Source organism: Amblyomma mixtum, chromosome 1, assembly GCF_055824585.1.
Source record: "Amblyomma mixtum isolate Tamu chromosome 1, ASM5582458v1, whole genome shotgun sequence".
Classification (NCBI taxonomy): Eukaryota; Metazoa; Arthropoda; class Arachnida; order Ixodida; family Ixodidae; genus Amblyomma; species Amblyomma mixtum.
Window position 1 is genome coordinate 243,931,318 of NC_143012.1, and position 995,984 is coordinate 244,927,301.

The 995,984-nt window shown below is 47.3% G+C and overlaps 23 protein-coding genes and 2 non-coding genes across 34 annotated transcripts; 12 read left to right on the forward strand and 13 right to left on the reverse strand.

Moving 5' to 3' along the window:
- Positions 1–260,449: 260,449 nt before the first annotated feature.
- On the forward strand, positions 260,450–285,442 carry LOC149371354 (high-affinity choline transporter 1-like). The gene is made up of 9 exons (XM_089579918.1): positions 260,450–260,678; positions 261,698–261,805; positions 262,615–262,770; positions 265,060–265,208; positions 272,032–272,181; positions 272,818–272,947; positions 274,018–274,235; positions 282,502–282,700; positions 284,904–285,442. The coding sequence occupies exons 1-9, from the start codon at positions 260,450–260,452 to the stop codon at positions 285,440–285,442; spliced, it is 1,878 nt and encodes a 625-aa protein (XP_089436044.1).
- A 25,531-nt stretch (positions 285,443–310,973) lies between these two features.
- LOC149371355 (uncharacterized) lies at positions 310,974–312,629 on the forward strand. Its single transcript, XM_089579931.1, has one exon. The coding sequence runs from the start codon at positions 310,974–310,976 to the stop codon at positions 312,627–312,629; it is 1,656 nt and encodes a 551-aa protein (XP_089436057.1).
- Positions 312,630–317,713: 5,084 nt separating this feature from the next.
- Positions 317,714–320,333, reverse strand: LOC149371356 (uncharacterized). Its single transcript, XM_089585157.1, has 2 exons — positions 319,142–320,333; positions 317,714–318,513 (listed from the first exon to the last, which is right to left on the reverse strand). Exons 1-2 carry the CDS (start codon positions 319,915–319,917, stop codon positions 318,423–318,425), a joined length of 867 nt encoding a protein of 288 aa, XP_089441283.1. The 5' UTR covers positions 319,918–320,333; the 3' UTR covers positions 317,714–318,422.
- Positions 320,334–326,167: 5,834 nt separating this feature from the next.
- LOC149371357 (F-box only protein 5-like) lies at positions 326,168–349,519 on the forward strand. Of its 2 annotated transcripts, XM_089565427.1 has the most exons (6): positions 326,168–326,694; positions 326,954–327,020; positions 344,123–344,319; positions 344,530–344,800; positions 345,888–346,025; positions 348,122–349,519. In XM_089565427.1, the coding sequence occupies exons 1-6, from the start codon at positions 326,180–326,182 to the stop codon at positions 348,371–348,373; spliced, it is 1,440 nt and encodes a 479-aa protein (XP_089421553.1). In that variant the 5' UTR covers positions 326,168–326,179; the 3' UTR covers positions 348,374–349,519. The 2 variants fall into 2 exon arrangements, with proteins under 2 accessions (XP_089421553.1, XP_089421557.1); XM_089565431.1 differs by lacking the exons at positions 326,168–326,694; positions 326,954–327,020 and adding an exon at positions 342,676–342,793.
- Polr2K (DNA-directed RNA polymerases I, II, and III subunit Rpb12) lies at positions 331,753–342,359 on the reverse strand. The gene is made up of 4 exons (XM_089565454.1): positions 342,306–342,359; positions 338,612–338,698; positions 335,899–335,991; positions 331,753–332,001 (listed from the first exon to the last, which is right to left on the reverse strand). The coding sequence occupies exons 2-4, from the start codon at positions 338,673–338,675 to the stop codon at positions 331,979–331,981; spliced, it is 180 nt and encodes a 59-aa protein (XP_089421580.1). The 5' UTR covers positions 338,676–338,698; positions 342,306–342,359; the 3' UTR covers positions 331,753–331,978.
- Positions 349,520–351,998: 2,479 nt separating the features above from the next.
- On the reverse strand, positions 351,999–361,568 carry Tsen34 (tRNA splicing endonuclease subunit 34). The gene is made up of 6 exons (XM_089565437.1): positions 361,415–361,568; positions 361,108–361,245; positions 360,941–361,041; positions 358,785–359,076; positions 358,052–358,213; positions 351,999–352,183 (listed from the first exon to the last, which is right to left on the reverse strand). The coding sequence occupies exons 1-6, from the start codon at positions 361,476–361,478 to the stop codon at positions 351,999–352,001; spliced, it is 942 nt and encodes a 313-aa protein (XP_089421563.1). The 5' UTR covers positions 361,479–361,568.
- On the forward strand, positions 354,342–355,620 carry Polr2C (RNA polymerase III subunit RpII33). The gene has a single exon (XM_089565447.1). It carries the CDS (start codon positions 354,715–354,717, stop codon positions 355,537–355,539), a length of 825 nt encoding a protein of 274 aa, XP_089421573.1. The 5' UTR covers positions 354,342–354,714; the 3' UTR covers positions 355,540–355,620.
- Positions 361,569–361,633: 65 nt separating the features above from the next.
- Mcm3 (minichromosome maintenance 3) lies at positions 361,634–379,960 on the forward strand. The gene is made up of 18 exons (XM_089565463.1): positions 361,634–361,788; positions 361,887–361,999; positions 362,330–362,452; positions 362,539–362,624; positions 364,557–364,687; positions 365,305–365,543; positions 366,731–366,836; positions 367,222–367,352; positions 367,570–367,724; positions 368,275–368,483; positions 368,880–368,969; positions 370,874–370,958; positions 371,057–371,186; positions 372,271–372,421; positions 374,729–374,958; positions 376,675–376,775; positions 378,830–378,926; positions 379,421–379,960. Exons 1-18 carry the CDS (start codon positions 361,717–361,719, stop codon positions 379,620–379,622), a joined length of 2,451 nt encoding a protein of 816 aa, XP_089421589.1. The 5' UTR covers positions 361,634–361,716; the 3' UTR covers positions 379,623–379,960.
- On the forward strand, positions 363,078–363,151 carry TRNAT-GGU (transfer RNA threonine (anticodon GGU)). The gene has a single exon. It is a non-coding gene; the product is annotated as a tRNA-Thr (tRNA).
- Positions 379,961–385,200: 5,240 nt separating the features above from the next.
- capt (adenylyl cyclase-associated protein 1) lies at positions 385,201–414,495 on the reverse strand. Of its 3 annotated transcripts, none has more exons than XM_089565484.1 (12): positions 414,362–414,495; positions 394,985–395,244; positions 392,452–392,529; positions 392,314–392,367; positions 391,579–391,668; positions 391,381–391,466; positions 390,472–390,577; positions 389,184–389,358; positions 388,200–388,375; positions 387,623–387,746; positions 386,288–386,514; positions 385,201–385,783 (listed from the first exon to the last, which is right to left on the reverse strand). In XM_089565484.1, exons 1-12 carry the CDS (start codon positions 414,369–414,371, stop codon positions 385,703–385,705), a joined length of 1,467 nt encoding a protein of 488 aa, XP_089421610.1. In that variant the 5' UTR covers positions 414,372–414,495; the 3' UTR covers positions 385,201–385,702. The 3 variants fall into 3 exon arrangements, with proteins under 3 accessions (XP_089421610.1, XP_089421597.1, XP_089421602.1); XM_089565471.1 differs by lacking the exon at positions 414,362–414,495 and adding an exon at positions 404,355–404,661; XM_089565476.1 differs by lacking the exon at positions 414,362–414,495 and adding an exon at positions 397,282–397,654.
- A 50,513-nt stretch (positions 414,496–465,008) lies between these two features.
- Positions 465,009–553,791, reverse strand: LOC149371364 (RNA-binding protein 38-like). Its single transcript, XM_089565494.1, has 4 exons — positions 553,564–553,791; positions 488,856–488,982; positions 476,539–476,599; positions 465,009–471,019 (listed from the first exon to the last, which is right to left on the reverse strand). The coding sequence occupies exons 1-4, from the start codon at positions 553,738–553,740 to the stop codon at positions 470,599–470,601; spliced, it is 786 nt and encodes a 261-aa protein (XP_089421620.1). The 5' UTR covers positions 553,741–553,791; the 3' UTR covers positions 465,009–470,598.
- Positions 553,792–556,045: 2,254 nt separating this feature from the next.
- On the reverse strand, positions 556,046–648,503 carry LOC149371365 (transmembrane 9 superfamily member 1-like). Its single transcript, XM_089565529.1, has 14 exons — positions 648,347–648,503; positions 642,887–642,976; positions 598,602–598,683; positions 595,395–595,499; positions 592,777–592,895; positions 590,286–590,468; positions 586,546–586,617; positions 585,790–585,934; positions 581,489–581,614; positions 574,971–575,063; positions 573,185–573,295; positions 565,713–565,875; positions 565,132–565,323; positions 556,046–559,598 (listed from the first exon to the last, which is right to left on the reverse strand). Exons 1-14 carry the CDS (start codon positions 648,422–648,424, stop codon positions 559,397–559,399), a joined length of 1,761 nt encoding a protein of 586 aa, XP_089421655.1. The 5' UTR covers positions 648,425–648,503; the 3' UTR covers positions 556,046–559,396.
- Positions 648,504–648,652: 149 nt separating this feature from the next.
- Positions 648,653–747,045, forward strand: dve (SATB1_N and homeodomain domain-containing protein dve). 5 transcript variants are annotated; one of them, XR_016286838.1, is made up of 8 exons: positions 648,653–648,819; positions 650,857–651,094; positions 697,548–697,730; positions 712,420–712,546; positions 713,793–713,898; positions 716,875–718,098; positions 739,616–739,727; positions 740,495–740,600. XR_016286838.1 is itself a non-coding variant. In XM_089565525.1 (8 exons), the coding sequence occupies exons 1-8, from the start codon at positions 648,730–648,732 to the stop codon at positions 745,855–745,857; spliced, it is 1,557 nt and encodes a 518-aa protein (XP_089421651.1). In that variant the 5' UTR covers positions 648,653–648,729; the 3' UTR covers positions 745,858–747,045. The 5 variants fall into 5 exon arrangements, 4 of the variants coding, with proteins under 4 accessions (XP_089421651.1, XP_089421643.1, XP_089421630.1 ...); XM_089565525.1 differs by lacking the exons at positions 713,793–713,898; positions 716,875–718,098 and adding exons at positions 743,385–743,565; positions 745,338–747,045; XM_089565517.1 differs by lacking the exons at positions 739,616–739,727; positions 740,495–740,600 and adding an exon at positions 718,162–723,986.
- LOC149371367 (uncharacterized) lies at positions 665,999–668,187 on the reverse strand. The gene has a single exon (XM_089565533.1). It carries the CDS (start codon positions 667,869–667,871, stop codon positions 666,660–666,662), a length of 1,212 nt encoding a protein of 403 aa, XP_089421659.1. The 5' UTR covers positions 667,872–668,187; the 3' UTR covers positions 665,999–666,659.
- Positions 747,046–749,772: 2,727 nt separating the features above from the next.
- On the reverse strand, positions 749,773–758,169 carry LOC149371368 (chitinase domain-containing protein 1). Its single transcript, XM_089565535.1, has 9 exons — positions 758,020–758,169; positions 757,738–757,899; positions 757,430–757,610; positions 757,201–757,369; positions 752,876–752,968; positions 752,695–752,793; positions 752,117–752,269; positions 751,675–751,755; positions 749,773–750,231 (listed from the first exon to the last, which is right to left on the reverse strand). The coding sequence occupies exons 1-9, from the start codon at positions 758,143–758,145 to the stop codon at positions 750,090–750,092; spliced, it is 1,206 nt and encodes a 401-aa protein (XP_089421661.1). The 5' UTR covers positions 758,146–758,169; the 3' UTR covers positions 749,773–750,089.
- Positions 758,170–761,711: 3,542 nt separating this feature from the next.
- LOC149371369 (hsp70-binding protein 1-like) lies at positions 761,712–764,441 on the forward strand. The gene is made up of 3 exons (XM_089579945.1): positions 761,712–761,969; positions 762,709–762,992; positions 764,093–764,441. The coding sequence occupies exons 1-3, from the start codon at positions 761,712–761,714 to the stop codon at positions 764,439–764,441; spliced, it is 891 nt and encodes a 296-aa protein (XP_089436071.1).
- Positions 764,442–774,113: 9,672 nt separating this feature from the next.
- Positions 774,114–776,728, forward strand: LOC149371370 (uncharacterized). Its single transcript, XM_089585158.1, has 2 exons — positions 774,114–774,519; positions 776,569–776,728. The coding sequence occupies exons 1-2, from the start codon at positions 774,118–774,120 to the stop codon at positions 776,683–776,685; spliced, it is 519 nt and encodes a 172-aa protein (XP_089441284.1). The 5' UTR covers positions 774,114–774,117; the 3' UTR covers positions 776,686–776,728.
- Positions 776,729–790,484: 13,756 nt separating this feature from the next.
- On the reverse strand, positions 790,485–836,070 carry LOC149371371 (alpha-tocopherol transfer protein-like). The gene is made up of 6 exons (XM_089565552.1): positions 834,065–836,070; positions 805,960–806,120; positions 801,322–801,564; positions 793,751–793,944; positions 792,423–792,533; positions 790,485–791,028 (listed from the first exon to the last, which is right to left on the reverse strand). The coding sequence occupies exons 2-6, from the start codon at positions 806,102–806,104 to the stop codon at positions 790,855–790,857; spliced, it is 867 nt and encodes a 288-aa protein (XP_089421678.1). The 5' UTR covers positions 806,105–806,120; positions 834,065–836,070; the 3' UTR covers positions 790,485–790,854.
- On the forward strand, positions 833,926–838,588 carry LOC149371372 (uncharacterized). The gene is made up of 3 exons (XM_089565558.1): positions 833,926–835,655; positions 835,776–835,827; positions 836,292–838,588. Exons 1-3 carry the CDS (start codon positions 835,614–835,616, stop codon positions 836,492–836,494), a joined length of 297 nt encoding a protein of 98 aa, XP_089421684.1. The 5' UTR covers positions 833,926–835,613; the 3' UTR covers positions 836,495–838,588.
- A 2,262-nt stretch (positions 838,589–840,850) lies between these two features.
- Positions 840,851–912,245, reverse strand: LOC149371373 (condensin-2 complex subunit H2-like). Of its 2 annotated transcripts, none has more exons than XM_089565547.1 (18): positions 912,131–912,245; positions 911,177–911,294; positions 901,286–901,446; positions 897,982–898,083; positions 893,162–893,217; positions 875,064–875,142; positions 870,672–870,844; positions 869,639–869,826; positions 868,348–868,517; positions 863,439–863,643; positions 862,835–862,896; positions 855,528–855,681; positions 851,482–851,574; positions 849,665–849,756; positions 849,482–849,571; positions 848,278–848,430; positions 848,019–848,186; positions 840,851–843,624 (listed from the first exon to the last, which is right to left on the reverse strand). In XM_089565547.1, exons 3-18 carry the CDS (start codon positions 901,433–901,435, stop codon positions 843,406–843,408), a joined length of 2,154 nt encoding a protein of 717 aa, XP_089421673.1. In that variant the 5' UTR covers positions 901,436–901,446; positions 911,177–911,294; positions 912,131–912,245; the 3' UTR covers positions 840,851–843,405. The 2 variants fall into 2 exon arrangements, with proteins under 2 accessions (XP_089421673.1, XP_089421664.1); XM_089565538.1 differs by having other exon boundaries at positions 862,835–862,944.
- A 1,438-nt stretch (positions 912,246–913,683) lies between these two features.
- On the forward strand, positions 913,684–939,073 carry LOC149371374 (lipase maturation factor 2-like). The gene is made up of 15 exons (XM_089565567.1): positions 913,684–914,026; positions 914,235–914,285; positions 916,242–916,459; positions 918,725–918,753; positions 922,000–922,217; positions 923,088–923,266; positions 924,181–924,307; positions 925,553–925,693; positions 926,532–926,637; positions 927,849–928,064; positions 930,573–930,697; positions 931,471–931,584; positions 934,010–934,115; positions 935,838–935,949; positions 937,255–939,073. Exons 1-15 carry the CDS (start codon positions 913,933–913,935, stop codon positions 937,402–937,404), a joined length of 1,986 nt encoding a protein of 661 aa, XP_089421693.1. The 5' UTR covers positions 913,684–913,932; the 3' UTR covers positions 937,405–939,073.
- A 3,339-nt stretch (positions 939,074–942,412) lies between these two features.
- Positions 942,413–946,804, reverse strand: LOC149371375 (uncharacterized). Its single transcript, XM_089565572.1, has 2 exons — positions 945,261–946,804; positions 942,413–943,534 (listed from the first exon to the last, which is right to left on the reverse strand). The coding sequence occupies exons 1-2, from the start codon at positions 946,398–946,400 to the stop codon at positions 943,328–943,330; spliced, it is 1,347 nt and encodes a 448-aa protein (XP_089421698.1). The 5' UTR covers positions 946,401–946,804; the 3' UTR covers positions 942,413–943,327.
- A 684-nt stretch (positions 946,805–947,488) lies between these two features.
- TRNAA-CGC (transfer RNA alanine (anticodon CGC)) lies at positions 947,489–947,560 on the reverse strand. Its single transcript has one exon. It is a non-coding gene; the product is annotated as a tRNA-Ala (tRNA).
- Positions 947,561–947,614: 54 nt separating this feature from the next.
- LOC149371377 (uncharacterized) lies at positions 947,615–957,481 on the forward strand. 2 transcript variants are annotated; one of them, XM_089565578.1, is made up of 6 exons: positions 947,615–948,304; positions 948,386–948,546; positions 948,640–948,821; positions 950,629–950,764; positions 951,970–952,099; positions 955,989–957,481. In XM_089565578.1, the coding sequence occupies exons 1-6, from the start codon at positions 947,950–947,952 to the stop codon at positions 956,078–956,080; spliced, it is 1,056 nt and encodes a 351-aa protein (XP_089421704.1). In that variant the 5' UTR covers positions 947,615–947,949; the 3' UTR covers positions 956,081–957,481. The 2 variants fall into 2 exon arrangements, with proteins under 2 accessions (XP_089421704.1, XP_089421713.1); XM_089565587.1 differs by having other exon boundaries at positions 947,947–948,304; positions 948,429–948,546.
- Positions 957,482–957,533: 52 nt separating this feature from the next.
- Positions 957,534–971,504, reverse strand: stas (Transmembrane protein stas). The gene is made up of 7 exons (XM_089565598.1): positions 971,463–971,504; positions 968,136–968,265; positions 967,666–967,794; positions 966,762–966,855; positions 966,159–966,263; positions 964,817–964,955; positions 957,534–962,256 (listed from the first exon to the last, which is right to left on the reverse strand). Exons 1-7 carry the CDS (start codon positions 971,494–971,496, stop codon positions 962,087–962,089), a joined length of 801 nt encoding a protein of 266 aa, XP_089421724.1. The 5' UTR covers positions 971,497–971,504; the 3' UTR covers positions 957,534–962,086.
- Between the last annotated feature and the right edge of the window lie 24,480 nt (positions 971,505–995,984).

Below are 995,984 nucleotides of genomic sequence, written 5' to 3' on the forward strand. Positions count from 1 at the left end.
TCCTCACCCCCCCCCCCCCCCCCCCCCCCCCCGCTGGTGAAATAGTTCGTGCCTCCAATGATTTGGCAGCTTTCAATTCTTCAGACGTCACAAAGCTAGAGCAATACACTATATATATATAGTTCAAAATAATCTCGTGGATCCCTTAGGGGAACACATCAACGTCCACTGTCGTGTCTACCCCCGGTCGCGGAGTGTACGGACCCATGTCGTCGCACATTTGCATCATTTTTGAGTAACGTACAGGCGCCGATCCAAAAAGTTCACAGTAATAGCCTGCACTGAGTGGCTCATTCTCTGTGAAGGAGGCATCGCGCCCGAAAAAATAAGAAAATAATTCAAAGTGTCCCAGGAGTGGTCAGGCACCACAGAACAAGAGCCGGGAACGGAGAAAAGGTTCGACAGCATAGCCGCCAATCCCTGATGGGGGCGAAAAAGATGTCACGTGCAAGCCATGTATACCGAGGCAAGCCGACGCACGGATACGAGCGAATGCAAAATGGACTACCACTACAGGTGGAGGCGTAAATTTTAACCAAAAACGCCATACGCTAATGCAGAAAAAAACAGTGGCGTTCTTCAAAGACTGCCAGTGCACAAATAAAGCGCCGGTGCTCATGCAGGGGTCTTACATGCCACAACAGCGGCGTGCCCCCAGCAGAGTACTCCGGCGCGTGGGCTCTCAGCGTGCGAGCTAATTCAGAGCCTTAAAGCGTCCTAGAGCCTAAAGAATAAAACGAAAAGGCTAAAACCCATTGCGGGCACAGCTTCGCCGCATTGCATTTCACATTAAGTATTGCGTACGGTGATAGCCTTGATGAGGTTACAGTATTCAGCAATACCTAAAGGTATTATACCATCATGCAACTTGCTCACTGTTATTTCAGTTTTGATTTTCTCAATCAGCATCTTCCTAATATGCCACAGAGAGGAAGCGCAGCAACCCCCTCTTTCCTCCGCACGTGCAGCGCGTGCATGCACCACGTTGTCAGCAACCAACTCTTTCACATGCTCGGCCGGTGGCGCCTGCACCAACCGGCACATGTATTTTTATGAGCTTTCATTCATGAGATAAGAAGTGATGTAGGTTTCTTGGAAAATCTCCAGAACTCGCAAACAGAGTGTTAGAGCAGATAAATGTTGGTCTTAGTCTTCTAACTAGGCGACACTGCCAGAGACGCTATTAGTATAAAGGTTGCACACTCTCTTGTAGTTACTGGTGAGCCAGATTGTTTCTCCGTTCCCCTAGGCTCCCTTAGCTTAAGACTTTTCATTTTGTTCTTTGCGTTTCTGTTTTCCGCTTCGCATTTCGTTTGGCCACTGTCAGAAGCCTTCACCAACATCTTGAACCTGATTTGGGCCCCCGGTCACCAGGGACTCCAGGGAAACGAACAGGCCGATCAGGCCGCCCGCGCACTCTCTCCCCGGGCTATCTCCCTGTCCTTGGAAGGGTACTCCCAATCAGACAATCTGGCCATTACATTCAAACAAATCACCGATTACTACAAGGAGGAGCACCGGCGCTACCCGGCCCCTTGTAAGGGTCTGGATCGCGCTGACGAGCGCCTCCTCATCAAAATTCTTACCAACACTGTACTGTGCCCGGCGGTGCTTAAACATTTCAATCCATCCTTTGATGGCGCGTGCCAGTTCTGTGGGGAGGTGGCTGACACATTCCACATGGTTTGGGCGTGTCAGTCAAACCCATCTATCCCCCCCAACCCCAACCCCACCAGAGAGGACTGGGAGGCGGCCCTGCTCGGCTGTCAGGACCTAAAGACCCAGAAGGCCTTGGTTCACCGGACGCGGGCGGCGTTGCTTGCCAATGGGGCCCCGGAATAGGGGCTCCACCTAGTATTGTTAGGGGAAAGGGCCAATAGGGCCTACCCCAATCACCTCTCTGTAAATATTTATTGCATTATAAATGTTTTTCACCACCACCACTCGTGAATCTGTCCTTCAGAACAAGCTGAAGTGAAGCCTAGATGGAACAGCCGGCAGCTAATGCCATTGTTTTCCACTGAAAATGACGAAGACATCTGTTGTAAAATCTTTGATCTTAGAGCCCAACAGAACAGCTTAAAGAAAAGAAAAACCTCTCAGTGCGTCTTGCGCGCTCAAGAGGTTTCTTGTGACGGTACAGAACGCGCTTATTTCCAGCAGGCTTGACGTCTGTTAGCTTGGCGACACTTCCACGCACTGCAAATGTTCCCATTCAGCATCCGGTTGTCGGCCGTGTTCAGGCAAGAGCAGTCTGGCTTGGTTCAACAGAAAATACCACAATCGCGGTGACCGTTTTGCTTAACGCGCCATGAACGCAAAAAAAAAATTAAAAAATGCGCCTTTTGAATGGTGCGCTCCTAGCCACAAGCGGTCTTCTTTTTTTGACAGTCTTGTTCCTGAAACCGCAAAACCAAGAGCAAAAACCAAAAGTGAGGCGGTGGTTGAGGAACTCATTTTCCAGAGGAAGTGCCCTAATGGATCACGTCCCGAAGGCTACGAGATGATGACGTCGAGGACACAGTGTTGAGGTCGTTCATTCTTGCTTTCCGCGCGGGAAATTTTAGACTCTCGGTTCTTTTGACGAAGATTGTGTCGGTTGCTATGTAGTCGGCGTCCTTGCCTTAGTTCTTCTTTCTGATTCATTTATGGGTAGGCTAAGGTACCGGCGAGGAACGACGAAGAATAGTAGAGACTTTCTGCCCTTCATTTGACACTTGAAGCAAATGGAAGGATCAGATGCAGCCGAAAGCGAAGTGAGCGATTCAATTTCCTCTATCTTTGTTACAACCGTGTCAGTGCGTGAAGCACTGAGCGCAGAAATGTCTTGACGTATTATTAATGGAGTTAATAAATAATAGCTTTATTTTTTCTTAAACAGCACCGCCAGAGGGCTCATAGATTTCGAAATTAGGCGAAGAGTTCGAAAGATGAATATCGTAAGTGAGTGAAAATAAAGCCATATAATTGAGAGTCGCTGAGGTAGTGCACAAAATTTAGTAGATTCGTGTTTTCTTTGGATATACTGGGCGTGTGAACTAAGTTCTACAATTTTTCAAAATTGGTTTTTTGAACTATAAGACAGCTTTCTTCGGCATGGATTCTCAGCAGTGCACCGCATCAGAATACAGCTGAGACGGGCTAACTAGTACGCTGGCTACTTAATACTGGATAGTTAGCTTTTTAACTATTTGTTAATATCCTTATTTCTTGAGAGGCATGTATCCTACCGCATGCAATATCCATATATTTTTTAGAACTTCGAAAATGCAGTTGCCATTGGTGCTTTAGCCCAACAAATGTTGGCTACTTCGACAAGTTACGTGCAATGCAGGGGCTATGCTGCCTGCCACCTTCTTGAAAGCGCATGTTTTTTGGGGTGATTTTTACAAACTTTTTCAGAGCATCAGCGCCGAGGGTAACAGAATTCTTGAAATTCTAAAAATGATATGGGTACAACATAGGGTGAGTTACACGACTCTCAGTAACTAACGATAAAACCTGTAATAGTTCCAAAAGTTGATTATTTACTAATAGCCAACCAGCCTACCAGTTACCACATGTTTACTATATCTGATAGGCTACCCTGCTGACAATGCTGTGAAGAAAAAAGTGCTCGTATAACCCGAAAAGTCGAATTTGAAAAAATTATAGCCACCCTACTTGAAACAACCGGTATAACAAGCGCACGATGGTTTCCTTGTTTCTTTAATGGCAGTTTTGATGCTGGCTGTGTCAAGTGATGAGGTCATTTTAATTACACTACGCCAGCAAAAAATGCTTTCAACAGTACGCATGTCTTCACTCATTAGAGAACTGATGTGAGCCGGAACATGAGTCTAAATAATCAGGGGCTATGCATACGAATTTGAAGAGATATAGCATAGATTATACACAGGAAATAAATTCTCGTACGCTGTTCAAGATACAAGCGTTTTCTGCTTTCGCTTGTAAAATATAAGCGTAATAATTTTTTTTTTTATGCGAGACACATCCATAGAAAAAAGATACAAGACGTTAACAGAGGCTTTAAAGAGATCTGGTAGGAGCAGCGAGCTCTAAACTTAATCAGTGCTTTTGACGAGAATCCAAAGTAAGCAAGAGCATTTTTGCCTCATATTGAAGTAATATTTCATCTAAATTTTGTGAAGAGTTACATTCAGTAGTCGTCTCTTGCACAACAGACCGTAAACGTCTTGATTTCAGCTATTCCAGATCGCGTGGTGGATTACGAAATTGACGTTTAGTGGATGAAATTATTTCCATTGTGGATTAGTTTGGTTAGTGTCATTCAGAGTTATTGGCATACATTTTTGTCAATCCGGTGAGCCCTGCGCCGCACTTTACTCTCTAAAGTGTTTTTGAAGTGTTTTGTTTCGTTTTCACCTTTCTCCTTGGCTCTATTTTCCTTCTCCCCTTCAGTCTCACGTCAGCACGACTAGAGTGGTTCGTGCGTCGCTACATTGCTGTAACAATCTGTAAAATTTTGAACACGTTATATTACCTGGATACAAAGAGCGGGTACAACTGTGAAACCCATTGAATGCATAAAATAGCCTACCCCGCTATGATCTGCCGTATACCGACCGCAATTTGCGCGTATCCAAGACACTACATCAGAGTGACGTCATAGGTGTTAGACGTTTTGACCACCGGTATGCTGGGAAGTGATGTTACCTCGGTTTACCGCGTATCCAGGAAATTTCATTTCATTTCCAGGAACACTCACTAGGAGCTCAAATGCATGTCACTAACATACTTCTTTTTTTTAATTGTAGCCCTAAAACCTCCTTTTAGTGAAGACATTAAAATGCAAGAATATGAGCGTTTTGCAGACATACATTAGTAAACTATTTCAAAGTGCAGGAGATTTAAATAGAACAAATTCAATCAGGCGGTTGACTAAATTCAATGATTTTCAGTCCATGAAAAAGAAAGGGAACGTGCTTCATTGTTGGAGCCGATAGACGAACATAACAGAAGTTGTTACTTGCAGCACTGGCGATTCCATATTGTTTTTCATTCTCTTCCTAGCAGAGGCGCTGCGATGAAACTAGACGCCACAATGCATTCACTCATTAAGACGACGATCGCAGCCTGGAGGCAATCAAGCGGGAATGTAGCTGATGTAAAAAGACTGCATTTCGAATTAAACGACTTAAATTGAAATCCTTGTGAGAATGGAGGTTTCTCACACAATAACTCCTTTAATATTTATGAATGAAAACTACTGTTAAAGACTGTAAACAGGTGCCTTCGCCGTAGTGCAATGCACTTAGACCGCGTGCTAACAGCAGGGCTCAATTAATATTTGAAAATTTTTATTTTAAAAACAGTCAGTGATACCTCGGTGCGGTCTGTGCAAGTAGACTGACCGCAAAGCGTACATTGTGCACATTGAAGAGCATAATAATTAGAAGAATGATCAACTAAATGAACTATAATTTTTATTTTTATATTATGATGCAAGATTACTTTGCGAACTTCAGAGCCGTCAACAGTGGAGGTGAGCGCAGTTCCAATATTTTCAGAATCGTCAATGTGGTTCAAAGCCTCGAAGGACAGAAATGAGCTTTTGAAAGCCCATTGAGCTGGTTGTTTCGCATTGCATATTTTCAAAATGGCGTCGCTGCACATAGTATCGTCGCCGAAATCAAGTTCTCTTATGCGAGCGACACCATTTTATGAATGTGCAATGCGAGAAAGGCAACACAACGAGCTTTGAAATGCATTATTTTGATTTTCGGTATTCCCAACCTCACTGCCATTTCAGGAATTTTAAAAACGTGGCTCACTGTTGTGGCTGATGGCTTTGAATTTCGTGAAATTATCTTGGCTGCTCATATATTAAGAAAAAGTGTTTTTCAACTTTGGTTATAATGCTTATCTAATTATTTAGCTTGGCGAATGGAAGAAAACTTCCGGTCTATAGTAGTTCTCTTCGAATGCACGTTTATCAAGTGGGTTTAATGTATACTGGTCCTTCCGCAATCGTTCTCACAAACCTATGCAGTTCAAATCTCAAAGAGAAATTGTGTATATACGCAGTTCGCACCGACTTGATGGCTGCCGCCATCTTAGGGCCCAGAAGCAAGAAGAGTGGTTCTCTTTCTAATCCTCTTACCTAGAAACGGTTCCAGCGGACACGGTGGCAGTTAGCCTGTCCGCTCAGAGATGCCGCCCCGCACGTCACGCCGGAAGTATTCCTTGGCAAAACTCGTTTCATTCCTGTTGGCTATTAACCGCGCCAGTTATATTCTAGAAATATTTTTTTGAAAGTTTATCAAGTAAACGCCAGCGGAGAGTATTAGTTCCTACTGACAGGAAGTTTTGGTGTGGTTGAAAGCAGGTTAGTACTGCAAAACCCAGAATAAACCTCTCTCACTGAAGCGCCCAGCATTTAGCAAAATTGTGTTCAAATCGGATTAACTGGCCGCTACCTATGGCCTGGAAATTAATTCCTCTAAAGTGTGCATTTGTTATTTGGTTGATCGAAACCAGCAAAGGTTCAGCCGGCTCTTGTTTCATTACTTTGTGTGCTGCCCCGCCATCTTTTGATAATCTTCGACACGTACAAGGGCGCCCCACGGAAGATAGCGAGTTATTGTGGTTCTTTAACAGCTTTGCTTCGTATTACCCGGCAGTTATAGTGCACCCACCAATCAGCCCTGGCTGTACTTTTTTTTAATGTTCTTTTTTTCACTTCTCTTAAGAGGCCTTGCTTTTCGAGGATGATGGATAAAAAACCTTTATTATGACTTTGTTTTGCATTTAGGCTTTTAACAGTTATTTACGCAGCGTCACACGTGTACAGATGTGCAGTGAAATACTACACCGCCAGCGTCTGCATGATCCATTTTTAAATATTTCTTTCCTTTTCCTACCTGCGGGCTCTAACCCGCTAGATTAAGCAATCTTGCCGATCCACCCTGTAAGCGTTTCACCCTTTCCAATGATTTTGCTTTCTGTCGTCTCTGCCTGTCCTTGCGTTCCGATCTTTATCAAGAATTTCTCATTTTGTGTAATAATTCAATTCCAGCTTTTAATGGCTAAATGTACATTATGATGTGTAACAGTTTCGACAAAGAATGAATATGAGTGCAATTTTCGGCGCCCCGGTGCTGCTCAAAGGGCGTCTTAATACGAACGTATTTTTATAACCATGCCGTTTTTTTTAAGCAACCATTATCTAATCAGTTTCATCATGATCAATGCAAAGTTTACAATAAGAAAAAAGTTCTCTTTTTTGTTTATTGTGGCGTCTGTAATGGCAGTAGGAACCACACTGTCCCGTTTTATTAACTACAATGCCGTCATTACCTCTCGGCTGTTCAACATAAAGGAAAAAGACCTGCAAGGTCATCCTCGCCCCACATTCGAATGAGTACACTGGTGACAGCGGGGTTCAGGTCTTTTGCAATAATTTTTTTTAATTGAATTTTCTGTCTGTGTTTTTGAGAGCTCCCGCGCACACTTAGTAGGAGCACCTTTTATAACAGTGCAACGTTACTGTTTTCTTTCCTCTTAGAGCAGATGTGTCCATTTCGTGCACATACTCAACGAAGCACAGATATTGTTGGTGTGTGAATTCCAATGCAAAGTAGAGGAGAGAGCCGACGTAGTCAGTCATTTGGTCACAAATTCAATGAACGATGGTTTCCATAGTTTGCCAGCACGTGACAGCATGATAACAGTCTACTAACAAATAGCTTTACACATCGCTTAAATTAAGTGAACAGTCTAGATAGTGGCAACTGTGGTTCAGCGGGAGCATTGAAGCCCATTCAGCTACATCGTTCAACTTACGCAGACGGGATTAGTCTGGCGGTGCAGTGTCTTTCTTACAGTTACCGATTGCGATTGGCGAGCACACACATTCAGTCCAAGCATTGAACGCACCGAACACACATGACAACGGCTTCCATGAAAGGTAATTCGAGTGCTCGGACATGCAGGAATTTTCACTGTGTTATCGAAATTTATTTGGCTGCCCCTCTTGTATAGTTATCTTGTGCTAACTGGCCGATTTTTTTCCAATATCCCATGAATTGAAATTGACATGGTTGGAAATGATTACTTTTAATACATTTGGCATATTCCTTTAATCACCGAATTTTTTGGAATTCTATGTTTATTTTCAGCTCTGAAAAAAGCAAATTTTCGAGCACAAATACATTATTTGTACTTCGGCTAGAAAAACTGCCAAAAAGTTGAACTGCTCAGATTGGAATGCAATGGCGTGCACAATGCAACTCTGGAATTCATCCTACCACACTCAGCCTTAAAGCCCTGAGGGACACAGCGAAAGACTGATTTATTATGTTTACAGCGGGAGTTTGCAATATGCTCACTACGGCTCCACAAAGAGCTAACAATTCTGTGTAAACAGCAGCACAGAATGCACAGGTTCTATGCGGGTGTATGTTGGGGATGTTGTCCAAACCCCTGGTTCTTGCATTAGGATGACAATGCCGTGCACTCAGTGTTTGCCGGAGAGCTGCAAACAGAGTAACCGGGTTTCGTCCACCTCGCCTTGGTCATAACCGTAACTGTGCAGGCTTCATTCTGCAAACATACGGGCTGGTCAGTGAATCCGCTGCCTTCCATAGCCAATCAGTGCGGATTTTGTCTCTGCTGCATTGTTGTTGGCTTTCCTTGCACGGTCGCTACTAATTGCCAAGAAGACCGCAAGGTGATTTCTAAATTATGGGGATATGAGGCTGACATTATTAAAATCATGCTATTTGTTTGTCACATACGTAAGGAACCCAGTCATCAAGGATTGGTTGAGAGAAGAATGTAAACACTTGAGGTTTAACTTTATTTCTTTCACGAACGAAAGAAGAAGCTGTGCCAAAAAGTAATTCTTGGCAATATCATAGTTCCAATGTACAGTCTACAGCAGCATGCGGTACCGAGATCCATACATGAGAGAGCTAAGACAGTAACAACAAAACAAATTAAATATATAGACAGACGATCCATATACATAAAACCGTTTAAAAACGCGACATAGATTCATGAAAAGGTCTGTACAGTGAGCCTGACATGACCAAAGTATACAAACGTTTCAGAAGAAAAAAGTATTATTTTAGGTTGGCCCGAATGAATTGCTTGGTATAATCTTTGTCCATTTTGCTCCTAGAAAGACAGAACTTGAAGCTCTAAGATAGGATATGAGGAAAAACTGGAATCGCGTAATTCAGTCTGTTATCGCATTTTACGTCGTTCTGGCAATCAGATAATTTGTTGTATATGTGAATTTGTTAGGAGGACGGTTTGGAACGGTGGTGTATAAATAACTACGAATGATGCTCTGCAGAAAGCGAACTGTACACATCTTGATTTCTTTAAATAAAGGACGATTTAGAAACAGTGGTCACATTGATAAGCTTTTCGGTCTGCCTTAGTTACCCTCAAAGCTCGGAAGGCCGTTTTTGTAAAGTGAGTAATTTATTGTAATTCATCGTAGTGACGGTATACGAGATAAGAGCGTAACTTAATCTAAAAAAAATTGCTTGTATTTTGCGTGTTGCATGTACTTTTCTAGAATGAATACTATTTTCTAGCACCCAATCCCTCTTTAACCTCGTCCTGTACCCTGCGACTGCCGTAATATATAAATAAGTCAATGCAAATAGGAGCTGTCTTGAATATTTTGAATAAAATTGATGTAGGCCAATCAGTTGTGAGTTTGTTTCTATCACCTCTTTTATATGAAAGGCAGACAAGAGCTCTTCTTAGATCAGCCTTCCATCAACAAGTCGTGAGGAGGAGGTCACACGGAGGGTTCAATGCGATACTCAGGAAAGCGGGCTCATGTCTGCTAGCGTAAACTAGGGGGCGTATGAAATGAAACATGTTTCAGGTAGTGCGCACACGGAAATATTGCAGAGGTCCCTCCGAGGCCACGCTTGGGTATCGCACAAATGGCTTCACGGTGGACGTTTCCACGGCGTTCACATTGAGTGCCATGATATCATGAAGAGAGGACTTGACTGCCTGCAGTGAAGTTAGGTTAAGCAAAATCTCAGCACTGACGGAGCAGCTGGACAGCGTCGGGCTACCAACAGAGGCGAAGGAGAGCAAATTCAGCTTCAAAACATGCGAGAGAATAGTGAAAAAAAGTGGCTATGGCTCAGCTCAGCTGATCCAGCATAAGCAGATCGAAAGCTCTCTTAAGCATGGTTAGACACGGTTTAGCTTTGCTTCAGCTATGAACAACCTTCTATGAACAAACCAATTAACCCTCAGCCCTCAGTCCCCAGTGGCTGCGAAGCAGCTGACCGGTGCGGCGGTCAGACCTGTGACGCAGCGGATGGTGCTAAGAATCATTGGCTCCGGACAGGCCGCCATTGGAAACTGAACCTAGCAACGTTTTACGCAAGAACCTTATCCAATGAGGCTAGTTTAGCAATGCTGTTGGAGGAATTAGCGGGTATTAAACGGGATGCCATAGGCCTTTGTGAGGTTGGGAGGAAAGATGAGGCGTATACAGTACTAAAAGGCGGGCACGTACTGTGGTATCGTGGATTAGCAGACAGAAGAAAACTAGGCATGAGATTTCTCATCAATCAGGATATAGCTGGTAACATAGAGGAGTTTTATAGCATTAACGAGAGGGTGGCAGCTATCGTAATTAGGCTTAGTAAGGGGTATAAGCTGAAGGTGGTGTAGGTCTACGCACCTACATCAAGCCATGATGACCAGATCGTTGAAACCTTCTATGAAGACGTGGAATCGGCAATGACCAAAGTAAAATCACAGTGCACTGTTCTGATGGGCCGCTTCAATGCGAAGGTAGGCAAGAAGCAAGCTGGAGACCAGGCGGTAGGTGACTATGGCATGGGTTCTAGGAAGAGCAGGGGAGAGTTATTAGTAGAGTTCGCAGATAGAAATAATTTACGAATCATGAATACCTTCTTGCGCAAACGAGCCAACAGAAAGCGGACGTGGAGGAGCCCCAATAGTGAGACTAAAAATGAAATAGACTGCATACTTTGAGCTTAGCCTGGCATCGTAGAGGATGTGGAGGTCTTCGGAAAGGTCCGTTGTACCGACCACAGAATGGTAAGGTCTCGTATTAGCTTAGATTTGAAAAGGGAACGCAGAAAATTAGTGAAGCGGAAGTCTACTAACGAGTTAGCATTGAGAGATAGAGTAGAGAAATTCAGAATTTTGCTGCAGAACAGATTTTCCGCTATAAATGAAGACGACGAACGTAATGTTGAAACAATGAACAATCGTCACACAGATATTAAGAAATTTGAGGGAATACGGTTGCCGCAACTAGCGAAAGACAGGGTTAATTGGAGGAACATGGGAGAGGCATTTGCCCTGCAGTGGGCGTAGTCAGGGCGATGATGATGATGATGTCGATGATGATGATTTTTTCAAGACTTCCGCGAAAGCAAATTATTTCAGCAAGAGAAAATCACATCACGTGCCACGCAGGCAAGAGGAAACGTACTGACCGGCGGTCAGCGCAGCGGCGGAAGTTACTTCCAAACGCAAGAGCGAATCACGGTACACATCACATGCCACAACTGGTGAGGAGAAGCGGCCGAGCAGCAGCCAGGGCTGCGGCAGACGTGACTGCCAAGCGCGCAGCTACGGCGTCGATGAAGATCGACGCAACTGCCACGCGTGATTTTGCACATGCGGCCCACCTCACGTTAGAGGTCATATTTAAGAGTGAGATGACCTTCGGACTTAGCATGGGAGGAGTAGAGCTTTTCGCTCTAATATAAAGTGCCAAGAATGCGCGCCTGACGGAGGACGGTTTGGTCAGGCGCGCAGCGCGCGCGTCCGAACATGCTTCAGAAATATTGCGAAGGGATGACGCCTTTCCGCAGATCACATATCACTTCGGCTATTAAGTATTAAAGGGACGTTTTTCAAGACGAAGTAGTCGCAAAGAGAAGAACGAAATACTTGGGCATCTGGGTTTGCATTGTCCTGGCGTCTCGAGAGTAGTTTAGCTATTACTTCTTTTTTAATAATTTGTTTACGTGCGCAGGTAAATAACACGCCAACAGTTCCTCTTGACACGTTTACAGGACGGGCACCAGCAGGAGGAAAACTTGTGCCGCCCTTTCCGCCTTCACTTAGCCAGCCGATCTATGCAGCGCCGCATATGGCGCCACTACAAGCTGTTAATTTACAAGGATTGTACTTATGTTCGGTTAGCATCGTAAAGAAATCTTGTGCACTACAACCGGCAGAAATATTTTCTATCCCTGTTTTTTTTTTATTCGCATAGCCTAGGTAAACAGGTTAAAGCAAAATTTGCAATTAATATTTGCGTATGCGAATCAGACCCTCCCTAATGTATACCGGAATGCATGGCTTAGATATGCGTGCGCAAGAAGACATATGGGAGAAAGTTAGATATGCGCCAAATATTTACTTTTCTGGTCATGACATATCAGGGTACGATTATCGTAAACAAAGTTTCGTTTTAATATTTACAAGGAACCGAAAAATAATTTTAATATTAATACCGCCTTGTTAGCTTTTTACCGCTATTCATGGTCTTTTCTTCTCGCCCCAGAAAAAGGTCTCACGCAAATATTCTTCCGTTTTCAGAAATTAAGTTACGATCCCATTTGTTCTCTGACGTGGCGATGGTGTGCGCGAGGAAGGAGGGAATTTCGAGGTAGAACAGTCAAATGTGATCTCCGGCTCCCTAAGAGAATCCAATGAGGCTTACTGCTAGTATTCTGGCGTCACAAGTGCATTTAAATACTCTTGCTTCTTGGAGAGCGAGACCAATATTTTCGAGTGATAAATAAAGATAATTTTAGGAATAAAATGTTTTGTAGAGAGTGAAACCATATCTGGAGCCAAACTTTCGCACACTGTTCTCCGTTCTTGCGCAATCAATCACGGAGTTCTTGCTTACTCGGGGATAAATTTGTCTCTTAAATGGCCCCAAAGATGCACGTGAGAAGTGGTACTCACCCGTACGGGATCTGAATCACAAACTTGCTGATTTCTACACCTACGCGCTGCCGGGTGAGCCAAGGGCATAATTTCTGTGGTGACCTTTTTTATGCAATGCCATTGGGCCTAAAGTGTTGATGATGATGATTGTGACGATGATGAACGCTGCTGCTTAAGAGAGCGCATCATGCGTGATAGAAGAAGAAGCTATCGCACAGAGCAGTGCCAAAACGCCGGTGGGGGTGGACATTACGGGTTACTTTTATAAGAACTAGTGCTTAAGAGGTGTAGTGCGTATGTCGCTTTTCCGAGACTCTGGTTTCCCTCTTTCGATGGATAGGCTGGCATTTTGCTGCAGGCTTAACCTCGAAGCTCCATTAAAGAAGCTATACAGCTTGCCCTGTGTTGTCAAATTGGATCCTCAATACTGAGAATCTATGTTTTACCTAATGTATTCGCTCATAAAGTAAGCACGTGCCGGTCTATAAAAGTTTAGCAACCTTGGCTGGGGCCTTTTTACTTGGACCACTTACTTCTACGCCAATGGTGGAATGACCACCAAGGTACATAATACCGCCAGCCCGTAACGATAAACGAAGGCACTTATCTGCGCCGACATTTTTTCATAACCGTATTGTTGGAAGTATTATGTATTTTTGTTACTCTAGATGCTCTGACCTTGTACTTTGCGTATTCAAAGCTGTCTTCAGAGTTTGAAAAATGGAGTGTGTGTCAGCAGGAATCACGGCTCCCCGGGGTAGCGCCAGAGGAAGTATAACTCTGTCATTTATATAGATATGCTGCGCACATGACTCCACACAGTGAACGAACAACTTCATAAAAATTCTACCATTAATTCTCTCCTTTCATTTTTTTTTTTTGATGGGTCGTTATATTCCATTTCGTGTTATGAGCAGTATCAGTTTACGCCCAGAGGACGGCGCGCTTTTATGAGCCCTATGCTTATCGTTACCCGGTATCATTTTACAGCAATCCCTGGTCTCCAATGCACATGAAAAAGTGTATAGATAAAAAGGCCTTCAGAGCACAAATTCCTTGAAAGCCTCAGGCATTTCCAGGTACGCGCAAGCCTCTTTCTCGCTTTACATGTGTTTCCCCCATGCAACAAAAAGTAAATAAAAAGCCAAGAAATGAGAACTACGGCAACTGAGGCGAACTTATTCTATTTGTTTAAGTACATATCTTGTCCCTTAGATGCAGATTAGAATTATGAATAAAGTATCATATAACCGAAAATGTTTCTCTACATTTTTTATGTTCCTTGTACCTGATCAAAAGCGAAAGAAAAGGTGTTTTTCGTAGAACAGAAAATGTCTGGGAGTGACGGCAACCTACGAACAGATTACAAGATTAGAGGAACAGTCTCCATGCAGCGTACTGACGTGTAATGCCGAAAATTAGGTGTACGGAGCGAAATGTTAAATGGAATGAGCAAGCATTCACCTGTTGCGAACGGTGTCAATGAAACACTCCGGAACATACCTGTCAGCTGCATATCAGTATAATCTTGACTCCTACATCTTGACCAGACATATTCTTCTATTAGAAATGATACCAATCTAGCAGGCACTTGAAAGAAACTAGCACACTTAAAAATTAGCCTACCATTATCCACAAGAGAGCCCTATAATATGAGCATTTTATGTACTTATGAGCCTTGTACTTTCCGGGAGTAAGCCCCTAAGGACCTCTACAAGCATCGGACACAGCAGTAACGATTCTCGTCTCGTTAATGGTTTATGGGGTTTAACGTCCGAAAACTACTAAGGCTTGAAGAACGCCGCAGTGAATGGCTCCGCAATACCGCTACACACTGAAGCACAGACATGTGTGGAAGTAGAAGAACCTGTCAAGAAGATCCCGTCTAGAAGCAAAAGAAGCAGATTTGAAATTCTTCGATAACATAAATTCTATGAATAAGCGATAGCTCTGGCTGGCCTGTGCCTGGACTAAATAACAACACTATCGTTTCTTGCTCTTTGTTTAGAGGTGCGAAATCCTGATGCTTTGTATGACAAATTCCGGAACAGAATTAGTGTTCTATATTGAAAATTTTTTTCTCCACACACATTGCAGTGGAAAAAGGGGACACTGGGCAAAAAGCTGCAAAATGCAGCTTGAAGTAGCACCCAGTGCCTCATGAATACAACGACAGCAGTGTGTTTCGCGAACATCAGGCTGAAGTTGAGCTGAATATCCCCATCAGAAGAAACAAAGAAAAAAAGACAACAATAGTGTAACCCTGACCGCGTACACAACAGAGATGCACATAAATAATAGGAACAATAGACAATATAATACACCAAACCTATTTACATTGATGCCACAATAGATTCGAAAATGCACATGACAGATAATAACTGTTTGAATGCTAATTCCCTTAAGTAAAGTGTGCAGCGAAAAGCCGCGCGATTTATTTATAACCAATACAGACGCACAGACTCACCTACTGAACTTTTGCATCGCGCAGGGCTTCAGCCTTTATCCGATCTAAACTGCACCGCTTTAAATTCCTATACTTACTCCTGCACAATTCATTTAAGCTTAACTCTGAAGACTTTGTCAATATTGTAACGTGGCGGCCAACCGAAGAATGAGGCGTGATGAACCATGAAAAAGAGATCATTTTAATGGCCGCTGGCCTAGCGCGAGCGCTCCGTCCCGCGCCACTGCCAGCATCGTCTTCTTCGTAACATTACCCGGGGCCACCGAGCGATCGTCCCGATCGTCAACAGAAGACGTCGATGAAGGGATGGGCGAAACGGTGATGAGCTTCTAATTTAGAAAGAAGTGGCAAGGTGGTGAAGTGCTGGCCGCCAGGGTGAATGAGAGCATCGAAGGATAAGTCCCGGTCCACGAAGCATCCGGGCCGTAGGGTGCCAGGAGCTGACGGTCGAGGTCCCTGGACGCACTGATTGGCAGGGGCAGGGGGGCGGTGTCTACACGTGTGGGTCTTGGGTCTTGGGTCGGTCTTGGGTCGGTCTTGGGTCGGTTTTGAGTCGGTCGGGTCTCGAAGGTCGCTGTCTTCAGTGCATCGTGTCCTGTGGTCCGGGCGGAGGACGGGGCTGGGGTGAGCGGCGAGGTCGGTTCAGGTCGGGCGGGCTGGGGCACGGCCGGGCGGCGCGGACCAGGTGCTTACGGCCGACGTCCACGGCAGGCGCACGACACCGAAGCTCCGAGACCAGGATGGCAATGAAGGGACTTCAGCACCTCACAACAAATGTAACGTGGCGGCCAGCCGAAGAATGAGGCGTGATGATCCGTGAACAAGAAATGATTTTGTTGTTGTTGTTGTTGTAGCCTACGACAGAATGGCACATACCCACACTGGGGGATCGGCCAAGAATTGGGTGGTAAAGGTTGGTATTCACCTGTACGTAGTAAAGGCAAAAGGAAAGCACACGGGAGAGGAACACCGGGGGAGTCTACGACAAGAATGGCCGCTGGCTTAGCGCGAGCGCTCCGTCCCGCGCCACTGCCAGCGTCGTCTTCTTCGTTACAATATGAGCCACTCATAATCACCCGCCACAAACACCCTCATACACTTGAGGAATGTTTTTGTTGCAATAACGCCTTTTATTTTTCCTTTTTTCCGCGAGCAGTGCGTGAAAAGAATGCACTTGAAGCTTCAGTTGTATTGCAGCCGAGCTGAGCTTGTCGAGCTGAGGTTTTGCCACAAAACTGACTAAATTTTGTTAAAATGTTGGTGATATATGCTTTGCATTGTATAACTGGTGCCCTCGAATTTGTTTGTTCTTGTCTTTGCTTTAACTAGAACCATCCTTTTTACTGTATTACTGTTCTATAATTGTTTTATCTCGAAGTTCTTAATTTTTTCTTCAACCGAGTCCACCCCTGTAAAAACCCCAGTTGGGGTTGACAGTATACCGAAATAAAAAAAAAGTAAAAGGGCAAGAAAACTATGAATGACTCGTGACTTGCTGAATAGGATCATGGAACGGTATCAACGTTTTTGCAAATTCAATAAATCTGATAATACCGTAATCGTGAAAGAATCTAAGACAATTAAAAATAAATTAGCGGCCGATATAAAACGTTTACACATAAGTATTTCACAGTGAAATTCGATAATATTTGCTCTGAACCCCAGAAGACTTGGAGTGAATTGAAAGATTTATTTTATCTACTCGGACTTATCTACTCGGACTGAAATGAATAAAGAGGGAGAAACACTAAGCGCTAAGGCACTGGCCGATGATTTTGATCACCCTTTTTTAACAGTTGGCGAATTTACTTCACTAAGTTGCGATGACTTACAAAATTACATGTAGTTTTAAATGCCGCCCTGAGTATATCTTTTTTCATGCTACAACATCAGAAATGACTAATATTGTTAACGGTCTAAAGACAACTAGGCCCCTTGTTATGACAACATAAAAGCTCCTCATGTCAAGGCAATTTCTGATACTGTGTGATGTACTTTGTCATTTAAAAATTCCCGTTATAGGAATATATTGGCATTTTTTTTTGACAATATCAGAATTGCCAAGGTATCTGTATAGCAGAGGAGCGGCGCTATTAATGTGATTGGTGGCCAGTATGCATACTCCTGTTATTTTCTCGAATAGTAGATAACGCAATTAACCCAAGGATGGTTAGTATCGAGGGAGTAAAAGAAGGCTTCCTTCACGTGCTCGAAGTGATTATGCTTTCTCTGCCTCGTTTACTGAAACTGCGCTGATTATAGAATTGATCAAAAGGGAAAAGTGAATGAAATGGTCTCTATAACTCACATTAACTTGCACCTGACCAGTACCGTCTCTTCCAGACTCGGTTCACTCGGCTGAACTCGTAAAACTTGACAATTGGCTGCATCACGAATGCCTCAGCAAGCAGGAATTCCAGCACATTTTAGTTTTCTATTCCGGATTTAAAAAATGGTGAGAGGAACGGAATGCACAGACCTCGATAATGTACAAGAATAAGAAAAAAAGAAGGGTAGGTGAGATGACTCCGCGAACGAGCATTGAACGTAGATATAAAATGCATTTATTCTGTGGATACGACGAGGGGCAAGTGGAACGCGCGTCTCCCTCCACTCTACTCGGATACTGCTTCGGGAGGAGCGAGCTGCAACAACCCGCAATTTTCTTGAAAGTCTGCGCCGCAGCGCGTCACGCTTCGTAGCTGATTGCAGAACAAGTGCCTTCTCGGAGGCGAGATGCACATGCAGGAGCAGAAACAAATAATAATACCAAGTTCTTCCGAGACGCGGAAGTTGAGTTACCTCCCTTCCTTATCTCCTTTTCCTAGTTCCTTTTCTTATTTATATTTGCCTTTGGGCCGATCGATACAAACACGGTATCGTTTCTAGCTTTGCTACGAACCGTTAACTGCCGGCTGCACTGCGGCTTCTTTTGCTCGTACGCATACAACTCACGTGATTGGTGTCGGCGAACGGGTCGTGTGGCTTTGATGTGAAGTCACGGTGATTTCAGCAGACGTGACGATTTCTCAATCTATGCGGCCTTCTCATTTTTCGCGTCAGGTCCTGAACGCGACCTCGAAGTTAGGTGCGGGTGCCTACGAATGCGGGAGTTTTTATTGTTGTTGTAATGTTCAGGAATTGCTCTCACGTATTCTGCTGTCGTCTTTCCTTTTGCTCGTTCAAGCGCTGTAAAATGTATTGTAGTTTTGAGACAACGGCTGAACGTATGTCATGCTTCTGTAAAAAGATGCAGTCGTATACTACGCATAATCATCGCATTTTGCATCTATCGATTAGCGATGGGTGTCGGTTTGTTAATGTCCTTAATTCCTAGTGAGTGGGCGTGCAGGCGTCTGGATTACAATTTTCAAAATTCCTTTGAAGCGTCTAGAGTTGATTCTAGGAAGTCAGTGATGCCGGCTACATTTTGAATCCCTGCTGTAGAGAATAGCTAGGCCATTTTGTGTCTAGAGTTCAGAACCGCCCTTCCGAAGCAAGAAATATGGATGCGCGTCGCCAAGCAAACGGATGCGCTTGCTGCTTTTTAATCACCAATTTGACAACTGTTCTGATATTTCAACTTATCGACTCGGGACTCACATTGTACAGTTTTTAAAGGTTTCACTTGCTTTTCAAGAAGGCTTGCTATTCTCCACTTTTTATTTAACATCCTTCGACTGCAGTATTTCTCTCGCTCAGATTTTTCTTGTGTTCCTCTATGCTAGTCACACCTTCCCCAGCCCGGTAGGATTCACCAGCTGAGTACGGACAGTGGTGTTACCTGACAGACCTCCTTGCCTCATTAAAGCTTCTTATTATTTTGTGTCCTGAATTTGAAATCTAGGTCATCCCTTAAGCAGCAGCCATTCATTTTACGTAAGTTTTAGAAGAGTTAAAGTAACAATTGATGCGACGAGAACGGAAGTAAGCAGTATACTAAAGTCTTTAAATTTACAGAGATGCACAAGTGAGCATCTTACCCTTGCTGTCTCGTATGAGCTTTTAAAAGACCTCCTGCTATTGTTTTACCACCCATTGTCTCAGCGAAGGGAAGGAATTACAGGCGATGACAGCGAAAGGGAAGAAACACCATATTGCAATTTTGTTTCCTTTATAGTTGTTTCAGTTACTACAATTCCCAAAAACATGAAAATTAGATGCCCTGCGTCCTTTGTCCTTCATTCTTCTTTTGGCGCCAATCTACACTGTGTTTCATATTTCGTCAACCGTATTTATCTACGGATGGCTCTATTCTCCAATGCAAAAAAAAAACGCCGCTCGTAGATTTCAGCACTGTCATTTGCTCTCTCCGCTGATACGACTCTTAACACCAATTTTTACTCGATCTGACTCAGCTGCGAGTACTGCATCTAAGTAAAATTTCAAATGTCTGCTGTTAAATCAGACGACTAAAACTTGTTCGCCTGGAGCATCGCATAACATAAGACATATCACTGAACAGTTAGAGCTAAGAATTCTCAAGAGCAAAGTTCACGTTCGTAGAAAAAAGCATCATATCAATAGAACCAAAAATAGAACCAAGGATAGTAGGCTATGGGGCCGCAAGCTCCAGAATCATGAAGACACTTCTTCCCTGTCCTGATCACTCCTCCATTCGAGGCAGGCTGAGTGCGCGAAATAGCGGTAACACCACGTAAAGGCAAACAAACAAATGTATAAAAGTTAGCAGCATGTTTTTGAGGACAAAAAGATAAAGTACACGTACAAATACAGGCAAGAACAATAAAGTACACATGAAAATACAGGCAAGAACACTTTTACAAACACACCTCACGATGTTGGTAACATTCGTTTGTGAGGGGCAGTTTGAGATCGATATCCACGGCTCCCATCGGGTTGCCGGCGGGCGGAGGAATGTTTTACGTAGTGGACGACCGAGGAATTACAGGTAATGGACTCGAGGGGGAGGGGGGGGCGTGCAACCGGTCGTTTAATTAATGGCCACTTCAAACGGGCACTCACGCAGTGTGAAACTTTGAAAAGGCTCCTCGCCACTTCGGCCATTCGACCAACTTGCTCTCATGAGAGCCGAGGCACTCAAATGCTTTCCCCGTTCCGAGCTGCTGACTTTGCTGACTTCTGTGTCAAGAAGCTGTATCAGGGCAATTTTCTTCGAATGTCTGTAGAATACGGCTCTCGCTGTCCGTCGTACATTTATACACCGGACACGCAGAGGCTGAATTGCGACAATGCTGCGGTGGTCAGGATTCCTAAATAAAGAGGGATGGCTACGGTTTCGCGTTTATCGCCGGTATTGGGAACTTCGGGAAAATGCCACATTTTTTTTTGTTGTTGTTCTTCAAGTTCTTAGGCGCGCACTCTTCGCTAACTATCTCATGCTGAATTTAAAGTTTGAACTTTATTCAGTGTACTGATAAATGGTTGAGATGTGAATACTTCGTGCTACGTCACCGTAAATCTTGTCAAGTTGGGGTTTGAGGGTAAAAATAATAGTTAAACAAGACAAAGTTTGAAGAAAAGCAGAGAAACACGAAGTAATTGTTCCTACAGATTTCAATGGCTTCCATAAAGGATTCGAAAGACTATTTGTTTTATACCTCAAGCGCGAACAATGAGCCAGCACTTCGAACTAAAGTGGCTGTTTAGGTTTGGCTTGCAGTGCACTTCGAGCATTACAGAGAACCCGCAAGAGTTAAAAAACTCTGTCAATTTCCCTCTACCCTTCTTAATCTAGAGATTTTTTGCACTATCGTGATTATATTTAGGATGACATTTTTCAGCAGCATTTTTCAACAAACCCTCGAATACATATTACACTTTATCGGGGAAGTGATCAATAAGTGTGTGTCTTCAAGCTCTTTGTCGCGTTTCTTGTACGGGTTTTCATTTGTTCTACTGATTTGCAGTTTGAAGTCGCTGCAGCTGGTTAAAGTTTATGAACCCACTTTGAACAGCGCTTTGTGCCACGCTTTGGTAGTGAGGCGTAGGACTCCTGCTAGGCTTCTAAGTAATGTCTTGTTTTAATGAAGCAACCAATTAGTTGTTAGGGGTCGGTGATACTCGGAGCCGTTGTTGGCGCTTTATTGTGGTGTTTTTGGCTCCGGCCATTCCCGCTTACGGCGTGTGACAACAATGGCTACGCGGAGTGGAGGAAGGTTATCCACACAGAAAAAAAAAATATCGACATGGGGGTCGCGTATGTAACCAGAGAGAAGAACAAGCGTCTGGGGGCACAGTTCTACGCTTCCAAGGACCCGGTGCACCGGCTTCTAGCTGATACAGCGTTTTTGAGGATTTTAAACAAATTTGCTTCAATAAGTTCTGTGGCGCTAACAAGGAGGCCCAAAGCGCGTGTTCTGAACAAAGAGTTTGAAATCAGCGTGCTTGCCTTCGTAAGCGAGAAGCCAGCATTCGATGAAAAGCCCAGTGTGCCGGTGTAAGCATGACGACGGTGGGGAGAATCCCTGTCAAGCACTGCATGCATCCTTTTTATGTGAGCCTGCACCAGCAGCTGAGTGCGACACACTTTGCACAGTGGCAGGATTTTTGTAGCTGGGTACTGATTCAGCCAGAGAGACATCCTGGTTTTTTACAGAAGGTGATCTGGAGGGATGCAACATAGTTCTGCCGCAGTTCTCCTGGAACATGCCCAATGCCCATTAATGGGCATCACCCATCACTGAGTGGGTGGGCTGGTGTGAACCATCACTGGCTTCCAGCGCACAACCATGAACAAAGGTGGCCAGTGAACGTTTGGTGCGGCGTTTTCAACGGCCGAATCGTCGGCCACTGCTTTTATGGAGAGTCATTGACTGGGAGAAAGTGCTGCGAAGAAATTCTGAAAGGAGAAGTGCAAGGTTTCATGGGAGACCTGCCTATCTCTCAAAGTGCTCAGGGAAACGTAATGCCAGCACGATGCAGCTCCAGTGCATTCTTCTTGATGTGCTGTGAAGCATCGCAATGCAAGGTTTTCGTTGCAGTGGATAGGATGTTACAACCCCGTCACACGGCCGCCAAGGTCCATACCTGACTCCCTTAAACTTCTTCTGGGGGGTGCATAAAAAACGAGGTTTTCATTAATGAGCCTGCAAGTGTGAAGCATCTTAAGGCAAAGACCTTCGCAGTAAGAGCTGCAGTTCAGCCTGCAATGCTGAAGCGCATGCTTGATTCTGTGCGCAAGCTAGACTTGTGTGTTGTTGCTTAGGGACAGCGTTTCGAGCATGACTTGCAAAAGTTCTGTGTGCTTCAAGTACCGCGTCCTTGTTAACATGTTAGCTCACAACTTTGCAGCTTAAGGAACACTTCATTAAATCGTTTCCGTCAAATCTGGACAAGTTGTTGAAGTGCTGGGACGCAAAAAATCAATTATATTTTTTTGTGTTCCGAATTTGGAGTTCTAATTTTTATTTGTTCTTGAAGATATTCAATATCAAAAGGTGGCTGTCATCTATCATAAAAGTGAAGCCCTCGTCTGCAAAAAGAACTTTCGCTAAATAATTTTAATAAATAGGCAATCTTACTGTATCGAGCCATTAACAAAAATAATAGTAGTAGTGAAATGTGTCAGGCACTAAACGTTATATGCGCTACCAAAAAAATAGTAGTTACGCTTTAAAGGGTCACTTTGCGCTCCATCTAGTGCGTAACATTGTGTGACAGCTTAGTTATCGAGAGACTTTGGTATTTAATTTCCTCGTGTGGAATAATTGCCTTGAACAGACATTAAAATCTAAATTCTCCTGGAGCTGCGGCGACACCGCAGTTAGCAATAATTATTCTCACGGGGGGGGGGGCATAACGCTCAAGGTTCTGCCAACAAGGGTGTCAAGACATATAATACTTATAAGACGCTGGTGCACAGCTCAGCGAATAAGAAGCTTTTCCAATGCTAAAGCAGCTGTTCAATTCGCGCACTCAGCGGTTGAAAATGGCGGGAGCCTTCCTTTTTGGTGCTGCAAAAGGCTGCAATGTCTACTCTGTCGTCTTGAGGTCATAATGCAAGCGCAGTGACCGCGCGCATTGGGTTTCGACGAGGCCGCAGTCTGCGAAGCCGGGTAGCGAAGGGAAACTAGCAGCAATGCCACCGGCCTGCTCGTCTGGGCTTTAGGTGACGTCACCAGTGTGATGCAAAGCACAAGGGGAAGCAATCGACGTCATATGCGCTCTTTGGCGCTGTGTTACGGTGTGAAGCCGCCAACCAGGGGAACTTTTGCTCTCCCTGTAACGCGAGCTAAAAAATTTGTTACTGAACATTTTTTTTTTTTTTGGCTGGACTAGAGGACGATCTTCAATTTTGCATATACATCATATCCCTAAAACGAAAGTTAGGTAAGTCAATCAACATACTTCGTTAATTAGAGATCTGATGCAGCATTCTGCCTTTTACCTGGTGGCCGCCGTAGCCGCAATACAGCTCCAGGGATAAAATAAATCTAAAGCAAGTTACTAAAAAAACTGGACCATCCAGAAAAAAAAGGCACCCGGTATAAGACAATGGCGACAGCTCTCAGTACGGCTTGGATCCTCGTGCTTTTACATAGGCATTCAGGGCTTCTTGTTATGAGACATGTGCTGATGCGACATGTACAAACGGTCAGTTTTGATGTTTTTAGCGCTCGTTGTATGCAGTGGCACTGCGGCATGTATTACTTCCACGGTGCACACCGGCTAAGTTCCACTGATTTATTATCCTTTTCAATTCTTACTTCATAAAACCTGATTATTTACTAGCTTTCCTGTGTAAATGCATGGTTTCGATTATGGAGGTGGTAATTAGTGGTTACCCTCGTAAATGTAATCCTTTGAAATTTCCTAAATACACTGGAAAACAAGCGACCCGATCATCCCTATGTTAGCGGGCGTATTCAGCTTCTGAGACATAAAAGTAAATAAATAGGTATGAAAGTTTGAGAGCGCGGTACATATTGGCTTTTAAGAGTTATGGCTATCGCTAGGTGGTTAGTAACGAACAATACTTCTCTAGCTTCAAATATGCTCTAAACTGATTAATTCCTCCATGCAGATTGGACTCCCAAGGAACCGTCGCCTTGTACGAAAGCTCTTTTCATCATCTGGCGTAAGAATCGGCGCTACCATATAGAAGTAACATCAGAAGGATGACAGCTGAAAATAGATAGTAACGGCTGGCACACTACACAAACAAGACTTAAATCATTCTTCATGCTTTGGGGAATGTGGGTGACCACAACGAACTAAACACGAGTGGGAAAGACTGAAAAAAAATAGACTCCCCTATTTTCCGTCTTTTTTTTTTTTGCAGTTTCGCAATCATATGCCCTGCTTACTAGATGTCCACGTTTCAGGCCTTTTGGTGCCCAGCGTTTTCGTGACCATCGATTTTCCTCAATCGCGTTTATCTCTCTTCTCGGACGCTCGCTGTGTAATATGCCCTCACGTCCGTCTTTTTTCCTGTCTACTGTTGGCCTGAAAAGAGATATACGTTTCATCATTTCATCCCAAGTTTCCCTCTCGAAATACAGCTTGCGCCGTTGGGGGATATGTAATATTCCGCGTTCCGTTTTGCGCTCTCTAGCATTCAACGACAGAGCGCCCGCAACCACCATATCGAAAAGCAATGGCACGTCCGCGTAAATCTCTGGAGCGCCGCTTTTTCAACATTTCGCAAGCAGCACTGATCTTATTGCAAGAAGCGATAAATAGTATTCTGTGTGCAGACATGAGCGCCATTTCTTTTCGCCTGGGTTCTGATCGCGAAAGTTTCTATGCAACAGATTCCATAGTCAACCCCTTTAAAAAAACTTATAGAAGTTTGCGCAGACCATTTATACACTGTAGGTTAGCTATACACAGGCGGAATAACGTCAACTGAAAGTACCTTTCAATGAACTTGTGTGAAGGTGTTCGAATTTCTTCTTGTCTCTATCTTTGTTATTACAATTTTATTGTGTGTAAGTGCGCATTCCTACTTGCGATCACTCCTTGTTACATTTCGAAATGAAACTTTCACCACACGTGTCTTTTCACGCAACACACCCTGTAATTCTGGACAAGCGCATTTTATGACGAGAAGTTGTTTATGAACGCATCTTTTATGTGTTGTAAGGTTCCACTATGAGAATAAACATATGCGCAGATCCACCCTCTGCAGTCGTGCTTTTTGTTGATATCGTCAAAAATATTCTCAATTGGTTTTCAAAGACAGACTTAACTACTCGATGCGAGCAATGAGCACACTTTAAAAGAAAGATTTTGCTACACGTCGGAAGAAATGACCCTTACCTTCATTATTTTCCCAACAATACCTTGCAATATTGCAGAGTTTCTTCAGAATTGATGTTCCAGATTGTTGGCACTTGATTTCGTTGACTCTTGGCTTTCTTCATACATATCGGGTGATTTTTTTTAACCCTTTAAAGATCTGTATTTAAAAAAAACTGAGAAATACGTCTGCGTGGTCTGTGCAGGTCTGTTGTACAGCAAGGTGGGCATCAGGTACGTGATGGAAAGTAATGATTAAGCGGCTAATTAACTAAAATTATCTCTTAAATATTTTCTTCATTGATTTTATCGGGCAAAATCAGTTTGCGAAATATAAGGCCTTCAACATAAAACGTGATTCTTTGCAAATTTCCTTAATCGGCAGTGTGGTTCGAAACATGGAACGTCAGAAATAGGCTTGTGAAATCTTGTTGGGCGGGATTTCCCGCATGTCATAATTCTAAAACAGTGTCGCTCAAAAGTAGGACAGTGGTTTCTTCGCTCAAGCAGTAAAACGTTTTCCGGCAGTGAGCAGAGACATCAGGGGGTACATTGGGCTGGCATAAAGTTGCATTAAAACGCTGGCCTAACTTTCAAGAAGAGCAATGTTTGAAGTCCCAGTCGTCTACTATATCTTCCTGGAACCGAATATTATTAGAAACTACTTTTTGTTTCCTTATAAAAAGGAGAAGCAGAAAGACCTGCAAATTATATCTTGCATGGAACCTTAAGTGGCATAGTCTACCTGCCATTTGCGTCTCTTCGCTTTATTGCTTCTGCAACCAATCACAGTTATTATTTTTGTTAAAATGATTGGTTCCCTAGTATCAGATTTTGCGTACGTATCTGCAGCCTACAAGAAGAAAAACAAGACAAAGTAAAAGAGAGACAAGGAGAGGAAGTGGCCGATATTATTAGCCAATAATGGACACTTCCGTGAGCGTTCATGGATGTTAAGATATTCATTGCTGATGGTTTTAAATAACCTTTTGATGGAAAAAAATACTGATACCATACTGATGCATGCCTTACGCGCGGTTGCCATATATACTGCAAGACCTAGAACTAACTACGAAAAATAAACTATAGATAACTAAATTCTAACCTGTGCAATCCCTATCAATCTCTTGCTGAAGCGGCTGTAGAAAGTCATAGTGTATGCGTGTTTAAGAAAAAACTGAAGATTCCTTTCCCTCCTGTATAAATTTCAACTAACTCTCTGCACTTAGTTTTTCCCTTTCTATGTTTTTGTTTACTGCTAATTGTTGTTCAGCATATCTTGCACTGTTTATCATTATTCTCTATTTCTGTTGTGATAATTTTGTTTATTGTTATGCAAGTGCACATTTTTTGTCCATTCGGCCACCGTTGCTAAAAATGTATAATTCGGTGTGTAGGCCTCGTCAGGAGGTGTGCCTCCTCTTCCTCTTTTAGCCTCACCTCGAGGGCATATTGTATACTGTATAAATGGACAAATAAATACTATTTCTACTACACAGCCTCCATTTTGTTAATCAAATTGCGCGTTTCATATTTGTATAATAATGTTTTCTGTTGATTTCCTTTTCCTCCCTGCCTTTTTTGCTTGTGTTTTCCATGCAATACGAGCCATCGCTTTTATAAATATGTGCATCTCCTTCGCCACACGCTGCTGCGCTGCTCTGTATGCTGGGAGGTCAGGACTCCTCAAGCTCTTGCTACAGCTTTTGACCTGCCCTCCTCAAAACGTTGCTTTTTTGTTTCAGAATAAAAATTAAATTACAAAAATTAAATAAAATGCATGAGCACGAACCTAAAATGAAATAAAAATGAGACGAACGCCCTGCAAGCGATAATTAGGCGCGAACCAAGAGATCCATGAGAAGTTAGTTTGCTGCCGGAACCTGTGCAATCTACGCAGTACATCCTAGAAGGCCGCTCTCGTGTACATATGCGGATTCAGAATGAGGTAGTGCACTTGTATTTTCGCGGTCGATGAGGCCTGCCGCACCATTACTCCAGACCATGTACGGAATTTCCCTGAATTACTACATATACACGAAAACGGGCAGCTAGGCTGCCTGCAGGCTCTGGTGCAGAGTGGCACTGTGTTTGTAGAAGCCACGTCAGATGGTGCACTTCGTGCTCGTCTTACCGCGGCAGTGTTTTGTTCCTACCTAAAGACCCAAAAATGTTACCCTTGTGACCAGCACAATTCGAGAGGCCCTAACCTATATCGCGGCTGCTACATTGCTGTGGAGGCCAATGAAAAAGACACTCTTGGGACCACTGCGTCCCGTTTGACCTTTATTCCTTTTTGATGATTTGTCATTAGAAGAATTGACTGCTCTCAACTTGGAGCTATCGGCCACGAGTGCCACCTTAGCAGTTTTTAGAGCAGTACTTCGCGCAACACCATTGTATATTGGGGTAAACTATAGCAGCGAAGAAGCTGCTAAGCAAACTAAAAAGTTTCCCTTTTTCACTCGTCGCTCTGAAAGACTGGATCACAACTGGTAGGGTTCCCGTTTAGCATAGTGCTCAAGATAAGAGCTCTCTCTAAATATTATTATAATGAGACAGTATGACTATACTATGCCGCTTATTTCTTTCTCCAATGTGCATTCGTTTGAAGCAGTCAACCGCAGTTCACTTTCCATGTAAGCTTGTCGCCTTATTTGTGATGAAAACGTTAGCGAAGTTTCTAACGCAGAAGGAAGACGAGATCATAAAGCAACAATATGTAACAACCGTTAAAACGAATGACAGGACTATGCCAGTTATTAGCCCATGTAATAGAGACCGCTTGCATGAGATGCCCACTAGTGTCACGCGGCGGCCATATTTTAGGAAGAAAGTACCGGTAATAAGTCTTTAGGCCGCCTTTGCTCCGCGAAAAATTGCTTTGAAAGACAAAGAGGATGAGATGGAGAGGGAGTGAGAACTTTGTTTACGCAATGAAAGCTCCAGTTCGCAGCAAGCAAAAGCCAAGTGGTGGGAAAGAATGCGGTTCAGTAGTTTCCTTGGCAAAGTGTCCCCCTTTACGGCTTGCAAGCTACGGTCGCCTGCATGCCCTCTCCGGAGATATGCCGCGCCAGGCGGGATATATGTTTTGAGCTCGGCAATGCGGGATGCCACGCATACTTGTTGCCTGGCTCTCTGTTTCATTACGGCGCCTCCAGGACGCGCTTGTTCGAAGAACCACGCACAAATAGCAAGGATTAGCATTTCTGGCTTTACAGAAGTGCAGCGAGAGGAAATGGCCGTTAAAACGAGCGTTTAGCAGGCAGCTTAGAGAAACGAGGGTTCTGGAGGCTTCTTTTGCAGTATAAATAAGCAAAAAGAAATCAAAATTAAGAAATTAACTCTAATATTGAAAGATTCGGAAATTTTATTAGATGGCATCTTTGTGCATATTTTTATTACGTTTATTCTCGGTTTACATTAAACACTGCTGCTATTAGAACCACTGCAGGAACCAGTGCGAGGAAAGCACTGCATTCTAACACAAATTTGAACGCAAGAAATGCGAGACTTGACGCAAAATGCGAAGCGCCGAGCAAAAGAAACTGCTACATGTTTGTTGTACTTTATATGAATTTACATGAATTTATTTACGGAATTGCCACTTACATTCAGCGATTTCACTAACCTCTTAAATTTGCAACTAAATTTCTGCTTTGTTGAATTCTTATGTTTTCTTATTTGTTTTATTGCACTGTATAACTTATCTTGGATTTTCTTTGTACACGTCCCACTCCTGCTATAGCTCCGAATGGAGCTGCAGTATGTAAAAATACAATAAATAAATAAAATAAATAAACTAACGAAGCTTTATCTGTGTATATTTATCTGTGCAACGTAAAGATTAACTGAGGTAAAACGGAGGGATTATAAATTGCGTGGTATCAGGCACTTAAAGCTAGGTGGTTAAAGTTTTGCCGTGCAATATGTTTAAGAACTCAGATAAAGTGAGGTTCAGGGTTCGAAGCAAACGCAACTGAAGTTGTTCTCTGGAGGTACAATCAGAGTCCCCGTACCTTTTTGGCTCTCATTAACAGATATTTAAGTCAAGTAAAACACTGGGTAGCAGACGATATCGTTTCTAGTAAGAGCACCCTCTAGTGTACGAAATAAAAGTTAGGGAAGCAGTGGAAAGCGAGCTTCTGTTTCGAAAATTGCGCATTCTGAAGCATTGGTTACGGACGTATGTGATGAGCTTGCAGAGCGTACAAATAAACGATGCCAACCGTCACTGAAGCCAAGGAAAGCATGGGAATCCTTTCTGGTTAACATCCCTGCCTTTCCCCTCTCTCTGTATCTATCTATCAACAGTGTTGACCAATAGGAAATGAATAGGAAAATTATTTGTACCGCTGAAAGATAATTGATTATAAAAGTGCAATAAATACAATCAAATACCGCCGGCAGGACCTGAACCGGTGGCCTGCGAATTGCCCTTGCAGTGATATACCAATAAAATGATTATTTTAATTTGAAGGTAGGGCCGACAATTATATGTAAACACATCTTGAGGAAGGTACCCTATGCTGCCTCAATTTAAGACAAAGTAAATTATTTTCACACTTGGCAAAACGAATTTATAGTGGCGTAAAACATAGGAGTGGTCCCACTCCACTGAGTTCCTTCTGCGTTATGTTGCCACCTTGAATATTTTTTTATTTTTTAAAGACCGTAAATCTACCAGTGTTCAGTACGACTATAAGTGTGTCAGTAGGTCGAAGGCGAAAAAACTCCAAAAACCTGTTGTTGTGTTTTCAAGTTTTAGCTGTGCGATGAAAAAAAAAATGTCCTATTTGAGAAAAAACATTCCACTTCCGCTGCACAGAGAAAATGTAGAGCAGGCTGTTAGCTTCAGTATCCCTTCTCGCACAACCAGTTTTCGCGCTTGCTCTCTTGATGTGTCCCATGTCATTGTTACTGTAAGAGATTATGCGTTTGACATATATACTTTCTTTGTTCCTGATTGCGAGTATGCGAGTACAGCAGACTCCCATAGTGAAAGCGTCAGCTCATTTATTGTGTGTAATGTTCACTTGCAATTTAATTTAGTATGACTGATTATTCCACAGTGCTGATTCTACATTTTCTCTTCATGTTCCTAGTATGTGCGTTGCGTCCAGTCTGTATGTACCGCTTGTGGTCGTTGGGTTTGGTCCCATGTTATCTGTCAGGTTTAATATGACGAACTGCAGATTGGGCTAGTTGGTGTCGATTCATGAGATTGTTGACATTGCGCATGTGCGCTGTTTTCATGTGTGTTGTTGTCGTGTGTGTATATTATGACATGCTTCTTCCTAATAAAAAATCAGTTGTAAGTTCAGCGCTGTGTGTGTCTTGTCTCCTTCTTGGTCTGTGTGTGTTTGCGCTGTTGAACCATCACTATTAATATGACGGCTGTAATGCAGTAATCTCTCCTGATATGTCTAAGTAAATAAAACATGAGCAATGCAACAAGCCACGTAGTCTTCGCGCTACGGTCCACTTGAGTAATGACGCGAGTTCAGTAATAATGGTGAGGTGTTACAAATCGAAAGCGTTACAAGAAAAATGCTGCGAGAAAAACAAAAATAACATCCGAGTTCTTAGCTAGTGTGATAAAGCTTCCCTACGTGAACTAAAGCAAAATTTTTCGAGGATGTTTACTGAGCCTTCTCTGCAGTAGTGTTACAATGTCATAAAAATAGTTTTGCCAGAGCCTAATCCTGATATTAGCTTTAAATATTTTGCGCGGTACCGAACGCCAGACTGTAAAACAGAAGTTTCTAATTATGTGCCAATAATTATGTGTTAAGATATCCGCGCTTGGTACAAAACGCAAACTGAAAGTCATAGCGGAGAAACAGTGTTGATGCGGCGCAATGTATGATCCTATGAGTCCAAAATCGCTAGATTAATTTTTTTTAACGTAGTAAGACTATTCTCTATAGATGTCCTCCAACCTGCAGCACTCTAAAAAGAACTAAGCGCGACGCTTCCAACCTCGCTTTAAGTTGCTGTCAAAATATATTAAATTTTGATCCAAATGTTCTCGGAAGAAAAGCACGATACAGGTTGGGATGAAAACGCACTCTGAGGCAACATGTGGCGCTGCCTATGCGCAGCAAGAGAAGTATTGCCCATTTCTTTCCAGAATATGAGCTGCCACTCACACGTGCTCGAATGGCCACTGTTGCGGCACTACGTGTTTCCGTGCTCTGGCACCAGTCTCCGACATATCACGTGCGCTTTTTTTTTAAATGTTATTGACTGCGGAAATTCAAAGAGAGAGAGACAAGGGTGCAGTAGGCCGGACTCCCGCTGACAGGATGAAAGCTGTGGTGTGTTTCTCATTACCTTTCTTGGACTGAACAATGAATAAATGACGAAATGAATTTTTAATTATAAAAACAAAATTACCAGATGTAAATGTAGGAGGACCGTCAAAAGGCTGCGTCTGACAGTGTAGCACAAGAGCAAGAGTTATAGATCACTTAGATCGAAAACTGCTCCACAGCTCCCATCTAGGCTATTTTAAAGTGGCAGGAAAGAGGAAAGTCTTCAATCAAGTTTCTAGGATTCTTTGTAATCCGCCGTCTTTCCCCCGCCCCCCTCTTTTGTTTGACCACGCCTCCCACACGTACTCCAGACTGTCTGGAACTGCCAAACTGCCAATGATATCTCTGTTGTCGAGCCTGCAGATGAAGATCAATTGTGGTCGATAGGAGTGATGGATTATTGGGAACCTCTGCGCGTCTATGACAGCTAGCAATGGGGAGGTGCACTTGTCTGAGTTATTGTCAGAACTAAAGGCTCCTCGATAGATCCTCCCTGCCGCTTTTAACCCAATGAAATAAAAAAGCTACTCAAAAGACAGTCGCCCCATTGTGGCTGCATACATATAGGGAGTCCTGCGCGTAGTATTTCAGAACTAACTAATTACCAGTGCCATATCGTTAAACGTGAATTCTCTTGAAGCCAAGAGAGGGTTAAATACTGAGTCCGGCACGTTGTCGACGCAGACAGATCTGTACACGTTACCTCATACCAACGAGGCGTCTGCATGATGAAAGCTTAATGAGTTTCAATTTTTTCCTTCTTTCAGGCGAAATACATTTGATTACCTTTTATGCAGCAACCTGATACACTAGCTACCTCCATTTTAAATGCAACCATTCTAGAAGCAACGTTGAATTACAAACAGCGAAGCATAAATGTTTACGGCCCATCTCGTAGTGGAGAGTAGCTGCGAGCATGGGCAGCAGTAGGCGTCAGATACTTGAAGGAATTTGAAGACGATGACATTACTACTGAGTGTTTTTAGAAGACAGCGTCCTAAAAAAAACTATAGGCGATTAATTGAATTTTCCGCCTTCAAGTAACTTTATAAATTAATATTGCTCTGCTCCATTCACCTATTTTAAAACAGGAAGCCTGTAGATGGCATCGGGGCATAAGGACTGCAGCCCCACAAGAATTTTTGGTGAGCCCTCAACTTTAGCCGCCTGATGAAACTCTTTTTGTAAGTCCAGAAACTTGTTCACTGCTTTGAAGAGGGCCATGAAAATAGCTGAAAAATACAATTCATCAAGAAGTGCATGCAATAATAGTGCAGGTAAGCTACGGCATTATCTCAATCGCGCTGTACAACGTAGTTTAAGTAGAGTTAAAATCGCACATATTAAACCAAAAAGATCAAAAGAGCTATCCAACCCATCGATTCTAAAAAAGTCACGTGTATTTTGCATACTTATCTCTCATGCATTTCCGAGCGCCATCACTTAACTGTATTTAAAAGGCAGTTTTTAAGCATTTCGTCTATCACCACTCATAGTATTTTTGTCGTGCACTCCTACGGAAACAAAACCCACAGCGCACTTAGATTTCAGTGTGCTGTCATTCAGACATTAATTAATCAGTGGGCGATTATTTATTATAGTACGCGCGTACCGCACCTGAAGCTACCTATAATTCTCCATAAGTGTTTGTGAGCTGCTCTCTTTCCTGCTTCAGTAGGTGCATAAGCATTCGTTACCGAAGCGCAGAATCACACCCTTTTTAGGTTTTTATTGTAATTCCAATAACTTTAGCAACGAATGCGTACTACTACAAATCGCTGCGCTCAGCGAGATAACAAAACCATTAATTCGTCGTAACTAGCGCGAGCAGTGACTATTAATGAGTGAGTGGTTTTTTCTTTCGTTTTTTTTTTTTCACTCGAGACCAGATTTACCGGTGCGAGCGCTCATTGCGATCAGCCAGCCTATTGTGGCGGCCGTTGACACTGATTAGCATAGAAGAATAGAGAGAGAAGAAGACTTCAGAGAAAAAAGAGTGAATGAAGGAGAGAGGCCAGGCGAGTCCATGCACAGGCTGAGGTTAATTGGCACTTTGCTCCGAGTGGCGACTGAAAGTTGCAGCGTCACTCAAGTGAATGTACTGGCATGCCCTCCGGGGAACTAGGCACTGGAAAGAACGAGCGGGAATCTTCGTCGCAAAGCACCGAAAGCTCATCTGTGCTTGCGCACTCCCGAGCAAAGTGCAAAACACGGAGGAGGGGGGGGGGGGGGGGGGGCAGTCACCAGAGCAGCGAGTGTTCTGCGGCGTAGCAAGGGAAGTAAAAACACGCAGAGGCTCTTCTCTCGCACTCTGCTAATTAGTTAGAAAATTAGGGAACAATCACTAAACAGAAGTATCAGTGTGCATTGAGGGCATTAGATGTAGAAAAGAAGGGATGGAATCGCGAAGTTAAAAGCTGCCCCATTTGTGGTGCCTGCGGGTCTGTATAGAGTGACCGTTTGATGAGCAGGAATTTTTCGGTAACGAGTTTTAGAACGTGTGTTCGAGGGACTGGCACTCCTTGCTAAGCTGAGTGGAAAAGTATGTTTAGGGCAGAGGCAAGCAGAAGCACCTCGTGGAATCACCACCTCTTGACCACTTTTCAATGGTGACTTCTGAGCACGCGTTTCATGATGTTGCTCAAAAAGGCTTCGTAATGATTTGAGCTTGACGTACGGAAATATCATATTGGCTACAGAAAAACTACGAAGCTGATCGTCCTTCTTCCAGAAGGATTAACGACGGCAGCTGAAATGCCACTACTTCTCGTCTTCTTAACGCGCCTCGTAGCGCACATATAAGCATCTTATGATCCCAGGCAGCTGTTCAACATTTCCTGTTCCTAAGCTCCATTCTGATTCGTCCGGACGGGGTCACTTAGTGGATATCAGTATGCATAGTGACGCTATTATTGACGTTTCTTGGCGAAGAGACGAGGAAAATTAGCATGCTTTTAGGAGTCTTGCATTCGGTGCGGAAAGCAGGAGGGATATGGTTGGCGTGAGGGCTGGAGTTTCACAGCATAGAATAGGTAGTCCAATGTACTAATGCAGCAAAGCCTGATATTATAATTTATGTCATTGATGCGCCTAACTGCTCTCTTCTTTCTCATTTAACTGAACTGGAGCTGCTTCAGCCGCTGAAGTATCAAAAATCATGAAAATATCGGTCACAAGTAGCAACGTGCACCACTGCAGCACGTTTCGCGCAAAGTTGCGATAGCGAAATGAACTGCCACACTTCCATCATGATTTCGTCCTGTCATAAAGACTTTGGGGTTTTCGCTAATGTCCGATAATTTTATTTTTCGAGAATTGAATCGACCCCCCGATCACTGCTTTTGTTCTCGCGTTACACCGGCGGAAAAAAGAACCGTATAATTAGCCAAAACATGCCGTCAGAGGGTCATGACATGGCAACATGAAAACCCCAACACGCCTGAGACAATATCAAATAACTTGAAAACATTCCGCGCGGCTACAATAATTAACGAAAAGCCTAGTCGCCTTTAGTAGAAGAAAGTGATAGTCACGTGCTGGCGTCTGTAAGCAAGGAATGTAAAGAAAACTAAAATATCCACAAAGATTAACGGGGACATACTGGTCACCCTCACAGAGCATATGCTCCGAATTCATATACTCCGAATTCTTGCTGCACTCTGTGGTTCATGCCGACTCCGAGAGCTTTCTGTCCTTACTAGGGATGATACAGTGAAAGACGTTATCGGCATAATCATCGTATCAGCGGCATGGGCCTAAACCTTTAACTGTACAGAACGGACCCGTGGAAATGCGCAAAGAACGCCTGTCATAAGAGATAAAACACTGATAATGCATGCATATCGTTTGGTGCTCTCAAATACGCCTAATACGGTGGTATTTAAAGCGGTACATAGCAGCTCGTCGTTCTTGAAAAAAAATCTCCACTTAAATTTTAACATATTAAGGCGAAAGCCTTTAATGCCTCATCGTTGTAAGCAGGAGCTGTCGACAGAAATGTCACGCTTTTCAGTTGGTCGAAACGGTCGTGACGTCACAGTGCGCGAATTTCAAACGGGGCCAATTGTACTTTGCCTACTAACCATGCAACCAATTAAAGGGATCGTATAGTGATGCTCCAAGTAAGTTTGACTGAGTTTAGTTAATTGCTTACTTAACCAATTAGTCCAATTAACCTTTCTAGTCAGACCAGATAAATAAATAAAACCGAGTAAGAAATTGGCCGAGCTTGGGACTCGAGCCCCGGTCTCCGGAGTGCGAGTCGAGCACGCTACCACTCCGCCATGCCAGCTCAATGGTTTGGAATGAACAAAGGTGCGTCTAGTGAATACGGTGTCTTCGTTCACTCCCATCTTCCTCCCTTCCCGTTACGGCGAGGTTTATTTACACTCTCATCATTTTAAAGAAAGGAAGGCGAGCGCGCGCGGCGAGACATGCCAGCTGTGCGCCGTGTGACGTTACTGCTCCTCGCGCATGCGCAGCACGGCTCTCCAGGAGCCACACGAAACGGCTGAACCGCGGAGGTGTCCACCGAGATATGCGAGACAGATACATTACCTTTCCTCAAAAACCAATTTACCGACGAGCAAGACTTATTTGTTCGCGTTTCAGATTGGTCCAAATTGTCGTGACGTCACCACGCGCGAATTTTAACGGGTGTCCACCGAAATATGTGAGGCAGTTACTGCGCAACTTCCTTTCCTCATATACAATTTTCGACTAGTGTCTACTGAGATATGTGAGACAGTTAATGCGTAATTTCCTTTCCTCAAATACAATTTTCATTTTCTTCCCTATGGCCCCTCTTTCTTCTTTCACTCACACTTCCTCCCTTCCTGTACGGTGCGGCTCAGGTGTCCACCGAGATGACAGAGAATTACAGCGCCATTTCCCTTCCTCAAAAAGCGCTGCGTTCAAAGGGCAAGGCATCGCGCCGAACGGATGGTGGCGTTCCGTGGACTCCCTGGCAGCGCTGCAACACGCTGTCGCGTTCCACTCCTAAAGGCGAAGCTTAAGCGTCATTAATGAGCAGTTAATTAATGCACCAACAAAATGGGAAGTGAACAATCGCGTAGCAGAATGCAGCACTCAGGCTTTCGCCTTTCACCACTTTAGCCGCTAAAGTTCCTCGTCATTTTTTTAACACCAAGTATGCACTAGATAACGCCAAAGTTACACAAAGACTCTGCATACCAAGAGAGGAGGTGGTGGTGGTGGTGGTGAAAAACTTTAATCAAAGAGAGCTTGAGGGTTAAAAAAAAAATAAATAACCCTGCTGCATGGTCGGTATCCTTAGTCCGGGACACCGCATGACGAGGCCCCGTCTCGCGCCCGCTTGACCAGAGCCCTTTGGGACTCCAGTGTGGAGCAGTTGAGGAGGGCAGTCTCCCATGCCTCTCGGGTGGGGGTGGGGGAGGGGGGAAGGTGAGGATTCTGAGTACATGCCCACACCATGTGAAAGATATCGCAGATCTCTCCACAGTGCGGGCAGCGCCCATCTGTGTTCGGATCGATGTGTTTTGCTATTGCAGGACAGAGAAGGGTTCCTGTCTGCAGGCGCCGCAGAGTTCGCTCCTCCGCCTTACTCAGCCCCTTGGCAGGTGCCGGGTAGAGACGGTGGCTGTCGCAATAATAAATGAGGATTTTGCGGAACCGCAGAAGCGGTTTATGAGCTTCTGAGCCATGAGAGCTAGGATGAGGAGCCCGGTGTGTGAGCGCTCGGGCGGCCGCATCAGCGGCCTCATTGCCTCGTAGACCCTGGTGGCCAGGAGCCCAGATCACTTTTGTGCGAGTTGGATCGGCGAGAGCGCGTCTTAGAATTTGCGAGGCCAGAGGTGATATTTCGCCTGCAAGATAATGTTCACAGGCCCGGCGAGAGTCTGTAATAACCGTTTTCGATTTTGGATCGGCGGCAGCGAGAGCTATTGCGACTTCCTCCGCTCGTGTTGAATTTGGGGCCCGAAAAGATAGCCCATCGACATTCATTCCCCGGTGGACTACGGCAGCCGTGAAGAATCCCGCGGGCGACGGCCCTGTGATGTCCACGTAATAGACGCCCTCTTTATACCCATATTGCCTCTCAAGCGTGCGAACCCGCGCTTGTCGTCTGCCTTCATGTGAAGCCATGTCCATGTTGGAGAGCTCAGGCTGATTATTAGTATTGTAGAACAAAATACAGCGCACTTAACGACGTGGCAGAAAAAAACAATTACATTAGTACGATGTTGTTATTACGCATTCTTTTACATAGTACCCTTCACTGCGCAGTTTTCTGCATCCTAACTACGATTTAACATAGGAAGTCAATGTGGGGTTTTTTTTTAGGCATGAGTAAATGAACTCTGCACTAGTTTGCAGCCAATTTAGTGCCAGGTTTGATAAAAAAGATGCAAGTCTGTCCGAACCCTAAGTATGAATTTGTGGAAGATAGGAGCGTGTCCTTTGAAACGTGGTGGTGCAAGTATGCACCATGCTCGGCTTTTTTTCTTCATTTTAATTTACTTGTTTTATATATTGTTGTTAAAGTTCTTCAGTGTCTTTAATTACGTTCTCAGTCCTACACTTCTAACTTTATGTCACCTCTCTGGTTTTGAGCCACTAATCTTCCAGTAACTTCTTGCTAACTTCCACCGCATTTAATTACGTGACCATTCTAATATCTAAAGGAAAGCTTGGGCTTGCGCCGCTTTCGGTAGCCGCAGTGCTGGCAATTGGCCTGACTGGTTCTTTGAGGCACTCTGAATATTGCTGTTCCGTTACTACAATTTCGGGCTTTTGCTTGTTCGTCACATACTTGCCACCTCAGCCGAATACAGCTGCTTGCTTTAGTTAGTTTTGGTTAGTTGGGCATTTGTTCAGGGACACGAACTAATGAAGGACTAGGCCCGCATAGGTGATGAAGGGAGCAGCTGAAGAAAAGAAGTTAACGATTATCAACGCCATCTAGCGCATATATTCATGTTATTTCAGTGCTTTAATCTAATTTTGATCGCCTTAATTCCTCCCCCACCGAACCATGAGGTCAAAAGTAGTAAAATGATCAATAGCGCAGAGAAGTTGCTTGTCTTCCCGTTGCATGTGATTGTTTATAAATAACAGCCCATAGAGCCACTAGTATTAATTGTCCTTACCCTTCAAGTTTTTCGGTCAAATTTAATCCCGAAAAAGTTTTTCGCCGTCAATTCATGAATTAGCTCCGTGCTGTTTACGAAGCAGGGTGGGAGATATGAAGCAACAAAGACAGCGAGACTGCAGTATTTCGAACTTTCATCAATCAGTGTGCGCTGGAAGTTCACTCAGATAAATCGCCCACTGCCCAGATTTCTTCAAAGGACGAGCACCGACCCGAAACTTATAAGATCCACGTAGTTTTACCGTAGACACTCATGTATGCGAGAGCAATAGACGAATAAGTTGGAGGAGATCAGATGGAAAGAATGAGCGTGCCGCCAGAGACTGTAGTGAAAGCTAAACAATCTGATGCAAATTTTCATTTCCTCCAGGCTGTTGATCTTTTTTTGGTCGCAGGCTAGAACATGCGTCTGAACGAACCACAAGCACGTACAAAAGTCATATATAAATCTCGAGGCACTGCCTGGAGGAATAGACATTTTTGCTTCAAATGCGCGCCTACACGTAGGCAGCTCGCTGGAAACATATTTCTGCACGAATGAATTCATAAAAAGGGCTGCCGGTGAGGTTATTGCTGTCTCATCCTGGTATTGTCTTACTCTTGTATTGTCTTTTCTTTTCGGTAAAATTGTCGTTGTGAGTTATGCGCAACGGAGAAAGAGACTTCGAGATGTGCACGGGGCAAGGTTATCCAGCGAGAGGAGCACGTTTCGCTTGCACCCTTGTCAGACTATGTGTCCGGCGGATATGTCTCGCGGAAGAACAATGGGAGACGTTCTGGCATTCCGGGAAGCGCATATATGCAGCTGTACTAGAGGAGTTTAATGTCTGTTCCTTCACTAGCTGCATATTTAATGCCCTAGCATGCGTAAGTGCGGCTAAACAACGGAGGGCGGCGGGAGAGGAGGATTTTTTTGCCGGCGGCCAGTAATAAGCCCCACGAAAAAATATAAAATTATAAGGTGAAAAAACGCGCTATATGCGAGCCACACAGCGAGAAAGTTTACTATGCAAAACAAATCGTACATTAAAACACTAGGAAGAGAAAGAACGGCACAACTAAAACTTCCCCTTCGCTGTCAGATGCCAGCTAGTTGTTCGTTAGTTGTTAGATATCCAAGATCAACTACAAGTGTGTAGTTAAGTATTCGAGACTGTTTTGGAACAGCAGTATACAGGCTACAAATTACGCTTTTAGCCGTAGCCAAGACTTTTGGTGAAGAAAAACAAGGGCAACAAGTACATGCATGAAAAGAAAGAAGTTGTGTGATGCCCTTCAATTAAAATGGGTTCGAGTACATCTGTTTTATAGCCCTTAGTGCATTACTTCGTTAGCATACATCTACCATTGTAACCAGGTAATGAAAGCACCGTTTAAACCCGAAGTATTGCAATACTGATATCTGCTTAAATTCGTTAGAGGCAACATTTCAAGAGCGCTTGCCTCAAGCTCATTTTGGAAATTAATGCAAAATAATACACCTCCGGCATCAGAAAGTCGCAGCATCCAATCAGCAGCTTAGTAGGACAGCAAGCGGATGAGGGAAGACTGCTCTATGCCTTGGCTTACTATGCTCTGGAAAAATGGTTGCGTTTAGCTTTTAGATTTGTGGTTGTGAAATTGTGTGATAGAAATATTTAGCTTAAATGACAGAGACGAATGGAGACACGCGGGACACGCGATTCACGAAGATCTATTATATGATGAGCTCACGAAGTTTGCTTGGATAACATCATCGCGCCTGCGACAGGGCAGGAAAACAGGAGGGAATTTCGAGAAGGATTTGTTCTGCAGAGAATTCTACTCTGCTGATGATGACAATAGCTTGTTACTGTGTTGAAAACGTTACACATATAAATCTTCGGAAATCATGCTTGTTCTCTGAGCGTGTTCTTTTCCTTGAAGAAAATCCTTCATCTCATTTCAGCACTTCATCGTCAATGATTGCCATTAGTGTAACGGTTTTTCTTAGGTGCGTACTTCAGTGATAACACCTGTAAGATTACCGTAGCTATATATTTCATGAGAGCAGACCTCTGTGGTACACCGGGCGTCAGCGGCTACTAGGCCACAGAATGAAAGCGTACGACGAAGATAACATAGTAAGACATACGGAGCGCTAAGTGGCGTAATATGTCGGAGTAGTGAGGCCGTAGTATATCTGCGAGCAAAATCGGGACTAAAACCCTCACTCACATACGGCAAGCTTCGCTGTTGTTTTATTTTTCTTGTTTTATTCTTTTTACTGCGCACGGAAGCGGCGCTTCATGCTTTTTTTTTGTGGTATTCTGCTTTTCCTGACAAAATAAAAATAAGAGGCAAGGAGCATGCTAGACTGGCTGTGTCACCATAAACACTTGGAAGCCTATTTCACCGATCATGCGCAAATGCTTGCTCCGCAAAACTGATTCAACTCTCTGTGCACAAAGGAAAGGGCAAGTGGTGGCGGCGTAGATAATAGGCCCCACTTTGACGGCGCCCTCATCATTACCATCGTACTCCCGTTTCGGTGCCATCCATTATTAGCCTCATTAACTAATACCTGCCGGACAGTGCCTCACTAGACCTGGCGTGAGCCTCATTACAACGCACCCTTCCGTTTTCTGCTAGCATTGTTTCTTTTGGCGTTTCAATTTGTTTGCCTTTCTAGTCAGCGCGAGTGCATATACGCGTCAGGCATCTCAGCGGCTCACATATGATATGAAATTCAGCCTAACATTTGCCTTGAACTTAAACATGCCCCAAAACGAAGACAACTTTTACTACTTAATTTCCCTTCTGAGTTAAACTCTACAGTTAAAGACCCGTCGACAGCGGTAAAAAACAAGGCACCGCAAGGCACTACACACACATGTTGGCACTTTTTGCCAATCAACGATTCAAACAATACGGCTTCCTAAGAAAGGTTGCAGGAGCACCTTAAGGTGTGGAATTTACCGCGTACAAAACAATTTTAGGACAAGTTGCAGGACATGCAAACAAACAATGTTTAGAACCCCAATCAAATATATTTGTGTGATGCATTAGAAGAAGCACTGAATATGGCGCCCAAGTTTTCTTCTTTCAGACATTCCAGATATTACAATATAACGGCCCTCCGCATTCAAGCGCGTTATGCTACCCTGACTACTTGAGCAAAGATGGCTTGCTGGAAGTCCGGGCTGCTTTATCGCAACGGTATCAATATTGACCCTTTCGGCCGAATAATTCTGAGTTTGGCGCAGATTTTTTATATGTTTTCTTTCAATGCCTAAGGTTCCATGACTGCACTGTTAAAAGTTTAAGCTTGGTATGAAAGTATATATGTTTTCAGGATCATGGCATAGAGATAAGACATCATGGCTCAGTAAATGTTAAAAGAAAAGGGGGCCTTTTTGGTCGCTGCCAATTATGTAAAAGAATAGAGAACGAAAAGTGTCTCATTTTGCAGTATGTAGGACTCTATACAAGCCACCATGCCGACAAAAACTGACACGTGAAAAATGCTTTCCGTCGCTTGAGTTAAAGAAGACACAAAATCGGCTTATCGTCATCAGGGGTCGAAGCTTCATGTATGCGTTTAAAACGGGGGCCACCGTACATGCAAGAAGTATATATATGCACGGCGTCGCTCTATTTCTTTTTTTCTATTGAGCCAAGGAGCCGGTTGTTGTAAGCAGCACTAAACAAGAAGGATTGGTAGAGTAACGAATACCCCCTTGTTTATTGCCTGTACACTTCGGTCCTCCATTTGCTTTCTGACTCGCCGTAGCGCTTTACAGACTTCAAGGTAAGGTAGCTGATTTTGTATGACACGGAAGGGGTCAACGACAGTGGTAAGCAAAGAAGTTATTCGAGCGCACCGCGACAGTCACCGAGCTTCGCTTTACACGCCCTGGTGGATGACGTCTGCATTAAGCCGCACTAACTCGGTAATAGGCCATCTTCTTTTCTACAGTGTAGTCAGTTTTGTTCTTCCCAAAGAAATTGCTGCAGTCCGAGTGCCTCCAAACACTTATAATAAGCGTACCAAAACTCCTTTTCATTTTATTGCATAAAGTGTAGGGCCTATTCGAACACAAAATTGACATAAACGTTGAACTGGTGCAGGCCTGTGGTTGTTGCACTGTACCATTTCCAGCCGAAAACTTTTTATATCGACATCAATAAAAATCTGTCGTATGGTGTATACTAGTTCCAATGTTTCTTTTTCACCTCTTATCTCTTTTTTTTACTCGCGTAAGCGTTAAGGAAAGATGGCATAGATGCATATGCAAATTCAACTGAGGAATAACGATGCAATACTGTGCTGCTTTGCACTTAAAAGGTTGTCGGTGGGAAAAATATGAGGCTGACATTGTATTTCAGATTCCATATTTGTGCGTACCTTTAGCGTTGTTTTCTCAGCCTCTTTCTTGCTATTGAACGCCAAATTAATAAAGGCTTTCACCGCTACATGACGATACCTGGAAGTGACTTTTTCTTGAATGATGTCGTTCATCATTCACTTACGTTATTAAAGGAGCTTTTAAAACTCCCATTTCTCTCCACTTTCAAGTAGCGTCGAAGAGACACCAACGGCGCATGCAATGTACTCTGCTCTATATCTTCGTCATACCTGACTAAATCTGTTTTTTCCACCTTAAACACAGACATAATTTTAAGCGCTACTTGTTTCCTTGAACAAAAAAAAACAAATTTTGACTGGTGGTCAGTTCTTTGCGCCAATTTTTTCCTCATGCGGAGTGCTATTTTTCTCTATATGTCTTAAAAGAACCGCGGCAGGATTGCTTGTCAGGCATTTAGTTCAGTGATTGAATAGGTAGATATTCATATACGGTAACCGATAACAACCCAAAAAGTTGAGATATTTGGCACTAACCTTGCTGGAGGGCATCGAATGGTGATTTAAATAAAGCGGCCGTACTGAGAAACAGCTCAATGGGAAGCTGAATCGCTTTGTTGAGAATTCGAAGAGATTTGAGGATTGAAATTTCCGATCCTTGCAGGTAAGAGAATTTTATTTCTATATTATGTAAATAGATTATGTAAACGCGATTACAGTAGCGACAATGTTGTGGCTTCCTCTCATACCACCGAAGGTGTACCAAGACAGTAGACGACGTAGTCATTGCTTTTGACGTTTCAGGTTTCCTTTGCCTTCGCCCACATGCTACCGTGAGTTGTCCATTGATGACAACAAACACTTCGAAAAATTTGCTGCGTGCTTTGAGTACGGAAAGCTTGGGCGCAAACTACCTTAAGAATTGATTGTTCTTCATTGTACAGTTCCCTTTCAGCGAACTGCACTGGCACTGGGGTCCCTTTCGCTTCATGCAGTGTCCAGCGACGTGCTATAGAGGCAACTCACCCCGCAAGTGACCTTCATTTGCACATGGTCTATCCTGTCGACAAGAGCACGGCTGGACAATCAAAATAGCACAGTTTCGAACTAAAGACCATACAGAATTGAAAGAGAAATTGAGTGTGGTTGAGTGAGATGTTGTTGAACAAAAAAATTGCTTCGATTTTCACATACTACTTGAATGCCTTGAGTATGCTTCGGCGTAAGTGGGAGCCACTGGACGAAAGATGCATTTGTACACCGAAATCAAGCCTTTTTTCTGCGCCTTGCTCCTCATAAGGGCTAAAAATAAATAAATTAAAGCGAGAGAGTGCAAGGGACAAGCATAGCTTTTGCAGGTTGAAACCCAAAAGAAGAAAAGCAAGAAAATAGCTAACCACTGAGAAACCACAAAGAATTGTTTGTCGTGCACCACGTCACAGAAAGAAGCCGATGCTAGTGGTAGATGCTAAGCAGTAGGTAGCTGTTGGGATCATGTGGCTATGACATGAAGTTGGAGTGGTGTGAACAGCTATAAGCGGAATAAAGTTGAGTGCGTTTGTCTGCGGCCCACTTTTGGAAAGTGGTTTCCAAGACGCGGGCAGGAACTACAAATTTTCGCTGAGCTATGGTCGGCACCAGTGAATAAGGATGCTGAATCGAAAGTTGGTGTAATGATGTCATGTGATTCGCGAGTGTTACCCTTTAAAATTGAAGTCTAAGAGATAACCAGAAGTTGAGGCCTAGATTTTTCATACACTGTAAGAGAAGCGTGCACTGAAGAAGGAATCAGCGAAAGTTATGAAGTGGGGTGTAAGAAGGACCGATTCAAAAGATGAGCATTGATCACAAACAGCTCGAGTACAATTGAGAGAAGATGTCGAATACGAATGTGAACACATGACTTAACTCATCGAAGACTCTTAAGGGGGCACTGGCCATTTTCTGACATCGCATTTCAAGCCACGCATATCAAAGCGAGGTTCACCTTGTTTGAAATTGAATCACGTTGCCATCGTCATTGCAAAGTACTGACCACACTTTCAACATGGGGCAAATTGTGAAGACGCTAATGGAACATTCAAAGTAGCGACTCTAAAATTAGAAGCCAAAGCCTTGAGACACAACAGAAAATTTTCACAATGTAAAACGTGTTTAACACCGCACACCTCGGGCTCGAGCACAGCTCTTTAACAATGAGCTTTCATGACTTCACTCACGTTCACCTCCACATAATCTGTAGGGGCACCGAATTCAAGGCGAAATATGCGGTTCCTATACCCCTTCGCGCCATGCGTGCTTTCTTGACGTTTTCTGCCCGGCGTTTTCTCCTTCGGGTTTCAGCCACTGCTCCTACAAGCCTCAGGCACCATCCTGCTCTGTACGGCATTTTTTCCTCGGTGGAGAGAAGTCTCGGACGCGAGCCACGCTTGACAACACCCTGGAGGCTAATAAACGAGCACAGCAATGACGATGAACAAGCACGTCGTGTCGCTTTTCTGGCCTTCTGGCTCAAAACGAAGACGCTAACAAGAACAAAACGTTTAAAGCCAAACGGGAAAAGAAAGCATCTCGGGTGAGTGGGCGATGAGGCTAAGAGAAAAATAAGCGAAGATCATTTGCATGGCGTATGCTTGCTTCAAAACGAGCCACAAGCAAAATGAAAAAGAAAAAGAGCGAATTCAAGAGCAAAAAGCCGGGGGTAAAGCGTCAGGAGAAAAGTGAGGAGGGCAGACGCCCGTGAAGCGATCCTCAGGAGGGCTCAGTTATTAGATGGCGGGGAAGATGTTGTCATAGAAGAGGCATAGAAGGGGAAGTTTTTCAGCGGCAACCCTACTTTTGAGTCCGGACAACTGCGCTAAATTCCGCATTTCCCTTGTCTTCTCTTACTCTCCCTTTTTTTTATGTTCGTGTCCCATTACGCTCTTACCAAAGCACTCCAACGACAGCATCTCCGGTTCTTTTGCAGGTTGGGGAAGGTAGAACTGGATAAACAAGAAAACGAGAAAAAATATAAAAACCGGGTTATTACTGTTCACGCTGTACTTCGGATGCGCCTTCATTCCCCATTATTAAAAAACGATTAATAAATTAAATCGATGAAGAAAAGTAAAAGAAATACACAAAAATGAATGAGCAGAATGCGATAGGTTTATAGCAGGTGGTGCAAATTACTTACGTCGTTAAAGATTCGTTGCGTGGTGTTAAGCAGAACACCTCAAGTTTATTATTTTTTATTTCCCCACTAACTATCATTACATTCACGCCTATTCTTGATTTTCTCCTTCGCTCGGTAGAAGAGGTATCAGTGGCGGAGGCTACATTTTTTAGACTACATTTCTGGGAGTTTTTATTTTAAGTTTTTGTGTTGAGTGCTTGATTACTAATTTCTTGCGGCGTTTAATGGCTTGTTTCTAGTGCTGCCTTCGTACTGCATGTTTAATACAATACATGCGAACTGAAAAACAGGCAAAAATATTAACAGATTGCTACACGAGTAAACGCTTTGTTTTATTCAGCTATTTTCTCTTCTCCAGGGTAAAAACATCAAAGAAAAAACAATATCATGCACTAAATGGGAGCTTTGCATCTAACCTAAGGAACGTAGCTTCTATAAAACAGAAATGCTTCAAATTAATCCTCAGCGAACAGTGAGGCTATACGGGAAAAAAACAAATTAATATTTTGAGCAGTTTTCTCTAACATCACCGTTAGAACCTGCTACGCACTACTGCGCAGCTGCGTCATGGCCACGTGTGCTCTCCCCAGATTTTATCATTATCATCAGCAGCAGCAGCATCATCATCAGCCTGACTGCGTCCACTCCAGGGCAAAGGCCTCTCCCAAGTCTCTCCAATTAACCCTGTCCTTTGCCAGTTGCGGCCACCGTATCCCAGCAAACTTCTTAACGTCATCCGCCTACCTAACTTTCTGCCACTCCCCGCTCCGCTTGTCATCTCTTAGAATTCATTCCGTTGCCCTTCGCTATTCTGGAGTGTAACACCCGCATCAGCTGCAGCCTTCCTGTTAAACTCCTCCTTCTTTTAGTTGGCGCTGAAACCCCGCGCAACTGAATAAACCTCCTTCTTTGAACGCGATTTCATTTAAGGCCCCGTACCCCATAAAATCCGGTGTCGGCGTTGTGAGAGAAAAATCACGTGCATTGCTCTGGCAGGTGGTCCCAGGAGAACAAGCTAGGAGGCAGGTGGACCAGCTAGGTCACGAGACATTGCTGTGTCGTCACAACTTGCCAGTAAAATAACAATATGTCGCTCTGGAAAAGCAACCTGGCGCGCACTAGGCCCACCGCTGGAAGTGCCTGCCATCGCAGGGCAGAGGCGCATTGCTTAAAGGCTAACTGACTACCCTCTAGTCGAAAATATTTTCTACCTCTCTGGTAGTGAGGCGTCGTCCCCGAAAGGAGAGGCCGCATATATTTTTTGAAAAGACTCTTTAATAGCGTATTTACAGCCATCGCAATCAAGCTACTTCGCCATGCTCCTCTCCTTCCGTTCCCTCCTCGAGATTTTTCTCTCTTGCGCCTAGTCGAGTAGGCGCCGCAAGGGAAAATCGCCCTTCCTCCTCCGATGTCGGTGGCGTGATGTCGGCTGGAGCGCGTCACATGTCTACGTCATGGTCCCGCCTTGAAAAGAACTCTTTTCTTGGTTTTTGCCACTCGGTTTATTTGAGGAGGGGAGGTTGAGCGGCGGGTCTCCCAAAGCCCTCTCTATTTTGCTCTTTGGGACTCCTCGCTGTGTTTCGTCGCGTTTTTTTTTTTTTTTGTCCTTCCTCTCCCCAGTTGCTTGGGTCGTGGACGTAGTCACCCGGAGCGAAATTTCTTCCGCAAACAACCAAAGTCTTAACGGTTGTGTCCGGAAAGCCGATGTGTTGGAGGCAGACTCGACTCAACTCATAACGTCCTGGAAATCTGGGCCGCATAGTGGTTCGACTCCAGTCGCTGCGTGCGCATCTAACGACGAAACAGCGTCGTTGCATTTTGTCCGCACACTGAACGATAGAGAGGCGCGATCGGCTCGACCACCTGAACTTGTTAGCGAGCGCATCCTTTCATACATGTGTTTGTGAGCCACAGTTAGCGAGCCACCTTTTCATTACTTATTTTTTAGGCCTCCCCATATTTTCACGACCGGAGGGGCGGGTGTCGGTTTTCTTCGAAACACACGGCGAAGCGCGGACCCTGCAACCGCCCGTCTGCTTTTCTCTCTGCGTGCGTGCGTGCGTGCGCGTGTGCGCGTGTGCGCGTGCGTGCGTGCGTGCGTGCGTGTGCACGTGCGTGCGTGCGTGCGTGCGTGCGTGCGTGCGTGCGTGCGTGCGTGCGTGCGTGCGTGCGTGCGTGCGTGCGTGCGTGCGTGCGTGCGCACGCGCTCACACAGCTTCACGGCATCCCGTATTACCAGGGACAGGGCATTAGTCTGCTATTTCTCTGCCAAAAGGCTGCTTTTCGGTTTCGCCTCCAGGCTTATCTGAAAGCTTTGGAACGGTGAGTCTGGCTCCAAAACATATCACAATACTGCCTAAAAAGTGAGGCACATTCTGAAGGGAATAATGCATTATTAGCATGCAGGTAATTGTTGTTAAGGAAAATAAAATGACAAAAAATGTCTTTAGAGTGGGTGGTTTAACGCAATATCAGCACAAAAGCATCTCAGAATGGGGCCGAATAAGAAACATACTTTCCCCGCCGCGGTGGCTCAGTGGTTACGGCGCTCGGCTGCTGACCCGAAAGACGCGGGTTCGATCCCGGCCGCGGCGGCCGAATTTCGATGAAGGCGAAATTCTAGAGGCCCTTGTGCTGTGCGATGTCAGTGCACGCTAAAGAACCCCAGGTGGTAGAAATTTCCGGAGCCCTTCACTACGGCGTCCCTCATAGCCTGAGTCGCTTTGGGACGTTAAACCCCAATAAACCAAACTAAGAAACATACCATCAGAAGTAAATGATATTTTACCTCCTAGTCATGGTTGCCATAAAAAAAAAGATACGAAAAGCATCAATACTAAGCTTAATAAAAGCTCTCTCTTACGCGTTCAAAAATACAGCAGAGATTCTTTGCGGGATAGGAGCAACGGGAAGGCGGCTTATAATTTTCCTCTTCCCCGTTCTCAGAAAAATTCTGCTAATTTCGCGCGTGCAGAGAACAGAACACCCGTTGGCGTAGGTCTCGGACCTGACGCTTAGTTTTAGTGCGTTAGCACTTGACCCTCTACTCTGCCTCCTCTACCTTGTATGCACGACCCCTCCATGCGCCCATCGGTTTGTTGGGAACCCGCTCTAGGTTGCCCGTCTAAGTTACGGGAACTTGTTACGTCATCACAACGTGCTCACCGTATTGTAAGCGATCTGCCCACAATAGTAGGTGGCAGTTCAATTAATGCCGGTCGCGAAATGTTGATCCGGAAGAGCGACCTCGGTCTCAAAGCCCTACCGCTTGCAGCATCAGCACTGCACGGCTGTGGCGCATTGCTCACCCGCGGTGCCACTGCGCCAAGAGAGGAGGAATGGCCGCTATATAACTGGCTCTTACGTGTAATAATAGTTATACTGAAAAAGGCTAAAACACGCTTTGCATTCTTCTTTTCTTAGCAGAAATGATGACAGTGTCTGGACGGACGAAATAATGCGCTCGTCTCTACGCTCAGTGAAATTCATTACAGAAAGAAATGTGTGAAATGCAGCAGACCGCTACTATACATTTTAAAGATAACTGAACACATGATACTAAGAAATTTCTTCCTCTCTTTCTGCAGCCCATATGACCACCGCTTTTAGGACGCAATAGTTCCAGAATCAATGTGAACGTTCAACGCAATGCACATCAGACGCATACACGCGCTTTTTTATTTGAAACACTTGATTCCCAGAATATCTTTATATTATTTTGTATACATGCTTATCTGCTATGAATTGCGTAATATGGATGCATGAATATACATATTTTCCTCAAATTTTCAGCATTTAATATGACAGGAGAGTGTAGCGATTTGCACGTTTAGGTCAATTTATTGCACTCTCCAAAGCGTGTATTGTGCTTCAAATATTTGCGCTGGCTACACCACAGAAATCTTATAAACCTCATCGTAAATACAGCTGTTTATATTTTGCAAGTCGTCCAAGGCTAGGTAATTCATCGAAGCAGTTGGTATTCAAAATGAAGCTTAGAGGAAATGCAGGATTATCATCCGTTGAACTTCACCTCAAAAGAAATAGGAGAGCCTTGCAAAACTTTCAAAGGCAGAGTAAGAAAACGCAAGAAATTTACAAAGAATCTCCTGACTTATGTTTAGGCTAATAAAACTAATAATCGAATGGCAACATAATCCCGGTGATCCAACAATTAGAGGACGCTGCTGCACTTGCGTTCAAATCAGAGCAAGAAATCATATTAAAGCTTTGATGTACGAATACAAGAAGCTTTTCGGCCTTTTCCCGCACTTTAGGTGAATCCGCGCAAAAATCTTTCAGTTCGAGGATTCTTTTGAGGCAACAGCCGCAACGAAAGGTTGTTGGAATGATGTGCAACTATAAAATTTTAAGCATTCACGCGTCTTGAGGTACAAAATATTTTCATTCCTCTGTACTCATCTGTATCTTAGTTACGTGTAGGAGCTCATAATTAGTGCAAAACCGGAATAGCAAGTGCTCGGCATTTTCTATCTTAGCAAAACGCCCCAGCTTTTTTTCAATTGAACAACGCAAGAGACCAGAGCTACTTATCAGCAACGATAATTTAGTGCCTCTCAAGAGTGGAAAGTTTTGTTCCCGCAGGATATTCTCTTGACCCAGTTTTTCCGACCCACATCTTAAACTCCCACGTTTATGGACTGTCTTCTTTCTTCACTTCAAGGTAACGTCGTTCAGCATCGCTGGCTGCGTTCTCTCAACATCTTCCCGTCCCACGTCCGCACACCATTATTTTTCTCACTGCGGCCACATTTTTCAACGGGCGCCCTTTTTCCCAGGGCGAACATCAGTCAGGTCCCGAATGAGGAGACGGCTTCCTTGCGGCGCTCGAGTCAGGCACTCACGCCGGTGATGGCCCTAGGAACGAGCGTCTCGATGCTTCTGCCGCTATAAACTATTCTCCCGCAGGGTACGACGCGGACATCTGTTGCGAACTGATAACGCAGACAACTTTTCCACACAACCAGTGCTACACTCCCCCTCCAACTCTCTGTCATCCTTCCTTCTTTCTTCCCGCCAAATGCCACAACGCCGGTGTTTCCTGAACGCTTACTCTGTTTTTGTACGATTTTAGCCTGCTGCCTTGTCGTCCACGCAAGTAGTGATTCGTAAAGCTTTCTCTCGTTGCCGGTGTGATTCTTAATGGGAATACTTCAAGAGGCAACCAACATCGCGCATTGACACGCAGTGATAATAGGAACATCGCGACTTAATATAAATTACGTAGAATGAACTTTTTTCATGGCAAAAAACATAGGAAGAAGAAAGCAGATATACTCAGGACGAACGCTTTCTGCGCTGAAAAAATGCATTGCACGTACCAAGACCAACTAGCCTGTCTTTCCACATTAATAATCTAAATTAGTTCCCGACTAAGATATTTTTTATTATATAATATCTAAATTTTATGAAGGCGCTTTACGGTTTCTTTATATTCCCTTTTGGTATTAACGCGCTCATGCGCCAGATACCAATTATGAAGTGATATATAAACGAATTAAAGCAATCGCTTTTCCCCTGATTGAATATTCACTATCACGTGAAGAGTATTCGCTAATGCATGATCCTCCCATATTTTCTTCCAGGTGTTCCCTGTTGCAGTGTAATGAAATGTAGATGCCTACGGCCAGAGACTGCTGTGAGAAAGCTCCATCACTGTGCAAAATTGTACTAACTAAAGCTATTATAAAATGAGCATCACCCTCACGCACTGAATGAAAGCAGCTAAATGGCAAACTTTTTACCAGACGTAAACAACTGGCCTCAGTACAGGTTCGACTTGAACAAAAGAGAACGAAACATGAGAGAGAGAAACATCATGCAGTGCCACTTGTCACACACAGCATCAGGCTTGCTTTTTTTGACGGGCCGTTTCTTTCGCCAGTTCGGGCGCTAGACTGCAACTAACCAGGAATTAGGCGGTTTATTCTTGGTTGCGGTGTTTTACAACCACAAAGAGCAGCGCCCAAAACTCGGAAGAGGAAGTAAAGAAAGCATCGCCTCAAAATGAATGCACCCTAATTCCACAAAAAAATATCTTTCGAGTGAGCTCCACGCCTAATTTACAGTCATGTATTGGGGATATAGATGCACAAAGCTATTAGGAGAACGTGAGACATGTTTCCTTTTTACAGCCATAACTGTATGAGACCCTCATGTCTGCGCCAACGATGTTGCAGTCGCTTCAGTAATATTCAGTGTTGTGATCTGGGCATTTAACCCTTGTCATCGCTGTTGTGACGTTGCTGTCGTCACGGCACAGTGGCCCAGTTCCTTGACAGTCGGCGCGGCGTCCACTCAACGGCAGGGAAACCAAAGAAAGTCGAGATCGTAGCAAACTGAACAAAATTTAAATCAAAATTTCACATGGTTGTACAGAGGTCTGGCTTTGTAAAAGTTAGTGTTATACTGGGAGGGCTGTCGAAAATCTGATTATGAGGCCACGTGAATCATGTGGATCAATCCTACATCACCCACTTCACATGTCGCATTACCATCACATGACATAATCCTATGCAAGCTTTCTTGAGAGTCTTGGAACGGGTACCTTTTTTGGGGAAGGGGAAGGGGCAACACATTTATCGCCATCACTTCTTTACACATCAGGAGGAATCTTACTTTCTTTACCATACAATTTTTAGAAGCGTCAGCTACCACTTGGCGATTTCAAAATGTCCCAAAGTGGAGATGATAACCTGCTGCGGCATCTGCACTTCAGCCTTCACTGAATATATTGTTGCCAATCTTTGGACTGTTTGTTTGTTCATTCTTCAAAGCTGCTGGAACACGGCTTTATGATTTTCTTTGTAATGTAAGACAAGACTATATTTATCTCGACTGAACGCATCCAGGTAAGCGGATTCTACGTTGTTCCACACTGTTGTGGTAACTTTATACGAAGTATTTCAAAAGTTCGCTATCGGTTTTAAATTAAGCATGGCAGAGAGCGGCGGGCGTTTCGTTCGACGACCGCCGAGCATGCTTGTTGCTTTCGCCGTCGCCGAGTGATTCAGTCCATTGTTGGCACAGGCTCCATAAACAGTATACTTTTAGAAGCACTTTTCGCTGTCTTCCTCACTGCCTGGACTCCCGTCCCCACTACGTGACAATTTCGCATCGAACTAGAGCGAAGCTCTTTAATGTTCTCTTGTTTCTGCCAAAAGGTGACATGTGCGGCTTCGTGACTCTGCGTGTGACGCGAGGTGCCAGCAGGTTTATCTGTAATGATTGCTCCTAGTCTAACTGCTTCTGCATTCCGCATTATAACGGGTGATTGGCGCTGCTTGCCACCACAAAAGTTCTTGAGTTATAAATTGAACACGGTGAAGAGCGTTGGTGAGTTGGTGCCATCGAGCAAGTTTGTGCTGTGCCGGCTGCCTAGTTGTTCAAGTGTGTTTTTTTTTAGTATTTGTCGGTAGAAGTACGCCTGATAAAGAGTTTGGTTTAGTTCTGGGTGTTCCCAAAGCGGCTCGGGCTACGAGGAACGCCGTAGTGAAGGGCTCTGAAAATTTCGACCTCCTGCTGTTCTGTGACGTGCACCGACAACGCACAGCACGAGCCTCTAGAGTTTGGCCACCATCAAAATTCGACCGCCGCGGCCTAGACCGAACCCCCGTCTTTCGGGTCCGCAGCCGAGCGCCATAACCACTGAGCCACCGCGGCGGCTGATGAGTTCGTTTGCCCTGTTGGTATGCTCCTCGGTTATTCACGCCGTTGTCACTACCACGTGATAGTATTCAGTCGTCTAGCGTATGTATTGTAGTATCGCAGTTAAAAAGATGTATCATAGGTTATATTCGATAAGTGTGTCGGCTTTTACTGCTGATTATGCTACGAGGTAGAGAACATAGAACTCTGAGACACTGACTTCGCGAGCATTTCCGTTGCTTTGAATTCACAAACTCGTTAGGAGTAACACACAAAAGTCACATACGCTGCTTTTAAGATGACCGATTTATTGTTCAAATTTCATAGTTTATTCTCTCCCCCAAAGAAAACTGAGGTAGCAAAGACTGTGAGTGGCGTAGGTCCCATTGCACCCTTCAGGGTGTGTGTGGCAAGCGACAAATTACTGAGAGCGTGGGCTTCGTGGCGCTGCTTGCTAGAAACACGTGATGCGAATTACACTGATTTGGCAGTCACGTGTAACGGTTTGGTTCTAAAAGTGCAATCGCAAACAGCCGCGATGACATGAATCAAGCGAGTCCACGACAAGCGTACCAATCGAGCGTTCCTGGACATCACTTTGATTGGCCAGGCAGCTGTTCAATATTGTAGGATACTCTCAAGAACATACCTGTGAGAATGGCCAAATGTTTCGATGTACAGCGAAATCTTGATTTTAAAATTTGTGCGGCTCTCATGTATGTCGTGCACTCTCAAGACTGCTGTACAAAAGCAATCAGCTCTATTTTTGACAGTAAATAGCAGAAAGCTACAAGGCCCCGAGGAGCGATGTACGGTTGTATAGATTTCTGTGGTGGAGTCTTACGATGTGCGAAAAACTTGCGTTCATAAACAGTTCCTTTTCTAAAAATGTGCTTGTCCAGAATTTCTGGGCGTGTTCAGCGCTCATTCTTGTGATTGAAGGAGTACGCAGCGTCTCCTCTTCAGCGCCTGCGAGTCTGCACGCTGACACACTATGGCTTCTGTACCAAAATGTCAAGCCGGCACTGACTGCTGTAGAGGGAAAAAAAAAATTTAGCTGCGCTCATCAATACAAAAAGCTCGGCACATCACAGCCAATGTAAATGGTCCTGAGTGGCGTTCGTGACATCTCGGGGAATCATTGTTTTAGAAGAAGAGCGAGTTCTTCGCGCTGTTTTTCATGATGGATCATTGCGGTTTTTTTTTTGTTTCATGCTTCCTATATTAGTTTTTCTCCGCTTCCATCTTCACTGCTCGCGCAGCCTGCGATAACGTGCGTAAAACGAATTTGGCGCCTCCCACGCTTCTGTGGCACGCGCCGTGGTGCTGTCGCTCTTGTGAGAGAAGCCAACACAGGCGCTATTCTGCCATAATTCATCATGGCAACGTGCTCCGACACTTAGCGACGTTGAGTGAAGCCATTTGTTAGTTTCGTTAGTCGTTGGGAGAGCGGCCTTCTACGCGGCAGCAGAGCTTCCGTGCTCGAGGCAGCGACGTCATTCTTGCAAAGTAGTCTCACGTTGGTCCCCAACTTTACAAAGCGTGATTCCGCTGAACGTGTTGTCGGTTCACCTTGCGGTGGCTGAGTGGCTAAGTCGTTTGGCTAATGACGGCGCGTTAGTGATCGAAAACGCGACTGCTACGGCTAAATTTCGCTGTGGTAAAATGGCAAACATGACCTGGCGTTGAGCTCATGGTTAGCTACAATTTGAGTTGTAAAAGGTTACGCGCGAAAGTAATACTTTGGGCTGAGAGGAAGACCGTTAGGGGACGGTTGCGGATTAGTTTTAACTGCTCTGGGTTTCTTAACGAGCTCTGACATCCCACAGCACACGGGCTTCTTTTGCGTTTCGCCTCCATCGAAATGCGGTATCCAAATACATGAACTGAGACCTGAAACTCGCACTGCGGACGAGGACTCCAATAGGTCACTGCGGTGAGAGCAGACCTTTAAACGGACGCTAAATAAAAGTCTGGAGGTCGAACGTAACCTGTAGCCCTGCTTTGCGGCTTCTCTCAGACAACGGCCAGTTGGGTTTTGGCCCTTGAAAACGCTAACTGTTCTTATGTTCGTTATCATTGCACTTTGGTCCCGTCTAAAGAAGCTAAAATGTAACCACAGAGTTGAGGCTTCATTTTTATTCTCACTCATATTTTACGCCCCTAATGAACTCAGACTATGCTGTTGTTGCTTGTCTGCTGTCGTTAATTCGTCTGAAATATTAGTCTGAACTAGAGCCCTTTCAAGCTACGTCCTCTTTTAGGCGCTAATGCTGCAGTCAGATATAGAGAGCGTTACCTCAGGCTTGAAATGACTGTTACCAGTCGCTGAATGATAGCAGCTGAAGCAGTTGAAGTGGTTTGGGACTACGTGTTTGCTCGTCTTCCTATATGCCTTTTTCCTTACATTTTTCTAGCGCTAGCGCCCACGCAAAGAGCTACATAGAGTGCGAAGATAAGACTTAAGGCAGGGCGTAAATACAGGTTCTTACGATACCCTGGTGAATATAAATTGCGCGATAAGGAACACTTATCAGGAAAAGGTCACTGACTTCAGTAAAATGACGCGTGACGGGAAGCTGTTCTTCACTTCAAGAGAGGGTGTATGTCTGCAGCTCAAAGAATAAAACTCAAGCAGAATGAGCTCGCGTGGGGACTAGATACGCTTGGCCGGATCAAGTTGCAAGCGGACGATAAAACGGAAAAGTAAACAATAAAAGTTCACAAAATGCAAACAAAAAAAGCGCGGGCATTACCAAATAGGAGGAAGCAAAAAAATACCCCATCTAAACTATCAAGTTTCTTCGGAGCAGCGGTTCTGAAACGTACGCAAAGGAAGATCCACTTCGAGAAGCTTGCTAAAAGTACGGAAAAGTCCAGACGCGACTTTATTCTTTATAGGAAACTTGAACCTCCAAACCTGTCTCCTTCACCTTGGCTGCTCTGAATAACGCTCCTCGTCGCGAAATCGCCTTCGCTCACTGCTCGTCGAGAAAGCATCAATCAAAAGGTCGGAGTTACCTAACTTACTCTTTGTATGACTTTATACAGTAAGCGACCGCATTTTTTTTTTTTTGCTTGGAAATTGTGGGAGGAAAGGAGTGTAAAAAATGGCTTGAGGTTGCTAGCGGAGAGCAAGGCCACCGAAATAAAAGATCCAACTCGCAGCCCCCACGCCTGTTCCAAAGGCGGTTTAAAGCCAATACAAAGACCCTGGCATTTAAAGTTGTTGAGCGAGTCTAGGCAGTTGTTAACTGGAGCTCCATCCAGGGAAGTTTGAGAAGTAAAAACTCAAAACGTCAGAATGCAAAATGCCTGCCGTAGGCCTGCTACGAGTTAAAACAGATTTAGACACTAGTATTTAATGCCGGTGATGTTTAAAACGAATTTCACTTTTGTTTTAAAGTACAAAGTAACAAGATTATACAAATTCCAGTTCTTTTTCCGAGTGCCTTCAGCATGATGCATGCGGCGGGGTAAAAGAACGCGCTTCAACCGACTCGCATTTGTACAATCAGCGCGCAGTGGGAAATAATCGGCTTCTGAAGTTTCTCCGTCCGTTTTCGCATACAAGCTGCTGTGCGTCAAGACAGGCTTTGAACCCTGGATTCCTGACACTGAACAACGCATTTACCGCCTTCCACACGGTGATCACAAAGTTATTTTCAATCTTGCCGCCACCAATTTCAATCGCATGGCGAGTGAAAATATGGAGTACTTGTAAATCCAATTTTCTTCACCAATAAAGGAGTCTTTTTCCGCCGGAGAGCAACAATATAAACAGAAAAAGTCATAAAATGTTTCTTAAGTCGAACAAAAAGTGAATGGAGTTTTTCGCATGCTCTTTTACGAAGACGACAATGAAACGGCTGAAAGAAATTTTTGTGACAGACAAGGGGTGTCCTCGAATCATCTAACTCACCTCTGCGTCCAGCACAAGGTTTTATATTTTAGTGGGTTTAATGAACGAAAGCGACTCAGGCTATGAGGGACGCCGTTGTGGAGGGCTCCGGATAACTACGACCGCCTTGAGTTTTTTAACAGGCACTGAAATCCCACAGCACACAGGCCTCTAGAATTTAGCCTCAGTCGAATAGCGATCACCACGACAGGGATCACCCTGCATCTTTCGGGTGCGCAACCGGGCGCCATAACCACTGACCGATCGTGATGGCTGCGTGCCACCTATGGATAGAATTGTAATTCCTTTCATGTGATAAACGTAATGCTGAACGCATTAGGTGAAGAATTCCTTCGAAAATCCCGCAAAATTGCAACACAATTTTATTCGATATTTTTCCAGGCTCTTCGGAACAACTGTTTTTCCGTTGCCTGCTATTTAGCCCTGATGGTAGAGTCATAAACAAAAAAAAACGATATTTATTTGCATCATTTGTGATCCAGACCACAGGCACAGCGCTGTTGAACGGTAGGGCTTTGGGCTAGTCTTAGCGACCAGGTGACCAAAATTACTATTTACCGATTTACAGCTGTCGCCCTCGACCGGGATTTTACAGCATATATCGCAAACTTTACTTTAGTCGGCGGAGTCATATTTGACGCGTAGAGGAATGGCTGCTTTTAAATAGCCATAAGCTATAAAAGCCTGAAACTTCGCAACAATGCTGAAAGAGGAAGATTTCCATAATAAGTTAAAGAAAGCAGGCAGTTTTAAAGCTAGCAAATCTGAGTCGTTCAAGCACGCGAAAGTCGGCAGGTTAAAAAGTAGCCTGAAAGCTACAAGAGGATCTATAATGTCTACAAAATAACGCTCCGGTAATGAAAAAAATATTAAATCGAAACATTTTCAATTTGTGTTGTCATTGCAAAAGAATATTGGCAGTGCACAGTTAGTTGAAAAAGAGTAGTGGCCCAGACCACGCTGCAAAAATTGCGATAAATGATGATGATGATGATGATGAGGCATCTGTGACCGAAGAGCGTCTTCGCATAAGGTGTTTTTTGTCTACACAAGGTGGAGTCAAAGACTCATTTTCCAAGCATTCCACTGCGCAGAAGCAGGCAAATGCCATGGCTAGCTCCCCAAATCAGACAATTTATCTGCGATAGGAATTAAACTACGCTCAGTAACTTGCCGCCACTTTCTGAAAGCATGAATCGATAATAGACGGGAAAGTGAGTTCTCGGAAAATAAATGGGTTAACAGAAGATTAGCCACTGTCGGCCGATGGGCACTACCTGGAGTATGTTTTGTCAGCGCGGCCTTTTTTTCATGGTCGCTGCGTCACAAACTTCCGCTTCTCACCCATGTTTCAACGAAATCTTTAACTATAAGCTACAGCAGCGCTATGCAGTGTGTCCGAAACACTGCTCAGAAGCGTTACGTGGTCTCAGAGCACCGTGCTTTCCGTAAATAACAAGCATCACATGGCGTAATAAAGTTAACTTCTCAACACGCTGTATTAAGTGCCAGAAAATGTCAGCTGAGCCACAGATGGCGAAAAACTGGAAAAAAAGTGTCCAGTGCTTTAAGCCAATATTTACTTTACATGGCGTAACGCTCTTTAAACAAACATCATTGGGGCGGGTTTTCGATCTCTGTGTGTCATATTTCATGACGTGCTGCAAAGCCGCAGTGTAAACAAAACCTTGACGCAAAACTGCAGCGTTTCTTTCAGCAAATATTACGCGCATTTATTTTGTAACTTGCAGGAAATGCATTAGGACAACAAAATAGGAGAGGAAAAGAAAACGACGTTCTTGCAAGGCGAAAGGAGAAGCTTGCTGTTCAGGGCGGATATCCGTCACTTGCAAAGCGTCGGCGAAGGGGGAGCAAGGAGCTTGGTATTAAGTCTGTCCTAACCGCGTCTATTGAAATTGTTCAATAAGAACGATTGTGTAAACTGCCCCATTCTGAGCAACCCTGGCCGTTTATGGATAAATAACACATTTCAGTATCTTGCAAACGGACTGTTCTTCAGTTTCGAAATCCTTTTTTCTTTTTGTCAGCCAGTTGAGGAAATATTCTCAAACTTTTACGAAACCTGTCAGCACGAGGCGATTGCGCAAGCATGGCGCCTAAGGCGGCGTCGCTTTCTCGCACTAACACTTGCAGCAGCGACGGTGCTGCCACGATTTCGCAGCATCTACATATGACTTTGTAGGTTCAAGTGAAAGCTTCGCGCGAATGGATGAAGTCTATTTCACTTATTTTATTTCACACAGAGATGATTGCTTCTCCCTGTACGGAATATCGACAGACGAACGTCTGTAACTTTCGTTTTCGCCGCTGCTCAGGAGATTCATTGCTTTCAGTGCCTCTTTCAAGGTACCGAGCATGTTCTGAACGATTTCGTGCTGCCCTGCAATGCACTAAAAAGTTGCTTCAAGCGATGCGCTCGAGCGATTTATTACAATTTTTTTTCTGACCGGGAAGTTTTCTATGAAGGGTTACGTAGCTTAGAATACTCGTTGTTCCCAGAGTAACGTAGGAAATGGTGCATTTTATGTTTTATTCTTCTTTTTTCTGAGTGGATGCGTTTAATATATTTGCGAATTTTTTGCTAGTCTCTCAAGTTTTTCGATTCAAAGATTTTTTGCCATCGTAAGCAACAAGTATCGTTATTTTTTTCTTTTTAGCATTTAAAAGAATATTTTTGGTGCACTATCATGAGCTGTAGTAAAGAAAATTGTTTAATGAAGAAGAGACAAAAACTTATAAGCGTACAATCATGAAATTGCCTCTTTTACCGCTGTAGGGGAAACAGTCATCGACATAAATGAAATTCCTCAGCCCGTTGATGTAGAAACAAATTCTTGTAGACTATTGTGGTGGGAATTTTATTGTACCCGTAACATCCACATGATTTCTCTAGATCGTGGTAGGCTTACGAAGAACCCAGTCATAACGAGTCAGTACTGCACGCCATCAAAGCTAATGGCGTGCATTCATCCACTCTCAGAGCTGGTGTCTGGAACCTTCAAGCATTTACAGAACCTGTTTATTGTGATTTCTTACCAGAAGTTCGCTGAGACATACCTATAAATGTGGTTCGAAACTTGTCAATTCCCGAGCACCAAGCTTACAAGAGGTGAAGATAAACAAAATAAAGCTGTTTTTGATGGTAGGTTCATCATTTTTACCAACATTAACACCAGACGCTTCAAGTGTATTAAACGAGAAGTGCCCCACACATTACTGAACACCGTTAAACTGTGATCGAGTTATCACAAGAAATCTCCTGACTTCTTTATTGCATGCAACGCTCCGCTGTATTGGATAGTATTCTATTTCCATGGGCCACTCTCATTCTGTCGCTGTTACCAACTAGCGGTGGCGTTGTACACTCTGCCAAAGTGTATATTTTGATTTCATTTCAGCCAGAAAACCATGGGCTCGCTTTCTGACGAGGATTAAAAACCGAGGCTTTTGCACGGAGAACATTGGGGTTATCGTGCTGCTTTACTGTTTATATTACAAATAAAAAATGTTTAACACTAGCCTTGACAGCTCAATCACGGATATGTGCCCGCGCAGTGTTTACCAAATGTTACATTTCTCACTTAAATTATTTTCAGCTTTGAGGATATGTGGTAGCGAAAGACAAATTCTTTAGCTGCTTGTTTAATTTCTATGGCTGCATGCATACATTCTACAGACACATTAAAGGCTGCCATTCATACAAGGGTTCAGCTAGGCGCAGAAAAAAAGCAGCAGCAGCAAAAACAAATGTCATCATATAAGCGTTCTACATTACGTCTCACTGGTTGGGTGAGGTAAGCGCTCTGGACGCTTGTACGAAAACTACCTGCAACGAATATAACTATATGACACTACAAAACCTATCACAATCGTTTCAGAAGAGGAAGCTCCCAAATGTGCTGCCTGCCACGAGAACAGTAAGGATGGTTTCCCCAATACAAAGGTACTATCTAGATTGTAATATGAATAAAACGCACGGTCTTCGTGCCGGAAACCTATTGAAGGCGTTTGAAAAAGCGTCGCAGGAATTTAGGCAAATTTTTTTTCTCAGCTCTGCAATGGTGATGTGTTCTTTTTCTTACTGAAAATATTGTAAGTAGTGAGATAAAAAAAAAATTCCTTAGTCACTGCTGAGAAAAGGACATCAGATTTCATTCACGAAATTACCCACCAGAGCCATTGTTGCCAAATGTCTGAAGCTTCATCATTCTATAAAACATTCACACAGCATCATCACATAATTTGTTCTCTTAAAGCAATAAACTCCTCAAGATTTTCACTGCTGCTAATGAAAAATAGACTGAGCTTATAAGTCTGGTATGCTGCGTTAATTGGCGAATCATGTCAAAATTCTGGGCTTCCTGCCTTCCGGTATACAGGTGCTACAACTTTCTATTTCGTAACCGAGCAAGTACAAGCGCCACAATATTTCATTTTCCTCGTACTTACTCTACAAAGCGCTCAGTCATGTGAAGGGAATAAACTAGGCGCTGTTATTTATGAGTTTCACTCTATGCTTTTGATATAGTTAGAGTCCGCTTCTCACTGTAATGCGTGTCACGGTAATGCACCGCGACCGCAAAGCTAAGAGAGTACGGCTAACACTGTTTCGAACAAGTGCGCATAAGCACAAAATAAGCGTAAAGCTGCAACTGAAGGTGAAGCGATATACTTATGTCGCTTTCTGCGCTTTAGGCCTTCACTTAACAAAATTTGAAATGGCAGGATTTAAGCTTGCGGTGGCGAAAGAGTTCCCTAAAGCGCTGCAGCGTACGCCAGACACATTTTCTAATAACGCTCGTGCAGGCGACAGCTCGGCCGTATATGTCTTTGTTGCTGCTCTATGGCGCCTGCACGGTAACAGCCGCCCAACTATTATTCTTCTCGGGTGCACAGCCAGATAGAAAGCAAAATTAGTTGATGGGGAAGGGGTGCTTCTGAGGCGTGGTAAGTTGGCGGGAAAATATGAGGTGTCAACGCCCGCTTGCCGCGACAGTAGCTGGCTCACTGAATATTTCCGCATGAACTGCGGAGATGGAGAAAATGCACTTTTTTTTCTTTTGCGTTTGAAGATTACGGGAGTACGAGCTGCTTACACATGTTGAAAGTGTACACGATGTTGTAAAGCTGGGGAGCAAATGGCTTAGTGCGTGGCGCCGCATCGCCAACGGGATCTCGCCTCGTGCAGATGCGACTGCAACGCAGGACGTGTAGCTGGGGAAGCCGTTCTTCCAAGAGGGGCTTAAAATCAAGAGTTGGGCATGGGTCGCCCCAGCCGCGCTCTGCGCGTGGCAGGCTATATTAAAGTGTGCCTTCAGCGGTGGCTCAGTGGCTAGTTGTGCGGTCTCTTGAATGCCTTCTTAACAATATTTCAGGTAGCTTCTAGCATTGTTGCAACGCCATGGTAATAAAGACGATGGTGGCTGCGCTGAGAAGGCCTCAGGTTTGACGAGAGGAGATTTAGTCCAGTGCGAAATAAAAATAAATAGAAGAAATGCTTGAGAAATGATGACTCTTGTTCATTTGGTCGTCGCCATAATGCGGGTAAGCCGGAGGGGCAAGCTGGGGCTGAACAAGCAGAAGACAAAGAAAACCACTCATGTGCCTAATCTGACCGCTCAATTCAGGCTCTTCACACCAGTAAAAACAAAGAGAGCGAGAACATCTTACTATGCTAGAATATATGTTTTTATTAGAACTGCGGGCACTGACTAAGATAAAGGCAACCACGGCCCAGGTGGGTGGCTACGTGAACGATGGTCTTTATGCCCAGAATTACAAACATTCTTGTTGAGGTTGTGTTGGAGTTCTGAGCGGACTGGGCATGCGATCTTGAATTCGTGTTTGAGGTTAGGAAGGAGTTGTGCAGAAAAAATGTTGAGGCAGCGTATAATTTCAACGAAAAAATGGCTACCTTGCTAGAGTTGAGCCCTGTCAACACAATTTCTGCGCTACTTTCATGCTGAATTCATGCTGAATTACTAGGGTGATTCAACACTTCATTTTGAATCCCGGCTGGGGTACAAACAATAATGTGAATACATTCCTACTGCTCCAGATGGACCGACCACCGATGGAATTGTCGCCAGTATTTTCACATTTATTGCTGCAATGTATCCTAAACGTGACGCTGACAGCCCCCCTCCCCCCCCCCCCCCCCCCCCCCCTTTTTTTGTCGTGTTCTACACATAAGCGCAAGCTCACACGTGTGTATATGTTTACATATATTTAAGCCTATTCAACCATCACATAAATACCATGGAACACTATTTCACGTGGGGCTATCACATGAACTGACTTAGAGTTAAGTACTTTTTCATCTTAAGCTCTATCTCAGCGTCATCCTTAAATCCTCCTCCACATGTGCTTCCGGATCCGCACAGGTAGTGGCCGATCAGCAATTTTATGCCAGTTGTTATTCTTACTATTTATCTATTTTTATCTGCAGTAGAAATAATCAAGGTCACATTCGACTCTGTTGAAGACTGGTTTTTTTCCGTACAGAAAAGAAATGAAGCAATAATTAAGCGCTGTTTTCTATGAGCACACATACGAATCCTACGCAGAAGATATTCCCGAAAGTGCATATTGAGCTACTGGCACTATTTCCTGCGTAAGTAATAGTTTGAGCGCTTTACTAGGGTCAAAACAGGTGCTGCATGCGTTCTTAATATGCATAATGTGATAGGGCTCTGTTTACACGGCGAATATATGTCAGGCCCGATATCACTTAGAGACACCAACTGCATGAGACACAATTCAGCGTAAATTCGATAGAAATTACTCAACAAATATTGTGTTGACTAAGTTGACCAATAATTTTGTGAAAAATGCCACAACCGTGGGCAACAGCCTGCTAGTTTTGTTCATTTGCTATTGTGTGAGGAGATGATGAAGAAGGTGCTGGCAGAAATCATGGATACAGACCGTGTGGGCTCTGCTTACTTGATTTGAATGGTCACCAAAGAAGACACTGTATTTCAATAGCTGCCGGCAAGCCCTGGTAATTACCTGCTTACATAGCCTCTAAAAAAAAACTAAAACAGAATTAAAGCTATTGTACACCGTTATTGCACGCTAGTTAGTTCATCTGGAGGAAAGGTAACTGCGCGAATAGAACATAGAGAAGAGGGAAATAAATGACCACCACGGCTGCGCACCCGTGATACTGTAATCGTCTCTTTGAATCTTGTCCTCGCCCTATTCGCGCAATTTTAACTTTAGTAGAATTAAAGCATTCAAGGGTTACCGTAGCAACATCTGAATAGCAGTTAGCTAGGAAAGTATTAGTGTGCGGGCTTCCACAAGATTTTGAAAACGGAAAACTGCATATGCATGAAACAAGATATTCTGTCTATTGGCGAAACCACCGATTGTTAACAGTTAGACGAGGCCAAGTGTTAGCACACAATATTATAATGTTCCAGATGCAGGGGTTATAACTATAACAACATATTCAATTTTTGACTAACTTGTCACTTAAGTGAGATCGTACCGTTAACATATAGAAATACGCAATCCAGCAGAGTACTTTCCTTTTCGAACGCTTTCTACCACAGTCCATTTCCACATTTGAACTAATACGTCTATGAGCCTAAACTTAACCCTTGTAAACTGGGTAAAAGCACAACTGAAAGAATCTTAAATTCTCCAATATAGACTACGTTTAGTAGAGCCAACAAAAATTTTGTTTAGAAGCTGCTGAGTGCGCTCACCACACATTTGGTTTTTATTTGTTTTCATTTGATGCAACACGAGATTAATAAGACGTCAACTGAATCTCAAATGTCATTTTTTTAGGGGCAGAAGTCCACCAGCTGCTAGTCCAAGGTCTTGAGTGAGCGGTTTCGCATTCTCTTAACGCTGCCCGGATTTCCAGGAAGCCTGCCTGGATGTAGGTTTATGGTTTATGAGGTTTAATATTCCAAAACGACTCAGGCTATGAGGGACACCGTAGTGATGATTTACCCACCTGGGGTTCTTTAACGTGCACTCACATCGCACAGCACACGGGCCTAAACGAAAACATCTTCGACGGAGGTCCGTCTGTTTGAGTTTTTGAGATAGTTTAGGGAAAAAACTGAGGCCAACCAATATTTTAATTTTGCCCAACGTTTCGGGACCAACTCGGTCCCTTCTTCAGGGGTGACTAAAGTGTGCCAGCAGCAGTGGGGTGTTGCCTTCGCTCTCCCTTTGTTAGCACGTGGCGCAGTCCACTAACGTACGCAGAGCGGAACTATTCATCGCCGCCTTTGTGAGCCGCATGTGCCATGACTCCACATGTCGCCTCTTGAACAGGTTTGGCTCCACGGCCAAGACGCTCACCTCCTCGAAGGCTATTGGGTGGTCGGCGCGCTCGCAGTGTTCGGCGAGGGGGCTGGCTTCCGAATTCATTAGCCGGACGCCGACGTATGAAGCCGGCCATCGCCTCCATCGAAATTCGACCGCCATGGCCGGAATCGAACTCGCGTCTTTCGGGTCACCAGCCGAGCGCCATAACCACTGAGCCACCGCGAAAGCTTAATATAGAATACAAATGTCGCCAGAGATTACGCTGCAGACCGTGGACGAGGATATGCTTCGACGTCTATTTGCTAGGAGGAAATGGTAACGCAGTTTTTCGTGAAGCAGGAGCGTGCTGGACAAAGCGCTGACGGGGCCAAGGCTCTCTTGTTCTGGACGCAAAAGAAAGTGGCTGCGGCCACAAATCCCCAGTAATTGTGGCGATCGTGACGCATCGGTCTGTATGTCCGATTGGTTGGGGACGGTAGCGTTAAGCGATAGATGGCACGGATCATGGCACGTAACCACGAGACAGATTGCAAGAGCTTATAATTTACACTTTGCTCGTCTTGCGCTGCTGTGAATCTCAGCATTTTCGAATTTTTCGCGGTTATCTGAAACAAAAAATAAGGAGAAAAAAACTTGCTGCGATGTCACCGGTAAAATATTGACGCATGGAAAGTTTTAGGTGTGGTATCGACAGGTTCTTAGCTGATGTTTTTGCGAATCATAGGCACAGCAAAACGATTATTTACTTGTGCCAGGCAATTGTAAAAGTAGGCCACTGCTTCTTACATTTTAGCGCGGCAATAGGCAACAACATTTTCGTTAAGTCTTTTGTTCGTGTTACGAGCGGTTGGTTTTGTTAAGAGCACTGCAGGTTATGAGGCAGGAGCGGAAAGTTAGATGCAGTGATCTCTCTATTGATTCTGTCGTTGCCACAAGTACGGATAGTTTAGATCTCATAGAAGGAATTAACTATCTACTGACTGATGAAAGAGGCTGATTTTCTTAGCCTCATGAATTAGACACGGCTGCATCTCACACGCATTTCAAGTCCAAATTCGGTATCCCCTAGGAAAAAGGAATAAAACGAACACTGACGCCACTGATGACAAAGGTATGGCGCTGGAATTCAAAATGAACCTTTCTAACCTAAAGCAGAGGTCTTATAAGTAAGTAAAAAGAAACGAAAAAAAAAAACAGAATTCAGGTGATGCCATCACCAGATCCCAAAGGCTATGGAACATCACCGTTAACATAAAAACGGTGATCGCCGACTCCTTTTCAGTGTGGACGTCATGAATGTGGATACAGAGCAGGGAAAATTCTCGACCGCATTTTTCTGAGAAATGAATGCATCTTTTACTGCCGAGCAAGCGTCAACATACTGAGAAAATTCCAGTGGATCATTTTTTTCTGTGAACAATAAATGAGTGGACTTATCGTCAGTTACGCTAAAAGCCATGAAAATTACCATTTTTCTGGCGAGTGCATTAAGTACTCAGTTGAACCGGCCGAGGTTAACTGCCGCCGTACAAAAAATTGCATAAGTCGCAAGAAGCCTAAAGAGAGAAAGCACTCAACCACACTTTCGACGATATTATTGCGAAAGAAATACTACTTGCACTTCCACGCCTTTGCAGTGCAGCGGCGGTGACCACCATTGACCTTCATTTGACCTTGATGGCATTAGATTGGATTAGATTGGACTGGACTGGATTGGACTGGACTGGACTGGACTGGACTGGACTGGATTGGATTGGATTGGATTGGATTAGATTTGATTACATTACATTAGATTAGATTAGAATACATTAAATTCGATTAGATTACATTGGATTGGATTGGAGTGGATTGGATTGGATTAGATTGGTTCGGATTGGATTAGATTGGATTGGTTTGGATTGGATTGAATTGGATTGTATAATGCATCACCACAAGTCTAACCACAAGCACCATCACCAGCTACACTACCAGCTGTACCATGGCGTAGGTACGGATATTGCTTTCGCAATTACCGGGCTTAACCAAGCTAAGCCGCAGCGAATTTTTATTTTCCTCCTTGCTAAGGTGAAAGGTCACTAATTTAGAGCTAGAAGAAAAAGCAATTCAATGTAGCAGCACTTTTTTCCTTTTGGTGTCCCATTTTCTTTTCGGTGGAACAGTCCATCAGGTTCTTTTAGGCATTTGCCAGGTCAATGCTCGGCCGACACTATCATACTGAGCTGTTCTGCGATGCTCAGGTGCAAAAGGATTTGCAATGCTAAGATTAAATGGCGTGAAACTTGCAGTGTGTTTTGCTCTCCTAGCATAGTAATAGCTAGCAATAGTAAGTATAGGAAAAACATTCCGCATTTTTGTACTGGTAATGAATTATTAGGCCACATGGTTGCGCTATGCGATAGCAAAAAGAGGCTTCTGCTTAGTACATTCCAGTAGATCGACATGTACTCAAATTTTTTTTTAAATATAACATTTGTTTCACGTGGGAAAGTTGTTCGGTCGAAACACCACTAAAACTTACGTGGATCGAGAAAAGTTACTATTCGGTGATACCCTTTGAAGCGTTCTCGTCTCTCATATCATTTCTCACTGCTGGAAGCCTGGAACTAAAAATTGGAAACTTCGAGAAATCAGTCATGATTACTTTACTACCCAAAATTATTTTAGCTTGGCCGTCTTATAGACTATGCGCTGGATTCTGTTCATACCCTATTTCGAGTTAGCTGCTGGACTGCACTTAATATATTCGGATGAGATTATATCGCAGCGGATTAATAATTTTTGAACTCACTATTTCGTTTGCAACGTTAAGCACCTCTTGATTACTCGCTAAGCACAACTGCCTGTCGCATTTCTTGTGCAACCTATAGGACGCAATCACCATTTTGAAGGTGATTATATCAAGACCGACAGTTGCCACCTCCTTCAGGGAAGTTACCTGCAAAATGAAGAAGACCTCGGGCTCACTTCCGTCAGTCGCCAGGTCTTTAAGGCGCCCACTGGCTGTCCGGAAGCTCGTGGCGAACGAAAGTGTCTTGGCTTTGAAAGACTGCAAACTTGATAGACAGCGCCCAACAACCTCCACAAAGCAGGTAGCTAATGACACTTGGAATGCACAGAACGCATTAAACTTGAAGCGAAGTCAACAGAATGGCTGACAGAATGTATTTTGACAACCCCGCGGATATGGAGTTTAATTGCATTAGCTTATTGCACTGAACTATGGGTAAAAGTTAACTGAAGACGCTTAGTAACAGCCCATTTTTGTGAGGATGCTGCCTTTCCGAGTAACAGCGAGTGTACAAAAATTATACCAAAAGGAAAATGACTCCAAAATAATGCTGAAAGCTTGGAGAACCGAAGAACTGTTTCGGATAGATTATGAGATACTCAAAGTTATAATGAAATAGGTACACATATGTAGGTCAACTAGGGACCACTGTAAGGGGCCATGATAAACAAGGTAACACAATAATAACATTAGGTCGGCGAGCATTTTACAGGCTCTGTCAAGTAAAGGGCAGTAGGTTGCCTAGATCCCTGAATAAGGTTTGTAAGTTTTTTCCGACTACGGATTTGGAGATGAACTAGGGGATAACGAAAACGCTTGAAATTGGATTGAAAACCGCCCAGACAAGCATAGACAGATAGGGATTATAATGAGAGGCACGAAGAGATCAGCGTGGATGAGTGAACAACTTCTATTAATGATATCGCGGAAGTGAATAAGAGAAAAATGGACTCTGCTGAGACACGTGGCAGTGCGAAAAAAGGTAATTGATTATATTTTAGCATAGAAAAATAATTTTGACTGAAGAGAAACGTAGGAGGGGGAACAGAATATTCAATGGTGACACAGTTAACGAAAATTTCCCAGCACGGTAAAGGTCGGTGATGGATTAAGGATTAACTACTGGTTATTGAATAAGTTGGGGCTGTGAAATAGTTGAAAAAGAACAAGCCCCTGCCTGACACGCCGAAGCTTAAGAGGCTTAACTCGGTGATAAGAGAAATTGAAACGCCCTTCCGGACGGAAACATTTTGGCCCGCTGGACCGTGTGGAAACAAAAAATTAGGCACAAAGCTACTTTAAAGCGCACCCGCCGCGAGGGGGGGGGGGGGGGGGGGGGCAGGCTGAGTGGTCACGGGAGGACTAATGAAACATAGCGCAGAAACAAAAAGACAACGACGACGACGACAAGACAGAGACAGTCGTCGTCGTCTCTGGGAAGTAGACTGAAGGAATGGGTAGAGAGGAAACGGAACTGGGATGCTGTGTATAAGTTAAGGACAGGGAGCTGAAGATGGAGACAATGCAGCATTTGGCAGTTCAGCCGAATTCATTAGAGCGCCTTTTTAGGCTTTCGCAGAGGGCGAGCCCTCCCGACCCCTGGCTTTGCTACTGTGCGAAAGAGGAAGGGCAACCAGGATCAAGGGAAGCCCAGGATCAAGGAAGGGCCTCGAGGAAGTGCCTGTCGGAGTTCTCTTTGCCACCCCCACTTTTGCTGATCGGCGTGAGAGGTCTTCGTGCAGTAGTGAATGTAAATTGAACCATGATGCTCTGATCCCGTGAACCAATACTTAAAAAATAAATTTCTCTAAGGGTGGATTTACAATTACTGTAATATAGGGGGCTAGGCAATTTCGAATCCCGGCGGATATTAGCGGTTCCACGCACTAGACCCAAACTAAGATGAAGTCTAACACTGTGTACAAACAAAAAGAGGTGTTGACGGCAGTAGGCTTCAGCTGGGAGCGAAAGCACGTTTAGCTTTCAGGGGAATTCATGTAAGCAAATGTTTTTAAAGCAAAGCAGTTTTTTTCATTGCGCAGTGCGCCAACGATGATGATGTCATTTCGTGAAGAATAACCAAGTTCACTCTGGAGCAAGTTGTGAAAGTATGAGGCGTCATTTCGAAGGTGTTGTACTTTTAAATTATCGGGTCGCATGCGCCTGGGGTTGATTCCCTGCTGGGGGTACAGAATGAAGCACATTGAAGCACATGTGAGCAAAACCTGCAGAAGTATTTTTCTCGTTTTACTGAGTACTCATAAAGGCGGCTGTTTGTCAACAGTTGGAGACTGTTGTGAAGAGCGTGGGAAAGCATAGTATGCCATTTACAAGCTATAAAAGTGCGGAGAAGTATAGTATGTCATTTAGAAGCTATCTTTTCAAGATTTTACGATAAATGTGTGTTATGAAGCCGGACATATCCGCAAAAGGCGCTCTGTCAGCTGTGGGTTTTTTTCCCGAATCACCCAGGCTTCTCGAGTATTGTGACATTTCTGCCGCTGTTGGTACACTCCTTCGGATATACTGCCTTTGAAACCATAAAAGGTTTGCTTTAAAGACAGCCCTGAAACAGCACGATAAACGAACCACGCACTGCAGCCGGCGACTAGCACCGTAATTAGACATAGGGGGCGCTAGCCGACGCCGAAGCAGGAGGTGACCCGTGGGTATCGTCTGCGACGCCATCTGCTAAAGTGTGATGTTCTCTTTAGTGCACTTGCAATGTGTTCAAAACTGCTTTTATATGAACTGTTGTATGGATGTCTATTTTTGAACGACTGTATACGTGAGCAATTGTATCGCGCACGGTACCATGTCGGACTATACTAGAAGCGTGCGCAATTCGGGGAAACAGCCAGCGGATAGAGCGATCTGTGGAGAGATGTCCGGCTTCACAACAGAAATATGTCGTGGCCTTTTAAAAATACAGCTCCGAATGAAATAGCATACTCTGTCACATTCTTCTTCAACGCACTCGCCAACTGTTAACAAACAGCCGCCTCCATGGATACTACGTGAAGCGAGAAAAAAAATTCTGAATGTTTTGCTTGTGTCTAAAAGGCCGCTCTCCCATTCCGTGTCCCAAGCCGATAACCACCCCCAGGCGCACGTAACACGGCATTCTAGAAATACATCGCCTTCGTAATAACTTTTTTGTACTTTTAGAGTCTGTTATAGGATGAACTTGGCTTTTCTTCATGAAGGGACCACATCATAGGGGCACTGTGAAATCATAAAACTGCTTTGAAAACTTTTGCTTCCACGTATGCTTCCAGTTTTACCCCAGTCATCCATGCCTGCAACATCAGCGCCACCGCATCTTGTTTACGTCACAGATTGCGCTGTTGGTCGGTAAGAAAGGGGGCGGTAATCCGCATACGCCTTTTATCTTAATTTGCCTCTGCACTCTGGTCAACCTGAACAGATATTCCGGCGCATATTTCTCTAGCTCTTAGCCTAAATTTCGGTGCCATACAAAAGCCAGGACCTGCATTTGCCTTACGCCGTGAAGAACATAACCCAGACTTAGCACTGATCCCAGGAGCCCATCTTTGTCCGTGTTGGGACTCCAAATATCGTGCAAGCTCTATATTGCATTCAAGCAAAACGACCGCGGTTTTACTCCCGAGCGTACGCTTTAGGTGAAAAGCTCTCAGGGCAAGTTGCAGCGTAATGCCATGTGCTTTGCACCCGACAAAAACACGCGCGACTCTACTCGTAAACCTGTCCAGGCATGGCAAGAGAAACGGCCGCTTTTACAGCACTCGGAACGAGCATGCCTTTTTACCGCTCTAGCCGCTGGTACCACATACGTGTCCAGCCGCTGCTCGAACCTTACTGTTTTACCGCATGTCGCATTTCACTCAACGCGTGAAAAGGCCAGTGGTGTCCTACACTCAAGGTGTGCCTGCCGTTTTTGCTTTCTTTTGGAAACGGCCGTAAAGAACGGCAAATCGTCTTTCATTCTTACATATTATACGACACAAAGGCCAGCTGAAGGAGTGGCAGGTTCTTGCTACGAGGTCAACCATATGAGCTTTTGTAAGGAAGCAATATCCACAATGTCAGATATGCCTGCACACTAAAAGTTAATCTGAAACAAACTTGGAACGTAAACTGCAGAAGCAACTGTCCTGATATATAAAAGCAGCAGGTTCTTGATGTTTTATGCTGCAGGTGCCTGAGTTTTCTAGCAATGTTTGCAGTAACAGTGACGCTAGAGCAGTAGCAGTTCCTGAATGTGCTGGTCTTTACTCTAAAGGAGCGTGCTGCACTTCTCGACTTGGGTTGCTGCAGTTCTCTTGAGTTAGTTGTTAATCGTTGATTTAATATTTGAGCGCACCCTTAGCACCGGCGAATGCATACGCACAAATCGCTCCATGGTAGAAGCGCCACAAACCAGAGGTGAGGGAAGGAATGGTTCAAAAAAGAAGCACAAGGTTTTCTCCTCTTGCAGTCATTTTAGTTGTTGTCATTAACCGTGAAATCGTAAGTGGAGACAATTCGGCTTCTTCCTTGTTTTCGATATAAGCACTACAAAAAGACGCGACCGAAGGAGACGACACAAGCGCGCACACAGAACTACACTTCTAACACACTTGTTTTTTCGGCCATACATATTTCGGAATCATTGAACTTTTGTGCCCATCGCAAAGATAGAGGAAGCATAAAAGAGAAAAAAAAAAGCTTTGATTTCTTCCTCAAATTTGATATAATTTTACTTTTCCTTCAGCGAGTGAGAATGGGCGTGGACATATGCCTCTCTGCGCAGCCACTTTTACTGGACTCAATTACCCCATGCGTGAGACCATCTTTGCTTTCTCACAATAATAAATTCGCAAAATACATTTCAGCAGCTACACGTGTAGTAGTGCACTGAGATTCACCCTTCACATTTTATTGTAACGTTATCAAAGTAACCGCAGACGATCTTTAACAGTTAAGGCGTCTGCAGTTTAGTGCAAATTTATTAGAGGGAAAGTACTATTCCGGTGGGTAAACCCCGAGCGATATCTTGCGGTGTTTGTCAGTATGCGCGGAGTAAAGGTAATGAATAAGGAGTGATGAAATAAATAGTCACAACAGGTATTCTAATCCTGCGGCGGCGCGATCAGGTCAGCTTCGCAGCTCGCTGCGCGAGAGCACTAGGCTATCGCCGCAGCAGGACACACCTCGTGTTAAACTACAACACACTCTCACGCTTCGCATTGCACATCGTCTTCTATATCCAATAATTCTGCTTTGAAGTTTGTTTCACGCTTTGAGCTATGCGCCGGTAGTGACAGAGAGATTTACGCTGCATGCGGTGGCGTTGACAACGTCGTGGCAGAAACACCGCACTAGAGCAGTATGCAATGGTGTCGACAACATTCATGCAGAAACGCGACACTGTAGCATATACCCCCGGAGTACATTGGGTAAATCGGCACTGACAGTGAAAAAGTTGAAGACGCCTGTATCTGGCTAATAGCATTTTTCAGGTACGTGGCGGCGTCCAACTCCAAAAGATTCTGCTTGCGCGCAGTTTTCCTTCCTAGCGATGTTATACTGCCAGCCATTTTTAGAGCGCAGCTCTTTGGCGTCCGTTCCTGGGTTTCGCGTCGTCGTCGGCGTCGGCGTCGGCGTCGGCCTCGTAACCAGCTCCGCCCCCAATGTCATGCTTTTCAATTGGTCGAAATGCTCGTGACGTCACAGTGCGCGAATTTCAAATGGGACCAATTGTACTTTGGCTAGTAACCATGCAACCAATCAAAGGGATCGTATAGTGATGCTGCAACTAAGTTGGACTGAGTTTAGTTAATTGCTTAATTAATCAATTAGCCTAATTAATATAGAGGAGAATGAAGAGGTCAGAAGAAAAGAAAAGAAAGACGCGTGCCGCAGCGACAACAGCGTCCGCGGAAGGAGACGCTGCTGAAAAAAAAAACAGATAAGTACGAAGCCGCGTTCCCTCCACCACCACGCACTTCCCCACTCAGTAAGACGTTGCTCGTTTCATATACGTTGTGTCGAACATCCTAGACAGTTCCAACAATTGACAGGTTAATGACAGAACACGATGGATAGAAATGCAATAATGTAAATATGAAATAGCCTAATTAACCTTTCTAGTTAGACCGCATAAATCTATAAAACCGAGAACGAAATTGGTCGAGTTGGGGAATCGAACCAGGGTCTCCGGAGTGCGATACGAGCACGCTAGCCACTCCGTAATGCCAGCTGAATGGTTTGGAATGAACAAAGGCGCGTCTAGCTAATACGACGTCTTCGTTCACTCCCATCTTCCCCCTTCCCCTTACGGCGAGGTGCAGGTGTCCACCCAGATATGCGAGAGAGATACATTTCCTTTCCTCAAAAAATAAATTTACCGTCCAGCAAGGCGTACAGCCGAATTGGCGATGGCGTTCTGTGGACTCCCTGGCAGCGTTGCAAGACGCTGTCGCGTTCCACTCTTACAGGCGAAGCTTAACATGTTAACCACACATCAGTAACACACGCAGACAGCCAATGGACGCGTCATTCGCTGGCAGCACTTGATTCATCATTCACAACCACATTCTTAACGTACGCTCCCTTGCCGCGCATGCCAAGGACGTACACCACGATCACATTCTGCGCCATTCCTCTGTACTTTGCTTTGCTGAAACCTGGATGGATCCCGAAGAGCCTCTCGAAATCATAGATTTCCTATACTGCTGTGGTGCTCGCAGAGACCACAACACAGCGGCGGGAGTCGCTATCTACTTGCGCACAGGTCTCTCTGCAATACCAGTCGAAATGTTTGGCACGTCACATGAACTTGGCGAACTGTGCGCCGCAAAGTTGCCCAACGGCTTGCTGGTAGTAGCTGCCTACTTCGCCCCTACCGCACTCACGAAAGACGTCGTGCACTTCCTGCAACTCGCCTTAACCGTCCATCGATCCACACTGATGTTAGTAGTGGGGGACTTTAATGTTGACATAAAGACAAACAGCAATTTCCTAACACTTATGCGGGAGAACATCCCGTTCCTCTCGCTCGTAACGCGTCCCACGGCTGTGACAACCTCGCGAGGCACATGTATAGATCTCGTCTTTGAGAATCAAGCATTGGTGTACCAAGTCGAACATATATCAGTCTATTTCTCCGACCACAAAGCTTCCTTCATGACTCTCAAGAACTGTTAGTGGAATCTTTGTTAAAGGAATACGTGTGAAAAATAAAAAAAAACTCTGTGATAGCGCATACATGTGTTGCTCGATTTCTTTGCCTCAATCTATCGAAAAGGTGAAACAGCTTTTTGCTGCGCTCAAATTTCGCATTAGGAAGTAACGTAATCGTCGGTAATTTTTTTCTCTCTCAGTACCTCTTATTACACATTTATTCCGCTGCCTTAGGTCCAGGAGTCACAGAATCGATTGTCAGTCAGCGCTCTGTGCAGTGTACTTTGCACGTCGTCCTAGGTTGTCCGTTCTTCTCTCTAAATCCATGAGTCTTAATGCACCGGCCCGTTGGCTGGATGATCTGTAAAGTTATACTGCTTACCTAATACTCTTGGTGGGCAATCAAAGCAGCCAGGAGTGTTTATTTTAGCTACTAATAATTTATTCGAACATTGTTGGGAAACCTTCTCTTCCTAATGCAAATACGGGCCTTAATTAAAGGCTTCAATCAGGGAAGTCTAATTCCCAATAGGTCCAGGAAATAATGCAATCTCGTTAACAGTCCATCAACACGGAACATCTTTGTCAGGAATTCAGCATGTTTGCCACACTTCGTAGGCACTCGAGGTTGTGAGCGTTTACTTGCTAGCGGATGCTCCAATATAGCCTAAAGGAATGGGCAACAGCGACCTCCCACTTTACCTCAACCCTCATTATTGCTCAGTGGTAGCATGTCTGGCCTCGGGGACCCACTTCGATCATTATCTTAGAATATCTTTTCTCCTCTTGCTAATAGTTGATATAAGAAAACCAAGATTACTCAAGAGAAGGATTCATAAAAAAAAAAGAGAAGAGCAAGACGGCCGCCCACCTTCTACTGTTGGAGGCAGCGCTCTCGAACCTCGCTACCTGCTCTACTATCTACCTTCCTGATAGCTAGGAGGCCGTGCGTGTGTGCAGAATTTACATTTAATTTATTTTCTCTTGTACGGCGCGAACGCAGTGCACAAGGTGGAAGGGGTGAAGGTGAACGTATTCATGCTCTTTGAGACGCTGGACAAAGGCAAGTACAAACATCAGCTGAAAGGAAACGAAAAGCGACAGGGAAGCCAAGCAAGGCGACATAAAAGGAAGAGAAGTAAAAACTCACGGCTCATCTTGGACACTTTTGGTACATGGCCTACATATACGACGGTAAGAAAAAGTATAGCCCAACGGTGCCCTTTACTAGCTAGCCCCTAGCCATGCGGGTAGAGACTGTTGGCGGCAGTAGTATACAAGGCCTACTATGAACGAATAATGAAAAGAACAGCTACATAAAATTGGTTTCGCACCTGAACGAGAAAAGACCACCGATCCGACGGAGCAAATAGAACGGAAGCCAATAACAAAATATACTCTACTGTGCTAAACGATGAGACGAAAAGCGTGTCTGAGGCACTAGAAAGCTTAACCAGGCCCCACAGGGAAAGTTAGTTGCCAGTCGGAACACGTGTATGTCCAATTCAACGTCGCCGACCGCTAGCGGACGTGTATACACGCTAGCGGCAAGGCAGGAAATGCGCTCTGTTTTCGTAACCGAGGAGGCAAGCGGCCCATTAGTGGGCCGATGCTCTCCTAACTGTGCACAGCGGTGCGGGCCTATGATCAGACCCTGTGTCGCTGTGCGCCGTCGCTGCAAAGCTTGGTCAAATCTGTTCGGAAGTTAATCTCTGTGCAAACGAGCCCCCTTTGGGTGTGCGCTGGAAGCAGCTTGCCGTTTGTTGGCTGAGCTCGAGGTAGAATTAAGTACAACTTTAAAATAATCACAATGAGGGTTCGATAGTGTGTTAACTGTCAATTATTATTTCTTAAATACGAGACTGCCCTCTGTGCAGAATGTGTAAAAAAAGTTTATCTCAAAATACTGCGTGGTGAATGCCCTGGGTCATATCGCGTTTTTACGCTAAGCACGAGGTCCTGTGTTTAATACTGAAACGCCGTGGCCAGTTATTGATGCAAGAAAACGCAGAAACGTCCTTGTTCTGAGATTTCGGTAGACGATGAAAAAAAAAATCAGAGGGTCAAAATTTTTACACGTTGGCAGCAGTTACTGCGCGCGAATAAGCTACACACGGTTTCGTACACTATGAACACGTGTCCGATCAGCTTCACGCACTGCGTGTAGGTCGCGGGTTCCATCTCCACCCGTGGCGCGGCGTCTTCTTTTGAATCTTAAGCCAATATACACTTTTGAAAAAACTGCTCCCTGGGTGCAGCCCACATAAAATGTCATGCGCACTTCGAGCTGCAACCGGGGCAGGGTGAGCGAGACCGGTTTCCGACATGCTAAAGAAGTGAGGTTTCAACATCTTCCTCATCCGATTGAAGGACTATAAGAAAGACACAGCATCTCTTTGCCAAACGTAAACAACACTGAAAAATATTACAACGGCAATCCTAGCCAAGCGAGTTTCTAAAGAGGAACTGCCGAGCGCCACATGGGGCGTCAGTTGTCTCGTGACAGGGAGTAAAGGGTTTGTAATCCCTTGACTGAATTGTCTCATTGTAGTTTTGTCATATCGCCTTCGACATTAAATGCGAGCTGGTATTCGTCCAAGTCGCGTTACTGTCGAGTAGCTTTCAAGCGGGAGAGCATGAAACCTTCTCTATATATAACAGGCAGCTGCGATTTGCCTTCTTGTTCTGCCCATACTATGCGGGACAGGCCTGTACCTCGTCACCCGCTATTAAAAAGAAGGACAAAACGTCGTAAGGATATCGAGTAGAAATTCCGTGCTTTAAATCACGCGAACGGTGCATCTCAACTGATTTTTTCTGTTATGTTGATGCAGCGTTAAGTTTTCTCTGCCTCTGCGCCATTCGCATCAAGTGCCTTTGAATCGTCTATGTTCTTTTTATGTTCACTTCGTTTTGTATACATCTTTTGTGAGGCCCTGCCTGTCCAATTTGTTCAGTGCGCGAATTCAGTCACATGTACTATACTCAGTGAATGAAATGCGAACAAGACAATTGAAACACAAACAACAAAATGCGATGATCTTAGCAGAGGGAGCTCAATGCTATAGCGCAGGCTAATTTCACTACAAAGCAGCGAAGATTTTCTTTTAGAAGTGATAACCAGCCTCGCTTGTATTTAATGTGCTCGTTTTTTTTCTGTTAGCATTTCAGTTGTTTTTTTTTGCGTTTAATTTGTTGAGTATTTATTTGTCACTGGTTTTAATGAAGCCTAGCTTGAGCCGCTGGAACTTTTATAGGATAGCCAGCAGCTTTTCATTTCTTCTGCAACCTTAAGTTTCTATTCTTGGCGGTTTTCTGCATCAACAAGTAAAATTGCATTTGTGGCGGTTTCCTTGCTTTTAGTTGGCAACAGTGAAGCTGAGCAAGTCCTAGGTAGTTTTAAATCTGTTTCAAATTTTCAAGGTTACAACTTTTTTTCTAAGAACAGAATTCTTCCATTTCTTACAGAGTTAGTGGTTGATTCAAGCTATTTTATGCTGCCGAAATATTGTTGTTACTACGCACTGATGATGGCCTCACCAGCGCTTATTTAGCATTTTTTTCGTGACTTATGTATCCACCTAATGGGTTGTCCTTCCGACAGTGAACGGAAGCAGGAACCTGTTCTCGCTGTTAGAACACGAGAGCTAGCTGAGCTCATTGGGGTGCTGTCGTAATCGAAAGTTGTGTATACCATGGCAGCTTCGCTTAAAGATCTTAGTCCAATCAAACTACGGGGTGCCTCATGGTATGGCAGCGGGAAGAGGGATGCCTTTTTTTCCAGGCATGCCATCTTTCTCTTTTCGATACGTCGAGCTGCGGCTTATCAAACATCAAACTTTTCCGCTGCTATACACTGTAGTCGAAGCTTGTGTGGTGTACATGGCTTTCCCTGACCACCCTACACAAAGCAGCAAGGTTATATTCACCTTCTGAACACCGAAGCAAAGCGCTTAAGGTTGTACATGGAATAGGTGGCTTTGTGCAGCTACAATATTAGGCACTGTTAAAACCTTCGTTCAGATTTAGTATTATGCATAACTAAATATTATAGTGCATTTACATGTTCTTGCTGTTTTTATTTTTCGACAGAGAACAAAAAATCAATTTCCCACCACCCCTCTTCTCTTCAAAGCTTACCCAACGCAAGATACATCGTAATAATGAACACAAAACTCCAATAGAATTCAGAAGGGTAGCGGATCGGGCTAGTTGGTGCAGATTTGACATTTTTCAAGCGCTAAGGCAACAAGGACGAAGAAGGAACAGACAAGGACGAGCGCTACTTCCAACTGTTTATTTCGTAAAACTGCAAGTGCTTAAAACAGTTCTCGAACGCTTTTATGACACGGCAGTAAATTGCACGTGCGCGATTACACAGTATATAGCTACCGAGACTAACAGAACTATGAAGATATAAGTGCACGATTACGTTGATACCCTGAGGAAGGTAAGTTCTTTTTTGACAATGAAATAGACGGTGAGCTTACACAATTGCTACCCAGTGATGCTATGTTCTGTGCTTCTATAATCTCTCGGGTTAGTTGATCGCGACTACGTCCGATAATGTGGCACTGATTTAACAATGGAGTACAATTACGGCACTTACTGCAGTGAATGGCGAGGTTGCTTCCGTAGGAATTTTTAACATTCTTGTTGTGCTGGCGTAGCCGGTCATTGAGACAACAGCCCGTTTGCCCAACATACTTTTTGCCACAAGATAGAGGGATGCAGTACACAACACAGTCTACACAGTCCACGTACGCTGTTTGGTGTTTGATGCCACATAATTGTTTGACAGAAGAGTAGGGTTTCGTCAGCTTGCAAAGCTTGTTAAGCTTGTTAGGGGCCGTGAAAACAACTCTAACATCTGCTTTCTGCGCTACCTTTTTCAAGTTGTGGGAAACAGTGTGCACGTAAGGGAGCACAGCAACCTTTTTTCTCTCTCTCACTAGACTGATTTGCGATTTCGTCACGACCGTTCAGGTTCCTAAGGACGCGTTCTGCTACCGAGACCTGAAGTGGAACCGGGTAGCCAGCGGCGGATAACCGGTTCACTTGTTTGTGGAAACTATGGGGCATGCAGTGGTGGCAAGATTTTGTCAATGCGTTTCTGAAACAAAGTGCAATCACTACTCGCTTTACCAGCTTAGAGTGGGCGGAGCGGAAAGCTAACAGGGGTTTATTGCCGCGAGGTTCGTAGCTCCAGCAAACGTGGTTGTCGGTGAGTGAAAAGTTAATATCGAGGAAGCGGATTTCCCCGTCAGATGGTAGTTCATGGGTTAGTTTTAGTGGGCTGAGATTATTCTGGAAGGCTACTAAAATCTGGCTAGCTTCGTGTTGAAGGGAGTTCTGGTCACAGTCAATAAAAACTAAAAAGTCATCCACAAATCTAAACACCTTAAAAACCTTTGAACCCTCCAAGTACCGCTGGGGCTCTGTCATGGTAGCTTAAAAACAGATCGCTGAGCACCGGTGCTATACAGGAGCCTATACATACACCTTCCTTTTGTAGGAAGGGTTGGTTGTTCCAGGAAATAAAAGTATTTTTCAGGTAAAACTGCAAAACTTCAAGAAAGCCGCTACATGAAACCCCGGCATCATTTTGGAAGGGGACAACACCGAAGTGGTCGATGCTGTCTTGAACATATTCTAGTAAAGAAGCATGTGGCAGTGAGTAGTATAAGTCTTTAACATCGATTGAAAAGGCCTGAAGGCTCTTGTCGGGATGGGATGAAACAAAGTCTAATACTTCTTCTAAGTTCTTAACCACAAAGGGGTCGTCAATGCTTAGCAGATTTAGCTTTTCTTGAAGAAACAAGGCCACACACTTCTGCCACGCCCCATTCTCTGAAATAATCACCATTAAGGGTACGTCAATCTTATGCGTTTTCGCACTGAAAAAAACATCGAGGTGGTTCCGCGGACAATTCTGAATGCCCCTGGTTAGTTTGTCTAGGTTGAGTCTGGTGCACAATTTTTTCGCTTCGGTTTTCCGCCTAGAGAGCGAGATCTCACCGTGGGAATTGAAGGTGGCGGAGATAGCCTCCAGCGCTTTGGCGTTGAAACTGTCGTGGGAGAAGACAGCAAAGCCGCCTTCCTTATCTACCGGTATAACACACATGGACTGTTCCAACAAAAAACCTGCAACGCGTTTCAGGGGAAGTTTGGATGGATTCGGTCTGCTGCGGTTGAGGACGTCAACGCCGTCCAAGGTGCAACGGCTGGCCTCGTCGGAGTCTGGAGCTAACTTGGATACACGACGTACCATGGAAGAAGTCAGGTCATTAGCTTTTATTTCCTGGAACAACCAACCCTTCCTACAAAAGGAAGGTGTATGTATAGGCTCCTGTATAGCACCGGTGCTCAGCGATCTGTTTTTAAGCTACCATGACAGAGCCCTCCAGCGGTACTTGGAGGGTTCAAAGGTTTTTAAGGTGTTTAGATTTGTGGATGACTTTTTAGTTTTTATTGACTGTGACCAGAACTCCCTTCAACACGAAGCTAGCCAGATTTTAGTAGCCTTCCAGAATAATCTCAGCCCACTAAAACTAACCCATGAACTACCATCTGACGGGGAAATCCGCTTCCTCGATATTAACTTTTCACTCACCGACAACCACGTTTGCTGGAGCTACGAACCTCGCGGCAATAAACCCCTCTTAGCTTTCCGCTCCGCCCACTCTAAGCTGGTAAAGCGAGGAGTGATTGCACTTTGTTTCAGAAACGCATTGACAAAATCTTGCCACCACTGTATGCCCCGTAGTTTCCACAAACAAGTGAACCGGTTATCCGCCGCTGGCTACCCGGTTCCACTTCAGGTCTCGGTAGCAGAACGCGTCCTTAGGAACCTGAACGGTCGTGACGAAATCGTAAATCAGTCTAGCGAGAGAAAAAAGGTTGCTGTGCTCCCTTACGTGCACACTGTTTCCCACAACTTGAAAAAGGTAGCGCAGAAAGCAGATGTTAGAGTTGTTTTCACGGCCCCTAACAAGCTTAACAAACTTTGCAAGCTGACGAAACCCTACTTTTCTGTCAAACAATTATGTGGCATCAAACACCACACAGCGTACGTGGACTGTGTAGACTGTGTTGTGTACTGCATCCCTCTATCTTGTGGCAAAAAGCATGTTGGGCAAACGGGCTGTTGTCTCAATGACCGGCTACGCCAGCACAACAACAATGTTAAAAATTCCTACGGAAGCAACCTAGCCATTCACTGCAGTAAGTGCCGTAATTGTACTCCATTGTTAAATCAGTGCCACATCATCGGACGTAGTCGCGATCAACTAACCCGAGAGATTATAGAAGCACAGAACATAGCATCACTGGGTAGCAATTGTGTAAGCTCACCGTCTATTTCATTGTCAAAAAAAGAACTTGCCTTCCTCAGGGTATCAACGTAATCGTGCACTTATATCTTCATAGTTCTGTTAGTCTCGGTAGCTATACTGTGTAATCGCGCACGTGCAATTTACTGCCGTGTCATAAAAGCGTTCGAGAACTGTTTTAAGCACTTGCAGTTCTACGAAATAAACAGTTGGAAGTAGCGCTCGTCCTTGTCTGTTCCTTCTTCGTCCTTGTTGTCTTAGAGCTTGAAAAATGTCCAATAGAATATGCCGGCAAGGTAACGACACTAGAACTGCACCTGCTTTTTTGCTCTAAGGGCTTATACAGCTCTTACTCAGAATACAACTGGAAAGCTGAACTCTGAAACGCACTCTTGTCGTTCTCTTTTTTCGTTTGTTTCCTGTAATGCACTTTGTCTTTTATGAAGGTTCCTCTTGTTTACGCACCAGTCTTTTGAAAGTGGAGGTGCGCAAGGCGTGAACAGCAACAAGACAAGAAAACTATTCTGAGAACAAAGTTCGTTGCTTCTACGCAAACGTTCCGTGAACCGCGCTCTCATATACCGTGTGGGTGCTGGAGAGCGCTCGGTTTTCAGTCCAGGCCACTTTATAACCTCTTGCTTCTGGGGTGCTGTGGCACCCGCTCCCTGACTGTCACGTCGAGTTAATACGCGGCTCGCACTTGTAAAACCAGTACCATGGCATGCAGCTCCGCTTGTTCAAAAAAGGGGGGGGGGGGGGCCTCACTGTCATATTTTATTGCGGTGTACAGGAAAGCTCCGTGTTGGCGACGCTGATGCTTGGCAGCCGCTGTTACCGCGAGTTCGCGCTACTGCGCCGCTCTGGGCGTGGAAAGGAGGAAAGAAAACATTCGTGCTCGAGGGTACGCGTCGTTGATTTACTTGCGACGTGCGGGAAGCTTCAGAAAACAGCAAGTGGTGGAAGAGCCACTAGTATGGATGTTATGAATAAAACAATGGCGTTTTAAAAGTGGAAGGCAGTGCGTGGACACGCTTGAAGAAATTTCTCGGGCACATTAAATTTTTCACAACTGTCCAGTCAGTTATTTGCCCGTCCATGTGACTGGTTTCTGGAAGTGTGGCCATGAAAGGTTCTCCTTAGCGGCGCGTTTTTCGCGGAATGAAACGGCAGGTGCTTTGTTCGAAGTGGACGCTACTTAACCGCGGTGTTGCCTGCCAGGTCAGCTGTGAGCCCCCTCCTATACGCTCTAGTGTTGAGCGAAACTATTTCAGTAGAAATATTAGGAATGTTTTTAACTCCCATATCAGGCGTGATAGATTTTAATTAGTAAAACGAATAAGGAGAAAAAGATAATGCTGAGAGCAAAGAAAAAGGAAGATATAAGAACGATGCTCACTGAGTGACGTAAAAATGTTAACAAATTTGTAATATTATTCGACTTGGAAGCTGTTAAACAAAATAGCGGCATTACCGAACACATAAGCTTTGATTATTAAGGAGAGGAATTGAGCACGATCGTTGAGAAATTGTGCAAGCGAAATTTTACACTGAGATATGGCGTAAGTTGGCGTAACGAAAACAATACATAACCAACAAAAACCTAAGGAAGGCTCAGTTATAGCTTGCTTATATTCGCAGACTGAAGATCCAGCCCATTTAAGCAGAAAAAGAAGCGCTTTATTCAAGTTTTACGGGTATCAATCAATCAATCAATCAATCACCTTTATTACCTTTGAGAAGGAAGAGTGCGGGACTAAAAGCTCGAGGAGCTTGACGAGGTCCCGACCCCTTACTGGTTGGCAAACAGCAAGATGACGGCCAGTCATACATCAAAAAAAACAGACAATATCAACGACACACTAAAAAAAAGCAAACGCAAAAGAAACTCAAACAAAAATGCCGGTACAAATCAACAGAAGCTGTCGCGAACAAAATGAAATTATTTTAGTCTTGCAAAAAAAACAAGTTGGCAAAAGTGTTTGACCATGTCGTTTTGGTTACAGGTGGGATCAAACTCCACACGGTTTAGTAAATTTAGCAATGAGGGCAACGTGTAAGATAATGATTGTTCATCGCAGGATGTCCTAGGACATATATATTAAAGCTACCGTATAGTGACATGATAATCCTTTTTTGTTTTATTCTCTTCAGAGGTTATGCATTTTTGGATATTTGTGTAATACAAGTTGCTTATCTCGATCAACTGCTAGAAAACGAGGGATTCCGAGTTTAGTTGGAGAAAATATCTTGGAGGGGAAATGTAAACGATGGTATAAAAACTTAAAAGCCATTTCACCTAATGAAGACAACGCATTTGATATGACAAAAAAAGTTAAATGCAACTATAAGGTTCTAATGAACAATGACGAAACAGACAACCATTACACCGCATCGCCGTTCATTGTAATACTCAGTCAATATTGCAAGCGCTATTTTTCTTCATTACAAACTAAGTGACAGTGTTTATTTCGATCGCGCAAAGACTTCCGTTCTTAAAAAAAAGTCCAGCTTGGTCGTAGTCGGCGTTTGAGCGGAAAAGCAGATGGAACGCCTGCCGCCTAGGTGACTTGATCTTATGACGTCACTACAACATGCCCACCGCGGCAGGTGCAAACTTGCCTCGGTGTCTTCTACATCAAAATATCATTTTAAAAATTACCGATAGTTTCAGGTGAGGCTCCTTGTACTCTCAACGTTGGTTATTTAAAGCATATTGCTGACACCAATGTTTAGGAGAATCCTCCAAGGTGGATTCCTCCAAGGTGGATTCCTCCAAGGTGGATTCCTCCAAGGTGGATTCCCCTTGCACTCTACACATTTTCCCCGCTTAACAATACTGACAATGTCTTGGTTTCAGCGGCTAAAAAACTCCACTGTTCTTAGGCCACCGCCATTACTCGGTAGATCCAGTAGACGTTGCTACAGCAGCAGTTAGATCTATGGAGATATGCTTGGAGCCAGCAACCCTCTCCCCTTTGATGCAAAGCCCCACCGCGGTGGCTCAGTGGTTAAGCCGCTCAGCTGCTCTCCCGGAAGTCGCGGGTTCGATCCCGGCCGCGGCGGTAGAATTTCGATGAAGGCGGAATTCTAGAGGCCCGTATACTGTGCGATGTCACTGCACGTTAAAGAACCCCAGGTGGTCGAAATTTCTGGAGCCCTTCACTACGGCGTCTCTCACAATCTGAGTTGCTTTGAGATGTTAAACCCCAATAAACCAAACCTTTGAAACAAAACATTTTTTTCCGTCTTTCCTTGTTGCATTACAAGGAGAACACACTGCTGTCCTTACACGCTTTCCCTCCTCCAGATGGGGATCATTGCTTGTGAAGCAACACGTATTATGCAGAATATGCGCCTTGTAGAATGCTAACGCGAGAACTTTGCCACCTGCTCCACTGCTGTTTCTGCTTCGCTCCACAAGCTGCTAGTTCAAGCCGTTTCCCTTACCATTTTTCTTCTTTTTTACACTTGTATTCGATTTACCATCTTCGCCATCCGTCTACTTTACCTCTGTGCTGCTTCTAGTCTGTATTTGTGATCGCTCCTTTCTCTTTGCATTTCGCTGAGCGGTGTTGGTTTTCTTTATGTTCTGGCGAGATTGGAGCCATTGGAATGAAAGCGCCTCTACCAGTGCGCAATACAGCCGTACGCTTAGAGACTTCCTATAGTGTTCGCGAGAAGGTGGTAATAAAAGTGGGAGAATAAGCCAGCACCTACATGAAAGACAGCAACGAGAATGGGCTTTTAGGGGGCTAAGCCTTGCAACAAAATTTCGTGATCAGTGAGATCAGTATGCATTGTTTAAGGAAAGAAAAAAATAAATTTTTTGCTTAAAAGCAGATGAACTGCTATTTTCAATGAATAACGGAGAAAAATAGCGAGTAGAAAACCTTCATCTAAATTTAGGTAACTTGGTGTGACGGTAAAAATCTAATTGTAGTTACATATTTAGACCATTCAGGTGTACAGGTGTGCAGTTCGTAAGGCTCTATTTTGGCTAAATAATTTTTTAGATGGCCTGCCCCTGGCACTACAGATCACCTTGCGCATTTCATAGGTAAGAAAGAAAAAGAAAACAGTACGAGTGGTCTGCACCGACAGGCGGGTGGCAAAGCTCCAAATTTTTGCTTTTAACCGTGTGCAGATTGCGGCTATGAAACGAAATTTCCGGCAACTCAGAAATTCAGCACTTTGATGAATTTGGGCTAATATAGCAGAAAAGCTCGAAAAATGGTGGCTAGCCGCCGTTTAATGTTAGTATCTAATCAGCAGACCGAAGGCGCCAAATCCTGTCATCCATATTGAAAATGTCTCGCCCAAAGGATGTCCCATTGAGCACAAGAATAAAGTGCACCCCATACAAAAAATTATTTCTAAAAATTCTTCCAAAAGTTCAATGCATAATGAAAAACTTTTTTCAGCAATGCATTATAGACAGTCGCACCAGCCACTCACACAATACTGATGTGTTTGTGGTCAGGACTCGCCGTGAAGGGCCAGTGGGGAACAGCTTGGAGTTGGGATAGTTTTGAAATGACACTACTGCACGTGTGGTATACTCTATCATGTGGAAAAGCATCACACTTAATGTAGGCTCGCGACGGCAGACAGTAATATGGCCAAATGCAGTGTCCCTGCCAATCTAAATACAAGATTTCTATGCTAGGTTCACGAAAATATATGCTGTTTTTCTTAGAAAGAAATAGTTGTTATTTAAAGGTCAGGTATACTGAGGATATGTGCCCAGAAGTTACAAGTAACCACCGCAAAATCCCACTTGCAAATCGCAAAAGCTCTCTGTCATATCTTTTGACCGACTACAGACGTTTAGTGGTAAAGTTATGCTCGAAGAAACGATCTAGGAAGCGGTCTATATTATCGTTACTTCATATTTTCGAGCTCTTTCTCTTCTGGTTATGAAAGAGAGCGAAAAAAAAAGTGTCTTTAACAGCAGATTTCTGATAAACTTTCATACAACTCGCTCTCGTCAGGACTGGCGATTGACCAGGGACCCGTTTATTCTGAATTTTAGTTGTATAGTTAAAGCAGTGAAGTGCGTGAGGCAGCTGAAAGCCGTAGAGGACTACTCAACATTTTTTATCTGCGTACCGGTGGCTGTCAACCCAAGAGATCGATCAACTGAAACTTCACTGCCACGCATGCGAGTGAAAGAAGAGCTTGGCACATTAAACGAAATTTGCATGCAATATTCTAATTCTCTAAAAGCGTAAAGGAGCTTTCCCGGATAACTTTAACTTGTTTACCCCTTCATTGCGAACGTCAGGCTGTACTTGCTACGCTGGAAAAGAGAAATGATGAAAACAGCTTCAAGCATTGCCGAAGGACATTTATTTTCGGCCCGGAGATTCAGGGTTGACATCTTTCCTTTTTTTTTTCTTTAGCACGTCTTCAGCGCCCATCCGCGTGCATACATGGCAGTATAGAAGGAGCCTGGAAGCTCCACAAACTTTTCTTTCTTTTTTGCGCTGCTATTTGGTTGCTCAGTATCCTTTTATCTAGCATAATGCTCTAGCTTTCACAAAAGTGTCATTCCTATCTCTTTTAATTTTTTTTTATGTAATCTAAAGGGAGTGCAGTTATGCTCGCAGCATTTCCGCCTGTCGGCTCGCAAATGCGTCCTCGGAGAAGAATGGTATGGGCGCGTTATGCACCATGCAGAATCCCGTTCCCCCCCCCCCCCCCCCCCGCCTTCCATCGATGTAGACATCGCTATGTCCAAACGTCTCATTTCTGTACAAAAGATGTCTCTGGATTCGTATTAGCTTTAACGACCCTTCGTGCTTGTGTTGCTCAGCGCATAGGAATTCTAAAGCCTGAAAAGAAAGGAAATCTGATCTGCTTCCGCATATTATCGTTTCCGATCTTATTGTGGCCGCTTCCGCCAAATAAAGATGCTCGTACATTGGATGCCCCGATAAGCAAATGCGAAGGATACAAGACCTTGACAGAATCCTTTTGAAGCAGCCATAGGTTTCAGAGCAAGACGCCACTTCCTGTATGCTTCGAATGAAGATTGCGCGTGTCAGCAATCAAGAAAAAAATAACTTCCGCAATGATTACTACATTACTACAATGTAGCTCGAAATGCAGATTACTCTGTTTCCTGCGGCGTACATTGTTATTTGTTATTATTTGGCTCCTCTGTCCGTGACGTCCCCAATGGTGCCACTTATGATGTCACTGTGTTCGCACCACTCAGGGTAGTGCGTTGCCACAGTGCCTTGCAGTGATGGGACTGCATTGGAATGAATCAGCGTGGCACGTTGCGGGACATCATGCGTGACGCCGCTGCATGCTAACCAATCGTATCGTGACCTGCTGCTTTCGATCTCCTGTGCCCGAATACTTGATCACCGCGCTGTACATGCACAGAAGTTGACTTCGATTTCATTCAAAGAAGCCATCATGCAGTGAACTATTGCATTGCAGCCCTATTCAATGACCGCACTATTTTCTACCACTCTCCTTCCATCTTTACTATCCCATTCCCTCCCCTACGCAGAGTAGCATGTCAGCGAATATTCATGCCGGCTAAAATCTCTGCTTTTCATTAAAGAGCTCTCTCTCTCTCTCGCTGACACTATATTGCGTCAGGAATCTCAGTGCGCTTATATGTTCAATGTACTCCACTATTTCTGTTTTAAAGGGTGACATCGATGCCAGGGCTTCTAGAAGTTGTGGCGATTCCTGTGGGGAGCTCCTGCTGGGTGAGTATGCAACCTAGCATAGCACAAATGTCGGAAATGTGCACGGTGTACTGTCACCCTCTGCGTCGAGATGCTCTTAACGACTCAGCTACTGTGTGGTTGACTTCACGCATGTTTTACCAGCCATATATAGGAGGGATGAATTTGGTTATGTTGCGTTATGTCTGATCTGCGTCCCGCGATTGTGAGGTTATCGCCGTGCTGCTGCCTGTATTTTGCTGAAGGCTATGACCTACATTAAAGTTTAAGATTCACAGATTTCGTTCAAACATGGGCTACCACCACGATGGCACCGGGCGCTGGTCGCGCGGTCGAATGCTTGAAATTGAATGCATAGCATTAAACAGCACTGTTCTTTCTCCTACAAAGTGGGAGAACCGAATTCTGATGGATCTACACCACGGAAACCGACATGAAAGGCTGAACTCTGCAGCTTTTGCTGTAACGTTACGGCCGCTTACTCTCAGTTTACGACAAGCGACCTGTGCTAGTTGGCTGGTGACATGGCTGATATAATGACGTCACCCTTGACGGCGACTGCCATTCAACTCTCTTTTTCACTGCGACTGACCACCAACATCACAAACACAAAGAGCAGCAGTAGAGTATGACTGGCTTTGCCGATTCGTGATTTAGGTGCACAAGTTTGCTTCCGTCGAAGGATAGAGTTCAGGGAAGAGTTGCCGCAGGGCTGCGATGCCCAGCATGCAGCTTTGCGCGTATGGATATATTTGTACTTTTGGTACGGAAAGGGGCTTGCAGATGGTAGGATGACGCCGAGAATGCAAAAAAAAAGTGGGAACAAAGCTAATACAGCTAACACTCTAAAAATAAGTATAGTCAAAGTGCAGGTTACAGTGAACCTTTGACTTAGCATTTTGTACAGATTTGTTGCTACTGAAGCTAAGCGAATTGTTTGTATTACATGCTACGGACGCTATTATTTTGCATGCGTTATCTAACCTTCAAACAAATTTATAGTTTCAGAGTTAAAGATTAAACATGCGCCAGACGACAAAAGAGGATTAGTACCATGCCAGGGGAAGCCGAACAGCCACTGAAAAATTATATATATTTCCAATATTAAAGCATTACATCCATGAGGCTTCGGCATGTAATCTCAACCAAAGAGTGCCGTTATTACTAGCAGACTCTTCCATAGTATTTTCTACACTTAGTAGTTCCCGCACTATGTTTTAAATATGTAGATGCGCTAATGTGGCAACCTTGTGAAGTAAATACTTGAACCAATAAGCTAATTTTTTTGAGCTTTGGATGTTCTACAAGTGCTTCTAAAGCACAGATGCAAACATGACAGTCTGCAAACCGTCGGAAAAGGTGTTTGATATGCGGTGGCTTGATTTTACCAAGTGGTGCGCAAATATTCGAAAGCAGATTTTTAGTACAGTTCTGAAACTTATAGTTCTGCAAAGAGAAAACCGGAACAGCGATTATAAGTAACTACGAGAGGACTACGGCTGATCGGATCTTCTCCATTGATCGTTGAGACAGAAAAGCAAAAACGAACGCACTTTTAGCTAACGACAAACGAACACTCAAGACAAAGTCCCATATGGTGACATTGATCAGCGGCCAGGCAATAGCTGTAGCGGCGGTCCCTTTCTGTTTGCGACAGGCGGGGTTTCTTCCTGGACAGTATCTGCTGCGTCATACAAGGCTTCGTGTCGCGGATGCAGTTTTCATTTATCTTCGCGCACTTCTACTCCCGTGTGGCTCCTTGTCCAGTCTGGGCCCACTTAAATTGCCCAAATAAATCTGAGGGACACAGAGTGGTATTTTTGCCCTTGAGCGCTGTGTATCGTGAACTAACTTCCATGTGTGTCGCAGCTGCGCTAGGGCCGTAACTTCAAAGCGCACGCTTCCGTTGTACAACTGCTGCTGTAGCCCCTGGAACCGCAGCAAGGATTGTCTCGCTTTTTGAACTTTCAAGGTCGCCCATGGGTAAAAGAATTACAGAAGCAACTTTGGCGCAAAAGTGTGGTTAGTTACGAACTCTAGATCTGAACATGCTGGTATTAATTCTGGTCTTGCAGCGTGCCGTAGTGGTCCGGCCACATGAAAATGACGCTCCCCAGCACGCTTTCCAAGAGCGAGCAGAACCGATTTTCGGAGCTGCACAACGGAATATCGGGGCCTTCCGTCCCGCTCCCGTCTGACTGAGCGGGTCCTGACAAATATATTTATGGAGACCCGACAGCGACTTGTGTCGATTCTTCTGCACAGGCTATCCGGCTTGTTTTATTCGAAATAAAGCGTACAACAGAACGATTAATAATTATGGCTAAACTAGCTTGCTTTTGAGCCTGATCTCACTCATTGAAATAGGAAAATAGCAAAGGTGGATATGAAACGAAGAATACGGCCGCGCCACATCCACAGCTGTTCGCGGATTGTTCAGAAAAAGTTTAGATCAAATTGCGATTCAAATTTCACAGAACAATTTAAAGGAAAGTTGTTTCCAAACATATATCTGGAACGCAGCCCAGATGCAATAGAATAACTCATTTTTAGGCTAAAGTGCAAGCAGGAAGAATATTTGCTTCGTGTACCTGCCCGTTCCTATATCTTTTCTTCTAACCGCGTCTTCTAAAACTATTCAGAAAAGGTACCCTGTATTAGAGGTTTGCTTTGGAATATTTTTCATATGAATGGCTGCTTTTTTTATTGTCTTCATTTCCTGAATTTCTCTGAAACATTTAATTATAACTGTTCAACATATTTGATAAGACCATAATACGCAGTATCAGAAGCATATTGCGCACGCTGTGGCCGCGAGCACGATCACGCACGTCAAGCATAACTACAGAAGATGTGCTAGGAAAGCAAGCTTGTTCTCATGCAAGGAAACATGTGACACAAACGCTGAAAACTCATTTTCTATTATATAGAGATGCCTCAGGAAGGCAGCGTGGAATCTATTATTTTTCAGCCCAGAATATCAACTTCCCAGAATCTCAACGCAGAAAAATAAAACAAGAGGACATCAGTGTGAGTGCCTCCTTAAGCAGACACAAAGTTTGAAGCCGTATTCAACGTTCAATTGCATGCAATATTTTTCACAGCCTAGAACAATGACGTTTGACATAATGGCGGCTTCACATCTCTGCAAAAGATTAAAAAAGATATAGAAGCGAGGACAGGCGCACTGAATTTCCGGACGGCTGGCAAGCAACTTCATACAGCCGATGCCTGCGGCACAAGGTTATCGCTCAAAAGAAGCATTTTGTGAAGTTTTTCATTCTAAGAATTTCTGCTGAAGTGCCTGGCTTGGACAGTGCACGCGTTTTCTCCTAAACGCGTTGTCTTGAAGCGATGGAGGGCATTGTTGGCCTGTTGTCATTTCTGCAAAAAAGCAGGCTTTGTTTCGCAAAAGCGGCGACAGCTCTGACTGGCGATGGTGACAACTTTGCTTCGAAGCGGCCAATTCTATCTCACACGTTCTTAGCAGCGGCATATAATGACAGGTGTCATTGTTTCGAGAGATTCTGCCAACGCCTATTTTTAGGCCCCACTATCAGCGCGCCTTCAATCATTGCTGTGCCGTTCAAGAACATAACACTGCTTTCCAGGAATGCAAATAACGAGTCTGAAAGAGGACAAACGCCAGAACTTGAATAAAGTGACTTCGACCAGTTTCGAAGCGGGAAAGTGACGAGCTTGGACATCTAAGCCCTAGAAGAAGTGGTTGGTGGCGTTTTAAACTGTTTTCAACCTTAATAAGAATTTTCAAACTCACATAAATTGCGCTCAAAATCGATGCGGCCGAGGTTAATCAAATACAACATCCTTTTAATATGTTTGGGAGCAGGTTTTCTTCTATTCTGAAGCTTCTGTGTTTTGCTTCGGAAATATTTTGCCTGAATTTGCCGTCTCGTTTTCTCCCCCCACTATACACATCAGCAATCAGCACAGGGGCTAGCCGTCGTCAATGTGAGAGAACTTTATGCCGTGGTGATTGAGGTCCCGTTAACCAATACACCACTCAAAGGAGCTGTAGAATTTATATTTTGTCGCTTGGGTGAGGATCGTAATGATTCGAGTATGGAAAAGTCGTTTAAAAAAATGGGGTCTGAAAATTCCTTTTGCACCACCAACCAATACAATTATTTCTCCAGGAAATATTTGTCAGCCAGATCAGTGCGTAAGAATTTGGTGCAATGTGTAGCTTTTTATAAGCTCCCCATTGCTACCGAAGAATACTGAATACTGTCTGTTTTAAACAATCATGGCCTCATATTCTGTCAACTGCACTTATTGAACTATTCAATTATTTCATGTTCGGGCAACAGCAAATCTGTGAGTCATACCAGAGAGTAGACTGGATATGAATTAAGAACATTTGGGATTAGAAAATATGCAGGAAAAAGACCGTAGAACGACGGGGTTATATATTTTTTAGCGTGCTCAGGGCATATAGCTTCTAAAGACGCATTGATTTTGGGCTCCGAAAAACGACGAAGTCACCGAGATTTAATCCACGAAACTAGTTCAAGCAGCACAATGGCTTAGCGGCTGTGGTACTGTGGTGTCCACGAAACCCTTTTGGGGGATCGGTAATCTGGAGGTTCTAATTAAGGACTTCCCCGAAGTGAAATCGAAATGAGCCTTCTGAGGTGATATATTATTTCCCTGTTGCTTTCATGTGATAACGGACGCTACTTTCCTTGAACTATCAGGGGTCTCACAATGTGTCTGATGAAGCGCGGGAGAGGGTTAGGTGAGATTTAAGAACTTTTTCTTGAGAAAGGGCATGAAAAGAGGCTGACACTGGCAAGAAATACTAATGCCTAAAAACAGTATCAAAAGAGAGTAAAAACCTCGCTGCGGCACCGAATGGAGTTTTTCAACCCTATCGTGCACTGAATGCTTTTTCTCTTCGGGAAGAATTGATTTACTCTTGGAAGTGTTTTTTGTTGCTTTACTCTAAGACGGGAAAAAAACAAAAAGCACTGCGAAAATGACGGCCGCCTTTCGTAGTTAGGCAAACTGCGAATAAGGTGCGTTAGGCGCTTAGTGGTCATTGTTTTGCATTATTTATTGTGGTTATGCTTTCTCACTCATGATATTGCTATGTGATTAAACCGCTACACTATGTGTATTCTGCGTCTTGTGTGCGCTTTGCGTTGAATGAATGAAGCGCAGTAAATACATGACACAGTGCCATTATATGCATGTCTATCTTCCACGCATATAACTGGCACTGCCACTCTCTATCTGTGGCAATTCGACATTACCCTCCCCTCACCGTACGCTCCCGGTAAGAACTCTCCGGATGGCACACCGTGGTTATCACTCGCTGGTTACGCATTCCTACGCTCTCGCCTTATGTTCCCCCTGTCCATCTCTGGCAAGCCCCTTATACGTAGTGGCATGGGCCGGGATCCTTTTTTTTATTTTGATTTTTAGTCGCTAAATAACCTTTGTCCATCTGTGGCAGCTGCTGCGAAATGCGCCGCGCTAGGTGACGGTCGTCGGTGCCGCCACGCGTTACAGCCGCAGATTAAATACGAGAGCTAGTCGAAAAACGAGACTCCGTGGAAAACTGATACTCTCGTTAGAACTATACAAATATGAAGCCACTGTCATATTTTCCACCCCACAGATCGTGAAATATATATGCCTTGGCAGCTGTTGCTGTCTCTCGTGTTACACAGTGGCAACCGTCGTGTCAATTTTTGTTTTATAGGTAATAGTTTTAAAATAAATTTTCTGTATTTGGTAAAACCATGTGCAGCAAAATTTTCAAAATAATTTCTAATAGGCGAAACCATTTCACATTATTGCGTATTAGTTCTCTCAGTGATGATTACTCTTAAATAGTGCCTTCATGTGCCCTCATTTAGATGTGCTGCACAAATGTTTCGTCTACGTCTGTTTTTTTTTGTGTGTGAAAGCTGCACAGCTTTCTCTTGTAACCGCACGGCAGCGCTAGGTTTTATGCTAATCTGTAATTACCCCGCTTTTCCGAACCAATGCCACATCATAGTATTCCCCTGAACACTGGAACAAGTAAAATATTTGTCCTCTGGTGTAACCAATCCTTTCCCGAAGCTAACAGCACAAGCGTTCTACTGTGCGAAATAACAAAATACCAGAGAATGATGGCGTGGGCTTCATTGCAAGGCCACTGCTAATGCAAGCGACGCACTCGGATGCAAAATTCAAAGCTGATGGTATAGGTCTTGAGCAGTGCGTTACCGTTGGCACTGCTTCTACGCCCTGTATGTCTCGGCTGCATTCTTCCATTGCTTTCGCAACTTGACCAAACCATTACCTCTTTTCTTCCCTGCCTCCTTCCACCCTTTCCATTCTTCTTTCCCCCTCCCCCTCCTTCATCGCCTCCCTTTCATAACCGCCATCGAGACAGCGCGGGCTTTGTAATCTCGAGAACAGCAGATCTAAGCGGCCGCATTCTATCTTAGAATGCAAGGTCGCCCGTACCGAATCACACGCTGTGTTTTAACATTTCTGTTCGCTGAAAACGTCAAGACAGGCAGCACGTCGGCCTTCAAGTCTCACGGCGTCTACATAAAGGCGCTTCGAGGATCTAACAGTGTACGGGAGTTGCAGCAAATAAATCTTGCTCGTGGACAATGGCCCCGCTTCGTAGTGTGAATCCTAGAGTTCTGTGGAGGCAGCAATCTCCGTTCACTTTTCTTCACTCCTTCGGGCGGGCGAAGTAATGAATTGTCGGGCAATGCGGCCGCTGAATTCTCCTATGGAACAAACTGCGAACTCACATTTTTTATGCCGAATTTAACGGTTTAGCTTCCACCCGGGTTCTGGGCAGAGGACGAGGTAGTCGCCTGCAAGATTGAAGGCGACGCAATCAGTGTTTACTTTTCTTGCCCAGATTGGCGAACTGGCGCATAGCCATGAGGTTTTTGCTGATTCAAATTAAACTTTGGTGTCAGGCCCCGTAACCTTCTGTAAGCAGTGGCCTATCCCCCTGGTAGAGAGATAGAGGAATTTTAATGAGGAAAAGGTGGAGAGGTCGGCCGGTGGTGACATAGTATTCCCCTAGTAATAAGTGCGAAGTACTAGACACGCGCTTGTAATATACTTATGAGCATACTGGGTGACTCAAAGGCTGTGAATGAGTGCACTCTTCCGGTTTTATTCACCCACCTGCGTGGAAACTGTAGCTTACCGATGGCTCGGTAACGTGAGAGAAAGTTCTTATGGATCAAGCTCTGCCATTTAAAATATCTATTTTTTGTCTTTTATTTTAAGCATTCGAAGCTGTTCATGCCTTTAATGAAAGTGACTGGTGGTGTTTGTGAGGCTCATGCTGATCTTATTCTGCTCTTCTTGAACACCACCTGCCACTTGCCACGATTGGCCGGCGGAGGCTTCACACAGACCACGTGACACAGACTAACCTGCTTTCGTGACGTGACTTCCTTTCAGCGAATGGGCCTGATGACCTCACGTCGAAAAAAAAAAAGAATTTCTCCGCTCTGGTTACATCATTGATGACGTCAGTGCATGCCAGTAAATCAGGATTTTTATGGGCAGAGCCGGACGCCGAATGTCTGCGGAGGATTCTCGGCTACCTCATAACAATTCTTCCAAAGAAATGATAGAGGAAAACACCAGAAGCACATGTGAGTCCTTTAAACTTTAGTTCATCTTCTCTGATATTTCAAAAAAGGACATATTTTTTGTAGGTATGCCATTAACTTCTGATTTTTGACACAAAACTGGTGCCAGCACAAAGAGTCTAAAGACTGTAAAAAAAGCGAAGTCCGCCATACCTCCAGCATAACTTCCTGATACCCATGAGCACTTGGTCACTCACATTATGAAACGCTGGGCATAAATCTTACACACAGAGAAACAAAGAAGCAACGCACATGCGCAGTCTGTAAAGCGGCTGCAGCATCCATGTTCCCGTGTGTGTCTGTCCTTTGGGCTGTGTTTCTCCATTAATAATTAAAAACTCGCACATCAACAACTACGATACTTTTTATGCTTAGCGCGAGCCGTACAGCAGTTACGAGCCTCTAGTGCATCCGTATAATCATAACTTAAATGCGTGAACTGTATCCCCTAAGAAAATTGCCGGGCCGGGAACAAGCGTTGACGGTAAACGTGTAGTCTCTGAGTGTCGCTGATAATTACACCCTCAGCAGTCGTCCTCCTTAACTTGCCATCGCCGCTGTTTTTTTTTTTTTTTCGTCGGTTCGTGTGTCACCCCTTGTCCAGAAACACCACTGTGAAAATGGCCGCACACAGGCCGGAAGTAGCGCAGATGGAAGTCATAAGAAGCGCGAAGAAGAGCGGGGTGGTGGCCGCGCCGGTTTGTGCATATGGTTGGTCACATGGACGCAGAGAAGAGCAGTTAATCAGCATTATTTACGCCCACACAGCAGCAGTCACCGCACACACGATAAAGCCACCAGTGAAAACGAAGCACACCAGTCGCGCTGCATCAGGACAAGGGATGCATCCGACGAGAAGCGTCGCTTTTAGAACGCTTTTCACGTATATGAGAGACCAGAGCTACTACCGTTTTGCGGGCCGAAGATGGGTGGAATGCCCTTAGCACGCTGCCCGAAAACGTGCTGCATGACAGGCTTCATAAGTCCACGTAAACACGTTTCTTACGCCATCAAGCGTCCGTTCTAAACCTCCCAAAACATAAAACCAACCATCACGTACTCACCCATTGTGGCATTCAAAGGGAATGCAGCAAATGCAAAGCCTCATGTGGACATGCTAGCATTGATCGTTGCCAATGGAATGGGTGTAATCATCGTTTAACTTTTGCTCCCTACCATTTCGGCTTGAAAACAGTGCCACTTTAGCAAGACCAGGTGGCTCTTGGACGCAGTGTTGCAGGCATCGCTTCCAACCAGTTTTGAATGCTTCTAAACGAATCTTGAGAGTAACCACCTAACTTCTTCAACATTGATAGGCTACAACGAGTAATATTTTGCTACTATTACATGTGACGCGGTCAGCCACTCTGTTTGAGCGATCCAAGTTTCCGCGTAGTAACCTGAGTGACCGTCGTTCGGATCTATATCGAAAGAAAGGTCACCAGGGTCACTGGACCACATGTTTGTTTTCCGTGAAAAGCTTAATTGGTCTCCAAGTCTCCTCAGTTTCCTCCCAGAGGCTCTCACAGATTTTGCTCATTTCCCAGAGCTTCCCAATCATGCGCCCTCCCTGAACAGTTAAAAGTGCGGCAAAATTTTATGGTAAAGCGAACATGCCATTATAATTTACGGTGTTTTGTCCACGAGCCCCGCTTAGACTCGAAGCGAAAGTTGAATTGAACACAATTTCTTCACTTTTTCATTCGTTCATCAAAAGTGGCATGTGAACAGTAGAATAGCAGAAGAACAGACTAAAAACCCACGTAACGTAATGCTTCGGACCTGTCGAAAAATTCCATGGCTCTCAAGTTTACGTAAAAAGTTTTTTTGTTCCTTAAATCTGCAAAATTTCCATCAAGCCGATCACGATGCGAAATAAGTTTCAAGATAAATACTCCTGCTCATCGAGGTGCTATATATAGCACATCATGTCTTTGCTTCCATTCGTGCGCGAGAATTCCAAAATACTGGCGAGCCTGCGGTTTCCGATCTGCGCCACCTTCTTACCTGGCACGCTTTTAACACTGCTTTTTAAGAGCGCTGTAACAGATGCTATTCCCAGTGGGCTGCAGGCTAAGCGCGGCTCTAAACTTGTGTGTAGTGCTTACGCGCCGCGTCCCGACGAAAGGTTTCTCGTCGTCTCATCTGAAAGGACTCCGTCTCATCTGATCCATGCCACTAGTTACCTCCACTACGGGTTTTTGCATCGAGTTCGACTGACCTACCACGTCGGCCCGCCGATCTCTGCGTCGATTCTGCACTTCTGCCACTGACCGCCGACGACTGTGGCATGCTTGTGATGCGCCGGGACGTCCCGTTCTGTTCCACTCGCCCTCCTCCTCTCACTTCACTCTCCCGGTTTGAAATCTGCTCCTTCGCTGCTTTCTCTTTTCTGCTTCCAAACAGTGATAGCGGTTACATGATCATGGGTGTTCCGGTGAAGATCTGTAAGCGGCCATTGCGAAAATTGAGGAGCAGCAACAGCAGGTGCTGTAAAACGATTACCGTGCAAAACTATATGCATCATACATATTCCTATAACGCAGTGGAGTTTAGGTAATTGATTGTATTAAATGAACTAGCTGTGGTGTCTCACTACCAATTCAACCGGTATCGTTGGTAGGGGAGGGAGCAGGCATGTTTTGTCATGCTCGGAGTCATTTTAACGCGATAGAGTTCAAGGACCAGTTAGCCAGAAAGTCTGGTGTCGGCGTGGTCGGTGTCGTCGTTGTAAGCAAAAATCACTGACATGGCTATGGTAAGTGGTCCCCAGAGAACAACCTAGGAAGCAGCTGTGCCACCTAGGTCACATGACCTTCGGCGGCATCTCAACCTGCGCACCGTATAGTGATCCCGCCACTGGCAACACTTGCCGTCGGAGGGCACTGACGCATCACTAAACCGCTGCACCACTGCGCCAGGAAGGGTATGACGACTCCCAGGGATATACGAATGTAGAGAATGATCTTCTGCGCATATGGTAATTAACCCATTACGCTATCGCGTGATACACTTAAGGGGGAGCCTAAGTGTCCCCTCCAATTTAGCCCCTAACCTTGTTTGACGGCATTGGAATATTGTTGTTTTGAGCACACCAATAATGCGAAACCTTTTCCTACAGAAATTACACTTAAGTACACCCTTTCCCTACGAGTCCTATTAATCCACAGCTCTGTGGATTCACTATGTCCCCGCAGAACATGATTATTTCATGTGCCCTCATACTTCAGCACGGAATGACGTATCACTAGCTCATGTTATGACATCATGATGCTACGTAGTACTCATAATTGAAAAAGACACCAGCCTTTACAAGGTACGGCTGATTTCGCATGAACATCTACTCGTATAATGCCAAAACTAAAAGGTTGAAGTACAGTCGGTTCCCCATTTAGCAGGAAACTGTGAGCGCGTGGCCGCAGCGTTTTGTGAACCTCTCCCGCCGACTGCTGGGAAGGATCGGCAGGAAAGGCGCATGCGCAATAAGCATGGCTGGCCGCTCTTTCCACGCATGCTCCTGGTGTCCCCCATTCTTTCCTGTTTTCGGCGGCAGCTGTTCTCGAAGCATAGCGACCACACGCTCTCAGTTTCCCTCTAAGTATGAAAAAGCACGTACTTACTTCTCTACAAGCGCGCCTCCTTAATTCTGAGCAATGAAAGGCGACGGAAATAAGCTCGTTCGTTTTAAAAAACGCGTCAGCAGACATGGCGCCATATGGGTAACAGGAGGAAACACAAGCATTCAGTGACCTTGCGTGGCTGATGTGATGAGGAATTTTAATCCATCTAGACCAGACGCAGAGAGCAGGGTTCCTTGGAGGGGCACTGTGCATGCACCGACACATGCCGGTAATTGTGAGTTACCACTGACGGCTCTCGGCGGTGGCATTCGTTTGGCTTTGTTGTCATCTGCATTGCTGCTAAGAGAAGGGAAAGAGGTCTTGAGGAACTTTTGTGACGGGGACGTAGACATAGTGTACCATGTTATTTATTTCATGTTCAACGTTAAAACGCCGAAAGCGAAAGTAAGCTCACTTCCGTACAACACATGGCATGCAAAAGAGAGATCATGCCCTCAATCAAGTCCGGCTAGCCTCGAAACCTGCGTAGCTGCGGAAACTGCGTTGGCTGCGTAGCAATCTTGACACGGAATTTTAGATATCCCCTCTGATATCTTGAGTGTTCTGATTTTTGATACATGCAACCTGTTGCCCAAGTTTGCTAGTAGGCACGGGGCGTATTTTAACTTTCTATTTGAAGATTTTTGCCAGCTTTTGGCTGATTTCATCTCCGCAAAGAATTTCGGCTGTTTCCGTTTTTTCTTCGGTGCTGTGGGAGCGTCCCAAGATTGGTGCTGCTCAGTTTTGAGGATTTTTTTTTTTTTGGGGGGGGGGGGGGGGAGGCGGGAGGTTGGGCTTTTTCTCGCGAGTTCTTCCTTTATCTACTTAACTTCCATCTCGCTGGTCTTTTGGGTAAACGTTATTCAAAACAAGAGAGAATCTGCCCACTTCATGGCCGTCACTTACATGCCGTACCAGATGGAATTTCGTGGAACCTTATACTATACTGTCAGAAGAGCTTAGTTAAAGGCCACGACTTTTAATCGGGGGCAAAAAATCCTTATATATTATAAATAGGTTTCAAAGATCGAAGCAGCGCATGGCGAGGGTAACGATATGAATGCGTCTTGATAGTGCTTGTTTGATGATGTCCGCGAAAATATATTCCCCAAGAATTGTTTTCCGCTCTCGGTCTCGGCGGAAACTTCACCAGAAAAATGGCTTAAACGACGCAGTGTAGTAAAATTGCAAAAAAAAATGCTTGTGAATATTGTGTTTAAACAGCAAAAAAGAGTCATTCCTTACCAATATTTTTCCAGATTCAACTGGAGGGCATACGAGACACTTCAAAGGTATAACTCTCTAGTATTAAAGTAATATCAGGTGGATAACGATCGTTATAAGGCACATGTAACCCTCCCATGGGAAAATAGCACGTGCCGAAGGTGTCAGCTTTCTGTCCCGGTTTTGCTAATGAGATGGTACCAAGTAACCTCTGTTTAAGCACAACAGTATGTGCCGCTTCTTTTTTCTACAACCTGACAGAACGCCGACAAGGTGCAGTACAGGATTGTGAAAAAATTTTAAATGAAGAAGGTTGTTGCTGAGAAACAATATAAATGAAATTAGTTCCAATCGATACTTCTACACACAATCCTAGAAAAGTGTACTATTCACTTAAAAAATATTATCAACGACATAGCTCCTCCTTATCGCTATCCCCGCTTTACTGATGTAGGATATTGAGAATCGATCTTACAGGCGCGCTGTTTTACGCAGAGCCGTCTTTCGCAGTACTCTTTCGGGCGCTTTATTGTAACTTTGTTTTGAGCAGCACCGCTCGGGTTTTGTTCCGGACAACGCGTGGCACAGCTCATTAGTTTTTAACGAAGAAATCACCTCACCCAAAAGAATTTTCATCGGCAATGGCACTGACTATAGGTTTGTAAAGCTAGAGTTTGTTTATATTTAAACGTTGTGGAGTGGTTGAAAAGGCTCTCAAAAAACGGCAAAGAGAGAATGTGGTCGTGCCTGACTAGGTTATAGTGCGACGAAGGACGAAAGACAGGAAGCGATTGAAGCGAGCTCACATCGACGAAGCTTTAACGAGATGGAGACATCAACTTCAATTATTTTAAGATTGAATAGCTTACGAAAGACTAAAGGAAACGTTTTGCTTTGAAGACTGCAATAAGCCTAACGCGCTCCATTTCGGATGGCCTAAAGTTGATCGAAGCGGTGCTGACATTAGTTAAGTAGGCAATAGAACATTTAGACAACTGCTAGAAAGATAATAAGAGACGGACTACAAACAATAACCAGGTTTACTAGAGGCAGACAATAATACGGCATATCTGTAATGAATTGGATAAGCTAACAGCCACGTATGAACCATTCATGCGTGTACAAACCTCCACCATGCTACTTCAAGAAACGTGCCCTCTACGAATGAACCGCTCTGGTTAACGTCAATTACGCGCGACAAGATTTTTGGTTTTCGGTTCAGTCCATAGGGAAAGGTGCTCCATGGGCACATTATTCCCCGCGCAGAACTGGCCTTCAAAATTGCTGATATACATGAATTTTAGTGAAAAATCACCAGAGATTCTAAATATACACAAACATCTTATGCGTACACTTCTTTATTAAAAAAAATTATAACCAAAAAGATGGTCCTAGACAATGGCAGAGATAGTTCGTTGAATTTCCCATAGAATTTTCTTAAGCTTCGGTATCTTGCAAGCACATTTACGACAAAAATAAAGCAAATGACTACGCTGCTGCTGCTGCCTTCACTGAGAATATTGAATATTATGGGCCGGAACACAGACACGGGAAAAATAGAAGAGATCTGGTACTTGGACCAGGAATAAGGCTGCGGCTATTTGAACGAGGCAGCGAAGTCAGCAAATAACATTCCGCATACGACGTAACATTTCTCATATGAAGGCAAACAAGCGCGTAGTTTGCGTGCCGGGTGATATTGCGCGGAACATTCGTAGTTCGAGCACACTGTGGATAGTTCAAAGAAACAAAGCACTGTTAACCGAAATTTCGCAATCGCACTCGCAACAGAAAACCCCATGCTTGCACTGAAGCACCAGCATAAGAACCTGTGCTGCTGTTCAGATACGCGATCTTTGCCATGATTCAGACGAGCCGTTCTGGTTTGGTTTGGTTTGGTTTGGTTTGGTTTATGGTGTTTAACATCCCAAAGCGACTAAGGCTATGAGAGACGCCGTAGTGGAGGTCTCCGGAAATTTCGACCACCTGGGGTTCTTTGACGTGCACTGACATCGCACAGAGCCGTTCTGTTACCGAGACAAGAGTAAAGATGGCGGGTCGCTGTTTCTCACTTTCATTTTTGCACCCATATCATTAAAAAAATGGCAAACTGCAAAAATTTCTGAGCTTCCAAGGAGTTGCGCATATATCTGCTCCTTGCTCGGCGGATTTCATCTGGTTTAAGAAAACCCCTGCTACCTCAGCTGGAATTTGCACTGGAACTCCTCTTATTGAACCCAAACAGCATCACCGGTAGTTTTTTTTTGCTTTCTCACTCCAAATGCGTTGGTCCTATTTTAAAGTGAAATGTTCTCCTTCTGTTCGTACTGCATGTATGACAAGATGCATTCCACCACCAGCAGGCCTTCTATGCAGTGATGCTGTTTTTCTCTGCTCGACGTCGCCAGGGAAGTAAGACAGGACGTGACGGAGAACAAAAAATCGGTCACTTGAATATTACTTCGCTGAGTATCCGGTGGCCTGGATTAAGCTTTATTGTGATTGCCTCACCTTATGGTGAAAGCATCTCTACTGATTCGTCCTCGCTTGCTGAGCATGTCCTTCCGTTCTCCTACAAGAAAATATTCGCTGCAAGAAAATGCGAAAAAATACCTGAGAAATTTCACGTCACTAAGAAGAGTTAGAGAAGCGTACGGTTTCATTAAATAAGCTTCTTCCTTTTTCTCACCGATTATAAATGCTTGTTTATTAATGCGAGAGCGTGAAGCCTCCCGTTCTCCTGAAAATCTGACGCCGTCGTCGGCGTCGACGTTCTGAGCTAAAAATCTTCGCTGAGGCAGCCTAGTAGGGCCACCTAGTTCAAGTGACCTTGTGGTGTAACCACGGCCTGCCCACCAGATTGTGTGAACTCACCACCGTGACAGGTGGCAGTTAGATAATGACTGGTCGCGAGAAGTTGTTCGGGAAGCGCTACCTGGGTCGCACAAGCCCCACCGGTGGCAGCACCTGCCATCGAAGGACAGATTATATATATAGTAAGTTGAGGCATGAAAAATGAATACGAAATTAAGCCTCTCCATCGACCATACAATGCGGAATACGTCGGTTCTAGTCCGGTCATCGAAGGTCAGTGGCGCATCGCTTAACCACTGCATCACAGCGCCAAAAGTTGTATAAAAAACTCCTAGGCATCTATGAATGCAAAGGCTCCTATATCCAATTCCTCATATATGGGCATTTACCCATTAACGCTATCGCATCATGCCTTTAAGGCGAAACACGAGTGTCCGCTCCAATTTTTTTTTATCCAATAAAATGCGTTTAATGCTAACTGTGATAAATTTAGTTGTGAGTAAGCGCTTCTGTGTATTTCTTTCGTCGGTCGTCTGTGCACGCTGTCCCTTCACAAAGTTCTAAACCAATTAACTTGATAAGGTATTTCGATGCCGCGTAGTAACTAATAGGTTCCTCTGTGTAAGCAAGACCATTCGCGTATTAAGGCGAAAGCCTTCAATGCTTCATCGTAGTCGACAGAAGGTTAGCAGAAGCTTGTCGCCAGAGGTGTCACGCTTTTGACGGGTGTCGACCGAGATATGTAAGACAGTTACTGCATAATTTCCTTCCCTCAAATACAATTTTCATTTTCTTCATTACGGCCCCTGTTTCTCTTTCTTCTTTCACTCCCACTTCTTCCCTTCCAGTACGGTGCAGTTCAGCTGTCCACCGAGATGACGGAGAATTACTGCGCCATTTCCTTTCCTCAGAAAGTGTTGCGTTCAAAGGGCAATTGATTGATTACAAACATCTTTATTTCTTCAATATTCTCAGAACATGTTGGTGGGCCGCCTAGTCCGCTAGTCCACTGGCTGCTGCTGCTGCGCTGGCCCTCCCCACCAGCCAGTGCTGACGGTCAGGATCATCACTGAGCAGAATAGCCTCCCACTGCTCCTCCGAGGGGTTGGGAATGGGGTCAACTAAGGGATTATATTGGCATGCGCACACCATATGGTAGAGGTTAGCTACCTCTCCACAATGTGGACACTGCGGAGACTATAGTGTAGGGTACCACTGGTGTAATTTAGCTGGTGTTGGGTATGCGTTGGTTTGTAGTCTCCTAAGGGTTTGGTTTGTAAGGGGTTTGTAAGGGTGTTGGTAGTAAGGGTAAGGGTGTTGGTTTGTAGTCTCTTCTAACTTACTTAGGAATTTGTGTGGTGTTGGGTACTGCTTTCTGGCTGTTCTGTATGGCGCGAGATTGTCAGCATACACTGCTAAGCCTATTAGGTCGCGGCACCCTTCATGGTCATCAGGGGGAGACGCCCGGTATAGAAGAGCTCGGGCATGCCTGTGGGCGGCTTCGTTTCCTCCTGGTAGTTCCAGGTGACCGGGGAACCAGATGACTGAGACTTGGTTGGGTAGATGTTTAGTCAGCAATGACAACCCTGACTTGTGAATTAATTCGTTATTGAAGTTGCGACAGGCGTTCTGGGAATCAGTGAGCACAACGGCGTTGGGGTTAGATGCTACAGCTAATGCAATAGCTGCCTCCTCTGCGTGAGTGGGGTTAGATGTTTTCACCGAGGCGCAGTTCACCATCGACCCTGAAGGCGTTGAGACAACAATAGTCATGATTACATTCTTTGGTCCTGCTGCGTCCACGTAAAGGGTGTTAATTTGCTTGTCCCATTTCTTCTGCAGGGCTTCACCTCTTGCTTTCTTCCTCTCTATGTTATATGCGGGATGTATATTCCGCGGAATGGGGTGCACGTTGATGCGTCTTCTCACATCGCGTGGGACCTCTTCTCTTTGGTCAATTGTATAGGGCTGATTAACATGGATTTTTTGGTGCAGTTCTCTGCCGGGTTTTGTAAGTGCGAGCCTATTGAGTTTTGAGAGCCATTGTGCTTCTCACATCTCTTTGAGGGTATTATGTACTTCTAGAGCCATGAGCTTTGCCGTTGGCGTGGAGTTCGGTAGCCCCAGTGCCGTCTTGTAGGCTTTCCTGATGAGTACCTTGATTTGAAAGAAGCGTTCGATAACGTTCCACATAAAAACATCCTGCAAAGCCTCGCCGATACCAACTGTGGCGCAAGAACTTACAACTATATCAAAAACTTCTTATCAGCCAGGCAAGCCACAATAAACTTCGGTGGAATAAAATCTGATCCCATCACTCTAGGCCCGAGAGGAACTCCGCAAGGGGCGGTACTGTCACCCCTCTTGTTCAATTTGGCTATGAAAGATCTACCAGGCCTTCTTTCCGAAATCCCCGGCATCAAACACACATTGTATGCGGATGATATCACTGTCTGGTGCAACTCGGGGAGTGACGCCGAGATCGAGGAGCGTCTTCAAGTAGCAGCCGACACGGTGGACCGGTACGCAAGGGAGAGAGGCCTCCAGTGTGCGCCGGAAAAGTCTGAGTTGCTAATCCTGAAGAACCCGAGGACACCCCTAGCGTAGAACATCTCGGTGCATATAGAGAACCACCCAGTACAGAAACACACGGAGATCAATATCCTAAGGCAGTATATCCCGCAGGGGTGACAGAACACCACCACTATGAAGAAGCTTACAACATCCACCGAGAAAATCCTCCGGATGATACATCGTATCCGAAATAAACACCATGGAATGAAGGAAAGGGACACCATCCGCTTAGTGCAAGCTTTCGTGATCTCTCGGATAATGTACGGTACGGCATTCCTTAACCTCTCCAGGTCGGAAATTGAAAAGTTCAAAGGGCAAGGCATCGCGCAAAACGGGTGGTGGTGTTCCGTGGACTCCATGGCAGCGCTGCAACACGCTGTAGCGTTCCACTTCTAAATGCGAAGCTTAAACGTCTTTGATTAGCAGTTAATTAGTATTAATAATTAATCACTAATTAACCATTAATTCGTAATTTGTCATTACTTAGTAATTAATCATTAATTATGCATGGCGTCATCCAGTGGTGACAGCACCAGTGTCACAGAGGCAGTCAAAGTGGTGCTGAAAACGCTTTCGCCTCTAGGCACTTTGGACAGTCAAAAAGCCCCCTGAATTTTTGTTGCAAAGAATGATTAAAACGCGTCCTCTATTAAACTCTTTCGTGAACGCATTCCTGAACGCATGTGTGCGGGCATTTGGCTCCACAGCTCTCATGGAGGCCAAGGCGCTGAGTCGAATGTCTCCGGCTGCAGTACAGCTTGGTGCTAGGGTTTTCTGCCACAAATTCCTCGAGATTCACTAAGTAAAGAGACGGCCGTGTAGTTGTGATTACTCGAAGTACTCAATCGCTTTAGGGGCCTGGGAGGAGACCAATAGGAGGTTGTTCTGACAGCTTTCTCCTGCGACGCACCAAAAGAACCCCTTAAACGAGTGACTTTAGCTTCTTATTCTGTGTTCATGAAACTGCCCGTCCAAAAGGAAGAAACAGATATAAGTAGATGCATTATTAGAAGTAATAGGGTGATGTCTTGCATATATTACATCTTACAAATTTTATATAAGGGTCTTTCGAAGTAAGTCTTTTTTTTTTTGCACCAGCATTACGCTGCTACTGCAGTCGCATGAAAATTATTTTCTCCGAGGAAGTTTTTCTTAATGAACGAGTATACCCACATGTTTTTTGCTGTCACTTATTCAGGGATTGGCAGAAATATCGGATGCATTCCGGCGAAGTCCGAAATTTTTCAGCGCTTTGTTGCTTCTTTAAAGAAGAAGCCGTACAGGAATTTGTGGAGCAGAAAAACGGAAAGAATAAACTTCGTATACAATAAAATTTTCTCACTGTCATGGCATACTTGTAGAGTGCTCTGGCGCAGTCAGTTTTAAGTCAGAAAAGTTATGTTCTTCTACCGTCGTGTCTTCATCAGGCCGTAGAAAATAGCTTTAACTTGTTGAGGAGTTTTGATGTGTCATCTCAGCTGTGTTACAAATTGCGTTATCAGAAGTAAAGCCAGAAGCTGCAACTTCAAGGGCTCACACCGAACGACGAGCGTTGGGGATCCTTAGCTTTGCATAGAGCTACACTATTTCTACGAGTAGGTGACAAGAACTGTTCGAACAGGAATATAAACGGCAGATAGTTGTGAATGCCTAATTTTCTTAACCTTCGTTTGCTTAATGCAAATGCCATTCAGAGTTTGTAGAAACTCAGTTGAGTTTTCACCTCCTAAGACAATAATGTTCTTGTAACTTCTTCATACGTGCCTTTATACTACACTGGCAGTGACACCTTTTCTCAAGGGGAAAGCTAACATTTTTATTCACATCGCACACCTTCTCCTATAATAGACTTGAGCTTCTAAACCATCAATTTTCTACAAGGATGCTAACTTATGGGGTTCTAAGACAAAGAGACATTTACCTACACTGCTTACACAGTCGTTTTAAAATGAACTCATGCCGTACTACATAGAAGAGGTTTACTATCGGGAACAAATATCTGCAGGAGAGACGAAAACGATCGGGCCGCGTATGTGCGGTGTCTGCCGATGAACACCTCGTTGTACTATCTCAGTACAAATTACGTCAATCTGAATTTCACTTCACAAGCATGGTCTCGAGCCGCAGCTGCGCTATCGACTTTGTTTCCCGCTCACGCGTCCTGGAGACTTTCATCTGCGATTGAATATCTAGCTTCAGGATATTGCCGTCACTACAAAGGAGCTTCACTACTAAAGAAAAGAGAAGAGTCTGCGGCATCGCTCATTGTTCGCGCACAAACACCGTTGAGGTTGGCTTCTAATGGGCAGAATTCAGTCCGACTTGCCAGGTTTGTCTGAGTAGTGCATACTCTGCTCGTCAATGGCCCAAGCTGTTGACACTCGAAAGATCCCCGACTCTGGAAGTCTTGAACATTGTAGAACGAGCGTAGCACAAAGCTTGTGCTGGTTCAATTCATATTCTAAAGTGTTTTGCACGGAACGCTTTCTGTGTACGAAAACAGTCCTATCTTTATAGAGTACACAAACAGTGAAAGGTACTGGTTACACCGGAAGTCCCAAAGTAGCCCATTCTGTCGATGATCTATTCTTTCTGAAAACCCATGTAACCAATTCTGGAAATTACGTGTTAGCGTAAACATAATAGAATAATTGTACAAAGTGTATTTATTCGCGCAAATAGTACTCTGACGCCCTTCTCGCTTATCAAGGTATGCTAATCTACAAATATGCAAAACAAGTTTAGGGTTGCAATTGGTATGTGTGAACAAAACATTTTATGGCTGGTGAACATCATTTTGCTCGCGGTTACATTGGTGGCAGTATATTAAAAAATTTTATGATTATTATGACGTTATGTTTTCATTTTAAAGTGGAAGAAGTATCATTATAAGGAAAGAATGCAGTGCGGCTCAAAACGCATCCACAGATTGCAGTGTATCCGGGTGCTCCAAATTATTTGACAAACATTTTATTCAAAAGCCATGAATAAACGTCGGTACGGCCCGTGTATTCAGTTTGTAGGAAAAAATCAAAAATTATATACATGATAAAACCAATTAAAACAGATTCTTTATAAATCGACTAATTAAAATTTTATTTAGTGATTATAGCGCCTAAATTTCTTTTACGAAATTTAAGGTGTTAACGTCGAAGTCGAGCCAAGTTGTAAAGTTTCTCGCAAGGCATAGCGATTATACATAAGGCCATTCCACGTAGCACACTCATTAAATGACGTGACTGCACGTAGTACCTTAGTTTCTCCGGCTACATAAAATACGTGGTCTTCATAGGTCCATTCTACATTAAATGAAGAGACACCATATGGTCAATGCGGAACTCTGGCAAGCAAACCTAACGATAACACCGTCGACATTTTAACTGAAAAATATGGAAATGCAATTATACACCTATAGGAAACTGCTGTTCCATTTCTTGTCCACTAAGTTTTGTTTAAGCGAAAACCCTGAGTCTGGTCGACGTTAAAGGCAACTTTTCTCTTTAAACATTCATTCGCAAAAACCAGTGCATGGACACAGCTGGCAGCGAGATCCTATTTGAGGCTATCTCAACAAAACCTGCCGAGATTGTTGGAAGAATTAACGCCGTGTGGCAGCAACGCATATGGGGAAGGAATGAAGGCTACTATGTTGCGTCGAGTTGATGCAGCGCACTGTAAGAATGCAGACTCTGGTTGCGTGTACAAAAGGCTTCGGTCTAATCCGCGCTACCCCTGCAGAAATGCATGCTGCTTTGTTGTGTTTTTTAAAGTGTACATATAGAGTATTGCAACCAAGATGGCGACTGAACAAAATTTTCTTCCCCTTCATTTCTTGCGTCATACTCAGCTCGAAGGTACGAATTTCTTGAAACGATGTCGGCTCGCAACGATATTCTATTCTGCACTTATACCTGAACGTGTCGGGGACTAACTGAGGACAAAGCCTTTGTGTCATCTCAGGAATTCTGTGTCTCAAGCTAACACTGGGCACTCAGCGGTGATCCAATGAGTATGGGTCCTGGTTGTGAGGCAGATGAGCGCTGAAGCCTGCAGTTGGTGTGTAGAAGGCGGGTGGACATGTTCGGGCTCCACGTATAAGGGAACATGCTTTCCAGTCGAAAAACACGAGAAAAGTTTCTGTCGGAACAACAAATTTTCTGTAATTATTTTGTCCAAGAAATTATAGTTCCAACAGAAATTTTCATTGTAACAACGGTGTATTTACTGCAGAAAGTACTATGAACTACAGACCACAGAAAAGAAATGCGAAAACAAAGTAGCGCAGAGAAATTCTACAAAAAAAGAAAGATGGGTTGTTACTACAAAACTACAAAATATTAAGCCGCAATTTTAATCCGAGCCATTCGTTTGTTTCGACTGGGATGGGGTCACAGATATGCGGTGTCCGTATATTCGGTAGCGCGCATAGTGATTGCTATCGCTCTCGCTTCTTCGCCGAGGGAGCGTGCGAAGGGTATGAGAGCTGCTTCTGCGCTAATCCGAGGAATGCTCAAACCAAATTCTTCAAGGCTTCACGGCAGGGTTTGAAGAACGCATTTCGAAACTTATTTAGCACTGCGGAATTCTCGCATCGTATGGACTTCAGTCGCACTCGCACTCTTTCCGCTTTAAATAAAGTACAGAAGTGAGCTTATGTTATCGGGTGGGACAGCGAGTGGGGCAGTGCACGACGTGAACTGAAAGACCACTCACGGCCACGCTGCGTCAGCGAAACGCTTGCTAGAGTCCTAATACGTGTCATTTTCTCATCGCCTCTCATGGACTCCAGGGGAAACATTACGCCGACGTAACGTGATGGTGAATGTGCGAAGCAGCGGTCTACAAGAGCTCTTCGAAGCACCTGCCTACCATAGCGGTGATTTTCTCTAGGAGTGCACTTTCGTGTACCTCGCTGTGTGGAACATGACGAGCACCTATATTTTTTTCTTCAAACGCTAAGTAAAGGTGCATGCTTTCAGAACAAGGCTGCGACATCTGAGGGGTAGGCGCCCGTGCAGTGTGAAACTAAATTTTTGCCGGTCGCCTTGTAGTGGGAATACGTGAAATTTTAAAGGGCTTTCAACGGTTGAATACATACGTCAGTAAATATGCGTAGAATTACTGCTTCCCCGTGGTCTATCGTCTGTTCGAACTTAAAATGCTGAGCAGTTTCACCTCTGTCTTGTGTGCTGGATAAAACTTGTTCTAGGTGACAGATAACGGCAATAAAAAATCAAAGGCCATGCAGATGTTGTGAACTGTCTTTCTGGGACGACTCCATGGTAGGATTTTCTTTTACTGCGGGTAAATAGAGAGGCAAGACGCCCCCTATATCTCCGTACGAACAGATGAGAACCGGCTCCTTCAAGATATTCATGAACGGTTTGCCGGGTTGATTGCATCATGAATGCTGAAAAATGCTAGCATGTCATCTCTGTGCCATTTCGACGCCACTACAAGGAAATGCTCAAGTGGCGAACTATACGAACATCACGGGCTTGCTTCGAGGTCCGATTCCTGCCCTGGTGTCTTCAGGGTCCTATCCGCTTTTGCATGAATGATCATAGCATAGGTTGTCTGTTTTGATGATAGACGACCGAGCGGGCTATGTTGACATTATTATTATTCATGCACTAGCCAACCTCATTCGTCATGCTGCCATGATACTTTGTCTTCGCTTCCTCTTCCTGACACTCTTCGCACGTATCCACAGTCGTGAAAATGACGGAAAGTGGTCTTTTTCGAGATTCGGTGACGCTAGAATTAGCCGGTCGTAATCTAGAAATGCAGAAAAAAGTTACCATTCCGCTTTTCGCATCTCCCGAAAGAGGGGCTGTGGAGAGGCAAATCTCGATACGAAGGACAGAGTGGGAGGAAGAGGAGGAGAAGGAAAGGCAGGGAAGTTAACCTGAAGAATAAACGGGTTTGCTACCCTGCACGGGGGCATGGGATGCGGGGATATAGAGAGGAAGGAGAGAAGTGAGTAGCAGGAAATGAACTCAGTATGCAAAGTCAGCAAGCGTTCGGTAAAGTCACAGCCTATCGTGCAGGCCAGAACTTCTCAAGAAACGGAGCAGTGCCTTGGAGGCCTTCACCGCTGACGATCGCCGCGGAGAGCGGCCGAGAATCATGATTTCCTTCAGTGGGTGTAGATCGAGACGCTCCAGCGCAAGACAGAGAGACTGCCTTTCGGCACTGTATGCATGGGCATTCACAAAGAATGTGGGCCGTACTGTCGCCATACCCGCAAATGGCACATGCAGAGCTATTAGCCATACCGATTAAAAATGAGTAATGGTTGCCGAAAGCTACACCAAGCCACAGGCGACGCAGCAAAGTTGCTTCACGTCGCGGTGGGCTGTGTGGAAGCCGGAGATTCAGGTCAGAATTCAGGGATTTTGAACGTGACTCTGATAATTAGTCGGAATTCCACGCGGCAAGCGTGATCTTCCGCGCAAGTTCGCGAAGCCTGCCCGCTGCGTCTTATCTCTAATTCGGATTGGCACACAATTGTCGTCGTGGTGAAGGAAGAATGGAAGCAGCAATTTTCAGTTTTCTTTGTATACTAGTTCCTGTTCAGGTATGAAAAAAAAAAGGCTCAGTCACGTTAAGCACGACATCAACTTCGTTGCTTCATTTATTATAATAATCACATGGACCTTTCGGTGTGCCGTAGTAAAACCACAGAGTTGGTACCGCGAAAGCATTTTATGGTGAAAAATTTAAAAGCACGCTGGGTGAAATAACGGCACCGTCTTCGTTGTCCGCACGCCTTTCGATAATTGATGGCCTATTGGCCGATAGGGCGCATCCAGTGCGACAGATGCCGCCGCGGCGGCTCGGTGGTTATGGTGCTCGGCTGCTCACCCGAAAGACGCGGATTCGATCCCGGCCGCGGCGGTTGAATTTCTATGGAGGCGAAATTCTAGAGGCCCGTGTACTGTGCGATGTCAGTGCACGTTAGAGAACCCAGGTGGTCAAATTTCCGGAGCCCTTCACTACGGCGTCTCTTATTGCCTGAGTCGCTTCGGGACGTTAAACTTCATAAACCAAACCAAACCAGATGCAACGGGCCTTGACCTTCCGTTACCACGCGTCTCGCCTACAAACATCCCCCCCCCCTCCTCCGCGTCCCATACCCGCGCACACAATCCGCATGGCTGGTTAAACTACGGCATCCCTCAACAAAAGCGAAACAGACATCCCGCACTCCTGTCTGGTGTTACTCTGAGAAGCTTTGGCATTTCACACGAACCCGTCTATTACTCCAATTCGAACACTATGGCGGTTAACGTAAACGAATTATAGGCAGCTGTCAGAGAGTATCTACCTAGGGTAGGTAATCTACCTAGGGTAGGTAATAACTATATCACGGGCCACGCGAATAAAATGAGTATAATAAGAATGGGGTGGAGTGCATTTGGCTTCTACTCTCAGGTCATGAATAGCAGCAAACCGGTATCCATCAAGGCTGAAACATGCATATCTTGTAACTTGCTAGTACTCACCTAAGGGGAGAAAATCTAGAGGCTAACGAAAAGCTTCGAAACTTAGTTGAGGACAGCGCAGCGCGCTATGGAAAGGACAATCATAGGTGTAGCGTTATAGAACGCATGCACTGCGAAAACTTTCGTCTTGTAGTTTAGGTGAGCTGGTGCACCGCTGTTATTGGCGCAAAGAAGATTCAAGAAAAAGGTCCACAAAACTATACCAACTGTATGTCTATCATTTTTACCCTAATACTGTATGGCGTGCAAGAGAAAATTATTTCTATTTTTGTTTCTTGTTCGCGCCAATTAGAAATGTTCTACAATGAAACGAAGAAATATGTATAAGTTAACTAATCGTTACATACAAACTTCACACCCTTTCCAGCAAATAGAAGACTGCCTAACTGCTCATAGTTCTTAGCGCAAATCACATATCTAAAGAAGTTTGTTGTCATAGCCGACCTCAATTCGGAGTAGACACAAAGAGGCCATTCATCCACACCAAATAAGTTTTTTTTTTGTAGACTTTCGCCTTATTCGCACATAGGAGCTCTTAGTGAGGGTTTTTTTTTTCTAGCCACTAAATCATCGGTTGTTTCATTAAGGGAAACATGCTGTACAACCGCAGTTGTCACTGCCGAAACTCCTGGAAGTTACGGTAGACCTAGCGGAAACCTTAAAGTCGACGCAAATAGTTCCAGGTTACACAAACCGAGCGAGGGACGACAAGAGGGAAACCAACACTACTCCGAACAGCTACGTAGAGCTCACCATGTTTTGGAAGTTAGGACGCCGTAAATACCCGCTTCCCCACAAGACACTCACAAGACATCAGGCAACTACATGGAGACGGCTACAAACAAACTCATACCCAAGTCGCTACAAATACAGTAAGATTTGGCCTTTCGCAATACACTCCAGAATGCGTGTGGTGCGGAGAGATAGCCACCCTCTACCACTCCACATGGGGCTGTCAGGGGAGCCCGATAGAGCCCAAAGTTACAAGCCCGTCAGTCGAGCAGTGGGAGGAGCTTCTGTCCAGCTCCGACCCGCTAGATCAGCTTGCGCTGGTTGAGTGGGCCGAGGAGGCAGCAAGAACCAATGGGATCCTGTACCTAGGAACACCACCTGCAGCTCAAGACCCCAACCCCTAAACCCCGTCCCATTTTGCGGAATAAAGTTTTATACTACTATTACTGTACAACCGTTATGCCTGGAGTACGTTTGTGTACATCTAGCGCATCAAACACCCAACGACAGCCGAGAGCAAGTGAACATCGCTAGTGTGTCAAGCATACGTGCATATCTTTTTATCCGCAGTAAGCGTTCGGGCTGGGTTATCAAGGTAAACGAATTGAGCTCCTAACAGGTTCTGGAAAACATGGGTAGGTTTGGCCCTTGTTTAATTATTTAAGGCACTCATGAACTTATATGCGGTAAGCGTTAGTTCAGCACTAGAAATGGTGGTGAGCCTGGTTACATTAGGATTGGTTAAATAGATTATTTAACGAATGTACGATGAAAAATGCAGTTGAAAATGTAGGAAGAAAAAACAGCTGAAATGTCCTTAGCATCTACAAACTATGCATTAGGCAAGTTGTATGGATGTGCATGTTATCAGGATTAAGCAATCTAGCTTGTTGATGCTCGCGTTCCTAACGCATGGCAGCTTCCTTCATAATTTTTAACAGTTATTGGCTGACGACGGTTCACATCCTGTTACTTGGGATTTCAATATTTACATGTTTACTTGGCAACTCTAGTAGCTAGTAGCCGTCTTGTGCTAGGAGATTGGTTTCGTTGAGTGTGGCGAGACTTAGATGTTCGCAGTGGTTAATGCCTCTTTAGTTTTAGTTTTTTCACAAACTTTTCATTTAACAATGTTTTGGCTTCTATTGCAGAGTTGACCACTATGATTCATGCTCCGTCCCCCAACCAGCATACATCGTATGTACAGTACAAACAGTCTGCATTAAGTGCACACTCAGCTGAGTCAAATGGAGGTTCAGACCATGTTAGCACATGATTTATTACCAAGAAACATGGAAAACCTTTATTCATCATATAATGAAACAAAGTACAACATTTATTTTGAAACTCTGGGCAGAGAAATTTACACACAAGCACAAACACTGCATCAAAGATATACAACGACTGTGAAACGTTGATGAAACCGCGGACCGGAAGGCTTCTCGATGTGAGGATGAATTGAGTACACACTTCGTATTAAGGTATCGTAACTTCAAGCGCTTTTGGAGAAGAGAAACTAGCGAGAAAGCGTTTTCAAGAGATCTTTCAAATTTTTTTCAGTAGTTAGCGTAATGTATACGGAGCTAGTAGCTTTCTTTTCCGGCTCTCTTCCCAGTCGAGATATAAACTAACCAATGGTAATTTCAGTAGGTGTCTACTCGTAAGTTTTAGTAGGAGGAACCATTCAGTATTGACGTCCTTCTTTGATTCCATGGTAAGAACACACGCGGTAGGAGGAAACCAAACAACTACCGGGAAAGATCTGTTCGAACCGGCAGCCAGTGACTTTGACTGATTGCTACGTTCCGTTGTGACTCCGCCCTCACTTCCACCTGCTGTCGCAGCCTCCATGCTCAGCCTTGGTCGACAAAGGTTGCTCTTACGGCTGTTTCTCTGCTGAATCTGGACTAGCACGGAAGCAGCACCTTTACAGAGAAGAACAGCCAGCTGCCGTAATGGTCTCCGCACTGTTGTAAGGCAAGTTATCTACTAACGCTTTCGGGGCCATTTCCACCCTTTTTTTGCTGTTCCTACCATTTAAGTATAGCCAGAATATGTGTGCTGTTGTTTGCTTTCTCCTTGCTTGAACCACCTTCCTTTGTCCGAAGTGCATTCCTTGTTGCTGCTATTGTTCCTGCCTAGTAATAACTTTGTGAACATGCCGATAAAGGGAACGTCGGAGGAACAGCAGCTCCGATTGACGCGCCGTCGAAGAGTTGTATAAAATAAAAATCTAGAAGCATGAATCCCATGGCTACTTACTGACAACGCGAAAATACCTCTTACACCTGGTCAAACTACTCTTTTCTTTTGCCTCTTGATTTTGTACCACTAAATTGTAGAAAAAAAAAAACTTCTTTACGCGAGCAGTTACGAAGACGACACCTTTGATTGCACACCTTTGACTGACAAGCGACTCAGGGTATGAGGGGCAACATAGTGGAGGGCTGCGGATAGTTTCGACCACCTGGGATTCTTTAATGTGCACTGATATTTCACAGTACAAAGAGCTCTAACATTTCTCCGCCATTCAAATGCAATTGCTACTTGCTGTGATGAAAGTCACAATAATACAAAAATTATGACGCCTTTAAAATGCAGTTTTCTATAGCTTGTATAGCTATTAAGTGGACATTCTTGAGTTGAGCGCACTTCAGCATTCTTAGGCCAGCGTGTTTAGCTCACCTAGATTCCTTGGCAACGTTTTTAGCCTCTTAAGGTTTACAAAAAGAAATAAAATTAAGAATCAGCTTTGAAACCGCAATTCAGTTACCTCTGTTTTTAGTCGCGAAAAATGCAGAGCACTCTGGGTGTCTTACCTTCAATGTCCTGCCGTATTCTCGTGGCTTCACAGCATTACGTTTTGCTCGAGGTAAACTGAAGTAGTATTGCTGGCAGTTGCTTGGAGCAAGCAACAGTACTTCTACTTGCTGCTAACAAAACAAGCGATATAAATGATTCTAAGTTTTTGAGGCATTTATTGCAAGCAGAAATTCTTAGCTCACGGAAAGTGCAGTGAATTCAGCTTAGTAACATGCTTCCTCTCCATTCCGTGCGAACATATCTTTGTACTGCTGTGAACATAAGCTGCGAAAGCAAATATTTTGTGCCATTAACTCAAGCAGCTATGATTATACAAGTCTACGAACTAGCAGCTTCTTTGTGTAGCGGTAAAATAAAGAGCGATGTTTAGGCAACTGTGTGGGGTGTGTTAGACTGCAAGTTACAAGTTTCGCGAAGGAATTGTAATCGTACGGTCAAATCCATTTCATTTTTTGTTCTTTCATGACTTACCCTGACCGTTACCCCCAGGAGACCACGTCGGGTCGGCGAAAAGAATAACCGCCGGTAGAAGCAGCCCTGTGAGAATTTCTTGGACTAAGCTAGTAAACAATATGCCATTCATACGAACAGAGCTACGAGCGACATTGTATTTTAGCCATCGTTATTCTGTTCCTCACCGTCCTTTCTGCTCGGCTGTTAATCATTAACTTTGGCGGCATGTTTGCTGTGGATTAAATTGTGGTCTTTTATAGGCGAACCAGTGAGGGGACGCAACTAGGAGAAAAAAAAATCGGCCAAGGTGGTCCGGGAACAGTACATATTCGCCGTCCGTACACGACGCCTTTTGAAATGTGTTGAGGGTAAGTTCCTTCAGTACGCCTTCAAGGTATGCGCAATTTCTTTTCGTTGCTTTAAGTTTGCAACCTTACACTGCCTATTAGCAAAGCGGTCACAAGTGGCCTATATTAAGGCGAAAGCCTTTAATGTCTCATCGTTGTAAGCAGCAGTTGTCGACAGAAATGTCACGCTTTTCAATTGGTCGGAACTGTCGGGACGTCACAGTGCGCGAATTTGAAACGGGGCCAATTGTACTTTGGCTAGTAACCATGCAACCAATTGAAGGGATCGTATAGTGATGCTCCAAGTGGGAATGAGCTTAGTTAATTGCTTAATTACTCAATTAGCCTAATTAACATTTCTAGTCAGGCCATATAAATAAATAAAACCAAGTATGAAATCGGTCGAGCTCGGGAATCGAACCCCGGTTTTCGGCGTGCGAGACGAGCATGCTATCCACTACGCCATGCCAGCTTTTTTTTTTTTATTTATTGCCTGACTTCGGCAAGAACCACAGTACACAAATACACTTACAGAGCGCAATGAGCAATAATTAACAACACTATCCGCCCGGGGGTGCGTGGCTTCATCATATTAAAACTCCTTAAGCGTCACCAAAGGCTCGACTCTTTCGAGCCACTCGGGAGCTTCAGGAGCAAGTTTCTGAACTTCAATATACTTATGCATGCACTCCCGAAAATAGATCCGTGCTGGCCGTGCATCAGGATCGCAATGATATCCTGCCATTCTGGAGCGCCAAATACAATGGAGGCCCATTAGCATAATGAGGTCGAATGGTGTCCCATCCTCACTCTCTACAGGCAAGTACCGAATACCATGAGCGTCGAGCGGAAATTCCTTTTTTAAAGTCCGTTGCAAGATGTCCCAAAAGTATACCCCCTCCCAACAGTGCAAAAAAACGTGGTCTATTGTTTCTGGTTGTTTACAAATTAAACAATGTGATCCCCAAGGTAGAAATAACTGCTTCCTTTCCAAGAATTCCTTTACTGGTAGTGTTCCGGTATGTAATTTAAAGAAAAAAGTTTTTGCACTTGGCGGCACCTGCATCGCCTTCACACGCTTAAGTACGTCGCGTCCCTGGCCTCCATTGTATAAGGCCCTGTACATAGGTTGTGGAAGAACTACATCGCACAAATCTTTATACAACTTCTTCCTGCTAACAGAAGATAAATATTCATACGAAAATCGAACAGACAGGAATCGAACACTCGCGACAACCTCTCTAAAGTAACCAAAAATACGTCCCGAGAAACTTTCGGTTGTGACAACAAAGTCCTGCAGTGCATTTCCGAGCCTTAATTGGCACACAGTGCGCAAAAACGGATCGCTTACATCGCGCACAAAACAAAATCTGCTTACAATCTGCCGCAGAAATAAGTGTCCCAGACTCAGGCCGCCATCCTTCACCCGCCTAAACAAATTGGTCCGGCTGCAGCGTTCCCAGTCCGCAGCCCACACAAAAACGGCAAAGATCCGGTGCAGTCTCTGTACGTTCATCCTTGCACAATGCAACACTTGCATCACGTACCACAGCCTAGACATAAAAAACAGATTGCACACTGTGGCCCTTGCGAAAATTGAAAGGTGTCGCCCTTTCCACCTTTCCACCTTTTCACGCGTGGCTTGCGTCTGTGCTTTCCAGTACGAATCGCTATCGCGATAACCGTTCAGTGGGACGCCTAAGTACTTTACTGGGGTCGTCACCCAGGACACGTTTGCAAAATTGCCGGGCTTCGTTGGCCATTCTCCGTGCCAAAGCCCCAGGGACTTTGACCAATTCACTTTACTACCGGTGATCTTGGTGAATTCTTTTACGCATGCCACGGCCTCGGTTATACCTTCCCGGTTCACTGTGAACACCGCGACATCATCCGCATAAGCCAGCAGCTTAACTTCTGCTGCCTGTAGCTGGAATCCTCGAATTTTTTCACTTTCCATGATATTCAAACACAACGCTTCAATGTAAATGCAGAATAGAAGCGGGCTGAGGGGACAACCCTGGCGCACCGAACGCTGCAGGCTAATGGGGGCCCCCAAACTCTTATTTACAATTAATCTTGTCGTGCAGCTCCGGTACGCCAAGGCCACTCCCTCACAAATAATGGACCCTAAATTCACATGGTCGAGTATGCAGAACAGGATATCGTGCGAAACACAATCGAATGCCTTCTCAAGATCTAGTTGAAGGATGGCTACACAGCTATTTGTGTAATCACAACATTCCAGCACACACCTCGCTTTATGAATATTGGAAACAATAGAGCGTCCCTTGATCCCACACGTCTGGTGGGGGCCGACTATATCCTGAATTACTGACTGTAGTCTACGGGCTAAAATCTTCATGAAAACTTTATAATCCACGTTTGTGAGGGCGATAGGACGATATGCTGTGACCTGCTTTAACTTTTCTGCGTCATCGGATTTAGGGATTAGCACTGTATGGGATTTACCATAAGACGGGGGCAATTCATTTTCTTTGTAGGCTTCGTTAAAAACTGCTGTCAGTACTGGCACTATTTCGTGTTTATATGCTTTGTAAAAAGCAGCGCTTAACCCATCAGGTCCAGGAGATTTTCCCAGGTTCAAATTTTCTATCGCTTGCTCGACCTCCGACGCAGTTATCGACAGCTCCAGCCTTTCTTTCTGTTCGTCATCTAATCGCGGCAAAGCGCCAAGAAACTTTTCCTTGAATGCGCTCACATCCACTTCTTGCTTTGCAAACAGCGCCTGATAATATTCAAGAAATGCCTGCTGGATATGCCCGCTTTCTCCAGATAACGCCCCGCCCCATTCAATCTGTTCAATGTGGTTTCGTTGAGCATGCGTTTTTTCCATTCCTAGCGCTCGTTTTGAAGGTGTCTCCCCATCAGCTATATCTTGCGCCCTAGCCCGCACCAGTGCGCCACGATAGCGTTCTTCTTCAAAGAGTTCAATCTTATTTTTTATTTTCCTAATGTCATCCATCCATTTGCCAGGCTCTTCGCTTTCTCTTTCGAGAAGTCTAGCTAGTAAAGATCTTAAATTGTCCTCCTCACGCTTCTCCTCTTGTCGTATGCAGCTTGACCTTTCGATTGCTGCTATTTTTATTTGTTGTTTGCAAAGTTCCCACTGCTGCCATACTTTCAGTTCCCCGCTCGGCTTTAATTTACTGATTTCTTCGTTTACTTTCCTGCTAAAGTTGTCGTCTGTAATGAGCTTATTATTTAATTTCCACATCTCCCAAGAAAACTGATTTCCTCGTTTCTTTGTCCCTATCCCACACTTCACTAAACAATGATCCATGCCACTACACCATGCCAGCGCGATGGTTTCTAATGAACAAAGGCGCGTCTAGTGAACACGGTGTCTTCGCTCACTCTCGTCCTCCTCCCTTCCCTTCCGGTGAGGTTTAGGTGTTCACCGAGATATGAGAGACAGATACATTTCCTTTCCTCAAAAACCAATTAATTTACCGACGAGCGAGGCGTACAACCGAATGGGCGATGGCGTTCTATGGACTCCCTGGCAGCGTTGCAAGACGCTGTCGCGTTCCACTCTTAGAGGCGAAGCTTAACATCTTAGCCATACATCAGTGACCCCACTTTAGGTAAAAAAAGTGCCCCCCTGAATTTTGACGGCTGTCCATCGAGATATGCGAGACAGTTACTGCGTAATTTCCTTTCCTCAAATACAATTTTCATTTTCTTCATTACGGGCCCTCTTTGTCTTCTTTGATTCCCACTTCGTCCCTTCCTCTACGGTGCGATTCAGGGGTCCACCGAGATGATAGAGAATTACTGTGCCATTTCCTTTCCTCAAAAAGCATTACGTTCAAAGGGCAAGGCATCGCGCCGAACGGGTGGTGGCGTTCCGTGGACTCCCTGGCAGCAGCGCTACAACACGGTGTCGCGTTCCACTCGTGAAGGCGAAGCTTAAGCGTCATTAATTAGCAGTGAATCAGTATTCAGGCATTAATCAGTAATTAAGCATTAATTAGTGATTTGTCATCACTTAGTAATTAGTACTCGATTATATGTGACGCCACCAGTGCCACAGAAGCAGCGAAAGTGGTGCGGAAAACGCTTTCGCCTCTACGCACTATAGACAGTCAAAGTGCCCCCTGAATTTTTGCAGCTACTATCGAAGGAAACGAATACAGTGGCACACACGGTCCGTTGGCTGTGTTTAAGAAAATTTCGGTTCATTAACAACAAAAATGTATGCCTTTCGCCAAAACGTGAAGGGAACAGACTCACGGCTGTGCGGCTGGAAGCAATTCGCATAAATGCACGCACTGATCGATCCTTTTCCTTTGCGCGTAGAACATCCTACAAGCACTATGTCTGTGTTATCAGGGCTATAAAAGCGTGCTGTGGAAGCATGTGACCGTTATACCGCAACACGTTTTTTGAAACTCGCAGCACGTGGGACCAGACGAGAATAACCTATATGAAACTTTGCATGTCTCATATAACCTACAATTCGGCACTGTGTACTAGTAGTGGTGGTGGTTGTCTGGTCAGTAGAAATATAAAATGTGCCCCTGATCTTAAAGGAAGCACATGCCCTGCCGACCGAAGAACAAGTTCTTCGATCCTAAACACGGGAGTTGTTTCTTTTTAGCCGTTTCTCTGTCTTTAAGAATAGTAGTACTCGAGTGTTGTTTGCGTCGGATTAATGCTTTCATTCTACCATAATGAATAATTTTCTCGAGATTTACGGTTAGTCTACTTATATTTAGCCTCTGTAAGGATTAATGTTTTGGGGTAGGTCACTTCGTCGCCGACAGACCGGGGCCCTGATCTCCTTTTCGTTCTTCTTGGAGAGCATCGGTTATTTCATGACGAAGTGGGCGATTATTACTGCATTGCGAAAAGGTACGGCTATCGAAAGGAAGGGCAAAGGATTGCATCAATGACCCAAGTTATTTCGTGGCCAATATAAATTTTCATATCAGTCGAGTAATTCAACAGACGTTTGCATAATGATGTCAGCGTATCTCGGGTTGATATGTTTTAAGGATGTTATAGTTGTTTTTCAGTGAGCGGCGCACACTGGAGCGCATAAGCACTAGTTTTTTGTAGAGGATTTGGCTTAGGGGAAAGCAATGGGTGATGCGTTTAGTGTCCCATGTTTTCTTATCATTTTCTTGCTTTGAATATTTTTTCCCCACTGAGCTGACGGCATCCTGCGCTATCAAGGAGTTCAGGAGCAGACGATACCTCTTGGCGATTGAAAGGGAGGTGGAGATTCACAGTTATTACTTTTTTCTTCTTGGCCCGTGAGACACGCAAACCTCGTAACTTTTGTCTTGTTTCTCAAGAAGTTTCTTCTTGCTTTGGTGTTTTCATGCATTCTGTCGTACTGTATGCAGAAGTTCAATGGTTGGTGGGCGCTTGTGGTGTTGTGCAATTCTAACGCGATAGCGGAAAGAGGCTCATGTCGCAGAAAATCCTGCGTCGCCATCTCCGTTGTCGGCGTTGTCAACGTCGTTTACCATGAGTTAAAAAGTAACGAAAAGTCCCCTGAGGAGCGACACAGGAGGCAGGTGGGCCGCCGAGGTCCCGTAACTTTGTGGCGTCATCACAACCTGCCCACCCGATTGGGAGAAAACTGCTCACCGTGGAAGGCGGCAGTCAAGTTAACGATTGTTCACTAAAGTTTTGCATGGAAAGAGCAACCTGAGCAACCCGGGATGAAAATGTGATGTTCCACCTTGGTTTCCTGAGTTGTCTTGTAGCAAATCCAGCGGTGAGCGAAGATGCATGGCTGCGTCGCCGAATCCTCGCTCTCCTGCGGCCGTCTGCTGCGCAGGTTTGTTTTTTTTTTTTCAATCTTAGCCTTGGCTAAAGATGCTTAACTCTGCATTCTTCTCAAGGGTTTTATTCTGTCATTACTCTCTCAGATTACTTTTTCTATTTGTGTTTCGTTCTTCTGTTTTGCTACATCAGCAGTATGGCTGACATTTGTGCAAAACGCACTGCTGTGGACATTGTGACCGGAGTCTTGTGTGGCCAGAAAGAAGGTGTGCGAAAGTGAAAGCGAAAAGAATAAAGGGAAATGATCCGAGGAGGCACTAGAGTTATTGGAGCTCTTCCAGTGACTTTTGGAGGCACTCCGCAGCATTGCTTTTTGCGGGAGCGACAGGAACAAACCCTTGCTCCAGACCCTTCCAGCCTCGGCGCGAGGGCTTAGCGATTCAGAATGGTAAAAGAGGAGGCGCACAGCGTCCCTCACGGAGCATTACGAGAACAGAAATACGCATAAAGAACTTGAAGATCAAAAGCGCATTTGAGAGGATGAAACAAACTCATACTGTCGACGCAAAAACGACGCATCGCATTGTATGGTAACCTGTAAATTTTGTTCCGTGCCATTTAAAAAGTTATATGTGTTCGCGCCAGGTACATTCCAGTGAGTTCGAAGCTACCCCTGTTTAATACCCCAGCATTAGGGAAGCGGCGCATCGCTTGACCGCTGCACCGCTGCGCCAGGAGTTGCAGGACGTTGTACGAATGCGCCTGCAGCCGACACCAAACACGGACACGCGCAGACCAAGCGACTCGCAAAGTGCAGGGATTCGAAAAACTTAGAACGACCGAAGCAGAGACCGTTAACTGGCTTGGTTTAAAGGAACGCTCTGCCCAAGGTTTAATCAATTCTTGTTGAGTTTCAGTGAATACTAGTATGCCACTTAGAGGTTTGGTCGTGAGCATGTGCGCCCTGAAATTTGTTTTCTGTAGGGTAAATGATCAGTTCAAACAGATTTGAGACAGCCAGACACAAACAGAAGCAGGCTTAGATAGGAGAGAGCGATGATTTAACAATCGTAGAAAGATACTGCATATCTATCAGAAATGTTTTACTTAGTTAAAGCTAAGCATTACTCTAGACCACTTTCGCTGGCTGGACTGCTGGAATGTATTACAATGTGCATGTTTGTTTCACGGCCGTTGATAGAAACTGCTACATGTCAAAAATACTCCGATTGTAATATTGATGTTGTTGTTCGTGCCTAGTGAAGTAACTGAAATCGAATAAATAAGTTCATTATCAAAAGGACATCTCTTTTCACATGTTCAAGGACTGACCTGAAAACGAGCCTAGAAAATGCATGTGCAGATGCCGTTGTGTGGAAAATTATTTAAGAGCCTGCAGGTTTATCGGTCACCTTTTACCTTCCTCCTTGTAGTTTTTTCCTCCTTGTATTTTGAGAAATCACCAAAAAGGCCCAATTTTTTTCTGCAGTTATTTTTTTAAAGGAAATCTTTCAAATCTTTACAATTATACCAAGAAAAGGATCATCAGACATGCAATAATTAAAAATCTGAATTTTTATCGTACTTTCTGAATGCCTGGATAATACGACGTTTAGGAACCATTCTCGCTGGTGCACGCTGATAGACTAGTTCTTGTAATGCTTTTTGGGAGCTACATGCAAGAGTTCCACATGATGTCCTATGTTAAAAATGAAAGGCCCAAGTCATGTGATTGCTCTGCCTCTTATTTCAATGTGTTTATAAACACGCACTTCAAACAGATATGTACTGAAAAAAGGAAGACCTTACCTTAAGATTACGAACACCATTACGTTAAAATATTTGAGTATTTCCTTGTTCTTGGCATCTCCAAGCGCTGTAACATATTGATTATACTGCCTCCGAACACATACTGTAAGTTAAGTCATTTCAGTCATAATAATGCTGCCTCAACGTGTAGCCATCCCTTCCAATAATCTGCGTTCTTTTTTTTCATCCATACCGCAACCGAGCGGAATGCCCTTGCAGCCGATGCTGTACTCCGCAGCAGCATCGTTAATTTTAAGAAAAAAATTTAAATTATTGCAATTTATTCCAGTACCATTCAATGCCGGTTCATCATATGTAATGAAAGATTTTTTTTTCCGCTTCCTCACTTTCCACTCTATGTCATTCCAGCCGTGACAGAAGTATAAATACGCCTTCAACGCGTTCACTCGAATTAAACGGCGTCGTTATCGGCACCTACCAAAGACTAACCCAAATATTTCATTTTAATTCATCTATCCGATCACCAGATGAGTGGTCATTCATTGCTTCGTTCGAAGAAAAGGAACCTACTGAATGAAGCCACCTTCTGCATGAAGGTTCACAACGTTATAAAACGCCTATTTATTCAGATGCGCCCTGACACGCATAAAATCCCACGCGAGCTCTGTCGCCACACCGCAAGTGCCGCGGCATAGCTGACTTGTGCAATGAAGTGGGCTCCGAAATGCAACAAACAATTAACAAAATGGAGTTCCGGAGGAGCTTATGAACGAAATAGAGGTTGCCTTACTCTCTACGAGGATGACTACTATCTCCTCTGATCATTTATCAGCATTCACTCATTCATAGAGACAACATTAAGCGAATAATTACGCAACTCGTCCTTTTAATGAAGCAGCACTAACTCGGGAAAAACAAATGAGGCAGAAAAAGAGGCTGCTGAGCACGCTTACGGAGGCATTTCTTCATCGCCAGCGCAAGTTAAGAGCGTCTTTCACTCTTTATTGCCTGGATGCTACCAGTAGCCAACTCATATTCTGCGCTCACTTCACAAATGCCGGAGGGGAAGAACGAGCGATTTCAGTTTTCCTCCCCTTTCCCCCCCTTGCTCTGGTGAGGACTGTGTTGCAACAGCGTTCATTATCGGACTTTGGTGTAATACAACATTGCATTCAGCGCTTGCCCAACGAGCAATCAAGATTGAGGAGACCAGCATGCGTCCCTGGAAGACTGATGACGTTTGCGTTCACAGACAGAGATGCAGGGCTTCTTACGGCCGGTGCGTGTGCCCCTTGAGTACTGTAAGCTGATACTCGACTATTCTAGACTAGAACATGAGCACCGTATGTTTATGCCATTGTTTCACCTGCGTCGAGATTTATTTGCTGAAGACAGGAACTGCACACCTGTGGCATTGTACTTGATACGTTTGCCGATTGTTGTTACATGTCTGGTTTTCATACAGTCGACTTGAACGAATTGGGAGAATTTTCTTTAGTTACGTCACAATTTTTTATACAGTACGCCCAGTGAAGCCCTCGTTCAAAAATTAAGTGCGGGAAGAAAAGAAAACTGGCAGAAGGTAATAAAAATGCCCCTAGGCCTGAGGTGTGCCGTACGTCCAAATAATCTCGTACAATCTCAAAAAAGTGGCAAGCACAACACGCCGTGCCTGCTTTTTCTCGGCTCCCAACGAACTGCGAAAGCTGTACCCACGCACTGGCTACGCCCAAAACACAGATGCAAGAAAAATAAAGAAACCCACTTCTTGAAGTGTTCCACTGGAGTGGCATACTTTGTTCACCTGTCACGTGGAAATCTTTATGTCGGCCAAACTAGCCGCTCCATCAATACCCATTTAGGAGAAAATACCACAAAATAAAAAAAACAGGGTGACGAGTACGCACATTTTGTTGCCCACGCCAGTGTCAAGGATATGCGGCATGGTTTGATGAGACAAATATACTTAGAAGCTTATCACATTAGAAGCTTATCACATAAGCTAACTTGGCGGAGAGTTCTCCAGCACCCCGTCCCTATCTCTCTTTGACGCTGACTGTTTACGTGTTGACTGTTGAAGAAATGAAAAGAAAAACTAAACGAACTTGATTTTGCGCGCTGTGCTTCGACTTGCCTACGCATGAGTTCTACTATACTGGCTGTGTCATCTATGCTCTTTATGTACCTATCCCATCCTTTTCACGCATCACATGGTCTGATGTGAGAAGTCGCCTTCCAGCAATAAAATCAGTTAGCAGTTAGCGGAACTGGAGGAAGACAGGCGCGCACGCAAAGGGCGGCAACGTAAAAAAAAATCCGAATTCAAACCACTTGTCTGCGTACCTGCGTCAACGGCATGTGGTAATACTGTATGGCGCTCCGGAATCGCCCTTTTCCCTTAAATTTGTCCTCAGACTTCTCTGCTGGCATGTTGCGCTTCGTTTCCTTTGGTTTTATTGTTACCTGCTTCGGACATGCGTTTTTCATTGGTTTACTGTTTTCAAAGCAGCGAAGTAATGGACATTTTTTGTGCTGCGAATGGCCGAGATATACCGGGTGTTTTTTTTTTTAGAAGGTCCAAAATTTTTAAAGAAAGGTAAATTCCTTTAGATTTATTTTAACCCTGGGACTATACTGAGGGCTACGGCGGACGCCAGGTAAGCGGCAAACTACTTTAATTAGTTTGATGATTAACTGAATACGTTAATTAACTTTTATAATTTTTATTTTAGGCGATATGTTGTACTAGCAGAATTGGAGATCGTCTTCCAAACAGTCCAACCCAAAAAAAAATTTTTCATGAAAAAATTTTTTGCACGCGTTACGAAGCGAGAAAAAGTCACCCTGGTAGGCAGCTTCACACTGTAACACAGCGTCTGTCAGCGCCTGTGACGTAGCTCGCTCCGCCCTGCGCTTTGTGTCAGTGCGTTTTTGTTCCAACGCGGCATTCCGTGAGGCCGCGGAGCGAATCGAAACAAGCAGCGATAGCACAGGCCGCCCGTACGGGCTTCAGGTGATATCAGCCGTGTGACGCAAAGCGCAGGGCGGAGCGAACTACGTCAGAGGCGCTGACAGACGCTGTGTTACGGTGTGAAGATGCCTATCAGGGTGACTTTTTCTCGTTTCGTAACGCGTGCAAAAAATTTTTTCATGAAAAATTTTTTTTTTGGGCTGGACTGTTTGGAAGACGATCTCCAATTCTGCTAGTACAACATATCGCCTAGAATAAAAATTATAAAAGTTTATTAACATATTTAGTTAATCAGCGAACTAATTAAACCAATTTGCCTCTTGCCTGGCGCCCGCCATAGCCTCCAGTATAGCCCCAGTGCTAAAATAAATCTAAAGCAATTTACCTTTTTTTTTTAATTTTGGACCTAAAAAAAAACACCCGGTATTATTCTCTTGTGCGTAATCCGTTTTCGTCTTTTTTGGTTCCCTTTTTTTTTGGTTGTTAGTATTTTCTCTGATTTTTACAGGTTTTATTTTTGCCCTCTTTTCTGCGATCCTTGTGCACCTGTTCCATGACCGGTAATGAATGCGATTCGTAAAATCAAAATCGACAAAGCGCTCAGCAGGGGGCGTTTGTTGCAACTCCTCATGTTAAAATTTCGGGGCACTTGTTTTTTTGTTTTTTTTTGCACCACCAGATAGCAGAACGGAATCGGCCATACTAGCTACCATTACATTCGCAGGCGACTATAGTTTTTGTTACGCTGGTAACTTCGTTCTAAGATGAATAAATAGTAAAGTTAATATTTGCATGGCTAGGTAGATCATAGTCAAGAAGTAAACGCGCTGGGAAACACGACTCAGTTTTGGAACAGAGACGCAAATTTCGCACTTATTGGATTTACGCGTCATCTCCTTATGCTGTCACCGTCAAAGGAAATAGATTTAGGGCATGACAGTCGCTATATTTCCGCGTCTATCACCTGCCTATTTTCGTACCTGCCTTAGGATGAGATAAACAGAGTGCCGTCAGAGGTGAATTTGGTAAGAAATGTTCGGCCGACGTCGCACAACACAGCACCTGTCATATTTTGTAGACGGCCGAATGCGACTTTAGAAGAACGATCAGCGCCTATCTGTGAATATAGTGCGCATTCCGAGCAGAGGTGAAGCTTTAATGCTTCAAACTGTCGACGAGTGTCGCATCTTGAGCTTCCTTCACAACAAGATTCGAAGTGGTGGTGCGAAAAGGGAAGGTGAGTTCTCGCCGTTTATATGACGTCCGAAAGGAAGTAGGTTAAGGTGCCAGCGAGCAGTTCCGACTGCATGCAATGACATTCTCCAGGTAGCAAGTTAGTTGCCGTGTATTTTGGAAAATATCCAATACAACAAAAGACTTATCAACACGTACTGCATGTGCGGTGGAATCGCCCGTCTTTCCTTATATCATAAACTATATCATACTTTAAAGCACGAAGCTATGCGTATCATACGCTCATCCGACTTCCCGTAACGGTCACCCTAATGCCGTATACCCCGTTAAAACCCGCACCGAAACATATTACCAGTCCTTTTTTTCCTCAAAACAGCCCGAGCCTGGAATGACCTTCCTTCTGAAGTCGGTGCCATCACCAACTTCAGTCACTTTAAAACCGCCATCGAAGATCTGTATCCATGCTAATACCTGTTTGTTTGCCGACCCCTCATTTAGTGTCTCTTGGGGACCTTTGAGGAATAAGAAAACAACGCTTGAGTTTATTTCCTCCAAGTGACGCCAATAAATTTGAAGGGACACTTAAGCTACGCCTTAAGGATATGACGCGACAGAGTTAGTGTCCACATATGCGGAATTGGTCATTTTCAACTTTATAGTCATAGGACCCAGGGAGTCCTCACACTACTCCTTGAGCACAGGTGCAGCTTTCAAGGAATGCGCCACTGCCCTGCGATGGCAGGTGCTGCCACCTGTGGATCTTGTGCGACAAAAGTTGCTCTTCCCGAGCAACTTCTCGCGATCAACCAATAATTTAACTGCCACCTGTCAGGCTCGTTAGTTTGCTCACAATACAATGGATGGGTTGAGAAGACCCCAGAAGGTCAGGCGACCTAGCTTGCCCACCTAGGTTGCAACTTCGCGGCGTAGGGTTGTTTTTACGCCGCCCTATTTATCACTTGCAACGCCGACAACACCGACACCGCATTTTCTGTGTAACAGGGCCTTAAACTCTATCGTGTCAAAAATGTGGCCATGAATACCTTAAAAACTTTGAAGTCTTTGCGGAACTTTGTAATCGTCGTGTACATTGTTTTAATTTTTTCAGTGGGAATGGCAGGTAATTAAGAAACTGCAGGGTTCACTAACTTGAAGCATTCCCTGTTTGTGTGCCCTATTGCCAATATTTTCCCCCTCACCCTTACACCTCTCCCTAAACATGTCTGGCCTGGCTAACCGCGGACCAGCTGACGGACCAGTAGGCTTCGGTGACCATGGCGCAGTACATTCTTGAAGCTCAATGCCGTATCGTAACAAAATTGTTTCTCTCTCTCGCTCCTACTAACCCACATTCCGTGCATACTGTTACGTGCCAGTAGTGAAACACCTCAAGGTTTTCCTTTCTGAGCCTTTTTTTAGTGCTCATATTAACGTTTAGATAAACGGCAAATTTTACCCCATCGTTTCTACCTAGTATTACTTGCAAAAAGTAATATTCAAAGTCATACACAATGATGCGCTTCACGCTCCCTACACCAGACTAGTTTGCTCTCCATCGGAATACAGGCGGAAACGAAGGCCTAAACAGAAGAGTGGCGGATCGGTCTAGTTGGTGCACGTTTGACACTTTTCGAAAGCGCTAAAACAACACGGACAAAGAAGGAACTGACAGGGATGATCGAAACAATATACTTTTAGTCGCTAGAGGTTGTTTGGGAAGAGAAACCTGGGTCACACAAGCCCCACCGGCCTCAGCACCTGCCATCACACTGCAATGGCGCATCGCTTAACTGCTGCACCGCTTCTCCAGGAATTATACCAAGACTCACAGTGATGTATGAAATTCTTGAACAACCGATTACGCATATATGGCGTCTAACTATATGACGTCATACCCTTTAAGCGAACCTTCTGTGTCCCCTCAGTTGTTTTTTTTTGTTTTGTTTTTGTTTGGGGGGGAGGGGGGAGTTGTTTCGGCCGGCTTTTCTGTTTTCGATTTTCACTGCCTTTTTGGTGCGGTTTCATCTAGAGCGCTCTCTGTTCCGTTCGCTTTTTCTCTGCTTCCTTTAAGTATGTGCCGCAGAGCGAAAAGCTTACAGCACTCAGAGGCATCGTACATCGGTTGCATTTCCTTGGAATGGCGGTTCCATAGGATCATTTCGGACGCCCAGCTAATCAGAAAGGCTGCAACCAGTCTAGCTGCCATTTCATTTAAGCGACCAAAAATTACCGCTTTGGGGCGAGAGCACCGCCTCGAAACGAGTATTTGTGAAGAACATTAAGATGGTAAATTTTACGATTTCGCCGATCGCTAAGTGCGGTAAGAAATCGCAATGTCCTATACTCTGCATGCAAAGAATTACGACCTCACGCGTGATTTCCGTCGCAGGGCCACTTTCGAGCTCACCGGTCAGCGCAACCCTTATCACACAGTTCCCACATTGCACGAGAACGAACTGGAAGAGTCTACAATTAAGAACTAATTTTGCATTACTTGCTCAACACGTAGTGTACAGATGCCCACTTTATTGCGGTTTCTTTTTGCTATGCGCGGATATTAACAAGGTGACTCTAAGAATGATTCATATCGTTTGGCGGAGAGTATAGCCATAAAAATATGGCGTACTGCTTTTTTTCCGCTATGGTCTCTGAAATAGGAATCAGCCGCCTCAATATACCCAAAATAGTTTATCCCATGCCGTTATGAATCATTTTATTGAGTCGTTTGTCTCACCCCTGTTGTTTGTCACTTTCCGTTTGCTAACTTCGAATTGCGGCAAAATGTCGAAGAATGGATTTTTTGTTCAAAGGCGGCGCTCGCTACATGTTCTCCGGCATTTTCTCCTGTTGGGCTCACAGCAAATTTTTTTGCGCACGGCAGCTGTGTGGCACGCCATGCATCTAAAATACCTCGTGTGCCTCAAGGCGCACACGCCTTATGCCGCGAGCAGCTAGCGTCTTTCAGGTCAGTGGGATTCAGCTCCTTCGATCGGCTTCCCTCTGGGAGACGGGGTGTTTCCGGCTCTCTTTCTCACAGCCACTTTCCCAGCGGATCGATGTGAACGAGCCGCACAGAGTGCCTCTGCCCCCGCCTTTCAACCAGCTTCGGCATCTCCTCTCGCTTGCTGTCAACGGCCCGGAAGCGCCTCTGATGCTCCCTTGAAGTTGAATGCCACGCAGGGGGCTTCTCGAACGCTTCGCCTTTGCTGCTGTCGCTGACACGAAGGTCGTCGTGTTATGTGTTGGGAGTTTATAGTTTCATTCGCCCTAAATGACAGCTCACAGTTCCCCCTACATGCACCACAGGCTTTTCTTCCTATGTTAAGGAACGGCTTGCGGGGCTTCACCGCTGACGTGGGAAGTAGACTCCTGTCTACGCCAACTAACAGCCACGCTTTGAAGAAAGTCGGCGTTATCTCCCCATTGTTTGATAGTCATGAACTCTGGGTGGTCCCTAAGATGAGCGCTGTTCTCAACCACACTTCACCATCTTCTCTTCTACCACATTACCTTGTTGAGCACGGGCTACTACTGATCGAGACGCAGTTGCAGCGGGCGGGAGCGGCCGAGTTCTCCACTGTCGACTAGTTGCTTTTGCGGTGCCACCGAATGTACAGGCGAAAAAGCATGATTGAGAGTTAAAGAAGAAAGTGGGAAGGTTATGAGAATTCCGAGAACTTCCTCTTTCAACACACCTTCAGTAAGACTCGCAACGGTGGCGCAATGGATCGGACGCTGAGCTACTGAGCCCCAGGACGTACGTTCAACCATCACCGCCGTGACTGCGTTTCGATGGAGGGAACTTGCAAGACACCCGTATACTTAGCGCTGTCAGTACACGTTAAAGATTCCCAGGTGCTTGATATTCATCTTGGGTTCTCCACTACGGCAACCCGCAAAGCCCGTATGTTGCTTTGGGACTATAAACCTATATATCTAACCATACTTTCAGCACACGCTCAGAAATATTGACAAAGTGAAACGCTTTCTCGAACACACCATAGCAAAACTGGGCTCTGTGAGCCATTAAGGAGTACTCCACAGTCCAGGACATTACGGAAGTTATCGTTTCTGCGAACTCGAAGCCTTGAAAACTGTTCTTCGTGTCACCTGAGCAAAGGCAATGTACCTAGAGAACGTATGGATTGAAAGTGATATGGTAAACACCTCAGAAACACCGCCTTAACTCTCTCCACAAAATTGTACGGCTTGGTAGACGCGTATTAAAGAAAAACGCTAGTTTGATAAGCTTATTGCTCTCGAGTTATTGGTTTTTCAGCTATATCTTCAGCTACTCTTCCGTACCAAATATTATTCGCAAGGAGAACATTACGAGCTGTAATGCCTTGTCATATTGTGAATGAATGAGCGTGGATGCTGTGATGAAACAAGGAGTCTCATAGTCTACATTCAGGCCCTCAAAAGTATATCAATGGTATCTAACTACTGAACATAGAACTGCAATGTTGCTCGTAAGAGAAAAGACGGACTAAAGTTTAGAGCATCAGGCAAATTCTGCTCACTACAGACACATTTCGAATACATAAAAGCAAGTAAGACACACGTAGTTTCACCTCTGTATATGTTACTACGTCAGGGCGGAATAGCTTTACACAGGATCAGAGTGTGCATTACCAAGAACTGACATTAAAACAGACAAAAGCAGCGCTGTAGCGGCAGCGACAGAGCGTGGTAGTATATTAGGCAGATGAAAGAGCGCGGCAAGGACGGGCGCGGGCTTGCAGTAAAAGGGTGATTTCCAGCACGCGTTTCGTTCCGCCTAACGACCCCTCAGCACGCAAACGGCACGCCACAGCCGAAGGGCACGTGCGTCTTGCGGACGTTGCACAGTCCTTGCGGCGCAGGCCATGGGAATGACTGGTGAATGCATTAGCCTCGCTCAATGCAGCCATAAGAAACGCCGTCTCTGTGGAACTACCACCTAGTTTTAACTTGAACTGCCGGCGAGCTGGTTTCATAAAAGGAGAAAAGAAGTGAGTGCAATGATAGAAAGGGCATCAAGGTTGCTCGGAAGCCGGTTTTAACAGACTTGTCAGGAACTAGTGAGGTGAAGAGCGGATCCGAAAGATAAAGAATCCTTCTCCGTGAATCGAGAGTGCTGATGTACAGAGTGATGGCGTGCGGCTGCAGGGTCCAACTTCGGGGGACCGAATACCTGCCGCGGCGGCAGTATTTTCGTGCAAGCAAAATTGAGAACGCCCATGTGTTTTACGGTGTCATTGCACGCCGTTGGCCTGTCGAAAATGTCTTGACGTCGACCCTTACGGTGACTATTTTTCTGTGTTTCCTTTCACCGTCTCCTCCACCTCATCCCTTCACAAGCAGCCGCAGTGGATCAGTGGCTGCTGACTCGAGAGTCGTGGGTTCGATCCTGGCCGCGTTGATCAAACTGACCACTGACCACTGCGAAAAAGGAGCAAAAAAAAAGCTCATAACACAGATCAAGTCAATGGCGGTTGTTCTGTGTGAACAAACAGCTGCGTACCGCCTCACACGCACCGCAGGAAATACTGGTAAATTTTACCATACTGAGGTCTAGGCACCGTGCAGTCCTCCAGTAGCCATCGGCGACACTTCGAACTGCGTACGTTCTACATCCCATCCTCGTCGCCAGTGTTAATGGTGGAGTTAGTTCGGGGCGTGGGAGCCCCGCATGCGAGGAACCTCTCAAGGCAGTTGCTGGGTGTAGACTGGGGTTTATTTCTTTAGAGGGAGAGAGAGAGAGAGAGGGCGAGTGTACAAGAATGCACTTTCGCTGCTGTAGGAATGCAGACGGTCACAGTAAGGGAATTGGGAATGCGTCAGTCGACGGGGCCGTGGGGACCAGATGCCGTCGGGGAAGACGCCTGCTAGCTTTTGTGGGTGCTAGCTTTTGTTGGAGCGGCCGGCCCGCGCTTGTTTCTTGGAAGCGGGCGGCGAGTATGCGCGGAGGAGGCAAGGGTTGCCGGAGCGGCCTGGCGTCGCTTGGTCGACGAACACAACAATACTGACCATGATTTCATCAACAAAATTTTTTGGGAGAGGAATTTAGATCAGTTTGTCTGTTATACCCAAACAAAAAATAGTTTGGGAAACGCACTCGCTGATAAGAAATAAAAATTATAGCGGATTAAGCTTACTTGGCCAACACGAAGTATGTCGGCTAGCACGTTGCCTTTCATTTCGTTTTCGTTTCGAAGCTAGGGTTTCAAGGTTTGGCTTCACGCAAAGATTGACGAAATCAGTTATTGGGCACCTTAGTCGTCACGCACTATTAAATTTTTAGGCCCTTAATTATCACCCCTTCACGCACGTTAAGAGGGGACTGCGATAGCGGTGTGTTGTGAATCCAGTGCGCATGGATGGAAGTTGATGAAGACGTCGACGTGTATTGCACACCGCAAGAGTGTGGCAGTTAACGTTAAAGAACCTCAGGTGGTCGATATTTCCGGAGCCCTCCACTACGGCGTCTCTCACAGCCTTAGTCGCTTTGGGACGTTAAACCCCAAAAACCAACCATAAACCAACCAACCAAACATGAACCGATGCGGCGATAGTATGGTGCTCCAAACCATAGCACCATACCATACAATTTACTACGTACTCCAGGTCCTTCACTGCGCCAGACATTACATATAGCGTTTCCCTCGTATATTCTAAATTTGAGCCCATGCGGCATGATAGCCATTTCAGTCGCGTTTGTGCAGGAGGACTGGGCCTAGGGCACCTGTAGGTGATATAGTTGGTTGCTCGTTTCTCCTTTTTTCGTGATTGTTCCCATCCGAATATGAGAGTATTCTTGCAGGTTAACTTCATGACTCTACTTCAGAACTTAGTAGTATCTTCCAATTTTACTGAACGCCCTCGTTTACTAGGCTTTATGCAGGAAATGTATGCCTCCGTGCGGTTCTTGACAGTTCAGTTTTCAAATGGATACCTATATTTTGTTTTGCGCAAAAATCTGTACAGGGATTTGATAACGACGCTCTTCCCGCCCCCACTGTAACATTCTGTCTACTTTGGGCTCATGAGTCATGATGTTTTAAAGGGAGTGCGTAAAATGCCAATTTCTCCTTGCACCAAAACATTTTTCTATAAAGTACACACCGAAACTCTATCTGTTAACACGCGGCTCGATAGGAAAAACATTTTTGTCTTCTGTAAACTGCAGCTTGTGCAAAGTGTCTGAAACAAATGAACGTAGTTTCACACACTGCAAAGACGCGATTTTGTTTTGGGATGTGCTACAGAGGACGCGACAGAAAAATTTTCTCCTAAATTCCTACAGTATGCGATTCCTTCTTTTTTCCCGGGCTGACTCGAAACCCCATGATATGATTCGTCTGATTGGACTTCATAGCCTTTGGAAAACGCGCATGCAAGACCGCAACGCTGAACTTGTTGTTTCACCCAGAATTCATTTTAGCCGAATGTTGCGGCAGGTAACGGACATTTACGAAGGATTGGACTTTTGACCGGATTGGTTTCCTCTCCTAATGTGCTGTTTATCTTTGCCGGCGTTTTAGTTCTGTTATGTTTTCTATCAAGTTTGTGCCACGTAGCACCTACCTAGGTGCTGTGTAAATAGTTCTGTAAACGCGCGCACACTAGCTAGCACTTACATGGAGGAGTGTACCATAAACTCAGTAAATAAATATGGTTTGCGCCAGCTCGCGCTTCACTTGCGTCAGACAAAGCGCGGTGCTGTGCTTGGTCACCTACCCTGGTAATGCCCCACTGATCATCTATGGTCTAGCTGGTAAAAATGGGAATGATTTTGATTTCTGCTCCCGGAAATACGTGAATTGCTAAGATAACTGGAAGAACTGTCGTGTACAACGTATTGTTCAAATAGAGGTTCAAGTTTTGGCTCCCAGATGTGCAGAAAGCCTCCTGAAAAATCAAGTTACGCATATGGTTAACTTATCGACAAAACATTATACAATGTTTGAGGTCTCAGCGCTTAATTAGCAGGTGATGTCACAGCTAGAATTTACTCCTGTTTTTACGGCCTGCGCTCCTGTGTTTTCCTCTGACATTATCGTCCTTAGGCGTATCTGAATTTCAGCTTATCCTAAATTTAAATATTCTCCTCAGATCATTGTCTCATTATAAATCTGATCTTTTAAATTCTTCCAAGAAAGGAACCATTATTGATGAAATGCTGTTAGTTTATAACTTTCTTCTGACGTTTTCGGTGCCTGTGCACAACAGGGTTAATCATATTAAGCCCATCATTGCAGACTTACAATGACGCAGCTGGTAAAAGTTCCCGCTAAAAAGATGAATGGTTCGTAAACTGCAATCCCTGCGCCGAGCAAAACAAGAGTGGCGTCCATTATGCCGCGGTCTCTGTAGCGAAACCCAATTCCTTTAAAAGCGTCAGAGTCAGTCGGCTGCTGGCATTTGCTTGTTATTCGAGCTCCTGTGGACGTAGTACCGACAACATAAAAGGGAAAAAAGAAAATTTACTTTGATACTGCACTAAGGCACGGAGGGGGTGGGAGCAAATAGAATAATAGAATAGGTTACGATTTCGATACACGGAGTTTTCAATTTTTGTGCTATGAGCGCCGCCGGTTTTCTTTAATGCATCATCGACCTCATTCTATTTTCTTCTCTTGCATAAATAATATTTCCTTCCTACTTTTGTGTCTGCGACAGGCTGAGTCAAGCGTATCATATAATCACTCAATTGTCACACTACTATCAGGTTTCTGCTGGCATCTCGTAGAAGCTCGTCAGTAGAGTGATGATATGAGAAGTGTATTTAGCTGCTATTGAGAACGCCGCCATGCTTTCAGTTTATTTTTATAACACACCGTGACAAATCGAAATGCAAAGTGTCTTCACCGAAAGGCTGTCTACTTGAAGTGACACTGCGAAGCTATGGGAACAGTTGCGCGTCAAAGAACTGGCTCAATTTCGAAAAAGTCGCAACTTCTAGTGATGAATGTCTCTATGTGTTTTTAGCCTATTGTGGCGTCTGGCGTAACACTGAAGATTCCCAAATGGAGACTTTGTATAAATGGCATTTATCCAGAAAGACACCAGGAATGCTCCGTGAAAAATTTCTGTATAATTAGTTTTTAAATTAGCTTATTGCCTACCATAAATGCAGCATGTATACGACGTTTCTAGCAGTAACCATTTTCTTGACCAGTATGAAATAATCACCACTGATCTTTTTAAGCTTTAATTCTACAGGTGTCATGCGCATAATACAAGCCGTATGATAAAGGAGCTTCAAAATCTGTTCTGCTTAGCTAATGCTTGAACTTACGGGGAACTGATTTGAAGTCCAATGTATGGGACGGATAAGGTTAAAGAAAAAAACAGTTTCTAGCGAGTCGTATTTAGTATTGTGTGATGAGTAATGGAAAATATATACCGCAAAAATAGCACGAACAAACGGCGACGGAAAATGTGACCTATCTAAAGCACTTTTTGTTCACATCAATTTATGTACATAAAAACAACATGAAGACCAAACAATCGGATATTAAAGAAATCTTTTCATCATCTGAGCCGTTGTTAGAACTGCCCGTCTAGATAAAAAACTACGATTGACTAACACATTGCCCCCTGCTTTTAGAGAGGCGTCAAAACTCCTCCACTGATCTCTTTCTCTCTGCAGGCTGTGTTTAAAAATTTGCGCTAGCCTTATCTTGAAGGATTTATATCTATAAGGTGGAAATAGTCGCCTTCCGGCATATACGCGTTTAAAAGAACCATGTGTTTCGTTGAACAGAGCAGCAAATGGGCAAACATGCTTAAGATAGAAACTGCTTTCAAGGTTACTACTCAAAGGGTAAAAGTGACAAAGTCGAGAAAATCTGAAATAAACTGGAAAAGAAGTGTGACGAAGGATACTGCAATCGTTTTCGATAAAGAGACCTTTGGCTAGCACGTTCTGAAAATGCGTTGAAAACAATTAGCAATAGATTTTACATGTTAAGGATGTAATCACGCGCGAGTTTTTGTAACTGGTTTCATTATTATGTGCGAAGCTGCATGTAACGTTATCTGCGCACATGATGGTGCCGGGACCCAGTAATTATGCCATATGAAACGCTTGCATGCATTTCTTCAATTCTTTGGAAAACGTACTGAGTGTCTTTGGCATCTACTTGTGTGGTAAGTTAGGGCATATTGCAGTTTCAATGAGTTATCCGCTTGTCTTTCTGCACTCCTATAACTCTGCATCTGAGCCTCTGCGCCACCTTTGGGCATCGAACAATATGACACTGTACTTTGACGTGGCATCATAATTTAAATGCCACTAGCGGCCTTCCTCTTGGCTGCGTTGGGCATTCTGTCTGGCATATCCAATTAACTATCGAAATCATCCTTGACTTCAGCGTGTTGGCAGCATGACTGATGCTAAAAGAAAAAAAAAATCACACGCTTTCTGCCGTACAGAACCACTCACGGCTATCGATCTAAAATTTATAGAAGGTTCATTCCCTGCCCCCCACCTCAAAAAAAAAAAAGAAAGAAGAGAACACGGACCTGCAGAACAAGGCCAGAGGTGATACATTAATATTGGTGAGCACGTGTTCCGGGCCACATGCTTCGCCTTCACTGCTCAGGATGTGATAAGACGAACTCGAAGCCTTGACGGCATTAGATGACTTATGCGGCAGACATATTAGCAACCCCGACAGCTTAGAGGTTTGGTTTGGTTGGTATTGGGGTTTAACGTCCCGAAGCAACTCAGGCTATGAGGGACGCCGTAGTGAAGGACTCCGGAAATTTCGACCGCCTCGGGTTCTTTAACGTGCACATGACATCGCACAGCACACGGGCCTCTAAAATTTCGCCTTCATCGAAATTCAGCCGCTGCGGCCGGGATCGAACCCGCGTCTTTCGGGACAGCAGCCGAGCGCCGTAACCACTGAGCCACCACGGCGGGGCACAGCTTAGAGGGAGCGTCTCAAGTGATCCAGCCCACTGTCTGTAGAGATGGCTTTTTGTCGGATCATGCTTGGTAGGCCGCATTTGTTTTATGATTCCGCGTTAATCTCGCGTTTGTTATTGGATGGTATCAGCCTCATGTGAGCCAAAAATTCTGGTTTCTCGAGGGAGAGAGACAGAGATAATAAATTAATTAAAAGCTTCGCGATTTTTCTGAGTGCATAGGCTGGCTCACACCAGTACACTAATTATCTGGTGTCGATTGCACCCGGAAGCATATACTTTAAGGCAGAAAGAACGGGAAAAGGGTGAATGAATAAACTACAGACAAGCAATGAATATTCGCCTGGCGTTTGAAAACGGCATGCATGAAAGCGTTGAGGGAAAGGGTCTAAACATGCTTTGGAAAGACGTTCATCCAAAGGACATCGGAGGTCGAGACATTTGCACAAAGGAGAAATGAGAAAACTGGAAGTGCAATATTTTACATTCGGCACAACATGCCAAGATGACCTAGTGTTTTTCATGTTATCTGCGCAAAAAGCAAGCTAGAATGGCGTGATTTCAAAGCTAGAACATCTTGCCAGCTACGGTTGGCCGAGTTTTGATAAAGTCGCAACGTCTTGGTTTTTCTTGATTCTAAATTTTATTAACCCTGCGCTACTATAGATATGAAGCCTTAATTTCAGACGTGCGCACTTGTGGAAGGCGAGAACAAAAGTAATTTTATCTCCTGTGCGCTGCGCTCTGGGAAGAATTAATCACGCGTTTTGCGTTCCGATTGTACACTAGAAGTGGGTTAATAAGCAGTGGCCTTACCTAATGAATAATTGGCCACAAAACACAGTTCTTTTTAATCGGTTCCATTTATTTCTCACAAATCATCCATTCACTGATTGATACGAGTGGCAGCGACAGCATGCGACTATAGCGAAAAGAGTAACAAATGAATATAATATAAACAAAATCATTTAACGATCCGCTCTTCGTGCTTAGCAAACCGGCTTATCGCCATACACGTGTGCAGTCAGAAATAATCTTGCAGAAACCCCTTCGCGCTTGAAATTCGCACTTTAGTCACGTGTGCTCAGCGATGTTTGTTTTAATATAGCGCCTCGTATTTACATATGCTCTTTTGGCCTGAGCAAATAATCTTTTTAAAAAATACAGCCGCGCTGTCTTGTAATAACTGCGCTGTTACGGTCGGGAAAGGGTTCCACTAGGGCGTGCAAACTTCCTGCTCTACTGCCCGCTGTGCACTGAGGGCCCAAGAAAACTTACGCGGTGACAATGATGATGATGATGATGCCCTCGGGCTTAATGGCACATACCCACGGCGAGGGAAAAAAGTGCCTCTTCTTTCTCGGTATTGTTCGCAGGTCCATGAAACAGAGACAGGTTCTTAGAGCAAAAATATGGCAAAAACGTCTCAATTAGCCGGCTAATCATTTTAAAGACCAGTCGTGAGTGCGCCGATCATTCGTAGCTACTTTTCGCTACCGCCGGAGCATGGTGGCTATTTGGTGGAAATGCGCAATTCTAGTACTGCTGCGTTCATTACGCTGCAGACCAGCTAAGAACGCTTATTTGCGGAACTATAGTTGCAAAATATTGCCCTTCATTTCCCGTCTTCAGGGTTCTGGTTTGACGACATCGAGGCCTCGGTGATGCTCGGTTTTTTTTGGTGCAAGGGCATCTAAGGCCAAAGAGCTGAAAACACAAGGGCATCGAGGTCTTCACGGCAAACCTATTTGCAGACTGTGCTCAGCTTCCACCTGTGTGCAAGTTGAGCACGGCCTGCAGTTGAGCACAGCCCAAGATTATAAAGAGTCAGGTGGGCATGTGGTTGCAGCCCTTCAAGTTCGCGAAAATAATGGGTCTCAAGAAATGAACTGTTTAAAATTTAAAAACGATATTTTAGTTCATTAAAACAGAAATTCGTATATTTTCGAGATTATAGAGGCTGGAAACCAAGATACGCAATAAAACTCCGGCTTAAGGCAGGCCATATCGGTGCCTTATTTTTTTCAAACGTTCTACGTCGTCTTCGCTCAGAGCGTTTCCATTGAAATGTTTCTCGTAGAAAGTGAATACTTGCAGATTCCCTATGAAATTTCTACGCTCTTGACTATTACATAATATATTCACTCCTTCCCGAACTTACTGAGCCGTTTTCATCTGTAGTTCACTTAAAAAGCTATATTATTCGGCTAATACAGGTCAATGAATTAGCGAAGGGCACCTGCGTGCGATCCCGCCTAATGTACTCAAATTTCTATGAGCTGTCATGGGCCAATGCTTCGGTTTTTTTTTTAAGCAAATCAGAGGGCTTAATAAATTCACACAAACGGCCAAATGTTAAGGGTTCTTAAAAAAACCTATCTTTAAGCACCTGCTTTCTTCGCTCTCTTTTTTTCTACTCCCGAGCAGAGACATCACATGAAAGTTGACTCGGTAAGATGAAGTAAATGAAAAATAAAATTCAAGAAATAGAGAAGAAAAAAAGGGTAGGCATCGTTAGCGAGAGGAAATATCACTTCTGCTTGGCTAGTTCTTTCAAGACCACTTCCGTCGCTGCTTGGACGTCCCCATGGAAGCTAAAAGCGGCCACTCAGGAAAGGTGCCAGGCTCTCACCAACCGTGCAGCGAAGTCAATAGCGCGAGTCTAACGCGGCTCGAGGCAATCATCGCCTTGAACTGCCACTGCACTTCTATCCTCACCACGGTCGTCATTCGACTGCACTTGGGAACCTTGTAGCTCTGTTCATGGCCTGCGCTTTAGTTTCTTTGTGTTTCAAATGTTGCACGCGACATAACAGAGGCAGCAGCTGATTGGACGCTCATGCCTGTGTCACGCAATGGGTGCTTCAGGCAAAAGTCTTCGATCGATGTTGTCGCTGAAATGAAAGGTGCACTTGAGCACACTTTCTAATCTTCTGAAATCTCTGCTGGGCGAGTCAAAGAAGACGTAAACAGAGAAATGGCTAGGGTGGAAGCAATAAATGCTATCGCCAACATTGGTGCTCCTCTTTCTTGGTTTTCCTTTAGTGTATGCTCTTCGAGCACTCCCGTCGACTAAAACTTCCCAAGACTAATGTAGCATGAACGGTCATGATGAACTATATCGATGCTGGGGAAAACCCCAAGTGAAAAATATGCCAAGAATGGGGCTTATTGAGGCCTTTTTTTAAGCTCGATCGCTTATGTTCTTAGTGAATGTTTTTTAATAGCTTTCCCCTTGGAGTATGCACCTACTTTCGCACATGTATACAAAAAATTAGCCGCACTCATTCGAAGTTATGTTGTACCTAGAGTGCTTGAGACTTATCTTTCCAGCATCAGCTATTTAAACTGGGCTTACAGCTCGAGGTCTGCTTGCAACAACACTGAGAGCATCTCCAACCAATTTTTGGTGTATTAAACATCGAATCTACGGCTCTTTATTAGCACGTCAATGTTTGATCGGAAGGAGGGAAGGAAGGAGGAAGCCCGTTTATTGCTGGAAAAACTCAATTTCAAAATTTACACGCCCTCCTTCACACCTACGAGGTCTACGCAGAAAAAGATTCAGTGATCAGTGTTTTAAAGTGAACGGTGGCGTAAAAAGCCTCTGAGATCCGAGCCAAAAGAGTGATGACACAACCAGCTTATATGAAAAATCGACCGCTGGTAGCGACACCTGTAGATCAGTTTTTGCTTTTTAAAATTTATAAAAGCTTTGATTTCTGTGAACGAAGTGTTTCTTTGGTTAAGAACTCTGAGTCTGTCAAAACCGGCTAACTAAAATTTCCTGTCAGCATGCCGTCAAATAACTCTATCAACCTAATTTGCGCGATTACCTGATCCTAGTGTTAAAATGGATAAAATCTTACCTTCATTCCGATTAGTTGTTTAGAAACAATCAAATCAAGAATAAAACCGAGTTAATTCCGGCCAAGAGCTAGCTCTAATGGAATCCATTTTATGCAGTTTCGTGTAAGCGCCGCATTGTGCATCTCGTCTGTTTAAAAACCCGTTCACAGAAAGGTGCATAATCTGAGAGAACAAATGTACTTCAGGTTTATTTCACTTTTCTCGCAGGAAGGTTATGGTGGTCTCTAGATGTGGCCAAACGCTTAAGCTTCCGCTTTGTTTTTATACTTTCTTCGGTTCTCCAAAAGGAACGCCCATTTATAATACCTCATCATAAGAAACTGTCTAGTATTTGTGATACACTTAAAAAGTAGTGTATTACATGTCGAGCTTTTCTGTTTAAATTCTCATTTCTGTTTAATTGTTTACTCTGATGTTATATTGTCCTGCGCATCAGTAGGAGTCACTGCATACACACTCAATTCCATAAGTAATACGCTCCTAACGGAGAACGGTGCGCTGCGCTCCCGAAGATTGAACGCAATCTTTCGAAAGCATCGCACGAACAACTTGTGCATTCCTTGTTACAACATCGACATTTCTTTACACTCACTTTGTTTCCTTGCCTGGTCCTGGTCAAAGATCTGCAATACGTCCAGACCCTCCTCTGTCTACGTACACGTGCTATCGCTCTTCGCTATCTCTCCATGGCTCTGGAAAGAAGGAAAACAAACACTGACTCTAGAAAGGCACCCACACAGGAACTCATGCTGAGTCTCTAGATCTTGCATATCGATATTGTGCCTCTGAGGCAGTGGTACGGCAAGGCTGTCACACCACTGCGAAAGCTCCTGCCCCAGGAACGCAAGGAGAAAGACCATACAAACGGCACTGGCGAGCTTTTTTCCAGATTACACAAAACAAGAAGACTGGTCTGTCTCCGTCTCTGTCATGAGACTTCCGGAGTGACCTTCTGGCGATGGCATATTTCTCCGCATTGCGTATTTTTTTGTGTTAAAAAACACAACGCAAAATAAAGCAAGGAACAGAATACGGCAAAGAGCAAAAAAAAAACTGCTTAGAACTATGCTGTACAGTGTCCACCGAAATAGGATGTCGGTGAATTCAGCTTCAATAAAGCAGTGTGAGTAGAGCGCCAATGCGGAGCTCAATAATGCTGCATGCCTTGTAAATGGGAGAAATCAAAGGCCCCCTCAATGTTGTGCGCCCCTTGAGAGAGAAAGTCCGTGCAAGTAGTTGTAGCTCACTGTTTGTAGCATTTGGCTGCCGAGCCGAAGGCTGCGGGATCGAATCCCGGTTTATTCCCCGCCCTACGTAAGAGCCACGAAGGAAAAGAAAAATAGAAAAAAAGGCCAAAGGAAAGCTAAAATATACAAATTTTGGACATCTGCTCTCGTGCATCTTCTTCTGCCCCTTATCGTAGGCTAGCTATAAACGAAAAGCCTTTGTGCGATGAGTCCCCATGGTTTCTCCGGTTTATTTTTGCCCACTGCGTGAGTCTCTCTTCAGCATATTTCGAGGACTCGTAGATGTCGTATAATGAACTGGCTTCTTCAATCAAGGACCACGCTGCGAACCACGTTGTCGTAACAAATTAAGAGTACAAAACATGACAATCAAGTCAACATTATCTCCACTGTAATGAATGCGGCTGCACAGGCGCACCAGGTTAATACTTCGAAGTATCAGAGAAAGATTCAGATGTGAAATGATCCGGCCGAATTGACTTACAAACATACTGGCACAAAAATATTAGGTGTTTCTTCAGTATTCACTGCATAGTAATGAAAAAAAATAATGTTAAAGGCGTCGGCGGCGTTGTACGTCTGAGATTTTTTTCCCTACGTTATCACAGTTTAGATTGCAATTGGTATAAAGGGCCCACTTACTTTTCATTTCCGGCTCGAGATAGGTGACCCGGATTTACTATGAGTTAGCTCCCCTTCATTAAAAGCAAACCAATGTGGCCTAGTTTTCTCCACCATGATGTCCTCTTATACTCCGTGACTGCGACCTCTGCAGTTCAATTAAGTTTGGTCTTTAGTAGAAGTCTTAGCATCTGGGTCTCCTTCATACGACCCGCTTCCAGGACAACTGAAGTTGGAATCCAATTAGGCTTTGTAACTAAGAAAAATTGTGACCCAGCCTAAAAAGAAAACTTCACCGCGAATACTTTGTTGTCCCTGCTAAATGAGACAGAGGAAGCTTGAATGCAGTTTTTTTGTCTTACCATGAAGAAAAATGTGACCGAATAAAGAATAATTAGTACTGGAGCGCGGATCCGCCACTTCGAGCAGCGCCGCAGATGGGGGGCAATGTGACTCATTCTACTCATTGCACTCCCAAAGTAAATTTACTCCGCCGGTAAAACTTGTGCAAACGGTCGGAGGCTAACTTGCTACCAGCAGGCCAACCTTTTTCAAACGCGAAATTTTTAAGCAGGAATTCCTCATAAAAACAGCATCGTACAAAGAAACGTGCACTCTTCAGTGGCGACCATTCTTCAGTAGCTAGGTCAAAAAGGCGAAAACCTCGACTGCGACTCAAACATTCTTGCAAAATTCAGATAGCGAAATGATTGCAGAAAGCAAAGATTGAATATTTGAATTGTGCTGTTCCACCCTGAAATGCCATTCACTAAAGACAATGCAATTTTTAATGAAAGCGTTATTTCGTTTACCTTCAGAAAACCATCTTAACATAAAAGCCAATGTACAAGCAAGAGCGAACACTTATAATTATGTATGCACTACCATTAAAACAATTCTTCATAAGCATACATGACAAAATTTTACGAAGAATCTCCTTGTTATTGACGTATAATTTCTGCGGGATGATATAAATCTGAGCTAGTTTGTTCTTTGCGCCAATATAATAACTGATAAAGGGCACCACACTTGAGGGAGATACGACACGAGGTTGACTATGTGCGCGAAGGTGAATAACACAAGAAAGGAGCCCAGGTGTTTTATTCACCCGTAACCAGAAACCGTACACATATTGTGAGGTGTACGTTTTGTACACTCGCAGTCAAAAGTAAATGGAAGGCGACACTGTAAAAAAAAATTTAATTCCTTTAAATCTAAAGCATAATGATCCATGCTTGTTGGTGCACAGTGCAATTCACAAAATCACAATTAGGCTGCACATTTTTATTCAAAGATGCATGAAATGGGGGGGGGGGGGGGGGGAAATGATTAAGTTTTTTCGTCAATACCGCCTTCCATTTACTTTTGATGGCACCTGCACATACATACTCCCCGCGTCACGTGAAGAAGTGTGTATTAGACCAAGACTTCTGTTTGACCTGATTAGTACAGAGACATACAAAGCAGAAACGTAGACATAGCAGAGACAGATATAGTGACCAGTTTTTTAATGCTAAGGTGAAACAGCATAAAACGCAGGTAAAGAATATTTATGGTAGCCACACGGTGTCTCATTGCAAAAGTTGCCATTGATGTCCTGCTTCTGAAAAAGCAAGATTCATCGGTCGGTCGAAACATAAGCTGGAAAGAGAGATAATGGAGGCATAGTTAATTAATCAAAGGGGCCCCTTGTGCGCGAACAAGCCATCAGTGTCTCCAACAGATGAAGTGATTGCCTTATTGAACGATTCTATGCCAGCGATTTAATCTGTTTGTGTCCTCTCTTCGCATCTTTTGTTTTTTTAATGTGTCCTGACGTGTAGTTATAATCGGCCGAAATAATACAGTAGTTGTTAGTTGGCGACCGTCTTGTCTACTGCGTGTTCGCGTCCTTATTTTCTTGCGCGGTTGCATTCCTTTAGCTACGTATAATGGACAAACAGGTAGGTGCTTCAATGAACGCCCAATGCCCTCCAGTGGACATTTTCTTACCCCTGCAAGCATTACAAGCCGACCGGATTTGTACCGATGCTGCATGAGTGAACCTTCTTGGCCAGAAGCAGGAAGCAGTTAACACGTGAGGTATTGGTAGCTGTGGCGATCAACGGCAACGGGGTATATTGCGCTAGTACCGCATCCGTGGCCCTCACCAAAAACGAAAGACACCTTGGACAGTTTTAAAAGTTGTAACGCTCCAAGCACCGCTTGATGACTGAATGTTGCGCCTTTTTAACCTTTTATTTTTTTTTCGTGTTATATCTTCGCCTGTTTCTCAGCCACGTTTTTTCGTACATTGGTTTTAGCTTTTCATCACTCATAATACACCATCTGGCACGCGCCTTACAGCTCCCGGGTTTCGACGTGTTTTTTCTTTGTTACAGCGTTTTTATTCGTTGACATTGACTACTTCTGTTTCGTTGCAACTGCACAGTTTATTCGTGTCCCCTCTCCACTCTCTTTCGCCTATGTATTGTTCTGTTCGACGAAATAAGGACCACTTGTTATTCAGCCTCGCGTCGTGTCTCCTTGCCATGCGATGTGCCTCATTGGATCTCATATTTGCGCTGCAATTTCTGCAGTATTAAAGTAGTTAAACAATTAAAAAGGTGATTGAAGTGATGGTAGAGCCTATGAAGCAATTCAAAAGCTGATTGAAGCAATGATAGAGCATATGATCAGCGCTAACTGGTTCGCCCTTTACTTTTGCAATCGTTGCATTTGTAATAATTTATCTGACGATTGTGTCTACAGTGGGAGGCCCTAATGAGTGGTTTATTTTGTGTAAAATATGTTGGCACAGACTTAACATTTTTTCTTGAGCCCTGTTGTTAATACGAGAAGTTAGGTGGTACTTATGCACCATAAGTGCTGAAATGAATTTGTTTTAATGACACTTTTAGCCCACTGTCCACACAAGGTAAACAGCCTTTCCATTCTGTTTTGTTACCAGCGCACCATGTCAAACCGTTGCTTCGTGCATGTACCCTAAATTATATAGGAAACCACTCGAACAGTGTCTGACAAACAGAGCAGCCAACATGAAATAGAACGCCCTGTGCACTACTGATAGAGTGTCAGGAAACCTGGGAAGCAGAACGAAGGAAGTCAGTGGAGGCGACCTTGGCCCGTAAGTCATAGCGACCAACTGTACAACGAATGCTAGTGTGAGAACATAGACCGTGATCAGATTTTCACTTGAACGTGAATACCAGTTCAAGATCATTCAATATATAGACCAAGTTCGCAGACGTATCCTGTCATCTTTTCAAGAGCACTCGGATATATGTCAGCATTCGAGGATTGTGAACGAAAGCTGTGCGACATAAAAAAATTAGAAACATAAATGCGAAGTGCCTTATTTGAGGAATTTCATTTATTTCTCTGTGCCAAGGATAGATAGTTTTTTTATAGTTCATTCTGCCTTTATTGTTTCACTTTTTTTTTCATTAGCATACTGATACATTAATGTATCACTCGTAATAGACCTCCACCAGAACGAATAGAAAATTTTGATGAACGAATGTAAATTATCCAAACTCGACAGGCTATACCCGCGGTTTTCAAGCGGTCGGCTTGAAAAGTCGACCAAAAAAGCATGTAGAAAAGGAGACAAACGGTACGGAAGCATTCACCTGGCAAAATGGCGGAGCTCATCCACCGAAGTCACGTTATTCACTAGCGTTTTACTGCCCCATCCAACAGCGATCAATACCAGCCATCCATTCCAACCCACACAATTCGCCTTCTACCTGAGCTGCATTATCTTTTTGTTATCTTATTTTCGTTTCCTTTCCAACCTACGACGCTATGTGCTCAAGTTCTGGTATTGGCTTATGAGAGCCGGGCATTGACGCTGTCATAACGAAGTTCCTCCGCCGAAGCCACGAGCTATCGCCGTCAGCATCGTGTGCCGCGATCCTATGGGCATGGACTATGGGCTTCATAAACAAAAAAGCGTACCTGTTCATTAGAGCCACGAAATTGACCCTTCCAGAAAATAAGAAAAGAGCAACAAAAGGAGAACTACACAACTGGAACAATATCCACTAAATCGCTCATTTTCGTCGGCCTCTTCCCTGTTCGTGAGTAACCATACGCACGTGTAATATAAAGCGATTCCTAACGACTATTTTCTTTGGACTTCATGGTAATGCAATTAACAAAATACAGTAGCGCTAGTGGTTCGTTGAAGACGTCCACAGCAGCACCTCCACAAATTCTCACAAGTGCGGCCGCTCTTCCAGGAACCAAGGGGTTTCCGGGTTCCTGAAACAGAAGCTACGGAAGATTTGTGGCGACGGCTGAGACAGGCCAAGATTTAGTTGCGTCCGTCCAGGGATCGTTTGTCTTTGCATTGCTACGAATGTCAGTCGGTGCTTTCCTTTCAATTTCCCTGATTTTCTCTTAGTCTTTCGAGAACGCTGGTCGTTCATCACTTGCATGTTTCTAAAAACTTTCTGGATTTACAGATTCTACCTTCCTTACATTTTTCTTCGTGGTTATCAAAGCTTTCGTTGATTAGCGCGAAACACTCTATGCATGCAGTTATGTAGTGTTAAAGTAAAGTATTGAAATCACGCAGACCACTTTTAATGTTTTGAACTTTATGAAGGCCGAAAATGCGCCGAAAATCTCATAGTTTGAATTAAGAAGATAATTGTTAGTCGGCTTTATAATAATAAGACCGACGCTTTATATGGAGTAAATTTTTTCTTTCCTTTATTTTAAAAATAACATTTTGTCTTTAAAGAGTAGTCCTGAGAAGCACATTGTGGTTTGGTATTTTTTTAAGGGAAAGAATGAAGCGCATAGTATCAAGACGATTCTTTACAGCCGCATGTGACGATTCTAGAAGCTGTACGTATACGTCTTCTGAAACCATTTTTCGGTTTCAGGGCTTTTCAGAGTTTCTGGGGCGGCAGATTCCAGTGAGGTAACTTAGGTCTTTTCTCGACAGTTTTCCTATTCCAGTCGTTGGCTCCTTCTATTGAACTCATTCATTGACAATTTCTTCAGTTATGTACTTGGCGCCGTATGTAGCTTGTGCACATGTCGTTCTCCCTTCCCCCCTTTTTTTTTTTAATCGTCCTTCTTTCTACCTCTAAGGACCGTTCTTTTTATAGCTGGCCATCACTGGGTTCGGCACAAAACCCGGCTCGTTGTCTTGAGGTGAAAGCACTTTCAGCTTTCTCTCCTCATTCACAGGCGCCACTGTCGTGATGGTGCATAGTCTATTAAACGAGCCTCTCCTTTTACGAGCTTCGTTTTTATAACACTGCTGTTAGGTTGGGCCGGCAGCGCGTTTTGGAAGTACGCGAACGACTGCACCACTGTCGTCTTGTACAGTGCGCCACGTTAACTGTACCCGTCCGGCGGCCCGGGGACTCAGTGCTGTGAAACCGCATTTTTTCTCAGCCTTCGCAAGTACTGTGCGAGAGACGACAAACGAAGAGATATTTCAACGGTACTCTATGGGGCATGCTATAGTGAAGCGCAAACAAAAAGGCTGGCGTTGACATCTTTAGTGAGCGAGACATAGCAGGTTTTGCTTTTTTACTCGCAAACCAAGGTGTGATTAAGGATTGCACTTGCAGTGGGTGCCCGTTATGGGTGCATGCTGGTGCCTTAAGCAGGAGACCCTGGTTACCAACCCTTGGATGAAATTGCACATAAAAAATCTCATTTGTAGCGCAGATGCCGTGCGACGCAATAGCAATGCAAGATTCCTGGTCGCGTCGGTCATAAATTCGTCCAATACCACTGTCAGGTGTCGCAGTGTTTTTCCGAGCCTGAATATAGAATTTTCTTTGCCTGTACCTTAGTTCTGTGTCGTCAATCAGTGCACTCCAAAAGCATGTGTTGGGGACCTCGGAATCATATGCTGAGCGCCATTATTAGAAAAATATTATTTACACGGCTGCCGACCGTGTTTTATAGTTATTGCTATCGGAGTTCAAGTGCCTAAATTTTAATTTAAGTAGCTACGCATGTGAATGGTGTCGAACACTGATTGGCAGATAACTGAGTAGGCAGGCAGTCCTACTGTAGGAACACACAATGCAGACCGTTTGCTTACTACCAAGCTTTCGAAACAACTTTGAAACCTGCCCACTTTAAACTCGTCGAAAGTAACATCAGAAATTATAATCCATCATATGATTTCACAACTTATATTTATTGGGCTTCTGAAATGTTTCATAATTCATGGGCTTAAGCGTGCTTACAGATGCGAAAACTGAAACACGCGCCGGCAATGAACTAATAAAAAGCTGGAGACCTCTTCGTTCCAACATTAGATTACGGGTCAGAGGCAGGAAGAGATCGAAGTAAAAAGGCTCTCTACGGTCAGAGTGTCGGGTAAAGCATCGGATATAATACGTAAGCGTTCGTGAGGGTTCTGGAGCGCCCAGTGTGTGTTCTGGGCATCAGTGCAAAACAGCTACACCTGACTTTTGATAATAAAGACTGCAGTAATGCATTCGACTGGCAAATTCGAGCTAGAATGTTTAACTAGAGGTTTCCCAAGACACGCAAACATTCTGGCTCAGCATGCAGTCGGTTTTAATTGACAACGTAATTTTAGCCACTTCACCGAAAAGTGCTGCCATTACAGCCAGATGTCGAATTTTATAGTCGACGTATTTATTTATCGGCGATGGGCTTGACTCATGTCCATACCTTTGATAAATGCGGCAACAACCTCCGTGAGCACAATCGCTCGGAGAGATCAACTTTTAGGACAGTGGGATGCTTAATATGGAATTTGAATTGGCTTTACGCTCTCCAGCTGATTTGGAAACAATGTCGTCCGCATCACATTCGTAACATTTCTGCAGCTATAAGTCACGATGTAAAAAAAAATTCTTTCAGCTTCCATCGTCTGTTCTAGTTCCAAAAGTTGCTTCTCAAGAACCATTTTTCACTTTGAAATTACAAAATTAGGCAAAGAATGGGCATGTGTTTTCACGTCAAACATTTTTGACCAGGCATTGACACGTGCCTTTGTCTACAGCTCCTAGCGATAGAATAGTTACTGGCTGCACGTATTATAAACCCCACTAATTTGTCTTCTGTAATGCGAATACCACTTTTTTTCTGACAGCAGTGAGGGTGGGATACAGAACACAAATGGGAAGACATAATTATCTAGTTTTGCGTATATACAATGCATGTCTTATTCGCACCTCAGCTGTCACCTACATGAAAGAAATTCAATGTTACGGCGCTAGATCGCCCTTTCTCTTGAGTTTTGGGTGTACCTGTACGTCTTAAGCGTTTATGGCGCGCAGTGCCGGTGTTGGAGTTCCGTAAAGAATTTTAGATGTGTCCAACATTTTCAAGTTCATTGTTTTGTGCAGAAGAAAAGAAGAGTCGAAATATCTAATATTTTATTTCGATTCGGCACATAAAGGTGTCGTGCTATCCTGCAAACTTTTGCGCAAAGATAAGATAATGTTTTCGAAAATGCATTGCCACTGTTACCGAAGGGCACCCTGACCTAGATTTTCTGCCTTTTTTTTCACGTTAAACTTTCTTGATCCGCCACTGACGCGTACATTTACCTACAGTTCGTACCATCACTGCCAAAAGTAACCAGGCTGCATGGTTTGCTTCTGTCGAGTATTAATGGAGCACTTACAGCTTCCCCAAAGACCAAAAGGTATTGAAAGGTGGGGACAACGGGTTCTTCTTACCTTACATATATTTACAGCTAGAGTTGTGGCAGACATGCTCCACTATACAACTGAGAAGCAAACCATGCAGCCTGGTAACATTTGGCAAAGAGGGTACAGTACTCCCAGCCCAATTTGCCAAAGAACGTAACACTGACTGAGAGGTGACGACTTGATGGTGTCCTGTTTAGGTACAGTTTTTTACGAGCACTCTCTCATAGGTATGATTTCTCAGTGAGGACTCGGAAGATGAGGATCGCTAAGGAATAACGTCACAACAAAACAAGATGTAACAGAAAGCTTAAATTTACTCGGTTGACATAGTTGTAGGAATTCTTTTTCTTGCTTGCTTAATTTAGTTACGAATGGGGTAGTGTTCAGGCACACATTCATGTATGAAGTTTTCATCCTTGATGTGCGAACTTCCCTGATTTGTTGAGGCAGCGCAATCTTATCACTGGAGCGCAAGATAAGCGACGACCTGGGGCCGTTGGGCGCTTGTCATATTTCAATTAAGGTGGCAGCTTGGGCTTGTTAGTAACACATGTCAACAAAAATAGCGCAGGAACAGAACAAGGACAAGCAAGGACACACCTTGCTTGCTTGTCCTTGCTTGTCTTTGTTCTGTTCCACCGCTATTTTTGTTGACATTACATTTCTGTTTTGTCTTTTCTAGTATACGACCGCCTGTCCACTGTCATTTCCCCTGTGTAGACAAGCACCAACCTGCATATGGTCCCAACATAGCAGCCTAGGAAGGCAGATGGGCCAACTAGGTCATGTGACCTTGCGGCGTCATCAGAACCTGCTCACCGGATAGTGTGAAGACTCCCCGCCTGTGGCAGGTGGCCCGCAAATTAATGATTGCTCGCTCGGGAAGAGCAACCTGGGTCACCCGCACAAGGCCCACCATTGGGAGCACCTGCCATTGAAGGGCACTGAAGCACCGTTTAACCGCTGCACCACTGCTCCAGAGGTGGTATCAGGACTCTCTGGTGTCTATGAATATAAACCAGAGGAAGACCTCTTCCATATATTGGAATCAACTGATTACGCTATCGCGTCATGCCCTTAAGGTGTAGCTTCAGTGCCCCCTCTAATTTTTTAGGAGTGATCACGAATTGGACATAAACTGAACTACAGGAAACTAAAGCGCTGTTCACGTAAGGAAGTGTACCGCACCGCAATCGTAGAAGTTTCCTCCCGTATTTGAAAAGCCTTTTTCTTTTCGCTTCGTTTGCGGCATGCTTTATGCGTGTTAGACACTAGCGTTTTACCACTGATTCTTAGCGCAAGATCAAAAGGCGATGGCATTTCAGCCCGAATGCAGAGGCTGTAACTGAGTAAGCAACACTGTTCCGAAACAAAAAGACAAAGCTCCCAGTTTCAAAGTAAGAGCGACGCTTAACGCGTCAGAACGAACTTTGACCTTGATCGGCTCTTCACCAATAGCCACATCGCGCTCTCATCATTCAGGGCTGTTTTTTTTTCTTTTTCTATTCTATGAGCCCACTTGACTTTGACTGCAAGGCAATCCTCTAAGCTCTCATTAAAGTCTAAAAATTGTCGGGCGTAACGTAACGCACATCTACGCTAAAGAAAAAGACTCAAAATAGCAGCATTGTTCCACAAGAAGTGAGTGAGAGAGTCAATAAACTTTTATTGCCCTACCGAACCTCCCCCCACCCCCCTTGGCGCTAAGGCCAAGAGGGCGCGGTGCGCTGCCTAGACGCAGGCAGGGAAGCCTTGTTCCCTGGCGACGTCTTCGGCCAGTCGGACGAGGAGTAGCTGGAGCTCAGTGTCCGGGCTTCGCAGGAGGGTCTCCCATGTTTCTTTGTTATATATATTACATGCCCTCCCGACATAATGGGGACAAGGAGCCTCTTTTACACAACTATGGTAATACTATACTGTGGTAGAAAAGAAAACATCCAAACAAAACACAACTACTCGAGAAATGCCACTCAATTGAGACAGTCGTTCAGAGAACGGCATCGTTTCAAAGAGACCTGGCAGAAGTCGTTGATATCTACGCGCTTTCGAATGAATGCCGTTTATGTGGTCCAGCTGAAAGGGAGCAGATGCTCTTAGAACGCCTTATTTTAGAACCACTATCGAGGCTTCTAATAGCTCGCGCACTGAGCGACAAACGTCGGTCAGCGCGAGTACTTAGAACTTTCCTTTGTAGTAAACTGCTATCTAGATAACATCTTCACGCAGGGAAGCACAGTACATTTTGTGCGACACACCCGTTAGGGGGAGGCGGTCATTTCATCAATGGCCAGTTTTGGGGGCAAGCGTGTGCTGGGCACTTCAAAAAGACTAGTTGACTGCGAAAACCAAAACTGCTCTGACTCTTTTTAGGGCCGATAAGCATTAGTGGCAATAACTGGCAATGTTAGCCTCGCAGACAGTTTTGAAGGCTGCAGTAATTTATGTAGTCCTACATTTAGTCTTTTGGAGATGCCTCCTAAATTGCCCGAACAGCTTTCGGTTGCTTTGTACACAGACGAGGATTCTTGACGTAGCTTCTAGGTGTGGCGGCTGCAGCTACCTGAAACAAAATACTTTTAGGTGGCATTTTCAGCGCTGGGATGGTTTTAATGTTTTTCCGGTCGCCGGAACTGCACAATACACAACACTTTAAGTAAGAGATAGCACCTTAAAGGGCGCCTATCTCTCCGTCGTTTTCAATAGGATGGCAAGGAATAATGAGAACAACTTTTAGTGCCCGGAACCGTGAGAAAAGGCCTAGCTTCACTACTAATTCTGCGAAGACATACCACTCATGTTTACAATAGCACAAGAAACTATGCATGCTGCTCCAAATGGGCGTTGAAGCGACCTCTGTGTGCATTCTTCGGGCTTACAATGCGCAGTCAAAAAGGTAATATTCCCTGTCGGGCAATGGTGTACAGCCACAGTTAGTAACGACTATTGTCTTCAGTATAAACACGGTGAAATTGAAATTACAATGCCCTAGCACCAGTTCAAATCAAACTCATTGGTTCACTGCAGCATATTTCGAATCTGAAATGGGCGCCACGTTTTCGATGCACTTTGAAACGGCCTACTACGTCAAAAGCGCTTTCCACATCTGAAATTCTTCGTTTCAGGGAAAATGAGATTTAAGCCGAAAGGAATAAGTTTCTCAGATGCAACTGACTGTAGATAAAGTTGACTCATAAAGTTTGCGTGCCAGCCGAGCGAGTCCTTAACTGTACGGTCGCACCACTGACCGGCATGTGCCTGCTTTTGAAGCAGTCACTGACGCATTCATCCCTCGTTTCAAATTACTAGTGACAATCTTGTGCCGATATGTGCTCAAAGTTTCTCCAAATCTCTGGTGTTAGTGCGAGAGGTTAGGCTTTATTTATCCACCATGAGTGCAGAAATTCAGAAATTCATTTGTTTTTTTATGGTATTTCTAGCCCGCTGTCCACTCAAGGTTAACTGCTTTTCCGGTCTGTTTTTTTACCAGCACACCGTGTCATACCGTGGCTTCTTGCATGTACCGTGAAGTATACAGGAAATCACTCGAACAGTGCCTGACAAATAGAGCTTCCAGCATGAAATAGAATGTCCAGTGCACTGCTGATAGAGTGCCAGGAAACCTGGGAAACGTAACGAAAAATGTCGGTGAAGGCTACCTTGGCCCGTAAGCGATCGGGGCCGACTGTACAGTCACTGAAAGTGTGAGGACATGAAATGTGATCAGATTTTCACTTCAGTGTGAAGGGCAATTCAACAACTTTCATTATACAGACCAAGTTCGCAGATACATTCTGTCATCTTTTGCAGAGAATTTGGATAAGATGTTTGCATTTGAGGAATGTGAACAAAAGTTGTGCTAGAAAAAAAGATTAACATCACAAAAATACGAACGGCCTTATTTGAAGAATTTCATTTATTTCTCCGTGTTCCAAGGATATATTGCCTCTTTTTTATACTTCGTTGACCCGTTCCCATTGACTTTTTTTTGTTCATTTTTATACCATTGCCTTAATTCTTCGCTCTGTAATAGACTTCGCCGGAATGCACAGGAAATTTTGATGAAAATTGTCAAAATCCGACAAGCAATCCCGGCAATTTTCAAGCGGTCCGCCTCGAAAACCGTCCAAAAAAGCCTGTAGAAAAGGAGGCAGACGATACGGAAGCATTCACTTGGCAAAACTGCTGATCGCTTCCACCGAAGTCACATCTTTCACTAGTGCTTTACTTACCCATCCAACAGCAATCAATATTGAACATTGAGCGGTGGTCAGCAGTTCGCTCCACTCCAGCCCATACATTTCGCCTTCTACCTGCGCTGCATTACCTTTTTCTTATTTTCGTTTCCAGTACAGCGTACACGGCGCGATGTGCTGAAGTGCTCGTATTTGCTTATGAGAACCGGGCATTGGTGACGTTGGGGAAAAACTGGCGAACCGCACCGAGCCGCCGTGCGGAACTCGCACACGCTGACTGAACCACGGACAGGAACGAAAGCGGATAACTGGCTCCCCAAAATCAGCTGACGTAAGGAGGAAAGGAAGGAGGGAGTAGGTCATTTCGTGCCACCGGTTTAGTAATTGAATTATCCATAGCAGAAAGTGTAGCCTTGTTATGCCCCGTGCACACGCGAACGTGAACGCTGCGTACCGACATAATCACTGTCCCCCTTCCTTTTACAAGGGACTTTAGTATTGCTCGTTTCTGCGTCAACGAATGCGTTACGGGTCTAGAATGCTGTTTTACTAGCATCAAGCCAGGTAATCTTCATCGGTCGAAGGTATCTTTCAACGGCACGGTGTTCAGCGAAGAACCTTCTCCAACCTTCCGTAGCTCGTCACGTCGGTAGATCTACAGCCTACTTTAGTATTGACATAAAACGTTGTATCATTAGGCTCTTTTCATATCATCGAGTGGTCACACAAAGCACTGAAAATTTCGAGCTGTACCAGTGGACAGGAAAAGGGGAAAGTCTCTCTTGGAAAAAAAAAATTGTGACCGGCGCAGTTCTCGCCATGCTCACTCCGATAACAAAACCTGCCGTAGAGAGTAGAAATATGCATCTAAGCATAGACAGTTCAAAGTGACCAGGCTTAGCATTTGAAGAGTTCAAATATATGCATTTTTTGGAGGCATAAGAACTTTTATACCTTCACGTCAGCGAGGATACCGTCCTCAACTGATATTCTATTTAAGAAAGCACCGTAAAACTTAATAGCTGGTGCCAGAAATTCAAGAGTTAAATTCTGAACGCGTTTGCACTTTAGAACCTGAACCACTTGAGCGTGGTGGCCTTTCTAATAATAATATGTTACGAACTGATAGCAAAGGCACCACCTGTTTATAGGATGTTTTAGCGTTCGAAGCATTTCAACACTCAGGACCTTTGTTTCTTGACGTTAGGTTTTCCGGAAAAAATTAACATTGAAAGCAGGGCTCATAATTTCGGATTTCTAGGAGTAGTATATCAGCCTCGTCAGCTGTAGTTTGTGTTCTTTTATTCCAAAACTCTATTTATAACGTAGCTAATGTGTTCTCGCTGTTATGAAGAAAAAACTGGTACTTCATCGTTACGTACTTGCGTGCGCACTAAGGCTGACGTTTGCATCAGCGCTAGGTTAGGAGCCATTATACGAATTCTGAAGTCACTTTACGCGAGATTATAGTGAAGGAGTAATGGGCAATTTGTACACATTATTTTGGGTGGTGCGTGTGGCTCTCCTGACGAATGAAATTTTCTTTTGTGCCGCTCTACTGTGTCGGCGGTCCTTGCGTGCCATTAGGAGATCATAACATAAGCGCCACGAATTGGACGCATAAGTTTAAGCGTCTAGGCCCAAACATTTTTTTTTCGTCACAAGTTGCCAGGCGTAATTTGTTTCACTAAAGAAAGCTCCTAGTGCCTGTTAGTGTTGTCTTATCGATGGCGCCAAAAAAAAAAAAAATCTTCATACCTTTAGTAGTCCACTCGGCGCCAAGACACACTATTAACTACCGCCACTGATCTCCACTAGGGGAGCTGGATGCCGCATCGGGCGCCCGAAAGTGAAGCCACCGGAAGTAAGCGGCCTTGTCCCGGAAGTCAGCCTTTGGCAGTGCATGAAATCGGAGCTCAGCACGGTTTTTCAGTTCCAGTTTTGTTTTCACACTTAGCATTTCGTCTTTTCGCCGTTCTCGTCTTTTTCCATGACAATGCCTACCTTTTGCGCCGCCAACTGAGCGAGGAGACCAGTGAAGTCTTCGGGAAGGACGTTTCAAAAATAAGGGCCCATTGCATTTCAATGGGGCGACACTAGCAGACGACAGGACGCCGCTACGCACAGCAAGTATGGAGCCTCGTCTACACGGCTCGGTGTCGTCTCGTTTGCCTAGCTTCGCCAACTGTGCTCTTTACTGCGATGCTTCTTCCCACGCTCAAGCCCAAGTTATGCTATCAATGGGGGATAAATATAAGAAAGAATAGGTTGAAACATTCACCAGGCAGCTTACTTTGCAGCGACCATTTTACCGAATTAAGTTTAGACCGAACCGGAGCGAGGGCTAGGCTACTATCTTGTGAGGTGTCGACGGTGTTCGGTTGGTTCACATTAGCGCCTCCAAAAGGTATGGTACTGCTTTTTCGACGGAGCGTGTCATGTACTGTTTCGTGTTGTAGCAAGTTAAGCCTGAATGGTCTTTAATTCGTGGTGCTTGGCGCAGTTGACTTCTAACAGCGCTTCTCACGCGCACTGCACCATTCGCCTTTCTTGTCAGTCGTTCCTCTCGCGCTGTGCCTTTTCTTTGCTGCACGAAAATTCGGCTTTAAGATGGCCTAGCCTCATCGTCATTCCACTACTTCTCCTTTACGCTCGGAATACACGAACCAGGCAAGAACATAGTGTTTAATGCACGTACCCCCTTGCCAAGGCAGGGTGAGACCTGGATGCCTGTTTTCTTCGCTTTCGCAGAAATTACAGGGTTCTGCACACAATGCTCACATTTCTCGCGTTCAGCTTGCTTCTTCCTTTCATATAACAGCAGACATCACACGAAAACAACGCAAAAAACTGAGAACGAAAGGGCGAAAGACACGACTTTTTGCATTGAAATACACAGCAGGCACCCGACTTCCGGGACAAGCGGTCCAACTTCCGGTGGCTTCACTCGCGCTCGTCTCGGAAAGCGGGAATGCGGCATCCAGCCACCTAGTGGAGATCAGTGACTACCGCATTCAATGTTCCTTTTTTTAATTATGACATCTCGACGCTCTAGATAGAGGACTGAAGTATTAATTCATTATATGAACGCCGATATTGAAATTGTTACGGATTAATCAGGTACTATCGCGCTCAATATGAGTTGCAACGCGCGGTCATCGACCGGGGCTCGTTCCGTGGTGTGCCTCCTCCAAACAGTCGCTCGGAATTCCGGGAGAAACTGCTGTTCCAGGAAACAACAGCACCCCCGCTCAGGAAAAAGTTTCTCCCAGAATTCCGAGCGACTGTTTGGAGGAGGCACACTACGGAACGAGCCCCGGTCGATGACCGCGCGTTGCAACTCATATTGAGCGCGATAGTACGCCTTCTGATCCAAAACATTCACTTATAATGAGAATACCAAACGAGAGATCTCTGCTCAATAACAAAGAATAATAGGACCTTTTTTCCACGCCTTAGAAAAGCTGCATTGAAGGTGGAATTAACAACTAAATTTATCATTGCGAAACGATATCGCTCATCAGCAACAAATCCGACCGTTGTCGTCATGATCGCAAAAATGGTACAAAAAATCATAGATGCCGTCACTGTGGTATGAATAAAAAGTAAAGTTTGTTTTGAACCCAGGACATTGAGATTCCGAGGCGAGGACGGAGTGCATAAGGTAACGAAACCACGCGGCTTCTTGGCGAATAGTGATGAACATAAGATATTCGTTGCTTCACTACTGTATGATAATGAGTAGGTTTGTAATTAGAAAAGAAAGCAAAATAAAAATAAATTAAAATGAAGTAAAAATTGAAGTCAGTGCCCCCGCATTAATTCACGAAAGTAGTCTTAGGTGCTCTCCGAAATTGTTGTGAACGCTTTAAATTAAAACAAATTTTTATTTACTATGGAAATACGAAATTTGAAGAAAATAATAGATGCGTTTTTCATTTGCAAATGCCGTTCGAGTTTTAGGGGAATGGCAGCATTGCCTCACATTCACTTCCCGACAAAGGATAGTAAATGTCGTTTTTTATAGTGGTATGGATGAAAACTTAGCGAAAGGCTGGCTGCTCTGTACTTTATTCACAAGAGACTGATTTCGATCTGCCGATTACATCAGTTGCTTAGCTTTTCTTCTTTACTAGGTAAAAATGGCAGCTGCAAGACAACGAAAGCTACCCAGGCGATACGACATGCTGTGTCGCAACCGTCATAGTTCATTTTGTGCGCGCGAGTGCACTTCGTAGGGGGAAGTGACCCGAGACTCGTTGCTATACGCACCGAAGCGACGGCCGTCTCGGAAGTTCAGTGGCGCATATTTTTTCTGGGAAATTTAATATTTCCTCCAGAAAAAGTATCAAAGATTCTTGCGAACTTGTGGCTGTTCTTTATGTTTTATGCACTGAAATGAAGATATGGGCTGTAACACGGGCTCGTGTAAGAGGCTTCCCTGCGGTTGTCGGTCCGTTTTTATGCAATTGCATTTTGTGGTTTAGTAAGATCAGGCTATTAATTACGCAACATATATAGAAAGCCCTGTCCAAAATTGTGACTAGTTCTATATCTGGTGTGCAAGAAGCGTTGTTTTAAGGCTCGCTAAGGATAAAAAGTTTGCTTCTATACCCTTAATGAACTAGACATTTCCTATATAGGGAATGACGAAACCTCAACTTTGAAATACACTGTTGACGGCCTTTCAGCAAATCCACTGGGCAACCCTCTTGGCGAGTTGTGCTTTCAAGTCGGGTGAGCAATAGAAAGAACCACAAAAGACACCTTTTGCTCTATGAGGAGGAGAGGATAGCGTGAAATTATGGTTACGTGATATAAATGTCATTAACGATCTGTGCATGTGAGTAGTATCCGCAGTCGTTAAACGTCATCATAATCTGAAAAGAATAAGACTAGAATAAAGTCAGCAGGACAGCCGTGACATTCGCTGTTCGTTTGCGCAATCAGGCCTGAATAGTACAAGTTTTTTATAAACATCCCTAAGGCAGCCGCTCCGCATTGTTAGAGAGAAAACATATTCTCGTCACGGGTGTTAGTGAACAAAAATGGTGCCACGAACGCTCCACCTTTCACGCCTCTCCCGGGATCAATAGGAGGCAGCAACAAGGTAGTGAGGCTCTCGTACTAACTTGCCCACTAACCCATGACGAAAAACAGACTTTCAACTGCAATGCAATCATGATGCAAGCACATACAAATAGACTTGAAAAGTAGAAATTAAGTTACTTTTATGGTTCAGATTTTTATGATATCCAGAGCAGTGTCGAAACACGCAGAGCGTCCCAATCCAGTAAAAAGCCGATGCACGCAGGAGCTCTGTGCATTTGTGAAACTCGCGCTGCCTCAACCGTCGCAGACAGTTCAGTGGCCGACCTACGCACTGCAGTTTACGTCAGAACTGCTGAAATGATTGACGACAGCCATCGTAACGGAACGTGGCGAAGCAGAAAACATTCTCACACTTTACCAAGCACTCGCACAGTGCTCACAGATGTCGCAAGGGGAAATGACGCAACCACGTGAAAATGTTCTCGCGGGCAAAGCTGACGCACGAGCTGTTTCCTCCTTTCAAGCGGAACGAATAGCAACCCCTCCCCCCCCCCCCCCCCTCAGAAAAAAAGAAAGAAAATGTGCACGCTGTAGGCGGAAGCAGCGATGCATTCTGAGTGTTGTATGGGAGAAAAGTAGTAGTGCGTGATCACCACCATATAGGAGTGTGCTGTGCGTTCTCCCCGGGCAGCTTGTGCAACGCCAGCAGAAAGAGCGGCACCTACCTTGCGTAATCATCCACACATTTTAATAAGAGAGGCTCGGACATTTTTTTTTTTTTTTTTTGCGGGGAAATGCTGAAAACTTCCTTTCCATCTCACCTGTATACAGCTCTCGCCTGAAAACTGGTGGTCATCGTGAGCTTAGGCAGACATAACTGTTTGCGCGGATGATCATGAGTAAAAACAAAAACAGAACAACGTCTTTAAATGATAATTGATAAAATATGTTACAATAAAAGCGACAAAATTACTTTCTTTAGACAGTAGTACGGCTCATTATGCACGAGCTTCAAAACATGCGAGATATATTTCCAACGAGTTCGACTGCCCTGTAGTACAGAATCACCCAAAATGCATATTAAAGAGGAACGAGCTTTCCCCTACGCTGTAACATTGACGTTAGGACGCCAAAATGTGAGAGCTTTAAAGCAACTTTAGGAGCACCTTTAGATATAAACCACCTTCCCAGACAAGTTTGCTCCTTCATTTATCTGACTTCCTTATTCCAAATCATTGTAGTATGTTATTTTCTATTGGATAGCCTCTCAGACATGACACTCCTTCACAGGTTTTCATAAAATCACAACAAACAGGCTTAGACGGCAGGAAACCAGCAAAACAGCATGTGACGTAGGACGAAGCTGATTTAGAGTTTGCCGCTGATATGTTCAGCGTCGCTGTATTACCCCGTACGATCACAATGTTTGAGTACAGTGGGCCTCGAGTCTGTTCGGAAGATACTGAAGCGCTTTCGCCTCTGCACAAGCTATTTCCCGACGTAGCGTGAGGCGTGCTGTTTGACTGTAGTATCAAACACGACACTCAAATGAAGCTAATGTATATTCGGCCCATGGCACAATTTCTATTTATTACAGCTTTTCACATATCAAAGCGCACTTTTGACAGGAAGAAGAAACCAAATGAGCCGAGAAATTTACTTTTCATTTCAGTGGAAGGACTTGGGTGTCAGCGCCATTTTACGTTGTTTTCGTGTGTGTCTCGTTTTCTTCGCTTTCATTTTATTTGGTACTGTGTGTGTCTTAGGCTGTCCGAACTACACAGCCATTACAGCAACTGCAACATCCGTAAAAAACTTGAAATCGCGATATGCGACCTTAAAACAGCAATCAGAACATAGCACTTGAGAGAAAGCAGGAAGCGCTACCTTCACCGAAATGTAAAATACAGCTTATATTTGATACCTGTGCTGCTTGAGAAACTGAACGGTGGCATATAAATAAATGGCGATAAAGCATTGTCTTACTCTGAGCCAGTCTACGCCAGTCGAAGCGCTGTAGAGAGAAGCGCACATGCACATTCGCTCTCATTCACAAGCCCATAATTAGGTGAACATCACTTTCAGCGTCCGACAACCTATTCCGCTTCATTTGATCCGCAGATTGATACCATTAGGCATTTGAGTATGCTGAGGTGCCACCACCAAACGCGCGCCTTCTTTACCTAATGTGGCGCAGTGCGCAGAGCAGCTACATCCGGCACTAAATAATATCCGACGAAAGTCGCAGCACTAACCTTTCTGCCATAAATACTGACTGACAACCGTCTCCGCTTTCCTGTTGTCAGATATCGCCAACCACCATCCCCTTGTGTCTGCCCTTGAGGACTCGGTTAATGGAGCATGTATTGCACTTCTCTATCTAGACTTTTTGTATCCGTGCATTCCGGTCGGCAGTGACATCACAGTCACGTCATTTTTTGAGCCTTCTCTGACCTAAGTGGTGGCCGAGTGTTTAGAGCATCAGCCTTGCATTTGGGAGGTACTTGGCTCGATCCGCAGCCCCACCGGGTACCCTCAAGTTTTGTAATGGGTGCACGATTTCTCCGGGATGGCGCTAGACGCAAATGAGATGAACTATTTGGAAAAGGGCTTCTGGCCAACCTCAGCCCACCCCGCGGATCATTGATCCTGGAGTGGCCTAAATCAGCCTTTGGCGACAAAGCCAACTGTGGTTCTTATTTAGCACAAAGTGGGACCAAAATCTCATCTCCTTAAGATTTCTCACCGCGGAGAATGAACATCGGAACAAGAGAAAGCTCGCACTCTTTGTAGCTCCGAGGTTTACACAGCACATGTAGTGGTCCGCATTGATGTCATTGTCAGGTCACATCTATAGCCTCCTGCATTCGTTATAGCCCCCCCTCCCCACCCCTCCCTGCCTTTTTTCCCACAGTAACTAACTCAAAGTAGAAATAACTAAAGGTTATTGGAAAAGAATTGTTCCTGGCTGGAATTCTCTTAATTCGAATTCTTTCATTACAAATTTGATTTAAGCAAACTGGTAGCTTCGCTCCCGAGAAACTTACGTGTACATGAATGAGAAACTGCCGGAAATTCTCAAGCATTATCGTATAAGCACGCGTTGATTACGTCCCTCCCCTTTGTACACACCGCCCGTCGTTACTAGCGACTGAATGATTTAGTGATGTCTTCGAACCGATGTCCGGTCTGTTGGAAAAAACACCAAACTTGATCATTTACAGGCAGTAAAAAATCGTAAAAAGGGCCACAAGTGGACTTCTACTATTCGAAGGGGATTTAGTGTTGATTGATGGCGGAACGAATCGCTGGCACGTCAAGGTAACGGTTAGCGGCTAGTAATGATAAAAAAAAAAAACACCGCGCATCGAGCCTGTCATGGGTGATGACGCACCATAGCGGAGCGGGTAGCCTCCGGAGCAGCCCCGTGCGGCTGCGCATCAGTAACTATGGCAACCGATCGCGTGACTTTTCTCTCGCTCTTTACGCACCATTGATTTTGTTTATTTTGGTGCTCACCGGGAAATGACGCACGAGGGGCACCAACGTGGTGCCTGCGCGCGTTTGAGGCCATCGGATATCTATCAATTGCCCTCAGCACTGGGAGGTGGCATACTTCCGGTAAAACCTCCGGTGTGGTATACTTCCGGTAAACACGTCTCCGGTGTGGTTACTTGGGTTACATGCAACACAGCGCCGGGGAAGAGCCTTTTGTTGCCATAGAGCCCTCTTAGTAATAATAAATATCGGTCCCTTTCTGGTTCCACTGATTTAACTTTCTAATTCTGAGATACCTTTTAATTACAAAGACCGTGCAAGAACTGCGCGATAGGATTCATTGGTCCCAGTCAATTGCAATGAAAGCCACTCTTAACTATATTTTATATTTGATAACCGGCTGATTCCGGAGACAAAGACTCCGTGTATAGGCTCTTTCAAAGATTGAGAGGACAAAAGTAAATCTAGGAGGAGGCTGTCATTTTATTGCAGGCATGCGGTCATTCGCAGTGCGTGATGCTTCTCTGCACGTCGTGCGAACCTTCCCGGGAATACTAGCTAAAAGGAGGACATTGTGTGCGCCCGGTGCAGACGGCTTGCATAACCAAGCAGAATTTTTTTATATATATTACTCTCTCTTGATGCCGCTGCGCTGGCTCCGCTAACATGGTTTGTTCGCAGTTATTAGGTTGTGCAAACTCTCACACGTGAATTTCACGAAAGACAGGCTCGTTATAGCGATCACTTATTTCCACAAGCGGCTTCCCCTCGTTGCAAATGTCGTCATAAACTCCGAGGATTCAATGTCAGCAACACGTGCTTTCGCGAAACAGCACAACAGAAGAGAAAAGAGCCAGCGTTTTTTTCAGGCGAGTGGTTTGAATTCTGCTGTTCCAATTTCACACGTGAAAGACTTTGAGCTAAGAGCAGGGTCGTTTCATTTCTATGGATGTTTTGAATGCTTGTCTGCGTCTCCCTTGGCTCGAAGTTTAAGCTTCCAAATGCTCAGACGTGTTTCGAACTTCGCTTTCAACTTGCAGCAGTCTTTGAAACCGGTATCTGCGAAAAGCACGCTCATTTCACCTGGAATCTTTGCATTTGCAATTTGAGAAACGCGCTTCCAAAATCGATCCACACTGAAGCGAGTGTCGTCTGAGATGGCACAGCAGGCGCTACATGCTGGCTGCCTTCCACATCGTACCACTGTTTCTCTGCTCATCGATATTTTCTATTTTGATTTCAGCACCATAATTTACAGCTTATTTTGACCTTCAAACGGTCACCAGTTAACTCTGAAAATGTTTGCCACATTAAGCAATCTGTTGCGCGCTTTGAGGCAATGATGCAATTCGCAGCAACAAGGAAAATAGGGCAGGATCATAGGCGAAGTCTAACGACGTTGATGGTCTAACTTCTGTAGATGAATTCTACTGAAGCACTGAGCATTTTGGGCAAGCAAAAGCCGGAACGTTGTCCTATTGTCGCGATTCTGCATTCATTGCTTCAGCCGCTGTTATCACTGCTGGGATATAAACAAAACCGTCGTCATGCTATAGGCCACTCGCGCTGGTGGTTTCCGTGTTGATCAAGCGCAAAGGCAGATCGAAGAAAAAACTTACGTCACGATGACGTTTTTGGTGCGGAGTTCGAACCTGTTTTTTGTTCCGGAACATAAGCGACAAAACACAAGGCCAAGGGCAACGAAGATAGAGCGGTGCTCGCGCAAGTCGCCAGATAAACGCCACCGTTACTAGACAGTTTTAGCGGAGCGTTTTTACAGCCAGCGGGGTGGAGCGGGCGGAGCGAGCGAGCGGATACACCAGCAGAGAGGCGCGCGAGAAAAGAGTTTCAGCCGGGCGGATCGCCCGTCTTCTCGAGCGGAGTGCAGTCGCTTAAAGCCCCTAAATAAACTAATTGTTTCATTGAGGGGCTTTACAGTCGCTTGCTCTGGTGCTCCACCTATCGGTCACAATTCAAGTTAGACGGAAAAGAATACCAATTATGCCTGCTAATAATGCACGAAACTGTTTAGTAAAGGCAAATTCTCTGTTTTTATTTATTATTTGTTAAGTGTTGAGTTTAGATGAACAAAACAGGCAGCCATCTTGAATACCCATACACGCCCGCGCGCTCTTACGCACGCTCGCGCGCAGCCTATCGTTCCGCTGGAGATGACTTCCAAGCGGGCGTAAGCTTCGCTCCGTAAAAACGCTGGCCGGCCCAGCGACGCTCGCATGCGCAGTGTCGTCTGCGCTTGTCCGCTCTTCTCCGCTGGCCGCAGTAACGCTCAGCTAAAACTGTCTACTATTAAGCTGACCTTGCAGGAATTTTCACTCCTAAATTGGTTTAAATCAAAGGAAGTGAACTGTATTCTCAGCCGACTAATTGAACACCCTTCTTCCTCCGTCGCCGTTGACCTCGTCGTTCGTCGCATGTCATGTAAAGTCATGGTGTTTTTTTTTTCTGGAGGCAACTTCTCAAATAGTTAGTGCCCTAAAGCGAATTCCACAGCCCTTTAAATTGAATCACATTGCAACTAAGTGATTTCACTACAGACACAAATGAGCGCTCTAATGTTGGGTTACATCGAAAGCCCTGCCTTATTTACTCAAGATTAGACACTGAGACATGCCGAGAAAAAAAAAATGAAGTTTTCACAGGTAGAAAGCGGTCCACTCGTCACTCAGATGGTGTGGAGTCTTCAAACGGAGACCTTAGTCATAGTAAAAAACTTAGCGCAGCCTAGGCAAACGAAACGTGGGCCAACTAAAAAAGGATCACACTCACGGAAAAGCAGTGCAGTACTGTCAATGTCAAAAAGAACGCGGACAAGGTAATGCGAGCCGAAAAACACAATAGTGTTAGCTCATCGACAGAAAATTCAAACCGGGTTTCCTACCAACTGAAAAACCACCTGTTATCGCGCCTTATAAGTGAAAATGATCTCTTCTACTTTTTAATTTCCTTGAGCTAAGCTGCGCGATTATATTTTCTGCTCTCGTTTCATTTCAAGCTTGCAGAAGTGAATTTAAGCGAAAACGCGTATATCTTAAAGTGCAAGCGCGAAAGCCTCAGCGTCAACAAATTATACTAAGGTCCATTACGGCCTTATCTACATGGGCGGTTTATTACATCACGGACTCTAGCGTCGGTGAAGGCGATCACTGAAGCATGATGAACCGACAGCAGGATATGATCCACTGTAGTAAGCCCTTTTAAAACGGACGACCCCGTTACACGCTCCAAATTAGGGGTGGCTTCTGCGTTTAATAAATCCGTTGAAAACCAGCACTCACTTTCGAATCCAGGAGTAATAACTTCTTATGCACATTCGGGCAAGGCTGCTCTGTTAATGCGATGCAGAAAAGGGAAGGAGGAGGATGCAGAAGAGGAAAGGCAGGGAGGTTAACCGAAAGAATAATTAGTTTGCTACCCTACACGGGGGGGAAATGAGTGAGGGGATAAAAAAAAGAAGGAGAAAGGAGAGTAACAGAAAATTGAAGTCACTCTAAAACGTCACTGTTCGTTAAAGTCACAGCCTATCGTGCAGGCCAGAAGTTCTCAAGAAGCGGAGCAGTGCCTTGCAGGCCTTCTCCGCCGACGACCGCCGCGGCCAGTGGCCGAGAATCTTCATTTCCGTGAGTGGGCGTGGGTCTAGGCGCTCCAGCGCACGCCTGAGAGACTGCCTTTCGGTGGTGTAGGCAGGGCAGTCACAAAGAATGTGGGTTATGGTCTCGTCATGCCCGCAGATGGAACATGCAGGACTATCAGCCATACCGACAGAAACTATACTACTGATAGAAAAGGGAAACACGCTGCAAAGGGAATGAACAAAAGGCTTTACAGTGAAATGCCACGCTCCACCTGAGAGCAGTAAAAACTCAGCTTCAGGGTTAAATACCAAAGCGATGCTGGTACACACCTGCGTGCAGGTGTGCGTCGACAGAACACGCCGCCACTTACCGCGACGCCCACAGGAGGCTAAGCTGATAATCGCTGACACAGCATCGTCGCACCGTCCGAGAAGACGCAGTTCTCTGCTTGCGCTTGTCGCCTTCACCTTGCTGTCCCTACGAGCTTATCCATAATCAGCACAACGAAATGCGAAAACGTTTGACACAGATAACCAACGTTGTCTACAGACACTTGCAAACAAGCTACATGACAACAAAGCGGTAACGCTAAACCACTACCGCAGCCTCCCCGAAGGTAAAAAGTTTCCACATGGACGTTGTTTCATAAAGGCGCTGTTCATAGGCCCAACGGACCGTCAAAAAGACCTTAAGTTGACACTGAAAACGAGCTACAATATTAGTACGAGAAATACATTTCCCGCATCCTTTTTTTAACCCAAGAAAACACTATCACACTAATCTTTTTCTGCGATACTGATAGTTTACTCTTGCTTTCAAACTATAAAACAGTTTTCAGTTCCACTTCCACAACGCCTCTCTATAATGTTACCTCCATTGCTAGGGGTCCTTCCAATCGCACATTTACAAGCAATGTCGCTGGCTATAGGTTCTGCCGCGCATTTGGTCCCTTCTAGCGCGGCCAGTTGGCGGACCTTGGCAGTGCCGTGTCACAGCCTAGTGCGAGGAGGAAGCAGTTCTTGACGCATCTGTGGTGCTTTTCCGCGCCACTTTCCCGCGGCCATCGACATGGCCATCCGCGCTTTGTCGAAGCCACACATGTAGTGTGTCAAGTAACGCTGCGAAGTCGAGAACACCCAAGCAAAATAAGTAATAAGCTAAAGGCGGGCCTCACTTGGTTTAGAGTGCGCTTTCGTGCTTGTAGCGGCCAAACAGCTTACAGCAGCAGTTTTTAGGGGCTCAGAAGAATAATCCCAGGGCCCCCTGGGTAGTTCTAGAGCACTGTACCCTGGGCACTGCAGGTTGCTTATATAAGCAACCTGTGCATGACAAGGTCAATTGAAATAGGTCGCGAAGCCGGAGCTCGAATGCGGTCCAGAACCAAGTGCTAGCGACATCAAATTAGTGGAACTAAAGCGCCAAAATGAAATGAGTGGGCAGACACGACTAGAAGAGGAAAATAATTAGGACATATTTTGTGTTTCAAAAGCATTCAAAAACAATTGCAGTGATTTCTTTTTAAAATGTTTTAGTTGTGTGCATTTTGTTAGAAAGTATAGCGCTTGCTTTGTAAAACTTTTTATGACAGCGTTCGCTCAGAGCAGCGGCAATGGCAGCGGGACGATGCCAAGGTTGACGGTGCTCTGATGTCATACCCTTGTCATGTCTTTTGACCATTCTGCTTGCTTTTGTTTGAAACTCGATTCTGCTAGCCCTACTTTTTCCTCGTTGCTTGTAGCTCGAGTTCTTGGTGTGCATCGTTCGTGTAGTTTCCGCTTTTCCCTTTTGCCAGCGCTTCTCTGTAGTTTCGTTCGGTTGGGTGCGGTTCTGTCGCTTTTGCCCCAAAAGGGCATCGTCTGTGGCCATGGGGCCCCCGTACGCAAAAAAGAGGTGTGCGGTTGCACGATGTGCGAGCGATAACCTGTCTGGCGGCGTCACATTTCATCGCTTTCCCAAGGACGTGAGAAGGTCCTTTTCTGTCCTTTTCTGTGTGAGCACAACTCAACACAATTCTACCACAGCCCATTGCTTCCAAACTTGGGTGCTCAGAAACAGCACCCAAGCAAGGAGTCATTACACCTAAAACTAATGTGGCAGTAACATAAATAACTGCGCATGTTGCCACATTACAACCCTGACATTCAGCGCGACGCCTGAGGCGAGGACGAAGGAAAAAGGCACAACGAGAACTGACTACCTAAAAATAGCGTTGGTGGTCGGCACTCGTCGTGTCTTCTTTCTTCGTTCTCGTGTCGGGTGTCGCGCTGAAGCGTCGCGGCGTTCAGCAGTTTATTTTTCACGCCAAGCAGCACTTGACGCTGACGTCACGAATATGACGTCACTAAAACACGTGACTTCGACGTCGCGTTTTTGTTTTAATTATGACGTCACTTTTTAGTTGTCCACGCATTTCGAAGATGGCGCTGGCTGCGCACCATGAGCCGCCATGTTTTGAACGTATGGGCTTCTATGCAGCCTACGCTACCATAGTACATCTACCTTGTGCATGATGCGACGCACAGATAATGGAAAGGTGTCACTGTAAGATAACTTCAGAGTGTTTGATTCGATTTTCTATGCCAACTTTACAATCTAAATCACCGTTGCCTCTATATTAGAGCAAAGCACTCAAACGCTCACCAACACCGACCAAGAATCTTGTCGGTCCGATTGCTCTTGTGCGGACACCTAGCAACAGTGACGTCGTGTTAAGTTAAAAAGCATAAAACACATAAATACGCCCAAATCTGGTCCAGGCTGGCCCCAAAATTTGGCCTACCCACCCACCACGAAATTTGACCATGGTCGATTGGAACCAAAATCTTGTCCAGACATAATTGACTGTCAAAGCCAGTGCTTTCGCACTATAATATGATTCCCCGAGTAAAACTCTAACAATTTTTATAGTGCTCGGTTCATCGAGTGTGAAAAAAAAACTTTTAATTTCCGTCATAATCTAATGGCATATTGTTGTCAGTAGGCAATGCCTTTAAAGCATCAGGAACTGAAATAATTCTTTTGTAGAATGAGCCGGTATACATTCCCAGTTTGGGCTGTTATTCATTACAGTGTCTCCTTAGCAGAGATCGAAGACACATCATGTGAAAGGTAACACAGACTTCAGAATAATGAAATGTAAAGTGATTTCCTCCTCATCGAACGAGCCAGTGCACTTCACACTTCTCGTAGTGTGCGAGGCCCTTCGAAAGTGAACCATGGCAGCTTCAAGTCGGCATCTTTTGATGACTCCTTAACACGTCCAATCATGGGTGTTTTTCAGAAGTACATAGACAGGTTTATTTTCTTAACCCTCTGAAACACGCTGGGTTTTAACAAGCACATTTTTGTCTTAGTATGCAAAATATACATCATTGTGCGTGCCGGGCAGGAAGAGGATATAGATAACTGCGAAAATTAACACTCTCATTATTTTAAAAGTCGCAAGCCTTTAACAGCAAAACAAAGTAAGAAAACAAGGTGTTGGTTGATAAACGCCACTTTGACTTTAGCCCTCCTCTTTACACCGACACCTCATTCACAGCTTTCGGAAATCGCGCAGGGAAGTCAGAGGAGGAGAAAAAGTCAGAGGAGGAAATGGAATGGATGGCGTGTAGTGGGGTACGGGAGCGAGAGTTGAATGGAAGTGGGCAAAAGCGATGCCTACTAGTTGGCTCCAGGAGCCGTCGAGCGCAACCATCACCGTCTTTTTCTTTGGCTCTATTTTGTGGAGTTAAGGGTGTTGTCCATTGTTCGCCGAGTGCGACTGCGAAGTTATTCGGCTTTGTTATCGAACTGTACCATTTTATTCTGGCGAACCGTTCGATGTAATGACGTGACACAGTGAAAAGAATGAAACACTCGAATAAAAAACTTGGGTGCCTTATTAATCACATTCTTAAAGAACAAAAAGCGTTAACATATAATCTAATCTCCTTCTTGCGAATCTGCAGCCAAAACTCGGGTTGGAACCGTTTTCATTGCTCTCATGTGGTGTACATGAGTCATCACCTTCTGAATCTTCCAGTACCTTTACTTGGATTCGCATAGGGGATTATACCAATCCCACCCACAGATCCACCTTAATCGATTTTGGGGATGGCCTTCCTCTCTAAATTTTGTGGGTAGTTTGGATTTTTGGGGGGTAGGTCAACATTTAAATTTTGGGGGGTCCTCAGATTCTCAAATTTGACGATGTGCTACGATATATTCACTGGTGGTCACGCGATGTCGATGACGTCGCGATCCTCTAAGTAGCATTCATAAATGGCAGGGAGTCGTCATACCCCTACCATCGCAGGGGTGCAGTGGTGAAGCGATTGCCCACTGCCCCAGCAGGTGGCTGTTTCAAACAAAGTCATCGGTAAGGCTTGCGAGACCCGACTTGCTCTTCCCGGAGCTCCCGTAATGCTCATGGGCAGCGCCGCGGTGGGCGGGCGGCAATGGCATTCAATGTGGCAACGACGGGCAGTTTGCACACAATTCAGTGGGCACGCTGCCATCTTCCACGATGGGAAGGCTGCAATGAAGTCAAAAGGTCACGTGACCATTTTCGACCAACCAAAGATATTTGTGGGGGATTTCAAATTTTGCGGTGCTCTTTGATTGTTCATTTAGAGCCAGTGACCATGATGACATCATCAAAGAATTCACCAATCAGAGCAATTTCTTACGGAGAAGGTGGGAATGCTATCGCATAATACTAAACGCCGATAAGTGCCCGTATGGAGTCATGGACCCTGTTGACGCAGAAGCATTCCGGCGGTCCCGACCTCGCAAAAAGAAGCGCTGAGCATGAGCATACTGTAAACAGCCGTAGGTGCAACAGAGACCGCAATCAAGAGGGCGCAAAAAGAACAAAAGTGGAATCAGCCAGCGTTGGCTTTTTAAAAGACAAACCTCACTTCGATAGGTGCCACCACTGAGGCATAACAACTGCCAAGAACATGATCGCTGCCAACCCTGGAGCTGTTTTCAGCGTCTTCCAGCACACCGCTCGCGCGCCAGAGATAAGTGCGGTTCTGCGGTGGAAGCCCTTCTCACCATTCATAGAGGCGACGGTTTCTGGGCATGGTCTCGTCAGCAGCAAGCAATCGACCCTTCAATGATGCGCTCACTAAAATACAAACCATTGGCTCCGCGTCGACGCCTCCGCGGCCTGAATACCGATGAGAAGCGCCTTCCTCTCCACCCACCGCTCACTCTTGCTTCGTCATGTACCGGCCGGAGAGCGATGGGGAGGAAATAAGAGACAGAGAAAACCATACCCCGTCGCTCTCTCTCACCGTTTAACATGTTGTCGTGAGTAGTCTTTAAGCTCTTCATTCATTTGCACATTTTAGTTCACAATTTTTTAACCCCCCCCCCCCCCCCCCCGCTCCCCTTTTTTTTTACTAATCTCGAGACGACGGCGGTGTTAATGTGCGAAGCGAACAGGCGATCAGTGTTAAATCAGCGCGAACATCGAATGAGGAGCGCCCATAAAAGGTGATTTCGCGCTTTACCCAGTTAACGCACTCAGGTGGAAAGATAGTTCTTGGCTGCGTGCATGAAACCGCAACGAGAAAGCTGTTAGCTGAGTCAGCTACATTAGTTGGACGTTAGTTTAATGTACATTGTGTATGGAAGGTCCTGTGTGCAGAGTTGTGGATAATTATGTAATAATCAATTTCCTGCTCTGCGCAACGTCAGTGTGCGTTCATCAGTCAGCGCCGAGAAGCCATGGACAATAAAATCCACTCCATTAAATAAGTATCCGGAAAGAAAAGAACCAATTTCTCGTTTACTATGAGGACGTGAATTTTAATGTTGGCCAGCTGTCGTTGTGTAGTCTTACGGAGGGGCAGTCGCACCACAATACTTTTCCGCTGTACGTTCTCTGCAATACAAAGTTTTGTTACTAGATGCGTTTCCATCTTGTTGCACGTGCCAGCAAAGCATAACGAAATATTGTTGCAGTCGACAGCACTTCACCAGTGTGATCTTCTGTGAGAGCGAGGTCAGAGGGAGCGCCTTGTCGTCGTCAATGACTTCACTAAACACAGCTCGAGCTTAGTGCCCCAAAACGCCGGGGTCATCAATCATCTGGGTGCAATTAGGCGTGGATTCTTCGGCAATGTCGTTCATTTACGGGGAAATTTATGCGAGTGGCAGGGTTCATGAGCAAGCGGGAACGCACTTTTCCAGTGAAAAAAACGTAAGAAACACGCTCTTAGCTTTAGCTCACAGCGTAAAAATAAGAGTAAATCCGGACAGCATGCGAAAGTTAGGCGATCTCTACTCTCAGGGGCTATATACGAGATGTATGCCCTGCCAAAGCAAGGTCTATCGACTCGTTCAGGCGGCTACTGTGAGGCAAACAAAGGAAAAGGTTTGGACGAAAATAAAAGCATCACACTCGCACTTACAAGACAGGTCCGCTCATGCAGAGAAGCGTGGCGACCTATATTTCTTGGCAGCTCTGTGCGTGCACACTACTGGGCTTGTCCTTCTCGCGGCGGATCAACGTTGAACAATAGACGCTCTGCTGGATGCCGAGCTGGGCTAGAACTGGGCTGTTTTGGAGCTCCCTTCAACCATCTCGCATGCTTGTTGAATGTGCTTTATCAAGGAGCGAATCATCTGGGACAAGTCAAGGCGGGAACTTAGGAATGGTGCACTTCATGGTTGCCGCTGAATATAAACAGTCCAGAGGCTCATGAATTTGTTTTTATAGCTTTTGTTCTTTGAAGCACGTGGTTTTTCCACGTGTTGGGTTCGGAGAGATAATGCGATGAGTGTCAGGCCTGAGCAGTATGTTTAAATATGCCACCTTTCCATGCAAAAAACAGTTGATAGTGTGCGCATGTGGTGTCCCCTCTCTTGTCAGCGTCCTTGTTGCGCCGCCGTTCATTTCATAATGCACCAACTCGCCCCTCAGGCCATTCTTCTTTAACATAGTCTTGGACGATTCCCTTACCTTCCCTTATGTGCAACTCGGTTTAGTTAGTATGGTACCCAACATACAGGTCCTTCCAATACGAAGGAAAACAATCACATTGCGTACAAATACAGAATTTTGATTATTTCGATACTTCAGTTTTGAGATGATTTTTATGTATTCTACTCAAAGTGAACAGTAATCATACAACAAAAAGGGGTGTTTGATCCTCATAATAACGGAATTATCATTAATTGAATGGACGAACTTTGGTACCTGCTATATCAGAGGGACCTGTACTATTCAAGAAAGCTGATAGGCAAGTTGATAACCTTGAACACCGCACAGTTTTAGGAGACAGACAAGCATGATGCGGAAAAAGAAGTCAGCTTCTGACTTTTCTTTTGTCTTTACTATGTACAGGTGAATAGCAACCTTTACCTCCCGATTCTTGGCCGATCCCCCAGTGTGGGTATGTGCCATCCTTTTTAAGGCTAACAACAACAACAAAGACTTGCGCTCCTGTCTGTGTCCTTTAAAATAGGCTCGGTTTACTCTGAACCAGTCATTTAGTTAGAGAAATGTAGGGATGATTTTTTCACGTGGAAAGATTATTTGGAGCCATTTGTAACCGCGATGTCTTAGGGCAGAAAAATTAAGCTGTGCCCACGTAGAAGCGCAAACGTCCGTCTGCAACATATTAGAAGCCTAATGAGGTGCTAATTATACCATGCTACAAATCTTATAAGGTGAATGGAAAAACTGGAAGGCATACAGAAGAAAACTCGCATCGTTCTCTTTGGTCTTGTATGCGCGAATGTGTAAAGTTACTGCCAGGCTGTAATGACCAGCTCAACCTAAAGCCAAAAGAATATTACTATTTCTATGCAATTCAACACAATTTATACCAAACATCTTCATCGTCAGACGCTTAATAAATTTTGTGCCGGCCATCAAGCACAGACAGATGGGAGTCACTTTGATCAGCTCTTTAATGTGTCGGATTTCGTTTTAAACAGAAATTCTTCTGAGTAATGCATGAAAGTGAAGAAAGCATTTATGACGCCAGCTACAATTTGTCCCTTTCTTACCTGAGTATGGCCTCTGCATTGAAGTCTGCCTTCTGCGCGAGAAGACGTAGCCGATGGCGACAGTTAGTAGCAGCACAACGAGCAGAGTGCAGACAATGGGAATGAGGACGCGCATGTGATGGTGCTGGGTCTCGACGGCATGGGTCCACTGGGGTGGCGGCAGAGTGCCTAGGTAGAGAACCAGTGCTAAAATAACAAGTCTTGCATACGTTTTTTTTCAAACCAAGACAGGTTACTGAGGCAACGGAAGAACCTCCATCGTCTTCAAAGCAAAGTTTCTCCTCCCCTTTCAATAGCAGGCTTTATAGCACAAAGCCCACATGAGCTTCCGTAAAGAAGCCAAGTCATACATTCCCCAGGAACAAAACTAAGTCAAAATATTTTGCAGCAAGGGAACGTGAGTTCTTTGAAGGGTTGCCGATCGTGGCCAGGGAGGCTGAAATGGCAAACGTGCTCACAGACGGCGGGATCCGCGCTACCGTGGCAGCATCCTTCCACAGGGTATCAAAGAAAAATATGGGACAACGTTCCCTTCCGGCTGCAGTCCGTGTAACGAGCATCAGCAGCGCTCGGTATCGGCGGATACGGAGGTTCTTTCCACCAGAAACGTCTCAGTCGTCCGATGCCGGAGGGGCCGTCACGGAGCTCGGCAAGAACGCTACCACACGCAAACAGACACAAATCATGACAGAGAAAAAGGCCCTTGAAGCATCCGTCCAGCGCAGCAGACAATCGAGACAGTCCTGAAAGGCTTGGGTCTTTTACGCCGCCGCTTCGCTGGGTGCCTGCCCAGCCGCTGCATAATTACTGAGGTCCTCCGCGCTCCCCTGGGGCGGAGAGGTGGCGGGAGATGAAGAAGCGGTCTTCTTACTAGCGCAGTTGCGTGCACTGTGTTTCTCTAAGAGATGAAGTAAGATTGGCAGAAGGAAGGTAATAATCCTCGGTTCCCACTTTCTCCATCGATTGCTCCGAGTGCGATTACGATTTTATATCAGCATGCTCTGACCCGTCAGTATATTTCTCAAAACGGTTTTGTTCAAACTAACAAGACGCCTAGTATTTGCGCTGGCAGTGCAGAAAGTTCTTACTTTAACACCACACATTTACAAAGGAAAGGGCGCGGTGATAACAAGGCTTGTTGGAACGTAAACCAGAAAAGTTGTTCTTTAGTTAGGTTAGCAGCCCTAAAGTAATATGATGAAGATAAGACAACCCTTAGTGCCGCGAAAGTCGCGATACTATCTCTTCTCCAAACTGAACAATTTGTTTGCAGCACGCTGGCAAAAAAATAAGTATAATCACGCTGCTGAGAAGCCTTGCGTCTGAGCTGTCGTTATTAAGTCAAGCACACGGGACCAGTATTGGATTCCACCTGATAGGATCGCCATACTTTACTAAAGACAAAGCGAAAGTAAAGAAATATGTCCGTACATGCAAGAGTTTAACAAAAAAAATAGTCGGTTGGCTGAAAGCGGCAGAAATTATTCTTCGAGGTCCATTTCAGTCGCGAGTTGCCTGCAGCCTTTAGCAAATAACGCAGACGACTAAAAACTTTCACCTCAGCTTTGCTATGCAATAGCGAGGATTTGCTAACTCTGCTACTTACTGAGCAAGGGAGTCTGAATGAACTGGCGTAGGAACGCCAAGGCGCAAGAAAACGTCCGTTAAATCTAGACGTATCTGCTAGCGAAGAGAAACTACCCCCGATTTTCGTAAGTACTTATTAAACACAAATTTTCCCCTGGAAAGTGTGCTCTCGCATGCCCCAAGGTTACTGGTGCTTAAAAGTGTTCCAAATGCACGGGCCGTCGCGTGCGGTTTATGCATATGCACATGCTGGTATACGAAGAACAATGTATCTGAGACGAGCCCTTAGCTTGCATGTTCGCGGCTGGTGCACGCAAATAGAGGATGAAGGAGGCATCGACGATGGCGAGGCCACGCTTGCTTGTACTTTCACTGCTGGCAGGGAAGATGCACAGTATAGGAGGAAACATCAACGCGGCTGGGAAGAACTAATCGTTGCCGCCGGCGGGGCGCCTTTCTTTCCTTGAACGTATTCTGTCCACAGTAGCTGTTTCCTCCCTTATTTTGCCCCTCATAAGCGCTAGGGAAAGCGCAAAGGGAGATTCGTCTATCTTTCATGGCCATAAACCATGACAGTTCAGAGAGCGAAGAGAAGAAGGGAGGACCCGTTCAGCGCTAGGGGGAATGACAATCTTTTTGATGTCTCGCGCCTCAACTTAAACAGTGCGGGTTCCTTAGGCGCCGGACTGCGAAGGAACTTCTACAGCGGGAAAAGGAGATGGCATATTCGACTCAACCACCAAAGCAGAAACTTCGAGATGACGGATGACGCTGTATATGATTGGGCAAAAATAATGTAGTTATGAATATTTACTGCTGCGGGTAAACGTTTGTAATAACCAAAGTTTAATAATAAATGGTAATATTAATGAAGATGATAATGTTAGGTTTAACTGCCGCAGTGCTGTGCTTTATTCAGCTAATTCCTCTCCCTTGCGTGTGAAACGCGGCGTCTTAAAATCCATTTGCTCAGTGGTGATGCATATTTGAATGTTATGGCTTGTCATTTTAACAATGATATGCATGTCAACGTATTACTTATATTGTGGCTGAGCAAGATACGGCCATATCAGGTTTAATTTAAAAATTGCTGGTTTCTTTTGCCACTTTCTGTTCTTTTCATGTGTCGAAACTGTCTTCTTAATATTCCTTCGGTTATTTGCGCATGGACTATCCTGCTATAAGAACTTTTGAGGATAGCCTGTTTTACATGCCTGTCTTTCGTTTTCTTCCCTATTTCTAAACCAGTCGCTCAACTGTCAATATTGTTTTTTTTTTAAGTATGCACACCGTATACGTCGGCATGTATTGAGAACACATCAAAAATGTTTTTAGGAAGTCAGAGAAATGAAGCGCTTCGGGGCTATACATTTTTAAAATATCAATATTAATTGCGGGAAAACTATGAACAGCTGTATTAATGTCTTTCAAATTTAAAAGAAAAGCTATTGCAAAAGAAGTTTTAGTTAGTAATTTATCGGGGCGAAGTTCACGAAGGGAGCTTCACTGTAACGTCTTGGAATGCGCATTAATAATACGCTTAGATCGCAAACTTAGACCACATATATTTTATTCTGTGGCGCAACACTCTGCCTGACATTTTTTCTTGCTTCTTTAACTTACATACTGAGCAGCATGAATATGACCAGGGCACAGCAAGGTGACGATGGAAGCGCTATTTATTATGTACAGCCTTAGGAAACTTGCCCGATTTTATGTCATTTTACTTCCTCTTAACCCTGCGCTACCTATTATGCGCCAGCATAATTTCTGTCAAGTTACTTAACGCAAGATGTAATCTTAGTTTGTGATGTTTACCTTTCGAAGCCTCCAACCAAATTGACGTCATCTGCATGGCCCTTCCCCAGGCATTCCATCTGTTCTGTACAGTAACCGGTTTTTTTAAGTTCGGAATGAATGGATCTCGGAAGAACACTAATATTATCTTATATTGTAAGAAAGAAGAGGTCAAGGACTTTAAAAATTAAAGACCGATCCGCTTACTGTCTGTTTCCTACAAGGTATTTACTAAGGTAATCGTTAATAGAGTCAGAACAACCTTAGACTTCAATCAACCAAATGATCAGGCAGTCTTTCGTAAAGGATACTCGACAATAGAGCATATTAACACGATCAATCAGATGGTAGAGAAATGCGCGGAATATAACCGACCCCTATGTATAGCCTTCAGTGATTACGAAAAAAACATTTGACTAAGTGGAAACCTCAGCTGTCATGCAGGCATTAAGGAATCAGAGAGTAGAAGAGTGTTATGTGCAAATATTGGAAGGAATCTATAACGACCTCACAGCTACCATAGTCCTTCATAAAGTCAGCAATAAAATTCCAATGAGGAACAGTGTCAGGCAGGCAGGCACCACCTCGCCAATGCTATTGACTGCCTGTTTGCAGGCAGTATTCCGATGCCCGAATTGGGAGCAGTTGGGGATATGAGCTAATGGAAATTACCTAAGTAATCTGAGATTCGCTGCTGACATTGCCTTGCTAAGTCACTCAGAACATGAACATGCAGGAAACCAAAGTTATGTTCAACAGCCTAGCAAGATAACAGCAGTTCGCAATTGGCAACGATGTGCTGGAAGTAGGAAATATGTCTACTCCTGACAGGTAGTGACCGCAGATCCGGATCATGAGAGGGAAATAAATAGAAGGATAAGAATGGGGTGTAGCTGCTATGACAGGTTCTCTGGCACAATGAATGGCAGTTCACCAATATCCCTCAGGAGAAAAGTTTACAGCGGCTGTATCTTACCTGTAGGTGAGAGTCCCGAAATATTCGGAATTTGGATTTCATGCCTTTCTATGCTCTTCCGCATAGAAAGCTTCCGCGACGCGTGATAGGACCGCAACCCCCACGTGCCCGAGCCTATCGGAGCACGGAAATATCGCAGTTGGTATCAAAAGGAAAGAAATAGTTTCCAAAAACTGGAGCTCACAAAGCAGCTACTTCTGATTCAAAATGCCCTCATTTGGGTGAGTGGCAAAATGCCAAATCAGAAGCGTCACGCGAAAAAAAAAAAGGTAGTAGACCGCATGTTTTACGTCATGTTTTACTCGTTCGGTCGAAAAGCCTTCGGCCTTAGTAGTAGTCGCCATCGTGTGTCGGAAATAATCGGGGGCTGCGTAACAACAATCATTTCATGTCAACCGCTTCCCGCAAATGTTCCGAATAGTGTCATATGATTCAGCATATTGTGCACCATAAACTTAACTAGGGCAGTTAGAGCCTAGCTCGTGGCACGGATTCGAAACGGCGACCTATAATCGGGGGCTTCTTAAAAAAAATCATATCATGAGTGGTTCGGGCGTCCACCAAGATAAGTGAGACTGTTACTGCTTCATTTCCTTACCTCAAAAAGCCAATTTTTCGATTGAACAGGCAAGGCTTCGCTCCGAACGGGCGATGCCGTTCCGTGGACTCCCTGGCAAGCGCTGCAACACGATGTTGTTTTCCACCCTTAAAGGCAAAGCTTAAGCGTCCTCCGATGTTCTTAGCTCATAAATGCGAGAAATTGGCAAAACAAATACCACCATTAAGCCCTCCAAATCACCGGCATCAGCGCGTATAGGGGCAAGTTAAGGGGAATATGCGAACCCATAAACAAAAGCCGTATCTGAATCCCAAATATCGAACCGCTTAATTTGCATTTTTCTGACTCGAAGGTCGCGCTTTTAACGCACGCACTTTGCTCTGCGCGAGTGAAGTAAAATTCAATCTCGCGATTCCGCCTCCACTGCGTTTTCTCCGTCGCAAACGACCGGATATTTTATTTTTTTTCTAATGCGCAAGTAAAGCCTGAAGCACTCCAGCAGGAAGAGAAATAAATTTTCTATTTTGTGCTTATATTTTGGCTGGAGCAAGTACTCTCTGGGAAAATTTATAAACGTCTCCGTCAGCGTTTCAGGCTTTCTTTGGGTTCCGGCAGTCCATTTATCGCTTTTACTTTTAACTGTCTTTTATTTTTTTATTTATTTCGTGCTCCTCTCTCTCTTTATTACTGAAACGCCAACCGCGCGAGCGCACGCTTTTTCCGCGCTTTCACGGGTTTCAGACTCGCATTTGTGAAATTGAACGCTAACTTATGCGCCAGGTTTACGCCCTGCTCTTTATTTTCCCGACGCTTTCTTCCTTTCCCTGGCGCAAACAAGCAAAGCGCGAAGAAACTTTCTTACGTCTCAGCTTCCACAACAAGCCGTAAGCAATGAGAGTGTAACGGGGTTTACTGAGAGAGCAAGTAAACCTAGTCATCAGGAAACAAGCGGAAAATATTCAAATTTATCCCGGAAGCGGGCCCAAAAAATATTTTATTGCGAGAATTCTTACTCCAGAAGTAACAAATATTAAGACATGGTGAGACTAAGTGATTCTGGTGGGGCAAGAAATGAAAAGGACGTCGACGAATTTCAAGGAGTGCGGAAATTCAGTTGGGCTGAAATGCTTGCAATTTAACATAAGAAGGCATCTAAGGAAAGCAGTCGTAAATCCCGCCACACAGAGCAGCCTGCATGATTACTAGACGCCTATTTCACTCAAATACACTTTCTTGGGGAAAATAAAATGACCAAAGCGGCAGGCGGAAGTCGTAGTATAGTATTGCATGCATATTTTGATCGCACCGGCTGAAAAAATTGCATCGAAGAATACAGTTAGTCCAACAGTACCTAAATAGAAATTTGTCTTTGGACCAATGAACACGGCATGCAGAAGTACTACTACTTGGTCTTCTTGCAGAGCTAACACGAGGATTATATGAACACAGCTAGCTGTTCTACATTGCCTACCAGGTGCACAAGGCTAAACTTCGCTGCCATAGGTGAGGCGGGGTCATGTGATCACAGAGTGGTAGCGTCAAGACGACATACTACCACCACAAGGATGGCGACGTATGAGCTCTGTTCAGGCACATTCGCAACTGTAATTCGCGGACGTCACGTGACCAGTTTCATTAGAGTAGTTGCTGTCCCGGGGCACAAGAAAAACAGGGATGGGATGCAATGAATCGGCCAAAACCAGTCGCCCGGCATCTGCGCCTCAGAGGTGTCAATGTGCCCTTAAACCTCGCAATACAAAGGACAGGAAGGGCATCCGCATCTCTGTGCATTGTTTATTTTATTTATTTGAACATACTGTTAGTCCCTTCTTGGGACTGTTACAGGAGTGGATTTATAAATAACAAGATGCAAGTTAACAACACAATAAAACAAAAGCCAGCAATCAGGTTTAAAAGACAAGAAATCAGCATTCATATGCGGAATCACATCAAATGAAAAACAGAAAACGGAAGAAAGCCAACTCTGGCCTTCAAAACATGTGTTCAAACACGTATCAAAGTATTCATTAATACAATCATACATTTGGTACATAATCGAGTGAGCAAAAAAAAAGCAACATAAAACCAATACAGACTATGGATGGTCATCAATTCTGGCTTGATGACAAAACTGATGAGACTGCAAGCTCCATGAATTTTTCTAAGGAATGCTGCGCAGTTATAGATTTATCTAGGGCGTTCCATTCCCTTACTGCTCGGGGAAAGAAAGAAAAATAATATGTGTTGTTAGCACAGAAATATTCATTAATCGTAAAATCATGCTTGTGACGTGTGCCTCTAGAACGTGTGCTTCTAGAATATCCAGCCTTGAGGCTGAAGAACTTGGCATCGCCCTCACCGGCACGTCCACCTCCCTCGGTCACCACTGTCGAGCGCTCGCCGACTCTGAAGAGGCTTACTGCCGCTACCTCCCTATCTTTCGGCACCGTTACCATCCTCTGCACCCCGGGTCACGAATCATTGCAGGGTAACCGGCAAGCCTTGACTAGCACACGTCAGCCGAGCCAGTCTCTCCCCTGGTGAGCCAACTCTTACACCAGTCCCCTCCTAATACAGCGCCCTCCTCATGCGCCAAAGAGGCCCACCGCTTCTACCCGTGAAGCTCAACCATGAGCAATGGCTCGTCTGGTGCAGGCTCCAAACAAATATATACCCCAACTTCCAGGTCATCAGCAAGATTCACCCGGCCCTGTACCCTTCCTCCTGCCCTACTTGAGGCAGTACGTCCACCTCCTACCACATCGCCTGAACCTGCCCTGACCTACACGCCTTCCCTCCCCATCCCAATCCCACCTTGAGCAGTGGGTAGCCGGGCTGACCAACTCGTCCCAGGAAGATGAACTCCAGCTGATTGACCGAGTGACTCGTGCGGCACAAGCCGTTGGAGCCCTGGACTGCGGGCCCCATCCGTTGCGGCAGCAAAACTCACCTTTTTCGATCGATGAACATTTTTCGACCCGACTCCACTGCCGCTACAGCTTTTGCTCTAAAACTCCACGTCGGGACGTCCGCTTAAAGTGTTGATAACCGTTGCTCAGTTCTAATACGCCATTTTGTTTCTCAAGGATTGTGTAGACGTGCCGAATGGGCAGGAAGGTGATAAACGTCACTCTGAAACAAGACACGTGCCCTCTATTGGACGTTATTCAGGCCCCGGCAGCCGAAAATGCGATCGTTCAGAAAAATATTGCGGAGCTGAAAAATTGAAGGCGTGAAACAAAATGGCTTCTATTCCATCACCATAAACAATGAAGCTGATCGTCGAAGCGGAACAGCGAGGTTCTCTAGACCCCCGGTTCTTCTCCTAAATCAGTTTTCATACCTCATGCTGCACTGGTTCTGCATATTTCCGTGGACACATGGCTTCAGTTGAAGGATAGCGTTGCAAAGAGCAGCATTTATATTCGCAGTTCGATGATGATGATGAATTTTTATGGCACCAGGGCATCTTTAGCCAAAGAGCGCCATGGCACAAGGTTATTTCTTCTACTCAAGGTGGGACCAAAGTCCCATTCCTAAGAATTTCACCCTAAAGAAGCCGAGCACCAGATAGGGGAAGCTTGTACCCATTGCATCACCGGTAGTTAGTGGACGGCACTGGGGATCGAACCCCGCACCTCCCGCATGCGAGGCGGGTGCTCAAACGACTAGGCCACCGCTGCGGTTATTCGCAGTTCGTCGAAGTGTGGGTCTCAGTAGCATTTTCACTGCCATAGAATGGATTTTTGTCATCGCTATACGGACGGAACCGGAATAGTTTGTTTGTTTGTTTTATGGGGTTTAACGTCCCAAAACAACTAAGGTTATGAGAGACGCCGTAGTGGAGGGCTCCGGAAATTTCGACCACCTGGGGTTCTTTAACGTGCACTGACATCGCACAGTACACGGGCCTCTAGAATTTCTCCTCCAAAGAAATTCTAGCCGCCGCGGCCGGGATCGAACCCACGTCTTTCGGGTCAGCAGCCGAGCACCATAACCACTGAGCCACCGCGGCGGCCCGGACGGAACCGGAATACAGCAGACCGGAAGCGCGACGCAGTGTCGCGGATGTATGCTAGCAGATGTTTGAAGTACGATGACGCGTCAGCGGCTATGCGAATCAACAGGAAAATGGCGCAAAAGACGTGGACAAAAGAGACAAACACGACAGGACCAGCGCCTGGTCCTGTCGTGCTTGTCTCTTTTGTCCACGTCTTTTGCGCCATTTTCCTGTTGAATCATGAACCAACTAGCCCAAACTAGAGTTCTTCTTGGGCTATGCGAAGCGGGCCATACTGCACTGATTTAAAAACAGGCACAGTGAATTGAAATCACTCATTCATGTTTAGAAATAATTCTTTCGTAGGACTTGCAGTAGCGCTGAAAAACATTATTATCGGTCTGAGTGTTCGAGTAGATTAAACCTCCCTTCAACACTAGCAGCCGCGCACTGCAGCACAGAGCATCTTGCCGGAGATGTCGCCAAATCGTGCATCTTCGGAAAAAGAGCGTGGCTTGTGAAACTTTATCTACACACAGTGATCGCAATCATCGTATAGTTCTAAGCGATACTGACTACAAAACAGACAAGAGGAAGAAAATTGGGAAACGAAAATCACACAGAGTTGCAAGTAGAAAAGAAAAGGAAAGCCCAGCGGGCAGAACGACAGCTCGTGATACAATTTGCAGACTGAGAAAATGGACGGGGATTTTCAGGCTCTCCCAGCGAATATCTGCTTCGCGATTCGCTAATTTGGTTTCATTGCCAGTAAGACAGCGAAATGGAGCAGCTTCCAGCGAAGCTTCGGCAGTGACTTGTAGGCTAAAAAGAGAAAAAATGGAAGTGGAGTAAGTGGTCTGAGAGGTTTTCCCTCCCAAACCTATCCCCAACAAAGTTCACCCTTTTAAACGTACGCAAACGTACTGCCTAATACATTCACCCAAGACGCCAGGAGGACGCAGGAGGAATGTTGTAGTACGCTGTTGGTGGGAGAAATGGAAGACAGAGAAGATGGAAGTCGTCGACTCTGCAGGTTTCCGGCGCCGTCGAGCGGAAGCTTTGTTCGTCCAACTTCGGAGCTGCGCAGGACTCCAGGCCATTTATTAATTCGGCAACGGAGGAGCAGCGGTACTGCCGGCCTCTCTATTTAGCGAACTGCGTTTCGCGAAGCTCCGGAACAAAGCTTAACAGCTGCTCCCAGGAGGTCCGTAAACATGAGGCTCGCGGAAACAAAGAAAGCAAATTACATTGAGTGCCTGTATAAGGCACGAGCATGGGTTAGGTTAGCATGCATGTTGGAAAGAGCGCTTGGGACTCCGCGCTTCGCATCTTGGTGGTCGTCTCGCCGGAGGAAGAGAATGCTTGGCATTTTATGCAGCCTTAATTCCTCAGCGCACTCATACACGGCGCACTGCGCCTTCATTCACATGCTACGAATCGCTCTTCGTGGTTTATTGTCGTCATGCGACATTGACGTCCTCACTCCAGATGATATAGGCAGCCATATTATCCACATAATTTTGTGTCACAGTGCTGCTGGTACTGTGAGAATTTTAAAACCTCCCATATAATTTGCTTTTTCCAATAGCACAGGAGGTCTTGTCTCGTGTTGTCTGTAGCTTTATATTCTGTATTTACATGGTTTCCCCTTGGATCTATTACGTCACGACAAAATTGAGGCGTCTACTTTGAACGAGACAGCTTTAAGAACCACTTCATCTTCCCTCTTATTCCCGGGAAGCCTGACAAAAGCTTCTGAATAGTCGCTTACGTCAACTGACCACGCCCGTCGGAATGGGTTTCAGGGATTTTTTGAAATAGTTGAGGGGCTTCCTCATTAATGGAAGTGTTTTCTTCTACTATCATTTTGACGAGCTCTGCAACAATACAGCCGCCCGCCGGTCCCGCACAACTAGACCCTTGAAAAGAGTGCTGAAGGGAAGCGTGGCCAAGGATGAGAGTTTTAGAGCAGCAGTTTTTGTCAGTATTTCACAGAACACAGATTTAAAAGCAGGAATGTTGTCTAGTAGGACAGAGTTTTGAAGAATGAAACCTGTAGCAACCTTCGATAGAAATTTTCTAGCGAAACAGCGCATACTACAGTGTTTTAGTTGAAACCCGGCTGGAATTGGTGATTACTTCGTACCGAGCACACCGCTCTACAGCGTCTATGACTTATCAGGGTTGCGCTTCCCTTTCGCACAAAAGAACTAAACAGGATCATAGAATCGTAGGTTATTTCAAATACACCATCTGCCGAAAATAGCCTCATGTACCGACGTTATGTGTACATTATTTTAAGCCTTCAATAAAGGCACATCATCACGCATGATCGCAATTGGTATCATCTTGAACGGTGTCTGTTAAATACGGATCATCGCGATGAAATCTTCTTCGCATCCTAGCAGCGTTAAACTGCACAATTCGCCCCAATGCTCAGGGCCTGGTGTTGCAACAATATAGAGCGCACCACTGAAAGTGGCCAAACAACGCTCGTCTTGTGAGTTAGGCTACGAGCATACACGCATATCGTTTTACTGCTCTTAAATGTGCCCAATGCAGTGATATTTGAAACGGTGATTCAAAGCTCGCCTTGCTTTCGGACTGCTGTTTAAAATAACGTTTGAAAACGTTCACACGAACTATTACGGCGAAAGCCTTTGATGCCTCATAGTTGTCGACAGAAGGTTGTCAGCAGAAGGTTGCCAGCAGAGGTGTCACGCTTTTCAGTTGGTCGAAATGGTTATGAGGTTATAGTGCGCGGATTCGAAGTAATGAGGTCACCCACGGATGCCTGACGCCCCCTTTTGGAGCACACGTCAACTAATAAAACAGTTGTCCGTTCTGCCAGGCGGCGTAAGGCTTCCGTGGGTGACTACATTGCATACCTCATTACTGCGAACAGAGCCATGGATACAACCGAACACATTGGAGCAGAGAGAGAGTCGTGGTAAAGAAGCAGTCAAAGTCGGCAGTCAAAGTGTGTAGTTGTAATGTGTAGTCAAAGTGTGTAGTCAAATAAAGCCCTAGTACAGCACAAACAGTCTCGCAGTCAATGCCAAACAGTGCGCCAGGAAAGGCTTTCGCCTTACAGCGCTTGAGAGAGCCAAAGTGCGCCTTGAATTTTTTTCTATAGACAACACCGAAGATGTGAACATTTTTAAAACCAAGTGAGAAGAGGTTGTGGCTGGGTGTTAGTGTTGTAGAATAAAAAAAAAGAAAAGGAGTAAGCTTGGCGACAGGAAAGAGAAGAGCCAATCACATTAGAACAGCGTTGTTTTTTTTTAATGCTTTCTTTTTCGTAACGTCGCATTCCGGCTATGAACTGACATAGTGTTGAATGCGTGGTCTGGTGACAGGCATGAGTATATTAACGTTGCATAAGGAGGCGCCCACTTTGGTCAGAGGTTCATTAAAATAGGCGCAACTCAGTCTTCACCCCATGGAAGGCATGGGTTCACGCTGCTTGCCGCAGTGTTGGCAATTAGCCTGATTGGTTCCCCGAGGCAGTTCGCTGATCAGCACTCCCGGCCTACATTTTCTGACTTTTGCTTACTCATTGCATACTAGCCACTGCAACCGAGGAACACTACTCGCTTCGGTTAGTTTAGGTTAGTTAGGCAGATGTTCAGGCACACGAACGGAGGAATGACTCGAGCTCGCATAGGAATTGCAATGAGTGATGAAAGGGGCAAGTGAAAAAAAAATAATGGATGCGTCATTAATCTGGCTCATATATTCATTTTGTTTCCATACTTCCATCTAATTCTTTTCACGTCAATTTCCCCCTCTGATTACTATCAAAAGCAGTAAAACCTATCATTGGCGTTTTAACCCTTTCGGCCTTGGATTTCTTTTTTCGGTAGTAGATTTTCTTGGTGCGTGTTTTTACAGTGCCTAAGGCACTATAACCGCGCAGTAAAAGGTTAAAGCTCGTGGTGCAAGTATTAACCGATTTACAGGTATTTGTTGGTTTATTGGGGTTTAACGTCCCAAAGCGACTCAGGCTATTAGGTACACCGTAGTGAAGGGCTCCGGAAATTTCGACCAACTGGGGTTCTTTAACGTGCACTGGCATCGCACAGTACACGGGCCTCTAGAATTTCGCCTTCCTCGAAATTCAGCCGCCGAAGCCGGGATCGAACCCGCGTCTTTCGGGTCAGCAGCCGAGCGCCGTAACCACTGAGCCACCGCGCCGGGGCGATTTACAGGTATGCCGTGAAAATTGAACATCAGGGCTCAATGGGTGTAAAATGTGAATTGGGCCGTTTTGGTTACCGCAACCGACAACAAAAAAATGAACGAAAAAATTTCTTATTCTGCAAGACCTCTAAAGAAGCTTCTTTTTTTTACTTTTTAAGGGATAGATGGATCTTGCAGTTGCCACAAAAGACGCCGCTCGCTCCTGTTTACCTTGCGTTTTGTATCACCTCATCGTTTTCGTACAGCTTGTGTGGCACATCAACAACACACATGTTCCAAACTTGCGTAGCCTTTCTGGAAGGCGATTGTGAACAAGATGCAGGCTTTCCTGAAATCTGTAACGCCCTCCTCTATCGAGCTTCATGAAGCTCTTCCGTAACGCCCAGCGCCAAGCTCGGCACTTCTTAGTTGTAAGTTTGCGCGAAGCACAATGCATCTGGCTTGCGCCTGTTTCCAAACTAGCTCTTTATTCTTGAAGAATTCATAAACTGGAAAATAATCTCTCGTGTCTGTATCTTGACCAAATGCTGTTCTCTACAGGTGACAAGAAATTCCCTCTCATGGCTTATGCGCTGCGGATATCTCTCGGCCGGGGAGAAAGCAGAAGCTGTTTATGAGCACACCAAATACGCTTTCTTAAGAAAACATAAACAAACACGCTGCATTGATCCGAGCGTCGGGGGTGCGCCACACGTGCTGCACGAGCGGCGGTGCGAGAGTTGCAATGAGAATGCCCCGGTCGCTTCTTGCAGCTCACTGCCGGTGCTCACAGGAGGAAGAGATCGTTTAAACCAAAAATGAATGAGCACAAGGCAAGGGGTCTATTTATTCTCGCTATTCCTTTGGTCCGGTTGCTGCTCGGCGACATCCGCATTGTCATTTCCAGGCTCGATCCAAACGTTCGCCTTGTATGATAACAAAAATTTCCATTTCCAAGTTGACCAGGAAGCTGATTTTAAGATTTCGTCCATTTGCTGCCATGAGCATTCATGTGAGCAGTCGAACAAGCTCATCAGTGTAAGTGCATTCGAAACAATGCTAGCAGATTCTTTTCTACGAAGCTCACCTGTCATCACTCAATGGCCACCGTTGGCAACCGTTGAGCCCTGATGGTGTCAAAATCGTACTTGTCAAAAATGTGTTCGGACGCACACGTTTACGCATTCAACAATATTTACGACGGAGATGTGAGCTTGGAAAGGCGTTTCACGCAACATTTAAACATCTGAACGCAAAAGAACGAATGGTTAGCGAGATTTAAGTCTACAAATTTGCTTTACCTAACCTTGTTCGCTGCATGCCTACACTGCTGCTACTTATTCATTAGACCGCACTGCTCAAAGGAAATGCGTGTACAGTGGTGCCAACATCAATAAGGATCCCTAAGGAACTATTGCAGTAAAAATGAATAGTATTTTCTTCTGTTACTGGCACGCGAGCGCAATATTTATGTTGTGGTGTTAATTGACGCCTCCAAAGTCGAAAGGGTTAATGTTTCTTTTTTGTACTGTGGCGCGTATTGGAGAGAGAGAGAGAGAGACTCTTTAATGAAGAGCAGAGAATTTAGCCGGCGCTTAAAAATCGCTGGCATGCTACTCTGCGTAGGGAGGGGAATTTGGGAGATAAAGACAGAAGGAGAGCAGAGTGGAAGAGGTAAAAAAAACGAAGATAAAATGCGGCCATGAAATGGGTACTAAGGATGCAATGGCGAGAATTGATGTAACCTATGGAGTGATGGAGTGCATAGTCCGTCAAATGGGCTGACGAAGTTCACTGCATGAAGAATGCATGAAGGTGACGTGCAAGTGAGTTTAAAGCTTATCAAGATGTCCAATGTCTTTTAAATATGTGAATAGAAAAGTCATTGCAAGTCTCTGTTGCCTATGGCAGGCTAAGGGACCTAAAACTTTGTCCATTGTAAGGGGCACTGAGCAGAGCTTCTGCATGCAATGTTCATAGTACACACGCTCGTTGGCATATGCAGGGCACTCAAGCAAGATATGCTCCACAGTTTCTATCGCGGCACAGTTGTCACAGTGCGGACTGTCCATTTGTCTAAAACGGTATCGTAAGCCGTTTGTATATGCAGCATTAAGACGAAGTCGATGATAAAGTGTTTCCAGATGTCGAGGAATTCTGGGTGAGAGTCTTGATCTAAGATGTGGGTCGATTGAGTGAAGAAATTGGTACTGATATGTCGGCAAACTCCAAAGCCGATACATTTCTTCGGAAGCAAAACTTTTGGCCACCTGGGACGCATCAGATTTCGTAAAAAAAGTTCTAATGTATCTCCGATGTTGGTGGCCCTTACGGGCCGCCTCATCTGCTTTTTCATTAGCCTGAATGCCACAGTGAGCAGGTACCCACTGAAATGTTATGCAGTGGCCTGCGGCAATAGCTAAATGATGTAGATATCCGATATCCAGGGAAACTGGCTGGTGATTCGTTTTCTTCAGCAGGTTGGCCAGGATCTGAAGAGATGCTTTCGAATCGGTGAAGATAACCCAACGGTCGGCGGTTCGGCGCAGGATGTAAGAAACAGCTTCCTTAATGCCGTGAAGCTCAGCTGTCGTAGAGGATGTCCTCCGCTGCAGCCGGTAAGAAAGGGCATGGCCTATTGAGGGCACATAAAGGCCACATGAAGAGGTTTCTTTAGTAGTTGAACCATCGGTGAAGATATGGGTGTGCTGCCTATATTCCTCCGTTAAGTAGGCGAGAGTAGTTTGCAGAAGAGCTGCCTGTGGCATGCGGCTCTTTGCATTCACACCTGGAACGAACTTCTTCACCTTTAGAGGAGAGAGTGTCCATGGAGGAAAGGTCAGAGGTAGTAGTTTCTGTGGCTGATTAATAGTAGGGATGGGCAGGAGCTGCACTGCCTGGCCAAAGCTAGAGTTGCTGTGAGTTAGGTGGACACGGTGCAGGAAGTGCTTCTTCCCTTGAAGAACATGGCGGAGATGGGTACGCATAGTTTCCTGGGCGGCAATCACCTCTAGTGGGAGACATCCTGCCTCCGCTACTGTTCCTGATGCAGAGGAACCCTTTGGAAGGCCAAGGCATATTCGCAGGCAGTTGTTCCGTGCGGCAACGAGAGACTTATTGCTTGATGTAGATAATCTTTGAAACACTGGTAGACAGTAGCGCAAGGTTCCTTCAACGTAGGCTTTTTCAAGCAGAAGCATTGATCGGCAGTTGCTACCCCACCTTGTTCCCGCCATGAACCTAAACACTTGTGATGCTGCAGTGATCCTCTCGCGGAGTTTTTTGATCTGAGGTGTCCATGACAGATTACAGTCGATTACAACACCCAGGAATCGCTGAGATTGTACATATGTTAGCGATCGTCCGCCTAGGAGCAGCGGATATCGGGTCATCGTTTTTCTTGTAAACGCCATTGCAACACTCTTTTCTGGCGAGAGACGAATACCTCTGAAAGCCAGGTACATCGAAATGTGCAATAGCGCTCTCTGTAGACGTTGCTGGGTGATATAGCGCGAACGTGATGCGGTCCAGATGCAGATATCATCAGCATAAATTGTTATACGGACCCCTCGCGGAAGGTTTCTTCTTATGTGTATAAGGGCAATATTGAACAGGAGAGGGCTGAGCACCGCTCCCTGTGGTACGCCCCTCTCTACTGCGTGAAAGCGTATTCGACCGTTTGGAGTGGTCATAAAAATTTGCCGTTCTTTCAAATAATGCCCAATCCATTTGTATAGCTTTCCTCCAAGGCCAAGACTGGCAAAGGCGGCGAGTATTGCATGGTGAAAGACAGAGTCAAAGGCGGCCTTGATGTCTAGGAAAACGGCTGTCGGGATGTACCCAGCATGAAGGTACTCCTCAATTGATGAGACGAGGGAGATGATATTGTCAGTCGCAGACCTGTTTTGACGGAACCCGTTCATTTCTTGGGGGAACTCATTTCGGCTTTCTAGGAACCAAGTTATGCGTTTGCAGATCATGCGCTCCATGAGCTTACCTACGCAGCTAAGTAGGGCAATGGGCCGGAATGATGCGTAGCTTGTTGGCTGCTTACAGGGTTTCAAAACAGGCATAATTTTCGCCAGCTTCCATTCCGTGGGGACCTCACCAGTCATCCAGGAAGAATTGTAATACTCCAGGAGTCGAAGACGGGAGGTGTGGGGTAGCTTTGCAATGGCTTCATAGGTCACTTCATCATGACCCGGAGACGTGTGTCTATTTGTCTCCGCGATAGCTGTGGATAGTTCTTCCATTGTGAAAGGCAGGTCTAACGCTGGCACTGCCGCCTTTGGGATGCCTGATTGACCATTTGCGGAGAGTGTCGAATGCCCTGACCCTGCCGACAGTAGCCTGCAGTATTCTTCTGAGACTTCTTTTATAGATTTTTGTTCGTGAAGGGAGAGTGCAGCGAAGGGGTGGAGTTGTTGAGGTGGCGTGCGCATACCTCTAACTATCCGCCAGATATTGGTTACTGGTTGGCGCACATCCAGCGTAGAACAAAAGTCACGCCACTTTTGCCGACTGAGTTTATCCATATAGCGTCGAATGTGACGTTGTGCCCGTCGGCATGCACGTAGGTCATCGAGGCTTTTTGTGCGCAGAGCTTTCCTTTCTGCTCGCCGGCGTATAGCGCGAAGCCTTTGAAATGTGTCATCATTTGAAGGTAGGCTATCATTTTTAGTTGTAATTTGTGTACTCGCTCTCAGGCAATACGCCATTGTTGATGCTAATTCCTCATTGCGAGTTGCCGCAGTAATTCCTCTGCTTACAGCGCCCTTGTATGCGTCCCAGTCTGTAGATTTTGTAAGGAATTTCTTTGGGTTCCTCTGTGCATGGAAAGCCGATATGAGGATTGGGTAATGGTCGCTTCCGCGTGTCTCCAAATCAGTGCACCAGCTACAGACCAGGGCCCGGCAAACAAGAGGCTGCGTGACGACCAAGCAAGCAACGAGCCTCTGACCGATCATCCAGAGGACATGGACCAGGCATCGTTCACAGTTGTCTCGTACAAGAAAAAGAGAGCTACCGGTGTTCCTGTAGTCTTCAGGCCCACCGAGGAAGGAGGAAGCCTATGGAAAGCCAACCCCAACACTGTGGCTTCGGCGGTTGTAGCATCGGCACAAGAAAAAGTCATCAGCCATCGCATTCACAAGGATGGAAGCCTGATGGTTACAGTATCGACGCTGCCCGCCGCCAACCGTCTGCTCACGGTAACTAAGCTGGCTGGAGTGGCCGTAGAGGCCCGAGTCCCATACTCTTATATGGCAAGCTATGGCAAAATACAAGATGTACCTGTCACCTACACAGACGAAGATCTGAAGGAATATCTACGTGACCAAGGTGTCCTTTCAGCAAGGAGGCTCACCGCCTACACTCCTGAGGATGGTGGAAAGATCAAAGAGGTACGCCGTCGCGCAGTTATACTGGAATTCGCAAAAGATGCGCCGCTACCAAAAAGAGTAACGCTTGGGTTCTGTAGTTATCCTATAACTGAATACGTCGGAGCAGCAACTCAGTGCTATAAATGTCAGAGGCATGGCCACATATCAAGACATTGTAACGGCCCCGTGCGCTGCAAAGTGTGTGCTGGACCCCACTCGCACAAAGAATGCACTTCGAGAGCACAACCTAAATGCGCTAACTGCGGTGGCCCTCACCCTGCTTCCTACGGAGGGTGTTATAAAAAGAAAGCAGCCACAGTTGCTCGCACGGCAGAGCAAACACAAGGGAAACCCCCTAAGCGCCATGAACCACCACCTAACCCCGACGTGGTTTTCACGACTACGGCAGCTCTTTCCGAGAATCAGTCAACACAGCGTGGGAAAGCACCTGACAAGACCTACGCTGATGCAGTAAAAAAGAAGCGTGGGAAGTCCGTTGGTGCTTCTCCTTCATCAAAGCTGCTGCAGCGCACTGCACAAGACCCGACAAACAGCGTCGCTCGCTCTGAGCCTAAGGCGCCACAACATGACAGGAAGATCAGCGACAAGCAGCAAACCGGAAACTCTGAACAAGATATCACAAGCCTACTCATTCCGATGCTGTTTGCAGCCATCAAGGCTCTTATCCGTGCAAACCCCTCGTCAGGAGGACTCCCAGAAGTAGAAGCTGTCCTTGCAATGGAGCCGTTGGTGTCGCCCTCCTACGCTCCGCAGGGGCGTAATACCACACTTCAGTAATCATGGCTTCCACAGCGAGAACTTCGCCGCAGCTGACAATCCACAACATCTTTCGTACATGCACCATTTTCCAGTGGAACGCTCGCGGGCTACGCTCTAAACTCTCAGATTTCCGACAGCTCGTGCGAGCGTACCGCTTCCCCTTCATAGTCATCTGTGAATCACGCGTCGAGGAAACTTTCCGACTCCACGGATACTATTTCCATCATTCACAACGACCAGATAACGTCAGCAGATTGCTGATAGGCTTTCGCAAGGATATCCCGGCCTCACCGGTTGATGTCCCGCCTCACAACGACAATGAATACGTGTGCGCTGTCACAGTTATTGCCGGACAACAGTACACTCTGATTGGAGTATATCTTGAGCCAGGCACGCCATTTGATGCTATGAGACTTGATAACTTGATAGCAAGGACGCCCTCACCGCATATTATTTGCGGGGACTTCAATGCTCATAATGAAATTTGGGGCAGCTCACATACATGTGCCCGAGGTGCCAAGCTTGCAAAACTTCTCTCCAAGCATTCGGTTCAGCCATTAAATGATGGCAGCATCACCTACCTCCGAGGCCCGACCACTACCAGCAGCATCGACTTGACATTTGTCACAAGTTCATTCGCGCGTATTGGAATATAAATAACGGCCCCTTAGACCCGCTATGACATTAACTTGAATAAATCGCCCTTCATAAACGCAAGGCAGATGATGGGTTGGTCGCTCAATGTTGTTTCTTTCGTATTTACTCTCGTCAATCTACAACTATTATCCGCGGTTACGGCAGAAAAAAAAACTTAGACGCATTCTTTGCAAATTTCGCAGCCAATCCATGTAATTGGTACGTGGTATTTACCGAGAAGAGTGAGATTGACCGTTGAAGCAGAACAAATAGCAAAATAGCAGTATCTCCAAACATAGTAAAGAATTTTATGTTGGAATTCAAGTTCACTCAAAACTTTCCTCCATTGTCCTGTTTCCTTGAGCGCATCCACTGACCCGAAGCATATAAGATCAACGTGCTGTCGCTGTACTCGTTTATGTATGCGAGACGAATGAAAGAATCAGACTGAGGCCATCTGGCGGAGAGAATGAACATGCTGAGAGAGGCTGTACTTAGAACTGAAGTAACCCACGGAAGGTCAGTTGCATTTCCTCACGTCTATTTATTCTCTTCTTGGATGGAGGCTATAGCATGCGTCTCAGAGAACAGCGAGCACGTATACGAAGACAGTACATAGATCGCAGTGCTCTGCCGAAGGGACTAGCTTTTCATCTTTGCTTTCTACGAGTCTCACTCTCTACACGTTGTCGTAGCAGGGGAAGCAAGCTTCTGTTAGGGCGGGCTCTTACAAGTGTGCTGCGGGCAAGGTTATTGCCGTCTCGTTTTGATATTGTGCTGCTCTTTAGTGTTCGCGCTTTTCGCCAGAATTGTCGTTCTGAGATGTGCTCAAGCGAAAAAAAAAAGATCACGTTTCGGGATGTGCAGGAGGTGAGGTTCTCCGTCGAGAGGAGCACGTTTGGCTCGCACCCTTGTTGGGCTGTGTGCCCGCGCAGGCGTCTCGCAGAAGAGCAATGGAAGACGGCCTGAGATTCATGGGAGCTCATATATGTAGCTGTATAATAATGGTGTTGCCTCGCCGGTTCCTTTAACTAGCTGCATACGTAATGCCTGCCCAAACATGCTTAAGTGCACCTAGACAACGGGGGCAAGGAGGGGAAAGGGGTTATTTGCTGAGGTCAGTAATAAACTACGGAAAGGAAGGAGGATAGAAAGGAAGGAAAAAGAATGCCGTGCTTCTTCCAAGCAAGCCAGTGTGAAATTTTACTAAGAGAACAGAGCGCACGTTGACATACAACGCAATAACGAAGAATGCCCCATTTCCATAGCAACTTTTATTTTCTCTTTTATTTTGTAGTCGGGGCTCTTCTGCAGCAGCGTTAGAGACGCTACAAATCACCGAGCAGCCTGATACACCGCTTTTGCTTTCAGCTAAGACCGTATCCATGTATCCATGACTTTTTGTGCAGAAAAACGAAGACAGCAATTATTGCGCTACAAGAAAACATTCGTTAGATCTCCTTTAATTTGTATTCGGTTCCGCGGGAACTCAGTTCCCCCTCCCTCTACAGTCTGTGTGAAAAGCTTACAGCCTAAATGGGTCTCTTCAGGCCTTGTGGTTGGGCTCGAGTAGCGTGCGTAGAAGTCCTAACCTTCGGAGGGGATGGAACCAGAGTTCCTTATAACTTCCAAGAGATTTGGAATGTTGGGGATGCCTATCGAGCCACACAATGTGGCCCAGAAGCAAGCTCCTTTGGCCTCTAAACTTGTAACAAAGCGTGTACATTGAATGACTAGCGTAAAGCGGAAAACGCCTACATCTTGAGGCAGAGAGATTTATTCTGCTTTAATTCGTTGGAGCTACCCTTTTAAGGAAGTATCCCGCATAATCGCTCTGAACTTCCGGAAGGAACGGTGGTGGAAATTTCCTTTTCGAGCAAAGCTCGTGCGTACGTGGGGCTCTTGGCCCAGGAGCAAAGTCGCTGCCAACACCACCCGAGGCTTGGCGCCCAAAGAATGTTGGTCGCCGTAAAGGGTGGCGAAGAGGGCTGTGGATAACATCGGAAATAAAATGAAAATGGCAACAAATGCTCCAGGCTGAACGCCGCGAACAGGTGAGGACTCTAAGTAGGCGTGACGTAGACGCTATGTCGCCGTTGTTGTCACTTGTGTGCTTACTGCCGTCGTAAAGAAATAAGTGCATGAAGTCTTGTTTAGTGACAATACCTGGCGTGTACGCCTGGCAGCGGAACACGCCAAGACATGCATGCGCTCCTGCGGTGGGGTAATCTAGGTGTTGAATGGATGCAGCCGCAATTGTTTTAAAAAATGGCGAAAAAAGACCGGTTTAAGGTGGGAATAAAATCAGGCCATTTTATGTCTGTGCTTCCTCTTTTGGCGATGGGTATACAATCAGAGGGTAAACCGATTTTACTCCCGTAGTGACGGAATAAATCTCTAGATAATGGGAATTGAAATGGCATGTATCTTCTTGAAACAATCTTATCAGCAGTTCTATATTTACAGTGTACATCCCCTAAGCAAAAGAAAAAAATGATACGAACCACGGATGCGGCAAAAGAAAAAAAAATCCATGGAACCAAGGCCCACAAATATGCCATGAGCACGTGGTGCTGGTACATGCATTCTGACACGGTGTAGCAACCCCAGGCTGCTAAAAATGCCTTTCTTTTGGGAGGCAAGCGTGCATTTTGAAAAACTTAGCGACGAAAGGTGCAGCTCTGAGATGTGCAGCGGTTAGACTAATTCGATTGTTTTTGAAATGAAAGTTATAGTGCGCTAGAACTTATAGTGGCCGTTCTCCGCATTTAAGCGTGGTGTTTTTGTTTGTCTGTCGATTTTGTCTGAGTCCGGTTTTGTGGCAGGCTGCTCCGCTGCCCACCGTGTCAGGTGGCTGCCCTTTTAATCGTGAATGGCTGATCGGGAAGGGCAACCTGGTTGCAACCCAACCCAAGCGGCCCAAAGTCCTGCAGGCAACACTGTAATGGCTCGTGTCTTGTGCCACTGCTCCACTCCTCACCTGCCCATCGGGTGGCTTACTTGCCACAGTGTAGCCGGTGGTAACCGGGCGAGAACCTGGGCAATAATTAGGTGGCACAGCCCCTAAGCGCACCGGGCTAAGCGGTATGGGCAGCAACGGTTAGGAGGAGAAAGTGATTCGAATTATGCTTGCACAGCAGCTAAACGGATGAAGTTGGGGTGGTAATTCTGTGCCAGCCCGGTGTCACCTAGTAGGTCACAGCTCCAACCTACAATTGACGTCATTCATGCTAGAGGACATATCCGAATTTGGCCTATTTACCCAAATCGACTGACATTTTTTTTATCGTCGCCACTAAACGCTATTCGTACCTAAACAGGGAGACGAGGTTGCGGTGATTTCATGCAGAGCACGAGTCGAATCTGAAGCCAGGACACACGAAGAACCACCCATTAAATAAAAATTTGTACTTTCTTTCATTGCTTAGCGTCAGCGTTTTTTTGTTTTTGTTTTTTTTGTCAATCTAAGAAACCGGTCGCATATTTCTCTTGTCTTTATAGCTATTCTTTCGATTTCATTTCTTTTTTTACGGCGTGCATCAATGACATGTATCAGGGTCCTTTTTTTATAGGTTTAGTTTTATAACCAAGAAATAAAAATGTGGTAAGTGCCGCATTAGGCTGGCTTTACGCCAGTTGGCACGTGGCAACCTTTTTTTAAGGACTGAGCGTAGATGTTTGCCTAGCAAAACCAATTTAACCAACTCTGCACAAAGAAAACGAGCTATAGTGGGCGGCAAAGACAATATGTTTGCAGTACCGCGCTCAGTGCGGAGCACATTGCGCCTTGATCGCGGAAACAATTATTGACGGCACCCTCCCTAGCATCGGTAAGGGAGGATGTAGCGACATCTCCGTCCTCCCCTGTTGACTCCATCCGTTATCATCCTTATGAAACCATTATCCTCTGCCCGCGTCGTGCATCACTATTCTCAGCGTGAGCCTTGATACAAGCCACTCTGCCTGGTCTAATTCGGTGTTTCGCTTCTTTTTTAGCCATTCGCGTAAGCGTAGGCACATGCGAGTTAAGCTTCTGAGCGTCACACATAAGATGTAGAATTCGATTTCAGTTTAGCCTAGAGCTCACACGTGCGCGGTAAAGATTGAAGCAATAAAAAAATGACAGGGTTTAACGCCGTTAAGCCTAGTATGACGTGCGAAAGCACTTAGCTTCAAATTCGTTTGACTCCAGCCTGGACATTGCCTTACATTATCTTCCAAGAAAATTTCTTTTAAATTTTCGTAGCATGTGACCTTCCCCTAGCTACACCATCTATCATTTTATCTGAAAGGTTGCGGGGATCCATGCTGTCCCTTTCCCGCCGGATGCACCCTTCCCTCTCTCGTGGTCCAGCGCGGCTCTTCCCCTGCCGGCCCGCGGGGGAAGAGGAGAGGAGGCGCCACCATCTACGCGTCATCACGTGGGCAGCCCTCCTTTCCGGCCCTCTCGGTTTCGGCGGCCGCGCGGCCCGCGCGCACCGGACACAGAATGCAGTTGAGAGCGAAACGTCGGAGACAGCGGACGCGACACCACGGCGGCCCAGGTGACCCGAACTGTTCTCCTGTGCCTGCTGCCTGCCGCTGCTGCTTGTGCGCGACCGAGGGAGGCCGTTCGAATTTGGGAGATTCCAATAAACGGGTTTGCCTGCGGGCTATACCTCGGTGGTGTTGTCCTTCGCGGCCACAGCTGTGGTAGAGCTAGCGGAGTGGTTGTGGTCCTGAGTGCAGGGTGCAAAGCGCGCTAGGAACCCCACAAGGTCACAGATCAAGGGTCAAAGGTCAAGAGACAAAGGTTGAGGCTTCAGAGACCCATCGGTTTTCTTTTTTTCTTTCAGGATTGCTAGTGAAGTAGGCATTTCGCACTAAGAAAGTGAAACCTAGCTCTTACCTCTTAGCGGTTTTTTTTATATAAAAGTACTGTATACCTGACACAGTCGAAAGCTCTTTCAATGTACTACTGCTTCGTTTCACATAGGGGTGGCAGTGAGTGTTTTGAATGAGATTGCTAGAAGAGATTGCACTTCAGGCTCGTCTTTCTCAGTGTTTATTTTTCAGGAGGATAAAACTTCACTCCACTGCACAGCTGCTGCGTTAGCTGGAAAGGGTTATACGACCCCTGCAAAAAGCTTTGCGCTGGTTTCCTGGAACATTATTTTGCGCTTGTAGGAAGGATATAGAGTCAGGATGAAAGTTTATAAGGCGTGTGTCGTTGCACAAGCACTGTGCTGCCGATATCGAACGTAACAGCAGTGGGCGGTTGTCGCGCTTTTCTGGAAAACGAGCTACCGATGCGTTCCCTGCCTATAAATTTCGTATTAGGTGCTATCGAAAGCGTGCACACCGGCGACACATAGATGGCGTCAACCGGGGTGAGACAGCCAGCGCACAATTTTAGGAGGAATGCTGGTGCACGCATCGGACGATGCACTTAAGCAGCCCTCCATTAGGCTGGACAACCACTTCCCAAAAAAGCACTATGAAGCCAATACGAACCTCTACAGTGACAAACGAAAGAGCATGTTCGGGAACTAAGTTTTTGTAATCGTAAGGCAGTTACTGATATTACGATTCCTTTCTTGATTCTACTTCATCATTTTTGCCCATATATGACTTGCTGGCCGAGGGGGGTCTTGAGCACTAGTTAGCACTGGTGCTTTAAGCTTCGAATATTTTGTGCACACCCTGCGTTCTTTGCAAAGTTAATTCTCTCCCTGTTATTCTCATTTTTCGTTCACGCCTATGAGAGACACCTGAAAACTAATCGCAATTTTAGTGCAAGGGGTAATGCTCCCAAAAAAGAAGTTGAAAATACTCCGCTCTTGTTTTCGTCGAGAAACTAACAAGCATTCCTGACAGGCTTCCATTGCAACATCAATTTGCCTGACAAGTACGCGGTATAAACGGCCGCGCTATACTTATAAGAGGCGGAAGACACCTCGCTGCTGTATGTGACTGGTGTTAAGGCTCCCGTTTCTTAGAAGTGCGCACTGAAGTCCAGAAAAACTTCCAGCCAGGTCGGTAAAGTGCGGGAAGTGCTTCGTGGAGTTCGTCGTGTCGCTTAACCAGCAAAGTGTGGAGTACAGGCGAGAAATCTAATCGACGTCAAGAAATAGGAGTAAAACAAAAAAAGAAGGAAAAAATGTACACTCCAAAGAATAAAGATGAAGAAACACTCCAACAGCATCACCGCCGAGATCGCACTGGTCTCGACACGAATCCATTACGGTGCTTTCTCAGTAAAACGATTTCTTCGCTGGAAATCCTGCGTTTTGCTTTCACCATTTTGGTGACGCAGGGACGTACCAAGGAATATAAAAAAAAAGGAATTCAACGTGGGAAACACAACTTCCAAAGAATCGGTTCTCTTTTCTAGAACGAAGATGGTAAATGCAATTATGGCTTTAGGAAGCTATAGGAGTCAGTCTGACCAGATGATCTTTGCGTAATGTGGAATGGAATATATGTGTTGAACTTCCGTGTCTCGAAGAGCCGGACAGCCAGCATTTCTCACCCAAGAAGATTTCACACCTATCTAACATGGTCTAAGAAAAGATATTGCCTCAGGCGTCGGAGAGGAACTTGCTAACCCGAAATGAACCCTGTTAGAGGCTACCTTATTTTCGAAACATAGGTGCTAAACAGCTAGATTCTTAGATGACACCGAATATCACTGTATATTCCAGCTGTCAGTTTCCAGTATAACCATGTCTCTTCTTGCCAGTGCAGTCAGGTGAGAGGTTGCGCCACTCCTCCCGCCGTTACCAGAAGCGGTGGCTAACACCGTCGAGGTTGAGATGCCCGACTCTCGCACGAAAATGCTGCGATTTCATAGTTGAGCTCAATCCTGTTATTTTTATAGGTCATTTGTTTTATACTTCTATAGTCGCATTCTCAGTTTGCGAGTAACCGGTGAACTGACCTTATCGACACAATGCTGCACGCGTTTGAAATATTTAGCATTTGGCAAGGTCTTCTGCTTCTTGTTATACGAAGAAAACGTGGCAGTAAGTGACCTTCTTAGCTTTTCATAACGGCCGACGCGATGTTGTCTTTCTCTATATTTAAGTTCAGTCTCAAATTTAGGTCTGCATGCATCTTTCATGAGGTTCTGTGATTACTGCTATAACTTAGACGGATTATTATCGTGTGTAGCGTAAGAGACAACATTTTGACAGCGGGGTCTATTTCCTAGGTCGACAGTATCGCTTTTCAAGGCCTCGACTTGTTGCATGAGCTTTCTCATTATATCCGCTTGCTGAGTTACTACTTTATTAATCTTTTATCTGTTCTGCGTGGTGGTGGTGGTGATCTCTTTTATTACTCCCAAAAATCGGGGACCAGTCCAAGGACCGGTTGCGCTGGCTTAGAGGAGGTCGGCGGGGATCCCTTGGGGTGTCGCGGCCTCCACCGCGCTCTGGATAAGCCGGCGTTGGTCTGTCTGAGTTGCTTTGGGACGTTAAACCCCATAAACCAAATAAACCATACTTTTGTCTGTTCTTGACTTGAGCGTTGTTTATCATTGACATCTTTCATGATAACCTCCTGCTTCGAAAAGTTCCTTTCAATACTGTCAAGTTTATCTTTTAATGCTGTCTGACCTTTCTGCAGGCTTTTCAAGTATTCCATTTCAAGGGCACAAAAGACCGGGGCGGTCTTCATTTCACCCGCAAGCAACAAAAATAAAGCCAAATAGAGTGCGTGGTTTGCAAAATAATGCGAACATCTTTGTTGTGATCCGATACATGTTGTCCTGTGATAATGAGAAACAGCACTTGATATCATGGGAGTAGCCTACAATTCACATAACGCTTTCAAAAGACGCTGGGGAGAGTAATCACTATCTTGAAGTAACAACAGTGGTGTTAGCTTCATGTCGGCGAGCGCGCCGACTAAAATTACAGTCAGGTATTTTGCTGTTCGCTCACGGAGGCTTGCTTGGTTTCACATGCCTTTTGCTGGTCGAAGCGGATTGGCTGAATTGTGTGAAAGTACTTTTTGGAGATCTTGATCAAGCTGATGGTCGGTTATTCACTATTGATTGCCTGTGAAGCTGTGATTGCAGCCCCACGCCAAGGGGTTGACGTTGTATAAGATCACTCGGGCGAATATGACACCGCCGCTCCCTAAGCTGCTGTGGCAAGGAAAGGCTCGATTCTTATGGCAAATAAACCAGCAATAAAAAACAATGCTGTTGTCTTGTGCTGTTGTCAACGAGCGCGCCGGTTCCGAATTACCAAATATTATAGTTGTGAATCAGTGTTTTCGGTGGAGCCTACTTCAATAAAAATTACAGGATGATTACGAGTGAGGTATGCAAATGTTATTCAGGGTTAGCTAGCTAGGAAGAAAAGAAAGATTATTCCTTACCTTTCTTTTTCCTCTCCTTCTCCACGTTGCCATGGTGTCTTGTAGTTACATCATGCTAGGCGCCACTCCGTTTTGACTAATCAGCGTGGCTCATTGATATGCACACTCCAGCATCTACGATGACGTCGCAAAACGGAGGTAAGAGCTAATAACACCGAACCCTAATGTATGTTGAAAATAGGTTATTTTTAGGTTTTTTTAATGAGTTGCACTCAATTCACATATTTGGGTGACCCTTTTTCACTTCACACTACCTTGATTTAGGCACAGTTTATGCCTGAACTTGTCGCCACCTTGCTGACATCATTTACAGCACGGTGTTAGTCACACAAAGTCAGACACAATTTAAGAAAAAAGATATATATAGGGATACGAGACGAATGCACCGAAGGCTATCGATGGAGCATCAGTTTTTATTTTTGCATCGCATATGGGGCAACTCTGTTACCACGCGCTTCACTTTGTTCGCAAATAAAATATGCAAGCATCGCCACAACCAGGCTCCGGCCCTATCTCAACATGTTGCCAAGTTTGGATACACTAAGCGCACACTTAACTTTGAAGCATGCGCCGAAAGTTACAATAGCGAATTTCCACAATGTGTTACATGCATATAATAGTTTGTAAATCCTGGCTCTCGAGCACAGCTCTTTAGTGTCACCCTGTGATGCCTTGTTTCGTTTTCGCGCGCTTGTATTTTGTAGAGGCGCAGAATTCCCCGGTTGGAAAACGCGTCTCGCATATCCTCTCGCGTTAGCCTGGCTTTCCTCACCCCTTTTACGCATTTTTTTCACCCTAAAGTTTCAGGCGCTCTTCGTGTAAGCCTCGGGCACCGTCCTGTTGCGCGCGCCATTCTTCCCCCGGTGGAGGGCAGTCTCGAATGCGAGCCTCGCTCGACAACACCCTGGAGACTAATAAACGGGCACAGCAATAACGGCGAACAAGCATGTCGCGGTGTTTTTTCTGCGATCTGGCTCGAAACGATGTTGAGGCAAGAGTAAAAAAAGGCGATAAAACAAGGCTTCTCGGGTGACGTGGGAACGATGAAAAGAAAGAGGAAAGAAGAGATTACATGTAAGAAGTGTGCCTGAGTGAAAAGCCTGCTGTAGCAGTGCAACGGAACAACAAAACGTGAATTGAAAAGCAACGGAGCTATGGAAAAAAAGGTTAGAAGTGTGGGGTGGCCAGATTCCTGAGACGCGAATACCCTCAGGAGTGGTAAATTTTTAGATGGCGGAGAGGATGCTGTAGTAGAAGAGGTACAGAGGAAGCAGTTTTTCAGCAGCAGTCCCGATTTTGAGTCTGGCCGAGTGCGTTAAACTTCGGATTTCACTTGCCGCCTTTTTTTCTCTTTCACTTTTTGTTCCAGGTGTCCGATTGTGCACTCTCCGCAGCCTTGGGATAATAGCATATGCTCTCGTTCATCTGCTGGCCAAAGAAAGCTTCAAAGTGATGAATAAGAAAAAAGAAAAAAAAAATCCGAGGAAACTGGAAATCACTGTTCGAGCTGTGCTTCTCGTATGCCCTGTTTTCCCGTAACCCCAAACCGTTTACTAAATGAAACTGGGGGCTAAATGAAACTTAAAAAGAACACTAGATATGAACGAGCACCGTGCATAAAGTATTAAAAAGGTGGTGTAGATGTCTTAGATCGATAAGGAATCGTTGAGTGGAGTAAACCAGAACTTCGCAATTTTAGTTTTTGCTATCTTTATATTGACTACAGGTAGATGCACGCCTATGCTTGGTTTTCTCTTTCGCTCGGTGGGAGAGATATGAGGAGTGGTCGAGAGGAATTTCTGACCGCCTTTATAGTACTTTTAAGTTCGCTTACTGTGAATACTTGATGATTGGCTTCGCTTGCGCAGTCCTATACCTCGTTGCTCCTGTTGCTTTCCCACTTGGTATTGTAATTAAAACACACCTGAGCAGAAACAGGCGAAGTCCGTTAGCGGTTGGTTTTACGAATAATCAGTTTATTTTATACAGCTTGCGTCTATTCCCTTACATACAAACATTAAGGGAAGACTCTGTCACAGAGTCCCCGAGAACTTTGCTTTTAGGCGTGGGAACATGGCTGCAATGATACGGAAGTGCTTCGAATTACTTTCCCACCACCAGTGAAACAAATATTATTAAGAACTGAATCGTTTCTGTCCTTTAGGCTCACATCGCCGTTAGAACCCCGAGAAAGCAAATGATAATAGAGAAACCACAAATATAAAAAAAGAATAATTTTTGTTCTTTACGCTCACATCGCCGTTAGAACCCGCTCTCCTGAGAAAGGAAATGACGAAACAGTAAAATCTTAAACGTTAACAAAGAACTGAATATTTTCTGCCATTTAGGCTCTCATCGCCGCTAGGGTCTCTATAGTGAGAAACCGAATGATAAATCAGGTTCTAAGAAAGCGTTCTTCCTTTCTTTTTTCTGGTGAAGTACCGATACAAGCTTCCTTCGAGACTGAAACAGAAAGCAACAAACAACCGTTCGAAGCTTTCTTGCGACTGAGAAGCGGTGACAGTTGTTCCAGACTGCGGCCCAGTTATGTGGATAACCACTGGTCTACAGGATACCTTGCATGCCGCAGACGTTCTGCAGGTTGTTGTTGGTGTTTGCCAATCTACACGTGACATACAGCCACCAAGGGAATTATCCAGGATTTGGAGAAATGGCAGAGAGAATGATTGAAGTGACTTCAAGGTAAAAAAAAAGGCGGGGGGGGGGGGGGGATTAAGCTTATATGAACGAGAGGTAAATGAAAGATAAAAACTAACTGAAGCAATAAAGTTCTTACAATTGATTGGAAAAAAAAAATAAATAAAAAGTGTAATAAAACGCGATCGAGTTTTGAACGTTGTGTTATGCTGAGGTTGTTATCATCTTCATCGGGACAGTGCAAAACATTTAGTTACATAACTGAGAATTTGACGGTAGCTTCTAAGGCCATAAAGAGGCTAATAGGTTGTTATACGAGACTACAGGTAACTTTTTTGGTTGACGCAAAAAGTTGAAGAGCATTTTCGACAGTGGCCTCAAGCTCAATGTCGCAGTCTGCGTCAGCCTTATTCTTTAAACACAAACAAGCTTTGAAATCAGCCATGTCAGAGCCAAATAAATCTGATAAATCTAATTTTAGAAACAATGAGGCCAGACAGCTGAACCTGCAGCAATCTCAGGATTGCGGTAGGAACACGTCATGTTTCACATAACGTCGAAATAAAAGGGGGAATATGTAAGTATAATGCAACACCTAGGAAGGGGCCAAAATGAATGTTACTATCGCGACTACTTTTAATGGATGCTCCTTCACTCCTGCCTGCAATGACGTACTTATTGAATGGCTTAGCAACCGGCTTCTTTAAAGAGGTTTGCATGTGGTTGCACTACACTCGAACGCACATTAGAGGTTTGTTGGTCGTTGGATCTAGACGTTGTATTTATTCTTCTGCGTCAGTTTACTTATTTCTGATGAACTTTTTTTCAGTAGCAAGCACCTACGGCAGCTGCACGCCTATGTAAGGCATGGGCTAAATTTTGCTCTTGCTTTTTGGGTTCTTCGCCTAATGACCCAGACTTACCGCTCGACGACATTCGATTTCCTTTAAAAAATCACCGTATATGGCGTTCCTGTGGTAAACATTTGGCTGAGGTTGTTTTGGCGATTTTAGTCCATGCCATAGCCGCCATTTTAAGAACACAACTAATAGCAAAAAATACTGCTCAGTTTAAAGTAGTTGAATTCCCCACTCGTGATCAGCAAGAACACGCTGGACTAAAGCTCCCACGATTGCTAGCAAGGGCAAAGTGTAAAAAAAAAAAAAAATTAATTCTTCAGAAAACTGAATTGTCAATCAAAGACGCTAACTCGAATAGCATAAGGATGCTGAACTGGGCAAGTTGCTTGTCAGCGCTTGTCCGTGTTCCCTTGCTTCCGTCCCATTCTTCTTTCACGCTGGTTTTTTTCAAACATCCACTCAAGCAGCATCTTTACTGAGCAACAAAAACTCATCAGAAAGAAAGGAAGAAAGAGAGAAAGAAAGAAAGAAAGAGAGAAAGAAAGAAAGAAAGAAAGAAAGAAAGAAGGAAATAAAGACAGAAAGGAAGAAAGAAAGAAGGAAGGAAAGAAAGAAAGAAAGAAAGAAAGAAAGAAAGAAAGAAAGAAAGAAAGAAAGAAAGAAAGAAAGAAAGAAAGAAGGAAAGAAAGAAAGGAAGAAAGGAAGAAAGAAGGAAAGAAAGAAGGAAAGGAAGAAAGAAAGAAGGGAAGAAATAAAGACAGAAAGGAAGAAAGAAAGAAGGAAGGAAAGAAAGAAAGAAAGAAGGAAAGAAAGAAAGGAAGAAAGGAAGAAAGAAGGAAAGAAAGAAGGAAAGGAAGAAAGAAAGAAAGAAAGGAAGAAATAAGGAAAGAAAGGAAGGAAGGAAGAAGGAAAGAAAGGAAGGAAGAAAGCAAGAAAGAAGGAAAGAAAGGAAGAAAGCAAGAAAGCAAGAAAGAAGGAAAGAAAGAAAGAATTAAAGAAAGAAAGAAAGAAAGAACGAAAGAAAGGAAGAGAAAGAAAGAAGGAAAGAAAGGAATAAAGAAAGAAAAAAGAGAGAAAGAGAGAGAGAAAGAAAGAAAGAAAGAAAGAGAGAAATAAAGAAAGAAAGAAAGGAAGAAAGAAAGAAAGGAAGAAAGGAAGGAAGAAAGAAGGAAAGAAAGAAATGAAGGACGGAAGGAAGGAAGAAAGAAAGAAAGGAAGAAAGAAAGAAAGAAAGAAAGAAAGAAGGAAAGAAAGAAGGAAAGAAAGAAAGAAAGAAAGAAAGAAAGAAAGAAAGAAAGAAAGAAAGAAGGAAAGAAAGGAAGAAAGAAGCAATGGAAGGAAGATATAAATAAAGCAATAGTATGGGGGCTTATTTTCAAAGCATCTGTGTCTATCGCTAATGTATACACTATACGTAGCTGATATATTGTGCTCGTCTAGTTTTAACCGCTGCATATCAAAGTTTTTCCTCTAAGCCCTGAGTTCTTAGGTTTCCACATTTACAGACTAAGCTCGGCAGGTGCCGTGTCTGCAGCATAAAATTTTTACTTAGTGAGTGGGCGCAACACGGGTCCTCTAAGAACTCAAAGGCGGACGATTTAGATTGCTGACTGAAACACCGGTTCATCACTCTTGTTTCATGATCTCAGAATCCGTGGAAGACAACGTTTCAGTGAGGCCTTAGGAGAGAGTGCTATGAAAGAACAGCATGCGTCAGAGAAGTATGCAAAAAAACAGCGCATTGACAAAAGGGCACAGCGAAAAACAGCATGGTGACAAAACAGCACAGGGTATGAGGAGCACGCCGAGGAAAAAAACAGCACACTGAAAAAGTGAATGATGACAGAAGGGCAAGGAAAAAAAACAATACGACGACAAAACAAGCGCAGCACAGCATGGTGCAACTTTGCTCGAAGGATGCGTATCGCAGAACAAGTGGTTATGCGGTCCTTTCTTGCTTGGCGTTAATGATGTAGTTTTTCTGTATAACAAGCAGAATCAGGCCGACTGAAAAATGGAAATGGGGTGGACATCCTAGTGCTTTTATTTCTTCCTTTTTAGAGCGCAGCTCTTTGGCGTCCGTTCCTGGGTTTCGCGTCGTCGTCGGCGTCGGCCTCGTAACCAGCTCCGCCCCCAATGTCTCGCTTTTCAATTGGTCGAAATGCTCGTGACGTCACAGTGCGCGAATTTCAAATGGGGCCAATTGTACTTTGGCTAGTAACCATGCAACCAATCAAAGGGATCGTATAGTGATGCTGCAGCTAAGTTGCACTGAGTTTAGTTAATTGCTTAATTAATCAATTAGCCTAATTAATATACAGGAGAATGAAGAGGTCAGAAGAAAAGAAAAGAAAAGAAAAGAAAAGAAAGACGCGCGCCGCAGCGTCCGCGGAAGGAGACGCTGCTGAAAAAAACAGATAAGTACGAAGCCGCGTTCCCTCCACCACCACGCACTTCCCCACTCAGTAAGACGTTGCTCGTTTCATATACGTTGTGTCGAACATCCTAGACAGTTCCAACAATTGACAGGTTAATGACAGAACACGATGGATAGAAATACAATAATATAAATATGAAATAGCCTAATTAACCTTTCTAGTTAGACCGCTGTTGTGTCCCCTTATTGCTTTTGTGTGTGTGCGCCCCCGCATCCTCCTCCTAACGACCACTCGCATCCTCCTCCTAACGACCGCTTGCCCTTCGTCGCACGCTGTCGCCAGATGCCCCCCATGGTGCGCCCCCGCATCCTCCTCCTGTTTTGGGAAGCCACTCCCTCCCGTGGACGCTTCTCCGCTCCCTCCTTTCTTCGGGCGGCCAGTTCGGCTCCTGCCTCGGTCGACGCTGGTCGCACCCTCATCGGCTTTAAATAAACGAAGTCTTAAAGTACCGTGTGCGTCTTTCGCTGCATTCAACACAGCGACCGGACACGACAGTGGCGACGAGAAAGTGGATTCGACCCGCGCTACGCAACGCTATTGACAAGCCATGGCTACGCGAGGGTTTCCCAATCAGATACCAGAGTTCAACGGCTCATCGTGGTCATCGTGGGTTGGACGCCTTCAGTTCTACTTTGAAGCTAACAACATCACAGACCCAGCCTTGAAGAGGGCCAACCTGCTGACGCTGTGCGGGGAGCAGACCTACGATACTGTCTGCGCCCTTATTCAGCCAAGCACACCAGCGGCAGTGTCTTACGACGACATCGTAAAAGCGCTGCAAAAGCACTACGACCCAAGGCCATCCGAGGTCTACAGCCGGGCTCGCTTCCATCGACGAGATCAACTGGGAGGAGAAACTGTGAGCGCCTACGTAGCCGCGCTCAAGAAGCTCGCTGCCGACTGCAATTTTGGAACGCTGTCGACAACAGCTACCGGGCAGGAGGGAGACGCAGCTTCTTCTGCTAACACCACCATGCTTCCCTTGGACGGGATGTTACGCGACAGATTTGTGTGCGGACTGAGTGACGAGTCACTGCAGCAGCGCCTGTTCGCTGAGAAGGACCTCACATTCAGCAAAGCTTACGACATCGCCGTTCGAGCGGAGAGCGCCGGTCACCAGCAGAGAGGGATTCACCGGAACACCGAGCCGGTACACCAGACAAGCAACCAGGTGCGCAAGCCTTCTGTTGTTGTAAAATCGGTCAAAAAGGCACAACGCTGCTGGCGGTGTGACGACCAACACAACCCCCAGGGATGTCGATTCCAGTCAGCCACGTGTAATTTTTGCCACAAGCGAGGGCATATCGAAAGAGCATGCATTACGAAACGGAGACTTGCCAAGATAAAGTCACCTTCCCAGCCTAATCACAGCGTCAACGCCTCAGAGAATACGCCGCTATCTGATCTTCATGGAACAACATCAGCAACACCATCTGTGTTGTACGACCTGAACACCATGAATCTCGGCACGCGACCGAAGATTTTTACAGAAGTAAGCGTACATCACCAGCTGATTAAGTTCGAGGTGGACTCCGGCGCAGCCTGTACTCTGATCAGTGAGGACACGTTCCGAACTTCATGGCCATCTGACGCACCCGCCCTGCAACAAGACGACACGCACCTGCGAACGTGGTCAGGACAGAATCTGCCACTATTGGGCTCTGCCAACGTGCAGGTTAACTACAACGGCCAGACCCATACGCTACCTCTGCTTGTTGTGAAGGGCACAGGATCAAGCCTTCTAGGGAGAAACTGGTTTTCTCCACTAGGCGTGATGATATGCGGCATACACCAGACGCCGAGCCAGAACATGGTTGAGCAACTGCAAGAGAAATACGAAAGAGTATTCTCGGAAGAGATTCCAGGAAACGAAGGGCCCCCGGTCACACTGGAGTTGTTGGACAACGCGCAACCCAAATTTCTGAAGGCCAGGCCGGTGCCGTTTGCTCTCCGAGATTCAGTTGAAAAAGAGTTGGACAAACTGGAGCAGCAAGGTGTCATCGAGCCGACGCAGCATTCAGAATGGGCCACACCACTTGTCGTAAATAAGTATTTTGTAAGTAAATAAGTATTTTGTAAATAAATAAATAAATAAATGCAAACATTGACTCTAATGCTTTTGGGATTTAGATATTTATAGACGGGGTCTTATAGATTTGAGCTGGTATAAGGGTCGCTAGGTAACGGCATTGGACGAAGTTGAAGATTCCTACGGGCGCTCATGTAGAAACTGGATTGTGAGAAAACGTCTCGAATTATGTGTGGACTGCGAGAGCATGATACAAACAGGGAGCGTCATAATTTTTGGACAGTTAAATGAAGCAGTAATTAAGCATCTCTTTGCTCATATCATAAACTGCTCAATCATGTAAAACAAAAGAAAATAACTGTTGTCAACATCCTAAACGAAAGCGCTGAAAATGAGTAGCAAGCTTAACCCCAAACAAAGGACCTACAGCCGAATAGACCAGCTCTGGTACATGGTCGTGTCACTGCAAGCTTATAACACCAAGACGTGTTTCATGCTTGAAACGAATCTAGCCGACTGTGCGAGAAGGGAGAAAACTTGGTTCGAGAAGAACCCGTTCAGAGAACTTCGCCGTTTCTGCGTGGCATATTGCTTTGTACGTGACTTAAAGAACCGTATATAATTCGTACGGCGTTCAAAACCGTCAGCTGCCTATTGACAGCCCTGAAGTCAATGTTTTATACGCATTATGCTCAGAAGCTTAAAACCTCAAACACAATTACAAATAGCAAGCGCGCTCTTTCGAGCTGCACAACCACTAATGTTCGAAAAAAAGTTTGAATAGGACACATTGTCCGCCAAACTGAAATGCGAGTATTACTGCCAATTAATTGTTTTTAATCCTCAAATACACCTACCGGAGGCGCAGCTACAATGTTATATATAAGGTTGAGGAGGTACTTGAACTTGAGAACCATCTCATTCTACAGGGCACATAGATCCGACATGAGTACTAGAGAACAACCAGATAAATTTGAGAGCAGACTCTAACGTCATCCCTTGTAAAACTGGTCTATAGACGGCCTATAGACTTCTTATAGACTCTATTGCCTTCCTATAGATACTTCATTTTGTCTATTCACAGTCTATTGACTCTCTATAGATATATAGTAAGTCTAATAGAAGTCTGTGGCCATAAATCTATAGATTGCCTATAGTATGTCTGTTGTATTTTTATTGCCTATGGACTATTTTCTAATATTTGTCTATAGCCAGTCTAGACCTCATAGAGAAAAGTCTATGGACAGTCTATAGACTGTCCAAATAAATTTTTGTAAGGGATATGTGACGTAATGCCACCATGGATTTATTTGCAAAAAACGGCTAAGAGCGCATTAGCGTTTACATTACTAACATTTGCTGCCGACATATCCATTTTGCCTGGGACCACCGGTGACGCCATTTCTGCGAGAGCCCCATCCACCGGAGTCGCCGTCGCGGTACCGTTGGCAAGGTACCAGTCTCTGGAGAAGGGCGTCTGAGTTGGAACCGGGTTCATGGAAGGGGAATCGGAGGGGTCGAACGCCGAGGGACTCGGGCCCATTCGAGACCCCGATGTCAGAAGCGGAGAGGCGGGGAACGTGGTCAGCGCCGGCGGCAACAGAGGAGAGTGCAAAGTGTGTGGAGGTCCGTCCAGGGGTGCCGCCGAGAAGGGCAAAGTCAGATCCTTAGGGGACTCAGCTGCCGCAGCCTTATTCCTTTCGTCGTGGTCATCCTGTTGGTGAGGAGTACATGCTGGTGACTTCACCGTCGATGGCGCAGAAAGATTCATGGCGTGCTGTTCCGACGGTGCGAACGTGACCGTGGCGTGCGACCGTGATTGGGTCGCACTAGCACCCGTTTCGTCGCTGAGGTGGGGGCTGTCGGTGCCGGGATCTGGAGACAAAAATGTCTCTGCGACGTTGGAAGCGGGTAGCGTAGACTTCACTTCCTCACCAGGAGTGAACCTAAACTCCTCCTCTATCCTTGATTCCTGGCGCAGAGGAGGAGTCTCCGTCTGTCCCCCGGGATGACGGTCCTTGCTGCCTGATTGAACCAGCAGAGTCTGTCCCATGGTCCCGGCAGAAGGCGCAGCTGCGAAGGTTGAGGAGAATCTCAGTGACACCGAACAGTATATTCATAGCAGCGTTGCATATCGACCCAGCCATTGTACTTCAAGACCGGAAGTAATGACAGAAACAAACGCAGTGCAGGCAGCCCGTCCCCTTCCATTGTTCTCTATCTGCGCGTACAACAGTCCTCCTGCGGAACATGGGTGACCGAGGCGCCTTAACCAGGAGAGATCTCATGTAACAGCCATGGAAGTAATCTATAGCAGTGGTTGGACATGGGTCTTCCGCGAGTGATCCCGCAACCCCAAATCATTGTCGATGCAAATGCGTGGGTCAAATGGAGATATACTTCAAGCAATCAGTCTGCAAGGATGCTGTCAGACCCGCGTCACATCGCTGCCTCTGCTCAAGAATCTAAAATCGTATCACTCAGGCTACATGATGAGAAGGGCAAGTAATAAACAGAAGAAAATCGTTACATTCTCTGCAGCCTTTGGTTCAGTTATCTATTCCCGAGTTGTCGGACCACAAGACGCTCCGTTGCTATTTAATTCTCCTCCTTACATTTTCCGAACATGTGCTATACTTTGACGGTTAATCGACCACGTTTTGAGAGCTGCACCGAAAAATTCTATTAATGCTATCTTGTGAAAATTGCCGCGCTTCCCTGAACCTTACGGCACGATATGAGATACTGTATATACTCTTGGTAACTGTTGTGTCCCCTTATTGCTTTTGTGTGTGTGCGCCCCCGCGTCCTCCTCCTAACGACCACTCGCATCCTCCTCCTAACGACCACTCGCATCCTCCTCCTAACGACCACTTGCCCCTCGTCGCACGCTGTCGCCAGATGCCCCCCCATGGTGCGCCCCCGCACCCTCCTCCTGTTCTGGGAAGCCACTCCCTCCCGTGGACGCTTCTCCGCTCCCTCCTTTCTTCGGGCGGCCAGTTCGGCTCCTGCCTCGGTCGACGCTGGTCGCACCCTCATCGGCTTTAAATAAACGAAGTCTTAAAGTACCGTGTGCGTCTTTCGCTGCATTCAACACAGCGACCGGACACGACAGTGGCGACGAGAAAGTGGATTCGACCCGCGCTACGCAACGCTATTGACAAGCCATGGCTACGCGAGGGTTTCCCAATCAGATACCAGAGTTCAACGGCTCATCGTGGTCATCGTGGGTTGGACGCCTTCAGTTCTACTTTGAAGCTAACAACATCACAGACCCAGCCTTGAAGAGGGCCAACATGCTGACGCTGTGCGGGGAGCAGACCTACGATACTGTCTGCGCCCTTATTCAGCCAAGCACACCAGCGGCAGTGTCTTACGACGACATCGTAAAAGCGCTGCAAAAGCACTACGACCCAAGGCCATCCGAGGTCTACAGCCGGGCTCGCTTCCAACGACGAGATCAACTGGGAGGAGAAACTGTGAGCGCCTACGTAGTCGCGCTCAAGAAGCTCGCTGCCGACTGCAATTTTGGAACGCTGTCGACAACAGCTACCGGGCAGGAGGGAGACGCAGCTTCTTCTGCTAACACCACCATGCTTCCCTTGGACGTGATGTTACGCGACAGATTTGTGTGCGGACTGAGTGACGAGTCACTGCAGCAGCGCCTGTTCGCTGAGAAGGACCTCACATTCAGCAAAGCTTACGACATCGCCGTTCGAGCGGAGAGCGCCGGTCACCAGCAGAGAGGGATTCGCCGGAACACCGAGCCGGTACACCAGACAAGCAACCAGGTGCGCAAGCCTTCTGTTGTTGTAAAATCGGTCAAAAAGGCACAACGCTGCTGGCGGTGTGACGACCAACACAACCCCCAGGGATGTCGATTCCAGTCAGCCACGTGTAATTTTTGCCACAAGCGAGGGCATATCGAAAGAGCATGCATTACGAAACGGAGACTTGCCAAGATAAAGTCACCTTCCCAGCCTAATCACAGCGTCAACGCCTCAGAGAATACGCCGCTATCTGATCTCCATGGAGCAACATCAGCAACACCATCTGTGTTGTACGACCTGAACACCATGAATCTCGGCACGCGACCGAAGATTTTTACAGAAGTAAGCGTACATCACCAGCTGATTAAGTTCGAGGTGGACTCCGGCGCAGCCTGTACTCTGATCAGTGAGGACACGTTCCGAACTTCATGGCCATCTGACGCACCCGCCCTGCAACAAGACGACACGCACCTGCGAACGTGGTCAGGACAGAATCTGCCACTATTGGGCTCTGCCAACGTGCAGGTTAACTACAACGGCCAGACCCATACGCTACCTCTGCTTGTTGTGAAGGGCACAGGATCAAGCCTTCTAGGGAGAAACTGGTTTTCTCCACTAGGCGTGATGATATGCGGCATACACCAGACGCCGAGCCAGAACATGGTTGAGCAACTGCAAGAGAAATACGAAAGAGTATTCTCGGAAGAGATTCCAGGAAACGAAGGGCCCCCGGTCACACTGGAGTTGTTGGACAACGCGCAACCCAAATTTCTGAAGGCCAGGCCGGTGCCGTTTGCTCTCCGAGATTCAGTTGAAAAAGAGTTGGACAAACTGGAGCAGCAAGGTGTCATCGAGCCGACGCAGCATTCAGAATGGGCCACACCACTTGTCGTAGTTCGCAAGAAGAACGGAACCATACGCCTCTGCGGAGACTACCGGAGCACCGTCAATCTTGCGACTAAAGCGTCCTCTTACCCGCTACCGACACCTGAAGAAGTATTCAGTGTACTACGTGGCGCAAGAGTCTTCAGCACATTGGACCTCACCCAGGCGTATCAGCAGCTGAAGGTGAGCGAGTCAACTGCTGAATTATTGGCAATTAACACACTGAAAGGCTTGTACAAAGTCAAGCGACTGCCTTTTGGCGTAGCTGCAGCCCCGGCCATATTTCAAAAATTCATGGAGACAGTGCTTCAGGGCATCCCAGGAGTTTGTGTCTACCTTGACGATGTCATCATCAGTGGCACTTCCACTGAAGAGCATGCAGTGCGCCTAGAGCTCGTTCTCGAAAGGCTAGCAAACGCTAATTTGTGCATAAGCAAATCGAAGTGCTGTTTTGCGGTGCCAGAGGTGCAATTTCTGGGACACCGAATTGATGCGGAAGGCATTCACCCTACCGAGGACAAAGTGCGAGCGATCACAGAAGCACGAGCTCCAACAAACAAGCAGGAGCTACAGGCTTTTCTCGGACTCTTGACGTTCTACGACCGGTTCTTGGAACAAAGAGCTACCGTGGCCAACGACTTATACCAACTCCTTCGGAAAGATGTGACATGGACATGGTCGCCACGCCATCAGCAGTCATTCGATGCCCTGAAAGACCTGATTCGAAGATGTACAGTCCTCCGCCACTACGACGAAAGGAAGCCTCTGCTTTTGGCTTGCGACGCATCACCGTACGGAGTCGGCGCGGTTCTATCGCAAACTGACGAGCAAGGAAGGGAAGCTCCCATCGCCTTCGCCTCACGTACGTTGTCGCAAGCAGAACGCAACTACGCGCAACTTGACAAAGAAGGGCTAGCCATCGTCTACGCGGCGACACATTTTCACCAGTACATTGCCGGCCGGAAGGTGACCTTTATAACCGATCACCGACCGCTATTGGGCATTCTGGGACCACAAAGGCCTATGCCACCAACTTTGTCTCCGCGAATGACACGTTGGTGCATCAAACTCTCAGCGTACGACTACGCTCTGGTCTACCGCAATGGGAGTAAACATCAAAACGCCGATGCGCTAAGCCGTCTGCCACTAGACGCAACTGTTGACGAACCATTTCCACCAGGAGACGTTCTGATGTTCGAAGCACTGCCAGAACCTCCGCTTACAGCAGGCACAGTTGCAGCATCTACGCAGAAGTGCGCAGCTCTCCGGCTAGTTTACACAGCTGTTCAACAAGGCAACGTGCATAAACTCAAAGGGGACAACTTCGACGCTTACCGCAGGCGAGCTACAGAGTTGAGCACCCATCGCGGCTGCATCATATTTGGGTCCCGAGTTGTGATGCCGAGAGAACTACGCGCACAAGCTATGTCTCTCATCCACGCCGGACATCGGGGCATCGTTGCAATGAAAAAGTGTGCCAGAAGCTACATGTGGTGGCCTGGAATTGACAACGACATCGAAACAGTGGTGCGAGAATGCAAGCCTTGCCAGAGCAGCCGGAGCGCCCCGCCGAAAGCTCCTGTCCCAGAATGGGAAAAGCCAGACACACCATGGCACACACTGCACATTGATTTTGCAGGACCAATTGAGGGCTGCACTTTCCTTGTGGTCGTAGATGCCTACACAAAGTGGCTTGAGATAAGGCAAATGGGACAGACGACTTCGGCAGCAGTCATTGACAACCTCCGATCACTATTTGCAACGTTCGGCCTGCCGCGCAAGGTAGTGTCGGACAACGGAACACCGTTTGTGTCTGCGGAGATCCTCAAGTTTTATCGCGACAACGGGATCTCATCAGTTACATCGGCCCCCTACCACCCAGCGACAAACGGACAAGCCGAGCGCTACGTAGCCGAGCTAAAACGCGCCCTTGAAAGAGATCAGACAGGCTCGCTGCAGCGCCGCCTTGCGCGCTTTCTCTTCAAGCAGCACACGACGGTTCAGAGCACAACAGGCGAGACCCCCTCGAAAATGATGTTCGAGCGTGAAATGCGAACCCAGCTCACAGCCATCCTCCCCGAGCCAAAGGCAGAGACGTTCCGGGAAGAAAAAGCAATTCCGCGCTGCGGCACGCTTAATGAGGGGCAGCGCGTCCTCGCCCGACAGTTTCTGAAAAAGCCACGCTGGGAGGAAGCTACAATTGTCAGACGCATAGGCCTGCGCTCTTGGCTCGTCAACATACATGGCACAGTAGCACGCCGACATCTCAACCAGCTGCGTAGATTTACGACGCCGTCTGAGAGCTGTCCGCCAGCGGAGAGAACACGTGCACCATCTTCCCACATAGCCTGGCACCTCTTCCCGGAAGAAGAGACTTCGCCCAGGACAGACCTAGGAGACACAGCGAACAACAGCCAGCCTACAAGTGTTTCTCCCCCGAGCGCACAAAGCCAGCGCGCCTCCACGCGTGAGCGCCGACCCCCTGCACGATACCAGGCAACTTTCTAAGGGGGAAGGAAGTGTTGTGTCCCCTTATTGCTTTTGTGTGTGTGCGCCCCCGCATCCTCCTCCTAACGACCACTCGCATCCTCCTCCTAACGACCACTCGCATCCTCCTCCTAACGACCGCTTGCCCTTCGTCGCACGCTGTCGCCAGATGCCCCCCCATGGTGCGCCCCCGCATCCTCCTCCTGTTTTGGGAAGCCACTCCCTCCCGTGGACGCTTCTCCGCTCCCTCCTTTCTTCGGGCGGCCAGTTCGGCTCCTGCCTCGGTCGACGCTGGTCGCACCCTCATCGGCTTTAAATAAACGAAGTCTTAAAGTACCGTGTGCGTCTTTCGCTGCATTCAACACAGCGACCGGACACGACAACCGCATAAATCAATAAAACCGAGAACGAAATTGGTCGAGTTGGGGAATCGAACCAGGGTCTCCGGAGTGCGATACGAGCACGCTAGCCACTCCGTAATGCCAGCTGAATGGTTTGGAATGAACAAAGGCGCGTCTAGCTAATACGGCGTCTTCGTTCACTCCCATCTTCCCCCTTTCCCTTACGGCGAGGTGCAGGTGTCCACCCAGATATGCGAGAGAACATTTCCTTTCCTCAAAAAATAAATTTACCGTCCAGCAAGGCGTACAGCCGAATTGGCGATGGCGTTCTGTGGACTCCCTGGCAGTCGCGTTCCACTCTTACAGGCGAAGCTTAACATGTTAACCACACATCAGTAACACACGCAGACAGCCAATGGACGCGTCATTCGCTAGCAGCAATTGATTCATCATTCACAACCACATTCTTAACGTACGCTCCCTTGCCGCACATGCCAAGGACGTACACCACGATCACATTCTGCGCCATTCCTCTGTACTTTGCTTTGCTGAAACCTGGATGGATCCTGAAGAGCCTCTCGAAATCATAGATTTCCTATACTGCTGTGGTGCTCGCAGAGACCACAACAGAGCGGCGGGAGTCGCTATCTACTTGCGCACAGGTCTCTCTGCAATAGACCTTATGCAAAATTGCTGCCATCTATCGGAGAAAAGAAGAACCAGCATAAATCCGCCATGTTGGAGGATGACTGAAGCTCGTTCCGCCTCTGCTCTCTGGATTTAGGCGTGCCCTGAGTTAGCTTCCTTACTGCTGTGCTGGCTCGAAAATCTTGTTTCCTGTCACTTGAGCCTGTAAACATGACTGAATGGTCAGTCGACCTGTTTCTGATGCCCAAGTTTCCAAGCGACTTCGCAGACACTTACTACGCGTCGAAAACACTTTCCGAACGCCACCGGGTACGGAGATACAAGTTTTTCACGGAGTCCTACATCAGTTTGCCGACGCTGAACACCAAGAAATGTACGAAGCAAGTGTAATTTTCGTTTACGGCTAAAAATGTGCGCATTTCAGTCTAGTTTGAGTCAGTTTTTATTTGGTTGGATACTTTTTGCGAACGGGCATGCCGCTTGAATTGCTGCTGTTGTGGTAGCGTTTTCTGTGTGTTGCGTCGACACCGAAAGCAAACGATAGTAAACTTCACGCTCATGTTGGCAGTGTGGAAAAAAGTGGCCTGTCAACATGCGACGCTTTTCATTTTCCTTGAAAAGTTCATACAGAATTTGTTTGTTTGCCCTAGTGCTCTAGCGCCCAGAGCCCCTAGTTTGCCCTAGTGCCCTAGACAGAGAAAGAAAACACGTTATTATTATTACCGGGCGCATAGACCCCTAGGTCCTCGCACGACCCCACTACACAACTGTTTACCATTCTTGGACTATCGCCGTTAAAAACACGTAGCCCGTGAATGCAGCAGTGTCTATGGCTTTACCACGACGAGCAAGCAGTTGTGCACTGAGATTTTTGGAGGATTCTACATGCGTTATGCATTCCCGCTACTAGTTGGAACTATGGTACCGCTTGAGCGGCTTCCCTTACGGTCCTTTATTTTTTTTTACACAACACACGGTTTCGTGGAAACCGGTCGGTTAAGTGAAATCGCTACATGCAATCGAGCCGTCGCTCCACAAAATAGGCACCTTTCCCTGGTCTAACAGAAACGATTGACTGACTTGCAGTGCACAAACGTTCCGTGCCACGGGCACTTGATACTTGCTGGTGTTTCCGTCGAAACAAATATTCACACTTAAAACTAACGCGTGTAACCGCTGCGGCGGATAACGCTAGGAGCGACGGTTCTCACAAAGCGCGACCCGTACCACTGAGCAGCTGATCACGATTACTCTCTTGCGAGGCCGATAATCGCAGCATTTCACGGGCAATCGCAGGAGAAAAACTACTTTTGTGTGATATTTTCTTCGTGCCTACAAAGCTTATCTCTAATTTCGTTCGCTACATAGCGATAACGAAATGCGTTTCGCGACGTCTCGACATGTAGCGACGGTACTGCAACATTTGTGTCGCCGATGTCGGGGATCGCAGTCCAAAAATAGAAATGCGCTCAGATCAAGTGCTCTTGCCTTTTTTCCCTGGGCGTCTGTGTGACCCTTCTGCGTAAAGCAAGGCAGTAAGCAATATGTGGGCATACTGAGGACGGTGAAACTCGAGCGCGCACGACGAGCGTGCACCAGTACGTGCTGTGAATCCGGCGGCTATCCTCCAACATGGCGGATCGCGCGCGACGACCGCTAGATGGCAGTGCATTTCGCATAAGGTCTATACCAGTCGAAATGTTTGCCACGTCACATGAAGTTGGCGAACTGTGCGCCGCAAAGTTGCCCAACGGCTTGCTGGTAGTAGCTGCCTACTTCGCCCCTACCGCACTCACGAAAGACGTCGTGCACTTCCTGCAACTCGCATTAACCGTCCATCGATCCACACCGATGTTAGTAGTGGGGGACTTTAATGTTGACATAAAGACAAACAGCAATTTCCTAACACTTATGCGGGAGAACATCCCGTTCCTCTCGCTCGTAACGCGTCCCACGGCTGTGACAACCTCGCGAGGCACTTGTATAGATCTCGTCTTTGAGAATCAAGCATTGGTGTACCAATTCGAACATATATCACTCTATTTCTCCGACCACAAAGCTTCCTTCATGACTGTCAAGAACTGTTAGTGCAGTCTTTGTTAAAGGAATACGTGTGAAAAATAAAAAAAAAATTCTGTGATAGCGCATACATGTGTTGCTCGATTCCTTTGCCTCAATCTATCGAAAAGGTGAAACAGCTTATTTGCTGCGCTCAAATTTCGCATTAGGAAGTAACGTAATCGTCGGTAATTTTTTCTGTCGCTCCTTAACCCACCTGCGGGGTAAATTCCGGTGAACTGATTTTTACTGAGAAAGAAAAGTTGTTTTCTAGAAACTGTTTCATACAACCTAATCTAACATAACCTAACCTAACAACGCCACTGCCATTTGGATTGTTCTGTACTCTTTGCGGCTATGGCTGTGATAGTCCGAGCCTCGCGCAGCGCTGCACCGTACTGTGTTCCTCTGTTTTGTCGTACAGCTGTTTTTTTCCCAGCGCTATTTTGTTGCGCTGTTTTTCTGTGTGCTGTTCTGTCAACGTGCTCATAGGCTGGCGTGTTGCTTTGAGGCGTGCGGCTTATTTCTTGTGCTGTTTTGTCTCCGTGCTGTTTTGTTTTGGCTCGTCTTGGCTTGAATTTTTTCACCCATGTGGTCGTGAAAAGAAGTTGCACCCGCCTCGCTGTCTGGCGATTGCTGTGTAGTCGGCGTTGTCCAATTAGGATAGTTCGGTCTTAGCAAGATAGCAGCCTACGTGACACCAGCGCAGAGAAAGCCCGCTCCTCGTCTGCAAACACAGCTAGGCTGAACTGGCTACCGGCCCGGTACGTCTTTTCTATTCCTAGCTTACATGTAAAAAAAAAATCCGGAAAATATTTCCTTGTTTCGACACAAGATGTCGTTACTGAGGTTTGCATTCATGTTTGCGTACATTAAAATAAAGGCTCCGGAGTGACAGAAAGCGCAACGTCTAGCAAAGTGCTTGCGTATATACCGGGTGTCCCAGCTAAATGTAACCAAACTTATAAAAAATGCTAAGTGTCCTAGTCCAGTTAAATTGACTGAGGGTTGTTAATAGTCACGTGGCCTAGTCTTGAGTATTTTTTTCGCGCTTCAAATTTAATTAATTAGTTAAGTTTAATTAGCTAAGTTTTTTATTTATTCACTTCAGGAAGAAAGTGTCAATGAAAAAGTTTTAGATCGCCTTTAAAAACCGCTAGTAGTGCTGTTTCCGTCAAGTTACCATCTACGAAGCTTCATTTATTGGCCTTAAAAGAAAGTTATCACGTGACCAGCTGCTCGCTCACTTCTCTGCCCCAATGTGCACCCAAAGTCTCATCGAGGAGAGGACTTCAGAAAAAAATGAATTTTATTCTTTAAGGCGCGTCTTGGGACGTTGAAGTGGCAGAGTTGTCATGTGGAAGCTTTTTCTTATTGTGCGGGTTATGGTTAAAGGCCGGTAAAAAAACTACTTTACGTAATTATTACTTTGCTGCAAATGTCTCAGTAAGCTGTTTCTCAGAGCGATCTACAACCTTTCCATTGACACTTTGTTCCTCAAGTCAATAATTAAAAAGTTAGTTAATTAAGCTTAACTAATTAGTCAACCTTGAAGAACGAAAAAAATACTGCAGACTAGGTCACGCGACTCTAAACAACCCTCATTTGGTTTCAGACGGCTGGGACACCTGGTATATAGCGTACGTAAGCGCTTGTACGCTAAACTAAAGTTGCCTAGTGTCAGGTTGAAGGGAGTATTGCGCTTCCCTCTGCGCTGAGCGAAGTTCATTAAAACAGGAAGTGAGTGAAATGCCGGAGGAGTTGCCCTAGATTTTAAAACCAGTTGAGAGCATTTATGAAAACATTATATTTTTCTGCTATCCGCAGCCTATATAACCGCCGGGTTTGGTACCCAATAATTTCGGAACAGAAGCCTGCTTCCAAACAATACAAATTTAAAAACGGTGGTGGTGGTGAGACACTTTTGATTAACAGCCTTTATGTTAGGCGTTCAATAGGTCCTGGGCCAAGGTGACGAGGGCGCGTTGCAGGTTCAGGTCCCAGGAGGCAAGCCAGATGGGCCACGGTGGGATAGGATAGGCGGGGGACTGGAAGGCTACGTGGCACTCTGTAAGGCAGTGTTCCATGTCTGCATATGTGTGTGGACAGTTTGGGCACTAAGGTGTGGAAGTGTGCCGGTATAGATAAAGTTTGGCTGGTGCACGTTGGAGGTTAAACTGTATTCGGCGAAGAATGCGAGCTTCACGGATCGATAAGGATGGGTGTGGCGGTGGTAAATCAGATAAGTCCAATTTTTGCTGCTTGTAGTATTCGTCGACAGTGTGTCTGTAAGCCCTGACCGCCTGCTCCGTCGGTGGGCTCATCCATGGGATCCCCGGCGCCCGGTGTATAGTTTCGCAGGCAAGCTGGTGAGCCAGCTTATTGCCGGGGATGCCCATGTGACCAGGGATCCACCGAAGGGTCACCGGTCGTGGGCTTAATGCTAAGGGCGGCATCTAAGGCCGATCGGGTAGGGAAAGGGAGGGCTCTTTCATGGAAGGCACGCAGAGCTGCCTGCAAGTCTGTATAGACAACGTATTGGGGGGCAGGGGGTAGGGTGGCAAAGTGTTTGATGGCATCGGCGATCCCGCGGAGATACTAGCTTTAATTTCTTTTGAGAGCAACGACTGCCTGTGAACGTTTGCAGTATTCTGTATACATGCTTGATTTGTATGTGTTCGGTATTGCGCATGCATGAATATAGAAATTTAGAGCAAAAAATTTAGAGTATTCAGTACTCATTGAAAAGAAAGAAAGTTTTTATATAGGCTCCAGGGCAGTTTAGGAGCTTATTCTTTCGTGTATCTTACAAAAAAAGTTTCCGAGGAATGTCTGAAGGTACCGTGTAACTAGGCCTTTTCATTGGTATAAGTCTTTCAAGTTCAGGCACGTCACTGGTGAAGGAAGTTCCTATTACGTGAAAAGTTCAGAGCAAATAAAACATGACAATCCGTAGAACATTGCCAGAAAGGAAATAAGAAAAGATTGGAAAATCTTATTATCAGGGTAAGAAAAGGAGAAAAAATACTATGTCAGACTTCTAAATTGGTTAATCAAACAATTACATAACGGTCACCTAATCCCAGTAATCCAACAATAAGGGACGCTCCTACACTTGTGCTCGCTGTCAGATCAAACAGCAAATTCGGGAATTTATGTACTGCAGGAGGGCGTAACCTTGCGGCTTGTTTCCAGCAGTTTATATGAATGTGAGAAAAAGGTTTTTGCAAAGCCAGTCTTCTGAGATTATGGCCGCACCAAGAGTTCGTTTAGTTGTAAGACTGTCAGATTATAACCGGCCATCTTTCTTAATAATGAGAAAACGATTTTTCATCTTTTCTATTTATTGTGTAGTTTGAATGACCTGTACGAGCTCCAAATTAATGCAGAACTGGAGTAGCGAGCACTTGGTGCTTAAATGAACAACTTTTCTCAACTGAAGACGTAAAAAACCTAAGCTACTTATTAGCCATGATAATTTGTTTCGTCTTAAATTTTCTAAAGTCCTGAAATTTTGTTTCCGCAGGGTATGCCCTAGTTCCCTTGACCAAGATTTTGCGGCCCACATATTAAACTCGCACGTTCGCGGGCTGTTTTCTTTCTACCCTTTCGATAACGCCGTTCAAAATCGCTGGCTGCGTTCTCGCAACCGCTTTACGTTTCGCGTCCACACACCTTTTTCGTTTTCCTCGCACCGGCACCCATTTCTCGACAGGGTGCGGTTTTTCTCAGGGCGAACATCAGTCAGGTCCCGGATGAGGTGAAGGCTGCGAAGCGGCGCGCCCGAGTCACGCTCCGGCGCGGCGATGGCGCACGAGCTTTCCACAACGAGCGCGCCCATGCTTCTGAAACTGGAAACTACTCTCCCGAAGGGGACGCGGACTTCTGTTGCAGATTGATAACGCGCACAGCAGTTTCGCACATCCCTTTCTCCGCTTCCTCTGCCACTCTCTGTCATCTCTCGAGTTTTTTTTCCCGCCAAATACCATAATGCAGCTGCTTCCCAGACGCTTACTCTCAGTTTGTCTGCTGCCACGTCTTCCATGTAAGCAATGCTTTGCTGAACTGTCCTTTGTTCATCTAGATTGATCGCATAGTGCTTAATGAGAGCACTCAAAGAGGTTATTTGCATTTGCATTGCACACCACGAGTTAATCTTGCTCGATTTACAGAGTCCATATCTCGCACCATATTGTTACGTTGTAGAGAAAGTGTCAAGGCAAGACGTACAAGAGAACAACCAGCCAAAACTCAGGGGTACAGAGCATTCGTGTCACCGAGACGCTTCGTTCAACTGACTGACTGAAAACTTTATTGGTCGAAGTATTCGCATAATATTCAGGAGAATATAATAATATTCCTAACATTCATAATAACAAGATAATACATGTAATATAATATAATAATAATATATATAATATTATATAATATTCATAATATTCATGTGGACACAATGACACACCTTGACACATCAGACATCCTGCCACCTTCCCCTCTTCCCCCAGATCCGTTCCTGTCCCATGTCTCCGAGAAACAGGCTTTGCGTCAGCGAACATGCGCTCTAATACCTCCGTGTTCGTACCCTCTCACCCGTAGTCTCACTCGGGAGGAGGAGGTATCTGTGCACCGGATTCGGCCAGGAGCAGCTCTGACTCCTGTGCGTCATCGGTAGCGTGACAAACGTTTCGAAGTGACTGCCAAGTGTCCCCTTTGTGGTGCTGCGCCAGACCACTGTGACGAAAAACACTTGCTCTGGACTTGCGCGGCTACAGCCTCCGTGACACGCTTTCTAAGGAAGGTAGGCCTGCGATGGGATGTCGCAGGCGATTATCGCAAGTGGACACATGATAATCGCTTTATCGTGAACTTTTGCCACTTTTTAAGCGCGGCTTGTTTCCACTCCTCTTTCTAACTTTCTCTCCCTTTTTAATTATGCCTAATGACAAACTTCTCAAATAAAAAAAAGTGTACTGTCGTCGCCACTGATGTTATCCTCTCAAAAGACACCGTGTCAGTGTATATTATTGCATTTAAGAGCACGGCGAGTGGTAATGCTTGAGGCGCGATACGTGTACTGTATCACGCTGAGCTGAACGGAATGTGGACTCCGATAACGCGGGGTGATCTCATAGGTGACTTCGGTGACCAGTAGCAGCGCAGGGCATGGGCCAACATAACGAGACAGAAGTTTTTCGGAGGGCCCGACCCAATGAGATGGCGACAAGAGAAAACCGAGGGAGTCTGGGAAGTAAGTGGCCATGCGATGGCGGCGATCGTATCAATTAATGCTACTGTGATGCCTGCGGGGCCTGCGAGGCTAGTATTTGATGTTGTCGGTGCGGGAAATATCGTTGAGGGCGTATGCAGACGGTGAGGCAGAAGACGCAGTAAGCAGCCGTGTGCAGAGGTAACTGGGTCTCACGGTCGCATCAAAGGTAGAATGTTTAGCGACCAGCAGTGTGGTGGCAGGTAGCTGCATGCAAATGTAACATATGGAAAACACAGCAGCTACTCGAACAGCAGTCAAAGCAGTGACGCTGCCATAACAATTCACGTGTTGTCCAGAGAGAGAACTGACAGTGAATTGTTATGGCAGCATCACCGCTTTTGTTACTGTTAGCGTAGCTGCCGTGTTTTTTTGTGTGGTTACTTTAGGCCTTTCTCTATATATGCCTCATGTGTGCCCCAATGAAATCAGTTGAAAGTCTGAGCATGTACTACTACTACTACTACTACTACTACTACTACTACTACTACTACTGCTACTACTACTACTACTACTACTACTACTACTACTACTACTACTACTACTACTACTACTACTAATACTACTACTACTACTACTATTACTACTACTGCTACTACTACTACAGCTACTGCTACTACTACTACCTCTACTGCGACTACTACTACTACTACTAGTACCAATACTACTATACTACTACTACTAATAACAATACTACTACAACTACTACTAGTAGTAACAATACTACTACTACTACTACTTCTACTGCTACGACTACTACTAGCAACAATACTACTACTACTACAGCTACTGCTGCTACAACTACTACTACTACAGCTACTGCCACTACTACTACTACCGCTACTGCGACTACTACTACTACTAGTACCAATGCTACTATACTGCTACTAATAACAATACTACTACAACTACTACTAGTAGTAGTTGTAGTAGTATTGTTATTAGTAGCAATACTACTACAACTACTACTATACCAATGCTACTATACTGCTACTAATAACAATACTACTACAACTACTACTAGTAGTAACAATACTACTACTACTACTACTACTTCTACTGCTACGACTACTACTAGCAACAATACTACTACTACTACTACAGCTACTGCTGCTGCTACTACTACTACTACTACAGCTACTGCCACTACTACTACGACTACTACTAGTATTAATACTACTACAACTAGTAACAATACTACTACTACTACAGCTGCTGCTACCACTACTACTACTACTATTACTACTACTACTACTACTACTACAGCTACTGCCACTACTACTACTACTACAGCTACTGCCACTACTACTACTACTACTACTACTACTGCTGCTGCTACTACTATTACTACTACTACTACGACTGCTACTACTACTACTACTACTACTACTATACCGACGCGAAAACAAGAAATGGGTCTTAATAGCTTTCGCAGTAAAATGCATAGAAGTGCATGGAGTTGTGCAGCTTGGTTGGAACCGAGATCGGTGGCCATCGGGATCATGAATGCGCCCGTCGAAAAGATGATGGCGGGTGGCGGTAGGAAATATTTATTGGTCAGGTTGTGGTGGTCTGGGAGTGGAGCCCTTAGTCCAGTGCCCCAGCGGACCTCGTGGCCGCCGCAGCCCGGGCGACTAGCTGGCGCTGACCAACCAGATCGAGCGACCGGAGGGCACACTCCCAGCCGGCTACATTCGGAACGGGCAGCCGAGGTGCTGCCTGAACGGCCTGACAGGCCTGGACGGTCTGCGTTGGGGTCGCCAACAGGGGTGGCCTCTAATGAAACGACTCAGTAATGAGCGAGGGAGGAAACCGTGACCACGCATATGCCAGGCGGAAGCACTTGGTGGAGAGAAGCCGGTGTTCAGAAATGACAGGAACAACGTGTTCGCCTTGGCGGTGGCGACTGCACGGCGCAGAGCAACGTTGCGGATCAGCAGGACGCAAATAATGGGTGCAAAGAACATGCAGGCATCATCAGGAACGGGCTGGGATGAGCTTGGTGTAACGAAGGACGCGGCACGGGATGGTGGGTAAACATGTTGTGCAGACAACTATGGGGGCGACAAATCAACGGGCTCAAAACCTACCCAGCCGAAAAGCACTACAGAACTATGTGAACTATACGACAAAATATTTTGTATTTTTTTGGCAAAATGTGTAGGGGAATCCCCCAAGGTGGAGTCAATATTTAATAATATGAGAAAATTGCTCTTTGTCATCCACCCAATCGAAGCCGTACGGACAGAGGAAAGCTAGACAGCTTCTACATAAGTCTTCGTAGTTAAAGAAAAATTCTTCCTGGTCCGGGCTCGAACCCGGGACCACCGCTTCACCGGAGCAGTCGCTCTACGATCTGTGCTAACCGGCGCGGCCAGCATATGGTAGGGCGAGAGCGAATTGATCGACAACTCGAAGTGGGAAGTGTGTTGGTCAAATGTTTAGATGAATCCCCCAAGGTGGAGTAAAATGGTGTGACGACAGAATTTTCTGTTGTTTTATTCCATTCTTCGGTAGTACTGTAGCTTCTTGTGTACTGCACTTGTGTAGTCTGCAGTTTTGTAGTACTTTCTTTGTACTAACTACGCAAATTTCTGTTGTTCTCTGTTGTTACTACACGGTCGTGGCCAAAAACGTTGCAGCAAATCCGTTTTGAGGGAAAAAAAATTCTGTTGTGTTTTCCGACTGGGTAAGAGCGAGATCTGAAGAACACTCATACTGAATGATACTGAGGTCGGGAGCACTGCTACGGCTTTGCTTTCGCAGATTGGTTAACAGCAGGGAACAACAGTCATCAACCTTGTTTTGAAGTTGCTTTATTTACAGTTTATAGTTTCCGGCAAAAAAAAAAGTAAGCTAGCAAGTATTCTGAAGTTGCGTAGGGGTCAATTCTATCTGCAAAGGTGTGTGTGGCTAACGGTGAATTATTGAGCACGCGGTCTGTGTAGCTTTCCTGCCTAGAAACGCGTGCGTGCGGTTGACACCAGAGCTCTTTAATCTAGAGCTCTGGTTGACACCAACTTTGCAGTCCTGTCCCCAAATGTTACGCACGGCAAAAATAAAAACCACCGCAAACAGCCGCGATCACATGAATCAAACGAGTTCACGACAAGCTGACCCTGTGCCCATTCTGAGGAATGTTGGAATACGCAGCGGGCTTTCCTCGGTGTCTGTGATTCTAAACGCTGACACACTTTCCCTTCCTTACCGAAACCTCACGTCGGCACTGGCTGCAGCAGAGTGAAGAAAATTTCGTCGCCGCCTGCGTTAATAAAAAACCTCGACACGCCATAAGCAATGCAAGTCAGTGAGCGTTATTGATGGCATCTCAGGGAATCATCTTTGTTTTATTTTTTTTTCCCCCTTCGCACTTTATGCGATCGTTTTTTTTTTTCCGCCTTGCTTCAAGCGTCGCTACGGGTGCAGCCACCGATAAAGTGCATACATTAATCTGGTGTCTGACTACGCTTCTGTGGCGATGCAACGCGCTGCTTTCACCGGAATAAGAGAAGCCGACGCACGCGTTGTTTCACCATATTTCATCGTGGCAGTGTCACGCGACACTTGGTGATGTAGAGTTACACCATTTGTTAGCCTAACTGGATTACAGGATAGCTGCAGTGTATGTAACTGGAGAGCACCAGGGTTTGTTGCAACATCATTTTCAGTGAGTAATGTGGCGTTAGTTCCTAGCTTCACAAAGGCTACTACCCTTTAACACGATATTGTTAGCGGCTAAGACGTTCGGCGGCCGAACATCTCTTCTGCCATCGCTGCGGCCGCTGCGGCTTCGTATAGACGGTGGTAAATTGCGAAAATGACCCTCCACTGAGTTTCCACACCACCAGGGGGCGGCTCCTGATAAATTTTGGCCACCTGGAATTCTTTAATAGGGGCTCACATCGAGAAGCATACAGGTGTCTTTTGCATTTCGGCTCCATAAAAACAGTGCCGCTGATGCCACAAACTAAGCCCGTAAACTGTAGTCGGATACAAGTAAAGAAAAAAAGCGGCTTTTCCTGTAAAGGAACCCCTTCCAGACAATGGCGTCGGCGGATTCCCAAAAACCGGTTAGCCTGAAATTGCAGGGAGTGGCAGATGAAAGGGGATAGACCCCCTCCCTTCATCCCTCGTTGTCAGTGATAGCAATTTCCTTCATTGTAACGGCACTCCCTGCACTGTCACGCTAGCAGGGCCATGTGAACCGGCCGACACCATTGGCTGGAAAGAGTTCCTTTGGAAGGAACAAGCCGCTTTCTTTCTTTTTACTTGTATATGACTGTAGTATTGTACCAGGATGTCAGAACTACTGAGCCACTACTGTGGGCACTGACATTTAGGGGCACGCTATAAAAGAAAATAATAATAATCATCAGCCTGACTACGCCCATTGCAGGGAAATGGCCTCTTGCATATCTCTCCAATTAAACCGGTCCTGTGCCAGCTGCGGCCACCCTATCCCCGCAAACTTTTTAATCTGATCCGCCCATTTAACTCTCTGCCGACCCCTGCTACTCTTGCCTTCTCTTAAAATAAAAAAAAGTCAGGTTGTCGAAAGTATTTGAAGTCCTCCTCTACCGCTTGCCACACGCCGTCTGCAGTGTGGCTTTGTCATGCAAGAAACAAGGTAATCTGCATCATCCTTTCACTCTCTAGTCCCGAATAATGCTGCCAAAATGAAGCCGCAGAGTAGTGAACGTAATTTTTATTCTCAGGGATAATTTACCGCAGCAATAAATGCAAAGTATGCTGTTGTCGGTTGTGTACACCTGTCAATCCGTTTTGAATGCTAGCTGTTTTAATACCAGCCTGTCTCCCTTCCTCTTCTTAAATGCTGCGATGACTAAAGTTTCCATGTGTGCATATTGGAAGAAATCGTGGAAGAGTTGAAGAGAAATGTTTAGGTAATTTTTAATGACTAGTTACAAAAGAAAAGCAGAAAATAAGAGAGAAAACGACCACCAACTGGCAACCATACCCACGCTATACGAAAAAGAAAGGGACGACAAAAAAAAAAAACATTACGTATGGTCATGCGAACTGATGTGGCGAAGCTGCGACAGGAGAAGGCTTTTGCCTTTCGCTTTACACTGGTCGTCTCCCCTTTCGACTTTCAATTTGATTTCACCGTCACTTCCTCGTTCCGCTTCTGCGCCGGCTTCTTGTAGGTGGCCGCTACTGGAGGGTAGAATTGGGCGGGTAGTGGAGGTGGGTGCGCGGGAGGATGGTGGTCTGCTCTCATAGGCCTCTGGAAGGGAATAGGCTTCTGCAGGGCGGAGGTGGGCGGAGAGCGGAGGTGAGTGTTTGGTGGGGTCTTCTTATGAGCTTTTCGAAGATGGAGGCTTCGCTCCTTGGCTGTCACACGGCGATTCCGGAATTTTGTGGAAATACACTAATGCTGTGGCGTTAAGAAAAAAGTAATGATGAAGAGGTAACGCGTAATGACGTAACAACTAGCCCAAACCTGATCTTTGTTTTAACTTTAACTGATTCTTGTACTTCCCCTTGCCTACCACTTCCGTATAGTAAAAGGAATAAATGAAATAAGGAGTGAGAAACGAAACAGTCCTGTCCCGTACATACCTGTCGACTGCGTGACCCCTCTCTAGCTGACAATCTTATAATCAGACACAGATCACGCGATATTGGATCTGAAATAAGTGTTGCCAGTCATTGAACCATCGTCCCGAAAGAAGGTAAAGTGCTTTAAAAATGCTCCCTTAGGGCCGTCTCAATGTAAGGCTGATTGCTGCAGGTGCTTCTGCTGCTGGTGTTCAGAAAAAGAAGCACGTAATATTAGAGCGTTCACAGCAGACCAAAAATACGTTTTTATCATAGCAAGCTGAATATAAATTGTCTGGCCCCGCTGCGGTGGCTCAGTGGTTACGGCGCTCGGCTGCTGACCCGAAAGACGTGGGTTCGATCCCGGCCGCGGCGGCTGAATTTCGATGGAGGCGAAATTCTAGAGGCCCGGGTGCTGTACGATGTCAGTGCACGTTAAAGAACCCCAGGTGGTCGAAATTTCCGGAGCCCTTCACTACGGCGTCCCTCATAGCCTGAGTTGCTTTTGGACGTCAAACCCCAACAACCAAACCAAACCAGAAATTGTCTGATAAAAAAGCATATCTGCAAAGGATGGCTTGCGTGGGGAATGCGACACGTGTCCGGAAGCTGGCCTGCAATATAAAAGAAAATATTTGCCGATAGCTAGAAGTGCAAAAATTACAAAAAAAATCGGCTCGCATGGCACCTCGACACACGCTTCGCTAGGTCAAGTTGCTATCCGTATATAGCGTGGGCAAGCAAAGCTCAACATTTCATGTAATGCAAACACAAACAAGCGGAGGTTCCAAGAAAGGGAGCCAAAAAAAATGCCCCGTTTACCCTATAGAATTTCTTCACAGGAGCCGTTCTCGAGAGATAAGCAGAGGGAGATATACTAGGAGGAGTTTCCCCAGACTACGGAAAATTTTAGACGTGCCTTTATAGGAAACTTGAACATTCGAGCCCGGCAGCCTACCTCTTTCGGCTTGACGGCGCTCAACAACGGAGCGCGGCACGGAATCTCCTTCGCTCACTGCTCGTCGAAAAAGCATCAATCAGAAATTCTGTGTTTACTGACTTACTCTTTGCATGCCGTTAGATTGAAAACGACACGGCTATTTGTTTTTTCTTTGTTTATCATAGAAGGAAAGAAAAGTAAACGCGGCGTCTGAGACTGCGAACAGAGCACCAGGAAGTAGGAAATAAAAAACAGAACTCGTATTTATATGGCACATGGCTTACCCCGGTCAAAGACAAAATTCTTGCCGGAACGTTGGCAAGCAGCCCGAGGCTCCCCCTCTGTTGTCCATTTTGTGTTGTCGAGAAACCTATCCACCAGCCCTCTCTCTACCAAAATCTTACTCAATGGCGGTTGAAAGAGTAAGAAAAATAGGCGGTTAGTCTATAAGGATAAGCTGTTTCGTTAATTGGAGACCTTCAAGGGTGAGCTACAGAAATAGAGACGGCAAGATTTTAACACATCTGCTGAGGTGGCGGTGGCTTTTGCGATCGGCTGCTGATTCCTAGGTGGTGGTTTCGATCCTCGCCCAAGCGGCTGTATTTCTATGGACCTGAAATTCAAAAATGTCCGTCTCCTGTTCTATTTCAGCGCAGGTTAAATAACCCCAAGTGGCCTAAATTAATTTGGATTCATATTTGCTAGCGCTTAGTGAACACACGGGACAAGAACACAAATACACAGGACAGACGCTAGTCTTCAACTGCCGTTTATTCGAAAAACAATCAATATATAACATCTCAAAACAGCTGAACTTACACATGCGCAGCAGCAACGCCACGCCTCACGAACATCATTTCTTTTTTCGACAGATTAACAGACGCCGTGCTGACGCATTTGGAACCTTCACTATCAATGCACACAGCTTCAAAAATTTCACGTTCCGCTTGTGTTTTCATTGTACCTAGAATGATTGTTTCTGGAAAGATTGGTGTGCAAGGTACAGGGTCAGGGTCGCCAGGGTACCGTTCGATAAAACAGCGTTTGCAGTGCGCTTTCCAAATGCTTTCCAACTAGCCCAAGTTTCCGCCTTAATAAGGCCTAAATTAAACAGAAGCTTTCAACTCTGCCGTCCTTCATAGCCTATGTGTTCATTCAGGACGTTGAACCTCACATACTAATACCAGAACTAATACCAAACTTTATGCGTACAGAAAGCTTACCCAAGGCTGGCAGCGTCTAATATAGGGCGTGCACGTTGGTAGCACGGAAAGCTGTGCATAAAACGAATTTCAGTTCGGTTTTCAAGTACGGAGAAATGAGCTTCGTTTAGTTTCAGAAGCTTTCGCGAACAGCGTTAGCATAACGCATAAGCAACCTCTTAAACGGTAGTTCAAGTGGTTGCTTCTGGGACTCTGCGCTTGGACAGATTTTGTTGCAGGGCGTGTGTCTATTTAACGGAATATAATGCCAATTGCAGCAGGAAATATAGTGCGGAGTTTTGATTTAACACGTGTTTCTAAAACCGAGCGAAGAGCTTGTTAACTTCGCAGCGAGCCCCTCCCACCTATCTCCCCTACGACGTGTGACATGAATTCAGCCGCTGTAGATTGACGTCACGGGAGAAATAGTCATTCGGCAGACAAGACCAGGAGGCTGGGAAGCATGGTCTGTCACAGCCGTTCAACAGTGCGGACGGCAAGCGACGCATTGCATTCTGAATAAGCAGCCGCGACAATGACGATGACAAAGGACCGAGTAGCTATCCGTCGCCGTGCAACGCTGTCTGGAGGACATATATGCAGTGCATCTTCCTGTACGAAAATGTCCGGGCGACATTTTACCCCTTGGGGCCATTTTTTCATGTAGGCCGTCTCTTTCTGGGCCTTTTCTTTCGAGTGTTTTTTTTTTTTTTTTTGCTGGGGGCATTTCTTCCAGTTACATTTTTTTTTTCGGTAACATTTTTTTCCAACACTCTCATAAGTATGCGTTACTTGCAATGCACGAACTGTGCTGTCACAGGCGACTGCTGCAAAGCAGATGAGAAATGAATGAATAAAAAAAAAAGACTACCAAACCTGCCATTTTTACTTTGGCGAGGGCATAGCAAAGGTCCCACAAAGTAGGACGGTAGTACAAAATAGGCATGGCGCTGCTATACGATGGGACGAAAGGCGAGTCAGAGGCGCTAGGCCACTTAACGAGGCCGCACGGGGAAAGTTTATTTGCAGTCGGAACAAGTGTACGTACACTGCAACGTCAACGACCGCTGGCGGGCGCGCTTTCTGGCGGCGAGGCAGGAAACGCGCTCTTTTTCCGTTACCGGGGAGGCACGCGGTCCATTAGTGGGCTGATGCTCTGCCAACTGTGGAGAGCGCTACTCGCTTGCGGGCCGGCCCTGTGCCCCTCTACGCAGCTCCTGGAACGCTTGGGCGAAAGTGTTCAGAAGCTAATCTCTGTGCAAACGAGCTCTTCGTTAGGTCTGCTTTGGGAGTATCTAGCCGTTTTGGAGCCATGTCGTTGGTTGGCCTCGAACTATAATTTATTGTCGCATTAAACGAACTGTTCCCTTACTGCAGTGCAGTGAAATGCAGTCTTCGCTAGTTTCTTGTGATACTTTGGCTATTAGAAATCGTGTGTGGGGGATGGCTCGGGGGGTGTAGCGTTCTTCTGTACTTGGCACGATATCGTGGATAGAAAACTCAAAAACGGCTGCTAGTTCTTCATGGAAACTAAAGGCAAAATGCCCATTTGTGCTCAGGTTTCCGTATAAAAAAGAAGAAAAAAGCACGCGGTGGAAATGTACCCTAAGCGTAGAAAACTTGGCTAGTTCGTTCTGAATTTCAGTATGAAACATCGTCTCGACCCACAAAAAAACACGGACGAAGAGAGGCACAGCGTTTGTTTCTGTTGTGTGCTGTCTCCTTGTCCGTGTTTTTTGAGCGCCGAAACAATGCTTCAAAAGGAAATGTGCCCATAGTCACAGCTATAAATAACTACTTCGCTGGCGGACTGTATATATGTACATGGTCCCTTCTGAAAGTAGTAGGACTGGTTTTTTCCTGGGAGAACGGGCGGACGAGAGGTGGTCTGCGCGTGCAGGATCGTTGAAGGGGGATATTGGGAATGCTGGGGAAAATCGGCAGTCGGCTCTCGGCCGTTAAAAAGAGGAGGTCGCTTGTACTGTGAACCCCTGTCGAAACGTCTCGTCACGCAGAATCGTCGAGCGTGTACTGCATCAGCGATACGCGATCAAATTTTGAGTAAATCTTGGTAAAACGGGCAAAGAGACTCACAACATGATTAAGGAGGCCTACGGTGACTCTTCCATGGGTAGATCTGGTGTTTTTGATAGGCACAAGCTTTTCCGAGAAGGTAAGGAATGAGTGGAGGAAGACGACCGCTTCAGACGCCCTTCGACCAGCAAGACCAACGAAAATGTGTAGCGAGGGAAACATTTACTTAACAGTGATCTATCAGAATGATTGCTGATGACTTGAGCATTCCTCAAACCCAAGTTTTTGGGATCGTGACAGAAAACTTACCCATGAGGAAAGCGTGCGCGAAGTTGGTGCCGGGAGTGTTGTCAGAGGAGGAAAAGGCCAACCGGTAGGATCTTCTTCGTCATCTGAATGAGGACCCCGATTTTTTGTCCCGCACAAGGCGGCAACGCTGTCTCAGCCCCCCTACAGCCTCGACTTGTCCCTGCCAGACTTTTTTCTATTCCCGAGAATAAAATCGACGCTCGAGGGGAAACATCACGGATCGGTAGAGGTGGTTCCACAGGCCGTGACGAGGGAGCTAAACAGCATTCCGGTCCAGGCGTTCCTGGAGGCGTACGAAAATTGTAAAACTCATTGGCAGCAGCGTGTAGGTGCGGAAGGGTGCTACCTTGAAAAATTGTAATAGTTTGTACTATTCTCTTGAATAAATTTTGTTTAAAAAAATGAGTCCTACTACTTTCAGAACAGACCATGTATGTGGCCTCTGCAAAATAAACCAGTTGTGAGTGGCGCTCTGTCCCTTTCCCTTATCTTGTGTGTGTGCGTGTGCGTGCGTGCGTGTGTGTGTGTGTGTGCGTGTGTGTGTGTGTGCGTGTGTGCGTGTGTGTGTGTGTGTGTGTGTGTGCGTGCGTGCGTGCGTGCGTGCGTGCGTGCGTGCGTGCGTGCGTGCGTGCGTGCGTGCGTGCGTGCGTGCGTGCGTGCGTGCGTCCGTGCGTGCGTGCGCGCGTCCAGCCAGGCCAGTCAAGTTTTATTGGCATAGTCACAGTAGCCATTGAGTGCGCATGGACTGATGTCGTTTTGGAGCGAAATCTCTACTTCGCCACCAAAGCCGCAAAATCCGAGCACTCTCTGAAGCCTTGACCTTGACTTTGAATAAATAAATAAATAAATAAATAAATAAATATTGCCGTAACTGGGTTGCCAACCCATGGCAGCGCGAACAAATCATCTTCGCTGTCCACTGCATGAAAGCACTCTTCTATCGCCGCAGCCGTTCATGTCTCGTGTTAAACTGCAACACGCTCTCGCGCTGTGCATTGCACATCGTCGTCTTCATCTGAGGCGCGAACAGGCCAGATGAGCTAATCCGGGTGTAACATCGTTTCCAGACGTGCCGACGACCTAGCAAAGCAAAACCATCAGCCAATCAGGCTAAACACATTCTTTCACACGTCTACTAGGTTTAACTGCGTTAAGACATTTTTGTGGGAAGTGAAAGTCAGCTAATAGCCCGCGAATACACTCTCCAATGGCCCGAGCTCGCTGGTTGGATCTTCTTCAGGGGCGCGCCATCTGCTTTCGAAAATTGACTTTTTGAATATCATGTTCGTTCTTGCGCGTAACGTCTACTTAATTTGTCAAAAATTCCGGAGCCCTTCACTACGGTGTCCCTCATAGCCTGAGTCTCTTTGGGACATTAAACCTCAAAAAATCAAACCAAACCAAACCTCCTCGTAAACCATGGCTCTCACTCAATGCTTTTTTTTTGTTTTTTGTTTTACTCATTAGTGACAGTTCGCTGCTTTACAATATTCATGTGCCAGGAAAGTCAGTTAATCCTTCCCTTCTCAGCTCATTTTACAGTGAGGACCACAGCTGGCATTCGTGGCGCACGGCCTGATAATTAATCTAAAATGTAAATTTCCCCCAAATAATTTTTGCTCTCGAATGCGGACGGTGTATACCAGCGCTAAGCTCAAGCTCGTAATGGAGGCGTATTCCGGTGAAATTACCGGTGCAGTTGTAACAGACGCGCGAAATAACCACCGTAATATCTGCGCAGCTATCTGCGAAATTACCTCACTTTTGAGCATAAAAGGCATCCGCAGTAACAATTCTGTTATTTGAATTCTGGTCTTGTGCTTATCCTGGAGCGTATATTTAGTTTTTAATGACCTTTAACTTCCGCTCAAATGAAAGGGCAACTTAAACAATAAACAAAAATATATTGCTCCAGGGAGACCCGCAGAGCATTGAACCGGCTGACGACAAAGGTGGATGCAGTATCTCTGTTGCCGGCATTTTACGACCAGCCAACGAAGACAGGGTACTGAGACGACGAGTGTCTCGATTCATTTGGGAAGGTTGCTGTGTCGAAAATGCTGTCTCAGCAGAGGTCAAGTGTGAAGTATGTTTGTTCTTTGGAAGCTAAAAGCCTCTGAAAGCGGCTGCTTCCTCTTGAGAGGAACTAAAACGCGGTGAAAGCCCTGTCACTAAGCTGAGCTTAAGAAGGCTTAGTACCTCAAACAAAGTGAGCATCGCACTTGTTTACATGCACAGCGATCTGTTGAAAGAAAGTAACAATGAACGGCCCAAGGGAGTTTCTGGCTCTGAAGCCTAACACTGCCTTTCAATTCGACGCTGGAATCCGCCCGAAGTACTTCTCAAGATTTTAATCACTCTTTGTGTCTTCTACCTGCACTCTGCAAAACACGTGTGAACCTCACCACCCCCATGCAAAAAAAGAAAAAAGGACGAGAAAATCGGGTAGAAATGTGGCACTTCGGAACCCGAAAACGATGCTTTTAAGCAGCTGCAGCGATGCACTGAGAGGACGAATTTTTCTTTAGCTACGAAGTTTTCTGTGGAAGCCGTGTAGTTTTCCTCTGTAGCCGTATGGCTGCGCTTGGGTGTATACCATGGAATAATTGCCCCGTTATTACAAATCAACCTCACCTTGGGGGATTCCCCTAAACATTTGACCAACAATGCGGAGTTCAATTTCCTGTACTTCGGGCCCATTCGCATCAAGTGTCCACATGCCAGGCTCATTTTAAATGAACTTCGTTCTCGGTACTTTTTTCACGCGGCCGTGTCTTATCTATTTGTTTGGAACGTTAATATGGTTCCGTGCACTTTTCATTGCGTATTGATAATACCTAGCTTCAGCCATCAGTGCCTTCATCGCACAGCCATCGGCTACCCTTCTTCCTTTCCCCGCCAATCTTAAGCCCTGTTTTTAAGCCTTTCTACACGAACCAACACATGTATCGCTGCTTGTAGCTGACTTTGTCTTGAGGGGGCAACATTGGAGGTCCGCAGCCCCTTTGTCACGAAATTTCATCATTAGAAGTTTTTGTACGAGAGCATCAACCTCCCGTCTCTAACAGGCTGACACGGTTCGTACATTACGAGCATTACGGTTACGAGCATTCGTAAGCTGAGATGAGCTTACGAATGCTCGTTTAGAATTTCTTCAGATGCCCCAAACATCGATCTACCGGGTGGTTCCTCGAGTTGCTAGTGAAGACACAAGAACCTGATCTTATCGCGGCTGGTGCTAAAAGAACTGTCTACTGCCGGGAAGAAGTGAAACAATATTCGCGTATCCTTGCGGGTCTTACCCTACGATGACGACAGCGAGGGCAGAACTCACGTTTTTGGCTGAAATTTGTATATGGAAATGGCATAGAAAGTCGGGTCGCAGCCGAAGGTTGCGCTGGGCTGTGTTTAAGCTTCGAGGCTATCCAAGTAGTTGGGCAACATCACCTGGATTTGGTGCACTACACTTTATAAATTAAGCGAACGCAATCCATACCGTTATTTTTGTCATTTTTGGTTGAGGAAACTTCAGCTGCCTAAATTTTTTCCTTTTTCAACCAGACATCGTTTCTTGTGCGATGTATCCACGCTTTCTCATGATCTCTTGTAATGCTTTCAGAAAGGCAGACTGTCGCTAGGTTACCAGTGGCGCTGTCATCGCCAGCGCGGCTGCGGGAAGAAGCGGTTGGTGATATGCATGAGTGATTTGACAAGTATTACTTTATGGATGGTATTTTGAAAACCACCTTAGAGCTCTGCGCGATAGCCTTATTAAAGCCTACGAATCTCGGTTAATGTCGCGCTCATTATTTTAACCGCACGCAGCCTATGCGGCCCGGCATACACCGCGTCCATAGAGTTGCATAGGGTTACTATATACTATTTATTATGTCCTCCATGTCAGTGTTTGCAGACGCCTTCTACTACGAGAAATCGAAAGTACCAGACGAAAAAATTGGTTTTAAATTGTTATGCCGCGTTTTCCAGCGCCGTAGTTGGGATTTTTTATTTGGGCCATGAGCTTTCCATTGGCGCGAAAGAAATATGTTCGAAAACACTCAGTACATTGTCCTTTTAGCGCGGCTGAATGAGGGACGGCGTTTATCTGCAGGCATGTCAGCACCCTTGATTCGATCGGTTGTGCTCCCGCCGATCAAAAGCATCAAAACTAGGTGCTGCGATGAATTGTAGTCGAAGCTCATCACGGGGTAGCAAGGCGATGCTCAGAGCTCAAAGCTCTTAACGGAAAGCGCTTAACGCTGTGTGTAAAAAATACTCGACAGTTTTACACATTTTTCAGCACTGCGTCCTGTGATGGTCGTGCTTCGTTTTCGCGACTCTTTTCCCTTTGTATAATTTAGCACTATTTTTGTTCGAAGATTACAGATACAGTTTTATGTACAGTTCAACACTTCGTACTGATGTAGTATTAGGCGCAGTGTTCAGATGCAGTATTATGTACAGTTCAACATAAAGGTGCACTTCACAACTTCTTCCAATTTTCTCACAGTAGAAAGAGACTTCCTCCTCTCCTCTATCTCTAGAGGGAACACGTACTTGCTGTTCACGCTGGTTGTTCTCCAATTGACTTCAGAGCTCCCCTCTAATAATAGGCTCAGGTTTTTAGACATGGAACTGACGATTTCTAACAACCATATTTGTTGGGCATACTCGCCGTGGTCCGGAAAGAGCCTTCTCCCTTTCCGGTCAGCTCACTCCAAGATTGTTAAGCTTGGTATCGCCAAGGCATGCCTAAGAGCCGCGCTGCAAAGATCATGTCTGCATCAGACAAAAGACAGTTTCTACACACAGGTGAACAGGCTATCTGCAGCAGGGTACCCCAAGAAGATGGTGTCAAATGTTGCTGAGTCCCTGCTTGCTGAATGTAGTCTGCGAAAGATCAAGCGCACCGATGCGGGTCAGGCAGAAAGAAAGAGAACAGTGTGCATCCCGTATGTGCACAAAGTTTCGCACAATCTATTTATTTATTTATTTATTTATTTATTTATTTATTTATTATACCCTCAGGGCCATTACGGCATTACAGAGGGGAGTGGTTACAAAAAATGAAATTTAACAAACAGGAGTTAATTAAACAGGGAAAGTACAAACATGACTACTACACATACATTGTTAGCTAAGGCATTCAGGGAAAGAAAAAAAACAATAACACAGTATAAAATACATCCTAGTTAAACAATGTTAGCTATGGCATTCTTGAATAAATGATGATCGGTGATGGTGGCCGTCGAAGAAGGAAGGTGATTCCACTCATTCGATGTGCGTGGTACGAATGACTGAAAAAAAGTTTTTGTTCTGCAGAAAGGGATGCCAACCTTATGAATGTGATCTAGTCTTGATGATAAGTACTGAGGGGGTGAGATAAGTTCGGTATGAAACTGCGGGTGATAGAATAACTTGTGAAAAAGGGAAAGGCGAAAAATTTTCCGACGTGATGATAAGGATGGTAAGCTAAGGCTAGATTTCATGGCATTGATGCTTGCTGTTCTGGTATAGTTAGAAAGAATGAAGCGAGTAGAGTTATTCTGAACCATTTCCAAAGCTTGTGTTAGGTTTGTTAGGCCGGGATCCCAAATTGACGCGGCGTATTCGAGTTTGGGCCGTATTAGTGTTTTGTAAAGCAGTAATTTTAAAGAGGATGGTGCTTTAGAAAAATTGCGTCGTAAGTAGCCAAGCATTCGATTAGCGTTGGATATTATATGCGCGATGTGAACGGTCCACGTTAGATCAGAGGTGATGTGAAGGCCAAGATACTTTTAAGTAGTTACCGGATCTAAAGGTGCGTTATTAAGAGAATACACAGGAAGATCATAAGCATTTCTTGAGACACGCATAAATTTACACTTGTTAACATTTAATTCCATTAACCATAACTGACACCATGCAGAAACAGCGTTAAGGTCTGATTGTAGTCTGGTTACATCGTCATCACAAGTTATTTCGGTGAAAATTACACAGTCATCAGCAAAAAGGTGAATGTGGGAGGAGACGCAGGAAGGTAAGTCGTTAATATAAATGAGAAATAAAAGGGGCCCAAGCACAGAGCCTTGAGGTACACCCGAGTGAACTGGACAGTGCTCCGAGGTTACGTCATTAACTGAGACAAACTGTGAGCGGTTAGTCAGGAAAACCTCAAGCCAGTACAAAATTTTGGTATCAAGGTTTAGTTGATGCAATTTATAGATTAATAAACTATGACACACCTTATCAAATGCTTTGGAAAAATCTAAAAATATTAAGTCAGCTGCTGAAGAGTGATCAAGTATTAGGTGCAGTTTATGCGTGAACGAGACTAGTTGGGTTTCAGATGAGTATGTTTTGCGAAAGCCGTGCTGAAATTGTGAAAAAAATGAGTTCGCTTCTAAAAAGTTGGCAATCTGAGAAAAGAGGATATGTTCAAAAATTTTGCATGGTATACTGGTTAAGGAAATGGGCCGATAGTTAAGTGGGCAATGTTTCGTACCTGATTTGTGGAGTGGAATCACCTTCCCAACTTTCCATTCAGCAGGCAGTGAACCTTTGTCAAGTGATTGCTGAAAAATCTTTGAAAGTATAACGGAACAATATGAGTTAGTGTTTTTCAGAAACTTTGGATTAATGAGGTCACAGCCAGGACCAGATGAAAGTTTCAGTGATGTGATGACTTTTTCTACGCCGACTGGTTCAATGGTTAAAGGGTACATTACAGCAAAGTCGTAAGAGTGTGTAGTTGGATGAGTGGCATGGGTGGGTTTCGAAAAGTTTCGTGTAAAAACCTCATTAAAGATGGATGCAGAATCGGTAGGTGAGATGGCATTTTCAGCGTCATCAACAAGGGTTATTATGTCGTCATTCTTTGGGTTAATGGTGCGCCAAAACTTTTTCGTGTCAGTAGATAGCATAGATGGTAATGTGATTTTTAAAAAGTTATCTCTTGCAGCCCTAAGGGCTGTGATGTAGTCGTTAGATGCACGTTTGTAAGCTGCCCATTTTGCAGTGTTAGCAGACGTTTTAGCTGATCTATATAAGCGTTTCTTTTTGTTAGATAAGCGCTTTATGTGAGTGTTGTACCAGGGAGCGTGACCGTCGGAGGAGACAGTGTACGTAGGGATAAACTTTTCTGTTAATTCAGTGGTTTTATCCATAAACATGTCCCAGTTTGCTTGCACACTGCGGTCGTCGAAATCTGTGAGGAAGGTATCAAGAAATGTGCAGAGCTCTTTGTTAATGGAATCAAAATTTGCTTTCTTGTAGTCGCGAATGATCTTTGTTTTCTTTCTGATTTTTGGCCGTGAAATGTTGATGTTGAAATTAATCAGTGAATGGTCGCTCAGGGGAGGTAAATAACAAATGTTCGAAATAAATTCGGGCCGAGTAGTTAGCAGTAGGTCAAGAGTACTAGCAACGTGTGGTGAGGTTCTGGTAGGCTGTGTTATTAGTTGACTGAAAGTGAATAATGCACACAAGTCAAGAAAATCTTTTGCTAACGCGGAAAAAGGGCGTATGATAATGGGTTCGTTATTCCATGCAATGTTTGGAATATTGAAATCGCCAAGCAAAAACAGGGGCAAGAAAGGATGGCGTGTTATGACGATGTTGATGGCATCTTGTAATTCGTCAACAAAGGAGGCAGAGTGAGTAGGAGAACGATAGCACGCGCCAATTATAATTTTTTGGAAGTTTATTTCAATAATTGCCCATACTATCTCCAAGTTCGTAGTAATACAAATATGCTTAGAGGGTAAGTTTTTGTTAATAGCCAGAAGAACACCGCCCCCTTCTTTTATCGTGCGGTCGCAGCGATAAACAGAGAAGTTATGAGCGGTTAAAAAAATTTCGTGGTCACGAACATGCGCATGCAGCCAAGTTTCAGTAAGTACAATGATATCTGGGTTACAGGTGTCTACTGCAGAAGTGAACGAGTCGTGTTTGTTTTTAATGCTTCGAATGTTAGTGAACAGGACTGATACAGGGGATAAACGACTACCACTGCCCCTCACGCCTTGCTACGCACTGCCAGGGGATGAAAGGCCCTGTTGCGTATCAACATGTGCTTGTGAGGCGCATTCTGTCACGCTGTCACTTGCATGGTCGTACATGTAGAGTTTCTTGTTGACTGATAATTTGTTGTAGCGCAGATGAAAGAGGGGTGTTCCTGGCAAACTTTTACCAAAGGCTATCAGTTTACTTCGTGCATGACGGGTGGCGGATGAGTAGTCATCAGATATTGCTATGTCTTTTTCTTTTAGTTCACTGCGTACGGAAAACACTTTTTCTTTTATTTTGTAGTGGCTGAATTTTGCAACGATGGGACGGCATTTGTTAGGCGAGTATGAACCGACACGATGAGCGCGTTCAATTGCCATGTCGGGTAAACTGACGTGAAGGCTTGTTAACATGTTGACGACAAGGGCTTCAGATTCCTCCCATGATTCCCGAGAATCAGGGAAACCGTGAAAAATAACGTTATTTCTTCGTGATCTGTCCTCTAGGTCGGCAAAGCGAGATTTCATAGAATCAAGCTCAGCGTTGCGGGCTTCCAAAGATTTTTGGAAATCCGTAACCTGCTCTTCAAAGTCATCAAAGCACTTTGTTTTTTCTTCAAGGGCATCAAGTCTTTCTTGGATGCAGCCAATCTTAGATTCAATATTTTTTTGGCTAGCTTTGATTGATTTAACATCGGCCACCAATTCTGTCTGGCACTTAGACGACTGGACAGGTCGCAGCTGAATATCCTTGAGCAGTTTGAACATAGCGGCCATCTGTTCCGAGGGTTCGTCAGGCAAAGTCAGTGTTTCTAGATTGGATTCAGAGCGCGTGTTAGGGCCAGGATTGGATTCGATGTCGCCGCAGCAAAGTAAGAGCACAGACATATGAAAGCACTCGCAAATAATTTCAGAAAGCACTTGTGGGCACGGGAGCAGCAATAAGCAGATATCATCGCTTCTCTTAGCGTACAAGGAAAAAGGCTTACACACCTGCGAAGTGCAGAAAGGTGGAATGTAGAACATGTTGGTGTTGCTACTCCGGTGCCCACTGAAGACGGTGTCGCACGGCCAGGAGTTTAAATAGGCGCAGGGAATTGACGTCATCGTGGGTGACGTATATGCGCCCTATGATGGGCGCATCTGTCCGGGTGGGTGCAGCGGGACGTAGATATCGGGACCGGGTGGTGTTTGGGCGATGCCACGCAATCTGAATGGCTTGGTGAAGGAACGGTAGCAAGCGCTGACCAAAGCAGAAAAGACGCCAGGAACGCCTGCGAAGTGCAGAAAGGTGGAATGTAGAACATGTTGGTGTTGCTACTCCGGTGCCCACTGAAGACGGTGTCGCACGGCCAGGAGTTCAAATAGGCGCAGGGAATTGACGTCATCGTGGGTGACGTATATGCGCCGTATGATGGGCGCATCTGTCCGGGTGGGTGCAGCGGGACGTAGATATCGGGACCGGGTGGTGTTTGGGCGATGCCACGCAATCTGAATGGCTTGGTGAAGGAACGGTAGCAAGCGCTGACCAAAGCAGAAAAGACGCCAGGAACGCCTGCGAAGTGCAGAAAGGTGGAATGTAGAACATGTTGGTGTTGCTACTCCGGTGCCCACTGAAGACGGTGTCGCACGGCCAGGAGTTCAAATAGGCGCAGGGAATTGACGTCATCGTGGGTGACGTATATGCGCCCTATGATGGGCGCATCTGTCCGGGTGGGTGCAGCGGGACGTAGATATCGGGACCGGGTGGTGTTTGGGCGATGCCACGCAATCTGAATGGCTTGGTGAAGGAACGGTAGCAAGCGCTGACCAAAGCAGAAAAGACGCCAGGAACGCCTGCGAAGTGCAGAAAGGTGGAATGTAGAACATGTTGGTGTTGCTACTCCGGTGCCCACTGAAGACGGTGTCGCACGGCCAGGAGTTTAAATAGGCGCAGGGAATTGACGTCATCGTGGGTGACGTATATGCGCCCTATGATGGGCGCATCTGTCCGGGTGGGTGCAGCGGGACGTAGATATCGGGACCGGGTGGTGTTTGGGCGATGCCACGCAATCTGAATGGCTTGGTGAAGGAACGGTAGCAAGCGCTGACCAAAGCAGAAAAGACGCCAGGAACGCCTGCGAAGTGCAGAAAGGTGGAATGTAGAACATGTTGGTGTTGCTACTCCGGTGCCCACTGAAGACGGTGTCGCACGGCCAGGAGTTCAAATAGGCGCAGGGAATTGACGTCATCGTGGGTGACGTATATGCGCCGTATGATGGGCGCATCTGTCCGGGTGGGTGCAGCGGGACGTAGATATCGGGACCGGGTGGTGTTTGGGCGATGCCACGCAATCTGAATGGCTTGGTGAAGGAACGGTAGCAAGCGCTGACCAAAGCAGAAAAGACGCCAGGAACGCCTGCGAAGTGCAGAAAGGTGGAATGTAGAACATGTTGGTGTTGCTACTCCGGTGCCCACTGAAGACGGTGTCGCACGGCCAGGAGTTCAAATAGGCGCAGGGAATTGACGTCATCGTGGGTGACGTATATGCGCCGTATGATGGGCGCATCTGTCCGGGTGGGTGCAGCGGGACGTAGATATCGGGACCGGGTGGTGTTTGGGCGATGCCACGCAATCTGAATGGCTTGGTGAAGGAACGGTAGCAAGCGCTGACCAAAGCAGAAAAGACGCCAGGAACGCCTGCGAAGTGCAGAAAGGTGGAATGTAGAACATGTTGGTGTTGCTACTCCGGTGCCCACTGAAGACGGTGTCGCACGGCCAGGAGTTTAAATAGGCGCAGGGAATTGACGTCATCGTGGGTGACGTATATGCGCCGTATGATGGGCGCATCTGTGCGGGTGGGTGCAGCGGGACGTAGATATCGGGACCGGCGTGGTGTTTGGGCGATGCCACGCAATCTGAATGGCTTGGTGAAGGAACGGTAGCAAGCGCTGACCAAAGCAGAAAAGACGCCAGGAACGCCTGCGAAGTGCAGAAAGGTGGAATGTAGAACATGTTGGTGTTGCTACTCCGGTGCCCACACTATCTAAAGAAGATAGTGAGAAAAGGAGGCATTAGGCTGGTTTTTTCAGCCAGGAATAAACTTAGCTGATTAGGCAAACGTGTTAATGAGGATGGAAGCAAAAAAGGCTGCCAGAAGAAGCATAAGCGGAAGTTTGTTCATTGTCGTGTTGGTGTCGTTTACAAGATCCCGACCTATTGTGGCAGTTTCTACATCGGTGAGACGGGACGATGCATCAACGATAGACTACGTGAACATGCAAAAGTTATAGAGAACAAGTCTCGCAGAAACCATCTTTCTGTGCACTGTGTTTAGTGTGAAGATTGCGAAGCGCATCTCAATCGGACCACTATCATCGCCCGTTATAAGGATGAGACCACGAGGCCCATTTCGGAGGCTTACCATATCAAAAAGCTAGGTAACACCTGTATCAGCAGCCCATCGATAAATCTACTACCTAAGGAACTTGCATATCTTAATCAGTGACGTGCCCTTTTTCAGTCAAGCTGTGTGGTTGTGCGGTAACTTTCTCTCATGCTTATTTTGTGTTTTTACTCATGCAATTCCATTTATATGCTGCCTCACCTGTAGCAATAAACCATTTGGTTGTTAGTCAGCGCTGGTGTTAAGACCCATTTCTGGGTTTCGCGTCGGCTTAGTAGTAATAGTAGTAGTAGTAGTAGTAGTAGTAGTAGTAGTAGTAGTAGTAGTAGTAGTAGTAGTAGTAGTAGTAATAGTAATAGTAATAGTAGTAGTAGTAATAGTAATAGTAGTAGTAGTAGTAATAGTAGTAGTAGTAGTAATAGTAGTAGTAGTAGTAGTAGTAGTAGTAATAGTAATAGTAGTAGTACTAGTAGTAATATTAATAGTAATAGTAATAATAGTAACAGTAATATTAGTAATAATGGTAATAGTAATAGTAATAATAGTAATAGTAATAATAGTAATAGTAGTAATAGTAATAGTAGTAATAGTAGTAGTAGTAGTAGTAGTAGTAGTAGTAGTAGTAGTAGTAGTAGTAGTAGTAGTAGTAGTGGTAGTAGTAGTAGTAGTAGTAAAAGTACTATAGAGAAAGTGCTAAGGTAACGGCACAAAAAAAATACGGCAGCTACGCTAACAGTAATCAAAGCGGTGATTCTGCCATAACAATTCACTATCAGTTTTCCTCACTGGACGACACGTTAACTGTTATGGCATCGTTACCGCTTTGACTGATGTTCGAGTAGCTGCTGTGTTTTCAATATGCTACATCTGCATGCAGCTACCCGCCATGCACTGCTGGTTGCTAACCATTCTAGTTTTTGTGCGGCCGTGAGCCGCAATTACCTCTGGACACGCTGCTTATTACGCCTTCTGCCTCACCGTCTGCATACGCCTTCGGCGATATTTCCCGCACCGACAACACCAAATACTAGCCTCGCAGGCCACACAGCAGCGTTAACAGCTACTACCGCCGCCACCACACATCCCTCAGACTCCCTTGGCTTTCTCTGGTCGCCACCACATGGGTCGGGCCCTTCAAAAACGTTCTGTCCACTTATGTTGGCCAGTGCTGCGACCCTGTGCTGCGACTGGCCACCGCAGTCACCTATGGGGTCACTCCGGCCTTCTGGGAGACCACCTCCTGCTGAGCTCAGCGAGATACAGTACACATCTCGCGCTTCAAGCCCTGCCACTCGCAGTGCTCTGAAACGCCCTAACAAACACCGACACGCTGTTTTTGCGAGGATAGCATCAGTGGCGACGAATTGAACGAAGCGTCTCGGTGACGCGAATGCTCTGTGCCCTTGAGTTTTGTCTGGTTGTTCTCTTGTGCGTCTTAGCTTGACACTTTCTCTGCAACGTAACAAAATGATGCGAGATATGGACTCTGTAAACCGAGAAAGATTAACTCGTGCTGTGCAATGCAAATGACCTCCTTGAGTGCTCTCATTGAGCACTATGCGATCAGTCTAGGCGAAGAACAAAGGACAGTTCAGCAAAGCATTGGTTACATGGAAGATGCGGCTGCAGACAAACTGAAAGTAAGCGTCTGTGAAGCAGCTGCATTATGGCATTTGGCGGGAAAAAGTGCGAGGGATGACAGAGAGTGGCCGAGGAAGCGAAGCAGGGGATGTGCGAAACTGTTGTCCGCATTATCAATCTGCAACAGAAGTCCGCGTCCCCTTCGGGAGAGTAGTTACCAGTTTCAGAAGCATGGGGGCGCTCGTTGTGGAAAGCGTACGCTCGTCCGCCATCGCCGCCGCCGGAGCGTGACTCGGGCGCCGCTTCGCAGCCTTCACCTCATCCGGGACCTGACTGATGTTCGCCCTGGGAAAAACCGCGCCCCGTCGAGAAATGGGGCCGGTGCGAGAAAAATGAAAAAGGTGAGTGGGCGCGAAACGTAAAGCGGTTGCGAGAACGAAGCCAGCGATTTTGAACGGCGTTATCGAAAGGGTAGAAAGAAAATAGCCCGCGAACGCGCGAGTTTAATATGTGGGCCGGAAAATCTGGGTCAAGGGAACTAGGGCATACCCTGCGGAAACAAAATTTCAGGGCTTCGGAAAATTTAAGACGAAACAAATTATCATGGCTAATACGTAGCTTAGGTCTTTTACGTCTTCAGTTGGGAAAAGTTGTTCATTTAATCATCAAGAGCTCGCGACTCCAGTTTTGCATCAATTAGGAGCTCGTACAAGTCATTCAAACTGCGCAATAAAATAGAAAAGATGACAAATCGTTTATTCGTTATTAGGGAAGATGACCGGTTATAATCTGACAGTTTCACAGCTAAACAAACTCTTGGTGCGGCCATTATCTCAGAAGAGTCGCTTTGCTAAAACCTTTTTCGCACATTCATATAAACTGCTGGAAACAAGCCGCAAAGTTACGTCCTCTCGCAGTGCATAAATTCTTGAATTTGCTGTTTGATCTGATAGCGAGCGCAAGTGCAGCATCGTCCTCTTACTGTTGGATTACTAGGATTAGGTCACAATTACGTAATTGTTTGATCAACAAGTTTAGAAGTTTTACAGTATATTTTTCTCGTTTTCTTACCGTGACAATAAAATTTTCCCAATTTTCCAAAGAAAAACTTGCCAACGCTAAGCTCGCGGCGTACGTAAGGGCCAGGCACGATAAACTCAAATTTAGCGTGCGCTAACCTAACGTACGCAAAAGTTCGTGCTCAATTAGCGTTTAGCGTATGCGCACTGCGCATCACGCTATATTTAGCGTACGCTATTCCTTTGCGTATGTCGGCGTACGCTATAATAAAACTGCCTGCTGCCATCGTGTTTCGTATGAAAAGACGAATGAAGATATATTTCGGGCCTTTCTAAGCCTACATATAAGCAGACATACGAGCTAGGCTCGTAGCGCATCTTTCAGAGCATGCTTTTTTTCGAGAAATCTACGTGCAAATAGGAGCCCTTTAAAACCATTACTTCATTGCAAGTTGAATCGTTTTCTAGAAAACATCAAGAGATTCTGCTGTCTCTGCTCAAGCAACTGTAATCAGAAGAGAACATTGGTTTCGCCTCCGTGAAAAAAGCTGTTTTCTGTGAAGAGTATGCGCAGGGTAAATATACAACTAAAGTGAAGCGCTTTCTTTCGACACGAAACTCCAAAATGATTGTAATTAAAAAATCACCGGTGCCTCTGGTGGGAATTTTCTCGGCTTTATCATCCCGACATAAATAAAAATAGAACCCGAAATTGAATATGTCGACATAAAATTCTCACACTACGAGTCCGGTAGATTTTACCATGGCTCTTCTAAGAGGACACGAAAAAGCAGCGCCCAACAAAAAAGCACGATTCAGAAGAGCACACAAAAATCAGCACAGCAAGGAAAGAGCGCAGGGGAAAAACAGTAGGGAGACAAAACAGCACAACAAAAAAGCCGCATGCCTCAAAGCAACACGCCAGAGAAATCAGCATGTTGACCGAACAGCACAGATAAAAACAGCACAACAGAATAGCGCTGGAGAAAACAGCTGTACGACAAAACAGTGCAACACAGTACGGTGCAGCGCTGCGCGAAGCGCGGAGTATCATAGTCATAGCACCAAAGAGTACAGAACAATCCAAATGGCACTGGCGTTGTTAGGTTAGGTTATGCTAAATTAGGTTCTGTGAAACATTCCTAGAAAACATTTTTTCTGTCTCAATGAAAATCAGTTCACCGGAATTTACACGCCGAGGTGGGTTAGAGAATGATCGAAAAAAGGAAGAAATAAAAGCACGAGGATGTTCGACTAAGTTCCATTTTTCAGTCGCCCAGATTCTGCTTGCTTAATACAGAAAAACTACATCATTAACGGCAAGCAAGAGAGGACAGCACAACCACTTGTTCTGGCATACGCATCCTTCGAGCAAAGTTGCACCATGCTGTTTTGTCGTCATACTAATTTTTCTCTGTGCTCTTCTGCCGTCGTGCACTTTTTCTGTGCGCTGTTTTATTTCTTTTTATTTTGCGACGTGCTGCTCTTACCCGGTGCTGTTTTATCGGCATGCTGTTTTTTCCCAATGCCCATTTGTCAATGTGCTGTTTTTTGTGTACTGTTTTCACGCACGCTATTCCTTCATAGCACGCTCTCCTAAGGACTAACTGAAACGTTGTCTTCCACGGGCTCTGAGATCATGAAACAAGAGTTATTAAGCAATAATTCAGTTAGTAATCGAAATCGCCTGCCTTTGAGTTCTTAGAGGGCCCCTGTTGCGCCCACTCACTAAGTAAAAAGTACATGCTGCGGGCGCGGCACCTGCCGAGCTTAGTTTGTAAAGGTGGAAACTTAAGAACTCAGGGCTGAGAAGGAAAACTTTGATATACAGCATGCTAAAACAAGGCGAGCATAATATATCAGCTACGTAGTGTATACATTAGCGATAAACACAGATGCGCTGAAAATAAGTTCCCCATACTCTTCCTTTATTTATATCTTGCTTGCTTTCTTCCTTTCTTTCTTTCTTCCGTTCTTTCTTTCTTCCTTTCTTTCTTTCTTCCTTTCTTTCTTTCTTTCTTCCTTTCTTTCTTTCTCTATTTCTTTCTTTCTTTCTGTCTGTCTTTCTTTCCTTGTTTCTTTCTTTCTCTCCTTCTTTCTTCCTTTCTTTCTTTCTTTCTTTCCTTCTTCCTTTCTTTCTGCCTTTCTTTTTATTTTTCTCTTTCCTTCCTTCTTTCCTTCGTTTTTTCTGTTGAGCTTCTAGTTGCTCACTTTAGATGCTGCTTGAGTGGATGTTTGAAAAAAACCAGAGCGCAAGAAGAATGCGACGGAAGCAAGGGAACACGGACAAGCGCTGACAAGCAACTTGCCCAGTTCAGCATCCTCGTGCTGTTTGAGTGAGCGTCCTTGATAGACAAATCATTTTTCTTAAGAATCAAAATTACTTTTTTTTTTCACTTTGCCCCTGCTTAACAATCGTGGGAGCTTTGGTACAGTGTTTTCTTGCTGATCTCGAGTGGCGAATTCAACCACTTTAAACTGGGTACCTTTCTTTTGTAAATTGACCATACGGCAAGTTAGTATGAGCTTGTTTACCACCGACAATCATAAATTCGGACGATTTCTAAAGTGGCCGTGGAACTTAGGTCATGTATTGTGTTCGTGTCCCAATACTGACGGCGGCCCAATTTCTTCTACGTAGTTTTGCGCCCCGCACCCTGTGCTTCATGTGTGTGAGAAGGATGCTGAAATGCAAGCGTTTCTTGCCATTTAAATCCTGTGAGCTCGTTCGTAGCTTTGTTTTTGCGAACTACACTAACCACTACAACCTAATGTGACTTCTCCAAAGCCGTTAAAATGTCTCCACGCGATAGTTTTTCAAAAGAACACTTTGAACAACCGAAACAACGACTCCTCGCCTTCACACCCACCCCTTTCCTTCCACACAGAGAGAGAGGAGAGGGGGGCAGGGGGGGGGGGGGGGCTAGAGAAACAGTACTTAATTTGGCAAGTTCATTTTAGTCACCGAGATGGAACCAGCTTCTTCCACCAGGGCTAGTTATGTCTAGCGCTCGCAGGAAGCTAAAATAGTCTTTTCGCAGTGCGCTCTCTGGCGGGGGAGCTAGTTTACGGTTCTTACACGGAAAAGTTCACGTAGATGAAGGCCTCTTATCGTGTTCCTCACTCATCGTGACAGAAAGGCGACTACACATTCGTTTGCGTGCAGTACTGGAAACATTTATGTCGACAACCGAGGGAGACACGTCTGTTTTCACGCAGGACGTTTAACCTGTAAGCAGTCGCCTTCATTCGTACTGAACTGTATTTACACCACAACATGATGATGCTGACTGCGTTAATTTTCGTTCAACGTGCCCACCAAGAAGTGGCCATTTACACCGTAACACAATCAGGACATCATCAACTTTCGTAATTGGAGTGTATATTGTGTTTGAGATAAGGTAATCTCCCTCATATCGGTCGCAAGTAAAAAACATGAGGACCGGCGTCAACCGTGTGGAATCCATTTCTTAAAATCATGCACCCCATGCTTTCTTATAATGAGAGGCTCTAAATGAAAGTAACGCGCTGCACAAACAAGCGTTGTTCGGGGATAGACGTATGAATCTCTACGCAATCCTTCGCCGAAGTGGACCATATTCAGGTATAGACACTGTTCTTCCAGTACACACAAAGCATTCCATTATGGACTGGCAAGTATGAGAAAACTTTGGTGATCATTAAGCCGGGCCCCTCCTATCACACCACAACCTAGAGAGTCTCTGAGCAAGATTGAATACATTTTGGAGAAATTTTCTTCATAAACACATATTGAGACCGAAACAGGCCCCAAAAGGAGGCAGAAAATTTTGTCACAGACCATCTGCCAAGTGCGTCGATCCAGAGACGAGCAGCAAAGCATTACTTTTATACAGCAGGAGATCCAGTGAGAACGACTGTTTCCGGTTATAGCGTTCTACGCTGTTTAACCCAGAAGGAGTTCCCCACATAGCTACAGCAGCGGAGTTCCCCGTCCCACACTTCCATCCCTCGAAACGAAACTATCCATCTAAATCCAATCATCCCACGCGAGCCTGCTGTAAAAGAAGAGGGGGAAGGTCGAATCTAATCCATAAAATTTAATTCAAGCCAATCCATGCCGCCCTATCCAGCCAAAGCTCGAGGCATCGCGTGAGTGGGGAAGAAGAACTAGATAAGCGTGATATGGCTGTCGGCCTTCTAGCCCTGGCCGCCGTGTTCCTCTACATCGTCGTAGTCGTGTGCGTGGGCGTATGGTATGGCCGCAAGTTCCACAGCGGTCCAGACCCTTTCCGTCGACCGGTGGCAGCCGAAGACTTCAAGCGCAAGGGAGCGCCGCAGAACCGTTTCCTCCAGAAGCTCTTCGTGGCCGACCGCGATGTGTCGCTAGCCGTCGGAATCTGCTCCATGACAGGTGAGAGCAATGCATGGGCGAGCTTTAGTCAGGGACGATGAGAGCGGCCACCCTCCCTCCCGCTGTGAAGAAATTGTCGATGAGAAGTCCAGAAGGACTTCAAACTGAATCTGGCCTAGATTGTACCGTCAGAAGGGCCCTCTATGCCTGTTGTCTAGACACGTTGTACGTACTCCCTGCAAGAATTTAATTATAATGCAAAGCTATACCTTTAATTAGGGCTTCGCGCCGTACTAGAACTACCGTACTGGGCGAGTTGGTTAACATACATCTTAACATAACTACCGTACCATTCTACTGTGGTCAGTCTTCCTGTTACATGACTGAAGATGGGCTGAGGTTTCAAGATTTTTCCTTAGTGGTAGACGGGCTAGAATGTTCCGGTCGTGTGGGCATACAGCACAGGTTGAGAAATCGGTGGCCGAATGCGTGTTCGTTTGTCTACGGAACCTAGAGAGCACTACTACTAAAAATTAAAAAAGCAAACAAAATACAAATTGTCTGGCAACTTCTTCGTCGCATATCGTATAATGTTACACCATTTTCTGTAAATTTGAAGCAGGTCAGGTACAGGTGTATAGCAGCAAATTAGGGATATATATAGTTTCCGCCAAAGCAGCGCAGTCGAATCAGCTGGCCTAGATTTTGCATGCCGATATTTGTCGTGATTTTCTCCAAATGTCGCCTTACCATAAACTTGCCGTCCCACTTAGTTCAGTTGGTAGAGAGACTGGTCCGGTGAAGTGGTGGTTCCGAGTTCAAACCCCGACCAGCACAAATTTTTCCTTAACTCTGGAGTTTCTTAAAAAGCTGTACATGTTTCCTTTGTAGCTATGCGGCTGCACTTGCGTGGATGTCACTGAGTAATTACTCCCTTATTACAAATCTACTCCACCTTGGGGGATTCCCCTAAACATTTGGCTAAAAATGAAAGTGATCGTTGCTCGCCTCGTAGTTAAACGACTAGAAATTGCACTACTGGGTAGGGTTCTTATATTGTGACTACGTTGTGTCTCCAGCGACATGGGTCGGCGGTGGCTACCTAAGTGGAACTGCCGAGGCGGTCTACACGCGCGGCGTCGTGCAGTGCCATGCTCCGATCAGCTATGCCATCAGTCTCATCCTCGGTAAGTGGCACACTGTCTGCATCATGTCTCAAACTTCAAGTCCGCCGCCGTTGAAGCTGCCGTATTACTGCGTAGAGGGCTCCATCGGCGTGCTGAGAAGCAAATGAATCAACCCTGGCCGGGAAGTACTGCCTGGCCGGGAAGTACTGCCACACTTATTACCATATCACATTTTAATTTCTTATCCATTTCAAAAGCCCTCGATCACTGAGGGGTTTTGGAGAAGAGCCGTTAGAATTTTCTGGAGCTGTAGTAGCAAAACCGACAGGTAATAAAATGGCAATGAGAAGTGAAAACAAAAAAAAAAGGTTAGTGTCTTCGCACCAAAAAGTCAGTATTATACCTCGCTTTTATTTTTTGCTCAGCAGTGGACTGTTCGAGTGCTCTACAGCTATGTACGAGCATTTTACGATCCTGTGGTTATAAGTGCCTGCAATTTATGAAAAGCAACCTTCGTGTTTTGGCAAGGATCTACTTATAGTCTCGCGACTGGCAGTTTTTTGCAGCAATTGGTAGGATACTGCAGTCCCGTAAATAGAGCATCATAATTGCACAGCATACGCTCAGGATTATCGAATAATAGGCAGTGTACCCCATAAGGATTCGCCAAAGAACACGCCGCTACTACGCCAAGCATAAGTTTCATCAGAAATGTCAGCGACATATTCTTCGCTTCTCAGCACGGAGGATGCATTGCCGGTCATTGACTTGCGTGCATGTCTATTTTAACCCTACTAATGTGAGTGGCTTTCAGTTCGGCATCTTCTCAGCCTACTAACTGGCTTACCCCATGTCGCCGACCATTCCAGGTGGCTCCTTCTTCGCCCAAAAGATGCGGGAAACCAACGCACTCACCATGCTAGACCCGTTCCAGGAGCACTACGGCCGCTGGATGGGCCTGCTGCTCTGCCTGCCGGCTGTGTGTGGCGAGATATTCTGGACGGCCGCAATGCTGGCTGCGCTGGGTAAGCCACCACAACCACAACAGTCCAGCTTTATTGAACCTTTCCAGCAGTTCATTGCACAGGAAAAGCACAAAAGGTGGTTCACAGAAACGGCAATACGTATACCTTATGTTATGTCTGTCACTTGCTGCTGTGTATACAGTACATCCTTCACCCTTACGCGTCGTGTCAAACTCAGCTCAAGCCATGAGCTATTAGTACATTTCGATCTTCCGCGTGCCAATAGGTTCAGCCTTCATAAAAAAATTACCGACGATTACGTTACTTCCTAATGCGAAATTTGAGCGCAGCAAATAAGCTGTTTCACCTTTTCGATAGATTGAGGCAAAGAAATCGAGCAACACATGTATGCACTATCACAGAATTTTTTTTTTAGCAGACGGAGGACTTCCATCGGTCGTTTCGCTCATGGCTCAGAAAGAACTGGCAGATCATTTCGCAGTGGCGAACGGCAGCGGCAATTTCGGCTCGGGCGGTGCACATATACAGATCCGCCGCCACCGATCTGGCTCTCTGATTGCCACCGCACAGGGCGAACGGCAGCGGCAATTTCGGCTCGGGCGGTGCACATACTATACAGATCCGCCGCCACCGATCTCGCTCTCTGATTGCCACCGCACAGGGGTTGCATGTGAGGAGGAGCGAAGAAAGGAATTAAGTTCGAGCCGGCGCTTTGACAACCGGAGACTCGCAGGAAGAGGGGGGAGGGGGGCGGCGTGTACACCCAGCGGCAAACGATGGGGGCAGAAGCGCGCGCAGCAAGCGGACAACACGATAAAGGGAGGAGGGAAGAGATAGCAGCGACTGACTGATGCCGCTGACGCCGATAGTGAGTCAACCCCAGCTGCGGATGAAAGGGGGGCGGAGCTGGTTACGAGGCCGACGCCGACGGCAACGCCGACGACGACGCGAAACCCAGGAACGGACGCCAAAGAGCTGCGCTCTAAAAGTAAAGGGTCCAAGAGATTTACTTCTAATCCGTGTGGTGGGGCTCTCGTAGCTTGCGCGGTCGTCCGAAGTGTCGCAATTTTGACGGCGAGCTTCCATCTCGTCTTCAAGAAACTTTGAGCGCTTCCAGTGCATAACAAAGCCTGTACATTCAGTGAAGATTCTTTTGTGTTTGTGAAATTTCTAGTTCAGTGTTTTCTTCTGCAAACTCTCCAAGCAGATTTGCGACAGCCAAGCGCTGGCATCTGAATTCGTAATTCATCTCGTTCCACAGAGCTCGTTTCATGTATCACTCCAAAGCATGGATGATGATGACGCTTCTGCGTAAGCCTGTCGTTACATGATGAAACACTTTCCATCTCTCCGAAACCATCACAGCGTTCTCAGAGTGGTATACCGTTGTTTAGATTAGGACGAGAATGGAGCCCTCTCCATACTACTCGTGACTTAAAAGGTATCCGGTCGTCCGCACTTCAACACTTTGCAGTGCATTGTGATGTGAATAGACAGCAATGCGAGGACATGCTTGGTATTCAAATGGAAGCAGCCTATTGAAGCCGTGGAAGAATTGTCACCTGACGAACTTTGAGTTCTCATGTGGATAGCGCGACACTTAACATATGCAGGGTGTTGCACCTAAGATTTTCCACAATTTTTGTAATAGCCTTTTTGAGTTAGAGGAGCGCGTTTTTTGGCATATGACTCTCAGAGTTGCAGTGCATCAGAATACAGCTCAGACGTGCTGCTAGCGTCGTGGTTAACTGATATTGAATAGTTAACTTTTTAATTATTACTGTTAGGTGCCTTAATAGTTGAGAGGCATGTAGCCCACCGTAAGTAATATCTTAATCAGTTTTTAGAATTTTGTAAACGTAGTTAACCTCGGCGCTGTGGCTCCGAAAAAATGTCTTTTTTGATGAGTTAACGTGCATTGGAGAGTTTGCTCAGTCTGCAAGCTTCGTGAAAACGCTTGCATTTTGGCGCCATGCAGTCAAAATTGTCAGGCCACAGGGCTGAGGTCAACCGCGTTTTCAAAATCTCAAAATTTGATATGGACATTACTTACGATGAGCCTAACGGCACTCAATAATTAAGGAGAGTAACAGTAATAGCCAAAAAGTTAACTATTCAATATTAGTTAATCATTTTGCTGGTTAGTTCGTATTACCAGTTTTTGATGTACTATACCGCTGATAATGCTATGCCGAAAGACGCGCCCTTTTAACTCGCAAAGCCTGTTTTTGAAAATTGTGGGAAGCCTTAGTTGACACACCCTGTATAATGCCGGAATAACCGGCAGTGACACCGAATGCAAATGTAATTTTTCACTCCGACGTGCAGGTTCCTCAGCGGGAGTAATCATGGACGTGGATCCGGACCTATTCATCGTCCTCACTGCAACGGCCATATTCTTCTACACCGCTCTTGGCGGCTTCTATGCGGTCACGTACACCGACGTTTTCCAGATAAGCAGCACTGCCGCTTGCTTGGTGAGACTGCCTCCTTTGCAACATGCTCGCCGATTTTAGACCTAAATATTCATCGGAAGTTACTTTAGTACAGACGCACTCTTTTCCATCCCCATTTACCCTCAGGAGAGAATGTCATACTAAACTTGTCGCGAATTGTTCCCTTTCTAAAAGAAAGAAATGTTATAAAAAAATTTTAAAAACTAGTAGTCCGTCAGCACAGCAGTCATTTTTTTAGAGCGAAAATCTACTCCTTCCATGCGGAGTCTGAAGATCAACTGGCTCTTAGATTTGACCTGTAACGGAAGGCGCACCGCATGTGGTGATGACGTCATGTCATGTGACTCACCGACGCCACAGCTGCATGCTTGGCAGTTACGTCTGCCACTGCTCTGGCTGCTGTTCGACCGCTCTTTCTCGCCAGTTGTGACGTGATGTGTCACGTGATTCGCTCTTGCGCTTGGCAGTCACGTCCACCGCTGCGCCGACCGCCGCTCTGGATTCTCCCTCTTGCATTTTATTGTATCGTAAGTAATGATAATTAGCAATTAAACAGTACACGTAGCATACGGTCGAGCCGATCTGTATTCTCCTACTTCGTCGTCTTCTCTACTGCTGTGCGCGCGAGTGCGTGCAGCGCACCTGCCACACTTCATCTTTATTACATTTCCGCCGCACTTAAAAAAAATGTCTAGTGAATGTCATAGTCTTTAAACCATGCGGGCCGCTTCTTTTTGCGAGTACTCCGGCGAGGCGGCGCAGAAGCCGCAGTTGCCGCTGTGGATGTACTACATGAGAGTTGAGGAGCGGCTGCAGATTCCGGAGTGGGCGAAACCAGGTGCGATGAAGGGCCCGGGCAGCTAACTTGAGCGGCTGGCATCAGATGGATTGAAGGCGCGTCCGAAGATTAACCCTGGACCACGGTTCCGGACTGTGGACTGCGCGGCGGCATTCCGTTGCCGTCGCTAGGCGGCGAAATATCAGCGAAAAGGGAAGCTGGAGCTGGGGAGGACAGTTGCTGCTGAACCTCGACAAAAGCATTTGTTGGGCGAGTTGGTGTTTTCGATGATCCATAACTACAGCGCAAACGACAGGACAGAGATGAAGGGACACCACACAGCGCTGCGTGGTGTCCCTTCTTCATCTCTGTCCTGTCGTTTGCGCTGTAGTTATGGATGCTGCTGAACCACTTCTGGACGAACCGCAGAAAACATGGACGAGTGCCGCACTCGCCCATCATCCAGCAGATAAGATGCAGATCCACGCTGCTCCACAACCTTCCGAGGCTCCGAAAACCGAGCTGACAGTTTGCCTCGTACAGTGGGCTTGTGAACACGCACGTACTGGCCAATCTGGAAGTCACGACTCTTGGCGCCACTCCGCTAGTCCGCATAAACCTTGTACTGCGCTTGCTTCTCCTCAAGCCTCTGCCGAAAAAGCTTAAGGGCTTTTGTCGGATCCATTGAGAAGCACTGATCCGGCAGTCCTACGACGTTGAGTCTTGTGCGGGGCAACCGGCAATGAAGTAAGACGGCTGGTGCAATTCCTGTCGTGGCATGTGGCGTACAGCGGTAGACACCGAGGTAGTCCACAATAGCTGTACGTAGGTCGCGTCGCTCGCACAGAGCCAGCTGAATATAAGACTTAAGCACTCGATTGAATCGTTCAACAAGTCCATTGGCTTGGGGATGATACACTGAAGAGTAGCAATGGCGTATCCCCCGTTCGCAGAAGAAAGTTTGCATGGCCATCGATGAGAATTGAGGTCCGTGGTCAGAGACAATCTCTTGAGGGTAACCCTCACGAGCAAAGAGGCCTAGCAAGAATTGTTGAACTGTTTGAGTTGTGATGGTATCAGCGAAGAAAACCGAGCCGATTTGTCACAGGACTGGCACACGACGCATGTCCGTACCATTTCTTCTACGTGCTCGTCCATTCGCGGCCACCAGTAGAGCTCTCGCAGCCGACTTTTCGTGCGGCTAATTCCGGGGTGTGACTCGTGCGCGATGTCCATGAGGCGTCGTCGCAAACTTACGGGAACGACAAGCATGTAACCTCGGTACAAGGCGCCCTGCACGACGGACAGCTCCGAGCGCAGGAGATAGTATGGCCTGAGGTTCTCCGGTAGGGATTTCTTGTCCGGCCATGTTGCAGATGTAAAGAGAATGGCTTGAGCAACTGCCGCGTCGCTGATAGTTGCCTCTTGTAGCTCTTCTAGAGTCACGGCTGGCGATAGCAGGCAGACGAAATCGTCGTCACTGGCGTCGAACTCACTGGGCTCACTGCGCGATGTGGTCGGTAAGGGAAGGCGAGACAGTGCATCCGCAACAGAGTTGGCATTGCCTTTACGGTACTCTACAGTGTAGTTGTAGCACAACAGGCGAGCCGACCAACGTGAAATTCGCAACGGCCGATGACCCGTTCCTTTCGTCGACAGCAAAGTGACAAGTGCACTGTGGTCGGTGCGTAGAACAAAAGGCCGGCCCCACAAATACACGTGCCACCGTTCGCACGCCCAAACGCAAGCTAGGGCCTCACGTTCGCCAACAGAGTACTCTCTTTCTGGGGGTGTCAAGGTACGGGAGGCAAACGCAATAGTTTGCAGGGAATGGCCGTTGTTTTGCTGAAGCACCGCCCCAAGGCAATATCCGGAAGCGTCAGTCGTTACGACCACGGGAAGGGCAGGGTCAAAAAACTGAAATACGTCACATGACGTCAACATGGACTTCAGTAGTGTGAAACTTGAATCCGCAGCAGCGGTCCAAGTGAAGGCTGAGTCGCTTCCACGAAGTAGGGCGCGCATAGGCTCAACGACATCGGAGTAATGCGGGATAAACTTGGAGTAGAAACCCACAAGTCCAAGGAGAGAACGAAGCTCACTGATGTTAGATGGAGTCGGAGCCTTCGATGGCAGAAGAAAGCTGCCATCGAAGAAAGCTGCTTCACCACTGACAACGTGCCCCAAGAGAGTGAGCTTCGGAACATCGAAGAAACATTTGTGGTTGAGCTTGAGACCGGCTTGGGACAGGCGCTCGAGAACAGCACGAAGGTTGGTCAGGTGCTCCTGTCGGGTGGTGCCATGGACTATGATGTCATCGATGTAGAAGAGGACACCTTTGCACCCTTTTAAAATTAAGTGCATCATCTTCTTAAAAGCCGAAGGCGCCGAAGCAAGGCCGAAACACACTCGTTTGAAGCGGAAGAGGCCATCATGGGTAATGAATGTGGTCAATTCCCGACTTTCAGGGCTAAGTGGTACTTGATGGTACGCCGAGGCGAGGTCCAACTTCGAAAAACGCTGTGACCCGGCCAAGCTATGTAGAAGTTCTTCCGTTTGAGGCAAAGGAAAACTGTCGACCACAATAGCCTTGTTCGGCTCACGCAAATCGACGCACATTCGGATGGAGCCATCCTTTTTCCGAGCAACGACTATCGGTGAAATCCACTTGGAAGCGTCGACCCGTTCAATGATGTCTTGAGCTTCAAGCTTCTGGGGCTCCTCGGACACTTGGTGTCGAATGGCAAACGGCGGCCGTTGGAGCTTGCAAGCAACAGGAGAAACAGAATCCTGCACTCTGACTTTGTGCACGTAGCCACGGGCAACTCCAAGTTCCTTGGAGAAGAGATCTTCGAAGTGTGGACGTAGCTCAGGAGGTAACAGAGGCGTATCAGGTGTCATGGAAAGACGTTCCAACGATGCACCTTCGATCTTCATTTGTAGGGCTGCAATGGAATCCAGACCCAGCAGCGTTGCGCCTCCCGAGACAACGTGCAACAGGATGCAGGCGGTACGGTCGTGAAACTTGGCTGTGGCAACAAAACACCCTTGGACTGTAATCCGAGACTTAGATTAGTCCAAGAGTTGAACTGCAGTTGATTTAAGCGGGAAACTCAGCGAAGAATCGGTGGTATAGGACTTCAGAAATAATTGACACGGATGAGCCGGTATCAATCAGGAAGCGGATGTACTTGCCTTCAATCAGGACCGAGGCGAAAATTCCGTTTTTTTTACTTTCAACATTGAGAATAGATGCACTCCAGGAGCCATCCGGCATAGACGATGTGTCAGCAGTATCTTCAACTTGCTGAACTTGAACAGGACGGTCGGACGACTTGCAGAGAGAGTCTAAATGGCCCATCTTGCCGCACCGACGACACTTACGGTTGCGGGCTCGGCATGCAGGGTTGTTCGCCAGGTGGGCCGTAGAACCGCAACGGTGGCACATGCGCTCTGGTATTGCAGCAGCATGTAGAGATGGTTGACTTTGGCACTTGCATCAATGGACCTTAGGTGGTGTTTGTCTCGATCCGCGCTCGCATCCCACACGCTGTACTGGAGCGACCTCCTCAGCCAATTCCCTGGCTTCATGGGAAGCTTGCTCGCACTGTCGAGCAAGGAGCACGGCGCGCGACAGTCAAGGAGGAGCCTTCCATGAATAGGCGCTCACGCAGATGGCAACTCGAGGTCTTCTCCACCAGCTGGTCCCTCATCATATCGTCCGCCATGTTCCCAAACCCGCAGTCACCGACAAGGCTGCGAAGGACAGCGACGTACTCATTGGTTGTCTCTCCTGGAGCCTGAACTCGACGGCGAAAGCGATGACGTCCGGCGATTACATTCACGGACGGTTTGTAATGCTCGGGCAGGATGGATATCACCGCATCAAATTCGTCAATGCGGGGCGCCTCGTCACCGGAGTGCGATGCAGCAGCTGTAGGCGCTGGAGTGGACGACGGCGGTGCCAATGTATAAAAAATGCGCTGACCTTCCAGCCCGATGCAGTGCGACAGGTTGGCCTTCCACCTGTCCGCGCACAGAGTAGAGGCATCAGAGGCCAGCATATAATTCCGGAACGCCAGCTCCCATTGCTCCCATGGAAGGGCAGGACGACCAGGAATCGGCAGGAAGGGTGGTGGTGGTGGCTGAAGCTCAGAAAAGCTTATGACGGATGGTGAGCAGTCCACGTCAAGGTCCTGAATTAAAACAGCATCCTCGTCGCCAAAATATGTTGTATCGTAAGTAATGATAATTTGCAATTAAGCAGTACACGTAGCATACGGTCGAGCCGATCTGTATTCTCCTACTTCGTTGTTTTCTCTACTCCCGTGCGCGCGAGTGCGTGCAGCGCACCTGCCACACTTCATCTTTAATACATTTCTCCGCACATTTCCGCCGTGGCATGTGATGCATCACTGCATCACGTGATTTGCTCTTGCTAATATAATTGCGGTGCTTGCTGAGAGAGCTTGCGTTCTGTATATCCTGGCTCAGCTGAGATGAGCCACTTGAGCTGACTTGAGAACCTGCAGTGACCAGACTACACCTCTTGGAACTTAATAATGCGATAGCACTACAGTCCACATTTCGCAAAAATGGCGGCGTGTGTCATGCAATTCGCTGATTGGTCGAGAGAGACCACGTGAACTTGCATCACAATCCGCCCACTGTGGTAGGTGACAACCGGCCCACCGGATTCAGAGGTCCCATGACCTTGTGACGTCATTACAAGTTGCCCGCTGGGGCAGGTGACAGCCGGCCTATAGGACCGTGAGTAAGCTGCCCACCGTGGCAATTGTGAATTAAATTAATGACCTGTAAAGAGAGGTCGCATGACCTGGTAATGTCATCACAAACTTATAAAGCGAAGCAAGAAAGAGTCGCAAGAAAGAGAAAAAGGGAAGTAAGAACACAAACACCGAAGCAGCAACAATGGGAATGTTTAGTGCTATCGCATTCGACTCTTAAAGTGCGCTAAGCGTCCCTGAAGGCTTTTTCCTCGGTTAATCAAGTAGTACTGTAACAAGGTACCCATGTGGGCTAGATGGTGTACATCAGACATAACTTCACTAGCGAAAGTACGAAACACCAGGAGAAGAACAACACGTAAATGTAACGTGTCCCGAGTAATCCAAGCATTGCGACTCTGCGATTTTTAAGCAATAGCTGGCTCAAACTGTTGAATGCATTCGAGACCAACGTCTTTGAATAGGAACCAAATGCTGTTTACTTTACATTCACTCGTTATAAATGTGTCTAAGCGAAAGGCCAGCAAATCAGTAATTGATTCGTCGTCAGCACGAGAAACAATTGGCTGAGGTTCAACCCGGCTGAACGTAGTTGACGAGCGAAAGTGAAGCCGGTGGTATTTATAGCGAAGAATGGTGTGACGTCATTGCTACGTCATCGCTTGACGTCACATCATGCAATGCGAATCTCAGCTCTAAAGGTCAAGGTCAAAGGTCAGTGTCAAAGGTCAAGTGGCCAGTAGTCATCGGTCGCGTGTTTGCTGGTCATTAGCTATGACTACTCCATACTGGCGTATCAAGGCTATGCGCAGCAAGACGCATAATAAACACATTGTTAGTCTTGGGAGTGTGTGCTTGGTTTGACCTTTGTCGGTCTTCAAGGTCAAACGCGCGAAGCCTGGCGAAACTATGAGTTATATCTCGAGTAGCATAGCTTTCGCTCTAAAATTCGGAAAGAGGTACTGTATATATTAAAGCGTAAATCACTCACTGATAGCATGAATGATTCGAGATCAAAAATAGCACTCAGAACGTCGCATGTGATGTCATCCGTTATTTTTCCGCTGACAAAGAAACAGATGAAGAATCGGTTTTCAATTCCTTTGTGAAGGCAATATGTCAAATGTGAAAGCAATATTTAACGTTTCATTTTCAATGACATTGCTTGGACGATGACGCAAATAAGGCCCAAATAATGTTTGGCAAATTAAAATCCCCTGCCAATACAACTCTTATCATCCTGCTTCACATGTAGCTGCAGATACGCTCTTATGTTGTTGGGGATGTTCACTGTCTTGTGTACGCATGGCATGCGCAGTGGATCTGCGCGCCTTACCTGTTGAGCAGCCCCGCCGTCGGAGCAGTGGGTCCTCCTCAGAACGACTGGATCGGCACCATAGAGACGAAGGATGTCGCTCAGCTGCTGGACGCGTTCCTCATGACGGCACTAGGAGGCATTCCGTGGCAGGTAAGTACAAAATAGCAAGTGAAACAAGCAGGTAGCAAGGTACAGTAATAACCATCGCTTACGTCAAAGGATTGCTCTGTGGAATGGTTTAGACCTGTAGTCATTCCCGATAACAGGTTTCGTACATTTTACTTTTTTTTAAGAAGCGCACGGGCCAGCAACTCCAATCGTAATGGGGTTTCCGACTCTGAGTTAAGCGTAATGCCCGTACACGGCTGTAATGACTTTACTGGAGGAGACCTTCCGGTAGATGCCATGTACGTTCTGAAAAGATATGTGCACTCTGACTGAACGAGCTTTATTTGCTATCCTTTTTCCCCCTCTCATAACTTCTTCACATTACCCAGGTGTCGGCTGGGTAGATAGGATACCGTCAGCACGGTTTAATTCCTGCGTTTTCAAGTACCGAAGTTGCTACGTGGGTCATGAAGCATACCGTTCACTCGGCGTTCCTCCGCGTACACTGAAATGTCCTCGCGCGAATAGTTTCCTCACGTCGCCTCACCAAAAATGCGGTTACCGCGGCCGGTTCAAAACCTCACCCTCATGCTTCGAAACACAAAGCAAAAGGGGCTAAATCACTGCGACTTGTGCCAGAGGTGCTGCGTTCGCCTGCGATAAATATTTCCTCCACAGGTATATTTTCAACGAGTCCTCAGCTGCAAGAGCCATTTCGCTGCCAAGATGCTTTCGTTTGTGGCTGCCATAGGGTGCGTGTTCATGGCCATACCACCGGTGGTCATAGGAGCCGTGGCAAAGAGCGCAAGTAAGAAGAGATCGAATTTAAGTTTCTGCCTCACGTGCTCATTAGCATCGTATTTTGAGCACGGTTGCAGCGGTTCGTTACGAATACCTGACCTTGTGCCGACAACACTGACGTTGAAGGCGTCCACATGGACGGTTTAAAGAAGGAATGCGAAGAATCCATCGCCCAGCCCTCGTCACTATACAGTGTTCTACTAATGTGGATGGTACCATCTATCTTAATTAATACCGTGGGTTAAGAGATGCGCATTGCAGGATCAGTGGTAGAACCATGTGGCGTGTATAGTGGCACATTTGTATCTAAAGCTAGTCTAAAGCTGTTCTACGCCTTATTGCATCAAAATGTCCCATGTGGACACAGTTTTAAGTGGCATCTGATGGTCGCACTCGTCGTGAATTTCTCACAAAGCTTGACAGGCATTCATGTTTCGTATCTTCACCGTGCATAACACGCTAGTCATGTCTGGTGTCCTTCGCTTGAATCGTCATGCACTGTCATTTCATACAAATCAATACAAGAGACAAGACTTCCGAGTGTCGCATAGTATCAGCTGCCGCACCTGCGTCACGTTGTATTTTCTTTCTCATTCTATTGAAATTATTCCTTGTTATGACGATTACTCAGTCGCTTTCTTTAGATGAATAATTTTGTTTAAATAACGTAAAACATCGTCCTGTGCTCATCGCTTCCAAAAGCACTTTTGCATTCCTTCTGTATATCGCCACGAAGCCCCAATTTGAGCCTATGCCCGCAACCTCAAGGCTGTGTTTAATATTGCTCGTAGCGTTGAAAAAATAATACTGCCAAAAAGTTTTAGGCGATAAATGAGCGCCCCCCCGCTGGGAGCAGCCGCTGCCGCTGAGGAGTTCAGACTATGCATGCGGATGGCGTGATCCATTCCGCCAATCACCCTATGACACGCCGTACCCCTTCTCCCACTGTTCCTTCCTCTTTTGAAAGTGTAGAGGGAGATTCCTCTTCTAAACGTATTTTTTATAACGTGGGGTTCTGATGCTGAGGCATTAAAACGACACATTTCTTAACCGCCGTGGTGGGTGCCCACTGTGCAGACTTTACGGCGGCTGGCTACCGAGGGACGTGGATGCTGCTCGAGCGCGACAGAGCCAGCGTGCTGCCTCACGCCATCCGCTACCTGATGCCTACCTCGGTCTCCGTGGTGGGCATGGTGGGTATCACGGCGGCAGTTATGTCGTCCGCAGACTCGTCCATGCTCAGCGCCTCCGCCATGGTCACCAGGAACGTCTACCTCGTGCTCCTTCGTCCCACTGTGAGCTGCCCCTCTAGCGCCTCCGCACACAACTGCGTCCTTACGCGAGATAAATCACGAATTCGGAGTAGTTTCTCTATAGACGCACTCACAACTGGTGGCAGCGATTCGACACATGATCGATATCGGCCGATTCGTTGCAGTCCTAGAGCTCTAAGAAAGCCAGAAGTAGCCGTAACAACCGACCAACACTGGTGCGTGACCTCCAGGACTTGCAGGCGTTGGTCGATTGTTACGGCTACTTCTGGCTCTCTTAGAGCTCTAGGACTGCAACGAATCGGCCAAAATCGATCACGTGCCGGGTCGCTGCAGTCCTAGAGCTCTAAGAAAGCCAGAAGTAGCCGTAACAACCGACCAAGACTAGCGCGCGACCTCCAGGACTTGCAGGTGTAATGCGCTATACCCAAACTGCCGCTTGGCATGTTTTTCTTCATTCTCCCTACGGTTTGTAAATGACATACATAAATTTCATACAGGAAGCACTCAGTTGGTGCACAAGATCATGTTCTATATTTATGCACAAAGTTTGAAATGTCTTCTGAGAACTGCTTGTGCAGGAAAAAAAGAAAATTGGAGCGGACACTCAAGCTTCGCCTTGAGGGTACGACGCGATAGCGTAATGGGTTGATTCCCATATATGCAGAAAGTTAAACGGACGCGCGGAGCGGCGAACCATGTAGAAGCGCTGCCAGGCGCCTTGCCGAAACGCGCGTGGCTCAAGTTGCCGTCGTAGTTCGTCGGCACGTCGTTCTCGACAAACCCGATGCCACGAGTGCCAGCATAGCTTCGGCGCCGAACGAACGGGCAGCAAGCCGCAAGCTTCGTGACGAACGCGCCTTGGATGTGCGCTGCGTTGCTCGCTGCTGACGACGTGATTCCTGCGTCCCTGCACGGCGCCACTGCGCTGTCGCTCGCTACCTGTTGGGGCAGTGGCGTACATTGCGAGGAGGAGGAGGAGGAGGAGGGAGTGGTTTTAGTGGGCGCCACCTTATGGCGCTACGTGCGCGCCAAGCGAAGAGGAAAAGTAGCGGAAATGTGCTTTGCTGCTCGCTTAACTGCGACTTCTCTAATTTTCATGCTCACAATTTCTAATATACACCACAGTACATGTCTCTAAAGCACCCTTCTAAGACAACGCGCCTTTGTTCGTTCCAAACCATCGAGCTGGCGTGGCGGAGTGGTTAGCGTGCTCCTCTTGCACTCCGGAGGCCTGGTTCGATTCCCAAACTCGGCCAATTTCCTACTCGGTTTTATTTATTAATGCTTTTGGGATTTTCGCTCACGACCAACGCCGCCGACGCCGGCTTTCCTGCGACACGGGGCCCTTAACGCTATCGCGTTAAATAGCGTGCTTGTCGTGCATGCCTATGTAGTAATTATTGGTTGAATGCTCGTAACAGATTCTCTTTCATACTAGCGCTACCTGTGAAGAGTGGGTCGCACTTAATGGGAACACTTGAGCGCATTGATCTGACGGTCTTGCATCTGCATGCGACCACCGCACAGTGTGGGGGACCCCGTCTCACTGCATGGTCACGCGCTCTCTATGCGAAGCGCTCGCAGTTGCCACTGCGCGAGCTCAAAAACCACGCCCAAAGGTGTCCCTCTAAGAGATGTCCGTTCATTTCATGACCCTCGAGAAAATAAATGCAATTTTAGCGTGTGTCTGAACGTGTGGCGTTAATTTATTTTGGTTACATACATGCTCGAACGTGTAGTGTCCGTCATGTCTTATCGTGAGTTTTAAGGCCCCATTAAGGGGCTGCCGACCACTTTCCGGTCGAACATAATCTTCTACCCCGGTGACTGTGAGGCATCGCCCCCGGAACACGCGGCCGAAAATATTTTTATTGCGAAAGCAATACTACTCGCACTTTCAAGCCTTCGCGTGACCCGGCCGCAGTTACGTTTGACCTTTAGCGGAGTGAATATGGGTGACCAACTCGCTCCTTCAGATTGCCCGGCTGCAGTTACGCCGCGCCGCGCACCTGTGGCGCTACTGCCGCTGTGCTGTCATACCAGCTGTAGATTGTTTTCTTTCTCTCAGTCGCAACAACATCAAAAACAAAATATAAAAAAATACCGAAGACGCTTTGAGTCGTCGCGCAGCGGCGGCCGGTGTCCACGCGTGACCTGTAGACGCGGCGCACTGCGTTCCAAGACGCTTTCAATCGTCGCGCAGCGGCGGCCGGTAGCCACGCGTGACCTGTAGACGCGGCGCACTGCGTTCCTTCAGTTGGAGGCACTGCGCTTTTGCTTTCGCAACCTACCAGGCTTAACCAAAGCTAAGCCCCCCCCCCCCCCCCCCAATTTTTTGAAAAGTCTAATAGCGGTTACAGCCGCCACAATCAACCGATTTTGCCGTGTTCCTCTCCATCCGTTCTCCCTCGGAGGTTTTTCAGTCTCCTGCCTGGCCTCCACAACGCCATCGCACTTGCTCTGGCCCACTCCATCATTGACAAAAACGTAACCGAAATTTGCACAGATTCCCAGGCCGCGTACCGCCACTACCGAAAGGGCGTGGCGACGCCGGCAACACACCGCATTCTTACCACGGCCACCTCTCTCGACCGAACGGTTACTCTGTTGTGGGTCCCTGGGCATGCCTCGATCCCCGGTAGTGAGCGCGTTCATGCGCTGGCCCGAGAACTCTCCGCCCGGACCCCGGAGGATAAGGCACCCAACCCTGCGCAAGAAGCCCCTTCGGTCCTGTATACACATCATCAAATTACAACATTCTACAAACTCAGCCGCATGACACTGCCACCACCCCACAGTACCTTGTCGGCCTCATCCAGCGCCACATGGCGACAATTACAGACAGGCTGTTTTATTATTTCCCCCCACCGTCTCTCATGCTTTCACCCCACCTTTCCTCCTGATTGTACCACCTGTGGCGTGCCCATATCCACACTTTTCCACTACCTTTGGGACTGTCCTTCCCCAAAGGCAGTACCCCCCATCCTCAATCCCACTCATTCTTCCTGGGAGGCTGCTTTACGGACCGCTCAGCCCGCCGGCCAGAAATGGCTGGTGGATCGGGCTTTACGTGAAGCACAAGCCCATGGACTCCTGGACCAGTAGGGGACCACCCTGGAAGATTTTTTTTTTGTAATAAAGTTGTTTCCATCCATCCAAGCCGAATTTCCCTTCCTCCTCCGCATTTGGTGTGGAATCTAGAGGAGCAAGAACGCGAAAGGGGCGAGAGAAAAGCGCGCGGCTGACCCAGTGAATGCTCTATTACCAAGCTTCACCCGTTAGTCAGAGAGGCGAACCAGTGGATGCCGTCCCTGCTAGTACGTCATATCCAAGGTTCGACGGGTCAGGGAGCTTGAAGCCGCTAAGAACCAATGTACCTTCACCAGTCTTGTCGCGGAGGTCCCAGCCCCCGGCCCTAAGGCCTGCGTGCCAGGGACTGGGAGTAGGGGGCCTCCTCTTACACAGGTGGAAATAGATTTAATCATCACCATCATCCACGGGTCAGCGTAGATGATCAGGCGGTCTCTGGCACGTAATCGAAGCACTCGGCTTGTTGGTTTAAAATGTCTAGACCGTAGTCAGTGGCCGTTTAAATGGGTCCCAAAGAATTTGTGCCGCAACAGCCGTCGTCTAGCCTCAAAAGCGATTCACCACAGATGCCTCAATATCTTTCTCTATGGAACGCAAACCACGAGACTCAGAGGCACCCCCACGGGACGAGCGCTCCTAAGAAGGTTGGGTCGGGACACGAGCGGACTGGTAGACAGATACGCGGACGTACCGGACCACCTTAGGAAAACCGTTAACGTAGGACCATTGCCGAAAAACATGGACCCCAATCTTCACGAAAACAGACGAAAAGCGAGGGCAGAGTACGTGGAGAGAACGGTAGCCCAGTTAGACAACACCGTATACACGGACGCTGCCGTATATCCGCGGGAGGGAGAACGCGTAGCCGCGACGGTAGTGGCAAACAAGGAAGGAAACATGATCACGTGTGCCACGGCAAAGGTCGCCGGCACAGCGGAGGCCGAAGAGATTGCCGTTGCGCTGGCGGCAGCAGAAGGCTACAGAACGGGCCGATCTCTCAACATACTGACGGACTCGAAGGAGACGTGCAGGAACTACACGAGGGGCAGGATCAGCAGAACTGCCCTTAAAATACTCAGCGGGGTAACCTCCGCCGAGGAGAAACCCAGGCATAACCTAATCTGGATCCCGGGCCACGCGGGCATAGTGGGGAACAAAAGGGCAGACAGCCTAGCTCGAGGTAACGCATTCCGAGCAGGGCAGTCAAATGCTCCGGAGCTCCGCCTACAGGCTTGCGAGGGGGGATACGCAGAGACCTTGCACTTGCATAGGGGAGCTAGAATTAGATATCCACCACCACACAAAGCCCTAACAAAGGAGGAAGCGACCGGCTGGCGCAGATTACAGACCAACTCCTTTCCTAACCTACACGTACTTAATAAGATGTTCCCGACACAATACAGAGCCACCTGCCCTTGGTGCGATGCCACACCTACACTTTATCATATCACGTGGGAATGCGAACGCAACAAAGCATTCCACCAACACGAACACCCGAGTGCGGAGCAATGGGAGAGTCGGCTCACCAGCGGCGAGCTCGCGACCCAAAGGGCCTTAGTGCAGCACGCGACTGATGCAGCACGACTCAGTGGAGCCTTGGAATAGGGGCCCACCCTTGCTGACGAGAAGCCTCAAGTCGCCAGCGCCAGAGAAGACGACGGAGACTTCACAACCGCGAAACCCTTGAAAGATCCAATAAAGTTTTCACTCACTCACTCTCTATGGATGCCTCTCCACCGCCCTTCGACGCGTCATTTGCGTGTACGGCATATCTGGCGGACCTCCATATGGCGCCTCGTTTTTATGCGAAGCATATTACTAGAGCTACACTACAGCCCGTCGAGCGCGGCGGTGGAGCTACCATTGACCTTTAGCGTGACCACGTGACACCACGTGACAACATGACGTCACAGCAGAGGAGAGATGGGCTGCCGGCTCGCGCGGTCGGCCGCGGCGGTGGAGGCTCCACATCAGAGGCGCGGCGGCTGACCACGTGACAACATGACGTCACAGCAGAGGAAGTTTGAAGTTTGTTTGAAAAGTATTTATTTGAAGTGTTTCATACACTTCAGGAAGGAGGCCAAAAGGCGTGGTGCCTGACGAGGGCCTTCCTCCCTGGGGGTAAGCAAACTGCATTCGGCAAATACACAAAATATACAAATACAATAAATGTAGCGGTCGCCATTACACTTGCTGGCATGTTAAAAGAAAAAAACAAAGGAAATACTGTACAACAATGTTAAGATATCTTCAAAGTTGTTAAGATGCGTGCTGTTGGGTTACAGGGAATTATAAAAAGGAAAAAAATATATATGCAATCATGTTAACTGTTATCAATTTACAATATGTCACAGGATGTACCGGTTAGTCATGTAGTCAACAGTGCAATCACTTTTCTCTTGTATATTTTTTGGGTTCTGCATTGATGGAGGAGGTCATGAAAATTTCTGTGTTCATTCAAAAAGGTAGTCATCTGATATCTAATCGTTTGGAATCCGTAATTTGTTCTTGATTTTGGTGCTCTTATTGTCATGTGTCGAAGGGGATATGGGTTTTGTGGTAGTTCTGGTGTTGCAAAAAAATTAGTTTCATGATGAAATCTGTTATATGTTTCAAGTGCTAGCCGAAGAGTTTTTAATTGAAAAATAGTCAGTAACCCCAAGCTGTTCCACCACAAGTTAGTGCTATCCAAGTAGCCTAGATTAGCAATTGCTCGTATGGCCTTTTTCTATAGTAAAAAGAAAGCATTTAAATTAGTCTGTGTTGAGTCTCCCCATATCAGTAAACAATAGTGAAGATGTGAATGAATTAAACTGAAATAAAGTTGCTTTTTGAGCCATACTGGCGATAGAAGTCTAAATTTATTTAGAAGGCCCACTGATCGCGAAATTTTTTTTATTACTTGATTAATATGGTCAGTCCACAGCAGGTGTTCATTAAATATAACTCCAAGGAATTTTATTGACTGTACTCGTTGTAAAACATTTGAATTGTATAATATGATTGGCTCATCATCTATGACTTTATTTTTAGCTCTGAATATTACATGCTTCGTCTTCGTGATGTTTAGTTCTAACCTGTTGGCCCTCAACCATAATGTAAGGTTTTCTAACCAGAGATTTGCTCTACATTCTATTGCTTGTAAACTCGCGTCATGAAAGAAAATATTTGTGTCGTAAGCGTATAAAACTGTTTCGGAGGAAGGAAGAATATTAACAATGTCATTTATGTGAACTAGGAATAGAATAGAACCCAGTATTGAGCCCTGTGGCACACCAGTGCGTATAAGGCCATGGCTTGAAGGTATGGCGTTAATCATTGCGAATTGTACTCTGGATGATAAGTAGCTCTGAATAAGATTAAGTGCGGACCTCGTATCCCATAGAATTGTAATTTGCGCAGTAAAATTTTGTGACAGACCGAGTCGAAGGCTTTTCTAAAGTCTAAGAATAGCCCAAGTGTAAAAATTCTGTTTTCTATATTGTTAATTATTTTATCCTTTATGTGAAGTAAAGTAAAGCTAAGAGATGGGCTGCCGGCTGGCGCGGTCGGCCGCGGCGGTGGAGGCTCCACATCAGAGGCGCTGCCTGCTGCTGGTGGGTGTACATCAACACAGTCTATAGGGAATGGTGGCGGTGGTGGAATAACTAAGGTTGTTTCCAATGTACTTTCCATGGGTGCCAAGAATGCTGTTGTAGCCGGTGCTGGGGCAGCGGTTGTACACTATCTGCATTGAATTCACCGATGATCCCGTATATAGCTGCCACGGCAATCCTTGCTACACTTCTAGTGGTTGTATTAAAATGACCAAGTATTCAACCAAGGAAAGCCATGTATTACCAAGCCTAGCCATCAATATGCTTCGCATCTGACTAGGCTTAACCTTAGCTAAGCCTCAGCCATTTTTGTGATTACATACCAAAACTGTGAAGCGATTTGGAGTGCAGCGTTTCGGGTGGTACGATTTCTCGTTGCATAGAGCTTACATCTGCTAGCCAAGTTTGTGGCTAGCTTGCGACAGGGTTTCGAACCGACGACATATGCACCTTAAATTGTACGCTTTCCCAGACTCTCTGCCCCTTCCCTTAAGGTGCGGTTGAGGCGTCTACCGAGATGTGAGGCAATTACTGCGCCATCTGCTTTCCGTAAAAACCAATTTTCGTATCAAAATTGTGACACAACCATGCGTCGTGCAGCGTTCGTTCCGGCTGGTGTCATATGAGTTCCCGTTCCTCGCGACAGGTATTCGAACCGAGTGACCGAGTGCCTCACTAGTACCCTTTTAAGGCGAAAGCCTTTAATGCCTCATACTGTCGTTAGCAGACGCGTCGGCAGCCGTGGCGGCAGATTTGTCCGCCGTTCAGCGTCACTGCTTAAAAAGGAACTTTTCCGAGGGTGGGAATCGAACCAGGGCCTTTGGGATTTAAAGCGGAGACGCTACCACTCCGCCACGACGGCTCAAGGTTCGAGTATGAATAAAGGCGCATCTATATATAGTGAATGCATGGGTTTCATAAATAAACTAAAAGAAATGAAGTCAAGAAAAGCAAAAATGAAAAATAAAAATAAGAAATGAACAAAAATAAAAACAAAATAAAAATAAGATATGAAAATAAAATAAAAAACAATAAATATAAGGAAAGAAGCAAAAATAAAAATAAAACAGAATATGAAAAATAAAAAGCAAATAAAAACAAACAGTGCGCCAGGAAACGCTTTCGCCTTGCAGCACTTTAGAGAGCCAAAGTGCCCCCTGAATTTTTTTGCACTCAACGTTTGTGTAGTCAGCGTTCGGATGCGCGTCTTCGTTTCATTTCTGAGTGCGCAACCTGCGTCGGGGTCGAACACTCATGACACACACACACACACACGCACGCACACACATGATTTCGCCTTCACAGTACGTTAGCAGTATTAAGTGCCTCTGAATTTTTTGGTGTTACAGGCGTTATAAATCTCATGCTAGCAAACGTGTGCAGGGAAATTACAACGTTGTGGAGTGTGTGTTGCTACGGGAACTGCGTCGCTAGGCATGACCACGCCGCTCGATCTCACGGAGCGATGGCAGTCCCCATCCATCGACAACTTAAAATCGGGCTTCAGCTGTAAGCCATGATTAAAATGTGTAAAGCAACTCAAGCCGTGGTCTGAGGTGGTCGGGTGCCATGTTTTCAACCGAGGCTCGTGCTTGGCGCAGGCGTCCAACACAGAAGTCGCCGTGATGCTGCGGTTAATGATGTGCCTGATCGGCGCCTCTGCCACCTACCTGGCGCTGAGGGTGCAGTCCGTGTACGATATGTGGATTCTCTGCTCGGACGTGGTGTACGTGTTGCTCTTTCCGCAGCTTCTCTGCGTCTTCTACATCAAGGGCACCAACACCTACGGATCCATTATGGGTGAGACACCGCTGCAGGTGCGCAAGCAGTAGCCGAACAGCGAACTATCCGCGCAGCTGCCTTCTCCCTGCTTCCTTTTCGGTTTTTTCTTCTGCTGTCGGGTCGAAAAATTTGTGTCTCTTTAAGTTTGTTTTTGGGCTTAATAAGAGAGTTAATTGTCTTGAGGGCTTCGAGATCCACATTAACCTTAACAGCATTAGAAGTGTCATGTTAAAGTGGCTCCCCGAAAAAGGATGACACCAGACAAGGGATAGGATAGGATAGGATAGGATAGGATAGGATAGGATAGGATAGGATAGGATAGGATAGGATAGGATAGGATAGGACAGGACAGGACAGGACACGACAGGACAGGACAGGACAGGACAGGACACGACAGGACAGGTTTGGTTTATTGGGGTTTAACGTCCCAAAGCAACTAAGGCTATGAGGGACGCCGTAGTGAAGGGCTCCGCAAATTTCGACCACCTGGGGTTATTTAACGTGCACTGACATCGCACAGCACACGGGCCTCTAGAATTTCGCCTTCATCGAAATTCAGCCGCCGCGGCCGGGATCGAACCCGCGTCTTTCGGGTCAGCAGCCGAGCGCCGTAACCACTGAGCCACCGCGGCGGGGCTGATAGGATAGGATAGGATAGGATAGGATAGGATAGGATAGGATAGGATAGGATAGGATAGGATAGGATAGGATAGGATAGGATAGGATAGGATAGGATAGGATAGGATAGGATAGGATAAACTTTTGTGTCCAACAGAAAGAGGCTAGTTAGAGGGCTACCCGCCTAGATGACGGCCGAAAGGTCATGGCTCTCGGCGGCAGCTTCGGCCAGAGAAAAATTCGTTGAAAGCTGGTTCTTAACGGAAAAGTGATGCTGTTTAACCGGCCCTTAAAAGTGGAATGCGTTAGCTTTGGAGATCCTTCCCGCGCATGTGCTCCTGCTCTTTCGCTACATGCCCATATATGCGAAATTTGTCATTATAAACTTTACCGTTTCCTTGTCCGTCAAAGTGTTTGAATGTAGTTGAATATAATTGATTTTTTTTTAATCGCAACCGACCACAGGGGCCAGGTGACACACAAACCGGTGGGAAGGTTGTGATGACGTCAAAAGGTGACGATCTCTCTCTACTATCATTAACTGCATTGCCACCTGCCACGATGGGTAGGTTGCGATGACGTCACAAGGTCACGCGACCTCTAACGACCGATCACCGCGGCAGGACGCCAGCCGTTTTTGTAGACGGGACCTCTAACGCTATTGCATTAATACCTCCTCCTTTCTATGCAATGCCAGGGGATTTGCTATGCGTTAACTCTGGTTTAACCCGTGGTCGCGTAGCCTTACTTAGCCCGCACAGACACGCTATATAGTCCTTTATTCTGTTAGGTTCGGACAGTGCACTCATTATGCAACCGTTGCGACAGTTTACGCGAACCCGCTTACGTTTAAAAGAAATCACTTTTATTTTTCTGCTCACTTCTCAGACCCTCAGTCTTCTTACACGATGTTGAATATGACAAGTTGTGTGTTATATCGCTGTACTGCAGTAAACAAAAAAAAATGTTCGTGCAATCTCCGGTTATGTAGAGAGATATCAGCAGATAAGCTTGGCGCACAATCACTGTGTTGTATTTTGGTTTGGTTGTTTAGTTTTACATTATTGCTATTTACAGAATAATGGTATAGCGTAGGACCAGGCCTTTACTGTCAAATATGGTCACTCAAAGCGATGACAGAGTTTCATAATAGAGAACTCCTATATCTCGCTTCGTTATGTAGCTGCACATTTGTGAAAATGGAATTAGAAAAATCACAAACGTCTGCGTATCTCAAGCTTATTTCATAGAAGTGACTGACTACAAGAAAGTTCCTCTCTCAGCAAAAGGTGAAGTTAACCTCTTACGGCTTCGCGGACAAATTGTTTCAAGTCCAAACAGCAAACTTGAACATGTTTGGTATGCTAGTTGATTAAAGGTTGGAGAACAATCAAAACAGTACAAAAGACGAGACAAGACTTGACTTCAGCTGGCAACCAGCACCTCTGTCGTGTCGTTTTTTCGGCCATCTCTAGCGTCGGTTTTCTTCTCCGAAGACCATCTCACTGGCTTATCTCATCACCGCTCAAGCTTCGAGACCTACGCGGTCGCGAACGTTTTAGACCTCTGGCTCTGAGCTTCGCTATTCTTTTCTGTGGCGCAGCTTTCGTCTTGGGCCCGTTTTCTCGCTGGCTGTGTGGAGAGCCGTCTTTAAACCTCCCTGTGACGGTGAGGCTACCCCTGTACGACCCGCGGCGGGGTCAACAGTTTCCGATCCGGTTGGCCTGCATGGCCCTAAGCGTCTCCAGCCTCGTCCTGGGTTCCCTGCTCACAGCCGTGGCCTTCGAGAGGCACTGGCTTCCTCCGCACTACGACGTGTTCGGCTGCTTCGGCGGAGCGGCACACCAGCCCTCCAGGCAGAGCAACCGGGGAGGAGTCCCGGCGGACTGCGAGCAGCACAAGAAGAGCATCGGCGATGGCGGCCCAGCAGCCCGGAAGCAAGCTAAGCAGAGCGTTGGCGGAGGTGGTCCGGCAGATCACGAGAGCGCCAGGCACATCGTTGGCAGTAACGGCGCGGCAGGCAGCGATCACCCCGGGCATCGCTGTCTGGACCAGGCAGACCAGGCGGTGTCTCAGGGCAGGTGCCTCGACCGGGCCCCTCGACGAGGCGACGTGGCAACTCGACCGGGCACCTCGATGTGAACAACCCGACGCAGGCGGCTGGAGCGGCGGGCGGTTCCGCCGTGGGCACACTACCCCAGCGGCTGATCATCTTAGCGGCGTACTGAGGGCGGCCATCTGGAACTTAGCTATAGTGGCTAGCCCCCTCCCCCTCCTCCCTGAGCCTCAGCCGCATGTCGTCGCAGCTGCCTTCACTGTCTGCTCGCTAATGGTGGTGCCAGTGCCGCCGCTTGCTTCGACACCCGCCTGCTCGGATGGGCATATGTGCGAGACCATTATTTAGAAGGGATGTTTATTGAGAACTGACGCAGTCAACACAATAATCGGGACTGCAAGAAACACGTTGTGTACTAAGACGCTAAGCGTTTCAATCTACTAACAATGTAAATAAAGATGCTACATGTTTCTCCTCATTAAGGACTAGTGCAAGGATGGCACATGGTCAGCGTTGCTGAATGCGTTTGCAGTGCCGTGGCCGCGAACTAAGTCTATAGCATCGCTGTGCTGTACCTTATGGCGCAATGCGAAAAGTCCGCCGGCAGGAACTCTGAAGTTAAGGCCCTTTTTACAACCGTTTTGTTCGTATGAGCTTTGAGCAGCCGTGTTTCTTGAGTCAGAAGCAGTCATTTAGTACTACCGAGTAAGGCGTCGAGTCACACGCTCTTGAAGCAGTCGCTCTGTCTCCCTACGGTCGGTTGCTATCATTTGCGAATTTAAGATGGCGGCTATGGCACGAAAGAATTTTTTTTTTGCCAAAAACAAGCTGTTTACCATAGGAACAGCGCATACTATATTTTTTTTAAAGAAATCGAAAGTGTTCGAGCGCAAAGTCTACATCATTTGGCGTAGAATGACCCGAAAAGCAAAAGCGAGGTTTACAGCGTGCCTTACATGCGCGTACAGCTGGCGTAGGTGCTTGCTCCTTAAATAAAGTTCGATAGGAATACACTCCAGCTGACGGAAAAGAATAAATACGAGCTTCGTGCTGCCGCATGCACGATGCTCGAAAAGCCAGTCGTTGAGCATGTCAATAAGTACGTGGTTACAGGCAGGAGTGAAGGACCATTAATGAAAAGTAGTCGCGATGGTAAAATTCATTTTGTCCCCTTCCTAGCTTCCCAGCTCTCGCATTATACTTGCATGTCCCCCCCCCCCCCTCCTTTTTTCGACGTAATGTGAAATAACCTGGTTTTCAATCCTGAGACTGCTGCAAGTTCAGCTGCCCTGTCTCATTATTTCTGCAGTTACATTTATCAGAACCAGCTCTCACATGGCTGATTTGAAAGCTTCAGTGCGTTGAAAGAATAAGGTCGATGCAAGCTGCGACATTCATCTTAATGCCAATGACGAAAATGTTGTTCATAATACTTTTTGCGCAGACCAGTAACTCCTCGTTCAAACAAGAACACAAACCTAATAGCCTCTTTGTGGCCATAGAAGCTACCATTAAATTCTCAGTTACGTAGTTAAATGTCTTGCACTGTCTCAATGAAGACGATAACCATCTCAGCATAGCACAACTTTCAAAACTCCTTCTCGTTTTTCTACATTTTTTTTATTTCTAATCATTAGTGTAAACTTTACTGTTTCAGTTAATTTTCTCTCTTTCATTTCACTCTGGTTCATATAAGCATAAAACCTCCCCCCCCCCCCTTACTTTCCAATCACTTCAATCATTCTCTCTGGCATTCCTGACCAAATGCTGGAAAACCCTCATCATGGCTATGCCTCATGCGTAGAGAGGTAAACACCAACAACAACAATATGCAGAACGTCTGCGGTATGCAAGCAATCCTATAGGCCAGTGGTTCTCCACATAACTGGGCCGTAGTCTGGAACAACTACAATCAATTCTCGGTCGCAAGAAAGCTCCGAACGGTTGTGTCTTGCACTCTGGTTCAATCCCGAAGGAAGCTCGTATCGGTTCTCCACCAGAAAAAAAGAAATAAGGAAAGATTTCTTGGAACGAGTTTTGTCATTCAGTTTCTCACGATAAGGGTTCTAACTGCGATGAAAGCCTAAATGGCAGAAATTATTCAGTTCTTTATTTTAATATTTATGATTTCACTGTTTCATCATTTCCTTTCCCAGGAAAGGGGATTCTAACAGCGATCTGAGCCTAAAGGACAGAAATTATTCAGTTCCTTTTTATCTTTATGGTTTCACTATTATCATTTGCTTTCTGGGGGTTCTAACGGCGATGTGAGCCTAAAGGACAGAAAATATTCAGTTCTTAATAATATTTGTTTCACTGATGGCGGGAAAGTAATTCGAAGCGCTTCCGTATCATTGCAGCCATGTTCCCAAGCCTAAAAGCAAACTTTTCGGGGACTCTCTGACAGCCTTCCCTGAATGTATGTATGTAAGGGAATAGACGCAAGCTGGATAAAATAGTGATTATTCGTAAAACCAACCGCTAACGCACTTCGCCTGTTTCTGCTTAGGTGTGTTTTCATTATAATAAATGCCAAGTAAGAAAGCAACAGGAGCAACGAGGTACAGGACTGCGCAAGCGAAGCCAATCTCTCAAGCGTTCACAGGAAAAGAACTTAACAAGAAAAAAAATGCCATCAATATGTGGTTAAAAATTTATCTCGACCACTCCTCATATCTCTTCCACAGAGCGAAAGAGAAAATCAAGAATAGGCGTGCATCTGCCTGCACTCAATAGAAAGATAGCAATAACTAAAACTGCGATGTTCTGGTTTACTCCATTGAACGATTCCTTAACGATCTAAGACATCTACACCACCTTCTTTATACTTTACGCACTCTGCTCGTTCATATCTAGTGTTCTTTTTCAGTTGCATTTAGCTCCTAGTTTAATGATTTAATAAACGCTTTGGAGTTACGGGAAAACAGGGCATACTATAAGCACAGCTCGAACAGTAATCGCCCGTTTCCCCGGCTTTTTTTTTTCTTTTTTTTATCCATCAGTGTGAAGCTTTCTTCGGCCAGCAGAAGAACTAGAGCATATGCTATCATCCGAAGGCTCCGAAAGGAGCATAATCGGACGCCTGGAACAAAAAGAGAGAGAAAAAGGCGGCAAGATAAACCCGAAGCTTAACGCACTCGGCCAGACTCAAAACTGCTCCCTCTGTACCTATTCTACGACAGCATCCTCTCCGCCATCTAAACATTTACCACTCCTGAGGATATTCGCGTCTCAGGAATCTGGCCTCTCCACACTGCTAACCTTTTTTTTCATAGTTTCATTGCTTTTGAATCACGTTTTGTTTTTTCTTTGCACTCCTTCAGCAAGCTTTTCACACGACCAAACTCCTTACATGTAATCTCTTCTTTTCTCTTCCTTTTCATCGTTCCCACGACACCCGAGAAGCCTTGTTTTATCGCCTTTTTTGTCTATTGCCTCCTCTTCGCTTCGAGCCAGATCGCAGAAAAAACACCGCGGCATGCTTGTTCGCCGTTATTGCTGTGCCCGTTTATTAGTAGCCAGGGTGTTGTCGAGCAAGGCTCGCATACGAGACTACCCTCCACCGGGGGAGGAATGGCGCGCAACAGGACGGTGCTCGAGGCTTACACGAAGAGTGCTTGAAACTTTAATATTGAAAAAAAATGCGTAAAGGCGGTGAGGAAAGCACGGCTTACGCAAGAGGGTATGCGAGACACGTTCTTCTACCGGGGAATTCTGCGCCTCTGCAATACACAAGCGCGCCAAAGCGAAACAAGGCATCACAGGGTGCCACTAAAGAGCTGTGCTGGAGAGCGAGGGTTTCCAAACTATTATATGCATGCAACACATTATGGAAATTCGCTATTGTAACTTTCGGCGTATGCTTCAAAGTTAAAGTGTCCGCTTAGTGTATCCAGACTTGGTAACATATTGAAATAGGGGCCGGAACCTGGTGGTGGCGATGGTTGCATATTTTATTTGCGAACATTTGCGAACATATTTTATTTGCGAACATTTTATTTGCAGCATTGTTGTTTCTTCAAGATAGTGCTTCCTCTACCCAGCGTATTTTCAAAGCGTTATGTGAGTTGTAGGCTCCTCCCATGATGGCATTTGCTGCTGCTCATTATCGCAGGACAACACGTATCGGATCACAACAAAGACGTTCGCATTCTTTTGCAAGCCACGCACTCTATTTGGCTTCATTATTGTTGCTTGCGGGTGAAATGAAGACCGACCCCGGTCTTCTGTGCCCTTGAAAAGGAATACTGGAAAAGCCTTCAGAAAGATGAGACAGCATTAAAAGATAAAGTTGACAGTATTGAAATCAGCTTTTCGAAACAGGAGGTTATGATGAAAGATGTGAGTTATAAACAACGCTTAACTCAAGAACAGATAAAAGTTTGGTTGATTTGGCTTATGGGGTTTAACGTTCCAAAGCGACTCAGGCTATGAGAGACGCAGAACAGATGAAATATTAATAACTCAACAAGCGGATATAATTAGCTCATGCAACAAGTGGAGTCCGTCAGCAAAATCGAAGCCGTTGGCAAAACGTTGTCTTTTACGGTACACACAATAATCCGTCTAAGTTATAGAAATAATCAGAGAACCCCATCAGAGATGTATGCAGACCTAAATTTGGGATTGAACCTAAATACAGGCTCTGTTCTGAAAGTAGTAGGACTGGTTTTTTCCTGGGCGAACGGGCGGACGAGAGGCGGTCTGTGCGAGCACGATCGTTGAAGGGGGATATTAATAATGCTGGGGGTAATCGGCAGTCGGCTTTCGGCCGTTGAAGACAGCAGGTCACTTGTACTGTGAACCCCTGTCGAAACGTCTCGTGACGCAGAATCATGGAGCATTTACTGGATCAGCGATACTCGATCAAATTTTGTGTAAATCTTGGTAAAACGGGCCAAGAGACTCGCGACATGATTAACGAGGCCTACGGTAATGCTGTCACGGGTAGATCAGGTGTTTTTTGAGTGGCACAAGCTGTTCCGAGAAGGTAAGAAAAGAGTGGAAGACGACGACCACTCCGGACGCCCTTCGACCAGCAAGACCAACGAAAATGTGTAGCGAGTGAAACAGTTACTGAACAGTGATCGTAGGATGAGTATCAGATTGATTGCTCATGACTTGAGCATTAATCAAACCCTAGTTTTTGGGATCGTGACAGAAAACTTAACCATGAGGAAAGTGTGCGCGAAGTTAGCGCCGGGAGTGTTGTCAGAGGAGCAAAAGGCCAACCGGAAAGCGATCTGCCAGGATCTTCTTCATCATGCGAATGAGGGCACCGATTTTTTGCCCAGCACAAGCCACCAACGCTGCCTCAGCTCCCCTACAGCCCCGACTTCGCCCCGCCAGACTTTTTTCTGTTCCCGAGAATAAAATCGACGCTCAAGGGGAAACATCACGGATCGGTAGAGGCGGTTAACAGGCCGTGACGAGGGAGCTAAACAGCATTCCTGTCCAAGCGTTCCTGGAGGCGTACGAAAACTGGAAAACTCATTGGCAGCAGCGTGTAGGTGCGGAAGGGTGCTACTTTGAACAATTCTAATCGTTCGCACTATTCTCATGAATTAATTTTATATTAAAAAAAATGAGCCCTACTACTTTCAGAACAGACCCTGTATAAAGACCACATCGCGTCGTCCCTTATGAAAAGCCGAGAAGGTCACTTACTGCCACCTTTACTTCATATAAAAAGAAGCAGAACCCCTTGCTAAATGCTAAATACTTCAAATGTATGCAGCATTGTGTCGATCAGGTCAATTCACCGAATACTCGTAAACTGCGAACGCGACTATGGAAATATAAAAAAATGGCCGACAAAAATAACAGGATTAAGCTCAACTATGACATCGCAGCATTTCGTGCGAGTGTCGGGCATGTCAACCTCGACGGTGTTAGCCACCGCCTCTGGTAACGGCGGGAGCAGTGGCGCAACGTCTCGCTTGACTGTACTGGCAAGAAGAAACATGGTTATACTGGAAACTGGCAGCTGACGTGTATCGTCATACTCGGTGTCATCTAAGAATCTAGCTGTTTAGCGCCCATGTTTCCAAAATAAGGTAGCCTCTAACCGGGTTCATTTTGGGTTAGGAAGTTCCTCTCGGACGCCAGAAGTAATGTTTTTCTTAGACCAGGTTAAACAGGAGCAAAATCTTGTTGGGTGAGAGCTGCTGGCAGTCCGGCCCTTCGAGACATGGAAGATCAACACATAATTTCCATTCCACATTACACAAAGATCATCTGGTCAGACTGACTCCTATAGCTTCCTAAAGCCCTAACTGCATTTATCATCTTCGTTCTAGAAAAGAGCACCGGGGCATTTGAAGTTGTGTTTTCTACATTAAACTGTTTTTTTTTTCTTATTCCTTGATACGTCCCTGCGTCAGCAAAAAAGGCGAAAACAAAAAGCACGAATTCCAGCGAAGAAATCGTTTTACTGAGGAAGCACCGTAATGGATTCGTGTCGAGACCAGTTCCATCTCGGCGGTGATGCTGTTGGAGTGTTTCTTCATCTTTCTTCTTTGGAGTGGGCATTCGTTCCTTCTTTTTTTGTTTTACTCCGATTTCTTTACGGCGATTAGATTTCGACTTGTACTCTACACTTTGCTGGTTAAGCGACACGACAAACTCAACGAAGCACTTCCCGCACTTTACCGACCTGGCTGGAAGTTTTTCTGGGCTTGAGTGCGCACTTCTAAGAAACGGGAGCCTTAACACCAGTCACATACAGCAGCGAGGTGTCTTCCGCCTCTAATAAGTATAGCGCGGCCGTTTATGCCGCGTACTTGTCAGGAAAACTGATGTTCGAATGGAAGCCTGTCAGGAATGCTTGTTACTTTCTGGAGGAAAACAAGAGCGGAGTATATTCAACTTCTTTTTTGGGAGCATTACCCCTTGCACTGAAATTTCGATTAGTTTTCAGGTGTCTCTCATAGGCGTGAAAGAAAAATGCGAACAACAGGTAGAGAATTAACTTTCCAAAGAACACAGGGTGTGCTCAAAATATTCGAAGCTTAAAGCACCAGTGCAAACCGGTGCTTATGCACCTCCTCCCCCCCCCCCCCCCCCCCCCCTCGCCAAAGAGTCACATGTAAGCAAAAATGATGGAGTAGAATAAAGAAAGGAATCTTTATATCAGTGACTGCCTTACGATTACCAGAACCTAGTTCGCGAACGTGCTTCTTCCTTTGTCACAGTAAGGGTTTGTACTGGTTTTCATAGTGCTTTTTTGGGAAGTGGTTGTCCAGCCTAATGGAGGGCTGCTTAAGTGTATCGTCCGATACATGCACCAGCATTCCTCCTAAAATTGTGCACTGGCTGCCTCACCCTGGTTGACGCCATCTATGTGTCGCCGGTGTGCACGCTTTCGATGGCACCTAATACGAAATTTATAGGTGGGGAACGCATCGGTCGCTCCTTTTCCAGAAAAGCGCGACAACCGCCCACTGCTGTTACGTTCGATATCGACAGCACTGTGCTTGCGCAACGACACACGCCCGATGAGCTTTCATCCTGACTCTATATCCTTCCTACGAGCGCAAAGTAATGTTCCAAGAAACCAGCGCAAAGCTATTTGCAGGTATCATATAACCCTTTCCAGCTAACGCAGCAGTTGTGCAGTAGAATGAAGTTTTATCCCCCTGAAAAACTAAGCACTGAGAACGACGAGCCTGAAGTGCAATCTCTTCTAGTAATCTCAATCAAAACACCACCACCCCCTAGATGAAACGAAGCAGTAGTACATTGGAAGAGCTCCCGGCTGTTGCAGGTATACGGTACTTTTTTTTTTCCTAAAGCCCTACTTCACTACCAATCATGAAAAAAACTGACGGGTCTCAGAAGCCTCAACCTTTGACTCTTGGCCTCTGACCTTTGACCTCTGAGATGAAATGACATAGATACGGTGTGGCTAGGGGAAGGTCACGTGGTACGAAAGTTCAAAAGACATTGTCTTGGAGGATAATGCAAGGCAATGTCCAGGCAAGAGTCAAGCGAATTCGAAGTACAAGTGCTTTCGCACGTCATACTCGGATTAACGGCGTTAAAACCTTCTTATTCTTTTTATTGTTTCATCCTTTTCCGCACACGTGTGAGCTCTAGGCCAAACTGAAATCGAATTCTACATTGTATGTGTGACGCTCAGAAGCTTAATACGCATCTGCCTACGCTCACTCGAAAGGCAAAAAAAAAAAGCGAAACACCGAAATAGACTATGTTTCCGCCAGGTAGAGGGGTTTCTTGTATCAAGGCTCACGCTAACAGGGAAGTACGGCACGGGCAGAGAATAATGGGTTCATAAGAATGATAATGGATGGAGTCAACAGGGTAGGACGGAGGTATCGCTACATCCTCCCTTACCGATGCTAGGGTGGGCGCCGTCAATGTTTGTTTCCGCGATCAAAGCGCGATGTTCTCCATACTGAGCGCGGTACTGCAAACACATTGTCTTTGCCGCCCTCTCTAGCTCGTATTCTTTGTGCAGAGGGGGTTAAGTTGGTTTTGCTGGGCAAACATCTACGCTCAGTCCTTAAAGAAACGTTGCCACGTGTCTACTAGTGTAAAGCTAGTCTAATGCGGTACTTACCACGTTTTTATTTAGCGGGCATAAAACGAAACCTATAAAAAAGGCCCCCGATACATGTCATTGATGTACGCCGTTAAAAGACATAAAATCGAAAGAATAGCTATGAAGACAAGCGTAATATGTGACCGGTTTACTTCGATTGAGAAATAAAAAGAGACTTACGGACGCTAAGCACTGAAAGAAAGAACAAATTTTTATTTAATGGGTGGTTCTTCATGTGTCACGGCTTCAGATTCGACTATTGCTCTGCATACGATTACCGCGACTCGCCTTCCTGCTTTGGTACGAATAGCGTTTAGTGCCGACGATAAACACAAAAAGTCAGTTGATTTGGGTAATTAGGCCAAATGCGGATATGAACACTAGCATGACGTCAACTGTCGGTTGGAGCTACGACCTGTACTAGGTGGTACCGGGCTACCACCTAATTACTACCCCAACTTCTTCCGTTTAGCTGCTATGCAAGCATCATTCGAATCACTTTCTCCTCCTAACCGCTGCTGCTCATTCCGCTTAGCTCGGTGCTGTTAGGACTGGTGTCGCCTAATTAGCACCCCGGGTTCTCGCCTGGTTAACACCGGTAACACCTTGGCAAGTCAGCCACCCGGTAAGCAGGTGAGCAGTAGCGTAGTGGCACAAGGCAGGTGGTGTGGCAGGTGTTGCCATTTGTGAGACTTGGGCCGCTTTGGTTGGTTTGCAATCTAGGTTGCTCTTCGAGAGCAGTATCTCCCAATTAAATGGGCTGCCGCCTGACACGGTGGACAGGTGAGCAGCCTGCCATAAAACCGGCTTCAGACAAAACAGACAGACAAAAAAAACAATGCCTAAATGTGGAGAACGGCCACTATAAGTTCTAGCGCACTATAACTTTAAGCTCAAAAACAATCGGTTTAGTCTAACCGCAGCACATCTCACAGCTGCACCTTTGGCGGCTACTTTTTTCAAAATCCGCGTGTGCCTCACAGAAGACAGGCATTTTTAGCAGCCTGGGGTTGTTACATAATGTGAGAATGAATGTACCAGAACCCCGTGCTCATGACATATTTTCTGGCCTTGGATGCAAGAAACTTTTTTTCTTTTGCCGCATCCATGGTTCGTATAATTTATTTTTTTCTTAAGGGGGGTACCCCTTAAATAAATAACTGCCGATATGATGGTTTCAAAGAGATGCTTGCCATTTCCCATGACCTAGGCATTTATTCCGTCACTGGGGAATAAAATCGGTTTATCCCCTGATTGTATACCCATCGCCAAACGAGGAAGCACATGCATAACATGGCCTGATTTTATTCTCTTTCGTCAATTTGTGAAAACAGTTGCGGCTTCATTCGTTCAACGCCTAGATTACCCCACTGCAGGAACGCATGCATGCCTTAGCGTGTTCCGCTGCCAGGTGTACACGGCAGGTATTGTCACTAAACAAGACTTCATGCACTTAGTTTTTTACGTCGGTAGTAAGCACACAAGTGACAACAACGACGACTTAGTGACTAGGTCACCCGTAGTTACAGTCCTCGCCTGTTCACGGCGCCTCAGCTCGAGCACTTGTTTCCATTTTCATTTTTTTTTGTAGCAGTCTTCACCCTCCACGCGACCCTCCAGGGTGGCCAACAATCTTTGGTCGCCAGGCCTCGGGTGGCCGTGGTGGCGACTGGGCTTCTGGGCTAACTCCGCCTGTACACCAGCGTTGCTCAAAAAGTACATTTTCACGATCACCCCTTTGGAAAGTGTTTAGTTTTATTTTTAACCTCAGAGGAATTATGAGGGAAGCTTAAAGCAGAATAAACCTCTCAGTACCTCGAGATATAAGCGTTTCCCGCTTTATGCTAGTCATTCAATGTGCACGATTTGTTACAAGTTTAGAGGCCAGAAGAGCTTGCTTCTGGGCCATATTGTGTAACTCGTTATATGCATCGTCAACATTCCAAATCTCTTGGAAGATATAAGGAACTCTGGTTCTCTTCCCTCTAAAGATTAGGACTTTTACGCACGCCACACGAGCCCAACTACAAGGCTTAGAGCAACAACCCGTTTAGGCTATAAGCTTTTCATACAGGGTGTACAGGCAGGTTGAGCTCAGTTCCCGGAACCGAATACAAGTTGAAGTACAGTCTTTGTCAAAAATATACAGCCCCAGAGGTTTGCTTCTAAGCAGTGTAGCGGGGCTCTTAAGCACATTTGACAGTTCTAAGCTTGGGAGGGTTGAGGACTTAAGTTCCTCCGGCCTTCGTGAGATTGCGATCCCTGAGTATGCAAGAGAAGCCACTCTGCAGTGCTCAGAAGCAGACCCCTCGGTCTTTATACTTTTGACAAAGACTGCTGATCTAATGATTGTTTTCTTGCAGTGCAATAATTGTCGTGTTCGTTTTTCTCCACAAAAAGTCATGGATACGGTCTTAGCTGAAAGCAAGAGCGGTGTATCAGGCTGCTCGGTGATTTGTAGCGGGTGTAACGGTACTGCAAAAGAGCCCCGACTACAAAATAAAAACCAAAATAAAAGTTTGGTTGGTTTGGTTTATTGGGGTTTAACGTCCCAAAGCGACTGAGGCTATGAGAGACGCCGTAGTGAAGGGCTCCGGAAATTTCGACCACCTGGGGTTCTTTAACGTGCACTGACATCGCACAGCACACGGGCCTCTAGAATAAAAGTTTCTAAGGCAGTGGGGAGTTCTTCATAAATGAGTTGTCCTGCTGGTATGTCAATGTCCGTTCTGTTGTCTTAGTATAATGTCTCACTGGCTCGCTTGGAAGAAGCACGGTTTTTATTTCCTTCCTTTTTATCCTTCATCCTTTCTCTAGTTTGTTACTGACCTCAGCAAATAACTCCTTTCCCCTCCCCCGCTGTCTAGCTGCACTTACGCATGTTTGGGGCATTACGTATGTAGCTAGTAAAGGAACCGGCGTGGCAACGCCATTATTATACAGCTACATATATGAGCTCCCATGAATCTCAGGCCGTCTTCCATTGCTCTTCTGCGAGACGCCTGCGCGGGCACACAGACCAACAAGGGTGCGAGCAAAACGTGCTCCTCTCGACGGAGAACCTCACCTCGTGCACATCCCGAAGTCTGATCTTTTTTTTTCTTCCCTTGCGCACATCTCAGAACGACAATTCGGGCAAAAGGCGAGAACAATCAAGAGCAGCACAATATCAAAACGAGACGGCAATAACCTTGCCCGCAGCACACTTGTAAGAACCCACCCTAGCAGAGGCATGCTTCCTGTGCTACGACAACGTGTAGAGAGATAGACTCGTAGAAAGCAAAGATGAAAAACTAGTCCCTTAGGGAGAGCACTGCGATCTCGGTACTGTCTTCGTATACGTGCTCGCTGTTCTCTGAGACGCACGTTATAGCCTCCATCCAAGAAAAGAGTCAACAGACGTGAGGAAATGCAACCGACCTTCCGTGGGTTATTTCAGTTCTAAGTACAGCCTCTCGCGGTATGTTCATTCTCTCTCTCAGATGGCCTCAGTCTGATTTTCATTCGTCTCGCATACGTGAGAGAGTACAGCGACAGAACGTGGCTCTTATATGTTTCACGTTAGTGCACGCGTTCAAGAAAACAGGAAAGAGGAGGAAAGTTTTGAGTGAACTTGAGTTCCAACATAAATTTCTTTACGAGGCTCAGAGATACGAGGGGGTACCCAAAAGAAACCGGACTTATTTTTGTTTGAACTTATTTGTTCACATTTTAAGCACAGACCTTCAATCTCCTTCAAAGTATTCCCCACTTGCAATGATACGCTTGTCGAATCTTTCTTTTCATTTTTCAAAACACTGTTTAAATTCATCTTTTGTAATGCTTGACAGTGCCTCCGTCGTTTTTTTCTTCACCTCAGCAACATCAGCGAAACGCTTTCCATTCACTTATTTTTTCATTCTAGGTAACAAAGAAAGTAGCACGGGGCAAGGTCGGCAGAGTATAACGGTTGAGGAATAGGGGTCATGCCATTTTTGGTCGAAAACTGTCGTAGAGACAGGGCTGTGTGAGCAGGGGCATTGCCATGATGGAAAAACCAGACACCCGACCGCCACAAATCTGGCCGCTTCCACCGCACACTGTTGCCCAATCTTTTCAAAACATCCAAGTAGAAAGCCTGGCAAACTGTCTGACCCTGCGGAAAGAATTCTCAATGGACGACTCCTCTCACGTTGAAAAACAAATCAGCATTGTTTTGAGGTTTGATTTCACCTGACGAGCTTTCTTAAGGCGAGATGAATTTGAAGTTTTCCACTGGCATGATTGTTGCTTTGATTCAGGATTCGATTCAGGAACACTTGAGTTGTCCCCATAGCATCATACTTGTACGTCTTTCTTAATATTTCAAGAGTTTCCATTCAACTTTTTCCGAGCAAAAATCAGAATTTCACCGGCGCACACTGTTCACGAAAATCAGCCATTGCAAAAACGACGTTCACACAAAACAGTCGTCACTCTAAAACTCTGCCTAAACTAGTCTGACCTCCTTCAACGACGGCACTCGGCTTACTGACTCTGGAATGTTCGTTCTATGCGCTCCTAGTGGCAAAACGCGGTTCCACAGAAGCTTTGCCGACCAAAAAATTTAGTCCGGTTTCTTTTGGGTACCCCCTCGTACTGCAATTTGGCTTGTTGTTCTACTTCATCCCCCTGTCTAACTCTTCTCTATAAATCTTACGGAGCAGTTTCATGGATTGGGCATGAAATTAATTAGCAACAATCGCGTCTAATTTTTTTTTTCTACCGCAACTGGGGATAACAGTTATATCCACTAGAGTAAATACGAAAGCAACAACTTTGAGCGAGCAACCCAACATCTGCCTGGCATTTATGAAGGGAAATTTATTCCATTTAATGTAATAGCGGCTCTATATATGCGCCGTTATTTATACACTATTACGTGCTACTTTACAAAAAAAGAAACTCAAACCGCTAATGATAGGTTTTACTGCTTTTGATAGCAATCAGAGAGGGGAAAATTGACGTGAATAGAATTAGATGGAAGTACGGAAACAAAATGAGTACATGAGCCAGATTACTGTCGCCTCCATTATTTTTTTTTTCACTTGCCCCTTCCATCAGTTATTGGATTTCCTATGCGAGCTCGAGTCTTTCATCCGTTCGTGTGCCTGAGCATCTGCCTAACTAACCTAAACTAACCGAAGCCAGTAGTGTTCCTCGGTTGCGGTGGCGAGTATGCAATGAGTAAGCAAAAGTCAGAAAATGTAGGCCGGGAGCGCTGATCAGCGAACTGCCTCGGGGAACCAATCAGGCTAATTGCCAACACTGCGGCAAGCGGCACGAACCCGTGCCTTCCATGGGGTGAAGACTAAGTTGCGCCTATTTTAATGAACCTGTGACTAAAGTGGGCACCTTCTTATGCAACGTTAATTTACTCATGCCTGTCACCAGAGCACGCATTCAACACTATGTTAATTCATTGCCGGAATGGAACGTTACGAAAAAGACGACATTAAAAACACCACGCGGTCCTAATGTGATTGGCTCTCCCCTTCACTGTCGTCAAGCTCGCTCCTTTTCTTTTTTTTATTGTACAACACTAACACCCAGCCCCAGCCAATTCTCACTTGGTTTTGAAAATGTTCATATCTTCGATGTTGCCTACAGAAAAAAAAATTCGCGGGGCACTTTGGTTCTCTAAAGTGCTGCAAAGCGAAAGCCTTTCCTGGCGGACTGTTTGGCATTGACTGCGAGACTGTCTGTGCTGTACTAGTGCTTTATTTGACTACACACTTTCACTACACATTACAACTACACACTTTCCCTGCCGACTTTGACTGCTTCTTTAGCACGACTCTTTCTCTGCTCCAATGTGTTCGGTTGTATCCATGGCTCTGTTCGCAGTAATGAGGTATGCAATGTAGTCACCCACGGATGCTCTAAGCCCCCTGTCGGAGCGGACAACCACTATATTATTAGTTGTCGTCTGCACCAAAAGGGGGCGTCAGGCATCCGTGGGTGACCTCATTGCTGCGAATCCGCGCATTCTAACGTCATAACCACTTCGACCAACCGAAAAGCGTGACACCTCTGCTGGCAACCTTCTGCTGACAACCTTCTGTCGACAACTATGAGGCATTAAAGGCTTTCGCCGTAATAGTTCTTGTGAACGTTTTCAAACGTTATTTTAAACAGCAGTCCGAAAGCAAGGCGAGCTTTGAATCACCGTTTCAAATATCACTGTATTGGGCCCATTTAAGAGCAGTAAAACGATATGCGTGTATGCTCATAGCCTAACTAACAAGACGAGCGTTGTTTGGCCACTTGCAGTGGTGCGCTCTTTATAGTTGCAACACCAGGCCTTCAGCATTGGGGCGAATTGTGCAGTTTAACGCTGCTAGGATGCAAAGAAGGTTTCATCGCGATGATCCGTAATTAACAGATACCGTTCACGATGATATCAATTGCGATCATGCGATCATGCCTTTATTACAGCTTTAAAATAAAGTACACATAACATCTATACATGTTGTAAGGAAGCTTTTTTCGGTAGATGGTGTATCTGAAATATCGTACAATTCTATGATCCCGTTTAATCTTTTGTGTAAAGGGGAAGCACAACCCTGATAAGTCACCGACGTTGTAGTGTGGTGTGCTCGGGAAGAAACAATCACCATTTGCAGCTAGGGTCCAACTAAAACCCTGTAGTATGCGCTTCTCCGCTAGAAAATTTCTGTCGAAGGTTACTACGGGTTTCGTTCTTCAAAACTCAGTCCTACTAGACCATATTCATGCTTTTTAAGTCTGTGTTCTGTGAAATACTGACAAAAACTGCTGCTCCAAAACTCTGAACCATGGCCACGGTTCCCTTCAGCATTCTTTTCAAGGGTCTAGTTGTGCGGGATCGCTGGGCAGCTGTATTGTTGCAGAGCTCGTCAAAATGATAACAGAAGAAAACACTTCCATTAATGAGGAAACCCCTCAACTCTTTAAAAAAAATCCCTCAGACCCACTCAGACAGGCGGGGTCGGTTGAGGTAAGCGGCTATTCAGAAGTTTTTGTCAGGCTTCCCGGGAATAGGAAGAAAGATGAAGAGGTTCTGAGAGCTGTCTCGTTCAAAGTAGAAGCTTCAATTTCGTCGTGTGGTAATAGGTCCTAGAAGAAACCATTTAAAGAGAGAATTCAAAACTACGGACCACTCGAGACAAGACCTCCTCAGCTGTTGGAAAGAGCAAATTATATGGGAGCATTTTAAATTCTCATACTAGCAGCGGCGCTGTGCTACAAAATCATGCGGATAATATGGTTGCCCATATCAACTCCAGTGAGGACATCGATGTCCCAAGACCACAATAAACCACGAAGAGCGATTCGTAGCATGGGAATGGAGGTGCAGTGCGCCGTGTATGAGTGCGCTAAGGAATCTTATGAACCTGCCACTTTATTAAGGCTGCATAAAATACCAAGCATTCCCTTGCTCCGGTCAGACCACCACCGAGATGTAAAGTGCGGAGTCCCAAGCGCTCTCTCCAACAAGCACGTTAACCCAACACATGCTCGTTCCTTATACAGGCGCTCAGAGTAATTTGCTTTCTTTGTTTCCACGAGCCTAATGTTTACGGACCTCCTGGGAGCAGCTGTTAAGCTTTGTTCCGGAGCTTCGCGAAACGCAGTTCGCTAAATAGAGTGGCCGGGAGTACGGCTGCTCCTCCGTTGCCGAATTAATAAATGGCCGGGAGTCCTGCGCTGCTCCGAAGTTGGACGAACAAAGCTTCCGCTCGACGGCGCCAGAAACCTGCAGAGTCGACGACTTCCATCTTCTCTGTCTTCCATTTCTCCCAACAGAAAGCGTAATACAACATTCCTCCTGCGTCCTCCTGGCGTCTTGCGAGAATGCATAAGGCAGTACGTTTGCGCACGTTTAAAAGCGCGAACTTTGTTGGGGATAGGTTTGGAAGGGAAAACCTCTCAGACCACTTACTCCACTTCCTTTTTTTCTCTTTTTAGCCTACAAGTCACTGCCGAAGCTTCGCTGGAAGCTGCTCCGTTTCGCTGTCTTACTGGCAATGAAACCAATTTAGCGAATCGCGAAGCAGATCCTCGCTGGGAGAGCCTGAAAAATACCCGCCCATTTTCTCGGTCTGTAAATTATATCAAGACCTGGCGTTCTGCCCGCTGCGTTTTCCTTTTCTATTCTACTTGCAACTCTGTATGATTTTCGTTTCCCAGTTTTCTTTATCTTGCTTGTTTTGTCTTCAGTATCGCTTTGAACTACACTGCTGATTGCAATCACTACGGGTAGATAACGTTTCAGAAGCCACGGCCTCTTTCAGAAGATGCGCGATTTGGCGACGTCTCCTGTAAGATGGCCTGTGCTGCAGTGCGCGGCTGCTAGTGTTGAAGGGAGGTTTATTCTACTCGCACCCTCTCATCGATAATAATGTTTTTCAGAGCTACTGCACGTCGTACAAAAATAAATATTTCTAAATATAAATGAGCGATTTCAATTCACTGTGTCTAGTTGTTTCTAGATCAGTGCATTATGGTTCACTTCGCATAGCTGCTGACGCGTCTTCGTTCTTCAAACGTCTGCTAGCGTACATCCGCGGCACTACGTCGCGCTTCCGGTCTGTTGTATTCTGGTTCAGTCCCTATAACGATGCCAGAAATGCATCCTGCGGTGGTTAAAGTGGTACAGCGACCCACACCGGCAGCATGCGAATAAACGCAGCGGTGGCCTAGTGGTTTGAGCGTCCCACTCGCATGCGGGAGATGCGGGGTTCGATCCCCAGTGCCGCCGGGTACCCACTGGTGATACAATGGGTACAAGCTCTCCCCTGCCTGGTGCTCGGCTTCCTTAGAGTGAAATGCTTGGGAAATGTGTCTTTGATCCCACCTTGAGTAGAAGAAACAAGCTTGTGCCTTGGTGTTCGTTGGCCACAGATGTCCTTACGCCATAAAAATTCATCATCATCATCGAACTGTAAATATAAATGTTGCTCTGCACAAAGCCATCTTTCAGGTGAAGCAGTGTGTGCACGGAAATATGCAGAACCAGTGCAGCACGAGGAGCGAAAACTGCTTTAGGGGAAGAACCCGGGGTCTGGAGAACCTCGCTGTTTCGCCTCGACGATCAGCTTCACCGTTTATGGTGATGACAGAGAAGCCATTTTGTTTCACGCCTTCATTTTTTCAGCTCCGCAATATTTTTATGAACGATCGCATTTTCGGCTGCCGGGACCTCGATATCGTCCAATAGAGGGCGCATATCTTGTTTCAGGATGACGTTTATCACCTTCCTGCCCATTCGGCACGTCTACACAATCCTTGAGAAACAAAATGGCGTCTTCGAACTCAGCAACGGTTATCAACACTTTAAGCGGACGTCCCGGTGTGGAGTTTTAGAGCAAAAGCGGTAGCGGGAGTCGAGTCGGGTCGAAAAATGTTCATTGATCGAAAGGGTTTTGCTGCAGCAACGGATGGGGCCCGCAGTCCAGGGCTCCAACGGTTTGTGCCGCACGAGTCACCCGGTCAATCAGCTGGAGTTGGTCTTCCTGGGACGAGTTGGTCAGCCCGGCCACCCACTGCTCAGGGTGGGCTTGGGGTGGGGAGGGAAGGCTTGCAGGTCAGGACAGGTTCAGGCGATGTGGTAGAGGGTGGACGTACCGCCTCAAGCAGGGCAGGAGGAAGGGTACAGGGCCGGGTGGATCTGTTGAGGACCTGGAGGTTTGGGTATATATTTGGAGCCTGCACCAGACGAGCCATGGCTCGTGGTTGGGCTTCATATATGGGGCTGGGTAGAAGCGGCGGGCCTCTTGATGGCGCAAGAGGAGGGCGCTGTATAAAGGAGGGGAGTCGCCTCAGTAGGGGAGATAGATCGAGACTGGCTCGGCTGACGTGTGCCCGAGCGTAGTCAAGGCTTGCCGGTTACCCTGCAATGATTCGTGACCCGGGGTGCAGAGGATGTCAACCGTGCCAAAAGGTAGGGAGGTAGCGGCAGCAAGCCTCTTCAGAGTCTGCGAGCGCTCGACAGTGGTGATCGAGGGAGGTGGAGGTGACGGTGAGGGCGATGCCAAGTTCTTCTGCCTCAAGGCTGGATGTAATGCACAAAGATGCGGATGTCCCCTCCTGTCCGGTCTATTGGGGAGGTTTAAGGGAACGTTTGCCCCTGTGAGGCGCGAACGCCGCACGACTAGTTTTGGCCGATTCATTGCATCCCGTCCGTTTTTCTGGCGCCCCGGGACAGTAACTATTCGAACGAAATTGGTCACGTGACGTCCGCCAGTTGCGATTGTGAATGTGTTTGAACAGAGCTCATACGGCGTCGCCCTTGTGCTGGTAGTATGTCGTCTTGACTCTACCACCCCATGATCACATGACACCCCCCCCCTCATCTAAGACAATGAAGCTTAGCCATGTTGACGTGGTAGACAATGTGGAACAGCTACCTGTGTTGATCTTATCCTAGTATGTGTTCTGTGAGCAGTCCAAGTAGGACGACTAGGAGAACGGGCGTTTCAGCTAACGCTGTCAAGTTTTCCGGGGGAAGGGTGACCGGCCTGATAATTTTTGTATAGGAAATATTTCTATTTCTTGCCTTCGCATGCCGCCAAACAGTTTTCTGGTCCACGTCGCAAAACGCGAGCACAGAAGGCACTCTTCAAGTGCAGCCAAGAGGCTGCAATCCCACGAGTCGCTTCCGGTTACACTTCCCTCAACCTCTTTTCCCCCTTAGCTGCGCGGCGCGCGCCTGCTCCTCGAACGCACCAGCTGAAACTCGTTACCGCGAAACTTCCCCTTCAACAAAGGACCACTCTAAACTAACCCCCAGGCACCAGACACGGTGCAGCTCTTCTACTGCCCGAATCCGCTTTCTTTTTCTTTTTTTTTTAACCTCTAATCCTCTCACGGCACGCTACTCCTTCGCTTCGCGATTGTTCTCTAATTTTCGAACTAATTAGCACAGCGCGTGCAACAAGCTCCCGCGTGTGCTGACTTCGGCTGCTACGGCGTAGAGCGCTCGCCACTGGTGATTGCCCCTCGTTTTGTACTTTGCCAGAGAGTGCGCATGCGCGGATGAGCCGTCAGTGCTTTGTGGCGCTTCTCTCTCGTTCTCCATTATAGTGCCTCGCTCCCCGGAGGGTACGAGAGTACGCTCGCTGGAGCGACGCTACAACATTCAGTGGCCACTCGGAGTAGAGTGCTAATTAACATCAACCTAAGCATGGACTCCCTCGGCCGATCTCTTCCACTCGCCCTCTCTACCTCTTACCTCCCTCTGTCTCTGCTTTAATCAGTGTCAGTAACTGCTCGAACACGCTGGCACAGTAGCAGGAGTCCTCGTATCGCGAAATTTTGGTCTGGAGAGAAAAAACTAAACTAGAACCAATAGAGGCAGCACGAACTTGTCATTCCACGGATTCGCTGGCTAACGCCACTACATGGTTTTGTGGTCTCGCTGCGCGCAGCAATTCGTAGCGCACAGTCGTCGCTATAGGTTTATTTTAATGAAGACAAAGGTCCTGTAAGGATCTAGTTCTGCGTTTCGACATCGACTGCTCATCCACTGATTAAAGCTTTAAAGGCAGCAGCTATTTTAGCCACTTGACAAAAAGGTCACGATTTGTAAGAGACGGTTTGAAGTCTCGCAGAGCAAATGCTAGTATAAATGACCACTGATTGAAATAATCAATCTTTAAGTTTCAAGCAAAGTTACGCGTTACGAAGCACGCCGTACGACTTGAGTGCTCCGGCATAATTTAGACCACCTATATAAGGGCCTTTCAGCTGCACCGAAATATCAGTGCATGGCTTATTTTTTTCTTTTCCCCTTGAATGAAACCAGGCCGCCGTAGCGGAGACCGAATCTCCGAACACGTTATCGGGAAATGGTTCTCTCCAATGTTTTAACTGTAGTCGACACAATTCAAAAACGAAACGGTTAAATGCCCCTCAAGGGAGCCCTCCAGCCAAAGGCGACAACAGGTTGTCCTGATGCCGTGATTAATAGTTAATCCATGATTAATCTCTTTGCACCTGCCAGGCCCCCATGCGGTGTAGTGCTAGCAAGTGCATGGAGATTACCAACGACTCGCGACAATCGGTCGATGTCATTGGCTGGAGCGTCTCCTTTGAGGTGCATTTGCCGCTGCGTTCTTCAGTGATATCCGACTAGAGATGCGGACGAGACGCAACAAAAGTGCATTTTGAATGTCCTAACTGACGGCCCCAAAAAATGCGTGACGTAGAGATGCAAAGATACACATATATATTGTGCATTCGATAGAGCTCCTCGCTTTGTCTACTCGCATACGTGCTTCGATAGATTCCTTTTAACCGCACTGCATCTCAGTTGTGCAGTGAGGTGCCGGCTGCTGTTACAACTGACCTGCACATCTGTTGAATGTAGTTCGTTACAAAACGGGCGGGGGGGGGGGGGGGGGGAGTGCAGATGTTCAAAAAAGCACAACGTTTACGCCAGCTTGCGCTCAATTTCGCGATTTAAGCAACAACCGAAAACATTGCACGTGTTTTTTTGGCGCTAACATTGTTTTCAACTTACGATAAACCAACCAGCCCCAAGTGAAGTTCTGCTGCTCTTTTCTCCTCATATCTACCGACTGAAGTTCTCCTTTTCTGGATTTCGAAGTTTGGGGGCTTCCAACCCGGTGTGCCATAACACAGCTAACCAGACCATCTTCTTTCTCCTTATTCAATATTCTTTCGGTTCCGAGCCTTCTTTCTTTTTTGCTACCTTTTATTAGCTACGTTTCTAATTCAGGTTACTTTTTTTTTTCCTATTATTTTGTATTCCACTCCAACATCTTCGAATGGAGCAAATTTTAGGGAGCTAGGCTATTTATTTATTTATTTATTTATTTATTTATTTATTTATTTATTTATTTATTTATTTATTTGTCATCATCGTCGACGTCAAAGCATAAAGTTGTCGAAAACCATGTATAGTATTCTCCATCTGCCTAAAGGCAACAAATTCAAGCCGTCCAGGATCACATGTTCTTGTGCCAGCAAGACACTATTGGTCCTTATATCCTCCTTCCATTTCCTCTTTCCCCTGCACAGGGTTCTCAGCTGGAATCCATCTGTGGTTAGCATGTTCGCCTTTTCTCTTCCTCTCTCTCTCTCTTTCAGCCAGAAGGCAAACGCAGGAGTCTGGGGTTGCAGCACACGCCAGCGACGGTGACGCCCATGCCACGCTGTTCTCGCCGAAGAAATTATTCAATACAATGATTTCTTATCGCTGTTACTTAATATAATTTCTTCAAGCCACTGCTTTGATCTTATTGTTCATAATGATGGCTGAAAGAAACGAACCATTGAGATTCGCCGCGGTAAGAAACCAGGATAAATGCTTGCAATGCTAATGTCTAGGATTGCGCCTAAGCTTTCGTGTTTTGTATTTCTTCTTTAGACAAGGTCTTCAAGAAGAGATGGAACAAACCGCGCCCGCCTAAAAGAAGCATGCGATTGTGGGCTATGTATTCACCGCATTTTGGTTGGTTGCAGCACCCCTAGCGCCATCTATCCTTTGTTTTGGCAACCTATTTCGTGTTTCGATGCAGCGCAGCATGAGATTGTGGGCAATGTATACACCGCTTTTGGTTGGTTGCAGCACTCCTAGCGCCATCTATCCTTTGTTTTGGCAACGTATTTCGTGTTTCGATGCAGCGCAGAATTTGAAAACGCAAATACACCTTACGTAAGCTGACTGGGCGATAGTCAGTTAGAAACGAGCACACAGTTTGCCGTTACGGCTACAATGCTGTCGATGCACGCTAAGACTACGGCGGAAAGCGGAACATAAGCCTCGATAGATCCCAACGTTGTCGTTGCTCCTTCCGCAGCATTATTGGTAGTTTTATCCGTGTGGAGAAAACATTGAAAACCGTCCAAGTTAGATTCAATCAATTCGCTTAATGCCCATAGTTCAGGTAGCATTGCTGACTGCTTACATGTTGAAGACGGTAGAAAATTCTCACACGTCACGTTCAAGCGATCACAAAGGTTATATTGAACACCACTGAGGTGATGTAAACTCCATGGGCAACGGTATTGCGCATATCTGTAACCACTCATTTGTCGGTCTCCAAACAACTGTTATGGCTGTCAAATAGCGCATAAGAGGGGCAGAATCAAAGGATACAACAATACTTCAACAAAAAAAATGCAAGAGCAGAAGAGAGCGCCTTGTACGAATTCCAATTTTCTGCTTTTTATCTTTTTATTTTCTTCGTGTTTTTCATTGTCATTTTTTTCTGCTTTGCACCGGTTTAGTGCCATAAAAGTTTCCTGGAAGCCAATAAAAAGCTAGTTGGTGCTTTGTGCACTGGTTTCTCGATCCTCAGCGCAGTTTACGCCATGTCACCGTTCAGAATATGCGCGTCCAAAGCGGTCGAGAGGAATACAAGCGCTGTCAAAAAAAAAATGGCCGACGATTACCTCACATGTGTAAACTGACTTACTGCGACAATAGTCTACGGGACCTTCTCCTTTGGGCTTCGCTGCCATCGGTGCATAATATGCACAGCAGAGGCTTCTCTGTACGTTTCCAATGAGTCTTGGGCAACGCAGTAGCGCACAAACTCGCCCATGAAGCTATGTATGGGGATCCCTGAATGTGTCATGAGGTGCTTCAAAGAAACTGTGCTTAGCCCTTTCAGTTCCCTGTGGTGTCCACCCAACCAGCCATGTGTGACCAAGGTACCAAAGAAACCTCAAGCCATTTGACTACACCGCGTTCGCAAGGGTTCTGCTCGTATATACGTTAGAGTGGCTGTATAAGACGGGTCTCGCATCTTTCCTGCTGTGTTCTTCACGTGTTGTCTGCGGCGATGTAGAATATTATGTTATGTACTGCCCGAAAGAGGGTGTCCTATCCGCTTCACTCAAGAGGGCAGAAGCGCCACACAGTTGACTTGAAGACACTGCTTATATGCCCGCACCGGAACCACTCCTTTAAGAAGGCATACCGCCTTCTTCTACAATTCCGTCGAGACTCTGATCTGTACTCCAGATGGCGACAGCAGCAGTTGATGTCTATTGTGGGGATTGAGTGCATGCCGACGCAGATACGCCAGGGCACAGATATACGCCGCAAATTCCCTATTTTAATTACCATCTAAGTGTGGCTACGGGGGAGCCGTTGCCCCCAGAATAATCGCGAGACTAATCCCACCAGTAGCTTACAGCGACTTCAACTCATCTCAACTTTTCAATGCATATCCACTGGTGATGATGACGATTACAAAAACGTTTATTGAAAGAAAGAGGGGATTTGGGATTAGGTTGCTCGGGTCCTTAGCCCGGGACTCCGTTCACAAAGACCGCCGCCTGGGGTATCTCGACGAGGACACGTTATTCCTCGAGGTTCGAGCTGGACAGGGACGCCTCCTATCTTTCCCACGTTGACTGTTCAATACCGTCTACATATAGCGTTATTATTCTGACAGGCCCATACCATATGGTATAAATCTGCTTTCTGCCCACAGAACTGGCACCATGCCGAGAAAGAGCCTGGTTCTATAGCGCAGAGTTAGGCCGGATTATTAAAGAGATGGTTTGGAGGCGCCTGATGTGACATTCTTCTGATTTTGTCAGTCCCTCAGCGGGGCACGGGAAAGTCTGCATCATAAGACGCTAGTTCCGGAGTATATCTGTGTATTTAGTAAGCGGTGCAAACTGGTTCCAGGTCAGCAGGGTGGGAGGAGGAGGCGCTCTGGGGGAGAGATGCTCGGGCTACGGCGTGTGCGTGTGGGGTGTCTGCAAGTTCGCTAGAAAAGATGAACAATTTTGGAAGGAAAGCTCACCTAACTAAATGCATTAAGGAAACACACTTCTATTTGTCAATGTCCCTTTAATTATAGTAGCCTGGAGCTTCAGCACGCTCAAGGCTAGCCAAGTTTCATATAAAACAGTTGGGCCGATGACGGCACAACTAGATTACCAAATGTACAAATTCGCCGCACTGCGCTCAGTGCAGGCAAACTGCAGAGTCGAACCAAGAATAGGGGTCAACGAGAGCGATGTCTCCACCCTGGAAGCGCGCCGAAGGCGCAGCAGCACACCCTTATCACATTTGTCGTCGGATCGCGTTTAGATGAACCCAGCTGAACCCGAGCAGGCGGGTTCAATCGCGGCGGCGGCATCCAGTTTCCGTTGGAGGTGAAACTCAAAAGGCGTCCGTGTTTACGGTGTCCTACACCCGTGTGCTCTGCGATGTCGATGCACACTGTAAAGAATCCCAGGAAGCAGAAATTATTCCGAATCCCTCTGCTAAGATACCTCTGTCTCTATTCCTTCTTTCACTCCTTTCTTCATCCGTTCACAGTGCGGTCGTGGTATCCGACCAAGAATTGCAGCTGTAATTAGTAATTTTATTTGAAGCGAGACAAGTACTGCCTCCGGAAGTCCCCTCAAAAGCATTTTTTTTTTTTTTTGTCAAGCGAACGTTGAGCCGTCTGTTGCCCTGGAGAGCAGCAATTTGCCCTTTCCCTGTTCGTCTCCCTACCATAAAACGTGGGTCGCTCGAACGACCACGCAACCTTCTGCTGTCCTCGAGGACGTCGAAGGGGCATAATTGTTATCATCCAAGTGCCATTACGTCGAAGGACTGGAATCTATTCGTTTCGTTGTTCCACTTCGTCGTCCGTTACATGTGGCTAGGATGTGTGAAAAAGGCAAGCCTCAGCCGTCATAACCATAACAGCAACACCCCAAGGTCCACGAGACCCAAGCTGACGTGAATGTCGTCATCATCAATGGTTATTTCCAGAGAGCGTGGGCTAATCTGGATAACATTGCTAATTGTGATAAATTTTCATCGGTCAGGGTTTTCAGCAGACGTGGCGCGAGGCTTGTTTAAGTTGTTTCATTTCTATGCGCAGCTCATGAGCGAAGCTTTGAACGCCTAAAAAACAGCTCTAACACGCGGCATCGGTGCAAAGAAAACGAAGCCTTTTTAGTCGCGCGCTCGTACACATAAGCTGCCGAACAGAAGTAGCATGACCTCTGCTAAAGTCGCTCGCCGTTTTAGCCGCATCGCGTTGCTAGCCTGCATTTGCGCTACGGCTGCCATGTACAGTGTGTCCGTGTACTATCTCCCGTCACACGACCAGCTCGTCAAAGGCGTCTTCCGAGGCAATAGCGTCGTCGGCGCCTCCGGCTGTTTGTTCCCGTTATACCCCGCCGTCTCCGCCCAGCAAAGCCCATTGGGTACCAAAGAGGTGAGTCGCCTGTCCAAGGTCAATGACAAACGCCGAATTCTCACGGCTAGCCCATGGTGCAAACAAAAACGCAACGACGACGCGGCAATCTTATTCCGCCACTTCAACGTCCCCTTTGTCAACGAGAGAGCGCTCAAGGAGCGCTACAACGCCGCATCGACAGACCTGCAGTGCCGGTATAGAGAGCTATTACTGCCGAACATTGGTAGTGAAAGTCAGGCACCAGGCGCCCAGCAAGCAGACTTCGTTTTGGGTGATGACCAGAAGCTAGTCTTCGGAGAGCCTCTGCACAGCGATTTTGTGAGGGTCTCCTGTTGGTTCCTCGGTTTCCGGACGCCGCTGTTCGTTGACTACTTCGCCGTTCCCCGCAAGAAGAAAGAGGAAACGTCCACGGCAGGTGTTCATGAAGATCATATGCTCGACGCTGAAGAAGATGCACACAGCGTTCTGGTGATGACCCTGGGAGCCACTTCTAGTTCGCAATTTTCACTTAGGCTTCCCCAGACTCGCTCCTACCTGCACAGTACACTCGGCGTGCATCAGTTTCTGGGTTACAACAGAATTGGAAAGGGTTCACTGGCCAACCAAATTCCCCTGATATCGGGCTTTGCCGCTGATGACGTAGAAAGGATGCTGGAAGATCGTGTTTCCCTGGACGACATCCCACACCTGTGGAGCCATTACAAGCGCAGGAACTTCACCACGCTTTTTCTGGAGGAAATTGGGGTGGGTCGAAACAGCACCCTCTTTACGAAGGAACGGCGGCTGGGATTCAGAACGGCGCCAGCCGACTACTACATTCGTCCATTTGCAGCCGCACTGAATCGCGCGAACAATCTAAGCACCTTCTGCGATCGTTCCGATCACAAGATAAGAGCCCTTTTGAGTTACGTCCGAGACGTTTTTAGGCTCAACGCCCATCGCAAATTGTTTGCGTACATTTCCTTAGAGGGCGTCTCGCACGCCAGCGACAGGAAGGCCGCCGCCCTTGACAAAGCGTTGCATGAGTTCTTCGCCTCACTGCACGCCGACGGTGTGTTCAACAAGACGTTCCTATTATTCGCCAGCGATGACGGCTGGTCGCGCGAAAGTTCGGTGCAGCGGCCTGTGATGTCCGAGATTGAGAGGTACGAGGAGAACGCTCCGGTCTGCTTCGTGGCCTTTCCGGAGTGGTTCGTGAAAAGCTACCCCGAAGTCACAGCCGCCTTCGAGTCGAACAGACACCGCTTAGTGACACCCTACGACCTGCACGTGACTCTACTTAGCCTTGCCAACCCGCGCCCCATGGAGGCTGTAAAGACGCGCAAAGGATCCAACCTGTTCCACGAGCTGCCGGCATCGAGGACCTGCGATGGCGCTTTCATTCCACTGCAGTTTTGTTCGTGCCTCGAGGATGAAATTATTACGAAGACTGCATGGAAGGAAGTAGACACATTGGCGCGCTTCTCGGTGGATTACATCAATCGGATGGTCGCAAGTGATTTTCAAGACATTTGCGTCAGGTAAGAGGCCTATTTCTTTCTGTTTGCAGCCCAATCGTGCATGATTTCGCTATCAGCGGTTGGCTTTGTTCAGGTTATGTTCAAATGTTGCAGACAGAATTATCAGTCGCAGCAGCTGTTTTCTCTTTGGGCCCCGGTCATTCTACTGCCCACATTGGCATTCAGGCAGAACATTTTGTTGAATTGAACTACCTACATATTCAGTCCCGTTTAAATCGCCGTGTCTAAATTCACCTCGACTATGAGCCCTCTTGAGTGGGCTATGATGGGTACATGCTACCCAACAAGCGTGATGGCATGTCCTCTTCGGGGCAGTAATAACCAGTCAGACAATATTGTTTTGTTTGCATACGTTTTGAAGGTCGGAGATTACAGCGCCTTTTTTTATAATGAGAGGGTTACAAATATTTCGTAACCTACAAACAAGCTTCGCAGAATGATTTCTACTTCAGCAGTTTTTTTTTGTGCACAAACAAAACGTGCTCTCATTGCCTCCTCAAAGCAGCTCCTGAAGCGAGTGATCTCAGACTATGCGTCATAATGAGATTAGGAATATGTTTTTATTTCCGTCTTGTGCACGAAAAATATTTGCACGAAAAACATTTAGAAGGTGCTCCCATGCTTACCGTATTTAATGAAAACAAAATAAGTAAACTGTTGCAGGAATTAATACAGAATTCAAATTAATAACGACAGCGAAACTAGAACTAGGACTAAACGCAAGCTGCAATGAAGTACTATTCCAGGCGGAAACATAGTGCAGCACTGTGTGCTGAAAATTTGAAAACTGATAATTAAAACCAGTGCTCTGTCGTTGCAGTACACGCACGATGGCTTCAACAGGCCGTCATTGTAGAGTGATTAAAAGAAAACAATTACAACCTTCTTTTTCAGCTGGGAGCTACTCGACGTAGAAGAGGCCAAGACGCTGGCCGGTTCGACGCCGTCGAAGATGCTGTTTCGAATCGTATTCACGACTACACCTGAGTCTAAGTTCGAAGTCTACGGTCGAGTGTTCAACACAGACCCTGAGCCGAAAAGGCAGAGCGTCGACACAGTGCGCAAGCTTGACGGCCCGTTAGGAGACTGTCTGTCTAACACGACAGACGCCGGGCGGAGGCAGTTTTGCGCCTGTCGACAAAGCGGGCCATCGCTCAAAATGTCTTGAACTCTTCGTTTATTTACCTTTTTATGCCTACAATGTCCGTGCTCCAAGAAAACCTGGTGCTTGCAAATCACAAATCGATAGGCACGTCCTCTTGGGATTTTTATTTACGTTTAACCAATAAGCCTCGCTGCCCCATGTGACGTCGTCACTTGGAACTTTATAGGTATGAAGACAAAACACACGCAGGCTTCTCGACCAATTTAAGAGCGTAGGCAGGGCTGCGATTAGGTTTACACACGCAGCCCGCATGAATAAAATCTCTCCCTGGTATACAACCACCAGCGATACACACTTTGAGAGCCCATACTCCGGCCCGCATGGCCATATTAATAAGCAGGCCCGTTTGGGCAATATTTTTTTTTTATCAGCGTGCAGATACTGGATTTTCGTCTGCTATGATCCCCACGACAAGGCAACGCCGCCTGCGTCGGAGAAACAACGCTATTAGCCAAGAAACAGACACAAAGGAGGCGATTGGTTAGTCCTGTTGTGGACGAACTGGTTTTCCGCGTCCATCCATCCTTTTTGGGGTCGAAATGCAGCCGACTAATCGTTAGTCTCTAGCAAATCGTCCCGTAAGGGAGCAACAGTTCGCCTCTTAACGTAGTATTCAAAAAACAAACTGCGCATGAGCAGGAAATTAATCGCTGACCACAGTTTAGAGCCGGGTGCGCTAGCAGACTGCGTCACCACGACTATTTTTCTTTTTGTTGCGAAATCAGCGTTGCAAAATGGGAGGCAAAAGAACATGAACAACAAGCGTTACTCTAACTGGCAAAAGAAATATTAAAGCTCACGGGATGTGATTTCGGTGCTTTCATTCTTGAAAGCCAGTCGCATTCAGGTTTTAACTTCAGCGTTTCAAAAGTGTTCCTAATGGGTTCTTGAAAGTGCGACCTCAAAGGCCTAGAATTTTCATCATGTCTAGAGGTCATTCTGTGCAGCAAAATGCTGTGAAACCGAGCAGCACTCTCATGTCAAGTGGCGGACCATCCTCATTGTTTACTACGAAAAAGCTGATCCTGTAAATGTACATGAACTTAGTCTGGTTCCACCTAACGGTATCACTTAGTAGTTGGGACTTTTTTTCTCAAAGCGTTTCACCTACATAACTGGAACTGATTCACATCATCATAGAATATGTGTACCGGCATTTTCCAAGATATTAGCTGGAACAGTGCGTATATATATATTTCTGTCGTTAAGTTCCTGATATTAGTGCGAAAACACTCATACACTCACCAACACCAACAAAGAATCTTGTCACCGTACGTTCCTAAATATCAGAAGTTATTGGAAGGTAAGAAGACCCCCAGTCCTTACCTTTAACGACCATCTGAGCTTCAGGGAAGCTGTAAGGCCTCCACTGTACGAGCTAGAAGCAAACCATGCAGCCTGGTTACTTTTGACAAAGACTGTACGTTCATACAGTGATGGACTGAAGTTTGCGGGATGCAGATTCGCGGAAAAAAAATTAATTTCTGCGTCGCCTCGGTAGCCAGTCAGATCGTATTCTTCTACCAGATAGAACACGCATGTCTTATCACGCTTCTATGCATTTCATTGACCTGCTGCGCCTAACCGCTCCGCAATTTTTTCCCGCGAATCCGCACCCCGCAAAACTTTGCCCTTGACTATACGTACGTACGTACGTACAATCTCGGGCCGTTGCCTAGCAACCAGAGCTACTATCCGTACTCGGGTAAACTCTGGCAGTAACTCGGGTAAGCTCGGGTAAGTTCGGAAGAGCGTCGCGCCAGCTGCGCGAGAGGTTGCTCAGAAGGAGCAACTTGGGTCGCAAAATCCCTGCCGGTGGCTGTAAAGCCCGTCAAACTTCGTAAAGTAGCGACATATCTCCTCCGCTTCCTCTTCTCGTTTTGATGCAGAAACGTCTATTCATGCAACAAAAATGGCGTGCAACACATGCCTGGGGAGGCGCACGTTTAGGCGCACGACGGCCGCACCCAGCGTGGGAGAGAATAGAAGACGGAGGGGTGACTGCGGGCGGCATTCTTCAAAGGTCGGCATTACTTTACGAAGTTTCAGGGGTTTTAGGTGGCTGTGATACAAACAGCCACCTGCCAGTGCAGTGGCGCATCGCTTAACCGCTGCGCCACTGCGCTGGTAGGGGTATATGAGGACTCGCCGCCATCTATGAATCTTAAGCAGAGAATGGAAAATTCTTCATACATGGACATTCACCCTCTAATTGTATCGCGTCATGCTCGTAAGGAGGAGCTTAATCACCCCCTCCAGTTGAAGAATGAACACCTGATTTCGCACGTCTACTCGGTTTAACTGCCTTAAACCCCTACCATTTTTTTTAAGGGAAATGGCACTCCAGTTACTTGTCACACTGAAGTCGAATGCCGTTTCGATTAACTTTGTGTATGGTGTTTTCTAGCCATAGTTGCTCTCGCAGTCCTTGAAATCTTGCTCCAGGTGTCTTGAGAAGAGTATGTGGAAGAGTCAGCACTGCAATTGTATTGAGCAAGGAACATAATGCGCAGAGGAGAAACATTTCCATAATACAAATAAACCTGCAATTCTGTCACACTAATGGTGTCACGCCTTGTGAAGTTCTTCACACAGAGCGATAAGAGTGAATTAAGTTCTCCTCGCCGGCCTTGCCACAAAATCGTAGTCCGGAAGATTTTATCAATGCCGTTTTATACCTAACATGCTCGTTTTTACACCGTAACATGCTAACATGCTCGTCCGACTAAATTCCTCGACTTAGATAGCCGGCTTCACTCTGCTCCTGATTAGCAACTTTCTGTACTTGTCCGCTTTTTCATAAGTTTCATCTTGCCTCCACGCGGTCGTAATGTGCGCAGTTTCCGGTGGTCGCCTGTATTTATTCCTTTGCCTCTTTTATTACACCTTCAGGTGCGAGTCGGAGCTTGCGGTGCTTCTTCCTCTTGTGTGTCCCGTTAGTTCACTGCTGTTTTTCATCGTGAATATCCACCAACTTGCCCAAACTTCTGCCTTGCTAGATTCGCGACGCTGTTTCTGAGCCCCGCATTTATCAGTCTTTGCTAAGCGAATTAAAGCTTTGAAAAGGCTCAATGCTGCAGCTACGCTGTTATCTATGCTTGAAAAAATAGGCTATATGTGCAGGGCTTATCACGGAATGGTTCCTGTTGCTGGTACTGAAACCCACATTTAGTTGTTGTTTTTTTCCAATTCCAAACTCTGGTTTTGGGCTCACTAACTGGTCCCTTTTATCGTGAAATTGAGCACTCACGCTCACCCTGAAAAAAAAAAAAAAAAACTATCTTTTCAGGCCATTGCCGTAACTAACACGACCAGTTGGATTTTTTCACGATTTGACTGCATGGTGCTCGAATGTTCCCACAAATCTATGTTCCGTATGCTGTATACCAGGAAATGAGGCCATTATTCTTTTAAACAGACCTTCCTTGAAAGTTGTGAAATGCCAAGATCCATGGTAAAAAAACAAAAAAAGGGGCGTTCACATCGCAGGTAAGAATATGCTCTGCATGTTAAAGATGTTCTGATCGAACTTCGCGTAAAGCTGCAAGAGGCAGTAGATTCAACCTGCAGTCAAGTTTTAATCCCCCTCACCCCCAGCCTCCAATTCATAATAGTTCTTCGTGTTAACTTAATGGTAAGAACCAATAAAGTGATCCTGAATGATAGTGTGCCTCCCCTTTTTCTTTTCATACCATGGCCAAAGGCAGAGTTCCTTTCGTTCTCTCACAAGCTTCACAAGTTTCAAGTTTTTCACAAGTTTCCAACGCATTGTGGGCGTGGCGAAAGTGTCATTGCTTCCGTACCATAGAGCTGCTGTCGCCAGCGCTTCACGGCTTCAAAGTTTTTTGGAGAGAACAGAAGTTTCACCTAGTTGGCTTTTATTAGTCTTTCATACAGGTCAAAGGCATACGTGTGTTGGAAGCTGAGGCTCCCTGTTTAACACTCCCCCTTCCTGCCACCGAGATATACGATGCTAAGTATATGACGTTCACCTAATATTTTTTCGCCCATGTTGGCGTATAATTGGTCACGTCAAGGTCGGTCAACCGTGGGCTGGCCGACTGGAAATCACAGCGGGTTGTGGTGGCAGCACGCGCAGAGTCCTTGCTCACTCCCAGTATTGTGGCAAGCCACGAAACACCAGGAGTCACGCGTTCCGTCAAAGCGCTGACAGGTGAAGCTCAGGACGCGCCGATGAAAGCACAAGATTAGTCCTAAGATGTAGTACCCAAAGACTGTGCTGCAGTCCTTTGGATGCAGTGCAATAAAATACAAGACCACATAAACTTCTGGGTTTGCTTGCAAGTTCACGCTTTGGTCATTAAGCGCCAGCTGTGACACGCTAGAATGTCCAGGACCATGGGAACCCTCGAACATTGGTAAAGTCCGACCACGCATCTAGGGGAGAGATTGCAATGCGGCAAGATCACGCGCTAAAAAGTGCATAAAATGCGTGATAAAAACACACGGCACTGAAGACTTCAGGTGGTTAAAAGCTACTTGTTTCAGCGTTTTCGACAAAGATGGTGGCGTTGACTGCACAAATGAATCAACGTGCGCAGACAGTCCAATGCGCGACGAATATCGCGCGTCACCGGTTGTATAGCGTCGTCAGGATTGGTGCACGGCCTGTCACCGGCAGCCGGCGTATATTGAAGAGCAGTCAAGACCAGCCAAGCCTTCGCGGACGGCATGTTCGTACTTCAGCCCTTTGAGGTAATCCCTGCGTCAGAAATTGAGAACACAAAATGTTCGCACGTGAGCACAAATGTCGTCCGTAGTTTGGCGTGTAATGCTGACTTAAACATGCAATAGCTCCGCGGTAGGAAGGATGCAGCGACGATTACTGAAAGGCAAAGAGCATGTAGTACTACAGTAGGCAACTCGAGATTACACACTGCCGCAGTGTGGTACACGAAATGAGAGTGCCAATACCTCATCGTAAGTTAATTGTGAACACAGCCCTCAGCTGTAATGTGCAGAAGGCAAATGCGTAGCAATCGAAATTTTTCGTCCTGCAATTCCACACATACGCACACACACAAGTAACTTGCTTAATATAAAGAGGATACCCGGAATACGTTAAAAACTTGAATCAAATTGAACGGCCTTTCTTTCGAAGCCACGAATATGAAAGCAATGCACGGGAAAATTGAGTTGTACTCTGCTAACGTTTTCAAATAAGAAGCAACAATGGCACTCAGTCGACCTAGTCTAGCCGGCAGCAAATTAGTTCGTTCTGGCCTTTACAGATTGACGAAGTTCTTTCGAATCAGTCAACGACTGTCAAGCGAAAAGGCTTGGCGCAAGCTCAAGGCGGAATGGAGAGGACACGTAAATTTTCTACTCACCCTAGATAACTCATGAGCATTATGCTCATGGGGTAGTCCTTCACGAGCCTCGACACAGACTGGCAAACCTTGAACGAGGAGCACCGGGCGGTCGAGCTCGACGCCCCGGAAGCAGCGACGCGTTTCTTCGGCGCAAAGTTTGATTCGGAAGACGTAGGTGGATGCTGCACCATCTTCGTCGTCGAAAACTTCGTCGTCGTGGACGGTACGGTCGCCTCAGAGGTAGCAATAGTTGCAATAGTTGACGCGGTTGCCGTTGTAGTCGAAATATCTTCCGTCGCCGATTCAGACGTCGCCGTCGCCCCAGAGGTCATTGGGAGCGTGGACAGTCCAGACACTGCCGCCATCCATGACTCTGGCACAAAGTTCTTCATCCAGTCCATGGCCTCCCCCATTGGGGAGTGCGCCATGCCAGACGCCATCGTACGTGCCGTAGGAGCTTCGCCGGTATCTGACCTAGCTGTGAAGGCCGAGGTCACCTTGATCAGCGATGCCAGCTGCGGGAACGTGAACAGAGCGACGTACAGGAGGAAGTAAAGGGTCAGCAGGGCTTCCAGGGGCAGGTTCATCACCTTCAGGGCGCTGACGACAACGGCTTTGACCAGGGGAACCGCGACGGCGATTACCGCCAAGGTGTACGGGAGCGCGACGGCAGGCAGGAGCAGTGAGAATGCCTTGGAACTTTCGACTATCGCGACCTCGTCCATATCGTCGGAAGCCGCGAAGACGGAGGCGGCGTTCACAGCGCATAACAAAAACACTAGAGAGGCCTTCATTTTTCGCAACTTCGGGACTGCAGTGCACTAGCTCGCACGACTGGGCAGATGGATAACTCTGAGGCGCTGACAAGCCGGGTCACGGGTTCTTATTACGCACCGGATGAGATTTCGCGTGACTGGGGACGCTTTAAAGCAGGGGGTGGAAAATTATCTGCTATCACTAGGGGCACGATGTGGGCGGTGCCTCCGTTCAAGACAAGAACTGCTACGAGAACGCGTGCTTTGGTTCATATCTAGTCATGCGTATACAAGCTGTGGGAAAGCGTGGAAAAGCTGCGCGGACGTTTATCTTTCAAGGATATCACGAGTTCGAGAAGCTTATAATCTTTCTGGGTGCCAAAGCAAATACAGCGCATGCGCTCAGATCCAGATGCGCCGAAACGTACTACATTCGGCTTCACACTCTTGTAATCATTGCCACTTCAACGGTATAACCAAACCTTTCTTTTTCACCCAGTACCATTGGATTTCTTATCAATGGCAGCGCCACAACTAAACTACGTGTGAAAGAAAGATGTTACTTGTCAGTACATGACAGTACTCTTTCACTCCAGTTGCAGCTAAATGCGTTCCTGGGAGTCGGTAAGCACCGGCGTTTTGACACAAATGCTGATCTCTGTCATAATACGTGCTTATTACGCCCATAAGTTACGGTTTCCTTGGAAGCAGGTGTCGGCAAAGCCAACAGAATGTGCAATTAGGAGTGGAAAAAGATTATTACAATGAAGTCACTGGAACGGCGAAAATCGCACCGCGCGGCTTGCGCGGCGTTGTGCTTTGCGAACACACCTGGCACTTTTGTTATCGGCGTGTTCGTAACCGCAGCGCCGAGCGTTGCTGTCTGCAGCTCTGGTGGCTCGTCACTAGTGCTAATCTTTTATACTAGCGACTGTACGTGGTGAAATAGTGTCAGGCAGGAACATTTGCCGTCAGACAGACACATAAGACATCGACAGATATGGTGATTACGCACACGCAACTGCCAATATAGGTAAAAGCACCAATTTGGACGTAATTTTTTTCTTTCTTGTCAGCATCATCCCGTTCTAGCAGCTGACTATCGTGGAGCGGCAGTCGGCAGCTGATAAACAATGCAAAGTTCCGTTAACAGTCAGCCCAATGCCACTTCGCAAAACCTTGACCCAACTGCCACGATTGATACTGGCGATGAAGGGTCACCGATAATTCTCTAAGATGAATAACCCGTAATGACCAGGTATTTAATAAATAAAGCTACGAAATTATTTCTCGTGAAAGGCAACCGAAAGTTATGATACTGCCCAATTTCATTTTTTAAACACGCCAAACCCCTGGTTCATATTACGTGAAACACCCTGTAAGAAGAGGAGCTGGAACCATATCCAAAAGCTCAACCGTACAAATTCCTTCCCTAGATGGTTATCCGCCGGATCACCGAAAAGTAACGAAAAGAAATCGAACAAATCGAACAAATCGAACAAAAAGAACCACACACCGGTGAGTAAAAGCGTTTATTACGAGCAATGAGTGCAGAATAATGAATAATAATGTATCATGAATCTACCCGCACACATGGCTTTATTGCCCTGTCCTACCCGTATCAATGGAGTGGTTTTGATGAATCTGGTAATTCTGAATACGAATAAAGTGCAGCGCGTAAAGAAACGTGGATTAAAGGGAAGGCGCAGATGCGACCAGACTACAGGCATGCACCATGCCCTCAAACGATATTTTTGTCTCCCTTGGTAAGGTATACACCTAAATACCACGTCCATTTACAATCAGCTCCGAATGTATCAAACCAGGATGTAGCGAATAATTGTTTATACCGAACGGCCAAATCATCCCCTTGAAAATACCACTCAGAAGTATAGCCCTGTTCGCGTGCATCTAACTCTCGTTCAGCGGAAATTCGATATACAGCCCCGTTAATATAGATCACTCCAACTGTGGACAGTTTTTCTGGGGACCAAGCTTCTACAATGTACTTACGCCTCGTCAGTATGGAAACTCTCTGTCCGAACAATAAACGGGGAGAAAATGCACAGTGCTGATCAGGGCCCACGTATTTTTGTCTTGTTAATATGGACGGCAATGACAAAAAAAATCTCTACTTGCTCGACCAGATGTTCAAATTTCTGCATTATACGCGGAAGATACGAAAGGAATCCAATGCAAAAGTGCAAATGGCTGAGTGGTGGCCTTTTTCTTTTGTGGTTTCATGCTTCACAGTGTTAAGTTTCCCCTGGTGGACGCGCCTCACAATTTTCCATATTGCATAAATGACTGTGATGAAAACTCCCACTGCGGCATGTGCCACGTATAGAAAGCCGTATTCAGCAGCAGTCAGCCAAGTGAGCGCTGATATGTAGTAGCGGTTCGTGAGATGTCAGCAGTCGCAGTAGTAGTTAGGTAATTAATTTCTCTTCTTTGATGAGGCGCCTATTAGAAATTCCGTTCCACCAGCTGGATCTGCCTGTGTCCACTGCGGTTGTTCTTTCGTTTGGCGCTTCTTCGCTTGGACGAAGCAACAGGAGTGCGCGCTGTGCTGTACAAAATTTTTTTCTATACAGAAACACAGCGACTCCCATGCTAATTTTATTTTTTTATTATTTTTTTTTCTGATGTACTTTTTTTTCATTTTTTCTCTCTTTCAGTCAGTGCAAAATTGAACCATTCCATGCGTTGCATTCGAATTTGCACATAAAGCAATCGTCCCGTCTTCATCTCCCAGCTAGCAGGTCCCCTGTCATTGCGTTGTCTAATCTGCCAGCCTATACCCTATTACTACTCCTTTTCCTCCTCTATAAAAACTCCTCTTTCCAGCAGACCGCCTGTGTCTTGGAAACTCCCCCGTAGTGGGTATGTGTCATTTTATTTGAGGCCAGCAAACCAACCACCTGTCCGCACCCCATAGTTACATGCATTGCATACACCCGACGATATCACCAAGACACATGCCCATTCTGCGGAGAACACCCAAGCCTTTATCACAAAAGTTTGGGCATGCCAAAGAAACAAAGCGATACCGGAACTACCAAACCAAACATATGAGCAGTGGGAGGAGGCGCTGTCCAGCTCAAACCACAACGACCACTGCAGAGGGGCCCGATCATCAAGGCCCTAGCGCCAGCAGCCTCCAATGGAGTCTTCTACAGAGGACCCCACTCACGCTCCGCCAATAAATTATTGTTAGTCTAAATAAAGTTATTAGAGCGAAAGTTCTAATGCGGAAGACCAAAGCCTAGCAAAAAAAAAAAATCTCTTGCGTGTATGTGATCGTCTCTTGCGTGCATGTGCGGGGCGCGAGCGCTCCTCATCGTAGTTAAGTAATTAGTGCATGAAAAATCAATAAAATCACTTGCTAAATTAAAGCCCGTGTTGTCGCTCTGAATCGAATGTTTTAATCATGTCGTTTTTCTATTACCACCGCCACAGAAAATGCAGTCACTTCTTCACCCAACCGCGCCCCAATGAAAAGTTCCTGATAGTACACTTTGTGACAACAACAGCACTAACTTCTTCAAGTCAGCAGTTATTGCCGTCTTCAGTTAACGAACGTCACAGAGAAACATGCTCACTTTTACACGACACATAAAGAATAGCTATAGTCATATTACCTATTTAGACAGCTTCGCTGATGTACAGCTCATCACCGTTACGTATGTATGCGCTGTTCAGAGGGCTAAAAATCCCAGTGATGGCTGCCTGTTGATTGATTGAAAGTCCTTCATTTTGAAGAGAAAGGCACAAGGTCGCTGTTGGGGAAATGGGGATAGAATGTTAATCACGTGTCGAGGTGAGTCCGCAAACTGTCCATTCTTCTATGGCTGGACCGGACGCGTTCTTCAAGCGGAGACCTCGTCACGGTGAAGGCCTTGTAAACCATGCAGCATTGCACTGCAAATGCTACCTACCAGCGTCACGGAATCTAATAACCTGTCAGGTTTTCAATTTTACTCATTTTCTTTAACTGCTTATAGGAAATAGTCTATATAAGCTTGATATTAGAATTTTCGCTAGGGTCATAGCCTGACATCCCACACATACCCTTGTCGTGAATATAGGCCTTATCTTACTGTGCACCTTACACTGCCCAGCCAGGCCTCACTCTTTTTGTGAGAGGATTCAGGCGCAAAGTGCGCACAAAGGAAGAACTAAGCCTTGCAATGGGTTTCAACTTCGGAGGCCTCCGTGGCGAGGCATTAATAACCCTTCGTTTTTTTTCACCCAACACGACTTTCTAGCATCGTTTCGCAATCCTTTCTAGAACATGCCGTCTTCACTCAAAGCGGACGTCGGTCCGGATATATCGATCCCAGATATTTCGAATTACTGCTATATCGAACACATAGTTTATTCCCTTGGAAATCATGAGGAAAATTATGCAAAATCGCCGGTCATTAGTGAATAAACGATGCCAGCATGTACAGCGACTTGCAGCTGCGGTGAAGCAGGCAAGCAGTGGGAGAAAATTGAACCCGAAAGTAGCTAGCAGACGATTTTCCGATGATTATTTGCGCTGACTTCGAAAACGCACCTCAGTCCAAAGCTCTTCGATCCAAGTTCTGATATCGAAGTGGAAGAATTCCACAGTGAATATAATCACTGATCTCTATTACTCCGCTGGTCAATTGTAACTGTGAACGAAATAAGCTTTTTAAATGTTTGACTATATCAAACAATCCATGTATCAGAATTATAGAGCTCATAATTTTTTCTTGTGATAAGCTTCTTGTTTACGTAACAAGAAACGTTTAAGCAGCGCATTACTTTTTTGTCGTGGATGAATTCTGTGCGCGGACGGTGACTGTGGGCGGAGCTTCACTGCAGACTTAAGTTTTATCCGACTTTAGGGGCCAGCACGAGCCATTCTTATTATCGCTACCACATAATTTTCAAGTGTCGTTTTTTACTCCAGTTAATATTTCACTCCAGCGCGCCGTAAATAACTTTTAAGCGCGAAAAAAAAAATTGCAGCTATCGGCATTCTTGGAGGTCTTTGGCGCGTATGTCGTCTGCTAGTCGCGCGTCGTTCAGCCATCGAGCGCAGTCTGTAACTGCGGAAACCTCAATGACGTGTGCCGTTAAAGTGGGTAAGGTATACATTTTAGATTCATGCGATTTATAACTGACGAGTGCTGCATTTTGCTGCATCACTGGAAAGCTTTTCCAATGACTTCAGCTTGAACATGTTTATGACGCTCGTCACGGTAGGCGACAAAACGTTACCATCACAGATAGCGTATTACATTCAGAATAATTAACACAGTTTTAACGACGTTAGGTAAATATTAGTTAGCCGACCACTTGAAGTGGTAAAACTGCAATTGATTTGTATATAAAACGCCCGTGAGAGCTAGAACAGCCGTCAAAGGGACACCGAGATGTTTTTCTCAGTGCCGATTAATCTGGTTAAACGGACTCATGTGTTCCAGAGACCAGCGCAAAAAGAATGATCGAAATCGGAGCATGCAAACGAAAGCCATTCCACTTAGAAATCCAAATTAAAATAAGACAAAAACGTGTCCCACTCGCCCAATGTCGAAGTGTGAGACAGCTACTACGCATTTCGTTTTTGTTTATATTTATTTGCGCGCTACCAATCAGAACCGCGCCTTGCACACACGCACCGTAATTCTTGCGTGGCATTTTGACGGCATCATCCCTCTGCCCACGAGCGGTAGGAGTAACTCAACAAAGGAAGCTCCCCGACGTTTCTTTGTTGGCATGATTACAAAGCTCTCCCTCCTTCCATTAACCTCACCCCCTGACCGGGTTTATTGATTTATTTTTGCTGCCTTCACGGTGCTATAGTGCTCTATCGGTGCGGTTTTAACAACATAACAGCGCCCGCCTCCACGAAAATTTGAAGGGAAAATGAAAAGTATCGCCCTTAGCGTTATTTTTATCAGTTTACGTTCGCTTTCAGTGCTTTTTTTTTTTTTTCATTTGTGTGGCATGCGAAAATCTTACAGCACTCGAAGACTTCATACTTGGGTTCCGTTTCCTGAGTATAAAGAAATTAGGCTCGAACTGGACGCCCAAGCAATCATAAAGGCAGTGCCCAATCTGGCCGTTGTCTCATTTTCGCTGCTGCAGTTCGATATCAACGGGTCAAAATATGCATTCCTGGAGATTAAAATAATAAATATAACTATTTTGGTTATCGCCTTGGGCGTTCACAATGTCCCATACTTTGCATACTAATAATAAATGCCTTATGTTTGACTAACATCGCAGGGCTCCTCTGAGTGGGCACGGCGGACCTGGGCCGAACATGACACTTACGAGGACGCTCTTCTACGTTCTGCAGGTTATCCTGGGTTCCGCCGCGTTACGAACTGGACACGTGTGGCTCGATGACATCTGTGGCTGCGATGGAAATCAACTTCACATCGACAACGCATCAGACTCGGTGTCGTCATTTGATGACACTGTTCTTCCAGCGACTGCATTCATCCATCGAACTGTGACGTCATCAGAGCTCACGAGTATAAAAGCAGCGACACAAGAATTCACCTTCAGTGGGCACGGCGGACCTGGGCCGAACATGACACTTACGAGGACGCTCTTCTACGTTCTGCAGGTTATCCTGGGTTCCGCCGCGTTACGAACTGGACACGTGTGGCTCGATGACATCTGTGGCTGCGATGGAAATCAACTTCACATCGACAACGCATCAGACTCGGTGTCGTCATTTGATGACACTGTTCTTCCAGCGACTGCATTCATCCATCGAACTGTGACGTCATCAGAGCTCACGAGTATAAAAGCAGCGACACAAGAATTCACCTTCAGTGGATCTGAGAGTATGTGACCTCGCTTCGGCGAGCGCGGCTTCGGCCGCTTATCTGATTTTTTTCAGCAGCGTCCGCTCCGGCGGACGCAGTTGTTGCTGCGACGCGCGTCTTTTCTTGCCTTTTTCTCTTTCCTCTGATCTCTTACCTCTCCTCTATCTGCACGTTGGCAGCGGTGGTGGCTTGGCTAGAGCCAGTAGCAGGCCCGTGCAATTTCCTTTTCATCCTTCTCTCAGTCACAACAACAACAACACCTTCAGTGGGCACGGCGGACCTGGGCCGAACATGACACTTACGAGGACGCTCTTCTACGTTCTGCAGGTTGGTAGCTATTCGAGCACCATTCGCAGCGATTGCCGAGGTATCGTGGTCTTGCCGTGCCCCCGGCGTTGTTTTGCCTTAGCTTATGAATGTTTTATTGCTTGCAAGTTGATCCTTTGTGGCGACATCGAAACTAATCCTGGCCCCACTCAAAAGGAAGTTATAGAACAAATTTTAGATGGCCAGTTGTCTCTTCAAGCTGAAATCAGTGAAATGAAAGCAGAGCTAGTTAAGACTGTAAATATGGTAAGTGATCTGCAGAGCCTGATACAAAAAATGGAGAAAAAGCTGAATGAAACAACAACCTTCACCGAGCAGCCTCAGGAAATACACACAACTTTGAAATCAATAGAAAATGTAATGCGTTTTCAAGCCAAAAAACTAACCGATCTCGAAGATCGAAGCAGACGGTCCAACCTCATCATTCACGGTATTAATGAGGAACCTGACGAAACAGAAGCTACGCTGAAAGATAAAATAATCAAAGAAGTTTTCGAGGACAAGCTTCAAGTCAGTTGCCACTCTATCGGGCGCATTCATAGGTTGGGGCGTCGGAACGACAAACGCCCTGTTATTCTCTATCTTCAGAATTTTGCAGAAAAAAAGACAATAATGGAAAATGTTTCAAAGCTAAAAGGCTCAGGAATATCAATTCAGAATGATTATTCGCAATCTACGCTGCTGACACGAAAACTACTTTGGGATAGCGCGAAAGAAGAGAGGGATCAAAAAAAGAAGGTCACCCTTATTCATGACAAGCTAAAAGTGGATAAAGATATGTTTTTCTGGGATAAATCACAAAATAAACGCGTAAAGATAGTCTACCAGGATAAGAGAGTAGATCAGCAGGACAAGGAATGACGTGGTTTGCAATATCAGAGCAAACATTTGCGCATAATAAACATTAACGCGCGTAGTTTAGTTAATAAGGCAGACTTGCTCGAAATAGCACTGTTACACCATGATCCGCACGTTGCAGTGATTACTGAGACATGGCTTCACAGTGATGTGAATGATGAGGACGTTTTCCCTCCTTCTTACACTGTATTTTGAAAAGACGGGGAATCTAGGGGTGGTGGAGTGGCTGTCCTAATTAAGAAACAAATTGAAGCTGTTTTACAAGATGATGTACATGATATCGAATGCCTATGTGTGAAACTCTCCTGTTGGGGACAAAACTTTGTTTTATATGCTCTTTATAGACCCCCTAGTTCTGGAACCGACTACTTAACTAAACTAGAAAATCATCTCTTACAGTACCAAAACAGTAAAATTTTATTGATGGGTGACTTCAACTTGCCAGGTGTGGATTGGGAACTTCTTGAGTGTCTCGGTGCTTGCACAAAGCAAGCCAACATATTGTTTAAAATAATGCTTACCCACAACCTGACGCAAATAGTTCAGGAACCAACCCGTAATGTCGGTTCCACGAATTCGATATTAGATTTGCTGTTCGTCCCTCGCGACATTGTGAATTTTACTGTTTCTGTAGAACAAGGTCTGTCTGACCACCACTTGGTTAGTGCTTCATTTCCTCTAGTACGGCAAACAAAACAGAAACACTCATCTTCACGTTACTTTAAAGATTATTCGCGTGCCAACGACGCGTCTGTCATTGAACATCTTGAAACTTGCCTTGTTGATTTCGATTACGCCGATGTCTGCGCACTCTGGGACAGTTTTAAAAAAATCTGTTTGTATTGTATCGATACTTTTGTACCAAACAGGCACAAAAAAGAAAGAAAGGAAACCCCATGGATGACGCGCAATATAATTCAAATGAGGCGAAGGGTAAAACGGCTCAAGAAAAAACGCGCAGATCCTGATGTGCTGAGGGAATTACTGGACAATCTAGCACGTGCCTTACGTGATTCAAAGGACTATTTCTTCAACACATCCCTTCAAAACTTTATAAAAACCGAGCCAAGTAAGTTTTGGAATTATATTAGTGAAAAAAAGAAAGCAGTTACACAAATTTTGGTGAACAACACTGCGGTAGGTGATCCAAAGGCTATTGCTCAGCATTTTAATAGTTATTTTCAAAGTGTATTTTCTGCCCCGAGCTCATGTACCGACAATAGCCGAGTGTATTATCCCGCCGAAGTGAATTTTATTACTTACCCTGGTGTCCTTTCCATGCTGTTGAACCTGAAAACCAAAACGTCATGTGGGCCTGACAACATTCCAAACGCATTTCTGCGACGCTATGCCGAAACTCTGGCTAAATTCCTTGTAATAATTTTTCGCGCTTCAGTCTCAATAGGTAAAATACCTGATGACTGGAGGACAGCCCGAATTGTTCCCGTTTATAAAAAAGGAGACCGTCTTCTCTTGCAGAACTACCGCCCCATATCATTGACGTCCCCGTGCTGTAAACTATTAGAGCATATAGTTGCACATTGTATGAACGAATTTTTAGAAAAAAATCGCGTGCTAACTAGCTTCCAGCACGGGTTCAGAAAAGGATTCTCGACGGTAACACAGCTAATTACAGTAATAAATTCATTTGCTTCTTGTATAGATAATAAAGGCCAAATCGATGCAATATTTTTGGATTTTAGCAAGGCATTTGATAAAGTTCCTCATGATAAACTAATTTTTAAAATGAAAGAAATTGGCATTCCTGATATTTTAGTGACATGGATTACTGCATACTTAAAAGACCGCAAACAGTTTGTTGAAGTGGGTGGACAACGTTCGGGCTCTCTTCCAGTTTCATCCGGTGTTCCCCAAGGAAGTGTTTTGGGTCCTCTGCTTTTCCTTTTGTATGTCAATGATATTGTTCAAGTTGTTAACCCACCAGTGCATATTCGATTGTTTGCTGACGATTGCATTCTATACCGAGAAGTTACAAATAAGGAGGACCAAAGTGACCTGGACAGTGCCTTGAACGTTTTTGAATGGTGCGACCGATGGGGCATGGTTCTGAATGCTGACAAAAGTGTATATATGCCGATAACCCGAAAAACCATACTTCATAGCTACACATATAAATTAGGCTCTCTCCCTCTTCAACAAGTATCCAACTACAAATACCTAGGAGTAACAATAAGTAGCAATCTATCGTGGAACTTGCACATAAACAACATCTGCTCTGCGGCATTTAGGAAATTGTGCTGCTTAAGACATAAACTAAAAAATGCTCCTTCTAAAATTAAGCTACTTTGTTATTCTTCAATAATTAGACCTAAACTCGAATATGCATGCATAGTGTGGGACCCGTATACTAAATCTAACGTAAAAAATCTGGAGAGAATACAGAGAAGAGCTGTCAGGTTTATCTTTAATAAATATGCAAGGTCTGACTCCCCCACCACTTTAATGGAGATTAATAAAATTGAACTACTTGAACATCGGCGAAGAAAGCTTAGGTTACAATTTATTTCTCTTTTATTACATAACAAACTTGGTTTGGATCCCTCATCATACTTAACGCCGGCACCAACCAGACAAACTCGCCAACACCATCCCAGTTCTCTAACCCCTATATTCGCTAGAACAGACACTTACAAGTTCTCGTTTTTTCCACGCACAATAACAGATTGGAATGAGCTAGTTAAACCATTATCCCAAGAGTTTTAACCAATTATTTTTTCTATATTGTGTTGTTCTTTTTTGAAATGTTGCGTTTTTTTTTTGTCTCTTGATTGACTTTGTTCGCCCACCCTGCTTGGACTCAGTGTCCGCAGTATTTTGTAAATAAATAAATAAATAAATAATAATAGTGCACAAAAACAGGGTTAGATAGCTAAAAGGGTCACCTTCTATTTTTTTGCACACAATCGGCCCCTTTTTGAAAGGTACTATTACTCGATCCAGGCCAAGCACTATGTTCATCAAACCACCTGCAATGGAGTGCACTACCATCCCAGAATGTAAAGGCAGCTATATAAAAACACAACCAAAATTATGACCTGAACTGCTCGTTTATGTTGCTACATGGTCAAACTACTGCAAGATTCCGAGCATGCTGCTGCTCTGCAAGCCAATTATTTTTTTTTCTGTCCACATCATATTACCGAACTACTGGTCCAATACTCAGGAGGATCCCTCTACGCAGAGTAAATTTGCAATGGCTACGCTTGGGTGGATGCTAATGAGTAATAACCCCTTTACTGCTCATCTCTATTTGAACTGCAATGCTTTGCACAGCCTCTATGCCTTCTTATTCAAAATCAATACATACTTGCACCTCCTTTGAAAGAATACGCTAGGCCTAAAATCCTACACTTGCACCAGTAAATCAAGGAGGGAGGAAGTAGGTGTTCCACTCAGCGCTGATAATATCACATGCCATGCAACAAACCGCTTTAAACCAAACACGAAGTGTATGCTTTGAATGGTTAATATTCACAGCCAACATTGTAATCCTTGTTCTGTCGCATCTTCATAGCACTGTGCATTCTTTTCTCTTGCTTTAATTCATCTTTCATGTGGCACTGTTTTCCTTTATGCACTTCCAGCGAGCTATCTTGCATATTGTTTGTATTCTCCATCTTTCCCTCATAAGATATTGCCCCAGTGACAGTGCAGGTAGCATGTAAATAAAAATAACAAGAGTTTCGTGCCAGAAAAATGGCAAACTCAGTACAAACCAAGCACTGGGATAAATAAAATTGCCAGGCTTTTATTTCTTGTTCCAGCAAACACAGTTGTATTCACATGAATAGAAAGTTCCACAGAACTGTGCTTGTCGCCAAAAGAGAAGGTGAAAAAGACAGCATCACCTTCATAATCCCAGCTAACCTTTATTTCAGGGAGCTGCACACAAAATACAAAATATGGGTTATACAGAATGTGCCGGTGAAACTTTAGTGAGTTGATGTCCAACAAAAAGCCATAGTTCAAATTGAGCTTGTATTCAATTTGACTCCAAATTATTTAAAAACAAAAAGGTAACGCTCAGAAGTTTATATACATCTTGAACTGCTTCTTCTATGAACTGCTTCTGGACATCTTCATCTTGCATCAAAGACAATCACTGAAAGGAATGTGTTAAGGAAACAAGTGTACACCAAACATGAAAGCACCAGCCTACTAAAAGAACAAACAACAAAGATAGCAGTTCTACTACAGAGATCACGTTTAATCTCTGATAACACTCTAACATCAAGCAGTCTCTGTTCAGCACCTGCTGAAACGTTCACAAAATGTGGCAAAGTGCGTTGCTTTCACATGATGTGGCGTTAGAAAGATCCTGGTTCAAAGTATGACCAGTTAGCCACAGCGATCACCTGTCACCATAGTGGCCACATTTCAATGGAAGCAAAATGCAAGCTAAGCTCGCTGTATCCAGAGTCCTTTACTTTATATTTGCCTCATAGCAAATGCATTATGGGGGGAAGAAAATCTTTAAAAAATTTTTTTATCAATGATGTCACAATTATGAAATCTTCAGTGAACATGTATTTTTGCATGCGAATTCCAAATGTGCCATTTAATTTCATGTAAGCAAGTCCTTGTGACTTTTGTTGTGTAATTTTTTGTCCATAGCTTTAAGGCAATTTTGCTGCAAAGAACTTGCTAAAACTGCTTTCATTTCACATCAAGGAATGCACTAATGGTAAAATTATCATACTGCCTATCATAGAAGTTCAGTTATAGGGCTTTGAAGCTGCTATTCCAGAAACAGGAATACAAACTTTTCTTCCTGTTAGTGAAATGGCAAATTTAAAACCTTATAACTCAACTTCTAAGATAGGCAGTATGATAATTTTACCATTAGTGCATTCCTTGATGTTAAGAGAAACCAGCAAAATGCATTTTAGCAAGTTTCCCACAGCAAAACTTTGTTGTAAAAACTTCCCCCCCCCCCCCCAAAAAAACAGCACATTACAAAAGTGCATACTAGTTTTACATCAAATCAAATGGCATATTCGGAATCGTATCTAAAAATAAAGCGTGTTGCGCAATTAAACGCACACCATAGAATGCTTCTCCCAGGTAAACTGGTGAGCTGTCTGAGCTCAAATTTCGCACAGAAATGGCATGTGGTCGGCAGAATTGTTTTATATTATATTTTATTGGGGCACTTGCCTGAATCAATAAGAAAAAGCCGGATATTCGCATAATCAGCGGCGACGACAAAACAAAACAGGCCGCTTTCTCAGCGATTGCATCAATGGAGCCACCTTGTTTGTAGGCTGTGGAGATTCAGCAAAGGAGGTGGGACAGTGTTTTGCGGGAGGTTCGAAGATGCTGTATCACGAAAATCTTCAAACTTAGTGCAGTTTGGGCCAAACTAAGCGTCTTGTTATCACTGATAAAGCAGTTGCTGAAGAGTCTTCAAGCCTCCCACTAAAGACCCCTATCCCTCACCTAATCTCCGCAGCCGACCAAGAGGGTGCCACCGCTGAGAGAGCGGCTTGTTTCGTTTCGTCGTCACCACAGATGATGCGAATATCCGACTTTTTCTAATTGATTCCAGCAAGTACCCCAATAAAATATGATACAAAACAATTCTGCCGACGAAATGCCATTTCTGTGCGAAATTTGGGCTCGAACAAATCACCAGTTTAGCTGAGAGAAGCATTCTACGGCGCGCGTTTAAATGCGGAACAGTCTGTACACGCTCCCTGAAAATTCCATAATTTTGACTTCATTATTAAATTTTTTTTTCTAAGACCATCTTTCACAGTCTAACTAAAAAAGAAACACTCCCTGGCAAACACAGAACCTTTCAAGACAAAGCACACAAGAGTGTCAAACAAAAAATCAAGTTAGGACAGGAATGCCAACTGCCACCACTCAGAACTGCAATGCTGGAGCTAGAATCACAGCCAGAACAAAACATGGCGAAGGTGAAGGCATACTTATTACTCATAATAAAAAAAATGGCGAAACCGCATGTGCAGCTGACGTACATGGCTGCTATATTCATTAGTGGCTCATGACCAATCCATGTGGAAGTAATTCACAGTCGCCCTCTCCTGCTGCCAATAAGGAAAGCTTTGGCTGAAACTGAAGCTGCATGCACCAGCTGCCACTCACACTTACTGGAGACAAAAGCTTTGTGGCAGCACAGTTTGCAAAGCAGCAGACCATATTCGTAATATCTTGTGCCATCTTGTGCAGTGCACTTTCCGGTCAAGCTGAACACAGCAGTGCACTTTTACATTTTACACTGCTCTCGCATGCAAGGTAACATGCACAGGCAGTACTAACAGAAACTAGTCTGTGGTAGCATGCGATGACACATATGCATGCAGTAAAGCCTTGCTGATACGTCTAAGATTCTTAAAAAGAGGAATAAAACGCATTATCAAGAAAAATGTACAATCCAAACTGCTCAATTTTGAAAAATGTGAATGTTGAATCATGTTCAAAGGCATTTATTGACAACTTCAGTTCATAAAAATGTAGATTACCATTGCATAGCACCAGTTATGAACTGTGCCTTCTTTAGTGCTTGCAGAATTCTGTCAGCATCTGTGTTATCTTTAGCTTGGATGAAACTTCGCAACACATCCAATCCGTCAACGACGACGACGAAAGTAACCGAAATCTCTTCCTCAGTGCTTTCGGATGCTCCCGCCCCTTGCATTATGCACTGTGGGGAAGCCGTCACAGTGGCTGACTCATGCTGTATCCCCTAAACCTGGCCCGTTTGTACGCATGTGGATCACAACAATTCTCTGATGTTTCATCCCCTTGCTCCTAGGCGCTGCAAATAAGCCATTGTGTTTCTGCTCTTCATGCCGCGTCTCCACGGGAATGGCCCTCTTGTACATAAGCACAATGTTATTATTTCCTTTTTATCCTTCGCCCTGTTACAACTAGGCACTGCAGAAAAGCCACCACAGCAGGCATGTGGTGCTGCAACCCAGCTTTCCACGTTGCATGCCTACACGTTACACGTTTGGCCCACTCATATGCTTGCCGAAATGGGGTTGATCGTTTAACGTATTATACAACCAAAATTTGTCAAAATTTTGACATAGCAGATGGGATATTGTGTTATCAGATAAAGTAACAACCAGCAAAAAAAAGTGAAACTGTGGGACATTTTTATTAACCACAATTTTGAATGTATGAACTGGGAAATCATATCAACCAGGAACACATCAATAAGGTTCTACTGCATACTAAAGCAACTACTACACTGCTGGCCTATGTGCTCTACACACGGCAATAATGTATCAGCATACATCAATGCCGTTTAAAACAGGGAATGTACATCTGCACAACTGATTTATGTTCATCACGTGATGCTCAGTGCTTAATGAAATTAATGCACTGCTGCAAAATCAAAGATGTGACTGGCATGAAAATAATTAACAGATGGGTGCATACAAAGTACAGATGGTCCTTACCAAGAGTACACAAGCCAACGTATGTTCAACTGGGCTGTTGTCTGATCCAAACTCTGTCTTAATCCACTGAGCCTTCCACACAAAGGAGTAAAAGCCATAATCCAAGAGAGTGCAAGAGCACGAAAGTTATCCACTCGGACGTAGCGTGAACAAAGGCAGCTCAGAGTGATTCTCAAGCTGAGAGCATCAAGTAGCCAGACGTGCTGTCTGAGCTGCCACGGTTAGAGATGTTTTGTATTCCATGCACCTAGGCGTCACCTCTACCTTCATCAGCACTTCGGTTTTCCATCACGTAGCCTGGCCATCGACTTCAACTCAATTCTCCACTCCTGTTTTTATCACCGTAAGTAAACAACTTGAAGAAGCCTTGTTGAAAAAGCCTTGCGCTACCAGGCTTTTCCAACCCAAGAAGCACAAAACAGAATGAAAAGCCATAGCAGGCAGCCGAGAGTTGCACCATCACGGCATGTGTGCACACTGTTCATCTGCAACTGAGCTTATGAAACCTGCAAGGAAGGCGAAATGGTAAGAATATGGAGAAAAAAAGAAGTTAAATGTAAGGATACGACGCTTGGTGCGCTTCTTGTACATGATCCTGTAGCCACACTCTCGACAACGAATGGGATCTCTGGGCCGAATCTCGTTCTCCTGATGACATTCTGCAACAAGCCCATAAGAAACATCTGTGACACAAGGTGGTCTTGGCAGTTTAAAGTAAACAGGAATGAAACAGACAGAGTGCAATGTTTAAAACATCTGCACTTGTGCACTTGTTTAAACATCTGTTTTCGTGGCCGGATCCGTGACGACCACTTTTTCAGTTGCAGCGGTGATAGTGCCAGGAAATGCCTCATGTCACCGTTTCAGGCTCATGCACAAAACGTCCTCTACGGCAACCGAATTGGCAGCCATACGAGAAGCCGTCCTTTATATTGGTCACCAGCCAGCGCAGCAATGGACTATATTCTGTGACTCGAGATCGGCATTGCAGGTCGTACTAACTTATCTAAAACCAAGGGTATGCGAGCAGCTGGTTCAACAGATTGTGGTTTTGTAAGCCGAATCTTTCCACCGCGGCCATATCATAAAGTTTCAATGGATACCGAGCCACTGCGGCACAGCGGGAAACGAGCGTGCTGACGCCGAGGCTCGGATGGCACATAGTGATGGTGCTTTCATTGAGATAGCCTTTTCTAGATCAGACATTGGAGCCTTGTTGGCGCATTTAATGCAAGCGGCAATGCAGTCGCACTGGCATGATTCGAGTCATCAACAGGACCGCGTCTGTAAGTTTGACGCTGGCTCACGATTACATTTGCCATCTATGGTGGTGCGACCTCATGGAACTTTACTCCACCGGCTACGGCTTGGCGTTGCCTACACCAAACACTATCTTCACAAGATCGGCATCGAAGGTAACCCAAATTGCGCACAGTGCCACACTCCAGAGACTATTGGACACCTTATTTGTGAGTGCCCGAACTATACTGCTGAAAGAAGAACATTGGAGGCGACCATGAAACAACTGGACTCTCGCCCTCTCTCTGAGGAAACTCTTCTGAGCGCCAGGACGAGACGTTCTGATTGTGGCGTGTTATAAAGACCCTGCTCAACTTTTTGTGTGAAACAGGCCTGGATACTCGTCTGTGACCACCTGTGCACAACTTACATGGTTAATGACATGTGTCGGTGTTTTATGTGCGTCTACTAACCGCAATGCGAGTGCCAGCCAGTGTGTGTGTGCGTGTGTGTAGACATCACCCGTGAAACTCATTGTATTATGCCATCATCAGCCTTCATTCGCACTTTCCTTTTCCTCCTCTTCCCTATCCCCTGTGTGGAGTAGCAGGCCAGGGCCATGCTACCACCGGCCGACCTCTCCACCTGTCCCTCATTAAAATTCATTTCTCTCTCTCTCTGCACTTGTGCGCCACCTACCTTGGAATTTGCACACTAAATGAACTGCAAATAACGCAACAACTACTGTCTAACGTTTAATAATGGCAAAACAGAATGTCATACGCATAGACACTGGATGAAATATGAATAAAATTATGCCTCACTAATAGAGTACCAAAATGACCATCCCAATTCCGTGCAGAGTAAGATGGCCAAGTTCATTCTTTCAATGAAAAAGCAAGACACCATTAAAGCTAACCCAAAAGCCGACAAAGCAATTTTCTTGTAATCTTTTCAAGCTTTATTCATAGCAACTTGCATCATGCCTCATACAAAGCAACTAATTTTGCACGTAACTTGTTATTCGAGAAACTACCTTTATTATCTTCTACATTAAGAATGAACAAATGCTGTGCACTATCAGAAAATCCATAAAAACCTCATCAGCTTCTACCCAACAATTTTTATGCAGAAAATAGTTATCTAATAGTAATAACATGTTTGTTCACTGACCCATTCTGCTCTCTTCCCATCTGTTACTGTTACACCCATCATTTTCCTTTCCCTAGCTCACTGTACTACCCTTAGTTTAAGTTCAACCCGTTTCATTAGCCTCCACATTTCTGCTCCACAGGTTAGTACCGGTAAGATACAGCTGTTATACGCCTTCCTCCTGAGGGATATGAGTAAACTGCTATTCATGACCTGAAAGCACCTGCCAAATAGAATTCACCCCATTCTTATTCTCCTTGTTACTTCACTCTCATGGTGTGAACGTGCGGTCACTGTTGTTACCTTCCTAGACTGCTGAACATTACTTCCGGTTCCTTCATATTAACTATTAGACCCACCGTTCTGCCTTGCCTAAGCCCTCAGTCATGCTTCGAAGCAAGGCCCTTCAGTTACTTAGCAGGGCATGTCATCAGCAAACCAGAGACTGACAAGTTATTCTACATTAGCTTTTATCCATAACTATTCCCAGTCCAGTTGTCTGAACATCTCCTATAAACATGCAGTGAGTACAGGAGAGATGATGTCTCCTTGCCTGACACCCCTTCTGATTGACATTTTTATCACTTTCCCTGTGAAGGACTATGGCTGTAATGAAACTACTACAGGTATTTTCCAGAACCTTCACATGTGCCTCTTCTACACCATGATTATGCAATGACTGCATCACTGCTGAGGTTTTCGACCGAGTCAAGTCAAATTCAAAGAACTTCATACAATCACATTTTTGCTTTCATTTATTTAACTTACTGCTGTAGTCTAAGAAAATGAGTAAATCTTTCTACCCAGCTTCCTCTAAAATGAATTTAATGACCATGACCGTGCATGTCAACATGTATAAGCAGATAAGCGCTAAGAACCAGAACTCACCTCCACATATGTAGATCATTGGTGCCTTCACAGGCTGAGGCTGGTCTTTCGATGTGCCTTCCATGGTTAAGCAGCACTGGCTCTTCGCTGCACGGAAGAACCCAGAACAACACAAGCCAATAAGATCAATAAGATGGGCCACCAGCTGTAAACCATATCAACCAGCACCATCAACGTTTGTTGTGGAAGCTGCACAAGTGGTGCAACTCCAAAAGTATATCACCCCGCTACATATCACTTGTACTTCTCAAAGCCTCAGTGAGGATTTGCATGAAAACATGGAGTGGTATAAAATGGCATGCTAAACAGTATGAATTGCAGTCGAAATGGTGGTCGGTGTAATAGACTGCCATTTTGTTGTCTGTGGAACATTTCGAAATGCTGCTGGCATGTCTAAACGGATTATTGCCTCCTGTTCTGGCCAGCACAGCTGAAGTTACGCACTGAACAACGAAATGACACCCGTGACATCACATGAATGCCCCATAGGCATGTCAGCTCTGCATCACTCCGTCACTTGTCACTCTTACTTCTCAAGGTCTCTGTGACAAGCACAAAAACATGGTTAGATGGTAAGCAGTAAAATAAAGTCATTATAGCTTTGTCACAACAAAACAAACTCGTCTCTTCTTTGGACATGTAACGACGTACTTCTCAAGTGCAGACATAGCCACTGGTAATAGGCGCGCTACTTTTGGCAGCATTGCATACTACGCATGAAAGAGCGTATAAAGCACTGAACAGCACGAGTTCACAGCGTGGACAATGAACATCAAACACATTTCTACGAACAGAAACTCACTAGCCATGTGACAAGCCAATACCAGAGGCAAAAACAGAACTTCCTTCACCCATTCACAGGGTAATGAACCAGGCCACCCAGCCATTTTTTTTTACCTCAAACGGTAACTGTGGGCTTTCTCTACCCACCACGCATTTGACCAAAACATATACAGTAGGTCCTCTGGAGTCTTGTAGGCCTTTGTGCCCAATTTTGCAACTGGGCAGAGCTTTTTTTTCTTTTTTAGCGGAAATAAATTTTTAACTTTCCCATATCATGGCCTCAGTGTGAGCAATTTCTACTGACAGCCTTCACTGGTGTGCGACATCACACTCACCGATATTCACTCTGCGATTGCTGAGATAAAATTTCAAGCTTGTTTCTGGTCATCTGAGACAAATAAAGATTGAATCAGCCACTTAATGTCATCAGCTTAGCTGACGAACTTGCACAAAACAGGTTTTCTGACAGTATCATGACGCCAAATGCTGGTCTTGTATACTTTGGTCTATAACCAGTTTCAGCTCCCTAGTATTTCTGTTTTCTGATTGCTTCCCCTCATTACTGAAAAACTGTCAGCATTAAAACAGAGAGGTCCAATAAGTATGATGTAAAAGACATGTTCAAAAATCTTCTGGAGTTGCCTTCTAAAGACCTGATCATGAAATTGGATAGGGCAAGTGAAAAATTAATTCTACAGTTATTCCATGGCACTTAATATATCCCCAAGATTGATGATCTCAAAGAGGGCCTCAAATGAGGTGTCCTGCTTTTTTGAACCTCACAAACTTCTCCAGCTTATAATGTCGAGGATCTTAAAAGGACACCAAGGTCAAATTTAAGTTGGCCCATATTTACAGATTATCACATTCATATCTAATGAGAAATACACTGCTTTCAGTGAAAACGGAGCTTTCCTAAGCTAGAAAAGGCCAGGAAATGATATATATCAGTGTCACCACCACTGGCTGATTTCGCAAGTAAACTGCATGCGTCAACAGGCTTTTCAGCATGGATCCCAGAGGCTAGGCTAACTGCCATTCACTTCAAAACGGTGATCACAGAGTCCTTTTCGGTGTAGACGTCACAAGTTTGAACTGAGTAGAGGGAACATATTTACATTAAACTTTCTCAGGAATAACTGCATCTTTTGCTGCTGGACAAACATCAGCACAGCCAGAGAACACCAGAGAATTGGTTTTTACTAAGAATGGAACTCAGATGGAGCTCTCAGTGCCCCTTTAATGCCCTTATCTGCTGTTCATCTATCTCAACTGCCTTGTGACGTAGTGAAATCAGTAGTCCCAAGAATTGGTGCCCCAGGACATGACCACTCAAACCTTCAAAGGCAAGAGAGATTCCAAAGGGTGCCCACAACTAGTGTTCATATTTCCATCCATTTCAAACTTCGCTCGTGCACGCTCAGGGATGAAGTGGACAGAGAGAGATATGTACTCTGCCTGCCCGAGGTCCCGCCATCCACACGTTGCACAGAGGCAAATAGGGGGCGAACAAAAGTGAGATGGGAATGATAAACGATTTAAAAACAATGCAAAAATGCACAACCTCCTGCTAGTCACCTTCATTTCTCACGTCACATCTGACTGGCTGACACAAAGTTAACTCTTCCTGTATCTAGACTTGGTGGAGTGTATTTTTTTGAACAATGGCCACTTAACCTATGAGCCTGTGAAAAGCACAAGTGACACAATGGTTTGGGATGCATATCTCTACTCCTGATTGGCTACAGATACCGTGCCAGAGGGTCTCCCTCTTCCTATCCTCTACTTTTGGTAACCCTTCAGCAACTTCCCAGGCTTAACATCTACAGTCCCACTCTTTGGAATGTTTCCCAAGAGATATTCCACTATTTGGCATAGCTTTGATCACACGACATGCAAGCGGCACCACGGTAGCCATGTGTTCCAAGGGGCTGGATTAAATGTCACCATTGATGATTCACTATGAAGCAGTTCAGTAATTTTCTAATGGCACTTGTTCAACCATTGTTTTTAATTCATCAAAGAGAGCCTATGTTGAACTTCAGTCTGACAAAGTAAGTTTGCTCCGCCATCCACACATTTGTTTAGAGCACTCTAACTGTGCGCTCTGTTGTGCATTTATGACAATCACCACTACCTGGCGGGCTCGATGTAGCTTTTAAAGACATGAAGAGTTAAGTGCACTTCACAGGTATGTGAATGCCCGACAAGTTTTTGTTTTGAACCCTAAGCCACTCGTAAATGACGCAAGCGTACTCCCTCGTCCGTCATTTGAAACGATTCAGACAGGTGTGTGGACGAGTGCACCTTCATTCAACACAGTTATTAAATTTTGCACTTTGCCTGCACAGGTACTAAGTAGTTTGATAATATTCTTCACCCAGATCACTCATCATGAGCGCCATGCGCTCCGAGTTATTTAGCTATGGCCCGCGGTACCATCCTACCCGATAGAGTTATGACACGCTTGGAGTTCTTTCCAGGCTAATTTTCTAGGCTTTTCTGCCAGTACCGATAGCTTCCTCCAATCTGATGAGAAAGCGCTTCGCCTGTCTCCCTAGTTTTACGTTCGCAACAGTTCACACTACGTCTTCCAAAATTTTAAGAATGATAATGAAACGACGCCACATTGCATTGCATTTGCGGGATCGCACAGAAACAAAACGAATTCACACAGCATTAGCACGCACAGTACTGGTTCAGCTGTCTTAATCTGTTTTTGGATGGGAACACCCAAATATTACCACCACCGCATATGACAAGCGCCTCTCCTGACCGAAACGAGCTTTGATGTTAGCTGCCGGTGACAACCTGCGGTGGTGTTTGCGCTTGACATAAAGAAGACGCCTTAAGCGAAATCATCCCCATTTCATAGCGCTTCAAGGCGAAATTAACAATTCCCGTAACTTACGTGTTCCAGCAGGACGAACAACTCCAAACGCAGTTCAATCGTCGTCAACATGCGTCAACCAGCTTTGAACAGGAGGCCGCCATGTTGCCTTGCAGTTCACGGTTCACATGTTGCGGGACGACCGCTTTAGTGATTAAAAATGCGTTAAGAACACAAAAAAAACAAATACTATACAATTAAAAATTAAACCCAAGTGTTTAATATACAAATATTCTTGCGCTTTTAATATATAAAATTGAGTGTGTACAAAACACATAGAGTTTCTTTAACAAGACAAAACCGGGTTTTTTTTTCCCCACGAATGCTCAATGCTGATTGGTCAATTCCACTGATCTCCACTAGGGGAGCAGTGTCAATTCAGACCAATCAGCACTATCCCGCGTGTGTTTGAAAACGTGCACCCTCTATGCATATGACAGCCGTTGGGATGTGGTCGACCTAGTCCGGCGTTTTTCCGCAGCAAAGCCCGTCTGAAGCGAGTCGCAAAGGTGAACATAAATTTTGAGCTCGATTATTGTCTGTCAGCCAGAGCTGAGCCGCGTCAATGTAGAGGGAACCCGCGAGACCCGGGTTTGATCGGCGTTTAGCGCGCTACACCTGTGACGTTAGGTTCGCGCGGGCGGGCTACGACATGACGTATATTTTTTGCGGGAAACCGTTTTTTCCCGATCTTCTCGCCGCATCCGAGCTACCTTGCAACGGACGTCGACGGTCGACCGAATCGATGCCTGAAGACTTCTAAAAATGATGAGGGAGTCTCGTGCGGGCTGAGAGTCGAGACGTTGCGCGTGTTGAGCGCGAGGCATCGCGTGCGGCGGTTGGGCATGTTCGGCGACGGTTAGTGGGTGCGAGTGAGCTGTGTGATTCCGCGAGGCCTACTGGAGCGGCACCACGACCGATGTCTTGTACATTCGTAGCTGCCTTTCGTGAACGAACGTGATTTTTTCATCGGCTTCAACGATACACGCCTCGGTCTTCTGCCCGACCCCCTCGCCATAGTGACTTCGGCCACATTTCACCCAGTCCTTACCCTTCTACGATCGGAGCCTCGGAGACTTTGTCGCTGCTATCTGAAAGGTAGTTTGTTGTTAACAGCCGAAGGCGTCACTGTGTCAGTGTTAGTGTCTAAGCCACGGAGACAAATGCATGTCCCGCCAATATTTGGCGGCCAGTTTCGGTTGCACTATTGTTGGCGCGCATGTAGTGGTGGCGGTCCCTTTAGCGATAAGAAATACGCGGCAAACATTTTAGATATCTTTCTAACTCGGTTCGTTCCGAAAGCAGTGGGTCTATAGAGCGTTCAAAGGTATAGTCGTTATATAATCGGGAGACAATAAAGGGTAAGCTTTTATCCGGAATACAATGTTTGCGTGATGGTTCGTGTTGGTCTTTGCTTTTCTGCACAAACTTCCCGGTATGTCGCGGCGCTAAAAACTCAAAGAAACAGTAGGCATAAAATAAATAAGCGACGAACTTTTTCTTTTCTTTGTTAATACACTCTCAGCCCATCCCCAGGTCAGGTAAACTACGAGAAAGCGAGATAAATGTGCAGCGCACTAGCACAAAGCCTCGTCTGCTAGTTAGTGCCCATTGTCATCAAAAACTTCCACCTCAACTGATTAGTCTAGTATTCCGTGCGCAAAACTGTCACTTTACACAGAGCATGCACCACAAAGCACCAGTTTTTTGTTTCAAGCATAATTTTCCCAAAAGCTAGGCCGGTGGTAGAAGGTGTCTTTACTCACACACCCTCTTGTTATTATTTTCTTGCCAGATATGTGCATCTTCAACCTACTGCTTCTCCTTTCTTTCCAAAGATGGATACGCCAGCGAGGTACAGTCTTGGCCTTCAGGCAACTGCACTCCACTCTACCCCGATCGTCCATCTGGATTCTCCAGAGAGTGGCTACTATGGGACGCCACATTTTGATGCTACAAACAGTAGTTACAACCCCAGCATTTCATCAGCCCTCTTCAGTGAAGATGACGAACACTCTTCGGCTGTGAAGTTCAGGTAGGCATGAGACGTCTACCACGCAGGTGTGTGGTAAAGTGTTAATAGGGCAGGCCATGCCAACGCATGCTGATCTCTTGGAACTTAGATTTTGAGCCAAAGCTTATCCACAGTAACATCTGCGATATGAATCATCTTGCTGTCCCTTAGGCTTATCAAAGCCATAATGTATGCTTAAGCATGTCCTTGTTTCTGGTTTTGCATCCACAGTGGCTGTGCTGCGCATCTGTCCCAGAGTCGGCAGAGCTTGCCTCGTGCGAATGGACAGCCTAGCATGGAGGGACGCTCTCATGTGGACTTCCTTGCGGAGCTCCAGAGTTGCAGTCCAGTCTTGTGCAAGATACTGGGATACCTGTCGCCACGAGACCTGGCTGCTGTTTGCCGCACCAGTCAAGTTTGGCGCAACGTGTGCCGGTCTGTTGAGGCACCTCGCTGGAAGGCGTATATAAAGGACAGGCAAGAACACTGGGAGTCATCTAGGGTGAGTGGAAGTGTCCCAACTATCAGGGGATACCAGGGACGGTGACTGCCAGCCCAGAAATTTTCTTGACAAGACAGTAAACTTGCTGAGTGTTTCCATCAGACTGCTACAAAGAGAAAGCTACTTGATAATGCAGCCCATATCAGGGCCTTTGGTAAGCGAATATGTGGTGCTCTTGCTGCCGCATTCTGTTGCTTGTACTTCTAGTTTTTATCGTTGCCCAAAATTTGAATTCCAGCCCGCTGCGAATACCCTGGCAGCATCCTTACAGCTCTGTGGGAAATGGAAGAGAGGTGGTTGTTCTTTTCACTGTGGCCAGGTGTTTGAGCTCTCACTTCTGGTGTGCAATTATTCCATCATCACCACCTCAGTTTCTGAATGCCAATGAGCAATGCTATAAGCGTCACTGGATCAACCAACAACTGGCAAGTCTTCTGACTTGCTTTTTCACACATTAATGCCATTAAATGAGCCCAGGGGCCTTACGTTGCCAATGACTAAAAATTCTGTGGTTAGGGCTCTACACATTGGCACAACTGCATTCGCACAAAGATGCAGCTGCACGCATAATTTGTGTGTGTATTTATTGCATCGGCAATGGCACTTGTTAACTAGTCGTATACAGTGTTCATCTGTTAGTCGTATACGGTGTTCATCTGTTCACAACGGACAAATGCAGAAGTACATTTTGCACAAAGTATGAAGCTCTGTGTGCCAAGCATATATTAGCACAGTTGAACAAGTCAACAGACTGGAACTTTCATGAAAACTGGATGCTTCTGCCATCGAGGCTTCAGAGGTATGGTTTACATATTGCGCCGACACACCGCTGTCTGTTAAGAGCACCTTGTACTGCGCTAGACCAGCGAGTAGTTGCTCTGCCATAACAGCGGCCCAGCATACCGCTCTGCTTTTGCACAAAATGAGATTCCTATAAAGGTTGTGCACAGAAGCCATCAGCATAATGACAATGCACATCTAGCACGCACCCCTGCCAGATGGGCTACAACTAGCTGTGTTGCAGTGTACTGTGCAACATTCACACAGAGTATGCAATATGAAATGCAATAAATGCCACTCTCTGCAGGAGAACATCTATGATGGCAGCCAGGCAAAGAAGTCTCCACTGTGTTCCATGCCTCTGACAGATACTAGCAACAGCAGACCGTCAGAGAAGCAGAGTGCGCCGAAACCAGTGGAGACAAAGATCGAGACCTACGCACGGGTGAGTAGGAAGTAAGGTAGTGCCATGCACTGAGCATTGTATTCATCTAAGTGTACAGAAAGAACCCCCCCATCTAGCTCCCATATAGAAATCCATGGAATACAAACTCTGCTGTTACATATGGTGTCTTCGACTGGTCGTTTCAGATCGCTCTAGAGCGCTCTGAGATGCAGCCGCACGTTCGGCTGGCCGAAATCAAGCGCTCTGACTACATTGGGCTGGTTCTTTCAGAGCGCCCACCTCCAGCTCGGAGCGCTCAGCGGCGCTCCGAGAAAAAAGTCGGAGCGGCCCCGAGATGTGTTAATGTGACAGGGCCACTTCCACCGTTTCGCGGAGACGGATGCGAAGCCAGGGTAGCCAGGGCACACCACGACCGGTCTAGCGAGGCCTAACGCGTCGGTTTTTATGCATCCGTAGAAGCAAGTTTAGGCGCCTTAAGTATTAGACGCATTTAAAACGTCCCTGCTGTGTTGCTCTGTGAGGCGAAATGTCGAAAAAAAGACGAATCATTACACTGGGTACGCCGTTACAGAAGTTACGTCCTTTTTCTGCTTCCTGCGCTTTCGCTCTGAAAACTTGCTGACCATTCGGCTTGACCGGTCTCGCTATGCGCTCGGAGCTAGAGCGGCTCTCACTTTGCCAAATCCGAACCGGATCGTGGGAGCGACCAGGCGAAGACACCAATAGTAACTGTGGCATGCAGGAATGTCCACATGTTCCTCATGTTTTATTAAAGTCTATGCTCTCTCCAGTGCACCATTCGATAAAAAACAAAGTACCCTTCGCATTACTTTGCATCGCTGAAGATGTGCTTTTAGCTTTTGTCACTAGATGGCACCACTGTGTTTTGCATTTCTCGGATGAAGCGGCAACCACGGTCCACTAAAACTTTCATTGACGAAGTGTACGTCACTGTGCCGCAATAGCTTTGGCTGCGAGGGATACTAATCTGTATTCAAAATGCCTAACTACTGTTTGGGAGGGGGGGGGGTTATATTATTCCTTGATGCATCACTTCAGCCAACTTGTAGTCTCCATCGCTCTCGCTGATCATGGTTTCCGGCATTGGCCTACATGAAAACATAACTTAGGAGGGTAGATGTGTAGGCCAGTTGGTGAGACATGAAGGAGCTAGACACCGCAGCGGACACGGGACAGAGAAAGAAGACGACACAGGGCGTTACTTGCAAGTACCGCCCTGTGTCGTCTTCTTTCTCTGTCCCGTGTCCACTGCGGTGTCTAGCTCCTTCATGAAAACATATGCATGCACGGATCAAACAATTCTCGGTAAAAATCTTCTGCAGCGTTTCTAACAAGACCATTGCGGAGTCGCACGCCTCAGGCTGCAAGCTTTCCATTGCGAAAAAAAAAAAAAATGGGTGCTTAAAATTTAGTGTTTTGTCCCTTTAAGACTAGGGTTTTTTTTTTTCTTCCATTACTGAATTCAAACTCGTGACATCAAGACCAAAAAAAAGACTCCATGATCATCATTTCGATCTTATTGATGGTCTAAAGTGGCCTCGGGGATTTCTGCCTCACTATTCGTGGCACAGCAGTTCGCTTCTGAAAGCTGCCAGTAGTTATGATACCTGTATCCCATTTTTCTAACTTTCCTAGCCTGTAAGAGCTCTGTTCTCAGAAATGTAACCTCTGTCATCAGAATGCGGTATCCTATCATTACAGACCAACTTCAAATCGTCCAGAGTGTTTGTTTAATTTGCCTCCTGGCAGAAGCATGAGATTTTTCCGCTGCAGAAACTACGGAATGCAATCTCGCATACATTTCGTGTGTAAACGCTGCGTAAAAGCCGCTCCGCGGTGGCTCAGTGGTTATGGTGCTCGGCTGCTGACCCGAAAGACGCGGGTTCGATCCTGGCCGCGGCGGTTGAATTTCTTTGGGGGAGAAATTCTAGAGGCCTGTGTACTGTGCGATGTCAGTGCACGTTAAAGAACCCCAGGTGGTCGAAATTTCCGGAGCCCTCCACTACGGCGTCTCTCATAGCCTTAGTCGCTTTGGGACGTTAAACCCCATAAACCAACCAACCAACCAAACACTGCGTAAAGAAGCGTAAGACAGTGTATGACTGGCGTTTCAGGAGGGCAAGAATCTAAGAGAGGGCGAGTCTCACTGGCCGTGCCCCGTCTGCGGTTATCCAAGCCGGGTGAGCAACATGAGGACAGTTGCCAAGTGTAAGCTGCCTGCCTGTGGCTACCAGTTCTGCCCCAAGTGCCGCCGCGACTGCCACTTACCCCTCCCCTGCGCCATTCACTGCACGCCCATCAACTCAAGGACAAAAAAGAACGTCATCGGCAGCAAGCACAGCAGACAACAGCTACGCCGTTTATGACGGCTCTGCCTGCCACCATCACTCCACACAGGACTGGCAGTATCACAACCTCGTTGTTTCAGGACTGATCGTGAGCCTGTGATTTGAGTGTGCGCACGTGCTAGGGTTTGTGTAAGTGGTGCTGTTTCCAGTTTTCAGTCTGTAATTTGTATTTTTTTACCATTGACCTTGTAATTGCATCTTAGCGTTCTTCGACACTGCCCGCAGAGAGTCTGCCAAAGTCCTCCTGCTGAGCAAAACAAACCACAAGCATTGGTAGCTGTATGCAGGCAGGATACTGCGACAATACCAATGCAGAGTCTGCACTTCTTTTATCACAAATTTAGGCACACCAAGCGAGGGCTCCATTTGAATGAGCCTAAAATTTGTAGTTCTTTAAAATTAACGAGGGAATCTTGGAAATCTTTGCATTTACGGGCCATCCAAGCCTGACAGCGTTGTTTGGCAGACCATTAGAGCTTCTGCAGGGGTGCACATGATACAGACACACTCTCTGCGACAGCTGGTTCGGACTTCCTGTGCCTAGGCACTCTTGGCTTCTGTGAAGCACATTGTACAAATCGTCCATTCCATAGAAGGCAGGAAGATCTGGACACCGGTGTTCCCAGGATGTATGCTGTGTGAATGTGTGTACACAGTGGAGCGAATGTGCACCTGTACATAGTGTACATAGTACCTGAAGTGATTTTGGCACTCGAAGGAGGGGCAGCTTTAGGACCAACAGAAATTTATGATGTGCAAAGCTCTTCTCTTGGTCTCATTTTATGCTCGAGTGTTCTCTACCTCCACATTTGTAAGTATTATTGCAGTACCTCTTTCTAATCAGTATTTCTTTGAGCTACAACGCACAATATGTAACAATAAGTATTTCTTTTTTTTTTTCTACTGCCATTCAGTAATTCAGTGAGCTCTAATATAAGTACACAACAATGTCATCTCCCCACCCCCTCAGGGTATGAGTGCCATCAGAATCTTGGATGTGCCAGAACAATCTGCACTGCATTTAACCTGTTAGTGTGAAGGTATTTCCACACACTGCAGGTCCTTTGCTGCCTTGTTCAAATGTGACAACTGAGCTCAATGTGCTGCGTTCTTACGCACGTCACATGAAAAAGAAAGCCAAAGTAAAGTGAGATTTTTATGCAACCGTACTTGTTGGCTCCACTGATTTCCTACCTTGCTCCAACAATTCTTTTCCAAGCTACACCTGCCCCAATAGACCCTTTACAAAAGTTAGCGCCATCTAGTGAGAAAAACATGAACAGCGCACGGCGGCCATGTTTGGTTCAGTCCGTCCGCGCCGCCCGGAGTACTCGGAGGACAGTTCACTGTACCCGGAGAGTACGCGCCAACGTGAGCCCTCGTGGAACTCGTGCACGCACAGCGAGCTTCATTGGAATTCCCGCAAGTGATTGCGTCATTTGTTGGCATCACAACAGTCGGTGCTAGCACCAAGCTCCATTCGGAATGCCAGCATGTTGCTGCGTGCCTTTCTGCAGCCAGCGCAGCGTCGTAGACGCGCACGGAAACAAGGTGTGTATACGACCGTTCGTTTGCATTCTTGATCGGCTTTACAAGTGTCACTTGCAGCATGTCAGGCATTACGGCATGTACCTCTGACTGGCAGATAGCTCATAGAACGCGATCGCGATCACCTGAAACAGCGAGGTTGTTTTGCGTGCAATGGAGCCTTGTGAACTTCACGAAAGCTTGTGCTGAGTTGGAAAATGACACTGGAGAAGGAGCAATACATGTGTAACGAACGCTAAAGGTCGAATAGATCCGTTGGAGCCTTTTGTACGTGGATTGCATTCGCCATTCTCTATTTGACTTATTACAAGGGCATGATTACCGAAGCTAGTTTTCAAACCATTGTGTGAAATGGCCGTGCATTGTGCAGATGGCAAAATGGTTGCCTAGGGCGCCCAAGCTGACTGTTTCACGCTACAAAAGCGCCTGCCAAAGCCGCGGCGTCCTGTAAAGCAGGAGAAGATGAGACATCACACGTGTAGCGTCATGCTCACATCCAGCCCGTTTCAAAAGATGTTATCGTCTGATGACGCGTGCGAAGTCCGGTACGCGTCCAGAGCGCGCAGCTCAGGTTTGTAGTCTGTGCTTATGAATACTTGCCAGCGCGATCCACAAAATAACGAAGCTTGCGTTTCACTCTAGTGGGTTTTCTCGAATCCCATGATGGTTTCTTAGTTGACAGCCACCCGAAAAGTCAGTTGGTTTTGTAAAGATGACGATTTCTTGTTTATTTCCTCTTTTAGTAGACATTTCAAGCTTTAACCTCATATGCAAGAGCTGAAATGGGCGGCCTCGGGAAAAGGGAACTGTGCTGAAATGATAAGGAATTTTAAAAATCAGCTATCACCGCGCCATGCCTGCTTCGCGCAAGAGTTCGTGTGATCAGATTTTCCAGTATTGCTATAAAGTATAGCATCCACAGCTATAATGTGGTGCTTGTTGACAAAACCTGTTTATTATTTGTGCAGGTCTCCTTCCATGGTTTCCCAAGCAACCCGGCTTTGAGAAAGAAGTGTATTATTGCAATACGCAGAGATGTGGGGAAAGACTTCACTATAACGCATCACACCACGCCTCGGCTCTCAAAATATGCCTCTAGCCGTCGCTGGCAGAAACCGTCAGGGACAAAAGAGAGGTCCCTAGACCAGGAAAGGACTTCGCTTGACATTGAAAATCCATTCCACGCACAGTACACTTGGCGACAACGTTACAAGCACGAACACAACGGCGGGTGTTGACGGATGGACACGGAGCGGACGGACGAAGCGATCCAAAGATGGCCGCCACCGCGGGGTCAGGCGAGGTCAGCGTGCCTGTCATCACTGTTGCCAGACCTACTTTTGTAAACCCTCTATTGCCTGGCATGTAGCCTGCAGTCACCAAAAGTGGAATACTACTTTTACTATGCCACATATAATGCGAAAAAGATTGGCTGCCTCTGATAAACTAGGTAAAGTGCAAGTCAGGTAAAATTATATATGTGTGTGTGTGTGTATTCCCCTATGCTTTCCTTGGTTTTGGTGACTGTTAGCTCACTTTGTAAATCTGATTTCATCGAGATATTCATAATGAAGACCATGGCAAATTTTCTGGCCATGGGTGCAGACTTCGTTCAGAACGAAACATGTGTGACTGCTATTTCATTCACTACTTCAGTACCTTCACACACGTACAAACACAACCTGGTTATGCAAAAAATGGGCTTGTGGATGCCAAAGTAATGTAAGAAACATGTGGCACTGCTGTACGCAACAACCCTTGCTAGCAGGTAAATTTTTCACCCTGCTGTGTGACAAAGTATTGACACCACAGTTGCTGCATTGACTGCACTGACACAATACAGTGCAATTTTACATTGTTTGGTCGGTAAGTATTCATTATATACAAGAAATTGGCAGGAGCGCTTAAATTTCTGCGAAACAATGCCAGGGAGGAATGCCATTGCAAATGCATGCTCCATTAAATTTCGTTTCTGAAACACAAGCAAGAACACGGCCTTCATGCAAGGTTTGTTAAAAAAAAAATGCTTTATGTTTAAAATTGTCTTCTTTGCAGCGCACACTTTTGCAAGCACCTCGACTGTGGCCAGTGCAGGTCAGAGTTCTCCACTCCAGCGTAGTGACAGGTAGTCCACTCGGTCGTCCCGAACTGTGGCCAGTACGATGGTCTTGTGCACGGCATTCCCGAGGCGACCCCACATGATGAGGTCACGACCTGCCACACTGGTGTCCTTCTCAAGGCAGACCACCACAGCGTAGGCATGGAACACAAGTGGGTCACCTGATTGTGGGGGGGGAGGGTGCAGAACGTTAGTGCTCACACTTCTGCCCTGATACATATTGGAGGTGGAAACCACTCCTTCATAATGCATGTATGCTGACACCAGCATACTGCTTGCATAACTTTGTCAGCATCGCAAACTTAGTATGAACTTGATAATAGATCTCCCTATGACCTCCACAGCAACTTGGTGAAGGCAAACCCATGAATGACAGCCAAATACATAGGAGGCTGATAGACATGGATGAAAGTGAATACTGTACACATTCGCATAATAAATGCACTTTTTTTTCCAACAAACCTCAAAATTTGGGGAGGCACGTTCATTGTGTAGTGTAAAACATTCAGATACATAAGTGGTAAACATGGTGCATAAGGTAGGCTGGTGGAATAAATACTTAATCTCGTATGACTCACCTAGAAAACAAAATAAAACGTTCGCTTCAGCGTGGTCTCCATGCTCAAGAGCACAGTCAAGAACTGTTATCTTAAAGATAGAACCCCTATTTATAAGTCACGTAGCAGTCCATAATGTTGTGTAAGGAGAGCATAACTAGAGGTCGCTCTAGCACAACCCTACGTGATAAGTGCAAAGCACAACCGCAACAAGTTACAGATCGAACAGAGGAACCTTTTGTGGCCAGCTGCAATTTCTATCGGTTCGTGTATTCCTCTTTGAACATTCTTATTAGCCATTTGTCCCATATACAGCAAGTTATGGTAGCCTTGACATTTGACAGATGGCAACATACAGTACTGCCTAGTTCTTTCGGCGTTCAAAAAAGGGCGCCTGTTAGCATTCATTATTGCCATGAACCGACTGCACATCAAAAAAAGGGGGACACCTCCATTACACACGTAAAAAAAGTTTCACTTTTTGATAATACAAAGCGTGAGGTGTGCTCAATATGCAAGCACGTTAATTAGATGAGTTAATATGGTAAGTGCATGACAATATTCAGGCTGAGTACGTGAACTCATTTTCACAGCTGTTTATTATACGGTACTGAGAATGTTTCCAGCAAAAACTAAACCTGATCTTTAGGCAGTTTATCCAGAGTGCACTTTGCATGGTACGCTGTAATCTTGCCAATAGTAATCATGGCTCCTAGGTATGGATAGCTGATGGCCAAAGGCAAAATGTTATCATTTGGCAGAAGAGTAGTGTGATGGCGCTTCTCAGACATTGACAGATACAGAGCAGCTGCTTTCTTGGAGGCAATATTCATTAAGGTGACCAGCTGAATGAACATCTGTACTACTGAGCTAGGCCTGCCAGCAGAACACGTATGTCAGTTAAATCCAGATGTTCAGTGCTGCAGAAAACGTGGCAGAAACGTCATGCCATATTCTACAAGCCCTGTGCATAAAGAAAACATAGACAGCAGGCATGCAGACCATCACTGTGCTTCTGGCCACCATGGTGTTGCCAGCTTACAAGTGGCATCAAAAGTTTTTCTGCATGTTGTACACACATATGTTACGGCAATACCTTCATGCGTAAGAAGAATCCGAGTAGACCCTTCAATTCCAAGAGTACAATCCCAACGCACCGAGCTCCACCAAAAATATGTCTTCAGTCAAAAGCCCTCCCACAGCTGAAAGAGGTGCTGCTCAGAGGCAAAGTATGCTATGGTGTTCAGCCAACTCAGCGCGCTGGTCAATGTCGGGTGTCCGTGATTCCTGAGGTAGCACCCGTATGCGCCTCTTACTGCCATGCAAGAAGTAAAAAAAAAATTAAAAAGTAGGCCTCCCAAACTGAGTCCAACAAATTACCGCCCCGAGAGTCGGCGCACGCAGCTAGATGCGAGTGCGTGTGTGTACGTGCGGAGCTGGTGGGGGCGATCCTCTTTATTCTTTCAAGATTATCACGTAACTCAGTCTTTTTTTTTTCTTTCGTCTGCTAGGTGTCCTTCCTTTAGACAGCATGTTTACTGCGCAGGACAGCCAAGGCGGAAATTCTTCAAGCGTCGACCAATCGCTCTAAGAAACTAATTTTCCTCCTTCACTTTGTTCCTCTACATATCTGCCATAAGCAGCAAAAAAAGCTGCCATTAGTTCTGCCGGAACATGCAACTCACGATGCAACCAACACAACTCCGTTGCAAAACATAGCGACGCTAGCGACAGTGGCGACGCCGCTCATAGCGGTCGCAGCCTCATGATCATCATCAGTACCGCGCAAGCAATATGGCGCTGCCAGTATTTGCAACGAGCAGCCTCAAAGCGCTGACAACTTGAGATACCGTGTTCCTGACATTACTGATGCTGAACTAAACGCCACCTTGGTCCAGAGCCACCTACAAGTAAATTCGAACGAGCTTTGTAAGTGACGCTTCGTTCCAGAGCGCGCAAAGCGCTCGATCACTGGACGCTGAACCGAACAACTAAGCGTGATTCTGTGCTCATCGGCAGAAAGCGACGTTCGTCGTCGTCCGCGGCACAGGTAGTGTGCGCTTGCGGCGTTCACTTTTCGAAACGGGACTATTTCTCGGGTCCAAACCGCGTGAGCAACTGCAGCGCCAGTAGCCATGCCGTACGCCAACCAGCCCTCGGTGCACATCAGCGAGCTGACTGACGAGAACGTCAAGTTCTTCGTGGAGGACACCGACCTGAGCGTGGCCAACAGCTTGCGGCGCGTGTTCATCGCCGAGACGCCCACGCTGGCCATCGACTGGGTGCAGCTGGAGGCCAACTCGACCGTGCTGCACGACGAGTTCATCGCGCACCGGCTGGGCCTCATCCCGCTCACGAGCGACGAGATCGTCGACAAGATGCAGTACTCGCGCGACTGCACCTGCGCCGACTTCTGCACCGAGTGCTCGGTCGAGTTCACGCTCGACGTCAAGTGCCTCGACGAGCAGACGCGCCACGTGACGACGGCCGACCTCAAGTCGAGCGACCCGCGCGTCGTGCCCGTCACGTCGCGCCACAAGGACGACACCAACGAGTACGGCGAGACCGAGGACATCCTCATCGTCAAGCTGCGCAAGGGCCAGGAGGTCAAGGCCCGCGCCTACGCCAAGAAGGGCTTCGGCAAGGAGCACGCCAAGTGGAACCCCACCTGCGGCGTGGCGTTCGAGTACGACCCGGACAACGCGTTCCGCCACACCACCTACCCGCGCCCCGAGGAGTGGCACAAGAGCGAGTACTCGGAGATCGAGGACAACCGGGTCGAGGCCGACTTCCTGAGCGAGGGGAAGCCCAACAAGTTCTACTACAACGTCGAGTCGTCCGGGGCGCTCAAGCCCGAGACCATCGTGCTGACCGGCCTCAGTGTGCTCAAGAAGAAGCTGTCCGACCTGCAGACGCAGCTCTCGCACGAGCTGCCCTGCGACTCGCTCACAATCAACTAGCCAGGCTTCTCTTCCTTGCAAGTTGTTGAAACACTTCACTGTTCTCATGCCATCAAATAAAGCAAACATCATTGTCACGCATGTTGCAGCTCTCCCTGCCTGTAACAATTTTTTACATAGTGCAGGTGCATCGCGCAAACAATTATTTTTTTTCCTCAATAACAAAGTGGCAAGCCTTGCAGCTGGTAAACATGAGTTTTGGTGCCGTGATGGAAAACTTCAGCTCAAATATTACTCTGCAAAGCACTGTGGAATACCAAATACAGCATTACTCAGACAAGTATTGTGCACTGTTCTCTCACATTCAGATTCCACAATGCAGCAAGAGTGGATACTGGGTACAGCGCTTGTCTGTTTTCTAGCCTACAAAGAGAGCTTTCCAGCCAAGAGATTGGTGATGCTAGGTGTAGCTACAGGTTCACAATTGGTGCTGGAGAAATTCTATTTCACTTTTCTAGACATCGCCATCGTTGTTTGCAGAGTTTCTTTGACCTGGCACCACGGCACACTGTGCTACACCTTGCTTTATTCTGTACTACAAAGGCAAGTGTTTAATGCTCCAGAACATATAATTAAACAAAAGCCGCCTCCAAATGCCACTGCTGCCTGAAATGTGAGCATGAATATGCACCCCACAATTTAGCCAAGACACACATTTATAGTCGTCCTCAATGTGAAACAGTTGGGGCACACTAAAAACAATTTCCACCTAAGCTAAGTGGTTGAAGAATAGTTCACGTAGCTTCAAAACAGGTGACCTAGCGCTTTCTACATGGCCATCAACCACAGTGCAGGCTGGAATGGATTAAACTACTGGCACATTAGTATTTACCAAAATAATCCTCGCACTCAGCTCACGAAAAATTGCTCAAGTTTACAGCACAAAGTTGCAGGTCCCTGCATACAAAGGCTAATGAAAAAAATGGCCAAAAAAAGTTGTATTTTGGATGAAATTTTTAACACAGAAACAAAGCAATAGTCATTTTCCCGAATAACACAGGTTCCAAGTAGCCTTTTCAATTTTGCCTGAACTCGAAATAGACGAGCCATAAAAAAATGCAAGAGCAAGGCCTAAAAGGAACATCAAACGAATAACCTATTAAGGTACTTAAGGGCCGTATGAAAAAGCGACTGCCAGACATGCTTGGTCATTGGCCTGAAACTTGTTGAAAAAACCTAGTCTAGGAATTCTACTCATTCTGCATTTTTGTGCAGACACAAAATGAGGGATGAAAAAGTAAAAGTTGATGAAAAGTTAGCTTGATAACTTGCTCGCTACTTTTACCACGTTCTGTTCGTCAATCATCACTGAAATTGTGCTTGGAAATGATATCAGGAAAGTGGTTAAGATGGAATGCTAAAACAAACAAAATGCTTAATAACGTGATAGCAATACAGCAGATGTTCGGCAAAGACTCCGGGGTCGTAATGAAATTCCTCGTCGGTGATGATGATACGAACCCACAGCTACATGACCTAGCATGGGTAATTTTGAACACCCCAAAATGATCACAAAGTACAACAGTGATGACATCACTGCACAATTCCTCATTAACCTACAGGATCATGGCGTCATTCCACCACCATTGCGTAGTGCTGAAAAGAAAAATGGTCGAGCTGGGTCTCGAACCGCTGCCATCTGGTCACGAGCTGGACGCGCTACCCTTCGGCCACAGAGGAACGTTTGTTCAGCGCGATAGTTTAGGGGCTTTATGCAACCACCTCATGTAGCATAGTTAGCAACACTATCGGATTCCACTCTTAAGGCTACTCAAGCGTCTCCAGAAGTTTTTCTTGTAGGCAACACAACTACAAATCTTTCAGATGACTACAGCAGGTGCAAAAAGAATTAGCCTAGCAAGCATTTTTAGAGAACCACTCAAATTAACCTCAAACCTGTCGCAGCATGTTACATTGCTTTCTACGAGAGAGCAAGATGCAAAGGCTGCTTGGCAAATACTGCAATGTGCTTTAAACAGAACAAAAAGTCCCCACACTCAGCAAATGCATGAAATTCAGTGACACACACCGCTACCATGGTGCACTGCAAAGTTTGTTCAAAAAAGGATTAAATAACTCTTCCATACACTCACTGTCAAAGTAAGCTCTTAGAAGACATCCAAGCCCATTTCATGGCACCGTCAAAGAATGAACACAACTTTCACAATGTCAAACAAAGATGCTACCAAAGGCGGTAAAGCTTGCATGCACTAGATTATTAGGAGGCATCTTGAAGAGATTACGAGAATAGCTTAGCGCAGATACATAGTACAGAGAGATAAACACACCATGAACATTCGTGGCATGTCTCCCTCTGTCCTGCATGTCTGCGCTAAGCAATCCTCGCAATGTCGCCAAGTGGCCCAGCATTCTAAACATCTTGGAGAAGCTCTACCTGGCAGTGGACTGAACTTGATAACAAATATATTAGTGTACAGAATGTACAATAGAGCCATACTTCCAGTTCCAGTGCTGCATTCACTAGCAACTGCCGCAACAGGCTCCAACTAACCTGAATAGATAAGAAAGTCTCCTCCAAACTTGGACCCCACCGTCATGTAGTGGCCTTTATCCCAGAGGTCTTCAAAAACCCGACAACGCACTCTTTGAGCTTCATTTGTCGGGTAGTTCAATTCAGCAGGCACCAGGTCACACACTTTTGTTCGAGGGCATTCTAAAAAACCAAAAAGAGGCAGTAGAGGCTGATACCAGGACTACAAATACAGCCAGAATTTCTATTACACTGTCTTTGTAAGGACAAGCTATGCAGAGACAACACTTCACGGGAGTAAAAAAAATGGGGAAGAAACTGGGGACATCAGATGCAATTTTTTCCAGTGATGCAGTCACCTTTCACAAAAGAAAAGCACTGGTGTGCTCCTGAAGGGTAATGTAATGCTCTAGCATAGCTGCTTGTTTCTGTTATATTGCTGTGTAGTGTCATTTTCAAGATGTGGCCACACCTCTTGCTGACAGGTGTGGCGCAATCACTGCCACTAACACCAAAAGTATTAGGTGGCAGTAATGTGACACGATGTTTTCCACAAACAAAATTAAAGACTGATGCAAGTGATCAACCACATAAACAAAGACATGGCAGCCCCATCTTGTTCACATTACTAAAGCAGAGCATCATCATAACAGAAGCTGCATCATGTGAAACTGGCAAAGTAACCTGGAAGATAAATTGTTCATAAGTGGCCTCTCGAAGCTCCTCAACACTGTGCTCACCACTGTACACTTACCAAGTAGAACCGGTGCAAGGATAACATCTCTCGATGGGGTGGACACACATTTTTTCATCACGTCGGCAATTATGGCTGCTTTCTGGGCCTCCACATCTGGCACTTGTTCCTCTGCTTGGTCAGTAGAGGAGCCTGGGGCCTCCTCGCCTGCCTCCGAGCTGCCTTCCTTCCGGCGTTTACGCCTTGCCTTCTTGGATGCGTGCTGTCCTGAACCCTTCCTCGTGCGACCAGCAACAATTTTTTCTGCATACTGTGCGATCTCGGCTCTTCTCTGTGCCATGGCCAATTCAATCTGCAAGGTGCATTATCTGTGGTGAGTCGATATTAAGGCGAAAGCCTTTAATACCTCATCGTTGTCGACAGAAGGTTGTCAGCAGAGGTGTCACGCTTTTTGTTTGGTCAGAATGGTTACGACGTCAGAGTGCGTGGATTCGAAGTAATGAGGTCACCTACGGATGCCTAACGCCCCCTTTTGGAGCAGACGACAACTAATAAAATAGTTGTCATCCGCTTCGACAGGGGGCATAAGGTGTCCGTGGGTGACCACATTGCATACCTCATTACTGCGAACAGAGCCATGGATACAATCGAACTCATCGAAGCAGTGAGAGAGTTGTGCTAAAAAAAGCAGTCAAAGTTGGCAGTCAAAGCGTGTAGTTGTAATGTGTAGTCAAATAAAGCACTAATACAGCACAAACAGTCTCGCAGTCAATGCCAAACAGTGCGCCAGGAAAGGCTTTCGCCTTGCAGCACTTTAGAGAGACAAAGTGCCTCCTGAATTTTTTTTTAATCTGTAGTGCAGTAATAGGCGTATGTAAAACCTAAATATGAGACTCAATAATTTTTTTTCGCACAATATGGCAGCAATGCATAATCTCTCCTCAAATGTGTTTTTTTCTTTTTTTTTTTCTAAACAAGGCATGCCACTAGAACTTCATCATGCCTTCATGACATCAGAGGTCGAAGAACTTACCAGCTGTTTATGAAATATATAGCACCCAACAAGTCAGTGTACGTTATAGCAAAGCCCAGTCATTATTTTTTGAAAAGAGAGGCAAATAACAATGGTACTAGCAGATAAATAAACAGACAAGTCAACAAAACTGATACAAGCTGAACTTGGCTTGATTAACTGCCATTAAGTTTAATTCAACTAATAATTCTAAATCAGATAAAACATCAAGCAAAACCGAAAGAAAAAAACAACATGAAATATTCACATATTTTTAATTCTGCAGATCATGAGAATGTGAAACAAACGCACACGCGTGCAACCAGGCAGTAAAATGCTGCAGCAGAAGTGTGCACTTTCAACTAGGCTGAATAATTTTCCAATAAAACCTTCATTCAGGCACTCAAGCAATACTAGAACACACCTTGTCCTCAAAGCCAAACATTCCCCAAAATTATTAACCTCGTATGGCAACATTTCAGTGTTTTTATAATTATACCTCTGAATGTCTACTTGCACATGGATGTTGAACATCTTGATGAAATTTGTTTACGTTATTCAATCAGTGGTCGCTTGAAAAGAAACACATTCTGTCTAAACATTGCCTCAGAACCATTTTAGAGGATGATCACAAGCCAGAATCAGTCAGCTGCATTCAGGTTACACTGTCTGTACACGTCATTCTGGAAAATTAAAGAAAGAGAGCATTGATAGAATAATATAACAAATGTCAACAAGTTGTTTTAACATTGAACTATCGAGAAGTAGACATTCCGAGTTGCCGTAATAAAAAAAGAATGTTTCCATAGAATTAAGGTTATTAATTGCTTCAGTGTGGTTCACATTGATAAAAAAAAAGGTGTGTATCTTAGCATTACTTGAATGCCTGAATAAAAGTTTTATTGCAAATTATTCCGCCTTAAATGGTTGGCATTGCAACATTTGTCACTTCTTCTGCATGCATACATCTTCATATACGCATTCTAACTGCAGGACGCCGGTATAACGGGCCACCTACTCATATGTCACCTGTTCAACACTGACTGCGGTACAATTCAAACGCAATCCAAAAGCGAAATTGTATACATTCAGAAGCAAACTATATACAAAAAGGAAGCAATATGCAGGTCTCCTGCATCGGCGCGCGCCGTTTGTGACAGGATACATGGACAAGCTCTGCACGCGCCGAGGATCTTCAGCTAACCTGCTGCTGATAGATGTCATCCGAATACTTGTCAGCACGCAGCCTCTCGGCATCCGAAGGTGGTTTCTCCAAGTTCGTGTTCTTGACGAGAACGGCAAGCCCTGCAAAACGCATTCGTCAACACAAAGTGGACGAAAAAGAACTGAATGAATGCGAACTTCGCGTACCCTTAGAGATGAGCAAATGTGCTTCTTCCACGGAAAGTTGCACGGGCAATCCGAGGAGCACGCTTTGATAGGGGCAACGCGGAAAGCAGCCGACTGGCGTGCCAACAATTCGATGCTGACATCGGATCTTGTTGATATCTGAAACACCGTGAGTGCAATGTAACTTTCTTGGAACACTGTCGACGTGATCCAGACGTATAAAAGCAAGCAAGTGCAAAGATCAGAATCGAACGCTTGCTAAGAACAACGTGATCGGCGTCTCTGGACGACAGGTTGACAAGAAGCGATTATTTAATTCCACTCTTACCTTCAGCATTCCAGACGAGAATTCTGTCTTTCTGCAGATACAGTTTAAAGGGAGCCTCACTCATGTTTTTAAAGCGAAGTGGTCAGGATGGTTGCTCGCGGAATAAGCCATACAACATGCAGACGAAAATGAACAGAGGGCGCCACCATCGTTTAAAGCTCCCATCCCGCTCGTCCTCCGTACCTCTGCGCTCGTCACGTGATCCTCAATTTGGCGCCAAATCTACCGCGCGCGCGATCTCCCAGGTGCTGGTGCCGTGATACCGCTGGGTCGCTGAACAGTGTCCACAATTTTGCGACGAAATGGCCGATACCGATTCTGAGCAGCGGATTCGGGAGTACCAGAGGGAGTACCTGGAATTCTTAGACGATGACGTGAGTGCGGATTCCTCGATGACTATCGCAAAGTCGGGCAAGATGTGCCGGTCGGCAGCCACATTGTCCGCGATCTCTCACGGCATATTTCTGTGCAGGAGGATCAGGGATTCTACAGCCAGAAAGTCAAGGATATCCTCGCCAAGAAAGAGCATAGGATCATCGTCAACATCAATGATCTTCGCAAGAAGAACCCCACCAGAGCTAAAGGGTACTGCATCCTTTTAATATTTAAATGGCCACGAGCGGAATTTCGCGGGAAAGCACTTGGGAGGAATCTTCTTTGCGCCATGCGCGATTCAGTGTCATTTTCAATATGCCGCTTGTTGGCGATAAAACTGCTGATCTTACTTTTAATGACCAGAAATAGGTGTATGTTTTCCGTTCTCGAAACCATTGCTTCCGTTAACTTTTTCAGTGAGTTGTGTTTTCTTTGTTTCGCGTTAGAAAATAACAGTATTTTCAGATAACATGCGAAGGTTTTCCGAATACATGGTGAATTTACGTTATGCGAATGCAAATGGATATGTTAATCTTTCAGGTTGCTGAATCACACGAGCGAAGAGATCATTGCTTTCCAGCGTGCGCTCAAAGAAATGGTCATATCCGCTGACCCATTGCTTGCAAAAGAACGAGACGAGTATTACGTTGGCTTGGAAGGCAGGTGAGTGCATTAGCGGCTTCCTTTTTTTTTTCTATTTCACATTTTATGGCAGTCACAGCACTAAACCTGTGCACTCTTTTTTGCAGTTTTGGGTCCAAGCACGTCACACCCCGAACTCTCAATTCTATCTACCTAGGTGGAATTGTGTGCGTCGAAGGAATTGTGACTAAGTGTAAGTGCATGCCAGTAGTGCATGATGAGCGCCTCACGCTCTCTTGTATCGCCAATTGATAAGATAACATTTGTGCATATTTTGCTTAACTTAACCAGATCGACTGACAGAAGATGTGATGCTAAGGGTAACAAAAATGTGGTAAATTAAAGAAATGTAAAAAATGAGTGTCATATGTCATAATAAGGGAGTAATTACTCATTGGCATCCACCCGAGCGCAGCCATACGGCTACAAAGGAAAGCTATACAGCTTTCTCAGAAACTTCAAAGTGAAAGAAAAATTCGTCCTGGTCCGGGGTTCGAACCCAGGACCACCGCTTCACCGGAGCAGTCGCTCTACCAATTGAGCTAACCAGGACGGCAAGCTTATGGTAGGGCGAGAGCGAATTGATCGATAACTATCAATTCGCTCTTATCGATCAATTCGCTCTCATCCTACCATAAGCTTGCCGTCCTGGTTAGCTCAATTGGTAGAGCGACTGCTCTGGTGAAGCGGTGGTCCTGGGTTCGAACCCCGGACCAGGACGAATTTTTCTTTAACTTCGAAGTTTCTGAGAAAGCTGTATAGCTTTCCTTTGTAGCCGTATGGCTGCGCTCGGGTGGATGCCAATGAGTAATTACTCCCTTATTACAAATCTACTCCACCTTGGGGGATTCCCCTAAACATTTGACCAACACTGTCATATGTCATACTTCATGTTTTAGAATGCTTATCTGAAAAATACATATTAATTAAGGAATCGCTAAAAACCATAGCTCACTGTGCATTAAAAGGCTGCTGATGCTGTTCAGCAATTATAAGTTTGGTTTGGTTTAGGGGTTTAACGTCCCAAAGTTCTGTCTATGAGGGACGCCGTAGTGAAGGGCTCCAGAAGTTTTGACCACCGAGGGTTCTTTAAAGTGCACTGATATCGCACAGTACACGGGCCTCTAGAATTTCACCTCCATCAAAATTCAACTTTCGCGGCCGGGATCGGGTCTTTCGGGTCAGCAGCCGAGGGCCATATATAACCACTGAGCCACCGCGGCGGCAGAAATATTAGAAGTATCCATAAACAAAGCTGGAGCTTCTGGGTAACTTACCAGCTGCGGTGGCATCTGTGTGAAGCCTCTATAGGTGGCAGGTGGAGAGGGGAAAAATCTCCTTCGCCACAAGAATGATGGGGGTAACGCCGGACGAATGACTCAGCCAATATGAATTAGAATGACTAATCAAAAATGAAAGTGATCATGAATAGAGATGGAGTAGTTATAGAACCAAAATTGGAATAGAATCAGAATTAAAATTTATTTGTGAGGGAAAGACAGTGTGATCAGAATTGGAACAGATTGGTGAGTGAAAGAACAGGGCTGTTGCATTTCCTTCACATCAGTCCAATTGATCACCTCTATATTTTTTTTTTTTTTTGCTGCTGTTAACTGGTGTCAGCATGGTTGCGACAGAGTGGTGTACACAAATGATAATGCATGGGAGGTGAAATAACCGTTGTTTGTATTCAAGAGGTCACTCTAGAATTCGGTCAAGTTCTGTAGTGTAACGGTAAATCACCCAAGCAGTTTCCAAGATATTGTTTTCTGACAGTAGCATTTAGGAAACACATTCAGGTTAGAGAAGTAAAACTGAAATCAGCAGTTTTAGATACAACATTTTTAAGGGTGTTTGAGCATGGGATATAGTATTGTCAGTGAGAACAAAAGTTCTGAGTAAGTGTAGTGAGAGAAATATTATTATGCATCCTGGGTCCGTATTGCTGGTTGAAAAATGGTGAGTTGAGGCTGCAGCCCTGTGCAGAGGGAAGGATAAGGATAGGAAGGAAATCTGTGGGCTTCGGGAGTTTTTGCCACTTCGTCCGCCCGTCTAATTTGCTTTGTATATGTGTTTAGTGAACGCTCCTGGAGGCATAAAATTGCTCAATTGTTTGTGTCTGCAGGCTCGCTCGTTCGCCCTAAAGTGCTGCACAGTATCCACTACTGCCCGGCCACTCAAAAGACCTTGGAGCGGCACTTTACAGACCTTACCTCCTATGATGCCTTCCCGTCAAGTGCAGTCTATCCCACGAAGGTAATGGCACCCTCTGCTCTCATTTTATATATGGAACATTTTATATATGAAAAAGATACCTTACTGGATGCCTGATGGCATTGCTGTTCCATCAAAATTTTGAAGTCTAGAACTTTCAAAAACACAGTGGCAACTAATTGAAATCCCATTGGTTTCAACTTCTTCGTTCCAGTTGTTCTTCCAGAAGTGCAAGTCGAGTTAAAAGCACTGTTATTTTTCATGTGCACTTTTAATTTTTTATTCATCTTTTGTTATATAGCGCTGTGTTTGTCTCTATTTATTCTTTATTTTTTCATGTTTCCACTGTAAGTCTTCTCAACATCAGCCACCAACTGACTTAATCATCCACACCGGTTATATGCCATGCATTAAACATTTTTGTGCTTGTTTTTGTATCTTTGTACTGTATATATAGTGGCTTTTCCGCTTTCTGAAGTTTACCACAGGCTGTATAATACTTTTCGTGACTTTACTGTAATGAATGAAAATTGTTTCGTGTGACCTCTTAGCTGGTCTTTATTCTCTTCTCACCAACAGATGTCCAAAGTTTTTCGTACAGTAGCTGTGGCCTAGTTAACACCTCTTTTCTTCATAACTTCTTTCAATCTCCATGGCAGGATGAGGATGGCAACCTTCTGGAGACTGAGTTTGGGTTGTCGCTGTACAAGGACCACCAGACCCTGACCATCCAGGAAATGCCAGAGAAGGCACCAGCCGGCCAGCTGCCTCGATTCGTCGATGCCATCGTGGACGGAGACCTCGTTGATCAGTGCAAGCCTGGAGATCGGGTCCAGATCGTGGGCACCTACCGCTGCCTACCAGGGAAGCAAGGGGGCTTCACCAGTGGCACATTCCGGTACCGTGGCAGCCACAACCTCTTTTTTTTTAGTTCAAAAATGCATTCTAGTCACTTTTACGACTCTACCTCGCGGAAACATTGCGTGTGCACTGCAGAGCTCACATGGACAACAGTATGCATGGTCACAGAGGTAGAAGGATAGGTTATCCATGTTATCCAGCTGACCCTGGAAGAATCGGAAGATGAAGAAGTCGTAGACGAAAAAAAAATGGAATGCATTTGCTTCCGTGGCTTATTAGTGGGAACGCATTTCTTCATTTGCCACACCCAGCATATGGTGTGCGCGTCTGTGGTTTTCTTTTTTTGTTCTTTGTTTGTTTAGTTCTTGCTTAAGCTCATGTGCTACAAGCTAGGTGAAAATGTAACGAGAAAAGAAAAAGGTGCATTTGTAGGCAACACCATTGCTAAAAATGCAGTATAAATGGTTCATCATGAGACAAATTTCATCACTTGGGATATGCAGAGGCCAGCACAGAACTAGGAGTAAAGTTTGGTTTGGTTTGGTTTGGGGTTTATAGGGGTTAGCATGCAAAAGCAACTCAGCCTATGAAGGACACCGTAGCGGAAGGCTCCGGATAATTTCGACCGCCTGGGGTTCTTTAATGAGCCCTGACATTGCAGTGCACATGGGCCTCCAGCATTTCGCCTCCATCAAAATGCAATCGCTGTAGCCGGGATCAAACCCGCGTCTTTCGGGTCAGCAGCCGAGCACCATAACCACTGAGCCACTGCGACAGCTAAGGAGTAAAGTGTCATGGATCAACCTGGCAAACATGCCCGCTAAGTTTGATTTGCTGTTGGTGGTTTCTTTTGTAACATCAGAGAGCGTACACGATCGGCGTAGTGCAGGGTGTATCTGCACCAAAAATTAGTGCATCAGCACTTTTTTCCTCATTATATTACTGCAAAGAATAAATTACATATCTAGTGAGGAGTGCTTCGAGCGCATATTTGGTGCTTTCATTTTCTACTTTTTTTTTGTAGCCTAAAAATAACCGGAATTATAAAATCATTTTTCTTATTGTTCTGAAGAACTTCTCACCTGATAACAGCTTGAAGCTGCTCCCTGTCTTTTGTATTGTGAACAGTGAAAAACATTTCGCGAAACTCAGCACAGAAGGCCCTAACTATACTTTGGGCATCGCGGTTTTACAGCATCAGCTCTTTTCGTGTCTGCATTGCAGATCTGTCCTGATTTCTAACAACATTCGTCTGCTGAGCAAAGAAGTGGCTCCAAATATTTCTGTTGAAGATGTGAACAAATGCAAGGCCATCAGCAAACAGAAGGGGGTAAGGATTCCAGATTGAAACTTGTTTGTTTGTTGTTTGCGACAAAGCGTATTTATCAGATGTCCAGGTGTATGGTAAACCAGCTTTGCCTGAATCTGCAAAAATATACTGGTAGCACAGTAAAAGTTCAAGCCCATGCTTGAATAGTCAGTCTATAACAGGCTAAAATAACAACTGAAGTGTATAAAAATTTCTCAGTAAATAGGTCTGTGCAAGGAGCACCCTGCGTATAGTGCAGGTCATTGTCCTGTTCATGCGACATTGACAAGCAGCCCTTTTGACAGTTGGCCAGTACTTTTTTGTCTGCCTAACACAGTACATGAAAAATTGTTGAGAATGGATACGTAGCTGGTAAAGCTGCCCTCTGAATCCTTGTTCATTTCAGGACGTTTTTGAGATTTTGGCCCGCTCGTTAGCACCATCCATTCATGGCCATGAGTACATCAAGAAGGCGCTGCTCTGTCTTCTTTTGGGGGGAGTGGAGAAGATCCTTCCCAATGGCACAAGGTTGAGGGGGTGAGTCACTTAACGCTCTTTCTTAGTTATGATATTCTGCTGTTGTTGAACTGCACCTGGTTATTTTTTTTTATATATCCATAGCATTGTGCAAGAGGTAACAAATACATATTTGACCTTTGGGTTTAACTGTTGCCATAGACAATAGTTTAGTTATGCATGTTACATTCGAAATAACTAACACTCAATGGCCCTTCTCTCTTGTTCTCTTTAACAGTGACATCAACATCCTCCTTATCGGTGATCCCTCTGTAGCGAAATCGCAGCTGCTGCGATACGTCCTTCACACTGCTCCAAGAGCTGTGGCCACGACAGGACGGGGTTCCTCCGGTGTTGGTCTGACAGCAGCTGTCACAACTGACCAGGAAACAGGTGAACTGTTCAGAGAAAGATGCCTTGTATTTGTCTCACCACCAGTGTTTTTTTTTAATTCTGCCGCTTTGCTCGCTTCTAAATTAAAATTGGGTTTAATTTTTTTGGCAGATTTAGAAATTCGCTGACAGTATCAAGATTTCTGTTCTTGGGGCTAGGGCATATGGCTACCAAGTTCTGTCATGAGGAGTAGGGTCGGGGTGTGAACAGGAAGCATGAGGCCTCATGTGGCTTTGATAACTATCCTAATACTAGAGTGTCTTATTTGCTACTGCTTGCACGCCCCCCCCCCCTCCCTCCCCCCCCCCCCCCTCCCTCCCTCCCTCCCTCCCTCCCTCCCCCCTTTTAGACACACACACACACACACACTGCAGAGACTGCACAAATGAGTAACAGTCTGTGGCTTATTAGGTTGCAGTAAACTAATGGAGCTCCCACTTTCTCAAATACAAAGCTGTAGTACTTATATACCGTATCACGAGAAGTTAGGTCTCTAGTTGCACTGCGTGAGCTGTGAATGTCAGTTTTTTTTTTTTTTTTTCTTCTACAGGTGACAAGCGTCTAGAGGCTGGTGCCATGGTGCTGGCTGACAGGGGCGTTGTGTGCATTGACGAGTTTGACAAGATGTCGGACATGGATCGCACAGCCATTCACGAGGTCATGGAACAAGGCCGTGTCACCATCTCCAAGGCGGGCATCCACGCACGACTAAATGCACGCTGCAGTGTCCTGGCTGCAGCCAACCCCGTGTATGGACGGGTGAGTGAGACCTCAGAATGCGGCCTTGTTCACATCACAGGCTGCATTTCAGTGAACAGCTTGGCAGTAGCAAATACTGAATGGTTCATTGTGTCTGCATCCATGCACAAACTCTTGAACCCCCCACTCACTTGTCATGTGGCCTGTTGCCACATTCTCTCCTCCCTAATTCTTTGTCACATTATGTGGTGACCTTTCAGGTTTTTCTTTTTTCTTTGTTCATAACTATGTTGAATATGTAGCTGTATATGGGACTTTCTATGAGGCAAACAACATTGCCGTCAGTATTGGCTTTTACGTGTTTGTTTTTGAAAAGGTAGGTGTTGTAGCGAAAATGTTGACCGGTGGTCATGGCGAAAAGTGTATGACATCTGTTCTGTTCTTTTCCCGTTTCAGTACGACCAGTACAAGTCACCAATGGAGAACATTGGCCTTCAGGACTCTCTCCTTTCTCGTTTCGACTTGCTGTTTATAGTTCTAGACAAGGTCAGTTTGTTTTGCATAGTCGTAATAATTGTGGTGCAGTACTATATGTGTAGTACTAATATAGCCTGAACTATATTCACTCATAATGGTGGTTCAACCACCATTATGAATCTACACCAACTGCACCAACAATCTGCAGTTCTACAATATTCACTCAGCAAGGGTTCTGGTGTGCTCTCGCAATGCAAAAAAAAAAAAAGTCACTTTTTGAAGTGTGCTTATTCCAGTGTGCTAAATTAATTTGCAAATTAAGAAATGCACTGAATGCACAAAGCCAAAAAGTTTTTGAAATACATTTTGCGAATGCAAAAGTTGCTTTTATATCGGTTTTAAAGGAACATTAAGTGCTTTCATACATTTCTTGTTTGGATCAAGGAAATTTTCGCAGTTCCTAAACAGTGCTCACAGCATTTCATGCATTTCTGTGCACATTTTATTTATTTATTTTTTGTGCAAGGAACGCACCCTTAATAGAGCTGACTGAATTGCTTTCATCCTCGACTCAGTGGTGAGGTGTCATCTGTGATGTCATCATAAACCTTAATAGGAGAGTTTCGGATGATCCCCAGGTGGTCGAAATTTCCGGAGCCCTTCACTATGGCGTCTCTCATAGCCTGAGTCGCTTTGGGACGTTAAACCCCAATACACCAAACCTAAACCAAGTTTCGGATGATTCTTATCCCTTTCGCTGTCACGGACGTACCGGTACGTTTTCGCGCTTCCCCCCCCCCCCCCCCCACAGTGTCACTGACGTACCGGTACGTTCTCTATCGTGCGTTCAAAATTTCGCGCTTGAGCGCAAAGCTGACGCTATTGGAATAGCCACGCCATCTGTTGAATCTTTCTACAAGTTCGTATTTTCGCCCCTTACTGTTTTGGTAGTGTATTGGAGAGTACGGAGCGACTGCCATCCTACCCCTCTCTCTTTGCTGAGTGACGCGGTCGCCCCGCGTTCGCCGGATCATGACGCGCGTGTGTGTTTATGGGTCCAAGGGTTATTCTGCTATCTCCCGCTGTTTTGCAGGTTTTTATTTTTCTTCTGTCGGCGTGTGAGCTACGGCGCTTCAAGTTCAAGGGCGCGCACCGTTGCCACTCTGAGGGTCAAAGAAACCGACACATGACTCGATCGCTGCTTTCGCTCTCTCATCGCACCGCTTGCGGCTGGCAGCAGCAAACGTAAAGCTCCTCTAACTTTGTTTTAGCCTTTTTCCATCTCCCTCTCTCATCTTTATTACACAGCGTCCCATTTCTCTCCGTTTTGCGGGCCACTGAAAGCACACCCCCGCTGCGCGCGGTTACTTTCGGATATGGCTGACCGCGTGGGACCTTCCTCTGCGCATTGGAGCGGTGGCTCTTCCGATTCTGAATACGAGCGAGCTCGGATTCGGACTCAGACAGCGTCTCATCCGAGGAAGAGGCGAGTTCCGCATCGTCAGATTCTGATGTTGAAACAGCGGGACCATCATCCCGGAAGCGTGCGACACTGGGGGTGCGTCACGGGCAGAAACACCCGACAGCGAAAGGGTTATTGTGAAACTGTCAGCTTGGCCTTGCCTGGTCATGGTCACTCAACTAACGGTTTGGGCTGCTGATTCTACCAACGTGGTGATAGTGGCCTTCAATATGTTAATACATCATGCTGGTAGTTTATGCTAGTGTTGTTGGATCTCCCTTATTTGTGCACATAATCAATAAATAACCTGTAGCATGGTGGAATGGTCTAACATTATTTTGTATAGCATACCCTGCAGTGTACAGTCATAATCGACTGTGACCTTAGTGTCTCTCTAAAGCCCCACACGGTTAGACATTGTAGCCTCCTGTTATACTTGGCAACACTGACTGAAACTGGACAACATTTAGATTCAGTAGTTTAATTGGCATTGTTTTTTTACCCGTGTCAGATGGATCCCGAGAGTGACCGAGAAGTTGCAGACCACGTTGTCCGGATGCACCGGTACCGAAACCCAGGGGAGCAAGATGGAGAACGTGAGTCAGGCTTTTCTGGTCTAGCTGGAGGCTTTCAAATTTCACGCTTCGTGTGCAACAGCACTATGACCTTTTCTTGCTCTGTTCTGTTTTTCTAGCACTGCCCATTCGAAGCACAGCTGACCTGCTCACAACTCACGATCCAGACCAGCTTGACAAAGACGATGACAAGGAAACATCGATTTACGAAAAGCATGATGCACTCCTCCATGGTTCTAAGCGCAGAACGTGAGTGGGGGAGCAACACTTCACGATCTTTGTGCCGAAAGATGTGTGTGTGCTGCATTGCGGATGCATGTCAACTGAATTCACTCTCAGTTTTGAAGAAATGGTTATTTTCCACTGGTTATTTTATTGTAAATCTGTACTAGCACACTGGTTTTTGTGAGTGCATGCGTTGTGTTGGGTTTTGGGATGCATAAGAGGCTGAGGCTGTCATGTGCCTGATGCAGGGCCAAATATTTCTTTTTGTGTCTTTAAAATAAGGTGTTTTAAAGTTTTGCTTTTTTTTTAAGAGGTAAAAACACACAAACATTACATTTGTCTATCCTTTAGGATTTCTGTTTAGTTATGCCATACAGCAAGATATTTTTTTTTAGATCTGTAGTAGAAACGCGCTGAGTATAAGAAGAAAAAGATGCTACAGGACTGATCTAAAAATGAAACACCAACTAGCCCCACTTGTCGCATTGTTAGTTAAGACATTTTTGTCCTTGTTTTAGTGCAAGTTAAGGACGTAACAAGTACAGCTCCCAACACGAAGTGATGATTACACGGCAGCATACTATTCGAATCCTTCCTGTGCAGCATTGTTATAACCAGACATAATTTGTAGTCCTTTTTCTTTTTAGCATGGTTTCTCAGGAGAGAGAGGGATGTGACCATGAAAATTTCGAAAAGTGTTCCTACCCCAAAAATGACCTTCCTGGCTGCAGTCTTGTGGTGCATGAGCAAAAAGAAGTGCTGTCAGCAGCAAAAGTCTGTGGGATTTATGTTCTTGGGAACAAATGCATTGCAGCAATGTCTCTCTGCCCAGTCACCCGCTGTTGGTACTGGCATATTGGAGTGCCCTCATGGTTGCAGGCATTTGAGGTGATTAGATTATGTGACTTTGCCAAAACAATTTTTTTCCACGCATCCACATCCTGTAAACTTATGCTGCTGACTGTTCATTTGTGAACGTGTCAGTCTGGGCCATTGAATGGAGGGAAGACTTGATTTTAAAGTAAAAGGCATTACTGCAGGAACCTAAATTTGAAGGAATGTTTGTGCTGTGTCACACTGATGCATACAACTGCTTCTCTGCTTTCAGGGAAAAGACCATCAGTGTGGAGTTTATGAAAAAGTACATCCACATTGCAAAGGGCATCAAGCCGACTCTCACCCAGGCTACGTGTGACAAGATAGCAGAGGAGTATGCACGGCTGCGTTCCTTCGACACTGAAAGCACAGACATCGCAAGGGTACTTTGGCTCTTGCTCTGCATTTGTTTAGCATCATTTGTTTAGCACAGTTTTGCTAATTGTTCCATGGGAGCTTGTTATTCAAACTGACACTTTGATCCTGTCAACATCATGAGCATTAACCCTCTAATCACCAAATTAATTCCCGAGAAACGTGCCAAAATTGCCAAGTTTTTGGGGAAATTTTGTTGAAAATGACTGTTGTCTGACTTCAGACGCGCTAAAGGTGCAAAATGTATTTGATTGGTAGCTACTGCGCTCTGGTGTTGGAAATTGCAACCAATGCAACTGCCGACCGTAACTCGTTTTTGGCAGTTGGAGCAACGCAACATCAGGCCGGATGAGTGTGGCTCGTCATTGGCGATATTGGTACAATCTCCCATGACGAGTGCAGCTTTGGGTTGGTGATTAAAGGGTTGAGCGGAGCGCGGCTTCTGATTTGAATTTTGTACAGTTTGAACAGCTTTTCATTTCTGTGTGAATCCAAATTATTGAATTTGAATGTGCAGATCTGTGCTTGCAAAATCGACCACAATGTACCGTATTTACTCGCATAATAGGCGCACTTTTTTTCCAGAAAATCCGGCTCAAAGTTCGGGGTGCGCCTATTACGCGGGGTAAAATTTCCGGAAATTTTTCGACTCGCAAAATTGAACACACCGCGTAAACGCACTCGTGTACGGGCCGCACCCCGTTTTCGCGAAGAAAATGTTAAAAAAAAAAAGTCCGTGTAAGGGCCGCACCGAAACTTTCGGAATGCACGCGCCGAGGCCTCCGCGATCGGCTCCGGCTGCGCGCAACGGGCGTTTGATCGCGGAGGCCACACACGCGCACAGGAGCTTCCAGACGCCGCCCAAGGCCAAGCTCATCATCATCATCATCGTTTTCCTCCGCCGCGAGCTTTCGCTATCTATATCGCCATCAGCATCTCCAGCTCGTTTTTTTTGTTGGTGTTGTTGCTGTCAAGTGCCGGGATTTGCGGTAGCGCGATAGTTATCGTGGTTTATGGCTTTGCCGCGGAGCGTTGATGTTTTAGCTCGACGGGCAAGCACCTTAACAGCTACACGGCTGGGAGTTTGCTCTCGAACGCGGCAAGCGTGCGGCAGTTGCGACTGCGGCGTCCTTAAATTTTCGTACGCGACTCCAAGGTTTTCGCGGGCCTAAGTCGGAACGTTTCCGGCTGGAGATGAAGCTTTCCAAACAGACGTTTAAAGTGAGCATCCCTGAAAACTGTGTGCGGCTGTTCTACGCGATGTCGTTGTACGTGCTGTGGGTCCGCAGCAGCTGCGACGGCAGCAGCACTAGTAGGGACTAGTAGTCAGTTCAGCAAAAACTTTGTTAAAATAAAGATTGGGAAGCGGGGGGTGGCGAGGCGTCGGCTTGCAATCGTGTAAATACAGTATTGATCACAGTGCCAAGTTCGGGGTGCGCCTATTATGCGCGGAAATAAAAAAATCTGATTTTTCGCGCCCTAACTAGGGGTGCGCCTATTATGCGAGTGCGCCTATTACGCGAGTAAATACTGTACTGCTTCCATTGGACCACATCATGCTGTGGCAGAGCATTTCTCTTGAAGGCATCAACAGTGATTGTTGCTGCTATGACTTGGCAGCAGCTGTGCATAACTAAAGTTGTCACTGCCCTTAGCTGTAGTAGTTGTGAGCGAAGCTCCCTAGGCATACCAGTTGCGCAACTCCCAGAGGCCTTGCATTCAAAATCTAGCAGGTAATTTAGTTGCCACAGGCAGTGTCATTTAGCTCCTGCAATTTTCGGGGTGAACTGAGGCCAGGTGGCCCCAAATTCAGCCTGCTACATGCAGGCTACCTCTTATAGCAGTTCAGCAACCTTCTCCATACTTTTGGAAGACAATAATTACCATGGACTTGTAGCACTTTTTCTGCTACAAAGGAGCAAGATAACAGGGTTTGTCAGAACTGTTTAGGAATGCTTGCAAACACACTTAGAAACCCTAGTGCAAGGCTTTCTTTTACTTCTTTCTTCTTCATGTTAATTGCTCATCATCATCATCATCATCATTTATTTTACCCTTAAAGGCCTCTGTTGAGGCATTACATAACGGGGGGGTGGGGGGACAAAGCAAATGCAACTGAGAATAATACGTTAATACAACAAAACAAAATGCAATACAATAAAATGAAAAACGATACATCACAATACAACGTTGGTCAATAATGAAGGGCGCAAGGCTGAATTAGGCGGTAACAACAACAACAAGTGGCCTGCGCTGGCCAGAGTTTTTATTTACTATTTTTTCTTCCCACGTTACAATGGTTCTTACTGTTCCAGACTCAACCTGTGACTGCCCGTACCTTGGAGACTCTGATCCGTCTGTCGACGGCACACGCCAAGGCTCGCTTTTCGCGAACGGTTGAGCCGGAGGACGCGCAGGCGGCCATCCAGCTGGTGCAGTTTGCCTACTTCAAGCGCGTCCTCGAGAAGCCCCGCAAGCGCAGGAGGAAGGAGGAGGGTCACTCTTCAGACGAAGGGGACGATGGGGACAATGATGATGGGGACAGGTAGAATCCACTTCACTTCTCTTGTGATAGTATTAATTTTTGAGTTTCATTTCTTGTCATCTATATGTTATTCCAATAATTGCGGTGTGTGGGCCCTTTTTTTGTATCAGCTTAATGAAAGTTACTGCGATAATAATTATAGCAACCACTGCTGCCTTCGGCCACAGAACTTTGGCTATGCAATGACTTAAGAGAGAGAGTTTTAGAAATTGTGGGCATACAGATCTTTGATATGCCAGCTATGAGATGATGCCGTATGAAGCCACCAGAAGCAAGTTATTTCGTGGTATCAGCACTCCTTAGCAAATTTTATAAAAAGTTGCAGTCATTATAAGTTGCATCGGGAGAAACCTGTTTTGTCACATTGATTTCTAGACTGCAGTTTGCTGAGCTTTTGTGCTGATCATGCTAATAGTCTTTAGAATTGAGTTGAGGTATGTTCTGAGCTAAGCTAGCTGTTAATTTTATTGCAGAAAGCATCTCTACATGCAGAGATGAAACCACACAGAGGCTATTTTGACTTCAACATTTTGTGCCAGTAGTCCAGGGAAAGTGCGCTATTGCTGGAATCTTATTCCTCTCTTGTGGCTTGTTGTTAGATGTAAACAGAACAGAAGTCATACAGATCATTTGGTGCCGCGATGTGGTCACTGCCTGAATCCATTGAAACCTAAGTGTCAAGCTACCATTCCTATCTGCTAAAAAAGCGACACTTCAAGATCTGTGACCGCCAAAGCAGGCTCTTTCTCCCCACCACTGCAACAGATGCTCTCTTGCAAAAGCAGCATTAAAAATGTAATTGAATTCGATTGGTACCTTGACAAGGTGCTGACCTTTATGACTGGTTATGCTCAACGTTTCTAGATAAAGACAGTTGGAAAACTTGCTCCGGGTATGCGGCCCCTTTCTGTTGCCGATTTCATCTCAAAGAGATGCAAGCGCAATCTCTCGGGTGGTGGGAGTACCGCGTTTGTTTTCCCATGGCCTCCGTGACGAGCTCAGGCATCGGTACTTTAACATCGCTTGATCTCAGAGGCCACGATTTCTCTTCACCGCTGCGGCGCCCATTGGCTGCGCTTGGTCACAGTTTGCTGCGCGAATGATTAATGTTAGCTCGCGCCTCGCATTGTCTGCGCAGGGGTGGCTGCTTCTAGCCGCGCTCGTCTACAAATTGCGAAGTCCGCGTGCGCTCTACATTTGGGGCATGGTCTGGGGTACGTGAGGGCAGGATGCTCGAGGTTGAGCTTTTGGCTGTAAATATCGGAAAAAACTGGAAGCCCTTCTTTCCGTGGTTTAGAGAAACATGACGTACCGCTTGCCTCCTCGTAGTTTATGTTGATAATATTATCTAAAAACGTTGAGCTGGGAGTAGCAGACGACGCGCTCATCCTAAAGCGACCGCAGCGCCACCACCTAGACGGCGATCGCGTGGGGCCGCTCTGCTCCCTGGCTCGCTGGCGCAGTTTGCCAACTGTCTTTATCTAGAAACGTTGGGCTATGTTTGCTTTGCAAACCTGCCACACTAAGATGAGCAACTTCTGTAATTACCAATTACATTAGCAATCAGTGTCCTTCCTCTGTTGACTTTTGGATCAAGGCACTTGCTGCAGTTTTGATGTCCCATGTTTTTGCCATGCCCACACCAATTGATGTTCAGAACTTGGTTGGAAATTTGTTGAACTTTTTGAGTTAACAGTTACCCTCTCCTTTGTGCAGTGGAAGTAGCAAGCCAACAGCTCGCAAAGAGCCGCGAAAGAAGCCCGGTGAAGAAGGATATGATCCATACGACTTTGAAGATGGCAGTGAGGAACCATCTGGTAAGCATTCTGTTTCTGCTAGCAATGCCAAACAGACACTGCTTGTCATTCAAATTATATATCATGTTGCCTGATGGCATGCCATGCTTGTTTAGCAATGTGAGAAATAAACATATGAACCAGCACACCCAAAATGCACTTGTTAACCATAAATGAAGTACCACTGCAGTGAAATGATCCTCTCAAAGGGGTTTCAAATGTGTAACTCCTTTCTGGAGATCTGGACTGCCTCTGATAGAGGTTAACTAAGGAGGGTATCGTCGGTAATTATTTTTATCCACACGTAACATACCACACTTCAGACATGGCAGTTGCGCGAAACACACACACACAAGACAGGTTACGGGACGAGCCCGTAACCTGTCTTGTGTGTGTGTTTCGCGCAACTGCTATGTCTGAAGTATTGAACCAACTAGCCCGACAACACGTTCTACTTAAACATACCACACCAATCTGTCTCTGATCTCTGAGGGCTGATTGAGCCCTGATGTATGTCCAGAAACCCAGTCTCTTTGTGAAACTAAGGGGCGTGTAGTGAGGTTGCTGGGCAACTAGGTTTTCTCATGGATCCTCTTGCGACCTTATAGACCAACCTGTGTGTTATTAGTTTGTTTTCATGAGCATCATTGTCATCACCTTGCGGGTTGTTTCGCAGGAATCACATCCACTGTTTTTAGAATAGGTCCTGTCTGCCCTTTTTTCAGCGTAATTTTAGTCCCCGAGTTTATTATTCAACCCTGTGGCTAGCGCTAGTTGCCCTCGAGCCGCTGCAGTGGCCCCATGGTTATGTTGCTTGGCTGCTGACGCGAAAGACACAGGTTCAGTTCCGGCTGCAGTGGTTGCATTTCGATGGAGACGAAATGTTGTGCGATGTCAGTGCACATTAAAGAACCCCAGGTGGCCGAAATTATCCAGAGCCCTTCACTACTCGTCCCTCATAGCCTGAGTTACCTTGGCGCCGCAGAAACTGAACACCATCGTCATCATCATCGGCTACTTGTAAAGATATCACTGTCACTGTGATTGATTGTAAAACATTTTATTCGCCGGAAAGAGCTTGGTAAGAGGCCGCGTTAAGTGGACGAGAGTACGCAGCCCTCGACGACTTTGTCAGCCCACTCCACCGCCAAAACTTGCGTTCTGGGGTTAGAGCTAGCCAGCATGGTCTCCCACCGCTCGAGAGAAGGAGCTGTAACTAGATAACCCGGAGGTGGCTCTATTTTGCAGTCCCACAGGATGTGATCATAGGTGGCTCGTTGGCCACAGTGTTTACAGTTTGGGTTGTAAAGGTCTGGATAAATGTGCGCGAGGAGTGATGGGGTGCGTATCGATCTCGTCTGTAGACGACACCACGTAACCTCTTGTTCTTTAGTCAGGCTTTTGTCCGGAGAAGGGAAAATTCTCCTCTCTAGTTTAAAATGATTGGTGAGATCATGATATGTGATTATGGAGTCCTTTGTGAAATTTAGGGAGCCAGACTCATCCACTCTCACTGTCACTGTTGTACCAATTAGAGTAGAGGTTTGAAAGATTTTTATCTTACTTTTTAGTCTAGTTCTGACCTCTTTGTGTGAAAAATCGCGGACTTTCCTCAATTTCATTATGTCCATGTGTAACTGTATTTTAATATTCGCTTAATAGTTATTTTTGTGCCAATAGCCTTGATAATTAGCTTTAATGATAGTAATCTCTAGCTGACTGCACTGTTATCACAGTTTGTCGTTGATGCCACAACATTTTTATGCAGAACTTATTCTGCCTTTACGCTACTCTTACAGCTGAATAACCACATTCATACCCGCAGTTTGTGACACAAAAATGTGCCATAATTTGATTACTGAAGGTCTGTTTTAAAACATTCCACTTGCACCAAACATACTACTATGTGTTTATCTTTTTGGAGTGAATTGTTTTTGTAGCGAGCTGTGCCAATGCTGATGGAGTCTGCGAATTACTAACAGTGAGACCCATAAGTGTGTGCATAAGCTGAAGCTGCTGAGGTTAAAGTGAGCCTCCCTTAAAATTGCATTGCCCTTGGCTTTGCACCTTTCCAGGCAGAACAGCGCGTCCGAAAAAAGCTCGCAGGGATGAGCCGTCTACATCAAGGGTTGCTGATCTTCGGGACAGTGCTGCAGAAATCGCCACTGAAAGGTCTGAGTCATTTCGGCATGCACAGTTTCTCACACATTGCGATGTGCGTTGCAAGAAATTTTATAAACGACTCTCTCTCGCAGCAGTATTCTCTTGTGCATGAAGCTTTTGTATAGGTAATGCTTCACTGCTTATGCTTTGAAAAGCTTTAGTTGTAATTCTGAAGTTCCTTGTAAAGTGCTCGACAAGTTAGCTATATATAGTGTGTCCTGTGGAAACCATGCCACTTTTCTTTCACCTTTTTTTTTTTTTTGTGCTACCACGCTGTTCTCAATATATGCTATAATAAACTTGACTAAAGTAGACTTTCGATAACTTCCACTAAAATGAGGCCAAAACTTTGTTCAGATTAAAGGCAGCCATTTTGATACTGTTTGTTGACGGAAACCAAAGCACCAGTTTGAAAAAACTGCAGGTTGAATTAAGCAAAAGTTCACTCTATTGTAACCATTTTTGCAAGCCTCACGCTCCCTTTTCTTATGTTGTGACACCAGGATGAGCAAGTTCCGCAACCTCGTGAGCAAGCTGTTCAAGGAGACGCACACCCAGTCACAGTCCATGTCCAACATCATGGACTTCCTGGCCAAGGAGGAACAGGTGGAGCCCTTCACACAAGAGGAGGTCGACATTGCCGTCCAGCGCATGATGGACGACAACCAAGTCATGCTCTCCGACGACATTGTGTTCCTAATTTGAACTGCTGCTTTCAAATGGGCCGCACATGTGTACATCTTTGTAATATGCTATGTTCAAATTTTGATCATGTGGCTGTTGTCAGGCATTTTATTTTTCACAAAAAGTTGCATGTCTGTGGTCTTAATTGCTCGCAATTCTGTAGCCGAGCGTTGAACATCAAGGGCCTGCCTGACACGGAAGTCAACGGAAAGCTCAAGGAACATCAATAATATGCAGCTTGTAAAAGTGACTGGGGCTTCATTTACAACCGCATGCTCTCATATATTTAATGAGTACTCTTTTTGAATTTAATAATTGTTATTGATTTATCAAATAAAGTGATGTGTACATAAACAGTGTGACTTACGTCATTTGTAAAATTTTTCCGGCACTACCATCGTGTGTTGAAATTAGCCACCACTGCATCAAGTCCATTAAGCAGTCCATGAACAAAAGCAGGCTTGTGACCACTAGCATCGCTATCTGTGTTCTTCACATCGAGAGCAAGGAAGAGCGCCAGCATTGCATTACATTTTCTGTTGTCATCCTGGGTGGTTCTTTTGCCCTGCAGTGGCCTTGCAGGTGCACTGAAGAGGAATCTCAACTCGTCTTTTTGCCGCGGGAACTCATTCTACACGTTCCGAGCATTCTTAGAAACTTCGATTTATTGCCCTGTGTGGCTGATTTCCCTAATTAAATCGAATTAACGTCCAGCTCCCGCCTTTTTTTTTTCCGAATTCTCCCTCGTACGGTGGGCGGAGTCGACCAACGCGGGGAGTGCCTTTCACCCAGTCCCGTGGCAGTTTGCCGCTCTACCATCGTCGGAGTAATACGTAGTAGTCCGTAGAAGCAAATAGTCCGCCCGTATTTTTATTTCTGCGGGCTTATTTTGCAGTTACCGTATTTTCCGGTGTACAAGACGCACCCTTGTATAAGACGCACCCCCCATATATGCAGGCTGTCATTGAAAAAGTTAGTATATAAGACGCACCCGTGTATAAGACGCATCCCAATTTACCCAGTTAGGCTAGTGAGGCTTAATTAAACATGCTTGTGCGACCATTGCAAAATGCACCTTACCTGTGAGAAGTTCTTAAGCACCGCTAAGTGATCGAAAAAGGCAACACTAACGCCATACCCGCCCACGTTTTAGCAAAAAAGAAAAAAAGATCGAAGGAACTCTCCTTATGTTCATAAGAACATTTTATATTAACTTAAAACCTTCGAAGTCTTGATCTTAAGATGTGCTATCAAAAAGCACGCCCATTTATGGAGGCGACCCAGCTGAAACATTTTCTTCGCACTACGTACGTACTACGTACACGGAGCAAAGTTGCAAAGGGTGACTGAAAGAAACGCAGGCTTGTCTTGACAATGGCGAGAAACGCGATTGTCGCCATCTTTTGGCATTTCGCATTACTTTTGCTTGGGGCCTGCGAAACAGTCGCGGGTTTATGATTCCGGAAGTCGTCATCCCCACCGTTTAATAATAAAGTTGCTCTCGGTGGTCCCCGTATTGAAGTATTAACCGTGTTAAAACCGCGTCATTGGTAGTGATGTTTTTTCGGTGAAAAAAGCTTGAACATGGACCTGAGTAATTTCTGAACTCGCAAAAAAAGAACAGAAAAAGTCGCATATAAGACGCACCCTTGTATAGGACGCACCAGCAAGATTTTTGAAAAAAAGCCGCGTCTTATATACCGGAAAATACGGTATATTGTCTGCAAATGAAACTATTTATTTACGGAAACCTAAAAACCAAAATGAAGTGAAAGCAAAGCCTCCACGGAGTTGGCTGAAGGGCACTCCACGGGTTGGTCGACTCCGCCCACTGTACGAGGAAGAATTAAAAAAAAAAGGGCGGGAGCCGGACGTTAATTCGATTTAATTAGGGAAATCGGCCACACAGGGCAATAAGTCGCAGTTTCTAAGAATGCTAGGAACGTGTAGATCGAGTTTCCGCGGCAAAAAGACGAGTTAAGATTCCTCTTCAGTGCACCTTTAATAACCATCAACCACCACCTGTCACCTTTGGCATATGTGGTGTCATCTTAAAGGAGCCTTTGAAAGCTAATAGAGCCTGCATAAGAGGTGGCTGAAAATCCGCGACATTTTAGCCTTTACCTTGGGTGCGTCAGTGCAACTAATCATATTGTTGTAAAACTTAAACCTCTTGAACCACAGTTGGCTCTGCTAGGAGCATCTCTCTTTGAACACAGAATTTTTCCAGGAGCATGATGGTTATAAGCACCTTTAACAAATATGAACCAGATGCTCTCCTATAGACCAGATTTTTGAGCCTCTCCTGGGCGCGGCCATTTTGCACCGACTGGCGCGCCGCGGTGCGGGCGTTTCTTTGGGGACTGCGGGGCTGCGGCAGTTCCGCGGCCGCGCCTGCATATAGCCGCGCTTAGGGCGCTAAAAAAACATTGTCGAGCATACTTCCGCTGCGTGGCTGTGTTGCAGGAAGTATTTACGTTATCAAAGCGATAACATTGACGCGTTTTAATGACATTTAGTTTGACATTCAGGTTAATTGTGCCGGCGCTTAGAACGCGCTCGTGCTTATATCGAATTCCGTCTTGGTGCTCCACCGCAAAGAAACTTTTTATTCAATATCAAGAATTAGGTGTGCGGCTAGTATGCAGTTCCAATTCCCATGCACTCTTATTCCTTCCTGCCGGCCATAAAGCCCCCCCCCCCCCCCCCCCCCCACTTCCACAAACGGCTTTCTTGTCGCCGCGCCAGTTTATCAACAAATTACCGCTGTGAGCTCAACTGAGTCGCAGCGCCAACAGAAAACAAATTTTGTCATGGTTTACGCAACCTGGTGCATAAAAACGTACTTCCGCTTAATTTATAAAAGCTTGAATAGATATGAGCAGCTAATCCAGCTTTCACTAATTCTGAGGTCCGAAGTCGCGTTATTTTATCCAGGAGCTCTCGCCGCGTGTTAGAGCGTTGCGTAGGCGTTTGGCTAAGTGTGGAAAATGTAATGAAATCGCGCATATTTTCCTATGAATAATGTAGATACCGCACCGCTGCGGTGGCTCAGTGGTTACGGCTCTCTGCTCTGGCCCAAAAGACGCGGGTTCGATCCCGGCCGCGGCAGCCGAATTTCGAAGGAGGCGAAATTCTAGAGGCCCGTGTACTGTGCGATGTCAGTGCACGTTAAAGAACCCCAGGTGGTCGAAATTTCCGGAGCCCTTCACTACGGCGTCCCTCATAGCCTGAGTCGCTTTGGGACGTAAAACCTTAATAAACCAAACCAAGCTAAGGCAGATACCAACAGCAGAAAGATACTATAGATAAACCTTTACCCCCCAGATACCTCTGACATGCGTGCGGAAAAAGCAGCTGAAATCGGTAGCGGTCGTGCTTACAATCCTGTGCATGAAATGTTCTTAATGGGAACAAGAGCAAGCTCAGCGCAAGGATGCTGAACACGTACTGGTGATCGAAAACACGCGCTCCGTCGGAACAACCTTCAGTCTGCAGCTCGCCTATCCAGTTACTACTCCACTGAGTCAAGTCAATAGATCTACATTCTGATGCATAATATTATCATAGATGATATCGCACGTAAAAGGCGACAACAAACGACACGACAGCGCAGAAATCTGCTTCGAAGTGCCGGTTTCCAGTCCGTACACTACCTGGTCGACTACCCTCGGATGTCAAGTTAACGAGTAACTGCGCACAAGATAACCGCAGCACTGTCTGGAAGAGGGCAAATGTGAGTAGTGACACACAGCACACACCCTCATACGTTAGCTGATGGAGCACAAAACGGCAGAGGCGAACACGTAAACATGCGTTCTACGCGCGGCGCCGGCGCGACCCGCAGTCCCTCGGGCCGCGCGCGCCGACAGATGGCGACTGGCGTCGAGAGTAGGCGCGCGTCCGCAGCCTGCGTGCGAGGGTAAAAAAATCTGGTCTATAAGATCAAACAACAGTGGTTTGGTTGCCTTAATGCTAAAGCACGTGTGAATTGAGCAGTTGACTGCAAGCGCTTGTTATGCTGCTACTACCTAGCAAAGCTTAAGCCTAGCTTATACTGCTTACCGTAACAAACAATATGGATGAGGGAATGTCCGGTAGGTCAGGTGCCCACACACACCTGGCACCCTGGACCATCTGCACAGCTGCATCGGTGGTCGCGGGAAGCAGTAACACGAGCAGTACTAGCTGTGTGGAAGCTCTGCATTGATAGTGCCTATACTGCGCTACCAATACTGATATTGCCCAGTCCAATATTGCAGGCACACCCCTTAGGCAGAAGTGATAAGTTGAGACAGATTTGCTATACTCCTTCATCTTAGTCTTCAAGGGAATATGCTGCAGCCTTACAGATGTCGGGCTGTGTATTCGAATGCCCTGCAACCTGCCTCAAGGCACTCTGTCAAAGCAAGCTATTCATTTGTCTGGCAGCTTGTCTGGAAAAACATGCCAAAGCTTTGCACTGTGTGTTGTTTCCAATTGGTTGGTTGGTTGGTTGGTTTATGGGGTTTAACGTCCCAAAGCGACTGAGGCTATGAGAGACGCCGTAGTGGAGGGCTCCGGAAATTTCGACCACCTGGGGTTCTTTAACGTGCACTGACATCGGTTTTGCTGTGCACTGTGAATGACAGTGGATGTTTTGGAAATGAAATATAAAATAACACGCATGCGCACACAAATCACCATCACTCCTGCTCACACGATACACGTTAGTTGCATTCAACCTGTTGTTGAACTTCGAAGCTGAAGTTTAAGTTGATCGTCGAAGTTGAAGGACCCTTTGTAATGCCAGGAAAATGCTAACTTTCAGCATCTTCACTGTACTGGCTGGACTTCAAACTGCTCGCATAGCCCAGGAAACCAATAAACTGTGTATGTTCACAGCTAAGTCGCCAAGAGTGTAACTCTAAGGAATTTGCGAAATAGTTTGGCTATCAATAATTCGAAAGATAAAACATGGCTGTAGACAAGCTTCTCTGTAACCCAGAAGCAAGAATACAGCACCCATGCTAGCGCCAAGTTTCTTACAGCGACGTCCGGCCCACTATCTGGCAGCGCACCGCTTGCTTGACCTTGCCTGCTTTGCAGAAAAGGCGCAGCGGACTGTGCTTTGAAACTAGCCACCGCCTATTACGAGAGGTCTAATCCTTTTATCAGTACACTATAAGCAGAATAATGTCATTAAAGGTACAGTACAGTTCGTTTCCACAATGCCTCCAGCAAGTGAAGCGTTTAAGGCAAGGACCGCTGCTAGGCTTCGTTACATTAGGCTGAGGTTGGCTTCACTTCATGACAAGCAGTGTACCAAATGGGGTCTTTTTGGCGCGAGAGCTGTCGCTTTGAAACTGACTATGCGAGACTGAAGGCTACCCTCGAGCACACCACACAGAAATTGCCGCGCAGCTTTACGGCTGATGTGGCGCCGCATGCAAGAAGAAATCACGGAAATGTCTTTGGAAGCACCACCACTTGCAGAGGTGCTTCCTTTCCCACTTTCTTTCAATAGTTTCTAGCACAAGCATTGTACTTTAGCATAAACAAGCGCTGAATGCTAAAGATGCAAAAACCTACGCTTTGTTTCAACAGAAGATGCACAAAATCAGATGCCCACCCACAAATCTTTATTGAGCAATCAGTTGCAAATCTCATACAAGCTCCACGCGCACATCCCACAGATTAAAAAAAAAAAAGGCCTTCCAGAATCACATCGTTCCACACATTCTTGATGAGAATGTTTTTGTTCCTTATTTCCCCATTTCTGACTAGTTAAAAAAAAAAAATTACATCAGAGAGAAAGACGAAGGTTAAGTGTAAAAGTGCAAAAGGTTACGTCAGAAAAAGAAAATCGGAGCAGCTTGGCTGATCAGGGCAGCTCACAAGCTTATAAATAGGGAGAAGAAAAAAAAAACTTGGGCCACTGCAACTTTGCTCGTATGCTGCATACTGCCTGGCCCAGACAGCAGGCGGGCGGCAGCGGAGGAAAGTTTCTGAAGGAACCCTGCTCCACATCAGTACGGACTAAGGGAGCGTGTTGCTAGTTCCTCTTCTGCCGTGGAAAACGACAATGAGGTGTTGGAAGACGTGCGACACCTCCGCTGGAACTATGCCTTTTCAATGACGGCCGTCGTCAGAGTCTTTCCGTTCCAGGTGGACTTGTACTGTTCCGGCACAGGTATCTCCATCTGCAACAGCCACAGCCTTGGTTAGAAACTACACCTTCTGACATTACGCTACAATCTGACTGACACACTCACGTCTAGCAGATGATAACGACAAGTGCATTAATATACCTCAGTTTTTGAACCGAAGTCTACAACAGCTTGCAAATAAGATGACTATGTCATTTGTGAAGAGACTCTCCCAATGTGAGTGCGAAATTTGTTTTTGAGTTAATTTCCTGCCTCTGCAGCTCATGAAAGTTCTGCACAAGCGCATGAAAGAATCGAAATAAAGTGGCTATCAAATCCATGCCAACATCCCCGTCACCACCGTTCTCTGGCCCGTACCTGCCAAGGAAACTCCACATTCGATAATGAAACACACAGAACTATGGCCGCATACCAAAAGAGCAGCTGCAATGCCCTGCGATACTAGATTTGGAAGCGACGACTTTTGACCAGTTCCTCTGACCCAACGTGCCACAAGCTGCGGAGTTAAAAAAAAGCCGACAAGCGGCTGAAGCTTACGTAGTCGCCGCTGGGGGTGGGCACAGAGACGTTCACTTCAGATGACTTGGAGGTGACCACCTCGACATCGAGGGACTTGTCCGACAGGTAGATGTGAGCCCCGTCCGTCTTGTCCACGGCAATGGTGGGCACCCGGCCCATCGACTGCGCCTTGACGCTCTGGCAGTTGATGAACTCCACCACTGACACAATGTCCTCGAACACTACTGCCGTCTTCTTGCAGGAGTCTGCAATCGCAATGGGGAGAGACTCAGTGCCAGAGTGATAGGTGCGACACTACCACAAGGCTTTTGCCTCGGAGGGCGAACAAACCCGCTGGCCACACAACAGCAAATTTTCATGCATTTAACAAAGTGTGGAAGACTATGGGCTAGTTTGCAAACTACCGAGCTTTCACAGATTATGCATAGAAAAGAGAAAGTACATAGTGATCTAGTGATAGTATATAGTGAAAGTGTATAGTGATAGACGCAGTATATAATGATTTCAATGACAGTCTCATGAGGGGAAAAAATCGCAGTGGCACTTGGCGATTTTTTTTTTAAAGCAACAGTTACCTTTGACTTCCACTTCACTGCTACAACAAATTAAGAGGTTCTAGGACTAACAACAAAACTTGGAATAACCCCTTCAGATACTGCATCCATAATCATGGGAACAACCTGAACATCAAATTCTTGTGGATGCAAAAAGTATGTCCCAAAATCTAAAAAAATCACCTATAGAACTATCTCAAGTCAAGCGAGTAAAGTGTTAAGATGCAAGATTTCTTCATGCTTAATGGTGTATGGCTCTCATGAGAGTGCGTTTTTATTTGCTTGGTTTGCAAGCGTGAGTGCTACAAAATTTCTTTACACGATATATAAAGTAATTTTTACACAGTGACTTCTTACATCAGAATATAACCAAGACCCTGAAAGCAATACTGAGTCACCATGTGAACATGACAGGACCAAAAAAGCCAGTTTTATGCCGAATTACAAATTTTGCACGCTGTTTTCAATTCAATATATGTGGCGTATCAAAGTGCAGCTTGCTGGGCTCAGTGAGAGACAGCAAAACACTGTTATGTTATAACCCAACAGTGAAATTGGTTTCATAGTTTATAAAGACTCGAAACAATGCCTTTTATCAGCTGTGGAGAAGTTAGCACAGTGACACCTCAAAACACACTAAAAGCTGGGCTCTTGCCTAACTTGTAAAACTGCAAGAGAGCACTGTAGTTTCTACAACTAGGACAGCCTCGTGCAAAGCACACACAAGTTGACTCGCAGACAGCCAATGAGGCTAGCTATGTTTCAGCCAATTACGTATTGACGGTAACCCCAGCCTCACCAATAACGATGGAGTTGACCTTCCCCTTGACCTGGATGATGGAGTTGACACACTTGTAGATGCACACAGACTGGTTCATCTGCGTCTGGTCCAACACAATATTCTGGTTGTTGACCTGGTACTCCTGCATAGGAAGACGCAGACAGATGCATGCACGTCAAGATGTGCAAACTTCAAAAAAAAAAGGGGGGCTAATGCAATAGCAATGGCAAGGCTACTTCGTTTTGACACTCACTGTGTTTACTGAAGGTTTGCCAAGTTGAAACACAAATGCCAACAGAAGTAACTAAGCAACTAAACAAACACAAGCTTGCAGCTCCTTGCAGTGTTCCATAGTCCAGTGCTTTTGAAAACAACGCTGCCAGATGAACAACACCTGCTTCGCTATTTCACTTTCCAATGAAGATGCCGAACAAGAGGTCTCTTTCTGCTCTTCAATAGATGGCTGACTCTCCACGCAAACATAAAATATAAGCTCATGGCCTTCAGACTGAGTATTTACCAAACTGTGGCCTGCTTTCGTTGAAAAAAACAAAAGCCTTCGTAAGTCCTCTGAGGAAACAGCAGCGGCACTCACCACACACCACTTCTTCCCTTCCAGTTCCAGCCTGGGGGGCTTGGTGACCTCCTGGGAAGGCCGAGAGCCAAACCGTGTGGGCGGCTGCGGTGCCGGTCCCTTGGGAGCCGCAGGTGCCTGCGCCCTCAGGGCTGGGTTCTTGTGCGTCATCTGCTCGCTGCTCACCTTCTTCAGCCCTGCACAGTCACCACAAACTTCTGCATGAGCGTCCTGCTGTGCACTCGCAAGATCTGCCTACATGAACCTCAGAGCAACATTCACAACAGTGCATTGTCAGACTGCAGTGAAGAATGTGCAGCAACTCTGATGCCCTAAATCCTCTCCCAGACCACTGTGGACAGAACAAACAGAGGAGCTGTGACTGCACCCGCGAGCACTAAGCACTGCCCTGGTCAGTCATGCAGTACAGTCTTTGTCAAAAGTAACCAGGCTGCATGTTTTTCTTCTCAGTCGTACATTAAAGCTATTATGCCAGCCCTCAGGGTCTAAATCTCTTGTATGGTAAGAAGAACCCCTGTTCTCACCTTCAAAGAGCGTTTTGATCTTTAGGGAAGCCGTGAGGGCTCTGTAATACGAATGAGAAGCAAACAATGCAGCCTGGTTACTTTTGACGAAGGCTGTACATATTTGGAGTGCAGAGCACTGGCATGCAGTGTGCACATTGCTGATGCTGCTTACTACTGCCAGTTGCACCACTGTGCAACTGGCGGTGCAACAATGCATGGTGGTGCACGGCCCTTAATTAATCCTGTGAACACATTTCTTGAGTGCTGCATCACATTGTTTTTTGATACAAATTACAGGTGATATGAATCTCTTTCATGCCCTCCTGAGATATGCATCAAGAAGATTCTAGTGTACTATCTGCTGAACAGAGTTTCTGCTCAGCGATAGTCAAATCGCTTTCGTGGCACACCCATGCGTGTGTGTGTGCTGCATAACCCATCAGAAGTTAAGGCAGCCCGTGTGCCATAATCGGCTGACCCTTGCTGATGTCCTCTCCCTTGTTGAGGTCCCTGAACAGGGCAGCCCTGGGGTCCTCGGCAGGAGCCTGGCTGTTCATGAAGTCAGCTGGTGGCGGTGGTGGTGGTGGCGGGGGACCCCCTGCGGCTGGCGCTGCTCCACCAGTGGCAGCAAAGGCCGCAGTGGCATCACCACCCTGCAAACGTACACACATTCACCATCTGTTGCTGCGAAGGCTCAGGCGCGCTATCCATTTTGGAGCGGACTGAGTCCCCCCAGGCTTGTCACTCTCATTTTAAAATCTCAATCACACTACTGATCTCCTCTAAATCAGCTGAGTAACTTATTCATCGTCACTGCCAATTTACCCAAAGAATGCCAGCGTGCTTTTGCTCAAGTGCTGCATTGCTTTAAGAAACGGATGAACACAGCGCAACGGAACGCGGACAAGAAGGAACGTGAAACACAGGACGGGTGCTCCTGTGGGCGGAATGTGGGTGGAGCTTCACTGCAGGCTTAAGTTGTATCTGACTATAGCATGGGTAGCATCGGCTCCACTGCCTGCCAAGTTCAGTGTCACCCAGTCAGAACCCACTGAACCGCAGCTGCTATGGTCCCCAAAGGATGGAAAAACTGGATTTTGCTTAACCACACTCTTCTTCTCCAATTCTGCTGGGTCTGCTCCTGAAAACCTTGCAGCCTTTAAGCCCTTTACTCTTGAGGCCTTTACTCCTATATGGAAATTTAATACTCTCTGCATTAATTGGTTGGGTGGGTCTTCAAAGGAAACACTGAAAGGCAGTCTGAAATGGAGCAAGCGACTTTAGAGTGAAAGTTCCCACAGTGCATAAATAAACATCATCAACCCAAACAAAGCAATGTAAAGCACCAGTAGCAATTACTCGAAACAGATCAATCTGAGAAAACAAAAGCAAATGGAAAGAAAATTTGACTTTTTTTTTGTAAGGCTGTGGAAAATAAACACCACTGCTGTAAAAAACAATCCATTCGAAGCCAGTTTGACACTGAAAGGGAAAAACAAAGCAGCCCTATATCCAATGCAACAAGATTTGGGAAAAAGTGCTCACAGGGTTTGTTGTTCTTATTATAGTTTAATAATAAAAACATTAGCTAAATGCATCGCCTGTCCACAGAATGTCATTGAGAATTTTGGGCTCCTCACCAAGTCTTAGCAAAACCCAGTAACCCTATTCACAGCGTAGAAGAGAGACATGCATGAGCCCAACGATTCTTCCATAGCACGACCATGAACACAGCACACAATACAACAGGACTGAGCGTGCTTTACCCTGGGGTTCCACACCAGTCCGGTCAGGTGATGCTCCTTGACAAAAGCCTGAAGTTCGGACAGCACAGTGAGCCACGAACGGGCCCAGTCGACGTGGGTCTTGTCTCTGCACGAAGAGGGGGAGGGGCCACACGAACCCATCTTCAATCTACTTGCACTCCATCAGATAAGGAGGTCACACAGCTTATTTCATCAGAGTTACTGGTTCTTTGTCTCTGACATCATCTTCCTATTCATTGCTGACAAGCCATACCAATGGCAATTCAAGGCAGAAACAGCCTTAGAGAACTACACCTCACTCACTAGAAAAAAAGGTCTGCCAGCTGTAAGAAACAGTCTGTTCATCTTTGTGGCTGGGTTAATCAGTTCTCATGTGCACAACTTGGCAGGAGTCACGCCGTAGTGGAGGGCTCCGAATTCGGTTCAGCCATCTGGGGTGCTTTTAATGTGCACTGTCACTGTGCAGTTCTTTATCAAAATGCTGCAACCGGGATCAAACTCGTGACCTCATGCTCAGGAGGCAAACAATGCATGCACATTGAGTCACCTTTGTGGCAACGGTGCATATCATGGTTAAATGGATATACATTACAAAATCAAATTTTCCCGGGTCGTGCCTTGAGCAGTGCCTTGCACTGATGCTAGTTATATGCTGGACATTTTTAACATTAATTATTACGTCTTGCAAATAGGCAAAATAAAAAATCTACTATTACCAAAACAGGAATTTGCTGTACCATGTCAAATAAAACTTTGAAGTTTTGTCATGACATCAGAAATTATAGAATGGGATACCAAATTAAAAGTGAGCTTAGGAAACGTCACTGTGCTACAAAAACAACATACAAGACCTTGAAACTTCGTCTCACAGAGAGAAAGCCAGATAATTCCATACAACAGACAACTCACTTTTCCTTGTAGTCCACTAGAACCCTGTTCGTGTAGAACTGGCAGGCATCACTCATCTCCTTGATGTAGGGAGCTGGCGCTGGTGCCTGTTGGGGTCGAAGACGTGAGAGAAGATCAGATCCCACGAATCAAAAACAAGCAAATTCACAACTATCCCTCGGTAAGTAGTGGCCCACATGAGACAAGAGGAAAACTCACAACTGTCACCCATCCAAGAGCTGGAATGGATTCGCTGATCGCCGACAGATGGTTGAACAGCTTGCTGGTGCGGTTCTTCTCCCTGAAGTCCTATGACATCAGGGTGAGAGAAGAAAAAAGAAAAAAAAAAACAGCAAGGATAAGTGCGGAAGGCATCAGCATAGTACCGTATAATCTCGTGTAAGGGCCGCATCCATGTATGGGCCGCACCCCCCGTTTTAGGCTAGATTAACTGAGAAAAAATACTGTCACATGTTTTGTTTTATTGTTGTGTGGAGTGCACCTTCGAAATTCACACCCAAATTAAAAAAGAGAGAGCGTGGCCCTTACATGAGTTTATACAATATACTGTGAGAAGCGGCAGAACTGATTTCTTCTCAATAACCTTGAACAAAGACGAGCCACTGAGACACTTAGCGACAGCACAGAAAAAAGGAAGTAAAAAAAAATTATACTGTCAGCTAAGTTCCAAAGTTTTAGCAAGGTCAAACAAACAGGTTAATGCTCCAAACACACAAGTTTTGTAAATATATTAACATACCATCAGTACCATGCCTTCTTTGCATTTCATCTAGCTGAATTTGAGCACTCTAGTTTCCAAACCATTATTGCTTATCACAGATAGCGATGACTAACCTGCCCTAACAAGTAGACTCCAAAATTTGCCAATTTCAGTCCTCAATGTCCTCAACCAAGAATAGCCAACAAAAGCAGGCAAGAAAAGAAGAAAGATACCTGGATTGCCTGGATCTGCTCGGAAGTTGGCTTCAAGAGGGTAACAAGGCCATGCTGAAGACAGGAGAGAAGGGAGAGAACATCAGTTATCAGCTTCCAGCATAAGATGCAAATCAAAATGATGCGAAAGCCGCATACCTTGTCGGGCTGACGAGACTTGGCCGCAAGGCCCAGGAACTGTCGCTGAGTCAGCAGAGCTTTCTCCACCATGCTTGCCTGCAAGTTTGAGGAGAGAGTTTTCTCATACATGGCAAGAGAAATCTGAAGTTCACAGTGCGGCTTATTTCATTTCTGGCTGCTAACCACTGGCTGTGGTAGGAGGATAGCAGCTGAATTTTGAGTTTAAGAATATTGCTGCTTCTTTTCCATTTGCTTGAAGAAACTGGAGTTTGATTTCTGCCAAGCTAAAACAATGCATAAGTTCTAGGGGAAGCCACATAGAGGAGTGTTAATCAGAAAGAAATTGCCCACAGCAAAGTGGTGGTCACAGTAAAACACAACAAATGAAAGACAAGCAACTAAGCTATAGACTGACGCAAATGAGGCCAAAATGACCTTGCAATAGTGAGATATCAAGATCTGACATTAAAATATCAGACCATACTAGGAATAACCTCAAAAATCACAAAGCACCAAAGGCTGCCAGGAAAAAAAAACAACAGAAAAATGGTATAACAAATAAATTTGCATGCAAAAGTTTACAGTGCACAACATTTTGTTATTCCAGTTTGTTTTACTACTTCTTTTTTGCATACCCCTTCACCCCTTTTAACTGTTTCGGACATGACCCGCACTATGTTCTACTATTGAGAAAAATCTGACAATTGCGTGCGTATATATTTTTAACCTCCTATTTCACAAAAAATAACAGAAATGGCTCAAGAATTTTAGGAATTCACTCAAGCCACACACATCCACGCTTACGGAATTTGAGCCCTGTTATTAAAAAAAATACCGTTATAACCAATTGTTTTCTTTCCAAAGCTGTTGCCGCAACAAAAAATCAAATACAGCATCATTTAATAAAATATTCCAGCGCTTGAGAGAATAAAAATCTATGGGACTGATTACGTCACCTTAAGAGTGCAATGTCATAGCATTAGATTTCACTTTTGTTGATTTGTTGCAACTTCTGTGTGTGTGTTTGCATCAGTTTCTTTGCAATTGCCAGTCCATCAACTGCCACATTTGGACTGCTAGCTGCAGTGGCAGGCATCCGCTACACTGTGACTACGTCGACATTTGCATATTTCAGTTTTGTGATTTTTGATTTCAACTTTTTAATTTTTTTTACATTCTTTGTTGAACTCAAGCACTCGATTCATCTACACTGTGACTGGTTCCTCTGGAGTCACGTGACCGTCTGACACCATACTTCTCTAGACCAATTGACGAATTTCGTAACACCAAACAGCACTGGGTTGCTCCTGACGTGAACTCTAAAGCTATCACATTAAAAAGCTTCAGCCCCAGTCAGCATCTCCTAGGCGCACCATACAACTTTGTGACGTCAATCTTTATTGTTTTTGGAAAAGAGATCCATCATTATAGGCATGCAATAGCCCTACCATTCAATGCAGCAAGCATATGAAATGTAAGCGGCATCACTGAATTCGTGAAAACAACTCTAGACGCTTCAAAAAAAGATTCTGAAAACTTGCATGCGCAATTGTAGACACCGTGCCGCAAAGGGTTAACAAGGTTACGCTCTGCAATGACAGTTTCCTGCACACTCAACCAGAACATGCAGGGCCCTATGCAACAGACACAGCTTGCATGCAGTAAAAACTGATGGCCTAAGGAGGCTGAACCTAGCTAACAGGTCTGCAGTATTAATACCAGGAATGTCAAAGCTCTCCCAGCAAGCAAAAAATTACGTGCTCGAGGTGAAGCGTTAACTATGCAGAACAATGCACTATATACGGTGGCGGTTTTAAAAATGGGTATTGGGACCAAAGGCCAAAAGGCAAGATGCCCGCAATGGCATGCCACTAAAACAGCAGCATATGAAAAGCACTGCTAATGGAATTTTCAGACAGGTGACACTGCAAGGAATTTAGATGTGAAAGTATGTTTCTATGCTGCTTGTACATTGCCAAGCAAGCAGCTCAGTGGACTGTTCAAGCAACCAGCATGAAAAGATGCGGACAAAGGAATAGGACAATGTGAAACGCAACTGAATTAATGTAGTATGCTAGGCAAGGTGGTACAACTGCATAATGAATATAGCAGTGTAACAGATGTAGACACACACAATGAACACGAACCAGGCACTGTCAGCGCCTGGGCTGGTATAATATAATGAGTCTGGAACCGATTTCACGCCATTTCCGATTTCCCGCCCTTCACCACTGGCTGAAGTGATGCCACGCCCCACGTTCGCTCTTCGTTATTGGCTGAAGCCTAGGGCATGGTGTTTCAGCCAATGGCAAGGGTGGAAAATTAAACGGAATCGATTCAGGAAGTAATTGTTATATCAACCCTTGTTTGTTCTGCTCGTGTGTGTCTACATCTGCTGCACTATTACATTAATCATGAGATGCAGCACTAGGTTGCGCGAGAGCCTTCTATAATCCACATATTTCCACACTGATTGCCTGATATCCCACTCTAGTCCGTGCCCTCCTCAGGCTAACAGTCGAATGGAACAGGAGCCCAGGCAGGTACCCACGTGTGTCTGGACGTCTCCTCCGATGGTGCGACTGAGGGCCAGGTAGGCCTGCACAGGCCCCTTGAGCAGCGCCTCAAAACCCTGCACTGAGGCTGACACCAGCTCCACTGAGGTGCCACGCTGCAGCATGCGTGCTGCAGGCGAGCCGCCGCAGCCCCCTCCATAGGCCTGGCCTTCACAGCGCTCCAGCCGGAAGGCAACCTGCTCCAGGCGGTCCACGAGCGCAGCCAGCTCTTGCACAGACATGGTTGTCACGCTGCCTGCATGGTGCAAAGGCACAGCTTGCAGGAGGGGTTTCAGGGCTCAACAACACAACTAGTGCAACTAGGGACCGTTGGACTTTTCAGCTTTATTTTTCAGAAATTCGCCAAACTGTGCATGAATTACTGACTTTATACCGTAATTGAATATGGCAATTCTATATTGTCAAAAGAGACTCAGAGCCAATCTGGGCATTTTTGTCAGCATGAGCAGTTTGTTTGCCAGTAATTAGCATAATTTACCAGTAACTATGCACTTCGAGATGCACGCCTGTAGAGGGAATTGCTCTTGCCATAAAAATGTAAGGCAAGTTTAATGAGACATCTGGCACACAAAAACGCAAGAGAAGTTTACTCTTAAGAACTAGGCTGACAAGTTTCCTATGGGTTGTCGCGCTGGACTGAGAGGGCAGGGTTTCACACGATCTACGTGTTGATGGCAGCGATGGAACTGATCCAAGCAAGACATGATAGTGAACAAACAGTGCTTAGCTAGTAGGTGGCAATGAGGTGGTGCCTCCCGGTCTGCAGAGGCATGTAAACAAGCGGAAAAAAGCCTCAAATCGCCCAACTCTGCGGCTTATCCAATAATACCACTGTCTCAGCATGCCCCTGGCTTAAGTTAACTTTTTAACTTTGAGTTTAGCTTGTACTCAACTAGCTGTGCCTTACATGCCAATACTAAACTTTTTTTGGTTAAAACCAAATTTTAAAAACTAAATTCGGCATACTTAAACCGAGAAATCCAACCAAGTATAACCCAACCATCAAAGCACATGAATCTGCAGCAGGCAACATTTATTCTTCGCATACTGTGCAACATCAGAAGGCATCGTATTTTAAACTAGGCAAAGGCCACTTCCAGCAAAAAGAGGCATAACTGATATTTAATGCGCCGTTCGGAATGAGTAATAATGTTTTTAAAAAATCTGCACCAGTGTAGTTTTCATGTTTATAGTATGATTTCTCTGGCAGTTTCTACGTGCTCTCGGTGAAAACTGATCGCTGCCCTTTCAGCGCCAACTTCATGCCCCATTATTCTCTAGAAGACGAATACAGATTCAGCCTAACATCCACGAAATCAAGAGCGCGCAGCTGTGACGATAATCATGAAGTAGGTGATAGACACCTAATCAAATACGACAAACTTATATTCGTCACAACCAGGGCAAACCAGCTAATTTTCACTACCGCGGCGAAGTAAAGAACCCGCTAAAACAAAAACCCCAGCCCTACTTGCACGGTGAAATAAAAAATGCACCGACACTGGCGAAGCTCGACTGCGAAGCATGCTTTGCGGTTTTATGCACAGCCAGCTGTATCCGGCCGCAAGCCCCCGGTGTCTACGCTGGAACAAGGGTGAGCTTTAAACAAAACCCAAGAGAAAATCCTGTCATCGCCACCTGCCGCTCGGCTGTGCCCTCCACAATGCACAGGCGCCGTTCCAAGGGTACGATGGAGAAAACAAGCACGCGTCTGCAGTAAAAAGCCTGCTTGGCCTGCTCAGCTCCCTAGCCTGGCAGCGCGCAAACAGCGATCGAGAAAGAGAGAAAAAAAAAAAAAGGTGACAGCGCCTCTTTCTTCGTGACAGCCCCCGCACGAGCAGTGTCCAAGTTCAGGTGCAACGGGCAGAAAGTGCGAGTCCAAAATAAACTGCGACACGTAACAGGCACCCCAGTCCTCGCAACAAGGAGAAAGAAGAGAATGCCGGTTTTCACGATGCGCGCCGCACACCCCGACGAGAAGACCGATGCGGCTCCCTGATTTCCCTGATCAAACAGCTAGCAACAACTGATTATCGCGCGCTGTAAATGCGAAAACTGCTCGGAAAGTCTCGGCTGCAAGTAAGCGGGCGCGATGTAACCACACCTCGGTGCGTGAGTCAACCGGCTTCGCAACAAAACGCGCCTTCCAAGGACCGGCCGAACGACTGCGCGCCGCCGGGGCAGCAAGCAGCAGACGACGCATCCGGCGTACCGAGGTTTGTCAAAGCGCAGCGATCTCGCGCGCTGTTGAGAGAGACGGATAAGCGCTTACCGAGGTGATCGCGAGCCACTCGAAGCCCCGCCAGCCGGGTGAGCACTTGGTTGATTTGGTCTTCAAACATCTATCCAAACAAAAGTTGCGACGGCGACGGCAGGGCGGGACGCTCGCAGCGGAGCGCCGGCAGTGAAACGTTCGAACGAGGCACACCGAGCAACAACCGACCGGCGGCAGCGGCAGACCTGTTCCAGACGTCAAGGGCGCGTGCAGCAAGCGGCGTTGACGTTTGCACCGAAGTCTTTCGCTCGCGCTGCCTTCCAAGTCCAGAAAACCTCGCAAAAACCACGGCCGCGAAGGAGCTTCGCTGTTGGCCGAACGTCGGGTCGCCGAAGCAGCCAGCAGCGAGAGCCACCTCGGTGAGCGCGCGAGGCAGTGAGAGGGGGGGGGGGAAGAGAGAGCTCCTTCCCAAAATACACACGCTCGGAGCTTCTTCCGCCGCCGAAAGAGAGAAAGCGCGCGCGACGCCGCTGCTGTTGGCGCTGCTGCAGCATTCGCGCCGCGAGAGACGACGACGACGAAACCGGTATATGAAAAAACAAAACGCGGTGCATGTGGGGGGGGGGCGAGGAGGCGTGTCGCGCGAGTTCTTGCCGTTCCCGGCGCGCGCACATCGGTGTTGCTCACCCCGACGCTTTCATACGTAATTATTCTTATTTACTTCGAGTCAGAACCCGGTTTTCTCGGCGCGTGTTTGTTTTGCTAACGGCTCCCAATAGTCGGCCGAGTTCCAGGGCAGGGTTTTCAGGAACGCGCACGACCCCGACTTTGAACAGACGAGCATTGCCCGACGCCTCCCCAGCCTTACCGCAGCCTCTGTAAGCGCTATTTCGGGCCGCCTACGAGGCCCCCTGCATGACGAATTCCCAACCGGCACAGCGCAACGGCCAAACCATCGACGGCGGTGTAGCAAAATTTGCGTCTACTGACTCAAAAGGTTAAAGATCTTCATTTGTGGAGGCGGTGCGTGTGCTGCGCTCTGGCGCCCTCTACCCGGTTTTTCAATTTGTCAAGGTGACACAGCTGAAATTACGTAACATACAAATGACCTGGTAGGCATCAGCCACGGCACGCCAGCCTCGGGAGAGAGTGCACGCATTTACATCCGCTGGGACGGAGAAACCGGACACGTCGAGCATTGTGCGAACGCTGTTGTAGTCGCGGGCGGTTACTGACAGGAAGCACGCTTAACGGCGAGCGTCAACACCGCGATTAGAATGTTTGGCCTTGGCCGGTCGCGCGCTAGAGCTAACGGAACTACGCCACCACTACAACGAAGTTTGCGACACTGTCCGCGTTTATCGCGTCAGTGGCGCTGGTGGCGATAAGTCCGAACTTTATTTTTTTATAGGTCCCTCTGGTCGTCGAGGTCCGAGCTGGACGGCGCCTACCCCTACTGCTCATATGTTGGGTTTCGTATTTTAACTGCGTGCGTCTGTGTTCGCGATAAAGATGCACGTTGTGTTCTTTTCTCTGTCCTCCTCACAGGAAAGAGTCGCTACCGAGAACACCCGTCTTTGTCCTGGTCCCTCTTTGAGCGTAGACGCCGCGTCACATCCCGAAGTCCCAGGTCCATGGCGCCCTTATTCCAAGCTGGGGTGTCTCTTGCGGTCGTCTTTCGCGTCTTTAGCGTGGTCAACATTGGACCATTTGCAGAAATCAGTAAGTCAGCTTCTTCACAAGGCTTGTTTTCCAACCAAAAAAGTCTCGTTCCCAGACGACACACTTGCATTCTTTATGGAAACGAAGAGAGTCAAGTTACCCCTTCTGAGTAAACTAAGGAATGTCGCTAGTTTATTCCAAGATGGCCCCGAGAGAGCTCTCGATATAGTAGTAGTACAAGAGGCTTGCAGTCAACCTTCTGTAGCAATGCAGTAGAGGCGAGGCAGGAAATAGAAGGAAATTGGGCCTTTGTTCCTATGCCCTCATACTAAACTTTCGAAGAATTTTCTGCTTAACACCGTCGTTCCAACTTCCTCCCTTCACCCCCCGCCAGAACAAGGAACAACCCATAGCACTGTGACAAAGGACGGCCTCCCTCCATTTCCTGCCTGACTCTGCTGCAGGCGGGCATCCGGAGTTTTCATTCACTCGAAGAATGCGAGTGTGTCATCTGGGTTCGGGACCTTTTGAGTGGAAAACAAGCCTCCCAGAGAAGACTTACAGGTTTCCGCAAAATGGTAAAATTCCACGTTAGCTGCCGATAAGACAGTGTAGACTCGAGAGGCGTGCACTGCACGAGAGTGTGTCCGTCCGTGTGCTGCGCAGGAGAGACAGTCCCCGAGTGACGGCGCCTCGGCCTCCGAGATAGCCTTCCGTCGAATCTGTGTTTACCATGCCAGCTCTCTGAGGCTGTCAACATGCCGCACCAGTGGGAAGTGTTCGCCGAGCTCGCGGCTCCCGATAATGGAGACCGAAAATACTCGCACAGTACTACTGGGTGAGAGGACGTTTCTTCCCCAATATTTGATTGGGTGAGTGTAATTGAGTGAGTGAGGGCATGCAATGCGAAGGAATTTTTTTTTGCCGCCGCCGCGGTGGCTCAGTGGTTATGGTGCTCGGCTGCTGACTCGAAAAGACGCGGATTCGATCAGGGGGCGGCAGAAAGTTAGGTGGGCGGATGAGATTAAGAAGTCTGAGGGAATACGGTGCCCGCAAATGGCAAGGAGAGAGTTACTGGAGAGATATGGAAGAGTCCTTTGCCCTGCAGTGGGCCTAGTCAGGCTGATGGTGATGATGTGTTTGCGAATTTACCTAATTTATTCTTGTTCCCATCGAGGGCGGGGACAATAGGGTTTAAAACGAGCTACGCTGGCGGGACCAAAGGCTGGTGTCGTCAGGCCATTCTACGAATCAGTAAAATGTAAATAGTTTTCTCCTTCTTTGAATCTTTCTTTCTGCTTTATTAATTATAAATAAACAGTTAACCTTTCCGGAAGTTGTGCTCTAGGAATGTGATTGAGCAATATCAAACCTGCAAGACGTCGAACATGCAAGACAGGGTCGACAGGGAAAATCAACTACACTCGAACCTCGTTATAACTGAACGGTTTCTAACGAAATAATGGATATTGTCACGGAAGATAGGGCGAAGGAATGACGTTATAACGAAGTAATGTATATAACGAAGGAATGACGATTCCCCTTGGAAGCTCGGTCAACACAGGTTATAACGAAACTACGGCTATAACGAAGTAATCGCCGTTCAACTTCGTTATAACGAGCTTCAACTGTACTTGCAAAAAAGAACAGAGGTGCCCCCGCGCGGTGCTAACCGGAAGCAGCGAAACAGATAAACGCGGCCGTCGAAGACGCCGAACACGGCGCTGTTTGATTTGAAAAGTACAAGATAGGACTGCGCGATGTGAATGCACATCAAAGATCCCCAGGTGGTCGAAATTATTCCGAAGCCCTCCAAGATGTCATTTCCTTTCCTCAAAAACCAATTTTCAATAGCGGGGCCAACCAGCGCCGCTAATATCCAGCAAACACTGGTTGCCCTTTAACTTACCCTGACCAGACAGCGGCCCACCCTGCATGCGTGAATTAAAATTATAGTTCACTATAATTAAAACTGGAACCCTTGATAGTCTAAAGCCATTTCCACCTCAAACTAATAGAAATATGCTTTCTCTAAAGAGTACATGTACTGACGGTGCCTAAACGCTGCGCGGCAGCCAAAGCGAGACCATCCGAAAAAAAAAAAAAAAACAGAAATACGAAACGGCAACGTGAGTCGAGTGGGAAGTGAACAGTTAAACACGGTGGATGCACACAGTATGAAGAAGCTAGTCACAAGCACGAGCATTTACACAGCAAGCTTCCAGCACAAATACCTACATAAAAGAAGGTAGAAAAGCCTGCCAGGCAGAAGCCTCCAAAGCAGAAAAAAAGGTTAAGCGTCCCGCTGTTCCGAAATGAGAGGAACTAGAACTTGTCCATTCAGATTCCAAGACAGCGTAAGCCAAGTGACGGATCACAGGCGGGCTTCTAAGCTGTGAAACATACAGCACCTCCGGCTCGACCTGAGCAACCTTAGTCCACGAAGCCGTCGGAGCGAACTCGTACTGATTTTCCTCCTCCGATATAGAGAACACCGAAAATCCAAACCACCCTTTGGCGGCCCAGGCCTCCTCTCTCCTATTCTGGTTATCCCGAGGACGACGTCCCACTGGGAGCAGATGTGCCCTCTGTGCGCACTGACATGGAGACAGACGAAGGGGGAGGGTACGCAAAGAAGCCCCCAGAATCGCGCAAGCCGAGAAGCCCTACGCCGACCGCAAGAGGCAAAACAAAAGCAGAGACGACCCGCAATGGCGGCGGCGGACAACGCGGAGCAGACGACCTGACCCCGAGCCACGAAAGAAGCCGCCTTTCCTCGTCCCTGCACATTCGCCTTGGTTCACCCAGTGGAGGGCGCAAGCACGGACGGAGACAGAGGTGGTGTTGGCTGTGGTCCCCTTTGTCTCTCTCACCTTCTCTCTCTCTCTCGCTTCCCTCACCACACTGTCGGCTTCCGAAGCCGACCACACGTCGCCGGGTAATCGCGGGGGTGACTATACAAGGAACATCCGCGCGCGCATTAAGCTACGATACTCTCTGGTTAATTCGAACCCGCTTAATTCAAACTTCCGCTTTAATCGAACCCAGCCTTTCGTCCCGTCAATGGCAAGCCAAACAGAAAGGCTCCGCTGAATTTAAACTCCGCATAATTCGAACAAACGCTCCGTTCCCCTTTCGAGTTCGAGATACCGATCGAGAGTCAACTCCGGTTCAAAATCCGGGATCCTTCAGTGCGGTTTGGATTTCAGAAGCGGAGGGAGGCGACACTCGTGAGTTCAACTACATGACGTAGGTGAGGCGACCGTCTATAAATCTCCGAACAAGTTCTGCATATCAGCTAGGCACACAAATTGGCGGTTCGCCGCACGCGGTCTCTCAGCATATACGCTATAGCGCAAGAATTTTTCTCCCCGTTGTAATCTCCAGTTACGAGGTTAAATTAAAGCAGCGCAGCGCGCAAGATTTAAAAAAAAAAAGTAAGATGGCGTAACGGGCTTCGTGGTCCCAGAATGATGCACTGACGTCACATCGACAAAAGACGCGAGTATCGAGCGAAACTAAAATAGTCCACAATGACGTGGGGAGTATCTAACGTTGTAAGGCGGCAGACAAGGCGTGTAAAGAGACGGCGCATGAAAAGCAATACAGGAGGCAAATGAAGCAGCACGCGTATCGAGCGATCGAGAGAAACGGCGACGCATACTCACCCTGAGACACGCGCTAATTGAGTTAAGAAGTGCGCTACGCATCAGTAACTGAAAAGACGGCCATCGTAGCAACGCTAGGGAAATTGTCTGTGCATACAGAGACGCAGCTCTAAGTATCAAAGAGGGACGACATAGCAAAGACTACGGATCCTCCTTCAACGAAAATTTCGCCATGATCAGTACTGCCCAGGAAATCAAAGGTTTCACACGACATGCACCGCAGTGATGCTCTCGAGCCGCACCTGAGAGGTAGGCTCCACGGCTGTTAAGAAATGCGAGTCGCAAAATACACTACACGGTCCTGTAAAGAAAAACGCAAAAAGTAAACGTAAAGAAGAAAAGAGAAACATTGTACATCTGACTGGAGTCACTCGACAGACACTCGTTAAACCGCGGACCTTGTGGGGACGCCTTCGTCCCCTGCGTTCGCTTTCCCGCAACGCACTAGTTCCCTGTAGTTACAACCCCACAACCTACAGACTGTCGCGTCACCTTTAGGCGGACAGGCTAAAGAGCACCTCGGAAGCTCTGCTTCCTCGCAGACGCTGTTCGTCATCGCAAGGGGTATGTATCCCCTTCAAATGAAACAACGTAGCAAGATAACTGAAAGGCGAACATACAAGCACCGAAACATCAGCTCCTGACAAGAAAACAAAAGTGGGTATACTCGCACTTCTGCGCTGTAGCCTTCGCACCAATTACTCTAATTTATTAATGTACAGTCTTTCTCAAAAGTTTAGAGTCCAGGGGGCTTGCTTCTAAGCCTCGCAGTGGGACTCCTGTACCATTCGTGGTAGTCCCACCCATTGGAGGAGGCAGAACCAGAAATCTTCTTACCTTCAGCAAATTTGGAGCGCTGGAGATGCATTACGAACCAGACAGTGGGCTTCAGAAGCAAACCCCCTGGGCTCCAAACTTTTGACAAAGGCTGTACGTCTCCCCAGCTAAGAAATTCTTGCTTTGCTGTCACGATCCAAAACTAGACAAAGGAGACGAAACAGCGTGGAGAAGACTCCAAACACATATCCAAACGTGGTTCTAGTCAAGCACATATGGCCAGAAGTACGATCGGACAGATGCAAACAATGTGAGGATAGAGGGTCACTAGACCGTATTATTTGGGAATGTGAGAAGGATCCAGGAAGAACAGGGGGGTAACAACCAAGACTGCATGGGAGACCCTTCTGCAAAGCACAGAAGAGAACAACCAACTTAAAGCCCTCCGACTGGGTGAGGATGCCGCTAGGAGTTAAGGGCTTCCGGCCTGCACCTAAGCTTACCGCCGGAACCCAGGGGCCCTGCCCCGGGGTTTAGGCGCGATCTATTCTGTTGGACAAATAACGTTTCTCTCTCTCTCTCTCTCTTGCTTTGCTGTTTCCGTCTCAGCTGCCTTGTTCGCGTTTCACTGACGCTGATTGTACATCCGATTCTGATGTCCACATACAAAAGTAAGAGGGGGGGGGGGGGGGGGGCAGAGGTGATCAGCACAAACAGCTGATCGGTCTCTCAGTGAACGTTACAGCTGACACATCCGACACCGCCACACGTCGTCGGAAGCCCGCCAGTCTCGGCAGCGTGCACGCAATCAGATGGAGCAGATCGAGGCACTTGGATTGCGGCCAATCGTTCCACACCCGTGGCGCCCTTGCCAACAATGCACTACAGCTAGCGGTGCACGGGGCGCTTCGGCTAACTGCGACACGCCTGTCCTCGGCGCGCCTGTACAGCGCGGAAACCCGCGGCATAACCGCAATAAAGCAACCATCCCACGCTCATAACTGGGGGAGGAGGTCGTCGCACCTTGCACGTCGCGCAGGCCGGAGGCGGCGGCGACGAAATATGCCTCCCACGAAGAACGCCGACCGCGACGGCTCTTCTTCAAAACACAGCGCAGCCTCGGTCGCTCGCACGCGGCCGTTGCTGCGCCAAGAGCGCCGAGACTGCGGTCTCTGCAACTTCCGCCGGTAAACCGCGCGTCCGGCCCCTCGACGGGAAGCCGTTCTCCCGCGTGCAAGAGCGCGCTCCCGTCGGCTGCACAGCTACCTGCCGCGGAGCGCGCGCTTTTCATGGAACACAGTGGGGCATTCTCTGTGCTCGGCTTGCAACAATGCGAGCATTCCCCGGGCGAGCATTTCTCCCCCATACTTGGCGCAACTTTAAAACGCAGGGTCGTGTGACATCAACCGTCGCGACTTTGCAGAAATCTATAGGCGCTGCGGCGTCGTGGATGCAACAACTGCGAGACGCAGCCGCGTGTGGCAGGCAGAGTGGATTACGTTAAGCGCACGACGACTCGCTTACTTAACCACGTACCTCTGACCGTTTGGCAGGAACACCGCGGTCCCCGAAACATTGCAACCGGGTTAGGTTACGGGCACGGGTCGTTAGGGCCAACGGACAAAGCTGGAAGACCCCTTTAGGTAGCACCGAAACATTGCAACAATGAAAGCATTAAAATTGGTTTTTGAGCAAAGGAAATGGCGCAGTGAATGTCACACGTATCTCGGTGGCTCAGTGGTTGTGGCGCTCGGCTGCTGACCCGAAAGACGCGGGTTCGATCCCGGCCGCGGTGGTTGAATTTCTTTGGAGGAGAAATTCTATAGGCCCGTGTGCTGTGCGATGTCAGTGCACGTTAAAGAACCCCAGGTGGTCGAAATTATTCCGGAGCCCTTCACTACGGAGTCCTTCAGGACGTTAGACCCCCATAAACTAAACAAAACGGCGTTATATCTTTGTTTTGGTCAAACATGGCCTGAAGTTTCTTAGTGTCTTTTTTTTTTCCTAACGTTATTGTAATGTTACAAATAAACGTTCAAATAATCTTTTCCTGAAATGTAACATTTGCGAAAATGATGAGGCAACCCTGCACGAGCCGGCCGGCCAGCCAGTGTGACGGCGCACAACTTCATCAACGCTATGCAAGGGTGACCAGCAACAAGGGCGACATTTAAGCTCACAATAGAGCGCAACATTCAACTCGTACATGGCACACACTCACCTCCGAAAGTATGCAAGGGGGTCAAGTTTATTTACCCCTTACTGAGGGGTGTGACATGAGTGATAGTGGCGAATGGTGTAATAAGCAGATTTATAAGAAAGTATAATGGAGCTGTGCACGCAATATATGGTGAGCTTAGTCTAAGATTGGTTTGGTTTATGGGGTTTAACGTCCCAAAGTGACTAAGGCTATGAGAGACCCCGTAGTGAAGGGCTCCGGAAATTTCGACCACCTGGGTTTCTTTAACGTGCACTGACATCGCACAGTACACGGGCCTCTAGAATTTCTCCTCCATCGAAATGCAGCCGCCGCGGCCGGGATCGAACCCGCGTCTTTCGGGTCAGCAGCCGAGCACCATAACCACTGAGCCACCGCGGCGGCTGCATAGCTAAGGGTTTAGTTGCAAAGTACTGCTAGTTGAAAAACATGTTCACTGCAAGAACAGTAGGAAAAGTTCCGGGACCCGGTGCGTAAAATATACCTTTGTTTTATAGTTATGATTCGAACATTATAATAATTTTAGAAGCTATAGATATTTAAACAATGTTTACTTTTGGAACGTTGAACAAATGCTTATGATATAACATTATCTGTCATTTTTTTAACTTTATAACAACACTTAAAAGTCAGCATTAGAATAATGTTTGCCGTCAATAGTTTGGTTTTGGTTTATGGGCGTTTAACGTTCGAAAGCGACTCAGGCTATGAGAGACGTCGCAGTGAAGGGCTCCGGAAATTTCGACCACCTGGGGTTCTTTAACGTGCACTGACATCGCACAGTACACGGGCCTCTAGAATTTCGTCTCCATCGAAATTCGACTGCCGCGGCCGGGATCGAACAAGCGACTTTCGGGTCAGCAGCCGAGCGCCATAACCCCTGAGCCACCGCGGCGACCGTTTGCTGTAAATGGCGAAACTAATGTTTCAGATATAAAATACAACGTTATATGCTAATTTTTAACGTTAACGTAACATTCCAGTGTAACATATAACGTTACTGCAGCTTTCATAACATTTTTGTACCATTATTCTATTGTTCGCTGCTACCTGTGGGCCGTAACCACTCGCATACAGGCATCGCCTCTCGCCGGGGTCGTTTGTCGTCCCGCCGTTCAAAACATTTTAAGGGCAAAACGCTTGGCAGCTGCGTGTAATTAGAAAAAGTGCTCATTTACATGCCCTTCAGTAAAAACTTGATTTCCTTCGTTGCCTTCGCGCCTGACTCGTACCTGCGCCTTACTTTCTGTTACGCACAAAGCATTTTCTCCCAGATACTGAACCAGTAGCGCCGTTATTCGTCTGCTTGCAGACGTCTGCCAAGGTTTTCGCCGAAATGTGGAACGTGCACGAAAATCGCTTCATCATCCCAAGTTGACGAAGGTATACGCTCTCGGCTGTTCGTGCAAAGCAGCCGTCAGCAGTATACGTAAATACATTCCACGCACACAGCAGCGTGAAACCTCCGTAACTCACTGCAAAGGCCCTGACTGTGCGCACGCGGTTATCGCGGTGTTTGTTACGATTCGAGTCGGCTGTCGCCTCCAGTTTCGTCCACAACGAGGAAGTTCTGCGTTTACACTATACTCGATGATTCACACGCCGGCTTGCAAAAGTTAGAAGCAGTGTGCGCGCGTGCACAGTCATCAGGAGAGACTGCACGCAGTAATTCTAAACACGTATACGCGCCTATATGTGGGAGAAAAAAGAGAGTACGCTGTCCTGTAGCGCACACAATTTTATAAATGGGAGTGCGACACCTAGAGGACAGATTACTCCCCTTATACTTCTTTCTATGCAGGGAGAAGCAAAAGTTTACGGGGCGCGTGTGCTCGTTAAAAAAAAAAAAATACGGTAACACTATCTAGGGACCGAACTGACTGGTACACCGGTGGGTGGTTAACGCACGATACCTGCAGGCGTTTGTGGCGACTAGCTTGCGTGACTGCACCATATTTTTTTTTTTTCTTGGACATCCGCATCCCGCAAGCATTCGACGCCGACTTCTTTTCTGCCACACGGATCGCCTTTCTCCCACATGTCCATTTCCATTTATGCACTCTCACCAGGCTTGCGAACGCAGGTCTTCGAATCCTGCTCGTCTCAATGAATGCAAGTAACTCTACATAGGGCAGAGATTGAACCTCTCTCTATACGACTCCTTTCATCATCACTGGCTACACAGACGCCTCCAGTGCGGAAGTCCCGGATGGACGGCCTTCGATGGCAGTTCGAGTCAGTCAAAAAGCGAAGAAGCCATCGTCGCTCGCAAGGCAAACCGTCGCCACTTGTTGGCTGCAGCTCCACGGTGGCGACGGTGTTGATGTCACCCGGCTTACACAGTCTCCTCAACACCCAAAAACCACATTTTCCCAAGAGCCGTACATACCTCGTCTGCCTTTTCACCGCCCGGAAGATAAAACTGCAAACAAATTGCGAGGACACTTCCGCAACTGAAGTGTTGAGAGGCGAAAGCCGAGGGCACTATGCCGAGACGACTTCCAGTGGATGTGATGTCATGCCGTTCTCGTGGCTATATCGATACCCAAATTATACATATTTCGGGGACCTTAAGTGTTCATTACGCCTAATTACACATTTTTCCATCTAATTTGACACAAATCCGACATTTTTCCGACCATTCTGTGACAATTTTCACTATGCCGTGTCTACTTCCGGTGGATGTGACGACGTCACACCGTTCCCGTTGGCTATATCGACGTCCGCGCTATTTCGAAGCAATTTCGATATTTTTGCCTATAATTAATTTAATAATTGCTCTACAGTCATCAAACTTGGCTTCTACGTGTAATTTTTCCTCCTCTATCTGAAGCAACCATTGGTTTTCTTCTATCTTTTTTTAGTTCCCGAGTTAAACGCGTGTCACACGCTTTGTTAACGGAAAGGCTTTAGCCTTAAAATGTGAAATTCTAGACGCAGCAGTGCTTCGCGCTGAAGCCCTTCCGAAATGCTGACGACGCGGGCGTCTCCTTCGCCTCCCGCCGTGCTCTCAAAAGCGCTTCAGCGAACTGCATCGGCTGCGTGTTGCAAGACCTGTCGCAAGACAGACCCGTGCAGCTTGTTCCGTCTCCGCTATCGCCGCGTGACATAAGCGCCTGCAGGGAGTGGTCACAGCGGCTTCCTAATACTACACGAGCACGGCCCCCTACAGACGCTCTATTATCTCGCGAAGCCCGTCTCAAGAGCGCACAACGTAGCCGCACAGTCCAGCAACACCTCACAAAGGAACGTCGTTCATTCAAAAGGCGATCTCCTAATTTTTGGTCCTTGTTTTCAGACCCGATCTTCGCCAGCCGACGACGCACTAAATAAAGCCCTATGGGATAAGCGACAAGTCGAGAACACAATGACGCTTCAAGGCCAGTGCATTGTGGGTTTCCTTTTTTTTTTTTTGTCAAATAAAACGCTCAATACGCAGCTTTGCCGACGCTTCTTGCTGGTAGTTCGATCATTTCGATCCAATAATTGTTCTTGAAAGAAAAATCGGAACGCCATATCTCAAACGACTGCGAGCTATACAAGCACCCGACATATAGTCCCCGCTCCTGTCCCTCTGAATTGGTGGATAGACTTCCACTGTTTCCAATTTATTTTGCGCCGTATGTGTGGCGGTGTATGGGGAGCCTTGACATACACCCATCCTCCGAGGCTTTTCACCGCAAACGTTGCCAATAATCCCCCCTTAGTTTCCTCTCCTACTTTGGCCTGAAAACATCGAGCCGTCCAAGAGTTTGAACGGGCATTGCTGAACCCCCTGCGGGCGCCTTATATCTCCGCGAACGAAGACCGTCAAACAGCAGCGGAACCAGGAGGGTGCTATCACACCCGCAAGGAGGCTACGCTCGTATAAAGCGTAACGGCGTAATCGCACACTCTGAGGACACACGAGCACACAGGAACCGGGCTAGAAAACTGCGCAGGCGTATGCAGGGAAATAAAGAACGCCATGATGTCCTTCTCTTGTTCGTCCCATTCAGTTTGCGCTGCTATCTCTTTTTTTTTTTTTTCACTATAAACAAAGCGAGTTGCATATGCACGCTTAAGCAACGAGTAATGTGCTCGGAACACGAAATTTAAAAAAAAAAAAAGCGAATGACAAGATGCAAGGCTTCTCCTCCTAATATCGCACGGTACCGTGGAACTACGTGCGATCGGCTGCATGAGCTTACAGAACGCGGCAACGAAAAAAAAAAGTCTCCTCACAGACACGAACTGAACAGCGAGGATATGCGCCAGTCTGCTCGACACCTACACCGATTTTTCTTTTTTTATTATTTCTGGCTGTTGAATTGACGCCGTGAGCACCACCACCCATCGATTCCTCTGGCACTTTCCGGCTTGTCCGGCAACGAAAGGCGCATTTATATCGGCGAGAAAATTTGAATTAAGAAAACTTCCTGCCAGCCTATTTCAGATCGTCACATGTTCACCTAAACAACGATTTACCATTGTTTTTAAGTCAATGCAAGTGTATCGTAACCTCTGCTATCCGCGCCCAGAAGTCGGAGTCGACACGCGCATTTTTTGCTTGCGAAATCGGCCCGTGATGGCGCTAGCTGTACATCATTTTCTTTGGTTCCGTTTTGGGTGAGAGTTGTCTCTGTGATTAGAACGTGGTACCTTATCAACAGAGGCCAACCTCCAATTTATACTCATTGTCTTTAAATGGCCATTTGCCTGCACAGGTCTCTTCTCTTCATGGCGAGCAGGAACAATGTTCTTCCGGTCGCCCCCCCCCCCCCCCCCCCCCCCCCACAATACTTATCAGAAATAGGGGAAAGGGGGGGAGGGGTGTAGTGTACCATTTGCTCGGCTATTTGTGTCCGCCAACGTTAACGGCTCTTGGGTTCTGTGATCACTTCTATCCGACTTTACACAGACTGGCGGCGCTGATGACAGCAGGAATGTTGCAGTGACTTGACGTAAATGATGCTTTCTGCGCCGCAAACGTGCTAACAGGACCCGCATCGTATACCTCAACTATTTCACAAGTCACATTCTTTACTTCATTTCTGTCTTCCGTTTTAGGGCTTTGTAATAACTCCAGAAACGAAACTCTGAACCAAAATCCGGGCATGATCTGCGGGTAGTTTCCGAGGGCCAGCACAGAGTAGTGCAAAGCGGACGGAGGCGCCGCCTAATAGCAGCTGAGTAAACTACCGGTGACGCCATGCAAGTCTTCCCTCTCGAAAATATGTGGATGCTATAAGCAGTCTCTGCAGTTCGTCAGGGAAGCAGGTGGTGGCGTGAAAGTCGGCTAATCTTCCAGTCCAGGGTGAATCGGAGTGCCGGATTTTTATGCATCCATGCCCTGGGTACCCTTTCAACGACCTCTGAATAGTCCTGATGCATGTTGGAACGCACAGTCGAGGAAGTATGAGACCGGAAAGCAACACCATAACACAAGTCCGAGAAATGTCTAGGGCGACCACAGGGCTGAACAATGTATGCCTTATGTTAGGGTGCCCGAAAGCTCCCTCACTCATCGAATCTCAGCGAGGCATTGTTGCAACCCTCATCAGTTTAAGTAACAGAACTGGCGCGACTGTGTCCATGCAACTGCATTTGAGTATAGCACGTCGGCGACGTTGAATAACTTTTAAGATAATGGTGTCCTTCGAGACAACACAGGGGATGGCACCATGGCGGCACAATTCTGTAGACGTAACGTAGCGTGCCCTTTCTTTCCAGCGATTAATTGAACTGAGTTCCGCGAATTCACTTGGATATCCTCGAAAAGACAATACTTGGCGTACGCCCAACTTCCAAATACGCTACTACAACGAAGCTGTCTTTCCTCTGACAATACGACGTTAACCAACGTTATGCGCCATGTTCCGACCAAAATATTCCTCTCCAAGCAAAAGTTAGGATCTCGCTTGTCAATGATGAGAAATTTTCAGTAAAGCGTCTTTATTTCGTGCTTCAAATATGCTTGAGACTCGTGGCATGAGAGGGAATAAAAAGTGAAATAGAACAACTTTATTTGAAGCAAAATCACGGTCTTTCTTGCCGACGCCTGTTGAGTCGTTTTACTCTTCACGAACGACTCAACCACATCACAACCTCAAAGCTTGGCCAAAACGATGGCAAACAATGGATCCTTAACTCAAAAAACGACGTCCTCTGTCACGCTGAGCCAAACCGTACGGAAGGCATTTGTTGAAAGGAAGTGAATGAATAAGACGGTGACAAGTCGCCGTGCAGGCGACATTTCAATGAGGGAAGATGTGCTACAAATAAAGCTACTTTTAAACAGCCAAGCGAGAGACCAAACAAAGCGATCGAAAGGACAACGACGGTATACACGCATCCGCTCTCGGCATCAAGTCAGACACAACAGGCGCCTCGCAAGCTGCTCCCGCACAAACCGAAACGCAAACATTATAGGGGTCTTCGTCACCTCTGCGGCTTTAGACGCACAAACCTTGGCACTTTCGAAGCAGCGTCGCAGGGGCCCGGTGACCGCGGCACTGGCCCGCGCCAATGTTTTCGTCGCCTAAACGTTGCCAAGCGAAGACAAACAAGCCGCCGACTGAGCGCCTATTTATATGTCGTACCGCCGCGTCTCACAATACTGCGTGGAGTGGAAAGGTATACGGTTAAGCCTGGCCTCCATTCTATGATGCCCAAAAATCGGCCACCTGTTCCAACCGCGAGTGAGTGTGTTACATATTCGTACGATAGCAGGTGCGCAGGGGAGACCGCTACGAAGGACATCTGACTGCATGCGACCGTCTGAGCGGCAGAATGATCCTGTGCGAGTGTGTGTCTGACTGTCCGTCTGGCTCACAGCCCACCCGTCTGCAAGGTTCGTTAACCGTTCTGTTTTTTTTTTTTCCTTCTCAGTAAATACTTGCTGATTGACTAGCCGACTGAAGTCACCGGCCTCCCCTGTTTTTGCTTTTTTTTTTTACATACAGCAGGCCAGTGAACTGGCACAAGGAGGGCACGCAAACGAATTTCATTAGGTCATGATACGAGGGAACAAAGAACGCAGAAATGTGTGCAGGCAAAGTGGGGTTTCGGAGAATTCGGTCAACAGTGATAGGCCTGTCCAGGTTGTGATAGTTTGAAGGTTCTAATTAAAAACTGACTATTTTCAGCGATTTATTACTGCGTTAGCATTAAAAGAGTCTGCAAGCGGAAATGGCGACCGCCGTCACGTGGGGCGTATCCTGTGACGTCATCACAACCCGCGCACCGTAGCAGGTGGCGGTTTAATTAAATATTGATCACGAGATGTTGCTCAGATCTCACAAGCCCCACCGATAGCAGAGTTTTAAACAGCCACCTGCCAGGGCAGTGGCGCATCGCTTAGCCGCTGCACCAATGCGCCAGTAGTGGTATGAAGACTCCCAGCGATCTATCAATGTAAGGTAGAGAACGACCAATTCCGCATACACGGGCATTAGCTACAAGTGAATCAGCATTAACAAAAAATGCTAACGCATTCAAACGATCCACCGAGGAAAGATCAGTACGTGGAGCTGAGGAGAGGCCTGAGCATTCTTCGCCGAATACAGTTTAATCTCCTACGTACACCAGCCAAACTTTACCTATACCGGTACACTTCCACACCTCAGTGCCCAAACTGTCCACACACATATGCAGACATAGAACACTGCCTTACACAGTGCCACGCAGCCTTCCAGTCCCCTGCCTATCATTTCCCCCTACCCCCATCGTGGCCCATCTGGCTCGCCTCCCTGGATCTGAGACTGCAACGTGCCCTCGTCGCCTTGGCCCAGGACGTACTGAACGCCTAAGAGAAATGATGTTCTAATAAAAATGTCACACCACCACCACCGAGGAGTTTTTTAAGTTTTTTTTTCTTTTTATCCCTAAAGAAACCATGTTATAACCTGCGCAGCATTTCATAGGCTCCATCCCACGTATTGCATTTCATCCCAGCATTTCATCCCACGTATTGCAGAACGGCACACATGCTGAAACCAGAAACTCGGATTTCAGCGCCCCTACAGCAGCTACAGGCTGCTTCATAAAGCAGCTTATAGCAACACGTCAAACCAGGCAAAACCAGATTACCAAGCACTCGTCATCATCAACCAGACTGCTTATACTTAACACTAGGCCTCTGAGTAACTTCCAATTAGTCTTATCCAACCGCGGCCGCCTAACCCAGAAAATTTTCTAATCTCATCCTCCCATTGATCCTGGGCCGCCATCGGCTTAGCAGGCACTATCTAGAGCAAAATAAGCGGTCAAGTCAGAATTTTCGATATGAGCGGTATTTTTAATTACGCGAAAGCGCTATACAACTGGAGAGAGAGGGGTAGCGATCGATTTACAGGAAAGCAGCAGTTCGAATAAAGTTGATCAGACATTTTAATTGGTTCCCTGTTTTTTTTTTCGTTTTTTTTTCTAGCGTCCTCTGCAGAATGCAATGGCGGCGTAAATGTCATAAAACATTACGGAGCCAGTTTCAAGCTCCTCCACAAGAACGTGCCGTCGGCATGACAAAATCCTTTTTCAATGTGTAAGCTTTCCCTTACGCGCGCCATGATTACGAATGAACTCATGCAGTGACGTCACTTTCCTCATTTCCACACGGTAACAGAACTCCTTTAACATCATTCTCACTTAACTAAATAAGTACTCCGTCGTTGCGAAACGAGGCAGCACCAAACCCCGTAGCAAGAACTTAATGTCGCAATCAGCTAATCACGGCAGAGCATGTCAGAGTCCCTCCATGCTTTTTTAAGTATCATCAAGTAACAACAACCTGGCATAACTTCGAGCACCGATACGAATGATCAGCGATACTTACCCTCTGTCATGGTCAGCGGAATGAAATACACGTGTTCAAAAACTAAAGCAATATTAGTCGAAACTATTTATAAGCTGCGCTTCCACACCTCTACGCTTGCGACCGAACCCACCCGAGCCGGAAACCTGTCCACGCAGCTAGTGGCATACGCTGCAATGCCGCCCACTCCCCGTTTATCAAAATCACGCCGTGTCATCTCTGCTTGGCGCAGCCGCATCGTTACCTGGATGAGCGCAATGCAAAAACGGACACCCAAGCGTGGCGTGGCGGCTAATCAAGCGACGAAACGTTCCGGGCGGCCGCCGCACGCGACGAATACAATTCAAGCACAGGCGCAAGGAGGCGTCCTTCCATTCAGAAGAAGCGAAACAGGTCGAGCAGCAACTCGCGCTAGTCAGCCGTACTACTTAACGCCGGCTGCGAAGAAGACGGTGGGTGAAACTGAACAAGTAGAAAGCACGAACAGCGCTACCCAATGTGGGCTGCGCCGCTCACGGACTTCCGCCCTTGCATCACGAGAGTGTATTACGTGTGTGACAAGGAGTCGCCGCGTAAGGTGGTTTGGATTTCCTTTGGGCAGTGCCTCAAGGGAAGTCGCGCCGGTGACTTTCAGCGCGTCGCGCTATGCGTGACAGAGAACACAAGGGCGTAGTTCAAAAGGCCGGCGATATCTTCCTTTTACACCTCCGCAGTTCCGATAAGGTCGGTGACACTGGGCCGAGAAATAAAAAGGTACAAGGTACAACCGAACACAAGCACGCTCCGCTACCACTTTGACCACCGAGACGTGATGCTGATTGATTATGAGAATAAAAGTGCCGAGTTGCACGTGCCGACGATAAGTTTCATTCAGATTTCGTTAACATGAGGCCGTACAGGAACAATGCAGTCACCGGCGCAAATACTAGATTAGGTGATCAAAGCGCGGTACCGCGGCGCAAGCGCTGTGCCCCGCAACGGAAGCCGGCGAACTGTTCACATGTTGCTACTGGGCTTCTGTTCAAGCGTAATTATTCTAAAATTAATTGCCGCGGGTTTAAGGTCAAAGGTAGAATCATTAACAAGATTTAAAGAGCACGTAGGAACGTCAAAATACTCACACGAATCCCAAGCCAAGTGAGTCACGGCAACTCCTCCTTTAATCGGTGGCGTCCTCTGGCGAACAACGCCTGCAGCTGTTTACTTTCAAATATACAAATGTTTCAAGTTCTAATCAAACTATTACAAAAATCACGTATAAAACATAACAATTATGCGAAAACAAACAAAACAGTTCTTGTTTATTAGAACATGCACAACTGTATATCTAGTTCTGGATTCGAAACTGAAGAAAAAAAACGTTTATGTGTAGTGGCGCTGCGAGCGCAACTTGCGTGACACCCGCTCAAGTTCGTCGTCTGCTACTCTAAGCGCAGAGTTCGCGCTTACTTCTTCCTCAAGATATTCGCAAAACATATTAGTTCAGGGTCTACTACCTCTCTTTCTTTACTTATTTTGCCTTTGCTACTAGATTATTTGACCAAACCAACCTGAAGGCTATAAATGACGAGGTTACAAACATTTTTTTTAGCATCTTAGGTGAGCTACAGGAATGACTCTTTTGACTAATAACGGAGAAAGGAAACCAACAGACGCAATAAAGACGGTTGTAGTGGTAGCGGTTTCATTCAAACAAAACAAAATCGGGGCGGTCAGATATATTTGACGTGACAATTCAGCGAAAGCAGATGGATTTACCATCGATGATTACTTCGATGCTTTTTACTCTCACGAATGCTTCACACACGCGACAGAATTTTGCTGAAGAGTGAAGATGGGCGAAGGTGGGTCGAGGGTGGCGGTTAGTGGGTGGACAGCCCCCTAGCTAGGGGGTGAGAAACAGTGAGGTGGTAGCTGGTGGCTGTTGGGTGGTTCTCCTGAAGGGAGCTATGAATACGATCGATTTCGCCGTCGGTTCTTCGTTCCGCTGCTGCGTGGACTTTTAATGGGTGTTGCCCTTGTGAATGGTGGCGGTAGGTATACTGGTGATGGGTGAAGCTTCTGTAGAGTAGCGTTGGGTGGACGGGTGGTGTGGCGATGAGTGGGTGGACAATTTATAGCTATGAGGTGCGGTGGGGAGGTGGCTGTTGGGTGGTGCTTCTGAAGGGTAGAAGTGGAGCTTGGGCTAGAGGCTTCACTTCAACAAACTATGAGGGGGAGGGGGGGGGGGCAGTAGTAGTTCTTTCACAGTAAAAAATAAAAAGAAAGCTGATCAGTGGCAGTAGAAATAATAGCAACAGTGAGGATGGGCAGGCAAGGAATAAAAGAAAGAAGAGAGGGTAGAGAGGGAAAGTGCCCGAGATGAGAGTGCCCAAAAGCTTATGACCCTTTAGAAACAATACCTATACTCCGTTTCATACATCAGGTGCAACGCTGTCAAAGCTAGCGCTCTTTTTTGCGCAGCCTGCATCCGTGACAGAAAATAGTGCGTTGCTTGTGGTGAGCGAAAAATAACAAATGCATTGCCGACAGGCTTTGTGGGTAATACATTTGTCATCAGCGTGACAAAAAACGATGATATTGCGAGCGAATCGGTCGAGATCTGTGATTTTGTATTTTGCGTGTGTCGTCTTTTTCCATTTCACGTTTTCGCTGTCCCCGCTGGCCGCCGTGTTTACTCTTTCTGTCAGCCTCCCTTTTACTTTTGAGAAAATGGCGTCCAGCTCAGCGGCGTGACGACAATTTGGACTAATCTGAAACGCGGACAAATACGCCTTGCTCGTCGGTAAATTGGTTTTTGAGGAAAGGAAATGTATCTGTCATATCTCGGTGGACACCTAAACCTCGCCGTAACGGGAAGGGAGGAAGATGGAGCGACGCGTTAGACCGCACGGCCACAAAACAGCGCGGAGGGATACACCTCTCTTTATTTTTTTCTGCGGACTACTTCCGTAGCTTTCACCGCGTTGCACATGATGTATGAAACGGAGTATAGTTAGGGCAGACAAAAGACACGAGAGAACGCTGACATATTCTAATCTATAACAAAGGCGATATCAAAAACCTTAAAAACTGAATCCCACTGAACAGCAGATATGTCTGTTGCTTCTGAAATGTGCAAGGGTTGTAGCGCAGTTAATGCAAAAGGTGACATAACGTGTAACTCTTCTATAATAACCATTCGTTTCTTCTATAATAACATTCGCACAAGTTTCAAATATTCGTAAAAATACTCGGTTCCGTTTTTCGCTACATTTTTTGCATTCGGGTCTGTTCTAAAGTCGCGTCATTCGTATTCAGTTCGGCTTTGAAAAAAGTTCTATTCGCACACCCCTACGCTCTCCGTTGATGTTTAATGCATGCCCGCAAGAAGCATAGCAAGAGCTTTAAATTGGGAAGAAAAATGTACTGTGACAAACGGGGGAAAACCTCCGACTACGATTCGCGAACCCAACTTCTGACTATGATTCGCGAAACTTCTTAGTCACAGGAATAATTAACAGGGAATAATGGAGCACAGGTGCAAAACTGATATAAAAGTAAAAGTACTGTTGACACAACGGTGGAGTACCAACAGTTTGCCACTGGTAACAAGGTACTAGAAGCAGTTAGAGAACGCATTTACCTAGGCCAAGTAATGCAGGTAATTTAAGAGAAATTGGCGCGACATCAGTAATGGGCTGGCGTGAAGCTATGAAGCTATGTAGCCCAAAAAGCCACGCTACTGAACTATGTATCACTTCCAAATTATAAGCTGTTATTTATCCATATTCACGAAAACGAAAGTATGCAGCCCATATCTTTCTCACCATTAATCACAGATATGGGCCCCAAGCTAGGCGGATGGCGCAAATGCTACAGACTTGGCTATAACGTCGCCGTATGCAATGGGAAGCCGCGTAGATACATTGACAACATGCGTCGTAATGTGCATTTAAAGCGTTCTGTCAGGCGGTTAGTCTGCGGTGGGCCGCAGCAGTTTCACTTTCATTTTCAGTTTCATTTTCGCAGAAGGAATGAATCCACATTAGACAAAAGTATACGTCCATGCGGTAACTCAGCACTTTACACAGTCCAGGCAGTACTCGATCCGTGGCGGATTATACGAAGTGGTGCAAGATGAAAGATGCAACATCGCGCTCTGTAACAGCAGCGAAGGAAGCGTTTTAGTCCTAAGGTGACGATGACTCAGCGGTTTCCAGTTCAAGTGCAGACAACCGGTCAGTACAGGTCGATGCCAACGCGGTCAAAAGACCTGAACGGGCAAAAGCAGAGGCTGCATCGGGCTTGCTGAACGGCAAAGACCGGGCTTACGAAGTCGACAGTCTGGGCAGGAATGGCCGAACTTGCGGACACACGCTATAGTTGTGCATGCAAGGCCTTGTGTAAGTCTCGAACGCACCGGCGTGAACGGCTTGTGAAAGGATCCATATTTCCGGGATCAGAAGCAACCATTTGTGACCGTCAGAGCAGCAATTTCGGCGATACAAGAGCCCATCACGAATCGCGAAGTGGGAAGCCTGACGGAGTACTGTTTGAAGCACCGAAACGACGGTAGGGTTCGAGAGAAAGGTGAGAAGAGAAGCGATCCAGCGACCCTTCGGCTGCTCGGTGGCCATATTGTTCGAAGACAATGGAGCACAGTCGACGGAGAAAGCGCAAGCACTTCGGCGTCCTAAACTGCTTTGGCGAAAGTCAAATGAGGAACGTAACTTGTGGAGCAGGGTCTTTGTCGTCGGCAGGAGATTAGGGTCGATGGAGCTTGCGAAAACGCTGACAGAGGATGGACCAGTAGAAGGAGCGCAACGAATAAGTGAAGCCACCCGGTGGTGGCAGGAACCATCTTCGTAACTTTTGCAGACTACCATGGGGCCGAAAGGCTGGACAAGCCTCAGATATTCTGCGCCGAGAAAAGACTGTCGTAATTGCAGGTAACTGGGGGACCTCTGTGCGTGAGAAGTACGCAAGCATTTGTATTGACATTTTAACTATGTATTCGTGCTTTATGTTCCTATTAAGAATCGTTTCTTCCTTCTTTCTTTATATTTACTCTACTTATTATAGAATTGTATAAATTTTCAAAAACATTTTGTAAGACTTATTCCTACTGGGCCGCCGCGGTGGCTCTGTGGTTACGGTGCTCGGCTGCTGACCCGAAAGACGCGGGTTCGATCCCGGCGGCGGCGGCGGATGAATTGCTGTGGAGGCGAAATTCTAGAGGCCCGTGTACTGTGCGATGTCAGTGCATGTTAAAGAACCCCAGGTGATCGATATTTCCGGAAACCTCCACTACGGCCTCCCTCATAGCCTGAGGCGCTTTGGGACGTTAAACCCCATAAACCAACCAACTTTATTTCCTACTGTTCCGCTCTCTATACTTACACTGTCCGCTTTGTTCTAACCTGTGGTCACTGCATGCCATGAAAACAGGGGGCTGGGACGCAATCAAGTGAACTTGCTTAAATTTTTGTCCCAGCCTCCTCTGGTGTTTTATGGAAAATAAACTGAATTTGAAAAGTGTCATGTGGAAGGTGCGGTGCTATGCAGGAAAGAAAAGTGTTATAATGGTTTGGACCCTGCGTGTAAGTCCGTCCTGGAGGACCATCTTCATATGGAGCATTTGTGAACTGAAATTATGCCTTGGAAACCGCGCGTACAGATCTTTGTACGAGATTGTCGATCCCCTCTTGCACTCTCTCTTTTCTTCTATGATTTCCTTTTCCCTTCCTGTAAGGCCGCGGTTCGTTAAGGCCGCGTTACCTTTGTAATTAATTTAGCTTGCGGCCATTGTACGACTCCGGCCTACGCAGAGAGTTCTCGAAGCTCCCCACCCGCGCGTCCCCGCAAGCATACACAAAAGCGCGGAAGCCATTGCCGGTTAACAGCGTCGTTCCGACGGCCGAGGACTCCTATAGCATTGCTGACGCGGGCACTCGCCAGGGCACCAAGAAAGCACGCGTGGCGCATACTAAAGGTAGCAGTCGGCAGGCGGCGCCGCTCCATCCGGTCTGGCGGATGGAGCGGTGTAAGTATGCCAGACACGAGGACGGAGAAAGACAGAGCATTAAACGACAGGTTAAAAACGCGGAAGTTATAAATGGGATTACTTCAATGGAAAAGAAGCATAGTGTAGAACTATATCGATACTGGAAAAGGCAGATCAGGGAGGAATTGTTCTATGATAACTCCAGAGGCAGTGCCCTACTCTTTGAAGCTAGGTCAGGGTGTCTTAGAACGCGCAGCTGCAAAAAGAAATTTAACGAAGATGATGACACATGTCCTGTCTGTGGTAGAGCTGTAGAAACAATTGAACACCTCATACTCAGATGTGATGGTAGCCATCCGGATGTTGATGCAGACATAGTCACTCTTCCTGGGGCCTAGGGTTTAGAGATAACAGTGGTCATGTAAATAAATATGCGGTGGAAGTCAGCAAAAAGCGATTGGAAAATAGGTGGCTGAGAAGCAAATAGGTGACATTTGGTTAGAAGTGTAGGAAACCGTAGTGAAAGAATAGGGTGAACTTTAATGAAAATTTATAACACAGCTAGTTAAACAAAAATAAATAAAAAAGCGGAGCATGGTGGCAATTGTCACCATAGTTGCCCGGCATAGCTCTGAATACTATTTTATAGGCAATTGTAGACGCGCATGAATGCTAATCTGCCATTAATATAAGGAAGCAACTTTTGTGCAGAGTGAACTCAAGGCCCAAATAAGGTGACAGTGATATTGCAAATTCGGCTTGGGTCAGATTCTTTGCTAAAGTGTGTTGTCAGCCGGGTGTCTCTTTAATTTAATTTTGAAATACAGCTCACTTTTCCAATAGCAGCTGAAATAACATTTGACATCCTATTGCTAAGTCCATGCTAGTAAAACAAAAGTATCTCTATAACAAACCTCGCTATAACGAAATGGTTTACAACTAAACAATGGGCATAACAAAAGAATAATGATTTGTGTTGAATGCTCCCATAGAAGCCTATGTATTCAATATCTCATTTTTACGAAGTAAGATTCTTCTGTAAGGTTATAGAACAAACCTCCAATGAAACCCCACTGACAATTCGTACTGAGCATGCAAATTCGTAACGGAGCCTAACGCTTTCGTACCGATTCGTACTACTCATAATTTGCTCATGCGGAAAACTTGCCCAACTCAAGTGGAGCCTGCATGGAACATTTGCCTGGACGATTCGTCAGCTTCAGCGCATGGTTTAATGGACGCTGCCGCGCCCTTCCCAGACAAGAAAACAATAACTAAGATGTGAGTAAAAGAGGGCATAAATAGGAATCTAACTTAGTTAATATTGGTAAATGCTTAACAAGTGAAATATTTCCAACAAATTTGTAAAGTTTGATGCACATTTTAGTCCCATGGGTGCCCATGCCATTGTGTATACATGAACACAACATCTAAAGATGTAAACATATCGACGTACTGAATGAGAGTGGAAATATTGTTCGCCTCCCTTTCAGTTGGAAGATCACCTTCGGTTTTATCTTTATTTATTCTTAAGCAGTTTGATGATAAAGACCAGTCTGCTAAGATTGAGAGTACGTGGTTAGCGGTGTCAGTTAGCTGCTTTACATCTCGAAAGGATAAGAAAAGGCTAGTATCGTCTGCATATATAAATAATTTTACCTGGGTTTTTACTGATAATTGGATCGTGGCCTCCTGGACGATGCCACGCCGCAAGGTACGCACGGCCCCCTGCACCATGCTTGTCTTCGACAGAGCTGCCAAGTTGCCAAGGTCAGCGCAGTTCCCCCGTTTCCCAACCTTGCTTCACACGGGCCACTGTAAGCACGCTCTGCTGCGCTGGTTCCATCGACAGTTCAGTTTCCGTTTTCGAAGTATGATATCACGGGTAAACCCGCATTGCATTGCGCTAAGTGCGAGTGGCGGTGCCGAAGTCCCACTGGTTTCAGAAGATCAAACGATGGAAAATGAAAATGCAAAAAAAAAAAAAAAAAATCCCGTTGACGAGAAGGCGGCCATTATCAAAACCTTCGGTCTGGTGTATGCATTCTCCGCAGGACACTCCTGTACTGCGGCCAAGTGCTGTGGCCCGCGTGCTCGGGAGCTCTGCGAAAAAGCCAACCCAAAAGGGTTCTCGCGACGAAATCGTCGACGCGTGCCCTCTATTACAACGGCCCGTACCGGCTTCAGTGCCGATACAACTGAGTATGAATAGGCCTCTCCCTGTCCTCTACGATGTCACTCCTCCAAGAACCGTTTTCTAGGCACTAACTAACTCTCTTTCGGGCCGGGGAGTTAATAAGCGCGCGCGTCGGCAAGGCTAATATTTTCGGTTGGTGTACAACCGGCCATGGTGTGAGCTTTCGGTGCGTGCGTTGAAGACTGCTGCAATGCACATTTCTAGCACATTAACATGTTGCCCTCAGTGTACACTTTTGCAGGTAAGCCCGTTGGCATGCGGAAGTTGCAACCAAGGTCACGTACATATCTAACGAAGAAAAGGCAATAACAAGAAATTACGGCATCCCTTCGGCTTCGTTATGGCGAGGTTCAACTGTACCTTCAATCTCTCACCTCAGTAAGACAGGAATAATTTGAACCCCAGAACTCAATTCTCCTTGGCGTCCGGTAAAACGGAATACGTCTTCTCTAATACGTTTCCGGTATGCTAAAACCGTCTAATAACAAGGCAGACTGGAACCGCCGTTGTTTCGAATATCCGGTGGCGCAAGATAATTTTGCGGTCGTTCTTACAGAAAAGCTGAACTTTAGCGTAACCTCAAGTTCAGAAAGGCTTTAAGAAAGGCTGCACTGCAGCGCGCAGTGTAGAAGCAAACGACCGTGGTGACGTAACAACAAGGGACCGCCTCAACCCAGGGTGGCGTTAGATGGGCCTCCCCCTCCCCCGCCCAAGCCACCATACTGTTGCGAGGTTTGAGGCCAGAACCTCCAACTTAGGGGTGCTCGCGGGCCCAAGCTGAACAAAAGGAAGTGGGAGGGGGCGGCGGGGGCCAGCACCCTTTTCTCTAATAAGCGTGTCGAAGAGCGCTGACAGAAGTTCGCTCTGCCACTCCTTGGGGTTTGAATCATTAGGGAGGTTTAGAATAAGGGGACTTTATCGATTAGGGAGATAGGAGGATAGCGGGGCGCCACTTCACATTCGCAGAACAATAGTGCCCCCCTGGTTATTGTCCTGTGCATGCACACTGCCGTCCCACTATTCTCCTATCTGACCCGAAAGACGCGGGTTCGATCCCGGCCGCGGCGGCTGGAATTTCTTTGGAGGAGAAATTCTAGAGGCCCGTGTACTGTGCGATGTCAGTGCACGTTAAAGAACCCCAGGTGGTCGAAATTTCCGGAGCCCTTCACTACGGCGTCTCTCATAGCCTCAGTCGCTTTGGGACGTTAAACCCCATAAACCAACCAACCTATTCTCCTATCTGTCTAATCGATTGGGTTGTCCTATTTTAAAAGCCTCTAATTAGGTAGTTTTAAAGTACGAGGCCCCAGAGAATAGCAGCGATATACGGATGGCATACACAGGTGGCTTATAGAATAGGGGTTTCCTCTATGCAGTGGCGCCAGGCTTGGGTACACTGACGGCAGCGTCATTACGGCCGAGAAGAGAAATGCTAAAAATACTAATAAACATATGAGTATGTTTTTCTTTCATATATCAAGTTACTTTTTTGCAGCACTGAAGTAGCATATAATAACCGAAACAAATGCAACGTGTTGGTCGGAACACGCTGTGGTAACTCTCGCAAATGTAATTACTTTGTAATTAGCGGTAGAGTATCCGCCTCGCATGCGGGAGATGTTGGGCTCGTCTCTGCCATGCTATGGCAGGCGCTGTCATCGGCAGGACTTGTGAGGCCCAGGTTATAATTTCCGAGCAGCCTCTAGATAGATAGGTAGTTATTAGCCTCCCCTGTGTATCGGGGTGGTGGCAAACGTCATCTATCCATTAATTACTAGCGTGCTCAATATCTTCGAATTAACTGCCAATTTTCTTCCCTATTATAAAGTAATCTCTTCACTTCCACCAGTTCTGCACCAGGGCGCATTTGTTTTGGCTCCAAGATACAACGGGAAACTACAACGAGAAGGCCATGAGTGCCATCAGAGAAAGTTTACAGGACTGATCCCGCTTTAAGCCTGCCAAAGTCAAAAGAGAAGCCCTCAGGTGTGAGGACGCATCCCTACTGACTAGTGTCCTCTGCCAAGAAGGCAAACGAGTGTTCTCTGGAAGTTTTCTTCACAGTCAAGACTCAAGGATTAACCCTCTCCGTGTTATCGTATCAGAGAGCAGAACTTAGCAAGTTTCCACGGTTCGGCACCTGCAAAAATTCCTCGCCTTGTTCATGATTGACGACGGATTCCTAGTAAGAAGGACTTCCGAGGTTCCAGATTATCTTCAGGACAAAAGACTTTCATCAGTGAACGGATTCTCAGAGGACGTCAAGGACTTATACTATTCCCTACCGCACGAAGACATTCTGGAAGTTTTCACCGAGGGAATAGAAGAGTATGGCGTAACCTTGTTCCAGAATGCGTGTGGAGCAGGCATGGACATCTTTTTTGGGTCTCCTAAAATGCGACTTGCGGTCGTCGTTGGTGAAGACTGAAGGCAAGATATAAATCCAGATAAAAAAGGAGTGTTCACAGGATCGTGCATGGCGCCCATACTCAGCAACCTTTGTCACGCCACGACGGGTACTTGGTCGACAAGCTGAGAACCATGCGGACAACCCGGATATTCGGGTACGTTGTCGGCTACCTTGTCCTGTAGCCGGGTAAACATTTTATTTTACGAGTACATCTTATCCTCTCCGACATGACCTTAACTAGAGAAATCTCCACAGGTAACCGGCTTTGGTTCCTGAATCTTGCCTTAGATCGCGAACCATGCACCATCTTTGCTGTAAGTATACGGCCCACGTTCTAAACGTTTACCATCGCCGCAATGATGGATGCACAGCGAAGAACTTGCCACCAAGGCCCAGTTTATCAGGACAAATCCAGCGACTGCATGCAGCAGGATTTTTCTCGACTTTTCTCTGGTATCTTTTGGTCCCGTACTGCTCCTTCCCAAAGGAAATAAAGGTGACTGATTGATTGATTGATTGATTGATTGATTGATTGATTGATTGATTGATTGATTGATTGATTGATCTGGCAGTAGTGTTGCTATGGGAATTTTGAAAAGGGAAACCGAAGCGTGACAGTGATCAAGATTTTAAAAGACTGCTATAATACCTTATGTTCACTGAGTTTCGCATCGACTAAAGAAGGCTGCAAACCGCGCAGACAATAGGATCGTTTTTTCTGCCCCGAGCAAGCTTGGCGGTCTTTGTCGAAAAGTGAACCGCAAAGAATTCAAGGGGGAGTCATGCATAAACAAAAAACATCTCAAATTTATGTGGTGCCAAAGTAGTGTTGTCTATGAGATACCGCTGAAATGTGGTCGCACTTACGTCGGCCAAATAGGACGGCGCCAGAACGAACCGGCTGCGTGAACAAGCCAATTCTTTGCAGACTGGGACGGGGAGCAGTCGTGCAATTCGCGGCAAAAAATGTAATGGCTGCAAGCCCAAGATGCGTGAGACGAAGGTGTTGCGCAGAGACAAAGGAAGAACAGCCAGGGAAATCTACGAGGCCTACATCATCCACACGAAAGCAGAGACTTGCGTCAGCACACCTTCCATCACGCTTCTGATGAAAGAGTTGCGCGATCTTGACACTTAAGTATCTACGTTCAGATTGATTACTGCGAGTGTTTTATAACTGCGACCACGTGATGTTTTTTTTTCTGGCCGGTATATACTGCGCAACCAAATGAAACGTTTCTGTCGGTAGTAGTGAGCGCTTGCGTTTGTTTTCGTTAAGCTTCTGTCGCTCCTTGAAGACTCATACCTCTCTAGATCTTGCTGTACAAACGTGATGCTTGGCACGCTTCGAGTTTTGATTCACTACTCATTTTTATTTTACGTTGTCGCCCAATTTGTTCTTGTGTTTAGGGATCATTGCACAGCGTTTCGTTTTACATTTTTAAATATTTCCGTGTCGGCCACATTAGCCTCTCTGCGGCTGCTCGGCACGAAGCTGTGTGTCACGCTGGCTGGTTTGATGAAGAAGCTGGAGTTCCGCTCCGGCCGTTTACGGTTTTTCAGTGCTTCTCGGTGTTGGCGTTCCTCCGCCGTCTAGATCTCAAGTTTCCAACCCAAACTGATATGTGGCAATTTTTAAGATTGGCAAAAAAAAAGGAGAGAAAGAAAAAAGGTATTTTTTTTTTCTCGCAGTTTCAGGCTGCGCAAATCATTTTAATTTTACGTGCTTGGTGCTTAACTGCGTCTACAATTATCTTCGAAATGTGAGCATTGCTCGCCACCGCCCGGCTCTGCACGCTCCATGATCGGATCATGCGTAACGAAGAAGAAGTTCTGAATTCCAGTCTGAGGTTCAGTGGACGGCGTCCCGGAGCAAACTAAACTTCCCCCATGTCCACACCCCGAAAGGAGTCTCCACCGCCGAGTTGTCAGGACGGTGAGGGGAGGCGCCTTTCCATGGAGCCACCGGATGGTGAGCTTCATCGCGGGCAATGCACGGAGGCGCTGTCCGACCAGCAGGGCTCGCTCAACGAGGGCAGAGTTCAATGCCTGCGCTCAGCCGAAGCCGCTGCTGGCCGTAAGTACAAAATCCCCTTTCATTCTTCGGTTCACCTCTACGTCCGCTCTACAGCAGTTCTTTCACAGCGGAGTTATCGTAATTTTGATTGCCTTCATGAGGGACTTGAAGGCAACACTTTCCGCAAATATCTTAATCTTCCTGCTAAGGGACGTGTTGTTGTACCTGTTTATGTTCTTTCACAACCTGTCTGTGAAGCATTGCTTTTTACAAAGTGGCTTTCTGAGAATTAATAACTGGCCCAAGCTAGCTTAACAGTGGGAAGGAGCTTTTCGCGGGCTATCGCTGCAGCCGATGCTGCTTAGTGTGAAACTGCAACACACACTCGAGCTGAGCATTGCACATCGTCCTCATCAGCTATTACTACTATTAAACTAATATTCGCGCTTTGTGCTAATGTGGTGGTATTGGCAGAGTGCGCTGCATGCGCTGCCGTGGACAACGTTGTGGCATAAGCAAGGCACGAGAGCAACACGTGTTGGCGTTGACAATATTGCTGCAGAGACGCGTCACTGGAGCATAGGCCGCCAGCGTACATCAGGAAAATTCCCGTTGACGATGAAAAAGTTGAAGACGCGCATAACTCCCTCCCTGGGTCAGTGGAAACCTCAATCGCGCTGTCAGGTACGTGGCGATGGTGTCCAGCTGCAAACAATTGTGCTTTCGCACAATACTTCGTGCTTAATTAGCAATGCTAAACCGCCAGCCAATTTATTTTTGGCTCATAGGATTATTCACTAAGGTTTGTCTTTTAACACTGTTGTCGCTGGCGCCAATAACACGAGTGATCATTCGTGAAGTAAATTTAAGAGCTAATGTTGGAACTGTGTGCTGTGTGACAACTGTAATAGCATCGTAACCAGAGTGTATACATGTTATCCTGGACATTTTCTCTCTAAGGTAGTGTGACACTCTCAAGACCCTCGTATATAAGCAAACATGAAGAGAAGGATCGGCATGAAGTCCGGAATCGGAACATTTTCTTTACAGCTTGAATTTACAGACTATTTTTATTAACGCTAAAATCAGCGGCCCATATGTTGTGCAGCGAACACACACAAAAAAAATGTTAATACATAGAGACGCTCTGGATGCAACATTTGGCTGCAGCTAAATCAGAAACCGTGTTCCCAAAGCAGTTTAAACTGCTAAGAAAGGCTTAAGGTCAACCGAGTTCCATGCTCTGATAATTCGTAGGAAACAATCAAAGCCATGCGGTGCTTACGGCTCGACAGAATATCCCTTAGAGCTAGCGGATCTAAGATGGAGTGGCCAAAAAAACAATAAATTAGAGCATTGTGACTGCACTTACCTTTCTTTTTTTGGGGGCAGGAACTGAGATAATAGAAGGCTCTTAAAGTTTACTCGTCTGTTTTACACGAGAATAGTCAATTCTTGTGTATGTGATTTTTTCTCTCCATATCTTAGAAGTGAATTTCATAGTACCACCATTACAAAGATTTTTCGACACCTTTGCTTGCGTGAAAAAAAGAAAAAGCGAGTGCTGGTACGATGACAAAACCAACTTCTCAGGGTGTCTGAGATGGTTTCATTTGAAAGAGGTATTAGTGTTATTAGCTAGCAACGTAAGTACAAACCGCTCTTTAGGACGAGACTTTTTGAATTTAGCTAATCATATGCAACGGGCCTAACCAGAGCAACTGCTAGTAATCTTCTGTTTCGTTCCATTTTCGCACAGATCGTCCTGTATCGCCATGACCAAAATGAAATGCGCATTCGTAAAGTGACGACCCCCTCCACCCTACTGGAACTGTTGTAACGATTTTTAGCCGCTCATTTGTCTTTCAGTGATTCGCTGGGGCTGATTCTGTCTACGAACGAGGTAGGCTAGCGTTGTGGCGGTCTTACGCATGACTGAAAGAACACATCGAGATGAACTATCTTGAATGTTGCCCTAGCATACAGGCTGGGAAGAACTGCACGGCGATCGAACGGCGACGTTGAAAGAAACGGCGCATACTGGGCTGAGGCATGCCAAAGCATTTGGTTAGGAAGAATACCAAACTTGGAGTATCTCGCGAAATTAAGAAAGTTACCAAGAGTATATACAGTATCTCATATCGTGCCGTAAGGTTCAGGGAAGCGCGGCAATTTTCCCAAGATAGCATTAATAGAATTCTTCGGTGCAGCTCTCAAAACGTGTTCGATTAACCGTCAAAGTATAGCACATGTTCGGAAAATGTAAGGAGGAGAATTAAATAGCAACGGAGCGTCTTGTGGTCCGACAACTCGGGAATAGATAACTGAACCAAAGGCTGCAGAGAATGTAACGATTTTCTTCTGTTTATTACTTGCCCTTCTCATCGTGTAGCCCGAGTGATACGATTTTAGATTCTTGAGCAGAGGCAGCGATGTGACGCGGGTCTGACAGCATCCTTGCAGACTGATTGCTTGAAGTATATCTCCATTTGACCCACGCATTTGCATCGACAATGATTTGGGGTTGCGGGATCACTCGCGGAAGACCCATGTCCAACCACTGCTATAGATTACTTCCATGGCTGTTACATGAGATCTCTCCTGGTTAAGGCGCCTCGGTCACCCATGTTCCGCAGGAGGACTGTTGTACGCGCAGATAGAGAACAATGGAAGGGGACGGGCTGCCTGCACTGCGTTTGTTTCTGTCATTACTTCCGGTCTTGAAGTACAATGGCTGGGTCGATATGCAACGCTGCTATGAATATACTGTTCGGTGTCGCTGAGATTCTCCTCAACCTTCGCAGCTGCGCCTCCTGCCGGGACCATGGAACAGACTCTGCTGGTTCAATCAGGCAGCGAGGACCGTCATCCCGGGGGACAGACGGAGACTCCTCCTCTGCGCCCGGAGTCAAGGATAGAGGAGGAGTTTAGGTCCACTCCTGGTGAGGCAGTGAAGTCCACGCTACCCGCTTCCAACGTCGCAGAGACATTTTTGTCTCCAGATCCCGGCACCGACAGCCCCCACCTCAGCGACGAAACGGGTGCTAGTGCGACCCAATCACGGTCGCACACCACGGTCACGTTCGCACCGTCGGAACAGCACGCCATGAATCTTGCTGTACCATCGACGGTGAAGTCACCAGCATGTACTCCTCACCAACAGGATGACCACGACGAAAGGAATAAGGCTGCGGCAGCTGAGTCCCCTCCGGATCTGACTTTGCCCTTCTCGGCGGCACCCCTGGACGGACCTCCACACACGTTGCACTCTCCTCTGTTGCCGCCGACGCTGACCACGTTCCCCGCCTCTCCGCTTCTGACATCGGGGTCTCGAATGGGCCCGAGTCCCTCGGCGTTCGACCCCTCCGATTCCCCTTCCATGAACCCGGTTCCAACTCAGACGCCCTTCTCCAGAGACTGGTACCTTGCCAACGGTACCGCGACGGCGACTCCGGTGGATGGGGCTCTCGCAGAAATGGCGTCACCGGTGGTCCCAGGCAAAATGGATATGTCGGCAGCAAATGTTAGTAATGTAAACGCTAATGCGCTCTTAGCCGTTTTTTGCAAATAAATCCATGGTGGCATTACGTCACATATCCCTTACAAAAATTTATTTGGACAGTCTATAGACTGTCCATAGACTTTTCTCTATAAGGTCTATAGACTGGCTGTAGACAAATATTAGAAAATAGTCCATAGGCAATACAAATCCAACAGACAGACTATAGGCAATCTACAGATTTATGGCCACAGACTTTTATTAGACTTACTATATATCTATAGAGAGTCAATAGACTGTGAATAGACAAAATGAAGTATCTATAGGAAGGCAATGGAGTCTATAAGAAGTCTATAGGCCGTCTATAGACCAGTTTTACAAGGGATGACGTTAGAGTCTGCTCTCAAATTTAACTGGTTGTTCTCTAGTACTCATGTCGGATCTATGTGCCCTGTAGAACGAGATGGTTCTCAAGTTCAAGTACCTCCTCAACCTTATATATAACATTGTAGCTGCGCCTCCGGTAGGTGTATTTGAGGATTAAAAACAATTAATTGGCAGTAATACTCGCATTTCAGTTTGGCGGACAAAGTGTCCTATTCAAACTTTTTTTCGAACATTAGTGGTTGTGCAGCTCGAAGCGCGCTTGCTATTTGTAATTGTGTTTGAGGTTTTAAGCTTCTGAGCATAATGCGTATAAAACATTGACTTCAAGGCTGTCAATAGGCAGCTGACGGTTTTGAACGCCGTACGAATTATATACGGTTCTTTAAGTCACGTACAAAGCAATATGCCACGCAGAAACGGCGAAGTTCTCTGAACGGGTTCTTCTCGAACCAAGTTTTCTCCCTTCTCGCACAGTCGGCTAGATTCGTTTCAAGCATGAAAAACGTCTTGGTGTTATAAGCTTGCAGTGACACGACCATGTACCAGAGCTGGTCTATTCGGCTGTAGGTCCTTTGTTTGGGGTTAAGCTTGCTACTCATTTTCAGCGCTTTCGTTTAGGATGTTGACAACAGTTATTTTCTTTTGTTTTACATGATTGAGCAGTTTATGATATGAGCAAAGAGATGCTTAATTACTGCTTCATTTAACTGTCCAAAAATTATGACGCTCCCTGTTTGTATCATGCTCTCGCAGTCCACACATAATTCGAGACGTTTTCTCACAATCCAGTTTCTACATGAGCGCCCGTAGGAATCTTCAACTTCGTCCAATGCCGTTACCTAGCGACCCTTATACCAGCTCAAATCTATAAGACCCCGTCTATAAATATCTAAATCCCAAAAGCATTAGAGTCAATGTTTGCATTTATTTTTGTGGTTTACGACTTGTGGTCAAATTTGCTATACGCAAAAATTTGCAAGGCATTATTTAGATCGTGCATGCTCCAGAACTGTCCCTGTGCACAGAAACACCATGCTGAACATAAGCGTACTTTCATTTCAAACTAGTCTCAGTTTAGCACTGAATTTATGCATTACTTTTGTGTGAAAAAAAAAGCAGTTGCCTGAATACCTTTAATCAAATTCGGTAACCTTGATGTTAAACACGCGGTTAAACGCACAGAAACTGTCCATGATATTTAGTCAAGGTTTTTATTCTGAAATCCCGCACCAAGCTGTGGTTATAGATCATATAACAATGTCATGTCCAACATACTTGGACAAAATTTTTGAATATTGCAAAACTCTGAGGCACTGGTTTATAAATATTGAAGGCAATTGTCCATTCTTCCGATATGTGGCAAAATCTTTCTCTTTTATAATGCTTCCATCACTCGCATCGAGCGACTAATTATTCACGTTTTCTTCTTCACATCGGATAATGATTTCCTACGCACGCGGTGTACTTAACGGTGCACCGATTGGATTGCAAAACATTTACTCAGTCAGAAAACGCAAATGCACATGATTCCTACCAGGTGGCTATCAGCCCACTGCTGACAGCGACCTTGGTAGCCCATTCAATAGCCCGGGTTTGAAAGCCCAGGCCTGAGATGACCATCACGGTCTCCCATTGCTGGAGAGTATAGAACTTCTATTAAAGATTCCGGTGGCGGCTCTTCTTTACAGTTGCACAATATGTGATCGTATGTGGCTATTTCGCCACAGTGTGAACCGAGCTTTGTTGACAGCGACAACGAATGGGAAAATATTTTTACTGTTATGTTTGGCGACGGTCCTTTCGTTGCAGTGGCCCAACGGCAAGCCCGGCCCCCATGGGAAGTTCTTCTCCGCCTCCGACACTGGGTGGTCCCGGCGCAGGATGACAGTGCGATGTGAGTCACTGTGAAACACACGGCTGCTGGATAAAGTTTTCCTTCCAAAAACAGTCGCCTTTCAAACGTATTTAAAGTGATACTGGTGCCCCGGAGGCCGTCATGTTTCGGTTTCAATCAATCAATCAATCAATCAATCAATCAATCAATCAATCAATCAATCAATCAATCAATCAATCAATCAATCAATCAATCAATCAATCAATCAATCAATCAATCAATCAATCAATCAATCAATCAATCAATGAATCAATCAATCAATTAATCAATTTATTTTCATTACAAAACGATGAGGATTCGCCAAGGCAAAAAGCGGAAACAATTTCCACTTGAAACAGCCTGAGCCCCCCGTATACATATGGCTTGCAGCGTGTGGGGACACGTGTACAAAAAAAAACACGGATATAATTTGCGTGCGAAATAAAGTGCAAAATATTTGGCGCTTAATATCTACCTGCTGTTAAATTTCTATGCACAAATGAGCCATCAAGAAACATGTCAAGCCCCGCCGCGGTGGCTCAGGGGTTATGGCGCTCGGCTGCTGACCCAAAAGACGCAGGTTCGATCCCCGCCGCGTCCACCGAATTTCGATAGAGGCAAAATTCTAGAGGCCCGTGTACTGTGCGATGTCAGTGCACGTTAAAGAACCCCAGGTGGTCGAAATTTCCGGAGCCCTTCACTGCGGCGTCTCTCATAGCCTGAGTCGCTTTTGGGGCGCTAAGCCCCCATAAACCAAACCAAAACCGAAACATGTCAAGCACGGCAGTCACTAATTCACAAATATACCACGAAAAGAAGTGCGTAAAGCGATCAAATGCAGTCTCAGGCACAAGCAATATAAATGAGATTGCAGTAGTAAACACATGTCACGAATGTCTTTCAGAATGCAGGTGTCAATACAGACATTCATCGAACTAAATTTATTTAGCAATATTAGGACTTTATGCCGCAGCATTTGATGACCCTATGTAGTAAGTGAGAAGGGGATCCACCAAAACTCAGGATTTCGAACAGTACACGTATACTGGATCATTTATTTTTTGCGCACATACATCTAGAAAGGTATCGTGGATATGGTGAAGGGACGTTTTATACCCTGTGGCTAAATAATATTCGTAGAGTTTCGGTATTTTGTGATATTCAAGCGGGTAAACAACTCACCTACAGAAGATGAAACTGATGTTTTCAAAAAGTTTCATTTTTGGGGTTTATAAATCTGAGCTTGGCCTGTCTTACAACTGAGCTTATACTTTTCTTTTCCAGTGATCTTTGCCACGAGAAAGCAAATAGATGAATTAAAATCACCGGTAGACCTTTGCGTCAAAGACATGATGCTTTTTGCACCAGATCCGCATCACTGAAAGAGTACACACGGGGACGTATCAGCATCATGCCCACTTTTCAATATCTTGACCCATAGTCGTAATAATCTATGTATTTTTGGGATCTCTCATCACTGGCTGACCCACTCCGAAAGCGCCCCCCCCCCCCCCCCTTTTTTTTTGCCTCCCTCATACCCTACAATTGCGGACAAAAGTATCTTGAACGGCAAATAATTTATGAACGCAATCTTTTTCTCTCGTCCGCAGGCTTGCTTTTTTTTTTTTGCTATTAACATTTTTGCTGTCGTCAAAAGCGTCCCCCATTGGTTTTCTATGACAGTCTTAACTGCTCGATGCGGCCGATGTAAAAAATTTCTTTTTAAAACAAAGATTTTGCTACACATCGGAAGAATTTACCATTACTCTGAATATTTTCTAACAGTATACCTTACAATTTTTCCCTATTCAAAATTTCAAAATTCACTATTCAAAACACCCATATACCCGATGATTGTAGGTTAAGGCCGATTCACACGACGGACCGTTCGCCCGCGGCCCGCGCACTACGTGTGCATACGTCAGCACTCTGAGGGGCGCGCTGTCGGCCGCCATCCATCCATGCATCCAGCGCGCCTCTCAAAGTGCTGACGTATGCACACGTAGTGCGCGGGCCGCGGGCGAACGGTCCGTCGTGTGAATCGGCCTTTATGGGTGTGGAGATCAGAGGCTCACGTGTTCCTACAAGGAAGTTCTGAGATCAACCCCGAAACTCTCGGCTAATGGATCAACCGGATTGGACTATCTGCAGTTGCCAATTACCGCACTGTACGAACACCGAGATTTTGAGCTCCGAGCGGTTAATTGCATATTTTTGGTGTACAGGTATAGGCACAAGTGTAATATAGTGTTTTGTACAGATAGACCGCGTAAGTTGTAAGTTATTTCTTCTTTGCTTGCCTTGAAGCATAATGCTCGTCACCTGGTACTGAAACGGGCGCCTGCCGTGGCGGAGCAATATGGCTGGCATTCAGCAACCGAGAATGAGATCATGACTTTGAACCCCGGCCGCGGAGACTGCATTTAAATTGAGGCGAAATACAGAAAGGCCATGCGCTGTGCTGACCTTAAGTGCTATTAAAGAGTTCCAGGTGGTACAAATAATCCGTAGCTCACAGCTGCGACTCCTCTTATAGTCTGCGTGTAGCTTCGGGACCTTATATCCCGCACGACAAAACAAAACCTCACATACCCAATAACAGAAACGGTTGATAGCCCATCAGGTGCTGTGCCTCCTGCGCTTTCATCGCAGTCATGTGCGTGCTTCGCGCCTCGCGTTCCGCAGTCGCTTTTCATCACAAAGACCGTCGCTTCTCCGAAACTGGCGCGAACACCCTTTCTAAACGCGTCCAAATTTGAGCGCACATTCCGTAGGACGCGAACAGCGGTCCTTTGCGCACTGTTTGTGCCATGATTAGAAGACGAAATGACAATTGTTGCGATGTGTATTGATAGTATTTGAAAGGCATACGCATTTAATGATATTACGTGTCGTAATCCGACAGACTAGGGGGTTGGAATTTTTGGGATTTGAAGTCGCCTAAAAAAGTTAATTGAACAGCCTCTTTGAGGCTGTACTTGCATGTGACCCAGAGGAGTCCAGATTGGCTATAGAGATAAAGGAATGGGACACCTTCATGCCGCTAAAGCTGGCAAAAAAAAGCGTCCGCGCAAGCATTCCTTACAATTTCTGGCATACTAGGATGGCTGTAAAAAGCACGGTATGTCAGTTACGCTGAACCTCTGCAAACTTATGCAGAATTAGAAAAAAGGATGGCGTGACTGACGAATACAAGGTATGCACACAAAACGACAGGACCGGCGCCACTCGGGACTGGCAAGTAGGGATTGCGATGAGGTTGACACAGACAATGGCAGGTTCAGTTCGGAAGCTTCGAAAAAGTAATTCTCACGTACCAACTATAGCCCAGCCCACACAAGAGTTCTGATTGAAAAATTTCTTCTATAATGGGCCTTTTACTTCTTCGAAGCTTCCGCACTAAGACTGTCATTGTCTGTGTCAACATCATCGCCGTCTGTACTTGCCAGTCCCAGAAGGCGCCGGGCCTGTCGTTCTGTGTGCCTCCTTTGTCTCCGTCTGTTGCGCCGTCTTATTTTCTAATTATCACGTACCAACTAGCCCATACAAGAGTTATACTGTAGAGGAATGCACTCTATAGAAGTGCTCAAAGAAGCCCGAAGCGGCATTTGAAGTCCTCCAAAATAAGACTTGCAACTCAACAGTACTCGCGCGTGCGTCTTTGTGTGCGCGCGCGTGTGTGTGCGTGGGTGCGTGCGTACGTGCGTGTGTGCATGTGTGCATGTGTGCGTGTGTGTGCTGGGCAAAAAATCGGAGTCCTCATTCACATCATGAAGAAGATCCTACCGGTTGGCCTTTTCCTCCTCTGACAACACTCCCGACACTAACTTCGCGCACGCTTTCCTCATGGATAAGTTTTCTATCACGATCTTAAAAACTTGGGTTTGAGGAATGCTCAAGTCATCAGCCATCATTCTGAGACTCATTCTACGATCACTGTTAAGTAAACGTTTCACTCGCTACACATTTTCGTTGGCCTTGCTGGTCGAAGTGCGTCTGGAGCGGTCGTCTTCACCCACTCTTTCCTTACCTTCTCGGAACAGCTTGTGCCACTCAAAAAACACCTGATCTACCCATGGAAGCCTCACCGTAGGCCTCCTTAGTCATGTTGTGAGTCTGTTTGCCCGTTTTACCAATATTTACTCAAAATTTAATCGCGTATTGCTGATCCAGTAAACGCTCGATGATTCTGCGTGACGAGACGTTTCGACAGGGGTTCACAGTACAAGCGACCTCCTCTCATTAACGGCCGAGAGCCGATTGCCGATTTTCCCCAGCATTCCCAATATCCCCCTTCAACGATCCTGCACGCGCAGACCACCTCTCGTCCGCCCGTTCGCCCAGGAAAAAACCAGTCCTACTACTTTCAGAACAGACCCTGTATATACCGCGTGTTCCGTATTTATCTGTCCCTGTTACGAAAAATTCCGGTGCACAATCTACTGAACTATATGGGCTCAAAACGGCGACTACAAGGTACCTTATGATAGTCTTCGTCTTTCGATAAGTAATTTAACATCTAAAATTGCCTGCATTTTCAGGAATCGGCGAAAAACTGCATTCAGCTGCGGCAGAACTTTTCGTCCAGGCGAGCAAAGAAGTCAGTGTGACAGACCGCGCCATCTGGCGAGCGGTGTTAATTTCAAGGAGCAGACGACACGCATATCCGAAGAAACCGCGCGAGGCCCCGCCCCAAGCCGTGACATCGGTTGCCTCACCGCTCGCCAGATGGCGCAACATGTCAAAGTGGCTTCTTTGCTCGCTTAGACGAAAAGTTCTGCCGCAGCTGAATGCAGTTTTTCGCCGATTCCCGAAAATGCAGGCAATTTTAGTTGTTAAATTACTTGTTGAAAGACGAAGACCATCATAAGGTACCTTGTAGTCGGCGTTTTGAGCCAATATAGTTCAGTAGATTGCGCAGCGGAATTTTTCGTAACAGGGACAGATAAATACGGAACACGCGGTATATATATATATATATATATATATATATATATATATATATGCCGCGCCGGGGTGGCTCAGTGGTTACGGCGCTCGGCTGCTGTCTCGAAAGACGCGGGTTCGATCCCGGCCGCGGCGGCTGAATTTCGATGAAGGCGAAATTCTAGAGGCCCGTGTACTGTGCGGTGTCAGTGCACGTTGAACCCCAGGTGGTCGAAATTTCCGGAGCCCTTCACTACGGCGTCTCTCATAGCCTCAGTCGCTTTGGGACAAACCAAACCAATATATATATATATATATATATATATATTTGTTGGCTGTTGGGCTGTTGGCTTCTCATATATATATATATATATATATATATATATATATATGTGTGTGTGTGTGTGTGTGTGTGTGTGCGCGCGCGTGTGTGTGTGTGCGTGTTTGTGTACGTATGTGTGCGTGTGCGTGTGTGTGTTGTGTGTGTGTGTGTTACCGCAGGCAGTATAACTTGCAACACTTCGGAGCGTGCCGCGGAGCGCTGGCGGGCGTGCTCACAGCGAAGCATGTAACATGCGCAAAAAAGAAGGGCGAGGGCTTGTCCATTCCTGAGGTGCGCGTCGCCCCTAATGACCTACTTCGCGAATGAGGAAGAGGATAGGGGAAGGCTCAGGGGCGACGCGCATCTCTGGAATGACAGAACCCTCGCGTTTTGCCTCGCTGCCTCGTTGTGAGTTCGGCCACCAGGGCGCTTCGGAGACGGTGGCGCGTTGCAAGTCGTACTGCGCGCGATAGTATATGTGCTACGTACGTACCTATGACGGTCTGTATGTATGTCGTTGTGTTAGTCTGTAGGTGCGGGCCATTTCATTCCTTTTTTACTCACCCACCCTAACTTTGGTCCTCTACAACTGGGCGCTGCATTGTTTCTGTTCGCTCGAGAGCTTTGCACGGCCCGTAACATGATCTTCCCTGCTCATTTTAGCAAGCATTTCTATTCCCACCCTTTTTCTAGGTTCGCACAGCTTGCGAACATTCGTTTGGAATGCTTATTGTTGTGCGGTCTAAAGTTAGAAAAGCGGCGTGTCTAGCACTTTGTTTTTTCTTTTCAGACGAATACATTTTTCAAAGCTTGTTGGATGCGTTTTTGAAGCGGCTTATATACAGTGTTTCTATTACGAATTCCCAAAATGAAAATATTGGATATCATCTGCGATGACTGCACTGTCACACTTCCAAATTTCTCCTCACTTATTGCCATAAAATTTGGTGAAGGCGCTTCTAGAACAAAATATATGATGCTGAATTTCTAGAATGATTCAAACAAAGGGTGTGCTAAAAGAGGGTAGCGCAAACGTTTAAACCTTCACCATTTGTCTCGCCATTACTATAAATTCTAACAGTGTCATCCTCCCTGTCATTAATTAATCAGAAAGGTACAAGACATTCCACACGAAAACTACTTTAATGTTGTTTATCCATGTTTTGTATATCTTTTTAATTACCAAGCGGTCCTCGTAGATCGGTTCAACCAAAATTGTCGCCTACCGCCAGGGCCATACGGGAGCCTGTCGTATATTCCGCTGCGTCCACATAGACCACCTCATGGTCCTCGCTGTACTGTTTGTGGAGGGCCCGAGCCCTTGTATACTCTGCGTTCCCTGTCTCGCTCAGGGTGTCAATACGTTGAAGTTAGAGCGGAGGATAGCAGAAAGGGGGACCCCCTCGGTAGGCTCTGTAATTGGGGTCAGGCTCAACTGAGACAATAAAGTGCGACCAGCCTCTGAGTTGGACAGACGGGATACGTATTTGTGCCGTAAAGGTAGCTTCTTTGAGCTCCTCAAAGGTGTTGTGTACACCGAGTTTGAGGAGTCGGTCGTTGGATGTGCTGAGAGGAAGACGTAGAGCCGTTCTCGTGCAGCTACGTATAGGAGCGCATTTACCCGGTCTCTCTCCTTCTGTTTGAGAGGTAGGTATGGAAGGGCATATGTTGTGCGGCTTATGATGTAAGCCTGGGTGAGGCGAGTCGTGTTTCGCTCGCGGAGGCCAGCCCTGCGGTTCGCTGTGCGGCGAATCAGTCGAGTGGTGTGTTGAGCGTGTGTTTTCAGTGTCTTTATGACTTCTCTGTGCGCATCGTGGGAGTAGAGAACTAGGCCTAGCACGCGGATTTTGTGTACTAGTGGTATGGGATGGGTACCTAGGGTGAGGGAGATGGGTGCATTGACTGAATCGTGTTGCTTGGGCCGGTAGAGAAAGAGCTCCGATTTTGAAGGGGAGCAGGTCAGGCTACATATGCGTCGATGGTGGTTAGTGCCAATCGTAGGTGTTCTTCTATTTCGGCATCACTGCCATGGTTTGCCCAGAGAGTGATGTCGTCGGCGTAGAGGCTGAAATGGATGGGAATTTGAGCTAGCTGTTGAGGTAGGTGAAGAAGTGCTATGTTGAATAAAATAGGGGAGAGGACGGCTCCCTGGGGCGTACGTCGTGCCCCCAGCGTGTTCCCCGGTAGGCTGTGGTCGCCGAAGGTAAGCGTGGCTGTGCGGTGGCTGAGGAAGTCTCGGATGTAGCTGTACATTCTGGCGCCGACTCCCAGGGTTGTAAGGTTTTCTAGGATAGCTGAGCGTGTAACGTTATCAAATGCCTTAGTGAGATCCACCCCTAGGATAGCTTTAGTGTCGGAGGTCTGTGAGTCGAGAATGTGGTGTTTTAGCTGCAAGAAGACGTTCTGTGTGGAAAGCCCTGGTCGAAAGCCAAACATGCTAGTGGGCATGAGATTGTTGCTTTCTAGGTATTGGCAAAGCCTGCGCTGGAGTACATGCTCCATGAGTTTGCCAACAGAAGATGTGAGGGAGATGGGTCTGAGGTTAGAAGTGAGCAGAGGTTTGCCAGGTTTGGGTATGAAGATGACTCTGGCCTCTTTCCATTGTGGTGGGAGGGTGCCCAGTTGCCAGCACTCATTAAAGTATTCTGTAAGGGCAGCAATTGATTGTGCGTCGAGACTCCTGAGAGCCTTGTTATGTCCTCCGTCTGGTCCGGGGGCTGAGGACGTGTTAAGTGTCTGGAACTCAGCTTAGACCTCTGCTTCTGTAATGGGTTGGTCAAGCTGGTCGTTAGGGGGGCCTGCATAATCAGGGTGGTTTGCAGGAGGGTATGTGGGAAAGTATTGATTTCGAAGTTCTTGGAGGAGGTCTGGTGGAGGTATATCGGAAGTATGTATGAATTTGGTGAGGGCGTGTCTCTGGGTAGCCTTAGACTGAGTAGAGTCTATTAAGTGCCTAAAGATGTTCCAGGTCTGAGGCACACTCATATTGCCATCAAGCTTGTTGCAGATAGATTCCCAGTTTTGACGTGAAAGATTCCCTGCGTATGTTTCTATCTCTTTGTTAAGGCGAGCGAGGCGACGCTTAAGTGTCCGGTTCCATCGCTGCCTTGGCCAGCGTCGCCCTAAGCCTGTTTTAGCCTCCCATAAATGTAGGAGGCGGGAGTCAATTGTGTCGCTTGGGCAGTCTTCGGGTAGAGTACGAGTTACGGACCGGACATCGCTTTTTAGCTGCTCGGTCCATTCGGCGATGTCCGTGATGGGGGCGAAGGTGCGCGCTGTTCTACATGAGCGGAAAAAGTCTCACTTTGTGAGAGTGAAGCCTCCGGAAGGCCTGCGGTGTAATGGCATGTGTAAGAGAATCTCGATGATGAAATGGTCGCTACCTAGATTCTCTTGTGTGTTGCACCATGTGGCGTGAGGGAGGTGGTGTGCGAACGTGAGGTCTGTCGTAGTGTCTTTACAGAGACTGTTTCCCGTGCGTGTAGGAAAGGTGGGGTCTGTGAGCAGGGAGAGACCGGCTTGTTGCGCGCCTAACCATACCCGACGTCCTTTCGGTGTGTCGTGTGGGTAACCCCAGGCTGTATGTGGGGCGTTAAAGTCTCCCACGACGAGTAAAGGGCACTTGTTGGCTATACGCTTCGCGAGGGTAAAGAGGCGTTCGAAGTTACCTTGAAGGCACTTAGGGTGGCTATATACATTTAGGATGAAGACACTGTTCACTCGAGCGTGTTGCGGCACAAGCTCAATTAGAAGGTGATCAATCTCTTCAATCACTATGGTGGCGATTGAACGACGAACCAGAAATGCTACCTGAGGGGGTGTGGGGGATGTGGGCAGAACAGGAGCATAGCCGGGTAGGGTGAGTGGGTTTGAGGGTTCCTGCAGGGCAAGGATGTCGGGTCCTGTAGAGCAGGACAGCATTTGGTGGATCACGTGACGCTTCTGGCCAAATCCCCGGCAGTTTCACTGCCAGAGTGTAAGATTACGGATTGGAACCGCCATCATGACAATCTATAGAGGAGGGAGCTGTAACGGGGGGTTGGGAGCCCTGAACTATGGTAGGGATAGGGTTGGCCTGTTCCTCCGGTGCTTTGGGCTTCTTGCGTCTGTTTGGTGTGGGGTAACGCTTTGGGAACCGGGACTCAAGATTGTTACAGCGGTCCTTGCGCTAGCACGTCGAATCGGTGGATAAGGGTAGCGTTGTCTTGTGTTATGCGGATTACTGCGTCTTTGAGGGGTGCGCATTAATAATGCAAAGCTTCTAACCTCCAGCTCAATCATTACCAATTCGACCACAGAGGCAGAAGAGGCAGCCATCGCGCTTGCTCTCATTTCTACATCTGCCACACAAATTATCTCCGATTCCAAATCTGCCATTTTAAATTATGCCAAGGGCTACATATCCAGCACCGCTGCTCGTTTACTACACTTCTGGCAGCCCCGGCGCCTCATAACCCTCATCTGGACGCCAGTACATGCTGGCCTCCCTGGCAACGAGGAGGCTCATTCCCTAGCCCAAGGTCTCACATTCCGGGCAGGAGTCGAGCCCCCTCTACGAGCCTCGGAGCGCCTGCACTCCTTCCGTGATATTCTCTCGTACTACCGAGACAAACGAAGGGAATACGCACCCCCAGCTCCATCCCTCACCATAGCGCAGGCTGCACCTTGGCGACAACTACAAACCCGGACTGTTCCATACCCCATACTGCTGCATGCCCGATACCCAGACCAATTCCCGTCATCATGCAAACCTTGCGGCAAACCAGGAGACTTCTTACACACCCTCCTCACATGCCCCACCTTCCCTCATACCCATCACCAACCGCGGCGGAGTCTTACTGGGAGTCTCTTCTGACCAGCTCATCCGCTCAAGACCAGCGCCGGATCATCTCGAGCGCTCACAAAAGGATTGCGCTCCAGGGGCTATCCTTCGCGTTGTAAGGGTGCCTCCTCCTCACATTGAGGAGGCATCCAAGTGCCATGTAGGGGGCTTCGCCCCCACGATTTCCGTCATTGGCAATAAACGTTTCCACCACCACCAACAAAAATTATTTGCTTTGCAAGCGCAATCCTTCTAGTGCGTAGACATGATCTTTTTCTTGGAACATAAAATTACATAAGCCAAGGACAAGATTGTGCGCAAGTGGTTGCTAAGAGCCATTCGAAAAAACTATAGCTGATACTCTTTCCCATGAGCCTCTTTCAAACTAGAGATATCTTTAGAATATTATTTGTATAACACCTTTCCCTAATACGACTTCAAAGTTGTCTTTCTTCTCGCTTGCAGTTGGGACCACCACGATTCGCGAGTTTACACAGGGGACTCTCTCGTACGTCGATGCCCACCCTCTGCAGTGCAGCCTGGTGTGTGGACTGACGCTGTTCTCCGCCACGCTGGCAGCCATGTTTGTGGTGCTGCTCTCGCGACTGCACATACCCACGCCCGTGGAGGACTGCCCCAGTGCCGAGTGCGCCAGAGCCATCGCCTCGCTGCACTCCCTGATGGACCACACAGTGGAGCCGTGCCTCGACTTCCACACACACGTGTGCCGCCGCTGGGAGGCGTTCGTCCGCCTCAGCTACGTGGACGAGAGTAGGCAGCAGTTGGCGAGGCGCGTCAGCCGCAGCCTTATCAACGCACACGCGGTCAGCCTCTTCCCCCGAAACACGCGCCTTGTAGCAGCGTTCCACCGCTTGTGCTACTCGTTCATGCTCGAACCTGACGGAGGAACACTGCGCGCGGAGAGGCTGCGGTTTGCCGCCGGTTTCTTCGGGGACCTGCTGACGCTTGACTCTTATTCGGATATCCTTGTGCGTTTGGTGAACTTGTCTTTAGCTCAAGGGGTGCACACTGTATTCGGTTTCAAGTTGCTGCGCCGCGGCGCAGCCGCTTACCTGAGCTTATTTCCGGGGAAGGCCTTGGAGCAGAAAGTTCGCCCGTCTTCGACTGCGCCATTCGATCGATACCTGCCTGTATTGGCTGCCGCAGCGGAGAGCATTGGCACCAACGTCGACGTGAGCATAGTGCTGCACATTGAAGAACAGGTCAAGCGAATCCTAACTGTCAGCGAAGGAGGTGGCACTGGACAGCAAGAGCTTGAGGCAGGAAGCTTGGTGTCCATAAACGGGGCACTCGACGCTAACGGATGGCTAGCAGCTCTGAACGCTCACCTTCCAGCTCGTCAGAAACTGAGTCATGATTCCAGCATCTCGGTCGACAGACTGGATTCCGTCAAGAGCATCCTTCAACTCTTTGAGAGCCTGCCTAACCACGGAGTCGCCTACTTGTACCTTAATGCGCTGCTTGACGCGTTCCGCTTTGACTACTTGCGAACTGTGCCCGACAAGAAGGATGTGGACATTGTGCTCGACTGCCTTCAAGCAAGTACCGAAGCTATGTGGCACACGAGGAGTGTTGTGGCCGATGTAATATTTGGTAATCGAACCGGCGAAGCGGGCAGAGGAGTCACGGGGGATGTCCTTCGCTGGTTACTCCTGTCCATTTCTCACGGCCATGAGTCTCTTCGCTGGATGAGCGGCGTCATGCGGCGCTACGCTAACCGAACGCTTTCCACGCTGTCGCTTCACCTTCACGACAAAAGCGATTGTAGCTCCACCTACCTGGATACCAGCCATGCTGCAGAGGACCTGCTGGCAGTGAAGAGACCAGAAGAGTTTCCTGCCATGTACATAAGGTTGCGCGCTGAGCAACAGCAGTCGTACCTTAGCAATCCCGCCACTAAAAGTGACAACGACAAGCTTAACTTCTTTGACGAAGCTCCCACGTATGACGCCACATCGAATGAGTTGATTGTTCCTGGGTCTTTGCGCGTAGAGCCAATACTTTACTCTAATGACGTGCCATTTGAGTTTGTGGCTGGAACGTTAGGCGTTCTAATGGCCAGGGAGCTGCATCGAGCGATTTTGCTCAGTAACACCTCCGGCTTCTGGAGCACACGAGAAGAAAGTGCTTTAGCAAGATTTCAAGGCTGCACCCGTAAGCTTGCCCTGGCAATCTTCAACGTGTCAATAGCTACGGGTCTAAGCGATGAACGTGGGCCTTCGAACGAGAAAGACGTCCCCTTTACCTGGATGATGGCTGCCAGAACAGCGCACACAGGGCTCCGTTTGGCGTTGCAGGGTTTTCGGAATACATCCAACTCGGCCCGTTACTGGAAGCTAGCGCAGAGAACGTTTTTCAGGCGCTTCTGCCTTCTTACGTGTGGCGGTGAGATTGGTGCAGTGGCCGAAAGCGAAACGGTGCCACCCAAGCTTCTGTGTTTGTTGTCCTTGGCAAACATGCCGGAGTTTGCCGAGGCCTTCGACTGTCCAGCGGAAGTTAAGCCGGATACAGTGTGCGCCCTTGAGTGAGATCATCAAAGGAAAATATCTTTTTAGTATGCAGTATGAATGAAGGGATGTGGGGAGAGGTCTTTTAGGTTTAGGTAGGGTGCATGACGTTGACATTGATGTTGTGCATGGTCCAGTCATTCTTCTTATAATCCCAATACTGTTTAGCGAAACTCCTGCAACCTACAACGTGTTAGGTGAGCAATTTCTGCAAGTTCTTTTAAGCAATGTTAAAGAGAAACCGTTGTTTTCTGCGGTTATTTCCTCTACAGTTACGCACCCGTGGATGAGAGTACTGGTTGTGTCAGAACGAAAACCGCATTCGTCCCTTTGTTCGCTAAATACTCCGCCAAGTTTTTTTTATTCGCGCTTTGTTATGCACAGAATACTGCTGGTTTAAGGAAGCATGTGCCCTTTTTTAGTTATGATCCCGGATTTGTTCACACGAAATGCCTCATACTCCGTTGCGCGAACTTTCGACGTGTGCCTTAGAGATGAACACAGCTCGATGTGCGCATTTTGCTTCTGTATTTATCTTGGATTGTGTATGTACGCCTTGTTTACGTACTAAAGCTATATCTGCGACCATTTTGTTCTCACTGCACGCCGAAAAGCAAATGATGAGTGATGTCAGTCTGGTTGTACAGCCGGTGCTTTGTCGGCACCCGGCCATTTTTTTTTTCTTTCCAAATCCAAATCCACTTTATTTCCAACCTACAATTTGGGGGTCCCCCAGGCAAAAAGCTGTCACAGACAGCTTGACTAGGCCCTGGGAGCCTACAGACAGCATCATGCAGTGGACCTCACAGCACAATAAAAAATGAATGAATATGAACATGAAGCTTGTACCCAGATCAAATGCAGTGCTTACATTTCCTAAAGGATTACACACAACAGATATCAAAATGAATATGAACATGAAACTTATACAAACAGCAAATGCAGTGTTTACACATCCTGAAGAGGTAAACAATAATATTTCGTTATAATATATTTGATTTCAATACGTTTAAAAAGAAACAAACCAGTACATGCTAGCACATTATGATGCAAACAAAAGTTAATCGATCAAGAACCAATATGTTGTCCGCCGGTCGAGTAGTGGTGTCAGTTCTTATTGGTCAGTGTCATTTATTTGGATTGCAGTAATATTCATTGCCTCATCAGAAAATTTGTTAAGTCGTATCTAAATGAGCTAAGTGGCGCAGTAAAATCATTCTGGGTTTTAAGTTTATTTATAAAGTGATGGGGGGGGGGGGGGGGGTGCTGTCATAGAAAATTAACCCCACACAACTTGAAAAGCAATAAAAAGAGCTAGTACTGCGTTGATAAGCGTTGAATCTAGCCTAGCAAAGTAGTTTATGGCGCAAGAAAAAAACTTACTTTTCTTGAATGAAAAGTTTAAAGATGAGGGTCTGAGTGGATTAAAGCAAACGAACGAAGCCAAAAGTCATGGGAAAATGGGAAAGCATAGGAGAAAATGATTTTGTGTAAATTTTTTAGGTACGAGGCAAATACGTATTATGAAGACGAAAAAGGGATGCATGCTGCAGGTCGGACCTCCGCATGACCAATGCTGTAGTGTCACGCCTCCGGATTTCTAATTCACACGACGCGCTGTATGGACACATGTCAAACGGGATTGGTTTGTGTGCCAAATCAAGCAGTCCTGCTTTTGCCCCCGAACCAGCTGCGTCACTCTGCCCGCCGCTACAACACTAATGTGTGTGCCGTGTCGCATAACCTTGACAGTGCTCACCAGTCGTAGACCCGACTTATAGCGGCGGGCGTAAAACTTATATCGTGACAGCACGCAGAACATGCAAACTGGAAGCTGTGCAAGAACCCTCTTACGCTACCGATTGCATGAAGACGCCTAAAACTAAGTACCTTCATATGCTGCGGAGCAGAGAATATATGTAAGGGGCTCCTCGTTTGCTCCGAAATGAGGCAGCAGTCAGCGAGTGCGCTTCTTTGCGTGATGTCAGGTGCGTCTAGCAAAGGTTAGTTATACCCCTTACGCACGGTCGTTTCGAAGGGCCTCGAACCGATAGTCTTATCGACTCAAAGACCTATTGAGCGCTCATACATGGGCGGCTCCGATGGCCATCGAGTCAATAGTCTATCGAGTCAACGGAGCAGCTTGGAACCTCGTTAGGAAACTGTTTATCACGAAATAATGGATATAAGAAAGGAATGACGATTTCCATTGGAAGAGTCCTTGCGCTGTTTCACCTTGCTAACCTATATGACAAGGCGAGAAGACGCGATCGATAGCCACGCTCGAGGGGGCCTGAACTCAGGCGATTTACTAAAATTGCACGCTGTTTTATAACCTTGTTAGTTGTACCCGAAAGAGATGCGAGGCAAGGACTAGCGGTGGGCTACGGACAACTTTGAGTATTTGGAACAGCTAGACATGCACTAAAATATGCAGGGCACTTACGGACCAGCGGAAAAAAGACATACGAGAAGTCATGAGAAACAGCAGACACCACGGTTTAGTCTAAATATATTTAATGTTCCGCTCCTTCACCCGGCTGCCTCTTTCAACCTTTGCTCAACCAACTGGCCGAGCAGTTCACGGTGCCTAGACTGCTTCCCAAGAAAGTTTGCCCTCAGTCAAAAAGCAGTTCAGACTATAGGGCTTAAACTGACGACGTTGTGCTGAATTTGGTAGCTCTCCGATACCGCGATACGTCCTCCTGTTTATTGACAGGATTAAAGCTGTCATTTCAACTAACCTTCTTTCAGAAAGGACCTAAGACTAATCCTAACTCAAACGTGACGCAAAAGTGCACTAAGTCTGCGAATTGATCTACGAGCTGTAAAGTAGCAGATGTTTGGAAGATGCTAAGGCACAACATATACACGATCTCTTATAAGGCGCTAAAACCACCGCAATAAAACTTTTGCAATTAAAAAAAAAACAATGTTCTCGATCCAATATTTTGTCGCGCGCATATAGGTTAGTTCATGAAATAAATTTGTTCTTTCGAAGCTGCATAATGACCCTTTCAAATAAAATAGTCACGAAGACCCTGGGTGCATCCCAACGCGGGTAGCCCCTTTGAACCAAAGGATTTCCGGTTTAAAAAACGCGTAGTAAGCAGAGAAAGAAAGGATTTCTAAATAAAAAAAAGAGCTATAGGCAGCGCTGTTATAGCACCCGACAGCAGAGCGCCTCGCTTCTGCCTAAACGCGGTGCAAAATTTTGCCCCTAAAATAAGGCGCATTTGTTTTTCGGGTTCAGCGGTTCGCCCACGGCGCAGGAGAAAGCTGAGCTGAAGGCAGGCACATTTTGCACGGCAGCGTTGCAGTCGTCGCCCAGAGCCTCCGAGTATCCGCGGCACCGAATGTAGCACCACGCCACGAAGAACAGCTGCACCTCTGTCATGCCGCTGAAGCGTGCCAGTCTCGTCCTGGAGCCGTGACTCTTGAATGCATCCACCAGCACATTCAGGGACGCCAAGTCTGCCAGAGCTGCCAAAGTATACCTGCCAACCGACGACCTTACGCATTGGCGAGCGGCTTCCATCACGCTGGCAGTGGCGTTAACGTTTAAGTAGTGAAAGAGAGCGATTTGTGCAGACGCCCTTGCCACGTGAGCTCCAAGCGCCCCGTACTTGACAGCGTCAAGGATGGTGAGGTCGTACAGCGGGAATGATAGGACGTACGGAGCCAGGACATAGTCGCCGGACCAGACCGAGTACGGTGCGAACTTGTCAACGGTGTGCCACCCCAGCGTGCGTGGTATGGTGTCGTTTTTGTGGAGGCGAAATGCTGCCCTAGCTCCCTGCCAGTTATTTATGAGGGAAAGATCCATGTCTGGCAGCAAACTGCTTGCAGCGTCGAACTCGTCGTCCCTGGCCATTGATCGGTTCAGAGCGCTCATCACTGCATCGAGCGAGCTCCAGCGGACACGCATGGAAGTGTCGGAAGAGTACGGTGCCCTCGAAGACAGTCGAGAAGCGAATTCATTCCGTATGGATAGAACGATGCGTTCCACATCGTGACGGATCTCAGGATAAAAGGCTTCGGCATTGTAGGGAACGAAGAGGTAGTCTCCCACGAAGAGGTAGACGAGTTTGTAGCACCAGCGTCCATGCTCGTATCTAATAAGTTCGTGATTGGTTGTACCATAGTAGTTGGAGATGAGCTTGTGGTTTGCAAACAGACTTGCGTACCTTGCTGCCATCCAAGAGACGAAAAGGTGGGTGCGTTCTTCGCCCGTTTTGTTCCAAAGTTCGAGAAATATCTTGACAAAGCTAAAGCTAAAGGAGCGAAAATTCCGGGCGGCAGTAACATTGAATTCTGCGAGTAACTCCACCCATTTGTCTTCCTCTAGACTTCCTGCTGGGAATGTGTCGATTGTCAGCCATTTCCGCGCAGCAGCAAGCCTGGGAAAAAATGTCTCTTCCAACTTGCCGACATCCTCGAACGTAACGTGCGCTTCTGCATCACCGTCCGAGAATTGCTCTCTGATGAACTCGAAGCTGCTACGCGCATCGTCCAGCCGGCGCAGTCTTTCTTGTTCTTCGACGGCGAAGTCAAAAGAAATAGCGAAATTTATCCAGGTGGTGTTGATGACTGGCACCACTTTAATGACGACGGCCCAGCCGAACTCGATGCTTAGACTCAGTAGCGTCCGTAGAACATTGGGTGCGGTGGACAAGCGTGGCCACACGATGCCAGCTCGTCGGAAACACTCGCGAATCACGGGGAGCTCGTCGCGTTCCCCGCGCCACACCATGTCGCAGGAGCGGTACAAGAGGCCAGCCTTCTCCACAATGTTCTGTCCGGTGGTCGGCGGATTCGTGTCTTTGCCGACGAGCTCGGTCATTTTGTCGATCGCATGAGCGACCAGCTCCGCGTGCACAGAGTACTTTCGCCTGGTTCGCCACCCAGCGCAAACGTACGCGTCGAAGTTGGCGCACGGGTCTAAGGACCGGTCGACGGACTGTGCTATGAGATTGGCGAACTCCTCGCAGGCGGGACTTGTGCAGAGCGCAGTGTCCTGGAGACGCGTAGCGCGGAAAGCACCCAACAGAAGCAGGAAGCAGGCGCCGGTCAAGACTGAGCCGCAGACTGCCCCGGCGATGGTGATGCGGGCTGGCGAAGGCTCATCACGCTGTGCACGTGGACTGACAATGCGCGTGTATAGGGTCCAAGGTGACTGCGAGGAACGAAACGCAGATTGGGGTTAGAAACAGGACCTACAGCACAAAGATAAGTCAAAGAAGACAACAGTGATCAAGCTCTCTAAGATTAGGCAAACTCGCGATGCCGTCTTTTTGTTTCTTTAAGGTGGTTCCGCTCCGGTGTGCATGGAATGTTGCGATACACAGTTTGCACGCAATGCATACTGCTGCCTGTAGCTACCCCAGTGCTAAAACAAAGCGGCTATTCCCGCCCGAAGAACACAAAAGAAGATTTCCTGCCGTCAACACTGCCTCATGTCAGTTTGCCCATGAGCTTGTAGTAACAACAGTTGTAGTAACAACAGTAGTAACAGTGTTGTAGTAACAACACAGTTTCGTGTAGTTATTACAGAAAAGCGCTGCAGAACTACAGGCAACAGAAAATCGCAACGAAAAAAAAACTGCAGTACTGCAGAAAGATACTATAAAACAAATAAAATTTTTTAAGAGAACACATTTTAATTTTGTATTTTTGCACGGTGCTGCCGTTTTTTCTTTTTCGGCTGGGTTGGTGGTGCAGTTCAGATCGAATTCGTAAATCATGTTATCGTCAAGTAGCCCGCAATGTACTCGAAACCCGTGAGTACAGTTACGGTAATCAATGTGTAGCAATGTTGAAGTATAAGAGGGAAGGGAGGGGGCAGCGTACTGATAGGAATGTTTTCATTTCAGGGTAGGTCGACGCCGCGTTCACATTTCAACAGCCTCTATGGCAGCGTGATTAGAAGCCAGCATTCGCAAGAAATATTAATCCTGAATTAATTAAAGCGGCACGCACTAAAACAACTCAACCTTCTTGCTGACGTAGCTCCTGAGGAAAACTCAGTTTATTTTATTATTTTTTACCTTTTTCCAGGATTTCTTCTTCTGTGTGTGGCTGTGAATATGCAAAGTGTTGTACAGTAATCGACGGGAGGGAGGTTCTTCCACCGATAGTTTCAGTGAGACCACATAAGAGAAGTCAGTTGGCTCTTCTCAAATGCTTGCCAGTGTCAGCGCGTTTCTTTTGCGAGTAAGGCTTAGGAGCAATACCAGTATTTGCTGCTCTATTCAACATACTTATCGCTCAGCATGTGAGTAAAGCATGTATATAAAGTATGTGTACAAATCTTGAAGTATAGGGGGGAAGGGAGGGGGCAGCGTACTGATAGCAATGATTTCATATATATATGACAGAAGCCAACAGCCACGGAAACCAAGGAACACAGGGGATTTTTTTCATATTTATTTATTTTGTGGTGGTGGTGAACGGAGAATATTACTGAACATTATCAGTAATATTCTTCATTGATCTTTTCAGTAATGCTATCTATTGATCAACACCACAAAATAAATAAATATGAAAAAATCCCCTGTGTTCTTTGGTTTGTGGCTGTTGGCTGCACACACACACACACACACACACACACACACACACACACACACACACGCACGCACACACACACACACACACACACACGCACGCACGCACGCACGCACGCACGCACGCACGCACGCACGCACGCACGCACACACACACACACACACACACACACACACACACACGCACGCACGCACGCACGCACGCACGCACGCACGCACGCACGCACGCACACACACACACACACACACACACACACACACACACACACACACACACACACACACACACACGCACGCACGCACGCACGCACGCACGCACGCACGCACGCACGCACGCACGCACGCACGCGCGCGCGCGCGCGCACGCACGCACGCACGCACGCACGCACGCACGCACGCACGCACGCACGCACGCACGCACGCACGCACGCACGCACGCACGCACGCACACACACACACACACACACACACACACACACACGCACGCACGCACGCACGCACGCACGCACGCACGCACGCACGCACGCACGCACGCACGCACGCACGCACGCACGCACGCACGCACGCACGCACACACACACACACACACACACACACACACACACACACACACACACACACACACACACACACACACACACACACACACACACACACACGCACGCACGCACAATTTCAGTCGAAGAGGCGGACAGAGTTATTCTGATTTAGTGAAAGACAGTATGCAAGTTATATATGGTACGAACCAGTGTGGCGGATTTAGATCCCGAAGCACTTGGGATGGGCTCTTCCACGTCCTGCGAAAGAATGTCAGTGTTTTCGTCTTGTCACTGCAGAAAAGCCTAAATTATTCATAAAACATTCAAGTGAACGCGTTTCGTGAACGCTCATTCACACTTGCGAGTCACCAAAAAAGGGTGACCGGCTGTCGCTTGCGACCTGGGAGAAACTCGATTTTACCGAAGTCAACACTTGTAAGGGGACTGGCGGATGGTCTCGCTCTGAAGGAGCGATATGGATACTGACTCTTACCAGCAACGAGAAGACAGACATGAAACAAGCTTCCGTTAATTCTCTTCCGCAGCGCCGCTCACTGGTTAGCGGTTTGCAACTCGCAGTCACCGCAAAGAAAATTGAACAGCGTGCGAGTGGACAAGCGTCGCTTTTTGACGAAAACGGTCGCACAGGCTCGGCGACTCGCAAGTGCGAATGGGCCTTTGTGCCAGATGCAATCTTTTAGCGGGTAGATCAATGAGTAACCTCCTTCCAAACGGCCAATGATCTTCGGTAAACACGTATCACTCACAACAAATATAGAGGCGCTCTGACGTGAGCTTCAAAAGCGCTGTTATAAATTCTTGGCTTAGTATAAAACTGCGGAGGTAGTTCTGACGATTTCGCCTTTAGCTGGAGCTTTTTCTCCGCGTTTTCTTCGGTCTCCGAATCTTTTAAGCCAGAATAGAAGCAGTACTGCAGAGTTTTATTAGTGCGAAAACACTACTCCGGAGATTCACAGCCTAGCAAAATAGTATCTTGAATGCGCACCTCGGGATCATAGGAAAAAAAAATTCAGAACAAAGACATCACACAAATATCGACAACTGCGAGTCCTACGTACGGTGACGCGAACAGATCAGCTTCAAAGAACGCTGCGCGAGACCGCTAGACTATCGCCGCAGCCGAATCTACCTCGTGTTGAGAGGCCGGCATGTTTTAAAACTACATGCTCTGAACAAATTCCTGTACTACATACCTTACTGCCCACTTACAAGTACACAACAAGACAAACTAACCCGGGCCCTCAATACACTATATAAAGCAACACTAGGACTCCCCCCTCAGGCTTCTACAGACACCCTGTACAGAACAGGCCTCTTCCACCCTCTTCAAGCCCTCCTTAACCTGCACCGGGAGAGACAAATCATCCGCCTGTCCAGTACACCAGCTGGACGGTGGATACTTTCCCAGACTCCCTACACACCCATCTCTTTCCCAGACCCACCGCAGTCTCCGATCTATCCCCCTAACCTCCGCCTCGCACCCATTCCACGCAACATGTCCGCACACACACACGCAGGCCGCCGCCAGGCATACGCATACAACCACAAGCCACCTTTGGACGCTGCGGCGGTGGCCTACACAGACGCCTGTCTCACGGAAACCGCGGGCTCCACAGCAGCCTTCTTCCTCCACCCTTGCCTCTCTACAACCAGCACTCACACAACCGGTCCATACACCTCCCCACCCTCCACGCTCACCCTAGAAATACACGGGATCGCCGATGCCATCACACACTTTGACACCCTACCCCCCGCCCCCCAATACGTTGTCTATACAGACTCGCAGGCAGCTCTGCGTGCCTTCCATGAAAGAGCCCTCCCTTTCCCTACTCGATCGGCCTTAGATGCCGCCCTCTTAGCATTAAGCCCACGACCGGTGACCCTTCGGTGGATCCCTGGTCACATGGGCATCCCCGGCAATGAGCTGGCTCACCAGCTTGCCTGCGAAACTATACACCGGGCGCCGGGGATCCCATGGACGAGCCCACCGATGGAGCAGGCGGTCAGGGCTTACAAACGTACTGTCGACGAATACTACGCGCAGCAAAAATTGGATTTAGCTGATTTACCACCACCGCACCCACCCTTATCGATCCGTGAAGCTCGCATTCTTCGCCGAATACAGTTTAATCTCCTACATACACCAGCCAAACTTTACCTATACCGGTACACTTCCACACCTCAGTGCCCAAACTGTCCACACACATATGCAGACATAGAACACTGCCTTACACAGTGCCACGCAGCCTTCCAGTCCCCCGCCTATCCTTTCCCCCCACCCCACCGTGGCCCATCTGGCTCGCCTCCCTGGATCTGACACTGCAACGTGCCCTCGTCGCCTTGGCCCAGGATGTACTGAACGCCTAACAGAAAGAATGTTCGAATAAAAATGTCACACCACCACCACCTCGTGTTGAACTGCACCACACTCTCTCGCAGTGCATTGGAGAGCGTCGTCTTCATCAACTTCCATCTGCTCCGTCCCGCGGCACTGCCTGCTCACCGTCGTCTTCTACGTAGCACAAATCCGTGCTTTCGTTCCGATTCGAATGTAGAAACATTGTCTGTAGTTTTTGTTTTCCATTTCGTTATATCTTGATTTAGACGATTCATAAGGATAAACCTACACTTGTGACGCAGAGAGCTACACACCAGCTGACACCCGTCGCGCGGTTGCTGAACGAAAAAAAAAAAAATCTCTGGTTATTTTCGGTCATTTTACTCATGATAGGGAACGAGTTATCGCCTGCTGTCCCCAGTTCAGCCATTCAATGTGCAAACGAGTTTTATACGCCGTTTGTGCGCAGCTTTATGGCGTGACACTCATTTAAGATTCCGATTACGCTTTTCTATGCTCTAATTTTTTTCGTATTCCGAAGAACGATATAAACAGAAAGTGAGAGGGCAAGACGTCAGCAACAAATTGAGATAGCCCTCTAAGTAAGGACTCAAGCGTTGCACAAGTTCATCAACTTGGCATCCCTTGAATCCAGCAATGGTTCGTCACCCGTCCGGCCTTGTTACCTTAACAAACAAACAAGGGTGCCTGCGTGGCCGCAGCACGATCGCCACTGGCGGTGGGAGTGATGGGGTGACATGGGGAATAGAGGGGGGTGCGTTGGCACTGGCATCACGTGCACGACAAGAACACTGCCGAAGGAAATGGGGAAGGGGGTGGGGCTAACTGGATACGTGCCTGACGTACATACATAAAGTAGTGTGGGCCAAATAAAAATAATATTGCCCAGAGTGCGCCGTAAAGGAACACTTTTTCGCTCAGGCACTGAGGTCTCATGATTCCATCAAACTCACATGCCGTGCACAAGCGGCAGAAAACAAATCGTGGCGACACTTCGATAGGAATGCGGTGCTCGATAAATCCCCGGAAGCTTGTTGCGTACTCACCCGTGGGCTCGTGGGACTCGGTGGCGTGAGCACCGAGCTTACTACGGAGGCCCGTCGGAGGGGCGCCTGCAGGGCGCCATGGACCGAAGTGCGTCGGCTCATCGGGATGCGCCTGCGATGAGGTTTAACTTGAGAATGCGATGCTAAGTCACTCTCTTTCTGTTTTATCCGAACCTTGAAAGGAAAGAGTTGCATGAAATTTTCTTATTTTGTCGCACGGGATGAGATATGCTTCACCTCTGTGAGTTCGAAGTTTTCAGTTGTATACACATTCATTGAAAGGAAATGACTGCTAAAGTGCACTCTAAAGTGGCAAATCCTTTGAACGAAATTAAAATTTTAAACATTTTAAAACTAAAATTTTAAAACGGAACTGTAAGGCGGTCGTAAATGCAGCGTTTAGACGAAGTCGATGATAACGAGTTTCCAGATGTTGAAGAAGTCTGGGTGACAGTCTTGATCTAAGTTGTGGGTCGATGGAGTGCAGAAATTGGTGATGTGCCAGCAAGCTCCACAGCAGGTTTATTGCTTCGTGAGTGTTTTTTGTTTTTTTGTTAGTTGGAACGCCTCAGACCTCGTGAAGCAAATCAACTTGTGTTGATGAACTCTGCGGGCTGCTTTGTCTGCATGCATGGCACGCTGAGCAATGCGCCTTGCAAGTCTGTCGTTTTAGAACAAACAGCTCTACTCCTCCGATGCTGAGCCTGAAGGTCAACTGGCTCTTAGATTTGACCTCTAACGGGAGGCGCGCCGCATGTGCAAAATCGTGCGTGGCAGGTGCCTCGATCTTCATCTTGTTATTGCTAAATTACTTTATGTTGGGTTATTGCTGAAAAGTTGTGCAAAGCGGCGTGAATGTAAATATATCATTACACTACTGCCGAGTGATGTGTGTGGGGATGGGGGGAAGTGGGCTTACCAGCGGAGGTAAAACTTCGCATATCTCCCAGCGGCCACGAATTACTGACGGTAGCGCCAACTCCTCATTCACTTACGTTCATAACGGTTGGCGGAGCAGATACGGCGTGTTAATCACCATGAAAACTGACGACCGAAACACGCGGGCGCGGGGGCTTATACATTCTCAGGAATTTACTGCCTGCATGTCTGCCTCCTTGGCTAGCGTTGCAGCCTAAATAAAATACATTGACTGAACAAAACGCACGCTGAACGGAAAGTCCGGTTTCCGCAGACCAAGACTTAGTAGGCTAATAATATGACACCCTTTGTCTCAATTAACAGCGTAGTTACTGGAGAAAGCGCAAGCTAGGCGAATCAACAAAAAAATAAACGAACTGGTGTGTACTTTCGTAATGCTACGTCTAGCTTGAAGGCGCCGCGCGGTGGCTCAGTGGTTATGGCGCTCGGCTGCTGACCCGAAAGCCGCGGCGGCTGCATTTCGATGGAGGCAGAATGCTAGAGGTTCGTGTACTGTGCGATGTCAGTGCACGTATTCTAGGTGCTCTACGATAGTCTACGTCGTAACCCAAGAATACAGAGTCACCTCGCACACCCGCACACTCACCTTGACTGTACACGTTGGCGCCGTGCAGTCAAACGTCCTGGCAGTGCGAGGAGACCACGAAACGAGCGGCTAGGCGGCCCAGAACTCTTCTTCTTCTTCTTCTTCTTCTTGCTCTCGAAGTTCTTCGTCTTTGCCTATAGGAACGGCTTGACCACATGTGCGCTGTATTGGTTTGGCCTGCTGCCATTCATGTGGAAAGTGAGACGGTGTTGAGATTTATTTATTTTTACAGAGTACACCCTGACATAAGGTTAAGACATGGAAGGAGAGAAATATTAAACAAATAAGAAATCCAAACAACCAGCATCTTATGATATTAAATGAAAGCGTATGCAAACGAGCGCATGTCAGCGAAAGATCACATCATCAGAAAATTCTAAATCTAAAAGTTCTGCTTGATCTCACTCAAGCTAGGTTAACTATAACGTATTTGAATTCTTCCACATTGCACTTTGCTCACGTAATGCTCTGATTAATATCTGACTAATTAGTTAAGAACAACGCAGCGAGCTATGGAAAGGAAAATGATAGCTGTAACGTTACGAGATCGGAAGAGGGCGGCTTGGGTGAGGGAACAAACGCGGGTTAATGACGTCCTAGTTGAAATCAAGAGGAAGAAATGGACTTGGGCAGGGCATGTAATGCGAAGGCAAGATAATCGCTGGTCCTTAAGGATAACGGAGTGGATTCCAAGAGAATGCAAACGTAGCAGGGGACGGCAGAAAGTTAGGTGGGCGGATGAGATTAAAAAGTTTGCGGGGATTCAGTGGCCGCAACTGGCGAAGGACAGGGTTAATTGGAGAGACATGGGAGAGGCCTTTGCCCTGCAGTGGGTGTAGTCAGGCTGACGATGATGATGATGATGAAATAACGCGTCACTAGTTCACTCTGCCAATTATCATAGTACTGTGGCAATTGGTCAGGGGTGTCTCGGGGCTCTGTGACCCCTTCCCGTAATGACAAAGGATGTGAGACTCTCCTAGCTAGAATGTAGGGAGTGTATGAATCGGAACCAGGCAATCACTTTTAATGCGCTAGCACTTATAGTGGCCACTCCCCGCATTAGACCGTTGTAAGTTTACCTGTTTGTCTGAGGCCGCGGTTTTGTGGCAGGCTGCTGACCTGTCCACTGTGTCAGGCGGCAGACCGTTTAATCGCGAGAGGCTTCTCGGGAAGAGCAGACTGGGTCACAGCCCAACTCAAGCGCGCCCTAAAAGCCCTACAGATGGCAACACCTGCCACAGCACCTGCCTTGTGCCACTGTTCACCTTCCCACCGGGTGGCTTACTTGCCAAGGTGTAACCAGTGGTAACCAGGCGAGAACCCGGGGCGCTAATTAGACGGCACCGCCCCTAAGCGCACCGAGCTAAGCGGAACGAGAAGCAACAGCTAGGAGGAGAACGTGATTCGAATGATGCTTGCACAGTAGCTAAAGGGAAGAAGAAGTTGGGGCGGTAATAAGGTGGTAGCCTGGTACCACCTAGTACATGTCGTAGCTCCAACTGACGTGATGCTAGAGCACATATCCGCATTTAGCCTAATTACCCATATCGACTGACATTTTTTTATACTTCTTTTCAGTGGTGGCCGGAGCATTTCTTTATCGTTGCGAAAATTTCATCATGCTGTTTGGTAAGAATTAACACGCTTTTTACAACACTAAGTGGAAAAAAATAAAAAGTCGGTAGCACTACACATAGGCTGGAAGAAAAAGGAAAACTCATGTCCTCACACCACAAGTCTGTCCACAGCAGGCCACTCAGCTCCAAGGTTAAACAAGAAGAACGTACACATCAACGAGCACACTGGCAGATGTGATGGTGTGAATGTACGGGCGGGATTAGCATTACTGTGGACTGTCGGCAATTGCTCGAGTCCGCCAATGATTTAAATGATTACGTCTTTACCGCTGTTCCATAAGGCCAGCGTCCGCTAAAGAAATCAAAAGGGATTGTGACACTGATCACCGGTGAGTTCGGAAGCGTGGGGATCGCTTGTTTAAGGTCTGTGTCATAAATTGAGGAAACAAGCACCTTTAAAAACGATTTCTCCCTTTGTATAACACAACGTGTAAAATCGGCTGCCAGCCGTAATCGAATCACTAGAGACCCCCTTCGATGTTCCACATAGCAAATACTTCAAAATATCCGGGCTCGGCTGTATTTCCAACTGGTTTCTCACAAGTGAAAATGTAAGCTGTCATAAGAATTATCATCAGTCTAACTACACCCATTCCAGGTCAAAGCCGTCTTCCATATTCCACTAATTAATCCTGCCCTGTGCCAGCTGTGTTGTAATGATGCTGAGAAAACGTGATGATCAAGATGATTTCGCGCTTCATAATTTCTGTGCCTCTAATAAGTCTGAGTGCTACCTCGTATAGTCCAGTGAAATTTGAGCCCTCCATGGCGTGCAGACACGCAACAAGTGAAACAATTTTGCCATGGACAAAAAAAAAAAAAAAACAGGCGTATGTAAATTACCGCTTAAGATATCGCGCAGCAAATGAATTTTGTCAGAACCTAGCATATTTTTAGCTTTTTCTCGTCTGCCGCTTTATGTAATTGTAAAAACACGCGCAAATATAGTGGATATCTATCGACCTTCTAATAGTACGACCCCGGCCGCGGACGTTAAACCCCATAAACCAAACCAAACCAAACCAGACATACAGGTGAAAACTGTCGTGGAACATTTCAGTTTTAATTGTGCCGAGTCACAAGTATCCGTGATTTAGAGTCGCACGAACATCCTTAAAGCGGCTCTGAAACTTCTCAGGAAAGTATTCGTCACGAACGCCCGAGCCAAATAATATACTTCTACACACAGCAGAGAACCCGCAATCGCGCACGAAAGTTGGCGAGTCCATTCCGGCTTATTATGCTTGCGCCCTCCTCCGTCGCACGCTCCTGCGTAATCCTGTTAAGCCCCAACTCCAAGGGCCCTTCCTGGGCGTACGCGCTCAGCGTCGGCGCTCTTGGCGTACGCTAGAACCGGTCTGCGCATGCGCACTGCAGGAGACGCCAGCGAACCTCGGCGAGGCGCCGATATCTGTCACTGCTAGATATCTGCGCCAGCGCTAGCGCGAGCGCCGGAAGCTGCTCACCGTCACGTCTCTCATACACCAATGGAAGGACGCGGTTCTCGGGACATCCGGTGCGGCTTTTCGCGCGCTTTTCAATTGCTGTCTACATTTTTGCTTGGTGCCGAGGCTGTTCGCGCCATGTCACAAAATAAAATAATAAATGAAAGTCTGATCGCCGCAGTAGAAAGGCGGCCGTCGCTCTGGCAGGCGAGCAATAAAAGCCATAAAAATAAGCTAATAAAGGCAGCATTGTGGCTTGAAGTGGCAGCGGAGATTCTGCCAAGCCTGCCAAGAACAGGTAAGCCGATATCTTGCTTGTGACGAGTGCTGATTGAGTGAAATGTGCTCGAAAACGCTTGTAGCAGTCAGACTGTTTTGGCCAGCATCTGCCTGTAAGGTCTGGCAACCACACAGCAGCGTGAGCACAAGCGCGAGCAGCGTGCGGCAGCGCTAGCCAGCGCCTAGTACCATGGAGATGCGTACTGCTGCCAGCGCCTGTCGTTGCGCGGCGCCAAAAGCGCCGACGCTGAGCGCGTACGCCCAGGAAGTGTCGTTGGAGTTCGGGCTTTAGAGATAACTATATTGGTTAGATTCTTTCAGACGTCACGCAGCTACCATGGAGCGTTGCTCCGGCGGGTCAGGAAGCTGCGCCCCCTGGAGATCGACAAAAGCATTTGTTGGGCGAGTTGGTGTTTTCGATGATCCATAACTACAGCGCAAACGACAGGACAGAGATGAAGAAGGGACACCACACAGCGCTGACTCACAACTAAAGTTTATTGGATGCCCTGCAGCTGGTATAAATACCTCCCTGGCAGCCAGAAAGAATGCAGTCCACACTTTCATGCGTGACTGACATAATAATATACCAGTCACGTGCCACCAAGCAATTCACATGTGCGAGAATACAATATATATAATCAGTGAGCAAGCACTTGTCAATATTCGCAATCAAGGTATCGTCTTTCTTTTTCTGACAACGCGACAGATGAAGCACTGATGCATTCTTCCGAGAGCCTACCTATTAAGTGAGCTTCAATGATCTCCCTTGCTAACGAGTCACGGTTCTTTTCTAACACTGCACTTTCCTGATAGTTTGGCGCACAGACGTCGCTATCTCTGGCCACGTGGCGAAACATTGCAGGCACTGCAAAGGCAATGAAGATGACGATGATACCTACGTCTGTGCGCCAAACTATCAGGAAAGTGCAGTGTTAGAAAAGAACCGCGACTCGTTAGCAAGGGAGATCATTGAAGCTCACTTAATAGGTAGGCTCTCGGAAGAATGCATCAGTGCTTCATCTGTCGCGTTGTCAGAAAAAGAAAGACGATACCTTGATTGCGAATATTGACAAGTGCTTGCTCACTGATTATATTGTATTCTCACACATGTGAATTGCTTGGTGGCACGTGACTGGTATATTATTATGTCAGTCACGCATGTAAGTGTGGACTGCATTCTTTCTGGCTGCCAGGGAGGTATTTATACCAGCTGGCATCCAATAAACTTTAGTTGTGAGTCAGCGCTGTGTGGTGTCCCTTCTTCATCTCTGTCCTGTCGTTTGCGCTGTAGTTATGGACCCCCTGGAGAATTCCCGCCGAGCTTTGAAAATGCAAAAGTGACGAGAGGAGAGGAAAAGACGCGAAAATTCAAATTTTGACTGCAAATAACTCACTATCAGCCTGACTACGCCCGCTGCAGGGCAAAGACCCCTCCCTTATCTCTCCAATTAACCCTGTCCTTTGCCAGTTGAGGCCACCGTATCCCCGCAAACTTCTTTATCTCATCCGCCCACCTAACTTTCTGCAGTCATGCAGGCATTGCAGAATCAGGGCATATAGAAGAGCCTTTTATGTGAGGATACTGGAAGATATCTACAACGACTGCACAGCTACCATAGTACTTCATAAAGACTGCAATAAAATTTCAATAAGGAAGGATGTCAGGCAGAGAGACACGATCTCGCCAATGCTATTCACCGCCTGTTTACAGGAGGTGTTCCGAGGCCTGGATTGGGAATCGGTGCGTGTTAGAGGCACAAACTCATCCCGGCGGGCGGGAACAAGTTTCGTAAAATTTTAAGCACTGAGCGCATTTAGCTTTCGCTTCATTCATTTACCGGTAATTAACTTGTCAACCTCGCATTTCCCCAACCACATAAATTGCTGCTGTAGCCCGAGTGAGGCCCCTATATACTTTCTGCGGCGGAAAATTTTAAATTCCACGAACTGAGGACAAATAATCTATAATATTCCGCGGAAGACATCAAAGAACGCTTCGGAATGCACCTCTGGTTATATTCGGAACCATGGAATGCATATACTGTGAACTGTTTTTTTCTTCTCCGAGCTGCTCAAAGTAGCAAAAGCAGCCTTCGCCACCAGGCTTTCAAGTCGCTAGGAGAAGCCAGCTTTTCAACGCTCTTGGAAAAAAGCGCGCGTCGGCTACGTTAGTGGAAAAAATGCGGTACGGGTCGTTGAAGAAAAATAAAAAAGCCGTTAGATAGATTCAGTGGAGTAGGGAAACTAAATAAGGACAAACAGGCGCAAGACAGGGCAGCTCGAAGCATCGAGTAGTGGTGGGACGGCGGTATTGGCGGCTGTTGGGAGTTGCTGCGATGTGGTGGTGAAACTTCATTACCAGCAGATACAGAGGAGCGACCCGAAGCCACTCCCAGCTTAAACGACGGCGTCTTCAGCCAGCTGGAGGAGCTTGATCTGTGTCCCCTAGTCATTGAGGGCAATGGATGCATTAAGAGTTGGAGGCTTTGCGTTGCTCGAAACGTGGCGCGCGCATTTAAAGCGTTTCGTTTTCAAGAACGTAGACGAATCTGCCGATTCTGTGTTTTAGCGTGTCGCCCGAGTTTTTTTTTTATTTTTAAGGGGGGTCTCGGCTATGGTGGACTGAACAGTTTGAGATTGCAATATAATCGAAATATTTCAGCTTTCCAAATTCTCCCGAGGCCTCGAACTCCCTCCACACGTCATATCCGAGCAAATAAGGTAACTTGGTCATTTTCCCATCATTAATACTGAAGTCTGTAAAACAGCAGTATACCGGGTGTTTTTTTTAACTGCTTACAGATCGTTATTTCAAAACGTCCGAGAGATACGTCGATGCGGTCTATGCAGGTGGATTGCACAGCAGGGCGGAGATAAGAGCTCGATGATTAAACAATTAACTAATCAACTTTTTAGCTTTTGATTTTGGGGCCATTATTTTAAGAAATTGAAGGCCGTCAACAAAAAAGCCGAGTCCAGTTTTTAAAGTTTCTTTATCGGCAATTAATTTCGAAATATTTAACGTCAAAAACACGCATTTTTGAGCTCGTAAAGTTGGCTTCCCACAATGCTAATTTTAAAAATGGCGTCGCTTGCATTTCTAATGCAACAAATAAAGAAGCCGTTAACGTGATTTCCGCGACAGTTTTACGCCCAGTGACATCATTTTAAAAATGTGGATTGCGGGAAGCAAACTTTACAAGCTAGAAAATGCATATTTTGACGTTAGCTATTTCGAAAAGCAATGCCGGTAAAGAAAATTTAAAAAGTGGACTCCGTTTCTACGCTGGCAGCCTTCAATTACTCAATGTTGACCCTTGAAATAAAAAATTGATTACTTAATTTTAGTTAATCGTTTCGTCACTAAGCTCTATCACGAACCTAATATCCGCTTGCTGCGCAATTCACTTGTACAGACCGCATTGATGCCTCTCACAGGGTTTAAAATAACGACCTGTAAAGTTAAAAAAACGCTCGGTATGTGACAATATGGCTGCTAACACACAACACCGCGAAATATCCTTCAATCTACGACTTTTCGCAGAATGGTGTGAAAGCTAGGGGCCTTAACAGTGATATCCCAGCTGAGTTGCTTCAACTGGTTGAGAGCAGATGGCCTTGCGCCATACCACAGATTACCACACTGACAAGTGAAAGCAGCAATTCGAAACATGCCTCGCACAGACATTAATTCTTGTTTTACAGAAGTAGTTCACTATTCTGAAAATGCGCAAGCTTCGTTCCACAAGTAAGAATATGCGCTGGTCAGTCTTGCTGACAGCATCACAGGAGCATGTATGGTTTACAACTATCAAGTAATGCCAAACGCCCCGGTTATGGAGTATATATATATATATTTTGCAGCAACATGTAGTTGGGCAGGCAGATGCAAATTCAGGAACATGATGAGGAAACAGCAAATAGACATGAAGCATTCCCGTATTGCGTCACCTGTGTTTAAGTGCCTTTTCCTATGTCCTCTGATGTACACACAGCCCATATCACTCTTGATCCAGTGTGTGGCTAGTATATATCACATTGTTGGAAGAAAGTTCACCTTCCTTGGAGCACTTCATGCCATAACTAGTGTGGTAGGTTAACAGTTGCAATTGCACTAAACTGTAAAAGCGCACTTTGCTTGTGCTCTTCACCTGAATGCACCGAATTCTGTACTGAAGGCCAACCAGCTGTCATATGTCCAATGCTACAAGCATGACGCTGCAAGGTTGCTTGCTGGATGCTGAAAGGGGATATGAAAACTCATCCACAGAAACAGGACCCTTGTATGTAACCAAGTGTACAGGACTTTATTATGAAATTTCATAGGATACATATCACAATCAGGTCAACTGAGAACAAATGGAACAAGGTAGGGCTTTTATTTCCTTTATTTAATTTCATTTTTTTCACGAGTTATGATAGGATAACCACTGCAGGTTATCTGCATTGCTGCTTGTGCTTGTGTATTAAACAGGAACAGCTAAGTATCTGTGCGTATGTAAGGGTGCACTGCGTTCCAGTTTCCTTGATCTACATAAACAAAAACTAAGCGTACAGTAGAGGAAACACCAATCAATACATGTTTTCACTTTTGCAGGGTGCCAGTAAAACAGAATTCTACATCGTTCGCGTGAACAGTTCTCTGCGTTAACACACTGGTCCAATGAAGATCTCTATCTCTTGAAAATTGGCATTTGAAATGGCACAGTTCATCCAGTCCATTATAAAACACACTGACTAGAACAATTTTTGTGCAAAAAGAAAAAAAAAGAAAAGAAACGTGCAGGAACTTTATTCTTTCCTACTCCTAATCCTATGGTTAAGGCAGGCTTGGCTCCTTATAATGCTGGTTCAACTAGTAAAGGCATTCATGGTCTTTTGTAGCTACCAATTGAAAACATCTGTGATTGTCAGTACACAACCAACGATAACCACTGCTTGATTGTCACCCAAGAACTTTTAAGGCACAGAATTGAAAAAAAAAAAAAAACCCTTGCGATCAAATCTCGATATGATGTCTCAAGGCAACATGCAATATAAAAATGGAACAGAGAACTGTTCAAAAACAAAAAAAAAGTTGGCTGTGATAAAATAAGTAAATGGCATGCAGATAAGATTAAAAAAAAAAAAATGAAACCGATGGAATTTCTCTGACCTGATTGCTCTGTGACAATGTGATCGATGTGCATGAGGTTCAGTATAAAATCTTGACTGGTTAGAAGATTCTAACAATGAGTGTTCCTCCTCTCTCTCGCTCCTCGTAAAATATACACCATTCATCTCTGTTACATGGACCAGCTTGGATTCGACTTGGAGGGGGTCGCACAACCTTCGTGGGACGGCTCCCAGCTGCCCAAGGGCAGGTGCAGCAAACACACATTCAACTCCACTGGGAATGCAGGACGGGGGAGGAGTTTTTGAGCTAGCTGTCCTTCAGCACATGCCAAGCTGCGAGAGAGCCACCCGAGATCCCAGTAACGTCCACGCAGTACTAATGTGCCGGCCGCAGCAATAGCACTTTGTTCACGGCTCCATCAATCGCTGCACAATCTTTTCTATGGGTGCTCTCGACAAGGCAAGGATGGCACAGAGAAGAAATGCTTGTTCCCAACGTCTCGGAAAAATGCACATTGCAGTACTGAGCAAAGATCCATGTGACGGCACCAATTGCTGCTGCTGAATTGGTTTCTGCCGTTTGGGCATGCCAAAGGCGTCAGTCAGATCCACACAAATGCTTTCACCATGAGAATACTGGTAGCCTGCACGGCAATGGCCGGAACTGAGCAGGTTCTCGCTTCTTGAACTGAATCTTGATTTGCTTGCAGCATTAGTTCACAAATGACTGAGACAAGCGGCAGCATGAATGTTTAGTAGGCAAGTACTTTGGATGGCCGTTGAGTACTGAAGTTTCCATCACAGCATATTAAACACTAGGACTTTAAACCTTCCAGTTAAATGCTCCACATATGACCGTTGTGTGCACAAAGAGCCACTACGGCTGTTGTTGGTGAGGACACCGCAGCACGACAGGGAATGGGTGATTGCAGAACCAAGTGACCGTGAGTGTGCTCTGCATTTAGCCTCGTTCTCCCGTGGCACGACGTGTGGACAGAGTGTTTGCTGCAGTTAAAAGCGAGCGCACATGCATGCCCTTCTGAAAAGTTGGCAGGTTGTGCTTCCCCCTGTATCCACTCTAAAAAAAAACAAAAACAAAAGGACATGGGTAGAGGGGAGTGTGAGGGAGAGGAAACATAAATAAAATAAATACTTAAATTAATTAGGGGAGCGACAAGTAGAAGACAAACAACAATGTCTCAAGGGAGGAAAAAAAAACGCGGGGTGAGATCCACTGTTCATGAGACGCTGCCATCCATGTCAGCTACTTTTGCTGCCGTCACAAATCGGCAGGTCCACTTTCCTTGCGCGCTTTCTTAAGGCATTCGAGAAAGACCCTGTAGGTTTCCGCGTGTGGCAAGAAGGCTGCAGCAGCCAGAGGCTTGAATGCAAAGGCAGCTTATTCTATTTCGGGAAGGGAAGTATATGCTTCATCCTAGCTACATGTCTCATCTTGAGTAAAGTACAGTCATATATGCAGACAGAACATTGCTTTGGTTTCTAGCATTTTTATACAGAGAGAGAGGGGGGGGGGGGGGGGGGGGAGGTTACAGTGCCGCGTCACCTACTTTGTCTGCTTTTTCTCTGTGCAGACAAAACCACGACTTTGGAATAAATGTGTTGGGACGGATGAGCTGTACAGCTACAGTTTACATGCCTTCCGAGTTGGCTGTTGTTGAATGGCTAAGTTGTGACATTGCCGACAAACTGTACTGGAGTGGCCATGCTCCCTTTTCCAGAGAAGTACTAGCCATCTCTACACTGCAGCTAATGGCCAGCATCTTAATTAAACAAAGTCTCGATTACTCAATCCTCTAGACACATTTCTAAACACGCCGGCTAACCTCAATTTCTGTGAGCAAACTTGGCTGCCTGTTTTCTATTGTTCCGGCACTCTCTTGTGGTTAGGTGCAATTTCCACCCGCACTTCTAGGATGTACATCTCTCAAAGGTGATGCACAGATGACTGGCGAAACATGGAAAAGAAAGCAATGAGAAGCAACATGCAAGAGCATTTGGTTATCACAATGAGGTGGCATCTTATATAACCTAGACAGTGTTTAAATAGTGTGCTTGTCAGCTAGCGGGAAAAAAAAAGGAAGGGCATGCCATCGATACTTCCACTGCGCTGTTCCCTCTCCATACCACCATGAGACATGCACGTCGTCAGTGTAGCTAGCACCAGTTTCATCTTAAAGATGCATGATTTTTTTTTAGAAGCTGAAGAACTGTCTTTCAATGTCGCCTGTGGTCTCAACAGCACATGAGACTGCACACAGCAGTGCTGTTCGATCAGTATGTCTGTTGACAGCACCATTCTACACAAGATGTCACTGCGATAAGCACAATTGAGGGAATAGCGGCTACGTACTCTTCAGATGAGAAAAGAGATGTCTCACTAGGTGGAAAGTGACTTCAGTGAGAGAGTTCAACGAAGGTATGCCCCACCCCTTTTTTTTTCGTCAATTTTTTTTTTAACTAGCAGACAAGGCACTGAGAGTGAACAGGGAGTATGGGATGATGGCTGTGTGCAAGCGGTATAAAGCTACAGATGCCCAAAAGCAAGCCGCGTGCCCTGCATTGCACATGCGAAATAAAAAAACTTTCAGAACACAATGCAGACGAAGAAACAGGATCTATGGTGATTAAAACCAAACTTTTGCTTTCCTTTTTGTTTGCAACAGCCTGAAGCTGATGAGTGGAAAAAATGAAATGAAAACAATACAACCAGAATTGTTCACGCAGATCATTCAACAACATTTGTGAATGGAACAGGCGCTCCAAACTGTATTCAGGTTCACAGCAATCTTCTTTTACAGGCTTTGCGAATGACAAAGTCCCACCAAAGAGTTGCCGAACAGCGGTCGGACAAAAAACCCACAGTACTAACAGGAAGCGAGGAAATGAAGAACAGCATGAAATATGCAGGCAGGGAGCACTTTGCTGGCATCTGGAGCTTGCGCGTACACTTGTAGCAACATGATTGTGTGAAGTATTACCACCTGCCCCTTTCATATGCAGGGCAGTCATCATGCATGTTAAAGAGTGTATTAAGCGGTTCGTGTCTTGTGTATGTACGTTTGTCTTGTGCAGCAGCTGCCCGCGGAGGCGCAGCAGCAGTGTCTGTGGCAGAATAGGGGAGCAGCTTTCCTCCGCCGGCTGAATGCGCCAGCGTTGAGCGCTGACACGCCTTTGAATCACTGCCAATCGCTGCTGCTTGCTAAGGCAGCCTGCAGTTGCGAGGTGCACATATTCATCTGGGAGCACACAAACAGTGACGTGCTGGGGAACTGCCTGGGGAAAGGCTTGGGCTGTGTTTTGAGGAATGCCCAGATCTGTGTCATCAGCGCAGCACAAGCTCCTTGCAAAAGTAAAGGCCTCTGAAGGTATGAACCAAGAGTGTTGAATCTATGCTGACACAGCAGCACCACTGTTCCTGCCTTACTAGTTTTGTATAACAGTAAATTGACAATCAACCAGTTCAGAGGTAGCGCTCATTCAAAAAGCTTTTTTCATTAGGTACCAGAGTACACCACCCAGCAGCAAATGTGCCCAGCAGTGGGCACGGCTTATAGATCCCTAATACTGCACAGTGGAGACAGATGCGTAAGGTGCCAATCACTTAACTATCTAATACTGTTTAAAACCAGCCCTCGAAGACAGGGACGGATAGGACGAGAAATGCACACACTCATCCTATTCTGTCCGTGTCTTCTAGTGCTGGTTTTAAACACTGCAAAACCGAATGGCCCAGCAAGCCACTCTACCTAATTGTACAATGGCCCAAATGATAGCTACATGGCTCTTATAATGAACCCTAAGGTCGGTAACAATGGCCCGAAGCTTGACTAGCTTTGTTCAATAGACCACAACTAAATGTATGAACTTTTTAGAGCAACCAGAAATTATTTATAAAAGTAGCAGGCAGGTGGCGATGACCAAATGGCCTTTATGTGGCCACTGGAGCGTAACGGTGGCACTATTTAAAGAAGTTGAGCAAGTACTTGCAAGTGTTTGGCGCTTAATGCACTGTAACAGGAACAAAAATAACTACCAGCTGCCTCCTATTCACCACCAACTTTGTTGCATTTTTATGACTACTGCCTAGATGGTAAGACACTAAGTACAAATGAATGCAATGAACATTCTGATAAGCAACTTGCTCCACTGTAACAAATTAACAACCAAAACTAATTGAAATGGCTTCTTGAGCAAAGGTAGTGCAGCCGATTTCTCTGGACTAGCTCAAACTGGCAAGTAGAATAGGTTTATAGCTGGTACATTGAAATGGAGGGTGCTTTCATTTCTGCTTCTGAATGCAGTTCCAAAGCTGCACGTCCCAAGGCTGTGAAGGGATAAGAAATGGCACAGGTACTGCAACAAATGTCACAGTGCTAAACCTGCGTTCCAACAAGAAAAAAAAAGAAAAACAGAATGTCTCCACAACACTGCCTTTCCTTACTAAACTAACACTTAGCAAGGAGCTTGCCCCAACAGCTTGAATAACATAACAAAAACATAACTAGAGAGAGAAAAAAAAAACAAAGGCAGTTCCCCAGAGGCACCTCGGACAACCCCTAGTCACAGCGCTGCTCCTTCACAATCCCAGCAGAACATGGTGCGCCCAGCCAAACGGCTTCACCAGGCTGCCCTCCCTCCCTATCGCTTCTACCATCTCCCAGTCCCCAGCTTTGGTTTAGCTTGAATGTTTCGTTTTGCGTGTAATGGGTGGCAGCAGCAGCGGCAGGCCACCCGATCACTGTAGTCGGGTGTCTTGAGCTTGGGTGGCGGCATACGGCAGGGTGCCCAGAGAGCCAGCAGCGCCGCCGGTCACTGCTCCCAGCGGCTGCTGCAGGGTGTAATAGGCTGCAGCGGCGGCCCCACCAGGGTGCGTGGCTGCGGGCGGAGGGGGCGGAGCCAGGTAGCTGGCGGCGGCCGCCGCGGCCAGGGCAGCCGTCGATGGACTCGTCGAGAAAGGGTAGCCAAGCTCGGCAGCTGCTGCCGCAGCGGCGGCAGCGTGGTTCACCGAGGCAGCTGCAGCAGCGGCCCCAGCTCCGAATGGTGGTGGCCCATAGTCGTAGAAAGCAGCCGTGGCTGGCGACAGTGGAGGATGCGGCGGCAGGATCAAACTTGCTGGTGGCAGGTAGGCGGACGGGTAGACAAACTGCTGGTGTAGCCTGCGTGTAGGCGACAAAGCGGAAAAAAGGCTAAGTGACGTTACTTGTGTAGTACTCCAGTAAGTAAGTGGTACCCCAGTAGATGAACCGAGCACATTCTTCAACACACCCACCGTGATCATACAACATGTAATAACTTTGTCTTCAAAGGAGTTCGAAATAGCACTGGCTAGTCACTGTAAATTAACAGTAGTAATTGGTTTTAATCTGGCAAAAATCTTTGCACATCATGCAAAACCCATGGCAGGGCTGTGGCATGTTGCAAGTTGCGCGTCCGCGCCGAGGGTGGCGCCACGGTTGAAACGATTGCAGCGATCCTGGTATCGGCGGTAAACGCGGCTGCAGTTAAGCCTAATAAAAGTGAAATTTCTCGACCACTATCATTAATAAAAACATGTTTATGAACTAAATTATAACGAGCCATAGGTATTAAAAATAAGATATCAAAGAAATTAGTTGCGACGATGACGACGCGGGTAACGCAGCAGCAGACGACAAGCAGACGACGGCCGGACAGCCGCGCAAGCGAAAACGGCGACGGTCGGTGACATTCGCACTGCAGCAGCGTCATTGGCGTCATGTCGAGTCACACAGTGAGCTTTTCTTGGAGTTTTTGTACGAAGCACTTGCACTGCAGCATATTATGTTGTCCCTAACCCAACGCACTGTGATTTCTTCTGCACGAGTCAAAGGTTGAAAATTTTCGCTGCCTTTCTCTGGGTGTGTTTTATTCATAGCCACAGACTGATGCGTTTCAATACATGTCAGATGTTTTACTTCCCTGCTATTTACCTGAATCTCTTACAAAGTCGCGTACAAACCTATATTCAGTCATGTAGCATTTTATTATGTACACTGTAGCTACCTTGGTACCTTTTCTTTATCCCCTATATATTCTCTGTGCGCTCATGTCTTTTAGGTTTACAAATTGGCGTTTTTTTATTTTGATTTTTAGGATGCCTGTTACTGATACTGCAATGTCACTGATGCCTAAAATCACTTTTTGAACATCGATTGTCACTGCTGATGTTCTTTTAATAAATTGTTCTTTTGTACAAAATCATTTGCGCTTCTCGTTCTCGAGCGAGCGCAGCTGCTAAGCAGTGGCGCCGCTCGCCAACATGCACCATGCTACATCAACAGACACATCGAAATACAAAAGCGAGTGAGCAGATTCCGTAAGTACTTAGGAAATCAAGCTTGAATGCAGCGCGGGAGCAGTTAATCGCCAGTATTGACAAAGCTTGGATCGAGCTAGCGGCCGCCAGCACCAGTAACGCGCGAGTACAGTGCACTGTAGCGCGAGCAACCGGCCACAACCAGCCGCCTAAACGCGCGACGCCATATTGGATTTTTGATGCGTTTACCGCCTCTCCCAGGTGCCGCCACCATCGCCTTCTAAAAAAAACGTCCCCATTGGCTCTATGAGAGTGTCACTCCCTTGCCCATGGTCTGTCTTTTTACCATATAAGCAGGGGTTGGACTTTCCAGCTTTTAATTCTTGAAAATTCAGCACTTTTTTTGACATTTATTTCAAGACACAGTTCTTTTTATTTTTTGGAGAATATTATTAGATAGCAATAAAATGAGGTATTGTGCAATGAAGTCACTTAGGAGTATCTTAGCCTTTTTGTCAGCAGAAGCTGTAAATTTATTAGTAATTAATGCACATATGGTCCTAGTTACACTATTTTTTGTAGAAGGAATAGGCATCAAAAATGCAAGAAGAAGTTTACTTCTAAAAACTGGGTTCTCGTGTTATCATAAGGTAGCTGTGCTAGTTTGAGCAAGAAAAGGAGTCTACTTTTGTTTCGATGGCAGTGATGGAACTGTCACTGAACCATTGTGATAGCCAGAAGAGGCCACTTTTTCACGAATTTTGCGTCATTGTGCCATGTGCAATGAAGAAACCAACTAAATCAATTGCCGTCAGAGGGTGAAGGCCATGAACAAACAGCTCTTCGCTAGCAAACAGCAGAAGTTGGAGTCTCCTAGTCCAAAACTGCATGCAAAGCATTAAAGAGCAATGCTTGAAAACCCACAACTGCGCCACTTAATCTAACAATACAACCGTCTCACCATGTTCCTGGCTTCTGTACTCTTGTTAATTTTCTGCCCTGATTGAGTGTAATTCTTACTCAATAGCCAGCTAGCTGTGATGAGTATGTGAAGGATAATGACCTTGTTCAGTTAAGACCGAATTCTGGAAATTGAATTCATTGAAGTCTTATCAGTGTTTTTCGGTTTGAACCAAAAAAAAGTAAACCACTCAATATAAGGTAGACGACCTGACAGTGGCAGCAGGATGACCCACCTTAAATCAGGATGCATCTGAGATGCGCTGACGTAAAAGCATGCGCGAATGCAGTGCTGAAGGCAGTGTTGTTGAGTGTAAAAGAGCCTTTCTCACGCCCACAAAAAAGTCTTTCTTGAGTTTAGTATTTTAAAGGTATCAATGACATGGCTGAAAAGACAATAAGAACCAAGGCCTCACAGGAGACTGTTCAAGAAGAGAGTGCGTTGGTTATTTGTCTGTACTTCATGTTCAACATGCTGCTGTACTGCTGAGAGGAAAAGCCTTTATGATTGGTGTGACCACACACGTCAATGCCATGTCAGTGCTGAGGCATGCATGAGGCTCATTGGAGATCCCTGCTGAACAGAATGGTAGAGACATTTCGTGATTAGAAAAAAAGGATCACTTTTGAAAATCAAGAGATAAAGATGGATGTCACAAAGTTCTACGGTGCGCCTATGAAGTGCTGTCTGATGCTGTAACTTTTTCCTTCTCTCATGCGGTGGAATGTTTTACCACAGGACACTGTAGCTAATTTTTCGTTATGGAAACAGCTTCAGATTATAAGAAAATAATTTACTGGGCATAAATGCATTTCTGTCAAACAATAGGGTGGAAATTCCATTAATGCAGAAGCGCACAGTGTGTGACAACTGCTAATGTTTTTGAGTCATTCTTCTTATATTTGCGAAATAGGGGGCTCGGAACATACGTACACATTTTCAGATTTTTCTTGACAGTAAAACATTACGTGTGGCTGAGAGGGCTATACATAGTTCAAGTTCACTTCCCACTGATGCCCTTCTAATAGTGCAGCAGCATGTGATACATACAATTAACTGTACAGTTCTTGAGTACAGAGGTTCAAGATGGTGTTATGCTGTTGGCAGCTTGGTCACAGATCAGATGGCATGTTTTCAAGTGTTTTTTTCTAGTAAAATCAGAGTGCCTGATTAATGAATACCTGTGCGCTTTCAAAAAATTGGTTGGACTAGGATTCAAACACATTACCTCATTCCCCTGTTGTTGAGCTGAAATTGTTTTCCAATCCCCTCTGCGCGTTCATGCCATTTCCTCCAGGTCACCCATGTACACAAAAGCTGACACTCATGTATATTAAAGAATACCATGACAAATTTGCACCATGTCCTATTCTGCATGAGCGAATGCATGCTACATACAGTCCCAGATAGAATGACACTGACGATGTTTTGGTAATCAAACTTCTTGGATGCGTTAGCTAACGAAAATGAATGGGTGTTTGATAATTAATGGGCAACTACCACTTGTGTGCTCGTGCATAAAGACTGAAAACTTTGATATTTTAGTTACGCAACGTGAGAGAAGAGTTGGAATGTTGACGAAGCATGGTCCGTATCATTCTATCCGCAACTGTATTTATGCGTGCGCACAAGATAGGTGCTTCTTTCAGCATAATGTAAGCAAGTGCCCTTTGCAGAGCCTCGTTAGCTAGCATCCTTTTTTCGTGTCAATATGTTTATTTCTGTGAAGGAGCCTCTCTTCCGTTATAAGAACAGAGTGGCGAGTGCCCCTTTTGTTTGCAAGCCGAGCGGCCCACTTTTTCGGCCCCGCAGACAGGTGTCCAATCTCGTTCGACAGTCGAAGCGCAGACCCAAGAATCCTCCGGCGTTTCTTGAAAAGTGAGCTCCTGCACATGTGTGCGCTCTGGGTGTTTCTTCTGTGCATTTGTGTATTTTAGTGTCTGAAGTGCACGGCTTTCAAAGACGCTGTGAGAACCAATAACAGCGGCAGTGTGGATGGGAGAGCGATATGTGCGACTATGTCAATATGTATTCTAGCAGAGTAAATAAGTTTTTCTAGTATGTAGCCTCTTGTGTTTTTTCACGAGTGTGTTTAATTCTCTATTAATCCATGAGTACTAACAATAATACCTATAGAGTTTTACTGTCAAACCTGAAAATAAACTACGGACAAGAAAGCAAGCAGATTACACACACTTTCACATTTTATATGCAATTTTTATGATAGCTACTTTTCGAGTCGTGCATGCAGAGACTTCTACACCTGCACAGTATTTTATAAGCTGCAATTCAATGTATAGAAGTCGATTTTTGTCAGTGCCAGACACTAAAAAAATGCTGGATTTTATCATGACAGTTTTCACCTGCTCTGCACAATTTCGCACTTTACCCTGCAGTTCAAATGAAGTGGTTTCATTCCCAAGAATGTGAAGCCACGTGACTTAGACATAAAAGTGCTACTTACCAGAGTGAAGTTTGGTTTGACACAGCACATTACAAATGAAATCATCTTACCTTGATCATACAGACCGTGTGCATGTTACTCAAAGTTCAAATTAGAACTTAGAAATGAACTCTTTATGCAGGTATCACACATCACATAGAGCTGAGGCCATAGTAATATGAAGTGTGCTTCAGTGATCAAACTCCTCTCACACCTAAACTACCAAAAATTCTGCGGTACAAATTATCATGGCATGGGGGCATAGCACTAAACCAGGATGATAAACAAAGAACAGATACACACACTACAGGTAGTGTGTGTATTGATTCTTTGTCCACCCTTTCATCTTGGTTTGCACTACCCCCCATGCCATGGATCACAGATACGAACTTTCCCAAGTTTTCACCCCTAACAAATTACCAGCAAATCTCGCTGGTGTGCTCATGTTTAAATTTTTACAATATGCGTGAGAAAGGTTGAAACCACAAAATATACTCCGTACTATTTTTGGCTGCACTTGTAAACCAGCAATCTGCCACTGCTTTGTTTCATCCTCTTAGTGGGCAAGAAAGTATGTGAGAGCATGACAGACAAGAGAACACACTAAAGACAGGGAGCAGCAAGATGCTAAAATCAATTAGTCTCGCATGACAGACAAGAGAACACACTATAGACAGGGAGCAGCAAGATGCTAAAATCAATTAGACTTTGCATGACAATGGCGCTGATAAGAGGCTGTCTAATTAGGTGTGAAAAAAAATCATTTTGCACAGACAATGCCTCACAGGAAGCATTTAATTCCCCATACTTCCAAGCAGTGACTTGCTTTTCCCAAGTGTGACAGCAGGGCAGATCTCTTAAGCTGTGAAAATTGGAACTGAGCAGCCATATAAGTCATTAGCACCACCACGAGGTAATGACCACAAGTTCAGACACTATGAGAAAGCTATTACTAGCTGAATTCGAAGATCTCAACGCTAAGGCAGGCCATACTCACCCAGCATACTGACTAGGGAGAAAGGTTGGGTAGCCCGCTCCTCTCACAGACAAGGGGAATCCTGCGTGGCACAAGACAAAGTGAAAAGGAGTGTTAGTGCGTAAGCAAAAATGTCTCAAACTTTATGCACAGCTGCACACGTGCAGAACGAGTGTTTCATGCTGGAAGCCAAAGACTACACTTTTTTTTACGTCACTTCCGTGTCTTTCACACATCCTGCACATCTAGGGTACAAACTTGCGCAAAAAAACCCCCACCTCCTAGCTCTTGTGCACAGAAGAAAAAAACAACTTTATATTCCAAACAGTTTTCACCTAAGTTGGCGCAGAGAGGTGTGCATTGCTGGCAGGCTGAATGAAATTTTGCTCGCTACTTCTGAAGAATCTTGTAAACCAGGAGGCCTCTGCAGTTCTCGCACACAGTCTCGTATCAATCAGTAAAACTAAATCTCTTCACTTCATCTCTTCAAACTAATTCACCTCAACCGGCCAGTCTCCGAAAAGGACAACTGACACCCATGTGAGTGAAACTGTGTGGCTACAGAGCAAACAACCATTTCTCAAACATATGTAGCTCGAGAAAAATTCACCCTGGTTTAGAGTGAAACCCTCGGTTACTGCCAGACTTGTGCAAGTGGCAGGATACAAGAAAGAGGAGGAAGGGCGGGGAGAGCATGGTGTTCCCATTTTGTTCCCATTAAAGCACATCTGCGGAGCCCATGAGGTCTTTGCAGTTCCCCTCCATAAAAATGCGGCTGCCACTTTCATAATTTGACCCCACGTCCCTGGTTCAGCAGCCAAACTCCAAAGTCACCATGCCACTGTGGTGGGTACAAGAATAAATGACTGCCAAATGATTCTCCCTTCTCTCCCACCATGCTTAAATTACCCTCTATCCATCATTTCCAAGACATATGGTGTAGAGGACCCACATACACTGGCAGAACTTCACTTCAGTAACCTACACCTTTTCAGCAATGCTGCACATTCTTACTTTGTGTTTAAAATTTCTGTGAAGCTGTTCTTTGGCTGTACTTACCCACTGTATATGAAATTACAATAAATGTGCCATTTTACCAGGCAACGAGGTAGCACTTATGACACCCCTCAAGCTCGAAATCTGTGTAAGGTACAGGGAACCCCTTCCTGTCACCATTAGAGACCTTTTGAGCTTTAGGTGCATCATAAGGGCTCCACTATACAGCTAAGAAGCGAACTTTGTTGCCTGGTTACTTTTGGCAAATACGGTACATTGTGTGCTTCTCCATAATGTTCAATACTTCTAGAAACATACATCTGCAGACAAAAGCTTATCAAATGTGACTATGGTTAAAAAATTTTTTCCAGTGCGGAATGCTTCAGATTTAATGATTCACTCTGTAATTCATGCACACCCAGGATTACACTGTTTTCGTGTATTCCAGGCTGCGTACAAAGGTGGCAATGAAATGAAGATTAGCCGAACCAAGGCACCAGTAACAAATCAACGTTACAAAAATTTGGCAACTAGTTTGTTTTCGCATGCTGTGGTTTCAAACAGGAACTGAACAGGAATGAATGCACATTAGTTCCCTGGATGCGAGATGTGGAACCATTGCTCAGCTGCTTAATATTCTGCATCCAAAGAGATGAAATTTTAGTACTGCGAGAAAGAGCAGCCACAAATAGTGCAGTCATCCTTGTTGATATGAACCTACTAATATAGATGACTCAAAAAGGACAGGTTTTCTGGGGATGAAAGTTTTTCAAAGCATTTATGCCTCGTTGGTATGGAAACCCACTGTACAAACAATAGACAGGGTGAAAATTCATACAGTCAATTAAAACCCAAGTATTTTTGTCATGTTAATAATGCTACCGATGAGACCAAAACCTCGGCTGTGCTATCCAGATACATATATAGCAACCAACTTCTAAAACTGTTTGGATTTCAGTACGAAGTTTAAATACGCACTGCATATGGTTTTGCTTGACACTGGAATGCACATCTTAAGATTTGTACTATGTCTGCACACACTCTTCGTATGCTGGCAGACTGTCAAACCGCTTCTCTCTCTGGTGCACAAATCGCAGTTAGCGAGTCAACACTACACACCAAGGTGGCTCCCTCCCTGGTGTACACTTTTCATATTAGACAAAAGGAATTAAACCACGCAGATATAATAAGCAAAGCCGCTCACTTGCAGCATAACTTTTCTTGTTGAAAAGACCACGTAAGAAAAGAAAAAGCAGGCACTTTAGGAACTCAACGCTACTCAGGTTTGTGGCAAGATGACCATAAGCACAAAGGAATGCAACTTTAAACAGGTGTGTCTGGGGGATCTGTGAATACAAGTGCCAAGAGCCATGTCAGTGAATCAAGCAGTAAAGGCTTTGGTTGAAACCTTGGCCTCAGCCTTGATAGGCCACCAGTTGTATCGACACAGCACGACTCTCAGAAATTACTCCATGTTTGCATTGTGAAGTCAACCGCTGTGTAAAGCACGAACTCCAAGGGCGTTTCCCTGGGCATATGCAACCAATGCCGGCGCTCTTGGCATACGCCCGAACAGGTCTGCGCATGCGTGCGGCAAGAGCGTCTCTATGCTAAATATCTGCGTCAGCACTCGGGTGCTCGTGCGCAATGTTACGAGAACAAGCTCACGGGCGTGCTGGAAACAAGAAGTTTACAACAACAGGTGATTTTTCTTTATAACATGAAGCTCTTTCAGGTTCCCCTAACTTTTCTTCACGGTTTAAATTGTCCTTTCAGTTCCCAAACCTCTTTTCTTAATGGCTTGAAATTCTTTCAGTTGGCTCCAGAGAGGGAGCGAGCCAGTGCCAAGAAGTGCCCTTGGAGTTGGCACTTAACTGTGCCCGTCACACTTTGAAGAATTCAAATAGGCCCTGTTAATGTTGTTTGAAAACTATTAGCAGTACTATGCGAATAGTGCTTTTTACAAATACGAATCAAACAGTGAGAGAACCAAATCAAATACAAATTAAATAGGAATCGAATATTTTGAAGAACATTTGCTACTTGCGCATTCGTGAGGAACAGCAAAGCACTGCTTTCGCAGTGAAAAGACTCAACAGTGATCTCCATTTGGGGGCTCGCAACATGAAGTCAGTGCATTAATTTTATCATTGTCATGTGATGCTGATAGTAAAAGTACTGTTTGCTGTTGGTAATGGAGGACAATAAACTAGCAACACATCTCAGTGCATGACAAGGGTCATGCACTGAGATATAACGCATAAACGCAGGCATAAACGCAGAGCTTACTGAACCTGCCTGGGCCCTGCCATGTCATACAATCTCTGAAGCCATGTATGAGGATTACAAAAGCTGCCATGCGAACGGACTACACCGAAGCGCTCAAACCTCCGTCCCGCCCATACTGATCACGGCAGCATGGCAACACGGCGTGTACGGTCCATGTTTTTGGAACAAATATGACAGGCCTTATTCGAACTTCACACCAATTATTCTAAAGGTATTCGAAATTATTTGGTTCGTTTCGAATAATTTTGAAGATACACTATTCACTCTAAAATGTTTCTCAATAGCACTAGTGCAAAATCTGATAATTCAGCTAAGTGTCGGCTAACGTGCACATCAAAGTGCATTCCACGAGTTATGTTCCTTGGATTCCACGCGTTATGTTCACAAATACGCTCCAACACACCTCAGGCGAATGCAGGGCACTTTTCCAACATCTCTGCGTTGTAACTGCCCGCTGACGAAGTTCCCAATGTGCTACTAACTCTCAAAACGCAGCGTCCTGCGATACATAATTAGACGAACTGCGGCAGGGCGGTCCCAAGCGATTCATGGAGAGTGCGACTGCGCCACACAACAGCGATGACAGCAGTGAAGCTCTACTTCCAGGAGGCGACCGACAGATTCGTGAACTGGGTCGCCACTGCGCCACCGCAGCTCGGGAGATCCACCGGGCTTTGAGGCCGCGCGCACCCATCCCTACTCAAGGCAGCGATAACGGACCGTGGCAAGCAACCTCGGCCAATCTGCAGCGGCGAATGACAGCTCGGGGAAGAAATAAGAACGCGTTACTTAGGCGAGAGAGAGACAGAGAGGGTGGCAATAAAATAAAGAAGCCGTTCGTTCGGGAGAGAGGGCAGCCGTTGCGAGCGATCACCGCCCTGTCACCGACGATGACGACACGCCGCCAATGCTGCACTGTGACTAACGAAGCAAAACGAACCCCGAGTCGTCCCCCCCCCCCCCCCCCCCTCTTTCTCCCTAGCGCGTCGCAAAAGCTGGCCGGCTCAGCCCTCGGGAGGAGAGGTGGCAATTGCGTCCCCCGAGGGCCGCGCGCGCACACCTACAGCGCGGTTCTTTTTGCGGCCCTGCTTTTGCGAGCTGTTGCCTCCGCCATCCAGAGGAACGACGACAGCACGGGCGGCGGCACGCGCTGCAGCAGCGGTTGGGAAAAAAGAGAAAAAGAAAAAGCAAGTAAGTGCAGCCGACGTGGTGGGGGCACGCGGTGGCGGCGAAGAGAGCCGGATGACTCCCCGACGTCAAGGCGTTATTTTCGGGGGGCGCACCCACCTCCTCGGCGAGCGCAAGGACACCGATCTTTCGGGAGACAGGGAAGACGACAACGACGATTGCGCCGCCGCCGCCTCTCTCGCTTTGCTCTTTTTTTGCGCTTTCGTTTCTCCCGCTTGCGAACGCCGCAGAAACCGCACCCCCCTCTCCGTTTTACCTCGCGAGGTGGGGGTTCCAGCCCTACAGAAAACCCCACACCCCTCCCTCCCCCACTAAGAGAGGGAGGAGGGAAGGCACGGCGTTCTCCTCCGTTTCGTGGCCAGCCAGTCGGCACCGGCGTCGGCTGTTGGCCTCGGCCGCCGCTTTCCTGCGCCAAGCTCTCGCCCCCACCTCCTAACCGACCAAGTCGCGCCAGTTAAAAGGCCGCCGCGGCCCGTGTGCGCAACGGCAACGGCAACCCGCTCCCCCTGCACGGTGGCTCCGCCGCATCGCAAACTCCGCCGCGCTCTTCCGCATCCCGCCGCGACGCCAACGTGCGACATGTCGGTCGGCCGCGTGACTCCTTCCGCCCGGCGGGCACTTAGCTCTCCTCCCCCCTCCTCCTCATGAGCCTCTGCCCTCAGCTCGCGCCGCTGTCGGAACGGCAACGAGTCTGGCCGACCGAGGACGAAGGCCTGTACTGTACCCCCCCCCCCCCCCCCGGTTTTCCTTCCTTCCCCCCCCCCCCCCCCCCCCAAAAAAAAAAATGGCCTGCCGAAGCTCGACACACCGATAGCTCAACTAAGCTCGCGATCTATCCGGTTCCATATACCGTAACGTCTGAGCAGTTCCATTCCCGGTGGTCAATGATGAGCCTAATTACCCGACACCAATTCACTCATTCGAAAATACAGCAACCGAACGAAGATATCTGCAGTCTCCGACGTACCCGGAGCTCTTCGAGTGCATTCTAAGGGCACCAGCAAGCTGCTAATTCATTCATCTAACATGTCGCGGCCGCGGAACTTGGCGAGCGAACTCGGGACAACGGCACCGACTCGGCCGACTGACTACCTCCACTCCATGCACAGCAGTCATGCGCGCTTTAACCACGTTTCGCTACATCGACGTTATTATAAGGGGGCATTAGGTAACTGTTTTTACAATAGCTGTAAAAGAACGGGGTGTTCTTTGCCGTAGACAGAGTACCCATCTACGCCACATAACAGAAAATCCCCGCGCAGAAGGCCCCCATGAGGCGTGTACACTAGTGCACTGCACGGGCTCGGCCCGGCCCGAAAGCCCGGGCCCGGGCCGGGCTCGGGCTTAAAGCTGCGGACCCGAGCCGGGCTTGGGTCCGTACAGAAACGGCTAGTGTCGGACTATTTATTCACTATTGCAGAGTGAAAAGTACACAACTGCGGCATTGGAGCAGCAACACGGATGAGCTATGGGTTGTAGTACGCGCTGCGAAAAAAAAAAAAAAGCTTTATTCATTGACTTATCTATTTCCTTATTTCCACGCCACGGTGGCTTCGTGGTCAAGGCGCTTGATTACTGAGCCGGGGAACCAGGGTTTTCTCCTAGCCTCGGCGGCCGCATTTCTATTTAGGCGACAAGCATGACAGCCATGTACTTTGTAGTATCTTTGCATGCTCATTGAAGAAACCCACGTGGTCGAAATAATCCGGAGCCCTCTGCTTCGGTGTCTCTCACAGCCTCACTCCTCTTGGGCCCTTCAGCCCAAAAACATAGCTTTCATTTTGTAGCTATATTTTTACCATGCGAGAAAATTCACAAACTAAAGCGCGTTTGGTTTTCTTTTTGGTCACAGCACCGGAACGTTTCGTAAATGAAATAGCCACAAAAGCTCGCGAGAGTTTTTAAATCTCATCTCATAACCATATCTATCCCTCCTCGCTTCTTCAGCCTAGTTGCCATGACAAGTGTTTTGCCCTGTAAGTTATCACGTAGTTCGCGCATTATCTTCTACTCCACCAGTAAGAGTAAAATTCAGCCGGTCTTAAATGGCCATTGATCGATCGTCATCCAAAAACATACCTATACACTATTAGAAATGCATTCAAGAAGAAGATATTAGTTTAAGACGCTTATAGTCGTCAAAACACACACCGTGAAATACACAGCCTTCTAGCTTTTCGTTCCTGCTGAAAGGCGACCAGTTCGGCTATGAGTTCAACCTGTGAGATCGCGTTCACTAAAAAAAATGTCATCCCCACTGCTTGCTAGGCAGCTTTAATGTTTATACTTTGTGGGCGGCAAAATATAACTGATTAAAATCATGGGGGAATGCAAAGTAGTCTATTACGCGCGTATGCAGCCCTCTTTATTTGGCTCTCGGAACTTCCGAGTTTATCTTTGCGCACCTACACGAGATCACTGTCCACAAGACGGGACTGGCGAGCACTACTCTTAATCACTTCCTTCTGGGTTAAAAAGAACCAACTTTTTGCAAGCCAAACTGTGGTTTCAGATCCTTTGTCGACCAGTTTCTTATCAGTCTAGCAGCAGTCTGCTTGCTCAGAGTGTGCAGTATACCTCAAGCGTTACTGTGAAACGGGCTGGGCCGGGCTTAGGCCTCAGATTGAGGCCCGTGCAGTGCTCTAGTGTACACACGCTTCAATCTTGCTCCGATTGATTCAATTAAAAGGAATTAACCTGATTTTTGTAGCGTGAGCTACATTGTCCACAGTCTCGCCGTTTCGCGTGCTCCCTCCGTCGACCACACTACTGCGCACAGCATGCGCGGCGAGCCGCGCATGCTCGCCGCTGCTGCCGCCGACGCAGAGCCACGTGACGTCACTGCTCACGCTACGTATATCATGGCATAGCAGACCCAAGCCACTGCCAACTTTTTTTTTTTTTTTCTATTTGCGTACATCCCTATCCTGAAACCTAAAAAACACTTCTACTGCTGACCTTCGCCCAGCTGCAAACACGGCAAAACGCCCGGCCACCAGTGAAAACGCGAAGAAGCAAAAGCTTCCCCCCAACTCCTTTCCCTTCAACTAGCTTCATTTATAAATGCCCACGCAGTCGCGATTAGGCGGCACGTGATGGCACAACGCGTTCCACTGGGCCGTCTCGCCAACGGGGACGGAAGCGAGCACTTGCACTGCTCGCACGTAAGCGAACGAGCGTGCGTGATGAAATGGAGCGCGGTCGACGCTACAAACAAGTCGTGTACGAGAGCCGCACAATTTCTTCTCGGCGCCCTTTGCGCTGGGCAGTTGCATTCGGCTATGTCCTGGCTCGGCCAACGCACATTCCTGTCGTTAGTCATTACAATTCAAAGCCACGCTGTTGAACAGCTGCGCTCTTCGCAATTTTCACGTCGCTTATTTGGTGGCGCGAAAAGCCTCCCTCGTGCGTTCCTCCCGTCCTTTAAGCCCAGAACTCCCAATTCAAGAAATAAAACACCTTCCGTACGCAGTGGTTAAAACCATTTTAACTCTGATGAGGGGACACTGCCTATAACGACGGACCTGGATGCCTTGGAAGACATGTCTGCAGACGTCTCTTTCGTTCCATTCGCGCTTCCTCTGCCCTGCATCATGCAATCGTTCCAAGCTACCACCTACCTTATTTTATCACGCTTCGAATGCTGCTCTGAACAACTAACACAGCGAAACAAAACAGAAGCAAAGCTCCAGACAGTACGGTAAAGGCTGGCCCTAGCGAAGTTTGAGGGCAAATACATCGCAGCGAAAACGCAGTTATAATAGACGAAAGTACCCCCCTCCCCTCGAATTGTACGTTCCACATGAAAAAGCCTAGCTGAAGTTTAGCGACAAAAACGCGCAGTGGTGGTGGTGGTTACTTTGGGATATGCTGGGGAGAGGATACTGGACGCGGGTTATTTACCGTTAGTAGTGGGATCACTCTTTGCATCCAGGAGAGGGGGAAGAGGGGAGGGGGGGGGGAAGTGGGAGGTGCAGTCGCACCTCCCTGAACAAGCGGCTAGACAGCGCACAGTAGAGGAATAATGTGTTCCAATGGTATTTCCTAAGGCGGAGTAGACTAATCAGGAAAGTAAGCGCGGCCTCACAGACAAAGAAAATTCACAGGGATACTTAATTCTATTGCGTGGAGGGAATATGATAGCATTAGCAGCTGCCTTTAAAGAATGTGGCGTCACTTCCGGTCTGGTGACGTCACTGCATCCAACCAATCGGAATGCTGTTTGATGACGTCACTCTCCTCTAGCCAATGAGAATGCTGCGGTCTGGTGACGTCACTTCCGTCCAGCCAATCAGCCACTGTGTATGCTCCAATCTGGTGACGTCCCTTCCCTTTCAGCCAATGGGTGTGCTCAAGTCTGGTGACGCGCCTCCCCTTCCAGCCAATCAGCGAATTCAGCTTTCGACGAGTCATTTTCTTCCCGGTTAGGCTTTCTAATGCTATAGCATTAAGAAAAAAATCGAATGAACACACGCAGGTTCCTTTCTAGCCGTCTCGATCCGCCCAAGTGCGCGTGCCGATTACTGCATACCACGGCAGCAAACGAACACAATGCGCAGCTGATCACTGCTGCTGAACCTTGGCCGTTGTCGCGTGCCAAGTGTGCATTTGCTTTTCGAGAGTCCCTGCGGCGGAGCTTGATTTTCAGTGTCAAGTGCGAAACGCTTGATCTCTTGGCAACCGCACCCTTTCCAAGCAACGCTTATCAGCTGACTGGATCTCGACTTATCAGGAAGACCTCTCCGCTTAACCACAATAGCCTCTCAATCAACTACCCCCCCCCCCCCCCCCCCTCCCTGCCATGGATGTCGAGACGTCCTGCGCGCGGTGTGCCACGGACAGCCAGCAGCTCGCTCTAAAAACAGCAACGCACCACGGTCCGTGGAGCGGGCTCTAAATTTAGAACGCTTTATTTGACGCGGGTGGAATGTAGTACGTACATTTTGTTTCCTGCCGACTACGCTTTGCCCTCGACGCCGTACTTCTACAACGAGCCGAGGTCGGCCCACGAACGAATAGGCGCCGAGAAACGACCCTGGAACAGCTGAATGTTCTTCTGTCAGGGCGCGTCAAACTCATCTTTCTAGCTGGAAGCGAACGTGATTAAGAAAAATTCGCGCACTCATTTAATGGCCTGACAACGGCGCAATGGTCGCAGTTGCGCGAACGATTAATTACACCCTCGGCCTCCCCAAGCACTCCCCCCCCCCCCCCCCCCCCCCCCTTTTTTTTGCTCAAGGAACGCATAAAGACGGCAACTCAACACACTTCGAACACGAAAAATGGGAGTGCGCTGTCAAATTACTTTACTTTTGTTTCTATTTATTTCTTTATTTTTCCTCTATCTAGGATGCGGACCATTGCAGACTGGACCATAAAGATAAATCCACGTTCACTGCTAAGAATGAAGGACGCGCTTCACTGAACGACGACTACCCCACGGGCGTTCAAACAAAGCACCCTGTTCTAAAAAAAAAAAAGAGCACGTCGTTACACGTAGCCGTATATTCATCTTAAAAGAAAGAAAAGAATACAAAGCACAACGATAAGAAGCGCATCCGAGACGCAACAAGCGATCCATCCCTTAAGTCTGGAACTGCTCGCGACAGCCAACGCTCTTCGCGACCATCCCGCGCAAAGAAGCACGGCCTCTGCCAGAACCGTACGATCTACAGCTGCGGGCGAGATAAGGCGGCAAAGTTTACTCGCTTCGCGCGCATCCCAAAGCAAACGAGCAGGGGCAAGCCACCCGCTAAACGTGACTACCAGCACGTGCAAGGGGGCCCAGAGTCCGCGTGCAGACGCGCATCCGTTCCTCCGTACAAACAGTGTATACGTCAGCAGCCTGTCAGCAGCTCACTGGTCCCGCGGAACGTTTGCTTGCTTCGATGAGAGAGTAGCTGTATACAGTTCCTCGTTTTTCGTCCACCTCCTAGCTGCTCAAAACTGTTCCAAGAGTGTTCTTACTTTCGCGGCTGCTTGTTCTCAACCCCCCCCCCCCCCCCCTTTATTTTTTATCTTCGCTGATCTACTGCAGCGTACTTATTTTTCTTTTTAATGCAGAAAAATTTCTGCGATTTCCCGTTATAATTGTTTTCGAAGCCTGGTTTTGAAGACGGTAATTTAAAATCCTCGACACGTGTTATCTACCGGTCTAGCCAGGTTTTATTTGGTCCCAAACGTCCCAAAGCGACTCAGGCTATGAGGGACGCCGCAGTGAAGAGCTCCGGAAATTTCGACGAGCTGGGGTTATTTAAAGTGCACTGACCTCGCATAGTAAACTAACGAGGAATGTAAACATTACAGTATTAAACGGAAGAAGGAATGAAAAGAAAGAAAGAGAGAAAAAAGAGAGGAAGAAAGAGAGAAAGGAAGAGAAAAAGAGAGAAAGAAAGAAAGAAAGAAAGAGGAAAAGAGAGAAAGAGAAAAAGAAAGAAAGAGAGAGAAAGAAAGAGAAAGAAAGAAGGAGTTATAGCCTCCATCTCCTCAGACTCTGCCCACGGGAGCAAAGCGGACGTCGGGTCCACTTCGATGATCGTCGGGGACAGAAGGCGCAGAGACCAGAGTGTTTTCGAGAATTCACTGTTTGCGCAGCGCGCGACGTACTGCGACAGATACAACGGCGCAGTCGGAAGACAAAGGAGAAATGGCCCGGAGGGGGAGTCGTCAAACGAGATTACCAATCGTCGCCGGGGTTCTTAGTCAGCGCGTGCAGCGGTTCCGTGTTCCCGCTTGCACCGCTTGCCTCGGCCAGCCGCAAGCCTCAAGACAGCGAATGAAACACGCAACATATCGCGAGACGGAAACGTACTCTCATCCGGACGGGCGCCGCCCGCACTCTGCCACTAGCCTCGCTAACCTGAATCAAAACAAGACGAAGAGGTGCGATAATGATCTCTGTCAGCTTTTTTCATTTCCCATATAGGCGCAGAAATTAAAAACCCGCGAACATCGCAGCTGTCATTAATGCGTGCGAAACGTTTTCCTTTAGTCACTACTATGCGCACGCAAGATCATTACACAATGACAAAGTTTTCAAAATCTCTTTTGCATTCGTTTTCGCTATGGCAGGAACAAGCGTTTTAAACGAAGCGATGCGCCCATCACGATGAGAACGGGCAGGAGAAGAGAGAGGACATGGAGAGCGCCACACCGCGAGGCTACAATTCATAAAACGCCGGGGCCTCAAGGCACGGCAGTTTTCGCCACGCCACCTGAAAGACCGGAGCGAACTGTCGGGTTGCGCTCCGCAACGGCTTGCGCAGGTGTCGGTGAAACGCACGTATTCACCGTATACACCCCGTACTAACTAAGACCGCCCGTCCACACGTATAGCACCAGGCGACGCATCGACACCGGTTCTCTCTGGTTAGCAGGCGCGTCGGCAGCCGTGTCGACAGACGCGTCGGCAGATTTGTCCGCCTTTGGGCGTCACTGCTTAAAAAGAAACTGCGCCGAGGGTGGGAATCGAACCAGGGCCTGTGGCATTTGAAGAGGAGACGCTACCACTGCACCAAGAAGGCTCAAGGTTCGAGCATGAATAAAGGCGCATTTAGTGAATGCATGGGTTTCATAAATAAAATAAAAGGAATAAAATCAAGAAAATGAAAAATAAAAAATATGAAAATAAACAGAAATAAAAACAAATAAAGATAAGATATGAAAATAAAAGTAAAAAAACAATAAATATAAGAAAAGGAGCAGAAATAAAAATAATAAACAAAATATGAAAAACAAAAAGTAAATAAAAACAAATAGTGGCCAGGAAACGCTTTCGCCTTGCAGCACTTTAAGAGAGCCAAAGTGCCCTCTGAATTTTTTTCCTATGGCTATCCATGTACGCCGAGGGAAACGGCGACGCTTACCGTTGTGCGCGTTGGCCCTGGGCTTGGCGCCGAGGTAGGCGAGATTGACGTTGGCCTTGCGGCCGTCGATGATCGGGTTGGCTTCCTTGACCGCGCGTTCCGCCGCGTCGCGGTCAACCATCGTCACCTGCGCACAAGACAAGGGCACCGAGCTTACACACAACGCGTCAGTCAGCGATCAACAGAGTCCCGAATACCACTGCCAGATCTGGCACGCACGCGTCACATGACACCACGTACCAACTATAGTAGGATACAAGTTAAAAAAACAGCAGTTGCTAACACTGGGCCTCGGTCCGCGGCATCCTGTATTACTCCGCTGGCTAGTAGCAATAGTAAACAAAGTCAGTTTTTAATGTTTGACTATATCAAACAATCCACGTATCAAAATTCTAGAGCTCATAAATTTTTTCTTGTGATAAGCTTTTGTTTAGGTAACAATAAATGTTTAAGCAGCGGACTACTTTTTTGTCGTGGAGGAATTATGAGCACAGTGGCTGAACGTGGGCGGAGCTTCATTGCAGACCTAAGTTGTATCCTACTAGAGCCAGTTTCGTCGGGTGCGCGTTTCCCCGAGGGGCGGTGTAGCACGCGATTACGAAACAGCAGCAGTATACCGACCAACGTTTATAGATGAACGTTAGTACCGACTATACGGGACGTCGTTACAGCATTCTGCGCCCCGGAATGCGTTTCTTGCATTGCACCGATGTGCTGTCTTTGCCCAAAGTAACAATAGCAACACGGTTTGCTCCTCAGCCGTATAATGGAACCCTTACGGTACCCCTAAAGACGATAACATTTAGAGTTTAAGGGGTGCCATAAGTGTCCCGCTACATGGCTAAGAAAGAACCCCCCCCCCCCCTTTTTTTTTCTGCACACTCTTGGCTAAGACTGTGCTATTATTTGAGCGCCTCTCCCGCGCTGCAAGAGAAGCACCATAAACCCAGGAGGGAGCCAAAGATTGCCGGCGCTCGAGAGCGTCGACGAAGGGAATTTTTACGAGGTGCGAGTCTCAGAAACAGGAAACAGGAGAACAAAAACCAGCACTTCCTTTCCTTGTACAACTGAAACGACCGTCGCGCTAGACGTAAGCGCTCGGTGATTAAGTCGCGTCGAGTTGCTGGCTGTATCGCGCAGTCGCTACAACGGGCCCAATCGAGAGAAGCAAAATAGGGAACGGGTCGTTTTGATGTCATCAAAGTTAACGTCATTAAAATCGCTAATTAAGCATTCGGTCAATTACGTCGCTTCAAGGGGGTTGCCAGCAAGTCCACACGTATCACGGGACGTTAGTATACTGCGGACAATAAATGCGTGTCACACAGAAAATTAGAAACAAAAATCTCCACTGTCACGGAGGAATGCGAAACCACTCTACGATAACCGCACTGAGAGCCGCGCGACAGCTGTAGTTTACTTTTTTTCCGCACGCTTGGAACATTTGAACCAGCCTAAAGTAAACCCCCTCAAAAGTTCAAAAAGTCTGACGGACTTTAGCCCAAAGCATGTGGCACCTGGCGTCACAGTGAACTTCGGCAGCTAACGTCCAGAAAGGAGGCGGTACCAACCGCGGGACGCTCGAAACAAGCCACGCGTGTATTTTTTTTTTTGAAAGAAGGGGGGGGGGGGGGGGGGGGGTGGCTGGGTTGCTCCTATTGAAGCGCCAATACAACTTCCTAAACAAGTTCTTCGCGTGCCACAGACAATTCAAAAGTACATCAAGCTTAAACTAGACAATACTTAGGTTGCTATTAATTAAATTAGAAAGCCTTCTTAATTTACTCATTGTCAAATGTACAGAGGGCGCTTCGATAAAAATTTGACAAGAGGGGTAGGGAATGAATTGCAGGGTATCGCGCCGCAAAGCATGAACCACTGCGCTCGCCGTGTTATACACCGATCAGCGACAATGCGGCGCCAAATACACACTGACGCCGAGAAAGCCGCTAAGCCTTCCAGCTCTCAAAGAGCGCATGAAAAAGGAAAACAACGCGAACAACAGAAACCGCGAAAGAAAGAAAGAAAGGGCAAGGTGCGAGGAAGAAGTGGGGGCCGGCCAGAAAGTAACAAGCGCACACTCGGCGCCAGCTATCGATCCCAAATAAACACGACGCCAAGAGCTAGAAGAAGGAGGAGGAGCGGGCGGCCCGGAGACGGTTCCGGCAGGAATCGTTTCGACTCGCGCGATTCCAAACCGTCCGGGAGAGGGAGATAAACAAAAATAAAACTACGAATAAACACGCACGCTTTCAAGCAAGCGCGAAAAAAAGATCTCTCTCTCTCTTTCCCGCTTTCTTCTTCTTCCAACTTTACTTCTACGGTTCCTCCATAGACACGTGGCGCTGACGGGGTTAAGTACTTCGGGCCGTTTTCGAACTGCGTTTGCTCCTCCCACCCCCGCGCTACATCGTCTCGAGCCTGCGCACATGATCCATCCTCCATCAACGTCGTTGCCGCAGCGCTCACGTGGCACGGGAGATGGGGGGCATATAAAAAAATGAAGGAGCCAGCCGAGCGAGCGAATAAAACAATAAAAAGAAAAGGGCGAAAGCCAGCCGAGCAAGAAAGAGTTGAAATAGACAGGGGGAGCTAAACCCCGCACACTCCTTCCTCTATCGACGCTCGCGGGCTGGCATCCCGAAATAAACGCCGCACCCGGGTTCGCCCATCTCGCATAAGAAATTAACGGTCTCCGGGCCGCACGGCACAGGGAGAGATTTCGCTAGAGGGGGAAAGAGGGCGCAGGAAGCGCGGAGCGAGCAGCCGAGTAGAAAGTGGGGGAAACAAAAAAAAGAGTAAAAAAAAGAAAGTCGCACTGCGCTTTTTTTTTTTTCTTTCGAAAACGAGCATCTCGACGGAGACGCGTGCGCACACAGCTACGGCGGGAGGCAGGAAGGGGGGATATGAAACGAGAAAAAATGAGGTTGGGCATGTTGTACCATCATGCCCCCTCTTTCCGGGAGTGAAAAAAATGCTTCAGCGAGACACGCAAGCAGTTCCGGAGTGCACATATCCAGAGCATTACTTAGACCCACGAAGCGAGGCTGGCTTTAAGAGTAAATGAAGTCAGACCCGTGGGGGCTTGCGTTTGACACTAGGAAGCAGCTACATCGCTTAATTTGGTTACCACCAAGTGTATTATAAGGCAACTCCGGGGGATTTGCGAACATATTGAGTTGACTACCGCATTATATACCTGGACCTTTTCTTGCCATAGTTCCAACTCCGCACAAATATATATATATATATATATATATATATATATATATATATATATATATATATATATATATATATATATATATATATATATATATAAAACAGCAAAGAACACGGAAACCAAAACCGAATTTTGATCGAAGTATGATTTCACCATAGACCGAAGCATGACGTCACGGATGCTACCAGAAAACTTCTCGCGCGCATGTCGATCGTAAGCAACAGCTTCAGTCACTACTCCAACAAGCTCAAATTTTTTTTTTCTTTATCAAACGCGCAGCGAATATTGACGTCCGCGTGTCCAGTGACGTCACACACGCAAAAGTTGCCCGTAGAAATCGCCCGGCTGAGGCCACGAAATCGGAAAATGTGAAATTAATTTGTGACAAAACAAAATGCTGGCCGGTTGCGAAATTGGACACAAAGGATCAGATGACTCCGGATACCGTGAAAGTTTCAGGAAAATGAGCAGGGATAAAAAAAAAAAAGAATTCGGCAGACACGCCTAAGACTGCTTGCGCGTGGGAATGCTAAACCATTACTGTCCCTGCGTGCATTGAACCACCCCCCCCCCCACACACACACACAGACACACGCACGTATCACCCGGAAAGCTGTGCGGCGAACGGTTGCATCACAGTTCTGATACAAGAATTGGTTTTTTGAGGAAACAAATAGCGCAGTAACTGTCTAACATATCGGCGGACACCTCAACCGCGCCTTAAGGGAAGAGGTAAATAGTCTGGGAAGGCATAAAATTGATAATGTACATGTCATCGGTTCGAATCCACGTGGCAAGCTAGCCTCCAACTTGACTAGCGCATGTAAGCTATACGCAACGAGAAATCGTATGACACCACACGGAACGCTGCACAACAAACTGTTTCTCACGTGGCTCCTCGCGGCTCCGGTAGCCAAGACCTCTTTCATTCTCTTCTTTCTACCCCTGTTACTCACACTAGCGGCCCGTTCCTACGCCAGCCTGACATTCTCTCGCTCGGGGTCCTCTCCATCATTCATGCCACTCAACATTTTCATTCGCTCCCAGCTGTACCTAACCATACAATCTACACTGACTCCCAGGCAGTGAATCGTGCCATTCAATCAATAACACTTCCACCACATCTGTCCACGGAACTCGAGGCCGCACTTGCGTCGCCGCAGCCTTGCTCCGTCTTCCTCCGATGGATCACCGAGCACTCGGGTACTGACAGCAATAAGCTGGCTAACAGCTCGCCCGTGAAACGCTTATTCAGGCACTGTTCATCCCCAGGCCAAGGCCCTCGAAGAACGGGTCGGGGCTGTCCCTTCGCGCCACCATCAAAGAGTATTACGACGCTCTCCGCCTCGACCGTAAGCTCTACCCCGAGCCTCATCCTAGACTTTATGTGCGCGGGAGTCTCGCATCCTTCGACATATACAACTCAACACACTTGTCACACCTGCACGGCTTCATCTGCAAAATTCCGTCGCGATCCTTCATGTCCCAAATATCCTACCCCTTATGCCAACCTTTCCCAGTGTTCCCGGTTGCTCTGCAAACGGGTTTCTTTCCGATCCCCCCCCCCCCTCCCATACCGTTGAGACCTGGCTGGACTGGCTTCGAGCTGAAGGTGTACTACTACTGCTGCTGCTACTACTACTACATTCGTCGCCACGCTTAAAGAGAACACATTTCGCCAGCCCGTGAGCACCTGAGATTGAATTTTCGGTTGAGACCGCGGCACCAGTGCGGATTTGCAGCCTAACCTGTATCGCTCAGGCCGTTAAGCCTCGTCTACCGTCCCCAACTCGTCAATTTTATTCGCATGCTGCAGACTGCGCCCGCTCCTCGCGTGCCCTGCGCGCTTGGCGACTATGATAAACGACGACGTCAAAGACAGCGGGGACCACATACGTCCGCGCACCAGAAAGAAACGACCGCCGCGTTCAGCGTCAGTCCAACGCCCGCGCAGCCGCCGGGCACGTAGGAACACGCATCAGAACCGAAACACGCAGCCAAGTTGGTTGCTCAGGGAGGGAGGGAGGTCGTCGCGCAGTACCCGAGGGGTTGCTGCGTTCTTGCCACAGCACGCCAGTCTTTTGCATTTCGAGCCAGCGCCCCCTCCCTTCACCCCAAGGCTGGTGGGTTTCGCCGAGCCGAACACTACGCTCGCACGCCACGAGGTGATGAGCAAGAAAAAAAAAGGGGGGGGGGGGGGGGGGGGGAAACGGCACGCATTTCAAGAGAGGACGCCAGCGCAGCACATTGCGGGCAGCAGCGACGCACTGACTGGGATGGGGGCGGGCGCAGAGGAAAGCGAAGGAGGGAGGGGGGGGGGGCAGAGGCCCGAGAGCAAGGAGGCAGCGGCGGCAGGGACAAGGGAGCGCTGGAAGCGCGGACGGACGCGCGAGAGCGCAAGCAAGAAGAAAGAGCGAGGAAGATGAAGAACGAAGGGTTTCCCTCTCGACCGCGACGCGAGCCAGTTGAGAGCAGCGACGACGAAGACGCAAGAGGAAGACGGCTCCCTACCTCGCCGACGCGAGCTTGAAAACAAGCCGGCTATAGGAAAGCAGCAAGGAAGAGGGGAGGAGACGGATACGAGAGAAGCAAGGGAACCAGATCGGAGTTGGGTGAATAAGGGGGAAAAAAAATAAATAAAACAAACAAAACAAACAGTCGCCTTCTCCGGAGTGACACAAAGCGGCCGTGCAGACAGGGAAACGCCGCTAACCCCCATAAATTACGACAAGCGCACGAGCGACTGGCTCGCTAGAGCGGCCGAAGCGTAGCTACACGACGTTGTGTCGTGCGTGCGTGCGGCAGAAAACTGGCGCCAGCTCAGCTGCTGCTTCCTTCCTCGCGGAGACAACTCCTCGTCGACTTCGCCCGGCTTCTTCCGGCGATGCCGCAGCGGTGAGCGAAAGAAAAAAAAAATACTTCGAGGGGTGAAAGGGGTCGAGAAAGAACTCCAGGCGAGCTCCGGAAGCAAAGGGTACATACACGACAGTACGCGTGGCCGATGCCTCGCGTGACGCTGTCGCAACACGGGCCATGCTCGGAGCGCAAAGAAAAAAACAAAGTGAACAAAGAAAAAAGACGGCACTTGCAACAGGCACGGCGAGACACAACGACCGGATACGGAAAGCAAAAAAGAACGAAGGAACGGGGGGGGGGGGGGGGGGGGGGGAGATAGAGCAGACAGGGAACAGCGACCTACAAGAATAAAGAGGAGCCCTCGGCGATGGTGACTGGTACAGTTAACACATTTTTACTCTGCAATGAAGGAGTGTGGATGAATTTACGGCACCCGACGTTCACCAGCTTGCACCCAGATGATCTCCGCACATACACGTTTTCGCATTTCGCTTCTACTGAAATACGACCGGAAATGCGACCGCCGCGGCCGGTAGACAAACCCGTGAACTCGTGTTCAGCGACCGAATTCCGTAGCCACTGAGGTTATTCCCTTTAAATCCCCACCCCTGCTCATTCCCCATTTTAATACTATTCCAAACGCCCAGATCTTCCTTCCAAATAGAATAACGTGAGTAGCCACTGAGGCGCCGCGGCAGGCAGCAGCGACAATGACTGCGTGTAGTAAAACTGAACAGCTAAGGGAACAAAAACAAAAAGGCCAGTTACGCATCTCCGCAGGGCAAAGGAATAACTTCCAACGCCTTATTCTTAACAAGAACCGAACAGGATTGAGGCTTTTCGTAATATTAGCGTTTCAGGGCGCCGTTATTGAGACAAACGAAAAGCTAAACGATCTCGGAAGGGCAGTAGGCAGACAGTGCCGACTAGAACACCTCTACACGATGTACAGAGAACTACCAAGACAAGAGCAAGAAAAACAAAAACACTCGCTACGCGTAAAGCGCAACAGATGACAGAAAAGTTATTTAAGGTTAGTTCTGAAAGCCTCTTCGGGAACTTGGGGATTTTTTTTTTAAAGGCGCAAACTATAGAATACGAGTCCTCGATTCCGTCACTGCTCCAGAATCGAGCACGCCGAGAAAGCGGTAAAGAGAGAGAGAGTCGAGGGCACGTAAGGCGAAGAAGGTAACCTCGTCCACGGCCGAAGCGCGCAATGCACGCGGGGCAGGAGAAAGCGGGCCAACCGCCCACGACGCACGAGCCAACGCGCATTTCACGCCTGCCTCCGGGGAGACGCTCTCCCTTCTCTACGAAAAGCCACGAGTGCCTTCCGCCCACCGGGCGCCTTATTAATGCACAGACCGGCAGTCGTACCAGGAAAGAAAAGAGAGATGAAAAGGAAAGGAAAGAAGAGATAAGTTAGCAGTGAAGAGAGAGAGAGAAAGAGGGAGGGAGGAATGAAAAAGAAGCGGAAGGAATGCGCAAGGCAGCTTGAAAAGACTACTTTACACCCAGTTACAAGCAGAAGTACCGAGTTGACCGCAATCAGCTGCCTCTTCACTACTCTCTGCTAAAAGATAGCGCATCGACATGTTAGAAATGTAGCCTTCGTGATTTTCAAGTTGCTTGACTAACTGGAAAATACCTAAAATTTAACTTTCCGGCTCCAGCCTTCTTTTTTGAAATCCCTGCAGACGGTGGGAGGAGTCAACCAACTCATGCGGTGCCTTCCAGGCAGCCGCGTGGCGGCTTTTATTTAGCTTTAATTTAGTTTTTTTTACGTTTCCGCGAATAAAAAGATCTAGTCAGAGACTACATAGCTGCATATTAGGCCCACGGAAATAAAAATACGCGTGGACTCTGCTTTCGCCAATCACTACGTATCACTCCGTCGATGGCAGAGCGGCAAGCCGACACGGGGCTGGTTGAAAGGTTGGTTGACTCCTCCCACCGTCTGCGGGAAATTAAAAAAAAAAAAAAGCGGGAGCCGGGACGTTTAACGAGATTTAAATTTGGGAAATCGGCCGCACAGAGCAATAATTCGAAGTTTCTAAGAACGCTCAGAACGTGTAGATCGAGTTCCAAAGGTAAAAATACGAGTTCAGATTCCTCTTCAGTGCTCCTTTAATGAGGGTATTTCTAAAGCCGCATACCATTGCAGTCGGTGTTCAGTGCGTGTCGAGGGTGTTTCGGTTATCAAACACCCGCGTAAAGGGTTTAACTTCGCGGATACAGCCCCTATGACACTATTGCGGCTTAAGTCTCCTTTTAGTCTAGCTGAACAGCTTTGTTTGTTTCTTTAATGGGGTTTAACGTCCCAGAGCGACTCAGGCTATGAGAGACGCTGTAGTGATGGGCTCCGGAAATTTCGACCACCTGGGGTTCTTTAACGTGCACTGACATCGCACGGTACACGGACCTCTAGAATTTCGCCTCCATCGAAATTCGACCGCCGCGGCCGGGATCGAACCCGCGTCTTTCGGGCCAGCAGCCGAGCGCCGTAACCACCGCGGCGGGGCTATTCAACTGCTCGAGTGTCTACTATGTGAACCGACACGTCCTTGTGTTTAGTTGCAGCATGATGCCGAGCAGCGCACAATCCCTTGAACCTTCACAATATCATAAGTGAATTCTTATAAGGGAGTAATTACTCATTGACGTCCACCCGAGCAGTGACCATCGTGACAAGCGGTTGCATTTTTTAACGAATAACACCGTACTAAGGCACGAACACTTGTTACACCCTACACAAAGGACGATGATTCGTTTAAAAAACGAAGAAAAAAAAAACCTCCACCAAACTGGCATGACTAACAAAAGCACAAATCGTACGTGTGCTTCAGGTATATTTATAGTCACTTCTAGGTTTCGAACACTTGTTACCCCCTTCAAAAAGGATGCTAATTAGATGAAAAAAAAAAACCTACAATAAATTGACTAACGTCGCGGTGGCTCAGTGGCTATGGTGCTCGGCTGCTGTCCCGAAAGACGCGGGTTCGATCCCGGCCGCGGCGGCTGAATTTCTTTGGAGGAGAAATTCGAGGCCCGTGTACTGTGCGATGTCAGTGCACGTTAAAGAACCCCAGGTGGTCGAAATTTCCGGAGCCCTCCACTACGGCGTCTCTCATAGCCTTAGTCGCTTTGGGACGTTAAACCCCATAAACCAACCAAACCAACCAACCAAATTGACTAACAAAAAACCCATTGCACGAGTGCTTCAGGTATACTTAGTCACTTCTTCGGTGTGTTATAGGGGTGGGGGTAAGGACATCAAAAACAACCTTATGGGTGCAGTGTTGTACCGCTAGCGTGTTTCAGGTGATATCGAGCGGGAATGTACCCGCTTAGGCGCTGCGTTAAGCTCGCTGCTTTCCAAGTATTGATAACACTGCTGCAAATCCTCAGCCACGTGGCAGCACAGAAAGCCAAACAGCAAAAACGCGGTCGGAGACACGGGTGCACTCTACGAGAATGAGAAAACTGGGGAAACGAGCATTTTGTCCTTGGCACAGTCTTCCCTGCCGCTGCCCCGATTTTTCCACACCCACCACCAGAGGCCGCTGGGGCGTGGGCCGCTTTTTCTTTTTCTTTTTTCTGCTTCCCTCCCGCGTCCAACGCGGTAATACGCGACCGTCTGTTACAAATGGCGCGACCGGCGATGATCCCAATCACAACCATGCTGCTGGAAGCATTTCCAGCATGGTAATCGCCACTAGCACAGTCATAACGATGCGGACTAGTCGCTCAACAAGCAGGAGCAGAACAGGTCTTTACAAAAACGAAAACAAAAAATTCACAGGGGTACGCATTTACATTATGCGTTGGCTATGCGATTGCATCAGCAGCTGTTAGTTCTTTGCGGAAGTGACGTCACTTCTATCCAGCCACTGGGAACGATTCCATCTGGTGACGTCATTTCCCTCCAGCCAACAGGACTGCTCCGGTCTGACGCCGTCGCTTTCTTTCAGCCAATGGGCGAATCTTATGACCGACGACGCATGTTGACTCCACGGGGCTGCTAATTCTATGACACTACCTCCTCCCCCAACTTATCCTCTCCGTAGCACTCCATCCTCTCTTCCGAGTAACCGGGAACCCGGCCGCGTTTCGATGAAGGCGAAATGCAAAAGGCGCCCGTGTGCTGTACGATGTCAGACTGCACGCTAAAAATCCCCAGGTGGTCGAAATTATTCCGGAACACTCCACAACAGCACCGATTCCTCTTTCTTTTTCTTTCTTTACTGCCCCCTTATGGCGCGGTTGAGGCGTCCACCGACATGAGAGACAGTTACTGCGCCATTACATTTCCTCAAAAAAACAATTGTCATGTCTTCGCCATCCACCACTCACACAGTCGTGTGCTTTTAGGCAGCTTTTTATTATTTTTTTTTGCTCGTTAACCAGAAGGAGCACCCGAAGATGAAAGCTAAACGCAGTGCTGTTTCCTCTCCATGTGGAAAAATTATGTTATCCTATCTATTGCGTGAACTTTCCACGCAGTACGAGCGGGCGGCCGACGAATTACACGAATTTCGAACCCAGTCAAACTAATTTTAACAGCGCTAGCGCTTCAGAGTGAAGCGAAGTGGAAAACGCGTGAAGAAGCTCCGCGGGTTATGCCGCAGCTCTCGTCTACAGTGTACAAACGCACTATAGGGGCTACAAAAAAAAAAAAAAAAAGAGAGAGAGAGCCGCGTTTCGGGGTTAAACTCCTTGCACCCACAGTTTTCCTTCGCCCCAGTCTGGTAAGGAAGGGTGGGAGACGTTCCGTCTATTCCCAGAGAGCTCCTCCTTCTCGGGGCAAACCGCACCAAGAACACGGCAAATAGGCGTCGGCATCGCGATTCCGGAAATAACCTCGCGCGATAAATCAAACCCCGAGGAGCGATATGCACACCGAAAGCAAGAAACGAAGAGAGAAAGAAAGGGGGGACAACATACAGAGACCGGCTGCTACGCGAGCCACAGAGCAAGCAAGCAAGCCCCAACAACAGCAGCGGCCGTAGTCCGCGCGACCAAACAAAACAATAAAAAAAGCGGCGCGCCGTACAGCACCGAGGTGCCGCGTCTCCTCCCGGCGGTCGCGAAGCGTACACGCTGCTCCAAATATAGACGTTCCGCTCTGCCATCACCCCCGCGAGGCAGCCAGCGGGTTCTCCCTACACACGCGTCTCTGATGCCGCGCTGCTGCTGTGGTTGCCGAAGCCGCGGTCGCGTTGTTCGCGGCGCACACGCGGTCCGCGCGCGCGCACGGGTGACGCAACCTGCGAGGCGCGCGTACAGAGAGGAGGGAACCCGGTCGCGACGGCAGCCCCGTAGCGCGTGCGCCCACCGCGGCTTGCGAAATAGCAGGTTTTTTTTAATACTTTTTTTTCCCGCTGCCTTTCGCTCCGAGTGTGTCCTATTCCTATGCAGAGGCAGCAGTAGCAAAGAGAGAACTGGTGGACGGCGGGCGGAAAGCAAGCAAAGAGAGCAGAGGCTTCCGAGCACATAACGACAGCCAGATGGTACAGGGTGCATGCTTGGGCGCAGACCACAGAAAAGGGTCCGCCGATCCGGTTTAGCGTAGTGCCTCGCCTGTTTTTGCCAGCATCCAACCATGAAGGGAAAAAAAGAACATCAGGGGTACCCGCGAAACGCTTGGTGTTTTACATACGGCTGCACAAATGCATTCCTATCAACTGCACTGGCGGTGAGTGACGGATTATCGCGCCTTTGCTCTGCTCTCCTCCTGCCTTCGGTGAGCTTCCAAAGAACTATCGCCTTCGTCTACTATACATCTTCCACTTCCACACTCGCCTGGTTAATTCGGGTAACAACACATCACCCTTTCACATACACATGGGTCCCCTTCATGTTATGCAATTGAGCTCTGCAGTTAGAACACGCAATCGGGTGCGCGAAAATCTGGTCAACAAACCACAGAATGCGCTTCTGCATTAAAAAAAAAAAAAGCGTAGCAAAGCATGCACAGCGGGTCACGGGGGATAAACGAGAAGAACTCGCAAGCAGACTGGTCGGCCGCCGGTAAAGAAAAATGAAACGACGAAACGAGGCGGTTAATGGCTAAAACAAAGACCAGTCAAACACGAAACTGCCGCTGGGAGCCCGGTCTGCTAGCGCAAAATGAGTCTAAAGGAGAGCCGCCAAGAAGGTGGGGTTGTTGTGGAGGGGGTCTAATTAAAGGCGTCCCGCTGCTTCCGACGGCAGCCGCGGTGCGCCGGAGCGACCGCATTTCGACGGGGCCCTAATGGTGGCGGCAGCCACCGTGTGCGTGTATGTGACCTGAGGTATGCAGGTGAGCTCTCCGTGCGTGCCCAAAGACCTTCGCAATGTCTCGCACAACTGCGGCGGACCGCCGGAATTACGATCAAAAGTTGCTGCAGGTACGGCCCCTTTCCCCTCTTACAAACCCCGTCTCTCCCGCTTCCGCCTCGGGTGCCAGCAGGATCGACTGGGCTAAAAGGCACCGTCAGGCTCAGCGTATTCAGCGACCAACGCAGCACCTGCGCTTGTTTGCTGTAGCATATATACTCGGGAAACAACTCTGTGTGACACTGCAGTGGAAACTTTTTACAAGCGCGAGGCGACGTCTTCCACAAGCGTACTCTTACTCTCGCGCGTTATAAGTAGCTTCCAATAGCCGCGATTACGTGAATGCGACAGAAGTGGACTCCAGTCCAATTCTCGAGGGAAAGTGCGAAAACGTCCAGGGAAAAGAGTAGAGGAGAGAAGTCACGCCTGTCCTTCTCAAAACCCGCTCTTTCCCTCAAAAAGTGGACTGCAGTCGACTTCTGCCGCATTCATCTAAACGCGGCTACTGCAACGCCATGCAAATTGCTTCGTACGCACACCACTGTGCCTGTGAATGGTCAAGCGGTGCTTGAGCAGCGCAAACAATGGCTGCAATAGATCGACGGAGATTTTGCCAACAAACGCTTCCGTTATATTTTGCGCCATCTGGATCGACCACTGCTCAACGAGAAGAGCCGGCATGCCCGGCGGCGATATGAGAACGCGGCCTCTGCTGTTCGTACCGACAGAAGTCAGCGCATTACAACCCCGCGGACAACAATGACGGAAGAGGCAAAAGGCGAGGGGAAGCACGAGCGAGCGCGGGCAGCGTCCAAGTGCCCCCCCCCCCCTTCCTCCCCCAACCAGGCGGAGCGATGAGGTTACACATCAACCGGGCAACCGACCACGCGGTCGGTCACACGGTTGCTTATGTATGAATGAGACGCGCCTCCAAAGCGATGCTCCCATTCGCTGCCATGATGCAACCAGCTGTCTTTCAAAACCCCGCCGACATTCTCCTCGCCGCCAAGAGGACGCCGTGAAAGTTCGATGATGCACCACAAGTATGGGTCGAAATTTAATGGTCATGGAAGCCGAAGTTATTGAAAAGAAAGTAACAAAGAAAATAAAAAAATAAAAAATAAATAAACAAACGAGGTTACGTAACCAGGCATGGCTCTTCACTGTCAGGCTTAGCTGTTAAGCGGGGATGCCCGCCACTTGAGGACGGGGAGGGGCATCTTTTTGCTTTTCGCTCCGCAAAGTAAAAACAAGAAAGAAAGATAGAGACATAAGAACTATAAAAAAGGAATGCAAAAGCTCACCAATAACTCACGAGACGCGCGTAACTCGAGAAAACCTGCCCATGCTCGACACGATACACCTGTCATGTTGAAAATCCCCGAAATGGAAGGTACAACATGCAAAAATAAAAATAAACAACGAGTAACGAATGAAAAACGCAATAAGCGATCGTCGGAGCACAGCGCTGCGAATAGTGCGTACAGGCGCGGCCATAAGTAAACGGAGCACGCTATTGCGTTCGAAGTGGAATCACGCTTTCTCCACTGGTAATGAAGAAGCGTTGTTTGTCTACAAGAAAGCCCACCAACCTCCTCTACCAGCATGCGCGTACCACTGCTGGAAATTTCAATTAGGTGACACGTGAAAAATATTCCAAGACAGTTGCGTGCTCCGTTTACTTTTGTCCGCGCCTGTACATTAATTGCCTGACAGCTGCTGGTCGCACCGTTGTGCAGCCCATAAAATGGGAGGAACGAGAACGAGAACAAGTACCGTCGACAACCAAAAAGGGGAGAAAAAAAAAACAACAACAACCGCAGAACCGTTGCAATCGGAGCGACCTTAGCTGATCGAGCTACGCTGTGAATACTGACAAGAAGCCTTAAATTTTGCGCGACACGAACGTACGAAGACCAGTCGTACAAAGGAACGCTCTCGCAAGGCTCAACATCCGACGGTTTATTCTCGCGTACAAAACAGCTTTCCCACTACGCGAGGGAAGCACATCAAGAACCACTTTCAGATGGTCGCGCGGCCGACGTATTCTTAGCTACCATTCCTTCAGTAAACTGAACTAGTCGACGTGTTCTTTATCTATCACTCCGTCAGTCACTTGAATTAGTCGACGTGTTCTCAGCTATCATTCCGTCTGTCACTTGAATTGTCTAGCGCAAGGACTGATAACAAACATACACAGCTTTCTTAAATGCAGCCCAAGTGATTTTTTTTTATTAGACTACCCTGTGAGAGACGACGGTCGAGGTAGGTTCACTGCGCAGTTCGCAGTAACAACAGTAGCCGCTGCATCCCTGCATCCCGAACGCAATTCGATGAATTGACAGCGAAGAGAAGAAGAAGACGTCGTTGTTCGACCCCCATTCAACGGCCCGGCCAGACGAGACAACGGCCCTTCGTGAACCCGGTTCGAGGAACATTTTTTTACCCCCGCGGAGTGTACGGTATGTGTCAAGTGCCGGAAACGACAGGGACGGCACCCCTTCTTCCCTCATCTTTCCGCTCTTCTACGCTTGGCCGGCTGTCCCCCCCCCCCCCCCCCCCCCCCCTGCTCTCCCATAGGCATGGTAGAAGGGGAGGAAGGGGGGTGAGGTGGGCGCCCCGTAGTCGAGAACGCGCGCGAAGGTGACGCACGGACGGCACGCGCAGCGCAGCACGAGACAACGCCGAGCCACCGCTGTCCCAAATATAGAAAGCGCAAGCACACAGCGCGCCGCCACAGAAGGGTGAAGAAAAGAGAAAGAAAAAGAGAAAAGGAAGCGGAGAGAAAGGCGATGCTTCGCACAAGCCGCGACGTCGTTCCGGCGGCGTCCAACTGCGCAACCCACCCGGCTGCTGCCGTGCGAACGAGCGCTACCGCGCACACGAGGAGAAAGCCTAGCCGTGGGCTGGTCGCGTTTCGGAAAGCCGGCAAACCGCCGAAACACGACAACGGAAGGAACCCGCGGAAGCCGAGAGCTTCCCTCGCCGTCGTCGCGGAGATGACGCCACGGAGCTCGACGGTTGTGACACACGCGGGCGGGCCAACGAGGAACTTTTTCGAAATGTCGCAGGCACCAGCGTGGAACGGCTACTACTCCCGCAGGGAACAAGAAAGAACATGCCCTCGATTCGCGAAACACGACAGAATGACATCGTCGCCGTCGCGGTTCGTCACGCGTGTCAACGCCGGGAGTGAGCGAGAGAGGGGTGAATGAAAGTTGGTGGACGAATGAGCGATCGAAAGAAAGAGACAGATATAGAGGTAGATCGTCAGTTAGCAAACATACAAAGGATTCGAGCGAGCTCCACGCCGAGAATTCAGGATGTTTGACATTTAAGGCAGAAAGCTGGGCTAGTTGGTGTTTGGATTGAGAGGACATAGTAGTAGCGCTAAAAACAGGGACGACAGGGTAGAAGAAGACAACACAGGCGCTAGAGTTTAAAGGCCTTTTTAGAGAAACTCCCAGGATCCACTCCGATGTCGTTTGTAAACTGCACATGATATTGTTACTGACCTTTACAGAAAAAAAATGATCATGTGTTCGGCATGAAAAGCTGAAAACAGCTCTTGGAGCTTTGTCTTAATCTTGGCCGGCTTTCAACAATTTTGCGGCCTTAGCCTTGGGGTTAATTGGACATGACAATGAAGGCGAGACCATTTCCCACTTCTGCCTTTTCTGCACAGTGATATAGTTAGGTCACTAATTGCTGCTCTAAGTGTCTTCCTTGGTTTGTTCTTGCTATCTACATGATTACGCTGAAAAAAAAAAAAAACAAAGACGCGGGTCTTGACTGGTTGACGCTTTCTTAAAAGTCGAGGGTGACATTTTTGTCGTGGCAAAAGCTTCGTGTACTCTGCCAGCAACGCGTTCCCTCTCTTGTAATCCAATCTTCCTCCTCAAGCATCTTGCATGCCCGATCGATGACAAGAGACTAAGAAGGTGCGTCACGCTTGTGACGTTCTCTCCCCTTTCCCTTTGCAAGTGCGTCCTTGCGTCCGGCGTCCGCACCTGTGTGCCACTTCCTAAAGGATAACGTGTCCATTTCGGTAATCGACAGGACACCCCGGCTAATCGAGCTAGTGCCGACTGTCGTAACGCCGCCATTGACGGCGAATCGGAGGGTGGCGACGCGCAAGGCAGGGAACGAGCACGGCGACGCCGAAGCGACGGCATGAACGCCTGCGAACGAAAGGGAACTTGTAAACCTCTTCGCAGGCCCGCATGTTTCCGCTGTATGGTATGTGAATCCGCCGGCGTGGGAACGCAGGGCCTAATCGAGCGGCGCCGACTGCCGACTGGCACCCTTTGTACGCGCCAGCCGCGCTCTCTTGGCGCTTTATGTATGCTTTGTGTATGCTTGCGGGGGACGCGCGGGTAAGGAGCTCCGAGAACTCTATGCGGAGCCCGGAGGCATACGGCGACCTCAGGGTAATGCAATTAAAATAAAGCTAAACGAGCCCGTAAACGAGGCGCGGCCTTACAGATGGGAGCCTACATCTCGGAGGCTACCTTTTAAAATACGCAGTTCGACCTCATCCGCATGTAAACTTGCCTTGGCTGATTGCAATCCATAAATACCGCAGACCTTTTTCATACAGTTTTGGGTAGCTGTTGGCTTTTATATGCGGTACATCTCAGTGCAGCGCTCTGCGCTGCGTGTTTTGACTCTCGCCTAACGCGTTTTGCGCTGTTATATTTACAAGGACACCTCAGTACATCTGTTCTCAGTCCGAGTTCGCCACCTGTTTTAATGCAAGACTTTTACGAGGTGTAAAACAATCTAAAAAAAAATTAAATGAAAGTGAAGGGCCCTACACAATACACAACAACGCCGAATCTTTACTCGTGCCCTTCACTCCATCAGAGGAAAACAAAATATAAAAGAAAAGAAAATCGTGCAATGACCACTGCGCTTTCAACTTTGGCGCCCGGCTTTCTGATCGGACTAACGGGCTCACTCTGAAGTGTTAAGCGCCGTCAGGCGTTCCGCACCAAGAAAAAAAAAACTCCGCTTTAACAAAGGGCTCCACGTTTCTTCCTTTTTTTTTTTTTTGAAACCTTCACCTCACAATCCAGCGGCTGCAAATAAATAGAAACAGAGAAGGGAAGGAAGCGAGAACGATATTCAAAGGCCAGGGCACCGACCATGGGTCGTGCACGGACACGGCCATTACGTAAGGAACTGCAGGCAGAAAAAACAAACAAAAAAGAAGCAGTGTACGCCGGACAACGAGACCAGAAAAGTAAAAGAAAAAAGAAAGAAAACGAGGAGGCCAGCCGTACGCGTGCGGCTCTCAGGTCGAGCCCATAAATAGACGAGAGCCGCAGCACGAGGGTGCATTTCCAAGAGGCACTTCGCAAGCGCCCCTTTCCCCCTCTCCCTTTCAGCCCCTCTCTCTCTCTCCAACCATTACAGTATTGGGCCACACAGCAGCAGTCGGTGGTTGGTTACAGACGGTTATATTCGCCCCGCACGTGCCCACACGTATAAATAGTATCCAAGCGGTCCCCCCCCCGGTCGTCCCCTAACCTCGTCTCCTCCCAAACGCGCGCGCGTTCACCGCGATGGGCTCCCCGTAGTCGGAGGCATCCCGTAAACGCCCCTGGTTACGCAACGAAGCGCTGACCACTGGCGCGCTACATGCTTTGGGGAGCTGGGTTTTCTTCGGCGTCATCGCTCACCTGTCCGCGCTAACGTGGGTGCCGGAACTCCGTTCCCGACTTTTGCTGGCACTGCAGCGGAACCATGAGAGAGCAACTGTACCGGGTGGGTGGGAATGGGCTGGAGCGCATTTCGTAGGCCCCATCCGCAGTTACGAAAAGTCGGTTTACCAATGCCACTCAAGAGATAACTACGTAACAATTGTATCTGAATTACGATTACGCAACAAATGAGCCACAAATTGGGTGGAGAACGGTTGGATATAACGTCAAGGGGCAAAAAATAAAGTACCGTGGGTTAGGCAACACGAGTCACAACGCAAATGACCAGGACGAAATCGAATTGCGAACAGGCCACCACACGTGTGCGGCGTGCGCACCAGGCGTGCACCATGCATCGTAAGCTAACGGGCCCCATGAGAGTCGTTGGAGAAAGGTGCTTCCTTGCAAACGTTCCCTCACAAGTGCAGGTCTCAAAACCAGGTTTCATGCAACTGCTGAGAGAAAAAAAAAAAAAAAACTAATCTTCCGGGCGACTCGTGCGCTTTGTAAACTTTCGACGTCGAGTTTACATACGTGTTTGCTTTTGCAGTAAACTCTGTAAGCTGTCTGCAGTAAGCCAGGCGACAGCGCCACGCGAGTTGCCGTCATCAAGTAATGCACGCGAACCCTATGAACGAGCTTAATCGATCTCGGCCGGTGAGTAGACTAACATATACCGGACACACGCCTTCGTGAATTGAGCAGCGTCATGAAATGTATGCCCTACACTGCTTGCTTTCAACGCTGTAACCCTCGTGCACGGCGTCAGTAGTACGGGAACGCAATTTAATATCGCGTAGAACATGCGCTATAGTTTCGGTTTAGGTTCCTGAGAGTTGGGGTCTGGTAACACGTGCCAACCGGGCAATCACAACAATACAGTTGGCCACTTCAGCCCAGAAACGTGTCTCACACATCTCGCGCGATTCTCCGCCGCCGCCTTTCACGTGCCGACCGGAGTAGCCTCACAGTTCCAGCCGCGCCATGCTGTCAAGATGCCGAGTGTCTTGCTCACCAAACCGGTCGCACGTGCGCCGGTGACGTAGGCCCGGGGAGGTCTATTTACGAACCGCATTTTATGCGTCATGCTGATGCCGCTCACGATATCGGATACTCTGAAAGTCGACCCTGCCCGCTAGCGCGTTTAAAGAAAAAAACAACGAAATAAAATATTTTACGCCTTGCTTGTCTTTGATATCTGACTGCAAGTCATCTTACATATACACAAAAGTCCTTTGGCAAGCTTTTGTCAGCAGCATTCAAATTTTATGTGTCTACTGATTTAACGCAGTCCCAAAAATAGATGATGCTCACTCGAACATGAACGCCTAGTTTTTGTCTGTCCAAACTGTCTGACATTTCGAAAACGAGGCAACACTAGGCAGCATCCTCTCCCGTTGTGTCAGAGATTACAGACAACACCCCGTCAAATATATGCGGTGAGTAAACAGAATTTGCGTCCCGTTATCAAACAGCCTTAAGTATGCGAATATTTAAAACTACACGGGTTAAAACAGCGAGGCTAACCGCAGCGCAGCGCCCGCGCTATCAAAGCCGTACCAACGCCAGATTATTTCCAGCGTACTGAACGACGAATTCCCGCCATACATTGCAACCTTGCGAGTCTTCCTCAGGCGTCAAATTCGATCAGCGAAATCACCGAAAATATTTACGTGGGAAGTCATACGATACACTGGTCACCCTAAGACAGCAGTTTCAACACTATCGCAACCAGTGATACAAAGCAGTCGCGTGGCCGAGCTAATACCCAAGGTGTGACAAAAGCGGTTACGAATGTGCCTAGAAAGCACAATGACACAAAGCAGAGATAAAGGCCCCAACCATTTCGTGAGCTAAATTCACAAGAAGGACACACTCATCAGCGAGTGTGTCCAACAGGCCACGTCGTACGGTGCAATTTAATTCAACCAGACTGTTCTCCAGTTCCCGCGTCGAAGGTACGCTACTTATCCACAAACGAAAAAAAAACAGAAGCTACGTGGTTGAGCCCACGTCCGCCGGCTGCAGCAGCGATCACAGCTCGCGCTCCGTCCACACGTGACGACGTGCGGAGGAGGCAGGAAGTCTTCTTCCACCACGCGGCACGGAAGCTCCGTCTCGACGACGTGACGCGCGCTGGCACGACCCCAGGGCCCGCGCGCTCTCCCCACGCCTTGCGCCACAAGCCGCCGTCGCCGAACGCTGGCGGCCAACGCGGTGGCCCGTCTGCGTGTTTCCGTTTTTGTTTTATTCAACAGCGATAACTATGTGCGGAAAACGGCGTGGGCGTCGTAGTAGGTGGCAATCCAAAGCTTCCGCATGCTCATGCTCCAATACGAAAATGTTGTTCAGGAAGGCTCGAGCCACAAAGGGACAACAGCCTCCCAGACATGTGATAGAACGGATATTAAGGCGAAAGCCTTTAATGCCTCATACTGTCGTTAGCAGACGCGTCGGCAGATTTGTCCACCTTTCGGCGTCACTGCTTAAAAAGAAACTGCGCCGAGGGTGGGAATCGAACCAGGGCCTTTCGCATTTGAAGAGGAGACGCTACCAGTCCGCCACGAAGGCTCAAGGTTCGAGCATGAATAAAGGCGCATCTAGTGAATGCATGGGTTTCATAAATAAAATAAAAGGAATAAAGTCAAGAAAATAAAAAAATAAGCAACAATAAAAATAAGATGAAATAAAAATAACAAACAATAAAGATAAGAAAAGGAGCAAAAATAAAAAGTACATGAAAACAAACAGTGCGCCAGGAAACGCTTTTTGCCGCACTTTAGAGAGCCAAAGTGCCTCCTAATTTTTTTTATCCAACTTCTCTCCTCGGCTGAGATTGGTATAGTGCTATATGGCATGGCACGGCATGGCATGACATGGCACGACATGGCATGGCACGACATGGCATGGCATGACATGGCGTGGTGTGGCACGGCACGCCACGCCATATATAGTAGTGTGGCATGTTACTGTATGGTATGTGGGGTTCAACGTCCCGATGCGACGAGTGGGCGGGACGCCGTAGTGGAGGGCTAAGAATTAATTTCGGCCACATGAGGTTCCTTCATGTGCACAGAAACTGCACATCAAAACAGTCAGGCCACTTCCGTTGCCGACTCCCCTTGTACCCGCCTCAGCCCACATCCACCGCATGGCAACGGACCACATCAGTCAACACATCAATTCAATTATGTTTTATCACTATTTTTTTATTTCTTCCGGGTAAGATGACGTGCGCCGTGTAATTACAGGAAAAAGATGGCGGGCGCACTCCTCGAAAACGCGCTCTGTCTCCATTATGAAAAGGAAACAAAAAAAAAAACATCTGCCTTCGTCTATCATCAAGCTGGACGTAAATGCCCGCAAAGAAGGATGGGAGAAGGAACTCCTGAAAAGTGAATCAAAGCTGATAGTGAGAGGGGAAGAGAGAAAGAAAGAAACGGCGCAGCAATGATTATCAATCAAGATGATAAAAAGCGTCCAATTATGTGAAACACCAGAATACGAAAGCTGCCATCCGTCTGTTTTTTTTTTTCTTAAAAGGCAGTTTTCCCTCCACAGCAGCGCGCAACAGTGACAGTCGGCCGGGAGAAAACCTGAGCGAAGGAAGGGGGAAAGGGGAGAGGGAGAGAGCACACGTCGAGCGGCAAAAGTAAGCGGGCTCCGAGCAAAAAAAGAAAAAGAAAAAAAAAAAGAAGAAACGGTCACGAACCATTTCCTCTCCAAACTTGCACAGCGCCGCTCGCTCCATCGGCGGCTACACTATTGCTGTTGCCTACTAAAACCCTTGGCAAGGCGAAGGAAACGCCGTTCCCCCTTTCAGGCGTCTCTCAGGGTGCAAGGGCAATAAATCAGCTAAATCGGGCACAAAGCGTCTCGTCCCGAGAGCGAGCCCATTAAACTCCGCTCCCGAAGCGACGGCGCGAAAAGAAGAGCGCACTCGGAAGAAGAAGAAGAACAAGAAGAAGAACAACAAGAAGAAGACGACGAAGAAGAAGTGAGACGACGTCGGACGCGCCGCGCATTATGGGCAGGACCGGCATTCGCGCAAACCTTTACTTTCCGACTCGTTCGTCACTGCGTCGCCCCCACCAGAGTGCAACAACGAGGGAGACATGGTTGCACTCTCCGACGGCTTCCCCGCAAGACTCTCGCGCGAGTTCGCTAAATAAAGATATGAGTAGTACTGACAGCACCCGTCCACTGCGCAACAAACGCGTGCTCACCGCATTCCGAAACGCGCTGGTCCCAGCATGAACAAGCGACGCCGGTAAGGAGGCGTAGGAAGTATATCGGCGGTATTGTAAAACATATCACGTGTGTGGTCCGACACATACTTTCCCATCACTTAGTGAGGTAGCCCTTAACACAAGGCGCACGGATGATTGAGGAAGCGTTCTGCGACTTATAAGCATTAAGCCAACGAGTCTTTTATCCGTGCGAAGGTATCGCCCTCTTGTCAAGAGAAGGCTGAAGCGCGGGTTCAAGAACCACTTGGGGTTCTTCAACGCGCACGGACATCGCACAGCACACGGGAGATTTTTGCATTTCCCCTCCATCGAACGCGGCCCCCTTGGCCGGGATTCGACCCCGCTCCCCTACCTGACGCTCAGCGGCGGAACGGCTTAGGAATTGAGCCACCGAGGCGGGTTAAGCCAACACAACTTCCATCTACCCTGCAAGTCAACTTTCGTCAACTCCGAAAATGGAACCGACTAACCAACAAACAAACAGGCACAGTTATCAACCTACTGCTCCTCCATTCTACCACAGAGCTCAACAAACAAACAAACAAACAAACGGACGGACGGACGGACGGACGGACGGACGGACGGACGGACGGACGGACGGACGGACGGACGGACGGACGGACGGACGGACGGACGGACGGACGGACGGACGGACGGACGGACGGACGGACGGACGGACGGACGGACGGACGGACGGACGGACGGACGGACGGACGGACGGACGGACGGACGGACGGACGGACGGACGGACGGACGGACGGACGGACGGACGGACGGACGGACGGACGGACGGACGGACGGACGGACGGACGGACGGACGGACGGACGGACGGACGGACGGACGGACGGACGGACGGACGGACGGACGGACGGACGGACGGACGGACGGACGGACGGACGGACGGACGGACGGACGGACGAACGAACGAACGAACGAACGAACGAACGAACGAACGAACGAACGAACGAACGAACGAACGAACTTACTTCCTTACACCAGGAGGAAAATATTAAGGCGAAAGCCTTTAATGCCTCATACTGTCGTTAGCAGACGCTGTCGGCAGCGATGTCGACAGACGCGTCGGCAGATTTATCCGCCTTCCGGCGTCACTGCTTGAAAAGAAACTGCGCCGAGGGCGGGAATCGAACCAGAGGCTTTGGCATTTGAAGTGGAGACGCTACCACTCGGCCACGAAGGCTCAAGGTTCGAGCATGAATAAAGGCGCATCTAGTGAATGCATGGGTTTCATAAATAAAATAAAAGGAATAGAGTGAAGGAAAGGAAAAATAAAAATAAGAAAATAAATAAAAATAAGATATGAAAATAAAAATGAGAAACAATAAAAGTAAGAAACAAAATCAAAATATGAATATGAAAATGAAAAATAAATAAAAACCAGTGCGGCAGGAAACGCTTTCGCCTTGCAGCACTTTAGAGAGCCAAAGTGCCCCCTGGATTTTTCTTTCCGCGCCACAGTTACCAACGTATACTGCCACTCCACTCTACCACAGGGCTCCCCGAATCCACAGCGCGACGCACGGTCGCAACACACCGCTCGCGTGGTCGCGGCGGCGATCAATGCGCCCCACTTTCCACGGGCGGCAACAGGTGCTGCCCCGGGCCCGGCACCGAGGGAGCACGGAGACATCGGCACCTGTTACGCGCGCGCGCGCGGAGATAGACGGGGGCGTGTGCCGCCAACGATCGGCCCGGGACGCAAACACATTGGGCGCGCGCGCTGATGACGGAAGAAAAACAACTGCCACGAGCGGGCACCAGAGAGAGCTGCTGTCTTCGTCTAGCCCAATTATGCTCCCAAGAAAACAGAAGCGGCGAACTAAAGGGAGAGCGAAAACACGACAACAACAAATGGCCGCGCGCGTATTTTCGTCGCTGGCAGGCATGTCAGAAGTGCGGAATGGTTTCGCCGAGGCGTCCGGCTGCCGAGAACGCGATCGCGGATTCGACCAACGTCGCGGCCGACTGAAATGAAAAAGAAAAAATTACGAGAAGTGAAGAAAAACAAACGCGCACTGCGCGGAAAGAAATTTTGGAGCCTGTTAAAGAACCATCATGTGGCCGAATTTGAACCGCAGGCCTCCACCGCCACCATACTCAATGACAGCCAGTGTTGCTCCCTCGTCGGTATGTTCCGTCACATTGAAGCGGCAACTTAATCGAAAAGGCGGCATCAATTCATATATATATATATATATATATATATATATATATATATATATATATATATATATATTTTTTTTTTTTTAAATTCTGCAGCTGATTTCTATGCTGAAATGAAGTGGGGGAGGCAAGGTTACGACACTGCAATGCTGAAATTACGGGCTGGACACCAACGCACACGTGCGCGCCAACGCCCGATGCGTTCATCTGCAGGTACGGTCGATCATTAGAATCGCAGTTTGCCAATATCACCCAAGAGAAAAGTATACAACAGCTGCATCTTACCGGTACTCACCTATGGGGCAGAAACGCAGAAGCTAACGAAAAGGGTTCAACTCAGGATAGCACAGCGAGCTATGGAAAGGAAAATGATAGGTGTAACGTTAAGAGATCGGAAGTGGGCAGAGTGGGTGAGGGAACAAACGCAGGTTAATGACATCCTGGTCGAAATCAAGAGGAAGAAATGGGCTTGGCCAGAGCATATGTAATGAGAAGGCAAGATAACCGCTGGTCCTTAAGGGTAACGGAGTGGACTCCAAGATGTTTTCCGAACAGAAACCCTCGTTCACAGACCTAGTTTTCACTTCCTGCTCTGCTGAGTGAATGAGTAATTGGCCCAAGGGGAGATGAGTCAGTCACCCTCCACTATATTCTTTTTCGAAAAGGTGAGTGGTACTTCCCCTAATCTGCGTGAACATGAAACCCCAACGGTCACCACCAGCTTTCGAGACAGAGTGTCGAGATAGAGCGTTCGCATTCCTGCTCTTTCGTGTCCTTTCAACAACTTCCCTTCTCGGAAACGAATGCGAGACGGCCGTCTGCGAACGAGGGTTTTCGGTTGGAAAATTGTAGAGGGCGCTCCATATCCTGCAAATTCTCAAACTGACAACTTGAACAACTTTGAGCGCCCTATTCTCCTTTCAAGAACACTGCCATTTAATCAAGAGAACACGCTCATATTTTCTCTGCTTTCAGACAAAAAACATGGGCGCCGCCAAATTGCTGCACTGCAGCTGCAGTTCCACTTTGGAGAGTGCAAGCCAGCCAAGAACTCGTGCTGCACTGGCATAACGAATGCGAAAGTGCTCCTCTCCTCGAACAGGTGCAGAAAGTGCAGCCCAATCGAAGAGAAGACCCGATGTTCGAAAGCTAGTGGAGAGTGAAATGACTTGTGTAGTACTGGATGGGGGAAACTTATCTTTCCGTTTCGTCCTTCCCACCGCTGCGACCGACCGAGCTTTTGAGATTATGCCCAATTGGTTGTTGTCCTCACTGAGGCCGGGAATATAGAGAATTAAAAAAAGAAAAGAAAAAAAGACGCTATCTGGGGGAAACCGGAGGCTGGCTTCAGGTTTAGCTGTGAGGCAGCAGATGACTGCAGATACAGATGATATACAATTTGTTGTCCAATCGTCCTGTTTTATTTGTCCTCTTTTCAGTGCAAATAAACAGTTGACTTCCAGTAATGTGATCGAGCAAGTAAAACCTGGAAGACAATTACTTTACCATCATCAACATTTCATTCCCTCTCAATAACATCAAGAGAGCGACTTCATGTTTCCTTTTTAAACACAACGCTGTTCGCGTGATATCTTTTTTTTTCTTCATTCTATTGCGGGTAATGTGCGAGACACCACTGTGGCAGCCATGAAGCCAATTGCGTCGTCACCATCGGCCCCAACGATGTTTTTCACGCCCACAAGAGTCACGGTAGTTGTAAAGCAGGAAGATAGAGGGAACAACAAATAAAGCTGTTTTTATGGGGCACGGCTTAGCGCAAGCTCACACGACGAGGAGGAGGAGGCGACGAGACTTACACGCCGCCCAAAACTCGTGTCGCCGAGCCGAGCGCTGGCAATAATAAAAAAAAGAATTGGTGATTAACAGAGTAACAACATCGACAGCCCTTCGCGCAATTAGAGCAATCTCGTCTCAACTGCTGTTTACCTGGCAAGCAAGCTTCGCTCAGGCCAGTTAGATGAAAAAGTAGAAGTTTGTATACGTGCTTCCGACATTATGAGGAAGAAAAATGCATTGGGCGTAAGAGAGGCAAAAAGGCAAATTGCTGACGACTCGATGAGGCGTTCGCATGTCTGTTTTGCAGCAGCGGTCGTCAATATCGCGTTGATATTTGTTTTTCTTTTTTTTTTCTTTGAGGCCGCACTGCGAGCCACAAGCATTCACGATTAAATGGATGACGCAATTTTTTTTCTCCCCGGGGCGCTGCAGCGAACTGGAAAACACCGCTACACTGTAAACGGTACTTGTTACTATGTGCGTGAAGCGACTCACGATCGAGTAAGCGGGAATAGGGTTATAGGCTCACTGCACAGAACTTGTAAGCTACGGGCCATTGAATGCCAGTTTCACAATGGGTGGACACAATTTAGAACAATAGTAGAGTGAGTCACTCGTACTGGCGCACGCGGAAGTTGAAAGGTATATATTCAGCAAAAAAGAAAGACAAACAAGCCGAAGATGGCGCGCATAGCGTTGTTCTTCACCGGACACACACACCTCGCACGGCAGAGAAGCGATGCTGTGGTCACGTCAGAATTGCGTACGTTCGCGGTTCAAGCGATGTGCATTAGTGAGCTCCTGCTACGGTAGCTAGCGTGCTAACTTTGCTCAATAAGGTATGTTAAGCGTACTTGGCTGGACCAATAATTTAAAGCACTATAGCATTGCCTTGGCAAAATCATTCAGTCCTTGACTACACTGACAGCAGCTAGAGACAGACAGAGGACGCTAAGCCACATTCAATCGGAAACTACACTTCCCAGAGAAGCGCGTGGCGTGTGCCAGACGTAGCCCCGCAAAATCGATGCGCAGCGACTCGTACGGTGAATGACTGCCATGAAAAGACTATGACGACCACCATGCAGCAGAAAAAGAGAACGATGCAGAGGCGTCCCGTGCTCAAAAACAAGGCAGCCCCAGCTGGCTCCGGTCACCCACTCTGCACTCAATAAAAACCCCGCTTGTAACACACGGATGCCGGCGCGCACTCAACGGCGCATTTTCCACGAAGGCGGCGGCCGCCAGGCCGGTTCGAGCGTAAAACCGTCGTCGCTAAGGTGCTTCGCACCGCAAACGCCGAAGTCGTCGACTCCCGAACGTTGCTCGCGCAACCCGTGGCCCTTCTCACGTCCCTTCATTCTGTGCCGTTCCATCCTCCGTCCTTGCGGAGCCACACAATGAACCAAGGTCGTCGTCGTCGTCAGCAGGCGCTCTTGACGCGGGACGACCTTTACGCGCGCGCGGAAACGCAGCAGAGACCGAGGTGAGGCAGCGCCGGCCGTCGGCGGGCACCGTACCAACTCGCTCAACTCGCCGTTTTACTGAGGCACCGTTTCTCTTCACGAAGCCGCAGCGTCAATCCTTTTCCTTCACACACCACGCCTTTCGAGCGCCTCAAAAATCCTCTAGACGCCTTCGTGCCTTTTCCCCACTCAGCTGCTAAATCTTCACCACCCGTCGGAACCCAGTAATTGCGTCTAATCACTCCCCGACGAATTGCTCCGCAAATTCTTGCGCTGGAGACGCCAATGAAAATTACTCTCCACCCCTAACCGCCATAAGGTGACGCAAGCACGGCAATGGGCGAGATAAGCTGCGTCCAAAAAACTAACGAGGCGTCCTCTGCACACACGCGTAAAGCTATACTGCTCCATCAGTCAGTGGGGCCGTCAGCAAAGGAAGAGGCACAATGCAAGTAAATGAGACGCTACGAGTCTCACCAACCGGTGCGAACACCGTTGAGATCACACGCAGAGGAGCAATGCGCGTGGTGCGTTTCACCACAAAGCCACGCCGCCGCAAAACGCGAGACGCAGTACACGGCACAGGATCCCCGCTCGACTGCTCGCTGTCACAATTGGTGCCTGTGCCACAGCCCACCCTCACCGTTACAACGCGTACGTATACCGCATTCGCAATCATTTTACATTACCACGGCTAAACGCATAAAGGCGAAGAAGTCAAGATCAAAGGCTTTATTGTCTGTCGGTCGTAAATTGTAAACTGCCAATCGTGGGGTTTGACATCGCGAAACGACACATTGGACAATGAGGGAGGCCGTAGTGGAAGTCTCCTGGTTAATTTCAACCGACCAAGGTTCTTTAACGTGCGCTGGTCGACATCGCCTCAACACACGGGCGTGCCTTTTTGCGATTCGCCTCCATCGAAACGGGGCCGCTGCGAACACGGTAAAGACCTCCTAAACTCACTCGGCAGAGTGGGTAACACGGCCACTCAGCCGTTCTCTCCCCCAGACTGCAGCGACTCGAAACGGCAGCAAGCTAGGTGGCCGTCCGGTCCACTACAACAGAAGGCGCGCAATGTACAAATTCAGCACCACGCGTGACTAAGTGTAGCATTCGGAGTCCCCTTGCGGCGCAAGTGCAACGAAGCACGCTGGCCTACCCGTGTGTATGTAAATGATTACCGATCGCCGCTTCAACAATAGCCCGTGTACGGCACTGCCGCGCCGACGTCGGAGTGCGCCCGTACGCCTCCCCAAAGCACAGCTGCGCGTAGAGAAGACTACTATCCGGCAGACAGCGATACGGTACGGGCACGCCACGAGCAAAGACGCCGCGGCGAGAAGGCGCTGGGCGTTTTCGCGAAGCCAGCTAGCTTCTCGAGCGCGCATTGTGCCAGCCGGTCGTTTCTTGGCGGTGCCAACGTAAATCTTCCCGGCTCACTCCCACCGCCCTCGATGAGACGAATAAACAATCGAAAGGAAAGTGCTGACAGTCGGAACTCGGGGTTTTTCCGGACCTATAAAAAAAAAAAATCTACGCATCCCCAACTACTCGCCGCCTCGCTCGCGCGGCTTGGCGCGAGATAGCGAGTTCGACAACCGGCCGCAGGTGGGTTAGGTGTTCAAGAGGGAGCGATGTCCTTCGCGTAGCAAAGGTTTGGTTTGATCCTTACTACTACTACTACTACTACTACTACTACTACTACTACTACTAATAATAATAATACGTAAAGTAAATTTAACGGTGGCCAAAATTCACCCGGAACATCTACACTAGACGCCCTTTCCAACAGCCTCTGCGGTGCAGCCAATAGGACGCGAACAAAATCTCTTCCCTCCGATACGCTGCGCAAAACGTAACGAACTTGGCAGAGTAGTAACGTGACACAGCTTCTCGCTACGGGACAAAGGGGCACTGTAATGAGCAAGGACTGCATAATTAAGAAGGCGGAATTGCCAAGGCCCCGAAACTTCCAGAGAGCAAAACAAGAACATCACACCGCGTATAGCCTCAACTTTACATCTGACGAAACAACGAAAACCATTGAAAATGCCACGCTCTCGCGTCAGCGGCTTGCTGCGGACACGAGCCAGAACAACGCCGCGCACACAATGGACGGCCACAGTGACCGCGGCGCGAGCTGAAAAGCGCCCGGGTCCCGGAAGGAGGCATCGAGCCACGGTGAATGCATAAGCGAGTCCGCCAGCCGAATCGTCGATGCCGCTGCCATGTTTGCAGAAAGGGTCAAGCAGGATCTGCGCTGTCTCTTTTTGCTTCCCCCGGTCAGACACGTCGCATAACGGGTGTTTACCGAGCAGCACACGCGCACTGTCTTTATTCCGCTGAGAGGAGGAAAGCCAGGCAGAGGCAGCAGAGTACGCGGGGGGGGGGGGGGGGGGGGGGCGTTGACCGGCAGCAGCGGTCCCAAAAATCCCCAGATGACGTCAACGTGGTATCGAAGAAAAATTTCTTCGAAGGTGCGGGGAATCGAACCACGGACTTTCTGATTGCAAGGCGAGCACGTTACCCAAAGGCAAAAAAAAAAAAAAAAACACGCTGCTTCTCGGCGAAAGCTCCGCCCACATTCAGCCTCCGCGCACAGAATTCCACCACGACGAAAAAGTAGACCTTTGTTTAAACGTTTCTTTTTACCCAAACAAGAAGCTTAACAGAAGAAAAAAAATATGAGCTCGATAATTTTGATACACGGATTGGTTATAGTCAAACATTAAGAATTTGATTTCGTTTACTGTTACGATTGGCCAGCGGAGTAATACAATACGCCGCGGACCGCGGCCCAGTGTTAGCAACTGCTGTTTTTTTTTTTTTTTAAGTTGTATCCTACTATAGTAGATGCGTTGCCTTACGACTATACGCTAACGCCGCCGCGGTGGTGGCTCAGTGGTTACGGCGCTCGGCTGCTGACCCGAAAGATGCGGGTTCGATGCCGGCCGCGGCGGCTGTATTTCGATGGAGACAAAATTCTAGAGGCCCGTGTGCTGTGCGATGTCAGTGCACGTTAAACAACCCCAGGTGGTCGAAATTTCCGGAGCACCTCACTACGGCGTCCCCCATAGCCGGAGTTGCTTTGGGACGTTAAACCCCAATAAACCAAACCAAACTACGCTAACGAGTAGGTGTGTCATTAGAAAAGAGGGAACAATTTAGAAAAAAACAACGATTTCGCATCCAAAGCGCGTAAGTAGTCTTACTGCCCTCCGTAACTTTTTCACTTTAGCTCCGCACAACGCTCGGCGAAGCACAGCTTCTTATTGGCTCTTTGGAAGATTCATGCCATCTGTCGGACAGGCTATAAATACCGATATACCAAGGATAAAGATAAGCTGCCGCTCAAGCAGGAAGGTCAATAGCACGGATACTGGCGTGCAAAGACATCTGAAAACAGCGAGGCGACTCAAAAAAGGGGCGCAGCCTATAATAGACCTCCCGACGCTACAAACGCCCAAATGCGACATAACGCCCAACGAATGCAGGACGCACCGTCCTCTTTTTTTTTTGTTGTTGTTCACTAAAAAAAAATCTATAAACGCAGTAACTGACGCGTTGTTTCGTAACACGCGGCGTGATAAATGCACGCGCGGAAAATAACTTCGGGCTACATTCGTCATTTGGCTCATCCCATCGCCCCCGTAATACTTCGCGGCACGCCGCTGGCCAACGCATCACGCGATATCGCGCGTTTAACGAAGACGACCACCGAAATGTGTCCCCGTCGAAAAAAAAAACAAAAAAAAACGCCCATCACGCCAAAATCACGGCACCATGCGAACAACGGCCGACACACGCGACGCCTCGCACTGCCCGTGTATTACGCAACCAGTACGCATAAAAGCAGCCTAGACGATGCTCTTTCTGTGTTTACGCACACACATACCCCCCAAAAAAGAACGAGGTCAAACCTTGCTCATTTTTGTCTCACCAGGAACGATTTGCTGCCTCTCGCAAAAGTACGCAGGTGTCGTCGCAAAGCATTTACGGAGAAACGAACACAAAAAGAAAAAAAAAAGCCATCCCTTCTACACGAATCACAAATAAGCGTCCCGCCCTTTCGCCAAAGCCGCTCGCTTCGCGACGACGACACATAAGGGCAGGAACGCACACACGGTCTCCGCATAACGGAACGGCGAGTCAAAAGAGAGGGGGGGGGGGGGGGGGGGGAACCCGCGACACAGGGGAAGGAAGGGGAGAGGAGCACCTCGTCCGCAAAGTAAACAGCGAGCACGAGCAGCACAACTGCACTCTGGATTCCTATCGGCGTGGAGAAAAGAGAAAAAAAAAAATGTCGCTGCACAGCTGTCCCTGGGGCCGCGCGCGGTCGCTTACGCCTTTCGCTCGCCGATGATAGACAAACAAGTAAGGCGAGGAAGGCCCACGAGGTGCGAGGTTTCGCCGCAGATATTACACACACGGCGTCCACGCTTAGTGAGCGCTATAGCACTTAGAAAAAAAGCCGACTAACGTGGACGACGGCGCGTTGAAGGCCATGCATTTGCGACAACTATATAGTATATCTGTTACTAAAAAAAAGCGTCGCAATGCCCGCAAAAAGCTCCCGAATTTCAATGTCAGCGACAGAAATGCCGCCGTCGCTGCTGCAGTAGAACTACCGACAGCCACCGGGCGTGCACTGCGAACGATTTCTTTCGAAAACTCGACACTCGATACATGAACTCAATGGACTATCCACTGAAGCTCCTGCCACAGTAGTCTGAAGTGTAACAAGGGCGACGAAGGGAAACTATTTTATTTACCTAACTGCGACACAGTGCGAAGCGCAAGCAGGGTGGTGACAGTTTTTTCAGCCCTAGCGCAATTTCAAGCAGACTATATGCGACAATACCACAGTCCTTCAATGACAATACAGAACCACCAACAGACACTACACGTGCGCTTGCAGTAGGCACACAGCTGCATCCGTGATGGACCGTGTTGCGGAGTTAAAAATGTTGAAAGCGACTGCTACGCGGTACAATAGCTTCAGCCGGCACCGAACTACATAGGGGCACTAAAATGCGCAAAAACTTCTTTCAGGCGCCGAGAGAGATGAAAGAAGCTGGTTGGTTTGGTGGTTTATGGGGTTTAACGTCCCAAAGCGACTAAGGCTATGAGAGACGCCGTAGTGGAGGGCTCCGGAAATTTCGACCACCTGGGGTTCTTTAACGTGCTCTGACATCGCACAGTACACGGACATCGAATTTCTCCTCCAAAGAAATTCAGCCGCCGCGACCGGGATCGAACCCGCGTCCTTCGGGCCAGCAGCTGAGCACCACAGCCACTGAGCCACCGCGGCGGCAGATGAAAGAAGCAGCACCCAGGAGGGTTACCAGCGACAAAGTACAACACGATGGCGATACAGCAGAATTCAGCATTGGAGGACGCATGTCTGAAGGAGAACAGTGTTGTGTAGTGTTTTACGGCGCATAAGCGACTAAGGCTATCATGCGCCATGAAGGAGAACACTCGGTTTGTAATGCAGAACGAATTTCCATCTAAATTGTCCACAGCAAACCGGAAGACTGGGCTAGTTGGTTCGTCATAATCAAGGAGCAGCGCACCAGAAAAAAAAAAGAAAAAGAAACAGACAGGAAGAAGAGTACAAGCGCTTGTCCCCTTCTTCCTGTCCGTTGTTTTCTGGTCCGTTGCTCCTTAATTATAGTGATTAATAGTGATAATTCTGAGTGATAATTATAGTGATTAATTCTGCAGCAAAATTAAAAATGCAACGAGGGAAACCATCTCAAAATCGCGCTTCCCACTAATGCACTGCACGTTAATAAAAGTGTTTCCTGCCACGCTGCTTCCACCCGAATGCCTTCGCCCATTTTGCAAGGCGGCGAGGTTCCGCAGGGCAACATGCCCACACGCTGCGTTTAGAGCACCCAAAAGCCGCGCGCGTGACGAGAGACGGTGAAGCAAGCACGGGTAGAAGCTCAGCAAAACAACAAACAAACACACCAACAAAAGAAGTTGCGACAGCCGACCGTTCGCCGAAGAAAAGGAGAGAAGGAAGGGAGCTGGGCGGGCGGCAGCAATTGAACGGGGCGTCAACGGCGTCGCGGTATGGATGCTGCTAACGGGACGCTATAGATAGAAATCTGGGAAGCTGCGGCCGAACGGAGGAGAGAGAGCCAGCCCAGCAGCATCATCCCTCGACGACCGAGCGAACAGCCGCATCGCGTCCCCGTCGACGGACACCCCCACAGCCAGCAAGCGTGGATGTGGAAAGAAAGCAGGCAGAGATAGACTACTGGGACGCGATTACGAGTCGCTCAAAATCGTCTCAATCGGAAAGTGTCTCAAAAAGTGTCTCATTTGCCCCGTTCCTATTGGTCGGCCGTGACCAGCGGCCATATTGTTTTTTTGCGTCATCGGCCGACGTCACAAACGTGCAGAAGTGTTGACGTTGCTTACCTAATTATGCGAGCCGATTGAGACGATTTTTCGGGATTGGAACGAGTGGTCTCAAACCGCTTGAGACAGAAAATGGCGGTTGTTTACATCGCCGGTGGCCGCGCGAGCAACGGTGTAAGAGGGTGCATGAAGACGGTTTTGACGTGCCGGACGGGTTGTTTCGACGTTTTGACATAGGAAGGAGCACAATGGCTGTGAGACGAACTCGCCGTTGAACTTGGAGGTGTGCGGGTGAGTGCGCGGTCAGTGGAGCGGCAAGTGCCTGTGCGCGCCTTCGCCGCCGGTGGGTTTCAAGACGAAATGAAGTAAACGTCGGCGTAGCCCAACCGACTGTGAGCAAGTGTTTGCGGTGAGTTGCGGACACCACTGTCAAAGTTAAGTCGCAGAAGGTGCGCGCTTTCCGGCGAGACCCCCAAGACAAGGCGGCGGCGAAGGAGGACTTCCTTCGCATAAACTTTCGCCACCGCAGTATCCCCGGCGGCGTCATCCGAGCATCATCCGAACGGAACGGCAACAACACCAACACGAACATCAAGTGCTTAACCCGAAGCGGGCGGCATGAGTTGGTTACGAGGCGGAAGAGTGATTGTTGCCGCAGTGACCGGGTGTGCCGGCTCTTAATTCCCGCAGTGAAATTGCAAGCTCTCAGCAGCTGCACCGGTCTGCTTTCGTATGTCGGCAGTTGCTGCAGTGTGATTATTCATGGTCGCCGGGTATTTTCTGAACAAAAATAAATAGAATCACGCATCGCCCTTGGAGCACATTTGCCATCGATAGGGCAGGCTAGGTGAGTTCACACTGGCGAGTCGCGGAGGTCGCGCGACAGGCTTAAATCGATTTGTTACGCTCCCTCCCCGCTTTACATGTGCTTCGCAAACCGTAACTAATTGACCGAAATCGGTCGCCTAGAATACTAGCGCGACGTTTGCAACTCGCCAGTGTGAACTTTCCTTAAAGCTGCCTTCGCCGGTTTTCGAGCCAAGCGCTCCTTGCAAATTGATCACGGCAGACCCGTAGCAATCACTGCCTTTAAATAGATTTTTCCGCGCACTTAAGACGTCCGCACAGTACCTTGATTCTATGTAGTGTGTAAAAAAAGACAGCCGTCAATCAGCTGATTTTTTTTTCTGGCTGCCATGTTTACGATGGCTGAGTATGTGCGTGGAGGGATAAGGCTGAATCCATGGCTGAATCCTTTGAATCAGGTGGCAGCTCACGCCACCTAGCCGACGCTACCGACGCTTTTCCAGCGTCAGCGCACCCTCGCGGCAGCAGAAGTGACTGAAGAGCAAACTTAATTGCAAAACTGAGAACGCTTCTTGTTTTGCTTCATGTTGTTAGGTTTGAAACACAGTTTGTTAGGAAAATAAAACATTGTTCATTTTATTAATGGCGTGTTTACAGCAAAATGTTAGCATACGGTCCCTTATTGCGCAACTAAATGCTTCCTGGGTGGAACCCTACTATTAGCCACCACAACCTCGCTGCTAATTGGTTGATTCCGCGGTCAACGTCTCGCGGTGTCGTCATTTTGACGTCAGAGTCTCAAAATTGAGACAAAAAATCGTAATACCGTCCCTGGACGTATAGCAGTGCACTTCAGGGAAAACACCACCCGCATCGGAGGAACGGGCCGTGGTTATTAACAAAGTTTAACGCGCGAAAGCAACGCAGACGGCAGCGTAACACCACTGCGGGTCAATTTCCGCCGCCCGAGGGTTTTTCAGCTTCCAGAGAAGTGTAACCACGCGGGCACAACGCTTCCTTTGGAAACGCGGCCGCCGCGACGGGAATCGAATCCGAGAGACGTACACCTCGGCCACAAGGACGGGTAAGTAGTTGTGGTTGTACGGTTCGGGGAGAAGGCGGACGAGAAATTGACAACGGATGTGCCACAGAAAATATAGCTTCGCTGAAAATTCGCAGAAAGGACCGTTAAATTCGCCCACGCTATAAAGAGGCCCGTAAAAGCATAAACCATCGGAGCATGAAGGCGCGCCGGTGAACGACACAACAGACACGCCTTTCCGTGCGCACGTGTTTGTGAACCGCACACGCGCCGCGACGGGCGTCGAAAAGTGGCATTCACCTCCATGCTCCTGGTGCTGGCTCGCTCCCCCTCCCGAGCCGACTGAAAGAATGTCAAGCCGTGAACAAAACATGGTTGGGGGGCGCTGAAAGGACGAATTAAACCGCGAAGAAAAGTTCGGGGAACACGAAGCTATGAAGAAAAGAGTCCTCGAGAGCCCCGCGGTCCTCCGATTGTTGTCAACCGGACCCCGCTTCCGACGCGCGCGCTAGCGCACGTGCGCAGGCGCCGATATCTGACATGCACAGATATCTGCGCCCCGCTCGCGCCTGCTCCCGCGTAGCGCCTCGCGCATGCACAGACAGGCTCCAGCGTACGCCCGTGCGCGTAGGCGCTCTGCCCGTACGCCTCGGAAGTGTCCATCGAGGTGGGGCTATAGGGCCACGCGTGCAACGCCACTGCCCGGCTCCAGCCGCAAGGGAGGAATCAAGTAACGTTGGGAGGAATGTGGTACCAGCGACGCCTGTTTATAGTGCGTGTGCGTGCGCGCGCGCATATATATATGGCACGCAGCGATGCACAGCGACACAAAAAAACAAAATACAAAAATAGCGACCTCCGCAATCGCGGCCACAAGGGGCCAATACTCGAGGCCCACTAAGCCGGCGCTCGAACAAAAAAAAAGAAAAAGAAACAGTGGTCCGCGAGAACCCACATACACAAACGCGCGCGTGAGTAATGCAGCTTATCCACATACGACCGTCAACACACCCTGAAAACACGATAAGACGACACGACACACAGAAATGGCCGCGCGCACACAATCAAGGCCCGAACGCATTGAATATAGCGGCGCACAGCTGCAGTCATCCTGTATCGCTACGCCGCTGCGTACAGACTTGATAGGAAGAGGGGAAGGGGGGGTCCCGAGTTCTTCCACGGCGAGAGCTGAAGGTAGCCCAGGGCGCTTTGGGACTGGAGGAGCACAGCTGTCGCGTGTTGAAGCGCACCGCCTCCGGGTTCGACGCCGAGGCACGCACACGAGGGGGAGGAGGGGGTGCAAAAAGGAGAGGGAGAGGGAGTGAGCGTGCCCGCATAACAAACAACGGAGCCCGCGCTTTCTCGGCGCGCAAAGCGATGTGTAAACACAGCGCGGGCGCTTTGCGGAGCGCCGGGGATCAACGATCGCCGCGGGCAGCCAGGAGAGAAGGAATGACCGCGGCGGAAAACAACGCTGATATGCGCCCACGTATTTCGCTGTTCGAGTGCTGCTCCGGCAGAGTCGCCGGGAAAGAAGTGGACGCCCACGACCAGACCCCGCTGACAAATCTTTCGTTGCGAGTAAGTCGGAAGGGTAAGTATTGACAGGTTCATAAAGCAGGCGGTGGTGGTGTTCATGTGACAGACGAGTGCAGCCAAAAGGTGCGGAGGGCGCGATTTCGTTGTTCCCCCCTGCGAACATTTCTATAAGTAGGTTAAACCTTGATTCAGTAGCAGAAAAGTAAGTACGAAACAACGAAGGGACAGGACGGAGTATGAAGATACAGGAACGAAGAACTGACTAGTGGCCGAATGCTCATTGACTGCAACAGAAGAAGCAAAAAAAGCACAAAATAAAAGAGGGCAAGATGGCGCAAACAACAATTCAATAACGTGAACGACATGCCCCATCTCCTTTGGGTCGAGCGCGATTGATGGAACACTGATACAATCGTTGCTCCTCTTTTTAATCTCAAGCGCTTTGAAAATTCCTCTAGCTCTTTCGTCCCTACATATTTTCATAATTTCACAGGAATAAAACATAGGGAGAGCTCTGTGTTGTCTTCGAAAAACGTGGGAAAACTTAAATGCATCCCTATGTTGATCAGTGCACACCGCGGTTCATATCGAGGAAACAAAAAAAAAAAAATTCGGTAGAGAAACTCAAGGCTGCTTACGCGTGGGAATACGAAAACTTTACTGTCCCTGGGTGCGTTGGCACCAACCCACACACAAACACGGGGCCGTGTACGGCACCCCCCGAAACGCTGTACGACGAACGGTTGCATCACAATTTTGATGCGAATGTTGTAGGGAAGACAGGCACCTCATAAGAGTTAGGTCAGTGGGGAGAGGCGAACTACGTGTACATGATTGTCTGAAATAGCGGTGCTCGGCTTGCTATGTGCGTCACATGACCGCTTGATGACGTCACCCTATTTTCCTTGCCATCGCTGGGATTTACTGTACCATCTGTGAGCACACATACTAACACACACGCGCCGCCGGCATTTCTCGTAAAGGGACTAATACTGCTTTTTAATTAAAGAAAAATACAAAAGAAATGAGAAACTTAGAATGTGCCGAAGTGGCAGACTGCATTTTCTCGAGATGCCAGGAAAAGGCGGGGCAAATGACGCTCAAAACGTCAGCGCCAAAGGGCACGCGTGAAAGACAATCCGAGTGTAAACTTAGAAAGGACTAAAAAAAAGCCACAGTAATTAGTCACTCGTGGATTAAACAGCGTTTCCACGACCGTTAGTCCCTTGAAAGAGCGACCATTACTCCCTAGAAAGCTAACTACACAGGAATCGTTAGCCACAGGTAGTTGCCCCACAGAAATAACCGTTAGAGCCACTTTTGGCTCTGCTTATGGTACAAAAAAAAAACAAAAAAAACTGCAGCAGAATTGAGAAGTGCAGGCTGTAGTTTGATCCCTGATCGTCAGCCATCACCGTTCGCATCACCGCGAAGTCTAAGCTAGCGTTCTCGGTCGATACGAACCGGAACGCGCTAAGGAATATACTGACACTTTTAATAGGCTACATCGGCAGAACTCCGGCCTCGCAATCGAGGGAGAGGTCGACGGTTCGATACCCAACTCGACCCCCAATCTTCATCCCTCGATGACAGGCGACGTTGAGAGACTGCGAGCAAGAGCTGCTCAGATGAAATCTGGTCGACACCGCCCATGCGCGTTTGAAATAGACGTAGAGGGACGAGCCGCAAGGTCTCGAGGTCGGCGCGCACGTGTGAGGAGCCGTGCGCACAGTCGTACACGACGACTAACTGCCGGCGAGCCTTCCCTCACCCACCTATTCCTCAACAGGCGGAACGACAGAGCCACAGGGAGGGGGGTCTCGATGCCAGCAGAGGAGAGCGCGCCTCCCTGACCAAGTAGCTGCCTCCGCTCGAGAAGGATGAGCCCCGGAGGAGGTGGGGGGGAAGGAGCAAAGAAGATTCTCCCCCTATCAGCGCAATTTCACCGGCCCGGAACCGCGGCGCCGGTTAGAGAGAGCCGGCATCCAGCCCCGGGGCCTGCGCCCACAGAGAGAGAGCGCGCACCGCCGAGCGGCGGCGGCAAAAAGAAAGCGGACTTTGAAGCGACCCCTAAATAACAGCTGCGCGCGGCTCGAGCGAGGCGACAGCAAAGCGGCCGCAGTGGAAAACACGGCTACGAGAGCGTGCGCCCGCCGGTGTCGAGGGAACGGGAGAGGGGTAGCGGGCAAGCGGCCACACGTCGCATACTGCGGTTCCCCCCAACTCGTCGACAAGCCGCGTTAGCGGCCATCGAATATCATCACTTGAGGACCGCATCTCGACGTGCCTATATAATGGCGTCGCTACTGTACCGAACGGCTCGAAGCATAATCCACTCTCCACATCGCGAGGGCGGTGTTTGAGCAAAGAATAGCGGGCATTGCGGAATCTCCTATCCTTTCTAGCTACCGCTCCCCTCTACCTTTACCATTTGCTGTCTTCTCCCAGCCCTTCAACTCCCACATAGCCGCAGCTCAGGTGCCTCAGGTTTCAATGGCAGACACCGCGGCAAGCAACGCCTTTTCCTGCCATTGTTATTGTATTAATAAAGAGTCATTAATAATAATAGCGGAAACGCCAGTGGAGGAGGACGACTGGCACAAGCAACGGCGCGCAGTGCCCCGTAAGCAGATTTTAATCTCGCGCGCTCATTTCAGCCTGAATGGGAAACGATGGATCGATGGGAAACGGGCAGACTTCGTAGGACATTGCACGATAACTAACGATAACAAAGGGAACAGCGGCCCCGCTAGCTGGGAATCCTCGGCTTTCGATAGAGGAATGACGTCGTCAAAGAACATTAAAGGTATAATATAATGAAACAAAAACCTTAAAATTGAACAAAAACGCTGAAAATAGACTCTTGGAATGTGATTACACCAAAATCTCGTCGTCACTTCGCATATTTTTCAGCGGATGGTTTCATTTTCGATGTTTTATGAGCGCGCGCCATGCCCTGCCAGCCGGCGCGAGGTGAAGAGCGTGACGTCATGGCACTGCGTCGCTCGAAGCCGGTAGTCGCACTGCAGTTTGGGTAGACCAAGCGATTAGGCTCGCAACCTCCGACGCTGCCGACGCAAAACTGGCAAAACCCGCGAGTACCGATGGCAGTCGTGCTCCGGCGGGGACAGTGAGCGCTCGAGTGTTACGACACCTCGTCGTAGCTTCCACAGGCGGCCGCCAGGTGCAACGATGCGGCAATAAATCGCAAAAAAAAAAAACCCTGCTAACCGCCTTTTTTCGCTAAAATGCTCGCCGCATTTATCAGTTTTAGCAGTAAAGCTCTTGTTTACATGTAAAAGAGCAGCTCCAAAAGTCTGGTTCAGTATCCCTTTAACAGGCCCTGCAGACGCGCAGCTGCTAACGCCACGAAGGAAAAGCTCTCTTCAACGTGCTATATTATATCGACCTGTATGCAATTCGGCCGGATAGACAGCTTCGTTGGTGGTCAACAATTTCTGCGCACTTTACGCATACACGCCCTAACTCTTTCCTGGGACGTCCTATAGCATGAAGGACTTGCAAAACAGCCGAACAAAAAGCGACCGGCAGCGGCAGGCAAACGAGCAAGATACTATTCGGACCAACGAATAAACTCGCGCCAGAAATGCATTCCGTATTATTCAAACCACTTACCTCGACTGTACGATTTCAGTTAACACCCGCTGAATAATAAGACCTCGTATACACAAACACACAGGTCCGGACCGCCTACGTCCCAACCAATACCGTTTCTTCTCTGCTTTTGTCCATCTCGTAAAAGCGTCAACGTTTGGACAGTCGACGTGTGCGTAACACAAGTGCCGGGTATGAGACGGCGGCACGGTCTCGCGGTACCCGAAAACCCGAAAATGATGTTGTTTTTTTTTTTTTTTCACTTACGTCGCAAGGAAGCGTGCGTCCCTATCAACGTACGCGGCCCGGGACCGCTCCTCCAAACAAATCTGAAATTATAATGGAGCTCCATCCCGCGATACGTCCATGTTTAACCAGCCCGCGCGTTTGCCGCCCGAATACACTCACCAGTGAAAACAAGTATACACGGTCGGAGCCCTCATCGGGCCATCCATTTCGCGGGCAGAATAAAGAGCTGCACGTCCGACAAGGCCTCGTCTGTAGCCGGCCTTATCACGAACGTTAGACACGGCTACTTTACTAGAACGAAATAGGTCCTCCAACGTATACAATATATACGCTGTTATGTTACGCGGCATAATATCGCGGAAAAGCGTCGACGACGAAATGCTTCTTCTACTAATGGACTACCGGTGCTAAACAAGGGCACAAAAAAAAAACAAACAAAAAAACACTGGACCCCACGCAACGTCCGACGTGCCGCGCGCTATTCCCGACAGGCTTACGCAAATGTTTGGTAGGCACAGCGCGCCTAGACAAGCGCAGCGCGGCGCATAGAAATACGAAATTAGATACAGCGTATACACGGATGATTCCGTCGAGCAGAGACACAAACTGTGGATATAGTGGTGCCTACATAAGAGCATTTATCAGGGCTGCGCATACGAGCCGCCTGTTGCCCGTGCGTTCGGAGGGGGCGTACAGGGAGTTTGCGCGTAATCTAGCCGCGCCGTGAATGGCATGGGAGACGCGTGAGCCGACAGACACGACAAGTCTGCACAAAAGCTGCCTCACTGACGCGCACCCACACACGCACGCACGCACGCACTGAAGCTGAGCTCAGCACAACGCCTAAAAGGCAGAGGTGCACGTACTATTTTTCTTTTTTTTCTGCCATCCAGCGCCGGTCTGTGAACGCCTAAAATGGCACTGACAGGTAAACAGATACGTTCTGGCGTCAAGGTATACAGTGCGCTCTCCTGTCAATCATCCTCGCCCGTTTTGAACACTGAGCACATCGTGAAGGCGCCGTTTGACAGGCACAGCTTTCAGTGACAGCTTGATGTCCTTTGCTCGTGCGGCTGCCGCCGCCGGTCTGTTTGGCGTCGCACTGGAACCACTCTCCAAATGCTGGACGCTCTCCCTGGGACGATACTGTGGCCGGAACAATTCTGAAGTGCCTCGGAAACACAGCCGACCGCGGCAGACGGCAGAAGTCAGCCCGCTGCGGCACTGCCACCCAGTTCTGGTACACCTGGAGTAATGCCTTCACAGGAGGGCCTCGCCTCCCCCCATCCCTATGCGCTTCTCTGCCTTCTTTGACTGTCAGACAAGAGTGGAGGTGGCGGCTAATAAACACATTTCTCTTTCTCTGTAAACCCTCGGTGCCTGAAAACTTTCGACCCGAGACGGAAGAAGATAAAGATGCGCCACGCGACAGGAAGCGTGACGAAAAACAGCCGTCAAGATGAGGAGGAGTACCCAAGACGTGGCGCACCCAGGCCGCCAGAGATGAATGAACGCGGCGCATCGGCGTTTTCAAAGCCCCGACAGCGGCGGTCGCGGTAGGAACACAAGCCGCTTTAAAAAGCCGATTCAGCTACGGCCACGCGTCCCTGTCCAGAGCGCAGCGCGGAGACGATCTTTGCGCAACAAGCGAGGTGGCGGCGGCGGCGGAACACGCGCGGGACTTCCCCCCCCCCCCCCCCCCCCCCCCCCATCCCCCTCCTCCTTCCGACCACGGTTACTATTTTTACGCGCGGAAGCAGCAAGGAGACAAATGAAACGTGAGTGGGCTGAATAGCCCCGCGCACTACTTCACGGTTTGGACAACTATGTCTTCTCCTCTTTGCCAAAAACTACACCCGTTACAGGTGTAACACCGGTGCCACACGAGTACGTTCGGAAGGCATCTCAGTCGAATGACCTTCGAAACTTGTAACCACGGTGCTTGTAACCTTGGAATGGCGTCGGAATGTTTCATCATTCACTCGCTGCATTGCAATGGCGCTGCTGCCAGTGAGTTTCGCTTTTGTCCGTTCGCTACAAGTTTGTACAACAACGCGACAGTGGCATCGGCAGTCACTGCGACCTCACTAGAACGACAGCGACACCGGCACGACCAACAGCTGCACATATCATTGTAGCGTGACATGCTTTACGGGTCAACGACATCGACAAGTCCGATCAGCGGACAGTCGCCCTCCATTTCCTCGGCAGGTATAAGAAAAACAATTACAAGGCGAGCGAATGCGCTCTGGTAGATGTCCAACCACGCACTCCTCCCATGGCATAGAAAATGAACTTTTGTGCAACCAGACACAAGCCAAGCACAGAAGACGTTTGATCTTAACGGACGATGGGGAGTAGGCTAAGAAAAAAAAAGAAAGGCGCAGTAATTGTCGATGAAAAACTAAATGAATACAAATCGGCACAAAATAACCGTTACAACGTGCGGGTCCTACTGATTGGCCATAAATTTAGGAACCAGAGCTTGCGAGTCAAAGTAAGATTCGCACCAGGACCGTACGAATACCTGCTACAGCGTTCTAGAAACTATAGCGACGCTAGCATATCTGCCTGTCATGAGAAACAAACTCGTGAATCGGTATTTTGTTTTCTCCGCGACATCTCCGCACGATACAAGGCGCTACCGCAGTCGTCCAACACTACCCAACTGCGCTCTTCCCGCCTGCCGTCAACGCCGAAGTCATCACGCAAGGTGTCGCCCACGTTTCGACGCAAGCTTCGCTCGGCGCCCTCGATTGCAGGGCAAGCAGCGATCGAGCAGCCAGGGAGGTTAAGCGGTATCACCCGAGCCCGAGATAACGCAACCAGGCCGGCGCAAATAGCTTTGCCGCGTGATGTCACTGCTATATTGGCCGAACGACGCGGAAGAACCTCTGCCTCTCTCGAGCTGTGAAAAGTGGAGCTGACGCCAGCAAGTAAGGTGCCACTGTAACCCGTTGTTAGTGGTATTAGAACACAGTACTAACTAACCGACGCTATATAGCGGAATATCGTGTAACGCAAGCAGTCGCTCCAGGTCAGGTCAGCGAAAAGCACAGGCGCGCCGCCAGACAATCAAAAATGCCCTGGACGTACCCAGTACATCTCTGGACGCTTCCTTTCTGTTCGACAGTGACATCTTTACAGCTGCGCAAAGTCACAGACTGCTTTGTCGACAAGCAACCGTAAGGGGAGAAAGGGTATGACAGCGAGCGAAATGATCAATAAACATCCAGAACTGTCGACGCTCCGTTCCAGTATTCCGAACGCAGAATGGATCCTAGCGGTAGTGGCGTATCAGCGAAAGCGCGCCCGCGCAGCTTCGGAGCGCGCGCCACCTCGATTGGCGTCGAGTCACACTGACGACTTCCTGCCACAAATAAAGAACAAACGAGAGATCGAAAGACGAGACAGGGGGGGGGGGGGGGGGGGCAGCGAAAATGACAAACAAATCAGCGGGGGAAAATAAAAGGATGCCGAAGCACGCTACAGCAGCACGCACGGTGGAGCGCCACGCACACGCAGATGTGGGCGAAGCGGCAACTCTCTCCCGATAACCGCAGCCCCTCTCCACCCATCACCTCTCTCCCTCTCTCCGGATCTCCCGCGCGCGCAAGTGCGACGGGAAGGCGGCCGCCGCCACAGATTGCGCGGCGCGTCCCTTCGATCGCTGCTCCGCGTACGGCAACGACAAGCAACAGGCCCGCAGCACGTGCGCCACACTCACGGGGCTGCGCAAAAACAATTAGGCCGCAACCGCGAGGCGCACTCAATTTCGCCTGTGCCGCGCGCCGGCCGTGACACGCACAGAAGGAGACGCGTGCGCGCGCACGCTGAGCAGAGGAACACGCGAACGGAAAGACGCGCTCAAGGCGAAAGCCTTTAATGGCTCAGACTGTCGCTCGTTAACAAAGCGTGTCACACGCGTTTAACTCGGGAACTATAACAGATCGAGAAAAAAATAAAGGTTGCTTCAGATAGAGGAGGAAAAAATGAACCTGAAAGCCAAAGTTTGATGTCTGTGCATTAATTAGTTAATTAATTATTCGCCCAAATAGCGCGGACTTCGATATAGCCACGGGAACGGTGGGACGTCACATCCACCGGAAGTCAACACGGCATAATGAAAATTGTCACAGAATGGCCGGAAACACGTCGGATTTGGGTGGAAATGTTTAATTAAGCGTAATTAACACTTCAGAGTCCCGAAAGATGTATAATTTAGGTATCGATATAGCCACGGGAACGGTGTGACGTCACATCCACCGGAAGTCGTCACGGCATAGTGTCCTCGGCTTTCGCCTCTCAACACTTTAGTTGCCAAAGTGTCCTCGCAATTTTTCAGCAGGCGGTCGACCGAGGCGGCGGGGATAAACTCGTCGCCGCGTTCAGTACGGCCGATAGGTGTACCATATGTGCAAGTTACCAAAGGCTCGTTACAAAACTTTCACACTCGCGGGCGCAATTTGTATAAACCGGCATCCTCATCGGTGGTGAACAGGGACGCCGCCCGTCGCCGAGCAACGCTATCCGGGTGAACCTTGAAAGCAGCCACAGCCGCCGCAAGAGTCGCGATACACTGCTGTTCGAGCGGGGCCTGTCGGACCACGCGCAGGGTCAGCCGACAGCTGCGGTTAAACTGCTCGCCCTCTCTCTCTCTCTCTCTCTCTACCCTGCCTTCCGCGTTGGTAGCACGTGTAAAGGCTGGCAGTGGATTACACACACACACGATATAAGATGCCTTCGGAATAAACTACAATCCGGTGTAGCCGACAGGGAAGTTAGCTTCCGAAGCTACCAGTCTGTTGAGCCCGTCACGTTGGGCAGCGCACAAGGTAAGATGGGAGGTTGAAAAGGGACGCATGCGAAACGGAATGCCGATGGGCCGACGTATGATGCGTGCCCGATGCCTCCTGCACTTACCAAGTCCGTGGCTGCACCTCACCTCACCCAGCTAGTTGATAAAGAGATGGGCATGGCCACCAAAATTCGCACACGCGCCATGCAATCCCGGGTGATCTTTTCCTCTCTTGCAGTCTCTCTTTTTCTTTTTTTTACAGGGAGCACCTACAACGAGGTTCCCGCCTAGGATAAAAACAGCTAAATAACTTCTGTCGCTGGGGCCAACCCATGCTAACTCTCAAGTACATCCACGGGCGCACTGTGGAGTTACTTGACCACGTAATGCGCGAGAAGACGAACAAACGAGATCTTCGGGGAAAATAGCGCCCACGATAAAACAAAAATCCTTCGAGTGAAAAAAAAAACAGCGTGTACTGGCTTAATCAATAAAAAAATAATAAAGGTGAAAGCGAAGAACGCCGATACTTAGCAGTTTTAGCAAAAAAAAAAAAAGATAACAGTGCAGTTACGCGGAGTTTTCCGGACATTTTTTTATTTATTTTTCTATCAGAAAAATCCACGGCGCAGGGCCGCCATTTGTTTAAAGTACAGATCTGTGAAAGATGCATCGTGATGCAACGCAACGGTCGATATATATATATTTTTTAATTTTCCCGCAAATGTTTGCAGACTGAAGCGCTCGCTATCCTTTTCAAATTCGTTTCAACGCGCGTTCGGACTGACCAGCCCCGAAAAATAACTCGCGTGACTTCCCTCCGCGACTACAAACAGCGACAGCCACGCGCACTGCGCGATTGTACGCGTACCGAAAGTCCCAAAGCAAAAATTAAAAAAAAAACGCGCATAAGCACGACTTCGCTCCGAATTCTAATCTCGAAGGAAACAACGCCGACGAAAGACACCATCGCGACATCACTCTTTCAAGCCACGTATCTTCAACTCACGCGAGCGACTGTGAAATAAGTGAGCCTCCATCCATTTATAAAAAACAAAAAAACAAAACGAGGTTCGCGCAGCGAACGACTGTAATTAAAAGTCGAGTCGTACCAGTCACGCCACGGGACCGATAGAGGGGAAAAACAAAAACAAACAGAAAAAAACGATCTGCGGTGAAGAAAATAAACTAAGGGGGGGGGGGGGGGGGGGGGGGGGGGGGAGTCGTAGTGGGCAAACATGACGCCGACTACACGAGCGATGCGCATGTAGTTCCGCCGCCGACACGGGGCCGACGCCGATTGGTCCGCTCGTAGTGCGCGTGGGCCTCCGCGGTGTAGGGAACAAAGTCATCGGCGAAAGGGGAAAAAAAGAAGGAAAAAGGGGTCACACACACACACACAGCCAGAGAGGCGGCCGCGAGCACGTGTTCCCTTGATCGAATGTCATTAAAAACGCCGGAACGACTATTCGCCCACTCTTTTGTTCTCTTTCAGGCGGGTCGACAAACACGAGAGCGCCAAACGCCGCCGCCGCCACACAGTCGATAAGGCTGCACACGGCGCCGGCAGGCAGCGAGTGGGCGCGACGCAGTAGTATGCAAGCGGTTCGGCGCGAACCAAACAAAGAATTGGCGGAGGGGAGTTCAGGGACAGGCCCACACGCCAGAGGCAGATCACGGCGGGACAACTGTTTGCACGACGCCAGGCGCGGCCGGTGGCGTCTCACCACGTTGCGTACCGCTTCCGTGACGCGTGCGCCAGGCTAGCGATACCGGGCGGTGTCCTGACAAGCAGAGATAAGACACCCCTGACAAGCGACACTGTAGTAGACGCCAGCAATCATGTCAAGTTGGACATGTGTCCAAGCAGTACACCACCCGGGCCCCAAGAACAGTGAGCGTGGCCATCCCGGAGTCGGGAGGCGAACGAAAAAACATGCCGCTCGTGACAGAGGAGGGACGGCAGGGCAGTTAATCGCAGCAGGATTTTCTTTGACCCCGCTGCAGCGGGAGGAGGTAAATAATGGGTAAAAAGGGGAAGAACAGAGAGAGATACGAAGCGCGCAATTGAAGGATGCCGGAAGCGTACGTCCCAAACTATGCCCCCAGTAACGAGAACAGCGCCCGGTGGGCGTACAGCACTGCAGGTCCCCGAGATGATGCGCTGGTGAAAGAAGAGGCAGGATGGAGCCCCTGACAATGGGACTCTGCGAGTGCGAAGTGAGAGGGGAAAAGCGGGTGAAACGGCGCAGGGGGACGGGGTATACATAAGGCGGGATACAGTAACATCAACGCCGCCAAGGTGAGACCAAGGCAACGTATTATATCCTACGCGCAGAGGGAATCTTTCAACACAGAGAAGGGTATACAGTAAACAGAGCTGCTTCTCTCGAAGTTCTAGCACAGTCGAACACAGCCGTCGACCGCTCGACGCCTTGAAGCCAGCGTTCCAAGACGGCTGCACTGTGACAGAGTCAAACAGGGTAATTGGACCCAGATGACACCCGGGCCCTCTCCGGGAGGTCCACTACGGCAGGCCTTGGGAGCAATCTTCACAAAGGTGTGGCTGCTTTCAGGGGAGACCTGCTGTCGCCGTTGCTACGCCGGGAGTCGACATCGCATGCTAATTAATCCCCCCTGGGCAGAAGGTCGCTGCCCGATCGTAACAGCGGAGGCTGACGACCGGCGTGATTTCCGACAGTTTCCATGCCTACAGCTATGACCTTCGTGCCTGGCAGCCTTCGTCAATGGCGTCTATGCACGGGTGCCTCGCTCTTCACGAAACAAAACAGACACAACATTCTACCGAGGAAAACGGAAATTCGAGTGTTAAAAAACAGTAAATATATGGCCGCAATGGTAACAATGCCGTTTTTTTTTTGTTGTTGTTCCTGTCTTGCTCTCGCAGCAACGTGGGGGCGCTCGACGACGCTTTGTGGCGCGTTCATGCACAACGCGGCGGCCCTGCACCGCCGCCTGCAGAAGGGCAACTAGGCGTCGAAGGTAGCAGCGAGACGGAGGCCCAAGGAAGAGAGCAGACACGGCGAAAGAGAAATGACGTCTACCATACCCCCTTGACACACATTCAAGCACGCTCCGGGGTAGTACCCCGCCGCGGTGGCTGAGTGGTTACGGTGCTCGGCTGCCAGTCCGAAAGACGCGGGTTCGATCCCGGCCGCGGCGGCTGAATTTCGATGGAGGCGAAATTCTAGAGGCCCGTGTACTGTGCGATGTCAGTGCACGTTAAAGAACCCCAGGTGGTCGAAATTTCCGGAGCCCTCCACTACGGCGTCTCTCATAGCCTTAGTCGCTTTGGGACGTTAAACCCAAAAATAAACTAAATAATAAAATAAGCTCCGGGGTAGCCTGGCGCGGAAACAGCGTGAGAGTACATGCGCTGCTTGAAGTCTTCTTGATACGGCGGCGCGTTCGATCCACAATTTTGAAAGGGCGCAGCAGAGATGGGAAGGGGGGTGGGGTGAGCCAAACTCTCTGTTCGTGGGCACATGTCTTACGGACCATTCGGCTATTGAGCCGGAGTACCCGGGTTCGAACCCCGGTCGCGGCGGCCGAATTTCGACGGCGGCCAAACGCAAAGGGGCGCCCGTGTGCTGTGCGATGTCAGCGCAAGTTTAAGATCCCCGGGTGGCCGAAATTATTCCGGAGTCCTCCACTAAGTTTCTGCGTTTTTTGAACCCTACTTTCAATCCCGCCTTCCTCCCTTCCCTGACTAGCGAAAAAGATTCAGGTGTCCACCGAGAAGTTGGACAGCTACTGTGCCTGTAATTCCCTCAATACGCCTTAGGGAAACTTCACATGCATGTGATTCTCGCCTGCGACGCTGAGAATTCTGTCGGTGTGTGACTGGGGAGGGTCTAGCCGTCGGTCTAGCCGCAGACGGCCTGCGATCGAATTCCTCCCGGTTGGAATTCAGTCATCAGCGCCGAGACGGCGTGTGACGTGGGGTCACGTGAGAGGTATTGCTGTGGCGAATACAAAACTATTCTAATCGAAACATACGAAATATTGCCTTGCATCCAAAAACACGCTGGTCATAACATCATCAACACATTCCGTGTAGTGTTTCTGTCGCGCTTAATCATGGGTTGCCTACGCGAACATCGAGCAGACTTGCGTGCCCCTCCGACCGAATTCGCTGGGTATACGCGTTGCATGTGAAAGCACTCAGTGAAAATCGCACTGCGGCGTCACCGTCTATCTAGGCCGACTATTTTCGTTCTAGTCGCAGCATGTGAAACGGCCCTTACAGAACGGCCGCGGTGAACGCGGTAAAGCTTACGGAGTGAAGTGTACAGCTCCGGAACGTTTTCCCTGTTGTTCGTCGGTTCGGTAGGCTCTCCTCCGGTGCGCGGTAGGCTCTCCTCCGGTGCGAAGAAGCGACGAAGGCAGCTTCGTATCCCTCCGGCCCTACGTTCTCGCACCGTGAAAGTGCCTGACAAGGCTAACGCAGCAAAAAAATAAAACAAAAAATAGCATAACAAAATCTAAAATCTATCTGGGCTTGTAGGAACAACCAAGAATTTTACGTAGACGCGCCGGACCACGCTTTCGTTCAATGGTTCCTCTCATCTATCGACGGACCTGTGACCGCAAGGGGTGTACATCCGCATATTGAACAAAGCGCCAGCAAATAAAACAATGAAGAAAACACACAATCGCAAATCTAATTTAAAAAAAAAAAACAGCAACAGACACTCAGTATGTGCGTACTCCGATGGCATCCCTCGTCCTATTCGTTATCAATCAACCACGTCCGACCTAGTAATTGGACGCAGACAAGGGTATCGCACACGGTCACCAACCCCAAAGGTTTCGTTCAACTAACTCGTCGTTTCGTAAGCTCACCACTGACGTCCAAACTGCGAGTGCACCGTATAAGCGAGCATTTAACAGCCACTGACCGATACACGCCGCAGGCGGTGAGCTGACGGCCGGCGCCCGCGAATCTGAGAGATAACATTCCATTTATGTATGGGACAGCGCCCCTGTACTGTCATCCGAACAAGCCTTTGTCGACCAGGTAAGGTCAGAAATGTCTGACAGCATTTTTTAGAGCGTTGGCTCTAGCACTCGCGTTAATCAAGGTCGCCTTAGTATGAAACACAAGGCATTCAAGTGGGACCAGTGGATGGCACCATTGGTACGCAGATTGTGGACCACCTAATTGGCGTAGAATGTTTGGAGTGGTATCAAACGATTCAGCGCGTTACGGAGCATAAGGGTACTAGTCAAATCAAGGCGTAGCGCACCACAGCGATTCGCATCGACGGCCTTTGGTTTCCGCGACTTCTTGAAACTTCGAACGTCCATTATAGTCAAACTAATTGACCTAGGACATTCGCAGTGAAGTCAAACGATTTGTCTTCTTGCGCTGTACACGTTGGCATAAAAAAGTAGATACCCGGATATAACGAAAAATATGTACCGTGTATAGGGAAGACGCTCGATACTCATACGCTGCATCGGCGTTTTGCTCTTTTTTTTTTCCTACGCGTTCCTGACAGTTCCTTTCTACTGGACACACAAGAGAAGAGAGCTAACGGAGGAGCTCAGAACATGAGCTAGTGAGAGCGGCAAATAAAGGCAACTCGGGTAAACTAACATCCTACCGCAACAGCAGCAAGACTGGAAACAAGTAATCCAATAGTTAGTTCCCTACGTCTGGCTCTACACAGCAACAATGATTCGCTGCGACAGTCGGCATCCACTAACCAAAACAGCATCCGACAGCAGAGCGCGCCGGAATCCAATGAAGAGGAATTCACGGTCCGCGTTTGCAACTTCACTTGGACGCTCAGACTGCATCACTCTCGTGGCTTCTGAATGATCATCGCCGCTGAAAACAATGCACGGCTAATCGACAAAAACTCGTGCACTTGATCCTAGCGACACCCTTAATTGAGCCGTGGCTTCGGTGGTCGCACGCCTTCACATTTAAAGCAATAAAGCAGTGCTACTTGCAAACAATGCGGCGAGATAGCCGGATATGACCACATTTTATGGAGCTGCAAAAAGGCGCCGCCACCGGCGGACCTACTACCAGTCCCTTCTCTAGAGCGGTGGGAGGCTATACTGGCCAGCTCAGACCCGTTGACGCAAGTCCGGGCCACTGAGTGGGCTCACAAGGTCGCCAAGAGCCATGGGCTCGAAGCCACCTAGTATAATGCCCACTAGGGCTCAGTGCTGACAATAAACGTTTTCCAATCCAATCAAGTGCCAACAAACAGCACAACGACATCAAATGCGGCAATGGTGCCGTCGTTTATAAGGCGCCGTTACAGCCTTACAAGAACAATGCATGCCCGAACCTCCTGAAATGCGAGGAATGCAAAGAATGCCCCTGTCACGAGAGAGAGAGAGAGAGAGAGAAAACAGTCTGTCAACGACAACAATGTCAAACAAAGGCTGATCGTTTCCTACTCCCAGCGTACCAAGCTCTTCTTTAGGGGGAGTCGAACACTTCAGCTGCGAAAGAATTAAAACTGGGAGTCTTAATTGATGCTAGCTGGACAATGCAGCATTGCGCAGAGTCACCTTCTCTTCCGTCTATACTCTTTTTTTCCCGCTCCGTTTTCTACCGGAATGTTCCAAGGACAACGGTGCAACTTCTTTTCCAAACACAAATTGCGAGGACACTTTGGCAACAAAAGCGTTGAGAGGCGAAAGCCGAGGAGACTATGCTGTGACGACTTCCGATGGATGTGACGTCACACCGTTCCCGTGGCTATATCGATACCCAAATTGTACACCTTGCGGGGATCTTAAGTGTTAATTACGCTTAATTACGCAATTTCCATCTCATTTGACACAAATCCGGCGTTTTTACGACAATTCTGTGGCAATTTTTACTATGCCATGACGACTTTCGGTGGATGTGACGTCACACCGTTCCCGTGGCTACAACGACGTCCGCGTTAACTCGACGCAATTTTTACATTTTGGACTATAATAACCAAATCAGTCTACAGTCACCAAACGTGGCTTCTAGGTTCATTTTTTCCTCATCTATCTAATGCAACCATTCGTTTTCTCCCATCTTTTTTAGTTCCCAAGTTAACAAGAGTTCAACGCTGCTAAAGGTGTGACACCCCCTGTTAACGGACGACAGTATGAGCCATTAAAGGCTTTCGCCTTAATACATCCTGAGCACCAACAAACATCGGGAGCTGTGAGCCGAGGAAGAACTGAATGCCGTCATGCCCTGCGAAGCTGTCCGCACCCAACGCAACGCACGCAATCAACGGGCCCACGCTGCCTTCGAGTGCTCCCCTTTGGGGCTGGGAGGGGGGGTCAAGGAAGTGCGTGTGGCCAGCTCCGCACTTGAGCTTTGTCCCAGAGTGACGGCGCCCGCCCCTCCGCTGGAGAAGACAAAGGCCGAGCCTCAGATAAGGGCTCCAGGCCTGCCTGCTTGCTTGCATGAGCACTGACTGCCCTAGCCGCGCCCCGCCGACAACCGCACGAGGGAGAAAAAAAGGGGAGGGGGTGCTCGGAACTACTTATGAATATGCCGAACGCCCATCGACAGGCTTATCCTTCCGAATATGGGGAACAACGAACGCGGAAACAAGGGGTAAAAAACGAAAAAGAAACAACAAGGAAGGCAACGCGCTCGTGCGTGAGAACACGCTTAGAAAACGTACCTCATTGGCAGAAATAAAGAAATATAAAATAAAAGAGACCATACGCAGCGGCAGTGTGAACTTTTATTTAGGCAAGTAAACGAAGGGAATTGGCTTAAAGGCAGAAGAATGCCTCTTGTGAAACGATGGACGATCAAGAAGGGGGCGCGCCTCACTGTTGCGAAGTACCACTGAGCTTGTTTTTTCCTCTCCAACGCAGGGGATTCGAGGGAAGTTGCAACCAGTGCCATTATTAAACGCCTATACAAGCGCGACGCGACACAGCTGTATTGAGCACGCAGCTTCTCTCGCCTTTGAACGTCGACGAAGGCGGCGCAAGAAGGATGTCGTGTGCAAGCCACTACTACGACGTAATACATCTTACGCAAAAAAAAAAGCAGGAATGCTTTGCAGAGTGAAAATAGAAGGCCACAACTCGTGAAAATAAAAGGATAATTTGACATCACGGCGACATCGTCAATGAGGGCGGAGTTTTTCTAATCCCTTCCGTCGATATTTTTCTCTCCCTTTTTTTTTTTTACGTAAGAGAACTCTTCAAAATACAAAGACCGAGCAGGCGAACTACACTGCCTTTGTCGGTAACTGTATGCTGCAGCAAAGTGAAGCTTTCTGGCAGGGTGACAGGTTACTGACCGCAATGCGCATGCCCAAGACCAGAGGCGCGTTCGTGTCACACGCCCCTTACTAATTCTATCTCCCACTGTCAAGCGTCAAGAACAAAGGAACACTGTAATACCGCTATAGAGGGGCGTTTCTCTAATTACAGGGTTGATAACAGATATCCAAACACACAAATCATGCGCCCGGCAGAAAGAAGAAAAGTTGGCAGCAGCCATGTCAGAATCAACAGGGCTCCGGTTAGCTAACAAATGAACGTCGAAGCACAAGTCAAGGTCAACGTAACAGAACGGAATGATCCAAGTGATTTAGGAAAAAAGAAAAAAAAGGCCAGTCAGCCAAAATTCGCAAACCTATATATGACAAGTGTTAGCAATTTGCATCAAATATCGACTCAGAAAGAGAGAAGTGAGGTGCTAAAGCGACGGTCACCATTAGTCTGTCTTCGCACGCATAGTTCCGGTTTTAGCCACACGTACGTTTACCATCCCACGCTTTGAAAGTCGGCGCACTAAGCACTGCAACTTTCCGGAAGTCGATGCAGTAGTATTCGTTCAGTTGCATGTAGGGCCAAAAACCACGACCTCAATAAAGGTATACGAATCACACAATGCCGCGACGTAAGCATGGTTTGAAATGTATACACGGATGCATGAATGAGTGAATGCTTAATAAAGGGATGACAAGTTATACTAATGTAAAAGGGGAAGAAGCGCAACCGTAGGGGAGCGACAGCCCGTGTCCACTCGCGGCTATTTTTTTCAATCGGAGATGCGATCGCAGTTTCTTTTTGCGCAGTGCGCCATCTGCGAGATCGATACCCTCTTCACCACGTCCGCACTTTTCATGACAGTGTTTCGACTGTGACAGTCGCCCACCACGTCGACGGGCGACACCGTGGGATGTTCAATGTGTCTTAGCACGTCGCAAGGAGGCTTTCGGAAAGAAAGAAGGAAAGAAGGAAAGAAAGAAAGAAAGAAAGAAAGAAAGAAAGAAAGAAAGAAAGAAAGAAAGAAAGAAAGAAAGACTACCCACTTCGCGAACGCCACATCGAAACGCCGCCGCGGTGGCTCAGTGGTTATGGCGCTCGGCTGCTGCCCCGAAAGAGGCGGGTTCGAACCCGGCCGCGGCGGTCGAATTTCGATGGAGGAGAAATTCTAGAGGCCCGTGTACTGCGCGCTGCCAGTGCACGTTAAAGAACTCCGGGTGGTCGAAATTTCCGGAGCCCTTCACTACGGCGCCCCATAGCCAGCCCGAGTCGCTTTGGGACGTTAAACCCATAAACTAAACTAAACGAACAAAACATCCACGCGTTAAACTAAACATCTGCGCCTTGACGCCGCATTTCCAGACACTGACTAAATCCGGTACAAATGATACATAACGGCAGGCATAAGGGAGACCTGCTGCGCTGTGGAATGCACGTGGCTAATACGGCTACATACAGCACCACACGCGTACCCCGAATCAGCCACGAGTCACCGGCTGTATACAAGACGGACAATGTCCCTCCCGCGGCGTGGCTGTAATGACGGCATACACGGGCCAGCAGCGGGGGGTGCATCGTCTCGAATGCAGAGTCAATCTTCTTCGGGCAAAAAGCAGATCGCGCCCTATCGAGCGAACGACCGCGTCCGCTTTCGGACGAGGAGGGACGCGCGTCGTCGATGGGCTTGGCTGCGCCAAAGCACACGCGCGACAGCGGCGCTCTGTCAGTGACGGAAGCTACCATTTGGGGAAGGGGACGACCTCCGCATTGTTCGCGCTCGGGCCAGATCGGTCAGACACGGAAAAAAGACTCCGGCTGCACGCCGGTCGTTAGACGAGGGATATTTCTGTTGCCGCGACGTGCCATGTTCTTTCTCTTGCTCCTTTCCACTGACGCTCCCGCTATATCTCGGAGAAGAAACACTTGACAGCGCTTTGTATTGATTTTCAAAGGGGAGCACCATGAATTCGAAATCGGGAGCATTCTCGCAAGGGCTGGAAATGAAGGTATTCCACGAACCAAGCACTGAGTTTTTTTATTGCGAAAGCAATACCGCTAGCACTTTTCTATTATAATACCCCCCCCCCCACCCTCTTTCCCCAAACTGCTCCCTTTTCTTGAAGTTCTTTTCGCTGCATTCTGCACTTCATGTCAAGTTGCTTGCGGCACTGCTCTATCATCCAATCAGGGCCAAAGAAGACAACAAAAAGCCCCTATAATATCTGAGCAGTGTTTTGACTGCTTTTAAAACAATTGCAGCAATTAAAAAGGCAGTTCAGGATGTTTTGAGAGTACAGCGCTTCATTCAATGCTTAAACTAGCAGAGAAAGTCCGCACGAACAACGCACTGCGGAGGCCTGCTGCGAAGTTGCGCGGCGCTATTCCTAAACTATGCGTTCGACGAATCTCCAGCGGACAGCGCCTGGACACTGGTGCTCTTTCCTTCCCAGAGATGGAGCCACCAGTCGTTCGGGGCAGGGAGGAACACGTTCTGCGGCGTACGCCGTTCCGATTGCTTCAGATCGCCGTAGCCTTCACAACGCTGCAAAATGACTCGTGAGACGGAGTAAAGGCGCCCTCGGCCAATGTTCAGCCTCTCGCCAGCTCGTTTCGCGACCCCGCGAAACAACCACCGCGCAAGGCGACTTCGCAAACGAACGGAGTAGAACGCGCTTTCTACACCGCGCATAAGCACGGCGCCGGTTGCTACACGCCACCCGGTGGTGCAAGCCCAGGCACCACGCATGACGGACCACTCAAGCGCTAACGGTCCGCTCTGTATAGCCGCTATGCACCATCGCCGTTTCCCGAACATAATCATCGCAACCGCACGCAACGCAAAGGGATCGTCGCTTTCGCAAGCGACGCCCACGGGTAAGAAGTGCGTGCCATCACCACGTATTCACGACACAGCGTTAGCATAAAAGAGAGAGAGAGACAAAGAAAGAAGGAGACGCACTGATGACACGTTCCTACCCGGTGAACTTCCTCGTGCCTCCTCCGTCCCGCTCCATCGCCGGCGGAAGGCGCTCAATTATCGCGCGTAGAGTGTACCCAGAATCCACCGCGCGCACCAGCTGCGGCGACAAAGGGAGCGCTTCCCCGTTTGCTCTTGAACACGTGACCGGGTGCGCGTTCCAGCGGTGCACGAGCGACGTCCCTCTGCGCGTGCAAGCGCGGGTAACGACTTCTACTCTCCCACAGCGTCGCACGTCGTGAATGGGCATGAATGGGATTTTAGAAAGAAGGATGGTATGGTATGTGGGGTCTAATGTCCCGGTATTAGGGACGCCGTAGTGGAGGGCTCCAGATTAATTTATTAACCCCTCGGGGTTTCTTAACGCGAGCTGAAAAATAATAATAGAAAAGAACACGGTCGAAGCACGAGACCTGGGCAAGAAATTTCGGACATCTAAGGCGGCTTAAGAGACCCGCATGTGCTCCAATCGCTTCTTTTATTCGTCGTGTTCTGAATTTCTCTTTTTCTGGGCTGCACGGGAGGCTCTGTGGCTAATGGGTTCGCGGGTTCGATGCCTTCCGCGTTTCGATGGAGGAAAAAGAGCGCCCGCGCGTTCCGACTTCGCATGTTGAGAAGTGCCAGGTGACCGAAATCAGCCCCTGACTAAGGAACGCGCCACACAGACCATGCTGCTGTGGGGCCGAAAGATCAATTGACCAATGATATATGCGTAACATTCCGGTGCGCACTGAACAGGGGACTCTGGCTTCCCGGCATGGATCCGCGCTGACCCAATATCCATCTCGGGGGAAAAACTTAATGAAGCTTTTAAAGGGTGAGCCACAGAAGCGGCCATAGCACACCCCCCAAAATTGAGAAAAGCTTGTTCGTGCTTCAATTGCACACCCAGAGAAGAAAATATAAAGAAAGACGCCCGGCAGCTGACTGCACAGGTGAACGTCACCGCTTGCCGTCCGACACCGCTCATGTCGAAACTTTTCTCGGACTCGTCTACTTCTGTTCAAACGCGAGTCAAATGCCTCTACCTCGGCGAGGGACACAATGCTACTCGCTGCATGCAGAGTTCAAAGTCAACCCGGTGCCAGAGCGAATCCTCTCACAGGCAGACCTTTCCCATCTCTGTGACAATCCAGGTGACTCCATGTGATGGCCAAGACCACAGTATCAAAAATGAAGGATGCGCTCGCTACTAAGCTGCGCAGCGACGCAGTGCCCTGACACGCAGGGTTCCCTAATAATCCCAGCTACGAACCTCCTCACCAAGGTCATCTCTCCAGAGACCAGTCTGCAGCAGCTAGCAGAGAGATATATGTGGCGAAAGTCTAGAGGCCCGTGTACTGTGCGATGTTAGTGCGCGTTAAAGAACCCCAGGTGGTCGGAATTTCCGGAGCCCTCCACTACGGCGTCCCTCATAGCCTGGGTCGCTTTGGGACGTTAAACCCCGATAAACCAACCAAATGCGAAACGCCAGCCACTCATTAACGCCACGACTGAGCGCTGTTCCATGCATTCTTTCCTGCTCTGCCAGTCGTTCCGTTGCGCCGTGACAGACACAAAACGCCGCGATTAAAGAAAGAGCCTCGCGTACCATGGCACCGAATCCGACAGACATATCAGCGCTCAGCGAAAATGGAAAAACCACGTCAGGAGGACCTTCGGGAACGTAAACAGTTGGACGAGTTGGCACAGCTGTGCGTTCCTGACAGCCTAACGAAACCAACGAGTAATAACAGCGGACAGGGAAAACTAATTTCATGATCCCCGCATAGGGTAGATTGCCGCGTTCCCCTGTTAGATACACAATGTCCGAAAGTCGCTCGATCGGTCTGACGACGGCGGAGAGAGAGAGAGAAATTGGAAAAAAGAAGCCCGCAAACGACAGCGAGACACGGACTTGCGCCAGTGCCACGAAAACGATTTCGCAAACAAATGGGCTCACACGACATCGGGCGTTTTGACTAACTCCGAGCACGGATGCCGCAGCGGTGCGAGAGGCCAATTGGCGCATCGGTCTCGCTACGAAAAGCTACTGTAAAGCCCTCCCGCACTGCACACCCAACTTTGGCACAGCAAAAAAAAAAAAAAGGCGAAAGAAAATTAGCCGCGTGTGTATGGGCGTGTGAGCTACAACAGGCGCGAAAACACAGGAGGCACACTTCCGACGTATACTACAGACGGCGAGCAGCAGCAGCAGGTGCTGCTCTCGACGATTAATCATGATCGTGACAATAGAGCGAGTGCAAGCCGAGCGTCTGTCTGCGCACAACTGAATTACAGACTCTCTTAATCGCTTGTTTTCGTGATGAGCGTTTGTAGGTCACTGCACACCAGGTTTCCAGTGTCGGGAAATCAATTTGCGGAATGCTGCTGAAACAAGTTTATCGACAGTTGGTTTCGACCAGACACTGCCGATTGCGGTCACGCAAGGGTAAATTAATGCGTCGCATGGAGAGACAAAATTTGAAGATCAATAGAGACCCCTCCACGACTTGCAAGCATAAGGTTCGGTCAATGACGGATAATGTGAGACATGCCACAGGCGGCGTCCGCCGCAAAGGCATACAAACTTTACACGCAGGTTCAGCTAATCAAGGAGCTCAAGAAACACAACGAAATAAATTGGAGGACGTCGATGCTGTCCGCTTTGAAGAACTTTTTTTTTCTGAACTTTTTTTTTTCTTTAGCGCAAGCCTACGATCGCGAGAGGCGCGCTTTGAGAGGAGGAAGAAACTCCAATCCTCGTGATTTTGTTGCCTGACACGCAAGCTTGTTGACGTCACCCGTTAGAACACACGTGACGCCGCCCAGTGTTGCCGAATCGTGGGAAATTTTCCATACAGCGGAAAAACGAACTGCAAAGGGCAAAAAAAAAAAGGAAATTAAATTTTAGTCTACGCAAAATGTGGTCAATTTTTGCGATCCCGGTAAAACTCGTTTTGGGTGCTGTTCAAAAATTGCTTTTCTGGGAAAGGAAATGGCGCAGTATCTGCCTCACATACCTCGGTGGACACCTGAACTGTGCTGTAAGGGAAGGGAGGAAGGTGGGAGTGAAAGAAGAGAGAAAGAGGTGCCGTAGTGGAGGTCTCCGGAATAATGTCGACCACCTGGGGATCTTTAACGTGCACTGACATCCCACAGCCTCCATCGAAACGCGGCCGCCGCGGTCGGGTTCGAACCCGGGTACTCAGCCAAATCAAGATCTCCGAGAGGAAGCAGTCAGTCGCACTCTGGCTCTTGTCGAATAAAAAAGGATGCGCCACTGCATTTCTGTCTACACGCCGTGGTGGTTCAGTGGTTAGGGCGCTCGGCTACTGAGCTGGAGTTTCCAGGTTCGAAGCCGGCCGCGTTTCGATGGATGCGGAACGCAAAAGGCGCCCGTGTGCTGTGCGATGTCAGTGCACGTTAAAGAACCCCAGGTGATCGAAACTATTCCGGAGACCTCCACTGCGGCACCTCTCTCTCACTCCCACCTTCCTCCCTTCTCTTACGGCGCGGGTGTCCACCGAGACGTGAGACAACTACAGCGCCATTTCCTTTCCTCGAAAACTAGTCTCCATTTTTCTTTGTCAGCTGAGAGCTCGCTGCTGATTTCCACGTGCTTCGATTAGATGTGGTTTCACACCTCACAAAGTAGGAGCTTCGAAGACATGCCGACGCCCCCTGACCCAACCAAGGTGGAAGAGTACTTTTTGACCAGCCACACTGAAACGTCGAACCTATACAAATGTTGACTCTATAACGTGAATGTTCAGATGAGAAACCGGACGGGCACTGATGCCAATATTGCGGTGGCTGTTGTGCGCATGTCACTCAAGGAACGTGGCTTCGTGTGGGTAGCTGCTGTGCTAACTTTACGGCAACAAGAAAGCAACGCAGTTCTCCATAAATGATTCAAGACTAGTTGGAAAAGGCTTTCCCCTGCGCAACGGAGTAAAAAAGAGTGCAAGAAACCACGTTTTTTTTCTACTGCTCCGTCGATAATTTTGTCGTTTTTGTGCATTTGCGGTCAAAAACAGAGGCCCGAATCACGCGAAATCGACAAAAGCGGTGCCGTCGAGATAATTTCATTCGCTCTTGTAGTTTTAACAGTTACAATATAAATGGAAGTCTCCACAAGCATTTTTGTATGGGTCAACTCGAATAAGACCATTTGAACAACTAACTGTAGGGTGAAGTTTTGGCTTCAAGCAATTATGGCTCAAAGAGGTGAGTACGTAGGCTCTAGAGGAACGCCCAATAATTTTATGGGCTCTGCACTTACTTATAATTAACGAATTCTTTGCCGCCACTCACTCTGAAATCATTATCTGTTCAATTAAATATTTGTTAAAAAAAGGAGGGGGGGGGGGGGGGGAATTGTGTCGAGAAGGGCTCAGCAAGACGGCAACACTGGCGCCGCCGCAACGGTGGCCTCAACCGGAATGCAAGATGGCAGAGAGCACAAGCGTCAGACATTTTCTGGCAACAGAACGGGGGAATGATTTCTATGCCCACTGCACGGTAAGATGAAGCCCGAGGAGATCCCTGGGAGCGTGCACGTAGGCGAAGTTGCAGGCATAACAACGATAAGTGCACTCGAAAGAAAGTTACGGAAAACTAGGCCAGCTGTTGCCATCAGTCGTGCATAAGACTAACGACACAACTAAAAAGACTGCACCGTAGCCTCCTCACAAACCGACAGCGGGCATCAAACTCCACCCCCGAGACCAGACAAATTATTATAAACCCGGGAAGACCCATGAATTTTCGCACTGTAAAAGAGCGACTACAAGAGTGGCCACTAGCGCGGAGTGCTGTGCTATGCCGCAGGCTACGACGGATACGGTTTTATAACATGGGGGTCGGAAATGTACGCGCACATGGCCACATGAGACGCGGAAGCGGCGATTAGATCACTGAGATTGGCGCAATAACAAAATGCACCTTGAGAAAAGCTCCAACAGCGTGCCTCGGTTCGTTTAATGGAACAGAAGGTTCGACGTATTCAGAAGCACACAAACTTGGCTTTTTAGTTGAAAACAGAGCGCTGTTTTCCACATCGCTTCACGTCGTTACAAGCTAAGACCCTGCAAAATCCAGTCTCATTCTACTCACTATTTATCGTTTTTGTGCTCCGTAGAAATAGGTCCTCTAGGTTGGGTGAATCAGTGCACAAAAGCTGCAGCTCGGAACCCAGAGAAGCGTCCAGAAAACTTTCTAAACTAAAACGCACTTTGGGAAATACCTGAGACACAAATTCAGTCTCAGTCTAATAGCTATTTTTTCGTTTTTGTGCTCCGTAGAAATAGGCCCACTAGGTTGGGTGAATCAGTGCACAAAAGCACCAGCTCGGAACCCAGAGAAGCGTCCAGAAAACTTTCTGAACTAAAACGTACTTTGAGAAATACCTGGGATATAACATGCTCCGCCACTGCCGCTGTTATCCTTGATATCACTGATGTGTACTTTTTTCCAGAAAAAATGGAATGTCGAGGTTGCAGGCCAGTTCATCCCAGAGATGTGATCCTGAACTGGCGGAAACCAGCACGTGGCAAGTGACGCGCAGTAATTTCAAAGAAAAGGATGGAGCCATCCCAAGCACTGCATTGGAGTCGAGGCAAGTCGCACGCGCTACAAAAACACCTTGAGGCAAGAGTGACATCGTGCAGGTCATGAAGAAGAAGGGATTGGCGACGAACGTACTGCAATAATAAAATCGGGAACAGAAGCAAAGCACAAAAGAGGGCGTCTTTAGGTTTTCAAAGCCATGGTCGTGCACATGCTGCACTAACCGTTGTAAGAGTCCGCCATTATTCAATATAAACGTCAACACGCAGAACACACACGTCTGACCGTGGATTGGAACCTCTTGCTTTCCACACAGACATCACAAAAATGCATCACAAAGAAAAAAAAAAGAATTAGATGCCTGTAACGACTACCGCGAGAGCTCACAAGGGTGACGCATTTCGAATGAACACTCGACGAACGATATTACTTCGCCTTCAGGCCCTTTCAGAAGTGTGCCATGCTACGCCGAAGTCCGCCGCTGCTGCCTACACACAGCTCGACGGTCCCAGATGCCAGCACCGACAGCAGCAAATCTGAGCGACTTCCCAAGCATCGCACAACGTAGACGCCCGCCTGTCCCTACGTGACACAATGGGCCAGATTAATCACACCGCGACAAAACAGCCGTCCGCAGAGACCCAAAAGAAGCAAGCGGCGAAATAAAACAGCCGGAGAGGCATAAAAAAAAAATAATACTCAGGTTTAAAAGTAAAACTGCCCTCTAGCCTCCGCATTGAACGCAGCCGCGGAGGATAGGGACGGCTACACGTCTCGTAAATCTGTCACGAGTCTCTCTCGCAGCCCCACTAGAGGCTCCAGTCAGCGCACGAGATGGGCAAGGCTCGCAGGAGACAACCCCCCACCAACCAACCGCCGCATTTACTTTTTTTTTTCTGTAGGCGTTCGGAACGCCTTGAACAGACACTACAACACGCATCGCGAAAAAAAAGAAAACGATGATTGCTGAAAGATTACAACGCAGGGAACTGCACTGGCCAAAACTACGCTAATCGCCCACTCTAGATGGAGTGGGGACCACTACAACGTGCGTTTGATACCGCGTGCGTTAGACAATGTGCCCTAATCGTGCATTCACCACGTTTTCCGTACCTCCGCAGTAACCCTCCATACACCCCCCCCCCCCCCCCTCCCTTTCTTTTTGTTCTCTTAGCTGTTGCGATCGGCCCAAAAATATCGCCGCATGTACTACGCGCGCCTTTTGTCTCGAAGAGCACGGGGGCGGGCGATATGATCAACAGTTCTCTCGGTCGATGATGTCCGAACGAACCGTCATCCACAGCACACATTATGGACCAGACCGCTACGGCGTTCGAAAATGGCACGCGCAGACCCTCGGGCCTGAAACGCTCCTGTCGCACAATCAATTCTCAAGCGGCGATCGCTCGCAAGTGCGAGATCGTCCGCAGCCGCCAAATGATTCATACACTCATGCGACGTCACTGGCGGAGCACACAGGCGCACACGCACTTGGCGCTGCTCGGAAATAAACCGTTCGCGGCCGGGTCTTTCTTTTCGAAATTGCGTCGTCAAATCGACGCTCACTACCAAACTGCACTTCGCTAAATGATCGCAGGTTACATAGCCACACACCAAAACAACGCGCGGCGCATTTTGAACCCCGTTTCGGTGATACAAGAGAGAGCAAACAAGAGAGACGCTCCACTTACGAAACCATATCCTCTGCTTTTTCCCGTCTGTCGATCGGTGATGACCACAGCTTCCTCGATGTCACCGAAGGACTCGAAAAACTGCCGTAATGACTTGTCAGTGGTGTGGTACGGCAGTCCGCCCACGAATATTTTTGTGAACGTCGTGTCCTTTTGCTGCACGCCACACTCCGACATGCCGCTAACCACAGCTTTGCATGCTCGTCTGACGCTCGACCAGCTGCTGATCACGTGACTACGGCGGTGGCGCCCCCTGGCTAAGAATTGGTGGTAGCCTGAGGGCGAGGGTGCGCTTTTGCCGCTAGTTCGGTTTCGGTTTTAAAAGCGGGAAGTTTGAACATTGTTTTCGCACGAGTAGTGCCACATCCTGTGGGACTGCAAAATAGAGCCACCTCCGGGTGATCTAGTTACAGCTCCTTCTCTCGAGCGGTGGGAGACCGTGCTGGCTAGCTCTGACCGCAGAACGCAGGTTTTGGCGGTGGAGTGGGCTGACAAAGTCGTCGAGGGCTATGTACTCTCGACCCCTTAACGCGACCTCTTACCAAGCTCTCTCCGGCGAATAAAATGTTTTACAATCAATCAATTGAAAATGTTACGCTGTAGGGTACTCCATCAAAATATTTTATTCTTTGCATTGCTTAGCACGATCAAAGTGTTCTTCACGACTCAAAATGAAACTTCATCAAAGAGAGGAAATATGGTTTCAGGTGAGTGCCGGGAATGCAAAGCTCCAAGAGCAACTTCCACAGCCCAGATAAAACTCTCAAATGAAGAATAATGACTTTAACGAAATAATTTTGCATTATTTGGTTCTGAAACGTGTACTCTCCAAATAATTCGTTAAAGTACAGACGTAAAACAATAAAAAATACCCAGGAAAAGACAACAATCAGTTCCTGGTTGTAATTTTCGACAAGTGAAAATTAATCAGGTGAGGTGCTTTTCTGACGAAAGTCAGTGTAAATGGTAAATGAACATATCAATGCCTTAACACTCAGCCCTACTGCATGACACATAATGGTGCTCAGCTCCTAAGTTACAAAGCCACTGGTTAGCTAAGCTATTCACCATCATCTTGCCTCCAATAATTGTGCACAAAACTGCTAACCTTTTGCCCCACATCTTTTGCACCAGAGTTCCCAAGAAGCAAAAAAGCAAATGTGGGCTTAATGAGGACATTAGTCAAAAACTGGCAGTACCGTCACATACTACTTGAATATCATATGGTCTATGTATAAGCCATATCAAATTGAGATGCTGAAACCAAATTGGTAATTCAAGGTCTGAGCTTCCGTGTGGTTAAATAAGCACATTCAGTCGAACAGCCAGAAGCTTCAGCTTTTGGCACATAAAAACATTCTCCTCGACTTTGGCACCAACCAGTCTTTGAATGTGCACGATGTGTAGTGCTCATTGAACTAGAAAAAGTACCCGCATGCACTGGAAGGTAATTAATCCATTTTAATTAGATATGTTACAAAATGCAAATCTTGAACACCTGTGACAGCTCTGCATTGAATTAAAAAATAGTTTTTCCCAAAGCAAACGCCAGTGTTAAGATGTTCTATGGCTCATAGAATGCACCTACTGCAGTCAATATGAAAGCCAATACAGTATGTAGATGCTGGAACACACAATGATCAATGGCTTGAAAGGTTTGGTTTATTGGGGTTTAAAGTCCCGAAGTGCCTGAGGCTATGAAAGACGCTGTAGTGAAGGGCTCCGGAAATTTCGACCACCTGGGGTTCTTTTAACGTGCACTGACATCGCACAGCACACGGGCCTCTAGAATTTCGCCTCCATCGAAATTCAGCCGCAGCGGCCGGGATCGAACCCGCGTCTTTCAGGTCGGCAGCCAAGCGCCGTAACCACTGAGCCACCGCGGCGGGTTCAATGGCTTGATAGGAAAACCAGAAGAGAGAAAGATGTATTCGGGAATGTGAGTGGCAAGCTGCATGTTTTACCTGACCATTATCAAATCGAGCTTTAGCCTCGGTAGCCACCTTCAAGACGTCTCTATTAAGGCGCATATCTGAGGAGTGTGCATTCAGACCTTCATTCAGGAAGTGTCACCAAGTGTAATTCAGCACTTGAGTACAGATAGTGTGTGTGCATTACATGGCAGATTACTGCGCTTGAATGGTGCACTCTGTTCAGCATTTATGAAAATCGTGGCTGTGTGGCCAACCCAATATAGCTTTTAAAGACATGAGGAGTTAAACAAAACCCGTGGGAATGTGCATGCCCGATAAAGTCTTGTTTCGAGCCCTAGGGAAATTGTAAATGATGCAAGTGTACTCCCCAGTGTGACGTTTGAGTGTTCTAGACAGGTGTGTGGGCAAATGTCCAAGTCCAATTTGACCTTGTTGCCAAGTTATTCAATGTAACTGTCTTTGCTACTTCACACGAGTTTCACAATCTGAAAGGCCTTCCTCCACAGCACAGGATTTCTGTGGTATGCTAAGAAACAAAGTCATGCGGGTTAAACAAACAAAACATATTTTATTATCGCTCAAAATACAATAAATAAAATGAAGCAATACATGTACAAAACCACAAGGCCTGCTGCGCAGAAGCAGCTTTAGAGATAAAGCTTCAGTCATACCCTAAGCTCACAAACCAACACAACACAGACGTTTAAACATACATGCTTTCATGCCCAACAATAACAAAACCAATTATACAGAAATACACCAGGTTAGCACGACAATCCAGTGCACCTTCACACGCACACATTGTTTAGCTTTATGTTGATCTAGACACAACGTGACTAGGTTTCAAAATCCTCATTCAAGAAACTAACACTAGTGACTATGGCCGCATGCACCCATGCAAGTTATTGCAACATTACAGATCACCACAACAATACAAAACTGGGCTTCTTTCTCAGACACATCCCGAGAAAACCTGCAGGCTCATATGTACCCATAGGACATGTTGGCTTCATAAGGATACCCGACTGAATCTAGCTTGCTGCAGATTGCTTGCAATGCACCAGGCATGGCCGACAGAAAGAAACCTGGATACAAGTGGCCCCGTAAGAGGCAAAGTGAAAGACATCACCCCATGTGACGGGCAAACCCCATCCACAAATGCGTAAGTGTATTTGTTACATTTTAAGCAGTGCACCAGGGGGAAAATGTACTACTTTAGATTACTGTGGCCCTACTGAGGGCGCATGGCAGCAGTGGGCTACACGTGGCAACAACCAACAGTTAATAAACAAAATACAGATAAATGCAAGGCCTTGCTTGAGAAGAACTGCAGGTTAAACCACAAAGATTTCTGAAAAAACGACCACACGAATGTGAGCCCATCTGGTGAATGTGCAGCTGCAGTCATGTCCAAGGGTCTTGCAAGTTCCAAAAATAGCAGCCTATTGTAAAGTGGAATCATTAAAGACAAAGTGAATGCCAAGGATGCTGCGTTCAAAGCAAGTGATCTAAGGTAGAAAGTGTGAAAGACTCAATGTGTGTCTATTGCTGGCAACACACGGTCAGATGCAATGTCATCAAACAAGAAATGCAGTGTTACGTAGTACTTTCCTGCTCGTAGCACCGCCTTAGGCACACAACCACTAGCTAGAAACTATGCTATGGCCACAAGCATAGTAGGACAGGAAACGGCATGAATGCAATAAAATTAGCACACAAATCCTACGGCTGCATTCAGGTTAAGCGCTGGTCGATGAAACAACTAGTGTAAATATGTTGTCTGCTGATAGTAAGCTAACAGCAAAATGTATGAGTTAACACTGTAAATGCGCAGTACCCGGAGAAGAAAAACGGAAAACATGTTAGTCTGACCAGAACATCATTTGGCAACAGTGTGCACATGAAAGAAATTGTGCTTGTGAAGAAAGAGGTAGCTTCTGTGCGCTTAGTGACCAGCCCAGCTGGCAGGGAGAAACAGAACAGAGCAAAGAAGCTCAAGCACAACGAAAGAGGCATGGCTCCAGATTATGTGGCTTAGTTGTACTGCCCATGTTTAGAGAGTGAATGCTCCTGACTCGCTCCGTGAATAACGCAGTGGTTACTACTAACAAGGAAATTACTAGCCTCACTTGTTCTCACCAGTCAACTAAATGACTGAACATAACATGCCACGCATCAAAAGAGATGCATGTCTGTCTCCCGACAGAAACAAGGAAACGTGACACAGTTCGAGCGCTGATATCTTCCTGCTCAGTGCTTTTGAAGACAGTTGTGCTTTCAGCTTTCATTGTGCACAGTGCGTAATCCACTGCAATTTAGCAAAATGCAAGAGGGTATGCTGTTGAAAGATCAGTGCAAAGCTCCACAAGTGAAGGTGATTGTTGAAGGCGATTGTTGAAGGCAATAAATGAAAGACCACTGCTGTTTTACTGCCCCAATCGGACAACCCAGCAAATTCCGTCTTTCTTTGACATCAAAGCTTCCAGTAAACCAACAACCTTCAAAACTTTCTCCCCGAAAAAAGGAGGTGGGGAAGGGAAGAAAAGTACTGGATGCATAAGTGAACAAAGTTTTCAAAATCTCCATAACTTCAAATATTTTACTACATACATCATTAGCACAAGTCATGACCAAAATTATAATGAAACCCAAGTGTGTAAATTTTTTAGACATGCTGAGAGAACAGTAGTGCAGCAAACACAAATATATTTTTCAAGCGAAATGCAAAGTGTAATGCCAGGCAGGCATGTGAAATGCTAGCTAGCGACAAATAAATAACGCCAATGAAAGGACCAATGAAACCTTGACTGACATTCCAAATCCAAGTACCATTTATCTCTAGCGAACCAGCGTGACACAACAAATGAAAATTTTTTCTAGCCAGAGAAGGTGCAGCATTCGCAAGCTGCACACAAATAAGAGTAATTTTCTTCAGTTCTCTTGCCAGCACACCAATTTTCTTCTGTGGAGTCAACAGACACAACTTATACTGACAAACCATTACAAAGTCGCTGTCATTCAGAGTATCACAGTGCAGTGAAATTTGCAAAAAGAGTCCAAGGTGATCTCACATTCGTGATAAGGCAGCAGCACACATTTAAATACACAACTTATTTTCGGCAGCCCTCACTTGCAGTCGATCCCAAAATTTTTTTTAGCACACACTTACAAAGAGAATTTTTATATCCCGTATTCACCTTTATGGCCTAAAAAGAAAAGAAAAACTGAGACCAGGAAGGGAACCATGCATAAGCTGCCAAATCATAGCAAGAACAGAGAGAGGAACAAAGTAAACTGCCCTAACTAAGCAGAGTGCAGAGTTGAAACTAGGCCACCTTTAAAACCCAAACTGGAGAGACTGCAATGGTGTCATTACACACAAGCTGATCTCACAAACATTAAGACAGAAACAAACAATAAAAGAAAACAGTTTTGTACCGTGTATCACATCTCGGCATCCGCAGAATTTTGACCTATTCCAAAACATACAGGAGCAACATTTCACATGCACATACTTCGTACACTGCAACAAATCAAAACATGCAGTTACACACAAGAAAAGGGTATAAAGTTCTAGAAATACACCCATTTTCCATTTTCTTTGTTCCATCTTCTGCATCCTTTGCCCATCAACACAAATGGAACACAGTCAACTTCACGCGCAATAAGCAACACTAACATCAGATGCCAGGAAAGAAAACTGTGCGTCCAGATCAGATGTGGTTGTCAGTTTTCTGCACCATTTAGGAACAAAAAGAGAAAGAGAACAAAAAGGCACCAGGGCAATTGCATGCACAACACACTGCACAAAAGCAAGGGGAACATTGGTGGTGGTGATCGCTGGTACAGGAACAGGAACAGCAGCAGCAGCAGCAGGTTGGTGCGAGCAGTGCAGCCACTCAGTCCGTCTTGATAGTGCTGTACAGGTAGCGTACAAACCTGTACGCCGCAAAAAAGCTCACGGTGCCGAGGGAGAGGAAGAACACGTACGCCGTCAGGATGCTGTAGCCAAAGAACTCCACGGCCTGCAGCGTGCCGCCCATGTTGGAGCGGAAGAAGTAGAAGAATGCGGCGTAGAAGAAGACAAACGCACCCGTGGACCTGCAAAGGTTGACCAGAAAGGTTGATGGTGGCACTGCGCTTTTCGTGAATCAAGTGGAGCTCAGTGATACTGAAAACTACAAAGTTTGGCTCTTTGACCCAACAGCTTAGCTATGGCACTTTCTGGCCAAGCTGCCATTGCACCGTTAAAATCAAATCAACATCATGCAAAGACTACTGCCACATTAAGAAAAGTTGTCATACAAATGCAAACTTAAGCAACAAACAATTGTAAGCCTTTTGTCAGACTCCTGATGATGCTGATGCCATGAATTAGTGGAATAGGTCGCTTCCTTCTTTGGTTTGCTGGTTTGGCTCCCCAGTAAAGGTTCACATAGATTTAATTATTTGTGCTTGTCCCAAGAAGTTCAGTAAGCTAAATACTTTTTTTTACGGACATTTTAGTGTATACTAAACTGCTTAATCTAACTCCTATACGAACAACATAAAGCTCAAGGCCACATGCTATACACCATTTTATGAGGAGCGGGCAGGAGAGGGAGAAATACTCTCAAACACGTGCGCTGCGCGACACCCCACTGTTGCCATCCTCCCCTGGGCTGATAAACCGGCGCGCGGAGCAACGTCCGCGGCTGCTTAGCTACCGGTCAAGCGCGTGTATGCGTCTGTACAACAAAAGCAGCAATGTTGTACGGAACACCAACGTCTTCTAGACATTGTTTCATTGTCGGTTGTGGAAATAGTCGACGGAAGTAGAAAAAAAAAAAAAATGCCGTGAGTATGTATGCGCAGCATGCTATGTGAAGGTCTCAGCACGTCTGCGGTGTCCATTTCTTCACCGCATTTCCACCGGTCCCGAGTTGCATTGGCAGTTGGCGTAGTTGTGGAACAAAAAATACTTGCGCCAACAAAAAGCTTAAACGTTAGCGCACTTTGTGAACGAAATACAGACAGAAACAAGCCCACTGCCTGTGCCTAATATCGGGCGCGGAACGAAGCGCAGCGCCTGGGTTACCGAACTACAATTTGTGCATAATTTTAAGAGATCAAGTATTTGGACGGTCTTGGCAGAGCTCTTTTAATTCAGCAGTACACTATGTGAGGACTTCACAAATTTGGCCACAACTTAGTTTCGCCGCCCCACATGATCGTCAATATCGGGAGGGTGTGGGGATCGCCACCTGAAAAAAATAAACATGTCGTTAGTGCAAAAATACTAACTTAATTTGGACAGCATGGCATGAATAGAAACGGCGACATGAACCCAACTGCAAAGTGAGAACAAATGCAGCCATGACAACGTAAGATGAAAAAATACACGGCATGCACAGGACGGTAAACTATGCCACGCATTGTAATAAATTATTCGACTGAAATCGCATCGAATGCACTGTAAAAAAAAATACACACTATGCATAACCGTGCCAAAGATACAACAAACGCAGCGACTTGAGCAGTGCCCCGACCCGATTGAGATTGGAATTCTCAACACAGGTGCGGCGATTCTGCCTGTCAGTAAGTGGTAATAGCGTTCCATTAGCGTACCAACCTATTAGATCGTGTAATTGCACACTTTCTGGTATTTGTGCACCAGTGAGTACTGGCGGGAGCGGAGAAGGCGAGAATGCGAATTGCTTTCAGTCAACCGGCTTGTATCGCTCGTAGTACGAAGAGCCCTACGCAAGCGGCAGGAGGGGCCAATTTTTAATTTCTTCGCGCGTATCTCCGCAAACAAACATTCTAATCATCAGAAGTGGATTCGTTTCGGTCATGCACTCGCTGTTTCCAAAATGTTCAGTTTGTAAATGGGGTACTCTGTCGCAAGCTCAGCATCTAAACTGTCACACTCGCCATGTCCAAGCAGGCAGCTAAGGCGTTCATGAAAAACTGCGCTCCACGAAAAACTAGAATCCATTGCTCTCCGCGATTTTTTGTTTCAACACATTTTGCTTTCGTTTTTCTAACATGCAACACCGTGCCGTATTTGCCCTACAGGCAACCGGCGACAAAAAAGCACACGTGAACTGCGAGCATGGCACTCACCAATGCTGATCGTTCGCTGCATGTTCGCTGCGTCGAGGAATGGTCGCTTGCTCTCAGTTGGTCATTGCAGGAGCTAATGGCGTAGCACACACGAGGATGGACACGAGGCGAACGACCACCCAAAATTTCTAGGCTTGACAGGAATAAAACAGACGAATGACACTTTCAGAGATCACACGCTGCTTCGTCTGCAGCCCACCGGCTGCAAATTATCAGCCCAAGATGGCGTCGGCGGTAGGCGGCGCTCGAGTAAAACAAACATGGCGGCGCCCAGGTATCGAAACTAAAATCATGTATACAAGCCAGGTAGTGTGAATATGCTGGACTGTTCATTTTTGCAACGTGAGTAATCATGAATTGTAAGCTTTAATGTTCCGAAGCGACACATGCGTAATGAGGGATGCCATAGTGGGGGGGCTCCAGATTGATTTAGACCATCTGGTGTTCTATAAAGCATGCTTGCGTTGCACCGCACGCAGGAGTTTTTTTGTTTCACCTCCATCGAAACATGACCACCACAACAGGGATTGAAACTGCGACCTTGTAATTGTTGGCCACTCTAAGGGGCAGCTAGCAAAGGAGCTTCTTGAAACCTCATTCATTGATAAGTTGGGAAGTGACAAGTGCATCAGTGACATGTATGTTGTTTTGCTACGAAAATAATCTATGTTGCTAAATGCTGAGTAATCTCATTGTGAAAGTTTTAATAAAACGCACGGAGGCAAAAAAAAAAACGTCTGAGTTGCACTCTGGTAACTCCAAAACATGCCGTTTGGGTTGGGACTTGACTCCAGCTATGAACGAGCCTCTTCTGCTTCAAGGGCACTCCCCTCAAGTGGACGACCAGATCAATGTCTAGTATATGCATGTACCAGCTTTCTCAGAGATCTACACTTCGACGGCCTGAAAAACAACAGCCCTTGGCAAGTGCCTCCCAACTGAATATTAAATGCAGAACCAATTTGTAATGACCCAATCAGCACCAAAACCACAAAAAACAATAGCTACTGGTACTTTTAATGTTACGACAGAGCAGGGTTACAAATGTATGGCACCCTTAGCTTCTGGTGTAGTATTAGCAAGCACACGAAAGTACACCAGCATGTGGACTGCACCTGTCATTTGCCTCAGCAGAAAAGTCTTCAAACATCCCAGCAATACCATATCACTGTGACAAGCACCAACCTTTCTCTTCGTGTACTATAAACTTTTGATGAATTCCCGCCCACTTCTAAAGAATGAATCCTTTCCTTTCCACAGATTTCCTGACCTATATTCAGGGACAACTTTTCTTGGCAATACTGCAAAGGCTAGGCAGGAAAGAGAAGCAGCTGGGCTTTTGTCCCCATGTCGTGGGGGGGTGGGTTGTTCAATGTCCAGGCTATGGGTGTGGAGGGGTGAAAGGGGGGAAACTATGGAGCCGAACAAGGAACAACAGGGCACAGAGACAAAGCCAGCCTCCTTCCTTTTCCTGCTTAGCCTCTAATGCATTGCCAAGAAAAGTTGTTCACAGCTACAGTTTCTGCCAAGTTCAAGCTTGTTTCTCAAGCAACGTCCTGAAGGTTTGCCAGCTCGAAAGGCTTTGATTTGACCAGCTGGATGTCATAAGCATGAGGTCTGCTTACTGCCATATAATGAAACTACAGTCGAGCTCACTTATAACGATACTGGTTTTAACAATATATCGGTTACAACAATGAAAAGCTGCTGCACCGTCTACTTTTGTATGTTTTCTATGATAAAATAACCCGCTTACTACAATGCCCCCATGACGCATGATTGGTTATAGCAATGAAGTCTGGCTCCTGAGTGCTCATGCTATATAGGGTAGTGGGATGCGAAATCCTTGAAAAGAAAAAAAAAAATTCTAGCCGCTGCACCTGCCCCACCGCGTGCTCAAACAATAGTACCCATTTCCCGGCCTTCTCCACATCGCCTCTCTCCCGCCGCCCTTCCACCTCTAACACAAATGAGCTGCGCCCGTAGCTCTGCGTCGCACCACCCTCCGAAACATGAATGGACCTTGCCAACACGCCGACAGTGCTGATCGGCTCGCTCACCCCTCATTATGCGCAGTTCTGTCAACAGATTTGGTTGTTTGTGTTAGTTGATTGCGTCGCTGTCATTCCTGGCCACGTGGTGTCTCCGTCTCGTTTGAATCGCTGCCGAAACGAAAGATGGCTGAACCACCCGCTGATTATCGGATGACGTTGCCGGTGAAAAGAAAGCGCACGGCTATTGATTTGGAGCCAAAGTGCAGTATCATGAAGGACTATAAAGACGGTAAGAAAGTGTGTGACTTGGTTAAGAAGTACGCACTATCGCAACCGACGGGTCAGTCCCTCCGGGGCTTCGTTTTCGCGAGGGACCTTCCGCAGCACTAAGTGTAGCACCTGGATGCCATGGATAAGGATGTCGGCAAGCTTCGCGTGAGGCAAGCAAGGCTGACGGACATGGGGTTTTCTCGTGCAAGCCAGTGAGAAGAACTTGGCGAGATGCTTGTGGCGATTTCACCCAAACATTTCTTCGGGATTTCTCAAGCTGAGAGGCGGCCGCGGCAACCTTCTCGTATTTTTTACAAGGCCCCTTTCAGGGCCACCAAAATGATGCCTCGGCGCAGCTCGCATGTCACTTGCCGTCCGTGACCTCTCCTCTTTGCAGTTGTTATCCTTTTTTTTCGTGAAACCCGTTTATAACAATTATTGGTTATAACAATGGAATTTTCGGGGCACTTGAATATTGTTATAAGCAGACTCGACTGTAGTAAATACAATTCTGAGTTTCACAAATGTTTCTGTTCTCGGTGTGTGGCATTCCTTCCTTTCGATATGGCAGCAATTCTCATCCTCTTGTCTGCCCCACTCAAAAATCAAATTATCTAGGATGGCGAAACTGACAGGCTCTGTTGTCAGTTGTCGAGGGATGTGGAATAACTCTGCTATTAAAGAAGCTTTCTCAATGAAAACAATGCATCCTAGGTACCATTTCTGATAATCACAAGAAAACTAAAAAGATACCAAACACACAGAGTGCAGTATACAAACATGCCCTCCGTCACTAACAGGCCCTCACCAGTGTTGCTAATGGGACTTCTGGTTTTGTGTTCAATTCTTACTGTAAGCAAGTTTTGGACCTCAATTCGTAGAAAAACAAAGGTGCACTTTAGACTGAAGGAAATGCAGCAGTTCGCATCTTTGCAGCTCTCATAGGTGCAGCATGGGGAGCTTGCTTGTTGTGCAGCAAGCTGGAACCGAGCTGGCATCTTCATCAGTGTCTGCTTTCTGTCACGCAACCTAATCACCTTCCCGCACATGTGCATGATGGAAGCTTGCTCTCCTGCATGCGAAATGACTCTATATAATTCAGATTATGAAGACTTTGAATTAAAAGGAGTCTTTTTAATACACTTGACGTTGATGGGACGAAATCATCAGTTGGAACAAGCAGCAAGTCTGAACTGATGAGACTGCCCTGTACTTTTGCTCTGTGGGGGAAAGGGCCCAGAGGGGGTGTCTGGCTGAGTACCCACCCTCCCGTGCAGATGGCCTTCCACCACCAGTGGTAGTCCTCGGAGGAGAGCTGGAAGTAGGTGAGCACCACCGCTATGCTGGCTGTCACGCTGAACAGGATCATGGCCACCACCAGCAGGATGCCGTACAGGGTGTACTGCTCCCGGCCCCACACCGTCGAGAAGATGTAGTACAGCTCCACCGAGATGGCACTGCGGGGGCAAAGTTAAAACTTCCCCCTCAATTTGCGTCACCCGTTTCTCACCACTACATTTCTATTTGCATTTAGGTTGTTATGTCAACGATACATCGCGGCACGTTTACAACCAAATGTCCTTTAACACGCTTAACAAAGGCCCATCACCTGTGAGGTGCAACTTCAAAACATTGCAAACATAAAGTAAAGTAATACATACTACAACAGGAAAAAACCAATACAAAAGGTAATGACATAGTTTTTGCCTGCCAACTTCGTCCCCCCATTCGCACTGTAGATGTAACACAGTGAGTTACCAAAGAGCCCATCAGCCTGAAAATGGAGGACATGGAAAGCGAAGCCAACAAGGCACAAATGCTCAATGCACAGGCGCCTCTTCCTCACCTGAAAGGCAGGAATCCGCCCACAAAGCAGTGGATGGGCAGCGAATGGTACCAGGGCACTGGTGGCACCCCCCGTGCAATCAGCTTTGCTCGGCAGGGGGCCTCAAAGGGGCCGGCACAGTTCTTGCCCAGGATGCCCCCCATCAGGGTCAGTGGGTAGCCACCTGAAGTGAAAAGAAAGGCCAGTGCACAGACTGAATGACCCTGAGCCTACATCGTTATTTCTAACTTCTGAACATGTCCTAAAAAAAAAAGATTTCTAACTTCTGAACATGTCCTAAAAAAAAAAGAAAAGTGCAGGTTGTGCACTAGTGATTCAACTTTGGCTGGTACATAAGCCGTAAAACTTCTGGCCTCCTTAACCACATTCTTCAAGAAGAAGAAGATGCGAAAGCATTCAGCAGTTGGTCCAGCCCCAAAAATTTCCATCAAAAGGTACCAGAACATTCTAGTCTTCATATTTTCAAATTTGGCGGTGCGGCCACGCTGAGGCGGGAAAGTGGTCACTTATTGTGATCGGAAATGAGCACCGCTGCTAGGGGCAGCATGTGTTCAGGGGGCTATCCTCTCCACCAATTCTGTGTGCTGTCCTGTGAAGCAGCAGCATACGCACAGAACATTTGCAACCTCAGACAGCATTCAAACATCCCAAACTTTATATGTGCCTTCTTTATTTATTTAACCACCCAATTCTGAGCAGGTAGAAGCTTTCATACTACTAACTGTCCAAATACTTCGATTTCTACCCCAAGAAACGTCACCAACACATCATGACATGCAGCACTTGCCTTTTCAATGCCTTGGAGTGGCCATCGGAGGTGCATGCAGTCATTTGTTTGATTTGATTTATTTGATTTATTGGGGTTTAACGTCCCAAAGCGACTTAGGCTATGAGGGACGCTGTAGTGGAGGGCTCCGGAAATTTCGACCACCTGGGGTTCTTTAACGAGCACTAACATCGCACAGTACGTTTGTTTTTTCGTCTGGCTAATTAAAGAGCTGTTTCGTGACATCGTGCCGACGATAGCAATCCCTGACCGACTGACTGGTAGCTCAGCATACAGGTGTACTACGATGTGCAGGACCGTCTCATTTATTCTCTTCATCTGCGACTGCTGAAGCATGCTTTAATCCACTGTCTTGAATTTTTTGCACATTTGACTACTGCAAGGAATGCATAATTTTGTCTTAACATGGGACAAGAAGTTCAATGTACCTGTCTGGAATAGTGGCTACATGACCTGCAAGGAGCACGTATTATTCCTCAGCACTCCCAGAGAGGGAACTTGTCTGGAAGCGCGCCGAAAGCCCATTCTCTGTACCAACCGTTGTCACATGACTACAGTTGCGAAAATAATAGTATCGACATCATTATGTCAGCCGAAGCATTTCTCGAAATCATGCAGCAAAGCCTGAGGCGTACAAGCTCACCATCGATGAAATGCAACTGCACCACATCCCATGTGCTCAGCACAAAGTAGACTTAACAGCGCATCTCGTAAATTGCTGCGTTTCAATGAGGGAACAACAATTCAGCAAACAAAAAAGATCTGTCAGCAGCAAGTCGTGCAATTTGAGAAAGCTTGCACAGCTGAAAGCTGAGGGGCCAAATGTGAAAAACGATTTTGGTTAAAACAGCCAGCCTTTGAATAATCAAATGAGAGCCCATCTCCCTCGATTTCGACGAGGTGTCTAATTTCCAGCAGCGCGCAGTAACATGAAACCGAACAGCTGCGGAGCAGCTTTAAGAAAACCAAGGGCACCGAAGGCGTTCGCTCGGTGATGATGCAGCTCAAGCTTGTCACCGTGTATACGTGCTTCAGCCAAAGAGCCAAACATGAATTGTGCTGGTTTTTGAAGTTTAATTTTAAACATTCAAGCAGACGGATGCCGGATTCCTTAAACGAGATCAGTGACCTGCTTGTGATGTTTGACATTACTGCTCTCAACATCAAATTAAGAAATAGCAACTACGAAGTTTTCTCTGGTTATTATATCGCATTCACAATTCAGAAACCAATTAATACACCCTTCAATTTGTGTCTCAACATGAGACACATATGACAGCTGGAACTAAGCACACCTTGAACACACTGGCAGCTGTGTAGGCTTTTATTTGGTGCTTTTGCAGCCTTCGGAACACATGTGCCACAGTGCTCACTTGACTGCTCTCAATCATAATATTAACCGTGTTTCTCCTAAACTTCAATGCTACAGCTGAATGCAACTATGCGCTGAGAAGGCATATGTAAGCACCATTTAATAAGCATACTTACACCGCCTCGAGTTGAACTATAGCCCAAAATGTGGACAGAGATATAAAGGGACGTCCCTCCGACTTAGAAGAGTCGTTTCAAGCAGGCGAACGTAACATGCGCATTGAAATCCAAGCACCTGTGCCAGGTGCAGCCGTTGATGCTCCAGCAAAACAAGCAACAAAGAAGGCCCCTATTACTGGTGCTGCCCCTTGTGACCACGCCGTGCATAAGAGTCGCACTAACTGGCCGCGCCTCATGCCGCCGTCGGATCTCCTTTCTTCTTCCAGCACGCTGATGATGCTGCGACCGTCTACCAATCAGAAAATTTTGTAATGAAGAAACCGGAAATTTTTTTGAAGACGACAACATAAATGCTAGCGCATTAAAAAATTGGGACGTAGTTGAACAAGTCCCATTTCTGAGATAGTTTCAGTGAGATTTGTGGTCCAGTTTTTTTTGCGCTCACTGCTCTAGCTACAACATAGCAACCTTGAAGCAAAGTTGTGGAGCAATGATTCATCGGCACATCTTGGTTAGTGTTTGCCAAAGATCTCAGAGGGTCACTACACATTAATTTCCAAATGGTATATCTGCCACCAAAAAATGGTTTGAGCAGGCTAAACAACCTCTATGGTAAGTGCAATATTGCCACATATCTTTGTAGCGTCCATTCGTTCGCGCAAGGCCGCAGAAAAGGGGTGTTATCATTTTTGTTCGAGACGCGAGAAGCGACCGGTCTAATCTCAATTGTTCACAGCCATGAACAGCTGCATCTACGTGTTTCCAGATTACTCTAGATGATCTCGACCTGTTATCTCGAAGTTTCCTTGGCGGCTTTAAATTGAACGATGCCGCGAGCAGCGGGCATTCGTAGTTCGACGACCGACGAGCACGCTTGTTGCTTACGCCGCCGCCGAGTGATTCAGTTCTTTTCCGGGCGCAAGTCAGCCCAAATAAAGAGCTTCATTTGCAAGTCTTTCTGGTGCCTTCCTGACCGCTGGACTGCCGTCACTACAACGTGACATCTGGTGGAGGTGCTGGGTAGCCTTTCATGTTCCGGACACCCCCTACAAGTCGTGACGCCAGCCCTCTGAGTCATTCACCGCAAGACCTGACTCTAGTCCACCGCGCAAGCCGACGCCTGCTAGGGGACGCACCTGAGTTCGGGACTCTGCCGGACCCTTCCCGGAAGCGAAAGCCAGCAGCAACGTCCACCATGAGCTTGCCCCAGACGACGACTCCAATCATTCTGCAGCAGCCCCGGGTGCCACCAACCTTCGACGCTTCGCCTGGTGCCGACCCCGAAGAATGGCTGGAGCAGTTCGACCGTGTGGCTGTCTTTAACAACTGGGACGATGCCATGAAATTTAGGTATGTGTTCTTTGCCCTGGAGGGACCAGCAAGAGTCTGGTTTGAGAATGAGGAAGCCAGCCTCGAGAATTGGGAAACCTTCAAAGAGCAGCTTCTCAAGACTTTTACAAACGTCGTGAGAAAGGAGAGAGCCCAGCAGCTGCTACAGTCTCGCATACAACACCCAAACGAGACCGTTGCAGTGTACACTGAGGAGATGAAGTGTCTCTTCCGGCGTGCCGACTCGAACATGAAGGAAGAAGAAAAGGTCAAGCTGCTTATGCGAGGAGTTAAAGAACAACTCTTTGCCGGCCTCGTACGGAACCCACCGAAAACCGTGGCGGAATTCATAGAAGAGGCCTCCATGATGGAAAAAAACTCTTGACGCCCGAGCCCGCCAATATGAGCGCCAGCATGCGTTTTTTCAGCAAACTGCCTGGACGCCGCTAACAACGATAACCTGCGGGAGGTTATACGCCAAGTTGTACGAGAAGAGCTCCGACGATTGCTGCCAAATGGAACGCAGCCGCAGGTTACATCACTTACTGACGTAATCCGGGACGAAGTTCAACAGGCCTTGGGTGTGACGCCGACCACCACGCAGCCTATGCAGCCCCCAGCCATGACTTACACCGCAGCTGTGCGCCGTCCTGCACCTCGACGACGGGACCCAAGCCCCTATCGCCCTCAGCCAGCTGCACTGGACCGCCGCCCTCTCGCCCCAACCCGCCCGTCCTACGAGCGTCGCACACAGCCGAGGAAATGCAACGAGTCGAGAACACCCGACCAGCGCCGTCCACTATGCTTCCACTGTGGAGAAGCCGGTCACATTCTCCGGTACTGCCCATACAGGAGAATGGGCATCCGAGGGTACTGCCCATACAGGAGAATGGGCATCCGAGGGTTTTCTTACGACGCTCCACGACCCCGAGCCGGCCTGCGACCGGCCGAAATCGAGGAGTTTTTGCGTCGGGAAGAATGCTCACCGCCCAGCCGCCTATCACGTTCCCCGTCGCCATCGTCACCGCGCTTTGTATCTCCTAGCCGAGGTTACGCCGTGCGTGGACGCTCCCCCAGCCCCCGAAGGTTAAACTGAATAAAGCAGCCTCTGGAGGTCAGGTTGCTTCTGTGCGCAAGAACTAAGATCCTCCATCGACGAAAACACAAGACTATGCCTCAACTACGACGAGGACTACGACGACCCCTACGACGACGACCCCCTACGACGACGACAACTACGACTACGACAACCCCGACGACGACGACGACGACACGGCCAGACTTGAGGCTTTTACCGCTGCCCTTAAACCTTACTATGGACGCTAAAGGACTCGAAGTTCGCATTCTTTGTGTTTATTTTCATTTTAAAGCATCGAGACGATGCTTCTTTGGGAGGGGGGTAATGCCACATATCTTTGTAGCGTCCGTTCGTTCACGCAAGGCCGCAGAAAAGGGGTGTTATCATTTTTGTTCGAGACGCGAGAAGCGACCGGTCTAATCTCGATTGTTCACAGCCATGAACAGCTGCATCTACGTGTTTCCAGATTACTCTAGATGATCTCGACCTGTTATCTCGAAGTTTCCTTGGCGGCTTTAAATTGAACGATGCCGCGAGCAGCGGGCATTCGTAGTTCGACGACCGACGAGCACGCTTGTTGCTTACGCCGCCGCCGAGTGATTCAGTTCTTTTCCGGGCGCAAGTCAGCCCAAATAAAGAGCTTCATTTGCAAGTCTTTCTGGTGTCTTCCTGACCGCTGGACTGCCGTCACTACGTGACAATATAATGCCCAAAGGTGGCTATGATGGTTGGTTGGTTGGTTGGTTTATGGGGTTTAACGTCCCAAAGCGACTAAAGCTATGAGAGACACCGTAGTGGAGGGCTCCGGAAATTTCGACCACCTGGGGTTCTTTAACGTGCACTGACATTACACAGTACACGGGTCTCTAGAATTTCTCCTACAAGTCAAGAAAGAAACTGTAATAGAGGACTCTAGAGTAATTGTGACCACATGGAGCTCTTGAATGTGCAGTGACATTGAACCAACCCCACTAAGCCAATCTTTCGTGCACAAGCTGACCAGGATGAAATTGCAAAACTTTAAATGCTAAGCAGAAGTGGCTAATGCTAATCCATGCTCTGCCCCATCAATTGCACTGATCTTCAACTATCAATTGCACTGATCGTCTATAATTTTTTTTTTTTTACTGCTGTCCTTCGCTCATGTTCTCTATTCAGTGCTGCTCATCATTTTAGTACCTATGTGAGACGTGAACAGATTTCTCTGGAAAGACTAATCTTGCGAAACAGTTCCTATAACAAACAAGATTTTTAGCAATGCTTTCCACACTCTATCTCAAATGTTCTTTACCACTGCCACCAACACCAGTGGCAATTCTGATCTTTGATGCCATTGAGTGCAGCTGCTACTCTTATGGCCACCGAGTCATTTAATTCTTTGTGGGCACAACTTTGCTCGCAATAGTAGAACCTCCATGATATGATCATAATTGAAACAAATTACAACAATATAAATTTGTTAAATTCCCGGCAAGAGTGCACAGTGTAAAAAAAATTGAAAATTGGTTTTGAAGAAGGGAAATGACCCAGTCACTGCCTCGCACGTCTCAGTAGACACCTGAACCACACAGTAAGGGAAGAGATAAAGAAGGGAGTGAAAGAAGAAAGGAAGAAAGAGGTGCGGTAGTGATCACTTGGGGATCTTCAACGTGCACTGATATCGCACAGCACACAGGAGCCTTTTGTGTTTCACCTCCACTGAAACGCGGCCGCCGCAGTCAGTTTTGAACCCGGGTACTCCGGCTCGGTAGACGAGTGCCTTAACCACTGGGCCATCGCAGCGGGTGCATTGTGTGCAATGTGCAGGATTTTAGATGTTTAGAACTCTCTCCCGTGCAGCTACGACGACATCTCCGATCACTAAGCACTGCCCACACGCAGCCGACACCGCGACCGCCAGTCATGCATCACGAACTGAGTGGTGCGATGTGGCCCGCACATTGCCGAAGTCACTATCGCCAGCTGCACGATACGCATGAGCAGTAAGCAGTGACCATCAACTGTAAATATATTTGCTTAAATGCACTTCCCTGTGCTTCTGCATGTGAATTTGTTTTGGATGATACAAATTTGCTTAGCGACCCCTAGAGATTCGTATAATCGAGATTCTACAGCAAACAGTTGCCACGCCAACCTGCCCCCTTTTTTTTATTTTGTCAAACACATCGTCCATGACTGTCGTCAAGCTGTACCATACCCCCAACACTGTGGGAATTTTTTCCATTTGTTTATTACTGAACACTCCCAATCAGACTTTTAGAACTCATATTCTATTCAATGCCCGACTTTTTTTTTCACCGCCATTTGGGACCATTTAAATTGAATTTTAGCGAAGCTCGCATTTCCTTACAGCTGACACTCAATTCCAACTCAAAGGGGACTGAACATTGGTTCGAGATGAGCACAGATCGAATTAATGGCAGTCTTTCTAATGCACCTGATAACATTGCGGATGATACCAGAGTGACCGTTAGAATTAATGAAAATTTCAAAATAAGTGCATTTAAATAAATTAGAACCCACTGTACATGCACACTCAGCAATGTAAAAATTATTAACAACAATAAGCAGCACAAAAAAAAATTGAACATGGAATCGTACATAGCCATATGCTTCAAAAATTTACACAACTGGAGGCCAAAGACTCATCCTGCGCTTGAACACTTGTTGTTCACAAACCAAAATCTCTTCAAGCCCCGCCTGGCGCAAGCCAGAAGTTTAGTTTTCTAGGTCGTAAGTTACCTTTGGTCACGCTAAGGTGGGATTTGCATCGATGTGTGTACTCACAGCAGATCCAGACAAGCAGGAGTAGGACCACAGTTGTGGCAGGCAAAGCCTGGGTGGAGTGGTAGATCCAGGCTGTGGAGTTCTGGATGCTCCACACGAGGAACAGGGGAACTGTTTAGAGAAAAGCAAGGAAATGAAGATCAAAAAGCCATCATCATCATCAGCCTGACTACGCCCACTACAGAGCAAAGGCCTCTCCCATGAATCTCCAATTAACCCTGTCCTTTGCTAGTTGCCGCCACTGTATCCCCGCAAATTTCTTGATCTCATCTGCCCACCTAACTTTCTGCCGCCCCCTGCTACACTTGCCTTCTCTTGGAATCCACTCCATTACCCTTAAGGACCAGCGGTTATCTTGCCTTCGCATTGCATGCCCTGCCCAAGCCCACTTCTTCCCCTTGATTTCAACTAGGATGTCATCAACCTGCGTTTGTTCTCTCACAATTCAGCAGCAGCAATTTTTTGAACAATCATTTTGAGCTATTACAGAACCCACACCCTAATGGTTACCGGTAGAGTGGGTTTGGCAAGTTGGTAAAAATCAATTACAAAAAACAGCACGAATATAACATAAGGACCTAAGATACGAAGACAAACAATGAGCGCATGCAGTGAGTCTTCGTATCTTTTGGTCCTCATGTTTTCTTCATGTTGCCTTTCATAATGGATGCCAGTAACATGTCTCAATGCAATCAAAATTTTCAAAAAAAACAAGGAGCTAGTTTTCACCGACAGTACCCCATGAACACAATGAACCCCTTTGAAAATTCACCCTGGCAGCTCAGCAGGAATCATCATTAGCTGCTCTAGTTGGTGCAGTCCCACCATTACTTCAAATATTTTTGGTTCCGACTGAAATGAAGCTGTAGCCAAAGACCTACCATGCGAAGCTATGCTATTTATATGCTCTTACATCATTGGAAAAAATGTTCAATTATGTTGAAAAACCATAATTATGAAATTAATTAGATGACAATATTCCCCACAAATTTTGATGTTTCGACTCAGTCTTAAAAAAAATAGCAGAGCTCCATAGTTTAGGTCTTTCTGAATTCAATGGCATAAGATTAATTGAAATTGCACCATAAAGACCTAATGAGAACTTCCATAAGGCTAGTCACATCGGCAAAAAAAAAGTTGTGCAAAGAGCAGAAAAAAGAGACGTCAAGCAGACTAGGTGGAGAAGGTCAAGAGAGTAGTTTTGAAATAGGAGGAAAACTGGGAGTTAATCCGAAGACACTGAGCACGCTATTAATTAATGGCTCAGTGGCATTTGTCAGCATCCCGATACAATGGGGAGGCTAATAATTATCTAATTATCTCTCCATTAAACAACAGAAAAAAGTTGGTTCAGCAGAGATGGTGTGATTTTGCGCAACAGCAGCCAAGCAGTTTCCACGGCGTTGCATAGCATTTCGATGGAGGTGAAATACAAAAACACTCGCGTGATGTGTGAAGTCAGTGTATGTGAAAGAACACCAGGTGGTCGAAATTAATCCAGAGCCTTCCACTACGGCATCTCTCTTAGTCCATGTGCAGCTTTGGGGCACTGAACCCCACATACCTTACCATACTTCTTTTTTTTTACCTCGTTAACCTGCACGGTAGCTGTCCATAAAAAATCCTTTGGTGAAGGCTTTCTTAGAAAAAATGCAATATGACCGGTAACAATCTATTTTTTTTGTGCAACAATTTTTTGTGCAACAGTTTAGCTTATCTTGACATGTGCACACTAAGCTATTCGTGGCCATGGCAGCAGAAGGTGGGAAAAGGAGGGTATACTCACTGAAGAAAAGGCACGAGACCAAGTTGACGTTGGTGACCCACTTGGTGCCTCCCATTTGGCGGTACATCTTGGAAGACACAAAGCCCGCAATGCCTGCAAAGTGGAAAGGCAGAAGCTCCAATGCACAACAATTCACATCAAGGCAAACTACCCAGGACGATAGCAATTCTACGTCTAAAAGCAACGTTCCATGTCTGAAACCATTTTCAAAGCTGCTGCTAGCTTTCACATGTGGAACTTTTGAAAAGACAAAATGTTGGGTTTCTGCAACCATGTGACTAATGAACAATAGATGCTGCACTGAGCTTCCCGATGACACCATTAGAGGTGTGCAAATATTCTAAGCTTCGAAAACGAATCGAATATGTCCATTATTCTGTTTGTATTCGATTTGAGAAACTGATATTTGACAACTTCTGAATGTTCAGCAGTGATCAAAAACTGTGCTGGCTTTCATAAATCAGACTGTGGCACCACCCCAATAGGTGGGCATATTATCTAAAGATCTCGTGTAAAGTGCCTGGAAAACAGTACAAAGGTGCCGTGTTTGCTTTCTTGCCGGTTGTTTATCGCGTAGACTGATCACATTCGGACGTAGCTAGGCTTGAACCTGGGCCCGTATTCTGAGTTTCTGTTATAATCGACCACACCAGCCACGCCTCATTGGCTGAAACGCTGAAAAAAGATGTGGCGGCTCGAACGCAGTGACAATTGTCGAGGAAACAGGACAGTGATGTCACACACATAGTGTGTGTGACCCCAGTGATGTACTAACAGCCAACATGGCGGCGGCTCTGAATCAAAACCTATAGCTTAAAAGTGAACTCATCAGTGTCACTGAGTTTTTCGGCTCATCAACTGGCTATAAACTCGGCACGGGGCTTTCGCTAAGCTTTATCTTGCACTTAACAAATTGGATGGGCAATAATTTGGTCTGTTCTTTATTTCAATGGACAATTCGGCAGCTCCTAGGCCTAACGAGCACTGGTTTGTTGCAGAAATTGTTCACTTCATCCAAGCCAGACGGCACCACCATCACCAGAGTTATCGCCATGTCTGCGTTTGCGTATGTTGAATGATGTAAAATAAAGCATAAATTCTTGTGTTTACTGAGCGCAAATGCACATTCGCTCTTCTAGAACTCTGTTAGCTGTTGAAGCGTTCTGTATCATGATCATGTACAATGTCTAGCCACGCGACCCTCACTCATCATGCGCACGGATGGTCAGTTGCCAGTGACGCACCACTATACCTTAGCATTTGACGTGCCAGAGGTGGATTTTTGGCGTCCCTTATGGTTCTCAACAGCCGTGGTGTTGTGGCTCTGTGTTGAGCTTGTGAGTTAGCTGGCAAGTTAGTTTTCAGGCATCAATGGGCATGCGTGCACTTCATGTCATGGCGAACCTCTGAAAACTTCATCTGCAAAGCCTCCCAACACACAGCAAGAAGTATTTTTTAGCCCCCCCTTTTATTTATTTATTGCAGAAAAATAAAAAGCCTGACAGTGACATCTCGCGGCTCTTCCAACGCCTAACATAAAAGGAACAGAAAACGTAAATTACCGTATGTGCAACAGTCCAATCACAGCAGGAAGTTGCGTTTAGCGATATTGTAGATGGCAAGTCGTCATGGCGTCTTCATGGTTCAGCACAGCAGTGAGCGTGCATCGTGCAATTAGCAATTGCATACCATAACTTTTCCTCTCCGCTATTTTTTCCCCTCAAGATAAATGCAAAAACAGAGTGGTGTGCAAAGCTAGCTTTTCATTTACCATCGGAAATTGGCGGTTGCAGTGGCCACCATTAGTCATTGCAAAGCCATGTGTAAATGTGTACATTATTTTCTTTTTCAATACACCTCTGGCCTTTACGGTGCAGAAAAGAGTATCTATCTGAAATATTGCTTTTATTTATTGAATCCACTTGGTGAATGAAGCAGCTTTTGTTTACCTCTTCATTGTGGAATCTGATGAGCAACTAAAAATGTGGCTGAATTTTTCTTCTGCCGCATTCCATTTCTAAGCAAAGAGCAGTAGGGCGGATGGACATATAGCTGTGGCAAACGCAACACAATGACATCCTGCCGCCGCTCACAGTGGCAACCGAACTGACATCCAATCAGGTGAGGCCAAAAGTGAGGGTTTCGATTATGACACAAACTCGGAATAAAGGCCCTGATATGAAAGTCCACAAGTGGCCTTTTACACACACCTCATGTGATGAGAACAAGACGGCTGACCACCCGCTTCAAACAATCACAACACAAAAGAACACTGTTTTCTGTTTGATACATCCATAATGTGTTAGTACTTACTCAATGCCAACACCACCTGTGGCACACATCCGTGGGTGTCGGAGCCCATGCACCTCAGCAGACCCTCCAATCAATCTTGTCACCTTTATAACTCTTCTAACAAAGCTCCATCATACAGTTTTGGTCATTCACGATATGCAGAAAAGTCCACTCTCACCAGCAGAGAAAGTGGTTCTGTAAAAATCCTGCCTAGTGCACGGTGCATCACAACCTGTGCACTTCCGTCATAAATGTTAATGGCTGCCATGACGACAGATGGGCTCCTCTCACTAGGCCAAAGCATAAACCTGGTTGCATACGAGGGGGTACCCAAAAGTAACCGGACTTATTTTCCTTTGAACTTATTTGTTCACATTTTAAGCGCAGACCTTCAAACTCCTTCAAAGTATTCCCCACTTGCAATGATACGCTTGTCGAATCTTTCATTCCATTTTTCAAAACATTGTTTAAATTCATCTTTGGTGATGCCTGACAGTGCCGCCGTCGTTTTTTTCTTCACCTCAGCAACATCGGCGAAACGCTTTCCATTCACCTATTTTTTCATTCTAGGAAACAAAGAAAGTAGCACGGGGCAAGGTCGGGTGAGTATGAGGTTTGAGGAATAGGGGTCATGCCACTTTTGGTCCAGAACTGTCGTAGAGACAGGGCTGTGTGAGCAGGGGCATTGCCATGATGGAAAAACCAGACACCCGACCGCCACACATCTGGCCGCTTCCACCGCACACTGTTGCCCAACCTTTCAAAACATCCAAGTAGAAAGCCTGGCTAACTGTCTGACCCTGCGGAACAAATTCTCAATGGACGACTCCTCTCACGTCGAAAAACAAATCAGCATTGTTTTGAGGTTTGGTTTCACCTGACGAGCTTTCTTAAGGCGAGATGAATTTGAAGTTTTCCATTGGCATGATTGTTGCTTTGATTCAGGATTCGATTCAGGAACACTTGAGTTGTCCCCATAGCATCATCCTTCTACGTCTTTCTTAATATTTCAAGAGTTTCCATTCAACTTTTTCCGAGCAAAAATCAGAATTTCACCGGCGCACGCTGTTCACGAAAATCAGCCATTGCAAAAATGACATTCACACAAAACAGTCGTCACTCTAAGACTCTGCCCTAAACTAGTCTGACCTCCTTCAACGACGGCACTCGGCTTACTGATTTTGGAATGTTCGTTCTATGCGATCCTAGTGTCAAAACGCGGTTTCACAGAACCTTTGCCGACCAAAAAATTTAGTCCGGTTTCTTTTGGGTACCCCCTCGTAGTTTCAGCTTCTGAGCCCCTCCCACAGACCGTGGCAACGGTGCCTACCGGCCGCGCATTGCTACCAATCCGAACCCAGCTTTCGGATGCCGACTGGTGCACAGCTAATCACTTCTTCTCCTTTTTAGAAGTAGTCTTGCTGCTCCAATGCAATTATTTGCTCCTATCACTAATGTCCACATTGTCTTTCCAGCATGTTGAAACTGTGTGTGCACTTAGCACAGGCTTTCCGCTGATTGTAGGGCGAGGCCTCTTCACCGAGCTTCACTGCATTTTTATATTTTTAAAACTTTTTTTTGCAGGGTGTGGGGCAGGGGCATTTCATACTGAACTTTTGGATAATGTGAGCATTTCTTTCGGTCCCCTGAAGTCCAAATTAATGAGGTTTTAATGAGGTTTCACTAGACATCATGCTGTTTTTAGCTGCCAGTCATGTGGCTTTCATTCATAGCTTTCATTTCATTGCTCAAATTGCATGGCCAAATACAGGCTGCATACTGTTAAGCTGCCTGATCAACTAGTTTACATTTCTGTGCATGCACGTCACATTTTGAGATGGTACCAGTATTTTATTACTTGGCCTTTGCTAGCTTAAAAAAATGCTTTGGTGTGAAAATGATGTCCATCTCTGTCTTTATATTATCACTATAATGTATCGCTACAGGCCAACTTAAATTTGACCTCAGTGTCGCTTTAAAGTACAGTAAAAAAATCCCTAATACATAATGAGTTTTATTTTTCAGTTTTTGCATGTCAGATTTCTGCCTCGTATTACATGTGGATATATAATACGCAAATTCACAGCCCCGCCGCGGTGGCTCAGTGGTTACGGCGCTCGGCTGCTGACCCGAAAGACGCGGGTTCGATCCCGGCCGCCGCGGCCGAATTTCGATGGAGGCGAAATTCTAGAGGCCCGTGTACTGTGCGATTTCAGTGCGCGTTCAAGAACCTTGGGTGGTCGAAATTTCCGGAGCCCTTCACTACGCCGTCCCTCTTAGCCTGAGTTGCTTTGGGACAAACCAAATTCACAGTTCCGGTCTCTTTACTAATCAGTGCTATCACCATCATGCTTGCAGCGAGAGGAGGTGCTACCTAGTGCACACGTCGGTTGGCAGTTTCGATTTTGAAGACATTTCACCACGATGACCTTGCAACAACCCCGCTATTAGAAGCAGGACAACAGCACACCTCACACAATATCAGGACCACGAATGCAGTACTTGGCTGGTTTTAAAGGGACACTGAGGAGAAATTGAAGTTGGCTTGTATCGACAGAATACCAGCTCCTGATTACAAAAACGCCACTCATACTGACAACAAAGAGTTTGTAATGTAGAAAAGAGCAAGAACCAAAATACAGGTATCACCGCCACAGGCCAAACTCGCAAGTACAAGCGTGATGAGATCATAGGACAAAACAGTGTTGCTAGAACGAATGGTTCTAGCAACACCAGGAACCGAGAAGCCATGAATCACTGAGGCGCAGCCAATGCATGCGCAAATCTCCTTGACGTCGCCAGATGGCGCCACGTGCCCGGCAGCTACGCGCACTCCTGAAGCATCGGGACAAATCAGTGCCTGTTTTCCGGCGGTAGGCGGGCTCCCGGTATTCCGCTAGCGGTAACAAGGTACACGGTATGCTAAAGGTGTCTATTTGCGAGAACTTCGTTGACGACTTCGAGAACGAGATCCATCGTAACGCTGGCAAAACGCCAGTGCAAACGTAATCAAAGCGACTGTAGCGACGGCCGCAATAGCCGATAGATGCCTTCAACGTGCGGCCGGCGGTAGCTTTCTTTTCGGCTGCTGCTAGGCCGCACTGCTGGCCGCCAGAAATCATGGAGTCTGGGCTACGTCATGCGCACGTCATGTTTCACGTCTCTTAGTCCTCTGTCGTCATAGCAGAATCCCAAGTTTGAATCAGAGCGGCGGGAAAAACTTTTTCAACTTCGAATCCAAATTTCTTAGAAATAAATGCATCTTTCGCTGCCGGCCAAGTGGCAACAAAGCCATGACATGACGAACTATCGGATTTTACTATAAAAAAAATATTAATAGTGCTTTCCTCAGTGTCCCTTTAAAAGGGAAATTGATCTTAGGTGCCGAAAGCATCAGCATTGTGTGATGCACTTGCTAAGTGGACTGGATGAGGTGGCCGGAGCCTGCAGTTACGACTGAAATGACCCCCTCCGGCTATTATCTGCAGTTAGATCGCGGCCACTTGAGCCAGCACATCAGAGGAGCTCGTCGGTCGCACTTTAAAGAAATTCGGGATATCAAATGCGCTCAACGGTACCAAAGAAGAGTTTCAATCGAAAGATATCTCTGACAAGGGACTCTCAGAAGACGACACGCCTGACGACGGCGATAGCTAAAGCCTAGACTCCGGCGACACTTTCTGGGCACATACGCTTACAAGCATGTGCCGGAGCTGATCTGTGCATGCGTGCAGTGCAACATACGAGCAGGAACGCTGCACATGTGATGGAAGCAGCACATTGGTTTACAACAATCCGAGGACCACGTGGCTCTCACGAATGCCGGGGAAGTGTGAGTTGCTCTTTTCATCATGCCGTGAAATTCTCTGGCCAAGCATGCCAGCGCGGAAGGGGGAGCAAGCCAGCATTGGGCACGAGGAGGTGTGTGCCCCTGCTGCGGGGTGACGAAGGATGCGCAAGTCAATTGTGAATGTCAGTTGAGTGTCAATTGAGTCATCAAATGAACCGTGAAGTGCACTGGAAATGAACACTTTCGGTGAGCTTTCCTCATTCGCATCATACATGAATGAAAACTTTTTTTTGTTTTGTTTTTCTCATCCCCAATTTACATCACACATTATATGTGGGTCTGTATTAAATGTGTGTCTTTACGGCACCTTGTGTCGACTTGCGACAATTGGTTCAAATTGTGCCTTAATTGCGAATGTGGTCTTGCATAAACTTACAGGATGTCAAGGCATAAAGGACACAGATGGCTGTGTTCATGGAACCGTGGTTGTGCACGTTGAACACACTCAGCAGGGCCATGAGAAGCACTCCAACAGCAATGCACAGGAACTGTGTGCCCACACCTGCAAAAGATGGGAGAGAATCAAACACAAGCTGCAAATTTCTGACATTTTTCTTACATTCACAGAAGAGTACAGATCATATTACCCTGAAAGTTGGGGCATCTTATAAGATGCTACACAAGAAAAGTTATCAATAATCAAAATTTTGTGACTAGTATATGCGACAAAAGAGACAATGAAGAACAAAATGTGCACCATCATCTCACAAGACGAGGTAGAATAGAATAATGAATTATGCAACATGTGCTTCCATCTCAAGACATCTTCAGAGAGTTCATGCACTCTGAGAAGTCTGCAATGACCATCTTACTTAGTATTACTAATGCCTACTCTACTAATGCCACATGCTTTTTTTTTTCATGAGACAACAAAAATATGCAAAGGAGTTGGACTTTTTTGGTTTTGGGTTTTGAACATTCAGCGGACTACTTTTGGTGCGTATTTCTAAAAGCAATCTTTGTTAACATTATTTTCTAAGGATGAATCATCTTTTATTTTTTTTTCATTGATATGTGGTGTCCTAAGCCTTACATAGTTTATCTTTGCTTCTTCATCAGCCTGAGCAGTTGATATAGCAATACTTAATGTGCAAATGTTTGTATTTAAAGCAGTTCTTGCAGGGAGAAATGCCATTGCCAAAAGAAAAATTAAAACTGTGGGACTAAAGTGACTGGACCATGACAGGACCATGAGAAAAAAGCGAAGGTTTAGCTCCAGAAACTGGGCTGTCATGGCCTGGTTGCACTCTGGGTTGAGTGAGAGAGCTGCACATTATGTGGTCTGCATGCATGGCAGTGATAAAACTGCGGCTGAACTGTCGTGGAAGCCAGAATATGAGACTTTTTCATGATGCTTACGCACGGTTTCATTTTGCTGGTGACTTGCTGCAAACATTGTCAGTGAAATTACACACATCCAGTGGAAAAAAAACTAGCTCAATAAAGCAAAGCAGCGGCCCTACGTGGGTGGTGAGTGTCTGTGAGAATGCAGTGCTACGCTAGCAGATGATGCTTAGTGATACGGTCAAGCTTCTGGTCCGCAGTGGTGCACGTTTGAGGTCACAAAGCAACGCGTCTATAACCACAACACTGCTAAATCCAACAAACCAATGCCTCACTGCATCCATGGCTTCCATGCTTTCCACTTTCTTCAGCGACAGAGTGTATAATTCCTACTCAATAGCCAGATGTTTGTGGCATGCATGCACAGAATAGTCACCATTTTTTTTTATCAAAAGCGAAAAACTGATCAGAACTGTGTGGAAGTGGATGTGGCATTTACATAAAAGGACCTTTCTTTGTCGCTATCTCCTTCACTGCTGGAGAGTTTGATGAATGCACCACCTAACCCATCTATCCACCCTTTTGACAAGAAATTTAACCGATCGTATTTACTCGTGTAATTTGATCACTTTTTTTCTTTAAATTAAGCCAAGGGGTGTGTAAATTGCAAAAAATTTTACGAGTACGAGTGAACACATCCTAAAAACTCCACAAAGGTCATAACACGCAATGTATACTGTATACATGACATCTGGCGGGTTAATGACATCTTAGTTGAAATCAAGAGGAAGAAATGGGCTTGGGCAGGGCATGTAATGCGAAGGCAAGATAACCGCTGGTCCTTAAGGGTAACGGAGTGGATTCCAAGAGAAAGCAAACGTAGCAGGGGACGGCAGAAAGTTAGGTGGGCGGATGAGATTAAGAAGTTTGCGGGGATACAGTGGCGGCAACTGAGAAAGTGCAGGGTTAATTGGAGAGACATGGGAGAGGCTTTTGCCCTGCAGTGGGTGTAGTCAGGCTGATGATGATGATGATGATACTGTATTACTGCTGCCTATATGTCGACCCCCCCAATTCGCTCCCCTTGCTGTCAGAGAGAGAGAGAGAAAAAAAAAAAAACTGACATCAAATATAAGACGCATACCCCATCCCACCCCGCCTTATGTTATCTAGTTCCCTACGAGAGAGAGACAGCTTGACGGCACATGCGCAGCACAAAGCAATAAAGAAGCTCAAAGCAAAGCAATAAAGCAATTAATCGCGAAGCCAGCAATCAATGGAGATAACAGAACATGAAAATTTGGGCACTTCCAGGAAGCTGAAGTTCTGATTAGTCCCAGTCAAAGCACCATCATAGTCGCCCAAAGGAGGTGCAACAATTATCAGGGTGTAAAATTGGCTCATCACAAAAAACAATGATCTTGTACAAGTGAAAGCAGGAAGCAACACAGCGATATTTTCATCATAAGTTGGCCAAAGTTATACATAGAACACCCTGCTGCCCACATTGGCTGTCTTGTATTCGATTACACCCGACACGTTGGAAGCTTATACTACATAAAAATCTTGCAGAGACGTACATGCTTAAGTGGTAGTTCCCCTTACGACGTAGTCGCATGAAATCCTAGACTCAGCTTCTATTAAACTTCATGCATGTGGTGCTCACTTATGGCACACAGTGACTTATCTCAAATGACCTGCTAGTGTGTCCCTATGTATCATCATGAACGAGGCTGTAGGGGTCTGTCATAAGGATGCCAAGAACTGTACCACACATTACAAGGAAACTGCACCGGTGCTTGTAACGTGTGGATCGTGACAATGTGTCCAGAGAGACATGCCGGTGACACAATGTAACATGTGACGATGCTTGCAACTTCTGACACACCCTAACAGACACTCCCCTCCCGTTGCAGGGGGCGTCGCAGTACCCCCGCAACATCCGATACACCACCAGTATCCCTTTCCCAGGCGCTGGTGCCAGAGCGGCCCTGGTCCCAGCTGCATGGAAGTGCCCATCCCCATAACTATCACTGTCACGAGACTCGGCTTCTCCACAGCACGGTGGCTCTACAGTTAAGGCTGGCCACCGTAAACCTTCGTTTTCCTCCATGTTTTTGACATTTTCCTCGATGCCATTGCTGCACTGTTGGCTTACTGGCCCCATTGCACGGCTGTTATTCCACCCTGTCTCGCTGCGCTGCTGTGTTGTGGCATTGGCAAGGATCATGCGCTTTCCACGTCCAGTGCTTCCCAAGTGACATTCCCTCTCCCCAGCATGCCAAGCATAAGGGCGAAACTCCGAGTATTGACCTGGACCGGTGACGATGCCTAGGACTCCTCACAAAAGTGTTGCGACAGGAACACACAGGAAAAGCTGTCACTTTTCGAATGCTTAAGACACAGACAGTGCAGTTGAGAATTCTACAGCGTGGGCCAATAGTGACTATGTTGTTCCCATCACTGATGAAATGTCTTCCAATGCAAGCGATGCTAACGAGGAAACCGAAGACAGCTCAGGCACCAACACTGAAGTAACTGTGCGCGAGCTAGGCATGCTTTGCTTGCTTACCCAAATATGGGGCTTAATAGAGCAGCTGAAACCCGAAGTAAGTGCTTTCAAGGCTGCACTAGTGGCTACGAGCCTACTTCAGCCGCAGACATAAATAGTGGATTCCTGTGTAGTCCTGCATGAACATAAGCTTCCGAGTGTGCCTTCCTTCATGCAATACCTCAGCTCTACCACATCAGTCAATATATTTATGCTGCTTTCGGTTCGAGTGTACTGTCGCTTTGAGCAAAATTTTTCCGTGGTCCCGAGAGGTACAGCTAACTGAGGTTTTACTGTATTTTTATTAACCCTATCGCAATAATTGCTGCTGAAGTTTTTGAACAGGCACCACAGGCTGCTCTTGTCCCAATAGTTTCCTGGGCATTAAAAGACACCTTGAAGGCTACAGCCGTATGAGCTGACTGCTGGTCCAGAGGACAGAGGACATTAGGCACAAATTTTCCATTGTGAAGAAAAATATGAAGGCACAAGTTTCTTTTGTTTAATTTTTGGTTCATAGCAGAGGAAAATACTTTCAAGAATATGCATAACTGTGTGCAACTGAAAACCCTTCAAACAGAACTGTAAGGCTAATGCAAAAACGGGCCTGATGCTTGAAGATATTAAGAAAGAAAAAAATACTGCTGCATTATGAGCAACTGAGCCATGGCTGGCCTGTGCCACCCACTTCAGAGCCTTACACAACCCATTTCTCTATTTACTTTCACCTATTAACCTGGTCATGTAGATCGACTAGCATACTTCTCTATCAAACTCAGTGTAAGTGCAAGGACAGGTTGGCTAACAGCACAATTTTACACCACTGGTACACTTACACTTACCCAGAATGGCACAGAGGAGGTTCTTATAAGGCGGAAACCGGAAGACATCAGCATGGATGATCTTCCAGCCGTACTCCTCCACATCCATCTCTGCCTTGCTGTCTAGGGAGTTGTACCGAGCAATGTCATTCTTGAGGACACGTGTCTGAAGTAAGGAACAAGTGGAGAGCCATGAACACAGCATGCAAACCCACCTTGCTATGCACTACGCACGCTGTTGTTAGTTACAAAGTACAGTACATTAAAATCTTTGAACTATATAAACTAATGCATGTCACTAGAGTTCTTTAGAACCAACATAATAACACAATAAGGCAATGCACTCGATCTCAGCACCTTGGTTTCCACAGAGCATACCTATATAGTCGTTGTGTTGGTTTTTATGGTGCTTAGGTGACTGAGGTTATCATGGGCCAAATGCAAGTTTAAATATGTCTCGTGTTGAAGAAATTAAGTGTTTTAAAACGTTGCAGTTCTTTTAAAACTTTTGCTTCTCAAAAACCAGCAACAAGTTTTTTCTTAATAAGGAGCAAGTTAGGCTGGAAGGGATGTATGTTTTCTATAAAACATGTGAAATGCTTCATTAGTTTCTCAGGTTAAGTGCATGAAAACAGAATCTGGTGTACAGCAACCACTTCTCCGCATATTTCATTGCACAGGTCTTTCGTGCGTCTTGAATATGAAGTAGGACATACTTTTGTCAAGAACAGTTCAACAAAAAAGCAAAAAGAAAATAAAAAATCAGGCAGTACTCACCAGAATAACACCAATGAAGCCCAAAAGCAGGAAAATCAGCACCAAAGAGTTGATCACTGACAGCCAGTGAATCTACGAAGAGATTGAGTAATGCAAAATTACCACAGCGTCACTAGACTCAAGTTATTCACTGTGAGCAGCTCCCCTCACATGTCTACACACACCAGCATATTCTCGAATGTCACTGCTGAAATTAGCATTAACACTAACACTAAATATAGTATTCAAAATATCCACACAAAGTTTCTGGAATGAACTCTTTCGGTGCTACTCAGGAAGCATTTTTGTTTTCTTTATCATTCACTACTTTTCCTTTCTGCAGCCTGCCCTTGGTTTCCCAGCTGCCCCTGTTTGCACAGCCTCAGGCAGCCACTATTTGCTTCTCATGGCCTGTGCACATTCTCCCACTCCTCCTGCTCTGATAATACGGCAGTAGAGTGCATCAACAATGATCTGCATATACCACAGCTTAGCTGCATGGTCTAGGAGTACAGAAATTCAGATTTAGTCAGATTCAAGTCACGAAGATTTACTAGCTTTCTCTCTCCTCATAAGCTTTGCTAATCTCGAAGCAGCCACCACACAGTGATGCTGCTGGTAAAATGTGATTTGGAGCAATTTTGTGCAGCAGAGGTACCGTATTTTCTGGTGTATAAGATGCGGCTTTTTTTCGAAAATCTTGCTGGTGCGTCCTATACAAGGGTGCGTCTTATATGCGAATTTTTCATCTTTTTTTTTTGCGAGTTCATCGATTGCTCCGGTTCATGCTCAAGCTTTTTTCACCTAAAATATATCACTAGCAATAACGCGGTTGTAACACGGTTAATACTTCAATACCGGGACCGCCGTGAGCGACAATCTAGGTGATCTTTATCATGAAACGGCGGGGATGACGACTTCCGGGATCACAAACGCGCGGCTGTTTCGGAGGCCCCAAGCAAAAGTAATGAGAAGCGCCAAAAGATGGTTACAATCACGCTTCTCGCCATTGTCAAGACAAACCGGCGTTCTTTTTTAGTCACCCTTTGCAACTTTCTTTGCTCCGTGTACGTAGTGCATGTTTCAGCCGAGTTGATTCCAGAAATGGGTGAACCTTTTGATAGCGCATCTGAAGATGAAGACTTCGAAGGTTTCAAGTAGAAATAAAATGTTATGGACATATGGGAAGCTGTATCGTTTTTTCTTTCTTTTTTTGCTAAAACGTGGACGGCTATGGCGTGAGTGTTGCCTTTTTCGATCACTTAGCGTTGCTTAAGAATTGCTCACAGGTATGGTGCATTTCACGATAGTCGCGCAAGCGTGTTTAATTAAGCCTCACTAGCCTAACTGGGTAAACTGGGCTGCGTCTTATACACGGGTGCATCTTATATACGAACTTTCTCAGTGACAGCTTGCATATATGGCAGGTGCGTCTTATACACCGGAAAATACGGTACATCAATCTAGGAGCAGTCTGGAGCAATAAAATTTCGAATCTGGAGCACTTTGAAGCAATTAAACATTAGTTTAGCAGCACTCTGGAGCTTTTAGTTTCCAACTCTCCTAGTTTGGCAAACAACGCTAGAAAAGTTTGAGTATGACGCAAAGATATTTGCATCATTGGGGTCTTTGTCATTGACATGAAGTCGCACACGAGGGGTTCTCAATGCTAAGTTTTACACTGCATCTACTCATCAATTATGTCACAGAATGCTCAGTTGAACAGCCCATATACCGGGTGTTTCAGGAAAGGTGATCACTGATTTTTAAAAATAGGGTTTTTGAGGTAAAGAGGAACATTTTGCTGCATAGTAATACCAGTATTGACGGACGACAAAAAAAAGGCGAATCATGTCAACTAGGAAAGTTCTAATCGCTAACTTTTCAACTATTACTGATAGGCTCCTGATTGCAACTAAAGATTTGTAGCTGGCTGTTAGTAATAGCCATACCAGTTTTTAGAATTTCGAAAGCGCGATTACTTTCGCCACTGTGGCTCGACAAAATATGGCTACATCGTGCCAAAATAGATGCGCTTTCAAAAAGCATGCAGGCAAAGCAACCCCTCCAGTGCATGTAACTAGCCGAAGTAGCCAAATTTTGTCAAGCCACAGAGCTGAAGGTCATTAGTGGTCTGCTACAAATCCCTAATTATGATCAGGGGCCTATCAGTAATAGTTAGAAAACCGAGACTGGAACTATGGATCATAATGAAATTAAGTGGCCACATTCAGAGAAGTGGGTGTGAGTGAGGCGATATGAGTGCACCCATGAGTGAGTGTGCCGACCTATGCTCTCCACAAGCTGTTGCTCATCAGCTGTCAGCAACAATGTTCCTGTAAAAATTATATTCTGGCAGATGCAGTGTGCTGTAAATGCGGAAACAGCGATACCTGCATGTGTGAACTGCACCATCAAATTATATCTGCATCACAATTAACTGCAACCTTCAATCCTTTGACTACCGCTAGACATAACTGGCCGGCCAGTCGGAATCACGCCGCCGAAAGGGTAGTTTCTAAAGACACACAGGCCTGAATCCACATCAGGATGTCAATTTCTGTCCAATTACTGCAAACTTAGGGATATAGAAAACAATGCCGCGTGACAGTCATGTTCATTATAAGTGGGCTTCAACGGACCTTAACCTTTTGAAGGCTTCGTCTACCTGAATAGCCAGCGCACAGTGCCGTCAAGTTCATAAGCAGCAAGTTTGGAGCAGTTTGGGGCAATTTTCCCGATTTTTATCAAGATGGAGCAGCTTATCTGGTTTGGTGCAGTTTGGTGCATTTGGTGCAATGGTGGGGTCACTACACCACAGGGAACTTCTAACTGGAAATCATTAGCATATTAGCCTTTAAAAGGGCATTTCTGCGCACTACGATCTATAGACACGAAAAAGAGCTCTTCAACCACTGCTTACAGATAACTGCCGCACACTTGTCTCACCTGCTACTACAGAAGAAAGGAAGCTCTTACCTACCCTATTCTTTAAGAGTGCATTTTTGGAAAGTTAATTGGCAGCGCAGTCGAATTCAATTTAATTAATCTCTCTCAGCCATTTTTTCAATAGCACATGCTTATTTGTACTATCTAAAATGAACACTAAAAAACCATTTTGAGGCCACGGCGCGTGCATTTAGAAGACTATTCCCGCCTGGGTCATGGAAAGTTCGGGTGCGGCCCTTACACGGATTTATTTTTTTTTAAACATTTCCTTCGGGAAAAAAGGGGGTGCGGCCCATACACGGGTGCGGCCCTTACACGCGTTTATATGGCATATATTTTAACTGCAGTCGCACATTTCCTGCATTTCCTGCAGGCTATATTTCCTGGCAAGAATGAGCTGTGATGTGGCTTTTATCTGTGCTACCACTTCACACACATGTGTGATGTTTTTCTGGTTGCTTCTGATTCTGTAATACACAAAGATCTCATGTGTTTTGAAGAAAGCATCTTTGCCACCTTCAGGTTTTTTGCAGTGCGTTATGCTTCTCCAGTGATTATGGTGCAAAATGATGTGCAGCAAGTTTCTACATGCACTGCATGTGTAACTTCGTAGGCTGTTTACTAGCAAAGAAGCCACTCAAGATGACGGTATGGATCCACCAACGGTGTTACTTAGAACCTGACTAGTGCTTTGGGGCATTCAAGCCAACCCAAATTGCCACTGTGATCGCTATGCATGCCCAACTGCAGTTGTTTTTGTCAGAAACCTGCGAATTCTAAACAGGATGCCACAACAGAGCATTCACACACACCTCCAGTGTCTGTGGGAAGAAAGAGCCCTGAGGACCACTCTTGGAGAGTCCACCTGGAGCTCGTTCGGAGGTGTTTGTGGGTAGCCAGCGGACGGAGTATGTGTGCGTGATGTCCAGCGGGGCTGTCATCTCATCCAGGAGCATGGGCACGCCGTCAGTCACAGTCACATTGGCCGATATCACCTGCATGCGCATGTGCGACACACGAAAACCTTTACCACCCGCACTACACATACGGAAGCTGTCTGGAGAGATTACACAGCTCGCACACAGATGTACCCTAGCTATGAAACTGGCTATGCATGATAAATATAGGGTCTCATATTCACACAAAGACCCACATAAAAAAGAGTGGGCATTCAGAAAAGAAACAAGAATGGTATTGCCTTAAGACAGGAGTCTTCAAAGTGGGTTTTGCGGAACCCTTCGGGCCTTTGGAGTGTTCTGGGTTCCCTCAGCACCTAAATCCATGCATGCCGCAACCTCCCCCTTTCCTTTACCCACTGTATTTTGAGACTAATCATACTGTCGCTGCTCACGGAAGACTGTTTCATTAAGCAGCCAGTCATACTTAATTCCATTTTGGCATTGTACGAGGGGCCCCATGTCTGCATGCTCTTTTTCGCTTGCATGCTAGGCAGGGAGGGATGAAAGCCAAGATGTAAAGGGTTCCTCAGTCCTTTCTGAAAGCCACTAGGGTTTCTCAAAACTATAAAGATTGAGGACCCCCCTGACCTCTAGTTAAGCTTCTACCAAAACCAGCTTAATTAGAGGTGTGGCTAACACCACTTCCGGCGGTGTGATGCTCGCTGATGATAAAAACCCATTACAAGACAGCATTGTGCTCAACGCTAAAGCAGCAGTATCCTACTTATTGGTGAAAGCATGACGTGTCAATCAGGGCTCTCATTCTGCTATATATGAAACAATGCACACAAGATTTTATGAAGAGAAACACCACATAACATGACTTGCACAAAAAAATCTGATGCCAAGGCTGCCCTGTAAATTTGATTATGCAATCCAAAATGCACTGCTTAAGCTTTATTAAAAGCAGACTTCTTAAGTTTAAGCATGAACACCAAGAAAACTATGAAATATGAGTGGAAAGAAATCAGAATGGTCTGCACAGTGTTCCCGAGTGCTATGCAAATTACTTAAATTTCTTGGAAATTTAGGGTCACTTTTATGTAATTAGCTACTTGCACTCCAGTAGAGACAGTGCATTCATTAAAAAGAACATAAGGTGACATTGCTATTGTGAGTCAATAAAGTGGATATCCACAAAAGAATGAAGACTGTTTGACCAAATCCCACTCAACATCTGCAGCGGTTTCTTCTGCAGAAAAAGCCAACTATTCTCAGCAGAAGCGCAGAGGCTTTAGAGAAACACTTTTTAAGTTTTTATCTTTAATGCGGCCATCCTATGCTCCTTGGTTTCGGTGACTGCTTGCTTCCCTAATACACCTGGAACTAGCAGATTAAAATCATCGAATGAAAAACATCTTACTGTGTCCAATATTAAGACATCAAAACAGGAAACTAGGGAAGTTAACAGTGCTGCATTCAAAAAGACGAATGTAATGTCATCCCATTTTGGGAGACCTGGTGACAAGAATTGCAAGCACAGAAACTTAGGCGGGCGGATGAGATTAAGAAGTTCGCGAGGATACGGTGGCCGCAACTGGCGAAGGACAGGGTTAATTGGAGAGACACGGGAGAGGCCTTTGCCCTGCAGTGGGCGTAGTCAGGCTGACGATGATGATGATGCTGATGGTGGTGGTGACAAGAGGCACGAGTCTTGCCTGCAGAATGAATGTTTTGGTGCTTGGGCTAGCCAGTTAGTGCTACACGATTCTTCAGATAGAACTCAGATAGAACTCCTTTCTCTATTTGATAGAGGTGCTGGATTTTTCTCCCCTGAATAGTCAGCAGTAGTTTACATTTTCCAAGTTTACCATAATCACGAATTACTACTTCTTCAGCAACGATATAATGCAGTCAAAGATTCCGAGAAAAAAAATGAGGCTACAAAAACAATCCACGAAAACAATTCAAATACCCTTTTATACACTCTACGTATGTTTAAAGCTTTACTACAGAGTATCTTTCACCTTCCCTTCATTGCCAGGCTTATGCAACAGCCAGTGAGGTTTCTTAGACGCTGCAGCAGCACGTGACTCGTCTTTCAGCATATGCAAAGAAGCACAAACGCAAATAAACAGCACCTTACAATGCTGTTACATGCCATTACAATAAAGTTCACTTTAGTCGTAGTTAGCATGCCTTCTGAAAACCATTTTGCATCACAACAAGAAACCAAGTAGCAGACAGAAAAGGTATCAACAGTTTTCGGGCAGGTAAAATTGCCTCAAAACGCTGTTCTGCAATACCCAGCATCTGAGCAAATGTCCAGATTCCCTCAACTCGATCAAAACCAACATACTTGTGCCACAAAGCTACCTAGAAGCTGCAAGACACTCCCTCTCACCTGGTCCCCATGGTACTCTATGTTGAATGTCAGGTGTGTCCAGAGGTACAGCTTGTGCTTGTGCGGAATCAAGGAGCCTTCTTCTAGCTGCCCGATGAAGCCCCATAACCTCAGACCATCTGAAAAGCCGACACAAAAGCAGCAGTTACGATGACGCTTCAACTGGCCGCTAAAGTAAACACACACAGAAAAACAAGAATGCAAGAAAAGAACATTACTGTCAACAGAATATCATTTTGATAAATGTTTGAGAAGGAGTGTACATACACTGAATGTTAAACAAATAGCTTTTAAAAAGGATATACCGACTATATGCAGAGCTTTGGCTCTAAATAATCAATGTTTTAACATTAAAGATTACTAATTCTAAGCTGCAAAACTTAGCAGACGAAAGTAGTCAGAGACGGCTGAAAGATTGTCATTCGAACTTCAGCAATGCCTGTGAAAGGGGAACTGCAACATTTTTTTTTCAAGCCCGATTATTCTGGTTAAACAGATTCCTCATGCTTCTCAGACACCAGTGCAAAAATAATTGTTGAAATCAAAGCAGTGAAAGAAAAGTTATTCCGTTTAGAAAATATAAAAATAAAAAGATTAAACAGACCGCATTTCATTTGCCCAATGACATGATTGGGAGCTACCAATCAGAACCGGGCCTAGCACGAACGCAGGGAGAGCTTGCATGCAATTGTTGGCATGCTAGGGCAGCCCACAGCCACACGTTTTGATAACGTCGTTCCACATATGCACCACAAACAGGGCAGGGGTGACAGCAAGGGGAGCTCCCCGATGCTTCCTTGCGACACTCCCCGACCCATCCCGTCTTCTGTACAATATGTACAAACATACTTAAATGATACAACACAAGGTAAAACTTTCCGAAATGGCGCACCTTCACACTAGATTTCAGTTACTAACTGATGACACATGGGGTTAGGTGCCCTTCAGATATTTGGGAGCCGCTGGTCGCAGTATAGCTACACTTCATCTCACAAATCGTTTGCAGCACTGTGAAGGGTAGAGAGAGCTCTCTTGTCCAATTAGGGCCAAAGAAGACGACAAATAGACTTTCAAATATTTGAGCAGGGTTGTCACTATCTTTTAATCAACTGACTTTTAATCAACAGGTAGCTCAGGGTGGTGCTCTGAAAGTACAGCAAGTGTTTCATTCACTGATTAGTTAGAAGAAAAAGTCAGCACAAATGCAGCACTGCAGAGGCCTGCTGCTAAGTGGTGCGCCACTATTTGTAAACATGGAGTCCACCAAGTGGATCGAGTCTCCTGTGCGCAGCAGCTGGACAATGGTACCCTCTCCTTCCCAGAGATGGAGCCACTAGTCGTGGGAGGGGGGCGGGTACAGAGGAACATGTTTTGCAGCATACGCCATTATGATTGGCTCATATAGCCACAGTCTTCACAGCACTGCAAATGACTTGTGAGATGAAGCATATGTGACATGCCAACACACCACACCAGTGACATGTTATGCAGTCGCACCAGCCATAATGGAGCTAATGAAGTCATGAGTAGTGAATATCCCAGTGCCCCCCTTTCTCCCTGGTCTAAAAACAGGCCTGGGCAATTGTTTTATCCCCTACTCATTCTTTGCTCGTGAAAAATGAAATGTACATGCATAAGTTTGTAAACTGACTCCTACAACACAAGCTTAATGCACAACCTAGCTTTCTTCCCGATATGGTAAATACCTGAGGACACAGATCGTACGAATATAAAGCTAAGAGCCAAAGGCAACTCTGCAACAAAAGCTAAGTGTGCTCTCATGTTACAAGTGTAACATTAGTCACCTAAATTTTTTCTGCTAAAATGCTGTTTCAGAAAAGACCAGTAAGGTTTCAGACATTAAACACAAAGTCCCCGAGAGTCACATAATCAGCCAAGTACTCTTCCTTCACACCTGTAATGTTACTTAATTCTAATGCTAAGCACCTAACAAAATCACCAGGTACAAGCCAAATCAATGGAAGTGTAGGATTACCAGTAAAAAGACTGAAGTCAAGGTGCATAATCACAGGACATGGAGCCTGCATAAGTACCCAGCAGAACTGTTTCTTACAGCATGTGTATAAACAACTAGCAGCAGCCCACAACTCGCATAAGGAGGTGAGCACAAGATAACACGCATGGAGTTCATACAAGATCAATTTAAAATTAACCACATTAGTTTCTTCAAAGCAGCAGCTTTTTCGTAGACAACCGTTCAACACAGCAATATTACTTCACACTAATGCTAAGTCAATCAATGGAACTGCTGCACACTATGCAGAGAAGAATTAGCGACTATAAAAGACTTTAGAATGCATAATCAAGATAACAAAACCTACACTAATGCCCTGAACACTTAGAGCTGTTGGCTGCAGTCTGCAAGTAAAAAAAAAAAAGAACTAATGAGTAACTGGCCTATTTACGTATGCATTTCTGAAAGCTAGTGAGCATAAAGAGTTACGGCCCTTTGACATAGAGCCTGTGACCTTCTAATACAAGCTGGATGCAACTGATAACTATGTGACCTACATGTAGCCTGTGGCACGCGTTAGCGGGGTGCCATGTCATACGTATGACAACCTTTGAGAATGCTTCCACACTCGACATGTACTTACCTAGAACAAACTCAAAGTAGTAGAGATCTTCAATGGCCTCCTTCAGCTTCTTGAACTCATCGGCCGACAGGTTCACTGTGCACAGCGCTTTCTTCTCTGCAGAGACTGCAAGACGCATTGTAATTAGTATCAACATTAGTTGCACACTTCCAAGGGTGTGAAACTGAGCTGGGAGGCCACATTCAAATCTCTTTTTTTTTTTTTTCAAATTAACAACTTTCTAGTTTTTATGTTTTAAACATCCCCAAAGATTCTGAAATATGTTGCAAAAAAAATTATATTGTACCTCGCTTCATTTGGAAGTTACATCCAGTTTGGTTTGGTTTGGTTTGGTTTATGGGGTTTAACGTCCCAAAGTGACTGAGGCTATGAGAGATGCCGTAGTGAAGGGCTCCGGAAATTTCGACCACCTGGGGTTCTTTAACGTGCACTGACATCGCACAGTACACGGGCCTCTAGAATTTCTCCTCCAAAGAAATTCCAGCCGCCGCGGCCGGGATCGAACCCGCGTCTTTCGGGTCAGCAGCCGAGCACCATAACCGCTGAGCCACCGCGGCGGCTTACATCCAGTTGTAGAACCCTTAAACCTGTATTTTTAGACTGAAACTATGTTGTTTTTGTCTCTAATGCTGGCAGTTTATTCTCCTAATATTAATCAGCTGCCAAATGTGAGAAGAACCGTGAATTCCTCTATGTGCTATGCCGAAAAAAAGTAGTGTACAAAATTGAGCTATCCTGTGGACTATGCTACAGTGGAAAAACAGGGAGATGCGTGAATGACCGCTTAAGAGAACACGAATCCGCCTTGGCATCACTCCCCCAAAACTAATCTTGCTTTACATTGGCTTGAGTGCAAATGCACCCCAGCTTTCAGTAGGACAACCATTTTGTACAAGCATAGAGACCAGCGCATGTGGGAAATAGTTGAAGCGTTCTTGATTCATCAAGAGCAAGAAAAGTGCGTGAGCAAGCCATCTCCTGTGCTCACTCAAAAAAAAAAATTGATTATCTCAGCAGCCAAGTGACTAGTGCTAGTGTTACCTCCTTCCTTCTTTCTTCCTGCTGGCTGACGTACTCAATCAGTGATGCAATGCCACGTGTTGATTGTGCTTAGGTTCTCCTATTTATTGCACCATCATAGCAATAAAATCATCAGTCGTAAGTCAGCGCCTGTGTCTGCCCGCTTCTTTAGTCCTATCTATTTTGCACTGTACCTTTTCCTGCGAAATGTACCAACTAGCCCAGACAAGTACCCTTTTGCAGTTTAGACATGTCTACGCCAACTGCTTTGTAAAAAAAATTAAAATATTAACATCTGTGTAGTGAAAAAAAAATCTAAGATTGCCATCTTCTATAGTACGCACTCAGAAATGCAGTGAATGTTACACCAAAGCTCTATCACAGTCTGTCAAGTTTGCACACTTTCCCCAAAATGTAGAAGGGAAAAAATTTGCAGAAAAAATTCTTCAAATATAATGCTGAAACTGCGGTATGTGCACTTAAGCTCGGAAGCGTTACTAGCAGGCAGAAAGAATTTCATCAAAATCCACCAAAAACTATAGTTGGCACTGAAAGCCATGTCCCCCCTTAAGTTGCATGGAAAACAGCAATACAGACAGAAATTTAGGCACAAAAACTTATCCCAGTTTAGTCTCACGTGAACATGAATGCTACGTATACGTCCAGTGTTGAAACGTACACAGCATCAAACTCCCTGTGAAAGCAAAAACTACATAAAGAACAATTTTAACACATACAAATAATACCTTACTATACCTTGATATTATATCTTGATTATACCTTGAATTATACCTTGATATTTATGTACTGCATTATGGAAAAGCCAAACTCCAATAAATTCTTGGCAAGTAACATTATGGAAGAAGCATGTCACCTTCAGGATTTTGGCTTTCATTCTCAATCACCTCAGAGGTTACAGTATACATATGCTGTACTCCTGTCATTATTAGGTTAATAAAAGGTAACTAATGTTTCGTTAACTCTACTGCCATTGCAATGTGACAAACAATGATTACTCTTCCTAATTTTTTTGTAAGGCTTGTAGTGCAGTCTTCTGGCTTGCATACGTCATGTGCAAAATTACTTTTCTTGGCGAAAAAGAAAAAAACAAGCACACGTGGGGGGTGGGATTACTAGAGAGCAAGGTGATGAACAAGCTTTTGCGTTATATTCAAATCTCCCTTGCAAGACGATTTATGGGTTCTACCTGCACCTTTTCCCTCTCACCCTCTTCACCACCTTTAAATCTTTCCCTCAGGATGCAGCTGAGGTGTTCCCACAGAGTGAGGCAGGTGCTGCACCTTTCTTCTTAAACTCCTATACTTCCCCGTTTCCGGCCGAAAAATAAATTTGCAAATGATCAATGCAGTTCATGCGGCAGAGGATGCGTTAGCATTAATGCTCCCCAAGGAAGGTGCAGCCACTGCCGTGTTCAGAGTGTGCAAGCATGTCATCATCATCAGCCTGACTACGCCCACTGCAGGGCAAAGGCCTCTCCCGTGTGTCTCCAATTAACCCTGTCCTTCGCCAGCCGCGGCCACCATATTCCCGCAAATTTCTTAATCTCATCCGCCCACCTAATTTTCTGCCGTCCCCTGCTACGTTTGCCTTCTCTTGGAATCCACTCTGTTACCCTTAAAGACCAGCGGTTATCTTGCCTTCGCATTACATGCCCTGCCCAAGCCCACTTCTTCCTCTTGATTTCAACTAGGATATCATTAACGCACGTTTGTTCTCTCACCCACTCCTCCCGCTTCCGATCTCTTAACGTTACACCTATCATTTTGCTTTCCATAGCTCGCTGCGTTGTCCTTCACTTAAGCTGAACCCTCTCTGTTAGCCTCCACGTTTCTGCCTCACAGGTGAGCACGTGGCATGATCCAATCCATCAATCACCGTACAGGCACTGTATCGCTCTCCCATCCCCTGAACGACTCTAGCACACTGAACGAATCACAGTATCAGAGTGTGACACCTCGCACTCCCTCCAATTCTGCTCAGGGGCCCCAGTTTCCCACTCAACACCCATCACACTTCCAACCCTCTTCCCTTCTCACTCTCACTTCCTCCACTTTGTCTTCTCTCCACTGAAGCTGCACATGCCAAGCACCTAAAACTTTTTGCGGCCATGCGCAGTCTAATGCTCATGCATAAAGAACAAGACAAAAAACACAGAGGAGGAATCACCTTTGAAGTGGATCTTGTACATTGATTCTGCCATTCGGTCGCCATCCAAAATCTCCCCCAGTGTGAGACTGCGATGAACAATCTGAAAGCAAAAGAAAAGAAAACAAATGCTCAGTCAGGTCCTGCCCCACAACACGGAATCATATGCTGGAAAGAATTTTATTAAGCAAAGCGGCGGTACAAATATGTGCCAGTTAAGGCCATACAAAGTGTGAGGACATTTTATATTATACTGATTTCGTTTACCTTCCAGTGCATACAAAAACACACTGCTCCTAAATTACAACCGATTTTCTTTTCATGAAATTGCAGAAAACTAGCCTCACGCGGAGGTACTCTCCCTCTGCACCTGTAGGCTCTCAACATCGCGGCTGTAGTAGGTAAGCCATGTTTTATGAACACCTAGTTCTTGCAACAAGAATGCGATTATGCGCTCAGCTCCAAGTAATATCAGCTATTGAAAAGTCCTTTATTGCAAAAATAACCACAATGATGAAACTCCCTCAAAAATTTTAAAGGGAGAAAAAAAAAACTAGCACAACATGAAAATTACAGCACAATGATTTTGAAAAACGGAAGAAAGAAATAAAAAAAAAACAAGAGGCACCCAAGGCCGCAATTATTATACATATTTGGTGACAACCATTCTGCCAACATATAGCATGGATAGAACTTACTGCTGCTAAGTTTATCTTTTTTACTCGCTCTTTTTTTCGTCAGACGCACTTTTTGTGTCGCAGGTGAATGGACTGATTTTCCGTTTTGCCCCACGGGACAATTTACCAAGCATATTCTAACGCTACGTAATTGGTTCGTTCTAAGAGGAGAATGACTCCACAAGTGGACTTTGTGACGACGCACATCAGCTACCTGCAAACTCCTACGTAAATCGAAATACGATGTGCCAAAAAACAGTGGCTTTGAGGTCTGTCGATTGTGTTAGTCTCCTCTGCTATGCAGTTATTTCCTTGGTTCTGATTAAAAGTTTTTTAGCGGGTCTTAAAAAAGGGGAAGTGAGCAGTTACAGTACAGTAAACAAGAATAATGCACAGCAGGTTATTTACAAACGAACCAGACTCAGAAATGCTCCCACTGGTCAGCAGCTGTTGCAAGAGATACAGCATGCCTGTGGGCCAGCGGAGACTGTTAAAGAGAGGAAAAATTAAAAAAAAAGGCAGGGATAAAAAGTAAATGAAAGGGCTTGAATAGGTGCTTACAAAAGTGCACATGAAAGAGTTAATGAACTTGTACACGTTTGCCCGCATAGCTCATCTCAAATATAACAAATGCAAACGTCTTAAATTTCGACGTATTCAGTTTTAGAAACCTTAAAACCTCTCGCGGAAAAGCGCGTGGAATAATCGGCTAGCATCGTGCGAAATATCAGCCGTTTCCCATTACTAACATCTCCACACCACCAATCCCCTCCCCACAAAAAACACCACTTGAACCCGGCAAGCTGGCTTCTCCTGACCGTCTCTGTAAATGAGGGAAAGCCTAACGAGGCACTAGCGAGAGGCCTGACGGTCGAAGGAGAAGCAGATGTATGAAACGCTAGTCTACCAGCAGTGCAACCGGTTAAAAAGCAGCTCAGGTAACATTTTTTTTTTTGTACTAATAACGTTGTCCGCTAAATGCACGCGCTCAAAGGCAGAAAATTTTGGCTGCGCGCAATGCACTAAACACGGGCATGCGTCGGAACGAGACCAGGCCGTACTTCTTACTCAGTGTCTAATCACAGGAAGCAATAGGCACCACGACGATTTTGAGCGCATGGAAAATTTTGCCACTGACATTGAGGGCCTTTGCGAAGTAGGCGGACACCGCTGGCGATAGTGCAAGACTTGTCCCTGGAAACCGAATTCCGCAGTTCTTACTCACAGCCATATTTAATTATTTGCTAAATACTATATCAAAAGGACACCGAGGACAAATTCAAGTGCCGGAGACCTCCACTACGGCCCCCCTTTCTCTCTTTCTTCTTGCACTCCAATCTTCCTTCCTTCCCTTACGGCGCGGTTCAGGTGTCCGCCGAAGTATGCGAGACAGATACTACGCCATTTCCTTTCCTCACTACCCAATTAACCAATTTATAAATTCAAGTCAGCCTGTATCAATGGATTACCGCGTTCTGATGACATAGACGTTCTCTGCATAGAAACCAAAAAAAAAGTAAAAAATGAAACACAAGTGTCGCCACCACCCGGCCGCTTTCGCAAGGAAGCTGCGATGCGGCGAGATTCGTCGATATCGATTTTTGAGCGCGGATCCCTGAGGCTAGGCAACACCACCATTCGCTTCCATACGGTGATCACGGATTCCTTTTCGGTATGGCAGCTGGCATAGGGTAGGGCTGATCCAAGACCAATGCGAGATGCCTTTGTCCTGCAATGGACGTTGTTAGGCTGCTGATGATGATGTTAAGAAATGGCGCCCCGATCCGGAGTCCGCCTTGCCACCACAGCGTATCTGTAAGTCTGGCCAGCGAATATTCCCCATCAACATCATTACACCTCCATCGCCATCCCGACCGTCCGAAAATATCCAAAATAACAAAGGCTACTTTAAGCGCAAAAACACACGATGGCATGCATCAAAACGAAATATACACGGAGGGGGGGGGGGGGGGGGGGGGGGGGGGGGGGGGACGATGACAAAAAAGAAAGTGTGAGCAACACACTATCGCGTTTCCAGGAATGAGGTGGACCACGCGGTGTGCTGTACGAAGCACACCGATAAGAACTGAGGCAGCCGACACAACTAAAGAAATATGGATGGTTTTTGTTCGAAGCACATAGCAAAAAAAATTCTCGTAAAAGTATACAACAGCGAGCAAAAAGAAATGAGGACAAAGAGAGACAAATCGTCATGGTGCTGCAACTTTTTAAAATTTTTTTTTCGCGCATGCAAATGAAAGAAGAAAGTAACACCGCCCTCGCCATCAGCGGAGAGCACCTAACTAATTGCCCGGTCGGGCACAGATAAGGAGAAGCTGTTTGCGCCGCAGATTGCGCTGGAAACTGCGCACACGGCGCGACACGTATTCGCAGTCTAACGACAAACGCACGTGAAGCGGATAAAATATAAAAACAAGAACAGGAGGCACAGTATACGGGGCTGCATGGGCCCCGCCCACCGCGACATTGTACGTAACTGCTGCGCGCGTCACCGTATGCAATAGCAACAAAGTGTAAAAAAAAAAAAAACAACATCAGACATGTGGGACAAAAAGGAATACACAAACACACGCGACAAGTAAATGCTCTTCGGAGGTGGCGAAACTTGACTTCGGTCACAGCCGCGACGACGAGATAACGTGGAACCGAGACACGCATGTGCCGCTGACGCAAACGGATATGAACGCGCGACTGAACAGCATTGCGGCGGACTGCGACAAAGCTCGCTATTTTCTTCGGGAACGCTCAATGAAAAGAATCCGCACAAAAAAGGCTAATCGCAATGAAGACGACAAAAAAAAAAACACGAAAATTGCCGTTCACGAGTGACCAGGACGTGCATTGCCGTCCGCTCGTTCAACGAAAGGTGGCGCGAGGCACCGCCTCGCCACAAGCTATGGGGGAAGCACTGCAGAGAAAAACTACATATAGTTTCCCAGGGTAGTCTTGTCTGTACCATGATATGAATAGGTGCGTTTCCGAAAAATAGAGACGAAAGGGTCGCCTTGGCGGCTAGGATAGTATACCTAACGGTGGTACACAAACCGACAAAAAAAGAAAGAGGCGCAGCAACGTGTGAGTGAATAAGAAACTTTAGGGGAGGCGGGGCTACATGTTGCGGGACTGGGGCCCTCAGTCCAGGGCCCCAGCAGCCCTCGACGCTGCTTCAGCCAGGCGAACGAGCAAACGCTGGTCCTACGGGTCGGGTGCGCGCGCGCGAGAGAGAATAAACTTTATTTACAGAGTCTTTGAAGAGGAAGGCTCTCTTCTGACGCAGGCGGGCTACTGTCGCTTGGTGGCCTTGATCTCTTGGATCTCGGCGATCTGGTCAGCTCTCTCTGTGAGCAACTTTTGCTGCCACAGGTCCGAGCTGCGCAGCGCGGTCTCCCACTGCTCCTCTGTGGTTATTCCGCTTAAAGAGCATCGGGCGCGCGAAGAACGCTCTCCCAACAATGCAGGTAAAGCGAGTGTACCAATCGGGTTCCCTGAAACCGACAAGTAATCATTCTCCATGCAGTAAGCTGCTCCTTTCCACAGGACAACAAATACCCCTGCCGACGTTCACGCGCATTACTATGAGACAGAGCGAAGGGCTGGTTGGTAATATGCAGATACGTGTACTGACGCATCATATATACGGGTGTAAGTAGCGCACAAGAACGGTGTTTCGTGATATAGGATAGGATAGGAAAACTTTTAATGTCCAACAGACAGAGGGTAGCCAGAGGGCTACCCGCCTAGACGATGGCCGAAAGGTCTTGAAACTGCTGTAGGTGTGCAGAGGCCACAGCGGCTGCCAGCACCTTGCAGGCCTCGAGACAACTCCACATTTTGCAGGAGCAGCGGGCTCATTCCTGCAAATGCGCTGCCAATCATACGAAAATTTGGATTCTGAGGGCACGATAGGGCGCAGTGCTCTCTCTCTCTCTCTCGCACCTCGGTGGACAACAACTGCTCCGCGACGGAAGGGCGGAAGGTGGGAGTTAAAGAACAGCGGGAGAAAGAGGCGCCGCTGTGGAGGGCTCCCGTAAAATTTCCGCTCAATGGGGTGCTCTGACGTCACAACACAAGGACGTTTTTGGCACTTCCTCTCCATTGAAACGCGGCCACCGCGTCCTCGGGTTCAGCAGCCGAACGCTGTAACCACTCAGCCACCGCCCTCTGCGCACCTCAACCGCGCCGTAACGTAAGGGATGAATGGAAGAGTGAAAGTAGGAAAATAGGAAGAGGCACTGCGGTGCAGGGCTCCGCGAAAAACAGCTGAGGTTTAACTCTTCGAACCCTAGTTATACAAAGCGAGAGCTTCGGCTGCGTCGTCGTTTTGCGAGCCGTTCGGTGCACTCTTCGGCCTCGGACGCTAGACCGGCGCGATCAGCATTCAGCTTCTTCTCCAAGTAGGAGGCTCGCCAGGAAATGTCCACGGGGTGGTGTGATGTCGCTTGCCGGCGACGTTGCAAAGCCCTCCGCGTAGCGTTGTGAGATGGCCCAGCATCGCTTTGGTCCACGCCGAAGCGCGCCCTATAAAAGCGCACGCCGTCTGGCGGAACTACCGCGGCGAAGTCACGAGGTTAGTCGCGGGGTTAAGGGCATGGTGCAGCTGTGGAGCGGCTCAAGGTGGTTGCCGCGCCGTCAGCGAAACTCGCGGTGGTGGTGGCGAAAAACTATTATTTATTTGAAGACCTAAAAAAAAAAAACGCAGGTGCGGCGGCGACACACAGGACGCGAGGGAGCACGTGCAAAGCGGAAAGGGAGGTGGTGGTGGTGAAAACTTTATTCACAACAGGGAAGTTTGGGACACACAGGTCCGTGGGCCCCGGCACGGCCCCTCTGCACTCAAACGTTCCTGTCCCGGAGGCTCATGACGCTGGCAGAGAACATCACGCGGAGAGGCGAGCGCTCCAGCGTGGAGATGGTGTTCTGAATGTTTTCTGGAGTTTTTTTTTTTTTTTAGCCAAGCCCTGGGTTCGAGGTTGTGCCCAACCTTCAGGGGCTTAATATTTCACTGGTTAATTGAAGTCTATAGGGCGGATCACGGAAAATGACCGCCCTAACTTCATTTGTGAAAGAAATAAAATGCAAGAAAAAGCGCCATAGGGCAGTCTAGGCAGAGGCTCCGCGCCTAGCACCCACGTCGACAGAACCTAGGCTCTAACTGTTAATCAGCCGATGAGTAAGCCTCTGTAAACGTTTCCCTACGTGACACCGCCGAATCATCCCCGTTTTGAACGGTCTGAGCCTTCGCGGAGAAAGAGAGCGAACCATTGCAAAATTCACTGTCGTCAACTGTAGTTGGTCCAACTTATTTCCACACATTTTCCGGTGCTCACAACCGGTCAGCGCTGTATGCGACGCGAAGAGGTGACGTCAACGAAAGCAACCAGAGCGGTGCACAAGGAATAGTCCCATACTCTGGTGACGCATGTGTCCACTTTCGCCAGTAGCCAAGTCAGAGATGACTCCAGGTTCACTTCCAATATCAAAACCAGAGATGAATAATGGGTTTACGGTTATGATCCTGAAACGAAGCAGCAGTCATCCCAGAGCAGGTCCACCAATTCAACGCAGTAAAAAAAAGAACTCGCCAAGTTCTTTCACGTGAAATCCATACAATTGTTTTCTCCGACATTCAGGATATTGTCCACAAGGAATTCGCACCGCCTGGACAAACTGTCTCCAGCAAATTTTACTGAGAGGTTTTCAAGTGCCTAAGGGAGGGTGCTTGGAGAAAACATCCAGACCAGTGGTACAAGTTTTCAGATGGCTTCTCTACCATGACACCGCACTCGCTCACACATCACTCGTTCAGTGATGTGAAATCACTTTGGAGCAGCTTTTGGAGCAGCTTTTGGAGCAGCTTTTGGAGCAGCTTTTGGAGCAACTTTTGTCGCAGGAAAGTGAGCGTTTGGTGCAGATATACACTGCATTTTTCAGTGTTTAAAACCCGTTTTCACGCGCCACCATGCACGCGCCATCTTTTGCCGCCCCCAGTAACCATGTCTGAAAAGAAAATTGACGAGCGAAAGAAAAAAAGGAATCCAGTTATTACAGTTTTAGCGCAGCTTGATCCGCTACCGCGAACGCTTCCGCGAGGGCCCAACTGCCCCTGCGCAGTGAAATGTGTGCTCTCCTCCTCAAGGCCTAAGTAGCTCGCCCTGGATGGGGTTCAGTGTATAGTGCAACGCGGATCGCGCTATGCTAAAATTGCATTTTACTAAAGCGTTACCCTCGCCGCCGCCGCCGTATCCAGTATTCTCAAAAGTTTCAAACCGCAGCGGTGGTCAACTGGCTGAGCATCCGCCACGCATGCGGCAGGTGCAGGGTTCGATCCCCAGTGCCGCCGGGTACCCACCGGTGTTACAATGGGTACAAACTTTCCCCTGGTCTGGTGCTCGACTTATCCGGGGTAAAATGCTTGGGAAATGGGTCTTTGGCCCCACATTGAGTATTCGAAGACCACGTTGCGCCATGGTATTCTTTGGCCACAGATGCCCGTGCGCCAAAATAAATCCATCATCACCATTATCGAATGTTTCGATTTCCGTGTCGCACCCGCATGGCTTTGCACGCGTCGTGCGTTCTTCTGACGCCGAGAAGCTACGATGCAAAATTAAGTTTCGTGCCGCTGAATATGCACCGGAGAACGTGAACCGCGCAGCAGGGAGTTCGACCTGAGTGAAAAACAGTTATCAGGGACTATCTACTTTTTTGTGACAGGGCAACGAAGCGAGCACCAAAATAGACGCCCGCTGAGAACTTCGCGGTATACCGTGCGTTTCTCCACTTCGGCGAAGCAAGGACGTGGTAGTTAAAACCGGCGCCGTTTGTAAATGGTTGGTTTATGGGGTTTAACGTTCCAAAGCGACCCAGGCTATGAGAGACGCCGTAGTGGAGGGCTCCGGAAATTTCGACCACCTGGTGTTCTTCAACGTGCACTGACAAAGTCGCACAGTACACGGGCCTCTAGAATTTCGCCGCCATCGAAATTCGACCACCACATGGACTTCAGAAACCAGGCGCATCACGTTAATTAGCAAAGTAAATTCTAATAGTTTCTGACTATTACCAGTACACGCCCGACTACAGTTAGAGATTTGTAGCCTGCCGCTAGTAGTAGCCACATCAGTTCTTTTTTTTTTTTTTAATTTCGAAAACGCGACTACGCTCGCCGCTGTGGCACAACTAATTTGAGCTGTTTCTTGCGCCATCCGAAAACCGCGCGCCTGCGGGAGGGCGCAAACAGACGCCAATCAGATGGCGACACTCCGTGACGCATGCACCACGTGACATTCTGCGCCCCGCCCGCGCTGGAGCGGCCAAGTGGCGAAGAGCAGGGCGGGGCAGAGGTTGTCACGTGGTGCGTGCGTCACGGAATGTAGCCATCTGATTGACGTCTCTTTGGGCTCCCCGCAGGCGCGCGGTTTTCGGATGGCATGAAAAAATGGCACACATTAGCTGAGCCACAGCGGCCACGGTAACCGCATTACTGGTAAGGCTTATTACTAACAGCCGGCTACAAGTCTCTAATTGCAAGCGGGCGCCTATCGGTAATAGTTAGGAAGTCAATTATTAGAATTTACTTAATCACGGCTGTTTGTTGACGTCCGCCAACAACGGTTTTACTGCGTCCAAGAACCTTCTCTACTTGATAGGATAGGATAACTTTATTTAGCTCTAGCACAAGTGCTTTTATGCGGTCAGATGAGTCCATCCGCAACGGTCGGTTGCCCCTATTCCAGGGCTCCGCTGGATGCTGCCGTCAGCTGAGCTCGCCGTATCAAACCGATCTGGTCATCGCGGCAGTCGCTGGAGAGCAGACCCTCCCACTGCTCCGCACTTGGGTTTGGTATAAATGGGACGACGTCGACTTTTTGACATGCCCATGTTATGTGATACAGTGTAGGTTTTTCATGGCACCACGGACAATTGTGTGCGTAAAGTGTGGGGTGAATTTTACTTAGTGTGTTTAGATTTGGATATGACTCCGTTTGAAGTTGTCTCCATGTGACAGCCTCTTCTTTGTTTAAAGATTTGTGCGGTGGTGGGTACCGCATCCTACTGCCTTTGTAGTTGTTGAGTATGGCCCAGTATTCCTGAGGTACTGGCAGGGATTCCTCAAGGTCGTTGACGTTGGATGCTCGGTAGTTAGTATATCCTCGAGCTATCCTGTCCGCCTCTTGGTTTCTTGCCACCCCCGCGTGCCCCGGTACCCAGATGATCTTATGTTTGATCGGCTTGTGTGGTTTTGCATGTGTTTGTTGCGTCTTGCAGTCTACAGAGCGGAATATGCGGAGCGCTCTGTGACCGACTCTGCCGCAAAGATAGTTGCGGCAGGCTGCTTGTGAATCAGTAAGAATTGTCAGTGACCGCCCAGTCCGATATCCCTCCGCTGCCGCTAGAGCGACGGCCGCTTCTTCAGCCTCAGCTAACGTGCAGTCTTGCAGTGAGGCGCTGGTAATCTCGTGTAATTCCGAGTTGACTACAGTTGCCACTGCGTTGTTGTTGCCTTGTACCCTTGTTATGGCGTATGTGGCAGCGTCCACATACACAGTTGTATCCTGGAATGCGTGTGTTTTCTGTAAGCGGTCGGCCCTTGCCTCTCTGCGGTCTTTGCGGAGGTTAGGGTCCATGTTTCTTGGTATTGGTGCCACCCTGAGCGTGCTGCGGTACTCATCGGGGATCGTTTCAGTTCACAATATTTCTCGAATTTGCTCGGTGTAGCCCAGTTTCTTTAAAAGAACTCTGCCTGTGGGGGTCTGCTGTAGTCTGCGCATTTGGGAAACATGCTGCGCTTCCCGTAATTCCTCGAACGTGTTGTGCAGTCCCAAGGCTAAGAGCTTTTCAGTTGAGGTGTTATGGGGTAGTCAAAGCGCGGTTTTATACGCTTCGCGTAAAATCGCGTCCGCCTGTTGTATTTCACTCTTGATATGATTGTAGTACGGGAGACTGTATGTCGCCCGGCTGACCACTAGGCTCCTGACCAGCTTGAGTGTGTCTTCTTCTCGCATGCCATGACGTCTATGTGAGATGCGCGTAATCATGCGGGCCACTTGAAGTGTAGATGCCTTTAATAGCGCAAGGGTATGAGTACAGCGTTGATTTGACTGTACCCACATCCCTAGTACTCGTATGAGTGTCTTCTCTGGTATTGGTTCTCCTTCGAGGTAGCCTTGTAGTCGAAGTTCTTTACTGTTAGGGACTGTTCGGCTTGAAAAACATTGCTTTAAAAAATTTGTGGCGGGTTTCCCCGAAACACGCGGTATACTCACGATACTGGACGTCACAATCTGAGGGTAATAAGACGAAGAACGCAGAAGACTGCCAAGTAGCGCTGGTGAGAGCTCACAAACCACCTTGGCCGTCAACCGAGTTCCCCGCGACTGAACTTAAGGTCGGGAGATGACGCAATGCCATCGCGAATCGCGTGAGCCGCTAAATCGTCTGAGGGGCGGAGCCGGCCGACAAGCCACTGACTTTCGGCGAGAAGCGATGCGATTTGACGCGCGAGCTGCTCGCGCCGCCGCGGGCCGGATGACACTTTGTTAAACACAAACCATGGAAGAATAGAACAGTCTGCCGCCCGAATTTGTTTCCATAATCAATAGTGTCCTTTTTTCCACGCTTTGATTGTTTCACAAGTTTCGCGTAACTTCATGCTTTTATTTGTGCGCCCTGTTTTGAATTCCTCTTCGCACTTTCTGCCCATCCCCCTTGCTGCAGTGCTTTAGGGCGATGCAGGTATCCAATAGATAAAAGAAATAATCACAAGTTAGTCTTCGCGACGAAAGATTAGTCCACGCGGAGACTAACTGTGGCTGGTCAGTGGCTGGTCTGTGGCTGGTCTCTGGCTGGTCTCTGGCTGGTCTCTGGCTGGCCGCATGTGAGGAAGTAGTGGCTGCTCTTTTATAAAGTAGTAGTGGTCGTGGACAGTCCGAGTATTTCTTCGAGTCCCTTCTCGCTATAGTCGGATACAACTTAAGTCTGCAGTGAAGCTCCGCCCACATTCAGCCATCGCGCACAGAATTCCTTCACGACGAAAAAGTAGTCCGCTGCTTAAACGCTTCTTGTTACGTAAACAAGAAGCTTATCACAAGAAAAAAAAATTACGAGCTCTAGAATTTTGATACATGGATTGTTTGATATAGTCAAACATTAAAAAGCTGAGTTCGTTTAAAGTTGCGATTGGCCAGCGGAGTAATACAGGACGCCGCGGACTGCGGCCCAGTGTTAGCAAGTGCTGTTTTTTTTAGTTGTACCCTACTATAGGAGTGCGACGCCGAGATATAGCTGACCCCGTCTTTGGCCCGGGGAATTAACGGAGAAAAGCGGGAATACTTTTTTCGACCCTTCCCCATCATTCACGGCTGTAGCAGCAATCCTTGCAAGCGCGGGAATGGAAACGGCACTGTAGAGCTCCCGCAACCGCGAAAAATTAAGCGTCTGAATTCTTTCAGAATCAAACTGCGCGTGTAATTGCACGCGCCTCCTTAGAATTCTTAGGGCAACAAGCCGAGTTCACATACGCGCCTCAAACGCGAGGAGACTGCAGCACATTCGGGAAGTACGGGACGCGCGGTGTGTAAAAAAAAAGCCGAGTGGCTCTCGACGCCCTCTCCAGAGAATAAGCAATTCCACCTACGCAACGCGGCGGTTAAACGAGACGACGACGACACCACCGACGGGGGTGCTGATTGTTTCCCCATACACGGCTGCTCGGCGCGAACGGGTGTTTTTCGGGTCCCGTATACACACGTAGTTTACTCGCAAAACTCGGTTACCCGGGGCAAAATAAGGGGAAACGCGTTCCGCTCTGGAGAGGAGAGCAGGCGTGAGCGCAACCGGGCGACTTATCTGCTCCCGGCGGATGACAATGTGCTCGGAAAACCGCGCGGGGGTGCTTGTTCTGCGCGCGATGTCCGGCTAATAACCAAAAAAGAAAAAAAAATTAAACGAGTAGAGAGTATATACAGTTGGGGACTAAGTAGAGAGAGGCTTCATCTAACGAGAGAGAGAGAAAGAGGGGGGCGAGCACCCGCAGCAATTTCGCGGGACGCCGGAGCCATTAAAATTTATTATGAACGCCCCATATCGTCTCTATTCACCCAGTCAAGGGGGGAGTGCACAAAGAAAAATAAATATAAAATAGACAGCGACAGCGTTACGCGCGTGCAAGGCGTGAAAGGCACTTTGTGCACAGCCGCGGTTCCCGAACTCGTGCGAGGGGGACCAGAACGGGCGCCAGCAAGAGAAAAAAAACAAAAAAAAAAACCGAAACATAACACCTCCCCACTCGCTACCAAGGTCTATATGCATGCAAGCGCAAACCTCAAAATACAGCCCAGAAAACAAAGGAAAAGAAAAATTCGGGATGGCGTCACGCTGCGGTCAGAGCTGGGAGGGAGTGAAAGAAAAAAAATTTGCAGGGCGATGGTCATGCCTCGTTGGCCCCGTGCAATCCCATAGAAACGGCTGCGTAAGCGAAACCCCGGGCGCCCTCCTATCGGCGTACTATGTGGAGCCACGTGAGAACGGTACTACATCCCAACTTACATTTGTTCGCATGACTTGGAAGAAAAAGCACGCGTACAGGCGCATCTCTACGAGAGTACCAAGTTAATTTTTCTGAACACGTAGAGGAAAACAAACACGAAGGATGAAGCCCTATTGCAACAAAGCAAAATAATAGAGAAAAACGGAAACGGACCGGACGAAAGCGTCACCTAACTCACCGCGCATGCCAACGCATTTCGCTTGGCCGTAGTTCAAGCACTAAATATAAACGTCCGCAGCAGGACGGGCGACAAGGAGAGAGATTTAAAAAATAAAAAAAAACAAATAAGACACCCTTCTATAAGGATACAGCAAGCAGTAAAACCAGTATCATCCAGCTATTAGAGTCAAGTGCTGTATACGAGGGCCGCGCCTTTGAAGACCAGCGAGACTACGAAATAAGTGACCACGAAACAAATAAAAACGCACACCGTGTCGCCCGCAACTCCTGTACAAGTTGAATTTCGTGCCGGGAAGGATATGCAGAGGCGTCTACCGGCGGAGATAACCACGCGGTTGTTCAGACACGCGACTTTCCGCCAACCAATTACGCCCATACATATAAGTTTCCAAGGCAGCGACGACAGCGAACAAGCTGCGCGCACCGAAGAAGAACGCCACATATCACGATCCACGAAAAAAAAAAAAAGAAACACTAAAGGAAGAAAAGAGACACCTAACAAGCATAAAACCAATGGCAAAATGGAATCACGACTAAGCAAAACTTCAAAGCCACTGCATAAAATAAAAATAAAAAAGAACTGGGGGGAACAAGTTCTGACAGCGAGAGAGGCACGACCGCAGGAAAACGAAGGAAAAAGAAAACTACTAGAATATTAAGCCGCGAAGGACGGTGGCAGCGGGTTCTACAGCCAGAGTAGAGCGAAGAGTACAGCATAACAAAAAGAAAAAGCGGTGGCGGAGGGGGAGGCGCTAGCGTGTGAAATGCGCCAAATGAATACTCCTTTCGCCGACCGCAGTCCGACAGCCTTGCGGTGTGGCTCGCTTAGGCGCCACCCTGTAATAATAACAGCATGAAGGGGGCGGGGCTCCACGCACACACAACACACACACAAGTACGTACAAGGAAGAAGTGAGACAGAGGAGAAATAAACACAAAAAAGAAAGCAACCTGCGAACTCGGACGAAGAATGAAATAAAGTGATTGCGACCTTCCTCGCGACAAGCTTTTATATGCGCGTACTATATACACGCAGCTGCCTCCCGCAACAAGCGACTCCTACAGAGCCGTTTGGTTCTGGCCGATAAAGCTGGCCCCGTATAAATTACCCCCTTCTCAGGCTGGTGCGCACAGGCATTTTATAAAGGCGAGGAAACGAAAAAGAAAGGAACAGTGGGGTGCAGAGAGTGTGAGAACAGAAGGGCCCCACGATTAGAAAGACGTAAACGCAGCAAGAGCCGAGAGAAAAAAAATAAGTAAGAGAAAGTATCCACGATTATTCCAAAGTGCGGCCGCAGCGTGTACGTATATATCGCGGTATACGTACACTGCCGCGCGGGCGATATTTAGACGCCCCGCAGCTTGTTATAAGGATCCTGCAGTCTTAAAAAAAGAAGTAAATAAAAGACGCATAATTTTAGAGAGGGGACGGTAGGAGCATGGAAACAAGACGAAGACATGGGGTAAAAAATGCAATGGAAGATGCAAAGAACGAAAAACAAAAGAGCAAAGTGCTGGACAGCAGTCTACTCGTTAGTGCCGCACAATCCTCAACCAAGGAGATTGGCAGGTTCACTACTCGCCACTCTTTCCGTTCGTCTTGGTTTTCAAGCACGACGGCCACCCATGGAGCTGCTCCACGGGTGCAGGGATCGAGCGGGATCCCTCTCTACTTTTCCGCCACATTTCAGCGATAATAAGAGCAAGAAGAACAACAAAAACGCGTGTACTGTGAGCTATGGGATAGCTGTCACATAACGTTCGGACATGCTCGATGGGAGGGGGCCTCGATCGTCACTAAAAGGAAGCATTAGAAAGACCATTAAAAAGTGTATGCCTGTCATAAACGTGGAGGTTAAATAGAAGGAGAGAGAGACTCTCTCCACGAAAAGGCAGCTGGATCTGAACCGCATTCCCCCTATAGTACCCTTCTTTTTTCTTTACATGATTGGGCCACGGATGCAGAGAGGGCAGAAAGGAGATCAGAGCGTTCACGGCATTCCATTCCGACATCTCAAGAGAATGGCGGGTTTTGGCATGCCACTCCAGCCGCTGTATGTCCGCCAGGTTATAGGAAGCAGTATCACAGGCGAACCATTCCCGAGTTACGCGGTCTTCGAAGAGAACTCACAGGTGGCCGAATAAGCGCTACGGGCGAGCCCTTTAAAAAAAAGGACACGGTCTCCCCCGTTAATGAGATAGCGGTTAGGGTCCTCGTCTCACAAAATATTTCCGGTTTCTCTGTCACGAAATTCCCTCACTGGTCGAGAGAGGTGATGTGAGCTTGTGACATCATCACAGCATGTCCACCATTGCCAAATTGAATGCAAATGTATTAATGATGGTCACGACAGGTCGCTTGGGACGAGCAACCTTGGTCTCGCAAGCCCCACCGGTGGGGGTGCCAGTGTTACGGGTGCCTTGCTTTACCACTGCGCCAGTAGTGGTATGAGGACGCCCCGTGACATACCAGTGCGATTGAGGGGGAGTGCAGTGACGTCAATAACACCACGTGGTCATCAGTGGACCAATCATAGGGCACAGCCAAATTTGAAAATTTGAGGACTCCCAAAACTTGAAGCATCCCTTCTCCGTCCCCTCTATTTAAAAAAAAAAGCAAAAATCTTGTAAGCCCCCCCCCCCCCCCCCTAGAAATTAGGCCAAAGGTGGACTGGTGGGCGGATTAAGGTGCTTAGTGGGGACTATATGGTGGAATAAGGTGGATTAGATGTGCGGATTAGTATAATCAGAGTCCATGCTGGTTCTCAGCTCGGAAATTCAAGGTTTTTCAAGGGCTTTCGAAGACTCGGCAATGTTTTTTTTGTTTTTTTCAAGGGTGAACAAACAGCGGCTTATCAAAGGAACGGATGCATGGAATAACTTTCTTGTGACGAACCCACAAATGAATCGGAAGTCTGGGTCTCGGCCCAGATTTCCGCTTCACTCTTAAAGACTGAAGTCTAAAGAATAAATCAGAGGCGGGTCCAGACGGAGTGAGCACCAAAATGCTCCGAAACCTGGACGACAACTCTATCACGGCCCTCACAAATTTCATGCAGAAATTCTGGCAGAAAGGTAAACTGTCAACGCAGTGGAAGACTGCGAAAGTAGTCACTCACGGTCCCGAAACCAGGCAAGAAACTGCATATCGTGGACCTAAGACCAAAATCGCTGGCGTCCTGCGCGGTCAAGCTTCTGGAGCACGTAGTCCAAACGAGGCTAAACTACTACATAAAAGACAACAGACCCTACCCGCACTCGACGATAGGCTTCAGACTTCGGCTGTCCGCTCGGGACGCAATGCTGCAGCTGAAGAATCAAACCATCGATGCGGAAACGGGGGACGCGAGAGCCATCCAATGACTCGACCTGGCGGAAGTTTTCGACAACGTCGCACACGCATCTATCCTGGAATACCTCCAAGACCTGTACGTGGGCTAGCAAACCTACAATTAAACCAAGGACTTTCTGTCGAATCGCGAAGCCCGACTCCAAATCGCAGAAAGCAAGTCGGGGGACACCAAGCTCGGCAGTAGAGGGATCCGCAGAGATTCGTGCTTTCGCCCTTCCTGTTCGACGTTGCCATGATCAAGCTCCCTCAAGAACTCGAAGCCATCGAAGGCCTAAAACACAAGCTGTATGCAGATGACAACGGTCGCTAAAGGAAGCGACGGCCAAATCGAATAAACTTTGCTGACGGATATGAAGTCGGTTTAAGACTACGTAAGAGGCAGCGCGATGAAATGCACGCCACAACAAAAGTCACAACTACTGGTGTACCAACCGCCCAGGAGGGGCACGAAGAACGAGGAACCGCAAATCTGCTTCACAGCCGGAGGACATCCAATTCCCACGGTAGACCATATCAGAGTGCTGGGACTGCTGATCCAGGCAAATGGACGCGACGGGGAAACGACAGTGAACTCCAAGGCTGCGCTCAGCAAACCACGAAGCTCGTCAGGAGGATCGTCAATAGACGATTGGGGGCCGCCGCGGTGGCTCAGCGGTTATGGTGCTTGGCTGCTGACCCGAAAGACGCGGGTTCGATCCCGGCCGCGGCGGCTAGAATTTCTTTGGAGGAGAAATTCTAGAGGCCCGTGTACTGTGCGATGTCAGTGCACGTTAAAGAACCCCAGGCGGTCGAAATTTCCGGAGCCCTCCACTACGGCGTCTCTCATAGCCTTAGTCGCTTTGGGACGTTAAACCCCATAAACCAAACCAAACCAGACGATTGGGAATGAGAGAAGCCAACTTAGTAAGGCTACCCCAGGCCTTCTTCATGTTCAGGATCACCACGTCACCTCCTACCCTCAGCCTCAAGCTCTGTGAGAGGCAGAATATCGAGGGTATCATCCAGAAAAGTGTCAAGCAAGCGCTTAGGCAACCAATCCGCACGGCGAATGGAAAACTAATGGACCTAGGTCTTCGCTATACTTTCGAGGAAATCACAGAAGTCTACCATGGTGTCGCAATACGAAAGGTTCGCGAGCAACCCCACCGGCAGACATGTTCTAGCCAAGCTATATAGCGATCGGCTGCGAAGGACAGCAAGGCATCAAAGGTCGACCTGCCGCGGGAGGTTGAGGACCCGCCTCAAGATTCTCCCACTACGGAAGAACAAGCGCCCAGAACACCAGAAAAAGCGGAGAGAGAAGAGGTCCGAGGCTCTGGAGAAACGCTTCCAACAGGACACGGTCTATGTGGACGCCGCCGACCACGGGGACGGCCAAGGGATGGTCGTAGCCGCGGTGAACGTGGATAAGAAACTCAGCTAAATAACAATATTTTCAACATATCATAAATGTAACGAAACCACACAAGCTAATCCACAGTTTTCACGAAAACTCAGCTTTCTCTTTTAATCTCAGGTTTGCTTTTTAACAGTGTCCGCCAAACTGTTGGCCTTTATCAACATACATCAGGTCATTAAGGTTCTGTTTTGTTACAGAAACCGCCCATCCAACTCAGAAAAGCTGCCTCCAACAGTTTTTTTTTTTTTAGTCGTCAGTTAATTTCTTCACCTAGACAATTTCATACATCTTTCCACCCCCTGCTTCTTTCAAGAATCCAAAAAAGCGCATTAACGATGCCTTGCAGAAGCCACGGGCAGCCACAATTTCTGTGTGATCTGCAGAAATGATGCCACCCGCAGTCTACAGAATCACACACAATCCGCTGTGATAAGCAAGAAATTCCTCTCAACATTTTCCATGGTAAGTTGCTTACTCATGCTGAATCCCTGCAACATGCTCCCATACCTTGGCTCAGAATGAACAGTTTTCTCTGTACGAACTTATCTTCAGGAGTTCATAACCAATTGTCGAGCAGAGGCGGAGTTTGCCACAATCCTTAAGGATGTGATGCTGCCACTTCCAGAGTGGCCAAGCCAAGTTTGCTGTCTTTAGCGCAGTTCGAACCATCGCTGGATAACCCTGGGTTCGTTTACATTACTGCTTATAGGGTGTCGCCAGACCGAGCGCCTATACACACTCTGATCACACTTGATAGCGGCTGAAGTACCTCAGAGGGCAGCGGGAACAGCAACGATGACGATACCCGGGCACCCTACGAGACCCTCATTAATGGAATGCTTCCTGCATCTTCTACTCAGAAAACACTGGAAAATGAATAAATATGCGAATGCGCATTCAATCCCAGTGCGCAGTCGCCCAGTGGTGGATTCAGCCACTGTAGCACAGATTCGACACATGGTTGGGCCCAGCAGGTGTCAATGTCGGTGTCGCACGCACGCACGCACGCACGCACGCACGCACGCACGCACGCACGCACGCACGCACGCACGCACGCACGCACGCACGCACGCACACACACACAGACACACACACAGACACACTAGCCGCCGTGGTGGCTCAGTGGTTGTGGTGCTCGGCTGCCGACCCGAAAGACGCGGGTTCGATCCCGGTCGCGGCGGTCGCATCTCGATGGAGGCGAAATGCTAGAGGCTCGTGTACTGTGCGATGTCAGTGCACGTTAAAGAACCCAAGTGGTCGAAATTATGCGGAGCCCTCCACTACGGCGTCCTTCATAGCCTGAGTCTCTTTGGGAAGCTAAACCCTATAAATCACACACAAAAAAAGGCGGGGCCGCTTTTTTTCACCACCACCAATCTGTAACGACCAACGTGGTCTTGTGTACAGCTCCCCCCCCCCCCCCCCCCACACACACACACACACAAAAACTGTAAAATCCTATCCCAAGCCTATCCCATATCCCACTAATTAACCCTGTCCTGTGCCAGCTGCGGCTACTTTCTCTCCCCAAACTTCTTAATCTCATCCGCCCGACTGACTCTCTGCCGACCACTGCTACGCTTTTGCCTTCCCTTGGAAGCCATTCTGTTACCCCGAGGGTGCATTGCTTATCTTCTCTTTGCATTGCATGCCCATTTTTTCTTCTTGAAATTCGGTTCAGATATAACGAACTCGCATCTGTTTCCTGACCCACTCCTGCTCTCTTCCTGTCTCTTAAGGTTACACCCATCATTAAGAAATAAACTATACACCCTTTAATACACTAGAAAATCAGGGGTTTTCAAGGATCCGCAGAAATTCCAGGACTCTTGAAGACAACCTATTCATTTTCAAAGGTTCTCGAATTTTTTGAAGGACCCGCACAACGCCTGCATAACCCCATATGATAATTCAATGGAAGGCACTCGAATTTGAAGGTGATGACTAATGCCTGCCATATAAGCGCGGGAGCCGGTTCAAACCGGAGTTTTGATGGGAAAATCGCAAGAACATTAGATACTCACTGTAGGCACCTAGCAGGCAACTTTAACAATATCGCATTTTCTTCTTTATGGATGTGGCTAAGAAGGCCCTAAACTGTTATACAAGCTATTGACATACGATATACTACAACTCGCCCGATCATGAGGAGGAAAAAACACTGGCAATTAACTTTCGCGGTTTTCAGCTTGTAACGCCGGATATCACAACGTGCGAGATTGAAAGTCCGAGCAAAATAAATGCAAAACGGCGCCCGCTACCGCCAGTCAAAATGCTGTAGGAAATCTGAGGCAAGCCCCCTCCACCCTCGAATAACCACGTTCACAGGGCGTTCTTAGAGCAGAGTCTTGTAGCGCTGTAAAACAGCTACTTGTCGCAACGCCACAAACGTCTCCTCGTGATGGACTTATTTCACTTGCGAAAGTAGACCCCTCAGACTAATGTGTTATCAGCTTCCAGTCAGCGGCCACCAGGGGATAAGAAATAAAGGCATGAAAAAAAAAAAAGAAACTCAGCCCCTTTCGCCCTCCTGCTCCCAGACCCTATGAAGGCGCCCGCTCCAAGGTCCACATAGATGACGTCCCTGCCTGCCTAAAAAGCATCTTCATTGGCCAGCAGGCGAAGTTATGGATGTGCTATGACGACGACGACGTTTACACAGCCGAAGTTAATTTGCAAAAACAATGAATAGAAAAAACTGAGACAGAAAAGGGCCGGGTATAAACAAGGATCTAGTACGTAACAGTAGCAGCGTATAGAACACCGTCCGTCCGGTTTTTACGCAATACCACAGTGCCGACCATAGTGCAGTGTACTACAGCTTTCATCGGGAGGAGGAGGAAAAACTTTTATTTAATGAACGGATTGCTAGTTAGTCGCCATCCTTTTCGGGCGGTGTCCTTAATCCAGGATTCCGTCGGCTGTCGTTATCCTGCGCGCTCGCTCGATCAGCCGTTGCTATGCCCCGACCCACCGCACCACCAACCACCCATCCTCCACCCCATTTTGGAAGGCTGCTCTGTCCAGAACAGATCCTCAAGACCAGCATGCATCAGATTTCGCGCCATGATCGAAAACAGACGTTGACATAGATACCTTTTTATCGCGGGGCACCATTATACCCCGTTCCGAAGGCGCACGAAAACGGTTTCCTCCTTCTGAACACGCCCAAATTCAGCGAAGAGTCGCTTTGTGCAGCTGTGTTCGGGCACTCCTGGTGACGTATGAGCGACGACGAGGTTTAGGCTCTAAAACTGCACGTACGCAGGTGCCAGTCGCACCACTGGTCCCCTGCTTTGGGCGTAATAAAAGAGTTCACCACCACCACCACCCGTACGCGAACAGGAGGACTGCGCATTTCACTCCTCAGGGAAACGGCGCGCTGACGGCCCGCATGACTTACAATCCGGAGGCCAGCTGTGCTGCCAAAGCGCCTCACACTTTGCAAGATCATATCCGTGGTCAGTCCGCCGCGGTGGCTCAGTGGTTATGGTGCTCGGCTGCTGACCCGAAAGACGCGGGTTCGATCCCGGCCGCGGCGGTTGAATTTCTTTGGAGGAGAAATTCTAGAGGCCCGTGTATTGTGCGATGTCAGTGCACGTTAAATAACCCCAGGTGGTCGAAATTTCCGGAGCCCTCCACTACGGCGTCCTTCATAGCCTGAGTCGCTTTGGGACGTTAAACCCCATAAACCAAACCAAACCAAACCGTGGTCAGCAGAACATGCACGGTAGGTAATAGCGCAAGAAAAGGCGAAGGACAAGGCATCACAAGGACGAGCGCTATCACTTTCTGCTCGAGTCAGTAGAACAGCCTCCTCCAGTCACCTCACCTTCCCCCTTCCACCCACACTGTCCTTCCTCTAGCTCAAATTAACTATTAACAAAATCGATCGGTTGTCCAGTGGCAGCCGGGAAAACCATGTTGCCCTTGGGCGCTGGATACGCAATGTATACAACGTACAGCCGATGGTATGCTAGGGTAACAAAGTGGGCCTAATGTGGGTCACATTAGGGAAACATGTGGATAACATTAGGGAAATTTCAAGGAAAGGCAGGCCGCGGCTGACGCAGGATAGGGAAGTCCATTTATGATCAACGGGAGAGGGCTCTGTCGTGCAGTGTATACGCCACTTGAATGACGACGGTGATATTAAAGACGGATATAAGCGGATACACCTTCGGCTTACACTAAAATAAGGGGTTGGGCAATATGTCCGCTGCAACACAACACAACGCAAATGAATACACTCTGACTAGAGACACGCTGTGAATATGGCGACGATATTACGCTTCAGCGGCCAATACGGACCCCTTGCGGGCGCAACGTTCGCAAGGGACCCTCCCATCCCATACTAAAAAAAAGCCATACGCCTCGGGAGGATTTCTCCTTGTTCTCAAAATTCACTCGCAAAGCGGGGGACAAAAGCGCGAGCAAGCCGAAGGCCCTGCCTCTCTCTGGCGTGCCGACGAACGCGTATAGATGCTCTCAAACCACGCGGTAAGGAGAGGGCGGAGGAGAGGAGTATACGCGCAAGGATAGCCGCCGGTGACTGTACGCGCCTCGCGTAACGGCTATACGGAGGATGCGATGCGCCACTCAGATATGCGTCCCGAGAAAACGGCGCCCATATTCGCGCCGGCCGCGATTACTCGCCGAGGTCCCATTATTACCCCCGCCACTGCGCGCCAAAGAGCACGAAGCGCTGAAGCGGGCACGAATAACGGCGCTAACAACGAAAGGGCCGAGCTGCTAACGCGATGAAAAAAAAAAGGAAGGGGGGGGGGGGGGGGGGGACGGTAAAGGCCGCTTTCTTCTTCAGCCAAGGCGCGAACGTCTACGGCCAGATCGCGCGCGCGTGCTGCCCTTTCGGCCGTCGCCATGCACAGCCGTTGTCTCCTATCGGACTCGGAAAAGGTGACGGCGGAGCGCAATTTTCGAAGGCGCCCGTGTCGACAGCGCCCCAAAGGGGGGCCGAGGAGAAACGGCCCGCCTCAAGCCACTACGAGGGTGCGCGGAAAAAAAGAGAAGAAAAAAGGTAACAGAAAAGCCGCAACGCGTTAAGGATGCACAAGCTCGCGGTAGCAGTCATGTCCAAATTAAAAATAAAAGTCTGGAGCGGCGGGACAAACAAATTAAAACGCGAGAGAGAAGAACACGCGTCGACACCGACAACTCGGAGGGTACTGCCGTAACCGTTAGAACGGCCGGGAGAAGAGCCTAAAAAGAAGAGAAAAAAACGAAAAGGAAAACAACGCGAAGAACATCCAAACACCCAATGCTTTCAAAACGCGTTCAGCGCAACAAAGAAAAAAAATTGGAAACAAAAATACCTATCTGGAGTGTAACGCACACACGCGTTGTACCAAGGCGTGAAGAGGAAAAGCGCGCGGCGGGGTACTGTATGCAGATTTGGCGCGGCAATGCGGGCAAAAAAAAAAAAAAAGGCGCTAACGAACCTCCCGCGCACCCCGCGAGCCATTCTCGAGGACGGGGACTGCGACATCGTGTCGAGTACGGCTTTCCTCCGCCTCACCCCCATAAACACCGCGCTCACTACAAGCGCCCAATTTTTTTCCTTCCTTCCCCTAGTTTAAGCGCACAACCGCACCGGCCTATTTAAGAGAGAGAAGCGGCGGAGAAAGCGAGCAGAAAGAACGAGGAGCAACCAGCCAAAGCATCGTCGGCAATGTAAGGAGAGCTGCCCCGGAATAAAGGAGATAGGGCGGAATTTCTTGTTCGCCAAACCACCGCCACCGCAAGCCATTGAGATACCCGCGCGCAAGCAGCGAGCTCCGCGTGCACGATGGCGCGGAGCCCCCTCGCAAGGAGGGAGGCTGCGGAACGGCGGGAGAGGCGCGATAGCCGCCCGCGGCCCACATTACACGCGCGCAGCAGACCCAGGGTCGGGCCGCTCCGCCCGTCGCCGCCTCGTTCCCCTTTCAGACCGCGCACGACCACATGTTTGCCGCCGCGTTTCGATTTCAATTTTTACCCCCCCCCCCCCCTCCCTTGCTCCTCCTCGTAGCCTGGTGGGCGAGAAGGATGGGGAAGTTCGAGCGGCGGTTGCCGGGATTGCGAAGGCTTGTCTTCTCAATCTGCCCGTACGCGAACACAGCGGCGTGTTCTGCGGATGGGATGAGAGGGTAAGTGACAATAGCGAGAAAAGAGAAAAAACACGCATAAGGATTCCTATCCCCCCCCCCCCCCCCCCCATTGTTAAGCACCCTCCCTAGTCGCAGGAAAGTGAAAGGGGAAGGTGATGGGGGAAAAAAAAAAGGAAACACGGCCAGTACGAACAACGAAGGGACGAAGCTGAGGAGGCCCAGGAGTCGTCCCGGAAAACTTCTTGTTCGGCCTCCCACCTCCATATGCATAGCGCGCGGACCCGAGAATGACGACGGCGTGCGAAACGAAGAAGTTCGGAACGCCCGCCGCGAGAGAGATAAGGAGAGAACTGCGCGTGCTCTGTTCGCCGCGTTAAGGCGGGCGCCGTACGAATCGTTACATTTATGCGTCGAGGCCACGGCCGCCAGCGAGATATTTTCCCTGCCCTTAGAGCACCCCTCCTCCCAACTGCCTCTCCTCCCCTCCCTCCATTTTTTTTAACTTTAACAGCAGCACTTGTACGGGAAGCAAAGCAATGAGCCCACTGAGAAGAAGCAAGACCGAACTAAGCACCATCTCCATACCCCCCCCCCCCCCCCCCCCCGCCTCTCCCGCGTTTATTTTTAAGGAACAAGAGAGAGAAAAACAACACGTGCATGCATACAAGCCCAATCTAAAAAACGGAAGAAATGAATCGCAACGGAGACTTGAAAACAGATATAAAGCAAAGGACGATTGGCCCTCTATCTTCCTGTAAAAGTATTGCGATCGGCAACTTTCTCCGAAGAGATTTCAAATGCGCCGCCGCAAGCAGCTGCCGGGATGACTTTGGCTCGGGCCCAATGGCTTTCTCCCTCAGAGAGAGCGAAAGGGAGCTGGCCTGCATAGATACTACAGCAGCCTCGGAACCGGTTACACATTATTATTCGCCTCGGGATGCGCACCTCTATCTCGCGAGCAGCGCATACGCCCAAGCGCTCGCATCCAGATGGCCGCTGCTGTCTCCCTATTCGTCTAGCTCCTTTCGGAACCCCCTCCCTTTCCATCATCAGGGTGCGCTCGCGAGCGCAGGTCATGTCCATCCGAGCCGAAGCCTGGTTTTCACGCGAGTTCTCAGATACAAACTTATTTCCCACTGCCGCCATACAAGAACCGCACAAATTTCCGCGAGAGATATTCGGCGGCGTGCCATCGACGAGAACGGCACCCCTCTCCGACACGTAATCGGGCGCGCAAGTACAAAGACGGCTGCCCCCAGGATACGGCGTTATCGCCGACGACGCCGTATCCGTGCCGCGCGCGCCGACTCAATATTACCCAGGCGACCTGCTCGAGAGAGCGCGATTTTCGAATACGATAACTCCCCCAGAAGAACCGAACGCGGAGAGATTAGAAAACGAAAACGAAGCTCGCGTACATGCGACCGGGTTCCGAACTGAATGGTAATGAAATAAGACAGACTCGCTGCTCCTCTCCCGGCTCGGCCGCCGCCACAGTGGGGGTCCGGAGAAGATTTGAAGTGAATTGGAGAACGGCTGCCGAGTGTGCAGAGAGCGGAAAAAAGCTCCACGGTTTGGCTTCACACCTGCGCCGGCCACGGTTCGCTTGGCTGCCAAGTTTCCGTTACGCTTATCGAGAATACGCCGGCACACGCCGCGGTGTGTTGCATCTCCGAAACCGGTTAGAACAAAAGAAAAAAAAAGGGGGGGGGGGGGGGGGAGGGGGCTCGGCTTTGTACGGCATCTCATTTTATCGTGGAAGTCTGAGCATACCTCAAGCGATTACGGGTCAACTACATTGCGAAGGCATACGGAAATCAGAATGAGCTAGCGCGTCAGAGTGGAACGCGCCAGACAGCAATTCACCTATTATATACCTGGCAGAATCGAGCTGGCAGTCCGTTCTTCTGCACAGCCGGGCGAACTGAGTAGTGGTGCAGCCCGCTCCCAGAGCACAATTTATGATCAGGCGGTACTTTTAGCGAATGAGAACTACATATTGCCGATATGCCCCTTGCACATATCTGTCACAAGCAGGAAGTTGAGCGCCGCCGCGGTGGCTGAGTGGTTATTGTGCTCGGCTGCTGACCACAAGTATGCGGGTTCGATCCCGGCAAAGGCTGTCGCATTTAAGTGGAGGCGAAATGCTAGAGGGCAGTGTATACTGTGCGATGTGAGTGCACGTTAAGGAACCTCGGGTGGTCGGAATTTCTGGAGCCCTCCACAACGGCGTCCCTCATACTGAGTCGTTTTGCGACGTTAAACCCCATAAACCATAAGCAGGAAAATGAATTTCACTCTTAATTATCCGTACCTGCGCTTCTGTTGTGACGGAGAGCTACGATGCAACGAGGCCAGCTTGACGTTTTTGCAGACACTTTGTTCAACGAAAGCCTTCAAATGGAACTAAATACTAGCACTAAACGCTTATGTTAACAAACAAAAAAAAAAGGCAGAACCAGAAGGCAGCCAAAGGAAAACATGACGTCAAGCTTGCTTTTCTGCACTGCAAAAGCTAAACGTTTTGCCTCAACGCATCAATGTGTACGGTGAAGCACCCTTTAAAGGCAGAACCAAATCGAACTGACGTTTTTCCAGACACTGTGTTCAATGAAGGCCTTCAAACAGAACTAAATACTAGCACTAAACGCTTACTTTATCAAACGAAAAAAAAAAAAACGACAGAATATAAAGGCATGACGTCATTCTCGCTTCTCTGCAATGCACAAGCTAAACGTTTTGCCTTATCGCATCTGTGTGAACGGTGAAGCACCCTTTAAAGGCAGCACCAAATGGAACCGCGGGACGAGTTTGCGCGCCCATCCACCACAACTCCGCTAAAAACAAAGCGAAATACACCAAACAGAGCATCGTCATTAACGAGAAACATGCCTCCCGCACGTGACAGGAACGGTAAAGACTGTAGCACATCATTCGGTCGCTTCCTCTTGCGACGGTTCCACCACCTATGTTAATAATACACCATCTTCAACAGAGAGCTGCAGCAACCCTCGTAGCACGAAGGTCGAGGCCCGCACTCGGCTCGCGCAATTTCGAACCGCCAGAGGCACAACGAGAAATGCACACCCTCGACTCGCTCACAACAGCGTAACGGCAGAAATGTTTCGCACAAGTTCGCTCGGACGGCACGCTGCTATCCGGCGGATCTCCATACATCACACATGCTGTACACTAGCTCTCAACGGGAAGCGGATAATACATTCACGGAGCGAGAACGCCATAAAACACGCGCAAATAAAAGAGAGGGCGAAAGCGTGAGGCAAAGCGCAACGAATACGAATCTCTGATGACGGCAAACGACGCGCGCAGGCGGAGCGGAGAATACAGGAGGTGGTGGCTGGCGCGAGCGCCCGAAATCTACGAATCTCGCGGCGCAACAAGGGCCTCCCTGCAATCGCGCAGGCAAGCAACCGCAGCGGCAACCCCGGTACAACCCCTCACAAGTTTGCGCGCAGCTACCACAACGTGCAGCAGCGGCGAGCCGAGGCCCAAGTTTTTATCGGGATTCAGTTTCGCGCCGCCACAAAGCCGCGCTTCGCCTCATTTTATCCGACCGCGCGCGCGCGCTCTGCCGCGCTCGAGAAAAGATCCGCGCCTCTAGCTTCTTTCATTTTTCTTTCCTTGTCTCCTCTTCTCATCGCCGCCTTCATCGCGTTCCGTTTCTTGGCTTCGCCCCGCGGGCTGTAACAACAAACCGCGAGGCGCCACGTGGGATCCGGCGCGTACCACATAACACAAACAGCACGCGCCCGTTCAACTTTTCATTGCGGCTCTCCGCCCCCTTCTTCCGACGCGAGGGTAATAATACGCTCGCTTGATTCAGGCTATTCAAAACCCCGGCGCGCGCGCACGCCGTATAAGAAAGACAGCGGCTGCGGAGGGAAGGGATGTGCATAGCCTCCGCATTTGGGTTTCTGGATGCCTATGTGTATATGCATAAGCAGTAGCGCATCGCGCCCTAGCGAACGACTGGCGCCATGTCGAACACTTCGATACGTTCGCTAGCGCCATATCTGTACACACGGGGTGCGTGTCGAAGAGCACTGCAATCCGACGCAGAAGTGCGGAGACAGAAAGAGACATATACACGGACACGCGAACTGTAAAGCGGGCTAGGCAGACGCGCTCGCCTAATGAAGCGCACGGTAACACCTCCCCCCCCCCCCCCTTTCCATTCCTCGCACAGAGTATCGAACAACACCGCACATTTCCATTCACCACAACTCGTACAACGGCCGCACTCGGGAAAAGCGGAGTGCATATACACACAGGCGACGCAGGCGCCTATCCAGAGCCGGCTGCGCACGGACGAAAGTTGAATAGGGAAGCTGGGGGAAATGAACACTGCCGGAACTCGAAGTTAAAATGTTCGCGCCTGCACGCAGAAAGACAAATTGAACCACACACCTCGGACATATATCCTGCGACGCATAGGGCGCTTGTGCGACGACGACTGCGGTCTGTCGCCACCTCGCGGCTGCCGTCAGGTGTGGACACAAAACGCCAGCGTCAGCAAATGACGAGGGAAAAGCGCCCTGGAGCACACATTTTAACGAGACAGCGTTAAGGCTCCCGCTGTGCAAAAAATCCGGCGTCGTCATCGACGTTGTGAGCGAAAAATCCACGGACAAGCAACCTAGCTGTCACGTGACCATGCGCTGTCTTCACTATCTGCCCACCGGACTGTGAGAAAACTGACCACCGTGGCAAGTCTCAGCAAAATCAATGATTGGTCGCGAGAAGTTGCCCAGGAGGAGCAACCTGGGTCGCACAAGCCTCACCCAGTCGCAGCACCTACCATCGCAGGGGCATCGCTTGACCGCTGCGCCAGGAGCGGTATGAAGACTCCCAGGGACCTACTTATGTAAAGTCGAGAATTACGAATTCCGCACATATGGGCAATAACCCATAAAATCTATCGCGTCATACCGTTAGGGCGAAGCTTCAGTGTCACCCCCCCCCCCCCCCCCCCGGCCTATGTTTTTTGTGTGTGTGTTAGCTTTCACGCAGAAAAGCGCACGGGCAATCAGCTTTTAACACTTAACGGACGGAGCGCTTAACCATATTCTGATGGATCGCGATGGAGCTATTTAAATCGAACGACAGCTTACATACGATGAAGGTGACTGCAGTCGATTGCACCGCCTAACGCAAGGGAGAGAGTAAAATCACAGTAGCTCGATCATCTCTGCAGATTACACTTGAGCGAAGAGACGAAGGGATAAGAAATGCCGCAAGCAATCTCTCGTTGCGATCTCTCTCGGCGCGGTGGCATGGGGGCTTTGCAAAGAGAGAGATGTCGCCCGTGTACGCATGAAACAGGCTTTATAAGCATGAAGAGAGCAAACGGTTGTAAAAAGAAAGAAAAAAATCCCTAAGCTAACATCTTTGAGAACACCAAAAGCGCTTTCCCATATGCCCGCTAAAAAGCCAACGCACGCAAGCGCACGCACACACAGTGGAAAGAGAGAAGGGGAGCGAAAGACAGGCAACGCAAAAAAATACTTCATGTACAGTAACCTGCCACCAGCATGGTGTCTACAAAACCATGTTTGATCGCCAGTGCTTATGTCGCAAAAAAGAAGACACTATTTTCATAATACGCCTTCATTTTTTTCCAGATTCCGATAAAATTTTCGCAAAACTGGCCTTATATGTACTTGTTAGGACCACAGAAATTACGTTCGTCGTCATCCCAGTGTCTTGCGGTCTTCCTTAAACACAGAAAATACTGATTTGTTTAGCGTGACTCGTAACTTCACCGAAAAAAAAAAAAGGAAGTTGACTTGCTTGAACATTCCCTTCCACACTACTCTTACCCTAAAATACCCTAAAATACCCGGAGCTTGGCGCATGATAGCCTTAGTCGCTTATGCGCCATTAAACTCAACTCTTACCCTAAAATACAAAGGAGTACTACATTATTGTTCTTTCGAGCCATCCATCTCGGCGACTAGTAAAACATCAGAAAACTTCTCACAAGAAAGCAACTGCGCTTCTCCGAGGCGCCTGCGAGAGAGAGACAAGCTGGAGTCGCTAGATAGACAACTATTGCCATTCCCTTTGTACGAGACCGGTGGCGAGTGCCGCCTTGCTAGTAATAAAGTGTTTAATTGATTGATTTATTTGTATTACTCCCTCTCTCCTTTAATTTTGACTTCTGTTCTGGTTACAGTTTTTTTTATTTTCATTCAAGGCTACTTTTCATATTCTAATCTGATAATGTTGATGATAGTGTGGCCTTCCCTTTGAAACGGTTGGTCGCCTAAAAAAAGTGCCCTGGACCGAAAAAGTTAGTCATTCCGGAAGCTCCACCTGCCCATTCCAGCATTCCCAGACATACCTCAACCATAGTCATGCACTGATCGGTTCATCTGAACGCTGTGATCGCAAGCAGGAATTAAAATCCTCGCTAATATAGTACACCCACTGCCACGTGCCCTCATCGCCGAAAAAAAAACAACACAACTAAACAGCCCCGCGTCTCCGCATCTTTCTTCAATGCTGCGCGAAACACATCACGCCAAGCCTAGCGTTTCTCTCTCTCTTCGCCAGCCGCGAGAATTACGACGCTATATACCCGCCAAGCCGCGCGCGCTGCCGAGATTGAGCAGCGAACGGATGCCGGCGAGTTTTCTCTCATGCTCCCTATTCGCTACACGCACTTCGCAGTACGCCCAACGTTTATAGCGCGCACAGACGCGCGCGCGAGCGTCTCGGCGCGCCGAACACACGCACACACTCAAACAGTGGAGTCGCATTGAATCGCAATCGCGCTCATTCACCGGTTTGACAGCGCGGACTCGCCGCCACGTGATTGACTGCGCCCGCGAATCTCCGCGCGCACTTGCTTATACTTCCGCGCGAATTCGACGGCGCGCACGGATAATTGTGCGCTACACCGGGCGCCACTATTAGCTGTTGCTGCTACCGAATTTCTCTTCCTTCGCCCCGTTTCACTTTCTTTATCCGCCGAGGAGTTTCACGGTAGCTATCAATCAGTTCAAACCACACGCGCAACGCGTGTATACGACGCGAAAGCTTTCGGGACCCCTGGATGGAAAGTTTGGCGATTAAAACGCTGTAAGGCGAATTCAATAAAAGCGGAGGGCGGGTTCGTGCGCGACGCTGGGCATAGAAAAACCGGTGACAGTATTTTTCGCAGAGAAAGGGGCGTCTGAATACCGTAAATAGGAGAGAGAAAAAAAAAAGAGGAACACATTTCGGATATACATAAAGCGCAAGAGCGAACCCACAGCTCTGGCCCCAACAGGACAAACTGAAATGTGCACACCACCGCCGAACAAGCTTTAGTGAAACGGTCGACTGCAAAAGGGCCTTTTTTATCGTTCGCGAGAAAATGAGAAAGCTGTGATCGACGGTTTAAAAAGGGGAAAAGTTGGGAATAGAAATGCCAACGGGCAATATGCGTGCTTTCTACCGACGCACCGCCGCGGTGGCTCAGTGGTTACGGTGCTCAGCCGCTGACCCAAAAGAGGCGGGTTCGATCCCGGCCGCGGCGGCTAGAATTTCTTTGGAGGAGAAATTCTAGAGGCCCGTGTACTGTGCGATGTCAGTGCACGTTAAAGAACCCCAGGTGGTCGAAATTTCCGGAGCCCTCCACTACGGCGTCTCTCATAGCCTTAGTCGCTTTGGGACGTTAAACCCCATAAACCAAACCGAACCAACCATAGTCTACCAATAAGCACCGGCTGCAGTCTGTCACTGCTTCGCTTCTAGCCAGCCTCTCAGAATGCATGGAGTAAGAGACCCTTAATCGACAGTACGCCGAGTTGACAAATACGCGCGACTTTCGGCGAAACGCGGTGGAACACAGGTAATCTGTGCCGTTCGCAAAGCAACAAACTGAGGGTGCCTGAACAAATAACACATCCCCACCGATAGAGAGCTGAGAAGTAACAGAGGGAGTATACCACTAAGACATTCTGTCCGCCGCTTAGCTTCGCGACTATTACACGTAATTATGCTCGGAAGCTTCCTTTCACCCGTCCGCTCCCTACAGTCAGCTTACAGGGAGTAGAGGCCAATCCCCACGGACGAGATAAATGGCGAACTTCGAAGAATATTTGCAGCCTACATCGTCGTCGAGAGGTGAGCAAGGATAAATTGCGCTGCCGAAAAGGCGTAGCGCATAGGACAACTCGCTCCGGAAGTTGTCGGCATCCAAAGTGGCCCACGTTCCTACGCTGGTTGGACGCGCTGAGCGACAGCTGTGTTGACCCAGCAGTCGTGCAGGAGCGTTTTTAGAATACACAAAACGAAGGATCTATAAGGCCCGTAACGTTTAGCGGTGCCAGCCACTCTTACACGCCGCATTTGTTCGTTGTTTAGCTCCAGACTGGAGCGCACAAGAACAAAACTTTTTACAGCGTACAAACGTTTTCTCCCCCTCCCGACGCTGCGGATTCCGAGTGATGTATAAAGGGGCGGATCGCAGTAACACACAGGGTGCTACGCGCTGCCGCTGGTACCCGCGAATCTTCGTCCTCATTCGAGAACTCTCGAAGCCCCGAACAGCGCGCTTCCGTTGGGGGCACGCTGGTTCCTTTAGCGGGAGCCTAGACTGACATCCTTCCGACAGAAAGTTCCGTCACTGGTATCATTCCAACGGAAGATGTCGCATTCCCGGCCGGCTTCAGGCCCGGCGTCACGCTCAGCCCCGGGTTTAAATGATGTTCGCCAGAATATGCCGAGGATTGGAGCTAACTGCATTTCATGCTTAACAGGAAGAATGTATCGACCTACTGTGAGCTAGGAACACCACCTGCAGCTCAAGACACCAACCCCTAAACCCCGTCCCATTTTGCGGAATAAAGTTTTATACTACACACTACTACTACTACTACTGTGAGAAAAAGAAAAGAAGATAATGAAAAAAGACAATGGAAGAAAATAAGGCACTTTCTTCGAGCTCTTGAGGGAGGCGCGAATGCCGGGCAAAGGACAAATCGTATTGCATGCAGGAGTACGCGTTATTAACATTCAACGGCGGCAGCGTTTACAGCTATGAGCTGTCGTTCAAATCGTCACCATATATTATCGCAGAAAAGGGGTGAGCGGCAGCAACACGTGGCGCGCGCCTTTTCCGAAAAACGCTAAACCTCGACAAGAACAGGGAACTGGTGAACTGGGCGAGTCGATTTTTAGGGCCCGCACCATCCATTCTCTCCTCTGTCCTGCGTGCTTCGCGCTGCAAAAATTACGAAAGGCGGGCAATACGTGAGAGCGAACCAAGATTGCGCGAACGGGTGGGCTACGGATTATCCCCCCACTGGATTATCTCCCCGCCGCCAAGGAGCTGCGTCAGCTCCCGCTAAAGGTGCAGGCAGCGTTAGCTGCGTACCGACGCACAGCAACCGCTCGCTAATGCAGGCGCATGATCCAGAGGAATCGCACGCTGTTGAGCCCAACGTAATCCCCATCAGATGCGTAACGTCTCCCCAATCTGGCAAATGGCCACCACGGACAGGTTTCCGGCTTTTCGTTTTTCCTTTCTTTTTCGACTGAATCGTTTGCCCAGACTGCTCTGAATCCACGAGAAGCAGCTAATCCCTGGTCGACCTGACTCTCACGCTTCGGCGAACGATAGGATATTTCCATCGAAATGTGGCCTCATGCTCAGTGCAAAGCAATAAGCGAAAGTAATAATTTGCTTCAGCTTTTGCAAACTGAATATTGTTCAACTTCCATCAAAAACGCCAACGTAAGAGTGGCATCGCTGATAACAACAAGACTACGCGGCCAACATTCTTACAGCAGCACGAGCGTAAGGATGTGAACGAGCTCGGGAACTGGTGCTACCACACGGCGCAATGGATCACCAGTTATGGTGATCGAAATTACGGTGATAGAAATGCGTTCGATGGGCAAATCTCAAAGAACACTGCAGAGCGAACGCTGAAGGATTTTGCTGGTGGTCGAGACTACTCTCGTGCCCGCCACTACTCCGTGCCTTGCAGAGCACGCAAAGCGTTGTAACAGAGTAAAACGAAAAAGAAGAATAAAGTAGCACTGCCATGAAAAGAAAACTACACAAATGAAAGGTAACTTTACAACAGCCAGCGACATATGTATGCGGGAAGGTCGGGCAGATGATCATGCCACCCTGTAAACCACGACGCTACGAAGGCCTTGTACTGCTGGGGAAAAAAACAGCGCTGAGACGAAGGACAAAGAAAGAAGAAGACAACAGGACCGGCGCTGTCTTTTTCCCAGCAGTATGTACCAACTAGCTCAACTCTCCGTTTTATTGAAGGCCTTGTACTGACGTTGAAAGACGAATAAACCGGACGCGGAAATGTACCAGAAATAAAAAAAAAAGAAGGAAAGGAAAAAAACAACAACTCAGCAGCAACAAACGGCGGGCGGTACGTTCCCCGATCTTAATCCCCGCCCCACACGATGGGGGCGGAGGTCGGCGCGCGCGACGGCACACACTGCGCCGTGGAATCGCGCGCGGCCAAAAGGGGGTGAACTCGGCGCGCGACCAGCGATAATCCGTCGCCCGAATGCCGGCTGACCCCACGCATCGCCGGCCACGCCAGTGGTCAGTGCCCGCGGACAGAACGTCCGAGCGAGCGCCGCGGCGTCATTCTGACATCTCTGGGTTGGTCGCGAGACGAGCGGTCGACGACTTTCGACCACGGTGAAACTGCACGCAGTTCCCGCAGCGCCAAACTCCTCTTGCTGCCCCTCCCAGGGCATTCAAGTCGCTTTTCGTGCGCCATCGAAGCACCTCGGTTCACACGGAACGTTTGAGGAAAATGAGGTGATAAAGAAAATGCCTGCTGCCTCCGCTATATCCTGCAGTTTTACAGCTTCCGTTGAAATCCCCGTCGTTCGCAGGAAATGACGCCATCCTCATGTGACAAGCGGCACATCCGCCGTGGAACATCCGAAGCTGTTTGCTGATGTGACCCATTAAACCCCTCATGCATACATAAACGAGTTAACCCCTCGAATGACGTCAAACCTCTTAAAGCAGAAGCCGCAACTTCACATCACGGAACAGCCTCTTCAATTTATCCACAGGGGGCGAATAATTCCAACACCCACAGAATCGCCTGAGCCTATTCGCTAGTAGTCTCGCTTGTTTAGCGGGTAAGCTCACGCCTTAGGCGAACTCAGTTAGCCCGCTCGGCACCCGACTCCATGGCAAGACGAATTGTAAAGTATCAATCCATTTACAAACGCGCACACCCGAAAGGTGCATATTTGTGCGCCAGGGAGAAAGCAGGATTGGGCCGTGACACGCCATAACAAATACGACGGCAGTCAAGTCCACAGAAACGAAATGTCTCATCCAACTCTACACGACGAAAAACACAAACGGTGCGATGTGCAAATATCAGGCTATAGCTTGGCGTTTTCTTCGAGGTCACCCCGAGCATATGGTTCGACCATATTTATCTGCAGTCAGTTATGTTATATCAACATTAATCAACGACCGTTTCAGCTGCTAGCATAGCTAGAGAATTCCGCTCACCGCACCGCCACTCTTTGAAAAAAGAAGAGAAATACTGTACCAAGCCAAAATCAGGACGGTCCGAGACCAGAGAGCAAGAAAACGGGGCAGGAAGGGGGCTTTATTTGCAAGCGTCACGTCGCCCACATATTTTACGAGTAAGACAAGGCGGAGACGTGTGCGTACAGCGGTGCGATTCGACGTTCGACCATAACGACGGTTTGGCGCGCTGTTCGAGAGAGCGCGGTCTACGTCAGCACGCGGCTTCGGCCCGGCCTGCTTTTCCGCTCTTTTTGCTGCCGAAGGCGTTGCGTAAACCAATCGAATACCTTCATCTCACTGAGAAGAAATCGCGTTGTTGGTAAACTGATAATCATCTTCCGCTGCGACTTCCATGCAAAGCACACTAAGCCTAATGACACCGAGAGAGCGGCGCATGGCTGTAAGAAAGTGTCCCTACAGCGTTCCAGCGCTCAGACAACGCCGACCCATCAACCGCTTACGGGCGGCGAAAGCTTAGCTGCGGCTGCTAGTGAAGTAAGTAGTTCCATGGACGATTCAGCGCCGCTGCTCTTCTCAGGGCAACTCGAACACTTTATTAGGCGGTCCCAAAATTTCTCATCCAACTTTTACCGGACCATTCGTGCAGCGGCACGGTTACTAAACGCCCCGGTACACAACTCTGACCAAAAGCAGACATGAAAGGCATACTCCTAACTCGAAACCTATGGAAGTGAATGCGCTCGAAAGTGCAGCACTTCGAGTAGCATGCTCTTCCATGAACTCTTCCATGCTCCATGCAGCGAGTCACGCGGACGGCGCCGAGCTTTAGTGGCAGCTATGCCATCTCCCTGTCCTTGGAAGGCTACTCCCAATCAGACAATCTGGCCCTTACATTCAAACACATCACCGATTACTACAAGGAGGAGCACCGGCGCTACCCGGCCCCTTGTAAGGGTCTGGATCGCGCTGACGAGCGCCTCCTCATCAAAATTCTCACTAACACTGTACTGTGCCCGGCGGTACTTAAACATTTCAACACATCCTTTGATGGCGCGTGCCAGTTCCGTGGGGAGGTGGCTGACACCTTCCGCATGGTTTGGGCGCGTCAATCAAACCCATCTATCACCCCCCCCCCCACTCAACCCCACCAGAGAGGACTGGGAGGCGGCCCTGCTCGGCTGTCACGACCTAAAGACCCAAAAGGTCTTTTCTTGCCAATGGGGCCCCGGAATAGGGGCTCTACCTAGTATTGTGAGGGGAAAGGGCCAACAGGGTACTACCCCAATCACCTGTAAAAATTTATTAGACGATAAATGTGTTTCACCACCACCACGCCGGCGAGTGGCAACGATGTTTTTGCCGATCACTGAGTTCATTAAAGAAGATGCGCGAACGTGTTTTGCAGACGACGGAACCATCCTCGGCGAAATTCTGGCCACCTTTTCCTACAATCCGAAGTTCCTGCTAAATTTTGCTAAAGGCGAAGACACATAATTTAGCGCAGTTTTGAGCATTTTTATCAGCAGCAGAATGGCGCAGGAGTGGAAACACCATGCCCTCGCTATCCGAGCTGCACGCCAAAAAGTGTACCGGAAGTCACGCGCTTTCGCAAGGACTACCGGAAGTCTTTGACCGACGGCACAGCCAATGGTAACGCTGGGCACAGCGGCGTCGTCAGCTACAATGCCTGACGCGCATGCGCAAGCACGCCGAGACGGCGGCAAGGGAGTGACACTCTCATAGAGCCAATGGGGACGTTTTTTTTTCGAAGGCGATGGTGGCGGCACCTGGGAGAGGCGGTAAACGCATCAAAAATCCAATATGGCGGCGCGCGTTTAGGCGGCTGGTTGTGGCCGGTTGCTCGCGCTGCAGTGCACTGTACTCGCGCGGTCATGGTGCTGGCGGCCGCTTGCTCGATCCAAGCTTTGTAAATACTGGTGATTAACTCATACCGCGCTGCATTCACGCTTGATTTCCTAAGTACTTACGGAATCTGCTCACTCGCTTTTGTATTTCGATGTGTCTGTTGATGTAGCATGGTGTATGGTGGCGAGCGGCGCGACTGCTTAGCAGCTGCGCTCGATCGAGAACGAAAAGCGTAAATGGTTTTGTACAAAGAACAATTTATGAAAAGAACATCAGCAGTGACAATCGATGTCCAAAAAGTGATTTTAAGTATGAGTGACATTGCAGTATCAGTAACAGGCATCCTAAAAATCAAAATAAAAAAACGCCATTATGTAAACCTAGAAGACATGAGCGCACAGAGAATATATAGGGGATAAAAAAAGGTATCAAGGTACAGAATACATAATAAAATGCTACATGACTGAATATACGTTTGTACGCGACTTTGTAAGAGATTTAGGTAAATAGCAGGGAAGTAAAACATCTGACCTGTATTGAAACGCATCAGTCTGTGGCTATGAATAAACACACGCAGAGAAAGGCAGAGAAAATTTTCAACCTTTGACTCGTGTAGAAGAAATCACAGTGCGTTGGGCTAGGGACAACATAATATGCTGCAGTGCTAGTTCTTAGTATAAAGACTCCAAGAAAAGCTCACTGTGTGACTCGACATGACGCCAATGACGCTGCTGCAGTGCGAATGTCGCCGACGTCGCCGTTTTCGCTTGCGCGGCTGACCGTGCGTCGTCTGCTTGTCGTCTGCTGCCGCGTTACCCGCGTCGTCATCTTCGCAACTAATTTCTTTGATGTCTTATTTTTAATACCTATGGCTGGTTATAATTTAGTTCATAAGTATGTTTTTATTATTGATAGTGGTCGAAAACCTTCACTTTTATTAGGCTTAAGTGCAGCCCCGTTTACCGCCGATACCAGGATCGCTGCAATCGTTTCGACCGGGGCGCCACCCTCGGCGCGGACGCGCAACTTGCAACATGCCACAGCCCTGACGGCGGCCAAGTAGGAGGGGGGGAGCCGGCTTCAAAAAAATGTCACGTAACCGCCCCTCCTGAGTTCTTTCCTTCCCCCAAGCACTGCATGGTTACCGAAATCCCGCGTTCCAGTCACTGGCTGAAAGCGATGCCGTCAATGTGATGACGGGCTTCGACACGAACATCGGTCTTCCCTTTGCATTTCCTTTACGAGCTAACCGCTGTTTCACATGCCGTATACAAGTACACCACGATGAAAGACAACCCCAGAGGCGGCGGAGAGGCGCGGCTCTGCGTCGTGCCGGGGACCGCACAGTACGCGTACGTGAACACGCGCATAGGTAAAGTACGCAAGAGTAAAGCTCTGCTGAGCTGCGCGATAAGCAGCCGCAGCGTTGCCGCGTCGAGCCACCTGATATAGGCCGCGCGGATTAGCGGCGTACAGGCGGCTCGCTTCACGGAGACAGAAGAGAGAGGCCGCTGCCAAAAACCCCTACGGTCGTATTGGGGGCGGCGCAACGCAACACGTATGCAGTGCGGGTGGCTGACGCCGCCTGATGTCGGCAAACAGTTCGCGCCCAACTGCACGCCTGTTGTCATGCGAGATACCTTTTTTTTTCTCTCTCACTTTTCAGCATCGCTGTATTTACCTTAAAGGGAAACGGAGGACAACTGCATCCTACTCTTGTCCTGGTAAAAAAAATCGACTCAATGGTTTGTTTGTTCGACAGAAAAAGCGTGCTGATTGCTAGGAAAAACTGGTTTAAACACGGAATTGTTTTTTCCCACCACATGATTCAAACTCGTGACGTCGACAGAAATGGACTCCGTGATCACCAATCAGAATAGAATGGCAGGGTGGCCTAGTCTCAAGGACCCACACAAAAAAAATGTGGCGAGGTCATGGCAGCTTAATTGTGCAAGTGGCTGCGGTGGCGACACCTGTATTTAATTGTTGTTTTTTTTTACTTTAATAGGAGGTATTCACTGAGGCTGCGCTACCAGACGGCGCGAGCGTCGTCGCGGCAGGCGCGCCATGTTTGCGGTCGTTTCAGGCCAGCTCGCGCAGTGTCACGGTGCGCCGTGAGGTACCCGGCCTGAACTGTTAGTGATGCGTAACATATTTGTACGTTGTTGAATACGTCAGCGACCACTTATTTTTGTGAAGCGCGTATTGTGCATGAAGCTTGCAGCAGAATTCTTCTGCGCTGTGTTATAACCGAGCTGCCTCAACTCGTCAGCAAAACTGGCGTATTGTGCATGAAGCTTGCAGCAGAATTCTTCTGCGCCGTGTTATAACCGAGCTGCCTCAACTCGGCAGCAAAACTGGCGTATTGTGCATGAAGCTTGCAGCAGAATTCTTCTGCGCCGTGTTATAACCGAGCTGCCTCAACTCGGCAGCAAAACTGGCGTATTGTGCATGAAGCTTGCAGCAGAATTCTTCTGCGCCGTGTTATAACCGAGCTGCCTCAACTCGTCAGCAAAACTGGCGTATTGTGCATGAAGCTTGCAGCAGAATTCTTCTGCGCCGTGTTATAACCGAGCTGCCTCAACTCGGCAGCAAAACTGGCGTATTGTGCATGAAGCTTGCAGCAGAATTCTTCTGCGCCGTGTTATAACCGAGCTGCCTCAACTCGGCAGCAAAACTGGCTGGCTGCGCTGCACGCAAGAACGTACACGACTTGCAGCTTTTAATATCAGTTGATAACTGTCAGCTAGTCATGCAGGGCACATCGTGGATAAACAGCACGATTGATTACCGAAATTCCAGAACTGCCACCGCAGAAATAGATAAATCAAGCGCCTAGCTGTAGTCCGCGAACTGCTGACGCTTCCCAGACGTACGGTCTTTAAGCAGAAAGGCAAAGCGTCATAGCTGCCTTATTTACCTGACAGAACGGCCAAAAAAATACTGCCATGCGCTCGCAGCACGAACGGCAGACACAGCGAGAATGTTTTGCAGTTTTGATTGTAGCTACGTAGCGCTGCTTCGTATGCACAAGACCGTTTTCGCAGCAACGCAGTGTGCAGCCATTCCGCTAGATTCAGTTGTAACACGTCACTTTAAGCAGGTAGAGATGACAAGTTAAGCTACAGCTAAGTGAACAGACCCTTCGAATTACTCACCTCTTCAAAAACGGCACTTCGGCCGTCGGCACCGCGGACGTCGGCACCCACAGCACGGCGCTTGGACTCACCCGCTTGTCAAGTAATTGCACCCTCTCATATGTTTATATCCTTTAATTCCTTGGCCTGCCAGCAAATTTAAGCCGTGCACAAGGTGGGCTTCGATACCGGTGAATTCAACGCGCGGCAGCAGTCTTGTATACGTCGCACACCATGCCGGTGCCTCCGCATTCCTACGGGGGTCGACCTTTTCCAAAGTAGAACCTTCTGAGCGTGCCCGCTCTTTTCTGCTTCGCACAGTTCACGGAATATTCACTCAGTCACGCGGCGGCACGGGTCGGACAGAAATTACGTGCGGCGAGACGCGAAATACACTCACATTTCACCCATCACCAGCTATTCAAACGCTGCGGCTGGCTGCGGCGGCCGCGCGCGCGACCACCAACATGGCGAATGCCGCGCCGGCCGCTAGCGCCCCTTGCGGATGACGTCATGTGAATACCTCCTATAGGTTACAACAGCCCCGCCTTCAATGAAGGCAGCCTCTTTGTCATTAAAACACGGTAATCTATCAAAACAGGGCAGCCTCAGCTTTTTCTCAGTGTCTTTTCAAAAGAATATGGCGCTTAAGATATATGAGAAGGGTGGCATTTAGTTCCAAAAACAGCAGCTGTCAAAACACTCTCATCATCCATCAAACTTGCCAAAAGGAACCCCTAAACTGTTCTTCCCAGCAGACTCCTTCCAAATTTCGTTTGATCCTTCCCCATCATTTGCTTCAAGAACAGTTAAGACATTCACTGGTGAGACTGAGAATGTGGGTGTTTTCGGCTGCGACACACTACACCGATTACGACAAAGTTGAACTGGGACAAGGCTCCATGTACGCAACTATCACTAAAGCCATAGTATGATAAGGCATGCTCGGCTGAACGCAAAGAGTACCGCATGTGTATTGAACTTGTGGCTTCCGGAACGCTAGCAATGCCAAGAGGAGCAGGAGAGCTTCAGGGGCAACAGTTGCCCCAATATTTCAAACTTATTGCTTCAAAAGATTTTATGTTACCCGACATCATAACTGTGAATAACAGCATTATCATCCCTCCAAGGTCAAGACAACTGGCTTTGGCCAGAACATACAAAAGCAAAAAATCCTCCACCTCAGTCAGCAAGAATGTGACAAGTTTATGTATGTCATAACTGAGGGGGTAATCAGGGGTGGTAAAGAGGCGTAAGGCTGTGCTAATCCCCTTCACCACCACCAGGGTAACGGCATGATTGTCTGCAGAAGTGGGGCACAGTGATGATGTCTTAGTTTGTTTCATAGCAACAGTGAGCATCATAGCGAAGTTAAAACCATGCAATCTAGTAGAAAGGTGCTGTCAAATCAACCTAAGTACTTGCCCCGAAACTGGCCTTCATAACAATGCTTAGCCATGAAAAGGTGTACTACAATGGCTACCAACACTGTCAAAGAACTCAAAAGAAAGCATGCATGGGAATGTGGTCACCTCTCTCACTGCAAAACAAGTACTGCAAGTAGCAAATAAATCAACTCTGAGAACCCGATATATGTACATATAGAGCAATGAAATGTGGTTGCCTACGCGAACTCTAACTACAGGTTGGAAGATAGCAGTCAGCCATTAAAGCAGCCAAACCTTCCGTCACACCAAGTAATTAATTATAAGTTGCCGCAAAATGTTGCCAGCACCCCCCATCGGGTAAGCGACTTGACCACAACCAAGCCAAGGAATAATGTCTAAAGCCTGAAAGTGAAGTGGTCCTAGAACTGCCCACACGAGGTTAATGTATTTGGACTGCAGGAAAGAACTGAAGTGATTTCACACCTCACAATTTGTTGAGAAGCTTTGCTTCCTCTAAAAATGCAAAACAAAAACGTCTACAAAAGCTTTTGCTCCCAGGAGTAGCCCACGGTGCTACGGGATGTGCTGATCACGTGTTCACCATCATAATAAACACTTTCAAAGCACGCATTTAACTGCATTTTCTTTAGACAAAGTAATAGGGTGGAAAGATTCAGCTGCCTGCCATGATTGCCAGACCTCAAATTGGAACAGCTGGATAAAGGCATTAAGGATAGTTGCCGGGCCAGTTGGTACATGATCACACCGTAAAACAGCGCGCTTACACGGGACGAAGAAAGAAGACACGCACACACACAGCGCTGAACTTACAACTGCATGGTTTATTGCATTGCTCGCAATAAATACTGGAAAGGAAAACAAAAAACAACCAAAGGAAGGCGAGGAGATATCCTCCTGTCGCATCATGTCGTCAAAGGTTATTCAAGATATTTAATCTCTTTTCTTGTCAGTGCCATCGATGGAGTGCTAACGCATGACGCGCCTTTCCTGTCTATGATGAATGCTTCATATAGTTCACGTTTGTGCTGATGATTGTACCGCCTCAAAATCTGGCTTCGTCCAAGGTTAGGTGTGCAATGACAGGCAGATACGTGTTTTGCCAGCGTGCTGCCGTATCCCGTGCGGATGTTAATGGCGTGCTTCGTCCCGTGTAAGCGCGCTGTTTTACGGTGTGGATAAAGGCAGCATGTAGGAATGATCATTGTGCATCAGCTTTTTAAATTATTCAATATGCTTCTTACAAAGAGCAAAGCAAATAAACGCTACTGTTAACATGAGGATTAGCATCAACAATCCAGTTGCATTCACTGTCAAAAGATGTCGACTGCTGGATCTATAGAGGTCACTATGAAAGTGCTCAATACATTTCTGTAGTCCTCCAAATGCACCAGAATGTGCACAACATTTATTTTTCTCTTTTGTCTTTATCTTCATGGCTCCTCATTTTATTGTTCACAATTACTGATAGGACACAAATATGTTTGATAAAAAAATTATCCAGAAGAAACCTATTAAGCAGTCCATGAAAAGTAAATGGAAGGATATAACTGACATCGACCCTCGTCGGAGGTGCTCAATTAACCGTTTCCACAGCAGCGAATTACACCAGCAAGCTAAAGAAGCAACGATACTCAACCAGAACAAACCAATCTCTCACTCATTAAAGGAGAGGCGGCAGTAATTTCTGAAGAAAGCAGTGAAACACACCTAGCCATTAGAACCCAATCCCATGAACATCAGAGCCAAATATCATGCCTTGGAGGGCAACACAATGTGTGACTGTAGTCAAAAGGTGGCCTGTCCTATCCCTTTTTCTCTACATTTTCTAAGTGATAAGTCTATGCATGCCAGCTGCAAATACCCACTCGATCGCTGGCCTCATTCCACGGGTATAAACAGCAGAAGCCAGTCCAAAGGTGTAAATGACCAGTAGAGAAGGAAAATAAATCCGGAACATGCACGAAAAGCACGTCCCAGAAAACTCAGCTGCCGAGAAACCCTGTAGTGCCCTAGCAGCTACAGCCTCCGTCGACTGATCAGTGGCACTCCCACCTCTCTAAGATATGCTCTTATATGACAAGCTAGTAGTGACACAAGGGCTGAAGTCTTCATGGTCAGCAGTACGACAGACAAGGCAAGGCCCAGTTACAACTCGTTCTGCTGTGACAGTAGCTTTGCGAGTCTGGTCACTTGAGTACTTGACACAAGCTGATAATGTGTGCGGCAGTCCACATCTTCAGTGACCAAGACAGCAATCGATGTGCATCAAACCATCCACCACACCACACACACAAAAAAAAGCTAGAAAGTGAGGGCAAAAGAAATGAAAAAGTGCAGCACAACGGCACTTCACTGGGAGACGAGAGAGTCACAGCTTCAAGCATGATGCCGATAAGGAGAGAAAGTAGACAAATCTTGAAAAAGTTGTAAAAGGTGACTCAAGGCTCTTCTGAACTTGAACGATACAAAAATGCTTGAGAAAAATTGCTGCTGCGGGCATGATAATAATGAGGTGCCTTTTCTGCTTGGGAAAGTTCCCAACTTTGTTAAACTCAACAAAAACTCCTGGGCATGCACTCGGGAGAAGTGCGCAAAAACATGTACTTTGCTTCTAAGAGCTTGGAAAGGAAAAATCCACCTGAGGTGTTTTCAGCCAAGAACTAGTAAAAGCTTGGCCACGGTCTCCTCAGCACCCAAAAGGGCTAAAAAAATTGCCCACTAATGCATGAGTAGTGGGCAAGAAGAGACGCAGGAAAGAAGCCTTCTTAGTGTGAACTTCTGTTCCACAGTTTTAAGAAACACTACTATATGGATCATTGCTGCAGCATAGCATACAGACCATAATAAACAGCCTGGCCAAGCCACCGGAATCCTCAACTCTTCAACTCTGCTAGGATTCAGTAGTTCGACTAATTTATGTAGTGTTCAATGGACCCCAATGCTATCATATGTAACAATAATTGAGAGTGCACTTACCCTGCCCCACCTCCCCCACCATCCCGGGAGTTCCTTATCATAAGTTTCTCAATCAATAAAATGCCACCCAAATAAAAGGTACCATTACACTTCATGCGACCGCGTAACAAAGGATCATATCTGACCTTGTCTGGACGGCATACTGGTAGTTGGTAGTAGTGGTACGTCTCGTGTGGGTTGAAATAAGGCCCCACCTTGTTCACGTACAGCATCACCTGCAAGTTGAAAGAACAAAAGCAAAAAGAGGTATTGGTAAGACTGTAAACATGCCAGGAGGGAAGGGCATTCAGAGTCCTCCTCTCTGGCGTGAAGAGAAAACCAGAAATGATGCACTAGTTTTTTTACACTTAGTTGCAAATATGCATAATAAACGTAAACATAGTGGTTGGCATCCCCTTTGCAACTCTTAGTGCCTCATTCGCTGTCTGAAATGACATGCAGCCTCCACACATGCCCATAGTGCCTTCAGGGATTAGCAAGGACACGGGAGGTAATGGCTGAAGTGGCTTGACTCTGTCATCCACACTGACCATGACATTTGGGGTCCTTAACCATTCAACAATTATTCTACCCATTATTTGCTGTTTGCCTAAAGTACCAGTAAATACAGGTGAAACACAACTTTCAGCGGTATGCTGAATTCAGGCTAAAATAGGTGAAAAGGTTTTACAGTCAAATCCAAACAAACATCAGGAACTGCCTAGCGATATAGCAAAAATGTACAGTATGTCAGCACCTTCCGTAGCAAGCAGTAGACAAAACTTGTGAATTTTATCAACCATATTTACTTAGTGGCAATTGAAAGCTCCCTCCCCATTTAAATGTATGGTCAGCTGTGGGGCTGAGAAACATACCAAAACGATTAAAAACAATAATTCGACAACAGGATGTCACTTTCCATTTCATATCTCTAGGCTTTGTACACAACAGCGGAGTGCCCGCCGCCTAAGCAATGAGAAGCGTGACATGAACTATAGTTTAAAGCTCTAAGCAGTGAAAAGGATGAAAAAGCAGGAGGTGGTGACTACTTACAAGAGAAAAAAATTAAGGTGACTGAAGTTTCTTCTAATCAAATAACCCTTTGTATTACACTCAGTCCTGACAACGAAATGTATCATACACACTCCAGGCTAGCGGATACACTTCAGCGAGCGACGCAATCTGAACACAGCACGGTGCCAGCATCTAGTCTGGGCTCTTTTTCTCAGTAGATTCATAATATAAATTACTGAGAAACTGGCCAGTACTACGCTGTTTTCTACTACCATACAGCAAGACCCACCAGAATATGCCATTATTTTTTTACTCGTTCCCAACAACCGTCCCTTCAAGTGGTACACCCAGTCAGGGATGGAACATTTATCACATTTGCATGACCACGGTCTTGTATGCAGCATCTTGAGTTGTCTACACAAGCACCTCAAAAATCATTACAAAGCCCTAGTAACGGTGATAACTTGTGTACGGCTCAATAAAAGTGACCTTAACGATTTCTGTGCATACAGTCAAGCCCGCTTAAAATGAACCTGACGGTCCCATGGATTGTGTTTCTTGCATCTGAAGTTTGTAGTAAGTGGGCTTGCCTACAACAACGAAAACATAGTCAGATAAGAATGGTGCTTATTTCTTTAACAAGTCTGTTGCACTTGTCCGTTCCCTCAAAGCAGGCCTTATCTAGCCGTAAGCTCTTCAGCATGGTCATGTGTACCTGGCTGAGACCCTAGTTGCGTACAAGCAGCTTTACGAAAATGTAGTGATAGCGACTGAGGCGTTCATGGCAACTGCTGGTAGGTCAGCATCCTTGTCTTCAATCCTTGACAGAGCTTTAAGGATGCAGCAACAAAGTGACCACAGCGCATGTGTGCGCAGAATGTACAGTATTCTCCAACCTTGTATAAAGCACTCTGGCGGCTTATCGAACTCTAAATAAAGTGATATTTCGCCACAGTTACTAAGTTCTTAAGCAAACTTTGCACAGAGGTACAGTCGCATATAGCTACAAACCAGGTAGAAACTCGCGCTTTACTTGAGAACCATTGGCTGCTGTCTGATTTCAGTTTTCATTGATTGGGGCGCATTACTCAACCGCTCTACTCACACCATGTGACCAGATGGGCCAGTAGACATAACTCGTGACACGTTTCAACCTTCTCATACTGCTGCCATTGGTTGATACCAACCATGTGCAGAAGTTTCATTTTCAATGCTTCCCTTGTCTTGCTCTTGCCACGCTAATCACTTTGCACAGCTAGCACACATGCATGCACTGATTGACCTTGAGGTTCAGGTGCATTTGGCTGGCGGTTAACTGCAATTTCAATGCTGCCCTTTTTATTGTTTTTTGGGGGGTCAACACTTTCTTCGGGAGAGCTCACAGGAGCTGGGAGACGCTCTTCGGTCTGCGTGCTGGTGAGAAGCGGGTGTTTCTAGGCTTTGTGGGGAGTTTACGATGCTTCTTAGTTTGTTGTAGCAGGCCAGTGCAGCCAAGGTAGCATTGTAAGTATGTTTCAGTAATGTTTGTGGAACACTAACTCATAACATTAGGAAAACATTACTGTAATGTTAATATAACATTCCTGACCAACGTAAGTTCACTTCAAGTACCTAAATACTGTTCCAGGGCGTTATTCCACATTTCAAGTAGCAATCATGAAATTCAGATAACACAACTTTGCAATTAAAGCTCTTGGCTTATGCAAGCCATAGATTATATGCATACTGCCAAAATTATTTAGAAAACTTTAGTTATTAACAATTTATCACTAAAACTTTCAGGGGCCCCGCATATGGGCAGTATAAAACCATGAGCTCAGGGTAACAACACAGATCAGGTGAGTGCATAAGCGTGGCATGCTTATAGTTGTGCAGTATTACATTCCTCTATTGTCGCCTTTGTAGCATTCTCCATGCAGAGGTGATTAAGCTGCCCATGTGCACTTGCATAATAATAGATCTGCTTGGTCCGGTCCGTCAAAATTGCTATTTTAGCATTATTTTAAGGTTGTTTAATGGTTACTTAAATGTTTCAATATTGATAGGAAAACATTATATCAACGTTAATTTGTAACGTTTCAGTAAAGTTAGAAAAACTGGAAAAAACGATTGGGTGCTACCTAGGAAGGATAGAGAGAGGGCGAGGAAAATAAGAGGTAATGGCAGTGTTACAGGAGTACAGATGGTGTTGTGTACCTGCCCTGATCTCTAGACACATGCGACAGCAACTTGTGTCACACAATCCGAACATACTGAGCATTAGTGGGGTGAAGAGAGTGTGAGTCTGAAATATAGGTTCGTGTCCCGTGTTGAGTGACGAGTGGGGTTCGGGGATGATTGTGCTGTTTTCGCCGATATCCTGGTAGCATTCAGCTATTTGTTCTTTGTATGTTGTGGTGTCTTCCACTGACATTGTATTAAGAAGCTCTCCGTCAAGAAGACACTGAGCTCATGCCGTATCAATAATGCAGAGTAATGCTATTTTCAACCACCTGGCAGCAGTAGATCAGCAGTATCAACATACTGAGGACAAACAATCTTCTGGCATTACTATAATATAGTTAATTCTAAAGCGTTATTTCAAGGCAGCAGCTGTGAGACCGAACAAATGTTTCCCTTTTATTTATCGCGAGGCAGTCGCAGACCGATAGCAATAAATTCCAGTTCCCAAACATGCAGTAATCAATTCCTACAAGCTGCCTTGCATTCACAACAAGTCTTCATGCAATTTCCGCTTGTTCTCTGTATTCCTCCTGCCTTTATTCTTTTCGTTGAGCATGTGTTTCAGTTCAGCAGCATGCATGGTCATATGTCTTTCATTCACAGACATCCAGGAAATGCAGGCTGTCACACACAGCACATGGACAATTTTGCGGACTACCGTACCAGTAGTATCGCAAACATTACCTGACCCACAGCTCAAATAAGGAAGGTCCTTCATTCTCCGCTTTATTAACGCCAAACCTTGGCAGCTTAACAGCTGCACAACAAGGACCCAGATGATTCACTACATCTTGTGGCTGGAGGGAAGCTGTGACATGCCAAAATTGCATCTGACTCTGAGGACTTGGGAAAATGGCATGAGAGCACACACTTATTCATTTTCAGTGCGCGCCGGTTTTATGGCCAAAACCCCTCCTAAACCACGGGCACGCGTACGAGATCACTATAAAAAGACAAGAGCCCCCTGCCCCTCATGAGTGTGTCGTTTCTGCTGCCTTAACAACAGAGGCAGCTCGTAAGTAAAACTCGGCACGAAGCGTCGCATTCACGCAGCTGCGTGGCTCGTTCGAGACGCTTTTGTCTCCTTGGCAGTTCGCTCTAAGCCTCCTGTAAATTGCGCTTCCCGGCTCAGCCATAGGTATACGTAAGGCGCGCTCTCCGCCTTTGTTGAACCTGGCGTCTTCGGAGCTGTAAACTTCTCTGAAGTATGAGCGCGCATCAGTGAAGCCGTCGAGACGCATACGTGAGCGAAACTGACGCCTAGGCACATAAAAACCGGCTCACGCGCGAGTGAGGGGGTCCCTCCCGAATATAAGAGCGCTTTTCAAAGGTCTGAATGTTGTTGCAAAAGGCCTTCGGCAAACGGTACACTTTCCGCTTAACTGCGCCCGCCGGCGACGAAACCAGAACCGCAAAAAATAAAAGGGCGTGGGGAGGGGGCTCGCAATCGCGACCACAGTAGTACCGTTCTCCACGCGACAAAATATAACCCCTCCTCCTCCAAGCAACAACCACCGCGGCGGAAAAGCAGTAGCTGCTACGACGACGACGAAGACGACGCGAGGCAATTCTGCGGAAATCCGGGCGCCCGGCAATTAATAAAAGACGGGACGCGAGGCGCGGCTGAATTACGACGCAGAGTCGGCGAATGTCGGGCAACGTTCCATGCGAAACCTCTCTCTCCTGACACTTCTGTATCGCGGAGAATGCGTGTCGTGCAGCTTTAGCTGCGCGACGTGTAGCCAGCTACCGGTTCACGAGGCAGAGCAAAAGTCGTTCACGACATCAGCCAACGCGCGAGAAACGAAAGCAAGATCGGGGTGAAAAGAGCGGCAAAAGAAAAAGCCCGTGTCCCATCGCGAACGATATGATTAAATTGCAACAGCAGCCACGTAAAACACGACCACGGCGGCGCCGTCACGTTTGGTAATGACTCCAGCCCTCAAGGTACAAATCCTTCGAGAGCAAAAGAAGCGGCTAGGGGCACCGAGATTCGCTGTCAATAAATCACGGCGACGGAATAAGCGCGAACGATTGTTCATCGTCGCTGCGTGGAGTAGGGGAGACGCAATCAAACGCCGCCGATCAGCGCTGAAGCAGCGCGAGCAATCCCTCGACGACGACGAGGGAGAGAACGTAACGAGCGGCGATGTTTGACGAACCGTATCTGAGAGTCAACAGAAAGCGGGCGTACCCTTTTGTGGACTGCACGACGGCGATGAAAAGGAAATAAAGTGCATAAAAATACCCCGTCCGAAGACGCAACGGCGTCGCCGATCGCGCTCGCTGCAAACGCACTTAAATAGGCTTACATGCAGAGACGTGGCTCTATAACATCACTGAAATACAGTTTGAAGTCTTCAGCTTACCTGATCGCCGTCATTATATGCTCCTGCGATGACAAGACCCGCACAAACACAAAACAACGTCACGACATATCGTCCCATGGTTGTATCGGCCACTTTTTCGCTTTTGCCCTCGGACACACCGCCACACACAGCTGAGCGAGGGCGAAAGCTCTACTGTATCACTCCGCGGGATTGGTTAAAATTAGTAACATGATTTATAAACTTCTCAAGTATGACTAAAAAGTTACATTTAAAACTAAAAAACAAAGTTTTAATCAAGTTTTGCTTTCATATACTGTGTCGTTACAATAGTCAGGACGAACTACTTTTTTTAGCGGAGTAGTGTGAACATGTCGGCTTGAGGCAGGAGTGGCGTTGTGTCAGAGAACTCATATTTGCTCAGAATGGACTTCCAGTCGGCCATGGAAACTTTTGCAGAAGCATGGGTCGCCGCAAACACACAGACGCCACTCACAGAGGCCGCGGAAGCACAGGTAAGCTGTTTGAACTCTAATCCCTGCCCCGCGCAACTACACTGCGCGGGTAGCCATGCTCCGGAAAGCACCTTGGACATTTCTCACTATCTCCGAACACCGATCGGACTTTCCTTTTTGCCCTTGATTATGCGATCGTTTCGAGTGGTCTCTTTGATCGGATCGTCCGATGATCTCCGGCGGCTTATCGAGTGGCCTAGCGATCGCCGTTGTACGGAATGAAATGCGCGAGATCGCTAAATAAAGCGGCTGACAGTGTGCTCGTCGCCGTGGTGACATTACCAAGTTGTAGGCGTGCTCTTCCCTCCGTGTTTCTTTATTTTACGGGCGCGCTCTTGCAAAGCCGCTGTATGACATCTCGATCGCCGGGTGGATAGGCCGGGAGTGGGGCCCGATTGGAAATAAAGCTGTTCGCACCTCCGATCTCGCTTCGACGACAGTGGAAAACCCCTTTTGGGCGCACCAATGTTAGCGGCGGTAGCTCCGCGACCGGCTTTATTTACATCGGAAGATGGGCTCCGTTTTAGATATCGATCATTCGTAATAGGCACGATTCGGGCCTGCCTCGCTACTCGGCATCTTTCTCTTGTACTCGGGGCTCGCACTCGACGCTGCCTTTCGTCGCTGATCAACCCGTTAGGACTTTGTCACGGAGTTCCGGTATCGCAGTCGGCCAATACGCCGCTGCGACTTCCCGCTTCGCGTCGAATATCCGCCGTGACCAGCGTCTCTTTTAATTTTCCTCTTGTTGCCCAGCGTCAGAGACATTGTATGCGAACTATGAGTGGGCTCTTTGTCGCCGTGCGGCTGCGAATCGCGGGTTCGGAGCGTGTTTGCGCCACAATTCCTAGTCAGGATGGTCCCGTAACTGGCTTCATCGAACGAGTTGTGTGGCAGCGCGCGAGAGCTGTTTCGCCTGTGTCTGGTTGACAAGGTGGAGAGTGTTTTTAACTGAACTGTTGAAGGTGTGCGCACTTCTGGTGTTCCCTGACCGGTCGTTTATTCCGACAGATCTTCAAATAGCCATCGTTTTCTGATTGCGACTGCACTTTTTTTTTTACTTTGGTGGTATCGTCAAACCCACTTAAATATCGCTCCCGTAGTGCTTGTATGAACCGAGATTGGCTTATTATAATGGCTGTAACTGGATCTTGAACTTCGTTCAACCATCATGTACAAAATGTTGTCAAGGGAGATGAAAAGGGAATCATATATGCGTGCCAAGCAAACAGTTATGCATTGACAAATTTTGCAGGGATACGAGAAAGAAATTAACACTTGAGCCATGCTATTAAACTTCCGTCAGATGTTTTGAGGGTGCAGTGTTTAAATTAGTGTGATTGACTAGGTTCTCAAGAATGCTCAATTCACTTCTCTCTGCCTGGTACATATCTGTCATGCTTCAACTGGAGTGCGTTTTAACTTACTCAGAATAGCCCAAAATTGCTGCAGGAATATCTTCCATCATTGTTTGTTGTAATTTCGGTGGTTTATATTTTCATGCTAGACACTATTATATTGAAGGGCTCAGTCTTTGCTGGCGTACCTTAACTCTCCTCGCCTCTCCTCCAAGAACTGAGTCATATTGCAGTGCTTGTTTGATGGCACATTGCCAGGCCGGTTGTCATCCCATTCACTGTTGTGCTCTCCAATAGCGCTCTCGATTCGTTTTATCACAGTAGGCTTTATTTTCATTTCACTAAATAAACTTGCCATTTTGGTAATTTCTTAGTCACTTTATCACAAATTTTTTGCAGCAAATTGTACAGTCCTTGTAGCTACATAATACCTGGTGTATAGAAACTACTCATCTGACTTTCCAACAACCAGCAGATGAACAAATCAACATCTACGATTAAATTGTGTGTCACTGAAAAAACAGCATTTGGGTTGTTGAAAGCTCGTGTAAATCGCACAAGAACGGAATTAATGACCGTAATGTCTGTACCAGCCTTTGGTGCGTATCTGCATACACGAGTCGTGCCGTTGTTTTTCTTGTGTCGTGTTTTTCTGATGTTGATGTTTTGTACCCCCCAGCAGAGCCTAGCAGCAGCCCCCAGCGGTGTGGTGGCCGCTCCTCCAGCGGGCGGGGGTGGGACAGCGCCCAGCGGTGGGAGTGGGGCGTCCGGGATCGGGGGTCAGCCCGGTGCGCCCAGAGCTCCCTCCTCGCCCCCACCCTCTTCTCTGACCCACGGCTCGCCCGAGGATCAGGACCGCAGCAGCAGCAGCTGTGAGGCACTGGCACCCACCAGGCCACCGCCATCCACGCTGGCTGGTGAGCGTCTTGTCTTCTAGCCGCATGGAGCTCGCTTGCGTTTGAGAGCCTCGTATCCGGATGCAACACATTGTATAAAGATGCAGTGTCAAGTTAAAATTAAAAAATTTTGTTTGGTTTGGTTTATTGGGGTGTAACATCCCAAAGCAACTCAGGCTATGAGGGATGCCGTAGTGTAGGGCTCCGGAAATTTCGACCACTTAGGAGCTCTTTAACATTCCCTGACATTGCACAGTACACGAGCCTCTAGAATTTCACCTCCATCGAAATTCGGCCACCGCGGCTGGGATCGAACCTGCGTCTTTCGGGCCAGCAGCCGAGCACCATAACCGCTGAGCCACCACGGCGGGCTAAATTTTGTTTGTGCTGAGTTACACCATGAGTCAGTGTATAGGTGGAGAGCTCCAAATTAATTTTAAAAAAAGATTATTTTTTTTGTCAGTTTTTAACACATGGTTTAAATAATCTGCACAGAGCATAGCATTAGTTGGCGAAATTGTTTTCACTGTGAAGTTGACTCTTTCCTTACTGTTGGAAAACAAGTCATTTCAGGGTTGTGCTCCTAAAAAAATTTTTCGGCCATAAATTTAAACTTTGCTTTATTGCAGCACATCATGGTTTAGCTGAAAGAGCTCTCTTTTTGTGACATAAACAAAAAAAACAGGACGTATATAGCTTACGATGAACAAAAATTTTGCGGTGGCCAAGTTTGGGAGGCGCTCGTAAAAATTCAATATTAAATATATTCAAAAAATAGGAGAAAAAGTCTAGGTATACATTTTATGTGTTACTATGTCAGAAAGTAGTATTAAAAGTCACAGAACTCCACAATGCAATGCCAAGGTCAGTCACGGATTGTCCTGAAAAAAAAAACTCGGACCAGTTACACGCTGGTGGCACAGAATCGTTCAGAGCATGCTCCATACCTTCAGAGAGGCTGAGAAAGAAGTGAATCCCCTCGTCACGTGCGAAAACGAAAGTCATCTCTATCCAAACTAAAATCAGACGAATGGACGTCATCTTTTTACACAAAGCTGTTGCTTGCGTCTACAAAGTCAATTGTCAGTGTTGCAGAATTACGAAAACACCGCCGCTGCTGAGCAGCGTTGGCGCGAGACAAGGATGTCACCCATCTTATGCTCGCTGTGATTTCTCCACGCTGACTAGTTTTGATGGATCGAGTAGCGCCGTGTGTTGTCCGTCTTTCTGTGTCCTCGTCTCTTTGCGCTACGTTTTTCACCTTGCAGTTATGAACCAACAAGCCCAAGCATATACCCTTCTTAAACATACCACCTCATATGCCTGATGAACAAACCATATCCAAAACCGAAATAGAGTCCTTCTGCAGCATACTGGATGGGGTCACCTGACCAAAGCAGCCTGGATTGCGCAGAGTAGGTCAATTGGTGCCATCGTTCAAATTGAATGATCTGCATGAGCTCTTCAAAGAAAGAATTAGGCAACGTCTGCAAGGCGGTGGTGTGTTTATGTAGATTATTCGAAAGCTGCGTAAAATGTGCTATCCTGCAAAGAGAAGCGTACAGTTTCCTGAAACAGCCTTGTGGAATGTTTGAGAAAGCATTGACAAAACCAGGGGACTTTGATATAGCTTTCTTGTCAGTCTCAAAACTTCCTCTAAATTGCCATATTAGGGTAAAATTGGCCGTCACAAGAAGCACTAGTGTTAAGGCCTCGCAAGCTATTGCCTTGCCAGTTGTCTAAATGGCAGAACTCTTGCATTTGTTGGTAGATCAAGAAAGTCAGGTGAATGGTGGAATGCAACTGTAGTACAGCACTATTTTTTTTTTTTTTTTCACAGGAAATACCAAACCTTACTTATGCACACACTATAAAGTTTCTGAGTTCGTTGTGGGGATTATACACTGCAGCGAAAGAAGTCTTGCTTTCTCTGAACCACGTCCACTGCCAAACACAGCTGTAAATGGTTGCAAATCACTCCTATAAGACGTTCTAGACAGCTTAAAGGGCAATTCTGTGGGTTTTTGAGATTGCTGTATTCTAATTAAACACGGTGTAGGTTCTTCTCTCCTTCCTGATTACCTCCGCCAGTTTTGCAGCCAGGCGACATGCCATTCTAGTTCAAATCGATTTTAAAGTTTGCCATTTCCATGGCCTAAGTAGAGATGACTTTTACATGCATTTTAGATGTCACAAACATTTCCCGCACAATAATTCTTGCTCCACGCTTCACTAGCCAAATTTTGAGGCTTTTGTTTGGTCGTCCCAGGCATTTTATGAGGGGACTCATTGTTTTCATTCACTATTTCGGCCATCGAGAGCACTGTCGATTGTTTTCGTACGAATGCTTATGACACCATCGCTGGATCACGCGAAGCAACATTCCTAGCCACAGACTGAGTTTTGGTTTCTGTTTGCTGTTCTCACTGTTTTAAAATGGTTCCACTTGGATATATTGGAATATGATTTGCTCTGATAGAGAGAGGGTATTCTGAGGAACATGATGTGACTATCAACTCAAAATGTTCAAAAGGCCCCTGTAGTTGTCCCTTAACAAGGCTCCTCCTTAGTATTACACAGAACGTTCATGATCCGCAGAAAAAAACATCCCGAGATTCTGATGAAACTCATAAACCTGGAATCTTAAGCCCCTACCACACATTGTACTGTAGTGCTTTTGAGTTTTATATGTGGTGAACTCGAAACTAGGGAAGGCCAATTTTGAGTGAGAAAAGTGATTTCTATTGATAAGGTCCCAGTCGGGACTTTGCACCCTGGTCGCATGTACCATTTGACTGCAGCAGCATTGGTAGTAGTGGTGGATCAGCACCAGCCAAAAGCGTATGCAGTCTGTGCTCAACTCTTCATGCAGCAGAGAAAAATGGAGCATGCTACAGTTGCACAAATCACTTTTTTTTTGTAGGGTCTGTTATAACACCAGATGTGTTTGAATAACCTGGAAACTTACCGCATACAAGCGAATAGGTGCAACTTTGTTATAACTGGTTATGGCTGCGTCTCCTGCGGAGTTAATGCAGTGCCTGCTGCTGCACTTCATATCTGGATGAATGAGCCATCATTGCAAGCAACTGTTGCTCTTTTTTCTTTGTGTGCGCTGCTTCACAGTTACCAGATGAACACCTTGAGTACCAACGACACACTCTAACAATGGACAAGAATGCGTAGGTATTAGCCATCGCTTCCTCTGCAAACCAGCCGCCGCGGTGGCTCAGTGGTTTAATGCACTCGGCTGATGACCCGGAAAGTGCGGGTTCAATTCCAGCTGCAGCGGTCGCGTTTCTATGGGGGCAAAATGCTAGAGGCCTGTGTACTGTGCGATGTTAGTGCACGTTAAAAGAACTCCGGGTGGTCGAAATTTCCGGAGCCCTTCACTACGCGTCCCTCATAGCCTGAGTCACTTTTGGACATTAAAACTCCCCATAAGCGAAACTTTCTTCTGCAATCCTTAGGTTACAGGACAAGCAATATGGTACTAGTTATGTTGGGTGGTTCTCAGACTGGTCAGATACTTTTTGCATAGCAACTGAATCAAAAAATCCGGAGCCCTCCTCTCCGGTGTCTGTCATAACCTGAGTTGCTTTGGGACGTTAAAACCCCCATAAAGCACATCCGCCTCCACAACTTTGTCCAGTAAGTGCATAAAACTGGGAATGAACTCTGGGATCCGAGTCTGAAAAGCAGCCGAAATTCATTCGCCAGGTTCACAAACCCAGACGCAACAAATTGGATACAAAAACAGTTGTCTGTTGTGACATGATGTGAAACAATCCATGTTCAACCACCTATGCCTATCCAAACTATGAGCAAGTCAGTCAAAGTTAATGATATGGGGTTATGCAAGAGCAACGTGCATGAAAATAGAGTGCGTTAAGCATTGTAGCCGGGCTTTCCAGGTCCTGTAACACAACCTGTCAATGTGGCTCTATGGCTTTGGAGCTCTGCTACCACACACGAAGTTGTAGGTTTGACTTTTAGCAGTAGTGGCCATATTTTCGGAGCAGGATGACAAAATGAACATGGTTTTGCAAAGATATAGGTGCCTGTTAGAACCCCAGTTAGTTTAAATTAATTTGTAGCTGCTCACTGAAGGATGCCTCGCTAGTAAAAGCATTGCTCTAGCACTAAAAAAGGCACCAATCTGATCAAACGCTTTCACGTGATCTGGAAAGTATAACACAACCAAACTCATGAACTGACATGAGAAGTAGATATTAGGCGTCGTGGCTAAATGGAAATTAAAATTGGTTTTGAGGAAATAAAAATATGGCGCAGTAACTATCCCACTTCTTGGGGACACCTCGGCAAACTGTTAGGGAAGGGGCGAAGGAGGGAGTGAAATAAACAAGATGATCCATAGGGAAGGGCAAGGAATACAGTTGACTTGATGTGGCGTCTTCATTATTTTCTCCAAAAATTGCTCCTTGACACATGTGATAGAAGGATCCATGTGTCATTGCTCTGGCATGGGCCTTTTCAGATGTCTCAAGACAATGAATGGCGGTATAAAGAAGGACCACTGCCCTTCGGGATTCTTTGTGGAGTGTGTTTAATAAAATGAACCAGTTGAGAGTATGGGGGATCTTAAAGATTGAAATATTGTGACTGAAAAAGAGGGAGCGCAGTGAGAATTGGAGTTTGTTATGTCACGTTGCGGGCCACTCAAGATGGCAGATGCTATTTGCTGTACGCATCAAGCATATGGGGAGAAAAAAAGACCAAATATAGTATGCTGTCAAGGAAGGAAAAGCTGAAGAGAGCAGGACTCAACTCTGAATCTTGGTTGTTAGTTACTCATGCTCTCAGAGATAATTGCTACCATAGATAACTTTTTAAATATGCCTTAGGGCTGCTCATACTTTAAACATACCTGACAAAAACTGCCTTAGAGAGCATATCATACACGTGTTGTCACAGAAACAGTATTCCGTCTTGACTAACTGAGTGAGCATAGCTGCTAATGTTCCATTCTGATGAATCACTCTTCTAGTGCGCAATTTCTCTCTCTCTCTTTTTTTTTTTTTTGCATCTTGCACTTTGGCCTGTTCTCTTTTTATTTGTGAGAACATTTGGGGGATGTTTTGTTTGTGAATACTTCGTGCCATTGTTTTATTTATCAGCCACAGGGGTGGTTTTATAAAAGGCTAGCCTTCTTTCAAAACAAGTGAATACATCATACCAAGAAGGGTTGGTTCAATTATGAACAAGCAGTTGGCAATCTGCCTTTGCTCTACATTGAGTTCTCTAGGTTAGGCTGACGGATAACATTTTTACTTAATGTAGAAAGCTGTTGGATGCGTACTGTCGTACTTGAAGTCGAGCAAAAGCATACTGGGCTGTGCTTATGGCATAGTATTTTATGCCACTAGCATCATTCTTATAGTGGAAAGGGTTCCTCAGAGGGCTTCCTTCTTTTGTGCTAGTTGCTAAGAGCAGCTGGTGCCTTTTTTTTGTACAGCTCTATTCCCAACCAAAGCAGGTAGCGCTAACTATACTACTCAGTTGTAGCTTTATTTCCGTATTATTAAAGCTTGCTTTTAGGGTAGTTTGAATTTTAGCTTCATGGCTAGAATTCTGCACGTTCCTGTTGTGTTCTGTATAAATAACAGCTTATTGTTTGGTGAAGGGTTGATTCAACAACCTTAACACAGACACTATTATGGGCAGACTTGTATGTAATGCATTACAACTGAGTGACTGCCTGTAATAAATTATATATTCTTTGAATTTTCTAATGTACTGATTACCTTTTCTATGGTTTAATGTTCTCGGTAGCCCAATTATTTTTTGCAGCAATCAAATACTAGTAATCTGTTGCTTTTTTTCTTTTTTTTTCATGAAAACAAGTTGTAACTAGTGGTATACCTTCAAGAAACTGAACTCAGTAGCAACAACTGGTGTTGCATTGATTTTCCTCGCATTAGAGCGACAGTGGTCAAGTTGCAGAAGAGATGCGCGTGCGAGAAAGTCCGCAGACCTAAGCTCGGGCGGCCTGCGTTTGTCTAGCTCTGTGTTCCACATTTCGCATTTCAGCACGACAGCACAGCGGAATGTCATGTTTAGTGAGCTTGGGCTTTGTCCCCTCGAGCACAAAGTACAGCAAAGCATGGTGCCTTACGTAACTTCGAAGCTGTGCTCCAGATCTTCATATGTTAAAGCAATACACTTCCCTCCGGTGCATATGTCGCGATACTCTTCAGTATCGATACTGTTGTGTTTGCAAGGAAATGGGGAAAAAATTCTGAACAAAACTTCGAAAAGTAATTGCAACTGAAATTAGAAACGTATATACTGTAACAGACTATAATTCAAGCAAGCCACTCTAGCTCATTCTCAGCCATGTATATTTGTGCTATGGTAATGAAAGATTGATGAAAAATAACGTAATAGTAATTGGTTATCTCTCTGTAATTATTCACTTACTATTCATGGGCTGCATTTGAGCAAATCGAATAGATTTCAGATGAGTAATTGTAATCACTTACTTGTTTTCTGTAACGTGTACAGGACTGATGATGGACTGCTGTTCTTGGTGTAAAATGAGCCAGGGGGGAGCTATGTGTGCTGGCAGGGCTGTATGTAGAAGATGCATATGTCCAACTTTTTTCTTTTCTTTTTTTTCCACAAGATCATGAGTACTTTGTACTGACATACCTTCACATATCAGCGTGCCACTGGCTCTGTATGACACTTCATGGTAGCATGTCATCATTCTGATGATGACATCATGTCATGTTTCAAGCTTACTTCGTTATATATTAGTTTATTCATGCCTCTCTAAGCATGGTACTAATGGTTTGGTGACATTATTGGCGATATTATGTTCAGTACCAATTCTGTCATATCTATGAATCAAACTACAAGAGTCAAAAAATGCTGTATTCATTCATTTCACTTATCCAAACAATGAAGTGGAAGCTTTTAATGGTGTGTCAGTAGAGTGTGCAGGATATTATGTGACGTTCAAACGTGATAAAAACTTCGACATCAAAATCAAACAGCGCCTTTCATCTTGAGTAGATAACAAAGGTTAGTTTTCTGCAGAATAGGCTATGCAGCTGTTCAAACTATGGCCATGAAGAAGGCACCTGAGGTCTTGACTGACATGTTCGTTCAATCTGGATAGTTACAGGCGGTGTCTAGTAGGTCGAGTGTTGAGAAATGGTAAACAGTAACGTGAACAGGTCTCAAGAGGTTGGTGGTCTAAAGGTCGTGAATCAGAAAAATTTATTGCCAAGCTCCGTCTGCTGATTTGTTCCCAAATGCTTTTGTGAGAACCGTTCATGCTCTGTTACTTCCATACAGACACGTGCCTCCTCTTGAAACCTTTTGTATCCACCTGCAAAGTTTTGCTTATTTAATCATGCAGAAACCAGAGTGGGAAAAGTAGCTCTGCCGCTCTCTTATGGCACCTGCTCGAATTTAATTCTGGCTTGGCTTTTTCACTGCTTTTCTTTGACAATCCAACTTCTCTTGTCTGAGATTTATAGTCTGAATTTCAATGGGCATATACTTGCGAGTTTTCGATGCTGTTTATTGTATTGTGCCTTTGTTGCTTGTTGGCCTTCTAGTTTGTTCACTACTTTCGATGCACTACTGAAGTCTGTGTGGCTTCTAGCCTGAGCACTCAGGTATTACTTAGTCACCCAAGAAGTGCTGACACTTTTCTATTCGTGAATTGTGGACTCCATTGCTTTTTTTAAGAGCCTTTATGCAGCTTTAAGGCTAGGTAGTTTGCTACACTTGAAAAAGGCAGTTGTGCTCTGTAGAACAGGTGTATTGTGGCAAAATTGGCTAGCCCTTCTGAACCTGCATTCTATGCATAAAGAGGCTTGACATTGTTTGTTTAGTCATCATATGATGCGTCTTCATATGCTCAAGAAGGTTTAGTCTAAAAGCAGCCAGTCGTACTAGGAACTTGAAGCCGATTCAGGAATTTACGGATGAGCTTCACGATGAGCTTGAGAAAGGATGAAGCTGTTGAAGCAAGCGATGTGATGTCAATACAATGAGCGTTTTCCTCAAAGGCAGTACTTTTTCAACTCATTGTAGTAGCTTATGAGCTGGTCCAACTTATCCACTCCTAACATGCCAGCAATTGTAGTCTTTAATCCGGAGTGGCTTCAGTATTGTTATCTTGCAGTGATATTTTTTCCATGTACATGAACTCATTTGATGTTTATGCTGGATTGCGCATGGACGTGGTAAGGAAAGGGTTAAGCAGGGGTAGCTGCCGCGATGGCTTTATGGTTAGAGTGTTCAGCTGCTGACCCGAAAGACGCGGGTTTGATACCGGCCACGGCAATCTAATTTCGATGGAGGCGAAATTCTAGAGGCCCGTGTACTGTGCGATGTCAGTGCCTCTGGGCATGCTGAACTTTCATTTGCTTTGGACTTCTTTTATATTCCATCACTGAATAAAAATTTTATCGCTGGAGGAAAATGCCTGCCTTCTGTATACTAGTTATACCTCATCATTTGTGAAATTTATCAGTGGTTTCGATTTTTCTTTTTGTTTGCTGCGATGACATCTCTGCATTCAGGCTTCGTTTCTTGAAGGCTTATAGGGCCTGTCAATGTGAAGACAACAAAGCAGTCTGTGTGTAGCATATGCACTAGGCAGAAGTGGCTTGTGTAAAGGCGGTCATGCATTTGTTTGTCTTGTCATACTCTATAATTCTTTCGCATTCATCAGAGTAGCACTTATGGGTATGACCATCATTAGTGTACAGCATGTGCAAACAAAAAGTGGATCTGAAAGGAAAGAGTTACAAACTTTTTATACAAAGTGCGATTCCTGTGTATATCTATTTTGGCCGAACTATGTAGAGTTGACAGGTTCTATTTAAGCATCATTTCAATCATCTTTTTTCTTTCTAATTTGTTTGCTGAAGAGTCCTGATGGTTGTTGTTTTTCTATAACACAAAAAAAAAATAATTTACAATCTTAACAAATCGGCCATCATGTAACTAGAGCTAGAAAACAGTCATTGTGTCAATAAGTAAGTAATAGCACTATCTGCCATGCCAAATGTACTAAGAGAGAATTTACTGAATCATGCACAAATTTTTGAGAAGCAGTTAGAATGTCAGGTCACTTCATTAATTCTGTAAACAATATACGCATATGACGAATAAGCCTGTGGACTTGTAGACGCTTACTAGCTCGTGCTATGCATGTTTGCGTTTTAGCGGTAATTCTCGTCTTTTTTGTTTTTTTTTGCATGCTTTTTTAGTTGGGTTGTTTTAAATCTTCCCTCGAGCCAACAACAAAGCATGAGAGGTCAGGCTTATCATGCATTTCCATTCAGCGTGCCATTCATTTGTAGACTGTCGGTGGGGGATGCTGTGTTCCTCTTACCGTAAATACTTCAGTGCGAAAGCATTACTAGTCCTGTTGCGAGAAAAGCCGGCGTACGGGTACTTGCAGATGGGACAGAAAATCCCAGCGATGGCAAGGAAAATAGGGTGATCTCATCAAGTGGCCGTATCACACACACAGCATGCTAGGCACCACCACTTCAGACAATCGTATACATGTCGTTTGTCTATATACGTTCCTCTATATTCGTCTATATACATCGGCCACTGGCCGACCTCCATGTGGCACCAGTTTTCCCAACATTCGTACCAAAATTGTGACATAACTGTTTGTGGTACAGCGTTCCAGGCGGTGTCATAACATTTCACGTTGCATGTAGCTTGCATATGCTAGTCAAGTAAGAGGCTAGCTTGCGACAGAGATTCAAAGCGACGACATATGCGCCTTCCCAGCCTTTCATATCAAAATTGTGATGCGATGGTTCGTCATACAGCTTCCAGGTGGTGTCATACATGCATGTGGATTTGTATCAAATTCCGGGTGGGTGCTTTCCAGATGACTTCATATCAAATTGCAAACCGCAACGAAATGTCTGCTTCTTGCCTGTATGACATGCAAACTTAACCAATCTCATCACCGTGAAGGTCCAAACTTTTGTGGTCTGGTGCACAACCAATACGGAAATACATAAACTTGTGGAAAAGAACTTTAATGCATGTACAGACATTACGCATAAAAAGTGCACCCAGGGACAGTAATGCTTTCACATTCCCATACGTAAACAGTCTAAAGTCCTTGCCGACCCTTTCTTCTTTGCATCAGTCAGTTATTAGCAGCAGATTGTTCTTCACATTGTAATGTGCGAATAACTCACCTTCCAGGTTCTATTTTAGCCTGGTTAATTGATGCGCATTTAAGTGTTGTAGAGAATCTGTTCGAAAATGTTGTAAAATGGAATACCAAGTGACAGCAGAAAATTGGTCATTACTGGAGAGCGAGAACGATTCTTTTATTGGCCATTGGCCTTGACAAATCGGGAGCATGGGCACAGATTACAATGCTCTCCCTCTGAATTATTGTAACCAGAGTGAGAGACTTCAGCAGAGAGCAGTATTGGGCTATGTGCCATTTTCATATGCAAAGACAATAAGTAGCTTTAGAGGGCCAGGGTAGAATAGGCACAACCATAGTATATTGTTTTATTAACTTTCCGACTTTCTCTCATTTGTATTCTTGATCTCCTATTATGCTGCTTGCTGCTGAAAAGCTATGTATTTTTCAACGTGCACCATTAACGGCGATTAGAGTTAGAAAGCAGCAGACCCTTTACTACTTGGCCACCTGCTCGAGTGCTTCTCTGCTCCGCTTGGACTCGCGTCCTTTAACAGAGTCTAACGCTCTGGGGCCTTGGACACAACCTTCCAGACAACGGAAAGCGGTGAAAGCGCTCCTGACTTTCTTAAGGGACTCGGGGTTGCATTCCCGCCTATAATATTTAAGTTTTCAGTGCGCGCCCTCTGTCTCTGTGACATAGTGGTCGCTGGACACTTAGACAACTCATTTCCTTGCCGCTCTTTTTCCTTTTTTTCCCTTTGTTCCCCTCCCCACGTGTAGGGTAGCCAACTGGGCATCGCCTGGTTAACCTCCCTGCCTTTCCGTCCTTCTCTCTCTCTCTCTGCTCGGGGCTGTTAGCGTTTACTTTTAATGGCTGGGTCACTTCATCGATTCGAGCTGGCAACGATGTTCGCGAGGCAGGCGCAAGATGTTTGCTTTATTATTCATAAAGTTAACCGCTGTCTGCGCGTGTGGAAGCGAACATGTTCAGAGTCAGCCAGGACTTTAGTCTGCTGGACGTTCTCCTCAGCTCCGGAGACGGCGTCGTGCTCAGGTCTGCGTCCGCAGGTGAGGTAACTCGTGCTTGCAAATGTTTTAGATAAGGCAATCCACGTACTTCGTCGTCCGACCGTGGTTGAAAATAAAAAAAAAAGCCTTCCTTTTAGGCTAGCTCGCGGCTCCAGTACTGTATTCACCTCGGCTTATCGGCAGCTTGCGTAAAAGAGCTGTGATGTTGGGCCTGTTCACCTTCGGACTCGCAAGGCGGCGGCCAGTTTTGTTCCTCGTTGGATGAGATTAGCGGGCGAGAGCGTAGATTGCAAGGAAGTAGGGCTATGCTGCCGAGCCCCGATGCCTCTTGGCGTGCAATCGAAAGTAGGCCACAGGTTGCCGCTGAATGGGCTTTATATTGGCGCGCGAATTCGGGCTATTATTTCTTTTAATGCGAAAGCACTATTGGCCTCATAACCTGGAAAATGCCAGTGTGCGGTGAGTCCTCTGAAGTTCGTCACGTGATGCGGGATATGGCGGGAAATAAACGAGGCTTTAAAAGAGGATGATGTTGGCCAACGTGGAGAAATAAGATGAATATTGCCGCGACTGGGTTTCGAACCCGCGGCGGTGCGAACAGATCAGCTTCGCTGGCCGCCGCAGTCGACCACGCCTCGTGTTAAACAGCAACACACGCTCGCGCTGGGCATATTATTACGGGGGGTTAGCCCAGCGGCAGACGGTACAGGCCACAGTCAGAAGGCACACCGAGCTAAATCACTCCAGCACAAACTGCCACGTCCTCGTCGTCGTTCACTGCCGAACGTCCCAAAACAACGTCGTCTTCTCCTAGCAACTATGCACCGTAACACTACCCCCCCCCTCCTCCGCCGGGCGGAAGGAAGCACAGTCCCTGGGTGTCCTAAGATGGTGGGTTTGGATGGTAGGGCTTAAGACGGGCGACGTGTACGAGCTGTGTGGAGGAGGCCGCACGAGGAGTGTGGGGTTGCAGGGGCGCGATCTCGTAGGTGACATCGCTCAGTTGCCGCAAGACGCGGTAAGGACCCACGTAACGAGGCAGCAACTTCTCACACAGGCCCACACGACGCGCAGGGAGCCAGAGGAGTACGAGGGAGTCGGGAGGGTAATGGGCGTCACGGTGATGAAGGTCGTACCGTCGTTTTTGAGCGACTTGTGAAGCGTCGAGGCGATCTCGAGCGATTTGGCGGGCGGCGTCAGCTCGGGCAATGGCGTCACCAGCGTAACTGCTGGTACAAGGGTCGTGAGGCAGGAGGCTGTCGAAGGGTAGCAACGGGTCGCGGCCAAAGAGCAGGTAGAAGGGAGAGTAGCCGGTGGTATCGTGGCGTGTGGAATTGTAGGCGAACGTCACGAAAGGTAAGCTGACGTCCCAGTCTCGGTGGTGGTCTGAGACATACATAGACAGCATGTCCGTCAGGGTGCGATTAAGACGCTCAGTAAGGCCGTTGGTCTGAGGATGGTAGGCCGTCGTGAACTTGTGGCGGGTAGAGCAGGAGCGCAGAAGGTCGTGGACCACTTTAGAAAGAAAGCAGGGGCCGCGATCCGTAAGCAGTTGACGAGGAGCGCCATGAAGTAGGACGACGTCATGGAGAAGAAAGTCGGCGACATCGGAGGCGCAGCTGGTAGGGATAGCGCGCGTGATAGCGTACCGGGTAGTGTAATCGGTCGCAACGGCAATCCACTTGTTCCCGGATGTTGATGGGGGGAAAGGACCAAGCAGGTCGAGACCAACACGGAAAAATGGGTCAGTCGGGATGTCGATAGGCTGAAGCTGGCCACTGGGTGGAAGTGGGGGCGTTTTCCGGCGCTGGCATTGATCACAAGCAGCAACATAACCGCGGACAGAGCGGTAAAGGCCAGGCCAGAAGAACCGCCTGCGCACGCTGTCGTACGTGCGTGAGACGCCTAGGTGCCCGGCAGTAGGAGCGTCATGAAGTTGGGCAAGTACTGTGGAGCGCAGATGGGTCGGGACGACGAGCAGGAGGTCGGCGCCATCTGGGTGCATATTGCGCCGGTACAAAATATCGTGATGCAGCACGAACATTCGTAGAGCAGGATCGGAAGGGTCGCTGCGGAGGCGGTCGACTATGAGGCGCAGAGTTGGATCACGGCGCTGCTCGTCACCAATGTTCAGAAAGTCTGATACGGACAGTACACAGTCGTCGGTATCACGTGTGTGGGAGTCAGGGGGATCGACAGGATGGCGGGACAGACAGTCAGCGTCTTGGTGCAGCTGGCCGGACTTGTAGACAACATTAAATGTGTATTCTTGCAAACGCAAGGCCCAGCGACCCAGACGTCCTGTAGGGTCTTTAAGATAGGACAGCCAGCACAAAGCATGGTGATCCGTAACTACGCAGAAGGGCCTTCCAAACAAATAAGGGCGGAATTTTGTTAACGCCCAAACAAGAGCAAGGCACTCCCGCTCCGTAATAGAGTAGTTACGTTCGGAAGGAGAGAGCAGGCGGCTGGCGTAAGCAATCACACGAAAGTGCTCGTGTTGCCGCTGCGCAAGAATGGCGCCAATACCATGGCCACTGGCGTCTGTGCGAAGTTCCGTAGGCGCAGATGGGTCGAAATGGGCCAACACAGGTGGAGCCGTGAGGGCCGCAACAAGTGCCGTGAAGGAGCGAGCTTGGTCAAGGCCCCAGGAGAAAGGGACATCCTTCTTCAGGAGGGTGGTAAGGGGACGGGCCGTGTCGGCGAAGTTCGGGATAAACCGGCGAAAATACGAGCAGAGCCCGAGGAAACTGCGCACATCGCTCGAGGAACGGGGAGTGGGGAACTCACGAACGGCACGAACTTTGTCAGGGTCGGGCTTTACACCAGACGCATCAACCAAGTGGCCGAGGACCTTAATTTGGCGCTGGCCAAAGGTGCACTTCTTGGAGTTCAGTTGGAGACCAGCGCGACGGAAGACCGCAAGGATAGTAGCAAGACGGCGTATGTGGCTTTCGAACGTTGAGGAGAAAACGACAACGTCATCTAGGTAGCACAAGCACGTTGTCCATTTGAAGCCACGCAGAAGCGAGTCCATCATGCGCTCGAAGGTGGCAGGAGCGTTGCAGAGGCCGAAAGGCATAACTTTGAATTGGTACAGGCCATCGGGGGTGATAAAGGCAGTCTTCTCACGATCCCGTTCGTCAACAGCGATTTGCCAGTAGCCTGAACGGAGATCAATAGAAGAAAAGTAGCTGGCACCATGTAGACAGTCGAGGGCGTCATCAATTCTCGGAAGAGGATAGACGTCTTTCTTCGTTACTTGATTAAGATGACGATAGTCGACACAGAAGCGCCAGCTGCCATCTTTCTTTTTGACCAACACTACAGGGGATGCCCAAGGGCTGCTAGAAGGCTCGATAATGTTGTTCGCCAGCATCTTGTCCACCTCGGTTTGGATGACATGGCGCTCAGGAAGAGAAACACGATAGGGCCTTCTGTGTATAGGGCTGGCATCGCCCGTATTGATGCGATGGGTCACGACAGAAGTTTGGCCAAGAGGACGATTCCCGAAATCGAAGACATCACTGTAGGAAGCTAAAAGGGTGCAGAGGGCGTTGGCGTGGTCAGGTGGCAAATCCGCCGCGATCATCGCAAAAGTAGGGTCCGGGCGTGAAGCGGCCGAGCGGGGAAGGGCATGGAGATCAGCGTTAGGCACAGCTGTTAGAGCAGAAACTGTACATTCGGCCAATGGAAACAGTTCAGCGAGCGCGATACCACAGGGTAAAACTTGGGGAGAGAGACTGAAGTTCAGAATCGGAAGGTAGGTGCGGTTGCCGGTGACGGTCAGGACTGTGTGTGGAAGGATGACGTTACGCTGGAGGACAACGTCCTTGATTGGGTACGTGACGTAGACACCATCAGGAACGGCGGGAAACGGGGACATAGGGACATAGACTGCAGCGTCACGCGGCAAGCGAGTAAATTCAGCGGCACGTAAGCGAGGCGGCTTGGTATCGGCGCTTTCGGAGCAGAGCGGCAAGTCCAAACGAAGAAGGCCAGTGGCGCAATCAATTAGAGCCGCGTGCGTCGTTAAAAAGTCGATACCGAGGATCACATCGTGGGGGCAATGGTCGAGGACAGTGAATGCGACAGGGGTTGTACGACCAGCAATGGAAACACGCGCAGTGCACAGTCCGACAACGGCAGCAGCACTTCCGTCGGCGACGCGAACGGCTGAGGAAACGGCAGGTGTCACAACCTTCTTCAGACGACGGCGAAACGAGGAGCTCAGGACAGAAATTTGGGCGCCAGTGTCAATAAGCGCGGTAACTGGTGCACCGTCCACGCAGATATCGAGAAGGTTGCGGCGAGGAGCGAGGGTCAGGAGAGGATTTTCGGGCCGGGTCATCAATGCAGCATCACCTCCGGGAGCTGCATTGGTTAGTTTTCCGAGTGAGAGCCAGGTAAGGATGGAGTGGACGGGCGTCGAAATTGCGGCGAACGAGAGCGGCGGATCTGAGGAGAAGGCGAGCGGCTGGACCTTCGCGGGGCCGAAGTGTCGAAAGCGTGCGGAGACTCAGCACGAGAAGACGTCTGGCGTGGTTCGAAGCCGGCACGGCGATCATAATTGGAGCTAGGTCCGTAGTCTGCACGACGATCGTAAGTGGAACGGAGGTGAGGTGGCGAAAACCAACGGCTGCGGCAGTGACGGGAAATGTGGCCGACACGCGAACAGGTGAAGCAGATTGGGCGGTCGTCCGGGGTGCGCCAATCCGCAGGATTCCGGTAGCGGTAACGTGGTAGTACGGTCGGAGTCGGTGAAGCAGCAGCAACCAGTGGAGCGGTGTTTGGCAAACAGGGCGACGCAGACGGCAGGCCAGAATTGAGGCCCACGTTCGCAAACTCCTGGCGAACGACGGCCTGGATCAGCGCAATCGTAGAGTCGGCCGCTTGAGGGGCGAAGGTGACGGGAGTCATAGCTTCCAGTTCTCTGCGGACGATTCTAGTTAAATTGGCAGGATGGGACGGTTGTCGCAGTGTTGGCAGGTCTTCGCAGGAGGATGTCGCCGCAGTGTTCGGAAGGCGATCAAAACGAGAAGCAATACGGCGATGTTTTGCCTGCTCGAATTGCCGGCATACCTGGAGGACGGAGTCAACCGTTGCACAATCTTTACAAAGAAGAAGGTTGAATGCATCATCAGCAATCCCCTTCAGGATGTGGCCCACCTTGTCGGTCTCTGGCATGGCGCTGTCTACTTTTCGGCACAGAGCGAGGACGTCCTGGATGTAGGAGAGGTATGACTCCGTAGATGACTGTGCTCGAGAAGCAAGGTCTTTTTTAGCACCCAGCTTGCGCCCAATTGGTTTGCCAAATAAGTCTCTGAGCTTTTCTTTGCAGTTGTCCCAAGAGGTGAGGTCTTCCTCATGCGTCTCAAACCAGACGCGCGCCGTGCCCGCCAGGTAGAATATAACGTTAGCAAGCATGAGCGTCGCGTCCCAGCGGTTGTGCTTGCTGACTCGCTCATACATGGCGAGCCAATCCTCGACATCGACGTCATCGGTGCCACAAAAGGTGCCTGGGTCGCGAGGCTGCGCCACGACAACGGTCGGCGCTGGTGGTGATGCTGCGGCCGGAGGTGGGTTGGACGGCATAGTGGTGGCTCGAAGCTGACGACCGCTGCGGAGGTCCAGGGCAGGGTCCCGGTGTGATACCCAGCACGACCTCCACCAAATATTACGGGGGGTTAGCCCAGCGGCAGACGGTACAGGCCACAGTCAGAAGGCACACCGAGCTAAATCACTCCAGCACAAACTGCCACGTCCTCGTCGTCGTTCACTGCCGAACGTCCCAAAACAACGTCGTCTTCTCCTAGCAACTATGCACCGTAACAATATTTGCACGTCGTCGTCTTCATCAACTTCCATCTGTGCGCAATTGTCAGGAAAGGAAACGCGCTTTCAATCGCGCTTTCGGGTACGTGACGTTGGTGTCTACCTGCAAAAACCTGCTTTCGCACAATATTCTAGCTCTTCTAAACCGCCAGAATTTTTTTTTCTGCTTATTTAACTAGCTTTTGATCTGGTAAGCACAATGTGGTACAGCAGCCTCTGTCATCCTTGTTGGAGAGGTCCGGTACTTGCCTTCTGAGGAAGAGTCATGAGAGGGAGAGTGCGGAAAAGTTGTCACTCTTTTGTAATACGGCCACCAGGGACGCTGTGCGAGCTGCTCCGAAATTTAACGAAGAAGATGACACATGTGCAGTGTGTGGTAGATCTGTGGAAACAATTGAACACCTCATAATCAAATGTGATGGTATCCATCCGGATGTCGATGCAGGCACAGTCACTCTTTCTGAGGCCCTAGGGTTTAAAGATAACAATGGTCATGTAAATAAATCTGCAGTGGAAGTCAGCAAAAAGCGATTGGAGGATTGGTGGTTGAAAAGCAGAGATGTGGCATAAGGTTAGAATAGTAGGAAACCGTAGGCAAAGTTGATGGAGAATCTTAATGAGAATTGCCAACACAGTAAACAAAAAAAAATAATAAATAAAGAAAAGCTGAGCATGGTGGCAATTGCCACCACCCCGTTTCAAAGGGGGCGCTCCTATCCATCCATCCATCCATCGGTGGCCTTTAAACATTTGGCGAGCATTCTTGTTTAGTCATGGCCACCGCTTATACAGTTTAGTCATGGCCACCGCGAGTACAGTGTACAACAAGAACTGATACGACCTCGGAACTTTACGCGTACGTGATGGATGCCTCCGTGCTCACAGGCAGCATAGTGAACCGACGCCGCCAACAGCCACCCACTAGGCTTAACCGGTCGGCTCCGCGTTGTGCAAACTATGTGCAAACCAACTGGTGCGAACAGGCGACCATAGGATCGCCGACCGCCATGTTGATTTCCCTTAAGACTGTTTCCTTAACTCGGACACGGCTGAAGAAGCGAACAAAAGGAGTGCAGTCCTGTCCCACTTGTAGCGGGGCGAAAGGCCAGGATCAGGTCTCTGTTCGCGATAAGGATTTCCCACACCTTCCGGCCCCTGTCGAGGATGTAAGAGAAAAAAGAGAAGAAAACGCGGAACTTGCGTGCTCCATGCATCCGCGCTACCCGGTAATCCTTGGGCCTGAACGGGCGTGGCTCCCGCCTGGCAATGTGGAGACCCGTTCGTAGTAAGGTAATTAACGGATAACGCTTTACTGAGGACACATGGACACCCGTGCCATCTAATTCGCGGTCTGCAGTGTAGTAAGGACGCAGTGGACTCCGTGACACTACTTACTAGTTATTGAACAGCCTAGTACCCATTGCTACCTAATGGGCTGCGAAGAAATATTTCCGGTTCCGTGATTTCAGAGCCTGTTCTTTGTTTGCATCGTCACCGCCAAAGTCAAGTCCACACGACACCGTGAAAACTCTCCCAGAGTTTTTACGCCCTGTCCCAGAATACTTCGCTACTACATCACTCCTCCTTGGTGTCTGTAGCCCTAGACCGCGTTTCGTTCCCTTTAATGCCCGCCCTATATATATCTGGTGCGCGCATTACATGTCTTTTTCCAGACAGGACATCCTGCCGCGGTAGCTCAGCGGTTATGATGCTCGCGTGCTGACTCGAAAGACGAGGGTTAGATCCCTGCCGCGGTGGTCGCATTTCGATAGAGGCGAAGTGTTATAGAGACCCGTATGCTGTGCAGTGTAAGCGTACGTTAAAGAACCCCAGATGGTCGAAATTATCCGAAGCCCTCCACTACGGCGTATCCTCTTAGCCTAGTCGGTCTGAGACGTTAATCCCCAAAAACGAAACAAAACCAGACAGGACATCAGCTAAATGTTGGAGTCTGATCTCTGCTGCTTCTTTTCTGCACTTTCTCTACTTGCCCGCTGTGCTGTCCTTAGTCCTGTATACAAACACTGTCTCGTTGTTAACGTACAGTCACAGCACGTGCAGAGCTCGCGTCGTGCTTGACGTCGGGGGCGCGCCTAGTGTATGTTGGCACCGGAAAGGTCCGTAGTCTTGTCTAGCTTTGCCGGAGCCCCTTATTGGCAGCATCGTTGCGCAGCCGAAAGCCTCCACTTTACGCCCAGGAGGGCGAGAGAAGAAAGGGTCCCTCGCTGCTCCGATTTCCAGGACATGACGTTCGCGCGAGGTGCTCCTAAACCGCGCGCTCACGATAAGCCTCCTCCCCCTCCCGTCGCGGCTGACTGATAGAGGCTGAGTATATATCCCGGAAAGATCGGGGTCGTAAGAGCGGCTTTCGGGCTGAGCGTGCGTGTATTTCTGGGGGGAGGAGGAGGGGCGAAGAGGCAGATTATGCAGGAAGAGCGGGGACTGCACGAAGTGTCGCCGCCGGAGAGATGCCTTGTGTGCGTGTGTGTGTGTATGCGCGCGCCTTATCGCGTACACCCTTGGAAGAGGCCGGCGGCCGCCCCGTTCTTTGACGCCTCTGCACGTGGGTCCGTCGTGGATTGCCCCGGTTGGAAAGTGCAGTATAACCCACTCGTTCGGTCGCGGTCCGTTTCCTGTTGCCACTTGGCCGTATCTCTCTCGCTTGTAGCTGATCTGCGCTGCGCGATAGCGTGCGCATATAGTTGCGTGCAACGCGCTGGATAGTTGGAGACACAATGTGAATCCGATTGTTGTTTGTGCACGCTGCTTCGAACTCGGTTTCAATCCCGGGCCGTGGCGGCCGCATTTCAATGGAGGCGAAACTCGAAAGGCGCTTGTTCGATCCCCGTTCGGACGAAATTAATCCGAAGCCCTCCATTACAGTGTTCTTCATGGCCTGCGTGTCGCTTCGGGGCGCTATGCCCCACATTTCAATAATTAATTTCGTCTGCTCGCCATAAGTAAGGCAGTTAGTGCTGCGTGAATTCACGTTAGCAGCGCAAATAAGGACAGGCGACAACGCAAACGTGCAGACGACCAACACGCTGGTGACATCAGCGCCTGTGTTCGCAGTTTGCATGTCGTCCGTGTCTTTATGTGCGATCCTAGCATGTATTCATGCCAGGCTGCCCAACTAGCCTGCATCACACTGCTCCTGAAGGTATCCAGTGTTCAGTTAATAGAAGCGCGTGCTTGCTCGTTTGTTTTAAGTACGGTGCTTGGCTATTTCTTACGCGTATGCTTAACGATGTGTCGTAAAAGGTGTGAGTGGGCGGGTGTGTAGAAACTTTGTACGCATACTTGAAATGAGTAAAAGGCCTAAGGGGAAGGAAACAGGTGGATAACAGGGTTGACTGGAGCCTGTCGAAAAGCGCCTTAGTGCAGTTAGACCGTTCGGAAGATGCTTGTCTGCGCGGCGAAAGCGTACGGTTACTCGTAGGAGACTCTTCTATTCCACTGAGGGCCGAGTATACTCATTCTGGGCTCGTGGAACGCTGCTACTGCCTCCCGTTATTTCCCTTGCCCTCTCCCTTCCCCCCGTAGTGTTTGCCTTCATTCGGAAACCGGTGGGTACCCGGGGGCACTGGGGATCGAACCCAGCACCTCCCGAATGCGAGGCGGAGGTGCCTATCGTGGCCTAGTGGTTTGAGCGCCCGTCTCGGCTGCGGGAGGTGGGTGGTTCGAAGCCCACCGCCGGGCACCTACCGGTAAAAAGGGTACAAGCGTCCCCCGGCCTGGCGCTCGGCTTTCTTTAGGGGTGTACGTTTGCGAGAAGTCATTCGGGAGGTGCTGGGTTCGATCCCCAGTGCCGCCGGGTACGGCCGGGTACCCACCGGTTTCTTTGATGGGTACAAGATTTCCCCTGGCCTGGTGCTCGGCTCTTCTAGGGAGAGATGCTTGGGAAAAAGCGTCTTAGACTACAGTTGCCTTGACGGATCAGAGATAAGTTCCGCCGTCAAGCAACCCTAAATCCGCCTCGTGCGGTAGAAGCCCAACTTGTGGCCCTTTTTATGACTTCTCCCAAGCGTACACTCCTAAGGAAAGCCGAGCGCCAGGCCGGGGGACGCTTGTATCCTTTTTACCGGTGGGTGCCCGGCGGTGGGTTTCGAACCAACCACCTCCCGCAGCCGAGACGGGCGTTCAAACCACTAGGCCACTATTATTACTGAATATTACTGAATATTTTATCACTTAAAGGTAATTGATTAGAAAAGCAGAAGAAAAAACAACCACATGCCGCCTGCGGGAACCGAACTCACGACCTCTGGGTTACGCGTCCGGTGCTCTACCAACTGAGCTACGGCGACGGCTGTCAGATCTTGTACTTTCAGAGGTATTTGTTTGCAAGTGACCTAACCTTGAGAGTGTTCATCAGCGTGGGTTCATCATTCGGAGGTCGTGGGTTCGGTTCCCACTGGCGGCATGCGGTTTTTTTTCTGCTTTTCTAATCAATTATCTTTAAGCGATAAAACATTCAGTAATATCTCCATTGATCAACACCGCATATATATATATATATATATATATATAAAGGAGAACAAAATCTTCAAATCAACTGACTAATATATATATATATATATATATATATATATATATATATATATATATATATATATATATATATATATATAAAGCACTGAACGAACGAACTGGGCGGGGCGGATCAGCAGTGGGTCCTACATCGCTCATTTTCGCGGGGCCTTTAGTGAAGTTATTTCCTCCTCCTCGAAACCAGTGACATTGGTGCTTCCGCCGGAGCGCCGAGACCTCAGCACCAGTATACTTTCAAAGCAGGTTCCTGGAGGCAACCAGCCGTCCTGCATGCACGCACAGTGCAGGAGCACTGCAGCCGTGGTTCCCGCCTGGAAATCCGCTGTGTTGGCCTATATGCGCGCAATCGCATCTGGTGCGATCGCAGGGCAAGTGGTTCCGACATTGGGCCGTTAACGTCGGCGAACACGGGCATGGGGAGGGGGGGATTCCTAGCAGACATGAGTCATCGTGAAGCAAAGATGCCGCGAGGACTGGCGACGGCGGAAGCAGCGGCGGAAGCGACGGCGACGGAAGCAGCGGCGACAGCGGCGGCGTCAAGTGTCCGAGTCTGCAACTTGGGTCGCCGGACGGAGTGGTGCTGCCAAAGGTTAAACTGTTGCTGTTTATTGAAAGACGGCTGTGTCCTCGACAGAGGTCTCATGTTTCAGGCATCCGGCGGGACAGAACGAGGTCGTTCATTCACCTGCTGGGAGACTGCGGAAAATTCCTTTACCACGGAGGCAACGAACAGAAGACTTGCCGCAGTGGTCAAATTGACGCATCAGTGTTTGATGACTCTGTCTCTACCCCTTTTCATCGACCGAACTGCGAGAGAGTGAGAGAGCATCAGCACCGCCCCTGCCGTGGGTGGCATAGAGATGTGAAGGCCTGAAAAAAACACTGCAATTTTGGAAAAAAAACCGTTTTTTTTTTCGTTTTTTTCAGACGAGGAAAAATGGAAATAAACATCGAAAATTTCACATTGCAATTTCAAGGTTTTATGATTGCTTGCTTTTAGTTTAGGTTTTTGTTTCTGCTTTGAAAATCATTACAGCGTGCATTGTTGAATGATTGGAGAGCAGTCGTCATCGCTGGTGCCACGTAGTGCTTTTAAAACGTTCGAGCTGTGAGTACGCGGGTTGAAGGCCGGGTCACAATAAGATCCAGGCTTGACTTAAAAACTCTAATACTTGAACTCACGGCTGAAGTAGAAAAAATGGCTGCAAATCCTACAGCGCTACACAAATGGCATAAATAACATAGGCTGCTGTGCACGTAAGCGGTTTTAGCCAAATACAAGCCTAGCTTCTCGATTTCCAACGTAGCAGAGTACAGGACATCCGCAGGGATTTGGTTCATGACAGGCGTCTTCAGCTAAGCACGTGGCCCCATCTACCTGGTGGCAAGGACTTTGCACTAACCAGCCGCTAACTCATCTGCCTTGCCGACTGCTGCAAATACCACCATCATACGCCAGCTGCGAACGAAACTGGTCACATTTCGGAAACCTCCATACAAGGATTCGCAGCAGGCTTTCAGGCGAACGCGTTCGAAAGCTTGTGTATGTGCAGTCCAACATATCTGTGGACACTGCTTCAATTCATGCTGCTGCGCGTAGTGCCGCATCCAGCAACACTGACTCTGAGTCCGATATGGAGTGACTTATAGATCAGTTTTCATGTTCCCTTTCTCGGTGTAATAGAACAAAAAGTTCGTTCCACAAATATGATATTTATATCTCCATATTCGCCTCAAGTGCAAATCATCATTTATCTTCTCGGTGCAATAGAACAAGAAGTTCGTTTCACAATATGACATCTATAACTGCATATTCGACTGAACTTCGAAGCATTATTATTGATCGTTGTGCTGTTGCAATTAAATGTGTTTTTGTCAAGTTTTGCAAAATTTCCAATTTTTCATGAAAAAAACCCTGAAAAAAACGGTTTTTTTCATTCCATCCAAAATTTCTTGAAATTTTACATCTCTAGGGTGGCATCACTACTGTCCACAACTTCTCCTCATTGAACGTCGTTCTCCGAACTTTATTCCCCAGTCAGGGATCTGGGGAATACGAAGCGTATTTAACGGGATGTTTTTTTGTGACAGTCGGCACTCCTTTCTCGACTGTAAATATGTACAAATAAACCTGCTGTACACTTTCCTCCATAACGGAGTTCGACACCGTCCTTCGGAGCCGGGACCTGCGGGGCTGAACGAGTCAGTCAACCCAAGGGCCCTGTCCTCTCCAACAGGGTACAGGCTAGGCATAAGTACTACAGACGGCTGAATTCAGGTCTTGGTCAAAATTGTGGCATCGGGAAGCTTCCATCCGTCATCTCTCTGTTGATTTGCGTCCCCTGCCTCGAAGATGGTGAAGCCGGTTCAGAGGCGTGCCTCACCTCTTTGCAAGTGCTCTCGAGCTTGATTGTTGTCGTCCGTGTAGAAGCAAGCCGTCATTGGGGGTGGTTGCGCCTAATGTGTGTGTGTGTGGGAGAGGGGGGGGGGGGGGGGGGGGGGGGGGGGGGGGGGGTCGTGTAGCAGCACCGCCCTCTTGCGTTCTTGATGGCGGCTCAAGTGTACGCGGCTCGAAAATGGTCGTGGTGGGTGTTGCGGACTTCCCCAGAATGGGTTTGGCCCCAAAGTTTTAATTACTCCCCCCCCCCCCCCCCTGAAATTTGGGTCGCCCACCGGGCTTCGTACAATATTTCGTGCTTAGCAATGCTAAACCTACAGCCATTTTTGCCGTAAATTGCACTTTCGCGTGTTTGGCGCGTGAGAGCGTTCAATACTGCTTCCAGACGTGGAAGACTTTTCAGATTAAATTTTAGCTTTCTCTCCATTGTGCGGGCCAGCGGGCACAATCCTTGTGATCCAAAGTGGCGTCTCCGATCGAACAATGGGTGTTGCCACACCAGCAAAGGGACGCTGAATCAAGTCGCCTATATATGTTAAGAGTGGATGCAAGCGCTTTGTTCCGAGTGGGCTTTGTTCCGACGACCTCGAGACCCCGATAATCGTTGTTCGAGGTCTAAAATCAGTCGTCAAGTTCGATGGAGCCGCTATATCCACGTGTTGGGCCGTAGCTATTCTGTGTTATAGTATCTGAACCTTTCTGCATATCTGCCTCCATCATTTGGTCGGCTCGAGTACACTGGCTGTTGCGCTGCACTTGCGTCGTATTAAGGAGGAAGTACAAGCTATCTTATCGTGTATGGACAGTCCCGGGTGAAATCCTTTAGGAACGGATGTAATCCGCCCAGCCAACTCCAGCTGGTTGGATGTTCGGACCAGGAACACGCGTTCAGAAGATTTTAGCTGTACGTATACGTGCATGGAATCGGGCGGAGATCAAGGGTCCGGATTCTTCGCGGGATTTCGGATCGTCACCCCTAACGATTGACGGCAGTCTGCCGCACCTGCAGTTGGCCTGCCGCACTTGCTGTTGGCCTGCCGCTTTCAGGAATGCTTTGAACACTCTGTTTTCCTACTTTCTTTCAGTTCAGTTTGTTGAACCGTGTCCTGTTTCGTATTTCAGATTGTACCTTTAATGCGTGTTGATGCGGCTTAATGCTTATATTGCATGAACCGCTCTTTACTGTGGTCCACCTCTTCTATGTATGAATAGCTTCAAAAAGGCGCCAGGAAGCAGTTCGGGCTTACAATGCGAGCTACATGGTTCGTACTGCGGTACGCGCAGTATCTTGCAAACGAACGGGAACCAGGACACTCGCAACATCTATAGTATCGGAGAAAATGCGCCTGGACGGTGGCTGGCGATGTACCGTTTTGACGACGTTCTATTTGATTGCGGGGTTAATCGCAATTATAGACTACATGTGGCTCTCAAACAGCTGGTTTCTAAAATAGTCTCCGTTGGACTTGCTGTGTTGGCATGCTACCAAGAAATGATGTAAGCCGCGCATCCCTGCCTAAGAAACAGACTCTACGGAACGGCGCTCGAAGAAGCCCTTCCAGGGAAGCGCCGTGAGTGAAGGTTCACAGCGGCATGGGCGGAGCGATGGCTGGTCACGTGACGGGCGTAAAGCGAAGCGAGATTCTTCTAAAGGGAGCGCGCGGCTGGCGCTGCCAGGTTGTTCATTATAGGCGTTTGTCCTCAGCATGCGTTTATGTAGATCATACCGTTTCTAATTGGAGCAATAGACGTTTTAAGCATTCCAGAGACATATCAGCGGAGACGTATACCCAAGGTTTACCGGATGCCTCCTACACACGCGCAGTGGCCCCGCCTGACCCCCCTCCCATGTCACCGCGCATGCGCAGAAGGCGTCCGGTAAACCTTGGTATACGTCCTGAATTAAAGAGTTAACTGCGCGAAAGGGTTAGGACACCAGGGAGACACATTCACGACACGTGTCTCCGTGGTGTCCTAACCCTTTCGCGCGGTTCACTTTTTAATTCAGAAGTGAACCAACTAGCCCGGCAAATCCTTTTGGTATACGTCTCTGCTAATATGTCTCGGTTTTGCTGAAAACGTCTATTATTTCAACAGCGCATTGTGCGCATAAAGGCTGTTTCACGTGATGCGATTGTTGACGAAGTGCAGCGCGGTTCCAGACGTTCTGCGGCAGAAATGCGCGTCGGTGTCGTCGCATACCCGCTGCGACAGTCTCCCAACAACTTGGTGGCCCTGCCCGCTGTCGGTGCGATCGCTTCGAAGAGCCCAGTAATCGGCCAATAGGAGTATCTAGTGACAAGCGCAGAAAAACTCAGAAACGTTTTATCGAACTTGAAAATGCATGCCAGCTCAGTATATTACCCGAAAGTTATAAAATCAACGCATAGTAAGGTATACTTGACATTTATATCCGTTAGAGTATTACTTGCCAGTGAAAGGCTGCTCGCGCCGCGCACCGACTGAAATCGTTAGCATGTGAAATAGCTGCTGCGATTGGCGCTGTAGCGAGAGTACGACTGGGCCGTATTTCACCGTGCGAATCGCACCATGTGAAACGTCCTTAAGTGGTCATTTTAATCGAGCTAAGATTATGCAGTTCGCCTGTAATTTCGTTTCCAGCCTATTGCTATATCAACTCTAAGCGCAACGTGCGTACTGCGAGGAAGAGTGCCTGTTGTCACAGACAGAAACCGCGCCGCACTGCAACTCGTGCGACGTCTTTGGATTCTTTTGTCGGTGCAGTCGCAACGTGTGAAACAGCATGCATGCGCGCCAGAGCGGCATCTGTAGGCGAAGACGGGCGAACAGTACGACACAGGCGTCTGCTCCATCCACACTACTATGTCCGCCACCTGTCTATCTACACAGTACTTAACACTCCCATGTCCAAACCGATTGGGGCAGTCATAGGGGTTGTGGGCATGCAGCGAGAACAGTGAGAGAACTGCCGAAGCCGAGCGGATATTTAGGAAGGCGCAGTGCTTGGAATCGGTAGAGGATGCTTTCAGTTACCTTTCCTTATTCGCAGGATGGGACTCGACACCATAACCGCTTTCGCGCGCGCGCGTGTATTTAATATCCAAAAGGGGAGAAAAATGAGAAGGTTTCATTAATTTTTTTTTTCAGTTGTACTTCAGCGAACTTTTTTCCGGCGTTGTCTTTTTCTTGCTGTGATGCGTTATTTATTTCTAAAATTTTCCTGCTATGTGTGTTGTTTAGACTCTTTGTGGATGCCTATTTTTCATTAATATTTGTGATTTCTATTTGTTTTATTTTAGTACATTATTATAACCTGTAACCAATGCCTTGTACCTGCTCCCCGCCAACCACCGCTGTAATACTGTCGAATGAGGGCATTTGGAGGTACCTTGAATAAACAAATAAATAAAAAATAAGTGCGCTTGTGCTTTTCTGAGCATCGGTGGCGGTTGACGCTATTGCCTTATAATCAGCAGGAGAGAGGACAGGGCTGACTGGCTCCGTACACCGTTCAGTCACACACGTTTCGCCCGAGCGATCAATGACCGATGTCTGACCCTCTTTAATGGTTTGTCCGTTAGCTCACGCGGGGGCCAACAGAGGCAACGCGAGGTGGCGATACCCGAGTCCGTCTCCCTATATCTGCGGTGTGCCCGGGAATGCGGAAAGGCGAAGCGGTCGACGCCCCCCCTCCTAATCCCGGCCCCGCTCCCCACCCCCGTCTGTTTATCCGCCGTTGTTGGCGCTTGAGAGCGCGGCGCGGTGGCGGCTCGGAGAGGAAGGGCATCTCCTCTGGCTTGGCTTCCTCCGCTCCGGTGGCGACCTTTCCCCTTTCTCTGGGCTTTATCGGGGACTTGTTTCACTACTGTTTTGTTATTTTGTTTCGGTGCTTGTTTTCGCCTAGGTCCGTCAGCTATTCTCGGACGGTGTTTTATGGCTATTCTAGGGCCAGCACGGCGGCAAGCGCAGTGTCGCGGAGTACAAGGTCGGTCGGTCTACACCTTGTGGCCGTGGTGTTGCCGAAGGGAGCGTGTCGTCTTTGCGCGCACTTGTTGTCGCCGCTCGTTGCTCATATTTTAAGGTGAAAGCCTTTAATGGCTCCTCATTGTCGACAGAAGGTTGTCAGCTGATGGTTGTCGGCAGAGGTGTGACGCTTTTCGGTTGGTCGAAATGGTTATGACGTCAGAATGCGCGGATTCGCAGTAATGAGGTCACCCACGGATGCCTGACGTCCCCTTTTGTAGCAGACGACAACTAATAAAATAGTTGTCCGCTCCGACAGGTGGCATAAGGTGTCCTTAGGCGACCGTATTACATATTTCTTAACTGCGAACAGAGCCAGAGTCGTGCTAAATAAGCAGTCAAAGTCGGCAGTCAGAGTGTGTAGTTGTAACGTGTAGTTAAAGTGTGTATTTAAATAAAGCACTAGTACAGCACAAACAGTCTCGCAGTCAGTGCCAAACAGTGCGCTAGGAAAGGCTTTTGCCTTGCAGCACTTTAGAGAGCCAAAGTGCCCCCTGAATTTTTTTGCGCGCTAATACGAACCGCCTCCGCTGACTTGGGAACGTGTTCGCGGATGTCGATCTTTTTCTTGGCTTTGAGGGAAGACGATTCCGCCTTCCGGAAGTTCCGCGTCTGCATTATCTGCCGGCCTCTGTCGGGTCACAAGGGGGAAGACGGGCCTTTTTATATAAGGATCTTCGGGAGACTCTTATGCACAGCTCAGACTCTGAGACTCAGCTGAGAGTCGTCCTGTCTGGCCGTAAACGCCGCCCGGGTCCAAGGACTCCGAGCCGCCGTGTGGGCGGATGGGCTGAAGCTAATCCTGTATCTGTGGGAACAGAAAGTTACCTACTACTACTACTACTACTACTACTACTACTACATAGGCTCCAGATGACGGGGCACGTCTGTTCACGCTATTATCCTGTGTCTCTGGAGAAACAGCAACGAGGAGATCTATCCATGGCTGCCGTTTCCGCCCTCCGTTGCAGTCGTGAAAGCCGTCGAATGCGGCCAAGTGGCGCTGTGGCCTAAACCAGGGGTTCTGACAGTTGCCTCGAAACTTTTTTTTTAATGTTTTATTCATCATGCGGTTACATCTTCACTTTCTCTGTTTTCGCTTCCCGCCCTGGCCGGTGATTTTTGTTCGTCCATCCAATCAGGTGCATCTGTGCGAGACTGTGACTGCCCGAACGTCCCGAAACGGACTAACGGCCCTCATACATGTACGGCTGTAATGCATGGATTTAGTGCGCGTCCACCACACTGACACAGGTCTAATTCGCAAGCGTGGATGGTAGTTTCGAAGAATACGTGGACCTCTACGAGAGGTGAGAAACGCTGCGAGACAGGTGTCCTACTCCTTCAGATGCACTACGAACCTACAGTGATGTCCGGTTGCTCCTTCCGTGCTCCAGCTGCTCCGGCCCTCCCAGTAAACCTGCTATAAGAATAACTCTATCGTCCACGTTGGATTCGTAGCCTCTGCCGATTTCGTATCCTGGCCCGTGCTGTCTTTCTACTACTCGTAACTGATTTGTTACCGCGTGTTCGGTCACGGGGGTGGGGGGATAGCTGAAAAGAGAAGGGCAGGACTTATCAGTGAAACGGGTTGCCAAATGAATAAAGCAGAAACTAAAGCGAGCTGAAGGAGTCACGGACTGAATACGAAACATACTTGTGCACCGGCACGGCGGGGACTAGCGCCTTTGCTGGAAGACGTGTTCAGAGCGATCTACGGAAGGTTATGAAGATGTCTTGGCTGTCATCTTTATTTCCCTCTCTCTGTCACCTCCTGAGAGACCAGAACAAGTTTCCTCAGGCGACGTCTCTGCAGTGCTCCCTGTAGTTGGACGTGTCAAGTGAAAGAGTTGCGTGAGTACACCTAAGAGGAGAAGATGCGAAGACGGCGCACAGAAAAGCGAAGAATGGATGAAGACGCGCAAAAAAAAGCAATAGGAGGCTGGCCAGATCTCCTTGACTCTGTTTAAAAGCCGGCCGAAACACCAGCAGAGTGGGTGACTTGGCGACGCCGGCTTTGCGGCTTTTCAGAAGAGGAGCCTCGCGTTGGATGCGGCTGCTCGTGCGCCCAGCACACATCGCGGCACGACGTTCGTGAGCGGGGGCTTCGCTCCGCGCGGGGATCAGCGGGTCTCTCGTGCAGAGGGGATAAAGGCGGGTAAAACGGGGCCGCCGCCAGCGAACGCGTGCTCCTAATCCCCCTCCTTTTCCTGCCGCGTTATTGCCGAACAAGGAGAGGGCTTTGTCGGCTTCGCGTCTATAGGAGGGCCCCCGCACTGTCGCCGCCGCGGCAAGGAAGGCCCTTCGGCGAACTTGCATTTATTCGTTTGCTTTCCGTTTAGAGTGGGCTGTCCGTTATTCCCTCTTAAAACCTCTTTTGAATCGCGTCGCGTTGAATTGATGCAGCTAGCGGCGCGTTCTCGCAGCCGCTGGGATTCGAACCCCCGATACCTCCTCACAAACGAGGAGGAATGTCGTGAACCTGTAGGTCATTGCTGTGGCTTTCTTTTTTTTTTTTCTTTGTAAGCTTTTTTTCACGGCGTCGGCGTTGCGTTGCTGGACACGGGCGCCGCTGCCTGCCAGTGTTCTGCGTCCGCTAAGGTGTCAGATCGAAGCGAGGGACGAAGGAGCGTCAGGGCACGAACTGATTTCCGAGAAGGCTGTGCATCGGCTTCCGGCTTCGCAGACGAGTGACGTCACATGCACGCACGCCGGCTGCTCTTTGTTTCAGAATCGAATATACAGTGCGTAACCGACGACAACGTGGCCGTCTTCGGACGCTGTGCTGTATCCCAGCCTCCTGGGCTCGTTCGGTTTCTGTACACAATAACCTCGGACACCAGCTGTCTGCGCGAGACGGGCTTTGCTTCATTTTCGCATTGTGCAACTGGGTGCAATATCACTGGCTTACGCGCCGTAGACGACTCGTACGGCGAGACGCCCCCGCATACCCTGACGCCACAGTGCGAGGGTCGTCCCACTGGTTGGTTACTGCAACACCACTTCTATTCGTCCGTCCTCGTCAGGGGAGATATGGACCCAGCGTTGCGTCTCCCGGCGCTATCGTTCAGTCTAGATTCGCCGTCCTCCTCGGACGGGGTCGAGGGGCCAGGTGCTCTGCCGCTGCGGTGCGTGCGCACCTGTCAGCTGTCCGACCTGCCCATTGTTCATACCGGAGGGGCATTCGGGTGTGGTATTAGTGCGGATAAACTGCTGCCGATCTGTTGCGAGAAACGATCGCTGCCCGCACAGCATCTGGCGATGGATCGCGGGCCGTGCGGCGCGTTGGTTTACGCATTGACGGAGCCAGACAGCGTTTAGACTTAACGGCGCTCACGTTGTCTGGCTGTGTGCGGAGGCCACAGGTTGTAAGTGCCTCTCTGGACTGTTCGTCTGTCGGTGCAAACGGTGGATGCCTCGGCACTGGAAGTGGGCACAAACTGCCCAGTCTAGGGAGCCGTTAAGAATCGACAGTACTGACGGCGCTTCAGTGACAAAAAGGGAAAAAATGTGGATTAAGGTGGATTAGCACACTCCCATATAATGATCCAGTGGAAGATGCTCGAACTAGGGTGAATTCATCATCATCAGCTTGACTACTCCCACTGCAGGGCAAAGACCTCTCCCAAATTCTTCAATACCTGTCCTCTGCCAGCTGCCGCCCCCGCAACCCCGCAAACTTCATAATCTCGTCCGCCCACCTAACTTTCTTCCGCCCCCTGCTAGGCTTGCCGTCTCTTGGAATCTACTCCGTTACCCTTAAGGACCACCGGAATGGACCACCAATATGAGTGGAAGGTATTCGAAAATTCCAGTCGTCAGATTTTCAATTTTGGGGGGTTCTGATGACGTCACGGCCCTCTCCTCGAGTCAGGGAATTGCGGGACAGAGAAACTCGAAATTTCTTGAACGGCGACAACCGAGATGCCATCGCATTAAAAGGTAAAGACGCAGATCCGCGTACGGATTCGTCTCGGGAAGCGATGTCCATACAGCCTTCTCTAGTTTCCGCACCTGACCACGTACAACCACGTAACAAATAGGCAGGGTCTGTAAAGTGCGCTTTGACTCCCGTCGAGTATCCGTGCAGAAAACGTTCCAGCGGTGTCTATAGACATTGTGCTCCTCACTTTGTCTTTCACGCGCGCAGCTCGTGCACTCAGTTGTGTACCGAGGCATCGAAACGCGGCAAAGAACCCAACGGGGCGGAAATTAGACCGGAGCCCTAGAGTGCGGCTTGCCTCTTGGCTCACTGTATTGCTTTGGCAAGTAGAAATCCTTCAGCAGTCATTCCACGATTCACTCAATCAGCACCCAATCGACAAATGCCTTGGAGGCGTAGTGTGTCATGTTTACCGCTGTGGCCTATTTCTCTGGGGTTTTCATGTTAGCTAACGAAAAGGTTTCAACTTAAAGAACGCCTGAAAAGGGCGTCTGAGGCTGGCTATAAAATGCTAGCATTGTGGAGAGTACAGGCCACCGAGCGTTGATGCCGCGTACACGACCTCAGAAGCGAGCCGATAATTTACGATACATTTTTAAAAGCTCCCGCTTCCGCGTCTCGCGGCCAGCAGCGGTGCCGGACGAAAGGCGCGCAACGCGTCATGTATAGCACTCGTTACGTCAGCAGCGGACTGCTGTCATTGGTTCGCCGTGCCAACTACGCCCCCCCTTCCGGGTGATTCCCGCACGCGTTGGCAGCCGGCCCGAGTGAGTGAGTGAGCCGGCAAAGGAGCGCAGCGTGCAGAGTACAGAGGAGAAAGAGGAGAAAGAAAGGCGCGAAGACGTGGAAATTCAAATTTTGAACACAGGTAACTCAGCTTCTACAAGACACATTAAAAAAAAAAAATTCCAGGAGGATATTTGTGAATCGGCGCCCTTTAACGTCCTAGGCGCACTGCAACTTTATTGAGAGCCCCTTTCAGAGCCCGTTTAAGGACAACGCAGCGAGCTACGGAAAGGAAAGTGATTGGTGTAACGTTAAGAGATCGGAAGCAGGCACAGTGGGTGAGGGAACAAAATTCGGGTTAATGACATCCTAGTCGAAATCAAGAGGAAGAAGTGGGCTTGGGCAGGGCATGTAATGCGAAGGCAAGACAACCGATGGTCCCTAATGGTAACGGAGTGGATTCCCAGAAAGTGCAAGCGTAGCAGGGGGCGGCGTATAGTTAGGTGGGCGGATGAAATTAAGCAGTTTGCGGGGATCCTGTGTCCTGCAGCTGGCAGAGGACAGGGTTAAGTGGAGAGACATGGGAGAGGCCTTTGCCCTCTCTTGTCTCGACTGTAAGAATGTAAAATAAATCTGCCGTACAGCTTCCTCCGCAACCTTCCAGCTCTTTCGATCCCGACACCATTGTATCGAGCCGGGACCTGCGGGCCTGTGCGAGTCGGGCAGCACAAGGGCCCCTCATGTCTAACAGCCTGCAATTAATTTGGGGACACCGCAGAGAGCTGTGGATTGGAAATTTATAGGAATGACGGGAAACAAAGAGGACAAGAGAGCACTGTACATTACAGAGCAAACTCGAATCTTTGAGGACATCGCTGAAATCAAGAGGATGAAAAAGTCATGAGTGGGACATTTCAGTGCCGGGCGCACAGAACTGATGCTTTGTTGGAGTGGATTCAGAGCTTAAGAAACTTGGAGGGGGGGGGGGGGGGAGGAGGAGGAAGAAGAGGAAGGAGATGAAAGGGGGGGGGGGGGCACTTATGCTCAGCCTTTAAGGGTATGATGCAGTAACGTTGATAGGTCCCTTCAGCGACTCTACTTGATCTCATTAGCATATTACCCGATCACGTGCTCTATACTAGCGCTCTACATGACACACCAATGTCTCGTGACATAAGCATAGAGTCGTTCGCGAAATACTCACCCCTCATCGACGTGCACTTGGGTACGCGTTTGATGACTGCTTTCTTATTCAGTGCCTCTCTAATCACACCCATACTCATTAGCGGACAGTCGCATCGCTACCGCATTATGTGAACGACCACGTCTTCAAAGTATACTGCGCACACAAAAAAACAAGGACGTGAAGGTGCACACAAGCGCAGACTCGCGACTGAATTCATTTGAAAGGAAACATCTTATATGCCTTCAAGCGTCATATCTAGGACCATGCGCAGTTCAGATATCTGCCTTCTTTTTGGTAAAGGTTGATCGACCGGTCACTTACACAATCATCCCCACGCTTACTGATGAAAAAAAAAAAAAAGCTATGCCTACAGCCACGCGACAAGCCATGCTATACGTTTACTAACAAAAGCAAAAATTTTAAAGAGAAGCAGAGTCGCGGGTGAACTTGCCGAGGCGTTTTTCATCAGTAAGCGTGGGGATGATTGTGTAAGTGACCGGTCGATCAACCTTTATCAAAAATAAGGCAGATATCTGAACTGCGCATGGTCCTATAGATATGACGCTTGGAGGTATATAAGATGCGTTTCCTTTCGTATGAATTCAGTCGCGAGTCTGCGCTTGTTGTGTGCACCTTCACGTCCTTGTTTTTGTGTGCGCAGTATACATTAAAGATATGTGTGACCGACTCGCACAACACCGCACTCTTTTGAACGACCACACGACATCTATCGCGATAGAAAGGAACGCTAACAGAGCGGCGCCTACGCGCTGCGCTGTTCGAATGTCTTTCGATCGCGCTTTTACCCGGGTGGTACGAAAAAGACGTCAGAGTCGTCCTAGAACGCATCACGGACGATTATAGCGTCTTTTTTGCTACCACCGAAGTAAAAGTGCTGTGAAAAAAAAAATGCGAACAGAGGAGCACCTAGGCTCCGCGCTCTGTTAGCGTTTGTTTTTTTTTTTTTTCATCGCCCCTGTGCATACAAAACCACGCTTTAACCGATCTGTACGAACGTGCCTGTGTGGCCGGTGATTATCGTGTCCGACTCGCAATTCAGGGGTCAGGGGTTCGATTCCTTATAAATTAATTCAATTTTCTTTCAGCGTAATTCATTTACTTTTTAATACTTACATGTCGTCGAGACGTTTGAGTCATTGTGCATCTTGCGCTGCAATGACTGACCTCCCCCTGCCCAGTGCAAGCGTTTCAAGTGCGTTTCACAAGGTTCCAGGAAGATCCAGACCGTTGCGAATGCTGAAGTTCGGACTTTGCTTTGATCTGGTATGTTCGGTTCTGTGGCTCATAAGCGGCTGAAGCCGTCATGCGCCAAAAAATAGGGTTACGAAGAAGTTTGTCCCGTCTTTACAGCGGCAGCTTTTAGGTGCTTTCGTGCCTGCTGATAAGACCTCTCCAAGAACATTCGTTTTTCAGCTCCCTTCTGTCCTTCTTTTTTTTCGCCTCAAAGTGCCTGCGTAAAGCCGGCTTGTAAACTTAGTGGAAGGGAGCTGAAATAGGGGCGGACCGTTTTTGGGACTTCTGGGGACGGGCGTTTGATTCGGTACCAGCGTATACGTTAAGAGCGAAATTAACTAATCTCAGACCGACTGACGTTTCTTTTTTCTCTCGCTTCTACTCTTGCTTCCGGGGAAAGCTTCCTCGGGTGTCCCTCGCACTGTCCGGCGCTTTAGCGGTGCGCTGGAAGGGATAATAAAAGGAGGTCAGGAAAGGAAGGAAGCAAAACAAAATAGGGAAGTGAGGAGAGAGAGATCGGCCTGACGTATACTACGACGGTGATGGGGAGTGTAGGGTGTGCGCGCCTGTATGGCATGTGTGTGTGTGTGTTTGATCGATCGTCGTGCTTGGTCAATCAGGAATGGGGGATTCGCCGGACGGGCGCGACAGGCGGCGGCGAATCAGAAGCCGACGGCGGCACAGGCGCCTCGTCCAACTCCCTTCGGGATATGGGGAGAAGAGCTACGCGGCTCTCCCAGAGAAAAAAAGAAAACTAAACTACGCTCGTTGGCTGTGCCTGCCTCTGCTGCTGCTGCGGCGGGATAAGGGAAAGCAGACAGGGATAAAGAGGGACGATCCAGAAAGTTGAAGAGGGGGGGGGGGGGGGGGGGGTAGTGAGGAAAAGGTGCTGGTCGGCGGGGCAAGATGAAAAGAAGGCGTAAAAAAGGAGAGCAAGCCGGTGGGACAGAAGGGAAGGAGGGGGCTAAAAGAAAGAGGTCCAGCCGGCGGGGTAATAAAGGGAATCGGGGAGGAAAGAAGGAATGTAGAGAGGGAAGAGCGATTCAGGGGATAAAGGGAGAAAAAAGGAGCACCAAGGATGCCAGAGGGAGCGCGCCGGCTTTCTTTGCGGACGGCGGCGGATTGGCCGGCTCGGGAGAGAAGGCTCGAGGGATGAGCCCCGGCGCGCTCTTCTGCGGCCGCGCTGGCGTCGCGCGCGCTAATGCCGCCGAACGTCGACGCCCGCCGTGGCTCAGCGAGAAGGCCTGCCCGGCGCCGCGCGCCTTTGACCAAAGTCGTCGCCCTTAATCCGACGCCGCGGGCTCCTTTCTGTGCGTGTGTCGCCTTTCGCCCCCGGGGCAGCGGGACACCTCGCGTTTGCCTGGTCGCCGTTTACTTCTGCCGCTTTTCTATGTCCTTTTTCTTTTCCTTATCCTCGGCCTTCTCGGAGGAGACCTTGCTAAGCTCGAGGGCTTTCGGACGACGTCTGTTCTGCCCTTCTGCATCTTCCCCTGGTGTTCCCTTTCTGCTTGTTTGCTGCCCAGTGTTTTTCTTTTTATTCTCGTTTAGGACGCCTTGGTTGTCACCGAGCCTTTCTTCAGTCGTGGTCGCTTTGTCATCCCTTCCTTAGATTGCTGTATATAGAGGGATCTATTGTGTTGCGTGGGCGACCTGTCATTCCTCAGGCTGTTGGTGGTCTCGGGGTGCCTATCGGGCATGAAGCACTAAAAAAAAAAAATTCTCGTAAACATGAACGTATGTCTGTTAAGCTTCACTGTCGTTCAAAATGCACTGCATTTTGAAAAGTCAACACTGTTTCTGTATTATGTGTAAATTGTCAACTGAATTTCCATTTTCTGCTCATTGTTCAATATTTCCTCAACCTTTCTTGTATACTTCAAAAGTAGTGCTTCTGTACTCACCCCCCGCCCCTGGATCTGATGTCTACTGAAGTGAAGCCCCCAGCCCAAGCGAGAAGCCATTCACCCCCCGGAAGCACTACCCATCAGCCACCTCCCCACCGCACCCGCATAAAATCTGGAAAAGGCTACGAAGGTTTCATGCGTCTGGAGCACGATTATTAAGGAAACATGACAAGTGTGTTATCTGCCCGTACTTGAAGAGTAATCGTTGACTGCATGAAAATTTAAGAGTGTCCGCCCTTTCACACATAAATCGAACCTCGTTATAACGAAACAATAGATATAACGAAGAAGTGACGATTCCACTCGGAAGCTCGGTCAGCACGGGCTATAACGAAGCTACGGCTATAACGAAGTAACAACGCAATAACGAAGTTCAACTGTATAAGCTTATTGCTCCGCGCTGCGTGGATCGACTTACCCGGTAGGGTCCGTGTAGAGTAATTAAAAAAAAAATTGAAAGGAAACTTTGCAGTGGCTCCGAGAGGATTTATGCTAGCTTAATTCCGACTCCCGCTTACTCTCTTCCGTCCCGTTTAATAATCTCGTTCGATTAATTGCTGCCCCTCGTCCACTTTCGGCTCGGTATAAGCGGCTGCGAACTGCAAGTCGAACGCTTCGGAAGCAGCAACAACGAGACGAGGAAAGATTTGACGATGGTTACGAGCGGGCCGGATTTTCGCCGGAGAGCGGCGTTGTGCTGGAGGGGGTTAACGGGGATAGAGACGGGTAAGAAACAGAGAAAGCTAGCGCCGCCGGCGGGACCGCTAGACGGATTAAGCCTGGCGCATGGAGGATACTATTATTATACGCCGGGCGTTCTGGGAATAAATTATGGCGCTGCAATCCGCGTCGTGTGCCGCATCAGCAGATGCTGCGTAAGACGCGTCGATCGCTCGCCGTTCGATGACTTAACACTCTTTTGTTTTGTTTTTATCTTCAAGCTGACACCCCCCTCCCCTTCGTTTTTTTTTTCCCCCCCTTTCCGCTTCGTCTGTCGTTCTGCTTGTCCTGTTAATGGTGGCTATAAAGCAGCTTCTGGCTTGCTTTCGCTCTAAGCTGCCTAATGGAATTTGGGCGAGCCGTTTCAGAATCGAAGCGGTGAAAGTAAAAAAAAAAAAAGTCAAATATTACAGAAGCAGCCCGGTTAATTCTTTTCAAGGTTAGCCGCCGCGGTGGCTCAGTGGTTATGGTGCTCGGCTGCTGACCCGAAAGACGCGGGTTCGATCCCGGCCGCGGTGGTTGAATTTCTTTGGAGGAGAAATTCTAGAGGCCCGTGTACTGTGCGATGTCGGTGCACGTTAAAGAACCCCAGGTGGTCGAAATTTCCGGAGCCCTTCACTATACGGCGTCCCTCATCATAGCCTGAGTCGCTTTGGGACGTAAAACCCTATAAACCTAAACCTAACCTCTTTTCAAGCTTATGCGTATCGAGCTGCCGTACAGGAGCCGTAATGTTTCATATTGCAACCGAAATCCTCTTAATTACAGCCAGAAATCCCTGTTTCTGGTCCCTTTTCCCTTCAGCAGTTTGTAAAAACCAGCAGGTTGAAAAATTAAGAGCAATTTTATTTTCTTTGATATTTGTGGCCCTTTTGCTGGGAATCTGCTATAGGGTTAGATCAGTCATATACTGGTGTCACTGTAACCGGCTGTTTTCGCCCACGTTACTAAAGCAGCGATATATTTTAATATGAATTTGTGATCGAGTCGTTACTTTTTTACTGGACCCTCCCAAATTTCAAGCCCACTCAGGAAAATAAACATTCCGTGTAATGACAGCGACAATTTTGGACAATAAGAGCTCGTGGTGCACGCTGCGCACAGCATCAGCAGCTTGGCGGACTACACAGGATGATTCGCGCGGGGTGAATACTTACAGAACCACTTTTTCGGAGTTCATTGACTGTCAACTCGAGCCCCGAAGCCCCAAAAAAGAAATTCGTATTACTCGCGAAATAAAGTCGAAGCAGCGCCAGAGTAAACGACGCGCTTCAGGAGAATCGGGCGCCGTCCAGAGCTAAATTTGGTTTGACTTATGAGGTTTAATGTCCCAAACCGACTCAGGCTATGAGGGACGCCGTAGTGAAGGGCTCCGGGAATTTCGACCACCTGGGGTTCATTAACGTGCACTGACGTCGCACAGTACACGGGCCTCTAGAATTTTGCCTTCATCGAAATTCGACCGCCGCGGCCGGTATCGAACCCGCGTCTTTCGGGTCAGCAGCCGAGTACCGTAACCACTGAGCCACCGCGGCGACAGAGCTAGATTTGATTATTTAAAAAAAGCTTTTTGTTGCTGCTAGGCGAACACTAACGACTAAACCCGAAGAAAATCGGTGTTATTTTCTTTTTTATGTTTTTTTCAGCGCAGGAGATCTGCACATTGCATAAAGGTGTAAAACGGGACATGGTTGGTCACTATCAAAGTATTCAAGAAGGTCATTTTTCGTGTGAACAAAAAAAAATTGTTCGCTTGAAAGTGAGGCATTGAATCTTGTTCAGGGAAGAGCTTGAACTTTACATCGCGAAAAAAAAAACTAGATTTTTTTTTTATGAATTGCAGTCTACCCTGCTCCCTTAAATTTCCCTGAAAACACATGGAAATTTCCTTTTCGCCAAATATTGCGCCTAAAATTCCCTGAAAAACAGTTAAAATCGCTGAATGGACAGCAGGAGGCGTTCTTGGCGTTCGTGGCCGCGCTCCCTTGCAAAAATTTCTTTAGGCTGTCCATAGACTTTTGTCTGTAGATTGTCCGTAGACTTTTGTCTATAAATTGTCCGTAGACTTCTGACTATAGACAGATGCTAGAGAATAATCTCTGGCAATACAAATCCTATAGACTGTCCAGTCTGTAGACAATCTATAGATTAATGTCCATACAGTTTTAGTACACTTTTGTCTTAGAGAGTCTATAGACTGAATAGACATATGATAGAAAGGGCTTTAAAAACTGCCCTCTCCGACTGAATAGACAGAAGGAAATATCTATAGGAAGCCAATAGAGTCTATGAGAAGTCTATAGACTGTCACAGACCACTTTTATAAGGGCTTTCTTGAGCCCATTCGTGCGTTTGCGAACGAAGCCGCCTTCGTGTTTCGCATTTTGTTCTTCGTTGGCGTGAGAACAACTCTGCAGCTCAGCGGCGAAAGGGCTGGCCGCTTTTCGCGGACCTAAATAGGCAGTAATTTGATGCGGAGGCATTAAGTGCCTTATAAGAATGAGCCACACCGTCAGTTGGTCAGAGACCTTCGAATCGGCGACCTTTACAGTTGAGCGCTTTCATAAACGTTAGCCCCTACTTCACCTCAGTGTTGTATGCCTTACAATGGTGGTGTATCATTTTTTTAAATGAACATTTAGGCAGTCGTCTTGTAAAAACTACCATGTTTCCACGTAACCAAATTCCCTGATTGCTCAAGAAGGTCCTGACGTCATCAGAACGGCCGAGTTTGAAAATTTGAGGACTATAATGTTCGAGCGTCTTGCATTTGATTATCATATATGATCATACTAATCGACCCGCTCTTGTACCTTAATTTACCGGCTAATCCTCACTATATCCGCCCATTAATCCACCTTAATTTTCTGGGTTGGACTTCCCTCCAAAATTTGGGGAGTCCTTTGGAATATTTGGTAGTGGACTAACTTCCACATGCCGTCGCATTTTATTCCTGAAGAACGCTGTTAAGAAGGCCCCAATTTTTTTTTAACAATATATGACCGTAGTTCGTGTGTTTTTTAGAGGCGAAGTTGGTAAACCTGGCTGCCGTGACAGCACCAGGTGCACCTGCCAACGCTCGGCATAACAGACTTCGCTGTAAAATTCGCGGAGACCGGTGTCTTAAAGTTCAACTCCTTGATTAACTAGTGGGCAATCACCGTTGAGCGTTGCGGCGTGGCGAAACACTGGGCATACAACAAGTAGATTCGTATGGGATTCCAGATGTAAATTTCCCATATGGCTGCGTAGAGGGCCAGCGCAACCCGTCTTTCCGCCAAGCTTCATCCAGAGCTTCTGCATTCCGCGGGCAATCGGATAGCAACAAGAAAAAAAAAGTAAAAACGCGGCATTCAGACGGGAATAGGAGGGAGGAGTAGTGATAATAGCGATCTCTTCCATATCTATACGCGTACAGTCGCGCGCCGCTTCAACCCCTTCTTCAAACATGCATCTCGGAGCACGCACACACCCACCTTCGTCTCCGGCGAGATCCACCACTCGCCCAGCAATTGTTTTTCGCATGGCCCCATAAGCTCTCCGGGTTTTCCTTTTTTTCTTCTTCTCTTCTCTAATCCTTGCTGTCGGTGGCACACTCTCGTGACGCGCACGGAAAAGGGATTATGCGAAGATGCGAAGGGCGAGCTGCCGAGCGCGGTCGGCGGCGACGGATCTCTGGTGAAAGAACTTAAGAAGAAGCCGGGCGAGGAGGGGGGATAAAGGCGGGGGAGGCTAAAGAGGAGGAGGCGCGGCGGCGGGGATCTAGCTTTTAATCCGCGAGGCGAAATTTCCGAGGGCGCTTCTGGACAGCTCCGCGGGATTAGGAGCGCCGCGCTGAAGCCGGATTAGTCGGTATGCGAGCCTCTCTCCTCCTCGGTGCCTCTCTCCCCCTCCCCGTCTTCGCTTCTTTTCTCTTCCGTGCATACCTCGCCGCGCGCGCACGCGCTTAGAGCTCGTGCTGGGGAGATTTGTATTCTGACGCAGGACGTTGCGCAGCCGCCGGCTGACTGTGCGCCTGTCTTTTCTTTTTTTTTTTTTTCTGACGGCGCGTGTCTTTGTACTTCTCTTTTTTGTGTTGCCTGTCTGCGTGTTCTTCGAATCCTTTTTTTAGGTTGTGGCTTGTTCTCTGTTTCTTTCGACCTGGTTTTTAATTTCTGTTGGCCACGAGTTTAACGGCTTACTCTACGTCTTTTCCCCTTCTTGTTTTCCTCTTTTTTTGTTTTACTCCGCGGCTGTTCTTCGCCTCCTTTTTTTTTTTCTTTATCCTCCGCTCGTTCGATAGCGCATTTTTGGTGCTCTCATTTTCTTACGTGCGCACTATTTGCCTCTCATTTATCTCTCTTTCTCTCTTTCCATCTTCGAAGAGAGGAGGAGGGGCTCTGGCGGAATGCAAGCACAGAGAGCGGGGCGCGCGCGTGCCTATTGTAATGGCACACGAAGCGGCGGCGCTAAGCGCGGGATTAAGCGCGCACGCTAATCGATGCTGCGCCGATCGAATCCCTCCGGCCTTCGTGTACGTTCGACGGCATTCGCGGGGCCCCTTCTTTTAGTTCTTCTCCTCCGTGCACGCATTTCGGATTTCGCCTGCTCCTCCCGCCCCGAGCCGCCCGTTTCTTTGCATCGTCTTCGAGTCTTACCGCCCAGCGCAGCCTTATTTATTATTTGTGCGCTAGACGTCTTATAGTTGGTTCGTTCTCCTATCCTCGTTTTGCCGCCGTGCTGCATAGCGCGGCGCCGTGATAATATAGCGTTAATTAGGTTCAGCTTTTTTTTAGTGGGAGACAGTCACGTTATAGCAAGCGCGGGGAGCTCACCGTGTTCAGGGGGGAGGGAGGTGTCGCGCGGAGAAGTTTCGGAATGCGCGCGTGGATCTGGCATCCGCAGCAGTGGACGGGCATTCGAAAGCTGGCGGATAGAGATTGAAACGAGATTTGGGCAGGGTGAGACCATTTTTGTCCCGGTCAAAACGTACGACAGAATTTTGTGTCGCGAGCCAAGCTTTCTTGTCGTGCGACAGAGGCTCGTGTTGTGGGTTCTTTCGTGCGACAAAGGTGTTTGCAGTGGCTTCTGTCGCACGACAGACATCATTCCTGTATTTTGTCGTGAGAAGAAGTTGCCTGTCGCGCGACAGGTTTGTGTCGCAGGTTTTGTCGTGCGACAGAGAGAGTCGTGTCGCGCGACAGGGACTGCGTGCCTCGGCATCAAAGAGCCAACTAGCCACGACTGAAGAAGAGAACTGGCACCGCATTGCTTTCTCGTGATGCTAACCGTTTTTCTTGTTTCACTTCTCGATTCTGCTTCTGTTGTTGTGGTCGTTATCGGAGTCCATAATGGTAGGTGCTAGTATAAGCGAAGTAACGCCGAAGCCTCCGCTTCTTTAACAGTTTCGAGGCCACTTTTAGAACACACAGTCAAACGCTTTGTCGCGCACGTCAGTTGGCGTTACGTTTCTCCGGGAACGCAGCAACGTGGCGCTTCGGAAATATCGGACGCCCATTGGGCCCCGAGGAAGATTAACGACCCACCGTTAGAGGGTGCTGGTGGCAGGGAGTGCGGAAGTGGTTGCAGGCAAACAGGGTTTCTCGGATAAAATGAACTAAGGTTGTTGTAGAAGCAGTACTTTTCGCTGGAATATAACTGAAGTCAGTGTTTCTAAGTGATTGGCGAACTCTTTATCCTGTCGAGGTACGTTCAGTGAGCTTTAATTGGAAACCGCGGGAGAACGTCACAAGGCCTCAAGGGTATACCTTGGCAACGACCAAACTTGCGTCTGCTCAGTCGTATATAGATGGCATTGTCCATCCTCGCAAACTGGAACTGTCTGAAACATCGGCCGCGTCTGCTTGGTTCAAAGCCTGGAAGAAGCGTTCAGAGCAACGTCGGCTTTCCGAAGGCTTGCTCACTGTGGGGCTTCTTTTTGTTCCGCGCAGCTTCCGAGTCTGTATTGCACTGGTAGTTACGTCGCTACCACTGCTTGCTCCCGTGCAGGCGATGTCGCCGTTTTGTGTCGTAATCTAAACCTCCCGTGTTCACCTCTTTACCATTTAGCGTTTATCCACTGGGAATGGGTTTTTTGTGTGGTCAATAAAGAAGCGGGGGTGGGGGCCGAGTTTGTCTTTATTTTTTTGTTATGGAGGGGGGAGGTAGATTTCGTGTTCACTTTCTTTAGTCGTCCCGGAACAAGACGACAAGGCTGGGACCCTTTGATCGAAACTTTTTCACGTCCCGCGTGTAAATGCATTGTTTGATTAGTCCGCCTGGAGAAAGTAAAAAAGTTCAGTAAGAAATGAAAATAGTACTTCCGTTTTCGCCGTTGGAAAGTAAAACTCGGCTGATCGATGTCCCGTTGGGAATCGAGGAAAAGGAGTTGGACAGGGCACGTAGTGTGGCGGACACTTCTCTTCCTTCCCTTCCTCCTCCATAACTATAACTTTAATTTGGCGCGTGCAGTAAACTACCTGAGGGGAATACGAAGGCAAAAATGTAGTGACGCACTTTGTACCCTTCCTATCTGTTTTCGTTCCCAAACTCACCTTCGATCCCGGCCGCGGCGGCCGAATTTCTATGGAGGCGAAATTCTAGAGGCCGGTGTACTGTGCGATGTCGGTGCACGTTAAAGAACCCCAGGGGGTCGAAATTTCCGGAGCCCTTCACTACGGCGTCCCTCATAGCCTGAGTTGCTTTGGGACGTTAAACCGCAATAAACCACAAACCATCACCTTCTCGCATTGCGGCCCCTTTCGAATAGCCAGATACGATGCGTTCCTTGTCCGTATGTTGCACAGGCGAGTTTCTTTCGTGGCTGCCTGCGTGCGATGATTCCTTCTATTCATTTCCCGTCTCCCTCGTACGAGAGGATGAGACCCCGCGGATTATCCCTGCCTCTATAGGGAATGCGGAGCACCCGGAGCTCCTCAGAGATCTTCCCAACTTTTTCCCGCGGCTTGACGCGCACGTTCCCTTCTTTTTCCTTTCTGTCCCGGCCCATTCCTGTCGCCACCGCGAACGGGTCTCTCCTCGCCGCCGCCCGAAGAGCTCGCCTCGCGACAGCGGCCCGCCATCGGCCAACGAAGAAGCTCCCGCGTCTTGGCCGGTGATCCCCCGGGGCCGGACAAGGACGTTGCGCGGGGATGTCTCCCCCTCTCTTTGTCTTACTTCCCTTTCCTTGCTCCCTTTTTCTTTCCCCTTTCGCGTTTTTTACACGTGCTTTCTTTCTGGGATCTCAAGAAGCTTCCCTTATTTGTTACTCATCCATCGGCCTTTACTCGGTATCCCTGCCTAATATTATATTGACTACAGCCTATGCTTTGGCGTGTACGTTTCTTTTTTTCTTTTCTGTTTTTATCGTCGTCGGCTTCACGTCCCTTCATTAGGGGATGCGGCCCTGCCCTTACTTCTGCTGTCTTTTTGAGATTTGATTTTCTTTCTCTTTCTATGCATCCCCTTCTCTCTCTCTCTCTCTCTTTGGTACAGAGTTCTCGCCTGCTGTTTTTTCGCCGTCCTGTTTTGCTGTCTCTGGCTCACCGCGGTGTGGGTCTCTGTGTTTCCTCGCCCGCGCTTATTTTTTCTTCGTCTCATGTCTTCCCTATTTTCCCTCATTCCCGCGCTTATTTTGTCTTTCTACGTGTCTCCCCTATTTTCCCTCATTCCCGATGCTATCTCTCTTTGCTTCTTCTACTTTCGTGCGTCATTCACTTCACGAGGCTTTCTCTTCCGCCGTCCGTTCGGAATCGGGGTCATTGTGAGCGGGGTTTGTCTTCGTTCTTTTTTTTTTTCCTTTTTATTCCGCTGTCTGGTCGTGCGAAGCCGTTCCCGTCGAGACCCACGTTCAATCCCTTCTTCGCGTAAACTTGGCAGCTGTCGCCTCTGTTGTGCACCTTCCCTTTTTCTCCATTCGGGATGATCCGGCGACGACCGTTCGCTCACTTGTTCGGCCGCGCGTCGCCTTTTCCTCGTAAGGACATGGATTTTAACTTATGCGGTGTGTACGTACACTGAATCAAGGCAGTCGCTCTTGTTCGTTTATACTTTCTGCTGTCGCATATCATTTGCAAGTTCATAATTAGCTGAACACCGCGTACCCATTTCAGTCGTTGTGTAGTCGTTCCTGCATTCGCGTTTTTTTTTGTTTTTTCAGCGCTAGCTGTTAATGGCGACCTCGCCTGGTTCAACGGTGTCCGCACCGACGCGTCCGTGAACACGTGACCACAGTGACAGGTGCCAAGTGAGAGAGAGGGAGTTGGGGGGGAGGATAGCAAAGTGCGCGCATCATGACAGGTGGAGCAGGGCGAGATGTCACGCTGCAGCATAGGCACCACACGCGTTGATGGCAACCACAGACGTCCTGCCTTCAACACGCTGCTGCAACATGACAGCTCAGTCGCAGCAAAAGAAGCGCCGTAGACGAGGTGGAACGGCTTCATGCGCTGGACCTTGTGCTATAGAGTTTCGACAAGCGATAATAAGCACCAGTTTGGAACGCGCTGTGTCCGGAGCCCGACGGAAAGACCGTTCGTTGCCGCTTTATAGCCTTGCACCGTTAAAAGCGCGCTACGTAAGAGCGCGGCGGCGATCGGAAACGCGAGGCTCTATCCGGAACCTAGAAACAGGAGCCTGAGGAACGTAGCTAAGACGTGAGGTGCCCGGCTGAGCATTTCGCACAATCAACAAGTGCTGGAATTCGCTGTATCAAAGGATGATGAGCGTTGTTTTTCTTTTTTCCAAATTGTTGTTTTTCTTTCTATCGCAGGCAAGACTCTGCCGGTGCACTGTGTGGTGGAGCGGGTGCCCAGCCCGCAGACGGACAGCCAGCAGCCGTCGGTGGAGGTGGACAGCTACGCCATCGTTCCCAGCGCGGCCCTCTTCGCCGACCTGGTGCGCACCGCGCTCACCAAGCTCGGCTACTCGCCCTCGGAGGCCATCTGCGCCAAGGGTGCGTCCCTCCCTCTTCTACTACTTCAACATCCTCCTGCTCCTCCCTCATTCGTCCACAGTGATCGAAACTGTGCCCCGGGTACGCGCTTCAGGCCCGCGGTATCTTGCGATGAAAGCTGAAACAGCGTGTATTAGCGGTAGGCTGCGCAAAGCGTTCTACTGTCCACGGATCCTGGATGTATCGGCGATTTTGAAAAAAAAAACTCATGAGGTGCATTTAAATCTCCTTACGTGCGGAAATGCGAAAGCTGTGCGCGGTCCGCCACCTGCGCCATCTGCTAGGCCAACGCCGTACATTGCGAGGGGGGTTTTCAGTGGGTGCCTCATGATGGCGCTACGACTGCACGAAAAGCACGGAGGAAGCTGGGTACTCGCTTGATTGCGACATCTGTAATTAACATGCTCATTATGACTCATGTAGGCCGTAATACATATCTCGAAGATGTATTTTTAAGAACTGTGCGTTCACCGACGCGCCTTTATTCAGCTTCAAACGTCGAAGTGTCGCGGCAGCGTCCCCGTCTGGTTCGATTCCGTCCTAGACCCCAGTTTTCTTTTCTTGATATTTTCTTTTCAAATGATTGACAGTTCGAGTGGACACTTTCGCGGACAGCCTCTGTCTACAACTTCCGCCCACGCCACTCATGAGCCAAGAAAGGCTTTCGCCTTAAAAAAAAATGCCGCTAGTGTCTCATCCTCTCCACTTGCCGCCGTTGCACTTTCCTGCTCGTAACTTCACCCTGTCCGCATTCTTCCTCTTCATTTGCCCCCTCCCCACTTTCCTCATCTCTACTATTCTCCACTTTCTCCGAGGCCTCACGGTAACGCTAACAACGCAGGGTTTCTTGCAAAATTACTACTGCTAGTGAGAGAGAGAGAGAACAACTTTTATTTAGAAAGCCTGCAGAGTCGGTTAGGCTCCCTCCAAGCAGGGAGGACAAGCTTTTACCGCGGCGCGGCCACTACGTCAATCTCGTGCGTTGTGCTCCTTGAGGTCTTGTTACGTCCCTCGCTACTTCCGCGGGTTCGAGAGGGCCGCCGCCCCCTTCCTGGGGGCGCCGCCCCCCTCTCCTCGGTTTCGCTCGGTCGCTGCCTCTCGAGAGCTGCCGAGACCTGCTGGACGGCCTTGAGTTGTGTCTTATGATCACAGCTCCTCGTTGCAGCCTCTAGCTGCGGCGGGATCGTCGTCTTCTCGCTGGCTTCGCGCGGATTTACGCTACAGTCCCAAAGGATGTGAGCCGCGGTGGCTCTCTCCTTCGCGCACAGTCTGCATATGTCACTCGCGTACACACTCGGACACACGTGCTTAGCTAGCACCGGGGTGAGCAGGGACCCCGTCTGTAACTGTCTATATAACACTGCCTCCTTCCGGGTAAGCCCCGGGTGAGGTGGCGGCATAGTCTGTCTGTTCAGTCTGTACCATTTCACTATTTCGTTGAAGGTGGTCATCTTGTCCTTGGCACTGCGTCGCGACCAGGACTCCGAGTCGGCCGTACTTTCAGCCGCGCGGTTGGTTAGTCCTCGCGCGGCCGAGTTGGCCGTCTCGTTGTGGTTCACGTTTCCGCGTTCCGACACGTCACTGCCCATGTGGGCCGGAAACCACTTGATCACCACAGGACTGTTGCGTCCGATGTCTTCGGCCTTGCGCAGTATGCGCGCGGCCTCACTACATACCCTACCCTTGGCGTAGTTCTTCACTGCCGTTCTAGAGTCACACAACACTGTAGTACATCCGGGGTCGGAAACGGCCAAGGCGATGGCCACCTCCTCCGCCCGGTGCGCTTCTCGAGTCCGGACGCTCACCGCGGTCTTCGTTGCAACCACCGAAATCTGTGCGGGAGACCTACAGCTCGAAGAGAAGAAGCTGGGCAGCGTCGGAACTCGTGTGAGCGTCGGTGGTTGCGTGTTGTGGACTACTGCTAGTGCTGTAAAAGAAAAAAAAATCTCAGTTCCCTAACGCTGCTTGACGGGGAAAGGTGTGTCCTGCGTTCGTTATTTGCTCTCCCGGATCATGTGCGTTGCCACTCCTGAAATTCGTGGACGCATCCTCGCGTTACGTCACTCGCCAGACCTTTCTTCGGGACTGCATGTGACAAACTACAGGCACGTGAACTTGCTCCCTCTCGTCGTCATCGCCTCTTCTGCGCGGCGACGGCCCAGTGCATCGTGTTTAGCGAAGGGGGGAGGAGAAGGACATACACACCCTCCTCCCCGAAATTCCTCCAGCTTCGCAAATTGTTTTCTGCCGACTCCGCGGCGTTTACATAATCCGCGCCGCGCGTATGGATAGCCGTAAACGAGGCAAGTGGAGCCGGAATTTGGCTGTCGTCGGGGGATGAGGATGGGGATTCTCTTTCTTTTGCTCTCGAGCGGCCGCCGCTCCTCTTCTTCCCCCCACACTGCTCCCTTTATGTTTCCCCTTTCCCGCTAGTTTATGCGAGAGCGGGCAAAAAATGAACGAACGAATAGAAAAGCACGTCACGTGGCGCACTCTGGCGTCGCCGCCGCATCGCCCTCCGTCTCGCATCTGGGCCTGATCCTCTCGTTCATCCTCCTCCGGCCCCCTAATCCGCACCTCCACCGCGCGCTCGCGGATCGGGCCCGGCCCCGGCTAACGGGATTTGAGACGCGCGCGCGCTCGTTCTCGCCGCCCCCAGCAGCAGCATCCCCGCTTATCCCTGCCTCCTATCCAGTATTCAGAGCGTCCTCCCTCACTGCGCATACGTGCGCCCTCAACCCCGAGACTCCTGGGCAGAGGGAGTCAGGCAGCGTGTAGGAGGCTCCCTACCGGAAGGGTAGAACAAAGAGCGCGGCGCGAAGCGGTGGAGCCGGAAAGGATAAGCGCGATCCTCTTCGACCCGGGTCTCGGCACCGTCGCGACCCCCCCCCCCCCCCCCTTTCATCCACCTCGGGGGCCCGGGTCGGTCGCCATCTGCCGGCAGGAGTTTCACCTTGACGAGATTAGGGATAGGGCGCCCAGGGAAAAACACATCGCCCACCGCGCAGTGTGCGAGAACCTGCTGGAGATGACGACGGATGTAAGGAAAAGAAGGGAAGCGAGAAAGGAGGTCTCGAAAAAACCCTCTCGGGGCTTTCCGCTACTGCACCGCCCGCGTGCGCGGATAACCGTATACCTCCTTTCTACTCCCTTTTCTCTTCACTCTGCTGCCGCTTTAGGGAGAGAGAGAGAACCTGCTGTGTGTAGGTAGGTGCTGCACGTGTGCAGTGTATACACTGCGGGGAGCCGTACGGAGTAGCGGTCGCTCGGTAATGGGTGCGCGTGGGTGCTTGCCGGGGAAAAGCGGGGAGCGGTGTGTTGGTGCGTCGGCCGCGTGCGGATGTGCGCCACTCTAGTGCCGCGCGCGCCGCCACAGCCGCGCTGGTGTGTTTGGCGCGCGCGCGCGGGGGCTCCGGCTCCCGCCGCCGCCGGCCTAATCCCTTGACTACATTAGGCCTCCCATGTTTTATTTAAGTCCGGATTAGACGGTGCTGAGAAGCTAAAGGGGATATAGACGAGCGGTATTGGGAAATACGTCCATGCTAAGAGGATTAGGAACCTCTTCAGTGCCGCCGCCGGGTGCCCCTGGATATCTTTGTTTTTCCCCTCTGTTTATTCCGATTCTCTTTTCCTTTCGTTTTCGCCTTCACTCACTCTATGCCCGCCTAACTTTTCTTCTTTTCCCCCCATCTCTCTCACGTTTGCTGCTTGGTTCTGTTTTCTTTTGCTTCACACACCTCTGGTAACACCTAATCTCTGAGGCTATAACATCCTGCCTCTCCGTTCTTATATTCCGCGTAACTGTTTCTCCTTCAACCCTTCTAGTGTATTTTCCCGGATCCCCTTGTTCCTGGTCGGATATGTTATTTCGAAAGTTTGCCCGGAGTGCTCCTACTTTTTCTTTAGTCCTTGGGCTCCCTGAGCGCACCTGTTGTTCATCGGTCTCAACTGGGCGATTCCGAGTGCGGTATTTAATCCGCGCAGTTATGAGGCGGTACAAGAAAATTTCTTTCAAATCATCGTTGCTGCTGCTGCTTTCTGGGAGACTTCAACCGCGATCCGAATCGATCCAGACGAGAAGGGTAGCTGCTCGATTCGACGCCTTCGTATATCCGCAATATACGCTGTCGGAAAGGGTTATCAGGCGATGTCTCAGAAACAGCACTGAAAACAGTTATACGTTGCCTGCCTATTCCGGAAGTGACGTCACGGCACTCTTGGGAGTTCCACCGCAGTCTGGTTGTGCTCGGCGGATGTAGAGGGGGGAGGGAGTTGCTTAAGAGCAACAAGGCGAAATTCGCCAAACCGATCTGGATCGACCACTGAAGCGCCCATTCCCTACCGCGGAACAGGACTGGGAAGCCCTTCTCCGGATTTAGCTGATGGTGGTGATGATGTGTCCTGAACCTTGGACTGTGGCGCCAGTTCTCGTTGCTGCTGCAGCGCTGAGCAGTGTGCTTGAAAAGCTGGAAGGGCCCACAGGTTAGGACCGCCTCACCGACGGCGGCGCGGCAACTGGCCTCCGTGAGCATGGCGTCCACTGCCCTGGAAGCAGGGTAGTGAATGAACGAGCGGCTAGATGCGTGCGTGCCTAAGAACGAGAAAGGCCAGAACGTCGATGAGAGACGAGAAGTGGGCGAGTAAGGTTTAGAGCTCTGTCTTTAGTCGCTTGGTTTGCCCGCCGGCGCTACTTCCTCACGAACCGTCTGCCTAAGATGTCCGGTTGGAGGAATGGGAATGGAAAGGATAGAGGGAATTGTTTAAAGGCATAGTTGGGTCAGCCAAGCCGTTCGGCTTCGCAGCTTTCGGACGTATAGCAGGACGCTCGATGCGAAATTCGCTTGCCCCTGAAGAGGTTGTTTCTCTGCGAGGCGACTGTGTGGGGTGGGTAAGCATTCGCAACATAGCGAAGGAGACAGTGGTGGTTCCGGTGACAAGACGGTACCCGTGTTACCGGGACTCCTTCGCTGCCGCAGTTCACAGCTGGTGAAGAAGAGGGAGATTTTAGCAATCTTTTTATTTCATATCAGGGCTGTGTGCTCTAGCATATCAGGTGTAGAGTGACGGAATCGATTAGGGTTTTGGTGAATGTATAAACTAGTCGTGAAACATTACTGTTGGGCTGGGGCAGTGTGAAGACACATCTGCTTTTCAACCCAAGCGGGCTATCGATGGCATTATCGACATTCTTTAGGATTACCATGCTTTTTATCTTCACTACGATTTTATTGCGTATTCCTCTGCTTTTGCACTTATGCCACGCCTGCCACTGGGCCCTTGATATTCGCATTGCTGCCTGATATAGTTATGCGTTTCTTTCATGGCTCCCGTGTGCCTCGCTGTTCCTCATCTCCACCTCCGCGCCACGCTTTTGAATTTTTCTGCAGTTCGTGTCTCAGTTTTTGCACATATGTGCGTCGCGCTAGAAGTGCGGCTTCCTCTCCCGTTTTAGATGCTTTTTTTTAGTAATTTAAGATGTGCCTTTCTTTTTTAATATCTTCCAGGGTGTTAACTAGACTTTCTTGTAATGTTTTTCGCATTCTTCTTTCTTGCCTGCTCGGTTTTCCGGATGTAAATTGTCAGCGTGTGTCCCGAATCACCTGTTTTATCTCGGGATGTCTGAGAGCACATCTGCGACACTTGTAATTATAAGTGATGGAATCTGGAAGATGCGAGGTGGCGCATGCGAACTGAGTTCATTGGATCCTTCTTCCTGCATTTCCGTTCGTTTTATGTCGTGTTCCGGTTCACGAACTGTTAAGGGGGGCTAACTAGCTCCATGCTTTCATGCCTCATGACGCTGGCCCGTTTCCCGTCAGGGACATCCGGCTGGTCGTGGCTCTTGCTTTTGGTTTATTCTAAAGCGAGAACAGCGCTCAATAGTCTCCTTTCCTCTCGCTGCCACCATGCGAAACGTTGCGCCAAAACATCGCCTCACCGTGGCAGCTGAATTTTCGACCAGGTATAACTATGTGCGAGGACTGCACATAGAATCTGTTCCCCTGAGTAATCTCTTGCGGCTCCCGAGATATATCTAGCGGTAAACCTGATATCTAAACTAATACTACTACCCTTGAAGAAAAATTCCAGCGTTTCTCTTTCTTTATTTTTTTCTGTGCCGAAAGGGGACTGGACTGTTGTAAGCGTCGCAAATGAACACGCTGATTTATTTTTTCTCAAATATTTTTACATACCCAGCCTTGTCATTCCTTTTTAATGCCTGTTTAACTCTGATGATGATGATAATGAGGCAGGTTGTAAAAGAACTCTGGAATCTCTTGTGTCGTACCTGTTTTGATACTTGGAGTAGCTGAGCTGTACGTTGGGCGCGCGTTTGTGTCGAAGAGCAGATGCGAGTGACGGGATTGGAGAAGCGGCGGTATAACCACGGATAACCTGAGCGGCACTGCCGCTGCTTTTGTTGTTGCAGTTGTTGCTGGACTGCGGGCGGTCGAAGCGCGGTAATAATTAACCCCGCTGGCCTTTCGTTGAACGGGCGCAATTTGCATATTTATGACCCCCGAGTGAACGGCACAGTGAGCGACGCATTTTCTTTTTTTTTTTTCAACACTTTCCACTTCCGGTCCTCTCGAGTCCCGCAGGGAGCAAATTGTTTTTCAGGCTTTCTCCGATCTCGTTCTCGTCAAAGTCGCTGCTGCCGGCGTTGCCGCAGCTCTCTTCTCTCTCTCTCTCTCCATCTCTCCTCCTCCTCCACTACCTTCTCCCCTGTAATGGGGAGAGGGGGCGTTATTTACGCGCGCGACGACCCGCACTTAGCAACGCTTATTGATCCGCTAATCCCGTCACATATGCGCTAAAGGGGGCGGGCGTGTTCCGGCCTGTCGCTGTTGCTTCAGCCAGCGCGCCCCATGGGTCGCTATAGCTGCGCCTGCGAGTAGTCGGAGGAGGCCGGGAGTAGAAAGAGGTGCAGAAATTTGGTGGCCTCTGAGGCATTGCGTTCCCTCTTTCTTCCCCCCCCCCCCCCCCCCCTCGCCTCACCCCTGGCTCCCATTTCTTTGAGCACCACGCCTCCGCGGTAGCATTAGGCGTGCGGGATTGAACCTTTTTGACATCTGGTAAGCGGGGTCGAACGTGAGCCGAGCGATCGTTCAGGCAGGTGGTATAAACAAGGCTTCGCGGGATGTCACGTTGTTCGTCTAGTGACAAGTGCACTGTACGAGCTGGCTCGTGGAAGGAGCACGCGTACCGAGGGGGAAAAAAACTCAATTTTTTTTCTAAACTTTTAAATACCACTGCTGCACTAATCGCATGTTGTTGCGCAATGTTTCGGATTAGTCTCGACCGTGTGGGTGCGTCTTCAGCGCGCACCAGAATTCGGTAGCCGTGCGTGTTTTCTTTATTGTATTTTGCATCTCGCCTCCCGTCGAAAACGAGGGCGAGATTCGAACCCGCGGACTGGTGCTGTGGCGGCCGACGCAATTGTCACTGCGCATTACGGCACCTCGCGTGATAACACGATGGCGCGGTTCGTTACGGAGCAAGACTGCGGACAAAACTGTCTCTTCCTGCGCGAAGTAGCTGAGCGCGTCCGCCCGCGTGCGCTGTGAACGCCAGTTCCGCTCATCGCGGTGTCCTCGTTCTCGCTCCGGTGGTTACCACTGAGTCCTGTGTGAACGCGCAACTTATGCCGCACTTTTCATTTCGTTTAATTAGCGCTAGCGACTTCGACTCGGTAGCGGGCCCTAATGATATAGTGTAAACTCAACTGCGGCGCAAAACGACGCTTTTGCTACTGCCCGCCGGTGCTGAGATTCCGAGAGAGATGCAAGCCTCAGATACTGCTCTCTCTCTCTCTCTCTCGCGCGCGCGCATGCGGTCGTATCTGTCTGTGTGTGCTTGTGTCACGCTTCGCATAATCCGAACGGGGCTGCATCTCGGCTGTTATGTGCGCGCGAGATCGCAAAAGTAGGGGGGGGTTCACATGATCCGATGACTTTCTCGCGCAGTCGCCGTTCATCCGTCGTCCTTATACCTGCTCGAATTGTGTTCACGTATACGGATCACGGCTCCGCCCTATGTGCTTTCTTTTTTTTTGCGCTTCTCTTGGTTTCCGCGATCAGCGTGCATGCAGCGCGCGCTGTGCCGTCGCGCGCATACCGTCGTCGTTGCCCCCGGCGGCGGCCGCATTATCTTAAGACCGCGGGCATATGCGCGCGGCCGAACGGAGCTGCAGGCAGGAATAACGACGGTTCGAACGACGCGAGCAAATAAGCGCCGAGGGGGAAGGAGGGTGAGAGAGCGGCGCGAAAGCAAACATATAACCTCTGGCGAGTAACCGTTCATCCCGAGACCCGGCTGGAGTTGGAAGAAACAAAAAGTAAAAACGGAGCGAGCGCGCCCGAGCCTCTTTGCCGTCACCGCGGAAAACGCCGCCGCGACCTTTTCGCGCCCGAGCTGCTCGCTATCCCGTTCCCCCTCGTTTTGTTTCTTTGTCCCCCTTTTTGTTTTCTTTCACTGCGTATACGCGGGAGGGAAGGGGAGAGTGCAAAGGCGGATAGCTTTCTCGTTGCCGCGTAAAAATTCCTCCGTGGCGCGTGGACCTGTGTCGCGTATGCCAGCGCGCGCTTTGCCCGCTGATTCCGCGGCGTCGCCGCCGCTGCTTAAGGTACGACCACACTAGCGGCAAAGCGCGCGGCATGCCGCTGGCGGCGCCACCCCCGCCGCGAGAGGGACGGCCACACTCGGCGGCAGAGTCGCCGCCGCGCAAAGCTCCCTTCGTGAGCCAAACCGGTCGAGGTCCGCGATTCTGCAGGAGCGCGCGCGGCACCGCCGCCGCCGCTGGCATGTAACTTTAGTAGGAGCCAAGAGGTGGCGACACAGACGCTCCCTACGTCACAAAGCCGGGCGCCCCTCATTGGTCTCCCCGCTCCGCGGCACGCGGCAAGCCGCCGAAAATGGCTCCTCGACCCATTCGCTGCGCGGCAGATCAACCCGCCGCAGCGGCAGGTTTCGCGGCAAGCGGCTTGCCGCCGGCGGCATGCCGCGCGCGTCTTGCCGCCAGTGTGTCCGTACCTTTATCCGCGCATTCGTAAGTATCGGCTTTGGCCCCAAGCCGCCGCCGCCGCTGCTGCTGCGTTGGGCCGTGCCACGGAGAGCCGTTATTATTCGCGGATTTCGCGCCCGCGCGCACTCTCCCTCTCTCTCCTCCTGCACCCCCCTCCCCCGTGTGGAGGGGGGTGCAGGGGAACTCGTTTTCGGCGAACCTCCCGTTAGCTGCCTCCTCTTCCCCATTTCTTTTTTTTCTTGTTCCCTTTATCCCTCCTCAGGCTGATTCTTGTTTAGCGGGCCGCGTTAGTTAGGGAAAGCCGCCCCCCCCCCCCTTTTTTTTTCCTTCTCGTCGTCAGGACGGCGGCGTTCGCTCTGCGGAGGCGTGTGTGGATGAGCGCGGACCGTGGGATGGTTTTGGTGTAAAAGGAGGTGGGGGGAGATGTCTCGGCGAACGAGCAGAGCGCGACTTTGCGGCGGATCTTCGCGACGTCGTCTTTGGCTGCGCCTTTCTCATTGGTTATGCATGAGCGGCGTTTTGAAATTTAGGAACAGATGTAATCGGGTTTTTTTCCTCCTCCTCCTCCTTTCCCCTCTCGTTCTCCCCTCCGAGAGCTCGGGTGTTTTCTTTTGCCCGACCGAGCCGGGTCGCGGCAGAACGTGGGCGGTGGTGGGTGTGGATGTCGCGGCGGAGGCGGCGGCGGCCGGAGATTATCTTGCCTCGGCAAGCACGGATCCCGGGCGGCCCCGCGCTCCTTAATCCCCGCGCGACGGTTTTACGCTGCCGCGCCGTGGAGCCCCTTCCTTTCTGCGCCGAAGAAGCCTCTGCTCTCGTCGTCGTCTTCTCCTCCCCACCCGTTCGTCTCGATGTCTTCTCACCCGATCTCTATGGATCCCCCTTATATTCCTTCCAGGTTCCTACACCGCATCGATTTCTTTTTTTATTTTGCTCGTTTCGCGCCAATGGAACGGATCTTTGGCTGCGTGGAGAAAAACGTGTGGAGACGGGTCTGTCGTTTAGCGGTTTTTACGCCCCCACTTTTTTCCCTCTCATCTTGAGTACACCTTGCTTCTATTGCTGCTGCTCTAACGGCGGCGGTGCCAAATCCGGATCTCATTCCAGAGTAGGTAGTGGGATTAAACAATATAAAGGGACAGGAAAGAATGTCGAGAGGAGCTAAGGCAACCTCCATCCGACTTCGCCCATCGCTTCGAGATTCGCGCGTTCGTTATTCACGCGTTCGTTATTCGCGCGTTGCCCCTCCAGCGTCTCAGGTTGGCTTCGGCAGCGGCATATGATTCTTCACAGCCTGTATGCCGCCAGCAGTGTGCCAGCACAGAGGGCAACGTTTTTTGTCTTTTTTTTTTCTTTCGGTAGCTGCTTCTGGGTTCGGTCATCAGAATCAGACGTGCAGTTCACTCTGGCAGGCCGATTTTTCTACGCCGCGGCGATTTTTCTCTGTCTGCAAACCTACAAACTCCACATCGTTGCTCGACAGAAGCGATGCCGCTGTGCACTTCCGTGGCGGTGCACTAGAGTGCGAGGAAGGGGGCGCGACGGAGTGCACAGGAGGATTGCCACGTTAAAGGGCCACTGACCAGGGTCCGGACATTTTTGAAAAACAAGCCCACTGCATAGATGAGGCATCGAAGATAACCTCTGCAAAATACTAGAGCCATGCGCGCCCCGAAAAGCTGCGAAAATTCAAATCAAAGCCCGTTCGTTCTTTCCTTCCTTCAAAAACGGGCCCCGCCCACTACTCTGCACCCCGCTGACGTCAAGGGTGGCTACTTTCGCTAAAGGCACTCCATTGGTGCATCGTTCTGACTGACGGGAGAAGGTTGGGCGTAGCCTTGGCGTCGCGTCGTCTGCACAAGGCTTTCCGCAGCGCCTTCTGTTCTGGCTCATGCCTCCAAACCCGCATGAAGGAAAAAAAAAAAAAAAACTGCGGAGGGAGCGTGCGGCGACAGCCTTGAACCCTTGAAAAAGCCTTGAAAAAGTAAAAATAGTAAAACTGAGGGAGTTGGTTCGCCCCCCCCTCCCCCCCCCGCCGTGATCACGTCACGAGAAGCTCTGCGTGCGCGCTCCCTTCTCAGTTTCTTTTCTTCTATGCGAGCCCCCCAAAACAAGGTTTTAATTAGTAGTGCAGCAGAGCCTTTCCCTCGCTCGTCCACTTGAGCGCTCCGCATAGACACCGCTTATCCTCCATGCATCTTGCGTACGCCCTGACTCCAATGAACGACATGGGCTTCGGAGCGGAGAAAAGACAAACACACAGAACACAAACACACATGGAGAAAAGCAAACGGGCGGTTGCCGGGTCCGCACTTCGCCGTGTGTTTCGAACAGAAACGACTTCCGCCCATCCGCTCGTGAAACGGTGGGGAGGCCTAAAAAAAAAAATGAAAAGGTGGCTCGCTAACTGGGAATGACAAACAGATGTATGAAAGGGTGCGCTCGCTAACAAGTCTAGGTGGTCGAGCCGATCGCGCCTCTCGATCGTTCAGTGTGCGGAGAAAATGCGACGACGCTGTTTCAGCCCCAGCAGCAAAAACCAAGAAAAGAATTCTATTGAAGGCGGGGCCATGACGTAGCCCCGTGACGCACTCCACAGACACCACGCCTCCGGCTTACGTCGGAGAAGGAAGGGGTGATTTTGCCTTGCCGAGCCTACTCGACGAGGAGCGGGAGAGAAGAATTTCGAGGAGGGAATGGAAGGAGAGGAGGCTCGCTGAAAGAGAGGTAGAGAGTGTCTGCTGAGCTGGGGTGGTCCGTGGCCCTTTAAGAGCCCGATGTCAGACTTGGCTCCGGTTTCGTTTGGTTTATGGGGTTTAACGTCCCAAAGCGACTAAGGCTATGAGAGACGCCGTAGTGGAGGGCCCCGGAAATTTCGACCACCTGGGGTTCTTTAATTAAAGGCCCCCTGCCCACCCGCGGCCAGCAGACACTCTCTACCTCACTTTGAGCGAGCCTCCTCTCCTTCCATTCCCTCCTCGAAATTTTTCTCTCCCGCTCCTCGTCGAGTAGGCTCGGCAAGGCAAAATCACCCCCTCCTTCTCCGGTGTAAGCCGGAGGCGTGGTGTCTGTGGAGTGCGTCACAGGGCGACGTCATGGCCCCGCCTTCAATAGAATTCTTTTCTTGGTTTTTGCATTTTCTCCGCACACTGAACGATCGAGAGGCGCGATCGGCTCGACCACCTAGACTTGTTAGCGAGCGCATCCTTTCATACATCTGTTTGTCATTCCCAGTTAACGAGCCACCTTTTCATTTTCTTTTAGGCCTCCCCACCGTTTCACGAGCGGAGGGGCGGAAGTCGGTTGTGTTCGAAACACACGGCGAAGCGCGGACCCGGCAACCGCCCGTTTGCTTTTCTCCATGCGTGTTTGTGTTCTGTGTGTTTGTGTCTTTTCTCCGCTCCAAAGCATATGTCATTCATTGGAGTCAAGGCGTACGCAAGATGCACGAAAGATAAGCGGTATGTGTGCGGAGCGGTAAAGTGGGCGAGCGAGGGAGAAAGGCTCTGCTGCACTACTAATTAAAACCTTGTTTTGGGGGGCTCGCATAGAAGAAAAGAAACTGAGAAGGGAGAGCGCACGCAGAGCGTCTCGTGACGGGATCACAACGGGGGGGCGGGGGGGGGAGGGGGGGGGGCGAGCCAACTCCCTCAGTTTTGCTGTTTTTTTACTTTTTATGGCTAGGGTTCAAGGCTGTCGCCGCACGCTCCCTCCGCAGTTTTTTTTTTTTTTGTTCCTTCATGCGGGTTTGTAGGCATGAGCCAGAACAGAAGGCGCTGCGGAAAGCCTTGTGCAGACGACGCGACGCCAAGGCTACGCCCAACCTTCTCCCGTCAGTCAGAACGATGCACCAATGGAGTGCCTTTAGCGAAAGTAGCCCCCCTTGACGTCAGTGGGGTGCAGAGTAGTGGGCCGGGCCCGTTTTTGAAGGAAGGAAAGAACGAACGGGCTTTGATTTGAATTTTCGCAGCTTTTCGGGGCGCGCATGGCTCTAGTATTTTGCAGAGGTTATCTTCGATGCCTCATCTATGCAGTGGGCTTGTTTTTCAAAAATGTCCGGACCCTGGTCAGTGGCCCTTTAACGTGCACTGACATCGCACAGTACACGGGCCTCTGGAATTTCTCCTCCAAAGAAATTCAACCGCCGCGGCCGGGATCGAACCCGCGTCTTTCGGGTCAGCAGCCGAGCACCGTAACCACTGAGCCACCGCGGCGGCAAGACTTGGCTCCATTGGTATGGAGACATGTACAGTCTTTGTCGGTACGTATGGTCAGTGGCGGCCTGTTTTGCCCGGACCACCGCTGTAGCCAAAGAAGGCGCTCTTATACACTAATGTTAGTCATACTGTACAAAGCCGAATGATATTTCAACCTCGTCCGGAGCCGGAAGACGCTTAGAAGACGAGCACTGCATCGTCGTGCAGCCAAGCATACAAGACACCAACATCAGTTCACTCCGGGATATTAATTTTATTGATCGAAAAAAAAAAAAAAGAAGCGCAGGCATACACTGAACTCGATGTCAGCACTACGAGAACCACCGAAGATGAAGGCCACCTTAGCAGGAAGCCAGACTGAACAATGTTGCCCCAAATGAGTCTTTTTCGACTTCTTTCGGGCTCCGCGGCCGCGACGGATAGGCTGGCCAGTCGCACGGTCTTGACGACTAGCCTGTGTTAATGTATCGTCCTTTCCTAAGGTAACCAGGGTGCAGTGCATGATTCGCTTCTCAGTGGTATAGTTGGGGCACTTTTGTCACCCCTCAACCTCTAAATCTCTGCAAACCCTTGACTCCATTTTCGAAGACCTTTCGGTCTTTAGTGAAACCGTAAGGGCTCCCTGAAAAGCGACGGTTGCCCATAGTCCCCTTGATCAAAAAGTAAAAGGGTTACAGCCAACCACTGCTCGACTTTCCATGTGGGTGACAAAAGCCACTGAACCCAAGCAGCGGCGCTATTCACGCCTTCTCATTGCCTGTTACGTCACTTCCTACGACACTCGTCCCGAACAGGATCCTTCGGGGAGGCGACTCAGAGGTCGCGCTTGCGCATGCGTGGTAGCGAGCCGTTCGGTCACGCGACTTCCGGGACACTCAGTGTGAGCACAAAATTTGCCGTTTACCAGCTAGAATAAAAACTTGCAGCTCGCCGACAGCTTTGAACGGTCCTTTCGTCGCTTTTGCCTTGAAGCTTCGCCGCACGCCTGAGGTGCATTACGACGAAGGGAAGCTTGAAGGGGAGCTCCTGCTGCCAAGCAGGGAAAGAGCCGGAGGGAGGCTTCAGTTCTTTCCATTCGGGACCCACGTGCGCACATTCTTCTTTTATTGTTTTTCCATGAAGTACAGTTTGCGCATGTCGTCGGCGAGCGGAATTAGCTGCGTGAAAGTTAGTTTGTGCGCGTTGCTTCGTCTTCAGAAGGGCCAGTCTTTTTTGGAACGGCTCACTGCTGTTTTCTTTCTTATTTCATTTCATAGGAAGCGTTCGCTCAGGGTCGACGCAGACCTTCGTCATGAACCTCCATTCCACTTTTGCTTACTAGCAGCCGGCTGTCCTCGGTAAATTTTGCTCGATATATTAAGTCGCAGTTTGTGTCGGAGTAGACGTGCGACGTTTTTGTTCATGAAAGAGGGGGGCGTACCTGACTACCACGTGTGTGTGCGTGCCGCAGGCGTGGTGCAGATCAAGAACTGGAAGCCCCTCTCCTTCGACCAGATCACCGAGCTTCCGGAGGCCACCGTCGGCGACATGCTCAGCGACCTGGTGCAAGTGGCCACGCTCAGGATACGCCTGTACAGGTGCGTGCTCCCACTCACGCTGCCCCGGCTTCTTCTGTTCCTGCAGTCTGCCCCTTTTGGCTGCTGCGAGCTGTGCGTGACGCGGAAACGAAACTTAAGTTTGGCACGCGAAACCTAGTAGGCCGTAGCGTTCGTGGTTAACCTATCGCCTCACCCGTTTACGGGTACAAGATGCATTCCCGCGATGTGAGCAACTAACGCCTACGAACAGTAGCATTAACGTAGTAGACGCTGGAGCAGTAGTGAAGCATGCTGTGCTGCAGTGGGAATACCGTCAGGGCGTCCGGAGCGCTGTAACAATCGGTACAGCGATATTTACTTAGTCATACTGCAGGTCATCAATTTGGCCCGAGCAGGAAGTACCTATGTGCTACTTCTTATGCATCGGCACAGTACGTGGCAGTACGTTATAAGTGGCATGTTGCATGGCGGGCTGGGCACTTTTATTTTGATTTTTTCTTGCCCATTCTAACATATTTCGATACTATCATGCTTATTAGTTCCGTGCTAAAAAATAAAATAAAAGTACGTGGTTCTTGACATCAAATTCGAGTCGGATCGCAGTGCTTCCTACGGCAGGGCATTTTGTGGACGCCTGTGTCGTATGGTCGCTGACTATAACATGATGTATACAGGCTGGTCATTGCGCCTCTGCTAGCTGCGCGTTGTACAAGTAAGAAAAATTGGGTACAGGAGGCCAAACTAACAAAGTTTGTCTCGTCTTTCGCTCGCTGTGGCCATTTTCGGCGCCCCGGCCTCGTTGAGACCAGGTCCTCCAGGGCCCGGAGGAGCCGGTTTTTCCGAGCCGGGCGTATCAAAAATGGCCGCGGCCACAAAAAAGCAGGCGCCGTGTCCACGATGACGCTGGTTTCCATTAGTGTAAGTCGTTTCTGTTTCGTACTAAACGCACCCCTTAACGGTGCTGTCGTTCTGAGTGCTCGCACTACCTCGAGACTTTAGAAACACCCTTCCTAGGACACGAGCCGATCCTCCGGATCCCCCTCTAGGCCGGAGACATGGTACAGCCCTTCAGGGTTAGTGATTTGAGCCCCTGCTCTGCTGCGGTTTGACTGCCTCGTCGCCACTCTTGGTGGACAGAGGGCAGTCTCTAGCAGCAGTTCTTTCCTTCGGCCGGCGACTGCGGGGAGGGAGGGAGAGAGAGAGAGTGAGAGCGAGTGAGCGGGCTGACGTAAGTGGCCGCGGCGTGCTGCGAACCACCCCAGCGCGGTGTTGTTGGTCGTTGCAGCCGGCCCAAGCCCAACGTGGTGAACGACGTGAAGGAGAAGCTCCTTCAGGTGCTGCTGGCTCAGTCGCACTCGCTGCTGCTGAGCTCTGGCTGCCCCATCGACCAGGTACGTTGCTGTGCACGACCCCTTGTCGCATGACTGCTGTTTCGCGGCCGTTGGTAGAATTGATTTCTTTTTTTTTTTTATCGGTCTAACGTCGTCAGACTGATGCAAAGCAGCGGAGGCCGTGCGGCTGTCATCGAACGCCTTTTATGTTCACTCGTGCGTTTGGGAATTGATCTGCATCTGTTCAGAATGCGTCTGTTCAGATCTGCATCTGCATTGTCTAATTCTTGAACTAACATTCTGAACAGATCAGAAAGGAAAGATGAACAAGGGGTACAGGAAGCGAGTGTGGTTGGTCAGGGAACAAACGCAAGCTAACGACATCTTAAGTGGCGAAACCAAGAAGAGGGAAAGTAATGCGGACAACGGGTACCCGCCGTTTCCTTTTAAACAACGGAGCGCATTCCAGGACGGGCGGATTTAGCCCCCCACACCTTCAAAGGGAGAAATTCTACATAGCGAAATCATCCTAAAGCCCATATTGTGATTCAGATGAGACCGCCCCCGCTCCCCGCCCCCCAACTGTCCTCTGGCCATTAAGTGGCCATTAATCCGCCCTTGTCCTAGCAGGTGAGGGCAGAGCGTCAGGGGGGGCATATGAGATTATGGAGTCTTCGGGTTTAGGATGGCCGCAGCTGTCGCAGTAGGCTACGGGGTTAATAATTGTAGGTCAGTAGGAGATACCTCTTTCCTGAAGTGGACGTAGTCAGGCTCGTGACGATGTGTTCCTGTATAGGCTGAATAGGCTGTCATTTTCAGTTGTCGAGCAAGCCACACAGGAGCCAAGCTCAGCTTGTTGAACTTTAGGCGTACTGGGAGTGACTCGAGAATAATGCGATGCGAATGCATGCTCTCAACGAGAAACGCTGGCTTGCTCCAGGGAGTGAGGGTACTGTCGTTGTACTAAGGCACTTCTACTGCGACCACTTAAATCGGAGAACAAGAGCGCCGGAGTATAAGTGATTAAACTTTGCCGCGGAAAAAACTTGTGCACCTCGTTATCTCTGCGCGCGGCGCCCCGCGCCCATGGTGACATTTGAGCGTAATAAATTAACCTGCAGCTTGTAGCTTAGCGGCGCCCAGTAGCGATTATGTGTAGTCAGCGTTTGCGCGCGAGTCCGGAGCTAAAAGCGCCGAAGTTTCGCCCATTGTGCGAGTGGTCGTTGGTGGATTAATTAGAAGGCGGCGCGTGTTGCTTGTTCGGTGTCGCCGCCGTGCGGATACCACGTGTAGCAGAGACAGCGAACGGATTTGTGCGTAGGCCGCGTGCAGCCAAAATTGGCCCCGTTCATAGAAAAAGGAAAATAGAATGAGGAAGAGTGTACTACTCTCTGTATACCCCCCAGAAATTAATTGACCGCTCTCGCGTCTGCACCTGGCGCCGTCATTTGCAGGCACAACGCCTTCCGGTCGCTCGGCTGCGGGTGCTTAGCTGTACTTATTTCCTATGGGCCTACAGCGAGCCAGCTGTGGGACAGGATGCAGAGGCGCGCCGCTTGGTCTCTAGTGCGAATTTTAGCTCAACATCCTGTTTTCCTCGGGGTGAATCGAAAATTTCCCTATTTGGGTCACGGAGGTCTCCGCACGTTTCCTGTTATTGTCCGCCGACATTTGAGAGATTTAGCATATACCGGAGAAGTACTAGGCGGATGCGTATACCGCTGTTACGTGCGCCTGCTGCGCACACGCAGGCAGTGGTCTTACCCGGCCACGCACTCGCCACCGCGCATGCGCAGTTCCCTTACGTAAAACCGGTATGCGTCTCCGCTAGTACTACGTCTCGGGTATGCTGAATCCCGCTATTAGGGCGGGAGTGTTTGCTTTGCTGGAGGTACTGGAAGCTCACGAATCTCCAGCGCTTACTCCCACAAAGGAGGACGTCTGCATGCCTGTTTGAACGCCGGCTGGTGAAGCCTTGCAAGTTTTTCTTTTTTTTTGCTATTTAGAGCTCAGTGTGCGCCGAGCTCCGATACAAGTCGCTGTCAGTGCGCGATGAGCCGGTCGTCGTTTATAAGACGGACGTCACAGCAAGTTCTCGATGTTGGTTCAGGAGTACTGTGGGGATTTTCTTTGTCATGTATTCGAAGACGCAAAGTGCCCCTTCCCGACTTCTGGAGACCTGTCGTCCGGTGGTAGCTGTTTCTCGCACTTTACGCGTAGAGCCCGGCGACTGCCCTTTCTTGACCGCAACCCATACCCGTGGGGTAGCTTTAGGACCGTAGCTGTAGTGCACCGTGTAGAATAGCTTACCGTCTTGGCTTTGCTGGTAAAGTGAAAGCTGTGTCGAAAAGACTCCGCTCCCGAGTTGTCTCCTATTGTATACTGACACGTGTAGTTACCCTGGTGCACTTTCGACGTGTTTTGTTGGTGTCACGGTCGAAAAGTGGGCAGTTTGACCTCGAGGACGCATCAGGCGCATAATTGCAGGTTAGCGTATACCTCTATTTTCACCAGCCTTATAAGGGTGGAACATCCCAAGTTCCAAGGAGGTTCAGAAGGGGAAAAAAAATAGCTGTAATTCTTCTAAGTTAATCTGGTTGAATTTTTTGGACGCCGTCCATTTGCGGCGCTCTTGGCATTAAGCAGTGACGTGCGACAATGATTCCCCAGGTCAGATGTGCTTGTGCATGTAGCGGCATTACTTTAGGACCATGCTTCGGTCATTCTGTAGTCGTGTTTACAATATCTTTTTTTCGGTTAGCCGATTTTACATGCCGAAAGTTTGTCCGTACACGTCCCGTTGTAACTTCCTCATCCCGACGCAAGAGCCGGTATACGGCCGGAGCGTTCAGTGCAGGCAAGCTGGGTGTCTATTTGTCGAGACGGCAAACTCCCTTAGGGCAGTTGAAGAGCTTCGAAGAGCCTCACTGGTGGCTGAAACAGCAGGGTGCATTCGGGCAGCGTAATCGCCCGTTTGAATGCCGTTTTCTTTCCCTCACCCCTCCCTTCTCCCCGTGCCCGGACCTCTCGCCACAGACGACGCTGGCGGCGCTCAGCAAAGGCAAGCCCGAGTGGGAGATCTCGGAGGACACGCGCAAGAAGTTCGACCAGTGGTACCTGCACCAGGTGTTCCAGCACTGCCGCCAAGTGGCGCTGCTCCAGCACCAGCTCCAGCAGCAGCACCTGCAGCAGCAGCAGAAGCACGTCTCCTCGGCGCCGCCCACCCGGCTGCTGCAGCTGACCCTGTCCCAGCCGCCGCTGCAGACGCAGCCTCCGCCGCCTTCCTCCTCCGCCTCCTCGATCGCTGCGCAACCCGTGGCCCTGATGAACACGCCGCCGCCGCCTACCGGAACGCCGGGGCTCCAGCCGACCGTCACGCAGCAGCAGCCGCCCATCACGCACCCGGCGGCATGTCTGCAGCAGTCCCTCGGCGTTTCCGGCGGCGGCGGCGGCTGCTCGTCGCGCACCCGCATCCGCACCTCGTTCGACCCGGAGCTCGAGCTGCCCAAGCTGCACCGCTGGTTCGCGGAGAACCAGCACCCGTCGAGGCTCACCATCCAGCAGTACGTGCGCGAGCTGAACGCGTTGGACTCGCGACGCGGACGCAAGCCCCTCGACGTCAACAACGTCGTGTACTGGTTCAAGAATGCGCGGGCGGCGCACAAGCGGGCCGAGCTCAAGCTCTTCTCCGGCGTCTCCTCGGGCGGCGGCGGGGGCGGTGCCTCTCTGGGCGCAGCGCCCGGCGACGGCGCCCCGCCGGCCATGCTGAGCAACGGGTTCCTGCCTCCCCTGCGGAGCCCCGCCTGGGACTGCGGCCTGGACTCGACGCAGGACTCGGACGACGGCTTCCGCCAGCACAGGAGCAATGGGTTCGCCTCGTCGGCCGCGGCGCTGGCCGCCGGCGGGGCAGTGGCCATGATGCACGAGGACTCTTTCGAAGACGAGGACGACTGGCCCCCGCCGAGCCCCGAGGCGACGCTGGACCTGTCGATGCGCGGCCGGAACGGAGACCTGGTCAAAGAGGAGCCACGCGACTCGCAGGGCAGCAGCGACATGGAGGAGGACGAAGGCGGCGGAGGCGGCGACGACACGCCCCAGGACAGCGAAGACGAGGAAGCGCGGTGTCCGAGCAGCGCGACGGCGGCAGCGGCGGCGACGACGACAACGATGGCCACGGCGTCGGGAGCGGCGGCGCGCGTCGAGTCTCCGGGCACGCTTCGCGACGAGCGGCGCAAGCGGAACCGGACCTTCATAGACCCGGTGACCGAAGTGCCGCGCCTGGAGCGCTGGTTCGCGCTCAACACGCACCCTTCGCACGCGCAGATCGTGCGCCACACGGACGAGCTGAACAGTGCTCCGTACCGGAAGCGGTTCCCGCGGCTCGAGCCCCGCAACGTGCAGTTCTGGTTCAAGAACCGCCGGGCCAAGTGCAAGCGGCTCGCCACCGGAGGCGCCCAGCCGCAGAGGCCTTCCTCCGCCTCGCCCGGGCCCCGGCCAGCGGCGGCGGGCTCCGGTGGCGAGGCCGCTGCTTCGGCGAGCGCGGCGAGCTCGCCCCGGGACGCGGGTGTCCGGTCGTCGTCGTCGCCGCCGCCGCCAGCGCAGGCGAGCGTGCAGTGATGACACCCGTCGCCGGGCGTGCTCGCCGTCGTGCGGGAGGACTCCTAGTCAGACTGCGGCTGGCCGCCACGCCGCGTGCGAAAGACGCCCGCTTGCTCGCTCGCTCTCTCTCGCGCTCTCTTCCTCTCTCTCTCTCGCTCGCCGGCGCGTTCGTTAGCTCGGCAGAGGCCGAAGGTGGTGCCTAGGGCCACTTGCAATCACCGACCCCTGTACAGTCAGGAAGCTGCAGTGATGGCTGCAGCTGGCACTCTAGAAGCCCTCCATGTGTCGATGCCAAGGGTGTATTCACACTTGCGGTTTTCACCTTTGCCCTGGAAGCTCCGATGATATGGCTGGTGCTGTGCCCAGCCACTGTGGCTTCATCTTACAAGTTACTACATGTGGAAACTGCTGCCGAACAAAAATTGCCACCTTCAGCAGTAATCATCTTGAAAGCGTGACAGGTATAGTTTTATTGCTTGTTGCTGTTCTAGCACACTGAACCAAAGTTTATGTGTATTTATTTGCTACAAGCTTTTCTGCATGTAGCGATTTCATGTTAATTTCATGTTTTAGTTTCATGGGATATGCTTACTTGTAATAGGCATCATCGCTAAGAAACTTCCTCAAATCATGCCGGTGCCATTTTATGGCTTCATCGTCTCTTGGCGTGTTCTTATTGCACCACAACTGTGAATACACCCTTGTAGTTTCCCGGTTACTCTTTTATTAGTTTTTGTTCACCCGGTTGTGTACATAAACTACAGTGTGCATGCAGTGCGTCGGTGTCAAACATCTGACCCTAGCTACATGCATTTGTCACGTCTTCACCCTGACCCAGTTTGAACCGTGTCATTTAATTTGCGCTAGCTTTGTTACATTCCTGTTGGATTTTTTTTTTCATGGTTGTCTGTTTTACCCACATAGAGAATGGGAGAAGGAAAGGAAGGTCGTTTTCTCAAGACTGAAGTTCAAAAGTCCTGGTAACCTTTTTTTTTTTTTTTTTTTGCTCCTGTTATCTTGCTACCTCACTGATTATTGGTGAGTTTCGGAAATCTGGGAATTCTTCAAACTAGAATCGTGCTCATGGTTCAGCACAATAATCATCATTATTACATGAATGTTTGTAGGTTTTATCTTCAGGCTGTTATCTTTGAATTTGTTCTTTCTGACTCCTTAACCCATGATAACCACCAGTACATACTGCTGAGTGCTCGTGTTGACTTGCATTTGGTTTTCTCACTTGTTTGACTGTGTAATGCTCCTCTGCAGAATTTGTTTTAATCTACATAACCTCGACGCAATGCACCACGTAGTTGGTGTAGTGTATTCTATGGACTTGGCATTTTCTTTGATGGCAGGTTGTTCCGAACAGTGTTGGTTTTTAAAGTTGGTTGTATGGCAGAGCTTCTAAAAATTAGTCAGAAATCATTCATGCCTTCTTTGCTCGGTTTTCACCTACGTGTTTGGAGTTAGATCATTTGAAAAACGAGTTATGTTACAGTAGAACCATGTTACAATAACACTGTGTAAAGTAGAGCTCTTCTGACAATAAGCAGTAGCTTGAGTCTCAGATCAGTTTTTATGAGCTTTGAAGGAATCTTGTTGGCTGAAATAAGATATGAGTGACATGCTTGTAAAAGAAGTCCTTGTAGTTATTGTCCAGTTTGGTATTCTCTGATTTGATATAATGGGGTTTTACAACACTGTCAACTCTTCAGATCTTGTGTAGATAATTGTTAGTAGTCAATAACTGCCAAATACACGTGGGACAATCAGAAGCAATGCATCATTTCACATTTGCTCCAGTAAGCAATATAACCGTGGGCCTTCCCATCAGCTTCCGTTGCAATCATTCGATCGTTTACCCTTCCAGTGTCAACGGAGCTGGCGAGCACATTTAGGTTTAAGTGAGAACTTTTTTCTTTAATCTATGCAACTATGCTAACTGTCCTTCGATTACTCGAGCACATGACTCATAAAATGGCTGGAAGATGTGGCACTGTCTTCCGTGCGTCTGCAATAATGAACTTCCCCTGCAAACAGTAAAAAAAAAAAATTGTCTGTCTTCTTGCTGCAATCTTGAGCTGTAATCGTTGTGTACATCTGGTTAGCATGAGAATCATCCTGTGGCATTGTGTATTTGTACAACACAGCTTTCTGAAGTGAACTATTTTAGCCAGGGCCATGAGCTCACTGTTTATTCACCGTAAAGTCATTGTGTGGATTCTGTCAATGTTCTACCTGTTCAGAAGAAGGAAACAAAATTTTATTTCGCTACCAGCTGGCAGTCCCATTGTTGTTCGAGTCGTGGGTCATTATGTTGTGGCTTGTTTCCGTTTTCCCAGTCGTAAACCTTCTCTAGTGTTTCAAGAAAGTTGCAGTAGGAAAGGGTACCTCAGCTTGTCTTTTTGATGCTCTTACACAACACTGGCTAGTCTGAGCCAACCCAAAGAATATGATGTGTCGTTTTTCTCTACTCGGAATTACCTTCCAAGCTAAAATCTGCACACTCTTGTCTCAGGCTATTGAAGTTCCTTCCAAACATCACACTTAAGAGCAGGTGGCAAGAGAACTGAAAGTAACGTAGTGGCTATGGATGCTTTTGTGAGTCAGCGTACAGATATTAGTACAGGCAACGTCCCTATGTTCACTTATTATTTGATCGCATTCTTCATGAGTGTCGTAGTTTTGGGTTTTTAATTTATTACTCCTGCGTCGAAATCCATTCACCTTGATAATTGTGCTTTCAATTGCTCTTATTTTAAGTTGAAAGATTACACATCATTACACAGATACATTCCTGAGGCTTATTTGATGTTTTATTCCTTTAGAGTTTGGAGCAATACTTTTAAATGATGGCTAGCATTGTCTACTATCTGCGATTTTATAATTACATCTATGCATTGTTGGGTAAGGCTCATCAGGTGCAGAATTTAAAATTTTGAACAAAGTTCCTTAAGTGCATTACACATTCTCAGTCATTTTGCACTCATCAGCCATAAATTTCATGAATTGACCTTGGTACCAAAGATCTAGTTTTGAGTTGATTACAATTATGGGTAGTGACTGATGGTACTTCCTATTTTTCCTCAACTTTTTTGTGAATGGTCATGGCTCTTCCGGGACAGCTATACTAAGCATGGTTTTTATGTGTGGCCTGAGCTAAACTGTGCACTTATGCCGAGGGCTGAGTGTAGTCCATTGGTCTTAATGAGGTACGTCATATAGCAAAACCGCTATGCTTTCTTAAAAGCTGTGCTGACTTTACACTCTGTGGCTTAAGTGAAGCAGAAAATACGCTCGTGCAGTTATCATTACTCAGTAATTAGGGTAGAATGAACGCTTTCCTTTTTTACTAATGCGGCTGGTGTTCATTTTGGATGCTTTGAGAGGCATAAATATATTTTCAAGGCAGATGGTAGTCCTTGACAGTTGAGGAGGGCTAATTCCAGAGTTTTCTTTGGGTTCAGTATCTCTTCATTTTTTTTTTTTTTTTTCCCCAGTGCTTAAATTTTCATGCTCCTATTCAGCATAATAAGCACATGTTTATGGCAGTTCAGTAAAAATTTTCAAACCGGTCACTTGGAAGTCTAAGCGCTAAAGAGCTTTCTCATTGCGTCACACAATTGCATGCACTCGCAGAATTCTTATAGGCCGCCACAGATATAGAGGAACGCATCTGAATGCGGTGTCTGCGTATAGTAAGTGGGCACTTAACGCGAAGGTTACTGTGGAATATCGGCTAGCACACACGACGGCAGTGTCACAAGAGAAAGGGCTGAATATCTACGTCGACAGCTGAGTGCCTGAACAGTGTTTGTAAGGGCCAGTTCTTTGTGCTTTGCGAAGCATAAACGTGTTGATAAGAGGCTGATTTGGACTGTACTGGAAGCTGTGAATGAGTTCATGTTTTTCATTTCATGGGAAACTAAATTGCTGCAAATCAAAGCTAGACAGGTTGAGAAAACTGTTTCGTGGTTAACTACCCATTGCAAGGATGGCTGTTTTGTTAACAATGCTAGATCATTCAACTATTGCGGGATGTTTGCTGATGAATATAAAAGAAGATTCTGTCTGTGTGTGTTATGGTCAAGCTGACTCATAGAACGATTTGCACTTTAGACCTAAGCAATAGCCGCTGAGCCATAGTTGTAATGTTAATGCAAAAAAAGATTCTCCTGTATTATTAACTGTCCACTGAAAAGGAAGTCATGACATAAGCAGTATGTAGACGAAAAAACAATGCATTCCACTAGTAGTAGTGATGGTATCCACGAGAAGCAAAAGGTTCATCACGGTTTCGTTATAACTTTTGTTGCATGTCGCATCTAAATGTACGCGCTAGCCATCGCATTTTGGTGTCTAAAATCCCCAGGTGGCCAAAATTACTCCACAGCCCTCCACTATGGCATTTCTTCGCAGTCCTTCCTTTATCCTTTCGTTCAAGACACAGTTCAGGTGTCAAGTGTGCATAAAATATTTGCTGCCCCACCCGCCACCCCCTGAAGCATCCGTCCTGGCTCTTTACGCTGCGTTTCTTCGATTCGCCCTTTCTCTTTAAACCACCATGTTGGAGTCACATCTGTTCTGCCGCAGTTTATAGTACACCGTCCTTAGCGGGCGTCCTTACACAGCAAAAGCATATTCACCACCGTACCGTTCGGAAAAATGTCCGGCGTGTACTACATGTGCATGGCTCATCCCAGGCATGTATTGTCACGGTTCCTCCGAGCATGCCAGACGCAGTAGCATCTGAGGAACGCATTTCGGCATCCTTATTTAAAGCTTCAAAACTTGCCTTAATCAGTCTTTCTTTAGGTATATATCTGTATTTGTTAACTGATATAGAGAGCAGAATTCATGTAGCGTGTTCTACTATAGGTAGCCACACGCAGCCATCTTTCAGAGACCCTTCCTGGTCTGTTCCTGCGTTATTTTGCATCGCTTCCTGTCGTTTTCGGCTTCTGTGACGTCACTAACGCCGAAGTAGCTCGAATGGCTGGTTGCTGTGTACGAGAGGATCTAAAGGAAGCATGTTTGCCAGTGCGCATCTTCATGGGCGGAACGTCTGGGGGAGCCCGTTAGGCACACGAGCCGATGGCTCTGAGTCCGCATGGGACGTCGTAGTATACTTAAGGTACGGCACTGGCTTCGAAATTAGCTTATTTCTAAGCACCGCGCAGTCTGGCCTAAAAGAAACGCTACACCTTGGAAAGAGCGGAATAGCTATGATGCATTAAGTTCTGGTGAAAAAAATTGCAGGAAATATGGAAGGTCAAAGTAACCACTGACAGATAGTCACGACACAGCTGCGAGACATTCGAATGAACCGCTTCTTGGTCCAAAACCGAGTGCTTGCTGCTAGATCTATGCATGTGTTTTTGTGACGACCTGGATTATAGTTGTGCTGTATCGGCACTGTGAGAAAAACAATATAGTTTTCTTTTTGAAGTTGGAGGGCAAATCCGTGTTGGACAAAAACTCCTCGGTAGGTGCGCTCTGTTTCCCTGTTACGGTTACGGAGTTCTGCTTATATCTAACTAAACAAAGGATCATGAGAGAAGCCAACAGCCACAGAAACCAAGGAGCACAGGGGATTTTTAATTAATTTATTTTTTTGTGGTGTTGATCAAGTAAGAGTATTATTGTCGCTTAAAGCTAATTGATTAGAAAAGCAGAAGAAAAACAACCACATGCCGCCGGTGGGATCCGAACCCACGACCTCCGAATTACGCGTCCGGTGCTCTAGGTGCTCTAGAGCACCGGACGCGTAATTCGGAGGTCGTGGGTTCGGATCCCACCGGCGGCATGTGGTTGTTTTTTCTTCTGCTTTTCTAATCAATTAGCTTTAAGCGACAATAATACTCTTACTTGATCAACACCACTAGAGCACCGGACGCGTAATTCGGAGGTCGTGGGTTCGGATCCCACCGGCGGCATGTGGTTGTTTTTTCTTCTGCTTTTCTAATCAATTAGCTTTAAGCAATAACATATTCAGTAATATAAATTGATCAACACCGCAAAATAAATAAATAAATTAAAAATCCCCTGTGCCCCTTGGTTTCTGTGGCTGTTGGCTTCTCTCATATTTATAACGAGCCCCTCATTCCCCTTCCCTTGTTTGCTTAAACAAAGGATCAGTATTTCTTTAAGACCAAGGAGCAACAGCGCTAATCACATTCGGTATTATTTTTTTCATAAAGTTCTTATTTTGTGTGCAGTAAAGCATGCTAGGTTCAAGACTTGGCTTGGAAAAAATGTGGCTGGCCACTTTAGCGGTTCTTCGAAATAAGCATAGCCCTGCGCACGCAACAAATGGCTCCGGCAAGTCCTGTCTTGGCAATGGTTAGCAAGGTGACGCGAGAATATGCCTCCAAATTCGTGTTAGTTATCATAAACCTCTTACCATGTGGGGCCATAGCAGAAGACAGACTTATTTTCGGCCAGCTGATATGTATAAAGAACCCTGTTTCCGGTGAAAAACACAGGCACAACCACACGGCAACAAGCAAGCCAGTGCCATTAGTGTATCGCAGTAGGCCTGTTGAGTTGAATTTGCGACAAGGTGGTTGGAATTGAGCAGTGCAGGAAGCGAAAACCGTGCCTCAATCACGCTAAGCTTTCTTTTTAACTGAGGTTCAAAGCATTGAATTTATTCACGCGATAAACATATTTGATGCGTTGCTGCTTTCGTTTTGTTGGATGAAAATTACCGCCTCTCTATCACATTTTTGCTTTTGTTGTGCATATGGCCAGCAATTAATCCCTTTGAGGTTGAACTATGGTCTGCCATGGAGGGCTGGCAAACATTGACATTCCCGAGTGTAGATAAACTGTGTTCCTTTATTGTATAGCCACCTAGTGGAAATTAATTTAGCCTGTTTTGATTTTCGTTTTCCGGTTTGTCGGTTTCGATAGTTATTGAGTGTTGCTAGACATGTGCTCTGTTGTTTTTTATCGTTTCGACTTGAAAGGACTGATTACCTCTGCAGCAGTTAATGGGCATTGTGGCATATGGCGAGGTCACTGTGCAATCTTTGAACCACGACAAAACGCAATTGATACAGTGCTCTATTTTATTTTTACCTTGTAGCCAGCTTTTCCTCGATTCTCGCTCCATTGTTCCTTTCTCGGAAGACTGTAAAAGCACTGTCCTCTTTCGAGGCGGCATTATCGTGCAGTCCCCGCGTTTCATACAGCTTTTAACATGCTCGAACGTCTGCACCTGCTGCAAGAATGCAGTGGGTCGTGCTGTCTGCGGCCGATTGGCGCGAACGCAATATACGTAGTTCAGGTTGGCAGCAATATGGTTCATTTCATTTGTTAACTGTGTATTTGTACAATATGCTTTACTGTGCCTGATGTTGCTGTTGATGGGTGCCTGGTTCCTTTACTGTGTTTCGCGCCTGTGGTGGTTGTTTGCGCATTTTAAAGCATGGTTGGACACTCACGAATCCCAGCGTTTGATGTTCCCGGATATAGAGTTGCGAGTGAGTGACACCTAAATTGCTTGACCTTTCCTGAAATTACTGCGCCTGACTTTAATTCAAAGATCGATCGGGAGTCTGAAGCTGTACTTGCCTCTCTATCTGCACGTTGTAGAAGAGTGTGCACGTTTCGCTGCTGAAGAAAGCCATACCAAATGTTCCCAAACGAGTGCCTCACACTTCGCAGTTTGGAACATTAAAATGCCCGCTTTGAGCCAGTCTTTTTTTTTTTTTTCTATGGAGTTCCTCGATGAATGGCAACAAAAGAAAAATAGAAATTATTCATGGTGGCCGACTCTCCAAGTTGCACGAGAGCTTTCTGGCAAGCCTTTCTCTACTGAGCGCAACCCTTTCTGTAACCTCTTCCGCGACTGATAACTCTGGGACTCGCGCTTTATTTTTTTTCTCTCATACTTTGGGAGCCCTGCACTCTCCTACTTGGTGCGGAAAGCTGCGGCTCGTCTAAGGCATTTTCCCGGTGATGTACACTTGCGTTTTACGCCTGTTAGGATTGTTTGTGCTCATGAAACATGAGTGTATTTTGAGTGTACCCGAGGTTGTACCCGAGTGTGTATGTGTCCCTGTGTGACTGACTGGCTTGTACAGATTCTGCTTGCCAGCGATCAAATGAACACGGACGCAGCATTTCGCTGCGCCTTGTCAAACTACCCCATACCGGTGACTTTGTAATATTTTTTTTTGGTGTGTATAGTACATATATATATACTAACCTTCTATATTGCTTGTTTTCGCATTTCGGTGTTACAAAGGAAAAGTGAGCCGGTGTAGAACTCTGAAAGAGAGAGAGAGAGTGAGCGAGAGAGAGAGCGAACCTTTGTTGAGCGCGTCGCAAGCTGGTTGGTGCGTACTGTGCCCTAGCAGCGAAGTGTACATCACACACACACACGTACTACACATGTCAATAACATAGCACACGTAGTCGCCTCATCGGCTGGAAACAAATCGAGCCTAATGACTAAAGCAATAACTCTATAGAAAGGGCAAGGTTATATAGAATCGTAATAACGCCTTTCACGACGTGGGGGGGCGCCACTTGTCTCGTTATTTTTATTCTCCCTTGTGCGCGCACATATTGCGGCGCGAACAAAGAAAAGTGTAGCGAAGGAGATTCGGTTGTGGCTTGAGGGGTTCGCACTGCTGCCGTGCAAAGGCGAATTCTCGCGACGCATCCAGTCGCTTCCGGGGCCCGCCATTTTGTAAGGATCCTTTCCACGATTCAGTGTTTTGCTTCCTCGCCGTTTTTCAGCTCCGCCTTCGACCCAGCGCCAGCAAATGACGATGCTTGTTTAGCTGTCAGTCATGACGTAAGCGGTTGCAACCACCAGTACCGCAAGGGCAGAATATTGAATAGTGAAAAGGATAGTTACTAAATACTTCCCCTGAGCTGGTGATGCGGATTATCCCATGACACAAAGTGCGTTGCCCGGAAGCGCGAGTGGGCCCGACGCGTGGAGAGTCATTGTAGCCGATATTGCGCCGCTTTTTGTAACGGTTCTCCACTCGATTGGCCTTCATTTCGGCGGGAGCCACGCGCCAGCCAATCACGTATACGAGCAGCCTGACCGTTACGGAATGCGGCCCCCTGCTGTCCGCAGAGGAGCGACATCATCGCGATTCGATGAAGTTCGAAGCACACAATCATGGCGGACTTGCCCCACAGCGCAGTTGCCGGCCGCAGTGCGAACGCGGCGCGTCATGTGATCCCGCCGTCGCGCTGTGCGTGGTGGTGGCGATGGCGATGGCTCGCGCATGAGGTCCGAGAGACGTCGTCGCGGGTGCTGTGTGTGCAACCCGTTTGTTACGGGCCACTGCCTCTTGAGACAAGTTGCCGCCGTGGCTTCACTCGCTATCGGGCACGTGTGCGTTTCTCGGGGAGTGCGCGTTGAGTTCGCTAAAGGAAGCAGTGTTAGTAGTGCTCGAGCCATGCGGGTCCACTTGCCTGTGTGTTTATGTGACCGCCATTCGGTGACCAGAGGGGAAAACGCGACTTGAGCCCACCGATGCGTTTTATTACTGAATAGGAAGGGGGGGGGGGGGGGGGGGAATGTATGAGAGACATCATTTCGGGCGCAAGGAGCCATCTTTGCTCGCTTGATTTCTGGCCGTGATGAGACGGCCTGCAATGGCCGCCAGGGACACGAGGAACTCTATCGAAGCTGCCACGACGATCAGCGTCGGAAGATGCTGCTTTTGCTGCTTTAACTTAATGGGTGTCACTAGTGGTGCAGCTTTGCTTCCCAAATTTCACGGTGGATATTCTGTTGTCGAGCGTTTCGCTACAAAAACGTTTCTATGCCTCGCGTGCCAAAGGATCGGTTGATAGGTATACACAGCGCTAACACACTAACACCTGACAGTAGGCGAAGTAAAATCGTTCGCAGCGACCTCTGTGCACACTTCCTAAGTATTGGCGCCATTCGTAATGCGACGAGGCAAGATCCTTCAGTGCTGTAATACTTCTTATTCATGACTAGGGCCCGGAACTTTAGGCATTTGCCTAAACATGCCTATAAATGCCTAAACGGGGGATTTTTGCACTTGCCTGCCTTTTTGTTATTTTTTAGGAAATAGTACCTATTTAACCGCATTTTCGGCCTATAAATGTCTAAATCCGGTGCTTTGGTCCTCGGTGCCGTTTTTCAATTTTGAGACATCTGTCTAAGCATGATGACAGGAGTGCGCCGATGCACGCACAAAAGGCGCGGGTCTCGCCGAACGTTTTCCTCGAATTGTAACTTGAACGCAGTGTAACGAACTGTTTATCTCGAAGAGTAGAAAGAGACGAGTTTGGAAAGAGACCTGACATACATTAGTGCAAACATCTCAAAATTGACGGAAAGAATGACAAGGTTTGAAAAGGCATGATTCTCAATAGATGAATCATTGAAGGTAGTGGCAGAAGTACCGGCAGCACTTGGGGGACTGGAAGGAAAGGGTGCTACTGCTTCTACGAAGATGCAACAATTGGTACAAAAAAATTGATGCCTAGAAACAATTTCCCAAATCAGAGACTTTCTACGCGGAGACGATACGACCACATTACCTGAAGGCCTAAGACTGTATCAACTCTCATGTTTTAAGTTCGCGCCAGTAAATTCATTTGATGTCAAAAAAAGCCTTTTAAAGTACAAAGCTATGCTTAGCGAAAACCGAAGCAGCTTCAAGTTCGAAAATCTGAGAATGCGCTTTATTGCTTCAGTTGAGGACTGCGTACGCTCCGTGCTTGACTTACAAATCTTGTACATATGAATAAAGACTATTATTTAAAGCGCCTATATTTGCTTTATAGCGCCTATTTCAATATTTTTTACAGCCTAGATGCCTGCCTATTTCGGGGTTCTTTAGTGCCTAAATTTCCGGGCCCTATTCATGACTTGTGCAGCGAAAGCAGTTCTGGCACACCGAGTTGTCGCCCATTACTATTTCTTCCTTGTTGTAGCAGACTCCACACAGGTCAGAAGTCAGCAGAAAATAAAAACTGAGCTGATTAGATCAGTTACAGGCCACGAACAGTGTTTCGAGAAAAATAAATTTAATTATCGAATTTCGGAAAGAGCACTTCAGTGATATTCTTCTCAAATAGCAGACATGTGCACTGCAAAATTGGGGTGAAAATTTCAGTGCGTTTCTCGAAGATGACGCAAAAACCACTCCTCTTTCAAATCGAAATGCACCAACTTGCCCAAAGACTTATCCTGCAAAATTCTGTGTGTGTGACATAGCGGCGGTTTCAGTGGGTGCTTTTCACAAACTTCCATGGACATGGCCTTAAACAACTTGCGTGGAATCTTCCGTAGCTTCGCACAGAAGCGTCTTGCCTCACATTCTGCACCGTCTTTCCTCTCTGGTCACGACGGTCAACCACCGACTTGCGCGATATTCGACGTCAATAAGTTAATAAGAGCCACACCACTGCAAAAGCTTGTCTTGAAGCGACTGTCCCAAGGAGGCAAAGTGCACGCATCGAGTGGCGCGGCCCACAAGCCTCGCTTATCCGTACTGCGTCTACTACACGGGTACCAAGCAAGCTGGGGAGAGACAGGGCGCGACCTCCGATAACCATAGTAATAATATTAATAACTAAGGACAATGCAGAGGAGGAGCAGCGGAGAGGCTTCCTCGTGGTCCGAGGGAGCGGGTGCCCTCTTCAGTTGTGATACAAGTCGCGCCCGATAGGTGGCGGCGCTGCCCCAGCTCAAGGGCCCTCTTCCTCCCAGGCCTGGGCCCGCGACACCCATCCAAAGATACGGCGATGCCGCCGCCGCCACATTGGGCCTAGCTCACGGCACCCTCCCTTCGCTTTATATACACAGAGGAGAGAGACTGCGGAGTTATACTCAAAGTTCTTCTTGGCCCTCCGTCTCTCTTCTCTGACCTTTTCTCGGGGCATTCACAAACACGGGGGGCCGAGGGGAGGGCCACAGGGTGCGAGTGGGGTGAGCGACTTCGCCCGTTTGTTCCGAGGGACGTGCAAGAGAAGGGGGGGCCCACCTTTTCAAAGCAGATGTTGGGCCTCTCTGCCGAGTCTTTTACTTTTGACCTGTTTTTTGTTCGCGGTTACTAATAAAACCGAATGTTCTTGAGCCGGGTGTGTCCGTGTCTGAACTCGACCACGTTTCGTCGAAAGTGAAGCCTGCGAGAAAAGACTGGTGAGTACGCTTGGTGAGCGTGTGCCGGGTAATGTGAGCTTATGGTATGGCGTTGACTAGATTTACGTACCCCGTGCGCTCTTTGCCCGCCTCGGTTGAATATGTGGGCATGGTGCCAAAGCCAAGCCACGCGCATGCAGAGAAAGCGACATCTGTCTGCCGACGATAACGGAATTGTCAACCGCTTTTCTGTGTTGGATAACCTTCGGATAGGTTTCATAGCCTTGGGAGTCAGTACGAGTGGCTGTCCTGCATCCCTGAAGAGGAAAGTATGTAACAGCTGTAACTTACCTCTACTGACCTATGGGGTAGGTGTTGAAACTTCAGTTTCTTTAGGTGTTTGCCCTTTGTGCCACTTTGTATGTCATTTGCTAAAGTATCCTTCGCGAGGCGAAACCAAGACTCCTCTAGCTTCTTTATGGCCGACAACGGTTCCCACGGGCGATGTGACTCCGGTAACCAGGGAGGGAGGGGCAAAATGTCGAGACAGGCAGAGAGCTCAGTCTGAAAGGGTGGAAAAGGGCAGAACAAAGCGGTGATCCCAATCGAAGAGTAGAAACACGGAGGCTTGCAATTTAAAAGGTTGTTCATAAACTGCGTACGGCGCAGCGCGCCAGGCATAGGATAATGTAAACGCGGATTAATGTCTTGGAGCATGCGGGATTTAAGCGAAGAAGCTGCCGACTCTCGCTGCGTCTGAGTCATGCATCGGAAGAATTCAGTGAAAGATTGAAAGCAGTAATGAAACAAGGCCGTTGTGGTGCATACACTGTTGGTTATTATGTGGCAGAGAAAATTCTCACTGCACTGTGCCCAGTAGAAATGCAACATATTACCAGAGGAATTAGCATTATCGCTTCTATTGCGATTATGCCGTTAAGTTTTCAAAACTGGGTACAAGCACATTTATACTTCCTTGATGACGCGAGGTGACAACGGTGAGGCCGCGACAGAGCAACATTGTAAACGGTCCGCTCTATCGCGAAGTTTCGTCGCTTCGTGCGGGTGTTTCAGCGGCAGCAGTACGCGACAGCCGTAGCCATCGTACATCGCGTAGGGAAGAACATGCATCATGTAAACACGGAATACGCCTATGAGTTTCTTTATTTCTACCACAGCCAAAATTTTACATCATAGAAACATATGAGAAAAAACGCTTTACAGCGAACTGTGATAAGGAAGGCAAAAAAGAAGTATAGAAGTGAAAAGGAAGTAGGCTGTCCTTAAAAGCCTTTTTTTTTCCTCTAGCGCTCTCCCTTTTATAAAAGGAAGCCGAAGGACAGCTAACACCTTTCTTTTTATAGTGCGGCTTCATGCGATTGCCGCCCCGAAGTGACACACAGGCTATGAGGGACGCCGCAGTGGAGGGCTCAGGATTTAGACCACGTGGGGTTAACCTCTCGCAGTACACTGATGTTTTTTGCATTCTGCCTGCACGAAAATCGGCCGCCGCGGCTGGGATTCGATCCCGCAACCTCTGGATCGTCAGCCGAACAGCAAAGCTACTGAGCCACCGCGGCGGGTCAAACCCGAGTTGTCATAGCTGAAATCGGGAAAAAATTGGCAAGTCATTTAGTGCGAAGGCAAAATAACCGATGAGCCTTTAAAAAAAAGGTAACAGTGGGTTCAAAGAGAAGGCAAGCTAGTGGGGGTGTCGTGTAGTACGTGAGGGGATCAGATTAGGAAGTTTGCAGGGACGTAAGGTGTCCGCAGCTGGGACAGGACAAGGTTAATTAAAGAGATATGGGAGAGGCCTTTTTCATGCAGCGGCCGTAACTAGCCTGACGATAATGTGGTGCAGGATCTGGTTGGTGCAGCCACCACGTCGTACCTAGGCCTGCGGTTCTACAGGGTGCTATTTGTACTGTACTCTTGTTTACGAAATTCCCCGTGGCCGGAGAAGAATGAAAAATTTAAATCGGCGAGCTTCTTATAAATGCTCTGGTCTGCGTGCCGAGAAGTGCTCTGCGAGATGCCTTGAGGTCATGCCGAAAGGCGAGGTTACCCAGTCGAATTTTCCAGCGATCACTGTGGAAGCGGCACCAACCGTGTCATCCTTATCACAAATGCAAGACGCTGAAGTGAGGCCGGTAAGGTCACGTGAAACTCCTTGCTTAACCTTCACGCCTCGCGAGTCTCAAAACATCTATTCAGAAGCACCAGGGTGCATAAAAATCCGAACAATGCGGCATACGTTGTAGCGTTCTTCCTGGTACCTCGGCTTCCAAAGACCGGACGTTAGGTCACTTGCTCAGTTTGAACGAGGCAACGTTTCAAGTATTTCCGGTTACAGTTGCTATTCCACATTTCGTGGCGATGTGGGCCCAAACCAAACAATCTAGAGAAGCAAAACATGTATTTTGAGCGATGGAAGGCACTGCTGACCAGCGATGACCTGGACGACCAAAGGGGCCTCATCCAACAGGTCTGCAGGGCAGCTCAAGCCAGTGGAGCCCTGGAATGAGGGCCCAACCCATAAGCGCGGAACGACTCCTTTTTGTTCAATAAAGTTTTTCCTCCTCGTCCAGGAGTCATTAATGAAGGTCTAAGAGTTGTGAGATCCAGGATCAAAGTTCGAAACCGCACATTCATGCCACTGTAAAGGCACGATGCGGCCAATTGTCTACTATGCAATGGAAACTGATGATCGCTGGCAAACATAATATTGTATATCTGTAGAGGTTTCAAGGAACACTGCAAAGCTTGGCAGTGTGAAAGATTGATTTATGGGCGTTTACCGTCCCAAAGCGACTCAGGCTATGAGGGACGCCGTAATGGAGGGCTCCGGAAATTTTGACCACCTGGGGTTCTTTAACGTGCACTGACATCGTACAGTACACGGGCCTCTAGAATTTCGCCTCCATCGAAATTGGCCGCCGCAGCCGGCATCGAACCCGCGTCTTTCGGGTCAGCAGCCGAGCGCCGTAACCACTGAGCCACCGCGGCGGAGGTAGTGTGAAAGAGTTTTCTGTATAGTTATAGGCAACCGCACCTACTTAAAAGTTGCGTACGGGCGATCATAAGCCAGCATTCACCCCGTTATACGCTAAGTTGCTGCCCTACACATTTTACTTTTTTCTTAAAGTAATTAAGGACGTTTTGAGAAGTTGAAATATGTGTTCTGGTGCATGAGTAGTTCACCTCAAGTCTGCTCACTGTGCAATGCAGGAAAGTGTTGTGACGGAATCACTCTTTTATTACCTTATATAAGTGCAACGTTCCCCTAAAATGGCGGGCCCGGTATGCGAAGCCGAGGCTTCGCCACCGCAGCCCTTTTGCCAGCGGTGGTGAAATCCAATGCAAAGAGAGAGTGCGCGGGTTGGTATGGGAAGGAAAACCAACAGGCGGTCGTAACTGTTCACCGAGCGAAGTGGTATCACCGCAACTGCGCCAGGCTGCAAGGGTGGGGGAGATGGAGATTAAAAGGGAAAGTAGAGAAGATGAGGGAGACAGAGCATCGCAGCGCGTGGATGACCTGGGAGAAAGGATGATGGAGGGCAGGAGATGGGAAGGAAGTGAGAGGTTGATGGATGGAAAGAGTAGAAAAAGCGGCCGGAATGGCCTCTGGAGGGAGGGAAGGAAAACCGTAACGGGAGGAGTGGAGAGACCCGACATGCCCGCCTGACGCGCCCGGTCTGCGCATGGGGCAAATGATGGTACGGATGGAAACTATCTCCCGGGGAGATTTAAAAAGAAAAACAAAAAGTCAAAGTAAAAAAAAAAAGAAAAAGGTGGCAAGATTTCCAATGGGTTAGGAGTGGGCGCTGGTGAACCGAGTGGCTTAATGCCTGAATGTCGGAGGATATGGAGCACTGCTCGAGAAGAGGAAGTCTTCCTTTTTGGAACAAGGTAGACCCATCCTCTTGTATGGTGCCAGCAATAGGGTTTTATGGGCAGAGAGTCCGGGCACTCCAGCAGAAGGTGCTCCAACATCTCGTCCGGTCCGTGGAGGTAGCGTGGGCAGGGCTGTCGGCCGGCTGCGACAAGCGAGTTCGGATGCTGCTACCTCCGGCAGCAGCATCCGGACTCGCCCGGACTCGCTTCGTCAGAGAGCGAGATGGCGGGACTCGCAGGTGTAGAGGCGAGGTGGGACGTTTTGGCCAGCTTGTAGGCCGCCTCATTGCAGGCGATGTCGATGTGGGCGGGCATCCACTGCATCCGTACGGCTGCAGTGGGTTTCCACTGCTCGAGGAGAGGACAGCTGGCGTAGAGGGAAAGGGTGAGGTTGTGCCCCCTGCTTGGCAGTCAGCCAAATTGGTGGTTTTTGAGAAGTGAAATAGTGCAGTAACTGCCTCGCATCTCGGTGGACACCTCAACTGCGCTGTAAGGGAAGAACTAAAGGACGTTAAAAAAGGTGCCGTATTGCAAGGCTCCGGAATAATTTCGACCACCTGGGGATCTTTAACGTGCACTGACACCGCACAGCACACGGACGCCTTTTGCGTTTCGCATCCATGGAAACGCAGTCAGCCAAAATGTAAGCCACGCAGCTGTTGGGAGAGGAGGACAGGAGGGAAAGAGTGAGGCGGCGTGTACCGGCTGCCGTCAGACTATAAAAAAAAATAGCTCGCCTTACACAAGACATCAGCCAACTACATAGAGACGGCTGCGAACACTCATACCCAAGTCGCTACGTATACAGTAAGATTTGGCCTACGCAATACACTCCAGAATGCATGTGGTGCGGAGAGATAGCCACCCTCTACCACTACACATGGGGCTGTTGGGCGAGCCCGATAGAGCCCAAGATTACAAACCCTTCAGTCGAGCAGTGGGAGGAGCTTCTGTCGAGCTCCGACCCGCAAGATCAGCTTGCGCTGGTTGAGCGGGCCGAGAAGGCAGCAAGAACCAATGGGATCCTGTACCTACGAACACCACCTGCTGCTCAAGACCCCAACCCCTAACCCCCTCCCATTTTGCGGAATAAAGTTTTATACTACTACTACACACAGCAATGTAGATGAGGCGGGACGTACAGTCTCGTCACTTGATTGACGAAGAGCGAGGGGTGCGTCGCAACGAGCAAAGCGTCAACGGAGGTTCGAGACAGCTAGAACAGGGAACACAGTCGACGTGCTAACGAAACGGATGAATGCCAACGCCGCCAATGCCGAAGCCATGGCGGACACCAGTGTTAACGAGAAAAGTCAATATAGCCAACACGGCAGCCAACAGAACAGCCATTAGTGCAGCTGACCATTGTGAGATAAGTCATAAGCACACTAATGTTAATGCTGGCGCAATGACGTGCTCTTACAGAGCATTTGTCATGGTTTTTTCTGGGCCCTTCATCACTAAGTCCCGCGTCACTGCCCACAGAATGAACTCCTTCAGCTGAGCTGTTGTGTTTGTAAACTAACAGATTTGTTACACGCTAACCAAGGGAATACCTAGTTCTCGGATGGGTGCACATTTTGTCCTTTGGAAAGCGATGTCTCATTGCCCTCGAGGCACCTGCAATTTAGTCCTTCCACATCGTCCTCGGCCAACCATGACATGTCTTCCCCCTACGCCGATGTGATGGAGGAAGAAAAGACCAGAGCTAGGACATCTATACTGAAAAGCCCTCTAAATACAGTTTCGAGCCAAATTAGCCTACAAATTCTAAAAGACGAAGATGGTGTGGCAGGAACAAGTCGAGCAGAACACGTGCCCCATTCACTTCACAGCGCCGCAACACTTCCTGATGTTACATAACGTACTCATTCTTTACGCAATTAAGGCAACCTAAAGGCTTAGAACTAACTATCTACGGGTGGCAATCGCACTCATTGGTCATGGTGTCAGTGCGACCAGATTGAGCAATGACCTTTGGGGGGCCCAAGCGATGGTGCACAGCCGGTCTTGAATCAGACATGTTGTGTGGCCCATACGTAGTAGATGGAAGTGAAAACTTCACTGGACGCAGAGGCTGTCATTACGAAGTCAAATGGCAAATCCAGGGCATTCTTGCGATGGGGCGCCCAGTGGATGAACCCAGGCCGCCGTTCACAAATTAATCTGTGTCCAGTCTTATTCCAGATGTAGCGCTCTCTGGGCGCCCGCCCGTGTGTGGCTACTAGGACCAAGTCGCAATCGAACCTGTTCTTCTCTGGCGAACGAGGAGCGTCTTGATGACATAATTCGATGAACCTTTCCGAGCTTATTTCCCTCACGTTTATTTGCACGCCACTTATGAAGACATGTTTCGGCGCCACGGAAATCGCAGGAATTGTGTGCGTGTGCCTGTGTGTGCACGGGAGGATTCTCAAAAATAATGCCAACGGCCGCATGGGTTTCGGAAAAATTTTAATTTGTGGACAGCCGGTACGTTGTGGGGGATTTAACGTCCCAAAGCTGCAGAGGATATATGAGAGACGCCGTTGCAAAGAGTTGTGAATCAGTTTCAATGTATTCTTTGACGTGCACTATAAGATCGCAAAGCATACGTGTTTTTCTTGCATTTCGTCTTCATCTAAGTGCGGCTGCAGGATTCGATCGCGTGACCTCGTGCTCAGCAGCCGAACACTACAACCACCGATTCATTTTGGCGGGTTCCAAAAAAACGGCTGCGAAATAGGTTTTGGCTCTTGAACAAAGCAGAGCAGTAACGTCGAAATCTGGGCTTGTTGGTGCATATTATTGGGCTGTAGCGCAGTAAAAAACAATGGATGTTGAACACGATGTGAACTAGATGGACACACACAGCGCTAATCTCCAGCCGATTTACTGGGGGAAAAAAAACGAACTATTTATACCTGCTACATTGCCACGTCAAATAACATGTAATCAGCGGGAACGAAGGTCAGCAAGATCTTTTTTTGTTTTTTGAAAGACTGACAGCTAAGGTACGTGCTCACGGAAGCACTTCCTAGCCTGGCTATCTTATCCGCTTCGATAATTTCTCGTGTCTGCCTATCCTTACAACTCTTTCCGACTAAAAAAAGTGGTAGGGTTTTAATGTAGCTAAGCCGAGTAGACGTGCAAAAGCATGTGTTTAGCTTGGTTGACTCATGGTTTTACTTTGCCGGGTCATCGGCACGTCTGGAGACTTCGGTTAAGCTCTGATCGAGGTTAAAGAGACACTGAGGAGAAATTGAAGTTGGCTTGTATCGACAGAATACCAGCTCCTGATTACAAAAACGCCACTCATACTGACAACAAAGCTCTTGTAACGTAGAAAAGGGCAAGAACCAAAATACAGGCATCGCTGCCACAGGCCAAACTCGCAAGTACAAGCGTGATGACGTCATAGGACAAAACAGTGTTGCTAGAACCAATGCTTCTAGTAACGCTGGGACACGAGAAGCCACAGATCACTGAGGCGCAGCCAATGCATGCGCAAATCTCCTTGACATCACCAGATGGCGCCACGTACCCGGCAGCTACGCGCGCGCCTGCAGCATCGGGACCAATCAGCGCCTGCTCACCGGCGGTAGGCGGGCTCCCGGTATTCCGCTAACGGTAACAAGGTGCACGGTATGCTAAAGGCATGCGGTATGCGAGAACTTCGTTGACGACTTCGAGAACGGGATCCATCGCAACGCTGGCAAAACGCTGGTGCAAACGTAAACGAAGCGACGGTAGCGACGGCTGCAATAGCCGATAGATGCCTTCAACGCGCGGCCGGCGGTAGCTTTCTTTTCGACTGCTGCTAAGCCGCTCTGCTGGTCGTCAGAAATCACGGAGTCTGCGTTACGTCGTGCGCACGTCATGTTTCACGTCACTTAGTCCTGTGTCGTCATAAGAGAATCCCAAGTTTGAATCAGAGCGGCGGGAAAAACTTTTTCAACTTCGAATCCAAATTTCTTTGAAATAAATGCATCTTTCGCTGCCGGCCGAGTGGCAACAAAGCCTTGAAATGCCGAACTATCGGATTTTTCTATAAAAAAAATATTAATAGAGCTCTCCTCACTGCCCCTTTAAGCTGAACTGATCTGTTCGTGCCGCAGAAGGAAGCTGGTGAAGACGCCGACGTGAAATGCACAGCGCGAGTGTGCTACAGTTTAACACGGGGCGTGATTAGGCCCGGCGATAGCATAGTGCTCACGTGCAGTGGCCAGCAAAGCTGATTTGTTCGCGCCGTCGCGGGTTCAAAGCTCATTCGCGAGAATATTTGTTTATTTTCTGCATGGGCCGTTGCTATGCTAGGTTTTGCCAAGGTCGCTTTCAAGGTCAAGCGTGAATTAGTGGTTTTGCACCAAAACACTTATCGAGAAACGGGCTGCATCCTTTGCATGTGTTGCAATGAATTACAAGTTGTCCGTCTTGTTCATAGCGATTATGCTCTCGAAGGCAGCCATTAAGGCAATGACTGGTCTGCCCTATATAGTACTGTCCACGCGAGAGTGGAATTAGGTACACAGCACCTTCTTTGCACTCAACAAACGGAATTTGATGCGTATTGCATTCATAAAGCACGTGATGTGAACATCACGTGCAAATTAACGAAGGATAACAGCCATAACGGTACCATGAAATGCACAAGAAAACAGTAGTGTCTGCAGGTATAAAGTGTGGAATCAACATTTGATAAAAGAAAGTATCGTAATAAGCAGCCCTTTCTCTTCCCTTCCTCACTAGCTAGAGCATCCATTTTTAGGCTTACGAGGACCAGATGGTGTGAGACACACTCTTTGACCTGGGGGGGAGTGGACCAAGAGTTTCAGGTTGCGAATTCTTGCGCCTACAACGGACAATGATAGTCATGCATACATTAGTTAGTGTAAAACAGCGTGTCGCTGATATAGCAACCAGAACTATACCACTCGGTCTTTGCCGTGCTACCCTCCAGCCCAAATGTAGTAAAGGTCAACATGACAGCAGCCCTTGAAAAACAGAAAACCCAGCGAGAAGGTATGTTATGTGAAAACTTGAGCCAAACCACTAATAGTGACCGGGAGGGTGTCCACGCCGTAGTGCACCCTATCAGAACTTTTCGACGCATGTTCCCTAGCGCCTGTTATTCTTCGCCACGGCGAGCTTCCCTCAGAGCGGAGGCATTTGAGCGAACCGAGCCGTGCATGCCCGGTGCGTGTGCAGCATCCCCACCGACCCTGAGATGTGGAGCATGGACAGCGTCAAGACGGCCGTCATCCAGCTGCTCAGGGAGATGTCGCAGTCCAAGCTGGCCAAGATCTGCCCGCTCAAGCAGGTAAGCAGCTAGCTTTATTAGAGCATATGTCATTCACTGCACTCTATAAGTCTATAGCCCTGATGCTTTTATAACAGACATCGATTACAGCGAGCTGTGTTGCGATGCTCTTCAATGAGATTCGAGCGTACATACAGTATAGGTCGTATATAGGATTAAATAGGATCCTGACATTTGCTCTCGGGAGCATTCACAAGCAGGGAACTCTGGCGAGCACGGAACTCTGGCGGACTGCAACTATTGCTACTCTAAAAGAAAGGATTAAATAGAGAGTAAGCTGTCCTCTCGTGCATTCCCTTTTATAAAAGCATGTTCGCTAGAGGACAGCTTAGTGCCTTTTTACTCCCCTATAGGCATATTAATGTTTAGAGTGAACTTCTCACCTTTAGCTTCTTCTTTTCAGGTGTGCACATTATTATAATTGTACAGATTGGCAACAGGGGTGCGCTAATGAACTGGAGCAAACCAAAATGCAGCAGAAGAGACTGATCAAAGAGTGACAGGCGTATAGTGCTGTTCCTCTGTTTTCTGTCTGTCTCTGCATTCCCCCCCGCAAATAACTCGCTGATTCGCTGCCTTAGTTAATATATTAGCGAAACTGTCTTAATGTTCTAGCAAACGTGTGTTGAATGCCTGTGAGAAAATATCCACTGAGTTGTAGGCATGCACCGAGGACCGTACAGTTCCTGACCTGCGATTGCAAAACGCATTGAAGTCTGTGCTCAGACTGATAGCCACATCGTTGCTTCGGACTTCCTCTCGCGCAGTCCCTGCTGTCAACGATCGTGAACAACAAGTTCAGCGGGAAGCTGGGTGCGGAGAAGTGCAAGGAGTTCGGGCGCTGGTTCATGCAGTACCGGCAGTCGTCGCCAGGTGAGCCAAGCGCAGTGGCCCGCGCGGCTGCCGAGCGAGCATGCAAGAGCGGTTCAGACTGGGCGGATTTCAGTGGGACAGGGGATTTTCAGTTATGAGCATAGCTACGATGAGCATAGATAAACTCATGAAAGTAAAGTAATCTGTGTAGTTCTGCTTCGCTATCGTGAACTTGTTGCTGCATACAACGTTCTAACTAGAACAGACAGACGTTGAATGAAAACATTCCTTACATGCGGAAATGCAAAAGCATTTCGAGTTGGGCTGCCTTCTCTGTTACTTAGTGATGTAATTAATCATTTTTTTATTTATTTTTCTATTATTTTAATTTTATTTCTATTTAATTGTTTTATTCAGTATTATTTGTTATTTGTTTTTATTTTCTTTTTGTTTTCATTTCATTTTATTATTGTTTTCAATTTTTTTATTTTATATCATTTAGTAATTCGGTCATTTAAACTTTCCATTCAATGACATTGCACTGCCACCTGCACTCCGTGGCCTCCCAAGGTCATTTTTCATATTGACATGACCATGAAGAACGGGGGGAGTAGTGCTTTTGCTCTAAAAGAAACAGAGCATGCTTTGAAATATTTCTGCCGGTGTGCATTTATTGTCCGCACAATTCTGGCAATGCCTGCAGTGTGGAAAAAAGTAGCCGAGCAAATTAGCTCACCGATAGAGTCACCTTGCAAACTCTGATCGCGAGCTTTGACCTGCGCCAATGGCTAGTCTCTTCAGTTACCGTCCTCGTTGCTAACCCTGCGCCACTTTCAGGAAGCCGTGAGTGCAGCTTCGAAAATATGTGAGCCTGTAAGGCCTGCCTTACATTCGCCATATTTTGTTTTGGAGGCGCAGGCGTTGTCAACAGTGACACCGTCATTGCCTGTGGCCCTACGTTCTCACAAAACAGACCTGCGAGATTACCAACTATGGGTTTTTCGTAACAGCTTTTAAAGCTATACACACCAAAACCCCGTCGACATCTAGTGGCACAGAATTCGCTGATTGTTCGAGAGAGGCCACATGACCTTGTGACATCACCGCAACATGCTCACCGGGTTATGAGCTACCTAGTTTCTAGACAGCAACCTATACAGAGAATCGAAGTCAAACACCAGAAGAAAATGTCCGTACCAGCACAGCATAGCGGATACTTGCTCCTGCAGCTAACAGTCCATATATGATGGTTGATGGGCTGACAATTGCAAAACGCTGACACAAACACACACACACATGTTGCAACAGAAGCTGCAACAAATGTGAAATCTAATGCTATTGCATCCCACTCTTAAGGTGACTTATGCTTATCCGTAGCTTTTTTCCCTCTTTCGTTGTTTCTTTGTGTTGTTATTGTTTCTTTTTCCTGACCAGAAAAAAACATAGCGATCGTGTAGTTGTTCTTGGTTATGGTACTTCTGAGACTTTGCCGCAATGTAGGGCTGTTCAGTGCAGCAACTGCACGTCGCCGCGCAGAGGAATTGAAATAATGTGGATATCAGTGCAAAGTCACGTAGAAGAGCATTAAATTGACCACTGTGCACTAGATGCTATAGATCAAAGCACACTGACCTTAATGCATGAGCAGATTGCGGATACTACAGAGGCAAATGTGCCCTGGGATTACTTAGGAGTTCGATTTCGTTTACTCACCTCGCTTTGTTATCGCTGGCCGCAATATTACTCCAATTAAAGCGATTACTGTTTACTTATTCAAGGAATAACGGTTCTTCATAACTATTATACTTGTACCACGAGGAAGAAAATTACATTCCTGACATCAGCATTGACTAAGAAAAAGAAAGCAGTTTTAGCGATAAACTTCTTTTGTCACTGCGAGAGTGCAAGGCACAAAGCTTAGAAACAGTCCCGATGCTCTTTGCATTCTCCTTTGTGCCACCCGTTGTGGAACCGGTTTGGGAGATACTTTGAGTTTCATACGTCGCGCCACTGTACAGGCAACTTTCAGGAGTATGGGTCAAGAACTGAGTGAAGCTGTGGGCAATGTTCACTGTGGGGTGGCTTCCATCTCCAGCAAGGCTTTTGCCCACGCAAGAAGCGGTTTCTGGCCGCTCAGCGTGTGTCTGCTGAGGTACCGAACCTGTGGTTGACCTCTTGACCTGTACTGGACCTTTTGCCTGTACTTTACGTGTTCACTGTTGACATGGGCTGTGCACATAGCACAGGCGCACACATTACATATATACCCTACACTCCTCCAGCATCTGTGAACTGTACTTAGACTCTCGCTAAACTCAGTCATTTCTTAGAAACCTAAGCTTTTAATCAATGCGCATAAGCAGAGTCTTTGAGCCTATACACTGTGTACACGAACGGAGTAAAAAGTGAGTAAGCATTCCTCTAGTGCACTCCCTTTGAGAGGCAGGGTATGCTGCCCAAGCCCTGTGGTCCATCTCAAATGCAAATTGCGTATGGTTGGCAATGGAAGCACATTCCCTCTTCAAAACATTACTTACGAACACTTTAAACAAGGTTTCAGTCCGCTCTGTAAACTCAAGATCTCCGGTGCCACATTTAAGAGCCTTCTTCCATTGCTAACTACATTAATTTACTATGCTTTTCAGTGGGAATATGCCTCCGTTGCCAACCATATGCATTCCGCATATCTATAACGATCGAAATCTACTCTTGGACTTGGGCAGCAAACCCTGCCCCTAAAAGGGAGTGCACTTTCCTCTTTACTCCCATAAAGGCTAATTCATTACCAGAGTGTACCATAACGGTTTCCTAACCCACCGTCAATCTATTCCGCAAAATTCGCAGCGACGGCATCTACCTTCCTGGACGAGGACAAGCCGCCACAGGATGGGCGCATGACATTCCACTCAAGCACAGAGCTGCCACGCATGCGCGAGTGGTACAAGCAGTGCCCGCATCCGACGAACCTGCAATTGCAGGACTTCGCTAACCAGCTCAACTGCGAGTCCCTGCGCCTGCGAAACAAGTGAGCCACCATATAATTCTTACACGTTGTGAACTTACGTAAAGGGCTGCCTAATGTCAGTTCTATGGGCGGGCATCTACTCGTTCAGCACGCGTGCACATGTGCAAGCACACGCCCACACCAGTATTGCGGGAACAGTACTCACATGTAGCCATGCTGGCATGAGGTGAAAACTGTGTTCCATGCCCATTATCGCGCTGACTAGTAGCCAATTAACATATCTGCATGGGATCTCCCTCGCAGAGCAGAAACTCGAAATTTCTTGAAAATGGTTTAAATTAAGTTGAGGACAGCACAGCGAGATGCGGAAAAAAAATTAGCGCTAACGTTTAGCTAACGTTTAATGATAAAAAATTGAGAGGACGACTATGAAACCTGATGCAAGAAAGCTGCGGCAGCACTCGGATTTACCTTCGATAAACACTTTGATGCCATTACTCTAATGAATGCTTTTACTGGGTGGGTGGAGGGAGGTGTGTTGGTGGTAGGTGGCGCTTCTTAAGGGTGGAAGCTTCACTCGCCAGCGCTTCACACAGAAGGCACACAGAAGGCGCCGGCAAGTGCCACTGGTGTTACTATCGCAGTCAAACAGAAGCTGTGTGAGTTAGGGAACAAACTCGAATTAATAATATCCTACCGGAAATCTAGATGAGGAAATGGACTTGGGCAAAACATGTAACACAGTTCAGCAGACAACCCATCGCCTTTTGGGGTAATAGAACGGTTTCTAAGGGGAGAACAGGGTAGCCGAGAATGGTCGTATTGCAATAAGGCGCCCTGTTATAATTAGAAATTTGCAACTGGCCATTAGTAACAGGGCTGAAGCAATAATCCGCCAGCCGAACTTTACTGCAAGAAAGTGATAAAAGCAATTAACTGGCATCATCCGGCCTGGATTTGATGCTTGTTCAGGCAGCCATCATATTTCTGACTGTGTGCACCAAAAAAAACCTGGGTAGCGACGCGGTGCCTCGATTTCCCATTTAATAGGCTGTACTACTTGTTTTCCATTGTGGATGATACTACCTGCCACCAATCAGCAGTCTTGGAATCTTATGGTGGTTTATGGGGTTTATGGTTTATGGTTATAGTTTATGAGGCTTATGGGGTTTAACGTCCCAAAGCGACTCAGGCTATGAGGGGTGCCGCAGTGGAGACTCTGAAAAGGTCGACCACCTAGGGTTCTTTAACGTGCTGTGACATCAAAAAGCACTTGGGCCTCTAGCATTTTGCCGCGACCGCTGCGGTCAGGATCGAACCTACATCCTTCGGGTCAGCAGCAGAGAGCTCTTGGAATCTTTACTTCCCCGCTATGTACTCATGGCCATGTAGCATTAGAGACATGTTTCCCTGTGGCAAGACATTGGTGAGGGGAGTACATACATATCTCTTACTTAAACCCCCCCCCCCCACGTTTGTTGGTTTTTAATGCATTAGCATTAGAACCCCAGTTAGCTTAGTATCCAGCACTGGCGGTGTGTGAAGCCTTGAGGGATAGGAGGCACAGTGAAGAGAGGGGAAGGCGAGCGGGAAAGGGCAGGGGAAAAGTGAAAAGGAGGTGAGTCGGTTGAAGGTGACGAGTGGCGAGAGGGGAGCCGCGGTCGCTGGAGTTAAAGGCTAGAGTAGAGAGGGAGTATGGCTACGGCGTGTCACACAGTGATTGATGCACTGAATCACGCCACCTGCCACCGTCAGTGAGGAACACTGATGCTAGCGCATACTCTGCCGCACGAATCGCACTGATCGTCTGTGATTTTTTTTTTTTTTGACAGACCCAAGGTGACGCTGAATAGCCTCAAGAACTGGTGGAAGAACGAGCGCCAGAGGGAACGCCGCGTCAAGCGCCACGCCTCGGGTGGTGGCGACGAAGACTCTAACCCTGGAGTCTCGGCAAGCGGTGCCACTGGCGCCAGCTCCAGCAGTGCCAGCACCAGTTCGGCGCCATGCCCAGTGCCCGCGAAGGTGCCCGCAACAGCACCGTGTGCCCACCACCACTGCCACCAGTCGTCAACGCCACCGGCAACGTCACCGTCTCCGCTGCCCTCGCACCCGCAGCCGCCGCGGTCTCCGCTGTCGAGCTTCCCACGCCAGCACGATCGGCCCCAGCACATCGCGCACGATTGCGGCGCCAGGGCGGCGGCGGCCGCCGCCATGATGCCCCTACGCCACTTCCACCACCTGCACCACCACCACCACCCTCGCTTCGTGCACAGCAGCAACAGTGGCGTGGTGCCTGCACCGTCGTCCCCTGGCGACCTGGTGGTAGCGCTGTCGACCACGTCCCCTTCTTGACGCTACCTCATCAACGTCGGCGGCCGCCATTTTCTCCCCACCACGATGGCGGCCGGTTCCCTTCGCCCGCCCTTTATGGATGCCCCGCCGTCGCCCCCGCCATCTCAGCTGCCGCCACCGCCGACGGCACGCGCGCGAATGGAAATTGCTAAGTCCGACGATGCATGACACAAGTAGGCCATAAAGAAGTGGTCCAGCCTGAGAGTACCCGGTCGGCCCTGCCACAGGGCGTGGAACTGCAACGCGAAACCGCGTCAGTGGACGGAAAAGAGTGTGTGCGTTTGCCGGTTACTTTCATGAGAAATCACCAGCCACATGGTTCATCTACCAGCCTGTGATGTAAAAAGTAGCAGACAAGGACGATAAAACAGAAAGGAACTGGCTGCCCTTGTTCGAGGGATTCGCTCCAAACAGTGCAGAAATGTGTGTGCAGTTTGCTGTAGCATCCATCATGTTTATATTTATTGTTCTTATGAAATTGTGCGGTGTCAGTATTTCTTCTACAAAGAATGCAATTCGTTTATTACTCTATTGCTTGTATTGCAACCATATGATTCCTTGTCGTGTCTAAATGAAAGGGCATTGAGCATCGTGATAGGTGCTGGCAAAATGGTTTCCAACAAGCAAGGAGTCACAGTGCCTGTTTTGATGAAGAAGGTGTCTAGCATTGCCCAGTTATCCAAGCCTCCACTTTGTTTCCTTATATCCTGGCATAACCATCACCTTAACCAGACCGAACAGGTAATTTCTACAGTGAACTGTACTTAATACACAGTTGCAAACTGTCATCTTTTCATGTCATGGTGGTGGGAATAACCCTTTGAGCTGTGATCATAGTGTCTACAGACTGAGCAAAGAATGGCAATATGTGCGGTGCTGTTTGAACAACTGCACATAAGAAGTGGACAAACATCTGTTGCATATACAAGCAACAAATACTGAAATGTGCCAAAGAGGGACGTGTTCTTGGTAGAAGCAACTTCCTGTCACTCTCCATGTGTTGATGTTGCACGCAATTTTTTTTTTTTTTTTTGCGCATGGTTAGAAGGCAGGCGTGACTTTTCTCACTACCTTTTTCAGAGTAAAAGTAAATAAGCTGTAGGAGTTGACTCAGTTAATCCCTGGTCATTACGGCAATGTTAATGAAAAACCCTCTTAAATAAACTTTGTTAATCCAGTCTTGTCAGACACCTGTACATTATATAATTTTCGTTATAGTTAAGCCATCATATATCAGTTATGAGAGACGCCCTTGATAACTATAAGCACATCATATGTTATCGCTATGTCTTTTGCAAGGCGCCTGATCGAAGGCAGAAGAAGACTTGCACAAGGTTTTAAGCTGCCTACAAGTGAAAGAGACTTGGCTGAGCTCGGCAGTGAAAATCTGAGTAAAAGAAATACGTTGCACAGTAATAAACAGCTGCACTGCAGCAGTGTTGCGCAAATAATCGTGTAATGTGCTACTTAGCAGGGATGTCCATACAAGGAATTTCTGGCAAGAGTTCAGCTTTGACAATTTCCGAAGAACTGATAATGCAAAGCACGGCAGTAAAATCGTAAAGTGCTTGTAGGAGACAACTAACTTCCACGTGGCTGCATTCTGTCAGTGGCAGCTCCTGAGGTCATATTAAGACAGTCATATCAATCAACAACTCTTCATTTTTCATGTTTCTTTAACACTTATTAAAATACTGCAACACTTACTCCTGTTACTTATCCAACAGTTTAAATCTCAGAAAAGAGCTCTCGGACATGAGGCGTAGTACTTGTTCAAAACTACTGCTCTAAAAATTGGGAAGGAGGAAGCAGGCTACACTGCAAGTGATTGCTGGTACACTGCACTGACTCACTATTTTATCTCCCCGACACAGATGACTCTCATTAATTCAACCGTCTCGTCTTTATTTGAACTGGTGTTATAGTGTTGACCAAATATTTTTAGGGGAATCCCCCAAGGTGGAGTAGATTTGTAATAAGGGAGTAATTACTCATTGACGTCCACCCGAGCGCAGCCATACGGCCACAATGGCCGTATGGCTGCGCTCGGGTGGACGTCAATGAGTAATTACTCCCTTATTACAAATCTACTCCACCTTGGGGGATTCCCCTAAAAATATTTGGTCAACACTGTTCCCACTTCGAGTTATAGATCAATTCGCTCTCGCCCTACCATAAGCTTGCCGTCCCGGTTAGCTCAATTGGTAGAGCGACTGCTCCGGTGTGGCGGTGGTCCCGGGTTCGAACCCCGGACCAGGACGAATTTTTCTTTAACTACGAAGTTTCTGTGAAAGCTGTATAGCTTTCCATTGTGGCCGTATGGCTGCGCTCGGGTGGACGTCAATGAGTAATTACTCCCTTATTACAAATCTACTCCACCTTGGGGGATTCCCCTAAAAATATTTGGTCAACACTGTTCCCACTTCGAGTTATAGATCAATTCGCTCTCGCCCTACCATAAGCTTGCCGTCCCGGTTAGCTCAATTGGTAGAGCGACTGCTCCGGTGTGGCGGTGGTCCCGGGTTCGAACCCCGGACCAGGACGAATTTTTCTTTAACTACGAAGTTTCTGTGAAAGCTGTATAGCTTTCCATTGTGGCCGTATGGCTGCGCTCGGGTGGACGTCAATGAGTGATTACTCCCTTATTACAAATCTACTCCACCTTGGGGGATTCCCCTAAAAATATTTGGTCAACACTGTTCCCACTTCGAGTTATAGATCAATTCGCTCTCGCCCTACCATAAGCTTGCCGTCCCGGTTAGCTCAATTGGTAGAGCGACTGCTCCGGTGTGGCGGTGGTCCCGGGTTCGAACCCCGGACCAGGACGAATTTTTCTTTAACTACGAAGTTTCTGTGAAAGCTGTATAGCTTTCCATTGTGGCCGTATGGCTGCGCTCGGGTAGACGTCAATGAGTAATTACTCCCTTATTATTGGTGTTATAGTCCTGGCAACATCAAGTGTATTAAAAAACATCCTTTCTATTCAAACTCCACCTAACTGAAACAAGTTTTTGGTCCCCCCATCAAGTTTAGAATTATCGAGGTTTGGCTGTAATTATGCCATGAGTGAGTGGTTTCCTGCTGCAAACCATGTTGCCAGCTCTCTAAAAACTCAGCTCCACTCGATAGTATTTGACTTCAGCATTCTGCCATTCGCAACAGCCATTCATCAAGCTTAAAGCTGAAAATCCAGTAATGAAAGAAAGATTGCAGCATACCAACAGGATTGTGATATAGTATGTTACGTGGGTTTCAAATTGCATATTGCACAAAAGCACACTTTGTTTGCACATGTACCAGTGAAGCATCAGATTTTTTTCTGGTTAACTCCTTTTTGAACAAAAAAAATTCCTCTAGAATAAGGAAAACAGGCTGTGTTGCCTGCATTCAACACCTTCTAAAGAACATTTACTGTTACTGCAGGTCTGCAATGTGCTCTTAATAATGCCATTTAGGCCTGGTGCCGAACAGTCAGTTTTATGCATCTGTGATCAGCATCTTTATATCCTTTTTCCACAGACACAGCTTTATTCTTTTCTACTGTATTTTTTAGCTTTGTATTTTTAAGCTTTTTAGAAAGTCCACCCACAGTTTATGTCAAGGGGGTATGTTTTGTCTGTCATTACTTAAGACCATTTCAAGGCTAGACTTGCGTAATACCCCCCGTAGGTCTTTAAGGCATTAAAATGAAATTAAATATAAATGAAGCTGACAGGTTAGGTACTGAAAGTGTTTGCAGTTCAAGGTGTGTCACCTCAGCCAAAGCCTGGTGCAAAGCAAGCGATTTGCAGCTATGTGCTGCAGAGATTGTCAATAAAATGTTGCATGGAGTCATTTTTCTTGCAATACTACTGGGACACACTGACAAATTTGTGCCTATCTTCACATTACATGCAGAAGGCATAGTCTTGCATATAAAGCACAGCGTCATTTATTTTGAGAACTTATGCCGTACTGCAACCCGGTACATAATCTGATCACTCTCCATGAAAACCCGGAAAAGAAGCGCAGCAGCTGACATTGAAGGCATTACACAGAAAGGTAGAAAAACAACACTGCCAGACTTTAATATAACATAACAAAAAGAGAACTAGCACAACGGGAGCAATATTTTGTTTCCTGTGGAAAAGGTAAGCAGTACGTAGATGATATTTGATGGTCCGATGCATTGAGCAAGCTAAGTAAAATTTAGCTGCAAGTCAAGAAACAAATATCAAACAGGACTGTCCGGCTTAAATAAGGTCATAAAAGTAGTCTAGACCCTGCCCAAGCTCCCAGATGGCCAGACCAGTGCCTAGAGATTCGGCTAGCTTGACTCGCTGGTTTATTGAGTGAAGCGTTGGATAGAAGACTGTCCGTTTCCCGTCCTGCAACCTATAACAAGAAAATGACTGATGTGAGAGCGAGGCACACATCTGCTTTGCTAGAATCCCAGTTTAAGCAGGTGCCTTTGTGCTAGCTCGTCTAAAATCAATATGAGTTCCACATGAGCCGGTGGACACAGGAAAGAAAAAATGACACCAGTATACTCCACTGACTGGCAGATGTCACGAACAAAGCACAGGCAAAAGTAAGTAAGGAAATTGTAACAGGTATGGTAAGCATGGAGCAAACAAGTGCTTGAAAAAGCCTATCTGCTTACACGGTGAACACTGTGGTGAACATTGTGCTACGAAATGAAGACACAAAAGGGGTAGTGTGAGGTGCCATAAATCCTGAATTCAATACACACAAGAATCATAGACACCAGCATGCACAGTTGATACAGCGCCACACTGTGCATACTAGTGTAGTATAAGGCTGTTGTGTGTATTGAATTCTGTGCTAATATTTAGCACTTTGCAACAACGCTTCTGAATTGGTTTTGTGTCTTTGGACTGCAAATTCTAATCAATTAAACCAGTTTTTTGTTGTCTTGAAAAGACCTTTCGTGCAGCATGACACTGTGCACGTCACAACTCGTGGCTAAGACTAACTTCAAATTTCATCTCAAACTTTGCACAGCTACTGCACATGTGGTTCAAGCAAAGATTAAAAACACTGGTTAGAAGAAAGTTTAAAGAAGTCATATACCAAGGCTTCTTTCTGTTTTGAAACATTTTCCTCTGCCTACTATAATGTGTTCTTAGAGACTGCAAGAAAACGTTACAGCATGCATACCCATATTTCAAAGTCCGGCCTACGCCACTGTCATACTACGCTGTTGTGCCGCCTGTGGCTGGGAGTGGCGTTCACAAATGCCTATTGCCATCTCATCGCAATGGCAGACTCTCTAGCGTGTGAGCAGTGCGGTTGCGATGAAACGATCGGGCACCTCCTCTGTGACCGCCCTCGTATTGAGTGAGAGCGCGGTTTCCTGGCTGCTACTCTCCACCGCTTGGACTCGTGTCCTCTAATTGAATCCTAGATTCTGGGGTCTTGGACACAACTTTCCTCACACAGAAAGTGGTGAAAGTGCTCCTGAGATTCTTAAAGGACTCGGGGTTTGTGTTCCCGTCTATAAACATTAAGCTTTAAGTGCGCGCCCCTTGTCCCCTTGACATTGTGGTCGATAGACACTTGAAAAACTCATTTCGTTGCCGCTCTTTTTCCTTTTTCTCCCTTTCTTCTCCTCCTCACGTGTAGGGGAGGCTACTGAGCATCGCCTGGTTATTCTCCCTGCCTTTTTGTCTTTCTGTTTCTCTCTCTCTCTCTCTCTCTTCCAACTCCAAGTAAACACTTCTGAGAAATGTCAAAAAGAAAAATATACAACTTTTGCACCCCTTTAAACTGGCCAAGGATGCACTGAATTTTACCAAGAGACAACCAATAACTCACTTGTACTCAAAGTAGTGCTCCCCAGCTTGACCATCCCAGTTTACAAGTGCCTTCTTGCCCTTTGAAAGCTCTTGAATCAGCCTGCAAACAGTCATTTTGCACTGGCATGAATACTCTCACAAATGGTACAGCAGAACAAGGTGCATGCAAGCATTCTTGCCAAATCACAATTGCTGAACTGAGCTGTGGCAGTGGTACGCATCGTACTGTTTTATTTTGCTGAAACAAACTCATGAGCAGGCAATGCAAGCCCGTTCTGCAACCTCTTTGTTAGCGCCTGTGTCGTTGTTTTACTGCTGACTACGGCGTTTTATGTTACATCTGATGTGAAGCGCCATGTTGCAAAAAAGGGCTAGTTAGCTCACTTGAAAGCTGAGTAAAGAATGCACTTAAAACTAGTTTATTCTGGGTGTACAGTCTGGGCTACACTAGTGGTACTCACTGGCTTCCCAGGATCGGTCCTCCGCCAACGCTTGTGTATGAGTAACCATAAAAGTTGAGGCCCAGAAGGATCTTTGTTCGTTTATCATCTTTTGCAGGGGCTAACAACTCCACACATTTGCGAACCCATTCAATGGGGCTGGTTGGGCCCGGTCTGAAATATATGTAAAATCACATATCACACGATCTCAAACTTGACCGATGCATATTGCACGAACAGCATTCCATGTGAGCGCTGCCATTAATTATACATTTCACGATGTAATAACACCACATCAGTTGCACAGCTAAATTATCTGGCTTTATAAGGTTGAGCTGCTCAAAACAGACTTTTCACAGAAAAATTTGTGGATGCAAGAAAGGAAGACAATTATTCTCACCTAGGTAGCAGGAAAGAGTGCACAATTACAGAAATGGTAACCTTTTTATGTAAATTGAGCAAACAAGTTTTAACAAACCACTGTAAACTCTCGGTGTTTCAAATTCAAACACCCTCCACATCCTGGCTTTCAGAACTGTTTCTCTCTAGACTCTTGGCTATTTCTCATTATGGTTTAGCAAAGATGTCAATCCTATTACCTCTGTGGGCTTGAGTAGTCGTAGGTCATAAGGCTAAAGGCAGTCACATGACTCGCAAGGTTGTCAAAGTCCTTCTTCGAAAACATCCCAGGCACATCCCTGGCAGACAAAATAATTGCGATGATGAGCAATCAAAAAATGCGAACAATGCAAGGCATGTGCATACAAAGCGGTCGCTCACCCTTGGTACACAGCGGGAGGAATGACCAGAATCAGATCCAAGTTTTCAGACTGTAGATCCTTGGCCAAGTGCTGGATGAGCTTTGTCATTTCACTAAATTGTGGAGAAATTCATGGTATTTAGCTTGCACACTAATGACACCATGATAATTCCACGCACAGTAGATAACGCTATTAAAACACCATGAAACAGTGATTGCACTCAGTTACAGGACAAAGAGTTTAATTGATGAAAAAAAAGTCCTCACATTATGCGCTCTATTTAATGATACATGAACGAGGTGGGTGACGTGTGTACTATTTGCAGTACAATACTTATTAAGAAACTAGCATTTATGGTATATTTGCCAGCCAACCTAGCTGTGCATGATCGATTGGCTTACAGGCATGGCCGGCACATTCTTACGATCATACTTCAATAAATATTGCAATAGATGATGTGAATGACACCACAGATGTGAATGAAAAGAGATGGCTGGTGTATGTTCAGTGCTGTAGCTTTACTGAGCACTCTCTTTGTTGCCTTGCCGATTTACATGTTGTGCCAAGCAGTTGCAGCAAGGAAAGAAACATTATCTAAGGATTTTTACCACGCATTTCTAGAACGTAACGAAACGAAAACATTTTAGCAATAGAACAGTCTACTTTTCTGCATTAATATAAAAGCTACCCCAATAAAAACGGTTTAATACAGTCGAAACAAGAACTGCAACAGTCGTTAAATATTACAATCCAGCATTACGGCTCCTACTACAATTAAGTAGGAATTAGGCAGCCTTCATAAGTCTCACACTTCATTAAAAAATATAACTTTATCGTAACATTTTCCAATCCTGTCTTACAGCATTAGGGCACTATGCCATTTTTTTAAGAAAGAACATTGCTTGTGAGTTCCTCAATTCACCAGACTAAAAAGAATGCTTTAGTTCAAATCAGATGAGACCAAACTGTTACAGGCAAGGGTAAAAACGAAAATGTGCACTTGTTTCGTCTCAGACGTTGCCAGAAAAGTACGGACTTCTAACAATGTATCAGACCCTTTCCCCATATTTATGCCTCACTTGCAATTCAAACAACAAAGTTGTTCTGTCATTTCGCATTTGCACAATAGTGGAAGGAAATACCCTGAAAAGAGTGAGCATTGCAGATGGCAAGCTACGAAAGAATGAAAAAATGCACTATAAGTAGGTGTTGGACTTTTCAGTTTGAATGGACAAAAGAAACACATTAAAAGTATGCCTAATTCAATTCTCAGGATTCGATTTTAATCGAAAAAGGTAAGTACCCTTGACACACACGTCACAACCAGCTGGATAGGTAGTAGGAGTTACATTCAGTGAAAGGAGAAAAACCACTAATCTCCACTAGGGGGCTGGATGGAGCATTGAGCACCCAAAAGTGAAGCCACCGGAAGTAGGCGGCCTTGTCCCTGAAGTCAGCCTTTGGCAGTGCACGAAATCGGACCTCAGCATGATTTTTCAGTTCCAGTTTTGTTTTTCCACTTAGCATTTCGTCTTTTCGCTGTTCTCATCTTCTTACATGACAGTGCCTACCTGTTGCGCCGTCAACCGAGCGAGGAGACCAGCGAAGTCTTTGGGAAAGACGTCTCAAAAATAAGGGCCCATTGCATCGCAATGGGACGACACTAGCAGACGACAGGACGTCGCTACACGCAGTGAGTATGGAGCTTTGTCTGCTCAACTCTGTGTTGTCCCGTTGCGCTAGCGTCGCCAACTCTGCTCTTTACTGTGATGCTTGTTCCCACGCTCAAGCCCAAGTTATGCTATCAATGGGGGATAAATATAAGAAAGAATAGGTGGAAACATTCACCAGGCAGCTGACTTTGCAGCGACCATTTTACCGAATTATTTTTAGACTGAACCGGAGCTACTATCTAGTGAGGCGTCGACGGTGTTCGGTTGGTTCACATTAGTGCCGCCAAAAACTATGGCACTCCTTTTTCGACGGAGCGTGTCATGTACTGTTTCGTATTGTAGCAAGTTAAGGCTGAATGGGCTTTAATTCATCGTGCTTGGTGCAGTTGACTTCTAACAGCGTTTCTCAGCCACACTGCAGCATTTGTCTTTCTTGTCAGTCATTCCTCTTACACTGTGCCTTTTCTTTGCCCCAAGAAAATTCGGTTTTAAGATGACCTAGCCTCATCGTCATTCCACTACTTATCATTCGCGCTCGGAAAACAAGAAGCAGACGAGAACAAAGTGTTTAAATGCACATACTCCTTTGCTGCGGCAGGGCGAGACCTGCATGCCTGTTTTCTTCGGTCTCGCAGAAATTACAGGGTTCTGCACACAATGCTCACATTTCTCGCGTTCAGCTTGCTTGTTACTTTCATACAACAGCAGACATTATACGAAAACAACGCAAAAAACTGAGAACGAAAGGGCGAAAGACGCGACTTTTTGCATTGAAATACACAGCAGACACCCGACTTCCGGGACAAGCCGTCTAACTTTCGGTGGCTTCACTCGCGCTTGTCTCAGAAAGCGGGAATGCAGCATCCAGCCAATTAGCGGAGATCAGTGGAGAAAACCAATAAAGTACAGAAGGCAGGGACGTGGTGAGGCAGTTGAACCATTGGAGAAAGTAGCATGGTTGTGCATTTTTAAGCATTGCTCAGGTACTAAACACTTTTGCAGACTGGGAAGCTCCAATTCTTAGTCGTCTACTAGTGAAGCACTGTTTCTTTACTGCCATCACCCACTGAAGGCAGTCACTTGGTCATCTTGACCATGCATTAGAGTCATGAAAAAGCAGCATGTTTTAGCTATCAAGACTGTTCAGTTACAGTTCCACTGCTACTGTCAACACGCAGACCAAGTGAGCCCTTGCCCTCTCACTGAGCCTGGCACCACAGTGAAACAATAAGAGCAAAACCCAACTTTTTTAAGCAAACTTCCACTCACATTTCAGTCTGATAGTCCCATTATGTAACTCCCATTACATTTTCTTATTCGTCACGTCACTTCCTTCTACAAGCACAGCTCTAACTACAACCATCTGTGTGTGTATTAATTGCTAGTAAATTGACTGCTGACGCCGACAAAAAGGTAAGGGCACATATAAGTGACTGTTCACCACACAGGCTCAACACATCATATCACCAACAAAAAAATGGTGGCTCATCAATATAAAATAATATTCGGCGAAAAAAAAATTAAATATAAACTGAAAAGTCTAACCCCTAACTTTCTATAAGACAGCTAAGTATCCAGACTAAAAGGAAAAAACAGGGCGAAGAAACACGGACACACGAAGAAACAACACTCACAACTGACTCAGCACTGACTCGCAACTGAGTCAACGCTCGTGTGTGTGTCGTTTCTTCGTGTGTCTGTATTTCTTCGCGCTGTTTCTTCCTTTAAAATGCATAACCAACTAGTCCGGAACCTTGCTCTCCTGAACTTCATCCAGACTAAGCCAGCAGCAGTTGATGTGCGGACAAATGCAGCAGTCATAATGGTAACTTTCAACAGTATGCACGCTTGCCCATTGCACATCAGTTGCAATAGCAAATAAAGCGCCCAATATAGCTATAGTTGGTTACAACTCAAGAATGAACCAGCTTTTATGAGCCTGCTAGTGTGACAACTCAGGGAGTGGTAGAAAAAAGGGGATAGTCCCCTTCCTGCATTGTCATGCTAGCAGGTCATGGGAATTGGCTGACATTATTGGCTGCAAGGAGGTTCTTTATCAGAGAAAAGCTGCTTTGTTCTTGTGTGATATCAGACTATACTGTTCCATCTATATTGCATTTCCTGTTGTAGTGCACAAGTGAAGATATCATTCAAAATCACTGTAGCACTCTAAATACATGTACTAAAGCGGGAAGCAATATAAACAAATTATTTCAGCATGAAATTTTTAGCTATGAATTACACATTGGTCAGATGTTTAGGGGAATCCCCCAAGGTGGAGTAAATTTGTAATAAGGGAGTAATTACTCATTGGCATCCACCCAAGCGCAGCCACACGGCTACAAAGGAAAGCTATACAGCTTTCTCAGAAACTTCATACTTAAAGAAAAATTCGTCCTGGTCCGGACCAGGACGAATTTTTCTTTAAGTACGAAGTTTCTGAGAAAGCTGTATAGCTTTCCTTTGTAGCCGTGTGGCTGCGCTTGGGTGGATGCCAATGAGTAATTACTCCCTTATTATGAATTACACATACACAGTCCAATGCAGACTTCGAAAATTGATGCTCATCAGCACATCAGACTAAGTACTGCATATTATGCAGTCCGAAAAGAAACAGTCATTCAGCACGTAAAAGACCGACCAAGTTGAAGATACACAGTCGCACACTTACGTGGCCATCTGTGCTCCAAATTGCGACCACAATTCCAAAACGTATCCGTCAAAGCCACTTTTTCTCGCCACTTCTATCAACACTGATGCCATTGCGGTCATTTTCTTCTTAGATGCGGCTACCTTGGATAGCTGTTGCGGCGTCCACCTTTCAAATAAAATCCTAGGAACTGAAGAAGCGAAAACTATTCTAAGCACATGTTTTCAAACCACGAAAATGAATCACAGACCTAGCTTAACTGTTTTTCCAGCCGTTTTCACGTCCTGGATCCAACCCACGTCGACGTCATGTTGTCCCGCGACGGCAAATCCCGCTTTCTCTTGCGAGAGCTCGAGCTGAAGCCACACTGGGGAGACGTAGTTGAATTTACTACCGAATATTTTAGCGATGTCGTAGCCTCGATTGTTCCACTGTGGGCAAAAACATTACCAGAGATCAGAACAAAGCTGTTTGATTTGCCACTAATGCATCAAAGACGTACAGCAATTATGAAAACCATTTTCCTAATTACCGGTGTAACGTAACCTAAGAACTTACCGGTGTAACGTAACCCAAGACAGCGCCTCCAAAACGCCTTTCTCTAGTTTTTGTATTGCAGTAAGACCGATGATGCTTCAAGACATCGCTGACTTTGAAAGCTTCCTTTACTAAGTCACGCTCAAACACGTCTGCGGGACCAGGCTCCAACGCTTCCACGGCCTGCAAGGTTGGCGAACGATAAATAGATTGCAATTAGCAGTGCCACGAATACACAGTTGCAGCCCGACAAAACACTACATGAGCGCGTATGCTCGACACGTTCAAGCTATTTAGAGTCACCTTTGATTTCTTTTTGTCGGAAGGGGATATAGTTCCATGTGCGGCAGGCATAAACAGACATAACGCCAGGAATACAGCTGCAGTGCGTGTTAGCATTTTTGAAACCGAAAAGACGCGCTGCCACATTTCTTCCAGATTGGATCGCCTAGCTTTGGCTTGACTTCAATTGAAAGTCTGATCGCCTCATAGTAAGAAACTCTATGACAAAACTAACTTGCATTGAAATAAAAAGTTTCAAAAATTGTTTTATTAAAGTTGTTAAATATTGCTTATATTACTTAAAAATAAACATTTTGTTTTAAAAAAGAGGTCACATAAACACTTTTTGTCTGACCAGTGAGCGCCTCTTGCGTGACGTCATGGCCACATTGTCGTCTGCTGGCGGCATTTTTTTTAAAAAGCCGCCGCGCTGTACAGTATGCAACAAACTCGCTTCATCCACGGCCTGCTGCTCATTCATAGTTCAGTTATAAGTGAACATTGCCGCCGACGTGAAGAACCTCAACACGGCAAAGATTGCCTGTGCAGAGCATCCCGTGGAACGCTGATTTTGGAAGGCGGAACTTCAGGGATGTTGTCTTTGCTCGTCTTTCGCTTTTCAGCAGTGTGATGCAGGTGTTCTGTAAGCGTGTCTTCCGTTTCGATAACCGGAAGTAAAAATCAGGCTGCCGGTCTACGTCACTGGCAGACGAAACAAGTGCAGAAAGCTGCGACAAGCGGTAGGAGTTTTGTGCAGATTGTCACCGCCTTGCATGCGCGCGCTTATGCTGATTGAGCTGAAGATTTTGAGGCGAATGTTTTGGAACACGCATGTGCCAGGAGAATTCTACCAAGTAAAGTTGCTCAGGATTGCATCCGAATTTAAATCTCCAATGTTAACATGTACGTTAGCTGCAGGGGCTGAAAAGATTAACGACGACAATAATTGTGGTTGACGACGACAACAATGCGTACACGCTGTGTCCTCCTGGACGCAAAATCTGTGTGCGAGAAATTCTCTAATGCGCTGCAAGCTGCTTCTTTTTTTTTTTTTTTTAATCCGAAGAGCCTAATTTGAACAACTGTTATAAGGGGAAGCAACTTATTCGATAGTGCCACAAATATCGGTTGGCTGGTTGGTTTATGGGGTTTAACGTCCCAAAGCGACTAAGGCTATGAGAGACGCCGTAGTGGAGGGTTTCGGAAATTTCGACCACCTGGGGTTCTTTAACGTGCACTGACATCGCACAGTACACGGGCCTCCAGAATTTCTCCTCCAAAGAAATTCTAGCCGCCGCGGCCGGGATCGAACCCGCGTCTTTTGGGTCAGCAGCCGAGCACCATAACCGCTGAGCCACCGCGGCGGCCACAAATATCATTAACAAGCACATAAGTGCTAGTGGTAATACAGCGACTGCTATGCGAAACTTTAATGCTAGAAAATTCGGAAGCAGCCGCTTATTACGTACCAGTTTTTGAGAAGTCTTTAGTTTGTGAACAAATGCATGCGACCTTTGGGCTGGAACTATCACCATGCGGCCGCCGTGGAGAAGCACGTTTCCTACGATAAACCTGTTTCGACAATAAGCCGCTTCTTACCACGACCGAAAGACCGCGTCCCCAGAGAAAAACAACCTGGTGTCATTTACAAAATCCAAGTGCCCGGCTTCATACGTCGGCGAAACAAAAAACCTTCCCCAAAGAATTAAGCAACACAAGAATGACGTCCAGCTAATGAATTCGGAAGCCAACCCCCTCGCCGAACACTGCGAGCGCGCCAACCACCCAATAGCCTTCGAGGAAGTGAGCTTCCTGGCCGTGGAGCCAAACCTGTTCAAGAGACGACATGTGGAGTCATGGCACATCCGGCTCACAAAGGCGGCGATGAATAGAACCCCAGGAACGCTCCCCTCTGCGTACGTTAGTGGATTCCGCCACGTGCTAACAAAGGGAGAGCGAAGGCAACACCCCACTGCTGCTGGCACACTTTAGTCACCCCTGAAGAAGGGACCGAGTTCGTCCCGAAACGTTGGGCAAAATTAAAATATTGGTTGGCGTCAGTTTTTCTCTCAACTATCAAAACACCCAACCAGACGGACCTCTGTCGAAGATGTTTTCGTTCAAGCGTACATTTCTGACGAACGCGGATCTGTAGGGAGCCAAAAGGAATGTTTTGTGCCTAGTATAGGGACTGCCTCGGCCGCCAGCTACAGCAGTTTCTTGACGGGGTTGTGGGCGATAACCACTCGTGCAGGAGCCCGCATACGAGTGTATCAGTTGCTCGCGTTCCCTTCCCATTTGGATACTTGCCTGGTGTGAACGATGCCACAGGTCCATTAATGGATGCATTTCGAAAGAAATCAGCACCCGTGTCTTAATAGACACGGGGGGTAATAGAATGTCCTGGCATTCATTGAAACCATACTTCATAAACATGCACTGGGAAGAAAAAAAATTTGTTGGGGTTTAGCTTTGGTTAAACCTGGTAGGTTGCGTAAGCGTCCATAGCGCCATTCGGGATAATCACCGGTCGTAGACGATTCGGTTTCGAAAGAGGCGCGGTACGCCCGTCTAGCAGCGTCTTGAGCGCGCCGCTTAGCAAGGCGCTGTTCGCGTTCTTCATCTGTCTCCGAAGCCCGTTGTCGTTTCCTGGCTTCGTCAAGCCGACGTAGCCTCCCTTTCTGTTTATCAGGCGGCATAATGACGGAGCCGGCAAGCGAGCGAACACATTTTATACCCCCCCCCCCCCCCCCCCGTTCTCCAGCCTCCTCTCCACACTCCGCAGCTGGCGAGAGCCAACACCACCTATAAGTCTTCTAGGTGGTGTTGCGAGAGCGCGGCGACGGCGCGGCGGCTAAGCGGCGGCAGCTGTAGTGCGCCGTGCCTCGCGCCGCCCTTCAAGGTCAAACGTGCCTAGGGCCGCCCCGACGCGAAGGGCTGAAACCTGTCGTAATATTGCTTACGCAATAAAACGAGATAAAAGGGATCTATATCTGCTCAGAAGGTCATTTCTCAAGCTGTCGATCGATGTTATTGCAGTGAGGGATTGAGCGAGCGGAATTATTTGAGATACAATGCATGGAAACCTGGGGTGCGGTCAGATTTCTCTGTGATTTCTTCCGTGTGTCGTCTCTCCGATGCGTCTGCCGCTCTAGAAAGCGGAATCAAACAGAAATCACGAAAGTTTTGTGCTCTTTGAGAAGCACTGTAAACATACATATGAAGATATTAAATTCAGCATGATTAAAAATTCACTTCAGCGCCCAAACTTCATAAACCCTAATAAACCGAACCGAAAAAGCTAGTAAGGGGTCGTCAATAGGCCTCTCATAGAAAGGTACAGATTCAGCAGTGTCTGGGCTAGTTCCATGCACTGAATGTTTCCGTGGCCAGTAGTGTTTGAAAATAAGCAAGTCGTCGAGAGAGTCACTGTTCTGCAAGTTTCTGCCGTAGAATAACAAAAGCACTAACTTGCATTTCTTTTCAATCAGTCCACTGGGATCTGAGAGGTACCTACAACATCTCTACTTTTTCTCCGAGCTCCAGTATACAAGTATATACGTTTGTGGTAAGGCGTAAAGGCAAAGAAGACGTAGAAGAAGCAGCTGGGGCCCTCGGTGCTACATTGTTCCCGTCGGGCAGAGGTGAACCCAGACCAGGAGGCCTTTCGGAGTGTGCGCAGCCCCCGCGGCGAGTCGACCACGCGTGTAGCCATGACCGAGGGTGAGCCACAGACGGTCGCCAATCCGCAGAGGCTGAACGTGGATCGCATCCGCTGGTTGAGCCGGGCCATGGAAGACCTGCTGGTCAACCCGTACGACGAGATGCGGCGCAGCCTGCGCATAATCCGCGACTGCTTGTTCGAGTCGCACAACATCGCCCGCGTTCTCGTCGCCTGCCTCACCAATGTGCAGCAGTACATCGACGTGGTCGACTATGCCAAGGACTTCGAGAAGATGGGTGGCTTCCAGGTACAGCTGTGGCGGGCTCATCAAGCGGGATGGCTGGAGGACGGATTTCATAGCACTTGAATCTTTTCACACCACAACATCGGCTCTGCACAATGCCATAGCAGCGCGCCACTGTAGCTTAGGGTAGCCGCGGCCATGAAAATCTCTGCCAGTTATCTTAGAAGGGTTGAAATGCGGGACAGTTGGTATGAGGGACGAGAGGAAAGAGTGTGCACGCCACAACGACCAGTCGTTGTGGCGTGTACCCTCCTTCTCTTGTCCCTCGTCTTTTGTGACTGTTTTTTTTTTCAATTTACAGTTATCTTAATTATGCGATCCCTCCATAATCACTTGGATTGTGTCTACATCTGGAGGAAAGCGTCTACCAGCCTCGGGTGGGTCTTGACGTCATCGCGGGGCCGCAAGCACGCGTGACGTCATCGTCACGTCATATATTTGCTATAAGCGAGGAGGTGTATTTATTTCCTGGAATAAGAAAAAAAAAACGAGTTTCCGTCTCCCAGGCGGGTATTTTCGTCTACGCGCCTTTCAGTGTCATATTTCGTCCGCAAGTACTTCAAAGCGGGTTTGACAACGTGGTCTTCACTGTCCTTTACGTCCTTGTGCAGTCGAGACGTCACAACTTAACGATGCAGACGCGCTTATTCCTGGTGTCCTGGCTAGTTAGGGTTCTACTCATGGTGTCCTCGAGCGGTAAGCTTTATGACAGATTTAAAGTCTCCTCTTCTTTCTTTACCAGGTGTTCCCAGAGCTTCTGGATTACCCGAGCTCGCTGGTGCGCATAGAGACTTGCGCACTTATCGCCGAGCTGGTGCAGAACAACCCACACTGCCAGCGGGCGGCCCTGCTCAGCACACGCCGCCTGCTGCGCCTCCTGGACTCCGAGCCTGACGACGAAGTGCGCTGCAAAGCACTGTACGCGCTGTCGTGCATGGTGCGCCAGAACAAGGCCGCCTACGGGAGTTTCGACAGGCTGGGAGGCCCCGCGGTGCTGCGCAGGATCCTCTTCGAAGCCACCAACAGGCAAGGCTGCGTTTCCATGCAATCTGCCACGTCGTGAAGCTTCATTGGCGATCGCGTACGAACAGCGACAGACGCCACAAGTCCATTTAGAATGGTGTCCTCATGCATGCTCTGGTAGAATAAAAGGTGACTGAAATATCACGCGAAATTTGAAAGTAACAACTTGTGCCATAGCGCCGCGCTATGTTTAGTGTATGCGCATAAGTGGAAATGCATCCACAGGAACTGGAAGAACAGTCATGGACAAGAACAGTCAGTCCATTACCCATGTTTTGCAGGCCAGTACAGACGTTGCACAGTGCATCAGTGAAGCGATTGGTTTGTGCTAGAGTGAGATGGGTGAGCAGCGCTTCTCGGTCACTGCGTTTTGGAAATGATAAGGGTCTCGTTCAAGTATGAATAGTATTTCATCAACGTAGTACTTAAATGGGCTAATTATACTTCTACAAGGTAACCCAAAGACAATGGGAACATACGAAAAACACTAGCCTACGACAATGACACTTTTGCAACTGGTTGAATTTGATAGTTTGTAAAATCTTTAAAACAGTGATGATGATAAAGGTCAGAGGAAAGCTTGTACTCATTTTATCACCGGTGAGTACCCGGCGGCACTAGGGACCGAACCCTGTACCTTCCGCATGCAGGCAGGTGGTCGAACCACTAGGAAACCGCTGCGGTGAAAGAAATCCATAAAACCAACTAGTTATAAAATCAATTGGCTGATGATGACAGTCAATAAAATCCGACATTTGCTAGAAGCAGCAGTGTCAAGTGTTTCTAGTTTTGCATTTGCCTTCCCCCTAATCTTGTGGAAAAATAGTATATGCCAGCCCTTTTGCAATGTTCAGCTCTAGTAAGCCACACTCATACGTCAATGTGTCAGATTACTTTAGCCCCGCCCAAGAAACCAACTGGTCAGCGCATGGTTTCAAGGTATGGGTATCGTTTCTTCAACCATATTAAGTGCCACGCCTGTAAGCGATGAAGGACCATTACCTCACAGCTGCCAGTGGCCCTCGTGTACACATTCCTTTCCTCGTCACTGTATATAGGTCTTCGCGAGACCTCCAGTGAATTAAGCCTCGTCTCCCTCGCAGGCGGCTCAAGACCAAGGCCAGCTTCCTGGTGGCAGCACTGTGCAGCCAGGAGGACGGCTTCCGCACCGCCCTGGCGGCCTCGGATTTCGCTCGCGACGCTTCCGAGCTGCTGCCGCGAGTGGACGGCGACTGCCGGCAGTTCCTGCTGAGCGCGCTGCTCACGCTGGCCACGCGCTCCCCGCAGCCGCTGCTCAAGGAAGAGCCCGCCAGGGACGCCCTGGCTGCCACACTGGACGGCTTCATCCGGGAGCACGGCGGCGCGGCCCAATACCAGGAGGAGGTGCAGTACTCGGCCGAGATACTGGACCTCCTCCGGGGCCGCAGCGAGCTGGTGCAAGGCGCTTCCTGAAGTTCCCCGTGCTTCTGTTGCAATACTTTGAACGTTGGTACGATAATGGATTAGTGTATAAAATACGAAAAACTCGTGAAAAATCTATGCCCGTAGTATCTCTGAGACCTTTTCCTCTCTACTGAATTGATCCTGTTCATCATCATCATCATCATCAGCCTGACTGCACCCACTGCAGGGCAAAGGTCTCTCCAATTAACCCTGTCCTTTGTCAGTTGCCGCCACTGTATCCCCGCAAACTTCTTAATCTCATCCGCCCACCTAACTTTCTGCCGTCCCCTGCTACGTTTGCTTTCTCTTGGAATCCACTCCGTTACCCTTAAGGATCAGCGGTTATCTTGCCTTCGCATTACATGCCCTGCCCAAGCCCATTTCTTCCTCTTGATTTCAACTAAGATGTCATTAACCCGCCTTTGTTCCCTCACCCACTCCGCCCTCTTCCGATCTCTTAACGTTATACCTATCATTTTCCTTTCCATAGCTCGCTGCGTTGTTCTTAAGCTGAACCCTCTTTGTTAGCCTCCACGTTTCTGCCCCATAGGTGAGTACCGGTAGGATACAGCTGTTGTATACTTTTCTCTGTTGATCCTGTTGCTACCGGTGTATTCGAATAGGCGTGCACAGTGGAGTTCCAGTTCTTTTTTCCTGATATAAAGAACGTGGCTTCAGGCTACATGCAATCTCTGCTGAGTATCGCGTAGTTTACTGAACCACTACTTAATTTTTGAAGGTGAGCCTGCAGGTTATGAATGACAAGAAATTATATACTTTAGCAAATAACCATTAACGATGTCGCTTGATATCCTTCAAGCGGAGCTTAAATGTCCTCTGATATTATTTTAACTTACCCTGTGTTGTGTCCCCTTATTGCTTTTGTGTGTGTGCGCCCCCTCCTAACGACCACTCGCATTCCCCTCCTAACGACAGTTCGCATCCTCCTCCTAACGACACTTGCCCCTCGTCGCACGCTGTCACCAGATGCCCCCCCACGGTGCGCCCCCGCACCCTCCTCCTGTTCTGGGAAGCCACTCCCTCCCGTGGACGCTTCTCAGCTCCCTCCTTTCTTCGGGCGGCCAGTTCGGCTCCTGCCTCGGTCGACGCTGGTCGCACCCTCATCGGCTTTAAACAAACGAAGTCTTAAAGTACCGTGTGCGTCTTTCGCTGCATTCAACACAGCGACCGGACACGACAGTGGCGACGAGAAAGTGGATTCGACCCGCGCTACGCAACGCTATTGACAAGCCATGGCTACGCGAGGGTTTCCCAATCAGATACCAGAGTTCAACGGCTCATCGTGGTCATCGTGGGTTGGACGCCTTCAGTTCTACTTTGAAGCTAACAACATCACAGACCCAGCCTTGAAGAGGGCCAACCTGCTGACGCTGTGCGGGGAGCAGACCTACGATACTGTCTGCGCCCTTATTCAGCCAAGCACACCAGCGGCAGTGTCTTACGACGACATCGTAAAAGCGCTGCAAAAGCACTACGACCCAAGGCCATCCGAGGTCTACAGCCGGGCTCGCTTCCAACGACGAGATCAACTGGGAGGAGAAACTGTGAGCGCCTACGTAGCCGCGCTCAAGAAGCTCGCTGCCGACTGCAATTTTGGAACGCTGTCGACAACAGCTACCGGGCAGGAGGGAGACGCAGCTTCTTCTGCTAACACCACCATGCTTCCCTTGGACGTGATGTTACGCGACAGATTTGTGTGCGGACTGAGTGACGAGTCACTGCAGCAGCGCCTGTTCGCTGAGAAGGACCTCACATTCAGCAAAGCTTACGACATCGCCGTTCGAGCGGAGAGCGCCGGTCACCAGCAGAGAGGGATTCGCCGGAACACCGAGCCGGTACACCAGACAAGCAACCAGGTGCGCAAGCCTTCTGTTGTTGTAAAATCGGTCAAAAAGGCACAACGCTGCTGGCGGTGTGACGACCAACACAACCCCCAGGGATGTCAATTCCAGTCAGCCACGTGTAATTTTTGCCACAAGCGAGGGCATATCGAAAGAGCATGCATTACGAAACGGAGACTTGCCAAGATAAAGTCACCTTCCCAGCCTAATCACAGCGTCAACGCCTCAGAGAATACGCCGCTATCTGATCTCCATGGAACAACATCAGCAACACCATCTGTGTTGTACGACCTGAACACCATGAATCTCGGCACGCGACCGAAGATTTTTACAGAAGTAAGCGTACATCACCAGCTGATTAAGTTCGAGGTGGACTCCGGCGCAGCCTGTACTCTGATCAGTGAGGACACGTTCCGAACTTCATGGCCATCTGACGCACCCGCCCTGCAACAAGACGACACGCACCTGCGAACGTGGTCAGGACAGAATCTGCCACTATTGGGCTCTGCCAACGTGCAGGTTAACTACAACGGCCAGACCCATACGCTACCTCTGCTTGTTGTGAAGGGCACAGGATCAAGCCTTCTAGGGAGAAACTGGTTTTCTCCACTAGGCGTGATGATATGCGGCATACACCAGACGCCGAGCCAGAACATGGTTGGTAAACATCAAAACGCCGATGCGCTAAGCCGTCTGCCACTAGACGCAACTGTTGACGAACCATTTCCACCAGGAGACGTTCTGATGTTCGAAGCACTGCCAGAACCTCCGCTTACAGCAGGCACAGTTGCAGCATCTACGCAGAAGTGCGCAGCTCTCCGGCTAGTTTACACAGCTGTTCAACAAGGCAACGTGCATAAACTCAAAGGGGACAACTTCGACGCTTACCGCAGGCGAGCTACAGAGTTGAGCACCCATCGCGGCTGCATCATATTTGGGTCCCGAGTTGTGATGCCGAGAGAACTACGCGCACAAGCTATGTCTCTCATCCACGCCGGACATCGGGGCATCGTTGCAATGAAAAAGTGTGCCAGAAGCTACATGTGGTGGCCTGGCATTGACAACGACATCGAAACAGTGGTGCGAGAATGCAAGCCTTGCCAGAGCAGCCGGAGCGCCCCGCCGAAAGCTCCTGTCCCAGAATGGGAAAAGCCAGACACACCATGGCACACACTGCACATTGATTTTGCAGGACCAATTGAGGGCTGCACTTTCCTTGTGGTCGTAGATGCCTACACAAAGTGGCTTGAGATAAGGCAAATGGGACAGACGACTTCGGCAGCAGTCATTGACAACCTCCGATCACTATTTGCAACGTTCGGCCTGCCGCGCAAGGTAGTGTCGGACAACGGAACACCGTTTGTGTCTGCGGAGATCCTCAAGTTTTATCGCGACAACGGGATCTCATCAGTTACATCGGCCCCCTACCACCCAGCGACAAACGGACAAGCCGAGCGCTACGTAGCCGAACTAAAACGCGCCCTTGAAAGAGATCAGACAGGCTCGCTGCAGCGCCGCCTTGCGCGCTTTCTCTTCAAGCAGCACACGACGGTTCAGAGCACAACAGGCGAGACCCCCTCGAAAATGATGTTCGAGCGTGAAATGCGAACCCAGCTCACAGCCATCCTCCCCGAGCCAAAGGCAGAGACGTTCCGGGAAGAAAAAGCAATTCCGCGCTGCGGCACGCTTAATGAGGGGCAGCGCGTCCTCGCCCGACAGTTTCTGAAAAAGCCACGCTGGGAGGAAGCTACAATTGTCAGACGCATAGGCCTGCGCTCTTGGCTCGTCAACATACATGGCACAGTAGCACGCCGACATCTCAACCAGCTGCGTAGATTTACGACGCCGTCTGAGAGCTGTCCGCCAGCGGAGAGAACACGTGCACCATCTTCCCACATAGCCTGGCACCTCTTCTCGGAAGAAGAGACTTCGCCCAGGACAGACCTAGGAGACACAGCGAACAACAGCCAGCCTACAAGTGTTTCTCCCCCGAGCGCACAAAGCCAGCGCGCCTCCACGCGTGAGCGCCGACCCCCTGCACGATACCAGGCAACTTTCTAAGGGGGAAGGAAGTGTTGTGTCCCCTTATTGCTTTTGTGTGTGTGCGCCCCCTCCTAACGACCACTCGCATTCCCCTCCTAACGACAGTTCGCATCCTCCTCCTAACGACCACTCAATCCTCCTCCTAACGACCACTCAATCCTCCTCCTAACGACACTTGCCCCTCGTCGCACGCTGTCACCAGATGCCCCCCCACGGTGCGCCCCCGCACCCTCCTCCTGTTCTGGGAAGCCACTCCCTCCCGTGGACGCTTCTCAGCTCCCTCCTTTCTTCGGGCGGCCAGTTCGGCTCCTGCCTCGGTCGACGCTGGTCGCACCCTCATCGGCTTTAAATAAACGAAGTCTTAAAGTACCGTGTGCGTCTTTCGCTGCATTCAACACAGCGACCGGACACGACACCCTGGATACCGCTATTGTTGTGAACTGGTGCCAGAGAAACTCGGTTAATCAGCCTCACCGAATTTTCCCTTGTAATATTTCCATCACAGCAGAAATGATACCTGAGCCCCGTCGGTATCCGTAAACCTCGAGGTATAATTCATGCAGTTGGCCGTACTTTTCTCGGTATAAATTTTAAAAGGCGTTTAAAATTTTATACTCGTATGGACATAATAACAAAGAACAGGACAAAAATGTGGCCAAGGTTAACTCCTATTTCTTTGTAAATATTTTTATTTTTTATTTGGAACATACTGCTAGCCTCTTTGAGGCTGTTGCAGGAATGGGTACATGTTTGTTTTCGTTTTCTTTAGGTTCGTCACAAAAAAAAATTCACAAAGAATGTTCACACAACTGAAATAACATTGTAAAAGGGATAATCATGGGAGACAGTTTCGAAATGCAAGACGCAGTATTAAACACAAAATAAAGCACAGTGTGAAAAAATATTTCTTCGAAAAAGTGATGGAGGTGTTTAAGCATATCACTATATAAAATAAACCTGCGAGTTTTCTTTCCGTGCAAATGTTTTTGCTGTGCGTTATACTTAATCGCAATTACAACATTATACTATTTATTCGGTTCGCCAGAGACAGGAGGTCCCACTCTTCAGTCGCTGACCTCGGGACCTCCTCTATGTGTAGCCTACATCCCGTACGCGTTTCTTTTCACTGTGTTATAAATTGATTGAAATCGACTTATTAGCTGATATGCGAAAACTTCATTTTCTGTTCTGTGCTGCTACGTTTTATACAACTCGACACACAATACTTGGTTCTGCACCAAATCGCTGGCTCAGTTTTCTTGCAGTGAAGGATGGTCCTCGAACCAACGTTCATTCAAATTTGTATGAAGATGTTCAATTCAACGCCTGCAACTGAAACTTGCTAGGCATTTCCTTACGCCCACGAAATAAATCATGTGTTTTATTTGCGGTATAAATTTTGTGTTTCTGCCCCTTTAATCACAGAGCAAGAAATAAGAGTAGACGGAACACATCCAGGCTTGAGGTCCGCATCCGCATTCATAACTGATGATGATGATGTCCTCATGCTTAATAGCTGGCATCGCAGCGTGTGCGCTCCTCACGCGCCTGTGACCGCTTCGTCGTCTTTGCTGCTCTGTGCACGCGGGACTATAAGCTGTTAATGGAAAAGAAGATTCAGTTAAGTTCTTACGTTAAAATCATGAAAATAAAAACAATGGACGAGATGATATGTGAAATTTCGGAATCTAGTATCTTATAATCCACCTATTACAAAAAAAAGTGGCTGTGCCTCAACTCAGCTGAGCCAGGATACACAGAGCGAAAGCTCTGTTAAGCATGGTTAGTCATGGTTTAGCTTTGGTTCATCTTTATAGTTTCGAGACTTCAGCGAGAGCAAATCGCGTGATGCATCACGTGTCACAAGTGCAAGAGCGAGCGTCCAGAGCGGCGGTCGGCGCAGCAGCGGACGTGGCTTCCAAGCGCAAGAGCGAATCACGTGACACATCACATGCCACAACCGGAGCAACAATTTCCGGAGCCCTTCACTACGGCGTCTCTCATAGCCTGAGTCGCTTTGGGACGTTAAACCCCATAAACAAACCAAACCAACATGCCACAACTGGCGAGGAGGAGCGACCGAGCAGCAGCCAGCGCATTGGCGGACGTGACTGCCAACGGCATAGATCGAGGCACCTGCCACGCGCCTGCCGTTAGAGGTCAAATCTAAGAGCCAGATGACCTTCAGGTTGGCCTTGGGAGGAGTAGAGCTTTTCGCTCTAAAAAAAGAGGGTTCTTCATTGACTAGCAGGAATCTCCCGCAACAACTGCGCTGTAATAACGCATTACCGAGTATTCTTTTAGCTGTCGCTGAGTTTGCACACAGCATCTATATCAGAGCGTGAACGTTAGGTTAAATTGTTTGCTTTTCTTTCTTGGCTGTTCAAATGAAGGAAATAATACACAACAGCATCCACCCAAGCGCAGCCCCAAGGCTACAAAGGAACGCTCTGCAGCCTTCACAGAAACTTATTTAAAAAAAATTGTTTTATGCATGTATGCGTACCTGACCTACCCACCTCGCTTAAGGACGAAAATGTCATAATTTATGCGCCAACTCTAAATCAACCAGTCTTCGACGCGCACCACACGAGAGTAGTGAGTGAGACCTTTCTAGAGGTATAAGTTAGATGTGTCCACCCGCAAAGCTTAGCGATCTGAGGCTCATCAGAAGTCGCTTATGCTCGAAGTGGCGATTCGCCTCCGCTGATCATGGGTACACCGCAAACGTACCCAGTGCGCCGCCTTGGCGGGTCAGATATGAAGTTCAATAAGATGGAATGCTGTATCCGAAGGTCATCGAGAATGTTGCTGATATGGAAGGGCTCGCAGGCTGCGCGGCGTAACCAAACTTGAAATGGACAGGCAACGGTAGAGCCACGGCTCTGGCGTGGGCAATGAAGCTCGCGATCGGCGCCGTTAATAACCCCATTAAAATGCGAGACCATTTGCTGTTAGAAATATTTGAGTTGAACGGAGCCATTTTCTAACTTACGATTCATGCAGCTGATTACCTCGCGATCTTCGGCTCCCTTGTCCTATACAGTATATGTCATCACGTGCTTGGCTGGCTTCGAACGCCTTCGCCGCTAATGCAATGTGACCCTCCTAACGAGAGGTGACAAATTCGCAACCTGGTAAGTTGCCGAACTCGGATTCGTGCTGAGGGCAGGAGTGAACGAGTCAACACAACTGACTGATGGTACAATACTCTTTATTCCTCAGCTGTGGCTGCCCAAAGGGGTCGACGGTCTGCTCACCATTGTTGTGATCGGAAGCCCAGCCAGCTGAAACAGGCGAGCCAGGCAGGCGCCATCGAGCTACCGTGACCGAAAGCGCTGTGGTTCGGGGAAGACGACAGAAACGCTGGCGTGGGGCGGCTGCTGGCGACAGCGTCGCCGTGAACAAAGGCGTCTAATCCCCTTCGCCGGTGACGCTGAATGCGGCGCTTCTCCTCCTCTGCGCGTTGCCGTGGACCGACGAAGGAGACTCGATCGAATGGCGGCGGCGGCGCCAACCCACTGCCTGCTTGACCTGAGCGGCCCAACGAAGCGCGGGTGGACGGCTGATTTGTCCTTCCCCACCTGAAGAGTTCGTCGGTGTGAGCTGTCAGCACTCGTGTCTCCCACGATCAGGGTCGCCGCATAAGGAGCCAACGACCCTTGGGCCTGGTCGGCCAGCTGGAAACCGGAGTCCGCGGCTGCCAGACGCCAAGATTCCTCCTTGCCTGCACGTGTTTCTGTGGTTTATGCGTGGTCACATGGGGAGGGCGGAGCCTATGAAGAGGCTCAAGGCCTATTGGACACTCGGCCAGAGATCAGATTCCCTACCTAGGTGCCTGGTGACTATCAACAGCATTTAAGCCGCAATCTGTCATGTGTGACATAGCTTCTTTCCTGACTCTTGGTCTTCTGTTTATGTTGTAAATATGTAAAATAAATCTCCAAGCTTGCTATTTCTCCTGAAGGCTTCCCTCTGTAGTCTGCCCACCTCATCCTCATGCGGTGAAGTCCACGGTCCGGGATCCCCAAGCACATCACCATGCGACGTGACTGCGCTGTCTTGAGGTCACAGGACGTCGTTCATGCTTTTGGCACTACGGATGCTATGGGCTGCAGGAACGGCGTCATCTTCACTACGGGACCACGGGAGTGTTCTGCAGCTCAGGGTCCGGAGTAGGCCCAAGGCCCTCGGTCTCTGTAGGTAGGGGTGAATCACGGCCGCCCGGGCGGAACTACATTGGCCCTGGTGCTTCTCCTCTCCTCGCTCGCCTGACTTGCGGTTTTATATCAAAGACCAACACCGCTCGATACTGCGGCCAATTATCGCGCCTCAAACGTCCTTTCCCCGCCGCACCATTGGTGCACCGTGGGGCTCGATTTGGATTCCCCTTCCCCGCCTCGCTGTTGGTTCTTGCTGTATGATGCACGTGCCAGCTTCGCCTTAGCGTCCCCGTCAACCGTAGTCCATGCCGCTCGGCACCTGCACTTGGTCAAACGATCTTGGGAAATACGGCGTTTCGTAGCACAATCCTAAACTAATCGCAGGCACCCCCGGCTTGATCACCCAACGAGTCGGCCGTGCTTCGTCGTGGTATTCATCGCCGCTGGCCCGGGGAGCGTGCGTCGTCAAGCGTGCTGGCTTACAATGGCGACTAAAGGGTCCGTCAACGCGCGCGGCCATCCATCACGACGAAGTCGTCACACCTGTCCCGTTGGGTTAGGTACCGTTAGTCAAAAGTAACCAGGCTCCCGCGAAGGCTGTGGGAGCAGGCGCGCGGCCGTGCGGTGGCGTTGCGCTCGCTGTCGCTGGCCGGCGCTCGCCCGCTCCGAGGGTGCAGCAGCTGACGTAACTTTGCACCCTCGCCCTCTTTTCTTAGATGATAAAACTAGGCGCTTAAGATGTGCGCGCTGAGCTCTCGCGCGTTCGAGCATGGTTGCGCCGACCGAGGGCGCACTGTATAGCAGCGGTGACTGTGTTTTTCAGAAATAAAGGGGTTTGTGCATTCAAACCATTTTTCATGTGTGCGTACAGGCTGCACGTGAGAGAGGCCTTATTACAGTTTGTTTCTTAAAAAAAAAACAGCCACAAGCAAATGCAAGAAATTATTACAATGACGTATTGCACTAAATTATAGGCATAGTAACCACAGGACTAACAGAAACGCTTTGCAGATAAAAAAAAAACAGATAAGTGGCCTCGAAAACCGTCTAAGGCTAAAAAGCTTCCCCATATGCGTGCACTCAAGCAGCATAGCGCAACCCGGAAAAAGCGTATCTAAATTTCGAGGTGCGTTACCCTGCTTTAACGCGCGCCAGCGAGCTTTACGATCCTAAGAATTGCTATGCGCACAAGCCCTGAGAACCGTGAACTGTGTCCGTTAACAAAGCGGTTCTGCGCATGCGCTATAATTTTCCAGGTCCTTCTTATTTTGCTATCGCTGAAAATAAACGCGTGCCGTTCCGAAATGTCATCGTTCAATGCGCAACCGCCGAACTGCCTAATCCAATAGCTTCGTTCGACGGCACTAAAGATCAGCCGACACCGCACGGCGCTGCAACTAATCCAAAAGCTTCGTTCGACGGCACTACAGATCAGCCGACACCGCACGGCGCTGCCTGCGCGCATACCGGCGCAGATAACCGCTTATTTCAACGCACCGAGAAGTCACAGAGACCAGAGTAGTCGTCGTACGCGAGCCCTTCTTTTGCGCGCTGGTGCAACTGTGATTACTGAGCACAAGATCAGCCATGAACGTTGCTGAGGGCGCTCGAAACAAGATGAGCAGGGTTTTAAAAACACCGGTAGAGAGCAAGCCAACTGGGAAGGCTAAAAAGACGGGGAAGGCGACAGCTGGAGCGGCGGCGACTGAGAACCAGCGGGGCGTTCTGTACTCGCCCCCCTGCACGAGGTCCCAGAAGGAACGTTTCGAAAGGCAGCTGAAGGACCAGGAGCCCCTGCCAGAGCCTCGCAGGTATTCGAGAGGACGACCAGGGGTCGAAGCCGGCCGTTCAGCGTTCACGGATTTAGGGAACGTTGCAGGGTCGAAAGCACCGAAGAAACCTGCGCCGCTTCGGAAAGAACCCGCTTCGCCATCTCTGCCAGCGACGCCACCACCAATGCTGAGGAGAGCTGCCGGTGTGCTCAAGAAATACAAGGCAGTGCTCAAGTCTGAGCAAAGGGTGAGTGCTCTCCTGGATTTCGTCAGCATGCAGCGCATTGTACGGAATTCGTTTTGTTCATTGTGTACTACCATCCCACCACATTTGCTATACACTCTTAGAAAAGAGGTAGTAGTACTTACTAACTTTTGGGGTAGTAACTGGTTGTCACATATGTTACTACCCTCTTAGTAACTGCAATTAGTAACGGGGAGGTTAGTAAGTTACTAACCCATTGCGTTAGCAACGGCTGCTACCCGCAGTTAGTAACGGGAAGCTAGTAGTATTTACTAAGAAAATCAATAGAAACTCGCATATCTTTCTAGATTCATCGTACGATGTGCTGGCGTGGCTTGTCAAATTTATGCGTACTCGAAAAATAAAAAAGAGCTTCACAGTCAGTTTGACTAATTCCGGAATCCAGACAGAGCTATCAGTGTGCTGGCCGTAAATCACACTTAGGTTTAAGCTTATCGCGCATTACATGTAGAAATTATGCGAGGTGATGGCGTCAACAACCTTACCGTCCGCACACAAAGTTTCAGAATGCAGGAAGAGCACAAATCAGAAAGAGGACATGTAGGAAAATCTTCCCCAGTCTTATATACTCCGTAAATCACTCTCATTTACAGGCTAGTCCTAAGATACCAGCATTAATTATGAAGTTGAGATTGTAGAAACAGGTTAGTCTACCTAACCATATGCCCCCGCCGAAATGTTTAATTACAAAACCAATTTATTAGCACAACAATTTGTGTAAGTTTACATTCTTTGACTTTATTTTAGGGTTATAGGAATGGTTTCTAACTAGGTAGTAACTAGCGACCATAGTTAGTAAAAAGGTAGCAAGGGCTACTTTTACTAGCTATATACCTTGAAGAGGGTAGTAAATAGCTGATAATAGGTAGTAAAACGAAGTCAGAGTTAGTAACTGCTGCACTTACTACCTTTTACTAGCTTTTTTTAAAAGTGTACAGCTACCCTTATGCAGTGCATTTCGAACATCATTGTTATCGTTCCACATGTTCCTCGCGTTTTTCCTTTCTCATGCTTTTTCTTTGCCTTGTTACGGTCATCTGGCATCAAGAACAGGCGAGTTGTAATTGATGTATTCACTGCTTCCTGCTGATAAGCGGATAATGCAAGCACTGTAGGCAATGGCTTTCAGAATTGTGTGTGGTTGGCTCGTGAGCGTGAGAGAGAAGGGCACTTGTGGAAGCTTTCGCCTTCCTTTTCTGACTTCCTTGCCTCCGCCAGAAGCAGTGAGAGGATCTTGCATTTCGGTGTCATTACTAAGCATTCCTTCTCGTACACACTTAACAAAAAATGAGCGATAATATCAATACCCGGCTTAGTGCATGCTGTAGGGTTTCAAGTCGCAATCTTATCAAGCGTAGCTGTGCAAAAAAAAAAAAAAAACTCTGTTGCGGCACTGCCTCGTCGGCGCGACGCACATATGCCAACAGGCACCTAGGGCAGTTTACAATAGTCAAGTTCGTTGTGACCATGCAAGGCGTGTGCGTTAGTGGCCCTGCCTCAAGCATGGATTATCGGCGGGAGAGGCTAACATCAAAGGTGGCTGGTTGCTTGAACCGATGTTCTCTATTACAGAAGGAAAAACGTGATTGTGGAACATGTTCTGGGCGTGTTTCGGGTTCAACATGCGACATTTAGCGATAACATTTGCTTAAAAAGGTCTGGATATAAGTTCAGTTCAGAATAACCCCTACCAACCCTCTCCGACACGGCACGCAGGCCTCCGGGAGATGACTAGGGGGTTTATTTGCTACTAGAATAACACTTAAATTTCAGTAAGGATCATGCTGTTAAGCTCGCTGGTTTTCATCGTGATTTTTTGTCTTCCTGGTCGCAGCGGCTTTGGTACCTGCAGAACACAGTTCGGTCGTTCTAGACATGTTTTGCCCTATGTACAGGCTCATTGTTTCCTTCATCTCGATATTTTGTGTGGGTTCAGTCAGCCCTACTGGCAGCTTTGAGCTTGGTAACACGGTCCAAGCACCGAGTCGGGCTGAGCACTGAATTCACAGTATTGTGTGTTGTCTTTTGCAGGACTCGGCCAACCCTGCCGTTTCGAAAGCTTCGCAGTCACGGTTTGGTCGCAATGGCAGTCCCTACCCGAAATCGGTCCCATTGCCTTCGGACACGAGCAGTTCTGACGACGACTAAACTCACACGCGCACACACACGTCGAGCGCCCATGGTTTTTAATATTAAAGCATTTTAACTCTGAACGGATGCATGTGCAGTTGAATAAACCTTTTCTTAAGCACTGTGCAATTTTGAAGGTTGTCTGGTTTTCATTGTTCTCTCTGCCAGTCTAAATCAGTCGGAATGCATGTCTTCTGTGGTTGCACACAGCGTTTGGCGTTTATACATGCAATTTTTTTTTTTTTTCGTACGCGCGTTTCGAAATTTCAAGGCGCAACTCCGCACCATCCTCGCCGTCCCTTGAGTGCTCGCGTTGCTCGTTTCAAGGCCGCTCTGAGGGATTTGCAAAATGCCCTTCTTTAGGAGCGAGGCTTGAAAGGCAAGGACCGGTAAAAAGCCAATGTCGAAGTAAAGATCAGCAAACCTGTTTACTGACATCTGTTGCAGGCAGTCAGCTCTTGTCGGGGATGACGGGAGCGGTCCATATGACATTCGTGATGCACGTTAAGCCGAAATACTGGAAAAGCAAGGCGTTATTTTATTGCGAGGCATTTCTTTTGTTCAGTGCATGCTACGCAAACACGTGAGCGTGTGTAAAATGCATGGATCAATAAAAGATTCTTAATTTCTGTATTCCTTATCTCTAGGGCCCGCTCCCCTTCCAAAAAAAAAAAATCTTTAAAGGTTCTTCTTCACAGAGCATATTTTCTACCTTGATACCAGTGCACTATCGCGTTCGGTGTAAGCTGCAGCACAACGCACAAGACGTGGTGAGTGCTCAGAGCCCAGCGGTGCTGTAGAGTTCCGCACTCGGCAGCCGTCGAATAGAAGGTGGAGCCTTGGGCGCATTAAGGCGAAAGCCTTTAATGGCTCATTCTTCCGTCCGTCCGTCCGGCGTTACATCCAGCGCCTGGGGTGACTCATCAACGAGAGCAGGTGCCAAAAAGTGACGTCATCTTCGCCTACAGGTGGAGCTGTCGGCGCAGTGCGTTGACTCACAGTGGCGGAAAAGAACTAGAAAACTAACCAGTAAGTATGCCGGTCATGAGGACGGAGAAAGAAAGAGCATTAAACGACAGGTTAAAAACGCGGAAGTTCAAAATTGGATGAATTCAATGGAAAAGAAACAGTGTAGAACTATATCGATACTGGAAAAGGCAGATCAGGAAAGAATTTTTCTATGATAACTCAAGAGGCAGTGCCCTACTTTTTGAAGCTAGGTCAGGGTGTCTTAGAACGCGCAGCTACAAAAAAAATTTAGCGAAGAAGATGACACATGGGCAGTGTGTGGTAGATCTGTGGAAACAATTGAACACCTCATACTCAAATGTGATGGCATCCATCCGGATGTCGATGCAGGCACAGTCACTCTTCCTGAGGCCCTAGGGTTTAAAGCTAACAATGGTCATGTAAATAAATCTGCAGTGGAAGTTAGCAAAGCGATTGGAGATTGGTGGCTGAAAAGCAGAGATGTGGCATAAGGTTAGAATTGTAGGAAACCGTAGGTAAAGATGACAGCACAGTTAAAAAAAAATAAAGAAAATCTGAGCATGATGGCAATAGACCTTTCCACAAATCGCAGCGCCGCGCCATCCCCTAGCGGATCCGCGCAAAGCATGATGGGAGAAAGGAGCGACCGCCGCCCGCGTCGTCTGCTGTCAAGCGCGTTGCTGTGTTGTGCCGCCGCGTTCAGGCGTTGTGCGTCTTCTCGTGCGCGTTGTTGGTGTCTCTTAGCAAAATGTTGCACCGCACTGCTGTGGTGGTTATCTGTTAATCTTTCTGCAATTATGTGGGGATCTTTTTAGACACTTTTTAGACATTCGACATGTCTGCAGAGGAGAATCGCGGTGGCGGTCAAAGGTGCTGCGTGCCCGGCTGTAGTAACAACACGAGAAAGGACATCAACATTTCATACCACGTATTCCCCAAGGACAAGAAGCTGAAGCTAGAATGGGTGCGCAGGATAAATCGGCAAGGTTCGCAAGGGCGATTTACCCTGTGGAAGCCTTCGAAACACCACAAAATATGTGGTACGCATTTCAACACAAGCGGGCACAAGGGATACGTCGATCGTCTTCCCACGATCTTTCCACACCGAGTATATGCGGAACGGACGCCTGCTGCGATTACGGGTAAGACGATCGCTTCGAGAGAAGACGGTTGTCTGCTGCTAATGCTTGCCCAACTTTCCCCTTTCATCGTATATAACATGCATATGAGCGCGATCTTACGCAACATCACATCACACGCCTAAGCGGCGGCTGAAGCGTTGGCAGCAAAACTTCGCCCTTGCGCGGACACTTATTCGCGTCGGAAAAGGCATACTATTGCATTCCGAAGAAATGGCAGCAACGTTGCACGCATATGCAGGTGCGGCTAAAGTTGAAACAACACGAGCCCGAACGATCAGTGCAAGACCAAGCTGTCTGATGACTTGTCAACAGCAGCAGCAAAGAAAAACACATCCGGACGCTATAACGCGCCCCAAACGAAAAGAGCACACAAATTTCGGGCAGCTGGGCAGCAGCGGGACACAGAGCAATGGGCATGCACATGCGAATCTCCAACTTCGGCTAGTGACCGGAGCAGAGGACGTCGCGACTAGGTACGGCCAGGACGCCACAACCGGCAGCCTGAAGGCCGCCTGCAATGCTGCTGCATAATTTTCGTTTTTTTTTAGGCTTTTATGAATAAAGTTATTCACCACCACCATGGGCACATGAGCGGCGAGGGCTCTGCGTATACATTCATTGGGAGAACGCCGGTCTTTGCGTCTGCTGGTGCTCGGCCATGGCAGCAGAACGCCACATCCAACTGTGTCATGCTTACTGTGTCATTTTTAGCAAATAGCTCGTGCTCTAAGGGAGCGCTTGAAGATTATATATTACAGCAATGAACATTTACCGCGTCAGCATGAAATTTCCCCGGGAGTGCGCCGATGAGGACAACTGCACTCATACTGTTGTTTACATCGCGTGTACGAACAGCTAGTGCTCGTTTTCATGACATAAACGCAATCGGCGCTTTAGTTATATCAAACAACCTGTTCTCTTTTTTACCGGCTGTAGCCGTGCTTGTTTACGCAGTGCGATAATGTGTGGGAAGCGATGATGAGATCGCACGCCTGAGGAACACTTGACAGCCGCGGGCTGTTGACATCGCGCAGGACCGGCGCTTCTCGTTTCTTGTCCCGGCTTCCTCCGACGTGACCAGTACTTTATTTTAAACTACTTTACCCAGAAGTATGTTTGGCGACCGTTCGCTTTAACTGAAACGGCCTAACTTGTTATCCACAAGCTAGCGACGGCGACGACTGCTGCTGGCCGTAAAGTACGGCTCGGCAGTCTGAGTCACACGTTTCCCGTTCATCACATGCGTGCCCTGCGATGTAAGCAATAGTTAATTTCAGGTCACTGTTGCCAAAACTACACTCAGTGACCATTTTCATTCGCTAAAACTAGTGATTCGCTCATCACAACCGCCGCAATCACAGACATGGGCGTCCGGAGGGGGGGGGGGGGGGGGGCAAGGGGGGGCGGCTGCACCCCCCTGGAAAATCACTCCCTCGAACCGTGAGTGATGGCCGCACGCCAGGGGCCGTGGTGGACTCAGCCAAAAGGGTAAAAGCAGCCCCGCTTCCACACTTTGGGTCACATCTGCGAAATGCCGTGTCCGGGCACGCGTCTTTATGCCGTTTTCAAACCACGCCATCGTTAGCTCTGTTGAAGGCCGACCTGTTGCAGACATACAGCGGCACCGGCGAGCATGTGTTTCAAGCCGTCTTGAAATGGGTGCCTGTTTCTTTGATCTCTAGACAGATAGCGACACGGAGGCAGACAGTGCACAGTGCATCTTGTTTTCGCCTTCGTTATGCCGGCCACCGATGAATTCTTCAGGAGGGAAGGACAAATCAGCCGTGTCCACCCCCGCTTTGTCGGGCTGCTCATGGGCAAGCGGGCGATCAGTTGGCGCCGCCGCCGCTCGCTGTGCCTCCGATCCACGGGAGAGCGCAGTGCGGTAGAAGCGCCGCTATCAGAATCTTCGGCAAAGGAGATTAGCATCTTTTGTTCACGGCGACGCAGTCTCCAGAGGCGCCCCCACACCAGCGTCCCTTGCGTCTTCTCCGAAAACCAGCGCCTTTGGTCAACGCAGCCCGATGGCGCCTGCCTGGCTCGCCTGTCACCTCTGGCTGGGCCTCAAATGACAACAGCGTCCGTGTACTGTGCGAGGTCAGTGCCCGGTAAAGAGACCCAGGTGGTCGACATTATCCGGAGCTCTGTACTACTCCGTTCCTGATAACCTGAGTCGTTTTGGGGCTCTGAACCCCATAAAAACACACAAAACAAATTTTCCTACCGGAGTGGCGAGTGTCCCTTCCCCTTGGAAGTCGCACGGAAGTAAGCCCTTGCACGTGTGCGCGCCTCTGTATTTGTGCTTCGGTGTTTTTAGTGGCCGTTTGTCAACGAATCTGAGAACAACCAAGACAGTGGACGAGAAAACTACGAGCGGCGAGCATTGTGCGTGCGGTTGCTCGACTGTGCGGATGCGCGAGCAAAATGGAGCGAGGTGTATGAAGCTGCGAGCGTGCATTTATCTTGTAAATAAGTTTTCGTTGTATGTATACTATAGACATCTTTTGTTTTCAACGTACGCGTTCAACCGTTTTTCCAATCAATGTGTGTGACGAGTGTGCACCGAGAGCGTGTAATGAAGCACAGAAATGAATTTATCACCCGTGTAATCACGCAATTCGCCCAGAAAAATCCGTGGAGTCTACAGTTGCTGTTCAAGGAAGACTGACTGAGTGACTGTAGTTGCGTGTTTGTGACCATATTGTGCTGTGTGCTGGTCATCAATCCGGGTGAGTCGAGAACCCGTATGCAGCAATACTGAGCACTCTTCTCCACGAAGTGACAGTACATTTTTGGATTTTTTATTAATTTTAATTGTTTCTTCGTTGATAAACTGCAATGTATCTCTCCTAGCCACACTTTAATTTGCTGTTTGTAATTTTTATTTCATGTGTGTATTTCACTTATTTTTTATTTATATATAAATAAATAAATTCATACCGCAAATAGTGCCTTTTTGCTACGAACATGCCCCCCCCCCCCCCCCCTCCGGCGCCAACAACCAATGGGGCCCCCCCCTGCAAAAAATTCTGCGGACGCCCTTGATCACAGATCATATCCTACGAACTCGCTAGGCCTAGTCGTCGCGGAAGTGAAGGGAGTCGTCGTCGACGGAAATTAATTTGGCAAGCGCTTATCGCTGGTGACTGTTCATGTGTGCACATGTGAAATATGGCTGTTCGTTTCGCTCATTCAGAAGCGCGAACATATTTGCACCGCCGCCTCATCACCGTGCTTTCGCTCAGCCGCCGACAAGGCTGACCGTCCGCCGATCGGATTCGTCGGTGTCGTTGGCCTGGAAAACGTGTCCCACTGCAATCATATTATAGTAAACTAGATATTTCACTATAATCGCATGCTGCTGTTGACCGTGATAGTGTCGTTGGCGGAGCATTGTGACCACCGTCGTCGCCGTCGTTGTACGCTGAAAACGAGCTGAGGCTTTCGAATGCGTTTGGAAGGTTTCGGGCAGCACCGCGCGCGTCCGCCGAGTCCGAATGTCATTCCAGTTCTCGAATGTCATTCGACTCAGATGTCATTCGAACGTTCCCGTGTAGCACAGGTATAAGAAACAGCGATGGCGACGAGATGGCAGAGAAAGGCTTTCCGGTGAGCAGGAGCAGTCGGAGAGACGGACGAAAAGACGCGAGCGCGGCGCCGCTGGCGCCGCGGCGCTCCGTTTTCCCAGAGTGCTTTGCGCGGCCACTTGGTGGCGCTGCGGAATTTGTGAAAAGGTCTATTGACACCACTCCGTTTCAAAGGGGGCGCTCGCAGGGAACACATGTCCGGCAACGCGTCCGGCGCGCCGCTCCGGTCGCCGCTTCCGAACTGCCGCACCACAGCAAGCAGGGACACACAAGGAGCGGTGAGCATCGCTGCGCCGCTCAACCCAAGCTCCGCCCACAACCGGCGTCGCACTTCGCCGCCGCGCAGCGGTGCCTGAGCGCTGCTTGGCTTGGTGTACAAATATTGCAAGAAAAGACGGCATCGCCTTGTTATCAGAAAGACTGCATGCTATACTCGAGCGGCGACAAAGCATGGCTGCTTATGTTGCGAGCTTTCGGCAACGGCACCGCTCGCGGGCGCTCCGGGCGACGAGCTCTGCTGCTGCCTGTCTGCCGTGGTCGTCGCTAGGCCTATAGCCTGCTCCGCATCGAAGCGGCAGGGGCCGGCGCTTCGGAAGTCGCCTGCGCTATAATTGAAGGCCTATTCTTCACTCCGCTTTGCTGTCAACAGCATCATCACACAATAAAATAATAGTATGGTCAGTTTCCGTGGCGCCTTCAGCAGCGGCTAGCGGGCGCCAGTCGAGCCGGACCCCAGCGTCGGGCCAGCTAGCGGCAGCTGCGAGGCGGTTCTCGCAACTAATTCGCTCGTACCACAGTTGTTACTTTTACCAGCAACTCGGTATTGGCCAATGAACCAGAAAAATGATATAATTTTCTCATTTCCCTATCCCAGGGTTTATTATTTACGTCAAGAACACTCATTAGCTCGTTTTTATGACGCCAGCAGACGCGATCCAGGCTGGTCGACCGGCAGGCTCGGCTTACTTCACGTTCGCACAAGAAAATACAGAACAGCCATGCTACCAGAAAGGATGCTTCCTAGATTCGAGCAACGACAGCATGCCTGTGCTAGAGTGGAGCTTTCGGCAACGACATCGCCTGCGGCAACGCCGGGCGACGAACTGCGCGCTAGTCCCCGACTGCCCTAGTCGTCGCTAGGCCTAGTGGTTTCGTATCGACGCCGCAGCCGCGGGCTCTTCGGGACTGGCCAGCGCTCAAAAAAGGTGCTACACTCGGCACCCCTTGTTCGTTCTCCCAAATCCGGGACTGTTTGAACGAAGACATGGTGTTCGGTGAAAACAGCGCTGTCAAACTAACCGTACAATTGAGCAGCCGACACACCGCTCACCACGGTACCTCTGTCGTGCTCACCTGTGACGTCGCGAACTCGACGTCATCGTGACGTTGCCGCTCTGCGCGCTCGCATTGGCTGCCGCTGCCCGCCGGAGCGGCGTGCCGGACATTCGCCGGACGCGGTGCACCGGACATATCTACGCGGTTTGACGCGTCCGGCGGTCGCCGGCTGGCCGGAGCGGCGCCGCCGGACGCGGCGAGCCGGACCGGATTCGGAGCGCTCGCCTGAAGGCGGGGACACATGTCAGGCGGGCGCTCCGAATCCGGTCCGGCTAGCCGCGTCCGGCGGCTCCGCTCCGGCCAGCCGGCGATCGCCGGACGCGTCAAACCGCGTAGATATGTCCGGTGCACCGCGTCCGGCGAATGTCCGGCACGCCGCTCCGGCGGGCAGTGGCAGCCAATGCGAGCGCGCAGAGCGCCAACGTCACCATGACGTCGAGTTCGCGACGTCACAGGTGAGCGCGACAGAGGTACAGCGGTGAGCGGTGTGTCGGCTGCTGAATTGTAGGGTTAGTTTGACAGCGCTGTTTTCACCGAACACCATGTCTTCGTTCAAACAGTCCCGGATTTGGGAGAACGAACAAGGGGTGCCGAGTGTAGCACCTTTTTTTGAGCGCTGGCCAGTCCCGTAGAGCCCTCGGCTGCGCTGCGGCGTCGATACGAAACCACTAGGCCTAGCGACGACTAGGGCAGTCGGGGACTAGCGCGCAGTTCGTCGCCCGGCGTTGCCGTAGGCGATGTCGTAGCCGAAAGCTCCACTCTAGCGCAGGCATGCTGTCGTTGCTCGGATCTAGGAAGCATCCTTTCTAGTAGCATGGCTGTTCTGTATTTTCTTGTGCGAACGTGAAGTAAGCCGAGCCTGCCGGCCGGCCAGCCTGGATCCCGTCTGCCGGCGTCACAAAAACGAGCTAATGAGTGTTCTTGACGTAAATAATAAACCCTGGGATAGGGAAATGAGAAAATTATATCATGTTTCTGGTTCACTGGCCAATACCGAGTTGCTGGTAAAAGTAACAACTGTGGTACGAGCGAATTAGTTGCGAGAACCGCCTCGCAGCTGCTGCCGCTAGCTGGCCCGACGCTGGGGTCCGGCTCGACTGGCGCTCGCGCTAGCCGCTGCTGAAGGCGCCACGGAAACTGGCCACACTATTATTTTATTGTGAGATTATGCTGTTGACAACAAAGCGGAGTGAAGAATAGGCCTTCAATTATAGCGCAGGCGGCTTCCGAAGCGCCGGCCCCTGCCGCTTCGATGCGATGCAGGCTATAGGCCTAGCGACGACCACGGCAGACAGGCAGCAGCACAGCTCGTCGCCCGGAGCGCCCGCGAGCGGTGCCGTTGCCGAAAGCTCGCAACATAAGCAGGCATGCTTTGTCGCCGCTCGAGTATAGCATGCAGTCTTTCTGATAACAAGGCGATGCCGTCTTTTCTTGCAATATTTGTACACCAAGCCAAGCAGCGCTCAGGCACCGCTGCGCGGCGGCGAAGTGCGACGCCGGTTGTGGGCGGAGCTTGGGTTGAGCGGCGCAGCGATGCTCACCGCTCCTTGTGTGTCCCTGCTTGCTGTGGTGCGGCAGTTCGGAAGCGGCGACCGGAGCGGCGCGCCGGACGCGTTGCCGGACATGTGTTCCCTGCTTGACATGTGTCCCCGCCTTTATCCGTCCGTCCGTCCGTCGCCGAGCGCTGCTCCGTCGTCAGTCGGTCGTGTGCGGCAGCTAGTGGAGGAGGATGGCTCCCAAGCGGTGCAGCGATTCCGCGCCAGGTGGTTCGTCGAAGTAGCGCGACAAAGGCTTTCGCCTAGCGCACTTCAGGCCGCCAAAGCACCCCCATAGTTTTTGGTTCGTCATTATAGCTACAGCGAAAAAGTCGAGAACACAGACGAGACGCTGTGCCTCTGTACTCGTCTCGTCGTCTTTGCGCTGTAGCGATAACGATGAAGGGAACGGCACGCTGTATGTTTGTGCATGTCTGGTGCTGTGTATGGAGTTGGACGGATTGACTACAGAACAGCAACCCCAGTTGGTTCACTACGGACTCGTTCCACGTTATATTGACCGCGAAATACAGGGTGCTTCAGCTAAATTGTGTCAGTATAAGAAAGAAAACCTCATCCGCGCAATGCGTGAACAATTACCGCCTCACAGCTCTAGCTATGGATTACATTACTTCTCGCACGTCGAACTGACGAAATAATGATTCCCAAATATTTTGATTTTGCGCTCAAATCTTCAAATACAGAAGTAGTAGCCCTTGATTAGAACGATCATATCGCGTCACTTCCATCAATGTCAATTTCGTTTGTTTTATGTTTTTCAGCTTACATTGCGGCGCTTGAAATCTATAAAAATCCCACGTGACTGCATGCTAATCGCTGCGTTTTTGTTCCCTCGAGTACTCGTTTAAGGAACAAGCGAATGCTCTTTGCGCTCACCAGACGAATGAATAGGTGGTCGGTGATTATGATGGATACTAGATGAGTGCCATGGCATGACGCTTTATCAAAATAGTGAGTCCGTCGTCGAGGAGGTGTTGCCGGATGAAATATTTGAAGCAGCATGGCATTTATTTATTTTTTCAGCAATCAGCAACGACGGCGGAGAGGGCGAAGACGACAGCGTCATAGGGAGGAGAGATTAGCAGTGACACTGCCTTTTTGTTGTCGCAAGTATGGCGAAGTTTCGCGTGTCGTTTTCTCAGCAGCTGTTTCCGGAAGCGCAATCTGCACGCTTCTTGCTTCATGTACAAGGACACTCGAAGCAAGAATGCCCTTTACTGCCAGGGACATGCGGAGATGCACCCTCGTCGCAGCGAACGGCGACGGAAGAAAAGCGGCTCAGAGTTTTCACAGTCGGCACCCAGGAACTCGGGCAGATGGTATGGCGCTGGTGTATGTCCACACTCCGCAAACTATGAAACACGGAGGGAAAAAGCACCACTAAAAGCTATCAGCGAAACGACGAGAGCAGCAATTCTGTCTTTCATGGCAGCTCAACTCCATGCAAGCGCACATGACGTCACCGCCTAGACAGCAGTTTCGTCGACCAGTGTCAACTCCGAAGGGCAACTTCAAAGGTTCGTGAAATCGACGAGTTCAAAGGGTTCGAATGTGTGAAACTTTCTGGTAAAGCTTGCGAAGTCCTTTCGGGCTAGCATTCGAAATGGTGACGTAATCGCCGATTGAAATCGCGACGGCTATCAAGCTTCTCCGCAGCGCACACCTCCAAGTGGGGCCCGCATCATGACGTCATCGAAGGTGTGAACACATTTCCAACGCATACACGCTTGCTTTCAAGGAAAAAAAAAAAAAACAACGCCACCGATGGCAACGGCTTCCAAGCGTTGTTTGGCAGCATGCAACTAGGCACGGCAGGGTGTGGTTGGCGGCAGCGGAAATTTGAAATCCTACATTCCTTGACGTCACACCGAGCCTCTACGTATTCCTCCGGTGCTGCGAGGAGAAGTCTAAATTTATTCGTTGCTTTCGTCGCTATTTTAAATGTTAGCGCAAAAACATTTGGCATGCTTTACCTGCAGCCTTATAGATTAGAATCCTTGCAAAACGCGGAATTCTAAAAAAGTGGTGCAGTTGCGCTTTAAGAGCGGAGGACTTGATTTGTACCCCATGCACCTGCACCAACGTTTTGGTGATAGGTATTTGAAAACCTGCCTTGACTACTAGACTTAGAATTTAAGGACAGAAGAGAAATTTGACTTCCTGAAAAGCATAATCCGGTCCGACGAGGCCTATTCCTTTCCCGCAGTGCTTAAAGGTGCACTCAAGAGGAATCTGAACTCGTATTTTTAGCGCTGGAACTCGATCTACACTTTCCGAGGGTTTTTAGAAACTTCGAATTATTGCCATATGCGGCCGATTTCCCTGATTTAAACCGGATTAACGTCGGGCTCCCGCCTTTTTTTTTTTTTGAACTCCCCGCAAACGGTGGGAGGAGTCGACCAACCTTTCACCCACTCCCGTGGCGGCTTGCTGCTCTGCCATCGGTGGAGTGATGCGTAGTGATCGGCGAAAGCAAAGAGTCAACGCGCATTTTTATTTCCGTGAGCCTAATTTTCAGCTATGTAGTCTCTGACTATATACCTATTTATTCATGGAAATCTAAAAAAAACTAAATAAAAGCGAAAGCAAAGTCGCCACGCGACTGCCTGAAAGGCACTCCATGCGTTGGTCGACTCCTCCAACCGTATGCGGGGAATTAAAAAAAAAAAAGGCGGGAGCCGGATGTTAATTCTATTTAATTAGGGAAATCGGCCGCACAGGGCAATAGATCGAAGTTTCTGAGAATGCTGGGAACGTGTAGATCGAGTTCCCGTGGCAAAAAGACGAGTTCACATTCCTCTTCAGGGCACCTTTAAGTCAATACCCACAATTCCCCGTACTGGATGGAGCATGACGAATCGTCACTGTCTGCCTCGCTCACTACGCCAAGTGAAGTGGCCTTTCAATGTTTAACGCGGGATTTTGGACGACTCCCCTATTGGCTCATTATTTTTTATTTTGACGGAACACTGACCGGTGAAGGAAATTCTGAATGGTCCATATATAGAGCGACTTAATTTGCTACATTCCACGAATGTGGATCCGTCAAGTCTGGTTCAGCAAGAGAGAGAGGACACAGAAAACATAAGTGAATGAGGTATCCCGTTTATTGCGTTTTCGGCGCCCGGACGTCACGTTTGTTGTTAAAACCAACTTGACAGTCATTGCAATTTAAACGAGTTTTTCCCATCAACACTGGTTGGCCAGCCCCCGAGCTTTGAAGCGCCACTATGCTACAAAAAGCGAATTATACATGCATGTGGTTCCCCCTTGTTCCATTGCACAAAGAAACCAGAGACGGAGGTAAGAGAGGAAGGTACCAAAGAAACATTGGTAGCCAGCTGCGCCGAGGCCACCCTATACAAAACGCGACATGGTGTTGCACACACTTAATCCAGCCAGACTCCGCTCCTTTCGTTTATATAGGCCTGCGAAGCAACGTACAGAGTCTTTTGAAAGTTGTGATGCCACCTTAAGTGTGCTTCCTTTGCACCCTCGCACTTTAAGTTCTAAATAATAAGCTATAGCTGCGAATCTCATTGTCATCATCAGCCTGACTATGCCCACTGCAGGGCAAAGGTCTCTCCCACATCTCTCCAATTGACCCTGTCCTGTGTCAGCTGTGGCCACCCTATCCCCACAAACTTCTTCTATCCCTATCGCCCATCCTATCCCCGCTCCACCTTTCTTCCTCCCCCTGCTACGCTTGCCTTCTCTTGGAATTTACTCCACTATACCCGTAAGGACAAGCGGTTATCTTGCCTTCGCATTACATGTCCTGCCCAAGCTCATATCTTCCTCTTCATTGTATGTACTATGTGCTCATAGAGCCACTCTACAAAAGAGTGAATTGTCCTCTCGCAGTTCGACAAACTTTCAATCGGATCCTATTAACAATCGCCCCGCCGCGGTGGCTCAGTGGTTACGGCGCTCGGCTGCTGACCCGAAAGACGCGGGTTCGATCCCGGTCGCGGCGGCTGAATTTCGATGAAGGCGAAATTCTAGAGGCCCGTGTGCTGTGCGATATCAGTGCACGTTAAAGAACCCCAGGTGGTCGAAATTTCCGGAGCCCTTCACTACGGCGTCCCTCATAGCCTGAATTGCTTTGGGACGTCAAACCCCAATAAACCAAACCTATTAACAATCAGTTAAGAACTGGCGCACCTTTTTAGAATAGAAATATTGCCACGGGAATGAAAGGAAAACAACACAAAGCGACGACTTGTACGTAAACGCAACAATATTCAGCCGAAGTGCATGTGATTAAGTTCGATAACCGATAGCTGTTATGCTGCGTTTGCCTGGCTTGCCACTATTTCAACAGGAGCCCGACTTCTTTCGTTTTTATTTCCAAAAATACATGTGTTTGTTTTGAGTGCGCAGCTGTACGAGATTGAGTTCCGCTTAGTTTGAATGACAGGTTTGAACCTACATTAAGCATTATTTTGGCATCCGTGCGACCTTTGAGGAGTTAACAAAACTCCAACGCTGTCGCTGCCGCTGGTGACATCTTGTTAATCGCACCTTATCACCTGAAACCTGCTGGACAACCTAGCGAGCAAATACCTTCGTGACTCGCTGGCGCCGCGACTGTTGGCCATCTCAAGAACGCAGTTTTGTTCGCGTCTGATTCCAAGTTGGCAGTGAGTTTCTAACTTTACGTCAGTGAAGACTAAGGAGGAGTAGGAAGGGAGAGGGCACACTGGAATTTCGTTAATTCCAACTCGCTTGATTCGGACTTTCGGTTTACTCGAACTCGCTCTTTTGACCCGTTGGACAGCCCATACACAAAGGGGAGCCCGATCAGATTTACTTTGAACTTCGCTTAAATTAAATCATTTTTTTTCTCTCCTTTGAGTTCGAATACTCGAGGGTGGACCTCGCAGCAACTTTAACTGTTACTCCCAAAAGATCCAAAACCCCGATGCCGTATCACCTCGCCCGCGCAAAGCCTGTACTGCCTTCACCGTGAGGGAGGGGCACCAGAGTGATTTCAGGAACAAAGCTGAACGCGAAAACTGGACGCCTAACAAACCGGAATGATCTCTGCGGGGACGCTGATTGCAGTAGAACTGGCAACTCTACACTCTAGACAGAAAGGGGCAAAAAAGGGAATAAAGCTGTCCTGTAACGCACTCTGTTTCTTTAAGCGAGTGCGCTAGAGGACGCCTTACTCCCTTTTGACTCCCATATAGGCGTATTCGTGTTTAGAGTGTAGAAGCGTCAGGCCACACCGAATCGACCGGTTACGCCGGTGCACGCAATGGCAAGCTGAAGGGAGACCCTTGGAGAGTAAAACTCATCTGACGGCGGTTCCCATCATCGTGCCGCCTGGCCCTTGCCGTATCCCCGCGATAGTGGGTTTTTATTCCCCTAATTATGCCTCTACGCCCTAGAATTGAAAATAACAGAATAAAAACAATGCAACGCAGGAAAAGAAACAAGAATGGAGGTGCGTCCCACTACGCTGGCCGCCAGCTTTAACCCGTCCGAGGCGCAGCGCAGTTACTCGGAGTTGAACGAGGCCTAGCGCTTCCTGGGCAGTTGAGGTTCTCTCTGTGGGCCGTTCCTCCTCCGTCAGGGGCAGTATCCGTACTTCATGTCTTGGACGAAGCTGTCCTCGCGGTCGTACAGGCTCTGGCAGTACTTGGTGTTGTCGAAGGCCCCGTTCACGCCTCCGTACTCCTCGGGCAGGATGCTGGGCGGCAGGTGCTCGTGCAGCGAGGCCATGTCCGAACCGTGGATGTGTATCTGCGAAAAAGCGGAGGGGGTGGAACCAAGAGAGGGGTGAAACTCGTGCTGCGTCCGTTGTGTTCTCAGATAATGGAAGAGAAGGCGGGGCCTCGTCGACAATCCTTTGATCGTTCGCGCACCCGCATGAAGTACTGTACCTTTGTCCATCAGGCCCCTGGGGACAACTAAAAGTCCGCCCACGACTGAGATGGCCCGCGCTTTACTGGCTTTTGCCGTACACGTAGCAAAACCAGATGATGCGTTGCTAACGCGCTCATCAGTGTGACCTACAGCACGCCAGCTTTGCGCTTCCTGCTTCATAGCGAACGAATGCGTTTCGGCGCGCAACGCTAATATTGCGGTAAGTCTGCTGAGCTCCCACCTGTTTCTCGTTAGCACTTTTCGGCTCCGCCAATGCCACACTGTTTGTTTAAATGAGCTCCAACCACAGATTAAGGGTAGCATGTCGTACAAAGCGTGATATACTGTACATCTTTGCCAGAGTACATCGCTGACGATAGCGAAAGCGTTTCAAATGAGAAAAGTCATAGCGGTCACCGAGTAAAATGTGTTTTCAGAACCAACAAAGACGCGTGGAAGATGATGTCGGCGGCTGAATGGGATGGGTTGGGCTTTGGTAAGAATCGTGGGAGCGCTTCGCTTCGAATATCCTAGGGGCAGCGTCAGGCTTCACCTTGGGCCGTTCACGTCTCAGCGACACAACGTCCCCATTCGCTACGAACTCTTCGTGCCACACGTGTCCGTGGGGGTCGAAATGTTTCTCGCAAAACATGAAGTTTCCGTCCAACGAAATAAAGGCCTACAACTTCTTTTAGCGGTAAGGCGCGTTGTGAGGACTCAGCCCATCATGGACGGCTATAACTAACCATAGATAAATGTTTTTCTCACTACCATCACTACGCCACACGGGAAAAGAAAAAGGGACACTTTTTCGCCGATGCTCCTGTAGCCGGAGCGGCAGCCCATCCCACAGTATGGTGAAGCGTGGTTCACAGACAGCATTTGCTTGTTCACAAGAACACACGCATTCACATATACTTCGATACTCCGCTTTAGAAAATGCCACAACAAGAAAACAAGCAAAACGTCGCTTTCTACCCAGTCAGGCGGCTTCCCGTTCCGCCGCTCGCCTAAATATATGCTCCTCGATTGATGCCAGTGCCGCCGTGCGGACGCTTTGGGCAGTGCACGAAGCTCTCAAACAGAGTTACGGAGAAGTTTCGTGACAATTTAGGGACTCTTCTATGGCGTTTCACATAGCCCATGTGTCCATGTGCCACTTGCCGAGCTCCAAATATTATACCCTCTACCATCTGGGTCGCCGGTCCGTTCCACCGAATAGGATACTGAGTAAAGCAGTAAAAATCAATCAAAATTGCCGGTTCACTGACCCTGTTGATGTTCTTGGTGGTGAGGAATGGCTTGGCCAGCGAGAAAAACACGTTGAACACCGACGGCTGGTAAACCACGTGCACCGCCTTGAATCGCGCTGGGAGGCAGTCCTGTTCAGGTGGAAGGGACCGAGCATGCAAGCATTATATTCACCAGCGCAAGTACAAGTAGTCTTAGAGCGAAAACTCTACTCCTCCCGTATAAAGCTGAAGGTCATGTGGCTATGAAATTTGACCTTCAGACCAGGAGGAGCGGAGGCTTGGCTCTGACGTCATGCCACGTGACTCGCCACGCCTCTGTCGAATCACGTGACTCGCTGCGCCTCGCCACAGCTGCGTATGCGAGCCGACGATACTGCCGGAAATAGCGTGACGCGCCGTTCGCTATATAAAAGCGTGTGGCGTGTGCTTACCTTCACACAAAGCTGTGGATGAGCAACGTGCCGGAACTAGTGCTTCGACGATGTATCGTCACCGTTAAGCGGAACCTGGATGGTGTTTACGATATGGAAAGGCGTCAGATTGGATAGCCATGCTCAACAGACCTTTCGTTCATCTTACTAGGTTTTAGCCAGGTTGAACCACAGCTAATTATTTTGCTGAACAATTAGCTCGGTCACTCACAGAAAAAAGGGGGGGGGGGCTATGCGGTGGAAAGGCGTACAATGAAATAAGTCCGCAAAAAAAGAGAAAGAAACGGTGGAAAGAATGCTAGCGATGAGAGAGCGATGTGAGTGCATGCGAGAGCCGCATGCAGTGTTCTCGTGGAGTGTTTCAGAACGCGACCTGCGGTGAATGTCAGCCCCGATAAGGATGTCACTTGCGTCTCCAGTCGCTTCGGTGATGCTTCCTATCTGCCTTCGTAGGCCCAAGACGTAGGAGTGTAATTTCTGGCGACACTTTTCCGAAAACATAATTTGTATCCTAAAAAATGAGCCCTATGAAGTCATTACAGATGCATAAATATAATTAAAAGGGTTTCAAGTTTCGACCGCAGGGATACCTCTGTCTACAAGGTTTGATTCCAACTTCAAATTTAAACCTGATGCACCCCTCTGCAATTCAGCAACAGTCACTCCTTTCTTTTAGTGAAGAGTTCAATCTTTCTTCGCAAATACCTCTCGTTAAATAGACACTCAGGTAAAATCCATCCAATTGTTGTCCCGAAAGAAAATTTATTCACTGGCTTTTCGTGGCGATGTTGCCGTTTACCCGGCAGGTAAAGACTCTTTTAGCTGTGAACACTGAAATTTCGGTTTTACCTTCTCGTTTGTATCTCCTCATGGTGACCGTGAGGAGGTGCTGACAGTGGATGAATATGTACTCGCCTGCAGCAGGTCGATGGTTTTCCGGACCTGCGAGATGGGGAAGGCGAGCAGGTGCTGTAGCCCCCAGCCGCGGCAGTCGAGGATGCAGACCAGCCCGTTGACCTGCACCGCGGGGTCCAGGCAGATGTCCTCCAGGCACAGCATGTTGGCCTTGCGCAGCTGGTAGTAGTCGTACTCGCACGGCTTCCAGCAGCCTTGGGGACGAGGGGGGAATCATATGGAATCAAGGCGGTGCATCCTCGTATCTTTCCAATGGAGCTACTGCTTCTGACATTGACCCCAACCTGTCAAATTTTTAGTCACAAAAATGTTCTGCTGTTTCTTTATCACACTGTTGTTCTTTCCCGCTGCAATATTAATTTCCTTAAAAGTCGTATTCTTCCATGCGCCTAGCATATTTTAATGTAAGTGAAATCGCATGGTTTTTCCTGTGCACGTAACTAATAAGACCGACCGACCGACCGAAAGACCGAATGACTTAATAACCGACTCCTCTGCCGCCAGAAATAGTTATCTTGCGTGGGCAACGAACAAAGAACCATTTAAAGGGCGCGTCTCGAATATGTGGTGTCAGTTGCACATTCGTTAACTCGAGCGATGATTTGCAGGCTACATTCATGACAGCATCGGGCTAGTACGGCCTTTTTGTTTGGGACTTTATTGCGAAATGTATATTAGAACCGCCGTCTTTTCTTTAACGACTTTCAAGGGTGATATGACGTCAGCGTCGTGTCAGTTGACCAACCAGTCCGTTGTTAGAACCATGAGTCGCGTTCCCGGGCCGCCGGATAGCTGTCCGAGCACGGTCGCCGAGCTGTCCGGTATACCTCGGCCCCGCGAAGGTACTCGTTTAGCACGCTCAGAGGAAAGAAAGCCAGGCAACAGCACGCAGACTTGCGACGCGCCCGCGAAAAACCGGCTGCTCGACGATTCCGCATTCGATAATTTTTTTTGCGCTTCGCCCAGCCGTCCGGAAACGTGCTGGAACCGACCGGGAGCGGCGTCCGTTCTCCGCGAGGTTTTCTCCGGCCGGTGACTCGCGGAAGTGGTGCAGCGGTGCCAAGCGGTGCGCTCAGTCGCGCTTCCGGCGAGCATCTGTGTCCCACCCCATCGACGGTCGTGCATGCAGGTGATAACCCACGCGATTGCTTCCAACCTCCTCCCCCTCTTTCCTCGACCGCACGTAACAGTTATCCTGTTGGGCGCGCGTTTTGCTTTTCGCTCTCTCTTCCTCTCTAACGAGAAATAAACAAACCGCGGTGCCGGTTTTGGCTACGCTCGATCCTTCTCCGGTGACTACACTTCCTCCTGGCTGCAATCACTTATTTGTTTTCGTAGCATTTTCACTCTCGAGAGCGCTTTGCTACGGCCGAGGCTTATGACTAGCGAATGGGTGCACTGCAGATCGGGTGATGGCGGCGAGTGGCTGGGGAGAAACTGGCGAACCGTGCACCGAGAAAAGCAGTAAGTATATTAAAGAGAAAGAAACTCTGTGAGCACGACGTAATCCTGGCACTGCATGTAACGTGTGAGCGTTTATCGAACTAGAGTTCAGCGCCTAAAGTGGGGTCTGTACCCTAGCAAAAAAACTGATAGAAATTTCTACAAGTCTCTTAAAAATATGTATAGGTCGTACAGGTCCTTCTATTAGTCTGATTTATATTCCTACCTGACCCATAGAACTCAGTACCAGACTGGTAGGGAGCAGATAGATCTCACTGTGCCATGTACAAGACCTGATAGGATGATGTATCAGTCTTTTACAGAAAACAGAGATCCTCATACAACATATAGAATTCCAACTGACACACTAATAAATCCCGGTAGAATATTACAGAAGAGGGCAAATACGGGCTGCTTGGTACATGTTTCACGAATTGGAAAAGCGCTGGTGTAAATTCCTAGTCAAAGTTTGCTTCAGTTTTGTGTCTTTCAGGAGTGCGGAGATATTTTGCATTTTTTTTCTCCACCTGTTCTGTGGTTGATGTTGATTGCTTTTTGTAGTTTGCTTATAGCAGTTTTCTTTTATTGCCTGCTACTCTGGGCTCAAGCTTTTACTGTTTAATGCGAAAGTATTATTCCTGTTTTAAATGTGATCACCCTTCTGCTATTCCTGTTGTGTTCTTGACGAGAAGGTATGTGTTCATTTACAGTGAATTTCTAGTCAGTGGCTCCTTTCGTTTGTTTTATGGTTTACAACTTGCAGGATATGCAGTGTTTTGAAATACTTTCTGTCACTCCTCCTGTTGGTGTGGTTGATTTTTATTGGGTTAATACTTTCTTCACAGCATTTTTTTTTGTTTCCTGCAGGACAAGGCAGGTGTGAATACGATGTGGGTTTCATTGTTATTCAATGTAAAAACCTTTGCTGTTTTAAATGTGATCAATTTATTAGTCGTTTTTGAAGTGCTTGGTACATTAATTTTGTTGTGTAGATTTTTATTATGCATTCCTTCACAAATTGTTTGCTTCATCATTTGAATCATATGTACTGCCTTTTGTGATAATACAGAAAGATTGTTTTTTACTTATTTTCTTGGCTGCCGAGAAAGCTTGTTTCTCCTCGATGCACATACTACACCTATACAACACATATAGGTACTGATAGGCGCCATAGATCTGGTACACTAATACGAATACTCTAATACACTGATATACTTATATACGCAGAATAACGCTGATACATCCAGAATAGAACTAAAAGGAATTTTATCAGTGTATTAGTTGTATCGTTTCATAATGCAATAGACAGAACTGATAGGATTCTTAACAGGTTATCCTATCAGAATTTTCGCTAGGGTAATTATTCGAGCACAGGTGTAAAGGGAAATAATTAAAGAGGGAGAGAAATAAAGTGACCGGCGGCCTATTTTGTGCATAGTTTTAGAAAAAGGGGTGTAGTTATCAGGGGCGTATCCAGGGGGGGGGGGTCGGTGTCAGAACAGTCCCCGAATTTTTTTGACCGCTGTATTCCCCTCCCCCTCCTTCCGTCCTTTTTTTTTTCGCTTGTGTTATTCACATCGCATCTATATATCAAAATGTAAGAACTAAAACAAGAAAACTATCAGTTTGTTGACGGAATAGTTGTTGTTTTAATAGGAAGCAGAAGTTAGTGCAGAAAATGGTCACTCTTCGCCATCGCACGACGCATGGCACTCCTTTTAATTGTAAGTTCACCGAATAAAACATACCTTTTCACGTTAGCCTACTTTTCCATCCTTTGCATTGTCCTCAAATGATTATAAACTAGCGCGAAAATGAAAAGTTCATTTTTTGTTAAACCGCCTCTGCGTCAGGGAGCAGGTTCGCATGCATGGGGAAGAAGTTTTGACAAATTCCCTTCGTTCGCAGTTGCTCACTTTGTAGTAGAGCAGAAGCTTTTGTATTGCATACTATGTGGAAATGTAAACATCCGCGATTTTTCGTGCATCTGTTTTTGTGTGAATGTGAAAAAATAAATGCAATTACAAACCAAGTCCTCCGAGTCCAGTGTGCATTCGTATTATGTAGATATTGCAGTGAACGAAACAACTAACCCTTCGGATTTATTACAGCAGAAAAATGGCTAAGATATTGCTTGGGCGCAGGCGCTCTTTCTTTTATTTTTTATTTTTACCGACGGCGTATAACAACCCCCGAAATATATTTCTGATTACACCACTGGTACTTATAGTATTCAAAGAACTATAGAGAATGAAAATAAACGAAAAATAGTGCAAACTAGAAACATCCCTAATATTCTCCGGGAGACGGGAAGGAGAAAGAAAAGATTTTAAGCTGCTTAGAGCCGTTTTGGATTTGGGGAGGCTGGAAGCTTTCTTTACTCTTGAAGGTTTCCGGGGGAGACTTTCCGCTATGTTCTCCATTGTTACCGGGTAGCCTCTGGACTGACGCGTGGTGTGAAGTCATGGGTTTCCATTTTTTTCCCAGCCTTTGAGTAATTCTGCCTGCCTTTCATTTTTTTTCGTCACAAGTTTTAGAAAAGATGTTAATTATTCTTGCTAAAAATCATGGTGCAGTTTCTGAAACGATAGAGATGAAATGTTTCGACCACCATTGACAAGAACAATAGAAAATGGTTGCCTTCTTCCGATTCATGCAGTCCCTACCTTCTAGATTGTGGGGGGGTCTATATCCCTTGTCAATTACTGGGGGGGGGGGGGGGTCCAAGTCCCGCCGAAAACCCCTTACAACTGCTTACAATGCATTTATTCATTCATTCTCCGATCCGCTTCTCCTTTTAGTTCTTAACCTCTGCAGCTTTAAAAATACGAGACAAGTTGTATCATTTAACAATTTACACACTGAAAGCGAATTGAGATGTTCACTTGCTGCCATGCTACGTCATTTCAACACCCACTTCCTGACTTCCACGCCATGACTAACGCCCCTAGAAAGCAGAAGGAGGGTACAATGAGACCCGATAGAAAAACAGTGGCCTCTACTGCACTAGTGTTGTACGGCAAAGCTAAATCATAGCACGCGGGCAACGGAAGCGCCCGGTCAGCTTTCCTCGCGCAGGTTCGAAAAAAGAAAGAGGTAACCACGGCGCTCTTTGATCAAGTTGCCCTTGCGTCATTACAATCAGTTCACCTCGCCATCGTCATCACCACGATCACCACCATTTTCCCTCGAACACGCGAAGCACGATTTCTTCGGCTCTTCCCTCAGGGCGTGGTTCAGGCGCGCTATGCGATATCAGTGCACGTTAAAGATCTCCAGGTGGTCGAAATTATTCCGGAGACCTCCACTAAGGCACCTCTTCCTCTCTCTATTCTTTCACCCCTCCTTCCTCCCTAACCTCATGGCGCTGTTGAGGCGTCCACCGAGAAAACTGCGCCGCTTCCTTTCCTAAACAGAAAAAAAAAGATTCAAGGGGCACTTTGGCTCTCTAAAGTGCTGCAAGGCGAAAGCGTTTCCTAGCACACTGTTTGGTATTGACTGCGAGACTGTGCTGTACTAGTGCTGTATATGACTACACACTTTGACTACACATTACATTTACACACTTTGACTGCCGACTTTGCTTCTTTAGCACGACTCTCTCTCTGCTTCGATGAGTTCGGTTGTATCTATGGCTCTGTTCGCAGTAATGAAGTATGCAATGTGGTCACCCACGGACGCCTTACGCCACCTGTCGGAGTGGACGACAAATATTTTTTATTAGTTGTCGTCTGCTCCAAAAGGGAGCGTCAGGCATCCGTGGGTGACCTCATTACTTTGAATCCGCGCACTCTGACGTCATAACCATTTCGACCACTGAAAAGCGTCACACCTCTGCTGACAACCTTTTGTCGACAACGATGAGGCATTAAAGGCTTTCGCCTTAAAACACCATTTAAACTTAGCCTAATCTATCGGGACGAAACCGCGCGTTTTTTTTTTTCTGCATTATTTGCGGGCTTTTATTGAGCCCAAAAAAACCAAGTGCGCATCGGCACCGCCCTACTCAGAAATGAGGAGCAAGAGTGAAAAACGTTACAGTGCGACGAACAAAGCCCGGCGGAGGAAAATGGAACGCGGAATGCATGCGGAGGAGGAGGGATGCAGCGGCGAGCGCCCCCCCCCCCCCCCCCCCCCCCCTTCCTTCGCGAACAGAGCGTCGCGCATGCCAACCGGAAGCGGTCAGTCGTCGATCGGATGAGAGAAACCAGGTCCCCTCCCGTTCTTCGTGCTGCTCCGTTTATTTTCAACGCCGCTCGGCCAGAGTGGCCTCCTTGGCGGCGCAGGGCAGGGGAGAGCGCTCGTGACACGGCCTCGTTTGAGAGCTAACCGATTCGTGCTAACGACGCCTCTCCTTTTCACGAAGCGCCCTTCTTGTTTCTTTTTGCCGGCCTTTCCCTTTCCCTTTTCATACTCTCTCCTCCTCTACGTCTTCGGCGCACTTGAGCTCCGCGAATGGGTAGTGGAGAAAGCGGTCCCAGGCAGCCTCTATAGGCCTAAGGGGACCCACGTGCTTCATGGGCTATAGGTTCGCAAAGCTCCCTCCAACGCCGTGTATAGTTCAGCTCAAGATCGACCAGTCACTTCAACCGTTACTGACAAATCGTCAGCTAGCAACTATATAATGCTGTTTATGAAGTCACCGCACATAAGCGATTTCATTCGACGAAAAACGATGCAGACACGCTCACATTCACGTGTTGACTTCTATAGTGAATATAAAACGCAAAACACAAAGACAAAAAAAAAAGGACAGAAACAGTGAAAGACAAACAGCTTTTGTCTTTGGGCTTTGCGCTGTATACTCACCACGCAGAACCAACTAGCCAGTCAACTCGCTCTTGTTCACTTCCGCTAAAACATTCCCGTTTCCGAGGAGACCTCGCTCCCAGGTGGACTCTTAGGACTGTCCTACAGAATAAACGAAGAGAATGAAAGCACAAGCTTTCTTACCGAGCATGGGCTTTGGACTGCGCTCAATGCAAGCTCTGCTTGAGCTGGCGTAAGGGCGTAGCCGTCTTTCAGCCATCATAATCCTGCACGCTTTCCTAGCGATGGCTGCGTCAGTGGGTCGCGTGACATAGTTTGGAAGCGATTTCTAGTGTGGTTCTGCGCGTAATACAGTCCTAATGCTATGTTCGTATCCTAAAACTTCCGCACGTGCAGTCATAGTTTGCCTCGTTTTTCCAATGAGCAAATTTCTCCGGGGACGTTAGCAGCTATAGACTGTCTAAAACGAAGTGCTTCCGCTGTTGTGCCCACGTCAAGGAAATATTCAGTGGATTCAGCCTACCCTTTATCAGGCAGCTATGCGAACGTCCGCTGCAAAGTTGTGTACACTGTAGGCTCAAGGAAACGCTGCGGCATCAACGCATTGCGTCACCCTTACCCTGCATATCTCGCAAAAAATTGATCAGTTGATTGATCATTTCAATCATTGGCTGACTGATTTATGGATTTATTGGCTAACTGAGTAATAATGTGAGGCAATTTCGGACAGAAATTTTGAAAATTGGAAAACTAGTAAGATACTTTTATAGAAATACTGAAGGTAATGGTCCATTCTTCTTATATGTAGCAAAATCTTTCTTCTAAAGATCGATCGCATCGAACAGTTAATACTCCCATAGAAAACCTATAGGGAACGGTTTTGACGATAGCAAAAACCTTAATAAAATAAAATTCAAGACTGCCGCCGGTTGATCTGCGGATATCTTGATTGCTATAGTGAAATCTTACATTATATGAAAAAAAAATTGCGTTCATAAAAGGTTTCCCGCTAAAAAATGCTTTTGTCCAGAATTGTTGGGTATGTGGATGATTGGCCTATTGATTTACTGGCTGATTAACTGAATGACTGGTTCATTGATTGAATGATTGGTGGAGTGACTGATTGGCTCATTGATTGTTTGGAAATTGATTATTCGGTTTTTTGATTGATTGACTGATTGATCGATTGATTGAATGACTGATTGATTGATTGAATGGCTGATTGATTGATTGATTGATCGATCGATTGATTGATTGATTGATTGATTGATTGATTGATTGATTGATTGATTGATTGATTGATTGATTGATTGATCGATCGATCGGTCGATTGAGTGAGTGAGTGAGTGCAGCATTACCTATCCTGAGGACGAAGATGGGCCTCCCCTCGGGGTCCCTGTGGGGCAGCCGCATCTGCCCGTTGGCCTGGTACACGTGGCGCAGCTTGGAGGGCCGCAGCCCCTGGAAGATCTCGGGCGACTCCCGCCGGTGCCGGTAGTAGTTGCGGACGGTGCGGAAGGCCACCTCCACCTTGAACTTCTTGGTGCGCAGGAAGCGCAGCAGGAACTCGTCGTCCATGCGAGAGTGCAGGCTGGGCTCGCCTGCGAGGATGCATCAGCCGTCGCTGAGACTGTATAGTCAGGCCGCGTCTGGAACGTCCTTAAACGGACTGGCACCAGCTCAAAGAGAGCGCAGTTCTCATTCATACCGAATTTCAATTTATCTCTGCACCGAACAAGTGATGCTGACCGAAGAAGAAACCTACACATCAAAAGTAAAAAAGAACGGCTTTTCTGTTATATTGGGGACCGGTTGCGCGCTAGTAAAAGTTGCCTGTCACATTGATTCTTACTTGCAACTTCAGTAAAAAAAACAAAAAAAAAATCAGGCACGGCTTTATGTTCACCCCATGTGTAGTATGCGGCTTGTGAGCGCTTCTGTATCATCGCTATCAGTTTCATCTTTTCTTCCCTCCATCTCCCTTCTCACAGTGCAGGGTGAAGAAAAGAGAATAAGTCTGGTGAAACAAAAACTAAAGCCATCATTTATCGCGCAAAGTCTCGATCTGTTCCGCAAAACACAACACTTACCCTCAATAACTGCACAGTAGAGATAGTACCTAGTTTTAAAACGCTAGGCGTATTATTTACAGAAACCTTGTCTTGGGACGCCCATGTGGACCATATAGCTTCCAAGCTAGGAAACATGGTAGGTATTTTTCATCGCCATAGAGACTACCTTCCACAGAAAATAGCATTAATCCTATACAATTCTCTGTTCATGTCGCACATAAATTACTGCATTCTTGTATGGGGTACTACCACACTAAGCAACAAGTTAAAACTGTCCCGGCTCCAAAATAAGGCAATCCGTGTTATAACCCGGTCTGCCTACGATCATCCGATTGCACCCTTGCTCCATGACCTGAATTTGCTAAGCGTTAATGATATACATAGATACCAGCTTTGTAAATGTTTGATTCGTGGCAAACTACAGCACAATAATTATCTTATTAACCTTGGTGAGTTGGAAATCAAAGAGCCATCGGGTTATAATACGCGAAATCCCTTATACTGGAAAGTAGAGCATTATCGAACTAATTATGCAACACAATCTCTAAAATATCAGATACCAACTCTTCTCAACAATTTTCTTCAAGAAAATATAGACATTCTTAACATTCACCTCAAACATTTAAAACAACTTTTTTTTCCTTCATGATAATTCACGACACTATTTTTGTAATGTCCTTATTAGTTTTATATCTTAAGCAATGTGCAGCTGTACCATACTTTTGTGTCCTTATCGCTATTTTCAATGCTCAGCGAATAAGAACCTAACTGCTTTTTCGTTTGTTTTCTATGTCAAATGATGTGCTAGACATTTTTATGTGCCTTCATTGCTTCACGTCATAATATGGTGTGCCACTCATGCTCCTTCCGTACCCATAATTTCTCCATTGTGTACATTGTCGACTTGGCCTATCGCTGCATTTTGTGTTTGCTCCTAACCGAAATTTGTTTTTCTTTTGCGCAGATACTTGAATATATTGTACATTTGTAACTATTGTCTTCATTATTCCTTGTTACTAGTTTCTGATCGGTCTTCGGTCTGTGTTCACTGCTGTTTTGCCTTTGAGAGGATAAGGCCTTAGTCAAGCTGCGTACGCAGCTTTTTGCCTTATCTCCTCCATTATATGTAATGAAAGACCAATAAACAAACAATACTTGATTTTCCTTCCTCTCTTTTACTGCGATAGATGCACAGTCCTCTTTCGGCGGAAAAGCCATGGTCTGTGTGTGTGTCAAGCCTCAATCCTCAGAGCCCCTAGCAGATCGAAGCACCTTCGGGCACCCTCCGAACACTCACTGGAAAAAATGCATCTTCCACCTATATATACACATCACCCCTGCTCCCTCCAGAAGCGCCACCAAGCGCCCACCTCCATCCTCCAGAAGCATCCGGCCACCAGGGGCCCATGCAGGAGCGGGGCGAAAAAAGCGACGGCAGTGCCAAATTGAAAGACACAATGTGAAGGCGATCAAAGTAAACCCGAACTCTAGAACCAATGCTGCTAACGCAGATTTGTTGCATCACATCGTATTATCGCCTGTGCATTTTAAAGCGATAGCGTTAAGACTTCCGTTGTGCAGAAAATCCGTCGTCGTCAGCGTTGGCGTCATCGGTGCTGTGAGCGAAAACTCCCCGGAGAAGCAACCTATAGGTCACGTGGTCTATTGGCTTCTTCACAACCTGTCCACTGAGCAAACTGCCCACCGTGGCAGGTGTCAGTTAAATTAATGATCGACCACGAGAAGTAGCTCTGAAGGAGCAATCTTGGTCGCACAAGCCTCACCCAGTCACAGCACCTGCCATCGCTGGGCCATCGGTAAACCACTGCATCGCTGCGCCAGGAGTGGTGTGAGTACTCCCAGGGATCTATGAATGCAAAGCCGATAAGGACCAATTCCGCATATATGAGTGTTGACCCACTCAAGCTATCGCGTCATACTCTTAAGGCGGCGCTTAAGCGTCTCCTCCTTTTTTTGTTTCTCAACTTTTTTAAGCAGATCATAATTACGCCAAAAAAAATTCATTAGCTTTACTGTACAGCAACGACTGCATCCATTGCAGATACAAATGAAATGAACACTGCTGTTCGTTAATGGAACAGAAGACTTATGCCTTCGTGCTTCATCGTACGCACGCTACAGCGTGTCTTAGCAAGCATTATGACAAAAGGAGTCAGCAACACTGAATATCCGTACAGCAGCGATCACTTCAAAGAACACTAATAATAGCTGCGCCTCAGACAGCAACTATCGGGACATAAAATGACAGAATAGGAACGGGCGAATTGCAAGGAATTCTGCTCCTGACTTAACACGTGTGGGAATCCTGGCTTTCCGCCGTTGCCTTTGCGCGGCTGTGCCGGCTTCCTGCGTTGTTTCTCCTCTTTCCCTTGCTCCCGCCTCAGGCGGTGGAGAGGCGGCTAGGTGACTAATCACTGTCACTTGGCCACAGCTCCGCCCCGGCTCCCCAACGGCCTTTGCCATTGGCGCCTTTTGGCGGGAAATCGGGACCCGCTACGGGCGGCCGCGCACGGCGCGACCGTCCGAGCGGGGCCCAGAGAGAGAGAGATCCCTCCGAGACAGCGTAAGGTGCGTACGTTACTGTTTGTCCGTGCCGGCCTTTGCCGTTCGGACCAGTGCTTACTCGAGCTCGCCCGCACGTGTCCCCTGACCTGCAGCGGCTCGAGCCTGTCCAGCGGGGTCCAGCGACCTCTGACAGGCGTACTTTGCGTTGAATGCCCACTCTCTCTCGCAACCGGCCCAACGGTCGACACGAGAGAGAGATCACAGCACTGCCGCGGGGACATTCTCCTGCAGCGGCGTGCTAGCGGTGCGCATTACTCGAGTCGCTTCGTGCGCGCAGCGGAGCCTTGCTCCTCGCGCGCCCCCGGGACGGGGTGACTATTGAGTGTGTGTGTACTGCTGAAGGACGACGTGAATAAACGTCTCCTTTGTGAACTTGGAGGCCTATTTCTTTGCGGCGAATCGCTCTTCTCCCAGCGGAGGTTGAGTGCGCCGCATCGGTGTCCCAGTGGTGTGTGGTGACGGCTGATCGGGGACCTTGGCTCGCGCGAAGCTCGAACCCGCGGTGGGTGGTGGCCTGTGTCCACTTAGAAACCCACACACGTCACACACGTTCTTTACGCAAACTAAGTTACACCGCCCTCCATTCATTCTCGCACATTAATGATTGCGTCATCCACAAGAAATGCGCTTTGAACGCGTAGGCACGGCACGCGTACGCGCACATCGTACCTGCTCTTGCCGGCAGCTAACGCCCTACCAGTTCACATATCGTGCACACATGCCAGACTGAACACTGCCATACAGTTGCAGCCGTGTGTGAAGCCATGATGAACGTCCCAGCGTCAGTCCAATAATTGCGCTGTTTTCAAGCACCGTTTGTATAGCAGCAATTTATCTTTATTCCTTCTCCTGCCCAACAATTTGCCTTCTCCTCTCCGTCACTCACAGCATGCGGTAGCCACGCTAACATTCGCAGTCCGTGCCGCAATAACAGATATGTGAAGGGCCGCCGCGGTGGCTCAGTTGTTATGGTGCTCGGCTGCTGACCCAAAAGACGCGGGTTCGATCCCGGCCGCGGCGGCTGGAATTTCTTTGGAGGAGAAATTCTAGAGGCCCGTGTACTGTGCGATGTCAGTGCACGTTAAAGAACCCCAGGTGGTCGAAATCTCCGGAGCCCTCCACTACGGCGTCTCTCATAGCCTTAGTTGCTTTGGGACGTTAAACCCCATAAACAAATAAACAATAAACAAACAGATATGTGAAGGCGGAAGACCACGAAATCAAATCGAGGTTATTGCGTCAGGACAGACATGGTGCATGACGTCAACTCGACATTATGACGACAGCACAGACTCGTTTGCACAGCTTAAGCACGCGCCCATAGGCGGGCTCACTCACCCTGCAAGAGGTTGCGCAGCTTGATGAGGCAGATCTCCCTCTTGCGCGCGTCCTCGCCGAGCTCCTCGGCGGCCACCTTCTGGAGCTCCTCGGGCAGCGCGCCGCCATCTTGGTTGGGGAGCGCCAGGATGCGAGGGGCCGCCATGCGCTGCCTCGGCTGTCTGCGCAATGTCACGTGACACACACACACGCGTCACATTCGGCACGATCCGTGTCCGCGGAGCGTTGGGCCTGTCAGCAGCACGGCCGTGAGGACAGGACACTTTGCAAGTCATGTACGCTTCCATAGAAGTACAGAAAATTAGAAAGATGTTGCAGTTACAAACAAATAAACACTACATGCAAATGCTGCACAAATGCATTGCCGAAATGCAGAAATGCATTCTAGCACTGTGACGCGTTCAAATTCCTTTTTTTTTTCTGCCGTCGCGGTGGCTGAGTGGTTATGGTGCTCGGCTGCTGACCCGTAAGACGCGGGTTCGATCCCGGCCGCGGCGTCGGTTGAATTTCTGTGCAGGCGAAATTCTAGAGGCCCGTGTACTGTGCGATGTCAGTGCACGTTAAAGAACCCCAGGTGGTCGAAATTTCTGGAGCCCTCCACTACGGCGTCTCCATAGCCTTAGTCGCTTTGGGACGTTAAACCCCATAAACCAACCAACCAACCTTTTTTCCTCGCACAGCTGCAGACTGGAACGCCCTTCCAAACACTGTCGCTATCATCCCGTGCTCATCAGAGTTAGTTGAAAATGTAAACAAAAAATCCTGTGATTGTAACTTTATTTCTTTAAATCTTAACGCCCCTTACGTAACACGCCTTATTGGGGCCTTTAAGGTAATGCAATGAAAAGAAATGAAATATCCTTTATATGTTTGTTGGAGCAACTTTACACATCTATGTACTCAAAAATTAAGCAAATAATCTCCTCAATACCAGTATGTGAGCTTAGTGTCTGCTTCTCGAAACAGTTCAAGCTTGAAGCTCAAGCAAATAAGGCTCTCGCGAGTGTATGTAACCCATTTAGATCAGTCCATCAGCAGGATCTGGCTCAGTTTTTATTTGAAGTAGGATGTCCAGGCAGGTTTCCTAGGCTTTACGGGCAAAGTTTGTTTATTATAGTTTTCTCAAGGGAAAAATGTGCGGATCTACTTACCATTACAGTATAATTTGACTTATATTCCGTTTTTGGATTTGTCTCATTTCGAACAAAAAAAAGACTGCCCAAATAAAAATAGTTTGTGAACGATCCAAAAGAATATGATTTCAGGATGGTCTGAACCATAAGTTGCAGAAGCCGGATATATAATGGAAGAACTCGTGTCTCATTAGTAAAAAACACTGTTCGACTCAAAACTAGGAAAACTGGGGCATGGCCGCAAGGCTTGCCTCTCGAGAAGTATAAGAGGATGGACCTTGTATGCTGTACACCCTCAATAAACGACGAAACCGAACCCAAGGATAGGGCGAGCGTAAGTAAAGCTTGTAGATCATCACAAGCCTGTCTGTTTGTACCGATACCTTAATTCTGCGGCTGACACGACGCAGCAAACCTAAGGCGCGCTCCCCTTCATGCGATATGTACTTGATACGAGGTCGCCAGTTCAAAAGTGCACCGTAGATAACTCTCAAGTGCCTCAGATATCAGCTCCTGCCGGCACGAGAGAGAGTTTGGCGCTGGATGGAGTGACTGGGAAAACAAGAGTTCAGCACTTGCTGACATTTAGTGATAACATGATCCCCGTATCATACCGAGGTTATACGTCTCCTATTTGTCTATGTTCCTAGCCTTTTAAGCTTACCTTTGGGGTAACATGCATAAATATCCCCCTATTTGCTCGGCCGTGTACGTCGCCTACGCCATACGTTGCCGTTTATAAAATGCATAGTTTTACATGGACATGACTGCTCTTGAATGTTTGCCCAGCTGAGCTGCGCAATTGTGGCAAAAATTAGGCGGGGAATCTTACATGCAAGGGATGGAATTCATTTATGCATTGAAACTTTTTGTAAATTTTATAAATTGAAAACAAAAATGAGCTCAGGCATGAGAGACAAAACGAACAAGAGATAACAGTACCGAGTGGTGATGGTGTCCCTTTCTCTGTTACCTCACTATAGACGCGTCGACAAAGGCGCGACATAAAAACTGAGCTTCAGGTTCGTGTTGAAAGCACTAAGCTTGCGGCAGATCCTCAAAACTGTTCTAAAATAGACAGTTGCTCCCCTCAAGTCAACGAGACGTCACTAAAGCATAACCTTCTGTAAACACTGCGTAGCTTGAAAACACCTGCCCTGAAGTAATTGCGGACCGGTTTTGCGTCCACGCCACTGTCTTAGTCAGTCATGAGACTTTGGCATATGCCATGCAAGCCAAACAGGAAGAACACCTCGCATTTGCAAACATATCACTCAGCCGCTAAACTGTTATGAAGAAAATCTGTGGCCTTTTTTTTATTGTTCATGGTAGCATGTTCCAAAACGGGAAGGCACCTCAGCAGTTGACGAAGACCGTACTCGATCTACTTGGCTTTCGGCAAACTTACCCATAGCAAGTACGAACCCTTTCCTTCAATGAACATGGCCAACAATTCCTTCTTTCAGAGTTGACATTTCATGTTTTCGCTCCCTCGCAGCACAGATGGTCGGCATAAAGGGTAGGTCTCAGGTAAAACCCGAATACATACTTGATGAGCTGGAACTCTATAGCGTGTTCGTAGTCCTTCAGCAGATGAGCCCGTCAAGAAAACATCATATGGGGTGTCGTTTAGCATAAAACAGGAGTTCAGCATTTAACTGCACGCTTTCGACTTGAGAGCTCAAAGCTGACTTCAAACCTCCTATACCCTTTCAGCACCGAGCTCAGACATTTGCCTATCGAGATGCCGCCGGCCGGATACGACCAACCCGTTCGACTGACACCTATCAGTGTTTGATCTACCACCCACTCCGCCCGCTTCCGAACTCTTAACGTTACACCTATCATTTTTCTTTCCATAGCTCGCTGCGTTGTCCTTAACTTGAGCTGAACCCTCTTTGTTAGCCCCCACGTTTCTGCCCCATAGGGGAGTACCGGTAAAATACAGCTGTTGTAGACTTTTCTCTCCTTTTCCTTTGTAGAAGTGGCAAATACCCGCGTAGGGGCATTGACCAGGGTTTGAGTTCATTTTTTTTTTCAATCAATCAATCAATCAATCAATCATTTTATTTCCTTAGAAAAGGAAGAAAAAAGAAAAGGAATTCTTAATTCCAGGTAAGGTTACTACATAGATGCCTAACTAGAGGCTTGGGAGAAGGCTTACATGTAATATTGAAAGGGGGTTGAAATTATTATAGATTTTAGTTTTTAAAGAAAGGTGAGAGAATTTCAAAAGGAATTTGAAGTTAACAACAGTATCTCAGCGTTGTTATGACATATTCAGGGAGATATACTTGCACGCTGGTTTTAGGGCTTGCCCCTTGATGTTCTTACCGAACAAGTGGATAACTGGGTCAGAGTGAGACCTAATCGGACGAGGGGAATCTCCAAATAAGGCCTTTTCTGAAGAGCATACCACCGCCAGAAAAAGACAAACTGTTCAAAAGATTCAATTTCACCGCACGACTCACAAAAGTGCAATGGTATGAACCCGAAGAGCCGTAAAGGTTTAAGCCCTAATACAGTCCTAATGCTATGGTCGTATCCTAAAACATCCGAGCGTGCAGTTTGCCTCCTTTTTCCAATGACCAAATTCCTCCGAGGACGTTAGCAGCTATAGGCTGTCTAAAACGCAGTGTTTCCGCTGTTGTGCCCACGTCAAGGAAATATGCAGTGCACTCGGCATACCCTTTATCAGGCAGCTATGCGAACGTCCACTGCAAAGTTGTGTACATTGTAGGCTCAAGGAAACGCTACAAATATCCTACAAATATGCTTTGCTTTAAAAGAAAACAGAACAATGGGACAACCCTGAAAATGTACACACACAGAGGATGTCCCGCGAAAGTGCTTGCACGCCTAGTTCACACAGCAGACAGTGGGGTCAGACGCGACACGCGCGACCTGGCATGTGTTTGCGACGTCACTAGGCCGTGCGAGCTCTGCATGGTGTCTGCGCAGCACGCAAGCCCTGGCTTGCAGTGTATTGTCAGGTCCCGAGGCACCTAGTCGCAGTGCAGGGCTGTGTCGCCAGCCGTGTCGCCTTCTATATCGGAAGGCGTTCCAGCCCGATTCGCGTCCTTGACCGGTTCTTCGTTTTGCGCCAAGAGTCGGTGGCCCGCGCAGTCGCGACAACCAAAGCACGCGCAACAATACGAGGATTTGGAAGCACTCACAGTAGTGCTAAACGCTTCTGAGGAGGTGCTCCGCAGATCAAAAAATTTTAGGGGACAATTAAGCTCAGCCTTAAGGGTGTGACGTGATAGCGTGGTGCCTTAATTCCCATATATGCGCAAGGTCATAATCTACTGGGAGTCCTCATACCCCTCCTGGCGCAGTGGCGCAGCGGTTAAGCGATGCGCCACTGCCCTGCGATGGCAGGTGCTCCGAGTGGTGGGCCTTGTGCGACACAGGTTGCTGCTCCCGAGCGACCAATCATTAATTTAACTGCCACGATGGGCTGTTTGCTCTCTAACCGGTGGGCAGGTTGTGATGACGCCGCAGGGTCACGTGACCTATATGTGGCCCACATGCCTCCTAGATTGCTCTCTGGGGACCAGCTGCCAGAGCCATGCCCGTCACCTGTCGCTCACAACGCTGACGCCACACACAACGCCGACATCGGATTTTCTGTAAACGGGGTCTTTAACGCCATCGAGTAACTATCTGCCCAGCGTTTCGCTCAGACCCCGATGAGGAGGAGGTTTAAAGATTGTGCGGGCCGCATGGACCCCTTCAATGGGGTCCATCGCATTTCATTTATGTTGTTTCTATGAAGAACAATATGCCGCAGAGGCGTCATGCAGACCCAACATTCAGTCCCTCTCCCAATCTCCTGTATCCCCGCGCAGCCACCACCATGAATAACCTGGTACCTTGCCTAGTCACTGGTCTGGGCTATTGAAAGCGAAGTGATTAGGAGGGAGCGTTGAGGGACAGAAAGCAAAGCGGATTAGATAACAAACCCGAGGTAATGACGTACTGGTGCTAACGGGGGGTTATATCTGCTTGGCCGGGATATGTTAATGAGATAGAAACTTGGGCTTGTTGGTTTTAAGGATATGTTACACAAAGAAAAGGTAGCCGGACGATGGGTGACAGAATAAATTCCCGGAGGAGGAAAACATAGCCAGCGGCTGTCAGGTAGGGAGATTAGATTAAGAAATCCCTCCTTTAACGGTTACCGTGGCTGAGGCAGGACCGCGCTGATTATAGATATTTGGGGAAGGCCTCTCTGTCCTGAAGTCGGTGTAATCTGGCTGCTGCTGGCGCTGATGATGGTGGGAAGATAATGAATCGTGACCTTGTAAACTTGCGATATCTCTAGAACTAATGCAAGAGTACCTCATAGGGCTATATACAAGAAAACCATACCTTAGCGCCCAAATAATTTTTACAGTATTTCTTAACATTATACAGCGCTTAGCTTCATTCGGGCTGCTGAGAAGAAAGCGCTCCTTTCACGAGGGCCCAGCGTTGGCCTCAAATAAAGTATAGATTTCCTTTTCCTAATCATATGCGTCGATTATTGAACAATGTCGATCACTGGTGGATCAAGAATTCAAACACAATAAGAAACTCGCTGAGTGAAGGCACACGCGCAGGCGCTTCATGCGTGCACAGTACATTACAGGCGTGGACATACGTCCCCCGCCTGAGGCACTGGGTGCCTCAACAGCACCCCGCGTGTCAGCGGCCTCCTCCCTTGCCCAGTGACGTCACCGGCGCACGAATTCGTGCTTTGGCGTAGGGGTAGGGCGAGCGCATACTGCACGGCTGTGGCACGGCGGAGCCCGATCGCGCAGCGGGCGAGACCGAAAGGGGTCGACGCTGGCTGTCGAAAATGTCGACCGCTGCACTCGCTCTCGCTGCCGCTCAATGCGCGTTCACTTGCGGCGCGGTGCCGTTTCCTTTTAAAGGTCGCCGACCTCGCCGACGCCGGGGGCTGACTGCGGCGACGGCGGCTGCTCGTGACCGCGGCGTAGCCCTTGCCCCGCGTCGCCTGGAACTGCGCGCAACCGCCGAGCGGCCGAATGTGAACGCACTGCGGAGCAGAGCTGCTCCCCCCCCCCCCTTGCAGAAAATAAAAATAAAAATAAAAAATTCTAACAACGATTACGATTCTCCCTAACGCGAAATTTGAGCGCAGTTCTGTGGGTGTCTCAGGCTTCGTAGGTTCATTGCTTTGCTTCGCTGGGTCGTCGGCACGTCTGGCAACGATATTAGTTAGAGAGCAGTATTAGTTGATGAAGACGATTATTCGCGAAGCACAGCGCGAGTGTGTTGTAGTTTAAGACGAGGCGTGATCGGCTGGGGAGATAGCATATGCTTTCGTGAAGTGGCCAGCGAAGTTGACCTGTTCGCGGCGTCGCGGGTTCGTATCCCAGTCGCGGTAATGTTTATTTATTAACTTATGGTTTGACTCGGTTACACCGACGGCGGCGACGTACGCGTCCCAGCCCACGAATGGGCGCTTAAGAGCTACGCTCTAAAATTAAAGGACCGCGAGGATCGACTCTTACGCGTGGCAGCGCTCGGATGGCCATTCATCTTGATCTGTCTGCCTCTTTCTTAGTCTCTTTGCTTTTGCCGTCAGTCGGTGTCCGTGCTTTGGCACCTTTGCATATTTCTTCCTCTCTAAGGACTATCATGGCGTGCAGACCGCGCTGCATCAAAAACGACCTAAATTTTAAGTCTACGTGCTATTCGTTCTAATTAAATGCGAGAAATGGTTTCTCCGTAACAACGTTTTTAAATTAAATTTTTCTGTTACAATAATAATACAACGACATTTGAAAAAAGAAGGACGCCTAAGATCGAGTTCCGTATACTTTAGACTGCGCAGGAAGTGATGTGAAAGAGACTATCATAGTCCTTAAAAAGCATTGAAGGACTATGGTACTATGCAATTGGGACAAAGTGAACTGCGTGAAGCGTACGTATACATTTGTATAGCTGCTGCGAAATAGTCGAAATCACAGTCCCACACTTCGGGCTTAAATTCTCACTTCATTACACAATGGAGAAAGGATCACAAGTACTAAACAGAGAGATACTCCGTCCGCCTGCCTTGAAGTTTTTTGCAAGTTGCACTCACTAGGTGACCAAAAAGGCTCGGGGGAGGAAGCCGATGTCAGAGATCACATGTCCCTGTACGTTCTCATCGACCATCAGGTGAAAGCAGACGTCTGCTATTACGACGCCAATGTTGTTTACTGCGATGAAAGTCCCAACTACAGCTGTAAAAGCATCAGCGATTTTTTTTTTCTTTTTACGCGCGCACAATCTGTGATTGAAGTGGTGTCGTAAACTTGAGGTTAATGCCCCGGTGTACAGGATGTCCGTGGTGCGCGCCTGATTCGAACTTCAAAGCAGCCATTTGTCGACTCCTATACGGTCCCGGAAGCAGGCTGAAGCAGACTACACCGCGTGTCGAAATAAACCAGACGTGAAGCACTTTATACTCTGGTATCTGGTAAGCAGGATGGCCTGTTCTTAGCGGGCCATCAAGTCCAGCAGAGCGACACCACCAAGGTTTTTCGAATACCGATCGACAAAAAGGGCAATGCCGCGATGTGGCTGCAAAACATGCGCGTGGAATGAACATAGACGTCGCCATGTGAAGGGTCACTTCCAGGTCACGGCCGGGATGCCGACAACAAGTGTGTATACGCTTCCTCGTGGATGTGGTCGCTGCGTCGAAAATTCTTTGTCCTATCGGCAGTTCAGTACAAATGACTTTATGACTCCTCATTGTCTGCGCATACAGGCGCTACCTCTCATAACCAGTCTAACCGAGGTACAGCCTGTGTCAAATGTCCAATCCATGCGGTTCGCTGTCGAGCCGTGCAGCAGGGCAAACAGCACCTCTGAAACTCCAAGTCCATGGAGGGCGACCAGACCTATTGTCCTCACGTCTGTCGGGTGCCGCTAGTGTCTCATTTCACGGTTCAACAATGAATTTCGCGTGCCGGGCACTTTTGACAAAGGCTGTACACCCTGTCGCGAGGTGTAGGTAAACATCCGAGAAGGATGCATCGAAGCTAAAAAAAGAAAACAAAAAACCTACAGATTCCACGAACCTAAGGGTCAGAACGAGATCCTCGAATCTTCCGCAGGCTTAAACAAGAATTCAGAGGACGACCCTCACTGCCCTCCCAAGTTCTTCTTTGTGTGCTACCAGGTCCCGTGAGGCACAAACCTGTTCCAAGCAACGTGCGTCCACACACCACACTCCGCCGACGAGCAGGCGCGGCGCTCGACAACGTAGGGATGGCAGAGCACGATGTCACTAATTCCTCACTCTATAACCGTGTTGCATCAGTCCAACCAACGTCCATTTCTTCCTCGTGATTTCGTCTAGGATGTCATAAACTAGCCTTTGTTCGCTGACCTCATCTGCTTCGACTCTTCCTGTCTCTTAACGTTACACCTATTATGCTCCTTTCCAAAGCTTGTTGCGCTATTCTAAATTTAATGTCAAGCCTTTTCGTTAGTCTCCTACCATAGCTGAGTACTGGCAAGATACAACTATTATATGCTTTCCTCTTCGGGTATATTGGTAAGCTGCTATTCATGACCTGAGAATACGTGCCAAACGCATCCCGCCGCATTCTTATTCTCACAGCTATTTCACTCTAGTTACGCACCTGCGGTAGCCACCCACCCTAAGACTTATGTATTCCCTTGCCACTTTCAATGCTTCACTGCCTATCTTAAACACTCGCTCCCATCCTAGATCGTTGAACATTACATTAGATGTCTTTGCATTAATTTTTTAGACCGGCCGAATTATTTACTCGTCTATAAGTTCTCAATTATACTCTGCAATTCGTCTCGAACTACTCAGCAAGGTAATGCCACCAGCAAATATTCTCCATTACCTTTCATCTCCAACTGTTCCCAATCCAATTCTCTGAATACCGCCTGTAAGCACGCGGCTAATTCAAAGGAACATAGGATTTACTTTATGATTTGACATCTTGCAGGGAAGTCGTGCGCGTGCAAATGTGCAAAGGAACTTGATCAGAAGCATTGTGTTTGGTCTCCCGGGTGTGTGCGACGGCTGTCTACGATGCTACGAAGTCGACGCCGTTATTCATTGTGTAAGGAAGACGACGGGATACGCGCGAGCCGCGTGGCCATCGCCGGGTGCATGCTCCTGCTCGACTGGCTGACCGCGGACTGCTGTTAGCCCTGCTCCCGTTGAGAAGCTTCACCGAACAAATCCCACCTTACATTTGCAAATGTGTGTTTTGCCGTTCAGGAATTACAAACCTCGGGGCCGCTAAAGCGCAAGTCTTCATGCCTGCATTCAAAGGTAACGTTCTCCGCATGACATCAAAATATTCCTATAATTTCGTTGACATCTCATCATTGCGCTATGCGTTGTCGGCCGTAGCTCTTAGATCCTACCTTGTGGTATGCGAGATGCTCAAAAAGGTGAAAAGGAGACGAAGAAATGGGGGAAGATGTTTCGTGTGGCATTCTTTGAGGTGAAATTTAAAAATTAGTTAAATATGCCTAAGGAATCGATAGAAAATAAAAATCAACGAACTATTAGACAAAACTGCAGTCCCTTTGACATGCCCGAAAGGCGTTAGTCAACTTTAACTCTTCTGGTCCTGGTGTCCACATATGAGGAAAAAAAAATAATATTTTTTGAAGTGCTTATATTCATGAACGTCATTAAGGTCAGAACTGAAATTGGCACGAAAAGGCTCGCTTACTGACATGGACTCAACTTCTCACACTTTTTTTTAGTTTGGGTTGTAACAACAAAGAAGATGGCGCACGAAACAAATCAAGGGCGCCACGGGATGTGCACATGTACTGATGTTTTACGGCTATAGAACCATTTTACGAAGGACCCCTGAGCCAAGCTTCGGTGTAACACGACGACACAGCGCTGGCACGGCGCTCCAGCCATACCCAGGTGCGTTCTGTCTTTACGTTGCTTACCCATAAAAGAAAGCAATCAAATGACTTCGACTAATTGTGGAGTTTTCTTAATAGGACCTGCTTTCCCGCTGTTCTCATCGAATATAGCTCAATATTTAAACGTGAGTTACGCGCAGGACTTGTGCGCCTTTTCGCGATCTTTTGAAAAACATTGGGGTAGAGCCTCGCCTAGCCTGCTGTGCCGAGTGCATCGTCGGTCGGATCGACAGTTGTTGATGTTGTCCTCAAAATAATGGCGCGTACCCACTGCGGGGGATTGTCCAAGACACAGGCGGCCACTGACAGGTGCTCAAAACGGTAAAAAATGAAATAAAATTAAAAAATAATAAAGGCAATAGCAAAAACCGCAATAATAATAATTATTATAGTAATAATAACGATAAGTAAATAAATAAAAGGAATTGAGGTTTCTTGATTGAGATAAACAAATCTGATCTCACAAGCCCGTTTGGGTGTCTTCTTTCGCCGAACTTAAACCAAACTAAGCCTCAAGCTTAGCTTAGCCGGTCTTTTTTTATTTCTTAAGTACTTGCTTTTGCGTGCTGATAATTTTGTACTACATTGTCTAAAATTTGTAGGAAATAGCTAGTAACCTAATTAGGACATTTTTGCTCTTAAAATAATATTAAATGTTGGGCACCACTTTTTGCATGATCCTCTTATGCGGACGTCAGGGATTGGTTGTTATAGTGTCACGCAAGTGAAACCAGAAAAGCGCGTTCATAAAATTGTTTTGCCTTTCTACTTAATTAAGCGTATTAAATCAGAAAGGACAAGCAGGCACCTCAGATATTTCTCACTATCTGAAAACGTCCTGGTGTGGTTTGCCGAAAGAGGAGATGCAGCTCATACTGAATTCGGTCATGTAGAGAAAGAAAAACAGTCGTGAGTAAAAGAAGACGAAAATTCATTGGTAACAGTTGAAGAAGGAATAGTCGAAAATTGGGTTTGCTCGCAATGAACAAGAGTGTAGGGGACATAATGGCAACAATTAGTGCCATCTGCCTAGACAGAAGTAGTGGAAAACGACCATGTTCCCCACTGCTCCCATGGAAACGACCAAACTTTTCTGGGCGGTCAACGGCAGTGGATGTTTGGTACGCCCGAATCGGCCACTGGCTGCTTGTGGCCGCGGCGGCCGGGTTTCGATGGAGGCGAAACGCAAAACGTGCCCGTGTGCTGTGCGATGTCAGTGCACATTAAAGACCCCCGGTGGTCGAAATTATTCCGGAGCCCTCCACTACGGCATCTCTTTCTTTCTTCCTCCTTTCAATACCTCCTTTATCTGTTCCCTCTCGACACGGTTCGGGTGTCCACCGATAAACGTGAGACAGTTACTGCGTCATTTCCTTTCCTAAAAAAAAAAAATTAAATTTTTATCTGCGGCTAGGAAAAAGGTTTGGTTTGGTTTGGTTTATGGGGTTTAATGTCCCAAAGCGACTAAGGCTATGAGAGACGCCGTAGTGGAGGGCTCCGGAAATTTCGACCACCTGGGGTTCTTTAACGTGCACTGACATCGCACAGTACACGGGCTAGGAAAAAGCGGTGCAAGCTATAGAAGGTTGTATCGGAACACTCAGGACCGACGATTGAACAGTTGGAGGAAATTCTGTACAGCTTAGGCCCAAAAGTTGAGCAGGAGCTGACCGAAAAGGCAAGAGCAGCTGCAAGCCAACGGGCTCCCGGAATATGAGGACTGATCCCCAATGTTAGGCCCAATTAAAAATGACTTCATCATCATTCTTTTCACCTTCTTCATCTTTAGTACTAAATAGATATATTGATAGGATTGTATTCTCTCAGGGCTACTGTGAGTATCCGAAAATCCTGAAGGTTGGTCCTGTAAATCTTCTGGACCTCACAAAGGTACCACACAAACTTGCCCACCGAGGTTAAATATCTCAGAAGTGAGGCAGTTGGCACAAGCCAAAAAGTGAAATGTAAGGAAGTAAGTGAGCGGAATGCTCACAGGATCAAGAAAAAGCAGATGTCGGTAGTTAAAACTCTATGTAACGAAGTGAAGAGCAGCCGCGAATTATTTCGCTAAATCTGGAAATTCGTAAGATCGAGGAAGGCATTTTTACGCACTTCGAAATTTAAAATCGCAACGTAGCTGCGCCCAAAAGCTACTGTGGCATCATATTTGCCGATAACCCGCACTTGCGCGTACGAACAGTCCGCGAAGGTGGCTCGAATCACTTGTACTGAAAAAAACCATCTGGTAAAACGGATTCCATGTCAAGGTGGGACTGAGCGCCGCCGACTACTGAGTCCAATGTTCCGTGCAGTGGCGCAGCTTGCAGTCCCGTCAAAACTAAACTAGGACCGCGACTTGGGCGCCTATAGATATTACTGTTGGCACGCTGCGAACAATTGTTGCTATACATCGTGGGCCAAATAAGTGAGAAATCACCTCTTTTCTTACTAATTGCGTCCCGGAAAAAATTCGTTAAATCGGGTTTAGTGGACGTTTGTTTCGTTATTTAGGGTTATTGAGAACACTGAACTCTAGGGGTATCTTGCCGGGGAAATCAAAATTTGTTTGTTAGATCAGGAACTTCGTAAAATCGGGTTTCGTTAGATCGAGTTTTGACTGTATTTTCTCTCTGTGCCTCATTGTTCGTCCCCCCCCCCCCCCCCCCGCCTCCCCGACTTCACCCACATTTACTTGGTCAAGTTTTTAGCAGTGGTTCTGGCTTTGCGTGAGTTAGACAACTGTTTTTCTTCTGCCATGATTATGATGGGCTCATTATCTCTTTGTTCTTCTCTTATCTCGGAATCACAGGCACTACGCGTACAGAAGTTTTGGGAACCACCACAAGTGTGTTTAGTACGGTTAATTTGGGTGCCTGGGCACAGAAGAATTCATTTAAATGAGGTTGCAGGTACCTAGGCGTAGGCATCCCTTCAAGGCCCAATCATTACTCTCCTCTCAACCTGCTCATATATTACGGCGGCTAGATTTCGCAGGTATGTGTTATTGCAAATATTTAACCCGAGACGATCAACCATTTTTTGTTGTCCTGCCGCCGCTTCTCCAGTTCACGGAGGCGCCTACTAGAAAACCCTCGGTCTGGGTTTGTCTGCTAGGGTTGTTCTATTCGAGCTTCTACGCTTGGGCGCGGCTACAGGAATGTAAGTAGACTCTGTCATTCAAAACTTCCTCTTAGATAAGAAATGACGTCCATCTTGAATTCTTTCTAGATTCCCACTTATTTCTGTTCATGCATAAAATTCACCCGTAATCAAACGACCCAATATTCCGCACACAAAGCCCTCGTCCAAAATTCAGTGACTCAACTCGCATGAAACAAGTGTTCGCTTAAAACTTCTTGCGAAAAATACGTTTGAGCATCTGTGAGTCGGCGCCTGTGTATTGGCCCATCCCCCGCAGTGGGTATGCGTAATTTCCTCTGATGACAACCACAACAACGAGGACAAAGATGACGGCAGTGGTCAGTCAGTCTGAATGACGCTGGACAACATCGTCCGTGATAAGAAAACACACTGACTCTACTGGGGTCAAGAATAACAACGGGGTCAATGAGCGGCTGAAACATGGAATTCGTCACCGCCGATTGATTGGCAGCGAGGAAACACGATGATAAGACAGTGATAAGACACGCGTCGTCGGTGAGTGGTCTTAGTGGACAGCGAATGATGATGTGAGGACGTTTGCTCTGGAATTACAATTAAAAAAAAAAAACGGAGCTTTTGTTTCAGTATGGCAGTTTTTGCGCCCCCCAAGTGTCGAGAGTGCATGGCCTCAGGCTACCGAGTGTATAGACTCGGAAAAAACGAGGCGCAGGCGCCCTTCACATATTTACATATTATTTACGATACAACAGTGCAGCAACCTTGTTTACAAAAGCCCATCTTTCGGCTAGACGTGGCTGCACGGCGCGGGCTGCGGAATTGAATGTGTGTCCCAAGCGTGTGGCGTGGAGACTGTCGAGGCACTTCGTCGCCTCTCAATGCGTGCATCTAGCACGCGACGAACCTTTCCAAGATCAGGCCGCCGCGGTGGCTCAGTGGTTATGGTGCTCGGCTGCTGTCCCGAAAGACGCGGGTTCGATCCCGGCCGCGGCGGTTGAATTTCTTTGGAGGAGAAATTCGAGGCCCGTGTACTGTGCGATGTCAGTGCACGTTAAAGAACCCCAGGTGGTCGAAATTTCCGGAGCCCTCCACTACGGCGTCTCTCATAGCCTGAGTCGCTTCGGGACGTTAAACCCCATAAACCAAACCCTTTCCAAGATCCTCGCGGCCGCTGTCTTTTGACTGTATAAGGAGTGCGCGGGAACTTATTGGCAAGTTCACGTGAACATCGCCCGCAAACCAGAGTGAACCCCGAACTTGATGTCCGAACACGATGCCGAACTTATCCGATAATCTCAGAACTTTTCCGTCAGAACAGTAGCCAACAGCAACTAACTGCAGTTCCGAGCGGGATTCGAACCAGTGCCAGAACCAACAAAGCAGCTCGTATTTCTAATTCCTTGGACCACTCGGCCACTTTAAGTTCTGACTGATAGCCTCTCAACCTGCGTGTTGTAAATGGCCGTCATCCTTATCTTGTTGGTTCCAAACACTTGGGGCCAGTAATGCTGCTGCTGCTGTGGCCGTGTTCAGAAGATATGAGGGTTTGACTGCGTCGCTAATATCAGCTTTACGTAGCCGCACACGAAGGTGAGAAAGCGGCCAAGCGAGTCAATAAGGCCGATGGCGATGAAATGGCACGCTCTCCATTTAAAGGGCCACTGAAGCGGTTTCAGAATTCGATGAGTTTAAGGTTGCCGAATGTGCAAAACGTGCAGGTAAAGCCTGCGAAATCGTTTTGCTCTAGCATTTGAAATGGTGGCGTAATCGCCGAATAAAGTCGTCGTCGGCGTTCAGCTTCTCTGAAGTGCACAGCGAAGGGCAGAGGCCCCGATAATGACGTCATGCATGACGGCATGGGCGTCCGGAGGGGGGGGCAAGGGGGGGCGGCTGCACCCCCCTGGAAAATCACTCACTCGAACCGTGAGTGATGGCCGCACGCCAGGGGCGGTGGTGCGCTCAGCCAAAAGGGTAAAAGCAGCCCCGCTTCGACGCTTGGTCACATCTGCGAAATGCCGCGTCCGGGCGCGCGTCGTTCCGCCGTTTTCAAACCACGCCACCGCCAGCTCTGCTGAAGGACGACCTGTTGCAGACATGCAGCGGCACCGGCGAGCATGTGCTTCGAGCCGTCTTGAGATGGGTGTCTGTTTCTTTGATCTCTAGAGAGATAGCGACACGGAGGCAGACAGTGCACAGGGCACAGGTCGCTCGCTATAATCATGATACGTTCGTACGCCGGCCACCGATGAATTCTTGAGGGGGGAAGGACAAATCAGCCGTGTCCACCCCCGCTTTGTCGGGCTGCTCAGGGGCAAGCGGGCGACGAGTTGGCGCCGCCGCCGCGCGCTGTCTCCTCCGATCCACGGGAGAGCTCGGTGCGGTAGAAGCGCCGCTTTCAGAACCTTCGGCAAAGGGGATTAGCTGCTTTTGTTCACGGCGACGCAGTCTCCAGAGGCGCCCCCACACCAGCGTTCCTTGCGTCTTCTCCGAAAACCAGCGCCTTTGGTCAACGCAGCCCGATGGCGCCTGCCTGGCTCGCCTGTCACCTCTGGCTGGGCCTCAAATCACAACAGCGCCCATGTACTGTGCGTGTCAGTGCATGGTAAAGAGACCCAGGTGGTCGACATTATCCGAAACTCTGTACTACTCCGTCCCTCATAGCCTGAGTCGTTTTGGGGCTCTGAACCCCATAAAAGCACAAAAACAAATTTTCCGGCCGAATTAGTTGCGGGTGTCCCTTCCCCTCGGAAGTCGCGCGGCGTTCCTTACACCCCAAAAGTGCGCATTCGTGGATATTGTGGCAAGTAAGCCCTTGCACGTGTGCGCGCCTCTGTGTTTGTGCTTCGGTGTTTTTAGTGGCGGGTTGTCAACGAAGGTGAGAACAACCAAGACAGCGGACGAGAAAACGACGAGCGGCGAGCAGTGTGTGTGCGGTTGCTCGACTGTGCGGATGCGCGAGCAAGATGGAGCGAGGTGTATGAAGCTGCGAGCGTGCATTTATCTTGTAAATAAGTTTTCGTTGTATATATAGTCATCTTTTGTTTTCAACGTACTCGTTCAACCATTTTTCCAATCAATATATATGATGACTGTGCACTGAGAGCGTGTAATGAAGCACAGAAATGAATTTATCACCCGTGTAACTACGCAATTCGCCCAGAAAAATCCGAGGCGCCTACAGTTGCTGTTCAAGGAAGACTGACTGAGTGACTGTAGTTGCGTGTTTGTGAACATATTGCGCTGTGTGCTGGTCATCAATTCGGGTGAGTCGAGAACCCGTATGAAGTAAGACTGAGCACTTCGAGTATTGATAGTATCTTTTTGCATTTTTATTAATTTTAATTGTTTCTTTGTTGATAAACTCCAATGTATCTCTACAATCCGCGCTTTAATTTGCTGCTTGTAATTTTCTTTCATGTGTGTATTTTACTTATTTTTTATTTATATATAAATAAATAAATTTACTCCGCAAATAGTGCCTTTTCGCTGCGAATATACCCCCCCCCCCTCCGGCGCCAACAACCAATGGGCCCCCCCCTGCAAAAAATTCTGCGGACGCCCTTGCATGACGGCACTACGTTTCCAGCGAGAAAATGGTTATTTCATGGAAGAAAACCAACGCCATCGAAGGTGAGGCTCACGATGCATTGTTTGGCGCCTTCTGACGACGCACAGCAGCATGAGGCGTAAGCAGCGGACATCTTAAACTTCGGCAACAGTGACGTCACTGCCGAGTTTCCTCGCACTCCTCCAACGTAGTGAGGAGAAGCATAAACATCGTCGTGGTTTGTATCGACGATTATGTCACCATTTTAGATGCTAGTGCAAAAATACTTTGCATGCTTTATCTAGAAGCTCGATGGATTCGAATTTTTGAATAACCTTGAATTCTCAAAAAAACCGTTTCAGCTTCCCTTTAAGTAAAGGGGCCGGTGACAGCAGCCAGATAGAACATGCGCGCTGCCTGGCTTGACGAACAGAAACGGACGGAGACAGGGGCATGCTCAGCAGCCAAGGGTCATGGGCCGCCCTTGAACTCTGCGCTTCTTTTGCATTTCATGAAAGCCCATATATGATCTCTACGAGATAGGTTTCCTTTCCTTCTGCTCCTTCTTGATATCCTACAGTGGAATGTTATTGCGCGCCATTTATTCATGTGGTATGTGCGCACTACGTTGGACGCGACGGGTCGCAATGCTGGAAAAAAAATTAGGGGGGGGGGGGGGGGAGGAATTACACCGATGGTAATATAACCGACCCCTATATATAGCCTTCATTGATCACGAGAAAGCATTTGCCTCAGTGGAAACCTCAGCTGTCATGCAGGCATTGCGGAATCAGGGTGTGGAAGAGTGCTATGCGAATCTACTTGAAGATGTCTATAACAACTGCAAAACTACCATAGTCCTTCATAAAGTCAGCAATAAAATTCCAATTAGGAAGGGTGTCAGGCAGGGAGACATGATCTCGCCAATGCTATTCACCGCCTGTTTGCAGGAGGCATTCCGGGGCCTGAAATGGGAACAGTTGGGGATAAGAGTTAATGGAGAATACTTCAGTAATCTGCGATTCGCTGATGACATTGCCTTGCTAAGTCACTCAGGACATGAACTGCAAAGCATGATCAATCAATTAGACAGGCAGGCAAGAACGGTGGGGCGACAAATTAACATGCAGAAAACCAAAGTAATATTCAACAGTCTAGCAAGGGAACAGCAGTTCGCAATTGGTGGGGAGATGCTGGAAGTAGTAAGAGAATATGTCTATTTAGGGCAGGTAGTGATTACTGATCCGAATCATGAGAGGGAAATAACTAGAAGAATAAGAACGGGGTGTAGCGCATATGGCAGGTTCTCTCAGATCATGAATGGCAGTTTACCAATACCCCTCAAGCGAAAAGTATAAAACAGCTGTATCTTACTGGTACTCACCTATGGGGCAGAAACATGGAAGCTAACAAAGAGGGCTCAGATTAGGTTAAGGACGACGCAGCGAGCTATGGTGAGAAAAATGATAGGTGCAACGTTAAGAGATCGGAAACGGGCGGAGTGGGTGAAGGAACAAACGCGGGTTAATGATATCCTAGTCAAAATCAAGAGGAAGAAATGGGCTTCCGCAGGGCATGTAATACGAAGGGAAAATATCCGATGGTCCTTAAGGGTAACGTAGTGGATTCCAAGAGAAGGCAAGCGCAGCAGGTGACAGCAGAAAGCTAGATGGGCGGATGAGATTAAGAAGTTTGCGGGGATACGGTGGCCGCAACTGGCAAAGGGACAGGGTTAATCGGAGAGACACGGGAGAGACCTTTGCCCTGCGGTGGTCGTAGTCAGGATGACGATGATGATGATGAATGGGGAATGCTCGCTAGTGCGTTTGCTCATTTGTTTTTGCATCTTGCTTTTCGAAAGCTCGCGTAGCCCTGCCGTGGTGTTGCAGTCGCCGATGTCGGACGGCTTAAGCCTCCCGAGCCCACACCTCGGGGTCTAGGCGTCTCTTGGGACTTCGCATGACGTTCCGAGCTTATGTACGCTTCGGCGTTTTGAAGTCTGTACTCCTGTACACGCAGTCTGTCTGTACGGTGGTGGTGGTGGAAAACATTTATTTACACATACACTACTGGAGGTTATGCATGAGCTGACCCAGAGGGGGCCAGCCCTTACGAGTACTAAGCGGAGGTCCCTAGTTCGGAACCCCAGTGGCGTCGGCCGCCGCCCGGGCTCACGCGACCAAGGCGCAGTGGCGAACGGCTCCGGCAATGCGTTTCGGCTTGGGCGTGCGGTAGAAATGGCGCCAGGAGCGCGCGCAGCTAGAGCAGCGCGCTTCCCCGCTCCGCACTTCATTTTTAACCTCTTTACTATGCTTCACTGGCTCAAAAAACACCGCTGCCCAGCTATTACTGGGACGTACCTGTCAGCTCGTCACGGCAGATGGATAAGAATGGAACATAATCGCAGGAGAAGAATCGTGACATGATTTAATAATTAACCCCATGAGGGTGTAGAGCACAGTGCATACTAGAACGCTATAATAAGGTGTATACTGATGAACGCAAAGAGAAACCCGCCGCAGTGGCATCTCGAAAACGGGATGCCAGTGTAACGCTGGTTCAATCTCCGTTTCCAGCGATGGCATTTTTACGAAGGCGAAATACGATGAAAAATAAAAAACGGCGCAGATTTTGCTGGTCCCCGAGGAAGCTGAAAACAATTATATATTTTATGGCTGAGGGGTTAGTCGCGCCACATTAAAGTGAGTATCTCTCCGTCCCTTGGCATTTCATGTGATTGTGATGTGTATCTGTAGAGCCGCACGCGTCGATTCTGAGGAAAATGACGTTTACTATTCAGTGAGGGAAGACATGATGTGGCAAGCAGAGATGGGGAGAGAGAGATAAAGACATGGAGAGAGAGAGAGGGGGGGGGATTAAATGATGGCGACCTCGCATGGACTACGGCGTGGCGGACTGATCGGGCTCGTTTGGTGAAATCACATTGCACTCGAGCTCGTGTTCCTGGCTTGAGGGATGGTTTGGTTTATGGGTTTATTGGGGTTTAACGTCCCAAAGCGACTCAGGCTATGATGGACGCCGTAGTGAAGGGCTCCGGAAATTTCGACCACCTGGGGCTCTTTAACGTGCACTGACATCGCACAGTACAGGGGCTTCTAGAATTTCGCCTCCATCGAAATTCATCCGCCGCGGCTGGGTCGAACCCACGTCTTTCGGGTCAGCAGCCGAGCGCCGTAACCACTGAGCCACCGCGGCGGGCCGCTTGAGTGATGCGTCGTTCAGCTACCTTCAGTATATATGCTAAGAGTATGCCTAAATATCAGCATTAAAATATACATTTAACGAAGAAAACATCGCAGTCACGAGTGTCTTGCATTTGCCGCGAAAAATGTTTTAAAAACTTGGAATGGACACATAAGCTCCGCGTAGGAGTATGGCGCGATAGCCTTAACGGGACAATGGCCACACATGCGGAATTGGTCATTCTCCGTTTTACATTCATAGGTCGCTGGAGTCCTTATACCCCTCCCGGGGCAGTGGTGCAGCAGTTAAGCGATGCGCCACTGCCCTGCGATGGCAGGTGTTGCTACTGGTGGGGCTTGTGGGACCCAGGTTGCTCTCCCCGAGCAACCTCTCGCGTCCCCAATCAGTAATTGAATTGCCACGTGTCACAGTGGGCAGTTCGCTCACGTTTAGATGGGCAGGTTGTGATTGCGCCACAGGATCACGTGACCTGTGGCCTGCCTGCCACCTATAGGTTGCTTCTCTAATGATTTTTCGTGAATTTTTCGCTCTCGGCCAACGACACCGAGGCCGGCATTTCTGAGACTCGAGCTTCTTAGCGCTATCGCCTGAATATCGATTAAAAGTGTATATGTTCTCGATTCCGCGTGCGAGCATCATCACATGCTGTGTTTGTTACTGGAAAAATGCGATTCTAATATTTCCTCTGACGGTTCTGTGAAGTCCTCCTCATGCAGTGAACTGCTGCGCGTAACTTGCTTATGTCGACTGCAGCGGCGTTGAAGAACTGCAGGCGATCTTCACTGCGACATTCATTATCGTTTGCTCAGTGTAACTCAAAAGTTCATGATTTTTTCTCTGTGTCGTTCTTTTTCACGGACAATGCACGTACAACCCTCGAAGTTCCAGCCATAATAGGCTGTAATCGGCAAGCCGCTCGTGTTCTTAACGTAGCACGATAGTTCAGTCCGTGAAGAAGATAAGGAGGTCATTATTTACATTTGCAGCGGGTGTAATACCATTCAATTTCGATATGCACCCCGGCCAATCCCCCGCCGTGGGTATGTGCCATTAAGCCTGAGGACATCATCATCATCATCAATTTCGATGCGGCACATGCATAAGAAGAGGTATCATACTTGCGGGAGTTGGAAGATTATTCTACTGACCCTACACCCTGCTGGAACTTTTGGAAACACAGATGACGAAAATTCGATTTCCAGCTGCAGGGATTGTCGAGCAGGCAATCGTATCTAGACAGAACGCTTTTTGCTTCCAGTTGGAAAAATTCCCACTTTCAGCCATTCCCACCTACTCCAGCAAGAAATGAAGCTGGAAGAGTACTTTCAAGCTGGAGTTAGTCTCCCCGTTTTGAACGAGATAACCGTCATTTCCCCGTGAGACCTTTTTGTTGCTGCCACGGAAAGACGAGCATTTAGACAGTGAGATTGAGCTGCATCGGATCAGTCCGAAGCTGCACACATTCGTGGAAAGAACGCCCATTCGTCGTCCCCCTCGGGTCAAACCGACGTTTGACGAACTGAGTAACGTGAAGGTGGAATCCATCTGTGATGTGCATACAGAATCGTCGAGGGATTTTGAACGCGGCGTGTCGACAGTGGTGCGTCGGACAGCGGAGCGCCGCGCGTTCCAGCCCCGCGTTGCGCGGGTGCACGTGTGAATGGTGCGTGCGAGGCAGGCACGAGGAGCAGAGAGTTGACGTGCTAGAAAACCGAGGTGTAGATGAAGACACCGCAGTGGAAGTCTGGTCATTCATTCGTTGGGTCCGTGCTGCCGGGGGCTTCCCTTGGATCACCGACACAAGCCTCTTGCGTCCATTTCAAGTTTGGAAGTGGCAGCCGATGTACTGAGGGTCCGAGCTGCCGAGGCTTCCTTGGATGGGCTGCATAAGCCTACGGTGTTTTGGGACGCCGTCGACGGGGCTGCGGCTTTCCCGCTGGTGCTGCCCAGTTCCTGGGTCGGCTGACGACTCCATCGGCGTCTTCCCGTGTCCCACCTTACCACCTGGCTCTCTACCACCGCTTCCTTCAACGTAACGCCAGCGACGCATCGCAAGTCATCATCCCGCGTCCTTGCTGCCTGCAGGGCATTCCCGTTTCACCTGGGACGCTTCTTATCTGGTGAACCCTTTCCTTTTATCTGTAGTGTTGTACGCGTGTCGAGTGTGTGTTTCTTCTTCGTGTTTTCGGTTTTTTTTTTTTTATTGGCTCCTTTCCTTTAAATTATACATACGGCTTCGTTTTGTTTGATCTGTTTGTTTTCTTGTACGAATCTGCACGCGAAAGCGTTCCCCTTCGGCAAGCGGGGACGCGTCACCAATTCGCGACACCATCACACACTGTACACTTCCAAAGGGCACAAAGCAAACCAGTCGGAAAATTCGGAGAAACAGGAATTGAGAAAACTGCCACAGAGGAAACTAGTGGGAGAAATTATCATACGGACAGCTGTTCTCAAAAGTTGTCAGCCTGTTACGCATATGCGCGGTCACTGCACGCAGCCAAAGCACACAGAGACTGTTCCTGTTGCGTTGAACTAGTGGTTCGAGCATATATCTGCCTCGCAGGAGGGGAGGTGCTGGTTTCGATCCCGTTTTCCAGAGTGAACAAACACTCCACTATTCCTCAAAAGCAAAGTATATAATCTATCTTGCCACTACTCACCAATGGGGCAGAAACGTGGAAGCTAAGGAAGATGCTTCGAAATAATGTCAGTTAATGATATCCTAACTGAGTTCAGGTAAATGAGCCCGGGCAGTGCATGTAATCCGGTGAGCAGACAACCGATAACAGGGCGGATTCCATTGGAAGGCGAACGTTGCAGAGGGTGACATAGTCAAGCATATGAATGAGAATAGGAATTAAACTACCAGGGATAGGATAGTCGCATCTGGCACGGGATCTGGTTAACTGCATGGTGGTCAGTGGGGGGTGCTTTTTTCCTGCAGACAGTAGTCAGGCTGATGATGATGCCGACGACGACAAGCATTACCCCGGCCTTGTGCTCGGTCTCCTCTTGGGTAAAATGCTTGGCAGAAGGGTCCTTGGTCAAACCGTTGTTCGACGGTGTAAGCAATGATAATTAATGTTTCCCTGAACGCAAAGCACTCCCGAAGCCTTCGCCAAGCACCGTCAGTGCGCTGAGACGAGTTGGTCACAGCGTAACGAATGCGAGAGGGACCACGCAGTCCGCTTCGAAACTGGCCCATTCCAACATTTCGAGTCCGAAAGTGTCGCTGCAAGCAGCGTACCTGGTAGCAGCAGGACGAATGAAAATAACAGGTCTTAGACTACGACCCCAAGAAGCCGGTCATGTCAGCCAGGCAAGCCAGGGGCCAGCGCGCACGACTCCGTGTCTCGGCCGACCGAGAAAACGGCCGACCTCCATTCTTCTCGGGTGAGGAAGAGGAGGACCGCTGACGCCACAAGCCGAGGAGGCGCCCGGGTTTTTCCTCGCCTACTGCTGCTCGGCCATCTTTCTCAGGAGGAAGGCCGGCCCCGAGGCGAGAGGCCTGGTCACACTGTGCCCTCGCTTCCGCCCCGCTGACCGTGTCGAAGAGAGGGAAGCGACGATCGAGTGGCCCCCGTGGGCCGAAACAAAAAGTGGGCTTCCCGAAACCGGAATTCGCCTCGATACCTGCTCTCTGGCACGCCGCCCCGACCGGAGGCTCGATCGGTGCTTGGTGGCACTTAACACCGCGAGACGCAGCGATAGAGACAGAAGACAGCGCAGGAGAAGAGACACAAAATGAACGAGTGACATAGTATTCCCTCGTTGGGACGAAGCGTTCAGAGCAATGCACTCAAATTTTTCAACTTGCATCGCTTCCTTAAAAGAACGTCTTGCTGGGCTTGTTGGTAACTGTTCATCTTTGGTTACTTGCGCTTCTTCCTGTATTTCTGCCTTGTGTTGTGTCTTTTTTCCGCGCCTGTAACCAAAGATCTCTTCCTTAGTTATGCGGCAGTGAGCAGTACGTGCAAGTGTGGGAATAAAGGATCTATACGTGGAGCGAACTGTGCGCCTGCACAGATATACTTGACTTTGACCTATATCTCTGTACTTAATTTAATTAAGGACGAAATTTCTTTGTGCCATGTTTAGTTCAATGTTAATAGTAATCACTGCTTTATTTGAAATTACTCCGCCTTGGAGGATTCCCCTAGATACATCGGATCTTTGCGTTTGCTGCTCTTCTAGTGAAAGACGTGCTCAATATCAATCAGTGCTGTTTTCCTGCGAGAGGTTGACGGCTAGTAGAGCGCGTCCTGTGGGGCTGTGCAGCTTTTACCCGCGACCTCTTCCACCGTTTCGTTGGAAATAGAAGCGGCGGCATTAAAGGACGCCGTGCACAACGTGAAATAGATAAGTGAAAGTAGGACAGGCTCGTAACCAAAAGCGTTCTTTATTACACTGCGTACGTTGTCAGCCGAGTGGCTGTGCTTTTCGGATGGTCTCTTCACAAACAGCATTAGCCGACTACCGAGCAAAGGACAAACGCGGTTTTCTAGTTGGTAGCCAACCTGACCGGCAAATCATTCTCGGCCGAATGGTGGCTGGCAACATACCAGTGCAATTCGGCCAGCGTACCTGAGCCAAGCATGCGCTTAGGACTTAATGCCGACTACGAAGGAGGGTAGGTGTGACGTCAGGCCCGCCTGAAGCCAGCCAGGCTCGAATAAAGCTGCGCACTAATTCAGTAACTGTTATCGTTTAGACTTCTTTTCACTTTACCATTCGGTATACGCCGCTCCATTTCATAAACAATTTAGATAAACACTTTAAGGAAGCTTCTTTGATAGCTATGCAGAAACTGCATGTTCTTGCATTTTATGAAGAAATTGCCTTGATATGCTAGCTGAGCTCTCATACCTTTATACGCCTAATACAAAGGTGTGCTGTTGGAGGTGAATAGATAGATCTGTTGCTGACGCATGGCTTCGTTTCTTTGTACATCTCGCATTGCAGCGTGTTCTTTGTGGTGTGGATCGACCACAGGAAATTGTGTGAAGAGTTTTTGTTCTGACAAAACGGCTTAAATGTTGCCAGTTATTTAATATTATGACCTCTGTTATGCTGTTATGCCTAGAGTTTCTGTCTACAAATTTCTAATAATATAAACAAATTGTGATGGCGTACCCTTTAAAAGCAAAGCCATGAATGGTTTCCGCTACTGGATACTCCCAAGAGTTTTCCAGGGCCATGCATGGGCAGAAAACCGCCGGTGATTGGAAAAGTAGGCGGTGCGTTGGGTGTGCACGACGAGCCGACGTCGTCTGCCGATAAATGGCCAATCTAATGCCAATATTCATCCGCATACTCGGGCAACCCGAGGTGTTCTATATAGTCGGCCGCAATGCTGTCGCCAATCTTCGGCCCACCACACTTTTGTCGCTTGGGTGTGCTGTCAAACATACACATTTTGCCTCCCACTTCCTCACCCGAACTCTATCAGCACTGCAGGCGGTACAGGCAGCACTAGAGAGTGCCTCGTTTGATTGATTGCTTGATTTCTACGGGCGAAGTAGCGCAGAGGGTTACGAGACAAGCCCCATTGTGCAGAACTTTGGGTTGACCGTACGTTCACCCCTGGTTTCTCCCCTTTCGTTTTTCTTATTTAAGTTAGTTTAGTTTATCGGGGTTTAACGTCCCGAAGCAACTCAGGCTATGAGGGACGCCGTAGTGAAGGGCTCCGGAAATTTTGACCACCTGGGGATCTTTAACGTGCACTGACATCGCACAGCACACGGGCCTCTAGAATTTCACCTTCATCGAAATTCAGCCGCCGCGGCCGGGATCGAACCCGCGTCTTCCGGGCGAGCAGCAGAGCAGCCGAGCACCGTAACCACTGAGCCACCGCGGCGGGGTTATTTCACGTCATAGCTCCCGTGCGCGTTAGCTTTGGATGCTCCGCATCATCAACCCGCGTCATAGAAGGCGTGTCATTGAACGGAAGGACCCTGAGGTAAGGAGCGAAATCGAAAGGGGTCTTTAAAGCTACGCGCGACCAGACGCACTGTGAAAACGTGGCGTACATCGTTAGCACATTTGGTGCGAGTGCGAAGTACCTGTCGCTGCCGTGCGAAAAAAACGCGGTGAGCGATACAATGCGCGATATAATAAGCGGCAGTTGTCAATTAACTGCTCTTCCTAATTTATTTCTGCCACTGTGGTGGTTCAGTGGTTAGAGCGCTCGGCTGCTGACCCGAAAGACGAGGGTTCGATCCCGGCCACGGCGGTCGAATTTCGATGGCGGCGAAATTTTGGAGGCCCGTGCACAGTGCACGTTGAGAACTCCAGGTGGTCGAAATTTCCGGAGCCCTTCACTACGACGACGTCACTCATAGCCTGAATCGCTTTGGGACGTTAAACCACCATAAAACTAAATCTCTTTCTTTCTTTCTTTCTTTCTTTCTTTCTTTCTTTCTTTCTTTCTTTCTTTCTTTCTTTCTTTCTTTCTTTCTTTCTTTCTTTCTTTCTTTCTTTCTTTCTTTCTTTCTTTCTTTCTTTCTTTCTTTCTTTCTTTCTTTCTTTCTTTCTTTCTTTCTTTCTTTCTTTCCGCGCTCTTCGCGATAATGAGGCGCCATCGCAAAAAGAAAGCAGGTGAGGGAAAACGTTATCTTTGCGCTCGCCAGGCATACAACCCTTTCCCACTCTTCCTTCTTCCCGAAAGCCTTGTTTTTCACCCAAAGCTGACTCAACTGACGCGCGCACGTGCGAGACGAGAACCTCGAAAAAGAGGAACGGGAAGGAGGAACTAAAAAAGAAAATAAGCGAAAATAAAAAAAAAACGCAGCTGGCAGCGCGCGTACGGGCTTCTCGCTCCACGAAACACCGCGGAAAGAAAATGCTTCGGTGCAAACCAGAGCGCGCGCGAATAATAAGCCTCGCGAATGTAGGTTTGGATGCCGGCAGCTGCCGCCTTTGCGCGTTTCGAAGGCAACGCACCAGTGATGCGCGCAGTTGTTCCGCCACGGGCTTGGGAACTGCCACACTGAATGGGAAGCAACTTGAGGAACGGCGTTCCACGGGCACGCATAGCCGACGAAGGTGCATCGAGGCATGCATATAAGCACGTGTCAGTGACTTCCTCACAGCTCGGGAGACTTCACGCTGAGCTGTATTTATAGTTGCTTCAGCATTGTAAGCTACTGCTGCGGTGAGGAAACGATCGTTCATCACCTTTACACATATGTATGAAAAATTGAAAGTGGTTTTGAGGAAAGATTTGATTTATTGGGGTTTAACGTCTAAAAGCGACTCCGGCTATGAGGGACGCCGTAGTGAAGGGCTCCGGAAATTTCGACCACCTGGGGTTCTTTAACGTCCACTGACATCGCACAGTACACGGGCCACTAAAATTTCGCCTCCATCGAAATTCAGCCGCCGTGGCCGGGATCGAACCCGCGTCTTTCGGGCCAGCAGCCGAGCGCCGTAACCACTGAGCCACCGCGGCGGCGTTGAGGAAAGGAAATGACGCAGTAACTGTCTCACATCTCTACGGACACTTCAACCGCGCCGTAAGAGAAGGGATAAAGGAAGGAGTGAAAGAAGAAAGAGGTGCCGTAGTGGAGGGCTCCGGAATAATTTCGACCACCTGGGGTTCTTTATGACATCGCACAGCACAGGGGGGCCTTTTCAGTTTCGCCTCCATCGAAACGCGGCCGCCGCGATCGGGTTCGAACCCGGGTACTCCGGCTCAGTAGAAGAGCGCCTTAACCACAGCCACCGCGGCGGGTACATATGTGTGATCCCATATTGTTTTCGCGGAAGCTTTTCAGCGCGACTGTGCGTGTTCAGTCATCTCGTACCCTCATGAAGGACGGTCGACCGTCGAAAATCGTTGGATAAATAAACCAAGATAATCGTGCCAGTTGGGACCTTCTCATTCTGAGTCTTCCCATATATATATATATATATATATATATATATATAATCATGCTTTTACAGCGCCTCTTCATCTCCGTTTTCCACAACTGCCACATGTAAATGTAGAAAAACACAAGAGCACGCGCTCTTACGGCAGCCGCGAGCTCAACGAAAGCTACGCGCCGACACTTACTTCCTCGTCTAAAACGCAGACTCGCGAGTGAAGCATGAAGTGCGCGCAGGAAAAATAAAAGAGAGAGAAAATAGTGGGACGCACCTGTCGACTCTTCCTCCGCGCAGGTACAAAACTAATCCAAAGTGGACAGCAGCGCTTCTTCAAGCTCTGGCCGCCGTACGACACAAAAACACTTCACTTTGCATAGAGATGGATCCGGACAGGGCGCAGAGAGTGGGGCGGCAGCGGTGTGATATTCTCCCAGGCTTCCTTCGTCGGGGCGATGATTCTACGCGGGTCCGAGTTGGCGGCGGCGGTCCTTTAGTCGAAGCTTCCACCGTGGGATACGCGCCACCACCACGCAGTGCGTACACCTCCGCCGAAACTAGAACAGCGCCAGATCTTTGAACTTGTCCGGTGGCTTTCCCGTTAGGTTTTCTCTCTCTCTCTCGCTGTCTCTCCCTCCTTTACGCGGTCGCTTTATGCTTCCCTCCCCTACCCCGCGAGAGGAAGATATAATGAGAGAAAGGAGGACGTGGTGGAGAGAGAACACGCAGACACGGCCTGAAACCCAGTTATTCTTCTTTATATATAGCATCCACCACCTGGCCTGTGCTTCCCGAACTCAGGCAGAAACGAAAATCTACAAGGAAAGAGAGTCGCACGTAGGCTATCAGCGCAGAAAAGCGAGTGGGGTTTACCCATTCGTTGCGTACTAAAGTCCAGCCCTAAGCATGATGCTTGTCTTCATTCAGTGGCCGGCTAGTTCAGCGAATCACCAGTATTATTCGATATAAGAAGGCTACGCATGGCTATTCTTGCGAGGAAAGACGATTCCACGGTGCCGTAAGCGTCAACTGTTGGTCACTTGGCTGATTGAGATTGTCAGTGAGCGTTAGGTTACTCTTAGTTCCGGACTGCAGCAAAGCTTAGATGGGAAATGACTGAGCGGCTCCTTGCCTAGCATAAAGTTGTTTCTCGGAGAACTCACGAAAGCCAACGAAAATGCCTAGCAGACGACGCCAGCGCGCGCAACCGCCGCACGAACGCGCGCATGCGCCATTCGGGCCGCCAATGTTGCCGTGCTCTTCCTCGGACACGAGGAGCGGTTCAATGTGGAGAGATGCGAGATGATCGCGATGCGACGAAATGTCCGATAGGGTCACGGCGGCTTCCGGAGTGGCCGTCGTGCGTGTTTACAGCGCACAGAAGTTAAGAGAAAAACAGGGGCTTTCAACTGCAATCCCGTCAGATGCGGCTGCCGCGACCAAGCGCCGCTCTCTCGCAGGGGTTGCTTGCGTCACGACCAGCTGAGCTTTCGGCCAGCCGCAGATGCGCGCCGACAGCAGCGGCAGGCAGCGAACAGCAAGCGCGCGAGTGCAGCCGCGGCGTTGGCCTTATCATGTCCGCACGCAGCTCCGATTATGTGGCGTTTGCGGCATTGTAACCGTTGACACATCTGCTTTTTGTCGCACGTACTACTGCGTGCGCGCCGCTGGCGAACGTGCGGAGAGAGCAGCATCTTGACACCCGTGAGGCTGCAACCAGACTACCGACTGTTGAGCCCGAAGCAGGAGCAAGCTAGAAGCTGCGGAACTTGTTTACGCGTCCGATTTGTAGGGAGCGATAACCTCCCGGCGGAAGAGCGGCGATGTCAAACCTCTACAATCCAATAACTGCTTGCCTAAAGAAGGTAAGGCGATGCATTTTTTCCCTCTGTACCATGCATACTGTGATCGAAGCTTGCATGCAAGGTCTGCAGCGTTTCGTAATGTGGTAATTTGAAATAACGCGACGAATTTTCATTCTGCAGCCTGGACGGGAGGATGCTAACGCTGTCGAGGAGCACGCGAAGGACGATGAAAGTAAGTCGGCATGCGGATGTAGCTAGCTGATGCAAACAGCAAAAAAACGGAGTCGCACCTGCCACGCAGCGCTCGCGCATTTGGTTCGCGCGAATTCGTACCGAGCGACCTCGTGTCAGAGGTGCCGCTTGCCCACGGTCTACGTACGGTGTTACCGCAGCTTTCATTTAGTCTCCGTATCGTATCCGTTAGCATCGTTACGGGAATCGCCTGTAGCATCCTACTTGCAAAACAAAATCTTTGTTGCCGGGTGCGCATAGTAAAATTGGTCTCGAATACTCGCACCTACGTCAAGAAAGCTGCGTGCACGTATGGATCGCTACTCGTGGATGATCGGAAGGACGCATTCTCTTACATCAGTGGGCGCGTATAATTGCTGGCCGTGAGCATAATTAATGCACGTTTCGGCGCCAGCGAAGTGTCTTGCAGCTTGGCCACAGTCGTTGTTTATACTTGCAACGCAGAGAAGACGTCGACGGATGCCAGCCCGAATGCAGCTCCCGCCGGCTGGATTCAGGGCATAACTTCTGGCGTCTACAACGTTGGCGCGGGAGGAGCGAGATGGGTAGCGTCGACGACGTACAACGTGGGAGCCACCGTCCTAAGCACTGGGTCTCAAATCGTTCGCAAAGTCGGCACCCGTAAGGACAAGACCAAGAACGAGTGACACGCGCAGAAGCAGCACGAGCAGCTGATCAGAAGAGGAGACAGCAGCCAGAGTCGATTTACCTGTCCACGCGGATAGCTTTACTGGTTGTTTCGGGCGGCATTCAGTGCAAGGAAGAGACGGCAGCAGTTTTGTTCATATTATGTCCTTGCATTGCTAACGGAGTGCTATGAATGTTGATGCATGCTCTACATGGTTTGTAATGAAAGTGCCCTGACTCGCTCATTGTTAAAGGTGAAGGAGGGTTGACATACAAGTGGATCAAGTTGGCATTAGTCATGTGCTGGCCACATGACCGCATGTTCAGTTTGCTTGAAATATGGTGCACTTCCCGTGGTGGTGCTTGTAAATTGCGTAACTGTTTTGAGGTCTACTAGATATTGCGGCTGGCTTTTCTAGCTGCACATTTCATTCACACGGTGTGGACTATATTATATGCCTGTTAACTGTCACTTTTAAATACGGCATGCTTGTGTGAAAGCCCACATGACCAGTGTGCCTTATAGAAAACACTGTGGTCTTATCTTGGCAAGCTACATGCAGTTGCCAATCATGTGGAGACACTTTTTTTCACGGGCATTGCTTGGATATTGCTTCTACAGCTTACATCTCCTTCATCTCGCATCTGATCAACAGCCCACAATGATGGGCTTTTGAGCTGTAGTCTGTTGTCTGCGGGGCTTGTGCATTTGTCGGGTGGCAGGTTCAACAGTATCTTGTACAGCATATTTCTCAGCCTCTGACATATAAGGTCTGCATATATGTTGCATGTGGCTTTCTTTTTATCAGGTTCATGTTCGCTTGCAAACTTGCTTTCAAGCAAATTTGTATGCCCCTGTAAAACGCAACAAAACAAAGTATTGAGAGAGCAGTCACATTATGGTGCATTCAGCTTGCTCTGTAGAAACAGGCATTGCAGGAAAATATTATCTACGCTCATTTCTCAACATACTGGTGTGAAAAAAAGAAGCTGAATCATGTAATCTTGGCAGCAAGCATTCTTGAGTTGCATCCTGTGTTAGGAGGGTTCATGCTGCTATTGAAAGAAAATTTGTTAGCTTGCTTTAATTTCTGGCAATTCTTCGTAGCAAAGCAACAAAATTGTGAACTTGAAAGGAGCTCAGTCAAATTTTGCAGTAAAAATGTTTGCCATGCAGCGTCCTTGCTATGATATTTTCACAGCTTTGCTGCAATGACCGAGTCATCTAAGGAGTCGGGGAGTATTGAATATTGCGTGCAAAACAGCAGCTATCAGCACAGCCCATGCCAGACAGTTAAGGTCCTGCTGATTGCTTAGCCTCCCCTTTAGTTCGCGTTGACAAAGGCTGGCTCTCTGCCTTGTAACCAGTGCCAATGTTTTGCTGGAGCATTCAGAATCGCAGACATTCGCATCTACAACACCCCCAAAGTTCAAATGTAGCACTAGTCAGCAGTAACTGCCTTCAAAACTAAAGCCTTCCAGGGTGTTCAAATGGGAAGTGTTGGAGAAGGCAAAAATGCCACTAGGCAATTTCTAGTCAGGACAAACGTGATGTTCCGGTCATAACTGATCGCACCGAGAGATTCAGCATTTCCTGCAAAGATCAAAAGTGACTAGTTAAAATTTCGCATCGCAAGGTTTTTCTCGGCTGCACATACAGAAGGGTGGCAAGAACCCCAAACTCTGCGCCAAAGGTTCTGAAGAATGTTTGAGCAAAGCACTGCTTTTTTTTCCAACTTTCTGACGTTTAAGTGCTCTCCAAGAACACTCCCTAGCATGCAACTCTGTGCACGCAAATACTCATCAGTAACACAACAAGCAAGCAACCAGTCCAAATGTGCATTTAATGTCGTCAATATGGCGTCACACACGGCTTTGGAAAGTAGCATTCAAATGAATAATGCACCACTTGTTCGGGGAATGGGATTAAACACACAAGCCTTCAAAAATGAGAAAGTAAGAAAGGTGGTCTGAATAGATACACAGTATTTGAAAAGAAACAAGGTGAACTCTACGCATGACTTTTTTTGCCATGTGGACGTGGGCCATGTACTGTACAGGTTACAGCAAAATAAAATGTTGCTTGTTGCCTATTTTGTATGGCAGCTACAGCATTCGTTTGATGTTTTTATTTACACTATGTACAGTGACTCATCATAAATAGAAGCGCAGTGCACTATACAAGCAAACACTCGGTGTCATGTCCCAGATATACAGCAATGGTTCCACCATTCTGCAATTTGGTTCGAAGGTGCGACAACAGCCCGGCCCGGATTAAAGCGACCCAAGCACCCTTCCGGGAAATCTTAATGACATCTGAAAGAAAACCTGTCGCAAAGTGCACAGCCGATCACGTTGAAGTTCAGAAAATTGATGCTTGCCTTTTCTTGAGCAGGGGCAGCCAAGCTGGTTCAACTTTCAGGCTTAGCAGAGACCTCATCAGTCACTGGGAAGACTGACCAACATGTGAAACTGCAACAGGCACAACAAATCCACGCTCCGAAGCTATGAACTATGTCACATGAACAAGTCGACAGACTCCACATAAAAATTCCTGCTTTGAAGAAGCAGGTGTGTGCTGTACACTACACATCACAGCTACTTCAGTGTTCATGAGTACCTATCATGATGATGAAGTGTCGTTTACGAAGCTTTTAGGACTGGCGGGATTACAAGTGGTAGTAAGGGTATGGGGTCACACACATAGCCCAGCAAGCCCTGTGCAAAGGGTGAGCTGATGGGATAGAGTTAGAAGTCTTGTCTGTTCTGCCATGCTCTCACCGGTAAGGCACTGCATCTTTTGACCACCGTCCTGGTATCCCTCTGGCATTTTTTTTCTTCCATGTGCATGCCACGCCTTTGCACTAGCCTTGCCACTGCCTGACATGGGCATGGAAAGGTCCTACAAATATTAACCCAACAAATTTTCTTCCACATCACTTTCCTCTTAAGATTTGAACCCTTCCACCAACCCTTCTTCAGTCCTGCATTACATGAAAAAAAAAAAAATTCTCACAGTGAATGGATGACACTCAGTGAATGGATGACACTCAGGTAAAAGTCTAGTATACAAAAGACACAAATGCACTGGCAGTAACATCATGCTTTCCTATTATTCTCATTGTCTCCATATAGCTGCAGCAAGTTGAAGTGGCAACCTTAAACGTCAATTCATAAAGAATTAAAAACACCCGTGATTCTAATCATCTTTACAGCACTATTAAGTTTGCCAATTTGAGGACAAAAATTACCAATTTGTGAATTTGTAATGTGCTATTAACACATTACTGTAAAAGTTTCCATCCTCTACCATTCAACAGGGAGCTAGGGTTGACTGTCAGCCCATGCAAACCTCTTTTGCTTACTGTGTCATGTTTTTCGGAACTTGATGTTCACTCTTATAGGATGCATTACACAAATCCATATTTGATCATGCTTTGTTCGGCCATTAACAAAAAATGTACGCAACTAACAGGCATAGCCAATCAGGCAGTTGAGACTGTGCTAGGAGTACTCCAATCACCCTACTGCCAAAGTTCCTGGCTCATGTAGAGTCATGGACAAAGTTAGCGGGATGTGGATTAGCGGAAAGCAATTTATTTCTCCGTTGCCTGGCTAGTCAGGCAATTGATGTTTTTCCTGCGAATGGAGCATTCATGTTCCCTCGTTATTCAGTACTTTTCATTGACCTGCTTTGCTTTACTTCACAGAAATTTTTTTTTGCCACAAACCCGCATCGTGCAAGCCTTTGTCCATAAAAGACTGCAATGAGATGCTGGAACAAGCTGGTTTGGTTTGGTTTTATGGGGTTTAACGTCCCAAAGCGACTGAGGCTATGAGGGACGCCGTAGTGAAGGGCTCCGGAAATTTTGACCACCTGGGGTTCTTTAACGTGCACTGACATCGCACAGTACACGGGCCTCTAGAATTTCTCCTCCAAAGAAATTCTAGAGGCCCGTGTACTGTGCGATGTCAGTGCACGTTAAAGAACCCCAGGTGGTCGAAATTTCTGGAGCCCTCCACTACGGCGTCTCTCATAGCCTTAGTCGCTTTGGGACGTTAAACCCCACAAAACCAAACCAAACCAGCTTGTTCCAGCATCTCATTGCAGTCTTTTGATGCCTTTTTTAGTTTACCATGGAGACTTAAGCGCAAAACTCTTTAGGAGGCTAGCTGTTTGCGCAGAGACTTAAACTGTCTTTTTCTTCTTTTCATTGCTCGTCGTCGGCAGCTCCGCTGGTGTTTATCCAACACGCTGTGTTTGCACTCCCTTCTGTTTCTGACTGATTCGCAGTTTTCAATCTGCGATTCCTTACTAACTTGCCCAGCCTTCCAACTTAGTGCATCTTCATGCATAAACAAAACAAAAATCTGTCTGGGTTACAATCCCAATAAATAGTACAATAGTTTACTACAGTAAATAAATCAATCACTGCACTTTTGCAGGTAGTGGTATGTGTCATCCGAAGCGAAGCAATCGTAAAAATGCAAAACTAACAAAGCGAAAATTTGTGGCTAGTCAACAAAATATTTTGTATCTGCACATTTCGCATCCACATCAACTAGGCTAGCTAGCAAAAGAGCAGCTCTGCCACGTAGCTTTCTGAGCAACTTACATGATTACAGCAAGCTGCAGCAAACCATTACGAACAAGTCTGATACTACCCCTGCCAACATGACTAAAACAGCGATCATATGAAAACACTGTACAAAGACTGGCCATTATGAATGCACCATCTCTACAATCATGTGATATCGCCTACAACAGCCAATGTTCACAGCCAAATCATGAACTTTTTCTTCACAAGCATGCCACGCTAGCTAAATGCATTCAAACAGAGGGGAAATGACGGCTGGCTGGCCTTACACACACACACATACAGCCCAACAATAGGCAATATGAGTGATGATGACGAGAACGTGATGGTGACAACCTCTGACAATATGATAAGGGAAGGAAGGGTGAGCACATTTACACAGCATCCATCAAGTCCAATAGCTCTCTCCCGAAACTCTGCACTTTGTGTTGGTTCTCACTGCCCCGTTGAAATGAACTTTTAGCTCACGCTCAATGCCTGTGTTCTCTACGGTGAAGAAAAAGGCTTCATGCCAAATGATAACTGAGCTCAAATGCAAAACGATGTTGTGTGCGCATTTCCTCATCATGGTTCATGGCTGGAAGCAGCAATCTCTCAACTGTTGTGCGCTCCTGAAGTTATCAGGGACTCATCAAATTCTCAGTTACGTCTAACACTGGCTTACCGTTATACACTGGCTAAATTATCAAATGGTTTTCAAATTAATATTCCGGCTAGGGGGATAATGAGCTTGCAGCACTAAAAAGTACTTCACACTACTTATTGACTTTAACATGTTTTCATTCCCATCAATGACGAGACCATGCTCGCTGTCCTTAGTTACGAATGAAATCATGAAAATAAATATAGATATGAACATTAATGGTTCTAGCTTCTAGCTCGTATGTCAAAAAAAAGTCATACCCGCCTTATTCAGGCGTGCTCCTGATTCTAATCAGTAGCTAGACACTGAGGTAAATAAAAATAAATTTTTGTAAATTTTTGCATCCAGCTTGCCAAGTCTGGGCTGAGGTTTTGTAAACTGTACCCCAAATTGGCTGCAAAAGTGCAGAAAAATTTCAGGCAAGAGCAGCTGTGAGACAAGCATTTTCAGTGTGCTAATTAGGCATTGTTTAGAAAACTCAACCCTATTATCTAGCTTGGTTTTGCTATCAGTGTAGCGCTGGACATGCAAGAAGTACACAGCAGTATAAGACAATGGTGGTACACTAGCAGACTTGCTCGGCAATTCATGGCATAGTTCATGCTACACAAGCCGTTGGCTGACAGTGCGAATTTGAGAATCTAATTATGTCACAAAAACTTCACAATCTTACGAGACAACTAGTGGCAAACGCATGATACTCTATCAAATTTACAGTGTAAACTGAGACCTTAGACTTATCCAACACTTTGAGATGTCTGAGTCAGTTTACTGCATTTTTACTATCCCATATCTGCAATGGCAGAACATTCACTTCAATTGTTAACAGTCTACTTCAATGAAAATATTTTGAGAATTGTTCGCAGTTACATTCTACTTCAATATAAAAAAAAAGAAATCACGATTTCTACATCGAAATACGTACGCAAACAGCACAGAACATGAACAATTACAGTTCACAACACATAAACCGAATCGAAGCTTCAAGTCAATTTCACATATATATATATATATAAAATCAAGATTTATACATCGAAATACTTACGCAAACAGCACAGAACATGAACGGTTACAGTTCACGCCACATAAACTGAATCGGAACTTCAAGTGAAATACTCGGTGCAGCGTAACATCAACATAGTACCATGGCATTCAAGATTTACAATGCCCTTGCTTATGCAACTTATTATTCACTACGCGCAAATTATTATTGGAAGCATTCAAATTACTCGAACACCTCTCGAGTTTAGTCCCAAAGGATAAAACTACTAGAAAAAATGTGCGCTTTTATAGCTTCGTCCTAAATCGTAAAGTTATAAATTCTCGCAGAAATACAAATAAATTCAACAATTAGATACTGACAGGATCAGGCAATCAGCCAAACCTCGCTGCATGCAAGGTTAGTTAAGTTAAACCAGGTAGATCTGGTTCTTTCCTGCCAAGCTATGCTCACCAAACTGCAGCTTGTGGACTTATCCTATGTTCTTAAAAAAAGAGGGCCATGTGTCCGCCTTCCCTGATCAGAATGTCGAGCCGAGACTTGAATGACGATGAGTGCGAGGGGGTCAAGAGGAACTGTGCGATGTTTCCTTGCCGAGAGGGGGAAGTGCAGACGGAGGAAGAAGGTCGCCGCACATCACGCACACAAACCACGGACGCCACTGAGGGAAGGGGGGGGGGGCTAGTCGAGTCACATGAGGGTCACCATGCTCTCATCACTTTCACCCTCAGATGAGTCCTCGGCAAGTGCTGCGACAACACGCATTCGCGACTTGGCACGTGCTGTGGTCCGCACACCTGTTGGAGGCCGTGGGTCCGCACAAAGGTCTGGGTCCGGCACCACTGGGTTATCACGCAACACGTCACTCGGGTCTTCCGGACCGGTGGGCCCGGGTGGCCGCTTGCGGCCCTGATGGAAATAGACACCACCTCAGTTATGCATACAATGGCCACCAAATAAATCAGGTGAAATGCTGTGGTTCAACAGCTGGGACGAAATTCAAAAAGTTTGAGAATAATATTTGCTATTGGATTCGATTCACACTGTACTTTTACCATTTATAGTGTTCGGACATATTTATCATTAAAAAATTATGAAACTTCTGGCTCATTTAAACTTGCAGCCAAGCATCGCGGTGTCCCCAAACGGCGCTAGCTAGAAGCAGCACCTTATTCCAGTCAGACTGTCATATTACTTTTTTCACCGAACAAAATTATGATATTCAAAGATTGGCACTAAAGTTTATAGTCCAGAAAATAAAGTTCATTACTATTACATGCGTCCCTCTTCCCATCTTCAATTACTGCCTTGTAGGCCTTACAGGTACAATAAATTTTGCAGATAACGAGTATAGTACAATGTGCGTTCAACAGATCTGTTTCTTTCCGCAACTGTTTCGTGAAAAAGCATTTGTTTTGAACTCAGCAAAAAATCTGTATTGAGAGTTTAAATTTGATATAAAGTTCATTACTATTACATGCGTCCCTCTTCCCATCTTCAATTACTGCCTTGTAGGCCTTACAGGTACAATAAATTTTGCAGATAACGAGTATAGTACAATGTGCGTTCAACAGATGTTTCTTTCCGCAACTGTTTCGTGAAAAAGCATTTGTTTTGAACTCAGCAAAAAATCTGTATTGATAGTTGAAATTCGATTCAATTCACAACCATTTTTCCCAACCAAAAATTTGATATTTGCACACCCTCATTCAACAGCTTGGGACATTCAAGGTAACCTCGCAGTGCATGAGTGTGCTAGAAGAGGGAAGTTCAAATTCATCGATTAAGCTTATTCAATAGCAGTAATGCACACAGTACCAATACAGTAAAAGCTCGTTAATTTGACCCCCACTAATTTCAGCCGGCCCCTTTTAAAGGGGCCCAGAAACACAATCTTAGTTAACTGTTTTGACTGTTGATTGCATACAGTGAGTTATAATGGTGCTATTAGCGTCGGTAATACCGCGTATATTCCATTTTTTAATATTTTAATGTCTTTCCAAAAACAACTTCATGGCTCTGATGGTGTCGCCACACAGTGGCGGGTTTTTAGCAGCGGATATGACATCACCTGGCGCGAGCTTGATGATCGGACAAACAGTAAATATACTGCAAATTGTGTGAATAAATAGAGACACATTTTGTCACCTGTCTGCGTTTTATATTAGATCAACAAAAACAACTTGTTTGTCTTAGATAAAAGCCCTGCAAAGCAAGTAAAATAAAAATACACCACCAGGGGCGCTCTGGCATGGAAACGACGCTGTCAGCCTCAGCAAGAACGAGTTAGAGAGCAGGCAACCATGGAGTACAAACTTCCGCGACGTGCTCTGGCTGGCTGTTTTGATTAGTTGCGCCAGGTGCCGTCATTGGGAGAGTGAAATAGGAGCGGGAAGCCCCGCCAAAATCGAGTTGAGGGCAGCGTGTTGTTTGCTTGTATTTTGAAATTTCTTCACTGAATAACTCCCGTTCCTGTGCATCGATTCCTGTAATTCTTTCTAAGTCAGCATCTGTGTGACATAAAGGACCCACCTGAAGTATAGCCGGTCTCCCCCCAAGCAGTGTTTCGCAGCCCCTTTAAGGCGTGGCACGTATCACGCATGCAGCGTGCGAACCCGCAACTCATCACTCCCGGTCACAGGCTAGGGGCATCACATTGGTTACCTCAAACAGGCTCCCGAAGGAAGGCCGCGTCCAGTAAGACTGACGCGAAGACTGGCGTCTGGGTCGCAATAGCCCTATTTAAAACCTGAATTCCATGCTGCAGAGTCGCTTGTGGCCCGCACATCTTTGACAACAACGCGCAATGGCAGATGTGACAATGAACGGACAGCCCCGTCGTCTTCGAGTACAGTTTAACCGCTAAGTTTTGGTTTCACTTTTCTGAGCTTCGGGCCAGCCTGCAGTGACAGCGGCTCGATCGGCCAGCAGCAGCCAGCCAACTTGCGTCTCGGATGCTGCTTGGTGCGTCGCTGGTGTTTTCTTCCCGACCCCCCTCCTCCCCTTTCTTTTCCACGCTTTGCCGCAGCGCAGCGTTTCCTTCGTTTCCGTCCGCGCGGTTTCATTGTCACAATGCGCTAAAGCTGTTCGTTCGTAATGTGTCGCTTGAAGTTCATGCAGTGAAGCCTCCTCAACCACGATGCTGCCACTTGTGAGTGGTGTGATGCGGTAGCTGCAGAGCTCCACCGTTTCGCACTGTGAAGGATGCTGAGGAGGCCCTGACAATACTGCAGCAGCTCTACTTTCACGCTCCAGACAGCATGCACGCATTAAAGCATTGAGAGGAGCTGAAGTGTTATGGGCCAATGTATCTGCAAAATCGCCATCCGTTTGTTCCTAAGAACACGAGGTTGCACCAACACTAATTTTACAAGCGTACATTGCACACAAAAACACAAAAAAGTGGGCTTGCAAACTGTCATTCAGCACACCGGCACTCAACAAAGAAGCCACGTTTTCTCCAAAAATAAAGGCTTTCATAGTTTCTTAACGAATGCATGTATCCTGTATCGGAGAACAAGTAACCTGGTTGCATATAGGGGTGGGCCAATTGCCAATTTTTGGGGGTCCTTCAGAATTTTAAGTTTGAATGGGCTCCCTGCTGCATGGCGAATTTGGGAGTCCTTTGGAATTTCAGATTTGGCGATGCTCTCCGATTGGTTCCTGTGGGTTCCACCTTTTCCCGGCAAAACTGGTTCAAACCAGATTCTCCCACTCCTTTTTACACGACGGCACCTTGTCATGCTAAAACTGCAAATCCACCCACTACGGCAGCTTAACACAGGTGGGCTAACTGCCACATTTTAGAGATGAGCCAACCACTAAATTTTGAGGGTGGCCAAAGGGGGGAATTTTGTGGTGGGCCAACACCCAAATTTTGGGAGATGGGCCAAATGCCAAGTTTTGGAGGTCTTTCAGAATTAGAAGATTGAAAGTGCTCTCTGCCGAATGCTAAACTTTGGGAACATTTCGGAATTTCAGATTTGGTGGTGCTCTCTGACTGGTTCCTGTGGGTTCACATAACCCTGATGATGTCACCTCTCAGTTGACCAATCTGGTAACTTCACTATGGAGAAACTGGGTGGTTTTTGCAAGACGAGATTCTAAATGATTCGCATAAAATAATTCTAAGAACAACTATGGTACTGCCTAATGTGATATTCGAGCACAGCTCTGTCTGCTTTGGCGGTGCAAATGGCAGGGTCCTCTCGAAAGCGTCGCCTAGCCTCTGTTCAGGCAGCTCATTTAGCAGCAGTGGCAGACAAAGCATTTTCACTGGTTGCGTCGCTCATTCTTAAGAACTGGCCGAGACTGTTTTCTAATGTATTATAAAAGCAGAGGGTTTATACTAGAAAGAACGCTATAAGTGGCGTGGCTGACGCGGACAATCTATTGCATCCAGCACATTTCACAGCATCACTCGCCAACGAAGCGGAGCTTGTGTGAGTGCGTGCTGCCGCAGGCAGACCTCCCGTCCCTTAGCCACCCTGCCTCCACTATGCAGTGGTGATGGACGATGGCACACACCACTCTGGCGCGATCTATGAGCGAGCAGCGGTACTCTCGTTCGCCCGGTTGCAATGGCAACACCGCTCAGCCCACGAGCAGGTGCCTAAGAGCTGCGCTCTAAAATCATGCGCTGCCGTTGCACCCAAGGTGACACCCAGTTGTGCACGGCAATTCGTGGAGCGGGTAACACGTGACCATCTTCATCCCACTGATGCTGCTGTGCTTGCTGCTGCTGCAGCCGAGGGGACAGAGATGGTCTTGTGCGCCACGGAGTGATATGCACAGGTGGGTGTCGCCTTGCGCGTGCCAGTACAGCAACTTTCGAATCGCATGTGGAATTGCCAAAATTTCTTGGGCCACAGCACTGAGGGTAATCAGTGTTTAGAAATTCTAAAAACTGACATGGCTATCACTAATGGCCCACTACAAACCTCTAAATGCAACCAGGGATCTATCGGCGGTAGTTAGTTACTAGGTAACATCACTCATCACTTCTCTGACATTCACCAACAGTGGTATTATTACACCTGAGAAGCCGTCTTTTTACCCCAAAAAGCCTATTTTTATGAATTTGTGGTGGGCTTTCCTGAAACATCTGGTATGACCTCTCTGCCAAAATGAAACAAGTTTGCACTGGCTGATAAAGTCAAGGGACAGTGTTTTGCCACAATGCTGATGATGCTGCAGCAAAACGTACGAAGAAAATAAAAATTATATGTACATAATATATATGCAGGCGACATTTCCATATTTCACTCATTCTAAGAAAGAAAACCATCTTCAAGGCTACCAACCTGCTGCTTTCCTCTCCCGGCAGTTTGGGATGGGGCTGTGCTAGCGTGGCTGTCAAACTCTTCAAGCTCGTGGAAGTGCTGCTTCCTTGACAATAGTGTTAGGCTCAGCGTGTCCATGCCCTCCTCCATGACTCCATCCGTGGCAAGTTCCACATTGTAGTTGTTGGCCTGCATGCAAGCGGAGTGATGAGGCTCGCACAATGCTAAGCACACGCGGGCGCTCCTGCATTCATGACGACCGCACAAAGGGACAACCCACCAGCTGTAGAGTGGAGGCAAAGTATCGCGGCACCTCCCAGACTGGCCGGCCCTGGCAAATCTGGCGAAAGTGCAGCGTCTGCTTGGACGGCGCGTCCGAGAAGTGGTCTAACACTTTGCTGCAGTAGGTGCGGATGTTGAAGCTCTCCCGCTCCTGCACAGCAACGTTAAAAATGCCATTCCGCCCCTACTGCCAACGGTAGAGGCACCAAAAGAAATGTCCAAACTATCTGAACGTCAACCAAGGTAGTACACGACGAGAACACAAAATAAGCTTCCACAGCATGCATGCATGCATTTCATGCATTGTTACAGGTCGTTTTTAAACAATACGTGTCTTAAAATTTTTCACATGTTTTCACAAGATTGTGCTTAGATTTGAAGCGTTTCTTGCTGCAGTGCGTCCCTTGGCTACGTCTGACTGTGTATGTACGGACAGCTGTGAGAAATTGTCTTTTACCTTTGTAGCCCTGTACACAAATGCCCAATGGGTCATTTGTATGCATCGAAATAAATAATAAATCAATAAATAAGTAAATAAATAAGACGTTATGACACCACCAGTTGCGACAAACGGTTGCGTCACATTTTTGTCACGAATGTCTGGAAAACCGGCGCCACAGTGAGGTCGGCCAGTGGGGAGTATACATAGGCACCCTTCACTACGACATCCCTCATAGCCTGAAGCAACGGGACATTAAACCCCCATAAACTACATTGGTAAACTTCGAATTAAGCCAACACCACACACACATCAACCCACCCCCTCCAATCTCCTGCAGCTTAGTGTGCCTATGTGGCCTCGCTGGCAGAGTGCCAGGCTGGCGACCTGAGGGTCGAGAGTTTGAATCCCACTGAAATTTAATCAAATTTATGTAAAATCAATTTCCTTATAAACTTAAGTTGTTTGAGACATGCGCCACCTTTAATTCACATCACTAATCCTCTATTCAATTATTTCCATTCCAGACATACACAAGTGACGTGGATTTTTTGACACAACACCGCCTGGACAACGCCAGGTCTTCTACTCAACGGCAGCCTTCATGCTATGCGTTAGAATGAACACTTCAGTAAAAGTGAAGCAGCAGTGAGGAAACAGAGCATGACGTGAAATGGTATTGTGTGTCAACACCGTAAGTACCGATTAGTACATTCATCGCTTAACAAACGAAGCACTTCAAGAACATTGTCTCCCACACTACCTCTTCAATGTCAAGCAGAGGTCTAATTCGAATTTCCCACTCGGCAACCCTCTTCTGCAAATCGGACAGCTGGCATTCTGACAAAGGCTCCTGGAAAAAAAAAGAACACATGAAGTCTATCCACTACAATCCACAAAATTCCAAGCACTGGGGATGACAACACAAAAGGCCCTCAACACTTACATGGAACTCTTGCAGGTAGCTACGGACCAACTTCTGGTACGAATCTTTCTCGGCATCTGTCGACGATGGTGGCCCTGTCGACGATGGTGGCCCTGTCAAAGAGCACACATTAAGGCAAGACAAAACCGGCTAGCACTGTCACCACAAAGAGCACCAAGTAGTGGGCTCACTGCGATTACCAGGCATCACAACACAATGTCTACAATGCAGTTTGTGCTGCATGACTAACTGAAACCAGAAGTTCTCTACTGGTTTAACAGCAGTGCGCAGCTCTTCTGGGAAATTTAAAGAAAACACATTACCTGGTAATTTATTAAAAGTACAATGAAACTTACGAGAATTCTGCAGCTATACCAAAATGAATGCACACTCAGGAAACTGTAATAAGGAACATGGCTCAAGAATACAGGGCTCCCATCTTTGACACACTGGTAACTGTACCAAGATTATTTTAGCACCACTATTCATTTGAGCAGGCTATCCAAAGGTCAGAGTGGTTGCTCTAAATGAACTGCAAGAGGTTTTACTGCCAGATACGCGAGGGCACTTTTTACTGTTTATTGATGCTAGTATCTACTTTGCATTTCTACATTCACAACAGTTACGGCACTTACTGTGTCCAATTATAACGTGTGCCAAAGCGTCAGCTATTAACCTCGAACTTCCCAATTTAAGAAGGCAAGGGCATTTCTAAATTGTAGTGGGGGCATGCAACACTATTGAGCTTCTTATGACTGCCATTTACGTATCCCGTTAAAGGTGACTCTGCATATGCGATGGCAAGTACTACGCGGCACACATTTTCAGGTGTGCAAAAGGACAGTGCCACCAGTTGGTGTCACCGGCACTGGCCGGCACACCGTGTGTCACTGCCCATTTCTGCACCGGCTGAAAAAAAGTATGCAGCATGCACACTCATGTCAAAAGGCTCTAAAAGCGCTTTATGCCTGGCATGCATGCCCTCTGCCTTTGCATAAAGTGATCGATGGTAGCCTTTAGCACGTGCGCAAATGTACTAAAGCTAGCCAGAACCTATTTGAGTGTACAAAACAGTTTCCATGCTCGTTTCAAAACACTATGTTTGTTCAGGGCAACGGCCGTGTCAGTTGTAAGGCATGCCAGACACTGCTCTAGTTCCAGAGGATGTAGTGGTTGTTCGACAGGATTTGACTGCTACACACATTTCCTTCACAGACATCCTAGGTCTTTAAACATCAAGCCCCTCGTTACATTCCCTGCCTTCCACATTCCACCACCAGTCTTGACGTCTTCGTACACTGCAACGTGGACGTCAGCATGATACACCATTGCCCAACAACTTGCCCAAGTGAATATGCTTCTTTTGCTCAGGCCCAGCTGTATGTGACAGGCCGTAAATCTTTCTCTCTCTCTCCTGCACCAGCTAGGCCAACAAGCCAACCCTGCCAAAATAAAACTCATCACTGGTGTACTGGCCCCCACTGAAACCAACATCCCCTCTAAAAACATTTCTTTCCTTTATTAACAAACATCACACAACTTTCCAGGCACACAACACAAAGCCCCTGGGACACACTTATAAGAAGTCCAGCAATTAGGGAAACCTCAAATGATGTTTGTCAGTTCGTGCACTTTGCACTGCCTGCAGTACCACTCTATATCCTTTATTTTTGCACTGTTCACTCTTCAAAACATTTCTTTCCTTTATTAACAAACTTCACACAACTTTCAAAGGCACACAGCTCCCGAGTCCCTCAGACAGACTCAAGCCGGGCGGAGTGTTTTACAAGACCTCCGGCAAGTAATGAAACCTCGAATGATGCCTGGCTTATGTGTACCTTGTTGCACCGTCTCCCCGGGAAGCTGTGTGTTGGCACAGCAAGCTAGGTCAACAACTGGGTTTCCGTCATCCGCAGGCTGGTCATCATCAGCTAGTGACAACAATGGAGGAAAAAAAAGTTCACATCAAAACCAGACATCTATACAAAGACAAGAGGCACAGGTGATGCCAAGACAGAAGCACACGAAAACATTGATGTGCTTCTAAGTGGTAGCACAATGACCACTATCATCAGAACAGAAGGCAGGGCTCAAACGCACACCATAATGCTGAACACTGCGACAGGCAAACAAGAGCTGCAACTAAAGTTTACAACTTCAACCCCGTACAGCAATAATAACAGACTACGTCAAGTCATCTGAACTACAGGTGTGCAAGTACCATATACAGGGTGTTTCACCTAAGACTTTCTGCAATTTTTAAAAATAAGCTATTTGAATTAGATGCGCGCTTTTTCTGGCATAGCATTGTCAGTGATGTAGTACATCATAATGCAGCTAAGACGTGCTTACTAGCAGGCTTGTTAACCAATATTTAATAGTTAACTTTTAAACTATTACCGTTGGGCTCCTTAATTATTGAGAGGCATGTAGCCCACCGTAAGTAATGTCCATATCCGTTTTTAGAATTTCGAGAACGCGATTATCGTCGGCGCTGTGGCCCAACAAATTTCGCCTACATCGCGCCAAAATACATGCGGTTTGAGAAGCTTGCAGGCAAAGCAACCTCTCTAGTGAACCTAGCTCGTCGAGATAACCAAAATTTGATGGGCCACAGCGCCGAGGATAATCACGTTCTCGAAATTCTAAAAACGGATATGGACATTACTTACGGTGGGCTACATGCCTCTCAATAATTAAGGAGCCCAACGGTAATAGTTTAAAAGTTAACTATTAAATATAGGTTAACAAGCCTGCTAGTAAGCACGTCTTAGCTGCATTATGATGTACTAGACCACTGACAATGCTATGCCAGAAAAAGCGCGCATCTAATTCAAATAGCTTATTTTTAAAAATTTCAGAAAGTCTTAGGTGAAACACCCTGTATACTTGTGTAAGGGTCACACTTTTTTTTTTTTCACGGTTTTGGTTTGGTTTGGTATATGGGGTTTAATGTCCCAAAGCGACTCAAGCTATGTGGGACACCGTAGTGAATGAAGGGCTTCGGAAATTTCGACCCCCTGGGGTTCTTTAACGCGCACTGACATTGCACAGTACACTGGCCTCTATAATTTTGCCTCCATCGAAATTCGACTGTCGCGGCCTTTTCAGGTCAGCAGCCGAGCACCATAACCACTGAGCCACCGCGGCGGCCTTTTTTCACGGTTCTGATGGGGTGCGGCCCTTACATGGGATCAGCATGTTTTTGTAAAATTTTTCGACTACAGCACAGCCATGATTACACGTCCCCCTTTTATGCCGTGACATTTTTTTTTTTTTGATTAATTAACGCCACCCTGGCAATTCCTGCAAATAAAACGCATTAAAAGCATGGATGGTATGATGTGTGTACAACGACCCGAAAGAATTAACCACCCAGAGTAAAACAGGATGCTAGAACAGTTTTATGAAAATCTGCACGGTATGTGACTGCAGGGAAATATTCAAGAAATTTTGAATATCAATTTCTTGAGTATGATGTCAAACATTCGAATATGAAACATGTTCTATTCATGTTTGAGATTTTGATTATTCACACACCCCTACTGATAACCTTATTTTTCAACCACGTAAGTCAGAGACTGCTTGTTGCATAAACAAAATTAGCTCATCACTTTATTATTTTGCGCTAATGCTTATTATTATGTTTGCATAGAAACAGGTTCCAAAACACTATTTGTATGTAAAGGTATCCATATGCAAATCGCATTATGGATCAGTCTTCGACCCCATTAGGCCCACTTCCAATAATTGGATTCCCATTAATTAAAAAAAAAAAGTCACTGGTTTGTAAATCGTGGGGTTTAACATCCTGAATCAGTTACTGTGCCTAGTGCACTGCACGGGCTCGGGCCAGCCCGAAAGCCCGGGCCCGGGCCCGGCCCGCGGGCCGGGCCGGGATATGACTTGTTTTGCCGGGCCTGGGCCGGGCCCGGGCCTGAAGTTGCGGGCCCGGGCCGGGCTCGGGCTTAAAGCCGCGGATCGAGCTGGCCTTGGGTCCGTACAGAAACGGCTTGTGTCCGACTATTCATTCACTATTGCAGAGTGAAGTACAAAGCAGCGGCATTGGAGCAGCGACACGGATGAGCTATGAGTTAAGAAAAAAAAAAAAAAACTAAGCTAAGAAAAAAACAAACCTTTATTCACTGACTCATTTATTTCCCTATTTCCGCGCCGCGGTGGCTTAGTGGTCAAGTTTCTTTACTGAGCAAGGGAACCAGGGTTTGCTCCTAGCCTCGGCGGCCGCATTTCTATTTCGGCGGCAAGCATGACAGCCGTGCACTTTTTAGTATCATTGCTCGTTGAAGAAACCCAGGCGGTCGAAATGATCCGGAGCCCTTTGCTTCGGTTTCACTCACAGCCTGACTCCTCTTGGGCCCTTTAGCCCCAAAAACATAGCTTTTATTTTATAGCTTTATTTTTTTTCGTGAGAAAATTTACAAACTAAAGCGCGTTTGGTTTTCTTTTTGATCGGCTGACCGGAACATCTCGTAAATGAAATAGCCACAAAAACTCGCGAGAGTTTGTAAATCTCATCTCATGACCACATCTATCCCTCCTCGCTTCTTCGGCCTGGTTGTCATGAGAAGTGTTTTGCCCTGTAACTTATCACGTGGTTCGCGCGTTATCTTCTGCTCCATCTGTAAGAGTAAAATTCAACCAGCCTTAATCGGCCATTGATCGTTCGTCATCCCAAAACATACCTATAGACTATTAGAAATGCATTCGGGAAGAACATATAAGTTTAGGACGCTTATAGTCTTCAAACACACACTGTGAAATACTCAAGCCTTTAAGCTTTTCGTTTCTCCTGAAAGGCGACCAGTTCGGCTATGAGTTCAACCTGAGAGATTGCGTTCACTAAAAAAATGTCATCCCACTGCTTGCTAGGCAGCTTTAATGTTTATACTTCGCGGGCGGCAAAATATAACTGATTAAAAGCGTGGGGGAATGCAAAGTAGTCTATTACGCTCGTATGCAGCCCTTTTTATTTGGCGCTCGGAACTTCCGAGTTTATCTTTGCGCACCTGCACGAGATCACTGTCCAAAAGAGGGCCTGGCGAGCATTACTTTTAATAACTTCCATCTGGGTTAAAAAGAACCAACTTTCTGCAAGCCAAACTGTGGTTTCAGAACCTTTCTCGGCCAGTTTCTTATCGGTCTAGTAGCAGTCTACTTGCTCAGAGAGAGCAGTATAAGTCAAGCGTTACTGTGAAACGGGCCGGGCCGGGGCCGGGCTCGCTAGAGCGATAATTTAGCGGGCCTGGGCCGGGCCCGGGCTTGAAGCCGCGGGCCTGGGCCGGGCTCGGGCTTCAGGTCTCGGGCCCGGGCCGGGCTTGGGCCTTAAATTGAGGCCCGTGCAGTGCTCTAACTGTGCCATTTCCTTTATTCAAAAACCACTAATCTTTTTTTTTAACGTCCTGAAGCGACACGTGGGCTACAAGGGATGCTATAATGGAGAGCTCCAGATTAGGGTTCTTCAACCTGCGCTGACAGTGCACAGCACATAAACACCTTTTGCGAAACGCGGCCTCACTTCTGTGATAGGCAGGACGACAATTTTACCCTCATTGCATTCCTTGATGTCAAGACAAACCAACAGCATGCTTTTCATCAAGCTCCCCGAAGCAAAAAATTTCTTAAATGCTCTCTCCAAAAGACTTGCATAACATATTGCATAAGTGCACAAGGACTTGTTTTACATGAAAATAAATGACATATTTAGAATTATAACACACAAAAATACATGTCCCCTGAAGATTGCATAATTGTGACTTCATTGATAATTTTTTTTTTTTTTCAGAGACCAAGCCCCCCCGTTCTTCCTTCGCGTAAAGGATGAGTTATCAAATTACCATCACATTCACCAATGCCAAGCACTAACCTGGTGTGTCATGAGTGTCATTATTGTCAGGAGCGTCATTATTGTCAGCAACATCATTGGCAGGAGCAGCAGCATCACTGGCAGGAGCAGCAGCATCACTGGCAGGAGCAGCAGCAACATCACTGGCTGTCTGCTCGAATCCTTCCTTCGCTGCCTGCAAGCATCACAACACAACCAGCGGTTCATCAATGTCCATTCCGCAGTGCACAAGGAGAGTGTTGCAAATTTTAGAAAACGAGCACTTAAAGAATTCAATACTGGTACCGTATGCTCCATCTAAAATTCAAAACAAAATGGGCACCTCGAGCATCCAATACTACAATGGCTCTAAAGTACCATCATGGCACAAACCACTTGGCTGGATTTGTGCCATTAAAAACATGCAATGCAGTCGCAAGCAAAAATTGCTGAGGCTCAGCTTGGCTAAGCCTGGGGAATGCGAAGCATATTAGTGGCTAGGCTTGGTAATACATGGCTTTCCTTGGTTGAATACTTGGTCATTTTAATACAACCACTAGAAGCCTTCGTCGTGGGGGAAGACAACGGCATGGCTACAGCGGAACGCCGACTAACCCCGAGACGCGCGTTGGGTGAGCGCCTGGATTGCCACGGAAGCCGCGTCTGCCTGCCCGGTGGAGCGAGCGTTTCACCTACACCGAGTGTGAACGCGCGTTCGAAATGCGCGGGAATGCGCGGGTGTGACGGCTAGGGGTCCCACGGCGACGGCGCGAGGTGGAGGCCGGCTCTCTCATCTGATGTCACGTGGTGTGACGTCACGGTGTCACGTAGCGTGACGGCTAGGGGTCCCACGGCGACGGCGCGAGGTGGAGGCCGGCTCTCTCATCCGATGTCACGTGGTGTGACGTCACGGTGTCACGTGGCGTGACGGCTAGGGGTCCCACGGCGACGGCGTGAGGTGGAGGCCGGCTCTCTCATCCGATGTCACGTGGTGTGACGTCACGGTGTCACGTGGTGTGACATCACGGTGTCACGTGGGGGTCCCACGGCGACGGCGTGAGTGGTAGCTCTAGCAATATGCTTCGCATAAAAGTAAGCGAACAAAAGCACTCAGCTGGCCGGCATGAATATCTGCACAAGTATACGCAACTCCAGTACATTACACACCATGTCAATGACACAACCACGGTGAGCTGTGCAAGACAGCACTCACTCCTTGCAGAGTAGTTAGCAGCAGTCAGTGGAGTTAGCGGCCCAGCAGCAATTTGGACTAAGATGCACCAAACATCATGGCACAAACTGGCCCACAGCACCACTCCCATAACAAAACGCCAAAAACTAGATTCGAAAGTATGTTACCAAAAGCGACCGCACATGTACATACAGTTAAACCTGGATGTAATCAAACCAAGAAAAGTCCGGAGTTTTTTTGTTACGAGGAGGTTTTCACTCCAACCAGTTTTCGCATGAAAGCTCGGTGTATTGTGCAGAACGGAAGCCAAAATCAAAATTATAATGAAATGGCCTAGCAAACGTTCACTGTAAACACCTATTACTCGAAGTCATAAACGCGGAGATGCAATTTCAAAAATAATGCGAGTGCAGCAGCAGCTGTAACATCTTCTCCACCGCAGATTGCACAACGAAAACACGATGCCGGTATGCAATGCGGTGGAGACAGTTGGGGAGGTCGGGGAATTGGAAGCACCCGCCTCTTTCCGCATGCTTGTTTAAAAAAAAAAAATTGCTGGGGTTGAGCTTTGGTTAAACCTGGTAGGTTGCGTAAGCATCCATAGCGTTCTATTCGGAATCATCAGCGGTTGTAGACAATTCGATTTCGATAGAGGCGCGGTGCGCCCGTCTAGCAGCGTCTCGAGCGCGCCGCTTAGCAAGGCGCTGTTTGCGTTCATCTGTCTGCGAAGCCCGTTGTTGTTTCCTGGCTTCGTCAAGCCGACGTAGCCTCCCTTTCTGTTTATCAGGCGGCATAACGACGGAGCCGGCAAGCGAGTGAACGCATTTTATAGCCCCCCCCCCCCTCTCCCCGTTCTCCATCCTCCTCTCCACACTCCGCAGTTGGCGTGTGCGCGGCGAGGGCAGCAGCGCGGCCACAGCTGTAGTGTGCTGTGCCCCGCGCCGCCCTTCAAGGTCAAACGTGCCTCGCGGCCGCCCCGACGCGACGGGCTGAAACCTGTCGTAATATTGCTTATGCAATAAAAAAAAAGTCTTGCGGTCTGTCTGTCCACTGTTGCTAACTCACTTCGCCTCACGTTGCTGTGCTAACCGCCATCGCCACACCTGCTGCGCGTCTGCTGTCAATGCCTGAATCATGTGAGCAACCGAGCAGTGGCAATGGGAGTGCACATTCGTCCCATGCCTTCTTTGTTATGTCCAGTTGTTTTGTACTGCTTTTGGACATGACCTGCCATAGTCTTATACCCGTGCCACACGGGCACTGTAAAGGTACTTCGAACTAAAGCTCCATTACGCTACCAAAGGAGCACTACTTCAAGGGAGTTCGCCCAAGCTACACGGTCGCGGAACGACCTTCGGAAAACAATTTTAGCGCCCTCATCGGTGAAAAATTGGATTAAAATTGCAGACTTCAGTGAACATGAGAATATAGCAGTGTAACATATTTTCATAAAAAAAACGTTTTATATTAATATTATGCTCAATCAACGCAATTTCAACTGCAATAATGGCATGATCTGCCAAGCACAGAGCATAACATCACAACGCTTGCCACACTGAGCTCAACTGGCTCGGCTTGGTTCTTCAGCTCTTCCCTTTGCTTCTTTTCCTCTGTTTTCTTTGGCCTTGCGATCGTTGCGATTCTGTTCACGTTTTTCTCTGTGCCTTGTGTTCGGTGATTTCTGTCAAGATGTATTTTTTATTTTATTTTTATTTATTTATGTACATACTGCAGACCATGGTTAGGTCCAAGCAGGAAGGGCAGGTGCACAAAAAGCAAAATTATAGCAACAAAAATACAACAATACAGCAAAGATAATGTAGTAAAAGAACAATACAGCAATGCAAGACAAAGCAGGAAAAATACATAATACGCAATATCAAAAAAGATGGCTGAGGAACGCGTCTGATTTTCAGGGTTGATTAGGTTCGGTTAATGAGTTCCAGTCAGATATGGTGCGTGGGAAAAAGGAAAACTTGAACGAGTTAGTCCGGGCAAAATATGGTTTTAAAAGAGCTTTGTGATAGTGTCGTGTATTTCGTGTTGGCATTGGGGAAAGATAAGCAGAAGGGTCAAGTCTGAGTTTATTGTTAAGAAGTAATGAAAGAAAATCTAAACGAAAATTTCGTCTTCTTACCTGTAGTTCTTCAATACCGTTAGCATGCATCAAGTCTGAGGGGGAGTCAGTGGGTAGATATTTTGAATATATGAATCTAATTGCTTTCCTTTGAATGTTCTCGAGCTTTCTTATGTTAGACTTAGTATACGGGTCCCAAATTATGCAAGCATATTCAAGCTTGGGTCTAATTAGAGTATTATAACCTAAGAGCTTAACGTTAGCGGGGGCGTTTCGAAGTTTATGCCTTATATAACAGAGCTTACGGAATGCGAGTGAACAGATGTTATCTATGTGAGAGTTCCAAGAAAGGTTATTAGTAAGTGTTACACCCAAGTACTTTATGGACGCTACTTGTTGCAATGGTGAAGATTCTAATTTATATACATATTCTAGAGCGTTTATCTTGTTAGTTATGCGAAGAGAAACGCTTTTATCTGCGTTCAGTGTCATGTCCCAGCGCTTGCACCACTGTACAATATTAGTAAGCGTATTTTGTAGGTCACTCTGATCGTTTTCATTGCTAACATCGCGAAATAGGACACAGTCATCAGCATATAATCGAATATGTACGCCAGGGCAAACTTCATCGATGATGTCGTTAATGTATATTAGAAAGAGTAGTGGCCCCAGTACGCTTCCCTGTGGCACACCTGATGTGACTGGGAGACAGCCAGACTGGTGCCGACCGATTGAAACATGTTGACTCCGGTTAGTTAAATAATCATTTATCCAGGAAATAAAAATAGGCGGAAGTCCAATAGTTTTTAGTTTTAGAATTAGGCTGTGGTGTGGAACTTTGTCAAACGCTTTACTGAAATCTAGAAAGATCGCGTCAATCTGGCTGTTATTGTCAAGTGATGCCGCAAATGAATGGATAACTGAAAGTAGTTGAGTTACTGTGGAAAACCCTTTGCGAAAACCATGCTGGTAATCTGTCAGAATGTTGTTGCGATCTAAGAATTCATTAATGCTAGTTGCGACAATATGTTCCATTAATTTGCAGCAAGATGACGTTAAGGATATAGGTCGATAATTGGTCACCTGAAGGCGGTCGCCTTTTTTAAATACAGGTACGACTCGGGCTATCTTCCAGTCTTCAGGTACACACCCGGTTAACAATGACACGCGAAATATAATAACCAAAAACCTGGCCAGAGATTCAGCATACCTCCGAAGAAAACCGTTAGGAATATCGTCGGGCCCTGGGGATGATTTAATTTTCAGGTTTAGTAACATTGAAACGACACCATCATACGAGATGAAGTTAACTTCAGATGGATGTGCTGAAGTTGTGCTTGGTGCATCGTACGGTTTTGGTTGAGAAAATACACTGTGAAAGTAATTGTTAAAATGGTGAGCAATGGCAGGCTGGTTGGTAACCGTTGTACCATTGATAGTCATTTCTGATATAGGGGCTTTTTTATCGCTAATGTGGCGCCAGAATTTACCCGGGTCGTTTTTTATGAAGTTCGGCAGAGTTGTTTTGAAATAATAAACTTTTGAACGGCGTACAGCAAGGGCGAGGCTTTCTCTTAAATGGTTGATTGTGCTCTGCTGTGCGCGATGCTTTTTTAGCCTTTTGATTCGGCGTCTGAGATGAATGATACTGCGTGTCATCCAAGGCGTCTGCTTGCGAATGTTTTTGTATTTTACAGGTATGAAATTTTTAAGGCAATAGTGACACATTTTCTCAAACTGATTCCAGAGTGCGCAGGCGTCGGTTCCATCAAATTCGACAATGCATGTTTCAAGATGCTCAATAACTGAGGCGTCATCGGCACGTGTGAAGTCCATGATAGGATGTGCTTTACATGTTTTTGTCTTGGCAAGCGGTTTTATGGGAATGAAAACACTAACAAGATGATGATCTGAAAGTCCTGGTGCGACAGACACGTTGCAATCATGGAAAACATGGGGCACAAATGCAAGATCCAACACTGAATTACTCATGCGAAATTCGCGGGTTGGCTCGCGAACCACTTGACACAAGTTGTGCGTGAACATAATGTCGAATACAATATCCACGTTTTTTTTGTACCCGGAACATGGCTGCAGAAGTTCCCAGTCAACGCCAGGTAAGTTGAAATCACCGAATAGCAATATTTTACTCTTTTTGTAATTTGACATGTGAACTTGTAACTTAGTTAGATAATCTTGTGTTACATTAGGAGGCCTGTAAACCGCATACAAAATAAAGCAATGTCCCCAGCAAAACAGTTTCATGCAAAGGCACTCAAGATCAGGTACATCTTCTAGCGAAACAGCCTGTATATTATTTTTAATGAGTACTGCAACTCCTCCACCTCTCGAGGGCCTGTCCTTGCGAAATACCTTGTACGAGGGTGGAAAGATGAGGTCATCGGTAATCTCGCTGTGCAACCAAGTTTCTGTTATAACCGCAACGTGAGGGTCATGTTGTAGGAGAAGGATTTCAAGCTGCTCGGTTTTATTGGCGACGCTTCGAGCGTTAACATTAATTATTCGGAGATGCTTATTCACTGTCACTGTCGCAATTCCTTTGTCGCCTCTATTAAGTTTATGCTGGGGAAATCGGTATTTAGAAGCAGAGACCTTTTTATGGCTTAGAATTGAGTGATCTATGGAGTTGACTGCACCACTGAAGGCAGTCACTAGCTACTGTCCGCCACTGTCCGTACTTGCTGAAAACAACAAACAACATGGTATCACTACTGAAGGTATCACTAGCTACTGTCCGCCACTGTCCGTACTTGCTGAAAACAACAAACAACATGGCCGACATGGCGTCGTAGTTACCGTGGCGCTTGTAAATCCGGGACGAGAATGGAGTGGTGGAACCACCACAAAACAAATAATCTTATATTTTAAAAGACCAATAATTTTACGAAGTAAATTTAAGAAAAGAATATCGATCGTTTCTTATCCCCATTTATTTTTGCTGTTAGCTTGCTGGGAGAGAGAGTACTCCCTTGCAGCCTTAAAGGACAAACTCGAGCTGCCTTGATTCGAAGTTCCTTTGAACTAGGTGTCCTTAGGCACGTCCGTGTGGCAGCGCGCGTTCTCCCTTGGAGTAATGGAGCTTTAGTTCAAAGTACCTTTACAGTGCCCGTGTGACAGGGGTATTACTTAGTGTCAAGTTCCAAAAGCAAAAGCTGCGGACGCTGCTGCATTTGCCGCAGACACACGTCGATTGTGTAGAAGCACGGCGCGTTGTGTCAAATGCATTTGCTCATAACGATCATAGGCATTCCTCTCATTCGTGCTCTACTGCTATGAAATTTTCGTGCAATTCAGCTGAATTTCAAGAAGGGCAGAACTAGTTAACAGACAGTTAGCGTGGTGAATTAGTTATATCGAGGTTGATGGCCGAAACACCTTCATTACAGAGAGTTTGCAAATATAAATTCGCTTCAATGGGGCTGGCATTGGGGAATTTAGACACTGCGTAATACGTCAAGAAAACAGCTACATGGAGGCGTGTTACATCCAGGACTTTTCTGAAAACACTGCAGGGAAAACTAAAAAGTACAGCTGTACCAATAAGGTCAGTGAATGCACCTTTGGCGTCTAGGAGAAACTACAAGAAGAATATTGCAGGGATAGTAGTTCGAATCTCACTTCCCTGCTCGCACATGACGAGTTTCACACTTGGCGGGTAATGTTCTGGAAGCTATGCAAGTAGTGCACCCACAAAAGTGTATCACTCAGCTGCAACTCATACTTCTCGAAGCATGGGCGTGTTTCAATGAAAACAACAAGGTATAAAACAACATTCTCAGCATTGCAAATCATGGCCAAGGCAGTCAGGCATTCAGTCACTGAACCCTCTGGTTACAATTTTCATTGATGACGGAGACGACTTCTGAGGCGCGGATGAATCCGAAATGAATAGGCGTGCCGGCCATGTATCACTGCTACTTCTCGAAATCTCGGTCAGAGGGAGTGTAGGTCCCCAACAGCATGCCATGCATCAAAATGCTACCAGCTGTACTGAGCATCGCTGTAGCTGCACTGTGCTTTGCAGCACTGACAGTGTAAAACAACAGGCGGCCCACTCACTTTCTTTTCCTTATGCGCTTGCTTGAGGGCCTTCATGGTGTCCTGCAGGTACCGCTCACCACCTGGTAAAATTTTATCGCGCTTCTGCAGCCGCAGTTCCCTGGCAAGCACTGCAAAGAGGCAGCACAGTGGGTGCTGCGGCCACTTGAGATCCATACACACAGCGAGCAGCCTTACTCAACCAAGAAGCAATGGAAGCAAGATTCATTTTCGGGCACGGGCAAAAGCGATATTCACCCAGAGAAAAGCAGGCCACGATGCGCCTACAGAAAACTAGCCCAGTTCCCACATCAGCTGACACGCTCATTCTCCCCCTGCAGGACTACTTCTGGCTGTGGTCCTTCCCGGAGGGCATCACGTGGTAACACTCGCGTGCTGGGCATACCGTGGCATCCAGCTGCCTCCATTTTTTTTTTTTCTTCCCACTTCCAGTCCAAACCCTGCTACTGGTCCCGGAATGAACAGCAGCAGTTCCCAGATCCCCTTGCAAAAGCCTTTCAAAATGGCAGCACCTGCTCATGCAACTGTGGTGCGCCAACTGATCCCGACTCTTGACCAGCAAAGAAGGCCCCGTGAGATAAAAGTAAGTGGAGAGAGGGCTTACGATGTGGGTACTGGCTCCCTTCGATCCAGACATTAACAACGGGCACGATAACAGTTGTCAGAGTGTCACCGCCAGAGGAGCTACACTCGTCGAACGCCCGCTTGCGAGCCTTGCGTCGCGCAAGCAGAGGCCGGTTTTTCGCTGTGATTTCCTGCATCGGGTCGAGCACCTTTTTCAGTATAATGAACGCATGTCCTTGATTTTCCTGCTCCAGAAGAGGAAGGAGAGAACAAGAAAAAAAAAGAGAGAGACAGAGAGTCACATTAGCATAAGTTGTGTGGAAGGACAGAAGGCAGGGCAACCCCTGAAAGATAGCATGGCGGCAGATGCCAACAGCTTGCCTTCTGAAATATGTGCTTATAATAAAGATCTGCACCACAGTGCCAGATATTTACCGTATATACTTGCGTGATGAACCCACTCGCATAATGAACACCCCCCCTACTTTTCGCCTCGAAAAATGAGATTTTTTTTTTTCTCGCGTAAAAGCTGCGTGCCGATCTTCAGGGCCATATTGGAGCATGCTCGCGTTATCTTGGCGCGATTAGCCGGCACTGCTGACGATAACAAAAGTCGACAGATCGCGACGTGATGCAGCCAGCTTCTTTTAATGCGAGATACGCCGGCGGGGTAGCCCTTCACTACGGCTCTTCTTCCCTTCGCTCACAGCGCAACTCGGGTGACCTCCTAGTGAGAGTGGCGATTGCAGCATCTTTCCTTTACCATAACCGCATGATTATTATTGTCTAATGCGAGAGAAACACCGGAGACACAAGCGCAGGTGTGGCAACAGCGCGCTTTTGCCGGGGATGATGATGACCTTAAATGATCTGGTTGCTTAGCGCCATCTGTCAAACGCAAAACAAAACCTTGCTCATAGCGCCGTTTGTGCGCAGCGGCAGCAAAGCGAAGTAAAGACAACGCATTTGGACGTCAGCCACCCGCCATATTGCTGGAGCTGCTTTGACTTGTGCGTTGTAGTGATGGGTCGTTACGCCAGCTACACGGCGGGTTTCAAGATAAAAGGCGTGGAGCATGCCTTGGAGTACGGCAACCGCGTAGCCGGGCGACTCTTCAATGTCAACCCGGTGTGTGTGCGCTACTGGCGTAAACAAGAGGAGGAATTGAGGCTACCAGAAAAGATCGGCGCGCATTTCGAGGGCCCAAACAAGGGAAGTTCCCTCACGTGGAGGAAGAAGTGCTGAACTACGTGAAGAGACTGCGCAACGAAGGATGTGCTGTATCTCATGAGCTCATTCAGAACCACGCGCGGGCCACTGCAAGGAGTCACGGCATTTCTGTTCTTGAATTTAAAAACAGCAGTGGTTGGACAACTCGTTTTATGCATCGGAACGGGCTATGCCTGAGAAGGCGTACGACGCTACGTCAGCGGCTGCCGGCGGACTGTGAGGACAAAGTGCGTTACTTTCATCGCTTTGTGATACGTATCCGGGAGGAGAAGTTCCTGCTCTCACAGATTGGGAATGCCGACCAAACGGCGATAAACTGATATGCCGCGGAACAGCACTGCGGACCTGAAAGGTGCAAAAAGCGTGCACGTCAGGACAACGGGTGCCGAGAAACAGCGGTGCACCGTAATGCTCGCTGTAACGGCGAATGGCAGGAAACTGCCACCGTTCGTTATATTTAAGCGAAAAACTCTTCCAAAAGGCACCTTTCCGGCTGGGATTCATATTCGTACCCAAGAGAAAGGGTGGATGTCGGCACAACTGATGGTCGACTGGCTCAAAACAGTCTGGGGAAGGCGACCAGGACCCCTTCTTCTGCCGTTGCACCTTGTCTTAGGTACTGTATAAACGCGTGTAAGGGCCGCACTTTTTTTTCGAGATTCGGGAGCCAATTTTCGGGGTGCGGCCCATACACGCAACGTACGAAAAAAAAAAAATTTGTTTTAAAGCAAAAACGCACCAATCAGGGAATGAGCGGCATTTACTCTACGTTCAATCGTCACTTGCGGAGTATTTCAACTGTGAGCTGGTGCTGTGCTCTGGTGCACGCTCATCCCAAAGAAGCCGCGCGGCATGTCCGCTGTCAACGCGTAGCCGTTGCTCCGCATTTTCATCACATAGCAGAGCAGCTCTTACAGTTCGGGAAATTCGCACGACTCGCCTCGAAGAGCGCACTTTTTGCAGCTTGTGTTTCTCAATGCACCCTTTTGATAGCACGATCATCGGATGCACTTCTCAGCCACCTCGAATTCCGTGTCCGCCGCACGCTTGCCGCGTTCGAGAGCTAACTCCCAGCCGTGTAGCTGATAACGTGCTTGCCCATCGTGCTAAAACTACTCGGTGGCAGCACGCCGCTACGCGAAAGCCACAACTACGGAGAACGCGCTAACACGCCATAAAACATGGAGGAAGGAAAACATAAAAGGCTGGAGCTGGCGATACTGATGCCGATGTAGATAGCGGAAAGACGCGGGGAAAAAAAAAAATTGACGATGATGATGACGGCTGCGGCCTCGCGCCATCCATGGACAGTTTTTGGAAGCTCTTGTGCGCGTGCTTGGCCTCTACGATCAAGCGCTCCACGATCTAGCGTGCCGTTGTTCGCAGCCAGAGCCGATCACGGAGGCCACGGCGCGTGCATATAGAAGGCTATACCCGCCTGGGTCATGGAAGGTTCGGGTGCGGCCCTTACACGGATTTATTTTTTTTTTTAACATTTCCTTCGGGAAAACGGGGTGCGGCCCATACACGGGTGCGGCCCTTACACGGTAGTTTTCGTGGCCACCTAGACAAAGACGTCTGTCGCCGAATGAGCGAGCTGCAAACAGACATCGCCGTAATTCTGGGTGGCCCAACCTCAGTGCTGCAGCCACTTGACGTCTCTGTCAACAAACCATTTAAGGACAACGTGCGGTGGCTGTACGCTGAGTGGATGGCAGCGGGCAACCACGACATGACACCGACTGACAAGATATGAAGGCCAACCATCGACATGCTTTGCCGATGGATTTTGGAAGCGTGGAATTTAATTACTCCCGAGGTGATCGTCCGCAGCTTCAAGAAAACTAGAATCTCAAACTGTTTGGACGGCAAAGAAGACGACGCGTTGTGGGACAATGACGACGACGACGACGACGAAGTTGCGAGCGACGCGAGCGCAGGCCTCGACTTGGAGCGCGAGGCCGAGTGATAACGCGAGACCGAGCCAAGCAGTGTGTGAAATTAATTTTTTTATTCACATCGCATCCGTGGTTTTTCTATAGAGGTAAGGCTGCGGTTGCATTTTTTATCTATGTTGTGATATTGTATTTAATCGCCCGAAAAATTTTGAAAAAAAATTTTCCCGCATAATGAACCCCCCCCCCCAACTTGAAGTCAGTTTTTCGGGAAAAAAAGTGGGTTCATTACGCGAGTATATACGCTACTTACTCGACTTTGAAGAGTAGCGGCGATAAGTGTGCCTCACTAGCATGGTGACAACTTGAGCAATTATACACCAAACACAAAGTGAAACGTGTTCTATCCCGGCACATCAAAGATTTAATGATTTAATTTAAAGAAAATTAGAAGAAGAAGTTAGTTGGCATTTTTCCCTCTTATGCACCACCACCACCCAGTCTAAATTAGTTTGAAAAATAAAATTTCTGTGCGCTAGTTAGAAATGTCAGCCGTGTATATTTACAGCCTTGGTCAAAAGTCTTCAGGCCATTGATTCTGCTTTCGAGCCTTGTAGTGCAGCATTTACGGCACCCCTAATGCTCGTGAAAACCTCTAGAGCGCGAGATGGGAATCTGTTCCCCACCTCAGCGCTAAAGGTGCACAAGATACTCCACTATGCAACTGAAAACCAGATTCCGTGGCCTAAAGACTTTTAACCAAGGCTTTACATGTCCCTGTGAGGTGCGTGACAGCTTCTGATCAAAGTCTGGACTCTGTACGACGAGCCCGAGTGACCAGAGTTTATGATTAGTAGGCAGCTGTATACGAAATCTAGAATATTTGCAAATCTCTATTGTTTTAACTGCTAAGGTCACTTCAGTTTAACTTGCTCCCCAAAACACACATAATAAACCCTAAGATGCTTCACTCACTCGTAAAGTTTCATCCACCACATTCAAAAACGTCATCTTTGTTCTCTGCTCGTTTCTCATTCTAGAAACTTTAGTTGTTAAGAGTACTGGGAATAACTATGAGTCGTTTGAATCAAACTCAGCAGCAAACAGCAAGTCATTTTGAAGCAGCTTCCTTATGCTTTTACAACTAAGAAAATAAGGCGAAAAAAAATTTTAGTGCTTGCATATTTAAAAAAAAAATCGCATCTTTCTTTGTGGACTGAAAGAGCTTCAAACCCCCTTCAAATGTCTACTAATGACCTTGAAAGCCCTCTGAACTGCCATTTGGGAGCCCCTGTAACTGGCCTAAATAAATGGCTCACAGAATTTACCCGATGTTGTGGTTCCTGAAACTATGCAGACCAGACCTGTATGTAATGTGTTAACGCTTTCATTCGCGCAAAGAAAATGCACTGCGCATTGTAAGGAATCAAACTGTAGCTTATTGGCTATACTTCAGAACAAAAAAATGAGAGAGTGTGCAAAACTTTTCAAAAAATTATTGGTTAAATCATTCAATCAATCAATCAATCAATTTGTTTATTTTCAACACCAACGGTGTTGATGCTGAAAATAAACTGATTTGAAAAATAAACTGATGTTGAAATAAACAGATGGCAACACACACAAACAATACAAGCAAAACAGAATAAGCCGCTGCACTGAGCCAGAAGTTGACTACAAATAAAAATGGCAAAATGGGTGCGCGGAGTGTAACAAGCAGCACAAAATCTCATAAAAAGTGCGCCTGTCATTAGGTCCATCTTTTCGTTTTGTTTCTTCCAAGATCTGATGCAATGCCAGCAGAGCAATGCATGTGGTAACCACCTCATTCTTGATGCGCTCCTCCTTTATGCCTCTGGCAAGGATTGACTGGGGAACCGGCGTGACAGGGATGCCCTCTTCCATATCTGGTTTGGCCGGGCACTCCTCAAAGGCTCCGATCTCCCCAGTGAAGGGAATCATATCGGGGCACTCAGGTTCTGGCAGCGGAGACCCTGCACAATGTGGTGAAGAGAGAAAGTCAAGGCACCACACATTACTGCCTTTATTGTTTTTTTTTCTTTACGGACATTCTCTTCTCACAATGTTATCGCCGCTCTACCTGGGCTCACTCGCATACTGTGGCAGAGAGGATTCCACCACCAGCCATGTCTTCCATGCAACCAGTCAAGGAAGCAGAATATATTAGCCACGTCGATCGCACGTATACGATACCGTATCAACGCATGTAAGGGCCGCAACCTGCTTTCCCGAAGGAAATGTATTAAAAAAAATCCGTGTAAGGGCCGCACCCAAAGTTTCCACGACCCACACGGGAATTTCCTTTGAAATCGCAGAGGCCACGCACATGCACAGGAGCTTTCAGGTGCCGCCCACGGATGGCGCCCGAGGCCGCGGGTCATCATCAACTTTCTTCGCCGCGAGATCCTGCTATCCATATCAGCGTTGGTATCACGAGCTCCAGCTTTTTGTGGCTGTCAAAGGCACGGGAGATGTGGTAGCGTGGTGCAGTTCACTGTAGTTGTGGCTTTTGTGTGCTGCCGCTGAGCGTTGCAATTTTAGCATGATGGGCAAGCAGCTTTAATAGCTACAAGGCTGCGAGTTTGCTCTCGAACATGGTAAGCGCGTGGCGGGCAGGAAATTCGATGCGGCCGAGAAGTGCATCCAACGATGGTGCAATCAAAAGGATGCACTGAGGAACACAAGCTGCAAAAAGCGTGCTTTCCGAGACAAGTTGTGTAAGTTTCCTGGACTGGACGAAGAGCTGCTCTGCTAGGCGATGGAAGTGCAGAACAGCAGCTAAGCGCTGACAACGAACATGCAGCACGACTTCTCATGGGATGAGCATGCACCACAGCACTGCACCAGCTCGGAGTCTGAAGACTCCGCGAGTGACGACTGACCGTAGAATAAATGCCGCTCATTCCCCGATTGATGCATTCTCACTTTAAAAAAATTTTCCGCACATCCCGTACATGGGCCGCACCGCGAGAATTGGCCCTCGAGTCTGGAAAAAAAGGTTTGGCCCTTACGCATGTTTGCACGGCATTTTCCAGGAAAAAAAAGCAGCATGCTAGAATTGGGTAGATATGGTAGGCAAAGCACATTAACACACCAGGTGCACAGTCGTCAGCAAAGTCCATGGGGGAGGCGTCGAGAGGTGATGCGCACACAGATGTGCCATCAGAGCAGCGACCAAACTCCTGACTGTGACCGCCCTCGCCTGTAGACTCGCAGCCCCCCAGGTGCAGACCAGTGTACAGCCGGTAGTCCACCTTGTAGCCAACCACGTCATTCTTGAGGCTGCATGCACAGGACACAACATCCAAAAGTGCATTGCATGAAGCGCAACATTTGCAAGAATACAATGTGAGAGGGGAGTTCAAGCTTCAATGAAAATGAAGCGCGTGCATGTGCAATGCAATTATAGAGCAGGCTCTAATCATTCAGAGCAGTCATAGCCACGGGCTATGCATAACCAGAGCACAGTCTTCTACGCCACAAATGTAACTTGAGAAATAACACTCCCCAATAATGCATCCAACACACCCAAGCAGCAGGAACCACATGTGTGGGAGGCCATGTATATCAATTACATTGTATTCGTGCAAAAAATTCAGGTCAACTGGCAAGAAATTGCAAGCTAGAAAGCCTTCTTGCACAAACAAAGCTAAAAGTCAATATCTGCAAAGCGTAATTCTCAGAGGTTGAAGTCAAAACGGACAAAGGATCAACAAAAGAGAAGACGACACAGGCGCTGTGGCATCTACGCAGTGTTCGTCTTTTTTCCGTTTTGCGCTGGTCTTCAAAATGAACTACTTCCAACTTGCCCAATACAGCGTGCTGTTAAATTATGTCTCATACTGAAATTCACCTCATTTTGCACATTATCTTTGGAAGGTCAGCATTAAAATGTTACAATCAGCCATACATGCCCAACAGATTTTGACATTTTAGCATGGCCCTATGATGTTCCAGTACTCCATTAACAAAATTTTCGCACAGATCCTGCAAAAATAATTTCATTTACGGTAAAAGTCAACACACTTCACACCGATAGCTTTCACACAGTTGCACCTGCTTGGTGCAAGGCACAGTCTGTACCAGTATTCAGCTTAGTTACAAGTGGACTCAGCGCATCTGCTCACTCGTAAAGCTTCGTCTCCTTCTCGGTGTCGAACACCACCATGGCTAAGGGTCTCCGCCGCTGCCTCCGAAACTGGTTCCGCTGCGCAGCTGCCTGGTTCCTGGCTGCCTGCCGCGGGCTTAGTAGGTCGTCCAAGCTGTCTGCCAGCTCTGTATCTTCGTGCATCATGAATTGCTGCACACAAAAAGGAACAAAAGGGCACAGGTCAATGCCCCCAACACACTGCTGGACGTGCAAAAGCCCCATATATAGCAAAACATCACCATAATGACGACATCTAAAAAATATAACAAATACAAGAAGAACAATTAGTAGTACCTCCAAAAGCTTCCCAAGATTGAAGTCCTCATGCAAAAACGAAACGTGGGGGATGTAGACTCGGGAACACAATGAAACACAAATGCTTCATTCAGTGTAACTCCACAATAAATGACAAGGAGTGAACAAATAACGTATAAGTTTCCAGGAGAATCAATTTGGTTTGGTTTGGTTTGGTTTTATGGGGTTTAACGTCCCAAAGCGACTAAGGCTATGAGAGACGCCGTAGTGGAGGGCTCCGGAAATTTCGACCACCTGGGGTTCTTTAACGTGCACTGACATCGCACAGTACACGGGCCTCGAATTTCTCCTCCAAAGAAATTCAACCGCCGCGGCCGGGATCGAACCCGCGTCTTTCGGGACAGCAGCCGAGCACCATAGCCACTGAGCCACCGCGGCGGCTCGAAACACAAATGCTTCATTCAGTGTAACTCCACAATAAATGGAAAGGAGTGAACAAATAACAACGTATAAGTTTCCAGGAGAATCAATTTGGTTTGGTTTGGTTTGGTTTGGTTTTATGGGGTTTAACGTCCCAAAGCGACTAAGGCTATGAGAGACGCCGTAGTGGAGGGCTCCGGAAATTTCGACCACCTGGGGTTCTTTAACGTGCACTGACATCGCACAGTACACGGGCCTCGAATTTCTCCTCCAAAGAAATTCAACCGCCGCGGCCGGGATCGAACCCGCGTCTTTCGGGACAGCAGCCGAGCACCATAGCCACTGAGCCACCGCGGCGGCTCGAAACACAAATGCTTCATTCAGTGTAACTCCACAATAAATGGAAAGGAGTGAACAAATAACAACGTATAAGTTTCCAGGAGAATCAATTTGGTTTGGTTTGGTTTGGTTTGGTTTTATGGGGTTTAACGTCCCAAAGCGACTAAGGCTATGAGAGACGCCGTAGTGGAGGGCTCCGGAAATTTCGACCACCTGGGGTTCTGCGAGAGTTTTCTTTGTCTTCCTATGTTGCCAGACATCTTTATCATTCTTTCATAACTTCGAGATGGCAATCAATGAAGGCCAGCAAGACGTTTTTCAAGGGGCTGAACTTTCTTTTCTGTCAGCCAAATGAACAGCATGATTAGATTTAAGCATTACGCCTAAAGTTTTTCCTACTATCATTAGTATGCCAGAATGACTGATTTTAACAACTCATGCTTGTATGTGGCAATGATTAGCCAAATTTCCTAGTCTATGGAGATGCGTGCAAGTGTTTGTGTTCATATGCTCTCCAGAAAGCTCCCAATAAAAGCCCATGCATTTGAAATCATATTTTAACAAAAATACAGCATCACTAACGAATCATAAAACGTGCATCTGGTTTTCACGTTCATAGAAATGAAAAAAAAGCAAAACTTGCAGAAAAGTATGAAGAGACACTCAAATTGAGTCTGCTTTTGTGCGAGTGCTCGTCCGTCTCAGACTATCCTTTATGCTCTCTACACACCACAGCAGGCTGTCTTCTGAGTGGACGAGCCTATGCTCTTCGTTAGTAATGCACACGAAATATCAAGGCAAAATTTTTGAGAAAAGGGGTGAGCATAAGAACCTGGTAAATACGACAATTTCTGACTGATAAACTCCATGATTCACTATTCTATAAAAACAAAAACCAGCTGTTTCAGTCTGCATGGTTCACTTTAAATACCGTACTTATCCGAATGTAATGAGACTATGATTTTACGCGAGGGTAACTTTGCAAGAACGTGAAAGAAAAAAAAAAAGAAAGAAAAGAATGTAACATGAGGATGCTACAGTATACAGAAAGAAGGGAAGTTTATAAACAAAAGTAGCTCAACAAATGGCTTTCAAGTTCCCTTTCTGTTTCAAGAGAGCAGCACAGAAGATTATCAGATAAGACTGATAAAGTAGGGAGTCCCGCCACAGCGTCACCACGTCAACCGTGTGCTTTAGACGCCTTGTCATAAAAATGAAACTTCTCCCAGTCGGTCAACCTAGCAGCGAGTCACACCTACCAAATGTCGGTGGCTGTTCTTTGCAACATTTAAACAAGTCGTTGTCTTGTGTGGAGCCACTGGAAAATTGCGACAGTTTGATGTTGCCAAAAAGTGCGTCAGATAGCGATACCAAGAAAAGTAGCGACAGCGTTTTTCGCGTGTAATGGAAACACCAAGCTTTTCATGCACCCAACACGGATTACTGCAATTAGCGTGCAGCATCGGTGGTGCTGTTAATGTTGATGGAGTCTGCCAGGCTTTCAGAGAATGGAACAAAAGCCTTTACAATGCCTTCAGGTCATGCGTATTCTATCGTGTTTCCTCGGGATGAGGCGCTGAATCCGCACTCAGTATAGAAGTGCGCATTTTCCGACCAAGAGTTTGGCTACTCAACCACTGCTTCTATATGTGTTGATTGGTATTTGTGGCTCACAGCTTCCATTGGTCAACCACTGTGGCATTTTAACTTTGTTTTTTTTTTATTTTTCCTTGAAGTTTGGGTCAGACCTGCATGATGCATCAAGCAATATGCGATTAAATACGACAGTGTGCTTTTGTCTCCGTGTAATACGAGATTTTAACATGAATATTCAATTATAATGCAAGGGGCAACTTTTCATTTCTATTTTCAGTAAAAAATGCGTTAAGAGTAAAATAAGGTAGGTCCCAATGCTGTTTGGCACTAGTGTTATTTCAGGTAAGCTTTATTCTCAAGCAGTACTTCCCTTTCCTGTTTTTTCCACATGCAAAATAAGTGATGGCTGGTGAAATTCTGCTGCAAATGTCATTGCATTGGAGCTGGATGCTACACCGGCTATTTGCGGCTAAGATTGTCCTATTTGTGCAATAAACGTATTTCTCTTGAGCCTAAGTTTCATTACTGATTTGAACTTTCGAGGAAATAAATATCTGGTTCGACAAAACGGAGTCTGAAATAAATGAAGCCAGCCGAACATGGCGACATGAGAAAAAGGTGCCCAAAAATTTGGGACTACACAAACAATACAAGTATTTAGAGCCTTTTGATACAAATTTTTTCCAAAAGCTGAACAGGATGGCCAAGGCATCTAAAGATGCAAGTGAAGATTGCCAAGTTAAGCAGCGTCCTAGCTCGCAAAAGGATGGCTGGCTCTAGACCAGGGATGTCAAGCACATGGCCCCCAGACAGTACACTCTACAGTATTTTTTGCTTTTTGCGTTGTTACCACCACAACTTTTACCATGTGCCAGCTTGCTATTGTAACTGTTCCACGAGGATTACATGTACCTCTGGAATGAACACAAAATAAATACCAACAAAAAACCAGACGTTATGCCTAGTAGCTGTACTGGACAATCACATGGTCTAGACAACTGAAAATTTGGCCTTTTGGAAAAATACTACGCTCCCACAAATTGTTCCGATTGCAAATGACATACTTGCCACTACTGAGTGGCATATCAAGAAACCGAATTGCACACGCTATACAGGCCTCAAGTGCTGCACACGCAGCTGCAACAGCGAGGTAGAGGGAGCAAGACGTTCTCTTGCATCCCCGTATAACCTCCTCCCTAACTGCAAGAGAAGAATGGGAGATGAGGCAACACTGACTAGACTCACAAGGTCGTAGTGCTTGCTCTGTAACGTCGCAAGGCAGGTATGTGTCACCAGTACCCGCACAAGGAGGGAATGCGAGCATGAATGGCTTGGGCTCGGATTAACCTGCAAACGCGGCTTTCGCAGTAGCCCACTTTTTCTATCACTAGCCTCCCACTGACAAACCGGTAAAACTGTGCCCCCAGATCACAGGGCGCATGACATGACCAGCGGGAAGCGATTCACGCATTCGTGTCGACGTTGTGCACACCTGCCTCCACCTTGCGGCATCACAGAGCGGCCTTGTAAACTTAGTTGGTGTTGTATGAGCTCTCGCTACCTCTCCAAAGCAAAGGAGGAACCTCCACCTCCCAATGGAAGAGGAGGGTCCTCACATTTCCCAGCAATGTGCGGTGACAACTTGTTTACCCTTAAACACTACTTGAACAGCAAACACCTTCAAAAAAAAAAAAGCTAAGGTCAGGTTACCCATGCAAAAAAAAGAAAAGAAACGCCTTGACAATGCCTGGTGCCTCACCATGTCAACCTTTCGTCGCCGTGCCGCAGTTCCGGCTCCTTCCTTGGCGGCAGCATCTTGCGTGTCATTGTCTTTGAGGCTGCAAGGATAGCAGTGTTCAACAATGTGTTACAGAGGAACCCCAACCACTCAAGACTCACTTATGGATGGAGAACTGAACCCCTTATTCGGGTCCCATTAGAGTCGTAAAGACGTGAAACGGTTCAAGGGACGCCGAGGACAACTCCATCCAATTTTGATTCACAGAAAAAAAAAAAAAAATACTGTTTGGCTCTTCGCGGCTGACACGTGCTTGGCAGCAAAGGACAATAATGGAATGAACTCAGTGATCCACATTTCGGAGCAAATGCAAATGGTGGAGCGGCAGAGATGCACAACCTCCTTCTCTCCATCAAAATAGTGGTTCCTTTTTCTGTGTGCTTTTCTAGCTCAAAAACAGTATGTTTTCAGGGAACGTAGCCTCTCTGTCAGTGAAAGTTGGCCCATGCCTATTGATATGGGCCACCTTCAATTTTTCCTCGTGTCCCTATAATACAAGCACGTCTGTGCACTTCCCATTAACAGCGCTGATTCCACAAGGGCCAATGACTGCTCACTCCCAGGAGAGCACATTCTTGAGAGCACCCACCCACTCACCAGTCCAGTTGGGTAACACTCCCACAGGCACAATAAAATTCCTCCTTGTACAGTGTTTTTTTTATTATTATTATAGAAGCTATTTTGACACATTCCAGACGCTGACCGCTACGTATTGATGAGCCATGCTGCATGAGCCGTGAGGTTCTAACGGTGTCGCAGACCCTTTGGTCATCAATCCACCGAGGCAAGGAATTAATAATAATAAAATTAATATTGTTATTATTTATGAGGAAATGAAATACGCAGTAAATGCTCACTCAGCAGGACACCACAACCACACCCGTGTGGGAGAAACGAAGGAACAAAAAGGACAATTTAGTGGACTTCTCCAGCTTAAATTCCAACATCTGGAGCTCTTTAATGTGCACTGACATCCTACAGTACAAAGGGTGTGTTATGAAAATTAGAAAATAGTGGGGTTTACGGCCTGGAGCGACAAATGAGCAATGAGGGACACTGTAATGAGGGCTTAAAGGGGTAGAGACACCAAAATTTTTGCAGCGTATTTTTGCTTTCGAACGATGCGTAAAACATCAGTAGACATGAATCACCAAGTGAAATTTGACTATGCTCAGTACCTAACTTATAACTGAATTTATTCTTCCAAGCAGTTCCAATTTCAGCAGTTGAAAGACCTTTGCGACATCACAAGTGAACACAAGATCACACAAGGCATACTAAAACTGCAACATAATAGCTGTGGCTGGGACTTGATGTCGCGACCTTGGGATCAAGTAGCTGAACACTATAAAGCCACTGAGCTACAGCAGATGGTAAGGGGGGCATGCTAAGCACTTTACCCCCATCCAAATGCGCCCACCGCAGCCAGGATTTGTTCCCCTGTCCTCTGGCTCCGCTGCCGACCACTGTAACTACTCAGCCACCACCACGGCAGGGTGCAAGATATGATGGAGACCCACCAGGTGCGCAGGGGGTGCAAAATGATCAGGGTCTAATTTTCTTTCTTCACCGAAACCTAAAAGTATAGGTCGTCACGCGCTCCGTATACTCCTCGCAGCGAGTGACAGAATTAAAAACCGGGAAGAACAAAACGACAAGATCCGACACAAAATTGTGTGGGTACCGGGGCACACGGGGGTGGCAGGGAACCGAGAGGCCGACAGGATAGCTCGAGGATACATTACTTTCCGAGCTTCCGACGAGACCGCGGAACTCGCGCCAGCACCCAGGGAATACTCGGCCATACTACAAAACTATAGAGGCAGAAGAATGCGATATCCCCCACCGCACAAATCTCTCAGCAGAGAGGAAGCTGTCACTTGGAGACAATTACAAACAGGCTCTTTCCCAAACCTACATATACTAAACAAAATGCACCCTACGATATACACGAACAAATGTCCCTGGTGCGACGAAAAACCTACACTATACCACATCACATGGGCCTGCCAAAACATAGACGTGGTCCCCAAAATACAAAACCCGAGTGCGGAGCAGTGGGAGACTCTGCTGTCCAGCGACAGCTGCGAAGACCAACAAGGTCTGGTACAGCGAGCTCAACGGGCGGGCGGCAGTGGCCAGCGGAGCCCTGGACTGAGGGCAACCGACCACTGATTAGAGGCGGATGACTTCGACAGAGAAGGCTCCTGGGGGTAGAACCAAGACGTCTCTGAAGATGCCCCCAAACCGCAGGAAAAACCATTAGTGTAAATAAAGTTTTCCCTTCCTTCCTTCCAGCCCCCCCCAATGGCAATATTATATGTTTTCCTTTCTTTTTACTTGAGGAACAGAAATGGCCAGTAACTCTCACTACTTGGTGGACACCTCAACTGCACCAGAGAGGAGGAAAGTGGGTGTGAGAGTGAGAAAGAGGTGCAGTAGTGGAGGGCTCAAAATGGCCAGTAACTTTCACTGCTTGGTGGACACCTCAACTGCACCATGAGAGGAGGAAAGCGGGTGTGAGAGTGAGAAAGAGGTGCAGTAGTGGAGGGCTCAAAATGGCCAGTAACTTTCACTACTTGGTGGACACCTCAACTGCACCTTGAGAGGAGGAAGATGGGTGTGAGAAATGAGTGCAACAGGGAAAGAGGTGCAGTAGTGGAGGGCTCAAAATGGACAGTAACACTACTTGGTGGACACCTCATCTGCACCTTGAGAGGAGGAAGGTGGGTGTGAGAAATGAGTGAGACAGAGAAAGAGGTGCAGTAGTGGAGGGCTCAAAATGGCCAGTAACACTACTTGGTGGACACCTCAACTGCGCCTTGAGAGGAGGAAGGTGGGTGTGAGAGAGAGTAATTTTCTTCACCCAAACCTAAAAGTATTCCAGCCCCCCAATGGCAATATTATGTGTTTTCCTTTCTTTTTTCTTGAAGAGAAATGGCCAGTAACTCTCACTACTTGGTGGACACCTCAACTGTGCCATGAGAGGAGGAAAGTGGGTGTGGGAGTGAGAAAGATGTGCAGTAGTGGAGGGCTCAAAATGGCCAGTAACACTACTTGGTGGACACCTCAACTGCACCTTGAGAGGAGGAAGGTGGGTGTGAGAGATGAGTGAGACAGAGAAAGAGGTGCAGTAGTGGATGGCTCAAAATGGCCAGTAACACTACTTAGTGGACACCTCAACTGCGCCTTGAGAGGAGGAAGGTGGGTGTGAGAGAGTCTAATTTTCTTTCTTCACCCAAACCTAAAAGTATTCCAGCCCCCCCCCAATGGCAATATTATGTGCTTTCCTTTCTTTTTTCTTGAGGAACAGAAATGGCCAGTAACTCTCACTACTTGGTGGACACCTCAACTGTGTCACGAGAGGAGGAAACTGGGTGTGGGAGAGAAAGAGGTGCAGTAGTGGAGGGCTCAAAATGGCCAGTAACTTTCACTACTTGGTGGACACCTCAACTGCACCTTGAGAGGAGGAAGGTGGGTGTGAGAAATGGGTGAGACAGAGAAAGAGGTGCAGTAGTGGAGGGCTCAAAATGGCCAGTAACACTACTTGGTGGACACCTCAACTGCGCCTTGAGAGGAGGAAGGTGGGTGTGAGAGAGAGAGAGAGTGAGAGAAAGAAAGAGGTGCAGTAGTGGAGGGCTACAGAATAATTTTCACCGCCTGGGGATCTTTGAAGTGCACTAACAGTGCACAGCACAGGCGAAGCCTTTTGCATTTCGCCTCCATGGAAACACGACGGCCGCGGTTGGGTTTGAACCCAGGTACTCCGGCTCGGTAGCCGAGCGCGCCAACCACTGAGCCACCGCGGCGTCCAAAAACCGAAGATAACGAGACAGATGAAAAGGAAACCCATTTACCATGTCGCCGCAAGCGCTCGATCGAGTTTGTGGCCGTCATTAGGCTTAGCGACGTTCAGTGGCTTACACTTCGAGATTCGGGTACGATAAAAGCGCAACTCGAGCTAATGCGACATCGCGACGAGAGACGTGTCTACGAAGTTTGGTTTATGGGGTTTAACATCCCAAAGTGACTCAGGCTATGAGAGACGCCGTAGTTAAGGGCTCCGGAAATTTCGACCACCTGGGGTTCTTTAACGTGCACTGACATCGCACGGTACGGGCCTCTAGAATTACGCCTCCATTGAAACTCGACCGCCGCGGCCGGGATCGAACCCGCGTCTTGCTGGTCAGCAGCCGAGCACCATAAACATCTGAGCCACCACTACGAAGTAATCCAAAAGTAACGCCTTTTGGCAACGATACTAACGCGCGTTCAGGTACGCACTACGGGGCTTTCCAATCCCTCTGCGTTGCTAAATGCGCAAGATTGCGGCGGCGCAGCAGTGGTTTCGAGACGCGTGTTAAACAGAAACCGGACCTGCCGTGACGGCGGGCTTCCGAAAGGCGGCGAGAAGCGGTCGACCTGACCCCGGGGAAGTCCATAGGTAGCCTTAAAAAAGGCGCAGTGCGGCCAGCGTCTGGTAAGGCAGGCTGGGGACGCCGACTGCAGCACGAGCGGCCGCGCGCCACGCCCTAAATCCCGGACCTGTTCGATTTGCCTGCACCTGCTGCGTCAGCTCGGAGTGTAGCACTTTCGTATTCGTTACTCAAAGGTGCCCGCTTAGTGCAGCACGGTTCTTGGCTTGCACTCGCCTAAGCGAAGTGCAGCAGCTGCAGTACAACAAGATGACGACTATCATGCGTGGGGTGCGAGCACCAAAGGATTTGCATTGGGTTCAATTTGTGGGAATCTCCATGATTACAAATTGCACTAGTAGGTTGATTTGCTAACTCCTTTAGAAGTCTTGGAGATTTTTTTTTCTCATCAAAATGTTCTTTGTTAGTTAACTTTAAATATTCTTCTGTCGTTTTTCATGGATACATTTTTCAAAATTCACGTTTGGCTCCAATATTTGATATTTTGTCGTAATCGCCTATGGAAATTTCCTTATTTATGCCACTACACCTTGGCCAATCCCCCCATGTGGGTATGTGCCATTATAATGAGGATGAAGAAGAAGAAGGACGCTATTCTCTATTATATTTCGAATTAATCTCTTTTTTCTCCCTCTCTCTTTCTCTCTCTCTCTCCAATCCAAACTCTGTCTTCTTTCACTCCCTGCCCTCCTTGTGGTAGACTCCCCCCCCCGGTGGTAGACTCTCCAGTGTGCTTTTCTTTTGCCTTTAGTATGTACATACAGGTGCATAGCAACCTTTACCTCCCGATTCTTGGCCGATCCCCCAGTGTGGGTATGTGCCATCTTTTCAAAGGCTAACGCACAAGGTGACAGCAGCCTCAGAGAAATGAACGAAGCTCTTTTGCGAGAGGAACAGGTGGGTATACCTGTTTGTGGCGCAAAGACTATAAATCTGAGCAGTAAAGTCGAGCACCGCGGGTAGCGGTTCAGCGCGTATTCGTAGGTATACGTGCAGTACATTGAACGCCCATTTCCTGGAGCTGGCCGATGACAACACTTCGCCCCCGCGACCTGCTGTGCGAAATTTGCCCACGCGGTTCGCAGCTAGTCGATGCAGGCGTTCCACGTGCAATTCCGGTATCCCCCCTTTGGTTACAACTACTCGCTGCATTACCATCGATTTGCCATTCCACACTGCAAGAGGAATTTCCGATTGTCGACACTGGACATTCCGCAGCTGCCGTCACTGAACTTCGGAAAAATTTTGCATGTCTCACAAGACAACTTGTGACGTCATAGCCATCCCATCCGTCAGAATAAATTGGTTGGTTTATTGGGGTTTAACGTCCCAAAGCAACCCAGGCTATGAGGGACGCCGTAGTGAAGGGCTCCGGAAATTTCGACCACCTGGGGTTCTTTAACGTGCACTGACATCGCACAGCACACGGGCCTCTAGAATTTCGCCTTCATCGAAATTCAGCCGCCGCAGCTGGGATCGAACCCGCGTCTTTCGGGTCAGCAGCCGAGCGCCGTAACCACTGAGCCACCGCAAATTGGTTGTGAGGAAAGGAAAGTCGCACTAGCTGTATCATTCGGTGGACATGTATTGGTAGCATTGTGCAATTTAGAGCAGCAGCTCTTTGGCGCCCGTTTCTACGTTTCGCGGCGTCGCCGTTGTAACCAGCAGTGGACACCTTAATCGCGCTTTAAGCTGAGAAACCTATGGAGCGGGAGCTCGGAAAGCAGAGGGAAGGCTATAAGTTGGTAAACTGGTTTTTGAGGAAAGGAAATGGCGCAGTGTCTTCCTCACATATCTCGGTGGACACCTGAACCACACCGTAACGGAAGGAAGGAAGGTGGGAGTTAAAAAGAAGAAAGGGATAACTGCCCTCTTGGAACAGTGGACACCTCAATGTGCTTTAAGCTACGTGGCGGTAGTGACACATGTGCGTGCCAGAAACGCGGCGCTGAAGCCATAGGCCGTCGGCGTTCATTGTGTTCAGTGGACGTTTTACACTCCGATTATTTTAAGGAAAGGAGGTGGGCATAACTGGCTCCCTGGGTCAGTGGATGCCTGAATCGCGCTTATAGGTATGTGGGTGTCACCTGCCGCGGTGTAGGTAGCCTACATGTCGCGCCCCCTCCCGGCTTCATGTAGGCTCCCTATGCGGTGGCTCAGTGGTAAGGCGCTCGTCTACCGAGCCGGAGTACCCGGGTTCGAACCCGACCGCGGCGGCCGCGTTTCGATGGAGGCGAAACACAAGAGGCGCCCGTGTGCTTTGTGATGTCAGTGCAAGTTAAAGACGAAATTATTCCGGAGACTTCCACTATGGCACCTTTCTCTGTCTTCTTTCTCTCCCACCTTCCTCCCTTCCCTTACGGCGTGGTTCAGGTGTCCGCCGAGATATGCGAGACAGATACTGCGCCATAACTTTCCTCAAAAACCAATTTACCAATTTAGGTATGTGGGTGATGAGAGAGAGATGTGGGCTGCATGCATTAGCGCTGACAACGGTGAGCGAACTCTCGCGATCATTGACTGCCACCTGACAGGGTGGGTGGGGACTTTAATGTAGATATAAAAACAAACAGGAATTTCGAACCACTTATGCAGGAGAACATCCCGTTCCTCTCGAACGCCTCCCACGGCTGTGACAATCTGGCGAAATACTTGCGTTGACCTCGTCTTTGAGAAGCAGGCATTGGTGCAGCAAGTCCAGCATATATCCATCTATTTCTCCGACCACAAACTTCCTTCATGACAATCAAGAACTGTTAGTGGAGTGATTCTTGAAGAAGGAATATGTGTGATAAATAACTTGTCTGTAATTGTCATACCTGCCAACCTGAAGGCTTTCAAATTCGTAAAACCTTCGCGACCAGCACATTATTGAAGCGAAAAGCTTCACTAGGCTCGTCAACACCGCGCTTCACGTGAGCTGCAGCCCAGATTTGCCACTTCTGCGCATGCGCGAAACCGAGCGACGTCACGCGCAGCGCAGGTGGCCGCCGACTCCGTAATAAAAAAAATAAAAATAAGCACAGAAACGAGAATAAAGAAATGAAATATTATCAGAAATAAAAAGAAACAGTGCGCCAGGAAACATTCATATTTCGGTGGACACCCGAACCGCGCAGTAAGTGAAGGAAAATGAAAAGAAAATTGGTTTTGAGGCATGTCTCTCACATCTCGGTGAATACCCGAACCCACGCCGTAAGGGCCTAAAGGAAAATTAAATAAAAATAAAAATTGGTTTTAAAGAAAGGAAATGCATGTCTCTCATATCTTGGTGTACACCCGAAAGGAATGGACACCACAGCACATGTCTCTAAAGCAACCTTCTAATGGTGTCTTCGACTGGTCGTTTCAGATCGCTCTAGAGCGCTCTGAGATGCAGCCGCACGTTCGGCTGGTCGAAATCAAGCGCTCTGACTACATTCGGCTGGTTCTTTCAGAGCGCCCGCCTCCAGCTCAGAGCGCTCTGAGGCGCTCCGAGAAAAAAGTCGGAGCGGCCCCGAGATGTGTTCACGTGACAGAGCCACTTCCGCCGTTTCGCGGAGACGGATGCGAAGCCAGGGTAGCCAGGGCACATCACGACCGGTCTGGCGAGGCATTCTTACGCATCCGTAGAAGCAAGTATTGGCGCTTTAAACGTCCCTGCTGTGTGGCTCTGTGAGGGGAAATGTCGAAAAGCAGACGAGTCATTAAGCTGGGTACGCCGTCTGTGTTACTGTCACATCTGGGGGCTGCCGCGGCATATCCAGAGTGGTACAACGGGACACTTTTTTTTTTTTTTCGACGCGAGCCGGAGACGAAGAACTGCTGGGGCAGCGATACAGGTTCAGCGGCGACGGCGGCGTGGGCGATGCAGACTGTGTGATTGCTGTCGTTGACACCAGCGGCAGCGCCACTGCGGTGTGGCGATTCCGGAAGTTTGGTCCTTTCCCTCCTTCTTGCGCTTTCGCTCTGAAAACTTGCTGACCATTCGGCTTGACCGGTCTCGCTGTGCGCTCGGAGCTAGAGCGGCTCTCACGTTGCCAAATCCGAACCGGATCGTGGGAGCGACCAGTCGAAGACACCATAAGACAGCACTGTATTCACTACACGCTCACTACACGCGCATCTCCTCCTCCGCCTCCGTGCAGGCAGCGTGTGGACGGCCGAACGCCTCCACCGTTATCGTGGTGCTCCCAACCAAGCGTAACTGAACCTTTTCGCTTGTATATCCAAGCTTAACCGCAGGTAAACCACTGCCATTTTTTTTTAAAGAAAATTTTCGCGTTGCCTCGCTTCTTTCGACGCGACAGCGCTGGAGCTTCACACATGGCGTCCCATGTGACGAAACGCAGTGAAGGCGAACAGCACGTGACGAGCGCGTAATTTCGTCGCGCTGGAAGAATGGAAATATCACGCGGACGGAATCGAGGGAAGCGCGCATTGGTTTCATAGCCTTGCCGGAGCGGCATTTAAGACACCTCAATAAATAAACAAGCAAACAAACAAAAAAATGTCCGCGACAACGCAGTCGTCATTCTAAACGGCGTGTAGCTCGGCTGGCTGTCCGAAAAGCGCAGCGGATAGCCGCCGCTACTCCGGGCTGGCGGCGAAGCTCCGAAAACGAAACTATGCGTCCAAACTGTCTATCGGCCTATCGCCGGAGGCCTGCCGATCGTCAAAGCACCTGCAGTAGCGCGTATGCGCACCTGCAAAGCACCTAGTATTGTCAAACGCCTCTACAGTGAAATGTTTAATGAAGGAGATAACTTGGCCTGGCCTGTTTACTATTCTAATATAACATGTCTGTGAACACCAGCACAACGGTGACTACTTCAATGAATTTGCCTGTTTAACATAAAGTTTGTTCCCAATAGTTTGGTTTGGTTTATGGGGATTCAACGTCCCAAAGCAACTCAGGCTATGAGAGACGCTGTAGTGAAGGGCTCCAGAAATTTTGACCACCTGGGGTTCTTTGGCATGCACTGACATCACATAGTACACGGGCCTTTAGAATTTCGCCTCCATCGAAATTTGACCGCCGCGGCCGGGATCGAACCCACGTCTTATGGGTCAGCAGCCGAGCGCCATAACCACCGAGCCACCGCGACCAGTCATTTTATAGTGAACATGCATAGCAAGGCATGACGGTCCCTTCAGCAATAGTCTCACACCAGCAACACATGACTATTCAAGCGCCATGACATGTTGCACCATAGCAAAATAAAAGCAGCCCGCGCTGACAGCATGCACAGAAACGTTGCTCTGCTCCTTCTGTCAAGTATGCTCCCCAGACTTCCAACACTTTTTCAGCTTACTTTGCTTGACAGATCAGAAATCATTATAAGTGAAAGCTCGTTAATTCGAACCTCGATAATTCGAATTTTCGGATAATTCGAACTACACTACTTGGTCCGGCCAAGCTCCATAGAGATCTGTGTATAAAAAAGCCCGTTAATTCGAAAGCGAGTTGGTTCCGCTACGGATAATTCGAACTACGCGCCGCCGCGTCAGGGCGGCTTGGCACACAACACGTGGCCAAAAAAAAAAAGCACCTCCGCATAGTTAGAAGCTGCGCATGTCCTAAACGGGAACAGAAGATGGAACTTGATAAAACCGCCGAAGAATGGGTAAAGCTAAAATGGCGCCATCACCGACGCGGCGGCCGGCGGCACCGGAGGGTAGGGGTTGGCGGACGAGGTGGCGGCTGCCTACCCTCATTTCCGCGTAACCTCCGGAACTCGCAACTAAATACTCGTTAATTCGAGCCCTGTTAATTCGGAAATACGGATAAGTACTGTCAGCGCGGTACCAGCCAACGCCCATGAAGGCTATGACTTCGGACGGGCGCTACAAATTACGTGCGAAAAAAATTTTTTTTTTATTTGCGAGTGTCGTCCATGCTTCCACCCATCAGTCGCCAACGGAAGCACGCGGTCAGCCGCGATCATGACGCCGGATTTTAGCACCGTTCGTTGGAAAAGGCGTTTGCTGCTATCTTGCGTTCCAATGATTGAGTGGCAGGCGACGCGTCCGCCCAATCGCCCATGGCACGATAAGGCGAAGCGAACGTACTGAAAACGAGGCTTGCACAACCGGACAAGCGCTGCTGGCACTCTGCCAAAGTTCGCTTCCCCCCTTGCTAGAGCAAACGTCAAAAGTAAACACACCGTGATGTTATCATCCGCTGCGCAGCATCTTGGCGCGCCGCCAAGAAATGCGTTGTGTACCGTGGCGGTGCGAAACGGACGGAAGCGTTAACAGCTGACAAACGTCAAAAGTAAACACACCGTGATGTTATCATCTGCTGCGCAGCATCTTGGCGCGCCGCCAAGAAATGCGTTGTGGACCGTGGCGGTGCGAAACGGAGGGAAGCGTTAACAGCTGACGCTTTTTTTTTTTCAGTTTCTTAGGTAAAAATCGGGGGTGGGTGGGTTCATTATGCGAGTGGGTTCGTTACGCGAGTAAATACGGTACATATACCGTAATGCAAATGGTTCTTGTCAGTTTTTTTGCGGCCATTCGATAATTCGAACTTTTTTCCCGTTCCCGTGAAGTTGGAATTAACGAGCTTTTACTATATTTCGTGTGCACTATTATCTAGTAAACTTTTGTCCATAACAGTGGCTTCATGTCAAGCCACTACCACAAGGCCAACACTTTGTCAGGAGTGCATCCCTTACAGTTAAGCAAACAAAAGCATCAGAGCAGCACAGGAAGAATCATCAAACCGTGGATAAGCCTCAATAGTAGCACACGAGTATGCTGGAATGGAATCTGAGTTTATTCACATTCTGAGACTTGAAATGGATTTCAGACTCGAAAGACTCTTGCGGTGCTACAGGACAAACACATTCAAAAGGTTCACCAGTAAACTCGCTGCGCTGCAATGGCACTACAGCCATAAAGTTTCGCTTTTGTCCCTTCGCTCGTTTGCAGTGCGTACAACAATGTGACGACGGCAGTCACTGCGGTCACAATAGACCAACAACAACATCAATATGACCAACAGCCACATAATATTGTAGAGTGACATGCTTTTCAGGCCAAGGACACCAACAAATCCAGTCAGCACACGGTAACCCTTCATGTCCTCGAAAGATTGGCGACTGGGTGAAATCTTAACGCTGATGGGGCGATGGTGTGAATATATCTGCGCTTGTCTCTACCTTATCCGTGCTAGAAATAAGCAAGACAAGTGGCTACATGTGCACACTTCAACACTCACCAGCAAAACATGCTTGCCAAGTTCTTAAGCTTTAATTGACGACGACCCTTTTCAATGATGAGTAGGCCTAGTGAGTCTGCAGGGTTCGAGTGTGCAATTTCGGCGATTGTGGAGAGCGGATTCAAAAGTTTTAGCAAATTCAAATGGCCACCACATGTAGCTTTAACAAGTGACCTGAAATCCACCATTGCTTACATTGCAGGACGCGCATACAATGAACAGGAAGCGCTGGTGTGACCTAGACTGTCGAGCAATGCTTTAGGCGGCCAGCTGCAGTTGTTACTATCGTTTGTGGATAACAAATAAGGCCGTTTCGACAAACGTGAATGGCCACCAGACATACTTCTGGATAAACCAATTTAAAATAAGGAATTGCTAACACTAAAGAAAGCAGGGACAATTAGCGAGAAGCCCCAGTCTTATGTTATGTTAGTGATCTGGCTAGCAAATGTTTCCCAGGCAGGCGATCATCGCATCAGCACTTCTTACAGAGTTGTCGACTGCATAAACAACCAAGATTCAACATCATCATCAGTCTCAGTGCACCCACTGCAGGGAAAAAGGCATCTCCCATGTCTCTCAATTAACCCTGCCCTTTGCCAGCTGCAGCCACCGTGTCCCCACAAACTTCTAAATCTCATCCACCTACCTAACTTTCTGCCGATCACTGCTACGCTTGCCTTCTCTTGGAATCCACTTCATTACCATTAAAGGGCAACTCACTACCCTCTGGTCGAAAATATTTTCTACCTCTCTGGTAGTGAGGCGTTGTTCCCGGAAGGCGCAGCGGCCGCATATATTTTTTTGAAAAGACTCTTTAATAGTGCAGTTACAGACATCGCAATCAAGCTACTTAGCCATGCTCCTCTCCTTCTGTTCCCACTTCGAGATTTTTCTCTCTCGCGCCTCGTCGAGTAGGCTCCGATGTTAGCCGGAGGCGTGGTGTCTGGTGGAGTGCGTCACAAATCTACGTCATGGCCCCGCCTTGAAAAGAATTCTTTTCTTGGTTTTTGCTACCCGGTTTATTTGAAGGGAGGGGGGAGCGGCGGGTCTCCCAAAGCCCTCTCTATTTTGCTCTTTGGGTCTCCTCGCGGTGTTTTGTCGTATTTTTTTCTTTGTCCTTCCTCTCCCCAGTTGCTTGGGTCGTGGATGTAGTCGTCCGGAGTGAAGTGTCTTCTGCAAACCACCACATTCTTTACGGTTGCGTCAGGAAGGCCGATGCGTTGGAGCCAGACACGACTCAACTCACAATCTCCTGCCCATCTGGGCCGGATCGCGGTTCGACTCCAGTCGCTGCGTGCACATCCAACCACAAAACAGCGTCGCTGCATTTTCTCCGCACACTGAATGTTCGGGAGGCGCGATCGGCTCGACCACCTAAACTTGTTAGCGAGCGCATCCTTTCATACATCAGTTTGTCAACCCCAGTTATCGAACCACCTTTTCATTACTTTTTTTTTTTAGGCCTCGCCATTGTTTCACGACCGGAGGGGCAGGAGTCGGTTTTGTTCGAAACACATAGCGAAGCGCGGATCCGGCAACCACCCGTTTGCTTTTCTCCGTGTGTTTATGTGTTCTGTGTGTTTGTGTCTTTTCTCTGCTCCTAAGCTCATGTCATTCAACAGAGCCAAGGTGTAGATAAGATGCACGAACGATAAGCAGTGTGTGTGCGGAGCGGTCGAGTGTGCGAGCGAGGAGAAGTGTCTACTACACACGACACGACATACGCACAGCACACGCTGAAGCATACATGAACTGGCACAAGTAACTAAAACCTTGCTTTGGGGGGGCTAGCATAGAGGAAAAAAACTGAGGAGGGAGCGTGCACACAGAGGGCTCTCTCGTGGCGTGATCACGGTGGGGGGGAACCGACTCTCTCCGGTTTACTATTTTTTACTGTTTATGACTAGGGTTCAAGGCTGTCGCCGGACGCTCCTTCCTTAGTTTGTTTTTTCCTTCATGCGGGTTTGTAGACATGTGCCAAAATGGAAGGCGCTGCAGAAAGTGTGCGTGCAACTAGCAGACGACGCGACGCCTCGGCTACGCCCACCCTTCACCTGTCAGTCGGAACGATGCACCAATGGAATGCCTTCAGCAAAAATTTTCCATATGACGTCAAAGCAAAGGCTCGGGAGCCAGAGTAGAGGACGAGGACGTTTGCTTGTGGAAGGAAAGAACGAGCGGGCTTTGATTTTAATTTTTACATCTTTTCGGGGTGCACATGGCTCTACCATTTTGCAGAGGTTATATTCGATGCCTCATCTATGCAGTGGGCTTGTTTTTAAAAAATGCCCCGACCCTAGTCAGTTTCCCTTTAACCCTTTGAGGGTCGAATTATTTTGAAGAAAACTTTCCCAGGTGGTCAAATTACTTTATTGCGGATTTTGAATCTACAAAATGTATATAATCGAGAATAAATAGTAAAAAAAAAATTAGGAACAGTACTTTGTGTTGTGTTGTGTTGTGTTGGGTTTAGTGGCGCATAAGCATCTAAGGCTATCATGCGCCAAGCTCAAGGTGTATGAAAATTGATTTCTGTAGCATTTTACTAAAAAGCGAAAAAAATCGATGGTGTAAAGAGCCTAAAAATTGATTTGCTGCTACACTGTATTGCTGGAATAAAAAGTTTGGAAATGTGAGAATTAAACCTTTGAAAGAAGGTCGAGTAACCTCAGTGGCAATCCTTGGCTGGGCAAGAATCCCGAGGCTCCCAACCATACTTTGGTGACAGCATCACTCACAACTGGAAAATGTTCAATAGAATAGAATAGCAACGGTGATAAGAAAGCTAAGAGCAGCACCAATAAAAATAGAAATCAACTTTCGCCCCCTCTGCAAAACAGTGCCCACAAAGAGAAAACACGTTTCGCGCGACTCCGTTGCGATCCCGCGGCGGAATCGAAACCGCGTAGGCGCGTTGCCACAGAGGGCCAGAATACCTCACGACCAACGGTGATAAGCAAGCTAAGAGCAGCGTCAATAAAGATAGAAATCAACTTCGGCAGCCCCTGCAAGATAGTGCTGACAAAAAGAAAACTCAAATTTCGCGCGACTGCGTTGCGATCACGCGGTGAAACCAAAACTATACAAAAGGGGTGTTGCCGCAGTGTGTGCCGCCGCGCTGAAGCTAGACATAAGTTCTGCTTATCTCCGTAAGAAGGCAGCACAAAATTCAAACACTTCTTGTAAGTCCTAAGAGGTGGCAGCACCCCCCAGTGAGCACGCATTGTTCTTTTGGCGCAAAATTTCAAACGGAAGATCGAAACCGTACCCGTACGGCAAAGACCTTGCGGGACAGAAAACATATACGGCAAAAACCTTCAAAGGGTTAAGGACCACCGGTTATCTTGCCTTCGCATTACATGCCATGCCCAAATCCATTTCTTCCTCTTGATTTCAACTAGGATGTCATTAACCTGCGTTTGTTCCCTCACCTACTCGGCCTACTTTCGGTCTCTTAACGTTACACCTGTAGCGCCACCACTAATAAACGTGGGGTCGTGCCTAGCGCCCAAATTGTGGTGACATCGAACTTCCCGGATGCAAGAAGCCCGCAGTCGTGCCATTTCACCCGCTGCACTCCTCGCGCCTGGCTTCCCAGCTACCTGCTGGTTCTCGGCATGGCACTGCCACGATGCACCCTCCTGTGTCCTGCTCATCCAGCCCAGCCCTCTATCTTCAACTCGCAGCATCATGGACTCGCCTCCACGGGCGTCTTTCGACCAAGGTGAATGCACTCAGCCGCCACATGCACGGCGTGGCTTCCCTGACCTGCCGGAGTGGCACCCTTCTATGAGAAGAATCCGCCCCTATGGTTTATTCTTGTAGAATCCCACTTTTACATTCATGCTGTGTCCAGCCAAATCATACGATATTTCTGGCAAAGATGCACCTCCCAGACGGCCTCTTCGAGTGGCTTATCGTTTACCGCAACCTAGCCCAACGCTATATGATGACCTGAAGGCGGCTGTCATTGCCTTCTATGGCATTCCTCTCACTTGTTCAATGCCTTGTGGCTTTTCGACAACCCAGGGAACGCAGCCTGCGCTGTTCCTCTCTCACGTGCAGGTGCTTGAAGCCCTGAAGCCCTCCGCAAGCCCACGCGCTGACCCACGAGTCATGCCAGTCAGCAGCACTGGACTCAAGCTGCTCCTTGGACTCGTTGCCGCAAGCGTACTTCCGCCCTGCTGCGATTACCTTGCAAAGTGAAGCCGCATCAGTCGAGTTCTGTGCCTCCACATCACCAGACTCCCGTGATCCACGCAATGCACCCTCCCTGGTACGTGTTGTACAGCCGGTGACAACTCACGTCGCCTTGGTGCTCCATCTTCCCCTACCCCAAGAAACGGACAAGCAACTTTCTGCTTGCACAGTGCCACCGCCAGCCCCTTGTCAAGATCCTTGTTCACCGTCTGCACCGCTACGAATTCCTACCCCGGCCCCTGCACCATCTGCTCCATGCACAGTATCGCCCAGTGCTCACCGCGTTGTTCCCTCCACGCCACGGGCTCGTCGCCGTGTTATTCGCACTCTTTCAGTGCAGTTCAAAGCACGAAGACTGCCTCTGACTATCCCACATCTAAGTCATATGAACCGGCGACACCTGTGCATCTCTACAGCAGCTCCCATGTACCATTCACACCAGTCTTGAACCGCTGACCTCCGTAGCATGCAACAAAGTCTCGTCATACCGGACTCCTACCAATGATACACCCGGCACAAGCAGCTTATATCTTTGGTGCTCGTGCAGCGTCCCAACAAATGCTCTCCCCACTTCGGCTGCCACATAGCGATGACTCATGTCTCCTCAGCTTGCTCTCCAGTCGTCCCGCCTCCTAAGCCGATGCGTTTTACCCAGCCACAACCTGCGTAACAGCCTTTTTCATGCGACCCTGCTTGCCCATCGGACTAGGACCTGGACACGGACTTCACCTGTACATATATGACTATAGATCCTTGATCTTTGTGTTTTGTGACTCATTGTGTGTTGCTGTTTCTTTCTTTCGTTACTTTTTTTTTTCGACACGCTGTCTGGGTGGGAGGCTCTGTAGCACCACCACTATGACTGGCGCTTTGAAAAAAGCAGAGGAGTTGCCGGGCACGCACCGAGTAAAACGTTGAAGGCACGACAGCAAAGTGGACAGGTTGTTCGCTGGCCATCACTGCTCATTGGGTCTGAAGCCGACTGCAATGAATGTGGGGCCGTGCCTAGCGCCCACACACCTATCACTTTTCTTTCCATAGCTCGCTGCGCTGTCCCTAACTTAAGCTGAACCCTCTTTGTTAGCCTCCACATTTCTGCCCCATAGGTGGGTACCGGTAAGATTCAGCTGTTGTATACTTTTCTCTTGAGGGATATTGGTAGAATGTCCTTCGTGATCTGAAAGAACCTGCCATATGCGCTCCACCCCAATCTTATTCTTCTAGTTATTTCCCTCTCATGATTCGAATCAGCGGCCAATACCGGCCCTGCGCAGACACATTCCCTTACCACTTCCAACCAAGAGTACAACCAGTGCAAAAGAGAAGATTAATCGTACAAGTAAAGCGCAGCTTGCATTTTATGTCATTCCAGCAGCAGTTGTTACCACTGTTTGTGGATAACAAATTAGGCCATTTCGATTAATGCAAATGGCCACCGAACATACTTCTGGATAAAGAAATTTAAAATCAAGCATTGTTAACATTGAAGAAAGCAGAGACAATTGGCAAGAAGAGCCAGTCCTATGCAATGTCAGTGATCTGGCTATCAAGTGTTCTCCAGGCAGGAAATCATGTCGGCGCTTCTTACAGACTGCATAAACAAGCATGAGTACAACTGGTGCAAAAGAGAAGATTATTCAGTATAAGTAAAGTACAGCTAGCATTTTATGTCATGGAAACGGATACTAGCTTCTTGTAGACAACGATGTAAACAAGAGTATGTATTGGAGTGTAGTCATCCTCATCGGCACATTCCTGGCAAAACTTTGGACCCACGCGGTAAATGCTCAGTGGTGTACTATCATTTATCATTCATTTAGCAGATATGTGAGCTATTTGCTAAATAAGAAATAGAAACAAGTGAGCAGCAGTTACTGAAATCAAGTCACAGAGACAAAGACAGTCGCACGGCGCGGCTGTAGGCAGGTCGAAGCGATGACGATGGCCATTGGTTCTCACGAATTGTGCTCGAATGCTATGTTTCCGCAGGGCTCTGTTGACTCGAACTGGATTTGAACCGAATACTGTTGAACAACCTCGCAGCAGTGCAAGTTCAGCAGCTGAGTCAAACAACATTCGGTTCGACATATAACTGCCCGTGCAGCAGGGGGTATTAGACATTACTATGCAGCATAGATTAAGAGGTCTCTCTCTCTCTCACTAACTCACATATGCAAACCATGAAATAAAAGTAAATCCACAAATGAGAAACGTACCTGTTGTGAGCCATTTCCCCGGCCATTTTATGCACAAGGGCATGAAGGTATTCCACCTGGAAAAAAAAAAACCACACAGCACTTAGATGAACCAAGGTGCAAAAATTGAGAGTTCTAATTATTGATGCTGCAGTTACATTATCATGGCCGTTCAAATCTTAATTTGAAAATCAATCCAGATAATTCGAACTGCCGGCTCAGTCCAGCCAATGTCCATGTGAGTCTATGCCGTCAGACGCTATAGGTCTCGCATCGGTTATTTCGAATGGGCTCCTGAAGGGAGGCCGCTTCCGGTTAAGACTGGTGCCAAAAGAGATATATCAAAATAGCCGCTCTGAAAATCTGAATTCCATGCCGCACAGCCACTCTCGCTCCTCTGATGTGCGTGCAAAGGCAGGTGTGACAAGGGACGGACAACTCCGTCTCTAAGAACAGTCTGACTGCTTAGTTTCAGTTTCACTTTTCGGAACTCGACGCCAGCTCACAGCGATGCTGGCTCGATCAGCCAGCTCAATCAGCCAGCTCAACCAGCAAACTCGATCAGCCAACTCAATTAACCAGCTCAAATAGCCAGCTCAAACAGCCAGCTCAAAGAGCCAGCTCAAAGAGCCACCTAAACCAGCCGGTCAACCTAACCCAACTGAGCAGAGTTTCGGATATTGATTGGCACGTCATTAAAATCCCCCCCCCCCCCCTCCTCCCCCCCCCCCCCAATTTTTTTCCACGCACCTTCAGCGCAGTTTCTTTCACTTGTGTCCACATGGTTTTTTTCAAGGCCATTAGATAACTCCAACTTTCAGATAATTAGAACATTTTTTCCAGTCCCTTGAAGTTTCAATTAACAAGCTTTTAGTGCAGTAATTTTCTGGATGTCATGATCAATGCCGCAAGTTTGAACAAAGCGATGGGAAAAAATTTCTCAGCAGTAAAAGAATCCTTTGCTGCCGATCAATTTCCCACAGAGCCACAAGGTGCTAAACAATATATTTTAACAACAAAAAAAACTGGACCGACTGGTTCTTAACTCTTTCGCTACTGCGCCATAGGCCATCGTTCGCATATGATTGACTCAAATCGCCCGCGCAAAAAAAGCTCACTTTGGAGCGTCATGAACATGCACCGCCATCTAGTCAGCGAGCTAAACAACTGCTCTTTCGATTGCAGCCTTAGTTTCAGTGTTTTGACATTTCAACCCTTCTGACATGAGGGGGCAGCGTGAAAAATAAAACTTTGAACGGCCGCAGCAGCGTCAGCCAGAGAAAATGGCGTCCGCATCGCCGCGCGCTCCTCGAAAGCGAAAGCTGACACTCAACATGTCGGCCAGTTTCGGCTTCGTTTTTTGTGACGAAAGCAGTGGTTATTAGCCGGGCAACAATGTACGAACGTCAGATTTCGGTTTCGACAGCGAGACTTTGCCTCGGGCGCCTGGAACGTCGGCGTGTACTTGCATGCAAGTTCTGTTTTCGTTCGCTGTGTGTTTTCTGCGGTGCATACAGTTTGTAATTGATGACAGTGGTTTATTTTTGTGCTTCAGGGTCTTCACAACGTATGGCGAAGACAGTTTGTCAAATGCTCAAGGTCGCGTCGCGTTTTTCAACCAAGACGACAGCTAGGTGTCCATATCGGCACATCGCTGCGGAGCGGCGCTCGGAGATTCGCTCGACCTCTCGACTTTTTTTTGATGCTCTTCACGGCGGAAATGATGAAGACCATGTGCGGAAACACTAATAAGTATGCTTGGATGAAGATTTTGAGCAAGCAAACATACGCTCAGTGTGACAGCTCATGGGAAGACGTGAATCTGTTGGAGATGCTGATGTTCATTGGAATCACCATTGACGTTGGAATTGTTGACCTGCCACGACTATATCTCTACTGAAATACCAGAATAATCTATTCTGGCCCTCTGCCACCAAAAATCATTTCTCAAAATTGGTTTCTCGCTTGTTTTGTTTGTTTGTTTTTTGCACGTAACAGACCCGGATGATTCAGTGGCGGCAGCATCTATTGGCAAGACTTGGAAAGTGTCCTGGCTTTTGAAACACATCGATAAAACTTATTTCATCGAGCCTTAGAGCTTGCCTAAAATGCCAAATTTTATCAGTTGGCTTTCAGGGAGCAGCTCATTCAAGAAATCTTCGGGTATGATGAGGGAAAAGAAGTCCCCGCCCCCAATCCTCCCATAGAATCCATTCAACACCAACCGAAAAAATGAAAAACGAAGAAACTGCAAGCTCGGCTATCAGAGAACAAGGGAGGAACAAAGATAAGACCTTATGTGAAGCACCTGTCAGTCTACCTCTGCTTCACATCTTCACCCCTGATTGCTCTTCACAGTGGCACCATAGTCATGACCCCTGACTTGACAGGCCATGGAAAGTGCAGTAATTTTCTCTCATAGGTGAAACTGTGAATAATGACAGCTATAAACATGCACAACAGTTTGTATATTCCAGTTTTCCTCTAATCAAGTTCTGGTTTAGTGCAGCCAGTAATTTTTGTTTTTGCTATATACTTTTTTTGTGTTTTTAGCAAATTTCACAAATAAATGTTCATTTACTTTTGCACACGCGACTCTTCTGTTTGTTTCATTCAGAAGTGTAACTAATAAGCTACAATTTCATGCATTGCAATGTGTGCTGGGCGTGTTAGTTCTTGTGAAAAAAATTTTTCTTTCAGTACACTCCAAATCGTCCATTTTTCCACGGTAGCGAGAGTTAAAAACCCTGTAGTTTTCATCACAGGTGGTGCTTGCAGAGGCCTCACAAATGTGGAGCATTTAGAACGCCAAAGAGACACTTTTCCTGTGGCATGTTCTCAATGCTGCTGCTGCTGCTTGCGTTACTACTATCATGGGAAAAAGTAAAGAGATCCCCCCCCCCCCTTCCGCAGAGTAGCACGGGTCGGAATTTGGAGAGTGGGCCCTCTTACTTTTGCCAACATGGGACATGACTATACTTCGTTTCATATACAGCAGTCAACGCTGTCAAAGCTAGCGCACAAGCCAAGTCCACACCGGAAAAGAAAGTAGTTAAAATCAATTACTGTAACTGGCAACCACCTGCACTTAGTTTTACATCTTGCCACATTTTCGTTGTGTGACTCAGTGAGACTTCGAGCAGTAAGAATGACACATGGTGTTATGATACGTGGCTAGCAGGACGGATTGCTCAGACTCAATCCACGCCTACAAAGTAGTTCGCACTTAGTGAAAATTATAGCCAGAGGGCACGAATGCTGATTGTCTTACAGTTTTGACCACAGTTCCCAATGCTAGCACTTTGTTTTATAACACTCTTTGTCCAAACACTCACCGAGGTTTCGAGAACGAATGATACGCGGTGGAGTAATGGTTTCGCGGATGCATTTTATGTGCAGCCTCCGCAGCATTGACTACTATGTATGAAACGGAGTACAGTTCACATGCCCAATGCATTCTTTCAGCAAGAGAACCCATTTGTCTGTGATTTGGGTCACTTCCTCAGCCACTCTTGTCTGTGCAGGCTCTGGTATACAGCAGCCACTCATCTTCTGCAAAACACGATAACTAGGGGTGTGCGAATATTCGAAATTTTCGAATATATTTCGAATATTACATTTTTAGTATTCGTATTCGATTCGAAATCCAAGTATTCGTGTTCTTTCGAATATTCGACCCGACGCGAATATTCGTATCTAGCCTAATATTCATTGTGAGCACCGGTGTTCATTTCGGTCCGCAAGCCCTATCGACAGACATAACAACATGGCGGCGCCCAGAGCAATGCGCATGGATGAAGGAAAATATTTCCTTCGAATTTTTCCTTCCTCCAAGGGCCATGCCTTAGCTGACTGCGCCGGTGAGCTTCTTTGTGGCTATACCTGCGAATCTGGTATAGTCAGAGCTGTGCACGAAGTACCTCGCAATACATGCCAGTTCAGTGCCAAGTGGGAAGGCATTTTCTGTGGCTGGAGGAGTCGTTCCAACTAGAAGGAAACTACTTCTGCCTGACCATGTGGAGCAGCTGGTTTTCGTCCACGACAACCAATTTTATGTTCATCCGAGCAACGCGTTTTTGTGCTGATGGCAAGCTAGCCTCAATCAGTGCTGTGTACTAGCCATCCTCTCTCATATTTCCACTCTTCTGAGAATAATGTTCGAGACTTTGATACATTTTGTGCAGCCACACACACCTTTTGTGTTCATTTAATAATCGATAGTTGAACTGTGATGTTCTTGGGTGCTCAAATAAATATTTTGTAGTGGTTAAATGCGTCTGTCCTTGATTATTCGATATTCGATTCGATATTCGGAATCAAGTATTCGTATTCGATTCGTATTCGACAAATTTGATATTCGCACACCCCTAACGATAACCCGATGCCTTTTAATTACAAGGTTGCATGGTTGCATGGTTGCAAGTGGCTAGCAACCTTGAAAACAAGACTGCAGATTGTGTACCAAGCATGCACCAGTTATTATTTAGCCGAATCCTCGCCATGTGACTCATGATCAGGCATGTTCGTGCAGTGCGTTCGCAGTGTTTCAGGAGCCCTTCAAAGAGCAGCCGGCTATTCCTAATATTTACAGAACCATTTTTAAGAAGGCTGGTCCAATCAATCTGACACCGGAGCCTGGCTAAAGCACAAATATGTCCAACTTTCCACAGCTCTAGCACTGCATTTATGCATTTCAAACAACAGTACAAAAATGAATGGCTGCCTACAGCAGGAAAAGCCACTTGATTTATTATACTGCACCTACTTAAGGTGTAGCACACATTCTGTACAGAACCGTGCTAATCCAATGCACCAGCCACAAAAGGGTCGCCTCCAGTTACCTTTTTGCCATAGACGAAGGCACTTCCTTGGATGAGAAAAGCTGCTTGGGTGAAATTTATACTTGACTCTCCTTCCTGGTAGGTGATCGGCGTCTGTGAGAGCTGGAAAGAGAGGAAAGAAAAAGAGACGCACATGACATACATACTCCCAATAAAGAAGTATGGTATGGTACAGCTAGGTGTCTATCAAGGTGGAAATTTTCATAACCCCTGATTTACTTCCCTTTGTTTTCCCTGACAGTCTCATTGAAAATTTCCTGACCAAGTTGCAATGCTAGACAATTAATGGAAGCAGAAGCACCTTATGTGCAGTTTATATGTTTTTGTTTGTTTCTGGGAGTCCAACGTCCCAAAGGGACTCAGGCCTTGAGGAACGCCGTAGTGAAGGGCTCCTGAAATTTTGACCACCTGAGGTTCCTTAACATCCTTAACCCTTTAACCGCCAACCCCGAACTGTACTCGTCATGGGAGATTGTACCAATATCGCCAATGACGAGCCACACTCGTCCGGCCCGATACTGCGGTGCTGCCACATCAAAAGACGAGTTACGGTCGCCAGTTGCATTGGTTGTGATTTTGAACACTAGAGGGCGGTAGTCGACCATAAAAAACGCATTTTGCACCTTTGGCGCGTAATTGAAGGCTCAAAAGAGCCATTTCACAATGGCGTCATCCATGAGGAATGCCGGTGGTGGCAGTGTCCCGAGAAGAAAGGCTGCTTCTTCAAGCAGTTGTGACAGCAGCATTTCTGAGAATATGGAATTTGTTTCTGAAAGTGACTCGGACTTTGTACGTGCTGGAGTAGATGACGACAAAAGCGGCGACGACGACGAGGGTGAGTCGCTGCACGTGTGTGGCAGCGTGTGAGCACGAAAAATCCGCCACTCTCGCCTCTACGGTTTCATTTTTCTTCAGTGTCTGGGATCTTGCGCCAGCCCACTGATGAGCACAACATTCTCGGCTGGTTTTAGGTATTTTTTGACTGGAACATTATTCACGTAATCGTCACAGAGACGAACTGCTATGCGGTAGAGTACTTTGCTGCCTGGCGTTCTGCATGGAAACTGGCAGACCGCGATGAGATCACGGTCTTCCTTGCTCTGATAATATTGCAGGGTATTGTTGTTAAACCTCGAGTGGAAATGTACTACAATAGAAGTTTTGCAGACACCAGTGTTCAGGAAGGCCATGAGCAGCAACCGCTTCAAAGCGTTGATGCGCTGCCTGCATTTCGCCGATATGAAAACCTTGAATGAAGTGACCCACCCGCACCCCAGGCTTTGAAAGTTGTGGCCCGTGATCTCAAGGCTGAACCAGGCCTGCCTTTTAGGACGAATCAATGTCTGTGCACTTTCTTTTGTGTCACAGCGTATAATATGAAACAAATACGCGGTATTTCAACGCGTTCTACCTATTACTACGGAATGCACTGTGGGAAAGCCACCCTCATAAACTGTTTTTATTTTTAAAATTTTTGTGTTAATTTTAACCAGAAACCATCGAAGTAATATATTTTCAGAAATAGAATTACATGGAGAAAATTATGGTCACTTAAAAAAAATGGGCGATTGTGGTACGTTTTTCGGAAAATAAATTGGCGGTTAAAGGGTTAACACTGACATCGCAATGTACATGGGCCTCTAGAATTTCACTTCCATCGAAATGCGACTGCCGCAGCCGAGATAGAACCTGTGTCTTTCAGGTCAGCAGCCGAGCGCCATAACCACTGAGCCACTGCGGCAGCCCGTGGCAGCTTTTTCATGTTTTAAAACTGCTGTATTTGATGAATGGAACAGTGGACAGGACTCTGCCCCAAAATGACAGCCCTTCTGGGCATTTTTAACAGGTAACTGTCCTTTTTGCTACAGCTGTAGGCCATTTTATGTCTTCACAAGGCCAGTTTATAGAAAACCTTAAAACTATGCCAGCCCTTATAAAACTGTGCAAATAATAATTTAAATATATTTATTTTTACATACTGCAGCCTCCCATGAGATATGCCAGGAGGAGATAAAAATGCACAAAACAATGGTAACAAATTAAATATGACATAGATACTATGAAGCACAAGAAAAAGTACAATAAAAACATGTCAGCTACAAATCACAGAATCTAAAAATTCTTTTAGGGGGGACATGGGAATCCACTGGGCTGCCTACGAACTGGCAGGCATGACATCACACAGCTATCATAATTAGGCATGACATCACTCAGCTATCATAATTTTAGTTCAGAAGAATGGCTACATTCTAGTAAATAACAGTTACAGGTCTCATAGCTGTAGCTTAAATAGTTCAAAATTTCCACAATGATTGCAAAAAAAAAATTATTTTACCATAACATCAGTACGCTTCAATGTTTTATACTGATATTTGGTAGGCTGCATGTACAGACACGTAAGAGGCACGTAAAATTTAGTTCTATTTCTTAACCAGAAGCAGAAATAATAGCAAAACAAACTGAATCCCATGTTAGCCTACCACTACTATTAAAGAACCATAAACACCTAAATTTAGTAGCACATTTTCTTCTTTCAAGTAATGTGTTAGACATTATAATACATGGTTCATCACGTAGTGTTCGTCTGTGACCACTGAATAATTTATAACAGAATTTCTTCTCTCATGCTGTTTCAGTTTCAGTTTTATCAACCGAACGATGGCTTAAACGTGTAGTTGGTAGTTAGGTCATATGAGGCATTAAAGAAACAAAAATAACCGCTGATATGTAGTTAAATTGACTACAACATTCAAGCCAGCCTGCTTCAAGACTCTGAATGACAAAGAACGACCTATCAGCAATTAAATAGCTGTTTATTTCATGGCTCATGTGACCTACACACGAACTAAACGTCACAGCCATAGTTTGGTTGATGAAACCGGAACCGAAACGGCATCTACAAGAAATTTGATCATAAATTAGTTAGTGGTCATAGGCGAATACCACGGTGTGATCTATGTGTACTAATGTCTAACGCATCATTCGGAAGAAGAAAACACTGAACCAAAATTTGGTGTCTATACTCCTTCAATGTAAAACACACCAACTGCGAAGTCTCGCCTGTGCTGAATAAATACTACCTCCTAGCTGAAAAGAATGCCACCATGTTATGCAGGTGTCATTTGTGCATATCTTTTTCTCACAGCAAAATATTAGCATAAGTGATGTACTAATAGTTTTACACTGTACTCACTTCATTACTCTTGGTAGCTCGAACCTATTAGCCAATTAAGGTCAGGTCATCCCATTTTACTGCTTTAACACTGCTGAATAATACTTCAAAACACCGGCACTACGTACTCACCTCCCCGAGGTATTGGTCAAGGTAGGCAGCGATATCAATCTCAAAATTCTTGGTCAGGTCTCGGATAGGCGTGAGGAGGTTTGCATACCGCTGCTCTATCTCTCGGTCCTGTGCGCGGTACCGCTGAGATGAGCCGCCCAGCCCGTCCATCTCTGGGTACTCTGCATTGTTTGAAGTCGTGAAAGAGACAAAAAATATACATTTGTGAGACCTGCATGCAGTGAGTGCTTTGCATATGTAGCTGCTTCACACAGTGTATTTATAGCACGCACTGCGCAACATATTTTCAGCTAACCTTAAAAATTATGCAAGCAGTGGTTTCAGAACTACAGCACCCTGTACATACCAAAGAAGCCAATACAGTCACAAGAGGGCTCTCGCAAAAGCTGCAGCCCTCCCCGTTTAATCACATTCTACATGGTAGTTGTGGTGCAATAAAACGTCACTAATGGCGAATTCCACTGGTCAATCTGGATCGGGTTCGCGAATTCCACTCGTTGTTTCTGAGCAACTCATTCTCCACTGGAGCGCGCTCTCTTGATCTGCCGAGCAGAGGCAGATTTAGCTGGACTGAGGGTACAGTGCTGCCTCTTCCGGAATCACCAGGTCGCAACTGCCAATTTTTAACGCGGCTTTAGGCACCGCCAGTTAAAGTAACCACAAGATGATATTTACTGAGGTTTGGAAAAGTGCACGAGCGATCGGTGTACCATCACTCCCAGTGCAGCAAAAGAATACTTTAAGCTAGCTTTACTACCAACAAAGATATAGGCTATTAAAATGCTCCTCCTCTCCCCCCACAACTTGTACATGCTGATGCATGCACAAAAAAAAAAGAAAAAAGAAAACAGGCTGGGATTGCACCCTACCCCGCCCAACTCGCCCACGTCATTTGGGCACGCCCAGTGAGGAGGTTCACTCAACTGCCCGCTTTACACCAGCGGGGTAGGAATGGCTAAGAACGCGTGGTGAGGTGTTACTCCAATCAGTTGCTACCAGCAATTTTTAATAATTATTTGTAAAATATAAGGTTCACACAGAGCTTTAAAGTTTGACTCAAAATACTCACAAAGACCACCCCTACACATTTGTTGCTTTAAAACATAACCAACACAATCATTTCGGATTCCCTTTAACATTGGTTATTTGTGTACACTTCTGACTGCCGTCATGCATTGTCAGATCGAGCAGTTATGCTTCTTGCCTTGATTAATTTGAAAAGCGTTTGAAAGAGCCCAGAGACCAAGCAACGATGGCAAAATGCATGTCCCTTGAGGGGTACTTATTGTAAAAAATTTTCCTGCATTGCCTCGCAAACAGTTGAAATTCACCGGCTACATCAACAAACACCAATCTATTCAATGCAGCGGTATGCTCACATACGCATGGCACACACTTATTCCCAGTATTTAGCCCTGGTTGTTGTACAACTACTGGGAATGGCAAAATGTGGCACACCACACAAGCTAAGTACATCATATGACTGAACTAGTCCTCATCACTGGTCACCGTCCAGAGAAAATGTGCAGATGGATCTTCGGACAGATGCCAGGCCTAACTTCCCGAACAGGTTGCACATGAGAGCTTCCATCAGGCTCCTTGCTGGAGCCCGTTTGTGTTTCACTGCTCAATCAGGATTGGGTCTCCCCGTGGCAGACTTGGTTGCTCTGGCACGGATTCAGCACCCTGCTCCAAATCGACTGTCAGAGTGGTCCCGCTGAATGCTCATGGATGTCCACGGCTTAAGGCAGTCATTAATTCAAATGATTCTGGGTTTTCACTGGTTAATTTGGTCTGGCTCTGGAAGGATGTCAAGCCATCGTCCTAATATCCCTCTTCAAGACAAAATTGCATGAAGCATTGTTGCTTTTGCACTTTTAATAGCAAGCACAAGTATGAGCGGAAGGCTCCCATCCCTGGAAAAAGAAAGGCCAATGGCACAGTTTTGATTTCATTTTTCTGAGCTTCATGCCAGTCCATGCAATACCCTGTTGTGTACCGTTTTTGAACGCTGATTGGCATGTCCATTTGTTTTTGTTCTTTTAAAATATGCATTGTGTCAGTCTGCTGCTAACGCATGTTTGCCTCAGTTTCATCTGCGTGGTGCTTGAGCTCTTCTAGTATAGTGTACTAGAACTTCCAGGCAACGAAACTGAACGCTCGTCATGCGATTTCTGATGTTTGTGCTGTGGAAATGACGCATCTGAAGAGGCTTCTCTGGTACCACAAGTTCTGCCATTCAAGAGGTCACATATGCCCAGGCAGTTCTGCAACAGCATTCCCACTGGCGTGCACATAGTACAGCTTTTGACAAAACTGAAAAATCGCTGTTGCTGGATAGTTTCTTTATCTCTGAAGTAGGCAAAAATTGCCGTTTTTATGAAATAAGTTTACTGATGCAATTATTTTTGGCACTTTTTTTGGAAGGTAGGCAAGCATGAATTAATGACACGTTTTACCGTACTACAGGACATTCCACATCTACCGCTATGGTTGGTGGAGGTTGTGAAGACCTTCAGGTTATGCTACATGCAACCCACAAACAGAAGTGGGTTAGACAGCTGTTGCTGCGGAAGATGATAGAGCACTGTACGCGAAACGTGAAGGTCGCCAGTTTACACCCGACTGGCAGCCTACGGATGCATTTTCTTCTACCTTCTGTAAGATTGTTTTCTATCTAAAGTGGTTACACTACCAATTTCCCATTTCAATTAAAACCACGATCAAGAAATAACATGATTCCCTTATGATTATCTTAGTTTCAATGACAATTGGCCTCTTTCACATGCGTACTGCAACAAGCCTCTCATTCCCCATGGATACTACATACGACACCGAAAAAAAAAAGCAGAGCAAAAAATTCTCCGCCAACACTGCTTCAGTGTTTGACTTAAAAGCATTAGGAACGGGAGCTTCAAGTGTTTACATCGGTGTGCTCAGCAAACGTGGAGAAGACCAAGTCCAAACATCCATGGGTGTTTCCTTTCTGGAAACATCCCTTCTAAGACACAAGCGGTGCCATCTAAATACCTCGTAGATTTTGCACTATTATTGCGATTTACAGCCATCTTCGCTATATCCGCTATATTTCCTCGTCATATAAACTAATAAATTTTATAAACGTGCGCATCACAACACAACAAATCGATTGACACCATCCGAGAACCCCCTGCAACAAACGGTTCAGCATCCGTCTCAACACCCCCTGAATACACAGTTTGGGGGCGGAAAGGTTGTCGTTGCGAATCCCACGCATATTCTGGGCTTTGTCTCAGTTAGTAATTTTGTTTTTGTCCTCAGAAACACGCAAAGTCATTTGACACCATTTCAAACGTTCTGTGTCAGACGGGTGGCCCCTAAATGTTATGCAAATGGTGGTCCCTAGGGGGGGGGTCCCACTTTGACGGCCGCTATACTGGCACATATATACAGGATCGAAAGTATAGGTATCAATTGAGGCGCTACGCGCCCACTGTTGCTACGTGATATAGTGTGGTCACGTGGTTAGTGTCCTTGAAAAACTTGTAACAGCTAACACTCTTAAAATATGTCAGTTGCAGTCTGTGAAAATAGTGGATGGCGTGCCTTATGGACAGGCTATTTTTTTACTGACGTTGATGCACCACTTGCAAAGCACCAAAAAGGCACCTTGTAAAATACTTTGCTCGGTACCTTCCTGCTTCGTATTCCGTCCTATTTCCTACTTATAATTTACAACCAGGAGATAGCACAGAAAAGCAATGCCAGGTTCACATCAAATAAAGCAGTTTTACACTAACATAAGAGCCATGTGGACTTGGCAGCACTGATGGTAACATCAACAAAAAACTACGGAAGTTCACGCCGCACTGCTTATCATCAGTGATTATGTTTATCCACCTTGATGACACAACAGTTATAGTTCAGCTGCTAAGTGTGAGGATACCAGACTGAACCCCTGCTATGGAGGACATGTTTTGATTAAGGCGAAATTCAAAACAGTTCATTGTGCTACGTGATGTCAGCACACATTAAAAGACTAGAATGGTTGAAATTAACCCACAGCCCTTTCCTCTATCTCCTCCCTCACAGTGTGGTTCAGTCATCAGCCGAGTGAGACAGCTACACTATGCCTTTCCTTTTCTGATAACCAATTATTTTTACTACCAACTTTGTTTGTCACTGCCACGTTTAGGCTAAGCATTTCTGCCACTGCTGTTCCTACAATGCCTTCTTGCGCATGCAAGATTTGTTTTCATTGCAATAGCAGCCAATGGAAGGAACGCCCAGATCAGTGACGCCGGCATAGGTGTCTGCACAGCAAAAGGGGTAGGAGGGGAATGCGAGAGGAGCGGTTAGTAAAGGGAGGGCAGGGGAGTAGCGGAGGAAGGAAGCAGCAAGTGCGACACAGCACAGCAGAAGGAACTGCCAGCTCTAGTGCCGCATGAGTGAGAGGGAATACAGAGGTGCAGCGTTGGAAGGTGAGAGCTCGCCGCTACAATGCAACACCGTCGGAGAGAATGAGGTGCCTCATCACAACACAAGAGGGAACTGTACTGGCGGGACGCTATGTAAAGGGTGTGGAATATTCGCATTACGCAGCATAGCGTAGTTTTTTTTTTTCTTTCTAGCGTGCAGGAATAAAACAATGCCTGGCACAGCTGACATCGGTGAAGCGCTCGGGAAACAAATTGCATGCTTTTAAATCACGACTGGAACATGAATTGCGGAAAAGAAACAAGAAGATTGCAGGCAAGTTTGTACTCCTTTCATGACAAGCTCGAGAAAGCAAAGTAGCAGCAGAGTGAGCTAGCAAAAGAAAAGACTCCTGAGGAAACCAGAGAAAAGCTGGCTGCCAGTGTATTATGCTGAAATAATGAATTACAGCCTCAGATTAATCCTCACGATACTGCGATACTGAAACTCTTTAATGAGTTGAATTTCTGAGTGCGTAACCTGTGGAAGACGACGTCAAAGCACTTCATTAAGTTCACACAAAAAATTGAAACAAGTTTTCAACATAGCTGTTCAGTTTAAAAGCTGTTCAGAGTGAGACACGATGCTGCTGAGAGCCATGAAAACCTGTATATTGGCACAAGACATTGACGAATTGTTTGCCACGTTTGTGAACGAGCGCTCAAGCGCAGCCATGAATCACTTGCTCGGCATTCCCACTGTGAAAAAGAACGCCCACAACTGGCATTTTATTTAGACAAGTGCAGGGAAGGTACTAACCAGGAAGGACAAGACATGCTTGCATCATCCATGATGGCGACAAAAACAGTGTCAGCCTAACCATTTTCCTTGTTCTAAAAAATTGCTGTCTCTCCACGTAAAGTTAATTACATAGAAATGTCTCAGAAAAATTTCAGCTTTGCTTGTTCAGTATAAAGAGCCCTGTCTTAGAGCAAAATCCAGTTTCACCAGATTCTAGCACCCCAAGCTGATTTCTTAAAAATCGGATTAAACCTAATTTCTACCTGAAAATGCACCAAGAAAATGTAACCTGCAAGAGCAAAAAGCTGAAGGCTCCACACCAAAACTAATGGATGACTTATACACATTCTGGTTTGGTTTGGTTTGGTTTGGTTTATGGGGTTTAACGTCCCAAAGCGACTAAGGCTATGAGAGACGCCGTAGTGGAGGGCTCCGGAAATTTCGACCACCTGGGGTTCTTTAACGTGCACTGACATCGCACAGTACACGGGCCTCGAATTTCTCCTCCAAAGAAATTCAGCCGCCGCGGCCGGGATCGAACCCGCGTCTTTTGGGCCAGCAGCCGAGCACCATAGCCACTGAGCCACCGCGGTGGCTTATACACATTCTAAAGCATTAACTGATTACTTCATAGTTCCTTTACCGTAATCTGAAAATTGGTCAAGAAAGCACATTCCTGAAGCAAGAGGCCAGGGGTGGTATTCTCCCGGTGTCGCCTTTTGCGACATGTCGCATTCGCTCTTCGCTGATTGGCTCGAGCCGCGGTGACGGCGGCGTGACGACACGGACCCGCCTTCCTGCTACGTCATCGTGACGTCGCCCCAATTTACTACGCTTAGTCAAACAACGGAATGCGCTGAAGCGATTCGCGCGGGCGACGGGCTACCGTTAGCGTACGAACGCAATCGGCAGTTGCGGCTTTTGCGCCCTTGGCGTGAAAACATGGCGACGTCCTTTCAAGCAAGAGCCGCCCGCTTCAGCCAATTCAGCGGTCCTTGCGATTCCGGTCGGCATGTTTACCGGCAACTACTGGTGTTGTTACTTTTCGCTGTGACTTACCTTACTTCGACGATAAAGTTTAAGCTGCAATTCAGCCTCGTTTTTTAGATACGCTCTCGATTCTGGAGCGCGCAAGCCTAATGGGACCTCCAGCTACACTGCTACCGTCTGCAACTGCCCGAAACGCAGCCGAAACCTAGCACAACCTTCCGGAACGAAAGAAAAATAGATTTGGAGCTTTTTCGCGGTGTTTTATAGACTTAAATGAAGTAAAGCGAGTTTATATTAAATTTGCAAATGTTTTTTTGAACATTAGACGTCATGTGATGGCAAATATTCTTGCTATAAAAGATACGAAACTACTGCTGCTAGTGGATCAGCAGTGGTAAATTGTCGCTTCTCGGAGTGAATGAATGCACCGCAGACGAAAGTGCCGGCGGCTTTTTCCGTTTCTTCGAGCATCTGTAAGCACTTTTTTAGGCCCCGCCCATATGCGACATGTCGCAAAAGGCGACACCGGCAGAATACCACCCCAGAACACAGGCACTGTATGGATACCTTACCAGCACCTTTGTACGAAAGCTATCTTTGCTATCGAGTTTCTCAATATTGCCAACAGAGAATGAAAACGAGTGCTAAAGGCAAATCATTGTTGCTCGAATAACCTGAAAAAACCAATTACGAAACTTTTCTTTAATACCGTGCTTTGTATCCAAATTTGAACACGAAACATAGTGCCTGATTTTTATCTCCCGAATTCTCTCCCCCTCCCCCTCCCCCCCCAAAAAAACGAAATGTCCCTAGGTAAAAAGAGCTTTCAGTGCTGCTCAGTGAGCTTTCAGTGCTGCTCAGTGCTGCTCAGTGAGTGCTGCTCGTCTTTGTGTCCTCTTGCTTCGTCTGTCGTTTTGTTCACGCTGTTCCCTCCCACGATGTATCAGTACAAACTCGCCCAGTTATCCATCCTTCTCGTAATATGTTGAATTCTTCCGCTGCACAACCTTTCCGGGTTTTTCGCTCATCCATTCACTGAGTAGTATGTAACAGCAACTAATAAAAGCTGCAACATGGTTATCTACAGGGACTGCTGGCAGTAAAAAACTCTATTCAGATGCTGGGACTCTCCTCTCATCAGTACCACTGCACAACTGCACTGCGTCTGGCTGCGAGGCCAGCACCTGGCCCCTACTACACTGATTAAATATCGCTGGCTCAACCAACACGACTAGGCAAATCACATGTCAGCCAACTGACACGGCTCAACACAATCCCACAGCTGCTTTCCGTTGCACTGTCGCACTGTAATACAGCACCGCGGGCTACTTTCCTGCTTTCACACTCACCAGTTTGGCCATTATTTCAACAATTTCGTGAGCAGTGCCGCAAAATTCTAAGTGCATTAAAATTTTTACATAAATTGTGTATAAGCCGTTCATTTGAGTTAGCACCTAACGTGAACCTTTAGACTCTACCCAGGCAAAATAAAACCTTGATTGAGAATCGAGCACTTTCGGGCAAGTACCAAGATGTGCTGATTTCAACTGGAAATCTATTGGACCCACCCTTCCCAGGCAAAAATCCCCAATTGAGAATCAAGCACTCTTAACTAGCACCAACTAAGATCTACTGCTTTCAGCTAACTAGCCCCTGCTATATATTCAAATTGAACAGCCACTGGTTGTAGTTGCAGGGTTATTTTAAAGCAACTAATCCAAGCTGAAAACGAACCTGACACTAAACCTTGTGAACCTACTTGTGTTTCTAGGCAATGGGAACAATATTTCCAGTTAAAGGCAAACTAGTAGTAACACAGTTTTGATTAAAACCAGTTGGCCTTCCCAACTACAAAAAAGTATTTCAACACTTCAAGCAGTTCAATAACTGTGCAGGTGTGAATCACAAGCTGTCTTTTTCAGTGACCTATTATACCTTGCAACTGAAAAGCAGAATATTATTCTCAGTGAAATTGTATCCACTAACTAACACTGTATAATAGGAACAATTATGCATTCACTAAAAAGCATCCGAATTTTTTGTGATAACTCCCCAATGAAAAACCAGTATGCCCTTTAATAAACGAGGTATACTGTGCACCAAGATATCGGAGGAAACCAAGTTTGGGACGAGTTGCACTATCTGGGACCAAAGGACAACCAGGCACTCACTGGGTTGCCAGCTGAAACCAATTATAATTAAATTACACCACACACATTTTCAACTGAGACCTGTCAAGGGCACATAACACTTTCCAGCCCATGGTTTGAAATGGTACCAATTGGTGATGTATGCAATATTCTCAGCTGAGACAGTTCTGACACGAGCTCATCAGAAACCACTTTAACTGGGAATAAGCCAGGCCATCAACTTTGTGTCAACTGTCTTCACTCTTGTACACAAAGAGTGTAAAACTATTACGCTTGCAAAAAGATCACTGCAGGTAAATGCGTTATATCACGGGCACCTTTTGTTGCTTCAAAGCAACAAAGGGTGCTTGCAATGCATTAAGGGTACATTGGCTGATAAACATACCCCATTTCTTATGAGAAACAGTGGCTCCCATTCACAATGAAATTTTCAGTACTTAACCACTCTGCCAGTTAATCACACACGATGTATTACAGAATACAAGTCAGAAACCAATTTTTGCAAATGGGACCAATCCCAGAACAAGCTCCTCAGGGCCCCATCTTAGATGGAGACTAGCTCACATGGAATCATTCTAAATGCAACCCATTCCGACTTGGACCAGACTATATGACATTTTAAACTAGGAAATTTACATGAGTGACTTAGTCTGATTTCATATTTTCATCTGCGAGCTGCCTGTTTCCAAAACCACAGCACAGTATTTGATACACCTTTCAGCACTAATGCAGCTGTCATTCTTGGTTTTCTAGTCTAAAGCTGCGATTCTTTTTGCAGCTGAAATGTTGCCATTAACACGACACACTTTATAAGGTGAAGTGTTACGGGGTGTCGAGGAACCATTCATTAGTACCCATAATTTGCCAGAAGTGTTCTTAATTTCAATGTGAGCACATAGAGCTGTATTTATCCAAAACATCACTGTTTCATACACATTAAAAGAAGGGAGCATAGTCACTTATGAAGTTGCAACGGCACAAAGGAACAAATGCCACTTTCTTTAGCAATGCCGAAAACAAAGCCGATTCTTGAATAGAAGAGTAGCCAAAGCCTCCCTTCCATGTTCTGAATATGTAAAGCGAGCAACACAACTGCGGCAAGCTGGAAACAGTCATTCCGGTAGCTCAACAAAACTTGTGCAGGATAGTTATTTCACGACAATCGGCTTCCCACCCCAAAAGAAACTTCTAAAAAGTTTGAACAAGGAGTTGTAATGTACTCTTTGCAGCACTAGATGATTTCATCATCAGGTTTAATGGCTTGAAAAGTGTGACTAATTATAATTACACACACTTCCTAGCACAGCAATGGGCATGCACGTTGCTGGCAGTTTTTGCTTTTGTTGTTTAAGTGCAGGTTGCCGGGGGCAAAAAAATGCGACGATGCAGCCGTTAAAGGCACACCTGTCTTAAAATCAAGGACATCAATTAGTTTCATCGAATCACGGAATGGACGCATGACACCACACATATACACAGGGAATGCACACAAAGGAATGGAGTTCTAAGTTCCGTATGACCAATTTTTAGAGAAAAAGCAAGAACGAAGTCGTACCTGATCGCTGCCGTGGGGAACAGGGTTGCGTTTCGCGTGGATTCCGTGAACTTGCCGTTCAAAGCTAACTTGGTTGCCCGCGACAGCACCCTACTTTAACAGCACTGCAGCCAGAAACCTATGAAGCAAAGGCAGAGGAAGAAATCACTCTATTGCTGTTAAAAGATACGAAAACTATTACACGGCTACCTTAAGAGCGTGTTTGGCGCCCAACTGCAGCTAGACAAGTGGTGAGGAGCGCATAGTCACAATGCGCAACGCATGGGCACGGGGTTTGCCTAATATTTGCACAAGCGTTCACTGACCAAGGCAGATCATTTATTAACGTTCAATAAGCGTGTCTTTATTTCGGTACTTAGGACGAAAAGAATCAGCAAAATGTCGGCGATAGTAATGACGGACCCACAAAGTTTGGGCGAACCGTTCACTTCGGCAGAGAAGTAGGGTAGGCAGGTAAGTGGTCAGCGATTGTGAGAGCTCCATTCGCCGCAAGCATCGCAGTTTTATTGTTCTGCGTACATCAGTGTCTGACAACCAGGGCGCATCAAACCACAGCGCAATGTCCGTAAACAGCGCAACGGCAAAAGCAGATAGCGCCCACATCGCCGCACCAGGCATTGATTATAACTTTCTCCTTCCCTTCGATATAGCTTCCATCATTTCTTATCTGTCCGAACCAAAATTCAAACAGATGACAAGATAGGAAAGCCTGATGCCGCAGGGCTGCCTCGGCAGCGCGGAGAAGTTTACAAACAGGACATGCAAACTGTGCGTTGGACATCGTGTCGAGGCCATTTTGAACGAGCTCCGCGCCAACGGATTTCTTGCGCGCGTCGGTGCACGAACATCTTAGCGCCAAATGACCTGACACGGTAAGAGACATGCTTACGAGCATGAAGTGCGTCAATTATTCAAAAGCAGACCGAGGAACAGTTCTCGGGAGCAAATGCTTACCCGAAACAACCTCTGCAAAGGTAGGCATTGTGCTACGATCCATGCGAAACCAGGAGACCGACATCGGCATCAACGGCTCATAGTTGTTTATTTGCATCTTTTTGTTTCGTTTTTCTGTGCCGTGTCTCTCATAGTAAAGGCGGGCTTCGATGACTTCTTCATGCTTGGCGTGCTGAAAGAGGACGCTGCAAAAATGCTGACAAATAAATGGGGCAGCAGCTCCTTGTGACGTTTATTTAACTTCAGCCTTCGGGTAAAATCGTCGTAGTGTAAAACCGAGGAAGAACCACAGGACCTTTTCGTCGCAAAATTTTACATATGGTATATTTCTGTTCTCTAAGATTAAGTTGTAAATTTTGTTTCTACTGGTCATCCTCTTGCAAGTTGTAAATTTTGTTTCTACTGGTCATCCTCTTGCTCGGCACCAGAGGGTTCCAGGAAAATATATGTCACTCCTAATTCTATTCGACTAAACTGTAGCAATTTTTGATGAGGCAGTACCTGGTAGTACACACAAAGTGTAGAACAAAGTGTTCGAAGCATGGATGGAAGCAGTTTTCCTTCCTCCAAGGTTCGAAGGGACGCGACAACCTCGTCGCTAAGCATGGCTTATTCCAACCGATGGCGAGGGATTTCGTGCATTGACCAGAGCCGGAGCGGACGGCATCTGGGAAGATATTGGCAAATATGCTAAGTGGTCTCTATAAATCAGAGTATAGCGTGGCTTCCTTTTCTTAAAATCCCAATACCCCTACAAATGGCCTTGAGGCTCCCTTTCTAAATAAACAGCTCATTCATTCATTTAGGAAGCGCTAATGGCCCGATCGCGACCGGCGCGACAGCAACTCTATGTTTTTCATAGAGGAACTAAAAACAATGAATAAACTAAATTTCATATATGTTTTATGCACAAGTAGCGCAAAAGTCTGGTAAATGGTCACATGAAAAAGTGAAAGAGAGGTTTCCTGCAGAGTCAGCATAGTTGCGTGCATAGAGAGCGTGGCATGCCATTACTACTCCACATCAAAGAAGGCGCTTTGGTATATTAACTCTATAGCGCTTTGAACCAAGACCCATAGAGTTTACCTACCTACTTCACAGATGGCGAGATTCTATGAAGCAGCCTGCGCCAACTTTCGTTATCTTTATGGCCGCTGAGGGCGCTCAATTGCTCTGTTCGTTTGCTACTATCATCATCACCGCCTGACTGTGTTTCTCTGCTTTCTCGATATGAGCAATGAACACAGCCATAATGACAACTGTTTTTGCTCTTGGAAAGCTAAAAAATCATATTCCCTTCTGCACCTTTGCATTTCGTCAGCACCATCGCACCTAGCACAGATAAATTGACGATAATTATCACGTGGACAAATATTAAAAGTGTCCTCTTTGAAATAAAATAATGAAGGAGGCCATTTTCTAACAAGTATATACTAGCGCCACACCATCGGTACCGTTTCTATTCTAGCAACAAAAGGCACGGACTAGGACGCGCGTGCTGGAGTAGTGCCATCTGTGCAGATACAGTGTATAGTGCAAGTCTGTGCTTCAGTAGGTCTTGCTTTGAACATTCGTCTAGTTAGCAAACCTTCCCGTTATACTTCCCGCCATGCTTCGCGCTCTCCGCATCTTTTGCCGTCGGTTGTCTCGCTGTGGCCGTGGCCAAGACGTTTCCCGGTGATCTGCCTGTAGTTTTGTCGTTCTGTGCTGACGACTACGACGGAAGGGCCAACGGGACCTAGGCGACCTAGGCGGGCTCAACAAAAAACTCCAGTCGCCCTGAGCTCGTTCTGCCGCTCAGAATGGCGCAGATTCGCCTCACGCGAGACGCCTTCCTCTGGTCAATGTCCATGGTGTACCTAAGCGCGTTTGCTTCTCTTTATCACCAAATGCCCGGTGAGTACACGGTGATCACTACTTGGCGCCGGCATTCTGTCGTTCGGGCGATTTCGCCTGCTGCCGGCAATATAGTCGTTTCTTTATTTGAACTTCATCGCGTAGAGATCGGCCTGACGATTTCGAAGGTCGGCCGGCTGGATACGCCGCGGTCGCACTTTTGTTGTCATAATAAACAGTGGTGTCTTTTCTTTATTTTTTCTTCCAGGCCTTTACGGGGACCATGGAGTTTTGCCAGTGAGAGCTGTGATTCCTATAGGTTTGTCGTTTATTTGGCGTTCGTTTGTTCAGCTTTCGTTTTGCATTTGGCTGGTGCTCCTGCGAACACGACGTCACGCTTTGCCGCGCGGCACGTAGTTTCGGGATCCGAAATCGTCAAAGTGGCACTGGCATATTCACTGAAGTCGTAGCATCGCTACCTTTAATAGGCATTGGAGAGGTGGAAGCAGTACCGAACACACTGGCAATCTACATTGAATTTCCCTGTATATGAACGAAATATCAGGGGTTCGAAGTCTGCCTGAACGCGCCTGCAGAAAACACGGTGCTTATTGGTTTGCAAGTAGAAGAAAGAAACTGAATATTAGCGTTTCACTATTTTCCCTCGAATTGCGGTTTAATGCTGCCTTTTGCACTGATATTCGTATGTCCTGTAAACATCATCCGTCATGTTCTTGTGTGCATTTGACCTGTCCGCTTTCTAAGTGATCAGTGCTATGAAGTCTAACCACAGTTTTCAGTTGTTTACAAGGTGTTGGTGCATTGGCTGGCACTGAATAGAAATGTAGGACCACCCCGCATGCTATCAATGATGCCTGCAACTCAAGGCTACTATAGGTAATGCTAAGAGAGGATATAACCCATTCGCTTCCGCCATTCTGTTCGCCACCTGATTATGCACTCCTGGTGTCGGGATCGGGCTGGTCTAGACACCAGGAGTGCATCATCAGTTTTGCTCACGACAGTACATCTGAAATGCCATGTTCAGAGTCCAAGTCCTAACCCTCATTTTGTGGATCAAGTCACACTCACTGCTTTTGATATCATTTAAAAGCTTAAGGTATTTGCAGCGCCCTTGAAACTTCAGTCTTCCCATGATGCCTTGGTCGTATTCAAAAGAAGCAGCAAGAAAAGAATTTTTTCCTGTAATATTTTTTTTAACTAGTGAGCAACTATTATCATCTGGTTTGAACACTACTGTCCAAAAATTAGCAGCTAAGCATGTAGTGCCATTTGTTAATGTGCATTTAAAGAGATTTTTTTAGAGTGCAGATAGCGAATCACCGTCTCCAGAAGAGAATGGGTTAATTTTGTAGCTTTTGGGGATGCTTCAGCACCTCGTGCTTTGGCCCAACTTTCTCAGTGTGGCAGCAAGCATCCCCAGGTGATCGAAATTTCCGGAGCCCTTCACTACGGCTTCCCGCATAGCCAGAGTCATTTTGGGACGTTGAACCCCCATAAACCATGAACCAACCCAACTTCATTTTACACTGAAATGCTTTTTGGTTTGTGTCGAAATTTCCGGAGCCCTCCACTACGGCGTCTCTCATAGCCTTAGTCGCTTTGGGACGTTAAACCCCATAAACCAAACCAACCTTTTTGTCAGCCATACTTACTGTGCCCTAGACCAGCACTTATTCTTGTCTTGATTTTTTTTTTGCTCTCAAAGCCCCAATCACCAGCATCAGCTGTGACTTTAGCGAAGCTGTTAGGCCACAATAACCGTGCGTCCTTTTGTTTGTTCAAAGTATGCAGTAATCATAAAGCCAGTGGCCTTTGTTGAGGCTTACCGTTAACTTTCTGGTGGCTTTTTTTATTTTTATAGCATCAGCTGTTTGCCTGATGCCTACCCCATCCACCCTCACCCCATCTTGAGATCTCGGGGCTATCGTTCACATGCAACTGTGTCGTCATATAGTGAGGTGACATGATCCCTTGTCATCAGTCACCTAATTGATGTGTCATGTGACTGATGAATCACTTTGCCCTTCTACTCTCAGCGTTAAACAGATCAATTTCTCAAATTCCTTCTTCCAGATTACTTTTACACATACAGCTGATGTTAAACACATTACATTGCATGACTGCCCTTTTAACTTTGATTACTTACTTTATTGTGCCTTCTTTTTCATTCACTGTTATTCGTTTCATTGTGCTCACTGTTGTAATTTGCATTGTTGTGTTATATGTACACATCTTTTCTGTGCCTGATTAGACAGCAACACACGGCCACCGCAAGACTTGGCCAAGCGAGCTGCCCAGCAGCCTTCTCTGATATGGTTGGCACCGAACTTTGGCCTCAAAGTGGCCACCATGGCCGAATTTCTGACTCTTCTGGGCGTCGTCATGTCCCTCCTGGCGTGTGTGTCATCCCGCTTCAGGGACTGCATCAACTACGCACTCTTGTGGATACTCTACTTTTCACTTTATCAGGTGACTTGTTACGCAGTGCATTTTCACATTACCAGGTAACTTGTCACATTGTGCGCTGGCCCTGTCACACGGCCTGTGTGCAATTTTATTGGGTTCAATGCTTAAAAACAACCTCAGTACTGATATAACAGGGCAGATGTCCTTGAACTCTTTCGTCACTGTAGGGAAACGGGTAATTTAGGGTAGTGTGCGTAAAAAGTTTATTCAGGCATAAATTTGAAAATTTCGCTTAATTGCAGCACTTTGTAGTAGTTTACCTCCAGAGCCCACTTTTTAAGGACAAAAAAAAAAAAGAGGTGCAAGTTTCTTCTAAAAAAAATTTGATTGCCAAAATATGACTTGCACAAAAATTCACAAAAAAATGAAATTCAGTCGGGAAATGGCAGCACAAAAATATGTGGAATATATATTTTATGTGTTATGTCAGAAACGAATTTTCAGAGTTACAGAACTCTGCATGATATATCTTCCAACCAGGAAAAAAAAATAAAAAAATCTTGCTCGCACCATGTGGTTTTGGCTACTCCTCAGTGCAATACCAATTTCACATCAATTTAGTGGTCTTTTGGTTCGAAGTAAATTCAAAGCAAATGATAATTTTCTTCTCATTTCGAAGCAAGTATTTCAAATGCTTCTGGAACACAAAAATATTGAACGGCACAATAGGCATTTTCAAAATCGTAATTTTTTGAACAGACAAGGCCATTACATGAAATAAAGCGAGTGCATTGAAGTTTTGTCCCGCTCATTGGAGCTGTGTTGATGTCCTGCAAAAATGGCCATAGAAAAATTGCGAGGACACTTCGGCAACTAAAGTGTTGAGAGGCGAAAGCCGAGGACACTATGCCGTGACGACTTCCAGTGGATGTGACGTCACTCCGTTCCTGTGGCTATATCGACGTCCACGCTATTTTGATGCAATTTCAACATCTTTGCCTATAATCAATTAACTATATAATCTACCGTCATCAAACTTGGCTTCTAGGTTCATTTTTTCCTCCTCTATCTGAAGCAACCATTGGGTTTCTTCTATCCTTTTAGTTCCCGAGTTAAACGCGTGTGACACGCTTTGTAAACAGACGACAGTATGAGCCATTAAAGGCTTTCGCCTTAAAATGAAGGAGTCAACCCACATGCAGAGCCGACGTATTCATTGAGTGTGAGACCTACCTATGAGATCCCAGCTACTGGTCTTAATTGTGGTGGTGTTGTTGCGCAGCTATTATAAGTGGCGACTCCATGAACACCTGCTAGGCATACGCATTGCACGCCTGTGGGCCCAGAGCCACCCTGCGTGAGGCGTCGGGAACCACCACCCATCTCCATGTGCCTCCTGCTAGCTCCCTCTCGTGCTCGCAACGCCATGCTTGATTAGTGAATTTCACGTGGAGAAGATTGGCTGCGACAGTCAGCTCATATTTGTACAGTCGCCGTCAAAAGTAAATGGAAGGTGACTTTGTCAAAAAAAATTAATTTCTTTAAATCTAAAGCATAACGGTCCATGTTAGTTGGTGCACAGTGCAATTCGCACAATCAGAATTAGTCTGCACATATGTACTCAAAGATGCATGAATAGAGCGGGCAATGATTAAATTTCTAAGTTAATATTGCCTTCCATTTACTTTTGACGGCACCTGTACTGCAGAAATCAAGGGAGCGGTGCATTCTCTGATGAGAGAGATATAGCATAGCGTGATCCGCTTTCGTGAGGAACCACTGTGCAGGCATAGATCACCCTGAGGATGCCACAAGGCACTGGGTGCTGGTCAGTTGCCTGCATGCCTGCCCTGTCGGGACCAGTCAGCACACACGCACCGCTCGTAATGCGGCCGCAGACACCTGGCAGGTACAGATCTGCACGCCACGCTTGTGCCTGCTCATGTCTGTTGCCGCACATGCGCTGCGGTGCCATCCCAGAGGAGGTGCACTGAACCGAAGTCACACAAAGCTGGAGTTCTAGATATGTTATTTGCTTGAGAGGAATACTTCCAGATTTCGAATACCAAACTTTCAGAATCGAATACTGAATACTTCACTATTTGACCGAATATTCAAAATAATCAAATATTTGCACAGGCCTAGTGTTTAGTTTAAGAAAACAGTAATGAGACCTTGAGCGTGTGACTTTGCTGTGGTTAATTGTGGTCTTAGTAAGTGAGTGTGAGTGAGTTGAGACTTCATATAGATGAGACCAACTGCTCTGTCTTTTTCAGTGGCTTCATAACCCTCACTGTTTTTTTTTTTTGTCTGTTTCTTCCTGATCAGGTTGGTCAGACGTTCATGTGGTTCCAATGGTGAGTCTCTATCCTTTCTCAAGCACATACTTTGTAGTAGGCCAGCATGTTTTGTCATTTTGCTAGTGGAAAAGGACCTTCGCATGTCCAAAATAATCAAATGGCAAGGAAACTCTGGAGTAGCTGACATTTTTCCCATGGCCAGATGTCTGAGGGGAACTAAACTGGAGACAGGTCACTAACACCGAAGGGACAAGCACTATTCCTGCCCTGAGCTTCCTGATTCCACTAGAGACAGCCAAAGTAACATGGTGGTGTTTGTCAAGGTTGTAGGTTTCAAGTGGGAAATCTGGGCAGGCATTGCGACAGTGACTGAGGTCTCTCAGAATGCCCTGTCCTTGCATTCAGGAAAGGAGGCGATAGGGCGACGGGCAGGTTGTGCTAGTGGGAAACCATAAACAGCAGTTTCCGTCGTATTGTTACTGGCTGGGGTGAATGTGATGGCCTTGTGTCCTCATGCAGGTTGGGGAAAGAAACAAATAATGGCAACTCTCCTGCATGTTATGGGGCTATGGTTGGATCTATACCCAGCCGAATGTCACTCTCACCTCCTCATGGTGCCTTGCCAGAGCGTTCAGTAAGCCTCGCTGCAGATGTACTGAAAGGGGTGAAAACCCAGAGAAAACCCATGGCCTGAGCCTGCAAGCCTTCGGCCTGTGGGTACCTTGACTAGGGACCAAGACGTTTGGTTTGCTTGGCTACACTGGGTCAGCAGCCAGGGCTAATAAGGCCTAAGCCCGATGGTCAGGGAAGGCCAAAGGGTGCTTCTGTTAGACCTAGTTGTTTGTGGCGGCACTTGGCTCGATAATCCAGGCTGCAATAGATGGATCACACGGATGACCCGTGACAGACCGCCCAGGGATACTGCATGAACTAAGCAGCTGAGGGGAAGAATCAGTACTGCCTCCCTATGAAAGGGTGCCCGTGCCACCCAGAGGTGCCAGGGGAGGCGCTCTTGTACCAGGAAAGTTGAGGTGCACAGTGCCCGGCCAGGAGACATTGAGGCCAACACTGAGTCTCGCAGTTCAGCTAAGAAGGCCAACTGGTATCTGTTTAGGGGTGTTTTTTAGACCAGCCAACTCCATCTGGGCATAGTTTTTAACCCATGTTTTTGGGCCAGGGCAATGTCTGCAAGAGAGGATGGCATGTAGCCAGGGGGCAGTACTGCGAGGAAGAGGGCCAGAGAGGTCTTTGCCTCACTCCTGGGCAGTGAAACCTCCCACATATGGCACCTGCACAGTGGGCACTAAAAGATCGCCCTAAATTGGTTTTTGAGGAAAGGAAAATGGTGGACACCTGAACTGTGCTGTAAGGGAAGGGAGGGAGGTTGGAGTGAAGGGAGAGAGAAAGAGGTGCCGTAGTGGAGGTCTCTGGAATATCGACCACCTGGGGATCTTTAACCTGCACTGACATCGCACAGCACACAGGCACCTTTTGTGTTCCGCCTCCATTGAAACGCAGCCGCCGCAGTCGGGTTCGGACCCAGGTACTCTGGCTTGGTAGATGAGCGCCTTAACCACTGAGCCACTGCGGGGGGGGGGGGGGAGACTGCCCTGTCCGGGACATCTTTGGGCCAAACGGCGGTTTGTAAAACGGGTTGATGGGGTTGCCAGCCTCTCAGCCTAAAATTGCTTGGTCCAAAGATTCAAATAAAACTGAATCTGGAATCCTTGAATCTTGTTTCAGTTTTATTTGAATCTTTGGACCAAGCAATTTTGGTCCAAAGATTAAAATAAAAACTGTGCGATGTCAGTGCGCGTTAAAGAACCCCTGGTGGTCGAAATTTCTGGAGGCCTCCACTACGGCGTCTCTCATAGCCTGAGTCGCTTTGGGGCGTTGAACCCCATAAACCAAACCAAACCATGAAATAAAAACTAAAAGAAAGCGGCCACTGAGTGGCGGCCACACCAAGTATTGGTGGGGAGGAAGCACAGACCCCAGCTCATCTGAGGGCTCTGTGCTCCCCCTGTGAGCACTGAATTCACCTGTGCGGCATGCAAGAAGTGGCTGCCCACGGAGCGAGGTCTCAAGATTCACACGTTCCGCATGCACAAGGCAGGTCAACCCACCTCTGGCAGGCCACACCTGAGCGTCTCCCCTGAGGCTCCTGAAACGAATGAGAAAAGAGTGATCCGTTCACGAGCTCCCAATCGCTCGGGCCGAATACCATTCAGGGCCACACGATCGATGGGTCAGGAGATGCGAGACAAAACCCACAGAAACATCGTTGAGGCCTAGAGTCGGAAGAGCCTCTTCGAGAGTACGCGAATCTGGAGCCTGTCTGTGTGGGGCACCAGACAAGCCTAGGTGTGTGTACAAATGGCAAACAAGACTCAAGGGAACTAGGCTCGGTCCAGCCAGCAGCAACGAGATGTTGGTTAGGTTCACGATAACCCGATGCAGACTGGACCGATCTCTCTCGGCCTTCCAGCAGCAGGAGAGGGTGCCATCTCAGCCATGAGGGTGGATGGGCCTCACCAGCATTCAACCTGGGAGGGTACGGGAGCACGACCGAAGGGCAGGCCAAAGACTCCAAAGTCTGCTACGGAGATGGTTCACTCCCCCCAGAGCTGTGTTCTGCAGCGACGGAGTTGCAGTTGGAGAAGAACCACCCGATCGCAGAGACTCCGAAGGCGAGGAGGGGAGTCAAGACAGCAGTCACCACACTTGCTCAGGCCGCCGCGGTGGCTCAGTGGCTATGGTGCTCGGCTGCTGGCCCGAAAGACGCGGGTTCGATCCCGGCCGCGGCGGCTGAATTTCTTTGGAGGAGAAATTCGAGGCCCGTGTACTGTGCGATGTCAGTGTACGTTAAAAAACCCCAGGTGGTCGAAATTTCCGGAGCCCTCCACTACGGCGTCTCTCATAGCCTTAGTCGCTTTGGGACGTTAAACCCCATAAACCAACCAACCAACACTTGCTCAGAGTGTGGCAGGGCTTTTGCTAGGAAAGCCGGACTGGGTCTACACAGGTGTAGGGCACATTTTGAAGCTTGCAACGGGGTGATCGATGTCACTCAGAGCAGGCCAGGATGGATGGACAAATAGGAATGCTTGATGGCAAGATTGGAGGCTGATTTAACCCTTACAGAGGCCAAAAAAAATATTAATGAGCTGCTGGCAAATCACCTCATAAAATAAGTTGTCCCTTCCCCCTTCTGAGTCTGTTTGATTTTCGCGCTTTAAAAAGGCCACACTGTGAGAGACAGTAGGTGGGAAGCGAGACAAGGAAAGGGAGCACTGGTTTCAGGGACATCCTTCTGCTGGAGGCTGGCTTCCTGTGCATACTGGTGGCACCGCTGGGCATCTTCCACCGGACGATGGGCCTGAGCTCGAGCTGGCGTCCTCCGCACCACCCGCACGACACGGTCACCCTATGGCTGGTGCGCTGGCTCCTCTTCCGGCTCATGTTTGCCTCCGGCGTGGTCAAGCTCACCAGCGAGTGCCCCACCTGGTGGGGGCTCACAGGTCAGCCTGGGGCTTCTTGGCGATGTGGGGGGGAAGTCTTGTTGAAAACTGAGCAGGAATGGTGAAAAAAATGGATTGAAGCAGAAAGGCAGTCTAATACCTTATGTTCTGTTATCTTGCGCTGCCTTGTCTGTTTCCGTTGGTTTCAAGGAGATATCATAATTGCCACGGTCAATGCTGTCTTCTCAGTTGTGCTGCTTAGCTCTATTTGGCAGGGTTCCTTGTGTGTTATTGATCGGCAGGGCAATTCGGAGGTCAATAACATGGCTAATGGCAGATGTGAGTTAGGTTACTTGTAGGGTGGTACACTGTCCTTGTTTTTTATTTCCAGATATAATTTGATGTACCTTTTATATTTCCTCATTGTCTGCTTGCTGTTACACTTGCCATTGGCTTCTATTGGCAATGAAGAGAAAAATTGGTGGTGGTGATATTCGTAAACCGTTATTGTCTAGAGTGGAGTCACTGCAGCATTCAACTGAACCTCATTTTTATGCATCGGAGTACTTTTAGATAGTCATGTCCTTGTAGCAGTTGTGGAAAATTAGTGCCAAAGTTTTCACATGAATGACCTTTAACTTTGTGCCATAAAGACGGATGATAACGTGTGCATCTGCTGTATTTAGACTTGTAGCATAGAATCTACCTCTTTTGTACACAGCTGGCAAACATGAATGAAGCATTGGTTATGTTGCTTCTCTTGTAGTGGTTATGGATTGGGTTGGAATCTGCATACCATAAAAAAGTTCCAAGGGCTAGTCGAATGAAGCTGTGTGTTGAAATATTTGTCTGAAGAATTTTTTGCTTGTGCAGCGGTGAGACTCTGACTGATATCTTTCTCTCTTTTTCTCTTCTTGTTTTCACTGTCAGCGCTCAACTATCACTTCGAGAGTCAGTGCATCCCCACACCTCTGGCCTGGTACTTTCACCACCTGCCCAACTGGGTGCTACGCTTCGGCGTGGTCTTTACATATGTGGTGGAAATTGCCATCCCGCCTCTGTTCTTTGCCCCCATTCGCTCACTAAGGATCTTCAGCTTCTACAGCCAGGTGGGTGCTCTCCGGTGGGCACAGCTTTCATTTTGTAGGGGACATTTTGCCTCAATTGGGCATTCACAGATGCGTTTCCGAAGGGGGTCTCTAAGCAAATCGTCTTTAATGTCAAGTTAAAAGTTTGAAATTAAATCACCAACAATGCAGCAAGCCATGGAAAGGAAACAGGAAGAGAGCAGAGTGGATTATAGAACAAATCCAAGTTGATGACATTCTAGCTGAAATTGAGAAGAACCTATTACCAATGGTTGAGTGGATTACAATGGAAGATAAACATAGCAGGGGATGCCAGAGGGTCAGGAGGGCAGATGAGGTTAGCAAGTTTGCAGGGATAGCGTGGACGCAGTCGGTGCAGGACTGGGTTAATAGGAGATCAGTGGGAGAAGCTTTTGGTTGTTCTGCGCTGTACAAAACTGAGCAGACGGGGATGTAAGGGAAGTTGCGTATATTTGGCTTTTATCAGTTTTTTTTTTTCGTTGACCATTTTATTGCAAGAAGGTTTGGCTGTATTTACCTATGAGCATATATAAGGCTTTTCATTTTGGGCCCACTCAGTGGAAAGCTCAAGATAGGGGGAAAGCGGCTTGAAGTATGACCTGCTATTTGTGATTGGTACTATGGTGCAAGCACCGTAGTTTTCTCCTTACCTCTATCAATCAAGTTTATCGATTCGAATAGGCACAGCAAGGAAACAGTTAAGCACATCAGTTGGTCAAAACAGAAAGACCCCACAACTCTATATACAAAGAATGCAGTGCATATGCAAGGCAGTGCCTCTGCTTAAAAATTCTCGATTCATTCAGCAGGGTTAGTTTTTGTGCAAATGTGGCTGCTGCTGCTGCTATTAACCAGTGTCGTCATGGCTGGCTGCCTTGGTGACAGGCTCTTCCTGCGTGTGTTGTGCGTTTCAGATTATCCTGCAGATGACGATAATTGCTACTGGCAACTACAACTTCTTCAACCTGCTCACTATGACCCTGTGCTTGTCACTGGTGGATGATGACTTGCTGCTTGGGATCCCACGACGAAGCAGTGCGGGTAAGTTGGGGACCAGTGCCTAATGTGATGCCTGGACACTGCAAACATAACCAAAGCACATCTAGAAGTAAAAGGAAAAAAAAAAAAAACTATAGTTCTGTTTTTTTTTTAAGCCAATATGTGTTTTCTTCTCTCTGCAGGTGTTTTTTGAAAATTTTTTCTGGAGTTTCTGTTCAGAAAACGGTGTTCATTTCTGAGCTCTAAGTGCTTCTGGCTAAAGAAACCATAGTTCCTAAAAGCAGCGACTGCTGCCTCTGTGCACAATGCAGCTAGTGTCGTTGCACTGAAGAAACATAATGCAAAATATTGCAACGGATATTGGGAATGAAAATGAGATGAACTAAGTGCTCGGTGGTACACGTGTGCTGGGCCTGGGTGCCCTGTGCTCTCGGCCTGTGCGCTGTGCCCGGCCGGCGGCTGTGCCCGTTCTAGCGTCGTTCTCGCCTTGGGCCATGTAACATCTTAGGTGGAGGTTGTGGGGTTAAAATGGGGGAGATAAATACGTTCTCCCCGTTTAAGCGCAGCTGACACAGTTCAAAACCGCGCTTACCCCACCCCGTGGTTGCGTACGCTACCGAGCGCACGCCGACCACGGCGGGCCGTGCTCTGCGGGAACAAAGGAACGACACACTGGCTGACACAAACAATGCATTTATTGCTATAACAACAATAACGCCAGCTAGCAACAAAATACACTGAGGAATCGAGGAAGTCCGACTCACCAGCACGGCTACGAGCGAACGTTCACCCACGGTAGGGCAAAGGGATAAACTCCGAGGCCGAGCGGGACGGGCTCGGCGGGAGCAAGTTCCGACCAAGAGGCGCCCGTCGACGAGGAGCGAAGCTGCGAGCGAAACGTCCGGTCGCTTCCCAGTCCCAGGGAGAAGAGAGCTAGCCTTCCCCCGCGCGCGAGCGGCAAAACACGCCATCCGTGGCGCTGCTGTCGCTGCGACGCGAGCGCCCTCCCCTTTTAGTTAAAGTAACCAAAACTGAGAAGAGCGCGTTTCGGAGGAGCTAACTACAGTAGGGGGTGCAATGCGGGAAAGTGAACGCAGGGGACGAAGGCGTCCCCACAAGGTGCGGATTTGACGCTCAGCACACCATTGAGCTTCGGAGTGGTCGCCAGACTGGCCTTGCCACCATGGCATCAAAATTTAATCACATTGTCGTGACTGCATTATGTGCCTACCGTTCACTCAGACGTAATTCAGATGTTGCAACTTTGGTGCTGGTGCGTGTTCGCAGGCAAGCAGGGCAAGCTTCGCACTCTGGGTGGTGTCCTTGCAAGAACTGTTGCCCTGGCAGTGTACTGCGGCCTTGTCTACGGAACTGTCAAATTATTCCGCCTCCAGTTTGACGACAGCTGGGCCTTACAGTCACGAGTTGGTAAGTGCATACAGTCTGGTCTTGGTGAGCTGTGTTTGTTGTCAGCATTTTCAAAGCATTTGAAAGCCTGTTGAGGTATGCTATGTCTTCAATGCATGTCTAAATTAAATTGGTAGGAACGTCTTTGAATTTTTAGTCGAAGGAAAGTTTTGGTTCATTTGTTTGAGATGCACTACAGTTGGATATGCTTATTTTGGGGGCTGCTGGGATGGCTCAGTGGTTATGCTGTTCAGCTGTTGACCCGAAAGACGCGGGTTCGATCCTGGCCGCGACTAAGTAGGGGAGAGTTTAGGGCCCCAGTAAAGTTCAGGTTCTTTTTCTTCCACCTCGCTACTAATGCTCAGCTACTGAAGCTGACACAGTAAGTTACACCTGACTTCAACGTTCGCAAATCCTGATCTGTGACCGCCTAACACCACACAACACACTCTTAAGTAAGCAAACCCAAAATCTCTAGAAGCGGGCAGCAGCACTGAGGAAGGGAGTAGGTGCCACACCGTGCATTAAGCTGCGTCTCCCTCAATCTTCGCAATAGTGCTCGAACCATTTCGCGGTTGCCGCTTCACCAAGGTCACAGAGAGAGGAGGAACCAGGGCCATGAGCTGGGACGTGCTTGAGGCTGCTTTCGAGTCTGTTTGAGAAATTTCTTTTTCTTCCTCCCACGGGCACGCTGAAAATGCCTGGCGTTATCCGTAGGGGCCTTGCAGCCCCCTTAAAGTTCAAACAAGTTTCAATGTTGTCCAGTCAGAGCTGCCAGCTTTTTCATTCATTGGACGGCATGCACAGTGTTGATGCTGCACAGAGGTGTCGGTAATATGCGCTTATTCACTTGTTGCAGCCTTCACGTCAGCAAAGTTTAATCAGTTCCTGGGTAATGCCATGCCCGTCCTTGTGTGGGTTGGGGCCGCCTCTCTGGCTTTCCATATTCTGATGGCCTTCTACAGGTGAGCATGCCCTTTCCCTTTTGCCTTTCAAAGCATGCTGTAGATGTAGGGGGAGCTTTTCTTATACTTGTGGCATTAAGTGCAGTTATGGGCAAAAGTTTATGAGCTGCGGATTTGTAGAAAAAGAAAATTACTTACGCGTTGCCCTACTAGCTAGTCAGCTCGTATTCATTCCAGCAGCTGAAGCATGCATCTCCCCTTATACTTCTAAGCTTTTCATCGACTTGTTTTGCTTGACTACGCAGGAGTAAATTTTCCCCTCAACTCGTGTCCCATTAACTTTTGTCTTGTGCTTCACCTGCAGCTCATTTTCGAGAGCACCAAGGTGCCTAGAACTAAGTTTGCATGCGTGCCTGCATGGGCACTTGTGTGCACACACGTAGCACATACAGAGACATGCACACATAAGAGCGTGTCCCCATCGCTGGAGGGAGACTTCCAGCCATGTTACTCCATTGAGTAAAGCAACTGTAACTGTCAGTATGAGTATTGAACATCCAATTCTGTGCCATTGTGATTGCTTGTTCTGTTGAAAGCCTGTGCTAGCAGTTTACCCTCTGTACTCTGTGATTTGAGTTTACCTGACGATCTTTGCTATGGTGTCTTTGCCGTTTACAAGGTTTCCACAGGGCTTGAAGCTCTGTAAAAGTTTCCTCATTCTGTTTATTAAGACTACAAGTTGGGCTTTATCAACAGACTACGGAATTCAAATGACAGAGAGACTGCTGTCTTCAAAAACTGACCTTTATGAGGTAGAAATGACAAAAAAAAAAAACAGTACAGGTATTGCCATCAAAGGCCAATTTTGGAAGTAAACTATGTGTGTCGATAGTGCATTTTTTGGTGTGGTTCCCAGAGCCCGTGCTACTCTGCCATTCACTTCAAACCAGCGGCAACGAGTCCTTGTGCATGTCAAGAGCTGGAATCGAGTGGCGGGAGAGTTTTAAAATTCAATTTTCTCAATTTTAAGTGGGTTTTTTGCTGCCGGAGAAATGTTAGTGTTCACAGAAAGAGCTGAAGAATCAATTTTTACTGAAAAGAACAATTTGGTGGAGTTGTCCTCTATGTACCTTTAATGGCAGCGGTGGTTTTGGATTGCCGCTGGCCTGGTGTATCTGGCACTGAAGCCTTTTTTTTTTTTTCTACTGTCAAACTAATTCGGGACAGGCCTTCCAACTGTTCTGTTTTCCTGCACCCTCTGCTCTCCTCAGGTCTCTAGCAAGTGAAAAGGGTGTGCTGAGCAAGATCTTCTCAACACTGGGCACGGTCGTCATGGGCACGGCTGCCGTGTGGGTGTTCTGCATCTCCCTGGTCCCCCTCTCGCATCTGGATGCCGGGATGAACAGGAAACTGTGGCCCACAATCCGCACTTGGCACTACAAGGTGGAGCCCTTCCACCTGACCAGCCCGTACGGGCTGTTCAGAAGGTAGTGTGGGCATGCCAAGGGTGTCTTCTCACTGCTTAAAGCGCCCTTCATATTTTCTGTTCTTTCTTTGGTCGAATCTCCATATGGTGGCTAGTTCTGGTATCTTAAGGGGGGACACTGGTCTTGAAAAGAAAATTTTATTAATTTAGTCATAGTTATGAAGTTTTCAGGGCACATGTATTTTTGTGTGCTGATTCTAGATATGTCATTTAATTTCATGTAAAACAATTCCTTGAGCACTTATGCACTTTTTATGCAAGTATTTTGCGGAGAGTTTTGAAGAAAATTTGCTGCGGGAAACTCGCTGAAATGTATGCCACTGGGTTCTCTTGACACCAAGGAATACAATAAGGGTAAAATTATTATCCTGGCTCACATAGAATTCGAGTAATAGGGTACTGAAGCTACCACTTCACACACAGGAATGCACATTTTCCTTCTCATTTCTGAAGCGACAACCTCAAAACTCTATAACTTAAGTTCTATGATAGGCAGGAAGACAATTTCACCCTTATTGTATTCCTTGGTGTCAAGAGAACCCAGTGGCATACATTTCGGTGAGTTTCCTGCAGCAAATTTTCTTCAAAACTCTCCGCAAAATACTAGCATAAAAAGTGCACAAGTGCTGAAAGAATTGTTTTACATGAAATTAAATGACATATTTAGAATCTGCACACAAAAATACATATTCCCTGAAGATTTCGTAACTGTGACTTCATTAATAAAATTTTTTTTTCAAGACCAGTGTCCCCCCTTAAGCTGGTTAGCCCTAAAATCAAATCGCCAGCCTAAAAACCTAACATAAGGGCAGATGAGGAACTCGTTAGGATGCATAAGAGGCCGACACACTTTGAAACCAAGGGAAATGTTACTATATCGTTTTCTCTTTTTTGGATAAATTTACCAAGCATAGAAAAGACAGCTGTCAACTGCAGGGGGGAACCGGACCAACAACCTTTGCATGTTGTGTGTGCTGCTCTATTGTTGTGTTGCTATGGCTTTGATAGTGCGGTAACCAAGTGGACAACTTGATATTCAGTGCTGACCTTGCTGAATGTGAGTATTATGTCTCATTAGTGGGTCAGACTCTAAGGCTACTTAGTACATAGGTGGCATGTCATTATGGTCTGCGCTTATACACATTGTCCAAGGTGGAAAGGCCTTGCTTTATATAGACAGATTCGGATGTGCTGATGTAGGTTCAGTGAGAATTTACAGATTAAATTTGGCATTGAAAATTGCATAAAACTAGTTGGAGCAATGTTCTGGTGAGAAAATTTTGTATTATCGATGCATCCCACAAGTGACCACTTCTTGGTAAAAATGTGATTTATGTTATAAGCGCACACGTTTTTTTTTTTCTTTCTTTCAGAAGTGTTTGCCATGTTTCATGCTGGCTTATGCCCTCTCCAGTGCATGTTTTGCTGTTAAAAAAATATATGTTGAAAAGTGGCGCTCCCTTTGCATTTTTAAGTCGTGAAGTACTTGCAGTAGTCACTAGCTGGTGCCACCGTGTTTTCCATTTGTCAGTCCATCAGTTCTTTTTCGACGAAGCGAATATAGTAAAGAGCATCTGGCCGTGGCGATATACTTTCAGCGGAATGAAGACATCACGGCGCACGCGGTCTAGGATCACGAAACAAATGATACCAAAAACGACAAAAGGCGCTCTTTGAGGTGGCTTCACCAGCATGCTCAAGAGCTGCGAGGAGAAGCCAATTTTTCAAAGATCTTGGCCATGAGGCAAAGCACGCGGCACGCACAGGTAACCGTGACTCGCCAGAACTGTTGTCAACGAGACATGCATTGGCGTGCAACAATGAACATGCATGTGGAAAAGCAGAGGCTACTTTGTGCTAATGTCTAGTTAGTAATTACTATTTGGCGGCGGGGGGCCAGTTTTGGGTCCTCGCTTTTACCTGCATGCAGTCACTATCATGCTTGCTTATCGTAGTTTCCAGGATTGGGATACGAAAGAACGAGTGCATGCATTGATAAAAAATTATTTAAAAATAAAAGCGCTCCTGCAGCATTTGTGCCAAAATTGTTGCAGAAATATCCACCTTGGGCTCTAACCTTCCTGTTGATCTAAAAAAATTTGGGTACTTCAGACTTTGGTCAGTGTTATATAGCAATAATAATGTTCCTTCTCGAAGGGCTGTGAAAAATAGCTCTGCTGGTTTGTAACCCCAGTCTTCATTACAAGCATCAAATGGAGTGGACATTTCGAGATTTGCAGTGGATTCTCTTTAATTTTAACTAATTTAATTCAACAGTGTCGGTTAATTTGACCTGACACTTTGGTCCTGTGAGTTGTTAATGTCAGTTCAAACTCCACATACTGAAAAATAATTTTGGTCACTTTTTGAGTTCGAATTATTACGTATGTGTTGACTGCGTGAGGTTTTGAAGATCTGTTTTCCATTAGACAGTAAGTTTGATATCATCAGAAAGCTGGACAGAGACTGTGTAGCGCTGTTCTTGCTCATCGTGCGGTGTCTTTGCCAGGATGACGGGCGTTGGAGGGCGGCCAGAGTTGGTGCTGGAAGGAAGCGACGACCCCAACGGCCCCTGGGTGGAGCTGCCGTTCCTGTACAAGCCCGGAGACGTGAACCAGCCACCACCATTCATTAGTGCGTGTCACGTGCTCCTCAGATGTGGTGTCATATGCATTAGTAGAACACTCTTCTCTCTCTACGAGTGGAACTGTGCGGAAATTAACGCCCTTTCCCAACAGAAATTACACAACTAATCATCGGGGGGAGGGTGCGAATTTGTGCCTGATGGAATTCTGATAATTTCCTTTTAGGATAGTAAAGGGGATACTAAAAAGCTGCCCTTGCAGTGTTGCACTCAGTGTAACTGACTCACCAACGACCCTCATGCGAACTCACGGTATTGAAACATTACAGCTGCGCTGGAAAATTCAAAGACTGAAACTACTTTTCTTACTAAAAAACCATAAACTGTCTTATGAATGCAGACCCCTTCCTTAAACCTAACACTACGCGCCAAACACGAAATCATCATACACAATCATTAACCCCTTACAGTGCTAGGATTAACGCCTTTAAATACTCATTTTTTCCACGCACCATTGAGGAGTGGAACAGGTGTCCGCCAGATCTCTTAACCAGAGCTGATTCTTTTGACTCTATGTTTTCTTCACTGCATTTAATTTGAGAGCCATTTTATTTCTACGTTTACTTTTTGTATTTTGCATCTGAGCCTTGTATTTATTGCTGTATTTTGTGTTACAACTTGTATTTAACATTTTTCAATTTTGCTAAACCTGTTCTTTTTTGCATATATTATGTATTCGCCCCTCCTGCTTGGGCCTACTGTAGGCCTGCAGTATGTTCTAAATAAATAAATAAATTGGTAACCTCTCTCTCTGCCCTTGCAGTTCCGCACCAGCCTCGGCTCGACTGGCAGATGTGGTTTGCAGCCCTGAGTGACTACAGGCAGAACCCGTGGCTCGTCAGCCTCGTTTACCGCCTGCTCAATGATGACACGTCAGGTAACTGTGCTGCTTTTCGTAGTCAAGCAACACCTTTGGACTGTAGCGAAGGAAAGATGAGATGCGTCTTGGCCCGTCTGTCTGTGTGCACTGCTTCCTGATTTCCAATTTTTCTCTTGCACCACAGTGATTGCACACTGGTCGCATAAGCGCAGTTCTTCGACTATGCTGTAGCTGTTTGCGAACATTGTAGAGAAGATCCAACTAATATACAAAGAAAAGGTGACTCAGCTTCCTCGTATTAGTACAGTGCTATTGCGAAACCATGCTGTGTCAGTATGTGTTCTGCAGCAGTAGGCTGGAATGCCGTTTTAGGTAGTCAGCATTGACACCTTTCTTTTCCATTTTAGGCTCTTGGTCTTAGATATGTTTGGGACTCTTCGAGTACCAGTGGAAAGGCAGTTGATGAGTTTGGTGGAATGGTAGTCACAGCATTGTAGCAGAGTGTGGGTTATGCAATTGGTTGTAAATCAGGCTTGTTTTGTTGGTTTGTACTGAGAGAAAGGTCTTTGAAATATTGAATCAGTTCATCTGAAGAAATGTTCCTCCAGTTCAGTTTGAATTGTACCTGTGGGTTACTACAGTAGATGTTAGAACAGTTGCTTTTGAAATTCGATTCGTCTGCTTGAATTGAGCTCGCATGGATAGCTCCATCTGGACTCATTATCCAGATAAGTAAAGTGGGAGCTCAGTAAGAAAACAGCAGCTTCAACAAATTTGGGGATGTCTCCAAAGACTGCAGGGCCCCCATTTTAAGGACTGCTGTTTTACACAACCCATTACTGTGCTTGGCTGCAGCTGATCTCATGTCAATGCTTTGATCAGTCACAGCTCTTGCATGGAATTTAAGAAAACTGATTATGCTGAAATTATTAATTCACAAATTTAAGACTTATAAAGCATTCCTGCTTTAAAAATACTAAAAATTTGCATCATATCTTACTGTGGCACTTGTCGCTTGTTAGTCTACTGATCTGTTGTGAAATTATTTGCTGTTGGAGCCTGACTTAGCAAAGTGTGAGCAACTTTTTTGAGGAACTGAAATCATGGCTCCATGTTGACTATGTGTTTCTCAGGCCAGTGTCTTTTTAATAGCTTTTACAGTCTGCTCTAGTTTATGCAGACTCCTCAGAGCCTCAGATCATGCCAGGAGTACTACCAAGTGGTTCTGTTCAGTCAATGATGGTGTGCTTCTGGTGTTGTTGGAACACTTCACAGTGCCACTGTACTTATCTTCGCACCTTGATTAGCATTGCGTGCAGTAGCCTGTATCTTTAATCTTTTTTCCTTTCACTAAAGGCATTTGCTGAATAAAAACTTGTTTACTATCTGTGGGCCTTCGAGTTGGTCCAAGGTCTTCGATTTGGTCTCTCACTCAAGTTAGGCCACTGTGCAAAGTAGACCAAATGCTAATTTTTGCTAACTGTCAACATGCTGATCTCTCAGATTTCAGCAGCAGTAACAGAATTCTGATATTGGTTTTTGAGTGAGTAAATTATCTAGCATAATATGAAGATAGTGATTGTTTTCATTGATTCCTTCATAATTTGGCCATTTATGGGTATTAAAGTCAGGTACACAGTGCTATGCAGTCAGGCAACGCAGCTTATTCATTTATTTTTCATACAGAAAAGGCGTAAATTTCGACAGTAGTTCTGCACTTTCCTAGTGCTTTTGCATGTTTTATGAGACTGCGAGAAGCTGCTGGTCACCGAGGCAGTGTGCATACCGAATTGGTGCCAACCTCTGTTCATATATAGAATGGTAATTAATTAATTAATTAATGTAATTAATGGGCGGCTGCAGCGTGGTCACTCAGGTGGCACAAAAACATCCTGAAACCATTGCACTGAAACTTCATGACCACTAGGCAAATACGAAAGTACCCTGGCCACTTGAAGGTTCTATCTCACTTGGCATGTTATTGAAAGCAGGAGCACTTTTTTAAAGTCTGAAACATTTGATTTTAATGCTTGGATTCTTGCATGCCAGAATTGCTAAACTCTACTGCAACATCCCAATTTCTCTTGAGTGCACTATAATGTATTGGCAATTTAACACTGCATTATTTTGCCAGTACAAACTGGCCTTGCCTGCTCTCTCCACTGCAGCGCTGTTGGCCCTCACTGCTTGGGCAGTGCCACCTTTACTGTGACACTGAAGGGCGTTTACTGCTGGGGACTGTGCAAAGCTAATACCAAGAGTAGCATCACTTGCTTGCTTCAGGCAAGGTTAGGAGTGTGGAACATGTGAAATGCTATTAGATAATAAATGGGCTGTCATGTTGAGACATTAGAGTGAGTACTTGTGTTTTCAGTGCTGAGTGTATTATAGTCAACCCCAGCATCACATGCCATGTCTCTGTGCTATATTTAACGAGGTGTTTGTTTTGCCTCCTGTTTTGCACCGCATGGGTCTGCTGCAGTGCGGCGGCTGCTAGACATGGAGCGATACCCATTCGCTCGCCGTCCGCCCAAGTACATACGTGGTGTCCTGTACAAGTACTGGTACACCAAGATGGACGTCGACAGGTGAGGATCACCTGACAAGTGAACTCTGAGTGGATGCGATAGGCGTCCGCACATTTGCTTTAGGTTAGGGCATAGGTTTAGTGGCTGACCAACTTGATGATTCTAAGCCAGTTTTAACTGTTCAGAACAGAGTGTACAGGGGCTGTTTGGTGTGCAGCAATAGTAAAACAGATACTGCAAGCAGCTTACAACCTGACCGTTGCTGGCAGCATCCGATTAATAAATGGCAGTTATCCTTATGCATTTATCGCACCTCCTGTGATCATTTTTTAAGACCTGCAGTTCTTGATGTTTCCGAGCAAATGAAGAGACATCGAAGTGCACTCGGTGGAGAATAATGTTATTACTCGCATAGCGCAGTGCTGTGGGCCCTAATCCTCCTTCCTGTGCTTATCCAGCATTTCAAAGACATGGTGGGTAAAGACAGGTGGGAAACCACACTTCTGTGACCACTTGAAGGAGTTCGTCAGTGTTCTGGGCCAAAAATTGCGAAACTCTGATACAGTCAACTCTCGATAAATTGAACTCGGAGGGGGGCAGGAAATTTGTTCAAATTAACCAGAAGTTCATATCAAGTAAATTTGAGCTAACAAGAGTGCATTGTATTTTGAACACACAGTTCCTTAATTTCCTGATGTGCAGTGTTTCTCAGAATTATACTCATTATATCAGAGTACATATTTTTGAGCTTTAATTGCTGAAAGCCATCTGGAAGTAAGGATTTTTAGGACAAGTTTTGACGTGTTGGCCCTTTGCAGTAGCAGTATCTCTGCCTTCAAATGACGTTAAAGGATCATTTTTCGTTTTGAACATTGCTTAACATGCAGAATACAGATTTGTAGGAGCAGGTCAGTTTTATAGTTCTGTTATTTGGACGTTGGTCAGATTACAGTGAAGCCATGTTTTGGCCACTTTGCTTAAGTTTGTGCTACACTGTCATTAATAAGTTCCCAACCAGGAGAGTGCTTCCAGCTTTAAATTTTTATGCTATGAAATGTATTCACGTGCCAGTAATATGATCCAGTATTTCTCTGTTGTTTTAGAAAACAATAAGCTATTGTTTTTAATTACCTCTTGAATTGACCAGCTGTAGAAAGCTTTTATGCGTCGGGTCTGTGCAAAAATATATATATTTCTAGAGCTTAGCTTACTGGCTTACACAGCAATCAGAAAAATCTGTTAAAGCATTGTTTTAGTCATCTAGCCCTGCATTTGGCCGTAGAATCTACATCATCAGCCGTAAGCGAAAAGCCTAGCTGTGCTAATGCAAATCGGCTAAATCTGATCTGGGAACTCCTCAGCTCTCACCCCTTTCTCTCTCCCATCTCACACTTGCCCGCCCCTTCCCTAATTGTGGAAAGAATTTCCCTCTTTCCACCTTGCTGCTGTTATAAAGATGAAAAGCAGTTACCCATTAGCATCCACACAAACAGGGCCGCGTGGCTACAGAGGAAAGCTGTACACCTTTCACAGATGGCGGATGCTTTGAGTGGGTGCTGATGAGTAATTATATACCACCTTGGGCATTTCCCCCTAAACACTTTCCGATGGAGGCAAAACACAAAAGGTCAGCGCGCATTGGAGGTCCCCAGGTGGTCTAAACCCATCTGGAACCCTCCACTATGGCATCCCTCATAGCTCATGTGCCACTTTGGGAAGTTAAGCCCAGCCAGTTACAATTTTACATTGGAGTAATAATAAAGATGGTGCCTTGCCCTACAGGCCTTACAGTGGTGCCTGGTGGCACCGTGGCAGCCCAAGGGAGTACCTGCCCCCCGTCCACAAAGAGCAGCCTTTCCTCAGGGAGTTCCTCAAAGAAAATGGCATTCCCATGGTGAGCACTGAAGAGCAACACAGAAGTTGGAATCCTTGATTTTTGCTTATTTCTTGCTGGTGTGTGTGTGTGTGACAGAAGGGACTCTGTGGCGCATTGTACAATGTGTAACAAGGGGCAAGCAGTGGATGTGAGATTTTTTTTTAATAGATACAGCCTCCTCGTGTTTTCGTAGGCTGTTTTGCATGCAAGATTTTTTGGCCTGAATTTTCAGCAACATATATCAAACCTTTTCTGACTCAGTAGAATGCAGAGCTGAGTGAGTTGGCACATTGTTACTAGGCATGTGCGAGCACAAAATATGCGGGTATAAAAGCTTTTTTTTTTCTTCACAGATCCTGGTAAAAAGTTGGGGGGTGTGCAAATTATGTGTGGGTGCAAATGATGCGAGTAAATACGGTATTTGCTATTGGTTAGGCAGACATTTTCTATATTCCAAAGTTTCTCTAAAATTTTTTCTTCTTGAATACGTGCAAGTTCTATTCAAGTTTGTTAAAACCTTTATTTTACAAATAAAATTTGATAATAAGACATGAAACACTGTAACAAAGCCTATATTATTATGAAAAGAAAAATGATAGGTGTAACGTTAAGAGAACACTAGCGGCTGGAGTGGGTGAGGGAACAAACGCAGGTTTATATGACACATTCTAGTCAAAATCAAGAGGAAGAAATTGGCTTGGGCAGGGCATGTAATGCGAAGGCAAGATAACCGCTGGTCCTTAAGGGTAACGGAGTGGATTCCAAGAGAGTGCGAGCGTAGCAGGGGGCGGTAGAAAGTTAGGTGGGTGGATGAGATCAAGAAGTCTGCGGGGGTACGGTGGCCGCAACTGGCGAAGGACAGGGTTAATTGGAGAGACATGGGAGAAGCCTTTGCCCTGCAATGGGCGTGCTCAGGCCGATGATGATGATCATTATGATGGTGTACAGAATGAACTTGCGGCTTTTTCGGAGAGTGGGCTGCACCTAGCAGTGATTTCTTTTGTTTCAGGTCAATTTTGCATCCTTCACTTAAAAATGAGCTGATTTTTTATGCTACATAGTGTGTATAGTGTTCTGCATAGTGTAGACTATAAATGTTACAATGCAAGCCTACTCAAATGCTAGTGCTGCTACAGCAGCTTACTAGTATGCAAGTTTTGGGCCACTGCTGCACAAGCAACCTTGCTCAGACAGGCACATGTCCCTAGTGAAGACTGGATATACACCAAATGAACAGGTAGCCTGCTTGTGGCGGCGTGGGCAAGCAGCAGCAGCAGCCCAAGCTGCCAAGGAATCCCAACCAGTGCCATTTGCGGTTTGCAGGACTCGCCACGTGTGAAGTCCAAGAACAAGTTCCTCACATACGTACTCAAGCATTCGAGGAGGTTTGCTGAGAACGTGTCGCCAAGAGTTTACGTCTGGTCTCTCATCTCAACGGCGCTGGTGCTCAACTTCATCCAAGGCCTGTTCTGACTTGGCCCACCTGATTTGTGAATACCTGACTGTCCGAGATTTCTCAGCTCTGTGTGAAAGGTGTTTGAATTTTGACAGATCTGTGCTACATGGGGCAGTCTGGCCCATATTTTTGAATGTTTTGAGAGTGTGCTGCAGGAGAATGGAACAAGCAACTCTTGTCTATGTTAAGTAGTGATTGATTTACATTGAGCAAGGGGATTTTGTAGGCAGGTATTGATCTGAGCAATCATTTGTTCCACCATTTACCTTTGGGTTTGCTTTAATGAAGTGTTGAGATTTTCAGAGTTGTGTCTGCGTATTCAAACGTTCTGCTGCTGCCATGAAGCTTTCTACACTTCATCCACCAGCCAACCTTTGTAAACAAATTGTAGCAGATGGAACTGTCAGTCACACTTTGGATTTAATAATTTTCCATGTGAAAGTGTTGCTCTACTTACGGCCAGTGAACTGAGGTGGCCATCCAAAAGAGGTCGAGGACGTCTTAAACATCAGCTGTGCTAAGGAAAATTTTACTACAGCGTCATTGGATGTTAAGCACAGCATAACAAGCTTCTTTAAGTGCGTCCCTTCCTATGCGAGTGAAATCTGTGTGCAGAAGCTGAACTTTATGATCAACTTTTCTGGCGTTCAGCACTGCCATTATTAATCTTTAGTGAGTCGTGTGTTCGGGAAATGTGCAAGTTAAACATGCGACACCTGTGGGTACCAAGCTTAAGTTACATATTTTGCTTTTTCCAAGGACCATGGCATTGAACGCCTTGTTCTGGTTTTGATTCTTACTAAATACAAGCGTGTCATACTGCTTATTCATTATGTGTTCGCTGCAGTCATGCCATGTCATAAACCAAGCAGAGGCAATCTTGAGGTCTCTGCTTCTCTGCTTGCCAAAAGCATGCATTTCTAACTGTGGTTGTACAGAACGATGCCGTTATTAATTCTGTGGCATTGCGGAATACCCCAGTAAAACTTATAAATGACTGGTGGAACCATTAGTAATGGTGGCACCAAATTTGGCCACAGAGAGTGAAGGCAAATTTTTGAAAAACTGGCTTTGCTATAACAAGTGGAAATGCTTGCCTCGCTTAGTGAAAGATGCTGAAGAATGGGCCAGTGTTTTGCACTGAAACGAAATTACAAAATCCTTGAAAGACTTTCAAGTTTGAGCACTTACTTGCTGGAACTTCCACTTTCAGAGCTGCAATAGGCACTGCATATTCCAAACTAAAACACTTTTGCAACTTTGCGATCACTGCTTCGACATTCCACTGCTGCAAATTGATCAAGCATTGCCGACTAACCTGAATTTAAAACGGAATCAGTTTTTTGTTTTTTTTTTGCATACACTGTGGTCACATAAAACAAGCCATGTGTGCATTTAACCATTGCACCTTGACAGAGTGCTACTTACCAAAGCACTTGATGTACAGTAGTAATTTGAGTGCATGCTACTACTAAGATCATTAGTCCCAAGAGAAAGCTGTCTTTGTTACCCACATATAGCTAGTCTTACCTGCTAACTCATCAGCCTAGTCTCAACTGCATGACATCTTGTGAACATTTTGTCATCAGCACAAAGTTTACACGTTCGCATCCTTTGGTGTTCTCTTGGAATATATTTTCATTTTGTACGATGATTTGTAAGCAAATAAAAGTTTTCGCAACAAGAGCAACATATTTGGTGCTTTATGTGAAGGTCAGTGCGAGAAACAGCTTTGTTAAAGCCCGAGTAGAGAAACTCATCTGTCCACGCCAAGCCACCAAAACTTTCATACTTTTTAATGACGTAATACATTACTAAACATGAATCGCCACGTGAAATTCGCCTGTGCTCTATCCAACTTATAATTAAATTTATTCTTTATGAAGATTCATTTTCGATTTCAGCGGACAAAAGATGGTTGCGACATCACAAGTGAGCACTAGACCATGCGAGGCATACAAAAACTGCAATATAGTAGAGCTTTGTTCACTTTCAGCTTTCCAGCTTCTGGAGGAATTTAGTGTAAGAATTAAAATTAGAATTAAAGTGACAAACCAACGGTTATATTTTTGTACACTTCGTGTGACCTTACGCTCATTTGTGATGTCACAACCATTGTCAGGCAACAGAAACTGAAATTAAGGAGGAAAAAAATCAGTTACAAATTATTTATTGAGTTACGACGAATTCCATGCGGTGACCCATGTTTACTAATGTCGTCATGTGCATCATTCTAGCGCATAAACACATTCCGAAAAATTTGGTGTGTCCACTGCTTTGATGGCAATACATCATATTGCCCAGCTGGTGAAGGTATGTACATTTTTACCACCTAGCCAGTCGGCTAGTCAGTGGCTGAAGCTAGGTTTTCTGAAGTTTACAAAATAATGGTGTAAGTAGTCAAACGTGTCAGCTAAACCTCTCCTTATATTCGAAAGTATGTGGAAATTGGCAGTTGTGCTAGTTAGTGTGGACTAGGTGGCAGTAGTATGTACTATTGGACCGAACTGAGATGCCAACATGCATATGCAGCGTTTTTCCACTGTGTAGCAAGACATTTCTTTGCAACCAATTTTCAGATCTATGCATTGCTGGCTCTTTTACACACACACACACTGCCCCGCACACACAAACGCACATGCGCGCGCACACACACACACACACACACAGATCACGCTGGTCTTGCTGTAAGCTTAAAATATAATGGCAAAATACTGCATTCTGTTATAAGCACTATTTCCGTTTCATTCCGGCCTGATAGTACAAGGTGGATGTTGCCAGTTTCTATGCACAAAGTGGTAGTAGTGGCAACTAGTTAATGCTGTAGTGCAAGCATCCAGTAGTGTTCACGCAAACACGTTACACCTCTGACCTACCATTGTTACCAGCATGAGTCTCGCTTCCCTTTTTTTTTTGTCTCAGAATTATGAGAGAGACACCTTGGAGTCTAAGCGGTTGCGCGTTGTAACCAAAAACCTTTGCATTAATCTACTGCAAAAAAAAAAAGGTGTGGCCAGGTGGACTGGGATGCGGGTGCTATCTCTGTCTAGAGAAAAAGAAAAAATTACTTCCTGCATCCAGTCTAGTTTTCTAGCCATATTTCAGGTGCCCTGTAGTTGTTTTGTTTGCGGTGCAAGCCAATTTTCTCAACGTAGGGTGCAAGTTTTTGGAAAAGTTTTTGGAAAGATTTCAGTTGTCCCACCATGTGTATTAATGTGGAAGCATTATATGCTTCTTCAACGTTCACCGACATCGCATAGAATTTATCCTCCATCTAAATTCAACCACTGCGGCTGGGATCGAACCTGCCGTCTTTCGGGTCAGCAGCCGAGCGCCATAACCACTCAGCCACCACAGCAGCTTCGACAGAAACTAATGAGCCAAAGCTAGAAAGCAAAACAAAATTAAGTTAAGCTATACTGTTAAGTTAAGCCATGGATCTTTACTCCATACGAAATAGGTAAAATAACCAGCAATCTAAAGCATACCACATAAAAGCTTCCAATGCACTACATCAACTGCAGATAACTAACTTTCACATTTTTCTGTTTCGACAGAAACAGAGTTAACTATGGGTGAACTTCAGAATTCAGCTTAACTTCATTTAGTTTGTTTCTAGATTTGGCTCATTTGGAAAATCTCATATCCTACCTAGATGTATCCTTTTGCTGCATACAACACTTTGCTATCTACAGCAGTTAACTGCTCTCTTCCCATACTGGTGAACACTAATTTTCTTCTTCGCCGCCGCGGTGGTTCAGTGGTTATGGTGCTCGGCTGCTGACCCGAAAGACGCGGGTTCGATCCCGGCCGCGGCGGTCGAATTTGTTTGAAGGAGAAATTCTAGAGGCCCGTGTTCTGTGCGATGTCAGTGCACGTTAAAGAACCCCAGGTGGTCGAAATTTCCGGAGCCCTCCACTACGGCGTCTCTCATAGCCTTAGTCGCTTTGGGACTAATTTTCTTCATATTAATTTTAAAGCCCATCATTAAAGCCAGTCCCACAGTCTGATGCAACTCATGCATGAAGCAGCTTAGGCCCCCCTTCCAATCAATGGCGCCGGCCAGTTCTCATCACCCTGCAACGTGACAGTGCAGAGTGGCAGATGAAAGGGGAGAGTCTCCTCCCTACACTGTCAGGCTAGCAGGGTGATGAGAATCAGCCAATGCCATTGGCTGCAAGGGGGTCCCTTGTTAGGAAAAAGTCGCTTCGTTCTTGAAGTGTATCCGACTATAGCTACAGAGTGGCATGTGTACCTGAAAAGTGCTTGAGAACTGAAATCCACTGACAAACCTCACAGTTTCATTATTAGCAAGGCACACAAGGCAAAGATTTCGACCAGTCTTTCTAGACCAGAATGAAATAAGTGACCCCAACACACTTCCACTGCACTCAAATATCTGACTGTTACAATTGACTCTGTTGACACAGGTCATTCAGTCGTTATAAAGGTGTAGCATCGAATAAGTGCCATTCTTTGGGTGAAGGTAATGGTAAACATTTCTTGACGCCAAGTTACAACTTAATTTTAGAAGTGCCTCTGCAGCATGCAAGGCATGTGCTCAAAAAATGAACCTGCATGTTTCTTTCATGTGTATTACGCTTCCCATGGAATTTCGCGGATTCTTCATTCTGCACCTGCAAAATTTAGAATTTTCCACTGCAGAAAGTTAGGGGCCTGATTGATGAGTAACCATCACGGAGCTGAACCAGAGTACACATTAGGATACTCCAAATGCATAAACATGGAGCAAATCAGTGCTCATCGGAGTGTCTTATCTGGCAAAAAAGGCCACCCATTCGGTGGTTTTAATTACGAATGGGTTACCATATTAGCGTCTCAAGCAGAGTGGTGCTAGTATGCTGGCACAAGTGGCTACAGTTTATAATGCAAACATTATTAAAAACCAACCCTAGCTAGTGTATCGAACTAAATTTCTATAATCATGAAATGACAAGGTGGAATAGTGTTTACCCTTTGCATGTCTTGGCAATGCAAAGCAAAAAAGACAACAGGACACCAGAATATCATACCACGGTTTACATCTCCAATATCCTTCAAACAACAGAAGAACATTACAGGAACCAATGGCATAGAAGAGAAGCACACTCCAACTCTCGCGACAGTCGAGTGCATAGTCAAGATACAAAAGCTTGCTGCAGCAAAAACTGAAGAAGCCCCGTTTGTAGAAAAAAGCGTTCTTTACGGAAGTGTCTATGGTCTCTAAATATATCTCCTGAAACAAGCCAGATAAAAACCTATCACACAGCTTGAGCATTTGCTGGAATGCATTGATAGAGAATTATTTTTGTTTCCTGCTCAGGCCAGCATCACTCAGCTCAGCTGATCACAAAAATCTTTTTCCATGGGTTCAAGATGGGCCCAGACAAACATGTGCAGTCTGTTGAGTCTGAACCAGAAGCAGTTGCTGAGGAGAACACTTCACCACCAACCTTGTAGTACCTGCGCAACAAGCTTCTCTGAAAATGCAAATCCAAAATTTGCCAGAAAATCCTAATGAACATCAAAGACGGCGCATTTGCAGCAGCAAGCCAAGCCAACATCACAAACAAAAAAATTAAATCTTTGTACATTTGAACTGTTGCATCACAACGTACTCCAGTCAATTCCACAGCCTGTGCAATTCAATGTCCAGCTGAGTCACAGAACACTCAGAGAGCTTAAGAGAAACAAATTGCTTCTCAACAATCTGCTTGCACCCGAGGACTAGGCAATACAAAAATGCAAGCTGCTCTCACAGCTGCAATAAAAAGACAAAACCCTGCATTCATCAGATGAAGAAAACATGTTCTCACAAATATGGGATCCTGCAAGTGTTCTGTTCCATGGTGAAGACTGCACACACAGTGTATAGCACCCTGCAAGCAGGTCGATGAATTTTGTCCTCTTCTAATGAGTGCACAGATCTTGCGCGGCAGTTTATTCAGTGGCGGCTGAGGCGTATAACTTCTGGTAGACGTTCTGACGGTGTTCTGCAGAGAACACTGGTGCCAGGACACAGTACACAGAAGCAATGCGCGACTGGAAGCGACGGCGGTCACGAGCTATTTGCTCCCAAGGTCCCTTGCGGTCTAAGTCGTCGGCACTGTGGACTTGCACAAGCCCCTTGCCCAAGCGAAAGTTGACCTACAGTGAAAAAGATGAAAGTTTGTGAAAACACTGTAGCAGTCAAAAACAAACAAAAAAAGAAGCACACATACTGCGGCCTCTGTCCTTAATAAGGAAATATGCCAAGCAGAGCCACCATCACACTAAAAGAGAGCTTTCACATTAGCTCCAAGATCATGGGCAGCAAAACTGACTTATGGAATGCCAAGGTGCCAAAGCTACAAAATTTTTAAAAATAGTAAAGTGCAAAGGTCACGCCATTGTGGGAGACACCTAACTAACTAATCATCTCTCCTAGATAGACTTTCTGCAAATGTACTTGTTGCTTCCGTGTTTTGCAGTAATGATTTTTTGAACATGCAACAGGTGCAACAGAGGCGATAGTACTTTCTTCACCATTGCAATGGCTTATGATGTAGAATGCACTGATGTACTGTGTAAACAACTCGATTTGCCAAGCTTTTGCACCAAATGATGGTGTATGCAGTCAGCTTACCTGCACACTAGGGCACACAATACAAAAGCTGTTTCACATTTAGGCAAACTTGACAGCTTCCCAACAAGAAGCAGCTTTAAGGTCACTGGCCACTAGTTAAGCTAGCCTACTAAATCCAGCATGACTGCAATAATATCATGCAAGATACAATGTCCCACAACTTGCCACTTCAGTGATTTTTTTTTCTATGTCTACATTTTGATAAAGGTTAATTTTTAAATGTAGCTAAATTATAAAGCTTACTCTAAACAAAGCACAGTTGAAATAAAAATTGTCTTTTTAACCTTCTTGACAGCCTTCATAAAAATGTCAACATTTGCTGCCAACAGCCAGATAGTCTAACTAGGGTTTTCCCACAGCAAGCTTTCAGATAGCCCTTGGTCACACAAGGACGGCCTCTCAGAATAATGCGAGCAGACTGGACAGATCGACACCCCCTACCATACTTCTCCCTCCTGTTTAAAATTTTTAACAAGTGCAGTTTTGACAGTCAAAAGGAAGGCTGTGTTAAGGCACACACACACACATGCATGAAGGTGCATTACATCATGGCACCAAAGTGCTTAGTCACTTCACATTGCATAAGCACACCATGACCTATAACTGGTATCGCATGGTATGTGGGGTTGAACGTTCCTGAATTGATCATGGGCTGAGAAGCACCCTTACAGCACGATCTCAAACATTTTCCACTGTTATTTCTCAGAAGCTCATAAAATGCAGCACTGGTGAAGCTGCTGCAACATGCATAAATGCTGCCACCTTTGCCCAACCACCAAACCACTGACCACTCAAACTTCGTGAATGTACTGCCAGTGCACTAAACTGCGTTTATCTCAGCTTCACTGAAAGCAGTAAGCGATAATTACAGCGACTGTGTGCACTGTTACCGCTTATTCCAAGGGGTGCACCAACGACCGCGCTTCAGAACTAGAAAAGAAAAGGGAACAGCTGTTACATCCGCCACATAACGTCGTCGTGGCAACAGATGCCGCTATCTCAATAGCAATAAAACAACTGCCTCAAGGTGGCATATGTAAAGCCGGCGGGGACGACCCATCAGATTAGGGCAAAGAAAAAAAAAAGCAACACCCCTTTCCCTCGCCCAAGCTTAAACGCGCGCCGTATTAAGATGGCCTTAGGGCTTCTGTGGCCAGGCTTCCCTTGACCGCGCCTTCGCTTGCCACAATGGTGCATGGCGTGCTTAGTGCAGCCGCGCGACTACCGCTTGCTTATCGGGCAAATCACCTTTGCTGCTCGCGGCGGCTTGCCGACGTCCTCGTGGTACATTCGGTTCCACTTCTTGTTGGCGTCTCGCACGAGCGGCGAAACGGGCGGGCGCCCGTCCACTTGATCGCCGTTGCGTCGCCGGGCAGTGGGGCGCGAGTCGGCCAGAACCGACACGGAAAGAACACTGCTCAGCAGGGGCATCATTAGGAGGTCGAGGGGAATGTCGGCAGTCCCTCCACTATCACCATCGTCGTCCCAATCACTGTCGGTATCGCTCAGGTCCTCATTCCCACCCAAAATGAACGCAATGGCCGAGTTTACGCAGGGCGGTGAAGAGGCCGTCGCAGACTTCCCTTCGGCCTGCACTTCCTTTGAGTCTTTTTTCAGTGGGCATGCCGAAGTTGGCTCGACGTGGAAAATAAACTCCTTTGTGGGAGAACGCGAGATGCAAATGCCAGCAGCAGCTGGCGGGACGGTCGTCGCCGACTTGGAAGCGTCGGCAGCCGGCGCCGGACGCAGGGGAATGTCGGCAGTCCCTCCACTATCACCATCGTCGTCCCAATCACTGTCGGTATCGCTCAGGTCCTCATTCCCACCCAAAATGAACGCAATGGCCGAGTTTACGCAGGGCGGTGAAGAGGCCGTCGCTGACTTCCCTTCGGCCTGCACTTTCTTTGCGTCTTTTTTCAGTGGGGATGCCGAAGTTGCCTCGACGTGGAAAGTAAATTCCTTTGTGGGAGAACGCGAGATGCAAATGCCAGCAGCAGCTGGCGGGACGGTCTTCGCCGATTTGGAATCGTCGGCAGCCGGCGCCGGACGCAGCGGCTTGGTGCGCCGCCGCCGCCGACGCCGCTGTTGACGGTCCTTCGGTTTTGGAGGCATCTCGGCGGTGTCAGCTACGCTGTCTGGGCTGGAAGCGACCCGAAGTTCTTCACGTGGCTTGTCAATACACATTTTTCCACGGTCGACGGCAGAACGCTTTCTAAGGCTACAATCTTGCCGTGTTCTAGACATCAAGCCTTCGTCGCCGCTCCCGCGGGTTACAATGGGACAGCTGTAGGCACACTTGAGCGTTTGCAGAAGGCCGTTCTTCGCAGCACTGTTCGTAGCGACCCGGTCACACGTGCGACTGTCCTCCTTTTGGCATGTCTGGCTCATAGCATCGGATGACAGCACGTGATGAGTCAGCTGCGTCACTCGAATTTTAGCTGCCGCAGTGCGTCCGCCCTTTAAAGAGGCTGCGCCAACATCAATTCGCCATGAGGAACAGCGCCATGGTTCCGACACATGGACCGCCGCTTGGACCAAGGTTCGAACTGCACGGGCCTAGCGACGGAACAAGGACAAGGCTTACCGCAGGCGGTTTCACCCTCGATTCGACAACCAGTGCAAATACCACGTCCGGCAATAACCATACCACGCTCACCACTAACAACAATGTAGGAGTCACCGTTGATCGCTTGGAAAACACACGGCAAAACCACTTCTCCACAGCAGACCATTTCTCTCGATGTTGCACAGCTGAAGACGAAGACGAAAATGGCTGCTGCTGCTGTCTTTACGTCATATCCCTCCACTGCATGCCACGACGTCACGAAGAGAAGAGAGGGAGCTTCCGGTGGAGAGTGCAACGAGCCTTCTATCCCCGTGGCAACGACCAATGGCAACAATAATAAAATACTGCGGGCTCCGCGTGTTGGCTCCGCTCCCAACTGAGCGAGGAGGTTGAAACAGCTTTATCAATAAAGATAAAGGAATGGGAAGAGGATGCCAGGCTATCAGGCACTCATTCCGCCAGCCTGATTTGAGCTGTTCTTCGAAAAGTGCCTTCACTGTTGTAGTTGCTTTCACCCTTCCTATCTAGGAAAAACCATGGGCAAACTAGGCAAACTCTGCGCAAGCAGCGAGAGAAAAAATCCATCGCTGCTCCGACAAAAAAAAAAAAAATTTCGCGCCAATACTGTTGCTGAAGATCTTAACAATCTTAACACCAGCCAAAAGTTGAGATGTCAAGCATTCTTTGCAAGAGAGACATGCTGCAGCAGCTGCCCATAGTTCAGATAGCAGCTGGACGAAATGCACATTGTTGCGCGAGTGTGGTTGCATCATCCGGCATTTGAGCGAATGGGGACTGACCGAAATTTAAGGGAAACGTTTGGTGGGCAGATAGCTAGTGATAAACATCCACGATAAAAATAATGTGAAAGTTCAGGATTTCGGAGAAGAAAAAAAAAGCAAAGCCCATGTGGAGGTGCCGGGGTTCGAACCCGGGGCCTTTCACATGCGAAGCGAACGCTCTACCACTGAGCTACACCCCCAGGACGCGGTTAGTACCGAGAAATATAGTATCAATAATACCTTTCAGGGATTTCTCTGTTGCAGGCATGCGTAAAGGTGTGTGCGTAACTGTTAAAAGTTCATTTCATGGTGCAACCGTCGAGTGTGTTACGTTTTCCACTGTAAACTATACGACCAAGAACCATTTAGGACCATGTTATCCGTGCTCAACATAACAAGCTTCTTGTAAAGGCTCTTGCGTGCGAGATTAGTTGAAAGAAAGTTCCAAGGTCAACGTTCCATGGACAACCTGCGGTTGATGAAGGTGTCCGTCATAACACAGGTGAATACGTAAAACGTTTCGCTGAAGCTTCACCACTGGGCACCTTACGTTCAAGCCGCCAACTCCCGTCAAGACTTGTTGAACGTCATGCGTGCTGGAACCTTCCCGAGAGAAACCTTTCGCTCTGAACTTCGAGTTCTACTGCAAGCAGCCGCAAACCGCAAAGTACCACCGAACGCCTTGAACAAGTGTATCGAAGAAGTGTTTTTTAGACAGAAGCGGCCACCAGCATGCGCGAAAAGTGCGGCAACAAGTGTGTGCGCGCGGGCTACAAACCTCCTGATGTGGTGCTCACTTGCTGTTATAACACTCAGGGTGATCCTCCAGATCTGTTTTGGAGGCATGACTTTGGACAGATTGTACGACAAATACACGTACCCTGGGCTTCGAACTGCACGGTTACTCGCCTTGCCCTTGCTAAACTGGTTCCCGTCGTTAGCGCGTGAGTTGGTTTCACGCCGTGATTTGATTACTTTTTGACACACTGTGCGTTAAGTTTGCGACCGGCTGTGTTTTCTTTCAGATTACCACGATAGGAGATGCCTGATTTCTAACCCATTTTTTAGCCCCATGAACGAATCGGAATGTTGGCCATGCGAAAACCTGAAGGCAGTTGTCGACTTGACCGGTCATTCTCTAACTGCCATGAACTACGTTTGGAGCCTTATGCCCTTCGTTGTGAAGGTTTGTGTCGCTGCTTGCTGTTTGCGTTGGGCACGAGCCGCCTTGGCTCCGCCAATCTTTCAAACTAGCTTACAAGAAATCTTTTCTGCTCAGGATGCACTGAAGCATAACGTCAGTGGTGAGCATCTGTATCACTTCTTGAAGACACACCAGGAACTTACAGAAGATACAGCAGCAAAGTTCCACTCAACTCTACATGGTGTGCACAAACCACATCATTTATTGGACTGGCAGAAGTGGCAACAAGTAGATGATCACACTTTCCACATAACGTGGTAAGCTCTGCGTCACAAGCTGCGACATCATGTGGCGCTGTTATGTTTTCCTCCCGCTGTTTGTTGGTGTGGATGCATGCACAATTTCGCATTGTTCAAAACCATGCACTGACACGAATGCTTTGACTTTACCAAAGGATATTACCAAATGAGAAGGAAGCATTTATTGTCTGTTGATGCTGTACTTACATACATTGCTAAAAGCGATGCAACACCTTTGCCAACTTTCCAGAGAGCCTCTGCGTCATTTACCACATCTAACAGGAAGCCATTCAACATTTTGCAAACTCATTTCATTTAAACTATCCTATAACTATCCACCGTAAACTTTTTATCCTTTTTTTTGCTCCTGGGAGTAAGTGGTCAGAGAAGCCTGCCTCAAGCCAGCCTTTCCCATTTTACTTGTGTGTAGATTCTCTTTTACTTTTAGTACTTTCATCAGGTTTGGACAACAGATTCAAATATCTGGCTGAGGCATTAAATTTGTCTAGTTGGCGCATATTTTCAATCATGTTTTGGTTGCATGAAAACCTGGCCTCTTAATAAGTCCGTGTAGCTAATTTAGACAATACCTCCTAATCGAAGTGTTAAAACTATACAACATAACTTTTACTATAAAATGTCTTGCACATTACGGGTTGAAGCAGCCTAGGAGCAAAACCTGAGTGGCTCTACTTTTGCACAAGCATTGCTTCTACAGCCTAGCAGCTGTGACATGGCATTGCTTTGTTTACAGGGAAATGCATTTCGCATGAGCACTTTACGCAAGTTTGCTGACTGTGCTGTCATGTTGTAGAGGAACATGAATGCATTAAACAAACAGAACACGAAGAAAAATTTTGCTGGTTGGTGCTTAAAGTAGCAACATGATTAGTTCTCACTCACGAAGAGTCTTGTTGCATCCAAGTGCACATCCTCATTCAAAAGTCTCCAGGCCACCTAGTTTGCTTGTGAACCATAAAGCAGAGCTCCTCCGGCACCCCTCAACACCAAAAGGTATTGAAAAGTGAGGGCAAGAGTTTTCCACAGTTTATAAAATTTAAAGCTTCAGCGATTTCATAAGTGCTCCACTGCTCAGCTGAAAAGCAAACCATCTGTTCTGAAGACATTTGACTGAAGCTGTGTGCATGGTGCTTAACCTCGATGAACCCTAATCTTTCTTTTCTCTATTCCTATCATCTTGTCCATGCTTTATTTAGTAACGGTTTTGCACCTGTTAAAATGGTCTATGTAGACCTCTACATTTTGGGGTTGCATGTTTCACTATTTGGCTTGACACCAGTTTTTTTTTTTTTCCCCAGTGTGGGTGCAGTCGCACAGAATATGACTTGCAATACGTCTGCAGTGGCATATTAGTGCAGTTTCTGCCTTATTAGCAGTTCACTGTGGAATGATATGCTCAACAGAAAGCAGTACCCTTTCAGTGCGCAACTAAATGCATAACTTTTCAGCATTACCGGGGATATTTGATTTGCGAAGGAAGGTCGGATCAGCTTGTGCATGTCGCAAGTCGTACTGAGCACAACTTTACATATGTTCCCATCTTCTTTGGATTTTCAGTTACATGTAATGAAACTAAGCGTTAATGCTGAACCTTTCTTTCGTCTTAGGATTCAGGATTAGAGTTATGTTTTGCAGAGAGTCAGGTACGCAAATTAAATTACGAAATTTGAAGGGATAGGGTTGCTGCAGCTGGTACAGGATAGGGATGACTGGAAATAACCGGACAATACAAGAGTCCTTTAATTGTTCAGGCTGATGATGATGATGATTACAGCATAACATTGCATCTTCACATGTCTTGCAGGCAACTGGCATCACCTCCAGCCGCACGAATTCTCAGAAAAGTTTTCCACCGGCCGTACTTTGTGCAGAACATCTCTGAGGTGTCCTTGCAGAGGTTCCTGTTGTTTGATGGCCCCCACGCTCCTAGTTATTACCTGGTGAGATGCCGAGCCTCGGTGAGATAAATTTGCATGTACGTGAAATATCACTGCAAGTTAATGGGAACAAGAGAGAGCCAGACAACACGTTATGAAGTGATCAGCCCAAGTTCACACCCTGTTGAACTGTGCTTGATTCATTCACTTTGTGCTGTGATATCTTTTGAAAACGTGGAGATCTGTTGCTGTTGAAAGGCTCTTTCAAGATGACTTTGCAGTTGACTGCCCAGGCCTGGTAACATTTGTAAATGCAAATAATAAAAGCTGTGACATTTTAAGGGAGGCATATTTTTGTGGGTGAAAAAAGAGCAGGCTCATAAGTGGATAATTTATTGTCTTATTTGCTTAGAGTACAGAATGCAGCATAATTATGGTTCTGAATGAAGATATGCACTGGGCTTGCAGTGACAAAGAACAAAAGAATGCTTGTCAGCCTTTTATGTGTCTTATTTGTCTTTGTGCCATGCATAACTTCAAGCATATACAGAATAGATCCTCAGCAGGGATCCTTAGAGAGTTTTTCTAGGTGAGACTGCACATAACTGTACTCACAGTAGTGTGTGTGCTTGCATTTTGCAGCTACCACTTCTAGACCTCTGTATGGCATGAAAACAGCTGTGTTGTCTCACTTGGCAGTATTTATTGAGATCGGTTGAAGTTAGTTGACTTACTGTGCTAGTTGCTGTTGGAGCTATTGTATCCTCCTCTGCACCTTTCTCACGGGCGTGCACACAGAGCATAGCTGTGGCACTATAAAAAGCTGTCATTCTTGTGCATCGATGGTTGTCAAACAGAACCACAGTGAACAGTAAAAAAGCTAACCTACAGTGTTTGTCTTTAAACATCCAGTCTCGCATCCTCACACATCTGTGTCACCTTCTTTTATCAGAACTTTGCTTGTCAGGGCTGAATCCTCTCAGTGTGATGCCTTCTAATCTCATTGTCGACAAAGGCAAGCCAATGGGTTCTCTTATCTCTGCCCCTATTTTTGGTGAAAGCAGATAGTGCTAAACAAAAACAGAACATGATAGTTTCCTGCACTCACGTCAGGGTCAAAAGGATTTCTGTGTTATCTTTCAGCTGCCGTATGTTGTTTTTTTTTTTTCCTTGCATACTAGTAGAATGATGCAAGAGGCACAAGTTATTGCTTTTTGTCTGCTCTGGGAAATGGATGCCAGGAAGTTGATACAAGGCATTCTTTGCAGCCCGAGACAGACTTCTCAAGTTCCTGGCTAGTGCAAGTGGAAGGAAGCCGACTTGTGGTGCTTGAACCATCGGAGCTTTGTGTCCACCACTGCCGCCTGGTGTCAGTACTTCTGAAGCCCAGCGACGTCCGTAAGTGCTCAAAAGAGACAGTCACCAGCTCGGTTGCATAATGGAAGTGTATTTTGCTTCTTGGTTGCACAGCAGTAAAGGCAGTAACTTGGAGTCAGTAATGCTAAGGAATGAATGCATGGAGAGGCCGTAGCAGTGCCGCGTTCGGCACTGGCACCACCAGTAAAGATGAGGATTGCGCGAGCGCACGTAGGGAACATTAGACCGTCACCTTGGCCGGACACAGCTGCCGCTGCTCCTTCAACTGCCACATTGGTGGTCCTGCAATAAATGCGGTTGTAGACACTTAATCAGCAACCTCTACATCTTTCGTGAAACAGCCCGGCCTGGAGTCAGTGATAGCAAGGACCTTTGCATTTAGGGATCGGTATGTGCATGCGGGGTCATTGGGGCCGGTCGTTCTTTCTCAGCACCTCGCCGCTGCCGTCTTCAATGGACCCCCCCCCCCCCCCCTTCGCGACGGGACGGGACGGAGGGGTGCGCTCGAAGCGAAGAATGACATTTCTTAGAACGATGCGCGCGCGCGCAGACGCCGGGCTGTTCGGGCGTCCATCGCCCTTTGGGGCTGATTCGCGTCCGCTAGGCAAAAGAGCGGTGGCAGCTTGGGACTGAAGAGCCGCCATACGACGACACCCCCCCTTTTCTTAATCCCCTCGTCTTAACGGACACCAGCCGAGGCGCAGACTCGCGACGAACGTCTCGTTCGAAAAGTCTGCAGGATTCCTGAGAGGATTAAGCACTACCGGACGGAACAGCGTCAGGGCGCCGTTGACGGGGAAGGGGGGGGGAGGGGGGGGGGGGGGGAGCAATAGAGATGAGGAGTCGCCTTGGAACGCAGGTCCAAGCTCGCAGTGGCAGTACAGCGGTAACTGCCCGCTTGAGCCCGATAATCCCCAATTCCGAGACGACGCCAAGGTCGGGGGGTCATTGGGGAAACCGACGCCACGTGCTCGCACGAGTGTGTTTTGTGTTTGTGTTTACTTTTATTTTGGAGGGATAGAATGTTCTACCCCGCACATGCTGGCACTGGCTGGCACGACTGTGCGTTTGTGTTTGTTTTTATTTTGCAATGGAGAGGGTGTTTTACCTTATGGAAGCTGGAGGGCTGGCCATGCCCTTGAAAAGCCAATCGTGTTAACTGTGCAACATGATTGGAAGCTGCCAAATGTGGGCCGGGCCTTTAGGGCTTTAAAACTGGGCCCCGGAGCTGGAAAAAGGGTTCTGAGCTAAGGTCAGGTGCTATGCATCTTCGGCTATGCCGAGTAGGGGCCTCCCCTAGTGTTAGCCAGTTCCGCCTTTTTGTTGTTTGTCCTTTTGCTGCTTAATATGTCTCCAGTGCCTTAACTTGTACATGCTGTAAATATCTGTACATAAACTTCAAGTATTCCCTTGATCCCTGCATTATAACTCATCGCAAGACCATCTCTGACGGGGCACCCCTGGTGCGAAGAAAAGCTTCAGTTTTCAAGTTAAACAAACCGTCTCTGGCGGGGCACCTCTGGTGCGAGGAAGGAAGATAAAGAACCTGTGAAATTTACTGCATTCTTCAATTATTAGTGACCCTCATATTTGTTTATGCAGTAAGTGTTGTGTCTGCACCCTGCATTGTGATGAATGCTTACAAAGAAAACCAGGAAGGGTTAGTCCAGTTAGTTTGATGAGCCATTTAAGTTCAGCTTGGTGAAAGCAGTGGCAGCACAAAACTGAGAGATGCCTGGATGCAAATCATAAATCATCTAAGAACCTAAACTGACACAGTATCATTAACCCATCAAGGCAGTCTCAGTACATTAAAGGTTGTCATTTAGAACACTTGCAAAGTGGTATCAGTAAAACTGATCATATTTTTTTTTGTTTAAATGTTCCCCCTTATTCAGAGAAAAAAACAAAATCAAATGGAACATTTAAAAGCAGCATGCTTGTTGTGTGCAAAACACAAAAACAGTGCAAATCTTAATTTTTTTTTATTGCAAAAATTGACATATAAGTATGAGTATCACTACATTGTTAGGTTAGGACATGGTAAATAGAGTATGTTGAGCAGCTGCAAAAGGCATAGTTTTCTGTATGCAAGTTATTATGTCAGTGTCACTAGAGTGCAGCAGCATTTCATAGCCTCTTGAGAAACTACATTAGGTCAGCTCGTGATAAACATTCTAATTTTTTGCTGAATCATCTCCAGTTGTTTTGAAACAAATTTGGTTATTCATTGGTGGAAGTAGTTTTCGAAGTGCTTTCCAAGGAAAAACAAGTTTTTGCTCACTTCCTATAGTTCCAGCTTGAAGACTGACTTACGTGAAGAAATGCTTTGAGAAAATAAAATGCGTGAAAAAAAAAATTACCTTCATTGAAACTGCCTGCAAACTAAAAAAAAAAGCATTGACCTCTGATGTTTGTGTGTGATTTTACCTGTATTTTTCAATCTAGCATCCACTTTGCAAGACTGCTGCCTTTGTAACGTACAATAGACTCCCGTTAACACGAACTCGGCTAAGACGATTGGTTTAGTTTTGGTTTAGGTTTATTGGGGTTTAACGTCCCAAGGCGACTGAGGCTATGAGGGACGCCGTAGTGAAGGGCTCTGGAAATTTCGACCACCCGGGGTTCTTTAACGTGCACTGACATCGCACAGCACACGGGCCTCTAGAATTTCGCCTTCAAGAAATTCAGCCGCCGCGGCCGGGATCGAACCCGCGTCTTTCGGGTCAGCAGCCGAGCGCCATAACCACTGAGCCACCGCGGCGGGTTGACGATTTTCGGATAAGATGAACAAGTGAGACCATTTGGTTGGTTTCTCATGGGACTCAGTTTTAAAAAAAAGCAGCATAAGACGAACTGTTTTGTGTGTCCTTTTATTAAGACGAACTTTTGCAGTGACCGCGAACAACATGTGACCCCGCATAACGGCACTCACGGGGTATCCGCGCAGCACTAAGCAAAGAAAAAATTGAAAACTAAACATTTTGGCAGAATTGCCCGTCTAGTTAGGTTTGATAACTATTACAATAAACTATGGGAGGTCTCCAACCAGAACTTTTTAATTTGAAACCCAACATTTTGAAGTCGGCTTGGTTGTGCCTTTTATTCTTTCGTGGGTCGCTTAGCGAAGTCCCTGCATGGTAGGTTTCCCTTTGTGCGGTTGACGTTGCTTGGGGTCGTTTCAATTGGAATGGATGTCAAATGGATGTCGAATGGATGTTAAATGGATGTCAAATGGATGTCAAATACCACAGTGTGCAACCTAAAAGTGCCCGAAAGTGGCTCCCATCCCACTGCGCGTTAGGATCAAATGACACAGCTGCTCTTGACAAGCTAGACAAGTATGGTGATGCCGGAACAGCCAGCTGTCTGCCGCTGGTGGCACAGTTGCAGGTTGCGCTTGGGCTTGTTGGTAATCATGCAGTCAGATCTCTGTTTCGGCACTTGGAACTTTTCAGTAGCCAAGCAGAATGTGAGTAGAGGAAGTATCGTAGTCGATTGGTACAAGACCTAGAAGGCTACATGTCTTCATTCCCTTGGTAAAGACCACTGGAATGTTTCTTTTTGAAAGGGAACGTTTCTTCCAACTCAAAGAATTTTAAAATTAGACCTAGGAAGTGAAACATTTTTTGTTTTTCAAGGTTATGTTGTGAGTGGGCTTTTTGCCTCAAAACTGTCGAGTGTGATAAACAGGGATTAAAGATGCTAGAGTACTTGGTGTGCTCAGTACCCATGAGCCAATGAGAAATTTGTAAAACTTGAATCAGTCCAGCTGCTCTCTGTTCATCAGTTGCCATGTGTGTATTCAGCCTGTTTTCAATGCTAAGAGCAGGCTGTCATTGCTATATTACTTCCTAGTGCACTACACATTACAGCTTCAGAAAATATATTTTCTTTTTTCTATTTCCAGTGTACTTCAGCAGCACAATCTCCAAGGCAAGGTCGATACCTGTTCACTTCGAGCACTCGCCGAGTATCACGTATCTGGGTTCATTCTACTGAAGCTAGTGTTTTGCTCTGTGAAATCCAGGGCATACTGTGGTGCTAACAATTACTACTCGAACAGAGCTGTCATATTTTTCGCTGTTGATGTAAACGCAATTTTAACTGGAAAAGTTCCTTTGGAACAAGTTTTGTTATTATGCTGCGTCCTCGGACAGCTTTGCGCTCAAGTGCTAATCGACAGGATTCAGTGCGCAGCATTGTTTCTATCTAGCAGGTGGTCCTCTTAAAAGTCAGTATATGACAGGGGAATCGGCCACAGAGGTGTAACTGAGATGTAGGGGTACTGCTGGAATGAAGCATAATTATTCAAGGACTCAAGTCCATGAGTTCATATCAATGCTTAATCAGCTGCCTGTTGTGCGTTAGGCATTGCACTTTATATCAAACCAGTAATCACAGCACATAAAATATGTCTAGTTCATCCAAATATCAGTAGTACAAACATAGTTTGCTTTTCTGAGTATGTTGTCTTGTTGCTAATGAAAGTGCAGTTCTGCTCAGTAATAGATAACAATGCTAGTCACCTCTGTCTCTGCTATAGATATTGAAACAGTGCTGCTTGATAGTGCGTGTATTGTGTGAATGCAGACAGCTTTTGCCACAAGTCGAAGAATATGCCACTGTTCACCAGGTCTGTATCTGTTGGAAATAGGCTGGCCTACATTTTTGGTTAAGTTTTGTCACCTTTCTTGGGTCCGAATCCGAGCTCTACTGCAAGACTGCTTTAAGGGGCCTTTCTCAAGACCTGATGCGTTTTTTAAAGTGGCAAAGTTCAATGCTAGATGATGGCATTTGCAACTCTGTGATGCATAAACGAAACAGCTTGGCTCCTGAGGCACTGATTTAGTGAGTTCCATTAACTTTTAAATTGCCTGCAGCATTGGCATTATATAAACATTCGAAAACACAATCTTGTTGAACATGTTTGTATTTTATGGTTGCACAATTGCTTTTATGGAAGGCTCAACTCAAGTGCATCCACTGTGTTGGCTTCAGCACTTTGATGCTGACTCGTAAAACTTTGCTAGTGGCTAATGAATTGTTATATGTGCCTTTTCTGCCAAAAAAGAAGCCAAAGAACTGTGCCGTGGGTGTTGGTTGCTAACTCTGGGGCTAAGCTGCTAACGTCTGTAGCAGAACTGATTTTTAATTATATTCTTTGTATTCACATTTCCATTTGTGTTCTGTAAGCACCATTTGCCATTTTAGGCAATGTAATATGACTATCGCTTTTTTTTTTCATGCTGCTATGTTAGTAGAGCTTCTAGTGTGAATCTCATCTTTTTAAAACTAGCCTTTTACAGCGTGTTTAGAGCTAAACATACTTGTCTAGTCAGCTCATCATCCAGCCTAAACATTTTAAAACTTTTGATGCTAATAAAGGTGTCAAAATTTTTACCTTGCATACTTTTTCTTTAGCAATATAAAAAGAAAGCTCTCACAGCACCGATCCAAGACCACTGAGATTTCAGAATTTATTTTGCATCTCAGTTTACACCAATACGCAATCCGTAACACATCACCAGACTTCAGTGTGAATGCCTCTTTGTAACTGATAAATTTTCAAAATTACACAACATGCTGAGGCACACACAGCACAAAAAGATGTTATGCAGAGGCACGTTAGTAACAAATTCAGAAAAAAATTTACATAGTGTTTGAATGTAAACATTATCACAAGTAGGTATTTTGGCTTGTCAAAAACAGCAGCTACCAGTTAGTCCAAACAAGCCTTCAGATTTGAGAGCACAGTTTCAAGTACCCACAAAAATCATTCCTGTGACACTAAGACTGGTAGTCAAGCTTTGCATGGCCAGCGGGTGTGCCATTCAAGAAGAATTGAAAACCACAGAACGTTTCTTGCACATCGGCCAAAATATGTCTAAGCCATTTTTCTCACTGCCTAAAATTTTTAGCTGGTCTGTCTCCTTCATAGCACACTGAAGTATGCTTATTATTCTCAAGTGCTAAATAACTACAACAAACTGCCGTCATGACTAGCTTTCAAAATCATAGCTACAAGAGTTAAAAGGCCCACTTCGGAATGAGCTGAATAAAATACTGTTCTCTGTCTTATAACAAGTTATGAGAAAAACGAAAACATAATGTGTCTAGCAAAATGAACCCTCCTTATTTTCCGTTGGGTTCCCCCACACAACTTTTTCGCCCATGGACAACTACGTCACGCAACTTCAAATGCAGTAAACAAAACACAGAACTGCAAAAGAAAGAGCACTACATGCACAAAAAAAAAAAACATCAGAGATAAGCTAGCTGTACAAAACGTTTTTTTTTTTTAAATCACGCACTTCCTACAATATAAGAAGAGAAAAGAAGTGCAGTCCTGTTGCTGCATTATGCACAAAACAGTACTTTGAGAGTGCGTTTTTATCAATGCCTCCCTGAAAAAGAGACAACAGACTTATCAGTGTGCGTAAAAACTGAAAATACTTTCCATGCTCGTACACACAATCCTTCATCCAGAGCATTACTTGCTAAGAAAGGAAAAAAAAGAAGATGGTGAAGCTATTCAAACTAACAAGAACAGAAATTCAAAGAGGGCAGGTGCATCACAAGCCACGGTATCGCTGTCAAGACACAGCAAAGAGCTTACAAATTCTAGTTTCACAGCCTGCGCAGTGATGAATGTTGTGCTAGTTACAGACACTACTACATTTCTGGACTACCACATTTGTTCTGTGAATTGAGGACTTTAAAATGTCCCGGACAGGAGATGGTCAAGACGATCTTTACCGGGAAATAAGCCTGTGCAAAGTATGTGTACAGAACAGCCTTTAAAGTAATGTACGAATTTCATTCACCAGTTGAGCCTTGCTCCAGCATCTGAACAAACTTTTCTTGGTCTGGTTGGAACTGAATTTGGGGAAAATAGCCCCAACAGCCTTCATGCTCAGCTGAATGCAAAACACAGTCGAAGAATGATTGCGTCTGACCACGTTCGGAGGAAATGTGATATTTGCGTCACAACTACCGTGCATAACTATTCCTTCACTTGCAGTGCTTTTCAAAAGCTCCCAGGCCACTTTGCATGTCACTTAAGTTGTTTCTGAGCTGTGCAACAATGCTGTTGTTGAGAAAATTTGCCACATGCTTCAGTTACTGGCAGTGCGACTTGGGCAGTTTTGAAAAACACAATCCATTAAACTTTTTAATTAGGTTTTTTCTTGTGTCACACTGGTCCTAAATCTTCATCTACTCTTCTTCACTGAAAAAGCACTCACTACAGCTGAGATCAGCAGGAGGCACAACCTCAGCACAATGACCACATTTTCTTTTTGCTTATCAGCTTATAAGCCAAATCTACAGGGATACAAGTTCAGCTTGTGCATGGCTGCGAGGTCTGAAGCAACCCAATACAAAGGTTACCCTTTGGAGCATAAACACAACAACCACAGTTCTGGGGAAAAAAAAAAAAGAGAATAAAAGAAACATGCTTGCTCTGCGGCATGAGGACCTGTGATCCACAGCTCCCAACTTTCTTGGCAATATTGGCAATACTAGAGCACGCCCACTTGGTAACCTAGCATTTAGGCTAAACATAATGCTACCGTTTCAAGCAAAATGAATGAGAGCTTTTACACAGATGCTTCCTAAGCAGGTCGCATCATCCCATACTCCCAATATTGGCTGGCATACAGATATCAAGCACACTGCGCCCATTTATTTGGCCAACATAATGCGGATAACTGCAGTGGTGTGCACAAATGTGTGCTTGCAGTAGACCAAATTCCGCAAACCATGGCGAAGGTCAAACTAGCAAACAAAATTATGCCCAACCTCCACTGTACAAGCCCTGTGGGTGTTACTACAGATGCCTGACAGCACTACCTTACCACCTCTACTCTAGCCAAAAAACAAACAGCAGTTGTCAAGCTAGTTCAGCAGTATGAAACTGACAGATAGGGCAGTCTCGTATGCAAAGCCTACAATGTGAATGGTGCATTAAATATTGCCAGCACTTGAAAACGTCGCCAAGACTGCAGCTACTTCACCTCAGACGCCAGTTACTCTTCTTTTTCTTGAAGAAGCGCATCCAGATATCAAGCTCCAAAATCTGCACTTTCTTTGACTTGTCATCCCGATTACTTTTGTTGTACTTTGGTGCTGTGCCCCTAGAACACAGAGTCACACCTTCAGACAACTGAAAAACGCACCTTTAAACATGCATGCTCCCCAGAAACCTGCCTTCCTCAGAGGTCCAGCTTTGAAACACTGATCGCACCACATCAGAGAAGAACTGCCTAATTGCTTACAGGCTCACATGTTAACTAGCTACCCTACTAGCAACAGTAAGGATAGCCGAGCTATTATTTCATTGGCAGCTAACGCCTGACGTTGCATGCCCTCCATACAGAACCAAGCAGAGCTTTGAATACACAATATCCTTTGTTTCCACAAGTGTATATGTATATATACAGGAATGGTGCCCTACGCCTTGCATCACTTGCCTCTAAGTTTGCTTAGAGCCTCCTGGTCCTAAGTGCTAAGACAGATTATGTAGGAGCTGCATGGTGCCAAATTCGTCTTCAATGTAATTTTTTTTTCTCCGAATTATTTGTACACTATCGCAATCAACCAACAAGTATACACACTATCCATGTAATTCACTGTCAGATGTTTAAGCCAACAGCTGAAGAGGCAAATGAGAAAGCTTACAACCGCCGTTTCAATCACATGCAGTGGAATCACTGAAAAGTAACAAAACCAATTTTGACTTCACAGATTTCGTGGAAGTGAAACATCAACTGCCTGATTCACATTCACAACACACCCTTGTGTAGCTGACAACACGACACTTCAGCACTGCATCAACAACCACAATTTTCTTGTTTACAGCATGCCATAAGCACAACGTTGGTTGACAAATGCTGGAGACAACGCAGGCGACAATTCCTGCCAACACACTGACACCATTGAGACGCGTGAGCATGATGGCCATGGCTGAATCAGAAAGAGAGAGGATGGGGTGCGTAGAAAAAGAGATACGAGGTCACAAAAGAAACGCACAAAAAGGAGGCAAAATCTTGGCTAGAGGAATACTGTTAGCTTTGATAAAATGAGAGAGAGAAAAAAAAAACACACTGCAGAAAAGCAGGTTGCAGACCAATAGGGTAACAATGCTCCAGGCAAAATTGTATCACATAAGGTTCTAGAGAAGGAGCCTACAAAAATTACTCAACACGAACAAAAAGAAGCTCAAGACAGTAGACAATGTCTACAGGGCCTATAAATTGGGCTTTTGAAAACAAAGAAGTAAGTGAACAACTAGGAGCAAAAATTAATTGCACGCTAAGGTTTCAAAGGACAATTAATTCGAACTATGTACAGAGCAACCCAACATTAGAGCGACCCAGTGGGATTTACATGAAAACACACACTGCTACTTGTGAACACCAAGGGAAACACATGAAAGTGGAAAGCAAAAAAAAAAATTCCATGCACAAAACGAAACATGACAGCTTCTGCTGGATATGTTTTCTTTCATCGTGCCATTTTGGAAGCATAAGTCTACCAAGTAACCAATTCCGAGCTCTGGAAATCGAAAGCGACAAAGGAGATTTGTGGTTCCAAAGACGAACCAGGAATGACATAATGAGGCATTAGTCGCGAACACCTCAAAGTTGCCTGTCATATGATGACTGCATCAAGCACTGATTTTGGTCTCTGATGCTGAAAACGTAAAAAAACTGAAAGAAATACTGTAGGAGCCAAGTATGATGAAAGTACACTGCAAGAGAGAAAGGAAACAATATGAAAGTCTCTCAAGATATGAATTGAAGTATATGCAAATCTTTCACACCAAACCCTTAATCTGGAACTAAAGCTGAGAGGCAAAGAACACTATGACTGGAAAACATAAAGGGAGGGTGGGGGGTGGGGGCACAAAAAATAAAACAACGCAGAGTTTGGTTGGGTAGGTAGGTCGGCTGGAACAATGCAAATGGACACATGTGGCATGGCGTCCCAGTTTCGAGAGGAGCACTAGAGCACTTTCTGCTTGAGCTTGCCCTTGAAGATCACTGGCACCAGTGACAGCACGGCGAAGCCAGCCAGCAGGGTCACCGACCACCAAGAGATCGCGTCTCGGGATGACGTCAGCTGATGGAGCGTAGTGCCAGCCTGGATGGCGACAAACGATGGCGGTGCTACGCCTGCGTGGACGGAAGAAGAACAGCGACATCCTGTCAAGGCAGCTGTGACAGAGACCTGCTCATTCACGATGCAAACTATCCCTTGCATCTGGTACCTTTGTTATTTTATCGCTTGTGTTGATATTGTGTGTTCTCAATTTTTGTTCTACTTTTGCATTGTTCCACTTTTGTTGACATACCAATTCATGTTTTGTGCCTCTTCCTTCCCTCTCCTCTGTAATGTGAATGCTCCGAGGGTAAATAAATAAACAATCAACATTTTGTACGTCCCTTCCATCAAGCACTCAACTCTTTCATCACCATGCCACAGGCTAGTATGTGATCTGATAGTTTAACCACGCTGCAACAGTTTTAATCCACTGCTTTCAGATAAGCAGTGCCATAAATTTTGTGGCTTAAAAAATTATTAAGGCCCATAACTTTTTGTGGTAGAAAATTTTAAATTCCGTGAACTGAAAACAGAATTTGCAATACCGTACGGGAGACATCAAATAATGCTTCAGAATTTACCTCGCATTATGCCTGGAACCAAAGCAAGAATAAAGTATTAATTTTGTGGTTGGTTTATGGTTTGGTTTATGGGGGTTTAACGTCCCAAAGTGACTAAGGCTATGGGGGACGCCGTAGTGGAGGGCTCCGGAAATTTCGACCACCTGGTGTTCTTTAATGTGCACTGACATCGCACAGTACACGGGCCTCTAGAATTTCTCCTCCAAAGAAATTCAACCGCCGCAGCCGGGATTGTTTTTCCCTGCACTTTTCAAGGCAGTGAAAGTGACCTAAGCGACCAGGGCATCAGAGCCACTAAGAGAAGCCAACTTTTCGATGACCATGGGGCAAAGCGTGTGGCAAGCAAGAGCAATGGCGAAGGGACCTATGGATATAGAAAGGAGGTGGTGAGGTTAGTTGCAAAAAAGAAGGCACCGTAAGAGTTGAACGGTGTAGGAAAAGCAAAGAAGGGCAAATGGGCACAGGACTCGTCAGCTTCAAACACCAAGCAGTGGTAGGGTGGCAGGGTGGCGACGGCGGTTGCTGCTGCATGGGAGGCTTGGCTTTGTTTGCTTGTGGCAGAGTGCATCTGAGGCGTTGCCTCTTAAATAACTGACTTATCTGCTCATTCTGTATTTTAACGTGCCAACTGCTTTCTTTTTGCTTGAGGGGTAGGAAGGGGAGCCTCAGTTATGGTCGGCCTGAAGAGTTTAAAGAGATTCATTATAATCGTAATAACAGTTCTTTAAAAATTTTCCCGAGTTGCTAACCTTCCCGCTCACATTATATCCGCACAAATAAGATACAATAGTCAATTTTCCATCACATCATAGTTCCTGCTGGTGCCCCTAACAACAATAGCATTAAAAAAAAGAGACCGTGGCTGCTAATGCACCCTTCCGCAAAAGATGATTAAAGTGAAATCACAAGTAACTAGGGGCCTTAACTATTGTTCACGTTCCTTACAATAATCATTTTCTAACAGGTGACAGAACCCATAGAAAATAAATTTTGGCTGCATGCAGCAGCTTCACTTGTCCAGTGAACGTAGCGTACAGTATAAGAAAGTGCTAATTGCATATTTTAACCACCTGACAATTTTTAACCTCATGACAGCAGTGGAGGTTCTGTAGACAGCACAAGATCATCTGGCTTAGGCTTTGACAGCAATGCTTTATTGCAAAAGCTGAAGACATGGGCAGTTGTTTGGAGGTGGTCATTGTTCAGGCTTTTGTGTGTACCAATATGGTACACACAACCTTGTTTTTCTCCGACTACATTTCTGCCTTGACAACATTTAAACACGGCGACCTACAGCACATACTGCACTGTACATTGTTCTTGCCCACACAAGTTACAGGTGCTCGCATAGAATTCACTTTCAAAGTGACCTCTGGAAATTTCACTGGCAATAAGCCAGGTAACAGGAACTTCAGTTGGAGCAGAAAAGCCATCTTTTGTCATCGTTTAATGCCAGAATGCATGTGCCTTTCGTCTCCTCATAGCCTTCATGGCAATGCTAAACGTGAGCAGGCTCCTAGGAGGCACAGGGCTTCAAGTGCTTTTTTACACCTACAGCTTTAACTGAAATGCTTCTGCACTGCTCCTCTTATAGCCCCTTTGTCACATATATTTAGAAACTGCAAGAAATATGCCTCACCAATACCAACCGTGACTTTTTGACCACAGTCTAGCCCTGCCTTACTTTTCAAACCTGACTCTAAGCAGGATTCATCACTCCATACACACAGTTTTCTCAAAAAGAAAAAAAAAAAGCTTACTCGTGCCTCCAATGAAAAAAATGATTACAACAGTTTGGGTAACAGGTTATTGACAGTGAGAGTGCAACAGTTTTGACATCTATCACACTGCAATGTTAAATGGCACCCAAAACACAACTGCCACAGCTGAGCACCCAAAAAATTTATTCCACTAATGACCAGCTACGCTAATCCGTATGATAGGAAACCCTGCTAGCTATTACGTGCATTTTGTACCGTACGCACGCTGCTATGAATACAGGTAAATGCAATGTTGACCAGTAACATTAATATCTCCAGAGAGTGCTCACCAAAGAATGTGCCTAGAAAGAAAGGGGCTATGGGCACATCTATCACAGGCGCTGTGATGTTGATGAACCAGTTGGGCACAAACGGTGTCACACGCAGGAAAATCATGTAGTTGAGGAGGTTGTCCCTATGGTTTCCAACCTGCACATCACAGGCACACAAGGCAAGAGGCAGGAGAGAGAAGTCAGGGAAACGAAAATTCAAGATAGGGCAGCTACACAATGCACAACCTGAAAGGCCCATTTTACGTCCCCTAAGTGTCCTCTACAGAATGCACAACCATTTAACAATACAAACTACTAGACTCACATCCTCACCATCAGCCGCAGCAGCGAACTATCTGCAACCGTACCTGCACACTTCCGAACTTAATTTCCTTGCCTCAGTTTTTGCTACATCCACTCTGCTGTGCAGACCGCCCGTTATCTGTTTTGCAGATGAAGTTTCCAGTCCAAGTCTACTAATATCAAACATGACATCACCAGTTCATGCCTTCTCCTGTCCACACAGCTCTCTTTCTGCAACATTATACAGCGATTGTTGCAATGGGATTAAGTCAAGCTCTGCCAGCTTCCACTCCTTGCAGATATTTCCCATCTCTTTTCTCAGTCAGCTTCTGGTTTACAGTAGAACTGCTGCCCCGAGAACTTCACTGTTATCGGCAAGCAACTACTACATGGAAGAACACAGACTGCACAATTCATTCGTGTCAGAAGAGCATACCGCATAAGTGAAAATTGTCTTGAGCAGCAAACTGACGATTGGCGACACCGACCACTGAAGAAATGTTCTGCAGGAGCCAAAACGTTAAGAACACATCTTCAGTCGGAGTTTCGCCTTCATCTTCATGTCCATACCCAACCAGCTGGTTTCCTTCAAATCCCCGGCTTCATAAAAGAATGGTGAAACTCAAAAAAGCGCTTGAAATATGGCTATCCTAGGGATTCAGAATGGAGCTGCAAAGCTCGGCATGGCAGGCAACCTGCAATCATGCATTTATCAAGTCCACCAAACCATCAATGCAGAAGTTTAACCGGCCCCCTTTCTACAAAGTATGAATGCTTTATATAAGCTATGTCAACAAGGAACCACAGTTTCATTACTATGCAGCCCATCTGACCCACTTCAAGCAGGTGCTGTCTGATGCCATATTCAAGGCAGAACATGGGCTGAATGCATGCAGTTGAACACACACGGGTCAGACACACAAACAGAACATGGTGACATGCGGTTAAGTTTTTTGCAGGGGGACAGTGGGCCTGGCGACGCATCACACAAAGACAAAAGAATCGCCGTGTGTAGTCGCATAAGAAAGTTGTCCGGCCGACTCCGTGGCACTCATACCTGCTCTGACCACTTCATGGCCCTGGAGGGGAAGTATTTGAGCACAAGCTTCCTTCCAACCAGGTACGAGAAGAAGTAGCAGAACGACGCTCCCAACGCAGAGCACTGCAGGAAGATAAGAATGGATCACTTGCAGAACCAAATGGCCACTGCAAAGCCTTTTACACAATTGCTGCATGCTTATATGCTCTTTCTAAGGGCATGCTCTTTCTAAGCTGCGTTTGCGTCCACCTATCGCCTATTACACTCCCCGTTATTTTTTTCAGACATATGATACTTCCCAATAATTATGCAGGATATGCAACAATCGCACAATATATTCCTTGACACAATTTTTAATGGCTTTGTGTGCTGTTCACCTTTCTTCACAGCTGCGTTTTTCTTTCAAAGACTTTTATGTCCACTATATACAAGAGGCACCAATTCAGTTTCCCACCAGGGGACATCCTTCTAAATATATATCTCTGCAACCGACTCTTCCTTCAGTGAAGTAAACAATTCTTGTGGCCTGTCCCAATAAGTAAACAAACTAGAGAACAAAATGGGGACAAAAGAATTGAGCAGAAAAGAGTGGAAGGGCACGAAAACAAGAGCATAACTTACGAGGCACACCAAGAAAAGCGCCATAGGGAATGGAAACAGGAAACCGGAGAGAATACTGAGAAAGATGGAGCCCGGGATGGCAAAGGACTGCAGGCTGTATGGACACAATGTTGTCAGGGGCAACAACATGCACTTCAGCTCAGGCAATAAAAAAAAAAAGCAAGACAATGGAAGTGCAGCACCACAGGCACTGACATAAAGCTGCTGTGGCAACCACTTCAGCATCAGCAGTTCAAAAAAAACTTGCTTGATTGCAGTGCTACAGGTACAAGAAATGTTAGTAGTGTAATGCGCTGCCACTGGATGGTGCCATGAAACACAATGTTGAGCCCTGTCTAGATTGTAGTATTTATTGCTCCTGTACTCTTGTACAATACAACATGGCAGCTTAACACGCATCTCGAGTCCTTTTGGCTCTGTGCCAGCCTCTACAACTCCACCTCAGGTAGCGTGGTCACACTGCGTACACGTGCAGAAACCAACAAAAAATTTATCAAATGCTCTAATCATTGAGAAATGATAAAGCTGTCTTCATGAAAAATTAAGGACTACACTTAAGAGCCAGAGGAAGACGCATGTGGCTGTAATGTGTGAGAAAGATGCTGGCTGGCACTACACCTAAGTTCAATTGTAAGGGCATAATCATGGTGATGCACACAGGAGCAGACTCGCAAAGTTTCTATGGCACAGTACCCTATGACAATGCAAGCGTCCAACTGGCTGCTTATGCTGCCTCACTCAAACGTGTAGAGTTTCTAAAAACGGCGCTTTGTTTAACCTCCTTGCCATTATCGCAGGGATTGGCAAGAGACTAAACGAGAAAATGCAAATCAAATGAGAACAAATAATAAGCTTTAAAGTTTATATTACAAAAAGAAACCAGGTGCATGCTTGAAAAGGATACAAGATGTATGTGACAAAGAAGCCAGATGTGACGGCGAAAAAATAACGGTCCGTGTATCTGTTGAGCACCTGGCCCAAGCCCTTTGCATCTTCTATGTCCCGTGGAAGCTTGATGTGCTGCTTTTCAGATCTGATGTAAAAAACATGCAACACCATCAATAGCCAGAAAAAGCACTGCTATGAAAAATGAAAGGGAGAAATGGAAAACCCGCCTTACTTCCAAAAAGCAACATGCTCTTTCATACCCACACTGAATAAGCACGTAGGCAAAGAAACCCCAGCACTAGCTACTTAAGTTGTGCACAGCACAAACTTCAGAGGACTGTAAGTTTAGTCTTTATCAGCCTGACTACACTGTAATCTTAATCCATTTTAATTAAACAAGGAATTCTTGAACTGTATGCTTACACAGAGACAAGAGGTCACAGATCTCAAGAGCAGACAATCTTGCCAAGTGAAATTCATACTCACGGATCCAGCTTTGGGAAATTCAAGTAGACTAGAAAAAGGCACAGTAGTGAAGAAAGGAATATCATCACAAGGATTAGGAATGCTCGGCTTGTGCTCTCCCGTCCATGTTTCAAAGGCACTGTAACACTCTCTGAAAACAAAAAATGAAGAAGAAAAGCCAGTTGAAATCACGAAATGTTGAGTACAAAGCAGCTTCAGAAGTTACTGCCCCTGTGACTGCTCCTCATAAAATGCCTCTGGTATTGTAACATTGGTATATCACACTGATACTGTGAATTCTTGATTTGGGCTAACTTAACATGATCACTGTTTATTTGACCTGAAGCATTGGACTCATCGAATGCAAGAGCATTAAAGAAGTCCCATTTAGTTTTGCTCCCTTTTTCGTTTTTTGGGGATTCTCATTTCTCCCCATGGTAGCCATGTCATTGCTTTCTTAAGTTGTGTTCTGTAATTATGTGTTTAATACAATATTGTTCAACGAAACTGTACAGGGAACAATGAGCCTTTTTGTTCTCAGTTCATTGCCACGAAAAGCAAACACTGCTTTTTTTTATTTGTTTCCAAGAACAAAAACTGTTCCAGAATCATTCAACAAATAAAGCATGAATATCAATGTGCGATCAGACTTTTTCCATAAGATTCCAAGGCACACAGCAGGAGCTTGCATATTCCTAAACGGTACACAAAAGACATTGTCGGTGTAAGGTGTGAATGAACCAGCCTGCATACAGCACATGTGAGCTCATCTACGAGAATTCAGCCATGTTGTAGCCTACCATGTGAATTCATTTTAAGATGAAAGCCTTACAAGGCCTATTCGCAATGAAACCCGGCGTCAGTGTCGGCATCCAGAAAAAGCGGTCCACAAAACCCCAATGATGTCATCAGCAAAGAAAAAAACTTCTTCTGAAGGTGCGGAGAACTGAACTAAGGACCTTCAGATTGCGAGGAGAGCACACTATCCATAGGCCACAAACCTGCGCTGCTTCATGGCGAATAATGGTGAACCTAGTGTATGTGTTGCCATATAACTATATGACAATGAGTAGGTGTGCCATTATAAAAAAAGGAAAACACATATAAACTAAACAATTAATGCTTTCGCTTCCAAAGCACATAAATAGTCTTAAGTACCCTCTACAATTTTTCTCAAGTACCCATCTCAACAAACAAAACAGTTACAATTGCATGAAGGAGCAGCAAAGTCTCTGCTGCCTTTCAAATACTTAACACTAGTCCCTTAACTCAAACAATGCAAGCCCATTCCTGTCCTCTATTATGTTATCCTCTTCTCCTCAAACAAAGGATGCGATTCACACTAAACAAGTGTAACTGATATATAAAAGGTGTCGCATGATTGTGGAGTAATTATTTCTCTGCAGTTTTAACAAAAGCGACTTTTTGTTACTTTTTGTTTCTTGCGTCATATTTGTTTTCATTTGTTAAAATGACACTACTGTGTCTTTCTTTGGCTTACACTGATATTGTTCATCAAGGTAATTTATTTACCTGCAAAATATTACTACTGCTATGACGTACAAGAAAAGAATCCTAGCACATCATAAAATTCATAATTTTTTATTAACATGCCTATGATGCTACGAGCATCATCTGGACGTCCCAATCTGGCTACACGTGGCCTACTATGTTTGATTGATTTGGGAAGTAAAAATTACCGTAACAATGTACACCGAGGGGCCAGTTGGTCAGGCATACTATTTGTCCTCGCCTTTTTTGTGTGCTCTCTGAAAGCTGCATTCTTCATTAAAAATTATCTTATTCGCTTAATTCAATTTCCTGTGAAACCAATAAAGTACACCTACATAAATAGTGAAGTTTTGCTCCCGCTTACAAGAAATGTTAACAATTACAGTTAGAAAAAAAAAAATACTGGCAAGCACTGGTTACAATTAAATCAGAAGCTTTTGCAAAACTGTCACATTTGCTTCTTGACTCTCGATTAAAAGTTTCAACCAGCAACAAAAGAAAAAAAAAACACAGGTGGTGCAGCTCCAGTTGCTATTACTATTGCTGACAAAATGCCTTTCATACATTTTGAAACCTTGCGCTTATAAATGAAGTTGCTCATATGGTAACCCCTGGCTTGGCAGCGAAAAACCTGCAACTCAAGACGCCTACAAAGTGACCACAACTCAGAGCAAGACATTCACTAAGCACTTATGGAATGACCTTCCTTTCAATCCCAGCCAGTTCTTCGCGGAGTTTGGGAACAAATTTTGCAGGGGACGTCTACTTCGTGACTGCTAACGGAATGCCCGGCCGTCACAAATGCATCCAAAAGAAAAGAAAAAATGATCGAACTAATGAAAATGAGGTTGAGAGATGTCCATATTCGTGACATCACCTCTTTCTCAGAGCGCTGTGCACAAAATAAATCTGCGGACTAGGTCGAGCTATTCAACGACTGAAGAAGTGCGCGATAGCAAGGCTTGTCCTAATATGATAATCCTTAGTTGTTGACCCCAAGGCCCCGATGGCGTGACGCTCATGGGTTCAGTCGGTCGGCAACACAAGCGGTCAATGCAGTACACGAACAGTTTCGCTTTTTTTTTTTTTTTTTTCCCCAGAGACGGGGTCCCATGACAGCGTCATAAAAAGGGCCCACTGCGCATGAAATTTGCGGCGATTTGGGACACTCGACTGCTTCAGTGATCACGCGACTTGAAGGCCTAGGAAGGTGACCTGAACAGTGAACGCCTGACTTCCAGCAATGCGTCAAGCTGCGCGCAGGAGTCAAAGCCCGTTCGCTTCGACGAAACCCCACTGCGCGCGACGCCTACGCTCGACAGCTGCGGAGCCCGTACCTACGCACTAGGCGAAAAATTTGACTCCAAAGCTTGCTTTCCCCGACTTGTCATTAAAAGCACGTAGTTACATCTCTCAATTCGTAAATGCCATCGCCGTTCTTCAGGCTGGCAAGAACATTTCATTCAAAGGAAAACGTCTCAATGCAGACGGAAATTAAGAGAACAGAACCAGCTGTAGATGCACAAATAAGCAGAGGTCTCAAATTGATCCAGGTATTTACCAGTGGTTTAGTTAAAGGGTATACGTGGATTGTGACGTGTTTCCTTCATCGAGCTACGTAGTACAACAAATTCACCTAACCTTGAAACACAGCGTCACAATGGGTTTATTCCAGCTGTGGCCCGAAGCACGAGCAGGGCCTATATTAATCGCCAATCGGTATAAAAATAAAGGAAACAAATGTGTGTGAACGAACAGCATATTTACTTAGGTATGAATGAGACAAACTGTCTACGGAAGTTCAAGAACGCGTATAAAAACATTTCAATAACGCACCTTGTTTCATACTCGCATCACACTCGGCTGCCATTTTTAACAAGCAAATTTCCTTGATCCCCCTGGCGGGGAATGACAAAAAAGCTTAAAAGTCATTTTGCTGGAAAAGGCTAGTTAGAGGGCAGTAAAGTGAATTCACTGCCGTTATGGAAGCTTTTTGCAAATGCTGACCTCAGAACAAGCGCAAAACAGAACTTTCCCCGTTTTCTTTCCCCGTGTCGTCTGCAATGTGTCGGGGCTGAAGTTGTGCGCGAAGCAACCTGTCTGCTACCTCGAACAAAATCACATGTCCGAATCTTGCCGGTCTGTCACAAGTCAGGGCGTAGTACAAAGTATTACGGTGGCTAGGAAATAAAGCTGATCCGACGGCGGCGCGAGGCGCGGCCAGTCACTGCCGAAATGGAGCGGCGGCGCGCGAGCGGTGGCCGCCGCTCGAGTGCAGCTGCGGCTTGCAATCATCCTTCCTCCATGCTTCGCAATCTACTACGGAAGTCACGCAACCGGCTACAGTTCTCAGACTTGCGCATGAAAGTAGGTAAGGAACACATCTGTTGGAAGTGTCGGAAAAACCATTCTTGAACTAAAGATCCCACCGTTTCGAAGCTGTGAAAACCTGAATTGCTGTTCCATCCTTGTTTCTAGCTTTATCAAAATTCTGTCACACGATTGAACACAGCTTCTGCTAGCAAGCTAGCAGACTCAGGGATGAAAGATACCAGGACCATATCATCATTTGGGCCGCAATAAAATAGCAAGAAAACCTGCAGCGAATTCAATGTTCGCTTAATACAACGTACAAAAAAGGAAGACGTTCACAGTTCTTCCTTATGTAGTACACTGCCTTTCGCATGGCTTCAAAAATGTAGCCAATAGGTGTACGATGTGAGCGTCGTTTTTTCTGCACCAAATAAACTCAATATGATTTGTGCACTTGTGGGAAAGAAGGCTCAGAAAAGTGACCTGCGGCATCGCACGGAAGAAAGGTTTTGGCATGCTCTGAGGGTGTCCCAGCTAAATGTAACCAAGCTTTTAAAAAAACACGGGATGTCCTAGCCGTCTGAAACTAAATGAGGGTTGTTTAGAGTCGCGTGACCTAGTCTGCAGTATTTTTTCGTTCTTCAAGGTTGACTAATTAGTTACGCTTAATTAACTATACTTTTTAATTATTAACTTGAGGAACAAAGTGTCAATGGAAAAGTTGTAGATCGCTTTGAGCTTACAGAGACATTTGCATCAAAGTAATATTTACGTAAAGTAGTTTTTTTACCGGCCTTTAACCATAACCCGGGCAATAAGAAAAAGCTTCCACATGACAACTGTGCCACTTCAACGTCACAAGACGCGTCTTAAAGAATAAAATCCGTTTTTTCTGAAGTCCTCTCCTCGATGAGACTTTGGGTGCACATTGGGGCAGAGAAGTGAGCGAGCAGCTGGTCACGTGATAACTTTATTTTAAGGCCAATAAACGAAGCTGCGTAAATTGTAACTTGACGGAAACAGCACTAGTAGCGGTTTTTCGAGGCGATCTAAAACTTTTTTATTGACATTTTCTTCCTGAAGTCAATAATTAAAAAGCTAGCTGATTAAACTTAACTAATTAATTAACCTTGAAGAGCGAAAAAAATACTCAAGACTAGGTCACGCTGCTATGAACAACCCTCAGTTAGTTTCACTGGACTAGGACACTTCGCCTTTTTTTAAAGTTTAGTTACATTTAGCTGGGACACCCGGTATAATATTCCTCTATCCTGTGGACAAATATAGATTGGCCAGACATGGCGGTGCATTCTAATAAGCGCCTGAAAGAACACCTGGTTCAACTAGATCACTAATTTAGCTGACCGAAACTGCATAAATTGTAAATCTTGCTTTCCTTCATTAGTGACATTTTGTTCAAATCCCCTTGCGATTACCGAGATTTGCGAAGCTTACCACATGACGAAAAAAACAAGATAGTAGGGCCATTTTTTTTATCTACACTGGCTAAAAAAAATGGCCCTAGTGCATCAGCAAGCCATCTATCCGTCTACATGATAAGAACGTTCCTTGATTCCAGATAGCATGCGTTATGTTTGGTTGTCTGATTATGTGTCCGCGTTTCCTTTATAATCTCTTTTTGTGTGTGTGAATCAACATCAGCTGTGAGTCAGTGCTCGGCCTGTGTTCCTGACTCTTTCGTTCCCGTCTTTTGCGCTGTACCCTCAAGAATGCGGCATTTTTCTCGGCCGGTCTCCCCGCAGACCCGTGCAAAACTGAAACTTGTTCTTTAGTTTTAATCAATGACTCAAAACCAATTCAACCCCTTTTTCACTGAAAAAAACTTTGCAAATCTAGGCCGTTCCTTATAGAAAAAGGCCCAAGCGGCGAGCCCTCGAAACAGACGAATGATTTATTTCCAGCTTTGTCGCACAGAATTCCTTCGCGAGGCGCTCCGATGTCTCCTATGTTTCAGACTTATCCGAGTCCGAGAGGCAGTAAACAATCAAATTCCAGCGTCTGGACCGGTTCTCTAGGTCATCGATTTTGCCTTGAATTTTCGATAAGTCTGAACTATATAGCAGAAGAAGTTGAGTACCGGATGATAAGGATTCAGTTTTACCCTCTATCTTATCGACACGCTTAAATCATTCTTAAGGGATAAATAAGCTGCAGAGCGTTATCTATATACTGACTCATGAAAACGCGTTACTGGCTTCAAGCTGTGTGACTGTGCGGGCATTATCCAGCTTTTCTTCCTGTGGCTTTGTCATCGCGCCAGGGTTTACCTTAACATCTCCCCCATGAAGTAGAGCTGACTAATCTGACGACTCTCTAAGCCTTCTTCTTTTTGCGCCGTTTGGATGACGGGAAGATGAAAATTTAAAAAATGGTTTGGTTGGTTTGGTTTATGGGGTTTAACGTCCCAAAGCGACTAAGGCTATGAGAGACGCCGTAGTGGAGGGCTCCGGAAATTTCGACCACCTGGGGTTCTTTAACGTGCACTGACATCGCACAGTACACGGGCTTCTAGAATTTCTCCTCCAAAGAAATTCCAGCCACCGCGGCCGGGATCGAACCCGCGTCTTTCGGGTCAGCAGCCGAGCACCATAACCGCTGAGCCACCGCGGCGGCAAAATTTAAAAAAAAAAATTTAAAAAATGATCTGACCCTCATCGGTCTGGGGCCTTTCTGGAGTATAGCCAAAAACACTGGCAGCAAAGGCAGGGTCTAACGTTGAGGACTGACTGCCTCGTATGAAAGTCGGTGACTCAGGTATTAGTAGGGAGAGTCCCGCTGCTGACTGAAGCTGCCTGCCTCTGGTGTTGGACGTAGCACATTCCCATTTGGCAGGACGCGCGTTAAAGTCCCCACATGCTGCGTGGTCTTGACTTTTACGCCCGGCGCGCAGTACTAGGAACCCTTTTTGTCGCGCGTTTTGCTGGCGCTTCTTTGAACGCTGAGCTCCCAGCTGAGCTTCAGTTGCAGCCAACTGGAATCCAACTGGAATCAACTGGGAAACTGTTCCTTAAACCAGTTTGACCAGTTACGATTTTCACCTGGGGGATGCTGACGTTTACTTGCTTGAAAGACTCTTTTTCCCTCTGTATCTCTGCTCGCTTTCTGGCGTTTAAAGGGCAACTGAAGAGGTTTCAGAATTCTTTGAATTTAAACGATCCGGATATGTGAAACTCAGGCAGGCATAAAAGGCATAAAAGCAGGCTGAGTTAGTACACTAAAGAAAGAAACTCTTCACTAATTACAGTTTTTCACAAATTGTTTAAAATGGACGGGATATTATAGGACAGCATTTGTCTGCCGTAGTTAGTTCGCGTTCGCGGTAAATACCAGTTGTCTCCGATGCGCGTATTGTAGGGGCGTTCTCTGCATGTTAGTCTAGACAAATCAGCGAGGAATGCAGTTCCTTGATTAATATTTGATGTGTACTTTTTGCGCAGCAGGACAGAGTACAATTGCACAATAGGTACAATGTGTAATGCCTCAAAGACAGGTTTGGTGTGTGCATCATTTGGAATGTTGTTAATTGCACGAACTGCTTTTTTCTGTAGTACATGGAGTTTTGTAATATTGGAGACAGTGGTTGTACCCCAGACTAAGAAACAATAAAACAAAGAGTCGTACAAAAGTTTTTTTATGCATTGTGGTAAAACAATGCATAAAACTGGTAAATGGTAAAACTAGCAGGTAAAACATGCGAAATCGTTTTGCGCTTTCATTTGAAAGCGGTGTCGGCGTTCAGGCTTCTCTCCAGCGCAGTGACAGGCAGAGGCGCCGCAGTTATGACGTCACGTACGCGGCGTTAATTTTCCAGCGAAGCGGTTGTTTCAAGCGATCACAACCTGCTTCACATTACTATTTCATTAGCAATCAAAAAACGATCACCCGCAAGAAAACTAATCACGGATTACAAAAGAGCAAACTTTGACAGCATTAATCACAAACTTAATGATGAGTTTTTGGCAATTTTCCACAGTACTTATTTATCTCGCACGGTAAATGCTAACTGGGAGTTGTTTAAGAACACATTAGTGAACTTAAAAAAACAATACATTCCTACAATTCCGGTAAAATCTGACAATAACAACCCCTGGTTTAATAAACGCCTCAGATCACTACTCAACCGTAAAAAACGTCTTTACAGGACTGTAAAGGGGAGTCAAATTCCTGAAAAAAAAAAAAAAACAGTACTTAAAGGAGTTAGCTGAGGCTAAGAAGAAATTCCAAACATCTTAATTGCTCTTAATTCTGCGATCCAACCCTCACAAATTCTGGCGTCTTCTAACGAACAAATCCCGTCCTAAAAAAATCGAATTCGCAGATCCCGGCCGGTGGCGACACTATTGACCCTGAGTCACTATTGACACTATTGACCCCTACCAGTCACATACCTAGCATTCATTCACGCCCGATGACAAAAATAGAAATTAATGCACAGGGCATATCAAACCTCATTAGCTCACTTCAGCTATCAAGATCAGGTGGCTGCGACGAAATCAACAGCAAATTGTTAAAAAACTCTGCATCATTGTCGAGCCGCATACTCTGCCTAATCTTTTCTCGATCACTGGACAAACGTACCTGACGACAGGAAAAAAGCCCAAATAATACCAGTCTTTAAATCAGGTGACCGATCAAGCCTGTTTAACTATCGCCTAATATCCCTGACTAGTATTCTTTCAAAACTCTTTGAACAAGCATCTAACCAAGCTTATGGCACACCTTGAATCAATTAGCTTTTTCTATCCTCAACAACACGGTTTTAGAAAGCTATATTCATGTGAAACACAACTATAGACGAATTCACTCATGATCTATTGCAATACATGGACGACCATTACCAGACTGATTCCATCTTTTTAGATCTTTCAGAGGCGTTTGATCTTGTCCCCTATAATCACGTGTTGCTAAAGTTGTCCGGCCTTGGTTTAACACAAAAACTGTTATCATTGTTAGAGCACTACTTGAAAGGACGTGTTCAGTTCACATGCGCTCAACAAAACCCTGGCAGAGATTTTCAAGCGGCACCCTGATTTCAAATGGCTTTACCTCCGCCTCGTCTCCAGAAACGGCCCAGCTCCTGGCTTTTACGGGCTACCTAAAATTCACAAACCTGGCGTCCCCGTTCGGCCAATTGTAGACTTCACCCTGTCTCCTCTGCGACGTCTCTCGGACTACCTTCACAAGGTACTGGCGCCGCTCGCCGGCAGAACACCGACGCATGTACAGAATTCGCGGTATTTCGTCCAACTTGTCTCGAACCTTACCGTGGAGGAAGACGAAAGCCTAGACTCGTTTGACGTGGTGTCGTTATTTACCTGCGTACCGGTTCCCCTTGCTGTGTCCGTTGCTCGCCGCGCACTCGAAAACGACCAAACGCTGCACGAGAGAACTCCATTCAGCGTCGATGAGGTATGTCGCCTTCTCGACCTCTGTCTGCGCAGTACCTTTTCCCCTACAACGGAGAATTTTTCAAGCAAACAACCGGAACTGCTATGGGGGCATCGATTTCAGTCACAGTGGCTAACCTAACCATGGAAGACGTCGAAAGCCGGGCCCTCTCCTCCTTTAATCCCAAGCCAAAGTTATTCCTCTGTTATGTAGACGACTGCTTTTGTGTGGTGAAAACATCAGAGATAGAAAACCTCCAGAGTCATCTAAATTCAGTTGAACCGGCCATACAATTTACTGTTGAACATGAGCAGCAGGGCAGCCTGCCTTTTCTGGATGTCCTACTTACAAGGCACGACAAAGGCATGCGGTTCTCGGTGCACAGGAAGCCAACCCACACAGGACGGTACTTACATTTTGATTCGAACCATCCCATATCTCGCACAAAGCATCTGTCGTTACATCATTACTGAAGAGAGCCGACTCCATATGTTACTCACGTGAAGAAAAAAGGAAGGAGAAGAACCGAGTCATTTCTGACCTCCAAAAGAACGGCTACCCAAGCTCATTCATCCGGCGCATTATCAGGAAACAAGAAAGGCAAAACAAAATCCGATCTATTATTTCCTCAGACGCATGCCAGAAGCGGAAACGTGTTTGCATCCCCTACGTGAGAGGCGTGAGCGAGACGCTGGCTCGCATTCTCGGAAAAGAAGGGGTGCTGGCAACGCACGAACCGACCAGCACTATCGGTCGCCTTCTCCCCCGCCCAAAAAACCGGCAGCCCAGAGAAAAGGCCCAGGGCGTCGTGTACAAAATTCCGTGTTCCGTCTGCCCGGCGTCGTACATCGGGGAAACGAAGAACTTTGCGGAAAGGATGAACCAACACAGAGCGGACGTCCGTCACATGAATCGTCAACGCAGCGCCGTGGCCGATCACTGTGAAGGGTGTGACCACCCAATTGACTTCTACAGCACCATTGTATTGGAAACGGAAGCTAACCCACGCAGGAGGCTTCTACTCGAGTCGTGGCACATTCAGCAAACACGAGAGAATGTTAATCGTTCCCTGGGGACTCTCCCCTCATCCTACGTCCATGGGCTGCGGCCATTGACCCGCAGATCCTCCACGCAGGGGCTTAAAAAGCCAAGCTGCGCTCGCCCGTAGTCACACCGTGAAGAAGGGGCCGAGCCGGTCCCGAAACGTCGTTTTTTTCCTGTATTTTACTTGGTTGGCGTCACTTACCTTCTCCTAACGCTAACAATTATACATCGCCTCTCTCGAGCGTGACATCCGGTGTCCCTCAGGGTGCCGTGTTGTCCCCATTACTGCTCCTAATTTACATCAATGATCTGCCTTCCAACATCAGATCTAAACTGGGATTGTTCGCCGATGACTGCGTCGTATACCGCGCCATAACTAATTCCAAGACGACACGTGCACCCTCCAACAAGACCTAAACACTATCTCGCTTTGGTGTGAAACATGGCTCATGCCTTTAAACACGACCAAACGTAAAGTCTTGGCATTTTCCCGCCTTCGCAACCAGATTAAGACTACCTACTACCTCAACTCTATCCCCGTTGCCTACGCATCATCATACAAATATCTTGGCCTGCACATGACACCATCGCTACCATGGATTACACATATCGAAACCATTTGCTCCGAAGCATCACGCGTTCTGGGCTACATACGGCGTAGTCTCAGTGACTCGTCCTCAGACATAAAAAAACTACCATATCTCACGTTCGTCAGACCAAAGCTTGAATACGTGTCAGCCATCTGGAACCCATCACAATCATACCTCGCCGCAAACCTCGAAGCCATTCAAAACCACGCAGCACGATTTACCGCCTCGAACTATTCAAGACATTCCAGCGTCACCTCAAAGAAAAGAGACCTCGACTCGCCGTCCCTCGCATCACGCCGCATGATATCTCGTTTGTGCCTTGTTCACACATTTTATTATCAGCCACGGTCCAGACATGAGCTACTAACAACACCACTAAGAAGATCTTCCTGTTTAAGCCACAGCCAGTCTCTAGCACGAATTTATACCCGCACACTTGCAACGAGTAGCTCATTTCCCCCTCATGCAATAGTCTTGTGTAATTTCTTACCCGAAAACATAGTCGAATGCACAGATGAACTCAATTCCGTTATAAGCTAAAACTTCAGCCATCCTGAATAGACTGCACCCTTTGTATTCTTTTGTTACCTCGTTTAGTTGCATTTCTGCGCCTTAGTGTAATTTTTGTTTCTTTTACTCTTGCTTGTTTGCAGTTATTTCACTAAGATGTATTTCTGCATTTTCTACTGTATTTTTGTTTTTTCTCGTTCTCAATTGCTTGTTTTCGTTGCATTTTGTGTCCTTCTCTTCACCTTCTTCCATGTTCAAGAAAAATACACCATGTTAATTCGCCTCCCCTTATGTAATGCCCTCGGGCCCTTAAGCAGAAAATAAACGAAATGAAGAAAAGGAAGAAAACGAATGCTGTCGAAGGTGAAGGTTAAGAAGCATTGTTTGGAGGCATTGGAAGACGCACGGCAGCGGAAACATGAAATTTCGACAACAATTGCGTCACCACGAGTTTCTACACTTCCCCGCACTCCTCCAACGCAGCGAGGAGAAGCCTGAACATTGCCGTGGTTTTAATCGATGATTACGTCAACATTTTAAATGCTAGCACAAAACTATAATTGCGTGCTTTAGCCAGAAGCTTCAAATATTCCAATTCTTGAATAACCTCGAATTCTCAAAAAATCATTTCACCTTTCCTTGAACTCGACTTGAGGCTGCATGAGCGACCGCTTAATTGATGGTATTGGAGCACCTATCTTATCGGCGCATGGCTGGATTGGAATGTAACTTTAAGGTTTACGGAGAACATGGGTAACGGAATGGTGTTTACAGAAAACACTCAACGTGAGCACCGTGTAACATGCTGGTTGGTTGGTTTATGGGGTTTAACGTCCCGAAGCGACTAAGGCTATGAGAGACGCCGTAGTGGATGGCTTCGGAAATTTCGACCACCTGGGGTTCTTTAACGTGCACTGACATCGCACAGTACACGGGCCTCTAGAATTTCTCCTCCAAAGAAATTCAATCGCCGCGGCAGCGTGCATTCAGGTGAGCGCGAAAGCACTAGATGAGCCCCCACAGCTGCCAACATATGCAAGCTGTACATTGCTCAAGCTGTCACGTGTCTCGTACGGCACAATTTTAAGGGTGCTATAAATGATTTCTGAATTCTACACGCGATGTAATGACCGCAGGAAACTTTGCAGTCACCTTTTTTTTTACTTCTTATTAAAGCGATAGAGTAAGTTTAAGAGCCCGTCTCGGAGAAAAGCAGATGTCGTTGACTGGGAGCGAAAAATTCATAAAAATTCCCCTAAGAAGCATCCTGTAAGGCCGCCGCTCATTTCCAGCTGCAACTACTGTGTAGGGCGCTGCCCTCGCGGCAGTGGCTGTCCATTGTGAACGACAGCACCGCCGCTACCTTCAGGGCGCCCCCCACCCCTATCCCCCCTTACGCATACGCTAACGTCGGAAAGGCGCCCGATGGCCCACAGCGGCCTTGAAGGGTCACCGCTCATTTCCAGCTACCACTGTGCAGGGCGCTGCCCCCGCGGAAGGGGCTGTCCATTATGAACGAAAGCCCCTCCAAGCACAGTGCAGTAGGGAGTTGGTCTTTTGACGCACTGCTATCTTCACGGTGTCTCTATCAATGTGTGGGGGAAAACAGGAACCCTGTCGTGGCTGGTTTGCCGAGCCGACAGAGAGAGCCCAAGAAAGGACGATTCGAGCGTTTTTTTGGAGACGTGGGGAACGACATGCATTCCTCACTTTTATCCGCCCGCTCATCGATCACTCATCTATTGTTTGCATATGACAAGCACTGAGGACAGGGGGTACGCATCTGTACCAAGATCTTGACTTGCAGTGCGAGTGGAGAGGGGGGCGGCGGTGTGCTTGGGACAGGTCGGAAGGAGAGCCCCAACGGGAGAGGATGTGCATGCTCTTTCCGACGAGAGTGTGGTGTTGTATTTGTTCTTTATTTTTGTTTTCTTAGCGAGACCCTGGATTTGAGACTGAGCTCAACCCACGGGGTAGATCAATGATTGGAGAATCGGCCTTTTTCATTTTCCTGTGCTGCCACCTCGCGTACAACGCTGGAAGCTCACTGGAAGGGTACTGCGCGCCCAACCGGCCGGACTGAGTGCCGCTGCGGAGCACGTTTTGTTGGAATCTGTCGACGATGGCGTGTCCTGGGCAGCACCTGGCATCTGGAGAATTTCTACGGCTGACTGATGGCGGGGTGCGAAGTCCGAGGCAGGCTGCTGTGCCCACCGAAGAGCAATTTCTTCCGTATCTCCAATCATCCGGCATGCTATACGATCGCCAGCTAAGCAAGGGCCGCCGCACCAAAAGATGAAGGCTACATTCGGAACATAATGTTCAATGAAATATCCCCGATCATTTCCCATTCATTGGTGGTAGTGCTGTTTAGCTTTATCAAAACGTGCCGCAGCTTAGTTGCATGGAGGCCGATCTGCATACAGTCGCGATATTGAATGTGCGAACTCGTATGTGCTTGCTGGTGTGCGATTCCAGTTTGCAGTGTTTTAATGTGGGAACAGATGAAATGGCCACATTTTTCCCTCGAGTGTCCTCTATTTTTTCTTCCGTTTCACCATCCGCCCGTCTGTAGGGATTCGTACGGATGTGCGTGCTGCAAAACTTTTGGAGATAACTTAAATATAACCGATTCACTTTTTGCCCTACCGGGATACAAACCTAAAGCCATTTTTGGTGACGAACTCGAGGCGTGTGAGGCTACCGCCACAGTGCACCTTTGCTTGTTTCTTGAAAAACAGTCCTGCGATGAGCGCACGCCATGGTATTATACATGGATTTGAACGTCTGACACATGGGCTGTGTGGAACGCTTCAGTGGAGGGCTCCGTATTAATATATGCGACTTGGACTTATTTCACGTGCATTGACATACACAGCACACTAGTGCTTTTGTGTTTCGCCTCCACTGAAATGCGGCTGCCGTGGTGTGCATCGAAACCGCGATCTTAATATCAGCGACCGGAAGTCCGGGTGCCGCGGGGCCGAGACTGCACACGCATTTAACCGCGGTACCTCGTTCGTACCTGTCACAAAGTGATTCCCGCACAGTCTCGGCGCGCTAGACGGTGCAAGGGCGGCCACGATCGTCGAGCCGGCGAACTGCTTTTATCCACGCTTCGCGTCGAAGGCGGTCCCGGGAAGCGTTCGGAGAGCGAAAAACTTCGACTTTGCTTCCCTTTACATATTGGGCATTGCACACATATGCAACACATGTCGTAGGCATCGCCAAATGCGTCGTGCTGAGCGCCCGAAGGCAGCAGCAAAGCACCCCGCCGCGTAGGAAGCCGGTTTGTTTACACTTCCAATATGTTTCGCGACACCGCCGCCAGGGGATGGGCGCATGCGCAGTCGCGTCGTGAAAAAGGCGGATTGATGTTTGGGGCGGGCCACTGAAAATCACCGCCCCATTTCTTTGTTTGTTACGGTTATAAAAACCGAAGTGAACGGATGGAGGCTTAGCATGTAACATTCTGCTACTTAGGCTCTAACCTGCTAGGTCGGAGAGTAAAGTAGCGCAAAGTTTGTTTTTCCCTTTGTAAATTCTGTCTGCTGTTTTCCAGTTTTACTCCTTGTACATGTATATGTTGTAAATATATGCTCCTCTATCTGTCATCATCTACAAGAATGCCTCCTGGTCTTCCTCTACGCCGAATTAACTAGAGGAAGGGTTTGGGAACCTTCCTGTGAAGAAACGACCAACTTTACTCATCCTATAGTTGGATACAACTTAAAAAAACAGCAGTTGCTAACACTGGGCCGCGGTCCACGGCATTCTGTATTACTCCGCTGGCCAATCGAAAAAGCAAACGAAATCAGCTTTTTAATATTTGATATATCAAACAATCCACGTATGAATATTCTAGAGCTGATATTCTTCCTTCTTGTGATAAGCTTCTTGTTTAGGTAACAAGAAATGTTTAACTAGCGGACTACTTTTTTGTCATGGAGGAATTCTGTGTGCGGAGGCTGAATGTGGGCGGAGCCTCACTGCAGACTTAATGGTCACGTGACCTTGTGGCGCCATCACAACCTGTCTACCGGATTGTGAGCAAAGTGCCCATCTTGGCAGGCGCAGATAAACTAATGATTGGTTGCGAGAGGTTGTTCGGAAAGAGCAACCTGTGTCGCACAAGACCGACCAGTGGCAGCGCCTGCCATCGCAGGGCAGTGGCGCATTGCTTAACCGCTGCACCACTGTGCCAGGAGTGGCATGAGGACTCCCAGAGATCTGCGAATGTTAAAGTACAGAATGCCCTATTGCAAATATATGGGCATTAACCCATTAACCCTGTCATGACATACCCCAACTTCTTTTGTAAAGAAACTGTAATGTCAAACATTATAAGTAGGTCGCTGATTTCCCGGCATCCGTACGCTGCAGGAATATGCTAACACGACTAGCACCCTATATATGTCCTTGTTCCCTTTGGCAGACGCGCAATTATCAGCGAGTACACGCCGTCGTTTCTACCGAAGCTGCTCCGCAGCTGTTCTGTTTCGCTTTTATCACCGCCCACCGCTGCACATGTAGTACATCCTAAGGACGTCCTGAAAATCTATTTATTAGGCCGTTGCGTCGTCCTGAGTATGTCCTCTACTGATCCTCGCCAAACCCGCTCACCTGGTCCTGTTGTCCGACCTCAGTGTATAAGTCCTCAAAAAGTGCTCAAAACTGGCCCGGAGGACCTTTGTGGTTTGTTTTCAGGATATGACGATTTGAGGCTGAGAATGAGCATTATTATTTGCTTGCTTATAGAGGGCAGCACTCACAAGTATTGTGAAACAGCTTTTTTTTAGTGAATGAGGAGGAACGTCTGACTACCATTGATTCAACCAGTGACATCTCGCATCTTCTCGTCTAGAAGAACACAGGCGTTCACCAAAGCGGAGCAAGAAAGGAAGTTGCTCAATATCGGCAAACTAGATGTTTTTAATATGTAACAAAATTACACCCATAAAAGTGTAATAATAGAGACGACCGTCCTGAAGCATATTTCGTAGTCGTCTTCCTTAACGAAAAAACCTAGTATAAAAAAAACGTCAGAATCTTGCGGAAAAAAAAACAAGATATTTTTTCGTTTTGTTGGAACGGCAGAATTTTCTGTAGTTTTGTCGATATGACCGCGACAGAAAACTCTGGTGTTACTACAAAAATTTACGTTGTCACTACAAGTTCGCGGCGAAAAATACTGTAAAAGTTTTGTTGTTACGGCAGAAAATTTCCTGTTATGTTTTTCGACAGGAAACATGACTTTCCTGTAATGTTTTAGACTCGTTGCTGCGACAGGAAGAACGTAGACGAAACTGCACAGAGCTGCCGACTGGCACCAACAGAACCGCTATTACTGCTTCGTGCATACTGACCATATCCATCATTCTTGGACAAAAGCATAGACATTGGAATATTGTACGATACTGTTATGGAAATATTGAAGGCAATGATCCATTCTTCCCATGCGTAGCAAAATCTTTCTTTTATAATGTTTTTCCATCACTTGCGTCGAGCAGTTGAGACTGCCACAGAGAACCAATAGGGAATGTTTTTGACGGTTGCAAAAAAAAAAAAAAAATGCAAGCCTGCCGACAGGAGATCTGCGTATATATCGATTGTTATAGTGAAATCTTGCAACATATTAAAATCGCGTCATAAACTGTTTCCCGGTGAAAAATGTTTTTGTCCACAAATGCTGGGTGTGAGGTGAAAGAAGATGTGAAAGAAAAGAAAAGAAAAGACAGACTCGGTTGCGTCGACAACAATCAGCTACATTCAATGTTATAGACTAACCGAAGACGTCGACATGGTGCGATAGGTGCTATACAACCTACAACAACACCAACATAAATATTCAGCTTTAAAGGGCAACTGCAGATGTTTTAGAAATCGACGAGCTTAAAGAGACTGAATGTGCGAAACTTGCAGGTAAAGCATGCGAAGTCCTTTTGGGCTAGCATTTGAAATGCTGATTTAATAGTTGATTAAAATCGCGACGGCCTTCAAGCTTCTTCTCGGCCCACAGCACCAAGATGGGGGGGGGGGGGGGGCGCATGATGACGTCATCAATGGTGCCGATACATTTCTGGTGCATAAACGCTTGCTTTGAAGGAAAAAAAAAACCAACGCCACCGACGTCCGCCGAGCGCTGTTTGGCAGCGTATAACACAGCGCGACTAGGTGTGGTTGACGGCAATCGAAATTTGGCACCTTATCTTCCGTGACGTCACACCTAGCTTCTCCACACTTCTCCGGTGCTGTGAGGAGAAGCCTAAAATTTAATAGTCGATTACGTCACTATTTTATATTTAAGCGGAAAAACTTTTGGCATGCTTTACGTACAGCCTATATAGATTCGAATCATTGAATATCGTGGGATTCTCGAGAAGTGGTGTAGTTGCCCTTTACGAAGCCGCAGACAGTTTTTATAATGCCACAACATTTCGGAAATCCTGCTTTTGACGAAGCACAACGAATAATATAAGAGATAACGATGCTCCGTTATGCAGTATCTTATTTCGAGAGCTGCAGCCAACCATTTTATATTGTATGAAGGCCCACAAACCTCTCTTCCTAGAGGCCAACCCAGCCGCTTCCTAATCGTCTTTCTGAAGCCATTTGCTCATTGTACGCCCGCAGAGTGCCTTGCAAGTAATGAACCCCGCTCAAGGCAGAGGCACGCTCTCATCGACCAAAACGGCCTGCTATAATCGTTTCCTTTTCTGTGGGCGTATATGGTTCTCCCAAGGAAGTATAACGTCCCCATGTGAGGCTAATGTGTTTGTATATACACAAGCAAAAATGAATCTCAGTCTTCATAATTTAGGAGCGGTATCCCGCACGCGTCCTGCGAAGCGGCTTTCATACGCTCTTCAGTCCGATTTGTCCGTATATCTGACGTGGCAAAATAGCATCGTGCGTAGGAAACCCACATATACGGACTTGTTCAGCAGCAGTTAACTCTCGCCACCTGGACTTTATCGTTCCGCGTGCAATTAAACAGGGCGGATATAAGATCTTTTACTATGACCTTCCGTTCCGCTTGATTTTATTACACACCTGAAAGAGCAGCGTACTTCGCCTGCAATGAAGTCCTTCGCAGACCAGCATTTTCAGCTCTTCCGCGCCCCAGCTGGGATGTCGCCCGTGCATGCGGCATGGAAATAGGTCAGCACACGTGTTTCAAGCCGCAGTGTTCCATATACTCGTACTTGGAACGGTGTCTATCCTTCCACTCCTAGCTAGACGTTCCAGTAGCGCGAATTGGTTGCGGTCGGCTCGAGTTCAAGTCTGTGTTTGCTGCCCAGCGAAGGATTAGAACATGGCGTCCGCGGCGGTACTGTGCTGCAACGTCAAGACGGGGGTAAGTGCTGAACCCGGTGCGTCGGCAGTCAACAGCCTCAGCAACGGCCTCAGGGACTGCTGCCGGCCGTCTTGGATGTACGTCCGCGACTGCAGGCGAGCTCTCGAGGAACCGGAATCCTTCTGGACTGAGACGGCGGCGAGACTCACCTGGTACCGCAAGTGGGACAGGGTCCTGGACGAGTCCAGGAAGCCCAGGACCAAGTGGCAAGTAGCACTGAGCAATACGTGCACACAAAGCTTGAACATGCGTGCGTATTTCCTCAGTATAAATTAGGTCAATTCAGGCGAAAATTTTTCGCTATCCGCGCTTTTACGAAAGTCGGAGTTTGACGCACAGAACACATCGCGCCGTTTGCGATTTGCCCTCTGTGAGAGAGAGACAGAAAACGTTCGTCCAAAAGAAGAACTCGCAGAAGCCGGGTGGCCGGCACCCCTAGTCCAGGGCTCCGCTAGTGGCAGCTGACTTGCAAACTAGCTGGATGATCCAGGCTTGCTGGTTCAGGTTGTCACTCGTCAGGGCCTCCTCCCACTGCTCGTGTGGTTTTTCCTGGCCTACCCAAGATGTACGATAGAGCGTGGGGCTTGCTCCGCACCAGTGACAGTAGCCTGGGCTTTGCGTGACCAATCATGTTTAAAATGTGAAGATTACGAAATATGTTAGTTTGCGAGAACGTTAGTATCTGCATGTCGGAAAAAATTGTCCGGCGTCGGCATCGGAGACCGCTTGAAGCTTTGCACGGTCGGAGCAACCGGTCGATCCAGCAAACCTGGATGGACCACCTAGGTCGCGTGACCTTGTGATGTCATCATAACTTGCTCACCGGATTGTCAACAAACTGCCCACCGTGGCAGATATAGCAGTTGAATGAATGATTGGTCGTCAGAGGTTGCTCGGAAAGAAGGAGCAAGCTGGTCTCACAAGCCCCACAAGTGGCAGCACCTGCCATCGCAGGACCATCGCTTAACCACTGCACCAGAGCAGAAGGAATGGTACGAGGACTCCCAGAGACGTATGAATGTAAAGTAGAGGATAAATAACCAATCCGGCATATATGCGCATTAGCCCATACAGAGAAGGATGTCGGTTTTATAACTGTCGAGTGCTGGATGTGAAGCATCATCAAACCCTCCACTACCGACATATGTAAACTCAGTTCAATCACACAATTGCTGAGCTATAGTTGGTTCATATAGGTTCGTATATGTGGAGCTATAGTTGGTCCGTATAGTGTGTCACCCTTAAGCTGGATTCTTCGAACACACTGAGCGCGATGCCAGGACGATAACAAATAACTCTGCAATATTTGTTTCTTTATACTCGAGAAATAATAAATATAAGGTGATGTTTGCAAATTTCTGTCAGTTTTTGCCCCACTCTGCCCTATCCTGGTTGTAGGGTCCAAAATCTGCACATGGGTACGAGGGGCGCCGTAATGTATTGCTCTGCATTAATATAGATAACTTGGGGTGACATTACACGGCACATGTGCGTTGTTTTCATTTCACTTTTATCGAAAGCACCTGCCGCGGCCGGGGTTAGACCTCGCGACCTTGGGGCTCAGTAGCCCAACGCCGCACCCGTGACGGGGTGCTGACGTGATTAATAGCCGCCTAGTAGTACTCGCCTCCGAGGCCATCCAGCTGGATGGTAACAACGACGACAACCGCTACGCGTAGGCCGGGAACGTGGCTTTATAACAGCTGGCGCTACAAAAAGAAAAAAGAAATCGCTGCAGCTGATGCGCCCGCACTAAGAAGGCAATATAATAAAATTTGTTAGCGCCGTTAATGTTTTAGGAACAGGTATGTCGTGAATATAAAACAATGGACATTCGGGGCATTTTGTGCAGCTGGTCCGAGCTGTGCGAAAGACCAAATCGAAGGCTTCGAACAAATTTGAAGGCCCAGGGACAGCAGGCAATTTTTTATTCCACAAATGACTTCCGTTTTTTTTTTTTTTTTTTTTGGACCGAGAGCTTTACTGCTCCCGTTTTTCAAGGTCATGTCTGTATGCAAAACAACCTTGGGAGGCAGGGGAGCGTAAAATAAAAAAAAAATGAAATACTTAGCAATAAGAGAAATACAAACAAATGAAGATACTGTAAAGAGGAAGACGCTTAGTAGACGGGGCAGCAGAACCGACGCGCGGCAAAAGCATCAACTGTTCCGGGACCGGACCTGCCCTTGCCCGATCCAACCGGCCTTAACAACCAGTCATCTCTTGCCAATAAAGGCCGCTACATCTTGGTGGAGGTGCGGGATTCCGTCCTGGAGCTACGTAACCGTACCATCACTACCCCCATGCCTGCCAACGCCAACCAGCCAGCCAGCTCCTCGCCGGCACCCGTTGCTTGCCATGGTGCGCTCCGCCAGCGCGACCCTGCCGTCTTCAGCGGCACGAACGATCACGACGTGGAGGATTGGTTGTCCTCTTACGACAGGGTGAGCGCTCATAACCGTTGGGACGACACTATGAAACTCACCAACGTCATCTTCTACCTAACCGGCGTCGCCCACCTTTGGTTCCAAAACCACGAATCGGACTTCACCACCTGGACCGAATTTAAAACCAGCTTCACCGACATCTTCGGCCGTCCGGCAGTACGCAAACTTCGCGCCGAGCAGCGTCTTCGCGTTCGCGCACAGCAGAGTGGTGAATCTTACACCAGCTACATAGAAGATGTCGTCAATCTCTGCAAGCGCGTCAATGCGTCCATGGCGGAGGCCGAAAAAGTTAAACACGTCCTGAAAGGAATCGAAGACGACGCTTTCAATATGCTTGTGGGCAAAAACGTCACATCTGTCACCGATATATTCGACCACTGCCAAAGCTACGACGAGCTCCGCCGACAGCGCGTTTTCACTCGGCAGCCCTCTGCACAGACAGACACAGTAACTAGCCTGAGCATGACGACAGAGGACAGCTCGCTACTGCTCCAGATCAAGCAGTTTGTCCGTGAGGAGGTTGCGCGGCAGCTTTCGCTTCTTCCTACCGTTCCGAGTCCATCTAACCTAACTCCGACACTCCAGCACGTGATCCGGGAGCAAGTGTCCGAGGCCCTGCCGCCGGTTTCCTCCCAGTCTCCCGTCGCTGCGCCACTAACCTACGCCGAAGCAGTCAGGCGTCCCCGCCCAGACACATTTGTGTCGTACCAACATCCACCGCAGTCGACCCCATTTCGTCCTGCCCGGCCACCACCGCAACGTTTCCGTCCATGGCGCACACCAGACAACCTACCCATTTGTTATGCCTGCGGTATTCCTGGCCACGTGATGCGTCACTGCCGCCGCCAAGTTTCGTCCCCTACTGCGAATACCGACCCTCGAGGTTACGCCTACGCCCCTCCCCAGCCTTTTCACCGCACTTCGCCTTCTGAGCCCACTGGTTCCTCCGATTACAGCCCCTCTATTCGCCGCCGTTCTCCATCTCCGCGTCGCCGCTCGGTTTCCCCGATGCGCCGTCGTCCCTCTTCCCCTTCGGAAAACTAGTGCCCGCAGTTCCGGAGGCAAGAACTGCGTGCTCGTCGCCAAGCTCAAGACCTCGACTTTCTCCGGACAATCTGATCACCGTTTCTGTGGAGGGCACCGATGCTTTCGCGCTTGTTGACACCGGGGCTGCTGTATCTGTACTCAGTGCAAAATTGTGCCGCCAGTTACGAAAAGTTATGACTCCGCTATCTGGTTTTATGCTTCGCGCCGCTAATTCGCAAATTATCGCGCCTTTGGGGGCCTGTACAGCTCGAGTTACTATTCAGGACGTTCTGTACGTTGTTGAATTCATCGTCTTCGCATCGCCGTCTCACGACGTCATCTTAGGCTGGGACTTTCTCTCGCGACATGAAGCTGTCATCGACTGCACTCGTTCCGAAGTCACCCTTCTTCCATTCGGCGACGCATCGGTGAGCGCTTCCACTAACCCGTGCTCCAAGTTGACTGTGGCTGATGACGTCGTGATCCCGCCGTGCTCTGCTGTGCTAGTCTCTGTTCATTGCGACTCTGCATCCAACGGCCCTGTCATCTTCATCCCGTCCGACTCCTTCGCTTCTCGTCACTGTCTACCCCTGCCATTCGCCGTCCTTACCGTCTCAGCCGGCTGCAGCGCCTTGCCCCTGTCAAATCCATTCCTGTGCCCCTCTAATCTTCTTCGCGGTGAATGCCTGGGACGTGTCCAGCCTTTCGCCTCCATCGTCGCCTGGGACCCTTATGAGGATGACCCCTGCCGCATGCAAGTGTCTTCACTTACTTCTTCCCCATCGTCTCCTGATGCCGCTCCCGAAGCCGTCTTTGAGCGCCCAATCGACGCGAATCTTTCGCCACCGCAGAAGACCCAGCTTGAGACCCTGCTAAATAAGTTTCGGTCATCGTTTGACTTCTCCAACCACCGTTTGGGTCGCACCTCAGCTGTTACCCATAGGATCGACACTGGTGCCCATACGCCGTTGCGCCAACGCCCATATCGCGTCTCTGCCACCGAACGCCAAGTTATCGACGCCCAGGTAAATGACATGCTACAGAGGGGTGTCATACAACCATCGCACAGTCCTTGGGCTTCCCCCGTCGTCCTTGTCACCAAAAAAGATGGCTCTATCCGCTTTTGCGTCGACTACCGGCGCCTGAACAAAATTACCCGCAAAGACGTCTACCCGCTGCCCCGCATTGATGACGCACTTGACTGCTTGCAGGGAGCCGAATTCTTTTCTTCTTTAGATCTACGTTCGGGTTATTGGCAAGTCCCGATGGCCGACGCTGACCGCTCCAAGACAGCCTTTGTGACGCCTGACGGGCTCTATGAATTCAACGTCATGCCCTTCGGACTATGCAATGCCCCTGCCACTTTTGAGCGGATGATGGACACGATACTGCGCGGCCTGAAATGGAAAACATGCTTATGTTACTTGGACGATATCGTTGTTTTCTCCCCAGATTTCCAGACGCACCTCGTTCGCCTGGAGCAAGTTTTGGGATGCCTTGCGGCAGCCGGGCTTCAACTCAATTTAAAGAAATGTCGCTTCGCTGCTCGTCAGTTGACGATTTTGGGCCACGTCGTGTCGAAACAGGGTGTCCTTCCTGACCCAGCAAAACTTCGTGCTGTCTCTGAGTTTCCGAAGCCCTCTACGATGAAGGAACTTCGCAGTTTCATCGGCTTATGTTCTTACTTCCGGCGCTTTATCCGAAATTTCGCTTGTATCATCGCACCTCTGACTGCACTTCTTCGTGGCAGTAGCGACCTATCAAGCTGGAGTCCTGCCTGTGACGACGCGTTCATCACGTTGCGCCGTCTACTTACCTCTCCGCCCATACTGCGCCACTTTGACCCTGCTTCTCCAACTGAAATCCACACTGATGCCAGTGGCGTTGGTATCGGTGCTGTTCTTGCTCAACGCAAACCGGGGTATGCGGAGTATGTTGTTGCATACGCGAGCCGCACCCTGACGAAGCCGGAGCAAAACTACTCAGTAACTGAAAAAGAGTGCTTGGCGATCGTTTGGACGATCGGGAAATTTCGGCCTTACGTGTACGGCCGGCCTTTCGCGGTCGTCACGGACCACCATTCCCTATGTTGGCTGTCCTCCCTAAAAGACCCAAATGGCCGCCTCGCTCGATGGGCCTTACGCCTTCAAGAGTACGATATTCGTGTGATCTATCGCTCTGGCAGGAAGCATAACGACGCCGACGCTCTGTCTCGTTCACCTCTAGCCAATGAACGTGCCTCTCCTCCCGCCATCGACTGCGCCTCCTTGTCATTGGACGATATGCCCAACGAGCAGTCCAAGGACCCTTGGATCACTTCTCTTGTACGTTATCTTTCAGACCGTTCTGTCGTGCCGGTACCGCGCGCAATCCGCCGTCAGGCTGCCCACTTCACTGTTTATGATGGGATTTTGTACCGCCGAAATTACCTCTCTGATGGGCGCAAATGGCTCCTAGTGATCCCTGGACATTTACGCTCAGAAATATGCGCAGCCTTTCATAGCGACCCGCAAGCTGGTCACGGCGGTGCTTTTAAGACCTACAACCGGCTTCGCCTCCGCTATTACTGGCGCGGCATGTATAACTACGTACAAAAATTCGTCCGTTCCTGCCCCGATTGCCAGCGCCGCAAGCTCGCTCATCACCATTCGACCGGCCCTATGCAGCCTTTGTCTTGCCCATCCAGGCCATTTGACCGAGTTGGCATTGACCTGTATGGACCACTTCCCTACACTGCTGCAGGAAACCGCTGGGTCATCGTCGCTGTAGACCACCTGACACGGTACGCCGAAACAGCCGCCCTCCCAGCTGCTACGGCGCGGGATGTTGCAGCCTTCCTCTTGCGCCATTTCATACTTCGGCACGGAGCCCCGCGTGAACTGTTGAGCGACCGTGGGCGGGTGTTTCTGTCAGACGTAGTTTCATCTCTTCTGCAGCAATGCAACATTACTCGCCGCACCACTACTGCCTATCATCCCCAGACGAACGGCTTGACAGAACGTTTCAATCGAACATTAGGTGACATGTTGTCAATGTACGTCGCGGCAGACCATTCTAACTGGGACGTCGTCCTCCCCTTCGTCACATATGCCTACAACACCGCTACGCAGAGCACTACTGGTTTCTCACCATTCTTCCTTCTATACGGCCGTGAACCATCCTCGCCGCTCGACACTATTCTTCCGTACCATCCTGATTCGTCGGAATCCACAACCGTATCTGAAGCCACCAGACACGCTGAAGAGTGCCGCCAGCTCGCCCGGTCATTCACGTCTGACGACCAAGGGCGCCAGAAATACCGTTTCGACCACTCCCATGGCACAGACACTTTTCAGCCGCAATCCCTTGTTTGGCTCCGTGTGCCTTCTGCTGCCCCAGGTCTCTCTACCAAGTTGCTGCCAAAATACCACGGACCCTACCGTGTCCTTGAGCGCACTTCTCCCGTCACTTACATCGTTGAGCCCGTGACGCCATCACCCGATCTCCGACGACGTGGGCGCGAGACCGTGCACGTTTCGCGTTTGAAGCCGTATTACGACCCCTGCGTCCTGTTGACTCCCTAAATCGCCAGGATGGCTCTTTTTCCCCCGGGGGCCAATGTAAAGAGGAAGACCCTTAGTAGACGGGGCAGCAGAACCGACGCGCGGCAAAAGCATCAACTGTTCCGGGACCGGACCTGCCCTTGCCCGATCCAACCGGCCTTAACAACCAGTCATCTCTTGCCAATAAAGGCCGCTACAATACAAATAAAAATAAAATAAAAAATTAAAATCAAGAACAACCTCAATTAAATGACCTGAGCTTATTTTTTTGTAGACTACAAACTATACAACTGGGCTCAGAAATGACAATAATCGAGGTTCCGTGGACATTCTTTTGTTTTCAAGGAAATGTTTATATGCTATGGGCAAATATGTCGACACAGGATAATATACCTTAGTTTTGCAAGAAACGCTGTAGTTTTCTGGGAAAAATCGTGTATCACAAGAGGCGGATAACGTCACTGTAAGGCCGCTGGTCAATTACAGCTGCAACTACTGTGTAGGGCGCTGCCCTCGCGGCGGTGGCTGTCCATTGTGAACGACAGCACCGCCGCTACCTTCAGGGCCCCCTTACGCATACGCTAACGTCGGAAAGGCGCCCGATGGCCCACAGCGGCCTTGAAGGGTCAACGCTAATTTCCAGCTACCACGGTGCAGGGCGCTGCCCCCGCGGAAGGGGCTGTCCACATTATGAACGAAAGCCCCTCCAAGCACAGTGCAGTAGGGAGTTGGTCTTTTGACGCACTGCTATCTTCACGGTGTCTCTATCAATTTGTGGAGGAAAACAGGAACCCTTTCGTAGCTGGTTTGCCGATCCGACAAAGAGAGCCCAGGAAAGGACGATTCGAGCATTTTTTCGGCGACGTGGGGAACGACATGCATTCCTCACTTTTATCCGCCCGTTCATCGATCACTCTTGTCCGAGCGCCCCACCGTCTGTGCCGTACCGGCTTCTCTCTCATCTACTGTTTGCATATGACAAGCACTGAGGACAGGGGGTACGCATCTGTACCAAGATCTTGACTTGCAGTGCGAGTGGAGAGGGGGGCGGCGGTGTGCTTGGGACAGGTCGGAAGGAGAGCCCCAACGGGAGAGGACGTGCATGCTCTTTCCGACGAGAGAGTGGTGTTGTATTTGTTCTTTATTTTTGTTTTCTTAGCGAGACCCTGGGTTTGAGGCTGAGCTCAACCCACGGGGTAGGTCAATGATTGGAGAATTGATGTTTGGGGCGGGCCACTGAAAATCACCGCCCCATTTCTTTGTTTGTTACGGTTATAAAAACCGAAGTGAACGGATGGAGTCCAGGCTGAGCTGGGGCTCCATGCTTAGCATGTAACATTCTGCTACTTAGGCTCTAACCTGCTGGGTCGAAGAGTAAAGTAGCGCAATGTTTGTTTTTCCCTTTGTAAATTCATGTCTGCTGTTTTCCAGTTTTACTCCTTGTACATGTGTGTTGTATGTGCTGTAAATATATGCTCCTCTATCTATCATCATCTACAAGAAACGCCTCCTGGTCTTCCTTCACGCCGAATTAACTAGAGGAAGGGTTTGGGAACCTTCCTGTGAAGAAACGAACAAACTTTGCTGTCACCTTCTGCGATTTCGCAAAATCGCCAGTTTGGACCCCCCCCCCCCCCCCCCCCCCCAGAACGAAAAGTAGAAGTTTATGGAACCTGGCTCTTTTTCAGTAAATATATGTAAAGTTTTCTGTTGGAAGCAGCACAAAAACTCTTTGGCTTTTGGAATTTCGCAAAAAAGAATCGCAAACATTACTCAAAACGTCGCACATTACAACGCACTTTTCAGGACAATAATGGGGTAAGAAGTGGTAAGAACTCGGGCTATATTTTGTTAATTTTTTCCTCTATCAGAGAAAATTGGAACTTCTAGACAGGCATTTTCTTTTTAGTAACGCGTTGAAACCTTCTGGAATTCCAAAATTGAGACAAATGGTCAACTTTGACTACGATTTAAAAAGTAACCATTACCGCCGATTTTCTGTAAAATTTCACTGAAAGAATTTAGCGTCTGGTGATTCTAAAGTGTTTCATTATATTGTTTGAAACTACAAAATTCTACGCCTATAGTGCAGACTATAATGTGTTCAGTTATCATTACTG

Bases quoted from the DNA above. Each gene is read 5' to 3' on its own strand.
- LOC149371377 (XM_089565578.1), top strand. From the start codon at position 947,950: ATGCGTGCTGGAACCTTCCCGAGAGAAACCTTTCGCTCTGAACTTCGA. The intron at 948,305-948,385 runs GTGAGTTGGTTT...GTTTTCTTTCAG, and splicing joins CTGGTTCCCGTCGTTAGCGC to ATTACCACGATAGGAGATGC. The intron at 948,547-948,639 runs GTTTGTGTCGCT...TTTTCTGCTCAG, and splicing joins TTATGCCCTTCGTTGTGAAG to GATGCACTGAAGCATAACGT.
- LOC149371371 (XM_089565552.1), bottom strand. From the start codon at position 806,104: ATGGCGGCCCCTCGCATCCTGGCGCTCCCCAACCAAGATGGCGGCGCG. The intron at 801,565-805,959 runs GTGAGTGAGCCC...GCATCCTCGCAG, and splicing joins GCTGCGCAACCTCTTGCAGG to GCGAGCCCAGCCTGCACTCT. The intron at 793,945-801,321 runs GTAATGCTGCAC...CTCGTCCCCAAG, and splicing joins CATCTTCGTCCTCAGGATAG to GCTGCTGGAAGCCGTGCGAG.
- LOC149371364 (XM_089565494.1), bottom strand. From the start codon at position 553,740: ATGTCGGAGTGTGGCGTGCAGCAAAAGGACACGACGTTCACAAAAATA. The intron at 488,983-553,563 runs GTAAGTGGAGCG...TCTTGTGCGCAG, and splicing joins AAAGCAGAGGATATGGTTTC to GTGACGATGGTTGACCGCGA. The intron at 476,600-488,855 runs GTAAGCGTCGCC...TGTGCCACGCAG, and splicing joins CAGGGCCAACGCGCACAACG to GATTCCCCTTGTCTGTGAGA.
- LOC149371367 (XM_089565533.1), bottom strand. From the start codon at position 667,871: ATGCCGTCCAACCCACCTCCGGCCGCAGCATCACCACCAGCGCCGACC.
- stas (XM_089565598.1), bottom strand. From the start codon at position 971,496: ATGGCAGCCGAGTGTGATGCGAGTATGAAACAAG. The intron at 967,795-968,135 runs GTGAGTATGAAT...TTTTTACATCAG, and splicing joins AATTTCCCAAAGCTGGATCC to ATCTGAAAAGCAGCACATCA. The intron at 964,956-966,158 runs GTATGAGTGCCA...TGTGATGTGCAG, and splicing joins CCATGAAGTGGTCAGAGCAG to GTTGGAAACCATAGGGACAA.
- LOC149371372 (XM_089565558.1), top strand. From the start codon at position 835,614: ATGTCAAACCTCTACAATCCAATAACTGCTTGCCTAAAGAAG. The intron at 835,656-835,775 runs GTAAGGCGATGC...TTCATTCTGCAG, and splicing joins TAACTGCTTGCCTAAAGAAG to CCTGGACGGGAGGATGCTAA. The intron at 835,828-836,291 runs GTAAGTCGGCAT...CTTGCAACGCAG, and splicing joins GCACGCGAAGGACGATGAAA to AGAAGACGTCGACGGATGCC.
- Mcm3 (XM_089565463.1), top strand. From the start codon at position 361,717: ATGGCCGATACCGATTCTGAGCAGCGGATTCGGGAGTACCAGAGGGAG. The intron at 362,000-362,329 runs GTACTGCATCCT...TTAATCTTTCAG, and splicing joins AACCCCACCAGAGCTAAAGG to GTTGCTGAATCACACGAGCG. The intron at 366,837-367,221 runs GTAAGGATTCCA...TGTTCATTTCAG, and splicing joins CCATCAGCAAACAGAAGGGG to GACGTTTTTGAGATTTTGGC.
- Polr2K (XM_089565454.1), bottom strand. From the start codon at position 338,675: ATGGAAGGCACATCGAAAGACCAGCCTCAGCCTGTGAAGGCACCAATG. The intron at 335,992-338,611 runs GTGAGTTCTGGT...GGCTTGTTGCAG, and splicing joins AATGATCTACATATGTGGAG to AATGTCATCAGGAGAACGAG. The intron at 332,002-335,898 runs GTATCCTTACAT...CATTCCTTTCAG, and splicing joins CAAGAAGCGCACCAAGCGTC to TGATTGTCTTTGATGCAAGA.
- LOC149371365 (XM_089565529.1), bottom strand. From the start codon at position 648,424: ATGGGACGATATGTCGTGACGTTGTTTTGTGTTTGTGCGGGTCTTGTC. The intron at 573,296-574,970 runs GTGAGTATACCC...TTCTCTAAACAG, and splicing joins GGTCTCGTGCCTTTTCTTCA to TTCCCCTGTTCCTCGTGTGG. The intron at 559,599-565,131 runs GTGGGTACTCAG...CAACCTTTGCAG, and splicing joins AAGGCCATCTGCACGGGAGG to GTCCACGGGTGCGTTTGTCT.
- dve (XM_089565504.1), top strand. From the start codon at position 648,730: ATGGACTTCCAGTCGGCCATGGAAACTTTTGCAGAAGCATGGGTCGCC. The intron at 697,731-712,419 runs GTGCGTCCCTCC...TGCGTGCCGCAG, and splicing joins GGAGGCCATCTGCGCCAAGG to GCGTGGTGCAGATCAAGAAC. The intron at 712,547-713,792 runs GTGCGTGCTCCC...TGGTCGTTGCAG, and splicing joins CTCAGGATACGCCTGTACAG to CCGGCCCAAGCCCAACGTGG.
- LOC149371355 (XM_089579931.1), top strand. From the start codon at position 310,974: ATGTACAGTGTGTCCGTGTACTATCTCCCGTCACACGACCAGCTCGTC.
- LOC149371368 (XM_089565535.1), bottom strand. From the start codon at position 758,145: ATGTGGCAGCGCGTCTTTTCGGTTTCAAAAATGCTAACACGCACTGCA. The intron at 752,969-757,200 runs GTAAGTGTGCGA...TCCACAATTTAG, and splicing joins TTTGGAGCACAGATGGCCAC to TGAAATGACAAAGCTCATCC. The intron at 750,232-751,674 runs GTGAGTTATTGG...TTCTTGTTATAG, and splicing joins GAGCACTACTTTGAGTACAA to GTTGCAGGACGGGAAACGGA.
- LOC149371374 (XM_089565567.1), top strand. From the start codon at position 913,933: ATGGCGCAGATTCGCCTCACGCGAGACGCCTTCCTCTGGTCAATGTCC. The intron at 918,754-921,999 runs GTGAGTCTCTAT...CACTGGTTTCAG, and splicing joins ACGTTCATGTGGTTCCAATG to GGACATCCTTCTGCTGGAGG. The intron at 935,950-937,254 runs GTGAGCACTGAA...TGCGGTTTGCAG, and splicing joins AAGAAAATGGCATTCCCATG to GACTCGCCACGTGTGAAGTC.
- capt (XM_089565471.1), bottom strand. From the start codon at position 404,622: ATGAAAAGCGCGCGCTCCGCGGCAGGTAGCTGTGCAGCCGACGGGAGC. The intron at 389,359-390,471 runs GTAAAGCACGCT...GTACGTTTGCAG, and splicing joins GACTGGTGTGGAACCCCAGG to GGTGGTGATGCCACTGCGGC. The intron at 385,784-386,287 runs GTAAGCTTCAGC...TGGCTGTTGCAG, and splicing joins CCACCCCCAGCGGCGACTAC to ATGGAGATACCTGTGCCGGA.
- Tsen34 (XM_089565437.1), bottom strand. From the start codon at position 361,478: ATGAGTGAGGCTCCCTTTAAACTGTATCTGCAGAAAGACAGAATTCTC. The intron at 359,077-360,940 runs GTTAGCTGAAGA...TGCACCTTGCAG, and splicing joins ATGACATCTATCAGCAGCAG to ATTGAATTGGCCATGGCACA. The intron at 358,214-358,784 runs GTAAGTGTACAG...TTGGTTTTTTAG, and splicing joins CCTTGCACCGGTTCTACTTG to AATGCCCTCGAACAAAAGTG.
- LOC149371370 (XM_089585158.1), top strand. From the start codon at position 774,118: ATGAGCAGGGTTTTAAAAACACCGGTAGAGAGCAAGCCAACTGGGAAG. The intron at 774,520-776,568 runs GTGAGTGCTCTC...TGTCTTTTGCAG, and splicing joins TGCTCAAGTCTGAGCAAAGG to GACTCGGCCAACCCTGCCGT.
- LOC149371354 (XM_089579918.1), top strand. From the start codon at position 260,450: ATGGCTGTCGGCCTTCTAGCCCTGGCCGCCGTGTTCCTCTACATCGTC. The intron at 261,806-262,614 runs GTAAGTGGCACA...CGACCATTCCAG, and splicing joins TGCCATCAGTCTCATCCTCG to GTGGCTCCTTCTTCGCCCAA. The intron at 262,771-265,059 runs GTAAGCCACCAC...TCCGACGTGCAG, and splicing joins CGCAATGCTGGCTGCGCTGG to GTTCCTCAGCGGGAGTAATC.
- LOC149371375 (XM_089565572.1), bottom strand. From the start codon at position 946,400: ATGAGCCAGACATGCCAAAAGGAGGACAGTCGCACGTGTGACCGGGTC. The intron at 943,535-945,260 runs GTGATTTGCCCG...TTTTCACTGTAG, and splicing joins AGCCGCCGCGAGCAGCAAAG to GTCAACTTTCGCTTGGGCAA.
- LOC149371357 (XM_089565427.1), top strand. From the start codon at position 326,180: ATGACACTTACGAGGACGCTCTTCTACGTTCTGCAGGTTATCCTGGGT. The intron at 327,021-344,122 runs GTTGGTAGCTAT...TTCTTTCCAAAG, and splicing joins CGCTCTTCTACGTTCTGCAG to ATGGATACGCCAGCGAGGTA. The intron at 344,801-345,887 runs GTGAGTGGAAGT...CACTCTCTGCAG, and splicing joins AACACTGGGAGTCATCTAGG to GAGAACATCTATGATGGCAG.
- LOC149371369 (XM_089579945.1), top strand. From the start codon at position 761,712: ATGACCGAGGGTGAGCCACAGACGGTCGCCAATCCGCAGAGGCTGAAC. The intron at 761,970-762,708 runs GTACAGCTGTGG...TTTCTTTACCAG, and splicing joins AGAAGATGGGTGGCTTCCAG to GTGTTCCCAGAGCTTCTGGA. The intron at 762,993-764,092 runs GCAAGGCTGCGT...TCTCCCTCGCAG, and splicing joins CTCTTCGAAGCCACCAACAG to GCGGCTCAAGACCAAGGCCA.
- Polr2C (XM_089565447.1), top strand. From the start codon at position 354,715: ATGCCGTACGCCAACCAGCCCTCGGTGCACATCAGCGAGCTGACTGAC.
- LOC149371356 (XM_089585157.1), bottom strand. From the start codon at position 319,917: ATGAAGGCCTCTCTAGTGTTTTTGTTATGCGCTGTGAACGCCGCCTCC. The intron at 318,514-319,141 runs GTGAGTAGAAAA...TTTCTGACGCAG, and splicing joins ATGCTCATGAGTTATCTAGG to GGATTACCTCAAAGGGCTGA.
- LOC149371373 (XM_089565538.1), bottom strand. From the start codon at position 901,435: ATGGACGGGCTGGGCGGCTCATCTCAGCGGTACCGCGCACAGGACCGA. The intron at 893,218-897,981 runs GTAACTGGAGGC...TTTTTTTTCCAG, and splicing joins CCTTCGTCTATGGCAAAAAG to GTGGAATACCTTCATGCCCT. The intron at 849,757-851,481 runs GTACACATAAGC...GCTCTTTGACAG, and splicing joins CGGGGAGACGGTGCAACAAG to GGCCACCATCGTCGACAGGG.